At 35.8% G+C, this 1,153,433-nt stretch overlaps 4 protein-coding genes and 1 pseudogene across 11 annotated transcripts in view; 2 read left to right on the forward strand and 3 right to left on the reverse strand.

The window, feature by feature from the left end:
• Nucleotides 1-18,539: 18,539 nt before the first annotated feature.
• On the forward strand, nucleotides 18,540-959,670 carry trh (PAS domain-containing protein trachealess). 6 transcript variants are annotated; one of them, XM_081758675.1, is made up of 14 exons: nucleotides 18,540-19,093; nucleotides 249,873-249,905; nucleotides 392,596-392,643; nucleotides 835,621-835,859; nucleotides 878,009-878,088; nucleotides 883,199-883,288; nucleotides 892,600-892,768; nucleotides 910,907-911,028; nucleotides 918,272-918,465; nucleotides 921,892-921,998; nucleotides 927,432-927,579; nucleotides 930,212-930,336; nucleotides 944,728-944,882; nucleotides 954,699-959,670. In XM_081758675.1, exons 1-14 carry the CDS (start codon nucleotides 18,999-19,001, stop codon nucleotides 955,806-955,808), a joined length of 2,715 nt encoding a protein of 904 aa, XP_081614801.1. In that variant the 5' UTR covers nucleotides 18,540-18,998; the 3' UTR covers nucleotides 955,809-959,670. The 6 variants fall into 6 exon arrangements, with proteins under 6 accessions (XP_081614801.1, XP_081614800.1, XP_081614802.1 ...); XM_081758674.1 differs by having other exon boundaries at nucleotides 18,541-19,093; nucleotides 944,725-944,882; XM_081758676.1 differs by lacking the exon at nucleotides 392,596-392,643 and having other exon boundaries at nucleotides 18,541-19,093; nucleotides 944,725-944,882.
• Nucleotides 429,052-430,489, reverse strand: LOC145684650 (transaldolase pseudogene; annotated as a pseudogene).
• Nucleotides 959,671-980,790: 21,120 nt separating the features above from the next.
• Nucleotides 980,791-1,004,732, forward strand: LOC145685914 (carbohydrate sulfotransferase 1-like). Its single transcript, XM_081758680.1, has 3 exons — nucleotides 980,791-980,937; nucleotides 988,754-988,870; nucleotides 997,354-1,004,732. The coding sequence occupies exons 2-3, from the start codon at nucleotides 988,762-988,764 to the stop codon at nucleotides 998,772-998,774; spliced, it is 1,530 nt and encodes a 509-aa protein (XP_081614806.1). The 5' UTR covers nucleotides 980,791-980,937; nucleotides 988,754-988,761; the 3' UTR covers nucleotides 998,775-1,004,732.
• Nucleotides 1,004,733-1,011,991: 7,259 nt separating this feature from the next.
• On the reverse strand, nucleotides 1,011,992-1,074,257 carry LOC145685916 (ubiquitin thioesterase otubain-like). Of its 2 annotated transcripts, XM_081758681.1 has the most exons (7): nucleotides 1,074,047-1,074,257; nucleotides 1,062,530-1,062,592; nucleotides 1,059,400-1,059,452; nucleotides 1,056,147-1,056,361; nucleotides 1,053,154-1,053,238; nucleotides 1,024,602-1,024,814; nucleotides 1,011,992-1,012,608 (listed from the first exon to the last, which is right to left on the reverse strand). In XM_081758681.1, the coding sequence occupies exons 2-7, from the start codon at nucleotides 1,062,573-1,062,575 to the stop codon at nucleotides 1,012,411-1,012,413; spliced, it is 810 nt and encodes a 269-aa protein (XP_081614807.1). In that variant the 5' UTR covers nucleotides 1,062,576-1,062,592; nucleotides 1,074,047-1,074,257; the 3' UTR covers nucleotides 1,011,992-1,012,410. The 2 variants fall into 2 exon arrangements, with proteins under 2 accessions (XP_081614807.1, XP_081614808.1); XM_081758682.1 differs by lacking the exons at nucleotides 1,062,530-1,062,592; nucleotides 1,074,047-1,074,257 and adding an exon at nucleotides 1,059,994-1,060,149.
• A 62,715-nt stretch (nucleotides 1,074,258-1,136,972) lies between these two features.
• Trim9 (E3 ubiquitin-protein ligase Trim9) overlaps nucleotides 1,136,973-1,153,433 on the reverse strand; it is a 616,856-nt gene continuing 600,395 nt past the window's right edge. For both annotated transcript variants that reach the window (XM_081758684.1, XM_081758683.1), the window contains 3 exons: nucleotides 1,151,660-1,151,884; nucleotides 1,148,335-1,148,507; nucleotides 1,136,973-1,138,267 (listed from right to left, as the gene is read on the reverse strand). In XM_081758684.1, coding sequence (XP_081614810.1) covers nucleotides 1,138,136-1,138,267; nucleotides 1,148,335-1,148,507; nucleotides 1,151,660-1,151,884 — 530 coding nt within the window. In that variant the 3' untranslated portion in view covers nucleotides 1,136,973-1,138,135. The remainder of the gene's footprint in view (nucleotides 1,138,268-1,148,334; nucleotides 1,148,508-1,151,659; nucleotides 1,151,885-1,153,433) is intronic.

Consider the following 1,153,433-nt stretch of genomic DNA (forward strand, 5'->3'; position numbering starts at 1 on the left):
TGTACGGAGGCGCTGCCGTATGCTCTCGCCTCGGGTCCTGATTTATCACGGCACGGCATTGGACAGATACTTATATTGATTGGAATCTGGTGTTTCAGAGCACTGGATTATTTTTAAGTTAATTAATTTAACGAACCTTCCTCAGTACCTTGTTTTCTATTTTGACGCGTTTTACTCACTTTTACAGTTTTTCCACTAACTCTTTAAGAAAAAGGACAAAAACACAGAAACATGGAGGACAGTAAAAATCACAAAAACTATTCTCGCATTCTTCCCTTGCCTGAAGTAAAACAATAAAATATGGTGAACATGCAATTTTTGGTCTTCCATTTTCTATGTTGTGTCAAATCCAAAGTTGGAGTGGGTCAGTAGGTCAAATTGATCGAGTTTTCTGAGTGGGTCAGGTGGTCAACTGCGTGTGACCCACTGCGACCCATCATCCACCGTGACCCGTCACTCACTATGACGCACTCTGACCCACCGACCCTCTCTGCTCACTGCATTGTAGACAGCATCTTCTGACGCGACAAAACGCCAATGAATCACAAAATGACTCCCCCAAATTATGTTAAATCGCCTATATGTGTGATTTGTTTACAATAAGGTGAGTCTAAAAAAACACTAAAAAGTACCAAAAAAGTACCCCGGAGTGGGCTCGAACCACCAACCTTATGATTACTGGGCGGGTGTTCTTCCGACTTCGCCACCGAGGCGATGAAAAAGACGTCGCTTGTAAAGAGATAAATCGTTGAGATTTTTTAAATTTGGTCAATCAGAGTGCTCTTTTAACTGTATATATGAGACAATAACTGTTTGGGATAAGATAAAATGCATTCGCCATGTAATTTTATAACAAAATGACGCGTGTCTATTTATTTTATTTCATAGTTCTCCCATATTCACTTTCTAATGATCGACGACAGTTGCCATCTAAATTCATACATTTATTGCACTCAAGATTTTTCACTTCATGATGTTGAGGCAGGGGTTATTCTTGACCCCCGGAGCTCACTTTTGGAACAATTCGTCAGGAAAAAATAATATATAATAATAACCGCATTCACATGACTAGCGATAATTCGTGTTGGTCACTTCGCGATTCTCCGCGAAGAGTCGAAGGAGCGCGGACCAAAACGAAGTCTTCGCTGCTACGCGTGGTAACTTCAATACCCCGACGCGAGATATCTCTTTCGACTCGACGAAACCCAGTCGGCAGTGGGACAGTAGCGGCAATTCTTCGACTCGTCTCTATATTGGCCATCGACGTTTACCCGCAAGTTGGCCACTAGGTGTTGGCGACGTTTACGGCATGAGGTAGGTCCATATTTCATATAGCCTCGCTGCTGAAAGGGACGTTAAACTCAAAATCAACTCAACTCAACTCAACAAAAAATTCAGGGCTTCGCATCATATATCCATATATGCTTACCATGCGCTGTATAATAATTGCTGAAGCTTGTTTATTATATGGAGCGCTTAGAGCATAGGGCAATCAACCCATAAAGTTGTAAGAAAAATAGACATAAAATTTGTAATGTAAGTTTCTGTATGTTGGTCTACGTAAGTTGATTTGGGACTTTCAAATTTCATCCGTTTTTCCACTGAAAAGTATCGATAATTCAACAAGGAAATAATTATACCATGATAATTTAATTGAAATTCATCGTAAGTTTGCCCATGATAAACACTTTACCATTTTATATCGTAAAGGTCAGATCCATCATTATTGTAACAGAACGGTGCTTCAGGGATTGACCGTAGAACTTCAAATTCCGATTAGTTAGAATTTGACAACCTGGTTTTATTACAAGTATATACTTTTTAGTCGGTAGAAAAGTGGACGTGGATCATGTGTCAGAGTTGATGACGATGTGTTTTGGTGGGTCAGTGTTTCATGGTGTGTGGTGGGTCGGAGTGGGTCATGATGGGTAGTGGTTCAGATTGGGACAAGGTGGTTGATGGATCATGGGTCAGAGTGAATCGCAGTGGGTCAAATCTGTAAAGCCAAACCAAACAAACAGCAATATTACTACACAAACCGCTCAACATCTTAGCTATTCATGTCAAACTATTGCATGATCCGAACAACTCTAGTATATCCACAAACCATCATTTGTCATAATTTACCAAAATACGTAATGACTTTTGTGAGAACCTGATACTTTAAATGTTAATGCGCAAAATTCATTGATCTCATCACTTATTTACTTATTCTCTTATGATCATCACAATCTTTAGGGTACTTCCCGTAGATATAGAAAGGTGAAATGTAGTATCCAGGCTTGGTGTAGCGTGCAAGTAAACCAATGGAAAGCAACAGGATAATATTTCCCTCCTCCAAACCCCCTAAAGTGGAGTGTGTTGATTATCAACAAAAAGACTTGAAATCCAATCCGAAAATTCATAAAATATAAAATATGTAGCCGTCTTGACTTTGCAATAATAATAATAATAATAATAATAATAATAATAATAATAATAATAATGTTTATTTCTGTGCCATGAACAGCCTAACGGCAAAAATACAGCACTTTATCAGACAATATAAACACATATTACATACAATGTAAGCTATATACTGAAACAATAAAACATAATGATAAAATAAAGTAAAATAATATCGGATTAATAATTCCTTGTCAAATTAACACCATTTTTTTAGTATCAAAATAGTCGTCATAAATAGTAAAAATAATATTTGTCAAGCTCTAAAATTCATGCTTTTATACTGATAAAAATAAATTAAACTAAATTAAAAGAATTGGTCAGTCTTCTTAAAATTACAGATTTCGGATTCAACGGAACTAATGTTGATATATTTCTTGTATTATACATTGGTACCCTTATACCTATATTATGCAAGCAATATTCACTATGATAGCTATTGTCTAGTAATTTCTTAATAAAATCTCTTTCAATAACTTTTCTCCTGTCGCTCAATGCCTGCAATCCCCAAAATTGACACCAGTATTCATAACTACGTGAGTAGTAATCTCTATTCATTTTATAGCAGAGTAACCTAATAAAACATTTTTGTACTGATTCAATTTGGTTTGCCAACGTTATACCTATACTATTCCAAATAACTACACCGAACTCTAATTTTGATCTTGCAAGCATCTTGTATAAATATACATATGAGCTGGCATTTCTAAACTCAGGCCATTGTTTGAAAATAAACCCTATTATTCTTCTAGTCCCTTGGATTGTATCATTTATATGATAGGTAAATTTCATGTTTCTGTCAAATACTATACCCAAATCTTTAATCTGTTCGGCTTTATGCAATGTTACTCCATTAATTACATATTTGCTTACGTAGTATTGGGTTTTGTTAGTATATGATATGTATTTAGTTTTGTCACAATTTATTTTCAATAAGTTACTTTTACACCATGTACTAACAGTATCTAGATCTTCCTGTAGTAAGTAGTTATCATACTCACTATTTACTATTCTAAATAATTTTAAATCATCGGCATACAACAAAATATTTGAGTATTTAATTTTCTCAGGCAAATCATTAATAAATATTGAAAAAAGAAGAGGTCCCAGAGGAGATCCCTGAGGTATGCCATTCTTTATATAACCGTAACTAGAGGTTATTTGACCAATTTTTACTTTAAACGTTCTGTTTGCTAGATAGCTAACAAACCATCGAATGTACAATGGAGATAGACCTATGTTTCTTAATTTATCAATAAGAAGTTCATGCTCTATGGAATCAAAAGCTTTTGACATATCTATATATATAGTGTCTACTTGTAATCTATTCTTAAGTCCTAAATGTGTAAAATCAGTAAAATGTACAAGATTTGTTACAATCGATTTCCCTTTATAAAATCCATGCTGAAATTCACTTAACTTGTTTTTTACATTAAAATATAAATGTTTGTGTATTATCATTTCAAAAATCTTGCAAAATGCATTGACTAGTGTTATTGGTCTATAATTTTTTATAATTCTACGATCACCTGCTTTGTGTACTGGTACAATGTATACTTGTTTCCACATTGAAGGAAATTCACCATTTCTCAGGGATGCATTAAATATATTTGTTAAAACAGTTGACAATTATTATAATAATAATAATAATAATAATAATAATAATAATAATAATAATAATAATAATAATAATAATAATAATAATAATAATAAAGAAATAACAGAAGTACAAAATCACTTACGTAAACAATACCTTCCAATTAAGAAAAATGATTGCCAGGACGCAGGGCCGTAACTTGTGGGGGCAGGGGACCACTGCCCCTCAGGGAAGCTCCCCGTCGTTCGAGGGGTTTCCATTTTAAGACAACATTGTCTTACTCAATATACGATACGAAATTGAAATTATAAGTGAAACATCAAACAAGTTCACTATATTACATAAACAGAACAGCAAACTAAAGGTAAATAAAACAATAATGAGTCGTGGGCCCATTTCAGTAAAAAAAATTCTACTATTAGAGACACTATTATTAGGGGCACTATTATTCGTATATTATTGTCAGATTTGTCAATATTGTCCCCTTAATTAATTTGTCCTGTATGGAACGGGCCCAGAGACGTAACTAACGACACCGACCTCAGACCTTGGTGTGAGGGAGATTTCAAGAATTTCAATATCCTCTGATCTTATTGGCCGATACAGATAGGGCATCAAGAGTCATGACCTACATATAGCGGAAATTAAGGCCAACTGCTGTCAGCCCTCGTGGCCGAGCGTTCTAGGGCAACGTTCTAGTAATGATAATAGTTTTTGGCGTGGGTTCAAACCTTGTCCAAGGATTTTTTAAATTTTCATAACACTTTTTTCATTAAAATAAGCTTAGAGTTTTACTATACGGATCCATAGTAAAGATGATAATGATGATGATAATAATAATAATAATAATAATAATAATAATAATAATAATAATAATAATAATAATAATAATAATAATAATAATAATAATAATAGTAGGAACAGGTTAGAAGCGCCGCAGGGGTTGGTTAGGTTGTGTTCTCTTGCTCAAATTTTTCTGTACATTTTACGTGACCAACTTCAAACAGCTGGCTAGGGTAGCGCGCAAATTCTGAAACTCTTGGGATTGGCGTAAATGCTGCCGGCTTTTATCCTTAGAGATTACAAGTTACGATGAGGAACAATAGTAGTAATGTAAATCGGGAGCAGTTAAAAACGATGAGGTAGCCTCAACTTGAAGAACGTTTCGTGATATTTTCCTCATTGACGAAGGTCTATATAACTTGCTTTTGAGTTAAAGAAGGAAATCTCGAGTAAGTTATTGTGACACTCATAAGGAACGTCTTCTCATACGAGCATTAGTAGTTTGTATAGTCTTACATGCAACGATTTTAACTAGCTAAAAGTTTAGATAAAAGGTTAAGTGACGAGGTAGGTAAGTGGTTAGCGTATTGAAATTCTGTTCAGTGGGCCCGGGTTCGAATCCCGGCCAGGTTGAAACTTTTTCAAATTTTTCTGTTTCAATTTCAATACATACTCAGTGTGACATGAAAGATCTCTCCTCCAGAAAGAAAAAACATGTTGCAATGAGGAGAACTGGAGAAGGTCTCTCAAATGAAGGCAATCATTTACCAACTTATTTCCAGCAGTTGTTCTAGGTGTGATATTTTCAGCTACTTTCAAACATTTTCTGATTCATGCGCGGTCAGTATTTTTATATCTCAAGATACAGTATATAAAGAAATAATACATTACATACATAGCAGTATTTAGAGAAATATATGGTGTTCTTTGGAAAACACGATCCGAACCATGGAGATCCATCTTAGAATGGAGAACTGTTTCGTTAGTCACCTACTTTAGAATTTTACCTGGATAAACACCTGGATCAGGGCTACCAACTGCTGTCAGTGCCGAGAAAAGTTACGTGTAAGTTGGGTTGCATTTGTCTAGGCGTTCTCACAACTGCAAAAGACCTGGACCCCAAGTAATGGAATTAGAGCACTTAGGGGGGAGATTCTTTTGTGGCTAGGTGTACATTACTTGAAGGAGTTTGGTTAGAATATTGCAAGTAATGGTATGTAACCAGCCTCAACTTTAGGAAGGTTGAGTTGCATACTACGAAGGGGCAAACATCTATAACAGCACTCTATGGGAAAACACGGCAAGGGGGCATTTCTTTGGATCAAATGGATGGGTTATCCCCATCAACAATCTCAATTCCTAGGTTCTGACCCTCTACACCCTGGTCAAAATTGATAGTGATCCATCGAATAGTTCTTAAGATTTTTTGTTTCCCGGACGGTCGACCGACACACGAACAAACAAAATAAGAATGTAAAAGAGCTCTGGTTGGCAAATCAAATCTCTTAAAGGTTAAATATGTCTGTTCCACATTCAAATCCATTAAAGATGAATATAACTTTACTGTATATCTGTTCCATATTCAAATCCTTTAAAGATGAATATATGTCTGTCCTATATTCAAATCACTTCAAGATGAATATATGTCAGCTCCATATTCAAATCCCTTAAAAATGAATATATGCTTGCTCCATATACAAATCCCTTAAATATGAATGTATGTCGGTTCCATATTCAAATTACTTCAAGATGAATATAAAGTTACTGTGTGTATGTTCCATATTCAAATTCTCTAAAGATGAATATATATCTGTCCCATATTCAAATCCAAACCGTTATTTCTAGATAAGTGCAGCGAAGAGACCGTAGTCTAAAAGAAACCGCAGGCTGTTTTGATTTGATATTTTTTTTTTAATATACGTGTCCTACGGTTCGAAGGGTTCGAAAAGTAGAATCTGGTTTTAATATTATCCCTAAAATATAGAGAATCTCAGATGCTCCTCAAGTTAGGGAGATGAAACTCGGTATATAAACTCCTCATTAAAAATAATAATTGGACATTTGCTTCAATATTTACGATAATTTCACTTCTAAAACAAGGGAGGGCAATTTCTATATTTTTTTATTATGTGAAAATTATTGAAATGAATTTTTGAATACACTTAGGACTTGAATCAAACTTCAATATCATTTCCTTTTGATTGTACTTGTAATATGCATCCTAAGGGGGTGAGACATGGGAAAATGTTTCAAACATACCTTTCAGTTATTTTGAATAAACCTTATTCTTCGCGAGCAACTCTTGAGTATTTTAGCTGCTCATGGTAATAATAACAATAATAGGACAGAACCCTTCCTTATTTTTCAGATTTTATTAGTACTAAAGTCGTATTAATCTTGCGTTGTTTTGTGAAAGAAAAGAAAAGAAAATAGCCAATTTGTGCTTTATAGGAGAAAGTAAATTTTTAGAGAGAGAGCTTGAATTAAAAAAAAAAAAAAAAAAAAAAACTCTTGTGAGTTCATGCAGATATATTACATACAGAAGGAGAGACAAAAGGAAAAATCTTCGTACAAAGGAATGTGGCGCTAAGATAATTTTCTTTATATGGTGTTTCATCCCCAGTTACCCATTAAAAAAAGAAAGAAGAAAAAGGGTAGGAAATCCGTATTTTACCTTCCCCCTCCCTAACCCATTTGTTCTGCGAAGAAAATTAAACGTCCTCTGAACAACGATAAAAATTTAGTCACGGAATCGACTATATATGTGTGTGAGACTTTTTTTTTTTTTTTTGGTGTAAAAGTTTTACATATATAACCAAGCGTTCCCATACGCCTTGACTCTTCCTTGCATTGAAGACCATAATGGTAAGAGATTTTTATTTTGCCTCTCTTGTACTTTTGAGTCTTCACATTATATTTGTAACGTAGAAAAACAGTGATAAATACGAAACCCCAACCAAAAGAAGAAAAATGGAAAGATGTGTATAAGATACTGGGAGGAGAACAAAAACTAAAGAAAAAATGGTCCCAATTTGAATTCCTTAAAAGAACAACAAAGAAAATGTACTTCTAAAAAAAAAAAAAAAACAAAAAAAACGAACATCTCATGGACTTCTTTGTTTATACAAATGATATAAAATCCTACATAATAATATTTTAGCGTATAACGCATAGTTGGAACATATAGCAATCGGTAGACTGGTACACGTGGTCTCGGGTTCGATTCCGGATGGGAAAGCACGAAAAAGTTTAATTTCACAAAATCATTGACTTTCATTATAATCATGTGTGTTCTTTACCCTAAAAGGCATAACTGTGGAGGATTAAACAAAATAAATAAATAAATCATCACAGATATTATGTCATTATTGGTAAGTCATTTGCCGCAACTGAAAAGATTCCGTGTTCCATAGTCTTCCGCTAACCTCTTCGTCTTCACGTATGATTACTATGCTTTGATATCGTCCATCAATTGTTGTCTCCTTCGCCCCCTCCCTCATTATCGTGCCACCATACCCTCTAACACAGGGCGCAAAATTTGAAACTCAGACGTACTCGCCAATCCTAAAATGATGGTCGCCAGTATTTGTCACATACAAATTATGACAAGTCCTCCCTCCCCCAGGGCCTACGTTTTGACAAAGAAAGTCTTCACATTTCGTGTTTTCTCTCACTCAGTTACAACTATTTTCGTGCGAAACAAACTGCGAGGTCTTGTAAGTTTAGGCAAACACCATTCCTATTGAACACTGGTCGTCAGCTCTAAATTTCTAGTCGCCAATGGTGACCTGGTGACCGGAAATTTTGCGCCCTGCTCAAACATATCCCTCATGATAAGATTCCTTCTTACCCAATGTCCCAACCAGTTTCTCTTCTTCTTTTTTTAGTACTCTACCCAACTAATGCTCTCCATTCTTCTCCACATTCACCTTTTGAATAAATTACATATAGGCCTACATATATATATATATATATATATATATATATATATATATATATATATATATATATATATATATATATATATATATATATACCAATCTATAGATCTCGCTCAAATGAATACAATGATACGAATGTTAATTTTCCAGAAACAGTCGAAGAAAGTTTTTTTTTTTTTTTTTTTTTTTGTAAACCACGAAAGTGTAGCCAAATCACGCATTAAGATGAAGCTAATTTTGAGGTACACCCTCGTCAACTTTTTCAGCATAACATTAGGAAGATGACGGTTGCACCATGAGGTCGATTAGATAGATCTGCAGTCCGAAACTATGATTAATTTCAGAGCCACACATACACAAAAAATAAAAGTTCTGTGTGCCAGACCCGAGGTATGGATTCCATGCATTTTGTTACACAGAATCCAAATTTCTAAATCCCCAATACGATTGACCGTGTCAATTTTGTTGTATGGGCGAAAAACGTGTGTCCTCCCTATCCAAAAGCACTCAAGTTTTTCGCCCATTATTTATTTATTTTATTTATTTTAATTTATTTAACAATCACCAGATACAGCTCAGAGGCCATTTTATACTGGATATCTAACAACAACAACAACAATAACAATAACAATGTAAAGAATTTGGAAAGGTATCGGCCAGGGCCTGTTTAGTAGGTACTATCCCGGCATTTGCGTGATAGGACTGAGGTAAACCCTGGAAAACCCCAGTCAGGATGGTCGGCAGCGGGAATCGAACCCACGACTTCCCGAATGCGAAGCTAACGCTCTACCACTTGAGCTACTATAAAAAAGTCACACGCTCAGCTCAATCGTCCTGGGGTTTCAAAATTTGGATTCTGAGTAACAAAATGCATTGAATCCATACCCTCGGATTCGGTGCACAGAACTTTTTTTTATGTATGTGTTATTAAACTTTTAATTTTTATTTAACTATAATATTTGTGCACAAAGATGAAATATATGTGAAACGATAAGTAATATTGAGATCAACAAAATAATGTTTGAGATAAATTCGGATGCGTAATTTTCGAGAAAAATCGAAAAGAAAAGGATTTATGGCACTAAATCGTATGTCTTTTGTTGCTGAAAATAATTGACAACTTTTATTCAGTTCGCATGTGAGGTAAAGGATCATGAAGGCTGTCTGGTTATGAAAAAGATGCTTATGTTTGTAATTTTTAACCATACAGATTGACATTAAAAAAAAAAAAATCCGACCATCAATAATCCGGTTCCTTCAGATTTTAGACGTGGATTTCTTATCGCATTTTTCAAATTTACCGCGTTCGTATGCCACTGTTTTCTTGTGACGCCACCTTAGGTTTTGATGGCGCTGTAGTCCACAATGAGTTGTGTCTTGCACATGCACCTGCAAAGAGGCATTCTTATTCATTCCTTCTCATTTTATCATTTATTTGCTGCTGTATAGACCAACTATGGATTCAGCAAAGAAAAGAGGTTGAACTATTTTATTTAGATGAACTTAAATTCTGCAGAACTGTTTTATTTAGTTGATGACTTAAAATTTCATTTGCTTTTCATTTATTGTTTAATTTTCTTTCTTTAAATAGCTGTACAGATATATTTTTTTAATTGTTTGTTTATTTATTCAATATTATGTACAGCGTATACAACCATCAGAGTTCTCTGCTTCCGGAGGTTGCTGGATTTTTTAAAGTCAACCTGTAATTGTATCTAATTTATGACGTAAATGTCATTTCACTGTGGCATTTTAACTTTCTTTGTAATGTTCATTAATTGTTCTTTTCTCTTGTTCTTTTCTTCATTAATAGTTCTTGTTATTCCTTTCGTTAATGTTCTTTTCTCTTTCCTCATTCTTTTCCCCGTTTCTTGAAGTCTGTTTATACAAGCTGCTTGATCATTGCCGCTATATGCCAGAGCAGTCTTATTATGCAGTAGGAGATCGAGAATAGAAGTAACTTCGACGAGTACTCACTTGTCAGAAGCGAACAGTCTCTGGAGCCATATTCCAGCGACCAGTGGCTCCTATGATCAATTGCTTCTACAACCTCATACTTTGTACTTTTTGCATGATATGTACCGGAACGACCGAACATATACAGATAGTTATCAAAATAATGGAAACGCATATACTGCAATACATAATCTGTATGATTCAGAACACTGAACATTAGTGCATTGCGGTTATCTTATGTTAAAGTTGTATGGGTGATTGTTACTAATGCACACGAGACGGTGTAGTACAGTTTTCTTGGTCAATAGGCAAGATGGTGGTGCAAAATGGAAGATTCAAAGAAGACAAATTGTGGGTGCGTAGATAGTTAGAGAAATTGTATGTAAGGTTGCTATTATGTTAGATGTATCGGAAGGAACAGCGTACAAGGTGACAACGGCACACAGAACTTGTGCCAAGATATCATAAAAGAACAGGAATAGTGGACAGAAAACAAGCCTAGGCAATAGGAATTGCCGAACGCTGAAGAGAAAGTATCATAGAGCAAGTGCGGTGCAACTTACTTTAGAACTCAATGCTGCACTCCTGACAGCAGAACTCAATACGGAACTACACAGCTAACTGAGGAACAACTGATTGCAGAACTCAATGTGACACGACTGATTGCAGGACTCAATTAACGTCTGGACCCAGGTGTTTTTAGTATTACACTCCAACGTTCATCATTGGGTTGGTTTTCGAAATATTACCGCTACCGACACGGTAGCGCGAAAAAATGATAACGAGAACACAAAACATGGGTTATCGATGATTGGAAGAGGGTATATGATTCGCTGAGTAATTTCCCCATTGTTTACAACAAGAGGATAAGCAAAGACGCCTATGTCCTCTACTGTTTACTTTCTCCCGCAAAACATTGATGCAGCTCTGTTGACATGAGCCTCAATTTCATTAAATTCCGTTGATCTTATTATACATGTTTTGTCCCAGGCTCATTTTGCATGATTCTATAATATTTTCCAGAAGAAAAATCAAACTTTGCTATCACGTATAGTTTTATGGATATTTAAGAATGTAAATTTTTATCTGAAATTTGTATTCTTTTTATTCAAATATTGATTTTGAGTAATTTTTATTTTTATTGTTGTTTACAGGTAGCATAAAGGTCTGTGTGAAATTCATGTTTGATTAGGAGAGGGAGGAAACCCTTTTCTAGTCGCGACCAGGACATTTTCTGGTTGATCACTGCACTGCTCCACGTTGTAGACTTCTGAAGCGATCTCCGTATCTTTTTTTTATTAATACATTATTGATTTGTGTTTGAGGACTTAAATATGTCAAGCAAGGACCTAAACTATTCGCTTAGTTTCTGTTTTCTGCGTAGTGAGTTGATTTTTAAATATCAAAGACAGAACTTCACTCCCTTCATTCGAAATACAAGTTTCCCAAAATTAATAATGCAAGAATTAAAGAGAAAATCAAAGAAGTACCGCAAATAAGATAACTAATAAACATTCAAAATTTGAAGAAAGATTGAATCGTTTAGAAAAATGTGCATGGAATTACTTTAAAAAAACTTAGTGGAACCTATTTTAGACAAAAAAACTTATAACTGTAAGAATCTATTAAAAAATAGTTACTGAAAGGATATGAAGAATTAGATCATAACATGTCTCAAGACACTGCTCCTCTTTCACTCTCACTCGGATTTCTTAATGGAAAACCTGGGGCTGTAAGTAACGAACACAGTGAACACTTCCATCAGAATATTTCAATCGTGAAAGAAAGGTACCAAGAGCAGTGAAACTCAAGTGTGGTTGACAGATTACTGCTGGATTCTGTCTGAAAAGGAAAGTAAGTAATGAACTAACACATTTTAGATTCGTTGAAAATTCGTTTATTTTTAAAATGTAAATGATATGACTGTAAAACATTTACTTATCACAGAAAAAATATGCAATAAAATAATGTTTTTTTTGATTTTTATTTTCCTATATAAAAAAAGCCAGTAGTGCTTAATTTTCCTATAAAAAAACAGTCAATAGACAGAAATGGACTTACATATTATAAACCAATGTTATTACTTTTAAAGGATGAATTAGTGAAAGTAATGGTGTGGATTTGTTTAGGTGACCGTGCATCCTATGACACACATGTTCCGTAACAACAAACCTTTTTAAAGATGAATATATGCCAATACATACACTCAGCCCTATTCAAGTATAGTGAGCAGTGACGCTAACTTTAATAACACCTGTGCCTGTATCTTCTGCTTCTTCTTCACATTATTATTATTATTATTATTATTATTATTATTATTATTATTATTATTATTATTATTATTATTATTATTATTATTATTATTTAGTTACCCTACTCACCAGAGTAAATGGAAGCTGTCCGAGTAATAAAGAATGCTGAAATAGGCGATTAGCAACGAAAGAGCCTCAGTCTGTAAGAGCTTTCGCAACGAAACGCAAATAATGAAACAAGCATTTATAACAGCTATGACAACTATCGCAAGATATTGTAAAACACAAAATTTTCGTTATATTGACACAAACCGCTACGGAACGAGGTTTAATATGTCCGAAACAATTCCCAGAATCCCCCCTAATGCACTGTCATTACTCGTATAATTTCCCTTTACTCTTCGTCCACGCCCAAGAAACCGATTTCTCTAGAGGCTACTGGTGTTACCTGGTAGCCCGTTCGTACGCTGTGGGTGGAGGTGGAGCGAAGAGAAATGCACAGATAACTGCACGATTCTTGCTCCAGTAGAGTAACTAGAGAAGTGATTTCTGCTGTGTTGTCATATCAAAGACCTCTTAAGGAAGCGAGACAGACTGCGTGCAAAAAAATTAGTGGATGTTTCTAAATACATATAGTTCTCAGGAACTCGTATCATTGAAAGAAGACTAAAGTATAAAATTATCAGTATAATTTAGTTTATATTATAACAACTTTATTTTGTAATATTCTAGATCTACTGCCGGTAGCCCACAAAATATGCCACCGGTAGTGAAGAGCATCAGGATGAACTTCAACACCTACTCTGGCCCGCTCGATCTCTTGACTGCAACTTCATTGAACACATACGATCAGTTTTAGGGGTCATCCCAAATTTTCTAATCTATCCTTGCTGACACAAAGGGGATGAAACAATCGGCGAATTAACTAACTTAAGTAACTTTATGGGCTATGGAACTCGAAAGTTCAATGCCGCGTTCACAAAAGCTTTCCATTGACTTCTATCCTTAGCCAAGTAGATCCAGTTTCTATTTTGTATTCGGGGGCCGCGGTGGCTCAGTGGTAGAGCGTTCACTTCCGGTGCTTGGGATCCCTGATTCGATCCCAGCTCGCGCCGTGTGGACTTTGTGGTGGACAAACACCGTGCTCGTGGGTCTTCTCGGGATTCTCCTGTTTCCTTCCACTTTCTTCATTCCACCATTTCATTAATTTCTCATAATCACCGTCTCCTTTAGCCTAACCGGCATAACCGAGGGACGTTAAACTTAAAGATTTCATTTTCATTTTTTTCTACTTTGTATTCCTATTTCTGCGAGATCCATCTTAATATTGTCCTCCCATCTGCACAATCCGTGAGTTATATACCTCAATTTCGCGTCGAATCCAAACTATAGTACAGTTTAAATGTAATCAAATGCTGTATTATCCTAAGGGGCAGCATTTATGGTGTTTCAAGGCAGTCTTCCGAATTTCTTTTAAGCTCTGTTAGCAAATGAGAGGACTGCGTTGTTGCTACGTCACGTCTTTGTACATATTCACGTAGTATCTGTTACCTGTTCACCTGCTCATGCTGTAGTGCGTCTGTTTATCTACAACACTTTATCACTAGAAGTCTCTTTACAGCTCTCCTTTCATTCGCCTTGCCGATTATGTCCCGCGCTTTAACAATGTAAGTTACATTTCGCAAAGTTGATTCCATTATTTTGATAGCTTTCTGTATGTGGCTTCTATATGACTGATTTTTCTGATAGATGTGGTTGTAGTGATCATTGTCTTCTATTATCGGTGGTTTCTATGCCGTAACCAGAGACGCATCCACGCGGAGGTCCACCTACTTTGGACCTCCCTATCCAAACTTTGAAACTCAACATATATTTAACAAAATTATACTTGTTTCACAGGGAAAAAAAAAGATGTAGCATGAAGATTTTATCTCACATATCATCTGTACTTTCTCTCTCTTTTCTTATAAAAACAATCTAATTCTATTATTGCCTTGAGCTGCTTTGTGACTAAGCGTTTAGCGTATATGCCTTTCGCGTGGGAGACCCGGGTTCGATTCTCGGTATGAGCTCATGCGATGCGAATCCTAAGTTAAACTGTAGGTCTATGTCTCATACAGCCTCACTGCTGAAAGGGATGCTAATTTGGAAATCCAAAAAAATCTAATCTACTATTTTCTCTGAGAATATAGGTGGGAGTACTTAACAATTACTTATCAACGTCTCGAGTGAAGAATAACATCGCTTCAATACAACCTAGTCGTAGCATCTTATAATATTGGAACCTCAAATTTTACTTCCCCCAGCAAAAAGTTCTGAACGCGCGTCTCGATGTGTCTGATAATATAAGTGTACACCTGTATAATCAATATTTTTATAACCGATGTTGCGACTTGCTGATCATGTGGCATGTATGTATCGATTTCTTTACACAATTCTCTACTAACATGATTCCCTGTGATGTATTTGAACTTAATTTGTAAATGAGATACATTGAACTTAGGACATTGTCGATTTACTAATAGGAATGCCTGTCTCCCCTCGTAGGCACCCTAAGAAGTTTCGAAATGTTTGCTGGACTTTTTAGTTTGATTTTTTTTTTCATTTTCATTCCTATTCTCCGTCCTCCATTTCCACTTTCTTTATCGGTTTCTTTTTCTTTTCCGCTTTACAAAACAACAGATTTCCTTTGCCTGTTTCAAATAACATATAGCTAACTGATGAGACTAATTTTGGTAGAAGGGTTGCAGTGGCTTAATGGTAGAGCGTTCACCTCTGGTGCATGGGGTCCTAAGTTTGATAGAAGCTCGCGCCAAGTGAACTTTGTGGTAGACAAACACCGTAGGCGTGGTTTTCTCGGAGTTGTCCCGTTTTCTCTCTCTTTCTTCATCCCACCAGTTTCACCATTTCTCATCATCAGCGTCTCCTTTAGCCTAGCCAGCATACGCGTGGACGTAAAACTTAAAGATTTCCATTTTGGCAGAAGTGTTCTCAAATCATACCTACTTTTAGAGCTACTCAGAATCTCCTTACACATAACAGAAATGCAAAACAAAGGCGGTAAGCTTCTAGAAAACAAAGGTGCCGATGGCGGTCTACAGTAGATATTTTTAGCTTACATACTGTATGTTTACCGTCACTCGAATAACTGAATAAACAACGACGCAACGCTAGTCGGCTAACTGGCCTACTACATACAGTCTTGTGTCCACCGCGCTGCTGCGCTGGTGAATATAGCCATTCAGAATCAATAATTCATTTCCTTTTATCACAACTTTGCTTTCCTTATATTCATTTCATATTATTTTCTAAAAAATCAACTTCCTCCAACAAACAGTATTCTTTTTTTTTTAAAGTTTCATTGCGTTTCATGAATCTAGCATCCAGAATACGTTGCAATACACTATAATTCTTTAAATTATGAGTTACAAAGAAAGATTATTAAATGTAATGCCAGTTAATGTGTTAAATTAAAAAAAAAAAAGATTATTATTTTCATATCATTCTTGTTCCTTGTAGTTTCGCAAACGTTTAAGTAATTAAATACTTCCAAAAATGTTTTTAGCTAATTCAACATTTAACCCTAAAAAATTTATCTAATTAAATATTTTTAAAAAAAACTTCTAGCTAATTTCATTTCATGTGTAGCTAATCTTTTAGATAAATCAATATTCTAGCCCCCCTCCAAAAAAAGGCTAACTGATTCAATATTTTCAACAATGACAACAGAAACGTGTTTCCGAAAACATTTAGCTAATTGAACATTTCCAAAAGAGTTTATCTGATTAGATATTTCCCAAATCGTTGAACTAATTCTACATTTCAGAAAACAATTCTCTAATTTACCATTTCGAGAAACACTTAACTAGAAGTTTTTTTTTTTTTTTTTTTTAAGATATATGGATACATCAGAACCCGTTTATGTAGTTAAACTTTTAATTATTTTTGGATAATTCAACATTTGCAGAAAACGTTTAGCTAATTAAACTTTTCCAAGAAAGGAATTTAGTCAATTAAATATTTCCAAAATTTCTTTTTAAGTAAAAAAAAAAAGAAAAGAAAGAAAGAAAGAAAGAAAAAAATAACTAAACTTGTCAATCATTTAATAGGGAGCACTACCACTTCCGCAAGGAGTGTCAACTTTTGAAATTGGGAGTTTAATAAATTAATATTTGGAAGATTGCTCTTTACTCTTGGAGAAGAAATTGTGTGAAAAATTTAATGTTCCTATTTCGAATCAGTAATAACTACATTTGTATTTAAAATAAATAAATACTACCACTACTACTACTACTACTACTACTACTACTACTACTACTACTACTACTACTACTACTACTAATAATAATAATAATAATAATAATAATAATAATAATATAGGTCTTGCTTTTCCCGTTGGTCTAGTCGCGGGCCTTTTTCAATTAGGTCCCGGGATCGATTTCTGGTGGGAGAACATTGAAATTTGATATCATTCTATCCTAAACCACTTCTCATATAGCCTAGTTAGTGAAAGATAACGCTAAATTAGAAAAAATAAATAAACAATAGTTTCACTATTTCTTTCGGAATTCTGGTACCCAGTGTTGTACGCAAGGGGGGATTTCGTAGTTTAACCCCCCATGAGCAAAATATTATGTAAAAGTAAACATTTACTATATTAATACGTATGTACAAAAATCATACTTGTCCTGAAAGGAAAATGAAATTGAGTAAGTACTTGAACCCCTCTTTGACGAAATTCTGTGTACGCCACTGCTGGCATCTATTCCTTCTTTTTCTAATATCATATATAATACCATCACATTTCTCAATATGTGGTAAAGAGCGGATAAATCAAACACAAAAAATCTTTCAGTCTTGTATTTTTAGCTGAAGTACTCATTTTAAAGTCAGTGACATGTCATGGGATCTTGTATCCTGACCTCTTATGCAACCATAAAACCACACTTTATACTCCAACATTTCCCTTGACTTGTATGGGAATGTGTTGTGTGTGTGTGTGTTCGGTTATGTTTTGTATAATGTGTGTGTGTGAGTGAGTGTGTGTGTGTTAGATGATGGCCGTTAAAACGATGGAACGATTTGTCAAATAGAACAGCTTTTAACATATCTAAACGCTACTAATTGTAAAGTCAACTTCTTGAAGAGCTGTGTTAATTTACCTTGGGAAGTGCGACTTTGTTTATTTTTGTCACAAGAGCAGGGTACAGGGGATCGTTGCGTCACCGCACAAGATGACAAGATAACACGAAAGGTGTGAAAGGAAAACACAAACACATTTTCCTTTCTTTTTTTTTTTTTCTTACCATCGGCGCCGACAGGAGGGAGGGATTCTAGTGTACAAGAAGGCGGATACGAAAACATTGAAGTCGAACTCAGGACTTACCTTTTTTCGCCCCCTTCTAAAAGCGTGGGAGGTTCGATCAATGACTTGGAGGAGGATCCAAAAAGTGCGTCTGCTTGCGCTCGCGCGGGAAGGGGGAGTGGCGACAGACGATTCGGGAGCCGTCAGTGGTGATCACGTGACGTGATGTCACCGCCACTCTATCCGCCCCGATGCAAGCCCAGCCCAGCTGGAGTGTGGATTCAATGGTATAGTGTGGCCGCGTCGTGAACACAGGCACGCGGTGGATTTGTACTAGAGTGCGCGTTTTTCGTTTTCGTCGGGAGAGAAGAAAGTGTGAAACAGTGGTAAATAAGGAAAATAAAATATTAATAAGTGCGAGTTTTCTAGTTCTTGTTTGTTTGTTTTTGGTTGTTTACTGTTGTCATATCATTCTGTACAGCAGAAATTTCATCCCAGTTCTGAGAAACCGGGAAGAAATGAGTGTTACCGGCGATTTTGGCTGTGTTGTGGACCCCAACAACAACACCCACTGAAGAAAACATCTTTATTGGGAAGCAAGAAGAGAGGTTTCGCTAAAACCTTTTTTTGTTTTTATTTAAAAGTGATTTTTATAAAGTGTCAACCTGGATCCCTCAAGAAGCTTCTCACCTTGGTCCGTTCATCCGGCGGGCAGTACAATGATGCAAGCAGGGGACGGTTACCCAACGGCCCATACACATCCTGCGGCAATGCCGATGGACCTTCATGTACCTCAAGGATTCCCGTACTACAGGTACGTAAGATCAGTAAAACTTTTCTCGGAGATACGGATCGTCTCTTCCTGGCCATGCCAACCACTCTCTCATGGTGGTCAGGATAAAACCCACTTGTTGATCCCGGCTTGGGTTAGCCGCGAGGTCTACATACATAACACAAACACACACACACACATGTATGTAAGAAACACACGAGGACACATCTCTTAATACACCGGCAAGGCAGGTTACTTCCTTCCCTCTTTATGTGCATACCAAGGATCTTTTTTACACATGTCCAAAACGCGAGTTATGAAGTGACCCTACCGCAAGTCGGAGGCAATTCGTATGAGTTTTTATCTTCCCCATCAGACAGGTTTATAGACCACAAATGCAGCCTCTTCTTTTTCCGTTTCATCTTTGAGGTGGTTATGAGGATGTTAGCGAGTTGATCTTTCAACGAAAAGACATAACGGTGTGGTCTCTCTCTCTCTCTCTCTCCCTTACCGTAAGAAGAGTACTTACTCTGTTCAATAACATGTGGAGTAATAACTGTCAATATATTGTAAGCGAGAGATGAGTTATTTATGAATTCGGATAGCATGAAGTGACTTTTCGCATTTCTTTTTGACCGGAAATTGCTTTTGCGGAGGCTTGTTAGTATAACCACACAATTTACTTATGTTGTCAGTATAAAATGTGTTTATTTAACCTGTCTTTTCTTTTCTTATATTCCTTGCATTTTTCTTTCTTTGTTATCTTTTTTGTACGTTTAGCAAATGAAGGAGAACGGTCAAACCAACTGACCACTGCTTAATGAAGCACAGCGTAATTCCCCCCCCCCCTCCCTTCTAAACAAGAACTGAATATACATCTAACAAGGGCAAAGTCGTAAATTTTAAAACGTATCAGCTGCTTGTATATATGTGTATATGCACGCATTACTTTATATAATAATGACCGGTGCTCATTTTAAAGACTAGCGGTAGTAGAAATACCTCTCCCGCATTCCTCCCCTTTCCTCCCACAAAAGAGTACCGGTGGTCATCCGGCTGTCATTTGGCGACTGACTACCTCATAAGCATATTTATTATTGCTTTTTTGAGACGGAAATCAATTTCCTTTTACATGAATACGAAAAATGTCTTGTCATTATTCTTGTCAGCTTTTTAAAAAGAAGAATTCTTAATTTCCTTTTGCCATTTAGACAGATTTCTTCCGCGTCTGGATTTTATGTTTCCTCTAAGTCGTTGGTTGTTAGTAACTTTTTTGACAAACGGATATGCGTAGCCCTATGTATTTGCATTACGTCTTATTACCCTACCTTCCTTTTCTGTACGGCATTATCCCACGTGTTGCCTTCCTTTTTCATACACACACACTGTAATGATTGCTATAGTCAATCGTGTGGAATGCCGGGATATCTTGTGTTTACGAGCAATTCTTTCAGTAATATGCAAACTAGTTGTTGCAGGTTGAACCGGTGACAGCGGGATGGTTAATAAATATACATGATTTCTTTTAGCTTTTGGTGGCGTCAAAGAATTGGCTGTTTACGCCGAGGGACACGGATCCTCAATGTGTGGTCATTCTCTGATAAGTTAAGTGTACTTGCTGCATTGTTGATCAAACCGACCACATCTGTTCTAAGGTCTTGAACTGGACCATATCTATCTTTACTGTATCAACCCTGTGTATTCTTTATTACTTGCATCGGTACACAAGTTCGGGATTATTTTCGTGTATTCTACTTGTGACGATATTTTTCCATTCCAAACCATATCCTAGAAGAAATTAAATATCGGCTGAAAACAGGGAATTCGTGTTATTATTCAGTCCAAAGTCTTAGCAGAATCATTCTGTCGAAGAATTTGACATTTAATATACATAAAACAATAATTATGCCTATTGTGCTGTATGATTACGAAACATGATCGCTTACTTTCAGGAAAAAAACTCGAACTGAAATTATATGAGAACAAAACCCTGAGGGATTCGGACCCAAGAATGACGGAAGTGGGAACGGCCGATATTTCATAACGACGAACTGTATATAATTTCTTTGATTTATCTAACATTGTTAAGGCCATAAGTATAAGAGGCTTAGGAAGCAGGTCATACAGCCAAGTTGAAAAAAAAAAAAAGAAAAGAAAGAAAGAAACTCTTTCAAAATTTTAACTGGAAAGCCAATCGGAAAATGAATTAGGAAGACCTTGGCACAGGTGGAAGGACAATATTAAGATGGATCACATACAAATAGGAATACGAAATAGAAATTCGATACAATTCGTTAAGGATAGAAGTAAATCGGGAGCTTTTGTAAATGCGGCATTAAGCTTCCGGGTTCCATAGAAAAAAAATGAAATCAGTTTTACGTCCCACGGTTATGCCGGTGAGGCTAAAGGAGACGGTGATAATGAGAGATGAATGAAAATGGTGGAATGAAGAAAGTGGGAGGAAACGGGAGAACCCCGAGAAAACCCACGAGCACGGTATTTGTCCACCACAAAGTTCACTTGGCGGGGGCTGGGATCGAGCCCGGGACCCCAAGCACCAGAGGTGAACGCTCTACCACTGAGCCACCGCGCCCCCCCGGGTTCCATAGACCATAAAGTTGTTAGTTAATGGGTTATTATAGCAATAATAGATTATTTATAAACAGTTTATTACCTATGAATTAAATAACCCAGTTTTGCTATAAACAAGAGTGTCTTGCTATAAATTTAACAGAATTTTGCAACAGTTAGTATAGAACAAATACTACAGTCGTAATCAATGAGAGAGCAATACAAATTCTCTCTGGTAATAATAATTTTTATTATTATCACGAAATATACTATATTCATTATGCTTATTTTAGATTTTATGTACCCTGTAAAAAGTCATCACGTACCCGAGGTCGGTTTGATCAACAATACAGCAAGTACACTTAACTTATCAGAGAATGACCACACATTGAGTTGCCAGATTTGTAACATCAAAAAGGAGGTTACTTTGACTTTAAAAAAGATCACTAAAAAAATTGCTTTTAACGAAACGTAAGTTTGCTTACAGATTATATCAAACAGCATATTTTAAAGAGAAAGAAAAATATTATAGAAATTAATACATTATTATAATAAACTAATGCAAAATGTACAACTACAAAATGATGATTCACTAGTAGGCAGCAATACTAATGATACTTTAAATCATGGTATTTAATAAAGTCATGGTACTAACAACTTATTTATCCTATCTCCATCCTGGCAATGTTTTATGCATTTTGAAAACCCTCTTTCAGTGATTAATCTCTTGAATCTTTCTTGTTTCATTAATTAGTTTACCTGTTTCATTAATTAGTCTCCAAACTCGAAAAGTGGGACAAAACCGCGTCCAGCTTGGGTACAAAGCCGGACATCAATTTTTATGTCCAAAAGCCGGACGTCTGGCAACTCTAGGTACCACTGCACAAAGACATAAGCGTTTCAACTGTGATTTCATTTCTTGCCACACAAATTCATAGAGACTTGCACTCCACTAAAAAAGTCCCAAGATTCAACTATCAGCATTACCACAGAATTTAAACATTTCTTGGTTACCGGTGGGCATAGTTTTAGATTTGACGTGAGTATGGAGAAGAACATTAGTAATGCTACCTAACTCGCCCAATTGAGAACATGTTACCACTCCAAAACCACAGGAGCTTCCTCCCATTCCCTTCGTGATCCACATCATACCTGTCACCCCCCTCCCCTTCTAAAAAGAAAAAAATATATTGAAATTCACCTTCTATAAAACCAGTAACATCTTTTAAGTTTAAACAATTATTTATTTCAAATACCTTCCTCTTTGGAAAGGTATAAATTAAAACTTTTTTAGTGTAATTTCTGAATGGTGATAGTTTAAAGCAGTACCTTCTTGGGTAAATGCGATTGTCCTGAGCGTCCCCTCCCCGTCATTTTAACCCAATCCACTGAAGTACAAGGCTAAAGTAAGACTTGAACGAGACAGTATTAAGAACCGGAAAAAGGCTTCAGTTCTTCAAATCAAATTTGAATAATATAAAGAATATAAGAATATACGTATATAAAGGGAAAACATTTTTTCTATAATACTAATAATTATGATTATTATGTGTATAAAGAGTAAAATTTTGATATGTAAAATACATAATGGCTTTCGTCCAATAATAAGAAAAAAAAATCTAACATCATGAAATCTCAAATGCTTCACAAATTGTCCTGTCACGCTTCAATCAGCCCTTTTTCTTCTAGGGCCCTCTTTGCAAATAAGAACTCCCCTAGTGGGGGGACGTTAGTGCTCCCGTTGAGAACCACTGGTTGAAAGGGTTTTGCGTTATGACTCTTACTACCTTGTGGACATGACCGCAAACTACCGAGTACTTTGCCGTGTTGTCTGTTTCACGTTAAATACTGTATAGTTTGTATATACCTACTATGCATTTCCAAGGACGATTTTATTTTTATTAATAAAAAAAATTCTTTGTGTCATATTCATTATTTTGTCTATTATACAAGCTCTGGTGTGTATAGTATTCGATTTCAATTTCTAACATTTGGAATTTATTCTAGTGAAAAAAATTCTTGATTATAGTTGCCCATGAAGCGAGAGTAGATGCCTGCTCATCTGGGAAAGAGGTCGTGGAAGTGATGTCTCGTCTCGAAAAGTGTATTTTGTTTGTATATTATCGGAAGTGCTTTGTCTCGTCTCGAATATTCTGTCTTTTCTCACCTCGTGGGCACCAGAGGCGAATGTAGAAGGTAAAAGCTGGGGGGGGGGGGCAACCAGAACCCAGACTGATAGAAATATCATGAGTTTACTATAAATTTTAAATAAATATATAGGCCTAAATAATACCTTCAATTATTTGTCACTCAAAACAGAGGGGGGCCTAGGCCCCTCCGGCTCCGGTCGCCTCTGCAAGCATTTCGAAAATATTCCTTCCTCCTACAGGTAATCTTTAGTGTTTTGATTTCGGAACTAAATTTATTATATAGGGTTATTTTATTATTGGGGCTTACTCTGGCTCAGGTTTGCTATCCGTGATGAAGCTCAAGGTAGCCCAGAATCGCATTCGCTCAAATTCGGGCTTTCATTTGTTTGTGCTTGCACTCACTATATCCCCAAGCACTCTCGGGCTCTGGCTTGCTATTGAGCTCACGAGAATTTAAATATCTGAACTATATAAGGTTCTCAACTGTCCCGTTTGGAAGAGATTAACCAAGAATTCTACGTCTTGTCACGGAGAAAATTTCTTGCTCACTGAGATGGTTAAAATCCATATTTCAATCTTCCGCCTCTTGAATACTGAATATACGGAAGTTGGTTACAAAAACAAATGCATAAAATGCAAGGTTGCAATTATTGCAATAATAAGTCTCAGAAGAAATACCGATTTAAAAACTAAGCTTAGGTGACGACGGCTGATTTTCCAAGTACTAGTGACTGTAACTGCGAAAGATAATTAAGTAGTGATCTTGTTTGCCTAAACGTTCTTGGAGTTTCTTTCCTTCTTGGTTGAAAAGTCTTTAAAAGAGAGGACACTCTAAAAAATTGGTTTGATATTTTATTTGACCAAAATTTTGTATTTTCTTTCTATCCTAGTAAGTATGACCGGAATATGACACGACCAAAGTATTTGTGTGTGTGTCTGTGTGGTGATGATACTTTTGCAAAATTTAATTTTTCATAAAAGTATAGAATAATAGGATAAAATTATAGTCCACTATAACAATAGTCTTAGAATCTAGAGGAAGAAAACCGTTTAAATTCTGCACTAATCTTTTTTCAAGTCAGAACAACAGTATATAAACTATAGACAGTTGTTACCGTTCATCTTTATTGTAGTGCAATATTTAACAAGCTTCAAGACAACCCACATGAAGCACTACCATTAACCATAGATTTGAGTATTAATATTTGTGTACTTCGATTTAATTACAACTTAAATTGTATTGTTTCAATTTTTAAATGTTTTAAAATGGAGAGTGATGATACTGAACATGAATCAACCTAATAACCTGTTTATTATTAGGTTGATTAATGGATTAATTGAGGTTTAATGGGGACACCAGCATCGAGGCTATATGTTCCCGTCACTATTAGCACGGCTGCTCGAAAACGAACTTATTAAAATTAAAGAAACAAAACAAAAAAAAAAAACGGTTGCGAAATATAAATGAAAACCGAAAAGAAGAAATAAAATAAGAAATACGTGAGGAAACAAAGGCCGCAACCATATTTAGATTTCATCTTGAATATTTTAAAATAACAACGAATTAGTTGGTGGATAACTGTGGAGAATCCACCTCGCGACCGGGGGGGACTTAGGGCCCCAATTTATTGAGTGACAAAAATAATTTAAGCTGTTATTTATAGTAAACTCGTAATACACCTATCTAGTCTGGGTTCTGGTTGACCTCCCCCCATTTTTTTACTTTCTAGATCCGCCACTGGTAGGCAAACTTGAAACAAAAGTAAGTGTAAACAATTAGAACTTTTAATTAAGCACTAAGCAGGATTTTAACCTATAGCGTACAGCAAGCCGAAGGCTTGAAGGAGGGTCAACCAGTTATTACCAAATCAAGTTACAACTACCTTTACTAGGTAGTAACGCAAGATAATTCCCCGCTTTACCATACGGCACGATTTATTATTACGACTATTGTTATTTTTATTTTCTTAAACCGAACGAAATAATGAATTACTGACAAATCATATTGCATAACCATTTAATGTAATCTTTACAGAATTTATTTGTAAATTCATCCCGTATGCTTTAAGAATCAAACGCATTAGCTACTTTATGATTCCATTATAGCAAACGGAGCTACACATTAAGTAAAAAATATTTCGAATCAGCGCCGTAACTTAGATTTTTTCTGGGAGGTAAACGTTAGTATTTGGTCCCCCTTGAAAAAAAAAGTTGTTTTTGGGCCGTGCCGCAAAATTCGAAAATAGGTCCGTTCTTTCCATCTTTCTCTTACTCTTTGTGGGTCCCCCGAAGCCTGTGGGTTCTCCTGCACTCCCTGGACCCGTTCCATACACTACAAAGTAATTAAGTGGACAATATTTACAAATCTCAAAAGCCATGCGAATAAATATTATATCTAGGGCCCCTAATAGTAGACTTTTTTTTTTCACTGAAATTTGTCCACGACTCATTTTTGTTTTATTTACCTTTTGTGTGCTGTTTTGTTTATGTAATGTAGTGAACCTTTTTGATGCTTCATTTATAATTTGAAATTCGTATCGTATATGGAATAAGAAAATGTTGTCTTAAAGTGCCCCTCTCGAACTGCGGGGAGTTTCTCTGGAGGGAAATTGCCCCCAGTCCCCCACAAGTTACGGCCTTGTTTCGAATGGCTATTTATGCAGTCCCTTACGGTTCTTATGTCAACTTTACAATAAATTGACAGATATACTTCTATACTCCTGCAAAAATGTCGTTGTTTTAGAGCAATACATTGACAAAGATAAAGGGAAGTGATTTTTAAAATGACGATCAATAATTATAGTTATGAGTGATTAGTATCAACAATATCATGTTGCGCAAAATTTTGATTGATTAAAACAAAAGAACATTCACCGGTTTTATTTAATTGTAATCTCAGTGGAGAAACGTTACACTGTGTTTGTCATTAATTAAACTGAATTTTCATTCCTTTTACCTTCCTACGCACTTCACGAAGTCTCGTCTCCCTCTAAACCATTAAAAAAATGATGTACAGTGCATTCTGGTATGCAGTTTTGCTCTGTTACTCAGATTATTTTTGAAAACGCTGCAACACATATATTCCCTTTGTTTGTGTTTAATTGCCTATTTTTATACCCTACTACTTGATTGGTGTCATTTTCTGAGTAAGTAGTGGGAAATTTTAATATTATAGAAATCACTTCCCCTTTTTTCTTTTTAGCTTCAGAATTAAAAAAAAAAACACACACACACATACACTGAAACTTGTTTTGATTTATTTTAATTCGAAGTTTGTGGGCCCAGTTTTACATTTTGTAGCATCAGGGATTCGTTAAGAAACTCTATTCTTAGTAGGGATGCGCACGAGACAAGATTTGTGGCTGTCTCGTCTCGAAAATGTGCTGTAAAAATGATGTCTCGACTCGAAAAATGTACATTTCTCTACTGGAAGAGCCGTGTCTCGACTCGAATTTTGTCAGGAAAATTCTGTCTCAGCTCGTCTCGTGCGCATCCCTAATTCTTAGCAAACAATTTGAACACCTGTTTTATCCCATCTGAGGATAAGTAATTTCCGAAAATGCTTTGTTATTCCTTCCTTTTGTGACAAAATGACGCATCCCATGTTAAGGTGTTGATTCACGTTTCATATAACTTCGGTGCTGAAAGGAACGCAAAACTAATCAAGCAACTAATGTCTCCAGACTTTTTTTCTTATAGTAAACCAAATGAAATGAAAATGAAATATTTGAGTTTAACGTCTCACTATTATGCTCTTCAGGCTAAGGGAGACGGATGATTAAAGCAAATGAATGATAATGGAAGATTTGGTGGAATGAGAAAGTGGAAGGAAAAGGGAGTACCCCGAGAAAATCCACGAGCACGATGTTCTCCACCACAAATTTATGTGGCTGGGTAATCGAACCAGGGACCCCAATTCTTATAAACCAGAAAGCTGGTGCACAGTTCATGACAACGTGCGAATTACTGGGGGGATGAGGGGATTTCCCTCTCCATCACGTTTTGATCCTCCCCAAAGGAACTAACTGATGTATCTCTGCTGAGGATTCTTGTCCCTCGGATAAAAGAAACATGTTTTGTGACATTAAGACTTTTTTTTTTTTTTTTTGGTCCTTTTATGCCATTTAATGTGCTAGCTCTTTAACTAACTCTATGGCCTATAGAACCTGGAGGTTCAATGCCGCGTTCACAATAGCTCTCCACTGACTTCTATCCTTAGACAATTGAATCCAGTTTCTACTTTGCATTCCTATTTCTGCGAGATCCATCTTTCTGCTAGCTCTCTTCTGAAGGCTTCTATTTTCTACTTACAGCTACTACAATATATACACTCTTTTTTTTTTGTTTGTTTGTTTGTTTATTTCGTTTTCACCGTCGTCCTGTGTAAGTATTTCATTGTGCTTATAGTTGTAATTTGCAAATTGTATAATCATATCCTTCAGTTCGGCGTTAGAGATGATTTTAGATGGCGATATTATACTAACTACATATTTGCAATTGCAAATATTTTACATTTTGTATATACGTTCATGTACAAAATGTAAGATATTTTCAATCTTGCACTCGAACATCTTTGGAAAGGTTAATGCGTTTAAATCAAACAATATATACAGTGGACTCTTTTTAATTCGAAGCCCAAGGGGACACGAAAAAACTTCGAATTATCCAACAACATTTATTTTCACATATATATTCACATATAAAGCAACAAACAAATCAAAGTACTGTGCATCATATGGTGTAGACTTTACCTTTAAAGCAGCTTATTATTTGCGTGATCGAATACCGCAAACCAACAAACGACATTGACTCCACATAATTCAAACTATGTGTACAATGGAAAATATATTTACGCACAACACTACAACATACATTGAATAGCCCAAACAATTAAACAGCAGTAACAATTTGAATATTCTGTTCTCACTTTTAAGAAGTCATAAACCTCATTTACTTAAATTTGATTGTGTACGTTCAATAAATCTTGAATTTCATGTATTGCGTGGTATACGATATTAATAACATTTGGTTGACTATCAATAATTCATCTTAAATTTTCAACAATTCTGAAACAAGATGAGATTGGCACACGTTCTCTATCTTTACTTCTTCCCTAACTCACCTTCATCTTTATCATTACATAGATTTTCTATTTATCTTTTGTATTACTCTTCCCTATGGCTGCATCTGGATAACTGAAAACACGTTAAAACTGTATTTCTTTGTTTACATCTGTCCAACATTAAAAATTTTGAACTGTATTTACTTCGAACGATTTTTTACTATTGTTTTCAGTACAGTTTTCAAGGGGAATGAATTTCTGTTCGAATTATCCAAGTTCGCTTAACGAGATTCCACTGTAGTTAGTTTAGTTGTTGCTAAGTTATTGATTTAATAAATTTATTGTGTATTACTGTTGTCCAGGGGCGCACCAAATGGGGAGGGAGTCCACCGGATTCGGATTTCATCAAAACTTCTTAACTGAACATACATTTGTACACTTTGTTAATAAAATGATACTTGTTTAACAGGGAAGTGATTGATGTGGCATGAAAATTTGATATTACACTTCATCTGTATTCTCTCTTTTATATAAACAAACTAGTTTTATAATTTTTTAATGAAAAAATATAGGTGCAACTATTTTACAATTATTATAGTTTCGGATGCAGAATAATACTCGTTAAATACTAGATAGACATAGTGACTTGTACTATTATACCTCCCGTCCCTAAATTTTAGAACTCTCCAATAAAATTTCTGGGTGAGTGCTTGCTGTTGCCAGATAATAATATTTTTGTGTATATGTTGTTGTTGATGGGGGACGGGGAAGGGAAGAGCGTCATTATCTAATTTTGAATTATTGCACCTTTAGATCTCTTGTGTCCTGTATCCTATGGACCTCATTTTATCTTCCTCCAAAATTAACAACCTAATTTGCGCTTTGGTTTATGACATCAAATTAGTAGACACTAACATTTGTGCGTTCTGCAAAAGGTCTTGAAAACAACATTAACTTAATTTAACTTAATTTAATATCATTTTGTAGATACTCTCTGGTTTACTGTCTTTAACATTTTTCTTATTCTTCATTGTCTTTTAAGTTATTTACGAAAACTCAAAAGAGAGCGTGTGGGGGGAGGGGGCAAGGGCGTCGATTTCTCTGTAAATTTGGGGGGCCCATTCAGATGCAGAAGGTATATATATATGAAGATTTTAAAACAAATTGCACTCAAATTATGCCAAATATTCTATATTCACAAATACAGTAGGGGGCCCACATGAGCTTTGGGGGGCCCGGGCCCCCTCGCCCCCCAGGATAGGAGCCCTTGGGGGGGGAGAAGCATAACAGAGATATTTTGCAATGTGGCCTCAGGTTATATATACATATTTAGCTAAATCACTTAATCCAAGAATGAATTTTTATGTAATTTCAAGTATCTTTTTCATCTAGTAGCTATAGGTTATAAAATTATAATTTCTTGGTGGTGGCCGTAGAAAGAAATCAGCAGAGAAATTTATTTTAAAATATTCGTATTCAATCGTCTTTAAGATCTTTTCGAAACATAGCTCCTTTTATTTCTGTTTATTTATTTTACGTGTTTGTTTTTGTAAATCGGAGAAAATTCTGTACTATTTTATTGTAATAGCGTACTATAATCAAATCGGTTTCTCCATACCGAAGATAATGCAAAAATGAAATATCTTGCTCAAGGAACTTTGGGGTGAGTTTATTGTTAAACGTTCTTAATCAGAAGGTATTGTTAGTCCAGAATAAGACTTAATCTAACTTCGATTGGTTTATTTGGAGGTGTCTCTTTCAGTACACAGGGCCTATATAAAACTTGGATCTACAGGTTAATGTAGGATCCGAACCACTGAGTTCCCACCGGGAATCAAATCCTTGTCTGCCACGCTAAAGAAGAGCATATCTAACTTAAGGCTGCCAACTGGCCGGTTTTTCACCGTTCTGGCCGGAAATATTGCTGTAACTTTGATTAAAGCCGGTGATAGGTACAAACTTCTTACCAACCACTTTATGGCTTTTTTTTAATGTATCTAGTTCGAAGCAGTTTCATCTAGTTCGGAGTATAGATTTAAAAAGTAACTTATGTTCTGTAAACCCAAACTGTTACCTTTCACTATCTACTAACGATTAATATATTTTGCTCATGTGTTTAGATAGTTTTAAAGAGATGACAGGGACTGTAACAGGGACAATTGAAATTTACTTATAAGGAATTTTATACATTTATTGAGAGTGAAAAAGGACTTCTTAAAGCAATTTCCTGTAGTTGAAGTATAAGTTTAAAGAATAAATTTCATTTTCCAAATCAAAAATTATCACATAAAGATTAATATTCCATTGTTCATCGGTTTCGATAATTTTAAAGAAGTGGCAGTTACTGGTAAATACAATAAAATGGTCCATGCCGATTTCAGTTTTTCAGTTATAGCACAATATATCCATTAAGCTTATTAGTGAATGTACTAATGTATGAATGAGCTCCTCCGTGGCTAAGCGGTTAGCGTACGCGCTTTGGCGTGGGGGACCCGGGTTCGATTCCCGGCGGGAGCTCATGTGGTTCGGATTCCACGTTAATCAGTAGGTCCACGTCTCATATAGCCTCGCTGCTGAACGGGACGTTAAACTCAAAATCAACTCAACTCAACTAATGTATGAATGTGAAGATATGTAGAATACAAGTGCTAATTCACTTTTGTTCACGATAATACATTTCTTTCCCATGGATGGGTCCGAACAGAGATATTTCACACTTAAGATCTCTATTATAGCGAATTTTGAAGGGGCTGTTTTTTATTTTCATTTTCCAGGGTTGTCAACCCTAATCTGACTTAAAGGTATGATAGAAGCATTATATAAACAAAAACTAAGAGCGCCATTCCAATTACATAAGTTTTTATATTTGACATCACAAATTGTAGTAACTCTATAGAGAGAATTAAGGTATTAATTCAAAGAAACTTGTAGCTATAATTGTGCATTCGTCCCGAAAATAAGTGAGTGATGGAACAGTTGTGGATTCTTTCCATCACAATTAGTAGTTGTACGTACATCTACTATCAATTGAAGAGCGTTATAAATGCTAATTGACTAAAGAAAAATTGCTTTTTGATTAATCATTTACTATGAACAAAAAAGTCACTTTTTAAATGGACTTTTAATTTGCTAATTACGTTCTTCCGACCCGAAAATTAGTGGAAAAGTAGTGGAAATTGCTCATGCACACATACCACTAATGACTTCCCCACATCCATGTGCCTGGCCAGAAAATTAACGAGGAGAATATGCATCCATTAATTCATAGCCGCAAAATATATATTTTTTCACCTGAGAAACGTACGTATGTGTCAAAGTTTGCCTAGTGAACATCAAACAAGAAAAATTTAAATACAAGACGTATGACACGACGTATGTTAGTAGTTGAAAGTATTAATGTAAGAAATAAATTTTATAAAAATGATTTTTTAAAAAATTACGTTTAATTATCATGTGACTACAAGTCTACATAATGATTCAACAGTAAGCTTTGAAACATATTCACAATGTAACTTCCATAAATCAAAATTCAATTCATGATTAACATACATGTCGTTAGTATCTTATGTTAGCATATCCGTACAAATGAACATTAAACACGGACCAAATCAAAGGACACACATTCAGTGCATAAAGGAATCAATTCCATTTTTTTGGTCATTTTGAACATAGTTAATATTTAAGATCGGTATCTGAAGTTCCTTTGAGAGCATAAAAGATTCCTGTCCAGGTATTGTACATAACTCTTACTACCTATATGTAAAAACAAATGATACCTTTTCCATGTACTTAAGCGTATCATACGCGTCTCTTTTTCTCATAACTTTGATAAATGAACTTGAACGCCCCAAATATATGATTTAACCATGCAATTATAAAATAGGAATTGACGTAGCGCAAGAATCTAGGGCAACCAAACACGGGCTTGATATTGTTTTTCAGAGTAGAAGAATTCACGCTATTTAAGACTATGAATTTTTTAAATTTATTTATTCCTTCTCAGTAAAACTGTTTGGTTAATCAACTGTTATAATAGTAGACGTAATATATGGCTATAGGACTGTCAAGGCTCCTAACTGGTAATAAATAGTTCTTTTTAGGGCTATATATGACCCCCAGCCAGGGCCAGATTTAGGGGGTGCAAAGTGCACGTGCACGCCCCCTCTCGTTGTAAATATACACTACGTAAAGTGAGAAACTGGAAGTGAGTTTTGCAAAAAATAAATAGTTTCAGTCAATTTTCTGAAGTGTTGAAGGAAAAGAATTCATCGACAGCAGATACTTAGCATTTCCAGGGCTCATTCACACCACAGATGTCTAAAGACATTTTAAAAGTACTCAATTTAATTCAAATGTTATTTGATGCACTCCCCTCAGAAAATCATGGATCCGGCCCTGCCTCCAACCATACTAAATTTACCTGTTGTCACGTTGAATTGTAATTTCTCAGAATGTTAGCAAATTTTGCCAGTAATTAATTTTAATTTTACTGAGGGATCTTACAATGTTCTTGATATTCAAATCTACTTAAATCGTGACTTATAATAATGTAAATGTACATTTCGGCTATACTTTAATCTTGTGGAAATTCTGTGATATACAGAGAACGTGGAAATAGAGATAAAAACAAAATACATTAAAAAATATTACGTCAAATATATTATTAATTTTATATTCATCTCAAATCAGCTCGTAGATTTAGAACAACGAACAGTTGTAAAAAAGTATGGCTATAAGACCTCTCGATTTAACCGGATCAGGACAGTTTTTTTCGTTTTTTCGTCCGAGTCCCGTCTTTTTGCAACTAAAGTAAGAATGCTTCTGTCTTCTCTTACAAAATTTACAAAGTTCATTACTGATATAGCCTATATAGTTTAAATTGTTGCATATGCATATTCTATCCAAAAGCATTACATTTCCATCCAAAAGTGTAAGCATTCTGTTTTACTTCAAGCCCTTGTGCTTGTAGCACAAGTTTCATGCTAAAATAAATTGATATGTGTTCTTAACTTCCTATCATTCCGTTTGAAAAGTTTTCGAAAAATGTCTCCATTTCACACTTGGAAATATGGTACCCTTATAAATGAATGTTATGGAAGTTCTATATGATATACCTCCTTATTTCGCTTTAACATACAACATTTATATACCTTCTGGCAATGTTGCCAAAATAATTACATTTGTTGATGTAAGATATGAAAGGAATACTTGTCTTGCCATTTCCTGTGTTGTCCTTCTGATCAGAAAAAAATAGAGAGAAAATTCGTTGGAAATGATGTAATAACAAGAAAATAACCTCATTCTTGAAGAGCACTGGAATTTTCTAAATGAAAATTGCAGCGTGACGTAAAAGGCAGTGATAAAAGAGTAACAACGTTCCTATGTTACGATTGCAATAAATTGCTTGATATTAGAAGTAGGTGATGCGTCAACAAATTCAAAACTATTTCTAGTTATTTTTTTTTCAAACTGTACACTTTACATGGAAGGTATCTTTACATAGTACATTTCTTTCTCGTATACTTTATTTACACTATACACTAATGTGTCCCAAACTGTGCGTCGCAGTGCCCTAGTACGCTTTCTTTGAGTGATTTACAGAGGCACTGCAAAATGTTTGGTAAGTTGAACTGAAAATTTATTTTAACCTATGTTGTATTCGAGCTCGATCATGCTTTTAATAATGCGAACTATTGCCGTGAAATAGGAAGTGAGGGTAAGCTCTCTGTATCCAATTTTTAATTCCACGATTTGAAAAGAATTTTCAGTGAGATAACAGGCTCATCCCCTCCCCCACTAATTGCGAAGATAAACAATATGTTGTTTATCTTCTCAAAATATTTAGAATATTTTCTTTGAGTATTTAATGGGAAAATAAGACGAATGAGTGTAAATAGTATCTCATTTATAGAGGTTGTTAAAATTCGAGATAGGAGGGAGTTAAAAACGCTATTATCCCCAAGTTATCTACATATTTTAACCCTTTAATCGATAAGCATTGAGAATTTCCCATTAAAAATATTTTCGCTTGTTTTTTCTGGTTTAAATACGTATTTCCAACCAGGTTTCCGTAATTTTAAAAACATTTTTGTATTTTGCATATAAAATACAGTGTTTTTTTATTTCCAAACAACTTGGCCTTAAAAAATAGCAATCATGTATTGCTAGAGCTCCTTCGTTGCTAAGCAGTTAGCATATGCATCGTTGGCGTGGGAGACCCGTGTTCGATTCCCGGCGGGAGCTCATGTGGTCCGCATTTCATGTTAATCAGTAGGTCTCGTTTCATATAGCCTCGTTGCTGAAAGGGACGTTAAACTCAAAATCAACTCAACTCTTGTATTGCTAGTGATCAACACTGCCCGTAATATGATTAATTATAGTTAAGAATACTTCTCAGAAGGAGTAGTTAGCAAACGTTTCGTTAAAATGTCTTCCTATAGACCAAAGAAATCACAAATATAACAATCGCTCGCGGAACTCAAGAAATGATGCATCTGCTGTACTGAATCTGACTGTCCATGTTCATGAAGATTATACGAGGGAGGATTAAAAACTGAGTTTACAAGGCTGATTTTTCTGTAGTTTCGTCTATTATAGAGGAATGAAGAGTGTGCGGTAATTTTAATACATGTAGTTGTAAGTAACGGCGCTACTTGTAAGTAAACACAAATGGCGGCTCGTTTGCAAAACTGGTCTCGCGAAGAAGTCGGTCAGTTATTCGATTTCTGTGGGCAAAACATGTAGGCTAACTGCGGTCGAAATTCACCCGCAGCTAGTAAAGGTTTTACGGGGAAACTATAATGTCTCGTCAGCATGTCGCAGAATGGTGTCGAAAGTTTACGTCTGGTAGGAAAAAAAACGTCACCGACGACGAGCGTAGTGGCCCAGCCAGCAAAGCATCAACAGATTTTAAGAGGCCCCATGACGGCGAAATTAAAATACCGCTTATTTTACAGTAATTATGTGATATCTTGAAATAGATAACAGATAATCGAAAAGTGGAACAAGAACTCCTTAGACAATATTATTTTACATGAGATACCGTTATCATGACTCACTTATCTGCTTCCGATTTCCAGTCATTTTTAAAATCGGCATTTATTTTCGCGTTTCTAAATGGCTGCAAACGGGAAGCTACTAGGTGACTCGTAATAACGGCACCTCATGCAAAATAATATTGTTTAGGGCGTTCTTGTTTCACATTTCGGTTATCTTTTATCTATTTTAAGATATCGGATAATTATTGTAAAATTAGCGGTATTTTAATTTCGCAGTAATAAGGCCTCTTAAACAGCTCGCGTGTAAGGACACACAGCATTAGTCTCTACAGCACGGACCTCGCTCCAAGCGTCTTTCATCCGTTTCGGCACTTGAAGGAGCACCTCGGAAACCATCGCTTCGGTTCAGATGAGGAGGTGAAACATTTCCTGAGAATGTGACTGAACACGCAAGGACAGGATTTTTTTTTTTTTACCAAGATCTTCAAACTCATCCCAAGATGCGATAAGAGCATCAACCGATATAGAGGCTATGTCGAAAAATAACCTATCTGTTGGCTGTAATGGTTATGTGAAATAATAACCATATACACGTGTCACTGCAGACTTTGTAACCTTACTTTCAGATCACCTCCCATAACTGTCAAAACAAGTGATCCGCAAATTACGTATGTAAATAATGTATGAAACCAATAAAGTCATTTAATAAACGATCGATGATGTTATCATTCGTGTGGTATAACGTAATAGGAAGCGATGGTATAAGTAATAGCTTAAAATAAAGAGTTGAACAGATTGACAGGTTATAGCAGTAAAAATGTTAGGAATAAAAATTGAGTAAAAATGCGGTATTAAGAAATGGGTTTATGGCAATGCTAGTATAAGAACAAAAGAAAAAAGTGAGTTAATAACAGTTCGTACAAATGTTTTGTTTCTGCTGCGAAGGAATGTTATCGTTTTGTAGTGTTATATACTCTCTTTTTTTTTTCTAAAAAAATGAAATTACAGAGTTTGTATGGAAACATTCTAATGTTTAGAGCAAGCAAAAATTTAGCTGATATGCTGTTTGGCATGAAGTAAAATTAATAAAAGTATACAACAATGCGTTCACTTCGAAGCTGGTTTTCTTGTTAGCAAATCATGCGGAGTTCGTGTAGCCTATGAGATGAAAAATTCTCGTTTCATCTTGTACACAAGTCGGGAAGTACCTCTTTAAATTCGAGACGAAACGAGACGGGAAACAAGATTTCTCGTCTCGTTTTCGAGGCGAGAATCGGGACTAAACGATGAACTTCTTAACTATCGTGGACAACACTAGTTAACCTAAGTCTTACGTCTCATGGTCTCAAACAAGAGTCACATGATTCATAATATAAAAACTATGATAAAATGATTATACGAATACGAAAAACGCGATACAATGGAATGGAATGCTAGTGTGAAAACCAATCAAGATAACTACCCTCGGATTGAATATAGGAATCACGACAGAAATGTTTGTTCAAGGGGTCCAAAGTCGAAAGTCTCGACCGGATGGACCGCCTGTAAGAGAGACGCTTGTGTAGACAAAATGCAACTACATTGAACATGAAGTGAATGAACTCTTTTTAAGTTTTATGTTCCACGGTTATGCCGGCTCAACTAAAGGAGACGGTGATAATGAGAAATGAATGATACGGTGGAATGAAGAATTTGGGAGGAAACGGGAAAACCCCGAGAAAACAGGTTTTTTGTCCACCACTAAGTTCACTTGGCGCGAGCTAGGATCGAACTAAGGACTCCAAACACCAGAGGTGGACACTCTACCACTGAACCATTACGGCCCCAAAACACAAGTATATTATTTAAAAAGAAATTTTGATAAGGAATCCGAACCAAGTGGATCTTATCCCCATGGATGCCCTTCTGAAGTACTGTATTTTGTAAAAAGGTATATTCTTAATTGTAAAATCTACTAAATGAAAACAGAAGTTTAGAGTTTATTACAAAAATCATAAAAAAGAAAAAATACTTTTTCTGAACAGAGGAGCTTTTTTGCTTTTTTTTTTCTTTACATCTCTAAACATTAAAAACGCAGTATTTATCAAGAGACCTGATAAACAGGATGTGAGAGGAAACGAACAGACAAACAACAACCATCCGAACCTCAGAGGCGCCAATATTGTTCGCCAATATTGTCTGGATAGGTCATATAGTCTACATTCTTTGAAGTTTAGCTGTGAAGTATCTATTTGTATGAGCACAGAAGAGTTTTTGCAGGAATAACGACAGCTTGGACACTCGATTCAATGTTATTAGCGTGTACCGAAAAAGAAGTGAAAATATAGTAATCGAACCGAAAGACCATACCATACCATACCATACCATACCATACCAATCGAAACTTAATCAAGTTTACACATATGAAGCTTAACAAAATCATATGTGTAAGAGTAAAATATCATGCGAATTTCTTTGTAAATCTGAAAATTGATGATATTTTTCAGAACTTATTGATGTGAAATGAAACTGACGAAATTTTTAATATCTTCATTTGATTCTTCATTATAATAAGCAACAGTAGCAAGACGACAGTTACATATTATAGTTAATGAGATAAACATTAAATTGTCATTAATTTTTAAATGTTAATTTCTGTTATCTACAATATTGTTCACAGACAGGATGTATAAGATCATACTGAGTTGAACAAATTAACTCCAAATCCAAACCATACCACTTGGCGTGACAGCCCTTTATGGGCCTGAGTCGCTCGAACGCCATCTGTTAGCGACTGGCTACGTCCAGGCTAGCAAGTAACATGTGGTCAGCGCTCTGCGTCGCTCTGTCTCTCTAAGACCACGTTTCCATTTTACATTAATCTTGTAGCTGTCATAAAAAAAAAAAAAAAAAATTGGCAACCCAATCTTTCTATTTACTGTTTACATGTTACAACCTGCTGAAAGCAAGAAAGATATTTCCACTCATGTAGCACTGCACTCTAGTGGATAAACAGTGAACCTCCTCATATAAAAAAAAGTGCATTTTGGCGCACTCTCCCTCCCTGTCCAAAAGAATCCGTTGTTTCGGAAGCGGCGAAACTTGTTTTCCCTTTATGTCAGCGGGAGGATGATATGAGTTAGCAAGCAAGACTCCCGGAAAGTTGCAAATGGTTCAGCTCCTTGCAAGATGGAGAAAAATGTTGTATGTCCCTTTCAAGACTATGTTTACATGGTAAAATATAGTAAGGTTTCAAGATTTTTTTTTAAATGACAGCTACAATATTCATGTAAAGTGGCAATGCGGTCTAACGGACGTATGAGGAGCTGCCTAGATCTTGTAGCCGTCACGTCTTTCATTCAGATGACTTCCCAGTTTGCCTACGCAAATTAGGAAGTATCGAGCGGGAATCGAAACTGGGACCACGAGGACATGAGTCAAACGCTCTAACCATTAGACTACGCTATTTCCTAACAATCTAACGCTTGGGATTAAATTTTCTGAGGAAATCGAAAAATACTTTTTGGCGCTAAAAAGTATATAATTTGTTGCCAACAATAATTGACATTATTTATTGTACTCGAAGAAATTGTTAATTGTGTATGTAGTGCATATGTAACAATAGTGTATATGAACCAACCCGTAAAGTTCGGCCTCACAATGCTTTAGATTACCACGTTCTAGATATAATAAATAACAACACTAGTTTGTACATAGTATAGTGCTGCCAAAATGTCTTGAGTCGTGGCAAAAATGTGAACTAAGCTCACTCCCTCGACACACACACGCGTTGAGCCAATAAGGGTTCAGTTGTTGCTAAGCGAGAGAGCTTTGCAGCCGTCTACGCCAAAGAGAGTGGAATTCCTTCAGCTGGTAGCAGCGCTTGGAACGCATGACTTGGTGTCAAGTCAGTGTGGTGTATCTTTAGTATAGCCCACGAAACGAGGAATGCTTCGTCCCGTCTCGAAAACGAGACGAGAAATGTATTTTCAAATACGAGACGACACAAAATTGTCTCGAGTCACGTGGGTAACAGTAGTTCTCCCAAGTCTTAGATCTCAGTGTTTTAGCGTTACGTGATTGATAGTAAATTGTTAAAGTGATTGTACGAACATAATAAAGACAATTTATCAAAGTTTAGAAATATACAAGTAATGACAAATATATTTAAATAATGAATATGATTTAAATGTTATTATATCACAGCCTTTGTGGATCTCTCGTCAATTGGAGGGGTTCTGATAACTTTTGAATGAAATTAAGTTGAAAATCAGGACGTAAATTTTGTTCATAAGTTTACATAACGAGACAAGAAAGAATTCTTTGAGAATCTAGACGAAACAAGAATTTGAAAAAAAAAAAAAAAAAAAACGAGACGAGATAGCATTATTGGCAAGCTATGGTCAATAATCATATTTTACAGTTTGAACTTGAACTATTTTCAATAACATTTACACTGTTATCTGTTATACAAACAAAAGAACGTACAGGGTGACAAGTGATGTACTATATGAAATAAAACGGAAATTAGTGACAAACTATATAGTACACAAACTGTACTGTATATGTAAACGGCACTACAGACATTCGGATTTATGTTATGACATGTTCGATATGTCTGCCATCTCTGGCGATGATGTGGCACAGACGAACAGCAAAATTCTGCAGGACTATAGGAACATCGGTGCTGTCGATGATATCCTGAATGGCCGTTTTCCGTTCGGTAATGGTTTATTGCTGTACAGCTTGTCCTTAACATAGCCCCACAAAAATGTCACATTTGTTCAAGTCCGGGGAATATTGCAGCCAAGCAAGTCCCATTTCGGTGTTCTCTGGGTACCTCAAAGCCAGAATGCGGTCTCCAAAATACTCCCCCAGGAGTCAAACACTCTCATGGTCCGATAGGGTTAAGTTGCGTCTTGCATGAACCACATCTTGTCGAAATCAGGGTCACTTTGGATAATGGGTATGAAATCATTATCCAAAAAAAATCGTCACGTATCGTGCAGTAGTCACCGTGCCGTCAAGAAATATCGCACTGATATTTCCATGACTGGACATTGCACACCACACCGTCTCCCGTTAGGGTGGAGAGACTTCTCCATTGCGAAATGCGGATTCTCACACGCAAACCGTTCAGAAATTATGACGGTTTTATTTCATATGGATCATTAATTGCCACCCTGTAGCAATCCGTATAAAAATAAAACTTTTCAATCAAAAGTTTAAGACCACTCGAACCAAGGAATGCAGATCGAACTGCGCTGACCACTCGACCATCTGTTTTATGTAATAAGTGGCATCCTATTAGGCTTTTATGTTTAAAACATATATTTGATTCAAGTTTGATTGACCACATCCCACCAATGACACACATTCCTAAGGTGAGTATACGCTCATTTTAAAGGTTGTACTAAGTACTATTGAAATATATTGCCGTTCAAACAAACGTTATGTCTATTTTTGTATTTTTCGAATGTTAATTCCAAATTCAATTTTTGCGCCTGTGTTTGTCTTTTGCCCAAACTAATATGGTTTATCATATTAACACAAGTTAATACTTAACATATGTAAGTTTCATTGAATTATTTGTCGGGGACATGGACTACTGGAAATGAGCCTCATCCTTATAAAAATACTCTTAAAGAAGATTGGGCTGGACTTTTGTAATCTCAAAGAATCACACTCTCAAATAAAACGGAATATTCCCTTTATGAAGTCTGGAATAATCAGAAAATTTCATTCCATTTTTCTTTCAATTAACTTTAGAAGACCAATCTTATTACTTGCTTTGCTGTAGTTCTTTTTTTTTTCTTTTTTAACTTTGATATTTTCCCCCTGGAGGTGAAATTAGATTGAGCATTAGTGTTCCACCTCTGGAACACCCACCTGTCAAAACAGACTACAGACCAGTTTATTTATTCTCACTCTTCTCTCTCCACTCCGCTTTGCCTTATCTAATTCCACGTGTTAATTTTAATGTACTATAAGAATGCTTAACTGTGAACTTAGGAGGAATGCAATTTTGATTTAGCTACTTTAAGAAGAAAAAATTTTCATTGAAGTTGGGTTTGAAAGAACATCGTCATTTAAGTTATTTTTGAGAAAAGAAAATTTTCATTAAAGATAATTTTCGAGAAAGAAAATTTTAAAAAAGAAGTATAAACTAAAAGTCCGAAATAAAATGCTTTTTTTTTTTTTTTTTTCATGGAAGTGTTGTGTGCTGAAGCACATAGTTTCTGGTTTCTTAATCCGGAGTTTAGAAATCTCAGTTGCTTTAAGTGGTGGAGCAGTTTCCGCAATTGTTTTAAGGTGTTGGATTATCACCGAAAATCCTGTGCTCTCATCGAAATTTTAAATCCAGAAGGGCGACCATTATTAACAAAATTAATATTACTGAGAATAAAGATTCAGTTTTCACTTAATCTGGCAAAAATGCTATCTATAACCGCGGATACCTAGAAACCGCGTGAAAGACTACTGTTATAGCCGTCGAACAACCATTCAATGTTGCCAATCGAGCTATTTTATGACTAAATCTGATAATTTTTACTGATTATGATTACTGATTTTGACTGATTATGATTAGCTATTAAAAATATGGTTTAGCTATTAGCTATAATTTTTGCTAATTTTGCAGCCGTGCTTGCCAGTTTCTGGCCGTTTGTTCTTAGTAAAATTGAAACTCTATTTTAAAAAAAATCAAGATTTTCATTAGAATAATTTGAATTGAAACCAATTGCAGTGTGCTATTATTCAAACCTTCTTGCGTGTTGCAAAACTTGTGATATTACTGCACTAAAGTATTTTGCTTGTATCACTATGTGTCACGGGAAATTGAGATTCCTCTCCTAGTTTAATTTTTACGCGAACGGTAGTTAATGTGTTTCGAATATATTTTTACTTGGGCTTGTACTTTTAGTGTTACTCTAAACCAATACTATCACTAAAACATAGCCAGCATTACAATAATAATTGAACACAAAGAAAGAATTATAAAAAGTTATAGTACTTTCAGAAAACGAGGGATCAAAACGTTCTGTAAATATTTTAAATGTGAACAGTGAAATTGTTATATTAGAGATAATCAGAAGCAGTATCTTAATACATTTCCGATACAAGTTCGGAAAAATTTGCTTTCTTTATTGTTAAATTATGTTAGCTATAAAATTAGTTATAGTTTTCGGTACGTTGAGCCATTTTTAGATAGATTCTGTACAAAATTTAACTACTTTCTGAAAGCATCTGTCGGCAATACTGCAAACTTTCTCTTTCGTTATACTTACAGCACGTGCTGTATGCTTCTGCCGCATGGCTGCTTTGTCAGACGCCAGCCTTCCTTAACCGCAATAATACACTTTAAAAAAAAAAAAGTTTAACAAAAAATATAGAAGTGACAATAATAGTCATTTGTACAAAATACCTACCTGAAAGGCAAATAAAACACGTTAACAAGCAAAGGATAAAAGCATTTATTAACCTTATGTCACAAAATGTATTTTCTTGTAATATTACTCTTAATTATGCGTGACGAAATGTAAGAATTATGATTTGTAATGCTGCAAATAAATGTGTCAAGATATGACGAAAATCAAATACATATATGTACAATACGTACATAAGCACATAATATAGTGTAATAGAAATCATCATAAGATCCTACGTAATGTTTGCTACGTGCTAAACTTATAAATTTAACAAGTAATTACAAAGAATCTGGATCAAATTTAAATATGATTATACGGGGGGGCTTATAATTTGGTACATTTATGCGTTTATTTCAGTCGACATGCACTTCACTTCCGTTTCTATTAAACAAAAATTCATGCATGCTTCTGTATTTCTAAGCGAAGAAAAAGAGTGTGTATATATTAAGAAATAAAAACAAAAACACAATGCAAACTCGTGATTCTTGGTGGTGTTGTACGTATGCAGTAGTGAAAACGAGCAGTATATACTTAATGAGAGTATTACGCAGTTTTTACATGGAGCATTTATTATGCATGTTAATGTATGGTAAGAATAGAGCAAACACTATAATAAAAACTCATGTTCCTTATCGCAAACCATAATGACTCGGAAACAATTGCATGCACTTTTGCAATTATTTCTGTAGTTAATTAAACGTTTTTAACAGCTTTGGGAGCTGAGATAACCAAGCATTCATATGTGAAGTTCACGCTTTTGGGAAGGAAGTGAAAAAAAAAAAAGTAAAGAAGTAAAGAATGGTATTTAGAAGGGAAGACAGTGAATACTAGGCTATTTACAAAGAAATGGTTTTCGCTTGTATTTCAAGTAGAAATAAATAATTTATTATTTAAATTTTATTTTGATTGAAGGAAAACATAAAACAGCTAATATAGGATGAATTAGTCAAACTTGTTTCCATCAAATCGTTAGTAATTTGCAATGTGTAACATGAGAACTCAGGTTAAGCTTTAAAATGATAACAAATTGCTGCTAAATTAATGATCAACACCATTTATAATACATAAACACATCAGTACGTGTATTCCTAATAGTACACTGTCAAGGTAATAGGCAGTCTTGCCAGCCATACGATAATTTAAGCCTTAATGCTATATACACAATAATACCCTTGCGATAATAGGTAAATGTATGATAATTTTAGAATGCGCGTTTTTTTCAGTTTTTGAATGTATAAATAAATCGTAGATGTGCATTAAATAATCATAAAATACATGCACTGAGCTTTTTAACAGTCATTCCCGCTAAAATAAGTTAATAACGATTTGAGAATTGGCAAATGGCAACCCTGCACACAGAAAAATTCGTTCTCCGGACAGCGGTATATTGTACAAGTATACGATATCCTCTTGCTTACTATAGAAATCAGTACGGAGCATACGTTATCCGTATGCTACATAGGCACTGCCCTTAGGTGTTACATCATGCCGTTGCAGGATATCTGACATCTAACAGTTTTCCGTATATCACATGCATATACTTATGTTACCTTCGTCAGCTATATGCTCTATACGTCCATTTGTATGTGAGATCCTGACCGCCTACATTGTTTCATACAGAAAGTACGTATAGATGGAACACTTATACAGAAAGTATTATAAAACATGCGTTTTCAGTTATACGTCTACTGTACGTTAAGTCCAAAAACTACAGGAATTACGCATGTAATCTATCTTTTTAAGTATGGCACCTATATTTTTTTTTCTCAGTGCATCTATTCTTTTAAGTTCAATTGTGTTTACGATAGGGTAGAAACAATGTTGTTGTTTAGTACAATTGTACACTCTACATCTAAAAAATTGCGACATCTAACGCCACAACACTCGTTTTTATACTGCACTGTACATATATTTGAATCTTATTGTTATTATAAATATCTTCCATAATCGGAATAACAGAACAGAAACGGGATTTTACTTATTTTCACTTTTTAAATTAATTTATTACGGAATTTGATTAAAATCAATGAATTTTTATTTAAAAAATCAAATGATTTAAATTATTTCACCCTGACGGAAAGCAGGGGCGGATCCAGGACCGACTTCTGGGGGGAGCGGTGGGTTGTCATATTGCTACTTTTAACGGCTCCAAAGTTTGGGATGGGTTTTATTTATATATATAAAATAAGAAAGTTTCCTCTTCAGGGGGGGCGATCTCCCCCTGGATCCGCCCCTGACGGAAAGTATTATAAAATATACATTTACAGTTATACGTTTGCTACAGGGTGTTACATATAGTCATACATTGAATCCAAAAAGCTACAGGATTTACGCATGGATCATACGTTTTCCCTCCCTCCCTCCCTCTCTCTCTCTCTCTCTTTCTCTTTCTCTCTCTCTCTTTCTGTGAATACTTAACAATTAACCATGATTTAGGAAGCAGAATAAGACCGGTTCAATACTACATGGACGTAGTAACTTGTAGTATTATTGGGTCCACCAAACTTTAAATCCCTCAAAAAAAAAAAAAAATGTGAGTGCGCGCCTGTTACTACTTTATCAGTGTCATTTTCGTTTATTTGGTGGACGAAAGTACTGCATATTTTTAAACTCAGAGCACAATTTTGGAAATAATTACATTTCGTATGATGATTGAAGGCAAAAATTTACAATATTTACACGATATTTTAGCGTTTAACAGGGGGTGGGAGTGGGGATTGTCCAAAGATGAGGCATCGTATATATTTAACCAATGGATGGATCCCAGTAAGTTGAACTGTTGAACAAAATGATATAGTTAATGAGAAAAAGTCCAATATTATCTTATGTTTAACTTGATCGAATGACATCCAGGTAAACAAAAAAATGACTATGGGAAGTAGCGAGGCTATGTGAGATGTGGATCTACAGTTTAAAGTGGAGTCCGAACCACCGTAACGCGTTTAAATTTTAGTACGGAACTCTGTCGCCCAAAATCGAATTTGGGACCCCATGCACCCAAAAGTACATGTGGTAGACGAGCGTTTCTCAACTTTTTTTTTCCTTTGGGACACACTAAATTACGTTTCAAACTTTCCCGACACCTATGCGTGTGATTTTTTTTTTTTTTTGGCTCTAGATGCAAAAAAGGAAATACATAAAAATACATACATTTTTTTAAAAAAAATATGGAACGACTATGAGATACAAATCTCATAAGCAAATTACATAAGACTTTTGAATGAAAACATATTAACATAAAACAAATGTATGACTCTTAAGCAGGAATTTGAGAAAGAAATATTACCATCAGAAATATAAAAATTAGTGCTGTTGAATTTTTGTGACATTTGCGATTTTCGGTTTTTGAGGAAACCGGTTTTCTGAAAACCGCAAATGCGGTTTTCAAAACCGAAACCGCAAATGCGGTTTTCAAAACTGAAACCGCAAATGCGGTTTTCGAAACCGAAACCGCAAATGCGGTTTTCAAAACCGAAACCGCAAAAGAGGTTTTCAAAACCGAAACCGCAAAAGAGGTTTTCAAAACCGAAACCGAAAAAGCGGTTTTCAAAACCGAAACCGCAATAGCGGTTTTCAAAACCGAAATCACAAAAGCTCATTTTCAAAGCGAAAGTCACCCGAAACCGTGTTTGCGGTTTTATAAACTAAACCCTGTTTGTCCTTTTCAAAGCAGAAACAATGTTTAATGTTTTTAATTACACCTTTTAACAATTGTGAAAGCAACTATCGATCGAGACAATTGTATTGATTTATGTCTGGTTTTAACTTTTTTTATAATTAACGAAGAAAGTTCTGTCGCTTTTTGACCTATCACCTTAGAGCATCGATATGTCACCTAAGACCAGGGGTGCAGTTAGAAGGTTTCTGTAGGAGGGGCTCGTCGTTTTTGAAGGGGAGCAGCTACAATCTAAAAAGAAAATGTGTTGCAGCTAGTGTTTTTGAAGCCTGAAAAAAACTGGAAAATTTTGGTTTCCTTCCGGAAAACTAAAAACACTATTTTAGCTTCTTCTTCTTCTTCTTATAATAATAATAATAATAATAATAATAATAATAATAATAATAATAATAATAATAATAATAATAATAATAATAATAATAATCTCATATTACAGATAGTTTGTATTAGGTTTAACCAAGAACTACTGCCCCCGACCAAACATTATACCTTTGTGCATAACTATTTCAATACACAGAACCGATCTATAAAGGTAAACAAGAAAGTTCTATCGCTTTCTCACTTACCACATCTGAACATTCATATGTCACCTAACACGTATCTGGAAGATCAAGAATAGATCGACAACCTTTTGCAAACGTTCTGGAAGGCCATTTACTCCATCGCGGTAGAGGTTGGTGTTCCGTGAAGCGAAGAAGGTATCGAGTGCATTTTGTTCCTCTACTTGGGATTTGAGCTGGCATCCTTTAAGGTGATTGTCCAAGGAAGGGAACAGATGATAATCGGACGGTGCAATGTCCAGGGAGTATGGCGGATGCAATAGTGTTTCCTATCCAAGGCGTAAAATGGTGTCCCGGGTCATCCTAGCCACGAGGGGCCTAGCGTTGTCCTGTAACATAAGGACCCCTTTGGGATTCAGAAGTGCTGGCTCCAGAGTTTTGAATTTCTCTTGAACACGGCTCAACTGCTGACAGTACACAGTTGGATTGATGCGATGACCAGCCGGTAGCAGTTCCCGATGCACGATGCCGCGAGCAGTTCATCAACACACAGCGGGACTTTCTTCTGGTGTAGTGCTGGTTTCGGCTGTCTTGGAACCGTTCATGGGATGCCAACCAATTATGACGGCGCCGTGAAACTTCGTACAGGACCCATTTCTCATCACATGGCAACACCTTGTCCAGAAATGGCTCCTTCCTCAGACGAAACAGCAAAGAAACACAGGTGTCTGCTTGCGTTGCCTTTTGACCCGGAGTCAAGTTATGTGGGACCCATCGACCCAACTTCTAGTGTTTCCTCAGTTGATGAAGATGCTGCTGAATGGTTTTGCCACTCACACTGAATTGTCCCCATGCCGTAAGCGTCGGTGGACCACAAATTGGCAATTAGCGACATCTCGCCAAACATTGGCGGCGCCGCAGCGACGATCCCCGGTGGCCCCTCTACCGTTTTGAAAATTATACCACCAGCGGCAGAGACGCGACAAAACGCCAATGAACCACAAAATTACTCCCCCAAAATGTTAAATCGGCTATATGTGTGATTTAGTTACATTAAGGTGAGTCTAAAAAAACACTTTAAAAAGTATCAAAAATTACCCCGAAGGGGACTCAAACCACTAACCTTATGATTACTAGGCAAGTGTTCTTCCTACTTCGCTACGAAGGCGATGAAGGAAACGTCGCTTGTAAAGGGATAAATCGTTAAGATCTTTTTAATTTGGTCAATCACAGTGCTCCTTTAACCGTGTATATTCGACGATAACTGTTTGGAATTAGATAAAATGTGTTTGCCATGTAATTTTGTAACAAAATGACGCGTGTCTATTTACTTTATTTCATAGCTCTCGCATACTCACTTTCTAATGATCGACGACAGTTGTCATCTAAATTCATACAATTATCGCACTTATCTCAAGATTTTTCACTTCATGATGTTGAGGCAGAGGTTATTCTTGACCCTCGGAGCTCACTTTAGGAACAATTCGTCAGGAAAAATAATATATAATAACGCATGCACATGACTGGTGATAGTTCGTGTTGGTCCCTTCACGATTCTTCGCGAAGAATCTAAGAAGTGCGGATCAAAACAAAGTTCTCGCTGGTCGCTGCTGCGCGGTGGTAACTTCAACACCCCGACGCAAGATATATATGTTTCGACTCGAAGAAACCCTGCCGTCGGTGAGGGTCAATTATCGCAGACCTCCACAAAAAGCGACAGAACTTTCTTGGTTACTTTTATACATAAGACTGATTTTCTTTGAAATTGCACTTAATTTATTTAAGATTTTCTGACAAAAATGTTTATTTATTATTCGTGACTAAAAAGACACAATTATTTTATTAACAGCTATATCTCACTTCCTGTTTTACACGAAATAGCATTTTAAAAAGCGAATGAAATCCAAACTGAAAAACTGATTAAAAACGTTGCTTTTCACCAAATTTTCCATCTGATGAAAAGTTTTCTTAAAACACTAATTACAGCATATAAATAATATAATGTACTTACGATTGAGTTTAGTACCATTGTTTTATGATAGAATTTATAGTACCTTGTCAAAACGTTTGTCTTCAAACTGTCAAATACAAATCGCCGTAAATTGTGTAATCTGCTGTCACAAAAAGTATACCATACTATTTTCGAATCGCTATAAGGAAGCAATACCATACTATTTTGTGATCGGTATGGTAAAATACTATTTTTCCATACTATTTTACCGTAAATTATTAATTACCGTATACGTAAACTTTGTTATTTTTAAATGACTGAAGCGAAGTAATCTCACGATGATTTTTTAACATCTGGTCATTAGGGGGGCAGGAAATCATTTGGGGGGTCTGGCCCCGATGGGCCCCCCCGTGGCTACACCCCTGCCTAAGACGTACCTGGAAGATCAAAAATAGTACCCATCATTACTCGAACCTTCTGAAAACGTTCGGGATGGGCATGGATTCCTTCGCGGTAGATGGATGGCCATGGATTCCTTCTGGAGTTCTCTAAGGTGAGTGTCCAAGGAATGGAACAGGTGATGGACGGTGCAATGTCCGGCGAGTATGGCGGTTGCAATAGTGTTTCCCATCCAAGGCGTAGGATGTGTCCCGGGTCACTCTAGTCATGTGGGGTTTAGCGTTGTCCCGTAACGGGAGAACCCCTTACCGATTGAGAAGTGCTGGCTCCAGGGTTTTGAGTTTTTCTTGAACACGGCTCAACTGCTGATAGTAGACAGTTGCATTAATGTTCTGCTCTGACCAGCCGGTAGCAGTTCCTGATGCACGATGTCGCGAGCAGTCCACCAAACACACAGCAGGACTTTCTGCTGCATTACTGGTTTCAGCTGTTTTGGAACCAGTTCATGGGATTTTAACCAATGATGACGACGCAATGGAGCTTCTCATCACATGCCAACATCCTGTCCAGAAATGGCTCCTTCCTCAGACGAGACAGGAAAGAAACACAGGTGTCTGCTCGCGTAGCCTTCTGGCCCGGAGTTAATTCATGTGGGACCAATAGACTCAAATTGTAGTGCTTCCCAAGTTGATGGAGGTGCTGCCGGATGGTTTCTCCACTCACATTGAATGTTAGCCCCAGTTCCTCACAGGTCTCTCCACTGTTCGCCTCAATTGCTACCTGAAGATCTTCATTTTGTACATGTGTTGGTCTTTCGGCAAGTTGTGCGTCTTTCGTGAGTGTTTTGTCACCGTCCTTAAACTTTCTAAACCACTTTGCACTGTCTGCGTAATCACGACACCCTCACGAAAGGCCTGAGATATCTTCCGCCCCACTGCAGTGGCGTTTGACCCAAGTTTGAACTCGTACAGCATACACGGCCTTACGACGCTCTGTGGAGGTTCCATATTCACTCTGTCCTTACACAAGTTCACGTTGTAACTGAACTGCCACAAGTAGGTAGAATGTTGGATATACCCACACCAACATCTGACCTTCGCCTTTTCTCCATTCGCATTCAACTCACAGTGTGAGGATCAATTGAACACAGACTTCCACAAAATGCGACAGAACTTCCTTGGTTACCTTTATATATCTCACAAGACATACAGATGGTGATCAGAAAAATGGAAACACCTGAACGAAATTGCAACTTACCAGATTAATATGGTGTCGGGCCACCTTTCGCCTTCAGAACAGCCTTGATGCGACGTGGGATGGAGGCATAGAAATCGTGAATGGTAGCAAGTGGAATTTTACACCATTCCTCGTGCAGGGCATTGGCCAGTTCTGTGAGAGAGGATGGAGGTGGAAATCGTCGCAGGAGTCGTGTTTCCAAGACGGACCACAGATGTTCAATTATGTTGAAATCCTGGGATTGGGCGGGCCAGGGGAGGTGTTGAACTTCATTCCGATGTTCCTCAAACCACGCTGCAATGACGCCAGCTGTGTGAATGGGTTCATTATCATCCTGGAAGATGGCGTCATTGTCCGGGAACAACATCCGGACCATAGGATGCAAGTGGTCTCCTAAAATTGCGACATAATCGTTGGCAGTGATTCGTCCTCTAAGTGTGACTACAGGACCCAATGAAAACCATGATATGGCGACCCACAGTCGGGTGGAGACACTGCAGATCATAAGCTTCTTTGGGCGTTCTCCACACATAAACACGGCTCGTGGTTGCGAATAGGGTGAAGGATGACTCATCCGACCATATCACACGTTTCCAGTCCTCAACGGTTCAAGTTGCATGGTCGCGGCACCATTTGCGGCGTTCGAAAGCGTTATGGTCCCTGATGATCGGTTTGGCCCGTGCAACAAGACCCCGTAAGTTCATGTCATGTAATTCGCGGCGGATTGTGATTGTCGAAACAGGGTGGGGGAGGTGCTGAATGAGTTCCTCCGTCACTTGCTCCGCAGTGACACAACGGTTCTGCGTGACAATGCGCTTTAATACCCGTGGTGACCTATCACTCATGATTTTCTTCCGCCACTGTTCCGCTTCCCCGATGTGGTTTTCCCGTGTGTTGTGTAGGCCGTCATCACCTTCGACACTGTCCCACGCGACACATCTAACACAGTAGCCACTGCCGTCACACTCACTCCACATAACCGCACACCAACAATTTGCCCTCTTTGAAAATCTGAGAGGTCTCCCATCTTACACTACCGTCTGCTGCAGCCACTGGACAATGCTGTTCCACTGCGCCTGACGTAGTATGGAGACCGACCTAACACACCACCACCAGCGGTCCGGCGCTGCGGGAGCCACGACACCACTGCCAACCCATACATCTGACGTGTTGCCAACTACAGGTGTTTCCATTTTTCTGATCACCATCTGTATGTTTCGTATAGAGAATATATCTATATTAAACTTATATATTATTAAAGTTTTAATATCTCGAGTTCCGGAAGTCGGAATGTCAAAACTCCTTCAGATTCGTATTCCTTGTGATCTAGTTTACGAAATATATAAAAATCAGGTTTACTTCCGTGGTCACTTTATGTTCGAATATCTCGAGTTACGAAATTCGGAATGTCAAAATTCCTTCAGATTCGTGTTTCTTATGGTCTACTTTACAAAATATATAAAAATCAGGTGGGGTCCAGTTTGCTTCCGTGGTCATTTTATATTCGAATATCTCGAGTTTCGAAATTCGAAATGTCAAAATTCCTTCAGATTCGTGTTCCTCATGGTCTAATTTATAAAATATATAAAAATAAGGTAGGGTCCAGTTTGCTTCCTTGGTCACTTTATGATCGAATATCTCGAGTTACGAAATTCGGAATCTCAAAATTCCTTCAGATTCGTGTTTCTCGTGGTCTAATTTACAAAATGCATAAAAAATCAGGTGGGGTCCAGTTTGCTTCCCTGCAGCCTACTTTTCAAACAAATCTGAGTTTTTCAGAGTGTACATTTTGCTTCAAACTGAGTTCTGCCCTGGCTAACATACGTAAATTCGCTTCTATAAGAGTCGTTAAAGTTGCACTTGAAATTGTCGTTCGGTATTCTTGTAGCTTATGAAGGTATGAATAATACAAGTATGCTTGTCACAACATCTACAAACGAATATTCATTCGTATAGAACCTCCAATACATTACATTAAAAACACATGTACTACACAGAGAAAACTATTGTGCATTAGAGCAGACCTCTTTATTAGCAAATGGCCCTACACCCGCGCACTGCTCAGATAGCTCACAGCCTGAGCCTGAGCGCGAGTCCAAATTTAACTTAATCGTGATTAAGATTGTCAGAGATGTAGCGGTTTACGTTGAATATACCAACACTTTATCCACTAAGTCGTCTTAGATTTTTCTCCAATCCCAAAAAGCGGGTGGTTTTTCGTGATTAAGATACGTTTAAGCGAGGGACGAATATAGAACCTGAAAATCGGGTGGTACCCGTAAAAATCGTGTAATATGACAACACTAAGCTAAATAGAAAATAAGGTATATTCCTATTTAAGATCACTACACCTGCAACTCATGAAATCCAATTTGAAATCTCATCCACTTAGACTGAGATCTTTTATATTATTATTACTCTTTCACCTTGTCTTTCAATAGTACTGCCACTCTTTCTTTTGTTAACAAAAAAACACCACCTCCCTTTCTTAAAAAAAAAAGAAAAAAATATAGATCGCAATACACAATTTTATTGTTGATTTGTTGCCACTCCGATAAATGTGAATGTTGTGGTTTTGCATGTGTTGGCTGGTTTCTTATCGCAAGTCCCAGACACCTGCAATAGTTCATACGTGAAGGGAACACCGATCATATTTTATTCTATATCTTTTTACTTCCCAATAATGATAACCGTGCGTCTTTGTGAGAAACTGCAACTTATTTTATTTTTATTTTGCCAAAGAATTTCCCTACACATTAAGACATTTTAAGAAAAAATATCTTCTTTCCCCTCTGCAAATTTTGAGTATTTTTTCCCTACGCCGAGGGAAATTTCCCTCCATCTGGCAACTGTAAGCCGAAGATGGGAAAGATTCTTTGCTGTTTTCTCGTCGTTACTTGATATTAGTGCTGTCGAATTTTTGTGACTTTTGCAGTTTTCGGTTTTTGAGAAAATCGGTTTTCTGAAAACCTAAAACCGCAAATGCGGTTTTCAAAACCGAAACCGCAAAAACGGTTTTCAAAACCGAAACCGCAGATGCGGTTTTCAAAACCGAAACCGCAAAAACGGTTTTCAAAACCGAAACCGCAGATGCGGTTTTCAAAACCGAAACCGCAAAAACGGTTTTCAAAACCGAAACCGCAAAAGCGGTTTTGAAAACCGAAACCGCAAAAGCGGTTTTCAAAACCGAAACTGCAAATGCGGTTTTCAAAACCGACATTTCGGTTTTATGAAATTTCACTTTTTTCAAAAACCGGTTTTCGGTTTTTCAAAAACCGATTTCGACAGCACTAATAAAAATACATCAAACTTAAAACTAGCGAGATATTTGCCACTGGCGACTTTTGTAAAGCATATCTATGCGTGGACGAACTCTTGACACACCACTGGCGTCTCTGGCATGTAAAATTTGGGGGGGACATAAAAGAAAGTGATTAAAATGGTGCTACCTAGCCCAACCTATTTATTATCTTCGATTCCATTTATTACCTTTCTGCTTACCTTAACGGATCCCCTAAGGTATATCAAGAACTCTGATATAATCGTTCCACAGCCTGAATAATATATTCCAAATATATATTATTATTATTATTTATTTATTTGTTTGTTTGTTATTCTATCGTTAGTAAATAAATTAAATTAGAATGAAATATTTAATATTTTGTACTTCAAAATATTGGGGGGACACGACCTCCTCGTCCCCCCGCCAGAGACGCCTATGACAGACACTCTCTCATGTCCAGTGTTAAAAAAAAAAAAAAAAGCACCGTTAAAATCAAACTTTCTAGCTTTAAACTTGGAATACAAGTGTGAAATCAAGTCGATTAACGATATTAAAAAAAAAAAAAAAATCTTCTAAAAATTTCTTCGTGGAAAATCGTACAAAATATTAAAAATCTCGCGACACACCTAATACGTATTCGCTACACACCAATGTGTCATGACTCAGCGGTTAAGAAACGCTGTGCTAGATACTAGACCAGAAGCAGGGCGGTAAACCTAGCCATTATTCGGTAAACCTAGATCAAAAGCTGTACAAAATAGGAAGCCACGTGACCTATAAGAAGTTTGGCTCTTTCTTTAGGTAACAATAAATGATTCAACAAAATGGTACAGTCGAAAAGAAATCAAGAATATATATATATATATATATATATATATATATATATATATATATATATATATATATATATATAATAGTAAATTTGCTAAAACAAGAAATCACCTTGCTATTTTTCTGTTTTAACCAAAAGCAATTTAAGTGTAAAATTGGAGGAGGAAAAAAAAAAAAAAAAGAACGGTGCTTGAAACTCATTACGAAAACAATTGCTTTCTATTTTGAGCCTTAAGAAAGAAAAAAAAGAACATACATCAGCTATCATGAACAAATTTCGTGCTTATTTGAAAAATTTCGACAGAATCACAGTGAAGCAAAATTCAGTAAATGATTATTATGTATATATATGTAAGAGCGAAAGCTTTATACTATATCGCGCTGTGGTAAAACAAAAAGATGATAAAGTAAACTTAAAAAGGTTTACGTGTTTTTTTTCTGCTGGATAGAAATTAGTTGTCGTCATTATCATCATCACATCATCATGACTGGCAATGAAAAAAAAACAAAGAAAAGAAAGAAGAAATGGATTTGTTGTAATCATGCGCATTCAGATGAAAGATTCAACTACATCGAAACTAAAAACCACAAATATGAGTAACAATTTTTCCACCTTAAAACCGTTTCTTTGTGATTATTAGTATTATTTTTTACCAATTTATATCTCAAAAGTGCGGTTATTGACTTCTTTACAATACACGTGGAGTTATATATATATATATATATATATATATATATATATATATATATATATATATATAGGACTATATAATCTGTTCATAAGTTTTTTCTTTTTAAAGAAATAGATGGAACGAGAATTTCTTTCATTTTTTACGTACTTAATTTTTCTTTGTCTGTTACGGTTCCGCACACACGTTGATATCACCATTTATTAATAATGTATTCTTTTGTATCTGAGAGATACGCCTTTTCTACCTACTTATATGTACGTATATTTATATAGATATACATTTTATGAAGTGCACAGACTTTGCTTTGTTTCCGTGTAGTTACTGTGTCATTTCGTGAGCTATGTAAATCACACTTAAATTGCTTACGCTTGAGGTCATTGGGTATAATTATTAAGCATGTACGAACGAATGTCTTATATATAATATATAATATTGCTGTTTCTTTGATAATTAGGAATTGTTACAAAATTGCAGTCGTTTTTTCAACAAGCACTATTGATACGGTTATTATGTTTTTAATTGTGAATTTCTACTTTCGTGTCAGAGTCCAAGGTTTACTGCAATTGCATGCATAGTTTTAAGAAGAGATTGAAGACCGAATGCAGGGTTTGCCCAAGTGGGCCCATTCGGGTTGGACCCAGCTGAAAAAATGCACCTGGGTTTTTGAGCTTTTTGTTAGTATATTATTGGTACAACCAGGGCCGGATCCAGGATTCTCTGAGGGGGTTGCACCAATAACTACCAGTACATTTGAATTAAATTTTGAGTTTTTTAAATGCCTTTAGGCATCTGTGATGTGAATGAGAAATTCCTTTGGAAATGCTAAGTGTCTGCTCTCAATGAATTATTTTCCCTCAACCTTCAGAAAATTGACTTAAACTATTGATTTTGCAAAACTCACTGCCAGTTTCTCACTTTAGATGATGCATATTTACAACGAAGGGGGGAAGGGGTGCACGCGCACCTTTGCACCTCCTTTAAATCCGGCCCTGGGTACAACTAAGGTGATTACATTGAAAATGAATTTTATCAGATTTTGGACTTTCTTTGGGTGAATTAGATGCTTTCACGTTAAGGTATACAACAATATTCAACTTAAGATCTTTATAAGGTTCTGAATGCACTGAATGAATAAAAAAAATCTTACCTTAGCTTAAGTTGAGATAATTATAGAACAAATTAATGTATGGATTATTCTTATAGCCTATTTGAAGTAAAATATGCAATTTTCTATTTTAGAAAACGTGAATAGTGTGCTCATCGACTCGGTGATGCCGAGGGACGCTATCTCATACGTTTGATGGGTTTAAGGCCATAGGTGCATGTACTACCAGTAAATATGTAGTGCATTCGTAAAACTATTAGTATTACTTTTGATTACCTTAGATGGTAACACAGTAAAATTTGGTTTTCCAACAACAGTTTAATTCAGTTATTTGTTGCTACTCTTCGAATAAGCATTCTGTAGAATCAACACCAGCAATAGCGTAAACATTCTTGTCAAATTAAAAAAAATAATTTCATTTCGATTTAATTTTTTTAAAACAGCTTCAGGGGTACACAGTTAAATGGCTAACTGTGTCTACGGGTACGCGAAAAAAAAGAAGATTGAATAACACTGCTCTAAACGACTGGGCTACTACATTCATAAATTTACATTACAATTTAGTTTGAAAGTGAGATATTTACAATAGACATAAAAAAAGAAACCAATTAAATTTGGATTTATTAAAATTTAAACATCGATCTGCACTTTGTAACATTCGTGGTCGCTCGGGGTGTTCACAACATCCCCAAATAAATTTCATGTTAATCACACATACGGACTGTTATTCAACGAAGTGGAATTAGAGATATCATTGACAAAATGTAACTGCTTTGAAATACACCACCATTCCCTAAAATGTTAATGTGAATTTTAATAAAAGTAAGTGAGCTACAAATACATTTTATTATTTAGGCCTAATGTGGGTCGCAGTAACGACAAGTTTGAGAACCACTGACCAATTGGATTGTTGAATACATATGAGTGGTACTGTACATATGACTTCTTGTCCACCCTATACTTGTAAAACTTTTTTTTTCTGTTTTACCGTGCAATTCTACTACCTACACTCAGTATACTGTAAAACATTGACTCTCTCGCCCCCCCTTTTTTTCTAAGTGTTGATTTTGAAGCGCAAAAAAGATTACCGCACAGAATTAACCATACAAATGTTTCACGAACATTAGAATTTCCAGAATATGAACAATTATCCAGTGAATACGCTTCCCAACATTTCCATATTAATGGGCTTCTTGATTATATGTTGTAAACACACGTTCAAAACGCATAACTATGTGTAGGCTTTAATGAGGAACTTTCTTTCCCCCTTGCACATGTATAATTATTATTACGGATTGTCTTTCTGAATGTGTGTAGGTCTCGTAATAACAAAGATTTTGGTAATTAATTACTGGTAACTTCAAGTATAAGGGTTGGATGGTAAAAAAGAAAACTGCATAAAATATACAGGTGTCTGTCGGTACTTCCCAAAAGCTTGCGTTATAATAATCTGAGTAACAATTGTTTCATGAAATCTACGGTAACTGTAGTATATTAAGCTAATAGGTTTCCTCTTTTTACTAACAACTAAGATAAAGTTCCTATGCTTAAATTTTAAAATGTTAATATTAAATTTCTTAACATGAGAAATACTTTAGATTGCCTAATGTACTCAACACAATGAACTTCTAAAATGGAGCAGACTTTTTTCTTCTTTATTTTAAAAATAAAAAAAAGAATAAAAAGGATTTCGTCGAGGTACTTGATTTTGTTCTATGTGGTTTCTACCGTAAATAATTGCCCTGTGAGTGGATTCTTGTGTTCTGTAGACGAATATGTGTACAAACAATTAAAGTCTTTTTTTCTGTAGATCATTTCTGTACCAGCCAAATGCGGCACCAATATAAGAAAGTTTGTGCAAGTTACGTGGATGAGGTAGATACTTTACATTGCCTTCCCGTGGGCAGGGTAGTTGCCTGAAGCCCTATCCATGTATGAGAAAACAGTTAAACTCTACAAGAAAAATAAACAGTTGAGTTGATTTTGAGTTTAACGTCCCGTTCAGCAGCGAGGCTATATGAGACGTGGACCTACTGATTAACGTGAAATCCGAACATGAGCTCCCACCCAAGGGCGCCGATTTCTCTGTAAATTTGGGGGGGGGGGCATTCAGATGCAGAAGGTATATATATGAAGATTTTAAGACAAATTACAGTCAAATTATGCCAAATATTGTGCACTCTTAAATATAATAGGAGGCCCACATGAACTTTGGGGGGCCTGGGCCCCCTCGGCCTCCCAGGATCGGCGCCCTTGCTCACACCGGGGATTGAACCCGGATCTCCCACGATAAAGGCGCGTACACTAACCGCATAGCCACGAATGAGCTCTCAAGAAAAATAAAAATTTTACTATTTCTACAACATTCTTGGGGTTCAATATTGACAGATAATGAACCACCAATTTTGTGAAACATTTTTATGTATTTATTTATCAACACAGCAGGCAGATACCTTATTAGAGTGTTGAAATACATGTATTACAATATATTTTTACAACAGTTTTCTTTTTGTGCCTCACAGACATTGTGCCATATGTAAATTTTATAATGTTTTTGACGTATTTTGTTGTAGACAGAACTTATTCTCCAGATTGGTGACTTCAGCATTATATTGGTCCTAGACTTTTTGGTATAGAAGAAATTTGTATTATTAGTTCCAGTGCTAACTGAAGGAATATGAAAGTTTAATGATAATATAAAGTTTGAGCAATTGAATTAATTTTGAACAATTTTTTGGAGGAATACCAGATCGGTAATATTACGCCTTTGTTCTAATGAATAAATATTAAAATTGTCTACCAGAGATTGTCTATGATTTTAAAGTGAGGGATAAATTCCAGTTACTTTGTAGGGATCTACATCAAATACCTAAGAAATTTTGATTGAGCTTTTCCAATTTGTTGGCGATACTTTTGTTGCAACGGGTTCCAAATCACAACAGCATATTCCAACTGGAGAGTACATATCAATGATTTATTTTCAGAAGTGTTTCAATTATACTGAGGTCCTTGCCACTTCTAATTATGAATCCTAATAACTTAAAAAATCATGGGTAACACTGTTGATTTATTTAATGAATGTTAATTTCGGGTCAAATGTAACGCCTAGATCTTCAACTGTATTAGGTCTGCTTACCGATGTATCACTAAGTTTATAATCATATTTAAGCGTATTTTTGTTTCTACTGAATGATAATACGTTACATTTGATTTATGTTTACTTCAAGTTTATTGAGTGAACACCAGTTTGCAATACTCTCTAAGCTGTGTTGTAAATCAAGACAATCATGCACAAAGTTTATCTTGGCATATATTTTGAGATCATCAGCGAACAATAATTTTTCATTGTTGGGTATGTGATCTGGAAGATCATTGATAAATAATAAATAATAATAGTAAAGGGCTTAGTTTACCACTGTATGCTATTTATATCACGAAGTGCACTCATATGAGATTCCTCATGGTTATATAGTACGAGTACGCGCCTTCGGTGTGGGATATCCGGCTTCAATTCCCGGTGGGAGTTCATGTGTTTCGGATCCCAGCTTAAGAGCCTGACTTACTATAAATAATACAAAGTTTACCATTTTTCTTTTGCTTGTTTATTCATAAGTGAAAGAAGATAATGAAATGCAACTTACCACAATCATAGGTAATGTTATTCTACAACAGAAAATATGAACCTGAAGGATTTTCAGTGTTTCCATCCGTAGAAATTACAATGTTGCTTAAAAAAAAAAAAAAACAACGCCCCTAAAATCCAAGTTAAGACACCGACTAGAGGAACGATCTCAACTGCATTTGGTTACGTATCATGTTGTTTTGATTTCTTGTGAATTACTTTTTAAATAACATTATTATTTAGTTTTAATAACTATATGCTAAAACTAGTTTGTTTATTACAAATTAAATACAACTATTATTTAAGAAAAATAGTTCACAGGAAACCAAAACAACATGATACGTAACCAATTGCAGTTGAGTGTGTTCCTCTACTCGCTGCATTAACTTAAGGGCGTTGTTTTTCTGGCAACATTCTAATTTCTATGGATGGCAACACTAAACATTCTTTAGGTTCATATTTTCTGTTGTAGAATACATTACACTAGTTAACAAAGGTTTTGTTACATAAAAGGAAATACCTGTTCTTAAAGGAACTTTTTGCGCTGAATTCGAATATGCACTCGGTTTTTCTCCATCACGTACGATTTTCCCGTAACAGAGGGATTTTCGGGAAAATCCCTCAAAAATTTCCCTTTTCGTTTATTTTACACCCCAAGATCTTGTCCCCTTGCATATACTAACATAGAAATTATACCTAAGTATACTTTGATTCATATTTAACAAACCCTCCAAGTTTCGTAATAATCGCTTTATTCTTTCTAGAGAAATAAATATGTTTGTATGTATACTGTGTGTACTGTTTATTGCACCTTATAGTAATGCTTTCAGATCTCTTAAGTTGAGGTAAAACGTTTTGCTTTATTACCACAAACACATATATAAAATATAATACAATATAATTTACAAGTGTGACAATTTACAATAAACAATAATACAAATGTACCAAAAGGTCATGAAAAGACAATCAAAACTATCACAATATATGAAACTTCCATTGGGTTACAAAAACGTACACTACTTTTGTAAGAAATGTTGCATTCTCTAACAAGACCCCAACAATAGTCCCCCATCATTGAAGGATCCCATCGTCCCTGGTACCTTTTCTCCATTGCCATTATATCTTGGTGGAATCTTTCCCCCTGTTCGTCGCTGAGAGCACCTAGGTTAGCAGGAAAGAAGCTGAGGTGGGAGTGCAAAAAGTGGATTTTTAAAGACATCCTACAACCCAACTCTTTGTATTTCTGTATCATGTCCTGTACGATTTCTGTGTAACTCTCAGCTTTGTTATTGTCCAGAAAGTTGCGCACAACACACTTAAATGCTGTCCAGGCAGCTAGCTCAGCACTGTTTAACTTGCTGTCAAAGCTATCATCAAGCATTAATTTCCTAATTTGGGGACCAATAAAGACTCCCGCTGAAATCTTAGCATCACTCAGGTTAGGGAACTTATCTCGCAAATACTTGAAACCTTCACCAGATGTGTCCATGGCTTTGACAAAGTTTTTCATAAGTCCTAACTTGATATGAAGTGGCGGTAGTAATATCTTATTAGGATCTACCAAAGGAGCGTATTTGACGTTGCATTCTCCAGGTACGTAATTCACTCTAGGTTCCCATTCCTTCACTTCATAATGTTTGTCATCAGCTCGGCTATCCCATAAACATAAAAAACATTGGTACTTCGTGTAACCGCACTGCAGTCCTAATAAAATACCAACTACCTTGAGATCACAACATATTTGCCAACAATGGTCCTTGTAATTTATAAGATTTAGCAAAGTTGACATGGTGTCATAGGATTCCTTAATCTTCACTGAGTGCGCAAGTGGTATAGAAGGTTTTTTATTTCCATTATGTAAAAGGACAGCTTTAAGGCTGACCTTTGACGCGTCGATAAATAACCTCCATTCTTCTGGAACGTAAGGAATTCCTAGCTCCGCCATCAACCCATTTATATCCGTACATACGCACACATTATCTTGCATTGAGAAATAGCTTGAAAATTGAACATGCCTTTTCCTGTACACTGATATGTTCGTTTCTGCATCCAATAAGTTCCACTGCTGGAGCCTTGATCCCAGAAGTTCTGCCTCTTGTTTTGTCAGGTGCAAATCACGGACTAGGTCATTAAGTTCACATTGCCGGATGAAATGTGGCTCGCGAACACAGTCAGGGATGAACGTTGGATCCTTGGATGTACATGTTGATGTCGATGGTTCATCAAGGTCATGATCATCATCAGAGTCTTTTGGCCATATCTCTTCCCAGTTGGTAGGGGACTCGGGAAGTAGAAGTTCATCCCCGTGCGGAATAGGTCTAATTGCGGATTTAACGTTGGGATAACTTATTGTGTATTTGCTTTTTTTAGAATGTCCCTTAACTACTGTGAGACAAAAATAACAATCATCCAGATGGTTGGTGGGTTCTCTCCACACCATTGGTACAGCAAATTTCATGAACCTCTGTTTCCCTTTGGCCCATGCAAGTAAAGTGACGTAGCACGACGCACAAATTATGTTGGGTGCCCAAGTTTTGTCCTGATCTCCCACACGACATCCGAAATATATATAATATGCTAGTTTCACCGATGGCGTAATGGATCTACACTGTCGTTTAACTACAAACTGGCCACACACATTACAAAAACTATTTGGTGAGTTAACACACGAACGCCGTCCTGTTGACGCCATTGTACTGATCACAAACTAAACTTTTGGTCTTAGTTGGGTATAATGCCGTTAAGATCAAACATGAAAGCACTCTTAGCAGCAAAGACAACTTTGAAAGTGAAGTAGTGTTAAACCACACGTCAATATAAAAATGTACAAAACTCCCTCACCAGGTGTCAAGAACACAAGAAAGAAAGAAATGCGCGGGGGGAGGGGGGAAACGATACCGTAGTGGAAAATTCAGACTGCATTAGTTCATTGTTGTCAACAATGAGTCTGTATTCCATTCTTTCTTTCTTTTGCATTCTGTTACATTTGATAACAAATATTGATAACCATTTCATGAACAAAACGAAAAAACTTGGAAAATTGTATATATATGTATTAAGATATACTGTACGTTTAAAAAAAAATATACGTTGAAAGTACATTCTATTTTTATACACGTTTCTAATTTACAGAGAGCAATACAAGTGTGTTGTTGACTATTGTAAATATTCATTTTTATGTCTGTGTTTGTAGTAATAAAGCAAATCGTTTTTACCCCAACTCAGGAGATCTGAAAGCATTACTATCAGGTGCAATAAACAGTGCACACAGTATACATACAAATATATTTATTTCTCTAGAAAGAACAAAGCGATTTTTACGAAACTTTTAGGGTTTATTAAATATAAATCAAGGTATACTTAGGTATAATTTTTATGTTACTATATGTAAGGGGACAGGAGCTAGGGGAATAAAATATCTGAAAAAGGGAAATTTTATGAGGGAATTTCCCGAAAATCCCTCTGTTACCGGAAAACTATACGTGATGGAGAGAAACCGAGTGCATATTCGAATTCAGCGCAAAAAGTTCCTTTAAGATCAGGTGATTTTTCTCATGTAACAAACAAAAAGTTTAAATTTGTTAACTAGTGCTATCTATGATTATGGTAAATTGCATTTCATTATCTTCTTTCACTTATGAATAAACAAGCAAAAGAAAAATGATAAATTTTGCGTTATTTTTAGTATATAAAGCTCTTAAGCTGTAGGTCTACCTCTCATATTACCTCGCTGCTGAAAGGGACGCTAAGCACAATTAAGTCTAATCGCGAAGTTCTTTTATTGTGAGATTACACTATCACTATGGGGGGTTCGGTGACTCAGTGGTAGAGTGCTTAGTTCTGTTGTGTGGGATCCCTGGTTCGAACCTTGGCCAAGCAATTTTATGATGAACAACATCGTATCCGTTTGATTTCTCTGGGTTCACCCGTTTACTCCTGCTTTCTCATTCTACCAATACTTCCGTTATCATTCACTTGCTTCAATCATCGTTTCCCTTAGCCTAAAGGACATAATTGTGGGACGTTAAACTTAAAAAAATCAGTTTTTTCACTTTCACTATTACCAGGACTCGAAATTTTATGATCTAAAAACTTTAAACACTTACATGCATTTATGCCTCCTAAAAAAAAATCAGCACTTGACTTTCTTTATCGTGAAACTACTCAGTAATACCAGATTCTAATAAATAAATAAATAAATAAATAAAAACACCGAACGCCCAGTACTCATTGCACTCAAAAATATCCATACACTTAGTGTTGAAAAACAAATGCTCAGTGTTAAGAAAAAGGAAACAAACAACAGCTGTTATCGTAAGTACCAGTGATAGTTTTAGGGATCCCGAAAGAAAATTTTCCGGGCGTAATATATCCGATCTACCTAATGTGGATTACCAATATTTTCGGTGTACGGTACCCCCCCGTTTTGAAAGCTTTCTCCGGATGTGGATAGAAAAAACAAAATCTACTAATATGCAACAAAGAAGCTGAACTACAGGGAAGGAGATAGATACATGTGGCTGAGGTGACGATTTCTTTTTTAAAAAGTGCTTTCGCAAGGTCAAGAACCATTAACCTTCACTCTATGCAGTATTCCTTCAACTAAAGCCACTTGGCGCAACAGCCCTTTGTGGACCTGAGCCGCTCCAATGACTTCTGTTAGCAACAGGCTGAACTACGTTCAGTCTAACGGCAAACACGTGGTCAGCCTTGTCTCTTAACAGGCATATCAGAAGCTTTCTTAGACCTAGTGGCTGTCACGTCTTTTATTCACATCAGGGGTAAAAGTGCAGGGGAATGCGGGGGACGTCGTCCCCTCACTTCCAGAAAATAACTGTGGCGTCCCCCCACTTTCTAAAAAAATTACAATGGACAAAGATAGGCATTGGGGACGGCGTGACGTCATGCGTCCCCCTACCTTTTCAGATCCACTTTTACCCCTGATTCACATGACTCCCCAGTATGCCTCACGACCCTGGGTGGACACCGAAAATTTGGAAGCACGGGCTGGGAATCGAACGCGGGGCCACGTGGACATGACTTTAATTTTCTAACCATTAGAGTATTCTTTCAAGTACCATTATACAATTCCAAGTATTTGAAACGAACGACGTTCCAAATAACCATGTTACCACGACCAGTGTGTATATTTCTAAGGAATAAGTGAAAGTCGTCTAAAATAAGACAAAATTTTTTTTTCCTATCACTTCGAGCCCAAGTATGACTTAAAGCTAAAAACATGGCTCAAATATGCATTTATATGTCCAATAAAAATCTTCTTATTTACAAGGGCTAGAAACGTGTTCATATTTAATGAGTTATGAGACATGCAAAGATATGGCAGAATTAAAAAAAAATGACATGCCATAAAAATCTGAGCCTTATTTATATGAAGAAGTCAAATTTGTTGCAAAATCATATATTCATGCTGGATATGGAATCCTCATCTTCATGATTGATCCTGGAATCTACTATTCGCTATGGGTCCCCAGCGTACGCGTCTTTGGCGCGGGAGACCCGGGTTCGATTCCCGGCGGGAGCTCAGGTGGTTCGGATTCCACGTTAATCAGTAGGTCCACGTCCCATATAGCCTCGCTGCTGAACGGGACGTAAAACTCAAAATCAATCAATCAATCGCTATGGGTCCCGCAAATCGACGGTACTGTCGTGTGTGCGTACAAAAGAATTTTAGAGTTTCATTGCTATTCATTGCTATATTATTTTAAAATTAGAATAATTGTAGAGCAGTACTTTATGTAGACCCTAGTTCCAATCAGTATTCGAAATGGGAAAACAAAGTACTTTTACTTGAATATCCTGTTCGTGTGTTGCACGCGAAAGCAACTTCTAGCCCGCCTATCCCAATATTGTTAATTGGAACTCATCAAGTCAACAGAATAGGACAAGGTGGCCAGTTTTTTTTTTCACTGTAGTTTAAACGAGCACAAAGAAAACAGATTGAGAAGAGATATATTGAGAATTCCGATTGGTAGGTTTTCAAGTTTAACACTCGTTTTCAATTATGTGAGATGTAGATCTGTATGTTAACGCGGGACCTGAACTATGATACATAAGGCCGCAGCGAAATTCGAACCCGGATCTCCCACGCCGAAAGAATTAGGAATACTCTTTATTTCGAGAACTGAGTAACCATGGTTACACAGATATAGCTATTTGAACCATTAATTTATCTTTAAATGGACAACAATAAAGTTTGATTATATTTTTAAATGGGCAGAAATAAAGTTTGATTAGACTTAAACGTGCAAAAATAAAGTTTGATTAAAATTTTAAATGGGTAAAAATAAAGTTTGACTAGGCTTTTAAACGAGCAAAAATAAAGTTTGATTAGATTTTTAAATGGGCAGAAATAAAGTTTGATTAGACTTTTAAACGAGCAAAAATAAAGTTTGATTAAATTTTCAAATGGGTAGAAATAAAGTTTGATTAGACTTTTGAACGAGTAAAAATAAAGTTTGAATAGATTTTTAAATGGGTAAAAATAAAGTTTGATTAGACTTTTAAACGAGCAAAAATAAAGTTTGATTATATTTTCAAATGGGCAGAAATAAAGTTTGATTAGACTTTTAAACGAGTAAAAATAAAGTTTAATTAGATTTTTAAATGGGTAAAAATAAAGTTTGATTAGACTTTTAAACGAGCAAAAATAAAGTTTGATTAGACTTTTAAATGAGCAAAAATAAATACTGATTAGACTTTTAAAAGGATAGCAACAAAGTTTGCTTAGACTCCCCATCCCGCTCCTCCGTGATCCCCGGCCCGCTGCCGAATGTGATGAATTTGGAAGTTAATGCGATCGGAGTTTCACCATTGATCTCAGCGACCTCGAAAACTATAAACTCGACACTAATATTGGGCATTTTTTTACTACTACATTTACATGTCCCGGTAAACGGCCTCCTTGAGACTTTTCCTGGTTTGAATTTTGAAAAAAAAAGAAGAAGAAGCTTCGTCTTGATTTGGGACCAGGACCAAGGTACCCGTGACCAGAATTTGGTTACACTCGGTCGACTCGTCTGGTGCCCAGGCCGCACATACAGACAGACAGACACACAAACAAACTCTTTATTTTATTTACATTAGATAAATCACTACCGGCAACTGAGTGAGTTTATTATTATATTTTTTAACTGAATACGTAATAAAGCGTTGTCATAGCAATCTGTAAAATGGCAAGAAAGAAAGAAAAAAGTATGTTATATACGAACTACATATGTGAGTATAAGGGGGAAAAAAGAATTGAAGAGTAAAGTGTATGCGCAAGATGGATAGATTGAGACAAGCCAGTGAGCAGGTGATGGTTTTTGAGGGGGGAGGGAGGTGAAGAAGATAAGGTGCAGACAAAAAGAAAAAAAAAGAGAGAGAGTTGTTCATATATGTTGGTTGCGATGTGTAGTACTCACATGGTATGGAAAGAAGGTAGACGAAGAGAAAGAGATGCTTGGTTGGTGTCGGATGCCGAGGGGCACACAGACAACCGAAAAGGAAATTAGAGAAAAAGAAAGAAAGAAAGAAAGAAAGGCATCTTCTAGCTGTTGGAGCTCAAAGCTCTGTGTGTATATTCCCCTCCTTTCTAACGTCCTATTCCAGGTACAGTTTCTAGAATCTGGAGAAGACAGACAAATGTGCATATGTATATGTGTATGTATGTATGTATAAAGTTAAAAAGAAAGAAAACAAAGAAAGAGGGGGGGGGGGAAAGGAAGGTTAAATTACACGTTCACACATCTCGCTGGCTGGGCAAAGGACGACGCCATGTATACATACATATAAGTTCGGTCGTATGCAAATGAATTCACATGTATATATACGCATCTATACACAAGTACACATACGGAGTTGCCATCTATTCTTGTTTTCACAGAAATAATCTGACTTGCTTATCCAAATTTCCTACATTATAAAATTGTATCGAAATATTGGAAATATCACGAAAGAATATAATTTTGGTAATTGTACCCATCAAGCATCTACCCAGACTTTTTTTCCAAATTGCGATGTCCAATGTCGAAAAATTGGAAGAAAGACACCCGTGAATGTCAGAAAAAAAGGGTATTATTTTAAAATGGTAATAAAGTAAGAATTAACAAAAAGTCGATATCCAGAGGTCCTTCCTTATGGGTGACCGACCCCCTGGTGCAAAATGCATTATTTAAATTAAATTTGATTGATTAATGCTAAAATATATTTCATAATGTTTTATTTTCAAACCAGTGACTTTCCCGATTACAGAGAAAAATCATCCTTCATTGATTTGAGAAAATCTTCATTATAAACAAAGGTTATAGAAGTTTATTACAATTACTCCTGTCAATAACCTACTATAATTAATGATTTGTGTGTGTGTGTGTGTGTGTGTGTGAAAATTTGAAATCTAAACTCCTAACGTTAATTACCAATAGCTCTGGAACCAAAGGTTTGCACAGAAAAATATTCCACATGCGTAATAAGCAAGTTTAATAAATAAAATGAAATGAAATATGTAAGTTTTAGCCGGCCAGGCTAAAGGAGACGGTGATAATGAGAAATGAATGAAATAGTGGAGTTGGGAGGAAACGGGAAAATCACGAGAAACCCCGCAGACGGTGTTTGTCCATTACAAATTTCACTTGACCCGAGGTTGGGTAGAACCAAGGACCCAGTGCACTAGAGGTGAACTCTTTACCACTTAGCCACTGCGGCCCCGTAAGAAAATTAAAGTTTACAGGGTGTGCCAAAAATGTCCTCACTCATAAGCAAGGTACTTATTTTTTTTATTGTCCATGAAGGGCAAGGGAGAATTTTCGGGAAGCGTGCAGGAAATTTAACAGAACCCTTTCGACCAATCCATCTTTGTGGAAATGGGGATTCGAGATACTACCTTACATCACAATCGAAGTGAGGTAGAGCCGCATCTTGCTTTAATTGTCGAGTGAGTACATTTTTTAAGGGACAACCTGTATTTTCATGCCAAGTTTAATCAGGATTGGATGAGTTCTGCGTACAATACAGTTTATCCTGTCCTTGAGGTTGATTCTTAAAAAGAAAAAAAAAAATAATCAAATCAAGAACGAAAATAATATTGCAAGAAAAATCGTCTGACACTCCTTATATAAAGGTAACTAACAAGCAATGTACAGAACAAGTCACGATCAGATCCGACTCAAACTTCGCCCAGAGAACACATAATAGAAAAGAAGAAAAAATGCCAAATTGGAGCTGCCCCCATCCAGAAACACCGGAGATATGCTCCGCAACATAACGGACCACGCGACAATGATATAAGGTAAACATCGCAAGATACCAGTTTATGTTGGAAACGGAAAGGATGGGCAGCACCAGGATATCAAAATATTTGATATTCTATAACACCGACTTGGCGGCCATCTTGAAAGCCGCCATCTTGGATATAGCATAAGGTATTGAAATGAGAAGCGCGGTATATGATATATCAATGTAAGGTAAAATGCAAAAGGAAAACCAATGAAGTAACCGCGAAAAACATGTGTGTAATGGTATGGACGGGACGAAGTGTAGAAGACTCGGGCAAAACAAACGTGTATTCGAAGGGCAGAATAATAGGGGAAGACCCCACGATAAATGGTACGCGACAAGTAACTGCAATAGTGTCTGTGCATGGAAGTGCATCTGCCTTGATAGATTATGCCGTCCGAGGATATCGGTGCCTTTCTCTGATATTGTGACTATTTTGGACCGTCGTGAAACAGTGTAGCAAACCGTGCAAAGGAAAAGATACATTCGTAAAGAAATGTAAGCTAGAACAGGGTTGGCCTTTCCCATCCGTACGCACTTTGTTTCAGATAGTGTTGTTTAAACAAACATGGGCCAAAATGTCTCTTGTTCACACGAAACAACAAGAAAATTGAATAAGAAACGTACAAAACGGTGTCCAGTAGTGGGCTTCAATCACATGTTGGTCGCGCTTTTGATCACCAATCCAAGATGATATGTCCTACACTACGGAGTGAGGTGCCGAATTGCTGTTCCATAAGAGGTAGTTCTTTGTAGATTATGTAGTCTCCAAACGAGTGATCGTATCGCGGGTTGCAATTGTGGTTTTCACTGTTCCAAACGGAATCCCAATATCCTCGGAAGGCATAATCTGTCAAGGCGGATGCACTTCCATGCACAGACACTGTTGCAGTTACTTGTCGCGTACCATTTATCGTGGAGTCTTGCCCTATTATTCTGCCCTTCGAATACACGTTTGTTTTGCCCGAGTCTTCTACACTTCGTCCCGTCCATACCATTACACATATGTTTTTCGCGGTTACATAATTGATTTTCCTTTTGCATTTTACCTTACATTGATATATCATACATCCCGCTTCTCATTTCAATACCTTACGCTATATCCAAGATGGCAGCTTTCAAGATGGCCGCCAAGTCAGTGTTATAGCATATCAAATATCTTGACATCCTGGTGCTGCCCATCCTTTCCGTTTCCGACATAAACGGGTATCTTGCGATGTTTACCTTATATCATATTGTCGCGTGGTGCGTTATGTTGCGGAGCATATCTCCGATGTTTCTGGATGGGGGCAGCTCTAATTTGGCATTTTTCTTCTTTTCTATTATATGTTCTCTGGGCGAAGTTTGAGTCGGATCTGGTCGTGCCTTGTTCTGCTTGTAAGAAAAGTCTGTCAATTTTTCACCCACCACCTTCGAGCATCGATATGTCACCTAAGACGTACCTGGAAGATCAAAAATTGTCTCCATCCCCATCAGCATCGACGACCTTCTGCTAACATTCTGGAAGGCAATGGATTCTATCGCGGTAGAACTTGTTCGGCTGTGAAGTGCATTTTGCACCTCTACTTTATGAGTGCAAAATAATTCCGTTTTTTTTTTTTTGTTTGTTTGTTTGTTTGGGCTACCAATAGTTCAAATCCACTGCTTTCAGACCATAATCTCGCTACTTTTTGATCTTCGGATCTGGCAACACTGCACAACCTTAAGTATTTCTCGTCTAGTCTTGATTCTCAAAATATCTTCTCGTTTTGTGTTGAATTTTTCGACTCGTTTTGTAAATCGAAGTTCAAAATTTATGCTTTGATTTTTTTTTTTTTACTTAATTTCACCAAAAAGTTACCAATATCCTTCTGCGTCACGAGAAGTTTACAAAGGGAGTGATATAACGATATTTAAAACAAAATTATTACTAGAGTATATTATGTCTTTAAACATTGATAAAAACACTTCATTTGTGTTCGTACAATAACTTCATCAATTTCTGTTACAGTTTTTATACTATGAATCATGTAACGTTAAAAAATAGTGTTCGAGATTGAATACTTGGGTGAGCTAGGATTGCTTACGAGATTCTGATTCTCGTCTCGAAAAAGAGACGAAAAAGAATTCTTCGAGAATTAGATAAGAGACTTCAAAATTTTACGAGACAAAACGAAAAAAAATTCTAATTTCGTGAGCAACACTAACTTTAAAAAAAGAAAAGAAATCTCAATAATAATAATAATAATATGAGAATGTTAGAAATGAGCCAGTAATTTCGACAGTTTCAGTTTTTTGTTTTCGACATTTTTACGTGGTGGAAAAATTTCAGTAGTACTGAAAGTAAGAAATTTGATATTTGACTCCCAGAAAATATCAATATGTCTTTCACTTGCACAAATTCATTATGACTTAAACAATATTATTATTACTATTATTATTATTATTATTATTATTATTGGAGACATGGTGGCTTTCAGGTAGAGCGCTTACTTCTTGTACGTGAGGTCTCTGGTTCAATCTCTGGCCAAGTAAGTTTGTGGTGGACAATATCGTGTCCATGTTTTTTTCTCGGAGTACTCCCGTTCCCTCCTACACTCTCATTCCACTAATTCTTTCATCTGCATTCACTTGCCATAATCATTTGTATTCCTTAGCTTTTAAGAGCATAATCGCGAACGTTAAACTGAAAGATTTGGATTTTAATTTTAACTTTCATTATTATTATTGTTGTTATGTTTTTCTAGTGCTCAATGTAGATACATACAGTAATTTTGATAAATATAGTTTTCCTGATATTCATAATATGAATATCTCATTCACTTGCACGAATTTTGGAAATTCCTCCACAAATGCTTAGGCGGAGCGGATATTCGCTTCCATGATTTTTGGAAATGTCAGTCTAAAGGTTTAGGGGAAGAGAGTATTCACTTGCACAAATTTTAGAAAATATAGCCCTAAGGTTTAGAAGATGCGGGTATTCACTTGCATAAATTTCAGAAAATATAGCCCTAAGGTTTAGAAGATGCGGGTATTCACTTGCATAAATTTCAGAAAATAAAGCCCTAAGGTTTAGAAGATGCGGGTATTCACTTGCATAAATTTTAGTAAATAAAGCCCTAAGGTTTAGAAGATGCGGGTATTCACTTGCATAAATTTCAGAAAATAAAGCCCTAAGGTTTGGAAGATGCGGGTATTCACTTGCACAAATTTTATAAAATAAAGTTCTAAGATTTAGAAGACGCGGGTATTCACTTGCACAGATTTTAGAAAATAAAGTCCTAAGATTTAGAAAATGTGGTTATTCGCTTGTACGAATTTTGAAAATTCCACCACATACGTAGATTTAGATGGAGTAGATATTCGCTTCTATGATTTTTGGAAATTTCAATCTAAAGGTTCAGGAGAGGCGGGAATTCACTTGCATAAATTATAGAAAATAAATCCCTAAGGTTTAGCCCTAGCGGATGCGGGTATTCACCTGCACGAATTTTACAAATGATTGGGTCGGGCCCCCCTTAACTTCTACTGCCCCCCCCTAAATTTTTGGGCTGGCTACGGGCCTGAATAGAAGCATGAAATTTGACATGTGAAAGAGTTCATCTTGACAAATTATAAATAATTCACTCAGTTGTTCAAATTCAACATCAGGATGGAACGCATGGGCAGAACGAGGAGGTAAATAGTATCCGCTGTAACACTGTGATGGATATGCTGGTATCTTATCAAACTGAATAAAGTATAGGAAGTAGCTCCAAATAAAAGTATTCTTTATTCAACTGGCAATATTGAATGGTATGAGATTGAGATCCATAAGTACTGAAATAGGTTGAGGTGGTTGAGGATTGAAGAAAATGCCTGGTATTTCATTTGTAAACCTCTTTAATTGCAGCGTTTCATGAAAAAAAAAAAAAAGATGGCAACATCATCTATACATGTATACAAACTCCAACAGCCCCATCGGTACATACAGACACACGGAGAAACCAATCCCGAGTCCTTAAGATAGCAATTAATTCATCCTATGTATTACTACTATTATTATTATTATAAGAGGGAAGGTATAATTGTGTTTCTATCTTTAAGAATGTTAGGAGATCCTGCTATGCGTTCTTGAGAAAAAAAGAAAGAGAAAAAAGATCCACATACACGCCGTGCTATCTGTGTACAAAAACTACAAAACATTTACATGATGTTGTCATAGAGAACCAATACGAATTTTTACACATAGCCGCCATCTCAATAAAACGCACGTTTCTCTGAAAGGAAAAATGACTGTTCGAAATCTCACACTCGGGGGATAAGCAGTGTTCGGACAAATTCAACGTAAATCTTAAAGTAGTAGCGAGATCATTGCCGAAGATATGTTTGATTGTTGCTCACATTCTAAAACAACAATAAGAAGCCTCTATTGTTGTTTGAGAATGTACAAGTATTGTCGAAAGTGTTCAATGTTTTACTTCTTCTAGAGGTTTTTTCTTTTCAGCTTGTCAGTTTTAAAAAGTAAAACAACGTGAAGAAAGGAGAGAAAGAAAGAAAAAAAAAAACGATCCATGCAGCTAAACTTAAGTATTACGTTATGGTTCGTACAGTATATGTAAAATTTTGTACAGTCATCTAAAAAAAAGACCTATACAGACCTGGTTTTACTCATGAGTTACAGGGACCCACGTCCAGACTCTAAGCGGCATTCAAGATAGGAAGTTTAATAGAGATCTAAACTAGAAGCAATGTTGGTACTGTACTTGCTTATTGGCTGCCGACAAAATAGTGTATTTAGTTCTGTACGCCCTGCCTCGTTTCTGGAGGCTTAATGTAAGCGTCTATGGCCGTATTTAGTTAGTACGCTAGTTTTGAGGAGTATTATTATTTTGTATCCTACAAACTTAAGCGTTTTGTTCTTTAGCTGTTTTCGTATTTTTTTCTTACACATAACACACATGTAGAAATAGGGAGAAAGGGCCGTTTACATAGGGTCTATTACGTAACGCTATTTTTAACCAACTTTTACCCCTTCCTCCCCCATACTTCTTAACGCAAAGCCGAACCCTTGTCAAGTAACGTTTTTTGATTTTTGTTGTTTTTCACCAGTTTTGATTATTTTGGGGGTTATTACAATAAAACCTAATTTTAATGGCAGATTTTTTTTAGTAGAAAATGCTTATATTGTGAATAAATTTGTAGTATTTTTTCTCCAACAAATCAAAGTATTAGAAAATGATAGTACTGTAATAATATTTTAACTCCATAAGGTTGTTTAATTAATCAGTTTTAATTCTTCGATATGAAATATTGTCGTTTTCCCAAGGAGATTGCACATATTCTTTTAGGTTACCGATGATATTGCCGGAAGATGTAGGTGAAATAGGATCTAAATACTGACATTGATCTCTTCTTCCGGGATCCAGGATGCTACCTGTAATTATTGAAGTTGGCCATTGTCGACGGTGCAAATAATGATGTTCCTTATCCACAACAGATTCGACGTGGCTGTGCATGTAGAGGAGCAGGGTTACCGGTACCTCGTTTGTGAATCATGAAACTATTACTGTAGAAACACACAAAATATTAATGCTCAAGTTCATATTTGGTTTCAGACCTTGTTATTTTCTGTGATACATTAATTAAATTCAAACAAAACAATGCAGCTTTTAAGGAGGGTTGCCATATGTCCGTATTTTGTACGGACTGTTTGTATTTTTGGGCTCGTGTCCGTATCGTAGAAAGCATGAAATAGGAAAATGTTCGTCTTTGACAGTTTTCGAAGCTGCCTGAAAATTTCCGAGTCGGCAATCGCTAAAATCTTGGGTAAAAAGAATTGTGTTTTCATCATATAACGTATATTTTAGTTACCATTAATAAAATAGGTTATGTTTTTAAAAAGTTCGTTACAGGGTTCTTTTGGTTAGATTTAATATACGTAATTTAATGGCATGATTTATTATATTTGTGTTAATGAAAAAAAATTATAAAACATGTTAGTTTCCAATAGTGTTTTAAGTATTACCGTAAAGAATTGTCTGATAACTAATGTTAAAAAAGTGATTTTTAGGTAAGAAATTTTAAAATATTTGTTCTGAGTTGGGCACCGTATCTTTAATGGGGCATCATTTTAAGGCATGTCCGTATTTTGGATCAAAAAATTATGGCAACCCTACTTTTAAGCTGCAATAAAATTGTCATAATAAATGTAAATCTGCAAATTGCGTGCACACTAGCGCCATCTATTGGTATCAGGCACGCAAGTAACGCGTGTAGCAGCATCTATTAGATTAACAGTGTACTATTATTAATTAGTGTTACGCAGACTCTTAACATGTTTTTGTAGCATAAATAGGATTTTGAACACTGAGACTGCAGGAAACATTGATTTGTAGTGTAAAGAGCAGAATCCAAACTTATTATGCATTCTAGAGAATTGAATATGGGATAAAACCAGTGTTTGTCAATCCGAAAACCAAAAATCCTAAATATTTAGCACGACACAACTTCAGTGACGACACCAGAAAAAGAAGGGTTGGGGACAAGGTGGCGAGCGTCCGCCTGGTGGCTATACCTGCCCCCCCATCCCATGTCCCTCGTATTACCTCTCCAGACAAGTTGTAATGTAGGACAAGTAACATAATACCATCCTTTTCGGTATACGAAAAAAATAGTTCCTTTAAAAAAGTGCACTTTGGGTTATCGCTTCCTTCCCTGGCGTCGTCACTGGACAGCTCCATTAGTTAAGATAATAACCATCAAGACGACTCTGACAATAATATACAGTATAAGTTAATTATTACATCTTCGTATTTTCATAATGTAGCGTATATAGATTTTTTTTTTTTTTTTTTGAACAAATGAAACAGCGCTAACCTATTCCAGTAACTGTACCAGCAAAACATGAACGAAAGGGTTGGCCGTTTGAATGCGAAGCAGGTGTTCGAAGCCTAAGAGAAATATTCCCTCACGTCTCTGTCTCTCTTTTCACAGTGGCTGAATGAAAGAGAAAGAAAAAATGAACAGCAGAACTATGTATGGTTAGTCAGCTGCCTTCCCTACTTTTTTTTTCACATATGAATGCATATTCATAATGTACAGTACCGTAAAACATCTCATATCATCTTACTTGTCATGTGAAAAAGGAATATATAATATTGTAGTTACAAGAAGCCACAGTTAACTCTAGAGTGCGAGTCGTGGAGTAAGGTGTTCGGGTAATTCCTCGTAGTTAATATTTTTGAAAGAAAATTCTCCCAGCTAAAAACTTATTGGGAAGTAAATAAAATAACACTGCAAATTAATTACAATAATTTATATATAATTAACATGTATTTTACATGTAATTAATGGGTGACCTAGTGGTTCATGGTATCCCTAATTTTACAAATTTTAATAGTAATTTTGGATATTCTAGTATGTGAACTCTCTGTGTTAAAATTTCCCGGTGGAGACACTCGTTAGATAGAGTGTAACAGCTTTTTCATGCCAGCCATTCTCAGTGAGGGTTTTCCTGGGTCTTCCTCATTAACGCTAGGGAAATGTCGGGATGGTACATAACATACGGTTCCCAGGCCGCTTCCTTCTTCCTTTCGCTGGCGGCGGGAGCTCAAGTGGTTCGGAGTCCACGTTAATCAGTAGGTTCACATCTCATATAGCCTCGCTGCTGAAAGGGACGTTAAACTCAAAATCAACTCAACTCAACTCCTCCTTTCCCTGGATAACGTAATTATCGAAAGACGTTATCCCTCATATGTGACGGACTTGAGGACATAGACACCTGTAACACCCAAAAATATTTATAAATAAAAATAATAAATCTATGTTAAAACATTCCAGTCCGAAGAATTATTGTTTACTTTCTTGTCTCCCCCCTTCTTCCCCTCACTTTGACATACAACTTCGCACCTGGTTAACCCAATTGTTCGTACTATGTCAACTTTTTACCTTAACGAAAATCTGAGATGGAACATAGTCCTAAATTTGGCTTTATAGGGTTCAAAGAGGGCTACTGTGAATACTCATACCCTGACCATACTCATGTCCTGACTGAAATGTACCAGCATGAAATCCCAGCATTGCACGGACAAGACTTTAACCAGGTTGAACTGCACCAAGACATGGCATCCAGCCACACGGCGAAAACATTGCTGGAATTCTATCTCCGTATGGAACAGGAAACTGGAATCGCGGCAAGTTCCTTTTCTGACATCTTTGTCGAGTCCAGATGCCATAAGTGGACTATTGTGCTTCCGGATTCCTCAAGCGGTGCCTGTCCCAATCGTCGAGTCCATACCCTCTCCGGCCTGTGGAATATCTGTATAAAGATGAGTGCATGGTTCAGCTGCAATGCAGTATTGTACAATTGAAACTTCGATGTTAGGCAATAGTCAGTAGCCTAAGATTGAAGTCAGTGGCCCGAAGATCGAACATACCTGGTGGTAGGGACACGTCATTTACTAGATAAGAGGTACATTCAAATTCAGCTCAATATAACTGAATCAATCTCTGAATGTATTTTATAGACGACGTGAAATCCATAGTCCACTGTGGTCAGAATCCTTCCAAACATTTTGATCTTTAAGTCGTACTTCGTATTAGAAAAAAATATTATAGAGTTTGCGTGTCAAGTATGAATATTTCTTTTTGGTTTCAAAATGCAGTTTTTTTTTCTTCTTTGAGAAGGTCGGTTTATTCATCTTCAAAAAAGAAGCCTTGTGTGTGTATGTATTTTTCATCAAGTTGTTCCTTATTTGGCTATTACTACATCCTATCTATCTGTATACTTGTTGTCCATCCGTCTATTAACGTTTAGTTCCGCGGGTTTCCGATGCAGGGGCGTGTTTGAGACAACCCCAGTCCCGCCTCCCCGAAAAAAATCTTTCCCTCAAACCACGTCACAATCTCATCACGAAACAAGTCTTCGGCTAAAGTTAGAAGATCCACCGAAAAACGAAAACAAAAAAAAAGAAAGAATAAAAGAAGCATAGAAGGAGGTGTGAGAAGAGAAAAGATAGGTCTCCGATTAGTGTTATTTTGCGAAAGCGTTTCGACGGAGAGAATGTTATCTTCTAGTGCAGTTGATTTATATGGAATAACTTCGTTTAATCTTCCTAAAAATATACATGCTTGAAAAAAGAAAAAAAAAAATCTGGTTTTGGGCTGGCAGCTAAACTTCAGTTTTATGAATATTTGTACAGGCAATGCCAAACGCTTTGATCGTATGTTAAGTTCCTGAAAATCAAAAACGGAGAATTATACTTACAATTCTAGGCTTATCAAAACTTATATCATCTTCTGTTCAATGTAGTACAGGGCTACTATAAATGATTCGTTCCTTGTTCAAAAGCTATATTTTTAGATCAAATGACCCAGTATATTTCAATCAAAAATTTTCTTGTAGGCCTTACATCTGGAGAATTACATAGTGTAGCCAAACCCAAACTATCACTTAACTCAGTATAATGTACTTATTCCGTAGAAAATACAAAAAAATCGATTTAAGGGCCGTTCAAAACTTTTGTGGCCCCTGATCAAAAACTAATTATTGGCCAAGATCGCAATCTTTTTATCCATCTTTTTGATCATTCCTAAAATTCTTCTTTCAAAACTATTACACTTACAAACATGAGAGATATATGAAAATATCTACAAACTCACCAAGTTTTCAAGATCCTTTACATTATGTTCTCTGTGTGCTCCTTTGGTCACACGTCCAGATAATAAGTGTCAACTGGAAGATCTGTGTTTCGTCTCAAAAATTATGTCTAACTCTACACACTACAGGTTTTCGCCAATATTATATGTCAAGCAGACTGAAAAGTATTCTTCTCTTCAATATGGAAGAAGTTACTTCCTAGCCCATGTCCCTTTTACTTGTTTTATTAACTATTTTAATGAAACAGGTAAAAATCTTTGATTGATTGATGAGCACCGGTGCTATTCGACATGGAACCTACTGTTTAAAGTGGATTCTAAACCACTACACGAGTTTGTACTCACGGCAAATACCCCGATTGGGAGTTAGTAACGACGCCAGCTTTAATTTCTTGGGGGGACAAGTGGAGGGTCGGAAAAATTTGGAGGAAGACAGCATTTTTCTTTTTTGGTATATGAAAAGTAATAGGTATAAATGATACTTTTTGAACTACCATACAATAGACTACAACATGTCTGCGGGGGCAGTCGGGGGAGGGTAGACGATATGACACGTGGAATGTACGCCCCTCTAGATTTACTCTTTCGGGAATCGAACCCGGAACCACGCATCACACACATTAGCAACCTTGGCTACGAAAGCACACATACAAAAAGTTTACCTATAAAATCGTTTATATACATTTCCGATTATTTCAGTTATAAACAGTGATGATTTCAGGGTGTGGTCCAGGAGGAAATTTCCCCCTTGAAGCAAGCAAATTCCTCGGGCCAAATCTTAAATTGCGCTCAGCAAAGTTCATCAGTATTCTTCCAGTACTACTTTAACCCTCTATATATTGAAATTTCCCTTCCACCCAGGGTGAAATCATCTGAAATCATGACTGGTTATATAGTATACGCTATTTGCTGTTAGGGGTTACTGTGGCTCAGTTGTGGAGCGTTCACCTCTGGTATGTGAGGTCTTTGATTCGATCTCAGGTCGCGGCAAGTGAGCTTTGTGGTGGATTAACACCGTGTGTGTTTCCTCCTTATTTCATTCATTTCCCATCATCACCGTCTCCTTTAGCCTAGCCGGTATAAGCATGGGATATAAAACTGAAATATTTTATTTCATTTGCTATTTGCTATTCTAGTGACATTCCAATACAAGTGTATACCTTCCTCGGATAAGCAATTCACGTAACGGGCATTCTACATGTACAGAGACCTAGCGAGACATTTCTGAAGAAGAAGAAAAAGAATAAGAAACGCACATGAAATTAAAACGTGTTAACCAACTTTGTACCCTTAATTAAGGCGTGATTTTTGAATCACATACGTTCCCATCAGCGATGCAGAAGTAATTGCTTAATGCAGTCATGATCAGGGGATCAGTTTACCTTTTGTTCTTGAAAGAGCATTGAGAGCAGAAAGCTTCAGAAGTTAAATTCATGCTTCAGCACTTTGGCGGCGATACGAGACTGTAATTGACCTTGGGTTCGAGTTTTGCCGAGACCTTGTCAACGTTAATATTAAGCGCTCGTAATTCGCCACGCCATTGGTCGCGCATAATGGAAGTAAGAATTGGTGCAACTTGTAGAGGCTATATACAATACAGTCGCTTTTTTTGTGTGTGTTTCTTTTTATTTGTCTTGGACTGTTCGTCTGATACAATAATTCTGGTACTTTGCGGTGTCATTATATGCAGAATTCGGTTCTTTATTTCCGGGTGATACATTAGGTTGCCTATACACTATCGTAGTTTTACATTGTACTTTTTATCTATTCAGGAGCGCACTCGCGGAGGGTTCATCGGGTCCGGGCCCCCTAAAAGTTCCTAACTTAACAAAGGTCTACATTTGTACACTTTCTCAATAAAACTAAGAGGTGTAGCATGAAAATTTGATCTTACACTTCATCTGTACTCTTTGTCTTATAAAAAACAACCTAGTTTTATCATTTTTTTTTTCTGAAAATGTAGGTGAAAGTATTTTACAATTACTTATCGTCTATTCGGCTGCAGAATAATACCCGTTCAATACCACATAGACCAAGGATCTTATAAAATAGAGGATGTGCCTTTACAACAAAATCTTGAAGCCATACGTCACAGTTTCGCCACCCCTACTCTGCCCCACTCCGCCCAATAGAATTGCAATGTTTTGAGTCAACAATCATGGCGGAAACGAAAGTAGCCAATCAGACTATAGTGGAAACGAGAGTAGCCAATCAGACGTGTCGATGCTCGGTTGTTTTTGGGCTTTATCTATTTAATAGGATGACGATACATATGGGCAGATTATCTATTTATAACATCCTTGATATAGACGTAGTGGCTTGTACTATTAGACTCACAATAGCTTGTTCCCCTCCGAGCAACAATTTCTTAGTGCGTGCCTGTATCTAATATGTATTGTATGGAAGTTTGAGTTGAAAGTTGAATGAAACATTCAGTGAAGTACGCAGAATTTCGGTCAAGGGAGGGTTCAAGCATCCAATTTCATTTATTTTTAGGACAAGCGTAAGTTTTGTGTATCTACCTTAATGTAGTAAATGTTTATTTTTCTATAATATTTTGCTCAAGGGGATAGGTTAAACTCCGAAACTCCCCTTGCGTACGCCACTGGAAAGATCTATAGGTCTTTAATTCTGAACCACTAAAATAAAAGTTAGTAAAATAAAAGTTGCATTCATAAGCCGGATCAACTATGCCATATTATAAATTTAAACAGTGAGCCAGAATCTATAAAGTGACACTGAGTAAATAAATAGACACTGTTTTCAGGTCTTCATAGTTAAATTTGGATGCGACGTTTATGACTAGGATAGACATTCGGATTTACAATTTTTTATACAAAAATTGTTGAACACCTAAATTTCTGCAACATTGAAAGTTCAAACTAGTAGTTAATTTAATAATGCTTTATAAGTATTAAAAGACTCACTTCCCTAAAATGTCACTTCATGTCTTTGGTGCTCGACGTTCCAGGTTCTCAATTCCCATGAGAGAGCATTATACTGGCTTAGATGTAAATCTAATCTTATATTGCCTCGGTGTTGAGGAAGAAAGTTAAAACAATTCAATCAATCAACTAGAATTACCGTGTTAAACCACTTGGAGTAACAGCTCTTTTTGTAGGCCTGACCCGCTCCAATGCCATGTTAGTGACCGGCTGAACTAGCAAAGAACATGTGGTCAGTGCGCTGCGTCGCCCTATCTCTATAACAGGCGTATGAGAAGCTTCCTAGATCTAGTGGACATCACGTCTTCTATTCACGTCACTCCCCAATTTACCTCACGACACTGAATGTGCGCCGAAAATTGAAAGCACCGGCCGGGGATCGAACCCGGAACTAGATGTCCCCAAAATTACAGTGTTATTTGTTGCTATTCAACTATTTGCGGAAAGAAATACAAGGAAAAATAATGAAGATCCTAACTATTTATGGTTTCTGATCTGCATTCACGCTCCGTGTGGGGAGTAAAATGTAAGGAAGGAAGTCGTTATAAATCTTAAAAAAGAATTGTAAAGCACAGATTAGAAAACATAATAATGCTATTTTCCTGTCTATAACATGCAGGATTTTTTTAAACCCTTAAAATGGACCTTAAAAATATTCGTCTTATACGAGGTGCGCCTTATACGAGGAAAATTGTATTATTTTTTTCAAAGCCATGCGTTTTAATTTTAATCTTTCCTTTTTTTAAAAAAAAAGTTTTGGAGTGCGACCTATACAAAGAAGCGTCCGTCTTATACACGGAAAATATGGCAATTCGTATCCTCTGAATTGGGCAATGATACCTAGCTGGACTGAATTAGGACAAACGAGGCCTTTTGTCAGCGGCGATGAACTCTCCACATACCTAAGTCATAGAGCTGGTTGTTAATTGCGTTACAGTACAAAAAAAGTATGTACGAAACTTTGCATGAATCGCGTGTGTAATGCCGATTTTCGGTATTACTTCGAGATTAGACACCACACTCCCTTCCAGAACGATTTATTACAGGACACTAGTAATTTGAGGACGGAGAATAGACAAGTATATAGTATAAATATGGCTGCTCCGGGTCAAATCAGCCCAATCACTTCCCTAATTCACATGATACTCGCTGTCTTCTTTAGTTTTGGTTGTATATTAATGTGCGGTGACACCAGCGTGTCTTTCGGAATCTTGTTATAATCGTATGCGTGAATATGCTTAAGCGTGATAAATCACCAAAAGGTATGCAACAAGACGTTAAGTTTTGTCAGGTGTATTTAGGTTAAAGATTTATGGGGGTCTTAACTAGGAATGGTGGCCGGTAACCACTTTTTTTTCACTTCATTTATTTACATGAAAGACAGGACGATACGACGTTTCAGTTTTTCGTGAAATCTTATTTACACACGTTTAGTGTGACGGCATGTTTTAGTTTTCGTTTATTTTCCTATAGAGAAATTTATCATTTTCTTTTTAATGATTGGTTGTGTAAGCAATTTGGAAACGTAGTCCAATTTAACCGGAACAGCGGGATTTAATTACATTTGGTCATTTATTTAATTGGTGTAAATTTATCTTATTTATTTATTTATTTATTTATTTATTTTTCTTTTGGGTTGCTCACGAAACGAGACAAAATTTTCGTGACCAGATGACGAGACGAGACTGAGCTATTGTGATTGAGACAGTTCCCGAGACAAGACATCACATTTACGACACCTTCTCGAGAAACAAGATAGGATCTTCCTGCTTCTAATAGAAACAGTTACAGTTTCCGAGACGAGACATCACATTTAGAACACCATCTCGAGAAACAAGCTAGAATCTTCCTGCTTCCAATAGAAATAGATAAAGTTTTCGGGACGAGATATCACATTTACGACACCTCGAGAGGCGAGATAGAACCTTCGTCCTGGTCTAGTGGCCTAGTCGCACACCTGTGATGAACGGGATTCCGAGTTCGAGCCTCGGTGGGGAGAGAATCCTAAAATTTGAACCATTAAGATAGTTCAGACTCTGCCTTAAACTGTGGGTCAACGATCTTATAACTCCGGTGCTAAGTCCAACCAACCAATCGAAACAACATGGCCTCAACTGTTGTCATGTAGACCAGTGGTTCTCAACCGATGTGTCGTGACACACTGGTCTGTCATGCAGTTCCCTAAGATGTGTCGCGAAATTTTCAAATTTTAAAAATCATGAAGAATTTAATGATAATTAATGGAAATCGAGACTGACTGTGCCAGTCAACACCTTCAGCGGTAGCAATATTGCTCAGTGCTATATAGAGTCATTACAGAAACTAAAGCCTGTGACAAGCATCTTGGCATTTCAGCTAAACGAATAAAACGCAAGCTCTGACGCGACGTTGCCAAGTGGTAAACGGGTGTGAGTATGGCTAAGCAGACAAACTACAGCGCGATCAGGTGAGAGGGAATAAACGTGGATGTGTACAAAATAAACGTGGCAATACTGCTGGCCTCTCATTTGTTAGCAGCATTTAAAGGGAACTTGGAGCGCCGCCTTCAAATGCCAAGATGTTTGTCACGCTGTTTAATTGCTTTCACTATTATAATGGATATTATTATTATTATTATTATTATTATTATTATTATTATTATTATTATTATTTATAATAAAAATATCAAACAAGTTTGTCGCGGTGGCCTGAATGTTCAGTAAAATTTAGAACCATTATTGTAGACAATTAATCTTTATGCTAATATCTTTTAATAATAAATTTATCTGAGCTCGAAACTCTAGCTCTCAAAAGTTCTGTGCATATGCCGAATATAAATTGACAGTTTTGTTGTGTGGTGTGTGGTAATAAAACTAATTAGCCTATAAATAGCGTATCCACAGAAGACTTGAGGTCGATTCCCGTTGGGAGCTCGCGTGGTTTAGATCCCGCGTTAATCTGTAAGTCAGGGTCTCAGGGCAATTGCTTAAGTTGACGTTAAATTGAATGAAGTTGCTTCAACAGAATAAAGTAAACTTAAACTCCTCTGTCGATATATTTAGTTTTAGGTAGCTATCCAATTTCCTCAGAATACTGGATCAACAAAGGGTAAAAAATCTTTGGCTCTAGCATAAAACGAACCCATGACCACGAACAAGCAAAGAACGCGCAGTAACTGTTAATAATAATAATAATAATAATAATAATAATAATAATAATAATAATAATAATAATAATAATAATAATAATAATAATACTGGCTGGTCTCCATGCTGGTCTACTGGCGAGCGCATACGTCTTTGATACACGTGGTCCCGGCTTCGATTTCCCGGCGAGAGGACAAAAAATTTACTTTCACAATCATTCCATCCTCTTTAGCCCAAAAGGCGTAACAGTGGGACGTCGTTTAATATCTATTATTAAACTAAATAATAATAATATTTTCTTAAGATAACTCCAAACGCCATTTTTTTTTTTTTTACAAAAACACTACAAATTTCGAGCGCCTAGTTAAAACCCTGTATATATTTAATTATGTTTAATTAAGGAAAATTTATCCTTTTGTAATATATAACTAACTAACTCTATTTCCTATGGAACCTGGAGGTTCAATACTGCGTTCACAGAAGCTCTCCACTAACTTCTATCCTTAGCCAACTGGATCCAGTTTCTATATGAGAGATCCATCTTAATATTGTCCTTCCAACTGCGCCTAGGTCTTCCTAATGGTCGTTTTCCAATTTAATTTCCAGTTAAAACTTTGAAAGCGTTCCTACTTTCTTCCATACAGGCTACAAAAACTGCCCATCTGAGCCTCCTAGATTTGATGACCCTAATAAGGTTTGGTAAACGGTGTAGCTAATTTATGCAGTTCGTCATTATGAAGTTTCCGCCATTTGCCATTCCCGTTCCTCTTGGGTCTGAATATTCGTCTTAGGGTTTTGTTCTCAAATAACTACTTTAAGTCTACGTTTTCTTCCCTCAGAGTAAGTGACCATGTTTCTCAACTATCCAGGACAAACAGGCATGATTATCGTTTTATATATCTGAAGCTTCAAATTCTTCGATGGGATTCGCGACGACAAAAGATTTTGAACTGAATAATAACACGAATTCCTTGCTTTTAGTCGACACTTAATTTCTTCGTGAATATCGTTTTGGCAACACATCCATAATTTGCAGTATTACGATCTCTACGAACTTTCATGTATTTATTTTTCTCTGCATTTACTTTTTAAACGCAAGTCTCAGCAAGCGTTTAGTAAGACCTCTTCATTTCTTTCTATTGTTCTCGTATCATCCTCTGTTAAGTTAACATCATCAGCAATATTCAGGTGTAAGAAGTAGCAAAATCCGCGAACCATAAAATTGAAAGAAGTAACACGTATTCTAATTAGGTAAATTGTTTGTTACATATATTAGCTCAGAAACCGAACTGCGCAATGTGAGTACAGAGCGACAAGGGCTGACCTTGTTTCTGATTTAAGAACGAGTACTAATTAAGATTATGATACTATTAGTACGTAGATTGGGTTCATATAATGAATTCAAGAGGCGAAGCACAACATGGACATATGATTAATAGTAAGTAGTTGCTAATTAGATTAAAGCATAATCAGGTAATTTATATGACTGCATAATCGTTGCATTTGTACTTAGCATCGACTTAATATTCATGAGACATATTAGGGAAACAAAACATGTAGATAATGAATATTTAATTAATACATATTTGTAAGCTTCCTGGCGTAAAGGGAAGATCTAGATTCAATTTAAAGCATTGTAGTGCAGTGATATACATAAAAAATATGTTACTTTAGATTTCAGATATATTTTATATGAATGACATATGGCATGATGGTAATATAATGAAATATTGCATAAAATTTGTGAAAGTGACAAAATATAAACACTAAATACGTAATTCTAGTAAAAGTAACTATAAAATCAAGTATTAACTAATATTTAAATCAAATGTGTCATTTGACACAGAATAGTATGCCGCGATACATTTACATGTTTTTTTTTTCTGACTCATCTAGGTGTCATTGTTAAATTTTGTATCGATTGAGTGTATTGTGGCTATAGAATCAACTATTAACAAATATTTAAGTCAAATGTGTCATTTGACACAGTGTAGTATGCCGTGATGGAGTGGGTCGTAGGTCAAGTGAGTCAAGATTTGTGAGTAGATGAGTGCGTCGTGAGTCAACAGGACGTTACCCACTTTGATCTACCGACCCATCGACCCATTCTGCTCAGTGCATTATAGACATCATCTGAACACTGGTGTACTTATCTACGTTTTACTTTCAAGACCTCTATTTTTCTTCCTTTTTATTTGTTTCTAATTACTCACATGAGATGAGTATATTTAAGTGAAAAAAGAACTTCAGGCACTTTTGGATAGTGATGAGCAATTGCGGTGTCCGCAATTGCAACACCAAGACAAAGACTCGGGTGGTCTTGGTCTTGCACACCCGGTCTTGGTCTTGGTCTTGCACTGGAACCCTTGGTCTTGGCCTTGGTCTTGCTTGCAAGAGTCTTGCAAGTCTTGCTTTTAAGAAATCTTATGCCTTTCATAGATAAATTTTACTCTGGATATAAAGGATAATAAATTCTACAATGCGACAATAGTAACGGAAATACAAATACAAATAGAAATTCAAACTCCGATTAGTGATAATTTCACAGCCTTATTTTATTACGAGTGAAAATTCTTTAGTTAGCAGTCAGTGGAGAAGAAGGCGTGGATCATGGGTCAGAGTTGATGACAATGAGTTTTGGTGGGTGGTTGAGTCATGGTGGGTAAGAGCGGGTCACAATGGGAGGTGGATCATGGTGAGTCGTGAGTCAAAGTGGGTCACGATAGGTGGATGGGTCACGTGGGTCAAGCTTTTATTGATCTATGCCTCCTCTGGCAGTGGTACACTTACATGTTTTGCCTGATGCATCTAGGTGCATCAGTGTTGATTTTTTTTGTCACAAAATATTAAGTGCATTCACTGTAACCAGGGTTGGCAAAAACCATGGTTTTTATTAAAAAAAACAAAAAAACCGGGTTTTTTGGTTTAAACCAGGTTTTTATGGTTTAAATAATTTTCTCTATATATTCATATCATATATGGACAGAAATAAGTTTGTTTCGCCTTGATGTTATTATGCAACAACTGGGTTATGCTGGAAGGGGTCACATAAGCTTAAAGCGGAATAAAAACCGCTTCTCGAGTTACATCCGAGAGAAATTGTCCTCCATTTGAACTCGGAACCAGGACTAATTGGCCACAAATGCGATACGTCTGCCGACTCACTCACGAAGGAATCCTGATTTAAAAAATACGTTGTACTGATCTTTACATGCTTCTTAATATAACTGTCAAGAGTCATTTCAGAAGGACAAAAAGATAAACAGTTGCACAAGTGAAACCATTACACAGAATTACATATGAACAATTTCAAAGTACTACGGAGTACAGAAGAACTAATTTAGTTCAAGTTAGTTAACAACGACTTTTATTGGTCCAAATTAAAGAAATACACCGACTTAATCTGCATATCAATAACAAAAGTGAATAAAGATACGAATTATTTGAGTCCACTTTGGCTCAGACTCATTTATACATAAATAGATACCAAAGATACTTATTTCACTAAATGCCTTTCGTGGGGTCTGTATTACCCCCCCCCCACACACACACACACAAAGTACGGCATTTTCGATGTATTTTATCAATAGTAAACATTGAAACGAAACAATATTTAGAATTTTTCTTCGATTGCAATTACATAACAATAATAACAACTACAAAAAATCACAAAATAAACATTTATAAACTTTTTTTTAAAAAAGTAGCTTTTGTAGTATAATCTTTTTGAGTAATGAATGGGGAATTTAGGTCTGAATATAATACGAATAATATACGGTAGTGAAACGTGATAACCCACAAATGTGTGTTCATCAAGATTTTACAAACACTTACACTTTTACGAACATTTTTGTTTTTTGGTTTAAACCAGCCAACCCTGATTGTAACTATAAAATCAATAATTAACAAATATTTAAATCAAGTGTGTCATTTCACATAATGTAGTATGCCGTGATATATTTACATATTATGCCTGCCACATCTAGGTGTATCTATGTTAAATTTTATATGGAATATTGAGTACATTTGAAAATTCTCTTTTTAAAAACAAAAAATATTTAGTTTAATATTATGGTTAATGGAAGTGAATGAATTCGTGGAAACAGAAAGTAGAAGGATACGAGAGAACCCACAATACAATGCGATGCTGTCCACCAGAAGTTCTCACAGAATTGAACCAGGGACACTTTGCTCCAGAAATAACTGTACCAATGGATTCCTCTCTTTCCACTCCGGAAAAAAGAAAGTTTGTAATGTAGAAAGTATTTAAAGTGGCCATTAAAAAAAACTATTTCCTTCAATTTTTGCATTATAGAAAATATAAAATACGAGGAAACTTATTTTATTTTTTAAAAATTTCTTTTGAGTTATTTGCCCATTTGTATATTTACTTTTTACACCCACAGTAATACATGCATAATACATTTTTCAATGAAAGAAAATGAAAATTGGATGTGGAGGGGGTGTTAAAAGCTATGAAATGCATTTACCACATAAAAGTGTGAAGTAAAAAACGCTGTCTTATGCATATGTATTATTATTACTAAAAAAAATGTGTTGCATCATACTTTGCAACTAAAAAGACGTAGGGCGACACACTCGAAAGTAATTCGACATTTTTAAAGTTTTTTTCTTCTTTAAAGGAGGGAGTTAAGCAAAGCTTCTTTTCTTCATCAAATTTTGTGCTTGTATATACGGTATGGTTGGCTCCGGAAGAATGTATAGTTGATTATTTTTTTTTAATACATATTTTTTTTCTTTCTTTCTCAGATTCCTGATCTCCCTTGCTTATTTGCATCACAAACGCACAAGTACCATGGCGATTATATATATATATATATATATATTTGGGGAGAGGAAGTAGGCAGATCGTCTTTGAAAAACAGAGCCGAGGAGTATCGGGACGGGGGGGGGGAAAGAAAGGGGAGAATCTTGGTATATGATTTTCTTTGATGACGTACTTCTTCTGGATTTTGTACATTCCCCTTTTCGGTCGTCACTTCACAGTCTGTTCTTGCTTTTCGTTTTTCATCCCGTGCTTCTTTCTTTTCTAATTGTAGATGGATTTCTTAAGAACAATTTTTTCTCTCTCCCTCATTGAGATTTGAAGAAGGTTTTCCGCAAAAGAGAAACATAATAGAGTGATCGAAAGAATAGGTATAAAGCAATTATTGAAACACACACACACACACACACACACACATATATATATATATATATATATATATATATATATATATATATATATATATATATATATATATATATATATATATATATATATATATATTCAAAAGAGGAGAAAAAGTTTGTCTATGTCAATCACCATATGTGCCATCAAGACATTTGTATACGTATATAACTACGAGTGACAGATTTAGTTGAGTAGTGACATATAAAGAAAATATCCATCCACCGTCGATATATAGACGAGATGATGTGTGGTCAGTATCATGCTTTAGCTGCTGGTACCTTTTTAAGTTTCTAGATACCCATATTACGGGCATTAGGAGGATCCCTGAGGCGCTTTTGGGCAATTGAAGACCTGAATTGCGTAACATCCCAAGTCCACTCTTTTACTTCGTATTTTGCGTTTTTTGTTTGTTATGTTAGCATCTATGTTTTAAGGGCTGTTCATTTGCATAATACGTAAATCAAAATCAAAACCTTTTTTTTTTTTAAGAAAAAAAATACAAAATAATTTCAGCTAAACAGAATAGCATGCCAAGTGTAATCTTCTTGTCTTTCTTCTAAAATCCCAAAAGTACTCCGGTGGACTTGGGATGTTCTGCAATTCAGGTCTTCAATTATAGAATGGGTGAATAAACCCCTGCGACCAGGAATCGAACTTAGGTCTCATCGACTACACCACTGTGCAGGGGTGCACTCACGGAGGGAAAGGATGGTCCACCGGGTTGAGACCTTTCCAAAACTTCCAAACTCAACATACATTTGTACACTTTCTCTCTCTCTCTCTCTCTCTCTCTCTCTCTCTCTCACACACACACACACACAAAACTATACTTGCTTAACAGGGAAATGATTGATGTAGCAAGTAGCATGAAAATTAGATCTTATATTTCATCTGTACACTTTCTTTTATAAAAACAATCTAGTTCTTTCATTTTTTCTGAAAATATAGGTATCCTCATGTATTTTACAATTAGTTATCGTCTTTTCCGGTGAATAATTCCCGTTCAATACAACATAGACATATTGCCTTGTAGTATTCAAGGTAGCATTGGACCCTCCCAAGGCTTTGACCTCTTCCAACAAAAATTTCTGGGTGCGCGGCTGCCACTATGGTTCGAATGGTACAGATTTGTTCAAAAAATATTGGCCACCCACTTTACTTGTGGCAGCCGAAGGTAGGAAATTGTTGCAGTTTAGCTCTAACAAGTAAAAATCTCAATTGGTCTAAGAAAATCCATTAGCTCTAAGGAAAGATCTCAATTGGTCAATGAAAATCCATGTTTGTTTGATTTAATTACCAGTATGGGTAAGAATATAGGGCTTTTCGAAGAGCGATAATGGCCATTTTTTTTTTTTTAAGGCAATACATGTGGTTTGTCATCTTATAATATTAAATATGAAGTGTGAGTAATGAATTATTTAACATCTCGGAGTGTGATTGCTATACTAAGACATTTCAAATATCATTATTTAATCCCGTACAAACTTGATAATTTCGTAAAGGGAATTCTCAGTAGTTATCCAGAATAAAAATCCTTTTCTCCGGTATGTATACTTATGTACTATTCTCCTATGGTACTATAGTAAAGCTCTTTACCTAAGTTATTACCACCTGTAACGTGCGACAAAACCAAGAAAATAAATAAATAAATATTTGAAAATATAATGAGTTGTGTGTGATCACTGTGTTATTTGCTGTCATAATTATTTACCGCAAATTGCTGGTTTTCACATACTACACCTACTTTCATCTCTGCCTCCTGAACTACATTGTAGTTGTAAGCTGTAATAATAATATACTGTATATGAAATGGTTATATTATATCTGTGGCTGAGAAGTAAAATAGTATGTCATAAAATATTAATTTCACAGGAGAAGCGAAAAAGTGATTGCAAAACAATATTTTGTTGAATTGCGTCGATTGCTTATTGACGTTAAAATTGTTCACTTCCTGCGATCCAGTTGTCCACATCTCAAAACTTTCTTAGTGTCACTCGTACCAATGTAAATAAGAAAAAAAAATATGATAACTCAATTTCGGCCTAAAAGTGACATGGCATAGTGTACCTCTCAGCTCCAGATATTGTCTCAGTATTCAGTTGTACCCAGAGGCAGAGTGTAGCCCATTTAGCTACAGTAGTCAATTTAGTATATCATGGCTAGGATGTCCAGTTCTTTTTCCCAGTACATGGAACAAGAGAAATGAAGGATTTGTAGTAAATTAACACATTTGAGAGCTCGTAAGCGTACTTCTATCATTTGACTCAACTTGTATGATATTTATGCTTCTGTGTGTCCCTTTCATGATATCTTGTGTGAAGTTATCCGATTTTAATGAAATTTGTCGTGTGCCTTCCTTTCGACTTAAAAAAAAAAAATCTTAAAAATAAGCCCTTCGAAAACTAGAGAGGAAAGGAAATAAAATTCATCTCATGTTCTAGGTTTTAATATGATAATAAAGCAAATTGTAACTCTCCGTATTCTAAAGAGTAACTTGTTGACTAGTTTTTCTAGGATATCTCATTCATTCCGATCATAATGATATTAGAAACCTTAAAAAAAACATAGTATTAAAAAATATATATAAACTTTTTGTTATTGTGATTCTGACATTTAATCAATCAATTCAGAATACACTATAAGCGTTTCTTCTTTTTTTTTTTTTGTATATATTTACATAACTTCATTAACAGCAGTTCCTTCCCTTCTTTCCCACTCCTCCCTTGACTATCTTTCACTAAACTTCTTGTTTATATATATATTTTTTATGTTACCGTGTGTTGTGTTAAAATATCGTCATGCTTTCACCAACTACAATAACACAAAACTTGGTAAGACGGTGCATTTTTTCTTGTCCGTGAAATTGTGAATTTTTCCGTTGAGATGACTGGAGAAAATTTTCGCTTAAGAAATTGATACAATGATGAAGATAAAAAAAAAAAAAAGTTTTATCCTTATGTTGTAGGTACTTTTCTTTTGTGTTCGGCTGATTGTCCATTCGTTACCGCGTTTTCTTACTAAACGGGCGTTCGCTTTCCTATATGGACTTTTTTTTTTTTCAAATCAATTTCTAATATCCTTTTGTAAACTAACCTTCCTATTCTTCTGTCTCTGGTTTTGTTAAAGAAAAGTAATTGGATGCTATTTCACATTTGGGTTACTTTAATAATACCGCTCTTTTATTATTATTATTATTATTATTATTATTATTATTATTATTATTATTATTATTATTATTATTATTATTATTATTCAACAATACAGGATGTGAAAAAAGATTAACGATGGTTCTTTATATAATAATAATAATAATAATAATAATAATAATAATAATAATAATAATAATAATAATAATAATAATAATAAATTACAACTAAATGAAATACCTTTTTTTGTTTTACATTTCACGATTGTGCCCGTTAGGTCAAAGAGACAGATTATTATTGATAGTGAGTGATTATGTTTTAATTGGTGGAATGAGAATGTGGGAGAAAATGGGAGAACCCGAGAAAATCGACGAACTGACTTTCCCTGGGATCAAACCAGGGATCCCTAGTACAGATGAGAGTGCTCTGTTACTGATCCACTATTATTATTATTATTATTATTATTATTATTATTATTATTATTATTATTATTATTATTATTATTATTATTATTATATCCTTGTGGAAGACTACAAGTGGCTCATTTTAAAAACCTGCTTCCCTTTCAAATGGACCACTTACAATCAGTCTCGTAACCCTAAAACAGTGCCATTAAATTTGACAAATGCTAATTGAAACATGTTATGCATGTACTTGTACTCTCTTGCACTAAGGTTGCGTAGATTGGGCATATAACTACGAGATAGCCTGTGCTACTACTACGAGCTATTGTTATAGATGACGTAAATAAATATGGTGTCGTGTTTTGAATGCAGTAATACAGATCCTGCAATTCAATTGAATTTCGAGAAGTTAGAATCGTTCCATGAATGTATCATTACAGAAAATATTTTCCTTAATCAGTTATTTTTTTAAAGCATCTTAGGTGGTTAGTTGGTTGAATTGGAGTTTAGCATATCTTTCAGCTGCGAGGCTATGAGATGTGGACCTACAGTTTAACGTGGGATCCGAATCATGTGGACCTACAGCAGGAATCGAGGCACGTGTCCGTGCTCCCTAAGAAGTTTGCTTGCTCCTCTACCCCAAGATTTAGCGATCTTTGCTTGGAAATCTAAAAACGAAACACATACACACACACACACTCATATATATATATATATATATATATATATATATATATATATATATATATATATATATATATATATATATATATATATATATATATATCGGGTGTTGCAAAATAAGTGTTACAACTCTTGGGAGGTGAATCCTGCCACTCAGACAAGAAAAAAAGTTCTCTTGAACTTTCGGCTATCGGACATAGTTTCAGATCTACAAGGTGCCGAAAGCGTGGGAAAATGACTTTCGGACGCCAATAGTTCGGAAACGATCCAACGTAAAGAGGGCGGGTAAAAAATTCACTGAAGAAGTCATACCTGCTGTATTGAATTTTGCATGTTTCACAATCCTACCATGCACGCGCAAGGGATTCCCCAAAGGAACGTAGGGAGTCCCATATAATCTGCTAAATGAAAATCGGTCTAAATGGATATGAATTGATGGGGTTTCTACCAGGTAACAATAATTCGTTTGTATTAAGTCGATATCTGGAACAAATACAAAATGGTGGACACCTTCATACTCGTTGTGTGTGGTTGCATAATCGCCAGGTACGGATGCTGGCCAACTGTGAAGTTCTGAGTATTAAGTGTAGCGAATTTGTATTCAGATGCTCTAGAAAGACATCTGGAGTGTCGGTAGAGCACAAAAGATGGAGCAGGGTGATTCACATGTGTGGAAACAAGTAACGAAAAATGCCCAGACTCAGTAAACTCATACTCAGTAAACGTGAGTTCAAAGCGTCGGAAATGTAAGGATTAGCGTCAAGAACATGAAAGCCATTGCCAATTCACCAATAATATTCCCTCAACCCGACGCAATATGATATGCACGGTTGCATACCAATAAGGATGCAACAACTGAGGCCAAGTTGAAATTGTGCAAAGGGACTCAGTAAGAAACTGGGTAAACTAAATGAATGTCTCTAGTGGGATCACATGATCGATATTGGAATGCGGACAATTTGTGTGTTGATATCCATATGTAGCTAGTGGAGAAATGTCAACATGTGCCACTACTGCTGGGACACCGTCCCACGTGGGAAAAATAGGAAAATAACTACTCGGGTCTTGAATGTGAGGCCGTGGGCTCCCAGTAGGATTGGAAACTGCGACCACGCGAGCGAAAGTGAGCGCTCTAGCTCTGAGGATCGAGGGAGCCTGACTTTCTCTGTATACATTTCTTTGAGGAGTACCCACTTTGTTCGGCAAGCGCTCTTGTACAGCCTCCCGACATAGTTGTGTGTTACATTTTGTTACTCCTACTGCACAGTTGTAAACAATCAGAGCTTTAAGACGTTTCTTCCTATTTGTCATGTCGTTTTATTTTCCATATGTATGGTGTTCCAGCTGTAGTGTTACATGTGCCAAATTGGTTCATTTTCGTCTTTGTCTTGGCATGTGTACTGTGTGTAAGATACATATTTGTGGAGGTATTTTGATATCGAGTACGTCATATGACCCAGAAGACGTGAGACATGATACAAGTTTGTTATTTTCACGCTCTATCACAATTTGAACCATGGATTAAGAGATTTCTTCTCATATGTGTCGACTGTGGGACAATGTCCCAAACAAAGCGGGACATTGATACAATCTTGTTCTAGTTACGTTCTACCAAAAAGTGCACCAGATGTAATAGCAGAATGTACAACGTTATTTTCCTAGTTTTTGCATATGAGACGGTGTCCCAGCAGTAGTGGCACATGTTGACATTTGTCCATTAGCTACATGTCGATATCAACACACACATTGGCCACATTTCAATATCGATAATGCGATCCCACTAGAGACATTCATTTAGTTTACCCAGTTTCTTACTGAGTCCCTTTGCACAATTTCAACTTGGCCTCAGTTGTTGCATCCTTATTGGTATGCAACCGTGCATATCATATTGCGTCGGGTTGAGGGAATATTATTGGTGAATTGGCAATGGCTTTCATGTTCTTGACGCTAATCCTTACATTTCCGACGCTTTGAACTCACGTTTACTGAGTATGAGTTTACTGAGTCTGGGCATTTTTCGTTACTTGTTTCCACACATGTGAATCACCCTGCTCCATCTTTTGTGCTCTACCGACACTCCAGATGTCTTTCTAGAGCATCTGAATACAAATTCGCTACACTTAATACTCAGAACTTCACAGTTGGCCAGCATCCGTACCTGGCGATTATGCAACCACACACAACGAGTATGAAGGTGTCCACCATTTTGTATTTGTTCCAGATATCGACTTAATACAAACGAATTATTGTTACCTGGTAGAAACCCCATCAATTCATATCCATTTAGACCGATTTTCATTTAGCAGATTATATGGGACTCCCTACGTACCTTTGGGGAATCCCTTGCGCGTGCATGGTAGGATTGTGAAACATGCAAAATTCAATACAGCAGGTATGACTTCTTCAGTGAATTTTTTACCCGCCCTCTTTACGTTGGATAGTTTCCTAACTATTGGCGTCCGAAAGTCGTTTCCCACGCTTTCGGCACCTTGTAGATCTGAAACTATGTCCGATAGCCGAAAGTTCAAGAGAACTTTTTTTCTTGTCTGAGTGGCAGGATTCACCTCCCAAGAGTTGTAACACTTATTTTGCAACACCCGATATATATATATATATATATATATATATATATATATATATATATATATATATATATATATATATATATATATATATATATATATATATATATAATATGCGTATACTCAATAGAAGCGCTGTTCGGCAAATTTCTTTCAAATTCCCATGCTGATTTTTATAGCAGCATCCCTTCTTCCCTCCAAATCTCTTTTGACCGCATTTGTGGGGTTGCAGCGTCTTAACACCCACGATGTCTGTACTTTTTCCCAGTACTATGTTTAATTTGAAAAAGATATCAGGCAATGTGAGAGAAAGGAAGCTGGTCTTGGGAACAGAGAATCGAGCACTAACTTAAAGGGCAGCATTTGCAACTGTGGCAACTAAGACTCCATGTGGAATTGGCAAACGGCTGTCAGTTGTTTGAAATGAGGGTTCTGATTGGCCATTTAGTTATCGGGGGTGTTTTCCGCAAAATCCCTCCGACGACGGCATGAACCACCACACGTAGAAGGCAGCAGTCTTTGTATATGAACTGCACTTCGATTCAAGAAACTAACTATACCTGAATGGATACCATCAAAATTATACGGAAATCGGTGCAGTAGAATCGAACCTGGATCCGCCATCCCAAAGACGGATACACTAACCATATCAGCATAAGAGAGTTCAAGCATCTTTTACGTAATAATAATAATAATAAATAACAATGAAGATGATGACTAGTAGAAGAATACTTTTATTGAAAGGATAGAACTCTTGAGCAAGGCTAGTCTTTCCTTTCGGCAGCCTGAGTTTCCGGAAATTACTGGAAACCCACGTGTCTGATGAGCAGAAATAGAAAAAAAAAGGAATGATAAGGAAGATGGGAGAGGATGGATTTCATCCGAGGAATCCTGATCAGCAGAGCCTTTGGTGGTGTAAGCGAGTTTAAGAATTCCGGTCTGACACGCTTCCGAGAGGACAGGGACGGAACAGAAAACAGAGCAGGCAGACACCGTATATACGTTCTTTTCCGCCCGTAGTGACTTGGAGGTTGGGTTTGTTATGTGATGACCAGTTTCTCGGTCATGGATGGCTTTTGGAATTCAAGTCGAGTTCTCAGCAGCAAACCACAATGAGCCGCTAAAGAATAGGCGAACGCGTGGTCAAACAAAAGAGCGGTTTTTTAAACTTGTCATGTTCAATAAATAGAAACACAACTCCTCCTTCCCCCCTACTAAAAAAACTTCCGCAGTAATAAATCATAACACATTGTTAGGTTGCCTTTTTGCTTGTTCATTGACCCTCGACAATGAACCACATACGTGTGTTGTATAATATTGACAAATATTTTGGCACAAATTGCGGATTGTCTTACGGTGTTAGCCAGTGTTGTCATCTGAGTGCTGATAGGTAGGTTAGATACTGCTGCTAGAATATATCCAGTGATGATGAACATGACAGTGGCGAAGCGTGACAAATTTTAAAATGTACCATTTATAATGGATAGGGTTGCCAACTCTGAAAAACAAAATTACCAGTACCCACTTGTAATTCTCTAACCACATGAAGAATAATTGTATTGTAATCCTTGAAATATATCATTGAGCCTGAGAAAAATACGGGTAAGCTGACACCATTAATAACGAGGCTCACATCTGTAAAATATTTCGGTCACGATTTTTGAAGATGTTGATATTTTCCAGAAGAAATAAGTTACAGTAGCTCCTCCTTTTCCTTTCTTCCACCGCGATGGCTTTGGTGTAATTGTTAATCCACGTTGAGTTTAATGTCGTTCGATTATACAACGAGGCTGAAGGAGATGGATGATAATGTTGTAATGAAAAATAGGAGAAAACGGGAGAACCCCGAGACAACCCGTGCACACGGTGTTTCATGTCGATGAAACCCACTTTGCAGAACGTGGGATCGAACAGTGAGTCCCAAGATTCCATTAATGCATGTATGTCACTGTTAGGAGTATTGTGTCACTATGTTTATAGAGATATAGATAAATTTAGACCCATATCAGTATTGTCACCATTTTCAAAGGTATTTGAACAGATTATTTATCAACGTGTTCTAAATCATGTGAAACCCGTGCTATCGACCTATCAACACGGCATTGTACGAGATAGATCAACATCCACGAACCTGGCCATCATTACTAACTACATCTCAACGGAGATGGATAAAGGTAATCAGGTGGATGTAATCTATACTGACTTTTCTAAAGCCTTCGACCTAGTGCATCATGACATTTTACTAGCCAAACTAAACTCTTTCCATTTTTCTCAAGAGTACAAACAGTTAATATCTTCCTACTTAAGTAACCGTAGGCAATCAGTTGTTTATAAAGGGTGCATCTCTGAAAAGTTCAATGTTTTGTCAGGAGTTCCCCAGGGCTCAAATCTCGGACCGCTAGTGAATGATTTACCGACTAGAATTAAACATACTAATTGTCTTCTATTTGCAGACGACCTCAAAATATATATTAAGGTAGATTCAATTGATGATTGCGAAAAAGTACAAGACTTAACTAACATTATGGAATGATGTAATAAAAATAAATTTAAAATGAATGTAAATAAATGTAACTTCCTACCTTTTTACACGTAAGAGTAGTTATGTAGACTATACTTATTCGATTGATGGGACAAAATTAAGCTCTCCCAAGTATATCAAAGATCTTGGAATTTTCTTTGATCAAAATTTAACATTTAAGCATCATATGGAAACAGTAACGACGAGGCTTATAGAAACCTTGGTTTTATCATGAGGCTAGGTAAAGAGTTTCGTAATGATTTAACTTTAATGAAATTGTACTTCACTTACGTTCGGTCAAAATTAGAATATGCTACTGTTGTGTGGACACCAAATATGCAAAAATACTGTGATATGATTGAGGGAATACAGAAAAAATTCCTAAGACTTCTAACGTACAGGAAAACTGGGCTTTACCCGAAATATGAATCTTACAGAGGTTACTGGAAAATTATCAACTACCCACTTTATACGAAAGAAGAAGATATAATGATCTAATATTTTTATATAAATTAATACATGATAAGATTGACTCTATTGAGCTGCGTTCGTTGCTTTGTTTCCAAGTCCTATCAACCAGAACGAGGATAGGAAACACATCTACGTTTCATGAAAGAAAGGCAAGAACAAATATCCTTTGGAAATCTCCTATATGGAGGATAAGCACTTTCTACAATGAGGTCGAAAAAGACTTCAATATTGATATATTTAGCATGTCGGAAAGTGTGTACAAAAGAACAATTAAGCAGGCATATTTTGAAAACGGCATATAAAGAGCACACATGCTAAAGACAATATGAATGTGTATTTTTAAATTGTCTATTTTGTAATGTGTATTTCTTTTAATTATTTGTATATCTCACCGTTTTGTATTCATATGTATTTCGTTGTCAAAGACAACACAATAATTGGGCCTAGAGCCTGTTGTGTTGTGCTTGAACTAAAATAAAATAAATAAATAAATGAGTCACTATTAAGTGTTTTTGTGTCACTATTAGGAATATTTGTGTCACTATTAAATGTGTGTATGTTACTGTTAACGTGTTAGGAGTGTGTGTCACTATTAAATGTTTGAGTGTCATTGTTAGGTGTATGTGTGCCACTATTAATGGTTTGTGTGTCACTATTAGCAGTATTGTGTCAATTTTAGGTGTGTGTGTCACTATTAAGTGTTTGTATGTCACCATTAGGAGCATGTGTGTCACTATTTCATGTTTGTGTCACTGTTAAGAGTATCTTTATCACTATTAAATGTTTGCGTGTCACTTGTGTCACCATTAGAAGATGATACAACAGTAGACTCAATATTGTACTTAATAGTGTATTAATTGTATATATTTAGTACATAAATAAATAAATAAACTCGTTTCAATACCTGATAAAACTTATCAGGTATTATTGACAACAAATGTCATGCGTTTTAGTAGCGATGGCCTTTTTCGAAAAATCTGTCTTTTCGATTTTTGGAAAATTTAATTTTTCCATTTTTCATTTTTATGAAAAATTTTCGTTTTTGGAAAAAAAAAATTCGTTTTCCGTTTTGTGTTTTTCGAGTTTTTCGTTTTCTGAAAAAAAAATGTGGCCATCCCTAGATTTTAGCGCCATAAAAATTTGTTTTGTTCTATTTTCTCAAGAAATACGCATGGAAATTTAATTTCAAGCATCTCATTTTGTTTAATTCGATGTGATCTGTCTGTCACACAGACAGATACGCACATAGACAGACAGACAGACAGATACATACATTGATTAAATCTTTGGACAATATTGCACTTAAATGGAAATTAAAGATAATTTTAGGGTTATCTCATTCCATGTTCTGTTGTTTACTAGCGTCAACAATGAAGAACTTGGTGAAGATTTATTACAGTAGGCCTATCAGTTTCATCTAAACAAGTGACATGATTCTCCCATATGAGAATGAATTTTTAGATTCATTCTGCAGAAATTTTTTAGAAAAAATATTTTTTTCTATTTTTTTTTCAAAAATTACGCATGACGTTTTATGCTCAGATATATCATTTCGTTCAGCTCAATAGAATCTATCGATTAAAGCATGTCTCATATTTGGACACTCTCTTCTTCGCCGGATGCGCTCACCATGAATTTAATAATCGGTATAGTTTAGCGTCCATTTCCAGCACCAAAGCCGTACGATAATTGGATCTACAATTTAAGGTAGAATACGAATCACCTTAAAGCTTTCATATATTACAAAGCTATCCCACCGTAAATCGAACCCGGGATCCAATGCGCGCTCGCTAGTCAGAAATGGTGTTGGTCAGTGGGTCCTGGTTCAACAGGATGTGAACTACTGCAACTCACCACCCACCGTGATCCAAGAACTTCAGGCATTTTTTGGATGTCGATAATTGTAATTGTAATAATAGCAATAGTACTTACTATTTGACTTTCAAGACACAGCCTGTGCGTTTTTGAGGAGCCGACTACTAGAAAAAGAAAATTGAATCACTTCTAATAATATGGATTATTATACTTAGGTATAAAAAAGATAATGTAGCTATGTGTGCGTGATTATCATGATCAAATGTCAAAGCCAAATGAAATGACTTTTGGTAATAGTTAGGCTCCAATTGCAACGGACAGTGGCGTATTTAGGGGGGGGGCTTCCGGGCTTAAGCCATCTCCGAAATGTTACTTACTATAGTAAAGTATATGGAATATCTTGCAGAATTTTCACATTTTCAGGCAAAGCTCCCCCCCCCCGAAACAAAATCGTAAATACGCCACTGGCAACGGATGTTATCATATTGCTTTCATTATAATACATATTCTAAGGGGACAGTGAGGGTCCGAATTTTTTGCGAAAAATTGAGTATCTCACGAGTGGATCACGGTGGGTGGTGGGTCAGGGTCAATGATGAGTCAGTAGTTCGTGGGTCAAAGTTTTCATTGACCCATGCCATTTCTGGCGCTAGCCACTAGATCAGAGCCTTAATGGGAATTGAACGCATACCTACCCGAAAAGAAAGAAAGAAAGAAAGAAAGAAAGAGAGAGAGAGAGAGAGAGAGATAGAAAATCGTAACCACTCAGCCGAACTGTCTTCCGATCGACAAGCTATTCTTTGTGGCCTATATGTAAGTTTCTTTTTTTCCTCTTTTCCTTTTAAACATCAATTGCCTTATTACTTCATTTTGAGAAAGTTTACTTCACTCTTTTCTTTTTTCCCTCCTAATTTTCCGCTAAACAAAGTTATTTCTAGGTAGCCTCGAAACAATAGAATAAAAAGTAATGAGAAAGAAAAGCGGGCTTGTATTTTTGAAAGCACGTTCCCTATACAACAGATTATTATTATTGTCCATACACTTCTAATTTTTGTGTTCTTCTGGAGAAATTAACGATATTGTTGGCAGTTAATCACTCTCTACACTTTCACTATTTATTGAGGTCTCAGTTATTATTTTTGCAGTTTCTGTCCTCTTTCGAAAAGAAAAAAAATGGCTATAGAAAGAAAAGAGATAATAATAATTATTGTGGGACGGATTTCATATATATATAAAATTTTATTTCACTACTCTGGTAAAATATGTATAATGATATATCGTGCGTACCATGCATGGTACGTAGTTAAAAATAAAATATTTTATTTATTTATTTACATGTTATTTATTTATTTATTATCTTTATTTATTTATTTACATTTGAGTGGCATCTCGTAGCGTAGTCACTAACACTCTCGTATTTGGTGCGAGCGGTCTCGAATTTAATACCTGGTGGGGACACTCGGTCGAAAAAGTATAAAAGCCTTTTCTGGTCAGCCATCCTGAATGCAGTTTTCGTGGGTTTTCCTCCTTTACACCAGGCAAATGTTGGGATGGTACTAACATATAGGTCTCAGGTCGCTTCCTTCCTTGCTTCCCTTTTCTCGGATAGTGTGATCGCCAAGGGACATCATCCCTCATTTACGTGACGGGGTAACATGGTCATAGATGCCGAAAGCCCAGAAATATAATTTCTAATCCTAATCTTTATTTTCATTTGAGTGACGATAGGAGGAAAAAAAAAAACCTTTCTAATAATTTAAAAGAAACGAAATTTTAATGGATTTACACATTTTATGTTCGCTACATGTCGAAATAGTGGTTTATGGATGTCCATCCACTTTATTCGTTCATTCCTCTCAATGTATGCCGTCCCGTCACAAACGTCTGGACCTTTAAATTTAAATCTTTTTGTAAGATTCTCCAGGGGGGAAAGGGGCCCGATGTTTATTCCTAGACCGAAAAATAAGAACAGTTTTACTCTAGACCAGTGATCGCAAAACTGTCGATCGCGAGCTATTAGTAGCTCCCGGGGAAATTTTTAGGTAGATCACGTTAACGCTCCGGTTCGCTAACCTTGATCAGTGTTGCCAATTCGGGGTAAAAGTTGCTAAATCCAGTAGATTCAACTTCCAGAAAAAAAAACTTGTTGATGAGGAAAAAACAGTTTCATCCTTAATTCAATTTCAGTTTTTTTTTTTTTTGTTATACACAATTTAATTAACATTGATTTTATATTTACTAGAAATGTAAGTTGATAGGCAATAAACAAATGTAAGACTTTTTTTAAAGTTGATAGTTCTTTTGATAGGTAGCTCACAGTAGGACTTAGTAAAGTTGGTTGCAGTACAGGAGTAAATGGCAATGCTTTTCCTTATGCCCATTGTTGCCAAACTTAGCCTGAATTTTAGAAATAGTTTATTTTACTAGGTATGAATAAATTATTGTAGAATATTGTATTCTCCATCAAATAATCTGTTTTCTCACATCGAGAAGAATTTTCAAGTATTGAAATAAATTGAAAGAGTGAAATCTTGCTAATGGCAAATTCTAACGTCGCATTAAATATATCACGTCATAAGTTCGGAACTCTAAAAAATACAACGTTGAAACTTATACAGCTATTAACACCATATTTGGTGCCAATGCTGGAAAAGTTTGCATTCAAAAAGACTTTTTGAATTTTAAAATAAAAAATAAAATGTAAGAGAAAGTGCATATACTATTGCAATGCAATATCTAAAAAGTTGACTAGTGAGAAACTTCTTTATTTTTCAGGTTAGATGGGGGTGCAAAGCGAGAAAAATATTGAGAAAAGATTGAAATTATTTTTAAAACAATTCGCAGGCCAATATCTTTCTTCATTTAGATTTTATGACTTTTAGTGTTAAGCATCAACCTTCCAAAGCGCGCGCATCTGCTATTTTCCTTATAATGTTTGTTTTAAAGTTACTGATATAGAGTATTGTGCTATACCGATGAGTGTTTACTGTTGATGCTATGCGAGCACGAATCTACTGCTTAACGGAAGCATATTCGCAAAATCGAATCCTGGACCTCACCTACGATAAACATTGCGTCAACTCCACTCAATCTTACGTTCCACTACTTACTTCGCTTGTTTTCCTTGAGTTGCACGCACGCAAGGACGCACACACACACACACACACACACACACACACACACACACACACACACACACACACACACACACACACACACACACACACACACACACATACATACATCTATATATATAAAAGAGAACGTACAAAATCCTTTGTCCGCTCATCACGCTAATACGGCTGAACCAATTTCTTTCATTTTTGGGGGGTTATTAGGATTTGGACCCTAGATGGTTTTTATCATATCACTTTAATTTTTAATTACCAGTGTCTTGAGATAATTGACCATTCAAGTGTCCATAACGTACAAATCCTTTGTTATTAGTTCATCATAGGTAAAAATAAACGTATTTATATGCAACCCGCATGACCGTGTCACTCGGCGGGTTAACATAAATGACAGGCGATATACAGCGGAAAATAGCTTGAATCTTCTGTTTAAAATTTTTTAATTGATTTGCTTATTTTTACAGACACTTTTACAATATGCCAGCACCGGGATGACCGCAGCGAAGCGGGGCGGGTTAACATAAATGACAGGCGATATAATGTTAAGATTTACTGCAATCTTCTATGGTTTTTATCATATCACTTGAAAGCGAAAAAGTAAAAATTATCTAAGTAACAAAGTTTATTGCGTTCCGGGGTGACCGCAGCGAAGCGGGGTGAACGCTGCTAGTATATATATATATATAATCTGACAAATATCTATTAATAATAAATCTCCTCATTCCTGGTGATAAAAAGTTATTAGTTTTGTAATTGATTCATTTACGGTTCGCATGTAGTCCTTAATACTATTTTAGATGCTGACAATTTTGACAATAAAAGTTGGTTTCGTTTGCAATTTCACTTCTCTTATTTACTTTGAATACACAGATGAAAATGACAAAAGCGTTCATAACAAATAACTTTATGAGCTCACAAAGCAGAATGAAAGGCCTCTTTATTCTCCCCCCCCCCATGCTTCTTTAGGAAGCAGGGTTTGCTAATTCTGTTTGGTTTGGTTTCCTCGCCCACTGATTTGTATCTTGTTGGCTGTCACTATACGTAATTTAAAGTCATAACTTGCGCGTTTGTTAAGAACGGATATAATGGGGTTTATTTTCATTCTTCTTCTGTTTCCAGACTGATATTGTGTGTCTGAGGTGTCAGAAGTAAGTATAGAAACTAGGGATGTTCAGTTCCTATTCACCATTGCATTTGTCATCATCATCATCATCATCATCATCATATTTTATTGGCAGACCACTTTCTGCAACTCAGAAGCTTCCATGATCCACGGTCTTCGGTTAACTTCTTCGTCTTCACGCATGATTTTTCTATTTTGATATCGTCCAGTAATTGTAGTCTCTTTTCGTCCCCTCCCTCTTTTTCCTGCCAGCATACCCTCTAGCACGTCCTTCATGATACAGTCTTAAACATCGGAAGTGGGGAGAAGCCGCGTTCACAATATACTTTATGATGTAACTTGTTTGACAAACGGAATTGGATTAGCGAATATTTTGCGTACACAGACGAATGAGCGTTCTCGTAAGTCACATTTTCTCGTCACTTATCACTATCACCCTACTCCAGTTTTCACTCTTATCCAACTTCAGTAGCAGTATTTTACCCATTGCTATTCCTTAGTTTGCCGCACAATCGGTGCAGGAAATTTGTGTTTAGAACTGTTTAGCCTGCCATTTATTTCAATCATATGTTTTCTATTCGTTTCATATGTTCTCTCGATTTCGTATTGCTTCCATCAAAATTTTATTGCAACGATTTATAAACCATCATTAAAAAAAAAAAAAAAAAAAACTTCTAACACACAATTGTTAGACTGTTATTTCGTACCCTCCAATTCGCCGTTCTAATGAATTTGCGCGATTGGAATGACAAAAGAGTTGAAAATATATGAATTTAAGAAGGATTTATTTACAGACTCATCACTCTTTCTGTCTTTCTTGTTCTTTCTTCGAAAGAAAACATACGGCGGAAGAAATGTGGCAACAGCGCGCTCCATTTACTCTGTACTGCAATCTAAGAGTGGGACGCTCTATAGAAGGAGGTATGTAATTTTTGGAAAGAGTTTTTTTTAAGGACGAGTTTATTATGAGAGCCGGGTTTTCTTTCATAAATACTAAATACTTTTTACTTAATCTGAAAGCATAGCATTATTTAATTTAAGAATGCAAACGAGAGTTAGTAAGAACGTTATTTTGCTCAGCTGGATGTGATCAATTGCTATGTATATATACACAGGGTGTTTCAAAACAACATCGACAACGTTTGGGAGGTGATTCGTGACACCAAGATAAGACAAAAAGTATAGACCAACCTGGGTGCAGAAATCCGTCATTTCGGAGTTATAGGACGACCCGCTCGGGAGAGTAACGCTCCCGGAAGTACGTTTTTTGCGCGCTACTCTAGTCAGCTGTTTTACGCGCTGTCCTAGCCAGTTGTTTTAAGTTGGTCACAAAATTTATATCATGGAGTACATGGGGAACAAAACGAGCCCTGCGGGGCTTCTAAGCCGTTCCTACTACTACTACTACTACTACTTATCTGCACAAAAGCAAGTAAATCACTTTTTTGAGTATTATTTTCATATTATTTTAATTTAAAAAGTGTTATAAAATGTAAAAATAAAAACTTTCCTTGGGCCGGGTTTGAAGTCACGCCAAAAGAGATTTTCGTTACTAGCATATAGCGCTATCCCACTCGGCCACGAAGACTGACAGCAGTCATCATTTGATTTCTACTATTTGAATGCAATGTGGCAAGAAATGGATAACGCGAACCAATCAGAACTGTATTTTTCGTTCCTACTTCCGGGAGCATTACTCTCCTGAGCTAGTCTTGTTATAGGCTGCCGAAAACATGAAAATAACGAACTTTAACTCCTTCAGTGTGGGTGGCGAGTTAACTCGTGTCTTCAAAACGCACCTGGTGTGCGGATGGCGTATATATACGCTTTCATTTTTCTTTGGCTATTTTGTATAGCGTATGTTGAATATACTTGCCCTTAGTACGAGTAATGTTATCCCGACAATATTTAGCGAGTTTGCGCTCAGTTGTTTTCAATTGTTGCTTAATTAAAAGAAGAAGAGGAAAAAGAACTTAAAATAGAGTTTGTGCTTCGTCAAATACAGTTTTCATTCTTTGTTTTGTTTGAGAGCAGACAGCACAGTAAGGGCTTCAAAACGATATTTTAACGATGCTGACATCGAGGAGAGTTATTAATTAGTGATTCTGATGAAAGTGATTTTGGAACAGATTTTGAATCAACATCCAAAATTCTCAAAAAAAAAAAAAAAAAAAAAAAAAAAAACCTTTTACAGCGGTTCGCATCTGAAAATTACACACTGAAGGGGTTAAAGGTCTATATCTCCAATATTATTGGACACACCCTAATCGGGTGAGGATTTCACTTAGCAACTAGTATGTGCGCTATCCAAAAATGCATGTTTCAGAATCCTACAATACTCATTCAACATTTTTTATAAAGGGAGTTTGACTACGGGTATATAATTTTTGTTTGACTACGGGTATATAATTTGAAGTACTCACCAACTACCTCTCTAAGAATGGTTGCGAAAGTACTGCAGTATTCTGCAACATTGATATTTGGATAGGGTACATACTAGTTCCTAAGTAGTCTTGACCCTACTACGGTAGGACCCATAATATTGGAGCTATCGACCTTTAAAGTTCTTTTTTACTCATGTTTTTGGTACCATGTAACTCCGAAATGATGGATTTCAGCACCCAGGTTGGTCTATACTTTTTGTCTTATCTTGGTTATCAGGAATCACCTCCCAAACGTTGTCGGTGTTGTTTTGAAACATCCTGTATATATACCTTATGACTGATATATACAATATTTGGACAAGGTTTTAGTTAAAAGGAAATTAAAATTTAAGAGTTATTAATAATTTTAAGCTGTAACTTATTGACTACATTAAGTACTGTCGTCGTGCTAGTGACATAATAAAATTAAATTAAATATTTCAGTTTCCTTGTCTCACGATTTTACCCTTTAAGCTAAGCGAGACAGGTGATTAAGGCGAGCGAATGATGATAGAAGAATTGATGGGATGAGAAAGTGGGAGAAAACGAGAGTACCTCCGAGAAAAAACCTACTTACACGTAGTGGCATAATGAAGGTATATTTTAGCGTCAGTTTCACGTTAATAAGTATCACTGTTCTTGTACTGTGCAGCATCAACTGTTAGCTTTACAAATTAAAATTTTCTCTCTCTCCATTTTCTATGAAATTAAACATAAACTTTTATACTCAAACAAGGGCGCATCCACGATGAGGGCCCACCGGGGCCGGACTCGCCCCCAAACTTCCTAACTCAACATACATTTGTACATTTTCTCAATAAAATTATATTTAATTAATAGGGAAATGATTAATATAGTATGAAAATCTGATCTTACACTTCATCTGTACTTCTCTATCATTCTTTTTCTGAAAATATATGTGGAAGTATTTTACAATTACTTATTATATTTTCGGATGCAGAATAATATCCATTGAATACTACATAGACGTAGTAGGTTGTAGTATTGAACCCCACCCCAAAAAGCTTGGACCCCCCCCGTAACAAAAAATTTCTGAGTGCGCGCCTGCACTCAAGAGTATCATTTTATTGAATTCAATAACATATTTTAATTGATATACGAGGTTATACAGGGTGTTTCAAAATAACACCGACAACGTTTGGGAGGTGATTCCTGACTTCAAGGTAAGACAAAAAGTATAGACCAACTTGGATGCAGAAATCCTTCATCAGTTCGAAGTTATAGATTGCCGAAAACATTTAAAAAAAATATGAGGTTTAAAGGTTCATAGTTCCAATACTATGGGACCTATCGGTACCGTAGTCGGGTCAAGACTTTCCTTAGGAACTAGCATGTGCCTTATCCAAATATCCATCTTTCAGAATACTGCGGTACTTCCGCAACCATTCTTAAAGAGGGGTAGTTGGTGAGTACTTCAAATTATATCCCTGTTGCCAAACTCCCTCTATAAAAATTGCTGAGTGAGTACCGTAGGATTCTGAAACATGTATGTATTTTTAGGTAAGGCACATAGCCTATTAGTTTCTAAGTGAAGTCTTGGCCTGACTACAGTCGGTCTCATAGTATTGTAGCTATAGACCTTTAAGTTCATTTTATCATGTTTTCGGCAGTCTATAACTCCGAAAGGAAGCATTGCGTACCCAAATCGTTCCATACTTTTTGTCTCATCTTGGTGTCAGAAATCACCTCCTAGAGTTGTCGATGTTGTTTTGAAACACCCCGTGGAATTATCATTAAAAAAAACGACAAAAAAAAAAAAAAAAAAAACAAAAACAAAAAAAAAAACGAATACGTGTGACCAAATTGTTCGGTAAAGTATGTTGTCCGTGGGAAAAGGTTGCGAACCACTAGGTTAAGAAACATCTAGTGCTTATTTCAACGTATTTTTGTCAATTTAGATCAAAACGTCTATTTTATGTTATGTGTGTGTGTTTACACCACAATTTGTAAACACAAACACACGGTACTTCTGACTTTCAGCACCAGCCTGAACGTCCAGAGACGCTACAATGTTGATAACTCCGCGTTGACCATTACGTGTTTTACACTCATAAATCAGTTACATCAATATTACATCGCGCTGGCCATCCAGACAGACAGTTAATACACCTATAATTAACAAACACAGTCTGCTTTCTACTCACAAGATCGTAAGCAAGAAAACAGGAATTTTCAAATCAAAGTTGCTCAGTAACATTCTCTCTTGTAGACATATGTATCATTTAAAACGTTAACCATTTGGATAGCTAAACACAATTTAATAGCGTTCTACCCAGATGGAGATCGCCTATTTGGATAGTAGTGTTCAGGTTTCGAGTGTTTGAATTTGTTTGTTGTAGATGGCGCTGGTGTTAAACTTCAAAGTGAGCCAAAAGTACCCTTACATTAAGTAGTATGGTATGCCCTATGTATTTGTTATAATCATGTTTGTTCAATAGGCTTACTATTTAGCAAGGGCGCCGATCCTGAGGGGGCCCGGGCCGTCCAAAACTCATGTGGGCCCCCATTCTATATTTGAATATACAATATTTAGCATAATTTGAGTGCAATGTCTTAAAATCTTTATATATATATATATATATATATATATATATATATATATATATATATATATATATATATATATATATATATATATATATATATATATATATATAATATACACCTTCCGCATCTGAATGCCCTCAAATTTACAGAGAAATCGGCGCCTTTGCTGTTTAGTACATTCATTTAACACTTCATTAGTGGTTTTTTAACAGTTTAATTTCGTAAGTACATAAAATGATCTTGTTCAACAATGCAACCTAATTCAAAAGTTTCCATAACAATGACACACAGTACGACATAAAACCTTATCTGTATCAATTTAAATAAAAGCTTCTGAGATGTGCTTTTCTAATTCATTCAATGTATGAGGAATCTTTTCTTTACTACACGCCTCAAAAAAGAAATCTATTGGTGTTAGGTCGGTGAACGTGCTGGCCATTCGATGCTGTTTCCTTCTTCCAAACAAGTGCTGTGGAAAAGTTTGATTAAGGTACATCTTTACTCCCGAAGCATAATGGGGAGATACCCCATCTTGCTGAAAAAACAGTTCAGTGAAGTTAGTTTTGGTGCTAAGTTACTACCACGGCCACCATCACCACCATGTCACGAAGCATTTCTCGGAAATCCATCCGATGCACAGTTCCGTCAAAGAAAACTGGTCCGATTACTTTCGCTGGATATTGCACCCTATACTGTGTTGCCTGGTAGGCAGGCCTGTAGCCAGCCCAAAAATGTAGGGGGGGGGGCTCGGCTCAAGTTGATGGGGCCCGATACAACCATATTATAGTTCATCATCATATAGTTCATTTGCCAGTCTACCGGGAAAATTTTAGGGGGCAGCCAAAATTTATGGGGGGCCCGGCCCCCCTAGACCCTCCCTGGATACGGGCTTGCTGGTTGGTTCAGTTAAGAAACGATTGTAAAGTGAGGATTGTCATCAGCCCAGTACAGCAGTTATGCCTGTTCACATGACCATAATTTGAAGCAAACCTCATCGGACCAGATAATATCCGAAAGGAATTTGCCATATATCAGTTTGCGCAACTGCAATCGGCGATCAGGTGATCCTCCAAAAGACCATACACCAGTCTTGGGTAGTATAGTTTCAATTTAACCATTGCATTGAATACTGGTTTAGATTTATTGTTTGAAAAAATTAGATCTAAAACATGAACTTAATAGTGAAGCAAGTGGAAGGCTAATTTTTTCCTATTCAGTATATTTGTCAGATAGTAGTTTCTGTGAAACTGTTGTAGTTCTAAATTTTGGAAATGTACTTTTATTTAAAAAAAAAAGTATAATTAAGTTTTGAGAAATGAATAAAAATTTCAGGACATAGGTCTAATTAGTAGCCGTTATAGATTTGCTACTGTAACGCCATCTATATAACAATTCTATAAAATATTTGAATCTTATACTTCGCGGTACAAATAACCGTTGTTCATCTTTTGTATTTGGGCTAACGTTGCCTAAAAGATGAGACGAGACAAGAAATAAGATTTTCTTCGTCTCGATTCTCATAAAGCTATCTTCGTCTCGATTCTCATAAAGCTTTCTTCGTTTCGTTTGGTGCATTTATGTACTGATTTTCCGCTATTTTATGTAGAAATTATCAGAATTCTACCGCGTGACAAGAAGTCCACAAAGGATATAATGTAACAATATTTAAATCATGTTTATTTTTAAAACCAGGGGTGTACGCAGGGAGTGAGTCCTGGGGATCCGGACTCCCCCCACCGAAATCCCGACTTTGCAGTAAATTTAGTCTAATTTTAAAGATGTTTTTTTTTTTTTACAAATTTTAATATAATTTATCCTCATGTTGAATTTAGATATCTCCCGAAGAGCTTACGATCTTTTCGAAATAAATTCCTGCGTACGTCTCTGATTGGAGTGTATTATGTAATGAATTGCGTGTCTTTAAACGTTGATTAATGCTCTTAATTGTGTTCGTACGATCATTTTATCAATTAGTAAATTTTATATCATGAACCATGCAACACTAAAACAATCTTAAGAGATTTAAGACTTGGCTGAACTACTGTTGTTTACGAGATTTCGTGAGGTTTCTCATCTCGCGTCGGAAACGAGAGAGAATGGTCTTGTGTCTCGTCTCGTCTCGGAAATAAGATGGAATTGTTACATCTCTCATTTCGTCTTGGAAACGAGATACAATTGTTCTTCGTCTCCTCTCCGAAACGAAAGAATTACCACGTTTCTAGTGTTACCTCTGAAACGAAAGAATTACCACGTTTCTAGTGTTACCTCTGAAACGAAAGAATTACCACGTTTCTAGTGTTACCTCTGAAACGAAAGAATTACCACGTTTCTAGTGTTACCTCTGAAACGAAAGAATTACCACGTTTCTAGTGTTACCTCTGAAACGAAAGAATTACCACGTTTCTAGTGTTACCTCTGAAACGAAAGAATTACCACGTTTCTAGTTACCTCTAAAACGAAAAAATTACCACGTTTCTAGTGTTGTCTCTGAAACGAAAAAATTACCACGTTTCTAGTGTTGTCTCTGAAACGAGAGAGTTGACGTGCTTCTTGTCTCATTTCGAATTGTAACATATATTTCTCGTCTCGACTTTCGTGATTTGTTTTCGAGACGGAAACAAGAAATTTCTTGCCTCCTAAACGCAATATTAGTTTGGACAGAACATTTCCTGCATTTGACAGACAAATCCATATTCGAGAACATGCAGTATTCCTATAACAAAATTGTCTTAGTAGATAGAGCAACTCCTGGGAACGCTTTAATAACCCCATGCTTATTTTGTAAAATTTGATTCGTGGTTATTCGTGGCCAAGTAAATAACACGTCTCTTCTGGGCACTGTTTCCGTTACGGATACTTGACTTCGGTATGAATTAGTAGTGGTTTGAATAGTAACTGGTAAGTTAGTGGAGTGGATTCTACTTTAAGCGGTGGATCCATTATAGCCTCGGCGCTGAACAGGAAACATTGAACTTCCACCATTCAAAAATGTAAGAGAAGAAAAGAAAAAAAATTGAAATGTAACTCTTGCTTCGCTCCGTGTGAATTTATGTCTTTCTCATAGTTACATGCAGTATTAATTTCTAATTAATGTCTTATTCTTTCTTTAGTAGTCTTTTGTACTTTTGATGTATTTCATGTATTTAAGAAACAATAGGAGGTTAAGTGTTCGGAAAAGGATGCAGAATTTTAATTTCTGAACGTGAAAGAAGTAATCAATGTCGAGCTCTCTCGTGACTAAGCTGTTAGCGTACGCGTCTTTGGGGTGAGAGACCCTGGTTCGAATCCCGGCGGCAGCTCATGTTTGGTTCTCACGTTAATTGTAGGTCTACGTCTTATATAGCCGTAGCCTCATTGCTGTAAAGGACGGTAAAATCAAATTAAACAAACAAATCAATAAAGTCTGTTAATACGACAGTAAAGAGAATTTCGCTTTTTTTTTTTTTTTTTTTTTTTTTTGTATGGGACAGGGATAGCCACGCTTAAAGCCTCCTCTACCCATAAAGATATTAAACGGATTGAGTCCATTAACGAACTCGGCGTTTTCTTACCTACATATCCTTTTATTATAGGCAACCAACATATCTTTGTTAATGTGCAGGTTGCGTGGAAACTAGGGAATGTTATAGATTTTAAATGAGATATGGATAGCTACTATTAACATCACCACTTCCCGTGAAGATGTAGAAACAGATTGTCTCCATTAACAAAATCGATCGATATAATTGGAGTGAGAAAACCTACATATCCTTTTATTATAGGCAACCAACATATCTTTGTTAATGTGCAGGTTGCGTAGAGGCTAGGGAATGTTTAGATTTTAAATGAGATATGGTTAGCTACTGTTAACATCACCACTACCCGTGTAGATATTATCAGATTGATTTTATTAACGAATTAACACTACAGTCTTGTAAGCTTCCTTACGTGATTAAATATATAACATCTCGATAGTAAAGACGATAGCAAAGCACCATATTGCATTGAAGCTTATATTTGGTCAATATGAAATTCTGCCGTTACTGGCAAATCGTTCACTGTAAACTAAGAAACTTCCATGGACCACGGTCCTAAGCTAACTTCTTCGTATCACCGTAAGTAGCTTTCTGTTTTAGTACTGCCCACCTATTGTAGCCTCTTTTCGCCTTCACCCTCTTCTTCCTTCCACTGTATCTTCTGTCACTCAACTCAGGAGGCAGTTCCTTCTCAGCCAACACCCCAATCAGTTTCTTTCCCTCATTCTGATTGCATCGAATATTGTTCTTTCCTACGTTATCCTATCATTCTCTCATTCATTTTCATTTTCATTTATTCTTTTCCACACCTACATTTTAAAATACTTCGGCTTTTTTTTCTCGCTTGTCGCGTTGTGTCCATGTTTCTGCACCGTATAAGAGGACAATACTCAGGACAAAACATTTTCTGATTCTGTTTTTGGTAGTGGAGGGACTGAGGCTTAGGGATAGAGAGCTCACCTCTGATGCGTTGAGTGTCACGGTTTGAACCCAGCTCGCGCCAAGTGTGCTTTGTGGTGGATAAATATCGTGTGCGTGGGTGCTCTCGTTTCATTCCACTTCCTTCATTCTACCATTTCGATCATGATCATGATTATCGTCTTCCGTAACCTCGAATCATTGTACAATACTTTTTTTTTAATTGTTGTACTTTATTTTCCATTCGAACACACAAAATATGATAATTAGTGTTTAATTTCGTAATTTGATAATGATAACTCAATATATGTGTTATTATATAGTAGTTTGCTTGCTATTAATAATAAAGACTTTTGAAACTTTCTTCTGTTCGAGTCAAAGCCTCGACTCTGGAACACCAAAGCAGGAAGCATGTATAATCAATGTTTCTTCTTAAAACGCGGCACTGCTGCTGTTTTTTAGTCGTTCATTTCTTTCTTCCAAAAAGAGATCTCAGGAATCAAACAGAGAGACTTCAGGGGGTTCTATTTTACGCGTTGGGTTATTGGTGGTTTTTAGATACATCAGTATGCGAGACCAAACCTCAACGCCTTCTGAGAGATTCGCCACATGCTTTTTGGATGATTCCCTTCTTTCCACCTCTTGCGCGGCGATGCTCCCTAAAGGATCGTATCGCTGGGTCCCTGATGAATTCTCTGTGTAGTGAGCGAGTGCCTTGCTTTGCTAACACCTAAGCTTTACGCAGCTGTCTTCCTATCTCCCCCGCCCCCCTCCTTCGCCTTGTGATATGTTGTAAAGCCTTTGCTTCATGCTGACCAGCGGACTCGATTTAGGATATCGTTCCGTGGTAATTTATTCTTGGTAACACAACTATTACAAAGATTCTTGGACAGTGTACAGAAGTCCCTTTCACGCTTCGTTACGTAATGTGATTTAGAGATGTGCATAAAACACCTTCATAAATGTCCACACACTACATATACGTGTGTTATATACAGTATATATATTTTTAAAAAAGAAAGAAAAAGAATTACGCAATTTCTGCAACTTGTCTCCATAATATAATACCCTCCAGGTGACTTGTTCGAACATAGTTTTCGTTAGAACTCCTACGATAAAGTGACATTACTTTACTAATTTATTGAAACTTGATGTTTAATTTCGTAAGCAAGTTTCGGCGTACAGTGCTATTTTACAATAATGTATGATTGAGCTTTAAAAAATATCTAAAGTAGCTTTAAGCTATCGCGTAGCTGAATAGTTATCACTCTTGCTTCGTCTTTTTTTTCTTTTTTTTTAAAGTTTAACGTCCCGACTATGCTTCGAGAACAAGGGAGAAGGTGAGGATTATAATGAACGAAATAATTGACTGAAAGAAGTAGGAGGAAACGAAATAACTTTAAGAAAATTCACGCACATGATCTTTGTACACCACAATGATCAATTGGCGAGAGCTGGAATCGAACCAGGGATCCCTAGCATCAGAGCTGAGCACTCTAGCATTGAACCATGGACGCCTGCGTGCTGTATGTTCTGTTCACTTCGAGTTCATTGTCAATAGAAATTAACGTAGCTCGAATCTCAATGTTGAACTAATATCTTAACAGCCTCGATGTTAAAAGAGTTCTCTTGGGGAACATGGCCTGTTGATGGTAAGAATGCTTACTCCTGGTGCAAGGGATCCATAATTAGGATTAGTTAAAAAAAATACTTATAATCTAGATTACTGCAAACGAACATACGAGAATAAAACTACTTTAGTAACTGATTTTATAAAGCAAATAATGGGAGTTGAGTTAATTTTGAGTTTAACGCCTCATTCAGCAGCAAGGCTATATGAGACGTGGACCTTCTGATTAACGCGGAATCCGAACCCCATGAACTCTTGCTGGGAATCGAACCCGGGTCTTCCATGCCAAAGGCGCGTATCGTATATATAAACTACAAAGACAAACTGGCCAATTTGATCGCATACAGATGCGTACAAGTAATAGGTATAAAGGAAATAATAGCATACGATTAGGGAAAATTTGGGAATATTAGGGAAATATTAGGGAAAAAGTGTTCAATTGAAAATTTACTCATGTATCGGCGGATATAAGGCTATCTTACTTTTCGAACATAAAAATCATTTTTTAAAAAAACTTGAATATTATATAAATAGTTTAAGCAGTGTAATAATTAAATAGTAGGCCTACTGCATAGATAGTTTAATAATCCTAAACTATAAAATCATGCAATAACGTATTGCGAGAATCAAACCTCAAACCCTCAGAATTTCTTATCTAATCTAATATAATTATTTACAACAAGAAGTTAAATATTGAGAATGTACTATGTACTCAGATTATGTTAAATTACGCATGAACCTGAATACAATAACTATGTGATAAATTGTAAAATCTACATTAAAATAATATTTATAAATAAGTTATTTGTGTACTTCCGTGTCTTTAAACATAGTACTTACAATTACTTTTTAAATTTATGTTTTATAACATAAATCATGTAACACTGAAACTTTTCTTGAAATTTAATATTTGGGTGAACTAGTGTTGCCAGTGCAACTTGTGAAATTTTTTGTTTCGAAAACGATACGAGAATTGTCATATTTCTCATGTTGTCTCGAATTTAAAGATTGTGCAAAGGGCGTTCAAAAAAGTTATGCACAGATGGGTATATTTCTATTAGTTCCAATATGATGATGAAATTTTAAATGAGCATACTTTGATCTTTTGACAAGTAGATACCAGGACCGACAACGGTTATTGATGGAATTCTTGTTGAAAACCGATTATGAATGGGCCACATCAATTCACAGGAAGTTGCTTCTGTTTTATTGGGATCTCACATTGGACTGCGCCAATATCCAACGTTGGTTGCAGTGGTTTAAAAGGTCTAGACTTTCCACATAAGGCCAGAAAATTATGGTTGCCTTTCTCTGGGATCGTGTCATTTTCAAAACTTCTTGGAACACGGCTCCACAAGTAACAAGGAGAGTTATTATTTGTCACTGGATAAGGTACGACGAGCTCTTCAGACCAAGAGACTGGAGCTGCAAGTTAAGGTAATCATATTCGATCATCGCAATAGCAAACCTCACACAGTCATGATGACACAACAGAAAATCATGCAAATGGAATCGGAAGTCGTCCCTCAGCCTCCTTATAGTCCGGACTTGGCTCCTTCGATTTTCTTCCTGTTCGGTCTGAAGGTCACTCTGCGAGGAAAAACATTCGACAGTAACACGACCCTCATTTCTTGTGTGAAACAATGATATAAAAATCAGCCACCTGAATTTTAGCAAATCCATTTAACCCTTTCACTACCACTGGGATATATGTGTCCCACGATACATTTTCAGAGGATTCGTGGTAATTTACCGCATGTTATTGCTATGAATCGATGTTCTCCTGGTAAAGAGAAGCCTGCTAATGGTTTACAGAATTCTTATGAACATTATCAAATACACAGTAGTGGAAGTAAACGTGGTGATAATGGAACAGATGAAAGGGAAGAACAAGGGGTTAGTGATAAATCAGTGGTTGCATGTACTGTCATTTGGAAAAGGATGCAGAAATGTAAAATATTTGTAATCATAAATACGACCCAACTGTTTTTTCTGACAATATACATACTATTAACTAAAAATACAAGATGATCATTCATGTCACTAGCACTGAGACATATAGGTTCCACGTAAAAAATATCAGCGGGATACACATGTCTCACCCTTTCCAGGTCGAAAAACGAAACGGCAGAAAATGTTTTTTTTTTTTTTTTTTTAATATATACGTTTCAAACCAACTTAAAGTAACAGGCTATTAATGTTTCTCACTCCGAAAACAAATGGTAGTGAAAGGGTTAAATCATGGAAAGAACGTTGGATGAGATACGTCTCAGCAGATGGAGACTATATTGAGTGTCACGGTCTTATAGCGAAAGGATAAAAGTATTTTTCACCTAAAATTTCATCATCGTATTGCAGCTAATAACAATATTATCTGTGCAAAACTTATCGAATGCCCCTTGTATATTTCGTCTCGTGGGCAACACTAGTGATCGAACTTGGGTCATCCGCTTGGGAGGTAGAAGTAGACGCTTTACTATCTTCCTCACTGCGGCTCATTGAATAACAAATATTTGAATAATGCGTAAAAATGTTTGAACTAGGGATGGCCACATTTTTTCGAAAACGAATTTTTTTTCGAAAAACGAAAATTTTTTGAAAAAAAAACGAAAAACGAATTTTTTTCGTAAAACGAAAAATTTTCGTAAAGCAATAAAACAATTTTTTTTTCGAAAAACGAAAAAATTTTCGAAAAAGCGAAAAAGGATTTTTTTTCGAAAAAGCGAAAAACGAAAAAATGAAAAATGAAATTTCCGAAAATCGAAAAACAGATTTTTCGAAAAAGGCCATCCCTAGTTTGAACATACTGTATATTCAGATAAATCATACGACTAAATTACTAAAGGCAACTCTGTGGTTTTAGAAGTGAAGTAGTGATATTAGGGGAAAAGAGGAGAATGAGGGAAGGAGCGGCAAGGAAGGATAAAAAGAAAAATAACATTTAGTGTAGGTCTTTAGTGGGTGATGTTAACGTTCATTGAGAACCTCACGTTTACTAATTAACACACGGATCTGTGCGTGTTTACCGCTGAGCAGCGATCAAAAACTCCCGTTGTTATACTGTGGTATTATGTCGTCAACACATGCTAATGGCTTTCAACCATTCTCAGCTGTTAACAACAAAAGTTTGGTTATGAAAGTTCACAAATGGAAAGACGTTGAGGAAGAGAATTTTGCTTCTTTTCCGAACTGTGATGTCACACACACATATTTTTTCTTCTTTTATCAAGTGGTCATAGCATTTTTTTTTTAAATTAAAAAAATGATTCCTTAAATTCTTCGACGCAACCATTTAATTTCTTTTACTTTTTTGTATAATAGCACTAGAAGGTCTCCTGTTCGGAAAGCACGCATCAAGGCTGGACATTGAAGAAACAGAATTGCGCGGAATGTGATACCCATGGGAGGAGGAGAGGGAATTATATAATGATTTTAAATGCAACCGCCAATGGATTTTGCATTGAAGAGTTTTATAGTACTTGCATGATTTCAATTAGGCTCTGCCATTATCGGATGAGTAGATTAGAAAAGGAGAAGTGCAAATCGAACATCACTTTTAAATGTGCTAATTACAGCACAGCTGCTTTCATTTCATCGTATTTTAAAAGGACAATAGAAGTTGGTATACCCACCACTTTAGTTTTAGACTTCCAAGGTATTCTATGCGTAAGTAGTGGAAGTCTTATAGGACGCCTGTCTGTTAGTTTAGCTGTCGATAGGGCACCAGAGTAAAAATTATTCTTATAGGACGGCTGTCTGTCAGTTTATCTGTCGACAGGGTATCAGAGTAAAAATTATTCTTGTAGGACTGCTGTCTGCCAGTTTATCTGTCGATAGGGTGTCAGAGTAAAAATTATTCTTGTAGGACGGCTGTCTCAGTTTATCTGTCAACAGGGCATCAGAATAAAAATTATAGGATGACTGTCTGTCAGTTTACCCGTCGACAGGATGTCAGAGTAAAAATTATTTTTTATCGAAAAATTCCTTTTTTTCTCTTTTTGCTAAATGTACCGACGAAATTTTGCTAGATTAGGGAAATTTCTCTCAAACTACGATGATTGACTTTCAAATGGGAGATGGCGTATGTAGTAATAAAGGAAGAGCACTTTTGGCCCAACGTTCGTAGTGATCATTACTCGTTGATTCAATTACTGTAATTTACCATATTGATTGATAGAATAAAACAATAGCGATATCAACGACCTCAATTTGGTTGGTTGGCGTGAAATTCAACGATGCTTTTCAGCACTGTGGATACCTACAGTGTAAGTGGAATTCAAACTTCACGAGCTCCCAGTACAAAATGAACCCGGCTCTCTCGTGTCAGCAACTTCAGGTTTAAATAAATAAAATAAAAAAAAAAATACAAGTAATATACTTGCAGTTCAAAAAGAAAATGGTAATCAATTGAAGATACACTTTTTTTTTTTCAAAACATTAAGATCAATATTTGAAAGATTTATACCACCAATTCCTGTGTACCACCAGCATAATAAAATTCATCAATGATATGAGTGAGTTCCAAGTCAATATACGAGCCTCATACGGAGTGTAAAAATATTCCAGCTCACAGCGTGCCTTTTGATAGATGATAAACCAGTATAAAACACTTGGAATGTGTAGTTTCTTTCGTAAACGTTTCAAATTATTATCCAGTCGTAGAAGTTGTCGTTGGCTTTGTCGTTCCGGTCCATCAGAGTTCTTAAACCATTATCCTGCACTTTTGTCTCCTTGCAAGAAAATATATATCTATCTATATCTGTCTTCTTATTGAATGCTGGTACAAAATCCAGTTTACCCAGCCTGGAAGTAAATTACATGAGGTTTGGAATGTAACCTCTCTGATTCTACAAAGGAACAGAGCTAACTGTATTGTGGGAGTCTTTGAACTTGCTGTTGTTTTTCTTTGTAATAGTAACACGTTGTTTTTATTTGTGGGTTTTTAGATCGGAGTTTCCCAGTTTCTTTGTCGCTAAATAGTTTTGCATGGAGTCTAGGGTTGATTTTCTATAAGCATACATGTATGGTAATTAGGATCCTACGTTGAAGCAGCGGAGCCGATCTCTAAAGAAATGTGAAGGAACCCATCAAGTATATGTGCTTCGTTTTCAGACATTCAAGCAAAGCTCAAAGTAAATACTATATTCAGATCCTAGATGACCCAAGAAAACTTCGGGGGTGCCCTCAGGACCGTGCCTTGAAGTACAGATTTTCACGTTCCATGCATTCTTACTATTACACAGAATCCCAATCAGACAAGCCTTCCACCAGACATTGAGCCCACGTATCAGGGTTGGCAAAATCCATGGTTTTTGTTGAGAAAACCAAAACTCCGTTTTTTTGTTTGTTTAAACCATTTTTTGTTTAAATAATTTGCTCTATGTATTTATATTACATATGGACAGAAATAAATTTGTTTCGCCTTGGTGTTGGTGTTATTATGCAACAACAGGGTTATGCTGGAAGGGGTCATATAAGCTTAAACCGGAATCCAAATCGCTTCCTGGCTTACATCCGAGAGAAATTGTCCTCCATTTGGACTCGAAACCGGGACTAATTGACCACAAATGCAATGAGTCTGCCGACTTACTCACAAAAGACTCCTGATAAAAATACGTTGTACTAATCTTTACATACTTGTTAATATAATTGTCAAAAGTCATTTCAGGACAGAAAGATAAACAGTTGCACAAGTGAAACCATTGTACAGACTTACATATAAATTGGGGAACTCCCGCCTTAGCCATTGGGAAAATCTTGTTATTACTTTAAATGCAAAGCAAATCTCGTTATTGCTTTGCGTATAAAATTTTAAGGTCAACGTATCATAATCAGTACGCTAAAACTGAGGTATTAAATTACATATTTAGTATGCAGATATCATTCAATAAAATTAAAACAAAGTCCAATCCAAGCTAATGTTGGAAGCTACGTAGGCATTCGATAAATTTTGCCAATCTCTATCAATATATTTAAGCAACACTTCCTTCTTTATAAAACAACAGGCATTCAGGCAAGCAGAAATATACAATTGGGTTTCCTTTCGTATGTTTAGACTTAATATCCTTTCGTAATACTGAGGTTAAGGAGAATACTTTCGCTTAAAGTGACATACGAACCGCTACTTTGTTTACACTTGAAAAATTAAAAGGTGAAAAGGAGATAAAACTAATGCAGATTGTTCGATATGTGGAAACGTCACCATGAAGCTCACACAATTTAAAGCATTTTTTCATTCTTTTTCTTTTTAGGTTTAAACCAGTTGTTTTTATTTAAAAAAAAAAAAACAGCTGGTTTAAACCAAAGTTTAAACTAGCCAACTCTGTCACGTATTCTTATCATATGAATATATAGCCACAAGAGAGCTCTTTTCGAAGATAAGGCCTCTTATGTTCTTTTAATAAAGACTGTACAATGTTAATATGCATCCTTGTCTTTACCACTATCTTCAGTCCCCCACCTGCAATTTTCAATTGTTTATTTAAATAAATATGCTCAAAAATAAATGAATAAGCTCGTTGCAAGAAAAAAAAAGGTGGGAAACACAATTTTGAAATTTTAGTATGTTCGGCATATTATTGCTCCGAGAATATGTTTCATTACACTGTGTTTTATATAGGTATCTGTCTTATTTACTTCACAACAATTGTTGCATCGTTAAAGGAGAGAAATATTTAGTCATTTCTTATTTTCAAAAATTCAAGTGTTTTGTGGAAAGCATTTTATTTATCCTACTAATCTGACTACTTCGATATTTTCTATTTTTTTCTTTCGTTTCATGGAAAGCAAACAAACTGTATTCACTTGAAAGAATTAACGTATTCCTTTTATATAATATAATCAATTTTCAGAAGCTGTTTAAAATCACATTGAACTCAGGTAATTTATTCAATATATTTGAAATGCTTTTGTCTCTATGTGAGCTCATTAAGGACAATTGTATTCCGTAATACTTGTTGAGCGCTTACCTCGTGTGTGGGTTCCGTGGTTCGATTCCCGCCCATGTAAGTTTCTGGTAGACAACATCCTGTCCGTGGGTTTTCTTGGGGGAGGGTACTCCCGTTTCTTCCCACATTCTCATTCTACCAAATTTTTCCCCCCCATCATCATTCACTTGCTTTAATCATCGTCTCTTAGCCTAAAGGAGATGTTAAACTGAACGTTTTCATTTTATTTCATTTTCGTAATACAGCAAAATAGTGTTTGTGTGCACCAAGGAACTTTGAATGTAAAGTGAACTGAACTGAACATCTCTGCCTTAGTCTTCTGGCTGCGGCTAGGACAGTGTAGGTTTCGACATATCGAAATATGTATATCAAAATATTAATAGATATAGTATATCGATATTTCAATATTTTTCTATATTGGATAATTTTAGATATATGGTTAAGTTTTCGCATTTTGTCAAATATCAATTTTCGATATCCAAGTCCGGATATTATATAATTCTAATAGGGCTGTACAATGTTTCGATATATCCATCGATATTTTTCGATATTTCGTTCAAGTTTCGATACTTATCAATATCGATTTTTGGTATCCAAATCCGAACATCACACAAGAGTTGTACACTATTTCGATATATCGGTCGATATTTTGATATATCGCTCAAGTTTCGACAGTTTTTTAATATTGATTTTTTGGCATCGAAATCTCTTGTAGATTTGTACGTTATTTCGATGTATCGACCGATATTTCGATAGGTCGCTCAGGTTTCGATATCATGTCAATATCGATTCTTTGATTAACTAAGTTCCCTTTTCGCATAGCCTTAGTTATGGGCTTGGAGGTACTTTTCATTGCGATCTTTCATGAACTGTATCGTTTTAAGAATATTTGTGATTGGATTTGGAAATTTCAGAGGTGAATGAAGGTCAGTACCGTACCTCAAAATTAAGTACGTTCCTTTTTCATTTTTCTTTACTTTTTTTTCTCTCTGTCACATAACTTATACATAGAGAATATACACAAAACTAAAATAATAAAGCATTGTTGAGCAAACGTAAGTAAATATACAAATTAAAGTAGCAGAAGGGATGTTTATAACCTCTTTGAGAACATCAACATTTGAAGACCACTGAACCATTAAGAAAAATGAGTATTGCAAAGATTATATTTTCTTTCTTTCTCTCTGTTTCTCCTTGAATTCTTTTCTCTTCTTTTTAAATCTCTTTCTAATAATAAACGACTATAGTCGAAGTAGTTCTTTCTTTTTTTTTCGTCCTAACTGGAAGGCAAACGAACCACTAATCGGAGATCATGTTATTCCAGTCGTCACAGATTATGATTTAATGCAAATTCATTGTACTAAATCTGAAACGACACAGACACAACAACTTAATATATTGAAACGGCAAAACGTTTTTATCATATATACATATATTCACAGTTAGTACATGCATTTACCTAAAACCTTAATTATATTTGCCAAGACCTAAAACTAAAACCTTTCATCTTTTTTTTTCCGTTGTGGTATAGTATTTTGCATTTGTAATCAAGCTATCACTATATTTTTTATTGTTTGAAAAAAGCAAAAGAAAATAAATCTGCACAGTTGATTTGTATAAAATGGCTACCTGGTCTTTTTTTTCTTTACTGCCTCGATTTTGTAATTTGAAAAGAAAGTGAAATCGTTGTTCTGTGTTTGTGTGTGTTCTGGCTGTTAGTTTTGTCCAGTTTTCCCCAATGTGATTGTCCATTTTATGTAAAATACTCGGCTGCTGACCGTATACAAATGCGAAAAACCTGCATAACAACAACCAGGAAAAAAAAAGAAGAGCTTATCGTGACATAAGTAGTCGCAATATTTTTTTTACTAATACACTCTACTCGCTGGACTTGCCCCCTCCTCTACTTTTCTCTCCCTGGACCGGACTGGAAATTAAGTTCAATGTCGCTCTCTTGTTGTTTTGATCTTCTTATTCCCATCATCCTCTTCGGCTAGCTATCTTCTCCTTCGAGAAAGAGGAGGAAGAGAATCTTGTCTTTTATTTTTACCATTCGTTAGTGAAGTGTAAGCTAAGAAAACTGCCGTATACGGGTTTCTACCTACACATAAATTTCAAAACGGCGACTCTGTCAAGAGCTTTACTTTTTTTTTCTTTCTTTCTTCCCTTTACCTTCACTTTTCAAAATACTCTGATATACCTCTGCTCTTTACCCATCCATCCATCCTCACATGTGTGGATGATGTACGCCTTCGCCTGCAGGGACCAATCCAAATTGTTATCGACAGCACCCGAATTCCGTTCATATAATACACTGCTTTTGGCTTGGCTTGTCTGTCTGTCTTCTCATGCCAACCACACACGTAATTTCCATTCTATAACAAACCACTTTTTTTTTTTTTTTTTTTTTTTTTTTTTTGCTTGTAGCTAAATAGCGGTCACAGGTGCTATTAAGTGTTGACGGTCCAATTTTCTTCTTATCAGACTTTTTTTCTTTCTTTTGTCTCTACGATTTATATTTTAGGGGGGGGGGGAGACGAGAGTAGGGAGCGAGTGGACGATAGTCAATACAAAGAAAGTGTAAAAGAAAAATTTTAATGATGATCAAGGCAAAAACTAATCTTAAACCTGTGAAAAGAATGAAGTTGTTTAATATATAAAGTAGATAATGTATTTTACTGAACCTGCCGTAACTTTGTACGGGACAATTTCCGTGACGAGATTCGAGATAAGAAAAAGACTTTTCAGTAGGAACATATACTTTTATTTTTTGGAGACAAGACAAAAAAATTTCAGTAGAAAAGATACATTTTTCGAGACGAGACAAATATTTTTCAGTAGAAACGGCTATATTTTTTCGAGACAGGACAAATACTTTATTATAGAAACACTTTTTTTTTCGAAACGAGACAAAGGTATGTCAATAGAAACAGATACATTTTTCGAGACAAGACAGACTTTTCAATATAAACACTTTTTCGAGACGAAACATGAATTTTTAATAGAAATCGACACATTTTCGAGATGAGACAACAAATTTTAAGAGACAGACACATTTTCCGAGACGATTCAAAGATCCTTAATAGAGAAAAATACATTTTTCGATACGAATCAAATATTTTTCAATAGAAACACATTTTTCGAGATGGGACAAAGACTTTTCAGTAGAAACAGATACATTTTTCGAGATAAGACAAAGACCCTTCAGTAGAAACAGATATTTTTTGAGAAGAGACAAATATTTTTCAATAGAAGTAGGTACATTTTTGAGACGACGCAAATATTTCTCAATAGAAACAGATATTTTTTGAGACGAGATAAATGTTTTTCAATAGAAGTAGGTACATTTTTTGAGACGAAGCAAATATTTCTTAATAGAAACAGATATTTTTTGAGACGAGATAAATGTTTTTCAATAGAAGTAGATACAGTTTTCGAGACAAGACATCATTCTCATTACACACTTTTGAGACCACAGGACCAACTTCAACTCTTTTCTCATGCACATCTATTATAAAAAAGTAAAATAAAAAATAACAAATATATACAGATGACCGTTCTTCTATCAGAAGGGTACGATGGCTCACTTGTAGAGGGCTTACCTTTAGTGCATGTCCCTGCTTACATCCCAGACCATGTGAGTTTGTGGTGGAGAGCATCACGCCAGTAGATTTTCTTGGACTTGTCCTGTTTCCTTCATACTCTCATTCCACCAATTTTTCATAGTAATTAGGGATGGCCAGATCCGGATATTTTTGGATCCGGTATCCGGATATCCAGACACTGGATCCGGATCCGAGATTTCGGATCTTGGATCCGAATCTGAAAATCCGGATTTTGGATCCGGATCCGAAAACCTGGATCTTGGATCCGGATCCGAAACTCCGTGTCAGAAAATTCGGGTGTTCCGAATCAGCAAAGTTTTCGAAATTATTGACAAAGTGATTCTCAATCCTATGCTTAAAATAGGATTTTAAGACATTTGTGGTATGTGTTCATGTGACAGCCTTGCGTTCTCTTCATTCTGTTGAAATTTGGTTTTTGTGCCTTAATATGTCAAATTTAATTGACTGAAACTGTCGACTTTGGTGTGAGCAATCTCACTGTCAGATTCGATTCTAGTGGAAATACTCGATCGAGAATGCAGTAAATCTTTTTTAAAGCGGACGTCCTGATAGAAATTTGTCTTTGTTTTCTGTAACACTAGTCAAATGCTGGGATGAGTCTCAAGCCCAAGCTTCTTCATTAGGCTCAGGCTGCTTAGTTTACTAGTTCTTTCTGAGTTATTGTGGTCACTGAATGAGGCCATTTACTAGTCGTGATGGGCTAGGCCATAGCTAATAGAACAGCCCATAAAATATAGATCAAATCAAATTAAGGAGCAACTAACTTCCTTTTCTTGCTCTTGATGAGATTTTTTCTTTCTTTAATAATACGTTTCTCTGTAATCGTACCACCCCAGTTAGTATTAAGAATTGTAGTAGAGATAAAGTTCTAAATGTCAATTAATGTATCAAAATTAATGTATTAATGTAGCTGTATGTGTATACAAAATACCATATGCAGCCTCGAGCAGAAACACCTATCTTTATAATTAGTAATCCACTACTATTAAGTCTGCCTAGGTTGTATAAGGAGCTATCATTCATGCAAACACATAGGCGGATCCAAGGAGAGGGCGAAAAGTCGTTCGCCCCTACCCAGCGACACCATTAACAGTGTACTTTAGTAGTAATTTGTGGCAATTTCACATCATCTCAGTAATTTTTCACTCCAGGAGTCCGTTCTGGATTCGCCCCTGCGCAAACATAATATACAACTCGTTCAAGAGTACATTTTGTTGGCTTTTTAAAATTTTTATTTTAAAGAATTGTCATTTCTCGTGGCTACTTATGCAATTTTGTCCACAGGGATACATGCAATTTCCAATCATTACGCAAATACATTTATATACTTAAGAGACTGCGGCTAGTTGGGGCTTCGCCACTAGACCCCTGTTACTACGGCCTCGCACCACAAAAGCCTCTAATCATAATCAATTTAAAAAGAAATGTCTGGGGATTCGCTCTTAGACCCTCTGATATCTCATTTGATCGGCCTACGGCCTCGCACCTCGTAAACCTGCAACCATACCGAATTTCAGTTCAAATATCAAGTTGTATGTAGCAACATTCCAGTATCCCGAGACATACCGAATTTCAGTGTGAGTACGTGGGGGCTGCCCACACATTTGTTCGGTCTACGGCCTCGCACATCATACGCCTGGAAACATAACGAATTTTTGTTCAAATAACAAGTTTCATTTCTCTAACATTCCAGGATTCCGAGATATAAAAATCTTTTCTTCCCGCCCCTTTTCTTCCCTTCTGAAACATACATCAAACAATTCAAGTGAAAAGTCCAAATACTAAATTCTATGCTCCTAACCTTCAGAGGTTCCCAGATATCGACATGTTATTATAATAATTGCGATTCCCACCTTCTTTCCTTTCCATCTCTTTTCTTTTCCTTTTTACTAAACATAAAAAAAAAAAAAAAACACTGAAACACATGTCAAATTACTTTCAATGGGAAATGCAAATACCAAATTTTAAGACTCGAACCTTAAAGGATTGAACATATTAATACAAAAAAAAAAAAAAAATTGTAATCTCCACTTAATTTTCTTCCCGCCCTTTTTCTTTTCTTCTGGGCCACATATCAAAAAAACGTTGAAATACATATCTAATAATTTTAAGTGAGGAGTCCAAATACCAAATTCCATGTTTCTAACCCTTTAAGTTTCCGAGATATAGGCATATTATTATACTAATTGCAATAATTGCAATTTCCACCCCTTTTTCACTTTCTACATCTTTCCTGCCCCTTCTAATTTTTAAACAGGTATCAAATTATTTTCAATGGGAAAGCCAAATACCAAATTTGAAGTATCTTAACGTCAAGAATCTCGGAGATATGGCCATTTTATTGAAATATTTTCCACCCCAATTCCCCCTTCCTCGTCGTATTTCCTAAAGTTCTTCCTTAGTGGTATCCTACGTCACAGATCCTATATACTGTCCAAATTTCGAGTTTCTAGCCTAAGCGGTTTGGCCTGTACGGTGATCTGTCACTCACTCACTCAGTCACTCAGGACTCTGCCTTTTTTATATACAGAGATTTAAGATTTTATTGAAAAGACATGGATTTTGTTCTAAGACCGCCAGTGTCTTAGAGATGTAATAACTTTGCTATAAACTTTAAGCAATCAACTGACTGATCTGCGTCTATATGTATTATGTAAAATGCCGCTTATGATATTTATTTTGCTCGTAATAAAAAAAAAATAGAAATGATGACAAAAATTTAAAGACATTTATAATTTTAGCGTAATGCTGCAGGAGTTCAGATCATTGGATTAATCATAAGAGCCGACTTTCCAATGTGGGACAAAGAAAATATCCAGCATTACTATGCAGTTTTTCAACGTTATAATTCAATCTGAAAATATTATCATAGGTCTCACAAACAATCGAATTTTAATCCTAACTCGATTAATATATAACAAAAGGTAGATCTATACAACTACTGACTAGAGATGAAAGTGGCATACTTGTAGTGCGTTTAAAGATATACTAAAGACTAAATGATGGGGTGTGTGCAACAGTGGTCTAACCTCGAAAAATGTGAAAATGAGATTTTTATGTAATCTCTTGTCATTTAAATTGAATTGTCTTCCCACTGAGTTAGATAAAATTCACCAAGTAAATTTTATATATATTTTATACATATGGATATTTAAGTCTGGGTCTGAATCTAAGGCCTAAAATATTCAAAACAGGAGTCCGAATCTGAACTTCGAAATTTCGGACCTGGATCCAGGAATCGGATATCCGGATCCAATATTCAAAACTTCGGATCCGGATCCAAGATCCGAAATTCCGGATCCGGATCCAAGATACGAAATTTCGGATCCGGATCCGGATCTTATAGTAATTCATTTTCATTAATCTTCCATAAACTTTAGCCTGAAGAACATAACCGTGTGACGTTGAATTTTTTTCTGAATTTTATTTGGGAAGTATCCGTAGATGAGTAAGTAGACCAAGGACATAGGAATGCACGAAATGTTTAACCTATGAGGTATTGTCAAGTAAGCTGATGAGTATTGGAATCTTTAAGTGCCCACCATGTTTCTGTGTTCGTGTCCCTGTCAAGTCTATAGAAATTCAAAATGTGAGGAAGTTTTAAGAACGAGACTGAAATTCAAAGTGTAAGGAAGAATTAAATATGAAACTGAAATTCAAAGTGTAACAAAGAATTAAATATGAAGCTGAAATTCAAAATGTAAGGAAGAATAAATACGAAACTGAAATTCAAAGTGTAAGAAAGAATTAAATATGAAACTGAAATTCAAAGTGTAAGGAAGAATAAAATATGAAGCTGAAATTCAAATGTTTAGGAAGAATAAATACGAAACTGAAATTCAAAGTGTAAGAAAGAATTAAATATGAAACTGAAATTCAAAGTGTAAGGAAAAATAAATACGAAACTGAAATTCAAAGTGTAAGAAAGAATTAAATATGAAACTGAAATTCAAAGTATAAGAAAGAATTAAATATGAAGCTGAAATTCAAAATGTAAGGAAAAATAAATACGAAACTGAATTTCAAAATGTAAGGAAAGATAAATACGTAACTGAAATTCAAAATGTAAGGAAGAATGAAGTACGAGACTGAAATTCAAAGTGTAACGAAGAATGAAATACGAGACTGAAATTCAAAATGTAAGGAAGAATGAAATATGAAGCTGAAATTCAAATGTTTAGGAAGAATAAATACGAAACTGAAATTCAAAGTGTAAGAAAGAATAAAATATGAAACTGAAATTCAAAGTGTAAGGAAAAATAAATACGAAACAGAAATTCAAAGTGTAAGAAAGAATTAAATATGAAACTGAAATTCAAAGTGTAAGGAAGAATAAAATATGAAGCTGAAATTCAAAATGTAAGGAAAAATAAATACGAAACTGAAATTCAAAATGTAAGGAAAGATAAATACGTAACTGAAATTCAAAATGTAAGGAAGAATGAAGTACGAGACTGAAATTCAAAGTGTAACGAAGAATGAAATACGAGACTGAAATTCAAAGTGTAAGGAAGAATAAATACGAAACTGAAATTCAAAGTGTAAGAAAGAATAAAATATGAAGCTGAAATTCAAAGTGTAAGAAAGAATAAAATATGAAGCTGAAATTCAAAGTGTAAGAAAGAATAAAATATGAAGCTGAAATTCAAAATGTAAGGAAGAATAAATACGAAACTGAAATTCAAAGTGTACGAAAGAATTAAATATGAAACTGAAATTCAAAGTGTAAGGAAGAATAAAATATGAAGCTGAAATTCAAATGTTTAGGAAGAATAAATACGAAACTGAAATTCAAAGTGTAAGAAAGAATTAAATATGAAGCTGAAATTCAAAATGTAAGGAAAAATAAATACGAAACTGAAATTCAAAGTGTAAGAAAGAATTAAATATGAAACTGAAATTCGAAGTGTAAGGAAGGATAAAATATGAAGCTGAAATTCAAAGTGTAAGGAAGAATTAAATATGAAACTGAAGTACTTTTGTTAGTTCGGTTTTAGAAAGGAAAGGAAAAAGGTGGTACCGCACTCTCTCTTTTGGCACGAGAGTTTTTGGTTTGATTCCAGGCCATTGTGGACAACATCGTGTTCGTGGGTTCTGTAGTTTTCTCTCACACTATCATTCCATCAACTCTTCCATTCCATCAACTTAATACATAATTCGCTTTCATTATCATCCGTCTGCTTTAGCCAAAAGGATATAATTATGGAATGTAAAACCGAAAAGTATAATTTATTTCTTCATGTTACCGTTAGAACGAGCTGACAAATTGGAATATTATTAGTAATGATATGAAGCGCGAACGTGAAATAAAAAGCAAGGATAGGGATGGCGAAAGAAACCTTTAGGAGGAAGAAAACTTTATTTTGTGACACTTTGAATAAAGAGTTGAGAAAAAGAATCATAAAATGCTTCGTGTGGAGTATTGTACTCTGTGGGACAAAAACATGGACATTACGCAAAAAATGATGAAAAATGACTTGTAGCTTCTAAATGTGGATGTGAAGAATAATAAAGAGAATTAGCTGGATCGAGCGGGAAATGAATGAGAGGGTGTTAGAAATGGTGGGGGAGAAAAGGACAATTTTAGATATTTTTAAGAAGATGAAGGGAAACTTGCTGGGACATTGACTAAGAAGGTACTGTATTATGAAAGAACGTGCTAGAGGGTATGGTGGCAGGAAAGAGAGGGAGAGGGTCAAGGCAGCTACAATTGATGGACTATATTAAAACAGAAAAATCGGACGTGAAGGTTAGCTGAAGACTGTGGAGCATGGAAGGTTCTCACTCAGTTGCGGTAAGTGACCTGCCAGTAAGACAGAGCATCTATGATTATGATTATACGTTCTCGCTGAACTAAAATTGTTCGTTTCATTCCTAAACTTGTGGGGCGAGTAGTATTACTCAACTTTGTTGGAATTTGTAATAAATGGATTTCTAACGTAAACTTAAAAGAAAAGAAAAATTAAATGTATGGCTGGCTAAACATTGATTATCTCTATTGTTTATAGGCAGTAATGTAACACTAGAATTTTTAATAGCAATACGTTCGACCGTTTTCAAGTATTTATAAATTTAAGGTGAGTGTAAGCTGGACTATATATATAAAAATAGTAGTTGAGTATACGCCATATACTCCCGATTGATTGAATTTTAATTGGGACGTCAGCAGCGAGGCTATTTTGTCCCCGTCATGATCAACACGACTGCTACCATATACTTCCATATACGACCCATTACATCCCTGGTTATAGGCTATTGGAGATTTTGAACTCAATGGAAATTGAATCACAACCGCTCATAACGAAGCGGAATGTACCTAATCTGTTCTTCCTTGTAAGTCATAGAATAAATGTAACACTAAGTATTCAATAGACATAGTGAAGTAGAAATACAAAATTTTCTTTATTATGATTAAAAATAATAATTTGTTCGCCTTTCAGTTCGTGCAAAGAAGAAAAGCATGCGATAGGCAGTCGAAATCGAAGATGTAAAAACTGTAGACTCGACGTACGTAGAACGTATGTGTTTGCATGTATTCTCATAATATTTAACCAAAGATGAAGAAGAGAAAAGTCCCACCCCTTTTATTTTCAATTCCTAAACCTCTTCTGGTTGTTGCCGTTGTTGTTTTCGAGAGCTGACAACACGATTCGTTTCCCATGCTCTTCATTGCCCCCAAAGAGTTGGGGACTCCGATATGTTGGTATCCCTGTGGGGGTCCTGGCTTCGGCTCAGGTGGTATCTCCTCCCTGTCCTCACGCACAAGGAATATATCCAAGAGAAAAAGCCGTAAAGCCAAGGGCCCTCAAGCGCTCTCTCGTTCTCCTACACATGAGGGGCCTGTTCCATCCTTCATATCGTGGTAATTATACGCCACAGGATATGAAGAAGTTAGAGCACTTGACAGGCATGAATTACTACCTGGTGATGACGTCATCGTTAACACTGCAGGAATAATTCTAGATTCGCACTTTGGCATGTTTATCCATCGTCTTCTTCTACTCATCCGAATCAATCCTTTTCTTCTTTCTTTCTTCTTTTTGTAAAAAAAAATATTATTGTTATTACTTTCTTATTTTTATTATTTGTTACCCGAAAGTCCCTTTTTCTTTATCGTTTGTCTTCCTTTGCTATTGTAAGTCCTTACATCTTAGCAGTTGGTCCAACTCTCTGACCGCTTAACATATCCACGTCTTTCTTGAGAACTACAAAAGACTTTACGTATTCATTCCTCTCTTAATACCTCCGAGGTGGTCCCTCGTTAATGTATGGGAACATCTGTCTGGTAGAAAGACATACAACACATATCAGGCAAGGCTCTCTCTCGGCTTCACACATACCATACTCGCATATCTCCCTCTCTTGAAGTAAAACTGCATACCCTGTTGTCTTTTTCCGTGCCTTCAGGGCTCTTATGTACAGTGATGTTTGTTTTTCTTTCCGTTTGTGATGATTCAAAGTGTAGTTTTTGAGAGAACTTCTTGATTTGTTTATTTGTCTTACAATTTCGTATGGGAAGGAAGTCATAATACTTCAATGGTGCACATCGCTTCTGAAGACTTCGGTGCAACACTCCAAATTTACCATCATCCTCAAAATTTTCATTTCTCCCCTAAATTTCATTTTCATTTCATTTACTTTTCACCCACAAATTTATCCAAATTTATCTTTCCCTCCCTAAATTTACCGTTCTGCTCCCAAGTTTAGATTTCTCTCCCATAAGTTTACCTTTCTCCTCCATAAATTTACCATTCTCCCTCAAATTTGCCATTCTTCCCCAAATTTACCATTCTTCAACCTATATTTACCTTCCTCCCCAGAATTAACCATTTTCCCTCATAATTTACCTTTCCCCCAAATTTAACATTCTTCCTTCCAAATTTATCTTTCTCTCCCTGAATATACCTTTCTCCCTCTAAATCTATCATTTTGTCCCCAAATTTACCTTTCTTCCTCTAAATCTATCATTTTGTCCCCAAATTTACCTTTCTTCCTCTGATATTTACCTTTCTCTTCCATAAGTTCACCTTTCTCTTCCAAATTTACCATTCACCACAAAATTTACTATTCTTCCACTATATTTACCATTCTCCCCCTAAATTTCCCATTCACTCCCAAATTTACCACTCTTCATTCGAAATTTATCTTTCTCCCACCAAATTTACCATTCTTCGCCTAACTTTACCTTTCTTTCCAAATGTATCATTCTTCCTTCCAAATTTACTTTTCTCCTCCCCAAATTTACCATTCTCCACCAAATGTATCATTCTTCCCCTATATTTACCTTTCTCTCCAAAATGTTCTTTTCTTCTCCAGAGTTACTGTTATTCGTTCCAAATTTACTGTTCTTCCATTATTTTTTTACTGTTCTCCCGCTAAATTTTTCTCCGAAATTTTCTACTCTTCCTTCCAAAGTTACCTTTCTCCCACCAAATTTACCATTCTTTCCCTAACTTTACCTTTCTCTCCAGATTTATCATTCTTCCTTCCAAACTTACCCTCCTCCCCAAATTTACCATTCTTCCCTTTCTCCCCAAATTTACCCTCCTCATACCTAATATGAACATGAATCCCTTTCCCAGTTCCTCATTGTATCTATACATGTTCCTTTACAGCATTTTAATATATAGATATTGGAGTGAGATTGTGGAAAACTTGGAGAAGTAATGGATGATGTCAAACGAAATATTTTTTTAAGAAAATAACGCCTGCAATGTCCGTCAACCCACTATACGTAGCTCTTCAACTGGTTGCTTAACACTAGGATATCAACCTTACAAACATGCTAGCAACAATGTTCACCTTTTGGGCTGAAAACAATCCCGAAAATATTGAATAGAAAAATAACTCCATTGTTTTTAATGCCAATGAGGACTGGCAAATTTACACAAAATTTGGAATCTGCCAGCGAAAACGATACGTTTCTAGAACTTCTTGTTTCCGATATCTTGTTAATAGAAAGAAAATAGTCACAATCATATAAACGTATCATTTAGATAGTTGTCACACAAAAATCAAACTTTTTATCTCTTACGCCAGAGGACGTAGGTCACTTGTGAGCAAGTGCATACAAATTAAGCATAATAGCTTCAACTAATATTTTATGAAACAGAATCGTTGGTTTAACTAGTCCACGGACGTACTGATAAACATCAACTTTACGGGGTTGTAGCTAATAATTTACCCTTGTGCAGTAGACAAACGGAAACTTGTAAAATAGACAGGGTAGTGTGTCTGGTTTAGCAGTTTTGAAAAATAACCCCGTTAGTGGCTAAGTAAGGAAATAGATTGAGAAAATTTTTACAATGACACCCTCTCTTTAATTTTTCCGAAGAGCGAGTGTGTGCTGCAGCGACAGAATAGAAATTTAAAAACCTGTTAGACTTCACAGCTTATCTTCGTCTTCTTCTTCTTCTTCTTCATAAAGCATCCACTGCACTGACTTTTTCATTTAGCTTCATTCACTGTGGTGTAATAAAAGAATTCTAACAACAGGTGCACTGCTGTGACACTGGCATCAAGAGATTTAAGAAAAAGAAGAAGAAGAAAGCAATTCTTTATCACCCTTCCTTCCTTTTTAGATTTAAAACTTTTCTTTTTATGATTATACAACCATAGATACCAAGTTGATGAAGATGAAAGAGAAAGATTTTGTTGTGCTGTACTAAGAACATGCAGAATGAATATGTGAAATGACATGTAGTACGTACCAGTATATGAGTTTATGTGTGTGAATGTAAGTTAACGATGAAGATTGCAAGTTATAATATAAAATGGTGAATGGCAACATAATTCTTTCACTCCTAGTGTCGTGTGCAGCAATTTATTCCTCAGCGTTGCATCATCAGCTGCAGACATATACGTATGAAGATGCTATTGTGGAGTTGTGTGCAATGGTTTGTGGAATGCTTTTGAATTCACCGTATAATACAGTAACAGAGATAGGGAGGCAATGAGGGGGGTCACTAAAATTTTGAGGGGGCATTCCTGTTTACACTGTTTAAATATATCCAGAGTGTTTCAAAACACCACTGATAACGTCTGAGAGGTGATTCCTAACACCAACATAAAACAAAAAAAGTATAGAAATGCTTTATTTTGACGTTATGACCAGTGGCGGATCTGGCCTGGGGCCTACCAGTTTTTGAGTGACAAAAATAATTTAAGCTATTATATATATATATATATATATATATATATATATATATATATATATATATATATATATATATATATGAATTTTATAGTAAACTTATGATACACCTATCATAATCTGGGTTCTGGCTAGCCCCCCCAGATTTTACCTTCTAGATCGGCCATTGGCTATGACCAGCCGAAAATTAATCGGAAAGATCCCAAACCAGTCTTAACTCGAGAACGTAATGTGAAGTTAAATAAAAGGAAATGCCCATTATTTTTAGTTATAGATTTCATTAATGCACAACGAGGAAAATAAACAACCATCAAATACAATATTTCAACGAAAAAAAAATCATAGTACTGTACATCTAGTAGGTGAAAAGTTCACTTAGAATTCTAAAGAAGGAGAGATATACGTGTTTGATTTATCTACTTTGTCTCAGTATAGAATAAACTCCCGGAGGAAGAACCTTTTATTGTAGACTCCATGGTGCAAAGGAGATGAAAATAATTCTACCCCCTCCCCCCACACACTAAATGATCTACATAAACGAGTTAGGTTTTTCTACAAGTAATTCAATAAACTGTTAATATATATTAACAAATACGTACTATCGCATTTGACTACAAAATTCGTATGCATACTTAGTCACAGTACCTGCCATTGTATCATTCTTTGAGTGGAACTAATCTTTTAAAATATAGATGTGCAAATCTTCATTGACGAATTGAAATATGTAGCTCTCTTGTTTTACACTAAAGAAGAATCCTGCTGTTCGTTTCTTACAATACAGCCACCTCCCATTATGATTTCGTTTATCTATATTGCAACTGTCAGACAGTACTCCCGATATCAATATCTATAGCTGTAGCTGTGCGTGAAAGATGTATTTCTGGTTTATACCAACCGAACCATGGTAAGTTGTACGTGCATTTCTATGCTCTTTTCTCGTTCTCTCTTTGATATAATTCTGGTTCCTTCCTTTTAATTCCATCCATTCCAGAAACACCGAAGCTGTTGATTTGTGTTGTTAGGCCATTTTTGCCTCCAATAACAAGACGTTGTTCTTTTTGACGCTGGGTGTCGTCGTCGAATTCCTGGACGGTCTCTTCTGTGTCTGGTGTCCTTAAATCTATCGGTCTCATTATGAATCTTGTCTTTTTAATTGAAATTTCATGTCGCCACACACTCGCTATCTCTTTGTCTCTCTCTACCTCTTTTCTCCTTTTCCCTCTAAGAATCACGTGACATGCCTCGACGAAGAAAGAAGATGGAAGCGGAATTCATCCAGAAACGAGACACTAAGATGCAAGGTCTTTAGTATCATTCTGTTTGGACATATTGCATTTACAGTGTTGCCATTTCATTTTAATGTACATACATTTCTCAACCTAAGCTTTATGGCAGGATAAGAAAAATTAAGCTGTCACAGAATTTGAAGCTAAAAATATATATAAAATGATAATTATGCATTGTGCTATATTGTTGCAAAGCATGGTCGCTTACTCTGATCGAAGAACGCAGAATGAGTGTGTTTGAAAATAAAATCACGAAGAGAATATTCGCACCCAAAAGGGACCGGAATGGAGAATAACGGAAACTTCATAACGACGTAGGCTACTGCATAATTTAAATGGTTCTCCTAACAATGTTAGAGTCATTAAGTCTAAGAGGCTCAGGTAGGTGGAAACCCAATCGGAAAAAAGACCATTAGGAAGACGTAGTTAGAACAATATTAAGATGAATCTGGCGGAAATAGGAATATACAATAACAACTCAATCCAGTTGGCTAATAACACAAGTCAATAAAGTCTTTCTGTAAATGCGGCATTGAAACCGTGCTCCTTTAAGGTAAAGGAAACCATGAAACCATGGCAAGTGAATGATGAATGATGATGGAAGAATGAAAATGCGGGAGGAAACGGGACTACCCGAGAATATCCACGGACACAATGCTGTCCACCACAAACGTACTTGGTTGTATATCGAATCAGGGACCCCAGTCACCAGAGGTAAGCGCTCTACCACTGTGCCACCTTGCCCCCTCATAGGAAATTTGAGATCTTGTCAAGTTACCTTTAGTTTGTCAAAGCCCATAATAGGCGCAGCTTCCTCACATTTCTCCGGGTGACATCCGTTCCGTGGATTGCGTGGAGATAGACATCTTTAACCTGAACATAAGTTTTTTTTCTTTTATTTTATGAAAGCGACAGAAACATTTATTGAAGTAAGATATCCTACTGTAGTTAGCCTAATCAAGGCTTTGATCTTCAAGAAAATGCGAAGAACACTGAGTAATTTTCATTTCAGCGATAATATAACCATTAGAGAGCGAAAAGCGAAGTTCTCCCAAGTGGACTTCAGTCTGTTCATTTTTATATGGTCTCAAATAGTGAGAAACATATATTTTAGGCAGATTTCGGAGTATGACGAACCTATCTTCACCTGACTCACGTGAGACTCAATAAATTTACAAACTGTTCACAATACATATACAGTAAAAGAAAAGAATTGCTTTTAGTTTAAAAATAATAGGGGTTAAAAATATATCTTTCTGGATCAAAAGATCCAATATATTTCAATCAAAACTTTTCTTGTACGCCTTATATCTTGAGAACTACATACAGTGTAGCCAAACCCAAACTATCACTTAACTCAGTATGATGTGCTTATACCGTAGAAAATACGAAAACTCGATTTAGAGGTCGTTCAAAAATTTTATGGCCCCTGATTCAAAAACTAATTGTTGGCCAAGATTGCAATCTTTTGGTGCATTTTTTGGATCATTCCTAAAATTCTTGTTCGTTTTTATCGCTTTGTTCCTAAAATTTTTGGAACAGATTGTGTATACCAAGTTGTTAAACCACTTGCTGTAGTAGTATGCATTCGAAGTCATTTTAAAACGATTTTTAAAACACAATGGTTATATCTCTCATAATATACTTTATACAGCATAAAAAGAAAGACATGCGAAGAAGAAAAAAATAATTTAGATTGTTTCTACCCACGTGCTATTATATAGTAGTTTGTGAACACAAAACCCCCCAACCACAAATGTATGAAATGGAGACACAGATAAAATTGCAAATTATTATTTGCAGAGAACCAGATAGATATCGCATCAGTTGAATAGACAAGAAGTAAAGAAAAATAATCGTATAATGGATTATCCAGGAGGCAATAAAGAATTAAAGTTTGTGTCTGGAAGTTAATACTTTTTTTCAGTCTCTCGTTAAAATGACTATCTGGTCCACATCTATTATATATATACACATAGCAGTACGACTGTCTACAGTATTTCGTTTTATCTAATCAGGATCAATTATTTTAAGTAATAACAATAACAAACCAAAGAAAAAAATATTTTTCGTTTGTTGTTTTTGCTTTTGTTGTAGACCAAAAACCGAGATATCCGTTTTGGTTTTTCTTTCCTTATTTGAGAACATGTCCACTCTTGAGAATTTATGAGACTGTAGATACCACACAGCTTGTTTGTTTTGGAGTACTCCGATGCGATGGATACGCCCTTTTTACCCAAGATAAGAAGCCAGCAAGCGGTAAGCACACAGCCTTGTGTAGAAGATCCATTACAGATATGTTTCGCGTTTCGTTTTCTTTAACGCTTTCTCTCTCTGTGTGTGGATAATGCAATGTGGCTTCTTTCTCTTTTCTTGGCTAAATAAAAGGTACGGAAGGGCACGACCTTCGCTGTGCTTTCAATGAAGGGACGATATGTTGTTAATTAAATACAGCGCCATAGGCGGTCCTTATAATATTAAGTAAGCTACCTACTATAGGATATATATTTTTTTTTCTTTGTGGAGGGGATTCCCCATTCTGCACGTGATAAAACCAATAAATTGTGTATTTAAGAGATTTCTTGTGACAATACAAGGTTAAAAATTTGCACGCAAAATATATGATATTGTTCTTGTTTGTTGATTGAAATAATGGTTGGTTTTTCCCTTCCTTTATGTATTGTAAGACAATAGATTTTCTCCGTCTTTCCATATATTATTCAGATCTAAAAAAGTACAAACACTGAAAAATAAACCGATAAACGCGAATTCTGAATAGTAGATTATTAGCATAGGACGTGAAAAAAATGTCCAAAGATAAAATATCTATACAAATAGATTTCGTTGAGCTGTACAAAATTATATCATCATGTGTAGCTTTCGATAAAATCGACTTTTTTTTTTTGTTAATCTAAAAATTGAGGGGTTTGATGTAATAAGGGCATAAGCGAGTTTACGCCCTTTTTGCATCAAACGCATTTGTGGCTTTTGCCATGTTTGTTTAGCCTTCTGGTAACATTTCAATTCAATATCGGAATAAAATGCTGCATATTACTTTGTTTTATTTAAGAAAAAAAAACACTACTTAAATTTTCAACATAGTTTTTCTCCAACTGCATGTTTCAGACTTACGCCCTTATTACATCACTCCTTAATTGATGCTGGACTCTCAGCAAAACCAGCTGTAAGTTCTAGGAATCTCAAGTTATTTTAGGTAACAGGTAGTTTCAATGGAAGGGGATTCCTTGTACCCATTTAGTAATTTTATTTTGTAAGTAAAGGTAAATGAGTTATTTCAAATTTTCTTTCCCCGTAAGCGTATATATACTCCCGTGTATAAAACAAGTAGGGTTTATTTTTTTTTCTCTTATTCTTTGTTAATTACTATGACTCATAAAAACAGATTCAACTTTCGCCAAAAACACAAAACTGTTGCCTGGTTGGACACTATGGCCAGATACGTAAGAGTAATTCGGGGGAGTGAACATAGGAAGCATGAAAGCGGAAAAAAAGAATCTTACACGGAAATGGTGCACAGTTGATTGACAATTATATATGAATAGGACAGACCTTCTGCATTCTGAAAATACACGTATGGTCATACCGTGTCTCAAATAACGTGCACAGAAAGAAATGAATCATACAAGGTAAATAATTCACTTTACCCCACACGTGGGGGTGAAGTGAATATACATATGGAGTGAAGTAGTGAGAAGAAGTGTCCTCGACATAATGTACGTAAATAACAAGATATAGACTGCTATATAATGAGTATACAGCTAACGAAAAACATCTACATGATGTAAAGGTACATAAGATATTGTTCTAGAAAGGCGTAAGAAGCAAGTGGCTAGATGTGGTTCGGATCCCATACTATAGGTCCCATCCTTAGGGCATCATCGTCCTCCATCCAAGCTACAAAACATGTTTTGAAAATAGACGACGAGGTGAGCTGAAATGATTAACATATTTTGGGGTAATGTGAATAGTCCTACATCTATGTAGCTTTATGTTTGTAATATATTGAGGCACATCTATATACATGCGTACCTAATAATCGCCTCATGCTGCTGTGGAAGTATTCGGTACAACACGATTACTTCAGGAAAGAATTGCCTTAGTCTCTTACTGTTACAATAGCAACAAAAGGGCTACAAATCTACTTACCTTTCATGCTGTCCGTGGTCGCTGCATCAGTAGTTCGCTTCTTTTCTCTGTATACTACTTTCTTCATCAGCCCCAGACTCCATATTGTACTTACAGGGGCTTTGCAAGGTGAGCGCCGATCATGCTTTGTTGTCACATATCAATTAACCTTAATTCTATTCAATTCACCCCTATGGTCACTTCCCTCCGAATTACTCTACACTATTTAATTCGGAGACATGGAGAGTAAAATCGCGCTTGTTCTGGAGAAGAAGGGTTTGTGATCCTATTTCCGGAAGTATTGACATTATTAATACATATTATTATTATTATTATTATTATTATTATTATTATTATTATTATTATTATCGGAAATTAACTAAATCGACATACTAAAGGACACTGTTTAAAGCTTTTTATAGCGTGGATTCTTGTTCACTTTTTGAAGTGCTGCTATAGCAAATGGGAGTACATCACTATTGCCAAAATCTCGGGAACACATTCACAGCTGATAAAACGCAGAATATGAATGAGTGTTTCTGGCATTGATCTCTCCTTACAGTCCACTGGTCTTTGTCTGCACAAAGATATTGACATCAGGATGTTGTTGTAATTAGGCCATAATTGTATAATGGAAATATAAATGCAAATATAAGTTACTTACTATTATTTGCAATGTAAATACTTGAAAAACATTATTTCTAATTTTTTAAAATTTTCTTTTTATCCTTGCAGGTAAATCAACTTCTGCTTTACAACAAATGGGTTTCTACGTCTCTGAAAAAATTACAGTAAGTAAGAAGAATGGAGTTATTATTATAACAATGAAACATTTTTGTTACAATTTTCTGTTACTGGCACCTAGGTCTCTATTTTCAGACATAGCTACACTTAGGAAAGTAAGGGATAGAAATGGAGATAAACTTCGCTGGTAACTTGAATGAATATTACAGAAGCATTTGTTGAATGACTAGGGAGAACGTTAAAGAATTTTAGCCAGAACATACCCTGCTGCAAAGTTTGAATTCGGAACCTTATAATTTTTAGTTTGTGTATTGCAATTCAGCGTCTCTTTTCAGCGCTGAAGCTATATAAGGCGTGAACCTATATTTTAAGGTGGATTCCAAACCACTACAATGCATTTTAAATGTTTACAATGTTCTCCTTTTGAAAATCAAACCCGAGACCCTGTAGACCAGCGGAAAGGGTTAAGTTATAACTGCACCATGATATAGATTACTCTGAGAAATTGGAGAGAAAAAGTTCAGTCAGGTGGCCTGTATTTTTATTTTTATTTTTTTATTTTTTTAGTTTAACATCCCACGTATATGCACCAAGACTAAGGGAGACGATGATGATGAGGTGAATGATAATGCTGGAATGAAGGGAGTGGGAAGAAACAGGAGAACCCCAAAAAATGTGCACATACCGTGTATTTATCCATGACAATGCCCACTTGGCGGGACCTGGAATCGAACTAGGAGCACTACATACTAGAGATGAGTGATTTACAACTGAGTCACGGTGGTTTCAAATTATTATTATTATTATTATTATTATTATTATTATTATTATTATTATTATTATTATTATTATTATTATTATTATTTTGAATGTATAAATTGTGCACAAACTAGAGATTACGTGCATTAAAATTGCAAGATCGCAAGGAATTTACTCTCTTTGAACAATATGAGGAACCGTAGCGGAAGGTAGATGAATGTATGCCGGAAGTTTGCCAATAATGGCTATGGCTTGGTACTTCCAGCACACACATAAAAGGCAGTTATCACCATCAGGTGCTCAGGTCGAGAGTGTTGAGAGTTTCTGGTAGGTGGAACCTTGACGTATATACATACTACAGACAGTACATATACATATATATTACCAACACATTCCAGCAACATTTTTGTTTGAGCGTAATTACGCATTCGTCGCACCTCTAATTACCATGGAAGAGGAATGGTCCGCAGTTTGCGTCTAATTGCTGGCCGAATAGGTTTCCCGAAAAGCTTCCGACAACTGCACCCTGGGAACATAACGAAGACAATATGTATGCAAGGCGATGCTGTAAGATCCTCTCCAAGTACTGCCACCCAGCGGCAGCCGGCCGCCCCGAAATTCACTTTCGGAGTTCGCTGCTGCATCTACATGTCCCTTCTTAAGGATGCAAAATCTGTAGCAGAGGCCATATTGCACGAAACTAGATTCTACTTAGCAAAAATTCTCCCTCTCTCTGTCTCTCTCATAAGAGTTTTCTTTTAAGTACTTGGCGACTTGTGCACTTTCTCAAGCTTGTTGTATTGTTTTTTATTTACTTTCTTAACCGCTCGTATTTCGGAAGTTGATACCATTTCTTTGCAAGACGTGAAAAAAATAAAAAAAAGAACTCCCTGAAGTTCTTTTTTGGTAGCTGAAGTATGTAATGTGCCATTACAGTCTAATGAGATTATGTTTTTAATAGGAGGGTGCCCGAAATTTTTTGCACCGACTGTATCTGACGTTTAACAAAAAATTTCTGGCTGTTCATATAATTCGTAATATTGTTCGTTATTCTATTTCAAATTAACACGGAAAACTGTAAAAAAAAAAAAAAAAAAAATTCATTACGGATTATAGTTTTGGGAATCAATATCTTTATTTATATTTTAAATTAGTTATAAGTCTTGTATATGGATGTGTAAATGGATTATTACAATTCTTACGGTGTCAGTGCTATCCGAAAATATAGATCCACTATTGGATGGAACTTTCAGATTAAATAACCAATCTAAAATTTGACAGAATTTTCAGGACCACCCTTCACCTCTCTTTTAGATACCTAGGTCCCTATAAAATCTAGTTTAATCCAGATTTTACCAAATTTTATTCGTTTCAAAGCCCCACCGCCAAAATGCTTAGTTTTGATTGGCTGATAAACCCACGCTATGATATTAGGGCGCAATTATTTCCATTTCCATGCCGGGAAGTCTTGCTGACAATAGCCAGATTTGGACCTTCCAGCTTAAAAGTCAGAAATGAGGTAGAAAAGCTGCAACAAGGTAACATTTGGGAGTTTTTTAATATCTAACATCTCTGGAAGTCTTAAGGAGCCAGAAACTATTAAATTTAGTACAAAAAACTGAACTAAAAAGCGGAAATAGGAAGTGCAGTATAGTAACGCCATGTTGAGCAGATATAATGAGTGATGGACAGGTTCCACGAAGTGCATCAGTTTGCTAGTGGTTCTTAAATATCCACAGGCAGTTTCGGAAGAGTGGTGTTTTTCCCTTTAAATACTTTTATCCTTAAAACTATTCCTGTTAGAGTTACGTTAGGCCTGTCCATCTATAGATCTGTTTATGTAGGTAGCGAGTGATTTTTTTTTAATTACATACATGGCGGTATTTTTAGGTCTGTTTGTAGTGTTAGTAACCATCAGCATGTACGTGTAAATTTGCAGTAAGGGCTCCTATCAGACTCCCAAATTGGGAGTACGGCTTCCAGCGGGATGAGTTGAACATGTAGTTTGTTTCCGGGTTCCTGCCCCTTCAGGGCAGGGGTCCTATTGTTAGCCAATACTTCGATATGTCCCCTCAGGGCATTGATTAAACAGTTAAGAATGTGATTTAGTAAATACAGGGCCAGTTGGCCCTGTTCCTTTCTTTCCCTTTCCTTTCGTTACCTTGCATAGAGCCGATTTAAAATGGTAAAATCTGTGAATGTTTTCTGTGTATATTTATTAGTATAACATGTATTAATGTAGTGTGTAGCATGGATGTGGCATGTATGTGTATATTTGTAATGTAGTAAACATTTTCTAGTATCAGTGGTAGTGGTAGTTAAGTGATGAAAGAGTGTGTGAGATGGTTGAGTATGGACAGTGTAGTATTTACTATGCGATATTTTTATTCCGTCATTAAGTGAACTCACACAATATTCAAAAGTGAACGTAATATAGTATAATAATTCCGTGTACAAGGTCACATTTAGTTGTTCAAGGGTTGATTATATTATCGCTAGCCTCTAGTGTCGAAAGTCAGTACTAACCGTCATTCTTCTGTCGAGGTACTTAGTGATTTAGTTTTCATGAAATTGACCTTTCTTTCCGAAATAAAACCTAGAAGGTATAATTCCCAGCCCATATGAATGTACAGTTAGGTCAAGTGACCCAAAATTAATATATTCTGAAAATTTCAACATTCTGCCTAGTCTAGAAATCGAAATATTTAAATAAATAAACAATACGTAAATTTTTAACAGAAGTCGGGCGATATGATGCTAGTTCTTCGCTTTGAAATTATATTAAATGTTCATTTTTCTTCGTGGCTGCAGAATAATTTTATTGTTGCTGCAGAATTTCGTAAACATTAAATATTATCGCGGATAATTCTATTTTCAGTGAACATACGTAGGATTTTTTTTTTTTGTTCTTAATAAAGCTACCAGGTATTACATAGTTTTGTGTGTGTGTGGTGAAAGTCTTGAGTTCGAGTGAGGTTGTCGTGCGGTGATCGGAATGGGAAATGTTTGTAGTCATTATAGATTTTAAAGTGTTATGATGAAATGTGTATATAGGCTGGGCGTAGATAGAGGAAACAGGGTGTTTGTGGAATATAGCGACGTAGTAAATGAAAAAGATGATGACATGAATATTATATAAATGTTAATATGAATATGAATATAAAGTATATGAATATTGTAGTAAATGAATATAGAATATAGGACACCCATATAGTTAAATATATAGTAGCCCAGTGAATACTTCGCCGCGTGTTGATATATAGATATTGAGTAGATACGTGTAGCTACAAACATCTCAGGTTCTGACCCCTGCACCATAATATCACGCGGACCGGAGGGCGATATATAGTCGGACTATGGTAATACTTTGTAGTTTTATATGTTATAATAATAATCAACCATAGTAATACCATCTGATAGAATAGGTAGCATCATATAACCGCTGACTAGACATATTGAATAATAAATTACGGAAAGACAATAGTTATACAACAGGGCTGTAGTGAATTATATTTTCTGGACAGTTTTAAAATAGAATATCCTGCTCCGTGAGATTTTTTTTTTCTTCACGTTACCTACTCGGGCTAGCTTACAATGTTCGTGGAGGCGACAGCTCTGACAGGGTTACAGAATCAAAACAATTAATTATTGAAATTTATTATCGCGTACCCGGATGTCGACCCCTAGTCCCTTTAAGTATTTTCATTTCTTTTCTTAGTTTAATTAGACGAGGGAAATTAGCGACATCCCAGACTGTGGCGTGTCTGCGCAGGGTAGCTATCGGTGAAGTTTGGCAATTGAAATCACCGATCCAAAATTCAGTTTATTTAATTTTTTTTTATTTTGGCAAATCATTAATTAGGGATATCTTAGCTATTACTCTAATTTCATTACTATCCTGGAATCTTCTAGTTTCCAAGAGGTCGGATCATTTTTTTTTCTCTCTTTTGAAATTCTAAATTAACGCCGTCTCTAACCTTCCGGAGGATTTCGGGGTCTGCAAGGGTGTTGACCGGATACGGTGAGTGGTGGGATTTCCCTAAAGCCTTTGTCTTTCCGAAAATCCCATCGTGGACACAGACTTGTCTCATCTTCGCAGACAGTTTTATCGGCTAGTTATTTGGTAAGCCGAACCCCTTTTGGCATGTTAAGAATATTTTGGCTATGGATTTTGTTGAGAGCGAAATTCGACTTCCATCTTTGTAGCGTTAGTTATTTCTCACTTAAGTCTTTGGCGCCCCTATTCTTCGTCTTCCTTCTTCTCTATCTCTCTCTCTGTCTTCATTTCTTCAAGTTTTTTTTTTAACTTTTCCAACCTCCCCCCCCCCAAGATTTTGAACTTGTTACTTACGATTTATTTAACGTACAACTCTGATCTGAAATTACCGGCTGAGACATTGCAAGACACAATTCATGGATAGAGTAGATAGTGATTGGGTCCTCCATCACATTTTGACCTATCGCCGAAATGAACAAAGACTTCATATTTGACGACACTTAAATTACGTTCTTTCACCGTCGTCCTCTTAAGTTATTTTTTAATCCATTGGTCACTTTCCTTCCGTTTTGGTTTTCGATTACCTTGTAGTTGATCTGGGCCCAGAAATTGTATTTTAGGTTATCTAGTTATATCTTTAGGAATGCTCTGTGTTACGTGCCTGCCTCACAAAGTTTTTTTTTCTTCATGATTTAAACACGAATTGATTATATAAGAGTGAAAAATTTATAGATGCGCGGTATCAAGTAAAAATCAATTTTCTTTTTTCATATGTAATGTCGGAAGTCATTTGTTTTGGGACAATGTTTGCAACCTTGTAAAAATATTATTATTGGGGTGATTAATTTAAATGTGTGCGCATTTATAATAAATATATATATATAGAGAGAGAAATGAATACGTCGAAATGTATATGTAATTAGTATGTGAATATGATTTTAAAGTAAAAGTATGATATTAAATGTATTATGAATATATGTAAGAGCGCTCGTGTCTGTCCCCCTAAACGTGTATTGGTTGCTATAGTTACCAGTGAGTTCTCCGACGAATTTAAGAATGTAGATTTTGTCAAGAATACCGCCGTGCACTCAAGTAATTTTCCTTTTCTTCTGAATCGATGTACATGATAACCTCTGTAATTATGTAATGGCATGTATTGAAATGTAACGGCAGGTCTAAACGTAACCCACATCATAACGAATATTATCCCTGAACAACTAACCTAAAACCATTGTGGAAAGTGCACCTTGAATCCTTCTCACCATTCATATGTATCCTGTGACTTGACCAGTTTTTTTTTTTTATCCTCAATTTGAACCATCATACTTCGTACACCTGTGGAAGATTGTTTTTTTTTTTAAATCCGAACCATGTATACATATATCCAAAAGTGATCTAAAGGAAAGGTCTCATGACGTGTCCCTGTGTTGAACAAATAAGTAACTTGAAATTATTCGATTAATAAATTTGTGAATGGACTATCTAAGAGGAGAAACATCCTCTGGCGAAAGTGATTATTTTTTTTGAAATCCCAAGATGGATATAAACATCGCAGTGTGCGAGTGCAGATATAAACTGCGAAGAGTTACAATCTAAATATAGTCGATGAATGTTTTTTTTTGTAAACCAATAGTTTATATATATACATATATAGAGAGAGATATATATATACACAAACTAAGTTAAATGGAGCGAAATGTTTCGGACACTACGACTAGTGCGTGATTTGTGATTTGAACGCTCAAAATCATTAATATTTTATTACCCGATGTGAGGTAGAGACTCATATAAGTTCTAATACAGCTAAAAGTTTTTTTTTTTCCACTTTTCTTTCCTCTTTGTCCAATTTTTTTTTTTAGTGAAATAAGTGTCTTTTTGCGTATGTCGCAAATTATAATTTTGCTTTAGCATGCCTAAGATATGATACATGTAATTATATTTTTTTTTTTCATTTGTTAATAGGATTGAATATATAAAAATTTACTAAAATATAACACTTTGTATTCTATTGATATATAACCAAGAACTTGTGCTTTTAATATTTTCTTCATAATCATTTGTTTGTCTTTTTTTTTTTCACTATGAATGTAATAAACTATTTGTACCCTTGTAGCTAGTTGATTTTCCTTTAAACATATATACACTGTCCTGAGTGAGTGAGCGTGTGAATGCATGATCGATTTAATATAAGTAATTTTAGTGATATCATTTGTTGTATTAACGTCTATAATATATGTGTCATGTTTTAATATATGTGTTAAGGTAAATAACCTAGGTCATGAAGGACCGCTACTAATGGTTTAAATCGGCTCTAGGAGTGAAACAAAAATAGCAGGATAAGCCTAAATACGACATCTTTCTTCCAGGAAGTTGAAATTCTTATTGATACGATATGTAAATTTATATTGAGTTTACAAGTCTGATTTTTTTTTTTCTTTCCTCTTGGCTAATTCATATGTGTGGTCGATCCTAGAGAACAGAGTTCAGATACTGGATGGTTATCAATCACCGGTCGGAATAACCGTACAAAGAATAATTTCACCTTTCTCGTTTCCAGGTCTAGGTCTGGGCAATCCCACGGTCGTGGTGCCTGGAGCTAGGTCTGGGTGATATGAGGGAACATGTGTCTATTCCGAAGCATTCCCAAAATTGATTAGTCATTAATAACATTTAGAATGATTCATCTCTCAACTACTTTCCCGACCTTTTACTATATTTCCAGAATTATCCAGTAATCTGCTTTCTTATTAAAATACCCTATTTCTTTTCTTTCTTCTTTTCCTACCTCCTTCTTTTACCCTTCTACTTTCTTCTCTTTCTTTTCTATTTCTAAATGAAAGAAAACGGAGTCCTAACTGAGAGTAGTCGCTATTGGCACGGTCAACAAGTTGTTTAGATGAGTTTTCTTCGGGAGTCCGATATGGAATAATCAACAATAACAAGAAAGTTTATTGGAATTTACTTTATTGGAAAATAATCCGGATTTCAATCAGTAGGTGATGTTTCGTAATCGTCCTCGTTAAAGAGAATTAATTTTAGCGACTTCTCTCCAGTACATTACATTGCACTTTAGCATTATTATTATTATTATTTTTTTTTTTCGTTTTCTTTCAAGTAAGTCGATACACACCTAGTATAAACAGAGTGTCTCGAAATAAATGGTTTCTTAGATTACTTCAGTAATAATAATAATAATAATAATAATAATAATAATAATAATAATAATAATAACGACTAATATAGTTAATGGTGCATATTTTTAGAGAAGTGATAGTATTTCGTATTGTTAATGATGCATGCTGTCAGTAAAGTGATAAAATATTTGGTATAGTTAATGGTGCATATTTTGAGAGTAATAATAGTATTTCGTATAGTTAATTGTGTATATTTTCTGAGAAGTTATAGTATTTCGCATAGTTAACGTTACATTTCCAGAGAAATGATAACGTTTTTGGTATAGTTAACTTGTGCATATGTCCAGAGAAGTGATAAAGTATTTCGTATAGCTAACGGTGCATATTTTTAGAGAAGTAATAGTATACCGTGTACAAGCAAGGACTTTCATCAGATGTAGTCTTTGCATATTTTCAATAGAAACACATAAACACTATGTCTTAAATAACTTATAACTCTCCGCTAAGCTCATTCCCACTTAAAAAAATAGTGAACAAATCAAAGAGAATTCTTTCGGTGTTGAAATTTTGTTTACCATGTTTTTGCACATTAACGTATTATTATTATTATTATTATTATTATTATTATTATTATTATTATTATTATTATTATTATTTTACTTGACTACAGCTGTAGTCCTCTTCTATTGGTATGAAAAGAAATGGTCGCAATACTTTGCCTGTATCATAATTGCCAGTGGAAAGTAATTATGACTTCGTAGTGCAGAAATAGAACTCAGGAACTTTCGGCTGTTACAAATATTGGACCGTCGCGTCGCTTTAAGTAGGAGTACGAGATGAAGTTATAAATTAGACAAAGTATTATTTGAACTAAATAAAAGTATATCCTATACATTTGTCAATTATAGTCATAGCTATGAAATCACTATTTTACAACGCTTCAATACCGTAGATTATTCACAAAGATAAGATTTCTGAACAAGCAATTCTGAGATAATGTATATGCCGTTGGTTAAAAATTAATTCACTACACAGTCCTGTATCTTAATCTTCCTCAGATCATTACTTATGTATATGTATATAATTTTCTCTCACATCGAAACAGATCAGTACCTAGCCTTTTGGTGCTTGTGAAAACTTGTAATTATGTTTGTTAGTGCTGATAAGAATTTCATGACTTCCCATCTATAGTACGTACGTATATCTCTTTAGGGCTTCAAGCTTCCGAAAGCTATCTACTTCGCTAGCTGTTGAATCAAGAAAGACCGATTGTGTATATATAGAGAGAGTAGTAGGTGGGGATATGTGCTTGAATTGGGCGGTGTCGGAAACCGTCCTTAACTGCTTAACATGGACAGAGCGTCCAAGCTAAAATCCCTTCATTAGGTAAGGGGCTGGACCTTATCCATCACTGCAGCATCTCTTTGGGATGGAAATATAGTTTGGTGCCTCAAAATTGTTTGTAAAAAGATTTTTCTTTTGAGCTATTTCTGTATTCTACAATTATGCTTCTTCAGTTGTAGAGCATGGACATTTACGGCTAATTTCAAAATTTTCTCTTTTCATATCTTACCAAAAACTCCTTTTAAAAAATGATATTTTTTTATAAAATACAATGCGTTTTATGGACATAATACCTTCTTCGTAGAGGTACACGGACAACTCAAGAAGAAGCAACACTTTTCCTTACAACTCGACGATGTGCTGGTCTAACCGGTTCTTGTTTCAAGCTATTAATACGGAGAGATATAGCTAAATAATTCTCCCCCTTCTTCTCCTTCCCCCATAATCCCTGGCTCTATATAGCAGTATGTGCAGATACAATATTAAACGAAAAAAAAAAGTCACCGGAATATTCTGTCCAAGCGCTGTGTGTGTGTATTTTCCTCGTACATGCCTTAGAAAATTGCTTTTGTGTTTCTTAGCGCCAAATATAACTGTTTTATTCTCTTGGAAGCAAATGGGTGTCAACATTTTTTATTATATTCGAAAATGAAAGAAAAAAAAAAAAACTTAACAAGGTAAGGATTGTGTGAACATGTTGTATGGAGGGAATAACTATCTTTTTTGTCTCTTTCTTAAATATTTTATGTTCCATATAATTCTCTTTCTGCGATTTCTCTGAATAAGAAAGACCTAGCTTGACTTTTTAATGCTACAAAATGAAAACTTTACTAGCATTTATGCAATCACGAGGATGTGACGTTGGAAGTTTGTAATTTCAGTTTAACGTTTGTCAACAATAAGATAATTTTATAAAATATATGCATTGTTTTTTTTTTTTTTTTTTTTTTTATAAAGTTTACAAGGAATCACTTCTAGACTGTTGATAAGTTACACGAAACCGTAATATGATTAGTAGTGTTAGGATTTAGATTTTTGGGCTTTCGGCATCTATGGTCATGAAGGATGATGTCCCTTGCGAGCACACTATCAGGAGAATTAGGGACGAAGAAAGTATGGAGGAAGGAAGAAAGCGGTCTGGGATCTGTATGTTAGGTACTATCCCGGCATTTTCCGGGTGTGAATGAGCAAAACTCCACTCAGGATGACTGATTTGAAAAAGCTTTTTACACTTTTTCCATCGATATACAGTGTTATATTAGATACAGTTATTTTTACTTTAACAACGTTCATTGTCATTTTACCATAATCATTGTTATTTTACAGTCAGTCACAGTTATTTTATTGTAAGTTTTTGTTATGTTAATATCATTTATTGTAATTTTAACATAGTTATTAATTTAAATCAGCAGGGCAAAAGTCCTTCAGTTAATGGGTAAAGGGACGCATAATTCTGTTTGATAATATCATAATGTAAAATGCATGCTCTTTTCCATTACAAATTAAGAGTTAAGTTTAGAGTTACCCCTCCGCTTTTTATAAAAATCAGGAAAATTTACAAGAGAAATTAGGTGAGAAATGATAATTTGAAGTTTTTTTTTTATGTTTAGGAATGTAAGTTCGGCAGGATAGTTATGTTTAATGCGAGAAAAGATATGTGGAAGTTAGTACTATTTGCCGGATGCGGAAGCATTCGCGGAAGGTTTCAGCAGCATGGTGCTTGTAAAATATGGCGAACAGGTGTAACAGGATGCGCAAGAATAATGAAGAAAACCTTTAAATTTTTGTGAAGCCCACGGAGTACTGAAGTCAAGTGAAATGTAAAAATTTTTAATACTTTGAGCACTGTTTTTTGTATGTTGCAAAGTCCAAGAGCACCTTCAGACTGGAGGGGCAACTCTAAACTTAAGCCCAAATTAAAGTAAATTAGCGATATCAATGTTACCTTAAAATACTAAAACTATTTCTTATGTTTGTATCTGGTAGTTTCATAATCTGATGTATTTTCATTTATTTTCGATAATGCGTGTATATATTTTAATTTATAACGCATCAAATCGTTATTATTTGAAAATCATTGATTGTAATTTTAATGTAGTCATTGTTACTTCACTATTAATCATAGTTACTTTTAAAGTCTTTGGCGTTAAATATCATTCACTTTAATTTTTACATAACAATGTACCTAGTTTACTGTAACCAATTGTTACTTTTAATGTAAGTCATCATTATTTTAAAATAATTGATTGTAATTTTATGTTACTTGTATTTTTACTATAAATCATTGTTGTTTTAATGTTATTTGTTACTTCAATGTAGTGAATATTATTTTACTATGAATGAACCTTTATATAAATTGTCGGCATTTAATATAATTGATTGCAAATTACTTACACACATTACTTACAAAAGTAATATTGTGGGAATGACTTAATCAGACATTACTTACAGAAATAATATTATGGAAATGACTCAATCACACATTACTTACAAAAGTAATATTATGGAAAAGACTCAATCCCACATTACTTACAAGATTATTAGCTTATTAGTAGAACTTGTTATGCAAATACTTGTTTGAACAATTATTCGGATTACAATGAATAATTGTCAAAACACAACATTTAAAAAATCGAATAACGAAATTTATCTAATAATTCGAGTAATTTTAACTTCACTAGTACAATTGGCTTTTTTTTTGATTCTAACCTTTTCACTACCTGTAGGAAGAGCGACAACTGTAGTAGCTAGAAAAAGTATAGGGATTGCGGTGGCTCGGTAGTAAAAATCTCATATCTGGTGCGTCCTGTCCCTGGTTCAATCCCAGCCCGGATCAAGTGGGCTTTGTGGTGGACAAACTGCGTGTGCATGAAATTCTTCTTCATTCTCCACTTTGTTCTGTAACTTTCTTTATTCAAACATTTAATCCATCTCATCATTAACATCTATCTCCCTTAACTTTGGAGCATACATGTGGGACGTTAAATTCAAAAAAGAAAAATCTTTGAGTTTAAAGTCCCACAATTATGCCCTTTAGGGTAAGGAAGACGATGATTAAAGCAAGTGAATGATGATGGAACAATTGGTGGAATGAGAAAGTGGGAGGAAACGGGAGGAACCCGAGAAAACTCACGGACACGATGTCGCCCACCACAAACTTACTTGGGCAGTGTTCAAACCAGGGACTCCACACACCAGAGGCAAGCTCTACCACTGAGCCATCATGCAACCAAACTAAAAAAAAAAAAATGTATACTATGTCTGTATTTACTATACTAGCGAATTTATTACTTTTTATCGCTCTCTATAGTATGTTTCGCCCGTAAGACTTCGTAAATAAATCTGTTATGATGTAGACGCAAAATGCATTCCTGTAAAGGATGAATGGTAACGCTTTATTGGATGCCAAAGTCTTTAGTTGACACTAGTATACATGTCTTGTCTGCTAATACAAGTAACAGGCATTATACAATGTTGTATGTTATGCATTGACAACAAAGCTTCTTAAACCAGAAGGTAATAAAATGTTGTAATAACAGTTGGTACCATAAATGTTGTTAGGGGCAATGGCAGGTCGCAGCAGGTGGACCAAGCAACTGGTCTGTGTTGTGACAGACACAAGAAGAGCTACTGGTGCAGAGGTGTTGGTGAGCAAACGTCCCAGAGATGTACATTGTCCATCCATCACACGAGGCGGCAGGGAACAACCAAATAAAAGAAGGCGTCGGAGATGAATCTCTTCTTACACCTCAACTACTCTCCGAGGAGCCATTCAGCTTCCAAAAGAGCGATCAATCACGACTTTTGGTAAAAACCACGTGATCAATTGCTTCTCTCTTTTTCTTAGTCGGAAAATTTATGCTAGCAGAAATCCTCTAGATTCTAAATAGCCATAACGTGTGATTAAAATTTATAGCCTCACTTGGAAGATTAAAGAAAGAGCTAAACTGTATGAGTGCTATTTATTCCTATTACATTCGTAACAAAATATTTGATTTAGTGTAGAAGCGTCATGATCTCTATAGGCCACACCAAAAGACTAGAAAAGTCGGACGTAACTTCCGTTGAGTGAACTTGGCAACCATCATGTTTGCTTGTAAACAAACCTGCATTCTTGAAATAATTTCCATCAAAAAACCAGTAGCGGATCTAATCCGGGGCCGGGGGAAGCTAGTCCCCTCAGTTGTTTGAAAGACAAAAATAATTGAAGTTGTTAGGAGGATAAAGGTGGTATGTAACAAATTGTCCATTTCAGGAAAATTGACTTTCACAACTATGTCTTTTAACATACTCCCTGCATCGTTTCCAAATCTCTTCACTGGGACGAGGACTCACTAATTGTGTCATGTAGCATGACTAACACATAACACGTGCATGAACCTCCAGAATTCAACGTTTCGATATGATCAAGGGAGGGGCTAAACCATATTTTGCCGTTTTATCCAGTGTAAAGCAGGATTGAAACCCATTTTATCCAGTGTATATCTGAGCGTCAAGGCGGGGCTATAGCCCCTATAGCCCCCTGGATCCGCCACTGTATATATATATATATATATATAAAGCTTATAGTACACTAATCTTATGATATACCTATAATAATCTGGGGGCTGGCTGGCTCCCCCAGTTTTTAGCTTTTAAATTCGGCACTTCGAAAAATATGAATAGTAGATGAACAACATTAATTACCTGTAGGATAAAAAGAAGACCTTTGGTTAGCGAAAGTGGATGTATTATGGAAGAATTGGTGGGATGATAATGTGAGAGAAAACTGGAAAATTTCGAGAAACTTCGCTGGCACTATGTTGTCTCCTACAAACTTATATGGCATGGGATCAAACCAGAAACCCCGCACATCAAAAGCAAATGTTCTACCACTGAACCATCGTTTCCCTTACTAGCACCAAACAGGAGCCATTGATGGGATATGTTACATACTGGGCATGATATATTGTAGTATGTAGTGTATGTATGTATTGTATATATTGTATGATATATACAGGGTGTTTCAAAACAACACCGACAACGTTTGGGAGGTGATTCTTGACACCAAGATAAGACGAAAAGTGTAGACCAGCCTGGGTGCACAAATGCTTCCTTTCGGAGTTATAGGCTGCCGAAAACATGAAAAAATTAAGTTTAAAGGTCCATAGCTCCAAAACTATGGGACCTACTGTAGTCAGGTGAAGACTTTACTTAGGAACTAATATGCCTATCCAAAAACATGTTTCGGAAGGAAGCATTTGTGCACCTAGGCTGGTCTGTACTTTTAGTCTTATCTTGATGTCAGGAATCATCTCCCAAACGTTGTCGGTGTTGTTTTGAAACACCCTGTATATTGTAGTTTGTGTATTATTTGTGGGCATCGTTAGTATTGAAACTTCTACAATACGACATAGACACTAAAATGCATTTGTGTGTGCGTGTTTGTGGTATGGCATAGTAATTACCATATACAGAAAACTATATTCTCTAAACTATATTTTGATGAACCATGCATGACGTCTGTTTTCTTTGTGGCTTCAGCATCACCCCCTTACTTGGAGTTGAATGCATGCAGAATAAGAAATTGTCTTGATCTCAACCTAATAATAATAATAATAATAATAATAATAATAATAATAATAATAATAATAATAATAATAATAATAATAATAATAATAATAATAATAATAAAGTAATCACCATACCAAGCCATACTACAGATACCAATCAAGTCCATACTTGAAAATGATAAATACAAACTATACCGGAAAAAGATATCAGAATAGATGTAACAGTACTTACAAACAGACCCGTCATCACTATTATTAACCTTAAAATGCATTTTGATGCCAATTGGCATCATAGTGAATCAATAATAATAATAATAATAATAATAATAATAATAATAATAATATTCTTAAAATGTGTATATTAGCGAATATCACACACCGATGTCATCCGGCACCAATGGGTTAAGCTTTCTACCACACAGTTTTCGTCTAGTTGCATAGGTCGGACAGACAGTGTCAGAGAGCGTTAAAAAACATATAGAAAGCACAAAACGTGCACGTTTGTTACATGTAAATTTTTTCACAAAACTTGTATTTTTTTGTTCTCTTAACATTTAAAAAAAATCATTGTTTCACAATCTTCCATACCACATGGTTTCTGCTGCTATTGACACTAAACTCTGTTTTCACTAGAGTAGTACAACCATGACATCTATCTTGTAATTTGACACCCCAGAAGTAAGAACATAAAAAAAAATCATACTATTGGATATTATATTCATTTGTCTACGTAATGTATTGCGCAATAAAGGGTTAATAAAATGGATCAAGGAGTGACCCTCATAGATGTAGCAGCACCATTGACTCATAACATACAACACCATTCATTACATACGTACAACGTTCAGTACAAAAATAAGCAAATATAAAGACCTGGCAGACGAAATCAAAGTGATGGATATGTCAGAAAGTTACAGTAACACCAATCATTATTACAACAGCTTTTGTCCCTAAAAGTACTCTGACACAACCTGAACAAATGAACGCAAAATATTTCCTAACAAATCTACAAAAATCAGTAATACTAGACTAGATACCTGTCATATAGTCAGAAAGTTCTTTGGAGGAGAAGAACTCTTCAAATAATCTGCACTTGCAAGAGATGGCCGTCAGATTACATACAGCGATAATAATAATAATAATAATAATAATAATAATAATAATAATAATAATAATAATAATGGAAACCTCTTAAGATAACTTTCCTTTAAGGAACTCCGGTTTTGATTGCACATAGCATGTGGTTTCTTTCAAGCTTAAAATTCACTCATTGAGGGCAATGAGTCTGAATCTACACGGGCCTTGAGTCCAAAATCGCTGTTCTCAGTATTTGGGCATTTCGTGTCTTTTTTTGATTGGTGTATCACTTTCTTACTTAATCCCACAACACCAACTTCTGATTTTCCCTTGTATGTACGTCAATGAGAAGAAAGCGAGAAATGTATAGAGAAGGCATTTACACCCATCCTTCGTCGTCTGCCTGCCCTTTTCGGTTTTTATGCAAAGGCTTGACAGGAAAGGGGGGAAAAAGGGGTTGGGGCGGAATGTTGCCGACATAAACCTGGAAGTAACATGTGTCTGGAAGTGTGTATATATCGTAAAATTGTCAGTGTGTCATATGGCGGTAATAGTCGTGGTTTATATGCAATAGCTCGCATGGGTAATGAGTACCTTATATATATCTATATGTATATATAAAGAGAGAGAGAGAGAGAGACCCAACCATATCACACACACTTTTCTCCTGCTGTGCTGTGTGCTATGTGTATATTCTATGGGAAGGGGTGAATGTTGAACACCGCGTCGCCGTGGGGCTCTAAATTACAGGCACCTTTCAAATCGTTTGTATGGTGATTTTCAATATGAAATGTTGTAAGAAGACGTGCCCATACTGTTACATGTGTAATTTTGAGAATATTTTCAACTTTGCTGCCTGTACTGCTGCGTTTTGCCTTTATAAAGCAAGAAAAAAGGTGATCTTAAAGCCGCAGCATTGATTCAATATTACCAAGTCGATTCCATTTATCATACAAGAAGTGTTGCCAGATAGACTGAATCAACCAACTAGTAACAACCTATAACGGGAAACAAGTTGAATACTGTGCTGTCTGCTATGAAAATATCGCACGATTCCCTCTGATTTCTATTAGCACCAAGGCCTTACTTTTACGAGCTAGTTGATATACGGTTACCGTATGCTACAATATGGAAACATAGAGATTGGTGTTGCCAAGGTGACCAGCAAAGTTCTGCAATAGTCCAGAAAATTGGATGCAAAATAGGATTAAAACATGAATAACTTGTAGGGACGAAATCTCAAAGCAGTAACATTGAGTGATCCTAACCTATTTCATATTATTTGTGTTAAAGACCACAATAACTACATGACATTTATGTTGAGGGGAAGATAGGTGGAGAGACTCTTCTACAGCTTTTATATACACTACTAGTCATTAAAATTGTAATACAAGCAACAGGAATAGTTTGGAACGACAGGTTTCATAAACAGGCATCTTTTGGTACAAGAGTGAAGTGATTACGCTTGTTGCTCTGTGTAACGCGCGATGGAGACTCGGAAACCTGACAGAATATACGGAGATAACTTGTGGAAACACCATGGACACCGGTAATTGTACATATACGGTAAGTTTCTGCAGTTCATTGGCTGTATTCGCAAGGATACCTAGGAAACATAGATCAGAAGAACTTGAACGCCAAGGAGGTAATGGAATATGGTGTCCATTGGACTTCGCGTATTAATGCAGTCGCTCATTGTTCTGTTGGGAAACAACTTTATTCAGAAACTGCAAAAGCTGGACCATGTTACACTTCAGGGCAACCTCGTAACGATAGCTGGTCAACGTGCTTTTGTGAGACGTGGTCTATAACGGAGTCAGCGGTATCCTGTACCATAACATCTGGTACTGTACCATACAGAATACTGTACATGCCTCACGTGGTCTGTTGTCACGGTACTTGCAAACAATGACACGACGATTTTGATACTGCAGATAAAAGCGGAATATCGTCGAAGAGGATATCATGTCATTTTGCCGACAATGTTCTCGACGCAACTTGAGCTCCAGACGTCTATGATGTGCAGTCAAAAGGAGACGTATTAGTGAGTGCATGACTATTTCAGACAACATCGAACATTCAAAGTTGTATGTGTGAATGTTCACATCAAACAGTGTATGTGTGAACATTCGTCGCTAAGCAGTGCTCTCAAGATCTTGCATGAGTATTCGTGGTGTGATACGGCAATTACCATAGGCGCAAGATATTTATCTTCTTGCTCGTTTGTGTCACCGGGTGTTAGGACTTTTCACCAGGTGTCAGTGTGTTCCTTCTTCGAGCCAATTTATATTCGTTTTACTGTGACTACATTGTGTCCAATGTGTTGACCAATTGTGCGGAATGAAAATCCACAGTCTTGACATACCCAACTCTCCTTCGATCGAAGTCGAAATCCTGCTTGTATGGGTACAACAGAACGCATACGAGACATACCGTAATTGTCGAGCACACTAACATCAAGTAAATGAACTTTCACCATATAATTACTTATCTTCGTTGTTCTTTCGCTTACTGTCACTAATCTTACTAATCTTAACCAGGCGATGACGTTGCACATGTGATCACATCAAATCTGTGATGTCACTGTTTTCTCATGTAAAACACTTTCTGCAAATATTGTCTCGTATTTGAATAACATGACCATCTTTGAAGCGGTTGTAGTATTCGTTAAGTTTAGGATATTTCGGTATCGTCGTCGAACTCGAGAGGTTCGTGAATGATCTTAAAATTTTACCATAGGTATCACAAGTCGTTTCAATATCGCTGCACAAGTCGTTCCGTTATTTGACAGCAAATGAAAATTGGACGTTTTGTTACTGTCACTTACGGATTAACTACCAACTGTTAACACTTTCTGCAGAGGAAAATTTACGCATGCACATGACGATACTGTGCACGTTCCACTAGGAAACCCACGATATATGGTATAGTCAACCCTTGTATTATTTTGAGGTTACGGTTAGCGTACGTGCCTCTAGCGTGGGAGATCCGGCTTCGATTTCCGGCGGGAAGTCATGGGTTCGGATTCCACGTTAAACAAAATGAAAATGAAATCTTTAAGTTTAACGTCCCACGGTTATGCCGGTTAGGCTAAAGGAAGCAGTGATAATGAGAAATGAGTGAAATGGTGGAATGTAGAAAGTGGGAGGAAACGGGAAAACCCCGAGAAAACCCACGCACACGGTGTTTGTCCACCACAAAGTTTACTTGGCGGGGGCTGTGATCGAACCCGGGACCCCAAGCACCAGAGGTGAACGCTCTACCACTCCCCGTTAAACAGTAGGCCCACGTTTCATATAGCCTCGGTGCTGAATGGGACGTTAAACTCCCAGGAAGCAGAGGAAGGTCAGTCACAACCGAGGCAGAGGGAGGCAGGAGAGGATGTGGAGAGACAGACTTGAGTGCATTGATTGCGTATCTAAGTCATATCATTGGAAAGGCGTGTCTAAGTCATATCATTTGTCTAGCATGTGCTCGGATAAATATGCGGTACCATGTTTTCTTGCATTGCTCACAACAGTACTGAATCTGAGCTCGGCTCTCCTATCCTTTTGTCAATATACGACCAATCTTAGCGTCCCTTGTAGCATAGAGGCTTTGTAAACCTACAGCTTCATCTGTGATTCGAATTATATAAGCTCCCGCGGCCAGGCGTAGCGTAGTCGCTTACACTCGTGCCTTCGGTGCGAGCAGTCTCGGGTTCGATTTCCGGTGTGGGGCAGTCGGTTAACGCTTTTTCAGGCCAGCCACCCTGAATGAGGTTTTTCTGTTTTTTTTTCTCATTCACACAAGACAAATGCGGAGGTAGTACCTAACTTAAAGATCCCAGGCCGCTTCCCTCTTTCCCCAATCCTTTCTTCCTTTCCTTTTCCCGGATTGTGTGCTCGCTGAAGGACTTCATCCCGCAAACATAATGGGCTAAATGTCCTTAGATGCCGAAAACCCGGAACTTTAAATCCTAAATCCTAAAATCGAACTATATAAGCTCCCATCCGGAATCGAACCGAGTCTATTACTGTATAGAAACTGAAGTAACAAATTCAACTATTCATTGTAAAGTTATTGATCCCACTTTTGCTAGTGGTTGTTACAAGGATCCTCTCAAATCCTGTCAGTGTGTTGCTACCAATAGATTGAGAACTTCTGGTCTACATGACATCAGTATATGACTCAATGATTTTGACATCCATAGTCAATTTTCTTTACACTTCAATATGTTTTTGCCTTTTTTCCTTTCCAGTGTTCTCTCTCTCTCTCTCTCTCTCTCTCTCTCTCTCTGTATGTGTGTGTATATGTCTGTGTGTGTGTGTGTGACTGTGTATATGTCTTAAATAATTTCTTATTCAATTTCATCTTTTTTCTTTTCCTTTTTTTTTTTTAATTTGTAGCCAGGATCTTGGTCCTTTATATATATACACACACACACACAAATACACAAACACTTACGTACGTATTCTTTCTCTATTTGCAAGGACGAACACTCATTTCGTTATCGACTAAATTATGCGTTGTTTCCAGCAAATGTTATTTCATTTGAAAGCATAAATCATGAGAAAATTAGGGTCCAAGACGGTCGAGAAAAGAGAACTTACTAAGCTCCAGCCTTCCTGTAGCTTAGTTTGGAGCGGATGGCTTTGCAAGAAGATTGGGCAGCGAAGAAGCAACCAAAGAAAATTGCAGCCGATGGAGCTTTCATTGCTGTAGCTGCTTCTAGATTATTCCTTTTTTTCTTCCTTTGTTTTTTAATCATTATTATTTTTTTCAGCGTTGCCAAATGGTAGGATATTTGCCTACTGTTGTCTCTGTTTATTAGAATCACTTCTTTTTCTGTCTTTTTTCTTTTTTTTTAATCTTTTGGTGGTTTTCGTTTGTTATTACGAATCTGATTTTTCTTATTACTATGTACTTTAGTGGAAAACAAAACAAAAATAGTTTTTTTTTTTGGTTTGTTATTTTCTATTCTTAAGTACATCCATACTATTAGAGAGTGATTGTTTGCCATTCGTGACCTCTGTAGTTCAATTTGTAGCCTCAAACAAGGTATACAGCCAGCTGCCATGGTCGCTCGGTATATAAGACATTTAGGTTGCTCACCACAAAAGACATGTCTGTAGCTGGTTCGAACCCTGCTTAGTGCATGGATATTGTATATTGTTTATTTATTATTCATTTCTCATCGTCTTCTTAAGAGACCTCATCACTGCGAAATTAAAACATCGCTAATTTTACAGTAATTATGTGATATCTTCAAATAGATAAAAAAAAAAGATAATTGAAAAATGGAACAAGAGCTCGCTAGATAATATTATTTTACATGAGATACCGTTATCACGACTCACTTATCTGCTTTCGATTTCCAGCCATTTAGAAAATCAGCATTCATTTTCGCATTTATAAATGACTGCAAACGGAAACCTACTAGGTGACTCATGATAACGATATCTCATGCAAAATAATATTGTCTTGCGCACTTTTGTTTCACATTTCGATTATCTTTTATCTATTTGAAGATATCACATAATTGCTGTAAAATTAGCGGTATTTTAATTTCGTAGTGATTAGATCTCTTAAGCCTCAAGCACAAATTGTGGGACGTAAGTTGAAAAATAAAATAAAAATATGAAGAAAAGTAATGTTAAAAAATGATGGCTATCCACTTCTCTCGGAAAATAGTTATGAAAATAATTAAATCAAAGAGATATGACCTCGCATAGTGAAGACAATAATGCTCGCGCCAAAGACGCGAGCGGTCCCAGGTCCGATTCCCGGTGAGGACACTTGGTAGAAAAAGTGTTTTAAAAAAATAAAAACTTTTCAGGCCAGCCGTTCACAGTGAGGTTTTCCTGGTTTTTTTCTAATTTACACCAGGTAAATGCCAGGATTCTAGCTAGCATATAGGTCCCAGACAGCACCTTCCTTCCCCAATCCTTTCTTCCTTCCCTTTCTCCGGATAGTGTGATCACCGAGGGACGTCATCCTAAATACGTGGCGGGCTAACGTGACCATAGGTGCCGAAAGCCCAGAAACCTAATTCCTAATCCTAATCCTAAATTAAAGAGACATGTATCTTCGTAGTCTAATTAAGATACTATAGTTATTCCAAACTAAAGTTTAAAGTTTTCTACGTGTGTTTGCGGATATGTGTCTTTAAAAGAAAGACGTGTAGATAGTTATTATTATTATTATTATTATTATTACTACAACAACAACAACAACAACAACAACAACAACAACAACAACAACAACAACAACAACAAGAAGAAGAAGACTGTGCAGTTGATTCTCGAAACAAGACGAACAGAAGAATCTTTCCCCCCTTTTTTCTTTGATTTCTTCTTCATAATTTAGCGTCCACTTTTGAGCATTAAGCTCAAATTATATGGAATAGATCTAAGGCCGGATTTATGCATTTATTTGCACCAAGTCCAAGTTACGGTATTTTTCAATATCTGTAAATATGAAAGTTATACGTTACTAAAAATTATATTTATTTTCCCCCTGTATGACTTCAATCTTTCGATTCTTACATTTCGATTTTTATAGCTTCAATTACGAAATAATTAACTATATTAAAATAAGATAGTTTCACATTGGTTTGGTTAGGGGACATCTTGCCAAATTTTAGAATTCGAGAAACTTCAAAAAAAAAATATCATTTTCCTCCTTCAAAATATTGTAGTGAAGCTGAAGTTTTAATATGGAAGTACCCATCTACTATGACTTTCGAAACATGTATCAGATATTGTTCTCCTAATATATGAACAGTGGCGTAGCCGGAAAAATATGGAAAGGGCTAAATTCCCATGATTGTATATATATTTATATTGTTGATTAATTTTTTAATTTAACGTCCGTTTCTTCAGCGAGACTATATGAGACGGGACCTACTAATTAACGTGCAATCCGAACCCCATGAGCTTCCGTAGCGAATCGAACCCACGTCTCCCACGGCAAAGACACGTACGCTAACCGCTTAGCCACGAAGGATCTCTATGTTTATATTGTGTATAGTGATTTGAGAAGATAAGAAGGAGGTGAATTGAACACATGCCACTGGGTGAAATAAGTCAAAGGGCTCTTGAGACTCTATGTTTAGTATTTTAATTTTTAGTGCTCAGAGGTTAGGCAAAGTGCGAGCAAAAGGAATACATGAGAGGTACATTTTTAATTTCCTTTACTTATACGACATTTAAATATTGATGAGATTATTTAAGAGATAAAAAGAAGATAGTTAATTCCCTGGCGCTACAGTCCATGAAGGGCTATGACCAGCGAAATGGAGCTCGTTCAACTGTGTGACGCATGGTCAGCGCATTTGCTTTCAGGTGCCTTATTTCTGACCTTCTGGACCGGAATTTGCTCTCTTTTAATTCAAATGAAATCTTTGTAGTTTAACGTCCCACGATTATGCTCTTTAGGCTAAGAGAGACGATGATTAAGGCAAGTGAATGATGATAGAACGGTTGGTGGAATGAGAAAGTGGGAGGAAACGAGAATATCCCGAGTAAACCCACGGACACAATGTTGTCTATTACAAAAGTTACCTTGTTGGGGATCGAAACAAGGACCCCCACGTATTATAGGTAAGCGCTCTACCATTAAGCTGTCGTGCCTCTTTTTAATCAGTTAGCTCTGTAATTTGCTTGTGATGCTGGGCAAACATCGAAAAATGTTAGTTCTTTCTGCTAACAAGAAAGAACTCAAAGAGCTGAAATCTATATAATTGATTTGTAAAAATTTTATGTAGGTCTAAATATAAAGTTTTCAGAATGTGAGTTAAAAAAAAAATATCCATAACATGAACGTGAAAGCAAGTGTTATTCAAGCATGCAAACCAGAACTAAAGGAACTAATAGCATTTATCATGCTTCGTCACTGATAGCGTTACAAACTTTTGGAAATGGAAATACCGGACACCCTTCTGGAGTACGTATACTCTTAAGATCACCACTCGTCAAAAATGTGTACAACCTGAAAGTGGTTACTTCACATACTCGTAACAGCGATTCAGAGTTCGAATTTAATAACTTCAATTATTTTTGAAGCATTTATTAAGGGTCTTCACTACAGCGAAATTAAACTATCGCCAATTTTAGTGTGTTTCTGTAATATCTTCAAAACAAATAAAAAATACTCGAAAAACAGAAACGTAGTGAACTAGACAATACGATTTTGCATGTGATACCGTTATCACAACTCATCTATCTGCTTTCGATTTGCAACTGTAGAAAGATGTAGCATTTTTTTGCGGGTTCTGTAAATAGCAGGACACCAAAAGCGGATAGGTGAATTGTGGTAGAGATATCACATGCAAAATCGTATTGTCTAGTTCACTACATTTCTGCTTTTCGAATATTTTTATTTGTTTTGAAGATATTAGAGAAAAACTCAAAAATTAGCGGTAGTTTAATTTCGCTGTAGTGAAGACCCTTAAGCTTACTTATTCCAGTTTTGGTTGAGTCGGCAGATGTAATTTTTGTAGTCTACTATCAATAGGGGTAAATACATCGTATTTAAACAGAAAAGCAAATATAATTGGCAATATAATTGTGGCATGCACAAAATATAGTCTACTTGAAAAATAAGTTTTACCAGCTTCGCTGGGCTTGTAATGTCTCATAATGTCTATATATTTGTACTGGATTTGGATGATTATTTAATTGGAAGATGTAGCTGAGGATGAAGCAGTGCTAACCGCGCTCTTGAAAATGTACTTTTTTTTTTTTTTTTTTTTTTTTTTTTAGCAGTTTTGATAAGTTCAGTCAATTTTCCTGTCTTTAAATGTTCAGCAAATTCCGCGCACAACAGATTGATATCAAAGCACATTGCAAAAGATAAACATCACTGCGACGGAACAACAAATTCGCTACGGAATGGAATTTCGCTATGTGCGTGTCAGTCGGTTGTCAAATACGGTTCATTTTAGAATCCAAATTGAACTAAAGCTATTTTCCACGCAAATAAAAAAAAAATAATTTGAATTGAACAGAGAATAGAACTAGTAAGACGAAAAATTACCGGACATTAACGTTCGGTGTTGAGATCGTACCGGACACTGAACAAGGAGGTCAGAAATCGAACTGTCCGGTAAATTACCGGACGGTTGGCAACCTTAGCCCACTAATCTTTACTCCTACCTTGCTTTTTTGAAATTTAATTGCCACAAATACAATTGTGTCTCTAATATATTTCCGAAAAGATTTATTTTTCACACAAATACATAAACACACACACACACACACACAAATCATGACAAGTTGCATCTTATTTACATAATTCTCAATCCGTAAAATACACTGTACTGCTGAACGTAAAACTTTTTTGCTTGCTGTTGTAAGGAAAGCATTAAACGAAACTCAACAGAACATGTTTTCTCCATGTTCTGCGCTCTACACAATGTGATGTTTAACTATTGAAACGTTTTTGGGGCACTAATACCCATCAGGGCATCAGTGAACACTGTGTTCAGTGGAAATGTCAAATTGTTGTTAATAGCTACTCAGTATAACTACCTAACATTACTGGCCAGACCTTCAGAATGGATTGATTGTTATATCTGAACGTTTTTATAATGGTTCATTAGAGCAAGAGTGGAAGGTCCTCCACATTTTTCTTCGTTCTTAAATTACATTAAGACAAAGATAGTCCGATTTTTAGCATTATATTATTATTATTATTATTATTATTATTATTATTATTATTATTATTATTATTATTATTATTATTAAATTTTTCAAATTATGAAATGCACAACAAATACCATATATTTAACGACTGTTTTTATCATTACTGCTTATCCAGTTGAGGAGCATTAGGAATGGCAAACATCATCATTATGATTATTGATATTCTGCGATTATTTGCAGATCACCTGCCGCAACTGAGAATCTTCCATGCTCCACGGTCTTCCGCTAACCTCTTCGTCTTTACGTACGATTTATCTGTTTTGATATCATCCATTTATTGTAGTCTCCTTCGTCCTTTCCCTCTCTTTCCTATTACCATACCCTCTAGCATGTCCCTCATGATATAGTTCGTTCTTAGCCAATGTCCCAACCAGTTTCTCTTTCTCTTCTTAACAATATCTGAAATTCTTCTTTTCTCTCCCACCATTTCTAACACCCCCTCATTCGTTTTTCGCTCGACCCAGCTAATTCGCTCCATTCTTCTCCACCAGTGTTGAATTCAGACATTTTCACCCGAGGGGGGGGGGGGAAATGTGAACTCCTCGGGGGGAGGGTTGTTTTTCTGTATTTTTGCAAGAAAGCAGCATATTTAACAATTCCATTCACATGTACATCTTAGATAATATTGAGACTAATTGCTGATAAATATTCAATGCGAGATTATAATTTAAAAAAGAAAACAATCGTTTAATTTTATCTAAAACATTAAATAAAGACTGGCAAAAATATTTTAGACTAAATTTTAACTGCTATTTAAAGTAGCTATTTTAGTTATTTTTTCCTATATTCAGTAGTTGCTGTTTGTTACTAATGTAGAAGTTTTTTTTAAAAAAAGATTTAAATTAACTCAAATATTTTTTGTCCTAAAACAAACCTACATAGGAATATCTTAACAAAAAGTAATCATTCTTTCTCACACTTCTGATTCTAAATCAAGTAGGCTATATTAGCCTTGGTTTCTTCATTTCATACACATCAATAGTTTAGTTTACGAAATCTTCAGTAGGATTAGTGCCGTGTCGTAGAAAATCAGCGCTTGGGGCGAGAGTATACGACGGCACCCCCGAACATATGAGTGAGGTCGACAGACCAGCTGCGAAAGGTGAGAAAATTTTAAAAAGTAAATCCTGCTTTTCTTTGATTTGAGCACTTTTTATTACTTTTTTCTTTCATTTTATATATGTGCACATGCCCACATGTGCACATGTGTTTCATTCCTCTCTTTTTCTTTGCTTCTTTTCTTTTCTTTTTTCCTCCCAATCATGTGCCCCTTACTTCGGTGTTCGGGGCCATGGCCCCGCTAGCCCCTCCTTCGTCACCTTTATTAGCAATCATTCACTTATATACTACTATTATATTGATAAATTCTGTATAAATCTCTAACCCAGGAGGGATAACTGTTCCTGCCTGATCCCTCTAAATGACGCCCTCTGAATCTCACCCTTTAACTGACTTATTTTTAGTTAAAGAAAGGTGTGTTTACTTTAACAATCGTAAAGCACATTTACGTCTGTTACTTCCCATGCGAGAAATGGGATTTAGGCGCTCTATTTCAAATAATGCAAGAACTGTACATTTTCAAGATCTGAAGTCTGCTGACATCAGAGATCATATGGAATGATCGAAAGATCTTCCCTATCTTTCCTTTCCTATCTCAATCTGTGCTAGTGCTACCTACTAATATATAATATAGGGCAAGAGTATAGTACCTGCTAAAATACAAACATTTCTTCAACAGTTGACAATTTCATGTTCTGCCAAACTCGGCCAAACTCGGTTCTGCCAAACATTTTAAGAAATACAGGTTTTATTGACTATTTTGGTATTCTATCTTACAAGGGAACCTTCCGAAAATGATAGTTGCAATGATAGATGTGACCTATACCAATTGAAAGAGCTGTAACAGAGATGAGCATTTCCAAAATATTAGCTGCCCATAGCAATAGGTTCAAGAAATATAAGGGGTGGAAGTTCGGGAAACAGCAAGGTTGGACAAGGGGGGAAAAGTGCAAATTCCGCAAAAAAAAAAAAGGGGCACAGCAAAATACAGTGCTGACAAGTGATGCGTAGAAAGAGACTTGCCACAATAGGGAAGAAATGAAGGCCACCAGTAGGGTTAACAGTGTTGCCAACTGCAATGAAAAGTACATGTTTCGCAAAGAGCACTATATGAAGTGAGTGCAATATTCAGTGCCAACCTGTCATGTAGAACATAAGATATGACGTGTATGATCATTGGTACAATCTAACAAAAGAAATAGAAAAAAAACAGAAGTACGAAAAATACGGAAAAGACGGAGTTGGCCATAATGCGTCACATTTGATCACGAGCTGTACATATTAGAATGAACAAAACAAGAAAGCACCAACTATGCAGGAAACCGACGTACCTAGAGTCGAAAAGAAAAACGAGTTCCAAAGTTGGCAACATTGGTCATGGAAATCCAGACAATTTTAATATAGTTAGGCCACTCGCTTCACAAAAAGAAAATTCCGGCAACAGGCATTAGCCTTTGTATCGTTTGTGCATGCTCGTCAACATTGTACGTGCAATTGTTCGATGAGATAATGATCCAAACAGAAGATACATTTGCAGTGAGCACAGCGAAATACTGTCAATCCATCACACATGGTGCAATGATCGCCTGTGAATGTCTCGAAACAGTACTCTAGAGGTGTCGGAATCTTTGGTAGTCTTTCTATCACATATCCACACCTGTAGAAAGCATACATAATCAAAGGCTTGAATAAACATGTCGTAAACTGGTAATGGGTCAAGGCTTGAAGTTTCAGAAAATTCTCGCGGGACCAAATGTTAAATTGAGTATCTGATAACACAAGCTCTGTAATATAGCGCACAAAGTCCTTGTATGTTCTAAAAACATAAACATCAAGTGGTTGTATCAGATCCGTACAACCAGGAGGGATCAGCTCAACTTTGAAATTCACTCCGGATGGTACATGCTCGTAGAGTAAGTTGGTGTCTTTTTTCGCTGTCCAAGAATCAACAAGTAGCACAACATCAGTTAGGTTTTTTTCTGCCAAACTTGGCCAAAACACGTTGGCATAAAACACGCTTAAATCACTCTTCCGCATGTTTGCGGTTGTATTTGGGAAGGCCTTAATATTCGGAAGAGTTGACAAAAAGTCAAAATGGCCGCCAAAAATATCTGCTAGGTGACAAGAACAACGTGCATTTTTGGCGGCCATTTGGAAACCCGTGCTTCATATAGCAAATGTTTCTTATAGGCGGTGTTGCATCTATCCAAAGAAATATCATCCTCCCCCTGTTCCCATATAAAATGTTGCATTTGACCTCTCGAGCCTTATGATGGGGGCCCTGGGGGACTTGCTTCTTAAACTTTTCTTGGCCATCGACATGAGTACATTCCTATGCAATTGGATTTGCAACATCTCTTTTCCCTTCGCAGCAATTTGAGATCACAATGTTCGATGCCATGTAAAGACACAATGTATATTTGTGGCGGCCATTTTGAAAACCATGCTTCATATAGCAAATGTTTCCTATAGGTATTGTTGCACATTCCATGATCTATCGAAAGAGGTACCACTCGGTCCCTGTTGCCATTTGAAAGTTTGAAGTTGGCTCCTGGGGCCCTATGATGGGGATCCTGTGGGCACTTGCTTCTTACAGACTTTTATTACCCCCTGACATTGGTACATTCCTGCACAACTGGATCGTCACATTTTTGTTCGTTTCGCAAATCTTTCAGGTCACAAATTTTGGTGGGACACCCTCTATATTCTCACATACGACCCAACCATGACATAATGTTTACTTCTATTATCGGTTGTTGGCTCAACCCAACTATTTCATATTCCCCGACTTGACATCGCCTCAATCACTCTAGTATTGATGCACTCCGAGTGATGCCTGTTGCCGGAATTTTCTTTTTGTGAAGCGAGTGGCCTAACTATATTAAAATTGTCTGGATTTTCATGACCAGTGTTGCCAACTTTGGATCTCGTTTTTCTTTTCGACTCTAGGTACGTCGGTTACCTGCATAGTTGGTGCTTTCTTGTTTTGTTCATTCTAATATGTACAGCTCGTGATCAAATGTAGCGCATTATGGCCAACTCCGTCTTTTCCATATTTTTCGTACTTCTGTTTTTTTCTATTCTCTTTTGTTAGATTGTATCACTGATTATACACGTCATATCTTATGTTCTACATGACAGGTTGGCACTGAATAATGCACTCATTTCATATAGTGCTTTTTGCAAAACATGTACTTTTCATTGCAGTTGGCAACACTGTTAACCCCACTGGTGGCCTTCGTTTGTTCCCTATTGTGGCAAGTCTCTTTCTACTTATCACTAGTCAGCATTGTATTTTGCCGTGCCTTTTTTTTTTTTTTTTTTTTTTTTTTTTTTTGCGGAATTTGCAGTTTTCCCACTTGTCCAACCTTGCTGTTTCCCGAACTTCCACTCCTTATATTTCTTTAACCTATTGCTATGGGCAGCTAATATTTTGGGAATGCTCATCTCTGTTACAGCTCTTTCAATTGGCATAGGTCACATCTTTCACTGCAACTATCATTTTCGGAAGGTTCCCTTGTTAGATATTACATTTTTAATATTTATGTAGAATGGGTCTGCGTCATTTATATGTATATTGAGAGATCGGATTTCGGCTGCATGTGCACGGAAAGAAAAACAAATAATTTGGTGAAGTAATTTCTACATTTTGTGACTGAAGTTTGAGAATTTCTCCGGGGGGAATGAATTTTCTTCGGGAGGGAGATTCCCCCGGGCTACCCCCTGAATTCATCCCTGTTCTCCACACCCACATTTCGAAAACTGCCAGTCGTTTTTCATCATTTTTGCGTAATGTCCATGTACAATACTCCACACGAGGCATTTTATGAGTCTTTTTAATAAACTCTTTGTTCAACGTTTCACAAAATAGGCTAGACTTTTCTTCCTCCAAAAGGCTTTCTCGACATTCCTATCCTTGCTTTTATTTCACATTTACACTTTTATATCATCACTAATAATACTACCTAGGTATCGAAAACTAGTCACCTGTTCTACTTTCTACCCTCTTACTTCTATATTTGACATCGACCACTTCGTTCCAATCACCATGGCTTTTGCCTTTCTATTTTCATCGCATATTTTTCACAGCCCTTCTTCAAGTTTTCAGACATCTTATTATTATTATTATTATTATTATTATTATTATTATTATTATTATTATTATTATTTAGAAAAACGGATCAGATGATCGAATGGTTAATGAAAGTTAATGATTATGACAAATTTGGTAAAATTAGAATGTGGGAGGAGCACCCAAGTAAAGACACGATGTCACCCACTACAATTTCAGATGGAATTGGGATCAAACGAAGGGCTTCCCGCACCAGAGGTGTTCGTTTTATCACTTTTCTTCATCTTTTTGAACTACCAATTATGTTTTTTTTTTTTTTTTTTTTTAATATTTAAACCTTTCTTACACTTCAAATTCCTACCAGGCATGACAGAGACGTGACCACAGAACATCGAGGACAGTTACAAAGGCCCGTAACGTTGTCAATGAGATGAATTGGACATCTTTTTCTTCAGCTCGATGTGATCTATAAGTGGTATGGTAATAGTCTTCATTTTTGGTCATTCTTCGTTATACCCCAATAATAATATTGCAGTATTTCTTCATTTATTTCATTCTTAATTAATATTACTATGGTTAAGCATTTCAATCGTATTCTCTTCTTGTACACTTTGTTGATTGCGATCGTTTCGTGAATAATAATAATAATGTCTACTGTATTTTATTATCGCGTAAAGGGACCTGGCAAACTAGTTAACGTGATCAGTAGTCACGAAGACTCCTAATTAATGTCATAATTTCTGACTTTTCTTGACTCACGATCTGTTGTTTATGCATTCAAGATTGTATTTCGTAGTTTGTTTCCACGATCCTGCTAACGACGATTTAAAAAAAAAAAAAAGAATATTTATCCTCTTATGTATACATATATTACAATGTTGGTTGCCTATATGCAAGGGGTATGAGAGAAAACAAATTTGTTTCAGTGTGATGTGGGTTGCAGATCTATCAGGTGCTTAGATACATTTAAATTCACGGTACCTTTGCTCCAAAAGCATTTTCTGCTTTTCTTTTAGTATATGGAATTATATTAAGATTAAAAGAAAAAGTCGTTATTCACTATTTGCAGTTGCACACTAGAGACAAGATCAGAGAAATTATCACTCCTATATTAAAGATTCAGTCTATTTATTTTTTTTTAAAATATATACCTCTAATAAATACAAAATGTACAGAAAATGAGATAAAAAGCTACAGGAGTACACACACACACACACACACACACACACACACACACACACACATACATATATATATATATATATATATATATATATATATATATATATATATATATATATATATATATATATATATATATAAAGTTCATATGTTCGTTCTTCTCCAAGTGGTCTATCCCGAAGGCTGATTCCTGCCCGTTAACTGTTTAACCTTTACATTGTTAAGTGGGTTGACAAAGCCACAAGAACAGGGTTAGAATATCTATCTCCTATCCCCTAAGAAGTATATAGAAATTATATTTTTTGAAAATAATAAATCTAAAATAAGTGGTTATACTGTGGGCTAAGAAATTGCGATGTTAGTGTCACCCAAATTCTTAATACGTTCACGATGTTGATGACGATTAAAGTTCTTGGAGTATCGATGAATTATTAACAACTAAATACTTGTGGTTTTAATTGCAACCCAAGAGGAACGGGAATGGGGAATGGCGGAAACCTAATAACGAGGGACTACATAATTTATACGGTTTACCAAACATTGTTAGGGGCAAGTCTAGGAGGCTTAGGTGGGCGGGTCATGTAGCCTAAATGGAAGAAAATAGGAACACTTTCAAAGTTTTTTTTTGTTTGTTTGTTTTTTTTTTTTTTACTGAAAATCCAATCGAAAAACAATCATTAGGAAGTCCTAGGAGCAGATGGGAAGACAATATTAAGATGAATCTCGCAGAAATAGGAATACACAGTTGAAACTTGATCCAGTTGGCTAAGGATAGAAGTCAATGAAGAGCTTTTGTGAACGTGAAATTGCACCTCCTGGTTCCATAGGCCACAGAGTTAGTTATTTTATTTAGTTAAATGCGTAGAAAAATAACGAAATTAATGAAGATTAAATTTGTAAAATACCATTGTATGCAGGCAATTGACTGCCAATATCTAAAAAGTTATGGCAATAATACCAATTCTAAAGAAGTCATTAAGAGAAGTTTTAACTAAATACTTTAAAAAATTGAATTAATAACCACCAAATGACGAAATCATTTCACATTAATATAAAATTGAATTTTATAAACACGTCAAAAGGTAAGATATTAATCTCAGCTAAGTGCTTAGAAACTCGTGACTTTAAGCGGCAGATAAATGCTTAAAATCATATTAATGTCAACTAAATTTTCACTTGTATTATCTATGAATGTTTATATTTTTCGAGAGAAAAGTTCTAGTCACCTTTTCCCCTAGTTTTAATAGAAAAAGACTGCTAATATCTAAAAATTGCTATATGTGTGAAAAGTAGTGGCTCATAAATATCTAAGAATTTCTATGTAACAAGAAATGCCTAAACAAATTACAAGGAAACCAAAAAAGGTCTTGCCATTTTTGACGTCCCATTAATCATGCGCTCACAATGAGAAAACGAAATAACGCACATGCCTGCCAAGTGTTCAGGAGTTTAGTCTGACTATCGACCTTCACTAACACAGGCACGTTGCGCACATACAGCGGTCTTAGCTTGTCCAATATCGAAGAGAAATGGAGGCGGGAGCAGTTTGTTCACGTGTGTTTGTTGTATGACCCTAAAGTGGGCCTGTCAGCTGTCGCATCAAGTTGTTGGATATGTCAAGCATGTGGAGAGAATGAGTGAACGAATGCATTTTTGCCCACGAAAGATTATATTCTCTGTATGGCGAAATTGTAGGCAAGTGGTGCATTACGAGCTCCTTCCACCTGGTGAGACCATAACTGTTGACCTCTGCTCTCAACAGTTACAAAGGGTGCACCGTGCATTACGGCAGAAGGGGCATTGGTGAATCGTAAGAGTGCGCACTTTCTGCACGACAATGCCAAGCCGCATGTGGCAAAGAGGACTCGGAAGACTCTTCAACATCTTGGCTAAGAGACACTGTGCCATGTACCATATCCACTGGACTTTGCGCCAACAGATGACCACCTTTTCATTCCCCCGACAACTTACATGGGAGATCCTGCGCAAATGAGAGAGATTTGCTTGACGTACTCACGGACTTCTTTCCATTCTCGACCGCCAGCGGCGGATCCAGGACCGACTTCTGGAGGGGGCGGTGGGTTGTCATAGTGCTACTTTTAAGGGCTCCAAACTTTGGGATGGGTTTTATTTATATATACAAAATAAGAAAGTTTTATCTTCTTGGGGGTGCAATGGCCCTGATCGCGCCCCCCCCCCACTGGATCCGTCCCTGTCGACCACCGAGTTTTATCATCAGGGTACTCTGCAGCTTCAGAAAAGTTGACAAAAGATGTTGGATGCTGATGGAGATTACTTCGAAACCTAAGAGTATGTACTACCATGAGCAAAATAAATGACGCGTCTCTTTATTTTGAAGTTTTTTGAAAATATCTCCGTTTTCTTTATATGTTCGAAATTTCGGAAGGTTTCCCCAGCAGGACAGGTTAATGACAAACCCGTTTTTAATATTTGTGTTAGATATTAGCTTAAAATAAAGAAATTAGAAGCAAAAAACATTAAATCGACAGAAATCTCGAGAATTACCAACTCTGCTAAAGTGGGAAATTTTCAAGAACGCGAGGGAATTCTGCAGTTCAACACGAAGCAGCGACATCTATGTCATTGAGAGAAGCGTGGATTAGATCTACAAACGAAAATTTTAACGAAATATTTCTAGTATGTCTTATTATATGCATTATCAGCGAACTCCAAATATATGAATCTATGCTAAGTATTAACGTATAGATAGTGCAAATAGTGGAAATTACCTATGGAAAAAGACGAATTGTTAGCCCAATCGTAATGAAAAATCGTCTTTACTGTAGAACAGGTCCAGCTTACGTAAGAGAGCAAATAGCTCAGTTAGGTAAAGCAACGAGTTTGTATACCGAAGGTAGACGGTTCGAATCCCGTGGAAATACTGTTGTCATTTTTATCACTAAGGTTATTTTATTTATTTTTTATTTGGGAAAGAATCAAATTGAAACATATGTGTAAAACTCATGACGATACAAAAAAAAAAAAAAAAAAAAAAAAAGAGAGAGAAAATATCGTCGCATTTGCATTAGTGTGTCTAATTTTTGTTTGCAAACAGATTCTTAATTATTTCCCCTGTGCTCACTGATGCATAACGAATGTTTTCAGTAAATGTTAATTCTAATTTGGAGAATTTTATAGTTTCACAATGTTTCTCACTACATAGTCTTCTATCTACGTGTTTGGATATTTTGATAACAGATTTCCCTATTAAATGTTTAATTTTCTCTATAAATATTTGTCTTAAATTGAAATTGTTTTGAATTTACTACATAAGCAAAGTTGCCCGAAGGAGGGGAGCTCAAGTAATAGATATTCTACGTAAAAGCAACCTATTGTAGAATGATGATGCTTCTTACCTTCAGCACATAATCTTAACGTTAGAGTCAGAGAGAGAAAAATCCTGGTTTTTCCTCCTCTATGACCACCCATCTTAAACCTCTACATATCATTGTTCGTCTCACATAATTTCGGCTCTCCAAAGACATTCATATTTATTATTATTATTATTATTATTATTATTATTATTATTATTATTATTATTATTATTAATGAATATGCCACCCTTACATAGCAGGGCAGACAAAATGAATAAGAAATATATTTAGAGCATCCTTTCCTCCTTCGTGAATGTAATATCACGTAGCATTTTTTATTCTTCTGAAGACGACCCTAGGCCGTTATGGTTAGGTAACAAAAGAAATACCTAATATATTTATACCGCCCCTTATCTGTAATATTACCTCTTCTTTATTTGTTCGAGGCTTCCTTACACAACCAAGGGTGACAAAAAGAATAGGAAAAGTGTCTAAAGATTACAAAAGACTTTATATTTTGTCAGAAACAAGGCAGTATATACACAACATTGCTTTCGTTAACAAGTGTTTCACCCTTGAGTCGCTTATAAAATTATGCAGAATAACTTTTGCCGATCATTGTTCTAGAGGGATTTGTCCAGGATGGTTTGGTGTCGAGCTAATAACGATAAGTATATTTATTTACATCACTGTTAAAGAAATAGCAAACTTTCTGAAAGGAACTTACTTAGGAAACAGATCTTCCTTCTACTTAGCCAGAGCCCACTCTGAAAAATTGCATCTGGCATTCTGAGTGAAAGTTCTATGGGACTATTAGAAAAATATATTCCCGTTTTCACGCTGATGGTAGAATTTCTTAAACAGTTATTGAATTACGTTCGAAGGGTAGGCGTAAATAGCGCCCCCGCAACAATGTGGCGTGGGGACCGCACAAGCTGCAAGGCCAAAAAATATACAGAAAGTACGCAGGGGCGGAGCAGGCCAAATTTTCACACGGGCAAAGTGACTTTTTGGCGCCCTTCCCCTAGTAGTAGCCTATATTTTACATTTTATCATAGTGTTTTTAATAGTTTAAACCAGGAGCGTCATTTCAGATTTTGCTTTGGGGGGGGGGAAGACCTCTTGATATAAGTAAAATTTCGCGTTTTTCACTGATTTACTACTATTCTAATGATAAGATCTATATACATCTCAAACTCACGGGGGGCAAATGCCCCTCCCTGCCCTCCCTAAATGACGCCCCTGTTTTAAACCCATTTTCAAAAAGAAATCCATTACCTAGGAAAAGTTCACAAAGAATATGGCCCGCTATAAACAATACCAACTCCACCCCCCCTTGGTCTAGTGGCTAGCACGCCTGCCTTCTGTGGTACCGGGTCCAATTCCCGGTGGATTACTGTTGAACGATAAAAGTGGTTCGGATTCCACTATAATTAGTATCCACATCTCCCTTGCCCATTAAGGCATAACCGTGGAACGCTAAACTCAAGCAAACAAACAAACAATACTTAATTCCCGGCACTCTTTATTCTACATGCCATCTCTCAATTTTTCGATACAGCCCCCTTAGTACTATGAAACTCTCTTCTTCCATAGTGAAATGTAAAAAGATCATATAATTGCCACTACTTTACAAGAATATAAACCAAAAACGTCAGTAGAAAGCACATTATAAAATTTACTTTTTGAGGCTCGTTTTGGTGCCCCTCTTTCTCTGGCGCCCCTGGCAGTCGCCCGGCCCTTAGTCCGCCCTTGAAAGTACGGACGCATAACTAAGGACTGCGGAGGAGAGGTTAACCTTCATGTTATGCCACTGATTTGACGTGTTTGAAATGTTCAGTAAGTGATCAGTTGGTGAAATAATTTCGACGGTTACTGATGTTTAAAGTTTAGCTAAGACAAAGCTACCTAATCAAATACATTTGATATCGCGATGTCACAATTTGATCTTTCCTCACATAAAAAAGATAAAAACAATAGTAATAAAAACCCTTACTCGTACTGGGCTCCTAACTAACTAATAACCTAATTCTTACAGACTAGTTGCTCTGACCAACTGAGTTTCGATTTCTTACGCGAAAGAAGTCTGTTATATTAAGAGGCATGCTTTTCATTATCAAAACTGTTCGAAGTAATACGAACATGGCTTAAGAACAGGGACGGAACTGAATTACCACTCGATTGACCTTGAGGGCAAATCACCAAAGCGTAGCTATAAACGTTAAGTTCAGCATGCATTTCTCTGGAGTTGTGTTCAGTATTCCTATCTGCCAGTCATGCTTGTTCGTAGGAGTAATATGTTACAAACCTAACCTTTCGATAGAGCACAATGACAGAGAATCAAAATTAATGAATTCTTGCCCTTGTGAACTTGGGACACCACCATGTGCAATAAAACTGTCGCGTCTTCTGAAGTGATATTTTATCGAAAATAACTCGTTTTCCTTTATATATCCGAAGTTTTTGAGGGTTTCAAAATGAGGAAACGTTACTGACAAACAAGGACGCATTTAGAGGTGGGTCCAGGTGGTCCGGACTCCCCTCTGAAATCCCAACTTCTCTGTAAATTTAGCCTAAATTTAAGGATTATCTTTTAAATTTTATTATAATTTATCCTAATATTGAAGTCGGACTTCTCCCAAAATAAATTACTGCATACGTGCCTGCTGACAATTTTCAATATATTCCTTAAATAAGTAAAATAACTAAATTAGGAGCAAAAAGCTTCAACACGGGCTATCCTTTGTCCACTGCCAATATTGTGAAGCAATGAAAATTATTTATCGAAATATGTGAGCAGAGAATTCTAACAGCCAGCCATTTTATTTAAATCGTAGTAAACCCTGTAACCGGGCGTTAACGTGAAGACAAAGCTTGGTCCATTGGTAAAGTGTTGGAAGAATATAAACTCAATGTTCGTAGGTTCGAATCTATCCACTCACCATAACATTTTGTTCTTATGTGTAACGATGAAATAAGAAAGAAAAAATGTATAACCGTTAAGACAAAACTTCAACCAAGTCTGAAGAGAACAATACTAAAATAGTAATACAATGACGTCAACCAAAAATTATTTCATGTAGCGTTTGGACGAAATTACAGCTGTTAACAATTGCAGAAATAAAAACAGGCTGTAATGCAGTCTAGACTTCTGAATGCATTTACTTCCTGAAAACTTCCGTCTCGTCATTGGTATGCCGTTAATCATTGTAAAACCTTTCAATTGGAAGTGAAATGACACAAACTAAAACAGTTTTAAATCAATAAATGTCTATGTGTAAAAGTAGGTGTCTTTTATCTGTAGTTCTGAGTTCCTTTTACTTTGAAGTGACAAATGAGAGAAGAAAGTATGGTGTTCGAAAAAAAAATCAAATTTGAGATTTCAACGAATTTACACGTATTATAGCCCCTAACACTGAAAAAGTTATTTTTCGATACATGTCCATCAGTTCGTCCGTCCGTTCGCTACACTTTTCTGTGCACTCGCCTAGAAGCCATACCTCGCCAAGAAGCCATACTTGAACATACCGTAAATTAGTTGAAAAATTTACGGTATGTTCAACTTATCTGCACCAAATTTTAGTTTAAGATTTTCATAGTATTTCCTATAGTTTTTTTTTTATTTCCCTCCTACTCCCAAAACAAGGGTAGTTTCCTGTACGATGAAAATAAAAAAAAAGATATTTTCTCATAACTGGCTCTAACGATCTTGTTTTCTTTCTTTTTTTATCAATCAATATTTAATTAGCAACCCTATTTTGTGGTATAAGGCATTTATCTGAGAAAAATCTACAAGGGGTAGTTTATAGTAAGGGGGTGAGTTTTTTCTCAGTGATTTTCTCAAAATGGACTCAAATGTTTTCGTTCATATTTCATAAATAAAGATTTCATTAATAACTTATCAATATGGCATAACTCGTTTGTCCTAAAAAAATGCGAGGGGTAGTTTATTCTTGGTGGAGTGTTGTCTGGGCGATTTTCTCAAAAACGACTCAAAAGAGTTTATTCATATTTCAAAAATAAATATTTCGTTAATAACCGAACAATATGGCAAAACTCGTTTGTCCTGAAAAAATATGCGAGGGGTAGTTTACTCTTGGGGGTGTTTTTCCTCCACGGTTTTCTCAAAAATGAGTCAAGCAATTTTATTCGTACTCAGAAATAAATATTTCATTAAAAACCTAGTAATATGGAATAACTCGCTTACCCTGAAAGAATCCTCAAGAGATAGTTTATTCGGGGAGTTATTTTTCCCTCACGATTTTCTCAAAAATTACTCGGACAATTTTATTGATAATTCATAAATAAGTATTTCATTAATAACCCTATATTTTAGTATAAGTCATTTCTATGAAAAACAATTACAACGGATAGTTTATTTTTGGGGTCAAGGTTTTTTCCCCGACAATTTTCTCGAACGACAGGCGATTTTGTTCAAATTTCGCAAATAAATATTTCATTAATAACCAAAAGTATATCTTAACTCATTGTTCGAAACAATTCACAAGAGGTAGGTTACTCCTGACGTGTTCTTTTTGAATGACTTTCCCAAAGTGACTCATTTGATTTTTTTCATATTTCATAAACAATGATTGCATTAATTGGTCTATTATATGTCTAATGAAAATGTGCTCAAAGTGTGAGTTAGTTTTGTAGTATGGATTTTCTTCAATCGAAGTTTTTTATTCGATAATCTGACATTCGATGTATTTGAATAATACGATAATTTTATTCGTATTATCCAAATACACACTTCAGTAACAACTGCGGCCTAACACAGTTAAGAAATTGAATTGAAAAAGTTTAGTGCGGTGGCCCTGTAATTGAATATTTTTTGAGAAACTCCCTAGCTTTTTGTGGTAAACTCAGGCTTTTCTTTTTCGAGTGACAAAAGAGAGAAGAAAATACAGTGATTGTGAAAATAATATCAAATTCAGATTTCAACGGATTTACATGTTTCATGGCGTCTACATACCGAAAATGTGACTTTTCGACACCCGTCCTTCCGGTCCGTCCGTTCGGCACACTTTTATATGCACTCGCCTAGAGGCCATACCGTTCAACTTATCTACACCAAATTTTAAACTTAGGGTTTACTTAGTATTCTTACAGGAGCTTTTCCATTCTTTCCTACCACCTAAAATAAGTGTGGTTTACAAACAGCCGAAAATCGAAAAACGCTATTTTCTCAAAAATGGTTTTAACAATTTTGTTTATTTTTCATTAATCAATATTTAATTAACAACCCTATATTGCAGTATCAGATATTTCTCTTAGAAAAACTTACGAGGGGTAGTTTATTCTTGGAGGTGACTTTTTCTCGACGATTTTCTCAGAAAAGACCCTGGCGAATTTTGTACACACTTCATAAATAAATATTTGACCTTACAACATGGTATAAGTCAATTGACCTGAAAAATATATGAGTAGTAGTTTATTCTTGGACTTGAATTTATTCCCAGTGAGTTTCTCAAACACGACCAGTTGGCAACCCTGTATCTCGACAACGAAGCTGAATTCGAAAACTGCAAGAGGACCATTTGTCTCCTTTTGATGTCACGAATCACCTCCCGAAGTTTGTGGACATCTTTCAGGTTCACCCTTAATGTAGCTTCTTTTCGAAAAGTTAACTATTAACTTTAGGCATTGTTTATCTTTTTTTTAAATCACAAATGTCGTTATTAATTTTAAGGCAGAGAACTACTTCTGAGAGAATAGATCTTGAAAAATAATTTTAAAACTTAGACTTTTGTTTTCGAGACATTCCAGACAAGTCGAGACATTTTACAAGCTATCTCGTGTCCAAAACATTTGCCTCGTATTATCTTGGATGTCACAAAGCGCGTCTTCTCTCTTTCTCGAGACATGTCTTATCTCGTGCGCATTCGTTAACACTTGGGAAGGATTATCTTTCTACTCAAAGCATTGTTTTTATAATGGTTGCATATTTATGATAATTGCTGTCCACATAAATTACAGTCCTTTCAGTTGAATTAATTATTATTATTATTATTATTATTGAAATTGCAATATCTAGTTTAACGTTGGACGATTATGCATCTACGCTAAGGGAGAATGATGATGAATGAAATGGTGAAATGAAGAAAGTGGGAGGAAAATGGAAAATCTCAAGAAAACACATATCCATGCACACGGTATTTGTCCACCTCAAATTTCACTTGGCACGAAGTGGAATCGAGCCAAGGACCCCCTGCACCAAAGGTCCCTGCAATGCTTTATTATTATTATTATTAATAATAATAATAATAATAATAATAATAATAATAATAATAATAATAATAATAATAATAATAATAATAATAATAATAATAATTGAAGCGAGCTTAACGAGTTTCAACCGTACGACTCAACCAACGTTTGGGTGCCTGTTCGTTCGTCTGCTCCTCTCATAAAAGACATTTCATTTTAATGAAACTAGTAAGTGCCTTCTTTTAGCTCTGCGAAGTAACTATTGCTTGGAATATGAATCTGCAAAACATAAGAGGTAAAATTAACCAAATGGTGCAAGTTTCCACTTATATATACAAAACAATTTCGCAATATCAACTACGTGAATCTTGTCCCATAAAGAAGCCGAAGCCCCTACACCGAAGAGCCCTCCGAGATTTGATCATTGTCCACACGGACTGAAATTGTCATTTGAAGCCAAGACTTTAATATGAAGCCAATAATTTCTTTAAAATAGACGAAAAATTCGGAAGTTATAAGCATTTTCATATTTTTGCCTTTTCCCATAAGGGAGCCGTAGCCTCCTATACTGAAGACCCCCCCGGAGATTTGATCATTGTCCACTCGGACTGAGTTTGTCATTTGGAACCAACACTTTAATACGAAGCAAAATATTTCTTTAAAATAGACGAAAAATTCGAAAGTTATAAACATGTTAATAATTATGCCTTTTCTCATAAGGGGGCCGTATTAGCCTACACTGAAGAGCCCCACGAGATTTGATCATTGACCACTTGGACTGAAATTCTCATTTGAAACCAAAACTTTAATATGAATCCAAAAATTAAACTTTTACATCAATTTAAACTGACTGGGTTCCAGTTCCCCCCACTATTGTTTAGTTTAGTTAACTGGTAATTTGTGACAGCTTCACATCATCAAAAGAATGTTTCACTTCCCCTCCCCTCCCCCAGGAGTTCGTGCTGGATTCACCACTGGAATCAATAGACACTCTTCCTATTCTTTTTGTCACCCTTGATTGTGTAGGGGCTCCCTCGTACAAATAAAGAAGCGGTAATATTACAATCAAGGGGCGCTATATATTAGGTATTTTTTTAGTTACCTACCCCTAACCGCAGAGGGCCATCTTTCGTAGAATAAAAAATATTACGTGATATTCCAATCATGAAAGGGGAGAGGATGCTGTAAATATATTTCTTATTCATTTTGTCTGTCCTGCTTATCAAAAATTACTTTCTGTTGGAAGGCTACTGAAATGAGAGGGGCAAAATAAAAAGTCGTACCCCCTCCCACATGGTTGCTCAAATAAGTACTAAAGAAAGCATTTTAAACTAAGATATTTAAGATTTAAACTAGGAAACTAAGATATCCTACATTAAGTAAGGATGGCATATTCAGGATTATTATTATTATTATTATTATTATTATTATTATTATTATTATTATTATTATTATTATTATTATTATTTGAATGTTTTTGGAGCACCGAAATTCTGTGAGACGAACAATGATATGTAGAGGTTTAAGATGGGTGGTCATAGAGGAGGAAAAACCAGGATTTTTCTCTCTCTGACTCTCTAACGTTAAGATTATGTGCTGAAGGTAAGAAGCATCATCATTCTACAATAGGTTGCTTTTACGTAGAATATCAATTACTTGAGTTCTCCTCCTTCGGTCTACTTACCTTATGTAGTAAATTCAAAACAATTTCAATTCAATACAAATACATTGTAAAACTTTTCCGTAATTAAACATCTAGGGAAAATTAAACATTTAATAGGGAAATCTGTTATCAAAATATCCAAACACGTAGATAGAAGACTATCTAGTGAGAAATATTGTGAAACTTTATAAAATTCTCCAAATTAGAATTAACATTTACTGGGAAACATTCGTTATGCGCCAGCGAGCATATGGTGAGCAGTGAGCACAGAGGAAATAATTACGAAACTGTTTGCAAACAAAATTAGGGACGCTAATGCAAGTGCGACAACAGCATTTTTTCTTTTTTTGGTATCGTCATGAGTTTTACACATACGTTACAATTTGATTCTTTCCCAAATAAAAAAATAAAAAAATAACCGTAGTGTAGTGATAAAAATGATAACGGCACTTCCACGGGGTCGAACCCGCTACCTTCAGCATACAGACTTGTTGCTTTAACTAACTGAGCTATTTGTTTTTTTACGTGAACTGAGCCTGTTCCGGTAAAGACGATATTTCATTATGATCGTAATACCAATTCGTCCTTTTCCATAGATAATTTCGACAATTTGCTCTATCTTTATGTTAATACTTAGCATATATTCATATATTTGGAGTTTGCAGATAATGCATATAATAAGACATACTAGAAATATTCGTTAAAAGTTTAGTTTGTAGATTTAATCCACATTTCTCTCAATGACATAGATGTCGCTGCTTCGTGTTGAAATGCAGAATTCCCTCGTGTTCTTGAAAATTTCCCACTTTAGCAGAGTTGGTAATTCTCGAGATTTCTGTCGATTTAATGTTTTTTGCTTCTAATTTCTTTATTTTAAGCTAATATCTAACACAAATATTAAAAACGGGTTTGTTATTAACCTGTCCTGCTGGGGAAACCTTCCGAAATTTCGAACATATAAAGAAAACGGAGATATTTTCAAAAAACTTCAAAATAAAGAGACGCGTCATTTATTTTGCTCATGGTAGTACAGCCCATTGTATTGCTCTTTGCTTATCACTGCGATACAATGTCAATAATTTTTTTTGGTTACTTTGTATTTGATTATGTTGGTTATTTTGTTTGCGGATACTGATTTTGGTTTACCAGTTCTTACTATCTACACATTAACTTTATAAAGATCAATAGACCGTCACCTGACATTTTTTGGACCTATTCTCATATTCTCGTGATAGCCACATCCCATTGAAATCCAAAGAGAATTTTGTGGATTTTTCCATACCTCAATATTTCAGGACAGGGAGATGTGTTGTACTTCGTGAGTATGTTTCCCGATGAGAACTCATACACATTCGACACTTTATTACCCACTATAACTAAATACCCATTCTTCGCACGGAGAGGATAATATTTATGCAAAATATCTGAAGGCAAAAAAAAAAAAAAAAAAAAAAATGAAATTAACTCAAGGTAACGCCTTTATCCTGTCCTGTTATATAGGCCAGCAAAACATATCTGTACTGTTGGTTGCATACAGACAAGCGTTCTTAAAAACCAGTGAAAACGGGCATAAATTATCATGTCCCTGCCAATCCCTCCTTTGATCCCAAAATGGAAAAATCGGCATTTTATAAACTATTAGATATCTTGAAAAATCTATGTACAAACTTTGGTGCCTCTAGTTGACTTTCTATAATAATAATAATAATAATAATAATAATAATAATAATAATAATAATAATAATAATAATAATAATAATAATAATAATAATTAATAATTCAAATGACATGTTGGGGACATCTTTAAACGTCTCAACTTTGTTACAAATATGTAGGGGGCACGGTGGCTCAGTGGTAGAGCGCTTACTGTGATGTGTGAGGTCTCTAGTTCGATCCCCGGCCAAGTAAAAGTTCGTGGTGGACAACATCGTGTCGGTGTGTTTTCTTAGGATACTTGTGTTTCTTCCTATATTCTCATTCCACCAATTCTTCCATCACCATTCACTTTCCCTAATCATCGCTTCTCTTACCCTAAAGGGTATGAACGTGGTACGTTAAACAAAAAGATTTCAATTCATTTTTTACAGGTATGTATTCCCGGTGACTTGTAGCAACGGAGATGCTTTGTATTGTGTAGTTTTCTGGAACCCTGTGAAAAATTAAACAGAAGCTAGGTAAAAAGAAAGAAAAAAAAAAGAATGGAAATAGTACTTAGCGAAACGAATGTGCTTCTAAGAATACGATACCGTAGTTAAATTAATATTTAAGATCTCTCTCTCTCTCTTTTTTTTCCCTCTCCAATGAAGAAAGAGAGAGAATGATGTCTAAATTCCACCAAAAAGAAAGGGAAGGGGAAGCAAAAACATTATCACACCTTAAAACAATTAACTAAGCAATTGCTTTCTTAAGTTTTTTTTCTGTTTGATGTTTTTTAACTAAAGAAAATATTTTTATTTCTCTTGCCTAAATGAACGTTAATATTTTCTTGGCTAACAAAAGGGACCTCTTGTAATGGCAAGAAGAGCACTTCATTTTGAAGGCCAGTGACAAGATAAATAGAAGTATGACAGAGAGAGAGAAAAAAGAACATGCATCATTTAGTGGAAGACGCTTTTTTTTAGCATGTGAACCTGCTGAAATGAAGACGAGTGGGTTCGAACCTTGTTTAAGTCATCATGATTGAATATTCACATCTCTTTACTTATTTCTAGTGAATATCCGAATGGTGGTGGGATTTCAACGATTATTTTCTCCTTTCCTTCTTTTCTTTCTTTCTTTCTTTCGTTTTTACTTTCGAGCGACCGGAGGAGAGAAGAAAGTATGGTGATCTGAAAAACAAATCAAATTCAAGATTTGAATGGATTTACACGTTTCATGATGGCCCATAGATACCGAAAAGACTATTTTTCGACATCTATCCATCAGTTCGTTTGATTTCAAATACTCTTTTAAAGTGTTCTATGATTACTGATACAAAAACTATTAATTAGTCAACTGGTTGTAAGTACAATATGAGAGCATTTATCAATTTTGGGGAATCCAAGTCATAGATTCAATAACCTAGGTGATATTTGTGGTGTTCAGAGCACAAAGGAGTAATGCCCGATTATCAAAGTTGTGAGAAAAAAAGATACAGAAAGATTGTAGGATACACCTAAGTACATGGGAAAAGCTAACACTGGTATTTTACATTATAAGTATTATTTATAATATCTGGACATGAGTCATTTAAGCTGTGAAAGGGGCTTCAGTTGGGAATGTTAAAGATGGAGTATGTCCAAATTAACCCAAAGTGGACTTGATTCCAAATCTTAAAGATGAAACATGCCCAAAATGATCAGAAATGGACTTAATTCCAGATCTTAAAGATGAATCCCTGACCTTAAAGGTAAAACGTGCCCAAAATGACTAAATGTGGACTTGATTCTAAATCTTAAACATGAAATATGCCCAAAATGATCAGAAATGGGCTTAATTCAAGATCTTAAAGATTAAATATGCCCAAAATGACCAAAAGTGGAGTTAATTCCAGACCTTAAAGATGAAACATGCCCAAAATGATCAGAAATGGACTTAATTCCAGATCTTAAAGATGAATTCCTGACCTTAAAGGTAAAACGTGACCAAAATGACTAAAAGTGAACTTGACTCCAGATCTTAAGACATGAAATATGCCCAAAATGACTAAAAGTGGACTTGATTCCAACTCTTCAGGATGAATATGCCCAAAATGACCGAAAATGGACTTGATTCTAGTTCTTAACCCTTAACGGTTCACTATCTTTTCTGTCTGTTTCCGCCACTGCTTGCAAAACAATATATTCACAGACTACCTTAAGCGTAAAATTCACCAGAGTTGTCACCAAGAGGCAATAGCTTCTCTGGATCGCGGAAAACATGTACACAAATAACCACAAGGAACAATACCTAAAAATAATAGTCTTCAAACGCAATAGGCAAGATCAAAACATGTGTAACCAAATGGTTACGTAAACTCGTTAAGGGTTAAAGATCAAATATGTCCAAAATGACCAAAAGTGGACTTGATTTTAGATCTTGAAAGATGAAATATACCCAAAATGACCAAAATAATGGGCTTGATTCCCTTGCACACTGACTGCACCATGTATTTCTTAAAAATTAATGTTAATTATTTAACAGTTGTTCCTATATAGCATATGCATTCCCTTTTACGAAGTGCAATATTTTGCCAAGATTACTACTAAAAGTCAAGTAGATAAATTTAGAAGACGAGACGAGAAAAATCCTTCGAGAATTGAGACAAGAAAATCCTTTGTGAATCGAGATGACACGAGATTTTTTTTCAAAAATTGAGACGATCAAGAAAATCTTTCGAGAATTGATATGAGACGACAAAGATTCTTCGAGTATTGAGACGTGACGAGAAAAATCTTCGAAAATTGAGGCGAGATGGTAAAATCCTTCGAGAATTGAGAAGAGATGGGAAAATCCTTCGAGAATTGAGACGAGACAATCAGGTCCTTCGAGAAATGAAATGAGAAAATCCTTCGAGAAATGAGACGAGATTCTTACAAGACGAGAAAACCTTATTTCTCATCTCGTCTTGTCTTGTGTCCAACTCTACCTCGATGCATAATTCAAGAACTGTTCGCGCGCTTACATATCAGCTTATTTCCACCATTCTTTTCTGTACCCACATTCCTAACGTTTCCAGTACTTTACCATCGCTTCTTTGTAATGTAGTCCAGTAATACTCCATATAAAATACATGAACATGCCCATATAAAAAAAATAAAGAAACAGATCAACAGGTATATACACAAATCTTATAGTACAACTTCTTTTGTTGTTGATTTTTCGGTATGAAGAACTACAATTTCCTTAGAGAAAGAAAAAAGTACTGTTTGTAATCACACAGTTTGTATGCAGTTGAATTGAAGAAATTGGACTGAGCCTTAAATCATAAGGTGTATGTAAACTTCGGAGGTAAAAATTAGAGGAAAGAAGAAAAAAAAGAACCAAAAGTTTCTTAAAAGATAAAAGAAATACTAATAATAAAAAAGAAAAACCAAGAAGTCTTCTGGAGTCTTAATGGAAGTCTCAACTTGTTGTTAGCTGGTCAACATTGGACAGTCTAACGTAGTAATTTATTGGAATTGGTTCTCGGCCAATTGGCCAGTTTTTGTACCCTGCTTCTTCTTCGCTGCACCTTATATAAAGGGAGATAAAATAAATCAGCGACCGTTTGAAACACGGCTGGATTCTTTCGTGTTTTCTTTTTTTTTAAAACTTAGTTTCCAGCCTTTTCTTCATCATACTTGTATTTTTTTTCAAGTCTGTCTGTTTTTTTCTTTGAAGAGAGGGAGGTGTGTATTCACTTTCACAGCTGCACAGAAATGGACAGAATGTTCAATAAATTAAGAGTGAATATCTGAAACGCTTTAAATAACGTTTTCTTACTACTGTTGAAGCTTCTATTTTAATTATATAAGTAAATAATTAATATAAGTATAAAATATAATTATATAAGTATTATACTATATATAACTTATTTGGAATCGTTGTAAGACTTACGCGAGAGTAGTAAACATTGGGGATGCACTAGATTTAATGAAATGTACATATTTGGGTTCATACTCTTTGAGTACAGATTTATTTCTCCTTTTTGATAGTAAATGTACTGTATCTGATGGCCTAAGGTGAAAGCAGGGGCGAATCCAAGGGGGGCGATCGGGGTCTTGCCCCACCCAGAAGAGATAACTTTCTTATTTTATACATAAATAAAACTTATCTCAGAGTTTACTGCTCTTAAAAATTGCTCAAAGTAGCAGTATTACACCTCCCCAGAAGTCCGTTCTGGATCCGCCCCTGAGTGAAAGTCACATCACACTCAGTGAGATTTACAGTAAAATCTTTGTCCATGTCGAACCTTTCATTTGTCCTTCTGGTAGTTGTGATAGTATGTCTTTCATTTAAAGATTACAAAAACGTCGGACAGAGGTTCTACCACGATTTAGGGATGCGCACGAGACAAGATTTGAGACTGTCTCGACTCGAAAATGTGCTGTAAAAGTGATGTCTCGACTCGAAAAATATATATTTTTCTATTGGAAGAGCTGTGTCTCGACTCGAATTTTGTCAGGAAAATTCTGTCTCGACTCGACTCGAACGCATCTCTAACCACGAATAATCCTAAGTCTTACTGTAGTCTGGATTTTATTCAGAAGTGACCTCCTAGGTTCAATTCAGTAGTTTTCTACCATTGAACTCGGAAGTGCGATTTAAATAATGCGGAATTCAGACAGGGTAACATGGTCAGGACAGAGCAATGCACTCATAGAAAATACAGTAAAACTCCAATTGATCGTTCTCTCCGACTATGATACATTCTCCCTATGGCCATCGAATACTAACCATATTCGAATTTCATATATAAGGAAATAAAATAAAAGTAAAATGAACACAAAATAAGAAATATCGTTATAAACTTCAATGTTATAGGAACCAACGAAAAAAAATCAATAGCGTCCATGGTTTGAATTCACAGTTCGCAGACGTACAATATATGCTATAGCTAATGCAACATGAAGTTAGGTTTGTTATGCTTAAAAATTTTGAATTCCCTCAAGGTCAACGAATTAAAAAGTGAGTCATTTTTGGTAATCTTTCAAGTAGATGGGCCACTTCCACATTTTGCAATTGGTCTGCAGTGTGCTTGGATAATCGCTTTCATGAGATATAAATCGAAAGAGGAGCACCCATTTCATACACACACACGTATAATATGACGATTTTAACTTTAATAGTAGCAACTACTTATTTACAACTTATTAAAAATAGATACATGTTACAAAAGTAGTCCTTCAATGCATTCATCAATTTACTGTGTATAACCCGTTGCCATCGATGTAGAAGTCATTGGATACCTGTAACAGCAACTGTTCTGTTAATAGTTCTAATGGACCGGTCTACTGCCTAAAGAATCTCTTGAACAGTTCTTAAACGAATCCCACGAAGAGGTTCCTTAATCTTGGGAATCTAGTCAAAGTCACAGGGTCTAAAATTCGGAGAATAGGGTGGATAGTACAGTTATTGCTACCTCCATCCATCACACAAATCAATCACACCTTGCATTGTATGCGCCTGTGTTGTCCAGCAAAATGATGAGTGTGTTTGCAAAAAGTGTCGCTGCTTTCTCAAGACTGGTCACAAGTTGTGTTCCAGAAAGGAACAAAAATAGTGAACATTGACAGTCTGATGTGGGGAAATAGTATACGTTAAGATTACATCATCCCAGTTGTACACGAGAATCACCATAACTTGCACATTGCTGGGGTTCTGACTAACTTTGTATTTTTCTGGCGAACCATAATGACGACATTCATTTGGTTAGCGTTTCAATCGTGGCTCGTATGATTTGGCCCATGTTTCGTCCAGCGTAATGATATGGCGTAAGAAAGTCTTTTCTTGCCACTCACAGCGTTCCAAGTGGGTACGGTCAGCGTCGTATCGTAGCCGTTCCTGCATTTCCGTCAACTAATGTGAAACTCATCGTGATACAATTTTTCTCATGCCCAAGCGTTTCTCCGGAATGTACAGAACAATCGTATGCGCTAATCCTGCCTCTTTCGCCAGCTCGCGAAGACTATTGTGTCGATCAGTATTCAGTAACGCGCTTAACAGCATTCACTTCACTGCTATAGGGCGACCAGGCTGTTGGTGTCTTTCACATTTTGGCGTCTCTCCTTCAAAACTCTTCCCCACTAAGACAATACAGATTCCTCGCAAGTTTCTTGAAGACTTTGATGACACTTTAATACTATGTAGCTTCTTGGCACATTCAATTGTTATCAAATTCCGTTATCGTTTTGGAAACAACGTGACAACAATAATCTTGCCTTACACTACCCGCGTACGTGTGTGTGTGTGTGTGTGTGTGTGTGTGTAACATAGACCACTCGCAAAATAAGACCATTTTTCTCGTCTGCGGCCCTTGCGCGTGACGTCGGAAGAAAGAATCCATTTGAGGTGAGGTAAGGCAAGTATGTAATTAATGTTTGGTATGAGGGATATTATTTATTCCCTAGCGTAGTCTCTCTCTCTCTCTGTGTATATATATATATATATATCCTTCTTGCTATATGAATAGTGTACGCACCTTTGGCGTAGAAGACCTGAATTTGATTCCCGGTGGGATCTCATTTAATTCAGTACCCACTTGTAATTGTAAATCCACGTCTCATATAGTCTCGCTGCTGAAAGGAACGCTAAACTCAAATCAATTTTAAAAAAAAAGCCAAAATTAAAGAATTCAGAAGTTTTTGGATGTGGCCAACTTAACACCAATATTGAAATATTATTATTTTAAAGAATTCAAGAAAAAATATGTATTACATATGCAACTTTATTTATTGCTGTAGTGAAGATCAACTCAATAAATTACTGAATCGTCTGAAAATGGCTTTTTTATAGCTTGCGTTATTAACGGCAAACATATATACGTATATATTAATGTAGTTTACGCATTCCTACTTCTGGCGACGAGTGTGTCACAAATAAATTATTCCTCTTGTTAATTAGAACAAGTTCTTAGCTCTTAATAGGCGTGGTTCCAGCTGCCAATAAGTAACACCCCTTTCTTTCTATGCCGACAACAGATATCTCGTTTCTTCTTTTTTTCCCTTCCCATACTTCCATTTGCATCTTTGGCGGCAAAATAATTCGAAATGGAAAAGTTAAAGCACAAGGAAAACTTCCGAATAATTAACATATTTTTGTTGTTAAAAAAAACTAATGGAAGATGTGTAAAAGGTTGTTCACTGTGTTGCACTTATTAAAATGACAAACTTATTAACTGCAATAGTATTTATGAATGTTTCAAGTTAAGTTTGTGGTCAAGATAATACACAGCATACATATTTGTTTAACATGAACTTTTTTTTTTAAAAAAAAAAGGGAGAAAAACTGGTTCGTAACGATTTAAAACTTACATTATTTTAACCACAAAAAGCTATAATTTTAATTTCTTAATACTTTGTCAGATATTTCCTTATATATTTAACACATGTAAAAACTATATAAAAATATGTTAGTTTTCGTGTCCTACCAGAATTCCAAGTTTCTGAAACTTTTCTTTTTCAAGTGGAAGTCACATTTATTAGAATGTTCTACTGATCCGCCTCCTTGCAAAGCAAATGTTCTCATTTAAAAAATGAAGATGTAGCATTATTCTTTATTTTTCAGACTAGTATTAACTTAAAAATTACCTTAATTTCATGTTGGTATAACTGTAAGAAGCTGTACATAATTTTTCCTTGACATTTGAAGAGTCAGGAGTATTTGAAATTTCATAATACGTCGATAAGTTATTAAAAATTGTATATATATACCTGTTAGAACGTTTTGACTTTAGTATTTTATTTTTTATTTATTTACTTGTTTAAGAGAACCATAAGGTAGATTTCACGAACCGCGGTCTGATAAACGCTGGCTTATAGAATGTGAGAAACGAAACAGCGTTACCCATTGTATACCTTTTTTTTTAACTAATGTGACAAAGAAAAGTCTGTACAGCAACCCGTATTTTAATTTTTATTGAATTAAAAGGATTTTTTAAATGCCCACAATGGCGAGTGGGCTACAATCTCTCTTCGAGCACAACACTCAGAGAGAAAAAGATTTGGTCTCCTAAGTAGCCTATATACTTCGTGAAGTAGTAATATTGATGATTCTCAGCAAAAAAGTCTCATATGAACATGGGTCTTATTCTAAACGATTTGAGAACTGCAAGTTATGAACCATTGGTGACTTTACGTTGCTAATTGCTTCCCCAATAGTTACTGTACAGATATGAGACATAGCACGTTTGAAACGTGATAGAATGGCCTTTCCAAAGGTATGTGACATTTAGCAGTGATGTCTTTGGAAGGGAAGTTATTGAGGGAAATTTGGCCATCCAATTCCCTTCAATAATCCTAGCTTTCTCGAATTTCCGTAAATAACTTACCTTCCGAAGAAACCATTGCCGCATTTTGCATATCACTAGAAAGGCAATTTCATCATCCTTCAAATACGGTATATCTCATCTCGGTAGTAGAATAACTATAAGGGAGAAATAAGCAACGTAAGGTCGTAAGTCGAGGAACGTGTTGAAATGGTTATTTTGGGAGAAGAGACTCTCATTCTCTGCGGAAAATCGCTCAGTGATCGGGCGGAACAGTACCCTTGAAAGATAGTAAGTAACAGAAAGATGTAGATCGAATCTAAATTCCAACTTGTTGCTAGAAGTTTGTACCTCGTCGTCTCGAAGAACATTCCGATCGTGTAATACCTACTGTAGTGTCACTGTTTGGGGATGGTTTGGAGACCACTAAGTTGATAATTTAGTTCTAACTAATGGAATAATGGATAGGAACGTGTTTTACAACGTTTAAGTAAGGCATGGAATACCATCAGGAACATATACCTGAAGCAGTAACTTTGTACTACAACAGGATTACCATCCATAACATTCTTCCAAACTATGGAGTAATCATCTGGAATGCAAACAATACGCTTACATCACCAACAAGTGGAATAGTCGCTACAGTCACCGCATTTGTTACGCATCAACTCGTGTAAGATGAACTGGACAGGATAGTCCCTAAATAGATGCCAACGAATACTGAAGGTCTTTGGAGGGCTCTACGAGTCTTTAGAGCTACTTGAGTCGTATAGTTTTACAAAAATTGGATAATTTAATCAAATAAATGCCTGGAATTGGTAAAGCTCTTACCAAGGCCAAGGGTAGACCTTGGCGTGAACGCTAACGCACTCAGTGAATTTGTCTTGGGCTCGAACGGGTGAATACGCGCAGAAAGGATAGCATGCGTAAAGTTAGCACCCCGGAAGCAAACAGGGACGTCCGTTTTTCTGTAAGATAGTGTATACGTCCGCAAGAGCACGTGTCATAACCACAAGACGTCTATAAAGTCTGACTTATATTCTATTTTTGAGGAAACGGTTGGGTGGATATGGTAACATCGGCGCACACATATCCCATTATTTTTCGGAGCACACATGTTGAAAGAAAATGTACTGCCCCAGAGTCCCAGGCAGGTGCTCTTCACAACTTTCAAGTGGTAACTGAGTTAAGTAGTGTATCGTTTGAAAGGTATGCAAAGTGGTAGTCACGGACTCTTTCATACCAACTGTTGACATTTTGACTGCCTACCATTATGTACAGAGTGAGCGTAGAGACCTGGAACTTGCTTCATATTGTTTCTTCTCACAATACCTTTCAACGATATACTACTTGACCCCTTTTACGATTTGAAAATTTTGATTGGACCCTGTCTGGGACACTCCAGGGGACCCTGGGACACAATGTTTTCATTCAAAATGTGTGCCTGTAAATATAATGGGATACATGTTCGCCGATTTTTCCATCAAGTTAATCCTTTTCCTCAAAACTGACCCGAGGTCAAACTTTATAGACGTCCTATAGTTATGACACGTGCTCTTGCGGACGTTTACACCATCTTGCGCAAAAAAAAAAAAAAAAAAAAAAGACATCACTGTTTGCTTCCGAGATGCTAACATTTACACAAGCTTTCCGTTTTGTGCATGTTCGAACCCAAATACTTTCCTTCTTAGTGGAAACAGGGTCAAATGTTTTAATTTCTTTATATGAACAATGATATTTATTGTAGAGAACAAGTCCAAGAAACTGGGTTTTGTGTGGATAGATCTTCTTTTGGGGGGGGGCGAGGGGAATTCTTTAAAACCAATCGTGTGCTCAGACTTATGGCGATGACTGTATATACAGAATATGTATACCACTTAGAAGACCAAATCTTTTTGTTGGAGTGTTGTGCCTGAAGAGAGATTCTAGCCCGCCCACCATAACACACCTATCTGGAGCCATTAAACCAATACAGCAAGATGGTCAGTTCATTTTCCATTTGGTTCAACGGAATAAACTTTCTTCTCACTTCACGGTTCTGATTAATATGTACTACTAATAACTTCAACTGATAAATTTTAGACCATTGCTTCGTGATTATGATTAATAAATACTACATAAACTTTCTTCTCACTTCACGGTTCTGATTAATATGTACTACTAATAACTTCAACTGATAAATTTTAGACCATTGCTTCGTGATTATGATTAATAAATACTACTGATAAGGTAGAATTAAGACTGCCTCTGAGCAAAGCGCAACGTTTTACTAAAATAATTTATGTGTAACAGTTTTGCCAACTATTCATACCTCTTGGCTTCGTCAGACGTAGTAGCAGCTAAAGTCAAGAGATATACGTAGATAGTTGGCGAAACTGTTCTACATTAATTATTTTAGTAAAATGTTGCGTTTTGCTCAGAGACTGTTTTAATCCTACCTTATCAGTACCAGATCAAGTCAAGAGGTATAGATAGTTGGCGAAACTGTTTTACATGAATTATTTTAGTAAAACCTTATGGTTTGCTCAGAGCTTATTTTAATCCTACTGTAAGTCACTAGAGCAAAACTATCGTGAACCAGATAACTACTGATAAATTTTAGACCACCAACTTATTATTAGCTCATTTTATGATACTGATAAATAAATATTAATAATAGCTGCAACTGATAAATTCTTCAAGTAAATATCTTAACCTTCTATTGTATAGTTTAAAAAGTGTCCGCACGAACTCTCGTATGATATAAAGCACTAAAAGAAGAAGTAAAAAAGACGTTGCTTGAGGCAATTGTTTTGTTTTTTTACTCTCTTACTTCACACTGCAGTTAGTGTAATGGAGTGATGCTCAGAGTCACAGATATGTGTAGAAGCCTTGGAGATGGGCTATGTCCATCATTTGTAATAGCAGCCAGTTAAGAAGCTACAGTGTGTAGTAAAGGTAGACTTTAAGAAAGAAGAAGAAGAAGGCAAAAGGTGTTCCGTTCTCACTTGAAATTTTACATGTGAGAAACTGGGATAGGAGGAGGCAGAGGGCGGTTTGTTGTGTTGTCTTGACATTTGAGATTCTTTACTCCTGACGTAGAGAAGTCAAACAATGACCGTGAACTCAAAGCGATGTTGCCAACCACCCACACTTCTAAAAGAGAGACAGTATGTGTGTAGGGGAGGGAGGAAGGATAGAGTTTTTTCTTTAGTTTATGCTTATAGAAAGATGCCTTACGTTCCCCTCTCTTCTTTATCTTTCTTGTTGTGTTGGAATGCATTGTTGACAACAATAATTTTATATCATGTATCTTCTTTTTCCAAGGTTGTGCTTTTGAACTTTTGAGATGGAAAGATTCCACGGAAATATATGTATTTTTTTTTTATCTCAGAAAGTATAGATAGGTATAATATGTGTACAATAGATACTCATATTAGTCCAGAATCCAATAAATAAATGACAAATCTGCGTATCTCGAGATTGTTCCAATAGGACCGCTGGTCAACAACTAAAACGACTCAAAGTGCATTAATTTTTTAAAAAATCACTTTCCGGGCCCGCTCACCACTGGTTCTCTACCCAAAATCTCTCAATCCTCCCCTGGTCCACTATTCAACAAAAATTTCTTACAAACAGTTTGGCAGTAAGCAGATTCCTAAATCTCATATTCATCAATATAAATCCAAAGTTCAACTTCCCAACAAGCCACTTTCACATTACATTTTTGCAAAAAAAAAAAAAAAAAAAAAAAAAAAAAAAAAAAAAAAAAATTGCTGATCACGTTTACACACAATTAAATTTTCAAAAATTTCTCTTAAAATGTGTATCAAATATAACACCTAAAAATATTCATTGGTTCGGTACACGTACCATACCTAATTACCCTACGTTTATAAACAAGGTCACAACCTTAAAGCGCACTCAGCTCGTGGCTCAAAAGCAGAAAACAAATACTTCACTTTCACGCCACCCCCCAAACAATCCCACTACTAGCGCCATTCAAAATCTCACTCATCAAGTTTCGCAACTCCAGCTCCATCTTAACACTATTTCAAATTCCCAAGTATCCCCACCTGTCACGCGGGAGACCGGGGTTCGATTCCCCGCCGGGAGCCATAAATGATGCTGAGAGTTGCTTATTTGTTGTGTTATATTATTTGAGAAATAAAGTATTGTAGAAGATATATTATTTTTTAAGAAGCAAGATAGCAAATATGTAAAAATACCTTTATTGAATGAATATAATGTAAAAGATATTTATAAATTTACAGTATTAAATTGAACGGTATAATGGTTGAGGCTATTATTAAGTAGTTTGTTTTTGATAATTTTTGTGTGTTCTCATTTGTTTACGCAGTTTTTTTAATATTATAATTTGTTATGCAATGATAACAAGCACAGAGCATACTTGCGAACCAAAGAGTTTTTTAATGGTTGTTGGTTTTAATGGAGATATTTTGCAGGTATTAGAAGACAGTAGTTATCAATGAGGAGGATTGAATATGTATAATTTGAATTACTGGTGAATGTTGATTGAATGATAATTTATTGTTTGAAATGTTAGTTTTTTTATACTGATACAGAGATATTTTTTGTTTTTTGGAAAGTACTTGTTTTATACTTGTTTTTGGTATAGAGGAAAATATGTTTTCCTTTTAGCTTTAAAATAATTATCTTGAAATTTTTTATATAACATATTTTTTATTGTTATTGGAAATTTTATTTACGTGTTGGTTACAGGACTTGTTTTTGTGCTTGGATTAGTTTTTTGTTTTTGTTTTTGGGTCATTTTTAAACATGTGTTCAGAGATGAAACATTTCAAAATTTACGTGAGTATTTAATTAATTTTTTTCATTCCTCATGTTCATGGGAACATAATAATAGTTTTGATTTTGGCTGCGAATACAACAGAAATATGATTTTTTCTTGAGATATGTTGAATTTTAAATTACTGTCGTGCAACATTTCAATTTAGACTTACGGTGCATGGAATCCAAACAGTCATAGATACTCAACGGTGCATCGCATCCAAACGGTCGTAGATACTCAACAGTGCATGGCATCCAAGCGGTCCTAAGTACTCAACGGTGCGTGGCATCCAAGCGGTCCTAGATATTCAACGGTGCATGGCATCCAAGCGGTCCTAGATATTCAACGGTGCATGGCATCCAAGCGGTCCTAAGTACTCAACGGTGCGTGGCATCCAAGCGGTCCTAGATATTCAACGGTGCATGACATCCAAGCGGTTCCAGGTACTCAATTTTGACAGTTTAATGACAAAATTGTGCCCATCAGATAAGCAGGTAAGTGTACTTATGAAATTAACCTTTGGTGCGATGGTCTCTAGTAAAATCCTAGGAAATGTAAGTTTGTAGTGGACAAACATCATGTCCGTGGCGTTTCTTGGTGTTCTCCCGTCTCCTCTCACATTCTCATTCCATCAATTCATTTATAATCATTCAGTTTCAGTAGTTATCCGTCTTCTTTAGCCTACAGGGTATAACCGTTGGACCTAAAACTAAAAGATTTCATTTCATTTCATTATTTCTTTGAAATGAAGGTATGTATACTTTCACGTTCCTGCCGAAAGTAGATGTACGTGATAAATTTAAACATATACTGAAGTTACCGTTACGAAAAGATATGTGTTAGGATAAAAGAGCATACGTGTTAGGATAAAGTGGTACATGTGTTAGGATTTAAAAAAAAAAGGTACAGTATAACCTCGTTTATCCAGACTGATTGGAAACAAAGGCAATCCGGAAAATCGGAAATCCGTGTAATCCGAGCAATATGGGTAATAAACAAAACAAATCCTTAAATAAGCAGACTTATCATTTATTACGATAAATTTCACATCATTTCTTAACAAAGAATTGGTCCACTGTCTTGTATTTCAAACAAATGTAGCATTTGAATGAAGCACCGTCACGCAAACGCTTTTTCATCAATATTAGGCATTTTATGTACAGTGTTATCATAATTTATTGTACAATCTATGAAGAAACTGTGCATTTAATCAAAACAAAAAGCGAATGTTTGGTTATGTTCACTTATAGTTATGTTCTTATGTTACTTATAGTTATGTTCTTGCTATCATAGTTAAACATTATTATATATGTGAACATTATATGTTTAAAAAAATGTCTACAAATCTGATCCTGATTATCCGGATCAACGAGGGTAGGATAAACGAAGTTATACTGTATATGTGTTAGGATAAAGAGATATATATGTGTTAGGATACAGAGGTATATGTGTTAGGATACAGACGTATATGTGTTAGAATAAAGCGATATATGTGTTATGGCAAAGGGGTATATGTGTTATGATAAAGAGGTATATGTGTTAGGATAAGCGATATATGTGTTATGATAAAGGGAAATATGTGTTAGGATAAAGGGAAATATGTGTTACCGTTACGAAAAGATACACAACAATAAAAAGTATCTAGTAGTTAGCATTACATTTTGCTACATGAATTATTTTTGTCGACGGACAATTTTTTATCTCCACGAAAGTTCATTTCTGTTTCGATTTTCTCGAAAACAACACATGAGAATATATGCTGAGATATGTTATTTTTATTCAGCTCAATGTGATCTACCGACTTGTGTATGTCTCTTGAACAATCTTTTGAGTAAACGGAAATTAAAATTTATAAGTTAATGATTCTATTTTTAGAGAATCACATTCAAAATGAAATGAAATCTCTCAGTTAAACGTCCCAAGATTATGCCCTTTAAGGCTAAGAAAACCGATGATTAATTCAGGTGAACGATTATGGAAGTATTGGTGGAATGAGAATGTGGGAGGAAACGGGAGTACCCCGAGAGTGTAAACTTCTCAACTTCCACGATCGGATCTAATGATGAAAGAAAAGCTTTTTGATGATGATGATAATGATGATGAACTAACAAAAGCTCCTTATGTACCTATATGAGACCATTTTGTACTGATAACATTAACAGTGGAACGGGTTTCTGGAGGGAAACTAGTTGAGGATAATACATTTCAAGGTAACCAATATTCACGTGACGATAGTATTTACCTTGGTTTTCTATGGTACATGAGTTGAGACTGTCTCGTCTCGGATGGTGCATTAGTTTCTATTGGAAAAGGTAATTTTGTCCCGTCTCTAATACTACCATTACTGGCAGGTCACTTGCTACAAGTTGAGAAACCTCTATGCACCACAGTCCCCACCTAATCTTCTCTTGACGTAGCAATTTCTACTGTATATTCTTCTATCATATTTCTCCCGTTATAGTTTCTTCTCGGTCAATACTCCAACCTATTGCTCCTTTTCATTACATCTAATATTGTTCTTTTCTTCCCTACTATTCCTAACACTTTGCCATTGACTTTATATTTGACTCAGGTAATTTTTTCCACTCGTCTCCAGAGACCGCGGTGGCTCAGTGGTGGAGTATTCACCTCTGGTGCATGAGGTCCTTGCTTCAATCCCAGCCCGCAGTGAGCTTTGTGGTGGACAAATACCATGTGCGTGGGTTTTCTCTCCCGTTTCCTCACACTTTCTTCATCCCACCATTTCACAAATTTCTCATCATCACCGTCTCCTTTAACCTAGCTGACATATCCGTGAGACGTAAACCTTAAAGATTTTATTTTCTACTCTTCTCCACACTCACATTTCAACAGCCTTTAGTCTGCTTCGTCGACTTTGCGTATGTTGTCCATCATAAATGTATATCTGAAATCGAAGCAAGAGGTATTTCTCACCAAAGGCACTCTACCGTAAGCACCGTGTCCCCCTGTCAGCTTCGACTAAGTCGGAATTCGCTCGTTGTTTCAAATAATCAACTAAAAGTATACAGCAACCAATTAAAAATATCTTAATTGTAGTGGTTTAATCAAACTTATACCGTTATAAATTTCACCTCTAAGGCATGTATTATTTTCTTCCTTCCCTTTATGGTGTTAAGGAACTTTATTATTTCTTTTTTAATTCCAATATAAGTCTCACTCAGTTTTTTTTTTTCATGTGTGTTTTATTGTACGGTCACAATACCCATTCTCTCACTCCTTGCGTCTTGAATAACACTTGTATATCATTACTATTGTGAATTACAGAATTAAAATTGGTTTGCAAGAGGAATCTCGACTGTCATTAGTTTCGGCTTTTAAACATCATTTCAAACAATAACCACGATTTCAGCTGAAATTCTTTCCGTTCATTAAAGAGCGGGATTTCATGTGATACTGCTGAACATATAATCAAGTGGGTTTGGTAGGAGATTTGAGGGGGAGAGAGGGCTTTTTCTTTTCTTTTTCTCTCTCTTTTTTTTCCCACATGTGACTAACCATTCTATCTATCGTCTTCTACGATGACGGCTCCGCTGACGAAATGGAATGATCATTTTTTTTTCGTTTCGGTTTTTGATCTGTCTGGTCGGAAGAAGAAAGCAATTCGTGAACTTCGTGTGTGCAGAGAGATCCATGTGCGAGATAGTGTCATACTTCACACGTACAATCATATGGAAGAACTTCTCCGAGTGCCTTTTTTATTATTATTTTTTCCTTTTTCTAATTCTCTCGTCACACGTCATCTCCAGACAATGTTGGCAGTAAATTATAATAAAAATATCATAATTGCTTCGTTCTCGGTTATTTTGACTGTATATTGAAGATATTAGTATACATGTATCAATAACTGCCAAAAGTGCCCCCCAAAATTCTACGATTCACTAGTGTGTACAAAACCGGGATAACACATTATTTTAACCTAGATTAGCGGTTTCCAATCTTTTCATTACTAGCGAGAGACAAACTTTGTAGGCTAAGTACGCTCATATCACAACATATTTCTTCTTCTTCTTCTTCTTCTTCTTCTTATTATTATTATTATTATTATTATTATTATTATTATTATTATTATTATTATTTACTAGCTGTAAATATCCGTCATTGGCAGGCCTCAGTTAAGAACCTGTATAAAAGGAGTAAGCGCTCGTCGTTTCCGGTCTTAATTTAGAACCCTGGATAAAAACAGAGAAAGATGAATGTTCTTAAAAGAACTTCACAACCATTTCATTGCCCGGGTATTCATCCTCTGTTGTTATGTAAACACACGTAACATAAAAGTAATGTTGGTTGCTTACACTTACAAATAATCAGAGTAGAAATATGCATAACGTTTCAACTCCCTCGAGCCCCTCAAAGCCAAAATCCAGATGTAATGTTGGTTGCATACAGACAAGGCGTTCTTACAATTAACTAGAATAGAAACGTGCTTAACGTTTCAGCTCCCTCGAGACCCTCAAAGCCAAAACACAGAAGTAATGCTGGTTGCATATAGGCGAGGCATTCTTTCAAATAACCAGAGTAGAAACATGCATGATATTTTAAGATCTTATGGGAGGAAATGGAAGTACCCTGAGAAAACCCATAGACACGTTTATTTAAAACTCAAATGTCCGCTGATTATGCACTAAAGGTGAAGAAGACGGTCTTGCTAATGAACGAAACAGTAGAATGAAGAATGTGGCAGGAAATGAAAGAAACTCCGATGTCAAAAATCCACAATGTTTGTCCCCCTCCCCCCACAATGTCAACTTGGTGAGAGTTGTGCTCGAACCAGAAATCATCCAACGCACCAAAGATGAGCGCTCTACCACTGAGCCGCCGTGGCAGCTACCGGGTCCGGAACCCCCCCCCCAAACTTTTGTCACCAAATATACATTTGTACATTTTCTCAATAAAACTATACTTGTTTAACAGGGAAATGATTCATGTGACATGAAAATTTGATCTTAAACTTCATCTGTACTCTTTTCCCTATGTTATTATATATACACACAACAATCTAGTTTTATTACTTTTTTCTGAAAATATAGTGGAAGTATTTTATAATTATTTATCATCTTTTCGGATGCAGAATAATGCCCGTTCAATACTACATAGACGTAGTAGTTTGTAGTGTTGGACCCCACCCCTGGAAAGCTTGAACTACTCCAAACAAAAATTTCTGAGTGCGCTCCTGATTTTTGGTAAGTCTCATTAACCAGATACCGTGTTCTGTAATCTTGTTATGATCAGAAGCTTGTTGAGGGTATTTTTACGTAGTATCAGTTTTGTCTTTAAATGTGTGTGGCGTAGTTCCCATAAAGTATCATTGTTTTTATTTAGATAAAAAAAAATCTCGGAAACTACGCAGGAGGAATTATTCTCACCTATATCATCGTGTTCAGTTTAATGCAACTTACCGATTTGTATAAATATATGTATCACCTTTGGATAAAACTTTTCCGTTAAATATTAACATAACAATATGGTAGCATTCAGTAATGTTAACTAATGGAGGGGCAAACGGGGCTTCTGACCCTGAGAGGGCGCAAAACTGGACAACTATTTATTTTCACTATAAGGCAAGAAAAGGAATTTTCACAAACTAAAGATCATAAAAAAAAAATTACGTCAGAAGCTTAACAGGATTAGAACGACTCACAAACTTTAGGATCATATGCATAAAGCATAGATTAGCTTCAGAGCTATTTTTTTTTAGGACATTGTAAAATCCTTTGTAGCCAAAAGAGTCCGCAAAGTTAAATTTCAGTTCTAGCTTTTTGTGTTTTCATTTAATTTACATGATATAAGAGATTTGTAAATTATCCGAGTATACGTAATACTCGAAATAACAGCTTGACTGTTTGTCATAATCAAATATTCTATTCTAAAACAACAGACTTGATTCATTCTACTCATATGCACATCCAGGGGTAAAAGTGGATCTGAAAAGGTAGGGGGATGCATGACGTCATGCAGTCCCCCGTGCCTATCTTTGTCCACTGTATTTTTTTTTTTTAGAAAGTGGGAGGACGCCACGGATATTTATTGGAGGCGGGGGTACGGCGGCGTTTCCCCGCGTTCCCCCTCACTTTTATCCCTGTGCACACCCCGATATAATTTTAAAAACATTGGGATTTGGAGTTATTATACGACTAACTGATAAGAATATGTCAAGCATCTAATCGCAGATTATTTGACAATCAAATACTAATTAGTTTGGCTTTTATCTTGTACTAAAAAATTAAATTATGTACTGCAATTTTGAAATCAAGCTTTATCACTGGAGGAAAAAATGGAATAGAAAAATTATTGTGTCATATCAATATCAGGTGTAATCGGGGAGCGTTTTGATTTGGTTGGTCACGGGGGAGGGAGGGGGCGCTAAGGCGAATTCTTGCCCCCGACAACAATTAGACTATTTGCGTCCCTGGTAGCATTTGAAATAAATCTTTACTTAGGAATCTATTCTGAAGCTTCAAACACTTAATATATGAAGTAAAAGTTTAGAAAAAAAGGAAAGAAAATGACGAGACCATTTTAGTTCAGCAGAACATGACGAATTCCATACCTTTCCTTTCCTTTCTTCCGATCTCTCTCTCTCTCTCTCCACATGTTTTCTTTCTTTCGTTTTCGCGTGACCTGTGATGGCTTAATTCGTTTAATTATGCATGCGGGGGCGGTACCTGAAGCCATAAAAGCCCATTGTTGGTCGAGGAACTTCAACGCGTATCTTTCTCTCTCTCGTTCTTAACCATTTTCCACAAATTGTTTTCGCGCTTAGACTGACGTCTGCTCTATGTTTACAGTCCTCTGGACAGGAAGCGGGTGTAAAAAAGGCTAGTACGCGAGTGAATGAATTCAACCAATGCCTCCCCCTTTCCCTTAGTTTTTTTTTTAATTTCTTTTTCTTATTCCAGTTAAGTGATTAACATGGGTTTCGTGTTGCGTTTGAGATGCTTATCTGTTCTTTCATTCCTCGAGATAGTTCCGCTTTGTTGGTATTAATCAGTAGGAGATTCGTGTAGTTTGCATTTACCGGTTGTCCATTGTAAGGTAATATAAGGAGGTTCTTTCTTTCTTTCTACTTCTTTTCTTTGAAAACTGGAGTCTACCTTTCCCTAAAGTGTTTCCTACAAATCTTTAATTTACGTGCATCGTTGCAAATTTTTGTCTTACAGCAAACTATGGCATACTTTCAAACTGCAGGGACTCAGTGTTGAAACCTGAAATCAGTCCCGCGTTCAATAGAAGAATAAGATCCAAGCTTGAATTGAAACTCGTTCTCCACGGATCCTGAAACAACCAGAGAAAATGTTTATCGTTATTTCTTTCAGATTTTGCCCTACGGTGATTAGTGTTGCATTTTTCTGTCCATGAGACGAGATGAGAAATAAAGTTTTTCGCCTCATCTCGTGGGTGTGATACAAGATTTAAACCATATTTATTATTGGAGTATATTGTGAATATAAAACACCCTGTAAGTCCTTCACCAACATCAATTTCAGCTAAATCGTCCCCTCTTTTAGCTTCTGAAAGATCTAACCTAACGTAAGATTCTTAGCTTGCCTAAAACTAAAAATCTCCTGCCCACTTAACTTGCCTGAAGCTCTATGAAAACTCAGCCCCTTTTCTTATTTGCCTAGAATGACTAAAAATCTTAAACCACCTAGCTTGCGTGGAGTTCTGTGGTTTCCTTTCCTGCTTAGCTTGCCTGGAGCTCTGCAGGACCTCAACTTCTGTTTGCTTGTCTGGAACACTAAAAATTCCTAAATCATTACCATTGAGCTTGCGTAGAGCACTATGGTATACTTCCCTTGTGTACCTAGGCCTTAGAACACATATTTACCCAGAAACATTGTATTGGTCTTCACACCACAATTAAAATAACTTTATATGCTATAATTATTAGATATAACAAAACTTTTACAATAGAATGTTGTTAAAAATCCCTTGTTTTTATTGGTCTACCTACTATCTTGTCATAATTTAACAACTCTTAGGCAATAAGTAATGACAGCACGGTTACCTGAGTTTACTCTATTACATTTTGTGGGGGGGGGGAGCATTTATGTAACCACACATCTACAACATATTTCATATCGATACTTTGGGGAACTTTAAGGTTCGAATTCATCATACAGTGTTATAAATCGCACCGTATATTCTGCAATACAACCGTGGGCAGGTGAGAACCTGACAGAGATATTGATGGGGCAGAGGTCGTCATTGCAAATGGCACAAAGTCCCAAATATAAAGATGCAATAAATATTTTCATACTATATATAAATATTCGAATTACCTTTACATTTTCCTAAAAATAGTTACTTATTTTTGGGACGCCCTATATATATAATCAGCACTGCAAGAGCAAAATTGCACGCTTTTTTTTTCTTATAATGAGAGAGGGAAGACAGGATATTTTATACAACCACCTTTACAAAGACACGTGACCTTCCTTATGTTAGTTAGGTGCTATAGAGAGCGTGCAATGCATGGATAAAAAGACGAGTCGGGCCGTTTGTAATAAGGGCTGCTGTGCTTATGACGATGGCGGCGGCATTGTATAGGGGGTTAGGCGAGGACGTAGAGGAGAGAAACTCTGCGAAACAGCGTTAATTACTTTGGAGAGATCCCTTTTGGACTGGTTTGGAATATTAAATACTATATTTGCTTATTGGCGCTGTCCATAAATTGCGGAAAAGAATGTATACGGTATGTATTTTATAATTCCATAATCGCATCTCCTTTTTTTCTTTTATCTCCCCCGCTTTCTGTTTTTCTTTGGTTTTGTTCGTAAGAAATGGGGCTCGTGAGGGAAGTCACATCGTTGAAAACATAATTTTAGCGATAATGTAGTAATTGCTTATCCGATGTTACTTCCATCACAAATCCACTGTTTGTAAGCTTGTCTTTTCTGTGAAAAACGGTTCGTCTAGCTCTTGCAGAATAGAAAGACACTATATACATACATTCAACTCATGGGTCTGCTATTTTACGCGTTTAACATCTATATTAGATGGCCTCTTTTCTCCCCCTCCGCGCCCCGAATAAAACGTGTCGTCGACATAATTACGAACCAATATTTTCTGCAGTAAGTCGCCAGGAGGAAAATGGATAAAATTTTAATCACAAAACTAATATATATATATATATATATATATATATATATATATATATATATATATATATATATATATATATATATATATATATATATATATATATATATATTACTATGCTATATGGAATGATGATTTTTTTTTAAACTCCCGTAAAGAAAAATCGTTTTAAGTTCCTTCGTGAGAGAGAAAAAAATAACTTCTAATACGTACATACTAGAAAATAAATCAATCCTTATAATACAAAACCAGTATCTCTTTTTTCCTGTTAACTAAGATCCATTTTCTAGCCGATCTATCATACATCCAGTGTGTGTATATATATGCTTGTGTGTAGCAATGCAATGAAATGTCACAGAGAACTTAAAAAAAAATAATTGAGTAGATTGTTTGGGTCTCTTGCACGTATACATACGTATGTAAGAAGTGAATCTTTTTTATTTTTTATTTTTTTAACAGCAGATTCATATATGTTTCTTTCTTTCTTTCTTTCGTTCTTCGTATTTTCCATCTCTGAGAGGATCGTAAATAAGTTGAGTGTATAGGGCGCGTCCGAAATTATTTTATAAGTAACTGATTTACATTTCAACTTATATTGACATTTAAAAAAAAATAAGAACGTAAAATATAACTTAATCAGACGTGTACGAAAAGGCTAAAATATTATAGACATTCCTTTAAATGCACAAATTTACATATTTAAACACAAAATAGAGTTAAAATAGTTTTTTCTATTATTTTTTCTCCTTAAGAGCTAGCTACTGGGATGGCCTGTTCGTAAAATTAAAAAAAAAAATGGTAGCTATAAATAAATGATGGCTTTTCGTGTAAATAATACAGAATATATGAAGGATTTAAATATACATGTATGATACGAAACATATTTATTGCAGCTTACGTAAAGCTGACTTTAAAATCTTTCTTTTCCTCATTCTAAAACTTTACAGTCGCTCATACAGAGCGTACGAACGTTTCTACTACATTTTTAATTGGGTTTTAATTCAATTTTGTGATTTTCTACAACACTAAATTTGATATTGTAATAGGGGGAAAGTTTTGAGGAACATATTAACGGATCATTAAGTATATGTTGCAATTGTGTGTATTTACTTGTTGTTTTGGTGTTGTTATTAATCTGTGCATGTTTCTTGTTTAAACATTTTTTTTGTTTATGTTGTAATTAATTGTTTATTGAGTTTGTAATTAATTGTTTCGAATGTAGGGAATTTTGAATATGCCAACTTGCTTCTAATCTGTACCATAACATAAGTTTCTAATCTGCACCATAACATAACACGTAGTGGCTTAAAACATAACGACATTTGCTTTCTCTTTATACCAAGAGAGTCAAAAAAAAAAAGTTCCAGAAATTTTGTTACAGCTCTTTATTGCCACAAAAATTCACATCTACTTAATCCCTATAATAAATCTTGCCTTAACCTTCAAAGTAGGCTTCTTCGGAACACACAATCACACAGACACACACACAGACACACACACACACACACAGATACACACACACACACACACACACACACACACACACACACACACACACACACACACACACACACACACACACTTGCTCAACTGCCCCTGCCGTTGCTGGAAACACAAATGAAAATTATCTTTCGGTATCTCCAGGAGTTCAACTGTACGTTGTTTTCGATTGTCTTCTACGGTGGTGAAACGGTCACCTTTGACGCCAATTTTATCCTTAAAGCATTGTCACCTTAAACTGTTCTAAGGTTATCAAAGTCTCCAAAGCAGATTTCCCAAATTTGCACATGAAGTTGATGTTTGTGCGTTGCTTGAACTGTGACATTGCACCAACTGATAACGACACACACACTCCTCCATCCAGCTACGCTACTCGCATACTATCTGTTTGACCTGTTCATACTTTCAAATTCATAAGTAGACAACCTAAGGATTGTGCTGTACAAGACTCACTGTGATTGCATCACAAATGCCAAAACTAAAACCAGTGGCGGGTCTAGACCAGGGCCAGGGGGGGGCTAGGCACCCAGTTTTTTGAGTGACAATATAATTTAAGCTATTATATATATATATATATATATATATATATATATATATATATATATAGATAGATAGATAGATATATAGATAGATAGATAGATAGATAGATAGATAGATAGATAGATAGATATAGATATAGATATATATATAGATATAGATATATATATATCCTTGAAAGTTTATAGTAAAATCATGATATACCTACCATAGTCTGAGTTCTGGCAGCCCCCCCCCCTTCTAGATCCGCCTCTGACCAAAACAACATTCCGGGAACTTTTTGACTGTCTTGGTATACATAATTTTGTTTTGTTAAAAAGATTACACTTAATATTTTTCTATTCTGAAATACCTTCGGAAGCATTGAAAAAGAATAATGTACATCGAGAAAATGGCGTGTGTGTGGAAAGGAGTTATTGCAGTGTGTGGTTGAATTTGTAGTTCTGTACATGTTTTTTATAGTTCTTTTTTTTTAATGTGTTAGTTCAAGACTTAATTAAATATGAGTCAAGGATATTGCGAATCAAGATTAAAGAGAACAATCTGTAAAACGTAAAGAACACTTTAATCTCTCCTGATCAACAAATGACAATCAACGCAATAATATTATAATACATTCTTCAAGTTTATTTTATTAATTTAATTTTATATTACATACAATCAAGTGAATAATTCAATCACTAAGTTTATGCAATTATATGAATTTTGAAGTGACCAGTGGATTCAAAAGGATAAGACAATCTCGGCTTGATACAAGTTTGTGATCAGATTGATACAAATGGTTGCGGACTTTTCACCTGGTTACAATGGGCTTAGCGTGGTCCGAAAGTAGGCGTACCCCTAATTGGTGTTTTCTGAGGGTTTAAGATTTTACCTACATTTGTTTGGCAACATTGCTTGGCATTGTCTGGCAACATTGCTATCCATGTTCATTTGTTTTCTGCTGTTTTCTGCGTGATAACAGTTATTTGCTGTCAATCATTTCATTTTAATTTAGCGTCCCTTTCAGCAGCGAGGCTATATGAGACGTGGACCTACTGATTAACGTGGAATCCGAATCACATGAGGTCCCGCCCGAAATCGAACCCGGGTCTTCCACACCGAAGGCGCGTATGCTAACCGCTTAGCCACGAAGGAGCTCCTTGCTGTCAAGTTGGAGTAATCAACAATGTGTGATCAAAGTCCATATAGCATTGAACATGGATGGTGATCATACTGATGTTTATAATCTACTATATTGTTGAAGCTAAAGGGGGTACGCCCAGTTCCGGACCGCCCTGTATAATCAATTAATGGTCATGCACAATTAAAATATGTACTTATTGCTGCCATATTCTTCTTATAGATTAATTACATATATTTAACAATTTAGTCACGGGTCTGCCCAGATCAACAATCTGAGACCAAGTCTGATGGGGTCCGGGTCTGATTGCTTCTGGACTGCTCCACGGTGCTCAGTTAACCTTTTCGTGTTCACGTACGATTTTCCTGCTTTGATATAATCCATTAATTGAATCGAACACCAGTCATCTCCATCGAAACTAATTTTAGAGGAGAGACAATCAAAACTAAATTAGTCAATATGCATATGATACATAGGACTATTTTAATTTTTGGACCGTAGGGAAATGGCAGTTCTACGGTCCGAAAATGAATTGAATTTTAGCGTCCGTTTCAGCACTGAGGCTATTGAGGTCCGAAAATGAAAACAGCACTATATGTCAGATGCATATTAACTAATTTAGTTTTGTTTGTCTCCCCTCTAAAACTAGCTTCGATGGAGATCACAAGTTTTCGAACTCAATGATTCAATTGTAGTCTTCTTCGCCCCCTCCCTCTTTATCCTGACACCATATCCTCTAGCACGACCCTCATGATACAGTTCCTTCTTAGCCAATGTCCCAATCACTTTCTTTTCCTCTTCTTAATAATATCTCAAGTTGTTCTTTTCTCCCGCACCATTTCTAACGCCATCTCATAATTAATGAAAAATTTCATTTATTAATTCAAAACTTTTTTTAAGTACAGTTCTCAAGGATCGTTTGCATGATTTGATTACGTTAGCTATCGCATAAAACTGAAAGGGACAGAAATTCAGGGTTATTATTACGTAATGTATTCATAATTGTATGAATATTGTGTTCCCTTACCTCACACTTTTTTTTAAAAAAAATAATGGTACACCAGTAGTGGCATGTAGGTTATTATTATACGTACTACTTAAAAGCTTAATTGTGGTAAAATCTCACTTAACATATGTAACTGTCGCACCAGTGTTAAAAGTTTTCACGGGAAAAAAGACAATAAAACGATTGCTGCCTTTTTCCGCGTCCGTAGTCGTTTCTTTGGACTCTCGAAAGTTAGCAAGCTGTTGAGCTTGAATATGGGGGATGGTAAAAAGGGAGGGATTTGGTCGGTCATCAGAGATGGGATCAAGGGAGACAGTTTAAAAAATAAAATGGAAAACAAAAAACATCCCCTTTCTCTCTCTCTCTCTCTCTCTTTCTTTCTTTCTTTCTTTCTTTCTTTCTCTCTCTGTCTTCTGAAGCTTAAGCCTCTGTCTAGTCTCGATGACATTCAAATTCTTTGTTCAGTTCAATGTTACTCAGTCTATAACATGGTACAAAGAAACAATAAAAAAGGGAAATACTTATTCTTTAGGCTATAATCGTGTTTCTAAAATCGGAACTCACATAATTTTCTTTTCTTTTTTTTTTTTTACATTACTCCTGGTGCGTGGGTATCTGGTTCGATTCCCGGGCAAGTAAGTCTGTGGTGGACAACTTTGTGTCCATGTGTTTTTTTAGGATACTCCTATTTCCTCCCACTTTCTCATTCCACGAATTCTTTCATCAACATCCACTTGCCTTAATCGTCCACTCCTTTAGCCCAAAAGGCATAATTGTGAGACGTTAATCTGAAAGATTTCATTTCATTTTTTTCTTTTTATACAATACATAAAACCTCCTAATTTCTTTTTTCTCCATATTTATCGGGAAATGGGGATGGCTAAGTGGTAGACTCCTTATCTCCTCGAGTTTATGTAAGTTTGGGGTGTTTGTCATGGGTCTGTGGCTCTTCTCGGGGCTTCTCTCGTTTCTTCCTGACCACGTGTTAGTTACAGCAGAAGACACTACAACATGAACAATCTATCACGTGATTCAAAGAACAACAGCAGCGAAGATGGGCGAGGATCCTCGAAAATCCTGTATAAAAGTAGGAGCAATAGGCACTTCTCTATCAGTTTGCCTGGACTGATTATTCCTCTTTCTTGGCTGCGTTGGCCCTGAGATTCTCTCTTACCTCTCTTCGCTTCTTGGGCCCCGAGATTCACCTATACCTTTCTCTTGGCTACCTGACCTCTCAGATTCACCTATACCTTTCTCTTGGTTACCTGAGCTTAGAGATTCACTTATATCTTTCTCTTGGCTATTTGGGCTCTGATATTCACCTATACTTTTCTCTTGGCTGTTTGGGCCCTAAGATTCACCTGTACCTTTCTCTTGGCTGCTTGAGCTCTGAGATTCATCTATACTTTCTCTTGGCTGCTTGCGCCCTGAGATTCACCTGTACCTTTCTCTTGGCTGCTTGCGCCCCGAGATTCACCTATACCTTTCTCTTGGCTACCTGAGCTCTCAGATTCAACTATACCTTTCTCTTGGCTACCTGAGCTTAGAGATTCATCTATATCTTTCTCTTGGCTACTTGGGCTCTGATATTCACCTATACCTTTCTCTTGGCTGCTTGCGCCCCGAGATTTACCTATACCTTTCTCTTGGCTACCTGAGCTCTCAGATTCACCTATACCTTTCTCTTGGTTACCTGAGCTTAGAGATTCACCTATACCTTTATCTTGGCTGCTTGAGCTCTGAGATTCACCTATACCTTTCTCTTGGCTGCTTGGGCCCTGTGAAACTCGTCCACCTCTCTCGCTGGCTGCCTGGCCAGGAGAATCATACAAGAAACCCACTCCGATTATTCTGCTTGGATCTTGGAGTGGCTCTGGAGCTATCCTGTACGAACACCCACCGTACTCATTCCCTACTCCTTAGGTAAGCGATAAGTTTATTGTAAGAGACATAATTGCTGCATAGAATTTGACTTTGTAAAGAAGAATTTTGTGTCCTAGCATTTTATAATAAAAGGATGAAAGGAGAAACAAAATCCCGTGTGCGATTTCTCTATCATCAAAATGTAATGGAATATGTTTTACCAAAACTCTTTTATATATTTACCCTATCTGTCCATGTATCCGTCCGTCCAGGAGAACTACTTGATTAATGGATCGCCAAAGTGCAGAGGATCAAAAGTTAGGAATTGAGTTCGATAATGGAGTTTGGATAATGGAATAATTAAACATATTTCCAACGATAATGGATTTGATTAACTCAGTTGATACGAAGATATGGCCCACCATATATTTCCATAGACGGTTATTAAATACAATTTCCCCTTCGTGGTATTCGACTCAACGGTACTTAGATGTCATGTTGGTTACATACCATTCATCACCATGTATTTCCACAGCCAGTTATTAGAAATAAATGTCCCTTCCTGGTATGCAACTCAAAATGTACTTAGATGTCGTGTTGGTTGCATACTATTCTGTTACTTTCAACATTTTAACCAATCTCTTCCACGTAGTGCACACTCAATACTAGCACTGGTTTCAGTTTTGTTTTAAATAACACTCTCATGTGAAATACATATTTGTATATTGGATCAAAAGAGAATGTTTGGTAACCCTGGTTGTATGCCTATGGTAAGCTGGGGAAATGAGAGAAGGGGGCAAAATTCTTCAGGAGGGAACTATAAAAGAGAGTTTAGATTCTCGTTTTGGGAAGAGAAAAAAATCAGCATAAAATTGACATCATCGCGCTGAGGATGCGGAGAAAGAGCAAAAGAAGGAGAAAAGGGGAGTGAAGATAGGGAAAGTCATATGTTGCTTTCTCTCTCTCTTTCTCTTTCTCTTTCTATTAGAAGTGACGTCGCAACGAGGATCATGTTAGACCACACGGGACATGAGCGATAAGATTTTAAGAAGTATTGTCTGAGGTGGCAGAAAATCGTGTATTGATTGTCACTTCCCCTTCCTAAACATGACAGAAAATCTGCTTCACAATGTCACGAAATCCAAGGGATGAGAAAAGCTGTTATGAAACTTTGCCTGCGTTACACACACACACACGCATACACATAGACAATCGCATTTACGCACCTCAATTCTGCAGAAGCGGAGTTACAAATCCTTCAAGAGAATTCAGGAAGCTTCATTTCTCTAACACAGAAAAGCATCTTCTTCTAATCACACCGAATCTCCCCTCTCCTTTCTCGTCGTTTGAGAGACATAGGAGTGAGTGTTTGTGTCTAACTCTTAAGTGCTCACCCTACTTACTTCCCCCACCTCGCCCCTCTTTTCTGACAGTTGTCTCCCTCCTACCACCACCATCACCACAGAAAATTACAAATTTGACTCGAATTATGAATAAATTAGCGAGGGCCGCGTCGGGTGATGAGCCTTACTTCTGCTATATATGGAGCAGTTATGCAAAAATAATGGGAGGCAGGGATCATCTTAGAAAGACTCCGACGGGAACTCTCAACAAGGAACCGACAGAGACAAGATGAGGGTGTATGATAAAGGAGCAAAGGAATGGGTGTAGATGAGAACCATTCTTACAATGCCCCACAGATGATGACTAGCTGATGACCGCGATAATTTTTCAGGCAAGGTTGTCGTTCTAGTTGAAAGCTTGGTCTGACTCTGACACCATGAGATCCTACTTATTTTCCTATATTGTGAACACACTTAGAGGCACCCGAAAATTCCATAGTATGAAACCTCTACAGGGTATCCACAAAGTCTTGTTGTAAAAGCTACTGTAGTCAGAGAGCAAGAGATAAGTGAATTCTCGATACAATAATATTACTTTTGATGTTTCAATAACAAATCATATGTTCTTTACATAACGCTAAATTATATTTAACTTCCAAGATATTAATTTCGTGTTTGTAAGGCTATACTTTCTAAATTTTGTTGATATACCAAGAACAACAAGGGTATTAGCAAATATTAACACATGTTAAAATCTCTGGATTTAACAATTACCTTGGAATAACAATACCAATAATCGAATATTTCTGTTACCAGGTTTCTGATTTCCTCTTTGATATTGTTTAACGTTGAACGTGTAGCCTATTATTAATGTTGCTAACAAGGCAGAGTACCCTGGTGTAACACACCGATTGTGATGAGATTGCAGAGGCATTAGGAACATCGAAAAAGAAAAGACACGTATTTTTTTTTTATATCGGCCAACAAGAGCATTGAAAGGGTGAAATGGGGGCATAAAAATAGGGTCAAAATGAGATATGTGAAATATAAGCATGAACGAGAAGAGATTTCGAAAATGGTTAAACATATGAAATATTACTCAAGGCAATGAAGTAGAACACACCCATGCGAAGAAATCAGAACATCCGTAAATGGACCAATCACGTGTACAACATTGTCATAATCTGCTACGGAAATGTGCGAAGAGGGTGGTAAGGAGCATGAAGAAGGAAGAAACGTATCTTACATACGTCAGCTATATGTTACATATGTCTATCTGTATGTGAGATCCTGATCGCCTGATTCCCAGTTCTTTTGTTCGTACGGAAAGTATGTTTATTCGGAACACATATACGGAAAGTACGTATAAAACATATGTTTTCAATTGTATGTTTACTGTAGGTTAAGTACAGTATTTACACGTGTAACCTACGTTTTTACGTACTCCACATACGATTTTTTTTTGTCTCAGTGTAACAAGAGCACAAACTCATTCTCCTTATCAGGAACAAGGGAGAATTGCCACAAGAGTGGAAAGAATCAATCATTGTTTCAATTGACAAGAAAGACGACAAATCTAACTGTAATAATTATGGAGGCATTTTCTTCTGTCAACATACTATAAAATCCTTTCAGATATTCTATTAGCAAGATTGACCCCATACGCAGTTGAATTTATCGGAGATTAAAAGTGCGGATTTAGACGAAATCGATCAACTATCGACCAAATATTTACCATTCGACAAATACTCGAAAAAAGTGGGAATACAATACCCCGGTACATCAATGATTTATTGATTTTAGAAAGGAGTACGACTCGGTTAGGAGAGAAACATTATACAACGTTCTTGCAGAACTTGGAATACCGAGAAAGCTAATTAGATTAATTAAAGTATGTTTAAATGAATCCCAAAGTAAAGCCCGGGTAGGAAATTTTTTCTCCACGAGCTTTCACGTCGAAAATGGCCTGAAGCAAGGAGATGCATTGTCACCATTATTATGTAACTTTGTCCTGGAATACATTATAAGGAAAATCAAAGATAGCAACCAGGGGTTAGAGTTGAATGGTATTCACCAGGTTATGGCATATGCTGATGATGTAAATTTAATAGGGGATGATAAGAGAACAATAGAAAGAAATGCAGAGATCTTATTAAACGCTTGCAGGGACAAGGGTTTAGAAGTAAATGTAGAGAAAACTAAATACATGGAAGTGTGTCGGGACCGTAATGCGGCAAATTGTGGATGCGTTAAAATATTAAATAATACTTTTGATAAAGTGGATACTTTCAAATATTTAGGATCAATATTAACAGACGAAAATTATATTCACGAAGAAATTAAATGTCGACTAAGAGCAGGGAATTCGTGTTACTATTCGGTTCAAAATCTCTTGTCGCGAATTCTGTCGAGTAATTTGAAGCTTAAAATATATAAAACGATAATCATGCCTGTTGTTCTGTATGGTTGCGAAACATGGTCACTTACTCTGAGGGAAGAACATAGACTGAAAGTATTTGGAAACAAGATCCTGAGACGAATATTCGGACCCAAGAGGAACGGGAATGGGGAATGGCAGAAGCTTCATAACAAGGAACTACATAATTTATACGGTTTACCCAACATTGCTAGGGTCTTCAAGTCTAGGAGGCTTAGGTGGGCAGGTCATGTAAGGCTATACTGGAAGAAAGTAGAAACGCTTTCAAAGTCTTGACTGGAAGACCAATCGGAAAACGACCATTAGGAAGACCTAGGCGCAGATGGGAGAACAATATTAAGATGGATCTCGCAGAGATAAGGATGCAAAGTAGAAACTGGTTCCAATTGGCTAAGGATAGAAGTCAGTAGAGAGCTTTGTGAACTCGGCATTGAACCTCCTGGTACCATAGGCCATAGAGTTAGTTAGTTTTAGTTAGTGTAACAAGAGAGATGTTGATAACTTTTGTATACAACCCTTTTGGAATCAAACAATACTCTATGCGTATCTCAGATTTACTATAACATTCAACTACTATCATTTTCTAGATGCGTTTAATCTCGACCCAGTAACCTTCCCAATATGTAGGGGACATGCACTAATTGTCTGGAAGATATCTACATTTTCCTCAAATCCTCTATTCCATAAAACTAATTTATTTTTAACTTTAAAACCATTTGAGGGACTCTGAAGTGTTTGGAAAGGTGTGACCTCCAAATAATATACTATCCCAGTTGCTGCTACATACCCATGCTACTAGTTTCTAGTTTTCTTGGAATACAATCTGCTAGATCCTAAGTCCTGACTCGAGTTATTTCCAATTGCATTACGGTATTCGGGCAATATATTTTTTTAAAAAAATGTATCTCTATAGGGATGGGTTCAGAATGCCTTCTTAATATCTGTTACAGGAGAACTGTCAGGTCAATTAGGTATTCTCAGCAGACCCGACTTTTGGTTTGATGAGACCTTAAGCTATTGAAAGTAATGGGTCCCTTCATACGTCTTGATGTCCTTTGTCAATGTGTGTGTGTGTGTGTGTGCATTTGTGTGTATGTTTGTGCGTATGTTGAATATAAGGTAATTAATGGACTTGACTGGTGTGCAAAACCTACGCAGCCAAGACCCTATATAAAAAAATAAGCTAATTGGTGATATTTAGTAGGAGGGACCCCATTACTTACATCATAGGACCTTGCACAACTGTGGACACTGTTTCTGTATGTGGTTTTTAGTTTATTTGTTTTTCTATGTTATATTTTGGAAATGTAAATCTAGTTTTTCTTCTTTTAAATGATTTGGCCCGCCAAGAAATCGGGGCCATAAGCTATAACTTGATTAGCTTATAGATAAACCCGGCACTGATCATCAGAAAGTATAAGGATACAATTGGCAACTGAAGAAATACGTACGTACATGTGCTATTAAATATAAATAACTAATATATATAACTACGTATTTCGTTGTGTGTGATGAAATGTAAGAGCATTTCTTTTTAGCGAAAGTTTTTATTTAACACACCTCTTTTGAATATTTCATCAACGGAAAGTAAGACGTGATGTATTCTTTCAATGAGCACATAGTTATGTGGACTGTGTTTTGACATTTTGCCATATTATCTTCTACCTACGCTTTGATGCAATAAATAAAGTATTTTTGGAATGCTGGAGTCTGGCAGCTATCGTCATTTTCATTTTGCCATTTAGTTCTTCTGTACAAGAATTAAGATACGCTATTATAAAGAAAAAAAGTTAGTGTAAGGATTCAAACAGGGAAAAGGAGATATGGTAAGGAAATATTTGTTAGCTATTGAGATAGTTGTACATCTCTGTATCCATTCTGATTCAAAACACTTCATCTGTCATTATTGTAGTGTTTGTTGTATAAAACTGTGAAGTCGTAAACTAAACTAAACTCTGCTAAAAAAAAAAACAGGAAGACACGTGGCTCAGTGGTAGAGCGCTTACCTCTGGTGCGTGGAGTCCCGGATTCAATTCCTGACCAAGTAAGTTTGTGGTAGACAAAATCGTTTGAATGGGTTTTCTTGTGGTACTCCCATTTCGTCCCACATTTTCATTCTACTAAAGGGCACAATCGTGGAACGTTAAACTGAAAGAACTATAACATAAACACTAACAATTATTGGACTTAAATGGTAACAATAGTATGATAATAATAGCAGCAATATAAAACCGACAACAACAATACCAATAAAAGGAAACTTTTCGGCAATGAGACAATACTACACTCTCAGAAGATATTCTTCGTATAGCGCGAAAGACGATACTTGAAAAATATCATGGGTAAGGTGACGACCAGGACACACCCTCCTCGCGTTCTATTGGCTGATGAAATTGGTAGATCTAGGTCGAGCTTCACGACTCCTTGCGAGCATTATAATCCATTTATTTTTTTTTTATTTTTTTAAAAATAGATATTCGATTCCAAATGAACCGATTCCGCAATATTCGATCTGTGATAAAGATACATACCACAAGACCTGGTGAAAAGTAGCTGAAAGGACTGTCATGAAAACAGTACATCTTTATGGTTTCATCTAAAGAATAGAACATTTATGGCTAAGTTAATTACAAAACAGCAGGAGTGACCATCCATATAGGGTTGATCTATAGCTCTCTTTGTTTGCAGCTGGAATGTGAGGATTCGTATCTTGAACATGATCAAGACTACTCTTTCTGGAATACAACATTAGGCTTCAAAAGAAAATTAATTGTTTGTAAAGGCACAAAGTATGTTGACTTTTATAGACATATATATATATATATATATATATATGTATGTATGTATGTATGTATAAAGAGTAATGCCAGCTAAAACAAAACGAACCACGAACTAACTGTTGAGTGGAAAAAGGTGCATAACTGGTGCGTAACATAGAACTGCACGTTCGTCACCAAATATAATGCGGGCAGTCAGATTAACACGTCCATGATTGACGGGACGCGTTAAACGGAAAAGTGTGGATTCAGGTATCTGTGACTGAAAAACGCGCATTCATATATATATATATATATATATATATATATATATATATATATAATATATGGAGACAGAAACATGTACATCCAGAGATAATCTAGAAGAAAGACCTGTGTGTAGGCCAAGAATAGATTGAAATTAATAACTATAAAACAGGATAATCGATACCTGACTTTTCTTGGGATCAACTGGATAGATAACTGATACCTCACTTTTAACCCTCTGCATCCCGGCCAAAATAAATGGTGATCAATCAAGTGGTTCTTTAGATTTTGTATTTCCCAAACGGATACAAGGGTAGACGGAGTTACATACGAATAAGAGAGATTTTGGTCAATCATATTAAAATTAAAACACACACACACACACACAGTTCGTAATTATCGATCAATACTGTGTATTCAAGCAGGCGGTACCCAGCTTAAACACGTTTAAGTAATTTTTCACGTATATGTAATCTCATTTTTGCTACTCTGTTAGTAGCTACAGCTCAAGTTAATATCATCATATTGGGTCAATTTTGTGCTACCTAATATGATACGTAGAAATATAATATGTATGCAAATATAGAGGGAAAGTAATTAATGCATTCCTGAACTGGTTTCTGTGACAATTATTATTAGTGTGGAAGTTATGATGTAAAATAGTCTTTGAAAGGTAAACGTCCGAAAAAGACTGGTTTAACTATCTGGTGTGCAGCTTGGCTACTTTTCATCTATGTACTTCTATCATATCATATGCAATAAGACTATATAATGGGCAGTTTGGTGCAATAACATGCATCATACAATTCATCTGACAGGTGGTCCTTTATTTTTAGATGAGAAAATAATAAATTACTGCAGAAAGGAAACCATAAACTCTGACAAAGACAGTAAAGAGGAACACGCGAAAATGATTTTAGTTTTTAAGCGGACATTTATCAATGAATCTATGCTGGTAGTTTAAACGGACAATTTATCAATGAATCTGTGCTGGTAGTTTAAGCAGAAATTTATCAATGAATCTATGCTGGTAGTTTAAACAGATTTATCAATGAATCTATGCTGGTATAGTTTAAGCGGGCATTTATCAATGAATCTATGCAGGTAGTTTAAACAGACATTTATCAATGAATTTATGCTGGTATAGTTTAAGCGGACATTTATCAATAAATCTATGCTGGTAGTTTAAGCAGACATTTATCAGTAAATCTCTGCTGTTAGTTAGTGAATATTTATCAATGAATATATGCTGGTATAGTTGAAGCGGGCATTTATCAATAAATCTATGCTGGTATAGTTTAAGCGGACATTTATCAATAAATCTATGTTGGTATAGTTTAAGCGGACATTTATCAATGAATCTATGCTGGTAGTTTAAACGAAGATTTATCAATGAGTCTATGTTGGTAGTATAAGCAGACATGTGTCAGTAAATCTCTACTGTTAGCTAGTGAACATTTATCAATGAATCAATGCTGGTAGTATAAGCGGACATTTATCAATAAATGTATACTGTTAGTTTAAGCGGATATTTATCAATGAATTTATGCTGGTATTTTATGCGGACATTTATCAATAAATGTATGCTGGTAGTTTAAGCGCACATTTATTCGATTTTTAGCGGACATTTAAGATTATTTTAAAGTTTATTCAACACAACATTCACCAAGCAATAAAAATATCCATTGAATTGTATTGGGTGTGCGTATGTGTATTTACGAATAATAAGAAGCCACTTTTTGTTCAGAATCTAGAGAAGAGTCCTTCGTAACGTCTATGTTGCTTAAAGCGTAAAGATAAATAAAAATAAATTAATTAAATAACAAAGTTCTATTATTTTTCTTCTAATGAAGCCGTAGAGAATAATGAAATATGTTTAAAGTCACTAAGGCGAGACAGATTATTGTGGAAAAGCAAATAACGTATCACATGGCGACAGCATACGATAACAATATTTTCGAAGTTATTTAAAGATTTTTTTTTTTTTAAATTTTCGATATGGTTTTTGGTTTGATGTACGTGATATTGCAGAATATGTACTCGTTATATGAACCAAAAAATAGCTCGGAACGTTCACCTGCTCAAGTAACTAACAAATCCTGTGATTTTTGAATCGTGACCTAAGAAGAACTGGGCGGCATCAGATGGACTCAAAGTTAGAAAGAAGTATACTGAAACCATGATTAATTTTTTCATTCATTTTTTTATCTTTCCTTTTTTTAACATCATGCAACGGCGCTGCGCTCCCCCAACCCCCCTTCCATACTACACGGTAGAAAAGCCAAAAGAATAGTAAGTCCGCAACAGGAAAAGGCTTTTATACCGCCGTATGAATGCGAAAGAAGTCTATAAATCGCTGGCTTGCCCGGGTTGTTCCGCGTACCCGGTAAATCAGGGTGAGTAATGGGGGGGAAGACGGTGATACGAGGCTTGTAGTCCCCCCACCTCTTATGCTTCTAACTTCATCGTGCGGGCGACCACAGTGTAACAGTATAAAAGAAAGAGCATGGGGAGGGGGGCAGGGAGTTTAGAGACCGACGGACTTGTGACGTCACAGACGACTACCTTCCATCACCGACGACAATCTACTTCCTTGGTGATTTCTTTCTCTTCACTTCCCCTTTCCCCCCAACCCCTACTTCAAAAATTCGTTCTGTGTACATATCTCTATTAGATGATATATTTTATATGGGTCGTAAAAGCTGTCTGCTGAAAATTCACAGAGAATATATATTCAGAATGGTGCATGCATCATATCAAAACAAAAATGCCTTATATCAAAACTTAATTTTTTCTTTCCTGCTTAAATCAAAGTGGTTAAGATTTTCTGTTCAAACACGAAAATTACTCGTCGTATCGTTTTGAGATCTCAGTATCTTACAATACACTTGATTAAAGATGAGATGCAATTCGAATATCTCCATGGCGTAATAATAACTATCAGGCTCAATAATAATAATATTTGTAATAACATGTAAGATACATAGATTAATTTGAAATATTTAGTACGCGCCTTTAATATGCGTGGTCTCGGGTTCAGTACCTCCATAAGGCGATGAAAATGTGTTTTACCTAGCATCTTGAGGCAGTTTGAAAGCTACATGAATTTAAAATAAACGAACTTCAATCTAGAAGTCCACTCACATGTCGTAATTAAACCGCAGCTTAGCTAGCTATAACCTTCGTGGGATATAACACCTAATTTTAATTTGTACTTCTGGTATTGTTACAGATAATTATCACTTTAAACATATGCTTATGACTCATTACTCATCCGAGTCACGGTATCATGTAAGGATTCGCATGAGACAAGATTTGAGGATGTCTCGTCTCGAAAATGTGCTGTAAAAGTGATTTAGGATTTATATTTCTGGGCTTTCGGCATCTCAGGCTATTTAGCCCGTCACGTTTGAGGGATGACGTCCCTCGGCGAGCATACTATCCGGGAAAGGGGGAGAAAGAAAGGATTGGGGAAGGAAGGAAGCGGCCTGGGACCTATAAGTTAGGTACCACACCGGCATTTGCCTGGTGTGAATGAGGAAAAGCCAGGAAAACCTCATTCAGGGTGGCTGGCCTGAAAAAGCGTTTTACACTTTGTCAACCCAGTTCCCCCCACCGGGAATCGAACCCGGACCGCTCGCATCGAAGGCGAGAGCGTTAGTGACCACGCTACGCGGGGCCACTGTAAAAGTGATGTCTCGACTCAAATTTTGTCAAGAAAACTATGTATCGTCTCGTCTCGTGCGCATTCCTAATCCTCACTTATAGATGTAAAAAGAAAACTCATTTACGGATATAAACGATAAACCTAATTAGAGATGTAAAGGGAAACCTTAATTGTAGACTAAGCGGAAAACTTTAACTCCATTACAGGCGTAAAAGAAAACTTTAACTCAGCTACAGACGTAAAGGGAAACTTTAACTCCATTACAGGCGTAAAAGGAAACTTTAACTCAGCTACAGACGTAAAGGGAAAATTAACTGCTTTAATGAATAACGGAAGAACTTAATTGCGATGTAAAGAAGAACTTAACAAATTGCATAGTAAAAGGAAAATTTAGGAAAATCTTAATTCCAGACTAAGAGTAAGCGGAAAACTTGAACTTCGTTACAGACGTAAAAGGAAAAATTAACTCGGTTACAGATGTAAAAGGGAAAATTGGCTTAGTCACAAACTCAAAAGGAAACAACAAATTTCATACTAAAAGGAAAATTTAGCTCAATTAGATGCCTAAAGGAAAACTTAACTCTATTACGGACAATAGAGAAGAAAATACTTCAATCACAGGCGTAAAGTAGATATTTAACTCAATTACAGATATACAAGGAACATTTAGGCTTACTACGTACCAAAATCTACTACAGTCGTAAAGATAAAACTGAATAAACAGCGTAAAGGAAATTGAACTCTATTATAGACATAAAGTGAAAATTTAGTACTAATCGTGGACGGAAAACTTATTTCTGTTACAGATATAAAGGGAAACTTGAAATCAGATTCAGACAAGCTGCAAAATTAACCTCGTTACAGACATAAAGGGAGAATTTTAAAACCATTACAAACATAAACGGAAAACCACTCTACAGTGGGACAATTTTATTGTGCATATCATTATACTATATATAATAATTCTGCTATGGACTATAATACAGAGATACTCACATTTGATTCGTTTCAGGAAATGTACTTATACCCAACTGGTAATGTCTTCTTACAGCAAGTGTTGGAAATATCAATTTTCCTGATGGCAGGTTCGAGCCCTTCGCACTGTATTGTTTGACATCCTTCGTAGGACATTAGTGCTAATGGAATTCATGTCTGCAGTAATGGCATTGATTGGTTGCTGAAGTTTACCATCCTTTTTTAGCACCGTGGATATATGAGACGTGGACCGGTGGACCTACTGCTCTCTCACTGGCAATCGAGAAAGCGGCTACGTGCCAAAATGGTGCAAGTACTAACCATTGCACTAGCAAGGAAGGCTGGGTAATAATCTATATAATGCTATAGTCACCCACAGTAGTGTCTTACAAAGTTATACAACTGGTGACGAATTATTTTGTGGAACAAAACGTGGATCAGTAACCCAGCTGCCATCCGCATGCTATTTTCAACGAACTTAAAAAGTTCATTACTGAATTTTCTGTCTCTCTGTATGTGTGTGTGTCTGTTATTTGCGAATTTTTCAATTTTGAGCCCTCCATTCCATAGAACCGTTCCTGAGATATTGGCCAAAAAATAGTTCCGATTTAGAAGGGAGATTTAAGGAGCCATATCTCGGGAAATGTAAGTCAGAGAGAGATCACATTGGTGTGATCAATACCTAAGAGAATGATGAACATAGGTGGCCACTGGTTATATCTGCATTTTCAGTATATGTACGGTGATTTAAAAAAAAATGGCAGTTCAATATAGCTAATTCAATAGATCCCCTACTACGCAGGTTCCAAATATGAAAGTGTATTATCAGTTGAATTTAGTCAAACAAATGTAATATACAATTTCATCTAAATTTCGAAAAAAAAAAATAATTCTTTTTAAGTTCGTTCCGGTAATGCTCTTCGAGCATTCCCAACTAGTTTGATTTTGATTTTAGTGTACCTTTGAGCAGCGAGGCTATATGAGATGTGTATCTACAGCTTAACGTGGAATCCGAACTACACGTGCTCCCGCCGGGAATGTAGCCCGGGTCTCTCATGACAAAGGCGCGTTCGCTAACCATTGAACAAGGAGAGAGCTCTCTGCGTGCTTTAGTCACACGTAGCTATTTTCCTTTAGCTGTATAAGGTGGAATAGACACTAGCAATGCAACATTCACATAATATGTAGATAGGAATAAAGCAGAGTTGTAAAAGTAACGTTATTGTGAAAAGAATATCAGGGGGGAAAAAAGCAAATGGTTATGTTTCTATATTTTGGCACACCGTGAAAGACAAATTTTTCAATATTTTGACAGTATGAAATATGTTAGTTTCACGTGATGGAAAACAAGTGTTTTGGTTCGGCTTTTGTGTGCCATTAAAGAGAAGATTAATTTTAAAACAAACAAAGCATAATCATTTTCTTAGGAGCAAAAACTGAAGAAAAGAGCAAGAAAAAAAGAAGTACAAGCTCGAAAAAAAAAATGTTGACAGAAATTATCTTTCTTTTTTCGTTGCTAGTCTTCTTGGTTCTCTCAGTATTGAAAGAGTTAGCAGAGTAGCTGTAAGCTTGCTTGCCCTTGTATTCCATCGCCCCATCATCAGCAATATAGAAGATCTCTTTTGAAGCCACAGCGTTATAACCACGCCAAGCAAAGTGGCCCTAGCCAGACCACAATAACAGGCTATGGGCTGAGTGAAGTGGACTTATTTTGTAATCACAGCGATGAAATATAGCTTCCTCTACTCCCGTCTCAATGATGATAATTAGGTGTATGATTATGAGAGAGAAAGACCGAGGCAAGACGGGGGCAAAGGAATGGTGATGGGATGAATCCATCTATGCGAGATAGAGCCCTTTGCTATATATAATATGTATGTATAAGTCCCAAGAAGAACCGTCACTGCTGCACCAGTAGAGATCTCTTTCTCTCGCTCTCTCATACCTCCCCCCACTCCAGCCACATTGCTTGCTCTCGCTTTTGACAAGAGCATCGTCGTTTTCTCTGTCTTCAATCTGCTTTTCATGCATCCTCCGGCCATACGCGCTCATCTGTTGTGGTTCTTGTAATTCGTCATTTATTCACATTAACACAAGACGTCCTGTTCTCTTTTCCGTTGCTACTTTATACTACTACTGAATATGGCGAGCACAGAAGCCAACCCGAAGTGTAGCGACATGTTAAAAATAAAACTGCATGTATGTATGCACCTCATATAGACGTCGACGTTACTTTGTTATTATCTATACTAATATACTGTATAAAATAATAATGTGTGTGTCTGTGTGTTTCTCAGCTGATCTGTCTGTGAGTTTTCACATAGAAATGAGTAGCCTAAAATTAAAAAAAAATGTTAACAGATAGAACTTCCGACATATCTAATTGCGTACGAAGCATCTTTAAAATTTTCGACCCGGAGAGGATTGGGGATTAAAATTTTATATACAAAAATTATACAAAGAAACCATAAAAAATAGACCCTGAGAGGTAGGTAACCAAACATTTTTGTGTAGTTCAGGTTGCATATCTTTCCGATTTTTGAACGAACATGTCATCTGGCCCGAGAATCGATAGTCAGTACCAGTATCATTGTTCATTTCGCATTTTTTTTTTACTTTCAAAGATTTTACATAAACACTGTTCTTATCTTATGAAAAATTGAGTATTTCAATTAGTTGTTAAATATAGTGATATCTCGAGTTCACGAGATCAATTTTTACTTGAAAAATATTCGTATCACGACATAGTTCGTTAACACAAATCAAATTTTACTCTAACATAATAACGATACCATTAATTCGTTCCACAACCCAAGAAATCTATATACTCCCATGTGAAAGAGTAATCGCATGGACTCAAACACATTCACTCATCACCAGATCTCCGAAACTAATAGGCGTAGTATCTTGAAGATTAAATAAATATTGTTGTTGTATTAAGCTGGAGATTAGACGAGATTTTGGAATTTAGGAAATTAGGAAATGTATTTCCTGGCATTCGACATCTATGGCCATTTTAATTCGTCATGTATGGAGGATGACATTTCTCGGCAATCATACTACCTGGGGAATTAGGAAAGGAAGGAAACAGCCTGGGATCCTTATATTAGGTACCGTTCCGGCATTCGTCTGGCGCGAATGAGAAAAAAAAACTAAGAAAAACCTTACTCAGGATGGCTGGTCTGAATTATCACTTTCTCGACTATGTCCCCACCCGGAACCATTAGCATCAAAGGCGAGAGTGTTAGCGACTACGCTACTCAGGGCCACATGAGATTTTGTGACATGCGACCATTAAAGAGGCAAAACGGAACCTTGAAAGTTCTTTAGCTACACACTACATTTCTGAAACTATTAGGCACACTTTCAGCGTAATAATTAAATAGTAAGTGCCTTTATTTTCACTTATTTTGAATTAGGTCTTTTAAAAATATTTCAGCCTTTTCACTCAAAAGTAAAATTCAGTATTCTAAATAAAGACAATCTTCCGCTCATTTAACTCTTTCATTCTTGAGATGTTTAGGCATGGAACCTTGAAATTTTCTATAAATATTCCGCATGTACTGATGGTAATACGGGGACCTTTTACAAAATGTGATCCTTGAAGGGAGAAACAGGGATAAGCGTTTATGTAGCTCCAGTGAAGTCAAACTTGCATCACAAGTATTTAGAAACCAGAAAAATTTGCGTATATCTTTCAAATATTTTCCCTAAAATTTATCCTTCCTATATGACGAACTGGAATTCTACTACTATTAATGCAAAAATCAATTAACATGATTCAGTTCAGTTGATTTTGAGTTTGACGTCCCTTTGAGCAGCGAGGCTATATGAGACGGGATCTACTTATTAATGTGGGATCCGAGCCACATGAGCTTTCGTCAGGAATCAAACCCGGGTCTCTCAACACCAAAGGCACGTACGCTACCCGCTTAGCCACGAAGATACTCTCAATTAACATGGTATTTTACACAGAGGAAACGTAATTCTTTTTCAAATGAATAACAATGATATATATATAATTATAGTACAGTGATATGAAAGACAATTCAGAGAAATACGTTTAAAATTATATGTGTAACTTTTGTTCATGCAAAATTGTCTCCAAAACAGAGAGCGATCTATCCCGGGGCCGAGGGGCCTAGGTTTCCCCAGGTTTTGGGCGACAAGATTAATTTAAGGTATTATATATTTTTTGAAAGTTTATTGTACTATCATAATCTGCGTTCTGGTTGCCCCCCTGTTTTTACTTTCAAGATCCGCCACTACTCCACAGTAGGGTTGTCTCCCGAGACGAGAAATGAGATTTTCTCGTCTCGTATTGTCTCGATTCTCGGAGAATTGTTTCTCTGTCATTTTGTAGATTTACGTTCAAAATTTGTGTTCGATTTTTTTAAAACTTAATCTAGAAGTTATCAGAATCCTATCGCGTCACAAGAGGTCTACGAAAGGTGTGATGTAACCAGTGGCGGATCCAGGGGGGCGATCGTGGCGATCACCCCTTCCCCAGAAGAGGAAACTTTATTATTTTATATATAAAAAATATAACCTATCCTAGTGTTTGGAGCTCGTAAAAGTAGCTCTAAATAGCAGTATTACAACCTACCGCTCCCCCACAAGTTCGTCCTGGATCCGCCCCTGGATGTAACAACCTTTTCTGGACCAAATGCTCAAGGACTAAGCCAGCAGTTTAAACCTCCATGGCTCGGCTCCTAATTTACCTAAATATATGATTTAGGTGTCTATCTCTTCAGGAAGGATGAAAGTTTGCAACGGTATTCCGCAGCGGAAGGAAAGAGGAAATGTTGGATGTTTTTAGTCCCCCTTTCTCCTCAGCATTTGAGGGGAAACTCTCTCCCCCCCTAAAAGAGCTCCAAGCATAAAAAGTGGTATCAGCAAAGATAAATATACTAACTAGTGATACCCTGTGTATAACCATGAATTTTTTTTTCTTGCGTACGTTATATAACAAGTGTTGCCATAGTCCCACAAACTTCGAAAAAATGTATTTTTTTCCATTTTTAAAAATTTTCTTCTTTTACGGTTGGGCACAGAGGACACAAAGATCCTTGTTGAAATCTGTGTTTCATAAGCTTTATAACAAGGTTTAGTTCATGTTGCTGTGACATTTAGAAGGGGTACTAGGGCTGCCAACGTAAAGGTTTACGATTTTCTTGTAATTCCTGTTGGTTCTGACCATATAGCTCTATATGATTGCAGTGTACTCAGTAATAACTTGCTTATCTTAAAACATTGTTAAATACTCTTCATTGTGTTCGTACTATCAATCACGTAACGTTCGTACTATGAATCCGGTAACATTAAAACAGGGTTTGAAATCTAAGATTTGGGTGAAAATTTATCATCTCGTCTCAAATTTCAAAAGATACTTCTCGTCTCGACTTCTCATGACGAAGCAAATTGTTCAAAACTAAAATGAAATATTTCAGTTTAACTTGCCTCGATTATGCCTTTTGGGCTAAAAGACACGATGATTAAAGCAAGTGAATGATGAATTGGTGGAATGAGAATAGGGGAGGAAATGGGAGTTCCCCGAGAAAACTCACGGACAACATGTTCTCCACCACAAACTTACTTGGTCGGGGATCGAATCAGGGATACCACAAACCAGCTGTAAGCGTTCTACCACTCAACAACCGTGACCCCAGGAAATTATTCAAGTTTGTTCAAACTCAAAATATATTCTTTATATAATATTTGTATGAATTGTAGTAGGAGTGCCTAATATCTTCTGGGATTGGTAAAACATAGTGGTTTCATTAAAATTGATTACTATAGTTAACAAAACACAATTCTTCTTCAGGTATTTAAAAAAAAGAAATAATGCAACTTTTTTGACTTGCTAATACATATTTCTCGATTAAGTGTTAAAGCAAGATTAAAAATAGGTGAAGAAAAAGTGTACAGGACGGGTTCCATAAGTTCATTATCTATGTAAGGGGTAAAAAGAAAACGTTATGTAAATTACATTTTATACACACCCTGTTTTTCTGAAAAAAGACCTCAGGCTTATGAAGATGAAGGTAAATTAAATGCACAGAAAATAATGATACAAAGCCTTAAAAAAAAAGAAAGAAAAGGAATAGTGGGTATAGCCAAATATCAGGTTGTGTGGAAGAAACAAAATAAATAAAAATTATTATTCATAGTAAGTGTAATGATTACCAGAAAAAAGTTCCGCGTTTCAGTTTTTTTAAAAGTCTCAAATGTGTGTTTTTTTTAAATGTAACATCGTAATCGTTATTAATGTTAGTTAATTGTTATCGAAAGACTCCTTTCAACATTTTTTTTATTTTTTAAATATAGCTTGAAGAGAAAGAAGCAGGCAAGGATATTTTTGTTTCGTTTTCTCGAATAACTTGTCACTTACAAACATGAGTTGTGATCTTCTTGTAAGTATAATTGAATATTTATAAACGTTTATATCCACGTTGATTAGAAAGTTTGATAGACTAGCGGAATAATAATGAAAATGAAATTTTGAGTTTTACGTCCCACAGTTATGCCGGTTAGGCTAAAGGAGACGGTGATAATGAGTAATGAATGAAATGGTGGAATGAAGAAAGTGGGAGGAAACGGGAGAACCCCGAGAAAATCCACGCACACGGTGTTTGTCCACCACAAAGTTCACTTGGCGGGAGCAGGGTTTGAACCCGAGGGTTTGAACCAAAGGTGAACGCTCTACCACTGAGCCACCGCGGCCCCCGGAATAATAATAATAATAATAATAATAATAATAATAATAATAATAATAATAATAATAATAATAATAATAATAATAATAATAATGTTTATTTCTTTGCCATGAACAGCTTAACGGCAAAAATACACCACTTTATCTAAAAGAATGAACACATATTACATTCAATGTAACCTACCTACGGACACAATAAAACATAATGATAAAATAAAATAGTATCTGATGAATGATTCCTTGTCAAATTAATACAATTTTTTTTTAAGTCTCAGAATAGATATATCGTCAAAAAAAAATATATTTGTCGAACGATAAAACTCATGCTTCTGCACTAATAAAAAGAAACTAAATTAAAAGAATTGGTCATTCTTCTTAAAATTTCAAATTTTGGAATTTTAAGGAACTATTTGTCGATGTTTTTCTCGTATTATACATTCTTATCCTTATACCCAGGGGTAAAAGTGGATCTGAAAAGGTAGGAGGATGGTAGGTAGCGGCATGACCTCAAGAAATCCCCCTGTCTATCTTTGCCCATTGTAATTTTTGAGAAACTGGGAGGACGGCGGTACATATTTTTTGGAGGTGGGGAACGACGTCCCCCTGCATTCCCCCGCACTTCCACCCTTGCTTATACCAATATTATGCAAGCAATATTCCATATGATATCTATTGTCTAGTATTTTCTTAATAAAATCTCTTTCAATAAGTTTTCTCCTATCACGTAATGCGTGTAATCCCCAAAATTGATTCCAATATTCATAACTACGTGAGTAGTAATCTCTATTCATTTTATGGCATAGTAGTGTAATAAAAAAATAGACTGACTAAATTTTTGTTTGCCACTGTTATACCTATATTACTCTAAATAACTACACCAAACTCTAGTCTTGATCTTGCAAGCATTTTATACAAATATAGCTACATATGAGCAGGTATTTTTAAAATCAGGTCATTGAAAATAAAGCTTATTAGTCTTCACGTCCCTTGAATTATATCATTAATATGATAGCTAAATTCCATATTTCTGTCAAACACTATACCCAAATCTTTATTCTGTTCGGCTTTGTGAAATATTACTCTATTATCTATATATTTGTTGACGCATATTATTCATATAATAATATATAAATCTGTGCGTTCCACTCTTTGTTGGCATCTTGGAGAGAGAGGGGAGTTTCAAATGAAACTTCCCACAAATCTCAAAGACGACACCGTACTCACTGGTAAATTTTAAAACCACTTACCACTTTTGCCAAAAACTCAACAATACAATTCTCTTCTCTCTAAGTAGCAAAATTCCTCGTCTTCATCTTAACTTTCCACTCTTCAAAGAAAAGCAGCAAATTATATAGTTGTTCGAAGCTGCTAGTGGCATACAAGAGGAGGGATTTCCAAGTTTGAGTTCCCTCTTTTACAAAATTTAGGAGAAAAATAATAATAATTAAAAAAAGATGTCATAGTAATATAGGAATTGAGTTGAACTTGAGTTTAGTGTCCTTTTTAGTTTCAGCACCGAGGCTATATGAGACGGAGAACTACTGATTAACGTTGAAACCAAACCACATAAACTCCCGCCGGAAATTGAACACGGGTCTCCCACGTCAAAGGCGCGTACGCTAACCGCTTAGCCACGAAGGAGCTCTTATATAGGAATACAGTGCCTCATTAACCTGAAGTCTAACGCGATATGAATTTTGATATTTGAACCCATCTTGATAAATTGCCGTGTGTTCGCTCCTGAAAAGCACTACTTATGATGTTAATTTATATTTATGTGTGCTATTTATTTATGATAGGTGTTTATGTTTATTTATGATGGTATTATGTTTATTTATTGGAAAGAGCTGAGATTCTGTAATAATCCTTCTTTAACCAGGAGCACCATTCTACATTGTAAAAAAAAAAAAAAAAAAAAAAAAAAAAAATCATAGGTAAATTTACAAAAAAAAAAGTGCAATCTGTTTGCTTCTCCTGTATGTAAATCAATTTACATCTATAAAGTAAAATTACTAATATGAAATGTTGTAAAATTACATTTTTATCAATAAAAATATTATACTTTCTTATAAATTTACTGTAAATTTGTAAAAAAAAAAAAAAAAAAAATTTGTAATTTAATCTAAGGAAATGTATATCAACTCACAAAATGAAGGGTAAATAATTTTACATTGATGTTTGGCAATTTAGTTACAATTTTTTTTCAGTGTAGATTGTCTTGAGGAAGAATAAGCTCGATTGTAGTATATCGTTTTTCTTTGCTACACTATCATAATTGCCTTGTGCTCCCCTAAATGACGCCTCTGTCTTTAATCCGCAGAATCCCGAAAGCTTTTGCACCTCACGAAACACCGAGACTGTTTTCTTTTTTCCAATCCTTGCATATTTTTGTAACAAATGAGGCTGTTTTGCAGAATAGAGACAAAACATGTCATTGTTCATTATTTATTTACATATTTACTACGACTGACTTGTCATATGCTTTCTCTCTCACTAGTAACGCCGCGTCACCATAATACAAACAGTGCACCGCGTGTCCACAAAAGTAAGAATTTTCTCTTATTCATAAAACGGAAAATACATATATCACTGACAGATAAATAAAGCAAGTTCCTGTATTTATACATGAATATGATCCAATTTCCAGAAGGATTAAGCTGACATGCTTAGTGTACAAAGAAAGAATACAATCTACCATGGTTTGGAATGTGTTCTTTGGCTTTCGAAGAAACTTTATACATTGTGATACCGGCAAAATAACAATAATACTGCAGGTCATTCCACCTATATTTGTTGCCTACAACGAACTCTGTAATAAATTTTAAGAGACGAAATAAACAAACCACTGCTTTAAACGGGAACAGCAAGAGAAATAATCGTCAGGGGCAGCGTGTGTACAAGGGCAAATCCATCTTTTATGCTCGCTTTGAGTCAAGCGTAATCCGATAATTAAACGGCTTCATGATGCCACGTTTGTTGAGAGGTTATAAAACCTAATAAATATTAACTTCGAAAGCAAAAGTAGCAGAATTACTTTTGTGTATGAGAGTGTGTATGTTTGGATGCCTTCAATTCTACTGGCAGCAACATCAAGCAACTATTATCCGAAGAATGTTTGAACAGGAAGAAATTTCTGCTTCACGACCCATGTCAAAAGTCCTGACAACAAGGGATATATTTTATTGGTAAAGAAGAGATTGTAGGGAATAAGGTGTGGGTTATTACAGGTTTCTAGGTGTTTTAATGACCGGGATACAAGTTAAAAGTTGACAGCTACAGACTAGGTGCATGGTCAAGCTTTAAGTCTTGTGGAACGCCTATGCCAAAGCGCTCGGTTTATACATGTATTATTGTAGTTAGCCGTTCATTCACTTTGGACATGGTTTAGGATGATATAGTGAGCTGTTTTTTTTACCAGCGGAATGTGTACTGCAATGGGTGCTATAAAAAAGAAGTGCATGACATTTACTTGATAGGGTCTTTGTAATCGGAATAATTAAGAGTTGGTACTAGTGATTAAGGTGTCACTATATCAACGAGGTGCGTTGTAATATATAGTGGATGATCGCACAGGTTGCTATTGTAGTTGCGGTTACGATCAAACTTTTTCTTGTTTCTTTTCGGTTGACATCAGGACATTTTCTTTTTACAATAACGAGGACAGGTTGCAAATGCTTTAAACATAACTGTACATAACATAAAAACAAGATTTGGAGAGAACGATGAATGCAAATAACATGAATTGAAACGATTATATTGATCAAATTCCAACTGGCTAATGTATGACGTAGAAGCAGCAATTACATATATGAAGAATCGTATCAATAGACCGTCGAGTAAAGAAGGGAAGGGAGAGGGGAGAGCATGAAGTACTAGATTGGCAGTGTGCATATAGTTAAGCATCCAAGAAAAAAAAAACACCCCTGGTATGTAGGCAAGCAGCATTGTTTAATGTCACGTAGTGTTGCCTAATATATAAGGGGCTGTTGTTAAAACGTAACATCCTTCCCTCTCTTACCCGTAGGGATGCTAAAGGTCTTTTACTCCCAAAGTATTTTTATTTAAAGATTGTAAGTTATACCGATTATGCTGTCGATTTTCTTGTTTGCTCGTCACGTATGAAATTCCTCTCCTTTGCTCTGTCTCCTCTCCATATGGTGAACAGAAAAGAGGAGCAGCAAACTACTAAGTGACACAGCACTCAGTTAGATCGAAATATTCTTTAATTTACAGAGTTCAAAGGATGAAAATTAAAAAAAAAAAAAAAAAAAGAGTTAAAATTAGCACTCAATTGTAGACACGTTACCCATTTTGTTACAGATTTCTTTTCATGGTCAGGAGATTTATTAATAGGAAGAAAGAGAATGCTGAAAAGTGTTTAAAAATCAACTTCTAAATGTTTTTTTTTTCTCAGTTAAGATTAGATTCATAACCGAATTCGCGTTCATGTTCACCTATGAAATTGGAGGAATTTATTTTCGTGGACGAAAACAATGGGTGTGAAATATTTCCTGCAGAAGACGGAGATGATTTTGTATTAAAAGCATTTGCAGTGTCAGTGGAGGTGTAAATACAAATGAAAATAAAAATAATTCAGAAAGCCAAATGAACCAAAAGTCTGTTTGTTTAGCTCATAGCCAGGATTGGATAATGAAAATGATACAATTTCTACGGTTGAAATTGTACGGTTGAATGACATATTCAGTAATATTCTACTTTACATTTCCAATGTTTGGCAAAATATTGTAATTACCCTTAATTGAAATGGTCATCCATGACTATAGGAAGTAATGGTTTAAGATATGGATGGGTGGGGGCTGATTTTATCCATCCTCGCCTTCAAGTTGTATCTTGCTATATAACTTGGGAGCAGTGCTTCTTTCAGACATGTTTTTGGGGGAGCACTGCCCGCCAGAGCTCTGAGAGTGCCCACCCGGAGGAAACCAAAATAATACGTCTATAATATAATAATAAATAGAATAGTACCAGCAGTGCCGCCCGGAATACGAAGTGTGCCCCTCCCGTGAACATAGTTTCTGAAAGAAACAACTGCTTGGGAGATCGACAAATTACAAAGTTTCCAACAGAACCAATGTAGATAATTTCCTCTTTTGTTGTTACGTGTTATTGAAAGCATAGGGAAAGTTATTGGAAACTGTCCATCGAAAAATAAATCTCTTATGTGATTTCGAAAGTTTGGCAAGTGTCCATTTCTAAACAATGTTATTCAATATTGCTTCCTCATAAATTAAATTTACACATGCAAAGATAGTGCAGTGAATACTAATTTGAATTTATTTCAACACTTTTTTTTTATACCTTACAAAGCAATATTTGAAAATTACTAGACAATTTCTTGAATACAATTTTCAATATTTGTTTTGAATAAATATTTACTTTTAAATAAACTTTGAAATAACTAATCGAATATTCTTTTTTTTTTTAAAAAAAAATAATAATTTGTTCGAAAATCCTTTTGCGAAAGATACATTTTTTAATAACTAACAATTGTTCGAATATATTTTTTTTTCAAATTAAGAATAATTTTTTTGTGTAAACAGTAGCTCCTGAGTGCATACGCCACTAATTAGCACCGTGAATTATAGTGACGTAACCAGAAGGAATATCTAAATAAATAAATAAATAAAATAGCAAAGAAATTCCCTTTATCTCTGCCAAAATTTAATTTAATAAGCACAATAATATCTCTTTTAAGAACCTGACTTACTAAAAATAACACAAAATTTACCATTTTTCTTTTGCTTGTTTTTCATAAGTGAAAGGAGATAATGAAATGCAACTTACCACAATCATAGATAATGTTATTCTGCATTATTATTTAATTTTAATAACTGTATGTTAAAACCAATTTGCTTTATTACAAACTAAATACAACTATTATTTAAAAATGTAATTGAGAGAATACCAAGAAACATGATAAGTAATCAAATGCAGTTGAGTTCGTTTCTGTAGTCGCTGCCTTAACTTAGATTTGAGGGGGGGCATGTTATTCTGGCAACACTGTAATTTCTATTGATAGCAACACTTTATATATATATATATATATATATATATATATATATATATATATATATATATATATATATATATTATATATTGTAGAATAACATTATCTATGATTGTGGTAAGTTGCATTTCATTATCTCCTTTTACTTATGAAAAACAAGCAAAAGAAAAATGGTAAATTTCGTATTATTTTTAGTGAGGCTCTTAAACTTGGGGCATGGGCTTCCTGAACTGCCCCTGGCTACGCCACTGGCGGGAACATAGAGTGTAGAACGAATTTCGACAACTCTCCACGACTTGACGAATTAGAAGAACCAGGTGTCCCACTACCACCTGGCCATGATTGTGCCTAACTGCTAAGATGATAGAAATAAAACAGCTGCATGATGAATGTCTCTTTTAGTGGATAAAAAAGGATCTGGAAATTGCCATCTTCGAACGTGGGCGTGTATTATTCTATCAGTCAAGTGGTTGATTGCTTCCTCTTGTTTGTATGTCGTTCAGTGGAACCAGTTTAAGCTAAGACAATTTTTATAAAAGTCTCTCTCTCTCTCTCTCTCTTTCTCTCTCTCGTTTCTTTGGTCCATTGACATGTCCAGCGGATGGGAAGAATTGCAGAATTTCCTGTAATGGCCATTGCGGGACCACTCTCAACTGAGAACACAATAAAATCATATTAAAATTGATCACCTTATGCCGTTGACCACATCAGCTGCACTAAAATCGAAACAATGGCAAGTTGAATGTAAAAGAGAGTTCTATTGCAATAAATATATCTGTTTTAGAAGTTCTTCAACTCGTCAATCCAGATTCCTTTGAAGTTATATTTTTGCGGTAAAAACAATAGATTGAAAGTTGAATGATTTTTCAATGCTAGCAACTTTGTCAACACTTGAGTTGCTAACTCCTTTGTTAGTCTGTAGAATTCAGTACAAACGGGCAGGGGATAGAGGATAGAACCGAATTAATATGAGAACTGCTTCAAAAATATTACATAGAACACTGTAAGAATTTTCAGCCAATACGAGGGTTGCTCGGAAAGCGTCGTACTTTGGTATGAAGAAGCCAAGATCTCAAAGCGATGTACTGCTTTTGTCCCTTCTGCCTAGACCTTTCTTGATACACACATTTTAGAGATCCCCGTCATCTGAGCTCCGAACTACATTTCTATTTCAGGAATCAAGTCTATTATCATAATAGATTATTCTGCCATTACTGACAAGATAATAATAATTTTGCCATTACTGGTATAACTATAATAGATAATTTTGTCATTACTGACAAGATCGTAATAGATAATTTGCCATTATTGGCAAAATCATAATAGATCATTCTGCCATTACTAACAATATCATAACAGGTAATTCTAACATTACTAACAAGATCATCATAGATAATTCTAGACATTACTGACAAGATCATAATAGATAATTCTAACATTACTGACAAGATCATAATAGATAATTCTGCCATTACTGACAAGGTCACTTGCCGCAAACAGAAGTTTTTTATGCACCATGATCTCCAGCTAAGAAGTTTGTCTTGACGTAGCAATTTTCGGTTGTTTTAATGCTGTCCATTCATTGTTACCTTCCTTGCTCCATCCCTAGTTTTCCTTTCACTGTATCTTTTTTATCATGTCTCTCATGATACAATTCCTTCTTAGCCAACATGCGAACCAGTTTCTTTTAATTACATTGTAATATTGATATTGTATAACACACCTATATAGATAGCAAGCTGGAAGATGCTATTGTGAATTGATAGTGTGTGTAGTTTATGGAATATGCATGCTATTAGTCAATTCTGTCTCAAGTCGACCAAATTTTATTTCCGTATTTTGAATTGATGAAATGGTACTGTACAGGATATTATTGACGGTCATTGTGAATGGTTTTATGCAAGACGGTGCTCCACCTTATTATACAGAAATCATGCAGTCAAATTGAATGCTTTCCAGACGATGGATTTAGAGAAATATAACTGTAACTGTGTAATCCAAGGATGTTATAAAATAGAGGATCTGCCCATAGAACAAAATCGTGAAGCCATACGTCACAGCTTCGCCACACCTACTCTGCCCACTGCGCGCCACTAAGATCGCAATGTTTCGAACCAACAATTATGGCGGAAAAGAGAGTAGCCAATCAGACATGCCGACTCAGACGATGTTCGATTGTTTTTCGGTTTCATTGAGTTCATATGACGAAGATAAGTATGGACAGATCCTGTATTTTATAACATCCTTGATGTAATCATAGTCCTGTGGTCCTAATGCCATGGACTTGACCTTTTGTTTTAATTTCCACGGTACGTGGTGCAAAAATTCGGGACTTTGGAAGAGAATATCGGCTGCTTTGGATGCTCACAACTTGAAGAGAATTCGAACAAACTTAGTGAAATGTTAGAGTGTCCTGTGTTGAAATTACTGGCTGATAAGTGAAGTTTTCCTTTTGGTTCTAGACTTCATAATCAATCTGTAAACATGGGTTTGTTTGATAACTATGGAGTTTTGGAGTTATCCGTTTGGTTCCAATCTTTATAATCAATCTGTACTAAATCTGTACTGTGTCCGGATTTGAATTCGAAAGAATATATTAACAAAATATCAAAATTCGATCAATACATATCAGAATATCTATTTATTGATATATATGATGTTTTGATAATGACATTTTCGATATTAAAAGTTTTGTTATCGATATAGAATATCATATCGTGCATGTATACTGTGTATGATATCAAAACTTCTCATTTACATTATATCCAGGGATGCTTCGTCGACTTTCGGAGCGTGGAGCGAAAGTTAATTGTAGAGTCAATGATATAGTTGAAAACTCCATATCCAGCAGGAATGAGTTATTTTGCGCCAACTTCTTTTACACGTCATTGATAGTAATATCTCACCAATGCGCGTATGTCGCGACATTAAGATCGTTAAAATTTGTTACAAAATTTGGTTCACCGTTTGTAATTATCTTGAATCTCAAAGAATTCCAATTTCTTGATGATGATTATGATTATGATTATGATTACTATTATTATTATTATTTATTATTATTATTATTATTATTATTATTATTAAATTTATTTATTTTATTTTATTTTTATTTTTATTTTTATTTTATTTTTTTGGCCTTTCTTGCTACGGAACCGAACCCTTCGAGTATTGATTCTGGAACGATCACCCACGAGACAACCCTGATCAGAGCGTAAAGAACTGCAACATTTGTATAAGTTAAAGGGGTGTAAAATGAAACAAATGATCGAAATGTGGAAAGAAAATTTTAAAAAAAGCAAGGATAAGAATGATGAAAGCGAGGATAAGAAAGCGTTGAAGATGAACAAAAGTAATATTTTAAAAAGAACAATTTCTTTTTTTAAAAGAATAACAAACAAAATAAAAGAAATCGTACTTAAAAATATTTAAAAATTCAAGGAAAATTACGCGTACCTATAATCTTATTTATATATAACTGAAGAGGAAAGCGTGAGGATTAACTTATAAGTTCTTTAATTCACATATGAATCAAGAAATTGTATATAAGAGTGGTGCTCATGCTTTCTTAAGTTTCTTTTTTCTTTTCTTTCTTGAAAGCAGATTATTTTAAACTTTTTACAGTAAAGAAATGCATATATTAGGAAAAAGTGGCGAAAAATGCTTAGAGACTTCTAAAATTTGGTTAAAGAAGAAAAATTGATAAAATTAGCTAGGCCAAACTGAAACAGGTAAGGATAAAGTGTTAGTAGTAGTAGTAGAGTAGAGAAGAAAAAAACGGGGACGTAACGAAGAGATAAGGAAAGTGTGTAGAATTTGTTTCTTAAGAAGAACTTTTATTGTAAGAAACATACTATGAAGTCTGGTGAAAGGAAAACAAAGGAGGTGAAGAAAAAGAGAAGTAACTCCTATATCAAGACTAGTGTTACCCACGGGACGAGATAAGATTTTCTCGTCTCGTTCTCGTAAATTTTGTAGAAATCTCGTCTCGATTCTCGGACTGTTCCTCGCCTCGTCTCATTTTGTAAATTTATGTATATACAAAATTTTTCAGCTGATTCTTTGCTTAGATTCATTTAGAAATTTATCAGAATTCTTAGCGTCACGAGAGCTAAGCAAAGAATCAGCTGAAAAATTTTGTACATAAATTTACAAATTGAGACGAGGCGAGAAACAGTCCGAGAATCGAGACGAGATTTCTACAAAATTTACGAGAACGAGACGAGAAAATCTTATCTCGTCTCTTGGGTAACACTAGTCTTGATATAGGAGTTACTTCTCTTCTTCTTCACCTCCTCTGTTTCCTTTCACCAGAGTTCATAGTATGTTTCTTACAATAAAAGTTCTTCTTAAGAGACAAATTCTACACACTTTCCTGATCTCTTCGTTACGTCCAGTTTTTTCTTCTATTCTCTACTACTACTACGAAGGTGTGATATAATAACATTTAAACCATATTTATTATTGGAGTAGCTATATTATGTAATGACTTGCGTATCTTTAAACGTTGATAAATGATCTTCATTGTGTTCGTACGATCACTTTATCAATTCGTAATTGTTTATACTATGAAACATATAACACTAGAAGATTGTTTGAGATCCAAGACTTGGGGTGAACTTGTATTGTTCACGACTGGACCGCGGTGGCTCAGTGATAGAGCGTTTACCTCTAGTGCATGGGATCCTTGGTTCGATCCCAGCTCGTGCCAAGTGAGCTTTGTGGTGGACCAACACTGTGTGCGTGGGTTTTCTCGGGGCTCTCCCGTTTCCTCCAAGTTCCTTCATTTCACCATTCCTTTCATTTCTCATCATCACCGTCTCCTTTAGCCTAGCCGGCATAATCGTGGGACGTAAAACTGACTCATGAGACTCGAGAAATTTCTCATCTCGAAAAACGAGACGAGAATTGTAATGGTTGTTCGTCTCATGTTAGAAGGTGATACTCGTGTTGTGAGCAACATTAATAAAGACGAAAAGGCTAGCATATAAATGCTTTGGAAATTTACTAATTTGCGGCAAATAACCTACACGTACTGGTAGAAATGTTACGATGATGATAATGATGATCTTAAAGACAGCTGCTAATCCTTCTTCTAAACATCTCTTTTTTGCGTAGATAAATAAATCAAAGAGTTTACATTCTGCGGATATTGGTGACACTTGCTCATCCGTTTTAAACGTCAAAGTAACAACTTTCCTTTGTAAAGTGAATGGTCATGAATTTTGCGACGTGTATTACTTGTGCCGTAATAGTATTAGTTTCTCTCTCGCAAAAGGATGTAGTTGAAATTTGATCGTGGAAAGAGAGACAACAACAACATCATATTTAAAAAAGACTTGTCCTAGTAAAACATCTGGGAACAAGAATGTTTCAGCATACGTTTTATAAGTGACTGTTACGAAGAAAGCTATGGAGGTATTAAAAAAAACCTCAGAAATATAAAACTGTATTATCTGTTAAGTTGCTTCTAGAAGATATAGGTCAACATCATAATTTTTGGAATACAACAGCAGTACGTCTTCGCATGAGCGTAAATGTCATGTAATGTCATTGTATAAATGCGTGTCATGACGACTTTGTGAGTGCTTAACTTTTTTATTTTTTTTTATTTTTATTATTTACTGCACATAGCTGCTTATGTAGTCATTGCAACCTGCACTGCTACTGTACAGTAGTAAATTTTCTGGAAGAATATATGTACACACACACACACACACAGAGAGAGAGAGAGAGAGTAACTGAGGGTTTATGGAAGAGGAGGAGAGATTCTGTACTGTAGTCTTTACCGTAATCGTCGAAACTATTTCTATGCAGTCAGTGCCTGACATCGTAACATAAAAATTTTCTGATAAGAGTTGTCAAAATATTGCAATTGAAAAAAAAAATCAATTTGTAGGCTTGCCAGAATTTTTTTTTTCAGATATTCCTTCATTATTTAATTTTAATGAATATAACTATATGTTTATTAAACGTAAACGATTCGTCAACTTGCGAGAGCTTGTGTTAAGCTTCAATACAATGACAGATCTACGTGGTGTTGTCGAAACCTGCTTGTCAAATGAGAAACGTCAATGCGGAAAGGGAGTTATGAACCATTTAATTGTCCATGTATTCCACAATTTCATCCCACTGGTTCAATAAAATTCTCAAGAGTTCTACGAGAAGAACCCGTTCCACAGAATTCTCAATTACTTGTGATTGGAGACGAAACTTTTTTGATCATGCGATATGTTCGAAATGTTAGAAAAATTTTTAAAAATGCGTATATGTTTCAGGAAACCTCAAACATTGCGTTTCGGAGCCAGAAATATATTTATTTTATAGCGAATTTTGGCGAAATTCGGCATTACTTGCGATAAATGCGAATGAAAACGAAATTTAAAAAAATACAAGAGATGTTTTAGCTGTTGTATATATAACGTATATATAAGATTGTACGGTTATCCTGTATCTCATAGTGTCTGATGAAGCCAAAGAGTTAATTGGTGAAACTGTAACACATATTTAATTTTTAATGAAAATATATGGTTTTACTCAGCAAACAATTAGTGTGTACGAAAATGTGGTGTTCTTATTAATTATTGCTAATAATAATTAAAAAGCGCATTTCCAATATTATTTAACTTTAAAAATATTGCATTTACGACAAAGTTCTGCGAGTTATTTCATAAAGATGTAGACATCAACAAAACTGAAATGTGGTTTAAATCCTTGATTGTGTTTTGTGGTGAAAATGTAAGGTTATTGAAGTTCTCAACAGTAAGGATAAGGAAGTTGACATTTTATCATTGTCAAACAGTTTAAAAGTTAACCACAGGTCTTTTACTGTCAGCTCGTTGCTTTCAATATGGTTGCCAGTCTCGAGTGTTGATGCCGAAAGTTCCTTTTCCAAGTATAATGTGATTGTTACTGACAGAACAAACTTAAATGAAGAATTAGTAATGTTTTGCTGAATGTTATCCTTCAACTAAGGATGACGTTAGAGGAAGTGTTTTAAATTTTTGCATTAATTTCTATATTTCAGTGAATACATTAGCTAGAATGTGCACCTAACCAAGGTATGTTCTCATTTTTGTATTAGATATATATCTTGCCACCAAAAATATACTGTTTACAAGTTTTATAATTTTAAAAAAAACTTGTGCTACATTTAAAAAATAAATGCGAAAATTGTGATAATTAATGCTGCAAAATATCAAAATTGTCGCGAAAAAGTTTCGTCCCTACCTATGATGAAATGATGTGAATTTTAGGAGGCCTCATATTTTTGAAAATGTTCCAGGTGAAATGTGAGTGCAATCAGGGTCGGATTAACCCATCTGCAGGCACAGGGCTAGAAAAAAAATAGTACGTGGCCCTTACTGATTTCACCTAATATATTTATGCAAAAATACAGTAGGAAAGTTAAGGGAATACACGTAGTCCTGCATCAACTATACCAAACTTTCCAAATGCTTAAAAAATAATACTCACAAAGTTTCCCTATTATATAAATGTAATTAAAAAACATGAGGACCTCAAACATTTCTTTCTCTAGCTTTCGCCCTAGTGAACTCCACGCATGCAGAGTTTATAGACAGACGCAATTTATTGACAAAGGAACATAGCCCATTGTGCATGCACACAGTGTCAATTTTTCTGCTGGATTAGGACTGGGTACTCTATAATTAAATGAGACTGCAGAACACTTCTATTCAACGAGAAAATATGAATTACGATCTTCTTTTCTAAAACTGATTTTTGTTAATTTATTAAGACGGTGGATGTAACAAATGAAGAAACTTGTTTCATATTTTTAGTCATATTATCTTATGATAATGATTGTATCTTGAATGATTCTTTTTAGACAAGCAGTTGAGATTTTGATCAGAGTGGAGGCCCCGTCCACCTGAAGGCTCTAAGCCCTCTCCTTAATCCGGCCCTGGGTGCAATATGTTCAATGTGATGTGTGGACTTTTGAAGAGGGAGAGAGAAAGAGAAAAATGATATCTTCAGGGATATTTTTCTTCTCCCCAGATCCGGTATATCGCATAGTGATCACGGTATCATATTTATCGTGGTCGGAGATCGCCTGATTGTTATAAGAAAAACACGGTAAAAGTTATTGTGGTTGTACAGTAATACTGTTTGTTGGGAATTATCACAAGTAATATACTGACTATTAATTTGAAACAATTGTTACTATGTAATAATAAGTTTTGTTATAATATTTTTTGTCTTTTTGTAGGTATCGGGAGGAGGCCCTGTGCTGGACAGAAAGGTACAGTAGGACTTCTAATTTTTTACTTGCAATTTTTCTTCAGAAGTAGGTCCTGTTTCTGGAATTATCTTCATTCGTGTTAAAATGAAGCTGATTTTCTTTTAGAAAACCATTTTAAAATCGGTCGGTTCGTTTGAAAGTTATTGGGGTAGAAAAAATTATTTGAATTAATAAGTTTTTCCCGAGTCAACTTCCTGCCAATGACCTCTGTTGTTGTATAAGTGACATCATTTGACAGTCAACCAATCAAATTGAACTATTGTCTTTGGCGGGAAGTTAAAAAGTCTTGCAGTGTCGTTAACTTTTGGATTTTCCTCTAAATTTGAAGGGGACATTTTGGAGGGTACGCTAGGGGAAATTCCTGAAGGTAGTTTCTGCATTGTTTTGCTATTTGAAATTTCTTTTCAACCCCATATATCATTGAGGTTATGAGATGTTTAGGGTCGAACGCGGGACACACATACAGAAAGTATATGCATTCGTCACTTGGCCACGAGGAAATGCACCGCTGATTGCGTTTTGTCTTAAAAGAAAGCTATATGTACACCGATAACCTAGCAGTTCTATTTCAATAAATTACCTTGTATTGCCGTATAATATCCTTGTTCTTCAATATCAACTATAGGTACAACGCTGAATAATTGCTAATGAGATTAATTTTCGTTCATTCTATTAAATTACTGGTTATTTTCGTAATGAATTACATGAATGGAATATTTATAATAGAAATGAATCATAACAATCAGTTTACACAGTAATGTAATCACATATTTTTCCTTCTTCTTTCCGACTACTATGTCAAAACTAATGCACTTTGATCACCAAGTATGAGGAAGTATCAAAAAGTTCATGCAGTCACTTAGTCTGTCGTCAAGGTGATGCTTTCCGTTTTCTGGGACTGTGAAGGGATCATCCCGACAGATTACCTCTCACAGTGGCAAACTATTACTAGTACCTATTATTCCCATCTCCTGACTAAGTTACGACAGGAACTGAAGAAGAAACGTGAAACGTCGTGGATCGATCACAAAAGGGTGCTGCTATTGACAAACAATGTACCAGCTCATTCTGCCGATGCATCCATGATGAAGGTAGTGAAATTAGATATGAAATATTGCGCCACCTTCATAATCACCGGCCCTAGCACCACGTGACTTCCACTCACACTTTTACAAAAGAACCGCTGGAAAAAAGTGTCGCTAAGTGCGGTGTATCAGAGTTGTCTAGAGTGGATTTTTTCTTCATGATTGCACGAAGTTTTTGATACCCCCTCGTATGTAATCGTCGTATGTGTGATCGGGTAGTTCCTCGGTAGTTTAGTGGGTAACCCACAGTTGGAGCAGTCACTTCATAACATTAGTAACTCTGTTTGTCTCTCTGCAAGCAACGTCTCGCTGTGTTTTGGAGAAAATATAGTTCTTCCCGACAAATTCCAGACAAAACACAATCCACTAATGATATTCTGACGATGTTCTTTTGATATTTTTTTTTAAAAATTAGAACATTTCTAGAATGTTCTACGAATATTTGTGCTGTGAAATATTTTACGTACCCATTGAAATTATCCTGTTTGACGTATGTGAACTACAACTTTTGTCCCCTCCCTTTCATCTTGAAAAAAGTTATGAAATAAAAAAATATGTAAAATATCACGTTCAGAAATAACTGGACTTACAGAGTGGATATTAGTTATAGGCAATTTATATGGTGATACCATAGATGATGTATGGATGAGTTTGTAGTTAATCATGCATTGAAATGGAAAAAGATGGGGCGTATTCATATGCTATCTAAAAATGTTAAACTAGCAAAACATAATATACGTGCCAAACAGATTAAGATTTACGAAAGACGGTGGATGCACAGCAACGATACCAAAAGGTCTTGACTTTAAAACGTTTTAACAAGTTTCGGTTTTGTTTCTTTCCGGATTTTTGTTGTTGTTGTTCTTCAAAAATACAATTTTATTCAAAACTCTCTCCACATTAAGTCATCCAAATATAATGATAATATTATTTTATCTTCTTTCAAAGAAAAAAAAAGAAAAAAGAAAAAGAAAAAGAAAGAAAGAAAAAATAATTTTGATTAATGATGAGGACTCATGCAAGCGGTGGTGTACAAGGGCTATTAAAAGCAGTTATCTTCATCTAGAGGATCTGCCAAAAATTATCATGCGACTTTGCTCACACAATTCAAGCATTAATCTTTGTGTGTACTTCTAACAACAATGTCCAATAGGCTATAACAGCAATAACAACAAAGAAAAAATTATAGTAAGGGTAAGAATGGGGGGGGGGGAGAGATCAACCAGTTTTTTTTAAAGAGGGGAGGCAGTGTTGCGTGGAGGAAAAAAAAAGAATGTTAGAATCTTCCTTTTTTTGGTGTTTTATTATTATTATTTCCTCACTGGCTACCTTGTTGTTGTTCCATTTTCTCATCTCTTATTTTCAACCGTCTAGTTAAACTGGTGCATACTATTAAATAATAATAATAACAATAACAATAAACAAAAGAAAAAAAACTTTGAAGAAACTCTGGTCTTTCATTAATCATAATTATAAACGGAGCCCTTGTACGTAAATTTCGTGTGGCGGGAGGAACAGGAAAAAAAATCGAGGCTAGCAATGCTTATATGCAAACTTCTTTAGTACCTGCTTCTTTTGGTGCTGGATGATTTTCTTGGGCAGAAGTTGCTTCGGAAAGAAAGATCCAGTGATACCATCTTTTGATATCAACGACCATTTTCCCCCTTTATATGCAGTCAAACTTGGGTAGTCAGATTTAAATTATAAAACAAAAGCGGCTTTCTTCATTGTTTTGAAGCCCTATGATTTGATTTGGTGATTATCAGTGGCATACGCAAATGGGGGTTTCAGGTGTTAACTCCCTCCTCTTAACAAAATATTATAAAAAATGAGCATTTATCGTATTAAGATATGTAACAAAAAATGCTGAGGTGATATAAACATAGGATCTTGACCCCCTCTCCTCGTAATTTTGTGTATGCCACTGGGTGACATCATTCACTCCAATGAGCATTTTAGACTTTTTGTTTTATTTGTTAATATACAATCCATTTTTGGTACATTAAATTTCTACTTGAAATGTACGATGTCATAATTGTTTGAATTCATGTACGGAGCCCCAGTTAGTGAAACTTTTCTCCAGAAACCTTTTGTTCGGGAAGGACAAAATAAACATATGAGCGAAAATTCTAATTAATATTATCGTAAGAATGTGTATTCAGGCATTCTCATGTGCTAATTTTTTTTAATGAAAAAGTATTTTGAAAAGACCACAGTAGGATAGTCCGTAGAACATTTCTGACTAATAACATTGTACCCAATTGCAAAAAGTTCGGGAAACATATATATATATATATATATATATATATATATATATATATATATACACCGTTATTATTTTAATTTTTTAATAAGAAGAACACTTAGGGTAGGGCCATGAACTAAGAAGCAATTTCTTCAAAATCAGAGATTATACCCGGAAGTTTAACGGAATAAATTCTATTTTAAATTTCACAGAATAAATCCTGTTTAAACACTTTGCACGTATTGCGTATACATATTTTTTTTAAAGTGCAGAGTAATTATATTCACACTCAGAAGCAAGTCTATCTGTACAAAATCATACAATGGCATCCCTACCAATAAACAGGGCTCCCTCTCGACTATGGAAATAGCGTAGGCGCTTTTGGACGCGGTAGACTCGGTTTCGACTTCTGGTGGAACCTCACGTGGTTCGGATTCCACGTTAACTTGTAGGTCGACGTCTCATATAGCGTCGCTGCTGAACGGGAAGCTAAACTAAAATCAACTAACAACTAACTTAACAATAAATAGTTTCTGCGTCACTTAACCCACAACTTCCAAAGCATTTGGTCATGAGCATCTTGTCAACTTTTTGCATTGAGATAGAATAATACGATAAAAGGATAACTATTGGAATATTCTGCATGGTTGTGTTTACAAACACCAAGAATATGCTTCTATTTACAAACATCAGCGATGTACGACAGAGACAAGAGTGACACCTCTGGTCACATGATGACAAGAGGACAGCAGCACCACCACCTCATCTCGAATACCTATATAACCGAAAGAATTCCAAGGAAAGACATCAGTCGGCGACATCATCACCCTTCCTCTAGCTTGCTTTGGAGCTCTAGGAAAAACCTATCCCAAAGCTTCTTGTTCGCTTTGCAACTCTAGGCTTTCCATTTGGCCTCTTAGCTTGCTCAGAGCTATGTTGGACATCCTAACTTCAGTCACCTAGCTTGCTTCGCAGCTCTGTGGCTCTTAACCCCCTCATTGCTTACACGGAGTATTGGGGATCCTAAAATCCACTCCACCTAGCTTGCTTCAACTAGGAGATCCTGCCCTAGGTTGCTTGGACCTTGGGTCATCTCTCTTTTCCCTGTATTAGAGAATTTAAATCATAGTAATATTTTTGTATTATAGTATTTATAGTGGATTTTGTAATAAAAGTTTTCGGACTGTAATTTGCTCTACTTACGATGCTCTACCAACACCTGCACAAGTTGAACTTTACAATATTTTTCGTCATAAATCACATAATAATGCATTGAAGATTCTAGGGTATTCACATATATTTCGGGAGCCCCTTGCTCCTGTCCTGATCAATTTTTATAAACAATTCACATCTTTGTTAAGTATAACTTTTCATGTAATTACATTTAATATTTTAACTGGTTTATTCACCAACGGCACAAAATTACTTCGTAGAAATAAAGGGAATAAAGATAAATAAATCAGTTAATTTATTGACAGTTTGATTTAGTGATAAGTAACATGTACTAGCTAGCAACAATGATTTCGCTTAAGCAGCATCCCTCAGGATGGGTGTATAGCTATTATTTGACTATCATGGACCGGTGATGGATGAGACAGTCCTTGTGCATCAAATTCATCACATTTGATGAGCGCCAAAGTGAGCCTGGAAGAAACTGCTTTCGCACATATATTAACCGACACTCCTATCGAGTAGAGTTATTTGCTGAGAATTTATAGCCCCAAAACCTAAGATTAACACTACTGGATTTTCTCTTCTGCCTGCGAACACAAGAGCGGGCATTCTTTTTTAATTAACTGAACGAAGATACATTGTGGATAAGTAGCTAGGTTGCTGAAATTTCCCCGCTATGATAATACAAGCACTCTCGTTACTCAACTTGTTACGATGTTAACTCGCCGATTAATACAGTTTTTTTATTATATAAAATATTTGAGAAAAAAGTATAACCATATTTTAATTGGATGTAATTTAAAATAAAGGTTTTCAATACATAAACTCAGATGCAAACGATAAAATTTTCAATTCCTTTTTCTTTTCTTTTTTAAATTTAATATTTGAAGTCCCAAATATGGTAACACACGTCGAATGTCAAATTAGATGCAAAATAGACTCCGCGTCACCATGAGAATTTTATATATATATATTACTCTTCGGAGTGTGTCACAGTTAGGAGAAGGCGTCATTATCATCATGATCATTGATATTCTGCCATTATTGGCAGGTCACTTGCTGCAACTGAGAAACTTCCATGCTACACGATCTTCCGCTAACCTCTTTGCCTTCACGTACGATTTTTCTGTTTTGATATCGTCCACTAATTGTCGTCTCCTTCGCCCTCTCCTTCTCTTTCCTGCCTCCATACTCTCTAGCACGTCCGCCATGATACCAGTTCCTTCTTAGCCAATGTCCCGACCAGTTTCTCTTCCTCTTCTTAATATCTTATTTTTTCACCATTTCTAACACACTCTCATTCGTTTTCTTCTCGGCCCAGGTAATCCTCTCCATTCTTTTCCATACCCATATTTCAAAAGCTTCTAACAACAATAAATATGATCTGTAACTTAACAGTCTTATTATTATTATTATTATTATTTACATAAACCGTACATAAATAGATAATCCGCTTCAAGGGAATATGAACTATCAATTACTATTGGTGTTGTCCTGTGTAGCGTAGTTGCTAACGCTTTTGCCTTTGGTGCGAGCGGTCCCGAATTCAATTACCGGTTTGCTAAAAAGATGTTATATAGCTTTTTCAGGCCAGCCATTGTAAGTGAGCTTTATTCAAATGGGTTTTCCTTATTCATACCAGGCAAATGCCGAAATGGTTCCTAGCATACAGGTCGTACACTGCTTCCTTCCTCTTTCCCCTTCTGTGGATAGTATGCTATCTGAGGGACGTCATTCCCTGTACGTGACGGGCTGTAAAGCTATAGATAGGGGTAATGGCTAGAACTATAGGCTATGTAAATAAATAAAATAAGTTACTATTGATAACGAACGATATTATTTTTTAGCGTCAAAAAGTATGTTTTTCTGGATTTTCTCGGAAACTACGCATTAGAATTTAACCTTAAGCGTGTAATTTTGTTCAGTTTGATGTGATCTATAGTTTGATTTAGGTCTCATCTTTTCACAATTTTATAGTTAAACGAATAATCTCATTAACCATACTATATGTGTCATCTTGCTTCTGTTATAATGAAACAGCTTGACAAGGCTTTACTTCAATCTCAGTTTAATCTTAGAAGGTAGTATGGTTTTAATGCAATTTATAGAAAAATATTTTTTTCTTCATTTTCCTTCCACTTGCCTTTTACTTCAATTTGTCCAATAATTACCCATGTCAAGAGTGTTCATCGCGTAGAGTTATCTGCTCCCGTGGTTCATGATACTTTCAAGCGTTTTCAGTGGTTTTGATCGCACATATCTTTATTTCCCATCATGGTGAAACCTTCATTACATAATAAATGATATACGCGTACTTTATTCCGGATTCGATTGTGATCAAAATGTGTTTCTATACATGCAAGTTCCGGAGTTTTATACAAAAAAATTTCGCTACCTGGTTCACATATTTTCAACTATTTTCTTCTAAAATTTCAATGACAAACTTTGCATTATAATGGACATCTCTGAATTAGCACTAGAAAATTATATTATCTTCTACTGTTTTCAGAGTTCTTTTCTAATTGTCTTTTTCACACAACAAATTTTTCTTCTTTCTTTTTTTCTTTTAAATATATTTAGTATTATTAGCTATGTTTTCTGTTGTTGGAACCTAATCTTACAGCTGAAACTCCATGCATTCCCATATTAATTAGAGTGCTTTGAAATTTTGTACAGATGCGCAAATCCGATAACAATGCAATATTTTCCCATAATTTTCGCCCTCACTTATCGATTTACCATGAAATTAATTTTAAAAATAATTATTTAATTGTTAAGCTCCTGATCCTTATACAACCTATGTTATCTCGGAAGTTTAGCTGGTTGCAGACAACTAGGCGTTCTGTTGACTTCATATCAACAAGTTTGAGCATTTTCCTGTTCGTAATAAGGGGAAAGAGGTTGTTTGCCCATGCCAGATAGTAGTTAGGTTAATAAGTTTGTTGTTTCTTCTTTTGATATTTTAAATTCAGGGAATTTCATTGTAATTTTATGTACTATAGTGTGCCTCAGAGGCCACATTTTAGCCGTCCTATTTTACTGTTGCTTGAGGACATCGAAGCAAATGAGTACGGAGTCAAAACTAGGTGGCACTGGTGGTGGTGTTTGTTACGAGAGTAATTGGGTCTTTCACGTAAATAAAAAAAAATATATACTGATTTATGATCATCCAATCGAGTAACAATAGGGATGGACCGGCGGTGAGATGACCACACATACAAACCTCAGATATAAACCTTTGAAACACTTATGAACTCTATTGGACGGAAATGTGTGATAGATGACACAGAAATCTAGAACCTAGTTACATTTAGTGACTTTGTTAAAAATATGGACTGATGTTTCACCCACCAAAATAACGGAAGTTTTCGACTGAATGCTCGACAGGGTGAAGGCCTTTGGAAATCTAGATATTGGCTCCAGCTGAAGTATAGAGCTAGTAAAATAAATACGTCTCTAGGGGAAAATAAATATCAGCAGCATAGTCGGCAAGTGCTTTTTTTTTGGATGGGGGGGGGGAGTCATTACTTTTTCAGGAGGACGGGGTTTTACATACTAAAAACAAATCAAAAGACTTGTTTCAGAATATGAAAGCATTAACAATACCGTACATACTTACCCCTACTGTACATACAAATTATGAGCATTATTATTGTATTTGCAGTTTGTTACCTAAGTCAAATATGAGTATAAATTGTATGTAAAGTTAAAATCATAAATTGTATGAAATGCACAAAATAAACTATTAATAAAGAGAGAAGAAGTCCATTTATTTGATCTTGCGTTTATGTGGCTTAAAATGGTAATTTAAAAAAAAAAGAAAGAAAAAATAAGATCAATATCAAGGCAGTGTTAGCAGTAAATTCGGAACTGCGTGCATCCAATTACACAAATGAAAGTATCCAAATGAATCGTTGATGTGTTTCATGTTAAAAAAAAAAATCTTTATATTCTATTCTGAACATTCTTTACTTGCAGTTTTGCAGTTTAGTTTCGCTAATACAAACCCGTATGAAATGTATATCTCCTGATGCTTTTCCATGTTGGCACTCGCCATAAATGTTGATTCGATTTTCAGTGCCCAGAAGAAATAACTACGTATATAAGTTGACGGGTTAGATGATAATAATAATAATAATAATAATAATAATAATAATAATAATAATAATAATAATAATAATAATAATAATATAATAGTAATACTGAATCAACGTACTGTACTAATCATACAACCTGATTTTTGTGCGTAGGTTTCCCTAGAAATTCGATGACCTGAAGTTATTATGGATTTTATCTGAAAGTTTAAAACCTACCGAAATTAGTGAATCCTTTTCTCCCTGTATCTTCATCTTCCACCCTATGTAAAATTTAATCGAACAATAAGTTACAAAACTAACTAAAAATTTGGAATTTAGTAACAAAAATTCAGGGTAGCGTAGAAGACATATTTGATAATATAATTTGGGATTTAAATTAGTTTTCTGGATTCTTTAACATTATTTATATACATATCAACACATCTGTTAACATACGTTGTAGTTAGTTGTCGTGATATAGGATATTTTTGAATATTGCTACTCTTATCAGGATGCGATACTTACAGTATGAAATTGAAAAAAAAAATATTTCAGTTTATTGCCCTATAATTATGTCGTTTTGGCTAAAGGAACAATTGATGGAATGATATTGTGGGAAGGAAACGGAAGTAGTACGAGAAAACTCACGAACACTATGTTGCCCACCACAAAACTACTTGGGCGGGGCTCAAACCAGGGATCCCACTCACCAGAAGTAAGCACTCTATCATTGAGCCACAGTGCCCACCCATGAAACCATTACTTACTTGAACAAAGTAAGTACAGATTTGAAGGAAATTCAAATTGGGTCCGATTTGGAACGAATCTATACGGTGCATTACAACAAGAAATGACACCTTGATGTCACAGTGATCATGTTACAGTTTTCTACTGGAGATAACGTGCTCATTTGTTCAGGGTCGGATCCAGGACCGACTTCTGGGGGGGGGGGGGCGGTGGGCTGTCATACTGCTACTTTCAAGGGTTTTAAACGTTGGGATGGGTTTTATTTATATATATAAAATAAGAAAGTTTCCTCTTCTGTAAGGGGGCGATCGCCCCCCTCCTGGATCCGCCCCTGCATTTGTTGTATGTTAAAAAGTAAAATGGGGCATAGTTTGTTTAATAACCAAGTTATCGTTTCGGTTTTCATTTTATTTCTTTCTTTTGTTTTTCTTTCTTTTTGATTCTCTTTTAAACTTACATTTTTGTGACTTATGCTCTGTTGAAGTGTAAATGTTAGAAGTAAATCGTATTATACAATAGTTCCAAAAGAAGGTACTTGCTATTATAATGAACATCCGTATATATATAAAAAAAAATCATGAGATGAAGGATTGTCACACTTTATTTGCTACTTGAATTGAGAAAGGAATCTGTCTGTTTTTGCGATGAGAAAATTCTGTCACTCAGGCCAGGAGAGGAGACGAGAAGAATTTGAAAGATCCGAGATAATTCTGCCACTTAATTGGAGGGTGCCACGAGACCCATCCGTCTTGTTTGAACGCTGGAAACAGGTTCCAGCTGCCCAGCAGACTGCCACCTGCCCACACGGGTGGAGCGAACCACTTTCTGAGTTTTTTTCTTTTAATACTTTACAATATAGAAAGGGAAAAAAGACATCTTTGGCCTTGGGTCATTAGGCCACTGTTTAACGCATGGTGTATGTACGGTAGGAGGAGGGAACTAAACCTGAAATAAATCTGACTAGTTATTTCCTAACTTAAATTCTACAATTTTAATAGCTTTTAACAAAAAGAAATGTCTAAACACGTGACATACCAATCGGAACATCATTGTGATGAACAAAATGGTATGGATTAGCTTAAATCCTTATGTGTAGTTTTCGAGAAAAATAGAGAAAACGAAGTTTTTAATAACCGCACCATCCATTAAGATAATAATGGAAATGAAATATTTCAGTTTCAACGTCATACGATTATGTCCTTTAGGCTAAGGGAGACGATGATTAAGAGGCTCTATCACTGCGAAATTAAAAGACTGCTAATTTTATAGTAATTATGTGATATCTTCAAATAGATAAAAAGATAATCGAAATGTGGAACAAGACCTCCCTAGACAATGTTATTTTGCATGAGGTACCGTTATCACGAGTCACCTAGTAGCTTTCCGTTTGCAGTTATTTAGAAACGCGAAAATAAATGCCGATTTTCTAAACGGTTGGAAATCGAAAGCAGATAAGTGAGTCGTGAGAACGGTATCTCACGTAAAATAATGTTGTCTTGGGAGGTCTTGTTCCACTTTTCGATTATATTTAATCTATTTGAAGATAATCACATAATTACTGTAAAATTAGCGGTATTTTAATTTTGCAGTGATAGCGGCTCTTAAGGCAACAGAATGATTGTGGAAGAATTTGTGAAATGAGAAAGCGTGAGGAATTGGGAGTACCCCGAGAAAACCCACGGACACAATGTTGTCCACCACAAACTTACTTGGCCGGGGATCGAACGAGGGATTACACGTTCCAGAGGTAACTACTCTGCCACCGAGTCACCGTGCCCCCTATTTATTAAGATGAAAATCATACTAAAGTGTGTATATCCTGATCAGGCTTATCGTGATGGCATTAGCAAGATGACAGCCAAAAATCTGTTACCCAAAATTATGGACTAACCAGCAGTGGCCCTACAACATTACAAAAATGAAGTTAATACAACACATACAAATCCACATTAACAGGTATATAGTTTATTGTATCTTCTTTTAACGGTACAAATTCTGATTTTTTTTTTTTTTTTTTTTGAAACGTTAATATACACTAAGATACAGTCGTTATCAGCTTTCTGTGCAGTCCGTCTCGCTTTCTTACAAAATTCACCACGTGGCAACGCTGCAGAAACCTCTGGCTAGTGTCTGCAGCAAGTAGTCATATCGGTTGTAAGTATTCACTTTTGCTACGGCGTAACAATGTAGAAACGGTGCTAGCAGGCAGCTCTAGTAGTCTTTGAGTTTATCGGATTCTATGAGAATGGATCAAGAATCAAAGTATTTTTCTTCCTTTTCTCCGGAAGTAGAAGTAAAAAACAGAGTAAATGGAAGTTATAAGAGTAATGACCTAGCAACAAATTATTTACGGGGTATCTGTAAATCGAGTGAGAATAGGTTACGAAGAATTTTTTCTTTATTTTTGCGAGCATTTTTGTGACAGAGTAGAGTGATTACAGAGGGTTTGTTTGTAAACCTAAAGTCAGAGTAATAACTGTGGGTTTAAGGTTAAACAATAAAGGGCCTCATTCTATATCAACCTTCAGAAAATTTGCAGACCGCAAGACAACTCAAACAATTTTTATAAAGATTTGTTCGTTAGTTAGCTGATTAAGAGTTTTGCCCCCTTTCAGGAGTGAGCAGCTGGGACAAACTTGATTTTATCTTCTTTTTAAAGTAGGACACTAACGTGATTTTTTTCTATCAAAATATTGAAGAAGGGTAACTGCTCCACGCAGTGCAACGTTTCTTATCGGAAAAACGTAATTTTTAAGATGGGTTACTAAAATATGCTGTCATATACCCAGATAATTAGTCCGCTTTCTTTTGATATATGTAGTTTAATTCCAATGGGGTCTACTGAATTTTCAATTTTGTCTCAAAATTATGTAGTAATTCAATCCAGATCTCTGTGTTAACAGTTTGACATCGTGCGAGCATATATTTGATACTATTAAAATACTTGTTGAAATACGCGTTTTCGTGTGTATAAACAGCACTTTCCCTACTACTGTGGTACGGCTTATACGCGGGGATGTTAGCAAATATATTTTCGGGTAAAACAATAACGTGTGTACTGAGACATGTTCCATCATTGTTGAGATTATATAGTCTCAATTCCTGTGCAACTGAATGCCATCAGTTATGTGGTAGCAGTTGTTGATTCTTAACCTCTTTTGTGAGTTCCTTCGTGGCTAAGCGGATAGTGTACGTGATTTTGCCGTGGGAAACCCGGATTCGATTCCCGGTGAGAGCACATGTGATTCGGATTCCACGTAACCAGTAGATCCATGTCTTATATAGCCTCATTGCTGAATGAGACGCTAAACTGAAATCACCACCAGGTTTAACCTCTTTTGTGCTAAAAACAAAGTTATGTACGAGTATAGAAATAATGCGATGTAGAACAAAATATTGTTTTATTTATTTATTTATTATTATAATGCGAATATTTGCTCCACCCATTTTGCGGTTTAACACGTAAGTGGATTGCAGTGAAACTGACTGACGTGTCATGATACATAGATTGACAGATGGAGTTCTTCTGGTTGGTTTCCACTGAGTTGATTTGGACAAGTAGTTGTTGTAATCTGCCATATCACCATTACAAGACATCGTGTATATATATATATCCTTTCCTTTTTATTCATTCATACACTCCTTTTGTTTATCCTTTCATCTTTTTATTGCACACAACAAAGAAGAATACACACAACAATCGTTTCTGTTTGGATAGATGTTTGTATCTAAGTGTCACAGCAAGAGAGACATGCTTTATTGCGTTCTGTTAAAGAACACAATGCTATTTAATGACAAATCCATTTTGTTGCACTGGAGCAAAAGTCCTAAATATATGCCTACTACCTACAGAAACCCGTGTGATTGTAACATAATCAGCTTACAGGTTACGGATTAAAACACAATTGTGCTTGACAACCACGGTTGCAAGGTACGTTTACAGAAAAACGAGATGCATTAAGAGTACATTACATCACACTTGTCTTCAAAGATAACAATCCTGCTTTCTCTCTATTTTTTCTTTCTTTCTTGCTTTCTTTCTTTACTTTGTCTTGGTTTCCTAATCAACCTTTTTCATAATGTCATTCATCCCATGACCTAGGATAAATTAACATTTATATCAATTTTCTTTATGAGATTTATTTTTAATGGTTCACTAAAAGTATTGTGCCGTAACTTTAGAAGGTTTTGTGCACCGTAATCGTGAGCTGCATTTTTCGTCATGACGTCCTCTTCTTCTCTTCCCTTATTTTACTTCCGCCATATCTTTTACTACATCCTTCCGCTGTATCATTTTACTTCCAGAATGTCTTTTACTACCGTACTTATCTTCGCCATATCACTTCACTTTGACCATATCTTATGCTGCCCCAACGTGTGTGACGTGTGTGCATAACCAAGGAGACTACTTTTATGAATACTAAGGGATTAATGTTTCGGATTTTAAAAATCTAAAAATGTATTTTTGTCACCAAAAGTTCGATACGTTTTGAACACACCTCGTAAATCTCAAATGGATAATATTCGAAGAAACTTGAAAAAGAAAAAGAAACTAGATGAATAGAAATAAAATACAGAATAGAAGAAATATACAGTTTCTTTTTTAAAAAAAGGGAAAAAAGATAAATAATAAAGAACCTGAAAGCATTAGATATTACAAAACCAATATTTTTTCGTTTACAATCCAATCTTAAAACAGACAACTTGAACTGCTGGAGTATATGACAAGTACACTTATCTTAATTAGGTGATTTATATTGAAACGAGTTTCTGTATTTCTTCCAATTAAAAAAAAAAAAGAAGACAAAATAGGACAAGAATGATTTTTTTGGTATTATTTTACCACATACATAATGCAAAAATCATGTATGTAGAGAGGTAAAAGAAATGAAAAATATGATCTGTTATATTATGGACATCAGATTGCTAAAACGCATTGGCCTTATCAACTATTATGATCACGCAGATTTAACAAACTTGAAAGAAAGCAAAAGAAACTCATGTAGTCTACAAATTAGCTGCTGAGATAGTTAATTAATTTATTAATTATTTTAAAACAAACTTCCTGAGAACCTCTTTTGTGTTAAAATAATAATAATAAAAAAAATTACTCGGATAATATAATGAACAAGACCACCTGTTGAAATCTGTTAACAGGACAGACAGCAATTCTTGTTTACATGACCTCAACATTAGCAATTATCACCATCTGTGTTTGACCTTGACCTTAAGATATTCGTTGCTACTTGCCCACCGTGGTGAAAACGATGAAGACTGTAGAAAAAAAAAGTATCGCAATTAAGAAACCAGAACACGTAAAAGCGCGTTTAACAATGTAGCTTTTTTTTTTTATTTAATACGATACAATTTCATGGCGTGTGGTAAACTAACTGGTCTTCTTTATAGTAAAGACTCTTATATGACTTTTTTTAATTTTTATTTTTATGTTTTGTGATTATGTCTAACAACAAAGGAATTTGAGAAAGGAACCCGAAAGAAATAATGAAAAAAAAAAAAAAATTGGCAAATTATTCGGATGTTCCCAAGAGTGTTATATTTCCTTTATATAGAAGCAACTATGGTGTGAGACTACAGTTTTGTTTTCTAGAAGAAAAAAAGATTTTAAAGAAAAAAACTTGAAATTTCGTGTCAAACTAGTATTAGTCAATTCAATGGACAATGAAGACAAAAAAACAAAAAAACAAAAAAAAAAAAAAAAAAAAAAAAAAGAGAGAGAGAGAGAAAGAAGAGTTACTTGTTGCTTAATACTGATTACTCTCCAATTACAACAAGTAATGATAGGGCGATGATACACTTGGATCTCCTGCTGATCATCCTGACACCTGCTTGTAAAAAACAGACACTAAAAGAAATAAAGGAGTTACGTTTTTTAAATTTCTCTTAACTGTAGCATAATAAATGGCGTATGAGAATGTTAGGAGTCGTAGTTGCTTATTTCTCTTCAATATTATTATTATTATTATTATTATTATTATTATTATTAATAATAATAATAATAATAATAATAATAATAATAATAATAATAATAATAATAATAATACATAATGTAGTTGACTGCTTTTCATTGAAAGCACTATAATAATAAATAGCATATCTTTTTTTTTATCAAACTATTTTTCTGAATCACCACCAGGGATACCAATCGTGCAATGTTCGTCACTAAAACTTTATCAGCTAGACGAAAGACGAGACATTTGAATTTATTTGCAAATTTTAAAGATTGTACAAAAATTGTATGATTTTGTATCTGATTTATTGGACTTATTTGTTTTTATAGAAAACTATGTGATTTTATATTATAAACATTATTTCTTTTATATAAAAATGTATTTTATAAACTTTGTTTTCTCACAAAAGTATAATATTTTCTATTTTTGTTTTTAATATTTCTATACAATATTAATATTTCTATACAAAACATCTGATTTTATACACTATTTGCTTTTATACAAAAATTTATTATTGTATATAAAAGTGACTTCATTTCATTTGAACCACCCGACCAATCTCGATCAAATTTTCAACATAGATGAGGTTCGGGCCTGAGATAATCTTTATTATTTCACTTTGACGCTGCAACTTAGTTGAGGGGGACGGATATATATTTAAAAATAATAAAAAAAATGACCGATATTAGTGTCGAATCTATAGTTTTCGGGGTCGCTTTGATGAACAGTGACACTTCCGATGCCGTTTAAATCGAAATTCGGCCTCGCAATTTGGGTTTGGGGGAGGGAGGAAGATATATAAAAATGATCGAAAATGGCCGATAATTATGTCGAACCTATGATTTTCGGGGTTGCTGAGATGAACAGTGACACTTCCAATGCTGTTTAAATTCAAATTTAGTCCTTTATGGCAAAACGGATACTATTCTCTCCGTGCGAAGAACGGGTATTTTGCTAGTACTTTTTATAATTATTTTTTTATTAAAAAAATGTATGATCTTATACACTTCATTTATTTTTATGGAAAAATTGTGACTATACGCTACTTGTTTTTATGCAAAGATTATTATTTTATACATTTATTTGTTTTTTATATAAAGATGTATGATTTTCTTAACTTCATAAAAAATATTATTTTATACACTTTTATATATTTTTATGCGAAATTTAAGATTTTGTAAACAATTTGGTTGTATGAGACTTTCCCCTCCCTTCCACAAAACGTCCATGTTTTAGAATCCTTGTCTCTACTTGGAAATGACTGCTGTATAACCTAACTATTAAGCTAAGAAAACCTTTTACAATGTATTGGTCTTCCGGATTCGATCGTCACCTTTTTGCTTCAAAGTGTCCAGACCACTCTATCACTTATATCCTCTAAACGGATTAAAAAAAAAAAGAAAAGAAAAGAAAAGAAAAAGATGGTTTAAGATCTGGGTGTAAAGTAGTGTAAAAAGGCATCCAAATATTTGGTGTGCGAGTAATTATATTCAAATATTCTTTTTGCGGACATTTGATTATCCGAATATTCGTGTTCAAAAATTTGAATAATTATTTGTTATAGGAATATTGTTCACATAATTATTTGAATCACCAATTTTATTTGAATTTTCGAAGAATATATTGTTCAAATATTGCAATAATAAATTATCGGAGTTTTATATCATTAAACGTCCAGTTTTTTTAAAGCGTGTTAATGAATTATCGGAGTTTTAATAGTACTAACGTCGAGTTTTTTTTAAACAAAAAACGTATTAATGAATTATCAGTGTGTTAATAGTAGGCTACTAACGTCGAGTTTTTTTTTTTTTTAAGAAAAACGTTTTAATGAATTATCAGAGTTTTAATAGTACTAACGTAGAGCTCTTTTAAAAACGTGTCTCTACAATTCATGAATACGTTTCCTATGTAAATAAGAGAAGCATCAGTATTCTCGCATGTTGTAAGTATACTGAGCCAAGAAGAGCAGGAAATTGAGTAATGGTCCCAGGATTACTGTGCGTTCCCATCTACATACCGTGGGTTGATTTCCCTCTAGTAGCTGTGAACTCGTTCTATTGAAGTCTCTGCATATGCAAGGATATATCCAGTTTCTAATCTAAAAAAAGAATGAAGAAGAATATGATTATCAATTCACTTAATGTTAGAATATATTTATAACGTCTGTGGATCAGTACTATATCCTGTATAGCTCCCTCATGGCTATATGGTTAGCATATACGCATTTGGTCGGTGCGAGATCTCATGTGGTCCGGATCCTACGTTAAGCTTTAGGTCCATATCTCATATAGACTCGCTGCTGAAGGGAACGCTAAGCTAAAATCCAACTATCCTGCTGTATTATGTAAGAAATTAGATAAATATTGTTGTCTTAAAAGAAAACCATTAACAAATACTGTATGTTTTCCTATTAAAAAAAAAAAAGAAAGAAACAAAGATTGATTCAAGCAAATCTTCATAATACATATACAGGATCACGCAAGAAAATGTTAACATTAAATGGGGGTTTACTCACGTGAAATTACAAGGCAACGATTTGGTTACGTGGTTTCAATTCGGCACCCATCGCGCTCAATGCACTTATGGAGTTTATCCATTGTTGATTGTATGGAGTTTATCCATTGTTGATTGTATGGCCCTCTAGGCCATTTGGGCAGAGATTGCTGCAATGACCTGAGTGATGCGGTGCATCAGGTCGTCCAAGTTGCTAGGTTTGCTGGCATACACAAGATCCTTGACAATACTGCTGATGTGGAATGTTGCTTCGTTAAAAAAAAACATAAACACAATGTCCGGCTCCATGCACACCATTTCCAAGATAATTTGTGCAGCATTCACACGTGCTTGCTTGTCCGCGTTAGTGAGACATTGTGCAATGTGCCAGTGGTATGACTTCATTCCTAAATCACGGTGTAAAATTCTAACCACTGACCTTTGAGAAATGTTAGTCTCTAGAGAAAGTCTGCGTGAGGACGTGGTTGGGCTGGCTACCATCACTCCCTGGACGAGAATAATATCCCCTTCAGTTCGATCTTTTCTACCACTGTTTCCCTTGCAATCGCCTTGAACGGGCCCCGTCCGTACGAACTTCTCGTAGATCCTACCAATTGTCATTCGCGAAGGTGCATCCCGTCCGGTCCAGGCCGTGAATATTTCTTGTACGATGCTTGGGGACTGAAAACCCTCCATTCAGGCAGCTATTTCCCTTCGTTCCTCAATGGAATATCGGCACGCCATGGTTTAATCTACAAAACAAAAAGAAAAAGAATGCCCATTTATTTTGCCTCGTCCTGTACAGAGGAAACGCAATAATCTATCTACACCTAGTGATGATTTTCTGAATGATTTGCAAGTTTCTTGTTTGGTAACTCTTTGCAGAATAGTTGGTGATCAGCCAGATGTGGTGATCTGGTACAGTCAGTGTTGCCATATTACGCCATAAAACCGGAAAATATTTTTTTGTGTATGACACGCGATTATCACCTCCGTGAGATATCTACACTTAGTGTCAATGTATCTTTCTAGTTTGAGAACAATCTATTCCTACCCAGTCTACCCATTAACATTCCCATTTGCCCAGAACAAAAAAGCCACAACCGTCTTTAATTCTTGATTTCTTTATCTTTAGATGTTTCTGGGATTCGTGAGGGTGAACATCGATCCCCATCCCACAGTTTATATCTGAAAAATACCTAGGGGGATTCATTTTATTCGCATCTACGATTCAAAAGTTCTAATGCTCCGAAGTTTGGGTTAGGCGACTTTGCGGACATCCTGTATAAAATTGAAACTGTTTTTTGTGGGTAGGAAACTAATCACGGGAAAACGACTGAACAATATGAAACAAATTTTGAAACGTAGTACCCATATCGAGCTAGGTATGTAAGTACTTTATTAAGTAAGTACTGTAATCACTAATATACGAGTAATTTATATACAGGTAATTTATATTTATGTAGATTATATATATGTAATAATAATAATAATTCAATGGACGTAGAGAGCTCTTCCGTGGCTAAGCGGTTAGCGTACGCACCTTTGGCGTGGGAGGCCCGGGTTCGATTCCCGGCGGGAGCTCATGTGGTTCGGATTCCACGTTAATCAGTAGGTCCACGTCTCATATAGCCTCGCTGCTGAAAAGGGACGTTAAACTCAAAATCAATTCAACTCAATGGACGTAGAAGATATGTCGAGTTGCGTTACACAAGACAACACGTAGGTGAGATTAATGAGGCATATGAGCTTATCTTGAGCCTAGGGGCTGTGCTAGGCATTAATGAGAACATAGGGAACTTAAGTTAATAAACAAACATAATCATTGTGCAGGAAAAAGATGGACGGATGAGAGAAAGGTGGTTATGATCAAGATATTCTAACATGAATTGTAAAGCTGGATCCCGTATTTTAGCGCGTAGTGGTACAATGTAAACAGGAGAGAAAGTGGTTGATAATAATAAATGTGAGTCGTACGATGAAAGCGACATCATGTTACGCAACTATAAAGCTTCTGTTTCCACCAGAGTTGACGGTGATTTCGTCACTGAGTGTTTAAATAACATGATTATGCTTTTCAAACCTATTGAGATTTAATTTTTCCTGAATATATATAGGGCGTACGAGAAGTAGGGACTCACATTTTGAGTGATCAGTACATTTTTATTATAAACAAGAATGGCGTGAAACAAAATTGTAATTACAGAGGATTAATGCGTAAATCAAGTGCTTTACCGTATCTATCCTTATTCTCCATTTGGAGTTCCACCTGGCGGCCATTAACATAGATGGAGCTGGAGACGCACATTTCTGCACGCATCTCGGCACATCTGAACAGGAATGTTGTTGAATTCCTTGATGATTCGCGCCGTGAATTCCGCAACACTGTTTATGGGTCTTGTATATATATCTTGTCTTTCGAATGTCTACATAGGGGAGGAGTGAAGTCTGGTGACCGTGGCGGGCACATCACTGTTTCCCGATGACTAAACCATCGCCCGAGAAAGGTGTTGTTAAAAAAGTCACGAACAATCCGGGCAAAGTGTGGTGGAAGCACTGTCTTGCTGTCACCACAATCTGTTAAAATCATCCCTCTCCTGTAACAGAAGTATCACAGACTCATGCAGTAAGTTCAAGTACATCTCCTCAGTCACCAATCCATTAAGGTTATAACAAGTGAATCATTACTTCTGGGGCACCCTGTATATCTATCTATCTACGTATCTATCTAGATATAGATATAAAAGTGATTGTTATTATTAGTCGATTCGTACATTATCTTATTATAATTAGAGTGGACTACCGTAGTGCCATCTATTAGATAGTTCTGTCAAACCGTCCAGTGTTGATTTTACTTTAAGTCTACCTTGTTTGTAGTTTCGACACTATACGCAAAGAGTAAATAGATTTGCATTGTTCAACGTAGTGTCTACAGTTAAAAAAGAAGAAGAAGAAAACTGTAAGTCATAAAAGAATAATACATGATCACAAGGTAACGTGAACAGCAATAACGAATCCTCTTGGAAATATATTAAAGATGTTTTGACATTATGAATTTATGAGTATATACTACATACAGTATAAATAGTACACAGTTTCTTTTTATGAAAAAAAAAGTAAAAGAAAAAGAAGAAACTAACTAATTTGCTTTTTTTCATCTACAGTTATCTTAGGCTTTGGAAAATTGATAGAAGGAAGCGGCTAACTACTAGCGACACCCTGCTGTCTCTGGCAATCCCAAAAACAAGTGTTTATAATTACTGTTGTCATAGATTACATCGTCTCGAGTTGACTGGATGTGTTCACGCTGGATGATGAGGCTAATAATTTTAACAGCATTGGCTTGCCACCATTATACGGCTCTTTGTGCACGGATTAGTTTTCTTTTTTCACACTAACCCAAGTGTTGAGAAGAACTCCATAAAATTAGTAAGGTGATTGTTTCGCCTTAAAAAATTAAAAAACACGCAATGCGAACACGAGTTAATTTTGCGCTTATCAAAAGTTATAAATCTGTGTGAATATATTACAGCACTATATTCTTGGCTTTTAAGCTTTAATTTTGTGATTAATATATACAGGGTGAACTTGGAAGATGTGCACAAACTCCGGGAGGTGATTCGTGACATCAAAAGAAGACAAAAAGTCATTTTACATATTGTCGAATTCCGCGTCGTTTACCAGTGACAGAGGTGCCAATCTGGAATCGAAACTTGAAACCTGATAATTCGAACGGAACGGAAACATGTGCACATACTTTCGGAGGTGATTCGTAACACCAAAAGAAGACAAAAAGTCCTCTTGTATGTTGTCGAATTCCGCGTCGTGTACGAGTGACAATGTGCACATCTTTCTGCTCCGTTCCAATTGTCACGATTCGACTTTCGATTCAAGTTGTTAGCACTCCTGTCAGTCTTACACGACGCGAAATTTTCGACGATATGCAGGAGGACTTTTTGTCTTCTTTTGACGTCATGAATCACCTTCCAAAGTACGTGCACATCTTCTTGTTCCGTTTCAATTGTCACGATTTGAGTTTCGATTCCAAGTTTCAACTCTTACACGACGTCGAATTTGACAAAATGCAGGAGAACCTTTTGTTTTCTTTTGATGTCACGAATCATCTCGCGAGTTTGATGACATATTTCAAGTTCACCTTATATATTTGGACATAAGGTTTCGTTTAATGTTCTCTGTTTTTTATACAAAAAAGCGGCGGGACATAGTCCAATTATAATCTTTGTTATCATATGTTTAATGGATATTATAAGATTTCCAAACTATTGTATGTAGAAATATGGGAATTCTTATACATAGTGAATCCTACGAGACGAGACGAGACGAGACTAGAAGTCAGGTTTTTTTCGTTCATGTCGTCTCGATTTTCGAATTCTGAATTCTCACTGGCCTCAATTCTCACACAGAAAAAGCTTTTTCTAGTCCCGTCTCGAAAATTTTATGATGATTTGTAAGTCGTCGTTATGTACAAAATTTATGTTCTGACTTTTTCTTAATCCCATATAGAAGTTATCTGAATCCTTTCGCGTCACAAGAGGTCCATGGAGAGTGTGATATAACAACACTTCAACCATATTTGTTATTGGAGTGTATTTTGTAATGACTCACATATCTTCAAACATTGATAAAACCATATTTGTTATTGGAGTATATTTTGTAATAACTCACATTGATAAAACCATAATTGTTATTGGAGCATATTTTGTAATAACTCACATATCTTCAAACATTGATAAATGCTCTTCATTGTGTTCATGCAATTACTTTATCAACTTATAGACAGTTGTTTATACTTTGTCATGTAACACTAAATCAGTGTTTGCAATTTAAGACTTAGGTAAACTAGTGTTGACTCCGATAGTCGAGGAATTTCCTGTCTCGTGTCGTCTTTATTTTAAAAAATGCCCTTCTCATCTCGTAGTGAACACTATTTATAGCTTTGTTCGTCCGTCAGTCTGTCGACAGGTATTGGGACAAAAATGGTAAACGATAAGGAGAAATAGCCTTCTGATACAAGATTCAGCGTCCAAAGAACAGGTTTAACCTCTTATCTTTAGCATCCGAAGAATAGGTTCAACCTCGTATCATCAGCGTCCAAAGAACAGGTTCAACCTCTTATCTTTAGCATTCGAAGAATTGGTTCAACATCGTATCTTCAGCTTCCGAAGAATAGGTTCAACCTCTTATCTTTAGCATTCGAAGAATTGGTTCAACCTGGTATCTTCAGCGTCCAAAGAACAGGTTCAACCTCTTATCTTTAGCATTCGAAGAATTGGTTCAACATCGTATCTTCAGCTTCCGAAGAATAGGTTCAACCTCTTATCTTTAGCATTCGAAGAATTGGTTCAACCTGGTATCTTCATCGTCCGAAGAATAGATTCAACCTACCATCTTCAGCGTTCGAAGAATAGGTTCAGCCTACTATCTTCAACTGAGTTGAGCTGATTTTGAGTTTAACGTTCCTTTTAGCCGCGAGGCTATACGAGACGGGACCTACTGATTAACGTGAAATCCGAATCACATGAGCTCCCGCCAGGAATCGAACTCGGGTCTCCCATACTATCTTCAGCGTCTGAAGAATAGGTTCAACCTGCTATCTTCAGCGTCCGAAGAATAGGTTCAATCTGCTATCTTCAGCGTCTGAAGAGTAGGTTCAACCTCCTATCTTCAGCGTCTGAAGAATAGGTTCAACCTGCTATCTTCAGCGTCTAAAGAATAGGTTCAACCTGCTATCTTCAGCGTCAGAAGAATAGGTTCAACCTGCTATCTTCAGCGTCAGAAGAATAGGTTCAACCTATCTTCAGCGTCTGAAGAATAGGTTCAACCTACTATCTTCAGCGTCCGAAGAATAGGTTCAACTTCTTATATTTAACCCTATATTCAAACTACAAATGGTTCAAATCAACGATTTTTTATTAAAAATGTTATCGCCATACAATGGAACAAAAACAGTAAGGGATAGTAAGTAATGGCTTTTTGATGTTTACTCAGCTCCCGAGTACAGGTTCTACGTGCTTTGATCTTACTACTCTATTGCAACTAGTAGTTATAGATGTACTGCTTCAAGTTTGAGTATTCTATTCAGATAGTTTGGAAATATATCGTAGTTACTTGTTGCTTTATTCTTATGATTGAAATAATTAATGTCGTTCAGAGTTCTCCAGAGGTTTTCCCGTTTCTTTGCACATTCTCATTTCACCAATATTTGTCATCATTCGCTTTCGTTAATCAACTGTTTCAATTAGCCCAGGGATGCAAATAACCACTCGCCCCGGGGCGAGTGGCTTATGGGTGCGGGTGAGTATTTAATATCATACCGAAGGTATATAAATGGTTTTTATTGTGGAATATGGGCTGGTAGCTTTTTTTCTTCGGCTAGTAAAATTTTGTTGCTTATTTGCATCCCTGAATTAGCGTAAAGGGCATATACATGGGACATAAAACTGAAAGATTTCATTTTGTTCACGTTATTTATTTCTTGTATATATTCTATTGTATTTACTCTTTGAATTTTATTTTATTCTATCATTCGTTTTACAATTTTGAAAGTATCATATTCACTTTTTTTAATTTTATAAGCAACATTAGTAGGCCATTAGATATCCGTATCATCACAGAGACAAATAGACTCATTGCTTATCTCCTCTTTTAATCCCCAAATTATTATTATTATTATTTTTATTATTATTATTATTATTATTAGTAGTAGTAGTAGTAGTAGTAGTAAAATGAAATGAAATGAAATCTTTGAGTTTTACGTCCCACGGTTATGCCGGTTAGGCTAAAGGAGACGGTGATTATGAGAAATGAATGAAATGATGGAATGAAGAAAGTGGGAGGAAACGGGAGAACCCCGAGAAAACCCACGCACACGGTGTTTGTCCACCACAAAGTTCACTTGGTGGGAGTAGGGTTTAAACCCGGGACCCCATGCACCAGAGGTGAACGCTCTACCACTGAGCCACCGCGGTCCCTAGTAGTAGTAGTAGTAATAGTAGTATTCGCCGTCGTCATTATTCGTGATTATTATTGATCGTTATTCAAATATAATTGTTATTTTAATATTGCATTACGTTCCATTATCATTTTACAACGATTTATTGGCAGCAGATTTGCTAGTACATGGAAGTATATTAGTGTAACTAACCCAAATTTTATTTGGAATATGATTTGGGATCCTTACCACCTTACCACCACCTTTTAATTGTGTACTAACTTTGGATCAGATCCGTGAATTCTTTCTGTAAATGCGTTTTCCACCAGTGTAGATTTAACTTAAATTTGTAAATTATCTGTTTTCTGCTTAAGACAAAAAGAAGTAAAAAAGAGAATTTCAAAACAAAGAGAACATGAAAAATTACTATGGAAATCAAATTGAGCTCTGGCCTTACCATTGACTACACGCACAATAATAAGAAGAGGAAAAGAAATTGGAACATTTTTACCAACGTCGAGGTAAACACCAAGGTTATTTAAATGGACATTACTAAACATTAACGTCAATCATAATACATTTTTCTGCTCTCTGAGTGAAAATTTCATAGAAAATGTGCTGTTTTTCAAATGACTGTGTTAATCTAATTTTCCGAATTAATCCTTTTAATTGATCATCACCAGTGTCAGTCTATTTACGTCTTCTTCAATTGAGCGGAAACAAAGCAGAAGAGGGATAAAAAAAAAGTCAACAAAGATAAGAAACAAGACACATTTGCTATTTCTTTCTTCATGCCTTTTGTACAATTTCTCTGTTTCTTTTTCTCCTTAACGTACACGGTGATACAGCTAGTGAAGATTCTTGTGGAACTCGACAAGAACATTGAATCGTACATTGCGCTTGTACGATTCGAACAAGGATGACTGTTACAGCAGTATTGCAAGCTCAGTGATCAGAACAATAAGCCTGTTGCAAAGTAATACGTTGATAATTACATATTGAATCAGTATTGAGGAAAGTTCTTTGTTACTCAGGCGCGTACCCAGAAATTTTTGTTAGGAGTAGTCTAAGCATTGGGGCGGGGGAGGTTCAATACTAGAAGCCACTACGTCTAAATAATATTGAATGGATATTATTCTGTACTCGAAAAGACGATAAGTAATTGTAAAATACTTCCAGTTCAGAAAAAAAAATATAGAACTATAGTGCTGCCAGAATGTTTTGAGCCGTGGCAAAAATGTGAACTAAAGCTCACATCCACACGTTGAGCCAATAAGGGTTCAGCTACTGCTAAGAGAGAGAGCCTTGCAGCCGTCTGCGCCAAAGGCAGTGGAATTCCTTCAGCCGATAGCAGCGCTTGGAACCGAAGACTAGGTGTCAAGTCAATGTGGTATATTTATAGATTGTTTTATATGAGAAAGAGCACAGATGAAGTGCGAGATCAAATTTTTGTGCTACAGCAATTATTCTCCTGTTAAACTGGTACAGTTTTATTGAGAAAGTGTATAAATATATGTTGAATTAGGAAGTTTTAGGGCAGAGTCCAGACGTGGTGGACACCCTCCATGGGTGCACCACTGGAAGATCAACTTTTTTCTCGTGTAAGATCATTCATTATCCTCTACTGTTGTTTCTATAGGTACATTTACGCGATACATCAAAGGAAACCATATTTTGTCTGCAGTTCCTGTATCTAAACACTGGTTGTTTGTTTCAGTATTTGTTGATGGTTATCATTTCCGTTTGATAGAATTCCTGTTCAGATATCAAACAATCATAGGCACACTACTTTGTGTAGAAAATGATTTGGAGAAGTGTAATAGACCTCCCACTCGAATATATTGTACTTTTATTAATATGATAGTTTGAAACTTTTTTTCTCTATAAGAAGTTTACTGGTCAGTAGGTTCTGAACTAAGAACTACTAGTGAATTCTGTAAAACGCAATCCGACGAAGATACATACATAATAACGACTCAACCTGTTTGATATCACGCGAAAAGGAAGCAATAAGCATGATAAGGGTACAATTTAATGGGGAACTGTCTGTTGACTTTTAAAGTGTGAAGACATCACACCGATCGACAATTGATTGGAAGTTAATTGCCCTCGCTCATAGTGCAGAAATGTCCAAGAGACGTTAATCCCGAAGTATTGGGATATCCAGGTGTTCGCTTGAGTTCCGAAGAGGAAGTTCCTGCGGGGTTTCTGTCAGTTATCCGGGGCTCTGTGCAAGATAATCATAGTACGGTTTTTGGGCATACAAATAGTGCCCTGATAGGCACAGTTCGTTGCAATCTCGTGGTTATTTCCATTGTCCTTAAAAGTTTCTACTGCGAACCAAAAATGTTCCGGGATAGGTATGGGATATCCAGAAGACGTCCCGTGAATATATTGTGCTACGGGGATTATCGGGAATACTTCTGAGAGTTTCCGCCTCTCTTCTCCGTTAATATCGCTAAGAACATCCACCTTATGGTCTAGATCTGTCATTCTGTGAGATCGTTTCAGGCTGGGCATCGTGGTGTGTACACATAAGATGAATTGGTGCGTCACCACTTTCAAGGCCTTTGAACAAGTCTACATCAAATGCCGTAATAATAGGGTTGCAACCTAAAAGTTCTCGATAAATATTTCTATTTGAGTGTATATGACAGTCAAGGACTTTAGTAGCTTCTTCTTTACTTGCCCACGAATTATGTCGGGACTTGAACCACAGTTCAGTTGTCAGATACAAGAATCGTCCAGGATACACGGACAGACCGATAAAGGAACTGACAGAGTAAACGTATAAAAGAGACCTTTTTGTCTGTGGACGGACGGACACAGGGACAGACAAGGTAAACATATAAACGAGATTTTTATCTCCAGACGGACGGACACAGGGACGGACAGAGTAATGTGGTTACAGTTAACCAATACAATGGAGAAACTTTGCAATAGCTTCTGTTACGGTATTGGTAACTGTTCCGGAATCAAAGAATCGCATAAAAAACTATCACAGCTTATAAAAGCACTTGCGTTTGTGTGAGTGTGGATGTAGAACAGGTTTCTTACCTAAATATCACTAAATGACCATCATATTCATTCTATAAAATAGCGTTCAGTTGTCACCAGGGAAAATAAAATTAAAAATAGAGAAAATAAAAAAGAGGTACTTTTCCTTTTTCGAAATTAAAAAATAAATAAATAAAAGTTTCAACTTACTAATTAACAAACTGGACTGGTTCTCAAGGGAAGTTCGACCAATGGCTAGTTGAAAAGCAATAAAAGAGTGAAAATATATGCGTGTGTTAAAAAAAAATCGTGGGAACGTAATGGTTCTCTCTATCTCTCGTATGTACTGACAGAAGCATAATATATCCTTAAAACAATCTAGGAACTTGTTCTGGTTGCTGGCAAGACATATTGGCACTGTCTACACAATGTAAGACCACATATGCAGAATATATTTTTCTATTTTTGTACATTCTATAGCCAATAAGTTAAAATTTGTGTAAGTAAAGCTTTAGACAAAAAACAGTCCAAAAGAAATTCTATGTCTATTAACAAGTTTGTCATCGCAAAAATTTGTCATTTGAGATCATGATTATTTATTAATTGCGGAAAGTACATGCTACATCATGAAATTCTTATGTTCATAAAATGGCAACTTCTATTTTATCGTAATCCGGTAAAACAAAAAATTATTATTTGTAGCGGATGTGTTAGTAAAAACAGTCTTGCTTAATGGTCCCGTTTGCCGGAAACGTAATTTTGCACCAGAGCCAATGAAGAGAGAAAGAATGTAAATCTTAAACATGGATTCAATAAGTAGCAGTGTGTCACATGCACACCACGTGACGAAGTTTGGTTTGTGTTGTGTGATATTTTCTCAATTAATATTGAAACCGGAAGTGGTAGTAGATTTAAGTGAACATGCAATATATATTTTGGGCCGATTAATTAATTCCAGAAAAATGCTTCTCACTATTAACTTTCTATAGTGATCAACGTTAAAATCGGAAGTGATTGATTTTTGCCACTTTCGGTTTGAATAGAAGGTTGAGAGTAGGGATGGTCAGAACCAGTTCCTGGTGGAACCAGTTTTAGGCTCTGATTAGATCCGGTTCTAGAAGATCAGGTTCTGGAACCGGTTTTTCGAATCCAGGTCTGGAACCGGTCCCCAAGATCCGGTTCCGGAACAAGGTTTTCGGATCCAAGTCTAGAACCGGTCCCCAAGATCCGGTTCCGGAAGAGAGTTTTCGGAACCAGGTCTGGAACTGGTTCCGGAACCGGTTCTGAAAACCGGATCTCCAAGAACCGGTTTTGCCGGAACCGGAACTTTGTGGCCATCCCTAGTTAAGAGAGAAGATGGTGCCTGTTTTTAAAACATCAAATCAACTCCAAATAATAAAAAAAGAAACACTTCTCGCCCAGTTTCGAATCTAGCCCAGAGTCGGGGGACTCAAACCGCAGCAGCTTTTTGAATGACAAAAATAATTTAAGCTAATATTTATATATATATATTTGAAAATTTATAATAAACTCACAATACACTATCATAGTCGGGTTTCTGGCTGCCCCATCCTCAGTTTTTATCTCCTAGATCCGATACTGAATCTTTGCTATCTCTTACGGATTGTGCTCCATGTAAACCAATACTGAAATCGAAAGTTGTAGTGCATCTCTATTACTTCCGATTTTAGTGGATGGTGATGAAATGTATTCTTTGGACGCTTAGTCGATTGCAAGAAACTGGTTCTCGCTATCTATTACCGTTTTCCCTCTGTATAGATCGTTAAAACCGGAAATAATTGATTTCTGCAACTTCTGGAAGATGGATCACCTCCGTAACAGTGAACTCAATTCCTAAATTTTCATCCTCTATATTCTGGCTGGAATTTATGGTGGTTTATCAAAATAGTTCCTGAGATGTTTTGTGTCCCGCAATAGACGAAGACACTGACAAACATAGCTTTCGAGCAAACTAGGGAAGAAGAAAGTTCCACATTTCCATGTAATGAATTGTAATGACACATACTCGACAAGATTCTCCTGCCATCTGGAGTTCATTGCCATGCTTCTCGACAATAGTTGTATGGTCTCCCTAAATCAGAGATGGGGAACCTTTTATGTTTTAAAGGGCTCATTGACAATGCCTATTTTCCAAGAAGGCCGCATATGAGAGTTTTGAACATACCTAATTTTTGTAATTTTTTACAGTTATCAGAGTTCAATTAATAATAAAAAAAATGTATAACTCTATATAACATACTCGTATTAAGAAGATAAAGTGAGATTATGTATCATTTATTTACTTTTTCAGAATTATATTTGTAATGTATGCCATATTCTTTATATAATTTAACATTTTTCACAACAGGCCTGTGAGGCCGCATTTTATGATTCTGGAAAGCCTCAAGTTCCTGACGTAAATAAATATTTCTGCTTGTATGTTCATACAAACTTAATCTTCATGATATCTTCAACGAGAATGGCATTTTTACCTTACTTTAGAGCAAAATTTTAAAACGTATGCCATATAAAGAATCGTAAAAAAACAGAACAAAAACGAAAGAACACTGAGTGGATTCAAACTGTGGTCCTGTCGTCCTGAATACATTTTCAATGATATCTTGACTGCAATCGAATTATGTGTTCCCACGTTGAATCTTCTATGATATTTTTTTATTTGTTTCATAGATTCTTTCGTATTTCTCTTCTGTTGTCATCACTTATCAATTTAATGATTTTGTCGAAAATGTTTGTAAAACAGTTTATATTTTAAATTCACAATAATCTGATCATTAAATTGAAGTAAACAAAGTGCACGAGAATACATAAATATGCCAGATTTCGCACACTTCGTCACTGCTGAATTATTAACAGTACGGCGTGTCAATATTTATTGGTTTCAGAGAGAGAGAGAGAGAGAGAGAGAGAGAGAGAGAGAGAGAGAGAGAGAGAGAGAGAGAGAGAGAAATATCTTGAAGATGAAGACTGAATTTTACTCGTACATCTAAGATTCATTCACAGTTGCGCACCTAAGTTAGAGAAAGTGCAGTGGATTCATGCTCCCAGTTCTTAAAGCCAACAAAGCTAAATGTTAGTTCCTTTCTAGATTTCCTTCTTCTGTTTCCCCAGCATCTTTTGCCTCTACAAGAGTCCTCGAGTTAATTATGCGACTAATGCCCACTCGTCGTACGCACTCACTGACCCTATGTAATAAAAGCTAATAAAAATAAAATTTCGCAAAAATTAGAGACAGTTTAATAACAATAAATTTTCAAGAAAGGGAGGGGGTGAGATTCTCGTATGCAAATTCAAGCAAGAGAAAAAAAGGGTGGCGAAAAGAATTGAAAGAAAAAAAAAAAAAAGAATGCAGGGAGAAATGCAGATCATAAAGATTATGCCGTAATAATTAAGGTCTGTAACTTCCTCGGAAAACGAGACTTAAAACATGCCTACAAACGACTTCCCTACTGCAAGACTTTCTCTCATTGTAAAGAACGAAGAAAAAAGGTTCAAGGGCTGCCTGCCACATCTCACACTCCAACTGCCATAAGATTCTTATAATCATGGTTGCCAGAACACGGAATGATTATGTAGCTAGGAGAAAAATATCTCTCTTAGGTACTACAGTAGCTCTATTCTGATTTTGCTTATTCAAGGTGTCTCTATATCTCTGAGATACTGCAGTAGTTCTATCTTGATTTTTGCTTATTCAAGATGCATCTTTTTCAAGAAAGATTCGTCTCAATCCAATTGCAGAAGGTTATGTGGCAAGAATATGGTAAAGCTGTGGTAGGGAGCTTACTTTGGGTCCATAATTTGATCGCAGATAATGTGAGTTCAGAAAGACAACATTACGTTAATGGATTTTCTCGGAGTTCTCCAGGATCTTACTATACTCTCAGATGCGGATCATAGTAGACTCGATTTCAGCCTCTGCTTGGTTGGAATTAAACGTCCTTTTTCGAGCACCGACGTTATATGAGACGTGGTACTAAAGTTCAAGGTGAAACCATCGTAATGCGTTTAAATTTGCATCTCCCCACTGGGAATCGAATCCTGGGCCCCATGTACCAATAGCGAGCGCCTTAGCTGCCTCTGATGGCTCTCTCAGAACTGTAGACGTATTTTCTTTTCTGGATCGTCAAAATGGGAAGAAGTCGAAATCGAGTACCACGCCGAAGTCGTCTGTGTTTCAAATCGCCTCTGCATAGAATTGCTCCTGGAAATATTTCCTCTGAAGTGTAAATTGTTTCTCTGAAAACTGGGAGTTGATAAGAAAACCTACGTTATCCGTCATTATTAAGGAACCTTGTTGACCTTCTTGACCACAGTATTAAAAAAAAAAAAATGCTACTGTCACTGTGGCTGTAACTGATATCTGCACCTTGTGAGTCTTTTTCTGTAGTTGTTTGCTAGAATCAGTTAACTGAGGAATGGGGAAAGAGCAGGAAAATGTTAAGAATTGCAGAAAAGTTAAGCAAAATGAAAAGTTATGAGCGTTTTACAGAAAACTCCTTCAGAAAAGCCAGCGTTGTCAATACAAGAGACTGCCTATGTATTTTCTAATTACATTTTAAATAACTCGAGTAGATTCCTAGACTGGACGATTTAAAGAAAATGGGAAACCCGATGCTTCCTTGTTCTAATATTAGATGTCGAGATGGCTGACTTTTGATTCGACTTCAGGTGGTATAAACTTCTACTTCTCATCCTGTCACTATTTCCCCTTCAAAATTCACTTAGTATTTTTTAATTTAATTAATATTGGAGAGAGTATATTGAAGTAATGGTAGGGTCTACAGTAAATTCATTTTATTTCTTCCTTTTCCCCTAACCTTATACTCAACGATGGAAGAGGGGAAGCAAAATTTCCTAAAGTTTACCACATAGGCTAAGATTAGTTTTAAGAGACCATAGTGTGAGGGCAAAAGGCACGGCAAACTGTTTCATGTCCCTGTTAATTTTCGCTACTGTGTATTATTGAGATTATATTTGAATTCTATTAACAATATACTAATATTATACATATATGTGCTGCAGGAAGATGACTTCTGTTCTTTGTGTGAAGGCTATCATAGATTCGCTATATTTTAAGGGGAACCCCAACAGACGCGCAGAAGATAATTAGGGTTGCATACAAGACAAAGTTGAGGCTGCATCGGTACGAAAATTCTGTGTTACCTCGAGGACACCCCTAAAAGTATTTCGCAATTAAAGGATCCGGCAGTGATATTAGATTTTTATGTCACCCGGAACAATCTTTCTGAGAAGGAAGCAGCGATTTGCTAAGACTTTACCTCATAGGCAAGGTAAAGACAGGAGTCCCTATTACCGTAAAACGGGGCTACTTTGACAGGTTTTGGGCTAGTTTAGATGTGTACACGGGACACTTTCTGCAACCAATGAATGATACTATTCTCATCATAACAATAGGTATCTAGACTATCACATCCACTACTAAACCTAGGTTTCTACAAGTAAGTTTTGGCGGGAAGAAATTAAGAAATACCGGTCAAAGTAGCCCCGGGGGTGGGGCTACTTTGACATCTTATATATTTGCTGCATAAGGTCAAAGTTACTCAACGTATGGAGTTATTTTGACATGGAATTTATGTAAAGTGTATAAAACACTGTTTTGGTCTTGTGTAAAGTACGGTATGCTGTATACTTGATAAGCACGAAATCTTTATTTTGTTGTGGTACATCATTATACACCACTATACAAGTTTTTCTAAAGCTTTACTTTTAACATCTTTTACTTTGAACATACACAGTGCTTTACCTTACATTGTTACTTTATTTTTTACTCTACTTTATTTTTTTTACTTTACTTTACTTTTAACATAATTACATATGTATCGGTATGTTATCTTTACATGTAACAATGGAAAGAAAAACCTTAGTCGTCAACATCAAAGTCGTAACAAGCATGTTGAGGATTTTTTGATCCACCATTACAAAACCGATACACCCATTTTTTGTACAGGACACATTGAATCCACTCTCAATATCGTCAGAGTGCGAATTAGATTATTCATTTTCGGGGGGAATAAACAGTGGCGGATCTAGAAGTCCTTATATTATATATTGGGGGACAGGAAGGATATTGAGAGGGGGTAGAAATACAATGGGAGAAATCCCTCATCCCCTCCGGCAATTCGCACCGTGGACACCATATCAGCCTTTATCTATTAAATTATATGCAACAATTCTCACAGGAAGCACGAATTGCTCATCTGTCAAAGTAGCCCCACTCTATGTCAAAGTAACCCTAAATGTCAAAGTAGCCCCGTTTTACGGTACCTCACAGATAAGTTAACCTATACTAAGGAACAACGTTTATTGCGTTTGTAGGCGGTGGAATGTTGCCACGTCTTTACAGACATTCACGTTAATTTGTGCAGGAAAGAAGCGATTCACCATTCATTAGTGTCTGTTTACCCACACTCCTTTACCACACGGTAATGTTGCGTCACAATGTTCATTTCGTTCGCCTAGTACACCTCATTGATTGTGTTCTACGCTTTAATTTCCATATGTCACTTGAGCCATCGACCGGTACGAGAACCACGTGATTCTCCTTAGATTTCGTTTCTATTGACGTGGTGTACAATTTGAAATTGTTAATTCACACATTAGTACAGTATTCCTCCCCCCTCAAAATATCGACCACCAGTGGTCTATGTTAATTCCAAGGATGTTATAAAATAGAGGATCTGCTATAAAATAGAGGATCTGCCCATACAACAAAATCGTGAGGCCATACGTCACAGTTTCGCCACACCTACTCTGCCCGCTCTGCGCCACTAAGATCGTAATGTTTCGAGCCAACAAACATGGCAGAAACGAGAGTAGCCAATCAGACGTGCCGGCTCAGATGATGCTCTGTTGTTTTTTGGCTTCACTGAGTTCATAGGATGAAGATACGTATAGGCAGATCCTCTATTTTATAACATCCTTGGTTAATTCCAAGTGAAAAACGAATACCAGACATGTTATATGTATATTCAATAGTTTTTTCTTTCAGTCAGCGACGGTAGAGAGTTGCGATATAGGACTGTAATTCGTACTTCTGTGAACTCATATCAACGGTGTATTTTCCTTTTCTACAAAAAAAAAAAAAAAAAAAATGTTTACAGATACACACTGTTGATTGCTTACATCATTCCCAGAGAGCAAGTCCTAATAGTGAAATACAGTTTGAGATAAATGAGTTCTCATGAGAGAAGTTCGAGAAACACTGCAATAACGCATTTGTAAAAGCGACCACGATAGGAATTTAATGAAAGGAAAGGACTATATGTATATTATTAGTCAAGTCGTTCAAGATTGGTCGTGTAAGGAGGTGTTAAGATAATTAATAGAAAAATGAAATGAAATTTTGAGTTTTACGTCCCACGGTTATGCCGGTTAGGCTAAAGGAGACGGTGATAATGAGTAATGAATGAAATGGTGGAATGAAGAAAGTGGGAGGAAACGGGAGAACCCCGAGAAAACCCACGCAAACGGTGTTTGTCCACCACAAAGTTCACTTGGTGGGAGCAGGGTTTGAACCCGAGACTCCTAGCACCAGAGGTGAACGCTCTACCACTGAGCCACCGCGGCCCATAATTAATAGAGTATTTTATATATTTGCCTTTAACATTTTGGTATCTTTGGAGAGTAACTAATATTTCAGTATGTTCTACTGAAGGCAAACAGATTTGATCCGGAATTTGATTAGAGATGGGTACCGGTAGATGATCGATTTCCGTGTTACTGTCGACCACGCTTGATGCATCTGTTGAAATAGTTCGAAGAAGGAAACTTATAAAATATTTCGGTGTAAATATATTTTGTTTTTGAAGTTGAATTTCAATTTTCACCGACAGCGCTATATGAAAACTGATCTGTATTTCAGGGGCTCGTTTAAGGAATCAGGGGTTCAATTCTCCCCTGAGTTTAAAATATACTAATAAAGATACATGCAATGATGGAGAATCCTGACTCTTCCAAAAGCAAATCTCAAAATGACGCTTCTGATACTCTTTATAAAGCAATATCTGAACATTTCCTATTGGTGCTTTCAATCCCGGGACCAAACGTGCAGAAAACATGCAGGCCATCCACTTAATACGAAAATATGCATGTCCTATATCTTATCTATAATACGAAAACATCTGTTTATAACACTATATGCAAACTTCAGAACATTCAAGAGTCACGGATTGCATGAATATCTAGGCGAAAAGATTTAGATATTCTTGATCCTTATTATAATACGCAAGACACTTCTGTCAATTTGTCAGTCACGCTAATTTCAAATAGATTCACAGTCAAGCTAATAGTTGTCGCTAACGGCCCTGCCTCCTATCTGACATCAAGATATGTCGCTAGCATGCAGGCAATTTGCTGTCGGGACGAGGGCTCGGTGGCACTTACTACTTACAATAAGCTTTAGTTCGAGTGTTTGATTGAAGGAATAACTACTATAGAGAAAAGTAAGCTTTATTGCATAGAAAATTTTTGACTCATTTATTCAAGGGTGTTCCATCCATATAGGTCGCAGAAGTTAAATCGGGTGCTTTTTTTGTTTTCCGAAGTTGGCAGACCTGTTTTCACCAGTGTTTTGTCTGTTGTCACTTGAACCGTTTCGTTTTGTTTTTTAAAGTCATAGAATAGGTAATTGCAGTTGGAGCAGATGAGAACGAGTGAGCTCTTTGCACGGCTATCAGAATGGCTGGCAAGGTCATGTGATCTCACACCCTGTGATATCAACAAATCACGCACAGTTTTGTAGCTGAAAGTATAAAGCGTGGAGGCATCGGGCAAGACAGCTATGAAAGGATTATCAATAATTTTGTGAAGTGTATAAATGCGTGCAGACTGTAAGTGGGGATGAACATATGCCTACGTTACAAGGTGGAGCAGAAGAAACGCACGTCTTTTAAACCGCTAGCACTCGGCGACAAGTAAGGGTATTGATTTTTAGTGACCGTTGGCAGACAGCTCAGACAATGCAGTTTCAGTTGCTATGGAACGTTGGAACGTAGAGCATCATGTGTTCGCGGCCGAGCAGTTCTTCAGAAACAATGATTCTGTCGTCACGGTTCAACGTCTTTTTCCGTCGTAAGTATAATGTCGAACGTCGAGGTACAGTCCCAGATCGAAACACTATTCTCAGATGGGTTGCAGCGTTCAGAAGTACCGAATGTGACGTGACATACGCAGCAATACAGCCTGTCGCCTAACGGATCGTTTCAGACTAGCAAGAACTGTCCTTTTCATTCTGTCTACATTTTCCGGAGTTCAAACTGAACGGAAAAGACCAGGTGGTTTCTTACTCATCACAGATACAGTAAGAAATGTGCGTTTCCTCTGCTCCACCCTGTATTTCATACGTAAATGGAAAATGTTACTGATCACACATGCGTGAAATATAACCATTTTCGTAAAGCTTTACCCTTTTTTGTTACTTTTTAAACTCTGCGTCCTATGTGGAACACCCTCTAGTATATACAAAAATAAAAATAGTGTTTTGTGGCAACCTTGCTTATAAATGCCCCCATCTCTTTAGTCCCAGTTCACAGCTCATAAAAAGGGAAGCATATTTCTCGCTCTCCTTTCAGCCGGCTGGGACCTCCTATGCAAAGGATCCTTTAAAAGAAGAAGATGAAGAGAGCGACTCATGATGCAAAGAATATGGAAATCTTTCCCATTGAGAAAACGTTGGATGTTGGGGAGGGGGAGGAGAGGGAGAGTATGTCCCGGAAATGAAAGTGTGAAAGTGAACGCTGTTTACTAAATGGAGAGTTAATGTTCTCCACTATTATTATTATTATTATTATTATTATTATTATTATTATTATTATTATTATTATTATTATTATTATTATTATATTACTTCTTTTTTTTTGGTCAAACTTTGCCACTGCTTTATGATGTTAGGTTTTAGTTCATAAAGTAGAGAGTTCTGTTTTCAAAACCCGGCTCTAGCGTGAATATTGCTTCGGGCAGGATGCAAAAATGAATAATACACGAAAGTGATTAATAGGGGCCGCCGTGGCTAAGTGGTAGCCGATGGGGGTAGCCGAGCGGTTTAAGGCGCTAGGCTGACGATTCAGATGTGAAGCCCATTGGGGGTTCGAATCCCTCTGAAGAGTAACGTCTAATTTTAACCGTCCTCGCTATTTCTGTGTTCGTGTCCCTGTCGTGTTTGGAATACGTGAGGTGCCCATGATAAACAATAGCCCGGTTGGGGCGAGTTTAAAAAAGTGGTAGAGCGTTCACCTCTGGTGCATGGGGTCCTTAGTTCGATCTCAGCTCGTGCCAAGCGAGCTTTGTGGTGGACAAACATCGTATTTTGGGGTTCTCCCGTTTCCTCCCACTTTCTTTATTCCACCATTTCATTCCTCCTCCTCATCTTCTTCTTGAGCCTACCAGGCATAATCGTGGGATATATATCGAGAGAGAGAGAGAGAGGGAGGTAGAAAATGCGGATATGGAGAAGAACGGAGAAAATTTGCTGGGTCGAATGGGATAACAAAGAGGATGTAGGGAAGAAAAGAGTAGCATTGGAGATAATAAAAAAAAGTGGTAAAGAAATTACTTGCTACATTTGAAGAAAATGTATTCTGACATTATGATGTAGAGTCTTGTGATAGAAGGTATGGTGACCTAAAAAAGCGCGAAAGAAACGAACTTCCTACTTTAACGTCCCACGATTATTCCTTCAAGAGTGAATGATTGTAAAATTAGTATTTTATGCTCTCCCACCTGGGATCGAACACGGGATCACTCGCATTAAATCACATGCGCTAGCCACTAGACCAGCGGAAAGTGCAGCACGGAAGAAAGACAAACAGGCATACTGACTGACTAACTATAATAAATGAATGATTGAATTAGTAGATATCAGTTGTTATTTGCTTCTCCATGCCCTCAATGTACATCAATTAAACGGCGTGACAAACATCTTGGCATTTGAAGGGGCGCTCCAAGTTCCTTTTAAATGCTGCTAGCAAATGAGAGGCCTGCGGTATTGCCACGTTTATTTTGTACACATCCACGTCTATCTCCTACCACCTGATCGCGCTGTATTTCATCTACTTAAAGTCATAGCAACATCCCTTTACCACTTGACAACGTCGCGTCAGAGCTTGCGTTTTATTCGTTTAGCTGAAATGCCAAGATGTTTGTCACAGGCTTTAGTTATGCCTGAAAACAAATGCTGTATTAGGTAAGGATACTCACAAGTAGGCCTAGTGGAGGCTTTTAAAAGAAGTCATATTGGCAATTTTTTTTCGCTACAAACTAGGGAAACAAAACTTACTCAATATACTTAACTAATCCATACAAAATTTAGTGCAATAGGTAGATTTCCCCTTAGTTTAAAGCGACAAAATTTTATATTTTACCGATACGACATCCTTCAAGATTCACCACTGCTCACAAGTACCAATGAATTAGTCCCCAAGTTTTAAAATTTGGTTTATCTCATCAAATTTGGTCAAGGATTTTAAAGTAAATTAAAATGCTTGAATATAGAAAGAGTATTAATTAACGTGTATAAATAAGTGAATATATGATTAAGAATCATTGTCACTTATAGCCACTTAATAGTGCGGTATCATCCCTAATGCATCCTTGCTCTTTCTCCATAATTTTCAATTTTACTCACATTTACGAACTATAAATCTGAAAAGCAAGTTTTTTTTTTTTTTTTATCTTAATCGGTTTTGGCATTCTGACTTTTGAAACGAGACGAGACAGAATTTTCATGACGACATACGAGACGAGACAGAGTTTTTCCTAATAGAAACAGATACACGGTCCGAGACTGGACATCACTTTCACGATACCTTTTTGTGACTTGACATCTTGCTGTTATCTCGTAGGTAAAATCCTATCTGACAGTGAGAGATCTTTCTGACGATTATTTGTCTCCACACACACAAGAAAAGGAAACATTGATACATAGAGAAGAAGATGGTAGTATGGGACAGTCTTTTATTCCTTTGCAGAAATTGGAAGTGTTAAGGGAGAATGTATTGATTTAAGTAAGGTTCTATTGTCGTATGTGTGAGCATCATATACGAAAAGTTCCACTTTGAAAATCGCAAAATACCAATAGTATACAATAAAAAATTAAACATGCTTCGAAGTGTACATCCTGCAGAAAGAGGTGGTAACATGGGACAGATCATACATGTATCTAAAAAATAAACGTATGTATAACACTTGCAAACAAATGCTTGTAGTGGATGAAATAAAGCAATGCAGCTGCACGTAGCAACTTTATGGAATTATATTTCGGTGTTTAACTACAGATCAAACAGAGAAATGTTTTCTACTCTGCCAGGATGAGAAAGTGTTTCATGACGGACTGAAGGACTGTAGGACTGTGAACGGAGGACATACAATAAAGTCTCATTTGAATAAAATGACATACGAAAAGACACCGCCTGCAGGCAGAGCATTCCACATGCGCCCATCTGTTACACACAATACACCGAATCCATACTTCACCAGGTTTTGTATTATTGTAATTTACGTCACAAAACATGCATTTAGCATCTGCATCACCTATTCCTGTTTCAACTTTAATTGGAATTGATAGAACTGTGTCGTCTGAAGATATCTGAGTCGTCGGAATCAGATCATTGCTCTGGCTGGGTGAATTTACTATGGACATTCAGTTTTTGATTTCTTGTTTCTTTTCCCATTTCCTTCGGACTTCCTTAGATGCTGTTCCTAACTTAGCCATCGGCACATCCAGAGACACCAGTGTGGCAACCTCTGAAATAAAAGAATAGGTTATATTATGGGACACCTCTCCATTATGGGACCTCTCCTGCCTGTGTGTCTCATAATACCACCTCACGTGTATAACATTTTAACACACTACCACTAACCTATCCATTAAAATATCGGATTCACATGACTACTACATTTAACTCACCACTATGTAGTACAGAAACACACATTAATTATTTATCACAACTTACGTATTAATCAGGGTATTTGTGTTGCAATCCTCCTCTACTACAGTTTTCACTCGTGCACAAATTAATGCCGACTTGCCAGAACAACACTTCTTAACCAACTGGCGCTCGATGCCTTCTAGGACCTTCTAGTAGCCTTCTACATAGTATGACAGCACCACCAATAGAATGCAGTAATATTTCCAGACATACACATGTGTTCCATTTTCCAGCCCCGTCCCATACTACCACCTTTTCCACTATCAATAAACACAATACATTACACTTTGTAAAAATCACTAACCACTTGGTTTAGTGCTCGAGTTTCGTGAAACTTATCAAAGTGGTCTCATGCTCAGGTTGGTATGGATTGTATAAGTCCCAACTGTTCTCTTTGCAAATTTTATAGTGATTCTTTTTCTTTCTTTTAAGTGCATTTGGAAATTCAATAAGCTCAACGTTTTTTGTGAAAACATTTCCACCCTCTTCCAGGATTATATATTTTGTCTCCGAGCCGAGATGTAGTTCGTACTCTCGTATATAGCCGATAAATTACCGTACATTCTTGTTCAAATAGTATTGAGCACTCTGTTCTCTTTAAAGAGTCATAAACAGAAATGTTTCTTTGTTTCTTTTAAAGTATGAATTTTCGGAAATACCGAATTAGCCATATCCCACTGAATGCTCTGTGACGTTACCAGCTCGTTGTTTTCCTTCTCTGTAAGCCGCAGAGAGAGGAAAAGGAGCAAGCAGGAAACCAAGGGTTAAGAAAAAGCATTGGTGATATGCAAAGGCATCGATAGCATTGTTGATGCATTTGCAAGCATAGTATTTGTGTGCACGCAAATAATATGCACGCGTACACTGCCAACATTTGCGTATTCCATTCTCTTTCCTACCCCATTCTCTCCCCTTTGCTTAAGTGTTCTTCTCTGGTAGTTATTTTGCTATTCTCTCGATCCCTTTCTGTTATACTCTGGCCAGTTGGAGGTAACTGTACCAGATTGTTCTATACACAATTTTGAGCACATATCCTTTTGAAAGAAGGCAGGTGTCTAGATTGTTCTACACACAATTTTGATTGAGCACATACCTTTTGAAAGAAGAGAGATGTCCAGATTGTTCTACACACAAGTTTGAGCATATAGTCTTTCGAAAGAAGGCAGATGTTTAGTTTGTTCTACACAGAATTTTGATTGAGCACATACCTTTCGACAGAAGACAGGTGTCCAGATTGTTATAAGCACAATTTTGAGCACATAGGTTTTTGAAAGAAGGCAGATATCCAGTTAAAAAAGAAGAAGAAGAAAGATACACGATCGTTCGTGTTGGAACAAGTTCGTACGATTGACAAATGCTATTGGTTGCCGGTCATGTAATGGTTCTTTGCTATGAAGCAGTAATGTGTTCGTTCTAAGTATTTAAATTCGCATCAAACAAGACTTTAAAATATAAGTATAGAGAAGAAAGAAGAATGTTAGACAGGAGGAACTTAAGTATTGGTAGAAAAAAAGTTACGTGGATAAAAGGAATGTTAAAGACAGTTTAAAATAAGAAATGAAATTGACAAAGAATAGAATGGAGCACATTTACGTTACATTCGACAAAATTTGTGATAGTGTTCTTCTGAAATTGTAACGACAATCTTTGGGGAGGGGGGAGAAAAGGGAATTCCAGTTACACTTAAATTTCTCATTGCAAATACATTCAAAAAAGAAAAAAAAGAAACCTGCTAAATGAGAAGAGAGAAAAAAAGGTGAATGTCTAGAAACAGCTGTGGAAAATGTATTGAACTGCAATGTCTGGAGACGTGAAAGCATTAGACGGCTAATCACCCTCTCGTGTAACCCCTAGAGTGACATGTAAGCACGAAATTGACAAGTAGCAAGAACGAAAAAGACAAAAAGATAGCTGTTTTCTTTCTTCCCTCTCCTTCCCAGGGGAGTGAGGGAAATCGTAACAGAGGGTACTCATATTTACGATCATGTTGCGCTAACGAAAATTTAATTTTTTCTTTCCTTCCTTTTTTTATTTTCTTCTTTTTTTCTGTACTGTGAACCTTAACGAAAATCTTATTTTCGAACGAGAGAAAAAAAAATTCGTTGTTAGACGTTTCCCCCCTATTTTTCTTTCTCCAAGGAAATGATTGTCTCGAAATCATTAGTCTTTTTTTTTTTAACTTTTTTCATGACTAGTAGCATTTTGTATTCTTAAATAAAGACTTTCGCAGAATATATGAAGTGTGTTCGAAAAGTATGGAACTATTGGTTGGCAAAAATAAGTATATTGATTTCGAAATCCAAAACACTAATCCCCTTCAAAGCAGGGCCGGATTAAGGGAGGGGCTTAGAGGGGATATAGCCCCAGGCCTCCACGTGGACAAGGGTCCCTACTCAGGTCAAAATTTCAACTGGCTATCCAAAAAGAATTATAACGATACAATCAAGGGCGGATCCAAGGGGGGCTAAGGGGCTATAGCCTCCCCGTTGACGCTCAAGTTTACACTGGATAAAATGGGCTTCAATTCTGCTTTACACTGGATAAAACGGCAAATTATGGTTTAGCCCCTCCCTTGATCATATCCTGGACCCGCCACTGAATACAATCATCATCATAAAATTAAATATGACCAAAAATATGAATCACACGAAAGTACTAGGCAAAGTCAGCTGGGTCACATATTTTTTCTAACCCATCGGGCCTCCAGATGGGTTAATCCGGTCATGCTTCAAAGAAGTTTCTTGGTAATGCACACACTTCTCCCAGCGCTCTCGCTATTGTTGGAAACACTTCTGGAACCAGTCTTTGGATTGATGAGCAATCGTGCTGTCAAATTCCACATGATGTCTTCCCTTGACTCAAATCGGGTCCGTTTTAGTAGCATTTTCAGTTTTGGAAATAACTAAACTGTCACACGGAGCCATGTCGGGTGAGTAGGGAGCCTGACAATACACAGGAGTTTTTTTTTTTTTTTTTTTAATATGAAATTCTGAATCAGATTTCGCGGACACTCTCCTCATTCCCAAATTCTCCTTCAAAATTGAATGTACCGATCAATTGAATGGTTTACACTTTGGTATCGCCAAGCTTTTGCCAAAATTTGATGCAATGTCGATGCTCAAGTTTTTCTGTCACTTTACCAAACACTGAAATCTGACGACCGCTCACTGCACGTCTTTACTTGTTGGGCGACTATCAGCGACTGGCTGTTTCTGATGGCGGAAAAAAAATCACGACTGCGCATGAGTGTTCCCTTTACATCTACGCTGAAGAAAATCTCCCGCGCTTCGTTGATTTACGCGATAAAATAAAGTTCGATACTTTTTGAACACACCTCGTATATATTTACAATGAGACTTCTTGCATGAAAATAAGGTATTGACTATCATCCCACGCATAGTGGATATAAAGCGTGCTTTCAATGCAAGAGGTCCTGGGTAGGATATTGCAGTGTTTCAAATAAAAATGAAATTTTTAATTTTATGTACGTCTCAACGTTTGTGCCCTGTAGGACAAAAGAGACGCATAATCAGTAAAAGTGAATGACATTGTAGGAATTCTTCGGTAGCGAATATAGAAGGGAACATCGTCTCGTGAACCAAGACACCCTCCCGGACACAATGTTATCTACCACAACCTTACATGGCCTGGGTTCGAACCAGGGACCCCTCGCACTACAGACAAAGTCTTTTCAAATCTTTCATTCAAGTTATGAGTTGCTAGTCGAGATGGAGTGTTCAGAAAACCCTGCGCAAATAACTCAGTGCTCATGTAACCACCACTTGTAAAATACAAACATTTATTCTTTGATAATAATCTATTCATTGCATCATCATCATCATAGGTATTCTGCCATTTTTGCCAGGTCACTTGCCGCAACTGAGAAGCTTCCATGCTCTTCAATTTTCCGCTAACCTCTTCGTCTTCACGTACGATGTTTCTGTTTTGATATCGTCCATTAATTATGATCTCCTTCACCCTCTCCCTCTTTTTCCTGCTGCCACATTGTCTAGCACGTTCTTCATGAGATAGTTCCTTCTTAGCCAATGTCCCAACCAGTTTCTCTTCCTCCTCTTAATAATACCTAAAATTGTCATTTTCTCCTTCACCATTTGTAACACCTTATCATTCGTTTTCCTCTCGACTCAGCTAATTCTCTTCATTCTTATCCACACCCACATTTTGAAAGGTACCAGTCGTTTTTCATATTTTTTTTTTTCGTAATAACTATGTTTCTGACCCATACAATACAGTACAAGCATTTTATGCGAGTTCTTCCCAATTCTTTATTCAAGGTCCCACAAAATGGTATCTTCTTCCTCCTAATGGCTTCTTTCATCATTCCTGTCTTTGCTTTTATTTCACATTCACATTTCATATCATAACTAATAATACTATCCAGGCATCGAAAACTAGTCACCTGTTCTATTTCCCCCCCCCTACTTCTATATTTGACACCGACCGCTTCGTTCCAGTCACCATGGCTTTTGTCTTTCTAACATTTATTTTCATCCCATATTCCTTACAGCCCTTCCTCAAGTTTTCTAACATTTTATTGATTTCCTCTTCAGATTTCGCAACAAGTGTCATATCATCTGCAAACCCTGTTCATTGCAAACTTACTTAATTGTAAATGTAACAAGGTTTAATCCTTTATAAAACCACATCTTATAATTAGGGTGCCCACTATGGATTGGCCCATTCCAGGATAAATATTTGATGATAGGTCTGTACGTACTGATTTAACTGAAGGTTGAATTAAGAATCAAGGAACATCCCTGTTACCAGCCAACTTAAACTAAAAAGCTAGATTTTTTAAGGTAGATCATCACCCGTAAGTCAGTGCATATTTTAGCTCATTCCCTTAACTGTTGCACAATGAAACGTTACATAATATAAATGTTGTACCATAAGATAAAGTTATGTTTCAGCTACAACACGAGACACTGATTCATTTGATTGTGTCTTCCGATATCGAAGAAGGGAACGAATAAAAGAAAATATTTGATTCGTTTTACAATGAGCCCACAAGATGGCACTTGCTGTTAGATCTTACTAGAAGTGCTCAGTTTTATGAAATGTTTATTTGTATGTGTAAATTACTTTAAAGTAACGATCTTATTACGAAATATATATATTGTTTGATCGTTTTTTGTGTTATGTTTCACATTTTATTTAAATATTAATTTACATTTAAGGAAATAGATTTTGAGAAGAAACTTGCGCAAAACGCCATCATGCGTTGTTGCCAAATTTGTACGTTTAATTCCTGGATTCTAGCGTTGCAGTTCGAGAAGCGGAACTTAGCTGTGAATTGCGGTAAGGGTCGAAAACTAATTTCTCCAGTAAGTATCCAAGCAGAGTTCCATGATTACTTCTTTTATTATCTGGCACCAGTAAGCACTCGACGCTACCTGGCAACGTGGCATTATTCAAGCAGCGTTTAGCATAGCACCGAGAACATCTAGTGATCCACCTTAAACATTACGTAATTCTATTGCTGTTGACATTTTATTATTTTCACATTTTTGGTCTGTCTATTATTATTATTTATTTATTTATTAATGTATACGTACGTGATATGAACACGCAACGCATTTTGAACTATGCTGTTGTCGCTCAGCTCACTCCCCTATTGTGATTAATGACGTTGCACATGGTAGTACAAATGAAGAGTAGTAACAAGACGCTTTTTATGTGTATTCAGCATGACTTCGCGCCAATGATATTTCCAGTGGACTCAAAAAAACAAGAGCAAAGATACTGAAGATTGAACAAGCAGCTTCCAGCGGGTATCTCAATCACTGATCTCCAATTAAGGTTTCTTTCCTGCACGTGTTGTGTAACAGGCGAAATTCAAATAGAAATTGAATCACCGATTGATATCAGTTAATGCGAAAACTCTTCTTTGCAGTCGTACTATTTGGTTTTTAACGGGGATTCCTTCCCCTCCCCAATCTTTAACGTAGTCCCTATTTCTACGGCGAAATTAAAATACCGCTAATTTTACATGAATTCTGTGATATCTTCAAATAGATAAAAGATAATCGAAATGTGGAACAAGAGCGCCCTAGACTATATTATTTTATATGAGATACCATTATCACGACTCACTTATCTGCTTCCGATTTTCAGCTATTTTGAAAGTTGGCATTTATTTTCGAGTTTCTGAATGACTGCAAACAGAAAGCTACTAGGTGACTCGTGATAATGGTACCTCATGCAAAATAATATTGTCTAGCGCACTCTTTTTCCACATTTCGATTATCTTTTATCTATTTGAAGATATCACATAACTACTGTAAAATTAGCGGTATTTTAATTTCGCAGTGATTAATTAGACCTCTTAAGTGTCACTTGTCTTATTCACTCTCTCCAGTGGTGGAGCGATAGGCGTCTGAGGTATAGGTTCGCCTATTCGAAAACTTGCCCCTTCTCAGTAGTGGTCATGCTGCTACTAACTAAAGTATTGAGAAACGTAGTAAGGTAACTGAAAACTTTGTGGTATCAAACATTCATTTTTTTTTAAATGCAGTGACGACTATAGATAATCCCGACTTGACTACTACAAAAAAATCATTTAGTGGGTATAATGAATCTGAAGAACATATACATGCAGGGCTTAATTGTTATAAAAGTATGCTTTTTTAAAATTTTATATATGTTTTGCTCTTCAGTTGGAAATCGGGCACAGTCGCTTAACTCTGGTGCATGAGGTCCCTAGTTCAATCCTCGCCTAAGTAAGCTTGTGATGGACAACGTCTTGTCCGTGGGTTTTCTCGGGTACTCCATTTTCCTCCCAGATTCTCATTCCACCAATTCTGCCATAAATGTACATTTGCCTTAATCATCGTCTCTCTTAATTAAGCTAAAGGATGTAATCGTGAGACGTTAAACGGAAAGATTTCATTTCATTTCATTTCTTCTGTTGAAAAGTATTGTTGAAGTTTCACTTTTTTTTTTTTTTTTTACATGAAATAAAAGCAATAAGCGTTTCCGATTTTACATTCCAAAAAAAAAAAAAAAAAAAAACTTTATATTGTTATAATGAAACTTCACTATTTTAGCTGAAAAACAAAGAGGTAAAATAGGGGCGGATCCAGGACGGACTTCTGGGGGGACGATGGGTTGTAATTAGGCCCGTAGCCAATCCAAAAATGTAGGGGGCGCTGAAGTTAGGGGGGCGATCCAACCATATTATAGTTCATTTGCAAGCCTAACGTGAAAATTTTAGGGGGGCAGCAGAAATTAGCCCCTCCTAGACCCCCTGGATACGGGCCTGGTTGTAATACTGATACTTAGAGCTACTTTTAAGAGCTCCAAACTCTGGGATGGTTTTTAATTATTTATAAAATAAGAAAGTTTCCTCTTCTGGGGGGGGGGGGAGATCGCCCGATTCCCCCTCCCCCGGATCCGCCTCTTAGGTAAAAGCTCAATCAGATGATGGGCGAGTTTCGATCGCAAGTCAGTATACCAACTGAACAAGACCGCTTCACATATACCATATAATGTGTTAGTGTGAAGTGATTACTTTTCATTTTTTTTTTCTCAAGTCTTGTTAAACTTGTTAAACACGAATTACCGCCGAATGATGACAGTGGCTGATGAAGCCAATATGTGCAGATAGTTGGCGAAACTGTTATACAGGATTATTATTATTATTATTATTATTATTATTATTATTATTATTATTATTATTATTATTATTATTATTATTATTATTATTATTATTATTATTATTATTATTATTATTTAAACAAAAGTTCAGTGATTCGTATTTCCAATTTGTCTCTCTGCCGAGGTTTCTCCCTTCCGGAAATTTTTCATTCATCTTCTTAATATTGCTAATGTCAATTGCATTCTCTCCATAAGCCACCTGTGACTTGCTATGGATCTACGGAGCTTTGCAATCCTCTACTTGCAAAGAACTTGGTCTTCTATGGTCTTCTATGTTATTCATGTTGTTTATTTAGCTATCTGCGAACAAAAACCAAATGTACGGATTGGTTACAAGAGGAGGATGAGGAATTAATATAGGGCTGCCAAGTGAGGAAAATAAAAGAAACCGGTACACCCTCAAAATTTCCCTATGATATAGGTCTAATGGCCGTGTGCACCAAGAAAGTTCAACTGTTGAACGAGGGTCATAACCAAGCTTGGTGAAAATGTCTGTTGTACCAACAACATTCAAGGTTAAGTTTCGGTCAAATGGTGGATAAACTTGGTTTTAGCTTGAACGACCGAATTTGGGGGTTTTAAACTTCGTTGACCCAAGTCAGTCTGTTTACATTCAATAATGTCTTTGTATTTTTCCACTAATGAAATTACAATACATATCTCGTGTTCGGAAAAATTTTTTTGCTCGTGGTTTCATTATTTTTTTCCTTCACAATTACGATCACTGAAATTAGACTACTCACAACTCTATGCACACAATCTCGAAAGTCGAAACGACCGGCACACGGTATGCTTTCTTCATTTGTTACTTTGTTAAACGAAGATTAGAGACAAAAGACGACAACCAATCCGAGTCGATTTTACAAATTAACCGAAGTTTACTTAAACGAGATGTACTGAGCTTCGACTTTCAATGGTGTAACAAAAGTCCTGGAACCATGTTTAAACTTGAAAGTTGAATGGTCAACATGTTTGAGTGAACGCTCGTTTAAACTTCATTGGTGCACACGGCTATAAGTGTGAAGTATCTCTGTTCGGACTCATTTATGAGGAAATGTACTACCGTGAATAAAAGTGCATCAGTATTCTGCATATCCTTAGTACATTCACTAATAATCTTAATAGATACATTGTGCGATAAATGAATGACTGAAAGCGGGATAGGGTTTATGTCATTTTATTGTATTTAGCAGTAAGTACCACTTCTTTAAAATTATAGAAACAGTTGAACATAAATAAGTTAATATTTAAGTGTCAATTTTGGATTCATAAAATAAATTTTATTCTTTAAACTTATACGTCAACTACAGGAAATTACTTAAGGAATTCTTTTTCATTCTCAATAAATGTATAAATGTGCTTACAAGTAAATTTCAAATTTTCTCTGATACAGTCCCTGTCATCTCTTTAAAACTATGAACAAAATATATTAATCATTGATAGATGGTGAAAGTTGATAGTTTTGGATTTACAGAATGAAAGTTACTTTTTTTACTCTGTACTTCAAACTAGATGAAATTGCTTCAAACTAGATACAAATTTGTACAAATCCGCCAGAAAGAAGTTGGTTAAAAGTTTCTACCAGTCACCGGCTTTAATCAAAATAACGACAATATTTCCATCCAGGCCAGTGAAAAACCGGCCAGTTGGCAACCCTAAATTAATATGATGAAGAATTAATTTTAAAATGATGATCTCTGTTAGTATTTCCCGCGAGACGAGACTTCTTTTTTTTGTCTCTTCTCGATTCTCGTCTCGTTGACAAGACGAGAATTGCATTTCTAAATTCGAAAATAAAGCAAGAAACTTCACAAGTTTCGTGGGCAACACTAGTTTACTCAAGTCTTCAATCTCACTCAAACACTGTTTTAGTGTCAACATGATTCATAGATTATACGAACACAATGAAGAGTATTTATCAACGTTACTTCAATAATAAACATGGTTTAAATTAGTGGTGGGCACAAAAACCGGGTTCTCGGTTTTCTCCAAACCCTGGTTCGTTCTTTCATCGAAGCCGGCTTCGGTTTTCTACAAAAACGGTTCGGTTTTGACCGAAACCGGTTATCGATTTCCTCCAAAACCGGTTCGGTTTTCCACCGGATTTGGTTTTCTTCAAAACCGGTTCCGTTTTTTTTCTAAAATTTGTTCTATTTCTAACCAGAATAGTGTTTCGTTGTTCTCCGGACAACTGATTCCGTTCCCACAGAAATAGTTTTATGTGTTTTCCGAAAGTTTTCACCGAACCGGTTTTGAAGAACCTACGGATGTTACATAGGGTTGTATGTCAAGCTAAAAAAAAAAACTACAGGAAATACACGTGTAACCTATGTTTTTACGTACGTCACATTCTTCTTTTTTTTTCTCTCTCTCAGAGTAAGATTTGCACGTTCATTCACATTCACTCACTCGCAAAGACACAAACAAGTATATTTTTAAGTAAGTATGAATGGAAAGTTCCTAATGCAGTGATGAATGAATGGTAAGGAGTTTCTCAATGTATTCTACTAGGAAACAAACACCATAGCCTCAGTAACTTTTTAAGGAACGAGGAGGGTAAGAGTTGTCAACTCTGTCGACTTTACCAGAACAATCCTCGATCTCGTGTCAGTGCACGGAGTCTCGGGTTCGATTCCCGGTGGGAAGTCCTCGAAATTTGAGCGCATTTTGTTGAGTGGTGTATAGTGAAGCGGGAGTGAGACTCCGGCACAGCTTTTGAGGGAGGAGAGACGATGCTCTACAGAATCAGGATGTGATTTGGAGGATTAATTCATGCTGATTACAATAAGCGAATAAACTTCCTGTACGGTTGAGAACTGTTCAAGAGATTCAACTTGGGAAGTTTGTATGAAAACATGAGTATATGTTCATTTAAACACGTTAAGTATGATACAACATTATTAGCAACGAATATTGATATACGAATTAAAATCTATCAGAGGTAACAGCAGAAACTATTTTGCAATAATTAACGGGTTTGTTAGTTATAATTAATCATTATACTGTTCACAATAATCAAAGGTTAGAGATGAAAATTGAGCACGGTTGTTCTTCTGTTCTATGAAGAAATGATGCAGGCAAAAGACTTCCTTGCACTATGAACATTTTATATGTGCAATTGCGTTGCATCCGTCAAGGGAACAGTTCGCATAACCAAAGTGAAAAGCAAATTAGACAGCTTATTCAAAAGGGATATAATTTGTTGGGTAACTTGTCTTATGGAACACAAACTGAAACAATCTAATGTATCGCGGTGATCGGAACTGATTCACTATCACGGACACGAACTTTATGTGATTGTTTCGTTGGTACACCATAACGTCCGGATGAAGAAGTTTCATACTATGTACAAATCTGCTGCCATAATCTTTGATTGATCGAAATCCAGACACATCAAATGGTTATATAAATTGTGTGCATTTAACGTTGAATCTCTTGAAAAGTTCTCAACCGTACAGGAATTTTATTGGCTTGTTGTAATCAGCATGAATTAATTTTTCACATGGCACATTTAGTTTCTCTGTAGACGAGTGCTTTCTCCCGAACTTACCTTGTATATACAGTGTTGATTTCAGAGGACCGGGAGAAGGATTCTCTCTGGAGGCTGCATAAGTTTCCTGTATATTCACAATAGTACTATTTTATACCCATTCTCCGTGTATTGAAAGTCCCCGAGGGAAATAAAATTACCACTACCCGTAACATACACACTTTTGTTACTGAGTGTACTACACGATCTAGTATTCTAATCTGCATACACGTCCGCAGACAGCTGATACATCGGACTTTCATACACACACACACACACACACGCACAAAACGAAATAAATAGGAACATGCTATACAAGCGAGTTTACGGTTTTGCCTTTTGGTTTTAATGTCCACTGCACAAACTCACCTACGTCGTCCAACCGCTCGCTCTTGGACATGGAAAAACAAGCCGTGTGTTAAGATAGTCTTTTAGCACAGGTGCCACTTCAGATGTCCAAGAAAAATGCCCTTTTTTTACTTCTCCCCCCCCCCTTCTCTTTCCTTTTCTAATTCAGTATTTGTCTTTCTTAAGCTGATTTCATGCCTAATGTATAGCGCTCCAGCCAGTTTGGAACAAAAAACAAAAATGTTTATAGCACCACTTTATCGATGCCGCAAGTGGATGGAAACCAAAAACAACTTTTAAGAGTATAGATGTAATGGACCAACTTTTGTTTCTGTGTATTTTCTAATAGCACTGGTGTCTCGTCTGCATTCCACAACTGCTTTACGTTTCACTGTGTGTGTCTATTAAATCCTTTTCTGTTTTTTTTTTTTTTTTTTTTTTAAGGCTTTGTTTTCTTCTTTTTCTGTCTCTTTTAAACTTGATGATATGTAGCCAACATTAATTTTTGCTGATTATTTGTCGTATTTTTTTAAATTTCGAACATGCTCGCGAGCATGTAAAATTAACCGTGACCATTTTGTGTGTAACGTACCTACCCCAAATGGTTCGCATTAGTTTTTGAATTCATATATATATATATATCAGATGCAACAAACCTATAAAGGGGTCAGTGCCGTTTTCTGTTGTTGATAACCAAATCTGATTTTTATCCATCTATATATGTGGAATGTAAAGAATTTACTTTTAATCTTGGTCTGTACGAGTAATAATTTTTTTTTGTTCTTTAAATTCCTTATTGGAAACACAAAAAACAAAAGAAAAATTGTCAGAAATTTAAATTGGAACGTGTGGATTTTGTATAGTTAAGAACATAATTATACTGGTAGCTAATATTTTAGTTGGACAAATACTTTTAAGAGCGCGTGCGTGTGGCGAAAGAAGGTTTGCACATTCTTTGTCTGTCTTCTTTATCCAAGTTGACGAAAAACGCGAATGTTTTCAGAAGTTAAAAAATTCAGTAACAAAACCGTTTTTAACATGTCCTTGACTGCAGTACAAAGAAGAAATAATTTTTAAAGACGTAGTATATGTCACCAATGTTATTTTAATTTTTTAGTAATAGAGTAGACCTAGAGTCTCTTACAGTACAAAAGCTATATGAGATGTGGACCTACAGCTTAACGTGGGATCCGAATTACGTGAGCTTCACCGAGAATCGAATCCGGACTTCCCATGTCACAGACAGTATGTTAACCATATATCCACGAGGGATCTCTTGAGTTACTTAGGAACAATGGCGTTTGCAAAGAAAAGGTTCCGGGTTTAACCCTGCCTTCCTTCAATAAGATGTTAGTTAAAAATGAACATTTACCATCGTAAGAAATATATAAAAATCGCGAACGTCCTGAAGCGATATAATGTTGGGTGCTTAAACCATTCCTCCTCGATGAAATTCTGTGTACGCCACTGCTTGGAATACTTCAGGATGCATTGTACTGGATTGTTGTAGTACACAGTGAAAACGAGCAAACTTTGTGTAAATTCTTTCTCTTTGACCAATTCCAACTCCAAACTTAAGGTAAACACACCCTATTGTTTCATGAAAATAGGATTACTTTTTATGAAAATAACCTTCGAACATTTCTTAAAGAGAGCTGGGATAAATTTCACCTTTTTACCTTTATTATTATTATTATTATTATTATTATTATTATTATTATTATTATATAGATTTCAACCTTTTGGAAACCTTAAAGGAAAGACACATTACCTCGAGAAAATCGGCTAACTTTAAGGACATTATTGTTAAGATTTTGCAGATAGGGTGAATTAATCAACTCCCTTACCTCTGACTGATTTCGATTCCCCAAGCAATAGGCCGTATGGAGACATTTCAAAGAGCATACGCCATATTCCGGTGAACATACTTCAACCCCAAGAAGTAGGAATAGTTGTATTTCTAATATCTCAAATTAAACAAAAGCTGTGTTATGAACGATTGAGAATTTTTACGAACTTTGTCAAGGAATATTTTTTAAAAAATAAAACAAACTGAGGAGTTAAATTCACCTTATTTCTGAACGATTTAAATTCTAAATCCTGTGAATGATTGGGAAGCCTCGAATAAAATATTCATATATTTTATCAAACTCGAAAAGTTTATTATTCAAGTTATCAAGATTTTTTTTGTTTCTATTATTAGTATATAGCCTACTTAAATTTTCAGGGTGGGGTCAAATTTATACTCATTTGTTACCGTTGTTTTCGACCAATTTTATCCACAAGTAATAGGCTTATCAGGTAAGCTTGGGAGATAAGATGGGGAAGTTTAAATTCAGCAGTTATTGGCGTGATACGACACTGTTAGCTCCTCCATACATAATTACTGATGCGCATCAAGGATGACAGATGGATTCAATTTCATATTCTTTCAGTACAAGCGTGATTTTTGTATATAGATATACATCTTAGCAGCGTCTTTTTTCTAAAAATAAAGGTGCCGGTACGCTGGACTTCAGGTTCATAATTGTTTAAGAGATACATACCTTTCAGGTTTTAATAATAATAATAATAATAATAATAATAATAATAATAATAATATAAAATGATGTCAAGTAACGTATCACTGCAGTGTTGTAACTAAAAATTCTTACGTACTTATATGTTTAAGATACTTCAAAATGTCTGATTCTTCCATCTTAATTGTATAATACATTAAACATAATGATAATCAATATTTCTTAATGATTTGTTTCTTGTTTTTGTTTCCTTTCTGTAAACGGGCGAAAGTATGTTGCTATTGTTTCAGTGGCGTTGTTTGAGACTTCGCTTGAGGGGGCAAGACCACCAACGCCATAAGACTTTCACGTTTTGTACTAGTATATTAGTAGACAATCGATTGAAGTATAGGTATATATTCCTCAAACTCTAAAGCCACATTGTCATGTTAGAAGAACTTGTAGCTATCTTTAAAAAAAAAAAAAATGAAACCCTACCATATTTCACCATGTACACATAGTCTTGAAAGGGTCATAAAACATTTTTTCCATCTTGCAAGGAGTTGAACGATGCTCAACTTTTTGGGACGTCTTGTTTGCTACCTGCTATCGCCCTCCCGCTGACATAAAAGAAAAAATAGCTTCGCCGCTTCCAAAACAACGGATTCTTTTGGACAGGAAGGGGAAGTGCGCCAAAATACACGTTTTTAATGAGGAGGTTCACTTTTATCCACTAGAGTGCAGTGCTGCATGGGTGAAGATACCTTTCTTGCTTTCAAGAAGTTGTAACATGCAAAGAGTAAATAGAAAGATCGGGTTGCAAGGTTTTTTTATGACAGCTACAAGATTCATTTAACGTGGCAATGTGGCTTTAGGGGATCAATTGCACCCTCCTGCCTGTTAAATGACGCCCCTGTATTGTTTGTTTTCATTAGACATTTGGTCGGTTCAGAGCATTTATGAATTATATTACCGTGCGAAAAAGAATGAAAAAAGGGAGGCGCGAAAATGTGCCAGCGAACGAGAGACAGAAGGGCCCTAATGTTTCTAGTCCCTGAAAACAATTAACTGACTTCAAGAATGAACGAAGATTCGCTACTCTTTCTCTAGAAAGGAAAAAAAAAGGAAAATTAAAACAATAAAAACTTTCAGTTCAGAAAAACTATATATTTATTATTTGGTATTTTCGAAGTTTCTCGTCAACATCTTTTCAAAACAGAAGAGGAAATATTCCGTTCTCGTTAAAAAGGTGCCGGAACGCCACTGTTTTGCATTTCGGCAGAAAAAACCACTGTCTCTTAGCATAGTAAATGTTGATTTTTTCATAATATCCTGCTTAATATCTTTTTTTTTTTTTTTTTCGGCTACATTTAGGTTTAATATTTCTACTCGATTGTACTGTTCTCAGTCCCCAGGGTACGTTATCTTTGTAAATTTATTAGTTCACTGAACCAAACAAAATAAAAAGAAAAATAATGCGTTATTTACTTCAAAGGATAAGAAAATTACTTAGCAACAATAACGATCCTTAAGGAAGATAACTTGCAAGCAATGCAGTATAATATTAATAATGGTAATTAAAAAAAAAAAACAGTATTACGTTTAAACAAGCATTTGGTACAGTAAATAGTATAGCTATTTCTTTTGTGAAGTAGTTACGTGTACGAAAACATTTATAAATGCGCCAACGCGCAAGTGATTAAATGCAAAGCAATAATAAATAACTTGCGTCAAAAAAAACACGTGCTTGATCTTATCTATTAAATTGATATTTGTTGCATCTGTTTTTCTTGTTAACACACCTACTCAAACTTAAAAGAGCTAGTTTATTTTAACTGTTCATATGACTTCAGTTACGCAATTTATTGATAAAAAAAAAAAAAAAAGTTGCATATACTCACACTGCTACAAAAAGTATAATTATTTTTGGACCAGAAGATCCAATATGTTTCAGGCAAAATTTTCTTATAGGTCTTATATCTGGAGAACTAAATATAGTGTAGCCAAACCCAAACTATCTCGTAACGGATGTGCTTGGTCCGTTAAAAAAAAAAAAAAAGTACGATGTAGGAACTAGTGGAACAATTTTTCATGAATCGAAAAATTGTCTGTCCTGTACAGTGATGAAAATTTCCCGGAAAATTTTCCGATTCATAAAAATATACTCCACTTATTCCTACATCATTGTTTAGTCGAGATGTGAGGTGTAAAATTTTCTTCTATATTTTTCTGGAAAGTTCTTAACAAATATCCGTGATTAAGTAACACTTCGTCAATATTGATAAAATTGATTGAGTTCATGTATAGAAATGTTAAAAAGCGAAAGATCGTTTAAAGAGTCTGAAAATTTTCATGGGTTAGGCAATTTTCAATACAATGTAGGAACAAGTGGAACAATTTTTCAGGTTTTCCATGCCAAAGGCGCGTATGCTAACCGCTTAGCAACGAAAGAGCTCGCAGAGCAAGAGAGAAAGAGAAACACTGTAAAATTTTATTTCCCAACTTGGAATAGAAAATTTTCCGGTTCCCGAAAGCTAATTGGAAAATTATAATTTGTTGCTGACTAACTTTCCTCTACTGAAATTCAATTTTGTAGCTCTATGTGCAGTTAAATATAGTGGAAAATTTTCCACCTAACATCACTATACATAATATCCAAAATTGTCAGGCCTATGAAAAGTGTTTTCCACTTGTTTCTACATCGTGATGAAAATTTTCCGATCTATGAAAATTCCTCTCACTTGTTTCTACAGATCAATAAAACTTTCCGATTCACAAAAAAGTTGTTTTACTTCTTGCTTCAAAATGATGAAAACTTTCCGACTCAAAAAAGTTCTTCAATTTTTCCACATAAGGCAGAAAATATTTCGATTCATGAAAAATTGTTTAACTTGTTCCTGCACAGTACTGAAAATTGTCTGAGCCATGAAAATTTTCAGATTCTTTAAACGATCTTTCACTTTTTAACATTTCTATACATGAATTCAATCAATTTCATGATTGCTGAGGAATTATTACTTGTTTACTGATATTTTCTTAGCACGGACAATTTTCCGGAAAAATATAGCGGAAAATTTTCCACCTCACATCACTAGTTTGGCTACACTATATGTAGTTCTCCAGATATAAGGCCTACAAGAAAATATTCGATCTCTTGATCCAAAATATATCGACAAAAATACAAATTATGCGAAGGAAAAGTACATAGAAACGAAAAACCTGCCTCAGGATTGGGAAGAATGTAGAATTTCGTCAAAACAATAGAGAGCTGACTCGATAATAATAATAATAATAATAATAATAATAATAATAATAATAATAATAATAATAATAATAAATGTCGTATGTTAGTTCTTCGCATAGATAGAAGAAAGTACAAAGCAGTGATTTTGTATATCCAGAAGGACTGTAACCTCAAAATTACATTTTAAAATTTACGCAACTCATAAAGTTATTAAACCGTACAATTAATGTTGACGTGAAGAAATTATTCAGAAATTTATCTTACGCAATTAAGAACTGTTTTTTTGTTCCCCTTACAAAATTTCTCATATGATAAGTTGCAAAAGAAATTCAATTCTTATTATATATACATGTGTGTATATACTGTATATACGTATATATAGGTACTTCTGTATATTGCCTGTCATGTTAAGACCATATTATGCGTTTTCTGGCTGACTTAAGCCTGTCGCCTTAAGCGGATTGATGCCACCACCCGCTCTTTTCTGTTATAAGAAGCCGCACTACTGTTTGAGAGAATAGTTAAAAAAAAAAAAAAGAAAAGAAAAAGAAAAGAGAGAGAGAGAGACCCTGAAAATTCTATACAGAAGACTCTTGTTTATTCTCTCATTAACATTCTTGAATGAATAATTAAGAGAGAAGGAAAGAAAGAAAGCCGTCGGTTACACAAGATCGGTCCATGATGATCAAAAGGCTTTGTTGTATAAAGAAGACCGTTTATTGAACTCTTATCAAATTCATTTGGCAGGGTGATAACGCAACTCCATTACCTAAAACTAATACAAGGAAATTTTAAAATAAAACAAGAAAGAAATAGCCAATACCTTGCCTACATATGAAGCAGACATGTTAATGAGGTACACTAATTACAAGGATGTGTTACTCTGATAAACTCCTCGACGTCAAACAAGGACAGAAAGCAGATAATATTGAACTTACTTTTTTTTGTAATTTATTATTTCGTTTTTTTTTAAATTTATTATTTTGTTTTTGACGTTTTCCAGTTTGGCTTAAGCTACTTACTTAATGATGTCAGCTCCCTTTATTAGTTTACTTGCAGAATAGATTACTGATAGAGATTTCGAAAGCCGTGGGTTCAATTGCCGGCGAATGTTTCTCACAACAATACATATGACATCATACTTCAGATTTTCGTACGGAAATTATAATAATATATACTGTTTGCTTCTGTTTTCCTACACGATTTTGCTAGTTCCCTGTCACGAACTCTTGAATGAAATGAAATAGGCTATGAGGCGTTGGATGGCAAATTGGCGTAACTCATTAAAAAAAAAAAAAAAAAAAAAAAAAAAAAAGAGAGAGAGAGAGAGAGAGATTAAGTCATTTCCGTAAATTTGAAACCATAACCTGATGCATGACAAAAGTTGCATATCTCAGTTATAAGACCAGTCCATAGGCCAAAAGATGGCAGCACAAAGAATCGATTTTGTCCGCTTTTTGTATATCGACTCTAATAAAAGTCTCAACATCTCACAATGTTTCAAAACTGAGTTACGCCACTCTGGCATCCCATGCCTCATATGTAGCCCCACAATTATTTTTACATTTTTATTTTAAATATGTAAGGCACATTTTTTAAAAAATATATTTTATTTTATTTTATTTATTTAGTTTTGGATCAAAAGATCCAATATAGTTATTTCAATCAAAAATTTTCTATACGTTTTATACCTGGGGAACTACATATAGTGAGCCCAACTCAAACTATCAGTTAACTCAGTATTATGTGCTTATTCTGTAGAAAATACTCAAACTCGATTTAAAGATCCGTTCAAAAATTTTGTGGCCCCTGATCCCAAAACTAATTATTGGCCAAGATCACAATTTTTTATGCATTTTTTTTGATCATTCCTAAAATTCTTGGTCAAGATCTCAATCTTTTGATCCATTTTTTTGGATCATTCCTAAAATTCTTGCTATTAGGAAGCTTTGGATGCAGGTTATGAAATCTTTAATGGCTGACAATTGTGTGAATATGTTCACGTGTAATTTCTTAAAGCATTAAATGATTTTAAAAAAAATGTTTAGGTTCTTTATTAAAAACTATTAGCGTAACGAAATATTAACTAAAATAAACTTCAGAAATAGTAACTGAGTTAAAAAAATACTAAAAAGCAGAACATATAAAGCTCTAATAAGCAGAACATAAAAAGCACTAAAAAGCAGAACATATAAAGCTCTAATAAGCAGAACATAAAAAGCACTAAAAAGCAGAACATAAAAAAGCAGTAAAAAGCACTATAAAGCAGAACATAAAAAGCACTAAAAAGCAGAACATAAAAAGCACTAAAAGCAGAACATAAAATACGTTAATAAGCCGAACATAAAAAGCACTAAAAAGCAGAACATAAAAAAGGCTAAAAAGTAAATCATAATAAAATGCTCTAGAAAGCAGAAAGTAATTTTAAAGAAACAACAAAAAGTTACAATTATGAACATATTTTAAAACCTCGTGCCAAGCTGAAAGAATATTTGTCTAATGTAAAGTTATAGTTTGAGTGATAATTTTATTGGGCATTAATTATTTTAGGTTGGCAAAGATTTCAAAAATTTTGTTAATATTAGTAACTTTTCTAGCATTTAAAAAAATATTTTCTGCGTTTAAGAGATTTTAAAATTAATTTTGCTTTTAAAGTCAGTTAATGATATATACAATATATATAAATAAATAAATATAAATAAATATATATAAATTTGTTTTATGATACATACATAGAATTAGGACTAGCTTCTTCGGTGTCTAAATAAAATCATAAAAGATAATTAAAATCATAATCGTGATCTTGTGATGTGTTAAATGATTTTGCATGTTTTAACAAGAATTTTAGGAATGATCCAAAAAATGGATCAAAAGATTGCGATTTTGGCCAAGAATTTTAGGAATGATCCAAAAAATGGATCAAAAGATTGATATCTGGGCCAATAAGTAGTTTTCGGATCAGGGTATACAAAATTTTTGAACGGGCCCTAAATCGAGTTTTCTTATTTTCTATGGAATAAGCACATCTTACCGAGTTAAGTGATAGTTTGAGTTTGGCTATAGTATATTTAGTCCTCCAGATATAAGGCGTACAAGAATATTTTTGATTGAAATTTATTGGATCTTTTGATCCCAAAAAAGTAGCAGATGAGGCTAAGACGTATACCAGTGTTGGAAATATTCGTTACACCCGTCAGTTCAGGAATGTAGCGGAAACACATCAAAATCATTTTTCCATTCTGCAAATATCATTGTTTCTTTCAGGCATGGTTCTGGAAAGACAGTGTTCTCCGGAGGAGATAAGGTTAATACGCACTAGAATAGTATCAGCAGTAGGAGACAATTAGTTTCAGAATATAATACATAAATCAACGAACGAAGTAGATCAAGTGGTATAGTGTTGGCTTCGCATTCGGGAGGTCGTGGGTTCGATTCCCGCTGCTGACCATCCTGACTGGGGTTTTCCAGGGTTTCCCTCAGTCCTACCAGGCAAATGCCGGGATGGTACCTACTAAATAGATCTTGGCTGATACCTTCCCAAATCCTTTCCATTTTTACTGTTGTTGTTAGATTTATCCAGTATAAAATGGCCTCTGAGCTGCATCTGGTGAATGTTAAATAAATAAATAAATAAATAAATAAACATTCAATATTGCTACTTTACAAGTGTTCTAAAACTCGTGCTGAAGCTATTTTTTTTAACTGTCAACCTTGAACAGATAATTGACAGTTGAACGTCTTGGTGCGCATACTTCAGAAAATGTAAGACAAGTATCTGTAGACTTTGTTAATACGTAGTTTTAGTGAGCCCCAACTCTGAGAGTGCCCCCGGCACATGTTTTCTGAAAGAAATACTGATAGATTTGACAAGTTCAACTTGTTTTTTCTACGCATCCTCTAGACTTGATTTATTATTATGGCATAGCAAATAAACGTACTTATTATCAGAATAAACTAAATTCAAGAAATGCAAGAAACATAATAATTTTAAAAAAAAATATCACAGCACAGAGATTAATCCATAATATTCTCTTTTCCGATTCTCATGTGCGGTTAGCGGTCATGGAATCAAATTAAGTCAAATGTTAAAAACCATTATAAGACAAATAGTATAGCTAATAGTCAAGCTTCCATCTTGTTAAACTTATACGAAATAATTGGGATTAATCGGTTTTCTGGGTACTACAAAGCGTTTTAATGCTGCAAATGATAACGAGAACTTATAACAAAAAGAAATTTAGTCATTGATTATCTACTGTTGTGGCTTTTCTATTTTTCGTTTCTTTTCACTGTAAAATTGTAAGGTTTTTTTCCTACAAAAATTAAGGATGTCTCGAAAATGGAATTTGCGATCGGTTTAAACGACATTATTTTGTCCGGTGTGTATTTGAAGTGATTTGACAAGTATGGATGTTTATGTTTTAAACAACTTTTTCTTCTCTCTTTACAACAAAATGACTTTGTTCAAAACTCTGATTATACCACAAAGTATATTGTTGTTCTTACTTTTTTTGTTTTTGTTTTTCCAAAATAAATAGAAGATTTTGCTTTGAAATTGTCGTTCGTTCTACATTGTATTAGTATCCACCTAGACGCTATTTTATTGTTTTGGTCTTTTTGTTGTCGTCTTGTACTTCAATTACAGCGACAGTTGTCATTACATGCTTAATTAAGGAAGAAGTAACAAAGAGCCTTATTACCGTTTCGTACTATAGTTTAGCTTGCAGCTATTAAATTTATTGGTTTCTGCTTATCTTAGCTTTGCTTGCTTTTTTTAGGTATAAATTTAGGAGCCCGACAATAATGACGTGATAAGTGTTTGCTGCGTGGGCTTCAAGATTTGGAGGCAGTCAAATACTACAAGCAGGTATCACATCTATGTAGTATTTTAGTATCCTGTGTTCTTCCACACCAGAAAAGACGATAAGTAATTGTAAAGTACTGCTACGTACATTTTCAGGGAAATAAAAACCATAGAAATAGATTCTTAATATGAGAAAAGAAAGCGTATAACATCAAATCTTAGGCTACATTAATAATTTATCTGTTAAGCAAGTATAGTTTCATCAAGAAAGTGTGCAAATATACAAGGGTGCCGATTTCTCTGTAAATTTGGGGGGGCCCATTCAAATGCAGAAGATATATATATATATATATATATATATATATATATATATATATATATATATATATATATATATATATATATATATATATATAATATGAGGATTTTTAGACAAATTGCACTCAAATTATGCCAAATATTGTATATTCACAAATACAAAGGAATCCCACATGAGCTTTGGGGGTTTCGGCCCCCCAGGATTGGCTCCCTTGCAAATATATGTCGAGTTTACGAAGTTTTTGAACGGGGGGAGAGGATCTGGACCCGGTGGACCCCTGCATGGTTGCGCTTCTGGTCTGGAAACAGTAATAAGTTTTTGCAATAGCATTTTGAAAATACTGCTTGCAGTGGCGGCGATTGAACGTTAAAAGTGTGTGTGTGTGTGGGGGGGCAAGACATGATCTGAATATTTGTATATCAATGTTCGTGTTCCTGGTTGTTTCTAACACTTTGACGAAATGTTGTATAACTAATAGGATACTATCTTTTTCAGTTAAAATGCCGTATATCGTGTTTCATATTTTATTAAGTAAATTGGCAAGAGCAACGGAAGTAGGTACTAGCCCTTTGTACTCTTAAACAATGAAAGTGTAAGAACAGATTTGATTCCTTCTTCATGAATATCTTAAAATTCTGTTTGGAATGTTGTGTGATCATATTATTTAATAACAAATTTGCAAAATAAATAAATAGAGAGGATAATATTAACCATAGTAATGAATAATGAGGCTTGTTTTGTGGGAGTAGTATTGAAACGAGATTTGTGAACAACTTACATTTTTAATTCCACATATGCCATTAAATGTAGGCCTATAATATTATTCTTAGGAAATGAAGGACAGTAAGTACTATAAGCATATGGTACGACATTTAAAGAAATACGCAATTACAATATTAATTACTTTGAATTGCAAATAAAACGCATTTCCTGTAGCTTTCTTAACTCCACAGGAAGACAAATAACCAATATGTACTCACTCAATGGCAAATATTATTGACACCATTTTTGCTATGAATCAGTAATACACACAAAAAATTAATGTTTTCAAATAAAACTATATATACATTAAGGAGTCACTTCAAAACAGTGGGGAGGCAACTGCCCCCTCTTGCCCCCTAATCGCCGCCCTTGACTGCTTGGTTTACTTTATAATTTTTTTTTTCATATTTTTCATTATCTTTTAAGTTATTTATTAAAAGACAAAAAAAAAAGTACAGGGTGAATTTATTGAAGAGCCTGCAGATGTAGATCCACGTGTCATACAGTCTTGGTGTTGGAAGGAGGGTGTTAAGTTTCAAAAATTAACCAACAAAACTGTAGTGTACTTTAAGTGTAAGAACATATAATTCATATATATTGTAAAATTCCATACCCTCACGCGTAAGCAACCTTCATAAATTCATACTTCATTCACAACTATGTGCTATTGTGTACAAATTGTCATCAGCAGACAATTGAAGGAGGTCTCCGGGAAATCACGAAGTTGGTTCGGATCGAAACCAAAGATGGACGACCCTTTCCTTACGAACCGCCTCTTCAGAGGACACCCATAAAAGAGGACTACAAGTGGACATAAGTATCAGTTTGCAGTTGATCATTAACCTAACATCTTCCTTCTGGGGCCGCAATGGGCTATAGAAATTCTCTCTAAGCCTCATCTCTGGAGGCTAAGGTGAACAATGACTTAAATCCGGCACTGTTTTATTAAACTCTACCATAAACTTTCCAGTATTTTTATAATGCTACTAAACATGAAGAAATATTTGGCAAATTACATATACTGTATAAATCTGAAGGAATCTTTTTTCAGTCCACCGTATATAACTTAACTGGATCCATCACTACCTAGGAGTCTGTGGATTTTCATAGTCGGATGCTTTTGTGAGTGGGTGGACTTTGTTTCTGCAGATAACTGTAGCAGTACTCAAATACTGTTAGTGAATAGTGTTGCCTGCGAGACTAGATGTGGGACTGTTCCATCTCGAAAAGGTGAAGTGGAAGTATTTTCTTGTCTCGAAAAGTAACGAAAATTCTGTCCCGTCTCCTGAGCAACACTACCCGTTGGTGAATCAGCCTGCTCAACATAGATTGATTTAAAGAAATTTAATGTCTTTTTTTTCAACACCGAAGCTATGCAAGACGTTGAGCTAGAGCTACAGCCTAATGCGGAATCTGAACCAATGCACTTCCGTTGTGAATTGAATCTGGGTATCCACTAGTTCTCACTTCTTCGCTCTACAAGTAGTATTTTCTCCAGAGAAAAATCCAAAGATTATTTTATTGGTGGGAGTGAATTCTGTTCGAGCGATTTTCTTGAAAATGATATTCAAAGATCTTGTTCGTGTTGCATAGACCCAACAACACTATTTGGTTACTGATGCACTACAACACTATATTGCATAATGAATTTTTCTTTGAGGGAACCAGGACAGTTAGTTTTCTTTTAGCACTGAGGCAGGCCCGTGGTTAAGGATAATCAGTGAAATTTTCAGTTGTTTGATATGTAAATAATAATAATAATAATAATAATAATAATAATAATAATAATAATAATAAGAAGAAGAAGAAGAAGAAGAAGAAGAAGTTAAGCATTTCCTATAGCTTTTGATATAAACGGAAAAAGTTCCGATTTGGTTAAGGAACGAAATAATAACCTAACTAAAAAATGCCATTTCCAACGATTTCATTCATTTCCAAGAGAAGGTGAGTTATCAATTTATATCGTGGAGGTTTCTTTTAGTGACTTCTCAAAGACTCGTTTCATCGCGGAAGCAGGAAAGGATTTAATGATTTGTTGTTTTCAGAAATGCAAGTGTGTTGTCGGAAGTGGCATATCATTGTGCTAATCTGGTTGTTCCTGTAGTTTCTTTAATTTTCTTTGTTTCTTTCTTCTCTTTTGTTTTTCTCCTCCTCCTCCTCCTTCTTCTTTTTCTTCTCTCTCTCTCTCTCTCTCTCTCTCTCTCTCTCTCAGTTTCATGGAAATTCCTGAGGCAGGGATGCTTCATAACTACTTGATAGAATTACGTATTCATTTTGCAATCTATTTTGAGTTGTCAGAAGCTATTAAAATCTCATTAAACTGGGTTGATTATTTAATAGTTTTGTTTGCAAATTTTACATGTATGTACTAAGAAACTCAAGGAAGCTTCGTAAACATTACTCTCCCCCCTTAATTTTAGTGTATTGGTTACGGAATATCGTCACAAAAACAGCTACGGCAATCATTTTGCTCATATTTGAAAAACAAATATTACGTAAATATTCTCTGTCTATGTGTATGTTTCTGGGTTTAAAAAGCAGTGTATTTTCAATTCTCATCTGTGATTACGGATTGGATTAGTTTAGGTCCCCCCTAACGTAACTGAAATTAGTTAAATTTACCATAATAATAGAATTAAAGTAATACTAGTGCCCCTGTACAAGAAAAGAAAAAAAAACAAAAAAAGAAAAAAGAAACGACAATTTTGCTTTCCGATCACGCAGTGATTTCTGAGTGGTTACATGGTATTGCTAACAGATGGCACCACAGAGTCAACTTTCTGGCTTCTTCGTGCTTCCGTTGTCCTATTGTAAGGTATGTCAATGCCACGAACGAAAGACCAAAACACGCGGAGACGAAGAATCCTAATTAATCAGATAAGCTATACGTAAAACTGAATAAACATGTAATTAAAACAGTAATACAGTTTGAGAAATTAACTATATTTTCATTGCCAGTAAGTAAGGCAGTAGTCTTGTTCAGCGGGAAATCGATAAGTTATTCCTATTTAGAATTTCTTCCGTAATTTTCAGAATGTAATATACATACGTAGTATATTCAATTTATGTTAATTTTCATTTTGGATGTAGTCGAAAATGACTGGAGAGTAATTAATAGGGAGTTTACCAGTAGAGACCTACGTGTTTTCAAGGCAACAAAATGTAATTTGCCTCTCTTACATTGATGGATCACCTTTAACTCTATTGCGAGATTCAGTAGTAAAGCGCTTACCTCGGCTGTGTACGTTCCCTGGTTCGACCCCAGGCCAAGTAACTTTGTGGTGAACATGGTGTCTGTGGATTTTTTCCCAGGGTACTCCCGTCACCTTCTACTTTCCCATTCCGCCAATAATTCCATCATCATTCATTTGCTTTAATCACTTAGCCTAACAAGCATAATAGTTGGACAATGAACCGAAAGATTTTCAATTGTGGAGTTTCTCAACCTTGGGGTTGCGATCCGTATGAGAGTCGCAAGAAGAATACATGAGGTCGCGAAGGAAGGCGGGAAAGATAAATGTAATTAGGATCTAGTAGCGGAAAATGTACAGTTATCAATTATTTTGAATTTCTTATTTTGGCAGACTTTTTTAAATTTCACTACTGATTGCCAAACTCTTATTTCTATTATTTTATAAGGTTTAGACAATTATACTACTATAAATGATAAGCAACAGTCAAAAAGCGTATTTAAGAAAACAGAAATTAGCTATGTGGGTCATAGCAAGAGGATAAGGGTGGCCATGATTTGAAATAAGTTGGGAAAGGAGCACTACTCCATTGATATGTTTGGTGGCACGGTGGCTCAGTGGTAGAGCGTTCACCTCTGGTACGTGCGGGTCCCTAGTTCGATCCGCGGCGAAGTACATTTGTGGTGAACAACATCGTATCCGTGGGTTTTGTCAAGGTACTCCCGATTCCTTCCACTTTCTCATTCCACTAATTTTTCCATCATCATTCAGTTGATTTAATCATCGCCTGTTTTAGCCTCAAGGGCATAATCATGGGACGTTAAACTTTCATTTTTTTCTAGTCATATACAAGTGTAAGTGATAAACAGTAATAATCAAGAAGCGTACGGTATTAGAAATCAGAAATTAGTTATAGGATTGTTGACAAGAGAATATGTTAAAAGGGGAATAGTGATATGAAATAGGTTGAGAAGCTGCGGAAGATAAAGAAATTATTCACTAAACTACTTCAGTAAAAATATAAAAATACGTTGATACCCATATTACAATTGGGAATGTGTCAAATTATGCTCTTGACGTCATTTTCTTAGCGTTCACTATTTGACGCAGTAAAATGTTTGTTTTATTATTGGTTTGTGCATTTATGTATTTATGTAAGATACAGTTCTTTAAATTATTTATGGGTTTTATGTATAACAGCTATATCACTGCATTGTACGTGTGAACATGTATTTATACCAGCCGCGCACCCAGAAATCTTTTGTTGGGTGGGGTCCAGGCCCGTAGCCAGCTCGAAAATGTAGGGGGGGCCCGATCCAAAAAATATTAGTTCATCCACATTATAGTTCATTTGCAAGCCTACCGTGAAAATTTTAAACGGGGGCCAGTAAAAATTTAGGGCCCCCCTAGACCCCCTGGATACGGGCCTGATGGGGTCCAAGGTTTTGGGGAGAAAGGTCCAATACTACAAGATATTATGTCTATGTAGTATTGAACCGGTGTTATTCTGCACCTGACAAGACAATAAGTAATTGTCAAGTACTGTCACCCATGTTAAAAAAAAAAAACTCGATTGCTTTTTTTTTTAAGAAAAAGAAGGGATGAAATGAAAGATAAAGTCTTTAGGGTACATGAATCATTTTTGTGCTAAACAAAAATATTCTTATTAAGAAAGCATATAATTTTGGAGGGAAGGTTCGGACCCGATGGTCTCTCCGCGTGGGTACGCCCCTGATTTATACCGTATCATATATTGGTGCGTCACTTTACGCTCTGTGTTTTGTGTAAGAACATCCTGATGCGATGGATACCTGGCTTGGTCTCTTGGTTTTGGGTTAACTATTTTCTATATCGTCGCGGTGGCTCAGTGGTAGAGCGTTCACCTCCGGTGCTTGGGGTCCCTGGTTCGATCCCAGCTCGCACAGTGTTGACTTTGTGGTGGACAAACACCGTGCTCGTGGGTTTGCTCGGAGTTCTCCCGTTTCCTCCCACTTTCTTCATTCCACCCTTTCATTCATCTCTCATCATCACCGTCTCCTTTAGCCTAACCGGCATAATCGTGGGACGTAAAACTTAAAGATTTCATTTCATTTCATTTTCATTTTTCTATATCGTGGCTCTGAATGCCTTATATTTGAGGCTTAATTATTTACTTATGTAAAGGAATCTTCATCTAACAAAGCCTGTAGTATATGTGGTATCCCTAACCTTGATTTTGAGGGGGATATTGGCTCAGTGGTAGAGCGCTCAATTCTGGTGTGAGGAGCCCCTGGTTGAGTCTCAGACCAAGTGAATTGGTGGTAGACAACATCGCGCTTGTAGGTTTCTTTCCTACATTCTCATTGCACCAATTTTTTCATGATCATTCACTTTTATTAACCCCACTCGCCCTCTTAAACCCAAAAAACAAAAACGTGTGACGTCAAACCAGAAATATTTTATAGCCTTAACCCTGATTCTCAATCTAATCCTCCATTCCAGCTCTTTAATTTTAATTTCTCCGTAAACTCTTTTGAGCCAGAGAAGAAAGGAACTAGTCACCCTACCAAAGGTGCCCACACTCATGAGGTCGGCGCTCATGAATTTGGAACTCGTACTGAGCACGAGTTCCAAATCGTGATGTGAGCGTGATGTCGAAATAGTATTGTGAGTGTGAGGTCGAGTGAGCGTGATGTGTAAAGGGTATTGTGAACGTGAGGTCGAGTGAGCGTTATATCGACAGGATGTTGTGAGCGTGATGTCGAAAAGATATGAGCGTGAGCTTGAGACAGCGTGATGTCGAAATGATGATGTAAGTGTGATACTGAAATTATGTTGTGAGCGTGATGTCGAAAAGATTCTGTGAGCGTGATGTCGAAAAGATGTTGTAAGTTTGAGTTTGAGTGAGGTTTGTCCAAATTGGACATTTTTGCACCCTACACCTTTTCTCATTCCTTCGTGTTCCCCATAAGCTAGGTTAGGAGAAATATAATATGGTCTAGTTTCGGGCAGGGTACTCATACATTCCTTTTTCCCTAGTATTCTCTTTTATACTTCCTACTATTTATGATTTTACCATCTTTTCTTTTGAAGTTATCATCTTCCTGTATTAACTCAATGGTCACAACTATTGCATGTTATCTTAATAGATTTCAGAGTCATAGTTTGCTTGGAAAATCTATGTAAATGAAAGTGAAAGTGACTATTTGTAACCTAGCACCTTTTGAACCACCCGACCGATCTCGTTCAAATTTTTGACATAGATGAAGTTCGGAGCGAGCCTAGGATGTTTTTTATCATTTCACTTCAGGAGCGGATCCAGGACGGATTTATGGGGGGGGGTTGTAATACTTATACTTAGAGCTACTTTTTAAGAGCTCCAAACTCTGGGATGGGTTTTATTTATATATAAACTAAGAAAAGTTTCCTCTTCTGGAGGGGGGAGGGAATTGCCCCGACCGCCCCCTGGATCCGCCACTGTTTCACTTTGACGGTGCAACTTAGAGGAGTGGAAAGGTGGATATTTAAAAATGATCAAAAATTACCGATATCAGTGAGTATCAGACAGTGCAAATGTATGTTGAGTTAGGAAGTTTTGTATGCCCGGACCCGGTATATATATATGCCAACATGAAATTTCAATAGCAAACTGTCATTGGTAGAGCGTTCACCTCTGATGCATGGAGTCCTTGGTTCGATTTCAGCTCGTGCTAAGTGATCTTTGTGGTGGACAAACAACGTGTGCGTGAGCTTTCTCGGGGTTCTACCGTTTCCTCCCACTTTCTTCATTCCACCATTTCATTCATTTCCCATCATCACCGTCTCCTTTAGCCTAGCCCGATCGTGGGACGTAAAACTCAAGAGTTTTCAATAGCAAACTGAAGTTTGAGAAAAGATTTAGAGTTTAAACATAGTTATAGTAAACCTCTGGTATAGAAGTCATAATAGGCTTTAATTTCTTTCTACATTTTTTTGGTGTCATTTTCTTTTCATGGTGAGTTATTTCCTGCTGTGTTTTGAATAAGCATCTTCTTAATTGAGTCTTTTTCATCCAGTTTCTTCTTTTATGTCTCTGGCTTCTTCATTCTTTGGATAGTTTCCTCTTCTCCCTTTCTTCTATACAGCATGATTTCTCTCCCTCGTTGCCCCGTCCTAACCCACGTTTACGCTCCCCGGAATTACACAGTCGCTCTCTCTGTGTCGTCTTGTGCTGCTTGCTAAGCGAATTGCGTTGTTAGCAGGGGCAGCCAGCCAGCCAGCCAGCCAGAGGGGGAAGGGGGAGAAGAGAAAGAGGGGGATAAGCGAGGGAGGCATTGAGCAACAGGTATAATTACATCTGTCAGAAGGGAAATTGGGTGGAAAATTTCTGGTCATTAGTAAATAAGAGCAAGAGAGAATAAATGTTTTGATCTTTTGTTCTAGCAACACTGAGATATCATTATGATAGAGAAAGAATTAAATGTAATATATCAGCCCCATTTTAGCTACAAAAAGCATTCATTTTACTTCATAAAATATATTTTTTTAATGTTCTAAAAATAATCTTATTAAAGTGTAACGAAAATATGTATACACCAGCCGATAGTTCTCATTGAGCTGAACAAAGTTATAAAGTATAATCCTCATGAGCAGTTTTTGAGAAAATCGCCGAAAACTATTTTTTAATCGAACTATTAGCATTGGCAGTATACATCACGTGAAGGAATTTAATTAGAATATTGAACGTGACTGAATGTTATGCAACCAACCTGACGTATGGGTACAGGTGGATTGCATACTGTCAAGGGGGCGATTTATCTATAATCTCCAATGAGGAATACATGGAGGATCATATCCTTGAATCACCTCAATTGACGAACATGATTTTTAACTTTTGGGCCTCTACATTAGGCATGTCACATTTGCAGTCCGCAGGCCGCATGCCACCTTTCTGCGGCCCGCGATTCGCCCTCGGAAGATAACAAAAAATGTAATTTACAGTGTAAAACAGCTTTTCTCATTTATAAAGAGAAACAGGTCTCCAGGGAAAACCAATTTTGCAGATATTAGTTTGACCTCTGTTACGAAAATCAATAGTGTGAAGAGCACCTTTCCAGATATCCAAAACCTAGTTGCAGAAAAAGATGTCAGGTGTCCGGAATTAAATAATTATCCACCTACTGCCAAGATTTCCGTATGTTCCTTCTATTTAAAAAAAAAATCTACCATATTAGCCAAGATTTTATGAACATTAACTAATTTTAAAAACATCATTAAACATCAAATATGAAAATGCCTTTTTCCTTGTGCCCCGCATTATTGTACAGTTTTGACTATTTGACTCACTTGAGATACTGAGTTTTACATCCTTTCTGTACGTCCTGCTGATATATGCCTGCTCTACATCCTGTTGATACATACCTGTTTTTACATCCTGTTGATACATGCCTGTTGTACATCCTGTTGGTAAATGCCTGCTCAACATCCTGTTGGTAAATGCCTGCTCAACATCCTGTTGGTAAATGCCTGCTTTACATCCTGTTGATACATGACTGTTCTACATCCTGTTGATATATGGCTCCTCTATATCTTGATATATGTCTGCCCTACATCCTGCTGATACATGTCTTCTCTACATCCTGTTCATACATGTCTGCTCTACCTTCTGTCCATGCATGCGTGCTCTGCATCCTGTTGATAAATGCCTGCTCTACATCATGTTGTTACATGCCTGTTCTACATCCTGTTGATAAATGCCTGTTCTACATCCTGTTGTTACATGCCTGTTCTACTTCCTGTTGAAAAATGCCTACTTTTTTATCCTGTTGTTACATGCCTGTTCTACATCCTGTTGATAAATGCCTGCGCTACATCTTGTTGATACGTGCCTGTTCGACATCCTGTTGTTACATGCCTGTTTTACATCCTGTTGATAAATGTCTGCCCTACATCCTGTTGTTACATGCCTGTTCTACATCCTGTTGATAAATGCCTGCGCTACATCTTGTTGATACGTGCCTGTTCTACATCCTGTTGTTACATGCCTGTTTTACATCCTGTTGATAAATGTCTGCCCTACATCCTGTTGTTACATGCCTGTTCTACATCCTGTTGATGAATGCCTGTTCTACATCCTGTTGATGAATGCCTGTTCTACATCCTGTTGATGAATGCCTGCTCTACATCCTGTTGATGAATGCCTGCTCTACATCCTGTTGATAAATGCCTGCTCTACATCCTGTTGATAAATGCCTACTCTACATCCTGTTGATACATGCCTGTTCTATATCCTGTTGATAAAGCCTGCGCTACAGCCTGTTGATACATGCCTGTTCTACATCTTGTTGATACATGCCTGTTCTACATCCTGTTGATAAACGCCTACTCTATATCCTGTTGATAAATGTCCGCTCTACAGCCTGTTGTTACATGCCTGTTGTATATCCTGTTGATAAATGCCTACTCTATATGCTGTGTTAGTATGAAAGTGATACTGAAGTTGTGAAGTATATATATCTATACCATCATCAAGCTTTTCCTTATGACACTGGGAAGACGATAATATACAGTATATTAATGAGATATAGCTTAAAATTACGATTACATCTTAAATATTATTATTGTTATTGTAATTTTGATTAACTATTATATTGTCACAAGATGAGACATCTTGTATGTTAATGAATAGATCGAGCTGAACCAAATGACATTCTTCGGGGTATATTCTTATGTGTATTTTTCGAGAAACGTTTTTCATGATGATAGAAGATATAGCGTTGTTGGTAATAAATGATAATTGATAGTGTTTATTCTGCTAGAATAGAGTATTTATTCATGTGTAATATATATGTAAAAATACACTGTTAAATAGTAGATTGTATCTATTGTTGTGTAGATTGTGTCTTCTTCTAGCGATGACACACAAATCTTTAATAGGGACATACATACTCCTTACAGTGACACAGGAATTTACTTCGGGAGGAATCCAAAGCTTTTGGGAGGGTCCAAATTCAATACGAGGAAAAGATATTAAATTTTTTTCAAAATTACTCCTAAAACTAGACTAAATTTACAGAAAAGTTGATCGGTATAGTTCAGTTGTAGAGTGCTGAGCTCTGGTTCGATCACAGTTAGCGGCAAGTGCGCTCTGTGGTGCACAAACACTGGGTGTGCTTGAGTTTTCTCGGGATTCTCCTGTTTTCTCCCATTTTATTCATTTCGTCATTTCATTCAGTCTCATACGAGTAATCACTTCCTCTCCATTAGCCCTCCCTCGCATCTACCAATTTCTCCTTCATATTCTTATCCATGACAACTCCAACACCATGCTTTCTGTAGTTGTCCCCCATACGTATAAGCTTGCACCTATTTCCTATTTTCTCTGATCTTGAATGTTTCCATTTAGTCTTCTGGATGTATACTATCCTTAACCTTCTTGCAAACGTCACTGATAATTCGTTGCTCCTATCTGTCAAGTTTGCAACAACATTCCACGTTCCTACTCTAATCTTCTTCTGCTTTTGGACTCGCTTCTTTAACCCCTTCCGTCCATTGTTAAGGGGCAGCCCTTGCTCACTTCTCACGACCTTAAGGTGATCGATCCGTGCGTCGCTTCTAGGGTACGCCCAGGCACGTAGCCAGGATTTTGGAATAGGGGGTCCGTGACGAAATATTGTGGTTATTAAACAAGAGGCCCGATCATTCTAAACTATTTTACTGGCAGCATATATTTGTTCGTTTAGCCAGGATTTCGTAATGGTGTGTGTGTGTGTGGGGGGGGGGGTGACATGAAATACTGTGGTTACACACCAGGGGATCGATCAATCTAAACTATTTTACTGGCAACATACCCATATTGTTTTTTTAGGACAATAAAATGAGGATATGTTAGTAAGTATTTTAATGAGAAACACTGTCAAGAAATCTTGCGTAAGAGAACATAAAAAGGTATTGAAAACCATATAATTCTCCGAGGTCATTCGAACTCGGTTCTACTTGTCTTCTTCTTTTTGTTATCTTCGTTTAATGCCGTCAAGGATAGCAACGAGATCTCTTTCTGGGGGGTAAAGACATCCTATAAATGGATTAGTGTTGCCGCGAAATTCAAAACGGCTCATATTGTTGGTGATTCTGGACATTTCTTAAGTTCTTCCTGAGAGTCTATTTTATCTAACCGGTTTATCGATCGTCATTTGTAGTCCATAGGATTAGCATGGAAATAGATGGAATTCAGAATGCTTCGTTACAATAATATCCATTTTCAACTTGAACCCCCCCCCCCCCCCGTTTCCTCCACACATAGCTCCTCATAAGAAAGTGAAACCAAACGCTTGCTGATGCTTTATATTTTTAACGCTGATTCATCTTTTTCTCGTTTCTTTTGTTTCATCTTTCCTTAATATTTTCATTTCTGGATCCGAAGGGGGGTCTAGACCCCCCGGACCCACCCCTTGGCTACGTGCCTGGTACGCCCTTACCTTTTTCTTACTCACATTCCTTTTTCGATCCATATTTGATTTGTCAGTTGTTTTTACAACTGGCTGCCTACTTGTCGTCAACTCTCAATCTCTTGGATCAGGTATTTCTGTCGGATTTTCTCTCCTAATTAGAAAGTACTACTACTACGAAAATTTACCAAACTACTCTTAAAATGATCAAAAATTACTTCAAAAGTTACAGACCTGATACTAAATTTACTGATCTACTACTGGAAGTTACCGAACTACTCTGAGAGTTAAGAAATTACTTCTAAAACAATTAAACTCACAATTTTAATAAACTCACATACCTGTAAATGTCCTAGGTATCAAGTACACGTATCGTTACGTATCTAAGTGATTTAGGTCCAAAAAGTAAAAGTTATTATCATTTCTTGTCCAATAACAAGCAATATGTATAGTATGTATAGTTCCAGACAGACCACTGTGGGATGTTACAATGAAAAAATGTAACAAGAGTTTTTTAAAAAAATTAAAAATCAGCAAGACATGAAACGTGTTATTTTTTATGAAGAAATTCACAGACAGATTATGCATAATTTAGTAACTCTGTTTACAATCTAAGATACCATTGCCCGTAACAAAGGTGTCTGACTTTCAAAACTTCGAATTGGTCCTTTAATAACATCCAGATACGCTTAAAAATGTTAATTAAATCCGAATTTCATATTGTGATTTTTGTGTTGTTTTAGAAATTATTCCCCAGTTAAATTTTACGGTAAGTGAAAAGTAATGACGATGAATAGGTTTGTGAATGTGATACGTTATTTCCATGTGAAACAGTATCTCTTTAATCTTTTTTTTTTTTTTTTTTTTTTTTTTAATCTAAACATAAAATATGAAGCAAAGCAAGAACGATTTGAAATATCAAGTAAGCCTACTGATTTTATTCCTGCAAATTACTGTGTAAATGCATACATAAATCTTCTCCTTCTTGTAAGCCATTTTTTTTTTTTCAGTTAGGGTCGGCTTTTCGGATTTGCTGTCATCCAAATCAGTCTTATATCATTACAAATTAATTGAAGAAAATCTTCCTAATATACTAATTATTGTACACAAGCTTGAACATGAATCAGGTTATTTTCCATTTTATATAATTACATACTAAAGAGTAGGACATTAAATTTCGGCAAAATTAAAATGAAAAAGAAAATAATAAATATTTAATTCAAATTCCTGAATACGAAATAAATCACTCTTTTAATTATTTATGTCCAAAAAGTTAAAATGCTTCCGTGGTTTTATAATTAACCAATACTTAACAAGTAGCGGCAGAAACAGTTAAACTTAATAGACGCATTTGCAAGCCTTAATATGTTAGATTATGTAAATTTATACAGTGTGAGAGTCCTCGTACTCTCGCTGTATTGCATACTTTAAATTTACTTAAACCAAAAGTATATCAAAAAGCTTTTACTACAACTAGGCTTCCAGTGATAAATAGAATCGGAAATCATAAAATTACTCAAGGTTTTTTTTTTTTTTTTTTTTTTTTTTTAAATCTTATGCAACATACATCGAGAGTTATCTCAGCGGGTTTATTTCAAGCCTAGGAAATTCATGTTAAAAAAGGCTTGTGTATTGGGCAGCAAATGTATATTTAGTATGTGGTCAGTGTCGGGTTTGTAAATTACTTAGCTACATATCATAATTACACAAGGCACACCTGTTCCAATGCATGCTGTATTATATCACTTTGCCTTCTGCGTGCATTCGTTCCTCCCCTCATCCACTCTCACCCCAGTCCATATTGAACTGCTGTGAACTTCAAAAATGTTCACACATCATATTGCAAAAGGTTTGTTCAATTATACACTACACCTGACACTCTTTTTAAAATGCATCACTGCGTCGCGCACCGTAACCTAAAAGAAAGAAAAAATAAATACATAAACGCGAAGTACATACTAATAGCAAATGCAATTCATCTGTTAGTCTATAGTTGACAATTCAGTTACCTTTTAACGACTATTGCTACTTTTTCATTTGTCTGTATCAATATCTGAGTGTTCTAGCCCACTCACCGTAACGTATAATAGCTAGTCTGGGCCGGTACAACAGGATACGGTGGCCAGTTTTTTCTCCTGTGGTTAGAAAAGTGTAATGTAATTTTTAATAAACATTAATGTGTTTTAAAAATACATTACAAAAGTATATAACAAACTGGGCATTCAAAAAGGGGTGGCTACACTTTCGGTTTGAGTAAACTAACAGAACTTTTATTGCTTTCCTTACTATAATAGGGTATTAATTAAAGGGTATTCAATCCTTAGCATTTCTGGGAGAATACACTTTCTCTTCGATATTCTTGTAGACATAAAAGACTTAATAAAGTATTTTCGTTTCAAAGCAGATCAGTATCGTACAGGCGCGCATCCTGAAATTTGTTTTGGTAGGGGTACAAGTTTCGGCCGGGGGTGCAATACTATAAGCTAGGGTGACCAGACATACTCTTTTTAAGAGTATTATACTCTTTTCGAGATTCATATACTCTATACTCTTTTTTTCTTTCCAAAAATATCGAATTATACTCTTTTGTGGTATTTTCAACTTGATTTAACGTTTTTAAAATTTATTTTCCCATTGAAAATCGCATTTTTTTTCCTGTAAAAACTTGGACGTTGACAACACTGTTTAGTACTTCGTAGTAGCAGACCCGCTGCCCTGTGCTGCGTTTCTCGTCCTCGTTGCATTGTAGGGTTGTCAGATTTTCTTTTTGCAAAAGAAAAAAAAATAATAATATAACTAAACTGTTTTTATTAGTTAGTACTAAAACTATAGTAAAGACGGCAAAATTAAAGTGATAGATTTATCCAAACTTTCAACGTTTTAATTATTGAATTGTTAATTAAATTGATTGAGTACCTGGAATGATTTATATTTTCGGAATTTATATATGGTATTCCTACAGTTCATGGCACGGGGTTTTGTTTTCCCTTCAAAGTGAGTCAGTTCTTGGTAGTGGGAATCGTGCAGTGATTATTATTCTAATTAACGTGCGTACACTCAATCAATTATATTATTCGAGGATTGGAAGAATTTATTTTATTAACAATGTCGCGAGGAAAATGTCAGAATAATCAAGCGTTTGAAATAAGCTATCCTTGCATTAAAAGGGCCCGCAGTAACGATGTTTACAAAGCATGGTGCACGGTATGTAAGAAGGAGTTCTCTATAAAAATAAAGGGAAATATGATATAGAACAACATATAAAATCTAAGTCGCGCACTGAATGCTCATCAACTTCCGAAGCAGGTAAGTTGGATACTTTTTTCACCACAGAATCTTCAGAAGAGCTACATTTAATTCGAGTAGAACTGGTGTGGTCATACCATGATGTTAAACATAACCACTCTTTTAGAAGCATGGACTGCACTAGCAAACTTTTGAAATCAACAGTGAATAAAAAATTTGCATGTGCGACAACGAAAACGGAGGCTTTGTTAACTAATGTGGTGCGAGTGTAGTCAGAAAATATTTTAAGTAATAGTGTTAAAAAGGCTCCTTTCGTTGTTGTTGTTTGTGATGTTTCCAATCGTAAAGCAACCAAACTCATGCCTGTTTTAGTGCGGTACTGTGAAGTAGATACTGATATTAATGTAAAAACATGTCTTCTAAAAATTCATAGCATATCAAATGAAACCTCGGAAACTGTGTCGAACGTATTAATGGGTCAGTTTTGTTTGGAAAATAAGGTCATCGGTTTTGTAGCTGATAATGCACCAGTAAATTTTGGAAGCATAAAAAATAAAACAACAGGAAACTTGCATAGCGAACTAGAGTGCAGATTGAAGAAAAATGTTTTGCCTATCGGGTGTGGGGCTCATATCCTTCACAATGGAATTTATGTGGCGTGTTCGAGAATAATACCGATCGATATTGAGAATTTGGTTTTTAAAATATACAACAATTTCAGTATTTTTGCTGTAAGGACAGAAAATTTGAAAAACTTTTGTGAGTTCATTGGCTGTCATTATGAGGGTTTTTTGTGTCACTCAAGGACGAGATTCTTATCTCTGCTTCCGTGTGTAGAAAAAATTATACGTCAGTATGAACCACTTAAGGGGTACTTTTTGAGTGATGAAAATGCTCCATAGCTATAGTGAATTTCTTTCGAGACGAAACAAGTGAGTTGTGGCTGAATTTCCTGCATGCTGAGCTAATCTTGTTCACTGAAATAATTACAAAAATTGAGAGGAAGGATATAACAGCGACTGAAGTTTCTGTTGAATATTTTAAACTTCTGAGGAAATACAAAGATAGAATTGAACAAAACTTTTTCCCATTTTCTGCTAGAAATTTACTTACGAAACTTGTAAAAGAAGGAAATATAAAAGAGGAATATGCCTACTCAGTGTCAAGAAGGTTTTACTTTGAAGTGATAACATACATAGAGATGAGGTCACAACGTTTTTTTGGAGAAGTAAACAAGGTGAAACATTTACCACTTGACATATCAGTTACCTATGAAGAATTTCAGAAGTCGTTTGCATATTTCTATGAGTAGGTAAAACATGTAGACAGTTCGTTGAAATTCAGTGATAATGATATTTTTGACACTTACTGTGCAACAGATATGTTAAAGAACACCTTGAACAAGAGAGACAATGATGGTCAAATGGAAAATAGTGTACAAAGATTTAGTGCGGGCTGGGTCAAATTTAAAAGTGATTGTGCCACTCGTGCAATTCTTGTTTACTTTACCGGGCACTAATGTTGATTGCGAGAGGCTCTTCAGTGCTATTAACACTTACTGGAGCGAGGAAAAAAGTCAACTCACAGTGTCGACACTGGAGCAAGTGATGAAAGTGAAGTTCAATGTAAGCATGACCTGTGAAGAGTTCAGACTGGCAATAAAGGATGACATTAACTTACTCAAGAAAACAAGATCGTCGCAGAAGTATGAATGATGGTGAGTAAAACTGTTTTAAGTATTTAACTCATTTGCATGCGCATTGAATAAAATAGTAATTCGTCTTGTCTTCATACTTACTGTCAATTTTTTTTGGATATACTCTTTTGGATTTAAAAAAATCTGGTCACCCTATATAAGCCATTACGTATATGTGGTCATATTGGACGGGTATTGCCGGTATTCTGGACCCGAAAGCATTTCTGAAATACTTCCACGTATATTTTCAGAAAAAAAAATGATTGAACTAGATTGTCTTTATGAGAAAGAGGAAGATCAAATGGAAGATCAAATTTTCGTGCTACATCAATCATTTCTCAGTTAAACAAGTATAGTTATGTTGATAAAATGTAGAAATGATGTTGAGTTAGGAGATTTGGGAGGAGTGTCAGTACTCGGTGGACCCCCGTGAGTACGCCCCTGGTGTCATATTAAGTAAACTAGGTTTACTTATTACTGGGTTCCCTAATGGCTCTATACTTATAACTTAACAGTAATGTCAATTGGTATGATTTTTTTTTTTTAATGCCGAGAGTTATTGATTTCTGGACAATTACACGTTTCAAATTTTAAGAGGAAAAATGTTAAATACAAATCCATAAACTACAGGACAATTCTGCGTTCCGAAAAGTGTTATCGACACGTCAGGACACAGTCTAATATAAGGGATAATTTTGTAACAGGGTGTATACGAACCTTAGTTAAAATTGATAGTAAGAATTGTTGTTGAAAGTACACACCATAGAAGAACTTACGACTTTATTATAGAAATAGGTATTAACACACGTCAGTAGTTATTCGTCCGAAATAAGGCACTCTGGGTTGCAATCTTCTGGCTAGACAATCTGTCGAGAAGTCAGATACTTCGCCGAAAGTTTTGTTAGTGTTAAGATCATATAATTACCTTATTAATTGAGAGATTCCTGCAGTTTTCTCTCTGTCTCAGAAAGTGAATGTTATGTTGATTGTTTTAAATATGTAGACTCTGGCCTACTTTTAAAAAAAAAATCCATCTACTAGTGCAGATGCTTTAAACATAAAATGTATTAATTTGCGGTTTTAAAAGTGGAACTTTGTAAAATTAATAACTGAGAAAATTTCGTTCAATCTTTTATCGCATCGTTTTATGCGTTTCTAGGGGAGTAAAAAAAAAAAAAAAAAAAAGTATTTCTTCTCTAACTTTCTTGTTTAATGGTTATTCATTATCGAAATTAATTGAACTTGTGAACGAAACTCATAACCTCTGAAAAATAATTGTCATTTTTTAAAAAGTAGTAAAAATTATAAATATACTTGTGTTTTTTTTTTTTTTTTTTTTTTTTTTAATGAATGGCACCTTCACAGGTTTTTTAAATGACGTATGAGGATACGGTGGCTTAATTGTACAAAGTTCGTCTCTACGTCCCTTTCAGCAGCGAGGTTATAGAAGACGTGAACCTATTGATTAACGTGGAATCCGAACCTCATAAGCTCCCGCCGAGAATCGAACCCAGTTCTCCCATGCCAAAGGCGCGTACGTTAACCACTTAGCGGGGCCGCTGTGGCTCAGTGGTAGAGCGTTCACCTCTGGTGCTAGGGGTCTCGGGTTCAAACCCTGCTCCCGGCAAGTGAACTTTGTGGTGGACAAACACCGTGTGCGTGGGTTTTCTCGGGGTTCTCCCATTTCCTCCCACTTTCTTCATTCCACCATTTCATTTATTACTCATTATCACCATCTCCGTTAGCCTAACCGGCATAACTGTGGGACGTAAAACTCAACATTTCATTTCATTTTTTTTAACCACTTAGCGACGAATGAGCTCAAAGTTCATCTCTGATTGACACGAGGGTTCCCTAATTCGATCCCAAGACCATCTAACTTCCTTTAACTAATTCTTCAAATTAAAAAAAAAAAATATTCCAAATTCTATAATTGTAACTAAAAGTTAATGATTTTACATTGCTAAAAAAAAATTACACAAAGGCATTTGCATATGCCAGTTTCTTTCGTAATGAACTATCGTTGTGGTGATGGGGATTACCTAGAAAGCTTATCCAACTTTACATAATAAATACGGAATTGTCATTTTGATTTTGAAATATGTGAATTTAATGAATCGATCAGATTTTTATAAACACTGTTTCCCTTGAGAATTTCTTCCCCTCATATAGATCCCAAGTCCAACACAGTGCTCCATATAGTTTTTTTTTTGTTTACTTTTTTTCTTTCTTATCCTTTTTATCATCTCCCTCTATAATAGTATGCGTTCTTATATTAACTAAGTTCACCGGAATATAACAATTCAGCCATCCCTAAGGGTATCTTAAAAATATTAGGAACAACGTTCGGCTTCTTCTCTCCCCCGCTTTCTCTTGAATTCTCACTAATCTGATTTAGGATTAGAGATTGCTATTTGTACTGCCTGACTCATCATTTAGGTTCCTCGTTATAGGGAGAAGTGGTGGCGCTCGGAAGCAAACTGGCTTGAGGGGAAACAGTGACAATACAAAGTCTTTTACGATGACAGTAGTAAATTATTATTATTATTATTATTATTATTATTATTATTATTATTATTATTATTATTATTATTATTATTATTATTATTATTATTATTATTTCCGAACTCCCTCATGACTATGGAAATTAAGTATTTCAGTTTAACGTCTCACAATTATGCCCGTTAGGCTAAGTATGATGGATAATTAACGCAAGTAAATCATGCTGGAAGAAATTGTGGAAGGCAAAAGGAGTACTCTGAGAAAACCCATGGGAACGATGTTGTCGACCACATCCTTACATATTCAGGGATGGAACCAAGGATCCCACGTACCAGAGGCGAGCCCTTTACCATGGAGCCGCCCACTATAGCCATTTCTCATGACTATACAGTTATTGTACACGCCCCTTCGGCGCGGAAGACTCAAACTTGATTTCCGGTGGGAGCTCATGTGGTACGGATTCTACGTGAAGCTGTAGGCCATGTGTCATATAGCCTCAGTGTTGACGAGAAGCTCAACTTTAAATCAAGCAATTATTATTATTATTATTATTATTATTATTATTATTATTATTATTATTATCACTCCAAATACCGAATATCCATTTCGTGCTCTTAGAACTTCAAGTGCTGTCTGGTCGTTTCGTGCACAGTGAATCTTCTGAAATAAATATCTATAACAGTTATTTCTGCTGCATGGCATATGAGCGCACTTTTACAACGAAACGGCAGAGAGAAACAATGGAGCAAAGGTGGGAAGGAGCATCAGGTAATACAATAGAATAAACAAGTGCAAGCAGTCTATATAACAATATTTAACGACATTTTTCCAGCTATGGTGGTGCGATGATTCGAATTTTCAACTTATTGAGACTGTCAGGTAAGAATATAACAGATGCACTTATCCAATCGCATAAGGAGAGATTAGTACATAGATTAAAATCCGGAGATCGAAATTATCACCTTTCTTCAATCGACAACTGTAAGAACAATCTGTGTCTCTTAGAAGACAAGATAAGCTGTTCTATGTTATAAGTATGATCCCCGTCCATGTAAATTTTGATGGAAAGTTTGGTTTGTATGTTTGTTACTTCCTCAATTCTACCCAAGTTCGCCGATTTCTCTGAAAATCTTGGGAGGGGGACATTCAGATACAGAAGGCATATATGAGGATTTTAAGACAAATTGCATTCAAATTACGCCAAATATTGTATATCCATATATACACAATGAGGAGAACCCACATGAGCTGAGCTTTGGGTGCCCCCGGGCCTCCCCGGCCCTCCAGGATCGGTGTCCTTGATTCTACCGCCTCCTTCCAGTTGCCATTTTACTTTTATCTTCCATCTTCTTTAGCCTATCAAGTAAAACGAACTAACTTTATTCCTTAATTGACCCAAAGGTTCATCACTTCTAAATCAAAGCTTCGCCACGGTAGTTACAGTTGCTCGATGTAGAGGATCACTTCTAATGCTAGGGGCCCCTGGTACGATCCTAGCCACGAGACTCTGTGGTGGACAATATCGTGTCCATGGCTTTTTTTTGGGGGGGGGGATTCAATCTTTTCTTCCGTACTCACATTCCGTTAATTATGACATCCTTTTCTCATGTATTCTCATTTCGTTAATTATTAGTTCATGATCATTCATCTTCATTAATCATCCATGACCCCTAGTCTCACGCGGGGTTGAAGTTAAAACTACAAATTTATTTAATTTCACCCCAAGGCTCAGAATATTGGTTCAGATCAAGGGCATAATCGTGGAGCGTAAAACTAGAAATTTAATTTCATATCAATAAGTTAGTTCATAGCTTGTCGTCGATTTTCGTAATCCGTTTGGTCAACTTAAGGGAGACGTGGACCTACTGATTATAGTGGAATCCGAACCACTTTTTTTTCGTTCAACCGTATCCCCACCAGCAATCGAACCCGGGATTACGCACACCGAAGGCAAGCGTGCTAGCCACTAGCCCAAGCGCGGGTCAATATTAGGTAGAAAATAATGAAAATTTAAAAAATATCAAAAAGTAAGAGATATATAACAATCAGTAAACAAATTGACACGATTGCGGGTAAGTAAATCAACAAAAATATTTCTAAGGCGTCATTCGTGGCTAACGAAAGTAGATTCACAAACACACCATATAATAAATAAAATAAAAATGAAACTGGCTATGTTTGAGACTTAATAATTCTTGAATTACGAGAAAGATCTCGATCAAATTTTCAACATAGATGAGGTTCGGGCCTGGAATATTTTTTAATTTTTTTTTATCTCTTCACTTCGATAGTGCAACTTTGGGGAGGGGGAGATATTTCAAAATGATCGAAAATGACTTATATTAGTGTCGAATCCATAGTTTTCGAGGTCGCTGAGATGAACAGTGACATTTCCGATGTCGTTCCAATACAAATTCAGCCCACAATAGTAATATTTAATTTTTTATTTATACTGATTACTTTTATTTTCTGGTTTTTCATTATATTCTCTCTGTTTCTATCGATTTGAGAGCACTTTAGTAATAGTAAATAGTGACTGTCTAATGGAACATATTACCATTTTATCTTATTTTAACCCAACGAAGCAGGTAATTAACGCTAGTATATAATAACCTAAAACCATTCAACTAACTCGGAAACTTAAGCTTTAAATATCTTCCAATTAATGCCTTGCGAGTTGTTTGTTATTTCTTGTAAACTTACTTCGAAATAGTGAATTCTGTGCTGTTAGTTATTGGGTCTAGAATATTCTGTAACTTTTTCTTTCTTCTTTTCCTTGAGGAGGAAGTGATGATCGGAAAGATCAGCGAAAAGAAAGAGAAAATAGTATATGTAGAAAAAGCGAGGGAAAGTTAATCCGAAGATATCGCTACTGGTTCTTTCTTTCCCTCTGTTTTTCCTGCTCGTCGACGCCGACTGTCTATATAAGGGGTGAATGTGGGAAATTGACCCAATAACGCTCCCGGAGGTGAACTGTTGAAGGAAGGAAGAACAGCCGGAAATTGGGAAACAACAGTTAGTCTATGTGAGGATAGAAAGGAGTAGGCGATCCCACTAACCCGGAGTACAGGACTGGAGAGCATTCTTTCCTCTATCCCCGCCACCCCTGCCTTCTGTGAATGAGATGAGAGAGAGCTTGTGGAACAATAAAGTGAACCGAGATCTTTGCAGACTTAATCCAGACTCAGGCTCGTGACGTATTGTGAATGGAATTGGCCATAAAAGCCTTCTTCATCCATTTGCCTTCTCGCTTCTACTCCGAGATCAATACAAGAGAGGGAGAATAGAATACTCTGTGATGGCTTACGCACGCTTCTCATCTTAACGTTCAACTATATTATTTTATACGTACAAACAGTACCTCAGAGTAGTGACGGCTCCAGAATCATAGAATCGTGACATGAGTGTACTATAATTTTAACTGTGACTCTACTTTATTAATATTGTCACTGGGTCACCATATATATATATATATATATATATATATATATATATATATATATATATAATATCATTGGAGTTATGAAAAGTGGGATCCGAACCTCTACGTAACTCTGTGACCTGTGGACACCGAAGATTCAATGCCGCATTTACGAAAGATCTCCACTGACTTTAGCCAACTGGATTCAATTTCTACTTTATATTCCTACTTTTGTAAGAGATCCATCTTAATATTGTCCTCCCATTTGCGCCTAGGTCTTCCTAAGATCTTTTTTTTCGATTAGGTTTCCGGTTAAAATTTTTGAAAACGTTTCTACTTTCTTCCATTCTGGTTACACAACCTGCCTATCTGAGCCTCCTAAACTTAACAGAAGCGTTGATTGCCACCAAGGCTTGAACTTCAAACGTATATATTTCGAAAAATACATATCTATCCATAAACTGCAAGGGATCACTAGGAGTCTCAAGTGGTAAGTATTGTGTTGTTATAAAACTAAGCGTTATAATGTACTTTGAAGCTGGAAAGATCCTAAATATAAGCGTTGTTAGCCATGGCTTCTCCAATTTTCTTTCAATAGCCCGACGAATGTACTGATAGCTTGATAGCCAGAACATAAGCATCATGTCAAGTCAAGATTAACAGGGAGGTCTTGGGTAAAAATATTATTATAGTCGAAAACTTTGAATCGCCACAATTCAAGTCCTAATTTATCATACTTGCAATCTTGCATCATCACACTTGTAACCTGAAATCATAACAGTTAAGAGTGTTTAATAATGACAGTTGCAATTTTGAATCACCATTAGGGATGCGCACGAGACGAGTCGAGACAGGATTTTCCTGACAAAATTCGAGTCGAGACACGGCTCTTCCAATGGAGAAATATACATTTTTCGAGTCGAGACATCACTTTTACAGCACATTTTTGAGACGAGATAGCCACAAATCTTGTCTCGTGCGCATCTCTAATCATCATAGTTAAATAATTGCAGGTGTAACTTTGAATCATCGTACTTGTAATTTTGAATCATCAGTTTAAAAATCATGAATCAACACAGTTGCAATCTCGAACCATCACAGGTAAAGTGTTGAATAATCACAGTTGTAGTCTTGAATAATCGTGATGTGATTTTGAATCATTTCAGTTAAAATTTTGAGAATCAACACGATTACAATCTTAAATTATCGCAATTTCAATATTGAATAATCACAGTTGCAGCAATCTTGATTCATCACAGTTGTAATATTGAATCATCACAGTTGTAATATTGATAACACAGTTAAAACTTTGCATCGACACATTGGAAATCTTAAATAAACACAGTTGTAATATTCTGAATAGTGATTAAGAAAATCAGTGAAACTTGGCTTGACAACAAATTTTAAATAAAGCCGAATCTTCTTGAAGATTTTTTCTTTTTAAAGCTTCATCGTCATGTAAATGCCAAAACGTTTGATATTGTATCGACTTGTTTCTACGTGTATTTTAGTTAATTAAGTGAAACATGTTCAGTGTACTCTTCGGACAGGTAATTAAATACTCGTATAGCTTTAATTATTATCTGATGATATGGAGTAAAACATAATTTTCTGTTATGATTTACGTTTGCCTCCACAGTGGCCCTGTTGTGTCACAAGGACTTAACAGTATTTCTTCATAGGAAAGAAGGTACAAGGATTGAAACGCAGCTTAACAACTTCGAAAAAAAAAAAAAACTCGTGTTTAAATTTTAGACAGGTGTGAAAAGAAGGTACACCCTGATACAAGAAAAAGCGTGTCATAGAAATCACCTGCTATCGCAATATTAGCACCTAGAACCTGTTACAAGTTGTAAATCTTGTACCAATTTTCTGCACATGTATTATATTACAGTGGTTTAAAAAATACGAAAAACAAAAGTTTCTTTATTGTTTTTAATGGATATGTTTCTTTTTTATTGTATATTTCTTTGACATCTGTATTCCTGGTGGTCGTTTAATAAAGCTAAATGGTGATTATCACAACAAGCTCAACCGCGAAATAAAAGTATGTTTTTATGTGATAAAAGAACGGAAATGGTGAACGTGAGTTGTTACCAATATCAGGTGTTGAATTGATGATCCGTCGGATCGGCTTCTTTTACCAGCTGGCATCACATTTTAGATGTGTGTGTGTGTGTGTATTTACATATTTTTTTCTTTTTTGAAAACAAAAATCAAGAAAATAAGAAGAAACAGATCTTCAATGAGGGTGAGGTAAAGGAAAGGAGAAAAAAATACTTATTTTATAACTCGGAAGGTTCAGAAGCCGTCTTTTTAATTCCAGAACAGTCTACTGACAGCTCAAAAGGCACCGAGGACCGGCTACAATCGCTTTCCTGTCTTGATCCATAATGATATTAGTCGTCGTAGATAATGTCTTCATTGTGAAGAGCATTTAAGACTAATCACTTCCTGTTAACAACTTAGATTTCTGTTTACCGATAACTTGTTCATAAATGTATGTATATATATGTATATAAATTTATTCAGTGCCGGGTGTTGAAAACCCAGTGCATCGCTTAGATGTATATCATACTTTTGGAGGTATTTTAAAAAATCATTAACATATATCAGAAAGTTTCAGAGAGTCAAGTTTCAAAACTTAAGATAATCATAAAGATAACCTTTTGGTGACCGTAAAGAAGTTGAGTTGAATTGATTTTAACGTCCTGTTGAGCAGCGAGGCTATATGAGACGTGGACCTACTGGTTAACGTGCAATCCGACCCACGTGAGCTCCTGCTGGGAATCGAACCCAGGTCTTCCACACCAAAGGCCAGAACGCGAACTGCTTAGCAACGAAATAGCTCCGACCGTAAACAACTCATTGGCACATTGCCAATACCGTCTTAAATCAGTAAAATTCTTCTCAGCTTGGTATATTTTGGTGCATTTGAGTTTCAGAATTCATCTATATCAGGGGTGTGAAACTTTGAACAGTGGGCGGGCCAATCACAGAGCACTAAATGACGTCGCGGGTCTCACTGTAGGTATATCATTTTTGCGACAATTGAATATTATAGTATTAAATGATGAAACATGATCATTGTAATTTACATCACAATAACACAAAACAACTGTTATACTGATAACCAAAATAATTACTCACTAATGAGGAGCAGAATAATGTATATAGAACTTTGTCGGTACATTTAGCAATCCTTATACCGAGGGAAATTTCCCCCAAGTACACTATGTCCAAAATTAGTGTCGCATGTCTATAAATATGTTGTTCTAGGAATATAATTTGATAACGAATTCGCTCGGTATTTCTTATAATGTTAGTATATGTATAATCGGCAAAAACATGTATGTGGCAAATTTCATGTCAAAAGAGAAGTAAATAAGAACAATAAAACGAAAATAAAACTTGGTTGTTCATTTAGCAACATTTTGTTTTACTCATTCTAACTTTCGTATTTATAATTCTTTTCCTACAAAATTTACCACAAATATACATTTCCCGGTTATACACATAGTATCAGTATTAAAATTGCCCTGCAACATCATTATCAAATTATATTCTTACAACAAGACAGTTATAGATATGCGACAATCATTTTGGACATGAGTGTACCTGCGCTTGCCAAGTGCTTGTATTCAGGGCGTTACCACGTTTCGCACTGTATGATCGACGGAAAATTTCCAGTTCACTCTTAACAGGTTTTGTAAAAACGAAAAATTGTAATAATTATTGTTTTCAATATCTGACCAGCGAGCCAGAAGACGGGGTTAGGCTGTTGCACACGGCTGATTTATATATTAAAATGCTAGGTTTATATGTTTGTATATGTTTGTCTCGAATCTATTTGGCAGTAAGATCTCGAAAACCACAAGTGGTTGAAACGTGCCGTTTTCGCTAATCGATCCTAAATTTTGTATAGATTGTCCAGTTCTAATTGAATATTTAAAAACGGACCGTTATTTCTTTATTACATTTTAGGAGTATATTGGAAGTGTTGAAATTAAAAAAAAAAAAAAAAAAGTAAAGCATAATATCCTACTAGTTATACATTCCAACAAAACACATTTGTATACAGGGGTTGTATATCCTTCAGACGTTTGTTTTATGGCTAAATGATAATGAAAAACGAAGGATAACCATTTCTCCAGGTTAAGATGAATCTTTATTGTTTGGAGTACTTTGCCCAATGAACACTATACATCACTGACATTATAATTAATTGTGTATGTAATGTATTTGCTTATTACATACTGCATGCAAGAAGAAAGAAAACACTGGTCATACATGAATTAGAAACTCCAACCGGAAGTAGGCTCAATCTTGCAAACGGTGCGAGATATTGTAAGAATAATCGAAAAAAATGTCCCTTTTATGATACCCCTTGCCGACTTTTATCAAGACGTCTTTTACTTGTGTCTGTAAAGGAACATGTACAGATATTGTGAGGAATGACAAGGAGATTCATGCTTATAATGTGAATGATGTGCTGTGTAGAGAGCGCAGGTTCAGCTAGTATGTAATTAAAACGCATGTATACGTCAGTAGCACATTGATAGATAAGCAGTAAAAGATCCATTAACTTGATAATATTTTTGTCATATTTAAGCTTGAGATTCCTTTATAAAAGTGACTTCAAGACAATATTGATAATGCATATACTAAGACAAGATATACACTAGACGAAAGCTTGGCCTTTCTTGTTGCCCTTGAAGATTCATATAATATCTCATTGTGACATTGGCAGCAGTAAAATAGCTCTCAGCTAAGTATTTCTCATCGTATTCAAGCATTAGAATTCATTACAAAATTAAATTGAAGACGATATATAGATGAAAAGATCGATTTTTTGATGCCCCATACTTCTTTAGCACATTAGCACTAGTGCTCTCAACGGGTCGGGTCGGGTTGAAGACCGACCCGACCCGACCCGTGACCCGAATTGACTGACCCGACCCGATGACCCGACCCGACCCGACTGACCCGAACCGTGATCCGACCTGATTGACCCGACCCGATCTGACCCGATTGACCCGACCCGATAACCCGACCCGAGTGACCCGACCCGATAACCCGACCCGAGTTGACCCGATTGACCCGACCCGATAACCCGACCCGAGCTGACCCGATTGACCCGACCCGACAACCCGACCCGAGTTGACCTGACCCGACCCGAGCTGACCCGATCCGAGTCGGGTCGGGTCACGGGTCGGGTCGGGTCAACCCGATCCGTTTGAGAGCACTATGGTCACAACACTGGGTGAACACCAAAATGCACTCCCATTGGGAATTGAACCCGGACCACGTGTACCGAAGTCTTACACGTTAACCACTAGCTAGATCAAGCGGGGATTTGTATATGCATCTTAATGAATATTTGGCACTTTTGAGGTTTGGTTATTTCTTTTTATAACTGATACCAATGTCCGACGTGGGAGAAATTTATTTTTATTTTATTTATTTATTTATTTATTTATTTTTATTTTATTTTTTTCTTTAGTTCTATGTGACGAAATTTTTCTTCAAGGTCAGTGTTCTCACCTGCTGGGACGGCAGGGCGTCTTCTCGGAAAGCAGTAGCAAGAGTCTCTTGGCGGAGACAAAAGGAAATCGTTTAACTACAATGATAAGGGTTGAGGAAACAGGAAAACACCTGTGATTTTTTCCAACCCTTCAACTTTCATTCCAAAATAGGTTCTTATGATTCCGGGACCCGTACCAATTTGATTTTTCTTTCTCGGTAATTAAAACGTATTTTACAGTATATATAGTTGCACGTAAGAAGATACATACATAATATGAATTTAAAAATACAGGTTGATATTTAATTATAAAGTACTAATTTTATTTCATCACTTTCAGCCCAACAAATGAAATTCAAACAATTCGCTCCCTAGGTCTTGGTCATCAATAGACTGCGTCTTATTCTTTGTCTTGCAGTCAAGTCTTGGTCCTGCATTTCGTAGTCTTGGTGATCTTTCATGCTATACAAGAGCCAAGAATGCTCACCTCATCGGTACAAATGAAGACCAAGTGTGATTTTGATTATGGTATTTCATACTATACGGAAAGCTAGAAAATACGCTCATCGCTACTTGGTGATCACCAAAACAAGGCCAAGAGCAAGATTACTATGCAATTCGTCTTGCATATCCAATCTTTATCTTGTTCTTGTATCGATGTCCTTGGGCTTGGTGAAATAAAATGAAATATTCACTTTAAGCAGGGGTGTAGCCAGCAGGTTCGTGTAGGAAGGGCCCGTCGTTTTTGAGGGGGGGCAGCTACAATGTACAAAGCAAAAAATGTGTTGCTGCTAGTGTTTTTCAGGCCTAAAAGAAAGGAAAATTTTGGTTTCCTTCTGGAAAACTAAAAACACTATTTTATCTTATTTATTATTATTATTATTATTATTATTATTATTATTATTATTATTATTATTATTATTATTATTATTATTATTATCCATAAATTATATTCAAGATAGTTTTTATTATGCTTAATCAAGAACTACTGCCCGGGACCAAACGCTATACTTTTGTGCATAACTATAAAAATAACCAGAAAGTTCTGTCCCTTTTCGTGGAGGTCTGTGTTCAATTGGACCTCACACCGTGAGTTGAATGCGAGTGGAGATAAGGCGAACGTCAGTTGTTGGTGTGGGTATATCCAACATACTACCTGGTTTTGGCAATTCAGATACACAGTGAACTTGCGTAAAGACAGAGGGAACATGGGACATCCACAGAGCGTCATAAGAGCATGTATGCTGAACGAGTTCAAATGGAGGTCAAACGCCGCTGTAGCGGGACAGAAAATATGCCAAGCCTTTGTTGAGGGTGTCGTGACGACGCGGACAGTGCAGCGATGGTTTAACAAGTTTAAGGACGATGACCAAACACCCGAAAACACCACATGCCAGAAGACCAACACATGTACGTACAAAGAGGAACTGGGACTACAATTCAGTGTGTGGAGAAACCATTCGGCAGCACATCCATTAAGTTGGGAAGCACTACAAGTTGGGTCTCACATGTTTTGACTCCGGGCCAGAAGGCAACGCGGCAGTTGCATGGGTTTATTTACTGTTTCGGAGCCATTTCTGGACAGGGCGTTGACATGTGATAAAAAGTGGGTCCTATACGAAGCTCCACGGCGCCGTCATCATTGGTTAGCATCCCATGAACCGATTTCAAAACAGCCGAAACCAGCACTGTACCAGAAGAAGGTCCTTCTGTGTGTTTGGTGCATCGTGCATCGGGAACTGCTATCAGCTGGTCAGAGTATCAATGCAACTGTGTAGTGTCAGCAGTTGAGCTGTGCTCAACAAAAACTCAAAACTCTGGAGCCATCACTTCTGAATTGCAAATGTGTCCTCGTTTACGGGACAACGCTAAGTCCCACGTGGCTAGGATGACTCAGGACACCATTCTCCGCCTTGGATGGGAAACAATATTGCAACCACTATATTCCCCGGGTATTGCACCGTCCGATTATTACCTGTTCCATTCTTTGGACAATCACCTTAGAGGCCGCCAATTCAAATCCCTAGTAAAAGTCCAAAATGCACCTGATACCTTCTTCGTTTCACGGCCCACCAACTTCTACCGCGATGAATTCCATGGCCTTCAGGAACGTTTTCAGAAGGTCGTCGATGTTGATGGGGACTATTTTTGATCTTCCAGGTTAGGTGACGTATCGATGTTCGAAGGTGGTGGGTGAAAAAGCAACAAAACTTTTCTTGATTACCTTTTTATTTAAATTTAAGACCTTGTATACAGAACCTATGTACACAAGATTGATTTTCTTTAAATTTCACTTAATTTCTTTATAGTTTCCTGACAAAAATATTTATTTATTATTCGTGACTAAAAAAAAAAAAAAAAAAAAAAAAAAACAATTATTTTATTACACTGAGTAGAAATAAAAGAGAGCGAATGAAATCCAAACTGAATAAAAACATTGTTTCTCACCAAATTTTCCATTCTCTGTCTTTTAAAATACTTGTTAAAGCATATAAAAATATAATGTACTTACAAATCAGTTTAGTACCTTTGTTTTATGGCTGTATTTATAATATCTTGTTAAAATGTTTGTCTTTAAACTGTCAAATATAAATCGCAGTAAATTGTGTAATCTGCTGTCACAAAAATATATCCTATTTTTCGATCGGTATGGAAAAACAATATTTCTCCATACTATTTTACCGTATATTATTGTCAATAATTTTGTTACTTTTAAATGAAGAAAGCGAGATAATTTTACTATGATGTTTTTAAAGCTGGTCATTTGGGGGGGGCAGGAAACCATTTGGGGGGCCTGGACCCGATGGCCCCCCCTTAGCTACACCTCTGAGTTTAAGGTCCCTCGATTCTGCTTCGAGGCTAAGGGATATGGTGACCATGAGAAATGAATGAAATGGTGGAATGAAGAAACTGGGAGGAAACAGGAGAACCTCGAGAAAACCCACTACACGGCGTTTCTCCACCACAAAGCCTACTTAACACAAGCTGGGATCGAACCATGGACACCATGCACCAGAGATGAATTCTCTACCACTGAGCTACTGCTGCCCTGCTTGGGCTTGGTCGTCCATATCCAATCTTTCTTTTTGCCTTGCTTAAACAACTTCTAGTTTTGTTCTAAATCCAGACTCCATATTGGCGTAGATGTTAATATTACAGTCGATTGGTAAAATCAATCTTCCACATTTAAAAATTAAAATACACACAAGTACAAAAATAAGCATTTACCATAAAAACACTAGCTGCAAGTAAAATACATTTATGGCTTCTATAAAATCAATTGAAAATTGCTATTTTTAATTACGCAGGTAGTGTAAAACAGCAGTTTTCGACTCCAGCCGAGTTTAAGCTCAACCTAAAATTAGTTGACCAAAGTAAACTGACCCGACTGACCCGACCCGAGTTGACCCGATTGACCCGACCCGACAACCCGACCCGAATAACCCGACTGACCCGACCCGACAACCCGACGCGATAACCCGACCCGAGCTGACCCGACTAACCCGACCCGACAACCCGACCCGACCCGACCCGTAACCCGACCCGTTTGAGAGCACTAATTAGCACAACTATCTTAAACAGTAAAATGTCTCTCAGCTTGGCTATGTTTGTACTATTCTATCTTCAGCTATCCGTTGTAAAATTAAATTGAAGATGATATAAAATAGGCAAGATAAAACTAAAACTTAATCTTTTGATGCTTTTGAGGAAAGAGTATGCATTATTATTGGTAGAGACGTCTGAAACAATAAAGCTAAGAATCTTTCGACTTACTCTTCTTTCAGAATTCATTACCAGATCAACTTGTAATAAATAAATAAATAAATAAATAAATAAATATAGATTAATCTTTTGATACTGTTAAAGGCATATATGCATTATTGTGAAGACCATCGTAATCAGTAACGCACTCTTCGGCTAGGTTTCATTTGGCGTTTGATTGTGGATGCATGTTTCTATAGTTGTAGAGTAATTTGAAATGTTTTGCAGACGAAGTAAAGTACCTACGTTCTGTAAACCAAAAATGGACATGAATAAAATATGAGACCAAAACTGAAGCAAAACTTTCTGAGGGCTTAAATTGATGAATATGCGATTTAAAATTGTGTAGTCAGCCATCGTTGCTCGATTTCTGAAATGGAGTGAGCCATCACTATCTTTCAGGTAACCTTTTCATTGTTCTCACAACGCTAGATGAACGCTGCACTTTCAAAACTATTTGCTTTACCTATTTTCCAGTCGTCTCAGTACTGGGCAGACCAAACACTGCTTGATTTCAATGGTACAATTACTCGACCACGCGACTAGAGCGCTGGCATTAAAATGAATTGTATGGTAGTAAAAAGTACATCAAATAGAATTTTTTCAGTTTTTCAGTTGAGTTGATTTTGAGTTAACGTCGCTTTCAGCAGCGAGGCTATATGAGACGGGATCTACTGATTAATGTGGAATCCGAACCACTTGAACTCTCGCCGGGAATTGAACCCATATCTTCCGCCAAAGGCGCGTACGAATTAGCCACGAAGGAGCTCTTCAGCTTTTCAATTCTTGTCTTTATTTACATGTGGGAAACATACTGTAGGTAAACATTTTGATAGTGCAAGGTTTCAACTGATATATACTGTACGACTTACTAATTTTCTGTGTTACGATAGTAGACGGCTGTCCAAGACTATCAAAGGAAGAAAGAAAGAATAACCTGAACGTTTTCAAAAGATATAAACAGAAGTGGTGGATTTAGCCCAAGGACGGGGGGCCCATTTTTTGAGTGACAAAAATAAATGAAGCTATTATTTATATATTTTTGAAACTTTTTAGTGAACTTATGGTATACTTATCATAGTCTGGGTTCGGGCTGACCCACTCCAGTTTTTACCTTCTAAATTCCCCACTGGTAAGCAGTTGTGCGAAAATTAAAACTTCAGGAGTACTACTAGCTCAGTAGTATTCGAAGCCATGCCATGAGAGACAACGTAGCTTAAAAAGCGTAGCAGAAATAATAATAAATTTTAAAGACTGCTTAAAAGGCCCAATCGACTGCGAAATTTAAATACTACTAATTTTACAGCAATTGTGATATCTTCAAATAGATAAAAGATAATCGAAATGTGGAACAAGAGCGCCCTAGACAATATTATTTTACATGAGGCACCGTTATCACGAATCACCTAGTAGCTTTCCGCTTACACCCATTTAGAAACGCAAAAATAAATACCGATTTTCTAAATGGCTGGAAATCGGAAACAGATAAGTGAGTCGTGATAACGGTATCTAGTGTAAAATAATATTGTCTAGCGAGCTCTTGTTCCACTTTTCGATTATCTTTTATCTATTTGAAGATATCACATAATTACTGTAAAATTAGTGGCATTTTGATTTTGCCGTGATTTAAAGATGGAAAGTTTTAGCAGACATTAAAAGATTAAATCCTATACTAAATGGATCAAAAGCAACGTCCAGACTGGGCTATTAACGTCAAGGCTATGTAAATCGAAAACTCTAAAAATCATAAGAAGGTTTGTTTCAAGAAGAATATATAGTGAACTCTAAAAATGAACCTCTAAATTAACATAAAGACATAATTAGAATCTGTAAAAATAGCGAAATGTTAAATTGGGTGGATAAGATGGTGTTGATCCATCATTTATCTTCTCTCTGATATAGAATAGAAGTGCGACAATAATGGGTGCTCTATCATTAACCAGTACAAATTGGTAATCACTTGACAGGTTACAATATTAAAATAAAAGATAATAAATAATACAGATACCTTTCTGTAAATATTGTGCACACAATGCTTCTATTTTAGTGGAAGTTTGAACAATGAAATATATTTTATGTGATGTAACGATCTGACAAGATTTTTCCTCCCCTCTGTCTTAAGTCGAAGAGAAATTTCCCATGCTTGTAAAAGTTTCGTATCTTAGATGGAGAGTATTGTCTCTGTAGCCCGATACATCACGTTATGAAGACACCTTGGCTGAAGATAATAACAGGTTGTGAGTCTGGGAAGGCTGTCCGCTTGTCCTCTTCGGCAAAGTAGAGAGAGAGAGCGCGCGTCGTATGAGGGAAACACGGCAGGAGTTTTGTTGGCAAGTAGTCTGGACGTAGGGAGTTGGCATGCAACCTGCTGAGGAGTAGCCCCCCCACCACAAACAATATAATGTAATAGAAGAATTTAAGAGTTAGATGCATTTATTTTTCTCGTCAGACATAACAAACTCTAAAGGAGTTATATTTCTTTACCTCTTCTTTTTGGGTGTCCCTTTTTGCTTTCAGTCCGACTATGTTTGAAGATACAAATGTGTTTATATGAGTAGAATGCTCACTTATATATATATATATATATATATATATATATATATATATATATATATATATATATATATATATATATATATATATATATATATATATATATATACTGTATATACTTTATAAATCAATATATCATAGGTTAGGCTTAGAATCACTAAAAATTTGATTAATAATTAATTACTCCTAAAACAGCGATTCTCAAGATATAAATCGCGATCCATCGATGAGTCCATATTTCTAGATTGAAAAAGCACGACTCCCTTGTATTTATGCACTTGAAAATTAAAGTAATAGATCAGGACTTCCCAAAAATGAGTGACATATTAGATTAATCCGACCAATTGAGTATCGATTACTAATTAAAGCGGGATTCCTTTAAATATCTCACGAATAAAACTTATTAACTTTATTGTTTGGGAAGGAAGTGGGACATTTGAAGCCTTGAACAATTCTTGTTGAGAGAAATTATGTTAATTCGGGACTGTGCAAGTTAAATCGGGACGTCTGGTAGCCCTAGGTCTGAATAAGGGTTTGATAGGTTTCTTTTGTATCAGACTCAACTCTTCAAAGATTTTTGATGCGTAACGTGAATGGATGGATTTGGATTATTGAACAGTGTTTTGTCTTTGAATGTGACAGCAATTCCAGTACGTTTCGAACCTTGACCGTGAGAGAATTTCGGTTATCTCTATAGCAGAATACACTTCTGCGACATTTCTGCCCGTGTTGAACGGAATACAGTCACCGTTGACGTGAATATGGAATTAATTTATGAAGAAAGACAATTCACAAGGATATGCAGGATCCAACTGCCACATCATACCAGGGATAGAGAGGACATTTCTTGTGTGCATGGTTATTGGACAGCCACAGTCTAATAAAACTGGTGCTCGAATTTGGGATTGTTACGCATCGACGAATGTGCCTACAAACAGTTCGATGTCGTCTGGCAGAACAGACCCCATCGCTGCAATTCCCTTTGACTTTACAACATAAGAGTGTGTCCTGCAATAATACTGAGAACGTTCAACACGAAAAGCCCAATTGCATGGCATCCTCTTCTAGAACAAATGTCACTTCTGTCTGCAGCATGATGATGGCCGGAAACGCATACACGGTCCTGATACTATCTTGGCAATAGCCTCAGCAAGGCCTACCTGCATTTTACTTCGCCACGCCAATCCTAGAGTTGTGGTAAGAGGTCTCAATTTTTTATTCGCTCGCGTCTAATACGCATTGATGGGTCTTTGATCAGCCAGCGATACAAACCTGAGGTGTGGAATGCTATTTATAGTCCCTTTACTGCTAGATATGTGTGGAGACATTTTCAAACAAGATAGCTTGTGATCTCAGTGGCATGCAATGTCATACACTTACTGGGTGAACAGATGTTTAAGAGCTTCCTTGGTTGGCGCGTACACCGAATCTCCCGACCATTTAGCATGTCTGGTTTAGAATTTCATCACGAATCGTATATCAGAGGCTCTATGTCTACTGCTGTACTTTGGCATCGTCTAGCACACACATGGCTTGCCATACATCAGAAGAACATCCAGAGTATCATCTTCTGTAGGTCCTCGCAGCCTGATACACCTAGCTCAGACAATTTGTATTACTAAGACAATTTTATCTTCAAATTTGAAATTTCGATTTCAACTCATATTTTTAATGAATCGTGAATTTATTAGCTACTGTCGCATCTTAGTGACTTGCCAAGTTTAAAAGTTGAGGAGTCGTGCCTGGGGTAAAACGAAGGAATTGAAACAAAAAGCATTGGGCACTCTATCTAAGGTTGAAGGGTCGTACTGGTGTACAATGAGGAAACTAGACTGAAAACATCGGGCATTCTTCCTAAAGTTGAAGAGTCGTGCCGGGGGTACAGTGAACAAAGTAAGACTAAACATTTTAGTCACTCCTCCTAACGTTGAGGGGTAATGCCGGGGGTAAAAAAAAGAATCTAAAACTTAAGTACTGAGTACGTTTCTTAAGTTTGAGGGATTGTGCGTTAGGTAAGGTAAAGAAACTAAAACTAAACACATTGGGGACTTTTGCTAATATTGAGGGCTTTTGTCTGAAGTGAACTGAAGACTCTTAAGACTTAAGGTATTGAGTACCCTTTCCTATGGTTGAGAAGTCACGCCTGGGATAAAATAAACTAAGACTGAAAGGATTTGGCACTCTTCCTGAGATCGAGAGGTCGTGCCTGGAGTAAATTGAAGGAACTAAAACTAAAAGCATTGGGCACTCTTCCTGGTTGATCGGTCACGATTGGGCTAAAATGAAGAAACTAAGACAAAAAAACATTGGCCATTTTTCCTATGATTGAGGATCTTTCTGGGATAAGACGAAGAAACTAAAACTAAAAGCATTGGACACTTTTGCTCAGATTGAGGTGTCGTACCTGGAGCAAACTAAAGCAACTAACAAGGAATGACCATGAATGTGTCATCGAGACATCCGAATCAAACTTAGTCCATTCGATAAACATAACAAAGATATGTTCACGGACAAAAAATTAGGTGCCATGGACAAAGGAGTAAGTCCGTGGAGCCTATTAACCCTGTTAGTATAAAGAAAATCGTAGACTCGCGGTGAAATAGCTATTGCATAAACACTGTTCATTGGAAAGTCATTGTTTATAGTTCGTTCTCTTCATGAAAGAAGCTTTCCATACTATGTATTGGGGCCCATAACATACTTGAACATTGAAAATTGGGAGAATATCAGGAAAATTCCCTCACACGTGTAAAATTCATGTAAAGTCCAAGCAACACAAATCGTTGCAGTTACTATAGATACCGGTAATATGAAAGTGTTTGAAATTAAAGTAGCAAGATTTGACTTTAACAAACAGAACAACCACTTAATAAAAGCATTGTAATAAGCAAAAATATTCAATTAATGTACCATCATGAAATGTAATGTCATATATTGCTTATTCATAGTCTTGGAGAAAGATATCTAAAATCTAACGAATACAAAAAATAATTTGCAAACAAACAATTGCCTTCCTTATCTCTTACAATACAAAATTTGAGAACCACGCTGTCCATCATATGGTTTATCAGGATACAATTAAAAGCGCATGTGTAAGTAAAGGTCGTCTGTGATTGTTTACTTGAGCTGAATCATTAATCAGCTGATATATATGTATACACCAAGAGCGGCAGTAGGCTGTTGAGATGCTGAGTTATATACCCTCAGGTCAGATCGCATTCAGGTCACGCTCTCAGATATAACCCAACAAAAGCCTTTTGTAATTATAACATAAACAAACCTTGATATTCTTTTTTTTCTTTCTAATTTTTAATGTCGTTATGCACTGGAATATAGTTGGGAGTTCTCTTCTGGTATAGCAGAAGCTAACTACGGTAATGCTGTATGAATGTAAAGGCACACCAAAATGGAAAACTGGGGGTTAAAAAAAAATATAAAGTATGGTTGGAAATTGGTAATCTGTGTGAACTCTTGGAATATTCAATCAGGTAAGCAGGAAAAACATAACAGGATTCCGATTCATTCTCAGATCTGCGAGACCTGAATCACAAATGAAAACGATGAGAGGCGCAGAAGCGTGAGTCCATGAAGGCATATTGACTTTCTGCCTTTTTTCCTTTCTTCTCTTCCAGACATGTAAAGTGAAGTCCAGTTTTGTTGTTCTGTATAGTTATATATATGTGTGTGTATTAGTGAAATAGCTCGGAGACGAAAATATCAAAAAGGACCTTGCCAAGGGCGACAAATACAAAACAAGGGTTGCCATATATTACATTTTTTTCCCATTTCAAATCAAATTTACATTGCCTCTGAAGTTCTTGCCTTATTTATGTTAAGAGTCTTCATCCCAGCGAAATTAAAATACCGCTAATTTTACAGTAATTATGTGATATCTTCAAATAGATAAAAGATAATCGAAATGTGAAACAAGAGCGCCCTAGACAATATTATTTTACATAAGAAACCGTTATCACGACTCACTTATCTGCTTTCAATTTCGAGCCATTTTGAAAATCGGCATTTATTTTCGCGTTTGTAAACAGCTGAAAACGGAAAGCCACTAGGTGACTTGTGATAACGGTACCTCACGCAAAATAATATTGTCTAGGGCGCTCTTGTTCCATATTTCAATTATCTTTTATCTATTTGAAGATATCACAAAATTACTGCAAAATTAGCAGTATTTTAATTTCGCCGGGATGAAGACTCTTAAATATCCCCTCTGATCTGACTATACTTGACAGTTTTTTTTTTTTTTTTTTTTTTTAATGCTGAGTTCATTTATTAGCGTTTCACAATAAAAGGTTGTCGATCATTTCTCCTCAACTTAACGGTGTTTAATAGCTACGCGATACAGTAAAGCCTTGTTAATCGGAACTAATTGGGAGAATAAGTTGACCGAATTAATGAAAGTGTGAATTAACCGAAATAACAGAATAGTATTAGGATTTGGAGTTAGATTTATGGGCTTTTGTCATCTATGCCCATGTTAGCCCGTTACATATGAAGGATGACATTCTTCGGCGAGCACACAATACGAGGAAAGGAAAGGAAGAAAGGATTAGGGGAATGAAGGAAGCAGTCTCGGACCTGTATTTTAAGGTACAATTCCAGCATTTGTCTGGTATGAATGAGGAAATCCCACGAAAACCTCACTCAAGATGGCTGGTCTGAAAAAGCATTTAAATTTTTTAGACCGAGTGCCCCCCCCCCCCAAGGAAAAGGAACCCGGAACAGCTCGGACCGGAAATAAGAGGACAGTAGAAACTACATCAAAAATTTGTTTATACAACGAAACACAACATGTTTATTATGGTGTATTTGAACAGCATAGTCCTAAATACACATAACTACTAGCGTCCTGTAATATATTGCCAACTATTTTATATACATAGAGTGTACTTACCAACAATGACAAACGTCAAGAAGTTGTATGACGAATACGATTATTGGCTTCTAACCACATTCAAAACATTGTATTATGATTTTTCATTGGTGGCTCAATGGTAAAGCGTTCACCTCTGGTGCTTGGGGTCCCGGGTTCGATCCCAACCCCCGCCAAGTGAACTTTGGGGTGGACAAACACCGTGTGTGTGGGTTTCCTTGATGTTCTCCCGTTTCCTCCCATTCCACCATTTCATTCATTACTTATAATCACTGTCTCCTTTAGCCTAACCGGCATAACTGTGGGACGTAAAACGCAAAGGTTTCATTTCATTTTCATTTTCGTCTGGAGACGCGAATTGCATTATATGGTAATGTCGCAGATAAAGAACCACAGAGAAGATAAATCAATCCATCAAATAATTATATCGATTCTTTCCAGATGGCAGTTAAAGTCGATGGACGTAGCCACTAGCACCAGTTAACGTAACAATTGATGTAACTGCTTGATGGATCCCAGCCAATTGATGTAAATGCTAATGGTTACATGTTAATCTGCGACGTTGCCACATAGTGAAACTTTTGATATCCCCATAACGGTTGAAGGAGGGTCCGGAAGCATTGGCATTATATAGCATTTTCAGTTTATTTTCACTTGAATAATGGCGCTCCGGTGTCCGTAGGCGCCATTTTTCGAACACCCGTTATATATACATATGCATACATTTTATTATTATTTTCCAGTCAAAAAATAAATAATAGTACAAATAATAGAAGACTCAAAATCTATTTCTACTAGAAATATTATGACATATATGAAGTAACCAAGGATGTTATAAAATAGAGGATCTGCCTATACGTATCTTCTATGGCAAGAAGAACTCATATGAACTCAAGGCGAAAAACAATCGAACATCGTCTGAGCTGGCAGGTCTGATTGGCTACTCTCGTTTCCGCCATGACTGTTAGCTCAAAAGTGATCTTCTTGGCGCGGAGTGAGCAGAGTAGGTGTGGCGAAGCTGTGACGTATGACTTCACGATTTTGTTGTATGGGCAGATCCTCTATTTTATTACATCCTTGGAAGTAACACATAAAGCTTGCAGCTTTTGAGAAAATAGTCTAAAATAAGCTCACCTACCAGGAATTACATTGCGAAGGCTAAATGTCTTACGCCACATTACAACATTTAAATAGAATATTGATTACGAAATATAACGAAAGTTTATAACGGTTTTGCAGAAAGTCGATTTGTTTGAAATTTTCCCACTCTAGTGAACTATCCTTAGTTTTAGGAGTAAGGGGAAGAAATTGAAACCCTTCCCCATAAAGAATCTTAGAAAATTCTTATGTTTAAAATTTAGTCTATATATGTTGAATAGTATGGCATCTAAGCGAGTGTACATACATCACTACAAATACACATCCAATAATCTCTTTTTAGGTGTTAGGGGCCATGAAATATGTAGTCTAAATTCGTTGAAATTGTTAATTTTTTATTATTTTATTTGTTTTTTCACGACCACCATATTTTCTTTATCCATCGTCGTAACAAGATCGAATGCTAAACTTGATTTAAATTAAATAGTATGCTTCAGTTCATCTTAATAAAATTCTGAATTCCTTGGTAGCTACAAAAATTCTGACTACAAATTTTTGTGGTCCTATGCAGGATATACTTTCTGTAATTTTAACAAACACTGTTTCACTCGTAAAGAAAATAAGAAGAAAAAAAATAGGTATTTTCTTGTCAGAATGTTTCGCAGGGGGGGGGGGAATATACTAATTTATTTTGGTTTCCAGCCTTATAGTTATTCAATTACGTATTACTGTTTGTACCGGCACAAACAAGATATTTGTGTTTTGAAGTCTGGAGAATTTCCGCTTCGGCATATTATAAATAATGATAGCTATTAAAGGTATCGTTTCGACGGTTGACACTCAATGTTGCTTCGTAACATAGCGTGATTTCTTCGCGTGCAAGGCGCATGCTGAATTCGCAGCTATTTGACGATGAACTGGAAAAAGTTGGTTTCGAGGCTAAAGCTACAAGCAAATGCTTTTGTGTGTTTAATTCAATAAACATTTTACAACTTTATTAAGCGTATGCCTTGTTTAAAGTTTTTTTTTTTTTAAACTAAGTATAAAGCATAAAAGTGATTTTGATTGTTAGGGAGAGGTGTCTCAAATGTGACTTAAGGAGTGCATGATAGAAAATAAGGAGTGAACCTGGTTTGAGGTGGAAGAAAGATAAATTGAACTAAACAACGTGCAACACACCAGAAAATTAATCTTCCCCATCCAATAATCAGATAGACTATTTTCTGATCGAACCTTTGGTGGAAGAGTTGAAACATATCTCTGCAGGACTCTGAGCATTTGATTTTGGGAGTTTAATATCACTTTTAGGATTGAAGCTATGAGATATTCCACTTCCAGCGTAACATAAAATCCGAACTACATGAGCTTCCACCAGGAATCGAATTCAGACATCTTGCGCTGATGGTGTGTATGCCAACCATCTAACCGCGAGAGCTCTTCTAAGAGCTAGAAAAAAATAAAATGAAATCATTAAGTTTTTCGTCCCACGATTATACCGGGTAGGGTAAAGGAGACGGTGATTATGAGAAATGAATGAAATGATGGAATGAAGAGGAATGAAGAATGTGGGAGGAATGGGAAAACCCAGTAAAAACCCACTCACACGGTGTTTATACACCACAAAATTTACTTGGCGCGAGCTGGGATCAAACTAAGGACCCCATGCTCCAGAAGTGAACGCTCTACCACTGAGCCACCGCGGTCCCACGTCTAAGCGCTAGAGAGTCGACTGTATTAGAAATAGATTTTATTGTCTTGCTTTATTTTTCATTTCGTAATAAAAATGTGAGAGCGATCCCGGGTTCGGTTTCCGGTGGGGACTCTTGGTTGGAAACGTGTAACAGATTTTTCAGGACAGCAATCCCGAGAGAGGTTTCTCCTGGGTTTTCCTCATTCACGGCGACGAAATGCCGGGATAGTACCTGACATAGATATAGGTTCCAGACCACTTTCTTCTTTCTTCATTTCCTTGGGTTGCCCGCTTGCCGAGGGACAACATCCTTTGAACATGACGAGCTTGAAAAGCCGTAGATGCCGAATGCCCGCGTAAGCGTCAGCCGAACCGGCCGATGGTGTCAACCAATGAGGACGCACACTCTCATACTATGCAGGTTGGATCACATTATACAATTGTAAATCCCACTGTCTGGATTCTTATATTATTTCAATTTAGAACTAATCTTATGCTTGATATAATGCTGTGCATAATGCAAATTTAAAGTCAGAAGCGATTCATAAAATTAATCAATTTATGCTAATTCTGGTTGGTACAATAAACTTTCATAATAAAGCAATAATCAGAACAAGAAAATAAAAGTACTTAAAATACGAACAAATTGAAGCTAGAATTATATTTTTTTCACCAATATTCTCGGAACTATATTCTAGATCTCTTTCTATATTCTAGAACTTCTCTTAGTTACTGTTTTATCAGGAACGTAAAGTTTCTGTATTAGTTTCGACCGAAACAGATTTCCACTTCATTGGACTGGCAACGTCGCTGCAACTGGGTTAACCGACATGAGGGCAGCGCTGAAGGTCATACGCCAGTTTGCTTGCCGCGTACTATAATCCTAGTCTTATATACAAACTATGTACAGTAGTTTGATATTCAGAACCCCCCTTTTTTTTGTATATAGACAGCCTTTCTCTAACCCGGCAATTTTGATAATCTGCCACAATCTGGTCTGATATCTGCCGAATTAGTTTATTTGATATCTAAGTAGTTCAAGTTCTTTTAAGTGTATTTTTAAAAATAGATCAACCTTTCTGTAATCCGACACAACCTTATCTGATATCTGCCGAATTAGTTTGTTTGATATCTAAGTAGTTCAAGTTCTTTTAAGTGTATTTTTAAAAATAGATCAACCTTTCTGTAATCCGACACAACCTTATCTGATATCTGTCGAATTAGTTTATTTGATATCGAAGTAGTTCAAGTTCTTTAAGTGTATTTTTAAAAATAGATCAATCTTTCTGTAATCCGACACAACCTTATCTGATATCTGCCGAATTAGTTTATCTGCACAGTAAAAAATTAGATGTTCAAACAGCACAAAATGACTACCACTTTAGCGTGTTACTTGTTAGTAATGAGTTATTTCTGATATGCTCGAAAGGTTTGGTGCTGAATTAACTCACAAGTAACACGCTAAAGTGGTAGTCATTTTGTGTTGTTTCAACACCTCATTTTTTACAGTGTGATATCTCTTTAGTTTAAGTTACTTAAATACGTTCTTTAAACAACCTTTCTGCAATCTGGCGATTTGGGTAATTCGGCATATCCTAATCTACCTGTCGAATTAGTTATCTGATTTCTCCTTAGTTTAAGTTATTTAAAAATACATTATTTAAACAACCTTTCTGTAATCCGCCACATCCTAATCTATCTGTCAAATTAGTTTATCCATTACCTCCGTAGTTTAAGTTATTTAAACTATCTTGTGATTTCTAAAAAAAAGCAACCTTCCTGTAATCTGGCGGTTTCAAAAATATGTCAAACCTCATTTGTCTGTCTGGAAACCAAATTTTACTTTCTACACAAATTAATTAATAAAAGAAATCAATTTTTTTTTCATGGTTATTCCAAAGTAATTAACGAGAATGTGTATACTAATGCATTTACATTAATAGCTTTAACTGCTTAAGTCAATCTGGATTCATAAGTTTTATTTGCGCTACAATACAGGAGGTACAAAAAAATGTATATAACCTTTTTCACGCGTGATCAAATTTGTACACACATCGAAATTGTATCGTCATGGAGGAACGGCTTGGTTCTCATCTTTATATATACCTGTATACTGTATATTTTAAACCTAGGACATTAGAGATACTTTGTACATATTTGGGAAGCTAATAGTTTTAACTTATATTGCTTTCTTTTCTTTCTTCCTTTTTTTTTCTTTCTGCTCGTACATTCCTATCTATTAAAGCAAGGATAATGGTGAAAAGTCTTAAACGTTTGGCAAAGTTTCTTCAACCAGAGCGACTAACCAACCGAATTCAAACCCAGGTGAAATAAATCAAATAGAATAATTTTGTTTTGTTTTCTCTTTTTTCTTTTTCTTTAGCTCTTGTTTTGCTAGTTTTTTTTTTTTGGGGGGGGAGGGTAGGAGCTGAAGGAGATGAGAGGCTCGGTTAAAGTTTTGTTAGCCATGGTCCATTTGGAACGTTCCACTTTATGAGCCTTCCAAATAGCTACTGACTGATTCAGGTTCCAAAATTGATCTCTTTCCCCCCCATCTTACGCCCCCCTTCCCCTCTACAGAAAATAATACTGGCGTCCAGTAGCCAAGTCAAGTAGCTTTGAACTTGTTCTGGACAACACAGCAAGTCATGAATATGGAAACCGTCTGTCGCGTAAATATATATATATATATATACTAATTCCAATTACAGCAACAAGAAAAGTATTCTAATTTATTACCTATTTTTCTGCTTCTTCAAAAAAAAAAAAAAAAAAAAAAAAAAAAAACAGAAAAAGAAAAAGAAAAAAGAAAAGCTACAAAGATGTCCTTCCACTTAGTGGACATCTCTTTATAGGAAAACCTTTTTTATTTAGTGCGTATAGCCTCCTAAAGGTATACCGAAAAAAAAAAATAGAATGAAACATGTTATTTGAAATAAGACAGAGAAAGTTCAAATTACTTGAAGCATCAGTGAAGTCCAGCCTCCATCCCTCCTCTCTGTGCAACCTTAAAAGACAAACATATGGTTTTGAAATTAAATACTTTGTAGATTCGGAGGGCTCAACAACAACAAAAAGAATATGTTTTTTTTATTATTATAATCTTGCATTGTTTAAAAAGAGGATGTGGTATTAATGTATCTAATATAAAACTGCTTGTCTTTTATGTGAGCACAATACAAATGTGAATTAGATGTATCTATTGTGTTTGGTTGTGGAATTCCTGGTATTCGTATTGAATATTCTGCATCTTATGCGTGTATTATATTTTTGTTATTTTATTCCTTGTCGCTAACAGCAGGGGTGCCCACGAAGGGGGGCTATGACGCAAACTGCGTCATTGAAATATTTGGGGGGGTTAAAAATCTATATAAATATGTTTGAGGGGGTGTAAAAATTAATCGAAAAGATTTTTTTTTCATGGAAGAACACCTACGGATAGACTATTGAGGGGGGGTGCGTCATGGACATGATGGGGCGGACACCACTGGCTAACAGTAATATACATAGGTACAGATGGCTAGCAAAATAATAAAAACACATGTAGTTTCCATTAAAGAAAATATGTGAGTTAGTCACACTGGGGTTACAGCCTCAGTCCAGCGCATGATTATGGTTAGTGGTGTATTAGGTGATAATCTGTTGTACGTAAGGGGGCAGTAAGACCGTGGTGACGCATAGGGAGAGATAAGACCTTTCTGAGTTTCAAGGAGGCCAAATTCTGAGTGCATGGCTAGCGTAAAGAAAGTGGTACTGAGAAGAAGCAAAGTGGGAGGCTGATGATTGGAAGCGTATAATAGTATATGGTACGACGAGTCCTCTTTTACCCTAAGTCCTGGTTGACACTCAAAAGAAGCTTATGCTTTGAACTGTCCCATTTCTACCGTAAAACATCATTTCGGCTGTGTGGTGTTGTGAGCCATAACTCGCTGGTATTCCGTGAATCCTCTTATAACGCTAACAATACACATTACTGTTAGTAACTGCAGTGAACATATGCATCGTATGTCCAAAATTGTTTATGCCAATGAAGCAATTTTCTAAGATCCCCTGGCCCGCCCAACCTACAAATCTCAACATTATTGAAAACCTTGTGTCGGTCCTGGAGCTCAAAATCGCTGACGGTACTAAATGCTGCGCTACATGAGAAATGATACAATATTCCTCGGAAACCACTTGTGACTTATACGTATGACTCCATTTCTCGAAGAATCAAAGCTCCTTTCTGCAGAGTAACGGTGGCCCCATACCGTATTAATCAAGTATGTTGCATTTTCTTCAGGTGGTTCCATTATTTCGATATTCTGAAAACATATGTTTATTTATTTATTTATTTTTATATTTTATTTTATGACTTAAATTTTTGGATGTTCTTTAAAACGAAATAATTCAATAATTTATAGATAAATATTATTGAAACTGTAAAGGTTAGGATTGTTCGTTAAGTTACCGATATATTGCTAAAGCATAGAATTACAGATAGCGTCTTGAATTATTTATTTATTTGTACATATTTCTACACATTACCGCCATCTGTGATACACTGGAAAAAGAATTCTGTAGTTTGGATTACCAAATATCAATGTAAAAATCAATTACCCTTCATTTTGTTAGTTAATATACATCTCCTTAGACAAAATTACAAAATGCTGTTTTTTTCTTTTTTTTACAAATTTACAGTAAATTTATAAGAAAATATATTTTTATTGATAAAAATGTAATTTTACGCCATTTCATATTAATAATTTTACTTTATAGGTGTAAATTGATTCACATACAGGCGTGGCAAACAAATTGCCAACTTTTTTTTTTGTGTGTGTGTGTGTGTGTGTATGTAAATTTACCTAGCAAATCCTTTACAGTGTAACCTTAAGCTTGTCATGTATCAGGGATGACGTCAGTCGCCGAGCACACTATCGAGGAAAGGGGGAAGGAAGAAAGGAATGGCAAAGGAAGCGGCCTGGGAACTGTAGGTTACACTGTAAAAAAATTCATAGGTAAATTTACAAAAAACTTTGGCAATCTGTTTGCCAAGTCTCCATGTAAATCAATTTACACCTATAAAGTAAAATTACTAATATGAAATGGTGTAAATTAATCACCAGAAAAACAACCAGCAAATTGTGTAATTTAATCTAAGGAAACGTATATCAACTTACAAAATGAGGAGTAATTGATTTTACATTGATGTTTGGCAATTTAATTACAAACTTTTTTTTTCAGTGTAGGTACCATCCTGGCATTTGTCTCTTTGAATGAGGAGAACCCAGAAAAAAGCCAAACTCAGGATGGCTGGTCTGATAAAAGCTGTTCGTTACACACACATTTGGACCGGAGGGCCACCACCAGGAATTGCATCTCGAGTTAACAATCGCTGTTCCACCAAAGTAGACGTGTCCAGACTATGAAATACGCAGCGTAAACAAACACATTTAAGGCAAATAAACGACACATTTCTAAGTAAGTCTCACACAATTCCCGATAAAAGGGAAGAATAACTTCAAATTCGACCGGTTCTTCTGTTTGTTTCTACTGCAAGGTCCCACGTGTCTTTTTCTCTAGCAGAAAACTCTCAGAACGAGAAATTGACAACAACAGAAATTAATCATTAGATGATCAATTCATTAGCTGATCACTTAAATAATATTATTTTCTGAGTTTTTTCTTATTCTGACTTCTGTTGTAAAGTAACTTCTTTGAGAAGCGTAGAAAAAAAAAAAAGAAGCTAGGTTAATGACCGGTATACGATTAGAGTGTTAAAATGTGTTCTTTCAACATTTGTCATCAGGTTCTGTTTTCTTTTCTTTCTTTTTTTTTTTTAAATTGTCTTTATTTGGTCTCTCTCTGCCTGTTTTTTTTTTAAAGTTTATTTATTGATTTATTTTGTATGTCTATACAGGAGAGTACAATCTAATTAACATAACAAAAACAAGAAATAGCTTGTTGACTTGTTTCGTATATTTTTATGCTCGTTATATTACGCCAACTATGGCTACCTAGTCCTTGTTCCTCTCGACTTAACGACCAGAGTATGTTGTAATTTAAAATTTTGTCCGTAATACGATTTAAGTGTTTCATCTTGATAACAGTGTTGCCACAATAACAATAATTCTAGACTGAAGAAGAATCCTCTAAATGCGTGTTTTTCAAACTTTTTTTTTTTTCAAGTTGAGACCACTCTTATTAGTCAGAATGTTCTATGGATCGTCCTGTTCGTGTACCCTCCAATAATAAATTTATCATTTCTTTAATGTTTTTGGCATATATCATTATACCAGTATACCTAAAATTGGTAACTATTAATAGAAGAAAATATGTTAGCTTTTCTAATAACTGGCTATCAAGAATATCTTATAATTAGAGCCCGGATTTCCATGCACAAGCCCCGAGATATGCACGAAAATTATCAAAAATATGGACTGAAATATGCTGTAAAATTTTAACATTTGCACCGAAATATATATATACCAAGAACATAAAATTTCAATTTCTTTCAATACCTTAATGGCCTCTGTTGCAATGAACTACGAACGTATTCCGTAGGTTTTCTTCTGTAAATCTACTGCGTTTATCAGTGAGAAACGTTTTGTAGATCGGAAAGTTCCTTTCTAGATCAGGAGGTCACTGCTGCATGTGAAAAATACAGAATGCGAAAGCAATCAAAAGTAAATTTACCTAGCGTTGTGAGCAACAAACTCAGTGCAATTTTGAAAAAAAAAAAAAAAAAAAGCGTTTATAAGTGATTTAGTTCACTTTAAATACAACCTACTTTCTTGTGATATACTCTGAAATATGCTAGTGTGCAGCAATAAAATTCGGAAATATGTAGTATCTTGCAAAGTTTCCGAAATATGCATGTATATCGAAATTTACTAAAAATATACACTTTTATGCGTTAAGACATGTGTCTCAAACGAAACGTTACAAGTCCGTCGGAAACAAAAAAAGATATTACATACATTTCTGCATGGAGTGCAGGACTGGCCACCTTGGCTACTTGGCTATCGCCAAGGCCCCGAGATAGTCTGCAGGGATCACGAGTAGAAAGACCTGTAGGCCTTGGTCGAATTTTCGTGATTTCAAATGCTTTCTTGTCTTCTCCTACCAAAAACATTGCGAAAGCCTTAGTTCGCCTTTTCGAAAGAAGTTTTCTCGGGCCCTCTTCTTCATATCAGTACGACAGTATAATATAGTGGCGAATCTAGGATATGATCAAGGGAGGGGATAAACCATAGTTTGCCGCTTTATCCAGTGTAAAGCAGGATTGAAGCCCATTTTATCCAGTGTATACCTGAGCTGCAAAGGGGGTAGACCTTGGTGTATATATATATATATATATATATATATATATATATATATATATATATATATATATATATATATATATATATATATATATATATATCATATGGGTGAGGGGACTTTTAGAACCCGCGCCAAGAGCCCTCAACCTGAACAGTCCGGCACTGTCTGCATTTATTACAACATCCACCGTATTCACCAGATTTGGCCCTAATGACTGTTTTATTCCGAAACTGGAAAAAATGATTCAGTGGAAAACGATTCACGTCGAACGAGATGGCAGATACCTATTTTGAGGACCTTTCGAAATTCTACTTTTTGGACGGCGTAAAAAAGTTAGAGAAACTCTTGGGGAAATGTGTTAAGCTAAACGATTATGTTGAAAAAATCTACCCAAAATGATTTTTTAAAATCGTTTTCCCTCGTATTAAAGATAGATCTACAGTTATATAAAACTTACATTATTATTATTATTATTATTATTATTATTATTATTATTATTATTATTATTATTATTATTATTATTATTATTATTGATGTCTATATCCGTAACAGCTTAATTCTGTTGAACTTTTTGCAAGCCTATTCTAACCTTTACAGTATTCGGAAAATGTTCGTATTCTTTTATACTTTTCCGTTTGTTGTTTTTTTTTTTTTTTTTTTTCATATTTATGAGAATAGCACGGATAATCGAAGGATTCCTCTATAGCAATTATCTTGTAAGCTTTTACTGATCTTATTATAAATGATTTGACTTATTTTTTAGTAGATATTTTTTTATTTTTTTCAAGTTTAAAGAAATACTATCTAACTCTGTTTTATGTATAGTTCATACTTATGTAGTACAAAAAGCTCTTTAATTCTAAAAAAAAAAAGACAAAAGAACTATTTAGACAAATTTAGTAAACTGTGAATTATATTTTTTTAAAAAAAAACTTATTTAGCTGGTAGATTTGCATACAGTACAAAGCTTAAAACGTTTAATGAAGTAGACGAAATACACTTCTTTTTGTGGATCAACCAAACCGTAACTGCAAACAGAAATTTGGAAATGTAAGAAAATGTTTAACAGATGTAGTGGTTTCCGCTCGAATAGTTGTGCAAATTAATTTCTCTTTCTTTTATTAAGAGTGAAAGCCAATTGGTATTACTTTATACTTTTTTTTATCAGTTGTTCATGATGTAAGAATAGACAAGAAAGAAAGAATAAAAAAAGCGAGAATTCAATCTCTCCAAATACAACTTAAAAAAATAAAATAATAAAGTAAAATGGTTATTATTATTATTATTATTATTATTATTATTATTATTATTTGTAAAGCTGTAAATCGTATACAGCAGGGGTCTTCAAACTTTTTGCAGTTGAGGCTCCTCTCAACTACTAAAAGCTGAACGCGCTTCCCCTCTCAAAAATGACTTCTCTCCCTAAAGGTTAGACTATCACTATGTTAAGTTATGTTTCATTTATTAATCACCAGTGGCGTATTTAGGGGGGTGGCTTCCGGGCTTAAGCCCCCCCCCCGAAATCTTACCTAGTATAGTAAAGTAAATGAAATATCTTGTAGAATTTGCACATTTACAGGCAAAGCCCTCCCCGAAAGTTAGAAAAGCCCCTCCCGAAACAAAATCGTAAATACGCCACTGTTAATCACTAATGGAAATATCTCATTAACACAGGTGATCTACATTGTAGACACTGATTACACCTTTGAATGTTATTAGCCGGTGTTAATAATTATAAATTGTGGTAAGTCAAATGTTTATGTTAAAATTGAAAAATACGAGTAGAGAGGGAATTTATATAACAAAAAAAAAAAAAAACCGACACATTCAAATGTTGAGCAAAATCAATGGGATATATGAACTTGTTTTGATTCACACAATTTATTAACCCTCGGCAGATATTTTGAAATGACAAGACGTATCTCTTTCTGAATATTTAGTTTTGACCTATATTTGGATTTGATCACCGCCACGGCTGAAAAGCCGGTTTCGCAGAGATACGAAGTTGCAAAAGGAAGGAGCACCCGTAAGGACTTCTTACTTAATTCCGGACACTCATTCCTCACTGAGATCCAAAATTCAGGCAACGATGTAGAGAGAAACTTGGTGTTTAATGTGCTGTCTGAAGAGAGATCAATGAGGTGTTCCTCTTCGCTGGTGGTGAGATTTGATGGATTCTCTGCGTTGAGTGGGTTCACGGCCCGGTTGTGCTGTGTGTCCTCTGGAAAGTACTTCTCAAATTGGACATAAAGTTGTGTTAAGAAGACATACTATTCTACAGAGATAAATAGAAGATCGTCAGTCGCCACCTAACAAGCATTATATACGTTTAAGCCAAAGGTGAAAGGGTCATCCGTAATCGTATGTGAAACAGAAGTGATACAGAGGCTTAGTCCACTACGTATTACTAAAGAAGAAGGGTGCAGACTCAAGTATGGATGTTGCACTATAAATATGCTCCTTTGTAGGATCTTTCTTAAACCTCCTCGCGCCTCCCCTTATAACCTTTGGCGCCTCCCCAGGGTGGCGCGCCGCACAGTTTGAAAACCCCTGGTATATAGATTCGATGATCTGTATTACATAGTGATGCGTGCGGAATTCGACAATATGCATGGGAATATTTTGTCTTCTTTTGATGTTACGAATCACCTCCCAGAGTTTGTTCACATCTTTTTAGGTTCATATATATATTTAAAAATGTAATTATAAATTTGATCAGTAAGCCATATAAGATTTTATTTTATAAAAAGCCAGTTTGAGAATCCCTAAATTAAGATGTGTACAAAATCAATATTTCCACTGAGTTGTTCTTGTATAACAATCGTATTTGTTAATTATCTCACAGACTTTTAATTTAATAACTTGTAACTGAGAGCTCTATAATAATAATAATAAATGAGTTTGCTTATGTTGTTCACGTCTTAGTTCTTGTTTCTGTTTACTCTGAAAGTGGAGCCATAATTTTTGGCTTTAGGACCGTTCGACCGGTCCGTTTGACTAAAACATATCATAAAGTTTTCTGGTAATTAATTATATTCTCGTACAACCGGGGTCATATATTACACGGACAGTCTCCTGCTATAAATAGCGTTAAATTTTGTGACTAGCTAACTAACTTGTTTGGATTGGATTTATATGTTAAAAATGTGTTGGATGTAAACGTACTTAAGCTATTTTTATGGTGATAGTTCGGCTTGAAATTAAGTGAGCAATCTGAAAATAAAATAAGTCAAATTTAATTCATGTGGGTACAGAAGATATCATGATAAAAGAAAGGAAGGGGAGACGTAGTTAACATAGCGCTATCATCTGTGAATACTTAATCAAACTAGCATTTTTTTTTTTTTTTGACGGTTACTGTTGTTTATATTACTTCCTTCTATCGTTTTCCTTCTCATGTGACGTCACTGTGAGAAGATGTTTTTCGATAGACTTAAGATATTTCTGGTCAGGTGAATTAATAAGCATATTGAGTATATATATGTACCAGAAACATCTTTAACGTTACAGAATGAAAGAAAAAAATCTTAGAGGACTAGAAGTAGTTATTAACGATTTGACTTAGGCAATTCATTTATTACTAGTACGTGAGATTATCTTATAGAGACGAAGATCGGTCTTATGTTCTTTCCCATGAAATGTACCTACCTACAGTGGAGGATCCAGGGAGCGATCGCCCCCCCCAGAAGAGGAAAGTTTAATTTTATATATAAATAAAACCCATCCCAGAGTTTGGAGCACTTAAAAGTAGCTCTAAGTAGCAGTATTACAATCTACCGCTCCCCAGAAGTCCGTCCTGAATCCGCCCCCTGCCTTCCTATATTTTCTGTCTTTCTTCGTCTTTATATGTGCGTTTCTTGTATCACACACAGGCACACACGTCTCGTGTATATCATTGTCAATCCACTGCTGAATGAAGGTGACACCACTTTTTCTCTATAGCCTTCTGTCGTTTGCAGCTATTATTATTTACGTTACTTCGAAGGTTTTTTTTGGGGGGGGGGGGGAGTTTCTGATATCACCTTTTGTACAAGTAGATTTTCTAGATCTTTTGTCGTCTCTTCGTATCTCATCAAGAATTGCTTTTGTCCACCAAGTCACTAGCTGATCCAGAATGGTATGCAGAAGAGAGGGTCTACACACGTTCATGTAGCATTTCCTTTATTATAGAGTAGATCAAGTCTTGCAAGTACCATTTGCAGGACCAAAATACCCGTCCCATTGGTGTGAACCCTGGTCATAAGTCGATGTATATGGTTCCTTGGATTTACACATACCGATCGGCATTTTGGGATCCTTTCACGTGGTCTAATGGTTCCAGTGATGCCAAACTGAAGGCACTCCAGACCATAATAGACGCATCACCACCTGCCATACGGGATCCATGCTGTTGTCGCCAGATTCAAATTCTCCTATCAGCACGATGCAACCGGAAACGGAACTCATCACTGGAGGTAATCCGTTTCCACCGTTGCATAGTCCAATCCCTGTGCCTTCGAGCTCGTACAAGGCGTTCAGTTCGATGGTGGCCTGTGAGGAGGGACACTTGGGTTGATCCACAGTTCTTGAATCCATGACAATGCAGAGAACTGTCCGTGCACTAACACTTCAGGTGGAACCTTCATTCAGCTAGAATGTTATTTGCGATAGAGTCTGGCCCCTATTTGTTCGTACGATAAGACTCAGCCGGTTCAGTTCACATTCATTGAGGGTGGATTCACCTTTGCACTGTGACCGGTTCCCAGATGTCTTCCCTGCATTTGTATAATTTCGACGCACCCTTACAACTGTGGTACGCGAGAACCCCAGTTAATTCGCAAACTCTGAAAGGAGTGCCTCATTCGCGGAGCACTGACAATTTGCTCTCGGTGATCTTGTTTTAAGTACCGTGGTTTTTCATTTACTTTATCACGATTACTGCGCCTTTTAGTCTCAGGTCCTGCCTATTTATTGCCCCAATGCTAGTAATCAGGGTAGCTATATGTAGTCGTCATAATGCGAGACCTTCAGTCAGATGTGCTTAATTTGGTGGCACGTCAGTGTAATATTGTTGCTCTACTGGTATTCAGATCATTTCGATGGAACCTCCACACAGCGTCATAAGGGTGTGTATGCTATACAAGTTCAAAGTGGGTCAAACGCCGCTGCAGCGGGGCGGAAGATATGCCAGGCCTTTGGTGAGAGTGTCTTGACTACGCGGACGGTGCAGCGCTGGTTTAACAAGTTTAAGTTCGGTGACGAAACACTCGAAGACGCACTACGTGCCAGAAGACAAACACATGTACAAAATGAAGATCTTCAGGCAGGAATTGAGGCGAGCAATGGCCAGACATGTAAGAAACTGGGACTACAACTCAGTGTGAGTGAAGAAGCAATTCGGCAACACCTCCATCAACTTGGGAAGCACTACAAGTTGGGTCGATGTGTCCCACATGATTTGACTCCGGCCAGAAGGCAACGCGAGCAGACACCTGTATTTCTTTGCTGTCTCGTCTGAGGAAGGAGCTATTTCTGCACAGGGCGTTGACATGTGATGAGAAATCGGTCCTGCACGAAACTCTAATGCTCCGTCATCATTGGTTAGCATCTCTAAACCGGTTCCAAAACTGCCGAAACCAGCACTGCACCAGAAGAAGGTTCTCCTGTGTGTTTAGTGGTGGACTGTGTCTAGGCATCGTGCATTTGGAATTGCTACCAGTTTCTCAGAGCATCAATGCAAATGTGTACTATCAGTAGTTGAGCCGCGTGCAAGAAAAAGTCAAACTCTGGAGCCAGCACTTCTGAATCGCAAAGGGGTCCTCCTGTTATAGGACAACGCTAATCCGCGCTTGGCTAGGATGACCCGGGACACCATTCTAATTGCCTTGGATGAAGAACATTATTGCATCTGCCATAGTCCCCGGACATTGCACAGTCCGATTATCACCATTCCATTCCTTAAACGAACACCTTAGAGGACGTCAGTTCAAATCCCTAGTAGAGGTGCAAAATGCAAATGGTACCTTCGTCGCTTCCCTGCCCACTAAGTTCTACGGCGATGGAATCCATGCTCTTCCAGAACGTTGGCAGAAGGTCGTCGATGCTGATGGGAATTATTTTTGATCTTCCAGCTAAGTGTTGGGTGTCATACCGATGTTCGACGGTGATGGATGAAAGAGCGAGAGGACTTTCTTGGTTACCTTTATACTCGTAGTTTACGTCAGTTTTTGTCTAGACCATAATTTTTCCCTTCGTTCTTAAGCTATCTCAACCAATTTTGACAGACCATGTAAGTAGACCGTCAACTATCTTCAAAGCAATTTTAATCCAAATTGAAATTGGTCGTTCTTGAGAATTTGAAGTATATATAGCCTTTTTTTCTTTGGGCTTTCGGTTGTAACCGAATTTAGCAAGCAACGGAGCGGATTGTCAATGTTGATATTGGTGCAAATCCGTAAAGCACTTCCTGAGATATAAAGGTTTACAAATAAGAAATTCACGGAGTACAGATGACATAATCGGAAAACTATATAGCTAATTGCCGCGTGAGTCTGACTAGCTTCAACAACTTTGTTATATTTGGGTATTATCATAGTTCTGTCGACTTCCCTAAGTACGGCAAACAATTCAATTTTGTTTCCAAATTCTATTACCCTATATACACTTTTTTTTTCTCATAACAAATTTTATTGGTATTTTCTTAAGTTTAAGAATTTATAAATACAATAAAAATTCATCTTTCTCTTCTACTAAAGCAAAAATAAATTGCCCAAATGCTATTTCCTGTTTCGGCAGATAATCAAAGTAAGATCGTTTTGATAAATTAAGTCCCTTTGTCATTGGATGGAATGAAATTCTTGCAAACAAGGAATATTAGCAACTGAAATTGTACTGCAAGATTCTCGATTATTGACAGAATAACCAAAATAATTTAATGACAGCCCTTAAAGAAAAGAAGAAAAAAAACATGTTTTATGCTTAACCAATGTGTATTTTATGTAATAGACTATCTTCTCTTCGGTCGCTATTGTTGTCTAAAGAATGCCACAAGATTTACCGCTGAGAGTATTGAGTATATGTAAACACGAGGTTTGTGGTTGTTGCCCAATAAAATACTATTGACGTCCTATACGGCTGGGGCATCAATCTTCTGCCCTTTTGCTCCTGCTATAATTTATGTCTTAGGTATCCAGCATTTAGCATCTTGGTGTCTGTTTCAGGGTTTCCAACTATAATACGAAACTCAGTGAATGCAAAGAGCACCAGTTGACATTTGATAGCACGTGCTTCTCCTACCTTTCAAAGTCTTTCTTTCAGTTTAACGTCCCACAATTATTCCCTGGAGGAGAAGGGAAACGATGATTATGGGAAGTCAATGATGATGGAAGAATGGTAGAATGAGGAAAGTGGAAGAAAACCGAAGCATCCGAGAAAACCCACGAACAGGATGTTGTCCACTTGCCGGGATCGAACCCGGGACGTCATGCTCCAGAGGTAAGTGCTATGCTGCTGAGTCGCCGTACCTCTAAATGTATTTTAAGGAAGCTATGGTAATGAAGGTTTATCAACCATGACCGAAAACATTTTTTAAAAAAATAGTTCACATTTTCACATAGATGTGGCATGCCTGCAACATCTCCTGCTGTACTTGGAAATAAAATCTTGGCAGTTATACAGGCCAGAGCTTATGTTATCTGGTATTAGGTAAGTTCTATTAAGATAAATAATTATTTTGTCCAGCTGTGCTTATGATAAACACAGACAGACTCCCAAGCTCTCCTACTGACATGATGTCCCCCCTAAATTCTCGAGTTAACATAATGTACCCAAAACTTTACCTATTGACATGATGTACTCTTAAATTCTTCTACTGATGTAATGCACCTCTTAATTCACCAACTGACATTGTGTACCCCTTAAATTCTCCAACTAATGTCATGTACCTCTAAATGTATTTACTCCTACTGGCATCCCTAAATACTCCCTAAATACTCCTATATCCCTAGATACTCCAACTGATATGATGTACCCTTTAAATTATCCTACTGACGTAGTGTACTCCTAAATTCTCCACTCCCCATAATTCCCCAACTCATATGATGTGCCTCCTAAATCCTCCAACTGATATGATGAACCCGTATATTCTTCTACTAACATAGTGTATCCCTTAAATTTTCCTACAGACATGATGTACCCCCTAAATTCTCCAACTTAGATTGTGTAACACCTAAATTCTCCAACTGACATGATATACTCCTAAGTTATTTTACTAACATCATATATATGTCTCTTAAATTCTCCTCATGACGTAGTGAAACTTCCTAAATTCCCCTACTTGACCAAAGGACCACTTTCGAATTCCCCAATTATTATATCACCGCTAATAGCCCCTCCAAATTCCCAGTTAGAGTTTTACTAGCTGAAAATGCACGTTCTTCGTACGGGAAGAATAGTTTTGTGGAAAGTATTTCAACTTCTTTTTTTCTTAACACGCTTACTTCAATGAAAGTGTAATGATATGAATCCCTTTCTACCCCACATTTCACCCCCCCCTCTCAGCCTCGTGCTGATGGGAATGTGAGGAAAGTGTCACTATTCATTTTAGCAACCCCAAAAGCTACTGGTCGGACACTAATATCGGTCGTTTTCGGTTATTTTTACATGTTCCCCTCCTGCCAATGTGGATGGGGGATGAAATGAAATATTTCAGTTTAACGTCCCAGGACTATGCCCTATGCCCTTTAGGCTATGAGGGACAAATGTTTAAGGTAAGTGTATGATGATTGAATAATTGGTGGAATGAGAATGTGGGAGAAAACAGGAGTACCCCGAGAAAACCCACAGAGAATATATTGTCCGTCACGGACTTACTTGACCGGGGGTCGAGCAAAGGACCTTACACACCAGATTTAAGCGCTTTAGCATTGAGACACACTGCCCCTCTGATTTACGTAGTAATATGTAGCAAATTACGCTATTAACTAACTAACCGTACGTATTTGTGTTTGTCTTTTCTCAATCGAAACATACATACACCTTTACGCAGCATATACTTACTATTTGTTAAATCACGTTAAAAAAAAATCCAAAGATTTGCTCCGGGTTAGCCACATTGACTAGTTCATTGTGTAGTTTACATAGCATTAGTTAACGTTGAGCGCAAGCGTACCCAGAAACGCTGTTAAGTTTTATAATGTACCGACGTCAGGTTCACTAAGTACTTGCTAAAAGCGTGGAAACAAACGGTGCCTATTGAAGCAACTGATATCTTCTTAAACATCCATAAAGAAAGGAATGCATTAGACATTAGTCGCCTTAATTTGTGTGTACCTCCTCCGTCTGTTGCCTCCTCTTAGTCACTCGTTTTTGTTTGTGTTTTGAATGATCGCACGCATTAAGTGAAAGTTAACTTGTGTTAAAAGCATAGCCATTCTCTGACAAATTAAGCCTAAGTTTTCCAGAATGAAATAAATATTCCTTTCAATACTTTTACTTAGAAAAGTAAGCAAGGTAAAAAAAAAAAAAAAAAAAAAAAGAAAAAAAGAAAAACAAAGAAAGATACCAAGAATTTTTGAGTGGTGAATTCGAAGTTTGAATTGAGTCTTGGACTACAAGAACTGTCACTGTAAGTTGTATGTGGATTTTCTGTACAAAGGCTTAAACCCTAACCGACATCTATTTTAGCTAAAGTGTGTAGGACCTTACTTTAAAAATAAACTTTGCTAAAGACCGTAAAAATTATATTTTAGCTATAGTACGTAGGATGTTACTTTAAAAATAAACTTTGTTGAAGACAGGAAAGAGGATATTTTAGCTACAGCACATAGGATGTTACAGTAAAAAAAAAAAAAAAAAAAAATTGCTAAAGACAGGAAATAGGATATTTTTGCTAAAGTACGTAGGATGTTACTTTTAAAATAAAGTTTGCTAAAGGCAGGCAAGAGGATATTTTAGCTAGAGTACATAGAGTGTTATTTTAAAAATATACTTTGCCAAAGACATTAAAGAGAGTATTTTACCTTCAGTACGTAGGATGTTATTGTTAAAAAAAAAAAATGCTAAAGACAGGAAAGGGGATATTTCAGCTAAATGTCGTTGGATGTTACTTTTAAAATAAATTGCTCAAGACAGGAAAGAGGATATTTCGGCTATAGTACATAGGATGTTACTTTAAAAATTAACTTTGTTAAACGTAGAAAAGAGGATATTTTAGCTACAGTTCTTAGGATGTTACTTTAAAAAATAAACTTTGCTAAAGATAGGAAAGAGGATATTTTAGCTACAGTGCATAGGGTGTTATTTTAAAAATAAACTTTGCCAAAGACATTAAAGAGAGTATTTTACCTTCAGTACGTAGGATGTTATTGTAAAAAAAAATGCTAAAGACAGGAAAGGGGATATTTCAGCTACATGTCGTTGGATGTTACTTTAAAAATAAATTGCTCAAGACAGGAAAGAGAATATTTCAGCTACAGGTCGTTGGATGTTACTTTAAAAATAAATTGCTCAAGACAGGAAAGAGGATATTTCGGCTACAGTACATAGAATGTTACTTTAAAAATTAACTTTGTTAAACGTAGAAAAAAGGATATTTTTGCTACAGTTCTTAGGATGTTACTTTTGAAAATAAACTTTACTAAAGACAGGAAAGAATATTTTAGCTACAATTCGTAAGATGTTATTTTAAAAAATAAACCTTACTAAAGATAGGAAAGATGATATTTCAGGTACAATACGTAGGATATATTTTACTAAAAACAGGACAGAAGATATTTAACTACAGTATTTTGGGTATTACACTAAAAATCATCGCATGAGAACCAGAGAAACGTAACTCCAAAAATGGGATTTTCGTTTTCTTCATGTTTGGACGTCATTTTGAAAGCCCCACTTGAACGTAACGCCATTTTTTCTCCTTGTCGATCGTCTGTTGTAATGTAGCTCAATTTCCATCTCATTAAAATTACATCTTTGTAAGAAAATAATGTTTTTGTCCCCTCGCCTGTAAACCTACGAAAATGGAGTTACGTTCCTCTGGTTTTCATGCGACGAAATGATTGAGTCCGAGAGCCTGGCTAGCAAGTATGAACACCTGTACGTTCCAATGTAACTGTTTTAGCACTCTGTATAAATAGTAAGGGGCCACGGTGACTCAGTGGTAGAGCATTCATCTCTGGTGTTTGGGATCCCTGGTTCGATCCCAACTCGCACCAAGTGAACTTTGTGGTGGACAAACACCGTGTGCGTGGGTTTTCTCGGGGTTCTCCCGTTTCCTCCCACTTTCTTCATTCCATCATTTCATTCATTATTTCATCATCACCGTCTCCTTTAGCCTCGCCGCCATAATCGTGGGACGTAAAACTCAAATATTTCATTTCATTTTTTTTTTCTGTATAAATAGTTTAGAAATTTGTTGTCGTTAACAGAAAATTTAAGCATCTTAAAGATGTGTTTTGTTTATCTGCTTTCCAGCTCTTAAATTTTCACATTGTTATATGATCTTGATATCGCTACAGTAATACATTTTTCTTTTCAGATGGACAGAAGATGTTCCAACTCGGATCTCAACAGTCGCGCTCAATCGAACTTGAGCCCGAAAATGATAAGTGAGCACAATCACAAAGGATTGCAAGTCTCACTGAGGACAGCGAACGTTTGAGGCCTTAGATCCTATTCGTTTTTCGAGTAATTATTCGAATATTCGTTATTTGATTATTCGGGCTTTAGTTATTCTAATGGTTATTCAAATATTCATTATTCGAGAATATATTCTAACAATCGTTACTCGAGTAATTATTTTAATATTCGCTATTCGAGTAATTATTTAAATACTCATTATTCGAGTAATTATTTGAATATTCGTTATTCGACTAATTACTCTAATATTCGTTTTTCGGGTATTTATTAGAGTATTCGTTATTTGAAAAATTATTCGAATATTCGTTATTTGATAATTTTGATATTCGTTATTTGAGTAATTATTCAACCATTCCTTATTTGAGTAATTATTCTAACAATCGTTACTCCAGTAATTATTTGAATATTCGTTATTCAAGTAATTACTGTAATATTCGTTGTTCGAGTAATTATTATAGTATTCGTTATTCCATAAATTATTCAAATATTCGTTATTTGATTATTTTGATTTCTGTTATTCGAATAATTATTCCAAAATTCATTATTCGAGTAATTATTTGAATATGCGTTATTCAATGATTATTTGAGTATTCGAATTCGTTATCCGAGTAATTATTTGAATATTCGTTATGCGAATAATTATTCGAATATTCATTATTCGAGTGATTATTTGACTATTCGAATTCGTTATCCGAGTAATTATTCAGATATTCGTAGTTCGAGTAATTATTCGAATGTTCGTTATTCGAGTATTCGTTACTCGAATAATTATTTCAATATGAGTTATTCTAGTGATTACTTGAATATTCGTTATTCGAATAATTATTGGATATACGTTATTCGTATAGTTATTTGAATATTTTTTCTGTGGTTACTCGAATATTCGAATATTTTTCTAATAGTTATGCATTATCCGAAAACCTTTTCGAACAATCTCTTGTTATCCGAATAGTTATTCGAGCGATTTTTAGAATAATGAAAATTAATTGTACGAGGTCCATTCAATAAATAACCGGAAAAGCTGTATAAAATATACGAAACTTCGACAAAGTCTGTGCTTCTGTGTTATTTTTGGTGGTGTCGTAGAACTATTATGAGATATGCCTGACATGCTTGCCTCACGAACGAGATGCTGGGAATCAGTGAAATAAGATGGCGGCACTTTTGCAGGTTTGCACCAACGTAAAGCAGCGAAGTGTCGTTAGATTTGTGTGAGCTGAAGGGTTGAAATCAATCGAAATTCACCGTCGGATGGCAGTGTAATATGGTGAAAGTTGTTTGAGTCGAACACAAGTGTACGAGTCGGCAGATAAGTTTAAAAAGGGGTGTAACAAGTGTTGAAGATTCGCTATGCCTAGGACGCTCTGTCTATGTGGTCAGAGAGAACAACATTGCGAGAGTTGATGAGTTACGGGAAAACAAGCGTATTATGAGTTTGGGTCAAACAACTTTTACCATATTGCACTGCCATTTGATAGTGAGTTTCGATTGGTTTCAACCCCTGAGCTATTAGAAATCCAATGACACTTCGCTGATCCACGTTGGTGCAAACCTACAAAGGTGGCGCCTTATTGTCTCACTGATTCCCAGCACTCCGTTTGTGAGACAGGCGTGGCAGACCCATCTGATAATAGTTCTAGGACTACAGCAAAAAATAACGAAGAAACATAAACTTTGTCGAAGTTTTGTATTTTCTTATTCAACTTTTCCGGTTAGTTATTGAATGGGCCTTGTATGGTCAAATAACGACTATTTCAAGAATTCATTATTCGATAATGAATTACCGGTATCTGAATTTAGAACTACGATGAACCAAGACTATAATGAAGCACACACATTGACGCTCGCTCTGTTTGAATTTCGTGTGTTTGTCACTTCGAAGAAAAAGGGATAGAGAACGCGACAGAAGAAAAGAATGAATGACTCATTTGCAAAACAAATGTAAATCTCGTCGTTTCTGTGTTTCTGCCAATACAAGTTAAGCTAACGTTGCTGTAGTTATGTAGGTGCATGACGTAATGCGACTTGTTCAGCGAGTCTTGAGGTCATCTTCTAGGAGACAGTAGAAAGGGGAAAAAAAAGTATGTAAAGAATCCAGCAAAAGAATGGTTGTTAGTTGTTGTGATAGGAGAATTAATCGACATGGATTGACATTATTCGTCTCTTAAAGTAATGTCGAACAGGTAATTAATTCTTCCAGAAAACCCGTTCCGGTCTTTTTTTTTCGTTGATCTTTTCCTAAATTATAGGCAGATTATGTCCTTCTACAGCAGACAAAAAATCCAATGACGAACAAACAGAAAAATGACAAGTCGTATGAAAAAGAAAAGAACGAATTGAAAATGCAAGTAAAATGCAATCAAGTCGCAAAATCTGCAAAATTACTTCTTTTGCCTTGTAGAACTCAATGTCTATTGAAAGCATTCTATGTTTCGTTCGGGTTACTATCTTTCGACTAATAACTGCGCAATCAGTAGCATTTGTTTCTTTTACAATTTTAAACATGTGTGTAACAAACAATTCTTTAATACAGATGTTCTCCACGGGTGTGTCGCACAGTCCCAAATGATATGTCATGAAATTTTAGAATTTAAAATTCATCAAGCATTTAAAAATTAGTTAAAGCCATTTTTTCAGACCGACTGAAACAGCAATTCGGGTAAGCAGTGTGGGATATGGACAACGAATTAATTCATCGCGGTTTCTGCAGATATCTTACGGTGTCTTGTCTGGATATAACTGACCTCTCCAGCCAGTCAGGACTAAACGGACAACCCGTCGAGTCAAGAGACAGTTTTTCCAATAGAGAAATATCGAGACATTTTTCGAGTTGAGACATCACTTTTAAAGCACATTTTCGAGAGAGACAGTCTCAAATTTTGTCTCATGCTCATCTCTAAATTTGATCATGAAGTTTGGTATTCATTTTGAAAGTGACTTAATTAATTTTCCAAGCATGCTCTATATATTCGAATAGCCCTGAAGAAAATATAATGAAATGCTACTTCTATATCACTGTTGTATTTCTGAAAACGGAGCTTTATAATGTTAGGTTCTTTTCTTAATGCGTTTAAATTCCATATTTTTATCTGTTCTCCCTTTTCTTTTTCTCTCTATCTCACTTTTGAACTTCTGTCAAACAGACATCCATTGGTTTCAATTTTTCATTGTGTGTGTGTGTTTAAGTTCCTTCCTACAGTAACTTATGAATCTTGTTTCGTCTCAGTTTTATTCTTTCATTTTATCGATACTAATACATCTATATTTTGAAATTAGAATTGCCGTCATGTTGTTTGCTGATTTTAGTATAGGAGAGAGGAAAGGAGGAGGGAGAGGGTATCTCTTTACCAGACACGATTATTCGATAAGAAGGCGTATATTGGGTCGCCTAACTGCACGGGGTTATCAGTCGCAGTTTCTTTGATGTGAAATGTACAAAGAAGCATTTCAAACGGCTCATGCTTTTTTGTGTGATTCGATCATCATAAAATCAGTTGGTTTCATTTTTATATAGGAGTATTAGATTTGGAAGCTCTAAACTCATTATAGCTTATATTAAACTTTTTTTTTTTTTTTTTACTGAAGATCAAATCAGAAATTTCTCACAGCATTCGGTGTGTTTATTTCTAAATATTCGTAGCCTTTTTTTTTTCTTTTGGCAATATTAAATTATTAAGTATCTTATTCAATGGTGACCATAAATCATTTCGGTGGACAACTTCTTATGAGGTTTTACACACGACCTCCGGGATTATCGCAACACTTGCTTTCAATATATATACACACCTCAGAAGCATAGAAAAATGGCGCTTGTATTGTAATAGGTAATTTATCATATCCTTTATTGAACTTTCATTAATATCCTTATTGCAGACTTTCATTCTTCAAAGGCAAAATAAAACAAAGACCAAAATGTATTTTGAATTAACACGAGGAAAGAACAAATTAAAAAGAAAAAAACTGAAAATAAATTTGGCAGCGTGGGTATTCAAAGCAGAGATAACGTTTGTTGGAGAGTCTAAAAAGTGAAGTAAAAGATAGAACGCAGGCCTCCGGACACAATATAAGGCGTGGCTAGAGACACACCTGTTTCAATTGAAGCCGGAATATCGTGGAAACTTATCACACACAGCCTAGACCAGAAACAGAAACGAGCGCGAGAAGGAATCTGTGCGTGATCAACGTTGTGTTAGTGCGTGTGTGTATGTGGATATAATGTGATACCACACCCTCTGGTATCAGCTTGCAAATTAGAGACCTTTGGCGACCTTGAAATCTACAAAAGCAGTCGGGATATCTTTTACAAGTCCTCTTTCATTACATTTCGGATGCTACATTTATCACTGAAACAGAGACTATCTATTAAAAAGCCGCGGCTTTGTAAAGACGAGCACCGGCTTTTAAAAGATAGCTCGGTCGTGTGGTTTAATTGCCAAATCTTTTACGGAAGAACGGCGTGGTTCTTTGTTATGGTCCTGTATTTTGGTGTCAACCATTTCGTCAACGACGTGCTGTGTGTATGTTTCTTAATTAATTGCCGACTTTTTTCACAGAAGAATAGCACGACTTTTCGTTGTGTTCTTATACGTACAAATTTCAGTGTCAACAATCTCATTAGCGTGCTTTGTTTTATTTTTGATTGACGAATCTTAACGGAAGTATATATCGTGACTCACTTTATCGTCTTATGAATTCTGACGTTAGCTATTTCATCATCTATTACTCTCAATAAAGCTTGGCGTATCTTTGGAAGAATGATGTGTATTTATTTGGCCTATGGTTTTTACTGTTGTCAATTCATAGGTTTCCAAACTATGTTATGCATAAGTAAGTGTTAGAGAACGACTAATGTTCATCTGTGTGTCTTGTATATAAAGAACGGCTATATATACGAGAGTCATTTCATAAGTCATAGCAACAATAGCAGATAGGAGGGTGTTTTTCAATGCCACCAACAAATGATGTCTGTGTACAGGAGCTTTCCGTATTTGACAAACGATACTTAGAACGATAGCAAACGATACGATTGCTTGATATGGCTTTCAAATACAAAAGAACTCAAAAGTACAAACAAAATTGTGGCTACGAGAGTTTTTCTAAATGTTTTCTGTCTGACACTGAAGTTTCGCGTTATTGGTAATAAGTCGTTTGCGTCATGTGTAATAAGCCGTTTACGGCATATAGTGCGAACTATGGAAGAAATAATGTATTAGTTTCAACTGTCTAACAGCGTCAGTTCGTTTGAGGAGTCATTTGAATCAGTCGCTCTGCGTTCAGTTTGTACACTGCATGCCAATGTTCCAGTCCACATGACTGTTCTGTGGGGTGAGTGCTGAATCTGTTTGACACCATAGTCTTTCATTTTAGCCTAGGTCTTGGCGTGTTGATTGGAGCGTTATCATGGAGAATGCGAGCTCATTGCAACAGTGACTGATTCAGATGACTTCCTTCAATGAACTAACTGAGCTAGACATTTGAAATTGATACATTATGTCTTTCATGTTTCAACAGATGGCGCTACATGTCATGAACGAGTTATTGCCATCGGAGCGATATTTCAGTGTCCGGTCAAAAACTTCTGGTAATGCTCTCGTATTTTCGGCTTATATATATTGCAATAATAGGTTCTACCTCATTCCTTAATCCTTGTTCAAACCGGAAGTAATAGAAATAAATAATTTCAAGTTCATTATAGTCATTTGAATCGAATGCATTCCCACTGGAATCCAATCTTTCGCATCAAAGACTAAAAAGATTAGTCATGATCAATGGCGCCGATCCTGGGGGGCCTGGGGGCCCGGGCCCCCTATTGTATTTATGAATATACAATATTTGGCATAATTTGAATGAAATTTGTCTTAAAATCCTCATATAGAAATATATATACCTTCTGCATCTGAATCCCCCCCCCAAATTTACAGAGAAATCGACGCTCTTGGTCATGATCTGTTATGCATTTGGTTTTAAAGGTTAGAATATTTCATTATAAAAATAAGAATTAATATAAGAACAAACGGTAAGAAAAAAACATTCGTTTTTATATTTACTAGCTTTCTAAGAATATTATATTCCAAAATAAGAAATTTTGTCTTGGATGGGATATCAACAGCTACAATAGTAGCGTAACCCATAAATATGTAATGTCTGAGATATTCACAATAACAGAAATATTGGTACCAATTGCTTTACTTTTATGTTATACAATCTTCCTTCTGGGATCTCATGGGTATTATTAAGAGATTATTGTGAAAAGAAAACAGGAGATATTCTTTGTGAGATATTTGTTACGTATACAAAGGACGGGAGAAACCATGACTGCGCTATATCCCACTGATCTCCATACTATGCGCGGCTTCTGGTTTATTGATGATGCGGCGAGTAACGTCATCGTCCCTTGAGAATTGCTCATCGTGGTCGAGATGTCGTTGTTGTACTCTGCTGTCCCTTTTAGTCCTACATCCAACGTTTTTGCTGAGTGACTAAGACAGCTATGGTTCGTAAAGAGAGGGGAAAAGGCGAATTGCGAGTTTAAGGAGAAAAAAAATCTCCAACCAACTGGTTTGTTCTTATCCAAGGACGATACAAACTTGTATAGTGTAAAATAAATACTTTTAAGTGTAATAATACATGTGTCATGTGAATATACATACTTCTACATATTGCAAATTGCGAATTATGTTATCTTAAATTAATTCTGTTATCCTTAATTAGATTCTCTTGTCTGAAATTTGATTCTGTTAACCTTAAATTCAATTCTGTTATTCTAAATTGATTCTGTTATCATAAATTTGATTCTGTTTCTTTAATTCAATTATGTTATATTACATTTGATTCTGTTATCTTAAATTTAATTTTGTTGCTATAAATTTGATACTGTTATCTTAAATTCAATTCCGTTATCTCAAATTTGATTAAATTTGCTTATGTTGTCTCAAATTCTATTCTGTTATCTTAAATGCTCACAGTCAATTCAGGTAGACAGCGGTTGTTTGGACCAAAAATGCCCAAACTTGTGAGTATGGCTCATTTGCTCTCGGGCTCAATTAATGAGCGCGAATACATGAATCATGAGAAAATACAGATATCTACATTTGAGTTAAATTGGATTTGTGTGTCTTAAATTTGATTTTGTTGTCTCAAATTTGATTATGTTATCTTAAACTTATGTTATTATAAATTTGGTTTTGTTATCTTAAATTCAATCTGGTTAATCTAAATACTAGTAGCCAATCGAAATGGACAACGGCTGTTTGGACCAAAAGTGTCCAAACTTGCCGAGTATGACTCTCAGGCTCAATTAATGAACGCAAGTACATGAGTCATGAGAAAATACAGATTTCTACATTTGGAATTAAATTTGATTGCGTTATCTTAATTTGATAATGTTGTCTTAAATTCGATTCTGTTATTTTAGATTTGATGTTATCTTAGAGTTGAATCTGTTACATTAAATTTGATTTCGTTATCTTAAAGTCAATTTTGTTGCCTTAAATTTGATTATGTTATTTTAAAATTGATTCTGTTGTCTTAAATTGGATCCTGTTAACCTAAGTGTTAGCCGTCAATCCAACGGCTCATTGGACCAAAAATATCCGAACTTGTTATCATGGCTCTAAAACTCAATTAATGAACGCGAACCCTATAAAAAAGGTGCAATATCATAACAGTCAAAATGAAGGGAAGGGGGCTGAAACAGGAATGTTCAAAACAGAAAAAGGAAACCCTTCGCGCTGTCATGCTTCAACATCAGCCAATTCGCATCTTTCAACATCCATAATTATAGAGATATTACTAACTATTAGTTCGTCTGCTAACTACATATGATGTTGTTACCCTCCCTGAAAGTCGATAGCAAGCCACATCCTTAGTCCCAGCGAACACAAGCCCCAATGAGCTAGTGAGCGCGAGCCAGCACGAGCAATTGTGAGCCTCATTGAGGATTGCAAGCCCAAGCCCTCAGTGAGTGCGAGGTCAATGAGGTTAATGAACATTTGAATCGAGCTACCGAAAGCGAGTCTAAGCTCTTGAGAATGCGAGTCTGAAATAGCGTAAGGCTTATTGAGGTAAGTGAGCAAGAGCCCCATTGAGGATTTATATATTAAAATGCTAGAAATGTTTGTTTGTGATCAAAAAAAAAAAGTTTAGATGCTATAAGTTTGTGGTCAATCCTTTCGACAATGAGATCTCGAAAACCATAAGTAGAAACGTGACGTTTTCACTTGTTGATTCCAAATTTTGTGTAGATTTGCCAGTTGTCATTCAAATGTTCAAAAAAAAAGTCTTTTTTTTTTTTTTTTAATGAACATTTTAGGCGTCGTTTTGACCCTATTAGTTTTAATATTGCCACTAGGACATTAAGCTTGATACCCTTGTGAAAGGCAACCAGTAGAGGAGCTACGTATAACGGGTTGATGGACATTTCAGGCGCTTTGCTTTAATCTGAATGACAACCTATTGCAAACTGACAACTTCGAAGGCTTGCACACTCACAATAAGGCGTACTCGGATATGGAATAATAATAAGAAAAAAAATATTTCCATTTGGTATGACCTATCAGTTATCCAAGTTTGCCACAAACTCCCTCCAACATTCTACATATTAAAATACTACATTTATATGTTTGTCTATAGCAATTCACTCCCTTTGAGAGTCTTCCTGTCCTTTACTTGTGTTCGTTAAGGGACTTGCACAGATATAGTAAGAAGTGAGAAGATTCACGCTCATATTAGAACTGTGTGATATGTAAATAGCGCAGGTTCAGCTAGTAGTGAGAAAAAATTAAATGAAATCTTTCAGTTTAAGTTCGGTTTAATGGGACAAGTTTTGTCGATAGATGTCACTACAGTCTTCGTATCTCGCTCATGTATTTTTTACCTTTCACGAAAATTCACGATTTCTTTTACAAATTTCAACCTAGAGACTAGAGACTTCAGATTTTTGGAGAAGGAACTTCATAATCTATCGAAGGTAACAATCCGTGCCGATTTTTTTATATAAAATTTTCTTAATTGTTTAAATGGCTTGATTGTTGAAATGGATATCCAAATCTTTAACAATATAACTGTCTCAACAATGAAGAAAATTCTAAATAAAAAATCGGCAGGGATTGTTGTCTTCGATAGGTTATGGAGTTTCTTCTCTAAAAATTTGAAGTCTCTAGGTTGAAATTTGTAAGAGAAATCGTTAATTTTTGTGAAAGGTCAAAAATACATGAGAGAAATACGAAGACTGTAGTGACATCTATCGGCAAAACTTGTCCCTTTACACCAACCTTAAAGTCCCATGATTATGCACTTTATGCTAAGGGAGACGGATGATTAGGGCAAATGAATGATGATAGAAAATAATTAATGGAATGAGAATGTGGAAGGATACGGGAGTACCCAGAGAAAACCTACAAACACGATGTTGTTCACCACAAACTTACTTCACGAGGGATCGTACCAGGGACCTCACGCACCAGAAGTAATCGCTTTACCACTGCGCCACCGTACCCCAGAGAAAAGTGAGCCTGACCCGAGTGAGTCCGATTATAAAATGGCCATCTCTGGTTTGAACATTGTGGTAGACTGATACAGTGTGTATGTAATTTTTTGGGGTGACTCTTCCGTTTCCCTCTTTCTTCATTTCATCATTTCATTCATTCCCATTATAACCGTCTCCTTTACCCTATCCGGCACGTAAACTGCTGATTTGAACAGTCAAATACAGTTTAAAAACACACACACAAATTGTCATATAGATAGCAGTGGTATAAAACTATAACAATCCTTCTCAAATAGTATTATTCTATTTTTTTTTTATATGAGTTCTCGATTTTTGTGAATGTTTTTTTTTTTTTTTTTTTTTTTTTTTTTTTTTTTAAAGAAATACTGAAACGAGTTTTGAAGAACAAATGCATAAGATTATTCCTATACTAGTTGTGATTGAACTAAGAGAATAGATAGTTCAATGCAAGAGCAAAAGACGTTCATTGTAGTGTTGATAAGATTCTTAAGTGCAGAAACCCGAACAATTACATCATCATAAGTTCTGAAATATAGATCACTGCAAGGTAGGGCTGCAGTTTAGAGGCTACGCAGATTGTTTGGGTACAAAACCTCTCGGCCAGAACATCGCGGACCAAAACCTCGCCTAGCCTAAACCTGGCAGTCCTAAATCTCACAACACAGAATCTCGCCTGGCCTAAACTACGTGGGACTTAATCTCGCCTAGAAAAAAATGTCGTTTCCGATCAAAGTTAAAGATTGCCGTTTTTCTTGTGTTGAAGGCCTGAACATGTATTCGAAGTTTAACGGTTGTTTTATTGAGTGTAGTCACCCCATGACTAACTCCACTAATTATCTTTAATTAGCCTTATCGTCATAATTTAGCGTTTCCGACCAAAGTCTTAAATAAACTATTCTCTTGTATTGAGGTCCTAAACACGTATGTGAAGTTTGTAGGTTGTTTTATTTAGTGTAGTCACCCAAGACTTCAAATTCAAGGATTGGAGATTGTGGATTTATTTTACGTGTATAATGTCCATTAATGTTAAACCCATTAATATTTGTACGCTTGTAATCTCTACAGTAAACATGTTACTTAAACATATTATTATTATTATTATTATTATTATTATTATTATTATTATTATTATTATTATTATTATTTGTAATATGGAATTGCATGTTAAGAAACTCATTGAGTAAATTTTTTGAAGAGGTTTCATTCGCAAAGTTTCGGCCAAGCAAGATTTTGGTTCGCGAGGTTTTGGACGGCAGTGTTTTGACCAGGAGAGATTTTGGCAATTGTAAATTTTTTATAGTCTACAATTTATGCGTTTTAGAACTAATCACAATGGGAGAATTGTAGGATTTCTGTACCTTAGAACCTTTGCATTTTAGAACAAATGACCATGGAAGGGATTATAGGACTTCTGTAGTTTAGAATATGTTTGTTTCAATGTGTCTTTCAGAACCAGTGACAATGGAAGAATTTTGAGACTTACGTAGCGTATGTGGTAATGAGCAGTGACGATACGTGAATTATGGGGCTTAGGACTTGTATACTTCAGTTCTTCTTGCGTAACCGAGCTTTCTCTTATAGATACATTTCTTTACGGCACTGGAACATAGGCGAAAATCGAACTCTGAACCACATATACTAAGTTCCATCTTGTTAACCATTTCCCTTTTCAGATCTTCTGATCTTCATTGCTTGTTGAGCATAAATTAAAGGGTTTGTTGCCGTATTTCTAATTTTCGATTCCGTTCCCGTCCATTCGTTTTTAATAATGAGTTGAAGTTAGCTGAGAGGAAATGTGTAACCCTTCAGGCCATAACGTACTTGGTCACTAGTAATAATTAAAAAAAAAAATGTATAATGTCCGTATATTCTGCCGGACCAAAGAATGGGAACAAACAAATCTGTAACAATAATAATATATGTAGTAGTGATAGTATATATTTTTTCTTCTCTTCTCTTCCTTTTGAGACAAGGCTGAGTGAATAGCCTTCTATAGCTTGGATGTAGCAAGCGAAGACGGGAGGCAAGCCGCGTCGTTGGAATGTCTGTCTCGAGGCAAGGGACGGTCCCTTGCTGGTCGCTTCTGGCGTCCTTAGTCAAGAAGATGGTTATCATCATCATCGGGAGGGGTTTGGAGGTCGAAAATTATCGAGTGTGATGTTCCTGGGCCATTGTCTTTACGGATGTCTCGTTCGTGGAAGCGACTTTTATTCCATGGAATCAACCAACTATTTTTTTTTTAATTTTTCACTCACCCTACTCCTTTGCCTCCAAAATTTGGATATGAAAAGAACTGTAGATGGTGTTAGCTATTATTTCCTTACTATTTTGTTTTTGAAGTTATTCATGTGTTTATTATTATTGTTATATAGTTTTTTCGTCTTTTTCTCTCTGGAATATTTATCTGCATCATAGAAAGTTCCGATCAGTGGCGTACGCGAGGTGAAGATTCTGATTTCAATTCCTTTTCCCTGTCAACAAGACGTAAAAAAAAGATAAAAGAAAAGAAAAAGAACATAAACATTTGCCATATTAAGATTTGTACACAGAAATCTCGTTTATCCTAAAACGAGACAGCCTGAACACCCCATCTATTGATGAAATACTGTGTACACCATTCTTATCGATTTTCCTAAGTTTTTTTTTTAGGTAAAAATGTGGACCAGTTTTCTTTCTTTTTTTAACTTTCAAAAAGGCAATTTTAAAAATTTGAGGACCGTAATGGCCTAAAATGTAGAGAATATCAAAAAATATTGCTACTAATAAGTGTTTTGATCAGCAATTTTGGGACAACGTTAGCCGAAAACAATAGGTTTAAAGTCCTATTTTTTTTAATATACCAGGTGGTCCATTTGCGCCGTGCAATTAATGAAGTTGAACAACCAACTATACAGTGAGGTAAGAGGTGTTGCCTACACCCAAGGGGTAGCATGCTTACAAAAACACTTTGTCTTCGTATAAACAAATGTTTACCATACATTTAAGAAATTGTATTTGAGGTACCATACGGATCACTCTCACCAATACTAAAAGAAACAACTTATACTCGTATAGCATAAGAGACATGGACAGTTGTTTAGAAATCCATTACTGTTCGAAGAAACTTTAGATTTAACAACAGTTTACATTTACGGTAAACGAAGTAAAAGAAAAAGAGAAAAATAAAATAACCCAAAAATTCAAGGGCAGAAAACTGCTAAGGTAGGACGTGTTTCAGTAATTACTTTATTATGGGATCGAGATCCATGACAAAAGGTCTGTTTGGCATCAATCTGTGATTGTGTGTTGCTAATGAAATCTAGCAGAAATTCCTCAATAATATATTAGAAGTTAATAATCAAATGCGTAGTAATCAAATAACTAGTCTAATTTGTTAACCAATTAAACAAAAGAAACCATTTTATTTTAGACAATCTAAGCTACACCTGTAATTTCCAATTAACAGGAATCAGTAAGCTTCAAAAGCATCACTAAATAAGAGCATCTTCCATCTAAAATAAATAACACTTGTTACATATCTAAATCTTCACAAAATCTCCTCTTTAAACTGACTTAATCCAGATAAAATGCCAGATAATAACTTCAAACACATCAATATGAACTTTAGATACAATTAAGTAATAAAAAGATTTTTTTTTTTTTTTTGGTTATCAAATACAATCCCTAGTAGCAAAAAAGCTTTCGGACAGTTGGCGTATGCTTGGCTTTTGGCTTTCTACGCTTGCACTTGAAACGCATGCTTTCATAGAATCTTCCTTTTGTTGTACTTGCAAGCGATGCTGTATACCCTTCGCAGAGCGTCATAGCATCACTGGCCGTTCATTGGCTATTGACTTCACTTGACTTGCAAAGCTCTTCGTCAAACTTGAATGGAACACTGAATGCAAGATTGGCCTCATGTAACTTCGTTACTGGAATCCAGCTTGCGGCATGCGCTTTCCAATCAAGCTGGATGCAAGCTTGGCCGACTTACAAATCAAGCTTACAGCAAGCGGTTTGCAAGTTGTTTCTGCTACTAGTGATTTAACATTAGATCTACACGATCTTCATTTACCTAACGTTCCTAAAGAAGCATGCACATCGAAGTGAACGATAGAGAATACTAGCAAATGAGCATTTGGAAAACATTCGTAGATGTGCATTACCATTCCTTACTGCGAATTCCGTGTATCGTTTACACCAATAACAACCACTTACCTTGAATCAGTGTTGTGATAGGCAAGTGTCGAAATATCATACACAAGTGCTTTCAAATTTTACATAGTTCCACATGATTTACTTCACATACAGGCTGGATTTAAAATATTTAATTTAATCTAAGATATTTAATTACTTGAATCTTTTCCCCTCAAGTTATTCTAACAAATCGTTGGAACTTTTTTTTTTTCGTATGGTTAATAAATTGGAAAACTTCCTATGAAATCCGGGTTCTCCTCTTCTCTCGTGGCGGGCACTCTTATCACCGAAGAGAAAATATGCAAATATTTTGGAAATAAGTATGACGTAAACACCAAACGACATTATCCAATCACTCCTAGATTTATTCTCATGTGTTGCCAAAGTCGGATAGACCATTTTCTTCTCTTGAATGCCAGGTTCCGAACCCATTATACCTACTTGTAACAGCTTAGTGATGTATTGTTGTGGTTAATACGCGATAAACGTATGCTCATTATTCTTTTATCACAATAGGTTTTTGTCTGTAACTCTCGTTGTTACGCTCACAAACGACTATGACGAACCAGATTGATTTGTAGTGTATCGACCCCATCACTGTTATTTCTCCGGTTCTAAACAAGAGTCCTCTATTTCTTCGTTCAAGTAGCTCCTCAAATGCCTCGTGATACTGTATCTACACTACACGTGTATATTTGTTTACGCCTATTCGGAAATCGGACTTTAAGATCACGAGTATTAATGAATCATACGAATACACATGAATAGGCCCTATTACATAAATAATATTGGTATTTTGTGAAATATAAACTTATTCAAATGTAGTAAAAGTTGTCCAAAACCGAAAGGACATAGAGTAGTGGTTTTCACTCTTGCTTTGCAATTGGAAGGTTCTTGAGTTCGAATTTGGTAGGCGATCACTGTAATTATTTTTTTTTTCCCTCGCTTCCATCAGATGAAAGCCGGGATTCTTCCTTTAAATATACGTCCTGAACTACTTCTCTCTACCTCCTTTTCCATTGTTTTGATTGCTTATTGTTGCTGATTCCAATGCAAAATTGTCTTCACAGGCTATAACTCTTTAAGGCTGAATTGTCCAAAATCAATGAATTTTACATTCCCAACCGAGCTATGGGTTTAGTAAGAACTCGCTTAGAGCGGAACCTTGCCCAAACTTCGGTTATCTTTTGAGTAAGGTTTTCTGCTTGCAAATATAGTATATTCTGATTTTATATTTGAATATTGGATATTTTTGACTATTTGTACGAGTGTTTTAACAACATTAAAGAAGATAACTGTAGTTTTGTTCGCCTATATTTTTTCATGCTTGATTCATTGCATAGTAGAATCGTACGTGCTCGACAAAGAAAAATATCACTCATTAATAAGTTTAGTTGATATAATAGCCTCATCAAAGCCATCCTAGTGAGGTTGCATCTCAAGCTCATTCTCACTATCGGAACGGTTATTAATTGATTTATTTTCCAACAAAGTTTTAGATATTGCTATGACGCCGGAATGCCAAAAGGATATGGACCAAGTCTTATATTGCAAGGTGTCGTCTAGGCATTTGTTAGATTGCTGGGCTCAACATGTAACTTAGGAAAACCTTTCAAACAAAATTGTCAAAAAAACGAGGGATTTGAAATTAGAATCATCAGCTCGAGTTTGAATCCTGTATCTATGCCAATTTGGTAAAGTTTAGAAGTTGATCAGACAGAAGTATTTAAAACTGTGTATGATCTCAGACAGAAGTACTTGAGATGAAATGAAGTAGTGCTCATCAAACAGGATAATGTAGGGATTAAAGATTTTCCAATTAAGTATAGAGAAAATGCCCATCGTGTAGTTCGTTCTGTATCTCAAATCAGGAACATTTAGTGGCTCATTCGGAATTATTGACCCCCAGAGTTACGTTTTAATCAATAGTATATTATAGTACCTAGGTAGTATACTGATCGTAAACGTGAAATTACTTCTGTCAGTGGAATGTTCCCTACTCCTACAAGCCAAAACCTGAAACGGCACTACTGCTCCAAACTTGGGCAGTTTATCGCAATTCATTTATTCAGTTATTTTCCTAGTCTTTTCCATGCAGTTTGCCTTATGTTATGCTGGATATATTGTTTGGTTGCCGTTTTCAACACCAGATCTACATGAGACGTGGATCTATCGTTTAAAGTGGAATCCGAACCACTTCAAGGCTCTTCTACGGAAATAGAATTGAACCCGGGACCAAAGGCACACTTATTAGCCACTAGACCAGCGGGGAGGACTTTGTAGTGAATATAGTCAGTGCACGATTATTATAGCAAAATCCATTGGAACATCAACATACATGTGTAGTTTTTGCTGTGTTGTGGTTGAGCAAAAACACAAGGGTTTTACGCGGGCTGAGGAGAAGGGGGCCGTACACAAGAAACAGCTGATCTGCTTCAGGCCAAGCAGTCTGCGTGGCTAGTTAGGCCTATCCCGCTATATGTTTGTATGTGTGTGCGCGCGGGAAAAGTAAGAGAGAGCAAGAGATTCGCCCAACCTAATTGGGTTTTCCAGCAACGTACAGCCCATGTCGGTCGTATACTCTTGTGTTCATCTTCATGTGCCCTTCTCTACCCCGGGTCCTTAGGAAAATCTCCCATGTCTATGTGACTGTGTGTGTGTGTGTGTGTGTGTGTGTGTGTGTGTGTGTGTGTATTTGGTGCCCCTCGGACACTGGAGAGAGAGACTTTTTCTATATTCACCTCACGTTCGGAAATATTTGCTGTGTTTACTCTAGTAATCCCCAGTTCTGTTTACGTTTGACCTGGATGAAACAGTAGGGAGGAAGGGAAAGAAGTATTAAAAATTTAACCAGGAGAAGGAAGGAAGATCCGCCAGCCAGAGCGAAAAAAAAAAAAGCCCGGTGTGTTGTGAGTTCTTATAAGCATGTACTATAGAGACTTCGCAAGCCAAGAATCCTTCAACTTGACTGCAGGGCCCTTTACTCGGCCTTCTACTCTTTTAGATATCCATTGCGCAACAAAAGTAGGAGCCGTGGAAGGAAAAAAAAGGATAAAAAATATATATATGTATATATACATAGATGTATATATATATATAAGAGAAAAGGAAACGAAGAAGAAAGATTCGGCTTAATTTAGGTAGTCAGGTTGACGAAGAGATAGCACGGCAAGTCTGTAAATTCCTTGTACAAAATCCCTTGTCGTGATAGATTTATTAATATTCATGTGGCCAATTGTCTAGCAGTGCCGTAGTGTGTATATGTGTATGTGTGTGTGTGTGTGGCAGTAAGAGAGAGAGAGAGAGCGGAGAGTGAGTGAGTGAGGTACCCTGCTGAGGCAGAGGGAAAAGGGGTATAAGGCAGAGAGGAACCGGACCAATCACGCGCAAGACATCGCGAGAAGAACTATAGTGTGTTCAACTTCTTTTCAGATGGCACGACTAGTTGAAGTTCTTCAGTGTCTATGTGCGGTGGAAGTTTTTTGAGAATTCGTTTTTTTGACCAGGCGTGAACGTTTTTCTGTTACTGGTGAAGTTTTTTTTTAAGGGTGTCTCTTCCTCTTCGATTTGTTTTTTTGGACGGATCATGGTGGCGCTCCGAAAGCTCCGGAATCACCACTACCAGCAGGATGGATACCCCAAGAACGAGCGGCAGCAGTGCTACTAGTAAGCGGTAAGCCTCCGGAGCAGATAGAAACACAACACTCGATTGGGCAGGACGACGAGTGAGTGTCTGAATTGAGAGAGAGAGAGAGAGTGAGAGAGAAAGAGAGAGAATCGAGTATTGTATGTCGGTTTTCCGAACAAGTAGACGCGCGGCGGCATTGGGCGGGACAAGTCCTCGTACTCGGACCATCTCCCCCCCTTTGTCAATCCGTTCGTCTTAATTAGTCGATTATAGGATATATCATCGTGTGATTTCTTTTTTCCCCCTTTTTTCCTTTCTTTTTAAGTACCCTGCTTTCGAAAGTGTATATGTACGTGTGCCCGTTAAATTTAGTGTGCGGTATACACGTGTCATTTCAGAGAAAAAAACAACCCCATATTATTTAATTTAAAAACAATAGCTTTGCTAAAACAATTTTTCCACAAAAAATAAACTTTTTTCTTTTGTTTTGGTGATATTTCATCATTTAGTATTTTTTTTTTTTAAATTGGACTTTTGAAAAAAAAAAAGTTAACAAGCGTCACAACAGCTGGGATCTTAATGAAATGCCCTGGTTTTCTTCCAGGAAACCATCTGTGGATGACGTCGGGAACCCAACGTCTGTGAACGCTCGGTAAGTTGAGTGCTATTAAGCGATCATTTTCATTAATAGGGAAATAATAATCTTGGCGGGCGCGGTTTTATTTTGGTTTTTCTCCTCATCTCTTCTAATTTTCTAACCATGTTTATAACTTCACTTATTAACTCTCTTAACTTTGAACAGATGCTTTGAAAAGGTATTCCGCTTTATGATTATTGCACGTTATTTGGTTGATGCAGTTAATTATTTTTATACATATATGCTCTATTTTTTTTTTTTTAAAAAAAAAAGTCATTGCAAATCTATTGTCACATTAACCATTTTTCTCTTATCTTTCTTGTGTGGTTGTGGTTTCGGTATATATTTCATTTTGTTTTCTCATTGTAATTGAAATTGTAGCACTAATAGTTGCACTAACTGCAGAATTAGCATTTTTTTAAAAAAAATATTGATTTGACGTTGATAAATTGTTGATTCATTGTTGCCGCTTCGTGAACATCTTTAAAAAAGATGCTTTCTCTGACGTAGAATGTTTATTTTGTGTGATGGAGTGGATCTTCCATTCCATTTATATATAAATACAAAGTTCCAAAGTTTGGGTTAGATTTTTTTTCACTCTCTCTGATATAGCATGCGCATTAACCAAGTCGTTCATTTTCCAATTACAGAACAGTTTGACTTTTTTTCTCGTTCCTTTTAAGTGTCGCACGCGCAGGGACAAACCAACTAGTGTCGCGCAAATTGTCGTTGTATAGAGGAAACTGAGCAAGGACATCCGTGTATTAAGCATGACCCTCAATATTGTGTTCTTCTTGTGAAGGACATCAACTAACTACATAATGCAGAATTCAAACATAACATCATGTTTCTTATGGCATTCCTAGTCAAATATTTTCTTTACGTCACTGCTATATCACACGTTCATACTTATACGAACATATGCATACTGTGCAGCAGCAAACGTGTGGAGTTCTGTTTATTCTATACACATTGAGATTGTGTAGGTACTGATTACGTATCTTAAGAAATTCCACTTAAACAAGCAATAATGCATGTTTGCTGATTATTGGTGTTATTGGCGCCATACAAAATATTCGGCTTTTAAGCTACTTTTCGCTTTTTATATAGCTAAAATTAAATTAAATTAAAATTTGGAATCAGAACGTTTGAAATGATACGCAAGATCAATCTAATTTGTATTTGAGTGATGTATGGTTATTCCGTTTGACGTTATTACTAGCTTTCTAGAGTGGAGTTCGCTACTTCGTAATGTAAGTAGCTTACCAATTTCTTCATGGTACTGAGTCAATACCAAAACATTTCGCATTCCTCACCGGGAATCTAACCTGGAGCTAACAGTTTAGATACCATTAAAATTTTGTATCCATTAAAATTCATGTCTTAATGTAATTTCTTTTATTATATATATACAGGCTCGGATCCAAGAGGGGGCTATAGGGGCTATAGCCCTCCCTTGACGCTCAGGTATACACTGGATAAAATGGGCTTCAATTCTGCTTTACACTGGATAAAGCTGCAAATTATGGTTTAGCCCCTCCCTTGATCATATCCTGAATCCGCCACTGTATATATATACCGTATATACTGCAAGACAGTTTTGACTTTACAGTAGGCCTATCGGTTTGAATGGCTTGACATAAATATACTGTATATTATTTAGAAAAATGCCCTAGAACATTGGTATTCAGCCTGCAATACGCGTACCCTTAGAGTACGCGATGACTTACTCCCTAGAGCAATGATCTGCATTCGGTGTGCCGCGGTACACCGATGCCAGCAAAGATGAAAGATGTGACTCGAAATGTTCATAATTACATTGTATAAAAATTACATTTTATTTCATTTCTATTCCATTACTGCGTAAAATATGAATAAAATTTTTTTTATAGTAGGTCTAACAGAAAAGTGTATTTTCTTATATATAATAATATAAATAACTATATATATTTGTATTAGCAGTGCCAATATCAACATTACATGAGCGAAATTACATTTTGGTATGCCGTACTGAGTCGTTATAATTCATGGTGTGCCGCTACCGCGAGGAACAAAAGGTTTTGCGGATCAGTACCCTAGAGAATACGGAAAATTATATAAATAACACATTATACTACAGTATAGTATTTATTCCATGCTATGTGTCACATAGTTCTATTAAATTCATACTATATTCTCTTTTTGTAGGGGCCGCGGTGGCTCAGTGGTAGAGCGTTCACCTCTGGTGCTTGGGGTCCCGGGTTCGATCCCAGCCCCCGCCAAGTGAACTTTGTGGTGGACAAACACCGTGTGCTTGGGTTTTCTCGGGGTTCTCCCGTTTCCTCCCACTTTCTTCATTCCACCATTTCATTCATTACTCATTATCACCGTCTCCTTTAGCCTAACCGGCATAACCGTGGGACGTAAAACTCAAAGATTTCATTTCATTTCATTTCTCTTTTTGTAGTAAAGTTAGTTATTTAATTAATAAATAATCGATTTTAAATATTTAATTAATAATTTTAAATATTTAATAATCGATTTTAAAAAATGATATCTTAAATTTGGAGTTCGTTAAAGGTACTCGAATAAAAAGTTTAATACTACTGCACTAGAATTGTCAATTTAAATACAATAGACTTTCGATTACTCAGCCTAATGTGGCAGCCGCAGAAGGGCAGCCCGGATAACAGAAATCGGAGTTCTGTAATTACTCACTTATTTCCCATTCATTAAAAACAGATTTTTAAAATATGAAAACCTAGTCTTATTTATATTTTCTGATCCCTTAGTACAGGCGAGTTTTTTTTTTTTTTTTTTAATAAATGTTTGTTATACTATAATTACTGAGCGTTTTAAAAACTAAACCACATGTTGTACACATTTTTAGGTAAGTTTTAGAATGTTTTAATTTAATTGCAGGAATCATTCCACACAGGTATACAATTTTAAAACAAACAAAATATTACGCCTAATTTAAAACTTAAGACCTACGTTTTAAAATAAATTATTTAAACTTTATTTACCGTTCATTGATAAAATAATTATACGGATGTGGAAAGGCGACCTAGAAGTGTCAAAATTTAACAAGTTTTATTTTTTTAAAAAGGTTTACAACTTTGCGCTTTGATAGATGACTGTTTCTCCTTGGCGAAGTAGAATTTTTATGAATTCGTTACAAACCGACCAGATCCTTTAAAAAAAATTGATTCCTAATTTTGTTACGTTTCCCCCTCATTTTTCTTTGTTTTCTTTCTTTTTGGGGGGGATAGGTCCGATAATCGCGAGCCGAATAGTTGATAGTCTATTGTATTTACAATACGCCATAATGAAAGTAAATCACAGCTTGTCGGGATATGGTGAATTCAAGTCTAAATATATATCTCAGCTCGCACCGTGTGGACTTTGTGCTGGACAAACACCGTGCTCGTGGGTTTTCTCGGGGTTCTCCCGTTTCCTCCCACTTTCTTCATTCCACCATTTCACTCATTTCTCATTATCACCGTCTCCTTTAGCCTAACCGGCATAAGCGTGGGACGTTAAAGATTTCATTTCATTTTTTTTCAAGTCTAAATATAGATTTTCTTGGATACAGGCATGGTTAGTATACACGCTTTCCTCAAGGGGAAATCCAGGTTTGATTTCCGGTGGGAATATAGTTCTACATTGATTATTTCAGAAGATGGCCTAAGGGGAAAATCTCCATAGCTACGAAATTCCTCTGAGGTGTATCTTCGAACGTGCCGAACGTGAGTTATCAGTAGTATTTTCGCATTACATGGTATTACATTGTATTAACGCACTTTGTATTGATAGTCCCCGAAGAAAATCTGAAAGCACCATTGCTTATATGGTTCAGATCTCAATGTTAAGTTGTAGACCCACGTGTCATGTAGCCTTGCTTCTAAACAGAGCAATTCAACACCAAATCAATCAAGTTTAAACATATTAGTTATTTTATGGGTAATTCAACGCATTTTATTTGATATAGTAGTAACGTTAATACTTTTTTTTACAATATAAAACACAATAATTAAATTGAAATAATAATTATTTTAAGTTCTATTTGATTCGTGGTTTAGTATGATTGTAACTTTTGAAAGTTAACTTTTCTCTCGCTAAGAATTGAAATATTAGTTTGCAATTTCTTGTGGAGTATTTTACCGTAGGAACTCAAATATAGGCATTAAGAAAAACTATAAAAAGCTACTAGAAGCTCTGATATAGGGGTGTGAAGAAGAATGGAGAAAAATCATATCCTTGGAACAAGAAAGAGCAAAAAACTGTTTAGTCACAATTGCTGAGAGAACAGCAATACTGAAAATAGTTTCAAAGATTAAACACGAAACTGGTTATTTGAGAAGAAAATAGGGCCTTCCTAGAATGAGACAGAACGTTTTGCAGAAGTTAAAAGAGGGAAAGAAACAAAACGACAATTGTTGGATAATTCTTATATTATGTCAAAACGAAGAATTAATGATAGCCAAGATTTGAAGCATTTTGGAGTTTATAAATTTGCGAACGCTTAAAGATGGCGTACTGCGTCTTATATAGCTCTGGGGGGAGGGGACAAGATAAGTTTTGGGGGTTTCATTTCACCGAACATTCTAGACTGCTTATTTTTGAACATATATATTTTTTTTTTATCTAAACCAACAATGGAAAGTTTCAAAGCGGTTGGCCATTCTTTAGCTACAGACCTGATTTACAACTGTATTTCATCTTTTATATTTAAAATTTTAAGATATTCAAGAATCAAAAAGAACGTCTTTTTGTGAAACATCCTATTCTACAGTTTTATTAAAATAGTACATATCGAATTCAAAACTTCTAAGAACGCAGCATATGAAAATTTTCATATTGATATGTCTTTGCTCGAAATCAGAGATTCTTCGGAGATTCTGTACTTTTTCTTAAATGGATAATCCCATCTTAGTATCTCCACAACAGATGGCAGCACGTATCTCATTCCCATATCTTTCCTATTTGTTTTGTAAGGAATGGCAATATTCAAAATAATTGAATCAACTTCGAGAGATGTACGTTACTCATTTTCTGCAGACTCATTTCCGCTTTTAAATCGCTCATACCACTTGTAAACAATCTTCAGAGTTATAGCATTATCGCCATACACCAATTTCATTCAACATTTCATGAATTTGTTGGGATCTTTTTTTTTTTTTTTTTTTTTTCAACTTGAAACAACTTAAATGTCCACGCGTTGTTCTAAATCTATGATGCGCGACAGACACGGTAAAAACAACCTCACTCTAACGGTTCTGGACGCTGACTCCTGACTGACAAGTCAGAACGTGTTCCAACTTGACGCCAGTGATGCTAGGTCCTCAAGATAAAAATTTCCCTCAGGAATGCTCAAAAATTCCCTTTTTAAGATAAAATTTCCCTCATTTTAGTTCACCATAATATATATAATATTTTAAAGAGAGCATTATTGCGTATCTATGGATTCTTATACTGTGCTTATATCTCCACAACATACTTTTGTACTTTTGATCTGTTATTACTTCAATGTTATTTTGTATAATGACATCCCCAAGCCAGACCGCCTAAGGCTTGTGAGATAATAAAGTGTGTGGGATTATAGAAAGAATGCCACCGTCTTTCGTCATATTGCCGCAGTGCTTAGTAACATAACATTTGTTGAAAGGCTAAAGTTCCCTACATTTTATCTCATATTCGTAAAATCTGCCTTTTTTTCTCCATAAAAATTTCTTTGCTAAATCTCCCTACGCCGCGGGAAATTTCCCTCAATCTAGCATCACTGCTTGACGCTGCCTGTCTCAACGGATCAGGCTATTGGTCAAATTATGTCACGTGGTTGTAGCGTCAGCAGTTACTACTAAAAAAATCATTCACCATATTTTTTTGATCGCGCCTTGTTTATTCAAATTTTGTCCAAAGAAAAGTTCAATCAGTAATTTAGAGAGTAACATGTGCATTTTTTTATTATTTTATTTTTCATTGTACTGAGCACTTGATTTTACTTTTCAGGAGCATGCATCTAACAGTAAAAGTCTCTCAGGAACGAAAGAAACAAAATACCACAAAAGTTTGCAAATTATTCTCTTAATTATTGATTCAGTTCCTTTTTAGACAAAGTTTGAATATTGATCTCTTGAATTTGATTTAATTATTTTGCATATTGTCGCTCCTTACAAAATACATCGAAAATATATCGGAAAAAATGCTACCATTTGTTGGTAATTAGAGATTCTTTTAATTCATCTTAAAGGTGCTGAATGCTTGCATTATCTTTCCCAGTAATCAAGCACGTCTACGGTAAGTGGAAATTTTCCATAAATTTCCCTTGGCAGACTTAACCTTTAACCTTAGAGAAATTCTCTCTGTGCATGAAGTAATACTGCGAGTACAGATAGTCTTAACTTATAAAATTCTATACCCTTAGACATGAAAGAATGAATGCTGGGCATAAACGCCTGCACGTTAGGCTTAGAGGTTATATCTGTGTATGGTTTTGCCAAGTGTAAATTTTGACAGATGTTTCAATTTAACCTTTTGGGATTTCGGGATTTTTAAGGTAAATTTTAGGCTTTACCTAAAGTCAGTTAAGCAACTGCTGCACCATCACTATTTATCCTAGGATCATGATTCGTATCTCATTATCTTCAGAATAAATCAACCTTGTAAATGGTACCTGGAAAGGAGAATTCGATGAAAATTGGATTTTAGCGTTTAGGCCCCTCTGGAACGGCTCGTGTTAACATACAGATTACAAAATCACTTGAAAAATTGTAGAGAGAATGGGAAGAGAAAAAGAGGGAAAGAAATCGTAACATGTATACTCTATCTGATTGTCATGTTGACGACATATGTATGTGTTCTTGAATCGCATAAAAACCTTTCAGGTATCACTTGCGAGAGAACAAAATAAGTCATTTGCGTTGTGCTTTTGAAGTCCAAACAGATGACGTCATGACCCCACCAACTTGACGAGCATCTTCTCGAAAGTCATGTGCAACTGAACAATAAAAAAAAAAAAAATCCAATAGTATAGATGTTAAGTTAGTGCTTTGAAACGATATACACGTATGTATACCAAACATCCCGAAAGGCTTAAAATAATTTTAAAGCTAGCTCAATATTACGTATTGACAAGTTCGAAACAAGCTTGTAATCTACGAACTAGCAAGTTTGCTGTAGCCTTGGTTAGACCTGCAGCTATATAAATGCAACGTGTGCAAACCTAGAGACTTAGGTTTGAAGGCTTAAGTAAGGCTATTGAAAGTCTGGAATGCTATTAGGGTTGTTTGTATTTTTTTCCTTTAAATTCATATTTATATGTATTCTTGTCTTCTCTTTGATATAATTTCTTTCTTTCCTCTCTTAAGTTGTTCCTCTACCTTCACGATATCAAGCTTATCTGAAGAGATTTCTAGTCCTTTCTATCTTTTACTAGGTTTTTGACTCTTTCCATTTAACCATCCTTTTCTTCACGATTCTTCTTATGTTTTCATCACACTTTATCCTAGATCACTTCTGGTTCTCTTTCAAGTAGGTTTTGCTTCCCATACTTCTCGCGGTATCCTATTGCTCTCCATTCTTGGTACATCTCCTAGCCATCGTATATGTGCATTTTCTATGTACGTTTTAAGAGCTGTTACTTGTAATGAGCTTTTGATGGCTGTGTTTCTAATTCTGTCCGTTCATCGTTTGTTCTCTTTTCTTCTTTAGGTATCTGAATTATCAACTCTTCTTAGGTATCTCATTTCCATTTCCTGTAGCTGATTGTGTTGAGTTCATGTTACAAAGCTGTGTATCAATTAGAGTTGATACGAAGCTTGATTTGCACATAACTATTTCTGTTTTCTGGCTTGTCTCTCTTTTGCTAATGAGCCTTTTGTTTAGAGTTCCTTAAAGTTTTTCCCTCTGACCATATTCTTTCTTTTTTCAAAAATCTTCTCTTCAGTTTTCTCATTTTCGTTTACTATTGACCCCAAATATTTACATTGTTGGTCTCATAGGGAATATTTTGTTCCTTTGGTTTCTTACTATCGTAGACTTTGTTTTCGTTATGCTGATTTTCAAGTTTAATTTGTCTACTTCATCTTTCCAAATGTTTAGGTTATGCTGTAAGGCATTTTCGTTCGTCCCTATTATTATAACATCAACTGCAAATATTAGTTCTCTTATGCAAGGTTTCATTTTACAATTACCGTAATTATGCTGTTTTCTCTTTCTATTGGAACTACATCGTCCATAAGAATTGTGAACAGGTATGGAGACAATATATCCCTCTGTCTTACCTCATTTGTTGTCACGAGTTCTTGAGACCATGAGTTGCATGTTCTCACATAGTTTCGACAGTTTTTGAACATACTCCTTATTCCCGCTAATAGGTTCTTGTACTTTGATATAAGTTGGATTTTTAACATTCCTTGCTTTGTGAAAATGAAATTCTGAGATGTCAAGGGTAGCCCATAAAGAACACAAATTTTTAAATTTCCCGCCATTTCTTTTCTAGTAAGTTGGCAACACTGAACGTTATACAATTTTCATCCGATGTATTTGTGGTTAGTAAGCCCCGAATAGTGCATGAGCGTCACCTGTTTTCTGTACATATAGGAATGAAGCGTTTCTCAACGGAAGAGCATGCTGTCATAGTGAAAAATTACGTATTACAGCTGTAGTGAATGTTGTGCAGAAAACCTTACAGAAAACAAATGACAGTCATGCGCTATTTGGCGCTCCGTGACTAAAAGCCACAAAGACAATATATGAAAATCTTGTAACGTTCACTGCTGCCAACGTACTAGAACAAAAATGGCGGCCATGACAGAGCAAGAAACATTTAACAAGACTTGAAGAGGAAATCAGTAAATCAAACCGTTTAGAATTCAGATTTATTTAAAAGAAAAAAAGAAAATCAGTGTAAAATGTAAAATCAATGGACTAATGAAAAAAAATACCGTAGATCTAAGTACATTTATTCAATTTATGACTTTCTCTCGAACTTTTAACAATGGACGGTTTTTATATTATGTGGTCTGAAAAGTTAGTTTGCCCACATTTTGTGAAGCTCATAATTCAGAAACAAAGGCAATTTCTTATTTTGTTCATGTAGGTATTATTATTATTATTATTATTATTATTATTATTATTATTATTATTATTATTATTATTATTATTATTATTATTATTATTATTATTTCTGTGTCTAGAATCATCTCTCAAATTTAACTTCTGACAAATAATTGCGAAACACTCTATATAAAAATGTTTTCTCTATTACTTCTTCCGAAGTATGGAGTTCGAATGTCACTGATTCCCACTGGTTCCTTGGGTGTCGTTCCTACTCTTATAGTCATTTGAATTTCTTTATTCAAGCATTTGTATGAGTGTATACATATGTGAGTGAATATCAGGAAGAACTAAATTTACACCACGTGTGTTGTTCCTTACAAGGAAACTTGTATTATATACCTTTACGACTTGTCATGTTTGAAATTGTTCAAACACATTTAGTATTAAGAGAAGAAATAGCGCGGGTTCATATTTTTGTATGAAATGAAAATAGAAGGTAGAAACGATTATTATTGCTTAGGAACGACATCTATTTGGTTGGTAGAACCAGGCGAGGAGACGAGCAGAAGAAGAAGACGGGGAGGAAAAGAGCGAGTCACTGTCATAGCCAAGTTGTTGACTTAAAAAAGATTTGCATATGGCCGCAGCCCAAGTATTTGATTGTCAAATGAGACCCACCTACCCACGTCGATTCCACCTGCTGATGGCTGCCCTGACCTTGGTCGCCTGCTTGACTGATGACGACTCTAGTGTTTATTGTTTGACACTCTCCTGTGCTTCAAGTCCACGTGTTTTCAGCATGAAAATACATGTAGCTCCTTTCCTTCGCATTGCATAGTATGATATAAAGTTTTCGCTACACTTTTGATAAAGTACAATTTAAAAAAAAAAACTTACGTTAAGGTAAAATTTAGGGCATTGTATTCGGAATTCTTGTTGCCTTATCATTTTAAGCAATACATTACTTAGAAAACACCTGAGTTTTACTGTTTGACACACTTATCTTTCAAGTCCATGTGTTTCCAGCAAGAAAATAGATGTAACTTCTTTCCTTCGTATTGTATAGTAGTATAAATTTTTCGTTACAATTTGGATAAATCATAATAAGCAACTTATAGGTTATTAAGATATCTTGTTAGGGCATTACACACGGAATTCTTGTTGCATTATCACTTTAACCAATACATTACGTAGAAAATACCTTAGAGTCCGCTTGTTTCCAGCATGAAAATAGATGTGTAACTTCTTTCCTTCGTATTGCATAGTAGTATAAATACAATTTGGATAAACCATAATAAGTCAGTTGTGTTAAGATACCTTGTTAGGACCTTATATCCGGAATTGTTACATTATCACTTTAAACAATAGATTACATAGAAAACATCTGAGTTTTATTGTGTAACACTCTTTTGCTTCAAGTCCGCCTGTTTTCAGCATGAAAATAGGTGTAACTTCTTTTCTCCCTGTTGTACGATAGTATAAAATTTTCGCTACAAGTTTGACAAAACATAATTAGCATCTTACATTAGACCAGGTAAATTTTTAGTCATTGTCTTCGGAGTTTCTACTTCATCATAACCAGAACTTGTTTCTGTATTACGTAGAAAATAACTCAATTCGTGGAATTATAATCAACCGTTTGTGTTTGTTATTTTGTACTGCTCTGCTTCAAATTCACGAGTTTCCAGCATGAAAATATATGTATCATCTTCATTTCATATTGCGTATAAAGTTTTCGTTACAAATTTCATAGAACATAATTAGCATCTTATATTAGGATTAATTTTAAGGCATATTTCCTGAATTATTGCTGCATCATCACTGTAACCTGTATGTTACATGAAAAAAAAATCGAAGTTTGTAAAAGGCTAATCTGCCATTTGTGTAACTACATTAATTAGATAAGGTTTCTGTGAGATTTTAACGCAGAAACATGAACTACATATGCACCTATAAGGTTTCTGTGAGATTTTAACGCAGAAACATGAAGTACATATGCACCTATAAGGTTTCTGAGAGATTTTAACGCAGAAACATGAACTACATATGCACCTATATACACTGGTGCTATTCAGCCAGTTCGAAGAACCATTTATTATACCTAGACATAATAATAAATTTTACCCAGTTATACCCAAGAACAGTAAATTTTAGTTCAACCATCTTTTTGTTTTTAGAAATTCTTACAGCTACAAGGTTAAACATATGATCTCTCAGAACAAGGTACAAAGCGTTTATTTCATAATCTCATATGTTCATAGGATCAAGAATGGGAACTGGGAACACATGAGTGTAGTAGTGAGGGTTATTTATATTTGAAACGCATACATACCATTGTTAAAAATTGTCGATCCAGTGCTGGATTAAAGTCTTTCGAATACTTTTTGACGAGCATCTATCTTGGGTAATTCGTTTCCAACATATTTGCAGTGCTACCTAATTTCATCACACCACCTTGTATCAGGATAGTGTATAGATCTGTACTTGTCACGTGCGGTATCCGGTAAAAAAAAAAAATGCTTTTGTCTATCTTATATGGTTTGTTCATAGAATCGGTTGTTAGAAAATTAAAATACTACCACCACCTATACATCAAGAATACCCCAAAAATTTTCAGTCAAATTCTGAAGTTCGAATTGCTAGATATTGCTTTGTAATTTTTTTTTAATACACCACGATAATTTATAGTGAAATATCTGGTAAGTTGGAACGTCAGGTTTTCCCCTCAAAAGTTTAGTATTTTTAACCCATTCATTTTCTTTTTCCTTTTATCACTTTGAATTCAAATATACAGGGATTCCCGACAGGGGTAAAAATGAGAGGGAACGCGGAAGGATGCCGTTCCCCCGCGTCCCAAAAAAATATCTATGGCGTCTCTCCATTTCCTAAAAATTATAATGGACAAAGATAGGCACGGGGACGGCATGACGTCATCCACCCTTTACTTTTTCAGATACACTTTTACCCCTTAGTCCCTGGTGAAGTCATGATGCAACATAGGTCAGTGAAATTTTAGGAAGGCATTCCACAACAAAATAATTGAAATATTGAAAGTAATGAGTTACAAAAGTGTGTGAAACAATTTTGTAATATATGCTAGTACCACATGCTTTATACCAATGCCATAATCTAAATATTGGATTGTTGGTTAGTTTGAGAAGTAACATCTCTTTCAATATGAAATTATATGAAATGTGAATCGTAGAATCAAAGTCACGTGGGTTTCCCACTGGAAATGAAACCCGGGAATCCGTACAGAAGACGTGCGATTATCATGTACACTCGAGGGAACTCCCAAATATTGGAGACTAGAACCATCATTGTCTTTTGTCTTGTGTAAAACCAGGCATTGTCTTTTTTTTCGTTGAGTGTGTGGTATAAAATAAGAATTTAAGGGATATGCCCAGACACAGATCTAGAAGGTAAAAACTAAGGGGGGCAGCAAGAACCCACACTATGATACGTATATCATGAGGTTACTATAAACTTTCTAAAATATATAAATAATAGCTTAAATTATATCTATCACTCTAAAAACTGAAAGGGACTAAGTCCCGCTCTAGATCCGCCACTGAAAATGTCATTTGTTATGTGTGTGGACAAGGGCGCCGATCCTGTGGGCCGAGGGTGCCCGGTCCCCCCAAAGCTGATGTGGGTCCCCTTATTGTATTGGAGAATATGCAATATTTGACATAATTTTATGCAATTTGTCTTAAAATCTTCATATATGCCTTCTGCATCTGAATGGGCCCTCCCAAAATTTACAGAGAAATTGGCGCCCTTGTGTGTGGATGAGAAGGAACATATGCATATTTAATTTCGGATTTTATTTCTTTGTTTTTTTTTTAAATTGATAATCTCTGTAATAACGGTGAGAAATAGCATCATTACTGACATCCCACTTCACTTCCTTAAGCATTTGATCATCACACCTCTTCTCGTTCCCCTTCCGCTGCTATGCTTTGCGAAGAAAAGATTGCGTAGGCAGTAGCTCCGCCATTATAGTCCCTTTCATTGTATGAAATATGTCCTGGTATAAGTACAAACCAATAACCATTAGTAAACTAAAATATTTGAAGCACTACCTGGTTTATAAGACGAGTAGTCAACATTCAGTAGTAAAGATAGCAATCAGGATTGCTGAACTTGGAAGCATAGATAAACATTACAAAAAGGAGAGAAAGAAAGAAAAGTTTGGTATTTATCAAACGTCCATTTGCATATGTCATACTTCTCAATGCAGGTTGTCGTTTGAGTAACTAATAAACACGGCCATGAAATATGAAATGTGTGCCGAACTAGTTTGAGTTGCGGGTTCAATGACTTGGATGACACCAACAAAGTATGGTCATAAAATAGACTTGTGCCACTATCATTTAAGTATCTTTTGATTAACGGAACACGTTCGTGCATAATCAATAAAGTAACTACTTTTAGTTAACCGATAAAAGATATAAATTACAGTAGAGATATTTTTTTTGCCTCTGTAAAATTTAAGATGTCCGAAAATTTAACAGTTTAGAGAACAATTTTACCGGTATATCCAGTTTAGCAGACAATAGTGATTCTAAAAAATAAACGAATAAATAAATACAATAAAACGTCATTAGTAGGCTAACTTGTGCTATCGTGGAATCCAATAGTAAATGATTTTATTTTATCCTTGTGGATATAATTATGTTATATCGAACTTGAAGAATGTTTTGTTTCTCAATTATTAACTATGGAGTAGCATAGTCACATAGCCATTACAACAGGTTTCGTTTGAGTTTAGCGTTCCTTTTAGCAGCGAGGCTATATGAAACGGGGATCTATAGCTTAACGTGGAATCCGAACCACGTGAGTTCCCGCCGAGAATCGAATTCGGATCTCCTGCGCCACAAGCTGAGCTAACCATATAGCCACGAAGGTGCTCTCACTATAACAGACTCGTAGGCAATAGCAAATTAGGGATCGGAATATATAAAATTGAAGAGGCTTTGGATCAGTCAGTAGAGAAAGTTTATGATATCTGTAATCGTAATTCCTTATCTTAGTGCTGTCTATGAGCAGTGGCGGATTTAGAAGGTAAAAACTGGAGTGGAGGTCGGCCAAAACCTAGTTTATGATAGGTACATCATGAATTTACGATAAACTTTCAAAAATATATAAATAATAGCTTTTTTTCTGACACTAAAAAAAAATGGGGGGGTTGAAGCCTCCCGGCCCCAGGCTAGATCCGCCACTGCCTATGAGACGATATTTGAGACTTTCGCATCTGGTCACAAGTCCTGTCTCTTCTTGTGTCGTGGGTGAAACTATGCCCTTCTTGTGGACGTAGCACTAAAGTGCTTTTATGCATACTGTAAGCCTTACTAATACATGAAAGAACATGTCTGTGTGTGTCATCAGATTTTCGCCCTAGAGTCTCCAAAATTTTGTACACAGACATTCTTCACCAGGGTCTAATCGTGTATGAAGATGTTTTTGTATATTTTTGACTGGAGGAGATGATTGCTGGTTACATTCTGGAACCTCAAAAAGTATAGAGAAATTCAGAAGTCCTCAGGTTAGGCAAGCCACATTACAATGTTGTGTTGAGGGTTGCATAGTGCTAGGAGTTCTAAAACATGTCAGTTCTTCTACTGGGTTTCCTGTGTATATTCTGAATTAATATTCAAAATATAAAGGTAAAAACTATCATCATCATCATAGTTTTGTAGCAAGTTGGTAATGGTAAGTCACTTGTTGCAAGTTGAGGGAGGAGCTTCCATGATATCATCAGTTAGCTTATGCGTCTTCAGGTAGAAATTTTGTTTTAATACTGTCTTTCAGACCTTTTCTTCTTTTTCCTTCCACCGCACCTTGTAACAGGTCTCTCAGGATACAGTTTCTTCTTAGCATTTATCCCAACCAGATTCTTTTCCATTCTCTAATTACATCTAACATTATTCTTTTCTTTTCTACTATTCCTACAACTTTAGAGGGTCTGTCCCGAAATTAATGTGCCCCATTTTCTTCTGCCGCGACTATCCATCACACAGCGTTGCCGGTTGCACGAAGGGTGAGTGAAGTCTTGAAAACAGCGCGACCAGCGCCGGTCGGCTCCGAGGTCCTGGAGAGTCCTGAGTGCCTGTTCCAGTGAATCCTTGTGTAAGTGCTTGGTCGAAATCAGGATAGAAAAACTCTCGAGCAACGATACGCGATAAAGTTTTGTTTCATTTCAACGCTCCCCCAGCCGCCTTACAGTCCTGATTGGTCCCCGTCCGACTTATTTTTGTTCCCCAAGATTTAAAAAAAAAAATCCCTCAAAGAACAGCATTTGGGGACCCTGGAAAAATATCAAGGCGGCTGCGACGAGGTTACTAAAGAACATCCCTGTGACGGACTTCCAGGACGCATATAAAGCATGGAAATTGCGTTGGAACAAGTGTGTTAAAGCAGGAGGGATGTATTTCGAAGAATATTGAGTAATTCTTCGAGTGGGTTCAATAATTTTCTTAAAATAAAAAATGGGCGCATTATTTTCGCGACAGACCTTGTATTGGTTTTCCGTACTTCCTGAACAGACATCTAATTTTCTGTATTATTCTCCATACTCATTTCAGAAGCCTCCAGCCTTTTAAAGGAGATTTTCCAGGATTTCCATGCTTCTGCTTCACAGTACCTCATATGAAACATCTTATGCGTGTTCCTTTACCTACGTATATATTCTTTCCTATGCGATTCTTTCTTTCCCTAGTTAGGTTGGTTGCATTTGACTTTAGCGTATGTTTCAGTACCGAGGCCATATGAGACGACAACCTACAGTTTAAGTAGTATCCAAACTACTGTAATGGTGTCAAAGTTTTCAAGGTCATCCACCTCAGGAATCGAATTCGGGGTCCTGTATACCAAAGTTTGCGTGCTAGTCATTAGACCAGCGGCAAGGGCTTTCCAGTTTGAGGCAGTCATTGTAGTCTATAGGCGATATAGAAATCAGGTTTTGTGCATCCATAACTTTGAAATATAGTTGAGGTGATATGTAAAAATCAGTAGGAAGAAAATACAAGTAGATTGAATAGATGTACTTTAGTGATGCTAAAAATATAGCACTTATAAAGAAAGAGGGTACATTTGAGTATCTCTATTAGAGTCTGAATCAGCATAGGAATTTGGATTCTGAACTAAGTTATAGATAAAGCAAAGTGGAAGAATATATCAGGTTTTCTTTGCGATATAATGATATGACCTTGAGAGAAAGAAGGTTCCTAGTAAAACACCAATGTTGTAGTGAGAATCCGAAAGGTGCAAGAAAAGAAACTAGTTGCGATTGAAATGAAAGAGCTAAGTGGCAAGGATTAATTTGCTATAACTTTTCGCAATGTATACCAATGTAGATTGTCTTCGTTTCATATTTTCTTCCGGAAAATTTTGTCCGATGGAGCCAAATCAAAATGTGAAGGGATTGGACTGGGACATTATGTGCTAAACAATGTGCTCTGCACAAGAGCATGGGAAATAAATGAGTGGGAACGCCGTTACACCACTTCCAAAAAATATCTACGGCGTCCCTCCATTTCTTAAAAATACAATGGGCAAAGATAGGCACGGGGGACGGCGTGACGTCATACGTTTCCCTACTTTTTCAGATCCATTTTTACCCCTGCACAAGAGTGACATGTAATTGTAGCTGAATTTACCTTAAGCTCCGGAGACTGGTTGACCAACTCTGCGGGGTGGAGTTGAAAGCCCTTTTGGGAATATATCTGGAAGAAACGCTGTTTGGATTATTTTTTGATCATCATCTATGGGGTATCTGACCAAAGTATAAAATGTGCTTTTATTTCTCGATATAATCTATTATTTATCGTACTTCTGTCGCTAGGGTCGAATGTTTCTTTTCTTTGTAGAAGATAATTGGGTACTCCGAGAAGGGTGGGGAGCTTTGATAAATTTTACTACTCACTAACTGCAACAACGGACAAGACAAGTGCTAGGACTAACCAGAAGCACTTTAAAACGATTATGTAATTTATACAAGAAGTACCAGCATCAGTTTGAACCATAAAGTATGATGTGTAAACAAAAAAGAAATCGCATTCGCTTTATTCAGTTTATTAATTACTTAATAATCGTGAGGATTGACAAGTTGTGTTTAAATTAGGTAATATGAGTTTGACCTGTTACGTTAGTTGGCCACAACCAAATACAACATGTTAAAGATTACCAAATCTTTTCTTGATCAATCTCTCTCGTGTACCTACTTCAGGGGACCGGGGCTATGATAGCCAATAAACGTCTTACGCGCGAGATGAGACAAAGTCATAAATCCGCGCCTGATTGGGTATAACGTGTTGCAGCGGCGGGGGTGAATTATTGTTATTACTCGTTAAAGACTGGACGGCATCTGTAATGAAATCGTGAGGCTTAACTTTTTTTGAGGTTGCATTGTGATACAAGGCTCTCTCACCGTCTCTCTCTCAGGAAAGATGGGGGACCGGTTTGTTTGTTGCCCATGATTTAGTGAGAGAGCCCGCATGATGTAGGTACTACACACGTGTGTTGTATATATGCTAGAGTAGAGAGAGTGCCGGTGTTCGGACACAAGATATCGAACCATGTTCAAAAATGTCTGCCGACCCAAGACTTACACAAATCTTTTTTTCTTTTTCTTCATCTTATTCCCAACATAAGATTTCCTTCTTTTTTTTTTTTTTCATTATTTTGCCTCCTCACCTTGCAGCAGGATCATCATTATCATCGTCATTTTTTGGATGGGAACTTTTGGAAGAGATGTTCTTTAGAGAGACCTTCCAATAATACCTTTGGAAGTGTACTCTGGCGGCATACAACAAAAACTTCTAACGTAAGACGTCACCATAAGTTTTTCGGAGTCGGCACCTTGCTCTGTTGACTACATGTTGTTCCTCGATACCCTGTTAAGTAGATTCAATACATTGTAAATTACTGAACAGAAAGAAAGAAAAAGTTGTGAATTATTATTATTGTTATTATTAGAAAAAGGATTGAAGAGCTAAAACATTCGGAAGTGTTTTATTAGACCACGTTCAAACCCTACAAAGTATACAGGGTGTTTCATAATTCATTCCTGTTACAGTGCATGAAGATTGAAAGTAGTCGCGAAAACAAGCGAAAAAGTTTACTACACCGAAGCTGCGTCCTTTCCGCGTTATGATCGCGGAAAAAATACAGAAAATTGAACTTTGAACTTTAATAGTGCAAAGGCTAATAGTTAGAAGAAGCGGTCTTGTGAATTTCAGAGGAAACCACACCTGTGTTTTCAGGAAATAGCAAGTTCAAGAGTATGTGGAAAGTAGATACATAATTTCACAAATTAAGGCAATGTCTCATAGATAATTGTGAATTGAATGGGACATGGTTTAATAACATTTTGCGTAATTTCCTGTACATCTTGAATGTGACATTTTTCGAAAATACAAGTATAGTTTCTTCTGCAATTCAGCATGCCGTTTCTTCTAACACTATCAGTCTTTGCGCTATTAATGCTTAAAGTTCAACTTTCTGTACTTTCCTGCGCTCATAACTGAAAGGGTGCCGCTTTCGACTTCGGTGTAACAAACATTTTTTGCTTGATTTTGTATCTACTTTCAACCCCCAAGCGCTGTAATAAGAATTATGAAACACGCTGTATACAGAGTGATTCAGGAGGAATGTCACGTAACTTGTGAGGTGATTCTACATGTGAAAATAAACCGAAAAAGTCATATGAATATGTGTCCGATTTTCAATCGTTACCGAACTGAATCGGGTTAAAGATTACACACATACATGAATGATTATGAAGACCGAGATGTTGTGTAGGTGCTGTGGTGGACAGATAATGGTGGGGCAGATGACTGATCCATTCTACAAGACGTGTTTAAAAGGTGCCCCACCCATCTAAATGCACTTACCAACGCGTTGGAGGGTGTGTTGTATTGCACATCGAACAATATATCGGCGGGCTCTAATGCCGGCAACAGTGTCAGTGATGCGAGCGACAAGTTCTTCACGTGTATCCACCTTCGTAGCGTACACATCCCCCTATTACCAGCCCCATAAACAGAAGTCTAATAGAATTAGGTCGGGTCAGGTGTTATGAAGCCAATTAATATGTCCGCCACGGCCAGTCCACCGTTGAGAAAACGTGTTATTCAGATACTGGGATACTTGTCTGGTGCAGTGAATCGGTGCTCCATCATGTCGCAGGTACATTTGCTGTCGTTGCTCTAATGTCGTGTCTTCCAAAAGTGCACACTGGGTACGCTTGGAGCTGTTGCCTCGGTGCGACGCCACAGTGTTGCCATCTGTTGGAGAACTCCTACACCTCTTGTAGGATGGATCAGTCATTTGTCCACCATTATCCTGTTCACCACAGCACCTACACAGCATTTCGGTAGGTAATATTCACACTTACCATCATAATCACTCATGAATAGAGATGCAAAAAAGCCGGCTTTTTTGAATTGATGGTTTTTTTCACATAAAAAGCCGGCTTTTTTGGGAAAAAAACGAGAATTTTGGAAATTTTGGCTTTTTTCAACTTCATGATTTTTCTATCTAAATAGCTTTCTTATAGTATATTCTATAGTTAGATAAGAATTCCATGACCTGAATGAGATATTTCGCTCTGAAATTCACCATCAAGATGGATGAAGCACATGTTTTACGAATTAAAGCTAACATGAAGAATGTAGTATTTGAGGGTAACTTTAGAGGCTATTTAACTTTATTTTAACTTTTGAGTTATCGACATCTTTTTTCTTCTCTAGTTTGTCATCCGTGTTTCATTTCTAAGAGCTTTTAGTACTCTAGCTTCTAGCGCAAAAGTTAAACTTGCCCGTTTTTCTATTTATCCGTCAAAGCGTACGTTTTTCAATATATCCGTCAAACCGTACTTCCACATTTCTGTTATACTGTAGCTGTGAAGTGATTTAGCAATAAATTTCCGGACACAACCTTGAATACCAATTTATACAAATAATCAGTAGCGGATTTAGAAAGGTACTTTAGGAGGGTTTTTTCTGATTGTTTCGTTTCCTAAAAAGTCCTAATTTTATTTGGGAAGTGCTTGAAGTATATGAGCACAGGCATAACTAATATTTCGTTTCGTTTATATGTTTAGCAATAATCTTCCGGATATAACTTTAAAAATCATTTTATACTGAGAATCAGTGGCGGATTTAGAAAAGTATTTTGGGAAGGGTTTCTTACTAATGTTTAGTTTTTTTAAACATTCGTAATTTTTATTTGACGGGAGCTTAAAGTTTATGAGTAAAGGCATAAATAATAGATATTTCGTTTGTTGCAGACATTCCGTAACTTTGGGGAACGGGCTTCAGTCCGAAAGACCGCCTCCCTAACCTTCGCAAAACCGTCACTGCTGGTAATTAGTAATAATAACGATTTAAAAACAATAAAAAAGGAAGTCGCCTAACTCACAGTACACGCACTATTTCTACATTCACAGATGGAATGAAGAAAAGCTTTGTCAGAATGGTCGAATGCTGGTTGAATCCCGGACTTCCCGATAGAAGCGCAAAAGCTAATCACTCAGTCATGTTTGTTGTGCAGTTGTATTTAGCTTAACTTAAATATATTCCGTAGTCTTCTTTTTTTTGGGGGGGGGGAGTTCCGTAATAATATGTTGAATCCCTCTTGTTAAAAATTTAGAAAACTTGAGGATTGGGTAAACTGTGATGGTGGTTCTATAAAACTTAACTGTAGAATTTCAAGAATATACAGAACCAAAAGCTCTAGATGTGCAGTCTTTAAGTGTATCATATAAATCTAAGTATTTCTCTTATGTTTTATTTTAATTTTATTTTGTTTCAAAAAGAGGGTATGGAATATTTTGAAGTAAAAATACTACATACTATTTTGCTAGTTATTTGTGTATTCTTTAAAAAGAAGTGTTTACTTTTAGGGTTGGCTGATTTACACCAACTTTTTTTTTTTTTAATAACTGGTTTAAACCACAAAAATAAAAAGAATGAAAAATGCGAATCGTGTGAACTTCATGGTAACGTTTCCAGATATCAAACCACCTGCAATAGTTTTATTTCCCTTTCACCTTTTAATCAAGGTGTCCCATGTTCAATTCTCGGTCGAACCACAAACCTTCTTTCATGCGTAACCCAAGTAGCGGTTCGGATGTCAGTTTAAGCGAAAGTCTTCTCCTTGATAACCTCGGTATTTCGTAAGGATGTTAAGCCTAAATATACGAAACAAACCAAATTGTATATTTCTACATGCCTAAATGCGTGTTGTTTTATAAAGAAGCCAATATTGCTTAAATATATTGATAGAAATTGGCAAAATTTATCGATTGCCTACGTAGCTTCCAACATTAGCTTGGATTGGACTTTCAATGATATCTACGTACCGGTGCTAAATTTGTAATTTAATACCTCAGTTTTAGCGTACTGATTATGGTACGTTGACCTTTAAATTTTACATGCAAAACAATAACAGGATTTTCCCGTTATTGTCTTACATTTCAAGTAATGACGGGATTTTCCCAATGGCTAGGGCGGGAGATTCTCAACTTAAGAAATTTACTGACCGCACTTCTTTAAGCTTATGGGAGTTCTTCCGGCATAACCCCGCTGTTGCATAATAACATCAAGGCGAAACAAACTTATTTCTGTGAATATGTAATATAAATACATAAAGCAAAAAATCTAAGTCAAAAAAGCCTGGTTTAAACCAAAAAAGTCTGGTTTAAACATCCCCCCAAAAACGGGTTTTTTGGCATTTTCAAACACAACCACGGTTCTTGCCAACTCTGCTTACTTTTGTATATAGGAGGTTAAAAAATTCTTATTATATACAAGGTCTGTATGATAAGTAATGAGACTCGCCGCGCCGCGGCGCGCGTGTCGCTGGAGCGGGTTTGTCGGTGATGGAGGATGTAGGGGGGGGGGTCCGAGCAAAGCAACGCACCGCGCGTCAGTTGGCTCCGAGCCTTAGTGGAGCGCGGACAAGCCTTGGACAAAGCCCTTGTGAACATTCTTGTCACGGCGGAAAATCAACAAACATGGAGGGTTCCATCGAACAGCGTTATGCGATCAAATTTTGCGTTCGCCTGGGGAAAACGGCTACTCAGACGCTTTCTCTCATCACGGAGGCCTACAAAGAGGAAGCCCTATCCAAAGCCCAGGTGTTTCGTTGGCACAGTGCGTTCCGGAACGGCCGGGAAAGCGTTGAGGATCTGGAGAGGGCTGGACGCCCGACAACAGTGACTACGGACGAAACTGTGGCAAAAGTGAGGGATCTCCTGAACTCAGACCGTCGATTATCGTTGAGATTGATTGCTGATGAACTCGATATGAACCACACAACAGTGCACAAGATTGTGACGGAACAATTGGGAATGAGAAAAATCTGTGCGAAACTGGTGCCGCGAGTGTTGACTGACGAACAAAAGCAACGACGTGTTGATTGTTGTCAGGAACTGTTGAACCTCATGAACAGTGACCCTAACTTTGAAGATGACGTCATAACAGGTGACGAGTCGTGGGTGTTCCAGTACGACCCTGAAACGAAACGTCAAAGCGCGGAGTGGCACACTCCTGCGTCCCCGCGCCCCAAGAAGGCCAGAATGTCGAAGTCAAAGGTGAAAACAATGTTGATTGTTTTTTTTGACAATGTGGGGGTGGTCCACAAGGAGTTTGTACCCCAAGGACAAGCCGTCAACGCCGCCTTCTACAAACAAGTCCTTGAGAGACTGCACAGGAGCGTCAAGCGGAAAAGACCGGCGATCGCTAGCCGGTGGAAGTTGCATCACGACAATGCCCCTGCCCACACCGCCTTCTTAGTGACCTCCTTTTTGACCCGGATTGGGGTGGAAGTCCTTCCACAACCACCCTACAGCCCAGATGTGAGCCCGGCCGACTTCTTCCTCTTCCCGAAGCTGAAGCCACGCTTGAAAGGAACCCGTTTTGCAGACGTCACAGCCATCCAAGCAGCCGTGACCACATTTCTAAAGGACATGCCGGCTGCTGACTTCCAGGGGGCGTTTGCAGCGTGGAAACATCGATTGCAGAAGTGCATCGACGCAAGAGGAGAGTACTTCGAAAGCTTTTAAGTCCCTGTACAGATCAGATCAATAAAACAATGTTTCCAGACCTGGTCTCATTACTTATCATACAAACCCTGTACATTGGTTAATCCTGTGGAATTCATAATGTAAATATGTTGAAGAAAAATTGTTTGAAATATTTTTTCGAAATTCATAGTTTATTTTCGATGTTTTATATTATTATCAGGATCAACCACTAATTAAATGATTTTTTGTGTTATAGAGAAGCGATACAAACTCTGTTTTATCAATTTAAAGCAGTATTTTGAAAAAAGCCCAAAATTTCCGAAGCAAAAAAGCAAAGCAGAAAAAACCGAGTTTTTTTCCAAAAAAGCCGGTTTTTTTCCGAGCCCTTGCATCTCTACTCATGAATGTGTGCTTCAACCTGCTCCAGTTCCAACCGATCGAAAATAGGACGCATGTTCATAGGACTTTTTCGGTTTATTTTCACATGTAGAATCACCTCACAACTGACGTGACATTCCTCAGCATCATCCTGTGTATACATACCGTACTTTATCAGGTAGATTTCATAAATGATTTTTTATACATACGAGGGAGGACCCAAAAGAAACCGGATTGAAAGAGCGCTGCCGTTCCTAGACGTAGTAGAGAGTTCTCCTGCTAGGTGGGTCTAGTAGAGACCTTCCCAGATCAGTTGGCCAAGCGGCGTCTGAGTAGGTTAACGTTTGATCGTATTATTGTTTTTCTCAACTGTTCTCGTTTGCCGCCTGCGAAATCGTTACGGCAGATTCAAAGGAACAAGGACTGTGTTTACTTCCTACTTGGAAAATCGGAAACAAAAACTTACCAAATGCTTCAACAGGCTTTCAAGAAGGATACTATGAATTTTTTGAGTGGTTTGGGCGCTTTAAGTGTGGTGAGATGAGTGTTGAAGATCATGCTCGTTCTGGGTGCTCTTCATCATTTCGAAACGACGAAAACATCGAACAAATCTGCACCAAAATCAGCGAGCATCGTCGTTTCATGATATTTCAAAACAGGCAGGAGTGAGTTGGAGCTCGTGCCAACACGAGGTTTTGCAAATGAGACATGTTGCCGCTAAGTTTGTTTCTCGCCCGCTCACACAGGATCAAATTATTCATCTGAATTTGAGCCAGGACTTGAAAAATCAGATTGAAAGTGATCCAAACTTTTTGACCAACATGATGACATTTTCCGAGAATTAAACAAAATCTAAAAGGAAAATGTTTTGATGGTGTAGAGGCTGTAAAAAGAACTTCGCAGAGCGCATTGGACGATACAAAAGTTCCAGAGGTGCTTCAAGCAGTGGAGAAGACAATGGGAGAAATGAATCGCATTTAATTGAGAGTACTTTGAAGGAGACTGAAAGAATTTTATTAATTTTTTTTTTTTTTTTTTTTTTTTTTTTTTTTTTTTTTTTTTTTTTTTTAGAACGAAAGTCCGGTTTCTTTTGGGTCCTCCGTCGTATGTAGGAGTATACAAGTAACACTGCTGCTAAGTTAGAAACTATTTATTTGAATAGATATCGTGGCATATTCATAAGATGAGTATATATAAAATTTGAATACCTTGTATCTTGAAAGAGAATAATAAAAGTAACACTTGTGTAGATAAAAACCATATTCATGAGGAAGAGCGGAAAGAATTCCGCTTTAAAATTACCGAGTCCTAAGTTTCTGTTTCCTGTTGCTTTCTTTTGCGATTGATAAGAATCTCTTCACTTGATTTATGAATGAAATAATATTAAGAAAAAAGTTGCAGGAGTCTTACTACTGTGTGATTCATAATTGAAATCAAAACCTTTATATTTATGAATGTCGTGTTCACACTAGGAGGTCAAGTATATAACAAGGACAAATTCTTGTATTCATAAATAAATAAATGAAAAATTCTAAGAAAGAAAATAAATAATAAACATTGAATACGAATCTGCACGTCTTGTTCAAGTAAAGCAGTTTTCTTGTTGAAAATGCGCAACTGGACTTTAAAAAGATTTCCTTTTCTCTTTTTCTTTTTTTCAATTTAATGTAAACTGTACGTAATTGTTCTGCCTCAGCTTTCGTCTCGCTGCTGTATACTGCAGATTAAGATCATGCTTAATTCAAATATCTAATTGGTATAATTTATCAAATTTATTTATTTAATTTTGCCCACCATGTCAAATAGCACAGTTTGCGTAACGTATTTGAACAGGACAATGTTATAAATAGCATTAACTTCGAAAACAATTAGAGTAAGCATGCAAATTAAAGACGATTTAAAAGACGATAAGTAATTATTAACTACTGCCACCTATATTCGCAGATAATGCAGAACTACAACTATTTTTTTAAGAAAATAAGAAAGAGTACAAATAAAGCGTAAGATCAGATTTTTATCCTACATCAATAATTTCTCTGCCAAACAAGTATATTTTTATTAATACAGCATTGAAATATATATCGACTTACGAAGTTTGTTTATTTTTTTTTTTTTTTTTTTTTTTTTTTTGCGGAGAAGAGTGAGCTCGGGCCCGGTGGACCCCGCATGGTTGCGCCTCTGGTAAGGAACATGGGTATTTGTGCTTTAACGCTATATATGTTTGTTTTAACGCGCCATCTTTGTTTGATTTTTGTGAAGAAATGTTCTTGTTTGGTCTTTGATCAATTATTTTAATGACTGATTTTAAAGACTTGTCTTTTATGTGATTTCTTCTTTAAAACACATTGATCGCCACGTGTATCACAAGTGATACACACAGCGTGTTCCACCTAGGCCTCGTGTATCATTTCTGATACACAACGAACGTTCTTTTCACCGCCACATGTATACGATCTGATACACAGGCTGGTATATTTAGCACATCTTACCTGTAGTCAGGGAACTGGAAAATCATATTGCAGCAGTAATTCTGGCGCAGTTGAATACTTTTCTTTAAGTAGGTATTCCGTCTACACTTCGTGTATCATTTCTGATACACATCAACTTTGCGCTGACAGTAAAATTTACAAAAAATACTCTGGCGATCAATGTGTTAAATCTAAAGGGCACGGTGATTCAGTGGTAGAACATTTACCTCTTGTGCGTGGGAATCCTGGTTCTATCCCTGGCCAAGTAAGTTTGTGGTGGACAACATCGTGTCCGTGGGTTTTCTCGGGGTACTCCTGTTTCCTCCCACATTTCATTCCACCAACTCTTCCGTCATAATTGATTTGTCTTAATCATCCGATTTCCTTAGCCTAATGGGCATATAATCATGGGGCTCAAAAACTGAAAGAAAGAGTTCTTCAAGTCTAGTTTATTGTCCTTCGTTGCGTCGAAAACGATTTGTATTATTATATAAATTCGATGTTAGTTAAATTAAAATTGATTTATCAGCATAAAATTTATTTATACGTCAAAAATCTGACTCACAAAACAAGAGATATTTAAATATGTTTAAACAAGAAAAAAAATTAAAATTAAAATTCATTTCCAGGCAAACAGAATATTTCCTCATATAAACCAGTGGGATTAAAAGGAAAGATAGCGCCCTTAAGAAAATCAAAAACTAGAATAATTATACATTTAAAAAAAAAAGTTTAATGTCCCACGAATATGCACCAAGAATGAGAGAGATGGTGATGATGAGAGGGGTGCGATTGGGTGGTAATAGTGGGATGATGGAAGTGGGAGAACTCCGGGAAAATTCACGCACACCATGTTTGGTTGTCCACCAGAAAGCTTACTTGGCGTGGGCTGGGATAGACCGACGGACCCCACGCACCAGAGAGGAACGCTTTGCCACTGACCCACTGCGATCCCATAAAATAATTATATGAATCAACAATAAATTAATAAATGTATTGTCAATAGATGGGGTATTCAGAGTACAAATGAATCACATCCAATTACCAAAGTTGGAAGGGAATAAAAAACAGAAAAAAATTATCTGGAAATGCACACAATGCTTTATTTTTAACATTATAAGAGTTATTGAGAGTATCTGGTCATTAATCTTTTAACCTCTAAAAGGAACTTCAGATAGATATCTTAAAAGAAATATGGCCAAAGTGACCATAATGGACTTAATTCCCGTGTGTACTGAATACCCCATAACTTAAATACACACTGAGAAAAAAATGTATGCAGCGTACTTAAAATCGTATGTTACATTTGTAAATCCTGTAGTTTTTGGACTTAACGCACAACAAACGTATAACTGAAATCGCATGTTTTCTAATACTGTCTGTATAAGTACGTACTTTCCATATACTGTATAAAAAAATATAGGCGATCAGGCTCTCACATACAAATGGACATATATAACATATGGCTGAAGTACATATATGTATGCAGTGGCATATTTAGGGGGTTGGCTATCGGGCTTAAGCCCTCCCCAAAATAAATAAATTTATATATAGTATATGTAATAACTGTATACCTACATAGACCCAGTCCAGTATATATAGGCTACCCACTCAGGAGAATGTGTATAGCCCCCCCCCCAGAAACAAATCCTAAATACGCCACTGCACATATAATATAAGGAAGACTGTTAGATATCAGACATCCTGCAACGGCATGATGTAACATCTAAGGGCAGTGCTTATGTAGCATAGGATAACGTATGCTTCGTACTGATTTATGTAGTAAGCAAGCGGATTCCGTATATTTGTACAATATACCACTGTCCGGAGAACGTATTTTTCTCAGTGCACAGGGTTTCCTAAGTTCGTTTCTCTATTACGTGGAAGTAGCGATCTTTTTGACATGACACAACGGAAATTCACGTATTTGTCTTTCGCTGATGTCATTTAAAAAAGAATAAAACGTAATAATGTGTAGAAAGGGCTGCAAAAAAGTGGTCTGTAATATAGTTTATTGGATGCCGAATATAAACAAACAACCATTGCTTTCTTTTCTTAGAAGATGCCGAAGCTTTCAGATGACATATTGTAGTTTGTTTTCAATCGTTTTATGTTTGTTCCGCTTTAGTGCTATAGTAATGGGGAAGCTCAAAGAACTTACTATTGCGAGCGGAAATTGCGTTATCTTTCCACGTAAAAGAGTTCATTTCAAAGCGACTCACATATGCAAACAGTAGGTGCTTGTCCTTGTGTCATTATGATGTCGGATTTATCAGAGAATTTCTTGTTCATAAACATGTTCATGTTGTTCTAGCTGTGTCGGAAACTGGGGTCAGTAGAAGTCACGTCGCAATCATGTTCTTACGGGAAACGGAAGAACTGCTTTCAAATTTTTCAGACAACACTTTTAGATCAAATGTCACTACAATGTAGAGGCAAAGATCTGTGAAGATATACCTGCACACAGTAGCGTACCCAGGAATTTATTTCGGGGGGGGTTCAAACTAAATATGAAGCTATTTTATATTAAAATTGCTAAAATTGCCCCTAAAATTAGGCTAAATTTTTAAAAAGTCGAAATTTCGGGGGGGGGTCCGGACCCCTGTGTCCCCCCCCTTCCGTACGTCCCTGCCTGCACAGTTTCTGGTTTTGATAAGAAGTGCAGGTCTGTATGTTGGCGTAGGATTTATTAATTTCAACTAAACATGAATACTTTTCCATCTTCCAATATTACAATGACATTTCATAAACACTTGTTTCGTTGTTTGAAATTCATTGCAATTAAATTAATCATTTGTGAGCTTCTTTTTTTTAGAACAATTTATTACTCGTATCGTATTAATGCCGATCCAAACCAGTGGGGTATACAGAATTTATTCAAGAAGGGATTAAACACCCAAGCTTATATCGTTACAGAGTACACAATCTATTTTTGTATCCATATCTTAATCGGATGAAGGGAGGAGGATTTGAAACTGGAAACACCTCTTTTGGGTACGCCACTGATCCACGCTATCCTATTAAAGACGGACATCACAACATAATCTAGGCCTATATTTACTTAGAATCTCTATATTAACGAAACAATAAAAATATTCTTGTTATTCTTTCGGGTTAGGTCACAATATGAAGCACTTCTTATCAATTAAAATTATAATTTATCATGAATTAATCATGTTTTCGTTATAATACACATGTAAGACAAAGCAATCTTGAAGCTAAATGAGAAAATCAGAGCTTTGGTTTAAAATCCTATGATTGTATCCTACAAACAGTCAGTCAGCCAGAACTGGAAGACAGTTTTAGTAACTTCAAGATAATTTTTGTAGGAGCTAACTTGAGTTCATCGTACATTCATAATTTGCAAGAACTGCGTACATGCATCCTATTACTGTGGTATCTCATTTTCCGTAATTAGCTAGGTAGAATCAAAAACCTTCGAGACACTTTGAACAACTAGTACTAGTGTTGCCAACGAGACGAGAAATAAAATTGTTTCGTCTCGTCAACTTTGTCCCGTCTGAATTCTCGAAACACTTTTCCTGTCGTCTCGTTTGATAAATTTATGTACTTGATATTTGGAAGTAATCTTTGGTGTAGAATTTTACACTCAGTAATAGTAAATTTGAATGCTACATATAGTAACTGTTGAATTATTAGCACTAATTAAAAAATGTTATATAGGCTATCCTTAGGTTCCTTAATCAATGTTCATACCCAAAACAATATAAAACTCTTTGACAGTACAGAACTATTAGTAACAGACTTTAACAAGGCAAAGGAAGTATACGAGATACGTTGTGTTTGAAATACAAAGACACTGAACTCTCACACCCACAAGCAGTGTTGTCCACAAGGCTCGTAAAATGTCTCGTTTTGTCTTGAATTTAAGTTGTACTTGTCGTCTCCTTGGTGATATAAATTTGCTTAATGTGATTTTAACACATTTACTTTCGGCAAAACACTTGAACTTCTGAAAACAAAAATCACAACCTACCTATCTCTCCTTCAATGATGCAAGGGATTGTTATCAAATAAAGGACTATAGACTATTTTAATGTATAAAATATGTCAAAATCAAACTGTCCATTTAAATCGAACTTATGTTCAGCGATGTCAAGCACAGTGTTCAAAAACTTTTTCACCTGTCACATGTTTGAAACAAGTGTACCAAATTGAACTTATCAATGGTAAACATAGTTTCTCCTTACGTAAAAGACTAAAAACTAAACCGTACGTAATACATCATATGAAGTAAAGAGAGTATTGACTATTAGCCGATTTGTTGCACCAGTCTTTGCGTGGATGTATGGTAAACACATCCACTCGTCTCACCGATAATACTGACATTTTAGGCCGGAGCTCGCTATTTCTTTCTTTCAAGTAGCTCCCTAATTGTCCACACGGCACTGGATGGATGCCACAATACCAACGCCATCTGGTGAGTATGAATGGCACCAATCCCAGTGCGGCTAGGATAGGGTGACCAACCGTCCCGTAAAAACGGGATTGTCCCGTTTTTTCACTACCATTCCCGGTGTCCCGAAAAATTCTCCCGGGACGCCAAAATGTCCCGTATTTACGTACATTCGGTACAAAAAACCTTTCGAATCGCTAAAAATTCCTAATTTATATTATTTTTTCTAAGCTATGTGATTATATTGGAGTATGTCGAATTACTGAGCAACGTCATTACGACGTTTGCGATATTGGATGTGGTGGCTGCATTGTTTCCCCTCCTAGGCCTCCCCATTCCCAGACGACAGTGCAAGGGGCTGAAAGTCTTATGAAGAACAATGTAACTCTGTTTTTACTCTCTGTTTGGGCGCATTGAGGCGCTGTCATCAGTGTTTCCGTGATTTGACTAAGATGTAACATACTACGAAAGGTAACAAAGGTATAGAACTATAAAAGTAAAAGTAAAAAGAAAACCAATTGTAAGTGAAATAATGTTTAAAAGTAACAAAATGCAAATAAAAGGAGTTGGAATCCGATGCTGAGAGTAATGTAAATCCTGTCGGTGACAGATTTGAGCGCTCATATATTTTTAGTAATGTTTTTCAAATATTTCACTTTTAGTTGCTGATAGTTACTTGTTATTTAATTAATTCCAGAACCTTTTAAATAGGTTTTGAAACTAAAAAGTGTAAATTTTCTCTTTTTTGTGGGGGATACAGAGGGAGAGAGGGAACGGAAAGGCAAAAATATATATTTAGGGGAGCAATTTATACAGAAATAAAAGGTGTCCCGTTTTTTCTAGTTGACGATTTGGTCACCCTAGGCTAGGACATTATCAAATAGAAGATTATCATGAAAAATATTCCTTGGTACAGTTAGTGTAACACGCCAAAACTAGGAAAATACCTAGCAAATTAAGAAAAATCTAGACTAACTTACAGTTGTATACTAAACTGAAAAGAAAATAAGAAAATGAAAAAAACAAAAACAGAAAAAAGTTTGTGAATATTTTAACTATACAACCTCCACTTATCAATTAAATACTAGAAGCATTCCGAAGATGAAATGAAATGACTATATGTATATACACCATGAATATGTTCCGTAAATTCTGTGTGCTAATTTTCTGCAAGCGATTATTTTTTATATATGTATTTCATCTCATTGCCAGTAGCTTGTGTATTTTTCGCTCTAAAACACCGAAATTTTCCGTGTTAGTAATTTTCATTGCGATGTCTCCTGCTAAACTTCAATCTTCTCTGTAGAGTTGATAACATTGACGCTGTTGACAAGTATGTGAACATCTTGTGACGGCTTGAAGGACACATGAGTGAATCCCACCAGCAGAATGAGATCTACTGGTTCTTGGCAGCTTAACAGTCAAGCTGAATAGATAATTACAGCAAGAATCTTTTGCCTTAACCCCCTAGAGGCAATTACTCGAAATGACGGCCGGCGAATAGCAACTGGTACGAGGAGTAGCAGTGTTGAAGCTTGAAGAGAACAGATTCTCATCTTACTTAAAGCGATGTCGTTGAACCTTCAGAGTATGGCTACTTTTGATATAACATATACACACAACACATAATCTTTCAAAACCAGCGTGTTGGCTACCAGTAGTTGACATGTATCCATTACGTTTTTTAAAAAACTTTTTTTCTACCTCCCTCCGTCCTCTTTCGACAAGAAATAGCCACACTACATTTGTAGAATGCTTTGAAATTTTGTTCAGCATGCTTCAAGTTCTTTTGAGAATAGTATTTGTTTTCTTTTTTGGTCTGCTCTGTTATTCTGACAAGATTTTTAGCAATGATTCACTTGTGTCTGTGTTAAGAAACAAACATTCCTTTCAAGTCATCTGAATAACAAAGTGGGTTGAAGAGAATTTTCTTCTTGTATTGAAACAGTGGTGATAATGCATAACCCTGTGGGACGCCTAAAAAATAATAATAAAATGAAATGACCGAAGCGAATGGTCGACAGATTGCTTCTTGATATTATATGGAGCGTGTGTAGCTCCTTTTCCAATCAAAAAAGCAGAAAAATCATTTCTTTTTGCTTTGTGTATTATATTGTTTCTGTTTAAACTCACAGCATCGCGCTAAATTCCTTCTCTCCCCTTTTTCGCTGGAAATGTTAGCAACTGAGGTCATGGCGCGTAATTTATCTCAAATCCCTTAAGAGTACGCTGACATGAGAGGGAGATTTTCCGTATTAGTAATGTGTGTTATTCAAGAGTGCAAGTACAGAATAAGCTTGAAGTTTCAACAGATAGGATCTAACCATATAAAAGGTTTGAGGCAAAACTCATAGTTCTGCTTTTGTTTCTCTTGTCAGAATTTTGAAACTTGAATTGTATATATATATATATATATATATATGTATTGTATATATATAATGAGCTAGTTTCTGTAGTACAGTCGTAGTTAAAAGTAAGGTCTAATTTTCCGCATTATTAAATTCAGGATATTTAAAAAAAACGAGGTCAAAATTTTGACTTTATATTGTATGTAGCTTGTATTATCGTAAGTACCACTGGAAGTAAGAAGATATCCACACTGAGAAAAAAAGGACTAGGATTTCTGTGTGGATACATCGTATTTACGCGGGTGCGCTCCTTAAGTAATGTAATTTCATGTATAAAAGTACAGCAGGTGGGAACACCATGCCGAGTCTGGAGCTCGATGTCGAACTAGACTCGCTGTGATTGGATAATTTTATTCACATGATGGATTTCATGTTAAAAACTATTACTCTTGTAATGTAGGGAGTCACAGATTTAGAAATCACCAAGAGGGGACAGCCGTAGGAAGGTGGTAACAACATTATATACGTAAGTTACCACCGTCGGAATGGGTATGGCGTTAATTCTAGATTTGAAATGGTGGTCCCACAATACAAAATTTTCGCTAAACGGTGGTGTAGATCGTACTACGGATGAAACAACATTACTTAATGTGGTGACGCGCGTAACCTGGTAAAAACAGTATTTACATGCCGACTGGATTATGCATTTTTCTCCGTGCAGGATCATGTGTTCAATTAGGTCTCCCTGATACTTACACATACTACACAGGTATACAGGGCTGAAAAAACTCCCTTCTGACTTAGGCAAAAATTACTGACAACCAAGCGCCAGAATAATATAAATACTATTTGCTATACAAGAGGCCTACGTGTTTAGGTCTTTAATTATAGTGACTAGTAATATAATAAAATGTTACAAGCTTATATCAGTGTACCTCAAAGATAACAGTAACTAAAAACAATATAAGTGAAGTTTTACGTAACAGTACAACGTCTTTTATGTTTATGTATATATGCCATGCAGTTTGAACACTGTATTACCAATTGTCCACTGTAATGATAAATTAAATATATTTACGGTTGAGGACAACTTTGAAATTTATGATGACTTTATTATGTATTTTAATCCTTTCAAGTACATAAAAATCAGAACTACTTGCAGATAAAAATTAAAAATAATAGAATTTCGTTAAAAAAAACTAAGTACCAAATCGACATGGTGACTTGGCATCCGGGATATTTCATTGATGATAGAAAGATTTTCTTTTGATCTCACATCCCTCGAAAATCCAATGTTTCTTTTACGATCCTCTTTGGCTCTCAATAACACTTACCAAATTACTATACAACACACAGCATTCCACCTACTGGGAACTGGTCGTAGAAATGACTGTGTGTACTTCGATACAGGCCCATATCCAGGGGGGTCTAGGGGGCGGGCCCCCTTAAATTTCTGCTGGCCCCCTAAAATTTTCACGGTAGGCTTGCAAATGAACTATAATATGGTTGGATCGGGCCCCCCTACATTTTTGGGCTGGCTACGGGTCTGCTTCGATATTAGATGGAAATAAGTATCTCAATAATCTTTCAAAATACAAAATCTTATCTTCGAAATCAGATAACTTATAAGAGATAATTTTAGCAGTATCTCCCTCTTTCTGCCCTGTAATTGTTTGATGTTCTGGTAAATAATTTACATGTGACCCATTTACATAATTATTTTCCTATCATCTTGTTTTGCACAGAAATAGCGAAACAGATAATGTTCGGTCCAAAGTGCCAATAATAATTTCAGCGAGGACCCGAAAGAATTACTTCCCCCTCCCAAGCTGAGGGTTATATCTTCAACGGTGATTAACAAAAGATTACATCTATTTTCACAATACTTCTTTCATCCCTTGTATATTGAAATTCCTCCCGGGGAAATTCGCCTGAAATCATCACTGCAATGTACTATTGTGATTATTTTGTGCACGAGGTTCCAAATTCATATATAGATGAGGGCAAAGTTTTGGTACTAGCATGATAAGGCAATTACAATGTTTATCGTACTCGAACAATAGTCTAAAAAGCCACAAATAAAGTCTAAACAATGCATTTTCGTCATGGCCTTTGATCCCTGTCGTTAGGCATTTACGGCACTATTATTATTATTATTATTATTATTATTATTATTATTATTATTATTATTATTATTATTATTATTATTATTATTATTATTATTATTATTGCATTATTTGCATTTCCAGCGATAGGAATTCACTTTCTAATAATACTTTTACCGTTCTTAAGAAAATGAAATTAAAAACGATGGTGTTTTTCTGTTCACAGTAAGCAACCAAGCATTAACAATTAAGCGAATTTCTTTTCTTATTATACTTGATTTAATTACTTTTTTCTGATAAGCAAATAAAATGGTTCTGTATTTCCTACTCCACCTATTTAAATATTATACATATTTTTTTCTAGAATTTGTGTGATATTTTTTCAAACATAAAAATCCTTCCTGATTATGTATTTTCTTATGATTGTTAAATCTAATTCCTGTATAATTAGGGTAACACAACTATGCTCCTGATTTCCAAACAATGAATATGAGATCAAGAGAGTAGTTAGCGTATAGTGTTTGTTGTTGTGAGGAGCAGCGTCCTTTTAAATTCCGATGCTGGCCATCCTAACTCAAGCCTATTTTTTCCTCTTTGTTCCCCCGAACGAATGACTAAATGGTTATCTTTAAGTGTATATGTAGATGTGGCCTTCTATTTGTTTTTTACACTATAGTTGATTATCTGGCTCTTATTGGGGAAGGAGGAAAAGTTCGGATGGGCAGATTGCACTGAGAATTGGTGGGGGGCGTGATGGCACAGTGGTAAAGCTCTTATATCTGGTGCGTAGGGTGCCTCGCTCAAGGGCGCCCATCAGGGGGGCAAGGTGGGGCGCTGGCCCCCTAAGAGGAAATTGTACTTGGGAATATTGAAATCCCAATAGAATTTTTACATTAATTACAGCAAAATTTGAAACTATATTTGAAACGTCGCTTATACTTGCCCCCCCTCTCTTGGAAACCACAACATGGGCGCCCTTGGCCTCGCTCGATCCTCAGCCAAGTAAGTTTGTGGTGAACAATATCGACTATATCGTGTCCGAGGGTTTTCCTGGTTTACTCCCATTTCCTACCATTTTCTCATTCCACCAATTTTTCTATCATCATTCACTTGCTTTAATCATCGAATTTTTTTGGCCTAAAGGGCATAAACGTGGGACGTTAAACTTAAACATCCCAATATATGTATATTGTTATAGTTTTATATGTTTAAAAGTATTTTCTTTATTATTTCTATATATAAAAGAAAAAGTCCTGACTGGCTGATTGATTAACGACCAAGCCAAACCGTTTAAGCTAGAAACTTGTGCTAAACCTTGGCTCTATTTCTTGCTCATTTTTAAGATCGTAGCTAATTATAAATGCTAGAATTATGAGAAAATAAATCTAAAAAATTACTGTTTTTAACAATCAAAGAATAATTTCCCTTTACTTTCTTTTTTTAAAATACATTTTTATCTATTGTCTGTAATTTACTTCCTATACAAATAATTTTGCAATGTGTATTACCCACCTTATTCTTCAGTCGAACCAAAACACACACACACACACACACACACACACATACTAAGCGTACGTCACTGCAAATATATGCAACACAGAAAATACAAACTGATATAATTTTTAGAAAATTTTTGGCACTATTTTGGAACTTACAACGAATTGCAAGCATTTCAGTTTATACTAAAGTACTGGCTTCCAGAGCCGTGTCGCCGGTCATTTTCACTCTTAGCATGTTCTGTAATGTCACAATATCAGCAGAACAGTTTCTAATACCTTCCGAAAGCTTTTCCGTGGCCATTTGGTCTTCGTTTAACAACCAGCGGAAAGATTTTTCGTCCATTTTGATCTTTTGAAAATTAAGTCTTTTGGCAACTTTGGCATCAAGAAACCTGTGCACTGACTCTCCACTGCTTTGTAGTTCTTCTAAAAGTTCTTGACTAACTGATAATATATCACAACCTGCTAACGCTGTTATTTGGTTAACGTTCCTGAACGATACACCCATAACTTCTGTTTGGTAGCCAAATTTCTTATAATAGTTGTAGATTTTCGTGAGTGACATCACACCTGGATCGTCCAGGGGCTCATAGAATTCATGTTCACTATTAGCTAAATGCCAATCATAAATACGACCTACCATAGGAGACACAATAGTAGCACCCGCTTCAGCACACGCCACTGCCTGACAAAACGAAAAAACTAAGTTCATATGGCAACGAATATTATGTTCTTTTTGAAGCACTTTGGCCGCTTGGATACTCTCCCAAGTAGAGGCTAATTTAATAAGGATACGATCACTGGACACACCTTCTTCTTCATAAAGTTGGACGATCTTGCGAGCTTTTTCCACACAACCTTCCGTATCGAAAGCCAGTCGGAAATCCACTTCTGTAGATACACTACCAGGAATCATTTTAAGAATTTCACTTCCAAACAGCACAGAGAGTTTATCCGTAGCTTCCTCAACTTGTTCAGATAAAATCCTTCCTTTGGTAATTCCATAATCAAGAGCTGTCTCAAGAAGGTGCTGATATTGTGGTAATTGTGCTGCAGACAGAATTAAGGAAGCACTTGTAGTTGCGTGCACTGGTTTGAATCTCTTAATTGTTTCATAGTCTGCTGTGTCTACGGCTATGGTACTGAATTTCTTCAGCTGGAACAGTGAATTGGACGAGTCAATTGTAGACATCATTTTTCTGCTCCCTCTGTTCTACTGAAAACAAACACATGCACCTATAACTTCATGCAAGAAGACCACCAGCACACATGTCTACCACACAAAACAGAGAGAAATCACTGTATCATGAAGTATTTCCTCGTATTTATATATATATAGCGGCTACATATGTGCTAACGACCCTTACTCACTTTCCAATTATTTTTACGTACTCACAAACACAAATACACACACATATTCTGTTCCACTTCTATGGTTTATTGTCTTTGAAAGAGTTTCTTCAACATTTCATCCCGTTATGTAAGTTATATCAATGTGAAAGTTTTTTTCTTTCTTTCACTCAACCAACAAAGGAAATAAAAACTCAGTAGGATATGTTTTATTGCAAAAGAATGTTTACTATACGTCAATTACTACGCTATGTACTAGACGCAATTGAATTGTTTGGACTAATAATTACGTTATAAGTTAATTTTACATTATTGTTGATTTTAAGATAATCCAGTGTTCGAGAGGTACCATTTTTGAGCTCAATGCGAATTCAAATTCTGGTTGGTTTCGTGGCGGCTCGGTAGTAGAGCGTTCACCTCTGGTGCATGGAGTCAGTGGTTCGATCACAACTCATGTCAAGTGAATTTTGTGGTGGACAGACACCGCTTGCGTGGGTTTTCTCGGGATTTTCCCGTTTCCTCCCACTTTCTTCATTCCACCATTTCATTCGTTTCTCATCATCACTGTCTCCTTTAGCCTAGGGACATAAAACTCAAAATTCATTCGTTAAAATCCTGGTTATACGCCCAGTATGAACGTTATGTAACAAACAAATCCACGATTTAGATTTCATAAGAGGTCGTCAACTTTTTTCATACGGCAAAATTTGTTAACTGCATTTTACTTTTTGCATAATTTTACATGTGTTCCAGGAACCACGGTAACCCAAAGGTATAATGCTTCTACAATCACTATGCTAAATATTGTAGGTCGGATTCCTGGATATGTGAACTTGTGGTAGGCAATGATCACCTACGTAGTTTTTCTCGGGATTCTTTTATTTCCTCTGGTTATCTAATTACGCCAAAACTTCTCATTGCCATTCATTTTTGTTATTTATCTATTACAAATTTTCTTCAGCTTACTAATCATAAGAGGGAGATGAGCTTTTCCGTTTCTAGCTTTTGGAAAAAGTTTTCGGTTTTTGAAACGGTTTTGTTTTAAATTGTTTCTCCCGCTTTTAGATTTTCTCGACTGTTTGTGTTTCCCGGAGTCTTTCTAAATCGAATTCCAAGAGGATGCAAAAAATATTTGAATTATCCAAAATTAACAAACTAACTCTATGATTTATGGAACCCGGAGGTTTAATACCGCATTCATAAAAGCTCTCCGTTGAGTTCTATCCTTGGCCAACTGGATCCAGTTTCTACTTTGTATTCCTATTTCTCCGAGATTCATCTTAATATTGTCCTCCCATATACGCGTAGGTCTTCCTAATGGTCATTTTCCGACTGGAACTGAAAGCGTTCCTACTTTGTTTCATTCTGGCTACATGACCTGCTCACCTAAATCTCCTAGACTTGATGACCCTAACAATGTTTGGTAAACCATATAAATTATGTAGTTCCTCGTTATGAAGTTTCCGCCATTTACCATTCCCGTTCCTCTTTGGTCCGAATATTCGTCTTAGGATCTTGTTCTCAAATATTATATTTTGAGTTTACGTCCTCTCAAAGTAAGCTACCATGTTTCATAACCATACAGAACAACAGGCATGATTACTTTTTTATCCATGATTATTCAAAAGTATACCTAAGCAACAAACCTACTGTATCTACATCGGAAAAGTAATATGCAGTGTACTTTACCTTTAAGAGAGCATATTATTTACATAAAACAGTACCACAAACAAACCACATTTACTAGTATATAAATTAAGTCACACGTACCATGGCAAAGTACAGTAGCATATACACTGAATTAAAACACAAACTCACATATACAAGTAATAACCTTAATTATCTACTCCTACTTAAAGAAGTTCGTGATCTTCGTTTGGTTTGAAGTGATTGCACACTACCAACGAAACCTTCAGTTTCATTTATTGTGTGGAATATTTTTTCAGTAACATTTGGTTGACATTCAGTAGATCATCTTAAGAACAGACCATCACATTCAAACTTTTCAACCATTTCAGAAGCTTTGCGCTGTATCTTCACTTAATTACTGGTCTCGTCTTTATCATCATCATCTTCATCATAAGCTAGATTGTGGTTTTGTGTCACTCTTCCCTACGAGTGCCTCTGGATAACCTAAAACCAATTATAACTGCATTCTTCTGTTAAGATATTCACTGCAAAAATTTATTGTTGGACCAGAAAAAAAAATCTCCCCAAAGATCCACTAAAATTCCTATAAGGTCAAGTAAAACTGTTAAACTTCAGAAAACCCAATAAAACACATACAACGTCGATCAAAACTCCTGCAAGGATCTCAAAACTGGCCTAGATTCAGTAAATCTCATGCGAAGTCAACGAAGGCTGATGCGATGTCCAGTAAAACTCTTGAGGATCGAGAACTTCTATAAGTCGTTCTGTGTTTGAATTCTGTATCAAGTTTTTCTTAAGTCTCACAAGGTGATTCTCTAGGTGGTACCTTCATTGCTCTGGTCAAAATGATTTAATTAATTTTTAGCTCTTTTTTTTTTTTTTTTTCATTGTTAATGTAACGGTGGAAAATGGCTGTCTGACTGTATCTGGGCCTCTGTAAATAAATAATTAAATAAATAAAAGAAACAATCATAAACGCAAGTAAAATACAAATAAACTCAAGTATATATATATATATATATATATATATATATATATATATATATATATATATATATATATATATATATATATATATATATATATATATATATATGCATCATTTCTGGTTGCTTGTGGTAAAATCCCGTTAAATGTGTTATTTCTATATTTCTGTTTCTCGTGTTTCCTCTTGTTAAAATAGAATTGCCATCAGCTGAAACATCAAGGATCCATGGAAGATTGAAATAATACGTGCGAAACAGCCAACAGAAAATTACTACGCAATAAAGGATGCCTCCGAGTGACGTCATATATAGAAATGAGCGTGATGTGTGTGATTACCTTTGTTGTTTGATTTAGTTGGGGCACTTTTTTTATATTCGTGTGTGCTACAGTGAACTATATCTTAAGTCCTGTGAACTACCAAAATAACGTAACAGACGAAGGCTGGCTTGTTTCTTGATGGCGGTTTTGTTGAATGGATACCAAAAAAAGATCTCCCCCAACAAAACTGGGAGAACATTTCGCGGTCGGTCTTCGAAGCACGTCCATTGAACGTGACAAGGAGAGCGGGCATGACGTCAGAGGCGTCGCTCACATACATACAGAGAGTCACTCTCACTCACACCCTAGTAATATAAACGTTGGTCCGTCCATTCGAAGCACGACGCCTTCAAAAGGCTTGCTGGCAAAGCCGGCACGTACAAGAGGGTTTGTCGTCAAAAAGAAAATATTGATTCTTTTTTTACCGGTAAGAGAAAAACGGTATTAAAAAAATACTGCATTCAACTAGGAGGCAGGTCTCTCGAGCAATAGGAAGGAAATATGGCAACAGTGTAAAAATCCTTATACATTACACACACTCAACCCTTTTTCTCCTCCAGGTTTTAGTTCTGCCCTCAAGAAATATAGTTCTTATGAAGGCCGTGCTCAAGGTGGGCCTCTTCCATCGGTTATACGAATACGTGTGTGCTTCCCGAGTCATGTTTATGTTTCTCCGTATGATAAGAGAGGGAGGGCTGAGGGCAGGAAACTACCTGAATACTGCAGGATAGAAAGTAAATAAATAAAAGTGAAACTAAAGATATTTTTTTCCAAATAGTTGACTTATCTCTAATTTTCCAGTTTTAAGGATTAAAAGAAAAAGAAGGAAAAAAAACTCGATGAAGAAGCAACGACACCTTTCAATGTCATGCCACGACTGGATGCGGAAACATGTTAAGGTTATGTCATTTTATACGCAATTGTGGATTAATTACTGTTAGCAGCGTTTTGTTTAAATATTTATGTAATTTATGTACAGAATTTAAAGATGAAATATTTGTATAATTTTGAAACTGAACAAACCACCCTTGAAGTTACCAGAACACCAAAGAAAAAAAAAATCGTATCATTATCTTCGCAGAAACTATCTAGGTCCAGATTTTACTCTCATTAAAACCGGGGACGCCTGCAAGATTTTTCCAAGGTGCAAAAGATCAACACCAGTTTCGGATTTAGAAGGTAAAAACCAGTGGGGAGGGGGAAGCCAGAACACAAAGTATGATGGGTGTATCATTATAAGTTTACAATTTTTCGTGGGTCCTGCAGTTGAAGTTTATTTTTGCAGTTACCAATTCCCAACCATATGCGAATGATTAGCCGACATAAAGTCTACCAAGTATCCTGGTAGGGTCCCAACGTAATCCTTACAAAAAAAAAAAAAAAAAAAAAAAAAAAGTAAAATGACTCACGAGTGAGAGATTGAAACTGTTGGATAAATGACGGCAACTTGTTGGTTGGCCAACATTATTTTTTTGCAATTGCCAATTTTTAACCATATGCCGATGATTGGCCAACATAAGATCTACCAAGTAACCTGTTAGGATCCTAACGTAATTCCTACGAAAGAAGTAAAATTACGATTGCGAGTGACAGGTTGAAACTGTTGGATAACTGACGGCAAATTGTTGGTCGGCCAACATACAGTTTAAACTACGTTGCACCAACGTATTTCTCAACTTCATTTTTGCTATCACTAATGGATGAGTCGACGCAAACCAGAAATAGTGGAAATCAATCATTTCCTGTTTTAAGGTTGATCACTACAGAGCAAAGACGGTAATAGATAGCGAGAAACGGTTTCCTGCAATCGATGAAGCGTCCCAAGAATAGATTTCATTTTAACAATTTATTAAAACCGGAAGTAATAGAAATCAACTACAACTTCCGGTTCAAATATTGATCTACATAGAGCAGAAAGGATAAAAAAACCATCAATTTAGCGTTATAAAGAATAGGTACCATCGTGTCCGTTGTTTTTCTAGAGGTACCTCAGTTTCCTTCCACATTCTCATTCTAACAATTTTTCCATCATCATTCGCTTGTCTTAATTTTAACCTAACGGGCATAATCGTGGGACGTTAAACTGAAAGATTTCATTTCATTTAATTTACTTAGCAAACCCTGTTAATAGGTGTTACGTCCTTATTAATAATTCGAAATGTTGATCGTATTTTAAGAAAGACCTACAGAGACATATCAGCTTATATTTGTTAACATTTGGACCACTCTGGGTTTCGAAACATCCCTCTGGGCAGACAGAGTAAATGGAAGTTATAATAATAATGAGAGCTTTTTGAGGTTGTCCTGGGAATTGTTTAGAACATTTTGACTGGTTAATCATTTGTTTCAGCATTTTTCATTGGTCATTCCAGTCACGATTACAGAATGCATTGGCATTACTCGTACAGCTCCCATTTACTCGCGTCTGTGGGGTTTCAAACACATCCTCTCAGAAAACGTTTGAATTTAATATTTCATGTATTTACATTGTTATACGTAGGTTTATTATACATTCTCTTCCAAACATTGGCAAAATCAGTGACGTTTAAAGACCCTCCTTGTGCAAGATATTACATCAAATTGAGCATTTATATGCAAAAATCATGCTCATCCTAAAAAAAGATGAAATTGAGTGATTGACCCCCCCCCCATTCTTCCTTGACGAAATTCTGCGTACGCCACTCGACAAAAACAGAAATATCTTTGTACTTTGTTCTATATAATAGTTAACTTTATATACGTAGTACACCTCACAATTCGATTAAGAAGCGAAAAGCTTGGTTATTATTATTATTATTATTATTATTATTATTATTATTATTATTATTATTGCTATCGTTTTACAAGGTACCGGTATCTAAAATGAAAATTATGTAATTGTCCAAAACGAAAACACTCCATAGACCGAAACAAAACATTTGAAGTCTCTTGCTTAGAAGGTGCCGCTAAGGCCGCCTTCACCGTAAAGTATCTTTTCTGTTGTCTTATTTTGATAGCATTATTATTATTATTGTAATAAGCCAGGTTATAATAATAATAACGAAAAAGATTTGGTGAGCAATGTGAAGGAATTCATGTGGACACAAGTGCGCCTAAAACAGGTATCTTGGAACAACACAAGCAAAATAGCCTCAAGGGTAACTGAACCGGACACTTGTTCACATGACCTCACGTTGTATTGTGCCCCATTCCATTGTTGTCTTTTTTTTTTTCATAGTGGACGGACAGTAAAATAAGCGAGTAAAATGCCAAGCTGAATTTTAGGAGTGTTGTGTTGTTTCATGAAAAATGTCTTTCTGACAACAATGAAGTATTGTTGTGGGTGGGCGCGCATGTATACCCCATACCTACATGCTTACGCTGTATAATCGTAGAGGTGTAGAGTAAAAATACTTTAGTTATGTAGTAAATTTAAATTAAGACCTCATCAATCATAGAACTTAAGGTCGTAACTGAAAAGGTATGTACCATTGACCATTCCTAGTACTATTACAGTAATGGTTGAGAATTTAAGACTACCTTAATTCCAAACTGAATAGAAATTTACCACATCCTGATGGCTAAAGTGCTTGCTTCGATGTAGAGGTCACAAGTTCGAAACCTGATCGAAATATAACGCTTCGAGTGTAATCCCGAATAACGCTTCGGATTCCACTACTGTTCAATCTCTCATGATCTCGCTGTTACACAGATACGAAGGTAAATCAATCAAATACAGTTTTAAATATATTTAATGCTAATAACTGTTCATGTTTCTTTACTATTTTGCGTATCTATTACGTATCTATGGATGATTCATCACTAGATTTACTGCTGTTATTATGAATAGTAAACAGTTTTATTATTTTTTTTTAATATTTAGATTGCCTGATGATAATGTGCATATTCTGAAACGTCTTTTATACGTATTCATCTTATTTGCTAAGTATCTATATCTTTTGCCTTTATATTACGTATACGTTTTTCATTATAATAAGTACCGTACTTACATGATAGGAAAAGAAGCAAACACACATTACAGAACTTAGCTTTCAAGACCGAACATTTCGTCGTTAGTGTGTAGGAGAGGAAAGAATGAAAGTATGGAGAGAAGAGAATACTACATTCAAAATCTGTGTCGATGTCACATTAGACGTAATAGGGCTACCAACTAAACAGGGTATACCAGCTCCTACATGCCCTTATTTTACTTAATAACTTAGTAACGAGTTTATCAATTTTTAATTCGGGCTTTATTAGTATATATAATTCTTAATATAGAGAATATAATTCTTAATTACAATAACAAAAATGTGTTCCAGCTGACCAATCAGTAGGAAAGTTATTGATAAAAGTGACATATTTAATGTGTATATCCACATTTTACTTGTAACTACATATATACATATATTTTACATTGTAACTATATAATTTTTTTTTACAGCATTATAAACCGAAAATGTATCATGTATTCGCTCAACATTGGATTTTATTTACAAATTGATACCTATGAACATTTAGTAATCAACGCTGTGGTTTCATGTCCAAAGGACATAACACTAGGATTAGTTTCAGTCCTGTCAAGGGACACTGGGTTGAAGTTCCTCTCCCATACATGCAATTGAGATACAAAATCCGGATGACCTGGGATATTTTGGTTGGATTTCTTGGATAATGTAAATCATCTAATAAGAAAACCCATAGAATTTCACATGAAGGACTTTTTTTTTTTTAGTTACCACAATTCCGATTAGCATGTATGGGATGTGTTGAGATGTTTCGGATATTGTAGATAGGATTACTTAGTAAATATGTCAATTTTTGTTAATTTGCAAATACTTAAAATTTATGTAAAAATAACAGTCAGTTATTTTGAAATGATATGTGCAAATGTACTTAATCTACCTTAATCTAATTTAGAACATATAACGGCTTTAAGATTTATTATCTCATCTAATTATATGATGGAATCTTAATTAATTTATTAATTTATCCGTTTTTATTACAATTAAAAAGAGGATACTTAATAAGTACATTTCTACTTTATATGAAACACTTTCAAACACACTCAGTAATTGTATTTTTTGTTTAGGGAGGAGGCAGGGGCATGTTGATATGATACCAAATTTCTACAATGATTGGTAAAAACATAACTATAATCATAATTTATTGCATCCATTCATCGTCTTATCACAAAATTGGACACGTTTATTTTAAATATATACACAAACATATATACAATTATTATATATGGATTATTCTAGATTCACTAATTTACCCTATTTTATATTTAATTTTGCGCATACGAATCATTTTGCACATATTCTTCAACAGAGTGATAGCATTGTTCTATCAAGTACCTTTTACGTTAGTTTCTAAAGCTGTTTACAGAGACCTGATTTTTTAAATATACAAGATGGAAATAGATTGTATAATAGAATGCCTTTGTGAGTAACTGATTTATTATATATGTTTGTTCTGTGTATGCAAGTGAATGTCTTTGTTAACAGTAAATTCTTTACAATATTTTTTCATATATGTTAATGTTTCAAACAAATACTTTGAGGGAATAGTAATTATTTCAATTTATTTAAACAATGTTCCAGTTAGGAGAATTCCATTCTACTCATACTAGTGTCTAGGACAATTTTCAGAATTCCTAAACATGTTTCGATCCTTTCTGTCTAGTGTTACGGACTAATTCATATTTCCTAAAACAAGAAATCCAAAATAGTAACACTTTTTGAAAAGTTGAATGAAATTTTACAACATTTTTTTTCCCGGAGAACAAGTAGAGTGTAGATACTTGATGTTACTGTATGTACAAATATATTTTTAAAGTTTGAAATTTAGACGTTTTGCTTTTTAAGTGATGTTCTGAGGAAAATCCCAATTTAATATTGTTTTATAGTTGAAAAAATACTAACTAAACGTCGAAGTCACATTAATAATGTGACTTAGTATAATTAATATAATTTCTCATTTAAATTGATATTGCATAAAGATGATGTACAATCACGAACATTAATAAATGGAGGCTGAAGCCATTATATCTTATGGCTCCAACCTCCATTTATTAATGTTCGCGACTGTACATGCATTAAATGCTATTGTGATAATGTTATATTGCTAATACAATCGCAAATTGAAATATAGGTATTAGGCCTCTATAACAATTCTTTTCTATGCTGGAAAATGTATTTTCGTAAACTTACAATTGATTATTTTTGTGGCCTAACTATTGTTACCGATTGTCTACTAATATACTACCGTCCTAGTTCCTTTTTTTCACTATTATTTTAATTTTTCCGCTTACTTTAATTCTGAGTCTTTCAAATACTCGAAGCACTGTGCCGCTAGGTGAAAAACTATTAAAACCCAAGGGTTTAACCCAGTATTGTTCTGATGGTTAATATAAATTATGTCAGTGCAGTGAACTTGGGTAAACTTGACTTTTAATTTATTGTTTTTTTTTTTTTTTTTTTTTTTTTTTTTTAAATTATGACATCGGACAAGCTTCCCAATGGTAGTAAAACGAATACACAAGCATTTTCAACAAAGAAAGCACGTAAATATATATCTTATATTCAGAACTTATTAATTTTCTGTATTCGTTTCGGCCAAAGTTTTCGTTTTCTATGTTGACAAACATTGGTATCAAGTAGGCTAATGATGTCTTAATGAAGTTCTGCACTCCCAAAGAATCAAACCCGAAAGTTTCTTAATGTTTTGCTAACACAGGGATAGTTAGATAATGGAAACACATTGATATTCAACTAAGATAAGACAAACAGTCTTATATTAATGAGAGACCTTGCATTTGACTGAATTGCGTGCAGTGATTTCAACGCTGGGTTGAACAAGCAGCTGTCTTCATCTGCAATACTAGCTGCAAATTATTGGTGGAATTACTACGTGAGTTGATCTGAAACGTGACTGAATGAGTGACTAAGTGAATACGTGAGTTGGTTCGCTCTTTCAGATGAATCTCCCCCTTCCTTCATCTCTCTGTCTGACTTAATAACACCAATACTGACAAGGCAAAGCAAAAGAAGTAGTAGCAACTTCCGAATAACAAGGAGTTCTTGAAGCATCCAGGCGTGGCATAAAGAGAAGGAATCCCCGAACTAGTTCCTCTCTTTTACTAGTCAATACGTCATGGACATCACGTGCAGATCCCGCCTCAAATATTGTCAAGAAGTAGGCGGGCGAGCACGAGCGGAAAAGTGAAAGAAAGTTCTTTGCTTGTTGGTGGTTGTAGCCATCCATGTCTTCACGCATGCTGAATGCCTAACGGGATTATATGCCACATATGTATGCGTGTGGTACCAACCGGTAAGAATACAGGATAAACAGTGTTGCTACGGGAGTTAGTTTGTTTCTAAGTTATTAATTACGACCTAGACGTTGAACCTTGACCTTGAAATGTCAATAACTTTCAAAATATTAAACGTTTCCGAGAAGACCATAGTTTACTATTAAGAGCTGCGGAGAGTTTGATCTTAACTTTTCATGTAACGTCTTACATAGTTATTTACATGATTATGTGAACAATTTAAAATCCTGGTTGATGTGGAAACTTCTGACCATTAAAATACTACGACTGTTAGCAGTTTTAATATCCATAATTATTCATAATTTCTGAAAACCAAAATCTTACTTCTGGAAAATTCCAGGGGTCCAAATCATGATTTCCGGCTTTTTACGCATAAATACCTAAAACAGGACTTCTGCAGATTAATGAATTCAACTCTTTTTTTTTTTTTTTTAATTCTTCATAATTTGTAACAAACATCTGTATGTTAGTCCTAATCAGTGGCGTACACAGAATTTCATCAAGGACAGGGAGTTCAAGTTCCCAAGTTCATATCTTTTCAGAATATCTTAAGAAGATATATATTTTTCATGATATTTTGTTAAAAAAGATGGCTAAAACTTGGAACTGTCCTTGTGCGTACGCCACTGGTTCCAATTTAGAATAGTGAAACCTCTCAACATAAAATTACTAGCTTCGGTAGCAGTAGAAGTTGAAATTAAACTTTCAGTTTGCGTATCAGGGTTATGCTAAGCTCAAGGACACGATGATGATGAGAAATGAATAAAATGGAGAACCCTGAGAAAACCCACACACACGGTGCTTGTCTACCACGAAGCTCACTTGGCGCAAGCTGGGATCGAACCAAGAAACCCATACACCAGAGGTGAATGCTCTACCGCTGAGCCACAGCGGCCCTGGAATAGCAATAAAAAATGGTCATATCTGTACGGTTTAACATATGTCTGGACAACTTGACTAAATCAGGTAGGTGACCAAGTATTGTACTAAGTTGATAATTACATCAGAACTCTCCATCCTCTTTAATGAATGTAATTTCAAACATCCGAATTCTAACACTTACAGATGAGATGTCTTCTCTTGATCTAAGCTGGATCAATAAGTGACCACTGGAATTCAAACTCTTGTTTTTGTAGTTCATAACCGTTCAAATTATGCATGGTTATCCATGATGAAAAAGTACCGGAAGATTGCATTCAGACAATCAATCTGAAAGCGAGTTAAGCTTATTAAAAAATACAATTTTGTATTCTGAACAATACATTGTATTCGATGATTTGTAATTTCGTGACCCGGCGGTTTCCTTCTTTTACGTAAAAGTAAACAGTTAGCTACACTGTTGATCACGAAATGGTAGCTTCATCGTAAGCTTGAATACAAGGCACAACTCAAAAACTTCCCCGAGGCGGGTTGAACAGGTTTCTGTATACATGTAACAGTATAGGCGGAGAGGGTTGTGTGTGTGATGGATCGCGAGCCTTCCGACTTCTTGGTATTCATCTCTTAGTCTACCAGATCGGGTTTACTAGGCCACTAAGAGAGGCACCTTCGTTCCCCGCCTTCTGGGTGTCACTTCATAACTTAGCGTAGTATCCTACCCACGTATTGCACGCGTGACGGGAATATATGACCGATCTTCAAGTTCAGAGGTCAAAACCCATAATTCTTGTCCATCTGCTGTTTTATGCTTCCTTAATCAAAAGTGCATTTGTGAAGATAAAAAAAAAAAAAAAAGCTCGATTGCAAGGTTGGTTGAAATTGAAAGCTACCATCAGGATCTGAACTTATTCAATAGCGATCTAATGAATAAAAAGATGTGTTGGATATAATGCAGTTCGATAATTGTATGTGTGTGCATGGTATTCACTGAAGAATCTTCTTGGAAGTTCATTGACACGATTAAAAAGAAAAAGAATCGATTTCTTTTAGCGCAAATTATTACTATTACTTTAGCAAATCTTCTGGCCTTTGCGACATTTCGTTTTTCTTTTTTCTTTTCTTTTTTTTCAAGTACACATTCTTCTCTTCCTCATCGTAAATGCAAGTAAATATTTCAGTTGACAAGTAGCCATGCATTGTCTGACCTAATTTATACATGCTTTTCGGAATAACAAAAGCAATTATCTTTTTTTAACAGACTGAACATACTGTATATCTAAACAAAAGTACTTAAATAATTTTTCTGTAAAGATTTCAAACTTAGGATGGAATAGTAGCGTGTATGCCTTCCTTTGTTATATACAATGTATATGTATGTATGTGTGTGTGTGTGTGTGTGTGTGTGCAAGAAAAAAAATCGAATTAATAGTCTTCCGTTTTCATTGTTTTTATTTGAGAGAGAGAGAGAGAGAGAGAGACTTTAATCCAGTTACTGTGACAGTAGACAGTAGCTGGATATTTTTTAAAACATAGTTTTGCCTGTTGTAGTTGCTGACAGGATAACAAAGAAGATCTTAAGGAGCTTTGCCGCATCATGTTTCTAATAAATATTTACTAGTATTATAACTTCAATGCTGAACAAGTGGGTTGTAAATTTTTACAATTGTTTTTATAATTTATTTTTATTGTTATTAAGCAAACTGACAACGATTTTTTTTTTATTTCTTTTTGTTGAGCCGAAATTGGACAAGTGGATTTTCGTTCGTGAGGATTAATTTTAATTGTATACTGGAACAAGCATGCATTTTACTCAGGATAAACGGTCAGCAATATTCAACATAACTGAGATTAAAATTCGAAACAATCTTTAAATTCGATTAATAGCTCAAGTAATTAGAGAGTACTGTAAACCAGCAACACATATACATCTTGTTGCTTTTAAAACGGTAGCAGATTTCAAGATATAAAAGGAAAGGAAAATATTTCATTCTGCCTGTATATAGGTAACTTCATTGTGCGAGAAATGACGTATTGTCGATACGTATATGTACTATTTTTAAATAAAGTTCCAATTGCAAATTAAGCTATATACATACATTAAAATACTTCAACTTGTGTATATTCTGTGTAAAGTGAACCTGTCTTATATACATTGGTGCCATAAAGACACATTAAATTCTAGTCAATAATAATCAAGCTAAATTCAGTAATAATACAACCCTTTACATTCTTAAGTACCTTGAGCTGAGAAACGAAAAAGGAAGACATATTTTCTTGTTATACTGAATAGTAGACCTATAAATACAGAAATCCCAAAACTTGGAAATACCGACAGTTTTCAATCTGACTACTTTACATTATCTAAACATTAATATATGTACACATTAAGTTAGAATCTAATCCACCCTTGTACTTATTTGGATTTCAAGTGATTGGAGCGATGCATAGGGATATCTGTTTTGGAAAAGTTATTGAAAAAATTAGTCATTATCTACAGTATCAAAAATCGATAATTATTTAGTAGACCTGAATTACATCCTTAATATGAAACAGTACAAAATATAGGTGCGAATAACTAGACCAAATATATTGGCTGAAGAAGAAAACTAAGACAACTGCTGCTGTAATTTTCCTTTATTAACTACTGGTGAAAAAAAAAAAAAATACCGGTATGGTTTTCAGAACTATATACAATATTTGTTACTTGCAATATTTGAACTTGTTAACTGCCTATTTGCAACAATTTATCAAACAATATCACAGAAACATACATATGAATTATAATATACATAATTGTAATTTACATCCTGGATGGTTCTGTAAATATCTTATTGCTGCTTAAACAGTTGTACTAACAAGGAAGTTGTCCTTGTACAATGAATATAGTTAGCGAGACAAGCATATGAACTTCATAACTACAGAGATATTGTAGCTGCATGGTGTAAATGCATTGAAGTATTTCCTAGAAATTTGAGTTGTGATAGCAGTAGCATGCATAGTAATAAGTTACTGATAGGGGAGTATTAGTTTCTTGCTATCTCCAAATAGCACATTTATTCAAATCAAGCTGCAGAGATGCCACTAAATAAAACCCAATCATACTTCCAGCTGTGATCAACAATTTGCTGCATCGTTGAGGTTACTTCGTGAATGGCTTGTCCCTGCTTGTACCACCTTCAGCAGAAAAAGAGGAAGAAATACCTTTCCTAAAGAATAACAGGTGTCTGTGTTTCATATGTCAGCCTATTGTCATCTCCACTTCTATACATCAATTGTTCCCTTTTCCTGACTCTTCTTTATTCGCAAGTTTCTTTTCAGGTGTACTTGTTTGTGTCCTTGACGTAAACACCGAAAGAAAAATATCTCAGCGGGGGAATATGGTATCTAAAGATTATATACATGTATATGTACTCTTTATATATATGCATATATATATTCCTCTTTATGAGATAAAACATTCTTGCAAACTGAATAGAATAACATTGTTGCATGATGACTACGAAGAAGAAAATATTACATTGTAGTATCCAATCTGACAGAATATCACATATTAAGTTTCTATATTACTCACAATTGTATGGAATCTTTTTCATGCTTCAGATTTATTTACCTCCACCCACTAATATATTTCCTACATTACTACTAATTTACAGTTCCTTATATTACGTACAAGATGGTATTTTATGTATATTTTCCGTATGTCTACTTTTTTTTTTTTTTTTTTTTTTTTTTAACGTTGGTAAATGTGTGATGTTATCTTCACGAATGCTACTGCCTTATGTGCAGGTGTCAAGTACATTAACTACCGAAGCGGACATTGAATATTTACATACCCTCCTCTATTCTGATTACCAGTAACAGACAATAATTTTGTTCGTGAACCATTATGTTTTTTTTTTTTTCCTTTTAATTTCAGTAATTATATTTTTGTCATTTGTAAGTTTTTCCGAACTATTTGTTGACTAATTAAATTTAATATAAGTAAATTATAGAATAGTAGCTATTGAAATGACGTTTTGAATGCATCATCAGTAAAGACCTCAGAGGTTTAAGAGGCCTAATTACTGTGAAATTAAAATACCTCTAATTTTGCAGTAATTATGTGATGTCTTCAAACAGATAAAAGATAATCGAAATGTGGAACAAGAGCGCCCTAGACAACAATATTTTGCATAAGGTACCGTTATTACGAGTCACCTAGTAGCTTTCCGTTTGCAGCCATTTATAAACACGAAAATAAATGCCGATTTTCTAAATGTCTGGAAATCGAAAGCAGATAAGTGAGTCGTGATAACGATATCTCATGTAAAATAACATTGTCTAGGGAGCTCTTGTTCCACTTTTCGATTATCTTTTACCTATTTGAAGATATCATATAATTACTGTAACATTTGCGTTATTTTAATTTCGCCGTGATGGGGCCTCTTAAAAACTGCTTCAATAACCGTAAACGCATCAGCAATTGGAAAAACATAATCAGTAAAGTAAGTGAAAATACACGAACAGAGGTTTAATATTAAATAATGTAAAGAATTCAAACTTTAAATATGACTTCATGTATCAAATTCTTAGCTTGGCCAATATGCTTGTCATTATAAGATCGTCATTTCATGATTATAGTACAGGGTGACCCAATAAAACCGGTAGTATTTTGAAGGTTAATGAAACAAAACGTATTGGAGATAGAAACTTGTTTATTCAAAAATGTTAAATGGTTTTACTATTTTGTTCTACTGTGTGTTGAAATTACACAGTAATTAGCAATACAATTATTGTAAACAACATCCAATAAAGTCACCCACTTTTTGATCAGCTGTAGCGCTTTCATTGGAGAGGCAAAAGAAGTGGGGGTCATCGCTTTCGGTCACCTGTCCTACCGTTTTCAATTGTCATATTATGGTTTGGACAGAAGCTCATCGCGCGTACACATTCGAAATGCTTTTCAAAAACAGCAGTTCTGTAATTACCGTGCAAGGAATTTATTGCTTAAAGTTTGCTATTAGCGAAAATGCTACGTAGTGAAAATGGTCCTGATCGGAAGATTATCTTGCACTGGTCGAGTTCACCGTTGGAATATCAGAACTGTGAGACAGTTTATTTTGTAGTTCCCAGAATGTTCTGGAACGAAGTATGCTGCAGCTGTTCGGCTTCGTAGAAAGAGTGCAAGAAAATAAGAAATCAGAAGAAAGTAATTATAAAATGTTTTCAAAACCATTTCATATCTTTTAGTAAACAACTTTCTTTCTGCAACATATGTATTTTTTTGTTTTTTTGTTTGTTTATTCGCCTTTCAAAGTTTAGGTTTTTTTTTGTCACCTTGTATAATATGGGGAAAGTGTAGCATTGTGAAGCCTTCACATAATAGTTAGTTTTTAATTATGTTATTTTGCCAAACTACGTTGCTATGTATGCAAATTAAAAAAGTTCCACTGATGTTGAAGCAATAAACATATGAAAAATCTGACTGCAAAGTATGACTTAAACCTCTGTGTTCTCTGAAAATGGATACTGACTTAAGTACTAGAAATATTGGAAATTATTTCAGCTACTAGGAATGCAAAAGATTTGTACAACTTTCATCTATTAATAATCGTTAAAGTAACTGTCGTGTTCGTTCTAATATATAACATGTATTTGCTGTCATTATAATATCTACTTGCGGACAGTTTTACATTTTATTCAAGTCAGTTTTGAACAAAACTTTACTAGGAAAAAGGGTTGCCTACAAGACTATTGAGATGAGTAAGGCTGTCTCGTCCTGAAAACATGTAATGAAATTCATAACTCATCTCAGGAAGTGCGAATGTCTCGATTAAAAGAGCTCTGTGTCACCTCATGGACAATCCTCTTAGGAGCTAATTAAAATTTTAATTTAAAAAGTTATTATTTTTAATTCTTATATTTCTGTTAAAATTACGAAATGTTGGAAGAAGACTTATTCTAAACTATGAATTAATGTGAAGAAAATATTTGGTACAAACTATGAACCAAGTTAAAATAAGATTTAAAAATCATGGTTTAAACTTCTCAAAATTTGTATATTAATTGGTACATTGAGACTGTTTAATTTGAAACTCAAAGCATTATAATGGAGCTGATGGGATATGGTAAAACAGATCAGGTTGTATTTCAGATAGATCATGGCGTAGTGTCATATTACGGTTTGAGAGCTTTGTAAGAAGATTGGTGGAGATTGTAAACTAGAAATGATGGTTTTGACAATTATACTTTGACATGTTATCACAAGGAAATTATGAAATTTATTTGTGTATAACAAGTTGAAATACAAACTAGACATGAATGCATTTACTTATCTGTGTGTTTTAAGTAACGAAAGAGAAAATAGGCCCTACTGTCCCACAAAATAAAGAAAACAGTGTTGCACCAAGAACTTACTGTCCGAAAATGACACCTTGCAGATGACCACCATTCCGCTGTATAAACTCAGTAAGTCTCTTGCTAAGATCACCCATTACTCCTTGCAATATACATGTATCTAGGGAAATTTGTGCAGCTTCTTTCTGAATGTGACGTTTCAGTTCTGAAATTAACATACATAAACAAAGAAGTTTTGTCGTTTAAAAAAAAAAATCTTTTTAAGTACGACACTGTTTCCTTTATTTTGTGCTACGCTGTTTTCTGTTGGTAATTTAAATTCACAAATAAGTAAATGCTTTCATGTCTGATTTGTATGCCAACTTATTATACCGAAATAAATTTTATCATTTCCTTGTAATAACATTTTAAAAGTGGTGCAGTTCTCTGGCGCACATTGTATAATCGCTTTCCTCAGAAAAGATATTTGTGCACTTTACCGTTACTGTTTTCATCCATTATTTCGAGTTTCACAGATATTGGATTTTTTTTTTTTTTTTTTTTTTTTTTTTTACAAATGAAATACTTGATCCGCTGATGTTCGTTCCACTTTTGCCTACTTATTCAAACAAATATCCAACTGTATAAAGTCGTATTATGTTCTTGAAATTGAGTTTGAAGTTTGTTAGACGATATTTCTATTTTCCAAACTGAAACTTTTATGACAAGAAAATTTTTTTTGTGTTCGAAACCAGTGCCAGATTTACGTATAAGCTAAACAAGCTATAGCTTAGGGTTCCCACTCTCTTGGGGGTCCGAATTTTTTTTCTTTTCTTTTCTTTTTTTTTTAAAGAAAAGAGAGAGAACTGGATGTACAATTCCAAAATATACTGTAATATAAAAATAAAATAGTACATACAAACAGCAATAGTAATTTGTGCTGCGTAGGCTCCTAGGATGCAAGTAATGGGACCCCCTTCTGCTAGCCTGTTCCCTAAAATATCACTCGTTTGCTCATTTCTGTGTATATAGTAGTGTCCTTACGTTCTCCATGAACTGGTTGCACAGCTGGACATACAAGGGGCCATTAACTTGAATAGCTTAGGGCCTCATCAAACTTACATCCGTCTCTGTTCGAAACATTCAGTATACAGGTAAAATATGGCAATTTAGTAATAGCCCTGCAGATAATTGTCAGTAGTCTATACTGTATATAGAAACTCATGTTAGTGCGTATAACTTGTTAGTGAAATATATTTCGTGGCACAAACCTGAATGTTAGATCATGATGTGTACATTATTCTGCTCAGAAACAAAATCACATTGAAGCAAAAATTAATTAATTTTAGTTTGACAATTGTAAATGAACAGTAGATATAATATGATACAAGATAAATCGATTTTCGTTTCACTTCACAGCAGTAGCAAGACATATATGATGTAATGAAAGAAATTAGGTTATGTCCATTGTTTCTTTCCCGTCTCTCTCTGTTTTTTTTGCCTTCTACGAGTAGGTTAACTTGAGAATGTTGAGCAATTCCAGGTGCAGTATGCGGAGTGATTTACTGTCATGGGCTGTCATCTTGCTTGCGTTAACTATCTAAAATACGACCACCGGTTCAACAATATAAAATACGAGCTGTTTAGCAATTTTAAACTAGGTACCACCATTAGATTTTTTTTTCTTGCAGTGTTCCGCAAGGACAAAGAATACCCTTAATGCATATACAAGCATCCGACGTATGTTTTCTTTATACTGTGTTATGTGTTATTTTTTTTTTTTTTTTTACCAGTGGTAAAAAGAAATACAAATATCTGAACTAATTAAGAGCAGCAATTAAGTCATAAAGTCAAGCAAAGAAATATATTTTTTTAAAAAAAATAAATTAAGATATTACCGTTTTTGTCGTCATATAAGACTCACCGTCATGTAAAGACGTAGCCTATTTTCTGAAATCAATTTTGAGAAATAAATGTTTTCTGCTTACTATATATAAAGATTTATATATACCAGGTGTGTTAAAAACCCGGAGCCACAGGCATATTCCGTTATAAATAAAGATATGAGAAAAAATGAAAACAGAAAAAAAGTTGGAAATAGGTGTTTTCAATCTAAAATGCTCGATTTTTTAAAATTCGAACAGCCACTTGGGATTCACACTGGTAGGTTGCTATATGTAAAATTGTAAAGCAATGTTGCCAATTCAGCAGGCTCTCATCATACTAACAATACAGCAAATCCGTTTTCCAACAATGCTGTATAATACGGATTTTAGTTGTTTCAGGTTACTCTCATAACAATGTACACTCATGTCCAAAATGATTGTCGCATATCTTCTTGTAAAAATATAGGTCGATAATGATTTTGCAGGGTACTTTTAATACTGGCACTATGTGTATAATCAGGAAATGTATATTTGTGGTAAATTTCATAGGAAAAGAATTATAAATACGAAAATTAGAATGGGTAAAACAAAATGTTGGTAAATGAACAATAAAGTTTTATTTTCGTTTTATTGTTCTTATTTACTTTTCTTTCGACCTGAAATTTGCCACATACATATCTTTGCCGATTATACACATACTAATGTTATAAGAAATACCGGGCGAATTCGTTATCTAATTATATTCCTACAACAACACATTTATAGACATGCGACAATAATTTTGAACATGAGTGTACATTCCCCATGAAATTTTTGCTTGCTCTTACGCCCGTACACTTGAGATCTCTGTTCAATGGTAGAATGATCACTTGCGGAGCGTTGGGTCATATTTGCGCATGGGTTAACTTGGGCCATCGCACGGGGCGGCAACTTTTCTTGTATCTAATTCCCCGTGAAAATATATTATTTTTCTTTTATTTATAAATTATTTAATTTATTATATATATTCTTATTCTTTTCACTCTACTTGAGTATTCATTTCACTGCCTTAAATTTTCTACACCGATATTGAGTGCGCAGCAATTTTTTATGCCCGGGGCGGGGACAAAAATGTTAAAATACGGCCCTGCCCACAGGCTATATTAATCTGTGATGGACACCTTTATGTGTTTCGAGTTTTCACAGCGTTCTCTCGTTTCTGGCCGTATTCTCATTCCAGCAGTTCTTACGTAATCATATTCACTTCGGTTTATGAGCATTCTTATTCAGCTTAACGAGAGATATGTCAGACGTCAATTCCAAAAATTCATTTCTTAAAATTATTTACTTAGACTATACGACCATAATGTGTATGACTCACCTTGTGTATATCAAAGGAGGTACTATGAGATTACAGTATCATCTACGGATTTGTTTTAAATATTTTTTTTAAACTAGTGGTGAACTCCCGTTTCAAAACTATATGGACTTCGTATACAAGCAGTGGCGTACGTAGAAATCATCAAATGGGGGAGGGGAGGATTCAGGCTCCCAAGTTAATGATTTTAAGTGTTTGTATACATATATTAAATACCGTAAATGTTTTTTTTTTTTGCGTAATATCTTGCTCAAGGGGAGAGTTAAAACCCTGAACCCCCCTTGCGTACGCCTGTTCGTTTAAGTAATATGTAGCCTACAGTTCTTTTTCTGGTTGGTACGAAATGGTGGGTACTAAATACTTTTCCCGCCATGTCCAATAGATACGAAATTTAATATAAGATACTTGGGGGGGGGGGGAGAAAAAATTTCTTTTTCAAATTTTTGGATTTCTAGAATGTATATGAAACGTGAACGTTCTTGACAAAATACAAAATACATATGGACCTGTCTTGTTTAGCCCTTTGCCCTTAGACCGCTGTATTCGCACTTATGCATTATCAAGGAGCAAAACAGCACTTTCATATGTGATTTTGTCCATACACACCGCTGATAAGTGCTATGTAATGTACCATGCAGATTTAGACGTCAAGTAGGATATAGCCTTCCTAGAATCTGCGCATGTAACTATATAGAATTTCTTTTCCTGTTCAATTTGTACAGCAATTGACACAAGTAAACAATATTCCTTATGATATGCAATCTGAATATAAAATATGCAATTTTACTTGGTTGATTGAATTGGTACTTAAACGTGGGATCCATATCACATGAGTTCGCGCTGAGAAACGAACCCAAGTGTTTCGCGCCAAAAAAACTCGTACAGTAACTATATAGCCACGAGGGACCTCTGTGCAATTTTGTTTTGTTGGCGATTGTACACATCAAATCTTTTTTCTACAAATTAATGGTGCATCTTCCTGATGAACGGGAGTTTGCATTGCTTAAGACTGATAACATACACAAAAATTCACCAACAGGAAAGTAAGGGGAATTCAAGCTTCGAATTTCATATCGTTTCAAGATTTGTGTATCAAGGCCGGATCCAGGATTTTCTGATGGGAATGTACCAGTAACTACCAAAATAACCAATCACACTGAAACTCTTCAAAGTGACATGTGACAATCCTTTTACCCGCTGACAACGCTGATGCATAGGATGTAGAGGGATATTTTAAACAGGATCGCGTGTCATACAGGAAAAATAGATTGTTCTCTCCTCTTGGCTTATGTTATCTTCCCTACTTGAGGAATGCTATGTTGTTTTGCTTGGTGAATCCTCTTCCTTCAACCTACAGAAAATCAACTTAAACTACTATTGCTTTTGCAATACTCTGGTTTCTTTAGTCCCTAATGGAAACATGACGGAAGATGTTTCGAAAGGTATTGCTGTTTTCACTGCTAGTTTCTTTTAGATAGTCTACATTTACAATGATGGGGTGCATGTACGTGGACCTCTGCACCCCCTTAAATCCGGCCCTGTTATGTATACATATCTTAATATAATATTTTTTAAAATAATATTAGTTCAAGGAAGGATAAAACCCGGAAGTTACCCCTTTGCGTACACCACTGCTTAAGACTTGCATAACTACGAGTATATCATTAGTGTAAGAAAGTAAACATAACAATAATTACTGTTAAACTGTAGATTCTATTTTTTTTTCTGTAAGGAAGTTCTGCCGACGCTTTTTTTTTTTTTTTTTAACGTATACAAACAGAACAGAAATATCATTGAATTACATTACCACTGTCCCTGTAAGTTATAACATTCATTACGATTCTGATTCATTTGTATTTCCGTAGTTTTATGAAAGAGATGTGATACAAAACGTAAATACCTAACTGTTTGGTTGAGTTGGAAAAAAAAAAGTTTTTAATACTGAACCTAGAGGAATGAAAAAAAGAAAGATGTAAACATAAGATTGAGAAATATGCATGACATCTCAAGATGGAATGTGAAATTCTCATAGTAAACAAAATTAAGAGAGAGAGAAAAATGAAGCTATTTGCTCAATGAATCGACAGCAAGGTGTTTAGGACTGAAGACTCGGGAGGAAAGGAAGGTGTGTGGAGCTGCTAGGGATGAGATGGCGATTTGTGTACACACACCGACCGAGGTGCAGCTGGGGCCGCACCCGACATTCCATCGGCAGTCGGCTATCTTCACAGCAGCTTAAAACAGCGACCTTGAAGCGCGGCGCTGTTGCCAAGTCATTGACTACGTCTCCATCTGATACTACCTCTCTACCTGGTACAAAATAATTGCTGTAATACTACTAGTAGTAATGGCAATAAAGAAAAACAAAAAAGTACTTATCTTCTCACTTAAAATCATTTAGTGTTTGATACATTGTATATATTATATTAGATGCTTATGAAGCTACAAGGAGTATTAGTAAGTAAATTTAGGTGTGACGTAAGAATGCCCGGGAAGGTAAATGAGCATAAACATTTAGTTCTTATTACAAGAATATTTTTGTAAATGAGCTTATGAAGAGTCGTTATATTGTTTTTAATTAAAAAGAATTAAAAGTGATAATCAAATGGATTCAAAGGAGGGAAAATCATACTAAATACGGACAGTGGGAAAATAATTTTAAAAAGCGGGAAAATATCCTAAAGAGGGAAAGAAAAATACTGTATTCGTTTATATGTATTCATATTTTTTTAACCACATTCTGACGTTCGTTGTTAACGAATCAATATATAAATTAATAATAAGCCAAATATATAAGATATGAATACGCAAAGGCGCCATTCAATTAAGTAAGGTGCCCACAGCTGGGTTTAGGGATCAGATTGGACCCATGATTCCTTTTTTTATAGGGGAGGGGGGCAATTTTTCACTTGAAAGGACACAACCGAACTTTTAATAAACCTACCATAATATGGAACTTTTAAGAATGCTAACTATGAAAAAGCATTTAAGCATGAATAACACTTTAAATAAATACATTGTCTTTTGATTGAAAGAACAAAATGGTGGCAAGAGGATTGCGGGTATAGGCTGATTCTATTCAAAACGAAGGGGAATAGGGCACCATTACATATTTTTAGAGGGGAAAATGGAAAATTTGGGGAAGGGTTGCGCCCAAACACACCGCTGCATATATCCATGGCCCTCAACGCACTTCCTTAACGAAGTTATACTAACATTTACTCCCGGAAGAAAAGCATCTCTTGTCCACTTAATGGTAGTAAAATTAAAAGCGAAGCAGCTCAAGTGGTAGAGCGTTGGCTTCGCCTTCGGGTGGTCGCGGGTTCGGTTCCCGCCGCCGACCATCCTGACGAGTTTTCCAGGGTTTTCCTCAGTCCTACCAGGCAAATGCCGGGATGGTACCTACTAAACTGGCCCTGACCGATACCTTCACAAATCCTTTCCATTGTTGTTATTGTTGTTGTTAGATATCCAGTATAAAATGGTCTCTGAGCTGTATCTGGTGATTATTAAATAAATAAATTAAATTAAATCTTTCAGTTTAACGTCCCTCACTTATGTCGTTTAGACTAGGGGAGACGGATTATTAAGGCAAGTGAATGATAATGGAAGAACTTGGTGGAATGAGAATATAAGAGGAAACGGGAGTATTCCGAGAAAACCTAAGAATACGATATATCCACCACAAACTTACTTGACCGGGAATCGAACCAAGGACCTCACGCACCAAACGTAAGCATTCTACCATTAGACCACCGGGCCCACCACTTACTAGTAGTAGTGATTATGGAACAAGGAGGAAAGACAATTGCCCATCCATGGATTTTTCGAAAGCAATCCATTTCTTGGAGATATACTGGTATATCAAAACAGATTTGTGTATTACACATTATGACATTTAATACTTTTTAGGAAAGTCACATCGGTGAAAATAAAACGTATCGCTACAAATTAAGGTAGAAAAAACTACGTAAGGCTCCAATTCTTATATACAAAGAATATACAAGAGTAGTCTATATAGGAGAGTATATAGGAATTAGTATATTAGGTAAATTTTGTTTCCTTGTGTCGTCTCGAAAAGGATCATGAAAGTGATGTCTCCGAAAGTGTATCTGTTTCTATTGGAAGAGCTCTGTGTTATCACTAAATACTGCCTTGTCTTGTTTCCAAAAAGGTGTCATGAAAGTGATGTCTCTGAAAGTGTATTTGTTTCTATTGGAAGAGCTCGGTCTTATCAGCAAAATTCTGCCTTGTCTCGTCTCCAAAAAGGAGTTATGAAAGTGATGTCTCTGAAAGTGTATTTGTTTCTATTGGAAGAGCTCGGTCTTATCAGCAAAATTCTGCCTTGTCTCGTCTCCAAAAAGGAGTTATGAAAGTGATGTCTCGGAAAGTATATATGTTTCTATTGGAAGAGCTATGTCTTATCAACAAAATTCTGCCTTGTTTCGTCTCCAAAAAGGTGTCATGAAAGTGATGTCTCCGAAAGTGTATCTGTTTCTATTGGAAGAGCTCTGTCTTATCAGCAAAATTCTGCCTTGTCTCGTCTCCAAAAACATGTCATGAAAGTGATGTCTCGGAAAGTATATCTGTTTCTACTGGAAGAGTTCTGTCTTATGATGATAATTCTGCCTCGTCTCGTCTCAAGGACAAGTCCATTTACAATATATCACCAATCAATTTTACAGTGTGAGAGATACAGTATTTTAAAGCACTTTTGGTTCGATATGCCTTTAAAAATATTGATTTGCATATTATTTTATACACACAAGGCATATGTTATGTACATCATGTAAGTCCTACATTCTTCAAGATATGCATGAAAAGATGGTGGAGCTGCGGAAACTAGTAAAAAAAAAAAAAAAAAAAAAAAAAGTTTGTATGTGAGAGTAAGTATAGCAACGAAACAGGAGGGGTTCGTTTGCTGGAATATCAGAATATATTGCTTTTTTTTCTTTCTTCTTTATCTAGCTCTCTCTGTTTTTATGAGGGCAGGGAAAAAGGCAACCGAATCCACCTCACTTGTCGCTACGCTCGGCGTAGATAAAAATCATTGTCTGGACGGATTATAGAGAATTCGGGGGAAGCCAGGGAAGAACACACTAGAAAAGCACTACAAGAAAACTGGAGGAGAGATGAAAAAAAAAAACTTGTAGAAGGCTAAAGAAAGAAAAAAAAACTAGAAAAGGAAAGTGGGTTTTCTAGAGAAAAGCAGGTGAAACGACAGACAGACAGGATACGGAGAAGCGATCATCATCATCCTTATCATAGTGAAGTTCGAAAACAAGCATATCTAAAAGCTTCCCATTCGAAGCACTTTTGTGCTTATCTCTTTTTTCCCTTTCTTTTCGTTTTCTATCTTTCTCTTTCTATATATGTGTGTGAGAGAGAAAGAGAGAGAAATTAATTTTGACTACCAAAGCTATTTTGCCATTTGTAAATAAAATACCCTTTGTTGTTGGCCCATGGTACACTCTGCGGCAAAAGAAAATATTATACTTTATATAAATCTACATGCAGAATCAGTGTTTCTTCCAGACATGTTTTTGGGAGGTATTGCGCCCCGCCTGGAGCTCTGAGAGTGCCCCCCGGACGAGACAAGAATAATACATCTATGATTTAATAATAAATAGAATAGCACCGTGTGAAAAAAAATGCGCCCCTCCGAATACTAAGTGTGCCCCCGGTACACTTTTTACTGAAAAAACACTGTGCAGAATGCACTGAGAATAATCCGTTCTCCGGACAGCGGTATATTGTACAAATATGCGGAATCCTCTTGCTTACTATAGAAATCAGTACGGAACATCATGCCGTTGCAGGATGTCTGAGATCTAACAATTTTCCGTATATCACATGCATATACTTATGTTACATTCCTCAGCTATATGTTATATGCGTCCATTTGTATGTGAAATCCAGACTGCCTATATTGTTTCGTACGGAAAGTACTTATAGATGGAACACTTATGCGGAAAGTATTATAAAACATGCGTTTTCAGTTATACGTCTGCTGTACGTTAAGTCCAAAAAGTACAGGAATTTCGCATGTAACCTACCTTTTTAAGTACGCTTCCTACATTTTTTTCTCAGTGCGCGCTATTTTCTTTCCTTGATGACTGTAAATTATCGTCAAGACCGTTTCCCTTTCTTGTAGGTATCATTTTGCCAATAAACGACTTCCCATGCTTATATTAAGTTTTACGTCCCTCGGTTATGCTCTGTAGATAAAGGCGACGGATAACTAATGAATATGAAAGAGTTGGTGGAACGAAAATATATTAGGCAGAACCCGGAGAAAATCCACGGATACGATATTGTCAAGCACAAAATGATGAGCTGGGATCGAACCAAGGACCCCTCGCACCAGCTGTGAGCACTCTTACCATTTAGTCACCGATACCAGTTTTGAATAAATGTTGTTATTTGTTGAAGTTTAGCGTCCTTTTCGAGCACTGAAATCATATATGATACGTGAACCTAGTTTAGGATGGAATCGGTAACAGGGTAGATACATAAACGAGTTTTGATAACAAGGTAAATATACAAAGAAATTTTGGTAATGGTAAATACATAAAGGAGTTTTAGTAACAGGGTAAGTACATAAAGGAGTTTTGATAGGGTAAATACATAAAGTTTTGGTAAACCAAGCAGTAATGCCATTTCAGGTTTTTCTTGGAAGGGGAGGGGGCAAGACTATCCGAAATACACAAGAGTTTATTTGAATTAAGATATATATACATCTTCAACTTGGGGAAGCAATTGTCCCCAACTGACGCCCGTGATGATCAAGCTCCGTAATGATACACTGATAATTTATTTACGTTCTACTTTCTACTTTTTATAATACAAATAATCTTAATAAAATGAAGGTGAATACATTCAAAGAAAGCAATTAAATAATATAGCATGAAATACTGTGTAATTATAGATAAAAAAATGTTTACAATTAGTTTGAAAACGAAAAGATGAAAGTTATTTACAAAAGAAAATAAATTAAAACAAACATTCTTATGAAGATTATTTTCAACACATTCTTAGAAGTATGTAACGTATTAATTATTATTATTAGTATTATTAAAGTAATAAATCTTAATCTAACTTTTAACGTTTAAAAAAAGTTAACTTTTTCGTTTACTCTTAACAATGACGAAAATAAAGAAATGTATAAACTCTTAAATATGAATGGGATTTTAATATCCTAAAATAAAGAAAAATTCAAAATAATAATGGTAATAAATGAATTTATATATTCTCAGGTATGTTGAGTGTTTATTAAACTTATCATTTTTCTTTTAGCTGATAAATTGCTATAAAATTAATGTATGGAAATAAGGGGAATATATGTTTGCTCCTGAAGATAAATGTTATCGATTTCCCTCATATGAGCAGAAAATACGAATGTTCTCTGTTGGAGAGAGAAATGTCACAGTTTGTTTAGTTGCAATACAATATACGGTATTATGAAGAATTGCAGATAATACGAGAGTGGATTGGAAAGTTCCTGGCCTGACTTACAAAATTAAAAATAAATATTTGGATAAGTTATGTTTTATTTATCCACTTAATCCTCCTTGGCTGAGATACATTTACGCCCCATTTCCAGTAACGCTTCTAAACCACTTTTAAAAATTATTCCTGGAGCTCTGCAAAATATCCCAGTACAGCACTTTTCACCTCTGCACCCGAAAAAAATTCGTGACCATCCAAAACCTTATTCATGTTTCTAAACAAGTGAAAGTCCGAGGGGGCAGATCAGGTCAATAGGGCGGGTGCGGCAACAGTTCGAACCCACATTAATGAATTTCTGCCATAGGTGCAAGGGACGTGTGAACAATGCGCATTGTCCTGGTGAAACAATGCTCACACAAATTTCCGTTACTTCTGCCGACTTAGGGCCTTATGAACTCCTCACCTGAAAGGATAGAGTAATAACATTTTACACAGTGACTACCAACGGACATAGCTACTCAGCTAATGTATACAAACGTAAAATAATTGCTTCTTTCCTAGTCGGGCCATGAACTTTCCAATCCCCCTCTATACGTATTGGTATTCCTATTGAATCTCGTGGCTTTCGTGCTCAGATTATGAGTAAAATGAAATATGTATCTTGTGGGATATATCAGTTTTTCCTTTTAAAACAGAAGTATTGAGCCTTTGGAGATCAAAATTTAGAAAACATTTATTGTGACTTGAAAATAACATTACAAAACCACATAAGCGCCATCTTGTTTGATTATCTTCCATTTGTCAGTCAATAACATAGTTCCGTAACTTCGAACTTGTGTGGTTTCTGGTCAAAATATTGGTGGATTTCGTTTTCTCCGTCGTAGTCAACGCGTGGTTTTCACAGGCTTCTGTTAATACTAACTTAATACCATTTGGAGAGTTGTACAAAAACCAAAACAAATAAATATGCCAGGTTAGAGCTATATAGTAGATAAACCTCTCAGCCAAGTTTTATCGATTTCTGATGGGTCATTAAATATGTATGCTGTCTGATGTCAACGTGGTATACAACGCTTTTTCTGTTGACCAATTCTGGCTGTTTCTTTTGAATTGCGGAGTGTATGTTCTAGTTGTCGATACTACTGACTCGAGTCCAGTATTCTGCCCGGCAACAGCAGTTCGTAAAGCATAATGCCTTTCCAATCGCACCAAAGGGACACCATAATCTTCCTGAGTGTCAGTGTGGGCTATGCCGGAACCTAGAGTTTCTCGTTTCGACCACGATATTTCCTAGCGTGCATCCAGTGTTATGAGGCAAATTTGAGATTTATGAATAAAAGGAGTGACGGCCACTACTTCGAGAAACGTCCTAATACGAGTGTTAAGAGGCCTTATCCGCTAATTTTACAGTAATTATGTGATATCTTCAAATAGATAAAAGATAATTGAAATGTGGAACAAGAGCGCCCTAGACAATATTATTTTACGTGAGGTACCGTTATCACAAGTCACCTAGTGGCTTTCCGTTTTCAGCCGTTTAGAAACGCGAAAATAAATGCCGATTTTCGAAATGGCTCGAAATCGAAAGCAAATAGTTGAGTCGTGATAACGGTATCTCATGTAAAATGATACTGTCTAGGGCGCTCTTGTTCCATATTTCGATTATCTTTTATCTATTTGAAGATATCTCATAATTACTGAAAAATTAGCGGTATTTTAATTTCGCCGGACGCAACGCGCTGACCATGTGTTTGCCGCTAGGTTGGTCATATTTCCGGTGGTTGCTAACAAATGGCATTAGAGCAGACTCAGGCCAGCGAAGACATGACACGCCTGTTTTTTTTTTTCACCTATCATTAGATAACGTACTAGTAAAATAGGCTAATATATATAAATATCTATCATACGAGACTACGCAGACGACTGACATACCAATGAAAATTCAATCCAATTAGGTCAGTTTTGTACCTTCTTCCTACAAGTTAGTGAAAATTCAATCCAATCAGGCCAGTTTTGTATCTTCTTCCTACAAGTTAATGAAAATTCAATCCAATTAGGTCAGTTTTGTATCTTCTTCCTACAAGTTAATGAAAATTCAATCCAATTAGGCCAGCTTTGTATCTTCTTCCTACAAGTCAATGAAAATTCAATCGAACTAGGTCAGTTTTGTATCTTCTTCCTACAAGTTAATGAAAATTCAATCCAATTAGGTGAGTTTCGTATCTTCTTCCTACAAGTTAATGAAAATTCAATCCAATTAGGTCAGTTTTGTATCTTCTTCCTACAAGTTAATGAAAATTCAATCGAACTAGGTCAGTTTTGTATCTTCTACCTACAAGTTAATGAAAATTCAATCCAATTAGGTCAGTCTTGTATCTTCTCCCTACAAGTTAATGAAAATTCAATCCAATTAGGTCAGTTTTGTATCTTCTTCCTACAAGTTAATGAAAATTCAATCCAATTAGGTCAGTTTTGTATCTTCTTCCTACAAGCTAATGAAAATTCAATCCAATTAGGTCAGTTTTGTATCTTCTTCCTACAAGTTAATGAAAATTCAATCCAATTAGGTCAGTTTTGTATCTTTTTCCTACAAGTTATTGAAAATTCAATCCAATTAGGTCAGTTTTGTATCTTCTTCCTACAAGTTAATGAAAATTCAATCCAACTAGGTCAGTTTTGTATCTTCTACCTACAAGTTAATGAAAATTCAATCCAATTAGGTCAGTTTTGTATCTTCTACCTTCAAGTTAATGAAAATTCAATCCAATTAGCTCAGTTTTGTATCTTCTTCCTACAAGTTAATGAAAATTCAATCCAATTAGGTCAGTTTTGTATCTTCTTCCTGCAAGTTAATGAAAATTCAATCCAATTATGTCAGTTTTGTATCTTCCTCCTACAAGTTAGTAAAAATTCAATCCAATTAGGTCAGTTTTGTATCTTTTTCCTACAAGTTAATGAAAATTCAATCCAATTAGGTCAGTTTTGTATCTTCCTCCTACAAGTTAGTAAAAATTCAATCCAATTAGGTCAGTTTTGTATCTTCTTCCTACAAGTTAATGAAAATTCAATCCAATTAAGCCAGTTTTGTATCATCTTCCTACAAATTAGAAGGTTTCATGGTAAAATAATATCAGTACATAGTATTTTGAGCAATTCTTACCTCACATCAGTACATAGTATTTTGAGCAATTCTTACCTCACATTCATTTCCCCTCAGTTATAGAGCTGTTATAGAGTGTAAAGGTTCATCTAATCCTCAAGAAGATATACTCAATGCACTCAGTTTTTTTTTTTTTTTTTAACGTTAGGAAAGAAAAGATCTTAAGGTAAAAGAAAAGCAACTAAGCACCTATTATTTCTTCCGTTCTTTTCCACTCTACTGCAGAAGATTGTACTCAATCCCAGGAGTCCAATCGCATCTGTCAGACCGTTTACACAAGAGACTTGTATAATAAAGTGTAAGGAAAAAATAGAGAGAAAATATTAAACACGTATTTCCCTGTATGGCCATTTTTAAAACCTTTCATTACAAACAGTACATCAGAATGAAAATTATATGAATATAACATTTCAAAATCAACACTACACAGAACGTATATATGTCCTTAAGGAGTAATAAACATAAAGATATTTCTTTGGTCATAAGTCACAAAAAACAGTACTTCAGCAATTAACTCTCAAGTAATTATAAAAGTTAAGCAAATCTGCAGAAGGCAGCACATGTATTTTTCATGTTTAGTGAAGAAGTTGAGTTTTTTTTGTCTGCAGTTTACTTCAACACTAACAATAATCGTCCTTCAATGTAATCTTTAGAAATAATTTAATATAGAATGTTAGTATACTTTGTGTTTTCATTTGCTTCGTAGAGCCAGGGTGAAAATATCTTGGTAAGTTCTATAAACTAGCATAAAATCAAATCACAGTATTTTTTGAATCAGAAGATACAATACGATTATATTAGCTAATACCTAGATACACTACGATAATACTTCTCGTAAGCGGCAGGGGTGGGGAGCACGGTGCCTTATTGGTAGAACTCTCGCTTCTGGTACTAGTAGTCCATGGTTCGATCTTCGCCCAAATTAGTTTGTGGTGCATAACATCCTGTCCATAGATTTTCTACTTTTAGTCCTCTTTTATCCCACATTCTGATTCCATTAATTTTTCCATCATTCACTTCCCGTACTCATCCGTCTTCTTTAGCCTAATGGGCATAATGGTGGGACGTTAAACTAAAAGGGTTTTCGTAAGAGCAGGGCAGTCAAGTAATGTCAAGTTTGGTCAGAGGGAAAATGGGTGATCATTCGTATTCATCGTATGCACATCCATCGTGTTTGCATTGCGACGTCCACTGAGGTATCTGTAATCAGTTTCACAGTTAGTGCCTAGTAATTTGGTATGTAGTCCGTAATAGGTTGAGGTCTTGAGAACACACACACGCACAAAAAAAGTCTGGTTTTCCAGGGAACTCGTCACTGAGCTTTTAACTGTATCCAAGATCGAAAGAGAACCAATCTGTCATGAAGGGAAGACAGTCGACTATTTCTGTTGGCAAAAATAGCCACTCTGATCATAAGTGCATTTGTATTTTGCGCAGGAGTATCGGGGAACATCCTCCGTTATCGGGAAAACGAACGCGCCATTAGTACTTAAAGGAGTATCCCTATATCTCAACTTCCTTTTTACAGTTCGTTTTGCCGATAACGGACCACGGTAGAACATGGATATTTAGATAGATCGCATACTAGTTCCTGTGTAATTCCTTAAACCGCTTGGGATAGGTCCTATAGTTTCTAAAGTAGAGCGTTTCGAAACATGATTTTTCGAATTTTCGGCGGTTCATAACTCTGAAGGGAGACGTTTTTCGACCTATCTTTATCAGAATTTTTTTCTTTCATTTTCTATAAGGAATCACCTCCCGAAGTTTGTCGGTGGAGTTACCTACCACCCTGTATAGTGTAGCCAAACCCAAACCGTCAATTAACTCAGTATGACGTGCTTATTCCGTGGAAAATACGAAAACTCGATTTAGAGGCCGTTCAAAGTTTTGTGGCCCCTGGGTCCAAAAACTAATTTTTGGCCAAGATCGCAATCTTTTGATCCATTTTTAAGTTTTCCTAAAATTTTTGTTTTTAAAGTTTATTGGAAACTAGATCCGCCATTGTCTGTTTTAGAGACGTATTTAAAACACACTTACGCGTTAAAAACTGTTTCATGTATTTTTCTCTCTCTGTTCCCTCTTATACAAAATGACGTTTCGAAGCTCTGTACCAACTTTTTCCCTCTTTCGTTTCTTATGAAGGTGTGGATTCGTTTTTTTTTTTTTTAATCGTAAATCACATCCTTCTGTTGTGTTCAGTTGCAGCTCATCTTCACCTTCTTAATTACATTTCGGCAGTACATACTTTTCTTTTTTTGACTCTGGATCTGGGTTTCTCACCATTTTTTCCCTCCTTATTTTTACGTAACTCGTTGGAGGCTATTCCCGCGGTCATGAAGAGGCGAATGAACCTAAATTGTTAGGGTCAGTCTTAAAAACAGTTTCTTTCATTCTTTCACACACATAAAATATATTCTGCTCATTACCTGATTCTTCAATGGAGAATATATATATACACATATATGTGGGCTGATTTCTCATAACGCCATTCAATTTTTTTTCTGTTAATTTTTTCCTTAAAAAAATAGAAGATTGCTGAGTTGTCAAATGGAAGATTAATAGCCAATCAGTATGCGGGAAATGAAAAAAAAAACTTACATCATACTTTGTAACGAGATGACCAGTAAGAAGTATTTCCGTACTGAAAAAACACTTGATAGTCTTTCTTTTTATTATTATTATGATTACTGAATACTAGCAATAGAAAAATGGTAAAAACACGATATTATATCAGGGCGCAACACACAACAGGGGCGCCGATTTTTGGTTAATTTGGGGGAGCCTATTCAGATATGTGTTTGGTTGCAAACAAGGGTCTAAGAAGGCATATATATGAGGATTTTGAGACAAATTGAATTCAAATTATGCCAAATATTGTATATTTATAAAAAAAATACATGGAACAATAAAAAATGCATATAAAAATACTTATTCATAAAAATATATGGGGGCCCATGAACATTGGGAGGGCCTGGTCCCTTTGGCCCCCATTATCGGCGCCCTTCCCACAAAAGAGGAGTCCAGCGCTTCCGGCCGGACCCGCCCCAAATCTTTGTAACTCGAAATATGTTTGTACACTTTTTTAATAAATATATACTTGTTTAGCAAAGAAATACTTGATACAGACTAAAGATATGGCCTTAATTTTCATCTGTATTATTTCTTTTCCGATAAAAAACAATCTAATTTTATCATTTTCCATGAGAATATATGTCAGTACTGAAAAATTAATTATCTTTATTATTTTGTTCGACACTACATAAGTATAGTGTCTTGTATTATTGCTCCCCCCAAGACCTTGGACCCCTCCCAACAACAACAACAAAAAAAATCTGGGTTGCGCACCTGTATTATATACATATTCTCATTTTAGACTACAAACAAGCATTCGACAACTTCAATAGTATTGGTTTACTACACGCATTAGAACACTTCAGGATCCCCTAAAAGGTGATCAACTTGGTTAAAATAATCCTGGAACAAACTACCCCAAAAGTGAAGGTAGGTAGATCACACATTAGAAGAAGAATTTTCGAGTGTAGTAAGGGGTGTGAAACAGGGAGATGGATGGGGTGTCCACAACATAGATGGCTATTTTACACCGGGATCCCGCTCACTTCTTTCAACTGGACTCACACTCAATTCTCTCAACTGGGCTCGCGCTCACTTCTCTCAATTAGGCTCACGCTCGCTTCTCTCAATTAGGCTCACGCTCACTTCTCTCAATTAGGCTCACGCTCACTTCTCTCAACTGGGCTCACGCTCACTTCTGTCAACTGGGCTCACGCTCACTTCTGTCAACTGGGCTTGCGCTCACGTCTCTCAACTGGGCTCACGCTCACGTCTCTCAACTGGGCTCACGCTCACTTCCCTCAGTTGTGCTTGGGCTCACTCGGATTCTCGCTCAATTATTATGGTCCACATCGTTATTCATATAGCTTTGGATATTACAATGTGAGAAATAGACAAAAAAGGACAAAATCATCAATAAATACAGCTAAATACGTACATGACATCGCTATTTTAACGAGATTTTGATGGAATCGTATCTCAGTTACTGATCGATTAACTGAATAATACTAAGGGTTATGAATGTTGATAACTATTGTTCATTATATTAGTGTTTGTTTTAAAACCACTAAACCTTCTGTACCTTCGTTGCTTTATTGTTTTTTTTCTAAGCAACAAGAAAGAACAACCGAAGGTGAACCTAGTAGAAAGAGATTTCCTTTCAACTGTCCTTTGCTATACAAACTTATTTTGAGGACACACACACGTACACACAGAGGGAGATAAAAGGACTTGATGAAAGTGGTGTGAGGAAATACAAGCGAATGAAGAAAGCTAGAAAAAGCTGAAGAAGATGCCCCTTCGATCGAGGTCTATGCAAAAGGGCAGTTCTTTGCTGGAGAAGATGGCTCTCGTAAGTGGCAACATCCGTCCGATTACCTATCAAGGGGCGCTTCTCCGTTCATCGCCTGATCTGCAGTTTGCACGAGAATTGTGGTCATTTAAAATATTGAAAGGGATCCACGAAACGAGACGGCGGCCATTTACGCTAAGAGAGGAGGACAAGCAAGTGGTGCTCGGTGTGAGAGAAATTGTCTTTTGTTCAAAGTTCTCTTTTTCACCCTCCAACGCCTGGATTCTCTCCTCCGACTCCATAGGATCAAAATGGACTCATTGAGATTTAAAAGAGCTCTCCGGCTTTGCTACAACAGAAGGAGGGTGGGGTGGAGGTCTAACGCAGGGTTGCTATAGAACAATTGTTCAGTGAGAATAAAAATAAATAAATAAATAAAATCTCTAAACAATAAAATATTCCATAGTTTGCCGCAGTGGCGGCTCCAGAGAGAAGTCACATCGGTGAAAATTATTAAAGTTTTATCGCTTTAGTCCAGTCTTTCTCACCCTATGTTATACCACGACCTCGCTTTTATCACATACTCTTGGCAGCGACCTAGAAAAATAATTTCCGGGTGTAATCAGCTTTTTTGATTTCTGCTTATTGCTCACAGTTATATACGTATGTGAAAGATGAAATTACGTATCGTATCAGGATGAATCGTATCAGGATAACGCGTCCTGTGGAGCAATAATATCTAAAAGACGACATCCGTATAATGGGTATACTGACGGGGCACCAAAAGTCAGGGGCCATAGACCTCGTTACGTGTAAGCATATGAGAAAGAGAAAAACAGAAAATTGTTCGGAATATGTGGTTTTCAGTCTAAAAGAGTGTCATTCTTCCAAGCGCACAAATTCTTTGGGCTTCACACTGGAATAGCGCCCTATATTATATGAGAAAGTACATTGCCAGTTCAGTAAGCTTTTCCCTTGGGCCGTTATCATACATATCAACAATACAACATGACTGGGAAAATGGGTTAAGGCACTGTTTCTCAAAGTATGGATCGCGGGCCATTTTATGGTAAGTCGCGAGAAGTTTATTGATTTACAAAATTTAATTGCTGTGAAATACACCACCATTACGTAGAACGCCAATGTGTATTTGAATAAAAGTAGGTGGGTCACAGAAATACATTTTATTATTTAATTTGGGTCGCAGTAACAAGAAGTTTGAGAACCACTGGGTTAAGGTGTTCTAAGTTCCCTCACGTAACGATATACACGTTCCCTGCATTATTTTCTGCGTGCCTTACATTCAATTCGAACGTAAGTTTGTATTTGACTGCTTGCTGTTTTTAGCACAACAAATAAATAAATAATAATAATAATTTTTTATATTTAAGCACTATTCCTCAAAGCATAAGAATAAAATATTAATTATTATTATTATTATTATTATTATTATTATTATTATTATTATTATTATTATTATTATTATATCGATCGAGGGAGGATAGGAGATCGGTTTGCGTTCTTGCTTCATAGTCGAGAAGTCCCAGATTTGAATCCCCACCATGAACCTCTTAACTACAAAGGCACGGGGTTTTCGCCCAACCCCCCACCAGCCTTCTCAGCTACTCTGTATGCTTTTACTGGAGGACACAGTGCCTCAATTATAGAGTCTTACCTCTAGCGTTAGAGTTGTCTCTCCTACATTCTCATTTCACCGACTATTTCACTAGTATGCACCGCCATAAAGGACTAAACCGTGGGTCGTAAAAGTAGACATGACATTTTATGTTTCTTACTAAACTTCATCAAATGCTTTTGACGAATCTAGCAAATGTTATAACCAACTTCGTAACTGCAACTCAAAATTGTATTCTAAAATTAGTCAGTAGACTCCAATTGTATTATTATAACAAGCTATATTTCAAAGATACTTTTGTGTTTAATATATACATGTTTATTTATTTTTTTACACACGTTTAATTTGAACATTAAAAAAAGTAATGCTTTTTTCTTTATTTTAGGTAAGTAAAATGGAGAGCGCGGCTCAACTTATAAGAATGTAATGTAAGTACATTTCTTTAGAGGAGTTTGGTTTATCAAAATTTCTTAATATACAGGGTGTCTCAAAAGATCCCTCACATAGGGTAACTCTGTTATTATCAGAGAAATACAACAAAATGTAAAAGGAAGAACTATTTCCAAATATGATGTTTTCAATCTAAAGCGAAGGATTTTTTTTTTCAAATCGGACGAGCCCTTTTGGCTGTACACTCTTTATGTGCCCAATGTTAAATGAAAATGCAACGTTGCCGTTTACTTGGACACACAACATAAGCGAATGAAGTTACTGTCTTTTACGGTAACATGTAGATGGCGAGCCCCTTTCAAACAGTAATTTCATTCACATATGTTGTGGGTCCAAGTAAATGGCAATGTTGCATTTTCATTTAATATTGGGCGCATGAAGATTGTACGGTTCGTCCGATTAAAAAAAAAAAATAAAAAAAATTGAAAACATCATATTTGGAGATGATTTTTCCTCTTATATTTTGTTGTAACTCTGATAATAACAGTTACCGTATGTCAGGGGACTTCTGAGACATCCAATATGTATTTACTCCCTCTGTCTATGTGGGCCCATCTGTTTAGCAGAAAAAAAATGAATCCCCGTCCGACTGAAAGACAAAATATCTCAGAAACTACGAGATAGACCACAATCAATTTTTGGTCACGATTTGAAAGTTAGGAATTGAGTTTTTTGAGGTTGGTGATCCATCCACGGGAAGAGGTAGAAACCAACCATTTCCGGTTTTAATGTTGATCACGATAGAACAGAAGTGGTAAACGAATGTAAAAAGTTTCCTCCAATCCTGTGCAGTCGATTAAGAGGCCTAATCACTGCGAAATTAAAATACCACTAATTTTAGAGTAATTATGTGATATCTTCAAATAGATAAAAGATAATCAAAATGTGGAACAAGAGCGCCCTTAACAATACTATTTTACATGAGGTACCGTTATCACGAGTCACCTACTAGCTTTCCGTTTGCAACCATTTAGAAACACGAAAATAAATGCCTATTTTCTAAATAGCTGGAAATCGAAAGCAGATAAGTGAGTCATGATAACGGTATCTCATGTAAAATAATATTGTCTAGGGCGCTCTTGTTCCACATTTCGATTATCTTTTTTATCTATTTGAAGATATCACATAATTACTGTAAAATCAGCGGTACTTCGCTGTGATGGGGCATCTTAAGTGTCCCATGAACACATTTCATCTCCATCCTTAACTCTTACTTAAAAAAAAAAAATAAAAATGAAGAATCCACTACAAGTTCCGATTTCAATATTGATCTACCTATACATAGAGCATAAACAATAAGATGTAGAAAGGATTTGATTTAGCGTTCTAGGTAACAATAGGTAACAATATTTCTAGCGTTAATAGGTAACAATATTTTCGAACGGAAAAGCGGTTCAAGCGCCACTGGGTTCCATCTTCTCTGTTAACGCTCTATTCAAACCGGAAGTGGCACAAATCAACAGCTTCCGGTTTTGACGTTATCGCTATAGAGTAAAAACGGTAATAGATAGTGAGAAGTTGTTTTTCTGGAATCAATTAAGCGTCTCAAGAAGATATTCCATGTCCACTCTAGTCTCTCTACTAAAAGCAGAAGTAGTAGAAATTAGTAGCACTTCCGGTTTCAGTATTAATTGAGAAAGTATCACACCATACTAACCAAACTCTTTCACATGGTGTACACGTGAAACTGCTACTTATTGATTCGTGTAAATGAATAGGAGATAACTCTTGTCCCCTAGTATTAGGGACCCCACTACATGAATTCAAACTAACAAAATTAATAAATTATGCTTAAGTATGCGAGGTTTTATATATAACGAGTTTGTTATTTCCCTCTGTCTGTCAGCAGGTATTAGACCAAAAACGGAAAGAGGTAACGAGAAATACGTAATATATAAATAAGAGTCTTTTCATAAGTCATGACCGTCAAAAATTGCGTATATACGTTAGTTATACGACAATGCCACAACGTTAGTTAATTTATTATTACTTGAATATGTAGCAGAGTGATTTAGTGCTGGTTATAGATCTTTACGTGGCGTTTTTAACGTAAACGTTAGTACTTGTTGCGACAAACCTCCCATCATGCTCCCGGATAAACTATGACAGAATAGTTCAATGATAGATTAAGACCTTTATGTGGCCCCTCTAACGGAAATGTTAGGAACTATGACGACAAACCTCCCATGAAGCTTCGAGATAGACTTAATGTATCTTTTACAAAGAGTTTGAGTATGAATTGTTGTTTAAGTTTTGTAAAATGTTCTTAAAAAATGTGTAGGCTCATACATAGAAATCATGTAGCTATTTCAAATTAAAGAAGTTAGGAGTTTAAAAAATGATTGAAGGATATAGGATAAGTGCTAAAACAAATTATGACCGTTACAAACTAAAATAATTGATTTTGTATGTGGCAGTGGCATATTTAGGGAGTGGCTATCGGGCTCCAGCCCTCCAAAATAAATTTGTTACATGCACAACTTCATTTTAATTTATGAACACCCAAAACGGAAAATATAAGTGCTTATTCACAAGTTGTGCATAGCCCCCCGAAACAAAATCCTAAATACGCCACTCATATGTGGGCTGATCGCGAAATTCTAAATAACGGTCAAAGATGTGATTAAAATCGGAAGAAAATCGTGAGCATTAGAAGGTCACATCTATTCTGAACGTGCATCCCCACTCAGTGTTGCCACAGTCCTAGCTCTGGAGTGGGCTGAAAAATAGTACCAAATTGAAACAAAAAGGGCTGAATTCAATATTTCATAAATAGGTAAAGTTCTAGAACACTTCCCCCTCTTCCAAGAGTCCAATCAAGAGTGTTCTTTAAAAAAAAACTTTTTAAAAGCATCCAAATAGGAGGATCCCGAAGAACCGTGGAAGTAGATTAAACTTTCTCGCACGTAGGAAGTATTACAGAGGCTGCAAATTAAAGAGGGAAACAGTTTTATCATCTTCGGTATGTATTATAAGGAAACCAAACGCGCCTCTATTTCAAAGTGACCAATAAAACAAAACTGTATTATGGTCATATAAGAAAAAATATATAAAACGAAGAACGAATAAATCATCTCCGAGTTCGTGTGTAAACAGTACGTTATAATAAAATATTAAAATGTAAATTATTGCACCTTATTCTTGCTTTCCACACAAAGTTCGTAGCGTTATGCAGTGCAACGTTAGAGAATGAATGTTCAAGAGCATTTTTTAAAGTTCACAGTATGAGTAACGTGAGAAGTGGTAAAAGTCTTACTGACACTTTTGAAAATGTGACAAGTATTTGTTAAATGATGCTGAATTGGGTAGAATTGTACCAACTTTTTCACAAAAGGAGCTGAAAGTGCCAGCGTGGTACCAACGGTCCGATGAATGACAAAAAGGGCTGAATTTGGTACAATTGTACCAAGTGTGGCAACACTGTCCCCACTCGTCTGGTAGTCTGGTTTACAGAAGCACGGATAGAGCAAAAATGTTAGTGACGTGACAACAGGGAACAAAAACTAGTTCGCGTTGTCATCAAGTTTCTGGTGAAAAAGGGACTAAATGCGATATCCATCTAAGCCGAATTGGACACAGTGTTGGGAGACTCGGCATAATCATTTGTCGCTGTTAGCAAATGAACGACGTTGTTCAAACTTAGAAGGAACAATGTTGAAGATGGCGTCATATGGTTGGGACGCGAAAGGAGTCATCTTGATGGGCATCCTTTTAAAAGGCAAGATCATCAGCGCAGACTACTTTAGTAACCTTCTGGACAAATTGAAGGTGGTAATCCAGGAGATGTCTCACATGAAGAACAAGGAAGTGCTGTTTTACACTGACTGCGCAGTGCGCATTCAGTATTGGTGACAGGCTGGAAACTGGACGAACGTTGCTTTCAAGTGCTAATCTAACTCCATACTTGCCTGATCTTGCCCCTAGTAACTTCACCTGTTCTCAAACCTTAAGAAGCTCTTCGGTAGCAAGAAATGTCAGTGCTACGAAGAAGTCATCTCCACAAGGAACAGACTACTTTACAGCCCTGGACGAATTAGGACTGGTATCAAAGCATTGGAAGGCCGATGGCAGAAGTGGGTTTTTAATCTTCGGGGAGATTATGCTGAAAAATAAAACCTCAATCATTGTGATCTATCCGATTCTTAGAACTTATCGAACAGCCCACGTACATGCACTAAAAAGGAGTAAATAACATTTAGAAGGGGGAAGCGTGAAGAGAAATGGAACGAAGACTAAAAGCATTGGCGCGATTTAATGCTTAATGCAGATTTATTTATACTTTCCCAATCCCATGCTTTTCAATCTTAGTCCCAATGCTTCATTTGACTTTATCCAAAAATTATTTTCTGGTTGGTGTATTTTATAAAAGCATTATTTTTATTTTACATTACGGTTTTATTACGGCCTATATATAATTATATTATTTGAAATTCAGCTGAAGGTGTATGTATGTGGCTTATTGGTATCCAAGAGCAAGAACTAATATAATCTTGTGATAATCACAGTGACGCTAGACGCTAGACATAGGGAATACCGTAGTCTAATGGTTAAAGCGTTAGACTTACGTCCACGTGGTCTCGGGTTCATTTGCCGATCGGTGCTTCGAAATTTTCGACCTTTACCCAGGGTCGTGAGGCAAACTGCGAAGTCACGTGAATAAAAGCATGATGGCCACTAGGTCTAGAAAGGTCCTGATGCGTCTGCTAGAGCCAGGACAACGCAAATCTGAAATAGTTCAGCCGACTGCTAACAGATGGCAATGCAGTGGCCCAGGCCCACAAAAAGGGACTGTTATGCCAAGTGGTTTGGCTTTTGTGTGTCATTCACTTTTAATAAGTACATAGCTACGTTACAGTATAAAATATCTTTATTTCCAAAAAATTATTTAAAAAAATATTTTGCTAATTATATGAACTATGTTTATTAATGTTACTAGTACCCATGTTTAATTTATGCTTGTTTAGTACATAACTTATGATGTTATCGTGATATTGCAAATAACATATATATATATATATATATATATATATATATATATATATATATATATATATATATATATATATATATATATATATATATATATATATATATATAAGACTCTGAAAATGGAATAAATATGTATTCCTTGTAAAATGTTCAATGTCTGGTTCACAAAAAAAAAAAAAAAAAAAAAAAGATAGTGCGTTCGTCTCTGACGCGTGGAATCCCTAGTTCGTAGGCGCAAGTAGATGGGTTTTCTCGGGGTTCTCTCATTTCCTCCTCCCACTTTCGGCCTTGCACTATTATCATGCGTACATCTCATCATTACCGTCTTCCTTTACTTCAGTACATGATCGTTAAAAAAAAAAAAAAGGTAGAATTTAGTTGAACTAAAACCTGGCAACCCTTTCAGTTTGGAACAGAAGCAAATGTTTTCTGTGGCTAGGTAGCCTAGCTATTCTATTTTACTAGTACGATTCGAGCATCGCTTTTTCTTTCTTTCTTTCTCTGAGAAAGATCCACGCACAGAGGAGCATCGCCTTCTTAGTTTGTTCCATCAAGACGAAACGGGAAGTTGGGAGAGAAATAAAGAGGAGGATAAAAGGAAAATAAGTAGAAAAGAAAGAGAATTTCGAATAAAAGAAGATAGAATCTGCGCGAATAAGATAGAAAAACGCAAGCGAAACAAGTATTCACTATTGACAACAACAAAGATGGGATTTTAGTAGTTGAAGCGTAGTGAGTGGAAAGAGGGACAAAGAATAGGTAGACAATAGACGATTGAAAGAAGGAAAAAAAGGATGACCAAAAAAGAAAAGCGAGAAACAGATAGAAAAAAAGAACAAGGAAATACAGCCAGCCAATAGATGACACTTTTATGTAGCAATAATAGACCCGTTACCAAACATAGATAACGGTGGCTTGCTAGAAACAAAAAATGAAGTAGTTATTTTGTTATACAGTCAGGTGTATTCACCCAGAAATGTGCACCCTTTGCAGCCGAAAAAAGGAAGAACAAAATAAAGAAAAAGAAAATAAAGTAATACCAAAGGAAAATAAAATAAAAACTTTTCAATCAACAGCTTCTGAACACTGCAGACAAAACTCCAAAACTTGACCAAATCGGAACCTATTCGTACAGTACATCATGGTGTGCAATTTTTTCCCAATTGCACTTTTACGCCATTTTAATTCCACAATACAGTCTGTAGGGGTTTTCGTGCGAAAGTTCCCATCATAGCTATTTAAAAAAAAAATGATCTTTCTTCAAAGAAAACAAAGCAAAACAAGAAGAAGGCAATTTGTTTTTTTTTAATAGGTACTGTTTTGGTATTTTTTCTGTAACAACTTGTTTAATTCGTTTTGTTGTTCTTTGGACTTTCTGTTAATATTCTCGAACTACATCCACGGTGGCTCAATGGTAGAACCTTCACGTATGAAACGGAATCCCTGGTTCGATCCCAGTTAAGTGGTGTTTGTGGTGGACAAACACCGTATTTATGGATTTTCTCGGGGTTCTCCCGTTTCCTCCTACTTTATTCACTCCACCATTACATTAATTTCATTGATGATTGCCACAAAATTACGCGACGGATAATTGGGCAAATTAGAGGAAAATTAAGCAACATACTTGCTAGTAGAGTATTTAGTATAGATATGCTTGCATCACCTAAGGAAAGTCTTATACCAAACGGAAACAATTTTTGTTAATGTAATAAGATCAAGTATTGAATAACATACCAGGAACCTTCTTTTGTTTTGCACACGCTTAAGATACGATTTAGATTCATTAAAGGCACTTATACCAACCTTGTTGGTGTGATCATTGTTATTTCTATTACCGCAAACAAAGACTTCCAGAAATACGTATATTTTGAGTGCAAATAAACAAGAGAGAATAATGACGTAACACTTACTTGTTAGTAGAAAGTAAGTGAAGCACAGTATCAAAAACTACAACTGAAATGTAAAACAATAAAAGTGCTAGTAAGAAGAAACCATAAATTTATAGCATACTAGTCAAAAAACGACTATCTCGAATAACTTGTCTCCATTGAGCTACAGAATAGTGTCGTTAGCTACGAAGTTTACATAATGTTAGTATGGCCAAAGAGTAGCAAATGTCAGAAGCGCGTCTTTTCATGTAGTTTTGTGAGAAATTTAGGTGATCCCTGTTCCCAACTGATCTCTATTACCCTTGTCTCCCCTATACTAGTAATTATGGATTCATATCTTCTTTTAAGCATACACATATACAACAAATATAGTTTATGAATGCAGGGGTTCATATCAGTAGGAACAGAAGGCCACTGGATCCTGGCAGAATTGCATGCTCTTATTTGCTGAAGGCTTTCCTGTTTTATCTTCCCATCCTTCTGACCTATCCAGACACAGATAAGGAATGTTTAAGGGCAGTAAATTCTGACAGAAACTTGTAATTAATGATCGGCACGGTGGCTCAGTGGTAGAGCGCTTACCTCTGGTGCGTTGGGTCCCTGTTTCGATCCTCGGCCACGTAGGTTTATGGTGGACAATATCATGTTCGTGAATTTTCTCGGCGTACTCCCGTGTTCCAGCACATTCTCATTCCACCAATTCTTGCGTCATCATTTGTTTACCTTGATCATCCGACTCCTTTAGCCTAAAGAGCATAATCATAAGGGACTTTAAACTGAAAGATTTAATTTTAAACTTTTGAGTTGTATCTCATTAACTATTCTACATACAATCTTGATGCCAATGTCATAATGGAAAGCTTTATGAGAGTATACGCCATCATCATACGTTTCATCGTAATAGATGCCGTAATTATCATCTAACATCAATTTTTAGATTTACCAAGAAATCAATTTTCTCAAAAACGACGCATGAGGATTTACCCATATCATTTTAGTCAGCTCAATGAGATTTATCCTTTTTTTGTTACACGCCAATAATAATATAGAATTTTCTACAAACGAAACAACTTGGAACATAAAATTGACATTTAGCTACCAATTCTTAAACTGACATTATTCCACCAAATGTTGAATCAGTTTTAAGTCTGAGGATTTTTAGCTTTAGATCTGCTAGCACTGTATATGAAAATGAAGGAAGAGATGCAACAGTGTTTTGTCCTACTAACAGGTGCCTCTTGGGGTGAGGGGTGAGGGATCAAAAGAAAAAAATATATTTTTTTTATATACAATGGAATCGGAATTTCACCCGCTAGTGAAGAGCACGTGGTGGCTGGGAAGCTTGAAAGCAAGGGGACTTTGTGAGGGAATCCCTTTGAAATCTCTGGCCACCGGTAGAGTCAGGGGCTTTCGGAGAAAGCGGGGTTTAGAGGGGAACGGGAAGAGATGAGAAATAACTGGGAAGAGGGCGTATAAGAGAAAATACCTGTGACCAGAGGCGATCCTTTTGCAATCCTATTTAATTTAAGTGGGATTTCGCTTGCTTTTTTTTTTTTTTTTTTTTTAAGTGCAATGGCATTCCATTCTCCCTGGAGTACACGATTTCGTGATTCACATGTAACTGGTCTTCTGCCCCTGAGGGTTAATAGGAATTCCCTAGATCAACATACATGTAGGAGCTTGTATTTATAAAATATAGATTTACGAATTACGTGATATATATATACCGTTGTAGTGTATGTATTATGAATATTCAGATCAACTGCATTTCCAAGTTTTTGTATCTCAAATTTCAATAGTCTTTTTCGGTATTAATTTTAAAAAAGACAAGAAAAAAGCTATTTCAATCCCTTACTATATATTCTTAACATTAATGTGGTAGTTTGTTTGTGTGTGGGGAGGAGGAGGAGGGCACTGTAAATCAGTGGTAGAACGCTCACGTCTTGTACGAGGGATTCCTGTTTGAATTCCAGGCCATGCAAAATTGTGAAAAAAAAAATGGAATGAAATATTTCAGTTTTTCGTCCTAAGTTTATGCCGTGTAGGCCAAAGAAGACGGTGATGATGAGAAATGAATCAAATGGTGGAATAAAGAAAGTGGGAGGAAACAGGAAAATCCCGAGAAAATTCACGCACACGGTGTTTGTCCGCTACAAAGTTCACTTGGTGTAAGCTGGGATTGAACCCGAGACCCCATGAACCAGAGGTGAACGCTCTACCACTGAGTCACCACGGCCCCAGTATTGTATCTGATGAAGGTGCTATAATAGTATCGTAACGTACTGCTGTTTGCTCCAAAGATGCCCGAAATCATAAGGTCGATGTTCAAGAGTCCAAAACTCACGCTCACTCAATTTTAACCTCATGAAGTGAGCGTGATGTCGAGTGAGTGACAGCAAACTGATGATGTTAGCGTGAGGTCGAATGAGTGATGTCAGATTGTTAATGTTAGTGTGAAGTTGAGCGAACCTCATGAAGTGAGCGTGAAGTCGAGTTAATGACAGTAACTAGTAAGGTTAGTGTGAGGTTGAGTGAGTATGATATCAAAATAATTTAAGGCTGTTGCTACCTCTTCGCTGAGTCGAGTTTTCCCCTATCTAATAACATTGGAACTTTTTTCGTGTTTTTCTCAGCAACCAATGAACAAATCCTTATAAAAATTTGCATAGAGTCAGGTCGATAATAAAGAATTCGTTATATGAGCTTATAATTTTACTAAAAGCCTCCAATTAAGTTATTCATTCCCCCCTTTTTTTCATGTGAAGATTTGCAACAGTGCGATCTCTGCTTCTCCCTGTTTGTATTAGCAGCGTGAGGGAAATTCGGGCTAGCCATTTAAAACAGGTTTTTAAACTCTGTCCATATCACATCTGTGGAATGAAATTTTCTAGCCCTCTCGTCCTTTTCGAGGACAGATTTATGGCACTGAGAAGGAGGGGGCGCTCTTTATTTTCTTTGCTAAACCTATTGCTTTTAGTATATTCGTCTAGTCTCATTCGGAGTTCTTGTGGTTACTTTCAAACATAGCAAGATGCTTCTTGCGTCTCATGTATTTCAGTCTTATACCTGGTGATTGGTTATACAAATATAAATTAACAGACGATTGTGATAGTAGATAAATTTCCTGTGTGGGGGCCGCGGTGGCTCAGTGGTAGAGCGTTCATCTCAGTTGCATGGGGTCCTTGGTTTGATCCCAGCTCGCGCTAAGTGAACTTTGTGGTGGACAAACATCGTGTGCATGGTTTTCTCAGGGTTCTCCTGTTTTCTCCCACTTTCTTCATTCCACCATTTCATTCATTACTTATCATCACTATCTCCTTTAGCCTAACCGGCATAACTGTGGGACGTAAAACTTACAGATTTCATTTTATTTTCAAATTTCCTGTGTGAAATAATAATAATAATAATAATAATAATAATAATAATAATAATAATAATAATAATAATAATAATAATAATAATAATAAATTATTATTATTATTATTATTATTATTATTATTATTATTATTATTATTATTATTATTATTATTATTATTATTATTATTATTATTATTATTATTATTATAGGAAATTCTTGGCACAAGAGATTGTGACGAGCAAGGAATATCAGTGCGGCTTGGCACTAGTAATTTAGTTAAAATTTGTGGGCACCACATCGGTTCCTCCTTGCCGGTGTTTCCTTGACCAGAGACTGGCCGCGCTGCCGACACCAGTGGGGTTTTCACATTGAAAACACCAGCGCTCTTTGACTTTTGTAACCTCACGGAAACAGGTAAACCAGTGGAGATAGCATTTTGGAATAATTATATATATGTATATGCAGACCCGTATTCAGGAGGATCTAGGGGTTTGCCTCCCTAAATTTTCGCTGGTCTCCCTAAACTTTTCACGGTAGGCTTGCAAATGAAATATAATATGGTGATAAACTATGATATGGTTGGATCGGGCTCCCCTAACTTCAGCCGCCCCCCTACATTTTTGGGCTGGCTACCGGCCTCTGTATATGTATTTGAAACTGTGAATAGTAGTATAGAATGTTTATGCTAAATAATAATAATTTCATTTTTACCACATACGAAGGAAATTTAGAAATAAACTTTTTTGTTACACAAATGTGTTCTTAGCGTGAATGCTGTCGAATTCTATTCCTAATGATGACAGATTTTTCGGTGTTGTTTCAGTATCGTGAGGCAACTGGGAAACTGAAGAACTGACCACACATTACCCTTCTAACAGAGCACATTTGTAGGAAAAGTTAAGTGTAATATCAGGGATTCTTTTACTAAACAGAAAAACATCTATACATAATGAAATATGTAGTGTTAATGTAGATAGAAACGTCATTTTCTTGGTAACGTCTTTTCTTGGTTATTACTTTACGAAATATGAATAGGGACTTATTTCTTGGTAACAGGGAATAGGGACTTATTAGTGTTACCTGCTAATAATAACCTTGTAACTTACGCATTCTAAATAAGAAATATTTATTTTCCAGATGGTGAACGCGAAATTTCATCTATAGCTACAACATATATATAAATAGTACAACACATATTAACAGAATAATTTTAATTTTATGCATTATTTTTTCATGCTTCATTTTAAAATATAGGGCTTTTTTTTTGTTGAGGTACACCAATTTGTCATTGTCATACATATTAAACTAAAGCATTACCGTATGAGTATAAAAATATGTGATGGAATACTTCGTTACATCAAGCCACAATATTATGTAAATGAAGTTATTAAAAAATAATAAACAAGCAGTATAATCAAAATGCTAAATATCACGAAGCACTATTCACAATTTAAATATCTATGAGCATACTCCAAAATCCCTAGGTAAGTTTCTACATTGAAAAAAAAAGTAAACAAAATTCACAAGGCCACGCTAAACATAAATACAGGAAAAGTTAAATAAAAAAAAATGTTATCAGTAAAATTTCTACTCTTCCCCTCCAAAATTATGTCTCAAATCAAGTAAGTAACTTGCTTAAATTATACTGGTCTATGACTTTTTAATTTTGTTGATAAGTGGTCAAAGTTACACTCGAAGTATTGACTTCAATCAATACAAATAAATCAAACAAACACTAATATTTCACATTTATTTATACAATGAGTATGTCATAGTTTTTTTAAAAAACAATTTTCATTTCATGTATAAATTTTAAAGAAATAATTCGGTTTCAAATGTTACTTTCACGCAAAAAAAAAAAAAAAAAAAAAGAAAAGAAAGAAAGAAAGAAAGAAAATATACTATGGTAAATTAAAGTGAGATTACAGTGTTACGTTAGTTCAAATAAGATGTTAACGAAATTTTGCGGACAACTCTCGAAACTTATCTCAGAAGCAACTTTAAAAATTGACAAAAGTTATAGATATACTTCATGAGCGAGTAAAGAAAGAATACAAATGTAGATTAAAAAGAGATCTTTTTAAAAAAATCTGCAGTTAACAGGAATATAGTTAACAAATCTAAAAGATTCTATAAAATAGATTTAAACAAATCTTCAATCAGATCAATTGATTCCCTAAATTTTCTTTGTATCACCTTATATATAAATATAAAAAACATATAAAAACAAGAATTTTAGGAATAATCCAAAAAATGGATCAAAAGATAGCGATCTTGGCTAAGAATTTTAAAAATGATCCAAAAATGCATAAAAAGATTTCGATCTTGCCAAATAATTAGTTTTTGGATCAGGGGCCACAAAAGTTAGCAACGGTTCCTAAATCGAGTTTTCGTATTTTCTACGGAATTAGCACATCATACTGAGTAAATTGTTAGTTTGGGTTTGGCTACACTACCTGTAGTTTTCCAGATATAAGGCTACAAGAAAATGTTTGATTGTATGAAATATATTGAATTTTTTGGATCAGGGTTCACAAAATTTTTGAATGGGCCCTAAATCGAGTTTTCGTATTTTTTACGGAATAAGCACATCATGCGGGCTAAGTTGTTACTTTTTGGTTTGGCTATACTATATGTAGTTCTCAAAATATGGGACGTACAAGAAGATGTTTGAATGGGTGAAATTGATTTTTTTGGATCAGGGCCCACAAATTTTTTGAATGGCAGCTGAATTTTTTTATTTTTTTATTTTATTTTATTTTTTTATTTATTTATTTATTTATTTTTTTTTTTTGTTTACGGAATAAGCACATCATGCTGAGTAAATTGTTAGTTTTGGTTTGGCCACACACTTTGTAATTGTCAAAATATGGGGCGTACAAGAAAATTTTTGATTGAATGTAATATATTGAATTTTGTGGATCAGGGCCCACAAAAGTTTTAAACGGTCCTTAAATCGAGTTTTTGTATTTTTTTACGCAATAAGCACATCATACTAAGTAAAGTCATAGTTTGGGTACGCTATATGTAGTTCTCGAGATATAAGGCCTACAAGAAAATTTTTGTGTGAAATAGATTGCATCTTTTGATCCAATAGGGTCTAAATGTATACAATATATTGGTGTTGTTGTCCTTTATTATGTTTGATCTAAATCTATAGCTGACTGGTAATAGGTTCTGTTTTGAGCACTATTCGTTGTTACAAACGATACACTTTATTTTAAATTGAAATATAATAAATAAAATACAAATAATACGTCACTATAAAAGTAGCTTTTCTTTTAGCAGTATAGAAGTTTATTATAAATACCTCATATATAGATAAAATGGGCACTGGAGTCAAGAAAGGTATGTCTCTTCATGTTTTGAAAAATGTAATAATAATAATAATAATAATAATAATAATAATAATAATAATAATAATAATAATAGTGATAAAGTGACATTCGCTTTCGTATACATTAAAAGTATCTTTATTCAATAGAGACAGTTCGCTTCTAATTACTTATAACTGTCTATACTTGACGGGGGGGAAAGCTAATGTAAGGAAGAATGGATCTGTTCTCGCTGTGTTTATTTTTTCTGCTTTCAGCAAAGAAAACGTACTCCAACGCCTTCTCACTGAAATGCCATAAATATGTCATTGTTGAAAAGGGTCCCCTCACAGCTGTGGACAATGTTGAAACTTCAAAGTAACCCTCAGTTACTCGCCGCAACCTGCTAGAAGAGAGAACGCAGTGTCGTCAATGCGTTGTTGCAAATCTTCACATGAAAAAAAGGGGGGAATGAATAACTTAATTGGAGGCTTTTAGTAAAATTATAAGCTCATATAACGAATTCTTTATTATCGACCTGACTCCATGCAAATTTTTGTAAGGATTTGTTCATTGGTTGCTGAGAAAAACACGAAAAAAGTTCCAATGTTATTAGATAGGGGAAAACTCGACTCAGCGAAGAGGTAGCAACAGCCTTAAGCATTATGTTGACTGAGCATCATGTCAGACTAGTGATGTGTGCATGAAGTCGAAACGATGTACACGTGAGGCCAACTGAGTGTGATGTCAGACTTGTGATGTGAGCGTGAAGTTGAGTGAACGTAATATGTGAGGATGAGGTCTACTGAACATGATGTTAGACGGGTAATATGAGTGAAGGTTGAGTAAACATGTCAAAATATTGTAAGCGTGATGTCGAAATGATGACTGAGTGTGATTCAGACTGGTGATGTAAGCGTGAGGTCGAGTGAACATGTTAGACTGGTGATATGAGTGTGAGATTCAATGGATATAATATCAAAATTATGTGGGCCTGAGGTCGAAATAACGTCATATTAAAATGATGTGAGCATGAGGTCCAGTTATCGTGATTCAAACTACTTATAAAAATTGGAGGTCGAGTAAACGTGATGTAAGACTGGTGATGTGAGCGTGAAATAGAGTCGACGTGATGTCAAAATGATGTGAGCGTGAGGTTGAATGGGTGTGATGTCGAAATGGCAGCAGCGCAAATCTGTCTTCAACATTGAGGGGAACTTGTAAGATCATTCCCATAATCTTTTTTTTCTTTCTTTTTTTAAGTGATGTTCGAAATATTTATGATGTTGAGAAACAATGCTGTGGAGGATCAGGGAAGTAGAGTTGTCTAGGCGGGCAGATTTGAGGCTCATTTGGGGGGACATCAATTTCATCTCACTTTCCTTTGTGACAATCGGACACAAATCATCACTTTTCTCTCCAAAAAAACATATTTCAAATCGGATTATTGGGGAGGACAGTCCCCCCAGTTCCAAGATTGGAGGGGACATGTCCCCCTCATTCATCCGGGATTTGTACCAGTGCGAAATGGTGTTAAGTATGGATTGAGACTCATGATATGAACGTGAGGGTTGAGTGAATGTCATGTCAAAACGATGTGAATTTGAAATCGATTGAGCGTGATGATGTCTGTCGGGTTGATGGCATGAGCGTGAAGTTGAGTGAGGTTAATGTCACAGTGGATACCTTTGCTTTGCTCACAATTAGTATCCCAAAGAGATAGCATTACTGTCTGAGAAAAAACTAAAGTTTTTATGTGTAAAATTTTGCAATATGGCCTGAAGTCAATAATAACAATAAGTGAATGGAACTCAATATTTCTAAATCAATCACGTGCATAAAACAAATACCAATAATGAAACACAGAGTTCTGTAGGCAAGTTAAGATTAACTACCGGAAATATTAACTTGATTATTGACACTGAGCAAGTTTATATTTCACCCACGTTGTCATTTTTTTTTTCCTTCTCTCGAAAGAAAAACATTTATTTATTCATTTTAAATGGGGCAATTAAGAACTGGTAACACAATTCTTTCTTGTGAAAACTTGTGTTACTCTAATTGGTTCCTTTATTATTATTATTATTATTATTATTATTATTATTATTATTATTATTATTATTATTATTATTATTATTGATCTCTGGTTTTTTCTTTCTTTCATGTGTCTACTAGCTTAAGTATTCGACATTGCTCAAGAATAAGGAAGTGACTTAAAAAAATCTAAATAGCGTAAGGTCTCTTTCTTGCAGTTATCTAGAATTATGGCATACCAATGGTGCAGCTTCAGCTTTACATGTAATTCTAATCACAGTTCTCAATACCCTATAGTCTCTTCAATTATCTAGAAGTATGCCGTACCATCGGTGTGGCTTCAGCTTTATATATATAATTCTAATCACAGTTCTCAATAGTCTATGGTTTCTTCGCTACAGTTATCTAGAAATATGGAATACTATCAGTGTGGCTTCAGTTTTATATATAATTCTAATCACAGTTCTCAATAGCCTATAGTCTCTTCACTATAATTCCTAAAAGGATAGCATACCAACGGTGTGGCTTCAGCTTTATGTATAATTCTAATCCAGTGATAAGGTGAAAAGAGAATTGTAATCTAAACTTTATTTTTTCTTTACTGCTTGTCGTATATTTATTTACAAACTTAAAAATTAAACGGCGCTTAAACAATTCCAAATGCAAGTCGAAAATTGGAAACTGTATTATACAGTAAAATTCAACACAAATTATGTATAACAAATCATTTAGTATAAACTGTATTAATAATTCGGTGTTGTAACACAATCTAGGAAATTTCAGATGATAACGGTACATATCTTGTTAACGAAATTTCTTATATCAAATTTTCCAACGTCTGTTATACAATGTGATAATTTTAGTATTTCATCTCAAGACTTTGGATGTAAAATATTTTAAATTGTTTTAATGTCCTTGTACAATCCCAGTAGCCTCTCTGTTTTCGAATAGTTCATTTTTATTTGCGCTATGAAAGCAATATTACAGCTTCTGTTCTGGAAGTACTGTATTATAAACAGGTGGCTTATTAATGGGTTACTACCTTTGTAAGCTATATTGTAGAACCAATCAAAGACTACTGGAATGGGAAGCGAATATATGTAACGGCAGATAACACAGAACAAATTAGAACTGTATGAAGAAGTCTGGGCGAGGCTCACGCACAAACCTTTTAAAGATTTTTTCCATCAGCAGGAGGTTCGCTAAATGCGGTTATGCTTACCACGTTGTTAGATATCCCATGCTGCGACCGGTATGATAATATTTGGTGATAATGGATGCATTGACATGCACATATGGTTACAGTCTTCAGATGTTTTGTCTGCACTTTTTTGAGACACTTTACTCCAGTCACGTGAGACAAGAGTTGGTAGGACCTGCAGTAAGGAAAGACAAGTAAGGGGGGGAGGGTTTCATTAATTATTCCAGGTTCAGAAACGGTGGAACTCACACGAGAGTAGGAGGAGGAGTGACTAGTTTTTCTACTTCAGAATTGTCACTGAATATTTATAACCTATTTCAGAGAGGCTGTCAATTGGGGAAAAGAATTGGCTACCAGATGCATATTCACAAGACACCGCCAAGATATTTGTCTCTCTCTCTCGAGTATATATGCATGTGTTTGTGTGCGTGTGTCATGTATATGTGTTCGTTTTCTTTCTTTAACATCCTTCAAAGCACTTGTACTTAACCAGCTGTTGATGACCGCAACAGCAATTCCGTGTAATAAACTATCCATTCTTGGAACACGCCTTACCGTCTTGAGTTATGACTAGTATTGGCTGACAATCTTAATCAACTACTCCCGGACGGAGAAGGTATTGAAGAAGCGGAGATGTAATTTGCGTGCGTTAAAATTTATTCACGAAATTCTTGTAGCAAAATTGAATAATGAATAAGGTACAAGGGAAACAGCGTTCACCAATAAAGATTTTGCTTATTCATTTCTGTTTGAAAATGAATCACACTTGTGGTCCGAAACGTCCGTGAAAACCTAGAAACTCAGGGAAATTTGCAGTTGATTGATTTTTATAAGAAATTTACTACACACAGAAGATATTTGATACATTTCTATTTAAAGTATAAGCATGTGGCCTTATTAGCTATTGGATTATGAGTGTTTTATTGTTATTATTACCTTTGATGTTTATGGGCTTAATGTTTCACAAACAATTCTTCTATTGACCATTATCATGGCGTCAAATGCTTTGATTTTGATTTCCGGATCGTTGAGAAACAACCGTGGTATATCAGGAATCACAATTGACCAAGTAGTTTTAGTTCCTTGCATATAAAACGTAGTTTTAATTAGTCTTTCTTACGTCTGTTAATGAATTGTATTCACTGTGTAGGAAATTATCCCATATCTAACAAAAGCTATAATTTTTGTCGGTGTTACACAAGAACTGACTATTTTGCACTCAAGCTCGTACGGGCTTGGGTTCACTGTCTTTAGTTTGACTTTCACCAATCTCAGTGATACTTATGATAGTTCAGATTTATTCTCACTCGAGCTAGGGTTCGTTATCCTTAATGAGAACTCGCATTTATTAACCTCATTGCGCTGTCACTTACTAAGTTCTCGGGCTCGCTATCCTCAACAAGACATGCACTCACTAACCCCATTACGTTTCTTTTCGCTCGGACTTGGTTCTGGCTTGCTGTATACTTATAGAACTCGTGCTCATAGGACCTATGTTCGTTTATTGCGCTCGTGAGACAGACTGGCACGTTTGGACATCTTACAATACCCTTGTTTTCCCTACCAGAGCGAACATGCAAGTTTATACATCTTACAATACCCTTGTTTTCCCTATCAGAGCGAACACGCATGTTTATACATCTTACAATACCCTTGTTCTCCTTATCAGAGCGAACACGCATGTTTATACCAGGGGCGTCATTTAGGGGGAGCAGGAGGGGTCAATTGCCCCCCCCAAGAGTTTTAGGAATGTATATACTTTAATCGATTGCCTACTAATATACTAGTACAAAACGTGAAATTCTTATATCGGTGGTGCTCTTGCCCCCCAAGCAAAGTCTGAAATGACACCCCTGGTTTATACATCTTACAATACCCTTGTTCTTCCTATCAGAGCGAACACTCATGTTTATAGATCTTACAATACCCTTGTTCTCCCTATCAGAGCAAACACACATGTTTATACATATTACAATACCCTTGTTCTCCTTATCAGAGCGAACACGCATGTTTATACTCTTACAATACCCTTGTTCTCCTTATCAGAGCGAACACGCGTGTTTATACATCTTACAATACCCTTGTTCTCCGTATCAGAGCGAACACGCATGTTTATACTCTTACAATACCCTTGTTCTCCTTATCAGAGCGAACACGCGTGTTTATACATCTTACAATACACTTGTTCTCCTTATCAGAGCGAACACGCATGTTTATACATCTTACAATACCCTTGTTCTCCTTATCAGAGCGAACACGCATGTTTATACATCTTACAATACCCTTGTTCTCCTTATCAGAGCGAACACGCACGTTTATAAGTCTTACAATACCCTTGTTCTCCTTATCAGAGCGAACACGCGTGTTTATACATCTTATAATACCCTTGTTCTCCTTATCAGAGAGAACACGCATGTTTATACATCTTACAATACCCTTGTTCTCCTTATCGGACCGAACACGCATGTTTATACATCTTACAATACCCTTGTTCTCCTTATCAGAGCGAACACGCATGTTTATACATCTTACAATACCCTTTTCTCCTTATCAGAGCGAACACGCATGTTTATACATCTTACAATACCCTTGTTCTCCTTATCAGAGCGAATACGCATGTTTATACATCTTACAATACCCTTGTTCTCCTTATCAGAGCGAACACGCATGTTTATACTAGTACAATACCCTTGTTCTCCTTATCAGAGCGAACACGCATGTTTATACATCTTACAATACCCTTGTTCTCCTTATCAGAGCGAACACGCGTGTTTATACATCTTACAATACCCTTGTGCTCCTTATCAGAGCGAATACGCATGTTTATACATCTTACAATACCCTTGTTCTCCTTATCAGAGCGAACACGCATGTTTATACATCTTACAATACCCTTGTTCTCCCTATCAGAGCAAACACACATGTTTATACATCTTACAATACCCTTGTTCTCCTTATTAGAGCGAACACGCATGTTTATACATCTTACAATACATTTGTTCTCCTTATCAGAGCGAACACGCATGTTTATACATCTTACAATACCCTTGTTCTCCTTATGTCGGTGGTGCTCTTGCCCCCCCAAGCAAAGTCTGAAATGACGCCCCTGGTTTATACATCTTACAATACCCTTGTTCTTCCTATCAGAGCGAACACTCATGTTTATAGATCTTACAATACCCTTGTTCTTCCTATCAGAGCGAACACTCATGTTTATAGATCTTACAATACCCTTGTTCTTCCTATCAGAGCAAACACACATGTTTATACATCTTACAATACCCTTGTTCTCCTTATCAGAGCGAACACGCATGTTTATACTCTTACAGTACCCTTGTTCTCCTTATCAGAGCGAACACGCGTGTTTATACATCTTACAATACCCTTGTTCTCCTTATCAGAGCGAACACGCGTGTTTATACATCTTACAATACCCTTGTTCTCCTTATCAGAGCGAATACGCATGTTTATACATCTTACAATACCCTTGTTCTCCTTATCAGAGCGAACACGCATGTTTATACATCTTACAATACCCTTGTTCTCCCTATCAGAGCAAACACACATGTTTATACATCTTACAATACCCTTGTTCTCCTTATCAGAGCGAACACGCATGTTTATACATCTTACAATACCCTTGTTCTCCTTATCAGAGCGAACACGCATGTTTATACATCTTACAATACCCTTGTTCTCCTTATGTCGGTGGTGCTCTTGCCCCCCCAAGCAAAGTCTGAAATGACGCCCCTGGTTTATACATCTTACAATACCGTTCTTCTCCTTATCAGAGCGAACACGCGTGTTTATACATCTTACAATACCCTTGTTCTCCTTATCAGAGCGAACACGCATGTTTACACATCTTACAATACCCTTGTTCTCCCTATCGGACCGAACACGCGTGTTTATACATCTTACAATACCCTTGTTCTCCTTATCAGAGCGAACACGCATGTTTATACATCTTACAATACCCTTGTTCTCCCTATCGGACCGAACACGCGTGTTTATACATCTTACAATACCCTTGTTCTCCTTATCAGAGCGAACACGCATGTTTATAATCTTACAGTACCCTTGTTGTCCTTATCAGAGCGAACACGCGTGTTTATACATCTTACAATACCCTTGTTCTCCTTATCAGAGCGAACACGCGTGTTTATACATCTTACAATACCCTTGTTCTCCTTATCAGAGCGAACACGCGTGTTTATACATCTTACAATACCCTTGTTCTCCTTATCAGAGCGAACACTCATGTTTATAGATCTTACAATACCCTTGTCTCCTTATCAGAGCGAACACTCGTGTTTATACATCTTACAATACCCTTGTTCTCCTTATCAGAGCGAACACTCATGTTTATAGATCTTACAATACCCTTGTTCTCCTTATCAGAGCGAACACGCGTGTTTATACTCTTACAATACCCTTGTTCTCCTTATCAGAGCGAACACGCATGTTTATACATCTTACAATACCCTTGTTCTCCTTATCAGAGCGAACACGCATGTTTATACATCTTACAATACCATTGTTCTCCTTATCAGAGCGAACACGAGTGTTTATACATCTTACAATACCCTTGTTCTCCTTATCAGAGCGAACACGCATGTTTATACATCTTACAATACCCTTGTTCTCCCTATCGGACCGAACAGGCGTGTTTATACATCTTACAATACCCTTGTTCTCCTTATCAGAGCGAACACGCATGTTTATACTCTTACAGTACCCTTGTTCTCCCTATCGGACCGAACACGCGTGTTTATACATCTTACAATACCCTTGTTCTCCTTATCAGAGCGAACACGCATGTTTATACTCTTACAATACCCTTGTTCTCCTTATCAGAGCGAACACGCGTGTTTATACATCTTACAATATCCTTGTTCTCCTTATCAGAGCGAACACGCGTGTTTATACATCTTACAATACCCTTGTTCTCCTTATCAGAGCGAACACGCGTGTTTATACATTTTACAATACCCTTGTTCTCATTATCAGAGCGAACACGCATGTTTATACATCTTACAATACCCTTGTTCTCCCTATCGGACCGAACACGCGTGTTTATACATCTTACAATACCCTTGTTCTCCTTATCAGAGCGAACACGCATGTTTATACATCTTACAATACCCTTGTTCTCCCTATCGGACCGAACACGCGTGTTTATACATCTTACAATACCCTTGTTCTCCCTATCGGACCGAACACGCGTGTTTATACATCTTACAATACCCTTGTTCTCCTTATCAGAGCGAACACGCATGTTTATACTCTTATAGTACCCTTGTTCTCCTTATCAGAGCGAACACGCGTGTTTATACATCTTACAATACCCTTGTTCTCCTTATCAGAGCGAACACGCGTGTTTATACATCTTACAATACCCTTGTTCTCCTTATCAGAGCGAACACGCGTGTTTATACATCTTACAATACCCTTGTTCTTCCTATCAGAGCGAACACTCATGTTTATAGATCTTACAATACCCTTGTTCTTCCTATCAGAGCAAACACACATGTTTATACATCTTACAATATCCTTGTTCTCCTTATCAGAGCGAACACACATGTTTATACTCTTACAGTACCCTTGTTCTCCTTATCAGAGCGAACACGCATGTTTATACATCTTACAATACCCTTGTTCTCCTTATCAGAGCGAACACGCGTGTTTATACATCTTACAATATCCTTGTTCTCCTTATCAGAGCGAACACGCGTGTTTATACATCTTACAATACCCTTGTTCTCCTTATCAGAGCGAATACGCATGTTTATACATCTTACAATACCCTTGTTCTCCTTATCAGAGGGAACACGCATGTTTATACATCTTAGAATACCCTTGTTCTCCCTATCAGAGCGAACACTCATGTTTATAGATCTTACAATATACTCCTTGTTCCTACAATAGCCTTCTTCTTACAATACCCCTATTAGAGCAAAAAGTTATTTTTTCTGGTGGGAGCTCATGTGGTTTGGATCCTATGTTAAGGTATAGGTCCACATTTCATATAGTCATGGTGCTGAACAGGACACCATACTCCAAATCAATCAACCAACCGAAAATTATAAAAAAAAAAGATACAAGATTTGATTAATAACACTTCAAGAATATTTAGACTATACAGTTTAATGTATACATTTACACGATATTTTTGAGAGTTCCCTCATGGCTATTTGGTTATCGTACGTGTCTTCAATATGAGAGACTTGAATTTGATTCCTGGTAGGAGGTCATGTGGTTTGGGTCCCACTTTAAGCTGTAGGTGCATGTGTCATATAGCCTCGCAGCTGAAAGGGACACTAAACTCTATTCCAACTAACCAATATTTTTGAAAATAATGCAAGTTTTTACTGATACGATATCAGAATTTTTAGATATCTACCCTTATCAAGACTTCCGCTAACAAAATCGCGTCACACAGTCCTATTTGTGGGAATAAAACCATACAACAAACTATCATACAGACCAGTATAAGAAATTGAATATTAACAGTTTTAATCGTAGTTTGAAAAAAATGCTGCTGTAGAGGCACCTATTTTACAATGTTAATAAGTATTTAAAGATAGAATTAAAATTATTTTTTCAATTAAAGTGTCATCAACAATAAAATTTTGCTGTATCTTAGAATTTATGTATATGTAAGTTCTACTGTATATGTATAGTTTTACTGTACCACGGATAATATGATGAAACCATTGTGTCTTAACACACATTATGTGAATAAAATCAATTATCAAATACTATTGCAAATATGGTATTTATAACAATTTCTTTAAAAGCATTCTTACGGTGATAACGTATCTCCTCCGAGAATGGAGTTTTAGTATTTTTTAGATATTCATTGTTAATTTTCTTGCAAGATAACGACTTAGAGAATAAGGCAATTTAACGACAGTTAGAGATTATGATTCTGTATTCCTTATAAAAGTATAAAGGCTAGGAAAGAAAGTAAATTTTAAAAAAGAAGAGCCAGAAGAAACATATTCTTCAAAATGCCAATTTCCTAGGTCTCTCTAAAATGCAATATTAAATTGTGCTCTTTCTCTGTGCAGTAAATTTTCCAATAATCCATCCACGGACATACTAAGGTTTGAAATTCTTCAGTAAGCCATTTAGTACAGGCTGCCAGAATTGCGTTTTGGTCTTTCACAAAAGTGTCATTTTGTGTTTTTTTTTCTTTCTTGCTTTTTTTGCCTCAATAGTGAGAATAGAAAACAACATCCAGAGTTATCTCTCTCGTTGGAAGAAAGAGAAATTCAAGTGCAAGAATTGTGGCCACATTTTTTTCAGTTGTTTCTCTTTCTCCTTTTCTTTTTAAGGGGGAAAGGAACGTAAGAAAGGGCTTTTTTTGTTTTTGTTTCGGATGTGTTTCTTCTGACTTGGCGGCTTAGTTAATATTTTATTGGATCGACTGAATACACAAGCAACAGACACCATATTTAAGATTAAAATATTCTTCACCTTCCGCTCAACCCAATCTGACTGATTTGGTCGGAACGGAAAAAGTCTTGGCCAAACAAAATGACGAATGTATCTCAGGAGAACGGGGAAGTATAAAGGCGTAGGAGAATCTTTTCCAACCCTAAATTATGATGAATGTTGGAGGTGAATACAGATGCAAAATTGAAGAGACAGCGGAATTGCCAAGTGTCGCATTTGCATTTTCACGCTATGTCCTCTTTTTCGTTTCTTTTCCACTGTCTTCTTGTTCTGGAAATGGGAGATCACAGACGGTGTAGAAATAGCATACAGACTGTCTGCATATTCTGCTGTCTTGTGGCTATTAACTCTTGTTGGTTTATTGTAGAATATATGAGACCGGTCGGTTTTGGTTCGAAATTACACTGAGACCTCGCTGGATGTAGATTATATAGAAAACTTAGACATGATAGAGCAATACATGTATCAACAGGAGTAGCGTGTTCCCCACTTTTGAAATAAAGTTGCCATGACCGCGAAATTTCCATTTAGTAGACGACATCTGCATTTTCACTAGTAGATTTGTATTTATTTGATATATATGTGCTTATGAAAGTAATAGAGAAAAAATGTATGATATATTGAACATGGAATTTTGTGTACTGGAGAGCATTGAGAGAGATGATGATACTCAAGAAATTTAAGTTGTCTTCAAAACTATACAGTTGTCTTTTGCTTTACGTAACATTTTGTACAGTCTTTACCGATTTTTCCTGTTCATTCTCCACAAGTAAATTCTTCACATTCATTAGTTTCCTCAAGTAAAACTGTTCTCACCAACTATGAGCTTTCTGTCCTTTTAAGAACAACAATAATATGCCAGTTTTGGCCCCTGAAGGATATTTTCCTTAACTCTCTTCGGAAGGCCTGTCAATTATCCATTGTCTATAGACCATCATGTTCCAGATTGGCAAATGTATGTATCATGGACGTCCCTCACATGAAAGTAGCAGCTGGTGGTCGAAAAGTTTCCAGAGTGGCGAACCTATCACGTATCCTACTATAACTAATTATATCACTCCTGAAAAGTGAAGCTGACTGCACTCTGCTACACACAAAGCCAAGATGAGCCAGTGAAAAGGGAAGATGATTGGAATCTGGCTATACATAGAGCCAAGACCCACCAGTGAAAAGTGAAGCTGACTGCACTCTGGCTCAGGAGCGGATCCAGGACGGACTTCTTTGGAGGGGGGGCGTTGTAATACTGCTTCTTAGAGCTACTGTTAAGAGCTCCAAACTCTGGGATGGGATTTATTTATATATAAAATAAGAAACTTCCCTCTTCTGGGGGGCGGGGGCGATTGCCTCCCTTGGATCCGCCCCTGCTCTGGCTACAAACAGAGCCAAGACCCATCATTCCACTCAGTCAATAGTTATTGTCATGAATAGCACAGAGACAAATGCAATTCAAATAATGGGCGCGTCTTACATCTTTCATATTTATCATATGTATTCTAAATTATTAATACTTTTCTGGCCAGAGTATGTACTTCTTTATTAAAATTAAAATAAGTCGTAACTTTAGTTATTTTTAACAGCTCTCTTTCAGTTAATCAGGTTTTCTAATTGTTTTTCATCCGGACGTTGCCCTACGTATCCCTACAGACTCTTCTGCTATTGGGTACATACTCAGTAGAAAAATCCCCGTTTAATAGCTAATCAAACTTTAAATGACAGTCAAAATGCATAAATGGACAGCAAAAAATTGTGCTGTTTTTTTAAATGTAGAGAAAATTCAACTAATTTTATGAATATACCAAAAGTTACTTCTAACTTTGGTCGAAATAGCACGCTTTGGTAAGATAACCATCAACATTAAGGTATGCGGAATCTGCTCAGAGCTCCCTCGTAACTATGTGCATATCGCATATGATTTTGGCGTGGAAGAGCAGGGTTTGATTCCCAGTGGGAGCTCATGTGGCTCGTATCCCATGCTAAGTTTTAGTTCCACGTCTTATACAGCCTTGCTGCTAACGGGACGCTAAGCTCATATACAATCCAATTCAACCTGGTCATTTAACATCATAAAGGGGACTAAAGTCCGGCTCAAACCTCTTGACGCCTGCCAAAAGCCAATGGTGTGCAAGTGCGACGTTGTCGGATTTCGCTTCCTTTCGTGTACATGAATAACGTGAAACATTAACGCGAGAAATTAAGATATTGAAAAACAAATTCGTTCTTACAAATTTATTAACGCTATAGTGATGTATATCATACGGACGTATCTTTGAAATTGCTTTCTTCTAATCCAGGAACAAAGTTATTAGACAACGTTGCCCAACTTTCATTGGATGTTGTGAAAACAGGGACGGCGCCAGGAACGCTTGATGGGGTGGGCGGAAAGAGGCAGACCTAGTTGCTGGGTGGGCGGACAATGAAAATGAGAACTGGGCAATGTAGACATTTTTTGACAATGATTTAATTTCAATTTTTATACTCTTTAGTTAGCTAAGGTTTAGACCAAAATAGGAGAGGAACAAGGATGTGGAAAACAGTTGTCTTGGCCTTATAAAAAGTGCAATTCCAGCATTCGCCTGGTGGGACAGAAGAAATGCAGGACGTAGGATGGGCTGTGGGAGTTCGTGGCTATATGCTCAACCTAGCGAATTCCGCGTAGCAGACACACTACCTCTATGAAGTTGAAGACAGCTTTACCTCCTCTCCCTCCAAGATGGGGGGCGCGGTGGCTCAGTGGTAGAGCGTTCACCTCTGGTGCTTGGGGTCCCGGGTTCGATCCCAGCCCCCGCCAAGTGAACTTTGTGGTGGACAAACACCGTGCTCGTGGGTTTTCTCGGGGTTCTCCCGTTTCCTCCCACTTTCTTCATTCCACCATTTCACTCATCTCTCATAATCACCGTCTCCTTTAGCCTAACGGGCATAAGCGTGGGACGTAAAACTCAAAGATTTCATTTTTTTCCCCTGCAAGAATGCACATGAATGAATAGAAATAAAAGAAGGTTCAAACAACACAGACTAACAGATAATACTCAACTTTTCGTTAATAACATAAAATACTCAACATAGGTAAAGTAAAACAAGGATAAAATAGGCTACTGCAAACATTTTTACCTTTGAAGGATTTATTACAAGAAAGCAAGAGATAAAAAATATAAATCAGTATCTTCAGAAGCAATGCTGTCGTCTTCGCTCTCTCCAGCATCGAGTTCACTTTCTTCAAAATCGAACACTTCAAATTGCGAATCCTGGTTGTCACATGTATGTTTCTCTCTCTCTCTTTTTTTTTTTTTTTCTCTATCGAAGAAGGATTATCATTAACGACAACGGATTGAAAATCGCGCTTCTTTGAACACGAGGAAGACACTGAGGATGAGATGAGATCGCTGATAAGATTTTCGACATATTAGCTGAACAAGCACCGACCGCCGAGACAAGCACCGAACAGAGATCAACTCAACAATGCTATAATAACGGTTTTTACAAATCTGTTTAATGCCACACGGGTAAGACATGCGGTACATTGCTGTAAACAATTGCAAGCTGCAACCCTTTTATAAGAAGCTATAGCGCCGACACAAAGCACTACTCCTCTCCCTTTCTTTCTGAAATGAGACAATCGATAATACTGGCCAGTCCTGTCCATTATTTAGTCAGCTTTTTAAAAAGCACTTCCTTTCTTTTTTTCAGTGCAGCACATACAAACGCTGGCGTTTCAATAGCACGATTTTGTGTGTGTGTGTGTTAAACTTTAATTTATTAATCAAGACTTTTGGCATCATTATATTACAAGTATCTGTCTTAAAATCATTGTTCATTGCAGAGTTAATTAAACAGAGTCCTAGAACCTATTAAATTACAATCGGAAGTAATACCTATTGCTTTTGAAGTACAGGGTGTCACCTTCAGTGTCGGATTTACGTATAAGCTAAACAAACTATAGCTTAGGGCCACGCTCTCTTGGGGGCCCGAAAAAATTTAAAGAAAAATGGCTGTAATGTCATTTCCAAATAATAAGAAAAAGCAAATAAGATAAAATGCACATACAACAACTGTATTCTGTACTGTTATGTATTAAGCTCTCATGAAGCAAGTAATAGTTCCCTATTTTCCAACCCGCCTGCAATGGGATTTCCGTTGCCCAGCCCGCTTATAATGGAACCCTCATTTTCCAGCTCCGTTTGTAATGGGGATTTTGTTTCAGAGCCTCATTTGTAATGGGGACTCTGTTTTACAGTCATTACACTTAGCTACTTTAATAAGATTTCACAGCATAAGTGATACAGTATCTTGTATGCGGATAGAACTCTAGTGCTACCCTTTCATGTACTATTTGGAATTCGACAAGAAATTGAGTTTGGTAACAGTGGATGCATGAAGAAGAAGGCTTGAAACCACAAGCTCGCGAAATAATAGTAAAATATAAAGGAATTACAGCCCTAAGCGGCAATAATCTTTATATCGCAAAATTATAGATATTTCGCTGTACGTAAGTATGAAAAACAGTGTTCAGAAGTATTTTCATAACTTTCAGAACTTGGCACTGATTTTCATAGTGATCTATAGAGTTGAGTTGATTTTGAGTTTAACATCCCTTTCAGCAGCGAGGCTATATGAGACGGGATCTACTGACTAACGTGGAATCCAAACCACATGAGCTCCCGCCGGGAATCGAACCTGAGTCTCCCACGCCAAAGGTGCGTACGCTAACCGCTTAATCACGGAGGAGCTCATATAGTGTTCTATAGAGTGCAATAATTCAGAATGGATCCGCCCCTGACTAAAGGAAAGAATAGGAGCACGAATCATAGTGATTTCATCCATTCGTTCTAGGCATATGAATGGTTCGTTTGTATATATTAACAGCATTTTATGTATTGTTACGTTCAGAACTGCCCGAATTTATCTTGTGTAAGTAAGTATGCAGCAGGCTGAATGCATTAGATTATCGGCACTAGTTACTACATAGGAAGGCAAAATACCAACATCTTTTCACGTCGCAGTAAAAAGATGCTACCTACATTTGTAGGTCTTATAATAATTTTATTGCAACAGTTAGGTTTTTCAACGATATTTTTATGATTTTCAGCCAGAGACGTATCTAACCAGGGGCCGGAGAGGTCCAAGCCCCCAGTTTTTTGAATTACAAAAATAATTGAAGCCATTACTTACATATTTTTGGAAGTTTATAGTAAACTCACGATATATCTATCATAATCTGGGTTTAGTTGCCCCTCCTCCAGTTTTAACCTTCTAGATTCGCCTCTGCTTCCAGCGAATTTGTGTCGTATTACACCTTGCTAATTACCAACCCTGGATGATATTCAGACTGTATTTATTTACATCGGATCCCTGGAAACATTTCAAACTCTACCCAACTGAATAGAAGCAACTTGAAATGAGAAATGATGCGGCCTCCATATATTGTAGAAGCATGGCGTGGAGCGTGGGTCATAGTTAGTGCAAAAAGAAAACAGAAGATCGGCAAGGAGCATTGTTGGGACCAAATTAAACTATTGCTAATTTTAAAAAATTTACAGTTTTTCTATAATGTCTTCAAAACAGTAAGTTAAGTTAACGAAATATATACGAAAACGTATTTAGATATGTATTACCATATAGCATATATTCAAACAGAAAAGGCAAAATTTTGTCGCTGAAAAAGAAAGCTAGAAATACAAAGAGCCCCATTATCTTCAATAGCTTAGGGCCCTATCAAACATAAATCCGGCACTGGCCACCTTCATTATTCTACTTTTGTTGGGGTGGGCGGATGGGTGGGCAAGGACATCCATCGGGTGGGCGGTTGCCCACCCCGCCCACCCTTAACGCCGCCCCTGTGTGAAAAAGAGGACACACCTTAAATGTCAGGAGGTTTCAGCCATACTGTAAGTGTTATTTGATACCTCATTATTACCAACAATAAAATAAATCATAAAATGCCACTAAATCAGGTGAACAAGGCTTGATGTGTGGTACGAAGTAAATGTATATTTAACAGCTCAAAACGATTAGGTTATTTCAACCGATTTATCAAGAAAGTACTAAAAGGTGCAGTTAAACTTGTCCAAAAAAGGGAACTTATATAAGGTGAAAGTCTGCCCGAAATGAAAAGGGCCGTGCCTTGGGAGCGCAAGCGGGGCGACGGCCCCAGGCGCCGAAGTAAGGGGGCGAAAAAATCGTGAGAAAAAGAGGCAAAAGAAAGGAAAAATTACTTGGTATATATGTATGGGGGCGCCGTCGTATACTCTCGCCCCGGGCGCTGATTTTCCACGGCACGACCCTAGAAGTGAATAAACTTTGTAGTTTTAACCAAGAAGTTTGTTTTCGACGTGAATTTTGTTTAAAACGAAAACGTGTCCAAGATAGCATATTTTTTGTGTACCGTCTTGAGCAAGTTTCTCTGTAGCCAAATCTTATTACAGCAGTATTCTTTTTAAGATACGATAATGCATACGTAATCTTCAAATTTTGAAATACCATATCAATAACTATATTTTTCTTTCACTCACGATTTTTTTTCTATAACAAGCATCAAATTGTACTGATCAAGAAAACAAATACGCAAGAACCTGTACATTGCTACGCGTACTACTTAACGTGTGATAACAATACAAATTGATTGTTATTATCGTATGGGTACGACTTCTATATGTAATAGCCACCGGTCGTTTAATACATTAGCTCTTCTTTAAGATACGAATCTGCGAGTCATCGAAAAGAGCAGTTGGAAGATTATATTTTACGCTGGTTCCATCCTAACTGATGTATAATTTGTTGACCATTTTAAAAGGTGTTATTGCTGCTTTGATTGCCACATATCGACGTGATTGCAGTTTCAGGCTCCGCGCAATAAAAGTGCAATTTTCACCGCGCAGTTAAATTGGGTGGGACATTACTTGGGAAGAGTTTTTTTTTCAAGGCCTCACTTTCGTTTAAAAAAAATGATTTCAATCCTGTACCACAGAAATAATTCGTAATTTTATGTTATTATATATATACTTTAAAAATTCCTAGGATGGTTATGTCTCAACTTTAATAAGTAGGGGAGAGTATTTCAAGAAAATAATGTATTTATTTATGATTGAATAACGTTTTTAGTCTTTACTTTGTTTATATTTTTGATTCGCGCACTACATGAAAAAAATAAGACCGTGTTCTTGTTGTTTTCTGTAAGGAACCCTATCTTTTATAGTAGACGTTATTACAAAAAGTGTCTGGCAGCAATTAAGATGTTTGGAGTGTCTGGTAAGTAAGTACAGTGAAACCTCTCAATAACGGACATCAATGGGACATGAATTTTTGTCCGTTACTGAGAGGTGTCCGTTACAGAGAGGTTACAGTAATTTAATTTCGCGCAACGGTAACTGTATGCAATAATATACAGTAAATACATTATGTATGAGCCTAACTACGTAAAATTCAATATGAAAATACTCTATTTAGTATGTATTTGAATTACTGGGAGGGATGAAGAAGAAATTGATTTCTGTTAAATAGTATTATTGCTGGGGATGTGTTAATATATTTGTATATTGCAAAAGATAATGCGTGTATGGTAATAATTTTATTCCTACATAGGAGGGGAAAGTGGGAGGAAAAGCGTTTTTTAAATTTATTTCAAATTCTCAGGACCTTCTCAAAAGATGCGTTAGGAATCAACTAACCGGTTAAACTCATTAGCAAGTGTCCTCTGAAAATCCTCAGTACAGTTGCAGAATATATATATATATATATATATATATATATATATATATATATATATATATATGTGTGTGTGTGTGTGTGTGTGTGTGTGTGTGTGTATGTTTGTGTACTGGCGGAATGGATGAAAAAGCAAGTTATTGTGATTACATATGTTTATTGACAGCCCCAATCACAAAGAATATCTTCTTAGAAAAAGTGAAAAAGGATGCCTGGAAAACTCCAACCCAGACTTGTTGCAGTATCATAAGTAAAAGTAAAATGTTACTTTTCCAAAATAAGTAAGAGGAAATATTGTTCGTTGAAAATGTTGTTATAAAGCAAACAGCGTTTGTTTGTTATCTATGAAATTGTCGTGAAAAATTCAAGGCCCAGAGGAAAAAGGACTAAATTTGTTGGGGAAGGGAAGATCTTTTGTATAGAATTCTTGGCCATACGACTGACCCTACATCAGTGTTATTACTTATTGAAGGTTTTCTATGACTTCCACCAGAAAGTAGTTTATTGAGGGCAGAAAAAAATAATTTCAAGTTCAGCTTGAAGCTGTTCTGTTTGATGGTTCACCGGTATAGACTCATGATAGATACACCTGTGGGGAAAAGACTTTTCTGTCTAATGTAATATATCGCAGAACCGAGTATAATTCCTGTCCGTTACGAAGATGTTATTGAAAAGTTTGGGGGAAAAAAGGACTGTCCGCGTCCGTATCTGAGAGTGTCCGTAAAAGGGAGGGTTTTGTTCCGTAAGAGAACATATATTTTTGCCGGGACAAAAAAATCTGTCCGTATTATAGAGGTGTCAGTTATTGAGAGGTGTCCGTTAAGGAAGGTTTCACTGTATTATGGTACACAGTACAACTATATCGTTCAGTAATACAGTGAAACCTCCCTTAACGAACACCTCTATAATACGGACAGATTTTTATGTTCCGGCAAAAATATATGTTCTCTTACGGACCAAAACCCTTCCTTTTACGGACACTCTCAGATATGGACGCGGACAGTCCTCCCCCCCCAAACGTTTCAATAACCTCTTCAAAACGGAGAGGTATTATTCTCGGTTCTGCGATATATTACAGTAGACAGAAAAGTATTTTCCTCACAAGTGAATCTATCGTGAATCTAGACCTGGTGAACCATCAAACAGAACAGCTTAAAGCTGAATTTGAAATTCTTTTTTTTTTTTCTTTCTTTCTTTTCTGCCCGCAATAAACTGTTTCCTGGTGGAAATACTAGAAAACCTTCAACAAGCAATAACACTCATGCAGGGTCAGTTGTATGACCAACAATTCTGTATGAAAGATCTTCCTTTCCCTAACAAATTTAGTCCTTTTTCCTCTAGGCCTTGCATCTTTCTCGACAATTTCATAGATAACAAAACAAATATTCTTTGTTTTACAATAACATTTTCAACGAGCAATGTTCCCACTCTAATTTTTTATTTTTTATTTTTATTTTGAAGAGCAACATTTTTCTTGTACTTATGATACTGGAATAAGTCTGAAGGTTTTCCGGCTTCATTTAGATCAATGAACATATACACTCCCAATAGTTTGTCTTTTTATTCATCCCGTCAACGAATGTACCGCGCCAGTGCACAAACACACACACACACACACACACACACACACACATATATATATATATATATATATATATATATATATATATATATATATATATATATATATATATATATATATATATATATATATATATATATATTTCTACTGAGGATTCTCAGAGGACACTTGCTAATGAGTTTTATTGTCCTTGTAGAAGAAAAAGCATGCCTTTTTCGCTAAACAAAGGAGTTTAGTTCGTTAGTTGGTTCCTAACGCATCTTTTGCAGTATACGAATATAACACATACCCCAGCAATAATATTATTTAACAGAAATGAATTTCTCCTTCATTCCTCCCAGTAACTCAAACACGTACTAAATAGAGTATTTTCATATTGAATATTACGTATTTACGCTCATACATAATGTATTTACTGTATATTACTACATACAATTACCGTTATGAGAAATTACACTTCTGTAACCTCTCTGTAACGGACTTCTCTCAGTAACGGACAAAAATTCATGTCCCATTGATGTCCGTTATTCAGAGGTTTCACTGTATTAATATCTTCTGTGCATTTCCGCTCGAAGGTAGGTTCTGAAATAAATGTGGATACGATCGTCATGGTTTAGTAAACCAAAATAACAAACAGGCCCATATTTAGTTATTTTGCGTCCCTTCCCCCAATAAAATGTTGCGCCTCTTCCTCCCTACTTGTAGGCCTAACGTTACCCACACGTCTACTTGAGACACTAGCGACCAGTGTTTGTTGGTTTCGTTAAGAAAATTTCGAGGGACACAAAATTTTCACGGGTTTGTTGCGTATCCAATGCCTGTGACAGAAGTTGTGTGGTAAGATTAATTTGGCTACCATGTTTGTTACATTCGTATACTTTTTTCTTTCTTTCTTTCTTTCTTTTTTTTTGTTTTACTTTTTTAAACAAAAAATATACACAATTACACGCAGCCAACAATAGGTGTAAAGTATGCTACTTTGAAACACAAACTATTGTTATTCTGTTGGTTTATTTCTGAATAACAAAGAAAACTTTAAGCATTTATGCAGCGCCGTAACTTAGAGTTGTTTCTGAGAGAGCAAGCATTAATATTTGGGCCCCCTAAATCGCGTGAGTCCTCCCGCAAAATTCGAAAATAGGCTTTTTCTTTCCATCTTTCTCTTACTGATTTTGGGCCCCTGCAGTCTGTGGGCTCTCCCGCACGGCAAAGTCTACGGAGTAGTTAGTTACGCCCCTGGGCTCGTTCCATACATGACGAATTAAGGGGACAACATTGACAAAACTCGAAGTCATACGAATTAATATTATTCCCAGGGCCCCTAGTAGTAGACATTTCCACGACTCATTTTTGTTTTATTTACCTTTTGTGTGTTGTTTTGTTTGTGTAATGTAGTGAACCTGCTGGATGCTTCATTTATAATTTCATGTTCGTATCGTATATGAAGTAAGAAAATTTTGTTTTAAAGTGGGGCCCCCTGGAACAACCCGGAGCTCCCCTGGGGAACAGTTGTCCTCAGTTCCCCACAAGTTACGGCCCTGCATTTATGTTGATCAATCTGTCAATGCGAGAATTTCCCTGGATATTCACGTTTTTTTGAAAATTCCCTTTTTGCTAAATTTACCTACGAAATTTCCCTCAAACTACGAACACTGTGGGACATCATGTACAGTATCTCTCTTAAATTTTTCTGTCGTGAACAGCAAGCTTTTTTTTCGTATCCATACCTCAATTACGATTTTTTAAAAATATACCGCCCCTGGGAATTTGTCGCCCTGGGCCCATGCATATATATATATGCAAGGAATATTGCTTGGTGTCTGTTCACTTTGGATCATCCTGTTGTGTACCACATTCTAGCCATGAGAAAGAAGGTAATGCAAGAAGGTGATGTTGAAACATAAAGATATGATATGCATAAGATGATATTCTTTGGTAACAAATAGCAGCAACCAGGAAGAAGGAATTCGTTACTTTTTTTTTTTTTTTTTTTTTGCATCTGTGAAGAAAAAAAATAACCATATTAAGTTCAAACATCAAACGGAAGGCTCAGATGACTTTATGCATGATAATGAGATTAGTGATGGAAAAGTTGGGTTTCAACCAATCTTGGAGAATCCGGTGAGAGACAGGGGGTGTCAAAAAGAAATTGCTGGAGGGTTGATACCACTAGTAGTGTGTATATGTCTGCTTCTTGTGATGGGAAAAGCAAATGATGCCAGGTAAAGAAAAGAAAAAAAGATTAGATGAAGCCAAAATTCTGAAGAGGAAAACAACCCAACCCCTTGTCTTTCTTTTGCAGTGCGAAAGAAGAAAAAGCACATCACGCAGTTTCCCCTCCCCCCCCCCCCAAAAAATGAAGGCTCTGTGTACCAAGAAGTCAATATATTATCATATCTTTGTAGAATACTTTAGATAGACGAAATTTCTTCAACAAATCTTCCAGTAGCGCTCACAAGTACAGGATGTCCCAGTTTGAAGAAAGCAGAAGTCAATGTTAGATTGCATGAATCCAAAATACATTTCATTTAACCCTGGTAAGACTACTATCGTTCAAAATGAAGCCAGCAGCGAGATTAAGAATAAGACACGATTTTTTTTTATTACGTGGTAGGATGGAGACAAACAAGGTAGCTCATGATCCGGAACCGGCAACGAAATCTGACCGGTGACCCATGAAGACCCGGAGACAATTACGAAACACCGCAAATTTCCTGATGATTCTCTCCCTTTTTTCTCTTCTAACTAAACCTGTTATTTTCTTTGTCTCTTTTTCCTCTGGGGGACACGGTGACACAGTGATAAACCCTCGCTCCTTGCGCGAAATAGGTCCCTTCTTTAATCTCAGACTGTGTGTTTGTGATGGACATCATTGTGTCTGTGAATTTTCTCAAAATTCTCTCATTTCCTCCCACATTCTCATTTCATCTCCTTTAGCATATAGAACACAGTCGTAAGACATGAAACATTTCTTTTAATTTATTTCTCTTTTCTCCTTTTCTCTTTTCAAAAGATTTAATTTCTTTCTCTTTCCAAAAGATATCTTTTAATTTCTTTCTCTTTTCTCCTTTTCTCTTTTCAAAAGATTTCTTTCTCTTTTCAAAAGATATCTTTTAATTTCTTTCTCTTTTCAAAAGATATCTTTTAATTTCTTTCTCTTTTCAAAAGATATCTTTTAATTTCTTTAGCTTTTCTCCTTTTCTCTTTTCAAAAGATTTCTTTTAAGTTCTTTCTCTTTTCAAAAGATTTCTTTTAAGTTCTTTCTCTTTTCAAAAGATTTCTTTTAAGTTCTTTCTCGTTTCAAAATATTTCTTTTAATTTCTTTCTCTTTTCTCTTTTCAAAAGATTTCTTTTAATTTCTTTCTCTTTTCTCTTTTCAAAAGATTTCTTTTAATTTCTTTCTCTTTTCTCCTTTTCTTTTTCAAAAGTTTTCTTTTATTTTTTCTCTTTTCTTTTTCAAAACATTTCTTTTAATTTTTCTCTTTTCTCTTTTCAAAAGATTTCTTTTAATTTCTTTCTCTTTTCTCTTTTCAAAAGATTTCTTTTAATTTTTTTCTATTTTATCTTTTCAAAAGATTTCTTTTAATTTCTTTCTCTTTTATCCTTTTCTTTTTCCAAAGATTTCTTTTAATTTTTCTCTTCTCTCTTTTCAAAAGATTTTTAAATTTCTTTCTCTTTTCTCTTTTCAAAAGATTTCTTTTAATTTCTTTCTCTTTTCTCTTTTCAAAAGAATTCTTTTAATTTCTTTCTCTTTTCTCTTTTCAAAAGATTTCTTTTAATTTCTTTCTCTTTTCAAAAGATTTCTTTTAATTTCTTTCTCTTTTCTCCTTTTCTCTTTTCAAAAGATTATTTTTAAATTTCTTTCTCTTTTCAAAAGATTTCTTTTACTTTCTTTCTCTTTTCTCCTTTTCTCTTTTCAAAAGATTTCTTTTAATTTCTTCCTCTTTTCTCTTTTCAAAAGATTTCTTTTAATTTCTTTCTGTTTTCTCCTTTTCTCTTTTCAAAAGATTTCTTTTAATTTCTTTCTCTTTTCAAAAGATTTCTTTTAATTTCTTTCTCTTTTCAAAAGATTTCTTTTAATTTCTTTCTCTTTTCAAAAGATTTCTTTTAATTTCTTTTTCTTTTCTCCTTTTCTCTTTTCAAAAGATTTGTTTTAGTTTCTTTCTCTTTTCTTTTAAATATATAACAACTTTGTGAGCAAATATGAGTGCAGCTTATAATTGACTTTTTTAGGAACTGTTAACTTACGATATTGAGACGTGACTGTGTCCTTACTTTCGACATAGGAGACCCGGACTCGATTCCTAGTTCAAGCATAAGCGCTGACGCGTAGAAAACATTGGAATGACTCAGTTACAATAAAGTGTAGTAGGTATTTGAAAAAAAAAAAAATGTGGCCTAGAGAACTGTTTTGTAGAAATAACTAACTAACTCTATGGCCTATGGAACCCGAAAGTTCAATGCCGCTTTCACAAAAGCTCTCCTTTGACTTCTATTCTTAGCCAATTGGATCCAGTTTCTGCTTTGTATTCCTTTTTCTGAGAGATCCATCTTAATACTATCCTCCCATCTGCGCATAAGTCTTCCTAATGGTCGTTTTCCGGTTGGTCTTCCAGTTAAGATTTTGAAACTACTTTCTTCCATCCTGGCTAGATGACCTGTCCACCTGAGCCTCCTAAGCTTGATGACCCTAACAATGTTGGATAAACCGTATAAATTATGTAGTTCCTCATTATGAAGTTTCCGCCATTCCCCATTCCGGTTTCTCTTGGGTCCGAATGTTCGTCTCAGGATCTTGTTCTCAAATATTTTCAATCTATGTTCTTCCTTCTGAGTAAGGGACCATGTTTCATTACCATACAGAACAACAGGCATGATTATCGTTTTGTGTATTTTAAGCTTCAAACTGCTTGACAGAATTCGCTACGATAAAAGATTTTGAACTGAATAATAACACTAATTCCCTGCTTTTAGTCGACATTTAATTTCTTCGTGTATATGGTTTTCGTCCGTTAATATTGATCCTAGATATTTGAAAGTATCCATTTTATCAAAAGTATTATTTAATATTTTAACACATCCATAATTTGTCGTATTACGATCCCGACGAACTTCTATGTATTTAGTTTTCTCTGCAGTTACTTCTAAACCCATGTCCATGCAAGCGTTTAATAAGATCTCTGCATTTCTTTCTATTGTTCTCCTATCATCCCTTATTAAATTTATACCATCAGCATATGCCGTAACCTGGTGAACCCAATTTAACTCCAGGCCCTGATTGCTATCTTTGATTTTCCTTATAGTGTATTCCAGAGCAAAGTTGAATAATAATGGTGACAACGCATCTCTTTGTTTCAGATCATTCTCGACCTGAAAGCTCGTTGACAAAAACTTTCCCACCGGACTTTACTTTGGGATTCATTTAAACATATCTTAATTAATCTAATTAGCTTTTTTGGTATTCCAACTTCTGTAAGAATGTTATATAATGCTTTTCTCCTAACCGAGTCGTAAGCCTTTCTAAAATGAATAAATAGTTGATGTACCGAGGTATTGTATTCTCACTTCTTTTCGAGTATTTGTCGAATGGTAAATGTTTGGTCGATAGTTGATCTTCTGTTAGGGCATGTGCATTTAAAACAATAATATCAATCCACCTATCAGTAAGAGTAATAAAAGAAAGTCTATCATTAACAAATTCAACCCGCTTAATTGCTGATATTATTCGTTTGTGAACGAAAAACCCTGTTCCTGATTGGTGACTTTATTTCCTTCCCCGTAAAAGAACGTAAAATTTCCGGAATTCACAGTTCCATTTTCTTCCCACCTAACTTCCTGAACTCCTACTAGGTCCCTCCTGTATTTTTTCTAACTCATTCGTTACTGATTTTAACGTACCTGCCCTATAAAGACTTCTAATATTCCATGATCCAAATTTCATGTCCATTTTCTTTTGCTGAGGTCGTGCCAAGTTATCAGACCTGGTCCGAGGCTTCTGTGAATGTTTCTGAACAAGTGCCTTTATTTTATTTATTTATTTATTTATTTATTTTACAGTGTAAGGTTGTTAGCCTCACCCAAAGACCCAAGCTGGAGGACCACACCTTGTTTGTCCGCGACTGCTTGTTTAATACATTCAGCTAACTTCTATATCGAGAGGCTTTCTCCTCGATCCGCAATCTGAGTACACGCCATGCCGTGGTGACAGGAACCCACATTACACGCGTTTTGTAGAAATAAGAAGAGAAAAAATGACACTAAAACATTTGGGGGGGGGGGGGATCTGAGCCTGGTGCTTGTGGATAGCAGAGTTGTAAGTCCACATCTGATTGAGATCGATTCTGGAAGATGAAAAACTCAAAATATTTTGCATTTTTATTTCCAAAAATATTTCATTAACATACCATAAATAAGAAGTTGATAAAAGGACTCATAAAATGCTTCGTGTGGAGTATTGTACTGTATGGGGCAGAAACATGGACATTCGCAGAAAATGATGAAAACAATTGGAAGCTTTCGAAATGTGGGTGTGGAGAAGAATGGAGAGAATTAGGAGGGTCGAGTGGAAAACTAATGAGAGGGTGTTAGAAATGGTGAGGGAGAAAAGAACAGTTTTAAATATTATTGAGAAGAGCGAGAGAAACTGGTTGGGACATTGACTAAGAAGGAACTGTATCATTGGGGGACGTGCTGGAGGGTCATTGGGGGATTAAACCAAAAGTCTTAGGGGGGCTCTTTATTGTAGAGTGGGATATGTTCCCCGAAATTCACCCCCCTCCCCCCAAAAAAGAAAGGTAAAACGGATTCAGGAAAAGAGGGTGAAAGATATAATTGCTACGGAATTTTCACCACAATACCCCCTCCCCGAAAAAGATATTCCGCCTTATGCAGAGTCATTTTGACGTTATGAGTAGCGTCATACTAAAAGCTTTACTACTGCAGGGAACATATTAGTCGAACTCTAGTATGGCACTAATCACGCCTCAGAACGATTAAGTATAAGGCCCATTCTGTCTACAGGCCTGGTCGTAGCTATGCTTTACTAAATATTTCGCTAGAAAAAATATCAGGTTAAACATATTTTAGAACGCTCATAATGTTTCTGTATTTTAGTAAAATGAAATCAACAAAAGGACAAAAGAACTTACAACGCAAAACACGCTTTTCGGCGAATACCACACACGGCGTATTTGTTGATATAATGTCGCGATCTACGACAATGTCCCTATGACATTTAAAAGTGCTGGTCCATTCAGCCGCTTTTCACCAAAACGAGATCGCAACCACGTTTTCAGTCGGTGCAATGTGGATTAAGATCGTTCTGCACTGGCTACGCTCGAATGCAGGGTTACAAGTTGAGTTGATGTTGAGTTAAACGTCCCTTTCAGCAGCGAGGCTATATGAGACCTACTGATTAACGTGGAATCCATACCACAGGGTTACAAGTATGCGCAGCAGTTTTCGAATAGTCACGTGAAGATCTTCGTCGCTGGTGGTCAAGGCCTCCAACGCAGTCCGTGATAGAGTTCCACCTTTTTCTTTAATTCTCTTCCATTTAGAAGTGCAGATTGCAAATTCAGAACTAAAGAGGGAAAACAGCATTTTTTCTTGAGTTCCGATAGTTTTGTAAAATCTTTCTGCTAGAACGCGGAAGTCGTTGCTCAGTTTAGTCAGTTGCGCGTGTTGGCAATAGAATTTTGAGTCCGTATACATTTAAAACTTCCTGCGCAAAATGAGTTTTGAGGTCTTCTACAACCGACTCTATCAACAGAATGTACAGTTCTTCAGTAGTAAGATGCCGTGTCATCTGCCCTGAAGTTCGTACGATGTGTTTGTCTTTGGGTGAGATGAGGAGTCTGAATCTGCACGTCGACACTGGTAACCATTCTGGATATTGCTTCGAAAGTTGCCTTGAATTCTTTGCTGTTTGAACGCTTTTTGTTTAATGCTGCGATAATGTCCTGAATAGCATCTGACGTTGCGTTCATGTCTAAATTTGTCTTCTGCAAACGTCGATTGAGGGGAGGGTTATCGTGAGAACACCCTGAAGACACGTAATAGTTACGATAAACTCGCTGTCGTACATGGCAGAAGAAAGTGTCCATGTTTTGGCTGCTGTATCTAACTCGGATCACTTGGAACACACTGTAGAACCTCATTTATTTATTGAAATTGCACGTGAAATTGTAACACCGCGTCGTTCCATTCAACCCATATCGTTTCACACAATGTCTCCAACTGGCCACTAACCATAAGCTTAAGGACAGTATTACGTTTTGACGATGCGGTGAAAAACGTAATGATCTCATCCGTTGTTCCCAGACAGTTCCTCATGCACTGTACTGACGACGACCTGAAGATGGACAAGTTGAGGCTGTGACTGCAATATGAACAGTGCAGCGCTTTTGAAGCCTCCTTCGGGATCTCCTGCACTGCCCGGCGACTTTGAGAGGTCGTGACGGCGCAAACATCTGTACCAATACCAACTCAGTTTTTCGGGTCGAGTGAGAAGTCTTGTAGTAAGGATAGAACAATTTCTCCAATTTTCCCTCCAGTCAGTGAAAGTTCGGGCGGTTTTGCGTCTTCGGATTCCGAGCTCGAACCAATGTCCTCACCTTTCAGCTCTGTTTATCGAGGATCAATGAAACCGAAGCAGTCTTCTCTTATTTCACCCATGTGTTCGTACCTTAAAATCAAAGACAGCTGAGATGTGTGCAAAACGACCGTAGTCTCATCAAACATAATAGAATAAAACTGATCCTCTCGCACTCGATTGACAATTTTACAGACGTGATTTCTCATCCTCAACCCTCAATGAAGGCATTTTGTGTGGTTTTATTGGCAAAAATGGTCCTTTTCGATGCTTTCTTCCAGTGATTCTTTAAGAGATCGTCACTACAAGCCATTCTAAATTTGAGCAATTCTCGAAAATTGCCCTCGTTGAACTTAGTTTCTGCACTGTCACCATGTGAGGTCCAATTATCCGCACACGCACCGTCCTTGTACAAGGGCGCCGATCCTGGGGCCGTTCCCCCCCAAATCTCATGTGGGCCTCCCTATTGTATTTATGAATATACAATATTTGACATAATTTGAATGCAATTTGTCTTAAAATCCTCATATATATACATTCTGCATCTGAATGGTCCCCCAAATTTACGGAGAAATCGGCGCCCTTGTCCGTGTGGTCTTGAAAAACAATGCCTTGCCTTCCAAGGAATATCACATTTCCCAACATTAATTTCAGTTTGTCGCGATTTTGGATGATTGTCTTCTTGACGAGTTGATTTGATTCTCGACTGATTTCACTGGTTCCCAGTAGCTTTTCAGAAACGCTTTTCCGACCTCAAGAGCGTTAATGTGATATTGTACCTTGTTGTGAGTTTCTAAAATACCATAGAAAGTAGCGAATTTCTTCAAAGATTTAATCTCAAGAGTTTGGAGAGGCACGTTTCTTCGATAGCAACCCCCTCCAAAAAAAAAAAAAAAAAAAAAAACGTTGCAAAAAGTGAGCAATATTTACAAAAAAGATCCCTCTCCTTATGGGAAAGAAACAGCCATTGATAGTTTTCCAGATGCTCTGGCCTCAAGTAACATCGTCCTTCTTCCTGAGATTTATCTGATATTATGACTCAAATTATCGTTAGCGTAAACGCAGCATGCTAAACGGAGACTATTTTTAAATAGAATTTAAAGAATTAACCCTCTTTTGAAATGATGCAAGAATGATCCCAAACTTTCGTTCGTGTGGCGGTAAGCTACGAGCTGCAGTGTGTGTAATTTTAATATTTTAGAGGGCTCTTGGGGAGGGGGGGGGGCGATCGCCCCCCCTCGCCCCCTCCTTTAATCCGCCCCTGTGGAGGGTATGGTGGCAGGAAAGAGAGGTAGAGGGCAAAAGGGGCTACAATTGATGGATGATATAAAAACAGAAAAATCGTACTTGAAGACGAAGAGGTTATCGAAAGACCGTGGAGCTTGGAAGATTCTCAGTTGCAGCAACTGACCTGCCAGCAATGGCAGAATACCTATTATTATTATTATTATTATTATTATTATTATTATTATTATTATTATTATTATTATTATTATTATTATTATTATTATTATTATTATTATTATTATTATGCAAGTCATTCAGTTCTGCTATATCCAACATACATAACACGATATACAGTAAGTTGTTACATTAAAAGTACGGACTGGGCCTGATTAGTCATATACAGAAACGAATTTCTGCCAGCGTTTAGGGATGTTTCAGATGCTCGATTTCACTCACAATTTTCCTGAAAGAGTGTTTTCACATTTTTTACATTGCTTTCGTCTTCCAGCATATTTCAATATCCATCAGACTTTATATATATATATCGAAGGGATAAGAGTTAAAGATTACTAAAATACTAACGTGTTTGTGAAACTTATAGAGTGATAATGAATGTTCTGCCCAAGCATCATGTACAAGACAGCTATCGAGTTTGGCGGGTTTGTAGAAATATAGTCTAGGTACAGCAGAACAACTATATTAAACAACTTAATGTCGAGACGTTTTAAATTTGGACAGAACAAATTATTACACCAGGAGCAACTGAGCAAAATTGCGGGAACATTTGTTTATTATGACAGTGGTCTTTGTGGTTGGTGGAGGTGCAACTTACCAGGAAAGATGAATGAGAGCAATAGCGGATGTGACCTGCGGTTGAACAAGAATTCATTTAATGAGATTTCTCTGCACTATTTTACACACACACAGCAGTATATACATTTCGTGTTTTATATCTGTCTCCCCAGCATTGTATAGGATCAATCGAAAGCGATGTTCATGCATGTTGTTCTAGCAGTGGTACATCTCGCAGCATCCCTGTAGGTTATCAGACAAGATGAGTTTATGAGATTGCGTGGTATTTCCTCATTAAAGGGTTTTCCTTCTTTCATGAACTACATGTAGAGACGAGGTAGCAGTGGTCAGATGATAAAAGTACTAGCAACAATATTTCTTTTACTACTGCTGCTGCTAGTATCACTCAATAGTAAAAATCTCAGAATACTGTGAATACCTGAAGTCAGAGGAGGATTATTTTTTTGTGTGTGTGTACAGAGTTGATGCTGTTAGCAAGCGAATCAGCATGGGCTCTGTTGTGAGCTATCTTCCCAAGCCTGGAATGAAGGACAGAAAACAGAGAAGAAAAGAAGAAGGGAGAGAAAAGAAAAAGATAGCGCTGTACACCGAAACAAGAGAAGTGGTGTAGAAGACTTAAGCAACTTGCTATAACTCAAGGTAAAAGAGAACCACACTCGTACATCACCTGTTGATAGATCATCGCTCACACAGGATCTAAGAGCAACAGCTCTATAAATCTGCCGTGGATTTTTCACGGTATACATGTGCTTTTGAGAGTATATGAATGTGTGTGTGTGTGTGCGTGTATGAGCGTATGAAACCCTTGCGGTAAGTCATTTGATCAAAACTTCCTTCTCGTCGTATCAGCTTGCAGATTCACAACACTTGAAAGTATTAAAAGAAAATTACGCTCAGGTAGTACTTTTAACTTTATCTCGTAACGATTCCCATCTTTTAATTTGAATACTTGTTATTGAAAGACAAAAAACTACCTACAGCATTTTCAGTATATTTATTTATTTATTTATTTATTTATATTTATTGTACTGTCTGCAGATGTTAATGTCTGTATTCATGTTACGAAAGCCAAAGCATGTTGCTATAAACAAACATCTGGCGTGAAAATCTTCAAATTTATTACATTTGGTAGTGTGTATATTTCACAGGATTACTTAGAACTTTGTCCCACAGAAATGATATTGTGTGTCATAATTTTAATTATACGTCACTTTCAAGTCCTAACTCATTTCTTTTCTTGCTAACGAGGTATTACTAAAAATTTCCGTTTGTATAATCTCATGCATTTATTCAACGTGAGAAAACTCGTACTAAAACTAGGGTTTTAGATATATTTGAGGTTTAATTTCTATGAGATTGGTTGATGAGAACGTTTATGGATTTTTTATCCTTTCTTAACTGGAAAGATTTACAACTTGGTTTTACACTTAAAAATAAAATAAAGTGCGAGTTTGTTAATAGAATTTATAGTACTGTATGAGTACACATGTGCTAACCATATAATTTGCACTATTTTATGGGTGCAGATATTTTGACCAATATAATTTGCACTATTTTATGGGTGAGGATATTTTGACCAATAGAATTTGTACTATTTTATGGGTGCAGATGTTTTGACCAATAGAATTTGCACTATTCTATGGTTACAGATGTATTGACCAATAGAATTTGCACTATTTTATGGATGCAGATGTTTTGACTAATATAATTTGCACTATTTTATGGGTGCAGATGTTTTGACTAATAGAGTTTGTACTATTTTATGGGTGAGGATATTTTGACCAATATAATTTGCACTATTTTATGGGTGCAGATGTTTTGACCAATATAATTTGCACTATTTTATGGGTGAGGATATTTTGACCAATAGATTTTGCACTATTTTATGGGTTCGGATGTTTTGACCAATAACATTTGCGCTATTCTATGGGTACAGATGTGTTGACCAATAGAATTTTCACTACCCCTACGGTGTAAGATGTACTGAACAATAGAATTTATACTAGTGTATGTGTACAGATGTGCTGACCGAGTTGAAGAAAAAACCGAACATCTTCTACGATATCAGATAAGGATATCAATATTAAGCTGTCCAACAAATAATATTAAGTAGACAGAAAAGGCGATCCTTCCGTGGTGATCATTAACCGTTGACTGAGGAAAAAAGAAATCAAAACAATTTATAGCTATACAATGCAAATTGTATTATACCAATAGTAGCTGGGTAAATGTACTTTACAGAGTTTTTCAATTCTGACAATGGTTTTTGTAGCTATTGAAAATGCAACAATCAGGAAAAAAAAGAACATTCACTAATTAATGGGTTAAAATTGTAGTGAATAAATTAAAATCAGCAAATTATTACGAGAGTACCTCCACTGCAAACGAATGCGGATGCGAATTTCCCTGTACGTGATACGCTGCAGTACTTCCACGACTCCAGACTTGTAGACTGCCAAAAACGGACGAAGTGATGCGAACGATCTCAACAATAATTACTCATCCAAAATCTTGCGAATGGAGTGGAGGGAAAGTGATGTTCAGTGCAAGTGACTGAAAAGAAATAATGCAAACCATTTTGTATTTTTTTAATGTCTATTTGATCAAAATAGTTATGCCTGAACTTAATAGTATTATGTTAGAGAAGACAGGCCTCCTCCACTGAGAATTAAACCCGTAATTAATGTGCATTGTTGCTAAACTATTTTGTTCGGAAAGCGCCCTATATTTTAGAATGCTTTCGAGGTATATAGATGGCTCTGAACCCAGATAACTTTTTAGCGTCAATTATAATACGGTGATCTCTATATATTAAGTATACCTCAAGCAATATGAACCATTTAACATTCAGTTAAGAAAGAAAAAAAAAACTATGCACACTTGATGCATATAATTATTTTTTTGGAACTCGTAAATTGTGGGACAAAAGGGTAGTTCCTTAATTAGAACCTAATCGAAAGAAAGAGGTATTTAAAAGCGAAGAAATAAAAAAAAATAATAAGAAAAAGGGGGTCAAGAAAGGAACGGAATAATACTAAGAAAAAATGCAGAACTTATTATTACAGTGCGAGAAGGGTAGGGAGTTATCAGCAGTAAATTCTGTTAATTAAAAGTCTTCATGTTGGCGTCTGCAGAGTGCGTTTTTCTTCTTCTTTTTTTAAAGTTAATTATTGAGCACACGTTTTTGAAGCTGGTCCGAACGTCTTTTCAATATGCAAATTCAAGCTGTTCGAATTCTTCTGAGAGCACGCCGTCTTCGTTCGTTCGTAAGCATCGCAAATGAAAAAGTCACAATTACTACTCACACACATACAAATACACACACACACACACACACACACAGTATTACATATACGGTCTTAACACATTTTTCCTTCTCTTTTTCATTTTCCTTAGAAGAGGAATAACGAGAGGAAGACGTAATTAAAAACCTGCGGATCTGCAATTTGTTTACAGGCGCTAACATTTAGCCCTTTGTTTCATTTTTTCTTCCCCCGTAGAGAGTATTTTTGGAATACGTACTTACTTTTTCTTTTGGCTATCTTCTCCGTTTCTTTCAATTATTCTTCCCTACTTTCTTTTCTTTTTTTCTGATACAATTTAGTTTTCTGGAAAGAACCCTCTCGTCACCCCCTTCCTTGGCGCTCTTTTTTTTTCGAGAGACTTTTAATTTCGTGATGTTAACGCGCCATTTACTTGTTAAGGGACAGAAGCATCATTCGATGAAACGAGACTTTATCGAATAAAGGAAGTAAAAAGCTAAATAAATAAAATGGAAAATTAAGAAAAAAAAGATTTAAGAGCGTATAGAGGACATTTGCGAAGAAGTTTCAGGTGTCTTATTATAAAGACGTAACGGAACTTTTTTCTACACTCTAGTAGCAGAAACAACTTGCAAACCGCTTGCTGTAAGCTTGAATTGGAAGTCGGCCAAGCTTGCATCCAGCTTGATTGGAAAACGTGCAAGCATGCTGCAAGTTGGATTTGTATTCGTATAACGAACTTACATGGGGGCAACCTTGCATTCAGTGTTCCATCCAAGCTTGATGCAAGCGTTTTACAAGTCACGCCAAGTCAATAGCCAATGAACGGCCAGTGATGCTATGACGCTCTGCGAACGATCTGAAGCATCGCTTGCAAGTACAACAAAAGGCAGTTTGTATGAAAGCATGCGTTTCAAGTGCAAGCGTAGAAAGCCAAAAGCGAAGCACGTGCCAATTGGCCGAAAGCTTTTTTGTTACTAGGGCAATATTGGGTATTTATATTATTACATCGCGTCAGAGTCTCAGTTTCAGTACGCTAATTGTCTTAACTTGCAATTAGCGAATTACGGAACGTGGCTTGTAAAGGAGACTCAGAAACAGCGATCCTACGTATGTGTGAAAAAAAAGTAGTGCTTCCGGTATGGTTCAGTTGTCATATTCAACAGATCTGAACTCTATACGCAAAAATTGTATTGAGGAGTTCATGGGCGTTACTTTTGCGGGTCTACGTATTTAAAAAATAATGCTTTCAGTTTGTTAGTTCCATTACTTATATTTGGAATTCAACATTCATTTTGAAATAAGCTCCGAATCTTTATGAATCTGTACTGCGTGAACATCTACCAGAAATTAGTTATCGAGTTTGTGTTCTGAGAGGTTTTGAACTAGAAACTTCTGTGTTTGTACTTAGCCATTGGCTGCAAACACAAAGTTAATGTATCTTTTGACTTACTTGTAATAGACATATATATATATATATATATATATATATATATATATATATATATATATATATATATATATATATATATATATATATATATATATATACATATAGTTTGATTTATCTATAATAGAACTAATATTTGACTTTGTAATGGAGCTAATAGATTTGTTTGTCTTTCGACTTGTTTATAATAGAGCTAATAGATATTTTGACTCTGTAATACAGGTGGATAGGTGCTGACTGCCACGGGTGCTGACTGCCACAGCCAATTATTGGTGCTGACTGCCACGACTGTCGGTGATTGCAGATATGAAGGTGCTGACTGCCACGATGGCGTGCTGACTGCCACGAGCCTGGGAGGAACTGTATTTGGAAAGAGAGTAATTAATCCCTCATACTAAATTTATGATCATTAATTAATTTAGTAGGGATTAATTTAGTAACCATCACAGCAAATCTATGTGGCATCCTATAAGTTACAAAGTTGCTCACTAAGTGGAACGACATACACTTGGATGTTCATAAAGGGATTGTCTTTTCTGTTATATGTACAATTTGCACATTTCATTGTTTATATTAATTGTTTTATTGTATTATTTAATGGATATGATGGTCTGAAGCCAGCTGACAAGGGAAGTTTGGGAGAAGCACTCGCCTGCAGAGAAATAGGCATGTCATTTGAAGGACTAATTCATGCTGATTACAACAGGTAATAAAAATTTGTACGTTGAGAACTGTTCGAGATATTCAGCTTGGAAATTTATATGAGAAAATGAGTGGATGCACGTTTCAATACGTTAAGTATTCTCACCCATGGCGAAGCCTGATGGTTTGAAATTGCTATTGCTTGATCACTGGGGTCCATCACAGACAAATTGTCCATTACAAGTTGCATGACGGATGGCAAAGACCTAATGGTTGAGAAGATACCAAAGAATTGCACACTATTTGTGCAACCATTTGATGTGTTTTGATTCCGATCAATCAAAGATTATAGCAGGAGATTTGTACATAATATGAATCTTCTTCATCTGGACGTTATAATGTACCAACGAAACAATCAAATAAAGTTCGTGTCCATACGAATCACTTCCGATCACCGCGATACATAGGATTGTTTCAGTTTGCGTTCTGCAAGGCAGGTTACGAACAAATTATAGGCCTATAACTTTTGAATCACTTGTCAAATTTGCTTTTTGCTTTAGTTCTGTGAACTGTTCTCTTGCCGGATGCAACACAATTGCACATATAAAATGTTCATGGTGCAAGGGAGTATTTTGCCTGCGTCATTTATTCATAAAACAGAAGAACAACAGTGATCAATTTTCATCTCTAACCTATGATTATTGTGAACAATGTAATGACCAATTGTATCTAACAAACCCGTTAGTTATTGCGAAACACTTTTTTTCTGTTACTTCCGATAGCTTTCAATTCGTATGTTAATATTCGTTACTAATTATGTTGTACTTAACGCGTATAAATGCGCATATCCTCATTTTCTCATATAAACTTCCAAGTTGAATATCTCGAACCGTTCTCAACCGTACAGGAATTTTATTAGCTTGTTATAATCAGCATAAATTGGGACTTCAAATGGCATGCTTAGTTTCTCTGCAGGCGAGTGCTTTCTCCTGAACTTCCCTTGTGAGGTACAGCCAGCAGTGCTTTTTTGATAGAACTTTCAAGAGCTGCTCGAAACAATTTGCGCAGCTGTACACAGTTCATTCTGACATAGGGAGTTCAAGTGAGAATACATAAATCGTACCAATTTTGTACGCACCGCTCCCTGACAAAACTGAAAGTACACTCATGTCCAAAATTATTGTCGCATATCTATAACTATCTTCTTGTAAGAATATAATTTGATAATTTTGCAGAGTACTTTTAAAACTTATATTATGTGTATAATCAGGAAATTTATATTTGTGATAAATTTCATAGCAAAAGAATTATAAATACGAAAATCATAATGAGTAAAATAAAATGTAACTAAATGGACAAGAAAATTTTATTTTCGTTTTATTGTTCTTATTTACTGCTCTTTTGACATGAAATTTACCACATACATGTCTTTGCTGATTATACACATACTAACATTATAAGAAATACCGGGCGAATTCGTTATCAAATTATATTACTAGAACAACATATTTATAATCGTATGACAATAATTTTGGACATGAGTGTACATACAGAGACCTGTTTACCTTTGTTAGGTGTTGGTCTGAACAACACGATCCTAAGGATCTAGTTTCTTTCATGCTTCTTGGCGTCCGGTAATGTTACGCCTAGCAACTTTCTCTCAGGCTCGTGGCAGTCAGCACGCCATTGTGGCAGTCAGCACCTTGATATTGGCAATTAGCGCCAGTCGTGGCAATCAGCACCAATAATTGGCTGTGGCAGTCAGCACCCGTGGCAGTCAGCACCCCACCATACAGGTAATAGGTCTTTTGAGCTGCTTTTAATAGAGATAATAGATCTTCTGACTTTGTCTTGAATACAATAACTAATATTTTGTACGTCTGACATGATTAGCCAAAATATTTGAAAGATAGATTGTTCAAGTTTTAAAATATTTTGGTTAATATAAAAAGTGGGTTGTGAGCTCAATCCTAGTTACTAGAAAACTTTAGTTTTCTATCAGCAAATGGTCACCACTTATAATTAGAGATCCGATAAAGTCAAAATGGTAACAGTGATAGTGAACATTCATGTGCAGGTGTGAGAATAAAGCATATTTCTAATAAAACGTACTCTTGAGAAATAGTGGTCCAAAAACTTCATTTAGTTACTAGAGTGTGTATCATATCCTTCCTTACACGCAACTGTGCAATACATAAATGTATTATTGGGTTGCATAACTACGACAAGTTTCTAAATTTAAATGTGTTTCATCAACTGATTTATTTTATCATTTTAATAACTTTAATCCTTCAGAAATGTCCAAAATGAAATTTTTCGGCATTGAAAATTTATACAATATTCTTCTTTTCAGAGAATAACATCTGCATCTTATTATTAAACAAATTTTCTATAAGTGCCCTTGTTACGATGTGACATTTTTCTGTTTTCAGGTGCGACAAACCTATTTACCTAAATCTAAACTTTGAGGAAACACATTCAGACACAGCAGTGAAGGTCTCCCTAGATCGAATGAAGCTCGGTCTTCGAAAACAAAAACGTCAGTCAACTTTACAAAATCAAATTTAGAAGTGATTTTAACGAGACGGAATATGAAATGCTTCTCTTTTATGGAGACTAAAAGCGTCCTCTACTGAAGAAATATACTTACTTTTGCTTGATTATATACTCAAATCTCTGGCGGACTTGTAATAGCTAAGCTTGCTTACCTTAATTTCCTATTTTACATACCATTATCTAACTATACGGTATTGAGACAAATATATGCAAGTCGAAACTTTTTTCAATATCTTAGCATCAACCAGAAATCCTTGTATTTCTTTGCGTTATGTAAAGATAAAAAGTTACGCTACAATATAACATCTTTGATTAAAAAAAAAAAATCGAAAGAAGTTAATGGAATTTCACAGTTTACTTAACTAATTTAGAGAATTGAAGGAGGAGATAAAACCTTATTAAAAACAGTTTGCATAGTTAACCAATGCATAGCATGAAAGAATGAAATAAAGAAGAAAAAAAAAAGTTTAGTACTTTTCTAAACTTGTTTTCCACTCAATTTTCTCGTGTGTATCTTGCTTCTTTTTATTGTAACTTCCACATTCTTCTAAAATGATTGAAATAAGGGGGAAAAAGAAAAGGGAGATAATAAAGTAAAAGAATAGGGAGATACGGAGAAAAGAAAGAAAACCTAAGAATAAATGTCCTTGTCGTTAGCTGTGCTACTGGAAAGAACATTGTCAAGTGTATGTGTGTATGTGTATGTATGTACGTAACGTAACGTAGTAGATCTTTTTAAAAAATTACCCACTGACTTCAAAGCCCATATTGAGAGAAGAAATAAGAAAAAAAGGTGCAGAGAGGAAACAAAGAATTGGAAGTAACTGGAAGAGATGGGGGTTATTTGGGACGGAGGCAAAAGGGCAAACTGTTTATTGGATTAGCGCCAGACTCCACCCGTCGAGTGTCAGGGTATTAAATTCTCGCGGAAATGAACGCTGAGGTAATTTCCTTGAGTTCTGTTTTTTATGGTAATTTCTGCCTATTTGTTATGTCCTGTCGCAACGATAGTAGTATGCTGAAGAAACTAAAAAGAGGTAAGATGACTTTTGACGGGGGAGAGTGAAAAGGGGGGAGACTAAAAACAAGAGAGACAGGGACGGGCAGGAGGGGGAGGGGTAAGGATTTGACATGGGTAATTGTGGACGACAGTTGTGTACTAATGAGTGCAGTGTTTTTATTACTGTCTTTCATCTCATTGTTACCTCGCTTGAGAAGCAAGAAAGACGAAGAACACGCAATATGAGAAAAAAAAATACGCGTTGTATCACAGGGGTCGTAATATTCCCTGTAGAAATTAAGTGAAATCTTCCGGAACGCAGTTGTGCAGACGGCAAGAAGACAGAACATGAAAAAAGTTAGTTATGTGTGAAAATACAGAAGGGTGCGACCTCTAGGAAGAAGTCAAGTAAATACAGAGAAACAACCCATATTTATCTTAGTAAAGATCCTTTTTTATCTTGGTCTTTTCCTACTTTGAGCTACTCTTATAACCCAGCATTAAAATCACCATTTAGAATAAGGTATCTTTTCAATTGATATTCTTCCGTAGTTTCTGCGTCTTATGTTCCCATTAGACTTCTTTTTCGTAGTTGATTTTGTTGCTTCTTTTCTTGCTTTGGTCGTGCTGTATGCACGTATTCAAAGAGAGTCTACTAAGGCGCTAACGAGATGGAGCAAGTTAATATGCAAACACCGTGAGAGTAATTAGGCATCCTACGCTGTCAGTACGTAATCGCTTTCGTCATTCTGTGCGGTAGGACTGAGGTAACCGCGCTTCAACAAGCACTTCGCATGACAGATGAGGATGGTTTTGCCTTTGACACGGACGGTGTGGGGATGCTGCATTTGTTGATATGTTTGTTAAGTATTATTACGAGTATAATTTCTTTGTTTGCTACAAGGAGGGGAATTTAAATTTACATCTCTCAAATACTAACACAAGATGAAATGAAAGTACCTTCATATGAAGGATTTGCCAATTACATAATTGCTAGAACAAGTTGCTTTCTCTATATAGGTAAACTATTTAAAATAAAAATAAGTTCAAGCGATCACAAATATACACGTTTGGAAAGGCTAAAACTGTTTATTGAGTATATATAGTCATTTTTCGACAAATAAAAGCTTAACATGCTTACTGAACTGTTCGAAGTAGCTATCAAGACGTATAAATATGTCCTTTAAACTTCAATTTGACGTGAAGTGATTTTGCATTGTTTAGATTCGTACTCACACTTACCGTACTCACTGTTACAACCCGTGTATAAGCCGCAACTAGGATAAAATAAATTAAATTTGCTGCTTGCAAACAGCTGAAAATGAAAACAAGATTTTTACAGTTGCACATAATTTGTTTTTGTGCACAAATGGGTGCATAAAGGAACAATTAATTATTCCCACTTAATTGAATGGCACTCAAAGTTATTCAACAATAATGATGCCTCTTGCTTCACGAACACATGCGCCAAGTGCTGGATATACATATTTCTGTTTTTTTTGCATGTATAAGCCGCGTCCTTAATTTGGATTATTGATTTATTAAATACGTGCTGCTTGAAAATCTGCTTACCTGAAACTGCTTTACTTATGTCGAAGTTTCATGAGTTTCAGTTACTTAAGATTGCTCTTCTAATGTCGAGGTTTCACGACTTACAATTACGTGAAACTTCCTTCCTCATGTCGAAGTTTCATGAGTTTTAGTTACCCGAAACTGCTTTCGCCACGTCGAAGTTTCATGAGTTTCAATTTCAAAACTAATCTGGATTCTCGACTCTATGGTTCTCTAGACGGAATACCTGAACTCTGAAATTCATGGCCATCGAGTTTGAAGTAGTTTTACCAGTTATTTTGGAATCTGAGAGACAAGAGAATGGGGCAAAAAGTAACACCTCCGTGGCTACACACTACATACATTTATAAAATTTTCGTTTAACAGAAAATTATGGGAGTTATGGTATTAAAATTTAAATTCGTTTTCAGTATAAGAGAATATTGTAGAAACAAATTTTTGTTAAAGTCGCGCATTTAAGCAACACCTTAACTTTTCACAGTTGAAATTCGAACGAAACTTTCATCTTGTTTTTAAGCTAATACGGCTATGTTGTTTTATTTGTAATCCAATTAGTAGTATTAACTTATTATTGTCAAATTACTATTTTAAGCCACTTGCAGTGTTTCGTTGTTTATTATTCACTTAAGCGCAAAACAAAAGTTTATTACGTTTTCCCATTTATTCGTAAATTCAACATGCACAGCTGTTTATTTTAATTGCATTTCTGTATCAGAAAGATTTCCTACACTCAACCTTCGCATTTTCGTTCAAGACTTGCTGACGGTAATTTACTACCGTCTACTGATGATGTGGTACAATGTGTTCTTTTTTTATTTGTCATTTATGTCAATAATTAAATTGCATTTAATTTAATGACATTTTTTTTTAAATATAGAACTCAACAGAAGTAGTCGTAATACAGATTCTTCAGATAACGTCCCGCAATTAATAAATGAGAGCGAACCTATTTACTTTACTGATGTATTCAAATGAATTGGAAAATAAATGTAAATTAAGCCAACTCGCTTCCCTCTTTAAAAGGCATTTCACTACATTCTATTGAAATTGTCTCTTGGTTAAAAAAAAAAAGTCTTCACCTTCTAATGTGCAAGGTAAACAGGTTCTTTTTACTATGTTTCAGCTTTACTAATAGTATTTTATATCCTGTCCATGTAGGTAGCACATGACACTATTAAGAGCGTATAATATTTGTTTTATTGTTCCTTCTTGTATCGACCTTAAGAAAACTTTTCTTTTGTTAATTTTAAAATACCTACGTTCTATTTGTAAATAGTATCTTAAATATTAAAGAACTTTTACGTGCGCATAATAACGTATACAGAAGGTTGATCCATCTCTATGTGTCCGATTTTGACGTGTTACCTACCCTAAGAATAGCCATGGTTGCCCTCGATATGATCACCATGTGTGTTGGCACCGTAACTTCCACTGTAGGATATTCCGTTGAAGTATAGGAGAGGGAATTTTGAGCTATTCATCCTGGCAGGCTTTTCAGAGATCATGGACAGTGGTGACCGACGAGACACAAGTGCTCTTTTCAATAGGCCAGACTCGCAAAAATTCGTAGGACTGGCGTAAAGTGGCTTTACTGGTATGTCTAGAAGGAAATAACTTGGATGCCAGTATCTGCCGCCATCTATTTCAGAAATATCTGTATAGAACGGGAGGCTTTATTTACATGCACACGTACTTGATTTATTGCATTTACATACAAACGGCAGAATTTCTGTATACATTTTTGTGTGGATATGTTGCTTAATTAAATGTGGAGTTGCCTCGGCAGTTTTTAGGCACCTACCGTGTCGTTAAGTTGTCTTTATAGCAGTATCTCGCGACGACCAGAGATCCCTTGTCCCTTCGAGAAACTTGCTTTGTAGTGAGGGATGAAATCAGGGTGGGTTTTTGCGTCTCTTGAGGTGTGTGTTGGTTCGTATATTGTACAATTTGTTGGATAAATTCAGGCTTCATCGAGTGTGTCAGCAAACTTCTATTGTTCAAAAAAATGACCCAAAACACCATTATTGTTTTCACTTCCGAATTTTAAGGATTAAGTTTTCGTGCTTTTAATAGCATGAAATTGCCGTATTTAATTTTTTAATGATGATAACATTATTTTTAAACTTACAATGGCACCTTTGGATTTCGCACATATGGCCAAAAGTTAAGAGTCTTCATCCCGGCGAAATTAAAATACCGCTAATTTTACAGTAATTATGTGATATCTTCAAATAGATAAATGATAATTGAAATATGGAACAAGAGCGGCCTAGACAATATTATTTTGCGTGAGGTACCGTTATCACAAGTCACCTAGTGGCTTTCCGTTTTCAGCTGTTTAGAAACGCGAATATAAATGCCGATTTTCAAAATGGCTCGAAATCGAAAGCAGATAAGTGAGTCGTGATAACGGTATCTTATGCAAAATAATATTGTCTAGGGCGCTCTTGTTTCATATTTCAATTATCTTTTATCTATTTGAAGATATCACATAATTACTGTAAAATTAGCGGTATTTTAATTTCGCCGGGATGAAGACTCTTAATGAATTTCCGTGAAAAACTGATTTTTAACAGTTACAAACAGGCGCACTCTTGTGTTAAAATATATACGTTTTTTTTTTTAAAAAAAAGGAGGGATTTTATACAGGTATATTCAAATCTAATATTCAAATCAACTCTCAAGTACAATACATTAATTAATATGCTCTGGAAAATGGAGCCAAATATCCAACTGTTTGGTGCTAGTCCGGTCCTGGATTGAGTCAAATTGGGCCAAAAGGATATAGCTGGAAAAGGTGGTGAAAAGTGCCCTTACATGGATTGCTGTGATATTTATACCAAAGGTACCTCATATCCAAAGATAACTTTGGCCAAAAAATCAACTTCAAATTCCTTCGAATTTCAAAGCTATTGTTGAAAATTTGAAAACCAAAAATTGCTCATAGTTCGGAAATGACGTAAGTTACGAGGATGAAACAAAATATGAATATACTTTGTTTAAAGGGCCTTACCAAAAACAAGAAACAATGTATTTTGCCCTTCAAATTTCTAGCGAAAAGCACGTCGAAAATATTCGAATTCAAATATGTTTACTTTATATTTGAGTGACCACCTTCTATTTTTCACCATAGAAGCATCATCAATCCGCCTATAATATATCTTGACCATGGCTTGATACTCGCGGTGCAACTTGGTGTAAAATGGGGAAAATCAAAATCGAACACGCCTGGAAGATACGCAACCCGCGTTACGCTATGATTGTTTTACTCGGTGCGAATACTGTCAGAAGTGAAAGATGGTTGAGTTTGAGTTTCGGACTCGTCGTGAATGGTTCTACGTGGGAATATAACTCTCATAATTGTACCTATTTCAGAAACAGCGTGAAAGCATAACTGCCATTGATTTTCTGTCTTCCTTAGTAGGATACCAATATTTTAAATCGTGATTTACAGAAAACAACTTTTTTTTATTATGTCTCTATATAATATATACCCATATATAATGTACAATGCTACTGTATATTTCACAAGATGATGATAATACAGAAATATTCAAAGTGATTTTGCAACGTCTTTCCTCTACTAGAAAACATTACAAGGAAAATGAAGGACAGGGTATATGGAAATTTCAATTTTCGTCACTATGTGCGTTTATTACTGGAGTGACAAGACCGGCAACACACAATTCGTTTAAAAACTCTAAGTACGTGAAAAGTAATAAGTGTTTGCAGCGACATATGAACAACATCAAACTGTTCGATTCCCATGTGCACATTTACAATAACACGGCTTTAGACCCGAATATCCTATTGTACTTGAAACAAAGTCAATATAACACCTATATGTCTTCCTACTAATATTTCAAGATCTTACCTCGAATTTAACGGTGTGGGTATTTTCTTTCAGGAAATGGAGATTGCTGCTGTTATCTTTATTCATCATTGCATGAGTTGAGTTGATTTTGAGTTTTACGTCCCTTTCAGCAGCGAGGCTACATGAGACATGGACCTACTGATTAACGTGGAATCCGAACAACATGAGCTCCCGCCGGAAATCGAACCCAGATCTCCCACACCAAAGGCGCGTACGCTAACCGCTTAACCACGAAGGGAGCTCTCGTTCATTATTTCAGCTGAGTAGGAAGCTGCCTGAGACAACTGATAGGAACCTGTAAAAAGAATTTTTAGGTCTCTTTCTGCCATCCCCGGAAAGTCCAGGATGTCCGCAGATATGACTTTTGCGAAAGAGGGTGTACTCCTGTCTTATCCATGATCTTCTACTTCTAATCCTAATGTGTTCTCTGCGATGTGCTGTCGTTCCATTTGTTGAACTCCCTCGTCGAGGCTATCGTCAGAATTAAGATGAGTACCAAAAGAATTATGTAAAAAGAGAAGCTATCCGGCATAACAATGGCCTCAACAACCCAGCGAATTTTTGTAACATAGCAGGAAAAGTTCGTATTAGCCGTAGCCAATTGCCAGCGCTTATCTTTCAGTGTAGGCATCCTCTTTCTTCCAAATATTCAGTTGTATCCCGAAAGCCGCGATTGACACAATAAATATCACCTTAAGTTATGAGAATTGTTAGCCCGTTTGGATCTTGAAACACACTTTTTGTTATTGCGGCGTCAGGGATTTGTGATTGCAGTAAATGTCCCCAGCACATATGCAATATAACCAATCGTGGAAAAAAAAATAGTAAATGGCTTACATAGAGGCAACAAATTTGGCCAGGGTACGATTTTCGACGTACTCATTATTCAAGTTATTGTCGTGTCGAATATATCTCCCATCAAAGTTTAGCATCTTGTGAAGTTTCGTTGCCACAATATCTTTCTCAGTTGTTATAAGCTCTTCTCTGGAACAGGTCGCGACTACAAACTTACAGGGTAAACGGTTTCGAAGGACATCGTGACACATGCACACACATCCGAAACTTGCTGCCTCCTTTCCAGTTTTAGAATTGCAGCACTAACATCATTCGAATTGTCAGTGCCCAACGAAAATGTAACAGTAACTAAATGACAGTTCGCTTATCAGCGACAGTAGCGCTGTCACGCTGCTTCTGGAAGAGGAACGATTATGAGAGTTATATTCCCACGTAGAACCATTCATAACGAGTCCGAAACTCAAAATCAAACACCTTTGACTTCTGACAGTATTCGACCGGCTAAAACACTTATAGCGAAACCGGATTGCATATCTTCCAGGCGTATCCGATTTTGGTTTTCCCCATTTTACTCTAAGTTGCACCGCGAATATCAAGTCATAGTCAAACTAAACTATAGGTGGGTTGATGATGCTTCTATGATGGAAAATAGAAGGTGGTCACTCAAACATAAAGCAAAAATATTTTAATTCGAATATTTTCGACGTACTTCTCGCTAGAAATTTGAAGAGCGAAATACATTGTTTCTTGTTTTTGGTAAGGCCCTTCAAACAAAGTATATTCATATTTTATTTCATCCTTTTAACTTAAGTCGTTTCCGAGCTATGAACAATTTTTGATTTTCGAATTTTCAACAATAACTTCGAAATTCGAAGAAATTTGAAGTTGATTTTCTGACCAAAGTTATCTTTGGATATGAAGTACTTTTGGTAAAAATATCACAGCAATCCATGTAAGGTAGGGTGACCAACCGTCCCGTAAAAACGGGATTGTCCCGCATTTTCACTACTATTCCCGGTGTCCCGAAAAATTCTCCCGGGACGCCAAATTGTCCCGTATTTACGTACATTCGGTACAAAAAACCTTTCGAATCGCTAAAATTTCCTAATTTATATTACTTTTTCTAAGCTATGTGATTATATTGGAATATGTCTAATTACTGAGCAACGTCATTACGACGTTTGCGATATTGGATGTAGTAGCTGTACTGTTTTCCCTCTTAGGCCTCCCTACTCCGCAGACAACAGTGCAAGGGGCTGAAAGTCTTATGAAGAACAATGTAGCCTGTTTTTACTCTCTGTTTCGGGCGGTGGAAGATTGAGGCACTGTCATCAGTACAGTACAGTGTTTCGGTGATTTGACTAACACCCCTGTAAGATGTAACACTACGAAAGGAGAACAAAGGTATAGAACTATAAAAGTAAAAGTAAAAAGAAAATCAGTTGTAAGTGAAATACTGTTTAAAAGTAAGAAAATGCAAATAAAAGGAGTTGGAATCCGATGCTGAGAGTAATTATAAATCCTGTCGGTGACAGATTTGAGCGCTCATATATTTTTAGTAATGTTTTCAAATATTTCATTTTTTGTTAGCTGCTGATAGTTATTTATCTAATTAATTCCACGACCTTTTCAATAGGTTTTAAAACGAAAAAGTGTAAATTTGCCCTTTTTGTGAGAGATACAAAGAGAGACATAGAGAGAGAGAACGGAGAGGCTAAAAAATATATTTAGGGGAGCAATCTATCCAGAAATAAAAGGTGTCCCGTTTTTTCTAGTTGACGATTTGGTCACCCTAATGTAAGAGCACTTTTCACGTGTTATCCGGCTATACCATTTGATTATATGATATTTCTAGTATATTGGAACGTGGCCGTTTCCATTTTAATGTGTTGTTACGTGGCTATTTCCTGTCTAATATGTTGTAACGTGGTAGTTTCCTGTCTAGTATGTTGTAACGTGGCCATTTCCTGTCTAGCATATTGTAACGTGTTCATTTCGTGTCTAGTATATTGTAACGTGGCCATTTCCTGTTTAGTATGTTGTAAGCAGGGGCGGATCTAGGACCGACTTCTGGGGGGGGGGCGGTGGGTTGTCATACTGCTCCTCTAAGGGCTCCAAACTTTGGGATTAGTTTTATTTATGTATATAAAATAAGAAAGTTTCATCTTTTGGGGGGGAAGCGATTGCCCCGATCGCCCCCTGGATCCGCCCCTGGTTGTAAGGTTGTCATTTCCTGTCTAGTATGTGTAACGTGATCATTTCCTGTCTTTGCCATTTCCTCCAGAAGCGTCACGTCGCCAAGAGTAACCATTTCTTGCTGACCAAAAATGAAAGAAGCATGTGTGTTTAAGATTTTTGTGAATAAAATTTATAACAGATCACTACTCTTTCATTATAAAACGAAAATATATTTAATAAAAGTTTTTTTGTTTTAAGTAGTGCTTTTACAGCTGTCATCTTCCACATTTTTTTGAATATCCTTTCCGTTTTTCTATGCAAGTAAATCTAAAAGTAAGAGTCTTATGCAATAAGTTAAACATTATTTTTTTAAAAAAAGTGCGGAGCTATTCGACCGTAGTAAAGTATACTTTAAAAAATAAATTTGCAGCTGCATTTGGGTGGAAATCGTTGAAGCATAGACTTTTTTTTTTTTTCATCCGTCTTCCCGACATTAAGACAAATATGAACTATCAGGACATCTGGAGACACTTTCGTATAACACAGGAGAATGGTAAAATCTGTACTTTCTCTCTTATTAAAAAAAATAAAAAAGCTAGGTCTATTTAAAAAATAAAAAAGCTAGGTCTATTTTTCTGAAAATATAGGTGGAAACATTTTGCAATTACTTATCGCCTATTCAGATGCAGAATAATACCAATTTAATACTACATAAACGTAGTAGCTTGTAGTACTGGACCCCCCTTCCCAACTTGGACCTCTCCTCAAAAATTTTCTGAGTGCGCGCCTGCTTGTTTATATCACATTAGTTATGAGTAATTTAAATTGTATAACCTCTATGTAACAGACTTTAAGGACGCACAAATACATTTACGAACAGATGTTTACGGACCAATAATTTTGTTCCGTCGGTGTCCATCATTCGGATCGTTCGTTTAACATAGACTATCGGATACACAAATTACGCACATAAAGTTGTCGGCAAGAACTTTATTTTTTGCTTTAAAAGTTTTATTTCTTGTGTAATATCTTGATTTTCTTAATCACGAAAGCCGAAAATTACAATGTATAGACTTTTAAGGAGGACGGAGAAAGATAAAGGGGGAGGGGAGGAAACGAAAAAAACTTGCAGTTTTAATATTGTTAAGCTACAGTAGAGGGAGATCATGCTCAATCATTTTTTTTTTACTTTTTTTTGTTAAATAACATGAAGAAATCTTCTCCCCCTATGTTAAGCTTAGCTTTTTCCTTCTTCTTGTTAGAAAAAAACAAGCAATTTAGTGGAGTATTCATATCTCGGCATGTTGAATGCCACGTGAACAAAGCGGCACGCCAAGCGATGATAAATGAGCATCAACCTGTTGCTGCGCCTGTTAGCTCCGCAACCATCAACACGCTTAGAGTTTAAAAAAAAAACAGCGAAAAAATACGGGAAAAAGAGAGGGTAAAAGAGTGGGAATTGACTTGACATCAACATCTTGTATAAGCAGTCTTTCTCTCTCTTTTCGTTAAGCAGCCACTTAGAAGAGACTATTTCTCATGTCATGTCCAGATATCTCTCTCTCTCTCTCTTCAACGCTTCTCATCTTCATCTCCCTCCTTTCTTGTTGAAAAGATTCTGGCTTGGCGGCCTTTTGCTTCCTGGCTACAAGTTTTTCCCACGGAAAATATTTCCGGGTTTTCGTACAGAGTGGAAAATGTTAACATAATCACTACCAAATAGTACTCCATCTGAAGGAGTGTTCAAAAAGTTGTTTAATAATAATAATAATAATAATAATAATAATAATAATAATAATAATAATAATAATAATAATAAAGTATCAAATAAACTAAACTAAGAAGTCTTGAGTTGAACGATTTGCTAGTTGCTTCAATATGTTTGCTTGTTGTTTTGTCTAGAAAACGAAGTGAAAGATTTTTTTAAAAAATGAAATCAGATAGAGCCTCTCTATTTCAAGTGTGCCCTCGGAAAATATGTGAAACATACTTTAGTCCTACCCCTGCCGCCTTCGGCTGTGTTGCCAATTTGTCATTTGGTCGTTTGTTCTTGGCGAGTGAAGATTGTATAGGTTACTTAGAATAGAATAGAACAAGACAGTTCACAGCGAAGTCCGTCAATCTGGCAATCTTGTCCACATCCAACTATTGAAGTAACTCGACCAAAGCAACTTGTTCCTCCTCTTTCGAGGGTGGTGCGGGAAAACATACATCGACAGCAACGCCAGCAGGGGAACACTTAAGATAGAAAGGGTGTAGTATAATTTTCAAGTGTGAGAAATCAGTATAGCTACGTCTCGACTTTATTGAACTTCATTTGGCTAGGTAGACATAACGATTTTCACGAACTAGTGATCTTTACGATTATCAGGTTACGAGAAACCGATTCTTGATTTGGGAAATGGAGAAAATCATTTTACAAGGTTTATTGCAATTTTCACGAAAATTGGTAATTTGTTTTGTGGTGCGAGAGAGCAGTTTAACTAAATTTCGTCCTTAAGCGACTTTCGATTAGGTTAGGAATGGGGAAGATTTAGTAAATCTACTGTTTTGGGATAGAGATTTTATGTTCTCCCTAAATTGACCCTAATTGAATTGTCCAAAAGTCAAAACGAAGTTCCAAGCCATTTTCTAACGCTAGAAAAGGCATTTTTACTCTACTTGATGACACTAGCAGATTTAGGACAATCATTTTGAGAGGATAAATGCCTGCTGGACGATTAAGTACGCTCGGGTCACGTAAGAGAGATATCGTTCTATTTATTTTGATCACCTAACACGTGAGCGCTGTATCAACTACGTGAATAACGTACCTGAATGGAAGAAGTAAATACATTTTAGCTTAAAACTGTACAATAACATCGATAGGGACCTCTATTGATGTTAGTTGGTTAATACCTATGTACTAGAGGTATTATTAATACCCTTATTATTAGTTCAGATTGAATCATGTAACTCTGTATTGGAAAACTAACTGATTTTAAAATTATATATATATATATATATATATATATATATATAATATAAAAAAACACGACAATCGCCCTCTCCGTAGATTCACCACTGCGTGATGGTTGCACAGGCAGCTCTAAGTCGAATTCTAGCTAAACGCTTTTCCGCTCTAGAAAAAATAGATTAACTTTATTTTATGAAGCCAATAGACAGAATGAAAGAAAATAATATTGATAATTCAAATATTAAGATATTATGCTTCACCTTGCGTGCTGTTGAGATCCATTAAAGCTGAAGCGTGATTGGTAGGTCGTTTAGAGGCTTTAACATTTTTTCAGCTTTATAAAATGGGGTCATACAGCTTGGGGGTGGGATTTGAACCCTCATTAACTTCGAACCAAATCACGTGATGGGAAAGCTCTTTAAATTTGATGATTCGCACTTCGTATCTGATGTACCAATGAAGACATGGCTTTATGGAAACGACGGATTATATTTTGAGACACATAAATAGAAAAATGTGTAAGTATTAGTTTTTTTTATGTATTGGGTAAACAAGCTTTTCCAAAGAATGAGTCTGGACAAGGGACAAATAAATGTTTGCTTTATTAGGAAGATGAGAAATCATTTTATCAACCGAACATGGAAAACTATAGTTGTACTGTTAAAAACTTTACCTATCTCTCTATAGCCTTGTTTTCTCGGTACTAAATCATTAATGCAGAGCACCGAGTTCGATTTCCAGCGGCATCAAACATGTTTGAATGCCACATTAATTTGAAACTGTAAGTTCCAGTTCCATTTTGATATGGGTTTGATGCGTCAGACAACCAAACCAATTGTATTTTTGTCACAGTAAATTAAGAGACTGAATTTATACAAAGTTCCGTTGTTTTCGTATTAGCAGCATTGTTAGCAAACGTAGTAGATATCACTTATTGTAGATAGTACTGTAGTAACTGCCTTAGGAAAAAAAAAGGGAGATTTTGTATCGTTTGTAGCGAAGCCCCCTCTCTTCTTCTGGTCGTTCCCTTATCGCTCCCTAGACTACTGCAAAACGAAGTTTGATCAATTTTTTTTTCCTAGCGTCCAGTAGAAGTCCGATCCGATGTTATAGCTTAATAAATGATTCATCGGGCCATCTCGAGCCAGTGATCAGGGCTCGCTTTTACGGCCTTGCTCGGCCACCATTAGCGCCAGGTCATCTCCGTTTATGTGTTTGTAAGGGGGAAGGGGTCCACCTCTTGTAAACATCGTATCGGCTGAACGGATGTGTTTCCGAGGGAGGAAGATGGAACTCAAAGATGAAGATACACAAGTTACCCATGGTCTTACCATCTTGAACCTGTAATAACAGCTGCATTTCCATGAATATTTTCTCCGGGCCAATGCAGTAAATGGGACTTCGTCTTCACACTCTTGTGTCTCTTGGAAGCGTCTAAAAGAAAGTTTGCTTTATGTTACTTGGGGTGTGAGAAGGTCTTCTATTATAGTGTGTTTGGTTTTGTTACCATGTAAGAAGCGGATCATCAAATGCAAAAGGCGAAGACGTCAATACTTGGTATAATAATTCTCGAGAAATGTGCCTTTCGGTTTTCTCGAATTCATGAAAAGGAATTTAATTTTCTTTGGTCTAATATGTGTGTTGTTTCAATGGGTACAGCCAGTGTTATTTGACAGATAACGCCGATAGTAATTACGCGATATGCGTAGTACTTAGCAATAATTGCATTATGTAGATACAAAAACCTGCAAATGGATTCTATATTACAATAATCATTTAATGGATTCAAGATTGCCAAATCTTCTAACGGATTCTATATTACAAAAGAACTTCTAATGAATTCTATATTACCAAACGTCTACTAGATTCTAAATTACAACAAAACTTCTAATGAATTTTATATTACAAAAGTCTTCCAATGGAGTCTATGTTACGAAAAAACTTTTAATGAATTCTATATTTTTTAAAAAAATATTCTAATGAATTCTATATTAGAAAAATCTTCCAATGAATTTTACAGTATACAACAGATCTTCTAATGGATTCTATATTAGAAAAAAAAATCCAATGCATACTATATTACAAAAACTTTCTAATGAATTCAAAATACAAAAATTTTCCAATAAGTTCTATATTACAAAAGTCTTCTAATAAATTCTATATTACAAAAAACTTCTAATGGATTCTATATTATAATAATCTTCTAATCAATTTTATATTAGAAAACTCTCCTAATGGGTTCTATATTACAAAAAATCTTCTAATGGATTATATATTAGAAAAGAGTTCTAATGAATTCTGTATGACAAATATCTAATAAATTCTATATTGGAAAAATCTTCCAATGGATTCTATATTAGAAAAATCTTCTTATGGGGTTGTTTTCTTCAATTATAAAAAAAAAACTTCTAATGCATTTTAGATTACAAAGATCTAATGGATTTTCCATTAGAAAAATCGTTTAATGGATTCTATATTACAAAAAAGGTTCTAATGAACTCAAAATTACAAAAGTTTTCCAATGGGTTCTCTATTACAAAAGTCTTCTGTTAAATCCTATATTACAAAAACCTTTAATGGATTCTATATTATAAAAGATCTGATAAATTTTATATTCGAAAAATCTTGCAATGGATTCTCTATTATTAAAAAAACTAATGAATTCTATATTACAAAAGTTTTCTAATGTATTTTACATTACACAAATCTTCTAATGGATTCTATATTACAAAAATATTCAATAGATCCAATGAAATCCAGATCCATTCAATGGATCCAATGAAACACACGTTTTTCGCCCATAAAAAAATGTGACATGGTCAATCGTCCTGGAGTTTCGAAATTTGGATTATGAGTCACAAAATACATCGAATCCGTGTGTGTGTGTATGTATGTGTGTGTGTGTGTGTGTGTGTGTGTGTGTGTGTGGCTGCTGTGTAACCTTTCTATCTACGGACATGTGCACAGAGTTCTTTGTAACCAACATTAAAGGATAGATATGACTGTACCTATTTATATATATAAAAAAAATCTTTTCTTTCTTTCTCTTTTTGTCCCATTACTATACGCAAATCATAGCTTCCTATAATTCATATTAGCGTTAGCTTAACTGCCTCTTTGTCACTACTTTTCTTTTTGTATCCTTCTTTCTTTTTTATTCTTTCTTTATTCGTATGTATAAATATTATATCGTTGAATATTTAACACCTAAAATGACACTCCAGTTTCCTCGCATCAATTACCAACTTATCTCACGACGTGTCAAGACACCAGTTGCTTGCTTGTATCTTTCATAATCCAATTAACTTGAGAGAAAGCGCTTCCACTGGATCATTCGTTCCCTTATCTTCTCTCCTCCTTCTTCTTCTTCTTCTCCTCGTCTCTTTCATTTGAAGGGGAAGGGAAAATAACTACAGGAAATGAATCTTTGTCTGCTTATGCAAAGGAACGGAGTAATAGTTCTTTGTTCCAATCTTTCCCCGCGCTCTCTCTCTCTTTCTCGCTTCTTCTTTTCTTTCTCAAATGACGAAAAGAATTGAATTTATCTTCCAGCATTGTTGATGCAAGACTCATAATCTTGTGAAAGCTTAACGCAGCGAAGCGACTTTTGAAGGTTGTAGAGGGTAAGAATTTAGTGTCTGGGATTCTATCTTCTGCAGAGATACTCGTGTTCACTTAAATTGACTGCCTAGAGATACATTTAGACTAAGAATATATATTGGGTGTCTTTTTTTCTTTAATTCACCTTTGTCTGCGAAAGGTCTATACTCCCGTTGCTTGACAAAATTGTAGCAAGTAAGAAACAAACAGTGGGTTGGTGACAAATATCTAAACATGAATGTTAAGAATGATCTCCCCCCAAAAAAATGAATCAAAAGATTGTGATTTTGGCCAAGAATTTTAGGAATGATCAAAAAAATGCATCAAAAGATTGCGATCTTGGACAAGAATTAGTTTTTGGATCAGGGGTCACAAAATTTTTGAGTGGAGCTTTCGTATTTTCTACGGAATAAGCACATCATACTAAGTTAAGTGATAGTTTGGGTTTGGCTACACTGTATACGTAGTTCTCCAGAATATACGGCGTACAAGAAAATGTTTGATTGAATATATGGGATCATTTGGTTCAAAAATTAGACAGTGTCTATAGTTTGTTTGTTTGTTTTCAGAAAAAAAAAGCTGAAAATTTCTCTTGTCAACAACAAAATTATTAATTATATGAAACGAGCTTTGAACTATGAGTTCCAACCTTCAAACAAGTTAGACTGAAATCCAAGAACTGTTTCTCGGATATGTATGCGAACTTCTTTACCTCCGTGGAAATGGAACCCGAGACCACGCACATTACACACGAAGAACATCGTTTCTTTAAATCTTCCTGCTATCCATCCATAGTTAGTGTAGCTCACGAAACGAGACGAGACGAGAAATTAGGTTTTTAGTCTCTTCTCGACTCGCGAAGAATTGTCTTTAGTGTCATTTCGTTTTGTAAATGTAAATTTATGTACAAAATTTATATCCTCATGAGGCCGCGCTGGCTCAGTGGTAGAGCGTTCACCTCTGGTGCCTGGGGTCCTTGGTTCGATCCCAGCTCGCGCCAAATGAACTTTGTGGTGGACAAACACCATGTGCGTGGATTTTCTCGGGATTCTCCCATTTCCTCCCACTTTTTTCGTTCCACCATTTCATTCATTTCTCATCATCATCGTCTCCTTTCGCCTAGTCGGCATAACTGTGGGTCGTAAACTTCAAGATTCATTTCATTTTTTATGCCCTTATTTCCTCCTTAATTTCATTTAAAAGCTATAAAAATCTTTCCGTGTCACAAGAGATCCCCAAAGGGTGTGATATAGCAACATTTAAAACATACTTATTATTGGAGTATGTTGTGTAGTGACTTAGTGTCTTTAAATGTTTATAAATGATCTTCATTGTGTTCGTACAATCTCTTTATCAAGTTATAGTTTTATACTCTGCATTATGTAACACTAAAAAAGACAGTGTTTGAGTACTAAGGCCTTGGTGAACTAATGTTTCAGTCTCGTCTCAATTTTTTTAATAAAATGTTATCCGTTTCTGTGTCATGTTATCCATTTAATACATTTCCGTGCTGACTCGACTTTGTGGGGAACATTACCTATAGTGCTCAACTTCGGGAAGTAAAACAAGTTAGCTATCGTCTGCATGGGCAACGAATTTAGCAATGAATGGGGTAGTGAAATATCTATTGATATTCTGTTGTAATCCAGTGGATTAATGCTCCATTCGTTAGTTCATCATCCTCAATGCGTTAGTTAAATTCCTACTGAACAGTGAATATAATCTTATACACTGTAAATAACAGAATCAAAAAAGCTCGATATTAGTACATCGTGTAGCTGAATTCTTTTGTTCTTGAACATTAGCATGGATTTTGTTAATTATTTTAATTTTGAACTGTTTTTGGTCTTCTGTTTAAAAAAAAAAGATGTAAATTTTGTGGTTACATAAGTTTTAATATATGTTTATTACCTTATGGTTTCCAAGTACGAAACCTGTAATGATAGGCAACCAAAAGTGCTTCAGTGTTTTTGTAGTTGCATGCATTACAGGATATATTGAAAATTAACCAGGTCGTGTCTTATCTTAATTTGGAAGACCGTTCGATTACGTCGATTATTGATAGGTGTTGAGGCATTGTTTGAAAAGTAATTGTTTTTTAATAAACGTGATAGAATGTATGTTGGAATGAAAAATAAGAGAGGGCTAAGAAAAGTCACAACATTGAAACGGATGGAATAATATCTACGTCAAGATGAATATGTTAGATGAGAACCATGAGAGAAATGTCTTTAGGGGAGGGGGGGTCATGTATTTTACCACTAACAGTTCAGCACATCGGTAACAAACTTCTTGATTTCCTTCTAGCAAAATATAAAGCCTTATCTTTGAGGGCCATTTTATATGGAAGATATTTAAGGAAGCAGAAAAGTTCGTATTACTCGGTAATCTATATAAATAAAACTGAAAGGACTATGTTTGTGACTTGATAACTCTTGAACCACCCCACCAAACGCGATCACATTTTTAACATAGATGAAGTTCGAGTCTGGAATGATTTTTTTTTTTATCATTTTACTTTGACGGTTCAACTTAGGGGTATGGGAGGAGGAGATACGAGTATATAAAAATAATTGAAAACGCTCAATATTAGTGTCGAATTCATATTTTTGGGGGTCCCTAAGTTGATTTGTGACAGTTTTGGTGCTCTTTATGTCCATAATGAAGTGCAAAGAATGTACATTCTGCTAGTACAGAATCATATTGATGTAAATCATCAACAATCATGCTTCTCACGAATTTACATGCTAAGGAGAAAAACATATGTTTATCTAAATCCTAGTTTTACCGATAACCACCACTCTCTGGTGACTTTCACGAATTGAAATACTTTTGTGTGTCAGAGTCTTAAACTAACATCCTGTTTTGACTTAGGAGTTACCCGCATTCAGTGGTGGTTCGTGAAGGAAGTCATATCGGTAAAAATTAAACTTTTATTGCTTCAGACTAAGGGAATAACATTTACCTAATGTAGTAATATATTTGGTAAGTTTTTTTTTTCAGATGTGACGTCCCTCTTCAGTCACCACTACCTGTCCGCTGCTTCCTTTCCTCCGAAACTTATACACATATCTTACAACACAATTTTCCTCAAGCAATATTCTAGCCGTTCGTTTTCTGCTTGTACTCAAATACCATGCTATTTCTAGCAATTCTTTAATACATCCAGCCACTTTTCTGTTCTTCTTCATACCCACATTTTACAAACCATTAACAATTACTTTCCAGCTTTTTTTTACACGTCATTTACTGGTATCAAGTCTTATAAAGTTCAACAATATTCTCATTTTGAAAGATACAACACTTTATAGAAGGTACCGTATATGCCTTTGGAGCTATATTTATTGGGTCAAACTACATATACATAACCTTTTGATATACTTTATCTCTCACATACATATATAAAGCGTAATTGCATTTAGGAAAGGAAGTCTAAGTAGAAAGTTAGAGGTTACATATAAGAATAAAAGCAAGAATGAAAGTCAGAACGATCTTATGATATCTTTCTTCTATATGCATTCTTCTTTCCGTTTGCCTGACCGTAGAAGCTATGAGGTCGCAGCTGTAGACATTTGATGTCGTCTTCTAAAGCCGATGCCCTGATGGAGATGGATGACTGGGGCGACCAGACCTGGAATGTCCCCATCAACTCCAACTGATGGGCCACTTCTGTCGGCAGTAATTTCATTCTTGTATTGCTATCTTCTTCTTCTTCCTCTCCCTCTATTCCTATCGTTGATCTAGTCTTCTTCAGATTTTTTTGTCCATTTATTTATTCTTCCACTATAATATCTTGGTTTACTCGTCACCTGATACACTTCAGCTATGTCGTCCAAGTCAAACCGACTTTTTTTTTACTTTTTTTTCTTTTCATCGAGCGGAGAGAAGACCATCATTCCCAACACACACACACACAGAAAACAAAATTTCGTGGCTAAAGGAAGATCATTTCAAGCTGACCGCCATCTGGACGCTGTTTTACATAATGACGGCTGTTTTCGATTCCCTGATGTCTCAATCGGGGACACAAGATGAGAAAAAATGATCGTTCGTTTTGTATCAACAATGTAAAAGGGAGAGGGGAAGACATAAGAGAAAAGATATTTTGAGTGCTTCTTCAAAAAGCCATATCACCTCTTGGATCGATGAACTACACAACCTACTTCTCTTTTGAAAATATGTTGTTCCTTCTGTTTCTTTCTTTCTTTCTAGATCATTCCTCCAAAATGAGTTAGTTTCTAAAAGCAATATTATGCCAAAATGTTCCCGCCTTCGTCTGTCAATAGTCTGATCCTCAATTCAGTTCAACAAGTCTTAATGCAATGGGAATATAGCGTTAACGTTTCTTTCGCGATATTTTCCTTAAGTGCTACTGAAACGTTGCTGTATAATTTTATAGTTATTTTCCTGCAACTTAACCACATTTATCTGTAATGCTGCAGACAAAAATGTGTAATGGAGATACCATTCATTTATGAGAAGATATTTATAGAAGTCTATCCAAGAAGAAATGTCCCATAGCACTAGGAAAGCGTTGCAGATGTTTATAAGAGGACATTTTTATAAGGCTATCAAAGAAAACAAGTGTCCAATAGTACTAAGAAAGCGTTGCAGGTATTTATAAGATGACATTTGTATTATTTTTTATTATGTTCAATATTTCATTAAATATGTTCCCAAATATATATATATATATATATATATATATATATATATATATATATATATATATATATATATAAGTAGACTTGAGAAAATAGATCTAGATAGCTAAACATAGATAGGAAAATCGTTCAAAATTACATTTCCTGAATACACTAGATAAAATAGATATAAATACTGGTATATGGATATAGATTACTGTTTGATGTTTAACATTTCATTATGAACATTCAAAAAAATAATTTTCAGGGCTTGTGAAAATATAAATGTAGATTACACAGATATATGGATATAATCAGTGGTCGAAGTGAGACGGTATGCGGTGGTATGCCATCCCGCTTCTGCTTTTTCAGTGATCAAAACATACCATCACTGGAGAGTAGATGCTAAATACCTTTAATAAATCCATTTTTATACACAGTAATTGACAAATAGCTTTTCACGTAAGATTTTATTTCTTATGTGCGAATAACTCCTAAGTTGACTGCATCGACATTTTTGCTATCTTTTTCCTACCTTTTATTTTTAAAATGAAGTGTCTTCAAAGAACTTAATCTAAAGCCTGTGACAAACATCTTGGCATTTAAGCTAAACGAATAAAACGCAAGCTCTGACGCGACGTTGCCAAGTGATAAAGGGGTGGAACTATGAATTGGCTAAGCAGACGAACTACAGCGTGATCAGGTGGCAGGGAATAGACTGAAATGAATGTGTACATGCGGTGCCAATACCGCAGGCCTCTCATTTGCTAGCAGCATTTAAAGGGAACTTGGAGCGCCGCCTTCAAATGCCAAGATGTTTGTCACGCCGTTTAGTTTATAGTTTAATGAGCCATATTGAATTGTTTATTTCTTATTTTGTTTGTGTCCTTTTGTCCTAATGTCGTGTTTTGAGTATGGGCAGATCATTCGGGGGTTTGGAATACCCCTCATTCGAGTGAGGGGTCCGGCAGTTTTCCCGCAGGAAGTTGTTAATACAAAACTCTTTTTATTTTTATTTTTCAGAGTTGTTGGCGGGAGATCAAAGTCTCTTCATGTGCCTTCCTCATATAACTATAGATAAACTCTCCAATGGTTTTTAGTCATTGTGTAAATGGAAATGCAATCTTTTATGCCCTCACTGTATTTCAACATTTAGATCAACATTTTATGTCGAGTTAAAATCGAAATAAAACATACCGCCTCTGCTTTTTTTACATTTCGAACTCTGGATATAATTGAAATGAAATGAAATGAAATTTTGAGTTTTACGTTCCACGGTTATGCCGGCTAGGCTAAAGGAGACGGTGATGATGAGTAATGAATGAAATGGTGGAGTGAAGAAAGTGGGAGGAAACGGGAGAACCCCGTGAAAACCCACGAACACGGTGTTTGTCCACCACAAAGTTCACTTGGCGGGAGCAGGGTTTGAACCCGAGACCCCTAGCACCAGAGGTGAACGCTCTACCACTGAGCCACCGCGGCCCCTGGATATAATTGAATAGATATAGATATCAAAAACGTTTAAACATATTTCTTGAACATACTTGAGAAAATAGATGTATAGTGTTCGATTTTATTATGTTTAACAGACATTTCATTAAACAATGTGCATAAATATATCCCTTTAGTACTTTTGAGAAAATAGTATGGGCTTTTACACGGCAAGATTTTTTTAAACAGTTAAACTGCTTCTGTAAAATCTGTGATGATTTCTTCAGAGTAATGAAGAAAGATTCCTGTCTCAAGAAAAATTCCAAGATATCAGGAAGACACCTGTAAGAAAGAAAGAGAGAGAGAGAGAGAAGTGATAGTGATAGAGATAGTTATAAAGTCCTGAACAAACTGGACAAATGTGTGACCGCACATGCGTAGGAGGGACAAGGTTATTATTTTTTCCTCTCCTGCTACAAGTTTAGAAAACTACAGGTCAAGGGCCCCGAACAAAGTCCTATCTTATTCCTGTTTCGTGTTTTTTAAAACTTTTTTTTTATTATTTCTTCCTTAGTATACGCACTTTCCTGATTAAATATTCATGTAGATAAAACATGCGTTTCCCTCTTGGGTGTTAAATACCTACATTATGTAACTGTCACCACCTGAAATTTTTACATCCTTAAAAAAATGTCAAGTAGTATATGTAATTGTATTCCAAACTTGTTCTTTTTGTTGTTGTTGTTGTTGTTGTTGTTGTTTTTTGTTTGTTTGTTTGTTTGTTTTAGACATGAACCTAAAAGTAGATTCTTATTTGAACATATACGTACCAATTTTGTAGTAAAATATACTCTATAATAAGCTTCATGAGAAAAATATATACAGGATGTTTCAAAACAACACCGACAACGTTTAGGAGGTGATTCCTAATATCGAGATAAGACAAAAGGTATAGACTAACCTGGGTGCAGAAATTTCGGAGTTATAAGCTGCCATAAACATGAATAAATGATCTTTCAAGGCCCAGAGCTCCAATACTATGGGATCTACTGTAGTCGGGTTAAGACTTCACTTAGGAACTAATATATGCGCTATCCAAAAATACATGTTTCAGAATCCTGCGGTACTCACGCGACAATTTTTGTAGAGGAAGTTTTGCTACGGGTATATAATTTGAAGTACTCACCAACTACCTCTATAAAAAATTGTTACGGAAGTACCTCAGGATTCTGAACCATGAATATTTGGATAGGGCACGTACTAGTTCCTAAGTCAACTTTTGACCCGATTACAGTAGGTCCTATAGTATTGGAACTATGAACATTTAACTATGAATATTCATGTTTTCGGCAACCTATGACTCCGAAATGGCGGATTTCTGCACCCAGGTTAGTCTATATGTTTAGTCTTATCTTGGTGTCAGAAATCACCTCCTTAACGTTGTCGGTGTTGTTTTGAAACATCTTGTGTAAATAAAGACATAAAGGACTTCATAATGAGCATGAATTACTTATTTATCCGACTGCTTTAGTTGAAGGTCTTGAACTGCTTACACACATAATACAGTAGAACATTGGTAATAACTATTTAAGAATGGGTTACCCGATAATTTAGGATTTATCAACCATTTAAAAAATTCTTCTGTAAATTAAAAAAAAAATATATGCTGCCTCTGACGGAATCCATCTTATATCGCTCACTGGTTCCTTACTTGTGAAATTCTTTACAATGTACTTTTAAGGAAAAAAAAACTTGTGATTGGTTTGGAGCACGGTAACTCAGTGGTAGAGGGTTCACCTCCAGTATTAGTGGTCTCTGGTTGGATCCCAGATCATGTGGATTTGGAGTGGAAAACATCGTGTCTGTGGGTTTTTTCTCGAGATTTTCCCTTTCCTCTCACACTTCGATTTCAGCAATTCTTTCATGCTCATTCACCTTTAGTGACCACTCACTCATCTTCATTTTTCCAGAAATTTATAATTATTGGGGGAACTGGCTAAAATAACTTGTTTTACATGATTTGCCTAAATTAGGAGAAAATAATGGAAAAATAAAATAATAAGTGACAAAAGAGGCTCATGGTTAGTTGTAATTGGAGATTTTAATGCTGTTTGGGAGAACAAGAAAGTAGCATAGTAGAGATATTGCATCGTTTGGCCTAATCCTCATTTCGCTTAACCAATTATGTGACACTTTTATGACAGATAAATGATAAGATTTGTGTCTACCACTTTAGGCAAAATAAGGATCCTCGCTTCGCCTAAAATGGCGGACTATAACAAATCTCAGAAATAAAACTGGAGGGAAATTTGTTTTGTAATTTCCCTCTAGTTGAATTTCCACGATTTTTCTTATTCTCCGCCATTTTAGGCGTAACAAGGGTTAGGTCAAACGACGATCCTTTTTTTGCCTAAAATAGTTAATACCAATTTTATCATTTATCTGTCATAGAAGTGTCAGATAATTGGTTGGGCGAAACTGGTGACATGCATAGTAGACAATTATGGTTTGGGCGAAAGCGATGAGATAATGGTTTTCCTTTGTTCGATGATGGAAAGGATAAAGTCTTGGACACTGGCGGATCCAGCTAGAGAGCGGGGTAATGACCGACCCCCAAAGACTAACTCTTTATAGGTCTATATATAAAATGGAGCATTATTTTATTCTGATTTGATGTACACCTCTGTATTTCAAATCCACATTAAGCGTCCTGGAGGCAATCTGCTTCCTCCAAACTACTCTTCTGGATTCGCTAGTGGTCTTGAAACAAAATAACTGTCTAACTTCTGTCTGGAACTTGCTGACATGAACTTGAATTTACTTAAGTTCCACCATTGCTCCAAATGTTGCCTTAAATCAGAGCCGACGTTAGAAGTTTTGCCCTTACGCCGGCCCTGCTTAAATTAATTTTTCGGTTTTCTTGCCCTCATTCTGGAAACCCGGGATCTAGCACGTTATCATTTAAAAAAGTAGAAAGACATTTCATGAAAGTTCTTAAGAGGTATTGTGTCTACTTTTCCCAGTCATAAAATGAATTTACTTCAATTCGCCCCTAAATGGTTTTCGTATAATTAGAATGTAGATGAACTTTCACTATTTTCAGAAATTTCGTTAAAAATATTGTTACTTTTTTGTTTAAAAATTCATTACTTGTGTATTTCATTGTTTTTTTTTTATAAATAATTTATATCACTTTGTTTTTTTCTTTTACAGGTAAGTAGCTGGATTCAGTTATCTCCGGTGTGATTAATTTCAGTAAGTACTAGTTAAAAAAAAAAAAGTGATCGACAACGTGAAATCAAAATGAAATTTGCCGTCGAAATATACCGAAAAATTATTAATTTGAATTGAATTTGATTTTGAATGAGTCAAAGATTGATTCCAACTACACAAATAGACAGTTTTATTGTTGGAAATTCGTGCTTTGCTTGGAAATTTGCTCGTAACGCTTAGTAAAAGCTTTCTTGACCTGGAATAGGGAGAGAAGTATGGGTATGAATTAAAATTGAAGATCATTTAAACAATTTGCGTGAGAGAAATTTCTTTGATCCTCAAGGCGGTGAATAATTGACTTTTTTCTTCTTCTTCTCTTGTTGTATATGTCCGTGAGTGAGGACGAAAGGATGCGTGTCTGGACGTCATTTGTCGTCGTGGTGTTTCCCCACTGCCAGTGTGGACGTCCTCAGGCTTCGCCGCTGCTCAGCGGTAAACAGTCGTTTCATTGGCCGCACCTGGCACTCTCAGTGATTTACGGGCGGCGCATGACGTGGGTGGCGATCGTAACTTACCCATTTACTTCTTTCTCTCGTTTTTATTTTCTCCTCATTCCTTCCAGACATTTTCACTTTAAAAAAAAAGAGAATAAAAGAAGGAAAAAAGAAGTCACATTTCTCACATACCAGCAATAACAAGCTCGTCATCCCGCAAAAGCCTTTCCGCCAGCACTATTTTTTAATATCGTTTTCGTCACCATTCTTAAAGAGTAGTAGGGTCCCGATAAATTTGAGTTGGATGTAGCCGAAGCTTCCTCTGATCGGGGCTGTCCATAAGAAAGACAAAAGTGGATTCGTGAAAATATTGCCGTTTTCTTCTTTCAATTGCATTTTTTAAAATTTGAAATTCCCACTGAACTGCCTGTAGTGAGAGTTCATACGTACGTCCAATTTTTTTTGGCGATATTTTTCCATAAAAGCTGTTAAAGTTTTAAATTTAAAATAATGAGAAATAAAAAGAATAAATTAAGATATGTTAGTCCTTTAACTTCCGTATTTTCTTATTGGTTAGTTGAGTACTTTCATAAAAATGGAGTTGAAGCAGTGCTGACGACAATTGGGAAGGGGGAGGTGGATTACTAAGTTTGGGGAGCCCTTTCAGAAAGTTTGGGGGATCCTCACAGTAAATTTGTGTGGGAGCTCATGAAATCTAACGGCGGCTCTGCTTGGATATGTACACTAATCCAGAGAACGGAAATGAAGCCGTACAATTTAGTATCGAAGTCCTTTATCATCCTTTTTAAAATCCACACACATGTGGTGTTATTGAGTGTGAGATGGCAGATACACATTAGGCACAAGGGGACACTTTTGGGAGTATGTCACGCGGAGGTCGCCATCTTGGATTCGAAATTTTTATTATGAGCGATAGGTGGGTAATATGGCCATGGGGTAGAATTTTCTCAGTATGTCAAATGTGCAATCAGATTTCTTAAGTTGGGAAATAGTCATTGGCAACTAAAAGTTACGTTTACCCCTTTCTTGCAGGTGTTGAACCATATCGTTAACATGTGAGGAACGCACCCATATATCAAACTCTGAGGTGAAAGGAGTACCCTTGCAGTAATTGCCGATTTCAATCAGAGTCATCTGCAACGTGATTGTGTGTCATGTTGCAGTGTCACAGTTATTAACCAAATTTGAGGAGACATGCACAGTCGTGGAGAGACCTCTTAGCGAACGACCGCGGATAATTACGGCAGTGTCACCTTAGCGGAGTACACGTCGTTTATCAATGCAATGTGAAGTGAGTCACAGTTCAGTGCACAGGTGCTGCATAGGGACGATAAATGGCATCTTTATAAGGTGCAAATGCTGCAACATCTCTCCGAGGACGATCCTGATCCCGACTGCAGTTTTGTGAGTGGTCTGTTGAGCAATTACGGCTAAACCCTAACTTTAGTATGCAGATATTTCATTCGGATTAAACTCACTTTTACGTAAATGGGGAGGTTAATTAGCAGATTGTGCTGTTGGTCATCTGACAACCACTTGTGGATAAATATCTCCAAAACGACTGGTGCAGAAAAGATTATGGTATGGGTAACACAAATTATCAGTCCCTTTTTCATTCCAGGAAATTTAACTGTGGAATGATAGCTTACGCTGTTACAGGAGCAGTTACTGCCAGCTGTGATGTGATAGCTGCGAAGAAGGTACATTTCCCTCTTTTCAACACAATGGCGCTCTCCCCGATTATAGCGTAGTTGTGCGTTACTACTTGAATGAACAATTTCCTGAATTGGTTGTCGTGGGCCAGTTGAATGGCCTTCCCGATCACCAGACTTAACGCCACTTGATTTCTACCTTTGGGAACATGTTAGGGCTATGGTTTATGTTAGGGCTATGGTTTATGCTGTTGAAATGTAATTTTCGTCATCTGGAACAACATATCGCGGCTGCTTGTGCGCAAATTTTACCTGATTTTCTGCTTTGTGTCCACAGCAATTGGGAGAAACGTCTGATGCAAATATGTATTCCTGAGCACGGACATGTGAAACACAATGGGTGATATCAATAAAACGGAGAAGTTACTCATTACGCCCAATTTTGAAGTAGTTACTCGCATTGGTATCAATAAAAAGAGAACTGAGCACTAGTCGTCTCGGCTGACCTCGGAGAAGCCCCGCCCTTTTGAAGTAACCACACCTCTATTCTCGAGCCGAATAACTACTCCGCGTTTGATATCAATAAAAATCAAGACTCTTCTGTGATGCTAGTAACTTCTCCAAATTTGTGGAGCAAGCTAAATAGGTGACTCCGTGCGAAATATGGCAGAGTATATGATTGTTTTGCTATGTAGTAAAACTTATAAATTGCATAGAAATGTTGCAAATGGAGATTACAAAAAACATAGGTTCATGAAAGAAAATGTAAAGTAGTTAGCACAACATTTTTTAGGAGAATCAACGGAAATTTGGGGTGGTGCACTATGTAATGACGAAAAGATGCGGGTTTTCTTGCTTTACGTGAGTGATCCGGGATTCCAGGTCTGAATTGAATGTCAGGGGATTCTGTTGTGGCTCAAAGTACTGTGTCTATGACTACTACAAGTGTAATGGATGCGATTATTGCGAAATCTGAAAATTGATTGTTTCCGGAGGTGTGTGTAATATCCAAACAGCAAAGGCAGAGTGGCAAGAACAATATACATTTCCGGGTGCTATCGGAACACTTGACTAGAAACACGTGGCAATAAAGAAACCTAGTATTTTGGAGACGAATACGCTAATAGGAAGAGCTCCTTCGTGGCTAATCGGATAGCGTACATGCCTTTGGTATGAGAGACCCGCGTTCGATTCCCGGCTGGAGTTCATATGCTTCGGATTCCAAGTTACTCAGTGGGTCTCGTCTTATATAGCCTCGCTACTGAAAAGGACATTAAACTCAAAACCAACTCAACTCAACGCTGATAGGAAGGGTGTATACATGAGAATATATATTTTTTTATGCCAAGGTGAAAGGGGACATGTATGGTGTGGAAAACGCAATCAGATGGATGTGCTTTATGACGTGACTGGCTGGACTATTTAAAAAAGGAAACAAAAGGACCAAGTGTCTGATTTCGTTCTTAAAGCCAAACAATCTACAAAGACCTTGGACAACACGTGATATGCACTTGTCGTGCTAATCTTGATATTGCTGGATTCCAATCAACATCCATCAGTTCCAAGAAGTTCATTCCCGTGGTTTCAGTATTACTTTCTTATTTCCCGTTTTCTTTTTCAAATTAGTTTTTTTTTCTTTCTTTCTTAATGCTCGCTCGGATATTAAAGATTCTCTTTTGGATTTGTGTCTCATTTGTAGATGTATTTGATATTTCGTTGCATTTCACTGTAATTGCCTTCAAAGCTTCGGCTTTCCTTCGTTTACTTTCTTGTAACTGTGACTTTGAAAGTACCACTGGAACTTTTATAATATCCACAAATGCATTTTAATTGAAACTGTCGTTGCTACTTGTCCCTTCCATGGCGTTTAGGATATTACGCCATAAGTTAAAAACAACGAAATGACCACGCGACGGAAGGGAGAAATGAATAACTACTTCTTTTATTGATACGACTCAGTGCTACGTGCAGAGGAAGCGCGAGTAAACGTTCATAAATCTGGAGCAGACTAGACCTGAGTAGTGGCTTGTTTTATTGATACGAAATTGAGGGAGGAGATTACTCCAGGTGTAGTTACTCCGATTCTCGAGCAGGACTTCTCAGGAGTAGTTACTTATTTTTATTGATATCACCCAATGTATAACAGATAAATATAACTTTCAGTTGCCAGTAACTTTTCACCAACTTAAGTTACATGAAATCTGATTGCACATTCTGAGAAAATTCTAATCATGGTCGTATATCACACTACCTTCCTACTGTTTATTATAAAAATTTCTGGGTTATATGAGGCGTGTTTAAAATATATTAAACCTTATTTTCATTTTCGCCTAAAAAAACATAAGTCGGTGGAGATGCGTATACACATTCATGTGTATGCATGAATTTTGCTTGCTTGCAGAAAGTGTCAGTTGCTAGCAGTCAGCCTTTGAGGGCGGACGTATAGTGAGCACTGGTCAGATTTGCAATTTGTGTCAAATGACAGGACGACTTGAGCAGCATATATGTATGAACCTAAGCCAAAAGCTTGGCGGTACCCAAGTGGAGTCGATTTGCAACATCCAACAGGAGGTCGGGGGTGGACGCCATGAGCATGTCATGGATCAAGGAATGATACAACAGATTCAAAGATGGCCGCATATCAGTGAACAGCGAACCACATGGAGGCAGGTCGTCACCAAGACGAAATAAGATTGTTATGGATTAGTGGAAAAACTGTATGGTCATGCAAGTTCGTTGTATCACAATTCGCTGAACGAACGAGGTGAAGGTAAGCACTGGACCGAAAATTTGTGCTTGAAAAGAGTATCTGCGAAATTCGTGCCGAAGCTCCTACCGCAGCAATTTAAGGCGATGCTGACCGTTTTCTTCGACTCCTGGGGTAGTCCATCACTAGTACGCACCACAAGCACAACCATTCTTAAGGTTTACTACGAGGAGGTCCTTCATCGTCTTGGAGGACGAAAACGACCGGAGCTGTGTGCAGCAATAACTTGGCACCTCTATAACGATAAGCTCCTGGCCATGCTTCGTACCTGATTCAGGTTTGCTTGACGCAGCACAGTATATTGTGGTTTTGTTAAGCTCCCGACATTGCGCCATGTGGCATTTGGCTCAAATACATCATATTGTGCTTTTGTTAGGCTCCCGACATTGCGCCATTTGGCATTTGGCGCTGTTCAAAGTGAAAATGATGCTGAAAGGGACCATTTTTGTTTCCAGACAAAATATGTGGAATATGAGATCTCAACTGAGCACCATTTGAAAATACGTGTTCCAGAAGTGTTTCCAGCAATGTCAGGGCTACTGGAATAAGTGTGTCCTTTACCAAGGAGATTGCTTGGAGGAAGCTTAATATGTTACTCTATGTTACCTGACAAAATTGTATTTTTACATGAAAAGGTTTGATCTTTTTGATCACCCACCCCTTTAGCTAAGAAATTAGCCTAGCTATCTCATATTGATATTCCAGATCTGATGCTTGATTTTTCTCACTAGTGAGTAATGATGGACGTCCCTCTCTTCGGACTTGTACGCCCAAATATGAATACTCTCTTCTAACGTATGACAACCGTATGATGGACATTCCTCACCTTACTCAGATGACACCTCCATATGGATCATATAGCAGATTTTACTTAAAGATACAGAAACTATCCTAGATCACAATTGTTGAACAGATTTTGTTCAACGTTATGCTGCCCCCACTGGCGTCTCTGGCATGTAAAATTTGGGGGGGCATCACAGAAATGATTTAAATGGTACTACCCAGCCCAGCTTATTTATTATCTTCGATTCCCTGAGGTATAGATCCCTATCAAGAACTGTTATAATCGTTTCACAGCCTGGAATATAATAATTATTATATTCCAAATAAATATAATAATTATTATTTATATGTAACTCTGTAGTTAGTGAATAAATTAAATTAGAATAAAATATTGAATGTTTTGTACTTCAAAATATTGGGGGGGACGCGTCTCCTTGTCCCCACGCCAAAGACGCCCGTGCTGCCCCCTACTCTCATGACTCTTAACTGCTGATCAACAACACTTACAATGAAATAAATTGACATGTTTATTATTCAGATACCCATCTACAATTATGTAAATTTTCAAAGCCATAGTACATGATAAGAAATGTAATAGTTTAAACCAGAAGTTTTGTGTTAAAAGAAAACCAGAGATTTCTCACCACTTGTATGGCTACCATGAACTTGCTAGCATAATGTCATCTGCTGAGAAAAATTCAGTATTAATTAAAAGGTAAACGATATCCCTTAAAATAAGATTTATATTTACAGCATCTTGTTGCCCTATTATATATAATCACCTGGTCGTACAACTTTGTAACACTAATAACAATCTGTGCACCAAACACTCACTGGTGGATTTAATTACCGCTGCTTATTTAGCAAAATTTCTGCTACAGTGAATGTTACCACATTAAAAACAAGCAGTATGAAATGTACGTACTCTCCACTGCCATATGTACGAAGTTATAAAGAGGTGTGATTACTTTTATATTGTTATAAATTATATTCAAGTTGGTTAATGCGACAAGTATACTATCTCCCATCTGATTAGTAGACTCGCACCTTCTTCCATGAGAAGAGCGAGTCTTTTTAAGTAAAAGCCCAAACAGTGAAGAAGTAGCTTTTGGCGGTGCATTTCTATACAATGTCACGATGTGTAGTATAGTTGTTCTATCAACTTTTTTTCTTAACACTAACTAGCAAATAAATTCTTCGCCTAAAAAGAAGGAATGGAAAAGAATACCGTCTTCGTGATTTTTGAACGCGCTAAGTTAATTGCTTTTGCCAGCAACGACCTAATGTAAATTGTGGTTCGTTAATGACTTACATCGTGTGCAGATGCGTTATGAGAGTGCTATTTCGTCAAGTTATATATGTAAGTTATATATATACATATAAGAGCACATGCTTCGTGCGAATGTAAAGTTATAGGCAAAGCATGTTTAAGAGTTTATGAGAAAATTGTCTCTTGTTTTTTCTTTTTCTTTCTTCAATCTAAGCTTTAGTTTCGCTAGTCAGCGAACCTATGTCATCGCCATTATTGCTTCTTCGTGTGGCTGTAGATATTTTCTGCAGGTGAGAAGTAAACATGTGTTTCTTCTGATTATTTTTTTTTAAAGTACTTAACTTGATAGTGTGTTACTGAAACATAAAACTTTCATATATTTATATCCCGCGATTAATTAAAGAATTTTTTAAAAGCACGAAACACTTGGGCATTTTGTATAATGGACGCTATTCTACCTACTACATATGCGAAGCTAATTTAAATATAGTACACAAGCTAATGTGATATTTATCACTAAAAACTAATAGATGGCAGCACAAGTCATGTACTAAATCAAGATGACTTCTGCAAACTCGATTGTAAATTCTCTTTAGGGAACTGGAATTAAATGTCTTCTTATAATAATAAAAAAAAATAAATTAACATCATAATTTTGCAATAAAAAACATGTTTCCATAAGACAGATGTGTGGAAAAGGTGAAACAAGTTAAGAACAGCGAAGTACCACATGGTCGGTACAATAAGTTACAAAGAGAGTAACTGAAATTTTTAGACAGTCGAGAAAATTTGGTTGAGTCATTTAAATGTATCTAAAATATTTTTAAAAATACTTTCTTAAAAGAAATAAATGAAAAGAAAACGCACTAAAAAAGTAATAATAATAATAATAATAATAATAATAATAATAATAATAATAATAATAATAATAATAATAATAATAATAATAATAATAATAATAATAATTGCAAGAAAATTACTTTTGGAAAACAAATTCTATTTATGATTGACTAAAAAGAAAACCATGGGAAGGACCCTCATATGCCAGGTACAATCAAATTACAAATTCTTTAATCTACAGTGTATATAATAATATAAAAATAAAAGTGACTATCTTTGTGATTTCATCTTTTTTACCATCCGACCGATCTCGATCAAATTTTCAATGAGGTTCGGACCTGGGATGGTTTTTATCATTTCACTTTGACGGTGCAACTTAGGAGAGCGGGGAGGAGAAGATATTTTAAAATATCGAAACTGACCAACAGTAGTGTCAAATCCATAGTTTTTGGGGTCATTGAGATCAACAGTGACACTTCCGATCTCGTTTAAATCCAAATTCAGCCCCGCAACTTGGAGGAGGGGAGATATAAAAAATGATCGATATTAGTGCCGTATCCATAATTTTCGGGGCTGCTGAAATGAAAAGTGACACTTCCGATGCCGTTTAAATTCAAATTCATTCCGTTATGTCCAAAATGAAACGTATTCTTGCCGCGCGAAAAAGGGGTATTCCGCTAGTTCTCATATAAATTATTTTATCCTAATCTAAGTGTCTATTTAATAAAAATAAAAATGAAATTAAATATTGTACAACCTTCACGTTAAAGGATGTAGGCGATTATGGAAAGTAAATAATTATTAAATTACAGTGAAACTGGACTGTGAAGAAAACGACAGAACATCGAGAAATAAAAATAATATGATGTAGTCCACCTCAAACCCACTTCGTCTGGAATGGAATCAGGGATCCTTAACAACAGAAGTGAGTGCACTAATGTCTTTTGATGCTCCTCATGTCTCGAGTTTAGGTAGAGTATAGTCTTTGCTGGTCTGGTGGTTCTCAGTGGGTTCGATTCTCTTGGATAGCATTCGATTCCCGGTGGGGTCACTCGGTCGACAAAATGTAACACGCTTTTTCAGGCCAGATACCCTGAATGAGTTTTTCCTGGGTTTTCGTCATTCACACCAGGCAAATGTCGGGATGGTACCTAACTTATAGGTTCCAGGCCGCTTCCTTCCTTCCCCAATCCTCTCTTCCTTCCCTTTCCTCGGATTGTGTGCTCGCCGAGGGACGTCATCCCTCAAATCGTGACGGGCTAAATGGCCTTAGCTGCCGAAAGCCGAGAAATCTAAATCATAAATCCTAAATCTCTTGGAGAGCAGCAATGTAATACAATAGATGACATCCTACTTTAAATTTATCCTGCAATATATAGCATTTGCTGCTATCAGAGAACGTCAGTAGAAGTGAATCGAGTCTTATTGATCACGTTGCATTAGGAGGAAGATGAGAAAATCTTTCAGAAAAAGTGAAATCTTTCAGTTTAACGTACCACGATTATGCCCTTTAGGCTAAGGGAGACGATGATTAATGTAAATGAATGATGAAAGAATTGGCGAAATGAGAAAGTGTGAGGAAACTGCAGAAAACCCACGAGCAGATGTTGTTCATCACAAGCTTACTTGGCCGGGGAGCGAACCAATGACCCCAGGCACCAATGGTAGGCGCTCTACCACTGAACCACCATGTCCTATATGGAGAAAGATAAGAAAATGAAGCAACCAAGTGCTATCTAGCATTTACATGTTGTGACCAAGCAAAATCAAGTTATGGTGATTAATTTCTCGTATACGAAACTTATCAAGAGTATCTTTAGTTTATGAATATTCTATGTACAGTCTAATTATATCTGGAGGCCACAGTGGCTCAGTGGTAGACCGCTTACCCCTGGTGCGTGATGTTCCTGGTTCTATCCCCGCCCAAATAAGTTTGTAGTGGACAATATTGTGTCCGTGGATTTTGTCTGGATACTTCCGTTTTCTCACACATTCTCTTTCCACCCATTCTTGCATCTTCATTCACCTGCCTTAAGAGTCTTCATGCCGGCGAAATTAAAATACCGCTAATTTTACAGTAATTATGTGATATCTTCAAATAGATAAAAGATAATCGAAATGTGGAACAAGAGCGCCCTAGACAATATTATTTTACATGATAAACTGTTATCACGACTCACTTATCTGCTTTCGATTGCGAGCCATTTTGAAAATCGGCATTTATCTTCGCGTTTCTAAACAGCTGAAAACGGAAAGCTACTAGGTGGCTTGTGATAACGGTACCTCACGCAAAATAATATTGTCTAGAGCGCTCTTGTTCCATATTTCAATTATCTTTTATCTATTTGAAGATATCACATAATTACTGTAAAATTAGCGGTACTTTAATTTCGCCGGGATGAAGACTCTTAATTACCCGTTTCCCTTAGCCTAAAGGGTATAAACGTGGGACGTTAAACTGAAAGATTTCATTTTTTTATATTATATCTACTACTTGGAAACAATATTTGACTGATATGTATGTGGACTGCCTCATAACAACATAGCATATTCTACTTAACTGCAGTTGAGCAACTCGTGTGCATATTCTAGTGTTGGTGAAGCTCTGTACCGGCTCCCTTCTCCAAGAAGGGATACAGCATAAAAAAACATCGTAAAGCGAAGCATAAGCCACAAAAATTGACCTCCCGAGACGCATCCGTGCCTTTTACCTTCCTTCCTTCCTTGTAAAGGGAACTTAATACGAAGTGGAAGGTTCAAGTTAAGGTATATTATATTATATACTTACCTCCGGTTCCTTGTCAAAATACATTTATTATTTCCTATTCTTCGCGTTAGATAGCAAAATTACTGAATGAGTTGCGCTTTTGATTTCAATATGGTGGTCTCCTAAAAGAATCAGAAGAACAAATATTTTAAACTAATCTGTTATACAACTTCTATTAACTACTTTATTGCCCCATATACAGCATGTATGCTTGTAGGCTATGCACGAAGAGTGTCCAGTAATGCATCTATGTAACTAGGAAAATGACATGGAAAGTTCACTGAATTATTATGGTAAGAATAACACATATTAAGTGTAACAATATATACATATATTTGCCTCTATTAAATGAAATGAAATGAAATCTTTAAGTTTTACGTCCCACAGCTATGCCGGTTAGGCTAAAGGAGACGGTGATGATGAGAATGAATGAAATCCATCACGGTGTTTGTCCACCACAAAGCAAAGCTCACTTGGCGCGAGCTGTGATCGTACCAAGAACACCGTGCACCAGAGGTAAACGCTCTACCACTGAGCCACTGCGGTTTCCCTCTATTAAATTGCACTGTTTTCTCTCAGCATTAAATTCCAAGACGGGTTCTAGCCTACTTAGGTAGGGGTTTAATTAAGCCAGTAGAGCAGTTCGTGTTCATTAAACTTACTCTATGTAACGTTTATCATATGTACTAAGCTTTCATTTGCATATTTCAGAATTTCTTGTTTCGTTCCCATTTTCGAAAAAAAAAAAGAATATTTATTTATTTATTTATGGCTTTTTTTTACGTTAAGGCTCTGCAGCCTTCTCCGAGCACTTAACCACGTGCATACATTCTTTTTTTAAAAAAGAAAAAAAAACAGTACATAGAAAATACTAACAATTACAAAAGAGAAGTATTGAACCACATAAAAAAGAATATACTACTTAAGTAAAAAAAAATAGTTAAACACTTCAAAAACAAAAATTGAAAATAATATACAATAGAGGAAACAATCACATAGAGAAACCTAAATTGCATATTGCACATAGCGGTACTAGAAGTATGAATATATAAGCAGTACAAATTAACATAGGTTACCTATTGGTTGTGTGTTCATATGTGGGTTATTAATAATCTGGTAAAACGAAGATGTCTCATGTGCTACCAGTATCCTTATCTTTACTTAAAAGAAGGGAATTTACAGATTTTTTAAAATTGAATAGTTGTCATGACTTTTGCGGTAACGGTTGTATATACGAGGATCGTTGAAAAAGTATTGACTTTTATTCATATTCAGATACAGGTTCATGTCTAGGGGACGGGCCCCCCTAAATTTTTGCTGCCCCCCTAAAATTTTCACGGTAGGCTTGTAAATGAACTATAATATGGTGATGAACAATCAAATGGTTGGATCGAGCGCCCCTATCTTCAGTCCCCCCCCCCTACATTTTTGGGCTGGCTACGGACCTGTTCAGATACTACAGTCTTACCTTAATATACTTCAAAGTAGTCCCCTTTAGCTGCCACATATTGCTCCCAACGGTTCTCTCACTGTTGGAAGTAGCGCTGGAACGCCTGTTTTGGGATTCCGCGCAGCTTGCCTGTCGCATTCTGTATGATGTGTGCCTTCTTTGGATTGAAATCGTCAGGGGCATTTTCAGCTTGGGAAAAAATCAGAAATCATATGGAGCCATGTCGGGAGAGTAGAGACCCTGAAAAACGACTAAAATGCTGTGCTTAACCAAGGAAATGTGAATCTCCTGTCCACACATGATCCGTGAGATGCTCATGGCATCATCCTCGAGCGTCTGTTTAACATTCCGGATCATTTTCCCTAGAGATTCTCCAAGCGTGACACAAAATGTAATGCAGTAGCATTGTTCAAGTTTCCAGTTATTTTGTCAAGAACGAAATTCCGACGCCCCTCATTTACAGCTTCTCACTCATCGACGATCTATCTACCAGCGACTGACTGCCTTTGAATGCACACTAGGATCACCTACAAATATCTCTGCAGCTATGTGTCCCTAACTACAAGTCTTTACGCAAAAAGGACAGATACTTTTTAAACAATTCTCATATGAGTACAACATCATTATACAAGGGGTTATTTTTACTCGTAAATTAATCTTCCTCCTAAATAAAGCGAATTGACTTCATATAGCACAGAAAGAAGTAGTATTATTCATAGTAGATGACCCCATTGAAGTTACGTATATTTAAATGCTGTATAGGCCTACAGTATAATACTATAAAGGGTATCGTACTGACTTCCTGGTAAAGCATCTACATTTAGTACGAAGGGTTTCGGTTTCGATCTCAAAACCCAAGGATCCTTATATCTGGAGCAGTTTTGAAATACTGATGATGGGGAAAGCTGCTGGCAAGCCTATCCTTTATTCACTGTCCTAGTATGGCCATCTAAAAAACGAAACTACTTGGCATAACGGCTCATTTGTGAGCCTAAGCCTGCTCCAGCGCCATCTGCTAGCGATCGGCTGAACTATGTCTAACGTAGCGGCGAGCACGTGGTATCGCTCTACGACGTTCTGTCCAGAACAGGCGCATCAGGATCTTTCTAGACCTACTGACCGTCACGTCTTGTTTACACATGACTCCCCAGTTTGCCTCACGACATTGGGTGGACGCCGAAAATTGGGAAGCACCGGCTGGGAATCGAACTCGGGACTACACGGACATGAGTCCAAAGCTTTAACCCTAGACTACAGTCTTTCATAATATGACCATTTAGCTTTGCTTAAAAAGGGGGAATAGAACCTATCTATAGCCGTAAATACTGTTATGCAATTTTCTTTGTAGGTAACAAAATTAGTAATCAATAAAAAAAAATAGAAACTGATTAGTCTTAGAATTATAAGTCTATTATTATTTCAGAAAATTATTATTATTTATTTTTTAAACTAATTTTGAGATAGTGTTCCTAATTGTACTGGAGTACGAGATCCGTTTTGAGGTCCAACCAACTTTCGGACAATTAACTAAAACAGACTCTCAAGGACTCGTTTAAGTTATTATTTTTCGTTTATTTTTCTTTTTTAAAAGATTGAAAAAAGCAAATGAAGGTAAATAAAAAAAGGAAAAGAAAAGGAAAGAATAAAAAGTTGAACGTTAGGATAATTTCCACATGTATTGTTACATGTATAAAGCCAGTGGCAAAAAAGAAAAAAAAGGGGGGGATAGAAAATGTTCAAAGTCAAATCTTATTACGCAAGTGTAACTTCTCGTCAGTGCCACTTGGCTTAAGTTAAGAAAAAAGAAAGAAAAAGAAAAGAAAAGAAAATTAAAGCAGTTTTCCTAGAGGCGACTCCTGCCAGTTAGGCGGACACTGTGTGTGAATGAGATCCACCCAGAATATAGTGTGATTTTCTGAGACTCAAGCCCACCCAGATTCTTTTAGAACATCGTTAGCAATAGAGAAGCCATGCATACAGTGTGTGTGTGTGTATGAAACCCTGAATGAAACGACCGAATAATTCCTTGAATGCGTCAGCAAAACATGTATTTAAGTCTGTTGTATTAAAGTCATTAACTGTTTTTATTTACTTGTCTTTTGTCTTTTCTTTTTTTCTTTTAGAGTAGAATGACTCCGTATTGACAACAGTTTTGCTATCATTTAACATTAGTAAGGGATGCAAAAAGGGCGTTAAGTAGTTATAATATTTTTCTTCCTGTCTTTTAAGCGGAAGTACACAAGGGCGCCCATCAGGGGGGCAAGGTAAGGCCCTCGCCCTCCCCTAAGAGGAAATTGTACTTGAGAATATTGAAAACCCAATAGAATTTTTACATTAGTTACAACAAAATTTGAAACTATATTTGAAACGTCGCTTATACTTATACTTACCCTCCCCTTGGAAACCACAACATGGACGCCCTTGGAAGTGCATATTATAAACCAAAAGATGTATTGTAAATTTATTGAATAGTAGACATAATTCTCTTTTATATACTGTAATTACAGGACATATTACGTAGTAGAAGGTTATTAACAAAACAAACACTTAGAAAAAGTAAGTTGAGAATGCTCCGAGAGCATTGCCAAAACTAACTTAAAAAAAAGAATTAATTTTTCTTATTAACTTCAAGATTTATACTAGTTGTTCTATGTACTTTATTAGTATTTTCATTAAAGAATATCTTCTATCCATTTATAATTCCCTGAGTATTAAATTTGTTCCACATGTTTTGTTTACGAGTTCCGTTAAAACGATCTACGATTTGTTGTTTTACGAAGACATATGCTCAAAATGAAGGGCTCAAAATTGAAAAAAAAAAAAAAAAAATGGCAAAATATAATATCTCTGTGACTTACGGTTTTCGAGATATGGTTCCTTTAAATCTCCCGAGATCGGAACTTTTTTTTTTTTTTTTTAACCAATTATCTCCGGAACGGTAAGAGTGACGCGAAAAATTCCATCACATTCTCAGATAGTTTTTGATGCTCTATCGAATGGAGAATTCAAAATTGAAAAATTCCGAAATAACACATACACACAGAGAGAGGGAGAGAGAGAGAGACAGAGAGAGAAATTTTTAAGTTTGTTGGAAATTAATTGCTTACTCTAGTAATAAAAACCTGTTCCGGTGATTCTTGACAAACTGTCCGGTGTATCTGTATAGTTAACAAAGCATGTTCTTTTCCTGTTAATGATTTATGGTATAATACCCAGTTAAGGAGAGAACATACCTTATTTCTTGGTGTATAAAATGCATTTTTTTTTCTTTTGGTAAAAGAAAAGTCTAATACACCAATACAGATATTTTGATTAGGCAATATTCAAAGTTCAATAAATCTTCCCGATTCTTTGTTGTTTGATATCTTCCTTGTTTCCTTACACGGTGTTCAACAGCATTCTAGTTACATATTTTTCAGGGACTTAATAAATGTATTTGGAAACAATCTTGATAAAAAATGAAAATGAAGCCTGTAAGTTTTACGTCCCATGCTTATGCCGGCTATTCTAAAGGAAACGGCGATGATTAGAAATGAATCAAATGGTGGAATGAAGAAAGTAGGAGGAAACGGAAGAACCCCGAGAAAACCCACGCACACGGTGTGTGTCCAGCACAGAGCTCACTTGGCGCGAGCTGGGATCAAACCAAGGATCTCATGCACTAAAGATGAACGTTCTACCAGTGAGCCACCGCACATCTTGATGAAATTCTATGTACACCACTATTAAGAGGATTTGTACTTTTGCTTGGAAAGTTGCATCAGAGCTATTGAAAAGTTACTTCTTTCTTGGCGCATTATATTAATTTTTTTTCCTCTTAGATTTGCTTCTTAACGAAGCACCTGTGCCACTGTTCGAGCACACCTGGGGTATACAACATCAGCGAGATGAATACTGGCTGTCAGAAGACATCTCCACATGAAGCAAGATTAGGGAAGCCACATAATTATAATAAATGAGCAACGATACTTATGCTCAATTTAAGTCAGCGACCAGACTGGTTATACAGGAAATAAAATTTTTAAAAGAGATAAAAAAAGAAGTTATAAATGTATTGTGGGGAGGGAGGCTCTTTACCCTATACAATTTCGTTAGCTGTCACAACGTTGTCCCTTAAAGGAACGGAGGAAACAAGGAGAAGTTCCAAAAGGCTTTAGATTTGTGTTGATGCCAGCGTCCCAAGTTAACAAACTCTCAACTGACCCTCTGCTCCAAGCAGAAGGACAGGTAGTATATAGTGTCCGGTTCTCTTGGGTCTTCGTTACGGGTCAGAGAGTTGGTGTGCCGTGCGGTGCAGTGGTGTGGTTTGAAGTGGTCACCTCCTGTAAACACACACACACACACACATACAGGTATACACATACTAACAGTATGTATATCCAGAGAGACAGAGAGAGAGAGAGAGAGAGAGAGGATCGCAATATATGTGTGTCACATAACTCTCGATTCAAGTGAGAAACATAGTACACCAACTTGACCGAATCTCGAAAAGTGTCGTGAAATATTCATCGGAGGCGATTGGTTTAGCTTCGATCTGATCTCTCCCATGGCACTGACAACAGATTCACACACATTTTTCGGTCGATACAGCAACATCTGGAATCTTTTACGCTATATTCACACTTGCATACAAGCCCTAGCTAAGGAGGGGATTAATCTGCTTGAAACTTTCAATTGTTTAAATATATATATATAAAAGCAAGCACACGAAGAAAACTCATAATTATTGGTTGCAAACAAAAATGAAAGGAGATTCCGATCAGGGGCGGATCCAAGGGGTGCGATCGGGGCGATCCCCCGCAGAAAAAGAAACTTTCTGATTTTATATATAAATAAAACCCATCCCAGAGTTTGGAGCTCTTAAAAGTAGCTCTTAGTAGCAGTATTACAACCCACCGCCCCCTCCAGAAGTCCGTCGTGGATCCACCCCTGGTTCTAATTTGGTTGTGGGGCGAGATAGAAGACCTAATTTAAAATAATATTTTCCGCCCGTTTCTCCGAGTAAAAGCAACAAAGTTCTTCTTCGTTAGCTTGACCATTATGCTATCATTGAGATTTCTGTCTTACTTGACTTGATAATACTGTAATTCCTTGCATCACTGAAGGAGGGATGGATTTACTCATTTCTTGTTTTTTGAAATGCAGTTGCTTTGTTTTTTGTAGGCAGGAATTCTTTATGTTCACTTGGTAGAATTACACATTCATTTAGTGATCAATTTTCAATTTCCAGAAGCTATTAAAATCATATTAAACTGTGTTAATTGTTCAATGCATTTCGAATTTTTTAATTTTTTTTTCTACGTAGCTTATTAAGGAAAATCGTACGAATATCATAATACCGTAATTGCCTTTATGTACTTCATCATCATAAGTATTCTGCTCATATTGGCAGGTGACTTGCTGCAACTGAGAAGCTTCCATGCTCCACGGTCTTCCGCTAACTCTTTCTCTTCTCGTACGATTTTTCTGTTTCGATATCTTCCATTAATTGTAGTCTTCTTCGACCCCTCCTTCTTTTTACTGCTACCATGTCCTCTAGCACGTCCCTTGTGATACAGTTCCTTCTTAGCCAATGTCCCAACTAATTAGTTTCTCTTCCTCTTCATTATAATATCTCCTCTTCTTTATAACATTCTCTCATTCGTTTTCCGTTCGACTCATCTAATTCTCTCTATTCTTCTCCACACCCTACTAAGGAACTATAAACCTAAGGTGAACTTAAGTAAGTTATCTCCCTTCCTCCCTACTCTCTTTGTGTTCTGGCTTGTGTAATGCTTGCGTAAGAATTTTTTTTGGTCATCTTTGACATTGGTCTTATTCAAAGGTTTGTCTCACATGATTCTGGAGGATTTCCTGACGCTATAGGAAATATTGATGCTTCATATCGGAAGAAATTAAAGGTCTTCACTACAGCAAAATTAAACTACCGCTAATTGTAGAGTTTTTCTGTAATATCTTGAAAACAAATAAAAATATTCGAAATGCAGAAACGTAGTGAACTAGACAATACGATTTTGCATGTGATACCGTTATCACAACTCATCTATCTGTTTTCGATTCGCAACTGTAGATCGATTTAGCATTTTTTGCGGGTCCTGTAAATAGCAGCAAACGAAAACGAGGTAGGTGAATTGTGTGTAAAGGTATCACACGCAAAATCGTATTGTCTAGATCACTACGTCTCTGCTTTTCGTTTTATTTATTTATTTTTTAATATATTACAGAAAAACTCTTAAATTACCGGTAGTTTAATTTCGCTGTAGTGAAGACCCTTAATTGATATACACAAGTGATTAACTATGTAATGTAGAGATACTTATTGCATATGCGGTACTTCTAATCCTAATTCTAAACCCATTTATCTATTCCAGCTCTTAATTTCCAATTTGTCATAATCCCGCTTTTGAACTAGAGGGAAAAGGAACAAGCCACCCTATCCCCACTCTCGTAGCTTATAGAATAAGCTTAGCTACGTTAGGGTCAGTGAATTAAAACCTGTATTCGATTAGAAAACTTAAATATATTATTCAAAGGTTGAATACACTGTTAAAAAGGGTTTTCTGCAGATGCAGTAGATACATTTTCTTTTCGGGAATTTGTACATGATTTAGATTTTATAGGACCGTTAGATGGAATAAAAAGGCCAGAGAGTTGTTTTAGTTAAATACTAGAATTAAACGAAATAGAAAATAATAAATAAGAGAAACAGAATGAAATTTATAGTAAAACGTCTCAGGATTATGCCCTTTAAGCTAAAAAGAAACGGGCAGTCACGTAGTCAGAAACTTATTTCAGGTAGGGGAGGAGGGTCCGAATGTTGCCACTTTTAAAAGTTAATGTCAACATTTGCTATTTGATCTTCTGTGAGTAGTATTTTCTTCCGTGTATGCGCTTTTTTCGTAGCCTGAACCGCATGGGCCCCTTTCTTCACTACGTCCCCGGAAAAATCTTTGAATTTTATCTCCCACGTATATACCGGGTTCGCTAAATTAGACTGTGATGATGAGAAATGAATGAAATGGTGGAATGAGGAAAATGGGAGGAAACGGGGAATCCCAAGGAAACCCACGCACATGGTGTTTGTCCACCACAAAGTTTACTTGACGCGAGCTAGGATCGAACCAAGAACCTCATGCACCAGAGGTGACCACTCTACCACTGAGTCACCGCGGCCCCTACGTCACTGGAGATGGGTGACATAAAAGTTAATGATTATACAAGAATTGGGGTAATCAGAATGTGGGAGGAAACGGGAGAATCCCGAGAAAACCCACACAAACATTCTCCACCACAAACTAACATGGCCTGGAATCCCTCGCACCAGAAGTGAGCAAGTGCTCTAGTGATCCATCGTGCTCTACTTAGTATTAGAAAAAGTCGAGAATTATTTCAAAATGTGAAGTATTTTTGAACAATAATTCAACAGAAATATCAGCCTGGTTATGTAGCTTATTGTACCAAAAACAAGACTCTCGCCTTGTATTCATTCAAGAAGAAAGCTTTCATACTATTTTATAAACTTTTTTTTTTTGAAACGTGATTAAACAAATGTTGAATAAAATACTAGCTATCAACGCCATCTATGGAACAAGAAGTTACTACATATAGAATCTTTTGTAAATGTTTACGATTGAGTGTGGTCGAAATGTCATCACCACCCAACATACAACAACCTGATTGATAATAGCCTAACGCCAAGACGATGTGACCTATGATCTTGGGAGATCAAGGGTTGTCAGTGCACCACAATGGGTCTTGACAGGACAATGATATAGCTGAGCCGCTGGAGGTGTATGAATAGAACAGAAGTTGGACATGAACAGACAGCGATTTACAATGGAGTAGCCTGGAAGAGTTGTGTGTATATATTACCTACGTGTGTGTGATTGAGTGTTTTCTAAGCATAAAATAAAGTATGTACTAATCAAAGTAAAACAAGATGGAAAAATAAGCCATTATCCATGTTTTCCTGTCTCCATTCATCCGAAAAAAAAAAAACACGATTACTTTTGTTTCTCTCCCGGATCACAATCAATGTTGACCAGAATGTACAGGATCAACAACTAGCAATCCAGTTCGTTGATCCAGTACTGGATATAGCCCGGGCCCGTTGTAGCTTAGGACCCCAGTTTTTGATTGAGAAAAATAATATGTCTTTTTTTAAAAAAAGTTCATAGTAATTCATGATATACCTATCATAATCTGAGTTCTGTCTGCACCTTCCCCCCGGTTTTCATCTTCTAGATCCGCCACTGTGGTTGATGAGATATATTCGAACCAGAAGTGGTAGAAAGCAACTATTTCCGGCGTTAATGTTAATCAGTATAGAGCTGAAACGACAATAAGTTGTTTTCTGCAATCGATGAAGCGTCGCAAATAATACGTTTTTATCTCGATCTCTAGCCCTTTCCTAAAACCGGAAGTGATAGAAATCTCGCTACAACTTCCGGTTTCAGTAATCTGTATAGAACAAAAGCGATATGAGATTGCGAGAAGCGTCTTTCTGGAACCGATTTAGCGTTGTAATAATAGACCTTATATACCATCTTCTCTCTTAACCTTATATTTAAACCGGAAGTTGTCCACTTCCAGTTTTAACAATCAGCCACTTCCGGTTTTAACAATCATTGTTATAGGGCAAAAACGATAGAAGATAGCGAAAATCGGTTTTCTGCAATCAAATAATCTCGAGAAAACCAGAGAAATGAATATATTCCATCTCCACTCTAATCTCTCTACTAAAATCAGAACTGTTATAAATCTATTATCACTTGCGGTGTCAATATTAATTTAGAAAATAGCACGCATACAAACATAACTCCCTTACATGGTGTACACAAGATTTTGCTACTTGTTATTTTGTACAGTCAATAATTTCAAATTTTTTAGTATACTTCAAATCAAATACCATAGTTGTACAAACAGTTGGCTAAATAGTGGGAAACGGAAGACTAGACAAATGCCAACGCTGGCTCTACGCTGTAACTGACCACTTTTGCGAATTGCTAACCAATTTAGTAGTCAGTGTAGCTCCTACAAAAGAAATGAAATTACAGTTGGGCATGCGAGATGGAAACTGTTGGGTAAACGATGGCAATTTGTTGGTTCGCCAATACACAGTGCACTTATACGTTGGGCTAACGTGTTTTTAGCGTTATTTTTGCAATTCCTGTTGCCTAGCCCTGTCGACCATTAAATCTATATATAGTCAATCAAGTGTGTTGCTAGGTAGGCGTTTTCTGGTTGTTCTAAATTTCAAGTGAAGCTTGGGGTATAATCGATGACGTGTGGGCTAAGTGAATGGAACGACTGCTGCGACATAACGTTGTCGTGTGGTTAAACGGGCGTGACTTAGCAGACGTACTACAGCGCAAGCAGGAGAGCAGCCGACAGATGAGCAGGTGAAAGACGTGGCAACACCGCAGCCTTCTTATTTGGTAACAGCGTTTAAAACGGAACATGAAGCGCCACCTTCAAATGCCATAAACATTGTTCCTTAGTATAGAAACAGATAATAACGAATTTCATACGTAATGAATAATTTTTATACAAAAAAGTTACGTAATCTTGACTTGGGGCCATTATATGAAGAATCAGTATTTACTAGAGAATAGGATTAGCAATTTTTCTATGATGTAGGTGAATCTTATGTTCGCAGGTTGAAGAAAGCGATTTAGGCAGTTGTCCTTTAAAAAAAAAAGTTTAAGGCGAACTTTGAGCAAATTCAGGCGTGGAGTGGAGAAGAATACACTGCAAAAAAGAAATCAGCGTTTGGACGTTTTTTAAAGAAGGGATTTCTGGTAATTCTTTAACGTGTCAAAGAATGTCCTGAAGTCTTCTATCGGTGAAGAAATGTGTCTAGAATGTATCCTAACAGCGGTTAATAGAATTTGCAGCTTGTGTTCAAACTGTCGTGAACTTCTCATGAACCCAATGAGTATACGGGCAGAAACGACTTTTTTTTTAGTTTAAGGCTTTTGATAGTGTCCCATTATCAAACACCAAGACTAATGGAGACGGTTATGATCACAAGGATGATGATGATGGAATGACGAAGTGGGAGGAAACGGTAAACTACAAAGCCCACCTGGTGGGAGCTGGGATTGAATCAGGAACCCCACAAGCCAGAGAAGAGCGCTCTATCACAAAGCCACTACGGCCCCACAGATAAAAATGTTCCAACACTGTTTAAAAGTCATTTTTGTCTCCGTATACTCATTGGACACATCTGACATTGGTACATTTTGAACACCCTTGAGGAGGTTTATTTTCAGGTCAATATACAGGTGTAGCATGTTGCATCAAGATTCATTTCGGGATAAAGTGGAAGGCCCATGACAAACAATAAAAGACAGTTTCGCCCTTCCTTCTTTGTTCAGTGTTACCGTAGAACACGAACTTACATGTTGGCAACACTGCAGCGGATTCTCCTTAATAACTCTAGTCCATTCTTGATCATCTTTGGACAGTAAATATTTCAGGCCTTTGAAATATCTTCTTTGTTCCTTATTTTTCCCCATCTTCATTATTACATTTCCTCGAAAGTTTTGCGACACTTCGGTTGAAAATCACAAGTTTACTACTTGCTTTCGAGAGTAGAACCGTCTCGAAACGTTGCAACAACAACTGAAAATACCCTGTACATGCTTTTTCTTTAACCAAGATTAAATGGCATATGTATGGGGGGGCGGTGGCTCAGTGGTAGAGCGCTCACCTCTGGTTCTTGGGTCTCTAGTTCGATCCCAGCTCGCGCCGTATGGACTTTGTGGTGGACAAACACCGTGCTCGTGGGTTTTCTCGGGGTTCTCCCGTTTCCTCCCACTTTCTTCATTCCACCAGACCACTCATCCTCATCATCACCGTCTCCTTTAGCCTAACTGGCATAGCGTGGGACGTAAAACTTAAAAAAAGATTTCATTTCATTTAAATGGCATATATTTTCTATACGTTTGTATATTTCACCTGTATGCTTTCGGCACTGGGAAAAGTACATATCACATAATTACAACATATAAGAAACGCATACATTACGTAATAATACTGTTCATCACAAGCTTTTTTTTCTGTCTCTCTCTCTCTAATGTAACAAAACTTGCCATATCAATTTGTTAACACTTCGTTTCAAAAGGCTTATTCTACACTGGATAAGTTTGTTTATTTATTTGTTGTTTATAATAGCGATCAGTCATCGTTGCCAAGAGAAACACAGAAAAATTACTTTGTTGGTCGGTGTTAACAGTGACGGAAGCCATGCGGGAAAAAAAAAATCCCTATGTGCGTATATTCACGTGCAAATAACAAATGACAGTTGATGCCATGTTTCCTTCTGGCTGTAATTATTTCATAACCGTTCGTTTATATAGGTTGTCAAAAGCGGAAAAGAACAAAAAGAAGTAATAATCGCCGATCTAAACGAATCCCACAATAGTTCCCGTTAACAAATGCTTCTGCTATGTCCGACGACAGCTAAATTATGGGGTAAAAGTCATGACACGTAATGCAGCAATTAGTCAAGCTGTTATGAGGATTTCATTTACGAAGCGTGTGTCTAGAGTACCTCAAAGCATTTTAGTGTGTTATCATTGTTACAAAAGGTTAAATAGTCATTTTTATCCCTTTTTCATTTCATGTGACAGCAGATTATACATATTATATACATATATATTTTTCAATGAGAAAGATAAATTTGAAGGTAGTCAATGGGAAAAGGAGATAGGTAAGATGTATGTATATATAGAACGTATACTTTCTTTTAGCTTTACGCGGCTAGTTAAACACGTACTGACGCATAAAAATTATTATTATTCGTGTTATATTGCTTCGTTTACGAATACTGTACTTCAGTTAAGGGTAATGTAAGGTTATAAACTTAGGATAGTACTATTTCTGCTGTTGATAGATTGTAGAAAAGTCGAGCTCCCTTTCTACAATATAGGTTGTTGTAGGATGGAGCGTAGGCCTATTTCGTAATTGGGAGATTGGTTCGAAATGGTTCGAAATGAAATGAAACACTTCAGTTTAAAGTCCCACGATTATGCCTTTTTTTAAGGCTAAAGGAAACGTTGATTATAGGGATGGCCACAGTTTTTCGAAAAATACTTTTTCGAAAAATGACCTTTTCGAAAACGAAAAACGAAAAATTTTTCGCAATACGAAAAACGAATTTTTTCGAAAAACGAAAAACGAATTTTTTTTGAAAAACGAAAAACGATTTTTTTCGAAAAACGAAAAACGAAAAACGATTTTTTTCGAAAAACGAAAAACGAAAAACGAATTTTTTCGGAAAACGAAAAACGAAAAATTTTTCGAAAAAGCGAAAAACTAAAAAACGAAAAATGAAATTTCCGAAAATCGAAAAACAGATTTTTTGAAAAAGGCCATCCCTAGTTGATTAAAGCAAGTGAATGATGATGGAAGAATTGGTGGATGGAAGAATTGGTGGAACGAGAAAGTGGGAGAAAGCGGAAGTACCCGAAAAAATCCACGGGCACGATGTTGTCGACCACAAACTTACTGGGCCGGGGATCGAACCAGAGGCCCCCATGAACTAGAGGTGAGCGCTCTACCACTGAGCACACTCTCAGCAACTTAACATGGTTCGCACCAATATAGCAGTATTTCTGAGCGTGCAAATATAGTTAGATGTATAGTTTTATGGTATCTTAGTTGTATATACGTTCAAAGAAATATATTATAATTGCAAGGAATTAACGGTCTGTCTGGCTAGCAAGGTAATCTTTCTGAATATTTCATTTGCGTTCTCTGGCCAGAAAACAACCTCTTTGGGTACTTTCTCTCAATTCTCCTTTCAGCTAAATTATGAAGGAGGAATTGATGGAATGGGAAGGAAATAGGAGAACCTGGAGAAACTCCATAATTTAGCTGGGATGAGGCATATAACTGGAGATTGAACGTGAGAACCACAAGCAAGTGCTATATCACTAACGAGGGAACCTATCCAAGTTTAACTCTGACTTCGAGTCGAGACTATGGCCGTTGGATACCTTGCCCAAAAGAATATAACACGAAAAGGGATACATCCTCGATCTCAACCGTTGCGGGGATATAAGCGTGAATAGTTAGAAATTGAGCTCCATATTATACATTACAAAGTCAGATTTCGGGTCAGATTTTTCGGAAACGGTCGGGTAAGAAAACTCAGTGAATACATATCAAATTAGTGTGGGGAGCCCAGCACCTTTTGAATGAAATATTTGTGTCCCCAGGGCACTCGCAGGATCCCAGGCGGGGTCCAACTCAAAATTTGCAAATGGAACCGGGGGTAAAGTAGCATATTGTATGAAAGCTATTGTTAAATAAAAGAAGATAGAACAAATCTCAACTCTCTACGATAGCCCTGTGCAAACGGGCAACTGGTCAAAATGTCAATACAACCTACATCAGAAAATCTATGGCCACGCTTCTAAATTCATTAAGTTACGACAATAACAAAACAGAAAAACACGTTTAAAAGTACAAGGTATTGAAGTAAAGCAAATTGCTGCAGAGTCTTTCACAGAGTCGCACAACGAACCTTATCCAAGTATAAATGTGAATTCGAATGACCAATGGACCATTGCGTGTCCTAGAAGAGAAAGGATACATTGTCAATCTCAACCGTCGTGGAGGGTGAGAAGTTCAAAAGGCAACGGGTCTGTTTTCATTGAATTTTACGATATTTGTTTTCATTTTGTCTAGCGCAATATATGTTTTCTTTATTGAAGTAACATTCTGTAAATACACCAACACGTATATGCGAAGTTGTACATCTATTTTCTTCAGACAAAGTTTGTTTACTTATATTTCATCCACGTATTCTTCCAATACATTGCATATTTCTGCAAATCAATATTGTATTGTCACAGGGTATTTTGTGTGCCAATATTCTATGAAACACTATCTTCTGGTACGTTCACTATGTTTTGGCTCTTCTCCCACCCCACTTGGTTATCGTTTTCTTTCCCAAGTTTACAATTATCAAACTGGTTTCCAACTTTATATTTTAACGAAATATTATTCTTGACCATTCTCTATAGCCCTAGAAAAACACCCTCCGATATATTTTATTTCTACACCATTATTCCAGTTTTCTCCAACCCCACTCCTCTCCAAGTTGCCTCACAGTTTCAAGGTGTCACTCCTTTTCGTCCTTACCATCATGTTTTTTGTTCAGCAAATCCTCCGATAGAAATTTCACGGTGCAATCTGCGAATTTGAGGCCCCGATTCCTAAGCATATACCGTTGCCTTTTGACCTTCTCACCCTCCACGACGGTTGCGATTGACAATGTATCGTTTCTCTTCTAGGACACAAAATCGAATGGTCATGGTCATTTTATGGCCCATTGGTCATTCGAAGTCACACTTATACTTGGATAAGGTCCGTTGTGCGACTCTGTGAAAGACTCTGCAGCAATTTGCTTTAATTCAATACCTTGTACTTTTAAACGTGTTTTTCTGTTTTGTTATTGTCGCAACTTAACAGACTTAGAAGCGTGGTCATAGATTTTCTGATGTAGGTTGTATTGACATTTTGACCAGTTGCCCGTTTGCACAGGGCTATCGTAGAGAGTTGAGATTTGTTCTATCTTCTTTTATTTAACAATAGCTTTCATACAATATGCTACTTTACCCCCGGTTCCATTTGCAAATTTTGAGTTGGACCCCGCCTGGGATCCTACGAGTGCTCCGGGGACACAAATATTTCATTCAAAAGGTGCTGGGCTCCCCACACTAATTTAATATGTATTCACTGAGTTTTCTTACCCGACCGTTTCCGAAAAATCTGACCCGAAATCTGACTTTGTAATGTATAGCATGGAGCTCAATTTTTTAACTTTTCACGCTTAAATCTCCGCAACGGTTGCGATCGAGGATGTATCCCTTTTCGTGTTATGTTCTTTCGGGACAAGGTATCGAACGGCCATAGTCTCGACTCGAAGTCAGAGTTACACTTGGATAGGTTCCCTCGTAAGACACCGAAACATTTTAAAAGGCTGTTTTGCTAGCTTCTTGATTGACAAACCGTTTGTTCACCAAAAAAGCATCAAAATGTTTAAATTGGTGGTAGCCAATAGGAAACAATTCTGATGAGTATAGTGGATAAGGCAGAACCTCAACCTTCAACTCTTTTTAGTTTTTGTAGGTGACACTTGAAATATGTAGTCGTGCATTATCATGGGAATGATTACACCTGTTTTGTTTACCAAAACTGGCTCTAAGGACAACATTTTTTTATGCACAATATCAATTTGCTGACAGTAATACTGTGTATTAATAGTTTCACCCATTATTGGAAGCTGTAATGAGTAACTCCCCTTTGATTTCACCGAACATCACCATTGTCTTCTTTGAGTGTAGACTTGATTTAGGTGTATACTTTTGGCTTTTGATCTGCATCGAGAACCTTGTGCTGAACGTCAACTATCACAGAGTACCGGTATCTACTTTTCATCACATGTGATTAGATGAGCCATAGAGGGACTTTTTTTTTTGTCCAGTACATGATGTTCAGATGTCTAAATCTTGCAACTGGTGCCTTTCTGTCAGTCATGAAGAACCCCTTTGTCAAACGTTTTCACTTTACCAAGAGCTGCAAGGCGTCAAAAAACTGTGACTATGGCTACTCCAAGTTCGGCAGCAAGCTGTATGAATAGTTATAAAAGGGAGGACACTTTCAAGTATACCGCGGGTTTCATTTTGTAAGGCCATATGTCTTGAACAGAATTTCTCAAAGTAGTCTTTTACTGCGAGTATCCTAAGCAGTATCCTATTGAAAAGCAGGATTGGTGTTTCGGGTTGTTTGGATGCAGAATGTCCAAGTTTGAATTAATAAAGCGCAAGAAGTCTGTGGGTTTTCATGTTTTAAAATATCTTCAATATTTCGCTTGGACCTAATCGGAAAAGTAAATATATAGATAGAGCAAACAATAAGTAAGAAAATCATATAAAGAAAATCACCGTTTGAGGATAAAAACGGACATTTCATATGGAAGACCTGATCATTTCTTTCGACGTTAGATGTTTGTATTGTATTGCGAAAAATGTATATGGACCGCAAGATAATGCAAACCAAAGTTTTTGAATACAATTCTTTCCTACTTTGCGTGTGCATTATTACCATATCTGCAACATAAAGGAATACATGGAACATAAGTAGACATTGGACAAATTGTAAAGATAATACACAAAGACATAACTAGTTTTATTCTCCTACATTCATTTCCAGGGGTTTTCCCAAGATTTTTATCACTTCATCTTTCTTCGTCTTTCTGCTTGCTCATGTATATTTCTTCCTGTCTTCGTTCTGAGAAAGGAGAAAGAGAAAAAAAGAAATACATTAGTAAGGAAGCGAAAAGAAAACATATATAACTTTACGAACCTACACATTATTATAATATGGTGTATTTGCAAATATCATTCATGTTTCGTGAAACTTGTTGTCATGACCGCTGTGCTATGCTGTCACTGTGAGGACTTTAAAAAGTTAAGGAGATCGTTTGAGGAGATTACCTCAGATTTGATTTACTTTTTTTCTCTTTCTGCTAGTATTGTGTGTTATTATTTTTAGAGAAAAAATGGAATAAAAAAACACTTCTAGTTTATATGAATATAACTTGTTGACTGGACATGTGATTAAACTTGTGTCTTCTGTCGAGAGAGAGAGAGAGAGAGAGAGAGAGAGAAGCAACATGTTTAGCCAGACTCTTTATTTGGGAGTGAACAGAGAGTAGTGTTATAGTGAGGGAGAACTACAATTATTATTATTATTGTTACTATTATAGTAATACAAGTTCTGCCAACAACTTTTCCTGTTAAATGTGTCTTCCGAAATTATATACAATAAGTCGTTACTTCCAGACGTTTATTGCATTTTCACACCAAATGCAGCAGAGATACACAAACAGCTTCCAGTTGTCAGTGGGGGTCAGTATACACACAGACACACACACACACATATATATATATATATATATAGCGAAACGAGATATAGATCTCACGAATGTCTTTTAAACCTTTTTTCCTGTTAGATTTGGCGGAAAATATAATTGAAACTTAGCACTTTTGTATGTCGTGCAATAAAGTAACTTCTCTCAGCACATAATTCAGAAACACGAAGATTGGAAGAAGTAAGAGAAAGAAGGGGGGAAAAGTTTATGTGTTTTGTGCGAGGGTTGGTTCCACTACTATTGCTATATACTTTTTTCCCCTGTGTGTGTGTGTGTGTGTGGTTATGGCCCATAAGTAGCGTTAATGTTTGAAGAATATGTGGTTTCTTTTCCACACTTTTGCGCTCACTTGTTTTTTTTTTTTTTTATTTTTCACTCGCGGCTCCCTTTTCTTCCTTCGCTACTTGTATATATATATATATATATATATATATATATATATATATATATATATATATATATATATGCTCGTCAATTTGCGTCTGTTGTACTTTTTTTTAAAGCTTTGTGAAATTTCGAAACAAATTTCTCTTCGACAGACTGGGAAAATGAAAGAACGAAAAAAAAAAAAAAACTTCTACTCCAGACCACATAAAACCTTAAAAAAGTTTTATAAAAGTTAAGGGAAATGTGAAAGTGAAGTCTACCTTCAGCAAAGTTATATCTGCTAAATGGACCATATATAGGGTGTTTTCTTACCAATGCTGGTGTATATATAAGGCGTACAGTTTCTCCATCGTAAGGAAAAGATTTTTTTCAGACTTAAGCGATAAATTATTGATTATTATGGTTACACACGTAGATAGAGTGATTTAAAATAGGGAGCAAATTCACCCTAAAGATTCACTAACATCTACGTATATACAAGGGTGACAAAAGCATCACATTTGTACAGATAAGTAAATTACAACCGTATGAATTAAATTTAATATATATTGCTAAATAGTTTTGCTATATGGTTTTTAATAAGGCTAGTATCGACTTTTCCCAGCATACATATCTCAGTGAGGTCAAATACTGGAGCGAAAAATTAGAAAATTGCCAAAAAACTGACATATATTTTGCCGTCCTGAGGCAGATTTAATTCATAAGGTTGAAATTTGCTTGTCTGTGCAAATGTACATGTCATGTTTCGCCATCTTCATTTAAGTTTGTTGTTTACTTAGGAAGACTACAGTAGTGTATTGATAGTAGTAAAATCATCCTGTAATTTGCAGTTAACGAAAACTGACGTCTGACATAATCTGCACGTGCTGTAAACTAAACAAAATTGAGAGTTGCTCACCAATCACTGTAGTATTTATTTTTACGTTTTTTCTAGACAACCAAGGTCACTGTCCGCGCTGTTGCAAGTAACTTTTGTATGTTGAATTTTGGGGCAAATATTGCAACTACTATTATTTTTGTTATTTGGAAATCATACGGTAAAAAATACTCTGTCCTATTATTGCGGTTATAGAATATGACTTGTTAAACGTTCTTAGTTTGTCATCAGAGCTAGTGTCTCTCTCTATTGTTGCAGAATCTTTGGCAACATCGCCTCCAACGTATCACGTGTTCTGTCCAACTGTAAAACACTAGCTTTCTGCAGTCCCACAATAGTTATAACTAAGCCTTAATGTATATATATAGTTTTATTTTTAAATATTAAGTTTTTGTGTGTATTACTGATTCATAGAAAAAATGGTGTCAATAATATTTGCCGTTGAGTGAATACGTATTCGTTATTTGTCTTCCTGTGGAGTTAAGAAAGCTACAGGAAATTATGTTTTAATTGCAAATTCAAAGCAATTAATATTGCAATTGCGTATTTCTTTAAATGTCGTATTATATGCTTATAGTACCTACTATCTTTCATTTTCTAAGAGTAATAGCATACATTTAATGGCATGCGTGGAATTAAAAAAAAAAAAAAAAAGTTGTTCACTAATCTCCAGCTTCAATATAACTCCCACAAAACAAGGCTCATTATTCATTACTATGATTAATATTATCCTTTTTATTTATTTGTTTCGCAAATTTGTTACTAAGTAATCTGATCACACAACATACCAAACAGAATTTTAAGATGTTCATGAGGAAGGAATCAAATCTCTTCTTACACTTTCATTGTTTAAGAGTACAAAGGGGCAGTATCTACTTGCGTTGCTCTTGCCAATTTACTTAATAAAATATGAAATACAATATACGATATTTTAACTGAAAAATATAGTATCCTGTTAGTTATACAACCTTTCGTCAAACAAAGTGTTAGAAACAACCAGGAATACTAACATTGATATATAAATATTCAGATCATGTCTTGCCCCCCTCCCCCAACACACACTCTTAACGTTCAATCGCCGCCGCTGGGTGGAACTGTAGCTGTCCGATATGGACGTGGACTACTCTAGCTTCCAATTGAGTAACAGTAATTGACGAAAACTGTAACCTCTGATTGGCTTATAGCCATTGGGAACTTAGCCATCTGATCTGGGACAAAGTAGGAACGTATCTTCGAAAGGAAATATTTCCATCTTTAGTTTTTTTTTTTTTTTTTTCCTAAGTTGACATTTAACGGTTTCTGAATCTATGAGATGAACTCGGATAGGTTTTATGCTAACAGAAAGACTTTTGGTAGAAATCACGTCTAGTTACTCATGTTTTTAAAAAGGAATATATACACCTCGTTCATTGACTTCCACTGTCAAATTAGCAATTGTGGGGCATTTCAGCTTCATTTAAGATTTAGAAACCATTAAAGGTCAATTTCACTAAAATCTGGAAATGGAAATATGCATGTTTGAAAATAAGCTTCTCAAATATAGTTACCAATGGCGCTGCAGGCGATGGATGGTAGGAGTTTACTATTTTTTTTCTAAATGTTATTATTGATCATATATGCTTTTGCGCTTAGTTGTGAGTCTGAAGCTAAGTGTCTTGAGGGTGTTTTTATCTTCACGTAAAAATTCTTATAGAAAGTTTTGTTCAATATTTTGTAGTAGAACTATAATCTCGTTAAAGCTCGATAGATACATATCCACTTGGACATCAATGCTTTTTCAAGTGCTATAGGGTTCAAAAGAAATACATATGTAAGAATCATTCACGCCTTCTTAATTCAACGTTAAAGAAAGAAAAAAGAAAAAGCTTATGTTAAGCTTAGACCCTGGACAAGAGTTTTGTTAGCCTTGTTAACGGCATTGTAGGGTCACACCTGTACATGTTGTCCATTGTAAACGTATTCAAAACAACCACATAAATCTATCACAAATGAAGGAGATTCGAATTGAGGAAGCGTTAAGTTTAAAAATTAAGAAAAAAAAAGAAAATTTAAATGATCTTAATTTGAATAAGACGCTCAGATTACATTAAAAAAAAACATGTTGAGAACATGGTGTTAGGTTCTGGATAAGTACTGTGTTGAAAAAAGATTATTTTCAAGTTGTTCGTATCACATCTTATTCTTTTTCAAGTCAAGCCATGTATGTACGTGACCGAGACATTGCTTTCAATAATTAAGAATAACCAGATTATTGTGATCTATATCAATTCAAAATACATATATATCGTCCTGATATATTCCTCTTCAGTCTTCTCATAAAAAGAACACTTGAAGTTTTAAATATTCTTTTTCCAATGCGTATATTGTAAGTACATATTAGAAACATGGCACAGCCCATTGGTTTGAAGTTTTTGATTCTGTGCGTGATTTAATAGCATTGAACTAATTCTAAGAGCATTTAAGTTCTTCCACTGTTAGTGTTGCTGACTTTGCTCAGAGGATCAGAGTTGGATTCCTGGTGAAAGCTCATGCAGTTCAGATCCGACGTTAACCAACGGTCCACGTTTTATAGAGTTTGTGTTGAAAAGGGATGCTAAATTCCAAAACATACAATTAACTTTTTTTCATGTGTTGAAAAGAGATGCTAAAGTCCAAAACAAACAATTAATTTTTTTTTTTCAAGTGTTGAAAAGGGATGCTAAAGTCCAAAACAGTCAATTAACTTTTGTTTCAAATGTTGAAGTTAAGATCATAATTAGTTAAATATACACTAAAAGAAAATATTAGTTGCAAAAGTATTTGTTCGTTCGCATAAAAATATTCGTCGACTAGTGAATGATTAGAATTAATAGTGAATAATCTTCCAAACATACACAGGTGACTAATAGAGCTGACACGAGGCGAGAGGAGACAATAAAATTTAGTAATGATATACAAGACAAAACAAAGGTCTTCCATAGAAACATACATTTTTCCAGATGAAAAGCACTTTCACAAGAAACTTTTTAAGACGAGACAGCATGAACATTTGTCTCATATGGACAACCCTAGTGACTAAGGAAACATATGCGTTAGATGCAAGATGTTGTTCATTGCCCTTCCTTTACTCCTTTCCTCCATAAAGTTACAACTAAAAGACTTTTCCCAAAGACCTAACTAAAACGCTTTCTCGCAGCAGAAAACGGTAGGTTCTATCGTTTTGAAGAGAATAGTTATGGAATCCAAATTAAGAAAAAACAAAAGAAAGTGGAAGAAAGAGAACTTTTATGCCTGGAATGACAGAATGTTATTACGTGCTCTGAAAAGGATCTACAGATGACGAACAGCGCCGGTCAGCGTCTACCTGTTTGCTCCAGATATTTAATAATGATAAGTACATGACATTAAAAAAAAAAAAAAAAAAAAAAAAAACTTGGATTAAAGTACTGTACCTTCTTCCGTGTGTAGGAATGGAATAGAGACAAGGCGAAGCGAAATGAGATGAGATTGCATGTAGTCTCTCTGCAACGGGGCAGAAGATATGCCAGGCCTTTCGTGAGGACGTCGTGACTACGCGAACAATGCAGTGGTGGTACGGTTACGAAAAACTAAAAAGACGCACCACGTACCGAAAGACCAACACATGTACAAATTACGATCTTCAGGCAGTAATTGAGGCGAACAGTGGCCAGACATGTGAGGAACTGGGACTACCATTCAATGTGAGTGGAGAAATCTTTCGGCAGCACCTGCATCAACTTGGGAAGCATTGTCACTTGGGGTCGATGGGTCCCACATGATTTGACTCTGAAACAGAAGGCTACGCGAGCAAACACCTATGCTTTTCTGCTGTCTTGTCTGAGAAAAGAGTTATTTCTGGACAGGGTGTTGTCATGTGGTGAGAAGTGGTCCTGTACGAAGCTCCACGGTGTCGTCATCATTTTTAACATCCCATGAACCGGTTCTAAAACAGCCGAGAACCAGCACTGCACCAGAAGAAGGTCCTCCTGTGTGTTTGGTGGACTGCTCGCAGCATCGTGCATTGGGAACTGCTACTAGGTGGTCAGAGCAAGAATGCAACTGTGTACTGTCAGCAGTTGAGCTGTGCTCAAGAAAAACTCGAAACTCTGGGGCCAGCACTTCTAAATCGCAAAGGGGTCCTCTTGTTACGGGACAACGCTAAACCTCACGTGGCTAGGATGAAACGAGACACACGCCTTGGGTTGGAAACACTATTGCATCCGCCATATTCCCCGGACATTGCATCGTCCGATCAGCACCTATTCTGTTCTTTGGACAATCACCTTAGAGGACGCCAGTTCAAATCCCTAGTAGAGGTGTAAAATGCGCTTAATACCTTCTTCTCTTCACGGCTCACCAAGTTCTACAGCGATGGAATCCATGGTCTTCCAGAACGTTGGCAGAAGGTCACCAATGCTTATGGCGACTATTTTTGATCTTCCAGGTACGTCTTAGGTGACATATGGATGTTCGAAGGTGGAGGGTGAAAAAGCGACAGAACTTTCTTGGTTACCTTTATATTTTATTTACGTCACTTAAATGCAAAGCGAAAGCACGGATTTAATGATGTGCTACTACATCCCGTACATTTGTTCCGCGAATTGTACAGATAGTTAAATCAACGTTTTTGCCTATTCAAACAAATTCCTCATCTTAAGCCTTAAGTGACAGGTTAACTGATTAGTGTATGTTCCATGGCTTTCATTAACAAATGGAAACACCCATTTGTTACATATTTGCTCTTGAAGTGTTAGAGAGCACTTAACTCGTATAATGGTTGAAGAGGAGAGTAAACGGTCGTTATTCTAGTTTCAACATATTAGTGGATTATCCACTTGAGGCATTGTATTTTTAGTACACTGCAAACAGAATACTTGTCTTCTCAACTCTGACCCAAATAACTCTGAGACGGTAAAGAAGCTTTCATTGTACTACTGTACAGTATTTTTCCTTATAGTTTAACGGTTAGCGCGCATTGTCTTTTCCTATATGCATAGCTTTCACTGCATTTTGTGTTGTGAATGCCGATTCTATCACAGCTGTTCATAGGTTCTTTATTGAAATCTATCGTTTCTTTTTAGCACTGAGGCTTTGTGTGACATAGACCTACAGTTTAATGAAATGAAATCTTTCAGTTTAACGTCCCAGAGTGTGCCCTTTTGGCTAAGAGATACGATTATTAAAGCAAGTGAATGATTATGGGAGAATTGGTGGAATGGGAAAGTGGAAGGGAAACGGGATTACCCCCGAGAAAACCACCAGACACGATGTTGTCCACAACGAAATTACTTGGGCCAGGATCGAACCAGGGATCCCACGTACCAGATGGAAACGATCTACCTACAGTTTAAGGTGGAATTCGAACCACCGTTATGGGTTTGATGCTCTCTCGCTGGGAATCGAACCCCCTTGCCCCGTACACCAAAGACATATACGCGTTAGCCACTAGACCAACGGGAAGGGCTAACTGCTCCCCAAGTTTACTACCTTGTAGTTTTCTAGTTGTTTTGCCACCCTGGATCAACACTAGAATTCCTGTATTTCCACAGATAAGATTTTGGTCAGTCTCTCACTTTCTAGTATGCCTCTGATGCAATTAGTTTCAGGTTCAACATCGGATGGGGCACAGCATTCCTGGTGTTAAACTAGCATCGTGAAGTAATCGAATTAAAGAGTAACGAACTAAGGACTAAAAAGCCACACATAGCGATAAGAGTGAATGTGGTGACTGTACATTATCAGACTAAAGGTACATCTTGTCCGACCATAACCCTTCGTAAGCAGTTCAATATTGAAATGAAAATTAAATGAAATCTTTGTTTTACGTCACGATTATGCCGGCTAGGCTAAAAGAAACGGTGATGATGAGAAGTGAATGAAATGTTGAAATTAAGAAAGTGGGAGAACCCCGAGAAAACCATACATAGGTGTTTCTTCAACACAAAGCTCACTTGGCACGAGGTAGGATCGAACCAAGGACCCTATGCATCAGACGTGAATACTCTACTACTGAGCCACCGCGACCCCCAGTTCAATATTGTCACTAACTCTTACTTATAGAGAAAATAAATTAACGAGTCTTTCCTCTGAAATGTAACATATGACATAGAATGTCACGGAAACTACATTGTACTCTCTCGCTTTCGTATTTGAATATTTTATGCAAAAATTCAGAAACGAAAAAGCCGTGGAAGAAAGAAAACTGAGAAGTACCTGTTGCGAATGCAAGTGCCACTTGTATTGAGTGGCGTCTGTTTTGCCCGTTGGGCTTGGAACTTGGAAATCCAGCATGACCAATGACGAGACACAGAAGGGGGCGGGGATTCGACTCGGGGTGTTCCCCGTCAACTCGATTGAGCCAGGAGGAGACGTGGCAACAGGGCAGGCGCGCGCGCGAACTCGGCTTGTAAAGCTTTCATCAGGTGAATGGGAAGTCAGCAACAGGTGTCTCTCGTTTTTCCAGAAATCTTTTCAGTACGTTTCGTTCAAATTTTATCTTGTAAACTTGCTTCAAGTACAGGAACAACTAATCGATTTGAAGCACGTGAAAACTTATAGGCTGTAATTTCTGAATATGTCTATTGCAGTTTAAATAGTAGAGCTCATTCGTAGCTAAGTGATCATAATCAGTGCCTTTGACTTTGGTATTGGAGATCAGAGTTAGATTCCCGTTGCAAGTGCCTGTAGTGCAGATTCATGTCACAGTGTATAACCTACATTGGCAGCAGAACGTATTTTTTACGAGGAGAGACAACCAACACGTTTGAATAAAAAATGTACGTATTTTTTCTACAGAAGAGAATCCATTACGAAATTCCATTCTAACCTGGTGATCTTCGGTAAAGTAATTCTGAATATAAATGTCCCATTGAATTTCAGAATCGAACATTGATTATTCAGCATGCGTACAGATAACAGAGCAGACAAGATCATTTGCTCTACAGAGGGCATCAAAGAGAGGCAAATGCTAATATTTTTATTAATACCAAGAACTCCAAAAAAGAAGTTAAAGTTATGGTTTCGTCGTTCCAAGATAACTTCTTAGCATAAAATTATATGCTAATGCGAGTATGACATGAGCAGTGACGTAACAATATAGGCTCAGGAACTTGGAGCCCCATTCTCTGATGTAAAAGGGGCTCGTCCTGTACGTTAAGCTGTAAGTCTACGTCACATATAGATTCAAGTGAGGGCATATACCGGGAGTCGTCTCAGGAAGACAATTACCTCCCATCCTCATGAGTTACATATATATATATATATATATATATATATATATATATATATATATATATATATATATAATCAAAAGTATTGTAGTACCGGTATATTGAAGAAAGATGTGAAACTTTACTTACGTTAGTGAAGAATTTTTCCTCTGTCTCCTCTCAAAGCAAATCCTGAAACGACGCTCGTAGCATTCACATGGAGAGAATCAAACTTTTAATCATTAAAGTTTTGTTTATTTCCCTTGACTTATTTTTCCCTTTCTTACCGCTTGATTCACGTAGTCTTGGTACGAAAAAAGGGACGTTAAACAACTATCAAAACACTTGATTAATTGATGATAATATCAATTCTATATATGCAACCTTTTAACTGTGATATTAATAGATTTTAAAGGTTCCTCTTAAGTCTTCCTATAGATGTCAAAACTATAATAGATATCTTGTATTTAGGTATTGAATAATACAAATAGTAAAATATCAAAGTCGGTGGTTCAACGTCCAAGAACAAGCAAGACTTACCGTAGTATATTCATAAATAGGCATTTATCCGGCCATTTTCAAATAACTAAACAGTCCAGAAACAGCTAGATTTTAAAGTAAAAGTTTATTGGATATTAATTATTTTCCAGATAAAATTTAAATTCGTAACTGACGAATGGCCTATATTTGTACATTGAGATGTTTCCAGTTGTCGCATTAGGGTACGCAATGAATTGCCGTATGTTGTATAGTTTCGATGTCTTTATTTTTTTCTTTCTTTGATTACAGCACGATTTTACAGTTGAGAGAAAGAAAATGTCTTAGATAAATCTCTATAGTAATGGCACTTCTAATGTTGTGGAGACGAGTGAGTTCTACGAGTACTCATCAGTGGCGCAACTTTTTGTTTTGGTGGCTCCATAGCAAAAATAATAATCTGAACCCCTCCAGCAACCACTAAATGTACCTCCCTGCAACGGGAGTCTGTGGTGATGTAAATTACACCATTGTTACTCATTAAATCATCAGATTGCACTGCACTAAATTGAACTATGAACAACTTGCATTTGCTTTAGGTCTCTGCAACAGACATATTGACCGTTGATACTTTTTATTATTTTTTTGTTTGGTTTATCCATGTATGTTTGGTTGCATAAAACAAAGGCGTAAACGCATCACTTCTCAAGTAGTTCTACACGTAAGTAAAATTGTGTGGTCTTATCCGTGTACATCAATAGCGTTTGGAACTAAACTAAGTGCTAGTTGACATCTTTAGTACATTCCTAAAGACGCTTAAGTCAAAGAATACTTTGTCAGGAGAGCCAAAGAACAAATTTCAAAATATATTAAGTCTCTTCAAGACTTCGTACTTTCAGCAATCTTGGTATCTGTTTCAGCAATTAGAACCACTAAATACTTGCCATGACCATAATACAAGATCACATGTAAATTAATTTTCCCCATTTAACGAACCATTACTCTAAATCTTTCTTTGCATCCATTGTTCGCGTATGAAATGATTTTCCACCTAACACACGGCATTCACACTGAATCCATGTACAGTAGATTCCTCCGGTCGCTAGTCGGATAACGAAAAGTCGGTTAAAGCGAAAAATCACCATTTCATAACGCCCTAAATTGTAACGCATCTCTATAACGGTTAAAAAGAAAATTCTTATAGTACGGGAAGGTATAACGTCTTTGGCTTCCCGCGAAAAGTTATAGTGACGTTTATGGGGAGTGACCAGTTTGGTTACCCGTGGCTCGCTGAGCGCAGTGATTGCCAGGTGATGATTGGCTATCCTCTTACCAGACGCAGAGTGACGAGTAGGTCCAAGCGCGGGAAGCCAACGACGTTATGCCTTCCGTACTATAAAACATCATAATTCAATAAATTTAACTTATCAAAATCAAAAGTTTCGAACCTTCCTGAAAAGTTACTCCAGTGGCACTGAGCAGAATGAAATGTTGTATATTGAATAAACCCTAGGACTAGACTATCGTACAAACTATACTTATTTAAGACGTGTGTGAGAGAGGCATCAACCCATCTCTGTGCTACTATGAGCAAGAGATTCCTATCCAATCTCCATGCTGCACTGGAGAGGAGATACTACCCACCTCAGCGTTGCTACAGACAAGAGGTTCCTTACTAATCTCCGCGCTGCTCTGGACAAGATGTGTGACTCAAAGAGAAAGGATTGTCATTAGAGACACTAGTAATTTGTAACTTAGTGTACATAAACTCGTATAGAAACTTATATAATAAAAAGGTGACGGAAAACCAGTGTACCACCTCTCTTATCATACATTACAGTATTGTTTGAAGAAAAGAACAAAAACAAAATAATAATAATAATAATAATAATAATAATAATAATAATAATAATAATAATAAGGTTGAGTCTACAGTACTAAATGAAGTACAGTTTTGTATTTCATAAACAGATTTGCAAATCGAATAATGTGGGTTCCTGTCACCACGACACGGCGCGTCCTCAGGTTGCAAACCAGTTTACAGTGCAATAATAAACCATTAACAACAATAACAACAATGAGAAATGAATTTAAACAGAAGTTGGACAGAGTTTGCAGCTTATGGTGCCATCCCGGTATTCCTCTAGTGAAACTAGGGAAGAAAAACTTTAGTTACGATTTCCGGTCAATGGATTCGAACTGAAGACTCCAGAGACAAGAGTACTACATATACAAATGCCCGTTGTTCGCATGGGGAGAGTAAGTTTCATTTTGGACATAAATGACTGAATTTGGATTTAAACAGCATCAGGAGTAACACTGTTCATCTCAACGAGTCCGAAAACTGTGGATTCGATACTAATATCGGTCATTTTAGATCAATTTAAAATATTTCCCCGCTCCCGCTCCCCTACGTTGTACCGTCAAAGTGAAATGATTAAGAAAAAACATCCCAGGACCGAACCTCATTTATGGTGAAAATTTGATCGAGATCGGTCGGGTGGTTCATGCAGTACGAAGTTATAAACATAGTGACTTTCCTTTTCATATACTGTATGTAGATGTTTGTGCGCGCGTTTCTTCTTGAGTTGAAACATACGTGCATATGTACACAAATACATAGCGTTAATATCCTGTACTTTTCTTCGTATGTTATTATCATTTTCTTAAGTAATATTTATGATTATGTTGTGTTGTAATGTTTTTTGTTGCAGTTTTCTCTTCAGTGAGCTGAAGAGATACATAGCATAAGTCTATGCACTTAGCTGCCTAACTCTCTCTCTCTTCACTGCAAGTATATAAGAAACATCAATTCAGTGGGTAACCCGTCCAATTCCCGATGCCAACGCAGCCTATAATTATTAGCGAAAACTCATTTGTTCTCACCGTAATCACACACACTAGAGTTTTAAATTGTTTCGTTCACGTATATGAGTCATTTCTCGTAATGACTACCTTTCATAAAGCAAAACCATTAACCTCCCAGAGGAGAAGATTAAAGTATGTGGGATGCTCAGGACCATGATGGGATTCAACTGACTGACGCTACAAATGGGAGGGAGGAGAAGTGTTTTTTTTTTTTTTAATATTTAGGTACGCCATTACGTAAATTTTTATGTGTGTGTATATATTATAATAAGTTAACATTGTGCATAGATATTTACTAAATATAAATGTTTCATCATTGATCGGTATCAGTTAAAAAGAAGAAGAAAAAAGATTACTACATCACCGGTTCATTACCAAAGCTAATTTTCATATTTTCCGGTCATTTAGTTTCTTAACATAATGTCTATCATTTTATAATGTGAGGTCAGCCTCTTAACTATGTATTTGTAAGTTTTGTTTTTGAACTTTTTTTTTTTTAATGAAACACAGTATGTTCGTAAAGTCAGATGGAATTTTTGTCTTTCCAAGAAATTGCTGTTCTTGGAGTGATTTTTAAAGACGTGGAAAATGTATCGAATTAAAGATAAGCTCTAAAACCCTCTTGTTGTTAAATGGCTGAAGTTCTTGTCCTTCGTACGAAGTACGTGGGTTCGATTCACGGTGGGAACACATGTAGTTCCTTGTACCGAATTGAGGTGTAGATTGTCGTTCCATGTCCTCTCGTTCATGAAAAGTGATGTTAAGCTTCCTAACTTATCCCTCATTGTGGTGAATGCATTGCGTATACTCTCTACTGTTTGTCAACATGAAATAACATATTGTACACCTATACTTTAATAGACAGATACAAAGAATCATGCCGACTAAACAAAATTTTGAGTGATTGCATTTAAATAATCATTATTATAAGTTCGAAGTTAAAGCGCCAGAGATTATCAGTTAATATTAAGCGTTGATATAATTTCCAAGTTAAAACATCAGCGATGATTAGTTAACAAGAACCGTTGATATAAGTACAACGTTAAAGCATAAGAGATGATTACTTAACAGGAAGCGTTGATATAAGTTCGAAGTTAGAGCGTCAGAAACGATCAATTAACAGGAAGCATTGATGTAAGTTTCAAGGTAAATAATCAGAGATGATAACAGGAAGTATTTATATAAGCTCCCAAGTTCAAGCTTCAGAGGTAATCAGTTAACAGGAAGCGCTGATACAAGTTTCAAGTTGAAGAGTCAGAGGTGATCAGTTAACAGGACGCGGTCAGAGAAGTTGTAAGGCATTGTCCAGAAAGAGGTTCAGAGTGTATTATAATAAATAAATAAATAAATAAATAAAATAAAGATTCAAGAGACTTGGAATGTCAGTTTAGTTCCTAGAAAGACAAGAATTACGGGAGATAAGACTTACGGGAGAAATCAATTTTCATTAGTTGTATACAGCGACGGCGATTTCCGTATAACTTGGGAGCAACATTCAGGTATATGTATTTCGTTGACAGATATCCAAGCAAGGATCCAAGTAAATATATACAGATTCTGGAAGTACAAGAATTCTTTAGAAATTCCGGACCCCGTCGGCCCCTCAGGATCCGTGATCGCGCTTGTATGCACTTCTTATTATTCCCTAGGTTCAATTCGGCCCTAGGTTTGTGACCTTTGCCTTCGAAACCTTTTAGAAACTTATAGGCAATCCTTCCGGAGAAACCAATTATTATTAGGGTTGTCCATGAGACGCAACGAGACAGTTGTTACAACAGAGAAGATACACTTTTCGAGACGAGATATCACTCTCAGTTTTCGAGAGGAGAAATCTTCAACTCTTATTCATAGATAACCCAAATTGTTACAAATGCAAATACAAACTTACTTTTCAATGTAATAACAAATAGAGCATGATTTTATAGATACTATTTAATTTCGAACGTCTTCTGTATTATTATATATTTACATTCGTATATAGCGCATATACTTATTCAGTACACCGTCTTAAGTGAGAAATTCATAAAATGGACACACTAGCAAAACATATTGTGGATAATTAAGTCATACATCTATAATGGCATACTTCTGTTACTCACACTAGAAATACAGAGTTCATAGAATTTTGCATGGAAAAATCATTGGAAACATTCATATACCTTTCTGTAGGCAAAGATGATGGGAAGATAAATATGAATCTTAGAAGGAAGAATAATAAAAATCCTGATAACAATGAACTGTCTACTGTATTGGACCATTGCTAACCTACGGTTGAGCCCACACCCATAAATTCGGTCCACTATCGGGCCGAAGGCTTTGGAGTAGGCACAGAATAGGATCCAAGAGTGGTCACTAGTTTCTGTGGCGATAAACTTATGTTATTCATAGGTGATAGAATTACCTAGTTGAACATGTATAATGACTATTTGTATTTTCATACTAACGGGATTGAGGAGGGTAAAAATAGTAGGGGAGCTTAGGGGAAGTATCCTGCACTTTGTGTTAAAAAGGTGCCACTCGGATATGTTGTTTCCCTGATACAACTAAGTAGGAATCGAAGTGGCCCCACTCCGACAGGTGGCCAGAATCCAATATGGCGGCTATCAAAGATGGCCGCCTCTACGAATTCATAGTGTTGATTTTAGAGGTCTATATCTCGTTAACTAATAGTCCAATCTTCACGATTTAAAAACTAAACGACGTAGAAGGTAACAGAGTCTAACAAATTAGCAAAAGCTTTTACCTAACACTGAAATTAACACCTACAGAAATTATTTAATTTGGAACTTTACATTTCTTATGATGGAGTTTAATAATATTTTTTAAAATAACAAGTAAACGGCTGGGATTATCGAAAATGATGTCGTATAACGTTTTAAAGAGTGTTAAATTATCTTTCGTTTGGTGTATATTTCATTCAGATTGGTTAATAAACAACGAAGTTATGACAATTTAAAGATTCGCGTTGAGTCGATTGATTTTCCCAAATGTCGAGCGAGAGTTCATTTACCGTAATAAAACATCACTGATGGATGCTGCATTGTACGAAACAAATCTTTCTCTTGTGATGTATTCTTCATAAGTCCAATTTTATCAGAAGCACAAAGTAGGCTGACCAACAGGCCCGTATCCACGGGGGTCTAGGGGGCCGCCCCCACTAAATATTTGCTGGCCCGTAAAATGTTCACGATAGGCTTGCAAATGAATTATAATATGGTGATGAACTATAATATGGTTGGTTCGCCCCCCCCCCCCCCTACATTTTTGGACTGGCTACGGGCCTGCTGACCAAGCCCGGTTTTGAATCCCATATGGCGGTCATTAATTATGATTCATAAAAATTAGTTTCTTTCGAGATATTGACCCGAGTATCTAGATTTGTAAACGAATACGGAGAAAGTAATATCACCTATTTTATTACTATTCACTTTTACACATGAATCAAGTTTAAGAATATTTTAAGAAATTGCGTGCGTAGCGTCACGATAGAAAAGTTTTATGGTTTCTTCTGAATTGAAAGAGAACTGCATAGGAAGACTAAGAAGTAAGTTAATGTCTTTAAACTATTGACATTGGCTTTATATCCTTTACGATATTATAAGGAAATTACATAAAGCAATATATTGTTATAAATTAGAAAGTAAATAATTTTTTTCGTATTGTAAGAACAGAAATACAACACAAATACTTGATTTGATAATTTGAAATTCACAATATACCTTTTGGATTTTATTATTCGTTATTTTCGTTATTTTCGACGAACAGTTAATATTACTTTGTGTACAAGCTATTCTATAAAGAATCATACATTTAACTTTATCTATTTATTGATACGTTTCCAACATGGTGTAAATTTACTGTGGATCAGCTGAATTTTCAAAAATAGTGAGAGCTACTCACATGAAAGTTTTATTGGTCTAGATCTTTGTTTTCAGTTTCCATCACCTTTCCACATGTTCCCCTACACATAGAACAAAAAAAAAAAAAAAAAAAAAAAAAAAAAACAGCACGGGGCGCTTGCACTTCTACAACGGCAACTTGTGGTGCATGTCTTGCAGGCACATTTCAAAAAGAGTTTCCTACATGTTTCGTATACAACTGGAATGGAAGTCCATGTTGGAGAAAGTTCACTTCCAGTGTCAGTCCATCCCCAGTTTACTGGTGAAAGAATATGTGCTGTCTTCTTTATTGCCTGACCCCAGATTTGTCCAGCTTGGTATGCTGCACGCTTGGTGTGAAGAAGCAAGGCATCACAAGTTGGAGGAAGAGCAGTAAGAGGTCTGCCCTTTTCCAAAAAGAATCCTCGCCGGGCTTCATTAACTATAAATTTTTCACTTGTTTTTGAATATAATAGGACAACATATCGTTGCAGTGAATTAAAACAATCTTCGCCTATGTTGATTACATGGTGTGAAATTGTTAGAAAAGCTGTGTTCACCTCTGGATACAAAAGCTATGTTTTGCATGCTTATAATTTTCCATGTCCAAGAAAGTATGACACTGTATCACATTCTGTAAACACGTGGAGGCCTCGTAACGCAGTTGATTTTTCTTTTCCTAATACTTTTGAAATATGATGAACTGGGAGAAATCAGTGATGTTTCTTGGTGCCGAAAGATATCCATAATTCTTCTAAACCGTGTCACTCAAAGTCGTGCTGCATCAAAGCAATGTAACATGATCCTACTATCAGCTTCTTCTAAATGATTTCCTGATGATTTGTTTGAAAATGTTGGAAGATTTCTTGAAGTTTTTATGTCATATCCATTGCTCGGTTCTACCTTTAAGTTCCTTCCTTCCTTTTCACACATAGACTTTCCAAGAAAAAAGAACAGTTCTTATTTATTTTCATCATTACGAAGGAAATCGTTTCACCTTCTAGAAATTGGTGTAGTTGATGTTACTTTTGTCTTTATTCCTACACCCTTGCTTTCTCTTGTGGAAGATTTTATGCTCTTTGAAGAGTATTTATCCCATATCAGATCCACTCGCTTTGCATGGAATGTGTCTGCTTCTCTTTGAACATATTCGAAGAAATTACACTGGAAATAATCACAGAATGTTTCTACTGATGCTGGTTGCAAAATGTGAACCAAAACAACTCCATCAAATAATAAAATATCACAAGAATTAGGAAAGTGTTCTTCTTTGATGTTGGCTTCACTCTCTAGAAGCATAACTAAGTCGGACTTTTTTTTGAGGATTGTGAATTATGGCAGAGACACTGTGGAAGTGGTTGACTCTCGTGCTGAAAGAATTCATCCAAGTCAAGTCGTCTTGTTTGACTGACGTGTAGTAAGCGAGAGAATAGCTCAACGTCCATCTTAAGTAATTTTATTTCATTCCTGTTTGTTTTATTTTTTTGAAGGGAAGAATGAACTATTAGAGAAGATTTTTTCATGGGCGAAAAGAATGGCTTGGTACATTCTACCAATCTTTTTTGCACAAATTCCTTGTACATATTAGACCATTTTTCTTCTGCTGAATATAGGGATTCAATTATATCACCGTTATAGATGATTCTGGAAGCAACATTAAAAAATCCATTATTTTCTTCAAACGGATTCCCCACTTCGACGAAAACTTCTTTCATCTTTTCAACAGACGATTTAAATCTTTCTTGCATCGACGAGTAATCTTCATGGTGCTTATTATCAGGATCATATTCATTATATGACATTTTGAATTCATTAATTAGTCTCCTAATTTCTGGTCCCGCTGTCATCCATTTGACAAGAGCATTGTCGTGTAGAAGTCCAGTCGCCCCGCCATCACCTTTTATAATTTTATTATTCTGTTCGTGAGCCTGGTCTATAGCTATTGTAGAGAAAGGTTTTGATGTCTTTCTTATCACAAAGTAATCCATTTCGAAAGCATTCATAATCTCAGGATATGTTTCTTCCAACTTCTTCAAATCTAAAATGCGAACGGGAAGCTAACGAGCATAGCTAAGGTGGTCTATTGCGAAAAACAATTCTGCCATTAGTTTTGGTGTTTCAACGTAGATCTTAAAATTTCCTTGACGTATGGCTCTGATGTAAATTAAGAGTAAAATCACGGGACAGTAATATATTATCCAAAACTTAAACGTTGGACACGAAGATTCCTTTTCAGTGCACCAGTCATTGAAAAATTGCCCTGATGAAGAATTCTGATATGCATCACGCAGCAAATGATGTAAAACTGTCAGAGTAATCTGATGAGCAAAGCGAGCTTTTATAATGTGAGTTACTTTCAATATACTGTCAGCGGTTCCTGGTGTTGCTACATCTGACTTGTATAAAATTTCTACCCAACAACTTCCATCTAACCATTTGCCTATAAGATGCAGGAAGGCTTGTTCAATGTGTAATCCTCCAAGCATCAGAATTTGATTATCTTCGCCATATAACTCTGGCCAATTCCATTGAATTCGTTTCCCCAAAGCAAATAGTGGTTGATCCATTAAAAGAACCGGAACTTGTCCTTTGTTGAGTTTGTCTGTAAGTTCTCGTACAACATTCATTTCGTGCCGTATCATAGCAACAGATTTAGAGTCTTCCTTAAACAACGGAAGCAGCAGCATATACTTGGCATTTGCAGAGTTTCAGTTTTCGAGGCATGGTGTACAGACCAAGTGCAAGTAGTGTCATTTTTTAAGCATGCTTCCAGTCAACACTCCTAGTTTTTTTCTTCTGCGAAAAACCGAGTTTGTGAAAGAACTTTCTTTACAAACTGCGGGTTCTGTTGAGGTAAAACTGGTTCCTTATTAGTGATATAAGCAGGAGGTACTAGAGCATAATTATCGGAGAGAGCAAGAACAGTTCTCATTTTATATTCACATTATCCAATGAGACATAGTCACGTCAAATGCCAGGGTTATCCTTAGAAGGATGCTGGAAAATAGAAATGCTCGTACCGTAAAAGGAATCCTTTGATGTTGTGCTAGAAAGATTGTCGTCAATATTATCTAATGCTGCAACGGTTAAAATACCTCGACGAAGAGTGGAAGGACACACCATTTCGTCACTTTGATTTATCAAGCACTGAGAAAGACTTGGAAGATATTTCCTGTACACGTGTAAACGAATTGCCTAGTGAATGCAATTCATTTATGAGAGATTTTTACGAGATTTAGCATACACGCTCAGCATAACATAGAGAGGAAGAGGTGGCTCGCGATTGCATTTATGACTTGCTGCTTCTGTTTCAATATCACCTCCTTTCTGGTGGAAGTTATAAAATATAAGTTGACTAATAGTTGAAGTTGATTGACTTGCGTTGCTATCAGGGGTGATAGATGAACCATAAAGTAACACATTAACAGCAGTTATTAGTGAAGGAGGAACAGAATCTTTCTGACAGTGATTCTCAAATTTTCCTGCAAAATGACTCTTGTGGTTTGCCATATCCTTTCGAAGCATCTTAACAACACGACTTAGTGCCATAGCATCTTCATCAATGTCTTTCTCCAGCTCACATATTATGTCAGATCCTTCTGAAAGTAAAACATATTCCCTGCCAGACAGAAGAGCTGTTAGCTCAGGCCTGTGACGAAAAATCCTTTCACGAAATCTTGTACTATGAACTTCTATTTCCTCTGATTCAGGCTTCTTCATGATCGTCATTAACCGTGTTTTGTACAATTTAAGAAGATCGATTATTTTGAATCGACGACTTCTTGGTAACACAAAAATTGCGTAGGGTCTCAAACTTTGCCTTTTTGTGTGATTCCGAACTATTCCCGCCGAAACATTACACGGGATTTACGCCATTGTTACTTTCAATGGAAATACTTCGAGAATAGTGCAGTTGTTATTACTCCTAGTTTTTTAAACACTCAATTCTATCCGATTCTTTTGACGTATTTCGAAACATGATTTGGAGTTCATTCCTTCCCATACTTACTTTGTGGGGCAGATGGATGAGGGAGAGAAAAATGTTTATTATTACATTGTCGTACTTGTTTATAAATCTAGATACTGCGATAAATATTTCGAAAGAGACTTATCTTTATGGATGATAATTAATGACCGTCATATTAGATTCACATAACCAGGTTCGGTCAAGCTGTCTTGTGCTCTGGTGAAAATAGGACTTATGAAGAACACATCACAAGAGAATGATTCGTTTCGTACAATGCAGCATCCATCAGTGATGTTTTATTACGGTAAATGAACTCTCGTTCGAAATTTGGGAAAATCAATCGACTCAATGTGAATCTTTGAATTGTCATAACTTCGTTGTTTATTAACCAATCTGAATGAAATATACACCAAACGAAAGATAATTTAACACTCTTTAAAACGTTATACGACATTATTTTCGATAATCCCAGCCGTTTACTTGTTATTTTAAAAAATATTATTAAACTCCATCATAAGAAATGTAAAGTTCCAAATTAAATAATTTCTGTAGGTGTTAATTTCAGTGTTAGGTAAAAGCTTTTGCTAATTTGTTAGACTCTGTTACCTTCTACGTCGTTTAGTTTTTAAATCGTGAAGATTGGACTATTAGTTAAGGAGATATGGACCTCTAAAACCAACACTATGAATTCGTAGAGGCGGCCATCTTTGATAGCCGCCATATTGGATTCTGGCCACCTGTCGGAGTGGGGCCACTTCGATTCCTGCTTAGTTGGATCAGGGGAACAACATATCCAAGTGGCACCTTTTTAACACAAAGTGCAGGGTTTGGCCATTTTTTTGCCTTAAGCTCCCCTACTAAAAGTACAAAATTGAATTCGATATAATTATATGTATTCGGAACTATTTTTAGTATTTTTTTTTTATTATTTTGAAAAATGATAGAGAAGTGTATTTTATACAAAAACATAGAAACCGTAGATGTCGAAGAAGAAGATTTTTTAAAAGAAAAAACAAAATAAAAGGAAAGCTGTCGTTCCACAGATTCTATGAGAGCCGGGCCGTGAAATGAAGTTGGGAACAAAAAGGTGCATCGTCTTCCCGCACGTGTCAACATCACGATCAACACTTTTTGTATACATCTACCACACCTTAATGTTCTTACGGTCCTTCATTTCAGATATCACATTGTTGCCATCTTAGTAGCATATTTGGGAATTGAAATTACAGTTTTTTTTTAATTGATTACATATTATACAGTTGGAACTCGATAGCTCGAATTATTTCACATTCCTTTCAATTCTCCATAACACTTAATGTTAAAATAACCTCTGTAACTTGAAAGTTTAAAAATTACAACCTCGGTAAGTCGAATGTTAAGGGTTTCATAATCATATTTAAAATCCTTGATAACTCGAAGTTTAGTATCTGCGAACCTCTATGAGTCGAATTTACGTCTATAAGTCGAACTTCTCTTGATGTGACTTCGATAACTCGAAGCTCTCGTAACTTGATCTTCTCTTGATATGACCTTGATAGTTCTGTGCTTGTACGTAATTTTATTGTTCCTAGTTCTGTCATTATTGCTAACGTGTACTGGAATTGTGTTTTACTAATTGTATTTAATTTAAGAAACTTTCACAGCTTCGACTTATAGAGGTTGAATGAGTAAAATTTCGAGTTATAAAGTGTGAATGAATAAAACTTCGAGTTGTAGAGGTTGAATGAATAAAACTTCGAGTTATAGAGGTTGAATGAATAAAACTTCGAGTTATAGAGGTTGAATGAATAAAACTTCGAGTTATGGAGGTTGAATGAATAAAACTTCGAGTTATAGAGGTTGAATGAATAAAACTTCGAGTTATAGAGGTTGAATGAATAAAACTTTTCACGAGGAACGTGGACCTTTGGTATCTCGAATATTTGTTGTAGTTAATTTGATAACTCGAACCTTGATTACTCGATAACTCGAATTTTTCTCTCTTCCCTTCAGCTTCGCGTTATTGAGGTTCCACTGTAGTTTGAAAAATTCAGTTCTATCAATTCATATTTCAAATGATATATATATATATATATATATATATATATTTAAAAAAAAAAGGAGTATCATGAACTATGGCCGACCAGCTAACTTACCTTCAACTGGGTGCTGAGGGTCAGTATATCGGCCCCAACATCGTTATATCTCGCGTTCTACATCGTCGTCTCTGCATTTTGAATTAGATCTATAGTGCCATCATAACGCTGCATTAACGTCAAATACTTCATGCTTCCCACCGGGACTCAAACCCAAAACCTCTGGGACGAATGATGCGGCTCCGTAATCCAACTCTCTTGAATGAGAGAGAAAGATAGCATCTCGTTCAGCAGCGAGGCTAAATGAGACGTAAACCTACAGCACAACGTGGAAATCAAACTATATGAGCTGCCGCCAGGAATCGAACTCGGATCTCCTGCGAATAGGGAATAAGGGTTAGAGCAGACCGTATAACATTCTTGCTATAATAGTGGTTAGCACATTTAAAAAGTTCGAGAAACGCGAGGCTAGAGTGTTCATCTCAACTGTTCGTGGTTCATGGCCTAGGAACTGAGCTTCTCGGGAATAAGAATTGTCTTAAATCTTTTTAAAGATCTCATTTCTTCCCATTATTTTTCTTACAACAATTTTTCCGCCATACTTTTCGTAGATTTATATTATCTTTGACTAGATAGGATATTTTACGCTTAGTATATTTATAATATGATTATAGTAAATCATCATATATTAACTCCGCATTATATCCAGTAGTATTTTACGGTTAGTATCTTTGTAATATGATCGTAGTAAATGATTCCGCATTATATCCAGTAGTATAAATATTTTACGCTTAGTATATTCGCAATATGATCGTAGTAAATGATCACAAGTCAACTCCGCATTACATGCAGTAGTTGGCAACCTTTATTCCCTTTTTTGATCCAAATCGCCCCACAAAACAATGTGGATTCGTCACGAGGGACTGTCTTCCGCAATCACTCGGTCCTCGGCTCACTTGTTGCAGACGTTGACCCTATTCGATCTCTCTTCTTTTTCTCTCGTTTTTTTAAACTTTATTTTTCACTTGCGTTTTTTATTTTTTTTATTTTTTCTTAACGTCCATTTGATGGCACCGCGTGATCCCACCTCGTCCAGTTGAAAAGGTTTTATGTAGAGAGCTACTATAAAGATATCCGGGAGATAAACAAGATTTACTTTGGCAGTTGCTTTCTTAGCTGGTGTTAGGTTTAGAGTTTCTTCATTCTGTTTACGATGGAATGTCAATAATAGTCACTAGAGGGCAGTCGCATCAACATAATCTAGTAAAAAAAAAAGTACAGGCCACCGCACTAAACTCTTGTTACTCCCATTTCGAAAAAGAATCGCCCGAAGAGAACTCAGTTCTACAGTAATTTACCCCTTGCAGAAGATTTTATGAGTAGTGAAGTGTGCCATGTTGTAATGTTATCAATGAAACATTCATTTATGAAATGTGAATCAAATTGCGTGAGAAGTTCTTGAGAAAATTGTCCTAAAAGAAAGAACTCACTTCAAGAATGAACCACAACTTTTGAATCTTTTTCAAGAAAAATGATATACCGTATCATAGCATTGTCAATGAAATGTTGCTCATGAAAAATAGAATCTTACAACTATTTTGGAGAAAATCGCTATTTTTCATTTCCATCCTCCAGTAAACTACCCTTTTCGTTGCCCGTAGAAAGATAATTCGAAAAGTCTCATGGCAAATCTTACAAAAACCTTAAATGGACATTTCCTTTTTGATATCAAGTTTTAATTTAATGGTTTCATTGTGTTGAACTTGTCTTCAATATAGTATATACCTAAAAACTCAGGAAAATGTTTCGTAGTTATGGAGATATAAAGCTTCAAATAATGCAAAAATGCGCTGATTACGTCACGACGACAGAAACAGGCTGTTTGGTGTGACGTCACTTATCGGGTTCCCTTTCTGAGCCGCATTGAAAGCTTGAGAGAGTGCTTTTATATTACAGTTTCTTACTGTAAACTAGAAACAAATTTAGTAGAATAGTAAAAGGAAAGTAGCAAAATAAGTAAAAACACTTCGTGTATATAAAAATGTACACACACAGTAGAATTGTCCATTTAACATTTGGACCAGACACTTTAAACGGTATAGCTTCTGGCGAGTGTGTATATACCGTATATTGGAACGAATAGCTGGACAGAAATCCAAAAATCCCGTTTTTGGTGTGTAGTAGCCATGAAACTTGTAAATTCGTTGAAATCTCGAATTTGATTTTTTTCCCACGATCACCATACTTTCTTCTCTCCTATCGTCCCCTGAAATAAAAACAAAAATTAATATTTATCCAAAATGTTATATAGTTTATCATACGCATTTTCGGCTTGGAAGACACTGGTTTGATTCCCATTGGAAACTCATGTGATTCAAATCCCACACTGTGCTGCATGTCGACGTCTCACATAGCCTCGGTGCTAAAATAATGTTAAATAACAAACTTTTAACAACGTTAAAATCTGTCTTGCTAAGACAAATCTTCAGGGCTACTCATCTGACCCAATCCCATTGAGTGATTTGTCGTGACTTATTATTAAAGATGTTATATAAAGAAGGATATACTAGCCAAATTCATTCCTTTGTGTCTTTATAGATAGGGTACTCGTCTTTGACGCCGGTGACCCGTATTCGACTCCCGGCGAGAGCTCATGCGGTTCAGATTCCACATTTTGCTTATAGCTTCAGTGGTGAAAGAAAGGCTAAACTCAAATCCAACAACAGCAGTTAAATTCTTGTATTCTCCATACCCACATTTGAAACATCAGTTATTTTCGTTTTTCCTATTATAATTAACAGGGATATATGCAGGGGTGGATCTTGGGGATCCGGACCTCCACACCGAAATCCCGACCTTTCTGTAAATTTAGCCTAATTTTAGGGATGATTTTCATATCTTTAAATAATTTATCCTCATATTGAATTTCGAAATCCCCCAAAGCTTTGGATTCGTTCCTAAATAAATTCCTCTGTATGTGCCTGATAACTAAGTACTGTGTTGAGTTAAAAGAAGTGATTCTTTAGGCCAGTGGTAGCCGATTTATAAATCTCTACAGATCAGGACAAAATAAGAACCACGCTTGAGACTAATTTTCTATGTTTTGCCCCACCTAAGATGACGATTCACTGAATTTGCGTACAAGGGGGTCACGCTGGATCAGTGGCAGAGCGCTTATCTCTGGTGCATGGAGTCTGTGGTACAATACCCAGCCAAGTAAGTTTGTGGTGAACAACATAGTGTTAATGGGTTTTCTCGAGGTAATCCCGTTCCCTGCCACATTCTTTTTTTCTACCAAATTTTCCATCATTAAGAACTTACTTTAATCATCCGCCCCCCTTTGTCTACAGGACGTAATCGTGAGACGTTAAACTGAAAGATTTCCTTTCATTTGAAATAAAGATTTGCGTAGAACGTACCTTCTTTGAATCTTCGTTCTATTCTGCATATCTTATCCTGCTTTTTGTTTCAAGTGCCTCGGCCAATTAGAGCTCAGCTACGAACATTTGAAAGTAGCTACATCATATCTACATTTTTTTTTCTAAAATTCGGCCCACACCAACGACCCTATCATGCAAATCAGCTTGATAACCAAAAAGTTGAAAAAATAATTCTATTACAATGTTCAACTACCTAGTGTAATCTTTCTGTTACGTATGGAGTTGAAAAGGATTTAGGAATTAGATTTCTGGGCTGTCGGCATGTAATGCCATTTAGTCCATCACGTATAAGAGGGATGACGTCCCTCGGCAAGCACTCTTTCCGATTAAAGGGAAAGAAGAAGTAGCCTAATACCATTATGTTAAGTACCATCCCGGCATTTACTTCATGTGAATGAGGAAAGCCCAGGAAAAAAAAACTTACTCAAAATGGCTGTCCTGAAAAAGCTGTTATACTTTTTCGACCGAGTGTCCCCACCGGGAATCGAACCCGGGACCGCTCGCACCTAAGACGAGAGCGTTAGCGACTAAGCCACGCGGGGCCACGCATGGAGTTAAAAAGTGTACAAATAATACACATTACTATTATTTATTTGGGGGCTGAATCCGCCCCGCGGGCCGCAATTTGAACAACTCTGCTTCAGAGAATCACGAACTTTAGTAGTTAATATATATATATATATATATATATATATATATATATATATATATATATATATATATATATATATATATGGACGCTAATAGTGAACTTACCCTATATATATCGAAACAGAATCAACTGACTGTCTGAGTTCCTGATAGCTCCTATGTAGTAGTACTAATAACAGTACTGAAGGGTTTAGGGACGAGATGAAAACCATTAGAATAATTGCAGTGGAACGCCGAAGCTTTAAACTTCTTCAGTGTGATTGATAGCGTAAATGCAAACTGCAAACGAACTCTTTCGTCCTCTACGTACGTAATATACTGCAAATGTTTGAGGGAAGAGAGTAACACAGGATATATACTACGAGTGGCTGGAAGAGGGGGTTGGAGGGTGGGGGAGGGGAAGGAAAAAGAAAGGGAAGTGGCTTGATGAAGATCGACTGTGGCATACTTCAATTACTTTGAGGTGAAAGACTTAATTAACCCTATTAAAGATTATCATTACAACTGAGGGATATTAACAGAAGGTAGGTGTTATTTCCTCTTGTCGCGCCGTTGGAAATCATTGTGTTGGTAAATGCTTGTCATTTACTCTGACACGCCAACCTTACCTTTCCTGTTTCAAGCTTTTAACTGAACATCTGATAATTAATTGTTTATGTGAAGAGTTAAAGAAGAGGAAAACTAACATTATTATACTTGCTGACAAGAAAGATGCCTTTTTAGAGATAAAAAGCAAACAAACGATCCAGTTTCTGGATACTATCAGTAAGTAATTATGCAGACGCATTACACTTGTTCAGTATGCATAATTATGGTTCTATCAATGCTTTGAATCGCTGTATGTGAGGTGAGGGTGGAAGGTGTGTGTGTGTGTGTGCGAAGGGAGGAATAGTGATCATTTGTAGTATCATTCTTAAAATCTGCGCTTATATTAGAATATATATTATGATGAAATTACTCTCTTAAATATTTAATAGGAAAGCAACGGTCCCAGAGTTGATCCTTGAGGTACACATTTTCCGGTTCTAAATGGATTAGGATTAGGACTTAGATTTCTAAGCTTTCGGTATCTACGACATTTTAGCTCGTCACGTATAAGGGTTGACGTCCCTCGGCAATCATACTATCCGAGGAAAGGGAAAAAAGAAAGGATTGGGGAAGGAAGGAAGCGGCTTGGGACCTGTATATTAGATACCATTCCTCTGGTGTGAATGAGGAAAATCCAGTAAAACCTTACTCGGTATGGCTGACTTGAAAACTTTTTACATTTTTCGGATCTAGTGTCTCCACTGGGTATCGAACCCGGGACTGCTCAAACAAAAGGCGAGAGCAGGCCACCAGGTTCAAAATGAAGTACTATTTTCAAACATGCTACAACGGACATGGTTTTACCATAAAATAGTACGTTTTCTTTCTTTATTTCAGTAACTTTGATGATAAATACAAAGTCTTTCCGTTGTGAATTTTTCTTGAAGAAAATAACAAGTAAACTGAATATGTGGTAAGTTATTTCGATTATAAAAAAGAAAATTCTTTCAAAATTTATAAACATTGGCAAGCACTTTTGTGTTTTACTTAACGAACATATTTTCCACTTTCCACTGCTGAAAGAAAGGACAGTTAAAACGTGCACTATGATGTTCGGCGGAGATTTCAAAGAAAGAGAGATGTGATCACAAAAGTTCTCGCCGGATTATCTCTTGAGAGGATTTTCGTCTCATATTGCCTATATAGAGAAACTACGTCTTTACTAATGAAGCTGTCAGACAGAATTCTAGGTTATTAGGTCCTCCAATGAGCAAATGCAGTTATAAAGAAGGAATGGAATTTTAAAAAATCATGGACCACAGTTAGCTTATTCTTTAAAATATTAGAGAATAAATTTTTGTTTCCAGACTATTTTCCATAATTAGATTCGTCTGGATTTATTTTGTACAAATGTTATGAGTTTTTTTAAGGGAGCGAGTCTAAATAAAGAATTAAGGAAAATACTCATGAAATGTGTATAGTGTTGTTTTATACAGAGCAGAAACATGTACTTTAATTACTAAAATCTAGCAGTGTTACAATGTCCACCATTTAAAGGAGTTTGGTTTATCACAGTGTACACCATTTATGGAGTTTGGTATATCACAGTGTACACCACTTAAAGGAGTTTAGTTCGTTTATCACAATGTACGCCATTTAAAGAGTTTGGTTTATTACAGTGTACACAATTTAAAGAACTTTGGTTTATCACAGTGTACACCATTTAAAGGAATTTAGTTTATCACAGTGTACACCATTTAAAGGAGTTTGGTTTATCACAGTGCACACCATTTAAAGGAGTTTGGTTTATCACAGTGCACACCATTTAAAGGAGTTTGGTGTATCTTAGTGTATATCATTTAAAGAAGTTTGGTTTATCACAGTGTACACCATTTAAAGGAATTTAGTTTATCACAGTGTACACCATTTAAAGGAGTTTGGTGTATCTTAGTGTATATCATTTAAAGAAGTTTGGTTTATCACAGTGTACACCATTTAAAGGAGTTTGGTTTATCACAGTGCACACCATTTAAAGGAGTTTGGTGTATCTTAGTGTATATCATTTAAAGAAGTTTGGTTTATCACAGTGTACACCATTTAAAGGAATTTAGTTTATCACAGTGTACACCATTTAAAGGAGTTTGGTTTATCACAGTGCACACCATTTAAAGGAGTTTGGTGTATCTTAGTGTATATCATTTAAAGAAGTTTGGTTTATCACAGTGTACACCATTTAAAGGAATTTAGTTAATCACAGTGTACACCATTTAAAGGAGTTTGGTTTATCGCAGTGCACACCATTTAAAGGAGTTTGGTTTATCTTAGTGTATTCCATTTAAAGAAATTTGGTTTATCACAGTGTACACCATTTAAAGGAATTCAGTTTATAACAGTGTACACCATTTAAAGGGGTTTGGTTTATCACAATGCTCACCATTTAAAGGAGTTTGGTTTATCTTAGTGTATACCATTTAAAGAAGTTTGGTTTATCACAGTGCTCACCACTTAAAGAAGTTTGGTTTATCACAGTGTATACAGCGTGAACATTGAAGTTTTTTTTTAAATGACGCAACAATGGAAGCTTATCTGGCGCCGTCTGCTCGTCAACAATTCTCCGCGTTTCTCCCTGGCCATGACTCCCCACTCAAAATCTATGATGTACTTTTGATTTAAGATTTAGAAATTAGATTTCTGGGCTTCCAGCATCTGTTGCTACGTTAGTGCGTCACGTATGGGGCATAACGTCCCTCGACGATCACACTATCCAAGGAAAGGGAAGGAAGGAAGCGACCTGGGTCCTATTTGCTAGTTACCATCCCGGCATTTGCCTGGTGTGAATGAGGAAAACCCAGGAAAACTCACTCATTATGGCTGGCCTGAAAAAGTGGCCTTTAACACTCATGATAGCTGGCCTTTTTGACTTTTCCGACCTAGTGTCCCCATCGGGATGTGCTTCTGTGAATAGTTGACGGTAGAACAAATGTAAATTGCACACCGTCTTATAAGCTAGTCTATTTCAGTCTCTTCTCAACTATGCATTGCCCCACACACCCCTCCATTCCCCACTTAAAACCTTCAGTGTTTCCATTGGCAACCGATTTTTATTATATAATAAGACTTAACTAACAGCGTGATATTTTCACAATTAATGTTCAAACCGGAAGTGGTAGTAGATTTCTACAATTCCCGGTTTTTAGCAGAGAGAAATTAGAGTGGACATGAAACGTTATCTTTGGATGTTTATCGATCTTTAAGCGCAGGAAACCGCTTCTAGCTGTCTATTACTGTTGTTATCCTAAAGTAATCGCCTTTATACGAAGCTACAATAAAGAACAAACGATGAACAAAACATCCACCATTAGTACATATAAATATGTGTAAGTTTTTAAAGCTTTTTTTTTAAAAAAAAAAAAAAGAAATCTTGCACCAGTTGAGAATAAAATGTGGACAGAAAAAGAAATTGGTTATAAGACTATATGGAAACAGGCGCACACCACCAAGAAATTTTTGTTGGGAGCTGTGCAAAGTTTGGGGGTCCAATAATACAAGACACTACAAGAAGATATTCAAACCGGAAATGGTAGAGATGTACCACTTTTAGTTTTGATGTTAATCCCTACAGAGTAAAAATTAACAGATAGCGACTAGCAAGAACCGGTTTCCTGGAACCAACTAAGCGTCCCCAAAATATATTCCACCTTCACTACAATCTCTCTAGTAAAACCGGAAGTGGTTGAAATCTACCACTTCCTATTTAAATCTCGCCATAGAAACCATATTCCTTCTCGTGGTGTGCATGTGACACTGCTACGTGCTTCCCTCTGTTTTATTGAAAATTTCAATAAACCTTTTTTTGGTAATATGACCTTGTTATTTTGACCTTTCTTATTAAGAAAAATTATAGAAATTGATTAATTTATGTGATAGATTCAGTTTGATTTTTTTTTTTTTTTTTTTTTGCAGTTTGTGCTATAACTAGTTTTTTTCTTTTAATTTCAAACAGTAATAACTGTTTTATTTTTCTTTCAGGTAAGTGTGCCGTAGAAGGTAGATAAATGATGGAAAAATGATGTTTCAAAATCAAATGTAAGTATTGCACTTTATGTCAAAATAACGACTCTTCCAGTATCTTTCCAACCTCAGGTTACACATTACTTATATCGAAGATTGTTTCAAGAATTACGTATCAAACTAGTTTTCACCATCATTATTGAGAAAACAGCAGTTATGCTGACCGTTCCAACTGCGTCCGAAACTCGTGCTCAACCGACCTTGAAATGGAAGCCCGAGAAGATCGTAACGCCTATTGATAGTGGTAAGTGCACGATCAAGCCAGATATTTCCAAATCTGCGAGTCTCATTGACGATATCGAGCCAGAGTCACAGTGAGCCTCAGTGAGGTTACCGAGGAGAACCTCACTAACGAATAGCCATGCAAGAATGACTTGTTTCTTACTGATCATATGTTGCTCAGTTGAAAACAATTTGAAAGCAGACCGACAAAATCACTAGTAGATAATGGCGCTAGGGGGAGTTGATTTTAAAATAATTACTCCATAACCAAGTGATCCTGTATCTAAACTCTAAGGCATTGGCCACAATCGATAGCCCGCGTGCTAGACCAATGAAATGAGGGCTGTGACGCGACGTCACCAAATAGTAAAGGGGTATGGCTAAGCAGATGCGAGCGAACGATGAATCATTTCTTTTGTGCATGAATTGACATGAGAATATATATAAAACGTGGCAACAGCGCATTTGCAAACAGCGTTTAAAGGGAGACTCGGAGCGCGGCCATTAAATGACATTAACGCTGTCCCTTAGTATAGTGAGGTTTCCCGCTAGGCATACCGTAGTTACTTAAAAATGTAGCGTTCTTTAATTAAAAAAGGCAAAACAAACATTAAAAAACGAACAGTTATTGTGTGCCCTGTCAATGAAATAGTTTGGACGAGTTGTTTACGATAGATTCTTTTTTTTTTTTTTTTTAATCTATATAAAGATAGAAGTCCTGATGGAACCTATATATATAATGAAGGGCTCAAAGAAAGAAAAAAAACAACAAAGGATTGATAATATGCTTATTGTACTTGTATACTTCTAAGTTGTGCAAACGTCAATATTTAAAGAAAGGTCCTTTTGTTCTGCGAACCTCATATAAATACTTGTCTGACACCACAAAAGACTCCGAATGATAGAATGAGAGCTTGAATATATATATTTTTTAACTTTCTTTCTTTCTTTCTTTTGCTCGTCCGCTCACAATACAAAGATAAATTTACTTCATACGGTATTTTATGATCCACTGATAAAGTCTCCTCTGCGGTGTGTGCCTTCAGCTGGGACACTTAAACCATCTGCCTTTTGAACTATACGAAAGAAAAATGACTATATTAAAATTAAATTATTATCTTGTTCAAATAAATGAGATACAAATTATCTTAAAATGTCTGCTTACATTATATTTACTAGAGAGTTGTGTTCATAGTTGGGTTAAAATAGACCCGTCTAACAAATATAATAACGGAACTGACAAAAAAAAAAAAAAAAAAAAAAAAAAAACAGAAATAATTAAACTGGAAACTACAGTACTTAAGATAGACGAACTTGTCAGTCAAAAATGAAATTAAATAAAAAATCTAAGTAGGACATCATATAACGGCGCTTTAGGGTAAAAGAGACGGATGATTACTTAGTGTAGTCTCTGAGACGAGACGAGACAAGAAATAAAGTGTATGTTTGTATACTTACTTTCAGCCGTGTAGCTAGCATTATATTAAGAGAGGGACACAAATAAATTCTTTCTCTCTCTGTCTCAGATATGTATGATCCTATTTAACCGAGCTATTAAGACGCTTTTCGCATTGGTATGCATGGTTCCGGGTTTGATTCTCGTTAGAGGACCATGATTTGCGGTTCTGAGGCAATTTAAGAGCTGCATACAAAAAATAAATAACGAATTGCAGTCCAGAATGCTAGAAAATAACGTCTTAGTAAGTAGCTACAGCTGTTTTAACAACAACAATAATAATAATAATAATCTATATTTGATTTTATGTTCAGCATGAATTTATTTTTATGTTGTCAAGAGGCGAAAAATTGGTTCTGTGCAATCCACAAAGTGAATCTTCATTTTTATGGCTAAAACAAAATAACTTAGTTTCACGAAAGTGTTTATTTCCTGCAACAGGAGCCAAACGTTGTCCTATGCTATACTATGATGCGAAAAGAGAGAGGGCAGTGTAAAAGTATATGTTTTCACTAGTTATTAAATTTTCGAAAATTAAATTAGCTTATCGAAAGCCCATTGAGGCGCTTTATTAACATTATATATAAAATTACGGCACAATACAATTTGGTATAAGTAGGCTGTATTATAGCAAATTTGTTGTAAATTTGCTATAATAGGGCACAATATAATTTGCTATTTGCACAATACATTTTGTTAAAAAATACAATTTGCTACAAAATGTGGAAGGGCACATAGTCTTATTGTGGTCAATTTTGTTGCCAACATCCAGTTATGATACAGTAATTCATAGTGAATTATAATAACTATATGCGAGATCAAAGAGGTGCTCTGTATCAGGAAGGAAAGACAGTTATACAGTTTTTTCCCGCAAAATTGTACGGATCCCAACACTTAAAACTCATGCTAATAACTGTGGCCTGTTCTATTGCGAAAAAAAAAAAAAAGCAAGAACCAACGTGTTATTGAAGTCATCAATCTCGAGAATATGCTCTTCTTATAACAAAATATGTATCGAACACAAAGAAATTGACATCCGTATTATGAACTATATGTTTAAGAAAGCTATTGGAAATTTATTTTGTAATACACCAACACTATAATTGGACTTATGCCTATTGTGTTGATGACAAATAAATAAAATAAAATAAAATAAAATAAAATAAAATAAAATAAAATAAAATAAAAAATAGCTCACTTTCATAATAAATTACGATATTAAATGCATCTCATTTCCGTGGTTTTGTGTAGCAAACTACGATGCAATATCGCTTAAATGAAACACTGATATAACTGTATAAAGTGGAATTGGAATCGTAGATAGAGCTTTGTACCACGTGCAAAGTGTTGGGCGATAACAGAGCACATACTTTTCTTTACATTTTCTACTATAATTTCTTTTTCTAAATACCAAAAATTCAGTTGTATTAAAAAATGCCACCATAGGGATTAAATTAGCCACAGAATGTCACTGCCAGAGCTTGTGTGGTCTCTTTCCTTAGAAAAAGCTATTGGAACCTGAGCTGATATTTTGAATTCAGTTGAATGTTATGTGCGAACCTCCTGTCATCCTCTCTGTGGTATTACTTCACTCTACCCTTGTTATCACAGCTAGGTCGCTCCTGTAACCGTATGATTATTATTCCGAAAGATGACGTCATGAGTGAACAAGTGAATGACCAACGGCCAAATGGTTTTACTCTGGTCTTTGGTGCTCTCTCTTTCTCTCTCCCCTTCTTGCTCTTTGTGGGGGAGACCAAGGGAGCGAGAGAGTGAGGAAAAGCCAAAGAGTTTTCCATTATCTTCCTTCCTCTATTACTCATCTTGTATATCTCCCCTTCTTTTCTCTCCGCCCTTCTCTTTCAAGTGCTCTCAGGAGAGCCAAGTCACACCAATAAGCCTTTCCTTCCTTCGTTGTTCTTCATGTTGTTCCGAAAAGAAAATGCCTTCAGATCTTAGATCATCTCATAAAGCTTTCTTCTTCATGCTTTAGCAATATTCTTACGGGAGAATCCCTCAAAATGAATGTTAAGCTGGTAATTCTATGAATTTTGCCAGCGAGTGCAATATATGAAAAGAAGAGGTGAGAGCATCAAACCTTGTGGTACACCTGATAAAATTAAATGGACAAAATCTCTTTTTTTGATATGAATTATACAATTTCCGTCGAAGGTATTTACCTCCAATACAAGCTTGATCAATGGTTAGATTTCACTTCAAACCGTACGTCTCGTCGTCCTATGTAATTTCATGCGGAAAAGAGTCTCGTCTCATACTTCTTAAACTCCACTGAAAAATCAAGCAAGACTATCACTGGACACAAACGATTAGTGTTACGCACGAGACGAGACCATACAAAATTTTCGTGATGAATTCAAGACGAGACAGAACTCTTCGAACGTAAGCATGTACTTTTCTAGACGAGACAGCATTTTCAAGACACCTTTTCGAGACTAGCCAAATCTAACCTCGTTGGGCTTGCAATTACTAAAAGTTCGGGCTCCGCATCTTCATTGAGACTCCGTATCTTCAATGGCTATTTTTTTATAGCTCGATCTGGTGCTCATTAACCTCAGTAGGCTCGCGAGCACTAAGAGCTCACGCTTCCTACCTTAAATGAGACTCGTGCTAGCTAATCTGGCGCTCATTAACTTCATTAAGTTCGCAATTACTACAAGCTTTTACTTCTTACCTTGAATGAGACTCACGCTAGCTTGATCTGATGCTTATCAACCTCATTGGGCTCGCGATCACTAAAGATTCGGGTTCTCAATCTTCAATGAGACTTACACTAGCTCCAGATCTAGTGGTCATTAATCTCATTAGGTTCGCGATCACTAAAGATTCGGGCTCCCTAACTTCAATGAAACTCATGCTAGCTCGATTTGGTACCCATTAACCTCATTGAGTTTGCGCTCACTAAGGGCTTGAGGTCTCTATCCTTTATGATAATCTCATTCGCTCGTGCTCACGCTCTCTAGCCTTTTAGGTTTCGCGCTCACTGTTATGAATGAGACTTATACGCTACTTCTATTACGCGTTCATTAATTTCATTGCACTCACGCTCACAAATAGTTCGATCATCGTATCGTCGATGATGCTCGTATTTTCTTGTGTTCGCGCTCAATAGTTTTATTTATACATATATTCACTTGGATTGGGGGCAGGCCCGTAGCCTGCCCAAAAATGGAGGAGGGGGCAATCCAACCATATTATAATTCATTTGCAAGTCTATTGTTAAAAGTTTAGGGGGGCCAGCAGAAATTTAGGGTGGGCCGGTCTCCCTCCCCGTGGATACGGGCCTGGTTCGGGGTCTGGCTTACAATCCACTGAAAGAACTCGTGCTCTCACGAGTTTCTGCTCATTTATTGAGCTCTATAATCTGGCTCGTGAGTTTGGACATTCTGGAAAGGAGCAGAATTACTAGCGATCATCTTTTCTAGTTTGCACTGTATACTTCGTAGAGAAAACTGGTATAAAAGCGATAAAAAAAAAAGAGCAAAGTGAAAACGGATCTAGAAACGCCCTCTGCAACCTTGACTTTACCAGGAAAATGCTTGCTGAGTTACTCCGTTTCTTTTTTCCCCTTTTCTTTCTTCTTCTCTATCGCTGTTCTTAAAGATTATGATAATGACAACGGTGAATCGGAAATATCGCAACAAGATTTTGCACTCAGAGTGGGAATGAAGCGTGGATTAGCCAGTTATAAGGGAGTCGGACACCCTCTTCTTATTTTTACTCAAGAATGAGCTCTACAGAATGTGTGGGTGAGTGTGGCTTCCCAAATAACGTCTACTATTACTATTCCTTTCCCCGTCTCCCTTCTCTTCTACATCACTCTCTAAGTAGAGGAAATGGTGGTGAAGGCGTAAAGAAGGAAAAAGTATGCTTTGCGAAAGTCATTTTTCAATATGTGAGGGGTGTTAAAAAAAAAAGTTTCTGTAGTTTTGAACTGACCATTCCTAACTTGTATTAGGAGGTATATTACATACTATACACCGCGAATACCTTATTTGTGATCATATATATATATATATTTGATTTATTACAGTTTATCTTTCTATGATTCTTTCTTTTTCTGCGAGCTTTCCTCGCTCGGCTAGTGACTTGTCGTCGGTGTACGAGGTCTCAGGTTTGATCCTCAGTGGTAGATCACGGATCGTGGGATCCCAGTGGGAGATGATGGATCTCACTTTAAATTCTGGATCTCGTACTATATACCTTTGCCGCTGATAAAGGACATAAATACAAATAAATTCATAAATTACGTATTTTCCTGCCAAATTAATAGTGGCCCCGAATAGCGTATTTGCTAACGCCTCCTCTTTCCCGGATTCGATTCCCGTTGGAGACATTCGGTCCAAAAAGTGTAAAAGTTTTTTCAGGGCAGCCATCTTGAATAAGGTTTTCCTGGGTTTTCCTTACTCACACCAGGCAAACTCCGGGATAGTGCCTAACATACAGGTTCCAGGCCGCTTCCTTTTTTCCCCAATCCTTTCTTCCTTTCCTTTCTTCGGATATTGTGATCCCCGAGGGACGTTATCCCTCGTATGTGACGGGTTAACATAGCCATAGATGTCGAGAACCCAGAAATCAAAATCCTAATCTTAATCGTGCCAAATTAATAATTGAAATCATTGGTATCTTTTGCTACGCATGGCTCAATGGTAGGACACGCAGCTTTGATGTAAGAGATCTATGGTACGATCTTATCGTGACAGACAATATTACTGTACTTCCGTGGAGTTTCCCTAATTCCGCAGTTTCTTTATACTTTCTTATTCCATAAATTCTTCCATAATTTACCAATGGCTTCAGTCCTGTGGGGTTTCCTACTTTAGCCTGTGACAAGGTTCAAGTATGGTGTTTTGCAACACTTTGAGTCACCGTATTTTTTTAATGGTTTATGTTGCAAATATTTTGTGTTGTTAGATTATTTATAATTAGTATTGAGCAGTAATGAAACGCTAGAAGTTTTGGTAGCTATACTAACTAACTCTATGGACTGTGGAACCCGGAGGTTTAATGCCGCGTTCACAAAAGCTCTCCATTGACTTCTGTCCTTAGCCAACTGGATATTCTTACTTTGTATTCTTATTTCTGCGAGATCCATCTTAACATTGTCTCCCCATCTGCGCCTAGTCTAGTGGTTCTTTTCCGATTTGTCTTCCAGTCAAAACTTTTTCCATCCTGGCTACATGACCTGCCCGCCAAAGTCTCCTAGATTTGATGACCCTAACAATGTTTGGTACACCGTATAAATTATGTAGTCCCAAGTTTCCGCCATTTCCCATTCCCGTTCCTCTTAAGTGCGAATATTCGTCTCAGGATCTTGTTCTCAAATACTTTCAGTCTGCGTTCTTCTCTCAAAGTAAGCGACCATGTTTCGCAACCATACAGAACAACAAGCATAATTATAGTTTCATATAGAAATAACATAAGTAAAAGGCTAATAGTCACCGCAAGAAACAAACCACATCACTAGGAAGTATTTTCGAAGAATATCGTCTTCATCTTCAGCCTAAGCACACTTCGAAAATTATTTAAACCATAGGAAAGTGACAAGAAGATTTTTGCTTCGCACATTTTAAAAATTCTTTTTAAGCATTTTTACCTATCCATAATTTCTTTCCTATTGTTTAAATCCTTTTCGAAGTGTGCCTTGGCTGAAGATGAAGGTGAAGACGATGGTACTTTCTAGTGATGTGGTTTGTTTTTTGCGGTGACTATTATTCCTTTGCTTACGTTATTTCTAATTATTATCACCGCTCGCAATACAGTAATAATCGTTTTATATATTTTAAGCTTCAAATCCCTCGACAGAATTCGCGACGACAAGAGATTTTGAACTGAATAATAACATGAATGTTCTACTTTTAGTCGACATTTAATTTCTTCATGGATATGGTCTTCATCCGTTAGTATTGATCCTAGATATTTGACAGTATAGGTATACGCTCGACCATTTTCAAAAATATAGCGCAATAACATTTTGTGTATGGTCATTCTTTCGTAAATTTAAGATCTGTATACCCTGAACTACGTAGAAGAATATTAGGTGGATATACGCCAATCATGTCCCATTACATTCCATATGGTATCTGCACATCACTCAACGAATTGTTCAACCATGGGTCTTCTCAAACTGTAGTTTAACAAAGGGTGAAGTAGCTTCATAAGAACTGAAAATAGATATGAAATGAAAAAATAAATAAATAAATAAATAACAAGTTACTGAAATTCATTCTTCTTACCGAACAGCTGTTCTATTAGACTGGTTGTAGGTTAGTGTTTAGCATTTCTATTTCGTAATCAAAATATCCAAGGTTCAAATCCAGTGACCGTTTTAGAGCTTTCCTCAGTTGCATCAGGCGAATGGCGATTGGTTAGTTGGTTTGATGCTTAATGCACTCTCTTTAACACTGAGACTATATGAGACGTAAACCTACGGTTAAACATTGGATCTTAACAACAGCATCTTCCACCGGGAATCGAATTCTGGGACTCCCGAGTGTGTGATAACCATACAGCATAAGGGAGCTCTGGGTGAATGCCGGCATGGTACTTTCCACTTCTTTTCCCATTGTTGATTGTTCATTATTCTACAGCGCAAATTGACCTCGCGCAATGTAGCAATCTGGAAGATTCTTAAACAACAACAGAAAGATAAATACGAGTAGGCCTATTTATAACAATATAATAATGATTTCTATATAAGGGAAGAAAATGAGATATAAATAAAACATACATGAATTATTATCTTTTCCGAATGTGATACCGTGACCTAACCTTGAAGAAAACTGAGTGAGTCAATTACGACAGAAGAGCTCTTAAAAGTTCTCACAGTCGCTCATAAAGCTGGTGGAAGATGGGGTACTTCCGGGTAATTTGGTAATGACTCCACGGGCCTTGTGTGGTCTTAAAAGTTATTAGTGTACGTGGCAGAGTCGTAAGAGGAACCCAAAGCAATCATCAGTGGCTCGCCCTGGTCATGAATAGCTCAAGATGCCTCTATAACGGTCGGCCAGTGCACTCCCTCGTGTAAACATTACCCGATTACGGCACCGGTGGGAACATACAGAGAAGGGGATGCTACGTCTTACAAGAAAATCTTCTCCTCTGAAGGCCCTTGAAGGGACGCTCATCCACTGGAAAGTTACTTTTCCTTTTCTTTCTTTTCCGTCTTCTTAAGTTCACTTAAGGAAGCTTTAGCATGTGTTAAAATGAAGATCTTATCTGAACGCTTTCTGTTTTCGACTTAGCATCCTTAATTCTCGTCAACGCTTGTTGTTATTATCCCTATCATCATCAGTCAGCGGGATTCAAGAAGTTTGTGATTATTACTATGATAATTGGTACGGCGCGCAAAGTTTATTTTGAAAGATATCACAGTATGTGTGAGCGTAGTGTGATTTTGTTGTTTTGTGTGAGCGTAGTGTGATTTTGTTGTTCTCAAATAGCACAGCATAAGTGAATAATTTGTGGATTTTTAGTAATACGTTACATCTTACACAATATTAGCTGATACTGTACGGTCTGGTCATAAAAGTGGGGGCAAAGTTTGAAAGCGTGTTCTGTATCTTATCTATTATATTACCGGAATTACCGGCAATTGTTTCATATACATAATATTCGAGTAAATATGGCAACTTGTTAAAATATGCTCTAGAGCAGTGGTTCTCAAACTTTCCGATAACGCAGATTCTCTGTTCATTGGCAAGTGATCTGCGGACCCCCTGTTCATTCGGGAAGCGATCTGCGGACTCCCTTGCAATACTATCTGAAATTTCGCATGGAATTAAAAAAATATACTAATTAGAATTATCACTGACAAGAAAAAGATAAGAAAAATAATGCAATAAGTAATTTATTCTAAAGATACATTATTGTTTCCTAGTGAACGAAATTTTAATCGAAAATACCGTAACTATCAAGGCTAAAAATTTTTTTTTTTTTAAAGGAAATTTACTTGATAAACAACGTTCTCAAATGTGGTGTCACTAAAGTGAGAAATGAAATTCTTTGTGTTTTTCGTAATTGCACGGAAATCTGGAAGAATTTTTGTCACTATCAATCTTAGATCCAATTCCACATTAAGAGAAGGTTTTAATACTGCTAAGAGCAGAAAAAGTCTGCTTACATTGGTAAGTGGTAGGGAAAGGTATCAAATGTTGCAATGCCTTTTTAGACAACTCTTCGTACTCACAGCACACACACAAACATATTTGAATCAAGAGTTAGCGGATCTAGGAACATATTTCAGGATGGTTTTCTCCTTTTTTTTTTTTTTTAAGAAATCCCAGAATTGGGGGGGGGGAGAGGTTTGATGTTCATAAGCACAGGAATGACTAACATTTTCTTCTTTGTTTTAAAAAAATCTGGAATTGGTTGTAGTGGTGGGAGCTTTTGACCATTTGATGATGAAATCCATAAAATTCCGAGGCGTCGTACGGTTAATGTACAACTGTTTTTGAAGAAGTACCCTAACAAAGAAGAAATTTCTCTCATTTGAAGAAGTCCTATATAACGGTTGACCAACTTCAGGACAGAAATTTAGTAAAGTAGGAAAACATTTAAATTTACAATTGTAGGTTTAATTTCTAATTGTTTTCTTTTTAGTAACTGAAAAAAATACTTCTTGCGTAATAGCTGTGAGTTCCATTTTATTATAACACATTTCAATTTTTAAGCATCGCGGACCCCCTGGCTAGGTCCCACGGACCTTTAGGGATCCGCGAACTCCAGTTTGAGAACTACTGCTCTAGAGAGCATATTTCCTGTGTATCTTGCAGCACACCGAAAATTGTGAATTAATCTGATGGGTACATTCTGTGGGGGGGGGGGGGTTGTGTGTGTGTGTGTGTGTGTGTGTGTAATGTTGGTAACTGGCAACACCGAAAAATGTTTTTTGTACGTACCAGGAAGAACTACTTGAAAACATAAATAATCCGGAAGTTCTTACTCGAATTGAGCGTAGTTTGGAGAAAGGTTATTGATACTTTTTCTTCTTCTTCTTCTTTTTTTACTTTGCAGAAAATAATAATAATTAAAAAAAAGGAGAGAGTATTTAATAACGTGAAGAATGAAGCAAATGGAATGAACAGCCATTACGTATTTTAGGCGATGGCAATAAACCTAAGCAACTATTGTGGTTCTTTTCTTTTCTTTCTTTCTTTCTTTCTTTTTTGTGAGTGATCAGTCCATTGAATGAGTACCAGTACTAATGTTTTTTTTTTTTTTAATAAAAAGTGTACTTGATCTAGAAAATAGTGTGTATGGGGCTTAACTAGTAATCGTTTGATCTATGTTGCCTGTTTTAAAGTTAACTTTCAGCTACAACATAAACTTAACAGCTAAGCATTGCTTTCCCTCTTGGACCGCAAAAAAAAAAAAAAGTGACGCGCGACCTCCCCGCTTTTCTTTTCTTTTTTTTTTTTTTTTTTTTTTTGAAAAAATGAGAAAAAAGGAACTTTGCCACGCGCTCTTTCGTTAACGACTCCTCTGAATCGTCGTTAACATTTGGAAGAAGCTTCAGGGCATATGTTTCTTAACCCTCATAAAGCGAAACTCCTCCCCTATATTTTTCGGTCATAACTCTTATAACATTTATTTTTGCTAATATGTATACATACGTTTTAGTGTCAGTTTAAACGGAAAATTTCTCTTCTTTTTTTTATCTTTTTCTTTTTAAACCAACGGCACTTTCTTTTAACCCTCTTTATTTGTTTAGTTATTACCAAGTTAAACATTCTTTTCGAATTATTATCCTATATACACGGTATACAAAAACTCTTTGAAAAATATCACAAAAAACATGGTGTTTATTGCCTTCCATAATATTCAATTATCTTTTCACACAATAATAAATTACTTTATTCAATGTATTTTATAAAACAATGTATTCCTCTTTTGAATTTCTTGTGATGAATTAGGCCTATTATTATTATTATTATTATTATTATTATTATTATTATTATTATTATTATTATTATTATTATTATTATTATTATTATTATTATTATTATATTTTTATTTCGAAGTTAATGTAAAAAGAAAATAAAGTTAAGGGGGTGGCTTTCCCCTTTGGGACAGGCTAAAGTCGATACAAGGGCTTAGTGAAGATAATGTTACACACTTTCTATTTAAAATATGCTTTTTTTTAAAAAGTTTAACATCCCACGAGTATGTATTCAGGGCTAAAGCCAGAGCCGGATTAAGAGAGAGGTTTAGGGGGTTGTAGACCCGGGGCTCCAGGTGGAGGGGGCCTCCACTCTTATCAAAATCTCAACTGGATGTCTGAAAAGGGTCATACAAGGTAAGTCATCATATGATAAACTATGACTAAAAATATGAAACGAATTTCTTCGTTTGTTACATCTATATCCAAAGTTCCAGTAAGTTATATCATCATCTAATGCATGGCATAGTTGACGTCGTAGAACTACTCCTATTCCCGTAATTTTCCAACTGTACTTTCACAGTGTATTAGGCGAGGTCAGGAGGGGCCACATCTTTTTTTTTTAAGCCACGGGCCTCTAGATAGGGGTTAACCCAGCAGTGGCCAAGGGAGACTAATGATGAGATGGATAGTAATGGTGGAATGACGTAAGTGGGAGGAAACGAGAGAATATAGGTAAAGCCTACGCACACGATGTTTGCCCACCACAATCCCGGGATCTAAGATCGAATCAGGAACTCCACAAGCCATGAGTAAGTGCTCTACATTCCACAGTTATATCCTTTAGGCCAAAGGAGACAGATATTAATGAAACTGAGTAAGTATGCTCGGATTTGGAGGAATGACAATGTGGGAGGAAACGGGACAACCTCGAGAAAAATCCATGGATCCACAAACTATCATGGGATGGGATTGTATCAAGGACTCGCCACACATGAGATGAGCGTCCTAACACAAAGCCACCATGTCTACGACACATATTTTCTAGAATTTGGCAAGCACATGAAATAATGTTCAGCGTCATGTACCGGTACTCATTTCACAGAGACTCAGTAAACCGGTGAACCACATTGGAACAAGGGTAGATCGAAATTACAGTTGGTGCACTTCCCGGGAATCGAATTCAGACTGCTGGTAGACGCCTTATAAACAGCGCTGTGGTTCTTTACGATTTAAGAAATCTTATATTAAAGTGCTGTCTCGTTTCGTGTGCTAGATCTTTTATTCCCAGAGGGGTTTGAACTGGCGACCACACCTGACGAGAGCGATCATGATGGTTTAGTCATGAAGCTAATTGAGGAGTCAGTTTACTACTATATACGAATAAAAGTGTGACTGCTTTTTCTTTCTTTTTTACTTTTTTTTTTAAAAAAACTTGGAAATCATTTTGCGTGAAGGATCGGAACCACACGTCTCAGTTCCATCGTCGTGTGTAATTGACCGTTGAAGATTCCAGCTATAAACAACCGACTGTGGCTCTTTGACAATGTGACCGTGACACCAGATGATCCACGACGTTTTTTTTCCTTTTTTTTCACATCTTTCGAATCGGTTCATCTGAAACCTACTATTCGATTTTAGAGCCGAGGAAAAAAAATCTGTTTTTTTTTCCTTGTGACCTTCAGGATGACCAACCGTTTCGCAGAACACTTAAGTAAACTTTTAGTTCCAAATAAACCTACCTTAAATGAAAACATGTATTGGATAAAAGCGTGGTGGCTCGTGTTTAAAGTGCTTCTTCTCATGTGCGAAAGTTCGTAGGTTTGATCCCAAGTTATGCAAATTCATCCTCTCCAGGGAAGGTCCAATATTCTTTTTACTTCCCAAAATAAGACTTCCTTACTGGAGAGGGTAAACATTTTCAAAAAAGGGGAAAAAAGCTAATTTCTTGAAAAATGATTTTGTTTATATTTCATTTATTGGTATGCCATAAACAACCCTATAAATATTGAGTAAGTCATTTTTATGGGAAATACTCAGTTTAGTCGTTGGGGAAAGTTATAGCATTTTCGTAAATTTTCCTCACATACGATTAGTGCGATTTTGTTTCACCATCATCATCATAGGTACTCTGTCATTATTAGCAGGTCACTTGCCGCAATTGAGAATCTTCCGTGCTCCGCGGTCTTCAGCTAACCTCTTCGTCTTCACGTACGATTTTTCTGTTTTGATATCGTCCATTAATTCTATTCTCCTTCGCCCCTCTCTCTTTTCCTTGCCACCATACCCTCTAGCACGTTCCTCATGATAAAGTTCCTTTTTAGCCAATGTCCCAACCAGTTTCTCTTCTTCTTAATAATAATATGTAAAATTGTTTTCTCTTCCACCATTTCTAACACTCTCTCATTCGTTTTCCCTTCGACCCAGCTAATTCTCTCCATTCTTCTCCATACCCACATTTCGAGAGAGTCCAGTCGTTTTTCATCATTTTTGTGTAATGTCCATGTTTCTGATCCATATAGTACAGTACTCCATACGAACCATTTTATGAGTCTTTTTCTCAACACTTTATTCAAGGTCTCACAAAATAGTATTTCCTTCCTTCTAAAGGCTTCTTTCGCCATTCCTATCGTCGCTTTTATTTCATCTTCACACTTCATATCATCACTAATAACACTACTCAGGTATCGGAAACTAACTGTTCTGTTCATATTTTTGTTTTGTCTATTTTTTTTTTTTTTTTAAATATTTCGTAAATACTCAAATAGCTGCAGCATGAAATGATTTAATTCAAGAGATAGAAGCATGGAAGTTTAGTTCAGTGTCCTGTACCTTTTTATTTGTCATCTTTTTTAACCTGTCAATTTCTGCTTGGCATAGCTATATTCATAATTATCATTTACAAATAATATGTAATGCAAAAAAATATCAAATCTAGAAAACCTTTACTGGTTATTCACAAAAGTATATCAAATTTTTACTTTTAGAAAATTAAAAAAAAAAAAAGAATAATAGACTCAAACTCCCAACTTTTATTGCTTATTCCAAGGGTTTCGAGGGCCATAGTTTAAAAACTGCTCGACTACATATTAGGTCATTCACTTTTACCCATCATGAAGAAACAAATGTTCCGAGGATTTATTAACTACCAGGAAGTATTTTGGTAAATTCCATGTCAATGCACGGAGGCTCTAAGTGTAAACCATTGATGCTATTGAGGAAAAATCTTTGTAAGCTTTCGAGCGGGAGAAGGGCATCAAGCAGCCCGTAAGCAAAATAACAAAGCTTGTGATCATTGCTAACTAGTTTTGGTTATATAAGCTCTTGAAAGAGGTAGGTAGGTGTGTCTCTTTCTCCCTGGAAGGGCACGACAACCGCGCCACCTGGGTGAGCAATTTCACACTGGTAATTAAATACACCGATGCGGTTCCCTGTTATGTGTTTGTGTTTACTGCCGCTGTGTTTAGTCTTTGGTAAGCTCATAACCGCTGTCCAATGAATTTTACAGCAATAACTAGCTGTCATGCAATTTTCTCTAGCTTTATTTGGTTTTAATTTTCTTTCTCTCTTTTTTTTTCACCAGTGTAAGATCTATTTTCATTTCCCTGACTGGGTTTCAAGTCATTGTTAATTATTAATGAAAAATAATTGAATGGAAGTGACGAGTATAACTGTTGTTTGACAATTATAAATTCAGAACCAAATTAACAGAAGCCTAGTTCTTGGATCATAAAAGTATTCTTAACAATAGGTCGTTTCTATCACTGGACATGGAGGCATTGGACCACTAATAATTAGAAAGGGCCCTCACAAATAAGATTCTGAGAAGTGAGAGGCCATGCACCTTCCTTGTAGGAAAATATCTTCGTTAAACCAATGCAGATGGAGTGGAATAGGAATAATTAGGGAACGGAACTGTAAGACAGCGAGGCATGGTTGGAAACAGAAGCAGAAAAGATGACAAAATTGAAGGTATTAAAGAAGAGGAAAAGAAGCTGGTTATACAATATTGAAAACACATTGAATCTATAGAGACGCGATAGAACATAGATGGAAGGAAAAAGGAGCAGAGAAAGAATACTTCAATTGTAACTATATTAAGCGAAATAAATTTCGAAGTGTGCGTGTGGAGAAGAAAGGAGAATATTCGAAATGTGGATGTGAAGAAGAATGGACAAAATTAGCTCTTCTCATGGAAAACTAACAAAATGTTAGGATTTTAGGAATAGTGCGAAAGAAAACAACCATTTCAGATGTATCCAAGTGTGCATGTGGAGAAGTAAGGAGAATATTCGAAATGTGGATGTGAAGAAGAATGGACAAAATTGGCTGTAGCGCATAGAAAACCAGCAAAATGTTAGGATTTTAGGAATACTAGGAAAGAAAAGAACAATTTTGAATGTAATTATGTAAAAAAAAAAGAGAGAGAGAGAGAAAGAGAGAAACTACTTTGGGATATTGACTGAGAAGGAACTAGATATATCATGAAGGACATGAAAGGAGGTGCAGTGGAAGGAAGAAGAGGGAGGGGCGAAAGAATCTACAATTGATGACGAGTATTAAAACAAAAAAAAATCTACTTCAAGTCAAAGAGGTAAGCATGTAAGCTTCTCAGTGCCAGTGGAAGTCGCCTGCCACCATTTATGGTAGAATAGCTATGATTATACCAATGAGTCTTGCATCAAAACAAAGGGGGTTAGATGAAGACCGTAAAACATAAAATATTTTCAGTTTGCGGAAAGTTATCTGAGAATAAAGTCAGAATTGTTCAAATTATGATTTGAGATGCAGAACAAGACGTCCAAAATGGATCCATAGACAATTATCTAGGTAATTATTTTTCTGAATGTCCATTGCACATGCAATAACATTGAATAATAGATTTTCGCAAATGAATATTCCCAACAACTTTCCCGATAAACGGTATAACTTGTGCAATTTCTTTAAAATTCACGAAACACAATACTTCGGGTTGCCCGAGATTTATCGAAAAGACGACATGAAAGCAATGTCTCGTCTCGTTTCATCATATCTCGTCAAGAAAATTCTGTCCCGTCTCGTATCGTGGGCATTGACGGAAGAAGTGTTACACTTTTGGGTGCAACTGTATTTGTATCAGCGGCTCATATAGAATTTCATAAAGGGGATCGGTTCAAACATCCAAGCTCATATCATTTCATTTCCGATGTTTGTATACATAGTTTAATAAACTAAACATTTACTTTTCTATAAGACCTTGTTGAAGGGAGGAGGACCTCCGGATCCTTGCGTACGCCACTGACTTGTACAGTATAGTCTAACAGTTGCATAGACTGGTTCGTAATCTTGAGGCCTCGACTTTGAGTTGTGTGGCTTGTTATCCTGTATTCTGTCTGGGCATCCATCATATCTTACTAGGCGAGTGGTGAGATGAGCTATTTAAATGTGTGGGCCACAGACGATTTTTTGCGAAACAAAATCAAACCCATCTCGCATAGTTAAATATTTCTATTAACCTTTTCGACCGAGTGACCCCACCGGGAATGGAACCAAGGACCGTTCGTATTAAACACGAGAGCGTTAGCGACTACGCTACCCGAGGCCATGCTGTTCTATAAGACTTCCCTTAATTATAGCATAATTTGGAAATCTAAAAACCTCAATATTCAGAAGTTTAGTATTCATCTCGCGTAATGTTCAGTATATGTTTGAATGCTTTTTTTGGGACTCCAACTCAAGACTCTCCGACGACAAGGCAATCACTTCACTGTTTTATGACGTACTTTCTTCATAAAATATTCAGTGTCTTACAAGGATTTCTTTTACAACAAGACAACAAGTAAACCAAATAGAGCAACTTTGATTATTATGTTGCAAAATAGCTCCCCCTACAAGATTCCCACGATACCAACTGTATTAATCTGTGTTAGAGATCCAAGATTAATATAGACCTTCATACACCAGTCCCTGTCTGTTTGAATTTTCCTTCTAAGAGAAGCGCTGTATCAGGTCATTGCTGGAACCAACTTCCTTGGCTGGAAACTCCATTACCACATTAGATTGAATATGGTGGGAAGAGGATATACTTGTTGCCCTTAATTATTGGAGTTTCCTCAAAGTTTACCTGTGGACGCTGCTTTCTAGTGGCTGGAAAAAGGTCTTCTATTGATACTTTCGTGTTTCTTTCAACTTTTCTTCACCGTGTTACATTACCCCATCCTCTATATAAACTGTCTCTCCTGCTCCATTCATCCGATCTTTTCTCGTGTCTTTTTCGATTGATATTCAGAACATGGGAACCGGTAGAGTCAAATTTTATGAGAAAATGTGAACTTAATAAGTGTCCTGCAGTTATATCTTCGTAGGTTTTGAACTCCGACCGACGGTTTGATTACAGAAGCCTATAAGAGACTCAAGTCTTTGCATATGTATGCGCAATTTGCATGGTAACAAGGTTGTGCAAATCTCACAGATCATGTGCCCTTGTCTTCCATCACATGATAGTGGCGACGGCAGCGGAGGAAAAAGATAGATATAAATCACCCTCACCTAGAAAACTTCTTTTACCCCTACTCCTCCGCCTTCTTTACCTCCGGAATCTTACGTTCAAAACCTAAACCAACTTCCCTCATCCCACCTTTCTAATCTAGGCGCTTCCGCCACTGTTGTTACCTTACCTCATCCCATCCTCCTCCACCCCTTAACATCATCATGTGTCTCCGTCTTCCTTACATGCAAATGAAATATGTATTCTGTCAAGGATAAATAAGGCCAAGAGATACCAAGAGACGAGAGGAGAGGGGAGAGCATAAACACACACAATCTAATATATATATATACACTCCAAGGATTTAACATTCGTATAGATAAGTCAGTCAATGGATTTTCCTTTTTCTTCCACCCATCCCACCCCACCATATTCTTGCCGTCACTCATTCTCTGCAGTACAAATTAGTCCGTCCAGAAGCTCTTGCCTTTTGGAGGCCAGGTTGACACGCTACCAAGAAATAAATATATGATTTCTTCTCACCCAGAGGGGTCATAGGTTCAATTTTTTGTTTTGTTTTTGTTGTTTGTGGTTACCGCAAAATAATGATATATCAATTTGTTTTTGCTTGTATTGGTTAATGGTCGGGCAGAAGCGAAAAAAAAAGAAGCAAAAAACGGATGAATCGGACAGGCTAAATAATAAAGGAGGAGAAATCTTGACTACTACTAGTTTGTTGCCACATCACGGAGGCTGTATTCGTACGGGTAAGCATAAGCGACCTATCCACCTTGTGCCGAGTTCCCAGGATGTTCGCTGACCTCTCTTGTTGACCACCCACTCGAGGTATAAATATGCACGTTTGTACTGGACAAGACAGCACTGAAGCGAAGACACATGCTCACATTTATTCTTACTAAATAGATATCAATAATATATACAAATATGTTCTTTTAAAGCATTTTGCTACAAGATTACGTCAATTTTTCTTTTTAAATTTAGTAACTGTTTTTTGCATTTACTGATGAAACACACAGCTAACATAAATCATGTAACTCCTAACACTTTCTTTTTCTTTTTTTCTTTTTTTTTAAATTGCTGATTGTACACGATGTAATCTGAAATGAGTTATTTGAAAACATATTTTGGACTTCCAAACTGAAAATAGGAATTATAATCGCTGTCCACCCATGCGTATGTTTCTCTCTGTTCTAGTGGGTAACACATGTGCCATAAAAGCATGATATCCTGGTGGGAGAGTATTGAACAGACTACTGTGGTTCAGATCCCACTTTAGCATGTAGGTCTTGTCCTATACACCCTCGGTGCTGACAAAAGATGTAAATACAAATCAACTCAATCTGTCTGTCGACAGGTTAGGGCCCTCTTAACTCAAGAGCCCTATGGGCAATTGCCTGGGGCTTCCACGAGTCCAGCAACCACATATTAATGTGTGTATATCACGTGATTTCCCATAAATATATACTACTACTATACAGTAGTCTAGACTATACTAAACTATAAAACAATATTTGCTGCAATGTTTTTGTGTTTCAAATGAAAAGTAGTGATTTGTTTCTCAATTTAGAATCTCTGAGATACTATTGGAGTCACCTCTGTCATAGCTCCATTTGTTCCAATGCTTTTGTGTTACAAATGAAGAGTTGTGATTTGTATTTATTTCTCTGATTTTGTATCTCTGAGATACTATTGCAGTCACCTCTGTCATAGCTAGTGTTGTAAAAAAACGGTTTTTTTCTGTGAAGTTTTTTTTCAATAAAAAACATCGTTCTTTTTCAGGTTTTTTTTTTAAATGTCTGTTTTTTTTCTGGTAACTATTATTTATTGATTTACGTCGCAGATTATTGAAATAATCAACAGAACTTGAGTCGAAGCCCTCGTAACTTACAAATCTTTTGTTTCTTTGCACCTATATACTAGCAAAATTGTGTGATTATTCCTTTCGGCCCCAGGCCATTTTTGGCGTTTTCCCACATTTCCAGTTAGTGACTTATTGCTCAAAAACCATTCATTCGATTGATATGGTTAAGGCCTTGTTGTTTAGAAAATAAATGTGGCTATTTTTTGGTGTAAGTTGCATTGCAGTGTTGCCAATGGAAAATGAAATGAAATGAAATTTTTGAGTTTTACGTCCCACGGTTATGCCGGTTAGTGTTGCCAATGGGGTGAGAAATTATTGAGGGAAATGTAGGGGTGAAAATTTACAAAAAAAAATCCCTAACCGAATTTCAAATTTTTTTTGTATCTAGTACCACTGCTGCTATATGAGTTCAAGTCACCTAAAAAAATCTTTGGTGTGTTGGCAAGATACAGTGAAATCCTGAAGTCGCTTGCTTCCATTCAAAGAGAGAAAGAAAAAATTATGTCATACACATGAAATTTTGACACTTTTTACACCTCACAAGCAGGAATCAAATATGCCGTGGCTACAGCTTCTCTAATTATGCTATTGAAACTTTTTATGGTGCGTTCTGTAGGGCAAAGAGGAAGCTTTCAGGTAGTGGTACGTTTGTTTCAATGTAGTCAGTAAGAGGGTAATAATAGAGGGGAAAAGGGAAATTATCCGAATTTTTCACCTAAAAGCGGGAATTAATTTGTTTTGGCTGGAAACACTGCCATCAGACAGACGAAAACTATCTGAAAATAGCCCTTAGTACTCCAAAAATATATCCTACAAGTATCATGGCGATATATAACAAAGCAAGCATGAAATTTTAAAAAATCTACCTCAGAAATTCTCCATTTTCTTACCATTTACAGAACATGGTTTATTATAAATCTCAACTGTACTTTCCCTAATTATTCTAGTAAAACTTTTTATGGTGCGCTGTGTAGGCTAAGGATGAGGCTGTTAGACACTGGTACGCTGTTCGAATGTAGCCAACAAGAAGGAAATAATAGAAATAAAAAAGAATTTTTTTTTTTCAAAATTTGCCCTAAAATCTGGAATTAAAATTTTCTGTAGCTAGCCACACTACCATCAGACACACACAAACTATCTTAAAATAAGCTTTGGTATCCCTCTAATATATCCTATACGTATTGTGACGATATCTAATAAGATAAGCATGTCAATAAAAAATATCTCATTCTACCTTTAAAAAAATCACAGTTATCTTCCCAATTAGAGAACAAGGTCTACTGTACTTCCCCTAATTATCCTATAGAAACTTTCTATAGTGCGTTGTGTAGAGCAAAGACGAGACTTCCAGATACTGGTACATTTGGTCCGATATAGCCAACAAGAGGGAAATAATAGAGACAAAACAGATAATTTTTCCAAAATTTCCCCCTAAAATCTGGAATTTAGATTTTCTGTAGCTGGTAACACTGTTACCAGACAGACGCAAACTATCTTAAATTAAACATTGGTACACCACTAATATATCCTACAAGTATTATGACGATATTTAAGGAACAAAACTTCTAATTACCAAAAATATATTACTGTAAACAGAAAAGTAGGGGAAAACTAGAAAAATTAAGGGTTAGAACCTAAATACGAATTTTCGTGCGTTCCCTAATTACCCCATTGTAACGATCTGTACTTGCATTCGTTAAGTAAGGACAAATGTTCGATTGGCGTAAGTTGACTTGCTCTCGGACGTATAGGTACGGATTTATAAACAAAAATTTCTCATTTTTTCCCCAAATTTAGGAAAATTTTAATTTCCCTAATTGGCAACACTGCGCGCTAGCCCGTCAAATTGATGTCAACAGTTAGGTATCCGAGGTATCTACCTGACAAGTATAAGGAGGTCTTTGTACAACGAAGGAAGCTACAGGGAAAAAAGAAGTAAAGGAAATTCGAAATTAAAAAATTCTCGAATTTTTGACTGGGGTGAAATTTGAGAAGGAAATTCGACACCAGAAGAAAAAAATAATATGATAAACTATAGTCCAACCATATTTTGCAAGAATAATATCCCGATATCTTAATTAGTGTCCACACAGGAGCGGATTAAACAAATGACACACCCGTGTGTGCCACTTTGGCTACCTGGGCCACCGAGTATACATTTGATTACATTTTTTTGACTACTAACTCGTGTTGTTGGTGTAGTTATAGTCTCGACTAATAATAATATCGTTGTTGTAAACAATAACTTTATAAGTAAAATTTTCTCTCCTTTTTACATCTTAGTTCCAACACCGTTGGTGAGAAATGCAGGGTGTTTCAAAATGAATTTTGGAGTTTTAAGTCTTCGTAGTACTTATTACATTTTACGTACAATTATAAGCAATGCATCAAGTAAAAGAACACCTCAAACAATCTTTGCTACAAGTGTTCAAGGTGAGATTCATTTGTCGATAGGCGAGAAAGGCCCATAAACTTTCCGCCATATGGCACAAAACACATTCAATTTAGGGGAGTTCGTTTCAAGTGTACCATCTCCTGAGGATTCACTGACGGCCAGATACAAACATTATGAGTGTTCACATTAGCTCTTAGGTGAAATGTCGATTTATCACTGAAGACGACACGATCCAGAAAATCTTCATTGTTATGCAGCAATATTTCACTTGCGAAATTGGCACGTAAACCGTAGTCTGTAGGCTTTAGACCTGTAGCAACTGCAAACGATAAGGACGTAGTTGCAAGCGTCTCCTTAATATTCTTCACACAAACCGTTGTACTGTATAGATTCAGTCTTTATTAAAACACAAAAAACTTTCTGCTCTCTAGTCTACATCTTTGCTGCTTGCTCTTTCTAACGGCAGACAGAAGAAACAATGCATGTACATGCGTGCGTACAAAACTGTTTGAGTTGCTTTTTCATTTGATATAATATTTATAATTGTAAGTTAATTGTAATAGATACTACAAAGTTTCAAAACCCTAATATTAATTTTGAAACATCCTGCATTACTTCAAATTGTGTCATCCTATATTCATGTCTTTTATATACATGTCAGCAGGGCCGGTCCTAGTCAATTTGTCGCCCCATGCAATGGCATAATTTACCGCCTCCCCATTTCTCCAGAAAGAACAAATCTTAAAAGTCATGATTTTAAGTATGCTACTCCAGCATGAACAACAAAGGTGAGGGTAAGTGCAGTTGCACTCAGAAAGGCTTAAATACTTACTAAAAATGCAATCCCGTTGTGTGTTTTTTTTTTAAATATTAATCTATTACGTTAGTGAAAGATAAAGCAAAAACACCTGAAGAGGAAAGATGGTAATCCTTTTTTATAGAATTCACTATCGAGCTTCAATCTCAATGTATCAGTTTGCAATTCCAGTGCTACTAGCTCTTTTATCTTTATTTCTTGATTTCTTTTCAATATCTGTTAACATTTAAAAAAAAAAAAAAAAACTTGTTTCTATCTTCAATGATAAGGAACTTGTTTCTGACAAAAACAAGACTAGTTGTCATATCAAAACTGTGATAACCAGAGCCCGGATGTTGTTGACCTAAAATTTTCTAAAATGTGACCTATAAAATGACACTAAAATTCCTGTAAAATGACCCTAAAAATCACAAAAATTGACCTTAAAACTTGCGTTTTCTTAAACGTTTATTTCGTTAAACATTGACATTTTTTTAATATCCATTGAATTTTTAGTTAACATTTCTCACTCATATTCAAAAAGTATTGTTTCACTTAGTTGCAGTCCATTGATCATTTATTTCTATTGATCAGTCCATCGTACGGCATTGTAAGTATTGAAAGCGTCAATTTACTCCTGAGTTAAACCTAGGAAGCACTCTTAAACAATAAAAGTTCGCAAGTGTAGACTACATGAAAATAATAGATAGAAACCTGTTTAAAATCTTTGTACTCCTTCTAATCCATTTTTAGTTATTCACGTGATCACATCCTTTGTGGTCAACAACCCGAAACTGTCTGTTTGGCCACCTACTAACCCCCATCTTTCGTTAACCTGCTACAGCTTAGTTTTCATTAGCTTGTTAAGAATGCAGTTTTTCCACCCCAATAGTCAGGAAGCAAGAAAAGAGATAGTTCAACTTCGTCTTTTCCACATTCGTAAACCGTGTTCATTTAAAGAGTTCCTTATGTAGAAGAAAAAGAATAAAAAGATCATAAGGGACCTAAAAGTTACCTTAAAATATTAAAAAAAAAAGACCTGAAACTTCAAAATGGCAAAAAAGTGACCAGAAGTTGGCCCTAAAAAAGTATATTTTTTAGAACCTAGAGTTGATGGATAACGTTTTTATTTGAACTTGCCTGTCCTATGCGTAACAGAAAAAAGTTGACTTGTCAACAAGATCCGGGCCCTGGTGATAACTTACTAAATGGAACAGATATTCACTACTATTCGAGAACTGAATTCTTGCATTTGGCAACAATCAAGCAATTTGTGCTCGGATTTATTCGACCATTTGCTTTAGCATTGTCCATGTGGCCTTAAACTAATGCAACCTAAACATAATTTATGAATGTAGTATTCAAATAGAAGGTCAGCTTAGTAAATGTAACTACTATCATGAAGTCTGTTTCCAACAAGAAATATTTAATTTAAATAATATACTTATGACAGATTTTACCGGACCATCCAAACTTGCCGCTCCACGCAAATGCACGTGTTGCATATATGGTAGAGCCGGCTCTGCATATCATATATATCTAGTCGACAAATTACTTATATATGACATTTAGAAAATACTATTAGGCAAATTATATTAGTTTTTACCTTTAGACAAGTTATTTGAATTTTATACTGTTCGTGACATTATTTTCGTACTTATTAAAGGCCTGCTTTTACGAAAAAACAAAATTTCATTTCTGCTTTTATTTCTTAGTTGATATTGATGAAAACTGCTGAAACCCGAATTGTTAATAGATATGGCATTCATGTAAATTGTAAAATATTTGTAGCGTATCGGTATCTAGCGTTTAATTTATGTTGCATTTTACGGTGATTATACCTACATAAAAATATTTAATACTTAAATAGACGTAAGATGCATTAGAAATAGCTATTTGAAAAAAAACGAAATTTAGAAAAAAAACGAGAGGCAATGTTTTTTTTCTAAAAAAAACGTACATTTCTGAAAAAATACGAACGGTTTTTTTTCTATTTACAACACTAGTCATAGCTCCATTTGTTCCAATGCTTTTGTGTTACAAATGAAGAGTTGTGATTTGTATTTGTTTCTCTGATTTTGTATCTATGAGATACTATTGCAGTCACCTCTGTCATAGCTCCATTTGTTCCAATGCTTTTGTGTTACAAATGAAGAGTTGTGATTTGTATTTGTTTCTCTGATTTTGTATCTCTGAGATACTATTACAGTCACCTCTGTCATAGCTCCATTTGCTCCAATGTTTTTGTGTTACAAATGAACAGTTGTGATTTGTTTCTCTGATTTAGATCTCTGAGATAGTATTGCAGTCACCTCTGTCATAGCTCCATTTATTGCAATGCTTTTGTGTTACAAATGAACAGTTGTGATTTGTTTCTCTAATTTTGTAACTCTGAGATAGTATTGCAGTCACCTCTGCCGTAGTGCCACTTGTTGCAACGCTTTTGTGTTACAAATGGAGAGTTGTAATTTGTCTCTCTGATTTAGAATCTCTGAGATAGTATTGCAGTCACCTCCGTCACAGTACCTACCACCTTACATGCATGGAGGCCATTTACATTTTATTCCTGTGAGTGGTTGTCGTAAGGGCCTCAGTACACTGGATTGCCCAGGGACCCATAATACTGGTAATTCGTCACTGCGACAGATGTCAGAGAAAATATTCTAATACGCATGCTTTTGGTTTCGTAATATGTAAAATAGAGATATGTATGTTTATGGTATCGATTCAGCGTTTCAGAGTAGGTTTCATCTTTGCCCTTGTCCGTCTAATGGAACCAAACTTATACCGCCTTATGCAGAGTCGTTTTGACGTATGATTAGTGTCATACTAAAGACCTAACTACTGCAGGAAACATATGTTAGTTGAACTCTTTAATATGACATTAATCACGCGTCAGAACAGGTAACAGGTGTTTCAGGCCAGCCATCCTGAGGGAGGTTTTTCCTGGTTTTCCTCATTCACACCAAGCAAATGCCGGAAAGGTACCTAACATAAAGGTCCTAGGCCTCTTCATTCATTCCCAATTCTTTTTTTTTCTCTTGAATTCCCCGAGGAGTGTGATCGCCGACGGACGTCATCCCTCATATGTGTGACGGCCTAACATGGCTATAGATGCCGAAAGCCCAAAAATCTAAATCCTTTAATTTTTTTCCCCCAGCGGTAATGTTTATAAAACGTATCCTTCAAGCCCTCTCGAAGGTATATGGTTAACATATGTGCTTTCGGGATGAGAGAGCCGGATTCGATTTCTGGTGGGGGCTCAGACGATTCAGATCACACGTTAAGCTGTAGGTCCATTTTTTATATAGTCTCGACCTTGGAAGGGACGCTAAAATCCAGTCGAACCAACCATCCATCGGCTCTCCACATTATAACGAGTTGTGATGTAATCAAAAGCATAGGAAGTAGTTCGTTTACCCTCCTTCTTAGAACTGATTTATATTTTTGGAAAGCATAACCTTTTGATCTCTTGTTAACAGTTTTGGAATTAATTCATCAAATAGCACTTTGTTTCTTAAAATTACATTTGAGAAAATGTACTGGAATTGACTAAGCAAAGAAGTGTAATTTATCATGTTAGGGAAAATAAGGAAAACAGTAAGCTCAAAGGTGCACTGTGTGAATTGTTAAGGGGCGTTTTTTTCTAACCAGGCAACGTTGAGAAGCAGTCACGAAATTCTCCATCTCCGTCGCTTCATGAAGTTAAAAAAGGCGAACTTGAAAAGCAAGAGAAGTTCGTGAGAAGTTTGGACAATCGCTTGTTCTTCAAGCCCATGTGATAATTTTTGTGCATAATTACTACAGCCGCATGTTAGTAATGTTAGTAGTCATCTCATTGGCAGAATGATGAATGAAAGAAGGGTGAAACTGTTGAAAAGGAAAGTTTCGCCGCCCTGTTTTACACGTGATTCTTTTTCTTCAGTTGTTCAAAAACCGAAAAAAATAAACAGATACGTATACACCTGTCATTATTGTTTATGTTATTACTAAGTACATATGATTCTTTACAATGCATATGCCTTCACAAACCATAGCAAAGGAATTGCTTGTCAGAAAATTTTCCGTCGCCTTTAGTTATATAGTTAATCACATGTTTCGTTCGTGTTGGTGGTGTACCACTCAAATATTTCTTGCTTTAAGGATTTATGTACATGGACAGGCACATTTCAAATGGTTAGTTTCGGAAAAACATGGTATCAACAAAACAGGAAAACATATTTTGTGAGTATATGTGCTTTGTATATATATATGGACATTTTTAGAAACAAACCAGCACCTGTGTACATTCAAATATTTGTAAACACCACCATATACTGGAATGAAACATTTGTGTTGAACCGCCCTTATAATGTTTAAACTAATAGATAAAATGACATTGACATTTTGTACAAAGCAAATATCGATACAAGAACATACTCTGTATTACCATTAGATTACATACTACATAAAGATGTATGATTATAATTCTCGTGTAGCAAATAATTTGTAGAAACCTGATTTTATGGAGTAATATAAATGAAACAGAAATTTTGTGTAGTGAACAAGAATCACAGTAATTCTAATGTAGTAATCAATTAATTTGTAACAAGTCTCATCTGGTAGTCAAAGTGTAGTAATTTTCATGTACATTTGTCAACGATTCAGTGTGAATTTCGATTAGTGAATAATTGATTACTAGAATTTTCCACAGAAGTTTAGTAAATTATGTGAGAAAACAGTTCTAAAATTTTGAATTTCTGGACGAAAAGATCCCCGTACACCAAAGTCCCGCATGCTAGCCACTCGGCCAGCGGGAAGGGCGAAAGATTATCTGTCATTAGATAATTTTGATTTGATAACCCCGTGTGAACCAAGGATGAACGATCTACAATTCAGTTATCTTCGCTCTTGGATAAGAAATATTTTAGATGTAATAAGTACTTGGACATATGCAGGTGATTGTACGTATATTGCAATTGTATGTTCTACAACATCATGCGTTCAAGAAGGGAAAAGCCATCCCGTGTGTCTCTCATATTCATGCCAAGTGTGTTGGTGTAAACTCAAGAATGCAGCAATAAAGATGATTAAAACAAGTAGTTGTGAAGAATTTCCATAAATCACCACTTTCATTCATTCAGTCATTCTTTCGGTCTCTTTTTCCTTGTTCGTTCTCACTGTCCCCTCTTCTGCTGACAGTTTATTAGAAAAAAGAAGATAGGACGCGACTGTTCTTTCGTCCTATGGTAGAAAGAAGCTCCCTTCGCTAAGGCACATTCTTCTACAGAGCATGGATGATCTACTGCCTTCTTACAATGATCTCCAAGCACTCAATTCTTTCTTTCTACCCTTATTGCGTAGAAGTTGTGTTAGCTAATTTTCTTGCTTTTCACTTGACTTTTTTTCCCCCGTCCCCTTCGCTATTCTGATCTTTTGTGGAGTTCGCCTCATATATTGCTATACGGGCCAAAGTATGCCGGGAAAATATTTGAGGGTGTCCACACCAAGAAGAAAGATGTAAGATACGGATGAATGCAACAAAACAGAGAGAAGATTATTATCGAAGGAAATATATGATAATTTTCGTATGGTACTTTTTCATAGATGTTATGTTTCATATGTAGTTCATGGGTCTCTGATTCATGTTATCGTAACTTCTCGTAACACTTTGTAACTAGAAAGTATCCTATTTGTCTTTCATATTATTATTATTACAATATTTTCTTAATTTATTTCAAGTCCTTTGTACGGAAGGACACTATCAACCGAACTTATCTGATCTGGATCAAATTTGGGCATGGTAGTAGACATTGATCTGCTATAGAAGCTTATGAAAGATTATGTTATGCAAACATTTGGTTTCTAAGTTATACATAAAATAAAAATCAAATCATTGTCATCACAGGTATTCTGCCATTACTGACAAATCATTTGCCACAACTAAGAAGTTTCCTTACACAACGGTCTTCAGCTAACGTCCTCGTCTCCACATGCGATTTTTTCTGTTTTGATAGTGTTCATCAGCTGTAGCCTCCTTCGCCCCCTCCTTCTTTTTCCTGCCACCGAATTAGCACTCCCGCATGATATAGTTCCTTTTCAGCCAATGTCCCAACAAGTTTTACTTCTTTTTTTTTAATTACATCTACTTTTCTCTCCAACAATCCTCTCATTCGTTTTCAGCTCGACCCAGCCGATTATCTCAGTTCTTCTTCACATCCACCTTTCGAAAACTTCTAGCCCTTTTATCAGCCATAGTGATTGGATAAAACTATCAGTGTCAAATATACCAGTGGGAGGGGAGAAAATAGGACATAAGACTAGTTTTCGATACCTAGTATTATTAGTCATTGTGTGAAGTGCGAACGTAAAATAATACTTTGGATAGGAATGGCGAAATAACTAATTAAGAGAGAAAAAAGTCTGTTTTGGGGTCCTTGAATAACTAGTTGGGAAAAAGATTCATAAAAGATTATCGGATTATTGTACCGATTCGGGAACATTATGTAAAAGCAATGAAGAAAAAAGTCAAATGAAGGATGAATTTCGTTTAGAGTCAAATTTCGGAACTTAAATTTCACACACTTCCTTTCTAATTAGAGCTCTATAATTTTACAGATACAGTACATAAACCCGATAACTTTTTTGACATAATTTTCGCTCGAGCTCATCGTTTTCGCTGTAAAAACTAAGAAAAATAATTATTACATCTTATATATAAAAGAGAACGCACAAATCCTTTGTTCCCTCATCACGCTAATACGGCTGAACCAATTTCTTTCATTTTTGGGGGGTTATTAGGATTTGGACCCTAGATGGTTTTTATCATATCACTTTAATTTTTAATTACCAGTGTCTTGAGATAATTGACCATTCAAGTGTCCATAACGTACAAATCCTTTGTTAGTTCATCATAGGTAAAAATAAACGTATTTATATGCAACCCGCATGACCGTGTCACTCGGCGGGTTAACATAAATGACAGGCGATATAATGTTAACATTTACTGCAATCTACTATGGTTTTTATCATATCACTTGAAAGCGAAAAAGTAAAAATTATCTAAGTAACAAAGTTTATTGCGTTCCGGGGTGACCGCAGCGAAGCGGGGCGGGTTAACATAAATGGCAGGCGATATAATGTTAACATTTACTGCAATCTTCTATGGTTTTTATCATATCACTTGAAAGCGAAAAAGTAAAAATTATCTAAGTAACAAAGTTTATTGCGTTCCGGGGTGACCGCAGCGAAGCGGGGTGAACGCTGCTAGTTTAGAAATAAAATATCAATCGCCTACCGCTGCTTATACAACCCAAACTCATACGAGTTTGGTTGGTTGCAGACGGTTAGGCGTTCTGTTCACATTTTTCTGAAGCAAGCAAGATCATTTTTCTTTGTGTACTAAGAGAGAAAGATATGATATTGCCTTCCACAATGCAGTTTAACATATGGAACAATTACTAAAAAGTATAAAAAATAATAATCGTAAAAGATTAATGAAACAACGGTTTTATAAAATGAACTAAAAAAAAAGAAATCAATTCTATCAGTGGAGTAAAATGGAGAAATAACAATGCTTTATATAATGCACTAAAAATGAGAAATCAGTTCTATTATTGGGGTAAAATGGATAAATAACAATGCTTTACAAAATGCACTAAAGAGAGAAATCAGTTCTATTAGTGGGGTAAAATGGAGAAATAACAATGCTATATAAAATACACTAAAAAAAAGAAATCAGTTCTATTAGTGTGGTAAAATGGAGAAATGGGACTAACGTAAGATAAAGCTTTGAGCAGGAATTTTTAAAAATAAAGTTCTAGTGTTGCTTAAAGTTTGTGTGCATTTATAATCATTTTATTAGGTCCTACAATTATATTAATAAAAAAATGATTTTATGAGCGGCAGCTGCATTGACGTTTGATTTTGTTTTCCCTGCTGCTGTCACATCGACCAACCTACTTCGAGTGACGTTGCAGACATTACGATGTGGAAGTGAAATGAAGTGAAATATTTCAGTTTAATGACCTACGATTGTGCTCTTTATGCTAAAGGAGACGACGTTTAAGGCAAGTAAATGATGATGGAAGAATTGGTGAAATCACAAAGTGGGAGAAAGCGAGAGTACCCCGAGAAAACCCACAGAGACGATGTTGTTCACCACAAACTTACTTGGTCGGGATCGAAGCAAGAATCCCATGCACCAGAGGTTAGCGCTTTACCAGTGAGCCACCGTGCCTCCCCCCTCCTACGATGTGGGATTCTACTTCATTCGACATTGCGCGCTAAATGTTAATTTCTCACTGGGATGTTTGACAGTAGCGCGTTGCTTACACATTAGTTTATCTCCAATATCAGCTTAGCTGCCGCGTAGCAAGGATGCTCACAGGCAGGTTGTACCCACTCAATTTTATGTCGGACAATTTTTCATTGAAAATGGAAAATGGCACAGTCGAACATCAATCATAGCATCTTCTTCTTCTTGTTCACCTCAACCATAGGTTGGTGGGCAACATGGAAATTTTAAACCTTTTCTCTCACTTGGGAGAGCTGTTTTATACTTTGATAAGACCTCTTCTTTGTAATTCATAGCAAAGTGATGTTTTTAAGAACGGATGAAAGTTTTCGAAATTAAACAAAATTTAGTATCCAAAGCAAGTCCTTTTTGGTTTTGTCCCAAACAACTGCTGTCTTTTTTAGCAGCGACGTGTTTTGTGGTTCAAAAGGGGCTGGGAGTTTGAGTTTTATATTCATTTTAAACAATGAAATATTACAACAATAATATACCAATGAAAAGTGCGAAATTTTATCCAAGCAAATCTGAAATGACGCTGCGAGGTGATGGTAAATTTAAGAGAGGAGTTGCGGCCAAGCACTTGGCGAGGTGGACACCTCTGCCGTATAGTATAGATGATTTGGCATGAGAAGATCTTAATTTCGTCGTGATGGGGCCTCTTAAAATACCTCTAATTTTATAGTAATTCTGTGATATCTTCAAATAGATAAAAGATAATCAAAAACTGGAATGGAAACTCGCTAGACAATATTATTTTACATGAGATACCGTTATCACCATTCACTTATCTACTTTCGATTTCCAGCCATTTAGAAACCCGGTATTTATTTTCGCGTTTCTAAATGGCTGCAAACGGAAAGCTACTAGGTGACTCGTGATAACGGTACCTCGTGCAAAATAATATTGTCTAGGACACTCTTGTTCCACATTTCGATTATCTTTTACCTATTTGAAGATATCACGGAATTACTGTAAAATTAGCGGTATTTTAATTTCGCAGTGATAAGGCCTCTTAAGCCTAATATTATAGGTAGTAATGGCAACTGTGAGTTGTTTTGTTCGCTGAACAACTAACATTGTGTCTATTTCTTCTCTTAATAAGGATGAATGTATAGTTATTTTGAGAATCGGTCTAGTTTGCCTCTCTTTTCCTCCGAAAACTGTACTGGAGTGACCTCCATGCTCTTTAAGAAGAAAAGACAGCTTCTGTCCCCTATCCTTTCTGTTTTAGAACATGGGATAGTTGACAAACTATTGGACGGAGTCTTCAACTATACTGAAAGAAAAAAAAATCAGAAATGACCCCCTCGTCTCTCCCTCAGAAAAAAATGCTCTCCAGTTCTTTTGATTCTACACTGAATTTTTCATTCATATCTCTAAATGACACAAGATTTCGAGGCATTTCCATATAAATTACATCATATTTCTGGGCAGGTTCTTGGCTGTTAGTCATCCCTGCAATGATTTATGGATGCCAACATATTGCCGAAGTCGAAGGAGGTTCAGAGAAGGGGGAAAGACAAGAGAACTTGTTGGGAATGGAGGGGAGTAGAAGCGAAGGAAGGGATTCATAATCCCCTCTGCCCCCCCTCTTCCTCCACTTTCTCCGCTACTGCACAAGTTCCACTAGAATATTGCTGAAGATTTGAGGGACGGACGGACAGTCGTGGACTCTTCGACTGAAAAACATTAATTCAGGTCTTCTTGTGTTGTCCCCTTTTTTCTTGTATGTATGTAAGAATGAGACACATTTCAATGTTGCCCTCACAGCTGTGGCCTCTCAATTCATGTTACATAAATTATATAGTATAATGTGACATGTTGTATTGCGGTGGCGTGTTTGGTCGATATTGTGTAGTCGGTTGTTGCATATTGCAAATAATGTTAGTTGTATATCCGTGTTTAGTGTAGGGGAAATCTTCCATTCAGTATTTTTGTCTCTATGTAATTGAAATGTAAGTGGTTAAAGAGAAACATTGAATACATTGGCGAAAGTGGTACTGTACTCGACTTAAATTTAGTGAGACCATGGGTTCGATCACAGCCAAGTATAACTTCAAAGTTTGGCAAATTTTCTGTTTTAGAAGTTACTCACGTACGCTGGAATTTATTTTGGAAGTAGTTCAAGGCTTTTGGGGGGATTCCAAACTCAATATGAGAATAAATCAAGGTAAAATTTTTAAAATCTCCCCTAAAATTGAACTAAATTTACATAAAAGTCGAGATTTCCGGGGTGAGTGGGGTGTGTCCAGGTTGCCAGGATCCACTCCTTAGTCCCTGGTTCAACTGTTCAAGACTAGACAGTTTGAGAACGTCATCCGTTGGCAGTGTTGGTCCTGAGTGATCTTCAAATTAAATCACTGGCCAATTTATGAATTAATGATATCGTATGGTCGTGTCAAATTACGTAAGTGACCACATTGGAGAGATGGCCAATTTCAACGGACTTGTTTAAGTTTTAAACCTTTATCTATACAGCTACATGGCCATCCGTCTTAACACACGGATCCGGTTGGGACTTGCCTGGGGCCTCCACGAGCATAGGGGCCCCATGATAATTTGTATATGTGAAGTGTCTTGCCATAAGTTACTGCATAATAGGCTAGAAACCTTTGTCATGCGTGTAGGCCCATTTTACATTTTATTCCTGTGAGTGGTTGTCGTAGGGGCCATAGCAGACTGGTTTGTCCAGGAGTCCATAATGCTGTTAAAACGGCACTACTACGTAGTTTAAGTGACCAACTTACGAAGTAATGGAACTGAACCTTTATTGTCGTACGAGCGATGATATTGTCGCATAAAAACGTTTTACCATACAGTTATAACAGAGTTTACTGCCCTCAATGCATATTCATACTTACATTTCTTCTTCGAGCCTTCTTGAAGATAGTATCACACGTCTTCATTTGTTGTTATTGTTGTTGTGTATTCTCCCCTTCTTTTCTGATCAACAAAGAACAATACGAAATAGCTAGTTTGACATATGGCTAATACGGAATCAGATATCAGCCATCAATTTTCGAAAGGAAGGCACAGGGGGAAGAAAATATGATAATCATACGAAAATGTAGGGAAAGAAAGAAAAAAAGGAAGGGAACAAATCTTGTGTTGTCTAGCGTAACCACAAAATACTCGAGCGGTTGAAGAGTCTTTCGATTGCCGCTGTGGCGCTGCTGTAGTCACAAGTCAGACTTCTTTTTGCGTGACTCGTATGCCCCATTATTATAGCTTGTATTGGGCGGCTAATCGACACGGCTAATACGAGGTGTTGAAAAGGCGGCATTCGTGTTGGATCAGAAAGGGCGCGACATGGAATCACAGCGGGGCGTCCTTTTTCTTATTTTTTCTACTATTTTTTTTTATTTTATGAAGGAAGAAAAATTGAGTATAGGGTAGCCATTATAACCAAGAAGCTAAACCATAGTACAATAATGCACCTGAGTTATGGACGGAATGAGGGAAGAAGGAAAACGAATGTATACGTATATGAGGATTCATGAGGTTTACTCGCACACATACATATTCACCCTCTATAATTGTCGAAGATTTGAATGATAGTTCATAGGTGACTCATGAACAAGCCAATAACCACAGAGGTTATTCCCAAATAATCCTCGCTCCAAGGCTGAGAGATGAAGCAGTTCTCTCAAGAAAGAAAGAAAAAAATCTAACAGCAGTAAAGGTTTAAGTTCAATGTCAGGTCTACACTACACACAAAGGACATAAATATTTTGACTTCAGTGACACGTTAATGTTTCCGTATAGCCAGTAATGTAGTGTTAGAATTTTAGGTAGATGTACGCTCGACCGTTTTCAAAATGTAGCGTATGCCGACAAACATATACGCTTGCTCTTTCAAAAACTAAAGGCGTGTACGCTGAACTATAAAAATAGTAGAACTTTCTCGTGGCTAAGTGGTATGGGAGACCAGGGTTCGATTCCCAGCGGGAACTTATGTGGTTGGGATTCCACGTTAAGCTGTAGGCCCATGTCTCATATAGCCTCTCTGCTGAAAGGGACGCTAAACTGAAAATCAAATCAAAGCAAATAAAAATAGTAGGTGGATGTACACCATATACTCTCGTATATATCCTATTTCATTCGTGGTTATAGGGAGCTAAGTGATCTTGTTACCATATGCCATCCGGGAGACTGAGGTGCAGTTCCTGGTAGAAGTATATTATAGCAGTGCTTACTTATGTAAATACTTCGGAAGTCGTAGGTTCTTTTTTGATAGGCTGATCAATTATATAAATATACTCATACGTCTGATATTTTAATTACTTTAATCCTGCAAATACCACCTATAGCGTCTATAGGACTCCTACCTAGAGACCTGCACGGGCCGGGCCCAGCCCGAGGCCCGAAGCCCGGCCCGGCCCGCGGGCCGACTTTGCTATTTCTTTGTGCCGGGCCGGGCTTGGGCGGGCCGACACTGTTATTTCTTTGGGCCGGGCCGGGCTTGGGCTGGCCGACACTGATTTCTCTTCAGGTCGGGCCGGGCTGGGGCAGATCAACTGCAGTTCTTTAATAATTATTGACTTTCGTTAAACGATAATTGGAATAAAGCCAAACGTTGAAGAAGTGTGTCCGTGAAAAATGTTACAAAGAATGCAATATCTATTTACAGTTTGTGTTGCTTAGCGGCTCCACTTTCACTATAGAGGATTGCAGGCATTATGCGGTAAATTGAGCTCTGACCTTGACCTTCACTGAACTCAAAATATAACAAGAAGGGGTGGAGATGTTTTGCCTGTCGCTAAACAATATTGCCATCTTCACTTTATGCTAAAAATCAATTAAGTTAGATTTTTGTTACAGGGAATGGAGTTTTTGTTCTCTCGATGACAGGCAAAGTTCTAGAGGGCAATGGTACCATTCGGGAGGCAAGCGTCAGGTTGTGAACCAGAATTTAGAAAATGTTTCTGAGGGTGAGGTCAAATTTAGTACTAAATTTTGAGAAAGATTGAGGCTCAAGCTAATTTTTTTAAAAATCTATCGGGCCGGGGTCGGGCCAAAAACTTCTAAAATTTATCGGGCCCGGGCCGGGCTTGGGCCAAGAATTTTAAAAACTTATCGGGCCGGGCCGGGCTCGGGCCGAAAATCTGCAAAACTTTTCGGGCCCGGGCTGGGCCGGGCCTAGCTACATTCGGGCTGGATTGGGCTCGGGCCGAAATATTCGACCCGTGCAGGTCTCTACTCCTACCACATTTTAAATTTATACTGTGAACTAATTCTCTAATTCTACCAGGTTGAAGGACGGGACGTTATATAAATTCAGTTACCAGTCTTAGCCAAAGATGGTGTGGCTCAATTAAAACTTGACCCACGACCCACAACACATCGTGATCCACTCTAACTCACCACCCATCATGAACCACTCTGATCCATTGTGACCAACTCCGAACCACCAAAACCCATCGTCATTAACTCTGACCCATGATCCATGCCCTCCTATCCACTGACTAAGGAGTTTACACTTGTAATAAAACAAGGCTGTGAATTTATCACTAATCGGAATTTGAATGTCTACGGTCAATCGCTCAAGCACCGCTCTGTTACAATACCGATGGATCTGACTTTTACGATATACAATGATAAAGTGTTAGTCATGGGCGTTCACCTCTGGTGCATGGGGTCCCTGGTTCGATCCCAGCTCGTGCCGAGTAAACTTTGTGGTGGACAAACACCGTGTGTGTGGGTTTCCTCGGAATTCTCCTGTTTCCTCCCACTTCTTCATTCCACCATTTCACTAATTTCTCATCATCACTATCTCCTTTAGCCTAACCGGCATAATCGTGGGACGTAAAACTCAAAAATGTCATTGTTTGTCATGGGCCAAATTGCTATGAATTTAAATTTAATTATCATATATAATTATTTCCTTGTTGCCTTACAGATACTTTTTAGTGGAAAATGGGATGAAATTTGGAAGTCTTAAATCTAGATAAACTAGACCAACGTAAAGCTTTAAAAAATCCGTATAATTAAGCATCCCGTACAAATTTAAAATTCCCATGTAATTAAGCTTACAGTTCAAATTTTGTCCATTTTCCTCACAACTTTATTACTTAATTGCCTAATGCACTGAACTCTCCATATAATAAACACAAGTTTCAGCAATTATTATAATAGAAAGCAGTGGGCATAAAATGTGAAGTACTGTTGTTTTTCTTTCTCAATTAATAATTGTTTCTCAATTTGTTTCACAACTAATATTGATCGTTTTCGATTATTTTCGATTATTATATCGATCGACCCGTGGGTCGTAATGGGTCGGTGAATCAGAGTGGATCGGTGGGTCAGCGTGGATCAGAATGGGTTACGATGGGTAGTGGGTCGCAGTGGGTCACGTCTGCTGACCCACAACCCACTGACCCACTCACAAATCTTTACCCACTGTCCCACTCCCATCTCTGGTCGTAGCTACCGAAAACATTATTCATAATTTTTATATGTGTTAAATCGTTTCAAATCATGTTGCAGCCCGCGTAATTGCTTGCATGTGTCTTCTGCAGTACAGTTGGGTTTATTTGGAATCGAGCACAAGTAATAGTCCTACTTTACGAACATTTGCACTAAAAATTCATATTACTAGCTTAGGAAAAACAGCCCACTAGTCTTCTTGCGTTAAGACATATTATAGTGACTCAATTTTGCAATTAATTCCAAAATTAAGTTTTTATGTTTTTTAAAAAATATATATAAAAAAGTTTATTTTCAATAATGTTTGTGACATTTAAAAAGTATATTGTTTTTCTATATAATTGCCATTTAGGTCGATCCATTTTTGTAGGCGCTGTGGCAGTGAGCTTTTATATGCCCATGTAATTCTCGCTCGCTGCCATGTGTTTGAGGAAGCGTTGAAGCTATTTTTCACCTTTTCGTCGTTGCTGAAGTGCGTTCTAGTCAAATGTTCTTTCAACTTGGGAACCAGGTGCTACCCACTGGTTTGCTCAACCTTCGCGAATGTCTCGTCGGAAGTTGACGGTGTCCCACTTAATTCTTTGTCTTCACTTTCAGTATGACCAGCTGCAAACTCTCTATACCACTTGCGGACGCTTTCGACATCCATGCACGACCCATCATTCGGTTTAGAGCATTTTATTTTACGTTCTGAACCCGTATAACTGCGCGAACTTCACACTTGGCGATAGCGCCAAGCGGGAGCTCCATTGTAAACGACTGTCAAACCAGAACTGAGCGTCTCAGTGAGGCGCGTCCAGGCTTGTTTGGGAATGGAGGGAAACAATAAACACATCATTTCGGCCAACAGCTGTATGAATAGTTCTCTTTCGTCCCGAGCGCTTTGGATACCTTACTTTTCGAAATATTCTCGTACTAATTACTTTCAAAATCTTACGCAAAATCGTCCAAGGACTCCAAAGTGTGTTATACCCCAGTGTGTGTGTGTGCTTTGTTTTGTACTGATATATATGTTTTGATTGGCAGTTGATTGGCAGTTGTACTGTTTTGATTGGCAGTTGTAATATAGTCACTTTTTGTCTGCTTGTCTCCACCTGCTACCATTATTTTAATTTTTCTTTTATCTTACTAATTCTTAGCTTCTTCTTGTATGTTGTTAATTACTGATTGATATCTCTTCTATAGCCTTTCTTCTCGAAGTGTGGGACACAGTTAATGACGTGCTAGCTAAGTGAATGAAACGAAGACTGTCACGTGAGGCTGTTGTGGGATAAAAGAGTGTAGCTAAACAGACACATTAAGCGCGAACAGGTAACAGGTACTGACGTGAGTTTGTACAAAGACATGGCAACACCGCTGCTTTCAAACGCCATAAACGGAGTCCCTTAGCATATTATTGTCATATACTGTATTTGTATTTTGTAGCGAAGGATTTAGTATATTATAATTCTTCTCTTTCTAAATGTTGTTTATTAATTCATTTTAAAAAGTTTTCCGGGAATGAGAAGTGGATTAGACGAATGGAATAAAACAAATGTTGCCAGTGTACTAGTGATCATAGATTCACAAGTAGTATATCTTGAAAACTATCGACAATACCATGTATGTTCTTGTTTGCCTGCCACTACTGCACTTTTGAACGCCAGTCTTGATGTCTGCTTCTTCTTCTTTCCGCGTGTTTCACTGAGAATGAGAGCAACACACTGTGACGTCATATAGCATCTAGTTGGAAATGACTGCTCCAAGTTGACATCTCATTATCTTCCGTACTGAAAGAAAGACCTTCAATTCTTACCTACAGTTTTAAAGAGGCGGTAAATTATAAGAATTTATATAGTGGTCTGATTATAAGAATACAGTGGTTATAAGAATTTTCTGGTAAATGTGTAATAATGACGTTACGTTGAGATGGAAAATTAGAAAATTTGTTAATTTGTTAATAGATAGTGTTGCTCAAGAGAGGAGAAATAAGGTTTTCTCGTCTCGTCTATATTTTCGAGAAACACGGAAAGTTTTTCTTGCCTCGTTTTGTAAATTTATGGTCTGAATTTTCTTAAATTTTATCTAGACGTTATTAGAATCCTTGTGGGTCACGGGAGCTCCACAAAATGTGTGATACAATATGTAAACCATATTTATTATTGAAGTACGTATATCGTATTATGACTTGCATATTTTTAAACGTTGATAAACTGTCTTCATTATGTTCGTACAATTACTTCATGAGCTTATAGTTTTTATACTATGAATTACGTAACTCTTAAAACAGTGTTTAAGATCTAAGACTCAGGTGAGCTAGTGTAACCCACAAGACGCGAGGAATTTCTCGTCTCGTCTCGAATTCTCGTCTCGTCTCGAAAATAATTGAAATTTCTTGTTTTTCTCGAAATGAATTGAAAATTCTTCTCTTGTCTTGAAGAGAATTGCAATTTCTTTGTCTCGTTTCGAATTTGAAAATGTACTGCTCGTCTCGTCTCGTGGCCAACACTACTGATAGGGGCAGCACATTCATCGTATCTTCTCAATGGCGAGAGAGACCCGGGTTCGATACCTGGTGGGAGATCATGTGGTTTGTATCCCACGATACGCTGTAGAAGCACGTCTTATATAGTCTCGCTGCTGAAAGAGGCGGTAGTCTTTACTCAATACTCAATCAAAGTAGTATCTTCTCAATATCCTGTTTTTTCTGTTGAGGCAGGCACGTAGTCAGGATTTCATAATAGAGGGGGTCCGTGACATAAGATATTGTGGTTGTGACACCAGGGACTCGATCATTCTAAACTATTTTACTGGCAACATATATTGGTTCGTTTAGCCATGATTTCGTAATGAGGGGGGGGGTCATGACTTGAAATACTGTAGTTACACACCAGGGGCTCGATCAATCTAAACTATTTTACTAGCAACATACCCATATTAGTTTGTTAGGACAGTAAAATAAGGTATATTTTAATAACAAACTATAAAGAAATCTCGAGTAAAAGAATATTTTAAAAATATTGAAAAATATGTAGTCTTCCGAGGTCATTCGAACTCGGTTCTTGTTGCCTTCTTCCTTTTTCTTTTTCTTATTTTCGATTAATGCCGTCAAAGATAGCAACGAGATTCGGATAGCGGATATCTTTTCGGCGCTAAACACATCATATAAAATGGATTAGTGTTGCCGCGAAATTGAAAATTACTTTAACAAGTGAACTGGATTTTATTTGCCAGGCTCATATTATTGGTGATTGTGAGCATTTCTTCAGTTCTACTTGAGAATCTATTTGATAGAACAGGTTTATCGATTGTAATTTGTAGTCCATAGGATTAGCATGCAGCTAAATGAAATTCGGAACGGTCCGTTCCAATAATATCAATTTTTAAATTCTTCCTTTGCCAGCACCGAAACTGTGTGAGACATACTTTCACAGCTAAAAGTGGGATACGAACCATCAACCACATGAGTTTCAGCTGGAAATCAAACTCGGCTCTCTCGCATCAGAAGTTTAGCCTTGAATGAGGACATGGCTAATTGTTCGGTTATGCTAAAGTCGCTGTATATAAGTTTTAACTTCTCGTATCTATTAATTGATTTCTCCCTTAAGTTTTCCTTTATTTTTTTTCCAAAAAATGTTCGTTTGTTGGCGTATATTTGCGAACCCTTTTGACCTAGTAAGTACAAAAATGATCACGTAACGACTGTTTTTCATTGAATGCCAGAGACAAGCGTTTAAATCTTTCTGGTTTCCCCTATTTGCTCTTCTCCCCTTTACAAACAGCCCGCTGCGTTCGTAATCCGTGGTTATGTAACTCTTGTGCTATGAGCAATGTGTGGCTAATAGCGCCTCTTCAGCAATCTGTTTGCAATTAGTCTCCAACCCTGAGGTTGAAAGTGAGCATAAACTCTCTTACACATCTCCCTCCCTCTCTCCACTCACCGCCAGTTTTTTACTCTTCGCCGCAAGAAGAGTTAGTCTTTCCCGCTAGTGACTCCTGTTGTCAGACTTCGTTGTACCAAAAGATTCATCTGAAGCCATCTGGCGGTCGATGTCAGAACTACGTGGAGCAAGCTGAAGTTTGACAACTACTGCCACGCTAGAGTTGGTGGCACCCTGGTGTCTGTGCATCCCAGGAAGATGTCACCTGTTGTCTATTGGACCACTTTCTAGTGGTCCTCAAACTGAGGGGCATGAGAAGTTACGAAGAATGGTGCAGAGTAATGAAATATTGTATTTATAGAGAATAAACATACAAAACATACCTGCACATAAAATCGAAGTTCGTGCTGCAGAAGCAAGTATAACGGTAGCATATTACCGTCAGAGGAAAGCGCAGTGCATGGATTGATTGGGTTGGGTTTATTATTTCTTCTCAGTAACGAGTTATGCGACGAGACCTGCTGTTTAGAATGGGATAGTAATCACAATTTTGGTTTTGTACATGAAACAAGCTCTACTGGGAGTTGAATTCGGACTATATGCATACCAGAGCCGTGTACGGGCCAGGTGCGCCCGTTTGGCCCGACAGATTGCCCAGCCCGCCCCTGCCAGTTTCAAGTATATCAAACTGGACCGGGCCCTGACCGGGTCGGACACAAATGCTATAGGGCCGAACCGGGCACGTGCATTTCCGGGCCGGCCCGGCTCGGCCCGGACACTATGAAAGACGGATCGGAAACTAATGTTGTCAGCCTATCCATTCACTACAGCGAAATTAAACTGCCGCTAATTTTAGAATTTTTCTGTAATATCTTCAAAACAAATAAAAATATTCTAAAAGTAGAAACGTAGTGAACTAGACAATACCATTTTGCACGTGATACCGTTATCATAACTCATCTATCTGCTTTCGATTTGCAACTGTAAATAGATTTAGCATTTTTTGCAGATTCTGAAAATAGCGGCATTTTCATTTATTGTGTTTTGCATTATTAGTAATAACAGTAGTAGTATTCGCTGTCCTATTAGTACAGTAATGAGTAGTAGTAGTAGTAGTAGTAATAGTAGTAACAGTTGCAGCAATAGTGGAATTAGCACTAATACTTGTATTCATAATCGTAATAGTAATAGTAGTATTAGCAGTAGTTGTTGTAGTCTTATTATCATATACGGTGTAGCAGTTTTACGTATCTTCTCAGTTACTCGTAACGCACTAATGAGTGTAGTATAAGGCTTTTAGGTCCATGAGCTGTATTATATAATAAACATGGCTGGACAGAGCAAGCACATATAACAAATAGACAGACAGAATAAGGATATAGAAAGCAAACCTTGAGTAACCTTTCACACGCTTTTCTCATTCGAGAAGGACAAATAGACATTGCAATGTAATGACGACACATTTCTCATTTTCCATTGCATATTGAAGGATTGACTTGACTTATCAGACTTGGTTGTTCTCAGGCCGATTACGCCCGGCCCGTTCTCCGCTCGGCTCGAGATTTGGGCCGGGCCGGGTAGGGTCGAGCAGGGCACAGAATACAGAACCAGCCGGGCCGGGCAGACCGTTTTCGGGCCTGGGTTTGCAGGGCTCTGATGCATACTGAAGTTGATATGCGGATCCATTTGGTATCTATTTGCGTCAACGTAATGCAAAATCTGCAATTTAGATTAGGGCAATTGGAAAATGAAATGAAATCTTTGAGTTTTACGTCCCACGGTTATGCCGGTTAGGCTAAAGGAGACGGTGATGATGAGTAATGAGTGAAATGGTGGAATGAAGAAAGTGGGAGGAAACGGGAGAACCCCGAGAAAACCCACGAGCACGGTGTTTGTCCACCACAAAGTTCACTTGGCGGGGGCTGGGATCGAACCCGGGACCCCAAGCACCAGAGGTGAACGCTCTACCACTGAGCCACCGCGCCCCCCATAGGGCAATTGGCATAGCAGTCATAATGATATTTTGCGTTGGATTGCTATACGCAAAGTTTTGCGAAGACAGGTACGGAATAGCACGTATGTAGTTCGTAGGATGTGTAAAAATTAAATTAAATCCTTCAGTTTAACGTCAACGGTTATACCCCTTAGGTTAAGGGAGACGATGATTAAAGTAAGTGAATGATGATGGAAGATTGGTGGAGTAAACAAGTGGGAGAAAACAGGAGTACCTCGAGCAAACCCACATACACGATGTTGTTAACTTTGCCGGGGATCGAACGAGGGATCTCACACACCAAAGGTAAGCGCTTGTCGACTCGTAGGATTTGTAAAGGTGTCGTAAATAGCTATATATTTGTATCCTTTCTTGTGTTAGCAGTACACTTAGTTGGCTAACGGTCGACATTGTTGGGAAAAAGTTGAAAAGTATTTTGGCCCAACATAGAATTTGTAAACATATTTTTAAAATTTTGGAAACAATCAAGGTTTTGAAGAATAAATTTGCTAATTCGTTGTTCAAATTCATTGTTACCTTAACGCCATCTATGCGACAATTCTATAATATATTCGAAGCTTGCTCTTTGCTATCCGAACAGTTGTTATTCATCTGGGTTAATATGTGGTTTTCTTAAGAAAAAGAATATTACGAGTATATGTTAAAAAAAACTGTAGGTTGTTCTCAATGTTACGCAGCTGTATTATTGAAGCTAAATTTCAAATATTTAATCACTTTTACCAGATACATATTTTAAAATTTTCAATTGTGAGGAAAAAATCGCCACAATAGTCTGCCACCATAGAACGTAAAAGGAACGTTAGCATGAAGTCTGAACATATTGATTTGGGACAACGACGTTCACAATTGCGCTTGTCACTACTGTTCACGTGCTTGGCACACAATTTTATTTTTCACACCCTTTTGTAAAAGATTTATATATGGCGGGTAGACTCTATACGGCTGAAAAGTAGAACAGTGTTTTTAATAAAATTAAGCGGTGAATCTGTAAACACTATAAAGTATAGATTTGAAGCGTAAATCAAAGAGGTTCAAATTAAAACAATGATTATAGGAATTTACAGTAGACATAGTCGAGACGAGACATAGAAACCTTAAACATCATATCGTCTCGTCTCGTAATCAACACTATTCAAAGGTACACCCAGCGTCTGTAAATTTTCCCCCGGAGGAACTTTCAGTTCATAGGGAGTGAAAGTATTAGTGCAAAACTAATGGTAACCCATATTGAAAATGATCGAAAATATGCCCCGGGGAGAAAATTCTCCTTCGAACCACCCTTTGAAATCATCATTAGGGAAACTTGGGGAGGTAAAGCGTTTGGAACGTCGTTCTGGACAAAGTTGACACATTAGTGTTCGCCGAAGTTTCGAAAGTATGATCTGTCCCGAATTGCTGGCTCCATTTCCTGTTTTAAAAGTAGAGTTAGTTTTACACTAGGATTGCCAATGATACAACAGGCCCTGCTAACTTTCAGCTGCTGCTTCACTTTTGTAAACAAGAAGAAGTCTGACGGGGCGAAGTCGGGGTAATACGGCGCGTGGTGAATTATCTGGTACCTAACGCTTTACACAACATTTAATGTTTCCTGGACTTTATGTGCAGGCGTAATGTCGATTGATAGACAGGCACCGTTGATGAGTATATAACAATGCTTTACCTTCAGAGTGTTACGAAGTTCTGTAATATGTCCCAGACACGTTATGTTCGTAGGTTAGATGATCAGTAAGAGTTACGCGCAGAAAACTGAAAACGTTATTTTCCTTGAGAAGATTACACACTGGCCTTTGTGTATGTGTTTGCAGGGAGAAGTGGGGAGGGAAGTTGGAATGCTTCTACAGATTATTCATAACTTTGGTCGTCTGAATCGTGATGCTATATTTTGGCAATAATAATTGTCGAAAGATAATCGTAAAAACAGTGTTACTCACTAGACGAAAACCAGACAAGAAGTTCCTTTTCAAATTAGAGACAAGACAAGAAACATATCAATTCCTTTAATCTCATTTTCGAGACGAGATTAGAGATGATGTTAGAAATTTCACGTATCTCGTGGGCAACAGTAGTTCACCCCAAGTCGTAGATTTCATTGTTTTAGTGTTATTTGATTAATAGTATCCAGGGTGAACGGTAACTACGTGGACAAAGTTGGACGGATGATAGTACATCTAAAAAGAAGTAAAAAAGAAGTCCTAGTGAACATGAGAGAAATTCCGTCCCGTTTAGGAGTGACAGAGTGTCGAAAGCGTGGGAACATGAACTTCAGAGGCCAACAGCTTAAAAACAATTCATCATAGAGAGTGCGGTTAAAAATCTCACTTAGAAAGTCATACCTACTCTATTGACAAATGCTTGTTTGAAAACGCAGCTACGTGTGCGCACGGGATTAACAACGTGTGGCACTTCTTTCTCTTACAGCATGTCAGGGAATCCCTCCATTCCTTTGGGAAATCCCGTGCGCACACATAGCTGCGTTTTCAAACATGCATTTTTCAATAGAATAGGTATGACTTTCTAAGTGACGTTTTTAACCGCACTCTCTACGATGTATTGTTTTTAAGCTGTTGACCTCTGAAGTTCATGTTCCCACGCTTTCGACACTCTGTCACTCCTAAGCGGGACGGAATTTCCTCCATGTTCACTAGGACTTTTTTTTCTTCTTTTTAGATGTATTATCATCCGTCCAAGTTTGTCCACGTAGTTACCGTTCACCCTGTATAACTTTGTTTGATAAAGTGATTGTAAATACAATGAAAAAAAGCATTCATTAATATTTTAGAACGTATGCAATTGTCCATTACACAATATGCTTCAATAGGAAATATGGTTTAAATGTTGTTATTATCACACGCTTCGTGACGCGGTAAGATTCTGATAATTTCTGGATGAAATTAAGAAGAGTAATTCAGGAGTTTACAAAACGATATGAGAAAATCGTTTCGAAAATCGAGACGAGATATCAAAGAATTCATGGCTAATCGAGACAAAACTTTGTAGTTATAAAGGGATAATGTTAAACAGTAAAGTAAATAAATAAATGTGATGTGTATTGAAATTAGCTTATTCTAGGTCGCCACTTCGTTTTGTAGCGGTAAAATCTGGAACTACCGAACTACTTCGAAGATATGTTGGAAAATAAAATTCCTTGTATTTAGTTTTATTAGTATTTACGCAATCTGACACTGTAATAAAATCAAAATAATACCAGATTCTTCCAAATCCTTACTGATGAATTTTATGGCCATTAAATACTAACTATTTCTTATATACAAGCTATAGAATTAATTTCAACACCTAAAGAATTTGCTTTTCAACTTTTATTTTATAATTTGCATGTTAGCAAAAACAGTGATTATGTTTCATAAAATAGTTCTACATCTGCTGATAGATGTCCCTTTTTAATCAACATAATAGGATGGTTAATATATTTAGTTTCGGTTAATAATATTAAACAGTCAACATGCATGTATCCACCAACACAAATTTACAGATCTCAATTTCCAAATAAAAGAATAAAAATTCATGCTGTTAGTATTCTATCAATTCATACAACATTATACGATTGTGTTACTAATTGAATTACCTATATTTTAGTAGGTATTTTCTACATTTCATTATTAGTACAGGTACTTGTACATGCATTGGTAAAGAAATACTACACACATCTTCAGATTCTTGTACATGCATTTACTGAAGAAATACTACTAGGACAAGACCTGGAAAGTAATTTAATCTAACCTGTGATCGGAATTTCTACATTTTGATGTACTATATTGAATAAACATGAACAATCGCACTGTAATTTCAAAGTAACATGAGATCAAATATGCAATCCATTTTTACCACTTAATTAATGAAGAATTAGACTAGATTTAGTATAGAGCAGGTTCAGATTTACTATATTTCAACTCAGAAAATGATTTTGATTATACATCATATTCTACAATAGCCAAGACTTGTTTATTTACGTAAATTAATTTTTTTATACGCTAGTCAACATTTCTGAACTTTTAAAATTTTGTTGTAGCTAAGACATTTATGCAGTGAATCTAGGTTTCAGCCATCCCCCTTCGAGGGAGGCGAGCTGAAGTTTCTTAAGTACTGATCATTTTGAAGGCTATGTCACTTGTAAAATATATTTCACTGAAGACGAATTAAATATCACTTGAATGAGCTAATTATATAGCTAAATCTAGTTTACCTTATTCACAGCTACTACACAAATCCAAATTTCCTTTGATCAGTTCGCAGCCAATATATTTGTGTATAATTTACTATTTCCACACAAATTTTTATTTAAATACAATCCAGTTTGAACTAAAATCACTTTGTTTAATCCTTTAACTAATTATTGATTCGAAGGCAGCTCAAAACTTGGAAAATTACGTAATTTGCTGCTTACTAAATTATATTGGATCGACCTTTATAAAATTTCAATTTTCTACAAACTCTCGAACCCAACTAACTTTACTTTTGCTTTACTATATATCGGAGTTTGGGGTTTACATAGCGGTATCCATGGAAACGTGTATGTTATTTCTATAAATATTAAAATTTACAAGGATAACTAATTGCCTCCATATTCGTACGCTCAAATATGCACTACTTAATGACGTATGACGCAAACTAGTCATATAGCATCATTGCAAAATATTTTAAACTAATAACATATAGCAATCCAATAAATAACAACATATAACAAAAAACGAAATAAACTACAAAAATAACGAAAATATATTTTGGTGAATAAATTCAAAATTTGATTCGCCACAAGGTTTCCAGCGCTGGGATTTAAAAATAAGTTTTGAAACGAAGTGTAAAAACTTATTTTTAAAATTAATTTTCTATTTTTTAAAGATATTAAGTATAGAACACGTTCAGTGAACAGCTTTACATATTTGTCCAACTGAGAACCTAGAAATTATTTTTTATAAGATAATTTAATAAAACTTTAAAGATTATCAACAGATAATTATACTAATTTTCCTTACTAAGTTTTTCGTACTAACATTTATTAATCTTTTCTCTAATTGATAAGTATAGGCCACTTACACTTTATATCGTCACGTTTCTTTCTTTTCTTGAGATTATTACATTTCATTAATTAATGCTCCTTAAAATTTTTCAGTAATTCTTGTTTCTTTTCTTCTGAGCAGTTAAAAAGTTTTAAGTTCGAAAAGTTCTGACTTCCTATGTCATTTCCTTGTAAGTCTTTCAGAATAGCCCTATTTCTTAATACCTTATAAACAAGAAATGGACCACAATAACAAAAGAAATACTTGTGAATCATTTGCTTAATAGCAGAAGATTGATGATGTGTTCTAATTAAGACTAAATCATTCTCCTTTATAGATATTCCCTTTTTGACTTTATTCTCATTATCAGACTTGTTTTGCTTTGGTATATTGAATTCCGCTTGGAACTGTCTATCTTCTAAATTTGTCTCTTCTAGAGTTTTAGGCCAAGGATACATTCTGCGAAAATGTAAGTCAGCTGAATATGATAGAAATAATTCCAGAGGTGATTTACCAGTAGACTCACATACTGAGTAGTTCAGGGAATCTTGAATTAGCTTTAACATTTGGTTCCACTTGGTGTGATCATCATGACACTTTAATCTAATTAGCTGGTTTAAGTTTCTGTGGACTCTTTCTATCAAACCATTTGAAAAAGGAGAATATGGTGATGTTACAATATGTTTAATATTCTTGTTGTTGCAATAATGTTTCCATCTGTTGGATAAAAACTGAGCTCCACGATCACTTACAAGATAAGTTGGATATGGTAACATATAAAAGTACTTAGTTTCTAAAACGGAAATTATCTCTCTTGAATTTGCCTTTTTCAGAGGAAAGAAAGTTACGAATCGGGAATATACGTCTATAATTGATAATATATAATTATACCCACTACTTTTAGGTAACCTACCAACTATATCAATACATAATTTCTCATGAGCTCTATCTGCCTGTATGTGACATGGATCTTTTGCAATTACTTGGTTTGAATATTTTATTTTAGCACATTCTACGCAGTCCTTTATATGCCTCCTAACATCTTGCTTCTGATTTTTCCACTTAAATAATTTCTGAATAAAAGCCATACATTTCTTTATACCAAAATGTGTTTTCCCGTGAATTTTATCTATTATTGATTTAACCATAGTCTTAGGAACTACCAGTAACCAATTTTGTGATATCTTATTCTTAAAGTATAAAGCATTTTGATGAATGTATGTTTTAGAAGGATGAACCTTTATCAACTTTTTACAGTAATCATCCTTTTGTTGTTCCTCCTTTAGTTCTTCGAAATCAAACAATGGATAATCCTCACTCGTCAGAAAATTTATGAAATGATACTCAGTTTCCAAAGGAGGTTCAGGTGGATGTCTACTTAGTATATCTGCTATTCTATTTTCCCTTGTAGAAATATGGCGAAAGGTAATGTCAAATCTCTGCAGTTTAAGCAAAATTTTAGTCGTTCTTACATCCAAATTTTTCACAGTAAAAGCATGTGTTACTGCCATATTATCTGTGTGAACTATTACTGGTCTACCTAGTATGAAACTAGAAAATTGTTCACAACCATATAACACTGAAAGTAATTCCAATTGGTATATGCTCAATGAAAACTCATGGGCTTTTATTCTTCGGCTAGCATAAGCTATAACCTCAGGTTCTTCTTGATTATCTGGAAATTGTGCTAAGTAACTTGCTAGACTTTGGGCACAGGCATCTGAATACAAATGAAACTGTAGATTGTAATCTGGTTGTGCTAATGCTGGAGGATTACTGGCTATAATACGTAAATTTTCGAAAATATCTAACAATTCTTGGGTAAAAACTAATTTTCTGTCTTTCTTTAATAAGTCAAAAAGTGGTACAGTAAGCTCAGCGAAATCCTTTATGTGCTTCCTTCTAAATGAAATAAGTCCTAAAAATGAGCGTAATTGTTTCTTTGTCTTCGGAAGCGGAAAATATCTAATAGGCTCGTTCATTTTTGGGTTTACCTTGATCGTTTTCCCACTGACTACATGTCCCAAGAATTTTATTTCCTTTCGTATGAAACTACATTTTTTAAAATTTAATGCAAAATTAGCAGAATCAAATATCTGAAAGACTGTTTCTAAGTGTCTAAGATGGTCGTCTATAGAAGTGCTGAAAATCAACTGGTCATCCAGGAAATTTATCACGAATGATTTCAACCGTGTTCCAAAGAATTTATTCATCACTTCTTGGTAAACACTTGTAGCTGAGCGTAGTCCCATCGGAAGTCGACAGAGACAGTATTGTCTGTTTGAATATAAGAAACTCGTACACTCATATGAGTCTGGATGGAGGGGAATTCCATAATACGCTTGTGTAATATCGATACTTGAATATATGTTCGCACCTGCTAGTCTTACTAATAAATCTGCTACAGGCTCAACTTGAATTTTAGGACTTACGACCTTCAGATTTAGTAATCTGAGGTCCAAAACTGGCCTCACAGCTCCATTAGCTTTCTTCACGCAGTGAATTGGGTTTAAATAGGGACTACTCTTCTCAACAGCCACCCCTAACCTCAACCAGTTTTCTAATTCATGTTCAAAAGCTTCACGTAAGGCTTGTGGTATGGGATAAATTTTCCCTACTACTGGCTCATCATCAGTGAGTTTTATTTTGTATGGTTCGACTTTTATCAATCTTGGATCATTTGAAAATAAATGTCTATATCTGAGAAGTAATTCCACTAACTTATCTTTAACAGATGATGACAAATCTTCTCTTTCATTTACAGCGGTTTTGATTTCATCTTCACTAATACTTGAGGTTCTATTTATTTCTGGATTTTTTGATTCAGATGAAACAGAGTCTATATATACAGTCTGTTCATTTTCTAAATTTATTGTCACTTCCTTTTCAAAATTATCCATAATTTTTAAAATTTTGTCTTTACAATTAAGTGTTACTTTATGTCTGATGAAAAACGGATAACCCAATATAAAATCTGGTTTTAAATTCTTTAAAACATACACAGGTACTTCAAATATACTACCTTGAATCTTAATGTTTATTATTTGGAATCCTTTCACAGTAAAACTTTCATTTCCAGCAAATCCCTTCAGAACTAATGAAGTCATTGGCTTCAATTTAGCCGACGGAAACTTTGCATTAATCAGATCCCAAACTTTATAATTTAATAAATTTAAGTCACTCCCAGAATCCAAGATGGCCTTTAACTTAATATCGGCAATATGACAATCGAGAGTTGGAGAAGGATATGTCACAATTTCATCAATTTCCTTTTCTTCTTCATTAATAACAAAGCAAATCGATAATTTCAATGGAGGTTCATTTGATTCAAAATTTGTTTTATTCTCAACCGTAACATCTATTCTTTCTTTAATAAGTGTTTCTTCTTCCTCGATAATTTCTTTAACATGTTTCCTATCAGTAATTTTATTTGATGGGGATGATTTGTCTAGGCAGTCGATACCCCCATCACAACCTAACGGCTGCCAGAGACATTTCCCCGATTTGTATTTGAGGTATTAGTTTCTTCCGTTTCTCTAGAGGGATTTCCTGACATTGAGCTTTGCCTGTTTTGATTCGAATTCTGGTAAAATCGAGGTGGGTAATATGAACCTTGAAAATCTCTAACATTACTGGGCATTAATGGCACAGAAGGAAAGGCATAGTATGGTATATTTTGATTATGAGGAACATTTCTCCAATTCCTAAAATTTCCTATGTTATTATTCCCAACTCTATTATCACTTTTACCATTTCTATTTTCTCTGTACCTTCCATAATTATTAATATTCTGACTACTCAAACTAGTTCCATTATTTTCAAATCTAGAGGTTCTTCTGTTAGAAAACCTATTGTGATTATTTCTATTATTGTCACGTGGGATGTTGTTATTTCGGTACATGTTACTTGAATTTTCTACATAGTTTTCCTCAGTCTGACACGACATTTCAAGAGTTTTAACCTTATTAAATTTCTTAGGTGCTGCTTTTACTCTATGAATATTTGCTTTTTTTCTCTGCCCACCGTCTATCAATATAGTATTTGATTTATCAGGAGACTGCCACTCCATAAGAGTGTATGTAAGTTCATTAATGGATTTAGGTTTTGTTAGTTTCAGTAACCTGGATTCTTCGTATGGGAGAGCATCAAGTACCAAATTAATGGCATCAATTTCAGATGGCTTACTAACTATATCGAAATATCGTTCCAATAAATACCACGTATATTCTGTCAAAGATTTGTATTTAGATGGATCATATTTCATAGACTGTAGCTGTTTTAACATTAATCGTTCCATTTGTGGAGAAAAGAACTGTTGAGTGAAGTAGTAAATAAAATCTGGATAAGACCTTAATCTGGACTCGATTGATTTAAACCATGACTGGGCTTGTCCTTCTAAGGTATTTGAAATAGCGTATAACTTCATACTGTCATCTAATTTAAAATAATCTAAGCATTGAGTCAGTTTTCGTAAGTAATTTCTTGCAGATTCCTTTTCTATGTTACCTGAAAACTTAGGTAGTTCTCGGAAATCACTCGATAACCTAACACAAGCTTTACCTTGAGATTCATTGTCTACATTAGTTCTATGACTATTAGGCAACCTGATATTTGATAGATAATTATTAGTTGGAATATTAAAATTAGTATAATCTCTCATTGGAGAGTTCAAACCTTCATTCGGATACCTATCATTACTACTAAACATCAAATCCGGCAAAACATCAACAAAATCAGAAGGTTGACCATTTTGAATGTTGTTGTTGTTAACAACTTTAGTATGCATAGATGGCGTTACTTTGTTAGTTCTAGCGCGCATGGGAATAAATCTAAAGTCTTCATCATCTCCTTCAGAACCACTACTAGGACCTTCCGAAACAAACAAGTCTTGATTTCGCGTTTCTCTAGAATTTCTGTTGCGCCTAACATGAGTATTAGTGTAAATCACGTGTCTATTTGAATCATTTCTTTCAGAAGCAACCCCTTCCTTAGACATGCTAACCTTATCCTCCAATTTAGAAAGCCTATTTTCTAAACTGTTGAATTGTGACACTTCTGAACCAATTCGCCTTTCATGATCATCCAATCTTATGTTGTGCTTATCTAAAATGGTTTGTACCCGTTCTGTAGTTTTTTTCCAGTTCTGATCTATCAGCTTTACCTTATTACTAACTTCATTAAATGATTCTACAGTAATTTTCATCTTGTCCAAATCTGAAACGATTTCTTTCACCTTATTTCCAGATCTATCTACATCAGATTTCACAGTATTTAACTCTTCATGCAAAGAAATTATTTCGGCACAAACGCTTGATATTTGAGTATTCAAATTACTAACTTGTTCTGATACCTCTTTTTTAAGTTCAGTAACCTGACCTACTAAATCTGATCGCACACGAACAACCTCTACTTGTACTTCACCAACCTCAGTACGTATTTTAGATAAATCTGTTTTCATTTCATTTATCTGTTTACTATTATTTCCAGCTTCAGAACGTAGCTTAAAAATCTCAGTATGAACATTGGAAATTTCTGTTTGTACTTTAGCTTGTGCCTGGACAATCTGTGCATTGCTTTCCTCTAACTTTGTAAACTTTTGTACAGATGTATCCTTCAATTCTCTCAACTGTTCAGTATTTTTATTTAACATTTCAAACAACCCCATAGATATAAACCATTCTTTCATCTGTTCCAAACCTTGATCTAAATTTACAATGTCCTTTCCTTTCCCCCCATTTCCATTCTGTGGCAAAGTGCTTATATTATCTACTACGGAATTACCACTAACAGTACTAAACTCGGATTCAGTAGGAGATTCTAGTCCACTTCCAGAAACATCAACTGAATCTGTACCATTTTTCTCGTTATCGCTGATAGTGCTTTGATTTTTACACTGTTTACACAGCCATGTAGCATTACCTAATCGGTATGGTTCATAATCTTCCACAGTCATTGTGGAACAACTAACATGAAATCCCGCTGAACATTTATCACAGATTAGTACAGAATCGTCTTTCTTTTGTACACAGCATTTAACGATCATATTGGTTTTATTTCCTTTGCGAGTACGCACCATCTCACAACAAAAATAATAATCAATAAATATAACGTCACCAGTTTTCTTCAGATAATATTTGCTTATCAAGCAACTATATCACAAAAATAGCTCAACCTACCCTACGAAAAAGAGATAAGACTGAACCTGACACACTACACAATGTTTATCTATTATTGTCTTAGCCTTTTAATTTCACACTTTCTTATCGTTTTATTATCGAAATATTAATCATCACAGGCCTCATCACAAAAGGACAAATAAAATCCTGAAAGCTGGGAAAGCCACTCTTTGTAGTTATAAAGGGATAATGTTAAACAGTAAAGTAAATAAATAAATGTGATGTGTATTGAAATTAGCTTATTCTAGGTCGCCACTTCGTTTTGTAGCGGTAAAATCTGGAACTACCGAACTACTTCGAAGATATGTTGGAAAATAAAATTCCTTGTATTTAGTTTTATTAGTATTTACGCAATCTGACACTGTAATAAAATCAAAATAATACCAGATTCTTCCAAATCCTTACTGATGAATTTTATGGCCATTAAATACTAACTATTTCTTATATACAAGCTATAGAATTAATTTCAACACCTAAAGAATTTGCTTTTCAACTTTTATTTTATAATTTGCATGTTAGCAAAAACAGTGATTATGTTTCATAAAATAGTTCTACATCTGCTGATAGATGTCCCTTTTTAATCAACATAATAGGATGGTTAATATATTTAGTTTCGGTTAATAATATTAAACAGTCAACATGCATGTATCCACCAACACAAATTTACAGATCTCAATTTCCAAATAAAAGAATAAAAATTCATGCTGTTAGTATTCTATCAATTCATACAACATTATACGATTGTGTTACTAATTGAATTACCTATATTTTAGTAGGTATTTTCTACATTTCATTATTAGTACAGGTACTTGTACATGCATTGGTAAAGAAATACTACACACATCTTCAGATTCTTGTACATGCATTTACTGAAGAAATACTACTAGGACAAGACCTGGAAAGTAATTTAATCTAACCTGTGATCGGAATTTCTACATTTTGATGTACTATATTGAATAAACATGAACAATCGCACTGTAATTTCAAAGTAACATGAGATCAAATATGCAATCCATTTTTACCACTTAATTAATGAAGAATTAGACTAGATTTAGTATAGAGCAGGTTCAGATTTACTATATTTCAACTCAGAAAATGATTTTGATTATACATCATATTCTACAATAGCCAAGACTTGTTTATTTACGTAAATTAATTTTTTTATACGCTAGTCAACATTTCTGAACTTTTAAAATTTTGTTGTAGCTAAGACATTTATGCAGTGAATCTAGGTTTCAGCCATCCCCCTTCGAGGGAGGCGAGCTGAAGTTTCTTAAGTACTGATCATTTTGAAGGCTATGTCACTTGTAAAATATATTTCACTGAAGACGAATTAAATATCACTTGAATGAGCTAATTATATAGCTAAATCTAGTTTACCTTATTCACAGCTACTACACAAATCCAAATTTCCTTTGATCAGTTCGCAGCCAATATATTTGTGTATAATTTACTATTTCCACACAAATTTTTATTTAAATACAATCCAGTTTGAACTAAAATCACTTTGTTTAATCCTTTAACTAATTATTGATTCGAAGGCAGCTCAAAACTTGGAAAATTACGTAATTTGCTGCTTACTAAATTATATTGGATCGACCTTTATAAAATTTCAATTTTCTACAAACTCTCGAACCCAACTAACTTTACTTTTGCTTTACTATATATCGGAGTTTGGGGTTTACATAGCGGTATCCATGGAAACGTGTATGTTATTTCTATAAATATTAAAATTTACAAGGATAACTAATTGCCTCCATATTCGTACGCTCAAATATGCACTACTTAATGACGTATGACGCAAACTAGTCATATAGCATCATTGCAAAATATTTTAAACTAATAACATATAGCAATCCAATAAATAACAACATATAACAAAAAACGAAATAAACTACAAAAATAACGAAAATATATTTTGGTGAATAAATTCAAAATTTGATTCGCCACAACTTCTACGAGATTTATGAGACGACGAAACGTTATTTCTCGTCTTCTCTCATGGGCAATACTACGTTAAAATCATTGTTAATGGGCGCACAGAGGGCCAACACTTCGTATTTATAATAAACTCATTGGCATTTTTAAAAATGGATGAGCACAGTTCGATTTTTTCACTTAATTCCAGATGTCATACCTTCAAACCTGTTATATCTACTCAATAGAAATATATCCCCAGCCTGTGCCAAGTGAGCTTTGTGGTGGACAAACACCGTGTGCGTGGGTTTTCTCAGGGTTCTCCTGTTTCCTCCCACTTTCTTCATTACACTATTTCATTCATTTCTCATTATCAACGTCTCATTTAGCCTAGCCGGCATACCAGTGAGACGTAGAACTTATAGATTTTCAATAGAAATATAAAAATTACACATTAGTATCGTAAGACATGGGCGTATTTGGGACATAAATTTCATACGTGTAGCGCAATACTATCCATAGTTAAATTTAATATCTCTTTTTGACATCAAGACGTGACGTGCCGTACAAGACGTGACGTACTATTTATACAAGAATTGATCCGAACAACTGCTCGGGCTTGTTCACTGAGACAAGTACATCAACCGGCAATCGAACTCGTAACCACGCCCACAGAAAGCACTCATGATAACTACTTGGCCACCTGTGCTGATTATTGATTTTTTATTCCATATGCTGATAAATTGAATATATTTCTTATGGGAAAACAATTTATTTCATGTATTAAAAACTTTCAAGTATGTTTTTTTTTTGTTTTTTTTATCATGGTACTTTCATTATAAACATCCAGTCAGCATCTCGCAACAAGGAAGGGGGTTACGACGTCATTTAACTACCAAACTTAAATGCATGCATGTTTTCTGTAGATGTTGCCAGATGTTTTTTTTTTTTTTTTTTTTTTGTCTGTGACACAGCTGTAGGGAACAGCTAATATAAGTGCATTATTTTCCTGGTTGGTCATGGTTCAACCAAAACAGTGAGAGAAAATGTATGTTTTACATGTAAAAGCCTTTATTACATTTATGAAAGTTACAAATACTCAGTTTTTCGAGTCGTATTCTCAATAAATGTGTTCATTTCTACTCCATTAATATTCTTTGGTAATACTGTATCCATTTTACATCAATGATCTAAAAGAGTATTTGATTACGAACCTGAAAAAGAACCATAAACACATTTTTATCTTCGACACGAATGATGTTATCGACATGAAATTTTGGTTTGATTTTCCACAATAATCAGGATATTTTTGACAATTATTTCATATTTTTTGGTGCAGAGATTAATTTTATGGGGATTTTTTTTTAATTCCAGGATAAAATTTCAGTAAATTTTCTTCATTATTATCCCCAGTAGGTACACAAACTCACAGTTGTTTCAAAGCCTTGGTTCATATGTCCAAATATGAAACTAGGTATCATTTGTCACCTTGTCGCAATTACGCTGGAGTTAAAGTACAGGTTGCTTGAGCAAACTTAAACATATTCAGGAAAACTGAAGCTGCCTTCAAAGAGTTAAAGCAATATATATATATATATATATATATATATATATATAGTGGCGGATCCAGGATATTGTCAAGGGAGGGGCTAAACCATAACTTACCGCTTTATCCAGTGTAAAGCAGGATTGAAGCCCATTTTATCCAGTGTATACCTGAGTGTCAATGGGGGCTATAGCCCCTCCTTGAATCCGCCACTGTATATATATATATATATATATATATATATATATAGTAATTCGGGGGAAAATGCGCATATTAAGCTATTTATTAGTACTGCTGGAAAGAGAAAAGGACAAGCCAGGTAAAAAATACGGAGAATAAACTTTGATCCTTCCTTTATTATAATATATGCACCATTGATAGACACATGTAGCATAGACTAAGTAATAGTGATTAATAGACAAGTATATAAAGTGTGCATTTTACCAGAATATTGGGGAAAGATGCACATATACGGGGAATAAGCACACATGTACGGCACAGAGTATGAATACGAACGTACATTAAGAAATTGGAGCAGAGAAATATCTGTGCAATTGTATAATAAGTGCATAAGAGAAGGAATATATATAGTAAACAAAAGAAAGTATATGGACAGCTGATAAGTAAAATTTGGCGAAATTGCATATCATTAAGGATAAAAGCAAAAAGCTTTGATAATGTTACTCGTGTTGTTTATCTAAAAATCCTTGACTTTCTTCGTTTTGTTGAATATACCTATGTCTAACATGAGCACACATATTGTGTTATGTGGCAGGGATATAGAAATGTCTTATCGTGGAAATGATTTACATGCATTGTTGAACCATGTGTTCACAACAAGAATAGGCAAATTGTTCGTAGTGCACAGTCAGAAGATTGACGTACAATACATCATTGCTAACACGTGCCACAAGTAAACAACATACTGTTGTCCGGAGATCCTGTAACACATTTTTCATGGCACCATTGGAGACATTGCGCACACAGATCCCAGCCACCTAAACGAACAGAATCTGGAGAAAAGTAATAACGACGGAAAACACCACAATAGTTGTTTGGATCAGTCGTGGCACTACTGGAATGGGCTGCACATGAGCCGTCTACAGAGCGATTAGTTTGATGTATCGTCTGCACTCCCAACTTTAAACCTTTCTTTACTTGAAACCGTTCAGGTTTCTCGAGCTTCTTCGGGACGAGTGAAGCAAGATGACCTGAATATGTCAGCGCTTGTGCATTTCGTAGAGATATTCGACGTGCACCGTCTCTGGATGGAACTGGACATGTCAGCAAAACGTCTCATCTCATGTTCAGATGAAGCAGAAGAGATGTACTCTGGTGAAGTAACCAAACTTTCTGCTGTTGGAGATTGAGTGAGTCTTGGTTCATGTTCAATCTGTGCTAAGTCTGTAGAATAAAAGAATATAAAAGAGTTAATACCTGAACCACCGACTAAGCACATGAAGAGCCGGCAGCATAATGTTCTGTTGGACTGGCCATGATACTTTACTTAATAAATATTTCCGTTGTTAATAGAAAGCAGTGAATAAAATTTTTCACGCTAACAGAAGAAACCTCCATTCTTACGCAAACAATACCTTACATTGAAAAATTTGTTGGTTCTGTAAATATTAAGGACAATACAAAGATTAACACAACAAAAACTTTTGCTACCAAATTACAACGAATGAAATAAATATCTTAACTTAAACTCTATTTCTAACATCAAGATCTTACTAAATGTCGATATTGCTGAAACATACGAAACTAGATATCGAAAAGATGGAAGTGTAAAATATTGTTTCATACATATTGGATAGGCAACCAAGAGTGCCGTATCGTAATGTATTGGAGGTTTGGTTTATAATCTTGATTCTTCTTTAATCTAGCTCGGTTTAGCATCGAGGTCATGGATTCGAACCCATCGGCATACCATACTGTCTGCTTTCCCAGGGTTCTTCTTACTGTAGGCAGATGTCGGGATGATATATTGTAAATCAGCTATGATCGACGTTCTTCCTAAATCAGTCCCTTCGTTGTTGTTACAATAGTGGAAAATAGCTCGGGTTTTCATCTGCACTTTTGCGTGAAATAAGATACACAATATTTACTGTGATGTACCTCATCTTTTATTCCCCCTGGCGTCTAAGCTTGGTGATTTTTTTTCCATCTGACTCACAACAATTAACTTACCACTTTCTCATTTCCATTTTATTGATATAAATTACTTATTAGGCTTACTTATTTTCATATTATGTGAACGGATGTTACACTCTGGTCTACAAGTTCAAAGTTATCAATCGTGTTTGATTTTTTTCACACAAGCCTTTTTCTTATGTGTGACTGAAATTATATATTAACCTACCAGGTACCCAGGCTACGTTCGATGTATATTTTAATACTTTGTAATTTTGTTCACATCACACTGTTGGGGCAATTTACGCATATGCGAATTTTACCCGTACATGGATCTGTGCATTTTCCCCCAAAACATAAATAAACATTGTGGTTACTGACACTGACACACTGATCTTGTCACACCCATGGGCGCGACAGCGTTTCACAAGCCGGTCTTTGTACTTGACGCGCATGCCTGTTGATTATCACAACTACACACAGATTTCTTCTAGTAATCGTTTGTACCACATCCTAATGTTATAATAAACACTACTGAAATACACCAATAACACTTGAAAGCCTACTTACCATCCAATTCGTCGTGTTTTCCTGCAACAACTCCTTTATACCTTTCCCGTCAACATAACACTCACCATGTTAGTCAATATTGCCAATTCAGGATTAAACATAATACTGCGCATATTCCCCGAATGTGCATTTTCCCCGTAAATACTATATATATATATATATATATATATATATATATATATATATATATATTCAATAAAGCTTGTTGCGTCTATGTATAGCAAATATACAGAGTATTTCAATAATCTTTCTAGCATTTATATAAAGCAATATGCATATTTTATTCAAGATAGCTTCTAGTAACTACACAATATACATATTTTTAAAATACACCCTTACGACTTATATAAAGCATGTACATATTTTTAACATAGCTTCTAGCCTTTCCATAAAGCAATATTATTTAATTATAAATATATTATTAGACAATAACAAAAAAAGTTTTGGCTTTTCTATCTGTGAACGTTTTCACGATTTTATTAGTCACAGAATTCAAAAGGTTGAAATTTTCTGACCTTGTTCTCCTAAGTTTTTGGTAAACATATAATATAAACCTAAATAATCGTGCTATATATTATTAGTGTGTAAGAAACCAGATTGGAATTGACCATGTTTATGTTCCCTGAGTTACAGAAAGTCATTTTACATTCTGGTGCATATTCATAGACAATGCCGCCTGTAGGACAGTATTTCTGTGTCTGGTTAAGCGAGAACTGATATGAAAACATCATATAAAACAAAGAGTTGAGTTGAATATTATTTGTGGCTTGCGTACTATTGGGAGCCACAATCGTGACTAGAAATCTTTTAGCTTTTCCCTGGGTCTTGTCTAGAATGAACGCATTCGTGATGTTAAAGCCCTTCTTTATCTTTCACTATTTCATGAATTTTTTGGGCGGGAGCTGCAGTGCTGCCGTCTGGTGGCGTAAGAGAGTGGACGTGGTCAAGTTGTGAACGTGGGGTCTCAGCAGCCCTAGTCATACGTGACTTTGAGGAGGTTAACTTTTGAACGTGGTCAGAAAGTTCTCTCTTCTCTCGTTCCTCATGTCATGATGGCGGCTGAGAGAGTTTTACTTCTGTGTTGCCTTTTTACCTAGCTACCTACTACCATCGTGGCTTAGAAAATCTTTCCTCCACACACCACCAGGAGCTGTAAGAAGCGTGACCTAGGGTTCCCCATTCGACGGAGGTCGAATTGCCAACATTGGTCGTGACCCTGATGTGGAATGTTTTCAGAACAGACCAATCTGCACGTCTCTCACACAAGCCTGCAAGTTGTGTGTGCCCGTGTCTCTATGTGTGTGTATGTCATTACTTTTCAACACCCGCTGTATGTAGCTTATTTCCTTCCGACGCACGTTCATGAATCTCTGTGGAATGCTTGCAGAAGTGCAAAAGATTATTATGATCATAGTATATTCCCCAAGGAAGGAAAATAATAACTATATATTTAAGTGTTATTATTGTTTCATCATACACTACATATGGTCTTTTATATGTTTTAATATTATATACGTGTACAAAAGAGAAATGACTCTTTATATACTCTTAATTAGCAATATAGAAGAAAAAATGATGAAGTTTTGACCAAAATCAAAGTCACTCATATTCTTTATTTTCACTATACTATTTTGAATTGGTGCCTAGCAAATACATTTCGATACTAATGCGATGTTGTCAAATCTGTGCGGATGGGTTGGCTAGTCATGGTATTTTGCCATTACCGATTGATCATTTCCATACACAACTTCAAAAAATGGTTCGCCTTTTTAAAGCCGCTCATTTATTTTACTTTATTTATTTTTGCCGATAGCTTCAAAAATATTCGCATGCGTAAGCCACACCTTTACTTTCGGACCTCGGTTTAAAAATATACTTCCTTATATAAGCCGTACCTTTGGTTTCTGGACTCGTTCTAAAATATACTCACGTGTATAAGACGCACATTAACATTTGGGACAGTTGAAAAAATAATTGCGGGTATAAGCCGTATTCTTGTTTTAAAAGTGCGGCTCATACATGCGATGAAACGGTCCTTATTTACAGAAATTATTCATGTACTTAGTTTTTTTTTTCCTTTTTCAAAGCTATTAAACTTATTTACACTAAAGTGACTTCACATTTAATGATAATCCTTTATTTTTATTGTCCATTGGAATTTTCTTTGTCATAAAATGGCGTCCTATTGTGTTAGGCTTCTATAATTTGTGAACAGGCAATTCGACGCATTTTGTATGCTAGCAATGTATGACTACAAACGTACCTTTATCTGTTAGAATGAAGAAGCCATTGCAATTGTTTAAAACCAGAAGGTTGGATATTTCTGTTGTAACCTACCAACCATCTTCATTATCTTATTCACATACACATCCTCCCCCTTCACACACACACACACACACACACACACACAAACACAGACACATATGCAAAATCCCCAATAGAACAACCACTTCACGTACCAAGAGAAGAAAACTATTCAGCCCCTTTTTCCTTCTATACACTGTATTGTTGGAGCGTGATCTACGAAACGTGCCTAGCGACACGTACAGTACACGTGATTCGCAATTTCTATGCCTTTGTATAAATGTATATTCGTATACAAGTACCGTACCTATATCAGCAATGACTGTCTGTATTATATTTATTTATATTGTATGATTATACTGACGTCATTGACAAAATATTTCAAGTTTATGATTGTTTCAACGCAAAGTGCCAATGTAGTCACGCGGAATTTCTTCACTGTAGTCATACAGGTAAAAAGAGCGTCATTTCTCTAGAATGTGCTCGTTGCACACGTAGTCAGCGCTGTAACTTGGAACTTTTCCTGGGAGGACAAGCACTAATATTTGCCCCCTGTAGAAAAATATGAAGTTAGACCCTAGAAAACTGGTGTATGAAATTTGGGCCCTCTTAAAATTTAAAACCTTAATAAACATTTTTGTTACCTTTGTGCGGCCATAACGTGTTTTACTGAAGTAAGGCCCAAATTAAATTTATGCTTCATCTTAGGGAAGTATATTGTATTCACACGATGAAGCAGCAGCATCATTTTAAGTTATTTTCAGTTCTTTTGCAAATGGTATGGTGGGCTCATTCCATGTTTCATTAGCTAATTTAAGGGGACACTAATTGAGTAAATTTCACACAGCTTGAAACCTTAAGAGTCTTCATCCTGGCGAAATTAAAATACCGCTAATTTTACAGTAATTATGTGATATCTTCAAGTAGATAAAAGATAATTGAAATATGGAACAAGAGCGACCTAGACAATATTATTTTGCGTGAGGTACCGTTATCACAAGTCACCTAGTGGCTTTCCGTTTTCAGCTGTTTAGAAACGCGAAAATAAATACCGATTTTCAAAATGGCTCGAAATCGAAAGCAGATAAGTGAGTCGTGATAACGGTTTCTCATGTAAAATATTATTGTCTAGGGCGCTCTTGTTCCACATTTCGATTATCTTTTATCTATTTGAAGATATCACATATTTACTGTAAAATTAGCGGTATTTTAATTTCGCCGGGATGAAGACTCTTAAGAAATATACTAGACATTTTACTAAACTGGGCCCAAATTACATTCTCGTTTCTGTTAAGAGATTTTTGTGTGCCGGGGATGTGCTGAACCTATTCCGTGATTTATTTAGCCTGTATATTCATGTTCATACTGTATCCAGCAACGTGATTTCAGATTTTGCTTTGCCTCGGTGGTGGAGCTCTTATCTCTGATGCGTGGAATCTCAGGTTCGATACTCGACCACGTAAATTTGTGGTGGACAACATCGTGTCTGTGGGTTTTCTCGGCGGTACTCCCCTTTCCTCCCACACGGACGTTAAACTGAAAAAAAAAACATGTTTGTGGTGGACAACATCGTTCCTCCCACTTTCTCTCATTTCACTAATTTTTCCACCATCGTTCACTTGCTTTAAATCATTGTCTCCCTTAGCCTAAAAGTCATGATCGTGGGACGTTAAACTGAAATATTTTTGGGGGGGGGGTAGGGGCGGAGAGGTTCCCCACCGTTATAAGAGTTTCATACTGTTTTTTAAGTACATTAGTATACAATTGATTAAAATATATATATGCATTACTCAAATAGGGTGTCAGTTGCCCCCTTCCCTCCTGAAATGACACTTCTTAATCATTCATAACATATAAAGCAAGAAAGTTCTATCTTAAAAAGTGGACACCGTCGAACGATGAGGAGCTTAAAAGGGGTAGCACTTTCGCCACCCCTGCCCCCAACAAATTAACAACCCTGCATGTAGTGCTTCGCTGGAGCACAACAAGGACTCCTTAACACTAACTTCTGTAGTTCGAATGTTTAAAACTTCTGTACGAGATCTTTCCACAATACACTCGTTTATTGCCTTTTTGATGTTGGCATCCCGGATTAATAGAATCTTGCATCCTAGGTTACACTTCCGCAACCGACTCCCTTCTCCAAAATAATGTAATTTCAATATATTTTCTATTTTCCAAATTTGAAGGTGGTCTTGTTGCTGTGTCCAGTCTATATTAATAATGAAGTAAATTTTATATTTTGATCGAGGTTCACAATGTGTAAAAGTTACAACGATCAGACTGTCATTCATAATGGCTCCAGTACTCCGTCGCAGTTACACAAAATCTCATTGTTTGCTACGTTTATACGCATATGGTAGTGTCATTTGAAAAGGGAAAAACAGGTACAATCTGTAATGCAGAATTACCCACATGGGGGAAAAATAATTTATTTATTCTTTAATATACAGGATAGCCCAAAAAAGTAAGTATAATGTGGCTCCTAAATTTTGATTTTAATCAAAAATTTTAGTCACGCAAGTGTTTGAAATATCAGTGCAATTTTTATTTCATTATTTTGTATCATTGCAGTCACGTCCACGTGGTTCCAAGTTGGGTTCTCGGCCAATACTTCCCAATTTTTGGCGTCCACAGCGTCGTATGTAAACTGGGGAGTCACGTGAATAAAAGACGTGACGGTCACTAAGTCTAGAAAGCTCCTATCCTGATACGGCTGTTACGGACAAGACGACGAAACACGCTACGTGTTCGTCGCTATGTTGCACGTACTTCAGCTGGTCGCTAACAGATGGCGTTGGAGCAGCTCAAACCCATAAGTAGTGGATTTACAAACACCGTGCATTTATCCTCCTAATCAGGGTTGATCAGCCTGTAACGAGACGAAACAAGGACTTATTATTTTTCTTTCTTATCTACAGTTTGTAATATGAATGCGATAGTCACTTGTTTCTCCTACAAGTGTTTCGCGGAAGGAAAGTATTTCGAATAAATGAAGAGAACAAAGGTAATCCGTAGCTCAACTAGAAAACCAAATGTCATAAGAGTATTGATTAGAATGGAACGTTTAATGGTGCCGATCTATTCATGCACCTGTCGACAAGAGACACAAAAAACACTAGACATGACAATCGTAAAATACGTTCTGAGAGAATTTATAACAAAGTCGAATGTTCAGTTTAGCTCACAAGGTGTCTATAACAGCCAGAGATACACTAACTTGCAAGCTCGGCTCTCGGATTAAATCTGTCAAGAGCTCAATAAAGAATGAGTTGCTATATCTCCACGGCGAGTCAGAGTACAAACACCAGCGAGGCTATTACGCGCAAGTACAAGCGAATAAGGCGAGCCTAATTAAGAATAGCGAGCATGAGCCCGATTAGGGTAACGAGAGCGAGATCGAAATTAGTGCAAGTATCATTCTAAATAGCGATCCCAAGTTCGATCCAATGTGAGTTGAAGGTAGCATGAGTCTCATTATGAATAGCGAGCCTGACCCAGTGCAAGCTTGAGTATGTCCTAATTGCAAAAAAAGCCATCTCTGCAACATACGGAAGTAATTTTAACATTAGAAGAATATGAATAAAAACTTGTTTCAATGCGGTTAAGTTTCAGTTGACCAACTTACAAGGTAATAAGGAATGCGTGGGAAATCTACGTTAAGCGTCAGGTGGCCAACTTACAAGGTAATAAGTAATGAATAAATAATGAATATCTGATGGGAGAATTTAGGTTAAGCTTCATCTGGCTAACTTACAAGGTAATGCGTACCTTATGAAAAGATCTAGGTTAAGATCCAGGAGGCCAACTTAGAAGGCAATAAGTAATGTGTGCCTTATATGAAAATCTAGGTTAAATTTCAGATTGGCAACTTACAAGGTAATAAGTAATTGGTGATTTACTGGAAACTCTGGGTTAAGTTTCATGTGGCCAACCTACAAACTAATAAGTAATGCGTGTCATATTGGAAAATTTCGGTTAAGCTCCAGATGGGCAACTTACAAGTTAACAAGGAATGGGTATTTTATTGGAAAATCTGGGTTAAGTTCCAGATGACTAACTTACAAGGTTAATAAGTAATAGGTATTTATTGGAAAATCTAGGTTAAGCTTCATGTGTCCAACTTACAAACTAATAAGTAATGAGTGTCTTATGGGAATATCTAGGTTAAGTTCCAGATGGGCAACTTAAAAGTAATAAGTAATGGGTGTTTTATTGGAAAATATACGTTAAACTTCATGTGGCCAGTTTACAAAGTAGTAAGTAACGCATGTGTTATGGGAAAACTAGGTGAAGCTTCATGTAGCCAACTTACAAGGCAATACATATTGGGAGTTTTATTGATAAGTCTGGGTTATGCTTCATGTGCCCAACTTACAAAGTAATAAGTAATGCGTGTCTAGTGGGAAATTACAAAAAGTTCGAGATGGCTAACTTACAGGGTAATAAGTAATGCGTGTCTTCTGCGAAAAATCTCAGTATTACGAAAATAAGACCAAGTTTAAAAAAGTGACCAAGTGAACATATTTTAGTATACTTGAACGAATTCTCTCAGCTAGCGTCTATCAAAACTGGGAAAAATTGTGCAAACAGCCACGGAATTAAAGGCCAGGACGTCTCAGATGCAAGACGAAAACACTTAATTCTTCACAATACGGCCTGTTAATAACTAGAGAAGACTAAATAAGAAACATTATCGCAATTCATCTTTAGTCTGACACATATACGTCCGTGAGTTGTGTTTTTTCATCATTGCTTCACGTATGAGCAGTAACGCAGAATAAATGAAGGGATGACCAACTGGGAACGCTTGATTGGACACAAACCCAACACCCTATCAAATGTGAGAGAAGGAAAATCGTTCTTCAGAAATAACATTTTCACGGGACACAGGGTCTGAAAAAAAGATTCTAAGGTGCTGGTTTGACACTTCATTTTCTTATCAATGGATTCTCCGGAGTTCTTCATCCCTGGGTGCCCTTTAATTAAATAGTTTCATAGATCTCGGGTGACGAATAAGGAAACGTGAAGAAGAAACTATTTTTTTAAAAGAAAAAAAGGACACAGAGAGAAGCGGGGGAGAAGCGTAAGCAAGGAATACAATCACCACACACTATCAAACGGAGGGTGCTGTGCCATTATTCACCACTTGCTGACCGTTGGATGTCTTGCTCTTTTTTTTTCTCCCCTCTCCTCAGTCCCTACATCCGTAACATTCACATCTTCTGCCAAGCAACAACAACGCTAGCAGCTTGACGAAGAGACTTTTGGTCGAAAGCGTAGCCCGAACTATGGCAAAGCAAGCTGGCTTCAAGAATCAGTAGAGTGAAAAATGATGTCCGTGAAATTACGTCTATGAAAAATGTGGAAGAAAGTTAACTTTGAAAGTTCTTCAGGGGGTTGAGGAGTTGAAGTGTTTTGGGCAGTGGTAGGAAGACTTACACTGTTGCAGAAGAATTACATACAAGAAAAAAAAAGTTAAAAAAAAAGAGAAATGAACGTAACAGCACCAGGATAGGGTGGAACTAGAAGGCCATGGATGTTAGGAAGCTTTCAGAAGTGGTAGAGAGAAAGGGAGGTAGAAAGAAGGTGGCGTGAATGTGTACGTGGATGGAGTGATGAATGAGAGGGGTAAGTTAAAAATAAAATAAGAAAAAGTATGGTCCGTCAGCGGTTGATGAATGGGAGTAACGTAGCATACAGCATTCCGATTACCCTACAGCGAAACTTCATTCTCTTCGTTTGGTGTTCTGTTCTTGCATGTTGGACCATCACGAGATGTATCCCGCACACCATCTTGAGAATAGCAAAGGAGGTTTTGAATGTGAGACTGTACATCGTCAATTGGGTGGCATAATACAAGGAATATTGGAGAAAGATCTCAAGAAAAAAGATATGAGTGGTTCACAACATAACTCACATGGAGATATTGTATGATTTTACGGTTTTCAATGCAAGTTTCTACTATTTATAAATATACGTTTTGAAAACTATTTTACAGGGTGAGTCGGAAATATGGCTACATGTTTAAAGCTAAGTTGCCATGCTGCAGCATGCTTGTAGTTGTCATTAAAAAAATCTTGCAACCCCATCTTTCTATTTACAATTTACACATTACAACTTCCTGAAAGCAAGAAAGGTATCTCCACCCACGCAGCACTGCACTCTAGTGGACAAATAGTGAACCTTAAAAACGTGTATTTTTGCGCACTTCCTATCCCCCTCCAAAAGAATACGTCGTTTCGGAAGGGGCGAAACTTTTTTTTTTTTAATGTCAGTGGGAGGGCGATAGCAGGTAACAAGCAAGCAAGCAAGACGACCCAGAAAGTTGTAAATGGTTTGATTCCTTGCAAGATGAAATGAATGTTCCATGTTTCTTTCAAGATTATGTTTACATAGAGAAATATCGTACGGTTGAAATATTTTTTTAATGATTGCTATAAGATTCTAGCAACATGGTAACCTTGCTTAAAGTGAATGTAGTGTGTTACTGTACACTATAGGAAATATTGAATGGTAATATTACCGTAAATTCGATTTCTTTCATTTTGTAAGAGACATTTAGTAGGCGTGTATCATAAAACAACGAATGAGTTTTCAAAGCGTTTACCGAGTGTGATCGATTTTAAGTGAGGATCAGCTTCAGACAGTACAGTAAATATGATCGGTGTTAGTGTGCATTATTCTTTATTTTCAAGAACTGACTTACCTACAGCATCATACCACTTCCCGTATTTCTAATACGGTTATCGCACGGCGCGATCAAACATGTAACCATATTTCTGAGTCACCCTGAATATGCAAATGAGGCATAATCTATAAAATATTTTTTTATTCGAAAAATTTACTTATCTTTTACTGTTATGTGCCGGTTATTTCATGTATTTTCTATATGTGAACTTAGAGTTAATTTGAAGTGGACCTAATTTGTTTTCAACCTTAGGTGTCAAAAGCAATCCTCAATTCATTACGTCTTGAATGAAAAAATATTCAATTCTTGCATGAAAACAGTATTAGGAGCCAAGATTAGCCCTTAGTACCCGGAAGATCACAACGCTTTTTTATCTTTCCTGCTTTCTTGTGTCTGTATGTTGTATGTTGGATTATGCAAATTACTTTAGAAAATATTTCACGCGAGAAAAAGGTTAATGAAACGTAATTGAAAGTTTGTCATGTAAAAACGAATAGATCTATGATTTTAAAAAAATCATTCCAGTCTTGTTCATTTAAAAAATATTTTCATAATTATTTCTAACAGTCATTTGGAATATACTTAGCACTAATGCCATTCTATTGTTTTTCTAATTTTGTAGCAGAGAACTTCATTTGTACTATACGTGAAGTATATTTGTGTTTCGACAAGCATAAATTCAAGTAATCAGCGCCGTAACTTAGATTTTTTTTCTAGGAGGGTAAGCATTAATACGCGTATTTGGGCCCTCTTGAAAAGTTGTTTTTCTAATTGTTGGGCCCCTCTTTCAATCTTTCTCTTACTCTTTGTAGGCGCCCCGGAGCCTGTGGTACTCTTTGTAGGCGCCCCGGAGCCTGTGGTACTCTTTGTAGGCGCCCCGGAGCCTGTGGTACTCTTTGTAGGCGCCCCGGAGAATGTGGTCCCTCCCGCACGACAAGATCTGCGGGGTCGTTAGTTACGCTCCTGGATCAGTTTCATACATGGCAAGTTAATTAAGAGGACAACATTGACAAATCTCGAAGCCATACGAATAAATATTATTTCTAGGATCCCTAATAGTAGACATTTTTTTACTGAAATGGGCCCACGACTCAATTTGTTTTATTTATGTAATGTAGTGAACCTCTTTGATTCTTCATTTATAATTTCATATTCGTATCGTATATAGAGTAAGAAAATTTTGTCTTAAAATGGGCCTCCTCGAACGGCAGGGAGCTTTTCTGGGTAGCAGTTGCCCAATGCCCCCCACAAGTTACGGCCCTGCAAGTAATGTTAAAATACTCGTAAAGCTGTTTCGAAAATGTTTGATAAAATATTGTACCAATATTGTCAATTGAGATAAAAATACCAAATGTTTCCGATAGTTTCCTCGTAAAACATAGTGAAGTTACCATAAGTCCTAATTTTGATCGTCACCTCCAAAGTAGCCTTCTGGAGCTAGTATGCAACGATTCCAGTGATTTTACCCTTGCTGGAAGCACTGCTGAAAATGGCTTTGCCCTGTTCAAGAATTGTGAATACTCTTGGATCTTGCTGGGGAGTTAAAAGACAGAAATTCCTGACTAGGCCAATAAGAGACAGTGGCCATATTATTGTTTGACATGAACTCGATGGGACGACGAACAAACTTCACTGCAACTCATCCGCTAGAATGTGTTGATATGTTCCACATGGCAGACAAATTTTCTCACAAATTTCATATAGTGTTTTTTTTCTCTCTCTCTCTCAAGGATCAGTTTACACGCTTTTGTGATCGGTTCCGGAGCTATGCATGATGATCGATCCGAATTTTTGTAATTCTCCACAACTCCCCAGCCATCTATTAAAAGCGTTCCAACTAATAAAAATGTTCTTGCTTAGCTTAAAATTTTCTCACCAAAAGCTTCCTTCAGTATTCGGCGGGTTTCAGTTACAGTTTCCGTCAGCTTGAAACAGAACTTAATACAGATCCTTTGCTCCTTCAGGTCAGCCGTCTTGTAATTTACACACATACACCAGAATACAGAGTAACCAGCAAACGAGCAAAAACTTAATTTACTTACAACGTTGTTACTTGCCAGATTTCCAGTTGAAATGCACGCATGAGACAACTAGTAGCAGGAATTCATACTGCTACTCGTTTGAGCGGGTGGCTCCGCGTAGCATTATGAGCACTCTGGACGCTGAATCCAGCGATCCGAGCTCATGTCTTATTGCAACCTAACATTTTAAAAAATCTTTTCATGGAATGACTTATTGTACTCTCATTTTGCAGAATTTCATGCTATATGTTTCCCATAACTAACTAACTAACTCTATGGCTTATGGAACTCGGAGGTTCAATGCCACGTTCACAAAAGCTTTCCACTGACTTCTATCCTTAGCCAACAGGTTCCAGTTTCTAATTTGTATTCTTATCTCTGCGAGATCCATCTTATTATCGTCCTCCCATCTGCGCCTAGGTCTTCCTAGTGGTCGTTTTCCGATTGGTCTTCGCCGTCAAGAATTTGAAAGCGTTTCTACTTTCTTTCTATGTTTCTCATTCATAGGCTATAAGTAGTAAATTTACAGTTGGTTTCATGGTCTTGCTATATACACACAAACTCTTTGCAATGATTTGGTTGCCTTAGCTTCATAGCACTTGCGTTTACTTTTCATTGTCAATTGTTCATTCTTTATTTTTTTTTCAATTTTACTTTTGCTTTATATTTTTTCAAGCACATTGCTTGTGTATCACTTTTGTAACTGCCCAATGTATCCGTAATTGAACTGTCAATAAAGTATTAAAAAATTAGCGTAGTCGCTAATTCTCTCGCTTTCGGTGCGAACGGTCCCGGATTCGATTCCCGGTGGGGGTACTCGGTCGAAAGAGCGTATAAAGTTTTTTTCAGGCCAGTCATTCTGAATGAGGTTTTCCTGGGTTTTCCTCTTTCACACCAGGCAAGTGCCGGGCTAGTACCTGACTTATAGGTCCCAGGACGCTTCCTTCCTTCCCTTTCCCTCAATAGTGTGCTCTCCCGCCGAGGGACATCATCCCTCATACGTGACGAGCTAAATGGCCGTAGCTGCCGAAAGCCCAGAAAGCTAAATTCTAAATCCTAAATCATTTGAGCGGAATATACTTTTATAATTCTCATAAATTGTATTCAGTACCTTGTATGCTAAAACTAAGAACAACATATATTTTCTGGGATCTGATTTGACAACCAAGCGACTGTATTATTATTATTATTATTATTATTATTATTATTATTATTATTATTATTATTATTATTATGAAAAATCAAAGTTTCCACACTCGACATGATGGTCATGAAAACCATATAATGAGTCAATGTTATTATAGCTAAAGATTTGCCACATTGACTTGATCCCTAGTCTTCCGTTGCAAGCGCTGCTATCGGCTGAAGGAATTCCACTCGCTTTCTCTCGCTTAGCAACAGCTGAACCCTTATTGGCTCAACGCGTGGGTGTGTGAGGCTGTGAGCTTTAGTTCGCATTTTTGCCGCGGCTCAAGACATTTTGGCAGCACAATAGCAAGTTGGCGTACGTTCAATTTGGTGATGCATAGTTCATGCTCGCATCCAAACGAAATTACATGGCTTTTTTTTTTTTTTTTTTTTTTTTTTTTACTGGAGTTCCCATACGTCTTTAAACAAAATCAAGGGGTTCCACAATTACGAAACATGCCGAGTCGCTACTAATAATTCTGGAGTTCATGAGATTCGAATCTGAAACCGTGCGCTTTAAGTATACGTACTAACAATCCTGCTATACAGGCTAACTATTTTTTACAATTAAGTTAGTGAATAGTAGAAATAATTTTGCTCAAAAATTAGGCATGTACTTTATTAATCGGTAGATGTCATTGAAGTTAATAAAATGATATTCTTGAGCTTAAATTTCCATGCGTATGTTTCGAGAAAACTTAAAAAAAATAGTTTAAAGTTTACCTAAAAACTAAACCTAAAAGAAAAAAGTCTTTCGTGGCCAACGATATTAGATTCAATAACATCCCATTTATTAAGATAAATCTGATACTAAAACATACCTTATCAATGATCTCGTTATGATAGTAGCAAGGAAAAAGTTAGGAGACATAATAATCTAAAACTACAATTAACTCTTTAAATATATTTCAATTAATATTTTTTTAGAATTACGTATTTAATTAGTAAAGGTAATGTATCTTGAAACTTGTAGGCATTTCTTGTAAAGGTAATATATCTTGAAATTTGTTATACATATTTATTATAAAGATAATGTATTTTGAAACTTGTACGTATTTCTTGTAAAGATAATGATCTTGATATTTGTTGTAGGTATTTGTTTTAAGGAGAATGTATCTTGAAACTTCTCGTAGTATTCCTTATAAAGGTAATGTATCTTGAAACGTGTTTTTTGTTTTTCTTGTAAAGGTAATATATCTTGAAATTTGATGTACGTATTTCTTTTAAAGATACTGTCTCTTGAAATTCGTTGTACGTATTTCTTGTAAAGGTAATGTATCTTGAAACTTTTCGTAAGCATTTGTTGTGAACGTAACGTACCTTGGAAATTTCGTCTCTTTCTATAGCTCGAAATTGTAAATTCCTCTGCATATTTGTGATGTCTCGGCTCGACTCTGTTGAACTGAACCAACAGCTCGAGCCGGCTCAATTGGAATGAGCCACCGCCTCGGTTGGGCTCAGCTCAGGTGAACCATCGGCTCGGGTCGGTTCGGCCCAGCTGAGCCGAGGGCTCGAGCCGTTTCGGTTGGGTAAGCTCTTGATTCAGCTCTCTTTTCGGCTTGGCTCGGCTCGGTGGTGACTGAGCCGTGAACCGAGCCTTTGATATTATATTAAACTATTAAACTATTATATTAAACAGAGCCGTTGATATTAAACTATTGCTTACGCTTTATACTTAACCCAGTAAGATTGTTTCTTGTTTATTTTACTGTATAACCTGAATTATTTTGTGTTCATGATTTCTCAAAATTATGTGATTATGAAGTAGAGAATCTATTCACATGATCGCTGAAGATTTTCGACAGTTGTGAATCTTGTGTTGTTTTACACAGGAGGAATGTGATTTGGGGCTCCAGTGGGAAGGACATTTGCTCGCCCCAGAGTAGTGTTGCCACGAGACGAGACGAGACGAGACTTCAGGCTGTCTCGTCTCGTCTCGTGCAAAGCATGTCTCGTCTCGTGTCTCGTCTCGAAAAAACGTGCTCGTCCCGTCTCGTGTCTCGTCTCGAGAGGTTCTGTCCCGTCCCGTCTCGTCTCGTCTCGTTTGTCTCGTTTTGTCTCGTCTTGTCTCGTAAAAAACTATAGCAGCATACCATGGGAACGAAAGTAAAATGTACCAGGCTGCACCATGCTAATCAAGATACAACTAAGTTATTACCCAGAACAAACAAGACAAGAAATGTCACGGTCAGAGTTGGCGTGGGTCAATGAAAACTTGACCCACGACCCACTGACCCACCACCAACCGTGACCCACGACCCACTGACCCACCACCCACCATGACCCACTCTGACCCACCATGACCCATCACCCACGGTGACCCACTCTGACCCACCACCCACGGTGACCCACTCTGACCCACTCTGACCCACCACCCACCGTGACCCACCACCCACCATGAACCACTCTCATCCACTTTGATCTAGTCTGACTCACCAAAATCTATCGTCATGAAGTCTGAACACGATCCACGGCCTCTTCTGAACTGACTAAAGAGTTTACACTTGTAATAAAACAAGACTGACATTGTCACTAATCGGAGTTTGAATTTCTAGTCAATCGCTCAAGCACCACTCTGTTACAATAACGGTGGATCTGACCTTTACGATATAAAAAGGTAAAGTGTTTGTCAGTGAGGAAACAGTTTGAGGTGGGGGGAAATTAGTGTGTGCCTAAAATATACTTGTACTAAGAGAGTATTGTTGCTATTCTTGCTAAGAGAGTATTCGTTAAATTTAAGTTACAAATATGCATAATTACAATTATTATGAATATTTATTGAAACGTAGTTTACCTAAACCAAAGAAGAGAGTTACTAAAAAGTAGGTACAAAGTTGAATAACACAAATAAGCCATTAGTAATACAAGTATACATTTTCCGTAACTCGTAATTTTCCACCTTAAAACAAATCTGAAATAGGATTTATTTCCTGTTGGTAAATTTCTGGCGGTAAATCATCCGCAGTGGAATGATGTTCATCCTTCAGCCAAGAAATAACTAGCTCGTCTACTTTGAGCTTGTGGGGAATCTTGTGAATAAATTATCAATTAAAGCCCGCTAAACTGATGATTTCTTATTTGTTTATAAATTTATTTTTTGTAATTACACATGAAGGTTTGATACCATTACCAAGTTCGTTCCCCCGTCTAGAAAGCGAAAGGGAACGAGGTTTCTGGAAAGTATTCAGAGGTGAATGGGAATTTCCCTCCTTCTTCAACTTCAATTACCACACTGCTGTTTGCCATGTGCCAAATTACGATGAGTTTCAGTTAAATTATCATAGTATAATTATTTCCTTGTTGAATTATCAATACTTCTCAGTGGAAAAAGGATGAAATTTCGAAGTTCCAAATCAAAGTAAGTAGACCAATGTAAAGGGAAGAAAGTAAATTTTCCATACAGTTATGCGTACAATCCAAATTTCAAATTTCCGTGTAATTAAGCTTACACTACAAATATTATGCCTATTTTTCTCACAACTTTATGGGTTGATTACCCTGTGCTGTGAGCGCTCCATATAATAAACATAAGCTTCAGCAATTATTATAGCAGAAAGCAATTTATATATGAAGCCAAGCACTGTATTTTTTGTTTCTGATTTTTTTTCTGAAATAACATCGATCGTTTTCGATCCTTTTTACAAACCAATTCACTACCAATTTTCCATGTATAGAAAGTGCGCCCCCCTCCCCACATAAAGGAGCATTTTAAAAAATGCTAGGACACATTCTGTTTATTTTCAATAAAGAGTTAATACACTTAATTTCAGCTCCGTAAGGTTAACGGCTTGCGAGATACTCATTTTGTTTCGCAAAAATTCGGATCCTCACTACCTCCTTAGGATAAAGCAATATAACATCCTAATTTGGATTAAGGCCTAACTATATACCAAAAGTAATTTCATTTGACTTTGCAATTTGACCGTGATGATCAGGCACACATAGTTACATTCAATTTTTTTATAAATAATTTATATATTACAGTGATTCAAAAGTGATTTTTTCCAGTAGTTAGCTCTTAAAAACCCACAGGTCTTGAAAGCCAAGTTGTAGTGTAAGTCCTATTGCTATTATTACTATTAAAATATTAATATCCAAAAGTGCCCGAAGTTCTTTTTTCACTTGGTTAGATATACTCACCTTAGGGAAGTAGACAGAAACAAGTGGAAAAGAAAGGGAAATGAAGGTCTTGAAAGTAAAACGGAGACAAATTTACCAGTCTTCAGAAGATACTCTCTACAATGCAGTGAGCAGAGAGGGTCCGTAGATCATACTGAGTCGGTAGGTCGCAGTGGGTCACGGTGGGTGGTGGGTCGCAGTGGGTCATGGTGGGTGGTGGGTCGCAGTGGGTCACGGTGGGTGGTGGGTCACAGTGGGCCATGGTGGGTGGTGGGTCGCAGTGGGTCACGGTGGGTGGTGGGTCACAGTGGGTCATGGTGGGTGGTGGGTCGCATGCTGTTGACCCACGACCCACTGATCCATTTAGAAACCTTGACCCACTTGACCCATTGATCCACTCCATCTCTGGTCACGGTAGCTACACCGTGAAGCATTTACCTCTGGTGTGTGTGGTAGTCGGTTCGATCTCGGTTAGTGCCATGTGAGCTTTGTGGTGGACAAACATGGAGTGTGTGTGTGTGTGTGTTTTCTCGAAGTTGTCTTGTATCCTATCACTTTCTTCATTCCACTAATTTCCCCATCATCATCTATTCGGAGTGGGCCAAAGTTGCCTGAAGGTCTTAAAAATAAATTCAAATAAGCTGACAAGGTAAGGGCAAATAGTTTACAAGATAATATATCTCTGCTGTTAGTTGTCTGAGGCTTCTCGACCCTGGCCTTTTTTTTTTTTTTTTAACATTTTGAAACATTGAAATTTGTTTTACCAGTTTCAATACACGAATATATAGTAAATTGCTCATAGGTACGTGGAAGATGAAGACACTAATGTCAAATGATGTTTTCACGACAAGCAAAGTCCGATGTAAAGGTGTCACCATCCCCGACACTACCGTATACTACCAACCACCATATAGAGGCCCACTTGCTTTATAGTGTCGGTATATATATATATATTAGATAGATAGATAGATAGATGTGTGTGTACACTTTGATTTCATATATTCCAGCCTTTAGGTTTCACAGTGTTAACCCATACCAATCCAAAAACTACTTTCCATTTTAGCATGTTTAGATTTGTTGCAATTATATATATATATATATATATATATATATATATATATATATATATATATATATTAAAAAGGCTTGGAACCAAATAATTTTATTGAGTAATGGAAAGTATTTGATTGATTTTATAGGTTACTGCACAGTAAGCTCTATTTGACACATCGGAGGAAAGAATGCTTGGGGCCAGTCTACACCTCCATGGTACAAATCTCTTCCCATACCCGCGGGGTGTGTGCCCCTATATGGTGGTTGCCCCGTTTGTGTAACAAACTCATGACAGTATACCCAGATTAGCTTGTGGTCTAAAAAAAGGATTTTTGGGTGGCCATTTTGGATTAAAGTTTCTTATATTGTCGTGATCTATTCGTAATCATACAACGTACATCTTCATACCAAACCGAGCAGTCTGCGGTGATAGACCATCGGCTTGAAGGCCACGGGTTGAGTCCCGGAAGGGTCATGTGTATGGATTTTAACAGTATTTGTTTTTCCGTATTGTGTTAGGGGGCGAAATCGTACGGAATAAACGGATTTCAGTCTGAAAAATTTGGAGAGAATATCCTGGCCAGGTTACTTTCATGGGAGTACGGAATTAGTAAAAATATAGGATATACATTTTATAGCAGGGTTAAAAATATGGTTTGGGTATCCTATTTCTTTTCTGTTAATTATGTTCTTCAATGTTCGAATTTTGATCATTGTCATAATATTTTCTGCTTTCAACGGAGTTCCATGAATATCATACCAAATGTTCTTTACATTTATTAAGTTCGAAAGGCTTAATGCGCCTGTAAGAAAACATTTTTGAAGATAATTCAGGTCCTAATGAATATTTTTCACTAGGAAAGTGAAGTATTCTTCTCCTCCCAACATAGAAGCAGAGGGCAATTTCGCACTCTGGTCAGATAAAACATTTCCGCGTAACAAAAGGAAGGCCCCCCTGTAAAACCTCTTCAGCTCCAGGGTTATTGTTACTATAGGGGTACCATAAATTTGCTGAAAGCAAACAATTTGAAGGGTTCGTCGACAATATGTTTGCTTTCTTTGTCCTTCGCCGGCTTCCAAACGAAGATGTGAATTTTTCAACATGACTGCTGTAAGCGGGCGATTGGTAAAACGGTAAAAGTGTATTTTTAAGTGTGTGTGTGTGTGTGTGTGTGAGGGAGGGAGGGAGGGGAGGGAGAGAGAGGGAGAGAGAGAGAGGACAAAATTTTAGTTGCAAGATGTACTTCAATTGCCGTTTTCAGTTCATTTAGTAAAAAGAATACCGCCGCGCCACCAGGGAATAAAGACAAGTGTTGTCTGTTTCTTTTTGCCACCTCAGCCAGAATTTTCAACTACAGCCTGTGATGAGTATAGACCTTACCCAGTTTTCAAATTGAATAGCTGGTGGTGGTAGTTCGGTTTCTTGACCTTGTAAAAATCTTCCCTGTCTTTGTTTCGTTTGTCATCATTCCAGCCAGAAATGAAAAAAAAAAATGGGAAATCCTTGGTTTACAGCAAGGAGAATTTGGGACAAGAGATTAAGGATGATATTCCTGGAAGCTCACGTATCACGATTGTTTCATTCAATAGACAGAGGACACTTTTCTATGAAGGCTTTTCAACATGTTTTCTCACAAAGGGGATTTTCCTTTTGCAATCTATATGACCACTGGCAATTTCAATCTTGTCCATTCCCGCCAGCGTTTTGATTTTCGAGACACGAGACGAGACGAGACATTTCACGAGACGTCCCGTCTCGTCTCGTGTCTCGTCTCGTTTTCGAGACGAGAAAAGTAGTCTGTCTCGTCTCGTGTCTCGTCTAAAAGGATTCTGTCTCGTCTCGTGTCTCGTCTCGTTTACGAGACGAGACGAGACGAGACACGAGAAATGTCTCGTCTCGTGGCAACACTACCCCAGAGATGTATATAACATACATTTTATTAGCGTAATAATATACTAATGAAAAACCTGAAACTCGAGTTCTAGCAGAAAACTGAAACGACGCTCTGCACTCATTTTAGACATGCATCATTCATCACATTAGATTATACTTGTCACTTAACGGGTCATTCCCCCCCCCCTCTTTGCAATCTGTATTGTATGCTCATCACGTAGATATGTCATTAGCAGCTCTACCTATATGCATATAAACAATCCAAGTGGGCCATATTTGTTCACATTCAAACGAATCGCGTGAGAGCGTAACATTATTGATTATTATTGAGGTTAATATTATTGTGCTTACATCCTGGTTAGTATTTTCCCTAATTATGGGTATTCAATATATACACTACAATAAATCAGATTTCAAGTCATAACATTTGCGTGTAATGTAAATGCAATATTTTTTATATCAAAAATATTTGCTGAAAACAGACCATTCTATAACGTTTCATTTTTGATTTAAAGAAATTATAACTATAATAATATAAAAATACATAAGATTATATATACATACTAGCAGAATACCTGTTCTTCACACAGGGAAAATACGTTTCATTTTGAAAATAAAGGGATAAATTTGGATTTAAACCGACATCGGAAGTGTCATTGTTCGTCTCAGTGACCCCCAAAAAAACTATGGATTCGGCATTAATATAGGTCATTCTTCTATCATTTTTACATATCTCCCCCCCCCCAATTGCGAAGCTTAATTTGAATTTAAACCACATCGGAAGTGTCACTGTTCATCTCACTAGCCTCAAAAAGAATGGATTCGACACTAATATCGGTCATTTTTGATCACTTTTAAATATCTCCCCCTCCTCCCCTAAGTTGCACCGTCAAAGTAAAGTGATGAAAACCATCCCGGATCCGAACCTCATCTATGGTGAAAATTTGATCGAGATTGGTCGAGTGGTTCAAAAGGTATGAATTCACAAACATAGTTACTCATATATATATATATATATATATATATATATATATATATATATATATATATATATATATATATATCAATTGATAGATATATCGAGCTGAACAAAAATAATACCATTGAGGGGAAAATCCTCATGCGTAGTAGTGTTGCCCACGAGACGAGACGAAACGAGAAGTACATTTTAAAATCCGAAATGTGGAGAGAAATTCCACAGGACTTGTGGACAACATTAGTTCACCCCAATCTTAGGTCTCAAATACTGTTTAAGTGTTACGTAGGTTCATTCCTCCATAGCCACCGTAGATACTTTCATACAGTTATACAATAAAACTTCATTTACTAACATACCAGAAGATTAATTTGTGACTGACATTTCTCAACAATTACTGTACGCGTTAATCGCACAAGAACACAAAAGTATTCACTAACTTATCAGGAACTCGGTCTATGAATGGCATTTCTCAACAATCATTGCATGTATGAATCATATAAACAAATGCTATTCATTAACTTACCTAGTGGGGCGGGGGGAAGGTGTCTCAGTGGTAAAGTGCTTACCTCTGGTGCGTAGGGTCCATAATTCGATCCCTGGCCAAGACGTTTGTGATTGACGAAAGCATCGCGTCTGTGGGTTTTCACAGGATACTCCCATTTCCTCCCACTTTCTCATCCCACCAATTATTCCTTCATCATTCACTTGAATAAATCATCTGTCTCCCTTAGTCTAACAGACATAATCGTGTGACATTAAACTGAGAAAAAGAAAAGATTACCTTACCTGAACTTCAGCTTGCATATGACACTCTTCAATAATTATTGAGTATTAATCGTATACAACAAAACTTCATTTATTAATCTACATGAAACTGTTTGTAAATGGTATTTTACAACAAAAATTATACACAGGAAAAAATGAAATCTTGAAACAACACAAAATGACTACCACTTTAGCGTGTTACTTGTGTGTCAATTCAATTCCAGGATGTCTTTTATAATTTCACTTTGCCGGCACAACAAAAGGGAGGGGGAGTGATATATATATATATATATATATATATATAGCCGTAGCTAGAGATTTCGGCGCCCCTACTCTCACCACACCAAGCTCTTCCTTCCTTTTTTTCTTTTTACTTATAAGAAAAGCAGCAGATATTGTTATACTACACTGAATTTTTTTATTAAGCTGCAGGCGAGATTTTGTTCCACGAGGTTTTGGCGGCGAGGTTTTGGCCACGCGATGTTTTGGCAACAAGAGGTTTTGGCTCGGCGAGATTTTGTCCCGTGAGGTTTTGGGCGGCGAGGTTTTGGCCACGCGAGATTTTGGTCGGCGAGGTTTTGGCCACGCGAGATTTTGGGCGGCGATGTTTCGGCTGCGAGATTTTGTCCGTATCCCCAGTCTCATACCTCTCAAGAGGTATTAATTAATCTCTCAGAAACAGTTATCCATTAGCTTGTCAGAACTTCGGAGTATAAACAACACTCCTTTAACAATCATTATAGATATTCAGTTATCTTGCGAAGAAATTATCTTCTTCATACTGCTATGGAAGGAAAGCGAGGAATAGGAAGAAGAAGAACACGACTGATTGATAAATTGAAAAATATAAGAAAATATGAAAAGTTAAGAGGAAGCTGAAGATCGAGAAACGTGGAAGAAACATTTCCAGCCCCAAAGCTAACAAAAAAAGAAGTCCTAGAACCTGCCAAAAGGAATAATAATAATAATAATAATAATAATAATAATAATAATAATAATAATAATAATAATAATAATAATAATAATAATAATAGGTATTAATTATACAAATAGAAGAACTTCGTTCATTAACTTACTCTTCAATAAATCATATCGGAGGTTATTACTTGTAAACAATTCTTGATCGAAATTTTTCAGGATCTCTTAGAGTTTTCAGTTTTCTTTATGATAATCTACAAAATGAAAATGAAACGAAATGAAATCTTTTAGTGTAACGTTCCACAATTATGTCTGTTATTCTAAGGGAAACGAATGATAAAGGCAATGGAATGGAAGAATTGGTGGGATGAGAATGGGGAGGAAACATGAGTACCCTGAAAAAACCCACGGACACGATAGGTTCCACCACAAACTTACTTAGGCGGGGATCGAACCAAGGACTTCACGCACGAGAAAGAAGCCACTCTACCACTGAGCCTTCGTGCCCCTCCACCGAGGTTTTGTGGTATAATGTAATAGATACAACTGAATCATAAAGTGTTCCCGGCGGGAGTTTATGTAATTCTGATTCCACGTTAATCAGTAGGTCTCGTCTCACATAGCCTCGCTGCTGAAAGGGACGCTAAACTCAAAATCAACTCAACTCAACTGAGTGAATCATAAAGTTATGCTGTATTACATTTTGACGAAAATATGTATGTGTCCGAAGAACTGAACTACACAATCAGGAGAGGGTAGAAGATAGAGTGTTATAGTGATGTTCTTGTATGTATAATGATGTAAAGTATTGTTCTTGGATGCATAGTAAAGTGCAGTAATATTCTTGGACGCAAAGTGACATGCAATAATGTTCTTGGATGAATATTGATGTGCAATATAATGATCTTGGATGCAGAGTGACGTGTAATAACGTTCTTGGATGAATATTGATGCACAATATAATGATCTTGGGTGCAGAGTGACGTGTAATAATGTTCTTGCATGCATATTGATGTGCAATATAATGATCTTGGATGCAGAGTGACGTGTAATAATGTTCTTGGATGAATATTGATGTACAATATAATGATCTTGGATGCAGAGTGACGTGTAATAATGTTCTTGGATGAATATTGATGTGCAATATAATGATCTTGGATGCAGAGTGACGTGTAATAATGTTCTTGGATGAATATTGATGTGCAATATAATGATCTTGGATGCACAGTGACGTGTAATAATGTTCTTGGATGAATATTGATGTGCAATATAATGATCTTGGGTGCAGAGTGACGTGTAATAATGTTCTTGGATGCAGAGTGATGTGAAGTAATGTTCTTGGATGCTTAGTGACGTGCAGTAATGTTCTTAGACGCATAGTGATGTGCATAATGTTCTTTTATGCATATTGACGTGCAATGTAACGTCCTTAGATGCAGAGTGACGTGCAATAATGTTCTTGGATGCATATTGACGTGCAGTATAATGTTCTTGGATGCATAGTGACATGCAGTTATGTTCTTGGATGCATAATAGCATGCTTATCTATGCGATATGAAACCATAACATCTACCTGTCTGCTGATGGTATTTCAGATTCTCCATCACTCACTGCTTCCAATTTCTTCTTCCTCTTCTTTTTCGTGTATCTTGATGGTATTTCACTCTCTTTTCTTCTTTGTGCACATTCTCTTTCTCTGTGTCGCTCTCTCCCTCTCTGCTACTTCCTGATTGTCATTCCATCCAGTTTCTTTTCTTCGGGAAAGTCTTTAGCTGATCCTAATTAGATTACAGGCCACGAAGTAAGCCACCGTTCCCCTCTCTTCGTCCTTCTTTCTTTCTCGTTTTTCTTTATCCCAAAGACCCTTTTCTTGCTATTCTTCATCTTTCTTGCTCTTTGAAGGATTTCGTTGTTCTGACATCGACAGCTACTCTGCTTTCTTGAGATCTATATCATCTCTCTCTTTTTTTTCCCCTAATGGAAGATGGGATATTAGACTTCTTTGCATGACTTTGTAGTAATGCACTATACATTGAATCATGTCAGTTGTTTCACTTGTTGCATGGGCTTACGGAACCCATCTCAAAGGTAAAATAATATTTTATTGAGTACTTTCGTCAATAAATGCCTTACTCTCGCGGTATAAGCCGCACTTTTTCGGAAAATGTCATTAAAAGTTAACGGTGCGCCGTATACATCCAGCAACTAAGCAGCATGTATGCTAAATAGTATATATATATAGAAAATATTTCTCACTGCCGCCGGTTTTGCTCTAAAGTGATAATTATTGTAAACGTAGGTGCCAGTATATTTCTATCACTTCCGGTTTAAATAGGGGCTAAGGGAGAGAATGGAACTCATTCTTAAGACACTGAATCCGTACCAAAAAGCATTTTTCGCTCTTTCTTACCATGGTTGCTCTTACAGACCGGCAAACAGACGGACGGATCTAGATAGCCGTTCTAAGACTGGATGAAAAGCATAGTTTGGAAGTCAAAAAAAAGGCGAAGTTAATTAACAAGAATTTTAGGAATGATACAAGAAAATGCATTACAAGATGGCGATCTTGGCCAATAATTAGTTTTTGGATCAGGGGCCACAACATTTTTGAACGGTTCCTAAATAAATAAAATGAAATGAAATCTTTGAGTTTTACGTCCCACGGTTATGCCGGTTATGCTAAAGGGGACTGTGATGATGAGTAAAGAATGAAATGGTGGAATGAAGAAAATGGGATGAAACGGGAGAACCCCGAGAAAACCTACGCACACGGTGTTTGTCCACCACAAAGTTCACTTGGTGGGGGCTGAGATCGAACCCGGGACCCCATCACCAGAGGTGAGCGCTCTACCACTGAGCCACCGCGGCCCCAGGTCCCTAAATAGAGTTTTATTATTATTATTATTATTATTATTATTATTATTATTATTATTATTATTATTATTATTATTATTATTATTATTATTATTATTATTATTATTTTACGAAATAAGCCTATCATACTGAGTTAAGTGACAGCTTGGGTTTGGCTACACAATATGTAGTTCTCCAGACATAAGGCCTACAATTTTTTTTCCTGTAATATATTGGATCTTTTGATCCAGAAAGAAAACCAGAAATATTTATTTAAAATAGGGAAGAAGGAAATGAAGGTGATTTAAGAAGATATTGTGGTATGTGTGATATGAGTGCAATATTTATTTATAAAGTTACCACAAACTATGAGCAGATCACGAGATTGTATTTGTGATGTAGAAATCATTCTGTTAGTAGGTCTACTCTGCTATTCTCCAGATAAAACCTGTAGAGAAATTTGACAGGGAGACATCTGTCGGAGAACCGCTGAAGCTATGGTTGTTAGTAGTACGCGTATTCCTGTACTAACCTATTTAGTATTCTCTGCGTTTTCTGATGTGTCCATAGTCATTATCTGTAGAGAATCGTAGAAATCCGTAGCGGGGAACCTGGGAAACATGAGAGATGGAGGGAGAAAAAAACTGGAGAATGCAGGGAGATAGGTAAAGGAAGCAGGAGACTTATCCAGTATCTCCATTCGGTGGAGAAATGACCAGAATCTGCTAACGGCGTCTCTTAGCTTCTGTTGCGACTACAACAGGGTCGCAAAGAGACGGGAGAAAGGGGTAAATGCAGGAGAAACTACTAGCAAAAGAGAGCGGGGGAAAATCAGAACAAAATGTGGGGAACAACTGGGAGGAAAGGGGAGAGAATGAAACGAACATACGCAGTTATAAATTTCTAAAACCTGAGCCTCTGTGGGCCTTCTTTTTATCTGTTAGAAGATCAGCTGGATATTTATGTAACGGCCTGCAAAAACGAACAGAAAATTAGATTCTCGGAGACTTATGAAACAATATCCTCGTATGAAGAACGAGGGCAAATTATGTTTTCATTTAAATGGCTTGCCGAGAGATAGTATCGGGTATTAAATGAGCCAGGCAGAGCTCTCCGAGACAAAATATACTCGGCCATATCTTACGGTGATATGACACAGGGAAACTACAGTATCTCTAGCTCTTCCGAAAATTACAGCTCTCTTTTCGTACTGTGCACGTTGGTTGAGTTCAGAAACGGGTTCCTTTGCCTTTTCCGGGGAGAACGAACACATACCACTCTTTTTCTTCTCTCTCTCTCTCTCGCTTTCTCTGACACGCACACACCATCCCACCGCCACGATCTTTGCTGCTGGTACGTACGTGTTCGGGGCGGTTTATGGAGTTTGAAGCTCGAAGAGAAGTCAGATGTCTATTGGTACATTGTCTCTTTCTCGACTCTTTTCTTCCCCGTCTCTCTCTTTCTCTCAATCATGTATAAACTTGCTCATTTACTTTTAGGCTACTTATTACTCGTATCCCAGCTAAAATATTTCACATTGTCCCAACCTACCTTATATTATCATATAGCCAAATATTCTAATAGAAATACGTAAAATAAATATCTTCAACTTTTAAACAGCAGGTCCCGTCTGCTATAGCTTCTGCGCTGAATAGGAGTTAAACTCTCAATTAACAACAATTAAGCAGTCAACAATAATTGTAAACTTTAATTCGTTTTGGGCGCGACCCGAGACGTATTTCTCATGACGCGATAGGGGACTGCACAGAGCTCTTCCAATAGAAATAGATGTAACTTGATAGCAATGATTTGATATCTAAGATTCTGGGATAGGATAATGCTATATACTAATACAACACTATTGACAACAGTTCATCGAAAATGAGTCACTTGTAGCTATTGTCCTCCCTATTTGTCCTCCAGGAATGGTTTGTTATGGTATACAGTGAGTTCCGGAAGGAAACCAATGAACTTCGCACACATGTTTTATCAAAAGAAGAGAAAAGTTTTTTTTTTTTGTTCAACTTTGCTGAGAAATACCTAGTTTCGGAGATACAGGCACTTTTAGGGAATCTAGTGATAATTACGCCGGATTGGCTACACTGCGACCATCAACAAAGTAACTCAGTCAACGTATTCCTTACACCGAAACAAGGGGAAAGTTTATTTTTGCACTTTGGTGAGATAAATCCATACATTTTTTCATGTAAGGAACGCGTTTACTGAGTTAGTTTGTTTATGGTCGCAGTGTAGGCAATTTGGGATCATACTAACTCAGTAAACGTGTTTCTTACAAGAAAAATGTATGGATTTATCTCACCAAAGTGCAAAAATAAACTTTCCCCTTGTTTCGGTGTAAGAAATAAGTTGACTGAGTTACTTTGTTGATGGTCGCAGTGTAACAATCCGGCGTCAATATCACTAAATTACCTAAAAGCGTCTGTATCTCCGAAACTAGACACTTCTCAGCAAAGTGCAAAATAAACACTTGTTTTGAAGTGGGAAACATGTGTGCGAAGTTATTCGGTTTCCTCCTGAAACACCCTGTATTTAGTTATAATTCTAACTGACCCTGCGATCTACTCAACTATTCGAGATGAGAGCTCTTTCAATAGTGACACGTTCCGCTTGTTTACACAGGGTGTTTCAAAACAACACCGACAACGTTTGGGAGATGATTCCCGACACCAAGATAAGACAAAAGTATAGACCAATCTGGGTACACAAATGCTTCCTTTCAGAATTATAGGCTGCTGAAAACATGAAAAAATGAACCTTAAAGATCCATAGCTCTAAAACTATGGGACCTATCATAGTCGGGTCAAGACTTCACTTAAAAACTAATATGTGAACTATCCAAAAGTGCATGTTTCAGAATCCTGTGGTACTTCCACAACAATTTGTATAGAGGTAGTTGGCGAATACTTCAAATTATATGCCCGTAGCCAAGCTCTCTCTATAAAAAATGTTGCGAGAGTAAATTAGAATTCTGAGACATTCACTTTTCGATAGTTCACATATTAGTTCTTAAGTGAAGTCTTGACCCGACTACGGTAGGTCCCATAGTTTTAGAGCTATATACCTTTAAAGTTCATTTTCTTTTCATGTTTTCGTCAGCCTATAACTCCGAAAGGAAGCATTTGTGCACCCAGATTGGTCTATACTTTTTATCTTATCTTGGTGTCAGGAATCACCTCCGAAACTTTGTCGGTGTCGTTTTGAAACACCCTGTATAGGTTCATCGTCCCAAGAACACATTCCATTTCCGGTCTTATTTCTTTCAAACTGGAAGAAGTAAAAATCTACTATGACTTCTGGTTTCAATTGTGACAATTACGCTCACACACTCAATTAATTGTTCATATATTCAAATTAAAACATATTTATATGTAAATTCAATTTATTTTTAAAAAGTCAAGGAAAATTTTATTTTGTTTCATTTAGCAGCCAAGCGAACCTCTTTCATTCGTCCCAGGTAAAGAAGTTTCTCTGCTTTTCAGAAAGAAAAAAAAACATAAGACGGTAACCGCACTAATTGACCACCCACTTTTCTACCTCGCCAGTAAACGGTAATGGAATTTGCTATTGTTACTCCAGCCATACTGTCGCACTACCTAAGTACCTCGATATCGCAAATATCACGTCACAGACACACAGGAACCAAAATTTTTTATCTACAATCTTCGCAAGTGCTTATGAAACTCTTTAACATCACGTACTAGCCCAGAAGAGACGCTAGAAACCCAAGCCAAATTATCAACCGATTTTTGGGAAATGGTGTCACGAACTTAAAGCGGCGAATCAGACTCCGAAATTCAAAATTCACAAAGAGAAGAATGAAGCGTCTATTTTTTTTAAAAAAATAAAGAAAGCTGGGAGAACGCCTACACGGAAGAGAGGTTACTCTAAGTGGACACTTCATCGTGAAAACATCACCAACACGCGATTCATAAGCATACGTCAACTCATATATACATATATATATATATATATATATATATATATTTAAGTGTTTAAATTTCAGAAAAATGGCTAGCTAAAGACCCGTTAGCAGCCAGCTACTTAAACCACGCGTTATCCACAGCAACTTCGTCGTTACAAGATTATTTATACAAATATTTAAAACATCGACACCTAGACATAATTTTTATCATTTTATGGTGACGCTACGTAATTTGTGATTTTGAACTGAGTCTGTGATTGATCTATATACGTGGACTTCCTGTATTCAGAGAGGAAAAGTAGTGCGATGGATGGCGGATATATATAAACTGTGCGAGTGAAATTTAAGTGCAGATGGATGTGATAAGTGACGCATCGTTGCATTTCAACAACATTGAGATGAAGGACGGAGACACGGGTTCGATCCCCGATACATGGAACAGATGCCTTGCCACACGAAGACCCAGACGCTTCAGACAAACGTGGACCTCTTCTCCGGGAGTTGAATCCAGAGGACAGCGGGGTCTGAGAAGGGACATTAGGAAGCATTGTGACGGTCAGTTAAGTACAGTGCAGTTTTCTTCTGAAGTGTGGAAATATAAGCGGAAGGACTTATTAAGGTAGGACAAAGTATTCTGTTATTTTCGTTATTGAAGAAGGACTATGGCCAATATTTCCGTGATTCGTGATCTCCATACTCACCTTTTTCTAGAAACTTCGGGACATTGTTTATTCATACGGAACTGTCCGTCAACATTTAGAGCATTTTTTTTCTTTCTTTTTAAAAGAAGTAAACAAATAGCCTAATGCCTTGGTTGCATTTCCAAAATTGATTCACTGATATAGGAACTGTTAATTTCATTCTTGAATAAGTACCATAAAATTTTTGATTATTTTACTAGTGAAATTTGTATACATTGATTTGATCTTCAATCATGCATTTATTTGTAATCGTAATGTGTCAATATTTAGATCCTTGAATCCGTCATTATAATCATTTATATGCAATCCAGTATTTATTTATATCAAGTATGGATTATTTCTCTTTTAAACATAAATCGCGTTTAAGATGTGTGAATGTAATGTAATTTCTGTTTTGAGTAAACTATGATTTAGCGTCAAAGTCTAGTTTTTCAAATTTTAACATTTGTATAGGTTGTGTTAGGGAAATATGTGTCAGAGCGGTAAAAAGGCTTTATGTAACTTGTCAATTTTTATTATACTCATTTTTAAAAGAAACAATCAATATAAAGCTTCCAAAGACGTGCTATGTTGAGTAAGTTTAAGACAAATAAGTGTAAATACTCTTATCTCGTAATATCGTTAGAGTCTCATAAATAAGGTAAACAACTTAAGATACTCGAGTAAATCCCTTCGGAGGTACCTATCTGAGCAACGAACGCAGATAGGGTCCATAGCTATGGAGAAACGTGTATTCGCAAAATAAGGAATCAGTGAGAAAATCAGAAAGCGTCGACAATGTAATTATTTTGATCAATTGGCCAAATTATAATAATAGTAGTACTATATATATATATATATATATATATATATATATATATATATATATATATTTCTGTGTAGTGCATTTGAATATGAAATATTTGTGTAGTTAGTGTTGTGTAACGATTTTTATTGTGAATGGTATTATTTTCCAACTGATATAGTATGTGTACAAAGCTATGTTTTGTTTATGCAAATCTTTTAATATTGAAAATTCATTAGAGTTCATTAGAAACAGTGCACTAAATTTTCTCAAAAGCATACTATCGCTTCTAAACTATCTCTCCAGTGAGTCTTGCAAGCAACCTAAACCATTAATTCTTTCATTCCGCAATCCGATTCTTAAACTTATTTCCATTTCTTTTATTAATAAAAAAAAGGTAGTAACTGTGGGCGAATTACTTAATAATCGTTTATGCCTAGGGAAAAAACAATAAATCATTTTATTAATTAATATTCAGTTTAATAGAAATTTTTGTTTGTATAACTACGTCATGGTAATTATAAAGAATCGAATATTGTCAGTTTAGTTGAGTAGAAATAGATTGTTGCTAAATTTTACAGTCAAGATTGAATAATTTGAATATTACGTTGTACAGTGACGAATGTGTTAACAGAAATCATATTATTTGGTCAAAACAGTCAAAAGTCTGATTCATTTTCAGTAAAGTCAATTAATTCATTTTTTTTTTTTTTTTGTAAATCCAAATTAACTTTCTTGTTGATTTTTGTAGATATCACCTTATTTCTCGTTAAATTTATTAAAAGTCTATTCGACGTTAGAACCAAAGCATTTATGTGGTTATCATTTCAAAGATATGCCTATTTCTTTAACTGATATTGGCATACCTAGAAGTTATTTCAAATTACCCTGAACAGAAAAAGTTGAAGCACGGTTACATTGACCATCAGAAATTTTTTTTATCTAAATTAACTCATTTTTTAAACTTTAAATTAAACTTTCCTTGTTTGTTGCTTTTTAACTATTTTTGCTATCTTAACTATTAACTACGCACCTGTTTTCCTAGCGCCTTGGAGACACCGTTATGGGGAAAACAGGATCGATTAGACATTAGGTCATCTTTCGTTGTATATATATCAATTTTTTTTAATTCCAAACCATCTTAGCAAAACTGTATTTTTACCTTGGAGAACTGAAGTTCGAGCCCCGTGGAGTCAACTTCAATTCTCCAAACTCTCATTAATTTTTTTATTTGTGTAATAGGCAGATGAGTTGCCACTCATCAGTACCCTTCACTTTTCAAGTACAAGGTCAGGTATTCATTTTTCTGATGCATATTAGGCTCATCCGTGAGTGCCTTATTTATTCGTTCTCGTTCAGATTAAATATGCAAATTAGAGATAAGGAATCGAATTCCGAAAACAATACGTTTCATATTCTTCGTCGCCCAAATACGTAAGATCTGCTTATTCGTAATATCACGCAGTAATTCTATTTGGCAGCCCGAGCAGAAATTTTCCTTTAATTATTAGTTATTTTCAATCGTTGCAAAACTTAGCGCCCGAGACAACAACATTATCATTACAAAACTTGGCTTCCAATACAGGAACCACAGTGTCACAAGAAATGGCTTCCCGAACAGGAACCCGAATGCGTAGTTAATCTTATTTGAGGGACCCGAATGCGTAGTTAATCTCATTTGAAGGACCAACATGCGTAGTTAATTTTATTTCAGGACCGAAAAGCGTAGTAAGCTTAAAAAAAAAAAAAGTAGGAAATATAGTTTGGAGAAGCATACATAGTAAATTTCGAACAGCGAACGAAAACAGTAATCAAGTCTATTCCGTAATACTAAACATAAGAATGGGAAGCGTGATATGAAATTAGGTAACTTTGTATTCAAAGAATCATTATTTTACCCGTAGGGAACGATTAAGCGTTCTACTCCCCCTCGCAACCAATTTTATTTCATTTTAGCACATGCGTAAAAATAATAATAATAATAATAATAATAATAATTGTTCTTACCTCATGTTTGTTTGTTGGTTTGTTTGATTGGAAGAGAAAGGAGATACACCATTTTGTTTGTTTAAAAAAAAGAGAAGAAAAGAAGGAAAGAAGAAAACAAAAAGGTAATGCACCAGGTAAGCGACTAATATAAGTGAACATGCAAATTCTTGGCATATTGATGCATAAATTTAGCTAAGTGTGTTTCTAGTGAATAACATTAGTATTAACATAATTATATATTCATATATAGATATAGGTTTAGAATAGGTCAGATTTAATACTTTTATTTACACATGCATTCTATTACTTACATATTATTGTGTTTTAGACATGTTATCTGTTAATTAATACACTATTTGTATATACACATAAATATCCATATGAATATAGTAAAAAAAAAGAAAAAAAAACAAGAATGAACTAAGTTGTTGTGGAAAACGTGTGGTGATAAAGTAGCTTGGCATGCTACATTGATGAAATAGTAATATTTTTGCGTATTAAGGTGAACTTAGAGTACGAAATTTAGAGTGATTGACAGCATAAGTCAGATAATTAGAATTAATTTTAGACAAATTTTAATAAGAATCATTCTGACAATCCAGTTATTTAAGTCTACTTGCAGATGCCACAGTTGAGGCCATCTACCTTGAGGCAACGACCAAGAAACAGCATGTCTGCAATGGAAGAAGCACAACGTTGTCGCACGTGTGGACGTGACCTATGGGAACAGGATTTGGATCCCACGGATGAGGCTCGAAATTGTCCCGAATGTGGTGACCAGAGGGATGCAAGTCCAGTTACGGAAAATGATGTCACTCAAAGAAGTAGAGACAACATTCAACAGCATCACGGGCCGAACAGCACTAATGTTGATTTTCAGGAATCTCTTCTATCAATGATACAAAAGTGGCTTGCAGAACGGGACCGGAAAGAGGAGGAATTTAGAGAAGAACAGAAGAAATTTAGAGAAGAACAGAGGAAGAATATAGAAGAACAGAGGAAGAATATAGAAGAACAGAGGAAGAATATAGAAGAACAGAGGAAGAATATAGAAGAACAGAACAAGAAAAACGAAGAATTTAGAGAAGAACAAGATAGAAAACTTGACAAGCTCATGGAAAAACAAGACCATTTGGCACAAGACCGAGAAGAACAAGAGAGAAAACTTGACAAGCTCATGGAAAAACAAGACCATTTGGCAGAAGACCTCTCGAGGAAACTACAGGAGCAAGCCAGGAGGCTGGACGAACACGAGAAATCAAACAAGGAAGCGCTGGAGGACTTCAAGCGCACCATCTCCCAAAGTCTGGAGGAACAGAGAGAGCGGCAGCACAGACAGTTGCAGGAGACAGAAGAACGTCTCACGGCACAAGCTGGCTAAATGGAAGAGAGGATGGTCAGGCAAATGGAGGAAAGGCAGGGACAGGTCCTAGAAGATATGCAGCGCATGCGGATGGACTTGGAGACGCAGACCCAAGCACAAAGGATAGAGCTGCAGACAAGGATGGAGAATATTGAACATTCCATGACTGTACGACAAGAGGAGCTAATAGAGAGCCTCACTAATCAGAGCACCAGGATTGAGGAACTCCGGCAAATCCAAGATGTCGAACGGGAGAAAGCAGGAGCTATTCAGCAGACGGTGGACCAACTGACAGCATCCCTAACGGAGAAGATGTCCGAGTTGGTAGAAAGGAGAGTTGGGGAAGCAGTAAGAAACATACCTCAACCCGCCTTCTCAGGAATGGAACCACCTCGAAGGACTCCGACGCCTCCGGTTTCAAATCCAATTTTAGAAGACCTCAGTCAAGGGAATCAGGAGAGTGGAAGATCTGTGGACTCTCACGCTAGCTACAGAAGTTTTCTTTGAGCTCCTAAAATAGATGAATTGCCATCGTTTGACCCGGACACGGATGTGGGACTGCCATCAACCTTCCTTGAACGGTTGTTGGATGATTGCAGGCTATACGGAATAGCACAGGAAGAACTTCTCCACATAATTCCACGTATCCTACGTGGAGCAGCAAAGATGTGGATAGACAATCACATCCAACAATTCAGAACTTTTGAAGACTTCCGTCGTGCTTTTCTGAGGAATTTCCAAAGCGAAGCCATTATTCAGCGAAAGCTCACTCGCCTCAGAAACACACGCTATAGGGCTGATTCACGTAAGTCCCTGCGTGAATTCTTTTGGGAGCAAGTCAAGGCGTTCCGAGAACTAAGTCCTTCTATGTCGGAAGCAGAAGTTCTCTCAAACGTGAAGAACATGCTACCGTTACGTATCCAAAGGCAGCTCATCGGAGTTCAGCTGGAGGATACGGAGCAACTGTCAATGATCCTCTGGGACAGCGAGGAGCTGGACAGGATAGAGAGTTTCCAGAGAGACCGAAATGCCCAAAGGAATAACAGGGGCACGACAGGCCAACGGAGAGTACAGCATGTGCGTAGGCAGTCAACGGAGGAAACCGTATATAGGGACTCCGGAAATAGAAGACAACGGAACCATCCTTATCGAAGAGAGGACAATCGATTGCGCAACACTCACCAGCCATCACAGCGGACAGATGAAGACAGTTCCGGCAGCGAGAGAAGTACAGGAGCACCGACAAGAGGTCACGCGCAGCGCCGTTTTCGCCGCAATCAAAGAAACAGAGGAGACAGGCCAAGAACTGAAGAGAGACAAGTCCGACAAGTGACCACGCATCGAGGGAACAGCTCGGAGCGAAGAGGTCACACCAGAGGAAACAATCGTGGGTCACGAGGGAGAGGTAGCAGTACACCAGACAGCATCAATGCTACCAACCCACTGGTCCTGCAGGCAGAGCAGCAGCAGGAAAACTAGAACTTGACCGCCAACGGTCCAGGGTTCGGGTTGACGGTCAGTCTCAGTCTGCTAGAAAGGAACCCAATAAAGTAGTTGACACCGATGTGGAAGGAAATGAAACAGCAGTGAAGATAAGAATTAATGCAGAAGGCAGATGTTGCACAGAGACTAATCAAAGAAACGTTGTAGAGCAAACACAAAAGAATACTGAGCCTCAAAAGATGAATGTGCATGTCTCTGCCACTTGGCTTACCTCTGATGATAATGAGAATGAACAAGAGGAAGATGAAACACAACGATATCAAACACCCAGGATAGAAGTCGTTATAAACCAACATACCTTCGAGGCAATTCTGGATACGGGCAGTGAAGCTACGTTGATTACGGAGTCTACTTGGAAAAAGATATCGGCAGATGTTCGCAACCCGACATTGCGACAAGCACAGGAGATCAGATTAGTGGATTTCACGGGGAGGTGTCAATCCAGAGCAATCGGTCGTGCAGTTATACCGATTGAGCTCTCGGAGATGGAGATTGCGTTGGAAGTATTGGTAGTTAAACGACTCAACGCACCCATTCTCCTGGGCGTGGACTTTCTGTACCGTGTACGCGCCGAGCTAGATTTCAATCGCTGTGAGCTGCGAGCGGATGCAGAACCCGCCAACATAATCCGCAAATTCCTACCTATGTCAAGAATGGAAGAGGAACTTTGCGTCGAGAAAGATCTTCAAATTTCAAATGTAACCAAAGACGAATTAATGCAAGAGATTGAAGAAAAAGTGCGTGCAGCCAATCTACCCTCGCACATTGAGGCACAACAACTTCAAGATATCCTTCGTAATCACTGCTCAGTATTTTCGGAGCGTCCAGGACGCTGTAGGGTGTATCAACATGATATTGTTGTTGAAACAGAGGAGGCCATAGTTTCAAAGATATATCCGGTTGCATTAGCACACAGAGATGAAGTGCGTACGCAACTTAAGCAAATGCTTGAATGGGACATTATTAGGCCTTCAAAATCCTGTCATTTGAATCCACTGCTGGTTGTACCTAAAAGTGATAAAACTCTACGTCTATGTGTTGACTTTAGATCCCTAAATAGACATACCAAGGTGTTACAGACACGACCTCTGGAAATTCAGGAGATACTGCAGAGATTCCACGGTGTGAAGCATTTTGCAAGAATAGATATGAACTGTTCTTTCTGGCAGCTAGAACTGACTGAACGCTCGAAACCCTATACCGCCTTCCCATTTGAAAACAAATTGTATGAATTTCAAGTCATGCCATTTGGACTTTGCAATGGGACTCAATCCTTTACGAATGCGATGAACTTGGTATTAGGGGATGAGGTTCAGGACTTCACCATTTGTTATGTGGACGACCTCCTAATCTTTTCTAGATCGATGGAGGAACACCTGCAGCACATCGACACCGTTTTGGCACTTATCAGCAAAGCAGGAATGACGGTGAAATTGAAAAAGTCGGAGTTCGGATTAAAAGAAGTTAAATTTTTGGGACACGTGATTTCACCAACCGGTATTGTAAAAGATAAATCGAAAGTAGAAGTCATATTGAACCTGGAGCCGCCTCGCACAATAAAACAAGTGAGAAGATTTCTTGGCATCTTAGGATATCACCGCTCATACATACCAAACTTCTCGCAAGTGGCGCAACCTCTCTTTGAGTTGCTGCAAAAGAGTCGAAGATGGAAGTGGACTCAAGCACACCAGAAAAGTTTCGAAGACTTAAAGAGGGCTATCGCGGAGGATGTGATGCTGTACCATCCCAACTTCCAGGAACCCTTTTACGTGCAGTGTGATGCATGTTTGTCAGGCCTGGGAGGCTGTTTGTACCAGAAACAAGGGGATGAAAGGCGAGTGATCCAATACGCCAGCCGAAGTTTAAGAGGAGCAGAGAAGAATTACGCCATCAATGAGCTGGAATGCCTTGCCATTCTTTGGTGCATACAGAAATTTCGCATCTACCTCCTTGGTCGGCGCTTCACTGTGATCACTGATCACAAAAACCTGCAATGGCTGCACCGCAGCAAGAACTGGAACAGTAGGTTGACCCGCTGGAGTGTACAGCTGCAGGATTACGCTTTTGATGTAGAGTACTGCAAAGGCAAGGATAACACAGTTGCAGACTCCTTGTCACGCTATTACGAGGAAGGCCCTGCAAACACTTTCAGCGTGAATACTGTGAAGCAGCAGACCTTGGTACTTGCAGTCACCAAAGAAGAGCTTGCGAGACAGCAGAGAGAGGATCTTTAGTGGAAGGATATAATTGACTTCCTAATAAAAGGCGATACTACGGATGGGAGCACCAGGAATCGGAATTGGAGTCAAAGCTATTGCTTAGCTGACCAAGTTCTATGTCTCAAGAACTTTCATGCTCCAGAGATGCTGACAATCTGTCTTCCGAAGACACTTCAAGACAAGGCACTCCAAGACATCCATGACAACGGCGGACACTTTGGCTTTTACAAGTCGTGGAAGGCCCTGAGCCAATCTTACTTCTGGAAAGGAATGAGGCGAGACTTGAAGAAATGGATAGCCGATTGTGAAGTGTGTGCTCGATCCAAAGTGGACAGACATCCCCCTCAGCGAACAGTAACCTCTTACCACGCAGAGCGACCCAGAGATATTTACTATGTCGATCTTGTAGGACCAATGACACGAACACCCACGGGAGAAAAGTATATCCTCACCGTGATGGACGGATGCACGAGGTATCTCGTAGCCATTCCCTTGAGGAACAGTTCGGCTAACCTAGTCCTCAAGTATCTCAGCCGTTACGTTCTACCCATCATTGGGGTACCAAATGCCATATTGAGTGACCAAGGACCACAATTTACCTGTTCAAGATGGAAGGAAGAAATGGAGAGACACAACATCAAGGTCTTGTACGCACCTCCATACCATCCGAAGTCAAACCTGGTGGAGAGAACACACGCTGAACTTCACCGACTGTTCAGAGTATTCTGTGCCAAAAATCACACTTCTTGGGCAGAACATCTACCAAGCATTGTCATCCTAGTGAATCATGCGGTGACAGAATCCCTCTCTTATACTCCAGCGGAATTATTTCTAGGAGCAGTGCGAAGAAACCCCATCTTGGAGCATTTTGGTATACCGAGGGAAGAACGAGAGACCTGGGAGGACAAGCTGTTCTATGCATCCCGTAGGAATATCACCTTGAAAAGGCGGAGAAATGAAAAACTCACCACTAAAGGTCCGGTGGTAACACCTGGGGACTTAGTGTTCCTGAAAGCGCACAGATTAAGTGCTGCTGCAGACCAGACCGTGCGGAAGTTTTTCGATCTTTACCAGGGTCCGTACTATGTGAAGAAGAAGGTTGGAGCTAATACCTTCGCCATTATTGACTGTAGTACAGGAAAAGAATTGGTCCCACAACATCTGGAGAATCTCAAGACGTGGAAATGCTCAGAAGAGAGAAAGGAAGAATTTATCCAACGCATGAATGAGAGACTCTCACCCGGAGCATCCAGTAGCCAGAAGTAATCTTCAAACATGACATTGAGATTATCTCTCTCAGCTTGCACGAAATTTTAACATTAGGGTTCGGATTTTTTGTGAATTTATAAATTTTCTTCAACATAGATTAGGGTTAGGATTTTCATGTATTTGTACTTTTTGTTAGAATTTGAACTTTTATATTTAGCAAATGTTACTTCTCCTTAGATGCAGCCGTGCCTCACTCTGTTGCAGCACTTGCTACATCTTGGGAGGGGGGTATTGTGACAATTACGCTCACACACTCAATTAATTGTTCATATATTCAAATTAAAACATATTTATATGTAAATTCAATTTATTTTTAAAAAGTCAAGGAAAATTTTATTTTGTTTCATTTAGCAGCCAAGCGAACCTCTTTCATTCGTCCCAGGTAAAGAAGTTTCTCTGCTTTTCAGAAAGAAAAAAAACATAAGACGGTAACCGCACTAATTGACCACCCACTTTTCTACCTCGCCAGTAAACGGTAATGGAATTTGCTATTGTTACTCCAGCCATACTGTCGCACTACCTAAGTACCTCGATATCGCAAATATCACGTCACAGACACACAGGAACCAAAATTTTTTATCTACAATCTTCGCAAGTGCTTATGAAACTCTTTAACATCACGTACTAGCCCAGAAGAGACGCTAGAAACCCAAGCCAAATTATCAACCGATTTTTGGGAAATGGTGTCACGAACTTAAAGCGGCGAATCAGACTCCGAAATTCAAAATTCACAAAGAGAAGAATGAAGCGTCTATTTTTTTTAAAAAAATAAAGAAAGCTGGGAGAACGCCTACACGGAAGAGAGGTTACTCTAAGTGGACACTTCATCGTGAAAACATCACCAACACGCGATTCATAAGCATACGTCAACTCATATATACATATATATATATATATATATATATATATATATATATATATATATATATATATAAGTGTTTAAATTTCAGAAAAATGGCTAGCTAAAGACCCGTTAGCAGCCAGCTACTTAAACCACGCGTTATCCACAGCAACTTCGTCGTTACAAGATTATTTATACAAATATTTAAAACATCGACACCTAGACATAATTTTTATCATCTTATGGTGACGCTACGTAATTTGTGATTTTGAACTGAGTCTGTGATTGATCTATATACGTGGACTTCCTGTATTCAGAGAGGAAAAGTAGTGCGATGGATGGCGGATATATATAAACTGTGCGAGTGAAATTTAAGTGCAGATGGATGTGATAAGTGACGCATCGTTGCATTTCAACAACATTGAGATGAAGGACGGAGACACGGGTTCGATCCCCGATACATGGAACAGATGCCTTGCCACACGAAGACCCAGACGCTTCAGACAAACGTGGACCTCTTCTCCGGGAGTTGAATCCAGAGGACAGCGGGGTCTGAGAAGGGACATTAGGAAGCATTGTGACGGTCAGTTAAGTACAGTGCAGTTTTCTTCTGAAGTGTGGAAATATAAGCGGAAGGACTTATTAAGGTAGGACAAAGTATTCTGTTATTTTCGTTATTGAAGAAGGACTATGGCCAATATTTCCGTGATTCGTGATCTCCATACTCACCTTTTTCTAGAAACTTCGGGACATTGTTTATTCATACGGAACTGTCCGTCAACATTTAGAGCATTTTTTTCTTTCTTTTTAAAAGAAGTAAACAAATAGCCTAATGCCTTGGTTGCATTTCCAAAATTGATTCACTGATATAGGAACTGTTAATTTCATTCTTGAATAAGTACCATAAAATTTTTGATTATTTTACTAGTGAAATTTGTATACATTGATTTGATCTTCAATCATGCATTTATTTGTAATCGTAATGTGTCAATATTTAGATCCTTGAATCCGTCATTATAATCATTTATATGCAATCCAGTATTTATTTATATCAAGTATGGATTATTTCTCTTTTAAACATAAATCGCGTTTAAGATGTGTGAATGTAATGTAATTTCTGTTTTGAGTAAACTATGATTTAGCGTCAAAGTCTAGTTTTTCAAATTTTAACATTTGTATAGGTTGTGTTAGGGAAATATGTGTCAGAGCGGTAAACAGGCTTAATATGATTTTATTGTAACTTGTCAATTTTTATTATACTCATTTTTAAAAGAAACAATCAATATAAAGCTTCCAAAGACGTGCTATGTTGAGTAAGTTTAAGACAAATAAGTGTAAATACTCTTATCTCGTAATATCGTTAGAGTCTCATAAATAAGGTAAACAACTTAAGATACTCGAGTAAATCCCTTCGGAGGTACCTATCTGAGCAACGAACGCAGATAGGGTCCATAGCTATGGAGAAACGTGTATTCGCAAAATAAGGAATCAGTGAGAAAATCAGAAAGCGTCGACAATGTAATTATTTTGATCAATTGGCCAAATTATAATAATAGTAGTACTATATATATATATATATATATATATATATATATATATATATATATATATATATATATATATAATATATATTTCTGTGTAGTGCATTTGAATATGAAATATTTGTGTAGTTAGTGTTGTGTAACGATTTTTATTGTGAATGGTATTATTTTCCAACTGATATAGTATGTGTACAAAGCTATGTTTTGTTTATGCAAATCTTTTAATATTGAAAATTCATTAGAGTTCATTAGAAACAGTGCACTAAATTTTCTCAAAAGCATACTATCGCTTCTAAACTATCTCTCCAGTGAGTCTTGCAAGCAACCTAAACCATTAATTCTTTCATTCCGCAATCCGATTCTTAAACTTATTTCCATTTCTTTTATTAATAAAAAAAAGGTAGTAACTGTGGGTGAATTACTTAATAATCGTTTATGCCTAGGGGAAAAACAATAAATCATTTTATTAATTAATATTCAGTTTAATAGAAATTTTTGTTTGTATAACTACGTCATGGTAATTATAAAGAATCGAATATTGTCAGTTTAGTTGAGTAGAAATAGATTGTTGCTAAATTTTACAGTCAAGATTGAATAATTTGAATATTACGTTGTACAGTGACGAATGTGTTAACAGAAATCATATTATTTGGTCAAAACAGTCAAAAGTCTGATTCATTTTCAGTAAAGTCAATTAATTCATTTTTTTTTTTTTTTTTTTTTTGTAAATCCAAATTAACTTTCTTGTTGATTTTTGTAGATATCACCTTATTTCTCGTTAAATTTATTAAAAGTCTATTCGACGTTAGAACCAAAGCATTTATGTGGTTATCATTTCAAAGATATGCCTATTTCTTTAACTGATATTGGCATACCTAGAAGTTATTTCAAATTACCCTGAACAGAAAAAGTTGAAGCACGGTTACATTGACCATCAGAAATTTTTTTATCTAAATTAACTCATTTTTTAAACTTTAAATTAAACTTTCCTTGTTTGTTGCTTTTTAACTATTTTTGCTATCTCCACACACTTCGGTGACAGAGTGATAGTCAGTGTAGCCAACTGAACAAGCCATTAGCGAAAAATCTTTCTTTCAGCTTTGCAGCTTGTGAGATTTTTGCTCCGCATGTTTAAATCACTTAACTATTAACTACGCACCTGTTTTCCTAGCGCCTTGGAGACACCGTTATGGGGAAAACAGGATCGATTAGACATTAGGTCATCTTTCGTTGTATATATATCAATTTTTTTTTAATTCCAAACCATCTTAGCAAAACTGTATTTTTACCTTGGAGAACTGAAGTTCGAGCCCCGTGGAGTCAACTTCAATTCTCCAAACTCTCATTAATTTTTTTTTATTTGTGTAATAGGCAGATGAGTTGCCACTCATCAGTACCCTTCACTTTTCAAGTACAAGGTCAGGTATTCATTTTTCTTATGCATATTAGGCTCATCCGTGAGTGCCTTATTTATTCGTTCTCGTTCAGATTAAATATGCAAATTAGAGATAAGGAATCGAATTCCGAAAACAATACGTTTCATATTCTTCGTCGCCCAAATACGTAAGATCTGCTTATTCGTAATATCACGCAGTAATTCTATTTGGCAGCCCGAGCAGAAATTTTCCTTTAATTATTAGTTATTTTCAATCGTTGCAAAACTTAGCGCCCGAGACAACAACATTATCATTACAAAACTTGGCTTCCAATACAGGAACCACAGCGTTACACAATATAGATCCTCATAAAGTCAGTGGCACAAAATAATGAGAAATGTTTTTTAATATGAAGCCAGCTTCTCTAAAGATTATCTCCGTTGTTTATCCCTAGATTGAAATAGAAAATAGTAAATATCCCCGTCCAAGTAAATTTGTGGTGGGCAACATTGTGACCATGGGTTTTCTCGGAGTACTCCCGTTTTCTCCCACATTCTCACTCCACCAATTCTTCCATCATCATTCGCTTATCTTAATCGTCCGTCTCCCTTAGCCTAACGGGAATAATAGTAGGACGTTAAGCTGAAATATTTTATTTCCTAAGAAAATAGTGACTTTATCATTTCTGATTTTATTATTACTTTTGCAGATGATACGGCGCGTGTTGCAGAATGAGAAGAAAAAATCAATAAGATGTTAGAGAACTTGAGGAAGGGGTGTGAAGAACATGAGATGAAAATAAATGTGAGAAAGACAAAAGCCATAGTGATTGGAACGAATAGGTCGGTGTCAAATATAGAAGTAGGAAGGGAGAAATAGAACAGGTGACTAGTTTTCGACACCAGGGTAGTATTATTAGTGATAATATAAAGTCTGAACGTGAAATAAAAGCAAAGATAGGAATAGTGAAGCAGCCTTTAGGAGGAAGAAAAGTTTATTTGATGGAACCATGAACAAAGAGTTGAGAAAAATATTTATAAAGTGCTTCGTGTGGAGTATGGATCAGATACATGGATATTACGCAAAAATGATGGAAAATGAGTGGAAGATTTCGAAATGTGGGTGTGGAGAAGAATAGAGAGATTTAGAAGATGGGTCAAGTGGAAAACGAATGAGAGGATCTTACAAATATTGGGGAGAAAAGAAGAATTTTAGATATTATTAAGAAGAGAAAGAGAAACTAGTTGGAATATTGACTAGGAAGGAATTGTAGAGACATGTTAGAGGGTATGGTGGCAGGAAAGAGAGGGAGCGGGCGAAAAAGACTATAATTAATGGACAATATTAAAACAGAAAAATTGTACATGAAAACGAAGAGGGTAGTGAAAGAGCTCGGAAGCTTCTCAGTTGCGGCAGAATATCTATGATGATGATTGTTATTGGCCTCGTATAGTTTAAAAAGCCTACCGTAGTTTCGTAATGGAAAACATAACTCATCTGTTTTGATTTTCATCTCTTATACTTAGATTTTAAAACTATTATCATTATAGCTAATTAGCTATATTAGGCTCTCTATTTGTTTATTAATCGTAATTAATACAAAATCAAATTCGTACGCTATGCTATGATTACAGCCACAGCGCTATATATTTTACATTATACTGGCTTGTCTCGTTGGTATCTTCTTACACCGCAGTTATCGCTTTGCTAGCAGAAAATAAAAATTGGATGTTCAAGTTTGGAAAGAGTTTTGGAAAACCCTGTATATAATGTATATGATAAGAAGAAAGAGAACGAGGCGAGAAGAAGAGAGACAGAAATATGCAAACCATATGCTTTCTACAAAAGGAAGATGCAAGAAAAGGGGAAGAATCGAAAGAATATGAGAAATTTGAAAGAAAGGAAAGATTATCCTGTTTGGTATGCAGCCAGTGATGCCTTCCTCCATATATTTCCATCCTCCTTATGTTAGTTCCTACTGCCAATGAGACTAACCGTTCATATTCGACAAAAGAAAAAGAAAGAAAGAAACTTCTTGAAACTCATACAGTAGCTAGCTTTTCTGCAGAGGGTGATTTGTTATGTTTGTTCTTTGAAAGTTTAAACTCTGTGAATAGAAGAAAATGAAGAAGGCGGATATCTTAACACCACTGTACGAGCGAAAAGAAAGAAAAAAAGAATAATTGTCGCATTCGTAGACTCTGTACTGTATTTGTTATGTATTAGTACGAGACGCCTCTGTAAGACGACCACCCTTCAACACGACCGATTGTTACTGGAACGAAATTACAATTCCATAAGCATAATGGGCTTGGTTATCCTTTATACGGACCACCTCACCTCCCGATTATTTACCCATTGGCTTTTGTCATAAAGACGACACCATAGACTAGAGGTTAAAGCGTTGGACTCAGGTTCGCGTGGTCCCGGGTTCGATTCCTCGCCGGTACTTCCGAATTGTCGTGAGGCAAACTGGGGAGTCACGTGAATGGAGCCACTAGATCTAGAAAGCTTCTGATATACCTGTTAGAGACAGGGCGACGCAGCATCGCTAGGCTGTACTTAGTTCATTCCGTTGCTGACAGATGGCATTGAAGTGGCTCGTGCCAATGAGGACCGTCATGCCAGTGGTTAGTTTTGTTAGAAAAATTACTTGTACCTTCTTTAACATGATCACTTTACTACAAAAATGTGTTTTTATCCAGTGAAACACTTATAATGTTCACAAACAATAGTCAAGTAATCTTATAATAGCGATGTTATTATTTATTCAAGTTTATCGTCCATTTTCCAACATCGAGGCTATATGAGAGAAGTGTACTGAAGGTGTGCACGTTAGCCACTAGACCAGTGGGAATATTAATGTTAATAACGTGAGCTGATGGAATAGGCGAGTGAACCTTTTGCAGTCATAATAAGTACACCATGTGAATGAATTTGCTTTGTATAATGTGATACGTTCTTAATTAATATCGAAACCGGAAGTGGTAGTAGATGTCTATCGCATCCGGTTTTAATAGAGAGATCAGAGTGGAGATGGAATGCTTAGGATGCTTAATTGACTGGAGAAGATAGCTTCCAGCTATCTATTACTGTTTTACCGTTTTAGCGGTCTACATTTGAAACTGGATGTGGTTGATTTGTGCCACCTCCAGTTTGAACAGAGAATCGATAAAAATATTGTCTATTTTTAGAACACTAAATCGATTCCAAAACAAATCGCTTAACGCTATTCGTATGGGTTTTCCTCTATAAGTTGAAATCAAAAGTTGTAATAGATTTGGTTTTAGTAGAAAGTTAACGATAGAGATTTAAAAAAAAATATTCTTGGGGTGCTTAATAGATTGCAGGAAATCGTTTCTCTCTATCTAGTACCGTTTTCGCTCTATACTGACCAACGTTAAAACCAGAAACTTTTGAAATGCCCGCCATTTTTGCTCCAGTAAGTTGGCAACACTGAACGTTACATGTTTTTTCATGTGTTGTCTTTGTGGTTTGCATAGTCACGGAGCGCCAAAAAGCGCATGATCTTCATCTGTTTTCTATACCTGTAGGAATGGAGAATTCAAGCCAGAACAGCGTGTTGCCATTGTACAAACTTGTTACAAATGTGGTGAATGCTATGCAGAGACTGGTGAATGTTTGGCAATGAGGAACACGCGCTATTTCGTGCTCCGTGGCTACTAAAGATATACCACATTGACTTGACACCTAGTCTTCCCTTCCGACCGCTGCTGAAGGAATTCTACTCCTTTTCGCTAAGGATCTCTCGCTTAGCAACAACTAAATCCTTATTGGCTCAACGCGTGGGTGTGTTGAGGGTGTGAGCTTTAGTTCGCATTTTTGCCACGGCTCAAGACATTTTGGCAGCACTATAACCGCGAAGACAACAATTGAAAATCATATAATGTTCAGTGCTGCCAACTTACTAGAACAGAAATGGCGGGCATTTCAAAAGTTGCGTTCTTTACGGCATACCGTTACAAATTTTGCTAGTTCATTTCAAACGAAATTCACGTGTGTCACTTGAATGCAATTGTGTTAGTGCTGCTATTTCGTTTCTGTCAGTACGAATAATTAAAAAGAGAAAATTTCCTGAAAAACTATTTTATAAGCCTATTTCGCAACAAAAATTGACCATAACCCAAGCAGTATTTTAATATATTTACTTGATATTGAGAAGGGCTCAGTTGCACCCTTGTTGGGTTATCCATCAACTTTTTTAACAGCGGGAAGTAGGAAACAGGACGGGAGGAGCGGATAATGATTGAGTTAGCAAACAATCCATCAAAGTTTATGAGAGCAACATTGTCATCCTCATTATGGGGGATGAAAAATCCAAGAAACAAGATGTCACATCAAAACTACAGCATATTTGTGTCCCCCTTTTGTCGAGGAAGAGAAGAATATAAAGAAATCTCCCTGGAGTCTCATCGGAAACGGTTTTGAAAATCGTCTTCGTGTCACCCTTCTTCTTCTTCAAATCCTACAATATTCCCTCCCTCCTCTCTACTACATTATAACACTCAGAGAGAAACATTTACGTGTTTCTTTCTTTTTAAAATGAGTGAAACAAAAGTAGTGTTGCAAATTGAGTGAAGTTATTCCACGGAGCCAACAATATGATCATGTTAAATTGGGGAAGTACTTAAAAAAAAAAAAAAGACAAAATATAATTCGCTAGTTTATTTCTCTCTACCCCCTAGTGCTACCAGCCCTCAAAATTACAGCTACAAATACACATTGATGTTCTGGTAAAATGTTTCGATGCCACTCAAATCCCTTGTCCTGGCCTTATGATTCTTTTAAAATTCCCTTTTTTCACCCTCTCCCACCCTACCTTTGGTAGAGTTAAATGATGGGGGAGGGATAGAAAGAAGTCGCAGTTAAATGCTATTTCTCTCCCCAATTTTTTTTCTCTGTGTTGAAATAAAATCTAGCATTGTCTTAGTAGTGAGGGTTCGAACATGTTTAAAAATTCGTACCGACACTCACTCTCTCATACATAGAATAAACTGTGGTGGATCGGGAGAAGGAGATAGATAAAGATGGCAAGAAAGAAGAATGTGGAAGAAAGAAAAAGGAAGATGAAAGTGAGGGAAGACAAGGACAGAGAGTTCAAATTTTAAGGTTCGTGTGTAATTTACAGAGTAAGAAAAGAGGAAAGAGAGAGAGAGGGGGGAATGCATGGGGGTTATGAGCGAGTTACAAGAAAAGTTATTTCCTTATAATACGGAAAGAGTGACAAAGAAGGGTGTAGAATACAAATCAAGAAGAAGAGGAAGAAAGAGAAATCTAGTAAAAAAATCTGAAGAACGAAATCTCCATTTCCCAAATGCCACGTTAGAGGGAGTGGCTTGTACGGATGTTGGTAGCACACTATCCTGAACCGAGAAATGGTTGGTTACACAAGGCCTTATGGTAGTAAGTAGCTCTGTTATGCCTGGTGGTTTTTCCTGGTAGGGATTCTGTATCATCACAACTAGGCTACCCACACCATAGCAATGTGATATGAGATATAGGTGAAGATCTGAGTTTTTTTTTAACTTGCCTTAAAATTCTCGTACGGGACGCAACGCGAACGGTAAGGATACGAACACGAAAAGAAATGACAGGCTGTAAAACGCAAATGGCACAACCGTGTGTCATAATATTTTCAGTTCTTCTTCTGTGCCTTACGAAATTCCTTTGTCCCTCGTAACTATTCCTAAGGATACCTATATAGTCTTTTGAACGCTGGGAATTGGAGAATTACAACCAGGAAAATTAGAAGAAGATGGAAGAAATTTTGTTGTAAAAGAGTAAAAGAAGGGATTTTAATGAAGTTTCTTCGTAACATACTTTACAGACTACTTTTAAGATTCAACAATACCGTGGAGATATCCTTTCTCCCACCATACACGCACGCAAAAGACCAATTTCACGAATAAAATTAAGTATTAAAAATCGAGGACCTTATTTTCAAAAAAGGAACTTTTCTTTTTTCGAAATTGCTCTTTAGCGCTTTTCAAATCCTCAAGATGAAATGTTCCAAAACTGTTAATCTTACAATAGAAGTGAATAAACCTGTTGGGTATATTCAGTTTTATAGACACGATTAACTCTATTAAAAACATTCCTATTTGCATATCTATCTCGTAATTCAACGGAGTTCATTCGTAGATTTAGAAACTATTAAAGGCTAATTAAACAAACAACTGAAGTTGGAAAGTAAACTCCTCATACTCACATTTCACCTTACTCGGACCTCAGTTGTGATCTGTATGAGTTGTTTTGCGTAACTTACTCAGTATTTCTGATAGCAAAAAGGAAGTGTTCCTTTTTAAAAATAAGCTCATCATACTCACATTTCCCTTACTCGAAACTTGAGTTGTGTTTTGTATAAGTTATTTTGTGTAACTTATACGGTACTTCTGATAGCAAAATGGAAGTATTTCTTTTTGAAAATAAGCTCCTCATACTCTCATTTTCCCTTACCCAGACCTCAGTTGTGTGCTATATGAGTTGTTTCGTGTAACGTATGCAGTATGCCTCATAGCAAAATGGAAGTGTTCTCTTTTGAAAATAAGCTCCTCATACTCACACTTCCCCTTATTCGGGCCTCAGTTGCGTTTTGTATGAGCTGTTTTGTGTAACTTACACAGTATGTTTGATAGCAAAATGAAAATGTTCCCTTTTGAAAACAAGCTTCTCATACTTACATTTCCGCTTACTCAGGCCTCAGTTGTGTGCTGTATGAGTTGTTTTGTGTAACGTATGCAGTATGCCTCATAGCAAAATGGAAGTGTTCCCCTTTAAAAATAAGCACCTCAATACTCACATTTTCCCTTACTCGGAACTTGAGTTGTTCGGTACAACTCAACAACTTGAGTTGAGTTGTATTGTGTAACTTATGTAATATTTCTGATAGCAAAATTTGAGGATAAGAAAATGCCAAACCTCAGCGTAAAGAGTGTTTTAGATCATGTCAGCGAGCTTGTAGATGATTTCAACAATCGACTACAACAGAATCAACACTGGGCTAACAAATGACCGTGAACGAAGATTCGCACACATCATCGCCGATATACTAACTGGAAAAGCTGCTGAACAGGCGATGTTGTATCTGATACATTGGTTATAATAACGGACTTATCGCCGTCAAGGAAAAGTTCTGTATCGTATTCTGCAGATTCGGATTATGACGCATTATGATCCTAAAAGGTCTAAGGTTTCGTCCAAGGTTTCCGAAGAGAAAAACAGCAAAGTCATTACCTCGTTTCGTAACGCTGGGGTAAATGAAAAACAGGGAAGTCATTTACTTGGGTTACTACTACTACTACTACTACTACTACTACTACTACAATAATAATAATAATAATAATAATAATAATAATAATAATAATAATAATAATAATAATAATATAATAAACAGTGTCATACACAGAATTTCATCAAGGGGAGAGTTAAGCACTTAATTTCATCAAGGGGAGAGTTAAGCACTTAATTTCATATTTTTCAAGACGCGTGATTTTTGTATACGTATATTAATATAGTAAGTGTTTATTTCTCGATATCTTGCTCAATGGGGGAAGGTTATAAACCCTGAAACTTTGCCTTGCATACGCCACTGATCGTAAGTATTCTGCCATTATTGGTAGGTCACTTACAACAACTGAATAGTTTCTATGTATCGCAGTGTTCAGCTAACCTTTCTGTCCTGACATAGGAAGGGAAATATTCTGTGTTTATTAATCTATTAAAAAGCCTTTTGCCACGGATAAAAAGCAAGTTCAAAATTGGTTTCCAAAGCACAAAGTATAAAATATCAACTTGTTTCGAACTGGTTTTAGTTTGCTATGTACTAAAGCCTGTGACAAACATCTTGACATTTCAGCTAAACGAATAAAACGCAAGCTCTGGCGCACGTTGCCAAGTGGCTATGGCTAAGCAAACAAACTACAGCACGATCAGGTGAAAGGAGATAGACGTGGATGGGTACAAAATAAATGTGGCAATACCGCTGGCCTCTCATTTGTTAGCAGCATTTAAAGGGAACTTGGAGCGCCGCTTTCAAATGCCAAGATGTTTGTCATATTCGTTTTAATTACCACGCATCTTTCGTGACACATTGATTACTAAAATGCTTTAGTTTGGAAGAAATATGGAAAATAAAGGAAGCCAGAAGATTCGATATAAGTTTGGAATGGAGTGGGACGGGGTGGAATTGAGAGAAACTCTCAGTAGGTCATGAAGAACTCGATCAGATTACACTTTTTCTCACTTTCTTCATTCCTTTAATTCACTTATTCTCATCATCACCATCTTCTTTAGCCTACTCGACACAACGATGAGAGGCAAAACTGAAATATTTCATTTTATTCACCCCTCTGTTCAGATTTTAGTTTAGTAGTGTTACAAAAAATAAAATAAAAGAAAGAACAATGAAAACATTTTTTCCCATTCTGTTGACTGTATTCTTTCTTTCTTTTTCTTTTTTCTTTTTTTTTAGGATTCCAAGAAAACCAATTCATGAGTTGGATTGTCTTTATTTTCTTGTCATTTTGCTCTTTGTCTCCCCTTCTTCATTTGCTGAAAAGTTTCTATTTAAAAAACTGTCAACTTCAGATTTTTTCTTCTACTAACCAGCTTGATTCGTCAGATAATTAAAATGATCTCCCTTTTTTCTTTTTTTTTTTCAAATCTCCCCTGTTTTTATCACAATAACAAAGTATTTACTTAAAGTCAGAATTTACATTTCTATTAACCAAATTGTTACTTTTCTCTTTTTCTTCTGATACACGTACTTCATTTCAAAATTGTCACATTTTAATTTATAATTGATATTTTTTTATGTCTTGTGGTGTGTTTTTCATTTATTTAAATGTTACCACAGTATTATGAAAGCCATCATTTGATGCAGTTTCTTATTTCTTGTACGCTAGAGTACCAACAATATCTTTATTATATTTGTATTTGTAATGCGTGTCAAAAATGTGTAACGTATCAATACCAACATCGGTTCCAAGTTTGAGAAGATCTGAAGAAATGTACTATACCCATATTATTACGAGAAGTAATGATTTTAATGGTAGTCCAAGAGTGGAACCCTATGAAACTCAAAAAGTTATTAAATAACCCTACCAAATAAATAAATAAATAAATAAAATACATAGTGCACTAGCAGAACACCTGTTCTTCGCACAGGAACAATACGTTTCATTTTGGACACATAGGGCTGATTTTGGATTTAAACTGCATCGGAAATAATATCACTGTTTGTCTCAGCGCCTCCGAAAACTATGGATTCAACACTAATATCAGTCATTTTCAATCATTTGTGTATATGTACCCTCTTCCACAACCTGCGAAGCTAAATTTGGGTTGAAAGGATCTGAAGTGGCACTGTTTATCTCAGCAACCTCGAAAACTGGATTCGATACTAATATCGGTCATTTTCGATCATTTTTAAATATATCCCCTTTCCTCTCTTCTAAACTGCACCGTCAAAGTGAAACGATAAAACCCATCCCAGGTCCGAACCTCATCTATGTTAAAAATTTGATTGAGATCGGTCGGGTGAGTCAAGAGCTATGAAGTGACAATCATAGTCATTTTCATATAGAATAATGTACTGTAGAATCAATTCTTGTTCAGAGATTGGTTACATACGCTGAGCAGCCAAGTCATTATTACCACCCGCTATTCGTTTGAACGAAGTCGTTTGACTGACGTAAAATTCGCAGGACACAACAGAATGTAAAATGGAAAAGATCGGCCATATATCAGTTTGATCGAGATCAGATTGTGATGGTTAGAGAGCTGGTTATGAGTATTTCGGAAACGACGTGGCTTGTCGAGTGTTCGCGAGCTGTTGTTGTTAATGCCTTTCAAAGGTAGGGGAAGGAAACCAGTTTCAAACTACAAGAAGTGGAGTGGTCACATCTCATTAAAGGTGCAACAGGATAGGGCACAAATTGTGGCATAATGAATAGCAGTGTAACAGTGAACATTACTTGAGTGTTTCTGAGCACACACTTCACCGTACAATGTTAAATATGTGCCTTCACAGCCGATGTCCCATATGTGAACCAATGTTAACCACACGGCATAATCGATTACTACAGGAATGAGCACATGCTTATCGTCATTGAGCAGTTGAACAATGGCAGACGTTGCATGGTCCGATGAATCACGATTTGCCTTCATCACATAGATGTCAGAATCCGTCGTTTTCCATGGGATCAAATGCTCGAGGCGTGCCCAGTAGGACGACAACAGGTCAGGGATGACTTCATTATCGTCTAGGGAACAATCACGTGGTCATCCATGGACTCAGTAATTCGCGTGGAGGACAGCAATCACGGCTTCTAGCTATATTGGCAGTTGATTGCTGATCATGTACACTCATTCATGTTATCCATGTTGCCTCTTTCAGCAAGACAACACTACTTCTTATATAGCCAGCGTTGTGCTGAGGGGTTGGAAGAGCACAGCGGTGAACGTTAGTTGCTGCAATGGCTCCCAAACTCACCTGATCTCAACACCACTAAAAAACTTTGAAGTGTTATTGAACGTCAAATTCAAGTTGTCGCGGAATTAAGTGACTTGTGTGTGCAGATGTGGTGCACCTACGTACTAAGTCCTCATAGCTTCCATGCCAAAAACAACGTTGCTGCTGTCGTGCAAGTCAAAATGTGAATATTCTAGATATTAGATAGGTGGTCCTGTTTTAACTAGTCATTGTATACTTACTTAGTAGAGTCGAAATATACACACGTATATATACGGATTGTATTACAATTGATACATTTAAGTACTTAGTTTTGTCATAATTCAAAGCATAAATAAATCATCGGGGTACATAACGCTATGTATTAAGAAGTATAATACTTGCAAAGATGAGTGATACATGAAAAGATACATACACTCACCAAATTTTAGGTACATACTAAAGATCCTTAGTGTCCAGTTCGTTTCATGCACGTCCAATAACATGTTTCCGTCAAAGTTCATCACAGCAGCAGTGATACATTTCTTCACTTCTTGTAGTATTATTGACATTGGGATAGATAAACTGAGTCCTTTTCATGATTTGTTATAATATTACACACAAAATCCGGTGACTCTGGCAGATTTGTGACTCGGTGACCCAGAGTGACATAAATGACCCGAAGATGAAGAAACATTGTCATACATATGTGAAGAATGACCCAAATATGAAGAAACATAGTCATACACATCTTAATGTATATCGAATAAACACGATTCTCTTCTAATTAAATCGATAACTTCCTTTCTCTTGCCGTGTGCGTCTCTGAGTCTCAAATATTTACACTGAAAGGAACTACAAGATTATAAAAAAAAAAACTCTTGGGAGTTGCATGTCTCTTAACGAGATCACCAAAATATAATCGAACGAACCTGTGAAAGTTGAGTAAAACATTAGAAGTTAAAGATATGTCACACCAGGAATCAAACACATGAATACTCGAGCTCGAAGGCAACAATGGTGTAGAGTTGATATTTCGGCTACTTGAAGGTCATCAGATCTATTTGGATCACTGAACGAGTCATTGGATCACTCGGGTCACGACTTTCGTCTGTGTCTCGCTGCTCAAACCCGGTCTAAACCGGTGACCCTGAGAGATACTATCATTGACATCACACACCATCACAGAAAGAAATAAGATGGTTTGAGATCTGGAGTCCTTCAGAGTCACAGTATTTCGTAACCCGATGAATCATTTATGCTAAACCTTATTTTTTAAAAAAATGTTATACTAAAATCTTTGTTACATATAGTCTACTATTTGGGCCTCCGTAATATAAATTGGGACCTTGCATCGCAACGTTCGTTATATATACTTAGTTCAGCTATAATATAAAAGTAGGTCTTGCGTTACAACGCTGATTACATATATAAAAGCATACTTCTCATTTACAACATTAACTACACATACATAACCCAGTTATAATATGATAACAGATCTTGTATTACAGTACTTTGTCCAGTCGAAATATAACAACAGATGGTGTTGTAATGCTGTTCATATACATATACTTATAAGGAACGGACATCCGAATCAAACCCAGTCCATTTGATATACATAACAAGGATATGTTCATGCACAATAATTTAGGTGCCATGGACAACGGAGTAAGTCCCTGGGACCCATTAACCCTGTTAGTATAAAGAAAATTGTAGATTCTCGGTGAAATAGCTGTTGCATCAACACTGTTCATTGGAAAGTCATGGTTTATAGTTCATTCTCTTCAGCATGAAACAAGCTTTAAAGAGGTGCTATGTATTGGAGCTCATAACATACTTGAACAGGGAAAATTGGGAGAATGTCGGGAAAATTCCCTCCAGAAATCTCTCCCATTAAATTTGAATCCCTCTGGAGTGGTCCCGGATAAAAACACACAATCAATATGTATCTCCAAAAGATACATACTATAAGGGATAAGAAATGACTGTACCAAGTTTCGTATTGATAGATAGGATAGATATGAGGAGAAAGCTTGTATACCAATACTCGTTTTCCCCTCATACCTCTGGAAAGCTTGTTTTGTGCTGAAAAGAATGAACTACAAACCATGACTTTTCAATGAGCAGTGTTGACGCAATAGCTATTTCACTGCGAATCTAATTTTCTTTATACTAACAAGGTTAATGGGTCCCAGGGACTTACTCCGTTGTCCACGGCACCTATCTTTTGTGCATGAACATTTCTTTGTTATGTTTATCGAATGGACTAGGTTTGATTCGAATGTCTGGATGACAGGTTTATGTCCGTTCATTTGTGGTTCCACATTTTTAAAAAACAAATTGCATTACAATTTCGGTTTCATTTGGTTAAATCGTAATATGAAAATGGTTCTTACATTACAACGTCGATAGTTTCAATCAGTGTATTGCGTTAAATTGAGTCTGTTGGGAGTAATCAATACAGAAGATTTTTTCGCCACAATCAAGAAGCTGAAAACGTGTCAGTCAGTGTAGTGTATTCATTGTGTTGAAACGAATCTTATTGTAAGTAAACAAAACAAAAGACTTTTCCATCTCAATGAAGACGATGAAAACTCGTGTCAAACAAGTCTCAACCAATGTATTGCGCTAAATAGATTCTATTGTGAGTAATCAATACAAAAGGCCTTTTCGTCACAGTGAGGAAGCTGGAAACGTGGCAATCAGTGTATTTCGTCAAATTGATTCTATTCTGAGTGATCAATAGAGAAGTCCTTTTCGTCACAATGAAGAAGCTGGAAACGTGTCAATCAGTGTATTGCGTCAAATGGATTCTATTGTGAGGAATCAATAGAGAAATCTTTTTCGTCACAATGAAGAAGGTGGAAACGTGTCACCCCAATCAGTGTATTGCGCCAAATGGATTCTATTGTGAGGAATCAATAGAGAAGTCTTTTTCGAAACAATGAAGAAGGTGGAAACGTGTCACCCCAATCAGTGTATTGCGTCAAATGGATTCTATTGTGAGGAATCAATAGAGAAGTCTTTTTCGTCACAATGAAGAAGGTGGAAACGTGTCACCCCAATCAGTGTATTGCGTCAAATGGATTCTATTGTGAGGAATCAATAGAGAAGTCTTTTTCGCCACAATGAAGAAGGTGGAAACGTGTCACCCCAATCAGTGTATTGCGTCAAATGGATTCTATTGTGAGGAATCAATAGAGAAGTCTTTTTCGTCACAATGAAGAAGGTGGAAACGTGTCACCCCAATCAGTGTATTGCGTCAAATGGATTCTATTGTGAGGAATCAATAGAGAAGTCTTTTTCGTCACAATGAAGAAGGTGGAAACGTGTCACCCCAATCAGTGTATTGCGTCAAATGGATTCTATTGTGAGGAATCAATAGAGAAGTCCTTTTCGTCACAATGAAGAAGGTGGAAACGTGTCACCCCAATCAGTGTATTGCGTCAAATGGATTATATTGTGAGGAATCAATAGAGAAGTCCTTTTCGTCACAATGAAGAAGCTGGAAACGTGGCAATCAGTGTACTGTGTCAAATAAATCCTATTGTGAGTAAACAAAACGAAAACCTTTTCTAATGTCAAATAATGTATTTCATCACTGAATCCTATTGTGAACTAAAGGAAACGGGAGACTTTTCTATCCCCATAAAGAAGTTGAAACTAGGTGTCAAATACTGTATTCGTCAAATGGATCATATTGTGAATAAGCAAAAATGAAACGGTTTTCTGGTTTCTTAATATGTTGAGAACGATGTCAACTATTGTACTGCATCATACGGATCCTATTTTGAGCTAAAAAGAGTGGAAGTTTTTTTCCATCATCATGAAGAAGTTGGAAATATGTATCAAAGAATGTGTTGTGAAAATGAAGCATACTTTGATCAGAAGAAAACAAAAGAAAGCTTTTCTAGCGTCATTACGACATTGCATATCAACTGGTGCATCGAGTCAAATAGGTCCTATTTTGAACAAACCAAAAGAAAGAAAAAAATAACAGTTTTTTATTATCTCTTCGAAACTTATGGGAGAACCATTGGCTGTCCACATACTCTTCTTTGTCTGTTAATTTTTAATTCTACTTTTTTCTTTATGCTTCTTTTTCCTGCGAAAAGAGCTCTCCCTTCTACCGATTCTTGTCAGATTTACTCCAACTTCTGTCCGACACTTGTGAGATAAAGCTGAGTTACACATTCTCCTTCCTCCCCGCTCTCTCCAGGGTCAAATAAAACTGCTCGACAAAGAAGGGGGAATGAGACTACTGAAGGAGGGTGGGGTGAGCTTCAGGGTAGGAAAAAAGAGCAGAGAAATTGGGGTAGAAGAGGCAAAGTTTCATTACCACAAAATGTATGCATTAATATTTTTGTTGATGTTTTTTATCATCTGAAGACTGCAGATATTATAATGTTACTACCGACTTCTTAGCGTTTGTCTCATAAATCTAGCCTCAGTTGAGATACGAGGCGGTTTTCTCTTAAGATTAGAATCAACCACAATTTTTCTTGTCCTCGTTTTAGTTATTTTTTATATATATAGAAAAGATTTTTCTTTTGTAGATATTTTTGAAAATGCTCTTTACTCTTAAAAAAAAATGACGTGTCAATGATACTATGAAACTATCGAAATGAACGGTTTGAATTTATCCGAGAACAAAACGAAATTATTCTTAGTACATTTCTTAATAGGCTTTGGTTATTTTAAATATTAACAGCATTTCGTTGATTTTCTATTTGCTTCCCAGAATTTAAGATCATTTTAATGATTTTTTAAAAGTTATTAAATTATCGTTGTAATTATGTGATGATTGACTTTATAAAGATGAATACCTTAGGCAGAAATAATAATGATTATCGACAGCGATAACGATTACAGTGAATGTTTATTAATTGAAATTATTCCAAATTATCTCTATACAATTTTCTGAAAGATTTGACAACTTTTCACCCATTGGTACAAAGGTGATACCTCAAAAACCAAATTCACATTAAATGCCCTAGCCAAGGGTAAAGTACAATTTTATTTGAAAATTATATATGAGTTTTGTTATTGACTACAATAAATTTTAATTAACTTTAAGAAGAGTGGGCCCAGAGTGAAACTTTGGGGAACTCCATAAATAAACATTATCTTGATAATTCTTGTTACTTATTTTATGTATGTATATGAATAATATTTTCTAAAATAGAAATGTTTGTGTATATAAGTACTCTAGCTTATTATGTAGTATGTTTTCTTCCTTTAAAAGAATGCACCTGATATTTGTTTTTTCTTCTCTTTTCAGGTACGTGTTTGCTTTATTTTCTTTCTTCATTGGTATTAGTAGAAGAGTCTATGGTAAGTTTATAAGGTGAAAATTATCGATAATTTCTAGAATGTAACAAACCAGAAGACGCTATAGTTTTATGCACAAGTATTAGATATCCATTTATCTAACGATCCAAGACGAACACATTTCCTTGGCATATACTCCCCAAAAAAGCAATGCCTGTGTTAGTTTTCATCATTCATTGACTGGCCGCTTGGAATATGAATCAGTTGCGTCATTTTAGCCTTGAGGAGGAGTGACAATCCCTCCCCCCCCCCAAGAGTGAGATATGTAGATCCTATGTTTTTAATCAGCAATACAGTGATATATTAATGAAAAAGTCCAATTCTAAGGTATATTAGAATATTTTTCCTCCCCTCAAGCAGAACTTGAAATGACACAACTGATCTGAATCATTCTAATCGGGGATAGAATCTAAGTCTCTGATATGAAAGGCAAGCATCGTTATGCGTGAGAGCCAAAGAGTAGCCCCGTGTAGCGTAGTCGAGCGGTCCCGTGCTGCGAACGGTCCCGGCTTTTATTTCCGGGGGGCACATTTTTTCGAAAAAGTGTAAGAGCTTTTTCAGGTCATCTATTCAGAAATGAGGTTTTTCTCATACACATTAAACAAGTGTTGGGATGGTACCTTACAAAATGGTCCTTCCTTCTACATTCCTTTCATCCTCCCCAATTTCTCGGGCAATGTGATCGAGGAATGTCATCTTTCATACATGACAGGCTAACATAGCCGCAGTCTAGAAATTTAATTCCTATTCTTAAGATCAAAACAATAAAACAATAAAACTGTTGGAAGTTGAAGTTTCCCTATGTTTCTCTATTGAAAGGAGGGGAAAAAAAGTTTAAAATGTATTACTATTACTGGAAGCACAATTGACTTCCCATCTTTTTTTCACCATAATGTAGTTTCGCAGTAAATGTAAAACACATTAGATTCTGGCTGTCCCCTTGCCATGGACCATAAGAAACGAATATAAATAGCTTTTCGTAGAGCTTTAAATGTTATCAAACTCATTTGGTCTTCTTCCGTGTATACATTCAGCTCCATGTTTTGTATTGACTATCATTCATCAGTTCCTCATCCAAGTTAGTCCATCCTCTTTAGCACTAGAGAACGACGGGAAATACAGAGTGTGACACTAACTAATGAAGTGACGGCATTGTGAATTTCGACCCCTGTTAAATTCCATTTCCTATCCAGTCTTCCCTCCTACCTCCTCCCCCAAAGTGAGATGGACTTTGAATATATAAAATAGTTTCGCTTGAACAAACTTGCAAAAATTGTAGCTTTAATGTCGTCTAAATTAATATGTATTCCTAATCTCTAAATTTATGACTTACATAATATCGTTAAGATCACGAGAAATTTGGAAAATTTGCAGGTGAAATTGAATACGCGATAAAGAACGTTTTGTCATGTGATATTTGACTACCAAAAAAAAAAAAATGTTATGTGATATCTCCCAGAACAATAGGCACTATAGGAGATGTTCAGCAATTGAAATTCTTTCAAATTATCTTTTAACTATCTCTATAGATAGATAGATATACACTGAAAAAAAAATGTAAGTGGCGTACTTAAAAAGGTAGGTTACATGCGTAATTCCTGTACTTTTTGGACTTAACGTACAGCGGACCTATGAACTGAAAACGCACGTTTTATAATACTTTCCGTATAAGTGTTCCATCTATACGTACTTTCCGTATGAAACAATATACGCGGTCAGGATCTCATATACAAATGGACGTATATAACATATAGCTGACGAGGGTAACATAAGTATATGCATGTAATATACGGAGAACTGTTAGATATCAAACATTCTGTAACAGCATGATGTAACATCTAAGGGCAGTGCGTATATAACATACGGATAACGTATGCTCCCTACTGATTCCTGTAGTAAGCAAGAGGATTCCGTATATTTCTACAATATACCGATGTCCGGAGAACGGATTTTTCTCAGTGTAGATATATTCACATACACATTTAGAGGCCCTACCAACTGGACTATCCTGTTTCGATCTCCAGTAGAGACGGAAAATTTTTCACGTTTTACCCTCGTTCCAATGTTGTTACAAGGTTCAGCTAGCATTATTAACATGGATATTCAAGGCACTTTGGGAAAGTGAAGAGTCGGAGCAGTCGTGACTATGTTACCTCCATGAGTGCGAAATCAAGGAATGTAGAACCTTACATCCACACACAGCTCTCAAATCTTCATGTTACCGTTACTTTATACATATACTGCTATCAGCCTTTCCAATAAGATTCGGAATTCTTCTCAGTTTCGTTAAATTCCGATGGTTACTGAGTTCCCTTAAGGTATGTTGGTGAGGGAGAGGGGGCATGATGACTTACTGGTAGAGCGCTTACCTCTGGTGCATGAGGTCCTTGGTTCGAGCTCCAACCAAGTACGTTTTTGGCGGTCAACATCGTTTCCATGGGTTTTCTCTCTCGTAGTACTCCCATTTTCTCCCACTTTCTCATTCCACCAATTTTTCCATGATCACCCAGTTCTCTTAATCATCGTCTCCCTTAGCCTAAAGGGCTACACGTGGGATGTTAAGCTGAAATATTTCATTTTTCTTAAGATATGTGGGATGACATAGTTTGTAACGAGAGATCGAAGTTTGGATCCAATATTAAATTGTTTTTTTTCTAAATCTCATATAGCCTCGGTGCTGAATGTGACATTTGATCCAAACCGACACCTCCCTATTCATGCGATCACCGATCATAAGGGTCAAACTCTGATAGTGTGTGGTACAAGAGACCAAAACAAATTACCCATATTGTGCATAACTTTTAGGATACCCTGTACGAAGAAGAATGATATATTAAGCTTCTCCACTCATTGATTTTAGAAAGCTAGAACTAGATATCAGCATTATATCCTTGCGTAGGGGATGCGTTTGATTGCAGACGACATTGAAAATACGGAGATAAATTACCTGGAAGCAAATAGATGCAATTTTCTCGCCTACCTTAATTATTATCAAGCCTTAATTTGTTTGGGGATTAGTTACGAAAGAAAACTGTGTATAACTCGTTGATTTTGTGATGGGTGTACTTGTCTTCCAAACAAATGATCCTAATTCGTCGAGGCGTTGGTTGCATGTTGTGAAATAGAATAATCCGACTATGTAATATATTCTGTATAATGAATCTGCGCCGAAATTGAGATTTCTCGTACTTATCTTGTGTTAGCGAGAAAAAAAATTGTGGAAACGAAGATATGAAAAATGAGGAACTTTATTTGGAGGTAACTGAAAGGTGAGAGAGAACACCGTGGTTGAATGGTAAAGTACTTACTTGTGATGCGAATGGTTCCTGGATCGATCCCAAGCAAAGTGGATTTTTTGTGGACAACATAATGTCTATGGTTTCTTCCGTTTCCTCTCACATTTTCATTTTCTTCTATAAGCATCCGGTCTCCTTTAACCTAAAAGACGTACTCGTAGAACATTAATTAGCATGAAGTCAAAACCTTTAATTTACTGAACAACAGGACGACAGGAAATATGTGACGCTAACAAAAATTCTACTAGTTATGACCCATTTCAGTCCGTATTTTTTTTTCAAAATAATAATAAAAATGTTCATGTGCTATATATATATTTCTGGCATATTTCGTTCCTTTTCATCTCCCGATAACCGGTCATGAAGGCTGAGAGAAATGAGTTATAGGATTTACGCTGTAAGTTCGCTTCTCCCACATATGCACCGTACTTTTCCTCCCTTTTTCTCTTTCTTTCTCCACGTGAAAGCAGTCTTCCAATATTTGCGACAATAAAGCTCATCACCAGCGTCAACGGGGAAGAAAGGGGGAAGCAAGGAATCATGATGAAAGGAAGGAGAGACTGAGACAGAGAATGGGGAAAAGTTTCACTACGAAGAAGTATAGCGCAAGCGATGAAAATAAGAAAGTATCAAGGAGGGGTTCCTGTATATAGTGACCGTTCCGTAAATTGGCTCAACTAAACCCACGATCCACGCTTATCTTCTACAACCTTGTTGGATTAACCCAGTGGAGGAAAATATGAACTTTCGTGTAACCGTAACCAGATATAGATATAGCGTATTCGTTCGTAAAAATACACAAGATTCCTTCTGGAATATTCCGCCGCCGGTCGACCAAGCAACTGGTCTAATTATTTCGTTAGACCGCCGTCTAGTCTTGCTTTTATAGGCACCCATTTATGGGACTAAGTGTGGCTATGACTATCTACTTTTTGCCTATTACATATAGTATATAGGATGGATCAAAAGTAGGCGTATATGAATTTGTATAGAATATGTTCGAAATTAAGTTCATTATTCGCAATGCGAGCGGGGTGGCGCAGAGAGAGTGCACACCTCTAATGTGAGGAGTCCTTAGTTTGAACTCAGGGTATTTTCCCTTTCTTTTTTGTTTCTTTCTGTATCTATGTATACATGCGTACATGCTAAGGAAAAATTTACGACGATCGTGCTGTAGTGTTGTCAAGGACACGAGAATAGAACTCTTGTCTCGTCTCATTTCAATTCTGAGAAAGCCTTTCCTGTCACGCCTCGTTTTAAAAATTTGTATTTTTAATTTATGCCGCAAATATTTTTCTTAAATTCATGTGAAAGTAATCAGAATTCTTCCGCGTAACGAGAGATCCACGAAGTTTGCGATATAACAACATTTAAAACCATATTTATTATTGGAATGTGTTGTATAATGAATGTACGTATCTTTAAAAATTGATAAATACTCTCATTATGTTCGTACAATCACTTTACTAATTTATAGTCTTTTTTTAATACTACGAATCATGTAACACCGTTTATATGATTTGGGTAAACCAATGTTGCCAACAAAATCCGAAAATTCATCGTCTCGTCTCGATTCTTCTTTCCTAACGGGATCGAGAACTTTTCATGGTTCTCGTCTTGTTTATCGTTTCATTCTCGAAAGGATAATCGTGACAAGATAAAAGGTTTCTCCTCTCGTGAGCGTCGTGGCTAAGTGGTTAGCATACACGACTCTTTGGTGTGGGATACCTGGATTCGACTCCCGGTGGAAGATCATGTGGTGCGGATCCTACGTTAAGCTGCAGGCCACGTCTCATATAACCTGGATGCTGAAACGGACGCTAAATTCAAAATCAAATCGTAATCAATCGTCTCGTAGACAACACTATTTTGCATTATTTTTATGTATGAAAAAAGCTTGTGGTATTTTTGTGTACGAAGTTTTCCTTTGATTTCTTTTACAAGTAGTGTGTATGTCACCACTAGATGAGAAATAATAAGAGAAACAATCGGCTAGTTAACTGTTTTTTTTTTTTTTTACATATATTGCACATAAATGAAAATAGGGCCTATATAAACAATTTGTTTCGGCAGAGTAAGAATTATCAACTGGTATTGACAACACACGACCTACTTCTTAACACATTAAAAATTTCGTTTTCCTCAAAAACTACGCATAAGAAATTTAACCTCAAACATGTCACTTCACTTATATTATTTTGGGCTAATATAACACTAACTCTCGCCATATTACTCTCATAATTTTATTTTATTTATTTATTTATACATATTTTTTAACATTACCGGCGTTTATGGCTTTAAGCCTGCTATGTATGAGGGATGATGTCTTTCGGCGAGCACACTATCCGGGAAAGGAAGAAAAGAAGCGTCCTGGGATTTGAATGTTAGGTACAATTCCGGCATTAGCCTGGGGTAAATGAGGTAAACCCACTGGAAAAACCATCCATTCAGGATGGCTGGTCTGAAAAAAGGTGGTACAACTTTTCGACCGAGTGTCCGAAAATTGAACCCGGGACCGTTCGCACCAAAGGCGAGAACGTTTGCGACTACACTACGAAGGGTCACACCAGTGTAATACTGAAAAGCTTGATGAGTGTGTGTATTTCAGTGTCAATTTTATCTTAATAAGTGGTAGCGGTTATCGTACAGAATCGATTTTTAAGTTTACAGTGTTTTTCATCGTTTTTCTCGAAAACTATTCATGATGATATATACTGATCCATATCATTTTGTTCAGCCCAATGTGATCTATAGATTAATATTTGTCTCATCTTTGTACTTGAAAAAGAATAGATAAGTTACCGGCAAGAAATCTTACCTTGCATAGATGTAAGTAAGTGTGTGCCAAGACGCCATGACATTTACATACGAATCAAGTTCACTGAAATAGTACTTCTATTTTCTCTCTCTCTCTCTCGACGCGGAAAGAAATATCTTTTTATGTAACTTTTTTTCTAAATTCGTTTTCTTTTTTTAAGATTCTGTATTTTTTTCTTTCCTTTCTCGCATCTTGACGGCGAAAAATCTTGGAGGGTCTAGTGAATGACTAACCAGTGACTTGAATCGGATTGGCTATTTCACAGTACATTTACTTAGGGAGTTGAATGTCCTGTGATTCAAGGTCCCCGGCAATTAGGCGTGCAAAGGGACTAATTTCCGGTGGGAACTAAACTGCCTAATATAAGAGGGGGTTACTCCACAACCCCGTGTAAGAAAGACAGAAGAAAAAAAAGAGAGAGAGAGACAGTGATGGTCGAGCTAGGACGCGATCCTCTTAAAGCGCAAAGATCAATCCACAAACCGCATTTTCACAACTTAGCAAGAATTTGTAGAATCATAAGAATTGGAAATGTAAAAGGAAATGTTGTCTGGAAATATACATTACACAATATACTATACACAGATGCTTATCGGTATTACCCTATATATTGTTATTACCTTGAAAATTATTTTATTATACTTTAATATTGTGTCGAGTGTACCTTACTGTTTTACAGGTACGAGATGTGTCGTGGATACGTACTTGTGAAATGCAGTTATGTTGAGCAACACCCTGTGTATTTATTCTTGAATAGCCGCAAAATAGGGACAACTAAAAAAAACGTGATGTGAAGAAAAGTCAACACACTACACACACACACACAGAGAGTCTCTTTGATTGAACCTTTCCACAACGAGACACGGGGAAAGCCCTAACTGCATTTGCGGTCCTGTAGTGTGCCTTCTTATTTTCTTCCCCTGCAGTTTATTTAGCCTTCGAATGGCTCTTAAATTTCAAATGACAGCCATAATTCAATTGGTAGTCGGGAGGGAGTGAGGAGGAAAGGGGGAGGCCACCGAAAGAAAACCTCCTATAATTTCGGGAAGTTGATGGTAAAAATCTAGCGTAATCAAGCGTTGCTTGCAGTTGATTAGGGTCTATTTGCTAAGAATACTGCTTCAGCTGCATTTAAGGAGAAAGGTCCTCAAACGAGAACAGTGAGAGGAACTGTGTTTAAGGAGAGTTCTGAACCAATCGGCAATCAGTGTGTGGGGAGATTCCCTCTACGTTCTTCACCCTTCTCTCTCTCTCTCTCTCTCTCTCTCTGTCCCCTGCATATATGTGTGTATGTGAGTAAGTCTGACATTTTCACATACCACGTGTACATAGTGTTGAGGAGTGGGGTATAGATAATATGTTAAATCTTACCCTCGACTGTTCTTTAACACATGAGTAATTGAATGAAGTTCAGGGGAGAAATTGAGATAAATTTTCTGGGTGATTGCAACTGTTCGAATTCCAAAATACTCAAATTCTTATGCAATTGCATTATGTTCCTAGGTTTTGTATTGTTTTATCTTTTCGTTTCTTTTTTTTATCCCCGTCTCCCATTTGCTTTTTATTTTCCCTTGTTCCTCCATGCTTACATGTGTAACAGCCACCTACTGTGTCTTGTCGTGTCCCACTTGCATAACAAATGTAAACTGCGTACTTTCCTCCCTATTCCTTCAAACTCCCTCCTTTGATTGCACATATTCACAATCCCCGTCCACATATGCACATTCGAGCTTTTAGCTACCTAGCTACCTCCTGTTTCTTCTCTCTAATAGCTTCTCCCTCTTTCTAGCCAAATCGTACACACACACACATATATATATATGGGGGTTATAGATATAAAAGAAACACATATATATTTAAGTATTTCTTTAACGATAATATTTATTCCCTTCAGTGTCCAAACTCCAAAGCAGGAGATATCTATTTGTGTACTAACAAATGACTTCACGCGTTACAGCGGGCGATATTTTTGCTTTCTTCCTTCTGCGCCTTTTATATAGATTTCGTCTCAAGGCTTAAGCCTCGTACGAAGTTCGAACGCCTGATATGAGCATCGTTGTGAACCATTTTCACCTCTTTTTTTAAATCATTGTAGATAAAGCAACACATGATTAATTATTTTAAAAATGAGAAGTCTGTGTACTAAATTTCATGTCTGTAACTTATTAAGGCCCAAATGGGGTTTTCCCAATGCAAATAAAAGTTTAATAATTTGAGAATCCACCTTGAACACTAATTAAAGACTAATGCATACACTTAACAGTAATACACATTACAAATACACTAATACATAATATATCATTACAAGTAAAAAAAAGAGTACAATTGTGGTTTGTAATACATGTATACATAACAAGATATTATGAGAATAAAATTATCCTGAGCTAACATTATATACAAAAAATAATAAATAAACTCCAGCAATAGCTATCACTTATCGAACTGAACTAGATTTGTTAAATGCAATTTCATTAAGTCTCTGATGCACAATAATGTGAGTAAAGTTAAATTTAAATAAACACAAATTTTACTATAAACTTTAACAAAATCCTAAGAATTTCTGGTAAGATCGTTAAGAGATTCCGAAATGTAGGTATCTTACTAGAATAATTACGGGCTCCCATTTCTTTCCTCCCAACCACGTCGAATTTCCAAAAATTCTTCCTCAGTTGTAAATTGTCTCCCAAATTGCAAATATCCAGCATAAGCAGTTTGGTCCAGGCGCTGATCAGTCAGTCAGAATTTCTTTTATGTTTATTGATTTATTATATATCAGATAAAGTAGTACTGCTATGCTATCGCCGGATCAGTTAACAAATGTTTGAGTACTGTTTTATTTATGTATTTGTTTTGCCATAGGCATAGATGAAAAACGATTGGAACTTTCGAAACGTGGGTGTGGGGAAGAATGGAGAGAATTAGCCAGGTCGAGCGAAAAACGAATGGGAGGGTCTTAAAAATGGTGGGGAAGAAAAATTATTTTAGATATTATTAAAAAGAGGAAGAAAAACTGGTTGGGACATTGGCTACGAAGGAACTGTATCTTCTGGGACGTGTTAAAGGGTACTGTGGCAGCAAAGAGAGGAGAAGGCGATATCCAAACGGAAAGGAGAAGAACAATACAATTAATGGGTCGATATCCAAACGGAAGATTCATAGGTGAAGACAAAGAGATTGGCGGAATACCGCGGAGCATGAAAGCTTCTCAGTTGCGGCAAATGACCTGCCAATAATGGCAGGATACTTATGATGATGATATACGAGTTACTATCTGAACAATTATCTGTTTGGAGATGAAAATTTTGAAGAAAAGTAAGTCTCGATGTCCGGTTACCCAAAGGAGGTGATGTAAATAGCACCTCGCACCGACGTGATGAAGTAGCTTCAAGTTCTCCCAAGTATCTGTTTTAAAAAGGCTGACTGAACTCCTGAGCTGCATTGGAAAATGGGGTAAAATTAGAACACGCTCCCACCAGTGATCAAACCCGGGCAATCTTGTAGGTAGGTAGTCAGTTACATGGGAGCACTTAAAATTTCAAGTGAAGTTTCAAAATATATATTAAATAAGTTATATCAATGGCATTTCCCTGAGTTCTGTTAGGTAAGATGGCTGAAAAGTTATGACATTATAAATAGCATTAAACCCATGCTTAAGATAGGTATTTCTTCAGAGCAACATTTCATGAGAGAATTTCAGCATAAAAAACAATTTATGAAACGGGAGGTGTATATTTCAATTAGAAAAGTAATAAGTTTATAGTTCTTTCCTTTGTTTTCTTTAGAACGGCCAAATTACCAAAAAAAAGAAAAAAAGAAAGATAAGAAAAGTAGGTGCCAGTCGTACACACTTAGCCTGATCTGTATGCAACCAAATTTACACATTTGTTTGGTTGGTTGCCTTTAGCATAGGGAATAAGTTGCTTATTCGTGGTCAAGAAATGAAGCTTTTAAAGGATAAAGGTGTTATGTAACAAATTCTAAAGTTCGGAAAAAATAACTTTCACAATTATGTCTGTTAACATACACCCTTCATCGTTTCCATATCTTTTCACTAGGACGAGAACTTACTAAACGATGTGTTATGTAGCATGACTAACATATAGCACGTGCATGAACCGCCAGAATTCAACGTTTCGCAAAATGTAACATAGCACCTTTATCCTCTAAGCGCTTCAAATGTCTTATTTGCAACTAATCGGACGGTGTTATTCATCAATTGACCATGCGCCAAAACATGATTTTGAGATATTGAAGGAAACACAAACATGTTACCATTACGATCCAGTTCTTGGCGCTTGGTCGAATAGCTTTTCCTGAAAGTTTAAGCAAATAGCAAGGTTTCAAACATTTTTTTAAACATTATTTACATTGTCTCCTACACACTGATGTAAAATCTCGAAAATCGCAAGATGGCGTTTGGTCAATTGATGCTCCTTCCAAGCCTTCAGCCCGCTGTACGCTCTATATACTGTAGGTTAGAACGGTTTGTAGTTAAAATACCTAATTGTTTATATTCAACAGATTTATTTACAGCGTTTATTTTTAAGATTGTCATCACCATGACAAAGTCCATTTAATTTTTATTTTTATGCTTTTTAATTTTTATGTTATTTATGATATTATATGATATTTAATTTTTATGTTATTGTTTCAAGGAGTTTGTCATACATAACCTTCTGTTGATTTAAATAATTGAATAGAAAGGGACAGCGCGGAAAGTGACACCTATTAGCACATATATATATAAACACATACATTCAAAACTTATCTTAGTGCCTAACATGCTAGAAGTAAATTCCATTTCCATTTTCTTCAAGAGGGCACGGTGGCTCAGTGGTAGAGTCTCTGGTGTGTGAGGTCCCTAATTCGATCCCCGGCTAAATAAGTTTTTGGTGAACAACATTGTGTTTGTGGTTTGTTGTGGGTACTTCACTTTCCCCCTACATTCTCATTTCACCAATTCTACAATTATCATTCAGTTGTCTTTTGCCTCCCTTGATCTTGGGAAAAGTATGTTTCAGGACATTGGTTTCCTAAATAGGGACGTAATCTTGGGGGGGGGGGCGTGAGAGGAGAGCAGGAGAGCGTGAAGGCATAGCCTACTGAATGACTGTATTGTTATAGACTGAAGAAGATGATGAGAAGTAATAATTCAAATTCTCGCCAATTAAAATCAAATTCGGCACTATATAGGGAATTTATGATAATAAATTACTGAACAAGGTATTAAATTGGTAGAATTTATAAAGCGAGAAGTCAACTAAAAAAGAAAAAGAAAAAAAACCAACGCGGAATATATGTTTTAAAGTTTCCTTAGTATAATTTTGTAACAGAATTTATGAAGAACTAACTGTAGCGTCACTTCTAAACCCATTAATATCTGTTCTCATCATGGAATATTTTCCAGCCGATTATGATGACAAGTGACACCCGCTTCAATTAAGTAACGAACTAAGGGAAAGAGAGGGTGGAAAAAGTGAGAAGTATCTACTTTTCAAGCGTTTTAAAACCATCGATGCTAATTTCATTTGCACAAGAGATGTTCTTATGTCAACAGAACAAGTTGAAGATAAACTTAATTAGAAAGTTCACGCGAGGAAAAGGGAGATTTTTTTGTTCCTTTTTCGTAAAGGGCGAAAATTGATACTGCTACTATTCTTTATTACAGTTAAAGTTTTAAAAAAAACTCTTTAGTTTTTACATATTTATTAGTTTTAGCACCAGAATTTCCGTCTGTATTAACATGGTTTATAAGTATAATTGTCAATTGGTTTGCAAAATGAAAGTGAACAAGCTGAGTTAAACCGAATTCAGAAGCTCCTGGTGTGCGAAGCTCTGACGCACAGACTCTGTTGCCGATCTGAGCCTGTCACTGATCTTGCTCTACCACTATATTCAGCAATCTTGATTCCTTATACGATGGGCTACTTCCTCATCAAATTTCGTTCAGATCCGGCCAGTAGTTACAGAGAAATAAAGTACCACATGCAAGTCGAGCCGAGCCTGTTTGTTATCGAGTTTGGCTATCAAATAAGTGTGCTTTATTTCTTAGGCGATGGACTACTTCCCAGCCAAATTTCGTTCAGATCAGGTCAGTAGTAACCGAGAAATAAACTACTACATACCAATCAAGCCGAGCCTGTACCTGACCTAGCATCGCCATCAATTATAGTAATATTTATTCCTCACGCGATGGCTTATTTGCCCATCAACTTTTGTTCAAATCTGGCCAGTATTTACCGAGAAATAAAGCCGAATAGTTACCATATAAAAGTCGAGCTGAGCCCAGCCTCTTTTTTTGCCGAGCTCGGTCATTAAATATACCGGACCTTATACTTTTTACCAGTGGGTTTCAACCGAAGTATCGCGATACACTGGCGTGTGATGCAGTTCCCTAAGATGTGTTGCGAAAGTTTAGAATTTAAATATCATGAAGAATTTAATAATAATTAGTTAAAATCGAGGCAGACTGTACCAGTCAAGACCTCCGGCGGTAGTAATAATGCTCAATGCTATATAGAGTCATTATAAAAACTAATAGGTTTCACTATTATAATAGATATTATTATTATTATTATTATTATTATTATTATTATTTGTAATAATAATAATAATAATAATAATAATAATAATAATAATAATAATAATATACTAAAAATAACAAACAAGGTGTCAGATGTCCTGAACGTTTAGTAAGGTGTGCTGTCAGTCAAGAAAGGTTGAGAACCACTGCCTTAGACGATGGGCTGCTTTCCAACCGAATTTAGTTTACATCCGACCAGCAGTTCCGAGCAATAAAGTACCACACATATAAATCTAGGGCGCGACTATAAGATTCTGCATACTTACACTGGGAACTAAAGATATATAACTGTTTTTTTCTAGAACTCCTTTTGTGAACAAGATTAATTTTGATAGGATACTATTCCTAACCTTCTCTTACTTTGCGGTAATCAAAATACACCTCACAAGTACTGTATAAAGTTACATAATATTTCTCACACAACCTTGTAAATAATACATGTAATGATCTTGTCTAACAAATTATTCTTTCGCGGTGGCTCAGTGGTAGAGCGTTCACCTCTGGTGCTTGGGGTCCCGGGTTCGATCCCAACCCCTGCCAAGTGAACTTTGTGGTGGACAAACACCGTGTGCGTGGGTTTTGTCGGGGTTCTCCCGCTTCCTCCCACTTTCTTCATTCCACCATTTTCATTCATTACTCATCATCACCGTCTCCTTTAGCCTAACCGGCATAACCGTAGGACGTAAAACTCAAAGATTTCATTTCATTTCAAATTATTCTTGTCTCGAATAATACATCATTTGTTTGCCAACATGTTTTTAAATATTTAAGTTCTCAATTATTCACTAATTAATGCTAACACGATTATAACTACTACAAATAATGATAGTATTTTTTTACCCACTACAGGGGGCGCAGTTGCTCAGTAATAGAGCGTTCGCCTTCGGTGCATGGTATCCTCAGTTCGATCCTAGCTCACGTCAAGTGAACTTTGTGGTGGAAAAACATCGGTGCATGGGTTTTCTCGGGGTTCTCCCGTTTCCTTCCACTTTCTTCATTCCACCATTTCATTTATTTTTCAACAGCACCGTATCCTTTTGCCTAGCCGGCATAATCGTGGGACGTAAAACTTAAAAGAGATCCTACCTATTACAGTACTGTAGTCATGAGTTTTTTACAATTCATCTAAGAGGATTGAAAAGGACGCATGTATTTACTATTTAAAAAAAACACACATGAAATTTAGTACATATGGGATTTTCAGTATTAAAACGAAAACCCCTGGCTTAACTATTCTTAGTTCCACCGCCAGTAGGTATCAAACTCGACTTTCCCAATTGGTAAATAGACGCTATACCAGCTACGCTACTACGCTTTTGTCACCATACATAGTGACAAGTAACTTACAAATTATACAATATTTAGAACACCACATATATTAGTCACTTCCAAGTGATTTTTAAAAAGGAACAATGACTACCAAATACCGATAGTTCATTTGCTTCTTCATTTTAAGGTAATACTGAAGCCTCAAAAAGAATTACAAAGGCTCACCAAATACCCAGTTAAGAAGCATGGAAAACATGTCTAAAATAGAGAAAATAAACGTAAACAGAGAGAAATGAGCGTATTTAAGTAATTACACCTCATAAAGTGGATCACGTTTGGCTTTACGAAGATTTGTAGCACATGCTTTAAGGGCGATCTAGTACCAACACATTAAAATGTAATTGCCGATCAGAGATGGCGCTCATTGTGATGGCTTTTTGTCTTCCTGGATGGCTGGCGTAACAGTTGTAACTTTATCTATGGTGGGTGCATTGCATATGCGTATATATGTAGACGTTATGTGTTTATATGGCATGTGTGTGAATCAGAGAAGGAATTCAGGATGGGAGCTGTGTGATGCTGGTTAGGGTGTAAAGGGGGAGAGGCTACGGCAATTGTTACGGCTTCCTCTGGTTGTTTCTGGGCGTCTCCAACAATGCACCAAAGGTCAGGAGTCTTCCCTGAGGCGCTTCGTCTCTCTTTCCCAGAGGGTTGGAGCATATAAACGTGTTTGTGGAATTGATAAGGGTTATCTTCTCTGAGAAGCCATGTGAGTGGGTTGGAGTGTGTGGGTAGGGGGAAGAAGAAGACCCGACTTGGCTAATTGAAAGGTAATTGGCACGGTTTAACTGTGTGGGCAGTTATCCGGGCCCATTATTTCACTTCCAGACTATGGAAATGGCCTCGGGTTCGTGAGGTAATTTAGATTAAGTACGGAATAAAGTGGGTGTAATTGCTCTTGATAAACGCTATGTGATTCTCTCTTTCTCTCTCTCTCTCTCTTCCCCGTTTCTCCCTCAGGTGACTCTTTCACCCTTAGTTGTCGATTTTTGGTTCAGCGCTCTAGGTTTCTTGCTATCTATGCTTAGCGTCCTCTTCGGTGTTTCTAGTACACTTTGAAGATCTCTTCTTTGAAACTATGCTTTGTCAAATCACTTATTACAAATGACAGAACAAATGAAAGATTTTTCTGTATGAAACATTAAAAAGTTCTGCTTTCAACTTTGTATTATTGCTTCGTAAGTACTGACATGAGTTAATAGGAAATCAATGGCGCCTCTTGAGGGAGGTCACTTCGGTAGAAATTAAAAATTTTATCGCTATAAGCTAAGGGAAGAAAATTTTTTCACTACAAGCTAAGGGAAGAAAATTTTATCGCTACAAGCTAAGGAAAGAAAGCTTACCTAATATGCTATTTTTGTATACAGCATTCTTGAGCTGTATTAAGATTTTTCCCTTAGCTTTAGCTTACAGCAAGAAAATTTTATCGTTACAAGCTAAGGGAAGAAAATTTTTTCACTACAAGCTAAGGGAAGAAAATTTTATCGCTACAAGCTAAGAGAAGAAAATTTTTTCACTACAAGCTAGGGGAAGAAAATTTTATCGCTACAAGCTAAGGGAAGAAAGCTTACCTATGTGCTATTTTTGTATACAGCATTCTTGAGCTGTATTAAGATTTTTCCCTTAGCTTTAGCTGACAGCAAGAAAATTTTATCGCTACAAGCTAAGGGAAGAAATTTTTTCATTACAAGCTAAGGGAAGAAAATTTTATCGCTACAAGTTAAGGGATGAAAACTTACCTAATGTGCTATTTTTGTATACAGCATTCTTGAGCTGTATTAAGATTTTTCCCTTAGTTTTAGCTTACAGCAAGAAAATTTTATCGCTACAAGCTAAGGAAAAGGAGCGTACTTAATTTCTAGTTTTTGTATACAGCTTTATCCAACTCTATAAAGATTTGTTCCCTTAGCTTGTAGCAATAAAAATTAAAAGTTTCATTGCATATAATTTCCCTCAAGAATCGTAGGAAATTATTCTCAGTTCTTCTGTGTAGCCAAACAGCCACAATATTCCTCCCCTCTTGTGTAATAGCCAGCACGCGCTACTTTTCTACACGCGATCCCGAGTTCAATTCTCTTTGAGAGGGTATTGAATTGTATACTTTAAATTGTAGATCCACGTAGCCTCGGTGTTGAAAAGGAACAGTAAACAAAATAAATAGCTGTTCAAGGTTTCTGATGGCTTTTGAGAAGTCCCGAATTCGGTTCTAGCTGGGGGCTAATCATTTTGACCCATCAACTTGAAAGAAATGATGAACTGCAGTTGTTACGATAGCATAGCAATAAGGGGAAAAAAGAAGGAATGTCACAAAACTGCATTTTCAAGAAAACGGCGTTTTATTATTGAAAACCGCGTAAGAAGAATAGGGTTAGTTTAAATCTTTTGCCCATTTTACATGGACATTTCTACATCTACTCATACATGGCATATACAGTCAAGTAGTACCACGAGTCACTAACGTATAGGGTAAAGCACCCGAGAAAGCACATATATGGACATTCCTTGTTTTTTTCCCTTACCCTTCAATTCCGAAAAAACTAGAAGTAAGTGGGAATAAGAACTGATAATCTGACCAGGGCTACGATGTCGCAGTGGCAAAGTGTTCACCTCTGGTGCAAGAGATCCATCGCTATGTGAGTTTGTTGTGAGTAACATCTCGTGTTCGTTGATTGTCGGGCCTTCTCCTATTTCCTCCCATAGTCGCTTCTCGCCAACTTTCACAATCATACAAGAAGTAGCGGGTGGTTATAATGTTTTGGCTGGTCAATGTATGTGTTACCTTTTGATAGTATAGTAGTTAAACAACATTCTTAAGTTGAAAAGTTCATCGTAATATTTTGGGCTATAGCTCATTAAACATATGGCACGTATGTTGTCTTGCTAGTATCAATCGAAAAACTTGGTAATTGTATGTTTCAGTATGAATTTCGTCTTAATAGTGGCGCAATTGTCGTACATTTCTTTTAGAAATTTCAAAACATTATTTTCTTTATGTTCTCGGAAACTACGCATGATTTTTTACATTCATTCACATGATTTCTTTTTGAGTTCTATGTTACAATTATAGGTTACGGGCGAGTTCGTTAGTGGAGCCAATCTGTTAAAATTGTCTCTGACGAGTTCGTTAATGGAGTCAATTTGTTACAATTATCTCTGACGAGTCTGTTAATGGAGTCAATCTGTTAAAATTATCTCTGACGAGTCTGTTAATGGAGTCAATCTGTTAAAGTTGTCTCTGACGAGTCTGTTAATGGAGTCAATATGTTAAAATTGTCTCTGACGAGTCTGTTAATGGAGTCAATCTGTTAAAATTATCTCTGACGAGTCTGTTAATGGAGTCAATCTGTTAAAATTATCTCTGACGAGTTCGTTAATGGAGTCAATCTGTTAAAATTATCTTGTGCGAGTTCATTAATTAATGCAGTAAATCTGTTGATATCTTAAAAGGGAAAAGTGACTAATGTCCATCCGTTAGGTCAAATGATATTCTTGAACGGAAGCGAATTTCTGAATTCTGTGTTTTGCAATACATTGCTAGAGCGATTATTTCAGAAGAGTTCATTATTGTAGTGAATCTGTTAAGATCTTAACAGGTAATAGTAAATTTAAGTATACCTGTAATATTTGTTTCTACAAATCACCCGAGGCCAGTGGTATGATCCCGTAATTGAGCTCTTTTGGAGGCTGAATAGTGAGATGGGAAACGGCATATGTTGTGAGGGATGTCTCTTACATGATGATCTTTTATCCGTCAACTGTGTTGAATTCAGTCCCTAGTGGTGGTTCATAGCCCACGTTAATACCAGGTCCTGTATCCTTCACATGACCTTAGTACTACAGAATGACGTTAAACACAAGAACTCAAATCGAAAAATACAAAATTCAACTTTTTATGAGTTACAATCCAGCTAAGTTACATCCTTTACCATCATTAATAGATTTGTTTTTTTTTTTTAATCTTACAGATTGTTACTATGTTTATGTACAGTATTTAAATAAACCATGAAAGACAATAATGAAGGATTATGCACTAGAAGTTTCAATTTCGTCCGGTAGATCTCAACCGCAGTATCGCTGACGGTCAGATGTGTAATTTTTATTACACTGCTTGCAATACTAGAAAATGAGATATGGATAGCTACCATTAAAGTCATCATTACCTGCTAAGATCTTAACATATTCACTACATTAACGAACTCTTCCGAAATAATCCTTCTAGCTATCTATTGCAAAATACACAATTCAATAATTCGCTTCCGTTCAAGATTATCGTGTGTGACCTAACAGATGGATATTAATAACTTTTACCCGTTAAGATGTTAACAAATTGAATCCATTAACAGACTCGTCAGAGATAATTTTAACAGATTGACTCCATTAACAGACTCGTCAGAGATAATTTTAACAGATTGACTCCATTAACAGACTCGTCAGAGATAATTTTAACAGATTGACTCCATAAACAGACTCGTCAGAGATAATTTTAACAGATTGACTTCATTAACAGACTAGTCAGAGATAATTGTAACAGATTGACTCTATTAACAGACTCGTCAGAGATAATTTTAACAGATTGACTCCATTAACACACTCGTCAGAGATAATTTCAACAAATTGACTTCATTAACAGACTCGTCAGAGATAATTGTAACAGATTGACTCCATTAACAGACTCGTCAGAGATAATTGTAACAGGTTGACTCTATTAACAGACCGTCAGAGATAATTGTAACAGGTTAACTCTATTAACAGACCGTCAGAGATAATTGTAACAGATTGACTCCATTAACAGACTCGTCAGAGATAATTTTAACAGATTGACTTCATTAACAGACTCGTCAGAGATAATTTTAATAGATTGACTCCATTAACAGACTCGTCAGAGATAATTGTAACAGATTGACTCCATTAACAGACTCGTCAGAGATAATTGTAATAGATTGGCTCCATTAACGAGCTTGCCCGAGATAATTGTAACAGAGATTCCATTAACGAACTCATCCGAAATAATTGCTCTATCTATCTATTGCGAAATAAAGAAACGGCTAAAAAAAATTCGCTTCCGTTCGTGTTATCGTGTGGAGTAACGGACGAACTTACATTACAGTGCGTGATCCTAACATATTCTCTTCCTGTATATTATCTTTGCACGGGCATATCTTAGTGCATTATGTATAAATCTACCTCAACCATAGTTTCATACATGCACGAAGAATCCAAATGAAAAATCTAGAGGAAGACGGTACTAAGCGCCATTTCATAAATTTTTATTATTTACGTTATTCTTTTGTGTGAATAGGTTTCTTCTTCAAATATCAGATTGTTTCCTTGTATTAATTACTGCTAGCTAGGATACAGGAATCACCCAGTACATTTAAGACAGAGCATGATAACAGAAAAAAAGTGAGTTACCACGTTCTTTGCTTAGAACCTTTGCAAAGAACTTTCCTGAAGTTACCACGTTCGTGTACTCACTCACATATCGACATCACACACGCACCCACACAGGGACACACACATACAGAGAAAGAGCTAGTGCTGTATCTAATCAATGCTTCGATTGACATGTAGTCCACGTCTATAGCGATCCGATCGAGGTCGGGAAATTGATTCCGCAGCTTTTGACAGTGTAAGGTCTCTTGATAATGCAGGCGGGTGGAGTCTCCGTGAATATCCTCGTTAGTGAACATTATCCCACCAGTCGTCGCTCCGGCAATTTAGTTATTGGGGCGTAAGACGGAAAGCAAAAGGGGGGAAGTCTTCTCTCTGGAACCTTTTCACACTGTCGACTGCTTCCGTTATTTCTCCCTTTTTTATTTTTATTTTTCTCGTCTCTTTCTTTGTGTCAAAGTTCACTACTATCATCGGCTATTTTAATGTATTTATCTTTTCTTACTATTTTTTGCTGGAAATAATTCGAAATTCTGATCCTCTAAAGGCAAAGCTGGCCTCGAATTTACGGTGTCAAGATATTCTGACTTATTAAGGGTAAAGATAAGCTCAAATTTGAGGTATCAAGAAATTCTGACTCTTTTATAGGCAAACATAACCTCAAACTTGTGGTGTAAGAAATTCTGACTTTCTTATAGGCAAACATAACCTCAAACTTGTGGTATAAGAAATTCTGACTCTCTTATAGGCAAGCATAACCTCAAACTTGTGGTGTAAGAAATTCTGACTCTCTTATAGGCAAACATAACCTCAAACTTGTGGTGTAAGAAATTCTGACTCTTTTATAGGCAAACATAACTTCAAACTTGTGGTGTAAGAAATTCTGACACTTTTATAGGCAAATATAACCTCAAACTTGAGGTGTAAGAAATCCTGACTCTTTTATAGGCAAAGATAAGCTCAAATTTGGGGTACCAAGAAATTCTGACTCGTTGAGGACAATGTGGTGTCAAAAACTTATGATTCTTTTAAGGCCAAAAATAAGTTTAAAAAAATTACTATGACACGAATTTTTGACTTTCAAGGAGGAAGTTAACCTTGAACGTGCGGTGTCAAGAAATTCGGTCACTTTATGGACAAAGATGACCTCAAATTTGCAATTGTCAAACAGTTCTTACTCTTTGAGGACAAACTGACTTTGTACTCGCGATACCAATAAAGTCTAACTGTTTAAAATAGGGTGACCAAATCGTCAACTAGAAAAGACGGGACACCTTTTATTTCTGGATAGGTTGCTTCCCTAAATATACTTTTATAGCCTCTCCGTTTTCTCTCTCTCTCTCTCTCTCTCTCTCTCTCTCTCTTTCTTTCTTTCTTTCTTTTCTTTTTTCTCTCTCTCTCTTTTTGTATTTCTCACAAAAAAGGGCAAATTTACAATTTTTCGTTTTAAAACCTATTGAAAAGGTTGTGGAATTAATGAGATAATAAGTAACTATCAGCAGCAAACAAAAAATGAAATATTTGAAAACACTACTAAAAATATATGAGCGCCCAAATCTGTCACCGACATGATTTATAATTACTCTCAGCATCGGATTCCAACTCGTTTTATTTGTATTTTGTTACTATTAAACATTATTTCACTTACAACTAGTTTCTTTTTACTTTCACTTTTATACTTCTGTACCTTTATTCTCCTTTGGTAGTAGGTTACATCTTAGTCAAATCACGGAAACACTGTACTGTACTGATGACAGCGCCTCAATCTTCCACTGCCCAAAACAGAGAGTAAAAACAGGTTACATTTGTTCTTCATAAACTTTCAGCCCCTTGCACTGTCGTCTGCGGAGAGGGGAGGCCTAAGAGGGAAATCAATGGAACCACCACATCCAATACCGCAACGTCGTAATGACGTTGCTCAGTAATTAAAGATTTATTCCAATATAATCAATACCTTAGAAAATAAATCATATAAATTAGAAAATTTTAGCGATTCGAAAGGTTTTTTGTACCCAATGTACGTAAATACGGGACATTTTGGTGTCCCGGGAGAATTTTTCGGGACACCGGGAGTGGTAGTGAAAAAAAGGGACAATCCCGTTTTTACGGGACGTTTGGTCACCCTAGTTTAAAGGCAAAGATGATATCAAGCTTGTGATGTCAAGGAATTCCGACTTTTAAAGAGCAAAGTTAACATCGAACTTGGCAGTGACAAGAAATCTTAACTCTTTAATGGAAAAGACAATCCCGAGTTTGCGTTGTCAGAAAAAAAGTTGCAAGGTTAAAAAATATTGAAAGGTTTGTCCAGCATTCAAATCAGAAACGCAACCACGGTACGGCAAGTTGCTCACTGGTACTCAGCAGGTCTTTTCTTGGTTTCTTTGTTTCATCGTTATTGTAGCCGTGCAGTAGTAACTCGAAAGTGAATCGCAAGTACTAGTAATGAAAGACAGTTCTGTAGCATGTGGCAACAGTACGCTTTATTAACAGAAGCTGTTTCTTAAAAAAATTAAAATAAAATAAAAAGCAACACACATATTGATAGCCTTGCATGTAAATAGTAATAATTGGGGCTCGATAACAAGCTGGTTCAGCAAAATTTAAAATTTTGGCAAGAAGAATTACATATACCATTTTGAAATTTTGATTTGAGCATACTCTAAAATAACACAAAGACTGCCATTGGACGCCCAGTGGACGTCCATATCCTGAGTTTTGCTAATGAATAGCCCGTGTACATTCTATGGAAAACAAAGTTATAGGTTAAAAATTGTCCTCTTTTATAAAAGCTTAAATTATAGTATCGACAGGACTACCACTTTGGAACTGGTCCCAGGTTTGAGTGCCGATAAGATATGATTAAACGCATTACGGTAATTCGGAATCCATCTTGGAGTTCTTGGTGATTCAATAGTGGAACGCTCACCTCAGACGCTAGGGGTCCCTGGGTCGATCCCAGACTATGTTAGTTTGTGGTGGAAAACATCGTGTCTGTGGGTTTTCCCGTTTCCTTCCACCTTATAATTACATCAATTACTACATAATCATTCATCTTAGTGTACAGAACTTGATTGTGAGACAGAAAACTACATTGAAAAAATTCCGTTATCCAAACAGAGGTATATTGTACAAATATACGGTACCCTAATGTTTACTAGGGAAATCTGTACGGAGCATACATTATCCATATAGTAGATATGTCCTGCCCTTTTCAGCTTAGGTATTATCACCTCATTGCAGGATGTCTGACATCTATCAGTCTCCCGCATATTACGTACGTGTACATATGTTGCGTACGTCGGTGAATGTTATATATGTCCATCTGTATGTGAGATCTGACCGCCTATATACAGTTCTTTCTTTCGTACGGAAAGTACGTATAGCTGACGTGTGTAACATACGTATACGAATGTAATATATCGAAGACTGTTAGGTATAAGACATCCTAAAGCGACATGATGTAACATCTTAAGCGGAAAAAGGCAGTATATATGTAGCATGTGAATAACATATGTTCCCTATAGATTCCCATAGTAAACATATGGATTCCGCATATTTGTACAATATACCGCTGTCCGGATAACGGATTTTTATGAGTGTGGTATTAATTTCAAATCTGTTTCTAAAAGATCTTTTCAATTAATCACAAAAAGAAATCTAATTTTGTATTTTATTGGATAACGAAAGATATGATGAAGAAAAAAACAAAGAAACAAAAAAAAGATGGAGAAATAAAACGAATCAAGTGAAGAAAATTTAAGCGTTGGTTGTAATGTCAATTTTCGGGGAAACGTTCCTTTTCTTGAGATGGAGACTTTAGATATGCAGGCGGGATGTGCTTTCATGAGCCTTGTCATTGAATTTTCGTTGCATTTTGGAGCAATTGCAAGATTAACTATTCATGAAGTGAACCATAAAATGGGGAGAAGATTTTCGATTACGTCGGATGCGTCGAACATGTTGATGAGACTTGTTCTCAACAGAAAGACTCGGTTCAAATGGCCTTGTACGTTCACCATTTTGGTTTTATACGCACGCCATTCCCTATAGTTTTAGACATTCGCTGTGAATATAAGTGGAACTAATAACTAAATCAATTTGACGTTTTATCGTTGCCTTTCGTAATTTTTGCAACATTGAACCACATTGTAAGAAAAATGAATTATTTTGCTGTTTTAATTGATTTTCCTAAAAACTACGGATTGTGTATGAATGAACACAATATTTTCTTATGTGGAAACGTAATAATTATAATCGTAACTGCTATAATTCTTCTAAGATTGTCAAATCACTTACTATTAATTGATATATTTTTCTTGATGCGCTTTACAGTCCCGAGTCAACACTGCTTAAAAAGCAAAAACTCTTCGCTTTGGGCTACCGAATATAATTATACATTTGTAAAATTACACAAAATCAATTTTAACTGTATAGCTACAGTGACTCGGTGGTAGAGCGTTCACTTCTGGTGTATGGGATCCTTGGTTCGATCCCAGCTCGTGCCAAGTGAGCTTTGGATACACAAACACAATGTGCGTGGGTTTTCTCAGGGTTCTCCCGTTTCCTACCGCTTTCCTTATTTCATTCATTTCTCGTCATCACTGTCTCCTTTAGCCTAGCCGGCATAACCTTGGAACGTAAAACTAAAAAAAAAAAAAAATGTTATTTCATTTTCAATTGTGACTGTACTGTCAAACTTCTTCCTTCATTATCTCGGAGGGCAATTGCCCTACCTGCCCTCCTTAAATGACTCTCGTGTTTCTAACGTGAGGGAACGTACCCACCTGATGACGATGAGATGCCGTTTTGAATACTATTGGTTTGTTTCTCCGTTACCTGAGTTTGTGTATTTTTTTTTTCTTTTTCAGCCGACATATAATTAATCTAAACCAAAATGAATACTTTTAATTTCTATCCAACCACGCCTATACACACTTTAGATTGAAGGAGACGGTTGGTTAATGAAGGTGATTGACTGTGAATGAATTGGTGAAATGAGAATGTAGTAGGAAACGGTTGGTTAATGAAGGTGATTGATTGTGAATGAATTGGTGAAATGAGAATGTAGTGGGAAACGGTTGGTTAATGAAGGTGATTGACTGTGAATGAATTGGTGAAATGAGAATGTAGTGGGAAACGGTTGGTTAATGAAGGTGATTGATTGTGAATGAATTGGTGAAATGAGAATGTAGTGGGAAACGGTTGGTTAATGAAGGTGATTGATTGTGAATGAATTGGTGAAATGAGAATGTAGTGGGAAACGGTTGGTTAATGAAAGTGATTGACTGTGAATGAATTGGTGAAATGAGAATGTAGTAGGAAACGGTTGGTTAATGAAAGTGATTGACTGTGAATGAATTGGTGAAATGAGAATGTAGTGGGAAACGGTTGGTTAATGAAGGTGATTGACTGTGAATGAATTGGTGAAATGAGAAAACGGGCGAACTTCTAGAAAAATCAACGTACGCGATGTTGTCGACCGTAAACGCACATGGTCTGAAATCAAACCAGGGATTTGATGAACCAGAAGTTAGCGTGTTACTTTATTATTATTATTATTATTATTATTATTATTATTATTATTATTATTATTATTATTATTATTTTAAAGTTCGCCCAACTAGCTATTTTTTTTTCATTGTCATTTGAAGGCAGCATTATGCAAAATATTCTACGTAATCCAACCCGACAGAGACATGAACACAGAACCTTCGAGAACGGTTAAAAATTGTTATTGTCTTCGGTGGAACTCGAGCCCATGGTGAATTGCGCCTTGTAGCACGAAGCTGAACGCTCTTAGAGAACTTTTGTTTTCTTTTAAATAACTCTATCTTACTCTTATTTTGTGTTTCGTACACTTTTCACTACTGTCGACAGTGATATGAACATAGAAACATCGAGGATATATAAAAAGGCTTGTATCCTACAGGACAAAAATGTCCGCGCTTTCCAGATGGTCTTGAACCCGCCAATGGGTTTCACCTCATGTTTGCGTAACGACTCAAATCACTCTACAATTTTTAAACTTATTTATTTCATGTTTTTACAGTTTACACTGAACTCGATTGAGACGCGAACACAGGAACATCGAAAAGATACCTTTTTTGGAACTTGAACCCATGATGTAGAGGGCCGTGGTGGCTCAATGGCAGAGCGTTCACTTCTCATGCGTGGGGTTCCTTTTTTTATCTCCGCTCAAGCCAAGTGAACTTTGTGAACCATGACGTGGGCAAGGGCGCCCATGTTTTGGTTTCCAAGGGGGGAGGGGAGTATAAGCGACGTTTCAAAAATATTTTGAAATTTTGCTGTAACTAATGTAAAAATTCTATTGGATTTTCGATATTCTGAAGTACAATTTCCTCAAGGGGGGAAAGCGCCCCACCTTTCCTTCCCCCGATGGGCGCCCTTGTATGTCGGTTTTCTCGTGGTTCTCTCTTTTCCTCCCATGTTCTTGATTCCACCATTTCATCCATTTCTCTTGATCACCATCTTCTTTAGCCTACAAGGCACAATGTAGACGTAAAACTAAAAGATTTCATTTCATTTCGAACCCATGATGGGTTTCATCTCTCGATTGCACGATGCAGGTCACTCGACTATACCAAACCGCCACTACTGAGGTAACTACCGTGGTCTCTAACCAATCCACATATGTTTTCTCGTTAAGGCCTTAAAGCTTCCGCAACTTAGTAGTCAGGAGAATATTTATGTATGAAAGTGTAAGGATCAATCACGCGAAGACTCTTCGTCTCATAAATCTCTTTTTGTAGGATTTTGGAAGACAAATTTTTCTTTAAAAAATATATTGAGGATGTAGAAGACAAATAAGAAAGAAAGACAAAAATAATGATGATTTATAACGAAAAGCGAAAGAAAAAAGCAAGTAAAAGGGGGACATTTTCGAAGATGAGTGCGGTGGGAGTAAATGAAAGAATGGAAGGAGGGGAAAAAAGACTGTAGCTTAAGTTGAAAGCCACGTTATGCATGCGAAATAGACTTGGTTGTAAACTTTTTTTTTCACTAGTCAATAGTTGCAGATTTCAGAAGGGAAAATAAAAATTGTATTAGAAGAATGTGTCAGTTCCAGACTATACTAGTGGATGCGCAAGACAGAGAGTGGGTTACTGACTTGTTTTTGAAGGAAGAGCGTTACTGACTTGTTTGTTTTCTGGGGACAAAATATAACTCAGCAATTGTTTCTTGTGCGAGATACGATGCTAAAAATACAAACAAAAAGGTAAATCACTGAAATAAGGAATAAATTGCAAGATATTGTAGTAATAATTAGCTGAAACCTGAGCTCTCTCCACAGCGCATCATTCACATATGAGCATGAATCTCCTTGTCATTCCTCACAACTCTGTACATGTCCCTTTTTCAGACACAAGTGAAAGACGTCTTGATAAAAATCGGCGAGGGTTATCATAAAAAGGAGATATTTGCGATTATCTTCTCAATATCTCGCACCATTTGCAAGATTGAGCCTACTTCCGGTTGGAGTTTTTAATTCATGTATGATAAAAACACATTAATACAAATACATTACATACATAATTAATGATAATGTCAGTGATATACGGTGTTCATTGGGCAAGGCACTCCAAAGAATAAAGATTCATCTTAGCCTGAAGAAATGGTTATCCTTCGTTTTTCATTATCATTTGGCCATAAAACAAACGCCGAAGAGATATACTAACCCCATATACAGATATGTTGAAATGTATAACTCGTAGGATATGATTCTTCACTTTTTTAAAAAAAAATTCAACACTTCCAGTGTACTTCTTAAAAGATGTAATAAAGAAATAACGGTCACTTTTTAAAATACTCAATTAGAACTAAACGATCTACACAAAATTTGCAATGAATCAGTGAAAACGGCTGTAGAGACTTTTATAGTGAGTTTGTATCATTGTCATTATGTTTGCATAACGTTTCTCTTTTGTTTTTAAAAAACAGTATGTGTGTGTGAGTGTCAGCAAGTTGAGCACCAGGAGATCCATACAAGACGGTCCTCCGGAATTCTTACAAAAAAGACAATATAACAGTAAGTTGTAAGTGTTAGCAGTTGTTGTGTAGTTAGTGCAAATAAACATGTATTCATTTTTCACAATTAAGTAGTTTTGTGAACATTTATTCATTAAAAGACAGAACATTGGTCAGCTCCGACCGGATCACAGTGAACTAGCGTTTGATATAAACTGTGAATGTGTATGTGAACAATTGTTACATTGCTCTTTGTTTAGTGCTGTTCATGTGTGCAGTGACATTTATTAATTCTTCTGGAAACTATGTGAATAGACATAAGTGAGAACACGTTCATCAGTGTGGACTTGTGTGTGGACTTGTGTTTATTAGTTAGTGTGGACTTACAATATTTTTCAAGATGGAGGACTCAGACAGAAGCAAGTTAGTGAAACAACGTGGTGTGTGCAAAAGTCAACTGACAAGAATTCAAAACTACGTAAGTAATATTAATTCAACAACTACAATTAGTCAGGTGAAAGTACGTAAGACTGCAATGATTGAGTTGTATAAAAAGTTCGATGAAGTACAATCACAGTTAGAAATAAATTACGAACAAGTAGAGGACGATGCATATAGAGAGGACTTTGAAACCAGTTACTATGATGTATTAGCGCAACTAGAGGATTTTATTATTCAGCGTAGCCAGGAATCTCATTCAAACAATTCCTCGAAAAATGAGAATCAGGTGTCAAATGATCAATTAAAATTGCCTCGTGTTGAATTGCCATCATTTGAAGGACGATACGAAAATTGGCTTTCATTTTCAGACAATTTTAAAGTTATGATTCATAATAACGATAACGTGTCAGTGTTGCAAAAGTTCCATTACCTAAGGAGTGCATTGAGAGGGGAGGCGTATGATTTAATAGCGAATCTGCAAGTTACAGAAGCTAATTATAAAATTGCATGGCAATTATTGAAAGACAGGTATGAAAATAAGCGTTTGATTGCAGCTACTCATGTCCGTAATTTGTTACATATTAAATGTATCACAAAGGAAACTACATCAGAATTAAGAGAATTTATTAATACAGCTACTAGTAACTTGAATGCATTACGAGCTTTAGATTTGCAGACACCACTAGAAGAGGTTTTGTTAGTTCAACATTTCGTTTCTCAATTAGACAGTAACACTAGGCGTGCGTGGGAGTTACAAATCACAGATCATTCTTTCCCTCCCTTATCAGAGTTCTTTGCTTTCTTGGAACGTAGGTGTCAAGCATTTGAAACTATAAAAAATACACCATCCCAGGAAGTAGTGTCAAGGTCAAGGGGCGATAAAAATAGACAGAGTGCTGAACCGAAACAAAAAGAAAAAACAACCAAATCATACGTGACAACAACTCAGTCTTTCTGTAACTTTTGTAAACGAAACCTAATACATCAGCTGTTTAAATGTCCTGCATTTTTAAATGCTGAAGCAAAAGAAAGACAAGACTATGTTCGAGATAATTTATTGTGTTTCAACTGTCTCAAAAAAGAATGTAAAGTAAAGACGTGCAGATCAGGTGGCTGTAAACGTTGTTCCAAAAAGCATAATACCTTGCTGCATTATGATGTAATGTCAAAAGCAGATGAGAAAACCAGTGTTGCTAATTCACAATCAAGAAATTTTTCGAGTCATTCTAATACGAATAGGGAAAATATGACACAAGGTTCTTATTGCATTTTCAAGGGAAAACCAAATGTTACTGTTATGTTATCGACTGCTATAGTAAATGTACGAGATGCAAATGGTAAATTACATCCATGTAGAGTATTATTAGATTCTGCCAGTCAAAGTAATTTTGTAACTGAAGATTTAGTTCAAAGGTTGCGTCTACCTAAAAATAAACACCGAGTTCCAATTCAAGGTATTAATAGTGTGATTAGTGAAACAAAGCATTGTGTAGATGTACATATAGAATCAAGAATTCGTGAATTTTCAATTGATGTAAACTGTTTAGTTTTGCTCAAAATAACAGATAACATTCCAAGTAGGCCAATAGATCATGCTGATTGGAACTTGCCGACAGACATAGTGTATGCAGATCCTAATTTTCACCAACCAGATACTATTGACATTTTGTTAGGCGCGGAAGTGTTTTTGGACATTTTGCGATCGCATAAACTAACTAGACCAGGGAATTATCCAGTAGTGCAAGAGACTGAATTTGGGTACATTTTGGCGGGTAAAGTTCCTACAACAAGAGATTCTAGTATACCACAAGTGTCATTTTTTGTGCAAGAAAGTAACCTTGATAGACAGTTACAGGCATTTTGGGAGCTCGAAACTATACATTCAACAGTCATGACTCAAGAAGAAAAGCAATGTGAACGACACTTTGAGGAAAACACTACCAGAGATAGCAGTGGTCGATTCGTTGTACGTCTGCCAATTAAGCCAAATCATAAACCATTAGGAGAATCATATAATTTAGCTCTTCGTAGATTTTACCAGCTAGAAAGACGGTTGCAGCAGTGTCCAGAAATTAACGAGCAGTACTGTAACTTTATGAGGGAATATGAAGAATTAGATCATATGAAACCAGTGAAAGAAGAACATGAAGATAATGGTATGAAATGTTATCTGCCACATCACGCAGTATTGAAACCATCCAGTACCACAACAAAGCTAAGAGTGGTTTTCGACGCTTCTGCAAAGACTTCAACGGGGGTTTCATTAAACGACATACTTATGACAGGACCAACAATCCAGCAAGATTTACATTCAATTGTCACGAGATTTCGAACCTTTCCTATTGCTTTTACGGCGGATATTCAGTCAATGTATCGAATGATTAAAGTTCATGAAGATGACATTGGACTTCAAAGAATTCTGTGGAGATATTCATCAGTGGAACCAGTCAAGATTTATGAGTTGCAGCGGGTCGCATATGGTGAAGCATCATCACCATATTTGGCGACTGCGTGTCTTCGAAGGTTAGCGGAAGAAGAAAGATGTAAATATCCTCAAGCAGCGATAGTATTGGAACGCGATTTTTATATGGATGATGTAAGCTCAGGATGCCATAACGTTGAACAGGCGTTAAAGCTTCAGAAAGAACTTATTCAATTATTGCAAAGCGGTGGGTTTACTTTAAGAAAATGGTGTTCGAACGAGCCAGCATTGTTGGAAGCAGTGCCAGAAGAACATAGGGAAATTAACTTACCGTTTGAATTTGAGTCCGAGTCAGGTGTTTCAACATTGGGTTTATCGTGGAATCCTACATCAGATAAGCTTCTCATCACCAACAAGTCAGTTAAAGAATGTTTCACGACCAACATACCAACCAAACGTCAAGTGACTTCGACCATAGCAAAAATATTTGATCCTTTAGGACTTATAAGCCCTGTAGTTACTCCGTTCAAGATTTTCTTACAACAAATGTGGATCCATAAGATCAATTGGGATGATCAAATACCATCAGAGCTCTACCAGCAATGGTTAGACATGTGTCATCATCTTCCAAGTGTTAACGAAATACAAATTGATAGATGTGTAGTGTTGAAGAATTATGTTCATGTCGAGATACATGGATTTGCTGACAGCAGTCAACTTGCGTACGGCTGTTGTATATATGTTAAAACTGTGGACATTTCAGGCAAAACTACTGTTAAACTTTTGGGTTCTAAATCGAGAATAGCTCCTATTAAAAAGGTAACGTTACCAAGACTTGAACTTTGTGCGGCAGTACTTTTGAGCAAGCTGTATCGAAAAATAATTCCGATATTAAACATTTCAGTGAATAGTACTTACTTCTGGACCGATTCAAAAATAGTGCTTGCATGGATATCATCTCCAGCTGCCAGATGGAAGGAGTTCGTGGCAAACAGGGTTGCAGAGATACAGGAGATCACATCAGTCAACCAGTGGCATCATGTGTCGTCAATGGACAATCCAGCCGACATTATTACACGGGGAATGGATCCGAAACAGTTGAAGGAAGCAGATATTTGGTGGCATGGACCCGCATGGCTTGAATCATCTGCATGGCCCGAACAATCAGAAGTGGTAGACGAAGATGTTCCAGAAGAAAGGAAAGTAACGAGCATATCTTTAGCCAGTTATGAAGGTGACATAAGCTGTCTGGAGAAATTTTCATCATTGTGGAAACTATTGCGAGTTATTTGTTTGTGTCGTCGTTTTATTTACAATTGTAAAAATCACAACGAGAAGAAAGTAGGAACTATTTCCACTACTGAAATTGGTGATACTTTACAACAATGCATTAAGTTAATTCAACAGATCAGTTATTCGCAAGAATTCAAGGACTTAGCTTCATCAGGCCAAGTTTCATCCCAAAGTGAACTTAAATCTTTGTATCCATTTATAGATAATGAACAGTTGCTACGAGTGGGAGGACGGCTAAAAAACTCCGACTTACCGTATGATAGCCAACATCAGATCATCTTACCACCTAAAGAGCATCTCACCAAATTGATAATTGAAGCGGAACATAAAAGATTGTTACATGCTGGACCGCAGTTATTGATTTCATCATTGAGGCAAAAATATTGGATCCCACGAGCTAAACAAGTCGTTCGATCTATCATTCATCAGTGTCTAGTTTGTTTTAAATTGAAAGCGTCAGCCTCAGAACAACTCATGGGTCAATTACCATCAGCACGAGTACAGCCAGCTCGAGCTTTTATTCACGTAGGGGTGGATTTCGCCGGTCCCCTAATGATTAAGCAAGGAACTAGATCTCGTAAAGTGACAAAGGCGTATGTTGCAATATTCGTGTGCTTAGCAACCAAAGCGATTCATATGGAGTTAGTGAGTGATTTGAGTAGCCAAGCGTTTTTAGCAGCTCTTCGAAGATTTGTATCAAGAAGAGGCAAATTTTCGAACATCTATAGTGACAACGGAACCAATTTCATTGGAGCTCAGCGAGAACTTAAGGAGCTTCAACAACTACTCAGTTCACAACAATTTCAAAACTCAATTCAAGATGTTGCAGTGCAAGAAGGATTTACATGGCATTTCATTCCACCCAGAGCAAGTCATTTTGCAGGCATTTGGGAAAGTGCAGTGAAGTCATTTAAGTTTCATTTAAGAAGAATAGTAGGTTGCACGATTTTGACATTTGAAGAACTCAACACAGTCATAACACAAATAGAAGCCTGTTTGAATTCAAGACCAATCACCGTTCTATCCAATGATCCCGATGATCCTTCATTTTTGTCACCAGGACATTTCCTTATTGGTGAACCTTTGATGAGCATTCCTGAACCAGATCTAGTGGACATTCCGACCAACCGATTATCAAGATGGAATCACCTTCAGAAGATGAAGCAGCATTTTTGGAAAAGATGGTCTCAGGATTATCTACATGAACTCCAGCAGAGAAGAAAATGGACAACAAAACAACCTAATATTTCTATTGGAGATGTGGTTCTAATCAAAGAAGACAATTCTCCTCCATTGTCATGGAAATTAGGTGTCATTCAGCAAGTGTTTCCGGGAAAAGATGGTCTAGTGAGAGTAGTGAGTGTAAAGTGTAAGACAGGGACTGTTAAGAGACCAATTACTAAAATTGTACCTTTACCAAAAAATGATCATGTGGATTGTGTGTAAGTTGATTGACTTGGTTCAATCAAGAGAGGGGAGAATGTAGAGACTTTTATAGTGAGTTTGTATCATTGTCATTATGTTTGCATAACGTTTCTCTTTTGTTTTTAAAAAACAGTATGTGTGTGTGAGTGTCAGCAAGTTGAGCACCAGGAGATCCATACAAGACGGTCCTCCGGAATTCTTACAAAAAAGACAATATAACAGTAAGTTGTAAGTGTTAGCAGTTGTTGTGTAGTTAGTGCAAATAAACATGTATTCATTTTTCACAATTAAGTAGTTTTGTGAACATTTATTCATTAAAAGACAGAACAACGGCATCTTTCTAGAGCCTGTGGTTCTCGAGAACTCACTGGTCAGAAACATATAAACTTTTCTCGACATAACGTTTTAATATAGATAGATAGATAGATAGATAGATAATATACCCTCCAGATTGAGAACCACTGATTGAAATTGTGCCTGAGTATTGAATAATTAATGAGAAAGAAAGAAGAGCCTTTTGCACATGCTTTTCTTGACTGCAAATCACTAAAAAATTTTGTCCTTAACAAGTCGGCAGACCATTCATTCTGTCTATAGTTGACCCGGTATACTTAGGCCCATTTAACTCCTAGTGTATCAGTAGCCATTCTTCTAAACTGCTTGTCGTTCAAAGAATTCTGTTTTGGCAAAAAGAACGTTTTTTATGGACATTTTTCTTTGGCGAAAATAGTTAAGCCATGGAATAAAATTGAAGTGCTAACCGTATGAAAAAAAAATCATGATAGAGGGGGAAAAAAAGTTTAGCAGTTAAGGCCTAAAAGGTACAACAATGACCAAGCGGATTTCTTTAACACATTTCAGATTAGCTTGAGTTACAAACACACTTTCCGCAAGAGTATTCATTATTTAGAAGAAAGAAAGTAAGAAAAAGATAAAAAGTTTTCCTGTGTTTGTTGGTAAGATCAGACCTCACCCTTCTTTCAATTTTAGTCCGGTTCTCTTTTTGGCACAATACTATTACTACTACTATTGGTACTGATACTATTAGCAACAACATTTCAACTACTGGCCTTTCTTTTCCTTTCATCGGTACTACTTTTTTTTTATTGTCAAAAGATATTGATCACAACAGGGTCTTTTCTTTTTCCCCCCACAACTCAACACAAACTAACCCAATTTAGCGACTCAACATCTTCATTTGTGGGCAAAATTAGTCGTAGATAAGCCGGCATCATTTAATCAAAGCCGTTTTGGAACAGAAGAAAGGAAATGAAAGAAAATAAAAGGAGAAGAGAGAGAAAAGAAAACCGGAAGGGATAGAAAAGAAAACTTTCATAGCCCTTTGAACCTTTCATCAGAATTGGTAGACTTTTTCTTTTTTTTCTTTCTTTCTATCGCGTATTATTTCTAGAGTTTTCCTCAGGTTTGAATTTCTTTTTGGTAGAAGTTCCAGATTACTTTCTAAGGTTTCGATCTCTTTAATAGAGGAATAACTAACCTTGTACCTTGAAAAAAAAAAAGACACTTCGTCCAGCCACGTGGAATAGGGCTCGTGGGCCCTTGCTTGGTTTCTGATGGGTGATACAGAATTTTCGACTTTTTAACCCATATGCTAAGATATTTGGGAGAGTTTACGGAGCTTGGGATCTCCAGTCTAAGAAGCCCAGGAAGAATAACGTTAGGATCTGAATGTGTGGACAACAGATCAAGCAGTTGAACATGCACCGTCCTGGCTGCTATAATTCCTCGCAGTAATGGCTTGAGAAGATCGAAGTTTTATTAACGCAGAAAGAAAAACTCATTCAATTCTGTCATTTTTTGACCTTGGCGCCTATTTTCTGTGTGCGTGTTTGATTCCTGGTCATGTTATGTTAGCCGCAAGTGTAAATCCAGTTTGGGATCCGGATCTCATTTTAAGCAGTACAATTAATACCATTAGTGTTAATAAGAAAGTCTAAACTCGAACCAATTTTATTCGAATTTCTTGTTGTCTACTTCAAGGTAACCTACACTTTTCAACAGTGACTGACCTTAGTATCCTTCATGATCCATATTATACATCCTTAATATCTTTCACGCACCCATACTATACATACATAGTATCCTTCACGCACCTGTATGTTACCCAGCATGTTAGTCGTCTTGTCATTATATTAATACTATTCGTTGGTTTGGAATTTATTGTTCCTTTTAGCAGCGAGGCTATATGAGACGTGAACCTATATCTTAACGTGGAATCCGAACCACATAAGCTCGCACCGGAACTCTCCATTATTATGATTCAGCATAGCGGAATTCTGGCTCATGTACTTTTGATATGCGTGGTCTGGGGTTCGATTTCTGGTGGAACACAGAACTTCTTGGTGTTGATCCAGTATCGGGATGCTGTTTTGAATTTTGTCAAGAAAATAACAAACTTTTGTCTAAAATGGCAGAAATGATGGTGATAGGAGCCATTATGCTGATACATATTACCCACACAAAAATTTTCTATGAGTTGTAAAGCCCGGGAAAGTTATTATTATTTGTTGAGTTAATTTGGGGTACTCGTGGCAGTTTTCATATGGACTTTTTTTTTTAAAAAAAAATAGATTGTTTATTGGTTGCACGTATTTTATGTACTATAGAAAATGGAAGAAAAACTGTTAAACTGACCATCCTTGAAAATCTGACCGTTAATAATAATAGATGAATGAACACCTGATTCAAAACTGTTTTATTGAATCAAGTGATTCAGTGACGTACTTTTTTTAAAGCAAAAAAAAAAAAAAAAAACAGTACAAATCATTGGCAATTTAAAAAAAATGGTTCTTCTTGAATGAGGGTTTAGATTGCGGTGAATGAAAATTTAAAAGTGTTACATTAAAGTGAAGATGTAGAATACTGAGACAAATTGAAAATTACTCATAGCAAATAGATATACAATAGTAATATCTAGTAGGAATAATTTCGTTCACGGTTGGATGGTGTGAAGTAAGTTGATATCTTTATTTTCTTCAGTCAACTGTTGCAAGATATTCTGGAGCACACTCAATGATCAATACCTAGTCAAGCATCCATACCGCGAAAGGCATGAGCTCAAAGAATTGATTTAGTTTGTTACTTGAAAAAAAAAAAAAGTTGAAATAGACCTACAAAAATTCAACAATATTAATGGAGTCTACCAAAAGAGAAAGCGCAACAATTACATACAGGGTGTTTCAAAATGAAGATCGGAATTTTAAGGTTTTGTACTATATAATACATCAAATGAAAGAACAACTCAAACCGTTTTTGCTACGAGTGTTGAATGTGAGCACTATTCGTCACACAGTATACATCGAATCGATAGACGAGAAAGGCCCATAAATTTTCCTCCGGAGTATGGGACAAAACACATTCAATTTAGGAGTCTCGTTACAAACTGTACCATCTCGTAGGAATTTGCTGAACCCAGATCCGAACATTAATATTGTTCACATCACCACTTAGGTGAAATGTCGATTCATCACTAAAGACGTCACTATCCAGAAAATATTGTCATGCAGCAATCTTTAATTTGCAAAGTTAGTACGTAAACCGTAGGCTTTAAAGCTTGTAGCAACTGCAAACGATAAGGACGTAGTTCTAAGCGTCTCCTGCACTGTAACTACAGATTCGGTCTTTGCAAAATGTAAAAACACAATAAGCTTTTTGCTCACTAGTCGCCATCTTTGCTACTAACGCTTTCTAACGGCAGACAGAGGAAGCAGTGTAATGCGCATGCGTGCATACAAAATTGCTTAAGTTGCTTTTTCATTTGATATATTATTTATAATTGTAAGTTAATTGTAATAAATACCAGACCACATAACCTTAAAACCGATATTCATTTTGAAACATTCTGTATGTATACCATGTATACCCTTGTAACATTTAAGCTAATTGATATAAAACGCTTAAATATCGTACCATGCATATATTGACAGGGGGACATTCATCAATATACTCTACAGCACAGCCAGATTAGCGATGTTGCCAAACCAACATAAAGTTGTATTTTTTTTTTTCAAGTAGCACAGCGTCGGTTATTACATATGTCAAAAATTTGAATGCTAAACGAAAACTTACCACACTTGTTATACAGTTGCAAGCTAAGGACACCACAGCGTCGCAAACATCGAAAATAACTTAATTTTGGATGGATCTACAACATTAATAACACAGGTATGACGGACTGGGTAATGCACATCCAAAATACTTTACTGTCGAATACTACGGTCATCATATGACGTATTTCGAGCAAGTAGAAACGAAGTTACTGAAAATTTGACATTATTCAAAGAATTTTATTTCTAAAAAGTGTTTAGATAAGTAACATAGCTATTTACGTACGCGATTTTCAAGTGACATGAAGGTCATGATGCCGTTTACAGCAATTTGATATTTCAAATGATTCCAGAGATATGGCCAAAAAATGTTAAACGTTCACTACCCTCAAAAGTAGCAGTACTGATGTTGAAATCGAAGAGGAGTAAGGTAAGCGCTGAGTAAGGTTTTATGCAAATATCAACCTTTGTCTGGTCTTATCGCTATAAGGGTATTATTATTATTTTTTTTTGAAAAAAAAAAGTTATTTTTACAGTCTTTTGAGAATGAGGGTACAGGTCATGTATTTAATGAAAAATCTACTAAAAATTCAAGGCTTATACTAACAGGAAGCGTAAACAAACTCAACAAGGTAAGAAGATTCGGTCGTCGTGACTCTGATACGCAATCAACAAACAAGACTAGTGATACCTCTTCTCTCATCAACCAAGGAAAAGAGATTTCTTCTCATCTTTCTCCTTCTTTCTTCTTTGAAGGAAAAATACTTATGTGTGTGTGTGTGTTTTCTTTCCGTGCCTCGTTTCCCATAATTCCTATCTAATCTGCTTCCTGCTTCCTTTCATAAGGGATTTTTTCAGCTGATGAAGCGACTAAGCCTTAATGGTGATACCATTGTCCGTGCATCCAAAATACTATGACTCGTGGGATACATTATGCATGATGCTACTGTCGTGGTATATGTGTCTCTCCCCCTTTTCCGCTCAAAGTCTCTGTTTCTCGACACACTAGTTAAGTTCTTGTGTGTAGTCAGTCAATCTGCGCGGAGAAGTGAACGAGAGGGTAAGGGAATGACAAAGGGAGACAACATTTCCATGATTGGTAAATCAAACAGATCAATCCCATTGTAATTAGCTGATTGGTGACCCTTCGTTCGTTTGTTTTCCCGTCCCCCACGCTCTCGTTAGAAATGAAAATGGTATAATTAGCAGAATAAACATATAATTCTTTTGTTCAACTTGTTTCATCTCCTTAGTTACCATCATATAATCAGCGATTCAGGATCACAATCATTCTATTGTATTAACAAATATTATATATGGTATCATTTTAAGCTACTCCAAAACCAATTACAAAAATTTTAATATACGTAGTATTCATACTACACATAGAATGTTTAATAAAGATATTAACAAACTTCATTGACGAAGAGAAACAAATGACAGAATTTTTGTCTTAGAAACTGAAAACACAGTTCCAAATTTGAATACACAGATTCTCAGTAAATATCGTTTTTGGTTGCTTTTCTTCTATCTTATTATCTTAATTTTTTTTTTATTTTCTCCCCCGAAAGCACTATAGCAGGGGTAGAATAGCCACTTCTTTTGCCTATAGTTCAAAAAGATATACAAGAATTGGACCTGTAGTCCTTACTATGAAAGTTTAAGCCACTAGTAGTATTGTCTTATTACTGTACGTTCATTAATAATCACAACTAAATGCAAATGCACCAAATAACCTATATACAATGTATAACATTTATAATCTTATATTTTTGTGTTGCTGTATCGGTGAATGAAAATGGGTTGTCTCTTTACGGGAAGTTTCATAATAAAATCACAGATCTTTTTCAATTGTATTTTTTTTTATTCCTTTAGAATGGAAAGCGGTATCATGAATAGTGATTTTTTTTCTAAATTATCAAGAAAATATTATTCTGCTTTTAAGTAAATCCAATAAGGTGTTTTATTGTGTAAAAAGATTTGTTAGCTCTTGTGTATCTATGAAAATGTAAGTGTTGAAATCATTTCGCCTTGGTTAAATTAAATCACTTTCATGAGGTGTAAAATAACATGGATAAACACTTTATTAAACCGATCAATTAAGTTGATTTTGAGTTTAACGTCCCGTTGAGCAGCGAGGCTATATGAGACGTGGACCTACTGATTAACGTGGAATCCGAACCACATGAGCTCCCGCCGGGAATCGAACCCGGGCCTCCCACGCCGAATGCGCGTACGCTAACCGCTTAGCCACGGAGGAGCTCATTAAACCGATCAAATACAATATACAGTGTTTTACTAATTATAATGTATTGTGAAAAAACTCAAAGGAGAAGGGTAATATCTTCATCGAAGTAGATAATAATAAGTACGAGATCTAAATTTTCAAGTCAATTATCCAAATAAGCAGATCATAAGTTAATACATTTGCCCCTTTCCCTTAAATGAAAGAACTTAGCTACGCCACTAGTTGTTATTGCAACCTCATCAATTGTCAACTCCTAATTTACCAAGAACTAATATCAGTCAAATTCAAAGCAACATAATTCATCTGATATTAGAAGCGATTTCAACATTCTTATCAACAATATTAGTTTAACCTGTAAACCGTTAATTATACGTAAAATATATGGTTTCCTTCCTCAATAAAACATGGCTATAATTGGCATCAAACCCTACTTATCGAAGGAGTATAACTTCGTTCTTACATATTTCTACTCAATAGATGGGTTGTCTATCTTAATAAAACTAAGATGACATAGACCCTCACGGATATCACGTTCAAAATTGAAAGATAAATTTTATAAACAGCACGATTGTATTTAAAAGCGAAAATTGTGTTTTTCTGTTGGTGTGTCTTTTTTGTTTTTTTAAAGTTCTACTTGAATGTGTACAAACTTTACTCATGTAGGCCTACAGTTTCTTTTCGTAGTAAATGTGTTTCAGCCTTTACAATTTTTAAACTTCGCCAACACGAATTCGTATGACATTATGTGTTTATCGTGGCAATAACGCCTAAAGTTATGTGACCCAAATGACATCTCGTAGCTGCCCAAATATGTATCTGTAATTTGGGTTGTATATCTTCAGGGGTTAAATGATCCAACATTAGTTTCATGAGACTAGGAAGATTACAAATATTGAAAATCAGAAATATCGATAAACAATGTTAAAAGTGCCTCAGTACATATTAATAAAAAATTGTATATATTTTTAATTCATAATCATCACAAGTCCTGCCATTATTGGCAGGTCACTTGCCGCAGCTGAGAAGCTTGAATGTCCCTTGGTCTTCCGCTAACCTCCTCGTCTTCACGTACAATTTTTCTGTTTTGATACCGTCCATCAATTGCGGTCTCCTTCGCCCTCTCCCTCTCTTTCCTGCCACCATACCCTCTTATCATGTCTCTCATGATACAGTTCTTTCTTAGTGAATGTTCCAATCAGACTCATAAATAGAACGGTACTGGAAGATACGGAATTAATCAGTCAATATTTTCGATCTTTTACAGATTATCTATATTCTATATTATGTATTCTCTTTTGTCAATATCACAAAGCAATAGAAGCATTTCCCTGTTTTATTTTTCTTCCCGAAGGTATTTTTCTTCCCAACTACCCTAAAATCATTATGTGGGGCAACTAAGAGATTAGAACATGGGTGGGTTAGCTAATTCTTTTCTATCTTTGCTTTTGTAAAGGTACATTAAAAATTATGAATTAAGAAGCTGAAGAGAATGGAAGAGGCTGATAACATGTCCTAATTACACCACACAATTACGACATGTTTCTTCCTATCCTAATTATAAAAAGGAAATAATGTTAGTTTGTATAGATGGCACAGTGGCTAAGTGGTACATCGCTTACCTCTGGTGCGTGAGGTCTCTGGTTCAATCCCCGGCCGAGTAAGTTTGTGGTGGGTAACATCATGTCCATGGGTTTTCTCATGGTACTCCCATTTCTCCCCACTTTTTCATCCCATCAGTTCTTCCATCATCATTCACTTGCCTTAATCATAATCTCCCTTAACCTAAAGAGCATAATGGTGGAACATTAAACTGAAATATTTCCATAACAACACTATTTATTGCTTTAAATTGAATATTGTAACAAAAGAAACACTGACTAAAGCTTCAACACACACTGTATCTTAAACTACAATGTGTAACGATTTCGGATATCTAACATATCCTTCATCACACACTATATCCAACATATCCTAGTTCTGATGAAGAATGTTAGATATCCGAAACCGTTACACATTATAGTTTAAGATACAGTGCGTGTTGAAGCTTTAGTCAGTATTTCTTTTGTTGAAATGTTTCGTTTCATTTTTTCGTTGTACGTCACGGTTATCCTGGAACGTTATACAACCTTGCTTAAGATATTTGTAATGTTTGTTCTAGAAAGATAGGGGGCAAACGGTGAACGTTTCAGTGCGCTAAGCTGATTCCTAAATAGTAAACAATCACGCTAATAGATGTCTTCTATGTGCGCCATTACTTGCCTGCCTGGTACTATTAGCTGTTGCTAGCTGCGGGATTGTTGTGTATAACCAAGTTCTTCAATGATTGCATAAGAAAACATGATATAGAGTTTGGAATAGTTAATAGACAAACTTTAAAAAAAAAATGTTCAATGTAAACTATTGGAACTTTTAATTAGGCACGACTTTAATAGGTAGCGTACAGCGGGACGGAAGTTTTGGCGTAACTACTAATTTTAATAAAGTGTACAAGAGTAGCAATGCGAAACAAATGTTAAACTGATACTACTGTGAGTGTCTTTCGAAATTGTGACATTCTTCTAAAACTAGAGATAAACACTGTAAATACCATATATATATTCGGTCTGTAACTTAAAACATACAACATATGTGATGGGTAAGTTCAAGATTTGTATGTAACGTATTAGTTCAAGATTTTTGGGTACGTCGCACGAGTTTTTGTGTCAAAAGTTAATAATGGTGCTCCAGACTTGTGTTTCCAGCTATTTGTTCACGTCACTCGTAACTCGCATTAAGCACACAGGCATTTTAAGAAGAATTTTCATCATTATATTTTCCCAAGTCATGTTAAAATGCTACTTAGATCTCTTGAAAAAACTAGTAATAAACATTCGTCCTAAAATGTCTGATGTCTGTGTCCTTGTTCTCTTACCGTATATTTCATAATTATGCTGACTATTTAGGTACTTAAAATAAATTAGATTCACATTATTATTAAATAATTTGAGGTGCTGAAACATTAGTAGTTTCATGTAACCCAATGGTAAAGCGTGTATTCCTAAGCTGTGTTTTAACTGAAGAACAGAATTTTCAGTGTGAATTGCGAAACTGTTGGGAAACTACTTCAATTAAAGGACGATGAAGTCCAGTGTAATACCAGCGATGGGAGACAAAGCACTAACGATAAATCAGGGTTGGCAAAAACCATTGTTTTTATTGAAAAAAACAAAAACCCGTTTGTTTGTTTTTTTTTTAAACCAGGTTTTCTTGGTTTAAATAATTTGCTCCATGTATTTGTATCACATATGGACAGAAATAAGTTTGTTTCGCCTTGATGTTATTATGCACCAACCGGGTTATGCTGTAAGGGTTCACATAAGCTTAAAGCGGAATCCAAACCGCTTCTATGCTTACATCCGAGAGAAATTGTCCTCCATTTGAACTCGAAACCAGAACCAATTGGTGTCAAATGCGGTATGTCTGCCGATTCACTCACGTAGGACTCCTGATAAAAATATACGTTGTACTGATCTTTACATACTTGTTAATATAATTGTCAACAGTCATTTCAGAAGGACAAAAAGATAAACAGTTGCACAAGTGAAACCATTATACAGAGTTACATATGGGCAATTTCAAAATACTACAGAGTACAGAAGAACTAATTTAGTTCAAGTTAGTTCAATACAACTTTTATTAGTCCAAGTTTAAAAAATACAGACCTAATTTGCATATCAGTGAGAAAAGTGAATAAAGATACGAATTATTTGAGTTATATTTGGCTCCGACCCATTTATAAATAAATAGACACCAAAGATACTTCTGATTTCAAGTGCCTCTCGTAAGGTTTGTCTGACCCTTCCCTCAAAAAGTATGGTATTTCGATTTGTTTTATCAATAGTAAACATTATTAAAATGAAACGATATTTAGAACTTTTATTTGATTACAACTGCATAATAATAATAACAAACTATAAAAAGTCACACAAGAAACATTCATAAACTTATAAAAAACAAAAGTTGCTTTTGTAGTATAATCTCTTTGAGTACTGAATGGGGAATGTAGGGTCTGAATATAATACGAATAATATAGAGGACTGAAACGTGATAACCTACAAATGTGTTTTCTTGAAGAAGTTACGAACACTTACACTTTCACGAACATTTTTCGTTTTTTTGGTTTAAACCAGTTTTTTTTAAAACAGCTGGTTTAAACCAGCCAACCCTGCCACAAATTACCTATTTAAAGGACATGTGACCAGCAATAGCTCTCCATGAATTGTGCAACTCTGATGAAATCTACAGACAGGGATAGTATTCACTATGAATTCACATAGCTGAGAATCGAACTAAAAGCTTCACACCACAGGTGAGAGCTGTAAATCTAATTACGAGAAAGATAGAGGCACATAGTAGTTTCGATAATGTGTATAGGCCTAGTTGGTTTATTTCATTGTCAGAAAAGTACCTAAATGACTATGTTCTTTCTTTCTGTTTTTAGTATTTATACAGCGTGAAGTTTGAAAGTAGTGTTTTTCTGAGACAAATTTTTGATTACAATCCCCAAAGCCCAGTGGCCCAGAAAATCCTTCAATCTGTATGCTGTGTTTTTTTCCCCGCTGTCTTTCATTTCGTTTTTTCTTTAGTTGTGTTGTTTGTGGTTCGGATAAAAAGAATTGAAATGGAAACAAACGAAAATTAGATGATTTCATCGCCACATCTGCAATTTACAAGTGGAAGAAGAGCAACAACCTTCGGAGGGCCTTGTGGAATGGAAGAGACCGTCCTTTGACTTGACTTCGGAGACAAAAGGCGAAGGTCGCGATGGTTGCTCGACTGAGAAGAGCAAGAGAAATCAAGTGAAACGCTTGCTTAGAATACCATGACATCTTTTCCTTTCTTTATACTATACTTTTCTGACAGGATCTTTTCCAGTACTCTTCCAAAATTATATATGCACCCCTCCTCCAAATTTAATCTAATTTGTTTTTACTTAAAGAGGATTTCTCTAGATTTATTGGAGTTCTTATTATCCATAATTTTTAAAATAACGGAAACACACACCCAAAAAATGTTTTTAAAAAATGTACTTTTCTAACAGCTAGTAAGTATTCCCAATGAGACGAGACGAGACATGGGTTTTTCAGTCGAAACAAATATAGCTACTTCCCGAGACGAGACAAGGCTTTCACGACACCTATCCAAGGCAAGACAGACCCTTATTTCGTCTCTTGGCCAACTCTATCGCTAGTACTCAGTAAATGATATGATTGTCGGTGGTCATTGTAATTTTATAATAGAAAATTTTACTGTTCATCGCAATTCTAACCAAAGGTGCTCATTCCACAAATCCCTTGTCCGCAATTTATCGCATTCCCTTGCAACATATAAGAAGAGTTACTTGTATTTCCCTTTTTGATAGGCTATACTTATTCACATTGAGATAGATTGATCAAAATTACTATCAGAAAACTCCTACCATATTCCGAACAAGAAATTGCGCTCGCGGTTACTAATATTGCATGAACTATCACAGAGTACAAATACTGTATATTGGGTATACTGCTTATTACGGTCCGAAACAATAGATATAGGCTACTTGGTACACATGTGAACCAATATTTTAAGTACATAATTTATCATACAAGGGAATACTTATGTCTAATGATTAGAGCGTTGGACTCATGTCCTCATGGTTTCGGGTTCAATACCCGGCCGATGCTTCCCAGATTGTGGCTTTCACCCAGTGTTGTGAGGCAAATTGAGGATTCACGTGAATAAATTGGAGAGGTTCAGGCCCATAAGAGCTGTCATGCTAGTGGTTAGTTAGTTAGTTTTTAATGTAATATACAGAGGAAAGATTTATGAATTATAACTATATATAATATATATCCTTCTGAACACTATTAATACTTCCTGTAGTATCCGATACACAATAAAATCAAAATAGAAACTGGCGTTTGATAAACATGTCACATATCATACGCGTACCATGTCATCAGGAAACAATACGATCATCGATTCTGGAACCGATGTAGTAGCTTCTTGTAGTGTAAGGAAGTCCAAATTTAGATCTTGTCGTTTGCTTATTCCCTTCCTCCGTTACTTTTAAAAATTGTAAAAACGAAAATGAAATTTTTCAGTTTTACGTCCCACGACCAGCGATGTTTTATGCCTGTTTTATATACATATTTGTAAAATTACACAGAATGAATTATAACTGTAGGGCTGCGGTGGATCAGTGGTAGAGCGTTCACCTCTGGTGCATGGGGTCCTTGGTTCGATCCCAGTTCGCATCAAGTGAACTTTGTGATGAACAAACACCGTGTGCGTGGGTTTTCTGGGGTTTTCCCATTTCCTCCCATTTTTCATTCCACCATTTCCTTCATTTCTCATAATCACCGTCTCCTTTAGAGTAGCCGACATAATTGTGGGACGTTGAACTTAAATATTTCATATTTTACTACAGTGCTTCAGGTCCCACTTAATTGTAGCTCTCGTCCTTTATTATAGCCTCACAGTTGAAGAGGTTGATTGATTGATTGATTTTGAGTTTTACGTCCCGTTCAGCAGCGAGGCTATATGAGACGTGGACCTACTGATTAACGTGGAATCCGAACCACATGAGCTCCCGCCGGGAATCGAACCCGGGTCTTCCACGCCAAAGGCGCGTACGCTAACCGCTTAGCCACGGAGGAGCTCACACAGTTGAAGAGGATGTAAATACAGATCAACCAATGGATCTAAATTGGGAAGGTTTCTTTTTATAAATTTCAAATGAATCATGATAGTACACACTAGTGCATGGAATGATAAAATGGAATCAAAATTCACGTATGCTAGACAAGACATTTCCTTTATTCTCAACAAGTCTATTGTTCGGTAAGAGGTCAAATTCGCAACCGTACGTTCCAGAAGTATAAACACCGCCCTACTCCGTAAAAAAAAAGTATGGAAATATGTCGGACAGTATCTTGAAATGAACGGGATAGAATTTGTTCGAGTTTTGTGGCACAGACCAAGGAAAACGCTCAGAGATAAGATATAGTTGGTAACATAGTATACTAATACATTTCTATTCAAAAATATTCAACTAGTTCACCGTTTCGTTTAGAACTCTGTATCTTTTAAAAAATGTTGTTTTTATTTAACGTTCCACGTTGTGCCCTTCAGGCTGAAAAGGAGACACGATTTATGAAAATAAATAGTTATGAATGAATTGGTGCAGTGAGATTGTAGTGGGAAACGGAAGAACTCAGGGAAAACCCTCAGACACGATGTTTTCTGCCACAAATTCATATGGAAAGGAATCAAACCAGTAACCTCTTGCATGCGCTCTACCATTGAGGAACTGTGCCTCACAGATAAAATGACATATGATTTAGTGATAAACAATAATTATAGGGTCTAAATTGAAACAAAACTTTAATTAACACTCCATGCTTATACCTTGCTGAGTAAATTCTAATGCTAATGCAAAAATGAATTAGAACACGAAATGATAAAACCAGACTAAGCAGAAAGTTCCGAGAAAACTCAGACAAATAGCTTTTGTGCACCAGAAAGCTCATAGCCCCTGAAATCGAACCTACGACTCTCCACATCAAAGATGTTTGCTGTAACTCTTAGATAAAGTCGTGCCGACGTTGATTTTTTTAATGTTTGTCTACTCTCTACCCATGTATAATTTATTTACCTGACTTGAAAATCACTGCAGGTATTATATTTCTGCAGGTCTCATTTTGGAACAGAGTAGAAAGAGAGAAGGAGAGTGAGAAAAAAGGAGAGAGAAAGAAAGATGCAGCCAATAATAGTCTATGTGATGTGAAAATACAAAAAAAGAAAAAAAATAATCTGCGTTCTATGACCGTTTACCTATTGCTGCGTGACGAAAGCGCTCGTGCGACGTCGAAACATCGAGCGGGGACTCCCGCAGGTGCGAGACAACAGCGCGGGGAGTTCGCCTTCTTTCACACTGCCAATCAATAAGCGCCGGGGAGTGAATGACGGGCCGGCGGACTTGTTAACGCGGCGCCTGTGGGCGGGGCAGGAAGCGACGTGGGTTCCCCACGTGGGTGCAGGAACAGGGGGATGGGTGGAGTGAAGTTACGTGGTTAGAACAACCAACCAGGAGCCAAGAGGCGGTGGCGGGAAGTCCAGCCCTCGATTGTTTCCGACAACAACCGAATGCTACCGAAGAAATAACGGCTGGCGGGTAAACTTGGCGGGATTTCTGCAGTCAAAGTTGCCCCATGGGCTGACCGAACGCGAGTGTTTGTTGTATTAAGTGTGTGAATCTGCCCCCCAGGGCCCTTTCGACTTGTGCCAACATGCTGCCGTACCAGGCCGTGGCTATGGACTATGCCGTCACCAGCACTTTCCAGAGGCAATCGCCGATTAATCCGGCGTTCACTCACTCCTGGTTGGTACCGGCGGATCTCTGTAGCTGTGTGTTCAAAGAACCTCTTCTCAGACAAGGGCATGTCTCTTTTACCTCCTCACTACACTCACAAAACAGTCTTTTAAATCTCTATTCTGCTACATAATTGCCTGTCGTGAGAGTCCATCAGATTCTGTAGTGATGAAATGTAGTGTCCTGTCTTTTCTATATTATCACTAGTAATTATTTAGAGTAAATTGAAATTCTGACAGTTTCTAGAAGCAAATTTCCCCAATTCTTTAGTAACAAGTAGAAATACATATTTTTTCTAGTCTTTTGCCAGAAAACACACAAGTAATTCTCTTCTTGACCAAAAGTAGATTTGTATGCAGTTGTTGTCGTATTGTTTTGTAATTGGTTCTTGTATTTAGAAAGTTGTTTCTACCTAATTGCAATATTTGCCTTAATCAATTTATTTGATTGTTCCCACTACAGGGACATTTGTCAAACTCTTTATTCTAATTATGAGATAGAAGTTTGCCTCAAATTCTAATATCATTTGAATAATTTGATGTTGAAGTCAAAATGTTTTCAAATAACACAAGAAAGTTAATATTTTTCATATATTGCATAACAAGCGCGATAGTTGATGCACTATTTTTGTGTCAAAATCAATCAAGGTTTTTGACACAAAAATGCATTTTCTAACGCACATTGGTAAGCCATTTTCTGTCACACAGAGCCTTGTGTAGTACAAACGAAATGATCTACCATAGTTTACTTGAATGTCAACTGAAATTTTGCGTTATAAATCACTGTGATTTAAATCAAATGTAATGAGCAGAATTTTGTCCGTAACTTGATGTGAACTTTATACAATTGATCTTCGTTAGATTTTAAACGGTATGAATATGGGCACGTATTTGGATATATCTCTCTCGTACATCCTGGAAAAAAGTTCATTGTTTGTTACAAATTATATTGTTTTAAAATAATGCAAACGTAAAACTGTATTCAATCCTTCCTTTAAAAGTTTCAACCGTTTAAGTATGAATTCTAGTAAATATTAATTGAACAATTGTGCTTTGAATCTTTTGAATCTCTTAATAATACACACAAGATTTGGCCGCGAATCTAATCTAATCTCTGTGACTTACGGCCCACGAAGTGACAACGTGCTAACTTAAAATCAGATGGTGCTTTGTTAGCACATGAACTTCTGTCACCGATATTTTTTGGATTTTCAGACAGGAATTCTCTAAAACGCCAGTGTCATCTCAGCTGCATCACACGATATTGGGTCGATTCGTAAAAAGAAAAAAATGTCTGCGTCGGAATTCAAACCTCAGACACTAGCAGAAATAGGACGAATGCTGATCTTTCGGCTATAGGAGAACTCAATACAGTTATATACAGTCTCTGACAAATGCGTTATTTCTAGCTTGCATCCAATCAATACTATCTAGAACACATCCACGTTTTTTTAATATATCAAATTAACACGAAATATAATGGAAATTCTCCAGTAGATTGTAAAGTCATATAAACTTATGGATAAATTATATTTTTACTATGCTTTGTTTACGTTTATATATCAAAATAATGAAAGGAGCATTGACAGTTATAAAACTTCCTCTGTACTGATATTGAATGACAGAACTCAGTACAATTATTCTTAATTCACACTTTAACCCCCTCAGCAAGATAATGACTATTATGAAACACCAATTCGTACATATATTTTCAAAGACTCTTTGTAAGACAGTCTAGTCTTTGCAGTTCTTTACTTTTCAAGTACGTGCAGGAATATGATCTTGTTTCGTTTTGTTTTGTTTGAAATTTTAAAAAAGTCTCTTTTCAATACCAATCATGCACTCATACTGAGAATCGAACCCGAGTCTTCCACACAAAATGCGGAAATTCTGAGCATTTAGGTAACGACACACTGACTCCATATTATGTCATACAAACTTAATATGCTGTATGATTAACATTGAATGCGCAGATTTTTTCGGGTTTCTTCATTTATCCACATTAACAATCCACTAATTGTTACTATATTATTCAATTGAATTTATCATAACAAGCTTGTCAGTAACTCACTGAACTCATTCTATGCACCTAAAACTAATTGTAGTATCAATTATTGCCATAGCTTTACATTAATGTTAAAGCTAACAAAATTATTGATAATGCATGTTAAGTAATGTTTCAAATAAAACATTCAACCTATCTTGTGTTCGCAGGAGCGACTAGTTCATTTCGGAAAATTTAATGGAAACAATGTTTCAAGTAGTGACCAGAATATGTATATACGTATATATAAGAAACTCCACACTATCCACGCTAATTAGCAGGTGGATTAGGACGGATAATCGCAAACATGGATAACATTAAAATGTTACTCCATATTACATATTATCAGATTAGACTATATTACAAATCACCATATTATATATTACCATTTATACCAGAATAAATAATAGAGGTAGAATAGTTTGAGTTTTTATTTTGTGTCTGTGAACAATACCGAGGTTATTAAAGATGGACCCTACTATTAACGTAGGCTTCGAATGACGACGGAACTTGAACCCGGCCCGGTTGTCAAATGCGCAGACTATCATGCAAGTATAGACCGTTCCTCACCCCCTATATTGCCTCCAAAAAGAGTTGGATTACAGGGGCACAGCAGTATTCTATCTAGAGTTAGAATACTGTTGTTATAACAGACATCTAAATTGAAAACGCATCGATAACACATAGGAAGCTTTGTAGCGGTTTGTACTTTTGCTTGGTGATAACGAAATTTGAACATCATGACAAGCAGATATAGTAGTGTATCATAACATTACACACTTCAAAATAATCACGTGTACTGATAATATTAAAAACGGATAATCGCTAGTTCGCTGTGTTTAAAAGAGTGGATCAACATACATTGTCGATGAAGCGTTACAATAGGCTTACGAAATTTCAGTATACATTTTGTGTGTGTGTGTTTTTTTAATAATGTGAGTTAAATGGCTATCAAAGGAAAAATGTGACGGATATACAAACATTAGATAGATATATATATAATTCATGTAACTCTATCTAATGTTTGTCAGTATCTGGAACAGCACTTTTCAATATGCTGTTAAAATTTCTTAATGATTTGCCTTAGATATATTAGCGTCGAAAACGATGTGCCTTAACATTTTTGGATCAAAAGATCCAATATATTTCAGGCAAAAAAATTTTTGTAGGCTTTTTATCTGAAAAACTTTATATAGTATAGCCGAACCCAAACTATCACTTAACTCAGTATGATGTGCTTATTCCGTAAAAAATATGAAAACTCAATTTAGGGGATGTTCAAAAACTTTGTGGACCCTGATCTAAAAATGCATAAAAAGATCCAACATATTTCAATCAAAAATTTCCTTGTACGCCTTATATTTGGAGAATTATTTATAGTATAGCCAAACCTAAGCTATCACTTAACTCAGTATGATGTGCTTATTCCGTAAAAAAAAATATGAAAACTCGATTTAGGGGACGTTCAAAAATTTTTGGGCCCCTGATCCAAAAACTAATTATTGGCCAAGATGGCAATTTTTTGATGCATTTTTGGATTATTCTTAAAATTCTTGTCTCCTTACATGACAGTTAGTCAACATATTTTTAAAATCAAGTGCTACAGAAACTTCACACATTTATGTAACATTTCATTTATTGACAGAGAAAAAAATATTTTAAGAGTTCTTTTTCACGAAATATACGTTAAGAATTCACTGTAAAACTAACCTCTAATGTTGATTAATTAATACAGTACACATTAATTGATTAAGTAATTACAACTATGAACAGTGCACATGTTAACTATCTCGTAGTCATATTGTAAAACATAACAAGACATACTCTTATCAATAGAAAATAAAGTTTCCAGTTTCTTGGAGACACTATTCTAAATGAAAACAAATTAGTGCATAAGTATTTAATTTTGGTTTTTCTTCTTATCACTAAATCAGATTTGTTTCGACTGAAGAATTTGAGTTCCAGCACAGTGCAGGTGATCGCTTTATGATTTGTATCATTCTCTCCTTCTAGCACGTTCAATGTCATCATTCATTTTCTTAATGTTTGGCCGTTTTCTTTAGAGACGGTAAGTTATACAAGAACTAGATATAATTTTAGATTTTCGTTCAAAAACTTAAGGGTCTTCAATACAGCGAAATTAAACTACCACTAATTTTAGAGTTTTTGTCAAATATCTTCAAAACAAATAAAAATATTCAGAAAGCGGAAACGTAGTGAACTAGACTACGATTTTGCATTGATACCGTTACCACAACTCATCTATCTGCTTATGATTTGCAACTGTAAATAGATTTAGCATTTTTTGCGGGTTCTGTAAATAGTAGCATACCAAAATCAGATAGGTGAATTGTGTGGTAAAGGTATCACATGCAAAATTGTATTGACTAGTTCACTACGTTTCCGCTTTTTGAATATTTTTTATTTGTTTTGAAGATATTACAGAAAAACTCAAATTAGCGGTAGCTTAATTTCGCTGTAGTGAAGACCCTTATTCCACATTTTGTTTTAGAGACTTGTATTGCAGCAGATTCTTACAGAAACATAACTAGCAAAAGTGTTCGTTAAAAATATAAAAAGTGAACAAAATCCAGACGCGTTTTATTTTACCGTGGTTTTAGAATTGTATCAACAGTTTTACACTAGCATTTGAAATTATAATGCTTTATAAGATTAGGCTTAAAATGTTATAATTGTCTTTAAAACTATTTTATAAAATTTCAAGTAAAGTTTTGTCACAAGTTTCAAGTGTTATGATACAATAGGTTTTTAAGATATTTTTAAAATTACATTAAAGTAAATATTGTAGGCTAAAAATTTTATAGTAACCATTCGAACTGTTTTTCAATAGCTAAAATAAAGACTTTTTGCAGATTCAAAGTGTAGCAACTTTTCAAACCGTTGTTATATACATAGTACAGTATATAGTGACACAGTATATAGTATAATACATAGTATATAGTATAATACAAAAGTATATAGTGACCGAGTTCGATTCCCGGTGGAAGAGTACAAAAATTTAATTTTACAATCATTCGGTTTCATTACTCATTCTTTAGCTTAAAGCCGTGGGACGTTAAACTAACATTTCATCTAATATTGATCTTTATAGTATGCATTCAAAATAATTCAACTTAGTGTTTAAATATCGTCTCTACATGTGTCGTTTACAAATAGCGTGTCAACACTATATTTCTGCGTGATATCCTATAGGAAATGTAGTCACCTTCACGCATTTGCTATCTATACTCCATCAGCTTTTAACATTTATTTTACAGGAAGTGGGTTAACATAACTCCGTGTGCCGTTTTGGATCGAGAGTAGAACCGAAAAATAATCCCGCTCCGGAAAATAAATCCGATTGGGGATCGAATCCGGACCGTCCAATGAGTAGTGGACGTCTTATTGGGATCTATCTAAAGAAAATAATAATGAACAATTGTGGTGAAAGTAATATTAAGTGTATGTACATTAAAACGTATTGAGTTCATTATATTCATTGCGGTGAAATATTCTTTTGGCCTCTTTGAAGTCTATAAGTCTATGTGTCACTTATTCTGTGCTGAAATTCAAAAAATAACCCATAGTAGCGTTGAAATTAGACCTCAAATATATAAACTTATACATATAAAACAGTTATTGTTCAAACATTCGACAACAATACTATAAACATCAATTTACTTTAAAAAAAATAAAACAAATATATTAGTAAACATATTTTCTTTAGAGTTTAACTCAAATACTGAAGTTTGAATACAATTTATCAAGATATATAATGTTACTATGAGCAAAATGCTATAAATTAGTCAAAATTTATTTTCCTGTCCAGGAAACTTCAGAGAAAACTGTAGAAAAAGGCGCCTTGTAATTTTTAGATGAATTGGTATTGATAACTATTTTTTCATTGATAATATTAAAAGTCTAAAATATTAAGCGCTTTTGGCTTAAGATAGGCAATACAGAACTTACAGCTTTACACAGTTGAGGACAACATTCTTTTTAAAGTTTCTATAGTTTTAGCAATATACGATATATAAAAAACAGTAAATTTTGCTCTTCTCTAAAATTCACATTCAAATTTGACTCTCAGTTAGAAGTACGCGCTGAAAGCGTGTACCAATACTTAAATTAGTGGTTAATGTAGAGAAAGTGATAACATTTTTCTTATTGAAATTGATTTTTTTAAAATAATGATTACTTAAATCAAAATGCAAAATTACTTAAATCAAAATGCAAGATTTCCAAAAATCAGCATAGCAACAAAACTTTGTTTTAACAAAGAAAAACAAGTATAAATAAAATTCTAAAATTGTATAATTATTATAGATACACCATCTTAGCGTTAAATTCAGATCTGTTATTCTTGAAAACATATAAAAATTTTGTTCCGTAAAATTATCACATGTCATCTTTTCATTAATGTAAATCCTTGCCTTTTCTTTTTTTACTTACTAAAATTAGTTGAATTTTACTTTTAAAAATATTTTCCTTTTCTCCCCTCCCTTTAGTGTTATTTTTCAGTTAAAATTTGTCTAACATCTCCGTAAAATGATCTTATAAGGATTGATTTCAAATGTCATAATGCCGTCGGAATTCACACGCGGAATGCGTTTCTATTAAAGAACTATCATTTGATCTAACTTATTGGACCAAAAATTCAATTACTATTTCTAAATCAAAATGTCGCTTTTAATCTAAATTAAACATTAATTATCATTTTTAAGCGTTAGTTCCTTACTAAAATATGTCCTCATGTCGGCAGGGGTAGTTCAGAATCTCTTATTACAATCCCTAAAAAATAATTATGTTTCGTGTTTTTTTTTTAATCCGATCTTTATGCCCGAATACGTAATTACTTATCACTTGTTGTAGAGATTTGAACGCTAAGTATTTTTAGTGATACAAGAGATTACATGTTTAAACGTGAAATCCTATTACAAAGTTCGGAACTTTATATATAAGGCCTACAAGTTCAATTCATTCTGAATGCTTCTTAACAGTTAGTTATGATTTGTTAAATCTTAGTTGTACAGAACAAGGCATATTACACGACAAATTTTGTGATGCTTTCTTTGATATAATTTCTATTGGAAGAAAATTTCACAAGACATTAGAAGAAAAACTCATTTCATTTTATACGCATGATATATGAGTAGTTATTTGTTAGTAAAAAAAAAAACTTATAAAACATGCAAAACATATAGTGCTCCTTTATGTAATTTCGATATACTCTTAAATGAGTTATCGGTAAATCTATGAATTATTTCTTTGTTAATTAGTTGTGTATTGCTAATTATTGAATAGAACATAAATCAATTTCGATATACCCTTAAATGAGTTATCGGTAAATCTATGAATTATTTCTTTGTTAATTAGTTGTGTATTGCTAATTATTGAATAGAACATAAATCAGCTATTCGTGTCGTAAAAACATCCTTATAGTGAGTGTTATTTAGCTAAAGTATAATTGACATTTTTTGAAAACTCCTAAGTAATTGTATAAGATACTAAAGTATATTCCTTTCGTGAGTATTAAGAATTTTTGAAATGTCTAAGAAAATCCATCGTTGAGATCTATGACAGTACGTGACAACAACTTAATTTTAGCACATTGGCACGAACCGCGCACGTCGTACCTTTTCTCTGAAACCATCTTCCATATTGTCTTCAGTTAGCATTCTCAGCTGAATTCAATATTTTAAAATGTTGACCTAAAATAGCACGATATATATGGCACCGTAGGGTAAAAACATAAAAACATTAAAGAAAAGGATGACTTTTAATATGAAAAAATATCCACTAAATGGTAAATTTCTTCCTTGGAAAATACTTAAAAGATCTGCAAACTATGCTATGATTGATAGATTATAATTTAACATTACAATGGTATCGAGCAATTCTATTCGGAGTCAGTAGCAGAAAATGTATTCTGGAGCGGATTAAGGGCGGAGCCAATGGAGCCTAGGCTCCAGGGACCTCAGCCTCAGGGGGCCCCCAAAAATCCCTGTCCTTAATACTAAACTATAGCAATCAACTTATTATATTATAGGCTTCAGACCCATGCTAATTTTTTTCCCCGATCGCCACGCTCGCGGTATCGCTGGAGTTAAGTCTTCTTCCACCAGCGTCTTCACGATACTTATTTTGTGAGGGAGTGAGCTATTTTGAGCCTCTATTACAAACCAAATTATTAGCTTGTGACAATTCCTTTGAAATATCCCTGTCATTTCAATGTCGTTTAATGACATAGTAGAATCCTTTGCAGAGGAGAAATGTAGGAAGAAAAATTTTCTAACAATGTAGCCTTGTACTGCTTTACCTATTTGTATATGTTTTTTTTTTTATGTTTACTCTATTAGTGTTTTTGCAAGGACTGTTGACCATGTGACTTGTATTTGGCATTTGTGTGTTACACTGCAGTATATGAGCATTTAACTGTTAATAATGAATGTAATTAAACTAATTATTGTAAACTTGGAGCACATTAAAATATTACAGCATAGTTCTCGGTGTTTCCATAAGCCTTCGAGGCTGTGGAAGGCAGCAAAGAAAATGTATGCGCTTTAATTATTCGTAACATAGGGCCCCCACGAAATAGTCGGCTCCAGGGCTCCAAAAGCCTTAATCCGCCCCTGAAAGTATTAATGTTGATCTTTTTGTATTTAAATATACCGAGGCTTATGAGACATGTACTTCGGTTTTCCCTTGAATCCAAAAAACTTATTTCCTTGTAGAATCGATTCCAAGTTTCCGTCACGAAATGTAAGCTATGGAATAACTTATGGTCCGAAAGTATTAGGCCTAATTTTTCTATAGAAACCCGAAAATTTTAAAATAAAGTACACTTTTATTTTTAGAATATATAAAAACTTGAAAATTATTTTGATTTTCGGTTCTCAATAAATTATGTGATTTTATTTAGATTTTTTCAAATTTGGAAATATTTCCCGTCAGAAATCTAGTATGTTACGAAATTAACGCAATATTTTTTCAAATATTTTTTATTGTCGTTTTAAAAATAAATTTTTGATGTAAAAATTCTAAGGAAAAAATGGAATTTTTTTTGAATCAAAAGATCCAATAAATTTCAATCAAAAATTTTCTTATACGCCTTATATGTGGTGAACTACATATAGTATAGCTAAACCCAAACTATCGCTTAACTCAGTATGATGTGCTTATTCCGTAGAAAATACGAAAACTCGATTTAGGGGTTGTTCAAAAATTTTATGCCCTGTGATCCAAAAACTAACTATTGGGCCCAAGAGATCCAAAATATTTCTACAAAAATTTTCTTATACGCCTTATATGTGATGAACTACATATAGTGTAGCCAAACCGAAACTATCACTTAACTCAGTATGATGTGCTTATTCCGTAGAAAATACGAAAACTCGATTTAGGGGCCGTTCAAAAATTTTATGGCTTCTGATCTAAAAACTAATTTTTGGTCAAGAGCGCAATTTTTTGATACAAATTTTTTGATAATTCCTAAAATTCTTGAGCAAGATCACAATCTTTTGATTTATTTTTTGGGATCATTCCTAAAGTTTTTGTTTCTCTTTTTTCATCTGGAAATAAAAATCATAATTAAAATACCATTTTAAAAATGTGTATGAAAGTGAGATGTTGCTAAGTTATTTTGTTCCTATTTTATTTCAGATACATTTGAATATTACCCCTGATTAAGGACATGAGTTAATTAAAAACTTGTCCCCTTAAGATTTAAATCTCGTTTCTTGAATAAATTTCAACCTAATACTATTGACAAAGTGTTTTTGTTATTATTTTAATATTTTAAAATGTATCTTCTGGATTGATCACATGACGAATCATATTCTTGTGAATAATTAAATGACATTGTAGAATATGATGGATATGAGATAAGCTTTAGCAATAATGATCATTTCGAATTCGGACATATTTCCTGCTTGTATGCAAATTTATTAACAACATAAATTAGAATTCATCAACATCAATTAGAAAGAAATAATGTATTTTGTACAGCATTTTTAGGGGTAATATATGCATTTTTAATGGGGACACACTTAAAAAAGAACAGGTTAATAACTAAGTCTATGGCTTATGGAACCCGGAAGTTCAATGCCGTGTTCACAAAACCTCTGCATTAACTTCTGTTCTTAGCCAACTAGATCCAGTTTCTACTTTGTATTGTTATTTCTGCGAGATTCATCCTAATATTGTCCTCTCATCTGCACCTAGGTCTTCCTAAAGGTCGTTTTCCAATTGGATTTCCAATTAAAACTTTGGAAGCGTCCCTATTATCTCCCATTCTAGCTAGATGACCTGCCCACCTGAGCCTGCTAGACTTGATAATCCTAACAATGTTTTGTGAATGGTAGGCTATTAATTGTGCAGTCGTTCGTTATGAAGTTTCCGACATTCCCCATTCCTGTTCCTCTTGGGTCCGAATATTATTCTCAGGACAAATACTTTCAGTGTACGTTCTTCCCTCAGAGTAAGCGAACATGTTTCACAACTATACAGGATAATTGGCATGATTATCGTTTTATATATTTTAAGCTTCAAATTCCTAGACAATTCGGGAAGACAAAGTATTTTGATCTGAATAATAACACGAATTCCCTGCTTTTAGTTGACATTTAATTTCTTCGTGAATATGGTTTTGATATGTTAATACTGATGGTAGATATTTGAAATCATCCACTTTGTCGGAAGTGTTATTTGATATTTTAATGCATCCATAATTTACAGTATTACGATCCATATGAACTTCTATGTATTTAGTTTTCTCCGCATTTACTTCTAAACCCATATCCCTGCAAGCGTTTAATCGAGTTAATTTTATAGTAAAATATCTGCTGGTTTGAAACACGAATTCTCACTGTAATTTGCGAACTATTTGATACGATAATTCCCAAAGGCAATTACATAGAATAATTTATGATTTTTGATATTATTTTAAAATTCTTATATCTTAAATGTTTAGTTACAAACTCATGCCGACATGCTTATCAAATAATGCATATAAACACAAAGGCCAACACTAATGCATATAAACACAAACTCGTGACCAAGTTGCTCGTCTGCGCTTTCGGTGTGAGAGACCCGGGTTTGATTCTTAATGGGATCTCATGTAGTTCGAATCCCACGTTAACCTGTAGGTCCACGTCTCATATAGTTTTGGTGCTGAAAGGGTCGCTAATATGCAAATCAACCAACTACCCAACCAAGGTTTGATTACACTCTCATGTACAAAATTTTAATGTTTGGTTTGTAATATAAAAGTTTTGTGAAAACACAGAGTCTGATAAAATCACGGTAAGATCTTGTTGTTTTTTTTAATAGTTATACTTATATAATACTAATGCTCTCATTTAGCACATAAAACCTAATAACTTTTTGCCGAAAATGTTCTGAAAAAACAGTGAAAACCTAGCATCATAATTAGATACCTTGCCTTGAAGCTTTATAGATCTTTCGGCAGTGTCATTTAAGTATTGTGTGTCAAACTTGAACAAAAATGCAGGTATGTTTATTTTTTATTTATTTATTAACGCATTAACATATGTTCTCCAAATAATTAATGCATAACAGAAAAAATGTCCGAAGTTTAGATTTATATCAATCTATGAATCTCAAAGTGACGTGGGTGAGTGTAAATCCTCATGTGCAGTTTTAGAGAAAATCCAGATTTGTGTGTGTGTGTGTGTGTATCTGTATATGCGCTGACGCTGTACGATAATCACGGTACCCATTAAGATAATGCTAATACCGAAATGTATCATTCAGCTTTTCACTATAACATCGTGTCCGTGTGTTTTTTGGGGGTACTCCCGTTTCCTCCCAGTATTCATTTTCATTCCACCAATTCTTCCATCATCATATTCACTTGCCATAATGATCCGTCTTCCTTGCCTAAAAGGGCACCATTGTAGGACGTTAAACTGACAGATTTCAATTATTATTTTTCTTTTCACTATAACAGCGGTAAGACTACAGAGTACACTAACTCTTAAACTTTAATATTTATGTAACTATAATATAATACATCTATCATCAGTAGATCACGTCAAACTTAACAAATTGACATGCTTAACTGTAAATTCTCATGTAGTTTTCGAAAAAAAAAATAGACAAAAACGAATTTTTATGGCACTAATAAGTATATCACTAACAATAATAAGTCTATCATTAACAAAAATAAGTATAGCACTAACAATAATAAGTATATCACTAACAATAATAAGTATAGCACTAACAATAATAAGTATATCACTAACAGTAATAAGTATATCACTAACAATAATCAGTATAGCACTAACAATAATAAGTATATCACTAACAATAATAAGTATAGCACTAACAATAATAAGTATAGCACTAACAATAATAAGTATATCACTAACAATAATAAGTATATCACTAACAGTAATAAGTATATCACTAACAATAATAAGTATATCACTAACAATTATAAGTATAGCACTAACAATAATAAGTATATCACTAACAATAATAAGTATAGCACTAACAATAATAAGTATAGCACTAACAATAACAAGTATATCACTAACAATAATAAGTATATCACTAACAGTAATAAGTATATCACTAACAGTAATAAGTATAGCACTAACAATAATAAGTATAGCACTAACAATAATAAGTATAGCACTAACAATAATAAGTATAGCACTAACAATAATAAGTATATCACTAACAGTAATAAGTATATCACTAACAATAACAAGTATATCACTAACAATAATAAGTATAGCACTAACAATAATAAGTATAGCACTAACAATAATAAGTATAGACTAACAATATTAAGTATAGCACTAACAATAACAAGTATAGCACTGACAATAACAAATATGACACTAACAATAGTTTTTGAGCGCTATTTTTTCAAAATTCGTAGAAATATTCTCGCTTAAGTTGATGTTATTTTAAAAACATGTTTGAAAACTACAAAGCTTGCTATTAAAATGTAAAGCAAAGGGAAGGCTATAAACATTGTCGGTCTTACTGGATGTTAGTTCCACAACGGTTTGAATCCGCCGCTTGTCCAAGGAATGTTAACTAAATTACAAAACTATGGGAACCTTAGAAGCGGAACAATGTGATTCTTCGTTCTTTAAAAATAATAAATATTTCCGGTTTTCAGAATACGGGAAAACCAAGGGCAAGATTAAAATTTGGTCCTTTAAACACTGTGATACCTTTCAAAATTATTATGAATCAAGGTTGTCATCGTCTTTGAGCTATTAATAATTATTGTATAACTTAACAGTTAAAGGTTCCACTTAAATTACGAGGAAGTTTTACCAGCATATCATATAATCAATTTGTTCTATAATACCTTCTGAGCACTGTATTGATATGAAGTTTAAATTTGGATATTAGGCCCTATCTGTAGGCTTGTCCTTATTTTAAAATTTGTGGTTAAAAAAAACGCGCGAAGTTTTTCCTGGTTTTCTTAAGAAGTTAGAAATTCCAAATTCAGCGTACTACCACAACCACTCAATCAGAAAAACACACTGCTGAACAAGACTGTACTTATTTAATATAAAAAACACATTTACACGTGACGTTTCGATCTTCCAGCCAAGATCCTCATCAGACGTGTTTTTATATTAAATAAGTACAGTCTTGTTCAGCAGTGTGTTTTTCTGATTTTATTCGCAAGACGTTTGACTATGATTGTGTGTCAACCACTCAATATGAGAGCAATTCATTGATGTGTGATGTTTTAGAGAAAATTCTATCTTTGTTATGACATCTATAATTACTTTTAAATTTCGGATGATATATTAATTTTCTTGTCCTACATGCTAATTATTCTAACGCGTTTTTGTCTTTTTTCGATCTTTTTTTTCAAGAACAGGATTCTCATGATATTTAAGTGACCTTATGTATTTTAAACACAGGACAAAAATTGTCTCCAATTTGAATTTCACTTGACATTTTACATTTTAAAAAGTGGATTGAGATGAAACAAGAAAATGTACATTTTAAAATTTATTTTACATAACGAGTGCCTTATTTAATGCGTTATTTGATTGTTAAAATCGATTAATAATAATTTTGATACAAATTACATTTTTGAAGCGTTCATAGCGAGCTTTTCTATTCAACTTAACCGGAATTTGTTTCCATCTCTTCTGTGTTCCATGTAAAACGTATCTAATTTTATCGAAACTTCTAATTTTATTTCTGAATCAAGTACCTAATTTCATACATATGGTCGCATAGTAATGAATAACTTTAAATTTGTGAATACTATGTTAGAATTGATTCAAGTTTAGCATTTTTAGTAGAAACTTTTAAACTACTTCGCTTGGAATTTGTGTTATTTAGAATTTCATTTCTCCATTAATACTTATTGAAATTTTAAAATTTTCATTATATAGATATGATATATATAAGCTGTTACACTTCTAATATAATAACATTTTGGAGGAATGGTAGGGAATAGGTATAATTACTCGCATGTCCTCGATTTTAAAATGTATATGCCTAACTATCATGCTTTTTTCTACACGGGTTTAGAAAAATCTATCTACGCGATTGTCATTTGTAACGGTACTGTAATTTTGTTCTATCCCTTACGCCTTTTTAGTATTTAGGGGATATTTCTTATTTACACCGAAGTTTTATATATATATATAAATGAATACTATCTATCCTTTTGAATACCTAGGAATCAAAATTTGTTTTCTTTAATGCTGTATTTCTAGGATTTAAAGGGTGGCTCAGCGGTAGAGCACTTACTTCTGTGCGTGGGGTCCCTAGTTCGATCCCTCGGCCAAGTAAGTTTCTTTTTAATAAAATCTTGTCCTTGGGTCTTCTTAGGGTACTCCTTTTTTTCCCCAGATTTTTATTTCACCAATTCTTCCATCATCATTCAGTTGTCTCAATTATCTGTTTCCCTTAGCTTAAAGGGCATAAACGTGGGACGTTAAACTGAAAGATTTCATTTCATTTTCTATGATATAAAATTCAAGGAAACCATGAAACCATTTAATACATTCATGTAAAAAGAGTGAATGCAAGAGGATATATATATATATACATACATACATATAAGAAAGAAAAAACGATTTTTAAAACAAATAAAAATATATATATATACGATGAAATAACTTAGATCAGCGTTTCCCAACCGGTGTGCCGCGGCACACTGGTGTGCCGCGAATAGACCGCTGGTGTGCCGCGAGGAAATCGAAACAAAATTATTAATTCAATAGCAACCAAATTGCAAGACATAGGAAAAATGTATATTTTTGTATTTCACATTGCTATGAATTTCTACCATGGAAAAATTACTGTAATTGTAATATATTATTGTACATCTATTACTGTGTAGCAGACAGTATTTCAGCTCGTACACATTTCCACGGTTAGCTCCTATGTTACGCTTCAATTGAAAGTCATACTAACACAAAGAAATGGAAGCACTTGTACGGTACGCGTCAAGTGAATGTTCGTAGAACACTGTTTCGCACGTGAATGACAAAACAACACTTTGTTCAACAGCTGTGTTTTGACTTCGACGCATCTCAAGCTGTGTGATTGCAATAATATGCACCGGTTTTGGTTAAAGCAGCGAAATTAAAACTACAAGACATTTGTTTGTTCGTTCGTTATTTAGTGATCTTCGTTCTTATTGAAAGGTTGGATACAGTTTTCGAAAAAGAAAGTGTATTTTTTAAAAATCTGAGTCCTATATTTCATTGCAATTGTTTTCTATTTTAAAATTAGAATAAAAATAAGCATAATGAATTAGCATAGGGGAAAACCAGTGATCGAGCTTTCATGTCTGTGAGATGATCAGTAATCATAGAAAAAAAATTACCATGGTATTTTATATTTGGAAATAATAATAATAATAATAATAATAATAATAATAATAATAATAATAATAATAATAATAATAATAATAATATGTATGTATGTATGAGTGTGCCGCGAGAATTCAAGTTACACCTGTAGTGTGCCGCAAGTTGAAAAAGGTTGGGAAACGCTGACTTAGATGGTACTGATTACTAGTAATTTGTTAAGAGGAAATGTATCAATTTTCTTTTAAATATAATAATAGATATCGATTTTTGAGGTTGTGTCAGGGATTACAATCTTATCATTCATGGCTTAAATTCTAGTATCTATGTAATAAGGAACTAAGGATTTTTCTAACGCCATTCTATATTTGCCGCGTGTAACCTGTGATAGAAGATAACTTTTCTAAATTTTGGATCAGTAGATTGATAGGGTAGATTAACAGAGATCCGTCAGCACATATGACTATTTGTTTCCGTCACTTGTACTCTATTTTGAAGAATATATACAAAAAATTCATTCAAAATAACCATGATAGCCAAAATGACCTGTAAGGAAGTATGATACTTATGTCTGATGAATATTTAATTTCATGCAATACAAATCTGCCCTTGTCGTTTGTAACTCACTAGCAAAATATATATACCCGTTCATGTTTTTAAAGGCCGAGGTTTGATTCCCCGATAGTTGAATGATTGCTTCTTTTTAATATTTCTTTTAATTATTATTTACAGTTTTTGATTTTCTGTAATATCGAACGTAATACATGACTTACTAATAATTATCAATGACTTACTAATAATAATCGTTATTTTAACACATCATTATTAATGTATTATTAATGATCAGTAGTCCTCATATTGATAACATACTTCCATCGTATTAATATGCACAACATCTTCAATGCAGAATTTGAACCATGGACCATTGCGTGTGGATTATGATCTATCAAGTTGTCGGATTCCAAAATTCTTAGACTAAAATAGCCCATATATACATATATATACGAACCCCTACAATGGGGAGTATGACGCATATGTACATAACAGTAATTTGTAGTAATACTTTGAAATAAGAGGTATAAATATGAGCATATTCCATTGCATCGTTTTACACATGACATATATACACACACAGTGCATCCTTGAGTAAGTTTCAAGCAAGCAGAAACTTCTATATTTTTTGAAACGAGTTAATAATTTTATTTTATGCATTAACCATCACAAATCTGTTCGTAAAGTCGTAATTTCATTAATTGTTAAGTCTTCACGTTATATAATGCCGGCTTAAGCTTACAACTCGTATATAATAGTCGTATGTATGTTGAAGCTGTTATTTCGATAGGTTTACGAGTGTAATACAACATACGATAGTTGTAAATGCATACAAACATACATAAATGCTTTTGTGATAATGACGTGATAGTGAAGGTAGCAACAAATAATCCTCTTAACCTTTTGACACTTTAAACCTCTTTTCAAAAGAATAAACACTAAGTTTGGCATCAACACACAACTCATACAAGGATTTGCGTAGAGTTACAACACGTGGAAACAATATGAGATTTATATGTATTTAAGAAATTGTTAACATCAGCAAAGATGTAGGCTTAGAGACAAAGTATGTGCGAAGTTGCTAGATATTGGGTCTTAAACTCCTTTCTAACTAATCGTAAGTACTTATTATCCGTTTCTCACTTCATGGCCATGGGACGCACTTTGAAAACATATTGATTGTCTTAGAGTGTAATTTAATATTATTGTATAGTACTTGTGTATATACCTACAAATAATAGCAATCGTGCAGGAAACTACGTTTGTAATTTTCACATTACTCATTTGAGTGTATATATAGAATGCCTAGGAAATATTCTTTGATTGCAGCACGAAAATCTCGTGAAAATGACACACTTTTAAGTTTTTTTTTGGTATGATAAATGTGTTCATACAGTCTTAATTCTTATAGATTTGATGCACTCTAGTGTATTTCGACGTGTTTCTAGTAGATTTTGTTGCACTCTAGTGTGTTTCTACTAGATTTTGATGCACTCTAGTACACCTATATAATTTGACACATTTCTAGTGTATCATTTTAATTTTATACAAACATGGCACTGGAAATAAAAGTGACTTTTCTGCAAAAGTCTAGAAATATTTAAAAATACTAACTTTGCTGTATTGTGGTGGTACGAAACATTCGGATAAAAGCACATGAGTAGTGTTTCGAGTTCTATTTTAAGCATACGTACTGTCTCCTATAGCATCGGCACTGCAGAGGAATACTGAAATCCCGTTAACTAGTGAATTACCGAATTGAAATAAGAAACCTTAGTAACTGCATAGTAATAGCTTCTTTGTTTTCAAATTTAAAGCTCTCTTAAGTGCGGTGTAAATAACTTTTGGACTGTAATTTCCTACAGAATGTGACTTTACTTCATCAAGACATGTTTCACTTCTACTTAAATTATGAGTAGTATAGACGTTACTGTTACGATAATATGTGTCACTGTTAGGACTGAAGTCACAGTTGGGAGTGTGTATGTCACCGTTAGAACTAATGTCACTGTTAATAACACCGTTAAGATTAATGTCACTGTTTGGAGTATGTGTGTCTTCGTTAGAACTAATATCACGTTGGGAGAACGTGTATCACCGTTACGACTAATGTCACTGTTGGGAGTATTTGTGTCACCATTAGGACTAATGTCACTGTTAGGAGTATGTGTGTCACCGTTAGGACTAATGCCACTGTTGGGAGAACGTGTGTCACCGTTAGAACTAATGTCACTGTTGGGAGAACGTGTGTCACCATTAAGACTAATGTCAGTATTGGGAGTATGTGTGTTACTGTTAGGACTAATGCCATTGTTAGGATTATTTGTATCACCGTTAGGACTAATGTCACTGTTGGGAGTATTTGTGTCACCGTTCGGACGAATGCCACTGTTAGAAGAAGAAAAACAATAGATACAATATATCACTTCACGCTGTATTAATTTTACATATTCTTTAAATAAATAAAGAAATAAAAACAATAAATATATAAAAACAAAGTTATGACAACGAACGAGATAATTTTATTTATTCCCATAAAAATTACTTTCTCTTCCTAGTGCTATTTGTCACAACTTAATTTCGATACTATTTGCAGCGGTATTGTTCTTGTTGATTTATCTTATCTCGTAATCGTGAAGAATGACACAAAATCGACTTATACGCTAAGGGTTGTCATATGACTATCATCATCATCATCATCATAAGTATTTTTCCTGTGTTGACATGTCACTTCACGTAACTGGATAGTTCCCATACTCCACGGCTCCGTATAGATTCTTACATTCCACATAATTTTCACGGATATATCTATAATTAAATAAACTAATTCTTTGGTGTTCTATCGTGTTTTATTTATTTATATTTAAACTTACGTTCAAACGCCTGACTACATTCATTGTTGCAGTTTTAGTAATTTGTACTTGAAAGGGTTTAGGATTTAGGATTTAGATTTCTGGGCTTTCGGCATCTAAGGCCATTTAGCCCGTCACGTTTTGAGGGATGACGTTCCTCGGCAAGCACACTATCCGGGGAAAGGGTAGGAAGAAAGGATTGGGGAAGGAAGGAAGCGGCCTGGGACCTATAAGTTAGGTACCACCGCGGCATTTGCCTGGTGTGAATGAGGAAAACCCAGGAAAACCTCATTCTGGGTGTCTGACCTGAAAAAGCATTTTACACTTTTTCGTCCGAGTGGCCTCATCGGGAATCGAACCCGAGACCGCTCTTGCACTTGAAACGTAAGTAAAATAATTAAAACGAAAATGGAACACAACAAAAATGAGCTTATTTAATATAGATTCTGTTGATCATTTTAACACTACCATTTTAAACGTATCTCATATTGAGTTTCAAGAACGTAAAGAATGAGTTAAACACATAACTATACTATATTCGCTTGTTGTGAGTACAATATCCTCCTGTCTAATTCCGAAACGCCTTAAATGTGTAATATATTTCCAAATTCTCCACGCATGCAAAGCTGGAAAGATCTAAAATTACAGCTCGGTCGCTACTCTTGTAAAATTTCACCTGGTAATGACGGGTTTATTAGATAGAGGAAAGTCACGAATTGCCCTCTTGAAAGGGTCACACACAAGTTATTGTGATCCCAAAAAACAGTAGACAAAAGCTGGTTTGTGCTTTTGAAGCCCAAACACATATCGTTAATAACATGAAATTTTGCGTGTTTAATAATCAACACATAACGCAAGGATTTTGTAGAATTGTACTCTGAATACGCGATGTGTACGTGCAAATTATATGTAATTGGTAAAATTACCACTGTTTTTGTGTAATTCAGGTAATTTTAGCATGTCTGTGTTAGAATTATAGCTCTTGAATCGTTTCAAAAAATGATTTAAGCTTACGTTTCTAAAGCGCCTCCTTCTGCCAATAATGCTTTATGTCTTAATGGTATTTACCGGTCAGACACAAATCTTGGTATAATGTAATGTAAGCATTACAAGTGGGTTGGGTAAATTTCGGAATTATCTGCACCTATTGTTAGAGAAATGAAATATAGACTTTTCTTACAATTCACACAACGTATGCGATTTCTTTAATTTATGAAAATACCGAAAGTGTTACAGAAACATCACAACTTTCTTATGTTATTTTCTACAATTATTATTATTATTATTATTATTATTATTATTATTATTATTATTATTATTATTATTATTATTATTATTATTATTATTATTATTATAGTTAGTAATTTCATTTGTCGCCCATTTCCAGAGAAAGGAAATATCAGCATACTTGCTTCACTTGTGAATTCGCGAAAAAATGAAGTTCCGTAAATCAAAATATTTTGCAACGTATTTTGTTACTCTTGGTTTCTCAAGTTATACTATAGGTATGTCGTCAGTTTAAACGTGTAACGCACGCACGAACTTAAGGAATTTTACTCTTCAAATTCGATGACAAAATTGGCCATAATAAAGTTCCATGCAACTCGTATTATTGATAAAATTTCAAATACGTAGGTAGATTTCTGTTTAGAATGCACAGACTTCGATTTTTTCGAATAATTATTCCAGTTTTCTGGAAGATCAAAGAGGAAACCTGCAAAAACTTGTAATCTATATCAGAATTTCTTTTTTTTTAATCAAATTTTAAGATTTTACTGGTATTCTATATGCTTCATGAAAGACAAGCAAACAGTAAAAAATTGCACATTAATTTGAAAGTAATGTGTCTACATCTTAAGTAATGAATTCGGACCCCCTCCTCCCCCAAAAAATCAAATTTCACCACACATAACATGCTATATCAGAAATGTTTTGCACACAGGAAACAATTTTCAGTTTATGTCGCGAACTTTTTTCAGATTTACTATAGAATCCTTGCTGATTATATTCAACAATTTTGCACTCACGAGGTTTGGGTACAAAACCTCGCGGCCAGATCCTCGCGGACCAAAACCTTGCTTGGCCAAAACCTCGCCGGCCAAAATCTCGACGGGCCAAAACCTCGCGTCCCAAAATCTTGTCATACCCAAAATCTCGCCTAGCCAAAACCTCGCGGTCCTGATCTCGGGACACAGAATCTCGCCTGGTCTAAACTACGCAGACGTAATCTCACCTGGGAAGAAATGTCGTCAGTATAAAACGTCGTCACGACGATTTATTCGATGTAGAATGCTCTATATATTTCTATATGTATATGTTTTGTAATAACACATAATTGTATTAAGATAATGAGAAGAAAAATTCTAACGCGTGCTTTGAAAATCTATCCTATATAAAAATGAAAATGATTATGTTTGTGACAACATACCTTTTGAGCCACCCGACCGATCTCGATGAAATTTTCAACATAGATGAGGTTCGGTCCCGGGGTGTATTTTATAATTTCATTTTGAGGCACAACGAAGGGGAGGGGAGATATTTTAAAATAAATAAAACTTAATAATTCTAGAACCATGAGGGCAATCTCGATCTAATTTGCCACACAGATCAGGTTAGAGAATGGGAAGTTTTTTTTTATCATTTCACTTTGACGGGAAGGGGAGACATATAGAAATACCTAAAAGTGAAAGCGACTGCGTTTGTGACTTGAACCACTTGATTGACCTCGATCAAATTTTAAACATATATGGGGTTTGAGCCTGGGATGATTTTTATTTCACTTTGAAGATGACTTTAGGAAATTCAGACAAAATCTAATACTATTTATGAAAGTATGAAATAATATCTGAGTTTTTATATCCCTCGCTTATGTCTTGTAAGTTAAAGGAGGCGTAGATGATCAGGATGAAGGAAATGCTGGAATGAAGAAAGTGGGTGGAAACGGGAATACCCCCGAGAAAGCCCACGCCCACGACATTTTTGTATCTTTTATTATTATTATTATTATTATTATTATTTGTAATATGGAATTGGGTATTAAGAAACTCATTGGGCAAATTTTAAGGAAAGGTTTCATTCTGCAAGGTGTTGGCCGACGAGGATTTTGGCGGCGACGTTTTGGCCACGCGGTGTTTTGGCCCGGCGAGATTTTGTCACGCGAGGTTATGGCCACGCGAGATTTTGGGCGGCGAGGTTTTGGCGCGCGAGATTTTGGGCGGCGAAGTATCGGCCGTAAGATTTTATCCGTATCCCGTTTTGCACACAGAAAAGAATGTTCAGTTTATGTCGCGAACATTTTTCAGCTTTACTATGGAATCATTGCTGATGATATTGAACAATTTTGCATTCACGTAGAGCCGAATACTTAGAGGGCCCATAATCCTGGGTTCGATTTTAGAGGCAGCCACTTAATCATTTATCCGCGTTGATTGCGCGTCTTGAGGAAACTGGGTAGCTAGTTTGTAGGTAGTGTGAACGGCACCGTTAAAAGTTTGTGTAGTGCAGGAAGAAGACAAACGAGAATAGATTCAATCTAAAGTACATAAACACATATATAATGTGTTCCAACAGAATATAAACTATCCATTTTTATTGGCAATAAACAACATAAAAGGTGTCCAGTGAAGAGTGTAACTTTTGAGTGCATAATAACACAAGTTTATCGATAACATTAAGTAATTTACATATTACATATTTACATATTTTTGCAGGGTATGCTACCTGTGATATGTATGAAATTATTCAAATACCCTTCACGACTCTGCAGCCATACTCTCGTTCTTTCGGTGAAATGTTCCATAACTTTTCGGCATACTTGCACCTCTAGTTTTGAAATTACACTCTGAATCTCGGCCTTGAGCTTGGAAGTGATCGTAGTTTTTTGGTGTACACAGAAAAAAAATTACGTGGTGTCAAATCACAAGATCTGGGTAACCAATTCACGTCACCGTTGCGAGAAATCATCCGGGCAGAAAACCTCTCCTGGTGACAAGTCCATACAGTTCCTACCTGTACTGAAAACAGACGATGATTATGTGCTATTCGGCACTTCATGACAAGTAACCACAAAGACGACAAATGAAAATCGTGTAACGTTCAACGTTGCCAACTTACTAAAAAAAGAAATGGCGGGAATTTCAAAAGTCGCGTTCTTTATGAGACACTCTTTATATTTTAGTGCCTTAAAATTTTTTATTTCGATTTTTTAGTAAACTACGCATGAGAATTTACCCTGAAGCATATCATACTGTTCAACTCGATATTGTTTATCGATTCACATAAGTTATATGTGTTATAATAATTTTGGGCTATATCTCATTAGCCATACAGTGTACTACCTTCTTATTAGTCTCATAGTGGAACCCTAAATGACTTCTACTATCAGTTTAATCGTAAACTCTTGCGTTCCAGTGACAGCCATGTGGATGTCATAAAATTTTCCGTTGCAAATTATCGGTGACATCCATGATTATGTCATGAAAACGTATCCTTTATTAAGGATTGTATTAATCCTGGAGATGATGAATTTTTTTAGTGGAAACAAGGCATGAGTTAGTTCTACTGTTTTTCCTTAGGTGACAACACCATGGGCGGCGATTAGGGGGGGGCCAAAGGGGGGCAGTTGCCCCCTCACTTTTTTGAAGTAACCCATTAATGTATATAATTTCATTTGGAAGTTAAAGTTTTATTATGTATTACTGTTTCATAGAAAAATGGTACCATTTAATATTTGCCGCTGCGTGAGTACGTATTGGTTGTCTTTCCGTGAAGTTAAGAAAGCTACAGGAATTGTGTTTTAATTGCCGCGGAAAATAACTCAAAAATTGACCTATTGGAGCACAACAATTCCAGCATACTTTCAATTTAGGGATATAGAAGCAAAACTTGCTAAATTCATTTTTCAACTTTGTCAGGAAACGAAGAAGTGATACCCTTTTGTTTCAGAATTGTTGAACAGTTTTTTGTTTAGTAGTCACTACTTAATACAAATGAGTGAAATCAACCACTAAACAAAAAAAAAACAAAAAAAAAAAGTTGTTCAACAATTCTGAAAACAAGAGGGCGTCACTTTTTCTTCGTTCCCAGATAAAATTCGAAAAAGGATTTAGCAGATTTTGCTTCTATACCCCCCTTCTTACAAAGGCTCGATATGTCAGCCGCTTTGAAACTAACTGAGAGTTTCGCGCAAAAAAAAAATGGTATTCTTTAATTGTACAAAAATTGACAATTCCTAAAATGTCTTTTCTTCTTTGTTAAGTAAGGAATGTTTATTAAAAAGAGCGTAATAAGAAACAACTACCTCTTTTATTGTTTTGTAGTGTAATATACGAGTGAAGTTGTGTGTTTAGGGGCGTACGAATGTATATACAATGAGATTTAGTGAATTCAACACAATTCTAGGTTTTAGGATTATTTTCTATAACTGGAGTGTGGAGTGATTCTAAGTATTATTGTGTTTTAATGTGTTCCAAGAAAGGGAAAGCTACCTAATGGAAGCTGCAAAAGCAAATATTGCTTTAAATGTCGTAGAATATCCTTGTAGTATTTACTGTCTTTCATTTTCTAAGAGTAATAACGTACATTTAAGAGCCAGTTTCAATATAACTTCTACAAAACAAGACTCGTTATTCATTACTATGTTTAATATTATCCTTTCTATTTATTTGTTTTGTAAGCTTGTTATTAAATAATCTGATCACACAATTTTCCAGACAAAATTTTAAGATGTTCATGAGCAAGGACTCAAATCTCTTCCTGCACTTTCGTTGTTTAAGAGTACAAAGGGATAGTACCTACTTGCGTTGGTCTTGACTATTTACTTAATAAAATATGAAATACGATATACGGTATTTTAACCGAAAAATATAGTATCCTATTAGTTATACAACCTTTCGTCAAACAAAGTGTTAGAAATAACCAGGGAAGCTAAGATTGATATACAAATATTCAGATCATGTCTTGCCCCCCCCCCCCACTTTTAACGTCCAATCGCTGCCACTGGACAACACCTTAGTGACAGGAGAAATGTTTTATCTCAGTAGATGGCAGGCCTAAGGGAGCCATGTGTTTGTGTTGACGATAAACAATTAACAACTTCGTTATCGTATTTCGAGATCGGAAGAAAGAAAAAAGAAAAAAAACCTTGTATTTGATCTTTGGTCAGTGTTGCCAACCTAAAGCAGCATAAAATCCCTTCAGAACATCAAAATTTCCCATTTTTAATCCAAATGTTCCACAATGGAAACATTTTTTTAAAAAAAAAATCTGTAATATGAATGCTGATGTCGCGCTTGCACAATAACTATATCCTATATCACGGTCTAGACAGTCTTTTAACAGTAAGTAAAAACTTGGTATTACAGCACGTACATACGAAATTGACACCTGGAACGCAAGGGGTACGATAAAAAACAGCTTTTCTTGATATTTTCGAAAATTGCGCATGGGGATTTACAATCACCCATATCGCTTTGTTCATCTCAATAATTCCTATCGATTGATACTTGTCTCTCTTTTTCCTTTTCCATTGTACGTTGATAATATTGCGGAATTTGAATGAAGAAACAAAATTCTTTTACTTAACAACACAATCGATACATTCTTAGATCGGAAAGGACATTGTCCAAAATCCAAGTCATTTATCTTCTGAAACGTAGATCCCGCTGTCAGCTTGAACTATACCTTACCTTTATAGAGGTGACGGTTTGAAGAAGCTATCTACAAGGTCTTTGTGTATTCTAAAAAGGAAAATGCTCCTTCATCTTGACAAGTATACCAAGATTTCTTTGCCTTAAATAAAAAAGAGGAAAAATATTCACGTGACAAGTTTAAGGAATACAACGTTTTTTTTTTTTTGTTTTTTTTCGTGAGAAAATCACAAATTTTTCCCAAAATGCTTGCAGTGATCTGTGGAAACGGTCCATTTAGCTTGCTTTACGATCCAATAGCTGAACGACTTTTGTAACCAAGAAACGAAAACTGTGTGTTTCTCAGGCAGAATTCTAAATACTACTACTTGTGGCTGTCTGTTCTTAAGATTTTTTTTTTTTTTTTTTTTTTTTAGTTTGAGGTCACGTCCATTTTGCCAACCTTTCTTCAAACTGCATACAAATACACTTATGTAGAACTTTTTCCCAATTTTTCTTTTCCATTTCTTCTTTTCTCTTTCTGTCATTCTTTTACTTTTGTCTTCGTTTTGTTTCCTCTTTCTCTTAACTATTTGTTTGTTAGTGCTATAGACCCTACGTCTTTTTTCTTATTTGTATCTTTGCTGGTGACGGACTGTCAAGAACTCTCGTTATTGAATGTATTTAATAAATTTTAACATCGCATCTATTTGTTATTCAGTTAGAAATTCTTTGTTATTTTCTGACAAGAACCAGCGATACTTAGGAAAGCATTCCAGTAGAAAATAGTTACTTTTTAAAAAATATAGAGGAAAATCATTATTTACTAATAACAGGAAAACAAAGATTTTTAAAAATAAAATATTCCAAGAGAGACATATCAATACTTACCAAAAAGCTTTCATTCCTAACGTGAAATGAGGAAACAAAAGAACGTGTACAAAATACTACAAGAGAGATATATAATATTTATTGGAAAGGGTTAATTTTTAATGTGGAGCACAGAAACAAAGAATATATTCTTTAAAATGCTACAAGAGAAACATATCAATACGTCATTGATAACAGGAAAACAAAGAATATTTTCTACAAACTACTGCAGGAGGCATATTAATACTTATAGAATAGGATTAATTTGTAACGTGGAGAAACATATCAATGCTTATGAAAAAGGATTAAATTTTAACGTGGATAACATGGAGTAAAACTATTATTTATTGCTACCAGGAAAACAAAGAATGGAATTTTTAAGTGTAGTAGGAAAACAAAGAATATTTTCTACGAAGTGTTACAAAGAGACATATCAATACTTACCCCCCAAAAAAAAAGCATTACTTCCTGACGCGGAATAGGAAAACAACGTTTTTTTTAAATAGTATAGGAGAGAGAGACCAATATTTATCGAAGAGGGTTCATTTTAACCTGGAACATTTTAAACCAAGAATGTGTTCTTTAAAATACTACAAGAGAAATAAATTAATGCTTATCGAAAAGGGTTAAATTTTAACGTGGAGTAAAACTATTTTCTTATTACTACCAGGAAAACAAAGAATATTTTCCACAAAACACTGCAGGATAGACATATTGATACCTTTCAAAAAGCTTTAATATTTAAGTATAGTAGGAAACCAAAGAATATGTTCTTTAAAATACCACAGGAGAAATATATTGATACTTAACGAAAAGGGTTAAATTTTTACGTGAAATAAAAGTATTATTTATTGCTAACAGGAAAACAGTAAAAATTACAACTCCGTAGTGAATTCTTCATCTGTGAGAGCAGGAAGAATTCGTTTGGTGCCAGGTAAGGAAAATAGGCAATATTCCAGGTGCGGCAATATTTCAGAGCTTCATTTAGCAGCTTCAACTGACGGTGCTTAGGATGTATGAGCAGTCGAGCAGATGCATAAATCGCAATGAGATAGATCCGTTTGATGAGCATTCCGCGATACTTTTGCTTAACAGCATCTCCTAATTCCCTCAGAAGTAAGCACTGGTACGTGTCAGTGATAGTATCACCCTTCTGCAGGTAGTCTGTAAGGATGACCCCAGGTTTTTGCACTTTTGTCTTTTTGGGGGGGGGGAGAAGAAGTACTTCTACTGTTGCTCATCTGTTTTGTCCCAGGTTCATATGCGGTATATGGATTCAACATTCGTGGCGGCATCATTCGTGATTGATGGAAGTCCAGGTCTTGGCTCTATAAGGGATATGTAACGTGTTCGCAAATCCTTCTTTCACCTCAAGAAAGTGTCATATGCATGGATCATCACCATAATATACAAGCTTCATTTCATCATGAATTTGCCGGGCGCTGATTTCAAATGCAGAAAATTAATCTCGCTACGAGCTTCTATCTTCTCCATCCTAGAACTAGCGCCGCGTATAAAGAAAGTAAATGATTTGATTTGATAATGACATGAATGCTTCAATGCTCTTGAAAATCGAAGAACAAGCTTTTCAGCTTAAGGACCAACACTGGCTTCATGCAAGAAAGGATTACTTAGTCCCCTGCAAATGCGTTTTCTTAAAAATTGTTTCGTATCTCAATATATGTCTCGCCTCCCAAATATGTCTCCCCAAAGTCAGGACCTAGCTAAATCGCTTTCTCGGGTCCGAAAACAATAGATTCAGCCCACTTCATTAAAGCAGTACTTGAAATACTGCTTCCTTGATACACATCTTGGCCTTGTGTTCATGTCTTTTTACCGTTTTTCATTTCGTTTTTTAAGGTTATTAATATCTGATAAATAGTATATGAAAAATGAAATGATAATTTTAGTTTAACATCCCTTGGTTATGCCCTTTAGGGCTAAGAACGGATGATTTACGAAACTGAATGATTGTGAAATTATTTTTCTGCTTCCCCACCAGGACTCGAATCTGGGACTACATGCACCAAAGGTATATACCCTAGCCACTAGAGTAGCGGGAAACATAATATATATTGCACTCCCTCAAGATTCAGGAAACAAACCTGTTAAACTTTTGTTCAAATTGCTATTGAGAACAAAAATACACGAAACAAGCGCTACCCACTAGACCATAGCTTAATGGTAGACTTCGAAGTGCTTATAACAGATGTGAAATATGTTCTTATGCAGAGTTTTGATTCTCGAGCTATGAACTATCGAAGTTACTATCTGAACTTGGTCAGAATTTCATAAAATATTTGTAAACGTCTTTAGGTAAAGGTAATCTTCATCCCGAGCTATAGGCCGTGAGATTTGGTGTTTGAACTTAGACAAAATTCCACAAAAGTTTAAAATTTCTTTAGGTGAATTCTTCCGATCTTCATCAAACTTAACAAGGTGGTAGGCTTCGACTTCTTTAGTATGTATGTGAGATATTTGTTTCGCCAGATTGTTGATTCCCCTCGTGCGAGTCAACAAATTTGATTTTCGAACTTAGTCAATATTTCGCAAAATTTTATCAATTTCCTGGGTGAATTCGTCCAATGTTCCTTGACCTTGACTTCCTTGGTGTACATGTAAAATATTTTCCTGTGCAGACCATTGGTTTCCGAATTGAGTTGAGTTGATTTTAGTTTAGCGTCCCTTTCAGCAGCGAGGCTATATGAGACGTGGACCTACTGATTAACGTGGAATCCGAACCACATGAGCTCCCGCCGGGAATCGAACCCGGGTCTCCCACGCCAAAGGCGCGTACGCTAACCGCTTAGCCACAGAGGAGCTCTTGGTTCCCGAAGTATAACCTATCAAAGTTGGTGTTTGAACTGAGTCCAAATTTCGCAAAATATGTGTAAACGTTTTCATATGAATCATCCGATCTTCACCAAACTTAGTGTAATGGTAGACTTGGACTTGCATATTACGCATGTGAAATATTTTCTTCAGACCTTTGATAAACGTCCACAGGTGAATTCCTTTGGCTTTCATCAAACTAAACATAATGATAAACCTTGACTTGCTTAGTACATTTTTTTCTAATTGCTATTTAGAGCAAAATTACATGAAACAAACTTTTGTTCTAATTGCTATTTAGAATAAAAAATACATTAAATATACATGTTTAAATGTTTGTTCTAATTGATATTTAGAACAAAATATATGACACAAACCTGTTAAACTTTTGTTCTAGTTGTTTATTTTGGAACATAAATACATGAAACTAACTTGTTAAAATTTTGTTATAATTGCTATTTGAAACAAAAATACATGAAATAAACTTTTTAAACTTTTGTTTGAAGCTCAAGAAAGTAAATTCTGAGTCAGTTGATTAGCTATGTTGTAAAAAGCAATATACAATTGTAATTGAAGAAAAAATCTTTTAAAAATTAAGGAAGAGCGATTTTTTACACAGTAGGGAAATTAACCAATACACCTATGCAAATCTAAATGAAAAGTACACTGAAAAGGTAATACACAGTTCTTACATAAATGCTCAAAAGCATAACTCCAGCTGTATAGCTTCCTTCAATACAACATTTGCAACAATAGATTTAACCAAGAATGACTCGTTTTAGTGAATTTCATTAATTTTTTTGTACTTTGAAAACTAAGAAGCTTTTTTCTTTTAACAGGAAGTTAATCAGCAGTATCTTAATTAACGATTTCGTACATGTTAATTTGTTTATTTACCAACAAAACAGCTTAACGAATGAAACTGGTAAATACAATACAACTGATCAAGAGAACTTCACAATATTTGTTTTCGTGCAAGTAAAGTATGTTCCGCTTCACTATTTGTTCAGTGCAGCAGAAAATGTTCGTACAAAATTAAACGTTCGTAATTAAACTTGGAAGTTTTGTTTGGGTCGTATAAATAAGTTTTCCTTTTGTTTATTGTTTGTTCTGTATAAGTAAGGTTTTTTTGTTTTTATTTTTGTATTATTTGTTCTGACCGAACAAGTAAGCTTCTGTGTGTTTTTGTTGGTTTTAAGTAAGAAAAGAAACAAATCAACACGTACCCCGGTAGTGCAGTTTCAAATTTAGAGTAAACGTGATTGGATATTTTCTTTTTACATTTTTTGTGGAGGAGAAGAAGAAGATAATTGGTTTTCTAACGTTATTCATACACGAACTTCTATCCTCTTTCTTTGATATCTTTCGTGTGTCGTTTTTTCCTTGATTAAATAAAGGAGTTTTAAAAAAAATCTTTACCAGTACTTTACCCATTTCATGAACCCATTTAAAACAGCAAATTCGAGGAGACTTACAAAGAAGCGTGGTGTTTCCTTAAAATCTTTCTTCCTCGACTTAGCCATTACTAATGGTGTTATTTCACGAGAGCGTAATTTGAAGTCATAGCAATTGGTTTGATTTTGCAGGTCATCAGTAGCTTCCAGCCAGACGCTGCTGTCGTTGCGGCGCGGCGCTCGTAACTTAATCACTCGCCGAATAAGGCATCAACATTCTCTTAACAAGGAGGCATGAATTGAAAACGTGCATGGAAACACAAACTATTCACATAAACACGGGCATTTTTTTTATCTTCCCCGCTCAAGTCTTTCAGAGTTATATTGGTGAAGTGAGGTGAATGAAAATGCTGTGAAGGAAAAGATTGGGTATTTTCGTTAAAATGCAAAACTTTTTTTGATTAATTCGCTTTCAGCCTTAATTCTCAACGGTACTGTCATGTTAGTACTTGAAATCGGCATTACAATGGAAATTTGTGGTCAGATAATTAAAAAAAAGTTACAAGGAACAGTCTGCATGTGTTTAAGTGGCAGATATTTTTTCTTTCTGTTTAGTAACAAGAAGAAGAAAGCTTTAATTTTGTTTAAATATTTTGTTTATGTTGTTGATATACAGTACATGCAAAAAACAGCCCTTCTTTCTTCTTCTTCTTCTTCTTCTTCTTTACTTTTTCTGACTTTCAAATCAAATCTGCTTTTTCGGTAATAGATTGCACACTCATGCCCAAAATTATTGTCGCATATCTATAAATATGTTCTTGTAGAAATATAATTTGATAACGAATTCGCCCGGTATTTCTTATAATGTTAGTATGTGCATAATCGACAAAGACATGTATGTGGTAAATTTCATATCAAAAGATATAAGTTGTAAAGATAAAGAAAGAAATAATTAATTAAAAGATCATTTATTTAAATGTCTTGTTTTGTTCCATCATGTGATTGCATCCTATTCGAAACCTAAAGTACGTTTGTTTTATCTTGGCGCATTTCCTTCCAGTGCACTTGGTTGGCCTTTAAAGTATTTTCTGCTAGCAGTCACGTGAACGTTTTAAACCAATAGACGCCTTATTGGTTTTGTCCTGTAGATGACGTTAGTTGTCAACCAGCCTATCAAATGAGGTTCTTGCTATTTGGCGGGTATTTGAAGTGCTCAGTTGCTACAGTGATTTGTGAGTTGTGCCGCGTTTTGTTGTGTTTCCTAGCGTATTGTAACTGTCAATTTATCCGTGACGTGGCAATAATGCGTTCCAGACAGATCCATTCTTTAGGCAGGAAGCATGCGATCAAAAAATAAACCTACTTTAACACATATGGGAAAATGGCTATATGACTAGCACAGAACTAGAGAAATTTTGAAAATAATTACAATAAAATAATAGCTATCTATATATATAAAAGAGAACGTACAAATCCTTTGTTCCCTCATCACGCTAATACGGCTGAACCAATTTCTTTTATTTTTGGGGGGTTATTAGGATTTGGACCCTAGATGGTTTTTATCATATCACTTTAATTTTTAATTACCAGTGTCTTGAGATAATTGACCATTCAAGTGTCCATAACGTACAAATCCTTTGTTAGATCATCATAGGTAAAAATAAACGTATTTATATGCAACCCGCATGACCGTGTCACTCGGCGGGTTAACATAAATGACAGGCGCTATAATGTTAACATTTACTGCAATCACTTGAAAGCGAAAAAGTAAAAATTATCTAAGTAACAAAGTTTATTGCGTTCCGGGATGACCGCAGCGAAGCGGGGCGGGTTAACATAAATGACAGGCGATATAATGTTAACATTTAATGCAATCTTCTATGGTTTTTATCATATCACTTGAAAGCGAAAAAGTAAAAATTATCTAAGTAACAACGTTTATTGCGTTCCGGGGTGACCGCAGCGAAGCGGGGTGAACGCTGCTAGTAATTAATAAATAACAAAATCCAGAAAGTAAGTTACTAACTAAAATATAGAATCTTCCCTAAACCAAATATTTCTTTTACAAACACGTTGTGGAGCAGTCATGGCCCAGAGTTTGTCATCTCAAACTCTCAAAGCAGGAAAATCAAAATGAATTTAAAACCAAATGCGCAACGGAAAATCTACAAGAGAAATAAAATTAATTTTCGATATACGGATGTACTACCAGAATCGAACCAACGTCCTTGGATAAAGAGAGGGGTCCGCAGGCTAATAAAATCTCTCTCTCTCTCTCTCTCTCTGTATATATATATGTACAGAGCCGAATTTAGAGGGTGCATCGGAGCTTCGGAGCACGTGCACCCACCCCCAGTTGTGAATATACACTACCTAAAATGAGAAGCTAGCAGCGAAAATAGCAATACTTTTCGAAAATTTCATGTTATGTTTCCTTTCCGGGCTTAAAAGAAAGCGGAGTTTTGCAAAACCTATAGTTTAAGTCAATTTTCTGAAGATGCAAGGGCAGGGTTGGCTGGTTTAAACCAAGGTGGTTTAAACCATGGTTTAAACCAAGGTTTAAACCAACTGGTTTTTTCAGCTCGAAAATGCCGTACTTTCTGTGTGTGTGTATGGGGGGGGGGGATTTAGTGAAATAAGTATCTTTCGTATCTATTTATGTATAAATGAGTCTGAGCCAAAGTGGACTCAAATAATTCGTATCTTTATTCACTTTTCTTATTGATATGCAGATTAAGTCGGTGTATTTCTTTAATTTAGACCAATAAAAGTCGTTGTTAACTAACTTGAACTAAATTAGTTCTTCTGTACTCCGTAATACTTTGAAATTGTTCATATGTAATTCTGTATAATGGTTTCACTTGTGCAACTGTTTATCTTTTTGTCCTTCTGAAATGACTCTTGACAGTTATATTAAGAAGCATGTAAAGATGAGTACAACGTATTTTTTTTTTTTTTATCAGGATTCCATCGTGAGTGAGTCGGCAGACGTATCGCATTTGTGGCCAATTAGTCCTGGTTCCGAGTTCAAATGGAGGACAATTTCTCTCGGATGTAGCTCAAGAAGCGGTTTTTATTCCGCTTTAAGCTTATGTGACCCCTTCCAGCATAACCCGGTTGTTGCATAATAACATCAAGGCGAAACAAACTTATTTCTGTCCATATATGATATGAATATATAGAGCAAATCATTTAAACCATAAAAACCTGGTTTAAACAAAAAAAAACCTGGTTTAAACCCAAAAAACCGTTTTTTTTTGTTTTTTTTAATAAAAACCATGGTTTTTGCCAACCCTGTGGAAGGGAAAAGATTTACCGAGAGGGGACACTTAGCATTTCCAGGAAAATTTGTCATACACACCACAGATGCATAAAGCCCTTTAAAAAATTAAATTTAATTAAATTTAATTCAAAAGTACTGGTAGTTATTGGTGTATTCCCTGTCAGAAAATTCTCAATCCGGACATATATATATGTGTGTGTAATCATAATATGTTTCTGCTATTACACCAGTTTCACAATTCCCCGCTCGCAAATTATCATGAAATCGAAAACACAAAATAATAATTTTTATCTTAATTATTCTGAATTAAAGACGATTTGTCTTTGGAATTAATACCGAAGCATAGGCTACTACACTTCTATTTAAACTAAACAATTTGGAAGATAACTGCATTATGTTAAATAAATAAATACATAAATATCGTTATATCAGGTGTGAATTTTAATTGTTGTTCTTACAACTACTATAGATTATCCCCCCCAAAATCGTTTTGTTTTCGTACACAAAATTAATTATGAGGATAAACTAAAATGCCGGTACATTTTAAATCAGTCAATCATTTTACTCTCTTCAATGAATGTAATCTGCTCGTAATTATTAGTTGCAAAATCTTCTACGTAAGCTTAAAGATACCTCAAAGCAGGGGTAAAAATGGATCTTAAAAGATAGGGGAGTCCTGATGTCACGCGGTACATCATGCAATCTCTTCCCATTGTAATGTTTTCAGAAAGTGGGGGACGCCAACAGGTATTTTTTGAAAGTGGGGGACGGTGTCCGTCCACGTTCCCTCTTCATTTTTACTCCCTGCCTCAAAGTACTTGTGAATGGTATGTTCAAACCGACGGAGCTTACTTTGATAAGTTTTCAAATTGCTATTATATTGTTACTTGCAAAGTTAAATTATGCAATCTAACTTTACACTGGTGTCATTTTGCTTGTTTAACTAGCTTATAAGTGCCTGAAAGTTGTACACTCATGCCCAAAATGATTGTCTCATATCTGTAACTGTCTTCTTGTGAGAATATAATTTGATAATGATTTTGCAGGGTACTTTTAATACTGATACTATGTGTATAATCGGGAAATGTATATTTTTGGTAAATTTCATAGGAGAAGAATTATAAATATGAAAATTAGAATGAGTAAAACAAAATGTTGCTAAATGGATAAGAAAGTTTTATTTTCGTTATATTGTTCTCATTTACTGCTCTTTTGACATGAAATTTGCCACATACATGTCTTTGTTGATTATAGACATACTAACATTATAAGAAATACCGGACGAATTCGTTATCAAATTATATTCCTACAACATATTTATAGACATGCGACAATAATCTTGGACATGAGTGTACATTTTGTACGTGTAATTTGTGCTTTTAGGACCTAAATTCAAATTTGGAATCGAGAAAACAATTCTGCCTTGGGCAACGAAAAATACACAAATGTGTAAAAGCGATGTGTTATTTTGTTTTGGTATGAAGTTTCGATCACATGACGTTCTCATTTTGATGAACACTATTCTATGAACTTCAAATACGTATTCTATGGGGAAGGCCTAATGTGAGTTTTGTTTGTGAAATAAAAGTAATAATAATAATAATAATAATAATAATAATAATAATAATAATAATCTAAACACAACCTCTTCTTCCTTTTGCCAGTATGTTTCAAGAAATATCTCTGTAATAGAATAATAAAAAGAAAAAACCTTCCTACCCGGATTTGAAAGAATTTTATCAATGCTATACAAAGAGTATTTGGCCTGTGCTCACGTAGAGTGTGACTTTTTAAGTCCCAGCGTATGAAATATAAAGTGAAGCTTTAATTTACACGTAAGTTGCAAATGATACATTTGTGGAATGAAACCATTACATTTACATGTAAGAAAAAAATAATAATGTATTGAACAAAGAAAAGGGATAAAACACAAACACACAAAAGACATTTTTGTTCTGATATAAAATGTCGTTGATTTTGTAGGTACAATTATTTCTAACACTACTAAACTTTATACAAGAACATTTTTGTCTTTCAAATGACGATGAGTGATCGGAAAGTAAGGTTACCAAGCCTGAAGTGAAACGTGTATATATTATTTCATACAGCCAATACAGCCAACGGATAGTGCATACATTAGGTTATTTTTCAACATAGTCTCCAAATCGGTTGAGGCACTTGTCGCACTACAGGATGAGTCTGAAGATTCCCTCCTGGTAAAAATCCTGTCCTTGCGTGTTCAGTCACGTTGTCACGAAGTGTTTCACCTCCTCGTCTGAAGCGAAGTGACGGCCTCGTAGGTGTTCCTTCAAGTGCTGGAACAGGTGAAAGTCGCTTGGAGCGAGGTCCGTGCTTTAGAGAGGGTGGTCTATGTAGTCCCAGCGAAATTGGTTCAACAGCGTGGTGGTCTTGTGGGTGTATGCGGGCATGCGTTGTCGTGAAGGAAGATGGCGCCCTCGGTGAATCCTGACCGTTTCCTCGTGAATGCTTTCCTGCCGTGGTTACATGTTTCGCCCGCAAAAATCAAATAACTGTGCAGACTTCTTCGCGAGACCAGTTTACCTTCAACTAGCACCGTAGGTGGGGACTGGCTCAATCTCTGCACAGTTGCCAAATCCATGTATTAAAATTACCGCACACTCCTCATTCCTCTATAACAGACGATACTTCTGAAATATCGGCCTTGTAACGTTAGTTTTTTTTTATCCTACTTCGTACTTTAATAGCTCTTATGGAAACAATGCGTTGGAACCAAACGACCCTTATGTCCACGCAGTCGCCGTTCTTCTTTCGCTAAGGAATAGTCCGCTTTCTTCCATTCTTAAAATTTTTCGTGCTTCTTCTTCAGAAGTAGTAATTAAATGTTTTTCATGTCATAATTAGAACAAACTGTTCTTTCTTAATTAAAATTGATTTCACGGGGTAAAAAGCAACCCAATGTTTCTCTGGCGGAAAAGTTGTGGAAAAAGATCAGTTTTATTTGTGTTAGAAAGTGCCTTGTCCTCTGAGACCTTACATCTATAGTTGTTATACGTGTATAGTCCCATCACAATGACTTCACGCTTAAGGAAGTGCAGTAGCCAAAGTGTCTTACACCCAAACAAGGCCTTCCTTGATTACGTAGTGGCTATCACGCGAGCTTCTGGTCCTGAGTTTGATTCTCGGCTGGAAACATTAAACACATTAAGGTGGGTGGATTCAACTTTTAAACTGTAAGTTCACATCTCATATATCCTCGGTGCCGAAAAGGGTCACTAAACTTTAAAAAAAAAAAAATACAAAGAAAACTAATTAAAACTGGTTCGATTTTCGATGAGGGCCTTGCTTCGCACACAAGCTTTAGTGGTTCATATTCAATTTGAAGCAATGGGACCCATCTGAGATGAATTTGGTGCTGGAAAATGACGTTTAACTTCAATAAATCAATTAAACCCAAAAATGATAATTGCTGTGTACGTGTAAGGATCTATGAGTATGCATTTAGATTCTGTGAGTATACATTTAGGATCTATGAGTATGCATTTAGATTCTGTAACTATGTATCTAGGATCTATGAGTATACATTTAGATTCTGTAACTATGTATTTAGGAACTATGAGTATGCATTTAGGAACTATGAGTATACATTTAGGAATTATGAGTATCCATTTAGGATTTATGAGTATTCATTTGGGATCTGAGTATACATTTAGGAACTATGAGTATGCATTTAGGATCAATGAGTATGCATTTAGATTATGTAAGTATGCATTTAGGATCTATGAGTGTGCATTTAGGATCTTTGAATATGCATTAAGGCGGTAATCATACTGTTCTTATATACTTTTTATTTTAAATACATTATTATTTCAATATTTTAATTATTTCAGTCCTCTCTGCAGATCAGATTGCTAGTGCGTGTGCCTTTGCTGTACTTGGTCTCAAGTTCGATTTCCGGTGTGAGTGCATTAAAATTTGAACGTATACCAGTGGTCCGGATTCCACCTTCAACTGTAGGTTAACGTTTCATATATTCTCAATGCTGAAAACAAACGCTACGCTTCAACAGACAAACAAACATTTTGATTATTTATTTACTGTATTTATGTTTTAGCTTTACGTTCTACGATTGTATTATTTAAGCTAAAGGAGACAAAGAGAAATTAATTACGGCAATTAAGGTAACTTGCGAAAGTATATTTGAGACGAGACGAGGAGGGATTATCGTTACGATATTCGAGATGAGACAGCTGTTACAATAGAAAAAGATGCATTTTTCTAGACAAGATAGAACTTTCACGATATATTTTCGAAACGAGATAGCCTTCCCTCTTGTTTTATGATGATAAAAGAAGTGATGAAAGAACAACACTTAACCGCCATGCCCTAAGCTGGATTTGAACTCGTGACCAAAGAGACCTTTGGATCACCAACCTAACAGTTTAGACCGCGTAACCATTGCAGCTGGATTTTCCCCCGTTCATAGTCTCTTACAGTTGCATTTTCTATAATATTACGTCTTACGATTGTCCCCTTGAGGCTAAAGAAGACGGAATGAAAAAGTGAAATTGAAAGGATCTATGAATATGCGTTTAGGATCTATGAGTATGCATTTAGGATTTGTGAGTAAGCATTTAGGCTCTATGACTATGCATTTAGGATCTATGAGTATGCATTTTTAGGATCTGAGTATGCATTTAGGATCTATGAGTATGCATTTTTAGGATCTGAGTATGCATTTAGGATCTGTGAATATGCATTTAGGATCTGTGAATATGCATTTTTAGGATCTATGGGTATGCTTTTAGGATCTTGAGTATGCATTTTTAGGATCTATAGGTATGCATTTTTAGGATTATGAATATGCGTTTTTAGGACCTAAGTGTATGCTTTTAGGATCTATGGGTATGCTTTTAGGCTTTTAGGATCTATAGGCATGCTTTTAGGATCTATGAGTATGCATTTAGAATCTATGGATATGCTTTTAGGATCTATGGGTATGCTTTTAGGATCTACGAGTATGCATTTTTTTTAAAGTTTGTTGAAAGCGAATGATTTAATAAAAATGGTGGAACGAGAATGTGGAAGGAAACGGTAAACCTAGAGAATAGCCACGAACACAATCTTGTCGACCACAAACTCATACGGCCGAGATCGAAACAATAACACCTCGCGCTAGAGGTGAGCGCTCTGCCATTTAGCCACTCATACAGTTGCGAAGAAAAGGTTTCTCATTTATAGCTTATTTATGCATTGGCAATTCTCAGCAGCTTTTTGCTGTTTCGTCAGAAAATTTTCTCGAGTAGATTGTCATTGACACGTCACTCACTGAGTCTTATACTTCTTTCTTTTCTATCCTTCTCCCCTCTGTACCATGTGTTTTTCTTGACTCTTTTCTGTCCCCGTCACATGCATTTTACTCACACAAAAGGAGCTCCCTGGAGTCCTCTGGGACTGGACCTCATTCCCACTTTGTCCAGTGTGAACCCTTGTAAAATGCTTGATGTTCCTTCCTCATTCAGCTGACACAGCTGGGATCGTTGATTTACACCAAAGATACTGGGCCGAGTTATAGCTAAACACAACGATAAAAGGACACACCGTTTTATGACGTTTCTCCAACAAATCCTACAAAGCTTATAGCGAGAACTGAACTGAACCTATTTATGTAATCTTTGAGGTATTGCTTTCAGGAGTCGTGAAAAACCACCTTGCACTTTTCGAAATACGAGAGTAATTTTTCCCCTCCTTTTTTCCACTCTCGTTTTGTTTGTCTCAGAAGAGGAATTGGAGACTATTTCGAGATCTCAAGGTGGAAATAAAATATCCCGAGAGCTTCTGTAATGGAGTGTTGAATTTCTTTTGGTGTTTCTTAGTTTAGGCCAGCAATTTGCAAACCAAGCACCACGACTCTTTAGAACTTTGACTTTGGCTTACAGGATCTCCATGGAGTGACACTTGATTTAAAAAAAAAAAAAAAAAAAAAGAAAGAAAGAAAGAAAAAGAAAAAAAAAGAGTTCTGACTCGAAACCTCTAAAACGCTGTGAGAAGTTCTGTGATCTACATCTCTCTCTGTATATATATATATATATATATATATATATATATATATATATATATATATATATATATATATATATATATATATAATATTACTATAGTCAAGCAAAGAAAGCCTATACTATGGATCTTGTCGAAGGATGTGGTGTGTGTCAAATTCCAACCGTTTCTATTTGACTTAAAGATTTCAATTTTTCAGGAGCTTCTCCGTGGCTAAACGGTTAGCGTACGCACCTTTGGCGTGGGAGTCCCGGGTTCGATTCCCGGCGGGAGCTCATGTGGTTTGGATTCCACGTTAATCAGTAGGTCCACGTCTTATATAGCCTCGCTGCTAAACTCAAAATCAACTCAACCCATTCATTCTTTTTCAGATTGTGCGCCATTCTATGCAGATTCTAATGGTATCAAAAACTCAAATTCGCCAAAATTGGAGATACGCAGTGTTGAATCTCAGACGACGATAGGTAGAAGTATTTTACAATTTCTTATTGTCTTTTCGGGTGCACAATACTTCCCGTTCAATACTACATAGACGTTTTCTGGGGGGGGGGGGGGGCTTGTAGTATTGGACCCCCGAGAAAACTTGGAGCCCTCCCAACAAAAAAAAAAAGTCTGGATGCGCGTTGCCCAAGACCCTTACAAAATATGCGATAGAAATTCGTAGCATCATTTTAAATTTCTACCCACGCTTTGTTTATGACTATCGAGTTGTATTTTAAAATGTTTCGTAGGTAGCAGTAAAACTATATCACAAGACGAGACACTCATTAGCCAAGGTATTTGTACCCAGACGGAGAATATTGATTTATTATTAATTAAATAGGCTTTAAAAATTACCATAAAAAATTATTTAAAAGTATCCAGGTATCCTATTGTACGAGTATCGTCCGATCTCCAAATTATGAAATTTATAGAAATGAAATCAACACTTACTATCGGAAATTTCGATTGAACATTTTAAAATTTATCCTTCTTATTTGTTACCCTGTTGATTTCTTTGATACAGAAAATAGGTATATGTATCTTGTGTGCAGGTTATAGAGGTCAAGATATAAAAATTTAGACTATACCTAATAGAAATATAATATACCTATCCGTATACCGTAGTAATGATACCGGCCACTGGTTACGTGGGTTCTGGCCAGTGGTCACCTCATTACTTGGGTGACGAATATTGTCGGGAAGGCGGGATCTGGGTCTTGCTTCTCGGGCCCGGTGATACTTACTTGTATATCGTAGTGATGGTGCCGCCCGCTGGTCACCGTATTACCTGGGTCACGATTTTTGTCGGGTAGGTCGGATCTGGGTCTTACTTTACAGATCCCATGATACATACTCCCATATCGTAGTGATGATACCGGCCACTGGTCACCGCGTTAGCTAGATAATGATTTTTGTCGTTTAGGCCGGATCTGGGTCTTGCATTTCAGATATGGTGATCCGGAGGTAGACTCTAGCAAAATGTTGAGTTCAACGGCATCACTCGTAGACTACGCAATAAGTTTCAAGGCTTGATCTCGTACACTTTGGTATCCTTCATAAGAAAAACATGTAGCTTTTCTATGTTTTTCCCACACTTATACTCTGATAACCACTCTTTGAGTGTAGTGCTTGACACATATACACATAACAAGGGGGGGGGGGAGATTATGGATTTGGTGAGAAGAAAGAGAGAAAAAGAATGTTGATTGTTCCAATTACTTTATCCGATCCCCAGTTCTCCGTATGTATTAAGAAGTTTTGTGGTATCCAGGTCTGTCTGGATTACACTGGGTAAGGCCAGATCACATTATTCGTGATTCGTTCTATCGCTGGTATTTTGGTTTACCTGTACAGGCGTCTTCGAGTTCGACTATAGTGGCAAGAGTATAGTGCTTGCTAAATGGATCGTCTTCCTTCAGAAATATAACTTAATACCGGCCTCAATAACCGATAATCGAATCCGAAACCACATACGGCAGATCTAGATGGAGTCAAGATCAATCAGGTATATACAAAAATCTCGTGTTTCTAAGGAAGACACGTTATAAACAGTGTTGCTCACTTGGGTGTTTCACATTAAATGTGGGGAGAAAAGTCTGCCTTTTCATTTGTTTTTGGTGGGAACCAAATTTTAGGAGGATATCCTTGGAGCAAAATGTTATTTATTTCCATATTTATCTTTCGATCTTTGTACTTCTTGAGGATTATGGTCTAACACCTAAAAATCCGAGACCTAGTACTTACTTACGCCATTCATTGTTTTCTCCTTTCCCGCTTTGTTACAACTCTCTGGTCCAATACAGATTTTAAAACACGACTTAAGTCTTATTATTAAATTTAAGAGGATTTGATTACATTTTAGGGAACATTTGAGACTCCCACTTAGATGGAAACTTACTTTCACGGTTAGTATCACTGTTTATGAATTATAATTAAGACACGTCATCACTAAATGAATAAAAAAAAAACACTATATGCATAGAAACCTCGAGAGTTAGCCACTCGGTTGCGAAGGGACACTAAAAGCTTAGGCGAGTTGGAGATTTCTGCAGCGATAAACCTTATAAGCCATAGCGTAAGTTAATTAAATAGGTGAGGACCCAATCTTAAATGGGCCCGTTTCTAAAATATAGAGTTAAACTAAGAGGTTTAACATTTTTCTCAGCTTATTAGAGTTTTCCAAGAAGCTTCTGAAGTTATTCCGCCTCGAAGCTGTCAGACTTAGGATTAGTTAAGTTAGTTTCGGAGAAGAAGAAGTAAAAGCAGGGAGTACCGGATGAAAGAAAAGAAAGTGCAAAAGAAGGGGAAGAAGTGTAGTGAAACTGTGTGAGGAAAAAAATAAGAAGCCTTTTGAAGAGGTCCGAGTGAAGATTCCCGGGGGAATTTACTGGTAACACTTGGAATGATCTCCCAAGAGAGGACACGAGAAAGCGGAGAAGCAAGAAGCCTTCTTCTGGACACACTGCAAAGAGCATTCGAAAAACTCTTGTGTTTCTCCTGAAAACTAAGGCGTTAACTGCTAACCTTAGGGATCTTAACGTCTGATTCTCATTTCTGTCCACGCACAGCAACATCAAAGACCAATACCGCCTCTCTTTTTTTTCTCTCTCTCTCTCATTCCCCCTGTCTTCGTTTTCCGAAAAAAAAAAAAAGCTGGACTTCCTAGATATCTAGTTTTTACTTTTAAGCGCTAAAACAGTACTAAGTAAGAGGGACACGGAAGGGAACTGTTTGAGTGTCTTATTTCAACTTTACTTGTACGCAAGCAATAGATGGAAATTGTCAGTTGGTGTAGCCGAAATAGGATGAACTTCTTCATATGCATACGAGAGCAGCGCTCCTCTTTCAATGTACGAGAAGTGACTAGGATAATGCGATTGCTAAGGGAAGTTTGGGTGCAAGTGAAAGGAAAAAAAAAATACAAGGTTGCTCTGTGAGGGATTGTACATATATATCCTTGTACATCCCTGTACAACATATATATAAGGAAGTTCGCACACCAGCCCTTTAAAGGAACGTACTAACCTAATAATGTTATCAGGGAAGGAATTCTCTGAAGAGAGCGGGGAGAAAAAAGAAAGAAAAATTGACTGATGGGCTACAGTTCGAGCAATTTGAACCAATTTGACCGAATTCGCCTTAATTTTGTTTTCACACGCGTTAAGGCTTTTGCCAGACAAGACAGGAAGCGAACTTTCTCGAGGGAGTTTTGTTTATGATCTGCAACGGTGGTCTCAGAAGATGGAAAGAAGGAAAAAAGGAAGAAAAAACATAAAGGAAAACAGAATGAAGTGCATGAGGAAAAGGCGAAAAAGAGAGAAAGAACCTCCAGGAAGAAAGAAGAATCAATTCTGCCAATTGTGGCGAGCCCTTGCGGGCGTTGGGGGTCGTTGGTCAGTTGCCCACTCAAATTTCACACCCAGAAGTGCCTCAGGAGGGGCTGCTAATGCGCTGACGGGTGGTAAAAGGAACAGAGAGGAGTTGGAAAAAAGGAGCTATGATGATGGTTCTCAATACTCTTGGGAGAAGTATTCAATAGATGGACTGGTGTTCTGTGTTTTCTTCGGAAGAACCCTTCTGTTCGGAATCTCGCTCACATCCTTAGCTTCCAATTCTCTTTTCTTTCCTTTGGCCGTCACAGTTCCCTCTTCTTCGTAAGTTGCGTTTTGTTTCCTGCTTCTGAATGTTCCAGGCTGCAAGTAAAAGGTCAAAGGTCATTACAATAAAGTAGCAAAAATTAAGAAATCATTAAGTACAGACATTAGGCTACGTTCTTTCTAAACTAATTAAATAACTAACTCTATGGCATATAGAACCCGGAGGTTCAATGCCGCGTTCATAAAAGATTTCCATTGATTTCTGTCCTTAGCCAACTGGATCCAGTTTCTACTTTGTATTCCTATATCTGCGATATCCACCGATTGGATTTCCAGTTAAAACTTTGAAAGCGTTCCTACTTTCTTCCATTCTGGCTACATGACCTGCCCACCTTACCCTCCTTCCCCCTCCCCCCCCCGAAAGTTAGCAAAGCCCTCCCGTAACAAAATCGTAAATAAGCCACTGTTAACAATGTTTGGCAAACGATGTAAATTGTGCAATTTATCGGTATGAAGTTTCGGCAATTCCCCATTCTCGTTCCTCTCGGGTATGAATATTCATTTCAAAATGTTATTCTCAAATATGTTCAGTCTGCGTTCTTCTCTTAGAGTAAGCGATCATGTTTCGCAACCATACAGCACACCAGGCTACGTCATCTGCACACCAGGCTGCTTTTACATCAACTTTATAACTAACACACGAATTCTTCTCAAATAAAAACTAGGGTTGCAGGCGATACTAGAGTCGATGCTGTTTCTTCTCGTAAAGGTATCGTGAAATTTATGTCTTGTGTCGGAATGTGTATCTCTACTGGATCCTCATGAGCAACTTCAGAAAAAAACCGTCAAATATATAAACAGATCTATTTCTATTAGACATCTGTGCTGCTTCAATTATAGTTTGTTTTCTCAAGCAAAATGCAGTTCGTATATAAAGAATGCTGCCTTCTATGTATGGTGGCTCGTGCCATAAATAAGTCATCGTCCGCGGAAATTTGTGAAAAACACTCCCGATAACTTCAAAGACATTTGCCGAATTGCACTCCTATTGAGTGAACGCACTATACATATAAATAATCAGAACATGTTGATTATACATATGCGTGAAACGTACTTTATAGCTACAGTGTATATTATAGTTGCAGACTAATACGGTGCTTAGTCTTATGCTGAACCCAACACATAGAAGTACAAACATATTATTTATAATCATATTGACAGAAATGTTCCTTCTTCGCCTGAACGGTATGTAACCCGCAATATACTGTGAAATCTCTTGGATTGCCTAATTGGAGGAACCTTTAAGATAATTATAAATTTTGAAACCTCTCCTCTGTTTAGGATAGGCATTCTAAAAATTCTAAATAGCCTAGCGTGTCTTTCCTACAGTTGCCTAGAAGTGTGAAGACAACGGAATGGATTTTTATAAGGATAAACATACAAACTTGACAAACGTTCAGCTTTATAAATATATACTAGCTGAAACGACAAACAACAATTTTGCCGTCGTTCATGTCTGAAATGTCCATTCTTTGCACGGGGACAATAGCTTTACGGAAAGCATTTAAACAATTTCCCGAGGATATGTATATTTAAAGTATTTGAATCTCTTGAAGAAAACACATTTCAATGAAAACGTTACTCATGTTGTATAGGCAACCAACATTACTTTAAGGTACGAAGTGTTGCCTAACGTGTTAGGGGATGTAGGGCTGCCAGATGTGTCTTGCCCTACAGTATTTTAATTCCATTTTATAAGTGATATGAGTACCAAGTTTGGTTGAAACTGCCGCAGGTGTTCCAAAATTATGTTGGAACATAAATACACCCATACATTTCTATGTATATATCATCATCGTTATCATCATCATAGGTATTCTACCATTACTGGCAGATCACTTGCCGAAACTGAGAAGCTCCGCGGTCTTCCGCTAACCTCTTCGTCTTTACGTACGATTTTTCTGTTTTGATATCGTCCATCACTTGTAGCCTCCTTGGCCCTTTCCTCTCTTTCCTGCCACTATACCCTCTAGTACATCCCTCATGATATAGTTCCTTCTTAGCCAATGTCCTAATCGGTTTCTTTTCTTAACAATTAAAACTGTTCTCTCCCACCATTTCTAACACCCTCTCACACGTTTTCCGCTTGAGCCAACTAATTTTCGTCATTCTTCTCCACATCCACATTTCGAAAGCTTCCATCTGTTTTTCATCATTTTTGCGTAATGTCTATGTTTCTGCCCCATACAGTACAATACCCCACACAAACAATTTTATGATTCTTTTTCTCAACTCTTTACTCAAGGTCCTACAAAACAAAATTTTCTTCTTCCCAAATGCTTCTTTCGGCATTCCCATCCTTCATTTTATTTCACTTTCATACTTCATATCATTATTAGTAATACTATCCAGGTATTGAAACCTGTTCTATTTTCTCTCCTAGAGAAAGAATATAGTCCAATTTACTTCTTGTCACTGGAGGAAGCTCATGTAGTTCGGATCCCACGTTAAGCTCTAAGTTCATGTCTTATATAGCCTCTGTGCTGAAAGCGCTGCTAAACTTCAGCAAACTAACGTCAGAACTCTCTCCATAAACGGATCATATCGCTGACAATACAACAACAGGAACTTTCTAAGCCGCAGACAACTCATACCAGTTGCGAAACTTAGTGGAGGTATTGGTAAATTATTTATATACTGCAATAACTATTTCTTCCAATGGCTCACCTGTTTGCAAATTATCGGCTTTAATTGTAGCCTCGAGTGCCCCGTACACCTTGCATCCTGGAGGATGTGGCCATGACGTCATTGTGAGAAAGTCAAACACGGGAACTTAAACAGCGTCGAAAGTTTGAGGTAGAGATGAACAAAAGAGGAAAGTAACGTGTTTCTTTTTGTAGCCTGCTGGTTGCGGCCGCTAGAGTTAAACTGTGACGTCACTGTAAGAACTCAAACAACATCACACAAACCTATATGCTTTCCTAGTTTAAAACAGTGAACAACCACTATTGAAAGGAGAAGGTAAATATGCATTCTTCGGTTGGGATGTGGTAAATGAGTAGACGATGGTTTATGAAAGAACTAACGACCATGTCACTAGTAAGAGGTACCCACGCTTGGATAAATTTCTAATTACGCTTTTTACACTAATTTGAGGACGCTGAATACAATTTCAACTATTTTCAAACACGAGGTCAAAATAAAAACAATTCAGAGTTGGGATCAATAGTTAAAGGCCCGACAATAATGAAAGTGCCTATGCTTGAGTACTCTTTTAGTTATTTTTTTAATACCAATTTGTGCTGAATCCAATGGAACTATTTTCAAACATGAAGTCAAAACAAAAATGAATCAAAGTTGGGATCAATATTAAAGTGCGGATGCTTAAGAACACTTTTAATTGCACTTCTTTTAAACCAATTTGTTCTGAATCCAATGTAAATATTTTAAAAGATAAATCCATGGAGCCTAGAAAAGTGATCTCTAATTTGGGATATAAAAATATGCAGTAAATATCGTAAATTTGAGGTATTTTTTTCTATGACTGTATTATGAAACGTTTAATTGGATTCAGGTTCCTGAAATTAGTATAAACAGCAGAACTAGAAATTTACCCAAGCTTGGACACCTTTTACTGACATGATCTTTAGTTCTTTCTTAAACCATCGTCTGTTCATTTACCACATCACTACCGAATGTCTGGCATATTTACTTTTCCATTTCAATAGCGGTTGTTCACTATTTTAAACTGGGAAAGTATATAGATCAGTGTGACGCTGTTTGAGGTTCCCAATTTGTCATAGTAACGCCACGTTTAAGCCGTGGGGGCCACAACCAGCAAGCTACAAGAAGAGGAAACATTCACGAACACGTTACTTCCCCTCTTTGGTTCACCTCTAGACATAAGGTGTAAGGACCGCAATAACTGTCACAACTGTAGAACTATTTTGGGCAACTGAACTTTTGAAACTATTTAAATTTAAAATATTGTTTTGGAGTGAATACAAATTTTACTTTTCAATACTGCTGCAAAATACTGTACGATGATAGTCATATTGAAGTTTAACTTCGTTTGATTACAATAGATGTTGATAGAAAATAATTTGAAATCTTAATTTTTAGCATCGCCCGTCGTTGTCATTTAGACCAAAAGTGTTGGATGAGTACTAAAAGAGCTTGTGGAATAAGATTGTGGGAGGAAACGGGAGAACAACCCTGAAGAAACTCACAGTTATCCTCTACAAATTCGTATGACTTGGGATCGATCCCAGGCACCTCTTGCATCAAAGATGAGAATTCAACCACTTTTTTTATTCAACCATTTAGTGTAATTTCTTATTAAACTCTTTCTTATAGTCTGAATTTCAACAAGTATTATCAGAAACAGGAACACAGACACATCGAGAACAGTTAAAAACGTTTTTTTCCTCTCTCTCTTCAGAAGAACTCGGATTTACAATATGTTTTTCGTCTCACGACTTCAACCTTAACCCACTCAGCCATCGTACTCCCATAAGTTGTTGGTGAGAGGCACGGTGCTCAGTGGTATAGTGCTTATATCTGGTGCATGGGATCCTTCGTTCGATCCCGGCCAAGTAAGTTTGTAGTAGCCAACATCGTACTCATAAGTTTTCTCAGAGTACTCCCGTTTCCTCTCACATCCTCATTCTACCGTTCTCCCATCTTAACATCCGTCTTCGTTTAGCGTAATGTATATTCTGTGGGACGTTAAACTCAAGGATTTTATTTCATTTTGATACGTTGTTGGTGACATCAGTAAGCACATTGACACGTGAGTTCTTCTGAAATAGTGACATTTTTTGTCATCTGATTTCTATGTGTTCTTATCATCTTCCTAACCCGTTCCTAAAAAATATCATTGCCTTCAAATTTTTATTTAAACCAACGTTAAAATTTAATTGAAATTCCCGCAGTCTGTTTTTAGTGATATAGTGGTTTCTCTTATTGTTTATTGTAAAAGCTATCTTGTTTTCAACATGTATATTACGCCAGGTGCGGATCCAAGGGGCTCTTATAGGGGCTATAGCTCCTCCTTGACGCTCAGGTATACACTGGATAAAATGGGCTTCAATCCTGCTTTTCACTGGATAAAGCGGCAAATTATGGTTTAGCCCCTCCTAGGGTGGATTGATTTAAATCAGTCTGATTTAAATCAAATTCCGAAATAATTTAAAGTGAAAATAAGTAAAGTTCTGTTTCTGTTCTATTATTTCGATTATGAAAGATGATAATCATAATACAATGAGACTCAAATGTACAGTATAATATGAAAACAAGTGTCATGTAGAGGATGATTAGGGAAAATCCCGTTTTGAACGGGTAACAGGGCAATCCTGTTTTCTTCTCTTCGCGTAACATAGGTTTTATATTGTAATTCGTTAACTATTCCAACGGGGAAATCGCCATCGACATTTAAGACGAAGATTCTTTTGTGTGCGCGTCTATATATTTGTTTCCAGATAATAGGGCGTATTTAGAAGTGTCCTATCCCCTCTCGATTTTTTTTATTTTATAACTTTGGGCAAAATTTATGTATTTCGTACCGCAAGCTAGTTACAATTTCCTTAAAAATATGCCCCTGCCAAATACCAGTAACCAGGGAAAAAAGTGTCACTTTGATAAGCGTTGGTGTACTTTTTCCTTAACGCTTAATCTTTTAAATTATATCATCTATTTTTAGGTGATAGGATAAAATATTCATTATTCGATTAAAAAAGTACTAATAAAGCTTTTTACTTCGTTTTTTCATGACTGAAGCCAAGTAGAGCACGTTACATATGCTTTCACGCCTCTCTGCGTCGAGACATAAGTTAAGATGTGATAACGTCATAAATTTAAAAAAGATATTTTTTGTTGTGCCTATTATTATTATTTTTTGGCGGGCCTACATTTTGCATTCAGAAGACTGACACACTCGTTCAATGCACCCTTAGTGTTTTTCAGATGATTTCAGATCTCTGCGTGAAAACAGGGGGATCCAGAGGGGCAAAAATGTTTTAAAAAATGGATACTTTTAACAAAAAATAGCTTTCTTCGCGACTTTCCCACCAAAGATGGAGACATATGAATGGTACCATCTGAAAGGCTGTTCTATTCTGAAGAGAATGCTAAACGAACTATGATCTTGGGGTAAATAGGGATGTCTCAGGAAACTGTTGCCTGAGATCCTGTTTTATACGGGAATCTGGGATATTTGGGATCATTATTTTTTGCGGGCTTACTTTTGCATCTAGAAGTTTGAAATTTTGGACACTCATTCACTGCACCCCTTAGTTATTTTAAGATTTGTTTCAAATCTTTGCCTTTAAACAGAGGCGGTACAGAGGGGTAAAAAGTAAAAAAGGGGATATTTCTTAACAGAAAATCCATTTTTTTTTCGTGATTTTCCAGACCCAGATAGCCTACACGATGGAAACATTTGAATGGTACCGTTTGAAACTTTGTTTTATTCCGAAGAGAATAATGTACAAATCATGATTCTAGGATAAATAAGGACGTCTGAGGAAATTTTTATATTACATCCGGAACATCTGGGGTATTGTGGGGATGTTCTTAGCTCATTGTTAAATATTTTTCCCGCCCTTTCTATTCAAGATAGAAGCTTGAAATTTTGTACACACATTTAGTACACCCTTAGTATTTCCCAGTTGATTTTGAGATCTGTGCGTTAACACAGGGGAGTCCAGAGGGGATCAAAATTTCAAAAAAAATCAGAAAAAATCCCGACTTCTCTCAAAATGTTCCGCTTCAGGGACATGATAGGGAAATGTGAATGTTACCGTTTTAAAGGCTGTTCTATTCTGAAGAGAATGAGGTATGAAGCATGATCCTATTATAAATAGGGATGAAGTTTAACTGTAAGTCTATAATTTACAAAAAAATTAAAATTGTTAAGAAACATTGTTTGGGATTTATAGAGGTTAACGATTGGGGATTAATTCAAAATTCAACCCCAATAATTTCACTTAAATGGCAGATTGGTATATAATATTAATTCGTAACGTTTTTTCTTCAGTTCGCGACTTGTATTATACGAGGAGAAAGATTTGATTTAAATAAAAAAATCGATTTAAATAAAAAAAAATCCTGGATCCGTCACTGCATCACGGCTACTTTTTTATTAATAAACAACAGTGATTTTAGGGGGAAAAAATATTTCACAGCATAACTTGTTTTTTTATGACTGCTACAATTATCCGGATTTTTTCATATCCAGATTGCGCCCAGAATTCTTTTGAAATGAAAGTTTTACGTCCCACGATTATGCCGGTTAGGCTAAAGGAGATTTTGATAATGAGAAATGAATTAAAATGGTGGATTGAAGAAAGTGGAGGGAAACGGGAGAACTCCGAAAAAACCCATGAGCACAGTGTTTGTCCATCACAAAATCTACACGGCGCGAGCTGGGATCGAGCCACGGACCCCAGGCACCGGAGATAAACGCAATACCACTGAACGCGCTCCCACAGAGTTCTTTTGTTCGGATGATTAGAGTTTCCCTGTACAACCACGCTGCTAAGTAAATGTGTGGTGAGAACGGAGTTTCTGTTTATTTGCTCTTTATGTTAGCTATTGTATTTATTTGAAGTTTTTACTACGAAAATTTCCGGGAAAATCTCTTAAACAATTGCATTCATGTATTTTAGACTAGAGTAAAGGAAATTAGAATGGAGTAGATGTAACAACACACAAAAAACAGTACAAAATACCTTCAACCCAAAAAAGTCGAGAAACCGTTTCGCAGATAGACTGTTTCTTCTTCTTCTTCTTCTTCTTCAATTTCTTTTTTCGACGGTTGATGACCCAGAAGGTCACGTCTCCCGGAACCAGACATGTGACTGTGACGGGAGAATCGGCCAAGTCTGAAGTTTGAAAAATTGAACGAACGCCATGTTTACAAATCTGAAAGCTACTGAATGTAGGCAGAGAGGCGATGAAATGGTTAAATATCTCCCTCCTCCATTCTTTCCAAAAATTTATTTTTCTTCTTTAGCAATCGATCGAGGTTTATCTGCAAAGTATAGTTATAGGTTGGAACAGAAAAAAAAAAAGTGTGTAAAATTGATCTGACATGAAGAAATGAACACGAGCCTCTGTACTTGTATTACAATGAACTATTCACGTAAAAAGTTTTTTTTTTCTCTCTCTCTCTCTCTTCCGACACGAGCTTACTCTTATTGTAAGAAGCTGAAATATCAGAAGACATGCTTCACGTGCTACAAGCAGAAAAAGTAAACTTATATAAAACTGATTTAACGAAGTTTTGGCATTTATTCACTATTCGTATGAAATATTTAAAGCCGCGAATTGTGTCTTGAGAGACTGTTACAAAGAAGAAAGAAAAGACAAGAATGCCTCTTTACGGGTAGTAAACACAAGATTATGTTACCTAACCGTCTTTTTTATTATTATTATTATTATTATTATTATTATTATTACTTTCGAGCCACGACAGGCACAGGAGAGAAGAAAGTATGACGGTCGTGAAAAAATGAGTTCGAAATTTCAATGGATTTATACGTTTCATAGCTCCCATATGCCGATAAAAGAATTTTAGGAAGCATTGTCTGTCACAGAGATAGGCGGTCATTTTTGCTATAGGAGTTCATTCGGTCTCAAGCGTACTATCCTCCAAAGATGTTTACGATCCCTAATTTTAATGTCACTCTAGCTCAAACTTGCATTTGCGTTAAGTTTGGACTTGCTGTTCTCAATAAGTTTCGCTCGGGTGACCAGATTCTGGCAAGCGAAAAATGGGACACACGTATATTGGTATAGTATATTGGTATATGATACCTATTGCATCGACGATTTGCATGCCTTATTTCGTTTAGCGTTAACCTCAAGTTAATCATTCATTTTTTTAAAAAAGTACTCAACAAATATATTGAAGTAATTCCTCAGAACTGCAAATACGTTCATGAATGACAAATACAAGATTGAATAAACATTTTAAAAGAATTTGGTGGAGTAACATAAAGGAGTAACTTTAATGAAAAATATAACTGAAGTATGTTAAAGCATAACATTTGCGATTCGCCTTGATGGTTATTTGTCCATCAACTTGCAAACTATTTCCAAAATGTTAAATTATTTTCAATACAGTTCTTCTCGGGCAATCAGCCAGGGGAATTCCACGTCGTCCAATGTTTCGAGAACTAGCAACATCGTCTTCCTCTTCTGAGTAAAGTATGTAAGACCAAGAACAGAAACCTTTATATTATATATGTGCTGGCAGGAAAGGGGCGGGGTTGGTTAATGGCGACGTCCAATCAGCGTCAGTCTGTGTATGCTTATGATTCGAAAGTTATGAATAAGAATAAAACGTTAAAGTATTGCAAATAAGTTAATTCAGGACATTTCGCAGTACATTTTAAAAAGGAAGGATATTTCTGGATTTTCTAGATGTCTTTGCAACATGCAAGGCAGTTCTGAGAAATAGTACTGTACTGCAAAAGTCAGTACGTCTGGTCACCCTAAGACTCACGCTAGGTTATTCTCACATTTACCCTCACTAACTCCTGGTCGGTAAGAGTACGGGCTGTCTATTCTCAATGGAGCTCGCACCCGCTTGGGCTTGCTCTTGTTCAGATTCAGGTTCTGGCTTGCCGAGACTCAATTTCTTGCAAGTTTGAACATGTTTCCGTTTGTCCCGTTGTACGTACACTTTCCTACACGCAATGTATCCAGACTAAATTGTAAATTTACGGGGCCGTATTCAGAGACGTTCTTACATGTTATTAGAGTGCTACTAAGGGATTGATTAACTAGTCAAAACCTTAGTATGATGCTAGTCACAAGCAAGAACGACTCAGAATATGTCCAAAAATTTTTATGAGTTTCTCTTTGGTAAAGCTGCAGAAACAATTTTAGGTTCAGATCATTAACAGTAGAAGATGGGAAATAATAGAAGAAAGTTTAATTTAACAGTACCATCCCATCATTCGCCTGATGAACATAAAAAACAATAGAAAATCTCATCATGATGTCCGACTTCGGAATTCAAACATGAGTATTACCTAATTCGAACCCAGAATGCTCACCGTTCAACAATATTCTTCTTTTTAGCAACACCGTTTTGCTTTCTTTTCTTGCGGATTTTGTTTGTATGACATGTTGTTGCGGACAGAAAGTCAAAAAGCGTGGAAGGCTTCTCTTATGTTTGCTCAAACGTTAAGTGTGATGGTTAATGAAGGTGCGGGAGGCGAGAAGCGATGATTGGCCAATGAACCTCAATTCGATTAGAAAAGCAGCTGAGTGCAACGGAAGCTCCCTCGAGAGTCAAGTCGTGGGTCACGATGGCAGTAAAACTGGACCGCTCCGTTTCTGCGAGCAGGTCAATCCAGAGAAGCGTGTCTTCCTAATGACTGACCGGCGAGATGGTCCCTGGGGGAGTCACCATCGGACTCTACTTATTTTCTTCCCCCTTTTTCCGTCGTTTTTTCCCCCTCTTCTTCTTTCGACATTCTTTCGTCGTCATGCCAGGACATAATTCGCTGCAGAAGAAGTGAAGAAAAAAAGTTTATGAAAGAATCGAAATTGCTTAGAGCGAACATAATCTTGTTATCATGTACTGTAATCTCCCGACTTACGTAAGTAACGCATTCCCTAAACATTTTAACTTGAATTTAACATACGACGAATTCGTAAATTGCTTGAGTGTAATATTGAAAGAAACTACAATATTTATTATTATTGTTATTATTAAATGTATTTTGATACACATGGATCCTAAATACACAGCACTAATTTATAAATGAAATACAGTGCAGCAGTTGTGTTGACCTAATTAAAAAAAAAAAAACACTAGCGGGGTGGGAGTGGAGGGCTAACATATCAACACTGCATCAGTCACCACTTAGAGCTCGTGTTTCGAATAGGAGGATATTACGTTTTATAAATGTCGGAGGACCAAATCAAGGGGGCACGGTGGTTCTGTGGTAGAACTCTTACATCTGGTGTAGAGGGTCTCTAGTTCAATCCCCAGTCAAGTAAGTTTGTGATGAACAACATCGTGTCCGTGGGTTTTCTCGGGGTACTCCCAGTTTCTCAATCCACAAATTCTTCCATCATCATTCACTTGCCTTAATCACCAAAACAACGTTAAATTGAAATAATATTTCATTTATATCTTATGAAAAGCCCAGCTTGTGGTTCTTGTACTCATCGCTATATAGTTAGAGTACATACCTTTGACACTGAAGAACTGGGTTCGATTTCCAGCGAGAGCTCATGTCTTTTGGTTCCCACGTTGAGCTGTAAGTCTCGTGTAGCCTCGGTTTGGGTCAAGTATTCAACACAGTTAAGGAAGGTTCAACAAGAAATGAAGATTTTATAAGAGCTTATTTTATTGTCAAACAAATATAGCACAAATTGACTTTCTTCTTTTAAAAAAAAAAAGTGTTCGTAGAATTACAAATAAACGTATGGTTAGAAACAGAGAAAAGGAATTCACTTTTCTTTCATAGTGTACAATCAAAAAAACTGTTTAGAAAAAGAAGTAAGACGGGGAGGAAAGTAAAACGAAAGAGAGAGACGTAAAGAATGTAATTTGGGTATCTGATTAGCGACTTGGGAGAGAAAATACGTCGCCAGCAAACCAATGAAATTTTTGCGCTAATTGGTCCGTATTTAAATGCAAAGAAAAGACGCGGACTCCCGCTAATTAAACATAACGGGAAACTATCACTTTGACATGCTGAGCTGAACCTCAAGAGTTTGTCTTTCTCTTTCTCTTTTTGCCTTTCTTTTTTACCCTTGCACTGTACGTACAATTGTAAAAACCCTCAGCGAAAGAGAAACCGCCCCCCTTTTTCTCCAGTTCTTAATTTCTGAAATGGTTAATCTTGTTCTAAATGTGTTCATCCGTTCCACATCGTGTTGTATTGCCCATTGCAGGAAAGTGGTATTGGGGTGCGTTCTTCTTTAAGCAAGTTAAAAGTTATTTCCAGTCCAGAAGATACGTTTTAAGAACTACTGTGTAACAAACGTTTTAATTTGTCTCCTTTTACGTAAACGTAGCAGAAGAAGTTGTTCCAGGCATTAAAGATTAGTAGCAATACTTATTTCTGGAAGAGAGTAACGAACCATAAACATATTAAAGTACCATATCAAAATCCTCGAGTGATATATTATTATTGTATTTGATTGTTTGTTTCTTACATTTTCCAAGCAGGGTATTCCTCAAGAGCATTCCTGAATGTGTCATCATCGAATATAATTCGTGAAGTTCCTGCTTTCGTAGTGGCAATCGAATGCTGTGATGATAACCTACCAGTACTAGTTTTTTTTTTCTTTCTTTTTTGAATGAATCAGTTCTTAGCAGGTGGTCATAGCAGAATGGTCTGAGTTGTTCCAATGCAGATCGCAAGAAGCAGTTCATAGTGGGTTTGGGTCTTACTGAAGATCATTGGCATTTTTAATTGTTCTCGATAATTACGTGTTCGCGTCTCTGTCTACTTGGAGGGATTTAGAATTTAGATTTCTGGGCTCTTGGCATCTTATGGCCATTTAGCCCGTCACGTTGGCAAGCACACTATCCGGGGAAAGGGAAGGAAGAAACGATTGGGGAAGGAAGAAACGATTGGGGAAGGAAGGAAGCGGCTTGGGACCTATAAGTTAGGTACCACCCTGGTATTTGCCTGGTGTGAATGAGGAAAACCCAGGAAAACCTCATTCAGGGTGGCTGACCTGGAAAAGCTGTTACGCTTTTTCGACCGAGTGCCCCCACCGGGAATCGAACCCGGGACCGCTTGCACCAAAGCCCTGTCTACTTGGCTAATAGATGAAAGCACAGTCAAGAAGAATGGCAAACAATATTAAGAACATACTATAGGGGCTGAAATAACTGAAGATTGTTTAGTGAAGCAAGTACGTAAAAAAATAGTAGAGCGATCACTTCTGGTGCGAGATCCCTGGTTCGATCTCGGGCCATGTGAGTTTGTGATGGACAATAATCGAGATATGTGGATTTCCTTGAGTTTCCGCAGTTTCCTTCCACATTCTCATTTCAAGAATTATTTTATAATCACCCTCCCTATTTCTCCTGCCACCGTACCTTCTGTCGCGTCTCCTATGATACAGATCCTTCCACCTAATACCCCGTCCATCTTTTCTTCCTAGCTTAGTGATTAGAGCGCTGGACCCACGTCCGGGTGGTCCCGGGTTCGGTCCCGGGTGCTGCCAAATTTTCCGCAAACTGCGTGAGGCAAACTGCGGAGTCACGTGAATAAAAGACGTGACGGCCATTAGGTCTAGAAATGTCCTGATACGCCTATTAGAGACAGATCGACGCAGCGCGCTGACAACGTACCTGTTCGTCGGTAGGCTGGAAGTAGTTCAGCTGGTCGCTAACAGATGGCGTTGGAGCGGCCCAGGTGCACAAAAAGAGCTTTTACACCAAATGGTTTGGTTACTTTTTTAAAATTACATGTAAAAATGTTTTATGTTAAAAGTATAGTTATTTTTTGCAATACGTTTTGATATTTTTGTAATATCTCAGGATTTAGTATTGTTGGGAACAACAATATAGATATTGTTGCCGTATATCTATATCGTTAGTTTTACAACACTAGAATTTAGAATGGATGAGGATAACCATATAAGAATTACTGGTGATATATATATGGATTTCGCTCCCAGATTCTCCTCATTTGCTCGGCCTACTGTCTCGCACCTCATATTTCACTCTTTGCTCCCATTCTTCGCACGGCAAGAATACGTTTATGGCATTTTTTTTTTTGAAAATTTTAAACCCCCTTTCTCGCTTAGAATACACATTTCAATAAAAGTGAAATGTTAAAAACACATGTCGGTCCAAGTTGCTAACCGTATCCAAAAGAAAGTTACTTCACGTCTTTGATTATTTGAAATGAAAAGTCTAAATACCAAATTCCATGTTTCTAACCTGATTTCGAGTTATCGCAATCTTATTTTAATAATTGCAACCCCCGACACCTTGTAGGGGAAGTATCAGAAAATGTCGAAATACGTATTTAATTATTTTAAATATGAAATCTAAATACCATATTTCACGTCTGTAACCTTAAAGAATTTCGAGATATGTTCATCCTTAATAATAATAATTGTAATTCCACCCTTATTCTTTTCGCCCTTTTTCCTTCCCTTATAGGAGAAAGATCAACAAACAGTTAAGTACATAACGAAATATTTTAAATGTGAAGTCCATACACCAAATTTCATGCCCGTACTCTTCAGAGATTTGAAGATATGGACATTTTACTATAATAATTGCCAGCTATATTTCTCCCATTCCTCGTCGAATTTCCAAAAATCCTTCCGTAATGGTATCTTGCATCACAAATCCTATGTACTGTCTTCTAAATTCGAAGTTTCTAGCTTAAGCGGTTTGGTCTGGGTGTTGATCAATCAGTAACGCAATCACGACTTCTACTTTTCGTTCATTTTTGCATTCACCACTGTTGCCAGGACTCCCTGGTTCAATTCCAGGCCGAGTCGGTTTATGATGGACAATATTGGTCTGGATTTTCTCCGGGTAATCCGGTTTCCTTCTGCATTCCACCATTTTTTTTTTTTTTTTTTTTTTTTTTTACATAATCATTCACTTCCTTTAATTATCCGTCTCTTTTAGCCTCCCTAAAATGTAAGTGTGAGAGTAAAATTGTTTTCATTAAAGAATCAGAACGTTTATCTTTTCAATCCTGACCTTTGGAAAATAATTGAAACACGTTTTCCCGCTGGTTTCTTACCAAGATACGTGAGTTTGGCTTTTATTTGCTTTTTCGGAACACTTAAGTGCTTCTCCACGATGCTTGAAAATCAAATTACGTTTTGTTTCCTGGAATGATAGATTACACTGCACTACAAAATACATGAGACACAGTGACATTTAGAGAACAGGGGAGAGGAGGGAGTGAGAGGTGAAAGGTAGATCTGGTAGTTCTCTTTTAGTGTTTTCCTTTTTGCAACCAAACAATGGTCGACTTGAAAGTCGCATTTCCTTTTGCGGGTATTTTTTCTCTTTCTGTGTGTACCGGTTTTTCCGAGACGTTTTCCTTTTCTTGTTTTTTTCTTTTCTTCTCTTTTCGAATGCTCGTAAACTTCGGATCCGGGAGCAATTCCTAGCGAAACTTTAATTTCTCCGGTGGCCATTTAAGGGCTGGGCCCGAGTGGACATTTCATTTTCGGATCCGCCTAATCATCGACCCTCAGAGTCGGTCTGAGACACTTTTCACTTTTATACGTCTCCAGGGAATTTTACCCTCCCCCCTCCCTCCGTGCTTTAGCCTGAAGAGCCATTCGCCGCGACAGACGCCAGACACAGATTATTCCTTTCTCTCCCCTCCCTCCCCTTCCAAAACCCCCTCCTCTCTCGTTTTGCTGCTTGTGAGAAAAAAAAAGAACTAAGTACCCACAGAGATTTCAATATATATCATAACAGAGGACATGCGTTATTAAATACATGATATTCCCTTCTGAATTCTGGTGCCTGTTCTTATTCTATTTCTGAAACGAAAAAAACTTGGCTTATATCTCGCTTTTAGCTTGCTTGTTGTTACGCCCAGAGATTTAAGGAAGGAACCGAAAGAAAATTTGAACAAATACATATGAGAAACAAAAGAAGATCTCCTATTTCATGATATTACAGGCTTGGCCACTGTTGAAGGAAAACGAAAAGCAAGAAAAAGATGTTACAGTTATGATGGTGGTATAGAATGGATTCGAATGATAAACGACCAGTATTAGATAGCCTCTAACCGCCAGCTTGAATGGGCACCATTTGGCTTCTCTGGAACAAAATAACAACAATAAATAACATTTCGTTGGATTTCACTTTCTCTGTGTCATATTGTTAGTTAGTAGGTTTCCTTTCTAATTTGTTTTAGTTGTAATTTCTTTTTTTATTTTTTGCTAAAAGATGTCGCTACCTACAAAGAAAATTGTAGGGTCAAATCCTAATTGTATTATATGCAGTGGCGTATTTAGGATTTTGTTTCGGGAGGGGCTGTGCACAACATGTGAATAAGCACTTATATTTTTCCTTTTGGGTGCCGACAATTTGAAGTGAAGTTGTGGATATACCAAATTTATTTGGGGGGGGGCTTGAGCCCGATAGCCACCCCCTAAATACGCCACTGGTTATATGTAACCTTATTTGTTGCTATATTACCATTTTTGAGTTGATTTTGAGTGGATTTTGAGATTAACGTCCCGTTCAACAGCGAGGCTATTTGAGACGTGGACCTACTGATTAACGTGGAATCCGAACCACATGAGCTCTCGCCGGGAATCGAACCCGGGCCTCCCACGCCAAAGGCGCGTACGCTAACCGCTTAGCCACGGAGGAGCTCCTATTACCATTTTTGTTCTTCATACATTGTGATATGCATTTTCCTGTGAAATCCAGCTGTATTTAGTTAGAAATTGCGTTTATTGTTGAAACAAATGAAAGAATATTTACTTAAGTGAAGTACGTATTGAAATGAAATTATTATTATTATTTTTTTTTTTTTTGCCTTTATTTCCCATGATTATGCCTTTTAGGCTAAACGAGACATGATTAATTGAAGTGAATGATTGTGAAACTGATTTTTTTTTTGTTCACGCTCTGTAAATCGAACCCGGGATCACATGCAGCAAGGGACACACACGCTAGCCACTATACCACCGGGAAGGGCCTGAAGTACGTATTATATTAGACCAGCTCCAAAAAGCATTTGTGAATATTCGGATTTGGATTCTCCAGTAGACCAGTTTGATTTCTCTATTTTTCATTATTGTTCCTCGTGCAGTGGTAATATCTAACTGTTGGAGGGGGAAGACACCGTGACTCAGCGGAAAAAGCATCTAGGCCTAGGTGTCCCTGGCTGATCCCTAGCCATGTGAGTTTGTTAGAAGCCTTACATACTAAAATAATACAAAATTTACCATTTTTCTTTTGCTTGTTTTTCATAAGTAAAGGGAGATAATGAAATTCGACTTACCACAATCATAGCTAATGTTATTCTACAACAGAAAATATGAACCTGAACAATTTTCACTCTTTGTCATCCATGCAGCGACTAGAGGAACGAACTCAACTGCATTTGATTACAAATCATGTCTTGAAATCTTTTGAACTACTTTCTAAATAATAGTTGTATTTAGTTTGTAATAAACAAAATAGTTTTAGCATACAATTATTAAAATTAAATAATAATGTTATTTCAAAAATAGTTCTAAGCATACAAAAACAACATGATACGTAATCAAATTGAGTTAAGTTTGTTCCTCTAGTCGCTGCCTTAGCAGATTTTTGGGGGAAATGTTATTCTGGCAACACTGTAATTTCCATGGATGACAACACTGAAAATCATTCAGATTCGTATTTTCTGTTATAGAATAGCATTATCTATGATTGTGGTAATTTGCATTTTATTATCTACTTTCACTTATGAAAAACAATCAACAGATAACAACAGATATTTTGTATTATTTTTAGTATGTCAGGTTCTTAATATTCGGGGTTGGATTCGCCAGCAGACCAGTGATAAAGATTGATTTCTCTATTTTTCATTATTGTTCCATGTGCAGTGGTAATATCTAACTGTTGGAGCGGGAAGATAGGGTGACTCAGTGGAAAACAAAATGTCTGGGGCTAGGGGTCCCAGGTTCGACCCCCAACCATGTGAGTTTGTTGATGACAGTACCTTGTCCGTGTGTTCTTTCGAGGTTCTCCCGTTTCCTGCCACATTCTTATTCCATAACGTATTTCTTGATCATTCTCTTTTACTTAAGTTATCGTCAGTCTCCATTAGCCTACAGGATATAAGTGTTGGATGTAAACATGTATATCTCAATTAATTTCATTTAAAATTTGCATACACACTAGAGATTTGAAATAGAAAGAAAATACAAGACAAGAAAAGACAAAACTTTCGTGATGAAACACATCTCTTTGAATATAAACAAACTTTTCGAGACGAGATATCACTTTTCCCGAATCAAAATATCCACAAATTAATTAATTTGCCTCTCCAAAAATATTAATTTAATTATGGAGCACAATTACTTCTGTGTGTATTATTCGTAAGTCATTCCGTATGAACTGCAAAACATTCATTCACGTCGTTCCTCCCATCACATTTTGCTTTATCTTTATCACGAATAGTAAATTGAGAAAAATGTCTGCATTTCAAAGCCGAAACGCTTCCACATTGTTAGATTTTAGTTTATCAATAAATTCAAAATAGATTTGACCAATTTCAATAAAATTTTCATCATATGTGTCAAAAAATAAGATTTTGTGATCGTTTAAACTATATTCACATTTGGCAATTAGTTTTCTGCCTCCCCGCAAATAATAATAATAATAATAATAATAATAATAATAATAATAATAATAATAATAATAATAATAATAATAATAATAATAATAATAATAATAATAAGCTTGCAACATTAGAAAATAATTGCGGGAAAGCATTTTTGTTTTCGATACCGTTAGCGTTTAACCGTGATTATATGAACCAAATTTACACAACTACTATAATTAGCATATATTAGCCTTGATGTTTTGCAACCAAATTTATGCCACACATTAGCACGCAGTAACCTTTAATTTCTGCAACCCAACCTTCATCTTCGTATTTGCGATCACTGCAATAACTAAGGATTTTTGTTCGTATATTACACAAGATTAAAAGTACAATAATATATGAAAAAGTGCTAACAACAAACGCACCTCAAAGCGTATTCATGGAAGTACAGGCTACTTAATTAAACCTTGGTATCAGATATCCTTATTATTATGCTACAAGAATGCCGGGTCACCTTTTTCTGACTATAAGTAAGTAAGTAGTATGTAGTAAGTATAAGTAAGTAATATGTAGCATATGATAAGTACAGTTTTCAGGAATATTCATTATTATCAAGTCTGTACACTATTTTGTTAGGGTTTTAATTTAGGTGTTTTATACAGTATGATATCACGCTCCGGCGTTTAAAAAACTTCTCTCCGCTCCGGCGTAGCATGGCTTTTTACATAGAGAATTGTCATTTTGAATTCATCATTCTATTTATTTTTGGGAAGTAGTGTTTGTGCAACTTTCATGGACGCTACGCCCCTGTTACTTTTATTATAGTTAAAATCCACCTCTGCCTTTTAAAATTGATTTCTAATTTAAACGTTGGGAAAAAGGACAAAGATTACGCTCGTCTTTAAGCGATAAAAGTATAATTATATAACGTATTTGAGTATTTCGGGCAGGAATGCTGTTATGCACATTCAAAAAATGGCTTATGATGATAGAAGCATGATAGACGTAATTCATTCATGCTCGTGCAGTACCAAAAATGTGCTGAACATCATATATAAATCTTGTCTTTAAAATGAGTGCTTGTCTTTAGTTGTGCCGAAGAAGTAGTAAAATTCCTTCAATTCAAAATCAAGGAATTCTTGCGATTCAGAAACACCAAACTGAAGACTCAGCGTATGGTTCCTTGTTGAATAAAACTTTATTGCACTTTAATTATATGTATATTTTTGATTAATTTTACAGGCTAATTTTACTGACATTAGTGGTTTTGTGTTTGTTTTTACAGCATCTTGGAGCTACGAAAGGAGAAGAGCCGGGACGCGGCCAGGTCTCGGAGAGGAAAAGAAAACTACGAGTTCTACGAGCTAGCCAAGATGCTCCCGCTACCGGCCGCCATCACGTCCCAGCTCGACAAAGCTTCCATCATCCGTCTCACCATCTCCTACCTTAGGCTAAGGGACTTCTCATCGCACGGAGACCCCCCTTGGAGCAGAGAAGGGCCACCGCCTAATAAGAACGTTAAGGGTAAGCAGCACTGTCGTGTTCTGATTTATATTCACATTCCATGATTCCGAAATAGTAAAAGGGCCCCTAATATTTATCTGGGCGGATATGCAATTAAACTTAATACGTCTCGTATAACCTCGCTGCTAAACGGGAACGTTAAACTCAAAATCAACTCAAGCCAACAGCTCATTAGCGCATTTTGGCATTCAAGTTATGCAACCAAACTTACTCTTCTTTAGCACATAGTAACCAGGGCTGCCAACTGTACAGGTTTCACCTTTATTACATAGGTTTAAAAACTCAGATACGAGTGTACGGGCTGCTATTCAAAATATACGGGTAAACTAATGATTTTGACACTGGTTTTCTTTTGATGGTTAAAAGCAACAGTTCAACCATCATTGTTGTCATTTAGCAAAATAAATAAATAAAATAAAGAAATAATCTTATTTGCCTACCCTACTGTGATCAGAATCACAAAGTAAGATACGAACAGAGTGGTTACTTCGTACAAGCCCAATAATAATTGTCTAATCTCCATGCAACTAGCGATTTTATTTTACGGTATTGACTTACGTGGCGTCACGGTAGCTTTTTCTAGAATTATTTAATTGATCTGCATTTGTATTATTATTAGTAACTGCAAGCAATGCATTTTGTGAAAGAGTGTTTAGTGTGATGGGAATTGCTCGGACTGCTGTCTGAAATCTGAACTAATGGTAAAAATTAACTTCCGTATGACCTGCAAAGAATTTTACTCTTATGCAGAAAAAAAAAAAACCTGATGTATTGAAAAGTTCTAAAAATGAAAACAAGTATAAATTTAAGTCTGTTCAGAAATAAATGTTAATTACAATTTCAAATCAACCTTACTTTGTTTCTAACAAATAGTGTTAAAAAAACAATTTAAAAAAAAGATATACATGGGTGTATTTAACTGAAATAAGGTTCTAATTTAAGGAAATTGACTTTGGAGTAACTCGACCTGTGAATGCACGTGTTTGAGAAGTTGGCAGCCCTGGTAATAACCCTCTTCTTTAGCACATAGTAATTCTAAAGCTATGCAACCCAACTTTCATCCTTCTGTTTCGAATCGCTGCAGTGATTTACGAATTTTATTCGTACATGACATAAATAAATGACCAAGTAGAAAGCGAATGAAAGCAGATACCGATAACAGAACTATGTGGAGATTAAAAAAACAGCGTTTCTGCTTCCCACTGAAACCATATGAGACTGTAACGAAAACAGCGCGAGCAGTCAGCAGTAGCGTAATTTTAAATTGTCCACCACATGAGTTTCAAGTTTTGTATACAATTTATTAAAATGCATGCATTTGTCAAACTCAGGAGGACAATTACTCCGCCCCTCCCCCCAAAACGTCGCTGATTGTCAATATAAATTGCTTTTCATAGAAATAGTCGATTTTGATGCAGTGTAAAAAACGTCAATTTTTTCCATGCAATTTTATAATACAAACTGAAAATTGATTTTTAAAATTTTTGGATAATTTTGTTGCTGTAACTATTTTCGTGTATTATATTAAATGAAAGTATTGATTTTGCAAAGCTTACTTCCTATCCTTATGTAGTACCGATAGCAATATTTGTAAGTAATTGTACAGTTTATCAGAATATATAATTGGAATTCTGAGGTAATTACAAAAATATATTTCATCTTTTTTCTTAACTTTCAAAGCACTTTTGGAAATGCCTCAAAAACCGCATCTCTTAGCAATTAGAGGACGTTCCCATGAACGATGGTTCCAAGTTTTTCCTTTTCCGATGTAAAGAAAAAAATATACATGTTGTGTTCAATATAAGTTACGATAAAATAAAACATGATTATAAACTGAGGCACTCTTCATATCATAAATTGTCGGTAACTAGTAAAAAAGAAGCCTTATGGTTGAAAGAAATTCACGAATGAACGCAAAAGCTATTACATACTGGATACACTAGGCTAAAATTCGCACAATTTGAACGCAAGGCAGGAGGATGCGCTTCTGCACATTAGTACTTAGAACTCACTGTTTAAAACAAAGTGTTTAGCATATCTTTGAAATATTGATTATCCCAATATCGGTGTAATTTCGTTGGGTATTGTATGATACTTAAATTGAAGTATGATAAAAAGTAAGTACCTCAAATGCAGTAATCAACTCGTAGTACTGAACAAATTTGACCATATCCTTTCTTATTCATTGTCTGCAAGCTGGCAATAGAAAACAAATAGAAAGTGAGTTTTTTTTACCTGAGAAATAATGATTCTTAGTGGTATTTAGCCGTGAAGTTATGCAACCAAATTTGCACCATTACGTAGCAGGAAACTATGCAACCGTGCCATTTACCCATGGAGTTATGCAACCAAATTTGCACCACTATGTAACGTAACGTAGTATGCAGTGGTTAAGAAGTTATGCAACCCAACATACATTTTCTCATTTAGGATTACTGCAATGACTTGACAATTTTAGTCGTACATGGCATGTGAATAGAAGCAACAACATATTTGTTGCTCTCCTCAGTAGTATCGAGGCGTCGACGTACAAAACTAAAAAAAACAGCATTCTTACAAATGAAAACCTGCGGTGAACAGAAACTCTCCGATTTGTCAGCATATATATATATTTTTCTTTTTTAATGGAAATTTTCGGACTGGTGTTGCCTTCATAAAACAATGTTAAAACAATTTTTTCTTGTAATTCGGTATTCGCAAATTAAAAATAGACTAATTGAAGAAGTGAGATGCAAACCAGCACAAGTCCAATGAACAGAGTTTTGAGAAAAATCGGTTTTGTTTTGATACAGAACTGGTTCTATTTTGCAACTGCTTTCATTTTTCTTTCATCAGATTCTAAGAACTTTCTAATTGAAATTCATATTGTTTTGCACGGGAACTAAAACATGACATTATAAGAAATATTATTCCGGTCTTAATTCATTTTCGGTCAGAAAAGCACTTCTCCATCTGCAATTTTGCATCTGACTTCTTCAATTTGTTCACAATGTTCGATTTGGTCAATTTGGTCACTGAAGTTAGCCATATACAAACTAGATACAGATGTAGTTTATTATTATTTATTCATTTTATTAGTGCTTTACCTCACGGGAGGAAATCGATTGTGGCTTTTCTGTGTGTGTAGATCCGAGACAGAAACCTAGTGAAGACATATTCGGTTCGAATCTCGTTTCAAGTTTGAGTGCTCTCATATCATCTTGGAATTGGAAGGAACTACTTTAACTTCAAACATATAAGATAATAAACATTGTCTTAAATTATGTCTATTGGAAAAATAAGAAAATGTTTTCAATCACAACGTAAGGAATTGTCTATCAGAAAAGTAAGAAAACGTTTTCAAACACAATGTAAAGAATATATCTATTAGAAAAGTAAGAAAACATTTTCAAACACAACGTAAAGAATGTATCTATTAGAAAAGCAAGAAAACGTCTTCAAACACAACGTAAAGAATGAATCTATTTGAAAAGTAAGAAAAAGTTTCCAAACACAACGTAAGGAATATATCTATTAGAAAATTAAGAAAAAGTTTTCAAACACAATGTAAGGAAGAATTAATAAAGATTGTCCAATCAAAAGTTTATTTGTTCATTGAAGTTTATCTTTTCTTGTTCAGCACCCAAAGTGCAAGAGACACGGACCTACAGTTTGAAGGTGAAAGTTCAAACCAATGTAATGTATTCAGTGTTCTCCCGCCGGGAATCGAAACCGAAACCACATGCACCAAAGATGCGCCCGTTAGAAACTAGACCATTGATGTGCAAAATTAATCAATCAAAAGCAATTATAAAGAAAATATATGTTAAAATGGAAAAATCTCTGAACTTATATCGACAGTTTGTGCAGGGTTTATAACGGAAAGTTAAAAAATAAGATACACTTTCGATTCCGAACATTGTTCATTTATTAAATTAAACAATATTGAGTCCTTGACCTTCATATTTAGCATGTAGATCTTTATGTCTTCTAGAACCTACTGGATGACACTCGCGTAAGATTAAGAAACTCAAAGGTTAATCGATGCAGAAACGAAAGCTCCCTGATTGAATCCCGTTCTGTGATAAGCCGATTCTGTAGGAATAATTGTTATCTACCTCTCAAATATTGTATTATCCTCCATCTTCTTGGCTATCCCAAAGGTCTTTTTACTGTAGACTTTCAGAATAGAATGTTATGCTTTCACACGGAGCCTCCATGTTAATATGCACAAATCATGTGGAACCCATCTACCCAACTTGTAGTGTTTCCCAAGTTGATGGAGGTGCTGCCGAATGATTTCTCCACTCACACTGAATTGTAGTCCCAGTTTCTCATATATCTGGCCACTGTTCGCCTCAATTGCTGCCTGAAGATCTTTATTTTATACATATGTTAGTCTTCCGGTACGTGGTGCGTCTTCGAGTGTTTCGTCGCCGTCCTTGAACTTGTTAAAGCAGCACTTGACTGTCCACTAGTCACGACACCCTCACCAAAGGCCTGGCATATCTTCCGCTCCTCTGCAGTGGCGTTTGATCCCAGTTTGAACTCCTCCTTACGCAAGTTCACGGTGTAACTGAACTGCCATAACCAGGTGGCGTGTTGGATATACCCACACCAACAACTGACCTTCGCCTTATCTCCATTTGCATTCAACTCACAGTGTGAGGGCCCTTTGAACACGGACCTTCACAAATGCGATAGAACTTTCTTGGTTACCTTTATGCAAGACGTCATTATACGAGAGAGTTGCGTGACGAAGCTGAGAAAAATAATGTATAATAACGTAGAAGAGAGTTGCCCAAGATAAACGGTTGTGAAAATCTAAGTTGGATAATTTCATATCCACCAGTATATTAACTATGGGTGAAGTATATACAGTATATAACAAGTAATACTATCTGAAATGCCCGTTCTTCGCGTGGGAATAATATACTTATGGAAAGGATTTGAATCAACTTTCCCTGCTTAGAACACGCATTTCAGTCAGTCTAATCATGAAAAAACAGGCCAATCCAAATATTAAGCATATTCAAAAATTAACTTCAGGTGATTTAAATGGTCCTCGCTTTTTCTAATTTTATGAATACAGAGTCGGAAATTAGAATATTATGGATATATCTCCCTTTTTTAAAGCGGAAATTTTGAAAACTCTGAGACACATTTTCCCTTGTTTTTTTTTTTTTTTTTTTTTAAATAAGAAACATATACCGAGTTTTATCACCCTAACTTCAGAGACTCATGAAACATTTTTTTCTTTTTGCATAAATTTTGAGCCCCGCTTAAGATAGCAATTTTATACAAAACTGCATGATAAAGACCCATTTCGAGGTGTATATATTTAAAACTGTATATATATATATATATATTTCAAAAGGTTCAGTCGTTTTTTCGCTAAATGCTATCACAAAGGATAACTTTCATTTTTATTTTATATAAATAGTAATCTATAAACCAAGAAAGACTGAACCGGCGAGAAGGAAGATGGACATACCAATCATTCGACTACTTGTTAGCTCTTAATGTAATAATGAGAAATATAACATCTATCGTAGAAATTGTTATTCCATGTGATTAAAGGTACTTATGTACGGATCTATTATAGATTTCTTGTCCTGTTTGTACTTGACTATCCCCTTCCATTCTTTTCTCTGTGTGTGTGTGCGGATTCAGCTTACGTATATGTATGTGTGTGTTGATGTTATAACAGTCGCGGAACTGTGTGTGCATGGGGCATGAGAATGACATGGGACCAACTTCCCTCTGCACATGACATCTTCTAATTTCCTCCTTGATCGACGAGTCCTCCCTTGGCTTTGACATTCTATGACATCTGCTCCCGAAGGAGAATAGAGCGGAAAGACAAGAAAAATAGTTTATATCCTGACATGTATGCAACGTTAGTTGCGCGTGGGCTTTACAGCTAAAGGAAATTAGGATATTTAGCAATTCAAATTGTAAAGAGATTAAAAGTTATCAGTTTCTTTTTAAATTATAGTTTATGTGTTCTGTATATGATTTAATGTTTGAATTAACGTATACGATGCCTGCAGAGCTGTTAAAACTTCCGAATATAGATTGTTACTTTAGTTCATTTCGTAGAATTTCTGGTTGAAAAATATTAGTATTTTTGAAGTCCGTTTTTTGTCTTGTGTTACTGCTGATTCCGATCTACAAGTTGGATTTACCTACATTAAAATACGTGAATTAACGAACAAATATATATTTTGCCGTTCCAAGTAGTAAGGACGAATTTAACAAGGGCTTGTTTCCTGAAAATGCGTTCTGAAAGCGGTTAAGATAATTGTCAGTCTAATTTGAAAGTATATTTTCTAAAGAAAGGAGGTATGGTATTCACGAGAGGCATCCGCAGAGCAGTTTGGTATAATTACTCGAACTCCTCAACTGTAGTTTCCTAGCTTCAAATTGTAGGTAACTTTTGATATGTTTGCCCTTACTTTTTTTTTGGTTGATTGGAGTTTAGTGTCTGTCTTCACCACCGTGGCTATATGAGACGTGAATATACATCTAAAGGTGGAATCCGAATCACCACAATAATATATTCAAATTCTCAAAGCTCTGATATCGGAAATCGAACCCACGACCTTCTACACCCAAAGGCGCGCGTGCTAACCAGTAGTCCAGAAAGAAGGACGGCTGAAAAGTGGATATAAGTTTTATGTGACAAGTTTACTTCACAATTATTCTGTTGGCTGTAACGTGATCCCATCGTAAGTAAAGACATCAATCGAAACTTGGAACAGGCCTCAGCATTCAATTGAAACTCGTGTTTGTATCATCTTCTAAGTTAAACACTTGTGACAAATTATGCTCATTTGATTATATAATATCAAGTTACAGTATATTATATTGCAGAGGTGTTAATTGACGTGTGCGAGTACCAATCTACAGTGTATAATAAGATTCCATAACTACTCAGTACTTGTATACAAGGTATCTATATTCTCTCTGAATCTAGCGTGGGGTCCCTGGTTCTATCCCCGGCAAAGTAATTTTGTGGTGGACAACATCGTGCTCGTGAGTTTCCTCGGGGTACTCCCGTTTCCTCCTACTTTCTCATTCCATCAGTTCACTTGCATCTCTTCTATATTCATTTGCTTTAATCATCGTTTTCCTTAGCCTAACAGGCATAATTGTGGGACGTTAAACTTAAAAATTACAAAATTTCTCTCTCTGTCTATCGTATTACTCTTCTCTTGAACTCCGAGTTTTTCATTCATACCTTTCAACTGTAGAGGAATTGGAATTGGTCACCTTATCGTTTCCATAGTAAACCTTTATTTTTGGCAAATGGGCTGGAACATGTCTTCTGAAAAAAAAAAAAAAAAAAAAAAGACCGTTCTAGTAGTAAGGGAGGATCACAGTGTTACGTTGAAGGAAAGAAGACAGATGTATAGTATAGAAAGCTTTATTCTTGGACAATGCTCGCTCGTCATTGTATAGTTACGAAAGGGTAAAATTCGGAAAATCCAAAATGTCATATATAAAATTGTGCTTCTGTTCACGTTTTAACTTCCGGCGTATGAATATACAGTTTGTTAGGACTCTAGAGAAGAAAGGGTTGAATGTTCTGTGATCCCCACTTTCTCCCGGGGCCAACGGATCAATCAATCATTTCGCAGGCAGCGTGGATGAAGATGAGTCAGAATGAGAAATACGTGATTTCCTGTTGTTGCTGGTGTGATCTGAGCGCTACAAAGAATCTCGGTTCCACTTGTCCACTCCATGCGGCCCAGCCCAACCTCGATGTCGGAAGTTCCATCAGAGTGACACAGGCTGGAGGAAGAGGACACCTGGACCGACAGCTCAATTCCTGGAAGTTGACCGCTACTTGCCAAGCATTGTTAACTAGTCCTGTATTGTTTCGCTTCACGTGTTCAGAGATAAACAACTCCTTTTGTTAGCGGTTCTTGTTTTTGTTTTCCACCGCTAAAAAATTCGGAAGCTAATTGGTGAATGACAATAGATTAAAAACATTTTGTTTGAACTCCAAGCTGGTGTTAAATACGAACGAAAGGAGAAATCAAAGCCCAAAAATGAAAATAAAATGAAATCTTTAAGTTTTACGTCCCACTATTATGCCGACGAGGCTAAAGGAGACGGTGAAGATGAGAAATGAAGGGAATGATGTAATCAAGAATGTGGGAGAACTCTTGAAGAAATTCGCGCACATGACAAAGTTCACTTGATGCGAGCTGGGATCAAACCAAGCACCCCATGCATCAGAGATGAACGTTCTACCACTGAGCCACCGCGACCCCAAATCGTACGCTACTTGCAAAAAATACTAATCAAAACTATTTGGGAAAACCTAACATGCTTACTGTCTCCTTAAACGTCATTCATATTATTAAAAGAGTGTAAGAATTGCAATAAATCTTCATACAGAATTCCTGACGTTTAACAAGTTATCGCTGCCGTGCATTAATCACTACCGATTCTGTAAGTAATCCAACACTTCTAGTGTTGTCGAAACGTTGACACAACAAGTCGCAAATCAAGAGATAAAATTACTCCAATTTTGAGTTTTAAAAAATCGCTAAAAGTTGTAGCCATAATATTTCCAACATATTTAACGCTATAAAATATTTACGATGAAAAGTGTATAATTAAAATTCCACAAAGGAAAATTTAACACCGACTTCATATCACTGGCGGATCCACGGGGAGGGCGGAGGGGGCGACCGCCCCCTCCAAAGGGTTTTCTTATCTTTCAGCATTTACCATTAGGGAATACTAATATGGTCTTTTTCCCGACCGATCAATCTGTGTGACAAGCATACCAGAGTCTAATAAAAATGAGTGGTTCTTAATAGTACTTAATACAGACATATTTGAATTGTGAATACTTCTCTCCCTAGTTCCTTGGGGCGGTCACCATAAGCCCCAAAGTAGCGAGAATATAATTCATTCGTTGAACGAACAACTGTAATAAGGAGGATAAGACGGCTCACTCTTTGTACTAAAAATGTGTTATTGTGTCCTAGAAAAAGGATATGAAATGGATTTCGGAATTCCAGATTATAACCTCAATTACCTTTACCTTTAATAAAGAGAAATATAGAATCTTCAGTGCTCCTTACCGGAAAGCTCTCTGAATCTAAGAGGAGACTTTTCGGTGGTTGATTGATTGATATGTATTTACGTTGTTTGTCAAATGCGATGCTTTGCAGAACGAGAACTAGAGTTTAAAGTTGGATCTGATCCACTGTAGTGCGTTCGATGCTCACTTACTGGGAATTAAACCACAGAACCTCATGCATCAAAGATCATAGGTACGTTCGCTATCTACTAGATCAACAAAGAGAGCTGTGACTTTTGGGGTTCAAACACGGAAACAGGAAGGGACCAAGGATTTATTGTGACTTCAAATGGCATTCCATGATTTCTTGAGAAATACCACAAGCTTGTTATTGTTATTCACACATAAAAGACGAAATCCTGAGTGAGTAACTTCGCACAGGCCAAACCAATTAAGCTAGAAACTTGAAATTAGGACAGTATATAAGATTTGTTACGTAGAGTATCACTAACCAAGGATTTTTGTTTTAATTCGAAGAAAGGAAGGGAGAATGGGATGGAAATTACTTTAATAAGATGTTCATCTCTTCGAATCAGTTAAGACTAGATACTTGAAATTTGGCATTTGGATTTCTCATTTAAAATAATTTGACACATGTTTCAACTTTTTTTATATATGTTATATTAAAACGGAGAAACAAAAGATGGAAAGAAAAAGTGGTGGCGATTGCAAATATTATAATAAGATATCAATATCTAAGAATCTTTGAAGGTTAGAAACATGAAATTTCGTATATGGACTTTCCACTTAAAATAATTCAATACGTATAGCAGCATTTTTGATATTTTACCTAGAAGGGATGAAAAGGGGTGGGATTACTACTACTACTACTACTACTACTACTACTACTACTACTACTATTATTATTATTATTATTATTATTATTATTATTATTATTATTATTATTATTATTATTATTATTATTATTATTATTATTATTATTATTATTATTATTATTATTATTATTATTATTATTATTATTATTATTATAAGATGCCATATCTCAGGATCCCTTGCGGTTAGAAACATGAAAGTTGGTACTTTGATTTTCCATTTAAAATAATTCAACATGTATTTGAACGTTTTTTTTTTCACTTAACGTAGAAGAGAAGGAAAAAAGGTGGGGATGGTTCATTAAAATGCCTTACGAGGTGTTGGAATTTCGTGACAGTTTTAGCTCAATCCAATTCTATATGAAAGACAGAAGGAAGAACGCGAAATATTGTGCCACAGTACCAGAGATGGAGTGGGTCAGTGGGTCGGTGAGTCAGTGGGTCAAGTGAGTCAAGTTTTCTGAGTGGGTCAGTGGGTCGTGGGTCAACGGCATGTGACCCACTGTGACCCACCACCCACAGTGACCCACTGCGACCCACCGACTCAGTATGATCTACCGACCCTCTCTGCTCACTGCATTGTAGACAGTATCTTCTGAAGACTGGTAAATTTATCTTCGGTTTACTTCCAAGACCTTCATTTCCCTTCCTTTTCCACTTGTTTCTGTCTACTTACCTGAGGTAAGTATATCTAACCAAGTGAAAAAAGAACTCCAGGCGCTTTTGGATATTGATATTTTTAATTGTAATAATAACAATAAGACTTATACTACTACTTGGCTTTCGAGATCTGTGAGTTTTTAGAGGAGCTAACTACTGGAAAAAATACATTTTTTGAATCACTGTAATATATAAATTATTATATAAAAATTGAATGTAACTATGTGTGCCTGATCATCACGGCCGAATTGCAAAGTCAAATGAAATTACTTTTGGTATGTAGTTAGGCCTTAATCCAAATTGGGATGTTGTATTGCTTTCATTATAAAAGCTACATATCCTAAGGAGGGTGAGGATCCGAATTTTTGCGAAAAAAAAATAGTATCTCGCAAGCCGTTATACTTACTGAGCTGAAATTCAGTGTATTAACTCTTTATTGAAAATAAACAAAATGTGTCCTAGCATATTTTTAAATTCTCCTTTATGGAGGGGGGCACTTTCTATATATGGAAAATTGGTAGTGAGTTGGTTTGTAAAAATGATCGAAAACGATCGATGTTATTTAAGAAAAAAAAATCAGAAACAAAAAATTACAGTGCTTGGCTTCATATATCCATTGCTTTCTACTATAATAATTGCTGAAGCTTATGTTTATTATATGGAGCGCTTACAGTACAGAGCAATCAACCCAAAAACTTGTGACTAAAATAGGCATAAAATTTGTACTCTAAGCTTAATTACACGGAACTTTTAAGTTTGGATTGTACGCATAATTATATGGAAAATTTCACACTTTTTTCCCTTTACGTTGTTCTACTTACCTTGATTTGGAACTTTCAAATTTCATCCTTTTTTCCACTGAAAAGTATTGATAATTCAACAAGGAAATAATTATATTATGGTAATTTACTTAAAATTCATCGTACCTAATTTGGCACATGGCAAACAGCAGTGTGGTAATTGAAGGGGAAGAAGGAGAGAAATTCCCATTCACCTCTGAACACTTTCCAGGAACCACGTTCTCTTTCGCTTTCTGGACGGGAGAGGGAACTTCGTAATGGCATAAAACCTTCATGTGTAATTACAAAAATTAAATTTATAAACAAATAAGAAATCTTCAGTTCATCAGGCTTTAATTGATAATTTATTCACAAGATTCCCTATCGAAGGCGTGGTAGATGAAGTTTCTGTTCTCCATGAGTCGACATTGCCAACTGACATGGTCGATATGTAAAAGATGTTGAATGGTAATAGTGAGATGTTACTTCTTGCTGAGTATTTCAAAACTGACCAAGGAAAATCGTTATCAGACTTAAGTCTAACAAGCAGATTGTCGATGAGGAGTTGCAGAAATCGGGTAGAAGTATTATCAATTTCCACGACAGAGTTCGAACGGGGACTTCTCCTTATGAATTTACAGATGACTGATATTAGAAATATACTAAGTACTCAAACATCGTCTCACTTGTTCATCAATGTTAATGGCCCACCGCTAGACAAGCTCAAAGTAGACGAGCTATTTATTTCTTGGCTGAAGGATGGACACCATTCCGCTGCGGATGATTTACCACGAAAATGTTACCAACAGGAAATAAACCCGATTTCAGGTTTGTTTTAAAGTGAAAAATTACGAGCTATAGAAAATGTATAGGCCTACTTGTATTACTAATGGCTTATTTGTGCTATTCAATTTTGTACCTATTTTTTAGTAAGTGTCTTCTTTGCTTTAGGTAAACTACATTGAATAAATATTCATAATAATTGCAATTATGCATATTTGTATCTTAAATTTAACGTGGTGTTCAGTGATTACACAAATTAAAATTATGAGCACACTTTATGGAGATGCTCTTACATAGGGTACCCGAGCACCTTTATACAGTATGAAAAACTGATTTTTCAAGTCTTTTGTGAGAAAAATACTGTGAACTGAGAAACCATAAACTTTTCCATATTGTACAGGGGTATTTTCCTGCGAATAGAAGTTTCTTTTGCAATGCGTTCAGAAATTAACACTTGCAAGAATACTCTCTTAGTGCAAGACGCACACATTAATTTCCCCTCACCTCGAACTGTTTCAATTTCCTCACTGACAAACACTTCACCATTTTATATCATAAAGATCAGATCCACCGTTATTCTGACAGAGCGGTGCTTGAGCGATTGACTAGAAATTCAAACTCCGATTAGTGAGAATTTCACAGTCATGTTTTATTACAAGTGTAAACTCTTTAGTCAGTACAGAAGAGGCCGTGAATCGTGTTCAGAGTTGATGACGATGGATTTTGGTGAGTGAGAATAGGTCACAGTGGATCAGTGGTTCATGGTGGGTGGTGGGTCACAGTGGGTCACCGTGGGTGGTGGGTCACGGTGGGTCGTGGGTCATGGGGGATCAGAGTGGGTCACGGTGGGTGGTGGGTCAGTGGGTCGTGGGTCAAGTTTTCATTGACCCACGCCAACTCTGCACAGTACCACGTAGGAGCATTTGCTATATTGTGCTGTATGTCGAGCAGATTGGGGATCTGGGGGCGATCCCCACCTAGACGAAGGCTAGTATAATATACCTAGATAATTTTATTGTTGTTGTAAGCATAACTATAATTATATTGTTTCGTGGACCCCACACAAATATAGAAATAGATTAATTTTGTATTAATTTTTGTAACTGCTGTCCCGCAATTGTTACTCAAAATATAAATGATTAGAGCAGATTGTACATTCTTTCGTTAAAATGAATGATATCGTCAATACAGTATTTTCTTTTGTGCAAGTGCTGTGCCAGACTGTGCATCTCATATGTTGCGGTGACTGTGTGTGAAGTGAATCATGACACCGTCACGCCTCCGGATCGGAAGTACGTATTTAATTTAAATCTACAGAGAAAATACTCCCATTGCCAAAAAAAAAAAAAAAAAAAAAAAAAAAATTAAAAGTTCGGGTTTCAAAGTGGAACCTGGGAATCATTTTTACACCTACCCCCTCCAGCCCCGTATTCATACGAGTCCCTTTCTTGTAAATTAAAATTCTGGTCACCTTGAAGCTGCGCTCATCTTCGAGAAAGCGAACCGCCCCTCCCAAACGATCCTTCTGGATCCGCTAGTGCTTCATATTAACACACGCTTCTATAACTGTTCGGTAAACTGTAGTACTTGTGGCTCTTAATGTAGAAACTCTGCAGCTGTTCGGTAAAGCTGTAGTACTTGTGGCTCTTAATAGTAACTCTGCAGCTGTTCGGTAAAGCTGTAGTATTTGTGGTTCTTAATAGAAACTATGCAACTGTTCGGTAAAGTTGTAGTACTTGTGGCTCTTAATAGAAACTCTGCATCTGTTCGGTAAAGCTATAGTACTTATGGTTCTTAATAGAAACTCTGCAGCTGTTCGGCAAAGGTATAGTACTTGTGGCTCTTAATAGAAACTCTGCAGCTGTTCGGCAAAGGTCTAGTGCTTGTGGCTCTTAATAGAAACTCTGCAGCTGTTCGGTAAAGCTGTAGTACTTGTGACTCTTAATAGTAACTCTGCAGCTGTTCGGTAAAGCTGTAGTACTTGTGCCTCTTAATAGAAACTCTGCAACTGTTCGGTAAAGCTGTAGTATTTGTGGCTCTTAATAGAAACTCTGCAACTGTTCGGTAAAGCTGTAGTACTTGTGGCTCTTAATAGAAACTCTGCAGCTGTTCGGTAAAGCTGTAGTACTTGTGACTTTTAATAGTAACTCTGCAGCTGTTCGGTAAAGCTGTAGTACTTGTGCCTCTTAATAGAAACTCTGCAACTGTTCGGTAAAGCTGTAGTATTTGTGGCTCTTAATAGAAACTCTGCAACTGTTCGGTAAAGCTGTACTACTTGTGACTCTTAATAGAAACTCTGCAACTGTTCGGTAAAGCTGTAGTACTTGTGACTCTTAATAGAAACTCTGCAACTGTTCGGTAAAGTTGTAGTACTTGTGGCTTTTAATAGAAACTCTGCAGCTGTTCGGTAAAGCTGTAGTACTTGTGACTCTTGATAGAAACTCTGCAGCTGTTCGGTAAAGCTGTAGTACTTGTGGCTCTTAAAAGAAATTCTGCAAACTAGACGTATTAAAGTTGGGAGTTGTTCTTCGTTAGAAGAACCACAGTGGGTCAGTAGTAGACCGCTTTACGTTTGGTGCATATGATCCTTGCTTCAATCCCAGCTCTCTCCAAGTAGGCTTTGTAATTAACAAACACCATATACGTGATTTTTTTTGTGATTTACCCGTTTCTTTCCCACTTTCTTCATTCCACTATTCAGTCATTATCTTCACCGTCTCTTTTTGCTTCGGAGGATAAACTTGCTACATTAAACTCAAAATATCATCCGTTAGAGGGCAAAGAGTAATAGAAAACAAGAAGACGATCACGCTGTATATTTATCTGACTAGTCGGCGCTTGCGCTAACTAAATCAAACAAGAAGAAAGAAAAGAAATTTATGAAAATTCCTTCGAACTGTCAATGGCTATTGCGGGACAAATTGAACTCGTTAGATTTAAAAGTCATCAAATCATTTAAAAATCGCTAAAACGAAGAAAAAAGATAGCTACCTTGGATGTTAAAATACCCAAGATTTAGCAACTTTCTCCCCAATTGGCAACACTGAATCCTTCAAAGAATGCGATATCACAAATTCCACAATTGAAATGTATACTCAATTCTAACTTAATTTAATTCAAAAACTTTTGAATGAAGTGTGTTTAACTACATATATCAGTACCCGTTGTTGTTGAGTACTTAACAACACTTTTACTGGAATAAAGCGGGAACTGTAACGCTGGACCATTTTTGTTTACTTCCATCCAACACAATCTCGATCATTTACTTTAACTATCGCCAGTAGCGACAGTAATGTAAGTATTTAACCCAGATGGACATACTATTGTGCGCGGGCCAGACGCAGCCCTTTGAAAAATTCTATTCGGCCAGTGATATGAATTTTAATCTGACGAGAACAAATAATTGGAATAAGAGACATCACTTTTTCTTTTTACCTGGACATTTCCACTATTCCGGACCCTAAACATTGTCCGAATAAGTTTTCATTTTGTAGGAAAATGGGGAAATGTCCTTTTTTTTTTTTTTTTTTTTTTTTGCTTGTATGTACTATTCTTGTTTTTAGTAAATTTCATTGGATCGCCTAAAGTTTTTCTTCCTTTTTTTGAATTTGGGCCTTCTTAGAGAAAATTACTTACCATTAGTTTTAGGCAATTATATTATGTAATAGATTATACACTTTCATTAGTTACCCGTCTCGTTTATCCTAAAGGGTATGATCATGAAACGTTGTGCCAAAAGTTTCAAGCGTAGTTATTAATGATTACATGATGTGTGACATATAGAACTGTACAATCGTAAATTTTGACAAATTATATTGTATTTTTTAAAATATTCCAGGAAATCCATATAAGTATCACAAATCAAGTTCTATTTATTGTCGGAAAAATCTTTATCCAATTTTATTTATTGCCGATAAAGTATTTTATGCAGTTTTATTTATTGTCAGAAAAGTAGTTTATGCAATTTCATTTATTGTCAGAAAAGTATTTTATGCAGCTTTATTTGTTGTCGGAAAGGTACTTTATGCAATAAAGGAAGAGGGAAAGTAGCTGGCTCCCTATGATTTGGAACAAAAATCACTAAATATAACAGTAATTGTTCAAGGATCGTTCTCAGATTGGTCTAAAGAATATGGAATGCAACTCATCTGTTTCCGACAAAATCGAGAAACGCCATGTGGAATTCTATGATGGAATCGAGCGTGCGGGACGACCAGAAACGTGGCCAGGATTTGGTATGATAGTCACGTGACTTTTAGTTCAGTTCACAAACAGAGAATTCCGTTCGTGGCGACGAGAGAAGGGGTAAGAGAGAGAGAGAGAGAGAGAGAGAGAGTTTTTGAACGTGTTCGGCTGATTCGTTCATTATCTCCTGTTTTCTTCGGCGTCTCTTCTCTTCCATACGCAATCATCTCACTCGAATCTCAAAGCACGCCAGCTACCCCTCTTCGTTCTTCCATTATCCTCAGTTCTGATTGAAGCGAGCTGCTAAAGCATTTTTCTTCCATTTCGACTCATCAAGAAAAAAACATTGTCAAGACACGGGAGTATATTTTTCCTTGTTTGCAGCCAATATCACCCCAGCACTGTGATCTACGCTTGTTTAACCTAATAAAGACTCGTCTTTGCAATCATACACAAAAAAATTATGAGAAGGAACGGCCAACCGCACTAAACTTTCTCGTTCCCATGTTTCTAAATTAAATCATGTCATAAGTAACTATTTATTTAAAAAATATAAACAAAATTTCCAAAGCTGTTTCTGAGATAATCTTCTGAGAGAAATATAACTCACCCGTACGAGTAAACTACCTCTTGTGCATTTTTTTAAGGACAAATTAATTATACGGTACTATATAGTTATTAATGTACCATTTATTTACGAATTGGCTAAGTTGTTTTAGAGAAAATTATTCAAAAAGAACTTATCCTTAAGAGTACACTACTCTGTCCTCCCCCGCTAGTCTAGTGGCTCATGTGCGCATTTTGTGCAAGAGGTCGCGGATTCGATTCCCACTGGAAGACTTGAAGTTTGGAGGCATTACAAAGGTTTGGATTTCGCCCTTTACGTCTCATACAGGCTCACTGCTGAAAAAAAAGGACGCTATATTTCAACAAGCAAGTAAACTATCCGTTTTTATTTTTTTTAAAGGAAAATGTCATCGTCTTATGCAGCTGTTAATGAAATATTGGTTTATGAAAGATAAACAAAATCATTATAATCATTTATTAATAGCAATTTTCAGTTTTCACTCTCTAGTAAAGTCTTGGAGGAAGAGACAGAGAATAGGAAATAAAATATTACAGAAATGATTATCTTTTAGAGGCAGCATTTTCGAAAAACGATAGGACACTTATTTTCAACAAGGATTTTATATATTGAGTTCTATCTGCCTAACTTCAAGGGCTTGTGACATACATATTTTTTGTCATAAATTTTAAACCCCTTCCCCCTTAACTTCCGGATACCCAAGGGGGTACAAATGAACCCCATTCATATGTTTTACTATATATTTTATGTCACAGACACCCGAGGTTGACTAACGTTCTTTACATTGTGGGCTGGACTGGAAGGAAACTTAATTTCCTCAATAACAATTATTTTGTAAGGTGATCTGCTTACGTATGTGGCTAAAACTACACTGGGGTACATTTGTACCCCCTGGGTATATATGTTACCATATTTGTTTGTAGGTAATATTAGATCCTATTGCAATATATAATTGCAATATTGCACTCACATTGCAATATTGCAACTTTTTCTGCCACAAAATTAATACAGTTCTATAGCATGTAAACAAATTTCTGTTTCTCTAACCTAATCTACCTAAATTTACTTACCTTAAAGTAACCTACAATAAGAAAACCAACACAACCTAACAAAACACACCCAACATAAACTAACATACCAATATTATCGATGCCACAAACAGGGTGGATTGATTTAAATCAGTCTGATTTAAATCACGATTTTAATCAAGATTTAAATCACTTGATTTTTTAAATAAAAATCGTTGATTTAAATCAAATTCCGAAATAAATTAATTTAAAGTGAAAATAAGTAAATCCCGTTTCAGTTCTGTTATTTCGACTATGAAAGATAATAATCATAGTACAATGAGACTCAAATATATGTACAGCACAGTATGAAAACGAGTATCATGCAGAGGATGATTAGGGAAAGTCCCACTTTGAACGGGTAACGGGAGAATCCTGCTTTCTTCTCTTCGTAACATAGGATTTTTAAATCGTTAACTATTCGAACGGAGAAATCACCATGAACATTTAAGACAAAAATTATTTTGTGTCCACGTCTGTTTGTTTGTTTCTAGATAATAAGGGCGTATTTAGAGGGGTCCGATCCCCTTTCCGAAACAAAAAAAAATTAAAACTTTAGGCGAAATTTATGTACTAAATACATAGAAGTTCCTCGGAATCGTAATACGGCAAATTTTGGATGCGTTAAAATATCGAATAATACTTTTGATAAAGTGGATTCTTTCAAATATCTAGGATCAGTATTAACAGACGAAAACGATATTCACGAAGAAATAAAATGTTGACTAAAAGCAAGGAATTCTTATTATTATTCAGTTCAAAATCTCTTGTCACGAATTCTTTCCAGGAATTTGAAGATTAAAATATATATGACTGTTGTTCTCAGGGTGTCTACCAAGCAAGCGTAATTAAATTCCTTGACTTTCCCTGACAAAATTATAATTTTCCCTGACTGTCATTCTTTTTTTTCTTAGTGTAACTCATGAAAAGTAACTTATATTTAAATCATGAAAATGAAATCTTTCAGTTTTACGTCCCACAGTTATGCCGGTTAGGCTAAAGGAGACGGTGATGATGAGAGATGAATGAAATGAAAAAAGTGGGAGGAAACGGGAGAACCCCGAGAAAACCCACGAGCACGTTGTATGTCCACCACAAAGTCCACACGGCGCGAGCTGGGATCGAACCAGGGACCCCAAGCACCGGAGGAGAACGCTGTACCAGTGAGCCAGCGCGCCCCCAACTTATATTTATTACCTGTAATTTATGACTATTTTAGTGGCATTCCTTCATCCCTCACAGCCTGGGAAAGATTTTTCCCTGAAACAATGAAATTCCCTGACTTTCCCTGACCCTGCAAATTCCCTGACGTTGCTTGACTGGTAGACACCCTGGTTCTGTATGGTTGCGAAACATAGTCGCTTACTATGACGGAAGAACGTAGACTGAAAGTATTTGAGAACAAGATCCTGAGACGAAAGTATTTGAGAACAAGATCCTGAGACGAATATTAAGACCCAAGAAGAACGGGAATGGCGGAAACTTCATAACGAGGAACTACATAATTTATACGGTTTACCAACCATTGTTAGGGTCATAAAGTCTAGGAGACTCAGGTGGGCAGGTCATGTAGAAAATAGGAATATTTTCAAATTCTTAACTGGAAGACCAATCGGCAAACGACCATTAGGAAGATCTAGGCGCAGATGGGATGACAATATTAAGATGAATCTCGCAGAAATAGGAATACAAAATAGAAACTGGATCCGGTTGGCTAAGGATAGAAGTCAGTGGAGAGTTTCCGTGAACGGCATTTAACCTCCGGGTTCCATAGGCCATAGAGTTAATTAGTTAATTTTAGGCGAAATTTGTGTACTTGACATGTGTTTCGTGCCTCTGGCTATTTCCGATTTTCTAAAAATATACCCCTGCCCAATATCAGTAACTTTCGTGAAAAGAAAAGTTTCCTGTTGATAAACCTTGCTGTACGTTTTTTCCTTAATGCTTAAGGAACATTGTTTGGGATTGAAATAAGTTAACGATTGGGGATTAATTCAAAATTAAACCAAAATACTTTCACTTAAATGGCATAATTGTCATTTAATATTAATTCCTAATGTTTTTTCTCCAGTTCGCGACTTGTATTATACGAGGAGAAAGATTTGATTTAAATCAAAAAAATCGATTTAAATCAAAAAAATCAACAAAAATGATTTTTATTAAAAAAATCATGATTTTTTTCCACCCTGGCCACAAATAAGGATGTTTCTAATTGCAAAAAATTGTATCGGGGTACATCTGTATCCCTGTTGAGAATGCGGAGTTAAAAAATATAATAGGTATCCGAGGGTTAAGATATGCATTTTGGTGAGAGTGACAAAATAAAAATTCAGCTCAAGTCAAGTTCTAACTATACTCAAAAATTCATCCCAAACGGTTCACTCGTTTTCCCGTCATGATGAAGCAGACAATGTCGATGTTATTTTCATATATTAAGAATAACATAAGAATTGCCTTCCTCCTTAGAAACGGAATTTTCTAAAACACTGCAGCACTTGACCACATATTTACAATGAAGAGGTTATATACGGAATTCCATTTTTCCAAACATGAACGTCTTGTGAGCTACTCTAGTTTTGGAATATATTTTAGACCTCCATATTCCAGCACCCTTTAGAATATCTCATTTTAATGAAGGCGACAATAAAAAAAAATTGGCTCGATCCAAATGTTACCTGTGTTCAAAAATTCATTTCAAACGGTTCAGCGGTTTTCCCGTGATTATGAGACAAACAACGTCGATTTGAATATGGAAAATTTTATACAAATTTCTCTCTTTGCCTCTTACAAGTTAGAAGCGGAATTTTTGAAACATGTGTCCGTTTTTAAAATTAGGAGTTTGCATACAGATTTCATTTTTCTAAATTGACAGAGTCCTGAGACACTCTATCTTTGCCATAATTTAACATAGCCTATATGTTGTACCCCCTTGATGGATAAAAAGTCTTCTATACAATATATATAAAATGATTAAATCAATACATTTTCAACATTCTTGGGCCATTATTGTAATCTGCAAAACGACGTACTTTGTTTAAACTGGCATTATTAAGATCCTACCATGACACAGATTAAGATACGAGGTTGAGAAGGGTTATATTCGATTACTGTTCCATAATGGTAAGAAATATCGTATTTGTTTTCTGAAACTTGATTTAAATTGTGATTTTTAAAAAAAATCGTTCGATTTAAATCGTGATTCAAATCTCTTTGATTTTAAATCTGTCAACTCCGATCAAAATAATGCTGGAACTGCATTGCCTCCCCTGTTACTTCGAATAGTAATTCTCATCCAGTTTTAATAGCAGGTTCTTTCTCATATGACTTCAATGTTGCTTAAGAAAGTAATGCAAAAAGAAAGAAAGAATGAAACAAACAGTAGAACGAAATTTAAAACTTTTTAAAAGAAATTTAGTTGTTATTAATTGATCGGTAATCGTTTGTATCCATAATGTAATTTTTTTTCTACCTACGACAATAAGTCATGTTCTGTCTACAATACGATACATATGCACAAGATATTTAGTGGTAGATTTTGTTTCTGCAGCGATGATCTTTCGTGTACATTAAATCATAGAGTTGGTCGGTCTACATTCACAAACAACACGATTATTTCTTATTATTTCTAACTGGATATCCTGTGACGTCACAGTTGGCTGCTCGTATTCTAAGTAAACTACATAGAGAGAGCAAGAAGAAGATAACAAACCTAGCGTTTATAAAAGACAGTGGTGACAGGAAAAGCAGACGTAATTAATTATTTTGATGATACACTACTCGTACATTTATGACTAATCGTACATTACCAATACTTGTTTTATTCCATTCCACCTGTTTCGTCTCCTCTCCTTCTTTGTTTAGCCTTTACTCTCTGTCGTAAAATCCAGCTCCTCCGTCATACGACGTCTGTTCTGGTTCTAATTGTAAAAGCGTGCTCATACGCAATACATCGACTGTTCTGCTTCTGATCGTAAAAGCCTGCTCGTACGGTCGTACATTGACTGTACTGGCTCTTACCGTAAAATCCCATTCTATCTCAATATCAGCTGTTCTGGCTCTGGTCATAAAAGCCCACTGATTCACATACATTGGCTGTACTAGCTCTCATCATAGAAGCCCATTCCTTCTCATACATCAGCTGTACTAGCGCTGATCGTAAAAGCCCTTTCGTACGTCATATATAGGCTGTTCTGGCTCTGATCATAAAAACCTGTTCCCATCCATACGTCGGCCAGTTGGAAAATGATTACTGTCAGTCATATAGGGAATTGGACCTGGAAAAACACGAAGCAAAGGCAAACACATTAAATCTGGCTACTCTGAAAGAAGTAAGTAAGCCTACGACACACTGTGGACCGTCGTGAATAGACTGAACTAAGCAACAGAAAAGAGTTATCCAATTCAATTTCCCCTCCTATTGTCAGTGAGAGAAAATGAGGTATTCTGAAAGTAGTAATTGCAATTGTTCTTCGCTATGTATATCTCCCAATGCAGGGACAAGTCCGAGACTAATGAAGAGGGTTGTTAGTGAATATGTAACACCAGATAAGAAAGGCGGGAAACAAACTCTTGAAACAAGCTTCATTGCATATATTAACCACGCCGAGTGTTGAGTCACACCCCTTAAATCACTTCTTTTCGAACATTCACACACACACATACACAGATTTTTGCAGCATGTATAGGAAGTACGAGAGAGAGGAAGGGGGTGTGTACGTATCTGTATGTATGTATAGAATGAAGTGAATCGTAGCTAGAAAAAAAGAAAAAAAGATGGGGTTAACCTAATCAACTCTCTCAGAGATGTTGCGGAGACGATTCATTCTCGGACCACTCGCACAGTTAGTTGGATCTTCTCTCCACTAGATGGGTCTGTCAGCAAACTTAACCACGTTAGGCGTGCTGATTCAGGATAGCAAAATCTGCTAAAGCACAAGGAAACGCAAAGGGGAAGTCTAAACAAGGCATTCTCCAGGACCTCCAGTTCAACGTTCCGCATTTCCGCTTCTTTTTCCCCTCCTCCTTTCGTTTTTGTGACTCTTCTCTCCCCCTTATTTCTGGCTTTCCCCCTCTCTCTCCTTCTATCTTTCCCCTGTCTTTACCGTGTTGTTGCACTAAAAATATCAGTACAACATTTCCAAAATGCAAATTTAATCATACATGGGGGCTTACAGCAAAGCCATCGGTAATTTAATTTTCATTGCTGGAAATGAAATTAGGTGCCACTTATTGTAAACCAAACTCGGTTAATTGGACCGAATACGAGCATTCTTCCAAAATCCAGCCAAACCTGCACCTCTTCCCTCTCTCACTCGCACTGCACACATTATGAGCCTCTGTGGACAAATTCACGCGAAGCATTCACGTAGTGTTCACCTACGCACGAACGATCACTAAACAAGCCAACCCATTCGAGGCCCGCGAGCATTTACGTGTGTGCAATACACATATTCAAGCTCTTTGACACATGCACAGAATACTACATAAAGTGCTGGTAAACATTACCAATGAGGTTGGTAGTGTATAGGAAAATACTACAGTTGGTAGGTTCTTCACTCATGTTACGGGAGTCTAAGTTCATCCTCTTGTTCTGGTTTTACTCAGTTTTATCCTGTGACTAGCAAATGGTGTACGACGTGTTACTGCGAGCAGTATTTTGCGTTTCCCTTTTCATGTCTTTCATGTGGAAAGAAGCGAATTGAAATGAAATCTTTCAGTTTAACGTCCCACGATCATGTCCTTTAGGCTAAGTGAGATAGATGATAAAGGCAAGGGAATGATGATGGAAGAACTAGTGGAATGAGAAAGTGGGAGGGGAGGGGAGTACCCCAAGAGAACCCACGGACATAACGTTGACAACCACAATCTTATTTGCTCAGGGATCGAACCCAGTGCCCGAAGACGCGCACGAAATTCGATCAGCTCGTATGAGCATCATAGTCAGTCATCTCCAGCACTCTTCTTCCTTTCAGGGTCGCATGTCAAAGAACGCTGAAACACATATTTAATAATAATAATAATAATAATAATAATAATAATAATAATAATAATAATAATAAACAAATAACAAATTTCATAATATATGTGACTTAAGAGATTCCGAGATATGGACATTTTACAATAATTACCACTTCATTTTCTTCCTTTCATGAAAATGTCAATTTGAAATCTTACATTTCACTATAATAACTTTTACGCATTCTTCAAAATTATATAAATCTTAAAATTAAATCACCATAGAGGTAATAAAGCCCTGCTGGTCTAATAGTTAGTGTACGCGATTTTGGTGCATGATCCCGGGTTCGATTCCTGGTATAAGAGCCTTGAAATTCGAACGTATTATCCTTGTTTGGATATCCCTAATAGGAATGCACACGAAACGAGTCGAGACAGAATTTTCCTGACAAAATTCGAGTCGAGAGACAACTCTTCCAATAGAGAAATACACATTTTTCGAGTCGAGACATCGCTTTTACAGCACATTTTCGAGACGAGGCAGCCTCAAATCTTGTCTCGTGTGCATCCCTATTCCCTAAACTGTAAATCTACGTCTCACGTAGTCTTGGTGCTGAAAATGAAGTGAAAATTTTCATTTATTGTTCCACGATTCTGCCTTGTAAACTATGGGAGACGAATGATTAAGGGAAACATTAGGTGGAATGAGAATGTAGGAGGAAACGGAAATACCTCGAGAAAACTTATGGACACAATGCTGTCCACCACAAACTTACGGTGCTGAAAAGGGACACTAAACTAAATCAACCAATCACAGATACAGGAACATTTGTTTTTCTTAAACTGATTTTCTTGCCTGTAAAAATAAAGCTGGAACAAAGTATGTCTTAATTTTACTCCTTGACTTATGACAGATTACTTTAAAAGAAAATCGCCAAATTTATATAAAATACCTGTAGCTCACTTTAACTGAAGAACAGACAGAAGTTATACATTATTTGAGTCGTAATCAAGTGGTGTTTTGATGAAATATACCTAAGTTTCGATACCAACTACTGGGTAAGAGCAGAAGGAAAATTTGTAAAATGCCCATATTTTCGAATTTTCCGGTTGTTATTTAGTAACCCTGACGGCTACGGAAAGGTAAAAATTGTATAGAAGTACAGCATTGTGCGCCCAATATATCTTGTTAGTTTGACGCTAATCAATCTAATAGTTTTGAGATAAAAATTAGTTTTTACATATCAGTCTTAGTTGTTCTTTTCTTCTATTCAACAAATATTTGAACTTGTAAATATGTAATATGAATGGGAGCTCCATCGTGGCTAAACGGCCAGCGTACGCGCCTTCTGGCGTGAGACACCTGGGTTCGATTCCCGGTGGGAGCTCATGTGGTTTGGATTCCACGTTAGGCTATAGGTCCACGTCTCTTATAGTCTCGCTGCTGAAAGGGACACTCGACTGAAAATCAAATAAAATGTAATAATAAATTTGATTTTTGAAGAAAGTACGCATGCGTAACAAAGAAAAGAAGCTAGCGTATAGTAATATGCAGAAAATTAGTCAAGGATTAATATTTATTAATCTTTTGTATTTAAAACAAATTGTTTAAATCCTTTCATTTGACTTCTATAATTCTACAATACATTTATTGTCAGCGTTTAACGATGGAGGAATGTTCACACATGAGACATATATACCAATTGATTGATCCCATTAAACTGAAGAAAATGATGTGCATGAATGTATAACCTCATGCTTAGTTTTTGAAAAAATGGAGAAAAACTAATTTCTTTGTCAAACCTATAAAGCGAAGCTGTTGGAAAACTATCCATTAATTGAGGTGAAACTGATAGTGAAATACAAGGTGTGTCCCAAAAGTTATGAAGTATATTTTGTACCCCGACAGGTCGCAGCTCGTTCTGGCATGTTGAGTTAAGTGAGTAGGACCCTCAGTTTTGCAACACACCATAGTTCAGTCTCGGTTCCCAGCATCGGTGGCATCAGGATCTCTGATATAGTGTGTCCGTCTTTTGAGACCACGTCGCGGCGGATACTTGCAAAACAACGTTGAGCGATCAAGTTCTGCACAAAACTAGACAAAACGCTGCAGAAACTCACGAATTACTGCAGAAGAGGGTCATCCGCGTTCGGAAAGACATTTCCGCTACCTGGCTGCTGCATCACGACAATGCGCTTAAGCCACATGTCTTTGTGCTTCCGTGAGTTCCTAGCGAAACATGACGTGGCAACTCTGCCGCAGCCACCTTACAGTCCCGACTTCGCTCCGATCGACCTATTGCCCCCAAAATCAAGTATATACTCAAAGGGCACCGGTTTGACAGCATTGAGGCTATCTAAGCGACTGGAACAATAGCTTTAAAGGAGTTCCCGTCGAGGCCTTTGAGGGGGGGGGGGGTACTGGCCATGAGAGAATCGGTGGAGAAATATAGATGCTCGTGGACAACACTTTGAAGGATATTAACCCTTTGTACAGATCTTGATAATAAATCTTCTTTAAAAATATATTTCGCTACTTTTTGACACACCCTATATATATCCTCTTTAAGTTCTTGATTATGACATTAGCAAGAGAACAATAAATAGTTTGGGTAATGATATATCGTCTAAAATTACCATTAACTAATATTTTTTAAACTTCTCTTAACTAAAATATTGTCCAAATGTAAGACATTGTACATCAGCCCATATATCACACTAACATTAACAAAATAAATAAACATGTTTGTGGTGGGTAAATTTGCAGGCATAGCTTTCTGAAAAATGAAAAGACAAACTTTTATGACACTAAAAATTTTGTCGTTCATTGCTAATAATAATTGTCGGTTTCTGTTTCTGTTGAAAAAATATTTACTTATGTTCTGTACACTTATAGCAAAATATACTAGTTTTACAAGCTAGATCTTTGTAATATACTGAACATTTTTTATTGAGAGGGCACCGTTGTCTAGTGTTAGAGCGTTGGACTCACGTTCTCATGATAGTGCTCGATTCGAGGCCAGTTTTCCTAATTTTTGGTGTCCACCTAGCGTCGTGAGGCAAATAGAGGAGTCACGTGAATGAAAGACGTGATGGCCGCTAGGTCTAGAAAGCTTCTGATTCGCCTGTTAGAGACAGAGCGAATCAGCGCGGTGACCACGTGTTCGGCACTAGGATAGGCGTAGTTCAGTCGGTTGCTAAAAGATGGCGTTCGAGCGACTCAGGCCCGCACAAAAAAGGATGTTACACCAAGGGGTTATCATGGTTTGTAAAGTAATGAGACTGGCTGCTGTGCAACACTCTAATCGCCAGCGACGCGTTTCTCGGCGAAAGAATTTGTAGTGGGGAGTCTAAGCTAAGCAGCGCATTAGGCGGCAGTCGTGTCCGAGCTCTGACGCAGTGAGGATCACGCGTGGCACAAAAGCTTTTTTTGTGTTTCTGTCACGGCAGAAAACGTGAAACTTTTTTTTTTTTTTTTTTTAAAGAAAGAAGTCCTTTTGCGCCTGCACAGAGCCGTCAAACATAAACGACTGGAAATTGCTGAGCGCTGTAAGCTTCACCACGACAACGCACTATCCCACACCTGGTCCGGATAGGGTTGAAACCTTGCCGCAACCACCGTACAGCCCTGATGTAAGCCCACCAGACTTGTTTCTGTGTCCAAAGTTTAAGAGAAGCCTGAAAGGTCACCGTTTCGACGATATTTCCGCCATCCAATGGGTTGTCACAGTCTCTCTGAAAGAGGTTACAACAGCTGATTTCCAGTAAGCCTTCGCAGGGTGGGAATCACATTGGCAGCGGTGTATCGACGCCCAACAGGCACGTAGCCAAGGGGGTTCGGGGGGTCCGGACCCCCCTTCGAGACCATAAATGAAAAAATTAAGGAAGGATGAAACAAAATGAAACGAGAAAAAGAAGAAGAATCAGAATTAAAAATAAACTACAGGAAGCTTTTGGTTACTCTTTTTATGAGGAGATTTGTATTACTTGCAATACATGGTGGCGAAGTGAGCGAGATATCCTGGAAGAGTCAGGGAATTTGAAATTTCTAGAAAAGTTATAGAATTCTCAGAATTTGTGCTACTAGTCAGGGAGATTTCAAGCTTCGGAAAGGATAGTGCCCTTCTGTAACAGCGTGGACATTTTTTATCATAATTTTTCGTCATCGCATCCTTGCAGTATCAAACATGTTATTTCAAAAACAATTTTCTACTGCTCCTTTAACCTGTCATTTGGAACAGACAGTAGTTGACGGAATAATACAAACAAAAATTTATGTGGAAAGAAAGTTCTGTTAACATTTGATTCAACAGAGAAAGAAACGCAAATATTGTAAAATATTTTACAATATATTATTGAATATGTACTGTTTATAATAGTGAATATTTACTTTTTATAATAGTTGAGGTCATAATGAAAGGGAAATTGTTATATTTGAATAAATAGAGGAAGGACGTAAATATTGTATAATCTTTTTCATTTTTTTATTATTTTACTCGAAATTTCTTCATAGCTTGTTGTTGAAATACTTACCAACCTCATATCTCATTTTATTGTCCTAACAAACCAATATATGTTGATAGTAAAGTAATTTAGATTAATTGAGGTCCTCGGCCTTCAGAATTTCATGTTACGCCTCCTCCCCCCCCGTTAAGAAATCTGGCTAAACGAACCAATATATAACCCAGTAAAATAGTTTAGAATGATCGAGCCCCTGGTATGATGACCACAGTATTTCATGTCACGGACCCTCCCCCCCCCCTCTTCATGAAATCCTGGCTACGTGCCTGCGCCCAAGGAGACTATTTTCAAGAATTTTGAGAAATGTACCGAACAGATAAATAAATTCTTTTTACCAGATCCATTTCATTACTTTACGGACAAACCCAGTATTGAAGAATTTTGAGAAATGTATCGAACAGATCAATAAATTCTTTTTACTAGATCCATTTCATTACTTTACGGACAAACCCAGTATTGAAGAATTTTGAGAAATGTACCGAACAGATCAATAAATTCTTTTTACTAGATCCATTTCATTACTTTACGGACAAACCCAGTATTGAAGAATTTTGAGAAATGTACCGAACAGATCAATAAATTCTTTTTACCAGATCCATTTCATTGCTTTACGGATAAACCCTGTATATAAGCTATTGTGATGATAGTATTCCTCTTGAAACATACCTACTCACTCGTTGTTCTGGTTGATACCATTTAAAAAAGAAAGAATTCCAGAAAACCATCGTTGATAATAACTAAGCTATTTATGTGTCACTTGTCACGGGGAACACTCAACTTTCCTCCACTCTCTACGATAAACGCGGTTCAAGCCAATTTGGGACGCGTTCACGAGCATTAATCTACCATGCAAATTGTTTTCCCAACTTAGAACGTGAAAGGTGCAAGATTACCGAGAGATTTATTTCAGGTTACGGCACCAGGTTTCATAAAGCAGTCCCTCTATATCAGTATGAGAAAAAAAAAAGCATGAAATGAACGTATTAGTAGAACAGATTATTGTTGTTGTTTATTCGCTACTAATTCTCTGTCTTTTACATAGAACTGAATATTTATTAAAAAAAAGACACAGTATGCAGTTAGCGCTGCGAAAACCCATATTAAAACAGATAAAGAGAGCTTGCTTTACATTTGCGAAAATATAGTGTAATAACTATGGACTGTGCGTTCTCTTAGGCTCTGGGAAGCTCAAGCCGAAAAAGTAGCATAAAGGCAAAACAGATTGATTGGTTGATCTAGCTTTACGTTTTTATGCAACACTGGTTTATTGATTGAGATTTACGTTTTTATGCAACACTGGTTTATTGATTGAAATTTACGTTTTTATGTAATACTGGTTTATTGATTGAGATTTACGTTTTTATACAACACTGGTTTATTGATTGAGATTTACTTATATACAACACTGGTTTATTGATTGAGGTTTACGTTTTTATGCAACACTGGTTTATTGATTGAGATTTACGTTTTTATGCAACACTGGTTTATTGACTGAACTTTACGATTTTATGTAACATTGGTCTATTATTTTGCTTACTTTTTTATGCAATATTATCATAGTTTATTGATTAAGCTTTACATCTTTATGTAACACTAGCAGAATACCCGTTCTTGCATGGAAAGAACACTTTTTATGTTAGACACAAAAGAGGTGAATTTTTATTTAAACGATATCTGAAGTGTCGCTGTTCGTCTCAGCGACCCCGAGAAGTATGGATTTCGCACTAATATCGGCCTTTTCTATCATTTATATATATTTCCCCCTCTCCCAAGTTGCAGGGCTGAATTTGGATTTAAACAACGTCGAAAATGTCACTGTTCAACACCCTAAAAACTATAGATTCGACTTCAATATTGGTAATTTTCGATCATTTTTAAATATCTCCCCCATGTTGCATCGACAAAGTGAAATGATAAAAAAAAAAAAAAAAAATGCAACATTAGTTTCTTAATTTAGTTTTACGTTTTTATGCAACACTGGTTTATTGATTGAGATTTACATTTTTGTGCAACATTGGCTTACTGATTGGACTTTATGTTTCTACGCATCACTGATTTCTTAATTTAACTTTACGTTTTTGTATTACTCTAGTTTATTGATTGAGATTTCTGATTTTACGTAACTGATTTTTATTCAGCTTTATATTTGGATGCAATACTGGGATATTGATTCAATTTTACGTTTCGTGCAACACTGATTTATTGATTTGTTTTACATTCTTATTCAATAGTGGTTGCTTGAATTTTTTTTACGTTCTTATGTAACATTGGTTGATTGATTTTGCTTTAGTCTTTATGCAACACCGGCTGAATGATTGTGCTTTATGCTCTTATGCAAAATTGTTCATTGATTTTGCATGATGTCCTGATGCAACAATGGCTGATTGATTTTCCTTACGTCCTAATATAACACCAATGTTTATGAAGATGTAAACAGTGGGAAAACTAAGGTAGGCCTATATGGCTGTGTAAGTGTATACCAACATTCTCTGTAGTCTGTTGCTCATGTATTGCATCCTTCTTTGTTATGAAGATCTATTTTTCATTATGTTTGGACTGAGTAGTTTTCTTGTTTATTTATTTGAATATACCGTGCGGTATTGTGTTTACTAGTATTACAAATTCTACCCTTTTTGTAGCAACAATGTTGTTTGCATTAAATCTGAACCGAGCCTTCTAATATTTGCCTACCGTATGGCATTATTGCATATACGGCTACGCACTTTTCGGCTGAAAAAAAAATTCTGAACAATTTTTGTCATTATATTAGAACATATCATGTGACGTTGCGCATAGTGGTATCACATATTACATCGTTCTTTCCTCAAAACCGTTTCTGTATTACGTCTGGACTAAGTATTTAATATTTCCAATAGTTTCTCAGATCTGTTTCCAGAGGGGATAGAAAATTTTTAATATTGCTTCAACTTCGTTTAACATATTTGAGTTAAGAGGTTCTTTATTCTGGTCAACATAACCGACGACAACGGCCAGCTTACCACCCATCATTCTCTTAAAAAGCCATCTGGTCAGCCATAACCTTTGGTATCCTATATTTGAATAAGAAAATTCTTCTGCATTCTTAAATCTCAATGATCATCTTGGAGAGCATGAAAGAAGGCAGACTTTATATCGGTTGACAATAGACCTCTGTTGGCAGTTCCATGTGTGGTTCATAATAATGACTTCTCTGATAAGGGAAAGGGGAGAGGAGGAATGTTTGGAGTTAGCCAGACGCTCTTACACGTATTGGATTGTGATCCACACGAACCGTGATTGGCGACACACTCGTGATCTCTTTTCATATACGTATTTGTCCCCTTTCCTTCCTCGCACCCTTTCACGTATTGCTGCAGAAGGAATCCTAAAATTTCACTCTTCCCTTCTTTTATAAGGGAATTCCCTCACGCTTCACTGTCGTCCGGAATTCTATCAGAAAAAGTTTGCCTCATTTTGGCAGATGTCCTACGTCTCAATACCATTTTTTCCTTTATGTCGAGACCTATATTTCTGTACATACTGTAATAGATTAAATGGTTACGGAATTGTAATAATTAATATTTTGTATCAAAACAAGAAATAGATTTATACATACAAGTGTGAAAGTGGATGGTTTCGGAGATAGAAAATTCCGTAAATGTAGTTTTTTTTTTTTTTTTTTGAAATTTTTGAAACAAAGAATTTTTATATAATGCAAATATCGACAGGCGACATTTTCTGACATACTTTATAATACCACCAGGTTAACACTGTTATCGACTGAATATAAAGTTAAATGTATTTTAAAATAACACTATATCACGATAATATTTCAAATTTTCATATTAAACGAAAACTTGACAATATCACACTCATTGTTCAGTTCATTGTTCAGTAACTAACAAAGCTACTGTATCACAAACATCTTTTCACAAACAAATTCTGGAGGTCTTTACAACATTAATAACGCAAGTGAGTCGGACGGGGTAATGTATACCTAAAACACTTTAATGTGGAATTCTATGATCATGATAAGACGGATTTCAAATAAATAGGGATGAAGTTACAAAGGATGGAAAATTTGACTTCTTTAAAAAAGATTTATTTCGAAAAAAAAAATGCTTGGATAAGTATTGTATCCAATGCGTCATTTTAAGCAATATAGAAATGTCTATCCAAGTTTTTCATATTTCCGGAACGGCTTTAGATGTCAAATTGCTGTAAACGGAGTTATGATTCTTTACTTCCATTCGAAACAACATATGTGATTAAATGTAGTCCTTATTTATGCAGTTTTTTGAAATAAAGTTTTGAAAAGTCAAATTTTTATTGCAGGGGCCGCGGTGGCTCAGTGGTAGAGCGTTCACTTCCGCTGTATGAGGTCCGTGGTTCGATCCCAGCTCTCGCTTAGTGAGATTTGTAGTTGACAAACACCGTGTGCGTGGGTTTTCTCGGGGTTTTCCCGATTCCTCCCACTTTCATCAGCTCACCATTTCATTAATCTCTCATTATCACTGTCTCCTTTAGCCTAGCCGCATAATTGTGGGTCGTAAAACTTAAATGTTTCATTTTTTTCGAATTTTTATTGCATTGTAACTTGTTTTTCTCGTTTTTATTTGAAGTGTTCCGTATCATAGTATTTGACGCTGAGATACTTTAAATGTGCACTATTCTATCCGCCTCACTTGTGTTGTTTAGAGGCTTCCAATATTTAAATGGTTGAGATACTGTAACACCAAATAATAAATGTGTGTTTTCGTTTAACATGTAGACTTGTAAGTACTGTATCTGATAAACTGACGTAGTGCTATTAAAAAAATAAATAAACTTTATTTTGGGTTGGTCTCTGCTCCGGTGTTTTATTTCCGTCACTTGATTACAAGGACTTTTTTAAAAAGTAAAATTTCTTGTTTTTAATCTCAATGCACATGGTTCTTATTCTGTACTTAAGATTTCTTGAAGTTTGCCTTCTAAATAACTTGTAATAAAATAATTTTACGAATACAAGTTTTATTTTAATTGGAATTTTAACATCAACATCTGCCTTATTTTATTCGATGCAACAAAAGGTTTTTGTGCCAGTCGATCGTTGAAATCACTAAGAGGAAAAATTTATATCTAATTCTCAATCCAAATCTTTCTTTCATTTTAACGCCTCACGATTATGTTCTTTAGGCTAAAGTATACGAATGATTAGAGCAAAGGAATGGGGATAAAAGAATTGGTGGAATGAGAAGGTGGGAGGAATAGGGAGTCCCCCCCTAGAAAACTCACGAACACGATGTTGTCCACCGAACCAGGAACCTCACTCTCAATTCACCTCAATATGTTTTTTTTTTAATTACCTAAGGGTCTTTAAGAAACAACACGGAGATTAATTACATTGCTCAATTTGCAATTTGAAATGTAACGTGAACAACACAAAGAGTGAGCCAATTTTGGAATTGATGAAAAAGTCTCCTTTTTTTTTTTTTTTTTTTTTTTGCAATACTAGTTAAAACTATTTAATTTACACAAATTCAACAATAAAGTGGGTTACCGGTGTAGTTTTGCTCTTTTCTCACCTTGATATTTCTTTCAAGAGTTCCATCTTTTAGATATACAGATTGCAATTTGTGAGTCAGTGACATCGTGAAAACAAGCTATATTTAATTATATGTAGGCGTACTTATACTGTCACAAATGACACAAATACGAAATTGAGACGGTTCGCTTTAATTGTTTAGTACGAACTTTTAAATAAAATATCTTACATCAGAGAGAATTAGAACATTTGTCGCCGAATCGTCAGTTTTTCTCGATTTTATTAATGTTTGAAGGTAACGGTTTCCTCTCATCGTCAAAACTACAACTAGAAACATCTTTGCATGTCTGAAGGCATCTACATGTCTGAAGGCATCTACTCACAGAAATGCAAAGTTGCCAAGTTTATGGTCACACATCCCGGTCAGCTCTAGTTTTGTCCAATTGTAGTGATCTTTTTTTTTTCTGTGCTGTTCTTTGCTTATACTTTTTGGCAACATTATACGAATATCTTAGTCATGTGGGATCTATTGGTCGATTATAAATTTCAACTAAGCGATGATAGGAAACATATTCTCGTTATATATTACCGTAATTATTACGTTAATGCCTGAAGAGGTTGATTTCTACTCTGAAAATAAGCATAGAAACAATTGGCGATTTTTCTTTTTTTTTTCTTTAAGGGCTTTAACTTCCAGTTTCATACTTTAATTACATCTTTCGCAGTTGCCGGTGAATGATTTCCACCCGCAGTGATGGCGCCATCAAAAGAATTGCAGGATGGCAATAAAAGAGAAATAAAAAAATAATTCATTTACTATTATCAAATTACCTATGAAACAGGACGGGAACAATCAACAATCATTTCACATTGACTCTAAGAATAAGTGAACTCTATAGGACTTCTGCCTTCCAGAAATTATACGGATGTAATTGTTCTATTTTGTTTTCTTGTAGGAGACGCGTTCTCTTGCCTCTAGGTTAGCTAAGCGCTTACTCTTTTTCTTTCCTTTTTTCTTTCTTTCCTTTCCTTTATTTTAAAGAAAGGTGTTAACAAGAGATATTTCTTCAGTGATTATGATACTCGATAATACTGTATTTGGAACATGATATCTGAAGTCTTATGATTTTGGAACGTACTGTATATTTTTGTACTTAAAAAAAAGAAGAAAAAAAACAGCGGTACTATTGTTTGCAGCATCGATGAATTTACGTTGTTCGATCTTGAGCAGTCCTGTCACATCCACTAATCTGCTTACAGCGACGTTGCCAGTACTGTGCTGTGGATTCGGCTGATATGATGTACGTTCTTAGTGAGGTGAGGGCCTTATCTGTACGTTCTTAGTGAGGTGAGGGCCTTATCTGTACGTTCTTAGTGAGGTGAGGGCCTTATCAAAATACTGTAATATTCAATCACTGAAGGCCTATTCTCACCGGAGACTTGGCAACAGTATGCCATGAGCCAGGGGTAAAAGTGGATCTGAAAAAGTAGGAGGACGGTAGGTAGCGGCATGACGGTACGCCGTCCCTCTGCCTATCTTGGCGCATTGTAACTTTTTTAGGAACTGGGGGAACGCCGTACATATCTTTCGGAGGCGGGGGGACGACATCCCCTCGCATTCCCCCACACTTTTACGGTTCTGCCATGAGCTTTTTTGATTAATTTAGAAACATACGTTAACCTTATAATCAACATATTGGTGGATAAATTTGACAACAATGAAACTGTCATTTTTCAAACATTACTACCCTACACAAACTTTTTGTAAAAATCTACTATTCTCCCTTTTATAATAAAATAAATCTCGTGATCTGTTGTTCTCTTTTTGTATATTCAGTAATAAATGCTTTTGAGTGACATCAACGTGATCTCTTTTTTTTTATCAGATTAATATTATCCGTCCATCAATATCCATTATTAACTTCTACCCAAGTTCAAAGAGGGTTCATAGCAGATAAGGCAACGGTTAGGAAAAGAACGGAAGTGGGGAACTTCATCAACCTGGAACTTGACTGCCTCCGTGCTTATAAACGCATTTGTAGTAAGCGCCCAGCTTAGAGTGATAATGCCTTCGAGGGAATCCCGGGCGATCAGCGATGATTCCTCATTGGCTCCAAGAACAAGGCAACTCCATAGGATTTCCGTCTCCCAGAAATTCCTTGACGAGATTTCCGAAGGGATCACCAAAGTGCTATTACAACAGACACTAATGCATACTTTACGATTCACCTCAAGCAAATCAAATATCGAACGCTTCACTGCCTTCCGCGAGACTATTACAATCTAAAGAGGAGGGGAGGATTTCTGAAGATTTCCTACTTACAAACTCACTATAAGGTGGGTTTTCACCCATTAGAATCATGATGTTATTAACAGCTCATAATAAAGGATTGTCAGGGCGTAGAAAAGATCATACGTTAAAGACAATTTTTTCGTAGATAAAACTGCCCGTTAGCGGACTATGAAAGCGAGGAAAATGTCACCTATATAAACATTTATTGGGAAATAATCGTCTTTCATGTTTCCTTTGGAGATTCGTGTCTTTATTACTTCCAACTAAGAGTTATTAGCTAATTTTTCTTTATAAACTTTTAACGTTTTCACAACAGTCTCAATGGTGGTGCGACGAAAAGAAAACTGGCAACCCTACTCCTACTCAATATGCTTTGTGCCTCCCCCCCAGCTCAGGTACGTGAGGTAACTGGCTAGAATCTGTCTTTGGGCAAGGCATGCAGATACAAAAACAAGACATCAGTTAACAGTGGTGAATACCTATGTCTTTTTAGCCTATTGATTTATACGAGGAATTTACTTTTATTTCCTTCGAAAATATTAATTTAGCGTCTCTTTTCAGTATCAATGATATGAATGAGACGTGAACCTATAGTTTAAGAGGCCCCATCATGGCGAAATTAAAATACCACTAATTTTATAGTAATTATGTGATATCTTTGATTGATTGATTGACTTTTACGTCCCGTTTAGCAGCGAGGCTATATGAGACGTGGACCTACTTATTAACGTGGAATCCGATTTACATGAGCTCCCGCCGGGAATCGAATATGTGATATCTTCAAATAGATAAAAGGTAATCGAAAAGGGGAACAAGAGCTCGCTAAACAATATTACTTTACATGAGATACCGTTATCACGACTCACTTATCTGCCTTTGATTTCCAGCCGTTTAGAAAATCGGCATTTATTTTCGCGTTTCTACATGGCTGGAAACAGAAAAACTACTAGGTGACTCATGATAACGGTGTCTCATGCAAAATAATATTGTCTAGGGCGCTCTTGTTCCACATTTCGGTTATGTTTTATCTATTTGAAGATATCACATAATTACTGTAAAATTAGCGGTATTTTAATTTCGCAGTGATTAGTCTCTTAAACTGAAATCTGAACCACCGTAATGCGTTCAAATTTCAAGGCTCTATCACCGGAAATTGAACCCGGGACTGCTGATACCAAAAGAGAATGCGCGAGCCACTAGATCAGCGGGGTGGAGTGAGCTTTTCTTTTTGAATACATACTTGTCATATAAATAATAATTCAGTGTTTTTCCAATAAGCCAATATTTACATACGTAGTGTATAAATTCAGCTTGCCTTTTTAACTGTTACCTCAATACAGGAGCACGATGGCTCAGGGGTAGGGCACTTACCTCTGGTGTGTGGGGAATCCCTGGTTCGATTTCCGGCCAAGTAAGTTTTTAATGGACAACGTTGTGTTTATGGATTTTCTCGGGATACACCCGTTTTCTCCTACTTTCGCATTCCACCAATTCTTCCATCATCATTCACTTGCCTAAATCATCTGTCTCTCTTAACCTAACATGCATAATTGTAGGACATTAAACTGACATTTCATTTCATTTGTTATCTCAATAATAATAATAATAATAATAATAATAATAATAATAATAATAATAATAATAATAACTTGATTTTAAGTATTATAAACATCTCATAAACAAAAATACAGCACTATGCCAAAACCATCATATATATATTAAAAAGAAAAGAGCAGCAAATTTAAAATATAGAATGAATATTAGAGCAGGTTAAGTCCCTTGTCTGAAAATTAATATATTCAAATTATAAGGTTCAAACTAATTTATAAAACAAGATAAAAATTTAAAAACGGTCAATTTCATAACAAAATTATGCTAATTGCAATTTCATATAACTACCATTTAAAAGAATGAGTCAACCTTTGCTTAAAAGCGTACATGCGGCATGCAAAAAATCTTGATCACCTATTGTCATATGTCAATATAAAAGATTAGCTCTTCGAATAAAAGATTATAATGTAAACATACATTGAAGATACATAAAAATAACAATAAAATCAAGATTGGCAATTATACCCCTTGACATAAAGTTAAAACAGTTTAATTCTAAGAATTGCTCTGTCATTTCTTGTAACATATGTTCATTTTAAATTGCTGTAAGACACTGTCACTCTTCTCAATATTTCACGTTTTGAATTTGGTGTACCAATGTCGATCGATTCCTAACAATATAAATCGACACTCTTATTCCTATATTTTCTAAGTAATATTCGCTACTATATTTGTTATCCAATACCATTTGGATCAGGGCCGGATTAAGGGGGAAGGGGAAACTTTGGGGGTCTGTAGTAGCAAGCTTCCAGGGGGACAGGGGTCTCTACTCTGATCAAAATTTCAATTAACTATCTAAAAAGAATCATAAAGATACGATCATCATCATAAAATAAAATATGACCAAAAATATGAAACATATTCTCTTAACTTTTCTAATAGAATTAAATTTAAGATATTTAGAATGCGTATGTACTTCAGTGTATTTAATTGCGTATGTACTTCAGTTAGCATGAGTTTGTTCGAAGAGTAAACATTCGTTCTAGATATAAGTGCTGTATCACTGAGCTACTTTTTATTATAGTACCACCTCGCCGACAAGAAATAGCTGCAACAAATTGTGTATATATTTTTGTCGTTTCACAGATGCATCCTTAGATGTTTTGTAGAACTGTGCGCTGGTGGAAGATTGCAGGGAGAAAAAAAGAAAGAAATTTGGAAGGTTTAGACAACGTGATAGATTCGCAGCCTTGTCGTAATAAAATTGCAACATATGAAGCGGTATGTTACACCGGTCGAAGACTTCCAAGACAAAACGAAAGAAAGAAAGAAAAAAAACTTTCTATGGTATATTACGACATGGCTAACGGGAATTGTTGAGGAAGAGGGAGAGATAGAGGAAGAAGAACCATAGATAGAACGGGAAGTTCCCTAAAGATGGAGAAGAAGAGAGGGAAAATAAGGGACCACGGCCACTGCGGGACTTCAGGCACAGATGTGACGCTTCTAGCCTAACACCTCATATCTGGCGAACCAATTGGGTAATATTGTACCTGTCAGGCGTGAAATATAGCGTCAGAGCCCCCTTCTCTCGCCTCTTTTTCCCCGTTACAGAGCTGCAGGATTTCTGTTTCTGGGAAGTAAATAGCCTATATTTCTGTCTCCTTAGTATAGCTTTAGTAAAGAAGGATCAATTTCTCATATCGAAGATCTGGACCAGTCTAAGGTCATAAATTATCGGTCACGAGGCACTGGCATTGCTTCTCTTCTGCGCCTCCCTCAACTTGACTTTGAAAAATTATCAAATTATGGATACTATGCGTTCACTTTGAAGAATGGTTTTATTTGTCTCTAAATCAGAGCCCAAAAGATATTAATGTCCCCAATCATATAACATCTAATGTTACTACTCAGTTTCCCCTACTTTAAGTTTATCCTGAATACATCTTTCTAAATGTATGTGAACACCAGTATAAGTCTTCTACCTGATTTTAGATTAAGTGTCTTGTTTAAGATTTAGCGTAAGTTGGATAGAAAATTGGGGTAGAAAGCAGTTAATATTTAGTTTTTAACTCAGTTGATCTCTATAATAATTGAGAACACGAGACAATCCATAAAATTAAGATAAATTTTGATAACGTTACCAAGTAATGACGATTATTTTTTTCGTACTATTACACTTTGTACAGAAAGTTTGGTGATTCATCATTACCAATAACAAATAACGATTTATTCAATACATTACGTATTGGTATAAATATGTTATTTTTGTGCACTGCAAAAATAAATAAACTACTCTTAGACTCAGCAGGACACTTTACATATTACCGACAATCTTTGAACACATCCAGATTACATATAGTCACCCCTTTTAGATGCTGTGTTTTCCAAGTTATGTCCCAGATGTATTTGCAAAGTGTGCCATCACTTTGTTTTCGAACTGTTTGCCGAGAAGTGTTTGAAATATATCATACAAGCATGGAGAATGAACGCATTTGGATTCGCGAAGCACACTTTATAAACACTATTTCATAAATTTTTCCCCTCAACATCTGTACTAAAAGTGTTTAAATGGTGTTTTATTTTCTACAGTGTGTACTATACATTTTGTAGAGTTAACAACTCATCAAACGCTATTTATGGTAGTACGTCGGATCGGACTTCTGTTACGCCTAACTTTCTAGATAGAAATTCACTACCTCATTATTGCATATTTTCCCAATTGCCTCATGATGTTCAACATCGAATATTCTGTTCTTGCACCTAGAATCGAACCCCGAACAATTCTCATACAAAGAACATGGCTCCTCAGACACACGAGTACATTTTGTTCCGTTACTTATAATTACAAAATAAAACTGCCATAAATTAATATCAAAGAAGAATGAAATAGTAGTTTCGTATGCTGCTATAAAATAATTTCGGCAACTCATATCTAAAGAAGTTTTCTAATACCTATATTATCATGAGTACTTCACATAATTTCCTATGGCCTATTATCTTTGGTATTGGATATACAGCGGTATTTCTTAATAGCTATTATCTTTAATATTGGATATAAAGCGGTATTTCTTAATAGCTATTATCTTTAATATTCAAAGACAAACGGAATTTGCAAATCCTTGTCATTTATAGTGCCCTAACTTAAATGAAATTTCTTAACGCCTATTGTTTTCGAGATTCCAAACTATTGTAAGCAGAATTTACTTATGTAGGTAATTTCCTTTTATGGTTCGGAATTGTTTGTTCGTGTGATTCTATATAAAAAATCTATTTCGTAAAACATAAGAGATCTTTTGTTACTACTAAAGTATGTGACACAGTTTATGGCCTGTGGACTAATCGAATGAAATGAAGTCTGTAACGCGACGGTGCCATGTGGTAAAGGTGCGTAGTTAAGCAGGGACACTACAGCACATTATGGACTCAGTAAAACATTGTCAATCTTTCATTTATTTTTTAAGAACAAAAACGTGATAACACTACAACCCCCTTGTTTGTTAACATTGTTTAAAGGGCAGTCGAAGCGACGCCGTCAAATGCCATAAACGCTGTCCCTTAGCATAGTTGAGAGATTTACAGTTAAATTTTAAGATAATATTCAAAGTAACTAATTCTTGTTTATACTTTTAATTTAAAACGAAAGTTCTATTTGAAGATAAAACAAATATAAAAAATACAGACACAACATTTTAATACAGAAAATAAAAAGAAATGAAAAAGTACATTGTGTTTATTTCGTTCTGGTTTCTCCTCCTCCTCCCGGACTCTTATTTGGTCGCAGCTAATGAAAGTCAAGACAGGGATTTGCAGCACTCTCCCTTCCAATCCTGAGTGCTGATGGAAAGTCCAGAAAATGAAGAAGAAGAAAAAGAATTTGGAGATTGCAGTTGGAAGAGAAGGAAAGAAAATCCTATGCTTTGAGGATTACTTACAATTTCTTTCTTTCTTTCTTTCTCTCTCACCGACACATATGAAACTTAGATCTAATTCCAAACATTGTTATAGTCCATACAAAAGCGACACACAATCTCAATCATGGGTGGGAATACCATTCCAAGTTTTAATCTAGAAAGGATGTTCTGATATTTGTATTAGGATAGGAAATCTTGTTAAGGATAAATATATATATATATATATATATATATATATATATATATATATATATATATATATATATATCTGTGTGTGTGTATATATAAACTTTGAATGATATATCTTCTTTGCGTCTGCAAAGGTGATTTTTTCGGAGCAAATTTATTTTGCACGTGCCAACATAAAAGTAACATTAAAGCAATATTCTCTTACTTCCAGAGATTTCATACTTATTTTATTTTATTATTTTTTCCAGGTGGCCCGATTAGACCGCGTTCTGTTGCTGGAATTGCAATGGAAATTTTCGAACAACACCAGGGAACACATATCCTTCAGGTAATTACATTATAATTTATCAAATTTCTGAGTTACCCATCCTACAGAATATATATTGTTTTTATTTATTCATTTATTTATTATGAATTTTTAAAGTTTTGCTTGATAAATTTTCTGCTTTGCTGAGCATATTTATTTAACAAATTTCCAAATACGTCGAATTAATTGGAGCTTCGGCGGCTCAATGGTACAGCGCGCATCTCTGGCGCGTGGGATCCCTGGTTCGATTCCAGCTCCCATCAAGTGGGCTTTGTGGTGAATAAACAGCGTGTGTTTGGGTTTTCTCGGGGTTCTCTCGTTTCCTCCTACTTTAGTCATTCCACTACTATCATCCACGTCATTGTTACCGTCTTATTTAGCACCAGTGCATAATCGTGGGACGTTAAAATTAAAAACAAGGAATGAACCAATATGAAAATAACAACAATTCGAAAAACACCGAAAGAAAATCGACCAATGTCAATGACGTGGAAGACATATGTGCCATTTGCAACAGGAGCTTATATGGTTTGTATTTCGCATGAAGCTGTATGTCCACGTCTTATATAGCCTCGGTGCTGGAAAGATACGCTGAACTCAAATTCGACCACCGATTGGAGAAAAGCCTGTGTTTAAAAGTACCTGTGTTGTGCTTTTCTGAGGCAGGGACGGTTTGAATTGGAAATAAAAGGAATGGTTTTCAAGGTAATACATGCACAAAAGCGTACAACAAAAATGAAGTTTTAAGCGATCTGATTTATCAGTGATATTTGTTGTTTTAAATAATAAATAAAACTACTTTGAAGGGAACAATTTATGGTTTATAATGAGCTTCTGCGAGATGGTAATCATACCGAAGGCTTGTGGGGAAAATAAGTGTCGTTGTTCCCTTTTGGCACGCAACATTATGATGCAGAACCATTTTGGCTTGGGCCCTTTCTACTTGACCCTTTTTGTTGCAGTACCATTCTGACGCAAGACCGTTCTGGCTCATGCACTTTTGTCTCGGGACCCTTTCATTGCAGGGTCGTTTTGATCCCAGGACATTTTGACACAGACTGTTTAGACCTGGACCCTTTTCAGTGTGGTGGCTTAGAGCAAAATAATAGCCAGAGCAAATAATGATATCTGAAGTGTATTAATGTTGATGTGCAGAATTGTTAAATAAAAATAACTTACAATTTATTGATTATTTGCAATCACCGACCAAGGGCAGAACTATAGTGCTAATTTCCAAAGAATCAATGTAGTCCACATGACAGAAAAGAAAACACTCGATAATATTAGAGAGAATAAATCTATTTTATACGTGAAATAATGCGCGAATTAATTCGTTGATTTTAGTCTAGAAATTAGAGTTAAAAGTTTATTCTTTTTTATTAGCAGTTTAAACGGAAATAAAAAAAAACTCGGAAAAAGTTATCACAAATTGATCATTTCCACAGGCGTGACCAGCAATAAATTTTATACAGAGTACAACTAAACCTTAGGAGTAGAGAAACATTTTTAATTTATAATTACTTGTATTATTATCAGGGCAGGAGTTTTACAGTATTTATTAACACAGCTTGAGAGCCAAGTATAAAACCATTTTATACAAAAAGTAACAACGATTCTTGAAAAGAAAATCTGTAATGAAATTGATGTGTGACTATATGATGGCACCAAGCAGAATACTTTTTTAAAATCAGTCAGATCGTCCGCAAGATTCATGTCCAGGACCTTCCGATGGAAAATATGTATTTTTACTGTTAGATATGCAACACACCTAACGTATTGCAAGGTTGCATAATTCGGGAATTGGTAGGCCCTTGTGACTAACGTGGGTTATGAAACGTATTTTACTGCTAAGAACGAAAATAATGTGTCGATTTAAATTAAAGTATCAGTATGGATACTTTTATAGTGACACTACACATCAAGCACACTAGTGTATTTGTTACATTGGTGTCTAGCTTTATAATTGCCGTCGTTATATTAAATGCAAGTTTTCCGGTTTCAAGTCATTTGGACTTCTAAAAGTCATGCAGACTTTTTTCTCTTGTATGTTTCAAATGCAATAACATATGAGCAATATCTGTATAAACTTAAGAATTATTTATATTGACTCGTGAGAGGCTACTGGAAGGTAGCGAACTCCGCTGTAGAAAATTAGAAATAATCTCGTTGGGTTGTGTGATTGGTTTGGAATTTAACATCCCTATGAGCGCCGAGGCTATATGAGACGTGAGCCTACGGCATAATGTAAGATCTGAACCGCTACCAGAATAGCACCAGCCCTACCTATAACGTCCGTGTTGTATAAAAACACGAAGACTCAAAACCCAAACTCTCTTTTTATATATAACTTCCACGGAGTTGTCTATCTTTACAAGCAATCGAATTAAGAAATACTAGCAAAAAACTAACGAAATTTATTCTATTACTAATTATTTGATCGTGTACCACATTTATAAATGTCTCACCCAACTTTTATTATACCTTCTTCAAGGCTAGATAAACATTAAAAAAATAAATATAATTTATGATAGAGAACTAATGATTTGTCTAATAAGCATAAATTTAAATTTGAATTTTACTCGTGAAAAAACTCAAATTTAAGAGATTCTCTCTTATTTACTTACTACATAACAAAATTGAGGAGTTTGATGCAAAGTCTGAAACATGCAGTTGGACAAAAACGATGTTGAAATTTTAAGTAGTGCTTTTTTCTTACATAAAACAATGTAATATGCAGCATTTTATTCCGATATTGAGTTAAAATGTTACCAGGAGGCTAAACAAGCATGGCAAAAGCCACAAACTTTAAGTAGTGCTTTTTTCTTACATAAAACAATGTAATATACAGCATTTTATTCCGATATTGAATTAAAATGTTACCAGGAGGCTAAACAAGCATGGCAAAAGCCACAAACTTTAAGTAGTGCTTTTTTCTTACATAAAACAATGTAATATACAGCATTTTATTCCGATATTGAATTAAAATGTTACCAGGAGGCTAAACAAGCATGGCAAAAGCCACAAACTTTAAGTAGTGCTTTTTTCTTACATAAAACAATGTAATATACAGCATTTTATTCCGATATTGAATTAAAATGTTACCAGGAGGCTAAACAAGCATGGCAAAAGCCACAAACTTTAAGTAGTGCTTTTTTCTTACATAAAACAATGTAATATACAGCATTTTATTCCGATATTGAATTAAAATGTTACCAGGAGGCTAAACAAGCATGGCAAAAGCCACAAACTTTAAGTAGTGCTTTTTTCTTACATAAAACAATGTAATATACAGCATTTTATTCCGATGTTGAATTAAAATGTTACCAGGAGGCTAAACAAGCATGCATAAGCCACATACTCGCTTACGCCCTTATTACATCAAACATCTCAATTATTTTAGGATAATTTGTTAGTCTGATGAAGAGGCCTCTGTGAATTAATAATTTTACCACAATATTTAAATTATTAGGAAAGTGAAAGACAGTATCAAAAGTTGTGCTTTTTTGCTAAAGTAACCCTTTCTACGATTTACTTTTACTGTGACGTAATATTAAAAGCTTGTTACTTTATAGAAGTGCAAAAAAAAATCCATTCATGACACAATAATCTTGAATTTCTATTCTAATTTCCTCATAAAAGGGAATAAAGAAGTCAAAAATCGTGAAAAATGTAAAAAAAAATGTGATTTATGAAAGAAGATAGACAATACTTAATACGAAATAAAAATTATATGACAATTCTAAATTTTACGTCCCATGAATATCCCCTGTACGTTAAAGGAAACGGATAATTAATGAATTGAATGAATATCAAACACTTGGTGGAATGATAATGAGGGAGGAAACGTGAAATCCCTGGAAAAACTTACGAGCACGATGTTGTTCACCAGAACCCTGCATGGTCTGAGATCAAACTAGGAACCCTTCGTACCAAAGTTGAGTGCTCTATCGTTGAGCCACCGTACTCCAAACATGAAATAAGTTGCATTCTTTACGGAACAACTTCATTTCAGAATTTTGGTTCTGGAAAGTAAGTGTGATTTCAAATAATGAAAGTCATAAGTTACAGTCACATATGGATGAATAGTCTTTCTTTCGTGATGAAATTATATTGATAATCAGAAAAATTGCTAGATTCAGCAAATCGTAATAATTGTAAATTAAATGGTATCTCGGACTTCAAGATCGAGATTTTAATTACTCGCTTTCCAACTGTATAAATAAAAGCAATGAAAACAAATCACTGTGTCTTACAAATATCAGGGGCTGCGTAATTTTGAAAAGAATAACTGATTACTGAAAGTAGGATTAACAATTGGGTAACAAATATTCACGAATAGGTCTAACTGAATGCTAACGATTAATTAACTTATTATTAATTATTAAATTTGCATTCCCGTGGGTTGTACATTTTCATTAAATTTGCATTCCCATGTTTTTGAACAACTTTTATTTACACTAGGAGGCCTACATATACAATTAGGACTTAATAGACAGTAGTTTCTTGTACTTACAAGTTTATTCACGTAAACAATAATTTTCTCTACTTACAAGTTTGTTCACGTAAACAAAAGTTTTTTGTACGTACAAGTTCACAAAACAATAGTTTTCTATACTTACAAGTTTGCTGACGTCAACAATAGTTTTTTGTACTTACAAGTTCATGTAAACAATAGTTTTCTCTACTTACAAGTTTGTTCATTTAAGCAGTAGTTTTCTGTACCTACAAGCTTGTTCACGTAAATAATAGTTTTCTCTACTTACAAGTTTGTTCATGTAAACGTTAGTTTTCTCTACTTACAAGTTAATTCACGTTTCATATAATCTGACTGCTGAAAAGGACGTTAGACCCCAAACTCATTACAAGTTTGTTGTTTCACTTTCTCTCACACACAAAAAAAAATCAGTCTACTGTTTTTTAAAATTAATTTTCTTCTACTTCCTTTCTGAATAACATTTTGCAAACTAAGAGCGAAAAATGGAAACACCACGAATAATCTATAGAATGGATGATCCGCCACCCATGGAAAAACAAGTTTTGTGTATTACTTTTTCTACATTTTACACGTTCTTTTAAAATTGCGAGGTTATTTGCAATAATCTTATCTTGTCTCTCTCCTTTTTCTTTACAGTCTTTGGACGGTTTTGCCTTCGCATTGGCAGCCGATGGACGATTCTTGTACATATCAGAAACCGTTTCGATATACCTGGGGCTTTCGCAGGTAAGATTCCCTAAAATACAATTCTATGAAATAATTATTTTTTGAGTTTACTAAGTCTAACAATATTAAGGATGTTGAATATGTTTATTTTTCCCATGTTTATTTTTCATGTATAGTTTGCTGTACTTACAAGTTTGTTTACGTAAACAATAGTTTTCTGTACTTACAAGTAGTTCACGAAAATAGTAGTTTTCTGTTCATGAAGCATAGTTTTCTGTACTTACAAGTTTGTTCACGTATAGAATAATTTTCTAAGCTCATTCACTCATACGTGGAAATATTCTTCTATTTTCTTTCAAATGAACAGGAATTTAAACAGATTGATTTTATTGGTTTTATTATTTTGGGCTATTAGATCTATCTTACTTCGTGGAAATAAAATTGTGTTCCTATGTTTAATATCTGTAAAGAAACCTAATTTAAGTAATATTAGTTTATATATACTAAAACATAATTTTCAGAAGCCAAAGGATATTTAAATATGCATGAAGAAGAGAAAAGTAAAACCACGTTATTAGAAATCCACCTTCATTTAAGTGAGACGAGTAGTTCCTCATATAAATTAATAGGCAGGTACTCAACACCGTTAAGCATAGAAATCTACTAACACAAAACAAACGAGGAAGTGTTAGCGAAAAGTAGCAAGAGAATATTAATTACGGAGGTAGTTAAAAGGAAGATAAGAAAATAGTTGGGATATTTACAGGGAAAAAATTGTCTTGGTACGAATGTGAAACAAAGAGAAGATAAAAGAAGAAAACGATGAATTATTATTTCAATTGTTATCATTTCAAATGCTTCTTTTAAAATTCCCTTTTTAAATTATTATTTTAACTTGAGATTTAATGTTAAAATTGCGCATGTACTTCGTATTGATGAAAGAATTAAAATTTTCATTATTGTTTCAGATGTTTCTTTTCACATTTTTTTTAAATCGACTAAGTTTCAAGTGTATGATTAATAATATTGAAGAAATATGTATTTTGAAAAAAAAAATGAAAACCTTACAAGATGCTTTAAAAATATTTAAAAATCAAAATAGATATTATCATAAACGGGACTAGATATTTTAAAAATGTTAAAACGTCTAGTTTGAAAATATTTGAAACTCTTGATAGGTAAATTTAAGAAATCTATAGCTATATTCAAAGGCTTGACTAAATATTTGAAAGATATTTAAAAATCTAATAAGATATTTTAATGATATTTAAAAGTCCAACCAGATATTTTAAAAATATTTAAAACCTAACTAGGTGTTTTAAATATATTTGAAAGATTAACTAGATATTCTAAAATGTTTAGAAATTAACTAATTTCATAATATTAAAAAATAATTAAATTTTTAAAATATACTTAAAGGTCACACTAGCTATTTTAAAAATATTTTCTAAGATCTAATTAAGTTTCCAAGTACGTATATTTAAAAGTCTAACTAGAGTTTTCAAATATATTAACAATGAAATGAAATGAAATTTTTGAGTTTTACGTCCCACGGTTGTGCCGGTTAGGCTAAAGGAGACGGTGATGATGAGAGAAATGGTTGAAATGAAATGAATGAAATGGTGGAATGAAGAAAGTGGGAGGAAACGGGAGAACCACGAGAAAATCCACGCACACGGTGTTTGCCCACCACAAAGAAATATATTAACAAGTATAATTAACATTAAATATATTAACAAGTATAATATTTAAAAGTTTGGTTAGATTTTAAACGGTCTATTATTCGGTAGCCTATAACTCCGAAAGGAAGCATTTGTGCACCCAGGTTGCTCTATACCTTTTGTCTTATCTTCACCTCCCAAACGTTGTCGGTGCTGTTTTGAAACAACCTATATATATATGAGACCACATGTTTAAATGGGGACATGGTTGCTTAGTGGTAGAATGCTTGTCTCTCATAAGGGGTCTCTGGTTCGAGCCTATGGTGCTAGTGTTGCCAACCACGGTTACTCTGTTTTACACTATTAAGAAAACTGCCATTATAGATACACCGAAACAGCCTTGATACATGAGTAGTGGCAACGCAGCTGTGACCTGTCAGAGATCTTATCTTGCTGGCTCCTCTATAGGACATGAAAATTTGTATAGGGTAATATCGTAACTGTGGGTTTCCTCCCACGTTATCATTCTACCAATAATTTCGTAATGGTACATTCGTCTCTTTTACCCTAGATGGCATAAGTGTGAAGCTTGAAACTAGAAATTTAATTTAATTTTATCTCGTGTGTTTAAGTATGACATTATATATATATTTTTTAAGTTTCTATTAAGTTCTGTCATAATATTCTATTTTATTTGTTGAAATTTTTGCAATATTATCCAAAAATGAAAAAAGAAGAGAGAATTACTGGTTATCTTTAATACATGATAGAAATACAATTGAATGCCTTTGACTGTATTTTTTGCCAGTGTGTTAAGTCGCGAAAGAATACGAATATTCTTTGCGAAAAAAAAATGTTGGGGTGGAGTAACTATAGGAAAAAAAAATCGTGGGAAATTACACCATTTTTCTGGAGCTTTGTCTATGGTGGGAGTGTTCGCCCCGTGCTACAACGTGGGTGGAGAGCAAGTATTTTAGCCTTGGAACCGGGGGATGGGGCTGAGGTAGGGGGGAAGGGAGGGTGATTGTAGCTGGAGAACGAAGTAGAAAGGGAAGAGCTCGTGTTCGATGCTCCTCACGTAGGCCTACGCCAAGCGATGTCTTCCATTCGTAATGTGGCAGGCTTACAATCAATAGCTTTGCTGCTGTTCCTGACGAGGCCTTGGTGTTCTGGGAACATGGCTACCGGATTGCAATAGTAGCTATGTTATGTGGAGGGCACGAGAAGGGAGGGGCGAGACTTTAAATGTGCGTGGAGTACAGCAGAACAGACACTGTAACACATTACCACGGCATCATAATTGATGTCAGTTTAAGGAGTCAGGTTACTTTGGAGTCTTAAGATACATATAACAAAGAAAGATAAAAAGTTCTGAAAGCTTTATGATTCGTATTTCTACCACTAGGGGGTACTAGTATACAATTATCTTTCTTCATAAAGAAACAAGCAATACTAATAAGAAAAGAAAAAATCTAGTTGTTTATTTGAAAGCAACGCTATTCTCCTCAAAATGTAAAAAAGCTACGAATACACATGCAATTTACAGCTGACATCCAATACAGTGTCCTCTTTTTTCGCTAAATAATCGAAAAAATAAGTATTCAAAGTTTACTTAATAGCAAAAGATTGACGGTCATTTTAACTGCCACAAACAAGTATCTATTGTAGTAAATATATAAAGAAAGCTGTAATACAATACAGTGTACAGTGTAAATATTGTACTGTAATACAATATAAAGAAAATTGTACATGTGTCCTATTGTGTTTATTGGGGATTTAATGGTGTCCTGTCTCGTATAAGCGTAAAATATACTCCTTTTTTAAATAAATATTTTCGTGCATCAAGCCTTTATAATAGATTAAATTTGAAGTGTGATGTTATATCAGGTGTTTTTTTAAGCCATAAAAACGTTGTCTTATGTGTTTCCCACAAGTAGACAAAAATAGACAAGTCATTTTTGTGGATAGGATTTCAAAGTTTTATTTGTTAAACTAAACCAATATCGCTGGTTTGTTGTTTTGAGGTTTCCAGCGTCCCGTTCAGCAGCAAGGCTATATGAGACGGAAACCTACAGTTTTAACATGGCATGCAAACCAGGTGAGCTCCCGCCAGGAATCGAAATCGGGTCTCCCCGCGACAAAGACGCGTAGGCTAAATATACTATAGTCACTAGGAAGCTTAGTGAATATCAAGTCTTATATTGCAAGATTATTAGCTCAGAGCAAGATTATTAGTGGTAATAACAAAACACTTTCCTGGTTCAGTGTGGTGTTTGCTGGTTTCTGTTCTTTCGTTATAGAATGGAGCACAAAACGTGTACACAGCTTCCGTTTTCTTACGTCTTTCTTTATTACTTGACAAACAGTTTCCTTATTTAACCGCACGAAGTCCGATGCTACCATGAGACTAATATTTCGGTCGTTCAAAATATCCCGAACCCTGTCAATCATTTCAGTTGTTGCAGACTCTGCCATTCAGAAACACGACAACAAGAAAGGCAATTGTCCTCATAAACCTTTATCGACACCTCAATTGTTTCCGTTGGAGTTTTCCTTATAATGCGCAGAGTACTCGATATGCACTTTTTCCATTGATTATACGGTGACGCTGTATCACAACACCAGACAATACTTAACCGCATCACTGTACGTGTTTCCAGAGTCACACTCAAGAATCACCACTATGATAACTTTCCACGCCAAAACTAACTTCACAGTAATATTTTTTTTTCAAGTTCTCGTTCTCTAAATGCTGCACTGTATATACCATGCGAACTTAAGGATATGTGAATTTCCCAATTTTTGGTGCTGTATCATCTTGTGTCGTTATTCATCGCAAGTTAAACTTGCTGTAAATTTTGCCAAGGAAGAAAGCAAACTATCAAGCTGTAACTAGAAACAAGTTGTTTTATTACGAGCCTGACATACTAAAAATGATACAAAATTCACTATTTTTATTTTGCATATTTTTCTTAAGTGAAAGGAGATAATGAAATGCAACTTACCACAATCATAGCTAATGTTATTCCACAACAGCAAATATGAACCTGAAGAATTTTCAGTGTTGCCAGAATAACATTTCCCCCAAAATCTAAGTTAAGGCGCCGACTAGAAGCACAAACTCAACCTCGTGAACTACTTTTTAAATAATAGTTGTATTTAGTTTTTAATAAAAAAAAAAGTAGTTTTAAGATACAGTTATTAAAATTAAATAATAATGTTATTTAAAAAGTAATTTACAGGATAACAAAACAAGATGATATGTAATTAAGTGTAGTTGAGGTCGTTCCTCTAGTCGCTGCCTTAATAACCAGCTAAACCATCAGACATTTCCCATGTTGTTTTCGTTAAATATATAAATTATATTAAACTATTATAGAACTTTCTCGACTTAATTGAGACATTGAAGAAAAGAAAAAAAGTTGCCGAGGTGTCGTCAAGCAGAGCAACAGCTCGGCGATGGAACAGTTGGGCAACATCTAAGGCCTACCGCTCACTGGCGACAAAACAGTTGCGCAACTATCTTGCCGCTGTCGCCTACAGTCAACAACTTCACGGTGACAAAACATTTTTGTTTGCCACACCCTCGCTCACTGGCGACGGCAACAGAAAAGTTGCCGGACATTTGATATCACAATTTGGCGGGATTGGACGTACTACGATGGACTTCGAAAAATGTGCTATTGCTTGTGTGCTAATGCTGAATTTCAGAAGGAAAAAAAGAAGAAAAAGATATATTGGATATATCCTATACACAGTGAAAGATTGCTGAAGGGAATTTTACACGCTATATAGTGAAGAGAACTACTTTTCTTAACATGTCCAGCCATGGGGCCTGGAGAAAAATAATCTCAAAATTGAGTGGATTGAATGTCCTCAAATTAGTATAAAAGGTCTGTTAGACATGTATTCTGGCGTTGGCACTTTTAACATGGTCATAAGAAATACTGGTTTGTTAATTCACACTCGGAATAATCGTGCATAGGTTTTCAGGTGTGTTGAAGTCTCCATAAGTTCAAAGCAGACATGAGTGTCCTGCGAAATTAGTTCTACAGCGGGACACCCATCTGAAATGCGGAACTAAATAATTTGAAGAGATTAACAATGGGGGCATGCGAGGGACTCAGATCACAGATATAACATTATTATAACCAGATTTTGTAAAATGTCCTTGCAATTTTTAGAAGCAATATATATATATATATATATATATATATATATATATATATATATATATATATATATATATATATATATATATATATATATATATATCCTAAATAAGCGAATGCTATCAAACTTTGAAGGTAGCGTGAATGAGTGACTAAAAATAAGAGCATTGTACGTCGTAAATAACTATAATACGAAAGGGAACAATTATTCGAATTAAAATGTAACAACGAAAATATAAAATGACTGTATTAACAAAACGAAACAGCTGCAATCCGACAACACTGTACCATGACTGTACTCTCAAATGTTCTGCGTATAGCCATAAAATAACAATTGGCTTTCCTTGTTCTTTCCGCGTACTTTTCACGTTTTAAATTCAGTCATTTTTATACTGTCCAGTTGATTTTTTTTGTCACTTTTGAAGTGTAAATAAAATTGAGACTGATAATTTTATGACTTTTTTGTAGTTGTGGGAACTTAATAAAAATAGTAGTGTGTAGCGTGACAGCGATATGTAATTATCGAATAATTTACCTGGATTATTTTTTCTTGGCTGGAAGGCTCATTCCAGTTTTCTTTACAACAGCGAAACACACTTCCTCCCACAATTTATTTCTTAAATTTATATCTGAATATTCTTGCAAACTTCTTTTATATAATGTTGGGTGTTTCTCTTTTTCCTCAATTTTTCATTGTCTTCATCACTAATTAAAGACATAAACGTATTAGCTTCCATTAATAACATTTCTTTTCACGCGCTATACACGGAACGAACTGTTATGTGAAAAAAAAATGTAGAAAACATTTATTTTTTAATCTCTCTGCGTGCAGGTATCTCGGCAACTTTTCTGTCGCCATTGCCTCAGTGAGTGGATTCGCATAAGAGTCAATGTATTTAGCCAGAGCAACAAGATAGTTGCCGGCAAAATGTTGCCAGTGAGCGGTAGCCCTAAAAATGCATTGAGTCTTATGGGAGTCCGCTCACTGCGGCGACAGCAACAGAAAAGTTGCCGAGATACCTCCAAGCAGAGAGAGAAAAAATTAAATGTTTTCTACAAGTTTTTCACATAACAGTTCGTTCCATATGTACCACATGAAAAGAAGTGTTACCAACAGAAGCTAATACATATATGTATTTAATTAGTGAAGAAGACAATGAAAAATTGAGGAAATAGAACAACACACAGAGTTATATAAAAATGGCTTGCAAAAATATTCAGATATAACTTTAAAGAAGAAATTGTTAGACGAAGTGTGTTTCGCTATTGTAAGAAACTGGAATAAGCTTTCCAGCCAAGAAAAAAATAACACAGGAGTCTGTTACATTTTGAAATGAAAATGAAATGAAACCTTAGAGTTTTATGTTCTATGGTTATGCGGGTAGGCTGTGATGATGAGAATGAATGAGATGGCAGGATAAAGAAAGTGAGCGGCAATGGGAAAACCCATGCACATGGTGTTTATTCACCACAAATCCCACTTGGCACGAGCTGCGAGTGATCCAGGGACCCTATGCACTAGAGGTGAGCGCTTTACCACCGAATCCTATTAGATTTTGAATCTGATATCGCAGTACAACTAAATGGACAAATATCATTAGGCGGTCTGTTAACGGTTATTTTACAGGTAAATCAATCTAATACACACATAGTACATGGGTACCTTAATGTCACTATTAGCCTTTCATCATGTGGTACAGCTAGCCTGAAGTTTGTGTTTATCTTTATTATTGCTGGTGCTACTAGAAACAACAGTTCATCAAAGGCAATCATATTCATTCTACAATAGCTAAAGAACTTCGAAGGATAATTGCGTAAATCACTATGTAGCTTGTAAAATTTTCACTTCAGCAATCTCTCATTGCATATAGGATGTACCCAGTATTTTTTTTCTTCTTCTCTTCCTTCTTAAATTCAGCAGTAGCGCACAAAACAATAGCACGTTTTTCGAAGTTCATCGTACTGTGTCCAATCCCGCCAAATTGTGATATCAAGTGTCCGGCAAATATTCTGTTGCCGTCGCCAGTGAGCGAGGGTGTGGCATTAAAAATATTTTGTCGCCGTGAAGTTGCTGACTTAGGCAACAGCGACAAGATAGTTGCGCAACTGTTTTGTCGCTAGTGAGCGGTAGGACTTATGGGAGTCCACTCACTGAGGCAATAGCGACAGAAAAGTTGCCGAGGTGTCGCCAAGTAGGACAACAGCTCGGCGACGGAATAGTTGCGCTACAATTAAAAATTCATCGAGTCTTACAAAAGCCCGCTTATTGCGGCGACGTCGGCAGAAAAGTTGCTGAAGTGCCTTCAAGCAGGGAGATAAAAACATAATGTTTTCTACAAGTTTTTTCACACATTCGCATAATTTGTTCCGTGTGTAGCATGTGAAAAGAAGTGTTTGCAATGGAAGCTAATTTTTCTTTAATTAGCGATGAAGACAATGAAAAATTAATGAAGAAAATAAAGAAACGCCCAACATTATATATATAAAAAAAAGTGTGCAAGAATATTCAGATATAAATCCCACTTGGTTCGAGCTGGGATCGAGCCAGGGACCTTATGCACCAGAAGTGGTGATCCTTTACCACCGAGCACTATTAGGTTTTGAATGTGATATCGCAGTACAACTAAATGAACATATTAAATGTCATCAGGCGGTCTGATTATTATTAAGTTATGCTGCGATACTAGAGACAATAGTTCATCAATGGTAATCACATTCATTGTACAGTAGCTAAAGAACTTCGAGGGATAATTGCGTAAATAACTATTAAGGTGTAAAATTTTTCCTTCAGCAATCTGTCACTGTAAATAAGATGCACCCAGTAAATTCAGCATTAGCTCACAAGCAATAACACATTCTTCGAAGTCCATCGTACTGTGTCCAATCCCGCCAAATTGTGATATCAAATGCCCGGCATATTTTCTGTTGCCGTTGGCAGTGAGCAAGGGTGTGGCAACAAAAATGTTTTTGTCTCCGTGAAGTTGCTGACTGTAGGCAACAGTGACAAGATAGTTGCGCAACTGTTTTGTCGCCAGTGAGCGGTAGGCCTTAGAACAGAAAAGAACCCACAACACCACCTACGCGAAAAAAAAAACTAACCAAAATACACAACGGCTGTTTGGTGTTTGGACAATGATGCGGGGTTAACAAATATTTTATGGACTATAGTTATTGTGCAGTGCTAACTGCAGAATTACAACTACTGACATTATCAGCCTTTTGGTGGCTATGGTCAAATATTTATTTATATAGCTTCAAGGCAGTCGGTCTGAGCCTGCTGGGCACAACCGAAACACAGTAGTTGCCTAATAAGACCAAATGAAGAAAAATATTCAAAAGACAGATAGCAGCAGAATTCGAACCTGGGACTTCCAGATTACGAAGTGCAAAGTCTAATAACTTTTACGTTACCCTTAAAGAAATACCTTCATAGCGGCCTTTGTATCAAAGACGTTTATTTTTGTTGCCTTTTAAAATATATTTTCTTATTCGTCGATTGACGCATATGTGACTTTTTTTTTGTGTGTGTGTGTTGCAGGTGGAGATGACGGGGAGCAGCGTGTTCGATTACATCCATCACCAGGACCACCAGGAGTTGGCGGAGCAGTTGGGACTCGGATTAGCGCAAGGACAAAGTCTCGCCTCACCCAGCAGCGCCGCTTCCGAAGAAGGCGTCAACTCGGCCACCGGTACGGCCAACCCTGACGGTAAGAGCATGCAATAAAATAAAAAAATCCTTGGTTTATGTATTATGCTTTCTCCTAATAGTGCTATGTCGTAAATGTTTTCTATTCTTTCCTTGTGGCTGAAACAATCGCAGCTAGTCAATTTATCGTCACAACCTGAATTCAGAGACTTTGAAGCTATAGGAGGGGAAAAAATGGAAAATAATCATTTATTTCATAGTATTTTGTAAATAGAATTTAAGTAAAGAAGGGAATTACGCGTATTTTTCAACATGGCGTAATTTAAAAAAAGGTTGGCAATGGGGAGGACATGGCCCTTTACTTCGAGAAATAAAAGTACCTTTCAGAAGATCTTGTTAACAATATTATGTTTAGGTATCTGAGTAGTGTTGACCACAAGACAAGATTAAAGGGTGTCTCGTCTCGGAAAGGTGTCGCGGAAGAACTGTCTCGTCTCGAAAAGATCCGTCTGTCTTGTTTCTATTCAAGCGTCTGTCTTGTTTCAACTCATGGTAAATATTTAGTTAACAACGCGTCTATTGTTTTTGCACTATGATTGGTAACTTAATAGAAGACGCTTTTTCACTGTTTTAGGTTTCGTCACCTGAGGAAAGCTGCAATTTAATAGTCCACAACCACTAGCATAGTATAGTAGCAACTTTATAACAGCCAGGCTTGAAAGTTCTATGAGAAAAAAAAAAGATAGAGTCAGGATTAAATATATAAGATTAAATGCAACACAAAATCAATAAAGTGCGATAAACTTAACATACTATCGTCCTCTATTATAATAATTCACGGGGTCAGTGTTGTTTTAGGGGGATGTCTGTCCCTACCTGCCCCTCTAGTTATGCCTATACGTTTCCAAACGTAATGATTTTTCGTTGTCTCTGCACAGTCTGCGTTTAGAAAAAGAAATTCGTCGATGATGTAATATTTCTGTACTGTTAATTACGCTAAAGCTTAAACCGTTCTTCATCCTTAAATTACGATAACTAAACCAGCAACCAACTAACTAGTTTGTTCCTTAACTGCGTAGCGTTTTTCTAAATTATGAGCCGTAATTTTTGAAAGCGAAATATATATATATATATATATATATATATATATATATATATATATATATATATATATATATATATATATATATATATATATAATAAATAGTTGAAGAAATCCAATCGTATGTTTCCATTATCTAGTAGCCCAAGTGATTTTCCAATTTCGCAATGTAATGTAAGGTGTTTGTTGCTGTCAGTCTGTATAGTATCTGCACTGTAATCTTTGGTATAGATCTGTTGAAACGGCCTTCAGTTCGTGTTGTAAGCTCCTAGTGGTCAGGTCTTTGTCCGTTCAAAGAATTGTTTCTCTGTTAGCATATATATATATATATATATATATATATATATATATATATATATATATATATATATATATATATATATATATATATATATCACAACCTGTTCCTGTTTTTTTGATTGAATAAGGCTATCTGCAGGTGTTGAGTTGAAGCAGCAGGGGTTCGAATCTACCGTTGACTCAGATCCCATCAACAATGTCGGTAAATGTGAAACATGGATTGTGGAAAGCGATTTCTGTCGGACACCTGGATTGCTATCGGTATTGATGATTTTTGCGTGCCGTGCAGTTGTCGTGTTCTTGCTTTATCTGTTGTTTTCATGTCTTTTCTTGCCTGGAACTTGCTGCACTGGAACATCCAGGTAGAATAAATAGTTGCTCACAGACTACTGTATGATAAGGGCTTTTGAATCAGTTCATAAGGGTTTGAAACTTTTTTTGTCGAAATTATCATCTTTCATTCACATTTCGGTGTGCATCAATACGTACTTCGAAACATACATACTTAGGATATGTATTTTAAAAATTATCTCACATAAGCTTTTACACTTATACTCAGTGGTTTACTTAACTATTCTAAACATTAGCTCACTTAGGCTATTATTTGCACACGTTGTAGCCCACATACAGTTTATGACCATCGTATCTAGCTCACATGAGTATTTTAAACATTAGCTCTAGTGACTCTAGTTCTATTCTTTGTCGCTAAGGTAAATTTTACGATCATACTCTGTAGCTCATGTAAGTGCGGACGTACTTTAAATGTTAGCTTACTAACCTTTTACTCCTTACCCTTTAGGTTACCTAGGCTTTGTGATCATGTTCTTTAGCTTGCGTTGTTTTAAAGACTAGTTCACTTACGTTTTTATTTTCATACCCTTTAGCTTATATGAGCTTCTATGTTCATGTAATTTAGTATTAGAAGACATGTATTTTAATCGGGTGATTCTATCAGTGTTGGGTAAGTTACTTGTAAAAATGTAACGCATCACAAGTTACTTTACTTTTCCTTAAAAGGTAATGCGTTACTTGCCCGAAAAAAGTAACTGTTAGCCTACTTCGAAAGTAACGCGTTACTTTTAGATCCGAAACTTCACGTAAAAAAAATCTTATTACTTCAGTTTTCCGTACTACTACCACTATTATTATTATTATTATTATTATTATTATTATTATTATTATTATTATTATTATTATTATTATTATTATTATTATTATTTTCCCCAATCATCGTAAATGTTTAGAATTGTAGATCGATAATAGTACTGGCGCTATATCCTTTCATGCGGATAGTTAATTTATTAGAAATTTGTTGTGCTTCGCTGACTTTATAAACGCAACATTGCACGTTCTGAAATGCTTTATGTAGATGCAAGAACAACTTCTTACTTGACACCTATCTGAACATTTCGTATAATGTAATACTAACTAAAATGCCACACTGCGTTAGGAAAAAAATGGCTGCTTATTATTATTCTGCTAAACTAATTATATAATAATAACAATATTAATTTGTAAAATTAAAAATACAGAATATAGAGAAGCATTACACTACAACTAATAAAATCAGAACACATGAACTGGTGGTAAATCAAAGCTTGCCAGTAACTCTTAAATCGATATAAGCTTCTTAAAGCTAGTTTCAAACTCTATAATCAATGGTACTCCAGGATACGCAAACTGATTTCAAAGAACTCCAATATTACATACGATCAACGAACTATTTTCTAGTAATAAAGTAGACCTCATCAGAACACAGTTTATTCATATTAACCCCTTGATGTATATCGCTAATTATGGCACCCTAGCTGTTGATAAATATTTTTTTCCCCGGGACACTTCACTTTTAAATTCAGTCCACCATCCCCCTCAGCTTTTGAGAAAAAGTATTCTTTCAAGTGTTCGAACGGTAAAATATTTTCGTTCTCCATCTGTATAAAAAACAACACCAATCAACGTAAAATAGATTACCATTGCACTCGTAATTCACTCCACTGACTGTATTGATTTGGAGCTGTCAAAATCTATGATAAAATCTTCCACGTGCTTGCAATCAATACACGTGATTTCCCTGAGGTTGTTCTCGTCTTCCAAAAACAGCAAGTGGCACTAATAGTAAGATCTGCTGTTTCTCTGAGTGTCGATGTCTGACTGTAGTCATTGACGTAGTTCATGCTCCATTCTGAGAAATTCACTTACAGGAAAAGAACTTTTCTTTCAATATATTGTAGTTACTCATCTGAAATGATGTAACGCAAACTAGGTACACTCATGTCCAAAATTATTGTCGCATATCTATAACTGTCTTCTTGTAAGAATATAATTTGATAATGATTTTGCAGGATACTGTGTGTATAATCGGGAAATGTATATTTGTTTTAAATTTCATAGAAAAATAATTATAAATATGAAAATTATAATGAGTAAAATAAAATGTTGCTAAATGGACAAGAAAATTTTATTTTCGTTTTATTGTTCTTTTTTACTGCTCTTTTGACATGAAATTTGCCACTTACATATGTCTGCCGATTATGCACATACTAACATTATAAGAAATACCGAGCGAATTCGTTATCAAATTATATGCCTAGAATTACATATTTATAGACATGCGACAATAATTTTGGACATGAGTGTACGTTACTTAAAAAGTAACGCGTTACTTCGTCACGTTACTTTCCAAGACTGGATTCTATAAGATTTTTGTCTGTCCCCGATAACTCGCATAAACTACAATAGCATTTTCAAGACGAGACAAACTATTAAACAAAACTATAAAAGTAAATGTATAACTTCCACTTAAGAGTTTTAAAAAAATAAATACATCTTGTAAATGCAGAACAGAGTGGAATCACGTTGGTCACTTGTACTTAAACTAAATGCAATTTATTGCTTTGAGGGGATTCGTAGCTATCAGCTCGTGGCTATTTTCTTGAATACAAATTCTTTAGCTATTATTATTATTATTATTATTATTATTATTATTATTATTATTATTATTATTATTATTATTATTATTATTATTATTATTATTATTATTATTATTATCTGCAAAAGGATTCATTACTTACCTTCGACAATAGAAGCTCCTTTTTTCACGATTGTTCGCTTGCTTTCTCTGTACGTTTTACTGGTTGCATCTGACGGGAGCATGAGTGATTCTAATTCCAATCAAATTAAATTGAGTATGTAGGTACATGTTACATGGGAGTGACGTTAAATCCAAGCAAATATTTAAGAAGTAACAGTGTCACGTGTACGCCACGTGAAGGGGTTTGGTTTGAATAGCGTGATATTTTCTCAAGCAACATAGAAACCGGAAGTGGAATATTTCCATCATTTCCAGTTTTAGTAGAGGGATAAGAGTAGAGATGAAATATATTCTTAGGACGCTTAATTGCTTGCAGAAAACTACTTAGCAACTACTTTTTGCTATCTATTACAGTTTTTTTTCTTGATAGGGATCAACGTTAAAACTAGAAATGCTAGATTTTTTTGCCACTTCTGTGAATAGATCACTTCCATTACTGAACTCGATTCCTAAAATTGAACCGCCTAAATCTTGTCCAAAATTGATGTTGATTCATTAAGTAGTTCTTGAGATTGTTTTATTCTCCCGGACGGACACACGAACAGACAGGTTAATTATACTGTTTAGAGAGGAGTTTTCATAAACCAAACTTCTTGCAAGTGAATTGTCTAGCTACAGGTGATCAAAATGATCATAACACTTAAAGTATATGTAACTTACCTAATTAATAGGACGTATGACCACAGTTAGCTTACAGAACACCCATGTTTCCTCGTGAAATGGAGGCATAAGTTATGGATGGTCCAGAGGAATATTGTACTATTCCTTATGCAATATAGCACTCAACTCCGTCAGTGAGGATGGAAGAGTATTTCTGCTCCCCCTAACAGTACACTTGATAAGCCGTGTGTTGTAGACTAATGGTCGGTATGGTTCGGAATTTATTATTACCAAAAGAAAGTTGAAAAATACATTGCCCCAACGTAGCTGAAAGTATATTTTGGCCTAACCTAACCTAACCTAACAATTTACCGTCATTTATCCAACAGTTTCGACCTTATAATCCTAATCGTAATTTTACTTCCTTCCTTCCGTTACGTTGGCAATTAAGTTGGTTAGCAATCGGCAAAACGCCCAGCTAGAACGTAGGCCCGACGTTGGCAGTTGGTTACAATAGTGTTTCACACTGTTAGGCCTACTGTCTGTTCTGCGGGGGCCGAAGTCTTGAGTTCCAGAACTCACATCAGGTGTTCAATAGTGTTGAAAACTGAGGATTAGGGTGAACCAGGAAAAGTGAAGTAATTCATTCCGATGTTCAAGAAACCATGAGCATCATTCCTTATCGGTCTTTCAACATTTGCAGACTGGAATGCACCAAAACATGTGTGTTAAGAACTTTTGGTGGTGCGTCTGTACGAAAAATTGGAGCTCCCAGTCGCAAACCAATGATTTGGGTATCAGTGCGTAATAGGCAAGATGATCGCAAACTCAAAATTAACAACACTGACGTTTTATCGCAGGGTTATATATAATATGGAATGTTGCAAAGTAAAACAAAAATTTTGGGTTGCTTTGACGAAAACTCATTTTGAATTAGACCCTTCGTCTGAACAGACCAAGCAATGTTGATTGACAGTAATTAAAGGATCCACGGAATACCAGGAAATCACGACTCACCATCACAGAACTGCGCTATATTTCACGACAGATTGTAGCATAAACTTCTTTAGACGTGCGAAACTTGTGTGAAATAAGGTTAAAGAGGCTCTTCTAGTCATATTTCTAATAATCGGAGATACACTTTTCATGTTCTTCGCACCATTTTCATCGGGCTGTTAGCTGTGATCATGAGCGACGCAGGAAGGATCCTAATGGTCTGGATCTCCCCCGATATTCCTAGTTTTCTGCAAATTTAATATAATTTTAGGGATGATTTTTACAAATTTTAATTTATTCTTATATTGAATTTGTACCCCCCCCAAAAAAAAATCCTCCTTACATGCCTAGTGATCAGCAGTCTGGAAATTGGAATCTGAGCCCGGATGTTCTGCCTATACAACTCGCGTCGGACTGTCTTGTTACAATAGGCTGTTTTAATGAGTTCTGCAGTCATCATTGCCATATTCGTTCTACAGGCCTCTTCAATGCTCGGTGATCGCTGTCGATGAAGCTGCTCTTCCGTCCAGTATTACTGTTTGCCGACGTTGTTTTACCGTGAGTTGTGTAGACCGTCATGACCTTGGCAACTGTTCTCTGTAACACACCTAATACACTGCTCACTTTAGATACATTTGTACCATGTAACAGCACAAGAAGTGGGGCTTTTCAATACTCAGAAAGTTCTCCCTTGTATTACCACCATTATTGGCCTGCTTGAACACATGCCTCCATTCTACCGCGTCTGACATGATGCAAACAATCATTTAACATTCAACTAATCATAGAGTGAAGATACATACATAAGATGTTTCAGCTGATCTTCCCGTTAAAACTAAATCACGTGACTGGAGATTGTGGCGCCGCCACCCAAAGCAGTTCGGAAAGCACCAACTACTGAAAACAAGAATGAATCAAATTATTCAGAGGGTGTAGGTTTAATAAAATTAGCCAGTGATACAATTAGCTACTGCCAGTAGCAGACGATGTCAGTGACGTAACTAAGTAGAGCAAACGGGGCTTGTGCCACGGGCGCTGGATTGGGAGGGCGCAAAATTAGGCAAATATTTCGGGGAGCGTTTTGGTTTGGTTGGTCAGGGAGCGGTAAGACGAGTTCTTGCCCCGGGCAACACTAGCATATTTTCGTCGCTGGGTGATGCAATTAGTTACGACTGCAGCAGGCAAGGTCACTGATATCAGTCTCGTTGCATTGTGGGAACGATTTGAATTTCAGTTGGGTATATAGGGAGTGGTGCATTAGGGTGACCAGTGCAACTACCAACGACCAGTTGTTGCACACACATTGTCAGTGTTATTCACTTTCATACATCTTGCATTTGCAAACTTCAGGTGTTTTCATTATTTTGAAAACTATCTCTAGATTGAGTAGTCTAGCTCTTTATTTTTGACCATTCAATTATGAAGGTGCGTCCTTTTGAAACAATTAATTAAATATTCTATAGCAGGTGAGCTCGTCACAATGCTGAAAACGGTTTGCATAAACATATTGCAATTTATTATTTGAAATTTAACTGTAATGTTAGCGCACGATTCATTAATAGTTTTAAAATGAATATTACATAATCAAAATTATCATAAATTCCTGCAGGAGCCCTTTACAAATACAGACAATAATTTATATCACCAATGTGAAACTATTCTATATTTTCCATCCGCGTATAGTCACACATCACCTAGGCCACTTCCCAGAAGACTTCATTCTTTGCAAGCATACAAGTAGTTCTGTTTGGCTAGACAAGTCGAGTTGCTTGTCTTGCCACGAGTTGAGAAGAAAATCACTAGATGACAGATTGTAAAATAATGCACCAAAATGTCGTACTAATCACACTCGTTTTACAAAATGAGGAGTTTCTTTTCCGTTATAATGGAAATATTTTAGTAAAATGCACTTTGCTTTTGTAATCTGAAACTTCGGTACTCTCTGTAGACGAAAAATTCTCCAACGCGCAGAAGTCATATTAGTCATATGAATATTTTTAATTAAAAAATATTCATTACGCACATACTTCGGAGATTCTATTTTAATATCAAAATAGTCGTATATTATGCCATTGGTAAAACGAAAAACTGAAGGTTTCGGTCCTTTATCACAACTAAGTTTCAATTACTTTGTTCCGTGCTCATATTTTATTTAGATTACATCTCCATTAGTCATCAACGCAAAATTGTGTAAATTCCTCCAATCTCTTGACTATGCCTTCCAAACATATAGAAGATACTACCATTTAAAATATGATTTCGAAAACTAAAATGTATGTTTATACCATGTGTCGAAACTGTAATGGCTGAAACATGGAGAAAGCGTTGCCATGTGTTTGATTCAAGTTCAAATCAGGCCTGTATCCACGGGATCTAGGGGGGCCGGGTCCCCCCTAAATTTTTACTGCCCCCCAAAAATGTTCACGATAGGCTTGCAAATGAACTATAATATGGTTGGATCGGGCCCCCGCTAATTTCTACCGGGTCCCCCTACATTTTTGGGCTGGCTACCGGCCTGGATCAAATGTAAGTTCAAATTGTTTTATAATACCTCTTGTATTGATTTTCTTGAGAAAATACTTGTAAAAGAAACGGCCATCCGAATATTTACCCATTGATTTAGCGATATCACTAGCCACGTAAGGCAGGTAGATTAGAATCTATCTTGGCAGAACACCCACAAGAATTTCCTTTACTTTTTGGTATCAAATATTTCGTAATTGATTTACATTCATTAATAATCCCTTTATTGTAAAAAGCAGGGTGGAAAAAAATCATGATTTTTTTCAAAAAAATCATTTTTGTTGATTTTTTTGATTTAAATCGATTTTTTTGATTTAAATCAAATATTTTTCTTCGTATAATACAAGTCGCGAACTGAAGAAAAAACATTAGGAATTAGTATTAAATGTTAATTATGCCATTTAAGTGAAAGTATTGGGTTTTAATTTTGAATTAATTCCCAATCGTTAACCTATTTATTTCCCAAACAATGTTTCTTAAGCATTAAGGAAAAAGTACAGCAATGTATATCAACATGACACTTTTCTTTTCACGAAAGTTACTGATATTTGGCAGGGGCATATTTTTAAACAATTAGAACTAGCTAGCGGCACGAAATACATATAAAGTACATAAATTTCGCCTAAAATTAACTAACCCACTCTATGACTTATGGAACCAGGAGGTTCAATGCCATGTTCACAAAAGCTCTCCTGACTTCTATCCTTAGTCAACTGAATCCAGTTTCTATTTTGTATTCTTATTTCTGCGAGACCCATCTTAATATTGTCCTCCCATCTGCGCCTAGGTCTTCCTACTGGTCGTTTTCCGATTGGACTTCCAGTTAAAACTTTGAAAGCGTTCCTACTTCCTTCCATTCTCGCTACATGTCCTACCCACCTGAGTCTCCAAGGTTTGAGGACCCTAACAATGTTTGGTAAACCGTATAAATTATGCAGGTCCTCATCATGAAGTTTTCGCCATTCCTCATTTCCGTTTCTTTTTGGTTCCGAATATTCGTTTCAGGATTTTATTCTCAAATACTTTCATTCTGCGTTCTTCCCTCAGTGTAAGCGACCATGTTTCACAACCATACAGGACAACAGGCATAATTATCGTTTTATATATTTTAAAGCTTCAAATTCCTCGACACAATTCGCGACGATAAGAGATTTTGAATTGAATAATAACACGAATTCTCTGCTTTTAGTCGATATTTAATTTCTTCGTGAATATCGTTTTCTGATCCTATATATTAGCCGATGGCAGAACTTTGTCTTTATGCGATGAGCTTTTGTAAGTCAAAAGTTTTCTGCAGGAATTCCAAAATAAAAAAATCAAGATGATCAGTTCCAGCAGAAGAAACACTTGTGATTGTTAAAAATATGCTTTATATGACGTGAAAAACAGTTCAAATGCGAGTTGTCCGTGCATTTAAGACATCTATACATAGCAGGCACGTTTTATACTTTTCTGTTGGCTATTTTATTTCCTCTGACAATTTTTCCTGCACAGGCGCGGCAAATTTTCTGCGATCACATCGTAGATTGCGGCCTGTTCTGCAATGGGATCAAGTATCCACTTTATCAAAAGTATTATTCGATATTTTAACGCATCCAAAATTTGTCGTATTACGATCCCGAGGAACTTCTATGTATTTAGTACATAAATTTCGACCAAAATTTTAAAATCTAATTTTTTTTGTTTGTTTGTTTCGGAGAGGGGATCGGACTTCTTGAAATACGCCCCTATTATCTGGAAACAAACAAATAGACGTGGACACAAAAGAGTTTTCATCTTAAATGTCCATGGTGATTTCTCCGTTGGAATAGAAGTTTTAAAATCCTGTGTTAGAAAGAGAAGAAAGCAGGGTTCACCCGTAACCCGTTCAAACGGGATTTTCCCTGATCGTTCCCTACATGATACTCGTTTTCATACTGTGCTTACATACATTTGAGTCTCATTGTATTATGATTATCTTCCATAATCGAAATAATAGAAGAGAAACGGGATTTTACTTACTTTCACTTTAAATTAATTCATTTCGGAATTTGATTTAAATCAACGATTTTTATTTAAGAAATCAAGTGATTTAAATCTTGATTAAAATCGTGATTTAAATCAGACTGATTTAAATCAATCCACCCTGGTAAAAAGCAATATTGACAGCTCTTGCGGTTACTTGTGTCCCCTTACTAACGTTCGAATCGTACAAAGTTAATCACCTTTTATGATTCTAATGTTTTGAAAAGTTTGGTATAAAGACACGATACTTTTTGTGCAACATCCAACCCTGCTAGTAACATCAGGTGTTTGCTGAAAGATCTTCCCAAGCGTTGAGGTCACAGGAGAATAACTAAAGGTCAATTGGGCAGTTTGTATGCGAGCGATATTTAGTCTTTACATATATTACATGGTTTTCTTTCCTTTCTGTAGTCTTTTGACCAATCAACCATTCTTTCACGACAACTAAATGCGTAGGTGGTCCTTGAAAATCTTCTGGATAAATACATAAATCTTTGTGATTTGCAGGATTTCATCTTGTGTTGCATCTACGTCAGTTGTAGTAGAGTAGTAGCTGACGCATAAACTAAGAACAGGATTGACTGACGACAACTCGAGAACCGCTGAAGGACTTCATTTCACACAACTGAACATAATCTATTTCAACTTATCAAAAGCTTTTGACACCTTTTAATCAGGCAGCTCCTCAAAAAAATCTTACCGCTCTCTTGAACCATAGTGGCTGGAAAATATTTGTGATGTTTCTTCAACTCTAGACCATGTGATGTTTCAGTGAACAACAACCCTGTCCATAGGTCATCTTGGAGTTCTGTTCCCTCTTGCTTTCTTCATTTCAATAAGTTCTTCTCTTATCTTTCGTTTACATTTATCGTTGTTTAGTGTCGCGTACATAATCTTGGGACTGTGCCAAAATGAAAACTGACAGTCGAATTGAATTCAATGAAGAAATGGCTGTCTGAATGTCAATATTTCATGACTGTGGTGAGTGTATTACGATAATGTTTTGAGAAAGACAGATAGCCTCGTGGGTACAAGAGAATTTACTTCTGTATAAGGAAGAAATACGCAAACCCGAAAATTTAAACAATTTTCTTACTATATTCTACAATTGTCGTATTAAAAAATAAGGAAGGTATGTTAGTTCAATATTCAACTTAACCAAAATGTTTTCTAAATGGGGAGGAAGGAACACAGAATTGTTATATAAAGAATGTTGACAAGTGTGGCTTCTGTCTTTTTTTTTTTTTAGAATAATAACCAAAATACTTTCCAGAGACATGCCATGATTAGGGATTGCCACACAATTTATCTGTATGCGAGAAATTTGTTTATCTTGTATAAAATCGAATAAACACTGGTCAAGTCGCGTTGACTTTCAGATGGCGCCACAAGTGGTAGAACATTCCTGCCATCTACATACTGTATCTATATCCTAACTACTTGTGAAATAGGAACAAGGTCGATCAGAGCATTACATGAGGTCACTACTGTCAGTGACTGTAAACGGAAGGATTGTTTATCAGATTTTGTAAGTGTTATTATGATTACATTTTAATATAAATGAGTTACAGGGAAAGATTAATAGCATTAAATTAGTTTTAAACTCAGCTCTTTCAGAAGTATCATATTATATACTTTAATAATAACAATAATAATAATAATAATAATAATAATAATAATAATAATAATAATAATAATAATATACTTCAATAATAGATAAATAGGGTTTAAATATTCTTATATCACACCTATAGTGGATCTCTCGTCTCATCTCGTGTAAGCAACTCGTAAGCATAATAGCATAAAATTGGGACAGTTATGTGTCCAGGATCCTATTAGGGTGTCGTCTTACTTAGGATGCAGTTGTTGGAATATCGTCAAGCGCACACTAGCTTATGATAAACTTGCAGTTTGATTTCGTTACATTGTACTCAGACGATAAATAAAACAAAAAATTTAACATAATTAATAAAAAAAGAAGCGACATTCTTGACTAACCATAGATGTCAGTGTCTCCTGAAACCAATGAACCATAGTTTTCAAAGCAACCGCAGACGCCACTAGTGCACAACGATCTCAGAATCACTTCTTAAAAGATTATCGTCTTCCGGTTTTTTTTATGCCTTTCTTGCCTTAAACCAGCGTTACGTTATTTTTATAATAATCTGTAATACTTTGAGTAACTGTAACTCAAGCGTAAAATGAAGATTCCTTACTGTTTTGTTTTGGTTCGTTTCTTGACAATAAAGTATGTAAAATGAAATAAGTAAACATGTTTTTATTCAACACAGCACTGAAAGAAAAAAAATCCGTATTTTCGTAGGGATGTTTGCTATAAAAATCATAGAGAACACATTTTCTCTAAGTGGAGTGTATTTACGGTGAATGTTAAGACGTGAGAGTCGTCAATAGATAGCTAATATATTTTTGCAAGGATGGAGAAATGGAATTAGTTAATCTTCACAAACTACTATACGCAGAGGTACTTAAGCCATGAGCCCCACATTATGGGGACCACTTCTGCAGCACTTGCCTAGGGCAGGCCTGAACTTTAAAGAACTAGGACCAGTAGACAATTAGCAAAATCTAGCCCGCTGTCTGGAAATTTTCCAAAGAAAGAAACTTTACTTTTATTTATTTATTTAATGTAATTTGACTTAAAATTTTGAGATATCTCAAAATCTGAGAAAATGTTTTCTTAGGTTTGCTGAGTTGCTTAGCAAACTCTTTTCAATATAGAGGCTATTGAGACGTGAGTTTACAGCTTAAGATGGAATCTGAATCACCGCAATGTTTTCCAGATTTCAAGACTCTTCCACCGGCAATTTAACTCGGGATCCGGTACACCACACGCTAGCCTGGAGCTAGAACTAGACAAGCAGGATTGCCTTTCTTGACTTTTACAAACACACAGTAAGATTTAGTAATAAAACAGACAGCTATACCAACTTCAACAAAAGGATGTAGTTCTCAATTCAACCCGTTTATATATAGATATGTTCTGGGTATTTTCATTCTTAACTTAGACATACGAGCATCGATTTTAATGATAAATTTTTGTTTAAAAGAGTATACCTTCTCTGTCGTATCGTGTAAATTCCTTTAGGATCAGATGGCAATCTTTGGAGCTAGACTATGAAATACAGTACCTCAACGGATGCTGGGTTAATTGTGGTAAAGTAACATGCTTATAGGCAACCACACACTCTTTATCGTAATTATAGTTGCATAACAGCAAAGGAGTTGTACTAGAAAGTTTCGGAACACTTTCATACTACATTATACTGTCTCTATTGTTTTATAACATTTTAAATGAGTAAATTACTTGTGTGAAGTCGGTTAAGATTATTTTTAATCTTTATAATTATTTTATTTACACAAAATTACATTACCACACGAATTATGTTCTACGATTCGTTCTGGAAAATCGTCTCCCTTAGAATGAAGGGCATAATCGTGGACGTTAAACTGAAGGATTTCATTTCTTTTTTGTTTAAAAAAAATGACATTATTTTCCGTGTCCCATTTCATCCCCTAGATGAGTTCCTTTCTGAGCTTAAGGCTTCTAGGCAGCTGCTTAGTTCGCCTAAGCATAAGTTCGCAGCTGACTCGTGGCTAAGGAAATGCGCAGAACCCACAACTAAGTTTTAAAAATTAAGAATCGTAAAATTCCAAGCCAAACAAGGAGAGAGACTTGTGTTATAACGTTTACTTTTTAAATAACAACCAACTTTCAGATGTCTGGAGAGATGCTGCTCGCACAACTTTGTAAATATAAATAAATTACATTTTTTTTATTATTTTCTTGAGATAAACCGAGGGCCCCAGAAAAATTTGTGAAGTGCTTTACATGCCTCCATAAAGAATTTCTATTACAATAGTACATATATAGATATATATAGATTAGAAGAAATAATAGTTTTTCCTTTAACATCAAATATATTAATTAAATCAAGATCACAAATTATGTTGCAATATTAAGAGACATTCTTATATCATAATATTTAATCTTGCCCGTACACGCAAAAAATAAAACTAACCTATAAATGTAAATTCTTATCTAACCGAACCGACTCATAGTTAATATTGGATTTTCCTTAATTGTTCAGGCAATTTTTCTTTTCCTTGTTGTGTCTTATCAGTAGATACGTAAAGTTGATAAGTAAACAACGAGTTTTAATGGTATAAAGGAACTAATGACTTTGTATGCTGTAACAAACAGTCCCCACCCCCCACCCCCCCGTTAACCCTGTAGGAATTCGCTCGTCATGTAAAATATGTTACATCGCTTCCCGCTAACTTTCTGGATTGCACTTTATTATGTAGGCGCACGTGCTTTTACACAGAGGCAATCTTCTGGAGCAATTATCCTATCTGCTTCGCGTCAAGGGCCGTAATATTAATGGAGTTGGCTCTTTGCACTGCTTATAATAAATTGGCTCTCCCTTCCTTATTTAGAACAAGAAATATAAATCTATTACAGTTTCTACTGGGTTGGTATACATGTTCCTAGCAAATATCACACTACTGAACCGGATTTCAGTGCAGAACCCACGTCACTAATCTTAACACTGTTGCTGCTGTTATTCTGTTACTTACGGCGTGCATTTGATTATCTTGTTACGACTATTATTGTTCAATTATAATTATTAGTACTGAAACTATGTATTCCTTACATTGCTAATGTTATTTTAGCGCACGTATATTTGTCGTTTTATTATGGGTTTGATTGCCTATAGAACTTTTTTTTTTTTTTTTTTTTTGTATTTGCTGAAATTGGAAATGAAATGAAATCTTTCAGTTTAACGTCCCACGATTACGCTCTTTAAGCTAAGGGAGATGATGATTAAGATAAGTGAATGATGATGATGGAAGAATTGGTGGAATGAGAAAAAAGTCGCAGGAAGGGGGAAGGAGTATCTCGACGATGTTGTCCATGACAAACTTATGTGGCCAGGGAACGAACCTGGGACCACATGCACCAGAGGTAAGCGCTGTATCATTAAGCCACCACCCCTCATTGCTCAGAATCGAGAGAGACAATTCGAATTCCACTTAAAAACTAAGAGATAGCAAGCTCATAGCTCACGTCTAAAATATTAGGAAAAAAAATTAAAAATGGTGTTGGTAGCCAAAATATTGAACATATAGAATCCAGTCTGAATGTGGACAGTCTGTTCTGTATCAGCAGCATTATTTTAAGTTTTGCTCGGGAGAGGGTGACAAGAATTTATTATATAAGTAAAATTTCATCTTTTACATTACTATGGTATTATAATACTGATTAAAATATACAGGGTTGTTTAAAAAACCCGGCTATCCACCTCTTGTTGAAAAGCACTGTACTCTTACACATAGTTCGAATTCAATCAAACAAATATGAATTTTCTTTGTCCGATTGAGTTCTTTAGTTACAACAAAAGTATCAGGATTTGTTACCTACGGTGGTCAAAATATGGCATTCTACAGCAAGGTGGGTGGCCATTTTTTTTTAAAAAATGATTTTCAGTTTTAGCGGCTCTTTCAGCAGCGAGGCTACATGAGACATGGACCTACAACTTAACGACTCGCATGAGCTCCCTCTGGAAATCGAACCTGGGTTTCTGGACCTCCCCAAAAAACTTTGTAACTTATCATACATTTGTACATTTTCTTAATAAAGCTATACTTGTTTAACAGAGAAATGTTTGATATAGCATGGAAATTTGATCTTACACTTCATCTGTACTCTTTCTCTTGTATAGGGGATCGCAGTAGCTCAGTGGTAGAGCATTTACCTGTGGTGCATGAGGTCCTTGGTCCGATCCCACTTCGCACCAAGTGACACTTCTGGTGGACATGCACTGTGTGCGTGGCTTTTCTCGGGGTTATCCGTTTCCTCCCACTATCGTCATTCCACCATTTCATTCCTTTCTTATCATCAACGTCTCCTTTAGCCTAGCCTGCATAACCGTGGGACCAGGCACGTAGCCAGGATTTCGTGAAAGGGGGGAGTCCGTGACATGAAATACTGTGTTGAGCTCCTTCGTGGCTAAGCGGTTAGCATACGCGCCTTTCGCGTGGGAGACCCGGGTTCGATTCCCGGCGGGAGCTCATGTGGTTCGGATTCCACGTTAATCAGTAGGTCCACGTCTCATATAGCCTCGCTGCTGAAAGGGACGCTAAACTAAAATCAACTCAACTCAATGAAATACTGTGGTCATCACAACAGGGGCTTGATCATTCTAAACTATTTTACAGAAACATATATTGGTTCGTTCAGCCAGGATTTCGTAACGGGGGAGGGGGCGTGACATGAAATTCTGAATGCTCAGGAGCTCGATCAATCTAAACTACTTTACTATCAACATATATTGGTTTGTTAGGACAATAAAATGTGGATATGTTGGTAAGTATTTTAATAACAAACTATGAGAAATCTCGAGTAAAGTAATAATATTAAAAAAAAAAAAAAAAACGTGCTGAAAAAGATTTTACAATATTTACATCCTTCCTCTGTTCATTCAAATATAACAATTTTCCTTTCATTATGACCCCAACTATTATCAAAAGTACATATTCACTATTATAAAAAGTACATACTCAATAATGTCTTCTAAAATATTTTACAATATCTGCATTCCTTTTTCTGTTGAATCAAATGTTAACATAACTTTCTTTCTATATAAATTTTTGTTTTTATTATTCCGTCAACTACTGTCTGTTCCAAATGACAGGTTAAAGGAGCAGTAGAAAATTGTTTTTGAAATAACATGTTTGATACTGTAAGGATGCGATACCGAAAATTTATGATTTAAAAAAAATGTCCACGCTGTTACACAACGGTATTATACTTTCGGAAGCTTGAAATCGCCCTTGAAATCCCCCTGACTAGTAGCAGAAATTCTGAGAATCCCGCAACTCTTCTAGAAATTCTGAGGATTCTGTAACTTTTCTAGAAATTTCAAATTCCCTGACTCTTCCAGGATATCTCGCTCACCTTGCCACCATGTGTTTCAGTACAAATCTCCTCATAAGAAATAGTAACCAAAAGCTTCCTGATTTTTTTTTTTTTTAATTTTTAACGCGATCCTTCTTTTTCTAATTTCATTTTCTTCATCCTTATTTTTTCATTTCTGGTCTCGAAGGGGGGTCCGGACCCCCCCTTTGCTACGTGCTTGATGGGACGTAAATTTCATATGAGAAGAATCTAGTTCTATCATTTGTTTCTAAAAATATAGATGAAAGTATTTTACAATTACTTATTGTCTTTTCGGGTTCAGAATAATTCCCGTCGAATACAACATAGATATAGTGGCTTGTAATATTGGACCCCCACCCCAACGCTTGAACCCCATCCAACAAAAATTTCTGAGTGCGCACCTGACCTTTAGTAACTGCACAAATGTAGGAAACTTGTACCTTGTTGTTTACTATACTAGTAGCTGCGATGTATAATTAAGTTTCATTTTTTGCAGTAAAGTGTGCACAAGTTTTCTGACTTACTCGATATAATTCGTGGTTGTAATAAGTATTTTGCATGTATTCTGTTGTTATTAAGTTTGTTACATATATATATTTTTTTGTTTGTTTCTATTTTGCAGTTGCGACTCTCATGACTATAAATAGTAATTCACCGTACAAAGGCATAGATCGGGCGTTTTGCATACGAATGAAGTCCACGCTTACCAAAAGAGGCTGCCACTTTAAGTCATCGGGGTACAGGGTAAGTTCTTTCTTTCTTTAATATATTTCCTTAGATAATACTGCTCGAGTATGTTCCAAGAAAATGAGCCATTAGAAATAGCTCTTTGTCCATAATCGTGATATCATTTAATTAAAGGATGAACTTATGTATTAGAATCACGCTAGTGAAATGTATAAGATTGTACTCTTATTTAAAGAATGGATTCATTTATTAGGATCATGCTAGTGAGATTTATAAGATCGTACTCTTATTTATAGGATGAACTCATTTGTTAGGATCACGCTAAGGGGACTTATGGGATCGTACTCTTATTTAAAGGATGAACTCATTTATTAGGATCACGCTAATGAGATTTATAAGATTGTACTCTTATTTAAAGAATGAATTCATTTATTAGGATCACGCTAATGGGGTTTATAAAATTGTGCTCTGTTCGTTGACCCGCTACTCCACACGATAACTCTTGAGCAAAAGCGAATGTTTGATTTCTGGCTTTTTTTTTTTTTTTTTTTTTTTTTGGCAATAAACAGCTAGAGCAATTACAAAAGTGAGCAGGGATGTACAGAGTTGGTTGGTTCTGAAGATCCGGACACCCCATAAATCCCAATTTTTCTGCAAGTTTATTCTAATTTTAGGGGTGATCTTTACAAATGTTAATATAATTCATTCTCATATTGAATTTGTACCCTCGAAAGCTTTGGACTCTTGCAATATTTTCACACCCCAAACAGGAGACGCATGTATATGCTCTGATCGAACCCCCCCCCCCCCAAAAAAAAAGTACACGGTCAAACTGGCCCAAGAGATAGTGTGGTAATTGGACTATTTAACACGCAGAACCATCCGTCCGTATCCGTATCTTCAGTCACTGTGATGATGGGTACTCAACAATGTTTGATACATGAACTGATACCGTACGCGTTCGAACTGGGACATAATGCTGCAGCAGCAACTCAAGACGTTTCTCATGCGAATGGGAAAGGCGCAGTAAACCACAGCACAGCAACTCGTTAGTTCCAGAAATTTCGTGCAAGTTTTAAAAATGTCGAATATTTGCAAGGCCCGGCAGCATCAGGGTAACAGATTGTAAGGTTATACAACACGCCATTGAATAAAATCCATCTACCAGCGTATAACGATTTGTATACCAACTTAGTATATCCCGGTCCAATGTAGTAAGTCACCTTCACGAACTCGGGAAAACTATCAAGAAATGATGCATTGTGCTACATGAGTTGGCCCAAGCTCAGCCCCAGAGGAGAGTAGGCGTTGCCGACAACTGTAAAATTCGCGTAATGTTCGTTTCCTAAAACGGGTCACCACATGCGACAAAAAGTGGGTGTTTCGCCGAAATCCAAACGTGCAAAAACAGTGGTTGAACAAAAGTCAGCTTCGAGAACCGGTCGTCAAATAGGGCCGTTTCAAGAATGAAGTGTGTGATGGAACTACGAAGGAATATTTCACTTTGAATTCCTTCCTAATGGTCGTACCAGCAATGGCAACCTTTATGCCGAACAGTTGGAACGGATGTATGCTGCTTATGTCAAAACTACACCGCACATGTGAACCAAACGCACGCCCTTCTATAACAGAATAGTACTCAAAAAACGCAACAAAAATTTCGGGAACTTAATAGCATCGAATTCATGCCACATGTGGTATATAGTCCTGACATTGTCCCTTCAGATTACTACCTGTTTCGGTATATGGCGCACTTCCTGAAATTGCGACGCTTCACCAACTACTGTTTCCAAGTAGGAGGTGGAATCAGTAGTGACTGACTTGATTGCCTCTAAGGACATGACGTGGTGTCAACGTGAAATTAAGGAAGTGCCAGGAAGGTGGCTGCAGACAGTCCAATACGAGGGAATATACTTCGAATGTTAACCAGCCTTCATTGTACTGTGATAGATGAAGATATATTGTGTACCAGAAAATCGCAAGACTAATGACTCAGCATTGTATCTCGGCAGAATTCGTTAGTGTAGTTAATCCGTTAAGTCTTTAACGGCGACCATACAATTCATATCCTATTTACAGTCTATAACGTCCCCTAGCTTCTATGTAATGTGCACAGCAGGCAAGAAACGTTGGTTGCCCATGATAAAAGGATGACCCCATACATGAAATCGCGTGATCCTCTTTACTGTCTTTAGCAAAGGTTATTAAATTTTGAACGGGAGAGGGGTGAGATTATTGTGGGCAAGATATTGTAGCGAATTGGGTCAAACATAGTGAGCACTGGCTGTGATTATGAAGTTTCCTATGCTGAAAATCAGTGAGCGGTTTGAAGTAAGATATGGTTGCTGTTTGGGAAAACAGGAGTTACAAGTTGGAAGAGAAGGAGTGGTTTAAGGGGCAAGAGTACTGTGGCTCAGTGGTAGAACGCTCATCTTTGGTTCGTGTTGTCCTTAGCTGAATCCTCGGCCAAGTAAGTTTGTGATGGACAGCAACATGTTCGTGGGTTTTCTCGGAGTTCTCCCGTTTCCTCTCACACTCTCATTTCACCAATTCTCTCCTTATTTATCATCCATCTCTTTTAGCCTCAAGGGTGTAACCGTGGGCCGTAAAACTATAAATTTCATTTCAGTTTTTCACATTGATATTTTATAATTATTACTAGAGTTTCCTTAAAAATGAAATGAAATGAAATCTTTTAAGTTTTATATCCTACAGTAATGAAGGTTAGTCTAAAGGAGACAGTCATGATGAGAAATGAATGAAATGATGGAACGAAGAAAGTGGGAAAAAAAACGGGAGAAGCCCGAGAAAACGTTCTCCACAAAGTTCACTTGGTGCTAGCTGGGATCGAACAAAGGACCCCAGGCACCAGAGGTAAACGCTCTACTACTGAGCCATCGCGGCCCCAGTTTTCTCAAAAGAATAAGTAAATATGTAAAAAAAAAAAAAAAAAAAATTACCAGTAATGCTTTCTACAGTCCTTTCTATATATTACCAGTAATGCTTTACCGGATAGTGACATTTATCCTTTTGAGTTGTCCATTCGTAAGAACTTACAAAAGTTTTCAATAAAATTAAATACAAGAAATAATTCAGGTCACAGAATTATTCAGTCTTTCATAGAAATCAATAATTCAAAAAAGAGAGGAAAGTCAGAAAAAGAAAAGATAAAAATAACACAAAAAAGAAATTAGAAAAGAAAATATTGAAAGAAAAAGAGGGGAAAGAAAAATTGAGATGAAGACAGAAAGAAGTTGCCACTTCTTAACCTGAGATTATACCCCCCCCCCCTCCTGCCTTCCATCTTGGCCACACCTTTTTCTGTGTCGTTTGAAGGGCCTGAAGAAATCTTGAAAAGAGCGTGGGCCTTTCCCATGCTCTCTTGACTATTCCTCGTTTGGTTTTAATTAAGGTGATGGTGTCACGTGATATCACAGAGATAAACCAGCGCAATCGCTTCCGGAGGTCAAAAAGACTAATTAATGCGTCTGAGGAAGAGAAGAGAGCTCTTCGACGGTCGTTTCGGTTGAGAAAGAGGAATTGTAGACGAAAAGAAAAAAAAAAGTTCCACCACAGTTTGTTTTCATGGGATATAGAAAGAGAGAGAACAGGGCAGGGGGAAAATAAAGCGACAGTGTTTACGGTAATGGTGCACCCTTAAACGCGAAATGATAGTGCCTTAAGTACAACTTTTAACATGGCTCTTCTTCCCATATTTTCAAGCCAGTTAGTGTAAATTTCCTCCCAAATGGTCATTTGATCTGATGTTCGTTAGCTGATGGCAAGACTGCAATGGGAGAAGTCTTTTATGGGTAATGTTCCTTGGGTTGTCCTGGTGCTTTTATATTGGTGATAAAATTAGTCCGTAAGTCAATTTTGTATGATTACTAGAGACATTTCGTTACGAGATGATGGGATCTTACTTTTCGTCTACAAGTTTACTTTAACACAAATGTATGTGTGTATGTAATTATGTTTTTTTATTTAAGTTTATCCTTTATTGTAAGCTTGTCTTCTTAACTTGCGTTTGATACTAATAATAAACGAGATTTCCCTTACAGCTTAATTTTCAGTAATAAAGTCTTACCTGTGATATTTTAAGCTTCCTAAAATCTCTTTATGAGCATTCTATTCCGTACTTAATATACTGTAGGAAGTGAAACCTTGAAATACGATATTTTTAAATAGCATTAACAAAGTTATTTAAGATTACGACCTTACACATACATTATGAGATTATTTTACAATTTTGATTAGAAATGTAATGTTCACTATTTCATTTAATGATTTTTGTAACCACTTCTATGTATAAGGTGGCACGGTGGCTCAGTAATAGACCGCTTACCTATGGTGCATGGGGTCCCTGGTTCGATCCACGACCAAGTTTTTGGTGGACCACATCGTGTCCGTGAGTTTTCTGGGGTATTTCCGTTTCCTCCCACTTTCTCATTCGACCAATTTCTTCCATCATCATTCATTCGCCTTAATCATCGTCTCCCGTCGCCTAAAGGGCATAATCGCGGGACGTTAAACTGACAGATTTTAGTTCATTTCATTTCAATATTTTGTGTTTTCTAACTGAAAGAACTTTGCAATAGTGGTTGCAGCTTCGATTTCCGGTGGAAGCACACTTTTTCTGGCTGTTCACCCAGCATCGTGAGATAATAAGGGAACTATCTAAATTAAGAACTTTGAACTCCGGTCACCACATGTTCGCAGTGATAATTTCAGAATTTAGAATCGAGTATCTGAAAATAGGAAAGATCCTAAATTCGGGCACTTTCATTACGTAGTCATTAGTTGTAGCTAAGGAATATTAGTGTAGCTTATTGCAAAATATTGTAGCTAAACATTAGGTTAAAGTACCTTAAAGTACTATTAAATTAAACACCTGGTGTAACAGCCATCAGGGCACCAGGACGTATCAGCCAGCTTGTGGCACTCATGCCTTCGGGCTGATATGTATTCAAACTAATCATCATATTGGCTCCTCTCGCTTTCTAGATCAGAGTGCGCTATTTCTGTCCTTTAAGTAGTTCCCAAATTGTCCACACGACGCTAGGTGGACTCCGAGTGGGTCAAGATTTGTGAGTGGGTAAGTGAGTCTTTGGTCTCACTACGACCCACCACCTACCGTGACCTACTCTGACTCACCATGACTCACTACGACCCACCGACTCACTCAGCTCAATGCCTCTTCTAAACACTGGTGAATTTGTCTACGTTTTATTTTTAATGGCTCCATTTTTCTTACTTTTTATCATTTGTTTCTATTTACTTACCTGAGATGAGTGTATCTAAGTGAAAAAACTTGAGGCACTTTTGGATATTAATATTTGTGATTGTAATAATAGCAAGAGGACTTACTACTTCGCTTTCAAGACGCAGGCAAATTTTACAGTTTTTTTTTCCTTTACGTTAGCTTACTTTACCTTGATTTAAGGCTTTCAAATTTCATCCTATTTTCTACTGAAAAGTATCTGTAATTCAACAAGGAACAATTATATATGATAATTAAATTGAAATTCAGGGTAATGTGGCTTATGACAAACACTTTACTATTTTATACGGTAAAGGTTAGATTCACTGGTATTGAAACAGAGCGGTGCTTGAGCGATTGACCGTAGAAATTCAAACTCCGATTAGTGATAATTTCATAGCCTTGTTTTATTACAAGTATAAACTCTTTAGTCAGTGGAGAGGAGGACGTGAGATTATGGGTCAGAGTTGATGACAATGGGGTTTGGTGCGTGGTGGTTCAGAATGGGTCACGAAGGGTCGTGGGTGACGGTGGATGGTGGGTCAGTGGTTCATGGGTCAAATTTTCATTGACCCACGCCATCTCTGGTCAAAACATGCGCTTGTGATCTTCTAAGATTGAACATATTGAATATTAGTCCAAAATAAAACAGAAAAAAATATAATTGAAATGGGGTATTCTAAATCATACATTCTAAATCTTAAACAAATATAGAACATATAATTTAACAATGTAAAGTCTATACAAATTCTAATAGCTTGTACAGGTGTAATATTATATAACATTACATTTTGGCTAGCAGGAGGCTCCGCCCCCAGACCCCCGAGTCTGCTCAGCGTACGGCCTTGCATTTTCTTATCTATCGGCCTTTGAACCAACAGTGAATTTCATGAACTTGCTCTTCATATTTCCTGAATCTGCTCATTCGGGGGTTTCGCCCCCACACACTGTCTTTGCTTGGCCTACGGCCTCGCACCTCTTGAACCCACAATTCTATCGCTTCTTTTCCTCTTTGAACTATCTAATAATAATAATAATAATAATAATAATAATAATAATAATAATAATAATAATAATAATAATAATAATAATAATAATATTTTGTATTCGAAGAAAACGCCCATTTAAATAGCATGGGAATTTCTTCATCCCCGTTTACACCCCTAAAAAATATAAAATATTCACTTTTGGCAATTTTCCTGTTGGTTTGTCCTGAAAAGCTACAATCATGCCAAATTTAATCATTGTAGCCCTACCGGAAGTGCTCAATAATTTAGGGGTGTAAAAGGTGTTCCATATAAATAACATGGGAAAGATTTTTCAGTTCCCCATAAAACCACTCTACGTTTGGAAATTTTTATTTCTGATGATTCACTTAGGTAACGCTAACGGAAACGTACAAGCATACCGAATTTCAAGTTTTTATCCCAATTCTAAGTACCTAAAACATGGGATTATAGGTCCCAAAAAAGACCCATTTAAATAACATAGGGAAATTCTTCATCTCCTCTTTAAACCCCCTAAAAAATAAAAATATTTGCTTTTAGCAATTTTCCTGTGGGTTAGTTTCGGAAAGCTACAATCATGCCAAATTTAATAATTGTAGTCCTACAGGAAGTGCTCAATAATTTATGTCAGCTCATGTAGTTATATATATATATATATATATATAAGATATAAAATATTCCTAATAGAATTCAATAATAGAAAAGAAACTACTTTTTTTATAGGTATATTAATGCCATTAAAAAATTAGGATCATTTTACTTAATACTCTTTTTAAAATATAAATATACTAGTATATGATGAAACCATTATTTAAAAATTGATAAATTTGCTTTCCAAGAAAACAAGAATGCGTGACCCGTAGAATTCTGACTAATAAAAGTGGTTCCCATTTGAAGAAAGTTTGAGAATCACTGGTAGAGTGGAAAACTTTTTTTTTAAATATTCAATTTTTTAGCTTATAATTTGCTCAATTTGTGTTAAACTGCATTCATCATTTTTATTCATCTACTTGTATTTTTTTTTTTTTTTCAGGTGGTGCTAGTATTGTGTAGGTTACGACCGCAATATACGTTTTCTCACAGTCGGAAATCTCCTCCGCCGCTGCTCGGAATGGTGGCGCTGGCGATCGCTTTACCTCCGCCAAGCGTACATGAAATTCGACTGGAAAGTGATATGTTCGTCACGCGGATCACATTCGACTTTCGGATAGCTCATTGTGAACCCAGGTAGGTATATTATTATTATTATTATTATTATTATTATTATTATTATTATTATTATTATTATTATTATTATTATTATTATTATTATTATTATTTAGTACACTGGACATATTTGTCTAAATATAGGTTTAATTTGATATCTTTCTTCACGCTTATTTTAATTACTTTTTTCTAAATGAACAATTGCTAATTTACCGAATTTACCTCTTTTTACATTCCTAATAACTGTACTTGCTTCAAATGCATTCACGTTTTACGTCCTGTGTTATTATGTTCATGCAATGTAGGAATTGCTCTTTTAAAATTTTTCTCCTTCCAATATTCCTTGAGAGATAATTTGTTCTCAAATACTATCTTAGCAGGTTTCTTTTAAACTATTTCCTCTATTCCGTTTTCTCCTAATACTTCCTTATTTTCACCAGCTTTATTTCATCCTTCTCTATACTCACATTGCAAGTTCTTTCAGCCTTTTTCTTCGTCCCTCCGTAATATCTATCCTTCTGTCTTTTTCAGTATGAACTCTGTTCGAAGCATTTATTAAGAAGCCCCATCACGGTAAAATTAAAATACCGCTAATTTTACAATAATTACATGATATCTTCAAATAGATAAAAAAATAATCGAAAAGTGGAACAAAAGCTCGCTATATTATTTTACATGAGATACCGATATCACGACTCACTTATCTGCTTTCGATTTCCAGCCATTTAGGAAATCGGCATTTATTTTCGCGTTTATAAAGGGCTGCAAACGGAAAACAGCTACTAGGTAACTCGTGATAACGATACCTCATGCAAAATAATATTGTCTAGTGCGCTCTTGTTCCACATTTCGATTATCTTTTATCTATTTGAAGATATCACATAATTACTCTAAATTAGCAGTATTTTAATTTCGCAGTGATTAGGCCTCTTACGTCTATTCAACATTTCACAAAATACTATTTTCTTCTTCCTCTTTCACCATTCCTATTCTTGTTTTTTTTTACTGTAAATTTCGTATTCTTGAATATGTATAATAATGTAATAATTCAGTTGCTTTGTTGTTTTCGAAGCCTAGCTTTCGCGTTCATTTAAATTATCATATATCATAGTAGTATGTAGTATGATTAATACAGAATGTAAGGATAAGATCAACATAAGCGTGAAAATATATAAAGATACAAGTGTGAAAAATCATATACATGATAATATGTGTCAAATTGTAAAATATGAGTTATTCGAGTAAATGTTGAAAATCTATTCGAATAATGGAAAAGATAAATTATTTGAATAATGAAACAAATAGTGGTACTCGAATATTGAAATAGTAGTAGTAAATTTATTCAAATTGTTGTAAAAAAAATTACTCTAATTTTCAAATAGTGACCACGTTGTAAATTTCCTCGTGGGTTTTATCTCAGTATTAGTACTGTCAAAATTAAAAAAAAAAACTATTATTCAAATATGTGTACAAATTCTTGAATATTTGTTCGAATATTAGTTACTCAAATAGCTGAAAAAGTCAATTCAAATAATAACTAATGAAATATTTGTATAATGAAATATTTTTTTTGAAAATTCAAATGATAGCAGGAACTTTATTCTATTCGTTAGAAGAAATTTATCCAAATATTGAAATACTGGGAGGAATTTATTCTAATAATTGGAAGAAAACCATTCAAATAATGTCAGAAAATCTGTTCAAATAATAGGATGAAATTAATTCCAGTACTCAAATTATGGGAAAAAATCCATTTCAATGATGGAAGAAATTTCTTTGAATAATTGGAAGAAAATTCAATTCAGTGAGTGGAAATTTATTTAAATAATAACAGGAAATTTATTCTAATAATTGTAAGAAAATCATTCGAGTATTCAAATACTATGAGAAAATATATTGAAAAATATTCAGAAAAATTGTTCGACTATACAAAAAAATGAGAGAAAACTTACTTAAATAATAGGAGGAAACTCATTTTAAAAATGGAAAAAATTTATTTGAAAAAATAGGAGAAAATTCATTTGAATAATGTCAGGAAAATTTATTCGAATATTTAAATAATGGGGGAAATTTATTTGATACATTCGAATGGTGAAAGGAAATTTCTTAGGATAATAGAAAGAATTTGTCATGGATTAGTTGCTTCATCTTTGGTACACAGATGGAGGTTAAATTGGCAGATCATAATTTACACCTATTCCGAACCAACAATCAATTCACCAATATTTGATATTTTCTTATTATGTTAATCTGATATATACTGTACTTCAAGAATTCATCCCCTATACGTCACGAAGTACGGAAGTTAGCATTACACGTATAGTAAAACTCCTGGTGCAGTAGGTCCCAAAGTCTTTAATATATATACGTGTATGTGTGTGTTTTTTGTAAAATCATTTTCAATATTATTATTTTCTCCAAGTTAATCACTAATCAGTCGTATTGTTTTTAAAGATTTAAGATCTGAGTGTCAGATTTGGTAGTGTGTTTTATAATAAGCATGATTGAGTATGCACATATTTGTTAAAGAAAACTGACCATCTACTACCTCTCCAGTGGCGGACCTAGAAGGTAAAAACTGAGGGGGACAGCCAGAACCCAGATTATGATAGGTGTATTATAAGTTTACTACAAAATTTTAAAAAATATATAAATAATGGCTTAAATCATTATTGTCACTCCAAACACTGGAGATCCGCCACTGTACCTCTCTTTGAAAAGCAGTGTGGTCTTATCCTTAATTGGTAATAATTTATACAGTATGTGAATCTTCTTTAGCAGATTAAATCGTTTATTTCAGAACAAAAACTGTAAAATTTTTCACATACAATTGCGAGAACACCTTTTAAAGGGAGATGCGTGAACATTAATATATACATACAGACATATATATATTGTGCAGCACTTGTTTCGTCGGGAAAATAATCTTCATGATTTCCAAGCCCGATGCTACTCTTTATATCTTCTAGGGAAAAGAACATTTCATTTAAAATTATGTTTCCAAAATATTAAAATATATAGCTTATAAGTTAATAAGTCAAACTTACGAAGAAAATTGAAATGAAATGAAATTTTGAGTTTTACGTCCCACGGTTATGCCGGTTAGGCTAAAGGAGACGGTGATAATGAGTAATGAATGAAACGGTGGAATGAAGAAAGTGGGAGAAAACGGGAGAACCCCGAGAAAACCCACGCACACGGTGTTTGTCCACCACAAAGTTCACGTGGCGGGAGCAGGGTTTGAACCCGAGACCCCTAGCACCAGAGGTGAACGCTCTACCACTGAGCCACCGCGGCCCCCTACGAAGAAAATTGAAGAACCGAACATCATTACTGCTTAAGTCTCAATGGATTTCATTATTAAACCAATATTTTTATTATAATAATGTCATAATAATAATAATTGTTATTTTTCTTATCTTATTCTCTCTGATTTCTAATTTATAGGGTATCAGAACTCTTGGATTATACAGCGGACGAATTAACGGGGAAAAATTTGTATTCATTGTGCCACGGAGAAGACGCTAATAAACTACGAAAGTGCCACGTAGACTGTAAGTTTAAAAGCTCACAACGTAATCTTAGAATTAGATTACTATTTTGTATACTATTATAGCATTAGTTAGCATATCGTAGAATCTTATTTTCCTTGTCTATTTATTTATTTATTTATTTGTTTCCGTAACAAGTTTCATTTGCCAATAATACCTTTCTTTTCTACATCTATATTAGTACTTGTATTATGTAGTTATTTGTGTAGCGGAACGTGAATATAAAATTAATTGTTAGGAAACACCAGAAAAAACTGCGAAGAAGATGGGATGAAAATAAACGTTAGAAATACAAAAAAATAATGGTGATTGAAAAAAAGGGAGTGTATATCAAATATAGAAGTAAGGTAAAGCAGGTGACTAATTTCACGAAACCAAACATTTGAGATGCAAACGTGAAATAAATTCAAAGGAATGGGATAGAACTTTTTTTTTAGAAAGAAATAAAATTCATTCTATATGACCTTGAATACATCGGCGTAAGCAACAAACTTTGGGGGTGAAGATTACCGGGAGGATTGGAGTGTATGGAATACCCCCAGGAAAGCAGAGAGTCCAGAGGTCCTTTCTGTAAAATAATAAAAAAAGGTATTCATACATTACATTTTAAAATATGTTTTTACTTAAAAAGCAAACCAAATCTTAAAAATGTTTGTGTTTTATTTTTGCCTTTGATATATATATATATTTTTTAATGTAGTACTAAAATACACACACTTTACCATTTGTTTGCTTATACAAACAGTGAAGTTCAACCTTGGTTTACAGTTTTAGTCAAACTTAAATGATACCAAGTGTATGTCGAAACAAAACAATAATAAAAGGTAGTGTGAAGTGAATACTCAGAAACAATACAGTTTTGAAAACAGTTTTTAGTCTTAGAAGCCTATAACTAAACAATGTATAGTTAAAAAATTAGTTGAAAATAATGATGTTTTTTTTAACTTAACTCGCTTTGCTGCTCGCTATCTAAACAAAAACAGTTTCTCACTTTATAGTTTACTCCACCTTCACCTTCATAGGGCCAAAAAAACTGCCTTTTTTCGCAATGGAAATAAACTTTTGTTGTATTTTTTTTTATATCCACTTTGTCTACCATTGTTTTCTGAATGTAGTAAACTGCTACACGGTTGAACCTCGTTTGGGTCGCAGTTGACCTAAGATACTTGAAATATTGGAGAACGAAAACTGTTTTACAAATATTGGGGGGACGTCCTCGATGGATTGACGCCTGTGCTTGAATAAAAAGTTAAGAAAAAGACTCAAATGCTTTGTGTGGAGTATTAGATTCTACTTAGACACAATATGCTGAGCAAAACAACATATTTATATTAAAAACTACATATGTTTGACAGTTTTGCCAACTTTGGCAAAGCTGTCACACGTATGTAGTTTTTAAAGTGAATATATTGTTTTGCTCAGCAAATTTAATTATGTTTAATAATATACAAAGCAAAGCTTCTACTTATGTTAAATATTACAGATTGACACTTAGGCTCTTGGAATATGGATAGGGAGAAGAATACAGATAATTAAAGTAGCTTAAAAGTCTGAGAACTGTATCCTGAGGAACCACGATAGGTGCAATGGAAGGAAAAAGAGGAAGGGAAAATTGCTACAATTGATGAACGATATTATATAAAACAGATAATTAATGTCAAAATGAAAAAAATAGCTTAGGACCATAATACATTTAAGATTCTCAAAATAATAATAATGTTGATTATAACTTTATTTACTTTTGTTATTGCATTACTCGCTTGTTTTGTTATTGCATTACTCGAGGCGATCACTCCCCCATCCCTCAAAAAGAGGAAACTTTCTTATTTTATATATAAATAAAGCCCATCCCAGAGTTTGGAGCTCTTAAAAGTAACTCTAAGTAGCAGTATTACAACCCACCGCCCCCCAGAAGTCCGTCCTGGATCCGCCCCTGACTGGGAGAGGGCAAAATTTTACTTACACAATCAATCAGTTTCATTTATCATCCGTCTCCCTTAGCCTAAAGACCATAACCATGGGACGTTAAACTTTAAAAAAAAAAGAGAAAAAACTTTCAAACTGTAAGATGATTAGGCAACCAACATGACCGCTCTGTTACGTGGGGTTGCATAAATTACTGGGCACCAATGTAGTGCCAGTTCGAAAATCAATAAAGATAGCCAGCCCCGGGCTGAACATAGAACTCATAAGTAATGAATACTGTAAAGATTTTTTTTTTTTTTAAGTGTAGAATACACTACAGAAACACACAAGCGGTACTTGAATTAAATAATCACAAAAAGTCGACAAAGTATTTTTTAACAGCCTGTTTTTATGGGGCAAAAACTACCGTTCTCCAAAAGCCAGCTTTTTTTTTTCTCTCATCTTTAGCATGGATAAAATTAAATGTCGAATCGCTCTCGACAAAGGACTGCAAAAAGATAATATGAAATCTGAACATGAGCTTCTGCTGGGAGTCGAGCTAGTGCCTCTCAGATGATCTGTAAAAATTCAAATTCGTATCCACTGGAAATCTATAAGAGAAATGGGCTACATTGTTAGTGTTATAACCTCGCACCACCTTATATATCGCGGATACTGGTAAGAAATTAATTTAGAATCCCGAGATTTTAAGTTTATCTACTTATGATATATTTATCTATTTATGATATATTATATCAATTAGATATTAATCTCTAAAGTAATATTTTCATATTAATAGTACTGTTTTTTTTTAATTTTTATTTATTTATTCTCATAGTAATCAAATATTTGCATAAGTGATTTACATCGGGGAAATGGCCTCTATAATTAATTTTTTGTGAACTATATCTTTGTAGCATGCGTTTTTCCAAAGTCGAACTCAGTCCCGTGTTCGATTCCCATTGGGGACACTCGGTCGAGAAAGTGTAAAAAATTTTCAGGACAGCCACTCTGAGTGAGATTTTGGTGGTTTTTCCTCATTCACACCAGACAAATGCCGGGATGGTACCCAACATGCAGGTCCCAGGCCGCCGCTTCCCTTTCCTCGGATAGTATGATCGCCGAGGGACGTCATCCTTTATACGTGACGGGCTAACATAGTCGTAGATGCCGAAAGCCCAGAAATCTAATTCCTAATCGTAATCGAAAGTTGAGCTTTTGCTGCTTTCCTTGGTTAAACATTAAATCAATATTGATCTGAAACATCTTTATGAAGAATTGCCCCATCGTAAACTGAACATTTCTTCAGCAGAGCTAACCTTGAATTTTCGTTGAAACATCATTTATTAAACTTTAAATTCAAGGCTTATTCAACGCACATTTCAACGTTAAAATTGTTGATTTTTAGATGCGTGCTAGAAAATGATACTTTTGTTACCTGTACGTTAAGGGATAATTTTTACCTGTCCCTAGTGTTAACTAATTAAAATTCAACAAGAACGTATTTCGCTGCTGTTTGATATTTAAGACACAACCAAAATTTTATGTTCAAACAAATATTTTTGTGTATGAAAGAAAGAGAGAAAGAGAACCAGCCACTGGGGTATTTTTAAGAGCGGTTTCCGTGCGATTTTGCCAATTTTCTGCCATCTTCCTTCCCAGAAGGCCTACCTCTCCGCCTCCCTTATTTTATAAAGCAAAAAAAGCAAGAGATGGCGCCTTACAACAAATTTGATGCAAACACGTAACCCAGCAACCAAGCTGCTAAGAAAAAAGTGTTTCTTCGTTCGTCTGTGTGTCCCTCTTTTGGAATGCGGAACTATTGAATTGTTGGGTGCGATTCGGAGAGAGAGAAAACGACTCATTTCAGTATGCGAGGCTTGTTCAGCTTTGGATGTGAGCTACATTCAAAGTGAAATAACCCTCCCTCTGCTCAGCGAAAGGAACAAATGCCCCCCCTGGTCCCCCCCATTTCTTAGATTTTCTCTTTTCTCCCTTCCCTTCGTTTGACGAGACAACCAGACTGCAATAAAACAAGTAAAACACAATGTGCGTAGGATTTTGTCTTTCTCTGTGTTGGCTTTGTTTTCTTTCTTTCTTTGTTTTTTTTCTCCCATTGGTTTGTATTTGTTATGTGAGAAACATGGTCGACGATCTTGTGAGAAGTACAAGATGAATTTGTCTCTATGGAGGTGCTTTTAGAATTATTCCCACCACCCACCATCCTCCTTCCACCATGGCGTCGTTTCGAGGTTTTTTTTTTTTTTTTTTTTTTTTTAACGACCATCTCATACAGAGATTACATGGAAATACTGTAAAACATACAAGAATTTCAGATGCTGCCAGTGTTGTTGGTAGCTTTTACTGATGTTTGTGTTTACAGCTATACAAGGTGTTACAAAAATTTGTCACAAATTTTGAGGATAGATTCCTTTCATCAAAATAAGAAAAAAGTTTCTTGTGGTCGGAAGTGCATAGTTTCGTAGTTATTGTGACAAATTTTTATAATACCCTGTATTTAAAAATACTATTCTCTGTTCAGCGTAAGCTCTAAACTCGGATAAACAAAATATTTGTATCCTTCCGCTCGTCACAAATACGATTGGCTAGTGATACATCACTACCACTCCCCACGCGAAGGAGCAAATTATGCACGTGCATTTTGGCAATACTGTCTCGATACTTACAGCAGCAGCAGAAAAGAAAGAAAAGAAACTCAAAAGATTAAAAAAGAAAAAAAAGTATTTTAATTTCGCTCGTAAGCAATTGTTGCTTAGTGATTAAAGGTATGCCTTGTTGGTGTTTCACCACAACACTCGCGGAACCGGGATTCATGCCAGTCATCTTTCAGACTTTAAAAGCAGAACACCCGTCCACAGTTGAGTTGGCGCCTTAATTCCTGCGCATGCTTAGTGTTTATTTCTATTGTTTCATTAGTCACACTCGATTGCAGTATTATTAGATAATCCGTATTATATTTTTGTCATTTATAATAATGTAGCAGTTTTACGTGGAGCTTCATAGTAAAAGCAATAGTCAAATCACATGAACTATTTTGCGGAGGAATACAAGCGTCTGTAGGCCAACAGCAAATCAGCGAGATTTAGTTTCACGTGGCTTTGTTTATCGCAGTTTAGAGCTTAGGACGAACAGGGTTTAGTCCGACATTAACTATAAAACAAACGCAAAACTGAGATAGGATATTTCAATACTTATAACTATGATGGGTTTAGTTCTAATATCATACTAGTTATATTACACGTTATTCACATGTAAGAAGGCAATAACTTAAATAAACAGAAATCAGGGAATTTCTTATCAATCTCGTATATAAGTAGAGACTTAAGTTTTGATTAGGTTATACATTTTTTTTTTTTTTTTTTTTTTTTTTTTTTTTGAAGAGAGTAGAGTGGTTTATTCAGATCAGGATACAGTATTTTGAATTAAGTACAGTTACAGTTTATTTTGACTGTAAATAACGAACTATTAAGAACTCCTTTCTGATTTTGACTTTTTTTTTTCATTTTCCAGTGATTAATAAAGGCCAAGTAATGAGTCAGTATTACAGACTGATGAACAAAAGTGGAGGCTACACGTGGATGCAAACTTGTGCGACAGTCGTCTGTAACACGAAGAATGCCGACGAACAAACGATTATATGTGTCAACTACGTCATTAGGTAAGTTCGAAAAAAACCCACTCCCATTCAGTCTATTCCCCACATAAAATAAATGGTGAAATTTTGCTTCACATGCACAGTACTATATTGTGTTCCTTGTTTGTAGGTGTTGGCAATCAAAATTAATATATGGGTTAATTATTTGGGTTAAGTTCCAAAGTTGGTCGTTCGTTTCTAGCAAAATTTTGAAAATGGAGTGAAATTTGTGTGCTTGAGAATAATTATGTAAGGAGAGCGGAAGTTGTGTTTATATATTTTTATAAGCGGTTATAAATATAGAACTATTTGGAAAGCGGAAGGAACTACTTCGTGCAAGGTTACCACATTGTTGGATTCACTGGCGTAGCAGCTGCCCCCGCAACCCTGCAGTGTGAGGGGGGCGAGCTATAGGGGGCCCCGAAGTCTTGCGATGAATAAAGATTTAAAGAAGTAAAACTTCAACCTTACTTCTATCGGCTTTACAACTAGCGCCCCTTCTCTATACTTTGCCGGGGGGGGGGGGGCGCAAAAGTGTGCTACGCCACTGGTTGGATTGTGGGAAAGTAACGAGCATATTTATTTAAACATGGCTGCAGGTATACAGAGACACTTCCTGTATCCTTACGCAGAGACGAGAAATTAAGCTCTATTTAAATTTTAACAAAATGGGTCAAAACTTCCCTAACTCTAAGCTAACCCCACCCTACCCTACCCTACTTGTGATAACTGCTATAGCAGTCGATTAATTGCTTTGAGATAATGGTATTGGATCTTTTTTTTTTTTTTCGCGTAACTTTAGTGATATCCAAGATTTAACCTCTTAATTCAGATCGTAAATAACTGCAAGATGAAAAATAAATGTTATAATTTATTACATATTAATTAACCGACTGCAAAGGAGAAAAGGGTTCTCAATTCAACACACACACACACACATATATATATATATATATATATATATATATATATATATATATATATATATATGTGTATGTCTGGTTATGCTCTGGGTATGTTCACGCTTAACTTCGGCATAGGTACACTAATTCTGATTTTTTTTTTTTTTTTTTTGTTCAAAAATATATTTTCCCAGTGGTACCAGATAAATTGCTTTAGCATCTGATGGTAATCTTTAGAACTGGACTGTGAAACACCTCAACAGATTTTGTGTTAATTACAGTAAAGTAACAGACGTATAGGCAACCATATACTCGGTAGCGCGGATTTTGTTGCATAACAGCACAGGGGTTGTACTGCAAAGTTTTAGAACGCTTTCATCGTGTATTACACTATCTCTGTCGTTTATAACTTTTTAAACAAGTCGGTTACATGAGTGAAGCCGGTGAAGCCGGTTAAGTTTTTTTAATGTGTTTTATAATAACTCAGTTTTACTATAAACAGGAGAATCATGCTATAAAATTAACAAAACTACTGTATGATACAGTTAGCTTGGAATAAATATACTATAGTGTAATGTATTATCTATATAGTTTTACATACACACTAAGAAATCTTCGCTTACCCTTGATGTAAGCGGATACCAGGTTCAATACTCCTCCTCTAAGACATGGAAATCACATTTAACAATGGATAGTGAATTGTGTTCTCATGTTGATCAAATTTTAAAGTCCTTTTTCAGCATTGAGTCTATGCTGAACAGGACAGGCATTATTTTAAATGTAATCCAAACCACTACTCGAATATTTATCCAAAGCAATTATCCCCATCGGGCATCGAATTCGGAACTACGCACATTAGTAGCTTGGTCAGGAAGGAACACTGAGTAGTGATTCTAAATAGGGACAAAGAGCAATATTATTGTGAAAGTATAATACTGTTAGTATTTCAAATTTATTCTACTCAGGATGGTAAATCTGATTTAGCACGCGTCTGGTAGCTCAAGAATACAAAATTTGAATACAAAATTTTGCATGGTCTGTCCGTTCTAAGCAGTAACCTCAGATACCGATAACAGTGACTTTTTGGCAGTAACATGTGACCGAGTGTCCACTGAGCAGGTAGGCAACCAACCAGATTGCTGTAAACTCTGGTCTGGAGGAATGTTTGTGCTTACACAGAGCTTTCTACAAAGAAGGGGGTATGACGCAAAGTTCGTCATTGAAATTAGTAAGGGGACAAAAATTTAGATTTGAACTGGGTAGCAGGTAAAAGATCGTATAAAAGTGCATAATTCGTACCAGGGCAGCACGTTTTAATCAGGAACATGTTCTGATGGTCAGAACCATGAAGGAAGTTTAAAAATAGTTATTAGTTTTATATAGACATGCTAGAAGCGTAAGGGGATGCGATATCAATCAAGAGGTACAGTCGTTTTCTCAAAGAACAAAGTCTTAGCAATATGTAGAATTTAACACTAGCCCGTGTCCACGGAGGTCTAGGGGGCGGCCCCCTCTAATATTTTGCTGCGCCCCCCAAAATTTTCACGGTAGGTTTGCGAAAGAACTATAATATGGTTAGATCGGGCCCCTCTTAACTTCATTTTTGGGCTGGCTACCGGCCTGGATGATAAAGTGAATGAACTTAACGAAAACTGTTTTTCTAATATATAAAAACAAATCTATAAAGTCTATATAATAAAGTTATATTATATTTTGTATATTATTGTACACACAATTAATTCTTGTCATTTCAGTGGTCGCGAGTTCGAAAATCTTGTGATGGATTGCTGCCAGTTAGAAGATAAGATGCAAGTGGTAAAAAGGGAAGAAACAGGAGGAAACGACCCCGAAAATGGATCTCCAGACGCCGATAGGGGAGGTGAGTACGAAATAAAATATTCAAATAATAAGTAAAATATGATTCAGTCATAGCTGAAGTGTTGTGTACTTGTTCACCTGATATTACATTATGTTATCGGAAAATGTTTAGAACATATGCAAATCCCTCTAGATTTTTGGCTTGGCACCTTCACTAAAGTATCACACCGATAATCTCTCTAAAATGACTGTTTCAATATCGGCATTTAGGTAAATCACTTTTTTGATTCCAAAAGAAGCCACGTCATCGTTAAGTTATCGTTAAGTAATGAGAACGAAATGAATTTTTTTTAAAGAACTAATTAATTTTGTATTTATATCTTCTTTGTTTCTGCATAAACTATTTATAATTTAATTTTTTTATTATGATGAACATTATCACCATAAAGCAAAATGTGCATGTTCTTCACACCCACTTCTTTGCAAAGAACTATTTACCATACTCACATACACTGCCTTTGGAACATTAACAACAAATACACACTACACTACAACAGAAGTGTACCAACACACAAACAAGACCTTCACAAAGAAAATAGGTTAAAAATAGGTATTAATTTTGGAAGAATCAAAAATTATCTGGAAGTTCCACATAATTGACACAATAATGTTTCAAAATAATTGTTATTACAATTATTGCGGTATAAAAATTGTTCAATCAGGCAATAGAACAGTAAATTTCCGTTAAATTAACTGTCTTAGGTCCCATATATAATCTTTTTCCATATATGATATATAATCTTCCCGACACAAGCATATGTGTTTCACTGTTACAATCATTTACTTCTATGTATTTATTTGATTTTTCTGACAGCCTCATCTTTTATTATTAGTCACTTCGTGAAAATATCTATGTGTAATAATCATCCCGAGATTCCAATAGACATTGGTGAAAATTACTTCGTACATCCAAATCGATTCAGTAGATTAAAAAAGGAAAAAAAACCTTGTATAAAGCTAGACATACTCGTTTAAGTTTTATTATACATATTATTAAGAAATTGTGTGATTTAAAGTCAGGTAGATAGTTCATTATCTCTTCAGCTCTAAGATTGGTTGTTATTTGACATCTATTTTCCAACCTATGGGTCTAGTGATGATGTTGGTATGTTTGGCAACGATTCACTAGCGCGGTATGACCTCGCCAATGTTAGTATGGAATGATGAGTAAAATATGCCTTTAAAACAAGGATGTTATAGAATAGAGGATCTGCCCCTACAAGAAAATCGTGAAGCCATACGTCACAGGTTCGCCACACCTACTCTGCCCACTCCGCGCCACTAAGATTGCAATGTTTCGAGCCAACAATCATGGCAGAAGCGAGAGCAGCCAATCAGACGTGTCGGTTTAAACGATGCTCGGTTGTTTTTTTTTTTTTTTTTTTTTTGGCTTCATTGAGTTCATATGATGAAGATACGCATGGGCAGATCCTCTATTTTATAACATCCTTGCTTTAAAACGTATTTTTTTAAATAAGGATTTTTTATAGAACATGTCCGCAGAGGGTCTAAGAAATGTATGTTCACAACTCAGTTTCTTACATATTTCTGATTATAACCGGAAGCTGTGATAAAGGGACCAGGGCCGGCACCAAGCAATTTGCCGCCCCGTGCAATGGCATAATTTGTCGCTCCCTTGCTCCAGAAAGAACAAATCCTAAAACCTATGATTTTAAGTATGCTATCCCATCATGAACAACGAAGGGGAGGGAAAGAGCGTTCGCACTCAGAAAGGCCTCAACACTACAAATAGAATCTCATAGTGTCCTTTTTTCTTAAATAAAAATCTATTATGTCTAAAGCAAACACACTTGTAAAGGAAAGATGGTAATCATTTTTATAGAATTCAATATCGAGCTTCAATCTCAATATACCAGTTTGCAATTCCAGTGCAACTGGCTCTTTTATTTCTTGATTTTCCTTCTACATCTGTTAAATTAAAAGAAAAAATACTTGTTTTCACCTCTAATGAGAGGGATCTTAATGATGACAAAGACAAGACTAGTTTTCATATCAAAACTGTGATAACAAACTAAATGGAACAGGTGTTCGCTACTGTTCGAGAATTGAATTCTTGTATTTGACAACAATCAAGCAATTCATACTGGGATATGTTTGATCATTTGTTCTTAAGCACTGTCCATGTGACCTTAAACTAATCCGACCTAAACATAATTTATGAATATGGTATTCAAATAGAAGGTCAGCTTAGTAAATTTAACATAGTTACCACCATAATGGAATGTGTTTCTAACAAAGAAATATTTATTTTAAATAATATAGTTATGACAGATTTTGCCGCCCCCTGCAAATGCACGTGTTGCACATATGGTAGAGCTGGCCCTCAAAGGGACAAGCAAATTGACGCAATAAACGCCTGTGTAGCACAGGTCTTGAAAGTTTCAAATAAATAAAAAAATATAAAAAAAAACGAATTTTAGTATACGTATTCTAATAACTGCAAGAAGCGTCTTTCAATAGTTCAATTCTATATTTGTTGCTTACGTTTCTCATGCTATCCTTCCAGATTGTTTTCCCGAATATTTATAAATAATTTATGTGTAGGTATTTAAATTACTAAGAGAAAATTTGAAGGTTTTGGTCTTTAAAAAAAAAAAAAATAGAACAGGAAGTTGTTGGAATTAGCACCGCTGCTTTTTCCCCAATGCCATAATTGCTGGAACACGAGTCACTACTAATGACTGTCGAAATGATAAAAATAAATAAAATATGGCAACAGTGTAGAATGATTTGTGCAGAATTCCCAACACCTTTTTTGCCTTATCAGTATAAACCGATAAGAAAATGAGAAGTGTATATATATTCTTTGTGTTGAGTTAAAAAGCAGTTACATTTTCATTTAAAATTGTCTTGCAATTATATATATCAGATAAATAATATATATTTTCAGACATTTACTTTCCCAAGCTAGTTATTTTTTTTTCTTTTTAAATTTCAAATGAATGATACTCATTTGTGTGTAAGAGGAGGATCTACTTCGTCAAGTCATGTTGAAACTTATGTTTTATGAAGAAGAAGAAGAAGAAGAAATAAAAAGATATGAAGAAGAGATGGCAATTCTGGAAATATTTCATCTTGAGAGCTATGTTAAGGCATTAAATCTCCTCGCGCGGAGTTACTTAACTCCCAGACGGAACTTGTTTCCTGTCAAGGATCTGAGTCCATAGTGTCCCCGTTCTGAAACACAATTTCCTGTATGCCGTTCCGTTCCCCCGCTCCTTTAGTTCTTCATGATACACGGGACTTCATTTGCATTAATGATCCTGATAATGTCACACAAAAACCCCTTTCAGACATAGCTTGCTGCTTGCCCCCTCCCCCCACGCCTGTCTTCTTGTATTTATTCCCCTTTCCCCCCGCTTACTTATGGTAAAATGTTATATAAAAGCTATGACAGGAAGAGTGATGGGTCCCTGTTCAGAGTCAACCCTTGTTCTCGTATTGTGAAACGGTGCCATCGCTAATTCAAACAAATCGACCTAATTGCCTTAATTAAATCTCTCAATAGCTAACAAGAAAGGGTTCTTGTCCCAACAGATTTGCTGTCATGTATATGTAATTTTTTGTCACACCAGGGAAACAAAAAAGATTTTTTTTTTAATAAGTAAAATGAAGCCAGGTTGTTGATAACATCAACTTGAAATTTGTTATACAGTGAGTAGTTGTGAAAAGTTTTTCTCAAAGAAGACCTGAGATTTCGTATGTAATTCTTCTGGATTTGACTACAGCATTAACTCAATCAGTTGTTTCTTCCTGAGGGAAGAAAGAGTTCTTGATACAATAAAAAAAAGGAATAAAATGAAATGTAGATGAAAGATTGTGTTTTACGACTCCATGAATATAGAATAATAAAGATCTTTTATTTAAAAATGGAGGAACTAGAGCCATTTCGTCAGAAAATACTTAGAAATTGGATTTTTTTTTACAATAATAATAATAATAATAATAACTTATGGAACGAAGACATTATTTACATGTTGTTGAACAGGTCTTCCTAAAACCATGCTTACGGGTTGAAGCAGCTGAACAGAGCGTTCAGGTCTCCAAATTTGGAGTTTCGTGTTCGATTTTCGATTTGGCTGTCATCACAGACTTAGCACTACAAATGGGGGCACTCAAGTCGAAAATGTGTGAAAAGCTTTTTCAGGTCAGGCATCCAGAACGAGGTTTCCCTCATTCACACAAGGCAAATGCCGGGATGGTACCTAACCTATAGGTCCCAGGCCGCTTCTATCCTTCCCCAATCCTTGCTCCCTTCCCTTTCCCCGGGTAGTGTGCTCGCCGAGGGACGTCATACCTCAAACATGACGGGCTAACATGGCCGAAAGCCAAAAAATCAAAATCCTAAATCATTATCGCCACAGATTAGATACACGGACCTTATACAACTCGTTCAACGAGAAGAGAAAGTTACAAAAAGACCTGCGCTTAGAATTACTTCCACATCCACCTCATTCACATGACCTAGCTTCCAGTGACTATCATATCAACTAATAACTTGATAAACTTTTATGAATTAGGCTATTTCAGAAATTAAATTACACATGAAACTTACTGTAGTTTAGTAGACAAGAGACGCAATGAGAAAGTAAAGGTGACCTGAAAAACCTTGTTTTGCGCCGGAAAAAGTGCATATGTTTCAGTAGCGTAGCCAGGATGTGTGTTTGGGGGGGGGCAAGTGCTGCTATAGGTACATATAGAAAAATTACAAACAAAAAAAATTTAAACATAAAAATATATTTAAAAAATACAAACATCAAAGTACCAAAGTACATTGTCGGACCTCTTTGGAAGGGGGGCCGGCCCCTCTTCCCCCCCTTCCCTACGCCACTGATACGTTTATATGGAAGCTATTCAAGTATTGTAGTCAATATTATAGTTGTAGATTAACGTTAGACGTAAAGGAAAATGCTTTATCAAAATCGGACAGTTTCTTGAAACGCGGAGCGAGCAATTGTATATACACTTATTGCATGAATTCATAATAAAATTTCGTCCTAATGTCGAGTTGATGCAGAAACTCTCTTTGTTTACTATAATTAATGATATTATTGGACACTTACGTGGGGGATCTTTTGTAATGGAGGGCAGGTGAATGCAATTCCTATCCTTGATCAATTTCAACTCATACCAGTAGGGATTATTATTGTGTTCAAGCCGTGTATCATGAAAAGCCAAACATGGTAATGTTACAGTGGAAAAATATAAAGAAGGAGTGTTCCCCAAAGTTCTGGAAATATTATTTAAATTTTATTAAGGTTTACCTATATTAGGTTATATTTCCGAATACATCCGTTTAAACTTTTGCACTTTTCCCAGCCGAAACAAAACTTTTCAGAACATCTTTAGAGAACTTTTTCAAGGACTTTTGTGTCTATTAGTCTGCAGTATATTTTATGAAACTTAAGTTGTGAAATTTCACACTACGGAGAGGTTTTTCGCGTTCTGAGAGATGATAAGATCAGGCTAAAAAAAAGGTGGATGTAGTAGTAATTCTTAGGGCAGGTGTTTTAAAGCTTTCTTTTTTTCATTGGACCAGCAGTATGTGGTCTCGCATTATCATGTTGCAGCAGTGGTAAACTATGAAGTCTTCCAGATCGGTATTTGATACGCTCCGCTTTTCGCCAAAAGAAAAAAGAAAGGAAAAAGGACGAAATGTTGTAATAATACTCTGCGTTCATTCTTGTTCCTTTCATACGTAACCCACAAAGATTATTCCATCATAACCCCAGAACGCACTAACCTCTACCGACAGAAGGAACAGAGCGTGCTTTAAACGGAATCCTTCTTGACTGTTCCATTCTTTAAATTCAAACTGACTGATTTTCCGGATTAAAGGGTGGGATCCATGTTTCGTCAGCTCTTGTCCATTGCTCGAATAAGAACCCCTAAGGAGGTAATGGTTCCTAAAGTAACTAGGTACAAGTAGCTTATGGTAAATGACGGATACACAACGAGCTAACTAAAACATTGCTGATTTCCAAATAGATTTTATGCAAAAGATAGTGTATTTATACTTTCATCTTCTAATGGCAACCTTGTTCTGCGGGATAAAGTACATTAAAATTTATAGGTAGTTCCGGTTAAACGTCTCTAAATACAGTCTTGTTCAAAGTATTTTGGCCAGCCATCTTGCTTCAAAAGGCCATATTTTGACAACTATATGTAGGAAATTTTAATATTTGGATTCTAAATAAACATCTCAATTGGCCTAAGAAAATTAAACCTAGTTTGGCTTAATTCCGTTAGTAAACAAGCTTGGAAGGCTTTTCAAAGAGGTGTGGATGGATTTTTTTTAATTGGTTTGCTACTAATATGAGTGAAGAGTGTGGTATTGTGGGAGAACGGAATATTTTACTGTTCCTGATGTGGGTCTTAATTTTTTAAACCTGATTAATTTTACCATTATTGCTTCAAGTAGACTACTTTGTGACTATTTTAATGTTAAGCTTACATACTATTATATCATTTGCGTTTCCAATGTTGTGACAAAATTGTAGTTAATACCAGTGGCGTCATTTGAGCCTTCAAGGGGGGGGGGAGATTTGATTGTTCTCCTATTGAGTTTAAGATTAATGTATGTAATATACTAATATTTTTTTATATTAACTTATATGGGAATGTCTTGTCACCTGCGAGTAAAATTTGAAACAATGCCAGTGGTTGATACCTATAAGTTATGTTTGATTTAGGTAAATATTTCACATTCCTACAGAAAGAAAGACAATACTGCCTTGATGCTTTGTTTAAAGGGAAAAATAAATCCTTTTCTTATGTCGTTATGTACCGTATGCTGAAAGATTTTTTTTTTATATATATAAGAAAGCTTATAGTCTTTTGAAAGAGAATGTGATAGCTGTCAACTCACGTACACACTTGTCGTGAGTTGGCGCCGTCGTCGTTTGGAGGGGATTTAATCTAAGAATCCTCCTTCACAGGCGACACCATGGAGCTCTGTGTCCTTCAGCGTTCGAGAGAGACTTTTACAGTAATGCTGTCCTTGCAGAGAATTCATGAGTAGAACAGATGAAAATCATGTAGATGTGTGCTCCTTATTTGATTCAGTGTATTCAAGAGTTTATATATATATATATATATATATATATATATATATATATATATATATATATATATATATATACAGTGGCGTATTTAGGGGGGGGGGCTTCCGGGCTTAAGCCCCCCCTTCGAAATCTTACTTAGTATAGTAAAGTAAATGAAATATCCTGCAGAATTTTCACATTTCCAGGCAAAGCCCCTCCCGAAACAAAATCGTAAATACGCCACTGTATATATATATATATATATATATATATATATATATATATATATATATATATATATATATACTGAAAGTTCTTAATGATTACATAATTTTAAAATGGGCGACTTATGAATGTAAAAAGAAAAATCGATCAAAATACGGTAAAAAATTACATATAAGTAATTTTGCTTATGTTTAAATTTCATACAACTAATATATTTAATAATATAAGCAGGGCAGTAGGTCCTATACATAGCCTACTACGTAATTAATAGATACTGCGTTCTATCCTCAACACACTGCCATGATCATAATAGTTATTTCCTTTATGTAGATAAACAGTTTTCATTCTTGCTTGATAATCTGAAGTTCCAAGTCGAACTCCATGGCCAGCTATTATGATTTTTTTTTTTTATTATTGAAACAGGTGATTGGCTGGTATAGTAGCCTTACAACAATACAACAATAATCCTTCCAAAATTTCTTTTCACTCATGTTTAAATTTAATTTATCCTAGTGTAAAAAGATTTCATAAATTTATCTGGAAATTTGTGATTAAATAAATTATTCAGCCTGTACGAAAGCAACTGAAAAGATTAATGTGTTTTATTATTACAAGTAATGTGTCCGTTACTACTAGGAGAATCTGTGTCACGGTTAGAGTTATTTGAGTCACTGTTAGGAGTATTTGTGTCACGGTTAGGATTATTTGAGTCTGTGTTAGGAGTTTCCGTGTCACGATTAAGATTATTTGAGTCTTTGTTAGGAGTATCCATGTCACGGTTAGGATTATTTGAATCTGTGTTAGGAGTATCTGTGTCACGATTAGGATTATTTGAATGTGTGTTAGGAGCATCTGTGTCACGGTTAGGATTATTTGAGTCTGTGTTAGGATGTCACGGTTAGGATTATTTGAATGTGTGTTAGGAGCATCTGTGTCACGGTTAGGATTATTTGAGTATCTGTGTCACGGTTAGGATTATTTGAATGTGTGTTAGGAGTATCTGTGTCACGGTTAGGATTATTTGAATGTGTTAGGAGCATCTGTGTCACTGTTAGGATTATTTGAATGTGTGTTAGGAGCATCTGTGTCACGGTTAGGATTATTTGAATGTTAGGATTATTAGGTTAATTATATATACAATTTTATATATATAATTGTATACGAGATTCATGGCAGTTAAAATCGATAGTCGTTGATACTAGCACTATCTATTGGCGTAACAATTTATGTAAAAGAGGGCCCCGGAGGGCATTTTCACTTTATTTTAACCTGTAGAAAACGCTATGTTGTTCGTTGGCACCATTTTTTAGAACACCCAATATATGTTTTAAGTTGTACAATATCATAGTTAAACAAACAATAAAGTTTAATGTTAGATCATAAGTGTGGTGTATATCTCATTAACCATACTGTGCATGTTTGTATTGCTAGTCATAATGAAAAGCCAGATTAGGGTACCAGTTTTACCTCAATAAGTGGCATAGTTCTGGCACAACATCAATTTTTAGGTTTAAACAGAAATTAATTGTTTTTATTTTCTCGAAAACTACGCATGACGATTTAGTCACCCATATCATTTTGTTCAGTTCAATGAGTAGAATCGATCGGTATATACGTCATCTTAGGCAGAGGCGGATCTAGAAATTTAAAACTGGGGGCAACCACACCCCCAAACTATGATAGACATATCATGAGCTTACTATAAACTTACAAAAATACATAAATAATAACTTAAATTATTTTTGTTCTTCAAAAAAAAAATTAGGGAGCCGGGGCCCCCCGGTCCTAGGCTAAATCCGCCAGTGATCTTTGGACAAAATATTTTCTGTTAAATGCCAATATTATTGTAGAGAAGCTCGATATTTCAAAAAGCTGCAAAAATGACTGACAGTCTGTTCTGAATGTTCAACTGAGAGAGAGAAAAATGGTGACTTTAGGGGAGAAAAAAAACATCACATGATTCTTCTCGTAACTCAGAGAGCATACTAAATTGCATGAAACGTCGCTAATGGCTGTTGTTTCTGTCACTCCGAACTATAAATCACTTCTGCAATATCAAATTCTCAGCCAACGGACCGTCAACATCGTCCTCTAATTGTCGTCCCTGCGTGCTGCTTGTGTCGAATTGTGTGTGTGGGTTAACGGTTTTGCCGTTGTTGAGAGAGCAAGAGCACTACTACCACAGGTGGCGCACAAGTCGCACACACGAGACAGACAAAATCATCGTTCAACAAACCACAACTGCACAACATTCCGGGTAAAAGATTATGATGTTAACAACAGGTGGCGATAATTATATTCAAAACTTCCTCCCTCCTGTTGTAGCAAAATTTGTATAGATCGTTCTCCTACGAGAAAACGAAGATTATTATTATGTTATTTGTTTCGTGCAGTGACGGTATGATGCTAGATAATGTGGGTAAATCACTTGACTTCATGTTATTTGACACTTCCGATGCCCCGTCCTGGGAAAGTAGTTCCCGATTGCGCTTTCTGTGCCTGCGGTCTCGGATTCGATTCCCAGAGGGATACTTGCCTTGGCTACAAACCCGAGAAGTGGTACGGACACCACATCAAGCAAGATGTCCTAACTTAATAACCTTGGTTCTGAAAATAAATTTATACACTCTAAATAATTTTGTTAATACATCACTGTGAAGTTCTAGAAATTCATTACTGACTTGAAAAGTTCAACTTATACCCTCTATCCTAAAAAAATATAGCTACAGTATACTCACGAGTATCCGGCCTAATGTAATGGAAGAGCAGGACGGATATCAAAAAAGCTGGAATAGGCCGGAATTCTTTAAACTCACTAAGCATACCCCAAGAACAATTTACGAATATTGTACGTACTGTACAGCTATAATCAGGAACAGCGGCAAGCGTACTGTATTGAGATTCGTTACACACTGACGAAACAATGAACAAGAGAACGCTGTACTCAGGATTGCCACACTCGAGACTCGTGATGATGCCAAACACGGGTCCGAATTATGCTAGATTTTTGTAAATTATGCCAGAATTTTAAATTATCTTTCCTAACTAATTTTAAAGACCCGCCCCTACGTATCTTCATTATTTTAATGAAGTGTTTCAACTGTATTCATGTACAAAGCTAATATGACGCTGTCAGGAATGATAATGAAATAAATTGGTAAATGGCACATTATAGGGGAGGAAGGTCGAATTTATATTTTATGAATGGATAACATTTTAAGAAATATTGTATGTACACAGCATGCCGCTTCCGACACAGCCCTGAAGCATTTCTTTTAGTGTATTACTAGCTGTCCCCTGACGCTCATCCCTCCCCTCTCAAGTTGTAAATTGAAAGGGAGAGAAACATCCCATATAACCAGACATTCAGGTTTCAGTTGACAGTAATAAAACTATGATAAGTAAATATATTTTGTAGAGTCACGTTTTGCTATTTTTGAGCATTTCTCTGAATTCAATAATAAATTACAACCAGGGAAATACTGACTGGTTTCATTGTTCCAACCATCGCTTCAACTAAGAAGAATAATTCCCGACGGTCCTTGAGCCATCTAAATTTTCGTTCTTTTTCTGTTCACCAGAGGGAAGAATGAAATTATGCTAGATTTGACCAAGATGCTAGATGCTAAATGTGGCTTCACTGGCTGTACTTTTCCTGCCACAACTTGTATTTTGCACACGACACGTAGGAGGATCGTAGCAGACGTCTGCTTCCAATGCCTTGGCAATATTGCCAACGCAACGCCGTGCCTTCCTTTATTATTTAAAAAAGAACTAGGCCGGATAGTCGCGAGCCGGATACTCGGGAGTCTACTGTAATTAGAGTTGACACTTTTTCCGTATTTTACACTTTAAAAAAAAATGTCCTGTTTCCTGATTTGATTTAATCCGTGAAGTATTTAAGAAAATGACAGTTTCTGTTATGAAAATGAGGGTAAAAAATCTCAATTCTTCATCTTTTCTTGCTTTTTTTTTTTTAACTTAAGCTATCTTCTTTTAGAAACATCAAAATACCTTGGAATTTTCTTCAATCTCTAAATACTCTGCAATGATCTTATAGCTGTTTTTTTTTTAAATAAAATGTTCTAAATCTAAACATTTTAAAATCCATTCAATCACTTTTATTTATTATAATTTAGTTGAATAAATATCAGTAATAAGCACGCAAATGTGTGTGTAAGTAATAACCAAAATTTCTCATGAAACATTTGGTGTCATGTGGAACTTGTCACATTTAATTTTGCATCTTTCTTTCTTTCTTTCTTTCTTTCTCTCTCTGTTGCAGCACCAAGTTTCATGAAACCTGAGCAAGGAGTCTGAAGTCGAAAACCCTTATATGATGTTTTGTCACGAGAAATCTTAGAATTTAATATATATACAACTCCCTGCGAAATTGAAGTTTGGTGCTCTACCCTTGAATAATCACACTTTAGTACAATGTCAACTTAACTATTTTCTTGTACGTCTGTAAGCCTTTTGTATTGACAGAAAATTTGGCAGTCATACTGAGAAAAGAGAGCGAGAGAGAAGTTTTTTCTACGATCCTTGCCAATTTTTCTGCAGATAGTTCTACAGAATATCACCAGATGACGCTAAATATCACACGCAGAGAGCCAGCCATCTGTGAAAGAGAAAGCGTACTACGTTCTTTTCTTCGTAGCATCTTAATTTTATAAAAACTTTTGGATTGTATTAATATTGCCTTTTGTTACGAAAATACACACACATATATATTGGTTATAAATGAACCAATTTCAAGGTTGACTTTATGCTATTATTTCTTGCTGGATTGGAATTTATGCGTTGTATGTACGTGATGATAGATTCTGTTAGTGGCAGAAACAGGGGTCAAGCTAAAAGTTTACGCTATATCATCACTGCTTATGTAAAATTTAGTGGACCAATTGAGTGAATCTTAAGTTCAGAATATTGGATAAGCTTTTGGCATAGTTAACACGCGCAAATTCTTCCCTAACTCTCATAACTATGGATTTGTTGGATGCTTAAACAGGGCTTTCAAAGTGTTCACCTTTCGGCCAGAAGAACATGTTATAATGTCGATTTTATCTGTTCTGCCCGAACATCAGAGTGTAAATTTATTTGTACGTATCAGTGGCGTATAGCAGTAGGGGGGGGTCTGGGTTTTAACACTCCTTCAACAAGATATTATGAAGAAAATACGCATTTACCATATTAAAATACGGTTATTTAAAAAAATCCTGAAACGATATTAACTTGGAAGCCTCAACTCCCTGCCTCTTATTGAAACTTATAAGTATATACAAGTATGTCACTATTGCATACAATTATATGTCACTGGGGGCGCGGTGGCTCAGTGGTAGAGCGTTCACCTCCGGTGTTTGGGGTCCCTGGTTCGATCCCAGCTCGCGCCGTGTGGACTTTGTGGTGGACAAACACCGTGCTCGTGGGTTTTCTCGGGGTTCTCCCGTTTCCTCCCACTTTCTTCATTCCACCATTTCACTCATTTCTCATTATCACCGTCTCCTTTAGCCTAACTGGCATAACCGTGGGACGTTAAACTTAAAGATTTCATTTCATTTCATTTTATATGTCTGTTCAATTGAGAGTTTGGTTAGATTGACATGTATGACGATTAACAATATATAACGTCAAATTTGCGGACGATTTCTATCGATTCCTTTGTTGTCGGTGATATTGAAACACGTTGGGGTTGTTTTTGAAAGTTTTTGTTTTCTTTGTTTTTAGGGTTTTCATATACAGTAAGGTTACGATTGACACATCCGTATGCAATACCGAGGTTATAATGGGCATGACCTAATACGCGAACTTGAATCCGGTGTAATCAGCGAGGTCCAGATCATCGTGCAAGATCAATTTTTGTAGTATAGGCCGTTCCTCACCGACTATCTCTTCTGTAAGAGAACTAGATTACAGGTTTACATTACCGGTCCCGCCTGAAGAGCACGGATAATAAAAAGACGCTGAAATATTGTCATTGGAATGAGTTGCTAGGACGTGAATAGTGAACTTGAGTTAATCTATGGATCATAACATTCAATCAAATTTGATCGAACTAAATGGTTCTTTATATAGGTTATATGTAATGGCATATTTAGGATTTTGTTCAGGGGAGGGGGCTAGGGGCAGATCCAGGACCGACTTCTGGGGGGGGCAGTGGGTTGTCATACTGCTATTTTTAAGGGCTCCAAACTTTTTGATGGGTTTTTATTTATATATATAAAATAAGAAAGTTTCCTCTTCTGGGGGGAAAATCGCCCCCCCCCCACTGGATCCGCCCCTGGAGGGGGCTATACACAATACGGAGAAGCAAGGGCCAATTGTCCGTGTGAGTTTGAGAATTAAATATATTTTAATTTATGCATAAATTGGAAGTTTTAATGGCAAGAATTGCAGACTGGTGAATCTTGTGTGATATGATACACACAAAAATTTAGCAGTGAATCTAACCTTTTATTCTATTCATAGAAGAAGGAAGCATCCTCTTGGCCTATCTATTTTCCAGGGCTATGTAAACCCCCTTCTTGATTTTCGTTAATTCAAGCATTTACCTTTCTTTATAAGTAAACGATGTAAATATATTAATACCTAACGTTCCGTTATGTTGATATCCGTGCAAGTTGGTGTGGAACAAGTTTCGTTTATCAGCTCCTCTTAGTTTTGGTGTAACTGACAACGGCCGACTTGAATCACAACTAACAACTATCGAAAATGTGATAGGAGAAACTAAAGAAAATAACAACTAAGAAAAAGAAACAGAAAAGTAGAATGGACGAAAAAAAATTCTTACATGGAATGAAATTTGACAAATACAGTAGTATTTCTGAACAAAGAGCATAAGAAAATGTAAAATCAATGAAATTCTTAGAAGTGGTAAGAAGGATTATTGTTGTACGTGGAATGTGAAACACTCACAAATTTTTTCGGGGGGGGGGGGCTTGAGCACGAGCGAGCTAAATACGCCACTGGCTATATAGGTATGTACCCTTTGTGTGTATATATACTGTACAAGTTGAAATTCATCCTGTTAGACTTTTTATATAGTATTCTTTAAAAAAAAACAATTGATTTTAGTAAAATTTCTCCATTTTTTCTTCCAGAAGGCCGGAGTAGTGGAGGTGCACCAAATCAAGATTCTCACAGATCTCCGCCAGACATCGAAGATGGGTCCTCGGAGCACGGGGAGCAAGGGAGGGGGCACTTAGACCACGTCACTCAACTTCAGGGATCAACGCATTTACCAGGGGACGCGACTCAGGTACGTAGAGGAAGGTTTGTACAGCCCAGTTATGTTTTTTGAGTTACTTTTTGTTCTCTTTACTAACGCAGTTTTATAAGTTCAGTTTTATTTAATCTACTTACGAATATTATAAGCACATCGGATCAAATATTAGTCTCTTTCTCATACACTTGGTAACACTGCTCTGGCTTGAATAACTGTATAGATTCTTTTTGGAAGTAACTCGACAAGGTGTTTCAGGTGACGTGGATACCAAAAAGAAAAACAAAATCTCGTTCTTCATTAGATCTCGTACTTCCAGTAAAATATGGCCACTGCTCCGAATGTTCTTTGTAGGCCAGACAGACCCGTAGCAAACTTTCTGATGTTTGTTAGTATGCATTAAGACGAACTTAAGTTACCTTCCCTCGAAAAAAAAAAAAAAAAGCCCCCTCTTCTTACTGTTCTGGCTACGGGCCTAAGATCAAAAATAGTTTCTATAAGTTGCCTGAATGTTCCTTAAACCAAGTACAAACATTGAGCCCAGTGAACACAACATCTCCCCATCTTTGAAGATGGGAGTATATCCACTCATATTTATCATGAAGATGGAGATATGACAACACCTGGTCACGGACAATGTTTAAATAAACATGTTGGTTCATGTCCACACTCATCTGTATGAAAGGATTCACGTCTGGAACGAGAAGCACCACATACCATCACAGAACGTCTTCGAGATTGAACCAGTGCACTTGACGCCTTGCATCAAGAGACCGCAAACTGAAACGCGACTCGTCGTATCACACTATACTAATGGCGCCAATTTCTGTATTTTTTCTTTTGGAGAGAGGGTCATTCAGGTTTGTTAGATATAATCTAATAAGGCATCAATGAGAATATTTATACAAATACGTAGGTCGAAGCAAACTTCAGGAGGGTCCAGGTCATCTCGCCAGCGCTTCAGGATCGACGTCCTTGTACACTATGCGTTTTACAGTCCGCCACAGTCCAGGGTCTATCTTCTTAAGTCCATTGAGGACCAGCAGCTTTATTCGCAGAAGTGAAAAGGCAGTACTCGTGGTACCTGACTTCAAATGTCAATTCCATGAAGTTCCTTTCGCATTTACGGAAATTAGTTAATCGACCTGCATTTATGGACTGCAGCAATTTCTGTCGGATTTGAAAACGATTTTTGTTGACTAGTCCTGAAACTTGTCGGCACCAGTCGAAAATCTTTTTGACCACCAGGACAATAGCACTTGTCGCGTTCATATGCATGTTAGACTATTCGTTGTAGACACATTGAGTAGTCCACTTTGGATCGGTAACGTTATTTGCTATGTGCTTATGGGCACACCCAAACTTAATAGTCTCTTGAGACATTTTGTTTCATCTTTGCTTCGACCCATCTTGACGAGCTGTTTCTATGCAACCGACTGCCACCATCATTCCATTTAAATTTCTATGCAACCGACAGATACCATCATTCCATTTAAATTTCCTATGAAACCGACTGACACCATCATTCCATTTAAATTTCTATGCAACTGACTGGCACCATAATTCCATTTAAATTTCTATGCAACCGACTGACACGATCATTCTATTTAAATTTCTATGCAACCGACTGCCACCATCATTCCATTTAAATTTCTATGCAACCGACTGGCACCATCATTCCATTTAAATTTTTATGCAACCGACTGGCACTATCATTCTATTTAAATTTCTATGCAACCGACTGGCACCATAATTCCATTTAAATTTCTATGCAACCGACTGGCACCATCATTCTATTTAAATTTCTATGCAACCGACTGACACCATCATTCTATTTAAATTTCTATGCAACCGACTGGCACCATCATTCCATTTAAATTTCTATGCAACCGACTGACACCATCATTCCATTTAAATTTCTATGCAACCGACTGCCACCATTATTCTATTTAAATTTCTATGCAACCGATTGCTACCATCATTCTATTTAAATTTCTATGCAACCGACTGGCACTATTATTCCATTTAACTGCACTGGTTATCCGTCAACGGTAATGGGTTATTCACTTATACGTTACCAATGAATCATCGTCTATAACGACAGAAAGGAACAACTTAGTTTTAAATAGGGGTGGCTAACTTTTTGTTCGATGTGCTAATGATAAAAACGTAAGTTTATTCCGTGATATTTGAAATGACATAAGGTGTTCACTTGTCATACCACTTCTTTATATTTTTTTTTCAAAATTTTGCAAATATTTTTTAGCGTTATTTATTTATTTATTTATTTTTTTTAGTTTTACATTTTCTTAAGTCGCTGTGCTTTATTTTTCACTTCTTCGTCAGCCCAATAGTTTAGAAAGGTGCCTAAACGAAAGGTAGGGCACTAACTCCCTATTAAATGTGTCGGTCTACGAAATATGTATGAGTAAATATCATTTCTTTAAAAAAAAAAAATCGTCGGTTTGTGCATTACAGAATTATACGTGAACAAATACACAGTTACGGTATAAATCTTGTCATCCTTTGACGAGTTTTACGGTGTAGCTCCGAAAACTATGATCAAATACTTGATGAAATTTATACATGATTACCACGGAAGTAGGCCTATACTATTGCCAAAAAAAAAAAAAATCGAAACTACAAAATCCTATTCGCGCCTATATCAAAATTAGGCGTGAACATACACATAATTACACTATGAAGACTTTCAGTGATTGAAGGCTTTTGTAGTCTAGCTTGGAAGACTGTGATCAGGTCCTTATCAAATTTACAAGCGATTACCATAGAAGTAAGCCTATATTGTTGCAAAAGAAAAATCATAAAAACTACAAAATTCCATTTGTGCCTATGTCAAAATTATGTGTCAACACGCATAATTACAGTATGAAGACTGTCAGTCATTGAAAAGTTTTGTAGCCTAATTGCGAAGACTGTGATCAAATCCTTTTCAAATTTACACGCAACTACCGCGGAAGTAGGCTTATTCTGTTAAAGAAAAAATCATCAAAACTACAAAATTCCATTCGTGCCTATGTCAAAATTAGGCATGAACATACACATAATTAAAATATGAAGACTATCAGTCGTTGAAAGGTTTTGTAGTCTAGCTTCGAAGACTGTAATCAGATCCCTATGAAATTTACACGCGACCACCGTGGAAGTATACACTTTCCAAAAAGAAAGACAAAATTGGTACGTTCTATTTCAAAGTTGTGCATGAACATAACCTTTAAGCACCTACATTTGGACGGGTGAAAGTTAAAGTGGTGTAAGCCATTTTGTTCCAACTACAAAAATAAATAAATAAATAATAAACACAAAACCCAGATCTAGATAAGTCAATTTGTTTACAAAAAAAGTGAAGTAAATCAAAGTTTTATTCTCAAAGATTGCTGATTTGAACAGATTACTGTGAAAGTTCTAGTTGTACAGGAAACAGTTGTTTTGTTTCTCAGAAAAGAGGTATTACTCAGACAAGAAAATATGATTTACGCCAATTAAATTTTCACCCGCCCATTTCAGAAGTTTGATATGATTCTTTAATTGTAGAACTGAAGAAAATGAGAAGTTAAGAGACAAGTGAACAGATTTTTTTTTATTTCTTTCAACAAAACTTATTATTATTACATTTTATGTTACTTGGTTTTGTATTTTATTTTACAATATTTCTGCTGAATGCATAGCTTAATAGACGAGTTTCTGGCGCATGCACGTGAATAGGACTATCATAATGTGTTGATAACTGAATGTATAAAATTAATATTTACAGCTTATCAAAATGGAAATGTATAGTAGGTTAATTAGAAACTATTCAGAAATTAAAAATAGGTACCTTTATGTGAACTTACTGATTCCTTTTTTTAACACTAGTTAAATGTTTATTTTTTATTTATTTGAAGAAGAAATCAGTAAAATAAAATCATTAAAAATTCCAGTTGTTTTCAAAGAAAACAAAAATAATTCACCATATCAATCAGTAGGGGAAAAAAGACGAACGAAGGTGGTCTAGCTCTTTAGCACGATTAAAGGTACATAAAAAAACGAACAAAGATGGTGTAGTTCTTTAACACCATTAAAGATTCATAAAAAAACGAACAAGGATGTGTAGTTCTTTGACACCGTTAAAGATACATAAAAAAGGGAACAAAGATGGTATAGTTCTTTAACACCATTAAAGATACATAAAAAACGAACAAAGATGGTGTAGTTCTTTAACACCATTAAATATACAAAAAAGACGAACAAAGTTGGTCTAGTTCTTTAACACCATTAAAGATACATTAAAAACGAACAAAGATAGTGTAGTTCTTTAACAGCATTAAAGATACATCAAAAATGAACAAAAATGGTTTAGTTCTTTAACACCGTTAAAGATATATGTAAAAACCGAACAAAGATGGTGTAGTTCTCGAACCGTTAAAGATACATAAAAAGAAAGCAGTAATGTATTGACAAAGGGAGAAAAGTTAACAAATATAGAATTTTTTTCTGCTAAGACAGAACTAAATATTTTATTTAAAAAAGTGTTTCCAAAAGTACACTCAAGCGAAGTTCTTATACTTTCACTTGTAATTTTTTTGATCAGTGATCTTTGCTCCCAGAATGAAAAACTAAAAATATCCAAATTTTAGACAGTAGTAGTGGACATTATAACGACAAGGTCATGAACAGCAACATCTTCAAGTAATGTTCCCCTTTAGAAAAAATGGACCATATGATTAACATTGGAAATTGAGATTGCTTGTGGTTCCCGAGGATATTTTAACCTGATGAATCACGGATCTGTTAACATATCCCCTTAATTTCCCTTTCTCTTCTATATATATATACATATATGCACCGATACTGCTCTTTATATATATTTTCACTGTGGCTGGCGGCTTTATCCAATTTGAGTAGCCACATTTTATCTACTGTCATCGTTGAGAAGTTGCAAGTAACTTGGATCAATGTTTTATGTGTAATGCTCAAAACTAGTCCGATGAACAATGCATGTGTCCCAATGCAAAATTTAAATTAGTTTAAGTGAAATGTTGCAAAATAACCGAGGTAAGAAAATATAATTTTACAAAATACGATCGATCGATCACACACACACACTGGACACCACGTTTATGTGAAGGAAATGTAATAATCTTAACTTACAAACGACATTTCTTTTAAATGTAACTTTCAGTGCTGAATATTTTTTTTTATTATTATTATTATTTTTAAACTTTTTAAGACTAGGGTTGCCAGACACACTGTATGCACAGGATTGCAATCTATTTTCCTATCATATATGAAGGTTGTACAGGATGCATATCTATTCTACATTTGCTTACTAGTACGAGCAGTTCAAATTTTCAAGCCGTACCAAAGAAGATACTCTCACTATGGTAACCTTGTAAAAAAACATTACATTCTATGATAATGGTAAATTTCAAGGGCCCTATGAAGTTCATGAACAACTTATTAATCAAAATGGTCTGATTAATTAAATAAACTGTTAAAAGAAGTTATACATTTTTTTAAAATATTAAAATAACTTACGTATTACATACAGTATATGTTTAGACATATATTTTCTATTACTGGATTATTATTATTATTATTATTATTATTATTATTATTATTATTATTATTATTATTATTATTATTATTATTATTATTATTATTATTATTAAGCCTATTATTTCTTATGGTTCAATTTTGCCTCTTACTACTACTGATGATCCAATGTCTCTATAATTCAATGGGCCTTAACGATGTTATCTATGGACTAGGTAACCACTAGCACACCAAGTACTGTTGTTCTCAACTTATTCGCCACAACTACTCTACGTGCTTTGTGCAACGAATATTTGCATTCAGATCTTGGTCGGAATTCTATAACCATTTGCTAGCTACAATTAGCTAAGCGTAACACTCTTAAAAAAACTCCCAGCCAACGGTACAAACATTCTTTTATAACTTTAACATCACCAACAGAATATAAGGAACAAACATATCTTTTCTTTTTTTCTTACTGCCGAACACTTGACCCGATTATTCCCTACAACATTATTATTATTATTATTATTATTATTATTATTATTATTATTATTATTATTATTATTATTATTATTATTATTATTATTGTTATTATTATTATTATTATTATTATTATTATTATTATTATTATTATTATTATTATTATTATTATTATTATTATTGTTTGAAAACGCGTGTGCTGTATTTACAGTGGAGAACTAACTGGTTCATACTAGCTTTGCTTTCTTAAATAACTTAAACTAAAAATACAAATCGCTTAGCAAATCAACGATTATTTTAAAAATAATGAGTGTATGAGTTTTGCCGACTAACTGGGCATGTAGGCTTCATCAGACACCCACGTTGGGCTGTCCGATGAGTGTCTGATGAAGCCAACATGTTCAGTTAATTGGAAAAACTCATACACTCATTATTTTTAAAATAATCGTTGATTTGCTCAGCGATTTGTACTTTTAGTATACAAATCAAACGAAGTTCGAACATAATAATATACATAGTGTAACTTCATGTTTCCTTTTATCCTAGGTAAGCTGTCACGAACTCACAAGTATTCTCGACTAATTTTCAGTCACAAAATTCCCACTAAATACTCTCAGCCTACCTCGAGATAATTGCATGACTGAATCGATTTTATTTTCTTTTTGCACTGATTTTTTCATCAATAGCATCTACAAAGCACCAGTTAAAAAAAAAAAAAAAAAGAGAGAGAGAGAGAGAGAGAGAAACAACGCAGGTGGCCTGTAGACAACCTTTTCAACTGGAACCATAGTTTTTCCCACGACGAACGCCCTAAACAATGTACCTTCGCACCACTCGCTTTAATTACTTTCCTGTTTCTTCTGTTTGTTGCGGTTGATTACATTTAGTCTTTGTTTCTTAAAAAAATCATGATTATATTTCCTTACTTATTTTTGGATAAGACAATCGTTTTTTTTTTCTTTTCTTTTAATAAGTAAAACCTGAAATAGAAGAATCATGTAAACTTTTGTATAAATACTGTGTAGCATTATTTCTTTCATATTTGGCAGAAACATCTCTTCATAACGTTTAATTATGTATTCCTTAACATATGAGTCAATCAATATTTAGCAGCGAAATTTGGTCTGTATGTCAAAGAATACTACTGTTCTTAAACTATACTAAAGGCTCTTCGCTAAACTCCCACCACCACCACACACACATTTTTAAATTTAGTGAACAACTTAAAGGCAGTTAAAAATATAAAAACGTAGAAAGTGAGCCAGGTAATATCTACAAAATGCTATTAAATGAATTAAGACCCTTTTCCAAATCTTTTCTTATAGGCCAGAAATTCCAGTATACAGTTCATGACATCATTATTGTTGGGCACCCAAATGTATACACTATACGAAGGGGTCTTGAAAAACAACTATTAGTTCATATAATATCGTTTGTATGTAGATACTATCTAGCTCAGTTTCTACATTTCTTTTATATTCTTCATTGTCTTTAAGTTATTTAAGATACTATCTGGCTTACTTCTTAAATATTTTGTTCTTCATTTCTTTAAATTTCTTCAGATATTATCTGGCTCAATTTCTAAATTTTTATGTTCTTCATTGTTTGTAAGTTATTTAAAATATTATCTGGTTCACTTTCTAATTTTTTTATATTCTTCATTGTCTTCTAAGTTGTTTAAGATACTATCTGTCTCACTTTGTACATTTTTTATATATTCTTCATTGTCTTTAAGTTAGTTCAGATACTATTTGGTTCACTTTCTAATATTTTTATGTTCTTTATCGTATTTAATTTATTTCAGATACTATCTGGCTCACTTTCTACATTTTTATTTTCTTGTCTTTAAGTTATTTAAGGTACTATCTGGCTTCTAAATTTACTTTTTAAATTGGTTACTTTCTAATTTTTTTAATATTCTTCATTGTCTTTAAGTTATTTAAGTACTATCTGGCTCACTTTTTAATTTTTTTATATTCTTCATTGTCTTTTAAGTTATTTAAGGTACTATCTGGTTCACTTTCTACATTTTTATATTCATTTCCTTTAAGTTGTTTAAGATACTATCTGGCTCATTTTCTAAATTTTTTGTATTCTTCATTGTCTTTAAGTTATTTAAGATACTATTTGGTTCACTTTCTAATATTTTTATGTTCATCATTGTCTTTAAGTTATTTCAGATACTATCTGGCTCACTTTCTACATTTTTATGTTCTTATCTTTAAGTTATTTAAGGTACCATCTGGTTCACTTTCTATTTTTTTATGTTCTTCATTGTCTTTTAAGTTATTTAAAGTACTATCTGACTCACTGTCTAAATTTTTTATATTCTTCATTGCCTTTAATTATTTAAAGTACTAACTGGTTTACTTTCTACATTTTTATATTCTTCATAGCCTTTAAGTTATTTAAAATACTATCTGGTTCACTTTCTACATTTTTCTGTTTTTAATTATCTTTTAAGTTATTTAAGATACTATCTGGCTCATTTTCTAGTTTTTTTAATGTTCTTCATTGGCTTTAAGTTATTCACTAAATTAAAAAAAAAAAACATGGGGATGAAATTGGGGAAAAGGCTTAAATACTATACTTAAACTGTTTTTTTCCCTAAAATTATATTTAAGTAGATTAATTAATTCCAAAAGTTTTATTGCTCGTTGTTTTATTGACACGCGCATATTGGTATTTCCAAATTATGTTGTAGTTATAGTAACAGGTTATTGCTGAGGCCTCAGAACAAGTTAAGCACACATAGAGTTGCCAGGCTTCCGGTTTTTAGCCGGACCACCTAATTCTGAAAGAAGCAAAATTGATTTCCTCCTTTATAAATAAGCCGGACACGTTTTGTTCTCCTTGTATAGCTTTAAAAATAATGCTTGTTAAAAATTGAGGATGTTAAACATCGATGAATTCTGTGAGGAATATTTTTTTTAAGTTACATCAGATGAAGAAGAGTATAGGCTAATTTTTAAGGAATATACTTCTACTACGAATTTCAAAAATTACAAAATAACAATAGCTTTTTAATTATTTTTTTTCCGTATCTAGTTGCAATGGTAAATTTGAGAGAATATTTTCAAAAATGAAATAATAAGTGAGAACAGATACTAGGAATAGTCTCAATGTTGATAACAGTGATAGCAGAGCTTCAAATTTGTACAAAATTAGGTAAAAAATAGTGAAAGTCGTGATAATGAATCTGAAACGTGTTTGTGTGCTACGATGTGTAGCAATTTTTTAAGTATCAAGACACCAATCGAAACAACTTAAGGTGACAAAAATCACTAAACCTGCTTTTTTGTGTGTGAGTCATATATATATATATATATATATATATATATATATATATATATATATATATATATATATATACCAATTTCTCTTTATATTGCCTTTATTATTATTTTAAAAACATTTATGTAATACAGAAGGTTACTATAAACTTAAATACAGGCATTCACAGAACATTTTAGTGTGAAGGGACCAAGTGTTCTCTTTTTTATTTCAGAAATCTGACAACTCTTGGCCCACTAGGTTTATCGTTCATTTTCTAATAATATCCATACATGTAATACTTAATTAATCTGATAGATCATGTAAATTCAACGTTCACACAAAACCATATAAGAATGCCTCTAGACTTCTTTCCATCATCATTAACCAGAAACTAAACACAAAATTATCCTCAATAACCCGCATGCTATATTCATAATTTTGCAATAAACATTAGTTCTCTTTCAATTCATAACAATAATATTGTATTTATTCTGTAATATATTTTGATAAGATTATGTAGTATATATATATATATAATATTTGTGTTGTTCTATGTTTCAGATGGCTTCTGTCTTGAGTGTGAGAGGACTGAAAGATGATGCAAGCAAAGAAGTCATAGTGGAAGCGAGAAGGCGAGCTCAAAAGAGGAAAATGGATGAGGGGCTTACTCGGGAGGACACCAGTTCAAGCTCGGAGGAGGAAGTGGTGTGCGTGAAACGCTCTGTTCTAAGCCCGGACTCTGTTAGTATCAGTAGTTCCTCCGTCCCAGCTCCAGTGACTTCAAGTAACGCAGTGAACAGTAACGTTGTGGCAGAATCGAGTCCTAAAGGCGATGATACCGATCAAAGTAATGACTCTGCACATTGGAAAAAGACATTTAATGGTGCCTATGACTGTTCGGGAACGGGTGATCATGGTACGTCTGTTAAAGACCTTGAACATGCGATGTCGAAACATCTTCCAGTGTTAAAAGATGCTGCCGATCAACCGACGGATTTTAGTGCCGACGCGCTTTTGAAGCAACAAAGAAGTACCATTCAGTGGATCGGCGCTCAACAACCAACGGCACCTTTACCTGCGTCAGCACTTCTGCGTCAACTGTATGCTAATAGGGAGAGTGTGATTCGTGCAAATGTTCACGCCAGTAGGCCAACTTATTATTCGGACATGCAAGGTACATTGCCGACACCACCCGGTAGTGAAGGTTATAACGAGCAAGCAGCTCAGTTTGTTCTTCCGCAAAAGGCAACGTCGCATGATGGTTTTACGAGTATTGTATCGTATTCAGCAACTCCTAGTTACACTGACTATCATTCAGCAATGACTCCACCTTCGTCAGTGTCGCCACGAGAAAAAGTGCATTCTTTCGCCGAGAGCCCAGTGTATTCGGCAACCGAATCGGCAGCCGCCGCGGCAGCGTTACGGCATCAGTATTTAGGAGATTCGCCAGCTCAACCGCTACCGCTCAAACCCCAAGTGTATGCTGTTCATCCGGGAGCCACGGTACCCGGACTAGACGCTCAATATGCTGCATCAACGTTAGCTGATCAGTCACAGTTTTATGCCCATCATTCTACAGGCTTCCACCTTTATCACCCTACAGCTAATAAAGCAACTGCTTATCCGGACGCTCTTAAAAATGGTACAAATTGGTATTCTACAGCATCGTAGTGAAAACAGTGTTGATATTACGTTTGTACTTAGTATATAAAATACGGCACGTTATGCTCTCTTCTTCTTTCCTTATATCAAGCGTATTTTACTCAAGGAGCACAGTGAAAATTTAGAAGGGAGAAAGAACTATGTTCTTAGGAAACTTTAAAAGTGACTCCTTGTGTACAAACAGCGAAAACAGTGTTACCAGTTATTGCAAATATTCACCATACATGTATATACATATATAATTATTATTCAGTTGAGCAGGAAAATTCTGTACATATATATATATAAATAAATATACATACCTATATATACATAAATTTCGGAAGAATAAGAGTATGTAATTTTTTTCTGCTGTGATTAGATAATACATTCCTGGGGTTCGGTGCTTTTTTTTTTTAATTTTAATTGTGCTATTTTGCAACCAATTTCAAAGTGCAATCCGAAAACAAAGAAAAAACTGTTTATACTCTAAATATATTAAATATGAGAAAAAATAATAATTATTATAACATGTAAAATAAGATTCAAGTGTAAATGTGTTGCAAAAAATTAAGCCATTTTTATATTATCATACGTATGTAGGTGAAATAAATTTTGCCAAAAATAAATAAATATATATATATATTAAAAGAACATGTTATCCACAGGAATGTGGTGTGAAGATCTCTCCTAGCTTGTATTATGAACAGCTAAATAAAAATTAGATCAGATTTTACAAACAGCTAAATAAAAACTGGATCTGCTTGTAGTGACTTTGTTTCAAAAAGAATTTGTGCTGCAAACTCGAAGAAAAAATATCCAAATTAAATATATACAAACACATGTGCAGTGCTCAAATAACTTTAAAGTTGCATGTGTTGTATTATTCTATATTCTCAGTGTGTCAGCTTCTGCTACGAGTTCTTGGGTGCTTATGTTGTTCGTCTGTATGGCTTGTTTTATATATAAATATATACATATAAACCGTACGTATATTTAAACTATATAAGTTTCATCCCAGTTGCATTTCTGTGTAAAGATGAAAGGGTATTTCATAGCCAAGTGAGTCTGTATCGAGAATGGTGTCAGTATTATTCTCAAACAAAACAAGAAATGAACATTTAGATGCAAATTAGCAGGTTTTTTTTTTTTCAGTTTAATATTCAATTAATGTCATTACATTGTCAACCATCACTTATGGTATGTAAAATCGAGTAAAAATTGAAAAAAAAAATACTGCGAGCTCAGTTTTCGTATAGGTTCTACATTGCATCACATGTTGCACATTTACTGTGTTTCGAAAAACGTTGAAATTTAGTTTTGATTGTCGCGAAATGGCTATATGTTTAGTATTTGAAAGTTACAATATATTATAATCATAATAATATTAACAATAAATGATGTGTTACCAGATCTGTAAAACAATCCAAAAGTTGCTACTCGTATACAATATTGAAACATAGTTTAATAATTCAGGTGTACATACCCTGATTATTTTTCAGCTAGTTTAACCAATTAGAATATAGATTTCAGCACTGTACTGAGAATTTTGTTCCCTATACACTAAAGGAAATTAAAATTAGAATTGATTAATTAATTTCAAAGCTATTGATAAAAGTATATGTAGGGTGTGTATTCTCATTTTTGCTGGTGACACATTTCTGAAAAACATTACAGTAAACAATTTGGCTCGTACACTGTCATCTGAAAACAACGTTCTTCAACACGATTGAAGTTTCTTCCATATATTTTCCTCTCATTATAAACTAGAAAACAGGATGTCTTGAATAATTGTTGCGGTCTTCCTTCGTGTTAAAATTATTCAAAATTTATACATAATTTGTTAGAACAAACAAAACACTCACTAAAGACACTGAATAAAGACTTTTAGCTTTCAAGCTTTCTATGGCTCGTCAATGGAGTGTAACGATGCGAAGGGAAAATGTAAGGATTATTAAGAAAGATATCTCATCTGTGTCTTTGTCAGTCATTTGGCATCTTATCAGCTTTCTATCTTCAATATTCTTTATCTTTTCTCTTTGCTATACTCCATCGACGAGCTGTCCGACACTTGAAAACTGTCTTGGTTTAGTGCTTTTGTATGTATTTTCTTTTTTGAACGATTTTGTGAAATATGTTCCCCTTTGATTGTTATATGTTCATGCTGAGAATCATGTTCTAACTAAATATAGTAAAATTTATAATAAGAAGCAACCTGACTTTAACTTATTCACTCTACAGTTCCATAGGTTTTTAAATAGTGTAAAATGCATGGATTAATCGGAAGCTTATTTACTAAGGGAACAAAACACAGTATAGTGTAATTCCGTTAAAGTAGCCATTACATATGATTTATCTTTACTCCTGGAAGTAATTTTGTTATTGGAAGCTTTTTCGCGATTAAATTCCAATATCTCATTGACCGCTGAAGATCTGCATTTCTTGTTTTACGGGTTTAATCATAATATTTCTTCAGTGTTTATATCTAGTGGCTAATTTTAACCCCATTTTCAAAACGAAATAAACAAGAAAACCCGCCTAACCTAACTTCTTAATGTAATCAAATAGTATTTAAGAGTGGCTTGTCATTAGGCATACATTGAAAGAAAATGAACCCAGAGGTGAATTGTAGAGCCTATACGGAGCTGCAGCCAACAGAAGAAAATTTGATTTCAATTACTTCAACAAGTTTATGCAAAAGAATTTAACATTTACGATTTTTTTTTCTTTCTTTGAGTTCTTCTTCTTCTTTTTTTTAATTTATTCATTATCATTGGCTTGAAGTCAAAGATTAGTGTATGTGGGTTACTTTAGTATGATTGTAAAGAGATGCGTTTTCATATTCATTTTTTTTAATTAATTTGTATGTGGTTTTGAATGTGTATATATGAATATGTGATGTTTTCTCTCTTTTTTTGTACGTTTTATATGCTCTGTTCATATACATTCCTCTGAAGGATATATATAAATGTCTCTAATATGTATTCTTTCAAACACACATGAAATAATGAGCAGCTTGATGTTATGTTGATAGCATAAAAGAAACAAAAATACCTTTTGGTACAACACACGCTTAGAGCTGGGGATTTGATCACTTGATTATACATACATATATGTATATAAACAAAACGTATTCAAAATAGTTACTATACTTCGTTTTTTTAAAAATCTAATACGTTACAATTCAATTGCAAATATGTTTGTTCTTATTAAGAAGTGCAATTGTTAGTAATTGCTGTTTTTTTAAATAAAAGCGATTTTTTTTGTGAGCAAAATATTGTACAACTATTTAATAAGTCGTGTATAAAAATCTATAATTGATTTCTTTTAGAACCCCATCTTTCACATTGAAGTTCAGGCAAAGATTTGAAGGAGAATTTCATTTGATGAAATTATTGTTATTTATAGACTGTGTAAACTTTTTAATACGAATTTTAAACAATAGATATTGAAAGATCTTTAGAAGAAGAGTGTGAAAATTAAAACGAACTTTACTTGCTTTGTTGTATTCCCAAACATTATCAATATTCTTCCAATCTGTTAATAGCACAGATATTATAAATCATTTAATAATACGCCAGAAACACTTTCAGAATTTGCTTTTATTTATACTTAAATTTAACAGTTCGTTAAAATTATTTGTTTCTTACGACGACATCGGAATAGTAGTTAATATACAGGTTTGACCACCTCTTTTATTTTGTCCACATTCCTATGAATTCATGTCGATATATACATATGATATTCCTACTCTGTAAGCTGATCATTTTACGAAAGCAATGTTATCCAGCTTAGACAGGTTTTACTGTAGTTCTAAATTTAGTAAAAATAAAAATTGATTGCAAATGTTGTTGTGTAGGTACTTCGTTATATTGGTTGTTAATTGTTTTTTTTTAAAAATGTCGTGGTTTGATTGAGTATTCCTTACTGATGTCACTTTAAAAAATCAGAATCAAATATATGTTTAAAAAAGTATTGCATCACGATTTACAAGTGTATACCAAAAATATAAATTGTTAACTTCAACAGTGTGGTACTGTTAACTCTGTTTTCTGTTTACAATTCTGCTTTTAGGATTGACACCTATTTACAATAAACAAATGTATCAGTACAAAATATAGGTCGGTGCAAGGTTGTAAGAATGGTTAGAAATACTCGAATATGCTCTCGAAGAATTGGCCATGACAGAAAATCAAATATGTAGATACAGAACGTTTCCTAAGAGATTTAAAAATCGTATGATTCTTTAGAAGAAAATAGAATTGCAGATATTATTAAAACAAATATATCTTCTAGTTAACATATCAATTTTTAATAAGATGTATGTCTCTCCTGATAATTTCTATTAGTCATCTGCTGAAAGCAGAAATACAATGTGTTGTCTTAATGAGAATATGAAATTATAATTATTTCTAGATTTATTTATTTCTTACGTCGAAAGGAATGTTTGAAACGAAAAAGGTATATGGTTTAGGTTGGCCATTTTAGATGTGCATCCAACCATCATGCAGTATATTTACGAATTTATATACGTATATTGTAAAGGAAATATTCTGCAGCACGTGTTGTTCGATTATTATTATTATTATCATTATAGGTATTATGAAATGTTTATCTGTTAATTACGAATATTAGATTATTCCTTTATTTTAATTAATGTAAAAAAAAATCAACACTTATCATTTGAAGAAGGATATATATATTATATATTTGAAATTATTAAAACATTCAAAGTCTCCTGATTTCAATGTGATGCGTGTATTTTTCTTTTAAATCATCATACATTAATAATTTATATATAAAAAGTAAATTTCTTTATTCATGAACTCTCTTGTAAATTTTTAAAATGAGAAGCTTTAGACAAACGTAAAAAAATAATGAAAAACAAATGATTTTTTAAAAAATTATATTATATTGGCATCTCGGCTGGCTCATGGGAATGAGATTAAATATATCCTTTCTTTTTTTTCTTTTCCCCCATTTTTCTTGCTTTTTTTTATATATATATGTATACATTTCAAGAGGTCTGTCTGTCTGTATGATGTGACAGCTATGTTTATTGTTGTTGTTGTTATTTTTTTTTATTAAATGTGATGCTATGTTTCTCCCTGTAGGTGCAATATTTGTCACCACTGTGTTATGTAAAAGAAATAAAATAAATAAATGAATAAATAAAAGAAAACAATTTAAGATAATAAATAAAACTCAACACAGTGTAAAAAAAACTTTCGTATGGTTTTATTTTATTAGTATAGTATTATAAAACCCATTTCATAGTATTAAGTGCCCATCAGTAGCGTAGAGTGTTATGAGACAGTGAGACAGTGTCTCCTCTTTCAAATTAAAAGATCATAGTTTTAAAATTTCCTAATAAGAATCAATATACATTTCATGTTGTAGAAAAATATAGAAATAATAGGGTCGGCAATAGCTTGGTTAATAGCAATAGTGGTAGAATCTAATTTGTAAATAGTTTTATTTTTCAAAACTGGGAAATTAAAATTCTGTCTTCCTCAAACAGGCTACAAAGAGTCATCAAGAAATATGTCTTAACGCGGGTGAAACAAGTCAGTGGAACTCTTTACTTGGAAGTGACGCGCGCATGTGGTTATGTGCGGTTCTCAGTCGCTCAAACAACCTGGCAAAGAGTTCATTCGGAAAATGTTTCAGTGGCAATGCTATCATACTCAGCACAATTATGTTATTTTAAATCCAGCATACCTTTCACTCTTTCTTTTAAATATTCAATCGTATTTCAGGGAAATTTTCAAGAAATAGGAGACAAAAAAAAAAAAAAATAAATAAATAAATAAATTATTAACTACCGTAACAATTGCTGAAAGTTTTGGGCATACCAGTAATTCATATAAATCTTCCACGATCTAGCTTCGGCTTCTGTTTAATCGCAATATCAGAGTATGTCAACACTGTGAAATGCAATTCGAGTGCGAGAGATTTTATAGTCTGCTGTCTTGTTGCTTTTAAAATCGTTAGCTAAATTTATGTGAGCTTGGGTGTGTGTTACTTATGTATTAAGTGCAAACTAAACGATTAGATATAGATTTGTTGCACCAGTTATTATTAAATAGCATGTTAAACTTTCGTATGAAAATCAGTATCAGGTTTTAAAAATAGCCAATTTCTGAATTTACTTTTTTGAATCAGAGATCATACTTTATAAAGGCGAAGCAAGTAGGAAGATTATACATAGGAAGTAAATTATTAATTCAATTTAATGTATTCCCTGTATATACCAAGATTCGTCAAAATGAATTAATATAAATATACTGGTTTTATTTAATCGTTAAGGACTTTGTTGATCAAAGTTAAGTCTCCATATGTTATATACAGTAGTGCAACCTCGCAAAAATCAATTTGTAATTAAATTTTGTTAGTCAAGAATTTCACATTCCTTTTTAACACCGAGGTTCTATGAGACATGGACCTATAGCTTAACGTTGGTTCCGAACTCTAATAATTAAAGCTTATAAGAAGAAATAATACTGTGTACCAAGCACGCACTGATTTTTTCATTGGGAAGGGCCCAATACTACGAGCCACTACGTCTAAGTAGTATTGAATAGGTAATTATTCTAAGAAGACGATAAGTAATTGTAAAGTGCTTTCATCTATATTTTCAGAAAAAATTACAGAACTAGATTCTTTTTATAAGAAGAGTAATATAATAGTACTGAAATGTATTATAATAGTAATGAAATGTAAGGTCAAATCTTCATGCTACATCAATCATTTCTCCGCTAGTTTTATTAAGAAAGTAAACAAATGTATATTGACTTAGGAAGCTTTTTTTTCGGGAGGGGGAAGGTTCGGACCCTATGGACCTCTCCCCCATGCTGTCTAGTCGTTGTGAAACTTAACGCTACGCTACTGGTACCCATATGACTTGTTAATGAGAAAACACAGGTTTGGACAAGTAGTTTTTCTGCTGTAGTAGTAGTGCTGTTCTTCATACTATACTACTACTAGTTTTTCTGTAGTAGTAGTAGTTTTTGTACTGTTCTTCATTAGTTTTTTTCGTAGGACCATATTTCTGGCCATTCAAGAGTTTTTCTTTTGCTTGAGAATCGCAAGTGAACATTTTTTAATTATTATTTTAGCACGAAGAGAGAAATAAAATACATCAAGAAAATACCAAAATTTGAACCGTATTTCAATGGTTGAAATAGAAATAAATTAGAACTGGTATGTATAGGCCTGTCTTATGTATATATTTCAATATAGTACATTTTATAGCTTAATGGACGTAGAATTTGAGGGAGCGGAAAAGAAAAAAAAGGTGATATCCATATATATGCGAGAAAAGAAAATATTGGCAGTCATTTACCGGTAGATTCAGGGAAATATAAATAAGTAGCGACATATTTTATTTTATCATAATACGTACAGACAAAATACAGTATCACTGAAAATTTAAGGTTGTGCTATACCTACTGTAAAGGTAGCTTTCTGTTTAACTACCTGCACTGTATTTGTTAGACACGAAGTTTGCTATATTTTCTGCCATCAATATTGTCACTACTGACTTCGCTTCCGGTACTCATTCCATCACTCACATATTATCATTATTTCAAAATAAGAAATCAGCGCATTGAACAAGTTTCACATTCATCTCAAAGTACACAGATTTCGAGAACTCGTGTTTTATTATTATTATTATTATTGTCTTCTCGTAATGTCACGATTCTGTTTCGTACAATGCGACACTCTTCATCGGAGTCGTATCTGTAACTCTTCATTCAGCGACTCACATGGTATGCTTTGTATCAATCATCACGATCTTCTCAAATATTTTTCACCATTTTTCCGTTGCTTCTATTTAATTTCCACCTTTCACATATTCGCTAATAATACTACCCAGGTATTGAAATATGGGTACATAATTCTATTGCCCTTCTCAGACGTCCCTCGCAGCCTCAATCATCAAGCCATCACTGCTTTTCTATTTCAGATTCATTTTCATGTCGTATTACTTTCAGAATCTCCCCTTGTATTGTCTGGCATCATGTTAATTTTCTATTCAGATTTAGCAGTCATTTCATCTGAGAGTAATTATCAGGGCCCGGATCTTGTTGACCTAAAATTTTCTGAAAAGTGACCTATAAAATGACACTAAAATTCACAAAAATGACCTTAAAATTTGCGTTTTCTTAAAAAGTTTATTTTGTTAAACCAACATTTTTGAATATCTATTGGATTTTAATTACCATTTGTCACTCATTTTCAAAAGTTTTGTTTCAGTTAGTTGCAGTCCATTGTATGATATTGTACATAAAGTGTCAATTCACTCCCGAGTTGAAACTAGGGAGCATACTTAAAGAATAGAATTTCGCAAGTGTAGATTGTATACACGAGAATAATAGATAAAATCCTGTTTAAAACCTTTGTACGTCTTCTAATTCATTTTTAGTTATTCACGTGATCACATCCTTTGTGGTCAACAACCCAAAATCATCTCTTTGGCCACCTAGCAACCCCCCACCCCTCGTCAACCAGCTACAGCTTAGTGTTCATTAGCTTTTTAGGAATACAGTTTTCCATCTCGATAGTCAGGAAACAGGAAAAGAGATAAACTAATTTTGTATTTTTCAACTTTGTAAACATTTTAAAATTTCCTTATGTAGATGAAAAAGACTAAAAAAGGCCATAAGTGACCTGAAAGTTACCTTAAAATATTAAAAAATGACCTAAAACTTCAAAATAGCAAAAAGTGACCAAAAGTTGACCCTAAAAAATATACTTTTAGAACCTTGAGTTGACGGATAACGTTTTCATTTGAACTCGCCTTGTTATATGCGTAACAGTAAAAAGTTGACTTGTCAACAAGATTCGGGCCCTGGTGATTATATTAGTCCTTCTACTTCCTATAATCAGTTCTTTCGTGATCAAACTCTTCTAGATACTGGGAGGCAAATTTTTGTCAAATACCTCTTTCCATTTCACCATTGTATATTATTTCTTGTTTTACAACTTTGAATGCTTGGTTCATATGTTAAGTTCCTTCCAAATCTTTGATTTTTCTTCCAAGCTTTGATTTTTCTTCCAACCTTCTTCAGTATCTTCATCCAGATTACCAAAGTAAAGCGTTAAAAACTTTCTAAATCAACGAACACTGCATAGACTTCCTTTCTTCCCTTTGTCTATACCACTTTCACCTATTTTACTCGATGGAGGCTAATTCCATCTTTGTGCTATGTCTCCTCTCAAATTAAACTGTTCAGTTTATAAGATGAAGTCAAAAACCATGGGCGCCCGAAGGGAAGGGCAGGGTGGGGCCCCAGCCCCCTCTCCCCGGCTCACGAAAATGTATTACATTTCTTAAGATATTCTTAATGCAAATAAAAAAATAACAAACGTAATTTAGTAACCAGTGAATTGTGAGCCCCCCCCCCCGTAGAAAATTTTCCTCGGACGCCCATGTCAAAAACATATCAAGTAAGGGCAGAGGAAGAACTCAGCGTAATTGGTTATATTGCTTTTCCTTTAGAAGTTTTTTCATAGTCGGTGATAAGTTCGACAAAGATGAGTATGTTCGTGTTTCTACCTTAGAGTCTGAAATTAATATTACTTAATATTAAAAAAAAATGAAAGAGAAAATACAAATATGTCATCAGTAAAAGAAGTATAAAGTTAACTGTTTCCTACACTTAGGATAAATATTTTCACATTTGACATAAGGCAGATTTTCATCCAAGTGTCCGTTGCGTTTGCTTGCGATGTGGCTGAATAGCCAATTGAGGAAGTTGTTTAAGTACGGTTCTACGTGTAGCACAACTTTCTATGGGCTACACATAGAAATCGCAAGCAACGAACTCTTGCATGAAAATCCGCTCTTACGCTCGTGCAGTCCACTTAATATATTACCTTTTGACAACGAACGAACTTCAGTATGTTAAAGTAAAGTTTTATATTTAGCACTGAGGTCACCACACAAAGCTTAAAAGGGACAAATATTCAAAGCACTTGACTTAATAAAATTAACAACTTTAATAGCCAATTATAATGTCTGCTTCAGGTTGTCTGGTAAAGATTTTGTAGCTAAGGCTTGCCTCTGAATTAAGCTACACGAACCAAAGATTTCTGTCCTTCACCAGCTTCCGCGAACTTAACATTGCTGGAGCTCTATCACTACGTAGTCCTACAACTCTGTCCCTAGACAAATAATTTTCAACAAATAAAATTACTGATAACAGAAAAGACACCAGAACCTTTGGATGATATCTTCAACGTTTTTGAAAACAATATTTCTTTCATTAACGTCTTTTCATTTAGGAACTAACAGTACACTATTAAATGACAATACTGAGACATGCTCGTGGAATCATTGCAGTGCAAGGCAAACAATGGAGTTTTTTTTTTCACTTCAACTAGCTGATCTTTTAAATGCAAGGTGGTCAGTTCATTAATTCTGCATTTCACAATATTAACTGAAAGCGATATTTTTTTTCTGTCTTTCTTCCCCAAATACAATTTTGGTTGCCTTAAGTACGCAATAGTCTCACCAATAGTATGCATTTATAATAGTCTCACCAATAGTCTGAAATTATTTATCTTTGGCTTAACATGAGGAGCTAAAGTTCATATGATGCTTCCACTACCTTCTCATTTTGCTCCTGAAAGGTTCCAGAGGAATACAACTTCATACGTTTCAGCGAGTTTCTTTTCACAATAATAATAATAATAATAATAATAATAATTTTAAAAATTTAGATTTGTCTTTGAGAGCTGGAAGTACTGTTGACAAATGTCGTTCGAAATGGAAGGGCAGAGACAAAGCGTTATTACTAAGGAAAGCATGACACACAACACACAGCGGTAGTTAAATACCGTCTTTCTCGATGAACGTAAAACCACACACAATGTAATTTTCATGATAAATCTTCTCTTTTGAACTGGAAGCTGCAATTTTATTTCACACTGACGCAAACAACAAATTACAAATTCTATACAACATTCACATCGCAGAATAAACTTATGAGATCAGTACATCAGCCTGAAAAATGAACGAAACGAACTTGTGAATGGTTCCAATACTGCAGATACAGAGAGTTTGCGTTATGCTTATTATTCGGAAGCACAATGGCGACATTGTTGAAACAAGAAAGAAAGAGCCTGTTATCAATGGATTGCTAATCATGCAGCTTCAAATAAGTAATGTAGGCTTAACATATATTGAGTGTTACCAACAGTCACAACAATAAATACTAAATATCGTTCTGCTGTCTTTCGACATTACCAGCAACTTTTCGTTTTTAAAGCTATCCGTTAACAATTAGATTAGTTTTTCGAATTGTGGGAAGGGTTGTCGGTGTGTTTGAAAGTACTAAAAAAATTAAAAGTTACATTTGAACAATTTACAAGTGATTTACAAGGAGCAAAGAAAGAACATTTTTGCTGGATACCACAAGTGACTAGTAGGGACCCATACAGAATTCTAATACAAAGTGGTGTGACGAAATTAGGTAACACTGCGAATATCTTGGAAAAAATTATCCAAGATAGATGGTTGTCAAAAAGAATTGGGAAGCTCTTAATTCAGCAATAGATCGACAATTGTTGATAATGGTATATATGCTTATAAAGGAAGATAGTTAAACTAAAATTTACTGTTCCTGAGTATAACTGGGTAAAATTTACTGTTATGTCTTTATATAACAAACGAACTCGAAATATTTAACAATCTGTTCTAGCAAATCGGCTGAATAGCACCAGTGTGTATCCGAGAACGCAGAAGTCAGTAAAAACTATGTATTGCCTAGAGTGAAAAAGAACAGGGATAGGAGGCTGAAGGATGCACGTGTTAAGAAATAGGCGCCAAATAAACAAGGTTGTAAACCACTGCATTAGACGAATAATGTCAATTTATAATAATACACAAATGTAGCAGTGAATTAAACATCAGACGCAAAATATATTTAACTATTATTATACTGAACGTAAATCTCATGATGTAAAGAGAAAATTGAAAAGTAAATTCCGTATGTCAAATGACAAATACACAGCATATACTTATGTATTGCCAGTACACGTTTTACTTAATTTGTATTTTGCATTTACATTTAGTATACCGACGTTCTGTCAACACCCACTACATCTCAGATGTTATATTTTAAAAATAATAATTACTTATATTTTGAAATGATTTTATGAATCAATATATAACTGATTTATTGTAATATAATTATTTTATGTAACTATTTATGCATTGAGGAACATATCATTATTACTAAAAAAAATTAAACCAAATAGGAATCAAACTCACGACCTTACACCTAGAAGTCCAGTGCTTTACCACCGAGCTTAGATGAACACTCATTTAAAACTCCTTCTGACATTCAAATCCATTGCAAATCTTTTCTCTCTCTCTCTCTCTCTCTCTCTCTCTCTCTCTTTCATTCTACTATGGATAAATCATTTCATATGTTCACTGTCTTCACTATTGTCTTTCATTGGAAAATTTCTTTTACGTATAAAAACAAATGACAAAACAAGCATGTGCTGACATGAGCACACAGTATCGAAATATTGTGTCATGTATTTTAATTAATGTTACTTCTTTCTACATTTAATAACATTTCAACATGTATTATTATACTTTTAAAAAATACATCTGCACAATTTTTCCCAATTGTGAAGGTTGGCTTGGAGGTTCGAACCTGGTATACCCGAAGTTGCGCTTAGAAGCTTTTTGCCTTAAAACAGCGACAATCAATGCGATCATTCTTTTTGAAATGGAACAAGATTGCGCAGGAGCCAGTCAATTAATTCGTAAAAAATTCACGTTATACAAGCACAATTCCTTCAAGAACACGTCCCGGCCGGAGCATTAATCCACACTGTCAAAAGGAAAAAAACAAAAGTGTAAAGATAACGACCGCACCTAACCTTCACTAACCCATGGTTACTAATTTAAGATAATTTGCGAAAAATGCAAGAAAACAATTATTAATAGCAGATTTAATCATATACAAACGTATTTTGAAAGAAAAAAAAATACCTCGTACCAGTTGAGATTCAAACCCGGGTTATTTCACTCAACAAGCCAACACCTCACCGACTTTTCAACATCAAAACTTACAAAGTGCGTTTCCGAAGCTTTATTTATACCGCACGTGTGTCATGTAACAATATTACGAGATGTCATTTGCGAATGGATTATTGGTGCGACCACCTCCTTCAAAAAGTAGGACTCATTTGGTAGATTTACAAGATCACTTTTTAAATCCTAAATTAATCCGATATATATTCGTGCTTGATCTTGATCTAGAGACCAAATGCTTTTTATGAAACTAGGAGGAGAGTGTGAACCATAGACGCCTGAAGGAGGTAAATAAAATTTTAAACTTCAAATAGAACCGGAGGTAACTCACTAACAGTTGCGAGTTCAATGGCTGATTTAACAATACGCCTCTTGTGGTCTGTGTACCTAAGTGAACAGCTTGTGAGACTCTCATTCTAGAGGTTCTTGGTTCATTCACAGCCTGGATTTACAGTTATTTTTTTCAAGGAATTAAGCCTTGTAAATGATGTTCGCGATTGCTACTGAATGAGATTTAAAGGCAAAGGAAGAAATGCCCAAGGCAGAGAGACAGGGGGAAGAGGGAAAATCGCATTCTGTTTATTCTTACACATTAAAATTTCATGTATTCCCATGTCTTCTGCTTTTTTCTTTCTCTCTTTCCTTCTTTTTCCTCTTTTCCTTTTGTTTCGTTTTCCCATGCTGTCTCTGTCTCTGTATGATTTAGAAGTTAATGTGAACGTAATTTCTGCTTATCTATCTCATGTTTCTCTAAGTGATGCTCAACTACTAAGTTTTTTTTGTTGTAAATGGAGGAATATCCTAGCATGTCATGTTTTGGGGCATGTCTGTACTGTCATGTTGGTTGTCCAACAATCTGGCAAACAGTGAAACAATTCTCCTTTAGGAAAGAGCTATCATTTCTTGTAACTCCAACTTCCATTTAATTATGTCGTTCACTGTACTACTATCATCATAAATGTTTACTTGCATGAAAATATTTGAACGTTTACTTCCTTTATTCGTTTTTGAAGTGCCGTTTATAAGCATTTACTTAAAAAATGTATCTGGTACCAAGCCCTACCATGGAATAGAACAGGAACACACAATCTCGACTATTCCCATTTTCTATCGATACTAGCGATACCTTGCTGTCCAAGCTGGTTTCTTTCAATCTATCCACAGTTTATTCCTCTATGTACGTATAACAATAAGTTCATAAAATAAAATCGGGAGTTCAAGGTTATACTAGGACCGAGAAAGACCTGTTCTGTCGGCTGAGATTCAAGTGCATTTTCATGACGCAAGTCCTTGCCAGTACGCACATAACGCGCTCATTCAATTACATAGTTTGTGAGCACAATGACAGGGAAGTGAAACACGAACCAGAAAAAAAAGATAGAAATAATTAGGGAAATATATAAAAATTTATTATGAACCATATATTATAGTTTCTCAAGTAGTTATATTAAAAATTATGTTTCATTGGAGAGCATCTCCGAGATAAAAAGAACGTTATACAATGTGAATTAATTTCGTAATCTGAGATATTGGGAAATTATTTACTCACATCTCGTAAGCTAGCAAAAGACTATAAGTTGAAGGATGTCTTCAATTATGACCGCATTTTTTAAACAGATTTTTATATGTTATTTTAGATTACAGAACGACATCACAAGAACACTTCCGACCTCTCAAGATTGTAATTTTGTGATGGTTTGTTACAGTTATAGAAAATGATCTTAAACACAGTATACGTTGTCCTATTCTCTTTCAATAACAATTCCTTAGGGAATAACGATCTTTTTCCTTGTAGAACGACCTTGACTTTTCCTCAGTCACTATAGCTTATTGAATTCGTTCTTTTGTTGCAGGTGACTAAGTATCAATGACCCATGTTTAGACTAACATGTATCATGTATAGATATGTAGCTTAATATTGTAGGTTTTGATTATATATAGTTTATAATGGTAACATTTCACTATATCATTTTTATTTCTAATTATTACTGTGTACTCGTGTGCTTGTGATCTAGCGGACGAATTTTTACCCTTTCTGTAATACAATCCTTTCATGATAGGAGGCAGTACATACCAAGTCCACGGGTGACCACCCTTTTCGTCCAAAGGACATTTCGTCCAGTGACATTTAGTCCAAAGACATTTGGTCCAGGGACATTTAGTCCAAAGGACATTTCGTCCGAAAGACAATTGGTCCAAATGACATTTCGTCCGAAAGACATTTGGTCCAAAGGACATTTCGTCCAAAAAACAATTGGTCCAAGGGACATTCCGTCCAGGGATGTTTAGTTCAAAGCACATTTCGTCCAAAGGACATTTGATCCGGTTATGTTTGGTGATCCGGAGTTTGTTTCTATTAGAAAAGTGATGCCTATAACATTATGACTCAGTAGCTTCTTATTTCCAAAGGAAATTTGAAATAAAGATTTATTCCCCAATTTTCATTTCGATAGAACAAATATATACTGAGATATTCAGAAAAACGTAAGCGTCTGAAAACAAAATGGCCGCAGCCGCTGCGTCAAAATGGGGTGTTGTAAAAAAATGTTTTCGTGATTTTGAAGTACCCTTATATAGGATATACATTCATTAAACCAGTTGAGAATGTTCCATTGCCAGAAAAGAATGGAGAGATGCAGCGGGAAGGATAGCTGTTATTGTTCGTAGATGTAAAAGTAAATCTTTTTACCCGTAAAAGATTTCTTTTACTTTCTTCTCTTTCTCGCAAAAAATAGTAAAATATAATCTCTCTATGACTTACAGTTCTCGAAATATGGCTGCTTAAATATCTAGAAATTTGAACTTTTTTGAACAATATCTGGGGAACGGTGGCTAGTTCGTCAGCGGTCACCGCTTCTATTTGGTACTGATATTAGTTGGTGGACACTGGCTAACTCGCCATTGGTCAAACCAGTGGCCAGTTTGACCATGGCCATCAGGTATTGATCAACATCAATATCATCCCCTCTATAACTTATGATTCCGGAGCTATGGCTCGTTAAATAACTAGAAATTGGCCATTTTCTGGCCAATATCACAGGAACGGTAAGTCATAGAGAGATTGTATTGGTTAATCAATACCTAAGAGGATGGTAACAATTTTGGTACCGATATTATTTGGTGCCCACTGGCCAGATGCCCTTTGGCCAAACCAGTGGCTATCGGTTGCTATTTGTTACCAAAATATTTTCCATCCTCTTAGGCATTAATCAACATCAATATCATCTCTCTACAACTTATGATTGTCGAGCCATGGCTCGTTAAATATCTAGAAATTGGCCGTTTTTGGTCAATTTCACGGGAACGGTTAGTCATAGAGAGACGATATTGGTGTTAATCAATACCTAAGAGGATGGTAAACATTTTGGTACCGATATTAATTGGTGGCCAACTGGCCATTGGCCAAACCAGTGGCCACCGGTTACTATTTGGAACCAAAATATTTACCATCCTTTTAAATATTGATATGCCAATATGATCTCTGTATGACTCGCGGTTTCCGAGATATGGTTCCTTAAATCTCTGGAAAGCGGCCATTGTTTGGCCAATATCTCGGGAACGGTAAGAGTGACGCGAAAATGTTAATCACTTTCTCTGATAGTTTTTGATGCTCTATCCAATGCAGGGTTCAAAATTGAAACAATCGCAAATAACAGACAGACGGACGGACAGACAGACACACAGACATAGAGAATTCAGTAACGAACTTTTTAAGTTCGTTGAAAATTAGATTTTTTGAGATTGTCTAGTGCATATGCTAGATCACTTCAAATGGATTGACTAAATACAAAATGTAGGGCACATTTCTAAGCTTTCATTGATAATTTTACAAAAAATACAGTTTTAGCGTCGCAGAAATACAGTTGTAGCTTCGTTAGTTAAAGAATTTACCTCCTCCCGAAATAATGATAAACAACCCTTTAAAGAGCAAACTCCCTCTTCATTTGAGGACAACATTGCCTCCGCATGGTCATGTGAATCTTCTATTTGATTTGAGACTTTACAATGGATATCTTAAATGTACTGTACTGTACCGAGAAAATTAATATGAAAGCCAAAGTACATACTGTATTGCATAAGGAATAACACTAAAATAAGAATACAAGAAAAATGAACAGTTCTGGTTTGTCACACAACTCATTAGTTATGCAGAAACGTCTGCCGAAGTTACAAACTATCTAGTGATTTATCTACACCCCTAGCACCTCCCCTTAAAATTTTCGGACAACCCCGGAAATAAATCCCTTACACCTCCCAACTAGGGGGGTGCAATATTAAAAAGATTCATATTCGTTCTGCCTAAAGGACTTTATAGAAAACATTTTAAATGATTTTATCTTAAGGCAGAACGGAATTCCCGTTCTGCCCAATCTTAGAAGACAGGGAATTCAATGCGAGGAGAATTTTTTTCGAGAAATACAGCAACGAAAAGCTTGACTCCTAGTGTAGTCCAGTCAATATATGGTTTCACCCCCAACAAATTGTAAGAAAAGCTTTTTTTTTTAAAGTTTTACTGGTAGAAAAAAGCAGTCTGAACAACATATAAAAAATTAGCAAAAATTAGACGTCCATTTGGCCGCCATTTTGAATTTTGTTACTAAACACCTTTCTCGGAAAAAGCAATTATATCTTCTCACAAAATTAACATAGAAACTTCTTTCTTGTGTCAAATTGTTGGTAATAGATAACATAAGGAAGAAAAGGTGGTACAGTCTTGTGATGATGTCGCCATATTTAAATATAGCGGCCGTTCTTCCAAAAAATTAGTTGTATTCTGTTCGTTGTCTGTCTTAACTGGCACATAACTATAAAACCGTTAAAGTTTCCAAAAAAATCATCCGATGATCGTTATAGAGTAGAATGTCCTCTTTCCATTGACAGCAAAATCATTTCTGTATCTTAAAAACTAAGCGAGCTAGACCATTTTATGTGACGAGAGTGTCTTTTGTAACACTGAACTCCGCCATTTAAGGCAACATGTCTTTTTTTAAAATCATGTAATACTTTAATTTTATGAAGAGAAGTATCTGAATTGTTCTTATAAGTTAAAAAAAAACAACTACAATAATAATAATAATAATAATAATAATAATAATAATAAAAGTAATGCATATCGTAGGAGCATTACAAAGGGTGTAATTATGATAAAAATGGTGTCAAGTTTACGAAAGTGTTTCATTAGCAGCTGTCACATTTACAATATGATGGTCACAAATAATGTTATAGAATAAATAAAAATAATTGGCATGCGTAACAGTGGCATGTTTTTTTATACATTGAAATACAACATGTACTTTACAGCCTATGTAATGTTATTTATTAACAATTACTTTTTGTTGTATTACTTTTCTCCTAATGTCTGTTAAAGAATTGTCTGCAACTAAATTCCTTTTATTTGTTCATATTACGTTTATATTTAAAAAAAAAAAACACTCTAAATTTATTTATCACCCACATGAGGTTTATTTGTGATGTTTTCATAGTTACCATTATAGCAAGAGCCATACGTTGCTGTGCAATCGAGACCATATTTCTTACACGTACATTTAAGTATGATACATCCACGTGAACAGCTGCAGTGAATCATTTTTACAAGGCTTTCAGGAGCAGATTTATTATCCATCATTATTGGTATCAGTTTGTCCCCTTCATTAATCCAACCCCACTTAGTGGGATCCATGTCCTGACTAAGACCCATCAATGTCATGGCCTGAAAGTAAGTTCATTGTAAGTGGTATTTTATAGCAGAAGTTTTGAGTGAAAAGCGCTCGGGTGTTACAAATGAATTGGCATCCTTCTTCTTGTCCTTGTTCTTTTTTTTTGGTAAAGGTATGTATACTTCAGGGATCTTATAAAATAGAGGATCTGCCCTTACAACAAAATCTTGAAGCCATACGTCACAGTTTCGCCACCCCTACTCTGCCCACTCCGTCCAATAGGATCGCAATGTTATGAGCGAACAATCGTGGCGGAAACGAAAGTAGCCAATCAGACGATGGCAGAAACGAGAGTAGCTAATCAGACGTGCCGATGCTCGGTTGTTTTTTGGCTTCATCGATTTAATAGGATGAAGATACATATGGGCAGATCCTCTATTTATAACATCCTTGGTATACACCTAAATGATTCTAATGTGTCGGATTCTTTCCCACTGAACAAAGCCAACATTGCCTTACACCACACGTGATAGTAGTTTCCACAATTTTTGGAGCTGTGTTTGGAGAACAGAAAATCTGCACATTCACGCAAAATACCATCTTTTAAAATCTTTTCAAAAAACTGACTTTTCCCAATACCAAAAATTCGAGAAGTAGTATCTGATCCAGTGAAAGTATGTGCAAATAACAGGCTTGTACATGCATCTTTCCCCAGCAAGGGCTTCAAGGCAGTAATGTTGTAAACATGAGCTGTCCCTTTGTCTGATCGTAGATACAGACCCTTGTTATCTATATAACCATAATAGAGAAGCAATATTAGTAGAACCGTTTCTTCTCCAACGAGGGTTGTAGACTGCGTAAGTGAGTTAGCAACTGTAGCTTTTACAATGTCAACATCTGCATCTAACTCTTCTTGTATTAGTTGAGTTCTCACGCTCAGAGTGATCATTTTTATTAATAATTGTTTGTTGCTTCCATTGGAGAGAAAGTCCTCCTTTTTCTCAGCAAATTTTGTTGCTTCCGTGACATTGACTACTATCCTTGTCTTCTTTCGCTCACGAGTACTGTCCGTTGGGATAGGTTTTCCATGGCCATCGAAAATAAAGTTGATTTTCCATATCGATCTGCAACAAAACATGCATAATGATCTGCAATTAAGCTGTTAGTACTTCCTTGAGACCATTTAAGCCTATGTAAGAGAAAACACCTTCATCCGAAATATACCGTTTAATATGGGGAAAAGACTGAAGGATGGCACCATTCGTAAGAGTAGCATGCTTTCTTATGGCTTCAAGAAGTGCAGGTTTGTCAGCCTTTGTAAGTTGTGGTTAGCTTCAAACAATGCAGATGAGTATGGAGAAAGCTCATATTTCACCACCATAAGTTTAAATCTCCACTCTGAGACATAACCAAGAACGTTGAAACAAAAGAGCAGGATCTAACGTTTTGTCTTCCGATGCCTTAACAGCCTTTGCTGATGCAAATGTGATTGCCTTAATGTTGCATTTGTGTGCATATGAAAAATGTGGACTGGACTTCCACTTGAGCATCAATGTCTTTATCAATACTGAAAAACTCATGGACGTTCGCATCATTATCTGCATTTATTCCAGTTACATCTGCATCCACATGTAACGCAATGCTTCTTCCTCAGACAGTGGGGAATATAGTTCAAGCACACTACCAATTTTAGCCACATCCTCTTTATCACGAGCTATCCTTGCAGCAGTTGAATCTTTGTGTTCTTCACTAGTAGTATATTGCATATCACAGAAGTTCTGCATGACAAAGTTGTAAGACGAGGATACAGAAGAAGACATTGTCCAGATTGCCCTTTGCTTCTCTGTAATTCCATTACATCTTGTTAATCCTCCTGTGGTTTTTAATGACCTTTAGCGTCTGCTCAATAACCAGGTCACAACTAAGACCAGCACAGAATTTGTTACTTCGTCTGATGACACGGTATCCCTGCATTAACTTATGATACACTTCAGGGTCAGTCATTTTCAAACTTGTGGTTTGAAGGTACAGGTAAGCAGACTTTAGATAATTTTGGTGACCAGAAGCAGCAAGTATGAGCAAACAAGCCGAAATAGCATGTAGGTATATTGTCCATGATCCTGATCGATTGGTATGAATTAGCTCCCTGACTACACCCAACATCTGCGTATAATTCAACCAAAGTTTGCTTGTCTTTGAATCCTGAGAATATTGTCACATTTTTTCACGCACAGCATATACTACTATATTCGTCATACAATCTGATTAGAACATGTTATCCACCTCTAAGTCACCCTTTTCAGCTCGACATTGTAACTGTTCTGAAATGAATGTATAACTTGTAAATGTGGCTCTCAAATCCAGGTTCTCTTTCAATAATTTTGGAGATAATTAGGTTTGTAAGGAATTGGTTTACCATAAGATGCCCACGTAGTGCACACTGTATTGCTTTTCCTGACATAATACGTAACGGAAGACTTAAAACGATTAAAAGTGAAGAGATTGTGGGAGATCGGCAAGGATAGGAAAGCATGGAGGCACATTGCTAGGGAGGCCAAAGCTTACAAAGAGCTGTAGCGCCAGTTGACAAGGTAAAGTAAGGTATATGCAGCGTTTGAAACATTAAATTAATTTATGAAGAATAACATATCAAGGATCATCATGTCTTCCGCCATAAAATTAACTTATAATTTAATACAACATCTTTCATTAGCATTGGCGTAACTAGGATATTTTCCTAGGGGGAGCATAGTCCCTTAGTTCTGAAAATTAGAAGAATCTTCTAGAAGATATTATTATAATGTTTATTTTATATTTCCTTCTGAATCCCCCTTAACCCCGCACCCATTATCATCTCTTCAAGACAATCTCCTAACATCGTGCTGTCGTATAGCAGTTCAGTGAAAATCTATCACATCTGAAATTTGCTTAAAATTATATATTTTCTGTATTCTGTTGCTACTAAATAACTACCTAAAATCTACTCTAATTATGAAAACTCATAAATTTCTATTACTGTTTTACTCGAGCAATTCTGAGCGAAAGTACTGGTACATTATTCGTAAACTATCATGTTCTCAGTTTACTCTTACATCTAATAGAAAGACAAATAAACATACAACCAATGACATAATTTAAAATTATAACTTTCATTTCTGTATTTAAAGTAAAGAGTATACTATTCAAATATTACTATGCTATAAATAAAATAATAACAATAAGACTGGTTTATCATACATATATGAACAAGAAAAACCTACTACGTCAATAATGTTAATTAGAGTAAAACCTGTGAACTTGGCCACCTCTCTAAGTTGACCACCTGCTTATCTTGGCCTGGTTCGTCTTGAACCTGCATTTTCCATGAGATATTCGTTACTTATTACTCTGTAAGTTGGCCACCTGTCTATCTTGGAAGTTGGCCACATTGAAGCAATGCTTACCTTATGATGATGACAATAAATTTACCTGCGTATCTTGGCCACGCAAAGTACCGTTTTGTTATTTTTCGTAACTCTTTCGTATTCCCATATGGGAGGCAGATGTTCTGTATTTGTGATTGGAGACGGGAAGCATGGATTTTCATAATTTCTTCTTGGAGGTCAATGGTCAGAACACTACCTTGATAAAGGAGTGGTGAAGGAAGATGTGAAAAGAAAGAACACGTACAGGAATTCAGGAAATGATTGCACTCATTTGTTTACCCTGTCTGTTTTGGTGAAACAATTAGCTATAGCGGCTCCTTTCATCAGTGGGGAGCTTTAGTAATTCTGGAAAATTCTCAAGGTTAAAGCTAACCATGTCAATTGTCAACTACTGGAACCTGACGGCTTGTTGAACGGTAGCGGAGGTTTTGAGATATGAATTTCCTTAACACCTTTCTCAAAACATCTTATGCTCAGAGGGAAACACTTGTAGCTCATTAACAAGAGGTAGTTAACTACAAAATTAGAATGCGCATATGTGCCAAAAAAGAATAAAAGAAATACATTTAGAAAGAACCACAATGGATAATAATTGTATAATAAATGATTTACTATTTTTTTTTCGAAAGGTATCTACAGAAAATATTTGTCACTGTCGAAAAAAAGTAATATAAAATGCATATAAATTGTTCAATTTATAATTTTGCTTTTCTTATTTTCAATTTGTATAACTCAGTGTGCTACAATATCAATTTCAATAAACTGCGTGCAGTTTCTATTTTATGGTTGTTTGTGATAATATGTTTTCAATAGGAATAATTTAGCGTACCAGACTAGTACATACGAGTATATTAAACATACTGTAGTATTTTTTTTCTAGTACTGTATATTGTTATGATTACTCTATATACATTATTTATAAGTAGCTGTTGTGCCATTGCTTATTAAAATTTTAGAATCAAGTATTGTTAGAAATCCTATTCTGAAAAATACAACAATCACACTTATTTTCTGTAAGTTGGCCAACGTCTAAGTTGGCCACTTGTCAATGGAACCGATGGTGGCCAACATAGACAGGTTTCACTGTACTTGTAAGACGTAAAAAAAAAAAAAATCATTGACTGTCATAGGGCAGATAGTATAGTGCTTGAAAGGAGACAAATAGATTTTTAAAAGAATAATACAAAATGTGAGCTTATTGCATATGCGTACATAATATATGACCGTCACCAAAATGATAAGAGAGAAATGAATAACATTTAAAGTAAATGAGGGTATGGAGAAGATAATAAATAATATTTTGATTTACATGGGGTTACATATTTTCGTTTTTATGTTAAGACTGCCATATGCAAATTTTATTATAATAACGGAAAGAGTTCATGGTTGCGTATTTACACTTGGCTGAAGTCCATGAACAGGCACAGTTAATTGACAGCTGAGTTTGCACACCACTAACGCTAGGATTGTGGAACGCCATTGTAAACGATGTTGTGCGAATGCATTGAGGTTGAGTTGTGGTTGCGATGTGATGATTTTTGTAAGATTTTTAGAGTATATAAAAATATATATTTATTTTTTATAATTTTATTTTTTATTTTGGATTTGAGAAAATAGGATTGTTTATTTTTCCTTGTGAAAGTTTTTCGTGTTTATAATACAGTATTTGCTTTTAACTTTTACTATTTTTACCAGGATGTTTTTCGATACTTTATTTAAAATATTTTACTTTTACTTGTTTATTGTTTGGTTTCCCAATAATTTACATTAATGAAGGTATAAAATTAAAAAAAAAAAAAAAACTCACATAGCGCAAGTTGAGAGGTCGCTATACTACCCACTATCACATGGGTGCAGGGATTTTATTACATCCAAGCAGTGATGCCAACCTGTGGGAAAAATTCCATATCGTGGGAGTTTTTGACCTTATTTTCTTGGAAAGGGATAATAAGCAGCATACATGGGATTTTTCAAGAAAATCGAAATTTACGGCTTATTCATTTAGATATTGTAAAAAGTAACTAACACGGAGAAATTTAATTTTTAATATTATAGCACACTTTTAATTAGTATAACGTAGGAAATTCACATGTAAAATGGGATTTTTTTTTTTTTTTTTTTTTTTTTGCATCTCGACATGGGATTTCATATTGTTTCAGATTGGCATCACTGTATCCAAGCATCAGATTGCATTAAGAAAAATCGATGGGCGGACAAGTATAGACACTACTACATATGTCAAATGCAAACGTTACTAAAATTGTTATGCGTAAATTGAGGTAAATTAAGAACATTCTTTTTGTCCATTAGAAAAATTCTGGGGAGATCCAGCTTTGCTTCTGGGTAGGCCGGCCCCCCTAGTTCCGTCTATGTTCATTAGTCATATCATAAGATGTACGTAATTTGAATGGTATACACTATTTTCCAAAATGCTTTTATTAGTATTTATATTGCATTAAATTAAGAGAGAAGCCAGTTAGTGTACAAATTCTCAGTTGTTTTTCAGCTTCATTGAATTACAAGTGTAGAGATAGCCATAGGAATATATTTTATACCTTTTAGAAGATACAGTTCCCAGAGAAGAACGGACTTTTCAGTTAGTAAATTACAAAATGAAAAACATAATACAACATACGGGGTCTCATTCTGTACGGGTGTGCATCAAAACAACACAAAATATGCATTTTAGTTTCCGATAATCTGTATAGCAATAGCACTTAGAATTGTTTGTTTCCTTTTTTGTGATGTATTACAGTCCACAATATTATCTAAAACTGGTACGGAATGAGCCCATGTACTGACCTTATTTAGTGACTTTTTGTTTTGTATAGGGTGGATACAAAGGTCATGCGTTGTCAATACTGTAGCTGTTGAAGTAAACAAAAACAAACCGAAATGATGGCAATAAGGGTAGAAAGTAACGTAAAGGAAAAGTCGAAAACGAAGAAAGATTTAATTGTATTCGCAACGCATTAGACAGTGTGAAGATTATGTATTACGTGATTTGCTGTGAATTATAGGTAAGGATAAATATAATATAAGTGTCTTGATTATTATGTTATTCTTTTCTAAATAGAAGTGAAACTTAGTACAAGGCTGGAATGTGTTATACAACTATGAAATATGTATATGGAAATGAGGATTAACTTGGTGCATTGACGCGTAATATTATTTATGGAGTATGTTTAGTACAAGGGGCCCAGAAGCACGTAGAAAACACAAAATTTACAGGAGATACGAATGATGCAAGTACTTAGACGTAACATAATGTAACCAAATCTAACCTAAACTAACCGAATGTTAACAGAAATTCCAAAATTGTAACTTTTTTAGAGAAAAGAGCTGAACCCCTTCTGCTAAACATAGGCATTATTTATCCCTGACTATAATTTCAGAATCTTCCAGCCTTCAATAGGTCTACTTTTCAAATGCTGGTTGAAACTAAAATTTCTTTACGTCCTTTTGAGTTCTTTATGTTGTACCAGTGGCGGCTGTAGAGTTCTACAACAGGGAAGTCACATCGGCGATGGTGGTGAAACAGGCTATACACTTCCACCCCCGTCATCTATCACTCTTTGGCTCTGCAGCCTCCAGGATGTTTTACTTAGACGGTATTCTTTAAATTCTCTTATTAGCTACAAATATTACAGGAAAACATTGTCGTTGCATAATCATATATCCTAGATACATAATGATTTAATTTAACTTTACATACTTTATTCAGCAGTAAGGATTCAAGTTATGCAAGATGTGAAAACCAATTGGTGTTGGCAAGACCTACGTCTTCAGTTGAACTTTTTCAATCGATTCTGTAAATGACTTATTCCGTTAAGCTACGTCAACTAATGAACAGAAGTACAGTAAGTTATAAAAAGAATTGACAATTTGCCTAGCTTGATTATATTTGAATTTAACATCCCTTTGAACAGCGTGGTTATATGAGAGCTGGACCTACAGCTTAATGTCGAATCGAAACCACATGAGCTTCCGCCCAGAATCGAACCCGGGTCTTCTACGACACAGGCGCGTACGATAACCACTTACCCATGAGGAAGCTCGCAAATCGCCTAGGAAATCACTGTTTATCTGTGCTAGTCTAGATCATCATACAAGAGAATTCGTTAGGTGTTGCATTATTGGATGCAAATTGTCTTTATGAGGGCTGAATATAACCACAAACCAACTTAGAAACACCAACCAAGTTGTGCTCTGTGTTCACTAAAAAGCACGACTGGTTTATAACCGAGTCAGGACAGAGCGCAGCAAGGGAGCTGGCACTGGGGCGCGTCAGCGACGGTAGTTATACGCATAAACGAGGATAGTGGAGAAACACTTCATATGGCATAAAACCATATGGCTTGCATGTTGCACAGCTTTGCAACATTTCTATAACTTTGTACACTGCCTTGACATAACACTTACTTTAGTATGTTGATTTATATACGTGTCCAATTTGCAGTAGAGAATCATGCACAATAGCTTCTTTTGGTCTTCTAACTTTAAAAAGAAATTCTGAAAGATATCATTCAAGATAGTCACTCTTCTTTCCCATAACAGAGAGGAAATTTTTTATATTCCGCCAATGGCTTTCTATTCCCTGGGTGTGCATGGACAAATTTTCACCATCTAAAAACCAAATTTCCAGATTCTTCTACACATATGCACTTGTCTGCACACGAATTCAATACTTTGATTCACTCAGAAATACTTAAACCTTTCATAATTCAATGTATCATAGGATTTAAAAGATCTGATATGATTGTTGTTCCCAGTAACACACTATCTTTTGTTATGTTAATATTTCCTTGTCGCGTTTCGGGATAGGTAGCACAAAAAATTTCTCTCGAAGACCACGTCCAGCACCACCAAATATCCACAGTCTGTCTACACTTCGTCCTCTCTTGAATTTTCTTTTAGCAAATTTTACCTTGTCGATCTCTACCACCTACCTTACTCGTATTTCTTACCACCCATTCCACATACACATACCTCTTGTCAAATACGCTCCAGCCAATAACTATTTATGAGGAACACTTGAGTTCGTGTAAAAGAAAATTTTGTTTGCTTCGTTTAAGCAGGCACCACACTAACAAATGCAACACTTTTCCCACTGACAATCGGGCAAGCTCAAAAAATGTTCCTTTTGTTACCGTTTTTTTTTTCCCTATTATAACATTTCAGGCCATTCACCCTTTCATTACATTTGGAAACATAACTTTCTTTATTTTTCCTTATCTTCTTATCTTTCGCATTATTCAGCAAATTTTCCTCATTGTTCGTATTGCACAAAACTAAATACTGTTACATCACTGCCCGCACAGGGTTCGTCATTTTTTGATTATCAACAATGGGTTAACATTCCACCGTAACGTCCGCCATAGTAAAATAGATCCATCTTTACTATCACCATTATTCATAAACACTAATTTATATCCCTTCTTATTCTATCACGCTCTGCAACAACCACACACCCAATTCTTCCTGGTAAGTTTGACAAATTACCAGTTATCGCGCCGCGGCGGGGATTAACGGAATTGAACTCCTGTAAATCAAATGAAATTTCTAGTTGTACATTGGAGCTCCTCCGTGGCTAAGCGGTTAGCGTACGCGCCTTTGGCGTGGGAGACCCGGGTTCGATTACCGACGGGAGCTCATGTGGTTCGGATTACACGTTAATCAGTAGGTCCACGTCTCATATAGCCTCGCTGCTGAAAGGGGCGCTAAACTAAAATCAACTCAACAATTCTAGTTGTACATCCCATGCTACTGCTCTTTTGGCTAAAGGAGATGAGTGAATTATGAGATAATTGGTGGATGAGAATGAAGGAGGAAACGGGAGAGCCCGGAGGAAATTCACGTACACGATACCGTTCAATATATACTCACCTGGGCGAGGATCGAGCCAGGGAACGCTTGCATCAGAGATGAGCGTTCTGCCGCGGAGCCATTGTGCCCTCGTCTTACTTGATTCTGTAAAAATCATTCAGTTGCATACCCGTTAATATACGTACCGTACTTAAGAGTGTAATTTGAAAGGGATAAAAGAAATTAAGTAATAGGGAAAAATTAACGAGCTTCGTGTGTCGTATATTTATTTATTTACTTCAAGAATAGGAACACGATGCATTTAATTTCGATCGTTTCTTAAGCAAATAAGTAATTCATTCGACCATTACTTGCAAAAGAGAAAGGGGGTGCGGTGGCTCAGTGGTAGAGCGTTCCCCTCTGGTGCTTGGGGTCCCTGGTTCGATCCCAGCTTGCGCCGTGTAGATTTTGTGGCGGACAAACACCGTGCTCGTGGATTTTCGCGGGGGTCTCCCGTTTCCTCCCACTTTCTTCATTCCACCATCCCTTTCATTTCTCATCATCACCGTCTCCTTTAGCCTAACCGGCATAACTGTGGGACGTAAAACTGAAAGATTTCATTTCATTTCATTTTCGTAAAAGGGAAAGACGCTAAGAAAGTGTTCTTAGTTTTTACTTTCATAATAATTTGAATATGAGCGTCGCAAGTAAACAATGATGCGAAATTCTACTGTGGATTCTTCTTCTCTTTAATATAATATGCGTCATTCTTTTGTGTGTGTGCGAGAAGCGGAACAAATGCATCCCACTTCGCTCAGATTGAGTGCGTCAGTACAGTCATAGAGTTTAAGCATCGGGCTATTTCCTCTTTTCCCGCACTCCCAACGGATACTAAAAAGGTGTGATTGCATTGTACGTAAGAACAAGCATTTAAAGGGCTCCTTTCTGAGGCAGGAAATCGCTAGAAAGAGCCAAGCAAGAACACGTAAACAGAGAGTAACATGAAACATTGTGACTTACACTATGTTGCCAAATCTCTCATAGATATCATTATGATTCCAAACTTCATATTAAAATAATTATTATTCCTTCATTCACATACAAGAATAAATATCCGTATTTTTTCTTAATTATTTTTCTTGGCATTAATTGGGAAGGCACGTGACTTCGTGACTACATTACGTATAGTGAAGTCACAAGATAACTGCAGACAAAAACACGAATCAACTATGATTTCGTCAAAGTATGGCAATGTATGGTTTAAGACAGTGCAATTTTACAAATTATATTTGCAGCAAGGTGTGTATTGTATTAGATATGGTAAATGGATGAAATAACTGAATTGTATACCACCAATTACTCGAGAAGTGCAAATTCAGTGGTAGGCCCTATACAAAGGTGAAAAATAAAATGAACGACTGGTCCACGAACGAACTTCAAGACTGAAAGAATGTGACTCTTCAGACAGCGAAATGAATAGTGTAGTAGTTAACGCATTGGCACTGTAAGTCGGAGATTCATGTTCGATTCTTCGTCCAGTCGTGCAATTTTTCAGATTTTGTATAGCAAGTCTGTAGATATATGGTCACTGGATATCTAAGCATTTCAGTAAATTACGACGATGCAATACAAGTGATCTAAATATAAATGTGTAGGTTGTTTCTGGAAAACATAGGTAGCGTAATGGTGACGCATCGACACTATTAAGCAGGCGGCCCGCGTTCGATCTCTATTGCAGTCATATATATTTTTACTGTGAATTTCACTATCCATTGCTACAGAGAGATAGATATTAAAATAAATTGTGTAAATTATGTTATATAAAGTTTATTAAAGCAACTGTTAGTTTAAATCAACCCAGTCTCACTAAAGATTGGAATAACCTAATTGGCAATTTTTCGACCAACTGCCAAATATGGTTTCCGTGAATATTCCCTGGAATTGAACTAACAGTTATTTCGCCTGTAATTGTTTTCGTTCTTTTCCCACTAAATAATTTGTTTTCTACTTATGTACAATTCCCTGAATATTCTCTTCTATTAGCCCTCTTCACTCATGTTTTTGGTGTGAAAGCAGCAGTTAGCCATAATTCACATTTCACAGTGGAGTCGTTCTATTTCAAATCAACCAATGATGACAAAGTCATGTCTCGAATTTCGATAATTTTGTGTACATTGAAAGACATATTTGAAAATAGTCATTTCCCAAAATAAAATTTTTCCAGCCCTGATCGTTAACTAGTAATTAATTACGCAATCAGCTTCAAGGTCACGACTCAAAAACTGCTGATTTTACATTTTAATGTTTATTTCAGCCGGGGAGCATGACCCAACTAAATTTGACCATTTAGCTATACAGTCCAGTACATCGGTGTCGGTGACTTCATCCTCTCTCTGAAGGAGGGTTCCGATCAGTCTTCTTGAACTATAGAAAGAGGCTAGAAAAGACGGGATAGCCAAGTCTGTGGCGCGACGGATTTCTAGACCTCCGTTTTTGACTGGTAATGATGCTTGTAGAAATGCTTCGTTACTGAGGGTACAACTTAGAACATTCTTCAATCCTGTTTTAAGAACGTTGTCGAATTTCTCCAGCAGATTATCGTCTCTCCAGGATGGGGAACTCCGTAGAAAATACAATCTTTGGATCGAGGAAGATGCTCTGAGAAGGTAAAATGCTGAATGTGCAGAAAGTTTGGAAAGGCGCGAAAGTAGATGATCTAAAGATGAAATATTTTCCAGTAATATCTTGCTCCTTGTGTCTGGTAAGAGCCGCTCCTAGCAGTTCGGCGTTAGAAGATGTTAATAATGTAATTCCAGGCGCCGACTCGTTGAATCTACCATATAGATTTTGAGTTTCAGCATTTGTTACTCCTAGAAAGCCTGTTTCGCATTTCGAGTAATTGAGAGACAATCCGCAATGTTGCTTGTTTGCATATATGATCTAAAGTATGTAATACTGACTCAGTTTCTCTGGCTATAATGCCATCATCTAAATACCAAATGTTGAGCTCAGTATTAATATATCTAATTATAGGGTGAAGAGTTAATGTAGATAGAGCAGGACCTAGTGGATCTACCTGTTGAACTCCACGTTGTGAAAGGATATTTTGTCCTATAAAAAGGTAACTAGGTTGTGAGTAGCTCTGATGTATGTATGTGAAAAAAAGAAGGAAAGTAACTTTTAACTGAAGACAGCATTGAATTTCGGTTAATTTCATTGAAGACATTTTTGAAGTCTGTTTTGAGTAGGGCTTTAGTTTGAGGATGATGAGAGGAATAAAACATACATGCTGCATGGACCGCTATTTCAGTTCCGGAGGGCACGCAGACTCCTAGCTGGTGTGGGGATAATATATCAATTAATGATTCTCGCATTCTTGAACATAGAACTTTAGTTGTGAGTCGTCTCCACATATTTCCTGCTGCTACTGGTCGAATGCCACCACTCTTCTTCTTGAGCGCAATGAGTAAAGCAACGAAAAAAATTGGCTGGTAATTTTCCTGAAATTACCAGATTTAATAATTCGGAGATTAAGCTGATTAAGCGCTCTTTCGTCTCGGAATCTTGAATCATAATAAGATCTTTTAGAATCATCATAGATTTTATCGCTATATTTATGTCGCATAATTATGAAAAATTATACACTTCTGTCCTTGTTGAAAACAATTTTTCACAATAAAATGTAATGGTTATCAAATTTCTTATGTTAAATAAATGAAAAAAATGTCATAAATTAAAAGAAATTATTGTTTAATATATAATAGAACGGAAATTTGTATTTACACTGTTTAAAAATTTCGGTATTCGATGTATTATTCTGTATTACAGATTTCAAAATACCGACCATAAAGGAGCTGGTAATAAGTTTGTACTGGTCACCGGCCTTAATCAAAATAACATAAATATTTCCGGTCAGGCCGGTGAAATACCGGCCAGTTGGCAACTCTATGATATATGTTAACAGCTTTGGACGTTATTTTAGTTAAACAGAAATTAAAGTGTAAAAGTTGGTGATCATTTTGTGCCATATCTCGTTAACCATCCTATTATCTTATTAGTGTCATAATGAGGAGCTCAATGGAGGGCACATTTTAATATCAGTTTCAACTTAATAGCTAGCGAGGTTCTCGTATAGCATCCACTTTTATGTATACAAAGAAATTCGTTTTCCTCAAGTTTCTCGAAACTTACACATGAGGATTTACATTCGTTCACGTTATATTGTTCAGCCTAAAAAGATCTATAGATTATTATATACAGGGTGTTAGAAAAATATGTTACAATAGTTTGGGAACAGATTCCTCACATAATAATAATAATAATAATAATAATAATAATAATAATAATAATAATAATAATAATAATAATAATAATAAAAAGAGTTCATATGGACCTTTGCTAAAAAAAAATGGATAGTTTCTGAGTTATAGGGTACCGAAAACGTGAAACAAGTGAATTTTAAAAGTTCATAGCCTCACTACTATAGGAACTATCGTAGTCGGGTCAAGACATCATTGAGGAACTATACAAATATCCATGTTAAAAATACTCCAGTAAAATGTACCAGTTTTTGAGAGAGGTAGATGGAGAGTGATCAAGTACTTCCAAACATCCTCTCTAAAAATGATTGTGCAAGTACTGCTGTTCGGAAAGATGGATGTTTGGATAGTGCACATATTAGTTCCTCAGTGATGTCTTGACCCTACTACGATCAGTCCTATAGTAGTGGAACTATGGACCTTTAAAGGTTTTTTTTTTTTTTTTTTTTTTTTTTTTTTTACGTTTTTGGCACCCTGTAACTACGAAACTATGCACTTCCGACCACAGATCCATATGAACTTTTTTCTTATTTTGGTGTGAAGAATCTATTCTCAAAATATTGTGTCAATTTTTTTTGTAACACCCTGTATTTGGACATTTTATTCCGTTAAACGCTAATAATACTTGTATTGTAGAACTATATTATCTTACTTTAAATGTTGTGCTTACTGAATATATATATCTTTTTCTAAATGTATTTTGTATTTGCAGATGATATAATGCCTTTGAAAGGAAGAAAGGTGCTATTGTTTGGTATGGCAAGTGCGAGTGCTGTGTGCTTTTATTTTATTTATGTGATTACGAATCCAGTAGATTCTTACATAAAAGGTGAGAGAAAGTGCTTCCTTGTAGTTACAGAGTGTATTTATTTAAGTAAGGTTCATGTTGTAAGTAAATGATTTTAAACAAAAGAAAATGCATGCTTCATACTTACCACAATTATTGTAAAAATAAATAAATAAGAAACATTTTCGGGGTTCACAGTTATCAGTTTCAGTATCAGTTTCAGTTTCATTATCAGTTTCAGTAAATCTGAAAGAGATTAAAAATTAAACGGAAAAAGACATGTGGAAAAGTGAGTAAATAAAAAGGCGATTCGAAGTGTAGAATACAATCGACTCATACAACACTGTAGCTCTGTGACGTGAATTTGTGCAATTGCTTCGAATCACATTTTATTCGTTCACCTTTTATTCGTTCGTCCTTTTTAGCGTTTAATTTTTTAACCTTTTTCAGACTTACTGAAGCTGATAATGTTGACCGTAATCCTCGAAAACATTTCTTATTTTTTTACCATCACTGCAGTCAGTATGAATCAATTTCTTCTGTTTAGTATTGTGAACATTATCACTACTGGTAATCTGTACTTTTTATAAATGATTATTTTTGAGCCTAACGTCCCACAATTACGCTCCGAGGCTAAGAAAGACGGTAATGAGGATAATGAACGAAGTGGAATGAAGAAACGAGAGAGCTCTGAGAAAACCCACTCACAACGTGTTTTCTACCACAAAGCAAGGATCGAAACCGGGACCTTCTGCACCAGTGGTGAGAGCTCTACTATAAGACACCACTGCCCCAGTAAATGATATGACTAACTCAGGATTGCCAGTTTGTTTATACTAGCAAATCATTTCGGGAGTTTTCCTTTAAAGTTAAATTTAAATTAAGGCAATTATTATTAACTGTACTGTTTCCGTGTTCCTTGACATCATCTTCAGTGTACGTGTGCATACTAAACAATGATGAGTTAATTTTATGAGTATGGATGATTCTGTAGATTTCACTGGGGTTTCCATGTCATAAAGTTTGAAAAAAAAAACTTATTATTTCTGGAGATGTTTAGAAACAGTATATCAAAAGACGGGGAGATGAATTTTGCCACAGCAGTCAGATCTGCTGAGAAAGGTGTCTCAGAGTAACTAATTGGATTAAGGTGACCTTGACAAGAGTTGGGACTGTATTTTATGAATGGTTTCCTTCAAAAATTTAAATGCCTTTTCCGATGGTTTAATGGTTAACTGTGCGTGTAGTTCCGGGTTCGTTTCCCAGTAGGAGACCATTAAAATTTGAAAGCTGTACTGTAGGTTCACGTCTCATATCGTCGTATGAAAACCAGAGGAACGTAACTCCAAGAATGGGACTTTTGTTTGCTTGGATATAATTCTGAACATAATTCTGAAAGCCCCACTTGATGTCATTTGAGTGTTATTAAACCTGATTTTGTCATGAATTTCTGCTATGTAGTAATGTGTTTAGTTATTTAAACAAATTTGTTTGAAAAAACAACGTTTTCCCCTCTCTTCTCTAAACCTACGAAAATGGAGTTACGTACTCTGGTTCTCATACAACGATATAGCCTCGGTGCTGAAAAAGAACGATAACTTCAATAAACAAACAGGAAAAATATAAGTGTCATCAAGCTTGCTTATTACTTCACATTATGTATAAACCCAGGGCAGGGTGTCCACCCACCGGGAGAAACCGGGAATTTCATGAACCGGGAATAAGCCGTGAATTTCTCCAAAGAACCGGGAAACACAACAATAATAGCTGAAGGAGGCCGAAAGTTAAAAACGCAAGGCGTAACTCAGTTGTAAGTCACTGGGCGCTTCTGAATTCATGTTTCGTTAGGTCGGTTCCAGCGTCATCCGGTCGGCATCCACCGTTTGGGGCGTCCGAATTACGCATCAATGGTGAATCGCAAGTAAACGTGGCAACGGTGAAACAGGCGCTCGCTTGAATCCTACGTTGTGGTTCGCTTATCGACCATATTTTGTATTTAAAAAAAAAAAAAGAAGAAGAAGAAGAAGAAGAGAGTAGTGATGCGTTAAAGGGGATTGTTTGAAACCTGAAAGAGTGCTGTGTGTAGTCAACAATCATGTGTGCGGTCTTTTGTTCTGGCCTTGGTCTTTTAAGAAAAAAAAAAAAAAAATATGGATAATTATTTAACTATAATTCAACTTTAAGTAGCACGAATTGTTTCTTTGATATATTCTTTATTATTATTTTTGTTTAAAATGAATAGCAATGTAAAGATGAATGCGAATAGTAAATGGCGGGAATGAGATTGTCTATTTGGCAGCTATGATTGCTTGTTTAGTAATGTGTCTGGTTCTACAATCTCCTGATATCTTTAACCACCAGATAAGTTAGCAAGATGTTGCTGCAGTAGTTATTATTTAACGTAATATAACACATTAGTACTGTGATAAGTTGTATCATTCCATTTATCTGACGATTAAGAGACTTCAGGAAATTGTAGGGCTTGCCCTGAGGGAATATTTCTTGGTATACAACTTTATTGAGTAATTTAAAACTTTCAGCAAGATGTTGCGGCAGTAGTTCTCATTTTACATAATATATTAATATTGTGATCACTTATCATCTCGTTCTTATCTGACATTTAAGCGGCATCAGGAGATTGTAGGACTGGTCCTCATAAAACATTTATTGATGGCTTTTAAGTTTATTGAGTATCTTTAAAACTGGTTTTAAAAATACTTCAAATGTACGGATGTGAGTAAATATGTAAAACGAAAGCAGTTTTCAGGAACGGAATGCCAAAATAAAGGAGGACATTAATTTTCTGGATTAGGCAAAAGTTACTTCTGCATCACGAAGTGACTAAAAAAGACAAAATAGTCAGTAAGAAAGTCATTAGTCTTTTTTTTTTTATCACGCGTGGTAACATCAGCACAATAAGTACAAGGGAGCATATTACTTCGTGATGGTCATTATTCTCTTAACAATATGAATAACAGTAGAAAGGCTTTTGTTACAGTGATTCCACACCACAGAAAATAAATAAATTGCTCATGAGCATGTGTGAAACTGAGCAAGTGTGGGATTGCGTCTGATGAATAATCGTCACTCCGGTTCCGGCAATAATCCACTTTAATGTAAGCGAAATATTGAAGTTTCTTGCACAAATTATTGCGGGCCAATCTATACAAACTGTGATAGTAAGTACAAACATAAATAACGAAACAAATCTAACCTAACCAGACCTGACCTAACCCAATTTAACCAAAACTGACCTTATCTAACTAAAATTAGGCATTTTTTTTTTTTAAAAAAAGCAACATTTTTTGGTAAGAAATTGTGGCGCCAATCAGACCGACATATGCCGAGATATTATTATGGTTTCTTCTTATTTTTTTATTGCCTAATCCAGTGGAAAAATCAGCTGGAGGACTTTTATTTGCGTTTTGAATGGATTAACTCATGTTGCGTTTAAGAAGTCGTTCAAAACTAATAGTCATCAAAGTTCATCCACCGATCATTGTCAAGCGTCAACTTCTGCTGCTTCGACTGAGAATGACACATCTTTTTCTTGTCAGTCAGGCAGTATTCATTCCACTTCTTAACCGACTATTAAACGTTACCTATTAGCAGATTCAGTTACTAAAGCTGAGGTGCTTTGGTGTTTACAAATTGTGATGAACCGTATGTCTCTCCGAGAAGCTGAGCGTTGTGCATCAACATTTAAATTGATGTTTTCTGACAGTGATATTGCAGAAAAAATGCAATAGCATCGAACTAAAGTGGGGTACACAGTAGTGTTTGGATTAGCACCTTATTTCGAGCGAGAACTTCAGAGGTTATTAAAAGACTGTACCTACGTTGTGATCTGTTTTGACGAATCATTGAATAAAGTTTCTCAGAGGCAACAATTGGATTTACATGTACGATTTTGGGATCCAAATAAATCTCTTGTTACAACAAGATACTTTACATCTGTTTTTCTCGGACACTCAACAGCGTCAGATTTGTTAAAAAGTATCAGTGAAAAGGTATCTTCAGACGTTTTAAAGAAACTCATTCAGGTGTCTATGGATAGGCCAAGTGTCAATTTTAAACTATTGTCAGATTTGCAACTTGAACTACAACATACGCCGGAAAGTCCAGTGTTGTTAAGTATTGTTAGTTGCGGTCTTCATAGTAGTTAATGGGGCGTTCAAAATTGACGTGTAGAAGACAGATTGGGACTTAGTGGGAGTTTTTACGTGCTTTGTATTATTTATTCAAAGACTCGCCAGCACGAAGGTCGGACTACACTTATTACACTGAATCTGATATTTTCCCAAAGAAGTTTTGTGCTGTTAGATGGGTAGAAAACAGTGACGTTGCATCTCGAGCCTTATTAATGATGTTACCTCATTTAAAAAAAAAATATATATATTGCGTGTGTCAAGAAGGACAAGGAAACACCTAACTCAACAACGTTCTCAGTTGTAGAGAAAAAATTTGCACGACAAAATGCTAGCACCAAAATTAGCATTTTTCTCAACTATTGCCTCAATGGTGGAACCATTTCTGACCGAATTTCAAACAGACCAACCCATGGGACCCTTTTTGCATGAAGAGCACACTTCTTTCGTACAAAGATTAATGGGAAAAATAGTGAAGGGTGATGTTCTTAATAAAGCAGGTGCATCTGTTCAAAAAATAGATATATCAGATCCAAACAATCTTCTTCCTGCTAAAGATGTGGACATAGGCTTTGCAACTAGGGATGCCATGTGTGGAATCAAGGAAATAACTGATCTAGACAAGCTAACACTGCGACGAACGTGCAGAGACGCTATCGCAGCGATGATTAGTAAAATAATGGATAGGTCACCATTGAAATACAAACTTACTCGAGCTGTTTCGTGTTTCGACCCTATGCTTATTGGTCACAACCTGACACTAGCGGAGAAGCGTTTGACATTATCTTTGGAGGAGATGGTAGCTAAACGATGGTTTACGGGAAGCAAAGCAGATAAAATTATGGGAAGATATTTTCGTCAGCTGAATCTATTCATCAGTGCAAAACGTTTAAAAGAAAAGAGAAGCGTCTGGATGTATTTTATGTTGAACTTCTTAGCGTATTCAGTGAGCACAGTGTACGAGAACTCAATGATTTTATACAATGTATTTTGATACAGTCACACGGAAATGCATCAGTAGAGAGAGGATTTTCTGTAAAATCTGAATGCATTTTTGAGAATCAAACAGGAGAGCCTTATTGCCATGAGACAAGTGTATAATGGTGTGAGTGCATTAGGTGGATTGGAATCAATTAAAATCAACAAAGATATGATGCACATTCTCGGTATACTGAACATTTGAAGAAAAAGGCGAAAGATTTGAGTGAAAAGGGAAAGATGGAAAGAGAGAGAAAACGTGTAACGCGAGAAAGACTGGAATTGGAAGCTAAAAAGGCAAAGGTAATTGCTGAGAAAAAAAAAAAAAAAGCTGCTCTTCTGGAAGAAAAAATCAATGCACTTATCGGGAAGTAATGAAAACAGGTAAGAAAATATAATTTCTTTCGATAGCATAATTTTATATTGTTCCGGTGGGAACTAAATAATAATCCTTCCGCCTCTTTCGCAAAATATTCGTCTTTTAGTGCCCGTTATAACCAAGAATTTATCTAGTAGAGCCGGGAAAACCGGGAATTTCAAAACGCTTTGAGAGTGGACACCCTGCAGGGACGTGATAATGAAGCAATTAGCCGTAAGATTATAAAACAGTAAAATCTACACGAGCATGGTCTGATAGTTGATGAATTATAGATTTTGTGTCTTTATTTATTTAGTTTTTGTGATGTTTTTTCGAGTACATACGAGTGGTAGGATTGTTACCAGGGGCGGCTCTTGAGAGAAGTTATATTACCAGAAATTTAAATTTTATTGCTACAAGCTAAGGGAAGAAAGTTTCAGAAATATGTATACAAGAATTAGAACGTTAGGTAAACTAAATTGCAACAAACAAACAAACAAACAAAAAAGTAATGAATGTTGAAAGTCTTACACGTTTCTCTGGTACACTAGTTGAATTACAGATTTTTTCGTGATGAATTTATGTAAAAGTAAAATATATATGTTATATCGCATGTATTTTGTAGCTCTAACGTCGCGTATTTTCTGTAATGCGTAAAACACAGAAAAAAGTATACAGCCATTGTTTCATTTATTTATTTTTTAAATGCTTTTGTATTACGAGCGAGAGGGAAAAGTCTGCCGAAACTTGAATTATGTTATTTCGATCCCCGAGCAAGAAGCGTCGCCTTGAAAACCCAATCACGAATGTAGACAATAGACCTTTTAGTTGCCATGAATGTTCCACTGCTTAATACATTTTAAAACAACATGTAATGAACCAAATTTCATTTAAATTTACAAAAAAGAAAGGAAATTAAAAATCATTTCAGTATCATGCGTGTTTAAGTAAGACAATAGATAGGTTCAACTTTTAGGATACTGATTTTATAACAGTAGAATTTTAATTTCAATCTTAAACTTGTTATGTGTAGATATATTATAGTAGGTAATTACCCTTTATTTAATTGGTGTCACTAATTTTCAGTTAACTCGAAACTGTCAATATTTTTGTATCCAGAAATTTGGCAACCGTATGCTGAGTTGGGTAGTTGTATTCATCTTCTTTGGAATCAAATCGGGCCCGTTTTAGCGGCATTTCCATCTTTGAGAAGAGACCAAAGTCATATAGCGCCTTATCACGGGACTAGAGAGGCTGACGAACCACGAGAATGTTTGGTCCAGAAAGTCTCAATAAGATACTAAACATGAGATGCTCATAACATCGTCCCTGAACGTCTGTTGAATCTTGCGACTCGTGTTCACTTCGGTATCGCCAAGCTTTTGGCAAAACTTGATGCATATGCGCTACTTAAGTCGTTCAGACATATGGAACCCAAAGGTTCATGTCACATTCACAAAAGGTCTCCATTGACTTCTGTCCTTTGTCAGCTGGATCCAGTTTCTATTTTGTATGCCTATTCCGCGAGATCCATCTTGAATATTGTCCTCCCATCCGCGCCTAGGTCTTCCTAATGGTCTTTTTTCCAGTTAGGATTCCAGTTGAAATTTTAAAAGCGTTCTTACTTTCTTCCGTTCAGGCTACATGACCTACCTACTTCAGCCTTATCGGCTTAGTGATCTAACAGTGTTAGGGAAACGGTACAAATTATGCAGAACCTCATTATGAAGTTTCTGATATTCTCCATTCCCGTCCGATTATTCGCCCCTATTTTATTTTCAAATACTTTTAGTCTTGCGTTCTTCCCTCAGAGTAAGCGATCACGTTTCGCAACCAGACAGCACAGCAGGCATAGTTATAATTTTATATATGTTAAGCTTCAAATTTCTCCGCGACAGAGTTCGCGAAAACAAAAGAGTTGACTGAAAGCATGAACTAATTTCTTTGTGGATATGGTTTTGGTCTGTTAGTGTTAATCCTAGATATTTGAAAGTGCCCATTTTGACGGAAGGGTTAGATATTTTAGCGCATCCATAATTTCCAGTATTACGGTCACGGCGAATTTCCATGTATTAATTTTCTCTGGATTTCTTTCTATTGTCATCATGTCATCCCCTGTCAGATTTTTGTTATCAACAAAAGCCATAAGCTGGTGAATGTCATTCAAGTCTAGGCCGTGGTTATTTTTGATTTTCCTTATAGCGTATTCTAGAACAGTATTGAATAATAATGGCGACAACGCATCTCCTTGTGTCAGGCCATTATAGACGAGAAAGCTCATGGACAGGTATTTTCCTACTCGGACTTTACTTTGAGATTCATTTAAAGACATCTTATTTAATTTAACTAGTTTTTAGGTATGCCAAATTCGACAAGAATGTTATACAATGTTTCTCTCCTAACCGAGTTGTGGGCCTTTCTCAAATCAATCAATAATTGATTATTGTTAAGTATTTCTGGTGTGAAATGTGGAAGGAATGGTGGCTGAATGATACAGCGCTCATCTCTGGTGCGAAGGGTTCCTGGTTCGATCTCGGGCCTGTGAGTTTGTAGTTAACAACATCATGTCCGTGGGTTTTGGCGAGGTTTTCCCGTTTTCCTCCCACATTCTCATTCCATCGATTCTTTCTAAATTTTGAAAGTAAGACAACATAAGGTAGGTAAAAAATCTTTAAGTTTTACGTCCCACGGTTATGCCGGTTAGGCTAAAGAAGACGAGGATGATGAGAGATGAGTGAAATGGTGGAATGAAGAAAGTGGGAGGAAATGGGAGCCCAAGCACCGGAGGTAAACGCTCTACCACTGAGCCACCGCGCCCCTCATAAGGTAGGTAAGATAGGGCAACATGAGACTACTAAAGACATGTAAATATCGAAGAAAAATAATTATCTAAAGTATAAACATATGCAGAAAAAAAAAAAAACATCAAATAGCATTGGTATTATATCACATGCTACTGTAGAAATGTTTTACTACATACATTATCACTGCGCATCTTTCTTATGTTCTTGTTACATAATTCTTTTGTCTTTTTTTTAAAGGTTGTTATGGCATGCCGCATGGCGGACTCAGTTCTCTTACAATTGTGGGATCATCATCAAAAAGAGCTTACACGCAAAATTCTGTAGTTGACAAATCAGATATTTTGAAAAGCAATGTTTTAGCGGAGTTACAGAAATTACTAACAGAAGCATCAATGGAATATTCAAGTATGACAAATCCCAACCATGTTTATAAAGCAATTTTGAGATTTTTAAACGAGAGCATCATATATAAGGATGATGATTTGAGTCGTAACATTTCACAGAAGAATGAGAGTGTATTCCGTGTGAGTCGAGATGCTTGGAAGAACTTGCAGTCAGTCATTCATAGCATGGATACATCCGAAGAGCGTCACACTATGTTTGTTGAAGAAATGAAAAGTGGATTACGAGAAGCTGTAGTAAACTTACTTGAAGAGATAACGAATAAAACAATTGACACTATTGTTGCAGAGCAATTTAAGCATTGGACAAGAACTAACGAAACTTTCGAAATTGCCAAAAAGATTCAAGTCATCGTTGTAACAACGTGGAGAAGTGGCAGTACATTTCTCGGTGAATTGCTAGCTTCGTCCCCTGGCGTGTACAGCCACTACGAGCCTCTTCTTGGTTATGGCGTCAGACAAATTCGTGGAAATACAGCGGCCCGAGAATCATTAAAATTGATTTCTAAACTTTTACACTGCCAATATTATTCACTGACAAAATACATTCGTCACGTTCAGCAATATCCTGATATGTTTGCTCGAAATACTAGATTGTGGAAAGCTTGTAACAAGAAGGAGTATCCATTAAGTATTTGTTACAATCCTGCTTTTCTTCAGCACATATGCAGCTTCTATCCGTACCAAGCTATGAAAGTGGTTCGTTTAAGGCTCAAAGAATTTCAGTTTCTTCTCCAAGATCCTACACTGAATACCCATGTGATATACTTAGTCCGAGACCCACGAGCAACTATGACTTCGAGAAAATATTCTGTGAACTGGTGTGACAATCGCGAATGCAACGATCCTATAATTTTATGCGCTGACTTACAAGAAGATTATGAAGCTGCTGTGGAATTCTCGAAGAAATTTTCGAATCGTTTTGTTGTGCTGCGCTACGAAGATTTATTCCGTGATCCATTTAACGTTTCAGAGAAAATATTTCGCAAAATTGGTCTTCCATTTCATCCGAATGTCCTAAGTTACATTGATTCTCATACAAAGAACGATGTCGACACTCCGTGGAGCACGAAAAGAAAAAGTAATAAACATTTGTCTCGGTGGAAAGAAAAGTTACCTTGGAAAGAAATAGTACGCGTTCAGTCAGTGTGTAAGTCCGTAATATCTAATTTTGGTTATACAATTTACAAAAATGAGTCAGACCTGAAACTAGAATCTCCATTAAAACCTATGAGCACCTATAATATCATCACTTGAATTTCCATGTTTAATGTTAGACAGTATTGCTTTGAAATGTTGTACACATTTTGCTGAAGCTTGTAAACATTTGAGAGCTACGCGTTTCCTGCAACGAAATTTGGATTGATCATGATGTACAGTGGACCAAGAAAGGCTTGTGGATCTTATCTGTTTGTCCTTCGTGTATACCTTTACGTACAGTATTTCCTTGTCTTTTCACTCATTATGACTTTCATTGTATTTATTTGATATTATTTTTAAAAGTACGTGTTAATTGAGTGACTTCTGTAAACTTTTGTAGTGTTTTACATTGTCATCTTCACAGATACTACTTCTTTTGTTAGTTAACTCCTGAATGAATCGCTTAATTCATTCATTTCATCGTAAAACATTGCTGAGTTCTCAAATATTGTGCACGCTTCAGTGGCAGTATAATAATACACCCGTAGCACTATGCTTAATTGACGAGAAATTCAGGGCAGAAATATTTGACCAACAATTTTCAGTTTAGCAATCGCTGTGTTATTAAGGGAAACTATACAAAACGAGAAGAAAGATTACTTATGTATAGTTTTCTTTAACAATAGTAACTCAGTGAATCAAATATTGCAGGAGTAATTTCTGATATAATTACCCCAATGATGTTAGGGTGATTTTTTAGTATTATTTTTGACGAAGAAATTGTAAAAAAGACTTCTGAAAAGTTTACAAATATACGCAGCATTAAGGTGCGTTAATGTATTAGAATTTTGACTGGAGTATTTAGCATATGATTCATTGTCAATAGAAAACTGTTGATCTTCTTCAAATTGATCGAAGGTAAGAATTGTGCATAATTTTCATGCACATTTTCTGTGTTTATGATTTAGAAATCGTATTATCATGGAAGCGTAATACTTTCTTCAGTAAATACTTTTAAATATCTATTACCATTAGTTAATACATTGAATATATTAAAAGATACAATGCTGTATTAAAAAAATGCATATTCAGCAAACTATAAAAGGGAATTGTATGTTATAATTTACGAATAGTCTGCACGCGATCTATGTAGTGATGTCAATAATTTAAGACCAGGGTCAGGTCTATGTTAATCGAAACTTACATTGAGATTATTATTGCGTAAAATGCTATTATGGTGCCTTATTCGGGTAAAATATCATGTTAAAGAAATGAAAACAAGAAATTAGTATTATGTACAAAAAAGAATTATCAATCATATTTAGTAAGAGTATAAAACGAAAGGGAAATTCCCAAGATTGTGTGCTTGTATTTATTAAAATAATAGTATTTTTATAGCTCTTTTATGCTTGTAGTAAAAGTTATCCCATCCATGTTTCTTAACTAATATCTGAAATTCAAGCATATATATATATATTTGTAAAACAATGGTAGTACTGTAAAATTGTATACTATTGTATACATAGGTATGTGTCATTGTTCAAAGTGCGCAGGAAAAACTGGTGAATGTATGACAGTTTGTAAGAACTAACGGGAACACATTTCGTCACGTTGTATGTTGACTTTGAGCAGTGTTACAGGAGTTATAGTGAGATATTAATCAAATCATGGATGCCTTAATATCGTTGTCAGTAAGAACCTTCTAGAAAACGAACGTATGGAACAGTTATATGCACGCTCAAGTCATACGTTCTGTGTTTTCCATATTTTAGTAAACGTAAAGATTTTTTTTTTTTTTAACAATTTGGTTTTGCTTACAGTAACAAGTGAATAAATTATTTTAAAATACCAATTTTCGAATGCTAGGGAAATCATATTTTGAATTCTGTTCAGGAATTCGCATTCTGTTACTGTTTGTAATTTAAATATCTCTTTGACAAAGGTACAATAATTATACGAATGAGCTTCCTGCGTATGTATTAAATGAAATTTGAACACAGTAGATGTAGTCAATTTCTCATCAGTTTAATTTTATTAACTCATCTAGTACAAAGTGATAGTTTATAGAAATATCTTTGTGATATTACCAATTGTTTATAATACGAAATGCTCTCTAGAACTTTTATACCGTTGAGGTATTATGTTTTAAGGTAATGGAATTCTTCCATTTTATAGGATAGTTTTACAATTTTTTGATAATTAATGTATATATATGTATATACTTGTTATATGCTCTATTTAAGTGTAACTACAACGATTTCATTCCAAAATGTTGCCATGTTTACATAAGAGAAATCATTGAGGTGTAGGAAAAGGTGATAACAATTTGCTATTACTTTCTCCGTTTGTAAAGAAGTGGAATTGTTTCATTCATCGACTGTAAAGAAGTGGAATTGTTTCATTCATCGACGTAAAAAGATGTAGTATATTCTTACATTTTGTGCGTTCTTTTTGCAACGAATTTTTTATTTATATATATATATATATTTTTTTTTTTGTTAAAAGGATTTTTTTTCTTAACTTTGCCATTCCCAGTGATTTTATTGCCATTGTTATTGTTCAAAATTATATTGTTTTGAATCAGTCTTATATGGATATGTTTTTATCGTATTAAAATATAGGGACAGCGTTAATCATAGGTGTATAATATATTAACGCAGTTTTTACTTAGTATTATGTATTGGTGCTGTGTTGTAGTGAAGTACTTGAGGAGGCGAAGAATGTAATTTTCATTCACGTAATATGTAAAATAGTAACATTGTTATTTCAGGAGCACAAATACTAGTATAATGAGTTTTTTTGTTGTTCAATATTATCGTTTTAAGAGGTTAATAGACATATGTATTTTACAAGATTTTTCGCACGTCAGGTAGCACCATAGGTAGCAGCAATGTTGTTCATAACACATGCTTAGTAGGCAGGAACTTTGGTGTACACGGGGTCACCTTGATTCTGCCTATTAGGTTAATTTTCACCTTTAACGCGCTATAACAGCAGCCATAAATGTAACTTTTTTTTTTTTAAATGTGAAATAGATATTGCTTCCACGAAAGACCATATCTTTTTATGTGCCACTCAGATATTTAGAGGTTTGGTATTTTTTTTTATATATTTCAATGTCATTTTGTATTTCTATGTTTTATATATTTAATTATCTTGAGTAATTACACTGCGTTAGTATTTGACCAGAATTTATATCTCATTGCAGTAATTGTGAATTTTATAATATATGTTGTTGTTTGAAAACCTTCGAATGTCAGTATTTCAATATTATTATTATAAAAGAGATTTAACAAAAGCAATAATTATAGGTATATTGGAATAAAAATAAAGCAATTCTATTTAATATAGTTGAATTAGGATTTTAAGTGTTGAAATTTAATTCACATTGAATTCGTTAAGGCTAACTAACGAGCAGCTATGAATATTGTTAGCATCGATTTTCGCCTTTAGATTGTTTCCATTTTCTGTGATCTCTTTTTTTGTGATAGAATGTAGTGAGTAATTTAAAAAGATACCTATCAACTGATATGCTAAAATATTATATATGTTGTAACAAATACAAAAAGATCTCTCGTAACCGGACTTGGCCGTTTCCAGATACAAGATTTTGCCGGATAATTGAATATATACTATATACAAGTCTGGATTTTAATGATTATACACTATATAACTTCCAGTTTTATATTCTTCCATCAGTTTCCATCTGGTGACTCATATCTCTTTTTTCTCCAGGGATTCAAATTTTAATTTAAGCGTGAGAACATTTTCCTTGCGTTTTGCGGGAGTAGCCATAGCGGTACCACGTGAACGAAGATTTTAAAATGTCTTTATGTAAACTCAGTATAGTGGCATACGGTGAATGAACTATTTGCGAATTAAGTTTATTGGCACAAATTCTGGCAGCATAACTTACAAAAGAATAAAGATATCTATTAGCCAATGAGCCACTTAGAATAAATCATTGTATGAAACGTTCGTCTGTACGCGCCTGCCCAAGGCGAGCCGATTACGAGATATCTTATTGAAATCACTCATTGTAACATGAAATCACATACATGTATCTGTTCACATACGGTCTGTAGGTAGCTATAGTGCAAAACTGGAATTGATGTGTTCTTAGTGTTTAATGGGATTTAAATGTTGAGCGCGAGAACCATCGACCATAATGTTCATTGAATAATTCTGTTTAAAGCTTGCACGATGTGAGGTTGTGGTATCCTGGTGGTGCCAACTACCCCTCCGGTAGACATAATTAGCAAAATAATTAGCAGCAAAATATCCGTACATCACAACCATTAAGGTACACTTCAGTATTATCAGATATTCATGCAAAAGCACAATTTACTTTCACAATGTTTTGTGAAATATATAGATTATAAAATAGATCCATTCTATCAGAATCATCCATCTCTAATATTTTAGCGTATCAGTTATATACATGTAAATCAATATTTATAGAAATATGTATAGAAATTGTATACCTCATATTATTTTGCTGTTTCTTAATAGAAGTAAGAATGGAAATTACAATGGCTGAAAGTCAAACTCATACATTTTTTTTTTTCTAAGAAAGGCATGGTATCCAAATGAAAGTTATAGAATGTTAACTTCATTAGAAGCACAACATTAAACCTCAAATACAGTTTATGGGAAATCCGTGATTAGAAAAGTCGTTAGTCTCTCTGACCCGATTTTACCCCAGCTGATTTGGCTGATTTGCTTGTACGAATAAGTTTACCTTATTTATCTAGCTATACTGATATAGAGTTTGATACATAATCCCAGTAGAAAAAGGCCATGTTCCAATGTTGGTTGGATGGTTGAATAGAGTTTAGCGTTCCATTTAGCAGCGAGGCTATATGATACGTGTACCTACAGCTTAACGTCGAATCCAAACTACATAAGCTCCCATTGGAAATCGAACGCAGGTCTCCCGCGCCAAATACGTGTATGCTAATCATATATCCATCCGAGCTGTCATGTTCCAATGTGTTTTTACTATATACATGTCTTATGATCTAATTCACGGATAGAAGTGAGCCTAGGAATCAAAACCTTTAATAGTATTATTTTCGAAAGTTTTTTCTTATCAAGGATTTTCTAAGAAAAAGCTCGTTCCTATATACTGTACCACGTAAGTAATATTTGCTGAGTACGTTTCTTTAATTTCATGGTTACTAATCTTGACCTGAGTTGCGTCTTGTTTTATATCTTAGTTTGATACACGTACTTCTGAATCTGCTATCAGTAATTAGCATTTCTCTTTCTCAGCGTGTACTTTTCCAGAATTTTCCTAACCAAGTTTTCAATTTTCCCTGCAATTTGAATATTGCAGGTCCAGAGATACATTTGATCAGTTTATGTAACAAACCTTTCTGGTAATGCTGAAAGCAGAGAACCTCTAGTATTTTGAGACATTAAAGATACTATCCAATATAATGAGCAATGCCAATATTATATGATAAAAGCGTTTTCTTGATAAATAATAATAAAAAAATGCGACGCATTCTAAAGGGATCCAATACAGTAATATTCCATAATATTTCCTAAAATATTATAGAAATTACGTGTATTGTAATAGTACGCTGTGGTAATGGACGCATGAAGGATTGTAGAGACAAGTAACACGTCGTTAGCTAGGTGGTGATGAATTATCACCGTCGAGTCGCATGTCGAAGATGCAGTTTATGAGTTTGACATGTCATTCATTGTATCATTGAAGACACACAAGTTTATTGTACGCTTTTCTGTTCTCATATTTAATATTTTACAGTTCTTCATAAAGAAGTTAATCTAAGACATTTAAAATGACATGCATTTAAAAATCAAAATTTAATACTGAAAATAATAAGAAGAAAAGTATTTTTAACAGTATTACTTTGTTGAAACTGTTATTTTGTCAGTTCTTGTTGAAGTTTTCGTGAGACGAAAAATCTCATGTTTTCGAAATCAAGTTGATTACCTGTTACATAAAAATATTTTCTTGTACCTGAAAAATGTGAAGAAATAATATAAAATGATTTATCAACAATATTGTTTATTGTAATATTTGAATAATAAAATTATTTATGTAGTGTTTAATCATCGTCATTTCATTTTCATATCCCTTTATCCAGAGGAAATGAAATGAAATGAAATCCTTGAGTTTTACGTCCCACGATTATGCCGGCTAGGCTAAAGGAGACTGAGATGATGGGAAATGAATGAGTTGAGTTGATTTTGAGTTTAACGTCCCGTTCAGCAGCGAGGCTATATGAGACGTGGACCTACTGATTAACGTGGAATCCGAACCACATGAGCTCCCGCCGGGAATCGAACCCGGGTCTCCCACGCCAAAGGCGCGTACGCTAACCGCTTAGCCACGAGGGAGCTCGGGAAATGAATGAAATGGTGGAATAAAGAAAGTGAGAGGAAAATAGAACTCCGAAGAAATCCTATCACACGGTGTTTGGCGTGAGCTGAGATCGAACCAGTGACCTCATGTACCAGAGGTGAACGCTCTACAACTGAGCCGCCGCGGCCCCCTCTTCCAGAGGAAACAAGTAGCACTGTCACGTATACACCACGCGAAGGAGTTTGGTCTGTATGGCATATTTCTTCAATTAAGATTGAAACCGGAAGTTGTAGTATATGGTACCTATTCTTACTACGCACAATCGATTCCAGAAAACCGCTTTTAGTTATTTATCGTTTTTGTTCTATGTAGATCAATATAGAAACCGGAAGTAATTGAATTTTTCACTTTCGGTTTTAGTGGAGAGTTCAGGTTGAAGGTGAAATTTATTTTTTGGAACGGATAATCGATTCCAGAAAACAGCTTCTCACTTTCTATTACGCTTTTTGCACTATAGTGATCAATGTTAAAACTGGAAAAGGTTGATTTCTACAGTTTCCGATGGATGAATTACCTCTATCAACGAACTCGATTCTTAGCCTTTTACCCTCCATTTCCTGGCCAAAATTGATGGTGATCCATCAGGTAGTTCGTCAGATTCTTTTTATCAGTTCATAGGTTTACAAAATTATTTTCGTGACCGATTACAGCAGAATATGTTGCGTTATTTGTTACTTGGCAAACATGTCAAAGATATTACCTAAAGCTTTGCTCGTTGCAAATAATAAACTCCAAAAGTAAAATTCTCACTGAATTATTAGTTACTTGTAATATACTTTGAAGGTGATGTCTTTGGTGTTATAGATGGTGTTACTGCGTAAGGCACCAAATATATAAGCTCTTTTCTTTTCGTTGCATCTCGAATATGCTTTTACATCACCTCTGCACTACGAGGAAATCATCTGGATACTGCGTGTAAATCACCTATGTGTTACGTGCAAATCACCTCTGTCTTGCGTGTAAATCACCTGTGTGTTACGTGTAAATCATCTCTGTCCTACATGTAAATCACCTGTGCGCTACGTGTAAATTACCTCTGTCCTACATGTAAATCACCTGTGCGCTACGTGTAAATTACCTCTGTCCTACATGTAAATCACCTGTGTGCTACGTGTAAGTCACCGTTGTCCTACATGTAAAGCACCTGTGCACTACATGTAAATCGAATACGTGGTACTTATCACTTGCGCAGTAGGTGTAAATCACTTGTGCAGGACGTGTACGTGTGCATTGCACATGTCCTGCGCACGTGAAGATGTTGAATAGGACCTGTGATGTATATGTGGATCACATGTACAGGCGTACATTTATACAGATGATGCACATGTTGTATCCGTGCAATTGTACATTTACTATACGGGTACTATACGTGTATTGTGCTGTCTGGGGATCTTTTAATTTTCCCTTATGTGGTTCCCTGTATTCCGCCATATGCCGAGAAAGTTACCAAACTCACCACATGGGTGAAGCAGAGACTAAGAAATTGGTCTGATAATCATCGAGAAGCTTTGTTAGTCGAATTCATTAAATTATACAAAGTTCGTGATTTGTCCAAATCCCATCATTCCACAGCAAGAATATTGAAAATAAACTATCTGACGGTGATGTAAGAGGAACAGTAAGACTACTAACATCCGAAGACTCGATAGCAACGCCAGATAATTCAGTGTTAGAAGCACTCAGAGCAAAACATCCAGCTCACTCACATTTATTAGCCATCCCTGAACCTCCTGACACATCAGCATCAGCAAGTAAAGTATCATCAACGGAATTATTGAAAGCTATTAAATCTTTTCCTTCTGGATCCGCCGGTGGAATGGATAACCTCAGAGCTTCAATTTTAAAAGATTTAGTCCTATCCCACGATTACGAATCAAGAGATCATCTCATTACGGCTATCAGAGAACTGTTACACCTCTTTATATCGGGAAATGTACCCACCATATTCGGTGCGTCGCTACTTGCTCTTAAGCAAAAAGTGGTGGTATTCGGCCAATAGCCGTGAGCAATGTTTGGAGACGATTGTCGGCCAAAATAATCTGCAACAAGATGCGCGAATCACTAATCAACATACTATATCCACACCAACTAGGAGTTTGCGTCCCATTTGGGGTAGAAGCCGCGGTACATGCAGCCCGCACATATTATTCTACTTTGCACACCCAAGTGAAAGCATTTTTAAAAATCGATTTCAGAAATGCCTTCAACGAATTAAATCGAGATTCCATGTTATCATATGTTAAAAACAATTTTCCATCATATTTTGCGTACATCTCTCAATGCTATTCTCAGCCAAGCAACCTATATATAGGAGATAACACTATTCTATCACGGCGAGGCGTTCAACAAGGCGATCCGTTAGGCCCACCGCTGTTTGCTTTGACTCTCCAACCAATTGTTAGTAATATTAAAACAGAGCTGAATGTCTGGTATTTGGAAGATGGAACAGTAGCTGGAAATACAACATAATACTACAAACATTAGACAACATTCGTACACATGCATCATCAATTGGGTTATCGCTAAATTACTCCAAATGTGAAGTGAGATTCCTCGGTGTTACAGAAGAATAAATTAAGAACCTATATGATATCTTTAATAAATCAGCATCTGGTATTCAGCTCCTTACTCCAACTAATGCAGAGCTTTTAGGTTCAGCTATCTCAACAGAAGCACAGAGCTAAGTGGCTAATGTTATTAGACAAGACCTCCAAACTATTTTGTGTGTGTGTGTGTGTCGACTTTCCAAGCTTTCAGCCCATTCTGCATTTTATTTATTAAGGTCTTTGTTTGGAATGCCGAGATTATTTTATTTCCTTCGATGCTCTCCGTCTTGGAAGGAAGATGTCCTATTGGAAAAGTTTAACGATACTCTTAAAACTGGACTGGAATCCATCCTCAATTGTTCTCTTGATAACAACTCTTGGATGCAAGCTTCATTACCAGTCAAAAATGGAGGTCTTGGAATGCGTCGCGCAACAGATATGGCTATTCCGTCTTTTCTTGCGTCTTTCTATGGTGCAAGTCAATTAATTAGCTCTCTTCTTCAATAGGATAACGACGAAATCACCACTCCAAATGTGCTGGACTGCATAGCTAAATGGACAAATTTAGTTGGGTTAGAACCTCCGGCTCTCGAAGATCGTAACAATCGGTCGGCCTGGGACAGGATTGCAGACTACAAGTAACATTAAAGATAAGGCCAGGCTTCTCGCGGTCATGTCCCCTGAAAACGATGCATGGCTGCAAGCTCTACCATCACCTTCTCTGGGCCTACGTCTATCCAATGAGAGCTTCCGAGTATCCGTCGCTCTACGGTTGGGAGCAGATATATGTGAACCACACCACTGCCCCAATTGCAACACCTTAGTAGATAAAAAAAAAAAAAGATTACACGGTTTGTCGTGCAAAGGCAGCGCCGGCAGACATCCACGTCACTCAAGTGTGAATGATATAATATTACGAGCTTTAATATCTGAGGGAATCCCAGCAGTGAGGGAACCGAATGGATGTAGCCGTTCAGACGGAAAAAGACCTGGTGGTATGGCATTAGAACCATGGAAGAAAGAAAAGGCATTGATTTGGGATTTCACATGTTCAGATACTTACACCCCCTCCAACCTTCAATATTCCTCAGTACAAGCTGGACTCTTAGCTGCTCGAAGAGCAAAAGAAAAATGGAATAAATATAGTAATCTACTCGATAACTATTGCTTTGTTGCAATAGCAATTGAGTCTAGCGGTTCTTGGGAAGGCGCCGGCCTCAAATTTATAAATGAAATCGGCCACCGTCTATCAATTAAATCAGGAGATACTCGAGGAAAATCTTTCCTGATTCAACGCATTAGCATACCCATTCAACGTGGGAACGTGTCGGCTATTATGGGAACCTTACCCACCAGTAAAGAGCTAGAAGAGGTCTTTCTTCTGTGATTGCAGGGCAGGGAGGTTTTGATTAAAAACAAATCATTGGTGCAACAATTTATGTAACAACCAAGCAAGGAGTAGAGAGAGACAGCTCACAGCCCATAAGTTTATATGAAAAAATACGGCAGAATGCTGTATCGTACGTCAAGACAGTGACATGATATGACCTGTTGGAGCCATTGAAAGCAGAAGATTTAGTATTACCTGCCAAACAGTATGGGAACAAAGGTGTGTATGCGAGCTGTGGTTTCTTGGAAAATATCTTCGATCATGCTGAACGGGTAGCAATTCGAGGAGTCATGTATGTTAGGAAGCTTTCTGAGGCCAGCAAAGCGAAACAAGAGGCACGTAGAGCATACGAATAAGAAAGTAAAGAGACAGAGAAGAGTTTAAGCGTTCTTGATGTTAGTAAAATTGTAAAACAATATGAAATTGAAATAGATAAGAAAAATAATAACTTAAATAAATACAGTAAAAAGAAAAAAAAAACTTTCTGAAAATTGGGAATTGAGTTTTGAAATGAGTAGCATAGTATAACGTTAAACGAGATATTTCAAATCGTCAAAATATCAAAGTACGCCACTTAGCTTCTTCATTAACGAATATGGAACAAAATTGCGAATAGGAAAATTTATAAATAAAGTTTCTTGTTTAAAGAATATTACATTTAACCCATGGTTCTAATAATAATAATAATAATAATAATAATTTAAAATTTATTATAACAATACTACATATGTGTCTATTTTCATTTATGTTTGATAGTGTCTGAAGAAGGATATGTTAGATATCCGAAAGAGTTACTTATTATAATTTAAAATACCTTCTTATTTTTTTCTTTCTTTTTTTTTTTTTTTTAAATCTCTAACAGATATATATTCATTAAGAAAATTTCAAACTGTCACATTTATTATTTTATAATAAAACGGTGCTTTGCTCAGCATTTGTATTTTAATATGTTATTGAATATAGCAAAGCTAGTATGAATCAGTTAGTTAGGTGTTTCAGTGTTTTAAAACATTCTGCTTCTAACGATGGAAAATAATTCATCTCTATAAAATCCAAATTTCGTTTTCTTTATTCAGAAAATGGCCAAATTAATCATGCTCAAGTTGAAGGTGTAAAATTCGATATATGAACTCTTAATTAAAAGTAAGGGAATATTTGTCGAAAACTCCTAAGGAAGAAAAAGGGATATATATATATAATTCCGATTCAGCATTTAACAGAATCAATTTTGAAGGGGGAAAGAAGGACAATTTCTGCAATATTTAAATTTCCGGTTTTATATTTGTTATATCTCCTGTACGCAGAAAGAACACTTGTTAGTACTGATAAAATCCCAAAAATGACGCCCCTGCTTGCGTGAATTACTAAAGAATTAGTTTTTAGGATGAACATCTTTCTATGTTGTTTTCTGTTTAAGAGTAAACATTAGACTGTGTTGTATCGGAGTTTAGCGTCCCTTTCAACAGCGAGGCTAAGTAAGACTTGGACGTATTATTTAACGTGAAATCTGAGCCACATGAACTCCCGTCGAGAATCGAATATGGATCTCCCACGCCGGAATAAACGTTAGAGACAAGAGAATTTTGACTTCGTTTAATATATATATATATATTTTTTCTAATGTACTATATTATACACTGCATTCCATGAATAACACTAAAGGCTCGTCTCCTGAAGAAACCAAGGCAGATAGAAGCATGAAACCTTTTGTAACCTTGAAGGGACATAAAAGACAACATTATGCTGATAAGGAAAATCCCCCAAGAGAAGGACTAAGGGAGTTACGGGGGTAACTACAAAATTTTATATAGCAACCCCCACCGTGTGATACCTCGTTTCAAAGGTAATCACGTGTAGAGACCAGTTTTGGAAACTACATGTCGCTAGCGTGTCTCTATCCAACATGGCGGCCATCCGTAAGTACGGTCGAAGTACGTTCCACGCATAATACTAAGGCCCGTCTCCTGAAGAAACCAAGGCAGATAGAAACATGAAACCTTTTGTAACCTTGACGAGAGACAAAAGACAACATTATGGTGATAAGGAAAATCCTCCATGAGGGGGGCTAAGGGGATTACGAGGGGTAACTACGAAAACTTCGACGTACTTACGGATGGCCGACATGATGGATAGAGACACGATAGCGACAAGTAGTTTCCAGAACTGATCTCTACACGTCATTAGCTTTCAAACAAGCTACTACACGATGGGGATTGCTATTTAAAATTTTATAGCTACCCTCTGTATTCCATTAAGTTCTCCTCTTGGGGGATTCTCCTTATCAGCAAAATAATGTTTTTTATGTCCCTTGAAGGTTACAAAAGGTTTTATGTTTCTATCTGCCTTGGTTTCTTCAGGAGATGGGCCTTAGTGTTATTCGTGGAACGCACTGTATACTGTAGTTGTTACATATTTAAGTTCTTGCATTGAAACGTGAATGTTCTGTCAGTAAAATGCAGACTATTTACACACAACAATTGTCTAGTCAGGATTCGACCCGTTAAATATCAGCACGCGAATCCATTATGTTATCTACTAGAGCAAGAGTACATGACTGTTACCCTTTTCCGTTTGTTTCCATTACTGTGCTGTACACGGTGTACTTTCCACAGTCTTCAATCTCATCATGTGGTATGCCAGTTTTTACTTTTATTTATTTATTTATTTTTTGGTTATATTTTATGATTGTTTTCTACATGCCACCTGAATATTTACTTGAAGGCAATGCCCATATTGTCTATTTCTATTAGAAAATATGCCCATTGCTCTGTAACAGAATGGAGGGAAAATATATTTACCTTCTAAGGAGATCCGAAGATCTAGGTTCAACTTTTTGGACTTAGTCTTTGGAAGGTAGTCTCACTTTTCTGACCAAAAGCGTACATTTGTCATCAGTTGACTGATAATGGAACGCAAGTAAAGATTTACTACGCACTTTCAATGCTGACTACAAAACATTACAAAGAAAAATGAGGCCACACATTCAAATGAAAACTGAAACTGAAGTGAAATGTCTGGAATAGAATTTATTCTATAACAAACAATACAACTGACAATGTAAGTTGATATACAACAAATACACATTTTCAAATAAGGCTTTATTTTAATTGTCATTTTTTTTTATTTTACACACAAAAAAACGTAACCTGAGATATTCGTACATGTTTAAAACATTAAACCTCATATAAATAAATCAGAAGTATCACATACAACAACTAATACATACGCCCACATTTCCAATGAGCAGACACTCAGCGCACACATTCAGAAAACTGTAAACTGTACAAGTGGACCAAGTAATAATGAATTGTTCCCGTAAATTGTTGTCTTAAAGAGAAGTTTGCCAGTTTATTTATATATATTTATATGTATGTATCACTGAACGCTTTCATTCAGAATATCTTTCACAATTTGTTTCCGTCAAGGGTATAAAATATCGTAATGACCGGGTCGATATAACAAATGCACTTGCGGCTGACTCCCTTCAGGAAAATCATGCGCTATCACTTCCGATGCCTCACCTCTGTCCATGTACCTCACTCGGATGCCAACACCCAGGGCTGTACTCAGAGCAATAATATGAATATGATCACTCTCTTTATACATTGGCTCCACTTCCTAGAAAAGAAATATAATTAAAAAAAAAAAAAAAAAACTTTCATCACTACTTTTGTTTGAATCGATTCTAGGTCAAATGACATGATATTCTCAATTACAATTGATGGAGCTACGATTGATGGAGTTTAACTGATTGACTATATGATGAAGTAAATACCCTTCATTAAAATTATTATTTTGGCCTTAATTTTTGGGGTTTCTTATTTTTCTACACTAAATTCTCTATAATACTATTAACATTTTTGTCTCCCCGTAAATCTATATATATCGATATAGTAATAACAATCACGCAGATAATTCTAACAGTGAAACACTTACCCTAATAATATTTTTTATAATAATATAACAATAAACAAATTATGTAAATATTAAATATCCATTGCTCGAATATTTTAATCGTTGCTTATTACGGCAATTAAAAAAACTAATAAGTTTAAATAATATGTACATAAACAGAGCAATCCTAAAGCAAATCACATAGTAGAGATAACTTTATATACAAATCAAATTTTTTCTTCTTCTAGCATAAAAAAAATCAGATGACATAAAGAAATGTGTTTTAAAGAAGAAAAATCTCCTGTAGCTCTTTACCTGGTGATATGGTTCCTAATATAGAGGTTACATTACCTCATTGCACTGCCATACTTATTCTCTGAATTAGGAAGGTGCTTGAGTGATGCGTTTACCTAATAATTGAGTGATGCGTTTACCTACTTCCTTTATAAAGCTAAGACCTTCTTTGCCCCAGGATCCACTGGATTCAATGGCAATGGGCACAAATTGGTACTTCTCTGTTAGGTAAACGATATATATATATATATAAATATAAAATGAAAGTGATTATATTTGTGACTTAAGTCTTGAACCACCCGACCGATCTCGATCAATTTTTCAACATAGATGAAGTTCGGATCTGGGGGAAGATACATGAAGATGACCGATATTAGTGTCAGATTTTGGGGTCACTGAGATGAACTGTGACACTTCCGATGCCGTTTAAATCCAAATTCAGCCCCGCAACTTGGGGGAGGGAGGAGATACATAAAAATGATCGAAAATGACCGATATCAGAGGGCGCTTCAGTAATAGTAAAAAGTGACTGACTAACGAAATATATTATTATTTTATTTTTTTTAGTTTAACCCAGTGAAGCAGGTAACAGACGCTACTTTACAATATCCATAAATTTTTATTAAGCATTACTTAATTTTCACTTTTTATTTTAATTGCTTTTTTTAAAAAATCTTTGGGACCAATATGTCTACTGTAGAAACTCTAAAATTATTCATTTAATTTGGTGACGTCAGCAATTTCAGATAAGAGCAACTTTTTATTTTTTTACCTACCCTGATATTTAAAGTAATTTGTTTATAATTGGTTATTAGGTCTAAATTGCCGTTGTTGAGATAGGTAGTTTCATCCTTAGAACACCTGGCTGAACGGAGAGAATCAAGATATTTTTTTCGATATTTGGTATTAATTTCACTTCCACTCGTAAGAGCATGGTCGATTCTTTCTTTGTCCTTCCATATCATCTTTCGGACTACGGAAATTTTCTCTGTAATGTCAAAATTTCATTGGGTTTCATTTCTAAATTCTGCTTTTTGATTGGATAGCTCATACAAATTCTTTTTGCCTTTGAGTTAGATAAGAAAATTATAACCCCCTCCACACTAATTTACTCTGATGATTTTCAAGTCAGTTCGAGTTTAGATTTCCATTCTAGAGGAAGTACACGTCACACTGTAATAGGTAAAAAGTAAAAAGACAGTCTTTAGTGTGATTTTCGACGTGAATTTCAGTCGAAACCAGTTAAAAGAACCCTCAAGACAAGCTTAACTTAATCACAAAGTTACGATTTAGTAAAAATTTGTTCTAATTTGGAACTTTGGTATGTTGGCGTCGGACAGGAGCCTGTTCCCGCCATATTGAAAAAAAAAAAAAAACGAATTTGCCATATGAGGTGTTGAAATATTTATCCAAAATGATTAGACAAAACTACTATATATATATATATATCTATATATATATATATATATAGATATAGATATATATATAGATAGATAGATAGATAGATTAGGGTGGTCCATAAATATCAATTTTCAGATCGGGCTGGTCTCACCCCCTTAAATGGTTCCAGATGGGACTAAATTAAGCCAGGAGAAAAATTAGCCTCATTGAATAATATTAAATGGTGCCCCAAGCGACATAAAATTTTGAATCCGATTACAGTACATAGTATATGGGAAAAATCTGGAATAAACTCATGTAATTTAGAAACGGCTAGAGGTAATGCAAAGATACCCTGGATAATAGAAATAGAGGAAGAAACATATCTAATTTTGTATAGTACTGCCATTGCGGCCATCTTGAAATCCGCCATCTTGGATTCAGTTCAAAATTTTTAAATAGAAAGAGGGTCATGTGATATATCGTTTGAGGTATCGTTTTACCAGAAGCACAAATCTGGCACTATTTTAAAGATAAGCTTTAGTCATGTAAGAATTATTACCTGTGAAAAGATTTCTCCTTTTCAGATTAATAATTCTTACACGGCTAAAAGTAAAGACATAAGTTTGGCGTGAAAAGAACGAAAGGGATATGCACGGCTTCAAACGAAAGATGAACACGAAAGAAAATGCACTTCTGAAAATGATTTGTTTGAACTTTATACGCTAAAAGACATGGAGCAGTTCAAGTAATGAAGAGGAAACCCAGTTGAGAATGTTAAAGAAAATGTAAATACGAATGCGTGTGTGCCCGGACCATCCAAGAAATGTAAAAGGGGGAAAAACTAATTTTATTACTCAAAGACTGGTGTTGCTCTTAATCGATAAAAGATCACTCAGAGCAGCAATACATATTCTGACAGCGACGGCAGAGGCATTAGGCCATAATGTAGAGGAACTAGCAATAAATGGGTCTTCCATTCACCGATGCTGAGAGGAAACCTGTAGTGAAATTGCACAGATCTACAAGAAACAATTTCGGAGTGCATCAAGTGCGTTAGTTGTGCATTGGAACGGAAAACTACTGCTGAATTTGACTGGCAGAGAGACTGCCGGCAGGTATCAATAATTATTACAGGAGATGCTCATGAGAGGCTAATTGGTGTTTCCATTTTGTCGTCATCAAGAGAAGAACATATTGATTCTACTATAGTACATTCGCTTGAAGAATGGAACTTGGTAAAGTTCGTGCAGGCAGTTTATTGTGACACTACTTCTTGCAATATGGATCTTGTCAACGGTGCTTGCATTCTGCTAGAGCAGTAGCTCCTAAATAACCTTCTATACCTTCCTTGTAGACACCACATTTATGAATTAGTTTTAAAATGTGTATTTGATAACTGTTGTGTTTCGTTTGCATCTGGACCGGACGTTCTATTGAAGTGTTTTCAGAACGAGTGGTCTAGAATAGATTGCACTAACTTTATTCCAGGAATTGATGATGATGTAACAAACAATATTTCCGATGTAAGAAATGAAGTGTTGAATTTTGCTATCAAACTTGTAGAAGCAGGACACTGCAGAGAAGATTACAGGGAATTTTTAGAACTGACCATCATATTCTTGGGTGGCATACCTCCTTGAGGAGTTTTCTTTCGTTTGCCTGGAGCAATTCACCATGTAAGGTGGATGGGAAAAGCAAGCTACTATTTAAAATATTTCTCTTTCGCCAACAATTTCGTTTAACGAAGCAAATAGAAAAGTGTCTTCGGAGAGTATGCACTTTCTGATCCGACTATATGTTCACAGTTGGCTTAAATGTGATCAAACATCCCATTCACCATTACAAGATCTACAATTTTTGAAAGATTTGTACAGTTAAAGACAAATAGATGCTGAATTACAGTAGTTAACAAATTTAAACTTTTTGTTTGTTACATGAGAAAAATCACCTGATCTTAAAGGAACTTTTTGCGCTGAATTCGAATATGCACTCGGTTTCTCTCCATCACGTACAGTTTTCCCGTAACAGAGGGATTTTCGGGAAATTCCCTAAAAAATTCCCTTTTTCAGATATTTTATTCCCCTAGCTCCTGTCCCCTTACATATAGTAACATAGAAATTATACCTAAGTATACCTTGATTTATATTTAATAAACCCTAAAAGTTTCGTAAAAATCGCTTTGTTCTTTCTAGAGAAATAAATATATTTGTATGTATACTGTGTGCACTGTTTATTGCACCTGATAGTAATGCTTTCAGATCTCCTGAGTTGGGGTAAAAACAATTTGCTTTATTACTACAAACACAGACATAAAATGAATATTTACAATAGTCAACAACACACTTGTATTGCTCTCTGTAAATTAGAAACGTGTATAAAAGTAGAATGTACTTCCAACGTATATTTTTTTTAAACGTACACTATATGTATATCTTAATATATATATATATACAATTCTCCAAGTTTTTTCGTTTTGTTCATGAAATGGTTATCAATATTTGTTATCAAATGTAACAGAATGCAAAAGAAAGAAAGAAGCTGATGACAAACATTATGAAGTGAAGAATGGGAACCTAGAGTGAATTACGTACCTGGAGAATGCAACGTCAAATACGCTCCTTTGGTAGATCCTATTACTACCGCCACTTCATATCAAGTTAGGACTTATGAAAAACTTTGTCAAAGCCATGGACACATCTGGTGAAGGTTTCAAGTATTTGCGAGATAAGTTCCCTAACCTGAGTGATGCTAAGATTTCAGCGGGAGTGTTTATTGGTCCCCAAATTAGGAAATTAATGCTTGATGATAGCTTTGACAGCAAGTTAAACAGTGCTGAGCTAGCTGCCTGGACAGCATTTAAGTGTGTTGTGCGCAACTTTCTGGGCAATAACAAAGCTGAGAATTACACAGAAATCGTACAGGACATGATACAGAAATACAAAGAGTTGGGTTGTAGGATGTCTTTAAAAATCCACTTTTTGCACTCTCACCTCAGCTTCTTTCCTGCTAACCTAGGTGCTCTCAGCGACGAACAGGGGGAAAGATTCCACCAAGATATAATGGCAATGGAGAAAAGGTACCAGGGACGATGGGATCCTTCAATGATGGGGGACTATTGTTGGGGTCTTGTTAGAGAATGCAACATTTCTTACAAAAGAAGGAAGTAGTGTACGTTTTTGTAACCCAATGGAAGTTTCATATATTGTGATAGTTTTGATTGTCTTTTCATGACCTTTTGGTACATTTGTATTATTGTTTATTGTAAATTGTCACACTTGTAAATTATATTGTATTATATTTTATATATGTGTTTGTGGTAATAAAGCAAAACGTTTTACCTCAACTTAAGAGATCTGAAAGCATTACTATAAGGTGCAATAAACAGTACACACAGTATACATACAAACATATTTATTTCTCTAGAAAGAATAAAGCGATTATTACGAAACTTGGAGGGTTTGTTAAATATGAATCAAAGTATGCTTAGGTATAATTTCTATGTTAGTATATGCAAGGGGACAAGATCTTGGGGTGTAAAATAAACGAAAAGGGAAATTTTTGAGGGATTTTCCCGAAAATCCCTCTGTTATGGGAAAATCGTACGTGATGGAGAAAAACCGAGTGCATATTCGAATTCAGCGCAAAAAGTTCCTTAAAGAACAGGTATTTCCTTTCATGTAACAAAACCTTTGTTAACTAGTGTTATCTGAAGTGGCTCTTTCTAAATTTTCACGCCGACTCTGGTCCTTGACGGGGGAACACGTAGCATTGGGGTTTTTTGATGATGGAGTTACCATAATGGAAAAGCAAAAAATGGTTGAAAGAATTAAAACTATAAAGGGAAACCGTGAAGCAGCAAAGAGGCTTGACGCAAGAGATGATACCATAAAAATTCTTGTGAAAAGAGAAATCAGTGATTTTGTTACAACAAACAAATTTTCCTCGAGAGATTTAAAATACCCAAAGGGTTTCTTGAGTGTGATCCGACTTCATGGCCAAATAACAATGACTATCTTCAAGGAAAGACAAGAGTTTAATTCATCCACGTAACAAACGGTGTGCAGAAAGGGGAGTGTAACTAATAGAAGATTACAACAACGTTCTTACGAAAAATGAGGAGCACAAACAGTTTCTTTTGCAGATAATAAAGACCCACAGACAATCTTTTCCTATTTGCGACAAAGTGAACTATGTAGGAAATAAGATTCATAACTTACCAAGAAAATACTACATAAATAAGGGATATTTCAATTTCTTTCAAATTGTATTTTTTTCTTTTTTACTCATAATGGTCTATGAATCATCTTGATGGAAAAAACTTATTTGTAGTTCAAAGCGAAATAAGCAGTTTGTTTCAGTTTATGTAAGACTTCCAAAATTCTTACATATCTGTGTTCCATAACTGCAATAAAATAACATTACATGAAGCATTTTGTTTCTCATACTTAATATGAATATAGGTAACTTGAAAATAATACCAGATTTGTGCATCTGGTGAAATGCTACCTCAAAAAGATGTCACATGACCCTCTTCCTATTTAAAAATTTTGACCTGAATTCAAGATGGCGGACTTCAAGATGGCCGCCATGAAACGTATACAAGATTAGGTTGGTCTCTTCCTCTAGTTCCATTATCCAAGACATCTTTTCATTCTCTTAAGCCATTTCTAAATTACGAGAGTTTATTCCAGCTTTTCCCCATACACTATGTATTGTAAACGCATTCAAAATTTTAGGTCGTTTGGAGCACCATTTAAAATTATTCAATGGATCTAATTTTTCTCCTGGCTTAATTTGGTTCCATATTGAACCATTTTAGGGGGTGAGTGCAAAGAAATTTCTAAATTTATTTTTCCCCATATAAATTTGGACCACTCTAATATATATATATATATATATATATATATATATATACAGATAGTGATCAGAAAAATGGAAACACCTGTAGTCGGCAACACGTAAGATGTATGGATTGGCAGTGGTGTCGTGGCGCCCGCAGCGCCGAACCGCTGGTGGTGGTGTGTTATTTCGGTCTCCATACTACGTCAGGAGCAGTGGAACAGCAGTGTCCAGTGGCTGCAGCAGACGGAGGCAGTGTACAATGGGAGACCTCTCAGATTTTCAAAGAGGGCAAATTGTTGGTGCGCGGTTATGTGGAGTGAGTGTGACGGCAGTGGCTAGTGTTAGGTGTGTCGCGTGGAACAGTGTCGAAGGTGACGACGGCCTACACAACACACGGGAAAACCACATCGGGGAAGTGGAAGAGTGGGCGGAAGAAAATCATGAGTGACAGGTCACGCCGGGTATTAAAGCGCATTGTCACGCAGAACCGTCGTGCCACTGCGGAGCAAGTGACGGAGGAACTCAATCAGCACCTCCCCCACCCTGTTTCAACAATCACAGTCCGCCGCAAATTACATGACATGAACTTACGGGGTCGTGTTGCACGGGCCAAACCGCTCATCAGGGACCATAACGCTTTCGCACGCCGCAAATGGTGCCGCGACCATGCCACTTGGACCGTTGAGTACTGGAAACGTGTGATATGGTCGGATGAGTCATCCTTCACCCTATTCCCAACCACGGGCTGTGTTTATGTGTGGAGAACGCCCAAAGAAGCTTATGATCTGGAGTGTCTCCGCCCAACTGTGAAACATGGCGGCGGCTTGGTGTTGCTGTGGGCCGCCGTATCATGGTTTTCATTGGGTCCTGTGGTCTGACTTAGCAGACGAATCACTGCCAACGATTATGTCGCAATTTTAGGAGACCACTTGCATCCTATGGTCCGCATGTTGTTCCCGGACAATGACGCCATCTTCCAGGATGATAATGCACTAATCCACACAGCTGGCGTTATTGCAGCGTGGTTTGAGGGACATCGGGATGAAGTTCAACACCTCCCCTGGCCCGCCCAGTCCCCAGATCTCAACATAATTAAACATCTGTGGTCCATCTTGGAAACACGACTCCGGCGACGATTAGCACCTCCATCCTCTCTCACAGAACTGGCCGATGCCCTGCACGAGGAATGGTGTAAAATTCCACTTGCTACCATTCACGACCTCTATGCCTCCATCCCACGTCGCATCAAGGCTGTTCTGAAGGCAAAAGGTGGCCCGACACTATATTAATCTGGTAACTTGCAATTCCGTTCAGATGTTTCCATTTTTCTGATCACCATCTGTATATTAATTGTTAAAAGTACAAATTGTGATTTATAACAGCTGACATATTTGGATTTCAAAGGACGTCAAAACTTTGTTCCGACCAGTTTTGACGGACAGAGTTTCATCTTCCATTTGTTAGAGTTGATACATTTTATTCAGAGGAAAAAATCAGGAGATTTCTTTATCTTCACGCGACATTTGATGTTCAGAAGTCAAAGACAATCCCCAGCGCAAAGATTTTTGTCGTTGCAAAAGAAACACCATTAGCATATCCAGGACAGTGAAGAGGTGTGTTGTGCGCGAAGATACAACTCAACATCAGGACGTTACGATTTGTCACTGGAAATAGTTTTGACTATTATCAGTTTGGGACGGCCGGTACAGTGTCATTTTGTGTCCAATCTACAGTAGATAATAGCAGTAGCGTAAAATATTTTCCATTATCAGCGCTTTTTCAAGTGGAACAGTGTTTATTAGTACCAGCAGTATGAACAAGTTCAATAACACAGTAAGTTACATAGATATGTGCTAAGTGTTTCAGAACCGGCGCGTTCTACCTCCGTCAGGGCAAAAATGTAACTGAATTTTAATTTGAAAATGGCATCAGAATTTAAAGCTTCTCGTTTATTATTATTATTCATAGCAGCTTTGATTTAACTCACTTTTGAAGCAACTTTCTCCCACTCATGTTTCAGGAATTCTATGAGAAGAAAAGTCCTCTAACTTCCTGAGTCCTCTTTATGTAAGTATGTTCGTTTTAGTACTTTTTGTCATATCTTTCGAATATAGCGTACAGTACATCGACGTTAAAATTGGTTTGACAATTTGAGACAATCTGTATGACAGCTAGTAACTTCCTCCCCTTAGAAAAATTATATCAAGTACGTATGACATGGATTATATTTTCTTTGTGAGTTAAGTATGCGCAGAGCGCGTGTGTGTGATTTTAGCGGTTTTTTTTTTTAATTTTATTTTATTTAGTATATTTTTGTCATATTTTGTGATGTTCCAATGCCCGTATTTGAGATGCAAGTTACTCCACCTTAACTGTGGAGTCGTTTAAGTGATACTGTCCTCGTGGTTAAGGATGGGTCTAACTTCTCTTGGTTGATCTAGTGTTTTATTAATAAATTTTTATTATGTCATATGTACGAGAGAACGGAAATATTTTAGATACGTACATTGACATTTCGACTTCGATGTATCAGAATTTGTCCTCTTTAACGTTTGGAATAGAATAATCTCATATGAAGATAAGCAGGTTTTCATTTCAATTGGCATTTCATTGGCCGTTTTTATGTGTAAACTTTGTACGAAATTCTTTTACAGTACAAAAAGCAAGTGGGTAAAAAAATATGTATAAGACAATGATATCAGGGAGTTGCAAGCTAAATCTTTTTTTTTTCTTTCTTTCAATACTTTTTTATATAGAACTGGATTGTAAGCGAAACTTCATTGTGAACATTCATCAGACACAAAGATACATGATTCATCACTGAAACACACTATTCTCCAATCGTCAGCAGTCCAATATTCTAGGCCTCGTGTCCATTCAAGGTGCTTCTTTGCCATGATTGGAGTAGACTCTGATTTTTGCTTTCTTTCTTGATCATGTGCTTTTTTATTCCCTCGGCACAAAGAATCCTTCGAACACTTTCAGGCCAAATGTCTGCGCCATACTCTGTCATTCTTGTGCTTAAGTCTATTAGAAACTGCAGTTCTGTTTCCCAGAGCCAATCTTTTTAGTTTTCTGATATCTCTTAGCTGTAGCTTTGGTTTTCGCCCACACTTTTCAACCCTATTTTGGCTCTTGTTCATTTCAACAGATTCTACTCACATATTTTTCTTCCATCCCAACTCTACTAGCAATGTATTGCCGCGTATATCTTATTTCCACCAGAAGTATTTTGTTAACTTCCATTTTACGCGAAAAAAGGTCTTTTGCTTTTCCCATTATGCTGCAATTACAGGACTACACAGAATAAAAGATTGATACACGAAACACGTCACGATCATTTTAAACTGGCCCATTCGAACTGTTGAACGCTTTGAATGTCGTTAACTTCATATAACAGCAACCACAACATTTCAGACTGTAACTTGTTGATAGGAACAACAATAGCTATCTACAACTCAAACACCACTTTCAGAATCCTCCCCCTCCCCTCACTAATACCATCTGCTGTTCAACGGGGGTATCACCACTTCAACTGTACAGTAAGCAAATGAAGAATCCTATACTGGTGGTTTAACCATTAAATTAAATGTTCTAGAACTCTGAAATAAGGACTCCTACATCAATTTTGCATTTTTCGAGCCTGAGTCTAATAGTTTGAACACGTCTGTATCTCAATAGCAGGAATAAATGCAGTATGGTCGCTAAATACCTTTCCCTTTCTTCTTTTATTTTCTCTCTCTCTCTCTCTACTGAGAAAGAAAGAAAGAAAGAAAGAAAGGTATTCCCCAAAATTTCACTAGTGTTAATACGAAAGCAAAGAAGCATGGACTAAAGATAAGTAAAACAAAAAACGAGTTAGTAAGGGGACCAAGAAAGAAAGGGAGAAGAGGAAAAATAAGACTAAGAACAGCAGAATTAAAAGAAGTGGACAGTTTTGTATATTTGGGGACAGGATAAACAGCAATGGAAGCGGAAATTACGAACAAGTTGGGAAAAGGAGGATTTTACCAACAGGTGAAAGGACTAATATAGGATAAAAAGACGTTCAAGTAGATAAAGTTACTGCTGTACACGACAGTTTTTGCACCGATAGTAACATATGCACCAGAGCAGAGACACGGGTAATGACTAAAAGGTACGGAGCAGACTTCAGGCGCCGGAGATGAAATTCGTAAGAACAATTTTGGGAAAGACAAGAAGTGATACAATAAGAAATAACATAACACGCAAGAACTTGGGGAGGAAAGCTTAAGAAACAAAATATGGAAATTCAGACAACGATGATTTGGACACTTAAGAAGAATGGACATTAACAGAATATTAACGATCAGAAAAAATTAGAAATGGCAAGCAAACGGCCAACAAGAAGTCCGAGAACAAGGTGGAAGGACCAATTTGTAAGAGACATACAAGAAGCGTGACACGGCAGCAAGTGGAGAATGAGAAGCGGTGGATCGATAGAAAATAACGCACAAGCCTCGTGAATTTGGCGAGATACTGAAACGGAAGAAGGCCGAGCGGGTGACTCCTAAACGTTCTGAGATCTGAATATTCCAAACATTCTACAAGAATGTGTCAAATACTCAGTTCTTCATGTAGCCACGGAATAAAATATTGAAATAATCATTAAATGCCGAATTCTAAAGGGAACATACATATTCGAAATTAAGTACGATGAAAAGAAGTACTACGAAAAGAGCTAGAATGTATATCATTGAAATATTTGGCTTAAGGCTTAACGTTTCACGTTTATATTCTGTAACTACAGAAGACGAATAGTGAACAAAAGTGAATAATCATTAAAGAATTTGGTTGAATGCGAAGATGGGAGAGCCCCAAGAAACCCTAAGTTCATGTGGCTTGAGCGAACTACGTGCCTTTTGAAACGGATGAAAGCAGTACTATATATAGTCACAAATTCCTTTATTTTCACTCAATACCTATGAATTACATATAGCTTCTACAGGATAAGTGTAAAGGATTTTTTTAAAGTATTTTATTTCGCAAATTTACCATTTTCGAGTTTAATGTACCAGTATACCGAATTAATATTGCGATTATTCTGTTTCGATGTGCCTTATTCCAAGAACATCGAATGAGCTATCACACAAAAGTAATTAAAAAATAGATAAAACAAAATGTCTACATACATATAAAAACAGGAATATATTGAATGTCTGTCAACAATACTATACCTGGTGACAAAAGTCCGCAACAGTTCGAGCCCCTTCTATAAAATGCTGATAGAACGCTTCATCTTTCTGCAGGTGTCCAGAGGTAATTAATCGAAGATAAACTACTACATAGTCGGAGTAACCCTGTTCATTTAAAAGCTTATGTAATTCTTCCCGGGAAGTCGAGCTGTCAGGAGTATTATGTACGCTAACACGATCAATTACTTCCATGAACTGAAAAGAAAAATTACTATATATTAGAAATCTTTTTGCATTCTACAGTGACTTTATGTATTACCTACTTTTTTTTTTAAATTTTCATTTAATAGCAAATGTTGCTAGGATTAATACTATATTAAATACTAATGTAATTATTAAAGTAAAGGGTTTTTAGTGTAGGATAATAAGGTTCCGTACAATCAAAAGACTGATCGAATTATACGTGACAGATTTTCATCGTGTATTTTCCCTACGAAAAACTGTACCATCGGTTCCATTCTATCGGATCATCAGCATTACGCACTACTGTCCGACATCGCAGCTTCCACTGCAACAAATTACATTGGAGCACAGGCAGAAGTTCAATCTCATCATTTCTCCCTGCAGATTTTCTATACGCTAGGGAGGGTACGGAGACGGCGATGTTTTATATGTCGTTTTAACAGTCCACATGGCTGGCAAAGCTGACTTTCACAGGAATATCATGTCACGGACTCCTATACCAGATTTCAGTTTCCTGCCTCATGTCACGATAAAACTGGAGGAATACGTACATGCTTTCTCCATATGGATCCGCATTTGGTTCTTGATGGTTCCGTAAAAACAAAGGAAGTTTTCGATAGATTATGATTATGATTATGATTAATTTCTGAAAGTAGGCATGCATCCACTTTCATATTTTTATGACATTTTCGTGCATCAATTTACAATCTTGATTCCTATTCCGGGGAGCTTTCTAGGTACGGTTGTATGTCCTTTGGCTGAAGTGTCACAATATGTAATTGTCCAAATGTTGATTGAATATCAACCTAAGTAATGCTAGTTCCTATTATATTTATTTCCAATAATTTAAATGCTTCGCTCGGGCATTTTTTTGTCAGTCACAAAGCTTATGTTGTTTGTCTATCCATGGTTTTCATACTGTTCATGTATCTCAACAGTGGTAAATAATGAATCTGCGCAATGTATGTAGATACTAGTTATTTATCTACTTCCCAAGTAGATATAAATTACTCTATTTATAAGCTATGTAACAATTGATATGTGTAAATTTAACGTTAGTACACTTACTGAATTAGTAGAATGTCTGCTCGAATGTTACTACTACCCGTGAGATAAGTGTAGACCTTATCCAATGTGACAACAGTCTTCTATTTTGACCCTGTCATATGTATCTTCCGCAGCAGTTTGTCTTACGTACAACAATGTCGTGTACGAGAAAGTTGTGAGCCCTGCCCTTATGTACACACTGGAAGCCACGATGGCGGAGAATGACGTGACTGATAATAGAATACGTCAGATTTAATATCTGGCCCATGTCACGTTCCAGTGGTGGATTCTCCTGATTTGCCAGTCAACGAATTCCACTAAACAACTCACGCGACACTTTCGCCTGTAACCTCAAATGGCCCATTTTCTTTGCGAATGTTTCTGCATAAATCCTATTTGTTTGTCTAGTCATGATATTTCTAGCCTACGGTTCCTTCGATGGGTAAATCATCATCTCAATACCGTTTTATTATTTAGTTTACGAAAAATGTTCGTAAAAAAGAGCCATAATATATCTTTCCCAATAACGTTTTCTCTTCGGCGCGTGCAAGCTGAGACACCAGAGTGATAACAACGCCGATTTCATAGTACTAGTGTAACTACATAGGGAACAGCAGCCTGCAAAATCTGTCTGACATAGACCGATCAATCTTCTGTAGACCATCTATATTTTTGAGATTAAAAATCTATGGCACAAGTAGTGGATGTATATTGGTTATGGATGACTGCAGAGGTTCCACGATCTTTAGCAGATATCAGAGTTAATGAAACAAAATAAAAATCTACGATTGAAGTGTGGAGCAGCCTTGAGTGATCTGTTTCGTCTAGCTTTGCAGATAAAAGTTGAACGCTTTTTTTTTTTTTTTTTTTTTAACATCTGAAAAATTCTGTTATACATACTGTCATTATGGACTATTGTGTCAGGTCTACAGTGCCGCATTAACAATATCTTTGCTGAAAAATAAAATAGCGAGACATGGTCTCCTAGTGTAAAACAAATTCGATTATAATTGATATGTGCACAATAAGTGGCATATATACTTGAAAAATTCGAACAGAAGCAAACTATCACTATAACAGGCAAAGAATTTAGTCGATTTGCAAATAATGGTGTAGCTCAGAATGAAAAATCCCGTCACTTCTTACAAATGAGAAAGTAAGGGGAAAAAAAAAGGAAATTCAATACCTTTCTGCCATTTAGTACAGTGTAGTGGCTTAAAAAAAGTGATTACGAAACAGAGTAATTTTCAGCAATAGAAAGATGACGGTCCAACATGAATTTTAGACCAAGTAAAAAAAAAAAAATGATTTTAATAAATACTGATTAACTAAGTTATCTTTAAAACACATAATTGATATAAAAATTGGGAAACTATGATGCAGCAAGTTAAAACAGCTTGAATGATAATACAAACATCTGTAGAACCCCTAAAACCTCAATTACTCAGGTCTGAACATTTGTTATATGCCATTACTAGAAAGGACATCCGAAACAAGACCTAATCTAACTTCTCAACTACTTATTCTGTTAAATCCTAATATCCACACAGGATTACTTAATATTATACAGATGATCTATAGGTTACCGTGACTACTTATGCTCTTTTCACAGAGAAGCTACAAAGAAACATTCGTATCACACAAGCTTCTTCCTGGCTATATATCTAGCGTATGTGTCTTCGGGTGGGAGACACGGGTTCAATTCCCAGCAGGGCTCATGTGGTTCGGATTCCAGGTTAAACTGTAGGACCAGGTTTCATATAACCTCGGTGTCGAAAGAGATGCTATTCTAATGCAGCCAACCAACCAATTAGTAGCACAATTCTCAACTGACAGCAAAAGTTATTTATTTACTTGAATCGTAACAACTTATCACAGCAATATCAACTCCTTTTCTTCAGTAAGAACAAAAACAGTTTTGCCTTATTCCTCGAATTTTGTGATTTGCTCATGATTTGGGCGTTCTCTGATATATATATATTAGGGTGGCCCAAAAATTTCAAATTTATCCCACACCCCTGGGCACCACCTCATTTTTTTTTACAGCAGCTGATAGTAGTAAATTGCCAAAATTTCAATGTCCTGGGTGGAATAGTAGGCAGTGCTCAACGGCTTACAAATTTGGAAAATTGCGTTATTTTGTTCGTTTTCGAAATATACATTTTAATTATATAATTATTTTCCCATATGCTGTTTTTGTGAAATAAATACCAAGAAAACTGTATAAAGAGGTGAAAAAAAAAAATAAGAACTGCCAAAACTTGGTTTTGGGGACTATTCTGCTACAAGTTTAAATATCAAGGAAACTGTATAAAGGTGAAAAAATTAGAACTGTCAGTATTTTGTCTGAGGAATATGATTACATTGTCTGAGGTGTTACATATGATTGCTGTGTAATATGGACTGTGTGTGAAAATATTGCTTTGCCATCAACTTCGACATGTCAAGTGGACAGTATATTTTTGTTAAGTATCAGAGACGTAGAACCAATATCTAGATTTAATCATTTACCAATTTTAATGCAAGTTCTATTCAAATTCCCCCTTTTTCTCTACATGAAATAAAATCTATGAGAAATGCAAGACACAGCATTATAAACGAATTCATTTCAGTATGGTAAAATGAACAACAGCCGCTATCCCCTATTAGACTTACAGAACACTTGTTGATATGCTTGAAAAAGTACACTTTGAATGGCTGTTGTTTAAAAAAAAAAAAAAAAAATTAAAGGAAGAATGTCTGATGTCCAAAAGAAACGTGAAACATCATTTCAAGAACAGCTTGATAAGATATTTGACATAGTTCACAGTGAAGCATTTACTATGAGCAAGGTAGATGAAGACAGAAAGATTTTAACAGATGAAAGGACAGAAAGAAATATGGTTATTTCATCAGAAGACAAGAAAAACAGCAAAAAACAAGCAAGGATTTTTGAAAGAAGATTGAAAGAGCAAAAGAGACTTGAAAAAGGTACAAGATCCAAGTTGGTCGTCCCTGGCATCCCGAACTGTGACTATTTCAAATTCAGAAGACGATTCATCAGAAAATTCTGATCCGGTCAAAGATAAATCAGAAGAACTGTGTAGTACAAATAGGCAATTACCATATTGTAGCAGGACTCGATTTTCGAGGAAAATAATTTGTATATTTTGATTTTATTTTTATGTTTATGTCACGAAATCATTAATTAAGGTTATGGGAATTAAATGTTGTATATGTGAGTAAATGCAAGCTGCACAATCTTGCTAATGTTTGTGTCAGCAGTTTATTGTAAACACATGTGTACAAGAATGTCATCGTTGAGAGTCTGGCAATGTAGGAAGGAAATGTTGACAATGTGTCTTTCCTCACATTAGCCAGATTCTAGAAATTGTATAAAGTGAATCTGTAAGATTTCACGAATTTCATGAGATTACGGATGTACAGAGAATTGCTTAGAATCGGGAAATCAGAACGTGTCGAGGATTGCAATTTTGAGTTTTGACACATGGAAGGAATTTGTCTCTCCATGTGAAAACGGTGTTGCACGTGCTGCAGCAGACGGAAAAAGCAGACGACGGTGGTTGGACAACGCCAAACAAAACCGGAGGACGAGAAGGTTTTGGGACAGTTCGATGACAGTTCGAAGAGAGTTCGGAGAGAGATCACCGAGAATTCTTGGACAGTCTATGATCAAGTTACCGTGATCATTCTTGGGTTCGAGTTTGGAGAACCAAGTCCGATTTGAGAATCAGCCAGATGACAGGAGGAGAAAATACTTTATACTCCAAAACATTTTAACGACGCAGAACTTTGTGCAGAGAGTTGCATTGAGAGGAGCCATACCTCAATGCTCGTTTTCGTCTTCCACTAGCAAGGAGATTCAGCTTAAAGGAGCCGAGTTCAACGCCAGAACGACGTGGGAATACACCAGTTTTATCCAGGTATGTGTGGCACCGAGTCAGAAGTCAAAAGCTCAATACTTGATCGTTCTGTACCCGTCTGGCAAATGAGTCTTAATATCCGTCATAACTAGCATTCTGAAATCAAACAGTTCACTCATAAGCATAACGAAATACAGTGTTTTTATTTTAATGAAGTGGACGTATCTTTATTTAACTAATCCCCAAATGAGAAACCTCTCGCAAGTTAATATCAGAGTTCGTCCCACTCATTCTAGATGGTGAGTGGAAGGCGCCTAGTTGCACTCAACTTTGCATCCCCAATTAGGCACTGAGTGACTAGGTTGTCATAGTGGAGATGCTGTGAGGCTTAGGCCATTTTGTAGCGTTCCCAGTAGACATACTAAGTCCCTAACTTCATGGTGGTGAGATGCTGGTCTTAAGATCTTTTAGATCAAGGTACGATTCCAGTAGTAATTCATCCATGGTTGGAGATTGCTGGCTTGTAAACGTCCCAGTAGTTGATCAGTAGTAATTAGACAGCATGGTGGAGACATGCTGGTGGCTTACGCCTTTGTAACGGTTTCAGTAGATTCAAATAATTAAACCCTCCTTTCCCACCCATATTTTAAATGATATTGTATTACGTAACTAAATGATATTGCATTAAATGATATTGTATTACGTAACTAAAACCCACCCTTCCCACCCTCTCTACGATGAAGTGTAATTTTAAGTTTTGTGATCGTATTTTCTCGAACTAGGTTAAGGTATTAAGTTATAATGTGTTAATTGATATAGTTAATTTAAGGTTTTGCAAAGAGGAAATAGTTATCCGATTCTCCCGACAAGTTGATTAAGTAGCTCGAATATACGTGTTATAAGAATAAATAAGTTTCAGTAATTAATAAGTAAATGAGTAACGAAAGTATTCGTACGAGAGCACAAAAAGCGGCAAAAGGAGTACAGGTCGGAAGCTTGTTTAATATTGCAAGTTCAAGTAAGAAAAAGCAAGAAGGTGCGAAACCAAATTTGAAATTAGGACCCGTCGAGAATTTTCCGTCCAGTCCTATAGCAAAATCTTATACGGAAGATTTTACATCAATCTTTCCATTTGAAAGTACCGTAGTTGATAATAAGCAGTCAAGTAGTACAAAAGAAGATAAAATGGCGACAGGTGTAACATTTTATTCCGATGTAAACAAACTTCCGAAGTTTGACTTGAAGACAGATAGCGATATAATAGGTTTCTTTGATGAGTTTGACGACGCGTGTCAAATGGCAGGCGTGAGTGAGGAAAAGAGAAAAGAGCTATTACCTAGTGTATTCAAAGGTAATGGTAGACAATGGATGAAGGTATTTTTAAAGAGAAGGAATGTTAGTGAAACTAGTTATAGGCAACTACAGAAAAGCATAATCGAAGAGTTTACACGTACAAATGTAACATTAGATATAGAGGAACGTATAAGAGAAAGGTTGCATCTCGAGGATGAGCCTATAATTAATTATGTGTATGATATGCTAGTTTTGTGCGAAAGATTAGACGCCAACATGAATGACAAAAAGAAAATAGGGATAATTTTAGGTGGTCTTCAGCCATATTTCATGGAACGAGTAGGTACAAATTCATATTCGACAATTGATAAATTTGTAGAGGATCTTCAGAAAGTAGAGAAGAATAAGTGCAAAGTAGAGAAACGCGTTAAACGGGAAAACGGAAAGGTTACTGTTAAAGACCTTTTAAAGAAAATGAGAGAACAAGTAGAAGAGGAGGATAGCGATGTAGAAATTGACAAGTTGTTGTTAAAGAAAGAGATTAGAAATAAGGAAGACGTAAAAATTAAGCAAGAACCAACGAGTATTACTCAGTTGAGTGAGCTAGAGAAGAAAATAGAGAAATTACAGTTGACATTAGCTGCTAATTTTCAAGACCGAAATAGTAGAGAAGATAAAAGCGGTAGTGATTCGAAGCAACAGAGGAATAATAGTAATAATTTTAGAGGAAATAGAAATTTTCGGAATGGAGGACGAAATTTTTACAAGAATAATGGAAATAGGAACTGGAATAGGAATAGTAATAATAATAATTATAATAGGAATAGAGGTTCTAGCGGATACAATAATGGAAGAGGATTTAGAAATAATTGGCGTAATAACAGAGGTGGAAGGAATACAAGTTTTTGGCAACAAAGAGGAAATAGTTGTTGTGCGAATGGTGTTAATGGGCCAACATGGTGCCAAAATCATAGCCAAGTAAATAGTCCCGTACAGTATGTTCCAGTAGTACCGAACCAGATAAATGGTACAACTTATTATCAGGCTACAACTTCAAATAATTTAAACTAGGTCAAACTGTAAATGACAGAGGCACATTTACAGGTGGTAAATCAAAAGTTAGAGAAATAGTAGCCTCTACGTTAACTGATAATAATATGCTCTATGTTCCGATAGAAGTAGATGGTAGAAGTCATAAGGCGTTGATTGATACAGGATCGCAGATATCTATTGTAAATGAAAAGCTAGTCCCACCTAGTGCGAAGGTAATCCCTAGACCAACACGGATTCGTGGAATAACACAGAATGTGTTAGTAGTAAATAAGATCGCTGTGATTAGATTTAAAATGGCCGGACAGACATTTCATTTGGAATTTCGCGTAGTAAAGGATTTTCCGTATCAAGTTTTGATCGGGAATGATTTTCTACAGAGTCAAAATTGCCAAATAAATTACGGTCAGAATAAATTGACATTGCAGAGATTTGGAAAGCCAAGATTAAGGAAAAGGGAAGAACTGGAATCTGTGACTGTGTCTGATAATGCAGCGTTAGGAATAAAACATTGTATTAGACCAAGATGGGTATTAGGTAATAAGGTACGGTTGTTACCTAGGTCTAAGACTACTGTGGAAGTGAATTTGGTTAGTTCTTGGAATAACAGGGAATACTTGTTAGAACCGGACAGGAAGATAGAAGCCCAATACAATGTGTTGATTCCGCGTGCACTTTTATCGGCTGAAAATAACAAGATCGAAATTATTAATCCATCTAATAGAGCAATTTTATTGAGACCGAATGTAACGCTAGGAAAAGCTGAAGAATGTGTGGATGAAGAACAATTGAAGAGTGAAGGATTGTCAACCGAAGATATTGATAGTATTTTAAGATCTCGTAGAAATTTTGATAAATCTAGATTGAAATTTGGGACTGAAACGAAACCGGAAATTAGGAATAGAATTGAGAGTTTGTGCTATGATTTTGCGGATGTTTTTGCATGGCAGGACGACGAATTAGGCCAAGTAAAACATTTTGAGCATCACATTGAGTTAGAAACAAAAGTACCATTTAGACGTCACCAATATCCGATTCCCATAGCGTTAAGAGAGAAAATTAAGGAACAAATTAACATTTTGTTAAGACAAGGAATAATTGAAGAAAGTTCAAGCGCTTACAACTCTCCGATGTTGTTTATACAAAAACCGTCAGGGGGTATTCGTGCAGTTTTGGACTGCCGGTTTTTGAACAAATGCGTCAAGCTGCATAGCATTGCGCTGCCTCCGATCCATCAAATTTTAACGTGTATGGGAGGACATAAATATTTTAGTATTTTGGATGTAAAATCGGCTTATCATCAAGTGCCTATTTCTGAGGAGTCACGGGAGTATACCTCATTCAATATACCAGGCGTAGGAGCTTATCAGTATCGTGTTCTTCCTATGGGATACTTACAATCGCCCGCCATATATACAAAGATAATGGCGATGACCCTGGCGAATGTAAATCCAGAGTCAGTTTCCTATTATATGGATGATGTATTTATATATACGAATAATCAGGAGAAAATGGTAGATGTACTTCAATCAGTTTTCAAAAGATTGAGACATTACGGACTCAAACTATCTGTAGAAAAATGTCAGTTCATAGAAAGGAAAATTTTGGCTCTTGGACACATTGTCAGTGACGCAGGATACGAGGTTAGCCCGAAGATAATTCAGGCGATAAAAGCATGTAAGGCCCCGAATAATGTAAAGCAGTTAAAATCTTTTCTTGGTTTAACAAATTATGTTCGAAAATTCTGTAAGGACTATGCCAAAATCACATCAGCGTTTCAACCAATTTTGAAAAAGGGTCATAAGTTCGAATGGAATGAATCATACCAGCAGGCGTTTGATCAATTAAAATCAGCACTAATGAATGCACCATTGCTAGCTCCATTTAGGGAAGATTTGGACACGAGAGTGTACACAGACGCATCGACTAGTTCGATTGGTGGAGTATTAATGCAAAAACAGGCTAATGGTGAATGGACACCAGTAGCGTACTACAGTCGTGTGTTACGTCCACAAGAGAAGACCAGACACATAGTGGAATTAGAAATATTGGCAGTGATAAGTTCTTTAAGAGCATTTAATTATTACTTGTTCAATAAAGAATTTGAGCTGTACACCGATTGTAAGGCATTAAAGTATTTGCAAACGTCACCTAAATTAGCTCCGAAATTGGTAAGATGGAGTTTGGACTTAGCTCAGTATAAGTACACACCGGTGCATTGTCCTGGAGAAAAGAATCCTAGTGATATTTTGTCCAGGAACACAGACATTGAACCAACAGTAGACGATATTGAGTTAGAAACGTTGAAGGTGAATTCCGAAGATCTCCAAGTTAATTTGACTTTCGATAAGGACATTGATGTTGGCGACTTACAGAGAAAGGATTCATTTTTCGGACCGATTATGCATGCAATAGAACACCCAGAGGATGCTGATGTAAAGGCTGAGAAGCAAGCCCGATGGTATACAGTAAAGGACGATAGGCTTTATAGAACACAAAGAATGGCAGGTGGTACAAAATTATTATTATGTATTCCTTATGCGTTAAGAGAACAAGTATTCAAGAATCTACATTGTTCGGTATATGGTGGCGGACATTTTTCTTACACGAAATGCTATAGACGTGCTTTAAAATTAATATATTTTCCGAACATGAAGAAATTCTTCATGGAGAAGATAGGAGAATGCATAAGTTGCCAGATACAGAAAAGGAAGACAGGAAGAGTACCATTTCACGCGCAGACGTACCCCTCTTATGCTCCATTTCAGTCAGTTGTGATGGATGAGGTTGGTCCTTTTAAATTGTCTCGTAACAATAGAAATAAGTACATTCTAGTGTTTGTTGATAATGCAACTAGATTTGTTATCGCTAGAGCGGTACCCGCAGTAACGGCAGAGATCGTTGCGCAGGTAATTTTCGAAGATCTGATTACGAAACATGGAGTTCCATCTCAGCTCCATCTGGACAGGCTATCATCTCATCGCAGCCGAATAGTGGAAGAAATGGCAGAGAAATTTGGAATGCAATTGCATTTTGCGAATACAAGCGCCCATTATTCTATAGGAAGTGCAGAGAGGGCCATTGGCTCATTACAGCAAGTAATGAAGCATTACATTGACAAGGATTTTTCAAACTGGGATGAGATCTTGCCAAGTTTGATATTTACTATTAATACGCAAGTGCATGATGGTACTGGTTTTTCACCATACTATCTATTGCATGGAGTCGAACCAAGAACGTTTCTTGAGCAGGACCTAGACATTCCTTGCGAATACGTCGACAATGAGGTGAGACTTCAGAGCATAAAAGAGGCACGCCAGCTAGCGTACAAAAATTTGCAGAGAAGATTTAGATCTCAGAAGAAGCAAATAGAGAAAAAGTTTGATCAACCGAGTTTTGAAATTGGTCAAAAAGTGTTAATAAGGGAAATGCCAAGAGCAGGTTTGCCCGCATGTTTTGGTAACCGTTACAATACTAAAGGGGTAATAGTGGACAAGATAAACAATAATTCATACAAGGTACAGTATGAAACGAAAAATGGTGAAAAGAAGAGTGATACTATAGACTTAAGACGTTTAAAATTATTCGTAGAAAGTAAAAATGGTGAAAGGTATGGTGAGACAGATCAAACATCAGATGGTGATGAATAAAGTTCGATTTGGTGAGAAAAAAAAAATTTAACATAGGGTCTAATGTAACTATGGTACAAATTGGGTCTACCGATGAAGTGTCAGAAAGGGGGCACTTTCTCAACCAAACCCTAATCCCGAGATTGGAGGAAATGCTAATCTCCATCAGGAAATTTCCCGAATCGATAGACACTTTTTGAATTATAGTTACTAGAATTGTGAATAAATAATAAATGTATGGAATGTAAAATTAAAATTATTGATTAAAATCAGTTGATACCTAGAAAGTAAAATAAAATATAAAATACATAGGAATAAATAAATTGTTGACAGTAGGCTAAAATACAAACAAATAAATAAATGAACAGTAACAGGAAATTAATATTAGGTTTTACTAATTCCAGAATTTTATTCAAGACTGAAAAGGAAACATTAGAATATGGATACAACAATGTGGGTGATCTATATAAAATTGATAGTTATGGTTCATTTTGGAAAATCAGATGATCATCATCAAGTAACTATGAAGGACGTAGGGATAGCCCTAACACAAGATTCGTTGGCAGTTCATGCGTCAAATATGGTCTATACAACTATTCGATTACATGTTAACTTTCACGAAGCTGTGCCAATGCACAAAGTGTGTAGTGAATCATATGATATTCTAGAAGAATACGCAGAAAGGGAAAGACAATTTAGAATTAATATAATAAATTCAATACCATGTCAGTTTGTATTCATAAATGGTAGTTCTAAATGTATGGAGTCAGCAAGGACTAAACGTTCAATTTGGTCTATGCTATTAGGATTTGGGTCTATAGGGTTGTCAACCTATAACCTAATACACACACAACAGTTGTCGACCTCAATTCAAAAATTGTCTGAACACGAAAACGTATTGGCTGAGGAAATTCACAAATTAAAAATATCGCATAACGAAGAAATTTCAATAATGCATGGTGTGGTAGTTAAAGTACATCATGTTCTTCAGAATGTAAGGAGTAAACTGCAAGAGATGTATTGCTACTTGCAGCAAGCTCAAAGGAAAATTTTGACTAATCTATTCTCTCATTTAGCTAGAGAAAGAGTGACTAAAATATTCAACGACATACTTAGCAACCAATTATCCTATCATATTTTGTCGAACTTAGATGTGAATAAATTTATAAATAGTCATGATATTTTGAAGTATTCAATTTATCGTTCCGATATAGGAATGTTCTATCGAGTATCGTCGATTTATTTAATGAAATATGACTATAATGAAAACAACATCGACTTATTACTAAAAACGCCTATTATTTATGAAAATACTGTATCAAAAATGTTTAATGTAATTTCAATGGGTTATCTAACTAACAATTTTAGAACGTACTATAAGTTACCGGAAGTGGTATACTTAGCTAATGGAATATATCACACACTAGATCGATCGAAATGTGAATTCAAGAGTTTCTTGTATTTTTGCGAGCAGATATCACTAGATGATGCAGCTAAATGCTTGAACAATATTGTGTTTAATGGATCGTTAAGTGGTTGCGAACAACAAACAGAGAAATACCTAGGTAAGGTAGTGTACAAATATACTCATGCTGGAGTATTATACTCATCATTGGTAGAAGGATATGTGACTAAGCTAGGTAAACATCACGAAGTTACATCGACGAAGGTAAATTATGGGAACAATTGTTCGTATTTTATTGATTACGATTCATTTGATAACCTAATTTTTGGAGAATTGGCGATTCCAACTAGAAAAGTAATAAGCGTAAACAATAAGCATTTAAGTTTGATAGGGAATTGGACGCTAAAGCAATTAAATTTTAGTATACACCATGAGGAACTCAACAATCTAGCTGAAAATTTATTAAAACTGAAAGTGGATACCACTGTACCACTACTAATAATTAGGATGAATTACATAACGTATGTAATAGCAGGAATCATATTAGTATTAATTATTTCAGTCATTGCATTAATAACGTTGTACTGCAGATTGTATAAATCGATAAGAAAATATAAAGTAGAAAATAGTGAACCATAATAATCATAATAATAATAATAATAATAATAACAACAATAATAATAATAACATTATTTAGGATCATATTGTATGAAAATTGTTTGTATTCCGTGAACTATTGTGAGAAAAGTCTAGAAAAGGTTGTAAACCAGTTCGTAAACATTGGAATTAAGTATTGGTAATTTTGAAAAAAAAAAGAAAAACTAGGAAATCGAATGTAAACAAACATGTAAATGTGTCAAAGTGTATTCAGATTATGCATTCCATACTCACCAAACAGCCATCACCAATAGTAAACACCATCACCATATGAAGGTATAAGGTTTAGTAGACATAGTCTATAGTCTATGATAGTCCATAATAGTCATACTACCCAAACCGGATAGGTTGTATTGTAATACGGTATACCAAACGATGTCCCATTTCCGTATAAAGTGTGAACGAAATGAAGAAAATTGTGAAATAAGGATAGAAATAGATGAGAAATAGGTTACCTAGATGAATCTAGGATAGTGACATCAATCAAGGATAGATAAAGTCTAAAAACATTCAAACATTCAAGAAGGGATAAGGAAAATAAATGTAGAAAGTAATAATATTAGTAATAACAACACTAAAAATAGTTAAAAATAGATAAGAATAGACGAAATAGTAATAGGTTACTATTATAGTAATAGTAGATAGTATATATGTATAATTACTACAAGTGTTTTTATAAAATAGCGAATAATGAATTTTATATTGTATGTAAATGGTGAATTAAAGGGTTAAAAGATGCAAATAAGCATAGATAAAGCTAGAAATAATTCACAAATAGTGTTAAAGAATGTTTAGTGTATGTAGTAATAACGTATTTATTCATTATTTTTAAAGTCCGAAAGTTTTTGTAAGTTTTAGAAAAGAAAAGAAAAGAAAATAATGTATTTTATTATAATTAGTAATAATCAATCAATATTGATTGAAAAGAATCATTAAAAGCATTAATTTTATTGTGGAACGTAATTGGTAAACGAAATGAGCAAGGCTCACATGTTATTTTGTATGGATTTGCGTTAACAGCTATTGAATACTCTGAGCAGCTGGAGGTAAGAATGAGAAATGAGACCTGCGCGAGAGAGTATCTCCGCGCGAGGCTACGCTAGTCTCCACTCCAGGCCTCGAGCACATGGTAAACTCGAATGGTTCCGAGTGAACTCGAGCGGACACGAACAGGATTCGCTTCGTCCAGCCCCGCTGAAGCTTCCGTAGCTTGAATTTCCATCCTAGTCCGAGCGTAAATTCATATAATATATTTTTAGAAATTCAAGAAAAATTATTATTTAATAAAATTAACGATATTTAACCACGTAAATGATTAAAATAGAGTTTAAACTACATAAATACGTAGGAAATAAGTAATAACAGCTTAAATATAGAGAGATATAGCGAGTATAATTTAATGCTATATTTATGATAGAAAAAGAGTGAAAACATGAGTTTTTAAGTGTGAAACATAGTCTCCAAGTTATGGTTTGACAAACTTCACACATAGCTAAAGTTTCAACGGTCATGCACAAAGATTACTAGGAAAGTAACAAGGGTGCTCGACACAGAAAGAACAAAATAAGACTGCTTCAAAAATACGCGATATTTAGAACGCAAAAAGTGAAGGCAGACACAAGATAGATGTTTTAATTATTTAATTAACTATAATAAATGTAATTTTCTACGAATTTTAAGTAGGCCTATCCCGACTTTATCTATTTCTCGTCTATTTCAGATAATATCCGAAAGCGAAGGAAATGGACATCAATACAATATTATTATTAATATCAGCGTTAGTTTTAGGAAGTGTATTAGTAGTAATAGTAATTATCACATGTTATATTTTGTTAAAATTAAATAGGATAGAGAGAAAATACGAAAATAGTGTAAGAAATAGTAAAAATAATATAAGATCAAACATAGATGTAGAAGTAAATGGTAGAGATGAGTCTGAGACTTACGCAGTTTCCCATGCATCACCAATTTATGCCACTATTTTTAATAAGAGCAAATCTACACTAAAAACTATCCCACAAAGCACTGAAATCACTATTTTTAAGAATTTGCCAGATGGTAGTATAGTAGATTCTAGTAAGAGCACTGAAACTGAACGGGAAAACACACACTTGCACCACATCACTACAGAAGATGAGAAAGACACTAATACATCAATGGGACACTATAAATTCACGAAAACCGACGTTTTCAACGAAGATTCCGACAAAAACGGGAAAACTGAGTGCCCGAAAAACATGAAAAGTGAATACTTTTTTCCATGCGATGTAGTGGTTTTGTAAAATAAAGTGTTTTAAAACTAATAACGTAATAATTGATACGGAATATTAGCACTCGATGTTATCCAGTCAACAGTGACGCGTGAACAGAATGGCAGGAAGTTAAGTTAACCTTGACAAGCTTGATTGAAAACTGCTGATCTTGTAGTTACCATGCTAAAAGTATCTACAGGATATCCAACGCCCTGCGGCAGGATTTTCTTTCCGTTCATGTTAAAATGTCAGTGAATAAAATTTTGATGAAAATAAAACAATAATATTTTCAAGTTTTTACAGTGCAAATGTGAATATATTAACTAACTATGTTTTACAAACTATGTTACAAGTTTTTGTTTTAGATTTCCATTCACATAGCGGTGGAGATAAATGAAGTTGAACCATTACTGATACGGCCAATAAATTCATTGGTTGGCATGTATGGACAGACAGAGTAATGGAAGTTTTGGTAACATGACACTCTAAAAGCGTTGTCGCTAAGAGGAGATAACTCAAGAGTACTTGCAAACTAACATATATGTATTTATGCACAATCACTCTTGACCAAATGTGATGTGCAAGTATTTCAGCAAAAACTCACTAGATGTCGTGAGGATATACTTTGCTACATTACATTTGAAATGTTGTATTTTATAATTTTAGGAATTAAGAGAAAGATTAAAAATTCAAATATATATATATTTTTTGAATAATTTTAGGTGAAGGAATATTAATTACTATTTATATAATTATTTTGCATAATAATACATATTTTATTTTCATTTCAAGTTTATATTTATTTTTCAATATGGTTTTAGTATATAAATGATGTACAGGGTGTTTATAGAAAATCGCCCTCTTACGATGTCGAATTTGGTTTGCGGAGCAACCAATTTTTAAGGGGGGCCATGTAGCAGGACTCGATTTTCGAGGAAAATAATTTGTATATTTTGATTTTATTTTTATGTTTATGTCACGAAATCATTAATTAAGGTTATGGGAATTAAATGTTGTATATGTGAGTAAGTGCAAGCTGCACAATCTTGCTAATGTTTGTGTCAGCAGTTTATTGTAAACACATGTGTACAAGAATGTCATCGTTGAGAGTCTGGCAATGTAGGAAGGAAATGTTGACAATGTGTCTTTCCTCACATTAGCCAGATTCTAGAAATTGTATAAAGTGAATCTGTAAGATTTCACGAATTTCATGAGATTACGGATGTACAGAGAATTGCTTAGAATCGGGAAATCAGAACGTGTCGAGGATTGCAATTTTGAGTTTTGACACATGGAAGGAATTTGTCTCTCCATGTGAAAACGGTGTTGCACGTGCTGCAGCAGACGGAAAAAGCAGACGACGGTGGTTGGACAACGCCAAACAAAACCGGAGGACGAGAAGGTTTTGGGACAGTTCGATGACAGTTCGAAGAGAGTTCGGAGAGAGATCACCGAGAATTCTTGGACAGTCTATGATCAAGTTACCGTGATCATTCTTGGGTTCGAGTTTGGAGAACCAAGTCCGATTTGAGAATCAGCCAGATGACAGGAGGAGAAAATACTTTATACTCCAAAACATTTTAACGACGCAGAACTTCGTGCAGAGAGTTGCATTGAGAGGAGCCATACCTCAATGCTCGTTTTCGTCTTCCACTAGCAAGGAGATTCAGCTTAAAGGAGCCGAGTTCAACGCCAGAACGACGTGGGAATACACCAGTTTTATCCAGGTATGTGTGGCACCGAGTCAGAAGTCAAAAGCTCAATACTTGATCGTTCTGTACCCGTCTGGCAAATGAATCTTAATATCCGTCATAACTAGCATTCTGAAATCAAACAGTTCACTCATAAGCATAACGAAATACAGTGTTTTTATTTTAATGAAGTGGACGTATCTTTATTTAACTAATCCCCAAATGAGAAACCTCTCGCAAGTTAATATCAGAGTTCGTCCCACTCATTCTAGATGGTGAGTGGAAGGCGCCTAGTTGCACTCAACTTTGCATCCCCAATTAGGCACTGAGTGACTAGGTTGTCAATATTTAAAAAATCACAGAGATTTGCAATCTGAACCAATTGCAAAGATATCTTTATTTTCTACACATATTACTAGTGCATTAGATCGCAATAAGATCTCCAATATTGAAGCCTTAAGATTAATGATCCCTATTGCAGTAGCACTAGGACATGACCCCAGTTCATTGCTCTTATCACGAAGCATTATTCAACGCGAAAGGAAATCAGCAAGAAAAACTGTGTTTGAAGGAATAAAGCAATCTGTTTCTTTTGACGATCCAGTTATTGTTCATTGGGATGAGGAGATTTTTCCTAAAATTTCTGGCACTGATAAAGTAGATTGTTTTTCGTCTTAGAATCTACAGATGGTAAAGATAAATTGCTTGATGTGCCAAAATTTTTGTATGTGGTACTGGCGCAAATGCAGTTTATAATGAGATAACTGAATGTGGTTAATAAGATAGTAATAAGATAGTAGGCATGTGTTTTGACACTACATCAGTTAACGCAGTATTTTAAAATGGAGCTTGTGTTTCGGTGGAAGACAAAAAAGAATTATTATGGCTAGCATGTACACACCATATTTTTAAACTTCTTCTCAGTAAAGTACACCATATTTTTAAACTTCTCAGTAAAGTACTTACTTTCTGCTTTGGAGCTTCCAGTTCCCCTGATATACCTTTATTCAAAAGATTCAATGCAGCATGACATTATATACACCAAGAAATTTGTCAACCTGGGAGATATTCCTGGCACCGATCATTTTAAACTCTCTACAGTCAGTATTTTAGGTGCCTTCCATCTCAATTCAGGCAGAACATGTACCATCACTATCTCAGATATTGTTGAAACTTTTTTTTTTTCGTCGAAAAAAAATTTCCCGCCAAGTAATGGGCCATCAAAGACGGAGAGTACAATTTATGAATTGTAGAAAACATGGAAAATGGTCAACTTCGAAGCCCCACCATTCAGCTATGGAGACAGGTAGAGTTATAATTCTTGTTGTGGTATGTACATAGGGATATAAATAAACTATATTTTATTATAGTTTGGTTTGCACATGCGTATCTCTTTGTACATAAATTAACAAATGAACATCAGTTTATCTGAAAAGTCGAAGTTTGCGAATTTTTTCGACCACTTCCGGTTCGAATTTTAAAATTCTGTTTTCACACGGTTGGTAAGACCTAGTTACCCGCTTTCCGAAAAAAAATTTTGTATCGCTTCTGTGTGCAACTGTTTTGTCGCAAAAAATTCGAGAAATTGTACATTTTCAAAAATCGCCATTTTTGGGCGCCATAAATTCAGATGATCTGTAAAAAGCCTGAACTATTACCTTAGTGATGATTTGAAATGCTCCAGACAAAGTCTCAATTAAGTGCGATGTCATTACAGTGATCGAAAATTGACAAAAAGTTAAAAAATCGAAACGTTTTCTTACACGTTCCATCAAAGAAATTTACCGACTTTTAAACAGAACAATCCCAGCATAAGAATGGGTCACTCGAAATTTTATAGTATTCGACCAGCTGTCAGTCTGCAATCTGCGAGGGAAATGTGTGTGTGTGCATTTTGCAAATTTTAAGTTAGCTGTTATTGCGTTGCAACAAATCAAAGGTGCAGCCTGTATTGAAGCTGTAATGAGTGACCAGTTTTCTTTAGTAGTATGATCCGTAGAAAATGACAGCTGTCTTCTTCAAGAATGTGGTAAACGTCCTGAAGTAGAAAGAATAAGAGTGGAGTCTTTAATTATTGATCTTGATGAAAATAGTGTTACGTATGCCATATGGGAAAACAATGATCTCGTTAAAAAGCTGTGCCACTTTCTGTTTTCGTATCGTACGTTGATGGTTTAACTGTAAGAATTGTAATTTATGACTACATCAAGAAAATCCAAAGGGAATTAATTGCTACCGAAAAGCAGCGTATAAAATTTCAAGATATAAATTCTATTCTAATTCATTTGAAATTCATTGAAAACTGGACTGTTATTCTGCAAAGTGAAATTCAGTTATCACCGGAAAAACGAGCAAATTTACGGCAGTTATTATCAAAAACTGCCAGTTTTGTTGTAATAAGCGACGACAAACACGATTCGGCTCATGTACTCATAGCCATAGACAAGATCCTAAAAATACTCGAAGAAAAGCGAAAATATAGGTTATAGAAAAAGGTTCGAATATGTTAAAATAAGTGTCTACAATTTTCCAAACCGTGTCAGTGATTTCTGATGGTGCTGCATCCCACTTTAAAAATCGCTTTCAGATTTTCGAGACGCAGACAGGTCCGATAAAGCAGTGGTTTTTCAGTGAAACCGGCCATGCAAGTCTCTCTGCGACGGTATTGCGGAAGAGAAGGGGGGGGGGGAGTTGTAAAGAATGTGGCAACGCGGCATTGACAAAAACAGATACACATTATTAAAACTGCACAAGAATTCGTGAGTATGGTGCAAATACAAACTCCGGGTATTACTCTCGTTTTGTTGCCTGGAACTGAATTCGACAATTTCCGGAAATAATAAAAATGAAAGAATGGGAAAGTGTGCGACCGGTAACTGGTATTCAACGAAGTCACCTTTGGCTTTCGAAAATGGCGAAGTTTTTATCAGTAACGGGTCACCATGAACTAACTTCATACTTCCCCCAAAATCGAGCTTCTGCAATTCAAAGTGTAGATTTAAGAAGCTGCAAAAAGGAACTTTTGTTACATACATATATAATAACTAGTGGTGGGTAACGGAAATATTATGAATAAATCATGAATTACGTGAAGTGCTGTTTATGCTTCCACATGGACCTTCAACAGGGTACGGGTTTCCAGAAGAGCATAAGGGAAGTGAAAGTAAGTGTCTTGTGACTATGGACAGTGTGCTACGAGTTGTGAGTGCACGAACACCCATTGGAGCATCTGCACGATTACATGCTGTTAGCGAAAAAGACACCAAGCAAGCAAATGATTGGTTCAAGTGAAAAAAGAATCAGTGAAATTTTGTTTCCGAAGACCATTTTAGGTAAGTGAACTTAAAATTTGTGTGTTTCGTAATCGTAATTTCCATCTCAGATTACTTCGGTTGAAGAAAACGGAGGAGTAAGGGTAGGCTAATTTTACTATTTCAGAGACCATTTTTGATCAAAATAATAAAAAGCAGTGATGAAAATCTTTTGTTCTTCATTTAATGAATGTGAACCACAAATATCATCAAATCGTTGTACTTTTATTGTTTTCAGTGTTGAAAACTGTAACATTAGAGTTAACGAAACTTCGCTTACTTCAAAAGGCTGTAGATAATTCATGAAGCATTGGTCAAGAATGATATTTGGTATGTTTTTTTTATTCATGTAAAGTAGAACCATCTGACAAAATTTCAGAATTTTAAAAGATGGTGTTTTCGAGAAAATGGCGCCCAAAAATGACGATTTTTGAAAATTTTACAATTTCTCAAATTTTTTGCGACGAAACGGTTGCACACAGAAGCGATGCAAATTTTTTCTCTGACAGCGGGTAACTAGGTCTTACCAACCGTGAAAACAGAATTTTAAAATTCGAACCATAAGTGTTCGAAAAAAATTCGCAAAATTCAACTTTTCAGATAAACTGACGTTTATTTGTTATGTACAAAAAAATATGCATGCGGAACCAAACTATCAAAAAATATTGTTTATTTATATCCCTATGTACATACCACAACAAGAATTATAACTCTACCTGTCTCCATAGCTGAATGGTGGGGCTTCGAAGTTGACCATTTTCCATGTTTTCTACAATTCATAAATTGTACTCCCCGTCTTTGATGGCCCATGACTTGGTGGGAAATTTTTTTCGACAAAACAAAAAAAAATATGGGTCTCTTAAAAACATGTCTAGTTGCTATAAAAAAAGTTTCAACAATATTTGAGATGGCGATGGTATAATTTTACTCTTTTTTGCCTGAGTTGAAATGGAAGGCACCTTTAGTAGTTTCCTTAGGAAGCAATAACCAACCCACAGATGACTATATGGCTATATATAATAGAACTCTCTTTACTTGTTCTGGGCCATACTTGAGCTAAAGTTCATTGGACAGTTCCAGGTGCAGCACAACACGCGCGTTGAATGACGAAGCTGTTATACGCTATCAAAATATACTTGTTTCGTGATGGTGAGGTTTCAAAACCACGAAAGGAGGAATCTTAGTTACAATGCTTTGCAAAATTTTGAGCTCTTGTGCACGTCAAATATTGGTTGAAGCACCTGTGGCTACAAATCAAGGTTTGCCCAAGTAGGCCCAGCCCAAAAAAACCCAGCGGGTTTTTTCGGGTTGGACCCACCTGAAAAAACCCGCCTTAAAACCCACCTGGGTTTTTGAGCTTTTTGTTAGTATATTATTGGTACAACTAAGGTGATCACATTGAAAGTTATTTTTATCAGATTTTGAACTTTCTTTGGGCGAATTAGATGCTTTCACTTTAAGGTAGACAACGACATTCAACATAAGACCTTTATAAAGTTCTGAATAAACTGAATGAATGAATAAAAAAAACTTCCCTTAGCTTGAGATAATTATAGAACAAAGTAATGTGTGCATTATGCTTATAGCCTATTTGAAGTAAAATAAGCAATTCTATATTTTAGAAAAATACTTTCCGTGAATAGTGTGCTTGCTGACTCGGCGCCACCGAGAGACGTTATCCCTCATACGTTGACGGGTTTAAGGTCATAGGTGCCGGTACTAACAGTAAATATGTAAATACATTAGTAAAACTATTAGTATTATTTCTTACCTTTGGTGGTAACAAAAGTATTCAGTAAAATTTGGTTTTCCAACAACAATTTGGTCTTTCAACAACAGTCATTTGTTGCTACCCTTCAAATAAGCATTCTGTAGAATCAACACCAGCAAAAGCATAAAAATTCTAGTTAAAATTAAGAAGCATAATGCTCGGAGCTCCCAAGACTACGTAACGCTTACTATTTCAAGTGCTGAATTCAAACTTCAGTATTAATTGAAGTTTCGATGTACAGTAAAGCACTGTAGTACAGTACAGTATCACGGAAAATGCATTTATTGAGAATCAAAAAGAAAGAAAAAAAACTCCTTAAAGCAATTTCCTGTAGTTGAAGTGTAAGTTTAAAGAATAAATTTCATTTTCCAAATCCAAAATTGTCAAGTAAAGATTAATTTATTCATTTGTTTCGATAATTTTAAAGTGGTGGTGATAAATACAAAAAAATGATCAATGCCGATTTCAGTTTCTTATTTATAGTAAGGATGCCAGTTCTGGAATTCGGAAAAAATTTCTGGAATTTTCCGAAATCTGGAAAGGAAAATTTCCGGAATCCGGAAAATTTTGGCCATTCCTTATTTATAGCATTAAGCTTATTATTGAATGTACTAAGGATATGCAGAATACAGGTGCTAATGCAGTTTTGTTCACTATGATAGTATTTTCCTTCCCATGGAGGAGGGGGTTTGAGCAGAGATACGTTACACTTAGACCTGTATCATAGGGAATTTTGCGGGGGTGCGGTTTTTCTACTTTCCATAGTTGGCAAACACTAGAAAAGAACCGTCTTGCAACAAGTGCTCGGGAAATTCCCGTAATTGAACGCACAAACATCGAAAGTGAACTTCAACAATAAAACCATTTATTTTACGTTGAAACATATTTATTTCATATAACATTTTGATGAATTATGTCTGTTTCAAATTAATATAGCTATTTGGTATTCATATTTGCCGAACGTCACTCAGGCTCCTGGGATGATCTACATTTGTTCGTTTGTCTGCCTGTACTACAGTGTTCAACTTTCGGTCTTTTAAATTTTCAGGATAAAAACTGGAGACACTCTAAATTTTCTGCATAGATTTTGGCGGCATACGAACGTAAAATTACAAAATGGCTCTTTAAAAAAAAAAAAAACAGCGGATATCCACGCTACAAAGGGCAGTTTCCGGTCTTTCAAGTTGAAATTTTCAGAGTAAAAGTACGAGAGACTAAATTAGCTGTATATATTTTCGCGGCATAAAATTTCAAATTGGTGGCCATTATTCAAAATAGCATGTATCCATGCTACAGGGTACAATTTTCGGACTTTTTAAGTTCAAATTTTGAGGGTAGAAGCACGAGACATTCTAAATTTGCAGTATAGATTTTTTCGGCTATCCAACAAAAAATTCCAAAATGGCGGCCATTTTTCAAAACAGCAGAGAATAGAAAAATGTTGCAAGTTGTGACAATGACAATCTTGAAATGTAAATCATATTTTAACATTTTTACCCCAAAGACATTGAAATATTTCGAAAAAAACCAATTAAACCTACATGGGCCCAGGTGGGTTGGGTTTTTTTCAAAAATATCCGGGTTTTTTGAAACCCTGCTACAAATGCAACGTTGCCATTAATAGAGGAAGGTGGATCAATTTTGTAAAAGTATGGTGAATAGGGGTCATGTTTTAAATAGGGACTGGCCATCGACAAGTTAGTGTAAAAGAAAGTAACTTCATACACTTATGTGGGTCCAGGTAAATGGCAATGTTGCATTTTCATTTAACATTGGGTACATAAAGAGTGCACAGCCCAAACGGCTAGTTCCATTTAAAAAATTCCTTCACTTTAGATTGAAAACATCATATTTGGAGACGATTTTCCCTCTTACATTTTGTTGTAACTCTAATAATAACCGTTATCCTGTCAGGGGACTTTTGAGACATCCTGTACACAAGGACAAATGTTCGTTTCATGAGCACCCGAATAAAATACTTTCTCCATCTGAAGTTCTAAACTCTCTGTTATTTTTAGAGTTATTGTGTAGCTTTCAGTATTTGAGACGAAGTGAGATTGACCGAATTTGCAACTGTGGGAGAGGAGTAAATTTCATTTCATGACAGAACTTTTAGCTGTGAATGTACACGATGCATAATAAACTATCAAATCTAATGCAGGACTAGTTACGGATTGAAAATCGTTTAGTTAAGTTATGTCTTGAACTACCAAGCTGACGTGAAAAATCTTGTCTGGGCAATGCGAGTAGGAACATGTCTAATCTTGCCTGATTCTGCATTGTGGCCGTACAGAAACTTGTTCATTTCGGTTTCAGCTGTGTTTCTGTGCAGATGTTATGTTTAAGACTGAATCCTTATTGGGGTTGCTGCAAGATAGTGTTGTTCATCCTGTCAAGTGATAATTTGGCCTACAACGATGTCGCGAAGTGAATTAGAACAGTGCAGTATAGCAAAGGAAACTAAAAGTGAATGCCACAAAAATAGCTATACACGGGTGGTCAAATTGCATTGTATTATCAGTGCATCCGAGAAAGAATTGTTATCCCAAAGGAGTGGAATCAGTTCTGATTTGTTAACTTGTGTTTGTGATCATAAAACATATTACTTGAAGTAGTATGAACACTATCAGACAAGTTGTTTTGATCCATTTAATTGCCACAAAAAACCAATCACTAAGGCTTTGCGAAAAGTAAGTGTTGATTTTGCTAATGAAATTAATAAAAACAATGACTCTGTAAAGGCTATTCCTGGACAAAAGATACGAGGTAATTGCAGAAACAAATTTGGGATTTCTTTTGAATGCAAAGACGTGGGAGGATTTGGTGAACACGATGTATCTGTTTTAGAAGAATCTGTCGCAAAAAACGAAACTGTAGAGCATCTTAATGTTTCACTTACAGCATTAGGGGAGTCACCTCTAAAATTCCATGCCGTTCCGTCACACAGCAAGCCTGCATATGATAAAAGAAAGCTTGACTCAGCAAGTTCTGCTCTGAAAAGTAAAATAAGCAAAGTTGTAGGAAAAGAGCTTGTCTTTAAACAAGATTCTTGTAAAATTTCAAAAGATGTGAAACAAAAGGCTCATGATATGGATAAACATCTTGATTTAATAAAGGCTAAACTCCAAGGTAAAATCACTAGAAGAGAAAAAGTACAACTGTTAACTTTAGTACCCTCATCTTGGAGCAGGGAACAGATTGTCGATGAATTTAATGTGAGTGAATATGCCGTCCGGCAAGCAAGGGAAGTTCTGAAGAATAAAGGAATTTTAGCTATTCCTGAATTGAGAAAGGAAAAACAGCTGAGTGAAGATACAATTCAAATAGTAAAGAAGTTCTACGTTTATGACGAATATTCCAGAATTCTACCTGGAAAAAACAGTGAGTATTTCAAAAAAAATGTACACATGGAGAAGCGATTATTACTTGGAAATTTTAAAGAATTACACTCCTCATTTAAACATCACCATCCCAACATTAAAATTGGATTTTCTAAATTCTGCATGCTACGTCCTAAGTGGTGTGTATTAGCAGGTTCTGCTGGGACACATTCCGTGTGCGTGTGTACAATACATCAAAACATTATTCTCCTACTGCATGTATGTCATATAGTAGAGACATCAAGACTTGATCCGTCATCTGGTTTGTTCTGTGTACACTCGGGATTACATGCTGAGGCATTGTTCCGAGTGTCCCTCCAGTGAAAATTTGAGGCAGCTTCTGATTGCAAAATTCGAAGATTTTGATCCTGGGGAGGAAGTATCATATTACCAGTGGGTATCAACGGACAGAACAGAATTGGTGAAAAGTACTGTCACACTGGACGAGTATGTGACAGTTTTGATTCGAAAGCTTGAAAAGCTTGTGCCACATTCATTTACTTCCAAAGCACAGTCACATTTCTTAAAGGATAGAAAGAAAAATCTTGAGCCAGAGACAGCCGTCATTCTGATGGACTTCAGCGATAATTATTTCTACAGAATTCAAGACGAAGTTCAAGGGTATCACTGGTCTACTGATTCCTGTACCCTACACCTAGCAGTACTATATACACGTCTTCCTGGATCTGCAGATCTGACTGTTTCTAGTTTGTGTGTGATATCAGATGACTTGGAACACGATGTCGCATTTGTTTATGAGACTCAGAAACAAATAACTTCTTTTCTGAAAGAGCAATTTCCATATGTCAAAAATGTAAATTACTTTAGTGATGGATGCGCTGCGCAGTACAAGAATTGTAAAAACTTCATGAACTTGTGTTACCATTATGAGGATTTCTCCTTAAGTGCATCATGGTCATTTTTCGCTACAAGCCATGGTAAATAACCATGTGATGGTATTGGTGGGACAATTAAACGTCTGCTTACTAAAGAAAGCCTTCAACGATGTTCTGATTTTTTAAATACGCCAGAAAAAGTTTTTACCTTCTATAGATCTCGCATTGAACATATAAATTTCAGCTTTAAAGAAATAGCTGAAAAAAGAAACTCTCAGAGATACACGTAAAAAACTACAAAATCGTTTCTCTGGTGCAAAAACAATTCCTGGAACACGATCATATCATCAGTTCTCTCCTCTAAGCCAAACCTCGATTGGGACAAAGCGAATCAGTGCTGATCCAGATTTCAGTTCCATTTTTCATTTTATTGAAGAAGACATCTTCTCGAATGAACATCGCGGACATCATCACTAATTCATATCTTGCATGTGTTTACGATAACCATTGGTTTTTTGGGTTAGCGTTAGGTAAAGATGACGAGGAAAATGATGTTGAAGTCAAGTTTATGCACCCTTTTGGACCGGCTCCATCCTTTTACTGGCCTTCTGCAAAAAAAGACGACATGTGTCATGTTCCGATATCCAATATTACTTGTTCTGTGTGCGCCCCCTTTACTAAAGATACTGGAAGAGTATATTATTTCTCAGATAAGGTGGTTCAGTTTGTGGAGGAACAATATAGGCTGCGTTTTGCTTAAACGAAGTAGCAAGTTCCTTCAGTCTCAAATAGTGAAATCCAATCACTGTGATTGGCATATGCTGAGGTAAGGAATTGATTTCATGCACAAGTTGTTTTGCATATTTCTTTGGTTATAAATTTTCAATTTAAAGTAGTGGAAAAGTTCAATATTATTTTTATTTCGTTTTGAAGACTAAAATGTAACTGTCGTAAATGTTGATAAAAAGAAGTACGAAATTGAGTTTTGATCTGTACTTTGTATTGGTCCTGTTGTTCCTATTTGTAAATTACGTTTATGAAAGTACGTCTTCCCAATCGAAAAATAAACCGGTACACTCCCCCCCCCCTTCACACACACACGGACCGTCATATAGCCTTCATTTCTACGTTATTTGAAAGATAATGGACTGTAGATTTGGAAAATTAATTCAATTTTAACATTAAATTCACTTTGATTATATTAATAGTTCGGCAAACAGTTTTTTTTTTTTTAATAAAATTTCGAAAGTGAATGTTTCTAGCCTGGTTATCCCGCTTCTCTGAACCTCCCCCCCCCCAACACACTTCAACACAAACAACACGTATACTTAGTAATTACTTGAGACCTGTGTGAGTGAATCGAGCAATGATGTGCCAATACTTTGCTTGCATCAATGGCAATAACACTTTACAGATGACAGGAAAACTGGCGCGTTGGTCTTGAAGGGTCAAACGAGAATTACTAACCGAAGCATTCAAGAAACCACTAATTTTATTTTACAGTCTCTTAGAACATACCTTAAGGTTCAATTTTAAAAAAAGAGCGGCAAGGTAATTGGTCCGCCTCACAGCGATAATGCGGATTATGTAAAATTAGAAATTTACACAAAAAATTAACTATTTTGAAGTGCAAGGGTGCATTTTTCACCCTTAATGAACAGCAATCTTGATGGTGTTTTTTTTATTATTATTATTATTATTATTATTATTATTATTATTATTATTAGCTCTACAGACTTACATAAACCTCGGGTAGAAATTTCCAAGTGATACATTGCTTAGATACTGAGATATGAATTTTTGTATTAAGCTCTACGAAATATTAGATGGCCTCGAGAACGACCGGGATGCCTGAAATTATGAAACTTTGGTCTCGTATTTCTCACAAACTATTAGGATTTCGGAAGAAAAATTTTACAGGTCTTCATACAATAGTAGTGCTAACAAGTACACGAAGTTCCATTAAAATCTGAATCGGAGGGTGAGATTTGGGATTTTTTTCTGGGCGATTTGACGTGGAATGAGCCAAGTAGTTTTATTTGAATTATGTATCCTACATATCCTTTTATCAAAGTCCGAGTCGTTAAAACTATATTTCCTGTCAAAGTATAACCACATTCTAAACAATAGTAATAAAATAAAAAGTATTTCATATTAATTACCTACCGTATCATGAAAATCCTCAACTGTAAACTTCGGGAAGCCTAAAGCTAGAAGAGACTCCTTACTTTTAAATGCTAGATCTCGAAACCTATAAAAGAAATATTTTTTTAAAAAAAATTAACTTTCTACATACATGAAATAACTTTATATTTACTTACGCCGTACTCTAGACTTAACAAACTAAACTTTCATTTCCCTATGCCTAAATCTAATGGCAGCAATGTACAAGCGTCAAGAATGTTCTTTACATACCCAGATATTTTTTCATTAATAAACTAGTATTTTCCATAAGAATATAGTAAAAATTTTGTTTTATACGAGGATGGGTCAGATTATGCTATAATATTATTGGGAAGTAATAATAATCATGAAGAACGAAAAAAAAAAAACTGTTCTACTATTGTTGATTTTAACGTTATGTACTCATGGTCTAGATTTATCACAGATAAGTTATCTTTAAAATTAATATAGCTTTGTGTAAATTCTCATTCAGGTAGAGCAAAAATACTACAACTCAATAAATATATTATTGAACCGTGATACAGATTCGGCATTATAACGTGTTTATCAGAAACATTATACTTTACTCAAAGTTACGGTAACACTACCGTTAATCCGTACAGTAGGCTTGTATTGCATATAGAGTCTCAAGGTGAGTGCAAACAAAGGCTCGAATATCACCAACAGATGAAAGCATGTAGCTTCTATCTCTTCAATGTACGAGGTGCGTTCGGAAAGTTGTCTCCGATTGGTCACTTGCGTGAAGTAATGGGAGCAGCACTACATCTTTGCACAGACGTGAGCGGTAATCAGTCTGCATCCAGCCGTGGTAGAGTGAAGGTTGTCTGATTACTAATTCCACTTTTGTAGCGTCTCAAAATACGAGCTGCAACAAAAGAACCCCACCAAGTGCTAGGTGAGAACTGTTATACGTTTTCTTACGGCAAAACAACATTCGGCAGCAGCTATTCATCGGGAACTTTGTGCCGTGTACGGACCAAGTACGATGAGTGAAGGAGTTGTTCATGAATGGGTTCGTTCATTTAAAAAGTAGACGAACAAACATTCATGACGAAGAGAGGAGTGGCAGGCCATCAGTGGCTACTGATGAACTCGTTCAGAAAATTGATGGAAAATTTGGTGAAAATCGACGTTTCACAATCTCGGAGCTTTCCAATGAATTTCCATAAATTTCCAAGACTGTGTTATATGACTGTGTCAGAAGCTGAAAGATGCGGTCATAGGATGGCTCAAGGCACAAGCGGGAGATTTTTATGCTGATGCAATTTCTAAGCTAGTGCAGAGATATGACAAGTGCTTGAATGTTTACGAAAACTATTATTGAAAAATAGAGCAAATAAGAATAGCGAATAGGGGATACGCGTGCTGCAATCTATTGACTTTTACACTCACCTTAAGACAAAAACATGACATACCAAATGGAATGTATCGAATTTAATGGTGGTATTTTGAACTTCTAAAACCGTACTAGGCCTGTCCACACAGGAAGTCGGAGTTTCTAAACAGAATATAATAGTTTCTGATTCAAATTTGGAAAATACGCAATAAAATACATTTCGATTTCGCCCTCATCATCTTAAGTCCAGGAATGTAACTGAAAGTGAGTGTTTTATGTAAAACAAAATAAACTTCAACATAAAACAGAATCTTTCTTATGAACAAAACACCAGTACTTAAAAAAAATCATCTGCTACGATTTGCAGTCATCTTCCAAGCTAATGATATGATGATAAGTTTCGAATTAAAGTGAGGTTTGAATTAAAATAAATATAGATGACTGAAGAATTAATAACCTAAATTTCAAATAAAATTTACTTGCTAGACGGCATTATCCTGCTTGCTTGCGCATTCATTTGTTTTGTTGCGTACATATACTGTTGTCAGCTCGTTTTAGGTAACATATCTTCAACTAAAAAGATTACAGACTGGAAAAAAAAAAACTGCAAATTATAATATTATGTTTAAAATATATTCAGTTATACAGGGTGATTAAGGAGGAATGGCATAATTTTTGAGATGGTTCTATGAAAATAAACTGAAAAAAGTCCTATGAACAATTCCGACCGTTACGGAACTGGCGCGGGTTGAAGACTATATACATCCATGAATGATTATGAAGACAAGTGCGAATATTACTTAACGAAATGCTGGTAAGCGCTGTGGGAGACAGAATAATAGTGGGGCAGATGACTGATCAATCCTAAAAGAGGTGTTCAAAAAGTCTCCCACTCATCTCCAACTTGTCAACGTGTTGGAGGGTGTGTTGTTTTGCGCATCGAACATTACCTCGGCGGCCTTTAATGCAGGCAATAGCGTCGGTGATGCGAGCGACAAGTTCTTCACGTGTATCTTTCGTAGCGTACACATCCCTCTTTAACCAGTCCCATACACAGAAGTCTAATGGGGTTAGATCAGGTGATCTCGGAGGCTAGTTAATTGGTCCGCCCCGGTCAATCCACTGTTAAGCAAATGTGTTATTCAGATACTGGGAAACTAGTCTGGTACAGTGAATCGTTACAACACTCAAGCACGACACGCACACAGCCTCACGCCTGCTCACTGATCCAATCCACGATTGCACACTGGGTACGCATGCAGCTGTTGCCCCGGTGCGACGACACAGTGCTACCATCTGTTGGAGAACCCCCACACCTCTTGTAGGATGGATCAGTCATCTGTCCACCACAGCGCCTACCAGCATTTCGTTAAGTAATATTCAAACTTGTCTTCATAATCATTCATGAGTGGATGTAGTCCTCAACATGCTACAGTTCCGTAACGATCGAAACACATGTTTATAGGAGTTTTTCGGTTTATTTTTCACATGTAGAATCACCGTATGAACTATGTGGCATTCATCCTGAATCACCCATTTTTGCTTCGCTCCTAGTAATTTCAACATATTTTACTTAAAGTTTACGCATTTTACTACATTTGTACTTTGTGTGTCATTAAAAAAAAAAAAAATCGTTTACCTTGTATACTCTTCTTTGTCATCAACTAGCCTTTCTAGATAGGCATAGATAAACGCCCTATAGAAACAGTTGCCATCAGGCCTTGTTCTTCGGATACTTTTATATTTCCCACTCAAGTCTTTCACTTTCTGTTTGTAGACATCGTCTTCTTTGTATTCATCTAACAATACAAGAATGTCTTCTTTGTCACCAACCATTGGAATCGTGTCAGATATCTGGGGAGGAAAAAGTTCAAAGATGTCAGGATTCGTATTATAATTATTGATAGCATATGTATTCACACTATTTACTGATTATTACAATAAGATTAAATATAATAAGGAGAATGTCTGACATCTTTTAATACTGTAAAACAGTTTACTGATTTTAAAAAAGAACTTTGTTGATAAGTCTACCCATACAGGTGTCAATGAAGCCAACCATCTGTCTATGTAATAATTTATACATTAGTGTGACCAAAAGGAACATCAGTACCAAAATTCAGGAACATAACGTTGAGACGAAAAGCAATGATTAGAAAGTTCGACTGAAATGTTTTGTAAATAGGGTTAATTTCAATGCTGGATAATAAAAAAATCAGGTACACATATTGTAATCATTACTTTATTCTACGCTGAACAAATCTTACTTGTGAAGTCGCAATTCTACTTTTTAATGGATTTTATACGGTAAAATATGGAATATACATCGACAATTTTAGGTAAAGTTTTATATATTATTTTATGGCTTAAGAGTCTTCATCCCGGCGAAATTAAAATACCGCTAATTTTACAGTAATTATGTGATATCTTCAAATAGATAAAAGATAATTGAAATATGGAACAAGAGCGCCCTAGATAATATTATTTTGCGTGAGGTACCGTTATCACAAGTCACCTAGCGGCTTTCCGTTTTCAGCTGTTTAGAAACGCGAAAATAAATGCCGATTTTCAAAATGGCTCGAAATCGAAAGCAGATAAGTGAGTCGTAATAATGGTTTCTTATGTAAAATAGTATTGACTAGGGCGCTCTTGTTTCACATTTCGATTATATTTTATCTATTTGAAAATATCACATAATTACTGTAAAATTAGCGGTATTTCAGTTTCGCCGGGATGAAGACTCTTAAGATAAATATACATGGGCAATTAAGTATCGGTGATTAAGCTTACAATATAGGCTTCGGGACAAGTACAGCTTACGAAATGGATTTCATCCTCATGTTTAAATTCAATTTTTCTAAGTTTAATGTTCTAGTCATGCCCTTTCGGCTAAAAGAAGACGAATGGTTAATGAAAATGAATAATTGTGGAAGCAATTTTTTTGCACTCTCCTGCTGTGAATCGAACTCTGGACTACGTGTACCAAAGGCATACGCGCTAACTACTAGATCACCGATGACAGCACCGTCATATTGAACTAAACAATATACATAAGAAAAGAAACATTTTTAACAAATCATCACGTATACGAGAGATTCTATCAGGATCAGGATTCGGGTGTTTTTGGGTTGTCAAAATATTCCCAAATTACAATGTTAAAGATGTTGAGAAGATCCAGAAATAAACCACCTCAATACAAAACAATGTTTATCGATCTTATTACATTAAGAGCAAGAAAGCCTACAACAAATCTGGATAAAAACTAGGTTAAGTGTTATCAAAGTTTTATTCAAAAATCTGAGTTACCTTGAAGCTCATACTTCTGCCATTCTGAAAGAGCAAAACGCTCATAGGTGTTCTTTCTTCCATGAGCAATTGGACTTGGGGAAATATGAAGTACATATTTGGAAGGGTAACGTTCCGAAACTTTAATAACCAGATTTTTTGTTCTTCAAAACTCTCTGGAGTGGAATAGGAAATTGCACTGCACTTCAAGTGTTTTTGATTAATATTTTTCCAGTAAATTACTCCGATCTACTGAGAACAGTAGATGAAACTTTTTAGAAAGTTATAGCAGGACGCAACATGTGGTAAGTTTGACTAGTTGTTACATCTTCGGTATACTCTTCTATTTGCACTATCTTATTTCACGTACATTGTCTTCTGTCGTAAAACTATGAGTAATTTCGTGCCTATAGTCCTCATATTTTCGTGTTTGGTTTCAAAAACTGGTTTAATCTAGCACATTTCCTCTATTTAGGTTTGAATAGGAATGTAAACACAAGACTGAGCAATGGAAATGCGGAACAATGCAATGAAAATGTGTCAGATCATTGGTTAGATGTATCGCATCATCTATACGGCTGCTTATACATATTGCTCGAAAACAGTTCTAAACAAATTTATCTAACACGACCATCAAGTCAGTAGAGAAGAGATAGGGTGTCCAGAATTAATTTCCCCTGATTCTAAAGGGTGAAAAGAAGTTAGAGATTTGAGAATTGAAGTCAAAGAGCAGTAAGAGAATTACAATTTAAAATATCAGCAATATAAGAACTCAGGATGTACGTTTCATTATGTGATATTTCCTTGCACAGTAGATTGCAAAGAAGCCACATTCTACATTTGAAAACACAGGGACTTTTCCTTTACTTTACTTAAACTATTTTCCAACAATTTGTTCACACAGATTAACCTCTGATTCAATGTACGAGGCACTATTAACAATATTATTATACAACAATAACAGATCTCTAGCATTGTGTAACACAGGAATGATCAATCCGTAGAACACAATATGCCACTTTTCCCCCGTAAATGTTGAATTATCACTCTAATATAATTATTAAAGAAAACACCTTGCTCGTATGAACGTTCTGTTTACTTCAAAACATTTGCTACCAATGATCTGAAGACTGTTAACACGTAAAATGCCCTAGGGAACTTCATTAGGTTCGACAACTTGTTTTTACTGCATTTTCATTTTAAAGAAAATCTGAAATTCATAGATAAAAAGAATGCATTAAAAAGCAGCAGTGCTCATCCGAACCGTGGTAAATCGCACCAGCAACAATTAATTCGTCTCGCAATAAGTTAACTATATTTAAAAATAAAACATATGTAGGAACTTTACATCCGTCAGTCAGAAGGTGTACATATGGCAGTAGTTGCACATATGTCTTGGATTGACCACTCCTGATCTACAGCAAAATAATCTGTTGAAAGAATATGTTTAAGATTCATATACAGATAGATCCGAATTAATCAATGAACTACAAAATGTTTCCTTTTCCTTCCGCTCATAAATATTAAAGTAAGCATACAAAATAATTCTGTAGTTATAAGATATCAGCAAAGAAAACTCAATTATCATGAGATATTCATTTACATACCTCTTTTTCTATTTGTTTTTGCTGCTCCATAATCAATTCGTCCTGATTTACATCTGAAACAAATACATCAGTAGTAATTAGTATTACTAGCCATAGAAAATAATGTGAAATTAGCAATCAATTGCTTCTCTATGGTACTGTGTTACATTACGTACTTACTTTCTAGTAGTTTATAACTACCTGAAATTTATCCCCTCTCTTTATGCACCTATTACATTTCATTGTTGAGAACACATGTGGCGTTTACTCCATAGGATGGTAATCCAAGTAGAGCAAACATCACTTTAGATAGCCATTAAGTGAATTTTTCTTCCGAGCGTTAAGGAAGAAACAAGTTATCACAAAATGATATCTTCTTCCACCGCTAACTAAACATAGAAGAAAATTCGAGTAATGACTTAAAATTGACAAATAAGACAAAATTGCAGCATCATTTAACAGGAAAATTAATTGAAAACTCTGATAATTCACTTGTATCAATATATTGCACCATGCACAACGTGGCAAAGAACATAAGGCATAATCTTATAGACGCAACCTCAGTAAATGATACACAGGAATAGAAGTTGATATTTACTAAAATAACATACTTACATACTCTTTATCGTAACAAATCTTTCTATATTAATAAGAATGTACTATTAATCTAAATTGTCGCAGATGATGACAGATACAAGATTACTATAATTTTCAAATCAATCCATTGGTGTCTGCGCGCCCAATGATGGCTGCTTCCCGCGGATTCCCTCTTGTTCTCGCTGTTTGCGTGAGCTCTGCCTACCAGATGACGTAATTGCAGGTAGGGCTATGATTGGCTGCCGTTGGTTGCCAAGGCTGCCACATCGTCTACAGGATGTTGCTATCCGTGCGAGAATGCATAGCGCTGGTGTAAATATAGCAGTCTTTTTAAATTGAAAGGGAATTAAATTGTCTGAACTAAATACACCAAAAATAATGCACAAATGAATTTATCACACACATACAACATTAGACAAACAATATAATAAGAAATGTTATATACTTAGAGAAAACAACTCAAACTGCCTTTTAGAAAAGCAGACATTGAACAATAACACTATGTGCAAGATTTATCTCTTGGGCTTGGCTTTCAAGATAGTTAACATATAAAACGAGTTTATCAGTGCTTGATTTTTTGTATGTGTGTTACATGTATAATTATTTATTAGCGTTTTTTTACTACTCCAATACATTATTAAACACAAACAACAATAATAATAATTTAAAGATAATTAATTAAATGTATATTACCATATATTCTAATTTACTGACCTGCGCCAATTCATAGAACTAACATAAATCCTAGATTAAGTATTTCATATAGATAAGTATCTATTCTCCCTTCCTCGGTGATATCTTGGCTTATTCCATCTTATGAAGAAAACTGGTGTCATATTAAAACGCTTTAACACCAGTGGAACTATGAAATCTAAATATTTTTAGAACTATACTAGCTGAACCTGTGCTCTCTACACAGTGCATCATTCACATAAGAGCACGAATCTCCTTGTCATTTCTCACAACATCTATATATGGCCCTTTACAGACACAAGTGAAAGACGTCTTGATAAAAATCGGCAAGGGGTACCATAAAGGGGAGATTTTTCGATTATTTTTTTCAATATCTCGCACCGTTAGCAAGATTGAATCTACTTCCGGTTGGTGTTTCTAATTCATGTATGATCAGCGTTTTCTTTCTTCTTGCATGCAGTATGTAAAAGAAATACATTATATACACAATGAATTATAATGTCAGTGATATATAGTATTCACTGAGCAAAACACTCCAAACAATAGATTCATCTTAGCCTGGAGAAATAGGTATCCTTCGTTTTTCATTATAATTTGGCCATGAAACAACCGCCTGAGAGATATATAACCCCTGTATACAACTATGTTGTGTTGGAACTTATAACTCATAGGGTATGGTGCTTTTTAAAAATTTCAACAATTGCAGTGTACTGCTAAAAAATGTAATAAAGAAATAACGACCACGTTTTTCAAATATTCAGTTAGAACTGGACAATTTACCCAAAGTTTGAAATCGACCAGCGAAAACGGTACGTATCTAGCACTTGTGGTTTTCGAGATCTCATTATCGAAAGGATTGGAGACAAACATAAACGCTGCATTTTAATATATAGATAATACAACTGCAGTACCACAACTCGTTATAAAAAAAAATTAAAGGTTTTGTATCTATACTCAAAAAAGTGTAATTGTTAAGGTCCGCCTTATCTAAATACTCGTAAGGATTTCAGAAACAAAAAGACATTTTCTATTAATGTGCCGAGCATTTAGGTAACGTGCATCTTAACAATTATACTTTGTGTGTGTGTGTGTGTGTGTGTGTGTGTGTGTGTGTGTAGATACGGAGCCTTCAATTTTCGTTATAACAGAGCTGTTATACTACATATAAGTGGTATTTTATAGCTTCAAAAGCTTTTGATTTCATAATTCCACTGGAGCTGAAGCTTTTAAATTGGAATAACGCTGCATACTACCGTGGAAAAATAACACCCTTATCTAATCGAAATATTTAGTTTACTCAAGATTTATGACGATTATAAATAAGTGATACAGATAACATGGTAATACGTTTGCACCTTAAAAATACAGAAAATTTCAGATAAGGTGGTGAGAAAGACTGAAATTACATAAATTATGTGGTTCTTTCTGTAACATGTTTATTGTGTTTCAATAAATTAGCTATTTTTATAAAGTTACCCAGAAGAACGGGACGAAAGTTAGGGAAAATTCAGAAGTGATAATAAAAGAGAACGATAAAGACGAAATGGGTATGCGTACGTGTATTTGTTGCAGGAAAAGAAAATACATGTGTTGTGTAAATACCAAGATAATGCCATTTGATCCCCTCCGAACACAGCACTACAGTAACACGATATGAACACTATGGCTGCCACTGCCGAACTCCTACTTCTTCATAAAAGAAAACAAAGGTCTTAAAGATGAAGTCTTTTACTCCTTTTAAGCTAAAGCATTATACACATGGGTCAATTTTATCAAAGAATAATGACAAAATGGAGAAGTAAAAATTTTTAATAAAACAGAATGTAATAATGAGGCATTACAACTTCAAAACTCTACTTACTAGGATCATAGCCCACTTTCTCTGGTTCAGTTGGCTGGTCTCCCATTTTTGAGCTTTCAAGAACTGAAAAAAAAAATGCAGTTTAGAAATGATGAAACAATGCAAATTTTTCTTTAAATAATGAAAATGAACTTGTGCTACGAACAGGGCTACCCATAAAAGAGACGAGAAAATCCCGACAAATTTCTCGGACCCGTAAAAAAGAAATTTTTTTCATTCAATTATGATAGGATTTTTTCACGTTTGAAATTCCCGACAGTGACAAAATAATCACAACTTGTCCAGAGATTAAATAAAATAAAATTTGACTTGAAAACTATAGATTTCGCTACCTTCCACACACCTTTCGGTGACAAGAATAAAGTTCAGTTCATTGCCAATACAGGAATGAAGCGATTTTTTTTACTTTGGGTACTTTTACAAAACCGGAATTAGCAACAATGCTGACGACCGTCCGCTACGCTTGGCTATGAGAGGGGAGGGAACCTCACAGATTTTGTTTTTTTCGAGGGCCATGAAGTCTATCTGCACCCTGCTATGAGTAAACTTTTAATTTTTAAATTTAAAAAAACGCGCACACAATTAAATTACATACAGAAGAATGCATTACACAACTCAATATACCTACAATCTTCAATCAAGTGAACAAAACTTAATAAAGTTAAACATTCTTGTGATTTACCTTATCTCTATTTAAGTCGAATGTTAAATTGCTCAATTCTCACGGAAATTTGAAGACACACAAAAAAAAGTTTGAAGGATCATATTGGTTTATTTTTATATGAGTTCAGCGTCACTTTCAACAGCGAGGCTATATGAGACGTGGATTCTCAGCAGCTACTGTTTTTGGTATCATACATACGCTTATCATGAAAATCGTTCCAATTAGTCAATCAATTCCACAAATATTGCTAAAATTTAAATCAGCAAATGAATTTCGTTTCACAGTTGACTTCCAAAGTATATGGCTCCAATATTCGAACAAGAAGTGATAGATGGATTCAATGGGCAGATAAGGAAAGAAACAGAACCTACACGTGAGATGCCGAAAATATAACAAAAACCAAGTACTTGCTATCTCTTGCCGTTTTTGCTCTATGGAAATGAGGGACTGATTTCCACAACTTCGGTTTCAATTGCGCAATTAAAAGCGAGATTGAACATATTCTTAGGTCACTAAATTTATGTTAAAGAAACCAATTATCGCTACCTATTAATGTTGGATTGTAGGGAACAATATTGAAACCCGAGATGATAGTAAATGTCTCTTATTTTCTGTCTCAGTAGAGGCATTACATCCAAGATTTCCCTTATTCTTGGGACAGTAAAATCTCATTATATATATATATATATATATATATATATATATATAAAAGTTCCTAGGTATTACCATTTATGCTCTGCGAGAATCAATGTCGAAACCAGAAGTTGTAGCAAATATTTACCACTTCTGGTTTCAGTTAACCCTTCATTTGGCACTGTTGCTCTCAAGCAACATCGCATTCTATTGCGTTATCCGCACGAATTATAACTTCAGTGACCATTTAATTGGCATTATTGCTTTCATACAATATTCATATACATAATTTGCGGGTCCCTTCTTTAGACACTTCTAATCTTCGTCAACAGGGGACAATCAAATTTAGTATCGTAGAAGCTCTATCTCCTACATTCCGCGAAAATTCATTTTTTTTTTTCATTTTTTTTATTGTGGTTTCTTGCTCCGTAGGAAAATATTTCAACGAAACTGCTGCTAATTACTGGGAGTATTCTTATGATATTTAACTATAACAGGGCAATGCTGCTCAGTAGCTACACGTAAGACCTATTTTATGATAATGTTGCTTTGAAATAAACATCCTGTATTTTGTTACCACAATACAAAAATACTTTCAAAATTATGAAATTATGATCAGGAAGACATGGTTCAACCATAAAAGCAAACTACATATTTTAATGGTAATGCTATCAATGCTTGCCAATTAAAGGGATAAGAACTAAGGGCGAAGATAGCATATGTTCTTGGAATGTTAAATCCATATAAAAAGCGCTTGCCACTATCTCATAATTCTTCCCTTTTAGCAATCAATCTTGAAACCGAATATAGTAGATTCCTATTACTTCCGGTTAGAATAAAATTACAAGGACGGAAATGGAAATCGAACCACATGAACTTTCGCCGGGGATTGAACCCTGGTTTCTTACGTCATAGGCACGTACGGTACGTGACGTTTGGGCGCCGCCGTTTGGGCACTGGACGTTTGGGCGGGAAGCCATTTGGGCGCCAGACGTTTGGGCGCGAGTTAAAAAGTCGTTATGTTAGGCGCTGAGTACTAAGTTCGAATCAAGATATCACAAGGTGTCTACTGTAGTGGAAGTCCTTGAATTATACTGGATTTTGTTTTACATACTAGAAATACTGGAATTTCAAAATTATAAAAACTGAATTAACAATTAAATTTTGTAAATTTAAGTTTCAACGAAAGTTAAGTGTGCTTTTTATTTGATAACTTTTCAAGCCAAATGTAAGTAGACCAGACTACGTATGATTGACTGCATTACATACATAGTGAGCCTATTCCATTAAAAAACTTAAAGCAGGCCTTCTACTGTAGTTACGCAGTAAGTGTGAATGTCAAACACATTTCTAGTGGCTAAATGACCAATATATGTACACTTAACTATTATTTTTCACTTTAAAATCGTTTTTTTTTTTTTTCCTTTCGCCACTTTCTTTAATGCAGATTAAATGCTTACAATGGGACGAAAAAAATGTGTGTTAAGTTTTGATTTTTATATTGGAATGTTAATAAAAAGAAGTGATACCAGAAATACGGCATACTACAGTTCCTAAACTCAATGTGTTAGACATCCTGTATGCGAAATATGTCTTAGACACCATGTATGCAAAATATCTTTCCCTCAACTCGATTAGGATATAGGATTTTTAGATTTCTGGGCTCTCGGCATCTAAGGCCATTTAGCCCGTCACGTTTGAGGGAGCACACTATCCGAGGAAAGGGAAGGAAGGAAGCGGCCTGGACCTATAAATTAGGTACCACCCCGGCATTTGCCTGATGTGAATGAAGAAAACCCAGGAAAACCTCATTCAGGGTGGCTGGCCTGAAAGAGCGTGTTACACTTTTTCAACCGAGTGCCCCCACAGGGAATCGAACCCGGTACCGATCGCACCGAAGGCGAGAGTGTCAGCGACTATGCTGAAATCTTTTATTGGTAGTTCTTTATTGGACTTAAGGAAGAGAAGAGTTTGGCAAACGTAATACGAAAGAAAACAAATTTTAATATTCATAAATATGTAATTATTAACTTTCTTTAAAAAAATACAAAAATTAAAGCAATAGGTTTTATTTAACATTAAGAAAATTATTAACAGTTCGTCTGATTCCTTCATTTTCTAGCTTTCTTATATATTACAAAAATTAGATCAACATTAGATCAGAAGTACAAGAATCGTGAACATGCGAAAAATCAATCCATGACGAGGTTAGGCAACAAATGCCACAAACGCATTAAACTCTTTAATTTAGATGAATAAATAAGATAGAGATAGAAAATATACAGATAAATGAGGCGAGATAAAGATAGAAGTGTAGGAAATGTATATATCTTGATTGGCGCTTAGTTTTCAGTGCCTAGCTTAACTTATATGTCGTAAATTGTGATTTTTACTATGTACCTCGCGCCCAAACGTCTGGCGCCTAAACGGCTTTGCGCCCAAACGTCCTGTCCCGGGCACGTACGCTAACTGCTTAGCCACGATGAAGTTCTGGATCAAATAGACAAAAGATGCTTAAGATAAAGATGCGTCCCATTTCCTAAGAACAACATACAACCCCGATGGCAGAACTTCCTTTGTCTTTCTGCGATGAGCTCTTGTAAGTCAAACGTTTTCTGCAGGAATTCTTCAAAAAAATTCTGCAGAAGAAACACTTGTAATTCTTAAAAATACGCTTTACACGACATAAAAAACAGTTCAATCTATATTTATGCGAGTAATCCGTCCATTTAAGACATCTACACATAGCAGGCATGTTTTTAAACTTTTCTGTTGGCATTTTTTTCTCCTCTGGCAATTTTTTTTTGCACAGGCGCGGCAAATTTTCTGCGATCATATCGCAGATCGCGGCATGTTCTGCTATGAGGCATAGAACACTCTACTATCGACAGTGAAAGCAAGAGCGCCTTCCCGCTGGTAATTTTAGATTTCCAAACTATGCTATGCATAAGTATGCGAAGGCTTATAGAACGGCAATGTCTGTCAGTCTGTCGAGAAATATCAGAGGGAAAACGGTAAGAGAGAGTGAAAAACGTTTTTTGATATGGATTTTGAGTTTTAAGAATATTATCCATTTGCATTCTTATTCCTCTATTCAAATAAGAAGTGGTACAAATAAATTATATCCGGTTTTAATATTAACTGCAATAGAACAAACTGGTTTTGATTTGGGTTCTGCATCTCAAGGATAGACCCATCTCTGCCCTTGACGTCCTGCTACAACCGGAAATAGCTGAAATTGTTGCAACTTCCTGTTTCAATACTGATCCTCATAGAACAAGAGTGATAATAAATAGCGATCTTTCTTTATATATATATATATATCTGAATTTAGGGTCCCACGTTCTTATACCTCTACAAGTGCAGGGTTATTAATCCATAATCAGTACAAATGTTATACAAGGGTTACAATAAGTACATGTATACGGAAAATAACTGTATTATGCTGTGTGTAGGGGTCAAAGAAAGCGCGAACAAGACCACCCAATACCTCAATTTTACACGCTGAAAGTAATGCTGATCAACAAAAGTCTCCAATGAACTTGAAACAATTTTTACACGATCATAGAGGTACTGATTCATGTTTTATATAACTGTTGATAGGTGGGAGTCTAAAACAACTGACCCAAACTATGAAAACAAATAAAAACGAAACTGCGTACTGATTTAGTTCAGACTTTCGCATGAATAACTATAATATTAGCATTTCTTTGCTAATTTTCTGCAGGCATTTGGAATTTAAAAGATTATAGTAAATCATTTAGAAAACAGGTCAATTGATTTTGTGGCAACGCCATCGAATTTTCACTAAGTACAGGGTGTCCGAGAAGTCCTTCCCTGATTACAGAAATTGATAACTCAGGCTAGAAATAAGATAGAAATATGAAACTGGTGTTGAATTTTTTACAAACTATAAAAGTTTTTGTCTGTGTTAGGTTTGTTCTGTTTTACCAAGTCTCAATTTTTTTTTTTTTTTTTTTTTTTTTTTTTTTGTAGTACGTAAGTAAGAAGCACCACCTCATTGGGGTTTGGACGTCCGTGCCTATCTCGATAGGACATTTCCTGGGCGATGGATTGGTCGTGATGGACCAACAGCTTGGCCTCCACGCTCTCCTGATATAACCCCATTAGACTTCTTTTTATGGGGTTATGTCAAGGATGAGGTCTACCGAACACGTGTACCAGATCTTGAAACCCTGCAGCAACGAATAACCACAGTCGTTGAATCGATCCCTCCAGTGATGTTGGCTAATGTGTGGATGGAAATTGAATATCGCCTAGATGTGCTACGTGCTACCAAGGGTGCTCATGTGGAAGTGTACTGATGTGACCAAAACTTTTATAGTTTGTAAACAATTCAACACCAGTTTCATATTTCTAGCCTGAGTTATCAATTTCTGTAATTAGGGAAGGACTTCTTGGACACCCTGTAGTTTGTCCCTTTTACATTAAATGCGGGTTAAGTCAGCTTACGTTAAAAGAGTAAAGTGCTGATTTGGTATAAAATCGTTCCCTGCACTAAGCTTTTAAAAAATCTGATTCTTCATATTTCGTACTGATGACAGAATCACACTTAAGAAAAAATCGAACTGTTCCCCAAAATTGTGTGTACCACGAGGGAATGACTGCCTTCTGATGTTATTTATGCTATGGCAACGAAGACTGAAATGAAATGAAATCTTCTAAGTTTTACGTCCCACGGATATGCTGGTTAGGCTAAAAAGGAGACGGTGATGATGAGAAATGAATGAAATGGTGGAATGAAGAAAGTGGGAGGAAACGGGAAAATCCTGAGAAAACCCACGAGCACGGTGTTTGTCCACCACAACGTCCACAGGCATCGAAGACTGTTTAAAGAAATGGCTGAACACAGGAAACCAAACGAAGCAATGATAATATTTTTTTTTTTTCAGCTACTGGACTTACCAGCGGCGTAGCGTAAGGGAACGCCAGTATGCCCGGCATCCCCTGTTAATAAGAAAAAATACGTATTTCATTATATATAAATTGTTTGCTTGTTATTATCACAATTATTCCCGCTGCAATCTTCTGGATGCGCTCTCTCGCCGTCTCCCCCTACTGTGACAAGCAGAACCCTACGCATGCGCGTCACTCAGATGCACATTTTCTGTCTTTCCTCTTGTCGCATGCTATGTTCCTTTGGCATCCAGGCCTACTGCAAGCAACGTGGTTTTCGTCTGCTTTCTGTAGAATGCGCATGCGCAACTACTTCCTTACTAATTCTTTTCATCCCTTGCAACTCTACATTTTGCTTTAGATATACGCTGGCATATTCAAGTATTTCCAACTCTATCTATTTTAAACTAAGCTATAGTTTCTGTACAGAGCGTACGAGCGCTATCAAAGAGATAGAACAAAACAGAAATGGTTAGTTAATTGTCTTTTTGATAGGTTATGTAAATAATAGTATAAGAATGGTTATGCTTTAATCGTAATTAAAGGCAAATTATTAATCTTCTTCATAAATACACAGTATGTCCAGTGACGTTGCCAGAAACTCTTTGAGGGTGCTCACACATACAAGCATAAACATAAAGCATTCTGTAGAATCACGGTCACCGATCTGGAGGTCAAGAGAGCCAGCTCTGCCCGCCCCTCGCAAAGATTGCTTGTGCCCTTCAGTCACTGGCACATATCCCAGGGAGATGTGGGGAGCATGTCCCCTCTAATCTTGGAACAAGGGGACTGTGTTCCCTAATAATCCGATTCGAAATTGTGAAGATTTGTATCCGACTGCCACAAAGGAAAGTGAGATGAAATTGATGTACCTTGACTTGTTTCATTTAAAAAAAAAAAAAAAAAAAAGTATTCTTTAATATTTCATTGTCATTCATTATTGTTAGTCTATTTTCAACTATTTGTTTAATTCCTGTATTATGATCATCATAATTTTGCTCAAATAAGAGTACTGCCGAATTTTCTCGTCATAACGATAGTGGCAAGAAGAAGCTGAGACAATTGCTTATTGGCTTCTAACGTAATCCACGCATTTGCTTCTGTATGTCCCATTAGGCCACCAGTTAAGGGGGCCTCCCTTCTAAATTTTTCATAACCCTATATTTCCCCTCGGAATAGCTATGTATGGCTGATTGCAATAATATTGAATCGCGCAAGTGACTAACTTTGGCATCCCCACTTCGGAATACCACGCTACGCTACTGGGACTTACCACCCATATCTGCGTCAGACTTTCTTCAGAAACTCATCCCATATTTGGTACTGGTTAAAAATAGCCCGTCAAATAAACAGTAATTTTACTGTTAAAATGTGTGATTGTGTATGAAAGAGGATTGTCTGGGAGTATAATGTCTCAGTATTCCAGTTAATGTTACCAGTCAACGATGTCAAAGAGTTTATTTCACTATTCTTATTCTTAAATTTTTTCTACTATAACCTCCGTCGACGACGTGCGTGCTCCCTACGGATATATTCTCGCGTGGGCCTCCTTCTACGCTCCCGCCCTGACATTGTTAAATAGCATTCTCGATTTCAGTGTTTTATTTTTTTTTTTCCACTTCGTATATGTGGCACATGTCTGGATGGGTATTTGTACCTTATGGCAAAGCCCTCGTAAAATTGATCTGTATGCATATGTATCTACCGTAAGAAATAACTTCCGAAATACTACGTGTGAATTTCGTGATAAAATAATTGCATATATTACAATAGGGTAGCATGTTATCATTTCCAAGGTATTTCAGCTTGAGGGGATATTATCAATCTGTACGCAATTCCTATTATCCCAGATTAATAACAGTACAAAACGTCTTATTAAAGCAAGAAAAGTCACACACACACACACACACAATATATATATATATATATATATATATATATATATATATATATATATATATATAGTGTTCGAAGTGGAAAAAAAGCAGAGGCAGTATGTTTTATTACGATATTGATTCGACATGCCGGTTATCTAAATACTGAAATACATTGAGGGTATGTTGACTAAAAGATTGCATTTCTATTTACATAATGATTGAAAACCATTTCAGAGCTTCTCTATAGTTACGGGGGAGGGGGGCGGACATGGAAAGACTTTGATCCCCCACCAACAACTTTCTGAAAAAGAAAATCCCTTTATGTCGTATTATAGAGAATTATACTCGAAAATGCTCAAAACCGAGTTTTTTTTATTAATTTCCTGTAGGAAAACTCCCCGACCCCTCACTCGCTTCAGAGGTAATCCAAATGCCCGGAAGATCCGCCCCACAGCAGACAACTCCTAAACCCGCCCATGCTCAAAACAACATTTATATGTATTAAGGCAAGACGACACATATATAAGAAAGAAAATTCAATATTGGACATCAAAATATAAACTAGAGGAATTTCTTCGAAAACACATCAGTTTAAAAACAAAAGGTAGGAAAAAGATAACAAAAATGTCGGTGGTGCCAACTTAGAAATCATTTCTACATAAAAATAAGTCCTTCGTGTAAAGCTATTCGTCAATTACTGTGTATAAAAATGAATTTATTAAAGATATTTAGCATGTACTCTCCAGGGACGGTATGTTTTGATCACTAAAAAACCAGAAGCGGTATGGCATACCACCGCATACCGTCTCACTTCGACCACTATATATATATATATATATATATATTATTTGATTGACTCTTTTTGTCTTAATCTACACCCGATTCTCTTGTATATTAAATTCTCAAATTAATATATATACCTATCATTGCCTCAAAATTTAACAACAGTTATGGGCGTGAAAACCACTGTAACTACATAAGTCGTGTATATTATCAACAAAAATACTAACAATATCTTCCAGCGCCGATATTTACTCGTTTATTACTATAATGCACACTTTTAATATCAGATAATTATGGACAAGAGTAATAAAAAGATATGCATTCAACAACTGCCGCTTTGTCTCACGATACCATCATAGTTGTTTTGTATTTTCCTGCACTCAACTCGGGCGCTGGTTGGCTATTGAATGCTCTTGAATTGGATTGTGTAGAACAGGACCGAAACGAAATCTCTTAAACAAAACTATTGAATTCAAGACAAAAAAGACGTTAAGTGCTGACGTCTTTTTCATCAAATACTCTTTAATAGTCTTGAACAAGTCTTACTCGAACTTTCTTTGTCCGTTTACAAACAGCTTTAGATTTTATTTTGAGACGGTGTAGTATTTCTACATAGGGCGCAAGAACTGTAGCTTATTTTATTCTAGAAGTGTAGCATTACTAAACCTTGTTCGGCCTAAGCTCTAAACTGCGATAAACAAAGCCACGTGAAACTAAATATCGCTGATTTGCTGTTGGCCTACAGACTCCTCCTCCTCCTACTCCTTCGCAAAATAGTTCATGTGATTTAATTATTATTTTTACTATGAAGCTCCATATAAAATTGCTACATTATTATAAATGACAAAAATATAATACGGATCATGTGATAAAACTGCAATCGAGTGTTGTTAATGAAACAATAGAAATAAGCCTGAAAGACAGCTGGCATGAATCCCAGTTCAGAGTGTGTTGTGGTGAAACACCAACAACGTAAACATTTACTCACTAAACAACAATTGTTTACCAGCGATTTTTTTTTTTTTTTTTTTTTTAATCTTTCGAGTTTCTTCTTTCTTTTCTGCTGTTGCTGTAAGTATCTGGACAACACGAGACAGTATTGTCAAAATGCAAGTGTATAATTTGCTTTTCCCCGTGGGGAGTGGGAGTGATACATCACTAGCCAATCGTATTTGTGACGAGCGGAAGGACACAAATATTTTGTCTATCAGAGTTGCTTACACTGAACAGGGAATAGTGTGAAACCATTACAAGTGCTATAGGAACTACCATCAGTGAGAAAACCAACATTTTCATCACCCTCGTATACGCATAAACAGTTGCTGATGTGTCTGCCCTTTCGGACGCACCCCGTGTTGGCACATAGACTCTGCCTCTTCTCGGTTAGATAGCATTCGTGCTGTTTAGCAGCCACCTAGCACAGGCTGGTTTGAGGTTTATGCACTGTAGTTTTTATGACGTAAGTCCGGGCACTCTACTTACACACAAATTATTAAAGAACTGTAACTTTTCCTATCTTGTATTGTAGCAATTTTAATCTAATCTTAAAATGTAAGAAATGTCAAATTGCTTCTGGTGGTCTGCTTGAACTTCATCAATGCTATGGACATTATTCGACCAAATGGTTGTACCAAATTATGACACACTTCTTACATTTTCAGGTTAGGTTAGAGCTCTGTATTTCTTTTACCAGAGCATGCATTAAATGAGGAGCTCTACCACTACTTGCAGACTGACTTCAGTAGGGCTCAGTATAAGTAGTGTGTGGACGTACAGCATGAAAACTACAGAACATAAAACAAACCAATTTGTGCAAGGTGGCCGCCAAAAAGCACGAATACTATCTAACCGAGTCAGAACAGGGAGTGCATGCATAAACGCGGATATTGAAAGAGCACACTTACACATACAGTAATTTCAATATCACTAAAAATTCATTTTAATATGCTGTGCACTTGCAGTAATTACTTATATTCACATTCTAATTTCTTCACCAAAAACATTTCACATCGTATTTTACCTATATAGCTTTCTATTGGGTAGAACCGTGTGGTCGAGTGAACCCATATGATGTCTTATGTCATCTAGAGCAAATTATAGGAAACAAATAGGTAGGGAAATAATGAAACAATTATGATCTTCCAACAGTTATTCCCAGTGGTTTGCCTAAGCTTCACCTGTATATTGAGTTTTTCATGTTACCCATAAAATTTTTAATTTTGTGGTCGAAATTTCTTAGTCTGCACCAGATAATACGATCAGCCGTAAGACCCCTAGTAAGTTACCGGTTTCTTTTTCCTTTCTACGTACCCACCTATTATAATTTCTCGAAAGCTGTTTTTCTTCTCGGTTGTTTATAGAATCAATATGCATATATTTAGTAGCAAGCAGTGAAATACAAAAATAGCGTGAAACTTACTAGGTGTGTTGTATATTTCTTGAATATCACGTTTGTTTAGGAAGTGGGTGTATTTACCCGTAAGCATATTTGGGATTATCAACCTAGAGTAAGTTATGTTATACTGATCTTTTATAGTGAAGTAAATGCCCCATAGCGCCCTATACATGCTCAAGAATAAAAATAAATCACATACAGTATCAGACCTTGAAACTCATATTCAAATCGCGTTAATTCCAGCTTACCTGTCGAGTTAGAAACGAACTTCGAAGATACCCTTTCTAACTTCCCGTTGAGAAGCAATTAAGTATAAACCTATATAGCTACCAGACAGTACATAAAAGTCATTTGTTTCTCAGTTCTATGAAAATTCCATTCAGTTTCACTTTTCTCCGCGTTAAATCTCTTTAGCCGCAAACAGGGGACAGCCTACAATCGCACCAGTTGGTCAGTTGCTAATGTTGCCAGACATACCAGGTCACAGGTTGTTTCTAGGTTTCTTCGTGATGGTTTACATTGTAGAACTTCAGTCAGTAATTATAATTAGAAAATAGTATAATATAGAAAAATGAAAAGGATAAGGCTAAAAGAGAAACGATAAATATGAAAAAAGATTACTGAGTTTTTTTCACAGGAGTGACTTTTTTATTCAAGTGTCTCCCTAATTTTTCAATGTTTCAAACAAACAATACTCAAGGCAGTAATATGAAACACGGCAAAAATAAACAATACTATCAATGACCTCATTCTGTTACGGATTGCGCAAAATTTGGAATCAGTTGGTAACAAACGGAATTATTCAATTCAATTAGTCTTTAGTTCAGTGGGCGAGGTTCAGCTGGAGACTGCTCTGCCACCTTAACAAAGGAAAAAACAGATACAGACAACTGCATAACATGATGCATTCAATTGTGTATATCTATCTATCTATCTTTCTATCTATCTATCTATCTATCTATCTATCTATCTATCTATCTAGATAGATAGATAGATAGATAGATAGATAGATAGATAGATAGATAGATAGATAGATAGATAGATAGATAGATAGATAGATAGATAGATAGATAGATACTCATACCGCTAGTCCAATTTCATACTGTAGTAAACCTTTCATATGTGCCAATGCTTTGTCCCTGATCTCTAAATAATAATGTTTGGAGTGATGATTTAAATGAATTGTACGGTTTGTCAGTGATTGGTAGGTAGTTCCAGATTCTTACTGCCGAAATTGAAAATACCTTCTCTGTTATTTTTAAAGAGTGCCGCGGCATACTCTGTTTGTTACTTCCTTGGGTATTGTAACGGTGAATCTCTGATCTACATGTTAATTTATGATCAACTAAGGTGGTGTTTTATGTGAATTTATTTTGTATTAAACAACAGTACCAGAGAAGTCTTCGCGAGATGGTTAGGATATTGTTTTCATTATGTGATCCGAACATCGGTGTATCATCATATAAACTAAAATCGAAAACGAAGAAGAAAAATCTTGCCGTAACCAGCGATATCAAAGTTACGAAAACACAGTGATTAATCCACCTCGATAGTCGGCATTGCAGTTGCACATACAGTGGACTCTTTTTAATTCGAAGTCGAAGGGCACACGAAAAAAACCTCGAATTATGCAAAATTCGAATTATCGAACAACATTCATGTTCACATATATAACAAACAAACCAAAGTACTGTACATCAAAAACATATTCATATGGTGTAGACTTTATCTTTAAAGCAGCTTATTATTTGCGTGATCGAATACCGCAAACTAACAAACGCATTGACTCCACATAATTCAAACCGTGTACAATGGAAAATATATTTACGTACAACCAGTGGCGTATTTAGGGGGGTGGCTTAAGCCCCCCCCGAAATCTTAGTTAGTATAGTAAAATAAATGAAAGATCTTGCAGAATTTTCGCATTTCCAGGCAAAGCCCCCCCCGAAAGTTAGCAAAGCCCCTCCCGAAATAAAATCGTAAATACGCCACTGCGTACAACACTACAACATACATTGAATAGCCCAAAGAATTAAACACCAGTAACAACTTGAATATTCTGTTCTAACTTTTAAGAGGTCGTAAACCTCATTTGCTTAAATTTGATTGTTTTTGTACAGTCAAAAAATCTTGAATTTCATGTATTGCGTGGAATACGATATTAATAACATTTGTTTGACTTTATCAATAATTCATCTTAAATTTTCAACCAATTCTGAAACAAGATGAGATTGGCGCACGTTCGATATCTTTACTTCTTCCCCAGCTCACCTTCATCTTTATCATTACTTAGATTTTCTATTTATCTTTTGTATTTCTCTTCCCTATGGCTGCATCTGGATAACTGAAAACACGTTAAAACTTTATTTCTCTGTTTTCATCTGCCCAACATTAAAAATTTTCAACTGTATTTACTTCCAATTACCCAAAACATAGGTTCAAAAGTTCGATTTATGCACGATTTTTTACTATTGTTTTCAATATAGTTTTCAAGGGGAATGGACTTCTATTCGAATTATCCAAGTTCGAATTAACGGGACTCCACTGTATTTTAATCACTCGCGACCCTAGCCATACAATATATATATATATATATATATATATATATATATATATATATATATATATATGGTTCTGATTGGTTGGAGTTATCCGTATCTCGCCACGTAGCATACACATATCACCAATCAAATGACAGACGCTGTTGCCTCTTGAGCGGAGCTTTCTAGTGAGCAGGCTAGTAATGAAAGTTACTTTTGGCGCGCGTTCAAACTCGGCACAAGGAAAGTTTTTTTTTCTTATGTTTTTAAATGTTTATAACACTTTTTAAACTAAAATAAGATGAAAATAATACTTATTTTTTCCTTGTACGTAATATATAATGCATAAATTGTAGTTTTTTCCAACATCTACCTAGAGATTTCTGATAGCCCTTATAAACAGTGACGTTATAAACCAACAGGAGAGTAAAAAGTGCGGCCCTCGCAAAGAAAGGAATTGTAGGGGTAATTGGGAGACGACCCGCTCGGGAGAGTAATACTCCCGGAAGTACGTTTTTTTTTCGCGCGCTACTCTAGTCAGCTGTTTTACGCGCTATCCTAGTCATTTTCAATTTGACAAAATCTATATCATTTAGTACAAGGGGAACAAAACGAGCCTTATATCATGGAGTACAAGGGCAACAAAACGAACCCTGCGGGGCTTCTAACCCGTTCCTACTACTACTACTATTTATCTGCACAAAAGTAAGTAAATCACATTTTTGAGTATTATTTTCGTATTATTTTAATTTAAAAAGTGTTATAAAAATGTAAAAAAAAAGATGTAAAAAACTTTCCTCGGGCCGGGTTTGAACTCACGCCAAAAGAGGTTTTCATTACTAGCATAGGCTATAGCGCTAGTCCACTCGGCCACAAGGACCGACAACAACAATTGTCTGAATTCTGGTATTTGAATGCAACGTGGCAAGACATACATAACGCCAACCAATCAGGACTGTGTTTTTCGTTCTTACTTCCGGGAGCGTTACTCTCCTGAGCTAGTCCTATTGGGAGACTATTTTATTGATAAAAAAAAGTGATTTGCTTACGTTACGAAACAAGCTGAGCGAGCGAAGTTGGTTATAAGCCCCGCAGCACTCGTTTTGTTTTACCTTGATTCCCATGATAATACGTCACAATCTGCTGGTGCAACTCCGATGTAAATCTAACCTCACCCGCTTCTTTGTGACCAACTTAAAACAGTTGGCTAGGGTAGCGCGTGAAAAAAAATGCATTGCAGTTATTACTTGTTGCATCATTTAAGTTACGATTAGCAAATTTTGCAATGATCGTTAGGGAATGAAACCCTGTTACTTTTCAGGATTGCACAATCTGATATTTATTTCAAAACAGCAGTAGAACATTTTTTTCTGAATTTTACAGGTATTGAAACTTTAAATTTTAATTTAAAATAGTAGTAAATGAAGGCAAGGACATATGCAGAAATTTATCTTCGGGGTAGAAATTCAATACGAGGTTAAGTTATATTAAAATCACCCCTCAAATTACATTAAATTTACAGAAAAGTCGAGATTTCAGGGAGTTCTAAACCTTAGAACCCACCCCCTGCGAACTTCCCTGATTGAAGGGTTGATTTTCACTGCATTTCTGTCATTGAGAATGCTGTACATACACAAATCTGAATTCTACAATTTCATGAACAAGTGAAATGCCCATCTTTATAAACCTATATTCATATTTTTAAAAAAATTACCAATTTTGATGTTGATAAACATGTCATAATATTCATAAACACTTAAAATATTTGCGAACATCGCCTAACGCTGGTAAACACATCAACTTATGCATGTACAAAAAAAATGTTCATGAATATGCCGTAGATTGGATGTAAACTTGGTATGAACCTACATTAGCATATTTTTCTAAAGTTTGTACTTTTATTTATTTAATGGTAGTAATCATTGATTGAAATTATTCTAATAAGTAAAGTAACGTACTAAACGAAAATCGAAGTAATAGTATTGATACAGCAGAGGCTGTCTTTAGCGAAATCGAACGGAACTAGCAAAAATTTACCTTAAAGATAGGTTTCCGAAAAAAAAAAAAAATACTGTACACACGTTAACTGTCAAGAAGAGTTTCTTTACATATTGCTGCTTGTCTGCTCAACTTTCCACAGACTAGCCTGAGAAACCACACTAAACATATTAGTGTCATTTCGACGTAAGGCAAATGTTGCAATTACTTTGAACTTTTGGACGAACCTTGATAAGTCTTTAGCCTACACTCTTCTTCCAACTCAATTCCTTATTTGTTTTCTACCTCCACATCCTCTTCTCCTTTCGGACTTTCCATATAATTCTCAATTAAAGCTTCTATTTTCGTCGTGTCTGCTTCGCTTTGAACATCACTGTCTGCTTTGCTTAAAACCCTAATCTCATCTAAAACTAACCTCTCAAAACTAAATTAAGGTAATTTGGGCCAGTCCCGGCACGTTAAGCATATATTCATTCCTGCAAAATATATTTATGACGCGATCAAGTTGTTGTTATGATATATAATACATTGAACATTCCTTTATATTTTAATAGTAGTTCTATACCGTTAATAAAGTTTCCATAGATGTAAGAGAGACATAAATACAACTCTACATCCTGCCGTGTTTCCCCAAACTTGTTGGGGAATTCCGTCACGCACTATGGGGAACTCCGGCACCAACAATAATAACGACATTAGTTGAAGGTGCAAAAGAAACAAAATATATGTATTGCATAAAGTGATTATACAAGTGTAATGAATACAAACCAAGGCATCTGAAGCGCAACAGCAATCATTGTTGCATAATTTTAGGATAAAATGAAAATAGCAATAACAAATGAAACAATAGCAGTTTCTAACGTGAGTCTATAGACATGCTTGCTAGTTTACTGACAATTGTGGCAGACGAACTGTGGATTACAACCTATCACACATTTCTCATAAAACCAGTAATAACATTTCGTGCACTGCACCCATTGCCCTCCTCGAAAGCTGGAATAGTACCATTGATGACACTCTCCACCATAATCCTTCTCTTCCTCACTGGATTTTGTCTGGGATTCCGCAAGATTTAACTTTCGCCTACAGCCATTACGAATAACAACTGTCTTCTTAGAGCCACATGCTTTCTGGGGAGGTGCTGGCTTTTGTCGCAGCTCTTGAATATATTGGGGAGATTTCAAGACTCTTGCTCTTGCTGCGATTCCTCGATGCATTCTGGAAGTTCAAACACATTTCTTGGGTGTTGGAGCTAATGCTTGAACAGATGTGCCAGAGTCTTGATCAGCAGAACTTGGAAGCGACCTTTTCTTGTTTGGTGATGTAGACGTATTGTTGTCATGTGGTAGGCATAATATTGTACTGCTGTTGTTATGTTGTGAAGTTGAACCAGAGTTGGAGACTGTAGCATGATGGTCAGGTAAATCCAAGTTTGCATTACATGATGCAGACTGGGGTTCTTCACCACTAACAGGAGTATTTATAGTGGCGCTGTAATGAGGTAGCGATGGCTGGAACGCACTGTCTGGAATTTTGTGGGGATCTGAAGGAAATATTCCACATGCTTCAAACCCGTTAACGGCATTAGCAAGTGTAGCAGCCCTTACCCATGCTTTCCTAAGAAGAGTTCCGAAAACACATTTTGTGATGGATAAGTTTAATCCTGCATTTGTACGCAACCACATACGGCATTCTTCATTGTAAAATTGCTTTAGAGGTTTGAAAAAAGAGACATCTAGAGGTTGCAGTTTATGTGTTCCATGAGGAGGTAAGCACAGAAGGTTGATATTCAATTCGCAGGCTCTTTCCAGCACCTTGAAATCCTTAGAATGTGACCCGTGTCCGTCAAGAATCAAAAGAATTTCACCTTGAGATTTGTACTTTTGCAAGATGTTCCAAGAATTTTGCGAAAACAGTAGTTGTCATATACCCAGAATCAGACATTTCAACCACTGCTCCTGGAGGCATTCCATTACTGAATTCGTTCTTTTTTCTTTGGCCCTTCATTACTACAAAAGGAGGAATAAAATTTCCAGAGGCATTTGCACAAGCCATTACAGTCACAGGTTCCCCTCTTTCTGCATTAGATTGTACACGTCTTTCTTCCGTCTTTTGGACAACACTTTTCCTGGTTTAGATATTAATTGTAACCCCCTTTCATCACAATTAAACACATGTCCAGGCTTATCCCACAAATCGTATGTATCATAGCAATCTTCAAGAATTTTGTAAAACGCTTCAACTGTATCTTTTGTAAGACCCCTAGCCCGAGCGAATGAGAGGTTTTCAGCTTGCCGCACACTAACAGATCTATGTCTCTTCAAAAACCCATAAATCCAATCATAACGCCATCTTTGTTTTTTTTATTGAAGCGGTTTTTAATGTTGTTTCTTTCAGCGAAAGAAAATGCTAATCTACGCAGGTCTGTAACGGTGAGTCCAAATCCTACAGAATCTAATTTCAGGATCCTTTTCTCCAGTTCGTCTTCTTGGACTTTCAAAAAGGTTGAAATGCCACCTAATCTTTTATCTATGTCAGATCGCTTCAGTCGATCCTTAGGGTCATTCGTGGAACATCATACGCTCTGGCGGCAGCTTCAACTGGCATACCTTGCATTACAGCTTCAACGTCTGCTTTCATATTTTCGAGGGACCAACTACATTTGTTTGTTGTCGAATGTAATTCCTAACCAATTTTTTCCTGGAACGAGATGTTTCTTATTTAGAATTCACCTTCACGTGTACACATTAATTTTAGCACCACTAACTATAACACTCTGATATCACCAAGCGACGAAGTTGCCCCAAAGTCATGTGCCGGGATTGCCCCAAATGCTGTTAATATTAAAATACATTTTTATTTGCAATTAACAACACTGATTCTCGAGATTGGCGATATGCACCTGTTGTGCAATGACACATAGAAGATTCCAGGCCATAGTTTTTCCATCTGCTCGTTTTTAGATTTATAGTACAGATTAGCTACTGAAACATAAATCTTACATCAGGTTATATATTCAGAAAATTCACAGGCAACTTATCTGCTTCTTCAATTTTTGTTTCCCTTATAAACGGACGTAGATGTCAGGAACTCAGATTGCAAACAGCAACACACTCATGCAAATCACACTACACTAATGACAAATGCCGGTCTTGAAGCGTTGAAGGCCAGCAGTGTTGCAAGCTTAGAAGTGACGGAATTCCCCAAATGCCGGGACTACCCCAAATGACCTTATATCTAACCTCTCACAGGACGTTTAAAAACTTTCTAAATACCGCATTCCGAAATTTAAAAGTTTCCATGAAGAGGCTTGTTTTAATTTCCGTTGTCCGTGTAATATAATTTACGTTTAATGAAGGAATTTAACACGATTTTCGCCGGTAAATTCATGGAACCGTGAAATATTTCTGCATAATAAAAGATCCGTTGAACACATGTTTTAACTTTATTAGACATTGAAAAAAAAAGTTCATTTCATACTTCTAGAAACGAAACGTTTTGGCACTGGCAACCTTCGATTTATGAAGTTATGGATATCAACAATTAATAACATCAGGGGTCTATTTCTCAAAGGTAATAAAGTCCATTCAACCCTTAGATAAACCTATGGGCTCTTATGAAGAAACTTAACACGGGAAATAATATAATACTCTCTTCCTCTTCGCTGCGTTGCGCTGTCACTTCTCCAAAATGAAGCTGCTTCCTGTTAAGGATGATTTAAAGGGACAAGTTTTGCCGATAGATGTCACCACAGTCTTCGTATCTCTCATGTATTTTTTACCTTTCACGAAAATTCACGATTTCTCTTACAGATTTCAACCTAGGGACCCCAAATTTTTAGAGAAGGAACTTCATAACCTATCGAAGGCAACAATCCATGCCGATTTTTATTTATAATTTTCCTCATTCTTGAAACAGGTATATTGTTAAAGGTTTGGATATCCATTTCAACAATCAAGCCATTTTAACAATGAAAAAAATTCTAAATAAAAAATCGGCACGGATTCTTGCCTTCGATACGTTACGAAGTTACTTCTCTAAAAATTTCAAGTTTCTAGGTTGAAATTTGTAAGAGAAATAGTGAATTTTTGTGACAGGTGAAATATACATGAGAGATATACGAATACTGTAGTGGCATCTATCGGCAAAACTTGACCCTTTACACCAACCTTAATAGCTATCAACAACTAATCCTGTCTGTTTGTACGTTAAAAAAAGGTAGAGGCAAGAGTTTGTGGATATACTGTATGCAAGTTTCTGTAAAGTAAATGTAATATCTTCCTTTTTTTATCGCTTCCAGTGCTTCTGTGGTAGCCTTCGATTATTTCTAATAAGTGATTTTTAATATGGAGAATATCAGTGAGGTGTCAGGCTCAGGAATAGTGATGGGGAGTGGGAATATTCCCGGTGAGAAGGAAAATAAAAAGTGGGAATATTCCCGGTTTTTCCCCCTGGTATATAAATTCCCGGGAATTTATTTTCATGTATTTACTTTATTTTTCAAATTATAACAACTATATGACTAATTACTTTATTTTAATTTATTATCATTAATTTCTGAATTAGTCCCAGAAGCGACAGTCCTTTTAGCGACAGGAACTGTTATGTGTCCTATGAGCGACCGATTCATTTACATTGAGATGATGGAAGATAATATGATTCCATCTCGTAAAATATGTTTGCCTCCGGCGTTATTAATGCCAAAACAACCTTGGTATGAAATATGTATGTGCCAGTGATACTGTTCGTCAAATATATATTTCCTCTACCGTGAGTGAAAATAAAGCTTATTTTAATTTTGAGTTACATTTGACATAAAACGTATCAAATAACTTAGCGAGACAACAGGGATAATTCCATGAAAAGTATATTCCTATGTAATTATTGAAAATCGAGTTGTAATATCCCCTTTCTTCAAAAGCTCTGTTTTCTGTACTTAATTTGATTCAAATCTAATTACTCACTAAGCACAGCAATATATTTTATTTTGAAAAACTTAAACTGTAACAGTTTCGCCAACTATCTACTTTTTAGACTTCCTAAGACTCTATGAATAAAATGAAAAAAAAAAATGTCAATGATGAAAGGTAGCTTTTGAGATCCCTTACATCTGATTGGCTATTCTCAACTAATCCCGCCAATTACAATACAGTTCACTCTAAACAATCCAAAAGGTAAACAAACTCTTTAAACTACCTTTCCCCTATTTTAAGCTACTAAAACTAAACTGATTGCTTGATTTGCCTTCCTTCCTTGTTTTGACTTATACACAAAAGCTTGTCGTGTAGCAATCTGAAATAATCCCTTATAACTTGACGAACTGTTGAACCTTATCTTCTTCCATTGTCTTAGTATGAACGAATCGGTGACTCATAGGGCAGTTAACAGATCGAATCGGTCGCTCATGGGACAGTTAACAGTTCCTGTCGCTAATAGGACTGTCGCAAGTGGGAAGACACCATTTCGAAAATGTACCATTTAACATAGCTCTTATTCATGTTTTGTGAGTGTCATAACAGATCCATAACATAAGCTCCTTTCACAACCAGCTGAGATCACAGGCAGTCCAATGGCAATTTTTTCTTCGTCTATACTTTAGCGTTTCATGATTTGCTTCAAGGCTAAGACGGCGGTGACAATGATAATGAACGAAGTGGAATGAAGAAGGTAGAAGAAAACGGAAAAACCCACACACAAAGCGTTTATCCACCACAAATTCTATTTGGTAGAACTTAGGTCGAACCATAGACCCTTCGCACCAGAGCTGAGCGCTTTGCAGCTGAGCTACCGCGGCCTGCCTTATATACAACATAGGGGCAGTGATGCACTTACGATTAGATAAGTCTGTTGAGCTTCTTCTAAATTATAGCTCTGATTTTTTTAAATAAAGAGAGTGTTGCTCCATGTTTGAAGCCGTACAAAGCTTTCTTCTCTTAGCTTATTGTTGAAGGTGGAAATTATCGAACAAAAGAAGGCAGAAAGGTAAAAAGAAGGTATATTATTTTATGTTGTTTTCCAAAAAGGTAGTTGCTAATCTGTATAAAATTTAGTTTCAAGAATATTTTTTTCTTTTTTTTCGGTTATGACTAGCAGAATACCCGTTCTTCGCATAGGGAGAATACGTTTCAATTCAACGCTCCTTCGTGGCTAAGCGTACGCGCCTTTGGCGTGGGAGACCCGGGTTCGATTCCCGGTGGGAGCTCATGAGGTTCGCATTCCACGTTAATCAGTAGGTCCACGTCTCATATAGCCTCGCTGCTGAACGGGGCTTAAAACTCAAAATCAACCCAACGTTTCAATTCAGATATAAAGGGCAATAAAACTGTCACCAATCAACTTAGGGATCCCAAAAGCTAGGAATTCGACACTAATATCGGTCAATTTCAATTATTTTTACATGTTACCGTTTCCCCTTAGGAGTACTAATGGGGGATGGTTTTGGATTTAAACGGCATCCTAAGTGTCACTGTTCGTCTCCATGACCCCAAAAACTATGGATTGGACATTAATGTCGGTAATTTTCGATCATATAATTTTCGAGCGCAATTTTTTCTAAGATTCTTTGTGTAAAACCCTAGCATATTCTTCAAATCCGGTTAAAAAGTAACAAATAGTTTGCCCGCAGTAAATTTTTAAAGTTGATTTTTATCATTTTTGAGTTAGTGCGAGAAGCCCATGTAAGGTATACAAACCAACATAGACTTCACTTCTGAAAAAAAAAGTCAACTTTTTTATTTGTGAATCGATACTATAGTAGATAATTCTGAGTACAATAATAACACCCTAAAATGAACTTTCCGCAACAAAACATTGAAATTCATTAACTAATTAATTAGTATTTTGTGGAAAAAAGGTCAATGGAAGATAGAGGTACATTTCACCAACAAACTGACGGTTTTCTATACATGTTACAGAAACATTTTCTTTCACTTCAAGGAAAACAATTTATTAAGCTAGGACATGAGAAAAGTTGACGTAAATGTATTTCTTTTTTATTCTACTACTTTGGGACGAAGCGACCGCTTGAAGCTATAGATAGATAGAGAGATAGATAAAATCAAAATTACCAATATCAGTGTCGAATTCATACTTTTTGGGCTCGCTGAGATGAACAATGACACTACCGATGCCGTGGTCCGCAACACGGGGAGGAGAGGTTATATTTAAAAATCATCGAAAATTAATATCAAGGAGCGCTTTAGTAATAGTAAAAAGTGACTGATAAACGAAACGTATTACTATTTTTCCTTAACTTAACCCAGCAAAGCGGGTAATTGATACTAGTAGATTTATAATATTGGAAAGAACTTCATAATAAACATTCGGACTTATTATTAGCTATAGAAAATTTATATAAAGAAGAAAAAAATCCAGAATTACTAACAACACTTTACGATAAAGAAAATGATATATCGAAATCAGTTAAAATATGTTGTTATTATTGTTCAATAACTTTAGATACTATTAATACTGTATTAGGTTTTAGTGAGAAGAATTTACCTGTTGGAACAGAATATGTTGGAGATAAGGCAGCAAAGTTTCATCCATTTGATACTATAAATACTCACTGTGATTCAGCAGAAGGTATGATTTTAAAACATAATGACACAACACAATGAAACAGATTAAATCGCCATATATAGAACAAATGCAGAATTCAGAGAATACATCATATATGAGTTTAAGCCTATTAGTGCATAGTATCCAGTAAATTGTACACTTAAATATTGCGGCTTATTTGAAAGTGAAATCGTTTGCTGCATGACGAAAGGTTTTTAACCTAATGTATAGATTCAAAGTAACTTGTTTTGCTCATATTCTGCCAACTCTGAGTACAGGTTGCTTGTACAGAAGGAGAAGAAGAGAAAATGAATTTCTGCAATTCCGTTGAGTCGTGTACGGGGTAAGTAAATTTCCATTCTTATAGTTACTATCTCGATTTATTTCCTTATATTTTACGTTATTGTCAAGTCAAATGTCCTTAGGATTCAATCAGTACTAAATAATGTCCTGAATTGTATTAATGTGAATTACACAATGAGAAATATTTGGCTGTCAAATACATTGGAAGCCATGAAGAAACGCTTGTTTACTATAGACTCATTAGTTCGCTTGCACCGCTTGTAGTCATTCAAGAGATACAATTGTTTCCTCTTTCCAGTAGTAACTTTTTTCGTCCAACGAAGCAAACCTAATCTTATCTTCTGTCATTCTTGAAACGTAAAATAACTGATAAACAACTTACTTTCATGAGAGTGTTGCCATTAGGTTGATTACTCAAATTTTCCGGTGAATTCAATATTTAAAAATGGCTAAAGGACACGATCACATTTTATTGAAAGAAAGGTGTTACACTACCTATGTGTTGCCCTGTGAATGGTAATTTTTATGCTTAGTGTTACACAAAAGCATATCATTTAGTTTTACGTTCGAGTGTGCCACAGTTTCTGTAACCATTTTCTTTCAATAAAATATGTTCGTGTGATTTGGCCATCATTACAATGAATGTGTATAATATATTTGTACATATTGATTGATGCATTTGAATCATTACTTTTATCTTTTCAGCACATTAATTTGTTTTCTCTTTTCATCTATTAAAGTTTATGTGTGCACGAAATACCGGCGGTATTAGTGGAAGATGAAACAGAAAAGGTAGGTCTCATATATGTTGCTCCACCTAATTAAACAAAAGACACCGATGAAGATAGTGATCGATCGGATGATGAACATGAAGGAAATTTGGACCACTTTGGGCGTAAAGCGTTGCTTTAGTACATGTGAGTTACAAATACAATTCCTTCCAGTGTAACAACGTTTTAGAGAATATTACTTCGAATAAAAAACTGCCGCAGTAGATTAAAAGAACTAATATAAAAACTTTTATTGGAAAAAAGAAAATCCAGAATTTGAACAGAAAACTTTCTGCACTTCAATTACCCCTTCCAATGAAGCAATAAAATGTGTGTCGCCACTTGATTTCTTTCATTTTTCTTTTCTTTTTTATTTTATTTATTTATTTATTTTTGACAATGCATTACTTATTTTCGTTTGTGAACAATCAAATTTGTATGCAAACTAAAAGAACGTAAGCCTCAGTGTAAACAGACATCAACTTCTGATGTTTCTAGGAAGTTTATTATTAACTGAGTATGCTAAGTACCAAATTAAGTATATGTTTTGGAAGAAGAATGAAGATACGCCAACCATCCTGACTGAAAATATGCGTTGTAACCAATTTGAATTGATTCTACGTCACCTGCATCTAAATGGCAATTGAAAACATAATGGGACTGACAGGTTCTAGAAACTCCGACTGTTTCTAGATCGGACCGGCATACACATAGCTTCAAAAACGTGGTGTACTGGATGAAATATTGCCAATTGATGAGGCCATGATTTCATATTATGAAAAATACTACGCACAGTAGTTTATACGAGGCAAACCCATACGATTCGGGTTCAAAAATTGGGCCTTATGCTCAAGTTCAGGTTACCTTATTGTGCACATCAGAAAACATCAACATGATTCTGGGCCTGATAATGTCTGACACATGACTTAGTGTGCGAACGTTTAGCTGCAATAATGACATATTTATTTCAGCTAACCTCCTCACTAAGTCGTATATTTTGTATGTTTTTCACAATGTTATTTCTATTTAGGGACAAAAGTGCTATTTAAAAGGTGCAAGCTGTTAAAAAGATGATGAAGAAGAAAATATAAAAGGAAATAATTTAAATATTTGTATTGTATCGACATATTTCTTGTTTTGGTTGCTATGACAACTTGTTTATCTCGTTGATAGGATAACGAAAAAAACAGAACGAAGATCCATATTGTAAGAATTGAATGTTCATTATTTTAATGTGTCAAATGCGATTATATTATGAAATATACATATCCTAAAGTGCATAATCCTGATGTGATTTATCATAATCTTGTGTAGTTTATAATCACTAAAATTATCGGGAACTAGGGAATGTAACGAGAAGAATCACGTTACATATATAGATGGTGCCGAAACCCTGGGACCTTTGAGATTAGTTAGAAGTTACAGTAAACTATCTCATTTACTCAAACACTGCAGATTACATTCTATTACGAAATAAAAAGAAAATATATCGAAGAATTAAAACGAATATTCAAATGGACGAAGTTACCAGTGCTAGAGTTGATGATATCAATATATCAGCAACGGAGACATCGACGGATGTGATTGTTCTTATACGACAGCTAGGACAGCAAATGTATTCCATAACACAACAAATAGGACAGCAAATGGATTCCAGATTGGAGCAAGTAATATAAAAAATAGGATAGCAAATGGATTCCAAATTGAATTCCAAAATGGAACAAGTAACACAACAAATAGGACAGCAGATGGATTCCAAATTGAATTCCAAAATGAAACAAGAAATACAACAAATACGACAGCAGATGGATTCCAGATTGGAACAAGTAACGCAACAGATAAATACCAAACTGGAACTAACCGGCAATAGGATAGAGCAAATTATCCATAGTTTTGCAGCGGTGAGAAGTACAGTTGAAGTAGTAGAAACACAGGTTAATGACAATACAAACCAAATTCGGAGACTGCAACAAGAAGTACAGATCATCAAAGAGAAAATTAGTACAGCAAATTGTAATCCCGACCCTGCCATCAACGTAACTTATGTGGAACATAAGAGAGCTGAATCAAGTCCATGTGAAGAGGACAGTAATCCATCAGAAGGCTATTCTGAAAGGGAGGACACCATTTCTAATATAGACGATGAAGAAAGAAGCCAATATCGAAGGAATCATACGCATGTAAAACCTAGACGTTGAAGATATTTTAGTACCAATACTCGCGTAAAATTTAGTGAAATAAAATCTCTGTAGATCTGTAGCGGTAGATCTGAGGATATCCCAGCAAGCACCTTTTTAGAAAAAAATGAAGAGGAATGTGAGTTAATTAGTGTAAACAAGTCTAATTTCCTCATAATCTTACCACATATTTTGTTACCACCTTGTTCGGTTTGGTATAAAGCTATCAGAGGTAGTGTACGTAATTATTCAGATTTCAAAAAGGCACTGATAGCAAATTTTGAAAATGATTTTGTTAGCAGACCGGGTTGCCCAGATTAGAAACCGACGTTTTGATCCTAAGGTGGACAAAAGTCTCAGATTTTGTGATTTCAGCATATAATAACTTGAAACTGATCAATCCATATCAACAGGAATCACGCGTTATTGCTTCAATACGAATATTATTACCATTTAGGCTACAGCAAATATTGATCTCTTCGCAGTGTATTAATTTTAATCATTTACTTATGATAGTACAAAATTATGAGAATCAGTCTAGGTTGCAAGGTAATGCCATGACAAATCAGCTAATCATATTCCTGTTCGAAACATCAATGTCCGAGAAGATTGCAATCATAATACAAGATGTAATGTTGGGTTTTCTCGTAATGGTAATACGACCGAATCTAATTTTAGAAGAAATAGAAATAATAATCCTACATCTTTTAGAAATAATGTAAACAACCGACCTAATTTCCCACGTATTACCAATTTCGTAGTAATTACACAGGTGGCAGAAATTTTCAGAATAGGAATCAAACAACTGGTGAAGTAAATAGTATACAGGACATTACTCAAGATTGTGCTATTCAATGCGACCTAATCGAATCTTTTCGTAATGTCACTTGACGAGCTAAAGTTATGGCGTCCGTCGAAACATACTAAAGGTAAATGGATGCTACTAGTTAAAACGTTAGTTACTACAGAAATTTAATCTAAGATCAATATAGATAATGTCGAATTTTCAAATTAACTCTTAGTGTAATAATTTCTGTATTGTGTGATTATTTTCTTGTGATATCGATTAGTTTTTATTTTGTTTTACTTGGAATATTGCTATAATTTCCTTGTAATTCGTACTTCGTCTGAATTCTATGCAATCACAATACAAATATTGTCTCTCTCCAAGTTATGTTAATTATGCCCGAATAAATGAAATATATTATGTTGTATTTTAGCTTACACCAACTTTATTGTTAACCAGTATAAATAATATTGAGTTATCTATCTTGGATCTAAATAATCAACAAACTTATAATTTGAATATATCTTCATAATTAATAATTTTATAAAATTAAAATAAAATTGATTATCAGAAAAATATAAGAATCATATTGAGATAAGAAAAATAATATTTTGTTTTATGAATTGTAATTTTTATATATGTTATGTTAATTATGCCCGAATAAATGAAATATGTTATGCTGTATTTTAACTTACACCAACTTTATTGTTAAGCAGTATAAATGATCTTGAATCTAAATAATCAACAAATTTCTATTTTGAGTATGTCATTATTAATAATTTTATAAAATTAAAATAAAATTGATTATCAGAGAAATATAAGAATGATATTGAGATAAGATAAAATAATATATTGTTTCATGAATTGTAATTTTTATATGTAAAGGATATTCAAAAAGTAAGGTAAACATGTATATAAAATGTTTAACGGTCCAGGATTCTTTTCTCAATTCTAACCAATTTAAGAAGTCCTATAGTTCGGGAGCCACACATACAACGATAATGTATATTTTATATGTTCTTCACATTATTTCTATTTAGGGACAAAAGTGCTATTTAAAAGGCATAAGCTGTTGAAAAGAAGATGAAGAAGAAAATATAAAAGGAAATAATTTAAATATTTGTATTGTATCGACATGTTTCTTGTTTTGGTTGCTATAACAAATTGTTTATCTCGTTGATAGAGTAACGAAAAAACATAGAACGAAGATACATATTGTAAAAATTGAATGTTCATTATTTTAATGTGTCAAATGGGATATATATTATGAAATATACATATCCTAAAATGCATAATCGTGCTGTGATTTATCATAATCTTATGTAGTGTATAAACACTAAAAATATATTGGGAACTAGGGAATGTAACGAAAAGAATCACGTTACAGTGTCAGGCATTATCAGGTCCTGAACCATGTGAATCTTTTTCTGATGTGCACACTGTTACGGCCAGTTCCCAGCTGTTCCTGCCGTACCGGAAGTCACGTGGCAGGTTGATTTGATATATAGGGGCGCCATCAAGTACTACACTTTACTTTGAAACTGAGTTCGAAAATTTTAGCTTCAAATTTTCACTTGAACTTTCGCATTAACTGAAAATTAGTCACGACTCAGTTTATTTGAGCAGTTGAAAACCGTTAATCGAATATGTAAACTGGATAAAGTTTGACGGTTAATCGTGAAACGTTTCTCTTTTCTAATTTCAATTTATTTGCATGCACTAAAAATGTATGCACTCACTGAGTTGAGAAATTGAACTGAAACGTTAAGGTTATTTAAGATACAAATTTAAAATTGAAATGATACGAGCTCACACCAAAACCAGGAAAAATAATTCTGAAGTTTGATAAATCATATATCTCCGATAGTGCTCTCCTTCAAAAGTTTAATAGAAGTACATAAACAGTAAAGAAGTACATCTTCATAATATTTGAATAAAGTAACAACAAACTCTAAATTGGAGAGCTCAACACTATGTCTATGCATCAAAAGTTCAAAAACATAGGAATTTATATTTTTTTAAACAAAATAACCTTTTACTTTTAGCAATTTTATAAATATGATCTTGAACAAAATGAATAACGAGGTACATACCATGATCTTTTACTATCACACTCTGACAATTTTCCAAATTAATGATGGATCTGTATTAAGAACTAATGTCCTACCTCATTACTGATTCACAACGTAATGACACATTATCAAAGAGATAAAGAAAACATTCAATTTTTTAATATTTTGTGTACATAAAGGGAAAGGAAAGAGAAGCACTAATGTAAATTTTAAGAGCGGAGGATCAATGTGCGAATCTATGTCCTCAGCCCTGTATACTCTCATATAATCATAAACAGTAAAAAAGTGCTCATTAATGAGAATAATAATATCCAATTTTTATGCCTATAAAAGGGAAGGAGAAAACTTAAGGACATAGAAGACCTAGATAATTGGGTACCAAATCTTTCATACTGCGAAAGGCTGTCTTTATTGAAGGACTTCGATTTTGCATTTCTACTAAACGTTTTCAGCCATAAATTTTCAGTTTTCAGTTCAAGTGAAAATTTGATGCTAAAATTTTCAAACTCAGAAAGATTTAAACTAAAATTTTCGAACTAAAACATTTTCAAACTAAAAATTTCAAACAAACAAATTGAAACTAAAATTTAGAATCAAAATTTTCAAACTAAAAATATCAAACAAATTTTCGAAACAAACTTGAGTTATATTTATTCCTTAGGTATACTCAAATTCTTGTAAATAATATCAGAACTATATAGTTATTCAGCTTGAAAGCAAACCGAAGATAAATTTAAGCTAGTTATTGTTCCACGCTGCTTCTTTCCGTTTACAAATAACGCACATTAATTATATATTGAAATTGCACCTAACATCCGCACAGTAAGTCGTGTGTCAGCCATTATCAGGTCGTGAACCATGCTAATGTTTTCTGGTGTGTATACTTGCGGGCGCTCCTGCACCTCTTCTTGCTTTATCAAAGTCATGTCACGAGTTCTTGATTTGGTATGTAGAGGTACCATCACCTAATACATTCACCACGTCTTCAACAATCATTACAGGCAGTATGCAAAGACCCTAGGAGATTCATGAAGACATGTTGAATATGGTGCCGTAGGTTAGCTGCGATTCCATTTCCTTTACGGAAGAAAATTGGCAGTATTATGAAGATCAATTTTATGGCAATATACGAAAACGCACAAAACAGTTTTTCTGCAACCACATCGCATATTTTTTGTTTGTTTGTTTGTTCTCTTAAAATTTGAGGAAAGCATAAATTATACAGCAGTGATTAGAAGCCTTTGTACCAAGGGTGTTATTCTTGTGAATGTAAGTTATTATAATTTGAGGAAAGAGAGCCTAAATCATGTTGCTTAGAATAAATGCTATTGTTGTTATAGTCGGGATATTGTTGTCAACAGGTATTACAACAATATTCTCATCTTACAACAATAGAATACATTGCTAAGCAATACGATTTAGGTTGACTTTCCTTCATTTTTAATAACTTGCATTCTTAGAAATGATATCCTGAATGCAACACCTTCAAATCGTCGTGCAATACCATCAAAGGAATAAGAATTATCTAAAGTGTAACCTGGTTAGATTAAAATCTCTGTTCAGAATTTTTCATGCGTTTTGGTATATTTCCCTAAATCAATCTTAACTTCATAATACCTCCAATCCCCTTCCTCTACTAATATATTCAAGAATCATCATAGGCAGTATGTAAAGATCGCAGAAGATTCATGAAGACTTGTTGAATATATTAGTTGATGGCGCCCCCTACACACCAAATCAACTGGCCACGTGACTTCCGGTACGGTAGGAAGAACTGTGAGCATGCATCAGCGCAGGAGTGGTCATAACAGTGCGCACATCAGAAAAACATTAACATGGTTCAGGACCTGATAATGCCTGACACAAGATTTTGTGAGGAGATTAGCTGGAATAATGACATACCATATATATTTAATGTATATTATTGTCACTAGATGTGACGAAATGGATTGTTGCAAGCAGTGTGAAAACTAACTAGCTTTAACTTCTGTCTTCATTGCTCTCAAGGTGAAAAAGCATATATTTCAGAGAATATTCTTGAACTACTTCTTTCTTCACCTTCAGACCAGTCGAAGACAGAAGCTAAAGCTAGTTTTTTTCCACACTGCTTGCAACGATCCATTTCCTCACGTCTAGTGACAATAATATATATTATAGTTGATTTAAGTCAGTTGTTTGAAAATTTGTAATTTTTAATTTTTTTAGAAATCATATCTGAATCCTCATTATCCTCATCATGTTTGAATAAAGTAACAACAGACTCTAAATTAGAGCGCTCAACACGATTTCTATGCAACAAAAGTCCAAAACATAGGAATTTATTTATTTTTTAACAGAATAACCACCTACTTTTAGCAATTTTATAGGTTTGATCTTGAACAAAATGAATCACGAGGTATTACCTGACCAGGATAGCAGTGCGGTTTGGGAAGGATGGCGCTGCTGTTGTGTTTACATCAGTTTTTTGGCAAGCGCGGTGGGACAGGGGAGCGGAGAGTTTCATTCTGCAGTGTATCCAACGGTATTTAAAAGTTGCAGTTTGGATGTTATGCATAGCCCAATCTCTTTCCGCCTAATAAAGAACGTCGTAAGTTGTGTGGTTGTAATGAACCATTCCTGCAGTACTGCAGATGTATTGTGGATAGTGATATATGAATGGATATTACCAATTTAAGAACAACATAGAACAATTGACAATTCAGTGAGCTTCTACCGTGTATTAAGCAGATTGTATAAACATTGATTACGTTTTATTCGATGTCATTATAAAACAGGAGCAGCCTGCAAACACGACTCCAAAAGTGCATTACCACCTGCAATTCTCCTTTTCCTGCAATAGCAGACAACCCAAAATGCTCGGCGCTTCGGTTGGTTGCGAATTCGAAAGACGTTGGACCAAACCTCAATTTTGTAACAAATATATCAGTGTGGCAAACTGCAAATAACAGAATAAAACGAATTATTGAAAATGACAATTTTATTATCGTGGCGGAGTTGGATGACATCAAAAGTTACAACATGATCTTACTTAAGCAGTTCAAACAAGATCAATGGCAAGAAACACATATCACAGGAAAGCATTTCTCTCCTCCTCCGCAACAAAAAATAATCTCATAAAAAGAAAAACGTTACATAATGTGAAGGTTTAATATAAAAGCTTCACCAAATATTTTGAAAGTTGACAACAGAAAATTCAAGAACAACTGAACCGAAGTGCATGCGAATGAATTGTAGACGTAAAATGAGGATACGGGTATCGAATTTCTTGAAAAAATGTTGGGTGGGGCACGGACCCCTGCAAACCTTTGATCACGGAATATGAAAAGTGCTAGTAATACTATGTCAAATCTGTGTAAAGGACATGAAGAATTGCTAGGAAACTTTACCTGTAGACAACACGTAAAAAAAAAAAAAAAAAGAATACGATTTTTGATTTTCTGCGGAAAAACGGTTTCAGGGGGCAAAAGAAACACCCCGAAATTTTGAAAATTAACGCCCGAAAGATTAAAGAAGTGAACCGAAGGGAATGAAATTTTGCATACATATTGTAGACATAAAATGTGGGTATACGGGTTTCGTATTTACCTGGAAAAGACGGTTAGGTGGAATACGGGCCCCTCCAAACCTCTGATCACGAAATATCGAAAGCGATAGTAACAGTATGTCAAATGTTTATAAAGGGCATGAAGAATTGCAACGAAACTTTGTGTTTGGACAATACGCCAAAAATAAACGAATACGGGTTTTTATGTTCTGTGGAAAAACGATTTTAGGGGGCAAAAGTCCCCACGCAAAATTTTTAAAGCTGAAGCCCGAAACGCAAGAAGAAGTGAACTGAAGTGAATTAAATCGCGAACAGAGATTCAGACGTAAAATGAGGATACGGGTTTCGTATCTTCTTAAAAAAAATGTTGGGTGACGCACGGACCCCTCCAAACTTATGATCACGAAATATGAAATGTGCTAGTAATACTATGTGAAATGTGTGTAAAGGACATGAAGAAATGCAACATAACTTTATGTATAGACAATACGCAAAAAACAAAGGAATACGGTTTTCAATTTTCTGCGGAAAATCGGTTTCAGGGGGCAAAAGAACCCACACCAAACTTTTGACGCCCGAAAGATAAAAAGAAGTGAACCGAAGTGAATGAAATTTTGCATACATATTGTAGAGATAAAATGTTGATACACGAGTTTTGAATTTACCTGAAAAAGACGATTAGGTGGGGCACGGACCCCTCCAATCATTTGATCACGAAATATCAAAAGTTCAGGTAAACGTATGTGAGATGTGTGTAACGACATGAAGAATTGGAACATAGCTTTCTGTATGGACAATGCGGAAAAAATAAACGAATACGGGGTTTTATGTTCTGTGGAAAAACGATTTTAGGGGGCAAAAGTACCTACGCAAAATTTTTAAAGCTGACTAACGGAAAGCAAGAAGAAGTGAACCGAAGTGAATTAAATTGCGAACAGAGATTCAGACGTAAAATGAGGATATGGGTTTCGTATTTTCCTGATAAAAATGTTGGGTGAAGCACGGACCTTTCCAAACCTTTGATCACGAAATTTGAGAAGTGCTAGTAACACTATGTCAAATGTGTGTAAAGAACATGAAAAATCGCCACGAAACTTTACGTATAGACAATACGCGAATAAAAGGATTACGGCTTTTTTATTTTCTGCGGAAAAACGGTTTCAGGGGGCAAAAGAACCCACACCAAACTTTTGAAAATTTACGACCAAAAGATAAGAAGTGAACCAAAGTGAATGAAATTTTGCACAAATATTGTAGGCATAAAATGTGCGTATACGGGTTCGTATTTACCTTGAAAAAACTGTTAGGTGGTGCACAGACCCCTCCAAACCTTGTTGAATTCTGTTTTTATATCCTGTGAAAAAACGATTTTCGGGAGCAAAAACTCCGTCCCAAAATGATGAAATTTTATGCCTGAAAGGCAAGTTGAAGTGGACCGAAGTGAATGAAATTGCGAAAAGATATTGCAGACATCTAATTAAGGAATACGGGTTTCGTATTTACCTGGAACAAACGTTTGGGTGGGACACGGAACCATCCAAACATTTCATCAAGAAATATCAAAAGTGCTACTATCAGTATGTCAGATGTGCGTAAAGGACATGACGAATTGCAACGAAAGTTTGTGTATGGACAATACGTGAAAATAGACGAATGAGTTGTTTTATTTACTGCGGAAATACGGTTTCAGGGGGCGAAAGCTCGCACCGAAAATTTTAAAAGTTGACGCCCGAAAGGCAAATAGAAGTTAACTCAACTGAATGGAATTGTGAACAGACATTGCAGACGTAAAATGAGGGTACGGGTTTCGTATTTTCATAAAAAAAAATCGGTTCGATGGTGCATGGACCCCTCCAAACCTTTGACCACGAAATATGAAAAGTGTTAGTAACACTAGGTCAAATGTGTAAAGGACATGAAGAATTGCAGAGAAACTTTACGTGTTGACAATACGCAAGAAATAAATGAATACGGGTTTTTATTTTCTGCGGAAAAACGGTTTTAGAGGGCAAAACTATCACCCAAAATTTTGAAAGTTTACGACCGAAAGGCAAGAAGAAGTGAACCGAAGTGAATGAAATTATGTACAGATATATGCACAGAAATTATACACACTCAAAATAAGTGAATACGAATTTCGTATTTTCCTGGAAAAAAAGATGGTTGGGTGGGGCATGGAGCCCTCCAAACATTTGATCACGAAAACATTGTAAGCGTTAAAGGTGCCTCCCGAAATATTATAAAATACTATATATACTGTTTGTGCTTACTGTTGATCTTCCAAATTTGAAAAATCGGATGGATACACTTGTGAAACACGAAAGGTCTTATTTTACATATCCAATATCTACACACAATTTCTTTCGCTTCTGTCCACTCCTTCAGCCACCAGACGCCTCGGTCCACCCAAAAGTTTTTTTGTTTGCACGAAAATACGAAACACGTATTCCTTCATCTTACCTCTACAATATTTGAGCACAGTTTCATTCACTTCGGTCCACTTGTTTTTGCGTTTTGGGCGTCAATTTTCCAAATTTTGTGTGGGGGCCTTTTCCCCTTTACCGTTTTTCCACAGAAAATAAAAAACGCATGTTTTTTTCGCATATTCTCACTACACAAAATTTCGTTGAAATTCTTCATGTTCTGTAGGCACTTTGGCATACTGTTATTAGCACTTTTGATATTTCGTGATCAAAGATTTGGAGGGGTCTGTGGCCCACCTAACCGTTTTTTTTTTCAGGAAAATACGAAACCCGTATTCCCTCATTTTATGTCTACAATATCTGTGCACAATTTCATTCACTTCGGTCCACTTGTTATTACCTTTCGGGCGTCAACTCTCAAAATTTTGGGTCTGGTTTATCGCCCCCTGAAACAACTTTACCGCAGAAAATAAAAATACACGTATTAGTTTATTTTATGTTTAGTATCTACCTACCAAAATTTTATCAAAATCAGAGTGTTACACTTGGGAAGTGTTACTTGTCAGTCATTGTAGAACTATTTTCCTTGCTTTTGCATCAATAAGAAATTGCCTGACAAGTAAAGGGTCCAAATGGATGAATCGAGTTGCGGGATGAGACTTAGTGCGACTGATAGAGGATATGGAAATATGTATATGTGCAAAGTTATAAGGGCTGAACGCCTTAAGAAACGTAGGGGGGTCAAAATTGATGGGAGGAGGGCTATGCTATGCTATTGAAATACATTAAATAAACTATTAAATCATGAAAATAGTGAAAGATAGACAATGCAAACGGTGATAGTTTCTCATATTGACAGAAGAAGAATGAGCAGAGTAGGTCGCGAACCTCTGGCGGCACCTTCAAATCCACCATTTTGAAATATGTGATAATTTTGGAAATGGAAAGGTAGTGATGTGATATATCAGTTAAGGCCAGCATGTTCTCAAAGTCAATTATGAACTTTAGTGATCGGTATCTGTACTTAGTTGTTAGATTTAGAATAATCTTCATAGTTATTTACGAAAATCTAGGAGACTGATACCCGTATGTTGAAAGTTTGGACTATCACGAAAACACATATTAGTTGAACATGTCTAAAGCCAAGAAAACTAACCTCGAAATTTGATATCCAAGTAGTATATTATTATATTTCACTGTCGAATATCAAATTTCACTGTTAGTTTTCTTGGTTTGTAGATATGAGTTATTTTTTGTCCATAATACGACTAATAATGCTAAAAGACTCACAAATCAAATTTAGATCGTACCTTTAGCATTTCTTACAATCAACGTTCAATTGTAGTTCTTAGCCTTTCAAAATTATGAGGCTCATAGACTCCTTCTTTCTTACAAATATTAGTATCAATAATATAACCTATTGAAAAATTATCTTAACGGTAACCCACCGACAAACTGTAAGCAACCCCGGTAAAATAAATGAATTATTTCATTTTAACAACCACGATTATGCTCTTTAGGCTAAGGGAGACAATGATTAAGGCAAGTGAATGTTGATGGAAGATATGATGGAATGAGAATGTGGAAGGAAATTGAAGTATCCCGAGAAAACCCACACACGATACGATGATGTCCACCACAAAGTTTTTTGGCTGAGGATCGAACCAGAGGCCTCACGTACCAGAAACAAGTGTTTACCACTGAGTCACCGTGTCCTTCCCCAATCCCTACGAGACGCGGGCATGCAGTTAAGAAGAACTGACATAAAAAAAAACGTACTTACCATTTTCTCACAAAGGAAACTCCACGAATCCCACATTCTGACCGTTTGTGCTTCTTGTATGTTGGTTTATCACAAACATTATTTAGTATATCGATACATCTGTCAGAATAATAGTGTTTGCTCCAAAGTAGGGGCAGGTGACTTAGTGATAGATCGGTTACTTCTGGTGCGGGATGGACCTCGTTCTATCCCAGACTTAAAGTTTGTAGTGGATACCGTCGTACCCGTGAGATTTCTCGGAATTATCCTGTTTTCTCCTACATTTTCATTTCACGAATTATTTCCCAAAAAATTAGCTTCCATCTATTACCTCTCTTTATTATTGGATCGGATTTCAGTTTAGCATTCCTTGGGTAGGAAAATTACATGAGATATGCAGCTACGGATTAACATGAGATCCGAAATGCTTGCGCTCCCGCCGCGTATCCGAGCCGGGTCTCCTATGCGAAAGTCGCAGACGCTACCCAATATCCATGCGTGATCTCTCAGTCTTCATTAGCCTAGAAGGCATAACATTTAAACTTTATGGACTTCATATAATTTCAGTTCTTCCTCGATAGCCAATTCCATACTGAGACAAACTAGATCAATCAAATGTGTCCATCTTCCCTTTTTTATAATTTTTATGATGTTCTTGTAACTTTGACCGTGTTCTAAGATTCGTGTTAGTTGAAATATCGTAGTTAACTTGCCTCGGTCAACGTTTCATAAAATATCCCCATAATTCTTCAATTTCTTTGAGGTGACCTTTGTGCTGCTCCTGTACCATATCGAGTTGTGCATTAATGGAAGCCATGGCTAAAAATAATATACATTTCCTTTCCCCCGACTTCGATCCGACATTTTGTTCTCGAGTTATCGCTGTTTTGGGCATTTTTCCGACTGGTTTTTGGCTGGTCATAGCGCCAAAAGGAAACATTTGTGCACTCAGGTTGTCTTATCATGGTATCAGGAATCAGCTCCCAACGCTGTCAGTGTTGTTTTGAAACACGCTCTATATTTATATCCTGTTTGTGATTAGCTTCTCTTTGCCAATCAATTTCCAGTATTCTCAAAACAAACCAAAAGTGAACTAAATTCACTAAATCGCCTACCCCCTATGCTTTCTTCTTGTATAGTACTTATTATATGTTTATATTGTAGTTGACAGAGATTGCCAATATTGATTGAAATATCTGGTTAAAATGCTAGTAGAGGAATTCCCTCTTCAGTACAGAAATTCCCTCCTTGCATCCTACCGCAATTTTAGGCGAGATGGGATTAAGTAAGAGCCTAATCCCATCTCGCCTAAAATGATAGGCATTCTTATCTTGGAGATATAAGTGGCTGATAAATCATCGTTAGGCTAAGTGGGATTAGGCTAGATGGGATGGAATCATCTGAAAAGATAGGGGGACGGTAGATAGCGGCATGACGTCACGCCGTACCCCATGCCTATTTTTGTCCATTGTAAATGCTTAGGAAGTGGGGGGTCGCCGTACCCAGTTTTTGGGGGTGGGGATAGTGTCCCACGCGTTCCCACGCACTTTTACCCCTGCTGCTAAGTATTAATTGCTGTGAGGACTAACGAAAAATATTGTAATAATAATAATAATAATAATAATAATAATAATAATAATAATAATAATAATAATAATAATAATAATAATAATAATAATAATAACGGATCTGAATGATAAAAATATTTTTTTAACTTTTATTACAATTGCTGTCTGTTCCCGTGAATCTGGTTATATTGTTTTTCTAAGGAATAAAGAGGCTTCAAACAATATGATTTGTATAAAAGAAAAAAAGCCTTACTCAGTTGTATTACGAACTGACCTTGTGTCTGTTTTTTTTAACACAATGTTACGAGACACACAAGCCACCACGCCTGCGGTGTGCTTGCTTTTTTGCCTCAGGCAGCTTCAGTACTAAAATTAAGACTTCCATTCTGTCAATTTATGTGTAGCTATCAGTCAGTTACACAGGTTCTTTGCAACGCTGAATCTTACAAGAAAGGTTTTGTTCATCGGATAGGAAGCAAAGCCTATCGTATGTTGTAATCCCTTCCCCTCTTTTGCACAATGTGTGAAATTTAACTTGTATACTGTAGTAAGTTACAGAAAAGAGAATGCTATTTTTTTAAAATGACATTATCGAATAAGATTGACCATTATTACAATATATTCAAGATGAAAAATATTCATTTAACAGCCGTCGTACTTATTTGTCTGCATTTCTGTTGTCTGTCTTAGCTGAAATTCCCATAATGTGCTTTCTTCTTTTCTAATATGAGCTCCGAGCTTCTTCGTGGCTAAATGGTTAGTGTACGTGCCTTTGGCGTGAGAGACCCGGGTTCGATTCCGGTGAGAGCTCATGTAGTTTGGATTTCACGATTAATCAATAGGTCCTGTCTCATATAGTCTCGCTGCTGAAAGGGACGACAAAATCAACTCAACTCATATTCAGCACTATAGGAGACAGAGTTGGCGTGGGTCAATGAAAATTTGACCCATGACCCACTGACCCACCACCCGCCGTGATCCACGACCCACCACCCACCGTGACCCACTGAGACCCACGACCCACCACCCACCATGACCCATTCTGACCCACCACCCACGGTGACCCACTCTGACCCACCGTGACCCACCACCCACAATGAACCACTCTCATCCACTTTGATCTACACTGACTCACCAAAATCAATCGTCATCAAGTCTGAACGCGATAAACGGCCTCTTCTGAACTGACTAAAGAGTTTACACTTGTAATAAAACAAGACTGTGAAATTGTCACTAATCGGAGTTGGAATTTCTAGTCAATCGCTCAAGCACCACTCTGTTACAATAACGGTGGAACTGACCTTTACGATATAAAATGGTAAAGTGTTTGTCAGTGAGGAAATTGAAACAGTTCGAGTTGGGGGGAAATTAGTGTGTGCCTAAAATATACTTGTACTAAGAGAGTATTCTTGCAAGTGTTAATTTCTGAACGCATTCCAAAAGAAACTTCTATTCGCAGGAAAATACCCCTGTGCAATATGGAAAAGGTTATTGTTTCTCAGTTCACAGTATTTTTCTCACAAAAGACTTGAAAAATCAGTTGTTCATAGGGTATAAAGGTGCTCGGGTACCCTATGTGAGATCATTTCCATAAAATATGCTCATAATTGTAATTTGTGTAATCACTAAAACATCACGTTAAATTTAAGTTACAAATATGCATAATAGCAATTATTATGAATATTTATTCAAAGTAGTTTACCTAAAGCAAAGAAGAGACTTACTAAAAATTAGGTACAAAATTGAATAACACAAATAAGCCATTAGTAATACAAGTATACATTTTCCGTAACTCGTAATATTCCACCTTAAAACAAATCTGAAATCGGATTTATTTCCTGTTGGTAACTTTTTGGCGGTAAATCGTCCGCAGTGGAATGATGTCCATCCTTCAGCCAAGAAATAACTAGCTCGTCTACTTTGAGCATGTCTAGCGGTAGGCCATAAACATTGATGAGCAACAAGTTAGACAATGTTTGACCACTTAGTCTATTTCTAATATCAGTCATCTGTAAATTCATAAGGGAAAATCTCCATTCCCACTCTGTCATGGAAATTGATAATACCTCTACCCGATTTCTGCAACTTCTTATCGACAGTCTACTTGTTAGACTTAAGTCTGATAACGATTTTTCTTGGTCAGGTTTGAAATACTCAGCAAGAAGTATCATTTCTCTATCACCATACAACATCTTTTCCGTATCGAACATGTCAGTTGGCAATGTCTACCCATGTAGAACAGAAACTTCATCTTCCACACCTTTGATAGGGAATCTTTGAATAAATTATCAATTAAAGCCTGATAAACTGATTATTTCTTATTTGTTTATAAATTTAATTTTTGTAATTACACATGAAGGTTTGATGCCATTACCAAGTTCCCTCCCCCGTCTAGAAAGCGAAAGGGAACGAGGTTCCTGGAAAGTGTTCAGAGGTGAATGGGAATTTCCCTCCTTCTTCCCCTTTAATTACCACACTGCTGTTTGCCTTGTGCCAAATTACGATGAATTTCAATTAAATTATCATAGTATAATTATTTCCTTGTTGAATTATCAATACTTTTCAGTGGAAAAAAAGGATGAAGTTTCAAAGTTCCAAATCAAAGTAAGTAGACCAACGTAAAGGGAAAAAAGTATAAAAATTTCCATACAATTTGCGTACAATCCAAACTTATAATTTCCGTGTAATTAAGCTTACAGTACAAATTTTATGACTATTTTTCTAACAACTTTATGGGTTTATTGTCCTGTACTGTAAGAGCTCCATATAATAAACATAAGCTTCAGCAATTATTACAGCAGAAAGCAATGGATATATGAAGCCAAGCACTGTATTTTTTGTTTCTGATCTTTTTTCTTAAATAACATCGATCGTTTTCGATCATTTTTATAAACCAACTCACTACCAATTTTCCATATACAGAAAGTGCCCTCCCCCCACATAAAGGAGAATTTAAAAAATGCTAGGACACATTCTGTTTATTTTCAATAAAGAGTTAATACACTGAATTTCAGCTCCGTGAGTTTAACGGCTTGCGAGATACTAATTTTTTTTTGGCAAAAATTCGGATACTCACTACGTCCTTAGGATATTATTATTGCATTATAATAAAAGCAATATAACATCCCAATTTGGATTAAGACCTAACTATATACCAAAAGTAATTTCATTTGATTTTGCAATTTGACCGTGATGATCAGGCACACATAGTTACATTCAATTTTTTATATAATAATTTATATATTACAGTGATTCAAAAATCTATTTTTTCCAGTAGTTAGCTCTAAAAACTCAAAGGTCTCGAACAGGGACGTACGCAGGGGGTGGGTCCTGGGGGTGAGGACCCCCCGAAATTTCGACTTTTATGTAAATTTAGCCTAATTTTAGTGGCAATTTTAGGAATTTTGATATAAAATACCCTCCTATTGAGTTTGGATACCCCCCGAAATAAATTCCTGCGTACGCTACTGGTCTCGAAAGCCAAGTTGTAGTGTAAGTCCTATTGCTATTATTACTATTAAAAATATCAATATCCAAAAGTGCCTGAAGTTCTTTTTTCACTTGGTTAGATATATTCACCTCAGGTAAGTAGACAGAAACAAGTGGAAAAGGAAGGGAAATGAAGGTCTTGAAAGTAAAACGGAGACAAATTTACCAGTCTTCAGAAGATACTATCTACAATGCAGTGAGCAGAGAGGGTCGGTAGATCATACTGAGTCGGTGGGTCGCAGTGGGTGGTGGGTCGCAGTGGGTCACGGTGGGTGGTGGGTCGCAGTGGATCATGGTGGGTGGTGGGTCACAGTGGGTCACGGTGGGTGGTGGGTAACAGTGGGTCATGGTGGGGGTGGGTCACATGCTGTTGACTCACGTCCCACTGACCCACTCAGAAAATTTGACCCACTTGACCCACTGACCCATTCCATCTCTGATAGAAGATATAACTCCGAGGGGAATTTTGTCCCTGGAAAACCGCCCAAAATCATCAACGGTACGAAATATGTCTGCAATGCAAGATGTCAATCATTTCCAACTCTATGCTCTGTGACTTAGTGTGCTTTTCATGTTTTCAGTAAACTAGACAGACAAAAGGAAGAATAGAGGCTTTCTTCCAGAAAATTGTGTTCCAGGGTGGGAGGTCACACAGGCCCGTATCCATGGGGAGTCTAGGGGGAAGGGCTCACCCTAAATTTTTACATGAGAATGATTTATGAGCATTAAAGTAGTCAGCCATTAGGATTTTTTTTTGTTTTAGGATGATACTAGATTCGACTCCTGGTGTAAGCTCAACTTTCAGTCCTGTGTCATTTGCAGGTCTCGTTTCATACAGATTCGTTCAAAAGCCTCTAAACATGTGCTATGACTAGTATGCGAACTATTTTTTTTTTTAGGAAAAAAGAGAAATTTCTTGCTTTAGACTCTGCCCTGTAATCCAGTTTTTCTGGAGGCGAGATAGTATGGTTGGGAACGGCCAATCAGATTCAAGTTCCGAACCCACATCGAAAAGACCTTCCTTTTAACCTTACTGTTGTATAAGGACGGAAAACAAAAATATACTGATAGCTCCAGTAATAGATATTATGGGAAAGATTTAAAAAATAGGTTTTGAAATAGAGAAAGGACAATACCTGAGCTTTATTAGTATTACTAGCATATGTTACCCCCTTTGCTAAGTTGAAATGCAAATTTAAAAGCACAACTCCGTATTTCATGTGTTTAGTACCCGTGAAATATGCTGTTTTCGTTTTTAATGGCATCGATTTAAACAGCATCGGAAAGACCATTGATCATCTCGGCGACCCCAAAAATCATGAATTCGACACCAATAATGGTCATTTTCGGTCATTTATATGTATATTTCCTCCTCCCCCATGTTGCGGTCCATGGCACACGTTGCCCCCATAGGAAAATATCTAGATTCGACACTACTAATATATATATAATTGAGAAACAATATGTTTGTGACTTTAAATCTCCCGAACCGCCCCACCGATCTTGATCAAATTTGTAACGTGGATGAGTTTTACGGCTGGGCTGGTTAAAGGCTAATCAGTTTGATGGTAGAACTTAGGGGGAGGGGGTGCAAAAATAAATAAAACTTAATAACTCCTGAACCACTCGACCGATCTTGATCAAATTTTCAACATACATGAGGCTCAGGCCTGGGATCGTTTTTGTAATTTTAATTTAACAGAGCAACGTGGGGGCGGAGAAGGAGGGGAGACATATAAAAATCAATTTATATAAGACTGAAAGTGACTATTTTTGTAACTTAATAACTCTTGAACTATATCTTGAATATCCGACCGATCGCAATCAAATTTTCACCCAACCAATCTCCATCTAATTTTCAACAAATATGAGGGTCGGGCCTTGGGTGTTTTTTTTTTTATCGTTTCACTTTGACGAGCCAATGTAGGGAAGAGGAGGGGGAGATATATGTAAAAAAATAAAATAAATATGACTGCCTTTGTGACTTCATCACTCTTGAACCAACCGACCGATCTAAATCAAATTTTAAACATACATGAGTTTAGGGGCAGGGATTACTTTAGGCTATTCACTTTGATAAAGCAACGTAGGGGAGGGCGAGAGAAATTTAAAAATGATCAAAAATGACCGATATTAGTGTTGAATCCATAGTTTTCGGGCCCGATGAGACAAACAGTGACACTTCTGATGCTGTTTCAATCCAAGTTCAGCCCTAATGGTTGGGAATGGGGGTACAATGGAGGAGAGGGGTATAAAGATTTAAAAATTATCGAAACTGAGTAATATTAGTGTCGAGTCAATAGTTTTAGGAGTTGCTGAGATTAACAATGACAATTCTGATTCCGTGTGCCGCAGCACGGGGGAGGGGGAGATGTATATAATAATAATAATAATCAAAAATGACCAATATTAGTGCCTAATCCATAGTTTTCGGGGTCATTCTGATGAACTGTGACATTTTCGATCCGGTTTAAATGCTAAATCAGCTCCGCCACTTGCGGGAAGGGGAGAAAGTGATATATAAAATGAACGATAATGGCCACTATCAGTGTCAAATTTATAGCTTTCTGGGTCTCTTAGATGAACAGTGGTACTTTCGATCCCGTTTAAATTCAAATTCAACCCCCACAACTTGGGGGAGAGGGAGGAAGATATATTTAAAAATAATGGAAAATGACCGATAATTAGTGCTGAATCTACATTTGTGACGGGTCGTTGAGATGAACAGTGACATTTTCCATGCCATGGCCCGCAACATGGGGGAGGAGGAAATATACATATAAATGACCGAAAATGACCATTATTGGTGTCGAATCCATGATTTTTGGGGTCGCCGAGATGATCAATGATCTTTCCGATGCTGTTTAAATCGATGCCATTAAAAACGAAAATAGCATATTTCACGGGTACTAAACACATGAAATACGGAGTAATGCTTTTAAATTTTCATTTCAACTTAGCAAAGCGGGTAATATATGCTAGTAATACTAATAAAGCTCAGGTATTGTCCTTTCTCTATTTCAAAACCACCTATTTTTTAAATCTCTTTTCCATAATATCTATTACTGGAGCTATCAGTATATTTTTGTTTTTCGTCCTTATACAACAATAAGGTTATAAAGGAAGGTCTTTTTAATGTGGGTTCGGAACTTGAATCTGATTGGCCGTTCCCAACCATACTATCTCGCCTCCAGAAAAACTGGATTACAGGGCAGAGTCTAAAGCAAGAAATTTCTCTTTTTTCCTAAAAAAAAAAATAGTTCGCATACTAGTCATAGCACATGTTTAGAGGCTCTTCAACGAATCTGTATGAAACGAGACCTGCAAATGACACAGGACTGAAAGTTGAGCTTACACCAAGAGTCGAATCTAGTATCATCCTAAAACAAAAAAAAATCCTAATGGCTGACTACTTTAATGCTCATAAATCATTCTCATGTAAAAATTTAGGGTGAGCCCTTCCCCCTAGACTCCCCATGGATACGGGCCTGTGTGACCCCCCCACCCTCGAACACAATTTTCTGGAAGAAAGCCTCTACTCTTCCTTTTGCCTGTCTAGTTTACTGAAAACATGAAAAGCAAACTAGGTCACAGAGCATAGAGTTGGAAATGATTGACATCTTGCATTGCAGACATATTTCGTACCGTTGATGATTTTGGGAGGTTTTCCAGGGTCAAAATTCCAATCGGAGTGATATCTCCTATGGTGCTGAAAATGAGTTGAGTTGTTTTTGTCGTCCCTTTCAGCAGCGAGGCTATATGAGACAGGACCTATTGATTAATCGTGAAATCCGAACTATACCTACATGAGCTCTCACCGGAATCGAACCCGGGTCTCTCACGCCAAAGGCGCGTACACTAACCACTTTGCCACGAAGAAGCTCGGAGCTCATATTAGAAAAGAAGAAAGCACATTATGGGAATTTCAGTGCAGACAAGTAAGTATGACAACTGTTAAATAAATATTTTTTATCTTGAATATATTGTAACAATGGTCAATCTTAATCAATAATGTCATTTAAAAAAATTTGCATTCTCTTTTCTGTAACTCACTACAGTATACAAGTTAAATATCACACACTGTGCAAAAGAGGGGAAGGGATTACAACGTACGATGGGCTTTGCTTCCTATCCGATGAACAAAACCTTTCTTGTAAAATTTAGCGTTGCAAAGAACCTGTGTAACTGACTGATAGATACACATAAATTGACAGAATGAAAGCTTTATTTTAGTACTGAAGCTGCCTGAGGCAAAAAAGCAAGCACACCGCAGGCGTGGTGGCTTGTGTGTCTCGTAACATTGTGTTAAAAAAAAAACAGACACAAGGTCAGTTCGTAATACAACTGAGTAAGGCTTTTTTTCTTTTATACAAATCATATTGTTTGAAGCCTCTTTATTCCTTACAAAAACAATATAACCAGATTCACGGGAACAGACAGCAATTGTAATAAAAGTTGAAAAAATATATTTATCATTCAGATCCGTTATTATTATTATTATTATTATTATTATTATTATTATTATTATTATTATTATTATTACAATATTTTCCGTTAGTCCTCACAGCAATTAATACTTAGCAGCAGGGGTAAAAGTGCGTGGGAACGCGTGGGACCCTATCCCCACCTCCAAAAACTGGGTACGGCGACCCCCCACTTCCTAAGCATTTACAATGGACAAAAATAGGCATGGGGTACGGCGTGACGTCATGCCGCTATCTACCGTCTCCCTACCTTTTCAGATGATTCCATCCCATCTAGCCTAATCCCACTTAGCCTAACGATTTATCAGCCACTTATATCTCCAGGATAAGAATGCCTATCATTTTAAGCGAGATGGGATTAGGCTCTTACTTAATCCCATCTCGTCTAAAATTGCCGTAGGATGCAAGGAGGGAATTTCTGTACTGAAGAGGGAATTCCTCTACTAGCATTTTAACCAGATATTTCAATCAATATTGGCAATCTCTGTCAACTACAATATAAATATATAATAAGTACTATACAAGAAGAAAGCATAGGGGGTAGGCGATTTAGTGAATTTAGTTCACTTTTGGTTTGTTTTGGGAACACTGGAAATTGATTGGCAAAGAGAAGCTAATCAGAAACAGGATAGAAATATAGAGCGTGTTTCAAAACAACACTGACAGCGTTGGGAGCTGATTCCTGATACCATGATAAGCAACCTGGGTGCAAAAATGTTTCCTTTTGGCACTATGACCAGCCAAAAACCAGTCGGAAAAATGCCCAAAACAGCGATAACTCGAGAACAAAATGTCGGATCGAAGTCGGGGGAAAGGAAATGTATATTATTTTTAGCCATGGCTTCCATTAATGCACAACTCGATATGGTACAGGAGCAGCACAAAGGTCACCTCAAAGAAATTGAAGAATTATGGGGATATTTTATGAAACGTTGACCGAGGCAAGTTAACTACGATATTTCAACTAACACGAATCTTAGAACACGGTCAAAGTTACAAGAACATCATAAAAATTATAAAAAAGGGAAGATGGACACATTTGATTGATCTAGTTTGTCTCAGTATGGAATTGGCTATCGAGGAAGAACTGAAATTATATGAAGTCCATAAAGTTTAAATGTTATGCCTTCTAGGCTAATGAAGACAGAGAGATCACGCATGGATATTGGGTAGCGTCTGCGACTTTCGAATAGGAGACCCGGCTCGGATACGCGGCGGGAGCGCAAGCATTTCGGATCTCATGTTAATCCGTAGCTGCATATCTCATGTAATTTTCCTACCCAAGGAATGCTAAACTGAAATCCGATCCAATAATAAAAAGAGATAATAGATGGAAGCTAATTTTTGGGAAATAATTCGTGAAATGAAAATGTAGGAGAAACAGGATAATTCCGAGAAATCTCACGGGAACGATGGTATCCACTACAAACTTTAAGTCTGGGATAGAACGAGGTCCATCCCACACCAGAAGTAAGCGCTCTATCACTAAGTCATCTGCCCCTACTTTGGAGCAAACACTATTATTCTGACAGATGTATCGATATACTAAATAATGTTTGTGATAAATCAACATACAAGAAGTACAAACGGTCAGAATGTGGGATTCGTGGAGTTTCCTTTGTGAGAAAATGGTAAGTACGTTTTTTTTATGTCAGTTCTTCTTAACTGCATGCCCGCGTCTCGTAGGGATTGGGGAAGGACACGGTGACTCAGTGGTAAACACTTGTTTCTGGTACGTGGGGCCTCTGGTTCGATCCTCAGCCAAGAAACTTTGTGGCGGACACCATCGTATCGTGTGTGGGTTTTCTCGGGATACTTCAATTTCCTTCCACATTCTCATTCCATCATATCTTCCATCAACATTCACTTGTCTTAATCGTTGTCTCCCTTAGCCTAAAGAGCGTAATCGAGGTTCGTTAAAATGAAATACTTCATCTCATTTTACCGGGGTTGCTTACAGTTTGTCGGTGAGTTACCGTTAAGATAATTTTTCAACAGGTTATATTACTGATACTAATATTTGTAAGAAAGAAGGAGTCTATGAGCCTCATAATTTTGAAAGGCTAAGAACTACAATTGAACGTTGATTGTAAGATATGCTAAAGATACGAACTAAATTTGATTTGTGAGTCTTTTAGCATTATTAGTCGTATTATGGACAAAAAATAACTCATATCTACAAACCAAGAAAACTAACAGTGAAATTTGATCTTCGACAGTGAAATATAATAATATACTACTTGGATATCAAATTTCGAGGTTAGTTTTCTTGGCTTTAGACATGTTCAACTAATATGTGTTTTCGTGATAGTCCAAACTTTCAACATACGGGTATCAGTCTCCTAGATTTTCGTAAATAACTATGAAGATTATTCTAAATCTAACAACTAAGTACAGATACCGATCACTAAAGTTCATAATTGACTTTTGAGAACATGCTGGCCTTAACTGATATATCACATCACTGCCTTTCCATTTCCAAAATTATCACATATTTCAAAATGGCGGATTTGAAGGTGCCGCCAGAGGTTCGCGATCTACTCTGCTCATTCTTCTTCTGTCAATATGAGAAACTATCACCGTTTGCATTGTCCATCTTTCACTATTTTCATGATTCAATAGTTTAATTGATGTATTTCAATAACATAGCATAGCCCTCCTCCCATCAATTTTGACCTCCCTCCGTTTCTTAAGGCGTTCAGCCCTTATAACTTTGCACATATACATATTTCCATATCCTCTATCAGTCGCACTAAGTCTCATCCCGCAACTCGATTCATCCATTTGGACCCTTTACTTGTCAGGCAATTTCTTATTGATGGAAAAATAAGGAAAATAGTTCTACAATGACTGACAAGTAACACTTCCCAAGTGTAATACTCCTATTTTGATAAAATTTGGTAGGTAGATACTACACGTAAAATAAACTAATACGTGTATTTTTATTTTCTGCGGTAAAGTTGTTTCTGAGGGCGATAAACCAGAGCCAAAATTTTGAGAAGGTAATAACAAGTGGACCGAAGTGAATGGATTTGTGCACAGATATTGTAGACATAAAATGAGGGAATACGGGTTTCGTGTTTTCCTGGAAAAAACGGTTAGGTGGGCCACAAACCCCTCCGAATCTTTGATCACGAAATATCAAAAGTGCTAATAACAGTATGCCAAAGTGCCTACAGAACATGAAGAATTGCAACGAAATTTTGTGTAGTGAGAATAATGTTATGCGAAAAAAACTTATGCGTTTTTTTATTTTCTGTGGAAAAACGGTAAAGGGGAAAAGGCCCCCACACAAAATTTGAAAAATTGACGCCCAAAAGGCAAAAACAAATGGACCGAAGTGAATGAAACTGTGCTCACATATTGTAGAGGTAAGATGAAGAAATACGTGTTTCGTATTTTCGTGCAAAGAAAAAAACTTTTGGGTGGACCGAGGCGTCTGGTGGCTGAAGGAGTGGACAGAAGCGAAAGAAATTGTGTGTAGATATTGGATATGTAAAATAAGACCTTTCGTGTTTCACAAGTGTATCCATCCGATTTATCAAATTTGGAAGATCAACAGTAAGCACAAACAGTATATATAGTATTTTATAATATTTCGGGAGGCACCTTTAACGCTTACAATGTTTCCGTGATCAAATGTTTGGAGGGCTCCGTGCCCCGCCCAACCATCATTTTTCCAGGAAAATACGAAATTCGTATTCACTTGTTTTGTGTGTAAATTATCTGTGCATAATTTCATTCACTTCGGTTCACTTCTTGCCTTTCGGTCGTAAACTTTCAAAATTTTGGGTGATAGTTTTGCCCTCTAAAACCGTTTTTCCGCAGAAAATAAAAACCCGTATTCATTTATTTCTTGCGTATTGTCAACACGTAAAATTTCCCTGCAATTCTTCATGTCCTTTACACATTTGACCAAGTGTTACTAACATTTTTCATATTTCGTGGTCAAAGGTTTGGAAGGGTCCGTGCACCACCCAACCGATTTTTTTATGAAAATACGAAACCCGTACCTTCATTTTACGTCTGCAATATCTGTTCACAATTCCATTCAGTTCGGTTAACTTCTATTTGCCTTTTGGGCGTCAACTTTTAAAATTTTCAGTGCGAGCTTTCGCCCCCCTAAAACCGTATTTTCACAGTAAATAAAACAACTCATATTCGTCTATTTTTCGCGTATTATCCACACACAAACTTTCGTTGCAATTCGTCATGTCCTTTACGCACATCTGACATACTAATAGTAGCACTTTTGATATTTCTTGATAAAATGTTTGGACGGTTCCGTGCCCCACCCAACCGTTTGTTCCAGGTAAATACGAAACCCGTATTCCTTAATTAGATGTCTGCAATATCTTTTCGCAATTTCATTCACTTCGGTCCACTTCAACTTGCCTTTCAGGCATAACATTTCAACATTTTGGGTGGGAGCTTTTGCTCCCGAAAATCGTTTTCCCACAGAATATAAAAACAGAATTAATCAAGGTTTGGAGGGGTCTCTGCACGTAACAGCCTTTTCCAGGCAAATACGAACCCGTATACGCACATTTTATGTCTACAATATGTGTGCAAAATTTCATTCGTATTTTCACAGTAAATAAAACAACTCATATTCGTCTATTTTTCGCGTATTGTCCATACACAAACTTTCGTTGCAATTCGTCATGTCCTTTACGCACATCTGACATACTGATAGTAGCACTTTTGATATTTCTTGATGAAATGTTTGGACGGTTCCATGCCCCACCCAACCGTTTGTTCCAGGTAAATACGAAACCCGTATTCCTTAATTAGATGTCTGCAATATCTTTTCGCAATTTCATTCACTTCGGTCCACTTCAACTTGCCTTTCAGGCATAACATTTCAACATTTTGGGTGGGAGCTTTTGCTCCCGAAAATCGTTTTCCCACAGAATATAAAAACAGAATTAATCAAGGTTTGGAGGGGTCTCTGCACGTAACAGCCTTTTCCAGGCAAATACGAACCCGTATACGCACATTTTATGTCTACAATATGTGTGCAAAATTTCATTCACTTTGGTTCACTTCTTATCTTTCGGGCGTAAATTTTCAAAAGTTTGGTGTGGGTTCTTTTGCCCCCTGAAACCGTTTTTCCGCAGAAGATAAAAAAAAGCCGTAATCCTTTTATTCGCGTATTGCCTATACTTAAAGTTTCGTTGCGATTTTTCATGTTCTTTACACACATTTGACATAGTGTTACTAGCACTTCTCAAATTTCGTGATCAAAGGTTTGGAAGGGTTCGTGTTTCACCCAAAAATTTTTTTAAGAAAATACGAAACCGGTATCCTCATTTTACGTCGCAATCTCTGTTCACAATTTCATTCACTTCGATTCACTTCTGCTTGCCTTTCGGGCGTCAGCTTTAAAAATTTTGCGTGGGGACTTTTGCCCCCTAAAATCGTTTTTCCACAGAACATAAAAACCCGTATTTGTTTATTTTTGGCGTATTATCCATACACAAAGTTTCGTTGCAATTCTTCATGCCCTTTACACATATTTGACATACTGTTACTATCGCTTTCGATATTTCGTGATCAGAGGTTTGGAGGGGTCCGTGTCCCACCTAACCCTCTTTTCCAGGTAAATACGAAATTCGTATACCAACATTTTATGTCTACAATATGTGTGTAAAATTTCATTCCCTTCGGTTCACTTATTTAATATTTCGGGCGTTAATTTTCAAAATTTTGGGGTGGGTTCTTTTGCCCCCTGAAACCGCTTTTCCGCAGAAAATCCAAAACCATATTCCTTTGTTTTTTGCGTGTTGTCTATACGTAAAGTTTCCTGGCAATTCTTCATGTCCTTTACACACATTTGACATAGTATTACTAGCACTTTTCATATTCCGTGATCAAAGGTTTGCAGGGGTCCGTGCCCCACCCAACATTTTTTTCAAGAAAATTCGATACCCGTATCCTCATTTTACGTCTGCAATCTCTGTTCACAATTTCATTCACTTTCGTTCACTTCTTTTGCCTTTCGGGCGTCAGCTTTAAACATTTTGCGTGGGGACTTTTGCCCCCTAAAATCGTTTTTCCACAGAACATAAAAACCCGTATTTGTTTATTTTTGGCGTATTGTCCATACACAAAGTTTCGTTGCAATTCTTCATGTCCTTTACACACATTTGACATAGTGTTACTAACACGTTTCATATTTCGTGATCAAAGGTTTGGAGGGGTCCGTGCCCCACCCAACCTTTTTTTAGGAAAATACGAAACCCGTATCCTCATTTTACGTCTACAATTCATTCGCATGCACTTAAGTTCAGTTGTTCTTGAATTTTCCGTTGTCAACTTTCAAAATATTTGGTGGGGCTTTTATATTAAACCTTCACATTATGCAACTTTTTTCTTTTTATGAGATTATTTTTTGTTGCGTAGGAGGAGAGAAGTGTTTTCCTGTGATATGTGTTTCTTGCCATTGATCTTGTTTGAACTGCTTAAGTAAAATCATGTTGTAACTTTTAATGTGATCCAACTCCGCCACGATAATAAAATTGTCATTTTCAATAATTCGTTTTATTCTGTTATTTGCAGTTTGCCACACTGATATATTTGTTACAAAATTGAGGTTTGGTCCAACGCCTTTCGAATTCGCAACCAACCGAAGCGCCGAGCATTTTGGGTTGTCTGCTATTGCAGGAAAAGGAGAATTGCAGGTGGTAATGCACTTTTGGAGTTGTGTATACATACAAAAGGAAACGAAAGAGAAGCATTAATGTAAATTTTGAATTTTAAGAGGGAAACATCAATGTACGTATCTCCTGGGCCCTGTATACTCTCATATAACCATATAAGGTAATAAAGCACTACGAAAAACTATCTTGATTGAAGGACTTTGATTTTGCATTTCAGCCATAAATTTTTGCTCACGGACACATTATTCAACATAGTTCAAAGTAAAGCCTTGGATGTTAAATAATACAGAGAAAGAGTAAAAGAGATGATATCTCAATTTAGACATGCAAGAAACCATTTTGAAGAGATCTATAGCAAAGTAGAAGTAGATGACAACGCGAAACCTACTAAGAAATTACGTAAAGACGGTGACCCAGCAGGTCCAAAATTTAAATATTCATATATACATCTCTACAACGAAATTATCGACACTGTGATTGAACAAATCGAGGTGAGATTTCAAGCTCTCAATGAGTTGCAATTAATTGAGCTGATAGATTCAGAGAAATTTTAGTGCTTCAAACTCGATTGCCATATAGCTTGTTTTTAACTCTTGCATCGAGATTTTTTTCAGATGGGTGACTAGAGAATTCTACTAATATACAAATAAAGACAAGTTTAATAATGATTTTTAAAATGTTCATTAATATTTGATTGTCTGTTATTTTTAAAAATAATTTATTAACATATTTATTTGTTAAACAATGTTGGGCATATGTTTATTGGAGTTCATTGTTTTACATCACAGAGGAAGGTGTTTTTGAACCCAATCCCCTATACGAAAAGTCAGCGCCGCCACTGGCCTTAGTACTATGTCTTTCACTCTTGTTATTATAGTTTTGCTTCATTAATTATAATGCAAAACGTAATTTTGAAAAGAATATGTGAACGGTGATCTGCTTCACCAAAATTTTAAGTGAAATTCATCCAGGTAAACTGAAAAAATATTATACCATCTCTGTCTTCAGTTTCTCAACCTTATGTTCTTTCCTACTTTTATTTATCACATGAATACGAGTGGTTTCCTTTCTGAGTTTTAATGCAGCACTATCAGGGCCCATGTTTCCTTCAGAAACAATGTTAAGAGGGGGACACTATATTCGGGGGAGGGAGTGGCGCCTTGCTGGTACTATTCTATTTGTATTATAGACGTATTATTTTGGTCTCCTCCAGGGGGCACTCTCAGAGCTCCGGGGGTCCAGTACCCCCCAAAAAAGAACATGTCTGGAAGAAACACTGATCAGGGCCATGTCTAACTTTTTGCCGCCCCGGAGCATCAAAAATTTCCTCTTATCAATACCACTAAAAATCCATTCTAGCACCATTCTAGGTGGCGGAGTAAATCATCAAAATGGTAGTGGAGAAATATGTAAAGTAAATGTAGAAATCCCGACCCATATTCACATGCGTGAGTAGATGTAATAAAACCAGTTTAGGCCACCTTTTGACCACTTTCATTTCTTTGAACGCCATTGATAATTCTTAGATCACCATTCGATCATTCTCCATCCCTTATATACAGATGGAAGGAAATCTTTGAGCTTTACGTCCCACGGTTATGCCGGTTAGGCTAAAGGAAACGGTGATGATGAGTAATGAATGAAATGGTGGAATGAAGAAAGTGGGAGGAAACGAGATAACCCCGAGGAAACCCACGCACACGGTGTTTGTCCACCACAAAGTTCACTTGGCGGGGGCTGGGATCGAACTCGTGACCCCAAGCACCAGAGGTGAACGCTCTACCACTGAGCCACCGCGGTCCCGGGGAGTATTGAAGTCCGTAGGTCTACATAGGTTAACATTGAAATGAACATTATAACACAATACCTGTTTAATATTGATAGGGGCTTGCTGACAGGTTTGCAGGGTATTTGACGGGGTTTGATATTATAACGAAAACGATCCTTGCGAACTACTGAGCCTTCCCCACTGTACACTGTAAGTTGAATTCGTGTTTAATTAAAACTATATTTGTTTAAATTCAAAACTGTTGACCGTTATCACCTGTGCATCACGGACAGCAATCCGCCAGTAATTCTTTGTTTCTGCTCGGCGGGAGCTCATGTGGTTCGGATTCCACGTTAATCAATAGGTCCACGTCTCACATAGCTTCGTTGCTGAACGAGATGTCAAACTCAAACTCAATGTCTTTGTTCATAAATTTCTTTGTGTGTGGTTTTGCATATACGTGGCGTGGAAATTAAATTTTGATTTCTATGCCATATGTATCTAATTACATACACACCTATAGAACGAACACAACAAACTTGGAATATCTATATTGTTTGTGTATGGAAAATCATCACGCGGCGCTGCATGGGAGAGGCGTGTGTATGGAATGCCATACACATGGCAATCAACATGTTAAGAAATGTATAATAATAAGAAATAATAATAATAATAATAATAATAATAATAATAATAATAATAATAATAATAATAATAATAAACAGAAAGCGAAACAATCACTTACATAATTTATAAACATAAGTTAACATTTATTAAAGCTTATAACTGCAATGGAATTGTTTCCTTCTGCCCCTGAACGTAACAGCCCTTATTGTGCCAAGGCGTAGAAGAGAACTTGTGGCACTTACGACTTTGGGGTGGTGTGTGGTCAGAACATCGGATCCCTTTGTTGTTAGTCCTAACTTTCTAGACGGATGCAGTTATTCTCGGTAGAATATACAAGCAAATAGACTTTTCTGTTACTATTAATTAAAGTGAATAAATATACTCATTCCCTCAATGTGATACTTGTGGTTGCTTAACTGTATACAGACAGCTGATCCATGGAAGAATAGTTGATAATAATAATAATAATGAATAACAGAAACTCGACAAATATTCTTGCAAATAATAGGAAAAAGTTTGCGTCACACTGTTCACTTTAGTGTGCCGCGTTATACCGATTGTGGCACACTGGAATATAGGGTATAGCTTTTTAATTTTTTCCCAACTATTTCAACTGCTTCAATTGAAACGGATCTATAATAATAAGAGAGTGAATTTAGTCTTTTTACCCTTCGGCTTAGCAATAAGTTTCGCGAGAATTTCATTAAAAAATAATATACTCAGCATTTTATATAGTAGTTTGTTTTATTCGAAATTACATACGTCTTGCAACTGTTTTTTGATTGAAATTATTTGAAATGAAATCTTTAAGTTTTACATCCCACGTTGATGCCGGCTAGGTTAAAAGAAACAGTGATGATGAGAAATGAATGAAATGGTCGAATGAAGAAAGTGGAAGAAAACGGGAGAACCCCGAGAAAACCCACGCACACGGTGCTTGTCCAGCACAAGGTTCACTTGGCATGAGCAGGGATCGAACCAAGGACTCCATGCACCAGACGTGAACTCTCTACCACTAAAACACGGCGGCCTCTGAAATTATTTAAAGGAGAAAGGGATTACTTTATGAAAACTTGATGACGAACACATTTGTTTAAAAAATACCAGTTTTTCGTGAAATATTAGTCTACTTATAGGCAGGAGCGGATTAAGGCTTTTGGGGACCTGGAGCCGACTATTTTAAGGGGGCCCTATGTTACGAATAGTTCCAGCGCATAAATTTTCTTTGCTGCTTTCCCCTGCCTCATAGGCTTATGAAACCACCGAAAACTATGCTGTAATATTTTAATGTGCTCCAAGTTTACAACAATTAGTTAAGTTACATTCATTATTCACAGTTATATTCATTATTAAAAGTTAAATAATTATATTCATTATTAACAGTTAAATACTGCTGATGGAAAGATTTAAATCTAGCGATACCGCGAGCGTAACGAGCCGAAAGAAATTTAGCATAGGTCTGAAGCATATAATAATAAGTTGATTGCTATATTTTAGTATTAAACAGAGGGATTTTAAGGGCCCCTTGAGCTTGGGGTCTCGGAGCCTGAGCTCCATTGGCTCTGCCCTTAATCCACTAATGCTGATAGATTCAAGGGGCCGGGCTGGGTTCGGACTAAAAATTCCGGTCCGTGTAGACTTCTAGCCGCTGTGTGTATGCCATCTTTCGAAATACAGTAGAGTTTCGCTTATCCGACATAAAACATGCAGACAGAACGCCGTAATTTATGGACGTGTTAAGAAAAAACCTATTAAAAGTCAAACTATGGTATAATTTCGCAATCTAATAATCATGTTTTGTAAGAAATAAATATAATGCATTGAATCAGGAACGTAACGAGCGTGGGCCCTTCCAAAACTCAAGCACTTGTTAATAAAACTTTTTCCCTTTTGAGGTTCTTTTTATATCAGATTCCTTTGAAGCAGTGTCCAAACTGTGGGCAATATGTTGTTGTTATAATTCTAAGAACATACCGTAATACCATTGATACCAGGTGGAATTAAAGAACACATTTAAATGGGATTACAATTTCGATTCCGTTCTGTTTATAACGTTAATGTATTACAATGATACACTCATTGCCATTTGCTATTTTTGTTATGTGATATACGTAACAGACAGTTTTCCTTACACGTGTCTCAAAAATATTTTTTGACTTCGTTTGTGCTACAATGCAGTTTGTTTAAAGTAAACCGGTTCATAAATGAAAAGTAAGAAAAAAGTTTAAAGGAAATACAGAATTGTATTATTATTATTATTATTATTATTATTATTATTATTATTATTATTATTATTATTGATAATTTTGAAACATTAGAATTACTTGCTTACGAGGATTCGTGTTGGGTCCCTTCCGAAAAGAAAACTTGGATACGTGCCTGCACTGAATGATAGACATATGAGTCATGGTGTAGACTAGGCGATAGAGTTCAGAGCATCGAAAACAGACTAAGACCACAACTTGCAGTTCTTCTTGCCGATTGATCCTACTTTTTACCTGCAATGATATGTCGGATAATACGGTATGTGGAATAAACGAAGGTCAGATAAGCGAGATCATGGCGTATTGGTGTTTCATGCACCTAAACCTGTAAAATATTTGTGCAGAAAACATCTTTCACTTACTAGTTACAATTGTGGGTATGATCGCACATCTTGCCTTATAAAGTATAGCCTTATATATATATATATATATATATATATATATATATATATATATATATATATATATATATATATATATATATATATGAGGCTATACTTTATATAGCATGCTGAAAACCTAAAAAGACCAACTTCAATAATTTTCTATAACTTTCATTCTTAATAACGGGAAACTTGTTCATTTCATCACGGTAAATCATGTTTGGTACTAAGATGTCTGTTTCTGTGTATATATATTTTTCACACTTTATTGGAGACAAAATTGTTCTTTTTCGAAGAAAAGAGCATGAGAGAAGAAGCTGTACAATAGCATAAACTGTAAACAATCGCTATTACTAATAGTACACTAATTCTGAATAAATACGTTATCAGAGGAAACAAAAAGTTATTTCCTTATATTGTTTCGGTTCTTATTAACATAAAAACTATACACTTTCTGTTTTGTAAAAAAAAAACAAATAAAATGGATGGGATGGGATTCGATCTGGCTTCAAAACAGTATAAGAACTACCAGTCCGCCACTCTATCCACTTGACCACAGAGACTGTGTTTTGTTGCCTGTCTTTTTCTTAACAAATAAACGCTCAGGGCCAACAAGCATGTCACTTCCAAACTTAAGAAAACAGTTTTCCTCTTTGTTTCTATATTTCCGTACAACATCTTGGTTACAGAAGCTAATTTATATTTGGCAGACAACTTAAACCTTAGATTTAAGCCAATAAATGCAATATTTTACCCCACTTTCCAGTTCCTTGATTCAGCTCTCCCCCTACCAATCGTGTTATTCCCTCTGCAATCGTGCTCTGCTACTGCAAATTTTCTCGAAAACATTATTGCCAGTATACACAAAAGCAAGCATATTTTTTTGCTTATATTTTTATTATGTATTTTGGAAATATCTTAGATGGATTGCTTTCTATTATCTTCACTTACTAATAACTGAATTTTACCCATAAACGTAAGGAAAATGGAATAATTGCGAAAAATCATAGGTTTCAGTATACGCGCAATTTTTTGCGCATGACGGTAGATTAACAGTATTGATGCTGTCTTGCATGCGTAAGTTATTTCTTAATATCAAATATGAGTTGTTTTGTTTAATATGGTGAACAATAAATAACACTTTCTATGTGATCAACAGTCACGCACTGAATTTTGTCTGTAAGATATATATATATATCTCACATTGAATATAAGTATCGCAATAGTATTAAATTAAGCTTGAATGCTGCAACATTCTTCAGTTTCATTTCTCAAGAGATTTATGGAAATAAGAATTGAAATAGGAAGTAATAGTTTATTTGAACCAATTCCTCTTGATTGTAAAAAAAAAAAAAAAAGCCTATCCTGATATCTCCTACATAGGCGGCGCCACAGTGGGTGCAGTGGGTGCAGCTGCACCCACATTAACTTCGATTTTCAAATTTCCCTACAATAATCCTTTCTATTTGTATATTTCTTGTTTCCTATGTGGGAATTGGATATATTTGAATGACTTCTTAAGTTTCTCATAAGTTACTTGCTATCATACCCTCTTTTTCTAGTTTTTTTTTTTTCTTTGAGTAAAACTTAGGAATTATTTTTGAGATTTTAAGGCTCAATAGTGCAGATCGTTCTGGTAACAATGTTAGGATGTGTTGTCCCATTCTAGCCTGCACCCACATTACCAAAATCCTGTCGCCGCCTATGATCTCCTAATATTTTGATCTATGGAAATAAGAATTGAAATAGGAAGTAATAGTTAATTTGAACCATTTCCTGTTGATTGTAAAAAAAAGGTCGTATTATGATATCTCCTATTGTTTTGATCTATGGAAATAAGAATTGAAATAGGAGGTAATAGTTAATTTGAACCACTTCCTGTTCCGGTAGGGTGTTGACAATAAATATGGTATGTTGCCTTGAGACGTTAAATCGTTTGGACAAAAATGTTCTCGCTATATGTTACTATTTTTGTTCTATGGCAAGGAACGTTCAAACAGAATATGGCTAATTTTAACAACTGCTTTGATCAAAGTTGCCACGGAGAAGGAGGAGGCTATTCTTAAGACGATGAATCGATTGCAAAAAGCCACTTTTTAATATCTTTTACCAGTTTTGCTCTACGGATATCAGTATTGGAACCGGAAGTACTAGTAAATTTGAACAATTTCCAGTTTTGGTAGAGTTGTATGGATAGTAACGATATGTTTGTTGAGAGGCTGAATCGTTTCCTTAAAACTGCTTCTCGGTACCTGCTGCCGTTTTCGTTCTATAGAAATAAACGTTGAAACCAGAAGTTATAGTAAATTCTAACTCCAGCTGAATTTGGTAGTGTGTTGTAGATAGTCATGATATGTTGTCTTTACATTCTAAATCGTTTGCAGAAAACGCTTCTCACTATCCGTTATCATTTTCTTTATATATAGCGAAAAAACGTTGAAACCGGAAATGGCTAATTTGAAGCAATTCCGGTTTGAGTAGAAGGTTAACGGAGGAAATGAAATCTATTCTCTGAACACTGAATTAATTGCAAAATACCACATCGTGAAGCATTTATTAGACGGAAATCGGAAATTGAAACCGGAAGTAATAGTAAATTTCGACCATTTATGCTTTTGGTAGAGTATTTTGTATACTCATGATGTTCTCTAGATGGTAACTGCTTTTCAAAACTCAGTTCTCGCTATGTTACCGTTTCATGCTATGACGATAAAAGCCGAAACCCACTAGACCAGCGAGAAGGGTTGAAAGCTAATATTTTATCTGAAGATAAAAAATATTCACAATTATTTACAATACTTTACTTACAGTCATTTACCTCTAACAACAAAAAGAATAAGCAATCTAAGTTTTACGTCCCATAGTTATGCCAAGAAGGGTATGCGGTGGTTATGAGAAATCAATGAAATGCTGAAATAAAGTGGGGAAAACAGGAGAACCCCGAGAAAACCCACACACACACGCTGTGTCCACAAGGTTCACTTGACGAGAGCTGGAATCGAACCAGGGACTCTATGCACCAGAGGTGACCGCTCTACATTTTTTTAACTTCCTGACTTATTCTCTATTTCAATCACATTTCAGGATTCCTAGAATCGACAGGGACATGAATTCAGAAACATCGAGGATAATTAAAATTCTTCCTTGCCTACTACAGAGGGATTCGACAACCTCAGGATCGTCAGTCTAATAATGATGTCAACCGGCTCGACTCAGTTCAACTGAGTCAACTGTTCGAGCCGGCTCAGCTTAAGTGAGTCATCGGCTAAAACCGATTCTCTTGCGATGAGCCATCTGCTCGTTTCGGCTAGACTCAGGTGAGCCAATGGCTTGAGGCCGCACGGTTGGAAGAAGCCATTGGTTTGACTGAGGTGAACCATCGGCTCGAGGCGGCTCCGTTAGGGTGAGCCATTGGCTCGGCTCGGTTTGGTCCAACTTTGCCGAGGACTCGAGCCGGATCCGTAGGATGAGGTGTGGGCTCGACTCACTTCTCGGTTCGGCTCGGTGGTGACTGAGCCGTGAGCCGAGCCGTTGACAACACTACAGTCTAACACCTCAGGCTGCTCAGCTACACCCACCGGCTTCCACTGGGCCACTGCGGCCCATAGCTTTGTAATAGATTGTAGTAATATTCATTACCTTCACCCTCGCAATCAGCTATCGAGTCATGGTGACTAAATTATACATATGTATTTTATTTACTTATTTTCTAAAATATTTACGATACACATTTTGCACAGTTAATTCACCCCATTCATCAGAAAAGGTGAGGAGAACAGGGCACCAGTATTAAAGTGATCAATGGAATCGAAGGAACGTAATAATCGTCATCACAAGCATCATATTGCACGTTCAAATGGTTGCATACTTTGCAAATTCTTCTATCAAGAGCAGCCGTTTAGGTTCAGGAAAGAGCGGAACAGTGACTCGCTTGCAGACGTCTGTTGGACAACACTTTACAAAGATATTTTCTGTCAAAATACTTGGTGCAGCACCTCAAATTAAGAGAACAAAGATATCGCATTCCTATTGAAGGCATAAACAGTGCATCAGAAGTGCGATTAAATATTGGAATTGCTTTGTGTTCCATGGCAACGCTTTTAGAACGAGGATCAACCATTTGCTGTAGCTACAAATCACCGGCAATTTAAGATCGCTGCCTCTGAGCGAGCAGAGTTGGATTGGAGTTTTGTGCACAACAGAGCATTGGCGAATCCCACCTTCTGTGTGCATGGAAAGGTTTATTTATTGTTGGGTTCAAAATTATTTCTCGAAATTTCGAAACCAAAGTAGAATACGCGTCAAGCAACCCGGAATTCGGATGATAGCAAGGCAAATATCAGAACAACGCAACGCAACAATAACAATGTATAACAGTGATACAGCGTTTCACTAGAACAGAAAACAGTCTCCACCATCAGCTTTGATGTTTCTGGAAACTACAACAGTTTTTACTGAACGAAGTTCACCGGAAAAATAACGTGCGAGAAACACTTTATACAAAATTCTATATGAGATGAAACAGGTAAATTCATCGTATATCCTAACACTTCGAAATAAGCGGAAGGTGCTCAGAGATTTCTTGCAGCAAATAACAACGAGATTATAGCAATCAGAATGTAAGCAACACGTTAACCAAATTTACGTGAATCATGATTAAATTTCGTTGAAGAATAGAAGAAGCTTGGTCATACTAAGTAGGACAATGAGAAGCAACAATCAGACAACAAAACGGCTTTCTGAAACCTACTACTGATGCACCAAAATTGCGTGTTGTGTTTGGTGTCTCGGAAAATCTACAGCTGATTTTTAGTGAAGCTGGTTATTATAAAATTATCATTGAAGTACCCACTTAGCTGCTGAAAATATATAGGTGAAATTAATCTTTTTCTCCGGAGCTGTGAGTATTGGATTTTTTCTTAAGAAATATATGTATTCTGCTTGCTTTCTCGCATTATTCGAATTCTTAACGAATTCTTGAAATTTGTAGTTTACAGACCTAGTGCAATTGTCTTTGCGTTAAATAATATCATTATTTCTGCTACCCAGAAAAAAGGATGTAGTTAACTGACAGTATAGATCGCTAAGTAGTCCATACATCGATTCTAAAGAATCCATATACTCTTATATATAAACACACACACACACACACACACACACACACATATATATATATATATATATATATATATATATGTATGTATGTATGTATGTAGTAAAAATTCGTTTATCCGAACGCATGATACTCTGAACGCCACGCTACTCTGAAGGGCCTTCAGTCATCGCCTGTACATACGTACTCTATTTTTAGATAAAAAAAAAGCAGGTCAAAAACGATTAAAGACTTTTTCTTTTTTTTCTTTCTTTTCTTTTTTTTTTTTTTTTTTTTTTACATAAAGTTACTGTGCTGTAGTATTTAAAGAACAGTAACATACAAAGTTTAATTTTGTAGTGGGTCTTTATTGTATAACTTTTCAATTTATTGTACGTGTGCACATACTGTCAGTAAATTTAATGTACATATTTTAAGCTTGTTTCGGGCTGTTTTTTAGCATTCGTTAGTATTCCGAACTTTTTGATAATCTGAACAGCTCGAGCAAAGCAAACAAATATTCGGATTAACGAGATTAAACTCTATCTATCTATCTATCTATCTATCTATCTATCTATATATATATATATATATATATATATATATACAAAATTAATGAAAACAATCCGACACATTAAAAATCTAACTACTTAAAATAAATGGTTTCGCTAAACGTTTCATCAAATAGAAGATTAAAAAAATACTTATAAGCATATAAGAAATAAAAATTCCTACTATCCATTTCATAAAGATAGGCCCCTGACTTCGCGGTGCTGCCATGACGTCCAGTCAAAACTTATATTACATTGTCGTATCTCGTTGGAATTGTTGGAATGTTGTCTTTTCAATACTTAAGACATAAAAATTTTCTTTGTACTGTGTAGTGAGAAAAAAAATAGAAATTAATGAAAAAGTGCGTATTTTTTCGTACTTTTTTGGTAAATCAATGTTTATAGGACTATATCTCGGAAAGGAGATAACATGAAATAATTTCCTGTGCACGATATGTAGATGCATATATTACCTGCAAATTCTGAAAATTTCATTACTCAACACGTAGTAATTTTCTTGTTATTCAGTAAAAAGTGAGGCATCATTATCTCTGAATTACTGCGGTGTACTAACAATCTGAAAAAACTGTTAGAAAGATCTTAAAGTAGCTTTTTCAACCAAACTGTTTTAACTTGTTTTAAAAAATAAACAATCACAAATATGACATTATGATTTTCTCAGCTTTGCGCCCTTCGCTATCGCAGTTTATACGGAGTGCTACGTTGCCACATTTTCCTTTTGCGTATACACTCTCAGACGAACGGGTATTTATAAACTTGTTACGCACACTGTCCGGCACTTTTTAGATATATTTCTAAAATTTTATGTCTTCACAGATTTTAAACCAATTTCTTAGAAATTAACAGGATATACAGTAAATGTGCCAAATGTTCAAAATTAGAAAAGCGAACTCTTATTTTGTTTCGATTTGCATGTGATAGTCCTCGAAAATTTGTTGCTTTTTGTCAGTTTTTAACTTACTGCACGCAGTACAAAATACACTTGCACAGAAACAAATACAAGCACAAACTTTATTATACGATACAACCTTAGTTGATATATAATATTGAGTTTACACTTCACAGAAAATCTGTTTTCAGATCTAGTGTTGTACATTTCGAAGCACTTTCCCACGCAAAGTCCAACTTTATACTGTATATCAGGCAATAAACCAGGGATGCAAATAAGCAACAAAAGTTTACTCGCCCAAGAAAAAAAGTTACTAGCCCACATCACATAATAAAAATAATTTACCTAACTTCCGTATGATATTAAATACTCGCCCGCACCGATGAAGCACACGCCCCAGGCGTGGTTATTTGCATCCCTGCAATAAACGTTAATATTTATTACAAACTTCCTTTCACTTTGCGGATGCTACGTACTTGTAGTCTGGGTTCCACGTTTATCAGTAGGTCCACGTCTCATATAGCCTCATTGCTGAACAGGAAGTTCAACTCAAAATCAACTCAACTTTTTTTATATATACTATAAAACTTCATCGGTAAAAACAGCTGAAATACTTTATATGTGGAATACTCTGTAGATAGCCCATCATTTTGATCAATTCCCGGGACAATACTAAACAGGAGTTTTGCGTTACTTAAATTTTATCGCTCCAAGCTACATCAGAATCTGTCTTTGAATAGGAACGACACGTTTTTTTCTCTCTTTCCCGGCGCAGCCTCAGGTTCACGTGAAACAGAGTTACTATCTCGTTCACTCCCGAATACGCCACTGAGCACAGAAATAAAATGAAATTTTCGAGTTTTACGTCTCACGGTTATGCCGGTTAGGCTGAAGGAGACGGTGATGATGAGTGATGAATGAAATGGTGGAATGAAGAAAGTGGGAGGAAACGGGAGAGCCCCGAGAAAACCCACGCACACGGTGTTTGTCCACCACAAAGTTCACTTGGTGGGGGCGCCACTGAGTACAGAATAATCAATGTCATTACTATTCATTACTAACTCATAACCGTCTGAGCTGGAGTCATTCATCAGTTCTGTAATTTCATTATCGGTAAATTTTTTCCTCTTCTTTTTGTAATACCACCGCTCGTAAAGGAATATCCATATATATATATATCTATATCTATATATATATATATATATAGATAGATATATATATATATGTGTGTGTGTGTGTGTGTAAGTTTTTGACGCCCACGAACCGAAAGGAAGTGTTGAAGACGTAATCAGTGCGACGTGATTAGACGCAAATACAGCCCTCGTCAGCTACTCATTGCATTGTTTTCTTTCGTTCAAAGAAAACAAAGGACCCATTCTGTGTTACTGTACATTCGGCACGGGAATTCATCGTAGAACTTGGGTGAAGACGTGATTGCCAAGGCTACATTTTTTTTTAACCTTTAACATGTTCGTAAGCTAGGAAGTGTGTATACTGATAGATCTTGAGGTAGAAATGGAGCCATTGTTAATAAGTGTTCAGGAGTCAACAAACCCATTACGAAAGTAAATGAAGTAAATAGATTAAGAGATGAGTTTTTGGATGTTTTACTTCAACGTTTTATTTCGATTACATTGAGATGTGTAATGCATTATTACTATTTTTATGATGTTATGGAAGGTTATAATAAATACTTTTTCCTATTACATTCTTATGAAGTAGGCTTCGCGCTACAGGCTTCCTGAACGCGACAACACTATACGACAGCGGTGCCGCACTTCCACTTACTGTATGCTGTATCTTCATATAAGCGCAGGGAATTTAAAGATTGAGCTGCAACATGGCTCACCGCTTAACGCAGAGAATATGTTGAAGTAAAAAAAAAAAAAAAAAAAAAAAAAAAAAAAAAATTAAAAAATAAATACTCTACCAACTAAACCTTTTTTGTTAATAGTTTCAAATATTTGGAACACTAGACTTCCAAATTTTCAAACAGTGTTTTGTACGTTTCTCTACCTACCATGGTAAAGGAGATCAGAGCATTGTACATTTGTTTTAATTACACAAAAAGTATCAAGTGATGAAAATTGAACTTTTCACAACTTACAGCTAATGGATGCATCTACATATCGTACACAGGAAATTATTTCACGTGATCTCTTTCTGAGATATAGTCCTATAAACATCGATCTACCAAAAAAGTACGAAAAAATACGTACTTTTTCATTAATTTTTATTTTTTTCTCACTATATAGTACAAAGAAAATTTTTATGTCTCAAGAATTGAAAAGACAATATTCCAGCAATTGCAACGAGGTACGACAGTGCAATATAAGTTTTGACTGAACGTCACGGCAGCACCACGAAGTCAGGGGCCTATCTTTATGAAATGGATAGTAGTGTATGTATTTTTGTTTCCTTAACTTATCATTTCGACTTCCACTAATGAAGGAAACTTTGTTAAGGTTTTGATTAAATCAAAAAATCTTGACTGCTAGTTTGAAATCACATTTCTTGATGTTCTTAGATTATGATTTTTCTAAGTATGTCGTATTTAGTAATTAGCTTTGAAAGACGTTCGTTTTCTTGTAAGTCCAATATTAGTAGAGTTCAAAGAAATACTTACGATAAGAATAATTTTAAACTTGTAATAAACATTACTCCCGTCTTCACATTAGTCCACCATATTAGAATCAATGATGCCAATTGAGAGGTCTGACTAGTTAAAACATAATAATTTAAAAATGTGACTATTATTTGTTTCCATGGTTTGTAATATTATCAGACAGTTTATAAGAACAATAACTTATAATATTATCCCCTTAAGTGGGTAACTGTCTTAAGACGCTACACGGTATGCATAGTTTGTATTTTAACCCGTCTAAAGACGCAAGTTTCGTTTGTGTTACTCCTGTAAATTAAGGATCCAGTCTAAAGACGCTAATGCATTTGTTTACCGTTTGAAACTTTGAACATTTTAGAATATTTTTCCGTGGCAACTTTTTCATATTATCTGGCAATTTGTATTAGGAGTAAAATGGCATCTTGCAGCATAAATTCTGGACGTCTCTCTGATGAAGGAATAGCTGAGATTCTGCTTAGAAGTGAGGATAGTGATTATAATGAGTCTCTGGATGATGATGATGATCTTAGCTTGGAACTCAGTACTTCCAGTGAGTCTACAGAGTCCTTCCATGATAATAATAACAATGATAGGTGGTCGGATGATGTGTCAGAAAGACCCCGATTTGTGTTCAAGGAAAATGCTGGCGTGAAAGTGAAGGTAAATGATTGTAGTGACCTATTGTGTATTTTTGAGAAATTTTTTTGACAATGAATTATGTGAACTCATTGTTGAGGAAACAAATCGATATGCTCGGCAGAATATTGGCTAAAAGCAGTCCTCAGGAAAAATGAAACCTAGATCTCGCGATAAGGCTTGGGTGGATACAACAGTAAATGAATTGAAAGCATTTCTCGGTTTATTTATTTTGCAAGGTATAATCGGGAAACCAACAAATCAGATGTATTTTTCACGAAATAAAGTCCTCGAAACACAAGTGTTTGGTGAAATCATGTCACAGAAACGCTTTCTTTGCTGACTGAGTTCTTGCTCTTCAGTAACAATGAAACACCAAGTGAAAATGACTCTAATCCTCGGTCTGAGAAAAATCTTGCCTGTATTAACAGATCTTGTTGAAAAGTTCAAAACACTTTCTGTGTCAGACGAATGTGTTGTAGTTGATGAATCTCTGCTTTTATGGAAGGGTCGTCTATCATGGAAGACATACATTCTAATCAAGAGAGCACGATTTGGCATAAAATCGTATGAACTTTGTGAATCAAAGTCAATTTACATATGGAACATTATTGTATACACAGGAGAAACCACTAGTTAGAAAAACATTATTGCTAGCTCTAACATTGAACATTTAGACAAACCTACACACATTGTTCTGCTCTTGATGGAAGAGTTGTTGAACCACGGGTACTTTCTGTATGTTGATAATTATTACACATCTTTGTCTTTTTTTGAATTTCTGGTGGATCATGAAACAGTTGCTGTGGGAACTGTACGCGCTTCCAGAAAAGATCTTCCAAAAGAAATAATTACAAAAAAATTGAAAAAGGAAGAATCTGTGGCTGCACGGAAAGGAAAGGTTACGTTCCTCAATTGGAGGGACAAAAAAAATGTACGCATGATGAGCACTGTCCATGATGAGTCCATGGAGGTCGCTGTGAGAAGAGGAAAGGAGCATGTAAAACCACGGGTTTGTATTGAATATTCAAAAGGAATGGGAGGTTTTGAATGGAAAGATAAGTGTTTACAACCCTATTCTATTGCACGAAAGTGAATGAAAAAGTATTACCAAAAACAGTTTCGTCAGCTTCTGGATTACACCATTTTCAATCTCTTTGTGATTTACAGCAAAATGGGTGGATCCATGGGCGGCGATTAGGGGGGGCAAAGGGGGGCAGTTGCCCCCCACTTTTTTGAAGCAACCCATTAATGTATATACCGTAGTTTCATTTGGAAATATAAAGTTTATGTGTGTGTTACTGTTTCATAAGAAAAATGGTGCTATGTAACATTTGCCGTTGCGTGAGTACGTATTGGTTGTCTTCCCGTGAAATTAAGAAAACTACAGGAATTGCGTTTTAAGTGCGACGGAAATTAACCCAAAAATCAACCTATTGGAGCACAACAATTCGAGCATACTTTCAATCCAGAGATATGGAAGTCAAACCTGTTAAATCCATTTTCAGTTTTGTCAGGAAACGAAGAAGTGATGTCTTTATGTTTCAGAATTGTTTAACAATTTTCTTGTTTAGAGGTCCCTACTTAATACAAATGAGTGAAATCAACCGTTAAACAAAAAAATGTTGTTCAACAATTCTGAAAACATGAGGGAGTCACTTTTTCTTCGTTCCCAGACAAAATTCAAAAATGGTTTTAGCAGGTTTTGCTTCTATACTCCCTTCTTACAAGGGCTCGATATGTTAGTCAGCCGCTTTGAAACTAATTGAGAGAACATTAGCAAAAAAAGAAGTATTTCACAAGTTATTCTTTAATTGCACAAAAATTGACAATTCCTAAAATGTCTTCTCTTCTTTCTAAAGTAAGGAATATTGATTAAAAAGAGCGTAATAAGAAACAACTTCTACCTTTTTCATTGTTTTGTAATGTAATATACGAGTGAAGTGGTGTGTGTTTAGGGGTGTAACTGTACATACAATTAAATTTAGTAAATTCAACATAATTCTAGGTTGTAGGATTATTTTGTATAGCTGGAGTGTAGAGTGATTCTAAGTATTGTTGTGTTTTGATGTGCTCCAAGAAAGTGAAAACTGCACCTAGTGGCAATGAACATGTTTCGGGAAGCTGCAAAAGCAAATATTGCTTTAAATGTCGTAGCATATGCTTGTTGTATTTACTGTCTTCTATTTTCTAAGAGTAATAACACGCATTTAATAGCATGTGTGGAATTAAAAATTAAGTTGTTCAATTATCCCCAGTTTCAGTATAGCATCTACAAAGCAAGACAACTTATTCATTACTATGATTAATATTATTATTTCTATTTATTTAGTTTTCAAATTTGTTATTAAATAATCTGATTACACAATTTTCCAGACAGAATTTTAAGATGTTCGTGAGCAAGGAATCAAATCTCTTCTTACATTTTCGTTATTTCAGAGTATAAAGGTCTAATACTTACTTGCGTTGGTTTTGTCATTTTACTTAATAAAATATGAAATACGATATACAGTATTTTGACTTAAAAATATAGTATCCTATTAGTTATACACCTTTCGTGAAACAAAGTGTTAGAAACAACCAGGAAAACTAAGATTGATATACAAATATTCAGATCATGTTTTGCCCCCCCACTTTTAACGTCCAATCGCTGCCACTGGGTGGATCTATGTCACAACTACAATTTAGAATTGAACTTGTTAGCAGATTACTTTCAGCATATTCCAGTGCAGCTGAGAAAGCAACTGTAAGCAGACCACCCACAGCGGTGTGTCCTTCTCGACTGTCAGGGAGGGACTTTCCATCGTACACATCAACTTCGGCTACGAAGCGACACGTACACAGAAGATGTACTCTTTCTGCGATGCAAAAGAATGACAAAGGAAAACTAGTAAGGCAAGAGACTGTGTACACGTGTAACATTTGTGATGTGGCTTTATGTGCAGCGCCATGTTTCAAGATTTACCATATAGAGAGAAAATTGTAATAAACCAGATTTCCGAACGAGATGTACCAGCAGCTTGTATACAACTTTTGTACTGTATTGTTTGCTTGTTAGGTGAGGTTAGGCTAACCTAACCTAACTTTTAGGACAAATTAGGCCAAATTTGTGTAAGTAATAACACTGCAGAACATTGCAATTACAACTAAATGTCATATAATTACATCATATATATATGTTATACTTTTTTAAAAAAAATAAAGAAAAAGAGAAAATTTGATCATTTTTTTGGAGAAAAATGCACATTTTGCGGTTCGACACATACTACGTAATTACACACTTAAGGGGTTATCAGACAGTTGATAACATTAACTTTAAAATAATAATAATAAAAATATTTCAAGACATCGAAATACAACGTAACTTTTGACATAGGGAATTTTCCATCATTAAAAAATATCTAATCAGACGTCTGAAGTGACATCATTGATTCCAATATGGTGAAGAGAAGAGTAATGTTTACAAGTTATTATTATTATTATTATTATTATTATTATTATTATTATTATTATTATTATTATTATTATTATTACATACATTTCTTAAGAGCCTGACATACTAAAAATAATAAAAAATTATTTTTCGTTTGCTTGTTTTTCGTAAATGAAAAGAGATAATGAAATGAAACTTAACCACAGTCATGGATAATGTTATTCTACAACAGAAAATACAAACCTGAAGAATTTTCAGTGATGCCATCCACACAAATTACAGTGTTGTCTGAATAACATTTCCCCCCTTAAGGCAGTGACTAGAGAAACGAACTCAACTGCATTTGATTACGTATCATGTTGCCTTGGAATCATGTGAGCTACTTTTTAAATAATAGTCATATTTAGTTTGTAATAAACAAAATAGTTTTAACATAGTTATTAAAATTAAGTAATAATGTTATTTAAAAACTATCCAAAGGATATTAAAACAACATGATACGTAATCAAATGCAGTTGAGTTCGTACCTCTAGTCGCTATCTTAACTTAGATTTTGGGGGGATTGTTAATTCTGCAACGCTGTAATTTCTATTGATGGCAACTCTGAAAATTCTTCAGGTTTATATTTTCAGATGTAGAATAACATTTTCCGTGATTGTGGTAAGTTATATTTCATTGTCTCCTTTCACGTACGCAAAAGAAAAATGGTAAATTTTGTATTATTTTTAGTAAGTCAGTCTACTGATATACAACGTAGAAAGAAAAGGACATCTCTCCAGTTTAATTACAAGTAGTGTGTGCGTAACTGGTAGGAATATATATGTGTTATTAGGAGTATGTGTCACAGTTAGAACAGACACACACAAAAAAATCGATTTATTTGGTAGTTAAGTTTTTTTTAAAACACATACAGTACACAAATAAACAAATAATTAAATAATCCTTTTGGCAGTGAACGACATACATTTTAGCATTATAAAAATTGTAGATTTCATTTGTTTTCTCGAAAACTATCCATCATCAATTCGTTCAGCTCAATGTTACCTATGGATTGATGTGTCTCAACTTTAAATATTATTTTAGTTAATGGAAATTAAAGTTTAAACGAGTTAATAATGGTAATTTCGAACTATATCTCATTTTAACCATTTTAATTATCATGCTGCTAATGTCATGATAAGGACCTTCATGAGGGTATAATTCAGTATCAGTTTCAGCTTTATAGGTGGCGTTGTTCTCATACATCAATTTTTAGGTTTACAAACAAAAATTAGTTTTTCTCAAAAACTACGCATGAGGTTTCACTCACCTTTATCCATTAGTGTATATATCATCTTTGGACTTCTTTTTGTCCTTAAACGTAATAATGTTGTAGAGTTAAATACAACAGATTTTAGAAAAATCCTAGTTTACGAACAACAAAGTATGTGATCCAAAGTAGATTTCTTTTAAAAATTTAATCAAAACCCCGACGAAGATTTCAGCACTAGAGGAAGTCCAAATGATTGGTTTAGAAAATAAAATATGCCCACCCAGAACGTAATATTTATTTGTTTCTTCTATACGAGTGCGTACAATGAATATGATAAAGTTATCATTTTCAACTATAAACACTTTCTCTAAAAAGATTCAGGGGAGGATATAGGGAGAGAAAAAATAAAGGACAGAAATATATATATATATATATATATATATATATATATATATATATATATATATATATATATATATATATATATATATATATATTCTCTGGACGCTTCATACGAGGCACGTTCATAAAGTAAGTTTTTCTGGGGCGGTAAGCACAAAGAAGACACAGTGACCTTAAAACAATTATTGCCACAGATACAGCACAGCTGACACTGCTTTGCAACATACTCATAATTGGAATTCAAGCATTTGTCATATCGTGAGATCAACTTTTGTATTCCTATGTCGTTAAAAGTCAGCTGCTTGGGAGTGGAATCAATACATGAGAGTAGTCTGCAGTTGTTCGCCACTATGAAAATGCTTACCGCACAGGAATTTCTTAAGATGTAAGAACACATGAAGAACACATTAAAAAAAATCGCACGGAGCACGGTAGTGCTCACCCGCATAGGCCTATGTGACAAGTGCTCTTCAGTAGTCGTTCAACTGGGTCGTTTGACCACGCACCGGATAGCCCGGATCTTGCTCCCATCGAGTTTCATGTCTCCTTATACCTTAAAAAAAATAATAATAATAAATAAATAAATAAATAAATAAATAAATAAATCCCCACTCGTAAGAAATTTGATGACAAATTGCAGATGGCCGTCATACACTGGTTTCACTTCCAGGCGGCTGACTTTTACAACATTAAAATACTGCAAAGTAGTGTCACTAGTTTAGTATCTGTGGCAATAAATGTCAGTGTTTCTTCTTTGTTTTTACCGCCCTAAAGAGGCTTACATCCTGAACGCGCCTCGTAGCTCCTTCTCTAGTTTCTTTTCATATTATTGTGCTTGATTCTCTACATCTTCCCCTTCCTATCTGATGAGGCATTTTGCGAAAGAGCTTCAGTTTTTTTTTTTTTTTTTTTTTTTTTTTTTTGTGATTATGTTTTCCCTATTCTCTATATTCTGTAAGTTAATTAATTTTTCATTCCCACTTTGGCATTCCTCTGTTACAATTTGAATTATATATAATCCTACATTTTCTTAAATTTCAAGGCATCTATTGAGTACCATAAAACGAAGTACACAGCAAAAAAATTAAACACACTTTTTACATAGTTTATTTTTTATTATTATTATTCTCATTATTATTATTATAGACATATTTTCTATCTTGCTGTTAATCTACACTGTTCAAACAGTTGAAATATTTTTCTTGTTTTAAACTTTTAGATCATAAATGATGAACACAGTGCTTATAATCCACAATAAAAATTCCACTTACACGTAACATGAGAGTACAGCAAATTAAGTATATAACACGTATAAAAAAAATGAAATGCAAAACAATTCATTGTAGAAACAAAGAAAAAAAAAATGTGGATGACAAACAGAAAAAACAGACATTTCAATGAGACATTTTTGTATTTTTTTTTACAAAAACTTCTTTTTTAACACATGAGGTTCTGTTTGGAATGGGACATGTTGCTGAAGAAATATATTATATAAGCTCTGATTTTTTTTATTACTTTAGCTTAATGCTGGGACAAGTTTAGGATCTCCATATAAAATTTTCTTATATATATTTATATTTAGACCATATATATATATAATTTCTTCTTATTTCAGGATATGTACAAATAAACAATATTTATGTACCAACACTGGGAAAGACACACTCTCTCTTTCTATAGATATTTTTTTATATATATAATGAAAAAAAGATTTATTTTCTGGCAATGCACTTCGCTCTCCTGGCCAACATTTAAGGCACATTCAATTGAGAGTGCCTTTGCAGTATCGTATAATTTACAATACGAGCCCCCAGAAGAAAGAAACAACATGGAATTTTACGCATGCACACTGATGAATTACAAGATATGTTCTATCACTAAAAAATAATTTGTGTTTTTTTGTCAATGTTAAACGTGCTTCCTTCCTTCTTTCTCAATAACGACGACACTTTTTCCTTTCAACTTTATTTCACTCCTTTGGCGATATTTCAGAAAAGTATTTTCTCTACTTTTCGTAACTTTTTTTTTCTTGTTTTCATGTAGTCACAATAATGAAATAATGGATGGTTAGTTTATACTGGGAAGTTGCAGTGTAGCCAGTTCTTGCTATTCCCCTTTCTGGCAGTGACGAAAATAAAAACAATAATTATAATAGTGATAATAATTAACAAAACTTCTATTTGGCAGGGTTTTTTCATCTTTCTTTCTTTCTTTAGACACAAATAACATCACTGGGCACAGACATTTCCTGCTTTGCTCAGCTTTCGTCGCCTTCGCTTTCATGATCTGTCGGTGGATCCAAAGCTGTATGTAAGGTAACAGTAACTCCCCTATTGAGGCTTACAGCAGGATAGAATACTCCATATAAGTCTTGGAATGCAATAGGACCCTGAAAAGAGACAAAGAGAATTCATAAGAAAGATGAAAACATAACGTTATCACACACACAAGAAGACAAAAGTTTACAATATCATTAGCGTTTAGCGGAAAAAATTGTTCAAAGATGAGATATATATACCAATTGGTAGATCTCACAGCTTTGATTTTTTTCACCTCTGTTTATTATAATAAAATGTAAGATTTATGGTACTTTGTATTTATCTAAATGTGTGAATCCTTTTCAATGTCATTTTTTCACAAGTAAATAATAATAATAATAATAATAATAATAATAATAATAATAATAATAATAATAATAATAATAATAATAATAGAAACAACAGTATGGACTCAGTAGCTTTAAACTTTGATACATTTCGACAGTCTATCACCGACCCGAAGCCCATTTTTCCGAAATAATAATAATAATTAAAAAAAAAAAAAAGACATTTGAAGATCTTAACTTCAAAATTTATTAACCAAGCTTTGTATACACTGGAACAATCTAGAGGCTTCCTTCATCAGTTTGGTATTTCATACATTTGTGTTGGTAGGCCTCACTTCGCTTTTTACGGCCATATATGGTCGAGGAACAAGGACTGTTCACGTGATAATAACATGTTTAGTGAATGTTCCTTTGAGTCTGATTTTCGGGACAATCACTTCTCACCTACGCACTTCTATAACCAAAAGCTCATTGGACAGTAATTCTGGTCCCGACGCTAGGAGTGAAAATCGGGATTTTCTCGGTTGGCCATATACAAGCCTTGCTTTGCTAACTAGAACGCTCAGTGTGTGTTTGATACGCGCGTAAGCCTGTCACTTTGAAGAGCACCCACAAAGGCGAGTGGGGTGCATTAGTTTTAAGAGTAAGTGCTCCCCTTAACAGGGTCGAGCAATTCGCACGCTGAATCGTTATTGACATAAGTAAAAGATATTTTTTTATAGTTTATCGCCAGTGATATTCTACGCATCCGTAGACAATAAATATGTCAACAGTGTATATATATTAAAAAAATCTCACGTGAAGTGATTTGTGCATATGTGGTAACACCTCAATATTTTTAAGTTCAAACTGTCAAGCAGCAGAAAATAATAGCACCAACTAGGACGACCGTTATCCATATCAGTGGGAAATTACATTGGGACCTCGAAATTGACCTACGCAGCTCCAAGCTTATCCTGGCCTCACCCCCCCCCCCCAAAAAAAAAAAAAAATCTGTGGATTTGTTGTCTAGCGGATTCAACTCCAGAACCCGAGTGATATCAGCTGACCGGTCAAAGACTGATTTTAGTAAGTGAAACATTAACTCGTTAATACATTTAATATCCACCTCTTCGTTGAACGAAATCAAATAGAATTAAAAAAGGAAAGGTTGAAACATTCAAAGAACGCCAATAATAGTTACTCGTTTGCTTGTAATTTTCTATATCATTTTAATTGTGTATTTCATGTTCAGTAATATTATGTTTTTTACACAGCTTAACTAGGCTTTGTGATTTACATTATAGGGAGATTCTTATTCATTGATACTTGTGCTAAAATTAATCATTTATACATATTTTTGTTCTACGGTACTTATATTTTATTGATCTGTGTGCCCAGCTTCGGTTTCAATAAGATATAAGTGCGGATGTGATCGTGATCTGCCGTAGTAAAGCTGGGATGAATGCAAATGAATGTTTAGGTTTATAGAATTTTAACAACGGCAGTAAAACACGATCACAAGTCATATTGGAATTAACTACAAATATACAACAACTTGCAAGTACTATCGTATTTTACGGACTATAAGACGCACCTTAATTTTTAAGCAACATTTTGGGGATTTAAGAAATTTTGTGATGGCGGGGGGAGGGAGACGGTGTTAGCAAGCTTGTGAATCCCCGCAATTCATGTTCATCGCGTCGGTGCACTGCTGCAGTTAAATCTAATGTTGGCAGATAAAGATAGGTTTCCCGCAGCATTGAATATATGGCCATTTTTAATACTGGCAGGATTTTTAAATCAAACACTGGACATTTTAAAATTCATTTCAAGTATAAGACGCATCTGAATTTTGGAGGCAATTTTTGGAAGAAAAAAGTGCGTCTTAGAGTCCGTAAAATACGGTATGTTTGTAATAGTAGCCATAAACTAAGGTATATTTCTCATTCTAATGTGGCTTAATCGTACTCTAAATTGGCTCCAACCTTTCATGATCATCTCACATACAGATGTGGTCAGCCATGTTCTAATGATTTTAAGCGCTACCAAGATTCCCCAGATATCCGTTTAGCAAATCATGATAACATGAAAATTAATTTTATTTATTTATATTTAATGTTGGTTGTCACCACGGCATGACATGTCCCCAGGCTGCGAATTAAGAATGAAGGCCTCTAGATATGAAGGTTAGCTGAGAACATACAGAATAAGAAGTTGCGGACGGACAAAGGGTGGTCCTCCAGCTTGGAGGTTTGGCATAGGACTAATAACCTCTTACGGCAAAACAAAACAAAAAATCCGAAATTTATAAAAGCTTCACACCAAAACTGGTAACTTAGCACGATCTCAGCAAAGTAAATGGTTATGAGATTAGGAACATGGAATATAAGAAGTTTTTATAGGGAAGGCGCATTAAAATCTGTAACAAGTCACTTAAAGAAATAGAGGATGGACCTAGTAGGAGTTCAAAAAGTTTGATGGAAAGGAAATGGACCGGTGCAGATCGAAAAATTTATGCTTTTTTCTTTATCGAGAAGGAAATAAAATCTCCAACTAGAAACAGTTTTCTTTCGCAAATGAATAATATCAGCGAATAATAATACCAATGAATTTGTTAATGGTAGGCTCTTTTTTTTTTATTATTTATTTATTTATTACTCTTAAGGGTTGGTGGTGCGATATTACTGTTCTGCATATCCGAACAGAAGATAAGAATAAACTTTAAAGGACAAACTTTAGGAAGTAAAACGTATATTTGACCCAACTCCCGTGATATAAAAATTCCATTAGGGAATTTCAATGCTAAGATAGGCTGAGGGAATATCTTCAAACCGATTATATGGAATAAAAGCTTGCATTAGGGAAGTAATGACAAAGGCGTTACACTTGCAAAATTAGCAACATCCAAACACTTTGTAGTAGGGTACAAAATTGCCACATCGTGACATTCGTAAATATACTTGTATCTCCCGGCTCAAAAATATAATCCAATAGATCCCATTTTAATAGACAGAAGAAGACAGTCTAGCATAAGGGATGTTTGGTCGTTTATGACCAAGCTGATTGTGGCAGTGACCACTTCTTGGTAGCAGCAATATTAAGAGATAGATTACTGTTGATAATCTGCATCCGATAACGGAGAGGTTTTATTTGAAGAAATTAAAGGAGGGTTAGGCGAGAGGGGAATATCAAATTGAAGAATCGAATAGATTCTCGGTTTAAGAAGGTTAGGGATGCATTAGTGTTGACGATACTTGGGTTAAAATTTAGGGAAGTATTAAAATTTAAGCAAGAAGGAAACTGGAACACGCGAAATACATAGGAACAAACCACGATTCGACGATGAATGCAATAAACTAACAGAGAATAGAAAAAAAATGTGTTCTGTGACAAAATCTGACCGACAGAATAGAACAAAACTTCATTGATATCAGGCGGAAAAGCTTTAAAAGTTTTAGAATAAAGAAATGTGATTTTATTTAAAGCTTATATTACTGAACTTGAAGGAAGCAGTAAAGTTCATATTTAGGACATATTTAGAGGCACCAAGAAATTTAAGAAAGGCTATCAATCTCAAGATTATACATTAAAGAAAGCAGACGGAATAATTCTCAGAGATAAAGATAGCATTTTAATTATGAGGAACTGTTTTTTTTGACACTTTGCTAAACACAGAGCCAAGAAAATAATGTTTAAGAGAAAGTGAATCGTATACATCAGAATTGTATATTTCAGAGTCTAATCGAACAGAAATGTGACATAAATTGGTATACAGAAATTAAAGAAACACAAATCTCAGCATGTAGACGAAATTCCTTTTCAGTTAATTTTAGTTGGGAGGGAAAAATGGTGGAATGAGATACACACTCGTTTTCCTCACATACAAGAAGGAGAAATTGCCACAAGAGTAGAAAGAATCAATCATTGTTCCAATTCACAAGAAATGCGACAAAACTGATCGTAATAATTATTGAGGCATACCTCTAATGTCAAGATCTTATAAAATCTCCGCAAACATTTCGTTAGCAAGACTCACCCGTGTGCAGACGAAATTATTGGAGATATGTGTGGATTTAGGCGAAATCGATCAACTATCGACCAGATATTTACTCAAAAAGCAATGGAAATACAACAGCCCAGTACACCATTGATTTCAGATTCGCCTACGACTAGGTTAGAAGGGAAACATTGTACGATATTCGAATTTAGCATACTAAAATATATAGTTAGATTAATAAAGATGTGTTTAGATGAATACAAAAGTAAAGTCCAAGTAGAATGAAATGAAACAAGGATATGCCTTGTCTAGAAGATATTATAAGAAAAACTGAAGGTAGCAAACAGGGGCTAAAGCTATATGGCATTCATTAGGTTGTGGGTAATGCTATCATGTTCATCTGATAGGAAATTATATAAAAACAATTTTAAAAATCTCGCAAGAGGTTTTATTAAATGCTTGCAGGGACCCTGGATTTAAAACATGGGAATCGGGTTTGACAGTAATATGCTGCAAATTATGGGTACTTTAAAATGACAAGTAAAACTTTCGATAAAATGGATATTTTCAGATATCTAGAATAACCATTAACAGACCAAAACCATATCCACAAGTAATTCCAATGTTGATTGAAGTCAGGGAATTCGTGCTATTATTCAGTCTAAACTCTTTTTTTTCTTCGCCAGTTATGTTGGAGTTTGCAGCTTAAAATATATAAAACGATAATTATATCTGTTCTGTTATACAGTTGTGAAACCTAGTTGTTTAGATTGAAAATATATGAAAATAAAATTCAGAGGCGAATATTTGGACTCACGAGGACTGGGAGTGGGAACTGGGGGAAGCTTCATATCGAGGATATCCATAATTTATATCGTTTGCCCAACATTGTTGGGTCATTAAGTCATCAAGAAGCCAGAATGGAAGAAAAGTAGGAACGCATTCCAAGTTTTAACTATAAGGGCCGCGGTGGCTCAGTGGCAGAGCGTTCATCTCTGGTGCTTGGGGTCCCGGGTTTGATCCCAGCCCCCGCCAAGTGAACTTTGTGGTGGACAAACACCGTGTGCGTGGGTTTTCTCGGGGTTCTCCCGTTTCCTCCCACTTTCTTCATTCCACCACTTCATTCATCACTCATCATCACCGTCTCCTTTAGCCTAACCGGCATAACCGTGGGACGTAAAACTCAAAGATTTCATTTCATTTCATTTTTCCAAGTTTTAACTGAAAATCCAATCGGAAAAAGACCATTAAAAAGTCTTAGGCGCAAATTGGAGGATAATATTATTAAGATGGATCTCGCAGAAATAAAAATACAGAATACAAACTGGATCTAGTTGATAAGGGTAGAAATTAATGAAGAGCTTTGCTGAATGAGGCATTCAACCTTCGGGTTCCATAGGCCTTAGAGTACATCAGTAAGTTAAATTATTTATATTTTCAACTTTTTCTAAATGGAAAATTGAACTCGTTACAGAATGTAGCACTTGAATTTTAATTGTCATATTTTTCAAATTTATTTTAGTATATGTGGTACAGTTTTTATTCTTGTATTATAAATCTTCCCTCTAATAATATCCAAGTATTTGACATCAAGAAGCACGTAATAAATATTGTAAAACTGTTTAGTGACAACCTTGCACTGCTGCACGTTTCCAACGACTTTGTTCTTCTAACTTAGTCATTCCAAGTGAGGCCATGTGGAATTCCATAATGGATTGATTATGGAGATTTCAATGGACTTACATGTGCTACAGCACATATACGCCGTAAAAGTTATTTTTTTCACGTTTTTCAATTTGTGCCAACTGTATATACACTCACCTAGAGGCCACACCATTCAACGAACTTTAAATTTTCAACTTAAGAGGCCTTATCACTGCGAAATTAAAATACCGTTAATTTTACAGTAATTATGTGATATCTTCAATTAGATAAGAGATAATCAGAAAGTGGAACAAGAGCTTCCTAGACAATATTATTTTACATGAAATACCGTTATCACGACTCACTTATCTCCTTTTGATTTCCAGCCATTTAGAAAATCGGCATTTATTTTCACGTTTCTAAATGGTTGCCAACAAAAAGCTACTAGGTGACTCATGATAATGGTACCTCATGCAAAATAATATTCTCTAAAGCGATCTTGTTCCACATTTTGATTATCTTTTATCTATTTGAAGATAACATATAATTACTATAAAATTAGCGGTAATTTAATTTTGCAGTGATACGGCCTCTTAAGCTTTTTACAAGATCCCCTAAAGGTTTTCAAATTTTTCTTTTGGACTTCCGAAAATAAGAGTACCTTACTCGAGAGAAAGAGAGAAAATAAATAAATAAATAAATGCGAATTTCTCAAAAGCGGCTACCAACAATTTTGTTTATATTTCATAAATTAATATTTTATTAATAACCCTACAATATGATATAAGTTTAATTTCTGAGAAAATCTAGAATGGGTAGTTTACTATTGGAAGTAAGTTATTTTTGCACAATTTTCTCAAAAATGTCTCCCACTCGATTTTGTTCATACTTCCTAAATAAATAGTTCAATAAAAACTGCAACATGACATGATTTATTGTAAGAAATGGAAGACGGTGAAGTTTAATTCGATGACCTGTACCTTTTGTCTTTTAATTTTTCTTAACTCTTTTATGTTAACGATGTTAATATAAATTTTTTACCATATCTTTTTAATTATTATACTATTGGTTATATTTGTAGCTGGACAGATGAAAATATTAACCCTTTCAGTCACCTTGTCCATAATAAGGACAGTAAATTTAAACCTTTTTTCTTTTAAATTTTCGTTTTACATACTATTATTGATCCCGTCGTATCTTTAAAGGTTTCTCTTTCAGTATTTTGAGGTTCCGACAACAATTATACAAAACTGTAATTGTTGTAATGGATATTTTGAAGGCGGGTTTCATTAAACAATGAAATCGAAGAAGTGCTCCGCCGAAAACAGGTCGCGAGCCTTGATACAAAAGAAAATTCGATTTTTTTTCCCTGATAAATTAGATACAAAATATATCAATCAATTAGTTTTGAGATATGTATACTCTAACTGTTTCATTCAACGTGTTTTAAAAAAATCGTGCTAGATATAGAATAATGTGACTGTTATTTGCCTGATCGGTTCGGAATCCGAAAATGATTTACACCTGAACAAAGCATTGTGTACGCAGTTTGCTAAATTCCATGCTACATGTTTGACGGGTTTTATCTTTGCTCGTTCAAAAATGGACGAAGAATACTTCAGGTGTTGCAGAGCAAACAGAAAGAAACTCAGTTAAAGTGAAATTCTGTCATTGATGGAAAGTGGCGATATTTATTTATTTATTGAACAAATTCCCAGATACAGCATAACTTTGCCATTTTACACAGGAACATGCTAACAAAAGAAAGAAAAAAACAAAACAACAATAACAACATAGAAAAAAGAGTGTAAGAGTAAAACTATTCCGTCAAAGCTCGTTTAATTTCTCTTTCAAACACTGGGTAGCTCGAAAAAATGTCTACATCAGTTGTTACTTGATTATAACAGTTTGGTATTCTATAAAAAAGAGACCTCTGTATAACAGCCAACCTAGGACGGGCAAGATGGAATAGGTGGGTATTCCGGGTGATGCGGGAAGGGACACGTAAGGATAGTTCCTGAAGTAATATTTCCGATCTTAAGTTTCCATTAACTACTTTACGCAAATATTTCAGGTCAGAGATAATTCTGCGTATTTCAGGAGTCTGAATATTAAGATGTCGCAAGAGTTCCTTCTTAGATAATATTCGAAGTGCAGGAACACGAAAACGGACTATAGCGATGAAGAAATTGAGAACAGAATCAAGTCTGGAGAGATGTGTAGGTGTTGCCATGGCCCATATGGGAGAGCAGTATTCGATCTTGGGCGCTATTAAAGTCTTATAAAAAGTTGCTAATGAAGAAACAGTGCGTAGTTCGGTGAATCGATAAAGAAGTCCCAACATGCGCATTGAATTCTTTAGTATTGAGATGTGGTCAGAGAAGGTGAGTTTTGAATCAAAGATGACACCAAGATCGTTATGACTAGCAGAATGTGTGATTGGGGAATCGTTGATATGGTATGTGGAGGGAACAGGAGACTTTTTCAAAGTAATAGTAATACTGTCTAAATATATCAGATTTAGAAGAGTTTTGTGACGAAGAAGGTGATGAGCCCCAGGATTTTAGAGCTTATTCACCAGGGGAAGAATCTGAATCGTTACTGGACGTCGAAGAATTGCAATCAAATCCTGTATCAGACGACGATCCGAGTCTCGATTCACAATCAAATAATTATCTTGCTTATATGAACGTCAATAGTAAGCAATCAGTTAGCGAGAGTATTACCATTCAACTCCATACGTGCCTAACTGAAAAAGGATTTCAGAAGAAGTATTTTTATTCCAAAGGACTGACCGAGAAAAATTATATTACTTGGATACAAGAACCCAGCTTTGAGACACCGCCTGTGGAATCTTTTGTGAATACCGTGGAGTTACGAAATTCAACTCAAGGTATTTCACTTCAGATCTTAAGGATATGGTTTTTGCAACAAACATGTACACAGTTCAAAGAATGTTGCGAATTTCCGTTCCACGAATATTGATGAAAATGAAACCTTTATTGAAATACGCCTTGTCATGGGAAACTTAGGTCATCCTCGGGTTACAGTGTACTGGGAGCAAGGGTTTCGGAATGGACTTATAGTAGATAACTTCGTTGGAATTGGAAATGAAGGGACATGCAGAAAACGGGACAAGAAAACAGACCAATGTGTTGAATTTCCTAGACCAGAAGTAATAAAACACTATAAAATGAACATGGGAGAAATGGATAAATTTAATTTTCTAATTGCATTATACCGTTCCTTCGTTCGGTCCAGAAAATGAACATTACATTTGTTTGCGCATGCGGCGATACGGTCATTAGTAATTCTTGGCTCGAATATCGAAGAAAAGACACACAATTAAAAATTCCCGAAAATAAGATGATAGATCTCGTTCATTACAGACAGTATGCTGGACAAGCTTTCATGCTATCTGGAAGACAGGGTTGTAGGAACAGGGGTAGGCTCTCGCACGAAGAAGTCATATTGGATGTTTGCCAAAGAAAGTCCGCTACTCGCCCTATAGAAGACGTTCGTTTTGATGGTTTCAACCATTTGCCAAAGTACACTGAACAAAAAAACAAGATGTAAAAGAGAAGATTGCAAAAGGTAAAACATATATTGTATGTTCCAAGTGCAAAGTAGCGCTGTGCATATCAAAAGGCAAAGCTGTTTCAGTTCTTTCCATGGAAAGTAATAGAAGACTGAGAATTTTCATGTTAATATATGAGTATGATTTCTGCTTTAGTCATATGTGCACTTATAAATTTGTAACAAATTACGCAATAAAATACATAATGTAAGGTATAAATAAGCTTCATCTTCAGTCGATACCATTCTGTACTATTAGATGTAGCTGTTACTACTGGTCACGATGTCCTATATATAGGACTGTCCGAGGTAATGGTAGTCACGATGTTCTATATATTGCACGGTCCGAATCTCGCAACCTATAAGTGAAATTTAAAACTTTCGTGTATTTTACGTTTAATACGTTTAAATAACGTTATAAAACAAGTTTATATATATATATATATATATATATATATATCTTCCCACGATGACAAAAATTCGTGACTGAAAGGGTTGAAGATTATTCACTGCGTATCTTAAAAAAAAAAAAAAAAAAAAAAAAAGCAATATTGAGAAAATGAAAAGTTAGTACAAGATTCATCTAACTCGTAATATCTTTCGTTCGCATTTTTTCCACGTAATACAAGTTTATGCCTTATATTCTTATTACCTGTGGCTCCTCATTAACATAAAAACTAAGCTGGTGCCGTTCAAGATCCAGAAGAACTCCTACAGTGGACTTGGGTTGGATTCCACCTTCACACCGTTGCTCGTGCACGCTGGCATGCATAAACCACGAACGCTGACGATCAATATACATACTCCAGCCCTTATCATCTTTACCTGTAAAATTAAAACAAAACATGTAACTAGACAAAAAAAAAAAAAAAAAAAAAAAGAGTGACATTACCCAAGAAAAAACATTGTAAGGCATTATTAATACAACTTTCTTAACTTTATTTCAATTTCGATTACATTCGTTAGAGCTCAACATTTCTAAACAAAACTGAAGTCAGTTTGATCACGTGTTCCATATGGCTTTAGGAAGAGAATTTGGTTTGGATGTAACCTATCGAAATCTGATTTTCAATTGTTTATTTTTTTTTTAATATGTTGCTCTCGAAGAGAAATACGAAAACGAAAAGGCTGAATTCTACAGACAAAGCAGTAACAAGTTTGTTCAGAGTTTGTTTTCGCAATTCTTATTATACAGCAACATGCTTAAATGTTTAAAAAAAAAAAAACTGTAGATTTATATTACATTGCTGAGTAATTCGCACTTCAACATTGTCAATTAAAAGTCTGTTATTTCTGATCTTACATGGAAGTACACACCAAGATTTTTTTCGTTACCCATAAATTAGGAAGAGAAGGGAATCTTCATTAACGAATTACAAACTTGTATCCAGGATGGACAAGTATATAATTTCATACATCATGTCTTTTACATAATGACAAATACTTCTTTAGTTGCACTGTACAAAAGGTGAGAAGTGTCTCGAGATTATATACCTTTTGGCTGTTAATATTCACCTAATAACGAAAAATATATGCTTGTCTAGAACAGTACTTTCCAACCATTCCCTTATGGCGACAACCTATTAGTACAGACATTCATTCACTGACACGGGCGTCTCTGGCGGAGAGGGGGACGAGGGGGACGCGTCCCCCCCAATATTTTGAAGTACAAAATATTCAATATTCTATTCAAACTTAAGTTATTTACTACGACAGAACAACATATATATAATAATAATTATATTTATTTGGAATATAATATTCAGGCTGTGAAATAATAGAGTTTTTGATATATCTCAGGGGGTCCCTGAAGGTAAGCAGAATGGTAACAAACGGAATCGAAGATAATAAATAGGTTGGGCTAGGTACTACCTTTTAAATCTCCTTCTTTGATGTTCCCCCCAAATTTTACATGTCAGAGATGCCAGTGTTCACTGATATTAAGTGCAAACCATATAATATATTGTAACAAAGATATAAGAACAGAGAGATCTGGTCTGTCATTGAATAATATTTGCATAAAACTGTAAAAATTAATATGACAATTACAAAGTTAATACGCTGACTGAAAAGAAGAAAAATTTATATTGTTTTATTAACTTCTTCATTCATTCTATATTGTAAATTTTTACCCCCCCCCCCTAAAAAAAACTCGAACACTAGGATGTTGCGACATCCAAATTAGCAAGCTATGGTTTAAAATATATAATATTTGGTTTCAGACTCAGACGGACGGATAAGGAAACTATATAAGAGTAAAACAATTCTAGTATTAAGTATAACAACTTCTTGAAATATATAAGACTATAACCTATATATTTAGGGTGAGGCCATAATTTAGTAACATTTGAAAAAAAAAATTAATAGATTAAATTATGAAATCAGAGTGAAACACTGAAAAAAAATCTTACAGATAATACAATTTACTTACTGAAATATTAAGAATTATGCAGTATACTAGCTTTCCTATAGAGGTGTATATACATATAGTATAGCCCAAAAAGAAATATCATCATTGTTGGGAAATGTTTTTAAAAACCGACGCAATAACTTAAATGCAATTGTTGCAGTGGAATTAAGGAATATTTGATGGATGTAAAAATATTATATATATGATGAATTCCTCGGAGGTTTATACTTAAAATATACAATAAACCTCACGATATACAGGAAACTGGTTTTATGTAAATCTAATCGTAATATTGAAAGAATGGTGACGGATGCAGTTTTTTGGTAAGAACTAAGAACCAATGTTAAAATTTACACAGGCCACAATTGGGCAAGAATTTTAACCTGATTATAGATAGATGTCTTCGCAAAATGTAGGAAGATGCAAATGATTTAGCTATTGGCAACTTTGAATCCAAACAATATGGCAGTGCAGAGACAACTATAAAGCTAAAGGACATGCGCTATATTAAATTATTGTATGATATTTCAGAAAGTTTCGAACTTGGGACTAGACAAGAGTATTCGAATGTATGTATTTGTCATTTGACAAGTTAAAACTTAAACATATACATTCATTAGAATTAAAAAGAATACAGAATATGATTAATAACCTATTGTTTTTATTAACTATATACTTTTGAGGCCATGGAAATACGGGATATTTCAAAAAGAATCATTCGATTTCAAACAATCGTTAACTATGCAGTTTTTTTTTTCTTTTAATCTATTTTGGACCAACAATGAACCGTCGGAATAAAGGATTCTTTCACGCGGTTACCGGTAAGTTGCAGTAGCATGCTTCCTTCACGGGTCACTTCAGTGTTCAGGATGGTGACTGTACAGTAGAGATCGTTTTGCGAAGTGCCAGTCCGTATAAGCTGTTCAGCGCGAATTTTGTCAACAACAAAAGATTCTGGGATTTATAACAGCCGCCCCTACCAACTACAGTAGTCACACTGAAGGAACGTGTAACAGCATCCGTAGAAACAATGAATCCAGGAATTGACGAATTTGATTACCGTATGGACATATGCCGTACATCCCAAGGAGGCCATATTGAACATCTATGATGTTGGTATGTAAAAGAAAAAAATCATTACTAGCTTTGCAATATAAAATTAATCTAAAGTGCATGTGTTCGATACTATGAATACTATTTACATTTAAATCGGATGAGTACTTTTGAAATACCCTGTACGCACACAGAGGAATAAAGAGAGCAACTTCACAGATATTAGTAACACTCCATACATCATCATGTATTAAAACAATAATAATGACTTAGGCGATAATTGACTCATATCTGTGCCTTAATTTGTTTTAGACCTCATTGGAGGAAACAGAGCATCTTTGGACTACAAAGTATGTCTGTGTGTATGTCGAAGCTTATGTCTCTGCACAGCTTAAGACAATAACGTCCACAACACATTTACCTCTTCCTACTGCTACTATGAATTAAATTCTGCATACGTATTTGAAATAGACACTCAAAACAGCATTTTGATAGACAAAAGATATAGTCTTACCAAGCATTTCTTCTTTGTTCACGTCCAGACGTGCTATTCCAAAACTTGGATCAGTATCGCTATCGTAGCGGTCTATCGAGAATTCCCAGTAATGTACACCACGAGAAAAGCCTACGCTACCAAGTGCTACGCGGTGTTCATATCCTTCACATACTACTGTGTTGTTATCATTGGAGAAACGAAGTTCCGGTGTGGACAGAGCGGGATCAAATGTAAACCATGCCACTGAAAAGAAAAGCAAAATGAGTTAAAGATATTAACATTCAAACAAATACTTGACAAAACCTTCCTGGACAGCAAGAACAATTCTGCAGTACAACAACAACTATATATAGTGGAATTACAAACTAAACAAACTTTTCTCATCGGCAGTAAAACTGCTACAACGGCATTAATGAACACACGCGGATTGTCAGAGTCGAATGTTGCAACCGTTTCAAAGAGTCAGTTGCTTTCCATTGTCACCAGTAGGCACAAGGCAGGTTGACCGTCTCTTCCCTCAAATGAAGTTTTGAACTGTGAGGGAAAAGTTGGTTTGTGCGTAAACTTTAGTTTCACGTACGATTTAACTGTACTACAATCTCCAGTCTTGAATAAACTTTAATCCAATAAAATCAAAGTAACATAGTTACCAGCATATTATATAGTCCTTGTATTATGCTTTTTTTTTCTTTCGAAGTACCATAGAATATGGAATATTATTTTAGAGTAACAGTAACTATATAAATGAAGTTCTACTACTACAAAGAAAAATTATTAGAATAACCAGTGGTGCATCATATAAAGGACACTGTAAACCTTTGTTCTGTAAGTTGAAAAGTATGACTGTTGTTGATATATCGTATAGCAAACTATTAAAGATCAAAAAATAACTATACAATACAAGGTACAAAATTCATAAACAGGTTACTAATACACACGCAAAGTTTACCGATTGCTCAATTTAAAAATAAAGTGTGTGATTGGTTAGTTGCTGTACCCTATTATAATGTTACGAAGTTTGAGAAAGATAAACGTATATTGGTATAGGTAAAAAAGGAATTTACTTGTATATCTTCATTTGAGGTTGTTTATTGTCTGTACACAGACTTAATGGCAATAAAAATATTCTATTATATTCTTTTATTCATTTATTTTTCAATAAATCAGGGTACAGACAAACTGGAAACCATCCTATGTACGAGATAGGCCAGTAACATGGAGAAAGATATTTTGTTTGTTATTTTAAGCAAATATCTACTCAAATGATATCAATAATTTTAGTTATTGACAAATAAAATTGCGAGAAGGATTATGAACTTTCGCTGGTGATTGCATACAGTTTAATACATAGTTTATAATTTCAACCATATAAATACTTAATTTTGGGGGCCTATTATTATAATAAGTTAATATACTTTAATGAAACGTGTGAACCATGCTTCTAGTATTCAACATGACATCAAGTTGTGAGTTTCTGTTACAGAAACATTCGAAAAGAGAAACGCAGGGTATGCGTTTTCTATGAGGCTTCTAAATGAAATCGGTCAAGGAAAATGTAATAGTTGGGTATTCAATCCCAATTTGGATGTATACAAATGTACATAATATTAAAAAAAAAAAAAAAAATCACGTTAACTTGCATAAAAATAATCTTAGTTTCATGAAACATAGTACTGTATGTTTTTGAGAGGATCTAGAATAATCTCTAATAGTGGTGATTACAATTAGTCACGTTAAGTTCCACAATATGTTTTATTTACAATGAAAAAGTTTCACGATAACTTTAGTGATG

The sequence above is a fragment of the Thermobia domestica genome, chromosome 5 (genome assembly GCF_964235325.1).
Source record: "Thermobia domestica chromosome 5, izTheDome1.hap1.1, whole genome shotgun sequence".
Taxonomy (NCBI): Eukaryota; Metazoa; Arthropoda; class Insecta; order Zygentoma; family Lepismatidae; genus Thermobia; species Thermobia domestica.

Bases quoted from the DNA above. Each gene is read 5' to 3' on its own strand.
- trh (XM_081758674.1), top strand. From the start codon at position 18,999: ATGATGCAAGCAGGGGACGGTTACCCAACGGCCCATACACATCCTGCG. The intron at 911,029-918,271 runs GTAAGTTCTTTC...TTTTTTTTTCAG, and splicing joins TTAAGTCATCGGGGTACAGG to GTGGTGCTAGTATTGTGTAG. The intron at 944,883-954,698 runs GTACGTAGAGGA...TCTATGTTTCAG, and splicing joins TACCAGGGGACGCGACTCAG to ATGGCTTCTGTCTTGAGTGT.
- LOC145685914 (XM_081758680.1), top strand. From the start codon at position 988,762: ATGCCTTTGAAAGGAAGAAAGGTGCTATTGTTTGGTATGGCAAGTGCG. The intron at 988,871-997,353 runs GTGAGAGAAAGT...TTTTTTTTAAAG, and splicing joins AGTAGATTCTTACATAAAAG to GTTGTTATGGCATGCCGCAT.
- LOC145685916 (XM_081758681.1), bottom strand. From the start codon at position 1,062,575: ATGGGAGACCAGCCAACTGAACCAGAGAAAGTGGGCTATGATCCTA. The intron at 1,024,815-1,053,153 runs GTAGGTAATTAA...TTTTCTTTTCAG, and splicing joins TTGAGGATTTTCATGATACG to TTCATGGAAGTAATTGATCG. The intron at 1,012,609-1,024,601 runs GTATAGTATTGT...TTTCTTTTCTAG, and splicing joins TTGCGGACTTTTGTCACCAG to GAAGTGGAGCCAATGTATAA.